The 1,003,531-nt window shown below is 37.4% G+C and overlaps 4 protein-coding genes, 2 long non-coding RNA genes and 2 pseudogenes across 25 annotated transcripts in view; 3 read left to right on the top strand and 5 right to left on the bottom strand.

Annotated features, from left to right (window-relative positions):
* The first annotated feature begins 9,115 nt into the window (after positions 1-9,115).
* Positions 9,116-9,610, top strand: FERD3L (Fer3 like bHLH transcription factor). The gene has a single exon (XM_081531166.1). It carries the CDS (start codon positions 9,116-9,118, stop codon positions 9,608-9,610), a length of 495 nt encoding a protein of 164 aa, XP_081387292.1.
* Positions 9,611-42,871: 33,261 nt separating this feature from the next.
* On the top strand, positions 42,872-178,371 carry TWIST1 (twist family bHLH transcription factor 1). 2 transcript variants are annotated; one of them, XR_014067847.1, is made up of 3 exons: positions 42,872-43,622; positions 46,345-46,391; positions 178,305-178,371. XR_014067847.1 is itself a non-coding variant. In XM_081537700.1 (2 exons), exon 1 carries the CDS (start codon positions 42,978-42,980, stop codon positions 43,578-43,580), a length of 603 nt encoding a protein of 200 aa, XP_081393826.1. In that variant the 5' UTR covers positions 42,872-42,977; the 3' UTR covers positions 43,581-43,622; positions 44,144-44,816. The 2 variants fall into 2 exon arrangements, 1 of the variants encoding a protein (XP_081393826.1); XM_081537700.1 differs by lacking the exons at positions 46,345-46,391; positions 178,305-178,371 and adding an exon at positions 44,144-44,816.
* LOC145523089 (polyubiquitin) lies at positions 83,685-84,384 on the bottom strand. The gene has a single exon (XM_081532880.1). It carries the CDS (start codon positions 84,288-84,290, stop codon positions 83,829-83,831), a length of 462 nt encoding a protein of 153 aa, XP_081389006.1. The 5' UTR covers positions 84,291-84,384; the 3' UTR covers positions 83,685-83,828.
* Positions 133,224-133,672, bottom strand: LOC145522310 (ubiquitin-conjugating enzyme E2 D4 pseudogene; annotated as a pseudogene).
* Positions 178,372-179,029: 658 nt separating the features above from the next.
* On the bottom strand, positions 179,030-967,671 carry HDAC9 (histone deacetylase 9). Of its 18 annotated transcripts, none has more exons than XM_081537682.1 (26): positions 967,605-967,671; positions 751,574-751,636; positions 650,544-650,785; positions 646,559-646,709; positions 645,454-645,580; positions 642,876-642,997; positions 598,821-598,952; positions 593,320-593,435; positions 581,009-581,131; positions 577,947-578,157; positions 577,067-577,284; positions 555,515-555,778; positions 484,064-484,244; positions 470,430-470,563; positions 455,814-455,934; positions 451,370-451,419; positions 411,858-411,965; positions 373,201-373,256; positions 372,869-372,956; positions 366,968-367,087; positions 366,559-366,656; positions 319,366-319,484; positions 253,975-254,108; positions 225,616-225,700; positions 199,510-199,657; positions 179,030-179,329 (listed from the first exon to the last, which is right to left on the bottom strand). In XM_081537682.1, the coding sequence occupies exons 1-26, from the start codon at positions 967,618-967,620 to the stop codon at positions 179,290-179,292; spliced, it is 3,267 nt and encodes a 1,088-aa protein (XP_081393808.1). In that variant the 5' UTR covers positions 967,621-967,671; the 3' UTR covers positions 179,030-179,289. The 18 variants fall into 18 exon arrangements, with proteins under 18 accessions (XP_081393808.1, XP_081393809.1, XP_081393810.1 ...); XM_081537683.1 differs by lacking the exon at positions 967,605-967,671 and adding an exon at positions 752,042-752,158; XM_081537684.1 differs by lacking the exon at positions 581,009-581,131 and having other exon boundaries at positions 646,559-646,700.
* LOC145524791 (CDK5 and ABL1 enzyme substrate 1 pseudogene) lies at positions 440,079-443,513 on the top strand (annotated as a pseudogene). The gene has a single exon (XR_014067845.1). The product of XR_014067845.1 is annotated as a CDK5 and ABL1 enzyme substrate 1 pseudogene (transcript).
* Positions 697,420-709,419, bottom strand: LOC145522301 (uncharacterized). Its single transcript, XR_014065974.1, has 2 exons — positions 708,931-709,419; positions 697,420-698,554 (listed from the first exon to the last, which is right to left on the bottom strand). It is a non-coding gene; the product is annotated as an uncharacterized LOC145522301 (long non-coding RNA).
* Positions 967,672-999,435: 31,764 nt separating the features above from the next.
* LOC145524794 (uncharacterized) overlaps positions 999,436-1,003,531 on the bottom strand; it is a 20,193-nt gene continuing 16,097 nt past the window's right edge. Inside the window, exon 2 of the long non-coding RNA XR_014067849.1 lies at positions 999,436-1,000,369. This is a non-coding gene — a long non-coding RNA (uncharacterized LOC145524794). The remainder of the gene's footprint in view (positions 1,000,370-1,003,531) is intronic.

The following is a 1,003,531-nucleotide window of genomic DNA, read 5'->3' as shown; positions in this document are numbered from 1 at the left end:
ATTCTACCACACTGACCTCATCTCCAACTTTTCTTCCTTCCCTTGATTCTGTCTAGTGGCCTCTGGGATGTTCCTCCAATACCCTAAGCATACTTCTACCTTATTGTCTGAAATGTCAGTTCTCTCACTTGATATGCACTTAAGTACCTCCCTAGTACCTTCAAGTATTTATTCAAATATCACCTTCCAGCCAGACTTTTACATGATAACCATATTTAAAAGAGCAACCTGCCTCTGGTTTTCAGCACTCCTGATCCCACTTATACTAAGCAGTTTGTTCCATAGCACTTACCACCCTCAACACGTAAAGAAAATTTTTTGTGTTTCCTATCTTGTTCACTGATGTATTCCAGATCCTTAGATCAGTACCACAAGGATCAGGCACATCTCAGGATTTCAATAAATTATTTTTGGAAAACATTGTATATAAATTTAGTGTACAGTAAGGTTTAGTACACAATAAATTGACAGATTATAATTTGTATGTACTGATTCAATTAGTACATTTGTATATATTAATATATTTAATTGCATTTTCTTAGTAAGTAGGAGTGTCTTTGAATATATCACATTGAACCAACTTAAATTGCCCACATTTTTAGGTAGGTTAAAAATTGTTTGACTTTTGTCAGTTACATATGTTCCAACTTAATACTAATATTTCCTCATATCATAAATGAATAGTATAGTGGAAAAAACTGAAAAAGTATTAAATTGCAAAGCTACCCATATAGTGTTAATCTCCAAATATACAGAACTTATGGACTTAAGGATGAGTGTCAAACTCCTAACATTTCTTACAAAGGAAAGTCACTATTAAAAATAATGTGTAAAAATATAGTATAGGAAATGGGGGGAAAAGGAAATTATTTGGGGGTAGGGTTTTATAACATCCTGAGGGATATTTTTGCCTTCACACCTCTCTAATTTTCCACATGTTTTTCAAAAAGAAGTGAAGAAGTTGGAGAGGGTTCAAACAACAACCAATGTAAGACCTAATATAATAAAAAATCTGGAAAATAGATTTATTCCAATGACTGACTGAAATGGAACTGCTTCCTATGAAGTGAAACAACCTGAGGGAAAAAATACTAACTGATTTTAAGCAGTCTTTATATATTTTTTTAAATAGAGATAGCTATCATTTAATAAAGCATGCTACTATAATAAAGAGATCTGAGATACACTGAAAGTGTATTTTTTTTCTCACCTATCAATCCATATTTGAGAGGTTCAGCTCTACTTCACTGAATCATTTGAAGTCCCAGTTTCCTGTTGTTTTGCCATCCTCTAGGGCAGGAGTCAGGATACTACAGCCTGAGAATCAAATTCTGCCTGGCATCTACTTTTGTAAATAAAATTCTACTGGACCTCAGCTACCCCCATTCATTTACATGTTATCTATGGTTGTTTTCACCCTATAATTGTAGAGTTGAGTAGTATGACAGAGGTCAGCAAAGCCTAAAATATGTACTATCTGGCCTTCTAGAGAAAAAGTTTCCCAACCTCTGTCATAGGGTGATGTTCTCATGTATATGGCCAACACTAGTTCATGATCAAAGCACCCCATTCTAGGCTGTGGGAAGAAGGCAAAGGGCCAAGTAGTAGGCAAAGGTTTCGAGAGACCAACTTGAACTTGGACATATCACTTCTCATGTATCCTGCTGGCATAAATTTAATGAAGCTCAGCTGAAATATGTGTGGATGGGTCTTTTACTAAAAGGAATAAGGTTACATAGATACTGGAGAACAGTGAGTAGTTTCTGCTACAGCAATCTATGGCAAAAAGAGGGTTTGTAGGTAGAAATAAGGATGGAAAGAATAAGTCGCTTGAAACAGCTGCACTCTTCACTGAATGAATGAATTTTTACAATGAGAAGCAATTCACAAAGTAGAAGCCAACTCTGTCCAGGAACTTTGGCTCCTCCTTAGTTATTGCTGGTTAAATGTAATTCTCCCAGGGCCTAGTAATACTAATATTTTAAAGAGCAGATCATCAGCAGAGCATTTGTTTTCTGAGATAAGCCCTTAGTCACTGTGGTGGTGATTTTAATGTGGTATGGATGCTTCCCTTCCAGCCTAATCTGGTTACTCTATAGCACCTCAGTATAATTTCCAAGACAGTAGCTACAGATTCCATTGCTTTGGGAGTATTTTTACTCAGCACACATATGCACACATAAGCAAAATATGTGCTCAACAATCTTAGATTCACTTGTATTTCTGAATGCCTTATCGTGGCAAGTCTCCATATTAGGAGCCTCAGGGGATTTGGAAATAGACTTATTAAATAGAATGAGGATCAGCAAATTGAAGTCCAAGGGATAAATCCAGCCCACTGCCAAATATTGTAAATAAAGTTTTAGAGAACATGGTTATTTATGTTCATTTGTATGCTACTAAGGCAAAGTTGACTAGTTCAACAGAGACTGACGGTATGACCTATGAAAAGCCTAAATTATTTGTTATCATTCCATAAATGAGAAAGTTTGCCAATTCCTAAACTACAGGCATTCTGAGGAACCCTTACTTTCATTTGAACTCAGGATTTTAATTAGAATAGCAAGATGTTCATTTGAGCGTAAGCAAGACTTTCTTATCACTAAATATGTCCAAACCATAGAACTGATTTTCTTTTACATTTCTTGAATTTTTTCCTTGAACTTTCCTCAGAAGACAGAAAAGGTACTCACTTTATTTGGAAATATTTTCACATAAAGGATAAGTTTGATGTGGAAAGGGTAGACTTTTCCATAATGTTACTGTATTAATTAGATATCCAGTTGGAAACCAAATAAATCTTGGCCCCCACCTCTGTTACTCACAACATACAAAAATCACTTCTAGGTTGATTAGACCTCTAAATGTGAGATGCGGGAAAAAAAACATTTAGATGAAAACAAAGAAAAAATGTTTTCTTCACTTGGAATATGTGAAGATTTCTTTAACATGACATAAAGAGTACTACGAAGGAAAAAATGATAATTTATTGGACTATATTAAAGCTGGAAACTTCTGACCAAAATCCAAACACTGGTAACACCGAGTGCTGGTGAGGATATGGAGAATGGGAACTTTCATTCATTGTTGATGGGAATGCAAAGTGGTACGGTCACTCTGGAAGACAATTTAGTGGTTACTTATAAAGCTAAATATACTTTTAGTGTCCTGTGCAACAGTCATGCTCCTTGGTATTTATCCAAAGGAGCTGAAAGAAGTTTTAGCTCTACACAAAACCTGCACGTGAATATTTATGACAGCTATATTCACAAATGCCAACACTTGGAAGCAGCCAAAATGTCCTTCAGTAGGTGAATGGATAAATATCTAAACAAGGAAATATTCAGTACTGAAAAGAAATGAGCTATAAAGCCATGAAAACAAATGGAGGAAACTTAAACACATATTGCTAAGTGAAAGAAGCCAATCTGAAAAAGTTACACACTGTATGATTCCATCTATATAACATTTTGAAAGGACAAAACTGTGGAGTCAATGAAGAGATCAGTGATTGCTGCAGATTAAATATGCAGAACATACAGCAGCTCTAGGGCAGTGAAAATATTCTGTATTATAATGATGGATATAGATCATTACACATTTATCCAAACCCATAAAATGTACACCAAGAGTGAATCCTAAGGTAGAACTGTGGACTTTGGTAATAATGATATGTCAGTATAGGTTCATCAGTTGTAACAAAAGTACCACCCTGGTGGGAGATATTGTTAATGAGGAAGGCTATTCATGTGTAGGAGCAGGATGTATATGGGAAATCTTTGTACTTTTTCTTCAATTTTGCTATAATCCTTAAATGCTCTAAAAAATTTGTCTTAACAAAAATAAAGTAAAACTTATTTTCATCAAAAGACAATCATTAAGCAAGTGAAAAAGGAAGCCACAGAGTAGGGAGAAGATCCTTGCAATACATATATATGACATAGGACTCATAGCTGGATAGATATACAATAGATTATATAAGTTATATACATGTATAGTTTATGTGTATAATTATACGTAAATTATAAAAATTAGCAAAACCCGTTAAAGTGGGCACTTTACTAAGGAGCAGTACCCAACTAGCCAATACAAAATTGTTTTCAATTTCATTGTCATCAGGGAAATGCAAAGCAAGCCCACGATATGACATGCAGGCACATCTTCAGTAGCTTGAAAATGCCAACTGTTGACAAGGATGTGAAGGAACTGAAATTCTAATATGTCACTGATGACAGTATAAATTGTTACAACCATTTTGGGAAACAATTTATCATTAACTACTAAAGCTGAACATACACACAACCTATTCTGCTTTGGTGTCTGAAGATGTGAAAGTTGCTCAGTCATGTCCGACTCTTTGTGACCCCATGGACTATACAGTCCATGGAATTCTCCAGGCCAGAATACTGAAGTGGGTAGCCTTTCCCTTCTCCAGGAGATCTTCCCAACCCAAGGACTGAACCCAGGTCTCCTACATTGCAGGCAGATTCTTTACCAGCTGAGCCACAAGGGAAGCCCAAGAAGTGACTTCCCACTGGAGTGGGTAGCCTATCCCTTCTCCAGTGAATCTTCCCAACCCGGGAATCAAACTAGGCTCTCCTGCATCGTAGTCAGATTCTTTACCAACTGAGCTATCAGGGTTACCAAACAGGAAGGCATAAATATTCTCACCAAAGTTATGTACAAAAATATCCATAGCATGGCTGTTTGTAACAGGTAAAAACTGGAAATTACCAAAATGTTTATAGACAGTAGAAGATATATGCACACAAGGGATTACTATTCAGCAACAAGAATAATGTACATGAATTTCATTTTAAAATGTTGAGTGAAAGACACAAAAGAGTACACATAGTTTATTTTAATATACTGTTCAAAAATTGGCAACATTAATCTTAGAAGTCAAGAATAATACTTTGGAGAGGGTTCTGTGACTGGATATAGTTAGGACATTGTAGGAGTGGTTGAAATAGTGTCAAGTCACATACTTCCTGTTTTTACATAATCTCTAATTTCAGTGGTGCATTCTATTGATAGTTCTTAATTTGGGCAGTGGTTTCATGAGTATGCTTACTGTATGAAAATTCATTAAGCTGCACATATACGGCTTGTGAATTTTTAAGTATATGTATTAAACTTCAAAAAAAGTTTACCTAAGATAGAAAATTAAATAGATGCATATACATTCTTCTAACTCGAAAATCAGCAAAGGCTGTAAACCATGCATAATTTGAATGGAATCAGAAGAGAATGCAGGCCCCTTCTCTAGGTCAGGTAAGAGAGTGTTTGTTAGACTTTCCTCCCTGCAGTCATGACAAACATCTGCCTTTGTTCTATTTTATCATTTCCCCTAAAATTGCTTAATGAATCTGTAATAATAAGAGAAGGGGTATGAAGAAGGGAAGAAAAGGAAGAGTTTTAATAAATTTGGGAGAGTTAAATTTTTTGCTTTGCTCCCTGGGTACTTTTTTTTCTACTTTTCTCTCAACACCCTTAATCCCACACTCCAGCGCCCTTTGCAATTATTGCTCAAGTTATTCTTGGTCATTTGTTTTTCCTGCTTTGATTCTAAATACAATATAAGAGTACAGCTCTTCTTCAATTTGTGATGGGGTTACATCCAGATAAATATCCAGATATTGAAAATCAAATTATAGCTTAGGTTCACTATACCTACTGGTGAACATAATAGCTTAGCCTAGACTGCCTTAAACGTGCTCAGAGTTGAGCAAAATCATCCAACACAAAACTCACTTTATAATAAAGTGTTGAATGTTTTGTGTAATTTATTGAATTCTGTACTGAAAGTGAAAAACAGAATGGTTGTATGGGTACAGAGTGGTTTTGAATGAGTGGATTGTATACCCTCACTGTAGCACGGATGATTGGGAGCCATAGCTTGCATCCACTGCCCAGCATTATAAAAGCCATGTCTTACTGCATCTCACTAGCCAGAGTAAAGATCAAAATTCAAAATCTGAAGTATAGTTCCTACTAAATGTGTATTGCTTTTGCACCATAGTAGTCAAAAACTCATTTAAGTTGAACCACAGTAAATCAGGGACCATCTGTATACACAAAATGTTTAATCATGGCCAATAGGGGTAGAGTAGGTAATAAACTTAGCAGAACTGTCATTTCATAATCATTTCCTGAAATGATCTGAAGCAGAATTTGTTGAGGGCTTATCAAATTCTTTCCAAAAGCCTCCATGTAGATCACTGAATAATTGTTCTATAGGCCTAGAACCCAAAGGAATCAAGTTTGAATTGAACTTCCTTTAATCCTCAGTTGGGGTTTTTTAAAATGTTTCTCTTTTAACTTTCAAATCTAGATATGAAAATAATGTTTCCTTCCAATGAGATGATCTGTTTTAAACCACATAGTACTCTACAAATTTACTACATTTACTGTTTGTTTGCTGTGGAAGCAGATAACCATTTTTTAAAATAAAGTGGATGTTTCAAAATAAGCAGAGAAAATGATTTCACTTATTACTGTTCTATAATTAATTTCATTTACAAACAAAAAAGAGTCAATCATGATAACTTAGATTTTAACATTTTTCTCTATGTCACCATGATTAGGTCCTTGTAAGATAAACAAATTATTGTGGACAAACAGAAATGTTTATATTGGGATTTTATGATAAATTTGAGAATGTAGTTTTAAATTATTGTTACAGGTATACATAGGAAGACATTTTAATAAATTCAGTAGTATCTTAATATTTCAACCAATACTGTGCATTGATTCCTTTCATTTTTCTACACATTTTTTGTGATATGATGGTTGAAATACTCATTCTCTTGGATAAAATCAAAGAATTTTAGTCTGTCTATAGCCGTACCATCCTGAATGCTTCCAATCTCATCTGATTTTGGAAGAATTTTAGTCTAAGGAAAGTGTCTTTTAGAGTCTCAGGATAGTTTCTGACATTCATTTTAGTAAATTTAAAATTTAAATTTCTATCATGTTTCCCTTCATTAAATGTCCCAATGTATGTTTAATGTAGAACTAGATTCTCACTAGGTGAGATATTCATTCCACTCATGCATGCATGTAAAAGAGAAAGAATAAGTCATGTGAAACATTGAGTAGCTAAAAATAAACTATAAAATTTATCCAAATGCTTAGTAATGCATTAAGTTAAACAAGAGTTAGAAAGCACGTTACTGCTTGTCAAAACAAAAATTAATCCTCTGGTTTACTTATTCTTTAGCCACGGTTGAAATTCCAATTCTTTTTTATTTTTCAGTCTTTGAGAGAAGTTTACTAAAAGCCAAATAGGTAATCACAGTCAGAGATATTCTCATTATATCTTTCAGGGACATTAATTTTTATTCTTTTCTACTTGAGTTATCACAATGTAAATTGGAGAGTGAAAAGTAAACACAAGCAAGGGAAAAGAAAACTAATTAAAGGACAAAAGAGCAAGGGAGAGAACCCAGACACAAATTTTTTTTTTTTAATAAGAAAAATAATAGAAAGCCAAAAGAAGACTCCAAGATGATATTGCTTTAATAGTATCTGGGAGTACTTACAGAACGGCAGGCTAGGAAAAGAAAAGATATTGTGCTTACCTGTTAGAAGCAGCCCGTTTCTGGGAGCTGTCCAATGTACTAACTTAAGCATCCCAGTCACTACTTACCTCAATAGGAATTGATGTCTTCGTATTTCTCCCTGGAACCAAGGCGTCTCTGCACTCATCTTTTTAAGCTTTCTTTTAATACATCTTCAAAATGATTTTCTTAGGTGTTGTTCTGCCCAACTCTGTCTCTTAAAAATCTTTACATTGAATAGTTAAATATAGCTATTGGCAAAAAAGAAAACTGAACCCTTCTAGGTTAAAAAAAAAAAAAAACACATATATACATGAGATACATTTGAAATCAGTAAAATTTTATTTTCGTTGTACCAAATTTATAATCTTTTTTCATCTCAAAAAAACTCCTCTTATAATGCAGTATAGTTTCTACGCTTAAATCTTGTAGGGTGGTAATGAGGCAACCTAACCAGTTAGAAATGTCAAGATTATTCTTTGTTCAGGAATACCAATCAACAATTTAAAGTTTGAAAGACTTTTCCGCGTTGGGTGAGCTGATCGACCAATTAGTTTATCAAAAGGTGAATCGCAATTTTGAAAGGAGACTGAAATTGTTTTGTTTGGGGGAAGGGTTTGCTTTCCTCCCACACAGGGATTATACAGTAATGCATGCTGGGAGAAACACTCTGAGCTTCCCTTTTTCATGTTATTGCCAGCATCACTTTTTGCCCTCTAAGTAAAATCCTTTACGTGGGTGGGGGATAAAGGTTAGGAAAGGAAAGTCAAGTATCTCAATTGTTAGATTGATTATAGCGAAACAGATTTTAGAAGCCAGGGTTCGTAAAGCGGCAGGAGAGCTGTTTACTTTGCAGTGGAAAGAGAAAGAGGATTCCAAGAGCAACTCTGGGGAATGCCCCCTCGCCCCTCCTACGATGCTTACTTAAGCTAATGGAAGATCTTGCCTTTCAGTAGCTGCTGCACTGGGATACCAGACAAACAGCTCCCCTCGACCCCTGGCAGACAGGGCCCCTCTTCTGGACATCATTAAAAGCACATGCACTTGTTTCACACCCATTGGCAGCGGAGGGTGGCAAGATTCGGAACTCCCACCCTGAAGCCAAGGAGAAGCCAGAGCGGTGGAAAACATCCTTGCTTTGAAAACCCAAAGCTAAATTAAAGAACTACATGAGACAAGGAGCTTGAAGAATATTAGTTGGCCGCGGGAGTGTGGAGACACACAAAAAGCACAGCAGGTAAGAGCTGGAGGTTGTTGCCAAGAAGGAACTGTCCCAGGTGGCAGGACGGAAAGGATCGCAGAAGTGGAGGCCTATTCCTTTGAGTCTTTCCGGCGTTCTCAAGCTTGTCTTCTTCCATCAGTTTCGAGAGGAGGGACGTTGTCAGAGCCTTCCCTATCGGTGCAGCTAATCCTGTTATCAGCTTGGTTATACACATGAATGTCCCTGACCCTTCGGTGATGGTGACCCATCAGATTCAGGGCTGTTAGGAAGGCCGTCACCGGCTTGCCCCTCCCTTCGAGAAACCTATGAGACGCAGGGCAAAGCAGACGCGATGGCAGCCTTTCCCGAGAGCTGCGTGGACGCCACCGTCCTGGACTTCGTGGCAGACCTATCCCTAGCCTCCCCGGGGCACCCTCTCCTCTGCGACTTGACACCTAGGGTCCCCTATGGGAACCACCAGGACCTTGTGCTCCGAGACGGAAGATCCAGGAGTCTGGCGCGTTTGGAGGAAGAGGATCCAGAAGAAGAGGAGGGGGAAGGAGAAGAGGGGGAAAACGAGGAGGAAGGGGAGCACGGGAGAGGCGCCTCCCTGCTGGGCCGCCCCAAGAGGAAAAGAGTGATCACCTACGCCCAGCGCCAAGCCGCCAACATCCGCGAGAGGAAGCGGATGTTCAACCTCAACGAGGCCTTCGATCAGCTGCGGAGGAAGGTGCCCACTTTTGCTTATGAGAAGAGGCTCTCCCGGATCGAGACTCTTCGCCTGGCCATTGTCTACATCTCCTTCATGACCGAGCTCTTGGAGAGCTTGGAGAAGGAAACCGACTGAGCCAGGGTCGGGTGGAAGTGTCTGCCCACTCCTCGCCGGGGCGCGCACGGGTTTGGGGTGTTTGAAGACCCAGCAGTGGGTGCAACTGAAAGGCCAGGAGGGGCCCTCCAAGACAGAACGTCTGGCCTTCTGGAGCTTGGTTCTGGATTATAAAATGTCCACAGCCCTCGAGAGGCGTGGAAGCCGTAGAGTTAATATATATGCGATCGCTGTCGATGGAGTATGGGGCAGGAGCGGGCGGGGCGGGTGAGGGCGAGTTAAAACGGAGTTGGGGCAGTCGAGGCCCACGTCCCAAAGCAGCGTCTGTCGGGCGGGTGGGAAGCTAACCCTCCCCGCAGACGGGAGACTTCGGGAGCGTCTGTGCAGTCTTACCTTTTAACTTTTCTTTCTTTCTTTCTTTTTTAATATAACTATGAGATGTTCCTCTTTTTTTTTTTTTTTTCGCCTCTATAATCGGCGCTGACCTATCCCAGGCAGGCGCTCCCTTCCGGCCCGTTCTCTTGGGGCGGAGGGAGGGGAGAGGGGTGGAGAGGGTGGTCCTAGACCGGTGAGGAGTGAGGGTTACTGTGTCTTCTGAGAGGCCCAGGGCGCTCCGGCTCTCTCGTGCGGTCTTCTTAGTCTTGTCGAGTGGCAGAATGAAGGAGATGAGAAAGCAGGAGACATTATTCTCCTCTCCTCGCCTCCTCTCCCTTCCCTTCCCTTCCCCTCCCCTTAGGCTCTAAACAGCAACCCTGTTGTGGCCCCTCCGGGAGTAGGATGCTTGAACCGGAATGGAACTGGGGATAGCTCCAGCTTACGCGCTGGGGGTGCAGCTGGGCTTACAAGGCGTCTCGGGCCCCCGGAGCCTTTAGCATGTGCAGTTGTTTCCCCGGTCGCCTACGGGGGGGAAAAGGGCCGGGTCTTCCCAGAGGCAGCCCCACCAGAGCGCGCACTTTCAAATTTTTAGCTGTAGGTAAGGTAAGATAGTTTTCATTCTAGTTGCATCTAGGGATAAGGGAGAGAAAACGTCAGAGGAGGAAATTCATTCTTCCATTTGCCAAAAAGTGTGCGATGGAGATGAGTTTGAAGCAAGATCGTGCTGAGGGGCTCCCTCCAGTTTGGACGGTCTGCCATTCCACAGTTCTTCCTTTCGTGCTAAGGAAGAACTTCTGCCAACAACTGAAATGGGGTTCTTAAGATAGCAGTGGGGAAGTGAGGAGAGGAATCAGAATGAGTAATCCCCATCTGCTGTAAAGTGAATAAATCCTATTGTTCCAACACTATATTTTGCTCTCACTTCGCAAATCCTTGGGCGGATGTGCACACACACACACAGGTCTTCCTATTAGCCTTTTAGAAACGTGTTTCATTTTATTAAGAAGTAATATATACTCATCCTAAAAAGTTTAGAAAATTAAAATTTAAGAATAAATTTAAATCACTTCATGTTACCACATAGTTAACGTTTTTATCTATTTCCTTTAGTCTTTTTTATACAGATATAGATTCAATGTGTTAAACAAATTTGGGATACTTTTGGAATTTATCCACTCAGCATTATAGAATGAGCACTCTTTCCTTGACTTTAAGTATTACTCAAACGTAATTTTGATCACTGTATTTTATCATTATATCCATGTATCACAACCTCACTCCAATCCTTTACAAGTGGATGGCTGTTTTCTTTTTTAAAAAATAAATGATGATGCAAGAGCACTCTTATAAATACCTTATCTGCCTATGATAATTTCCTGACACTAAGTAACTGAAAGTGAAATTTCTGCACCAAGTGAACATTTAACTTTGTGGCTACTAATGGCCAGACTGCCTTCCAAGCAGATCTGCCAGTTCACACACTCTCCCACCAGCACTATAGGGATTTGCTTGCCTTGTGCCTTCATTTAAGTTTTCCTAGTTCCCCTATCTATGGGAACTGAATTAGTTCTGAAATGAGCACTTTCCCAAAGATGACTTCTTTTTTTGAGTAACTTTTGATTGTTTCTACCCCTACCATAAGAACATTAGGGTAAATACATAAAGGAAAAAATGTAACCAACTAAACCAAACAACAACAAAACCAGGGAGTGTTTTTTTTTTCTCTAGCACTTTTACTAAAATAAACTGAAATTTGGACAGTGACCCCTATATCAGTTTTATAAAATAAAATCACTCATTTTCTCTTTTGCTAGGTAACTTTTTGGCTACTCAAACTAGCATACCTGTATTTTAAAAGATAAGTTTAAAATTGCTCAATTCAGTATGTCAAAAGTAACTATCTCAACTCATCATCAAACTGTACTCAGCTTCCCAACTTCATGCTAGTGGCTCCATCCAGCCCTCATTTATCCAGTTATTTATTTATTCAATTTAAAAAGTGTGTTGACATTTTACGAATAGGGTGAATGTGTTCAAATCGAAAGGGCTTACAGAGGTTCTGTTCCTTCTCCCATCTAAAGTTCTCCTGACAACTAAACATCATTTTTTAAAAAAAATCTGCAAGTGATAAACAAGTTTTTCTAAAGACAGTTAACTTTAGGAATCATTAATATTTTGTTGAAAGAACAGATTTTGAAAACAAGAAATTAAAAAAAAAAACTGTGTAGACAAAGTTCCTCAAAATCCTCAGGTCCTGTAGCATAAATGCAGCCATCTATCATCCTTAGTACTCTCCCTCATATTCTGAACCATTCTGTTATATTCTTAGTAATCTCACCATAGCCTGCAGTGAATACTTCCCCCAAATAGTAAATAACACCCAAAGAAACTCTAAATACAAAAGGTTTTTCCCATTATTATTAGAATTATTCCACAATTATTAAAGCTTTTAAGCTTATAAATGCTTTCTTTCTAAGTTTTTTCTATGTCTAGAAACTATTCTAAAATGTAAAGAGTCTTAAGGCTTCTTCTTAATCTTTGTACTCATAGAATAATTTGAAGCCAAATAAGGATCAGAAATACAGAGAAATAGATTGGCTTATTCCTTGTATCAAATCATCCATAGAGATAAGACAAAAGTATCTGCATTTCAAACATTAATCCAGATACCTCCATGTCTCGCCACTCAATTTTTCTAAGCAACGTGATAGTTTTAGTTTTCCCATGTTAGATCCATAAATCCAGTATGTTTTTAATGCAAGTATTTCTGTTTTTTTTAGTATTTAACACACCCTGTGTTAAAATTGTCTTATTTTTTATTATCTTATAAACCAACATTGATAGAAATATCAGTCAATATTGGTTTTTCAATACGTTCCAACAGTAAAAAAAAAAAAATGCTAAGTGTATCAAGTACTTCTGGAAAATTGTAATAATTGGTTTTTGAAATCTTAAAGTTATTTGGACATTTGGAATATAAATACTATTTTAGATGTTGCTTGGAGGCAATTTATTTATACACTCTTTACTGACTGAAAACTGCCTTTTGGTCTCAAACTAAGTTCTCCATCACTATCAGGTTATACTATTAGTATTCAGATGTGTGAACCAAGAAAAGATCTAAATGAAATCATATTCGAAAGACATAATCAGGCTCTCCAGAGAAAGTAAAAATAATCAAAAGCCTTTGCCATCTACAGGCAGTCATTCAGGCCTATCATCTTTTACAGTTGCCCAATATGAAAACAGATTTTGACAAAATTAACACTGGAAACTGAACCAGATATTATGCTAGTATGCATAATTCCTGCACGAACATACAGTAAACGTTTGTCAGTATTTCCATTGTAAAAACACTATTGTGGAATGTTTATAACAACTACCAAAATTCTGAAATGAAACTTGATAAAGCACAGTTCCGTGTAACTTCTTTATAATTTTAGATCTTCAAAGAAAATTTCAAAGTTAATGAAGACATTTAAGTACAGTTCATGTGTGAGTTTCTCAAATGTACCTGCAATTTTAAAAGAGATTCTACTTAATACAAAATATAAATTATTTTTATTTTGCTTCTCTGGTGGCTCAGTGGTAAAGAAACCACTTGCAATGCAGGAGTCACAGGTTTGACCCACTCCAGTGTACTTGTCTGGGAAATCCCATGGACAGAGGAGCCTGGCAAGCCCTAATCTATGGGGTCAAAAGAGTCGAACATGACTTAGTAATGAAACCACCACCATTTTTATTTTTATATATTTTTATCAAAAATAGCTGGCAGATTTTGCTTTGAATATTCTCTGCACCTCGCCTCTCCTGTTAGCTTGCCAGCAACTATGTCTAGACCCATGAAGTAGACATTCCTGTGCAGTTGGTGATACCTTGCTTTTCAGCCCTGACTATAGAATTCCAACCCGACCATGTAGCATTGCTTTCTATTTTGTTTGTGATACATATTGGCGTCTATTAGCACAGATTTAACTTTTAATCATTAAATTCCAGCCAACAGAGGCAAGTTAAAAAAATAGTTGGCAGATTAATACTGAATTTTAAGTACTAAATCTACTTCTTATTGGGTATTACTTGATTAACTTACAGTTTAAATGTGTTAGAAAAGTGTTGGTATCTATCTGTGTCTTGGCCCAAGTTCAGTCAGAGGCTCCTGAACTTTGCCAACATTTCAAGAGAAGTTAAGCCCAGTTTCTGGTCAGTACCCTCTCTTCCTGTGAATGCTGGACTGAAAAAGGCTACAAAACAAGAGTCGGCAGTTCTGACCATTTTGTTTTGACTTTGGGGTTTCTTTGAATCCAATGCTCAAAACCAAACCTGGCGAAGGAGGAGGAGGAAAGGAAAGCAGCAATGCAAACTGACAGGGATAAAATCAGAAAGATGGAAAAACTTCTTCAAGTCTCCATAAACCAAAGCCTATAAATTTCCACAACTTTCTCCGTGATACCAAATTTTAGTTCTGTGCCTAAAACACATTCCATAAAGAAATGTAAGTAAATGCAAAGAATATGATGCATGTATTTTTAAATATTCTTTGTGGCTAATATTTCATAGAATTCCACTCAGTTTTACAGAAGGCAAAGAATATTTGATATTCAGTGAAGTCAAGAGTTTGACAAATAATGCTGGGAATTATCACAATAAACTGTTACAATTATCATAATAAAATGGTTACTTAGTGCATTATTGTATTCAAAGCACTCTTCACATACTTTCTCTCATTTGATCCTCTGACTGGATTTAAACAAGATCTAGAGTCTCTCAATTAACTTGTCATCAGTTTACCATCTTAAAAATTCATTCACTCATTGAAATCAGCATGATACTGAGATTCCTATAAAGGATCAATGGTCACATATAAGCAACACATTTCTTTGAAAGATATTGCCTTCAAGATCAAAAGCACCTTAACACACTCTGTGGATGATGAATTATACAAAAGGCTGGTGCAGTCTGGCTCCCTCAAAGGCCAAATTTTACAGCCCTCTATTTCCACCTGCAGCCAGCAAATGTAGATGACCTCAAAGCAGCTGTTATGGACAGCTTTTTACGATTTCCAGTCTTCAAAAGGGAGGAAAACATCTATGAGAATATGGAAATAGAACAGTTGGTAAACAATAGAAGACAATAATGTCATATAAATGTATCTGAATTAAGGAATATGATTACCCAGTCATTTTACTGCAGATAACTCTGTCACTTCTTCAAATTTTCACAAGTTATATTTACTACTGATCAGATCTTAAACTGGTTGACTATCTTCAGTCCTAGAGTTTAGTTAAGTGTTTGTTACATTTAATCCCATAGTTTAGTGAGATGTTGGAGAAACTGGAAATGGTCTAAAGGAGAACAAGAGAATAATTGGATTCTTAGATCTGGATGAAGTAACAATGTCTATAATAACTAGTAATGTCTATCATTACTATGTTGCGTACTTATATGACAGAACATGTTAATTACTATTAAAGTTCTCATAATAATTTTAGGCTATCAACACTATTATTACTCTCTTAGGGATGAAGACACTTTGGAATAAAGAAGCTAAATAACTTGCCCAAAGTTAATCAGCTAACAATGAGTAATGCCAAGATTTACACTCAGTCAAGGATTTCAGAGTCTGAACTCTCAAGGTGTGAGTTTATTTGTGAATGATTATACACATTCGTATGATTGTTATATTTAAATAGAAATAATGTGGCAAAAGGGCTTCCCGGGTGGTGCTAGGTGCCACTTCCCAGGTGGTGGTAAAGAACCCACCTGCCAATGCAGGAGACATCAGAGACGTGGGTTCAATCCCTAGGTTGGGAAGATCCCCTGCTGGAGGGCATAGCAACTCACTCCAGTATTCTTGCCTGGAGAATCCCATGGACAGAGGAGCCTGATGGGCTACAGTCCACAGGGTCGCAAAGAGTGGGACACGACTGAAACAACTTAGCATGCATGTAATGTGGTAAAAATCAGAAACTATTCTTCATTGTTACTGATGATCAGAAATGTAGGCCTGGGCATATCATGGACATATTTATGCAGAGGGATTTAGTCTCTACAATGGAATGGGGAAGGTGGACTACTGGTAGAAATTTTGGAAGAGGTCCTGAACTAATCTTCTACAGATATTTTAAAGCTACAACTTTCCTCAGTTGGCTTTAGAGCAATCTTGCCAAAAATGGAGAAAATAAACTCTTTTGATGAACATAATGGTTATAAATATAAGCTTTGGAATATGACAGAGCTGGGTTGAATCACAGGTACCTAGCATAATGCTGCAAAAGCTAGTACAACTTAACTTTGTTGAACCTCAGTTTCTTCATGTTTAAAGTAAAGATTAATAACAATCATCTCATAGGGCTCTTATGAGAGTTGATTGAAATATGTATGCAGAGTAAATGGTGCAGAGTGAGCACTCAGTAGGTGGCAACTACTATTAAAATGCACGTCATCATCACTGTAATTATTATACTATATTATACATTATGATATCCCTTCCAATTCTATGGCAATGAAAACTCAATGAATAGCATCAACTTCACCACCCATGGTTTAACGTGAAAGCATAAAATACATAAAGAGCAGGACTCATTATGTAATGCTTTAAAATAAGCTGAAAAAAAATGAATTTTTTTTTATCCTCCCAAATTTCTTATTCCTAGAATATTTGAATGTCAGCATTTAGCCCTAGTCTACACATCCTTCCAAGTGGAGCAGTATATCCCAAATATACCCCCAAAACTCCCAAAGTAATCTTCTACTGTAATAGAACATATGTTTTTTAAGAGTAGGTAAGTGAGTTTAGGGCAGGTGGCACTAGTGGTAAAGAACCTGACTGCCAACGCAGGAGACAATGTAATAGCTGTGAGTTCAATCCCTGCATTGGGAAAACACCCTGAAGGAGGGTAAGGCAACCCACTCCAGTATTCTTCCCTGGAGAATCCCATGGACAGAGGATCCTGGCTGACCACAGTCCATAGAGTCACAAACACAAAGAGTTGGACACAACTGAGCAACTTAGCAAGCAAGTGACTTTAAATTTGAAAAAAAAATGATCTACGTTTACTGACAAGAGTTCTATTTTATCAGCATCCCAGACATTATAGTAAATATTGCTTTTTAAATCAGTGTGAATTTATTCAAATTAGCTGATTCCTTGTGAACTAGTTCTGTATCTTAACTGCAGTGGTGGTTACACTTGTACACACATGTGATAGAATGACATAGAACCATTGCAGTTCATACCAGTGTCAGTTTCTTGGTTTTGATATTCGACTGAGCGACTGAACTGAACTGAACTGAACTGTAGTTATATAAGCTCTTACTAACGAAGAAAACTGAGTGAAGGGTACACAGAACCTCTGTGCCATCTTTGTAATGGCGTGTGAATCTATAAGTACGCATTTCAAATAAAAAAAGTGAAAAAGATTTTTGACATTATTTTCATATATAAAGCACCTTATAAATGTAAATTATCATTAATTTAAGGAGACATTCACATTCACTTCATTCACATCATATTCCACAATTTTTCTTCTAGTGTTTCATAAAGTGAAACCAAGTCTGCATGGTACTCTGTGGGTCCTAGAATAAAAATCAGTACTGTATTCCTAAAGGACATCATTAAGAACTGAGTATATATTTGATTCTATGTCCTTGGTCCATGTTGACATTCTTGGCTGAATAACATTCTCAAGTATGGATTTATAGTAATGAGGAGCTTCACATTTTAATTGTGCTACTTACTAGATTAGATAATTCACTTAGAATTTCATACTTTGATCCGTAAAGTGGAAATAAGTAACACAGAGTCATTAAAAGTGTCATATAACAGATCCTGTAAAGTGCTTACTAAAATGCCTCATGTACAACAATATTTAGCCAATATTGTAATTGTTGTTTATGTCCTTTCAATGTTGAATGTGTATGCAGAGCAAAATGACAATTTAGCCTTCTAGAAGGACTCATGAGAATACATATAAAAGCAGTATTAAAAAGTTGTCCAACTCATTGGAAAAGACCCTGATGCTGGGAAAGATTGTGGGCAGGAGGAGAAGGGGGTGACAGAGGAGATGGTTGGATGGCATCCCAGACTCAATGGACATGAGTTTGAGCAAACTCCAGGAGATAGTGAAGGACAGGGAAGCCTGGTGTGCTGCAGGCTATGGGGTCACAAAGAATGGGACACAACTGAGTCACAAAACAACAACAACCTCTCCATGTGAATCAGCCTTTTAGGTAGTGTGGAAATTTTGTGCCCAATTTAAATTGCTGCCCTAATAAAGTGTTTTTGTTTAGTTTTGTTTTAAAAACATAACAATTTAAGGATAAGGCTGCTGGTCCATGATATATGTAATCATAATCTTCAGTCTGCCAGGAAGGTCACTGTAAATCTTACATTCCTAAAATAACTTCTAAAATTTGTATAAAAAGCTTTTATGTGAAAAAGCAATAGCTCAGTTGGTAAATCCTCTGGTAATTTATTTTTGAGCAAATTCATCCCAAAAGATGCTGTATTGGTGAAAATAATTGAGAAGTAGGACTGTCTCAAGTATTAAGCATTTATACATGCCTGATGTTGGCTGATGTGAAATCTGAAATCCTGAGACTTGCTCAGGGTAGCCAACCAGAATGAGATGGCATGGCCATGCTTTGTGTTAGGTTTTCTGAGGGACATAGGAGTCCTTGCGCACCCAGGATGTTAAGTGGCTACCACCTGCCACAGAAAGGAATTTGGAAGAAAAACGACCCCTCTTTGGAGCAGTGAAGGGGAACATCAGGTTCCAAAGTGCATCCTTGGACCTCCTGTGTTATTTCTGCCATTTGAAGTCTTTGAAAATGTGGTGCCTGGACTTATCCTCTTTATTCACATAGGTTCCTTTTCACTCTGACACTAGTAGATTTATTTAAAAAGCTCTGAAAAATTTTGTATTCTTTGGCCTAGATTTATTTGTAATTTAAACATCAGTTTTTGAAAAGATAAAGTTGGCCTTAACTTGCCCATATTTTCTCAACATTTAAAAATAGTAACTCTTTAATATCTATTTTATATGAAAAATGTTTCTCCTTGCATACAAAGTTACCATAATAATTATTAAATATCTTGTTTCTTTTAAAAGCTTTGATTCAACTTCAAAAGCCTTATTTGGGGGGCCTCCTGAACTTTACTAAAATTTTTCCAACTTGGGAAACATACCCAGTTTCAAATAATCTCACCATGGGTTCATATTTTTGACCTAAAAAATGTGACTATAGTTTACAAGCATTTGACAAGTAGTGGTTTTGTTAATTGTAGACCTTATTGAACATGCCACACCATTTCTTTCACTATTCATTTGCCTACTCTCACTGAAGCCCATTAAAATTAAAGCAGATGAGTTCATTTAAAATATATATATATTGGGTGCCACTTTGTTTCAAGATGACACAACCACAAATCAAACTTTAGTGTACTATATTTCATTAAATTCAATAGACTATACTACTAAAGTTAACATGAAACAGGCTGAAAAATGACCAGAACTCAAAGCATGACACAACAAAACACAACAAAAATCTTCCAAAATTACATCCACATGAAAATATATAGCATACCTCATGGACCTTACCCTGGACACCTCACAATTTCTACTTCTGTACCTATAACTCCTCCTTCCATTGTATGACTCACATACATAAAAACATGCACACATGAAAATTATTTTCATCAGAATACCTTCATATGTATTTCAGAATGGATGGTACATATGTAAAATTTTTTTACTCTTAGCTCAAATCTCTAAAAAATTTTTCTTTTCCTCTGTACTTCGGTTGTTTCATTCTTTTTTTTTTTTACTAATTAGCATCTTTCTTGAATACTTCATGTGTTATAACATTAATGGTTGTTTAATGTTTCCATCACTTATCACTAAAACACGTATTTAAATGAGTATCAGTATCTTTGCATATGTTGAAAACAAGCCCAGGAATTACTCCAGATTTTGACTGAGCATTGGCCCCCACATAAGACTATCAGGCCTGAATATAATTACTAAGACCAGCTGCCAGCCAATTGTAGGAAACAAAGTGTCTGGAATTGCCATTCAGGAAACCTACAGACCATTCATTGATTAGATGAGGGTCACTGACTCAATGAGAAAAACAGAATTTTCCCTGGGAGCAGAGCCACTTCCTCTTGGAGTGATTCAAGAGTATCTGAAGTTCGGGTAATTTACCATATCAAGAAAGGAACTAAGAACGATTCAAGAATGCTCTCTGAACCTTGGCACTGGTTAGGTAGATCTAAGCCATATTTTTCAATATTAGGCTATTTTGTGGATTCTTATGACTTGCTTATAGAAATTTCATTAGGAAGTAATCAGAAACTATGTATAAATGGGCTTCCCTTGTGGCTCAGCTGGTAAAGAATCCACCTGCAATGCAAGAGACATGGATTCGATCCCTGGGTTGGGAAGATCCCCTGGAGAAGGGAAAGGCTACTCACTCCAGTATTCTGGCCTGGAGAATTCCACGGACTGTATAGTCCATGGGGTCACAAAGAGTCGGACATGACTGAGCAATTTTCACTCACTATGTACAAAGACTAGACTATAAAATATGCATCTCAACATTGATTTTAGTATCAGAATATAGAAACTAGCCTAGATGTTTAAAAATGTGAGTACTTAAATTATTGAAGTGATTGAAAGGATGATATACAAAATAGTTTGTTCTGTGGAAAGATGATTAAAATGAATTTTAAAAAAGTATTTTATAAAGAAAGTAATACTTGAGGCATGATTTTTATATGGAAATATGTGTAAATATATGTGTGTGTATATTCATGCTTTTATATGTATATAAGTATAAATGTTCTTTTTATATATACCGTAAAAGAACTGGTCATATTTGTACTTGTTTGTATTTTTGCAGTTTCTATTATTATTTTTTAGACAGAAAAAACAATAAAATGATTTTAAGACAAGTATGAATACATAAAACTAAAAAACTTCTTCATGGCAAAAGAAACTAAGAAAATGAAAAGGCAGCCTACAGAATGAGAGAAAATATTTGTGAACTATCTGACCAACAAAGGGTTAATATCCAAAATACATGAGGAACTCATACAAGTAAATAGCAAAAATACAAATAATCCAATTTTAAAATGGGCAAAAGACCTGAATAAACATTTTTTTCCAAGAAGACAAATGGATAGCCAATAGGTACATGGAAAGATGTTTAACATCATTAATCACCAGGTAGTTGCAAATCAAAACCACAATGAGTTATCATATCCCACCTGTTACAATGGCAAGTGTTGGCAAGGATGTGAAGAAAAGAACCCTATGCACCGTTGGCAGGAATGTACATCGGTGCAGCCACTATGGAAAACAGTATGGAGCTTCCTCCAAAAAATCAAAATAAAATTACAGTATGATCCAGTAATCCCACTTCTGGGTATATATCTGAAGAAAATGAAATCATTATTTGGAACAGATATTTGCATCCCCCATGTTCATTGCAGCATTATTCACAGTAGCCAAGATGGAAACAAATTTCCATCCACAGAGGAATGGATGAAGATGTGGAATATACATAAAATGGAATATTATTTAGCCATAAAAGGAAGGAAGTCCTGCCTTTTGTAATAAGATGGATAGACTTTGAGGGCATCGTGCTAAGTAAAGTAAGTCAGACAAAGAAAGACAAACATATGTTTTCACTTACATGTGGAACCTAAAAAAGCCAAACTCATAGATATAGAGTGGAATGGTGGTTGCCAGAGGCTGTGGGGTGAGGAAATGAAGAAATGTTGATCAAAGAATACAAACTTCCATTGATGAGATGGGTAAGTTCTGAGGATCAAATATACAGCATGCTGACTATAGTTTACAATACTGTATTATGTATTAGAAAGTTGCCATGTGCGTGTGTGTGTGTGTGTGTGTGTGTGCACGCGCGCACGTGCTCAGTTGTGTCTGACTCTTTGCGATCGACCCCGTGAACAGTAGCCTGCCAGGCTCCTCTGTCCATGGAATTTTCCAGGCACTGGAGTGGGTTGCCAGTTCCTACTCCAGGGGATCTCCCGAACACAAGGATCAAACCCATATCTCTTGGGTCTCCTGTCTTGGCAGGTGGATTCTTTACCTCTAGCACCACCTGGTAATCCCATAAAAAGATTACAGGATCTTGCTAATCCCATAGAGTGTTATCACCACAAAAAAATGAAAGAGAAAAATAATAAAATTATTTTGAATTAAAAATAGCCACACAACAATACAATTTTTGAGTTCTACTTTTAGCTGAAGGACAGGATGCTGTTACTTACATGAGAACTCTTGCCTTTCTAAACTGAAAACATTTAAATTACGTACCTGACATGCTTAAGAGTGAAATTCTGTAATAGTTGTCTTTAGATACTAGAGAGCAAAGTATCAGCAGCATATTAGGGCCCCTCTCATGATTCCTTCCAGTTACTGCACTTCTCTTCCTGCAAGGAAACCAGATCCCGACCTTAAACAACTTCAATTTGCTTCCCCATTTTTGTATTCTTTTATGTAAATAAAATCACTGGGTCTTGAGAAATGATTGATTTTCATTTATAAATATTTTTTCAATAAAACAAGTATTCCCAAAGGCTCCTCTAAAGGGAAGTTGAAATTAATTAAATACAAAGTTAAAGTATGAACTTTAATTTCATTGACACTGAAATGGAAAATTCAGTCAAAATGTTGAGGTGTTCCTTCTTAAACACAGTTGAGTTCTATCGTAATTACATGCACACACATAAACACATCCAATTAAAATAGCTATAAGAATCTATGCTAATTCTAAGACATTATTGATTAGTCAGGAAAACATTTCAAATATCTAATGAAATTGCTGACTTTTAAACAATTAGTATCATAGTTTTGGAGGCTTCCCTGGTGGCTCAGCAGTAAAGAATCTGCCTGCAATGCAGGAGAGGCAGGAGATTCTGGTTCCATCCCTGGGCTGGAAAGATCCCCTGGAGGAAGGCATGGCAACCCACTCCAGTATTCTTGCCCGGAGAATCCCATGGACAGAGGAGCCTGGCGGGCTACAGTCCATGGGGTTGCAAAGAGTCGGACACGACTGAAGCGACTGAGCACACACGCACGCACATCATAGCTTTGCTTGAGTTTAGCCCATGCGAACACAATGTGTGTTTATTTGTGTGCATGAATGTGCATGTGCTCATGTGTGTAAATGTACATGGAGATTGTGTAACATTTAATATTTATTTTTAAAAGGGTACATTATAACCTGATAAATGTGATCCATAAAATCTTTATATTATCATATTTGCATGTTCATACACATATTCATTTTCACATACTTTTTATACTAATGGTTTGAAAACTCTATCATATAACTAAAGAAAAAATTACACTTCTAATATAATTTCAAAATATTTAAAACCTGCACTGCTTTTAATAACTTTTATTGTTTTTAACATGTGACATTTTATCCCCATTAGCAATAACAGATGTATAATGCATTAAAAAGGAAAACCCTGCACATGTGTTGAAATAGAGGACTTTAGTGAAAGGAAAGCATGTGCTTTGATTTATATTAGTCAAAATTTAGATACTGTACTTGGTGCTATTTCAGGAAATGAAATGGTGAGGAAACAGTTATATACCAGTAAACCAGAGAAAAAGTCTCCATAGAAACCAAAACAGTTTTGGTGGGAGCTACTTAAGCTAATTAATACCTAGAATATCACCCTATTAGCCTCTAGAGAGCCAACTTGTACAAAACAAAACCCAGTCCATTGATTCATGCATGTTACATAGCATTTATTGATACAATTCTTCTTCTCATGTAACTGTTAAAAATTAATCAGTCATTGAGACTGAAAATTTGGGTGAATTTTAAAAAGAAAAGACCACCCAAAATGACCCTGTTTACTTACTCTTTCCCATCTCCATTATCTTCACCACTAATCAAAAGGAATACACAGAGAAAATTGAAAATAATGATTCATAAATCCAATTTGATTTGTTTGGCTGTTTTTTTGGCCTCAGCTTTCATGAACACCTTCTTTCCTGTGTCCTGCTCAACTAAATTATTGACTCCACTCCCACTCCATTGCAGCCAGTGCAAGTGAGGAACCACAAAGCCAACTAAGACAGGAGTTCCTTAACTGAACAACTACTATGCACTAGCTGTTTACATAAGCTATGTCATCCAGTCCTTACAAAATACTACAATGAATATTTATATACACACTTTACAAATTAGGAAACAAGTTCAAATTAGTTAAATATCTTGTCCAAGCTTAAATTTAACAATGTAGCCAGATATAGACCCAGTTACCTCCTTCTGTAGAGTTAAAGGGTGACAAAGGGTGACAAATGTTGCCATAATGTAGCTCCATGCATCTGTCAATTAGTTGGAGGCTTGCATATATTCCTTGCAAAGACAGCCCAACATTGTCTAGGTGTTCAGCTCAGTAAGGCACTTTTTAAAGCATAAACCAAAGGACTCCTTTAAGAGCTTCTGTTAGTTCCTATGGTTTTGATTTATACCATCTTTAAAACAACACACTTGTTGCTACTGGGATGATTTCTATTTCATGCCATCTGGATATGTTCTGATACTGTCATTTTCTATATTATTACTTTATGTTCATAGCATGTGAAAGAAATAATTCCTTGCATCTAAAATGGCTATTTTCTAAATGATTCAGAAATACGTGTGTGTGGGGGGGCGGGGAGAGAGAAACATACATTATAGCTTCCTACTGCCAGATGCTATAATAAAAAGGATACCACCTCAAGAAACCATGTAATCTTTGGTATTTCTATCAGGCAATGCATTTCATTAGAGTCTCTGTTTTATAATTAATCATAATGTATTGTGTCAGCTAAAGACCCTATATGATATTTATCATATTTATGATGCCTGGATCAGTAAAATAAATTGGGGAGGTAAGAAAAATATATAACTATTAGATATATCTATCCTGTGTTTTGGCCAAGTCTATCCTAATAGTCAAATGGGATACAACTATACTTGGGCTACTGGTTAAAGTTACTTTCAGGTTTTTTTTTTTTTCCTTTTTACTCACTATATTTTCCTGCTCTTTAACAAAATTAAAATTAAATTGAGATGAACTTCTAAATGTGAAACTTTAACACAGAGAAAATTTGTTTCTAAAGATGTTTATTTTATTCTTTCAAAAAAAAAAAAAAACCCACAACTTCTGGACCCAACTGATTGGAGCAATGCTAGTAGAGGAAATAACAGAGTTATAATGTCACAGCCAAAGAACCCAAAACAGTGTCAAAAGCAGCACCGAGATCAGAGATGCTATGAGTCTTAGCTTCAAAAGGAAAAATGTAGACAAATTTTAGGGAAACATCTTTTATGAGAAAAGAGTGCTACTCAGACTAAGCTTAGCTATGAATCTGAAGGCGGCTGGAAACTTTTCATGGAGGCTTACCATAAATTTATTACCAAATGGATCAAGTGACAAAAGTGAATACAATTCTCAGATTTATGGCATTTAATTCAGAAATAGAGGTCCTCTTGAAATAATATTCCAACCACTGGGAGAATTTCCAAGTCAGAGATATGATTTATAACATTTTCTTCATCAGCTTAAAGTATAATGCTATTATTATATCTCTGATTTTGTGGATGTTCTTTAGAGTACTTCAGTCTTTCATAAATCTAATGTTTTTCCTTCATACTCTGATTTTCTGTGATTTAGTTGTACCTGTCTTTTAATGCTTCTGTATCATTAGCAATTGACTTTCAATGTATTGTACTGTATTACAGTTGTACTAGTTGCTCATTTATCATTCATGTCACAGGATAAGTGGCTTTATATAACAAAGTCATCATCATAATAATCATTACAGATCTTTCCTGCTTCCCTTCCCCTCTCTTTCTCTCCTCACAGTCTTTTTTTTTTTCATTAATGCTGTCACTCTCTGTTGGATTAATTGACTATATTTTATACAGTAGTACATAAAAGTAAAAGTTTCTTTTTAAGATCCCTTTGTAAAATGCATGCAAATTATATGTTTCCTACAGAAATTACAGAGAAAGAAAACAAGAAGATATATTTTATTACAGTTTGTTGAAGTTTTGGGGCTACCTAAATATCTCCTTAGGGAAAGAGGGGTTGACAAAATGATCAAGATGGTGAACAATTTCCTGACTCCCTTTCCCAAGTCAAATGTTCATGATTATTCTTATATGTAGCCCTAAACAGAACAAGCATATAAATGTCATAGTGAGGAGAGAGTGAAAAGTAGAGATAATGTAAGCTCAGTTTACATTTAAATTGAGCTGGATCAGATTGAATTTTCTTTCTCCAATCAGCATCCAGTTCTCATGCTAACTTTCATTACCAAGTCAACAAAAATCTATCAAATATTTATTGGATGCTTACCATCCTTGGCTCTGTTCTCAACACAGTTTTCCAGTTTAAGATATCTTGCCTATAAAGAGTTCATAGTAGAAATGAGGGACATGCACTTTACCAAACTGTGCATCCCATTCTGGATCAGATATGTGGTAGCATTAGAAATAGTAGCTATTGGGATGAACTAGAAGAAATACAGTTAATATATTGTAAGTTCCATGTTATTCTATACATAAATGGTCTTAAGTTGAGGACGCTGGAAAAAAAAAGTGTTGGCATAATGTGCAAAATAGCCCTTTACCTAGCATGAAGACTATGACTACATCTAGATCTAAAGGAAGAAATTCTAAGCTCAGAGTCAGGTTGAGCCAAAGATCATGACTGTTTGGGTCACTGCTTGATAAAGGACCTAGTTATCTAACAATATCCATTCTCCCATTCTTCCTTTAACAGTAGTACCCAGGAAGACATGACTACACTTCACAGTTTCACTTGCAGTTAGTTATGGCTATGTGACTAAGATCTAGGAATGGAATATTAGTAGAAGTTACAAATAATTTCAAGATGGGGCCATTAAAAGAGGAATATGTCTTCCCCTTGCTTTTCTCCTTTTCCATTGACTGGAATGCACAATGGAAACGAGACCTGGAGTAACTCTTTGGTCCATGAAATGAAAGGTCACATTTTGAGGATAGTAAAGAAGTTAAATCTCCAATTTGGCTGAGGCACTGAGCCACACCTGTAACATCTATCCAAAATCTTTATAAAACAAACTGCCTTATTTAAACCACTGTATTTTTGATCAATTGATTATACTGCCATATCCCATTTAATATATCTCTTCCTCCCAGGTGCATTGAGACAGTTCCTGATACATAATAAGGTCTTATTAATATTGTGGACTACCATGAAGGTACAGAATGACATTAGATTACACAGAAGGTATTTAAACCTAAAGCCAGAGTAGATAGGCAGAGGCCAAACTGAAATTGTTCTGAGCATATTAGTTTGACATGAGGGAGGAAGTGCTGCAAACTATACCTCTTCCCCATTCCAGTTTAAAACATACCTCAATTTTGCATATTCTAGCCTCATCTCACAAGGTACAGTTCTAATATTTCAGAAGGCGTGTGTGCTTAGTCACTCAGTCGTGCCCCAACTGTTTGCAACCCCATGGGAGCCCATCTGGCTCCTCCGTCTATGGGATTTCCCAGGCAAGAATACTGGAGTAGTTTGCCATTTCCTTTTCCAGGGGATCTTCCCAACCCAGGGATCAAACTCACTGCGTCTCCTGCATTGGCAGGCAAATTCTTTACCACTGAGTCACCTGGGAAGCCCTTCAGGGGATAAAACAGTGTAATTATACAAAATGAAAGAGAACATGAAATGTGATAAAATAAAAATCAGCTGTATATATTATGAAACGGAAATCCAAGTTATTTTCATTCTATGACAGTATAAACAGTCTAAATTTGAATGCAATAATAGTTTTCAAAAAACAGTTCAAATGTATCTAATCTAAATTCAAAATTTTTAATTGTAAGAAATTTAGCATATTTTTAGTTCATCTGCTGATATGACTTTCTCTTTGACAATATAGGGCTAATAGTACCAAAGTGCAAAAGTGATCATTTTTAATTGCTATTCCTTTGCCTCCTACTAGGGGTAAAAAAGCTTTCAGATTAAGTGAAAATCTTTCACTTAAGATTTGTTTGGCTCAATGGTTTTCTTGAGAAAATATTACTTCACTGGTAAGCTGTATTACCACATTTTAGTACCAAATTTCAGGGAGCACAATCTCAAAATCACTTCTCAATAGCTTTCAATATATTGGCTAAGAAAAAATTTACTGAAGATAGCCAGAAGTATATGTAGTATTTAAGGTCCCCAAAATCAGTAAAAGGATTAAACCATACAATCAGAAAGATATCACTAGCCTTTACAAAAATTAATTTTAGTAAATCACTATTGCCACCATAACATCATAAAACCTATTTGAAATGATTAAAAAAAAAAAGAACAATTCTATGAAATTTGTTGAGTTTAATATACAGATGTTGTCAAGGATATTGTCCTTTATGATACCCAATACTTTCTTCTCCAGTGAATTTAAGTGGAAAAAACGCCTTTCAGGTCACAGTACCAGGAATAGTTAGACTTCTGGACTCTGTGTGTGTGTGTCTGCATTTCTTCATAGACCCTGCGGACCTATAAGTTGATACCTGGTCACATTGTATACTAGTCTTAGAGCCAACTCTCTAATCCACCATTAAAAATACCATGGGACAGAAAGATAGCTAGCTTCCTCAAGTCCCAGGCCTCTTAAATATAAGCTATAAATTCTCAAAAAAAAAAAAAAAGAATAGGATATCAAATGTACATTCTGCTGCTAACTTAACTAAGTTTTCCTTTATATACCTTGTTTTCTTTCTTTTTCTTTGATTCATTTATCTTGTTTTTAACATATTTCATCTTGCTGGGTTTTTGAAATATGCCATCTACCTCAAATATTTTTCTGGAATTAAGTGTATAAGTACATAATATGTTTATAAGAAGTTCTCCTTTAAGAATTTTCTGTTTAGTTTTGCATTTACTCTTGTCTTTTTTATAACAATTGATTATGTTCAAATTGCTGGGTTTCCTTATATCTCTGTTCACCACAGTTCTTACGTTATTCTCAGTAAGCAAAGAGTATACTTGACTTTCGGTTGTTGTTAAGAAGACAAAATGCTATTTTCTGAGTGCTTCCACACATGTTTTTGTGTGTAAATGTGACTTTGACAAAGTATAAACTTCTTGGACTACAATATACTTTTGGCATGTGTTCTTATGGAGAAGACCTAAGTAGTCCAATTTTTACTCCTATATAAGTAATCCATGTTCTCTACCTGGGTGCCTAAGAATGGTTTCTGTATCTTCAATATTTTAAAATTTGTCTAAGAACATTTTTGGGTATGAACCCATTTTCATTTACTTTGCCTGGAATACGGTTTGCCATTCCAGTCTATGAATTCTGTTAATTTGTTTTCCTACTCTATAGAATTATTTTTTACATATTTTATTATTTTTTAAATATCTATTTATTTATTTGACTGTGCTGGGTCTTAGTTGTTGGATGCAAACTCTTAGTGGAGGCATCTGGGATCTAGTTCCCTGACCAGGGATCGAACTCGGGCCCCCTGCCTTGGGAGTGCAGAGTCTTAGCCGCTGTACCACCAGAGAAACCCCTATGTCTTTTATTATTGATTATTGCTTCTTCTCAATTTGTCCTAGCACCTTCCTAGGAGAAGAAATTATGTCTAATTTCACAAATATGATACCCTTCCCATTAATCTCTATACCCCTTCTCTGATTTATTTTTTTTTCCAACACAGTGATCACCATCTCCCCCGTCCCCCCACTTTGCTTTAAGTCCTCACCTGTTCCTCACACACATTTACTTTCATAGTGATCTCCTTCAGTTACATACTTTAAAAGGCTACCTATATGCTGATACATTTGTCTCCATCACAGACCTCTCTCACAAACTGCAGACTCACATGTCCAAATGCCTGCCCAGTAGTTCCACTTGGATTTCTAACAGACATCTCAAATTCAACATGTCTGAAATTGAACTCTATATCTCCCTGGAAATGTGCTCCACCACAGCCTTCTCCATCTCAGTGATTGCCTACTCTCCCTTCCTTTTGCTCAAACAAAAAGCCTTAGAATCATTTTTGATTTCTCTCCCACACACCTCATATCTTTAGTGAATCCTGTTAACTCTACCTTCTAAATATATCTAGAATGTGACCACTTTTTTTTCCCACTTTAACCTCCACTGCTACCACCCCAGTTTAGGTCACAGTCATCTTTCACTAGATTATTACAATAGTCTCTTTACTAGTCTCTCTTTCCCCAAAGAGAAGTCCATATGCCGTTGACCTTGCCACATTACTGGGTCAGCACTATTTCTGCTACACAGAGATGTTGTCAAGTGAATACTTTTGAGTTCTGACACATATGGTGGAGTCACATTTTCATATCATAACCAGAATGGATCATTCCTGAAATGGTTGTGCCATCCTACACAATCAAGAAAAGGACAGGGTTGATAATTCAGTAGTCAGAGAACTAGCAACCCTTCCTATTCTAACTGTCACAGCCTCAGATCGGGTACTTTCCTTAGTACTTCCTCCCATGTACACATACCCTTGGCTCTTTGAAATTATATAGCTGTAAGGCATTCCTTCTCTTTCAGCTCGGGGTCAACTGCTTCAGTTTCTTAAAGAAAACAAAATGGAGAATTTACAAATAATTTTTGCTTTATTATAGTTTTTTTTCCCCCTCCAAACCAATATTTGTACATATCCTGCTGGTGCTCCTTTACAAAATAAAACATTGTCCTAACTATTAGCTACAGCATTTGGGTGAGCAGGACCAGATATATTTATTGAATAATTTTAGAAGCAAGTTAGTAGTGATATTTGATTGAATATTTGTAGAAGGAAGCAGTCTCCAAATTAATATTTTTAAAGTGTTTTTAATCTCTTGATTTTTAAGTAATAGATATTACTCCATTTCACTGTCATTCAAGTATATTGACTAAAATACACAGTTAGTGTAACACTGATGATTGATAAATTTCCACAGGACTGAAAAAGGTGAGTTTTCATTCCAATCCCAAAGAAAGGCAATGCCAAAGGATGTTCAAACTACCGTACAATTGCGCTCATCTCACACACTAGGAAAGTAATGCTCAAAATTCTCCAAGTGAAGCTTCAACAGTATGTGAACCAAGAACTTCCAGATGTTTAAGCTGGATTTAGAAAAGGCAGAGGAACCAGAGATCAAATTGCCAGCATCCATTGGATCAGAGAAAAAGCAAGAGAGTTCCAGAAAAACATCTACTTCTGCTTTATTGACTATGCTAAAGCCTTTGAAGTGTGGATCACAACAAACTGTGGGAAATTCTGAAAGAGATGGGAATACCAGACCATCTTACCTGCCGCCTGAGAAATCTGTATGCAGGTCAAAAAGCAAGAGTTAGAACCAGACATGGAACAATGTAGTGATTCTAAATTGGGAAAGGAGTACATCAAGACTGTATATTGTCACCTTGCTTATTTAACCTATATGCAGAGTACATCATGCAAAATGCCAGACTGGATGAAGCACAAGCTGGAATCAAGATTGCCAGGAAAAATATCAATAACCTCAGATATGCAGATGTCACCACCCTAATGGCAGAAAATGAAGAGGAACTAAAGAGCCTCTTGATGAAAGTGAAAGAGGAGAGTGAAAACACTGGCTTAAAACTCAACATTCAAAAAACTAAAATCATGGCATCTGGTCCCAGTACTTCATAGCAAATAGTTGGGGAAACAATGGAAACAATGACAGACTTTATTTTCTTGGACTCCAAAATCACTGCAGATAGTGACTGCAGTCATGCAATTAAAAGATGCTTGCTCCTTGGAAGAAAAGCTATGACCAATCTAGACAGCATATTAAAAAGCAGAGACATTACTTTACCAACAAAGGTCCATATAGTCAAAGCTGTGGTTTTTCTAGTAGTCGTGTAAGGATGTGAGAGGTGGACTATAAAGAAAGCTGAGCACTGAAGAATTGATGCTTTGAACTGTGGTGTTGGAGAAGACTCTTGAGAGTCCCTTGGAGAGCAAAGAGATCAAAGCAGTCAATCCTAAAGGAAATAAGTCCTGAATATTCACTGGAAGGACTGATACTGAAGTTGAAGCTCCAATACTTTGGCCATCTAATGGGAAGAACTAACTCATTGGAAAAGACCCTGATGCTGGAAAGATTGAAGGCAGGAGGAGAAGAGGACGACCGAGGTTGAGATGGTTCAATGGCATCACCAACTTGATGGACATGAGTTTGAGCAAGATTTGGGAGTTGGTGATGGACAGGGAAACCCGGCGTGCTGCAGTCCGTGGGGCTGCAAAGAGTTGGACACGACTGAGCAACTGAACTGAAGTGAGGTAAATTGAGCAAGATTTGACCTATGATAGTACTTGTACTTTTTATATATTTTTAAAGGAATATCAATAAACATTTATGAAGTACCCATCTTGTACACTAAGGAGGCCATGAGGAATATGAGGAAAGCTTGGCTTCTTATGGCGATTAGACCACTTGGGAAGAAAATACTAATACAAATAAAACAGAATTCAGTATGAGTCTTCTGACTGGTGTGTGATGATACCTCATTGTAGTTTTGATTTGCATTTCTCTAACAATGGGCAATGTTGAGCATATTTTCATGTGTTTGTTAGCCATCTGTATTTCTTCTTTGGACAAATTATCTATTTAGAATTCTGCCCACTTTTTGATTGTGTTGTTTGTTTTTCTGGCATTGAGCTGAATGAGCTGTGTGTATAATTTGGAGATTAACCCTATATTTGCTATTATTTTCTTCCATTCATAGGATTGTCTTTTCACTTTATACTTTCCTTCGTTGTGTGAAAGCTTTGAAGTTTAATTAGGTCCCATTTGTTTTGTTCTTTTTTCCGTTACTCTAGGAGGTGGATCATAGAGAATCTTGCTGTGATTTATGTCAAAGAATGTTCTGCCTATGTTTTCCTCTAAGTTTTATAGCTTCTAGTCTTACATTTAGATCTTTAATGCATTTTGAGTTTATTTCTGTGTATGGTGCTAATAATCATATCAAATACATATCAAGTACAAGGCACCATTTAAAATGGTTAGGACTTATGGCTTTATTTTATCATCACAGTAACCTAGTGATGTGCATCTCCCTTGCACAAGAAATACAGAGGAGTAAGTAATACATCTAAGGTACATAGGTATTGAGAAGTTGAGTCATATTGGAGCCTAGGCTGATTGGCTCCAGCATCTGGGCCATCATTCACTCTACTGGTCTCTTTGCCCACTCTATCTTTTCAGAAAAGGAAGAAGTGTTCTAGACTTCTAAAACTTCATTTAGCCCTAGTAGTCTATGATTTTTATTGAAGTTATTTTTTTTTTAGAAACCATTTCTCTGCTTCTGCAGCTGTACTATTTTAAGAATTTTATACTAAATTTAAGTAAAATCAACTAATTTAATCTAGGGAAATTACCTAGATTTCCATTTTTATTCTACTTTCATTCTATGAAATTACTCCATTTATTTCTATTGACATGATCCTCTGCCATACCTATTAACTCACAGAAATAAAAAAAGCTAAACGGAGTGATTTAGCTTTTGTCATTGTGATTTCAGCTTCTGTCATTAATGTATTCACATGATAAATCTAGTAGTCATTCTGTTTTACTGAAGTGAAAAGAAAGTCGGACTGAAGTGAAAAGAAAGTCGCTCTGTCGTGTCCGACTCTTTGCAACCTCATGGACTGTAACCTACGAGGCTCCTCCATCCTTGGAACTTTCCAGGCAAGAATACTGGAGTGGGTTGATCTCCGAGGGATCTTCCCCACCCAGGGATCGAACCTGGGTCTCCCGCATTGCAAGCAGAGCTGATGCTTTTACCATCTGAGCCACCAGGGAAGTTTTACTAAAGCTTGTGATGAAATTCTCTCTCACTCTCCCATTTAAATTTTAAACAAGATACTGTAAAATATTTTAATGAATTTATGTAAAATATCTCAATATTATGAAAATAAAATTTCATATAAGAATCAATATAATGAATATAAATGTTATATAAGTCTAGAAGTACAGTTTATTTTTCCTAATAATTTTATCAGACTATAGTCTATTTTGAAAAATTACTCACTTAAAAAATAAATTAAATCAAATTCATTGGCTCTTCAGATGGTCCAAGCCTGCTGATATGCTTCAGTGTAAACATCTTTGTCTTTCTCTTCAGTGCATTTTTAAAAATTGCTTTTAATATTTATTTATTTATTTGATTTTTGACTGAAGTGGGTCTTAATTGTGGGATCTTTTGTTTTGATGCATGGGGTTCTCTCTAGGTGTCCCAGGGCACGTAGGATCCTAGTTCCCCTACCAGGGATGGAACCTGTCCCCTGTATTGGAAGGCAGACTCCCAGCCACTGGACCACCAGGGAAGTCCTTGTTTAGTGTCTTAGTAACAATTGTTTCTCCTCAGACCCATACACTAGTCTGTGAAATTAAAATTGTCATTAAGGCTGCTGTTAAGCATTACTAGATATTTTTGTTTTCTCGTCATTACATACATTTCCTATTCCCTGGAAATGTTTCTACTCTTGAATACAACCATATTTAAATGGACTGATTATAAACAAATAGATTATGGATTGCTGTTTGCTCTTAACACATATTTGACAGTAAAGTAGAAGAGTTCAAGGCTCTGGGACCTTTAATAGACACAAGACCTTGACAGAAAAGGAGGTGATGAGTCAAGGCCTTTAGGCTCTGGTTTCCCCACCATCTCCTTGTGCTCTAGTTAGTTAGATGGAGTAGAATCCAAAAGACAGAAGTGATAGCTTCAGTCACACTGAATAACAGGCATGGAATGCTAGGGCAAGTCCATGATGTTAGGCCAAGGCCCACACTTGGAAAAACTGCAAAAGCTTTAGTACTACAACTTTCCTTTTTTCACAACTTTCTCTCGTTTCATTCTGTCCTGTCCAGTAAGTCCAGTGTCCTTCTGCTACCCTGAACCCCGCCCTTCTTGAGAAAAACATCATACAATATAATTCACTCGAAAGTGTTAGTGATCTAATGAGTTACCTCACTTCGGGGACTTTGCCAATTAAAAGAGGAGCCTGGGGAGGACAATGCCAGACCCCAATTTAATGAGTTACCAGTGATAGATTTAAAGCATGACTATGGGAAACAGAAGGTAGTTTTTGGAGGGCACTCCTTCTGGCCCCCTACAAACCACTTCACTGCCTATTTTACTCATTTTTGGCACAAAAATTTAGGCCCACAGTTGGCCACAAGTGGTTTCCATAACTAGAAGGAAATTCCTTCTCATCACTTAGGAAAATGCTATCAGGTTCCAGATACTGTTGAATCTTAGAGTTATAAGCAGTCACAGAGAAAACTTTCTCATCTATGACACTGACTAGTCAGACTAATTTCTAATATCCTTTACACATTTTTCAACTTTTTCAAATTATCTATTCAATTACTTCATTTTACAGATGAGGAAACCGATGCCTCCAAATCTCCCTAAATCCAGTCATTTCCTCTCAATAACCTGTCCACATCCCCTCAGGTACTACAATGGTGTAAGTTCTCATAATAAAATAATGTATTTACATTAGGCGCATTGTGGGTTGATGCAGGAACTTTCTAAATCTAATAAGATGACTGTTTATTTCATTCCCTGCATTGTCTACAGACTGATATTTAAAGTATACATTTGATCATATCCTCTCGCTGCTTAACATTCTTCGGTTTTCCAGGTTGCGTTTAGAATAAAGTCCAAATTCCTTAGCATGGCACACAATGTTGCTGTGATCTCAACTTTGTATCATTTCTGACTGCTTCCACACGTATCCTACCTCCAACCACACACACCTCTTTCCATGTCCCTGATAGGTCCATGCATGCCCATGCCTACACGCTTTGCCCATGCCACTGTGTCTTTCCTCCTACCCTTTCTCCTCCCTTGGTTCACCCCTAGTCATCCTTCAAGACTAAAGCTAAAATAAAGTGCATTTCGGGAAAAGTGTACTATATGCTTGCTGTATTATTTATGAATACCCAATTCTGCTAAAAAGAATAACAGAAACAAGAGAACTGATAATATTAAGTATGGAAATAAGTAACCCGAGAGACTTCTTAGACATCACCAAAGTTTGTAGGAAGGGACAGAAAGACTTTTTAAGCATCAGATTGTTATGAAGCTCTCAGGTCTTAAGTAGGCTCTATTTGGTGATGTCCAATATTTACTCCTGTTTTATTTCTCATTAGACTGTGAATATGTTTGATGTCAAGGACTAAAATTTTCTTATTCAGAGCACCTGAAATAGAGCCTCTGATGCATTTTGGTTAAATTATGAAAGAATCAATAAATGTGTCACAATTAATTAGGGTCAATTGAAACCAGAATTCAAGTCTCCCAAATGGACTATTAGGCAGAACCAGAACCTTACAATTTCTCAAAGTCTTGAGTAGTGGTGAGTGAGAATAAGACTTCATCACTTAGACCTATATCTTTCCCTAAGCTATCTGAGGTGGGGAGGGCAAATGCACTGATCCTGGATAACCACAGGGAAAAACACCCAGTTTGATATTCATCGTGGAAGGTCAAATGGAAAAATAACTAAAGAGCTAGGAACCTTAGCAAGCATGTAAGATTTCTGAAATCCTGTCAAAGTTCATAGCATTTTTCAAGGAGTAACAGCTCCAGTATTCCCCCCAAACACCTTCCTGCCACCATCTTGAGATCCAGTGGTCACGTTTATTGTCATTCTAAATAGATGAGCATTCACCTATTAGATGAACATCAACTTTAATTAAAAGTTTCATGACCTCCACCCTATTTCTTACCTTTTGTCCTTACTGGGTTGAAAATGACAGAGATTTTTAAAACAAAATGCCTATACAAAGCGACAGGCAACCACCTGCAACAGTCTCTTTGAGCAGAAACCAAGGCAAATAATCCCAGTACTTTTCTGTTTCCCAGGAAGAGCATTAATTTCTTTCTTTCTCTTGTCTTGTAAGCCTGTTAGTCCCTCTGTATACTGCTCCTCGTTCTCTCATTTTCTTTATCATTCTTATTCACATGGTCCAGTACCTCTTTCACCTCTCTCTACACTCTGCTCTGTCTCTCTTGATCTCCTTATTTTAACTCTGTTCCTTCTCTCTTGTTTTTCCTCTTTCTTCTTTTTCCAGGTCTTTTGTTCCATTCCTCAGTCCCTCCACCAGGGTCTCAGAGAATGTGATTGGGATTTATCTACCATAAGACACAAATGGAAAGCAAAAGCATTGCGTTCTAACTGAAGCAGGGATTTATCCACCTGGTTGTCATGGCACTTCACCAGATACAAAATTCATCCAGAAAAATATCAGAACATAATTTATTTTAATTTACCTTAACTTAGCAAGTAATCAGATACTCTGAAAACTTTTTTTGATTAAAAACTAATAAGAAAGAGTAAGGTGATTTTAAATTAAATCAAACATTATATAGCATAATTCTGTGCAAGTGTTATAAGTCAATACATTTAAAATATCCTGTTTTGCCATATCTTGGAAAAATAATTTTCAGTCTGAAGCTACATGTTCATTAAAATATAATTGACAAACCATAAAACAATTTCCATTAATTTTTCTTGTAAAGACATCCCAAGCGCCCAGGCAGAAAATTCAAACTTTCAAAGGCATTTTGGAATAGCAATATATTTTAAAAATTGTTTTGCACTGTCAAACATGGCTGCAAAACTTTATTAAAGTAGAATTTCAGGTCACTGAGAATTTTGTACAAAATTTGCTAATATAAAAATAATTTTACCTTTGAACAAAATTGTTTCATTAAAAAAATTGCTATAGTAAAATAAGTATTTTCCCTTAGAATGATAGTGTTATAGTGTATTTTCTTAAATGTATGCTTTTCTTGTATGCTCTCCAATAAAGAAAAAAGATAAAATCTTCTTCCAAAATCTAAAAGCTGAATGCCAACTCCTTTTTATGCTTTTAAAAATTAATAAAAGTAACATAAATCAAATAGACATTCCACAAATGACATTCATTGATGTGTAATATTTTTCGTATTTTGATAGCTTTCCTCTTCTGTAAGTTTCTTTTTCAACAAAGTTCTCTGGGAAATTGTGTCCTCTTGTGGTCACTGGCAAAAACAACATGTTTTTGCAGGAAGAATTAATCCAAACAATGGAAATAGGATTTAAGGCTTCAGGAAAAGTCACTTGTGAAAAAAGGAAATCCCTTGAAGTGAAGAGAGAGATGAAAGTTGTGAGTAATCAGAAAGGGAACTTTAGCAGGAAAAACACAGAATGTAAATCATTCAACTTATATTTATATTATTTGATCATCAGATGATTAAAAGAAGAGATAAAAATGATTACTATGTAAGAAAATTGTGGCCATGATAAAAGCAGCTGTGGATAACTGTGTATTTCTTACATTATTTCTTCAGTCATTCCAGAAACTCTGAAATAAGTGAGAGCATATTTCAACCAGTTTAAGCAAAGCTGGGACATAAACTTTCTAGCATGCAAACCCAATAAAGTAATAAAAGGGATGAGGGGAGACTCCTCAAGATTCTATACTTTTCCACATTGATTCTTCTCTCCCTACAAATCTGTTGTATTATGTCTCCTAACCCTATCTTAATTTTCAGTGCAGAATGTCAGATATTTTAAAGATTAGTATTTATTGAAAATTTGATTTGTTCATTTGAGGTGCTGTTGGCAACTCAATTTCTTGTGCTTTACACGTTTCCATTTTATTCATGCATTGGAAGCTTCAAATTTCATAATTTTTTGTCCTATTCTTAAAGAAGATCGAGAAAGACAAAGGTAGAATCAGTTAAATTCATGAATAAAACTATCATTAAAAGAGAAAGAGAATGATCTCTTTAGGGGAAGGTAAAACATCCTGAAAGCTACCAGTGTCACTGAAAAAGAATCTGCTTTCACACAGTTATCCAGGTCACTTGTGCTGACACGGACCCTCATATTCCACTTTGATAAAATTCCCTCACTTAAATAGCAAACTAGGCAATCCCAATCCGTGTGGAGTATTCAAAACAGGATGAATTCTAACGTGTACATTCTCATCTGGGATGTACTCAAATGCAGCATTTTCCAATCTGCGCCCCCTTCTGTGTGAATGTTTCTGTGCTTCATTCATGCAATCCAGAGAAATTATTTCACAGAACTCTTAAGCCAACAAACAGGTGGTAGGTCATCCAAAACCTGAGGGGAAAGAGTAAGAACATACTCAAGTGCTCACCTTTTGTGCAAATCCTAACTCCAAACTGTACCAGCTTGCTTATGTTATAGTGTATGTTTCTTTTGCTTCTCTGAAAGTATTTATAAAGGTTGCTAGGAGAATGCCAGTGCAGATTCAAACTTTAAGAATACAGATACATACATACTTTTTGCATATGCTGAGTATGAGATTCGTAACTCTATTACTTTTAATAGTATTCTTTTTTCACATTTTAACACAGTACACATTCCTCAGGAAGGACTGTGAACATGCCAAGTTTGCAGTTTGAAAACAAGGCTCGTTTTGAATTATCCGATTGCAAAAGAAAAACTTTTTTGTTTTCAGTTAATTTTTTAGGGCATTTATTTTAGAAGTAGGTTAAATGATTTAATTCCAATGCATTCAGAATTCCCAAAGAAGGTAGTCTTCCACTGACATCCTTTAAGTCAGGCTGAGTTCAGCCCCAAAGGGAAATTCCTAAGACCCTTTTTAAAGAGCCTGAAATTGGGATTTTAGAAGTACATAAGTTTTAATATGGTAAACCAAATATTGTGGAAGTCATCATTATTGTTGCATATACAAAATATCCAGAATTATATTCAACTCTTAAGGACATAAAAAGAGAGTTTGCCTTTATTCTTGCCCCAGCAAGTGTGGATAAGAAATTTGTTACATAAATGTTAAGTAGAATACAGATGGGACAGTGGGCCAGGAAATACTGCAGTTTGCAAAGTAGGAGCATCAAGCCTCAGATATTTTGAGAGGTAATTCATTAGTCAAGCTACAACCTTCTGTTTAAAAACTATCTTTTAAACACTCAAAAACTTTTATCCTCATTTTTCACTCCTTTGAAGAGTAGGAGAGAATTTTTTTTTTTCTCCACAACTAAAGTCATTCAATGAGACTCGGTCAAGAAGACTCCGTGCCTGGGAGAGTTCTGGTTTAGTTCATTCAGGTTAAAGCCTGTTTTAAGCATTCTGGCATCCATAGCATGGCCTCACTCCCGGGGATCCCTGTAGGCAGTGTGGCTAGGAGCTCTATCTCCTCAAGTTGAGTGCCCAGAGAAGGGCTGGGCTCATTTTAAACGGAACCAGTCTGAGAGACTGATGAATTTTGCAAGTCCGGCCAGCTAATGCTGCGCTGTTGTGGACTCGGTTTCTCCTTCGGCTTCTCTGCCCCGATTTTCATTCCAGTACCCACCCCACCCCTCCAACTCCCCTTGGGCAGGTTAGGTTTCCTTTACCTTGCCCACACTTTCCTGTCTTGCTTACCCATAGCCACAAAGGGAAGAGTCCAATTATTTGATCTCTTTATTTTCCAGTATTCAGCTGAAAGGGGGAAAAAATAACATTTGAGATTGATCTTAAAACAACAACAACAACAACCCACAGACGTAGGTAACATTCAAATAAGAATTGCGGAATACTCAGAGATCAAAAGTTAAGAAAACAATTTCTGCCTATTCTCTAACTGCTCCAAGAAATCATATCCTGTAGGCAGAAGATGCACTCAGAGGAGTGACTTATCTGAATGTGCTTTGTTTTAAGAAGACCCGGCTGTAAACCATTAAGTGGAGGTCAAGTAGAATCTGATTTTCAGACAGGCATTCATTTTAAAATATGTCAGCGACCCGAGAAGCAGGCATGTTGGCACGCTGTGGTCATTGTCTATGAATATTTGTAAAAAATTGTGATAGACGAATCCTGCAGGTCGCCCCTCCCACGAAAGCTTAGCCTCCTTTGCCCTCCGCAGAATGGATCCTTCTTGCCCTCACTTCCCCTAAAAGGCTGAACTCTTCAACCGGCCCCCGGCGCTCCAGACCGCAGGGTTTCTGGGACCGGACTGCTGCCGCGAGCCTCAGCGGGGCACAGCCACGTGGCCTGCCCGCGCGTCGCCTGGGCTCCCGCCTGCTCCTCCGGACACTGTGGGCCGAGACCCTCCGTCTGGCCCAGAAAAGGAAGCTTCTGAGTTAATTCGCGGCTTAGAGTCCATACGACGGAGAGGGTGAGCAGACCTCGGCCTGCCCAGGGTACCAGAACACAGGGCACGTAACTTCCGCACCCCAAAATGTGCCCCGAAAACCAACTACTGCTTTTGACTTCTGGTTTGCTTTGCAACTTAAAGAATGAACACAGAACGGTTATTCTCTCTCGACTCGTTAAAAAAAAAAAAAGAAAAAAGAAAAAGCCTAGCATCGCAAAAATGGGCTTCTCTTTCACAGCAGCATCCTTTCCTTTCCGGCTCACCAACTTTCGTTGCTTCCGACTTGCCAGAATCTACATTAACACCTTCTTCTAGGCCTCTTCATTGTGACTTATTAAATAGAAACGCTTAAAATGTAAAAGTGTCCAAATAACTGCGGTGCGTTTGTGGCACGCGGAACAGAATTGCTTACTGAACCTCCTAGGAGAGGAGAGTGAGAGTGGGGAAGGGGGCCCTCGCAGCCCTCAGCCCCGCGTGTCCAGGCAATGTTGAGCCCCCATCTCACTCTCTCAGAGCCGACATTTACAGTCATAATACAGGGCCTTATCTGGGAAGGGGATGAGGATGAAGTGGCCACAGGCACTCCACTTTGGGCTAGCAGCACAGGCAATCAGGGCCCCGGCGAAGACACTGCGCTGCCCACCTCCAGCCCTGCTGCCTTCTCCAAGAACAGGACTGCCTTCTTCGGGGGAATCATCTTCTGCCTTTTTTCTAGCACCTCCGGAGGTGTAGTCCTTTGGGTGTTGGGAAACATCAGATTGGGTCACTGTGGAGGGAAAAGCAAGGCCCAGCTGCTTCTCGAGGAAGGATGAGAGAACAGGCCGAGGAGCAGATCTACAGTCCCTGGCGCGGCCACGTCTTCAGAAACGCCCACGACCTCAGGACCAGCCACGGTGGTTTGGCTCTTGGGACTCCAGGGCCTCGTCTACCTGACCATCGAGTGGGCTCCGCCGTCGCAGGTATTTTTGCCAGTACCCCCGCCCCAGCAATCCCAAACCGCGCCACGGACCTAAAGGGTACTGGGGCGAGCTGAGACTTCCACCCACTGTGTAGAAGCTGGTGTCGCCGCTGCTGTCACAGCCGCTCCAGGAGGGACCGACAAGGCAGCGGGTACGGTCCCCTTCGGTCGCTTCCCCGGGCTGCGCTCGGGTGCGGGGGTGCGGCCCGGGCGCTCCGGCGCGGAAGGAAATCTCCCCGCGCCCGCGGGCGGAGGGCGGCGGGGAAGAAAGGGGGAGGGCAGCAAGGAGGCGGGCAGAGGGGCCGGCCGCCTGGGCCAGGTCGTTTTTGAATGGTTTGGGAGGACGAATTGTTAGACCCCGAGGAAGGGGGGTGGGGACGGAGAAAGGGGGGCTGGAAAGCGGAAACTTTCCTATAAAACTTCGAAAAGTCCCTCCTCCCCACGTCAGGCCAATGACACTGCTGCCCCCAAACTTTCCGCTTGCACGGGAGGTATAAGAGCCTCCAAGTCTGCAGCTTTCGCCCAGCTCCCAGACACCTCGCGGGCTCGCCGACACCGGCATCGTTTCCAGGAGGCCGAGCGGGGTGTGCGTGCGGCCGTTGGGCGCCTTCTTTTTGGACCTCGGGGCCATCCACACCGTCCCCTCCCCCTCCCGCCTCCCTCCCCGCCTCCCCCGCGCGCCCTCCCCGCGGAGATCCTCCCTGTCCCTCCTCCCGCTCCCTCCTCCGCGGGCCGCACCGCCTGGGCCGGCGCCGCGCGCGGGGGAAGCTGGCGGGCTGAGGCGCCCCGCTCTCCTCTTCTTCCCCGGGCCGCCCTTCTGCCCCGGGCCCACGAGGCCGCACGTCGCCGCCCAAGAGATGATGCAGGACGTGTCCAGCTCGCCAGTCTCGCCAGCCGACGACAGCCTGAGCAACAGCGAGGAGGAGCCGGACCGGCAGCAGCCCCCGAGCGGCAAGCGCGGGGGGCGCAAGCGGCGCAGCAGCCGGCGCAGCGCGGGGGGCGGCGCGGGGCCCGGCGGGGCCGCGGGCGGGGGCGTCGGAGGCGGCGAGGAGCCTGGCAGCCCGGCCCAAGGCAAGCGCGGCAAGAAGTCTGCGGGCTGCGGCGGCGGCGGCGCGGGCGGCGGCGGCAGCAGCAGCGGCGGCGGGAGTCCGCAGTCCTACGAGGAGCTGCAGACGCAGCGGGTCATGGCCAATGTGCGGGAGCGCCAGCGCACGCAGTCACTGAACGAGGCGTTCGCCGCGCTGCGGAAGATCATCCCCACGCTGCCCTCCGACAAGCTGAGCAAGATCCAGACCCTCAAGTTGGCGGCCAGGTACATCGACTTCCTCTACCAGGTCCTACAGAGCGACGAGCTGGACTCCAAGATGGCAAGCTGCAGCTATGTGGCCCACGAGCGGCTCAGCTACGCCTTCTCGGTCTGGAGGATGGAGGGGGCCTGGTCCATGTCCGCGTCCCACTAGCAGGCGGAGCTCCCCACCCCCACGGCAGGGCCGGAGACCTAGGTAAGGACCCGGCGCCTCTGCGCCCCTTCGCCGCTCAGGTGGCAGACCGATTGGAGGCAGGGGTGCAGCTCCCGGTCCACCTGGCCTTGCTCCCCGTCTCCCACTCCCTTCTCCGCCTTCACTCCCAACCATGAGGTGGCACCCCCGCGCGTTCCTGGAAGGGAGCTTAGTCCCCGCTAGGGAGAGGAGGATGCGCCCTGATGAGCGGTGTGCGTGTGCGTGAGTGTGCGTGACAGGAGGGAAGACTGGAAAAGATTCGAGGGTGACGGGTAAGGACAGCCTTGCCAGCGCCTCTCTTTCTTTTGGCTTTAAGTTTTCTTTCTCCTTAAAACAAATGTTTCCAAATTCCACCTCCTCCTTCTTTCCGCCCACCCACTTCCTCTTGCCCTTGGGCTGAAATCCTTCCAGGTTGTTCAGCGCAATTTCTCCGTGGTGGTGATAAGAACAGTGCTCACTAGTTTTACAAAACAGCCACAGAGACCTAAACAATAACCAACTTTCCCCCCTCTGGGTTTTTGCAGATGTCATTGTTTCCAGAGAAGGAGAAAATGGACAGTCTAGAGACTCTGGAGCTGGATAACTAAAAATAAATATATATGCCAAACATTTTCTTGGAAATTAGAAGAGCAGAACCCAAATTCAAAGAAACAGGGCGTGGGGCGCACTTTTAAAAGAGAAAGCGAGACAGGCCCGTGGACAGTGATTCCCAGACGGGCAGCGGCACCATCCTCACACCTCTACATTCTGATAGAAGTTTGAACAGTTGTTTGTGTTCCTCCTCTTTTTTTTTGTTTTTGTTTTTGTTTTTGACGAAGAATGTTTTTATTTTTATTTTTTCATGCATGCATTCTCAAGAGGTCGTGCCAATCAGCCACTGAAAGGAAAGGCATCATTATGGACTTTCTCCATTTTAAAATGGTAACGATCAGAGGAATTTTAAGAACACCTTTAGAAATAAAAATATTGGGATAAAACTGACTCACAAAATCACAGTCAGTTAATTCCTTTTTTCATTCTTCCTCTGAGGGAAAAAAAACCTTAAAATAACAAAAAACAACATTCTATTTATTTATTGATGACCCATGGTAAAATGCAAATAGATCCGGTGTCTAAATGCATTCATATTTTTATGATTGTTTTGTAAATATCTTTGTACATTATTTTTCTGCAATAAATAAATATGATTGAAAATTGTAAGAACCTTAAAGTTTGGTCTATATTTTTAAAGGATTAAGTTGGCAGTAAATTCCTGCTTGTTTAACTCTGGAGACACCCAGGAGGGTGAGAGGGCATTAATATAAACAAAGCAGTGAAAAACTCAAACTAGTTATTGACAGGTAGGGGCATGTTATGTAGAAAGACAGCTTTATCATTATTCCCATTTGGTGTTCAGTGAACTTAGCATCTCTCCTTCATCTCTTATCAGGTCCCCAGACAGCAAAAACTTAATAGTTAATTCACCTCTCTTGCTTATATTTTGAGAATGCAGTTGTAAAACAGTTAAGCAAATAAGTAGTATAAGTCAGCACTATTTTCTCTTGTAACTGTGTGTTTTTGTCATGCTCTCCACACTTTATGAGGATTTTTAAGTAATAGGTTTATTTCAGTGAAAGTATGCATAAAGTGTTATCAGAATTACCTATCTATAGATAGATGTGTATACACACATGTAAATGAATACAAATATATAGAAAATAAAGTTTAATTCCACATGAAAGAGAATTCCACTTATAATTTGCTTAACTTTCTCTCACGAACGAGAATGACATTTAATGTCTTTTGCTAAAACAAAAAGTCAAAGTTAATATTTTCCCATATTGATATCCATTTGGAAAGCAAGCTCCTTATAAGCTGCTCCATACAGCTACACAGAAAACAATTAACCTGAATTTTCAGTATCTTCAGTAATTATTGGAACAGTTACAATTTTACATGCTATGGCTGTTCATTTTCTAGTCAGTTCACTAGCAAATATATTTTGTGAAATTTATGCACAGAATTTTTCCCTGGTTACTTACATGTATATAAAATCTGATTCAGTTAAGTAAAAGAGTAACATGGACAAATGGTACTTGACTTTATTTCATTCTAGTTATTTCTGGGCCAGAAAAATACTAGCTTTTATAATGAATACCATTAGAAATAGTGAGTTTGTATCACTAAGTTCTTAAGTTATATCCAGCTTATTGCCTTCGAGTATAATTAGGGATGCATTCAAACTGGAAGATAATTTTGCTGCCTAATTCAAATAATGACTATGGCAAATAAATGTATGACTCGAAACAGTGTTTGCTCAGCTCTGGTTGAGGTTATTATATTACCTGAAGGTTTCCCCTGTTTTTCACACATCATCATACAATGCTGACATAACAATATTGTAAATTTATTATTGTAAGTATTTTAGACCGTGTTTTACAATAAGGAGCTTGTAGAATTTACTTACACCAAAAGATTAGTGAAAGCTTCAGGAAATGCTTTTTTAGATTTTTATAGTTCTTTACAAAATAACAGGACAGAAACTGATTATTTGTGGAGTGTATGTGTGTGTGTGTGTGTGTGTGTGTGTGTGTAGAACAGAAATGTTAAAAGAGGATGCCCTAGAAAATGAGGGAGGGCATCTAGAAGGTGATTTTCTCTTTTGTGTCATCGAACCACCTCCATTTTCTAAATTGTTCATGGAGGAATCTTGTTACTAGCTTGGTCTGACTATTTGATATTTCAGATTTCTTGACGTACATCAGAATGGAGCTGACCATCCAGGCCGAGAAGGTAATTCCGATCTTATCTCTGATGATGTAGAAACTAAAAGTTTCAAAAAAGGTAGCCTTCCATTTGCCTTTTTTCTTTTTTTCTTGTGTGTGTGTATGAGAGAGAGAGTTCTTGACTTGGGAGAAAAGCAAATGTCACATTTTTGTTGAGTAATACTAAATACTAAACTGAAGCTAATATTTTTCTTGAGATTTTCAGATAAATGAATGAAAGAAATGTGAATAGTTTTGCTTTGAGTGAGAAGGATTCACAGTGGAAAATATTAACTATAAGAATCCAGTTTTCAGCTTGCCAGACTATTTCTGTATACCCAACTTCCCCCATCCCTTACACACCACAATGCCAATTCTGCTTCAGAAAAGAAATGAAGCACCTGTGTTTCTATCCATGTTTCCTATTTTCATCTCATTTCATTTTTATTACCTATTTTTATTTAAAGGGCATTTAGGATGAATTACCTGTTTCAGAAGTGAGAATTTAATGTGGTATCTGGACCCAGGAGTCTTGACCCTTTAGCCAGAATGTATTCAGTGAAGGGAAAGTATTGTATTAAGTTGTCTTGGATGAATTCTAAATAACTGACTAAGAACGTTTCCTCTGCTGTGCACATGATCTTTTAATCATGCTTTTAATTTCGTTGGATTGATAGGCTTTAATCATAAGAAAGCAGTACATTTGTGTTCCCATTACACACATTTCTCCTCTTTATGCACACACTTGCTAACAAACACATGCATAATTCATGCACAGTTGCAGGTACCCTCCCCAAAGTGGAACATTTTAATAAACGTTAAAGAGCAGAAACTCACACAACCTGTGTACTTTTCCCCCACACTCAGCAAGGACACAAGCTTCTTGCTCCTTCGGTCCTCAGGCTCATATTCATAATGGAGCTTTTTAAGGGACATTTGGCCTCTTGCAAAAAAGTGGAGCATTTTGCACATTCCACGGTTTGGCAAACTCAGAACTGGTTATTTTCTCTAGACCGGTATCAAGTTCTTCTCAGGCATATGATTTCACTTGAAGTCCTGCCCAGGAATCCTTCAAAGTGAGCGTTTGTCCCACTCTCATGATGTCAGGCGGTTTTCCCTGCATCTGTAATTTGAAGAAAAACAAACAAACCTGCGGGGAACAAACGCCACGGAAACCCAAACAGAACTCCGTGGGGAGCGGGAGTCTCACCTGCGGCTAGCGCGGGCGGGGGCGGGCCCGGACTCCCCGGCGTGGGTGGCGGGCGGGTCGCACGGTGGGGAGGGTGACAGTGTCCGAGGCCTCCGGGGACCGCGTGGACAGCCCCTGGCCCCGCGTCGGGCCGCTGCGCGCTGAGGAGGCGGCTCCAAGTGTCAGCGGTAGCAAGGGGAGCAGCAGCAAGAGATTTGGGCAAAGGCCCCAACTTCGTATTTCCAGAGACAGGCTCGCATCAGCCACAAACAGGGGTCGGGAGAGGGGTCCCCGGGGGCCACTTTTCCAGATTTTTCTCCTGGTTTGCCGTAAAGCGTGCCCCGCCCCCAGCACCAGCAAAAGTGGAAGGAAAGTGTACCGGCAAAGCGGAAGGAGAAATAGGTTTCCTCATAATTTCTGAAAGCCGATCACCCCACTGATTCGCAGACACCTAGCAACCGAAGCCCTCGAAAACGCAAACGGGATTATTAATAATCCTTGCTTGCTGAACAGCAAAAGATGGACCCAGTAAACAGGCCATGGGATATATTTTCCATTTGCTTTTGTCCCAAGGCCTCAGAACGTGAACCCTCCTAATATTTTCTTAGCAAATCAAAGCACGTGTCCTTTGAAGAAGGTGTGTAATTGGAGTTTAAGGCATGTATGGAATTCCCAGATGTCTATAAAGTAAGAAGGAGCATGTGGCAGGTCACTAGAAGGTGGGGCAGGTTAAACTCACTGGTAGGAAAGTTCTCCTTTTCTATTCTCCTTTATGAGGGCCGCGGAGATAAGCCTTTGGGAAAGGATGGGACGGGTCATAATAAATATCCAGCTTCTTGTATCAGAGTCACAGTAACCATGGTAAAAAGCACATGGTCAGAAAACCTCAAAGAAAACACTCAATTATAGCCGGGATTTCGTGGGCGCCTTGCAATGAGATCGTTTGGGGTTTGCTGCAGCTAGGGCCTCGATCCCCTTGCAGCCTTTCTTGTTTACGTGGACTATTTTCTTTTCCTTCTATTTCCGCCCCCCACCCCCACCCTCCTAGTTTATGGATGTGTCTTCGTGCTTATGCGGGCGATTTAGGCTGAAGCCAGAGAAACAAAATTCCAGATTAGGAAAAGAAGAAAGCAATTCTAAAAGCATTCATCCCAGAAGGCAGCCTTGGGGGGGGGGGGGGAGATAGTGAGCAAATGAAATGAAGTTTCTGTAAAGCATGCTCTCTACCAGAGACAGCGAGCGCTCAATGCAAAGACAGTCATCAAAATTAGCTGCTCCTTGTCCCTCACTGCGCTGAGGTATATGGATGTGTATGAGACGGTCGAATTTAGGCGCGAGTTTGCTGCTTCTTAGGCAGGTATCTTTGCTTTTTGTTTTGTTTTTGGTCTAAAGCCGGAATCGGAGAAAATATGACTTTTCTCCTTGGGTTCAAGATGGTGCCCTCACTTACCTGGACAGTGGAACCAGAGGCAGGAGACGTAAGGAACCGGTTTCTGCAGAAGAAACTGGCCTTGGCAAAGGTTGGCGCTAGGAAGGGAGCGAAGTCGGTCATCTGTGGCTAGGGGGCAGGGGTGTCCCAGCGAAACTGGCTAGAACAAAACGCGCCACAGACCCCACCACTGAGGCAGGCGGAGAGGGGAAAGGGACGCGCCTGGGGTGAGGCGAGCGTGACAAGTGAAAAGTTAAGCAGGTACCTGAAGGAAGTTTATCTTGCCCAGATGTTAGGGCTTTTATGAAATGTCACGTGAAGAGAACAGATGTACAACTTGCAAATGGGGCCACGCCTGTAAATATAAGGGAGGCAAATGCTTGGAGGGAAAACCCAGGCATAAATCATCAACCTCCTCCTCTAGATATCTATTCTCTCCTTTAAATATTTGCTTCCGGAAAGGGAAGACACATCTTAAGTGCGTCTTCCAGAAGGGGTCACAGTCCAATCCTCTGGCCAGCGCCCACCCCCCCACCCCCCAATCTAGGTGGCTTGGGTGTGGGTGGTTTGGGTGGAGGGCGCATTTCTTTCCTGCCCGTGTTTTCTTTCTTCACATTCCCCATCCCCCACGTTCCTCTCTTAGCTTCTCAAAGACGTTTGATCCTGAGAAACATATCGAATCTCGGTTTGGAAAAGCTGAAACTAATCAATTGCCTTTTTGAAGGGGTAGAGAGTGATAAGAAGAGCGAAGGAATGCCAGGCCTGACAGACCCGAAACCTTCAAGATGCTTGAATGAGCTGAAAGACAAGCGGGTGATCCCTCCCTCCTGGGGAGGATCCAGAGCGCTGGGGATCCCTGCCGCCCATGGGGTAGGGACTTTACCAAGTTAAATCACTGGTTTGGTTGAAAGGTTTGTTTTTTTTCTTTTTTTAATGACTTGTATAGATAGGAACCCCCCACCCACCCCTACATGTAAGAAGGAAGTTGGCTTTATAAACAAAATTAAAATGAATTAGCAGTTGCCCAGTTGTGGAACAGTCTAATTCCTTTCTCTATATTTAAGAAAGAGGTTCATGGGGGTTATTGTGAATGTTACCTACCATGTGGCACAGGCTTGGGTCTCTGTCCGTATTAAGATTTTAAATATTTGTCGACAATAACTCTAAGGTTGTATATTAAATGAACTGTGCTGTGACTTTTCCTTTAAATGCAACACTATTCCCAAGTCTTTGTTAAACTGACATTGCACCTGGCTTACAGTTATTCTATAGCCACCAGTTCAGCTTTCTTCTTTAAACAGAACTTCAAAGTTGGAGTATTTTTTCCACAATATTAAATCCAAATTTACTGTCAGAACTTTTCTTAGTCCTTTCTGGATTTCCAAAGGTGTGATCAGAATTGAAATATATTCGAAGTGATCACATTAGCTTTAAGGGTTAACCATTTTCTGTTTTTTGTTTTTTTTTTTTTAATGCACAAGACCAGATGAACAGACATATCTCTTTTCTCCATAGCATGGAATCTAAACACCCATCTAGCCATCCCTGGAGGAACTTAACCTCTCTTTGTCACCTTTGGGTACAGAACATATCTGGTGATGACCCCAAAGGGCCTTGGACTAAAATCTCAGATCCTCTCCCTCTGCATTTGCCCAGCCTTGATGAATGTTGGGTTGGACCCCGACTCGCTGACTCTGCTATGTAAAGCTCTCCTCTGAGGCTTCCAGACCTCCATTTCTAAACATAGTACTGGACAAAACAGTCCACATTTCTTTTCCTCTTTTGTTCCTGAAACTTTACACCAAAGAACTGTTAGCATTGTTGAACGCCAACATGCAGTGAACGAACACAGAACTTCTCAGTACTGCAACTTTAGCAATGACGATGAATCCTTCCCAGAGGTCTGCTGATGCACCCCTAAATTCTGGGGTTCCATTCCCGGGGCAGAACCCTACCTTCCAGATCAGCACTCTTTAAAATGTTCTTATAAAGCCCCTGTTTCACTGCATGGAAGAAGGACATTTCAGTTAGCCTCTTGTTAAGGTTGCCTCTGGCCTCATTCCTCCCTGACTCCTCTTGCTACCCCATATCAACACACACCTTTTAAACCTTCGAACTCGTAAATGTATAAAATAGACCTGGGGCAGAGAATCCTTCTTCCTCTTCCTTTTCTCCAGGCCCCGACCTAGTGAAACTTAAAACACATCTCATAGATCAGTTTTCCTTCTCTGAAGTTAGGCATAGTCCACGACCCGGATTTTCAAATGGCCCAGGCTGGAGTCTGCAATATTTAATCCAGTCAGCTATTAAATGTCCTCCGGCTAAATCAAGAGTATAAGGATCCTTACCGGGATAATGATACCAGGAGCAGTCTGGTGAAGGAGTAAGGGGGCTGGGAAGGGGAGAAGACTTCAGGGATTCTTTGATTTGGAAAATCCTGTTTTTAGAACTTCTGTCAGAGTAATAACAAAGCAAAGAAACATGAAAGAAGCAACTCTCTGTCCCAGGATATGGTTTTAATGAAATACTACTACCACACACACAATCTACTATTAATAACCGCTTCTGAGACTCCGCTTTTCCTTTACCTATTAGGGACCAGGAGGCTCCGTAACGTGATCCCCTCTCCCCCTTCTCCCACCGCCTCCTTTCCTCCCCAATTAAGCCAAAGTGGTTGTTCTTCTGAGTCCAGACCCGCAGACAACCCTGGGCTGACACTGCCCTCTGCATCCCGGTTTCTGGTCCCTTCTCTTGGCAGAACCGGGCCCCCGGGACTGGACTGCGGGGATTTTTGCCCACTCCTTTCCGAAGGCGGGCTCCCCCGCCCCCCGCACTTGGGGAGAGAGTTCTCCAGGTCCCTGACTGGAAGCCTTCTTAGGACCCCCATACTTGTGGTACTAAGGAGATAGCGTGCCCCAAATCTGCCTGTCTTGGCTCCCAGCTGACCCTGCCTGGAGCTTTTTTTGTTGTTGTTGGCTTAAAACACCCGGAGGGACTGCAACTAACAGAGCAAATGGGGCTGGGGGTAGGGCAGGGAAGAGAAGAGGCAGGGGGTGGGGAATCGCCAGAGAAAAAGCCACAGTATTTGGGAAAGAGGAGGGGTGGTGGTGGTGAGTGGCAAACTTTTAGACAGGGAGAAGGCATTTTTAGCAGCCGCGTCTGTCATCTGTAAGTAGTGGACAGATGAAACCGAGCCTGATCAAAGTGGCCCGTTCGTAAATCACGCGTAGGAAATGGATTGTGAGGGGTAGAAGACACGTGTCGAATAATCTCAGCCTCGGAGTCCGCTCGCAGCCAGCGGGGTTCACGATGCCCCATCTCGCGGTATCCGCGCGCCCAGCGCATCTCCCAGCAGGGAATGTATGTGGGGGGAGGTCTCTCCTGCAAGGTCCTCCCCGCACCCCCCCACCCCACCCCCACCCCTAGCTTCCGCCCTACCAGCCTGCCGGGCCATCCGTGCTCCATCCAGACTAGAGATTTCATTACACTCGGTTGACTCTGGATTGACCAAGGAAGTCGTGGGGAAGTTAGGGTCTTTTCATTTCCGAGGCGAGAAAATTGCTGTCTCAGAATCGAAGACATCTCCCTTCCAGGTCCCCTCTTAGTGTTCTCGTCCCTCTGACGACCGCCCCTTAGAGATCTCGGAAATTTGCGAAGTGTTACGGCGCAAATGTAACGCAGCTACCCTGGGAGTTCAGCGAGAGCAGAAATTGCCTGGGCGCGTGTGATTTCTGCTCGGAGTTTTTTTACGTTTCGGACTAATAGGTTTGCAGCCCTAGTGTTTTGTAAGGAGAGGTTGCAGTCCCCTGAACTAGCACCAAGTGGATTTTCTTTCTCTGCCTCCCACCTCCCAAACCCCGGACTCGCTCGCACCTGCTTCTGCTGGTTGAAAAAACAAGCGAAAACGAATGTCCAGTCCCCGGTGCTAAACGCTCCCGCCAGCTGTTCCGAGGACTCCAGAAACGCGCATTGGGCGAGTTTAGAAGCGCTGTGGTTGGCTGCCTCCAAGAAAGCAGTTGACGATGTTAAAAGATAGAGTTTGTGAATTTTGTGCAGGGGATTTACAGCGATAAATGCCCCCTTACCCCGTCTTTTCCCCTCAGTTTTAGCATCCTCCAGATAAGCAGGATTTTGCTTATAATAGGTGTTTATGGTTCCAGGAATTGCACTTTGATCTAGGATTTTGGGGGCGGAGTGTCTAAGGGGTCTCTAGACGCTTGTCTGATTTGAATGCTTTTCAGGATGATTTATGGCAAAAGGCTCCTTTCTGACGCTTCCAGATGCCAAAGCTCTTACCTTCCAGTCAGGGGTGAGCGAGACCTGCTTCCAATAGCCGCGCGGATGGAAGCCCGCGCGCCTACCGCGCCCGCCTGCCGGTCACCCTAAACCGACTGTGTGCACCAGCCTTCTCCGGGAGCCGCAGATAACCTTTCCCCGCCTTCCAACTAAGGAGGAGGGAGGGATCTTCATTTTTATGATGACAAAGCTACGGAGGGAAACCAAGTCACCCCTCCTGTAAAGTTAGTCTCTTGCAGTTAACTCTGTTTTTTGCAATTAACCACCTGCTACTGCCCCGTTAGTGGTTTGGTGTTAATGCGATTTGACCCCACATGTGGAGCGGGGCGGGAATAAGCCCTCCGTTGGGACCCCTGGTGGTTTCACCCTCCGGCCTCAGCCTTCTGGCCGCGGCTTCGAGAATCGCTCTCCTGGTTCCCGCGGGGCGGAGGGCCGGGCGGCGCTCAGAAGCTGCCGGGGCGTCGCGGGGTAGGAGGCGATGTCTTCTCGAAAGCTCCCTGCAGTCTCTGGGCCGCGAGGCGAGGCCAGGAAAAATAACCCTCCCGACTCAATTACTGTGAGTTCCACCGGGAAGCTGAAAAGTTGAAATGTGCACCGCTGTAGGTGGTGGGAGGGGGTGGGAGGGGGTGGGAGGGGGTGGGAGGGGGTGGGAGGGGGTGGGAGGGGGTGGGCAGGGGCCAGCTCAGACCCGGCGAACGCTAGCGCGAGTTTAGGGGACCCCGAAGCCCGCAGCACTGAGAACGCGCGAAACACATCTGTCAACCTGAAGCCAAAGGTGGGCCCGACCCACGGTGGCCTCCAGCGGACGCTTTTTCCACGAGGGAGGTTTTCCAGCTATTCCTTCTCCTTTCGAATTGTAACCGACTGGGAACTGGAGAGGAAAAACTTTGTTTTCTTTCTTCTTTCCCAAGGTGAAGGCAAATTAAGGAGGGAATTAGCTATTAGCCAGGGAGGCTTGAAAACCAGCGGTGAGGAGGGGTCGAGGCCAGGGCACCGCTGGCAAATGTCTGCTTACAGATGAAGGTTTGGCCCCAGTGATATTCTGGTTATTTGCTTAGAATCCCACAAGGCTGGGAATCTGTCTATTTGGGGAACCGTGTCTGACCATTTCAGTCTTTTTTTTTGTTTTTGGATGATCCTTCATCCTCCAGCCTTCTGTATCCCTTCGATGTTAGTAGCTTGAAGGTCAGCGGTTTGTTTTCCCAATGGAACATCAAGTTGATTTCCTGGGTGAAAAAGAATGGATTCACTTGAGGGCCTTTTTAAAAACCTTATTTCCCAATGTATAAGCAGTCTTCGTTCTTCATAACGTTACAAAACAAGGAACTAGATCAGAGTTTATTGGTTTATGTAGAACGGATCCTGATTTGATAAGCTTCATCACATGACACAAGGCACACTGATCACCCACAGTCTCCTCTCTCTGCAAGGGCAGCTTGAGAGGTTTTGAAAGTTGTTGCCTTTTTCCTAGAGTTCCCATCCCTACATCAAAAGACTTAGGTCACCTCTTGTCTTTTTTTGTATGTATATATCCAAGAGCATAAAAATATTAAATAAAAAAACTTTCCCAACTTCAAACCTATCAAATGTTTAACAGCTGAAGGATATTCATCTTTAGGAGGCAGGCCAAAATGTCAATAAAAATTTAATTATTTCTGAAACATATGGGAGCACTTACAAGACCTAAAACGTGATACTAAGTATTGATATTGAGAGGAAACCAAACAGTATACTTTCATATTTGCTGGTCAAGACCTTATACCCCCTGCCTAAAGTTCCACAAGCCACAGAAATTTTTATTTTTTCCTGACAGAGTTTCTAAAACTAGCATGAAAGACAGGTTGGTGGTCAAAGGGGTCATCTATATTTTGTGTAAGGAGAAATCAGTGTTGAACTGTGTGTTTGGCATTTATGTTCTGTAGAAGACTGTGATGTAACCATAGCAAATGTTAATTCAGTGGTGGAGGAGGAGAAGTGTACACTGATGTGGCCATTTTTAATAGGTAACACAAATAGTCTACTGAAATATTTCATCCAAATACTCTTTTCAACCTATAATTCTGCCGTGTTGAGAGATGGCCCTTTACACTAGACAGTGGCACAGGTGGTGTTACTTCTGCAGTTAGCTGTGATGAGCAACATTCATGTGTGACTTGGAATGATCTCTTTTTCCACTTATGAGCAGCAGCTTCTTTTCCACTCACAGATTGCATAGGACTTCTGAGTTCTAGGAAATGACATCAGACTTTTCCTGCTAAATTGCAGGTTAATCTCCTGGTTGGCTAAGTCCTTCGATAAATCCTGATAGTGGTAGATGGTTTGATGTTTGTCATTATTTCCAGTTTTCCCTGTGACTCACTTCACAATGCCTTCAAGAGTTGCTGGACACTGCTTATCTGCTTCCTGAGTCAAGAGGTTCCCATTGTCAATTTTAGCTGGATGCTGATTTACGTATCTTCCTTGATTGGTTACCAGTAGGCTCTCTGTCATAGCTATGAAGTCTCCATTTCTCTCAAGGTTTATATTCATTGAATTCAGCCATTTAATTTACGGCAAAGGACTCTTGAGGTCCACAGTGTTTAGGATATTTGTCCAAGAGTAATTGGGCCTAGTTCGGTGTTTTTTTTTTCTCTACTTGGAGGCAAGATTTTAAGATTTTCACAGGTTAGTAAACTCCAGAATTGGCCTGAATACTAGAACTACCCATTTTCTTCCAAACTGAGCAACTGTTCCCCAAGGTTCATTAGCTTTCTCTTTTACTACAAAGTTTTGCATAAACAAAACAGATAAGACTACAACTGTCTCTTAATAAGTGAGGCTGTACACTACCCTGCATAGACATAACACCTGGTAAACTGTAAAGGCCAGAATCCTATTTTGCTGTTTTATCTTTTCATTTCCTAAGAGTGAAAGTGAGTATGTCTTTATACTAAAAATTCCAATAGTAATATTATGAATATGTGCACCTTTCAGAGGACGTTTTATTTTGATTTTTACAATTACTGATACAAAGCCTTGTTTGTGGAAAAATGCCCTGAGACCATTATTTTTGCTGTTTATAAGGATAATTACCACTAAGAATACTCTTATGAATTCAAAATTGGTGGAAAAAGAAAGGTAATTTAACTAGCATGTGCAGAAACTGTTGGTTGGGTAGAAAAACCAGGAGTAGAGTTTACCCCATAGAGTAATTATGGAATGAGACAGAACCAAAGGAGAGTGATCATAAGTGAGTTTTCCTACTCTTTACAAAGGATCCCAGAGGCATTTTGAATTTGTGATCTATTCTTGTCTGACATGCTTTCCTAGTGGGTTTTTGTTTTCCAGAGTTACTGATGCAAATAACAACTTGAAATCAGACTATAGGCAGCACAATTCTGAAAAATAACCAGAGTAAAGAGTGTGTGAACTTATTCAAATGTATAGCCACAAGTGACTCTCATTTATTCCTGTGAAATATGTACTCAGTTGTCTAATTGTACAGGTAGAGTTACATATCATGTAGATTTGCAGAAGCAATTTCGAAATGTTCACTTTTCCCAAAACACTTTTCCCCAAATGACAGACCATGTAGGTGGCCACTATGACACTGCCTTGAATTAAACAGAGGCATGATTATTCAGTCAACAAACATTTCTTGAGGGTCTCTCTAAGGTCTGAAGGCTATGTGGAAGTGACTGTGTCATGCCCATCATAACAAAGTCACCTTTAATCACAGAAGGCTGGTCTCATCTGTGGGATATTTCCTGCATGTGCACAGTGGCCCTTACAGTAGTTATTTCACCCCAATTTTCTCGCTCTTTTAAAATACTACAGAAAATTAGAAGTCCCTAACTGTGGAAGAATATGAGTGGAGAGATTAGCATTCTAAGAATGGAAACCTGACAACAGAGGGTAGAAGGGAGTCCAAGAACACCTTTTTTTGCCTTTGCTATTTTTTTTTCTTTTGAATGCACATTTATCAGTTTGTAGCAAGATCCTAGAGCTTTCACAGCTTCCCTCTAGCTAAGTCAGTCAAGAATCTGCCTGCAATGCAGGAGACCCGGATACAATCCCTGGGTTGGGAAGATCCCCTGGAGAAGGAAATGGCTTTCTTGCCTGGAGAATCCCATGGACAAAGGAGCCTGGCAGGCTACAGTCCATGGGGTCGCAAGAGTCAGACATGACTTAGCAACTAAACCACCACCACCTATAGATTATCAGTTGCTTGTTAGACTTTAAGCTTCTTGCAGACAAATGCCTATGCAGCTCGCTACTATAATCCTAGCACCTTGTTTAGCACCTGTTGCATGGCATTTTTGCTGATTTGAACTGACATCACCATTATATCAATACTAAGAAGGAAACTGAGGTAGAGAGGCAAAATTCACATCTAAAGGAAAAAAATGACAATATGACAATCCCATATTGTTATAGCAGAGGAATTCACATACTTGTCTCTCAGGTTTATGTTTAGAATGAAAACCCAAGTAAGCACAAAATAAGACATTTATTGAAACACTGATAGTCAGACATGTAACTCAAGTGTTTTAGAGTGTCTTTTTGTATGGAGCCCACAGACGCCATTTGCCTATATGATTTCTTTGTGTGAATGAGTAAAGGGCATCTGGCTTACCTGGAAAATCAGTCAGAGCTGGGGTGATTTCAGGTTCCATTACCCCATGGACCTGGTGCCTTGTTCAGTGAACATCCCTCATAACTCTATGCAGCAGTCTTGGCACCTCAAAAGCAGTCATTGTCAAATTTAATAAGGAATCTGGCTAGCTTGTTATCAGTGTGTTTTCATGTCTGTGAAACTGATTCCACTTGATTTCTCTGAAAGATTCCCAACTCAGACTCTCCACATGTGCTTCTTAACCAAACTGAGGCAGTCTACCCAGAAGGGTATCTTCCCCTCCTCCCGCCAACTGGGGTTTCATTTTCCCATATGTCTGTGCCCTGTTGCCTCCTAAAACAGCATAATCACTGATAACTAAACAATACATGTCAATCAGTATCTACTGAAAAACTGAAACTCCAAGTTGCTTACTTATTGCATATATGCACACATATTCCAAACCCAAGAGTGACAGTTTAGAGATTGAAATATAATTGACTGTGAATTGAAAAGAGGCATTCTAAAAATATTTCAAATTTGCTGTGATGGGTATGAATGAAGAAAGCTGCTTCTCCACCCCCATTTTTCTCCTGCCTTCCCCACTTCACTCCAGGGATGTGGTGAATTTGTGTAATTTAAGGCAGGTGGTCCACATAGTAGGCTGACCACAGAGGATGAGAGAGTGTGCATTTGATACCCTGACTGCTGCTCTTTAATAGACTTTAAATATACTTTGACTATTATTTGGCTTTTGGCTATTACATTTATTTTCACTTTCTTTCAAAGGCTTCTCTCTTTCATTTCGTCATTTTCCACATACTGAAATGTAACCCAGGTCCAATGGCACCAAATAGAGGATTTATCTATACTGTCATCAAACTAAATGCAAAGGAAATATCAAAGGGGAGCAAAGGGCACCACTATATTTTGGCTCTTGAATGCTGACAGAAAAATGCGCGCATTTTTCTCTGCCTAGGTAATAACAATACTTTATTTTTATATAAAGCCTTTCATCTGAGAACCTCAAAGACCTTCAAGATGTCATTTGGGTCTGGCATTCTTCAATTGGCTGCCCTTTGTCTCTTTCAGTAAGGAAACATTCCTGTTGGATGTAGTTTCATATCTGAGCTTCCACTTGGGTATGCATATTCAGAGGTCCAAGGGCACTGAGTGTTTCTTGGATAGATCAAACAAATGACCAGTTATGACATTCTCAAAACAGCCCTGAGAGGAAGATGGGTGGCAAAGGTGATTATCTAATTTGCAGGTGGAGCAACTGTGACACAGCAGGTTACGTGACCTACGCGAGGGCACACAGTGGAGTCTTGGTTACTGCTGGAAACAGTAGTAACATCTACCAGACCATTAGCATGGCTGTGTTTCTTCGATATCCCACCTATCTGCTCCTTCTCCTTTCAGAACAAACATCTCTAAGAAATGGCACCCTTCTGCTTATTAGAAATGACTCCAATGCAAGAGAGGAGAATAGAGTGGCAGCTTTGGAAATGTTGAAGACAATGAAGTGTGTAGGCCTGCCTTCCCCAGAAAAGTCACTCAACCTGTAGTCAAATTAGTGAGTAAAAAAAAATGAAAGAAAAGAGGAATATCCCTTGCACATAGAAGGTGGAAGCGTGATCTTTAAGTTCCGTTCCTTTTAAGTAAGAGAGCATATGTTGATCTCAGCCAGGAAGTATAGGTATAATGTTTTATGTATTATAAATAAATATATATATATATAAGAATGAATATACATAGATATATATTTTTAAACTAAGCCAGGTATACATTTTAAAACTTAAAAGCATTTTTCATTTATATCTTATTTATAACTAATTTTCTTTTCTTACCTTAATTTTAGTTTTGCCTCATTATCTCCAAACATAGTCATTTGTCTCAATATCATAGTTGCTAGTCTGAAGAGTCCTGAAGTCTAGGTTATTACTCTTTGGCATCGCTGTATGATTTACTGTAACTCAGTGTTTGACAATTCTAACTGTGACATTCTACTTAACATTAATGTTTTAATATCCTCTTGGGACACCATATCATAATTTACTTTTAATTTAAAAACTCATTGTCAGGTTTGGGGCAGGGAATCCAGCTCTGCTTTTGCAAGTAAAGTAACTTCAGTTTTATTCCAGTAAGGAGAGCTAATGGAAGGAATAAGTATATATTTTAAGAGAGGATTTCATAGTAAGTGAGACTGTACTTTTCACCTGAGAATAATTATACATTTGAAACAAAACATTTAATAAATTATACATTTATTAAAAAAAAATTATTTGTTTTTTTCTTTTCTTTATTTAATACTCAATTTGAGTTTCTAAAATGAAATCTATTTTTCATAGTAAAGGATTGTCACAAAAAAGCCAGAGCAAAGTTCTAGAGCAATTCTAGTATCAGATATTTTATAACCTGTCATTAGTCCAGCTTACTGGTAGTTAGTTATATATATTAAAAAAAATCTTGGGTCTGTGTCTTCCTATCTTTCTAAGCTGAGAAATTCTCAGATCTAAATATGTAATTTAAAAAGTTTGATAAAAGCTGTTCCATACATGACATTGATTTTCCCATATCAGGGGTAAAAATCTCTAAGTGATATGCTCATTTTCTTTATCTGTACATACCATCTAGGTTCTCAGCTTAGTTTTGATCTGCACCAGAAGAAATATACATAAACAAGCAGGAGCAATGATGGAAAAAAAAGTAACAAACTTGATTATCTTACTTGGCCTGAGTTTGAGAGTCTATGAACTGCATTTTGTCATTATTGATATCTCTCTTCCACACAATCTCTATTGCTTAGTGCTCTCTCTATGAATGAGGCTAAATCTGAGAAAGAAGGTGAAGGTTGAGCAACAGGAAACAATACAAGATGCTTAAAATTTTCCTGCTTTATCATATAATCTAAGCGTGATTTTTGCTCTCCTCTTTCATATATAGGATAATGAAATACTTAGTGCTGTCCTTTTCATTGGCATATGTATCTTTGTTTTGAGGTTATGAGAGCTTCTTGCATTATTAATTTTGCCCCAAATAAAAGTTCCACTTGTTAAATGTTTAGAATATAAATGGAAAAAAAGAACAAGTCTAAATCTAAGCTCCACCAGTTATTAGCTGTGCTGTTTGCCAATTAATTGAATTTTCCTGAGTGTGTGATTCTCTAAAATTTGGGAGCATAATACTATCACAAGCATTATCATTCTGTCATTCTGTGATCTATAATAATATCTCTAGTGACACTTCAATAAAATACAATTTTAAATTACCATTGTCAATTAGGTTGTCAAGAAATTTTCTGTCAGATGCCAAATTTTAAATCCTATAAGATCAAGTAAAATATATTTTCTAAAACTATAACTTAAAAATTGTGAAGTGAAGCATTATTTTAAAATCCTAAAGCTCTCTGAAATTCAAACAACTATAATCAAAAAGAAAAATAATAATGAGCTCTGGAAGCAAACATAAAATCAGTGATAAATGAGTAACAAATCATTGCTTTAAAAAGATATTTGCCAGTAGTATTACTTTGCTACTTTCTTGTTTCAAAAAGTATTTGTTATAAATCCTTTAAATTGAGAAGACTGAGTCTATCTTAAATCATAAGATATCTTTACTAGTCAATATTAATCATATTCAACAGCTCATAGCTACGCTATATGCCTATGAAGGACAATGAGTGTGTGGGTTTACCTAACAATTAGCGTTATTATTATTGGTAATGAAAATGATAGATACAGGAATATATATCGGTTTCAAGTCTTCTTTAACATATTAATTCACAGTTCTTTATCAAAATTTCCTTTTTCACATATGGCATCAAAGTAAGAGTTTAAAACTTGAAACTTCTTAGGGCTCATGCTCTGAAGTATTTCTGTTTCTTGTTTTATTTTGTGGTCATGAACCACAGAGAAATTTGTCTTTTTTTTACGTACACTGGAAATAATTTACTGCTTTTAGAAATATTAAACCACAAAAAAACCCAATGTTAAAGAAACATTATGAGTGTGCTGGAACCCAGAAAGAGCCAGGGAATGGAGAGTTAATGCAGAAGCTCTGATCTGGCTCTGTGTCCAAGGGGCTCCAGGACCTACCTCTGAAGAGTGGCAGGTAGTACCCAGTCCACATATGTGTAAGAATTTTACAAAGAAAATATTGGCAAGATGGTATTGTCGAGGGCGCACATGGTTAGTACAATTCTGAGACACTAATCCCATTTCCTTAAATATGAAATAAGAGTCTTTGTAAACATCAGTTCCTGTCTAACCTTAATACATAGACAAAAGTCACAAATTGTAAAATGACAGTATAGATTCCAATCTGTGGTTCATTCAACCATATGAACTTGACAAAAATGACATTCTCAAAGAGTTTCTAGAAGCAATATTCACTTGCTTATGGTGTATGGGGGCAGCAATACTTTCAAGCCCATCTGTCTTTCTGATCTCACTTCAGAGGCCAGAGATTCAGGCTGTTCACACCGATTAGTCTCAGGGAAAAAAATGTCTCCTTTATGTACGTAACACATAAGGCAAAAGTTCAGTGATTGTAGTAGATATATATTTTTATAGTTTTTTTCTAACATTATCTCACAATAATCATCTAAAAACTGAAATTCATAAATCAGTCAAGAGAGCAAGTTTTTATTGATGAAACATTTCATCTGCTTTGTTATTCTATTGTATTACGTTTAATTAAATTGCATAACACTTTTCCTCAAATGCTTGTTTCCATTATAAAACTTCTTTTTTAATGCAGAAAACATTTTGAATTTTTAATAAAGATATCAATAAAGTGGTTTATTTTAAAAGAGATGATTAAATGCAAAATTTATTATCACAAATAACCTTAATTTAGAGCAAAATGTCTTACTGGATTAAGTACAATGCTGCAAATTTTTAAAATCTACAAATATAGAAAGACTGGAAGTTCTTGAATTATAGATATACCCTTGATGGCATTATTCAAGTACATTGTCATATAATAGTAATAGTACACTTTTAAAAGTGTTTCTTTGAACTGGAGTTTTGTCAAAAGAATTAAACAATGATAATTAATTAGTATATTTGTTCATATATAGCCATGTTATTTGCTTCTTTGAATGAGAAAGAAAGGTAGTAAACCAAATGTTATCTGTTATTGTAAGCAAACGCATTTGGAATCAGAAAAACAAAGATGAATTTACATAAATTAGAAATCATAGAATACTTCCAGTTTTACTTAAGAAAGAGAATTTTGGGTGTTTGATATAAACATTCCCTCCCAAATAGAATTTTTATTTTAGAGAGTGACCTGTTTTAAAAGCAGATTGACTATAAGAGTGAGATATAATCAGTGATATATTTAAGAAATATTCATTTCTTAATGTACAATTCAATTCACTAAAAATATAATTTGGTTTTCTTTCCTAGTAATTTCAGAGAATGCTGGTAAAATTGCAAATATTTATTGAGAAATATTTAACATCCTATAAAACCAGGAATTAAATGATTTTTATACTTGGGAAAAAATTGTTGCATCCTAAAAATATCTTCTATGTTGATTAAATCTTTATATATTGGTTTAGATCTAAAATCTTATTTTCTATATTTGAATATAGAAATCTTTAAAGCATTGTTGAATTAAGATTATGCAATAAAGCATTTCCAGATTCAGGAGCATAATTATAATTTTTCATATTACATATTCCAGATCTTAGACTTGATTGGGTTGCCGTTCATATATAAATAAATGAAGTTATTCAAACTACTTTTTAAACATAATTTCCCTCATAAACACAGGAAGCACATCACCAGGGAGAAAAATGAGTACATGAACAAATCTGAAAATTAAACTTTGTAGGCTTAAAAAAAAATCTCAGCTTTACAAATGAGAGGCATTTTGCCTTTCTATTCTAGATTTAAAGGAGGACATTTGACACATTTACATGGCTAACTCAGTCAATGTTTGGAAATGCTTTGTAGTGGCCAAGAGCTGTGCATTTCCTTCTGTTGACCTGATTTTTTTCTTCCAATAAAGTTAATTAATAGAAGATGCATCAAACAGGATTATTGCAGATGTGCACATACTGCAATGCTAATTGCTCTTATTTTTTACAATCCAGTCCTGCACATGCTTTAATTTATATTTGCCTGACTTAGCTTTTTAGTGAATTAGCGGCACTCTGCCACACACTGGATAGCAATGTGCTTGCATCACTAGATTATCTCAGATGCATTATTGTCTAGAATCTATGCTCCTAATTTCCTTACCACCCACACCCATCTCTTTCCTCTGTTTGGAAGGCTGATTTGTGTTAAGAAGGGACCACCAAGCTATTAACTCTAGGACATAACTAGCATTGTTCATAGAGAGTAGGGCTTATGATCATATCACATTTTAACTCTTCCACCAGCATTATCCTTGTTTCCCCAATGCTTTCAAGAGGCAATAACTCGAAATGCCTCGCATGGAAATGATAAACTGCCTGTTGTGCCTTTTCTTTGAAGGAGTTCTCCTGCAGAGTATCATATTTAAATAAATTGCCATTGAGTTTAGCAAGCAGCACAATCATGCCCATTGAGGTGGAGTCTTTTGATCATATTTTGTAATGCAATCAAGGATCACATGAGGATTCTGGCACAGGCCAGCCTTGCTGTGTGCTAAACAGGCGACGGGAGAAAGAAAGCATTAATTGCCCTGAATCCCCCCTGACATAACAAAGCACACCTGTGTCCCAGATACCACAGACCCCAAGGCAACGCTTACATCTATATCCACTGTAATTCTTTCCACTCGATTGATCAGTAGTTTCAAACTATCCGATTTTTTTGAAATTTCCAATACGTTCACATTGTCCAAGAAGGTCAAACGTGTGTGCATAAGCATAGCTCTTCTGTACTTGAACGTAGTTGAAGGCAGTAGATGGGGAACAGGATACCTGAATTCTGAGTGCTCTTGTTGAGTCAGTTGACATCTCTACCATTAGTCTCCCCCTCTCTCACACCCTCTCAGAAATCGGCAAGACCTGGACAGTAACTTACCGAAACGGTTGTCTTGAGGCTGATATGAGTTTACGGTTAAGAAAAACTTAGATATATAAAGCACTTTACGCATGCGCCTTTCTCAGACCTGCATGGATATGTGTGGCACAGACTGTGTATGAACGGCGTTTAATTCTCATTACTTCTTTGCAAGCATTTTGACAGGATTAGTCTTTTTGGCAAAAAGGACTTGCAGATCTTTCATCTGCCAAAGAATACGGGGTCACTAGCAGGGAATGGCTAACTGACAGATGAATTGAGGAAACTTGGGGATACCATTGAACTTTGTCTGTCGATTTACCAAGAGGCAGAGGACGTTGGAAGTGGGGGCTTGTAAGGAATTTCCTGCTCTACTGGTCCAGCATTCTCAACGTTCTGTTAAACTCTGAAGTATCAGTGAAAAAGAACTAGCCAATACCATCCCTAATCATTTCCTGCTGACAGATATTGTTTAGTAACCTGGTACCATCGCTGCCTGTTTTTGTGAATAGTATAGAAGAGAGAAATGAGAATTAAGAAATAATTACTGCACATAGATTTTTTTTTATAGTCTCCACTAGGATAGTTTTTACAGTTCAGATTTATCTCTTCCTCCCCAAAACAGAATGTAATTTTTTTATTGCATTCCCGTAAGACCTCAAAAATCAGAAATGTCATTTTTTTTTCCTGAATGATTTTCCTCTTTTATAAAGAAGAAATGTAGGAGCCTACTCCTAGTCTGATACCTTACCTTTCTACCAAATGGGGGGAAAAGGGGAGGAATTGGAGTAGGAAAGCACATGATTTGTCCTAGAGGGTGATGACTGAGACTTTTCATAAATTTTAAGCAACATTTATAATTCTATATCCTTATTATAAGCTAAAGTCAAATGGCCTGAAAAGTAAATGACTGAGAAGGCAAATGGACTCCTTGGCTTTCATATTATTTCAAAGCTTATATTAGTTACCTAAGGCTTCCATAACAAGGACCACAGAGTGGGATTAACAACAAAAATTTATCTTCTCACAACCCTGGAGGATAGAAGTACAAGATCCAGTTGGAGTAGAGTTGGTTTCTTTTGAGGCATCTCTCCTTGCCACATCAATGGTCATCCTCTCCCTGTGTCTTAACATAGTCTCTTCTGTGTGTTTCTATGTCCTAATCTCCTCTTCCTATTTATTTACTCATTTATATTTGAGGTATAATCGGCATTAACATTATGTTTGTTTCAAGTACACAACACAATGTTTATATATTTGTATACACAGCAAATGATCACCATGCCATGTATAGCTAATATCCTTCAGCTTACTTACATAGTTATAAGTAATTTTTCTTGTGATGATGAATTTTCAAGATATATTTGTAGCAACTTTCAAATATGGCATACAGTTTTATAAACAATAGTCACCATCCTGTATATTATATCCTAGTGACATTTATTTTATAACTGGAAGTTTATACCTTTTGACCCCCTTCACTGATTTCTCCCACCTGCCAACTCCCATCTTTGGCAACCACCAGTCTGGTATTTGTATTTATGAACTTGCTTTTGGGTATGGCTTTCTTTTAAATAATTCCATGCATAAATTGAATGCATATTTTCTTTCTCTCTCTGATTTACTTCACTTAGTACAATGGTTTTGGAGTTTATCCATGTTGTTGCAAATAGCAAGATTCCATTCTTCTTTACCGCTGCATAATTTTCTAATATATATCTACCTACACACCAACCTGGCACTCTGTATTATACATCACATTTACTTTATCCATTCATCCAACAGTGGACACTTAGGTTATTTCTAATCTTCCCTTCTTATAAGGACACTAGTTATATTGGATTAAAGTTTACCCTAATGACTTCATTTAACCTGTAAAAATTTTGTATACAAATGGAGTCACATACTGAGGTAGTACAGGTTAGGACTTCAACATGTAAATTTTGGGAGGATACAAATCAGCCCATCACAGAGCCCCCCTTTTTTTGAAGGCTATTGAAAAATTCTGCCTCAGATACCTTGAAGAAGAAATATCTTCCATTAACTCCAACCCACATTGCAGAAAGCTTAAAATGTATTAAATTTGCAATGCTGCCAATTACAGGTGGGATTCCTAGGAGATATATTGGCAGGACTTTGGGATTACATAAAGTAAGCAAATACTGCAGTAAAGTCAGAAGTGACCACTAAAGATATGATAAAATTGAAATAATCTAAAAAACATCTTTTCCATCGTGTAAGGGGAGAGAGCTACATCAAACATCTGTCCTTTCTTACATAAATCCACACAAATAATACATAGCCTCTTCTAAGCTTTGCCTTATATTTTCTTATAGCTTTTGTTTCTTGCCTCTCCAACTTGGTGGCTCTGACCCTCTCATCCCTGCTAACTCCCCATATGTAAATTTTATGTGGATAAAGCTTTGTATGTTTTGGTCCACTGTGTAATGCTAGTGTTAGCCATAGAATGCAAGCTAAGTAAATATTCCATAAATATGTAGCAAGGTTGTTGTGAGATAATAGGGGATAGGAATTTAGGGCTCCAAGTTACTCTCTATTGCATCTTGTGTTTTGTATATTGCAGGAGCAACACAAAATATCTGGGTCTCCCAGAAGTACAGAGTTTAGCTAAAGCAGTTCTTTATAAAGGACTTCAAAAACTCTGGTAGCTACCAGTCTCAGTCAGGTCAAAGATCACCTTGATTAGCAGACATACCTGTGAGTCAGTCAGTTCATCAGGTAACTGATTGGTTGTTGATAACATGAGTTAGAGCACATACCAGGCATGTTTACATTAATCCTTAAAGTAATTCACAGTATGATATATATATAACTCTATTTTACAAATAAGGTCATAAAGTTCAGAGAAGTTGAGTAACTTACCCAGGATTTCACAGCCATTAACTGACCAAACTAGGGTTTGAATTTAAGTTTGACAGATTCAAAGCCCCATGACCTCACCTCCACCCAACTTTGTCTCTAGTCAAAATGGTCATTCTAACGGAGCTGGGAACTCATGGCTAATTACAGCCCAATCATACTTTAAAATATGTTGCTTTTTTGAAAAGGATAAAAAATTTGTCAAAATTCTACTTTCCTTTTCATTAAAGTCCAACAAAATATTGGCTTGTTGTTGTAAATACAGCATGTGTAATTAAAAGCTGGGTGGTACCTTCTGAAGAGAAAGAAATCATCCATCTTTTCTCAACTGATTTTCTCATAACTTGACTTCAGCTAACCTTATTAATTAGAACAATGAAGAAAAATTCACATGGCCCATGAGTCAGTCCATTTCAGATTCTCAGTGTCAGCAAATGGCCTCGAATCCCAAATAGAGTCTTTTCACATGATGCATCTTGGACAGTTTACTACAGAGGAGGCAGAAGAAGAAAACAGTCTGTTTTGTGATCCATCCAGGGTTGTAGTTAAATGTCTCTATCCCCAAAGGCGATTTGGCAGCTTTGGGCTTGGTGCACATGTTGTTAAAGCTGTGTCTATTCTCAAGTCTCTAGAATATTTTTTATTCAATATTTTAAATATTCCTGTTTCTTCATGTCCCCTTCCCATTCTATAGAGGAACTGTTTAAATCATATGATTGATCTAATTTGGTGCAGCAACTCTACTATGCTAATACTTCAGCAGGGAGACTTGTCTTTTTGTAACTTTATATACAATCTGCTAGTCATTTTAATATCATTTCTATCTATCTGCAATTCCAGTCTACAATTATAGTGACTGGAATTTAATATGGGGTAGAACAAGTATATTCAGTGTACATGTATATAATTACTGTGTATTAGGAGGCTTTCAGCAAGTGATTGCTTATTTGAACTAATATGCAGCCATATGTCTTGTTCACTTGCCTCTGATCCCCTTTTCACTGTCACTTATTGGTGAGACCTCCAAAGTCTGTTCCTTTGATTCAAATCTCCCTTGAGGCTGCTCCACAAGATGACATTTTGCAAGGTACTCAAGCTCCACATTCAGTTTTCATGTTTGTTATGTGGGTAATAATGGTATGTGTCTCAAGAAGTGTGCAAGTTGAATAGGAAAATCCATGTAAAGGACTTGAACCAGTGTCTGTGACATCATACTGCCTAATCACTATTCCATCTTGTTGTTATTGTGGTTATTATTATCATCACAGAAAACAAAAAATACTCTAAGCTTTTGAGGAAAAGAAGAAAAACCATGTCTCTAAACTTTTCTCCTCCCAGTTCTATGCATATTTGAAGCTGAGAATCACTGAGATTTGTACTGCCAGCATGGTTGCAAAAAGGTTAACAGTACAAACTTGCTACCCAAAATCTGAATTTGTTATTAGCCTTTGCCACACTTCAAATCCTTTCTCAGCCATGCTCACAGACACAAAAGTACATATAAGATTGTATATGTGTAGTGAGGGTGAGGGAGAAGGCAGTGGCATCCCACTCCAGTACTCTTGCCTGGAAAATCCCATGGACGGAGGAGCTTGGTAGGTTTCAGCCCATGGGGTCGCTAAGAGTCGGATACGACTGAGCAACTTCACTTTCACTTTTCCCTTTCATGCACTGGAGAAGGAAATGGCAACCCACTCCAGTATTCTTGCCTGGAGAATCCCAGGGACAGGGGAGCCTGGTGGGCTGCCGTCTATGGGGTCGCACAGAGTCGGACACGACTGAAGCGACTTAGCAGCAGCAGCAGCAGCAGTGAGAGTGAGAGGCTTCCCTTGTGGCTCAGACGGTAAAGAATCTGCCTGCAATGCAGGAGAACCAGGTTCAATCCCTGGGTCAGGAAGATCCTCTGGAGAAGGGAGTTGGCAATGCACTCCAGTATTCTTATTTGGGAAATCCCATGGACAGAGGAGCTTGGCGGGCTGTAGTCCATGGGGTCAAAAGAGTTGGACATGACAGAGCGACTAACATACACACACAGTGAGGAAGACAGGTTGGACCTCCACTCTTATATACTGAATAGCACTAGGTCACTGGGATGAGTGGTTCTCTCCCTAACCTCTTCACCTTCTCTCAGTAAATCGGATTTACTTGCTGTCACTAAGGAGCAGGGGAGGTAAGGATGACTAACTCTCTGCAATGAGAAGGACTGTACTGTAAAATACAATGGGTCAGAGGAGGAGCTATGCTATGGGTCAGAGGGTCTATGGATCTGTGGGTCCAGGGAGGAGCTAGGCTAGGTCACCTACCTGACATCTAGGACCAAGAATTATACTACAAGTCTTTTATGTGATTGGTTATTTTCCAATATTTAAAACAACAAAAACAAAAACAAAAAAACCACCTGCTGACTACTTAAGGTTTTAAGGCTAACAGAATAAACCCCCTATTTTCTTGGTTACTGACCACACAGCCACTAACAAGTCAGCTCCTGATTTGATTTAAAAATGAAACACTGAGGCAAGTTTTTGCGAAGAGTTTTGAAACTGTTGCCATTGAGTATAGACATAGGGCTATAGAAAAATGGAAGGATATGAAATATATACAAGCCATGTTGTTGTCTTTGTTGTTGTTCAGTGACTAAGTCGTGTCCAACTCTGCAACCCCATGGACTGCAGCACGCCAGGCTTCCCTATCTCTCTCCATCTCCCAGAGTTTGCCCAAGTTCATGTCCACTGAGTCGGTGATGCCATCCAACCATCTCATCCTCTGCCACCCTCTTCTCCTTTACACAGCCATACTACTTCTTTTGACAATACTCCTGCCTCTTTTTTTTTTTTTTTTTTTAACTCCTGCCTCTTATATGCATTCAAACACAATCAGCAACAAGAAAAACCTAGTGAACTTTTCAGGTTGAGGGCAAGTTGTGCATCAGTTTATGTCTTCAGGGTCATACCATGCTTGTTACTCCAAGAAATGTCTGGAGGAGCATGCAGCACAGGCTCGATGGTGGAGCATCGAGGAGTTATTCCATCTTACATGACCAAGTGCTATCAGTCTTGTGGATCTGCAGCCTCTGGTGGCTCCTAAATACCCTGGAGTCAGTGTCTCTGCTTCACCTTATTTCTGCAATTAAACCTGAGATTTATAACATATCACATTTTTCCTCTTTCCCACGGAGTACCAGAATCACTCTCTTCTCCATAATGCATTTTATTTTTATTATTCTCCCCCAGACATAAGGCATATAAGGGGGCCAGCAGAGAGTCCCTGAGTGAGGGTAAGCCAGCAGAAGCACACACTGTAACTGTCCCTCTTGCCTCTTCTAGGACATACCCACGTGGCAGCCCTTCTCACCTTCCGTCACTGCCCCAACTACAGGAGAGAGAACTAGTGCAAAGCATGTTTGGGGCACTGTGTATTACTTTACATATGGCTAAAAACTCCAGGCATTTGAGCTCACTATCTTATTCATCAGTGTCACATGTAATGTTGCTTCATCATTCCAATCAGAGGAAATAGCATGTTCCGCATTTTTAAAAAATGTAGGACTCCCTCACAATTCCTGAGATCTGAGTTTGCAACTGGAAGTGAACCTTTCCAGAACTAAGTTAAAACTAATGTCGTCAAGCACAACATCATGGTTCAGAGGGAAAAAAGAAAAGCATCCAACCAAGGTTCACCAACTGAAAAGTTCTTCAGTCCCCCCAGACATCGAATGCCTCCTTAGGAACCATGTTGATGAATTACATGTAAATGAATCAGAACAGAGGTATTATTCACTCAAGGCTTCAAAGGGAAAAATATTTGGCCATAGGTTCTTTCACATTTTCTAAATGTTGTTCATTTCTACAACCAGTATGTTGAAAAGTAGGATTTTTTACAGCTTTTTTGAGCTACAGTTCATATACCATACAGTTCAACATCTAAAGTGCACACATCAATGAGTTTTAATATAGTCATAAGTATATATGCAAGGACTATCATAGTCAATTTTAGAATATTTTGATCATTTCAAAAATAAACTATCATTTAAATACCATCTCCCTATGCCTCTATATTTGTCAGCCCCAAGCAACTAACAATCTGGCTGGACATTTCGTGTGAGTGGAACCATGTCATAGGTAGTTTTCTGTGATTGGCTTCTTACATTTAACGGAACGTTTTCAGGGTCTATCAATGTTATCAGTGTTCATCAATGTAGCACATAATAGTATTTCACTCATTTTTATGGTCAAATAACATCCCGTTGTATGGATATGCCACATTGTATTTATCCACTTATTGTTGACAGAAGTTTGGGTTCTTTCCACTGTGTAGCTATTGTAAGTGATGCTGCTACAGAGATTCATATACAAGTCTTGGTTTGTAAATATGTGTGTGTGTGTGTTCATTTCTTTTGGGGATGTTGCTAGGAGTAGGATTGCTGAGTTATATAATAAATAACTCTATGTTTAATTATTTGAAGAACTGCTCTTGCTTTCCAAAACGGTCTCACCATTTTACATTCCCATCTGCAGTTCATGAGGGTTCCAATATTTCCACACTGTTGCCAATACTTGCTATTATATGACTTTATAATTCCAGCCATTCTAGTGGGCCTAAAGAGGAATCTCATGGTTTTAATTTGCATTTCCCTGATGGCAAATGATATCAAACATCTTTTTATGTGCTTACTGGCCATTGAAGTATATCATCTTTGGAGAACTGTTTATTCAGATCCTTTGCCCATTTTATTTTTTGCCTGTTTTAAAATTAGGTGATTTGTCTTTCTGTTATTGAGTTGTATGGGTTCTTTGTATATTGTAGACACAAGTCACATATATGTTTTGCAGATACTTTCTCCCATTCTGTCAGTTATCTTTTCCTTTCTTGCTAGTGTCCTTGAGGCTCAAGAATTTTGAATTTTGATGAAGTCCAATTTATCTCTTTTTCCTTTTGTTGCTCAAGTTTTTAGCATCACATATAAGAATTAATTGCTAAATTCCAGATCATGAAGATTTATTCCTGTGTTTTCTTCTAAGGGTTTGATATTTTTAGCTTTTAGTTAATTTTGACCTCTTTTGAGTTAAATTTTATATATGTCATGATTTAAGGGCCCAATCTCATTGTTTTACTTGTGGCTATCAAGTTGTCCTAGTACTGTTTATCAAAACAACTATTATTTCCCGTCTAAATGGTCTTAGCACCCTTGCTAAAAATCAGGTGACTTTAGACACATGGAATTATTTCTGGACTCTCAGTTCTATTCATTTGATCTATGTCTGTCCTTATGACAGTACCACACTGCCTTGATTAATGTTACTTTGTAGTAAGTTTTGAAATTGAGAAATGTGAATCCTCCTACTTTGATTTTTTTTTCCAAGATAGTTTTATCTAGTCTGAATCCCTTGAATTTCCATTTAAATTTTAGAATCAACTTGTCAATTTCTAATAGGGAGGGCATAGAATCTATATATCAATTCAGGGAGTACTGTCATGTTAACTATTAACTCATCTAATATATGAACACGGACAACCCCACATTTATGTAAATATTTTAAATTTCTTTCAACACTGTTTCCTAGTTTTCAGAATAAGTTTTGACTTCTTCTATTTAATTTATTCCTAATTATTTTGAAGTGAAGTGAAAGTCGCTCTGTTGTGTCTGACTCTTTGCAACCCCATGGACTGTAGCCTGCCAGGCTCCTCTGTCCATGGGATTCTCCAGGCAAGAATATTGGAGTGGGTTAGCCATTTCCTTCTCCAGGGGATGTTCCTGACCCAGGGATAGAACCCAAGTCTCCTGCATTGCAGGCAGACTCTTTATTGACTGAACTACAAGGGAAGCCCTTGTAGCCCATCCCTAATTATTTTATTATTTTTAAAAAGTGTTTTATAATTTTTATTTACTTACGTATTTCTGGCTGCACCGAGTCTTTGTTTCTGCAGGCAGGCTTTCCTCTAGTTGTGGCAAGCAATGCCAACACCCTAATTGTGGTGTGTGGGCTTCCCATTGCAATGGCTCCTCTTGTTGCAGAGCATGTGCTCCAGGGCATGCGGACTTCAGTAGTTGTGAATCCCAGGCTCTAGACCTTGGGCTCAGTAGTTGTGGTGCATGGCTTAGTTGCTCTGAGGCAAATGGAATCTTCCTAGGCCAGGATGGAACCTATGTCCCCTGCATTGGCAGGTGGATTTCTTTTTTTTTTAATCACTGGACCACCAGGGAGGTCCCATTTTATTATTTTTGATGCTTCTGTAAATTGAATTCTTCTCCATTCCACTTTCAGATTGTTCACTGTGAGTACAATGGAAACACTATTGATTTTTGTATATTTACCCTGAAACCTTGCTGAACTCATGTATTAGTTTTTTGTCTGTAGGTTTCTTGTTTTAAATTCCTTACAATCTTCTATAGATAAGATCTGGATGCCTTTTATTCATAGTACCTAGTTTTCCTGGAGCCTCCAGTATAATTTTGAATAGAAGTGGTGAGTGTTGACATCATTGTCCTGTCCCTGATGTTAGAGGGGAAAGCAACCTATCTTTTACCATTAGCTGTAGATTTTTTTGTAGCTGCCTTTTATCAGGTTCATGCTTCCCTTATGGCTCAGACGGTAAAGCGTCTGCCTACAATGTGGGAGACCCGGGTTCGATCCCTGGGTTGGGAAGATTCTCTGGAGCAGGAAATGGCAACCCACTCCAGTACTCTTGCCTGGAAAATCCCATGGATGGAGGAGCTGGTAGGCTACAGTCAATGGGGTCTCAAAGAGTTGGACACGACTGAGAGACTTCACTTTCACTTTCACTTTATCAGGTTCAGAAGAGTCTCTGAGTGATTTTATCATGAAAGGGTGTTGGATTTTGTCAAATACTTTTTCTGAGACAATTGAGATGATAATGTGGTTTTTGTTTTTGATTCTGTTGACATGGTATATTACATGAATTTATTTTCAGATACTAAACTAATTTTTCATTTCTGGGATAAGCCCCATGTTGTTATAGTGTATAATTCTTTTTTATGTTGCTAGATGGCCAGTATCTTGTTGAGAACTTTATATACATATTCATAAGAAATATTTGTCTACAGTTTTCTCCTGATTATCTAATTTTTCATATCAGGATAAAAAATAGCCTCACAGACTGAGTTGGGAAGTGTTCTCTCCTTTTCTTTTTTTTTTTTGGAAGTTTTTGTGAAAATTAATACTAATTCTTCTTTAAATGTTTGGTGAAATTTAGCAGTGAAGACATTGCAGCCTGGACTTTTCATTGTGGGTAAGTTTTTGATTATTAATTAAATCTCTTATTTTAGTTCTATTCAGATTGTATATTCTTGAGTCAATTTTGGTAGTTTGTATTGTTTTTTATAGGAATTTGTCCATTTAATCTCTATTATCTAATATATTTGCATAAATAGTTCATAGCATTCCTTTATCATTATTATTTTTTTATTTCTGTAATTTTAGTAGTGGACCTTCTATCGCTTCTGAGTCCTCAAAATTTTTCTTGGGCAATACAGCTAAAAGTTTATCAATCTCTTTGATCTTTTCAAAGAAACTGCTTTTGATTTCATTCATTTTTCTCTTCCCCATCTCATTAATTTCCATTCTAATCTTTATTATTTTTTTCTTCTGCTTACATTAGGTTTAGTTCACTAGTTTTATCCAGTATCTTAAAGTGAGAAGTTAGATTATTAGTTTCTTATCTCCTTTCTTTTTTTTAATATAGGAATTTAGAGGTATAAATTTTCCTATAGTTACTGCTTTAGATGAATCTCATGCCATAAGTTTTGGTATGTGTGTCTTCATTTGTATTCATCTTAAAGTATTTTTAAATTTCCCTTTTGATTTTTTCTTTGACCCATTGGTTAATTAGCAGTGTGCTATCTAATTTTTATATATTTCTAAGTTTTCTAAATATCTCTCTATGCTGCTGCTGCTGCTAAGTCGCTTCAGTCGTGTCCGACTCTGTACGACCCCATAGACGGCAGCCCACCAGGCTCCCCCGTCCACGGGACTCTCCAGGCAAGAACATAACTGACCTCTATTTTCATTCTACCTTAGTCGGAACACGCAAGTATATTATTTCTATCCTGTCAAATTTATGGGACTTCCCTGGTGGCTCAGACAGTAAAGCGTCTGCCTACAATGTGGGAGACCTGGGTTCAAACCCTGGGTCGGGAAGATCTCCTGGAGAAGGAAATGGAGATCCACTCCAGTATTCTTGCCTGGAAAATCCCATGGACGGAGGAGTCTGGTAAGCTGTATTCCATGGGGTTGCAAAGAGTCGGACATGACTGAGCGACTTCACTTTCACTTTCTTTCAAATTTATGACCTAACATATAATATATAGTCTATTCTGAAGAATGTTTCATATGAACTTGAAAAGAATGAGAATTCTGCTGTTGTTGGGTGGACAGTTTTACAGGTCTATGGTTGTCCCTCTGTATTTTCAGAGGGCTGGTTCCAGAGCCCTATGAGGATATTGAAATCTGAGGATGCTCAAGTCCCTTATATAAGGTGGCATTATGTTTGCATATAACCTATGCATATCCTTCTGTATACTTTATTTTTTTATTGGAATATAATGTTGTGTTAGTTTCTGTTGTTCATTGAGGTGAATCAGCCATATGCATACATATATCCCTGCCTTCTTGGACCTCCCTCCCACCCCATTATCCCACCCCTCTAGGTCAGCACCCAGCACCGGGCTGAGTTCCCCTGTGTTATACAGCCGCTTCCCACTAGCTATCTCTTTTACACATGGCAGTGTATCTATGTCAATCATAATCTCCCAGGCTACCCCACTCTCCCCTTCTCCCCTCACTTTGTATCCACATCTCCATTCTCTACATCTGTACCTCTATTCCTATCTTTGAAATAGATTCATCTGTACCATTTTTCTAGATTTCACATATATGCATTAATATGTGATATTTGGATAACCATCATCAAAAAATCTACAAACAGTAAATCCTGGAGAGGATGTGGAGAAAAGGAAATCCTCCCATATACTTTAAATCATCTCTATTAAAAAAAAAAAATCTCTATATTACTTATGTTACCTAATACAATGTGAATGTTATGTAAATAGTTGTAATTGCAGTGTAAATACTATGTAATTTGTTGCCAGTGCGTGAAAAATCAAAATTTTGCATTTTGGAACTTTATGGAATTAAAAAAATGTATTTTGGATCCACAGTTAGTTAATCCATGATGCAGAATCCAAGGGTATGTAGATTCAATGGTAATTTGGTTATAGTTTTGTTCAAGTCTTTTTTGTCCTTGTTCTGCCTAGTTGTTCTATCCATTATTAAAAATGGGGGGGGGGATGTTGAAGTCTCTGTTATTGTTGAGTTTTCTATTTCTCCCTTCATTTCTGCCAAGTCTTATTTTATGTATTTTGGTACAATCTTACTAGGTGCATATTGTTTATAATTGTTTCACTTTCTTAGTGATTTTATCCTCTTGTGATTATAAAATTTCTCTCTTTTATCTCTAATAACATCTTTTGTCTTAAAGTTTATTTTGTCCCACATATAGCCACTTCAGTTCTCCCATAGTTACTGTTTGTGTAATATATCCTTTCCCATTATTTCACTTTCAATTTATTTGTATTTTTTGAACCTGATTTGTGTATCCTATAGACAGTATGTACTTGAGTTGGGAATTTTTAACAATCTAGTCTGACAATTTCTGTCTTTTGGTTGAGTTGCTTAATCCAGTCACATGTAATGCTATTATTAATACAGTTGGGTTTATATCTGCTGATTTACTTTTTGTTTCTATATCTCTTATCCTTTTTGTTCTACTATTCTACCTTCACTGCTTTCTTTTGCATTATTTCCTAATGTACCAATTTAATTAATTTTTTTCATTACATTTTAAGTTATTATTTTCTGAATGGTTGCTTAAGGCTTACTTTGTACATCTCCTCTCCTCAAAATCAGACTTATACTAAATTTTGTTGAGATATGAAAACATTACTCCTATAGCACTCTATTCTTGTTTCCCCTTTTTGTGATATTACTACCCTAGATATTACATGTATAAATGTTACAAATTGAAAAATATGTTGTTTTAAGTATTGCTTGATATAATTTTATGACTGAAGAAGCCTTTTTAAAAGAAGAATGAAGATGTGATACTGTCTTAATAAGGGTTTTAAAGCCTCTTTAGAGATGACTCTCACTGTGGTATTGAACTTTGGTGATGATTTGCAGGGTACCGTTTTATCCTTTGAGTAGCACTACTATGGTTGCCTCAACGTTGCTACCATTTAATTGCTTCATATCTCATATTGTGTGACTTGCAATAACAAGACTAGATGGCAAGAACAACTTAAGCTGTTTAAAAGCATCCTAAAATAATGATGGGTTCAAATCTATTGTGTACCTAATAATCAAAGGTAACTCAGTCCCTCCACCAGTATCTTTTTTGTGGCTAAAAAATATATAATAGAAATTGAAATGTAAGAGGGAGCCTTGAATTTTTGCTTATATTTTAAAATTTGAATGGGAAAGGATATCATGGAAAGTATGAAATAAATCTACCTTGTGCCTTTATGAAATAGTATAAGAGGGTAACAGTGTATGTTACGTTATCTGGTTTTATCTTTTTCCCTCTTAATTGTCTATACAAGTTATGACACTTTCTATGTATTATTGCTTTGACCTTACCTAATCTTGAGGGATTGTATCCTGTATATCTTGGTTCCTCTAGAACCTAATAACCACTAGCACATAGATCCTCAGAAACTCTGTGTGGAATATTGTAAGTATTTTAAATTGATTCTTAAACATGTGGCTCTCTTTCCCCTTAAGAGTTTTTGTGCATTCTCTAACTTAATGCCAAGGATGATCTTATTTGAGAAAGTGCAAACACAATGCTTTTATTTCACATCTTCTAGTACTTTCACTCATACGATGATTATTATAATAAAGAAGCCAAGTGTGCCTCCACAAAACTGATTCTGTTTATGATTCCATAAGCATATGGAGCTGTCTGCTCAGGTTTCACTTTAGGTGGAAATAATGTAACAAGTGAATTACAAGGTAGGAAGAATGGTCAAAGGAGGAAAGTGCCCTGGGGTTCTGTAGTCAGGGCAGATAACCAGATAGAATGGCTAATAACTAAAAGTATGAAGAGTGAGGTGACAACGGTGACGATGGGTACAACTATTAATAATAAGAGGTGAAGTTCATACCTGGGAGAATCGAGCACCTGCCTCAGTCTGTTCATAAAATGTCTACCTCTCCAGAGAACAGAAAGAAGTATGAGTTCAGGATCCAGCTGTTAAGCAGTATGTGGCATGTGTTTTGAAGACACAGTAGCATAAAGGAACATTTTACATTACAGGTATGACAACATTTTTCTTTTTATATTTCTGATGCGTAATGAAATGGTCTTGTTCCATAGTCAGTTTTGTTGGAAGGAGAATGAAAATTGACATTTAGATGCCTCTTCCAGATATGTTTGTTAACATATTTAACTTAACAAGCATAAGGAACTAGTAGTTTTGGTATTTTCCTGTCCATTTTTTCAGATAAGGAAAAGGAAGTTCAATGAATTTAAATGAAGTGGTCAAAGTCACATAGCTAGGCAGTAGTAAAATACTGGGATTTACATCACTCTGTTACACTCTGGATGACAGAAAATGGGAAATTCAGGGACTTTAGCTTTTACCATGAAAAAGTAATCAGCCCCAGTTGTGTCTTACTGCTATAAATAACTAGAAAACTGGACAAAATATACGAAACCTCAGGTGTTAGACAGCAGACACTACAGGACCGTGATCTTTAAGAGAAGGGAAACAAAATGAACCTTAGACAGTACGGTCTTTCTACCTGAAAAAATTTCCTGGAAGGAAGGAGGAACCCAGGGGAAGGCTTGCTTAGTGGAGGAATGAGAGATCAGAGTTCTGGGGCACCGAGGCAAGTGAAAATACAAAAATAGCAGAGAGGCAGCGGCTAAATCCAAAAGGAGCATAACAGTCTGCATCGAGGTGCCTGGAGTCTGTGACTGATTACTAAACCATGCATGTATAGGATGAAACTTCATGAGGTCATGCTCAAAACTACTGGGAGCTCTAAGCGGAACATCCCTAGAACTCACATGGGAATGGGGGATGTCTGAGTTCCAACTAGCCAGAGACCTTGTTGAACACCTGAGATATCAGAAGATATTAAAATACACCGACTTAATAATAAAGCTAAGCTAGATGCAGAGTAAAGGATACTCTGGACTGTGCTGTGCTTAGTCCCTCAGTTGTGTCTAACTCTCTGTGACCCCATAGCCTGCCAGGCTCCTCTGTGCATGGGGATTCTCCAGGCAAGAATACTGGAGTGGATTTTCATGCCCTCCTCCAGGGGATCTTCCAAATGTAGGGATCAAACCCAGGTCTCCCACATTGCAACAGATTCTTTACTGTCTGAGGCACCAGGGAAGCCTGAGAATACTGGAGTCGGTAGCCTATCCCTTCTCCAGGAGATCTTCCCAACCCGGGAATTGAACCTGGATCTCCTCCAAAGCAGGCAAATTCTTTACCAGCTGAGCTACCAGGGAAGCCTCAAAGGGTATTCTAGACTGCCCTAATATAACCTAAAACTAAGCTTTGAAATAATCAGGCTGACCTGGAAATAATTTAAGTCCCAAACAAAATGAAGTTCAATACTCTTTAAAGAAAGACACAAAATTCAATCAACAACATGATATTTACAATGGGAGGGCATAGTAGAAGCACAAAGCTGCAAAGCTTTTACCTTTTACTTGATGTGGTATAATGTTACTAGATGATAGACTGAAATATGTTAAAGATGCATATTGTAAACTCTTGAGCAACCGTTAAAAAACATCAAAGTAAAACAAAAACCTTGGCATCAAATTTAAGCAAAAACAAAACCCCAAACAAAAAATAAAAATATAAGAAGTATAGCTATTGAGCTAAATTTACATATTATTTTGAAAACTATAAGATATCACTTACAAGAGCCTTGCTGGGTAGAAGATTCTTGGTTGTAGGCTTTCCTTTTCATCACATTTAAGTACCTGATCACTCCTTTCTGGCTTGCAGAGTTTCTGCTGAAAAATCAGCTGATAGCCTTATGGGAGTTAACTTGAATGTTATTCGTTGCTTTTTCTTTGCTGCTTTTAATTTCTCTCTTTATCTTTAATTGTCGTTTCAATTACAGTGTATCTAGGTGTGTTCCTTTTTGGTTCATCCTGTGTGGTACTCTACCCTTCCTGGACTTGGGTGACTGTTTCTTTTCTCAGGTTAGGGAAGTTTTCAGCTATTATGTTTTCAAATATGTTCTCAGCCCCCTTGTTTTTTCCAATCTCTTGTGGAACTCCTATAATGGGAATAGGACTGTGATTGAAGTTGCCTCTTAAACTGTCCTCATTTATCTTCATTTCTTTTTATTCAGCAGCAGTGATTTCCACTCCTCTATCTTCCAGCTTACTGATCTTTTCCTCTGTATCATTTAGTGTACTGTTGATTTCTTCTAATGTTTTCCATTTCAGGTATTATATTCTGCTTTTCTATTTGGTTGTTCTTTGCATTTTCTAACTCTTTGTTTCTAAGCTTCTAACTACTCACTCTGTGCATCCATCCTTCTCTCCTGAGTTCTTTCATCATCTGTACAACTGCTTTCTTGGGCAGATTGCCTATCTTCCCTTCACTTAGTTCTTCTGGGGTTTTATCTTGCTCCTTCATCTCAAGCATGTTCCTCTGCCTCCTCTTTTTGTCTAAACTGCTATGTGTATTTTTACCTATGTGGTAGGTTAGTTATGTTTCTCCGCTTTATAGAATTGGCCCTCTGTAGGAAAAGTCCTGTCCATCCCTGCAGTACACTCCCCTCTCATCACCCAAGCTGTATGCTCTCGGGGTTCCCCCTAAGAGGACTGTGTGGGTCCTTCTGTTGTGGCACGCTGAGTAAGTGGATGATAGGTTTGGTTGGCCCCCAGCCCAGTTGGTTGCCAGGCCTTGCCTTGTGCAGATGCTGCTGGTGCTGATTAGCAGGGCCTGGTCATGAGGCGGCTGATGTAGACCCCCAAGGAACCCCAAGCCTAGTGCTGGCCCACTGGGGGAGGGGGATAGTCAGGGTCCCAGAAGACTCTAGGGATTTTGCCCCCACACTGGTGGGTGAATCTAGGTTCTGGGGTTAGAGCTGGACAACTGACAGGCCAAGCTGGGTCCTAGAGCCTGGCTACAGGGCCCAGGGATCCCAGAGCTGGTGTCAGATTGCTAGTGGCTTGGAGGGCTGGGTGGGGAGGGCAGTTCCTGACTCAGTCTGAGATGTCCTGGAGCTTGTGTCAGCCTAGTAGTGGGCAGGGCTGGGGCCCAGCTGGTCTCAGGGTAGGAACTGGCCTGCTAGTGTGCAGACTGGGTTCTCAGGCTGTGAGGTTGTGGTTTTCCTGGGTGTGGTGTCAACTCCTGGCGGATGGAGACTAGATGCTAATACAGGCTCCCTGGAGGGCAGGGCTGTTGTCTGACCACTCGTGGATGGAAGTAGCTGGGTGTTTGCCTTGTGGGGAGCGGGGCCCTGTGGAGAGCCAGCTATGAGCTCAGGAAAACCTTGTGCAACCTCTTTGCTCCTGGGTGAGGCTCTCTTCCTGCCCTGTTAATTGTTTGGCCTGAGGTGTCCCAGCACCAGCGTCTATAGGCTATCGAGCGGCACCAGGTCTTGGCGCCAATAAGAGAGAGGAAGGGCCCACCTGACGCTGCCAGCACGGCCTCCGCCTTCCACGCATGCGTGTGGGTTGAGCTACCAAATATGGCTTCTCTCAGCGTCTGCGTTCCCAGTCGCCTGCCCCATTCTCTACTGGAGCGTCTCCAAGACCAGCAGGTAGGCTTTTCCTAGGTGCCTGTCGAACTTCTACTTTATTCTTTGGGTCCTGAAGGTGAGTTTGTGTGAGGAAGTCTCTATCGCCCACAGGCATGTGGTGCTCCTGAAATTAAGCCCGGGGATCTTGAAAGCCGAGCACTCTTCCCGGTGCAGGACCCCTGGCCGAGGAACCTGAAACGGGCCTCAGAATTCTCACTGCTGTGGGAGAAACTCGCGCTATAATTATTTTCCAGTTTGTGCATAGCACACTGGAGGGTATGGGGCTTGATTATATCATTAATTTGCCCCTCTTGTTTGTCTTGTGGTTCAGTCCAGTCGCTCAGTCGTGTCCAACTCTTTGCAACCCCATGGACTGCAGCATGCCAGGGTCCCCTGTGCATCACCAAATCCCGGAGCTTACTCACACTCATGTCCATCCAGTCAGTGATGCTTTCCAATCATCTTATCCTCCGCCTTCAGTCTTTCCCAGGATCGGGGTCTTTTGCAATTAGTCAGTTATTCACATCAGGTGGCCAAAGTATTGGAGCTTCAGCATCAGTTCATCCAATGAATATTCAGGACTGATCTCCTTTAGGATGGACTGGTTTGGTCTCCTTGTAGTCCAAGGGACTCCCAAGAGTCTTCTCCAACACCACAGTTCAAAAGCATCAATTCTTCGGTGCTCAGCTTTCTTTATAGTCTAGCTCTTACATCCATACATGACTACTGGAAAAACCATAGCTTTGACTAGATGGACCTTTGTTGGCAAAGTAACGTCTCTGCTTTTTAATATGCTGTCTAGGTTGGTCATAGCTTTTCTTCCAAGGAGCAAGCGTCTTTTAGTTTCATGGCTGCAGTCACCATCTGCAGTGATTTTGGAGCCAAAAATAAAGTCTGTCACTGTTTCCATTGTTTCCCCATCTATTTGCCATGAAGTGATGGGACCAGATGCCATGATGTTAGTTTTCTGAATGTTGAGTTTTTTTTTTTCTTTTTCTTTTTTTTTTTGTTTGCCAATGACTTTATTTTGGTGACACAAACAACCGCAGTCAAATGCCTTCTTTGATTACCATTTTAACCTGTTAAAGAGTACCCACCATTACCATGTCATTTCAGAACAGACACCAAAAGTGCTATCATGCAACAAAACTTTTATTAACATTTTGAACAGGTTCAGCTATTACTGAAACTGGTAATTTCTAAACTTAAATGGGGGTAAATGGCTAGAGTGCAGAACAATGCCATTATTGAACATTATGAATAAAGACTGAAGAATTAACAGCCACCCCTCAGACGAAGGACCAGGTGCAGGGTAGACTCTTTCTGGATGTTGTAATCAGAAAGAGTGCAGCCATCTTCCAGCTGCTTGCCAGCAAAGATGAGCCGCTGCTGGTCAGGGGGAATGCCTTCCTTATCCTGGATCTTGGCCTTCACGTTCTCGATGGTGTCACTGGGCTCCACCTCCAGCGTGATGGTCTTGCCGGTCAGGGTCTTCACGAAGATCTGCATACCACCCCTCAGACGGAGGACCAGGTGCAGGGTCGACTCTTTCTGGATGTTGTAATCAGAAAGAGTGCGGCCATCTTCCAGCTGCTTGCCGGCAAAGATGAGCCGCTGCTGGTCAGGGGGAATGCCTTCCTTATCCTGGATCTTGGCCTTCACGTTCTCGATGGTGTCACTGGGCTCCACCTCCAGGGTGATGGTCTTGCCGGTCAGGGTCTTCACGAAGATTTGCATTTTGACCTGTGAGTGAATGCGAGGATGCCGCAAATTCAATCATGCCGAGTCACCTCAAGGACAACACAGGAACCCAACAATGCCAGTCGCTTCTAAGTCTGAATGTTGAGTTTTAAGCCAACTTTTTCACTCTCCTCTTTTACTTTCGTCAAGAGGCTCTTTAGTTCTTCTTTGCTTTCTGCCATAAGAGTGGTGTCATCTGCATATCTGAGGTTATTGATATTTTTCCCGGCAATCTTGATTCCAGCTTGTTCTTTACCCAGGCTGGCATTTCGCAGGATGTACTTTGCATATAAATTAAATAAATAGGGTGATAATGTACAGCCTTGATGTGGTTACTCCTTTGTGTTTAGCAGTGGAAGATCTTTTCTGGTAAGTTTTGGGTTTTTTTCATGGATGGCTTTTCTGCAGACAGTGATTGTGGTGTGCTCATGAGAGGAAGTGAGCTCAAGTTCTCTTTCCTCTGCCATCTTGACCAGTCTCCTAAGCATTCCAATTAAAAGGCAGAGATTGTAAGAATGAATTAAATACATAAACCCAACTATAATGCAGTCCTTAAGAGATGTCTTATAATACATGAAAATAAAATGTATGTATTAATATTATTGATTATACTATACATTAGACGTTAAAAGAAATGATGGGAAAAGACAGTGCAATCACAAACTAATGATTGTGTATATTTAACAATGTAGACTTAATGACAAATAATATTAGGAATAAAGAGTTACTGTTTCATAATAACAAAAGGGTTAAACATAAAAATTCAAAATGTTTGCATCTAAAGTCACAACTTCAAGTACTGATCAAACACCAAAGGGTAACACACAAATCCAGTTATAGTTGAAAATGTCAGTTCTCAAGAGAAAACTACACAGGAAATCAATAAGGATATAGCAAACTTGAAAAGCACTGTCAACTAACTGATGATTTAAAAACCTAGCAACAGCAGAATATACATTCTGTTCTAGGACGTGGGGCATTCACCAAGATAGACCTAATTCTTAGCCATAAAGCAAGTCTCAAAAATGTAAGGGAACTGAAATCATACAGATTGTGTATTTAATTCCTACCACAATGGAACTAAACTGGAAATGAATTACAGAAAGTTACTTTAAAATACCTAAATATCTGAAAACTAAACAGCCCTCTTCTAAATAACCCCATGAGTCAAAGAATAGATGACTAGAGAAATTAGAAAAGTACTATGAATTGAATAACAATGAAAACACATGTAAAATTTGTGTTTAAATAGTGTTTAGAGGGAAATTTTATTTTTAAATCCTTATTTTAATGAAGAAGCAAGGTCTAAAATCCATGGTCCAAGCATTCATCTAAAGAAGACAAGAAAAAAACACAAACTAACTCCAAATTAAGAAAAAAATTAGGAAAGAACAGGTGTTAACAATATGGAGGAAATCAATAAGCTAAAAATGCATAGGGTTTTTGATTTTTAGTATTTTCTTTGATACTTTCTTAAATTCTCTGTGCTGTTTGATAATCAAACTCCATGTCATATCTGAGTTGGGTTCTGATGCTTGATTTGTCTCTTCAGACTGTGGATTTTTAGCCTTTTAGCATGCCCTGTGTTTTTCTGTTGTTGTTGCTGAAACCTGAGTATGATATACCCAGTAATAGGAATTAAGGTAAATAGGCTTTTAGCATGAGGTTTCATGTTAACATTAAACAATAAACACAGCCCAACTAGGCATTGTCCTTTTTTTCTTCCTTGTTGATTTTGGGTGTCTTGAAGTACTCCTCAGATAGTCTGTTTTGCTGCTTGTTCATCTGTAATCTGCTATCATACTGAAGCCCTGCTTTATGGTGGCAAGGTGTAGATAGGAGGAAAAGTGTTGTATAATTGATTGATTAAATCCATCTGTTAGTGGGCCTGTGACAGTGAGACTTATTATCTTCACAAGCATTTCTTAGCTGTTCCCCTCTCCCTTAGGTTAGACAAGTCTAGAGGGGGCTGAAGTGGGAGAAATGCTCTTCCCTCAGGTGAGATCTGGTTCTGGTAAAGTCTTGTTCCCTTGGAGAGTAGGGCCAGCAAACCTTTCTTATGGAGAACACTGAGAGTATATTTCACAATGGTTATCTTTCACCTTCTCTGCCAAAGCCACAAAGGTATTTTTCTCTGCTCTTCACCATGCAAACTTGCTGGGGTTCTTGGAGGTGAGCTCATAGAAGTATGAGAGATCCCCCCCCCCCCATGACTGAAGCCCCCGAGAGTTTCTCATTCTCACACTAGTCCTCCTCACTCAGCCTCTAACAATTCATCAAAATTGTCAATCAGTGTTACCACCAGTTAATGGCTCCACCTGCTTCTGCTTCAGGTAAGTAGATCTTAGCTGTATCGTTCTGGATTTACCTGATTCTCATCAGATTCAGGGCAGTGAGTTGTTTTTAAAACTCATTTCTCTGAGTCCAAGAAAAGTCATTGGTTTTCAATTTGTTTATTTTTTCTTTTTTTAAGCGTGGGAGTGATGACTTCCAGACTAATTACATTTTGGATATGAAACCAAATCCATCCACTGAGTTTTTTTTTTACTTGGGTTATTTTCATTTTTAATCTCTAAAATTTCCATTTGCTTCTTCTTTGTATATATATATATTCTACTTTCGAGACTTTCTATATTTCATTTATTTCAGGTGTATTTGTAATTGCTCATTAAACATTTTAATGATTGCTGCTTGAAAATTCTTGTCAGATAATTCCAGCATTTGTGTCATCTGGTGTTGGCTTCTGTTGAATTCTTTGTTCATTCAATTTTAGATGTTCCTGATTCTTTACATGACAAGAGTTTTGATTGAAATCTGGACATTTTGGGTGCTATATTATAATATACTGCATCTTGTTTAAATCTGGCATTTTAGCAGGGCTTCCCTGACAGTACTCCACTGAGTGATGAAGGATGCCACATCATTACTACCAGATGGCAGTGGAAGTCCAAATTCTTCACTTGGCTTCCATTGACACCAATGTACAGTGGTAGGGGTTTGCCCAATAGATCTCAACTTACACCACTCTGGCCATTCCTTGGGTCCTAACATCATCAGTTGGTCTGCCTTCTCTCCACCTTCTAATGTTTTATCTATAGCATCCATGCTTTTAATAAATTGTTCTTGGTGTGAGGAAAAGTGTATTTATTACATTCCTAGAAACAAACATAACATTTTTATGAGACCTGTAATACCTTAATGTGTGCTAAGTTGCTTCAGTCGTGTCCAACTGTTTGCATATAGACTATAGCCCGCCAGACTCCTCTCTCCATGGGATTCTCTAGGCAAGAATACTGGAGTGGGTTGCCATACCCTCCTCAAGGGGATCTTCCCAACCCAGGGACTGAACCAGCTTCTTTTGTTTCCTCTCCTGCATTAGCAGATGGATTCTTTATCACTAGTGCCACCCAATACCTTAACACCAGAAACACACAAAAGTATTTTAGGAAAAGAAAACTACAGATAATATTCCTTTTGAACATAGATGCAAAAATATTTTATAAAATCCTAAGCAATTTAGGAAATTTAGGAAAGCAGTATATAGAAAATACAATATACCATAACAGGGAAAACAACATTTGAAAAATTAATCAGTGTAACTCACTGTATTACATATGTAACTATAGAAAAAGAATGATTGTCTCAAAATATGGAAAAAATTCATTTGAAAAAAATTCAACACCACCAAAACTTTAGAAAACTAGAACTGGTCAGGAACTTCTTAATTCTAATAAGGGACATCTTTTGCAAAGCTATAGCTATAGCTAATCTCATACTTGCTATTCAATGACTGAATACTTTCCCCCTTAAGATCAGAAACTAGAGAAGAATTTCTGTTCTCACCAATTCTGTTTAATGTTATACTGGATGTCTCAGATATTTAGGCAAAGCAAGAAAAACAAAAACATACCAATTAGAATAAACACCATCAAGAAAATTAAAAAGCAAGTCACAGGCTGAGAGAGAACATTCACTTTACATATAACCCACAAAGCACTTTGTATTTAGCATATGTTAAAAACTTACACAAATAAATAATAAGAAGAAAAATCAACCTGAAAAAATGGGCAAAAGATTTAAATGAGTACTCTGCAAAAAATTACAAATGAGAAACATAAAGATACTGAACTTGACTAGTTATCAAGGAAATGCAAATTAAAAATCCAATAAGACACCCTGTTTACTCACTAGAATGCTAAAACTAAAAAGAACGGCAGTGCAAAGTGTTGGTAAAAATGTGGCACAACTAGAAATCTCATAAACTGTAATTGAGAGCACAACTGTTATACTTTAGAAAATAGTTTGGATTTTTTTTAGAGTTCACTGTTCTCCTATTATATGATTCATCAATTTTATTCCTGTTTTATTTTTTCCTGAGAATGTCAAAGCATATATAAACCCAAAGTTTTAAATGTAAATTTTAATAGCAACTTTATTCTAAACAACCTCCTGCCAAAGAAACCTATCTTAGAAATTTTTGTCAAGAAGGTGGACCACTCATACAAAATTGAGTTCAAGTGTTGAGACTGATAATGCCACACACACGAAGAAGTTAGAAAATATAATTCACATAATGAGACTTACTGGAGCACATGGACAAGTGCTCCCTGAAAATGATACATAAATAAAAAGTGTTCAGTCTTGCAAATTATAATGACAATTGATATGTGTGTATATGTGTGAAGAGATAAAACCTAGAAAAATAGTATGACTCAAAGTCCTTGAATTTAAATCCTGAAAGCACTTACTAGTTAGATTAATTTGGGCAAATTACTTCATCTCTGTCCCTCTTTTTCTACTTCAGTATATAGGTCACATAATAGTACCTCTTGAGTTACTGAGAAAACTAAATGTGTAGATATACTACAATGCTTAGAACAGAGTCTGGGAAGAAATAAGCCATTGTTAAATATTAGCTTTTTATTTTTTTTTTACAAGAATATAGGGAGTTACTTTCATGTACAATTGCTAGACATATGAATTATTACATTCTTTTTGATAGTACTACAGATAAAATCCCTTTAAAGTGTGTATAAATGATGGAATATTACTCCGCCATTAAAAAGAATACATTTGAATCAGTTCTAATGAGGTGGATGAAACTGGAGCCTATTATAGAGTGAAGTAAGCCAGAAAGAAAGACACCAATACAGTATACTAATGCATATATATGGAATTTAGAAAGATGGTAATGATAACCCTATATACGAGACAGCAAGAGACACAGATGTATAGAACAGTCTTTTGGACTCTGTGGGAGAGGGCGAGGCTGAGATGATTTGGGAGAATGGCATTGAAACATGTATATTATATGTGAAACGAATCGCCAGTCCAGTTTTGATGCATGAGACAGGGTGCTTAGGGCTGGTGCATTGGGATGACCCAGAGGGATGGGATGGGGAGGGAGGTGGGAGGGGGATTCAGGATGGGGAACACATGTACACCTGTGGCAGATTCATGTCAATGTATGGCAAAACCACTGCAATAGTGTAAAGTAATTAGCCTCCAATTAAATAAATTAAAAAAAATAAAGTGTGTATAAATTAGTCCAACAACATCATCTCTGGGAATTTATATGCAAAATTAATTTGGTGTATAAGCGATTAATTCTGTCAAAGAATATATAACCAATGTTTGCAGAAGGAATAAAAACTGAAATAACACAAATACCCAAATTTCCAATTATAAGGGATTTGGTTTTGGGATAGTTGTACATTATTTCCTTAAATTTCCATGAGAATATGTAACTATGCAATAATGCACACTTTATATTAAGTGTGGAAGGATTTCAGATTGAGGATTAATGATAAATTGAAGCAAAAAGTGTATATACACAAAATCATCAACAACAAAATGGTGGAACCTGTACAAGAACTTTCAGGACTCAAAGGAATTGTTTATATAGAAAGAAAGTAGAGCCATATGTATGTGAAAAATCATAGCTGTGTCACATGCTGACTACATAGTAATCATTAACAATGTACTTTTTGAGCCTCAGTTTTCTAAGGATTAAAATGGAAAAATACAGAGGATACATATTAATTGTATGGATTTTTGTGAATATGCTAATAGAGATGATACATATTAATAGAACATTTTAGGTGAATGTATAAATGATTATTCAAATTAAGAGACTTAAATGAATAGATTAAGAAACCATTTTCTGGGATGGTAAAAGTAAATGTTATGAAGATGGACAAACTAGCAAAAACTAAAGAAGCTTTACACATATCTATTCATAACATTACTAGGATATTTAAATACTTTTATCATTCATTTGGCAAAAATAAACTGTAAAAATGTCTAAAAATTCTGAAAAAAGGGAGGAGGGCAAAAGGATGATATTAAAATATACCATAAAGCTATAATTATTAAAGCAGTGTGATTTCATGGGAAAAAAATAGATGTGGAATGGAAAATTATAGAAAATATATTTTTATCTACTCTTGCTGGTATTGACATATATATATGAATATAAGAGTTTAATATAAAAAGGTACAACTAAAAAACCACTAATGGAGTTATTTCTTACCTAATATCAGAAAAAAATAAATATATATTTGGAAAAGTTAGTTCCTTACCTCATACCATAGCCAAAAGTTTATTTTAAAGATTAAGAAAACAAACAAACAAAAAAAAAGATTAAGAAAATAAATGATAAAAAGAAGTAAAGGAATATGAATATCTATTTGATCTCTAAAGAGTTTCTTGATGAAAGTAATTACAAAGGAAAATATCACAAACATAATTATATAAAACATATGTCTGAAATAAAAGTAACATTAGGAAATAAAATTTGGGAAATACCTTTAGCAAATATAGTCTTGAGGGTCTTACTATATGTTATTTTTTGCCTTAAAAATTATTCCTCTATAACTTTTCAAGCTGTCTTTGTAACTCTTTGTTCTTTTTTTAAAATTTTTAATTTTTTAATATTTTAATTGGAGGCTAATTACATTATAATATTGTATTGGTTTTGCCATACATCAACATGAATCAGTCATGAGTGTACATAGGTCCTACCATCCTGAACATAGGTCCCATCCCATCCCTCTGGGTTGTCCAAGAGCACCAGCTTTGGGTGCCCTGCTTCATGCATTGAATTTGCACTGGTCATCTATTTTACATATGGTAATATACATGTTTTAATGCTAATCTCTCATATTGTCCCACCCTTGCCTTCTCCCACAGAGTCCAAAAATCTGTTCTTTACATCTGTGTCTCTTTTGCTGTCTTGCACATAGGGTCATCTTTACTGTCTTTCTAAATACCATAAATATGCTTTAATATACTGCATTAGTATTTCTCTTTCTGGCTTACTTCACTCTGTATAATAGGCTCCAGTTTCATCCACCTCTTTAGAACTGACTCAAATGTGTTCTTTTTGTATAGCTTAGTAATATTCCATTGTGTATATGTACCACAACTTCCTTAACCATTCATCTGCCAATGGACATCCAGGTTGCTTCCATGTCCTAGCTATTGCAAACAGTGCTGCACTGAACATTGGGGTACATGTATCTCTTTCAGTTCTGGTTTCCTCAGTGTGTATGCCCAGCAGTGGGATTGCTGGGTCGTATGGCAGTTCTATTTCCAGTTTTTTAACGATTCTTCATACTGTTCTCCATAGTAGCTGTACTAGTTTGCATTCCCAATAACAGTATAAGAGGGTTCCCTTTTCTCCACACACTCTCCAGTATTTATTGTTTGTAGACTTTTTGATGGCAGCCATTCTGACTGGTGTGAGATGGTACCTCATTTTGGTTTTGATTTGCATTTCTCTGATAATGAGTGATGTTGAGCATCTTTTCATGTGTTTGTTAGCCATCTGTATGTCTTCTTTGGAGAAATGTCTGTTTAGTTCTTTGGCCCATTTTTTGAATTGGGTTGTTTACTTCTCTGGTATTGAATTGCTTGTATATTTTTGATATTAATTCTTTGTCAGTCACTTCGTTTGCTATTATTTTCTCCCATTCTGAAGGCTGTCTTTTCACCTTGCTTATAGTTTCCTTCATTGTGAAAAAGCTAAGTTTAATTAGGTCCCATTTGTTTATTTTTGCTTTTATTTCCATTACTCTGGGAGGTGGATTACAGAGGATCTTGCTGTGATTTATGTCAGAGAGTGTTCTGCCTATGTTTTCCTCGAGTTTTATAGTTTCTGGTCTTCAATTTAGATCTTTAATCCATTTTAGTTTATTTTTGTGTATGGTGTTAGAAAGTGTTCTAGTTTCGTTCTTTTACAGGTGGTTGACCAGTTTTTCCTGCACCACTTGTTAAAGAGATTGTCTTTTCTCCATTGTATATTCTTGCCTCCTTTGTCAAGGATAAGGGGTCTATAAGTGTGTGGGTTTATGTGTGGGTTTTCTATTTTGTTCCATTGATCTATATTTCTGTCTTTGTGCTAGTATCATATTGTCTTGATGACTGTAGCTTTGTAGAATAGTCTGGAGTCAGGCAGGTTGATTCCTCCTGTTCCATTCTTCTTTCTCAAGATTACTTTGCCTATTCAATTTTTTTGTGTGTTTCCATATGAATTTTGAAATTATTTGTTCTAGTTATGTGGAAAATACCATTGGTAACTTGGTAGGGATTGTGTTGAATCTATAGATTATTTTGGGTGGTATATTCATTTTCACTGTGTTGATTCTTCCAATCCATGAATATGGTCTATTTCTCCATCTATTTGTGTCATCTTTGACTTCTTTCATCAGTGTTTTATAGTTTCCTATATATATAGGTCTTTTGTTTCTTTAGGTAAATTTATTCCTAAGTATATAACTCTTCATTCTTAAACATTTGTAGATTTTGTAACTTTATAAGAACAAATACGTTAATGAACAACTAATAACACCATTTAGCCTTAGAAACAAGGTGGTTCGGGAGCATTGAAGAAAATCTAAACATATTCTTGACTTGAGTAGCAAAACTTCTAAGTAAAGAATCACACAGATTGTCCTGAGTTTCTCACTCTGTATATATGAGTGTTTTAAAGTTGACATCACTTGAAAGGAAAAGGAAATCAAGGTCATAAGCAATGAATTGTTGATAAAATAAATATAGCTGATGTTAAAAAAAAAAAATTCAACCCCACTTGTAATGAAGGGAATGAAAATTTTAAAAACTTCAAACGCTCATGTCTCAGATTAGGAAAGCTATCCTGATTGTTAAATAGTATGGAAGGGCATGTCAGTGATGTTCACTCATTCCCTTTTGGGTCAGTAATGTTAGTTATGAGAACTTCTTCCCCAAGAAATGTGAATTAAAATTTACACATAATGATATTTGAAATAGAATTAATTATAAAGAATAGAATGATTTTATTATTCTATATTAGAGAATAAATTAACACCCAGTCCTATGTTAAAATGGTAGATAAAAATTAAATTTTTTAGAATGAATATTTAATGATATTGAAAATAGTTATAATAAGTGGAACAAGCAGAATGCAAAATTTTTATTACCTATAATATTTATTTTTTAAATTAATTTTTATTGGAGTATAGTTGTTTTACAATGTTGTGTTAGTTTCTACCATACAGCAAAGTGAATCAGCTGTACATATACATATCCCCTCTTTTCTGGATTTCCTTCCCATTTAGGTCACCATAGTGAATCTAGTTCCCTGAACTATACCATAGTTTCTCATTAGTTATGTATTTTATGTAGTAGTATCAGTAGTGTATATATGTCAATTCTAATCTCTAATTCACCCCCACCCTTTCCCCCTTGGTATCCATACATTGTTTTCTATTTTTGCTTTGCAAATGAAATCATTTTTACCATTTTTTTAGATTTTATAATACATATATGCATTAATATATTATATTTGTTTTTCACTTTTTCATTTACTTCACTCTGTATGACAGTCTCTAGGTCCAGTCACATCTCTATAAATGACCCAATTTCGTTCCTTTTTATGGCTGAGTAGTATTCCATTGTATATATGTACCACATTTTCTTTATCCATTCCTCTGTTGATGAACACTCAGGTTGCTTCCATGTCCTGGCTATTGTAGATGGTGCTACAATTAATGTTGGGGTGTGTGCGTTGTTTCGAATGATGATTTTCTCCAAATATATGCCAGTGGTAGGATTGTTGGGTCATATGCTATTCTATTTTTAGTTTTTTTAAGGAACCTCCATACTGTTCTTCTTAGTGGCTGTATCAATTAACATTCCCATCAACAGTGCAGGAGCATTCCCTTTTCTCCACACCCTCTCCAGCATTTATTGTTTAGAGTTTTTGTTGATGGCCATTCTGACTGGCATGAGGTGATACCTCATTGTAGTTTTGATTTGCATTTCGCTAATAATTAAGTGATGTTGAGCATCTTTTCCTGTGTTTATTGGCCATCTGTATGTCTTTGGAGAAATGTCTGTTTAGGTCTTCTTCCCATTTTTTGATTCTTTGTTTTTCTGATATTGAGCTGCATGAATTGCTTGTGTATTTTGGAGATTAATCCTTTGTCACTTGCCTCATTTGCAACTAATGGGCTCCTCTGGTGGTTCAGAAGGTAAAGCGTCTGCCTGCAGTGCGGGAGGCCAGGGTTCAATCTCTGGGTCAGGAAGATCCCCTGAAGAAGGAAATGGCAACCCACTCCAGTATTCTGGCCTGGAAAATCCCATGGATGGAAAAACCTGGTGGGCTACAGTCCACGGGGTCGCAAAGAGTTGGACACAACTGAGAAACTTCACTTTCTCCCATTCTAAGGGTTGTCTTTTCATCTTGTTCATGGTTTCCTTTGCTGTGCAAAATATTATATGTATTCTTAATTCTGACTTTTGAAGTATTCATACAAAAAGGCTAAAAATATGGGTATGATTATGGGTATTATTTTTTCATAATTTTGTGTTATTCCAACAATATTTCTTTGCATTGCAATAAGTTATTTTTGTAGCAATGCAAAATATACTCTATATAAAATTATTTTACAATGACCGTCAACTCTTGAGTTAGTATATTATAAAAATATTTTAGATGATTTGTATAATTTGCTCCATTTGAGGCTTATAAAAGGATGAATTTCATTAATATATTAAATACCTGGTTAGTTGAAGAATTCCAGTAATTTTTCATGCTACTTTAAAAAAAATTGGTTTGTATTTAGATGTACTTAACATTATAAAAATAAATTCCTGTTTGGTTCTTTCCTCCTACACCGAAGAACACAAAGTCCTAAAATGTGGAGGAGATAGGAAACTCTGGAATTATCTTCTCAAGATGACGGAGTTTATTGTTTAAAATTATTTTTTAAATAAAATATTTCATCAGGTGGATACTGGTTAAATACTAACACCTTGCCAATTGTCAATTTTTGACAGTGTTTTGTTTCTTGTGTTTTACCATTGTATAGTCAGTTGGAATAGCAGTTTCTCTTGAGTTTTCATGGAGTTGCAGCAGGTTGAGAGCATTCCCTAAAATGTCCTTAGCAAGAGTGATTTTAAATAATACTAAGTTTTCTAATTTCTGAAAACATTCAGAATAACTGATAAAAAGGATTAAAATATTAGTCTCATCACATCATCTTTAGGTATTCTTGTAAAAGAAAGAAAATAAAAATATAACTTTTTCAAAAAATAGGGAGTTTGAAAGATACCATGTTAGATGATGGATCCTCTTTCCTTTGAGCCACTTCTGTGCCAAAGGCCCATAAATAGTCATTCATATATAAAACATTTAAAAAACTAATTATCAGTATACATACCTTTTCATATTCACTAGAAATGGTAGATATTTAAGACGTGTATGTCAATTCACATGCTACTTAAATCGCTCTATGGGATCCCTATCACATTTCTTCAATATTTTTCTATAACTAGGTTTCTCCCCTCATTTTTTTGATTATTGGATTTTAGTTCTGTGTCCCATGTAAAGTTACTCAAACAGTAAAAATACTACCATGATCCTCTTCTTATGGAACAGGGCAGTTTCCAGTGAGAGAGTCAAACATGCAAAACTAGAAATTGGTAAATAAGAAATCTAGACCAGTAAGAATTGGTATTTATTTAATTGGTATTTATTTATTTAAACAGTTACACTTGCTTGTCAGTGTGTTAACTGGTTTATATGGATTCATTTATTTAATCTCAAATCATTTTCATGAAACAGACTGTTGAAACTGGTGACCACAGAGGTTATGAAACTGGTGTAAGGTCATATGGCTGGTAAATGGAATATCTGAGTCTGGAATCTGACTCTGCCTGGCTTCAGAGCCCACACTCTAAATTACCAAACTGTGTAAGAGATTGGGAAGCAGCTGAAAGCCTAGAAACCACCCAATGCTTTGCTCTGTTTTATCAGAGATTGGACTTACCACAAACAGAATCATTGGTCATCCAGTAAGTTTTCTAGTATCATATCCCAACTGGTAAACAGGATCCCTATAGTGAGGTCTTAGAACAGAGTTCTCAGGCATAACAGGAAGTATTCATCATGTAGAAAACCTCGTGATACTAGCTGTCCCACTGGCTGTTGAATAGTGGAATTAAGTGGTATTGATCACAAATAATATGTGCAGCAAAATCACTTTAAGGCCATGTAGATGTGTACAATGGAGAAGGCAACGGCAATCCACTCCAGTACACTTGCCTGGAAAATCTCATGGACGGAGGAGCCTGGTAGGCTGCAGTCCATGGGGTCGCGAAGAGTTGGACACGACTGAGTGACTTCACTTTCATGCATTGGAGAAGGAAATGGCAACCCACTCCAGTGTTCTTGCCTGGAGAAGCCCAGGGATAGGGGAGCTTGGTGGGCTGCTGTCTATGGGGTTGCACAGAGTCAGACACAATTGAAGCGACTTAGCAGCAGCAGCAGATGTGTACAAATTATGTCAGTCAATGTGCTTCATGGAATGAAATGGTAGAAAAATAATGGCCTTTGGAGTATAATCACAATTGTTCTTTAAAACTCATTTTTGGGTAAGGTACTCTCAGCAATCTTTAGCTTTTCATTGTAGCATGGCCTCATAATGCCTGTTGAAGAGTTATTATGAGGAATAGTGACACTATTTTGAAAGCACCCATCTGACACAATAAATCTGAACTATTATTATTGTGCATACTATGAGTAGTAGGTATTATTTATAGAATAAAGAGGGCCTTCATCTGCTCTGTGTGGAGTTCTCACATTAAGAAAGATGTAATGCGTTATATGAGCAAAGAGGCACACATGCAAATGCAGTTCTAATCATAAAAAGTAAAAATATGTATCTTACAATTAAAAGACACTTTTCTCAGTATGGAAGGGTGTGTTGATAATGTGTGTGTGAAAAATGACTGCATTAATTTCATTGTTCAGTCAACAAATTGTTATCCAGAGCCTAGTCTATTCTAGGTGGTAGAGATAGATTCAGTCTCTTTACACTGAAGAAAAGCAATGTGGGCATATACCTAAATCAGGCCATTTTTAATTGGCTTATTCCCATTTCAAAGTGACAGGAAAGACCTGCTTGAGAAAAATGAAAACCTTACTTTAGGGCTTAAAAACAATGAAGTAAAATGTGGCATTCATGAATAAGAAAATGTTTAAAATTTAAACTTAATTGATAAACCCTGAATTAATTTTTTGAAAATGATATAATCATTAAAAAAATAAGGACAATTCATTTGTAAAGTGGATTATTTCTGATTGAAGATCTTGACATCTAAACATGGTATATCATGCATGTCAATAGTTAATGCCATACTAGTTGTTATGATAGAAAATCTGCTCAATTTCAGTAATTTAACATAGTGAAAGTGACAGTAGCTCAGCTGTGTCTGACTCTGCGACCCATGGACTATACAGTCCATGGAATTCTCCATGCCAGAATACTGGAGTGGGTGGCAGTTCCCTTCTCAAGGGGATCTTCCCAACCCAGGGATTGAACCCAGGTCTCCCATATTGCAGGGGATTCTTTACCAGCTGAGCCACCATGGAAGCCCAAGAATACTGGACTGGGTAGCCTATCCCTTCTCCAGTGGATCTTCCTGACCCAGGAATTGAACTGGAGTCTCCTGCATTGCAGGTGGATTCTTTACAAGCTGAGCTACCAGAGAAGCCCATAATTTATCATAGTAGTAATTTATATTTTGCACACAGCAAGTTCAATATAAGTGTCCATGTGGGTTATTTGAGGGATCTAGGCTTTTTGCCTGGGGCTTCCTTGGTGGCTCAGATGGTAAAGAATCTACCTGCAATGCAGGAGACCCAGGTTTGATTCCTGAGTTGGCAAGATCCCCTGGAGAAGGGAATGACAACCCGCTCCAACATGCTTGCCTGAAGAATCCCATGCACAGAGGAACCTAACAGGCTACAGTCCAGGAGGCGGCAGAGTCAGACACAACTGAGGGACTAAGCACGCATGCAGACTCTTTGCCTAAGTGTATCATCTTCAACCACACAGCTTCCAACAGTCACTGGATAATGGAGAAGAACATGAGAGATTCAAGTCTGCAGCCTTGGAAATGATGGACCGTATTTCCAACCACATTCCAGTGGTTAGAACTTGACTATGAGGGAGACTACAGTGTAGGTCAGTGGTATTCAATTTGTGGTCCGTGCCCTGACTGCCCATCTATAAAACTATTTGTTACTGATCTTCGGTAAGATCAGAAACTTGTTTTGGATGTAAACTAACTATGTATATCACTAAGGACACTGTTGAGTATAGTTGCAACTCATCTTGATGAAGGAAGCCATTTATTGATTTACATTCTCTTTTAAACTTCTAGTCGTGAACCAGCACTTTGAGTAGCACTGACTTAGCTGTGTGCTCCAGAGAAAGAGGAAACAGATTTGATGACCAGTTAGCCAGCTTTCGCCACATCCAACAGTAGAGTTCAGATAGATATATATGCGGGAGTGATAATTGAGTCTGGGTTTTAAACATCTTTGAAGTCTTTTTAATATTAAAATATATTACATAAATGAAAAATTACTTGCAATAGATTAGCTTTTATAATGCTTGAAAATATTAAAGCATGGGCAAATAAAGAATGACTTAAAATAAACAACAATATAGGTTAGCTAATTATCCTTACTGTAAATTTTAAAACTCAAATCTTACTGTAATTTTAACATGTAGCAGTTATATGTTACACACACTCATATAGCTCTTGTTAACTGAGGTAACTCAATTAACTCATTAAATCTAAAAATGTGAGACTTTTGACATGAAAGGATGCTATAAAAAGCATTACAGATAAGAAAATAGCTATATTTGAAGTAAATATTTGCTGTATCTCAACTATGTAATTCATCAGATTCTTCCTATTTCTAAAATAAGGATACTTTTCAAGAATTTAGACATAACTATCATGAAGTATACCAAAGGAAGGATATGAGATAAAGTATGGATAATTAAACAGCAAAAACAAGGAGAAGGAAGACATTTAGAGAGTGACTTCATTTGTTTGAAGAGAATTTTTAAAGTATAATTATGTCCACATTTAATTGTGGCACAAGGCATATGAAAAATTTAAATATCTTTTGGATTAGTCACCATTTTGAATTATCCACCCCCGTTTCTGTCTTTTAAAGTGGAGAATCGAGTGTTTTCTGGCTTGTATGTTGTACCATTATTGTGATTTATTAATTGGGGCATGGAAAGGGACTAACATAATCATATGGAAGAGATGGTATTGCCACATTATAAACATGGGTGTATGCAGTACATCGAAGGGAGAAAAAAGTGCCTTATCCCATATAGGAAAAAACAAAAGTGCCTGCAGATGGACTTAATGGAATAAGATTTAGGTTGCACATGTAGACGATGTTTGACATTCCTCTCTCAAACATCTCATATGGAAAGCCCGGTCTGTTCTGGTTAATATAGCTTTGACATACCCAGTGAATTCAAATCTAGATTGCAGAATATTTACATTGGTCAAAGTTATTTCGATAATTGAGGATGAAGTGAATCTCTTTGGGATAAAAATGTAAAGGTGTAGCTTTTCTTAATATTCATAAAAACTGAAGATTCAAAAGTGAGAAAACATAGATCCTAGTCTAGCTCTCCTTCGATGTAGAAAAATAATTTCACCACTCAAGATTTTGGTTTCTTCATCTGTATTAAAAAAGTTTACTCAAGCAGATGTTTTTTGATATTTTTGCTGTCCTATGGTTTAATCACAGAGCATCAAGGGCTTCTTGGTAGAAATCTTGAGAATTACATGAAAGCAGAAAGCTAGAGCTTAATGGTAATATAGGATTTTTTTTTTGTATCAATAATTCTTAAACAGCGCACTCAGATATTAAGCCAGAAGTGTCAGAGCCACCCTTTATATTCCTCCGAATGGAATTTATTTCCTCCATGAGTTCACTCCACCCCAGCTTCAGTTTTATTATCAGAGTTTATTGGGGACTTCACTGGGAGCAACGTGCTGTGCTTAGTCGCTCAGTCGTGTCTGACTCTTGTGACCCCATGGACTGTAGCCCGCCAGGCTCCTCTGCCCATGGGGATTCTCTAGCCAAGAATACTGGAGTGGGTTGCCATGCCCTCCTCCAGGGGATCTTCCCAACCCAGGGATCAAACCCAGGTCTCCCTCATTGCTGGCAGAATCTTGCTGTCTGAGCCACCAGGGAAGTCTGTGAATACTGGAATGGGTAGCCTAATCCCTTCACCAGTGGATCTTCCTGACCCAGGAATTGAACTGGGGTCTCCTGCATTGCAGGTGAATTCTTTACCAACTGAGCTACCAGGGAAGCCCCCACTTAGGGCAATAGGAGACCTCATTTCTTTTCCTTCAGACCTCTTTTCTCCTTTCTACCTTCTACTATTAGTGTTTGCTCTTACTCTGTCCCAGCAAAGCATAATATAATTGCTTTGCTTTTCCTCCCTGAAACAGTACAAAGGTAAGAGGTTCATTTTCAGCCACTTCTGCCTCTGAAACATTGGGACTGAAAATAAGTATGAGAGAATTTTAACAATTGAAGAGGTAACTATCGCATGAATGATACACATTGACTTCCATCATTTCTTCTTCCCTTTTTTTAAATTTATTTTAATTGAAGGCTAATTACTTTACAATATTGTGGTGGTTTTTGGCATACATTCACATGAATCAATCATGGATGTACATGTGTTCCCCATCCTAAACCTCCCTTCCACCTCCCTTCCCATCCCATCCCTGAGGGTCATCCCAGTGCACCAGCCCTGAGCGCCCTGTCTCATGCATTGAACCTGGACTGGCGATCTAATTCACATATTCACCAGTGGAAAGTCAGATTCCTTTTATGGTCTTTACTGGATAGTCAGAATCTCTCTTGAAAACTAGAAACACTCTTGAAAAGAGTTCTTAAACTCTTAGTCTCAGGAACCCTCCTTAGAAATTATTAAGCTCCCCAAAGAGTTTTTGTTTATCTGGGTTATATGCATTAGTATTTACTTTATTAGATATGAAAACTTAGAACATAATTTTCTAAAGAATAACTGTATTTTCTAGAGTAAGAAGTTTAGTGAAAAGAGAGACATGATGTTACAAGTTTTGCAAATCTCTTAATGTCTGCTTTAAGGAAAAACACAGCTAGATATTGCTTCTACATTCAGTCTGCTACAGTGTGTTTTGATTGGCATATGTGGTAAAAATCTGGCTTCACAAAGATATGTAGTTGGGAAAAGGAGGGGTATTTCACTAGCCTTTGTAGATAATTAGCAACATTATTCTTTGATACTATACCAAAACTCAACAATAGTGGTAACTTAAAGATTAGTTTAAATTTGGGATTTGAAACCACATCAGTGCACTTTTCGTCTCTGTTACATTAAAGTCTATTAGTCTACCTTGTACTTTGAATAGATCTTTTACCAGTGTGTGATTTTGTAACATATATTGATCATTTGGAAAATATTGGTTCAACAAGTTATGCAGAACTTCTAAATGTGGACACATTTTACTATACAAAATAAAAAACTCACATTCATTAATATCAGCAATCTCATCTAGAAATCTTAAAGTATTAGAAAGCTGTCAGATTCAGAATGGTTAATGCAAGTTTTGCAAACTGAAAAATTTTATTTGAAAGATTGAATTGTATCATTGGCAACAAATGTGAAATTGAAAAATTATTTTACAGTGACAAGCCCATTTTGGTAAACTTTGAGGAAAATATCTGCTAAATATCCAAGGTCAAAGAGCCAGTTTGTCTGGCAGTCATTCTTGCAAGTAAAAAAATGACCCCAATTGCCCTTTCTATCTCCTTTTTGCTCAGGACACTCATCAGCAAGAAAGAGCATTCTTATGCCAATTATCTTACACAGAGGTTGTCACAAAACAAATGTTCAATATATGGTTTTTAATAAATATTGCGTAGTATTGTGATGTCACTGATATACCAGGTCAAGGTAGACAGTTGTCCTTTCCCCGATGCTAAAGGGTCCAGTGCACCTTAATGGACATAGGTGTGTCTGTTTTGTATACATATTATTGTTTTTAGGCAACATTTATTTAAGGGAATTAAATTGATAAGAAAAATCTGTTTCCTGTAAGAGCTTGCATTTGCTTAAATTCTTAATATACCTCAAGTTTTCTGAGACTAAAAATTACCCCAAGCACTAAAAAGAAAGGTAATTATGTGAGACAATAGAGCTTTGAGATACCATGACAACAGCAATCATATTACAATACACAAATGTTTCAAATTAACACATTGTACACCTTAAATTTACACAATGTTGTATGTCAAATATAGTCAGTAAAAAATAAATAAATCCAAGGAAGATCAAGAGAAATTCTAGTGCCTTCTCTTTAAAGGTTTTCTAATTTTGGATAAATAGATTTAGCATTATAATACTACTTTAATGATAATTTATACTATATTAAAAATTCTCCATTATAAAAATAAGTAGGCCTCAAGGATGACCATGACATATTCATGTTCAGCATTATAGACGTTTGCTTCCTATCGTTTAAGTCTCATAACTCCAGCAAAATCTTGGGGTTTATTTCATATTATTTTTAATTTTTATTATTTCATTTTATAGTTTTATTAGTTTACTTTTGCCATGCTGGATGTTTGTTGCTGCCCAGGCTTTTCTCTAGCTGTGGCAAGCAGGGGCTGCTCTCTGGTTGTGGGTCATCCCTTTGGTGATGGCTTCTCTTGTTGAAGAACACAGTCTTTAGGCAGTGGGCTCGGTAGTTGCACCTCATGGGCTCCAGAGCACAGGCTCAGTAGTTGTGGCACACGGGCTTAGCTGCTCCACAGAATGAGGAATCTTCTGGACTAGGGACCACACCTGTGTCCCTCATACCAGCAGGCAGAGTCTCTACCACTGAGCCACCAGGGAAGCCCTGTCTCATTTTTTTTTTAACCAAAAAAGAAATATCAGAAGAAATGATCACTTGGTAATGAGAAACTAGCTAAAATATTCCAATACTCATGAAGTGGGATAATGGAAAAATATAATAATGGAACCAATTTGTGTCCTTTCTTTGATTTAAATTTACAAAAACTATACTGACTTAGTTTCAGAATTTTTATAAACATTATACTGTTATTATTATTGGCTTTATTCTAGATATGTCTGTACAGGTAAAGCAAAACATAGAACTGTGTAAGCACTTAACAAGGCTATTTGATCAGTGAAGACAGGGAAACCGATTTTTGTTTTCCTAAGCAGAAGATTTGGAGGTCCATTTTGGAAAATTGCCTCCACTCTTTTTACCTAATTCTGGTAGATGGCTGATCATGAATGTCTAACATCCACTATTGCTTTGGGAGAATGGAATGTAGAGAGTGGTGTGTGTGTGTGTGTGTGTGTGTGTGTGTGTGTGTGTGTGTGTGTTTTCTCTAGAAGCCAACATAAAGACCTTCTAGGGTATTACTTCTTGTGTTCAGAAAACTAGGCTAGGAGAAAGATTGCTGGCTTCAGTAAACCTAAAAATACATCCTAGGTTAGGATTGTGCCTTAAGGTTTATAATATTTTTTACTCTAGCCCGTCTTTCTTAGAAAATAAACTTTGAGTGGTAGCAGCAGTATAATTCTCAACCTAATTGTCATACTCTTCCAGTTTCATTTTCACCTACCAGAATTGAGTTGAATGTGAGAAAATGTGAACTGTTTCTGCAAATAAATGAATCATTAAATAGACTTTGAACTGACAAGTAAAAGACTGTTGGAATAGCTTACAAACTTGTTATTCTTCTTTATTCTTCATGGGTATTCAAAAAATGTGGATTCTTGATAAAACTTGTTAAAATCATATTAACAATCATTATTAATCATAATAAAATCATATTAACACTTGTTAAAATCCAAAGAACCCATATGTACAAAGAAGGATAAAATAGATTGAGGTTTACAAGTCATTTGGTCTTTTTTTTGGGAGGGGGGTTGTAATCTCACAGCAGTTAACTTCTTTGAGCTTTAGGATCTCCATTTTTAAGACATGAGTAATAATATCTTGTGAATATCAAAGATATTATATGTTTAAATATGTAATATGGCCCCCGACATAACATAAGACATTTTATAATTTTCTTCTCTTACATTTCCCAAGATAATATTTCAAGTAAAAATTGTTTTAATTAAATTCATCATCCCATAATCATTGGAAATTAAAAATGGCAGTGGGGCTGTAGTAACTAGGAAATGGCCTCAATGTCAGGAATTGAGAGTTTAGAAAAGTAAAAAGATAATCTCTGAGCCAATAGGAAAACTTTTAATAGGAAAGCAACACTCTTCAATGGTTTGGTTACTTTCAGATGTAGCAGAATTGCTCTCCTAATTAAGTGGCAGTTACCGCCATTATACATCATTATGTTTAAATGGAGTATCTGGAAGATGTCTCAGTTAGACAGTCCTCCCAATTAAGTGTCCTATAGGTTAATAGGAATTGCTTCCTTTCCCTCCGATAGTGTGGTTTGAGAAAAATACCTAAGTCCCAGTCTTTAAAAGGTCAAAATTATGTTTCTCAGTTAACACTCCATAAAGTGGAAATGGGGAAATTTGCCATGATCATTGTGGTTTTTGTCAGTCTGGCTGCAAAACATGAAGACAACTGGATTCTGAGTTACAGTATGGTATACATTTTGAGACAAAATAATGCATAGAGAAATATCAACCAAACTCTTTAGAGTAAAAATCTGACAGTTGTTAGATATCCACCACTATTATTCAGTTTTGATGCAATTTATAACGTTTGTGATTTTAAAAATTAGACAAGATGGAACACAATAATAATGCTGAGGTTATGAACTAGCTGCAAAGAAGAACACTTTATAGAAGAATGGTGCATTCATAGATAATCATACTATATGCAGCAGAAAATATTTTGCCCTGTGGCATCGAGACATTGAAAAATTTGGCCGTCGCATAGAGGATATTCAACACTCCTTGGCTACTACTATGCCACTGATTTTTGCACATACTGATGATTCTTAAGTCATTGGAATCCTGGGATTTGGTTTACAAAATTTATAGATAACAAATGTGTAAGCTAAACACTTTGGATGAATCTAAGACCTGATATTTCATTCCACTTAGGCTACCTCAAGCTATTTCTTGTCTGGGAAGAAGTCACAGAAGGCAAACACATCTTGCTCTTCAGGGCACACACACCATACACAACAGAAAAATATAAGGGGAAAACATTTCCCAAGAACATTATTAACGTAATTTTGCCAAGTAGTCTAGAAAATCATAGGACATTTGCATCTTTTAAATATCAGCACAGAGCCAGAAGTGGAAAATAGTGCAAAAGTTTTTAAAAAGCCATTCATTTATTATGTACTCATAAACCTAGGTTTACATTATTAAAAGGAGTATACTCAATTACATGTAACAATGGTATTCTTAACAATCATCACTAACAAGCTCAGTCTACTACTTGGCTTTGTTTATGGTGATTTTGTTGCCAAGTCATGTCCAACTCTTGTGACCCCATGGACTGTAAGGGGTCTGCCTGGCTTCTCTGTGGGATTTTCCAGACAAGAATACTGGAGTGGGTTGCCATTTCCTTTTCCAGTGCTATGGCTGCATGGGCCGGGAAATGAATGAATCCTTAAAATGCTTGTGACAAATCTTCATATGTTGTATGTAATTTTCTTAAAAAGCAGATGTCATTTTTCAGAGTTAAGAAATGTGAGAAAATCTTTTTTTTTCCTCATTTGAAAACTGAACCTTTTCTAATTGACAAGGTGATGGTGATTCTTTATTGGCATTCTTTCTTTGGCAGAATACACACACACACACACACACTTGGTTAGAAGAACCTAAATCATGAACAACACTGCAAAATTTATCAATAAGAGATGTCCAGTTTCTAAGGAATTGAGGATTTCAGTCTCTAGATAAGGCTGAATCTTGGCAATCAAGGTGATGCATTGTAGTGGAAGCCTTAGGGATATTAAAAATTGAACCAAAACTTATGTGTCCATCTTCCTTGAATGGCCTAGGGCACCTTTCGTAGAGCCTAACATGATGTCAGGAATAAAGATGGAGCTCTCTGGTGGACAAGGGCTTGTGGGCCCAGACCTCATTTCATGGGACGATGTTTAATCCTTACTGTCAGCAGGCAGACTTGCGTTGTCAGCCCCTTCAGGGTTTCCTCAGCTACGGAGCATTGTGTGGGCCCTAGGCACAATTTTCCAGAGGCAACCCATATCCAGTGACTAGCCACAGGGTGACATAAAATCTTGACCATTTCAGCTCAGTGCTAGATATCTCTGAAGAGCTATTCTAACTCCAGACCTCCTTGTGGTGTTGGCAGAGGCTTTGTAGGGTTTGCATTCTCAAGCTGAATTCCCTCTGGCCCTTTCTACTTAGTCTCTTTCTCTTCCAGTGGTATTAATTCCTGAAAACTTTGTCTCAGCCTCTGCTCCCAGAGAACCTAACCTGCAATAAGCACAATACAAACTTGTTGCCTTTCTGGGTTTCCTTATCTCTGTTTGCTTCTTTTCTTTGATTGTTTGTTTGTTTTGTGTCTAATGGCTTCTGTTAGATAATACCTTAATTCCCAGGGTCTGTTTTGCCTGAAGATATCTGTCCTTCTCTTTGAATCATCTAGTAAACCCTGTGTTCTAAGGCCAGGCATTCTTTGGTTCTACAGAGCTGTTATCAAAAACTGCATGCTGTAGGATCTGTGTGTATTTGTTACTGATGAAAACATTACCCACAAAGTTACTTAACTCACTTTTTAAAGAGAGGGACTTAACTGCACTTATTTAAGGGGTAAATTTTTATGTACCAAGGAGAGTCAAAAATTAATGAGTTAAGCATTCAGCTGGATGACTTAGGGAAATAACAAAAAAGTCCCACAGAAACAATAAATAATTAAATAAGAGCAAAAATTAATGAAATAGAGCAAAGGTCAGCAAACTGTAGCCTTTAGCCCTGTTGGGTATTTTGTAAATAAAATTTTATTGGAACACATTTATGCCAGTTCATTCAGTATTGGCCATGCCACTTTCACGCCACAATGTAAGGGTTGAGTAGCTGTTGTAGTAGCTGTATGATCTACATAAAACACAGTTAAAAATATTTACTATATGGCCTTGACAGAAATAGAAAACAACCGATTCAAAGAAATGAAAATATAAAAGTTTAATCTCAGAAAAGACTCATAAATAGATAAAATTTTGACAAGACTAAGAAAATTACAGAAGGCATAAATAATAATTATTAGAAATAATAAAAGGGGCATAATATAATATAGTAAGAGAAAATTATAAAGAAATGTATATCATTACATTTGAAAACTTGGCAGCAGTGGTCAAATTACTAGGAAGCTATAACTAAAATTACTAAAATGTAAGACATATGAATTATCTTGATAACCATATAAAAGTAACTAAATTAGTAGTTAAACATTTTTAAATGTATTTTTAATTGAAGGATAATTGTTTTACAATCTTGTGTTGGTTTCTGTCATACATGAAGATGAATCAGCCATAGGTATACATATGTCCCCTTCCTCTTGAACTTCCCTCCCACCTCCTACACCATCCCACTTCTATAGGTTGTCACAGATCACTGGTTTGAACTGCCTGAGTCATACTGCAAATTCCCACTGGTTATCTGTTTTACCTATGGTAAGTGTATTAATGTTTCCATGCTATTCTCTGCATTTGTCCCACCATCTCCTTCCCACCTCCACTGCCCATGTCCATAAATGTGTTCTCTATGAGGTTCATCAGTACCATCTTTCTAGATTCTATATATATACGTTAATATATGATATTTGTTTTTCTCTTTCTGATTTCACTCTGTGTAATAGGCTCTAGGTTCATCCACCTCATTAGAATTGACTCAAATGTGTTCCTTTTTATGGCTGAGGAATATTTCATTGTATGTATGTCACTGCTTCTTTATCCACTCATCTCTTGATGGACATCTAGGTTGCTTCCATGTCCAAGCCGTTGTAAATAGTGCTGCAATGAACATTGGAGTACATATGTCTTTTTCAATTATGGTTTTCTCAGAGTATATGCCCAGTAGTGGGATTGTTGGGTCATATGGTGGTTTTATTCCTAGTTTTTAAGGAATCTCTATACTGTCTTCCATAGTAGCTGTGTCAATTTACATTCCCACCAACAGTGCATGAGGGTTCCCTTTTCTCCACACCCTCTCTAGCATTTATTGTTTGTAGACTTTTTGCTGATGGCCATTCTGACTGGTGTGAGGTGATATCTCATTGTAGTTTTGACTTGTCTTTCTCTAATAATGAGCAATGTTGAGAATTTTTCATGTGTTTTTTAGCCATCTGTATGTCTTCTTTGGAGAAATATCTGTTCAGGTCTTCTTCCCACTGTTTGATTGGGTTGTTTGTTTTTCTGGTATTGAGTTGCATTTTCCCAATTAGAAAACATTATGTCCAATTTGTTTTCACAGGCAAGTTCTTACAACACTTAAGAAACATAAAAAAGTTGATACTATACAAATTACTCCAGAGAAGAGAAAAATAGAAAACACTCCCTATTCATCTTAGGTGGCTTAAATAACTATATTTTAAAATGTAGATAAGAGTACAAGAAAAGAAATAATAGGTAAATCTCACTTAGATAAATGCAAAAATTTGATAAAATGATAGTTAAAAACCCCTCAAGTCAAGTATACAAAAACTCATGAAATAGAACTCATAAGAAAATTAATTACTGGTCATCATATTAATACATGACCAGAGAAACTCATGGGATCACCTCAGTAGATGAATGTAATGGTTAATTTTACATGCTAATTTGACTGGGCCATGAAGTGTCCAGATATTTGGTCAAACATTATTCTGGGTGTTTTTGTAAGGCGTTAACATTTAAATCAGTAGGCTAAATAAAGAGAATTATTCTTCATAATTCTGTGGGCTTCATCCAATATGTTGAAGGCATGAATAAGACAAAAGACTGGCTTTCCCCTGATAAGAATTCTCTGCCTGGTGGCCTTCAAACTGGGACATAGACTTTTCCTGCTTATACAGCAATCTGTCAGCCTTCAGACTCAGACTTGAACTGGGGCATCAACTGCATATTTTAGACTTGCCAGCCCCCATAAGTGAGTGAACAAATTGTTATCCCCAACTAATTTAGTCTTCATTAATAAAAATGTAAACAGATTTTTTGTAAAACTCAACAAATTGATAGTAAAATTTACATGAAAAAACAAATGACTAAGAAATGCTAAGACAACTGAAGGGCAACTTGGTACAACTTGCTTCATAAGTTACTTGAAGTTATCATCAAGTTCTAGTAATTAAGGTAGTGTAATATATGTACAGGGCTAGAAAGAAACCAGGTTTCCCAGGTGGCGCTAGTGGTAAGGAACCCACTTGCCAATGCAGGAGATGTAAAGAGACATGGGCTCAATTCCTGGGTTAGGAAAATCCCCTGGAGGAGGGCATGGCAACCCACTCCAGTATTCTTGCCTGGAGAATCCCATTGACAGAGGAGCCTAGTAGGCTGCAGTCCATAGGGTTGCAAAGAGCTGCACATGACTGAAGCAGCTTAGTAGTAGCATTAGCAGCAGAAAGAGACCGATGGAGCAGATTTATATACAATAGGAGAAATGTACAAAAATATCCATACGAGTGTTTTTCACACTAGCAAAAATCTAGAAATAGTGCAAGGGTTCATCAATCAGTAATGGATAAATGGAATTCATGGACACAATGGAATACTATATACAGCAGTCAAAATAAACTGCACAAATATAAAACAATATGTGTAAATTGCAGCAATATGATTTTATATGAAAAAGCCTAAAAAGAGTAAACATTTTATCCTTTTGATAAATTGAAAAGAGCTAAAATAAGATATACTTTCAAAAGAATACTTACATAGGTATTAAATCTGTGAAAAAGTAATGCACGGGAAGGACGGTAAACATAAAATTCAAGAGAATGACTATCTTGGGGAGAAGTCAAAAGAATGGAATGGTAGGCAAGCAGTATTGTCAGATTTAAGTAATTTTCAAAGTCCTGACTTTTGTTTTGTTTGCTAAATTTTAGGTCGGGGCTTATGAGTGATAAATACAAACGTATAAATAAATATATAAAGAAAAGCAGACCATGCAGTGCTAAAAGTTGGTTATGAACTAAAGGATTATGATGGGGCTTCCCCTGTCGCTCAGTCGGTAAAGAGTCTGTCTGCAATGCAGGAGACCTGGGTTCGATTCCTGGATCAGGAAGATTCCCTGGCGAGGGAAATGGCAACCCATTCTGGTATTCTTGCCTGGAAAATCCCATGGAGAGAGGAGTCTGGCAGGCTACAGTCTGTGGGGTTGTAAGAGTCGGACCTGACTGAGCAACTAAGCACACACACAAGGATTATGAGAAAATAAAATTCTGACTTAATAGTGGAATTCCTAGTAACATCTCAGATTCCTTTTGGAACTAAATTCAAATCAAATTAAAATTTCTAAAATAGATACTATTTTTTATCATTATTGCAGTAAGTGAATGTTACCTCCATCTTGTAGTTGTTCTTCAGTTGCTTAGTCATGTGCAACTCTTTGCAAGCCCATGGAATGCATGATGCCAGGCTTCCCTGTCTTTCACTATCTCCCAGAGTTTGCTCAAACTCATGCTCATTGAGTTGGTGATGCCATCCAAGCATCTCATTGTCTGTCACCCCATTAATCCCTGTGCCCTCAATCTTTCCCAGCATCAGGGTCTTTTACCGTGAGTCAGCTCTTCCCATCAGGTGGCCAAAGTATTGGAGCTTCAGGTTCAGCATCAGTCCTTCCAATGAATATTCAGGATTGATTTCCTTTAGGATTGACTGGTTTGATCTCCTTGCTTTTCAAGGGATTCTTGAGAGTCTTTTCCAACACCACAGTTTAAAAGCATCGGTTCTTCAGCACTCAGCCTTCTTTATGGTCCAACTCTCACACCCATATGTGACTACTGGAAAAAACAGAGCTTTGACTATATGGATGGCAAAGTAACGTTGGCAAAGTAATGTCTCTTCATTTTACTACATTGTCTATATTTGCCATAGCTTTCTTTCCAAGGAACAAACGTCTTTTAATTTCATGGTTGCAGTTACTGTCCACTGATTTTGAAGCCTGAGAAAATGAAGTCTGTCACTGTTTCCATTGTTTCCCCATCTGTTTGCCATGAAGTGATGCAACTGGATGCCATGATCTTTGTTTTTTGAACGTTGAGTTTTAAGCCAGCTTTTTCACTCTCCTCTCTCACCTTCATCAAGAGGCTCTATAGTTCCTCTTTGCTTTCTGCCATTGAGGTAGTGACATTTGCATATCTGAGGTTGTTGATATTTCTCCTGGCAATCTTGATTCTAGCTTGAGCTTCATCTAGCCCAGCATTTCACATGATGTGCTCTGATTATAATTAAGTAAGCAGGGTGACAATATACACCCTTGACATACTCCTTTCCCAATCTGGAACCAGTCCGTTGTTCTATGTCCAGTGCTAACTGTTGCTTCTTGACCTGCATGCAGGTTTCTCAGGAGGCAGTAAGGTGGTCTGGCATTCCCACCTCTTTAAGAATTTTCCAGTTTGTTGTAATCTACACAAAGGCTTTAGCATAGTCAATGAAGCAGAAGTAGATGTTTTTCTGGAACTCCCTTGCTTTTTCTTTGATCCAGCAGATGTTGGCAGTTTGATCTCTGGTTCCTCTGCCTTGTCTAAATCCAGCTCATATGTCTGGAAGTTCTTGGTTCGCATACTGCTGAAGCCTAGCTTGAAGGATTTTGAGTATTACTTTGCTAGCCTGTGAGATAAGTGTTATTGTGCACTAGTTGGGAGATTCTTTGACATTCCCCTTCTTTGGGATTGGAATGAAAGCTTACCTCTTCCAGTCCTGTGGCCACTGCTGAGTTTTCCAAATATGCTGGCATATGGAGTACAGCACTTTAACAGCATCGCCTTTTAGAACTAGAAATAGCTCAGTTGAAATTCCATCACTTCCACTAGCTTTGTTCATAGTGATGCTTCCTAAGGCCCACTTGACTTCACACTCCAGGATGTCTGGCTCTAGGTGAATGATTACACCTTTGTGGTTATCTGGGTCATTAAGATTTTTTTTTGTATAGTTCTTCTGTGTATTCTTGCCACCTCTTCTTAACATCTTCTGCTTCTGTTAGGTACATATTGTTTCTGCCCTTTATTGTGTCCATCTTTTGCATGAAATATTCTCTTGGTATCTAATTTCCTTAAAGAGATATCTAGTCTTTCCCATTCTATATTGTCTTCCTCTATTCTTATTTGCATTGTTCACTTAAGAAGGCTTTTTTAAATCTCACCTTGCTATTCTTTGAAACTCTGCCTAACTCCATCTAAACATCATTTAATTAGAATATTCTATAGTTCATTCATTTGCAAGCAGTGTGAGTTTTATTTCTTTTCCAACTTGGATTCCTTTTACTTCTTTTTCATCTCTGATGAAACGATACTATACATGGCTAAGACTTCCAAAACTATGTTGAATAAAAGTAGTGAGAGTGAAGACCCTTGTCTTGTTCCTGATCTTAGAGGAAATGCTTTCAGTTTTCCACCATTGAGAATATATTTCCACATTGAGAATGTGGGTTAGTCTTTATTATGGACTTTATTATGGTGAGGTGTTTTTACTCTGTGACCACTTTTTGAAGAGTTTTTATCATAAATGGGTGTTGAATTTTGTCAAATGCTTTTTTTCTCATCTATTGAGATGATCATGGGGTTTGAAGAGTTTTTAATATGATATTGTCATGTTGATTTGTGTATATTGAAGAATCCTTGCATCACTGGTATAAATCCCACTTGTTCATGGTGTATGATGCTTTTAATATGTTGTTGGATTTGGTTTGCTAGTATTTTGATGAAGATTTTTACATCAATATCCATCAGTGATATTGGCCGATAATTTTATTTTTTTTGTGTGTGATATCTTGGGTTTTGTTAGCAGAGTGCTGGTGGTCCTATAGAATAAGTCGGGGAGTGTTCCTTCCTCTGCTATTTTTTTGGAAGAGTTTGAGATAGATAGGTATTAGCTTTTTTCTAAATGATTGATAGAATTAGCCTATGAAGCCATCTGGTCCTGAACATTTGTTTGTTGGAAGGTTTTGGGTTTTTTTTTTGCCTTTCCTATGCCTTTTTAAAAAATTTATTTATTTTTTAATTGAAGGATAATTGCTTTACAGAATTTTATTGTTTTGCGTCAAACCTCAACATGAATCAGCCATAGGTATGCATATATCCTCTCCTTTTTGAACCTCCCTTCCATCTCCCTCCCCATCCCATCCCTGTAGGTTGATACAGAGCCCCTGTTTGAGTTTCCTGAGCCATAAAGCAAATTCTTGTTAGCTATTTATTTTACACATGGTAATATAAGTTTCCATGTTACTTTTTCCATACACCTCACCCTCTCCTCCCTCCTCCCCATTTCCATAAGTCTATTCTCTATGTCTGTTTCTCCACTGCAGCCCTGTAAGTAAATTCTTCAGTACCATTTTTCTAGATTCTGTATATGTGCATTAGAATATGATATTTATCTTTCTCTTTCTGACTTACTTCACTCTGTATAATAGGTTCTAGGTTCATCCACCTCATTAGAACTAACTCAAAGGTGTTCCTTTTTATGGCTGAGTAATATTCCATTGTGTATATATACCACAACTTCTTTTTTCATTCATCTGTCAGTGGACATCTAGGTTGCTTCCATGTTCTAGCTATTGTAAATAGTGCTGCAGTGAACAATGGGATACACGTGTCTTTTTCAATTTAGGTTTCCTCAGGGTATATGCCTAGGAGTGGGATTGCTGGGTAATATGGTGGTTTTATTCCTAGTTTTTTAAGGAATCTCCATACTATCTTCCATAATGGCTGTATCAATTAACATTCCCACCAACAGTGCAAGAGTGTTCCCTTTTCTCCACACCCTCTCTAGCATTTGTTGTTTGTAGACTTTTTGCTGATGGCCATTCTGACTGGTGTGAGGTGATATCTCATTGTAGTTTTGATTTGCATTTCTCTAATAATGAGTGATGTTGAGCACCTTCTCATGTGTTTGTTAGCCATCTGTATGTCTTCTTTGGAGAAATGTCTGTTTAGGTCTTTTTCCCACTTTTTGATTGGGTTGTTTGTTTTTCTGGTAGTGAGTTGTATGATCTACTCATATATTTTGGAAATTAATCCTTTGTCAGTTGTTTCATCTGCTATTATTTTCTCCCATTCTGAGTGTTGTCTTTTCACCTTGCTTATAGTTTAGTTTGCTGTACAAAAGCTTTTGAGTTTAATCAGGTCCCACTTGTTTACATTTGTTTTTATTTCCATTACTCTTAAGAGGTGGGTCATAGAGGATCTTGCTTTGATTTTCATTGAGTGTCCTGCCTCTGTTTTCCTCTGAGAGTTTTATCATTTCTGGGCTTACATTTAGGACTTTAATCCATTTTGAGTTTATCTTTGTGCATGGTGTCAGGAAGTGGTCTAATTTCATTCTTCTACTTGTAGCTGTCCAGTTTTCCCAGCACCATTTATTGAAGAGGCTATCTTTTCCCTGTTGTATATTCTTGCCTCCTTTGTCAAAAATAAGGTACCCATAGATGCATGGGTTTATTTTTGGGCTTTCTGTCTTGTTCCATTGGTCTATATTTCTGTTTTTGTGCCAGTACCGTACTGTCTTGATGACTGTAGCTTTGTAGTATAATCTGAAGTCAGGAAGGTTGATTCCTCCAGCTCCATTCTTCTTTCTCAAGACAGCTTTGGCTATACACAATCTTTTGTGTTTCCATCTGAATTGTGAAATTTTTTGTTCTAGTTATGTGAAAAATGCCGTTGGTAATTTGATAGGGATCTAACTAACAAATATGTTGATAGGAAAGGAAAGAAAGAAAAGAAAGTGTAGATATGCAAAGTTAAATAGAGGTAGATGAAGAAGATTTATTTACATTAAAAATTAACTGGAAGGGGGAAAGAATAGTAGGAAAGGCAAACAAAAGAATAAATATAGAAAGAAAATGTAATACATTTAAAAAAATTAAAATTAAAAAAAAAGATAAAAAAGAAGATGAAAGAAAAATAAAAGGAAAACTCCACAGAAATGCAAAAGCCCAATGTAGAGGCAGAGTTTTATAACAATAAAAAGTGTGATTGAAAAACAAACAAACTCAAAACCTTAATTAGACTTCATAGTGCCAATAAAATTGACAACTACAATGGGGCGGGGGGAGGAAGTAAAAAAGAAAACAAAAAAATGTAAAAGAAAAACAAATCCAAAAGAAACTACAGAACAAGTCAAAACATAATAATAATAAATGTTCTTCTTGAGTCACTTCTGTCAGGATCCTTTCCCTTGCTGGCAGTCACAGTCCACCTCACCTCCCTAGGATGCCCTGCAACACTGTGCTGATCTCTGGACCTGCTGTGGGGGCAGCTCAGATTCTAATCTGGTCCTACTCCTGTGTGTTTTTGCCTCCTGTGTCCACAGCTATCAGAACTAGTGCATTTTCTTTTGTGGGAGCTCTCAATGTCCTTTTATATATTCATAGACACAGAGTCTGCCTAGTTGATCGTGTGGATTTAATCTGCAGCTTGTACAGCTAGTGGGAAGGTTTTGGGTCTTCTTCCTTAGCCGCACTGCCCCTGGGTTTCAATTGTGGTTTTATTTCCACCTCTGCATGTGGGTCATCCACTGAGGTTTGCTCCTGAGGCTGCCCTGGAGGACTTGGGTCTGCCCCAGTGAGGGCCAGGTGCGGAGGTGGTGCAGCTGCTTGGGTTGCAGGGGTTCTGGCAGCATCAGGTACTCAGGGGAGTTGGCGGCTAAGGCAGCAGGAAATATGGTGGTCTAGAAGGGTATGTCAACCAGTATTGGCCAATACATTCCAGTATTCTTGCCTGGAGAACCACCCTGGCAAAGAAGCCTGGTAAGCCACAGTCCACAGGGTTATAAAGATTTGGACACAACTGAAGTGACCCTGCGTGCATAGATGCAAGACTGTTTGTTTGTTTGTTTTTTGGCCTGTGGCAGCTATGCCCTAGTGAGGGTTGAGCACGAAGGTGACACAGCTGCTTGGGTTGTGGGCACCCTGGTGACACCAAGTGTGCACCAGGTAGATATGGACTACCTCTGCCACAGGAGTTATGGCCCTATAACAGTCTTGTTTTTTGAGCCTCTGGTAGCTGGCGATTAGAAGGCCTTTTTGGCTAGTCTTTCTCTGTAGCTCCACCGGTTCAGGTGCTTAGAGGGCTCCCTTACCTGGGTCCTTCACTGTTGTTTGGCACATAAGGCACGTAGAGGGGCCTCCCTGGCTGGGATCCTATTCTGTAGGTCGGTGCATCAGAAACTTAAAGGGAGCCACCCTGGGTGGGATCCTACTCTGTAGTTTCGTGTATCAGGCATTTGATGGGCCAGCCTCTTTATTGTTCAGCTGCGGATGCTAGCCATGTGGGGAGAGAGAGGCTATGGTGATGGCTCCACCCCTATGCGTGACTCAGCAGTATTGCCTTACTTCCATGGCTGCCTGGCTTTCCTCCACAGGCATTTCCCACCACAATCTCCTCCCTCATGTCCCCTAGGTCTGTCTGTCCGCAGTAAGCAGCAGCCCCCACCCTGGGATTGTTGCACAATCCCTAAGCTCCAGCTCCCAGCTGCTGCACCTTCTAGGGGACCTGCATCCCTGTCCTGGGATTGGTATGGCTGTGGCAATGGCTGTCTGATTCTCATTCTGTTTAAGCTGCCACAGATCAGCTGTTTCACTCTCAGCCTTAAATGTTTCTCCTCTGACTCAGAAAATTGCCCCAATGTGGGGATCAGACGCCTGCTTCAGTTTCCCTACCTGCTGAGGGAAGGTCCAGTCCTAGTAACACTCCTGTTTTTCCCCCTAGTTCCTTCATCCTACTGAGTTTTGCGTGGTTCTATACATTCTTTCTCCCTGGTCAGGTACTCCTGTCCGCTCTCAGCTGTTCTGCATGCACTTCTGTGTCTGAAGGTGTATTCCTGATGTATCAGTGGAGAGAGATGTACTCCACATCCACCTACTCCTCTGCCATCTTGTTCTCTCTATTGGAAGATTTTTGATCATAGTTTCAATTTCATTACTTGTGATTGGTCTGTTTATATTTTTTATTTCTTCCAAAGTGTTGTACTTTCTTACAAATTTGTCCATTTTTTTCCAGGTTGTCCATTTTATTGGTGTCTATATGCTTGTAGTAGTCTCTTATGATCCTTTATATTTCTGTGGTGTCAGTTGTAACTTCTCTTTTTTCATTTCTCATTTTGTTTTGAAACTTCTCCCTTGTTTTCTTGATGAGTCTAGCTAAAAGTTTATCAGTCTTGTTTATCTCTTCAAAGAACCAACTTTTATTTTTGTTAATTTTTGCAGTTATTTTGTTCATCTGTATTTCATTTAATCTGATGTGACGTTTATGATTTATTTTCTTCTAATAACTTTGAGATTTCTGTTCTTTCTCTAGTTGCTTTAAGTGTAAGATTAAATTGATATCTGAGATTTTTCTTGTTTCTTGAGGTGGGTTGTATTGTTCTAAACTTCCCTCTTAGATCTGCTTTTGCTGCATCCCATAGGTTTTGGGTCATTGTGTTTTCATTGTCATTTGTTTTTTGATGTCCTCTTTGATTTCTTCAGTGACCCATTGATTGTTTAGTAACATTTTGTTTAGCCTCCATGGGTTTTTATTTTTTACAGTTTTTTCCTTCTGTAATTGATTTCTAATCTCATAGCATTTTCGTTGGCAAAGATGCTTGATATGATTTCAATTTTCTTAAATTTACCAAGGCTTGATTTTAACCCAAGATGTGGTTTACCCTGGAGAATGTTCCATGTGCACTTGAAGAAAGTGTGTTCTTCTGCTTTTGAATGGAATGTCCTATAAGTATCTGTTAAGTTTATCTGGTCTAATGTGTAATTTCCAGCTTGTATTTCCTTATTAATTTTCTGTCTGGATGGTGTGTCCATTGGTGAAGAAAGTCCCCACATTTCTCCTTTTATGGCTGTTTGCATTAGCCTTATGTATTGAGGTGCTCCTACATTGGGTGAATAAATGTTGATAATGTTTTATCTTCTTGGACTGATCCCTTGATCATTATGTAGTGTCCTTCCTTGTCTCTTTTTAAGTGTTTCTTTTAAAGCCTGTTTTGTCTGATGTTACTTCATCTTTGTTTTGATTTCCATTTGCATGGAATATCTTTTTCTGTTGCCCTCCTTTCAATCTGCATGTGTTCTAGGTCTCAAATGGGTCTCTTGTAGACAGCATATATATGGGTCTTGTTTTTATTTCCATTCAGGCAGTCTGTCTTTTGGTTTTAGAATTTAATCCATTTAATTTAAGGTAATTATTGATATGTATCTTCCTATTATCATTTTATTAATTGTTTTGGGTTTTTTTTGTGTCTTTCTTCTCTTGTTTTTACCACCTAGAAGATTTTCTTTAGCAATTGTTACAAAGCTGATATGATGGTGCTGAATTCTCTTAGCCTTTACTTGTCTGTAAAGCTTTTGATTGCTTCATTGAATCTGAATGAGTCCTTGCTGGATAAAATAATCTTGGTTGTAGGTTTATTCCTTGATTCTTATGTATATATACCCTCTTAATGTTTTTCTTCTAAATGTTGTTGTTCAGTCACTAAGTTGTGTCTGACGCTTTGCTACCTCAGGGACTGCAGCATGCCATGCTTCCCTGTCCTTCACCATCTCCTGAAGATTGTTCAACCTCATGTCCATTGAGTCATGATGCCATCCAACCATCTCATCATCTTTTGTCCCCTTCTCCCCCAGCCCTCAATTTTTCCAGTGAGTCAGCTCTTTGCATCGTGATGGTCAAAGTATTGGAGCTTCAGCTTCAGAATCAGTCCTTCCAATGGATGTTCAGGGTTGATTTCCTTTAGAATTGCTTTAAATAGAATGTGTATTTTGGTGACTTTAAATTGTATTGTCCATAACCCAGTCCCCTCTTTCAAAGTCCAGATTTATGTTTGAACTCTCTACCTGGTATCATTACTTGCTTGTTCAAAAGACATCTCAAAGGAAAGATGTTAAAAACTGATTTCCTAATCTTTCCTATGGAATCTCCTCCACCTTCGGCCTTCTCCGTCTAATTCATGGACATCTCCATCTTTCTAGTTCTCAGATGCCAAACTTTGGAGTCATCCTAGACTTTTCTGTTTTTCCAGCACTCTACATGGTTTCCATTAGTAAAGTCAATTAGTTCTGTCTTCAAAATATTAACATCACTATCTGAATCGATGGCTTAGCTGCCCAGACTGACCTCCCTGCTCCTCATTGTTCTCCTAAAATCTGTTCTCAACAAAGAAGTTAAAATGATCCTTTGGAAATGAGATCATGTCACTCTTCTCCTCAGCCCCCTGCAAAGGATTCTCTTTTCACACAGGCTGAAAATCAAAGTCTTTAGAAACCTTACAAGGCCCTGCAGAATCTGATCCCTTCCCCTGGTCACTTCTTTCCTGTGCTCCGTCATACACACCTACTTGATATTCCTTAAGTCCTCTAGGTTATGCCTTACCCTAGCTGCTCCCCACAATGTAGGCTTGGCTCTTTCCCCAGATGTAAGCGTGGCTGGCATCTGCAATGTCTTCAAGTCTTTACACAAATTTTCTTCTAGAGCCAGCTTTTACCAGTTCATGAGAGCCAATTATTAAATATTCAGAAATTTTACAAGCCAGTTTCAAACCTTTGGTAGCTTGAAACTTACCATAGTGGGAGTATTTATCCTGTGGAAATAAGGTGTAACTTGATCACCCTATTTAAATTTGCAATTTTTATACTCTTCTTCTTTAAATCCTTACTTGCCTTATCCCACTCTACTTTTTCTTTTTCTGTTTCTTAATATCTTACTATTAAGACAATATCTTACATGTATGCCACTTAATATCTTACATGTATGTCTATGTATCATATTTTATATGTGCATGCACGCTCAGGTCCTCAGTCATGTCCAACTCTGTGCAACCCCATGGACTGTAGCCTGCCAGGCTCCTCTGTCCATGGAATTTTCCAGGCAAGAATAATGCAGTGGGTTGCCATTTCCTTCTCTAGGTGATCTTCCCAACCCAGGGATCAAACCCTCATAGCTGTGTCTCCTGCATTAGCAGTGAGTTCTTTACCATTGTGCTATCTGGGAATCCCCTTATATGCACACACACACACACACACACACACACACACATACATATATGTATGTATATATACATATATAAAATGCAAAGAAATAGAGGAAAACAACAGATTGGGAAAGACTAGAGATCTCTTCAAGAAAATTAGAGATACCAAGGGAACATTTCATGCAAAGATGGGCTCGATAAAGGACAGAAATGGTATGGAACTAACAGAAGCAGAAGATATTAAGAAGAGGTGGCAAGAATACACAGAAGAACCGTACAAAAAAGATCTTCACGACCCAATTAATCACAATGGTGTGATCACTCACCTAGAGCCAGACATCCTGGAATGTGAAGTCAAGTGGGCCTTAGGAAGCATCACTACGAACAAAGCTAGTGGAGGTGATGGAATTCCAGTTGAGCTATTTCAAATCCTCAAAGATGATGCTGTGAAAGTGCTGCACTCGATATGCCAGCAAATCTGGAAGACTCAGCAGTGGCCACAGGACTGGAAAAGGTCAGTTTTCATTCCAATCCCAAAGAAAGGCAATGCCAAAGAATGCTCAAACTACCGTACAATTGCACTCATCTCACACGCTAGTAAAGTAATGTTCAAAATTCTCCAAGCCAGGCTTCAGCAATACATGAACTGTGAACTTCCAGATGTTCAAGCTGGTTTTAGAAAAGGCAGAGGAACCAGAGATCAAATTGCCAACCATCCGCTGGATCATTGAAAAAGCAAGAGAGTTCCAGAAAAACATCTATTTCTGCTTTATTGAGTATGCCAAAGCCTTTGACTGTGTGGATCACAATAAAGTGTGGGAAATTCTGAAAGAGATGGGAATACCAGACCACCTGACCTGTCTCTTGAGAAACCTGTATGAAGGTCAGGAAGCAAGAGTTAGAACTGGGCATGGAACAACAGACTGGTTCCAAATAGGAAAAGGAGTATGTCAAGGCTGTATATTGTCACCCTGCTTATTTAACTTATATGCAGAGTACATCATGAGAAACGCTGGGCTGGAAGAAACACAAGCTGGAATCAAGATTGCTGGGAGAAATATCAATAACCTCAGATATGCAGATGATACCACCCTTATGGCAGAAAGTGAAGAAGAACTAAAGAGCCTCTTGATGAAAGTGAAAGAGGAGAGTGAAAAAGTTGGCTTAAAGCTCAATGTTCAGAAAACTAAGATCATGGCATCTGGTCCCGTCACTTCATGGGAAGTAGATGGGGAAACAGTGGAAACAGTGTCAGACTTTATTTTTTTGGGCTCCAAAATCACTGTAGTTGGTGATTGCAGCCATGAAATTAAAAGACGCTTACTCCTTGGAAGGAAGGTTATGACCAACCTAGATAGCATATTTAAAAGCAGAGACATTATTTTGCTAACAAAGGTCTGTCTAGTCAAGACTATGGTTTTTCCAGTGGTCATGTATGGATGTGAGAGTTGGACGGTGAAGAAAGCTGAGCACCGAAGAATTGATGCTTTTGAACTGTGGTGTTGGAGAAGACTCTTGAGAGTCCCTTGGACTGCAAGGAGATCCAACCAGTCCATCCTAAAGGAGATCAGTCCTGGTTGTTCATTGGAAGGACTGATGTGGAAGCTGAAGCTCCAATACTTTGGGCACCTCATGCGAAGAGTTGACTCATTGGAAAACACCCTAATGCTGGGAAGGATTGGGGGCAGGAGGAGAAGGGGACGACAGAGGATGAGATGGTTGGATGGCATCACTGACTCGATGGACATGGGTTTGGGTAAACTCCGGGAGTTGGTGATGGACAGGGAGGCCTGGCGTGCTGAGATTCATGGAGTCGCAAAGAGTTGGACATGACCGAGTGACTGAACTGAACTGATATATATGTATATATGTGTACATACATGTGTTGTGTACATGTATGTGTGTATATATGTATATATATGTATGTGTGTATATAGAATTATACCTACTTAAATAATTACATTTATCTAGCTACAAATGATAAAATGGTAAAATAAGCATTTCAAATTAATATGCTTTGTGTTGACACAATAGTGTCTTCAAGGTCAGAAAAATAAATGATTTTTGTGTGTATTTATGAAGCATTATATTCATATATTAAAAAAAATAGTAGTTTCTGTAAACCAGAAGTTTTATACAAAAATATATCAAACCAAAAAGATAAATCTCTGTAAATATACCTTACCCTTATTTCCAGGTACTTTGAAATTCAATACCTAACATGCTTTTTAAGAATCTTAAATGTTTCTCAGAAAGTGTTTAACTTTTCTAAAAGTATAGAAGCTCCCCAAATTGTTGTTTATTTTGCTTTTTACAATGTCTGTGGGGAAATACTACTGATTAATAGAGTAAACTTTGGTGTAGAAAGGGATTCATGCAAATCTCATTGCATATCAAAAATAAAGTTGAAATGTTTTGTGATGAAGATACTAAAGCAGTGAACTCTCCCCATAAATCTAACATTGACAATTTATAATCAGTAACTGACCTCTATTCAAAAAGTCTCATGCTTATAGAATTCTATCACTGTTAAGTTCTTTTTCAGATTACCCAGTCATTTCTGCCAGCATTAATAGGGACCATTTTCAAAATTCTAAGTATTCATTGTTCTAAAGTCTATCACAAAACCTTAAAGGAACCTGGTAGTCTGAAGTCTATGATATTTCTTGACTTAATTGAATACCCCAGGATTACTACAGGCCCTCTGTAGCCCCTCTTTCCTCTGAATCTAAAGGCACCCAGTCTAGCTCAGGATGGGAAAGAGTTTGCTAGTACCCAGGGGTAGGATCAGCAAAATTTGGGAGGTTATGATTTTAAGTTTGATAAATATAACAACAGAAGTTGCCTGCCAGTTACATGTTGTGGGGGTCATGTTTTGAGTTTTTTTAATCAGTTCACAATATATTCTGCTATAGATAAGTGAAAATATACCTATGACCGCTTAAAAAACTAGAGCTGTTTTCCTACCGTATAACATGAATGTCAATGATAAGCTGCTCAAGGTCGATGCAGACACTCAACAGCAAGTGTCAGGGATCTAGGCTCTTTCTGCATTCTTTGTGCATTGCTGTGCCTAGCATGTTGTCTTCATCCTCAAGCTTGTCATTTCTTGTTCACAACACAACCTATGTACCAACAAGCATGTCCACAGTCCACGCTAGGGGAAAGGAAAAGACCAAAAATCTGTGCCAGCCATGTCTGTTCCTTTATTTTTCTTTTACATTAAAGAAATTATATGAAAAATAATAAATTGACAAAAGAAAGCTTGGGAAATATTTGCAATATAAGTGAAGATAAATAATAGGTAAAAAGCTCTTTACAGATAAACTTTAATGACTAAAGAAAAACATCAAAGTAACAGGAAAATGAACACATGCTATCAGTTCAGTTCAGTTGCTCAGACGTGTCTGATTCTTAGCGACCCCATGGACTGCTGCACGCCAAGCCTCCCTGTCTGTCACCAACTCCTGGAGTTTACTCAAACTCATCTCCGTTGAGTCGGTGATGCCATCCAACCATCTCATCCTCTGTCGTCCCCTTCTCCTCCCGTCTTCAATCTTTCCCACCATCAGGGTCTTTTCAAATGAGTCAGCTTTGTGCATCAGGTGGCCAAAGTATTGGAGTTTCAGCTTCAACATCAGTCCTTCCAATAAACACTCAGGACTGATCTCCTTTAGGATAGACTGGTTGGATCTCCTTGCAGTCCAAGGGACTCTCAAGAGCCTTCTCCAACACCACAGTTCAAAAGCATCAATTCTTCGATGCTCAGCTTTCTTTAGAGTCCAACTCTCACATCCATACATGACCACTGGAAAAACCATAGCCTTGACAATCCAGACCTTTGTTGTCAAAGTAATGTCTCTGCTTTTTAATATGCTATCTAGGTTGGTCATAACTTTTCTTCTAAAGAGCAAGCATATTTTAATTTCATGGCTGCAGTCACCATCTGCAGTGATTTTGGAGCCCAAAAAAATAAAGTCTGACACTGTTTCCACATCTATTTCCCATGAAGTGATGGGACTGGATGCCATGATTTTCATTTTTTGAATGTTGAGTTTTAAGCCAACTTTTTCACTCTCCTCTGTCTCTTTCATCGAGAGGCTCTTTAGATCCTCTTCATTTCCTGTGGTAACTGTGGTGTCACCTGCATATCTGAGGCTACTGATATTTCTCCTGGCAATCTTGATTCCATCTTGTGCTTCATCCAGCCCAGCATTTCACATGATGTACTCTGCATATAAGTTCAATAAGCAGGGTGACAAGATACAGCCTTGACATACTCCTTTCCTGATTTGGAACCAGTCTGTTGTTCCATGTCCAGTTCTAATTGTTGCTTCTTGGCCTGCATACAGATTTTTCAGGAGGCAGGTCAAGTGGTCTGGTATTCCCATCTCTTGAAGGATGTTCCACAGTTTGTTGTGATCCACACAGTCAAAGGCTTTGGCATAATCAATAAAGCAGAAGTAGATGTTTTTCTGGAACTCTCTTGCTTTTTCGATGATTCAACAGATGTTGGCAATTTGATCTCTGGTTCCTCTGCCTTTTCTAAATCCAGCTTGAATATCTGGAAGTTTACGGTTCACGTACTGTTGAAGCTTGGCTTGGAGAATTTTGAGCATTACTTTTCTAGTGTGTGAAATGAGTACAGTTTTGCGGTAGTTTAAGCATTCTCTGGCATTGCCCTTCTTTGGGATTGAATGAAAACTGACCTTTTCCAGTCTTGTGGCCACTGCTCAGTTTTCCAAATTTGCTGGCGTATTGAGTGCAGCACTTTCACAGCATCATCTTTTAGGATTTGAAAGAGCTCAACTGGAATTCCCTCACCTCCACTAGCTTTGTTCAGAGTGATGCTTCCTAAGGCCCACTTGACTTCATATTCCAGGATGTCTGGCTCTAGGTGAGTAATCACACCATTGTGATTATCTGGGTCAGGAAGATCTTTTTTGTACAGTTCTGAATGACACAGTGGTTTTCCCTACTTTCTTCAATATAAATCTGAATTTTGCAATATAGAGCTCATGATCTAAGCCACAATGAGTTCTACGTCTTGTTTTTGCTGACTTATAGAGCAAGCGGTATCTCATGACAGTATGACTATAACTTTGAATGTGCAGCTAAGGGTCTTCCAACTTACTTGAGCAATTCCTGACTCTTCCTTACACCTTTACAAATATTTGAGGAGGCACTGCGCCTAAATTACAAGCCAGTGTGTGCCCAGCCACCCCAGTCCCAGCTTGCTTTCCATGTGTTTTAGTTTTCTGTTACTGCATAAATAATAGCCAAAAACTTAGCTTAAAGCAACACACATTTACAATCTCAGTTTCTGTGAGTATGCAGTCTATGGACAGTTTAGCTGGACCTTGTACTTGGAATCTCATGAGGATGTAATCAAGGTGTTGGCCAGGACTGAGTTCTCATCTGGAGGCTCAAGTAGGAAGAATGTGCTTCCCAGCTTATGGATTGTCTGCAGCATTCAGGTCCTTGTGTTTGTAGTATTCGTGGCCACTTGCTTTACACAGCTGCAAGGGAGGGAAGAGTCTGCTAGCAAGACAAAGTCTCCTGTGATGTAACATAACCATGGGAGTGATATTCTCATCATCCTTACCATATTCTGTTGATTGGAAACAAGTCATGGATCCCACAAACACAAAAGGGGAGGTGAGAATACTAGCACATGAGTACTTGGAGGTAGGAATCTTGAGTCACAATAAAACCTGTCCACCACATCATGTGATGGAAAGAGTCTAGGGGGCCTGCACACACTGCTAGGCCTTTGCCAAGGGCTTTCTGCTTTGGATGAGCCATGTGCTGTTTGTGCTATTTTGAGATGATACTTACTATAGCACCACTTGTATTTTTATTTATTTTTATTTTACAATGTTCTGTTGGTTTCTGCTCTACAACAACTCTGCTAAGTCGCTTCAGTCGTGCCCGACTCTGTGCGACCCCATAGACGGCAGCCCACCAGGCTCCGCCATCCCTGGGATTCTCCAGGCAAGAATACTGGAGTGGATTGCCATTTCCTTCTCCAGTGCATGAAAGGGAAAAGTGAAAGTGAAGTCGCTCAGTCGTGTCCGACTCTTAGTGACCCCATGGACTGCAGCCTACTAGGCTCCTCCATCCATGGGGTTTTCCAGGCAAGAGTACTGGAGTGGGGTGCCACTGCCTTCTCCGTGCAACAACTCAAATCAGTCATAATTATACATACCACCTCCCTGTTGAGTTTCCCTCCCTCTGCATTCCCATCTTACCCTTCTAGATTGTTAGAGAGTGCCAGGCTGGGGTCCCTGTATGTATAACAGCTCCCTACTCATTATCTATGTTATGCATGATAGTGTATATATGTCAATACTATTTTCTCAATTTGTCCTACTCTCTCCTTCCCCTGCTGTGTCTGCAAGTCTGTTCTTTACATCTGCATCTCCATTCCTTTCCTCTAAAGAGAGTTTCATCAGTACTATTTTTCTAGATTCCATGTGTGCTTGTTCTTAGTTGCTCAGTTGTGTCCAGCTCTTTGTGACCCCAGGCAAGAATGATGGAGTGGGTTGTCATGTCCTCCCCCAGTGTGTCTTCACAACTCAGGGATTGAACCCAGGTCTCACATTGCAGGCAGATTCTTTACCATCTGAGTTAATATACGATATTTGTTTTCTTTTTCTGACTTACTTGGTATAACAGGCTCTGTGTTCATCCACCTCACTAAAACTGACTCAGATTTGTTCCTCTTTATGGCTGAGTAATATCCCATTGTATATATGTACCACATCATCTATCCATTCATCCGTCAGTGGACATCTAGATTGCTTCCATGTCCTTGCTATTGTAAATAGTGATGCAGTGAACATTGGGATACCTGTATCTTTTTGAATTGTGGTTTTCTCAGGGTATATGCCCAGTAGTGGGATTACTGGGTCATGTGAAAGTTTTATTTTTAGTTTATTGAGAATCTCCATACTGTTCTCCATAGAAGCTGTGTCAGTTTACATTCTCACCAACAGTGTAGGAGGGTTCCCTTTTCTCCCCATCCTCTCTAGTACTTATAGTCTGTAGTGGTTCTTTTTTTGTTTGTTTTTGATGATGGCCATTCAGATGAGTGGAGAAGGCAATGGCACCCCACTCCAGTACTCTTGTCTGGAAAATCCCATGGACAGAGGAGCCTGGTAGGCTGCAGTCCACGGGGTTGCAAACAGTTGGACACGACTGAGCGACTTCACTTTCACTTTTCACTTTCATGCTTTGGAGACGGAAATGGCAGTCCACTCCAGCGTTCTGTCTTGCCTGGAGAATCCCAGGGATGGGGGAGCCTGATGGGCTGCCGTCTGTGGGGTCTCACAGAGTTGGACACGTCTGAAGCGATTTAGCAGCAGCAGCATTCAGATGAGTATGAGTTGGTACCTCACTGTAGTTTTGTTTTGCATTTCTGTAATAATGAATGATGTTGAACATCTTTTCATGTATTTGTTGGCCATCTGTATGTCTTCTTTGCAGAAATGTCTGTTTAGGTCTTCTGCCCATTTTTTGATTGGGCCATTTGTTTTTCTGATAACTGAGTTGTATGAGCTGCTAATCTGTTTTGGAGATTAATCCTTTGTCAGTTTCTTCATTTGCAATTATTTTCTCCCATTCTGAGGGTTGTCTTTTCATCTTATTTATGGTTTACTTTGCTATGCAAAAGCTTTTAAGTTTAATTATATCCCATTTGTTTATTTTTGTGTTTATGTCCATTACTCTAGGAGATGTATCAAAGAGGACCTTCCTCTGATTTATGTCAAAGGGTCTATTGCCTATCTTTTCCTCTAAGAGCTTTATTGTTTATGACCTTATATTTAACTGTTTAATCCATTTTGAGGTTTTTTTTGTGTATGATGTTAGGGAATATTCTAATTTCAGCCTTTTACATGTAGCTGTCTAGTTTTCCCACCCCACTTATTGAAGAGACTCTTTGTCCCATTATATATTCTTGCCTCCTTTGTCAAAGATAAGGTGCCCATAAGTGTGTGGATTTATATCTGGGCTTTCTATCTTGTTCCATTGGTCTATATTTCTGTTTGGGGGCCAGTAACATACTATCTTCATGATCGTATCTTTGTAGTATAGTCTGAAGTCAGGAAGGTTCATTCCTCCATTTCCATTTTTCTTTCTCAAAATTGCTTCGACTATTCAACGTCTTTGGTGTTCCCATACAAGTTGTGAAAATTTTTTTTCTAGTTCTGTGTGAAATACCATTGGTAGTTTAATAGGGATTGCGTTGAATCTGCAGATTGCTTTGGGTAAGTATAGTCATTTTCACAAGATTGATTTTTCCAGTCCCAGAACATGATATGTCTATCCATCTGTTTGTGTAATCTTTGATTTTTTTCATCAGTGTCTTAGAGTTTTCAGTATACAGATCATTTGTCTTTAAGGCAGGTTTATTCCTAGGTATTTTATTCTGTTTGTTTCAGTGGTAAATGGGATTATTTCCTTAGTTTCTTTTTCTGATTTTTCATTGCTAGTGTATAGGAATGCAAGGGATTTTTCTGTATTAATTTTATATCCTGGGGCTTTACTAAGTTCATTGATAAAGCTGTAGTGATTTTCTGGTGGAATCTTTAGCGTTTTCTAAGTATAGTATCATGTCATTTGCAAACAGAATTTTGCTTCTTCTTTTCCTATCTGGATTCCTTTTATTTCTTTTTCTTTGATTGCTGTGCCTAGGATTTCCAAAACTATGTTTAATAATAGTGACAAGCGTGGGCACCCTTGTCTGGTTCCTGATTTTAGAGGAAGTGCTTTCAGTTTTACACCATTGAGGATAATATTTTCTGTGGGTTTGGCATGTATGGCCTGTATATTAAGTTGAGTTAGGTTCCTTCTATGCTGATTTTCTGGAGAATTTTTATCATAAGTGGGTGTTTATTTATGATAAAAATAAAAAAGCTTTCCCTGCATCTATTGAGATGATCATATGTTTGTTTTTTTTTCATTCAATTTGTCAATATGGAATCACATTGATTTGTGTATATTGAACAATCATTGCATCCCTGGGATAAACCCCAATTGATCATGGTGTATGATCTTTTTAATATGTTCTTGGAGTTTGTTTGCTAGAATCTTGTTGAGAATTTTTGCATCTATGTTCATTGGTGATATTGGCCTGTAATTTTTTTTTCTCGTATCTTTGCCTGGTTTTGGTATCAGGGTGATGTTGGTCCCTTAAGTAAGTTTGGAGTTTTCCTCCCTCTGCATACTAGCCCCCTCAGAGTATCCTCAGGGCAGTCAACCCCTGTCCTTTCCCTGGTGTCTGAAGCCTGAGCCTCTTCACCCAGCCCTCACTTGACACAGTGGGCATGGAAACAGGAGCTCAGACTGGTAGGTTCTAATTGGCACTGATCTCTGTGGTGAGTTCTCTCCGCTTTGCCTTTCACACACCTGTTGTTGCACTCCCCTCTGAGGTGTTGAAGCTCCCCCCATCCCCACCCTTGAGGGGATTTGAAACTTTTCCTCTTTCACAGCTCCCTCCTAGAGGTACAGGTCCAATCCCAATCCCTTTTTTTCTTATATATTTTGCCCAACCCTGTTATGTGGAGGTTAGCTTGCCTTTTTGGATGTCTGGGATCTTCTGACAGCATTTAGAAGGTGTTCTGTAGGAGTTGTTCCATGTGTATATGTATTTTTGATGTATTTGTGGGGAGGAGGAGAATCTCCATGTCTTACTCTTCTGCTATCTTGAAAGTGCCCCCTGTGTTCCTTTTTTATTGAGGAAGAACAAGGCTTTCCAGAAGCTCAGCTCAGTAGACTGCCTCTTATATCTTATTGGCTAGAAGTAAGCTCACATGACTACTTCCAAACTAATAACTGATCAAAGAGGATCAGATAACTACAGTTCTTTAGACTAAGGGAGATTTACTCCTTGGGCTGTGGTAAGAATCAAAAGTCGCTGAGATCAAGGTACCACAGGCACCATCTGAACAATCTAAACTTTCCCTCTGTCAGTAAGGAAAGGATTATTGGATATTGTATAGATAATGGAAAGGTGCTTTCATATTCACAGTGTACCTCACTCTTCTTCAAATTAAATCACTAGTAGTAGTAAATAGCACATGAAACCAAAGTATAAAATATAGCAGTAGTTGATTGAGAACATATTTTGGCCTCCATTTTCATGTGCTACCTAGGTTTTAGGTGTGAAGGGTTCTAAATGACATCCAGACTTCCTATTAATAACTTGATTTATTAACGTGCTTCAGGCCCATGGTACAAATAAATTATAATACTCAAGAACTTAATTTAGATTCTGGTATTTAGGACCCTTTGAGGTATGTTAATTAAATCTCAGTGTTCTCATTTGTAAAACAGAAATATCATTTATTTTGGGGACATATGCTATAATGTGGTTGTAAGGGTTCAATTCTTAGCACAGACTATGGCATTCTATAATGGATGCTAAGTTGCTTCAATCATGTCTGACTCTTTGTGACCCTATGGACTGTGGGCCACCAGGCTCCTCTGGCCATGGGATTTTCAAGACAAGAATACTGGTATGGGTTGCCATTTGCTTCTCCAGGGAATCCTCCCAACCCAGGAATCGAACCCACATCTCTTATGTCTCCTGCATTGGCAGGTAGGTTCTTTACCACTAGCTCCACCTGGGTTGGGAAGATCCCCTGGAGAAGGTAATGGCTACCCACTTCAGTATTCTTGCCTCAAGAATCCTTTGGACAGAGGAGCCTGGCAGACTATAGTCCATAGGGTTGCAGAGAGTCAGACACGACTGAGCAGCTAACACTTATGTGGCATTCTTTAAGTTACCTATAAATGTTTGCAATTGAGATTGCTCACTTATTACTATTCCTATATCCATGACTTATTGAATTATTAAAAGTGACCTCAATTTACTATTCATTGAGTAGTATAAATAGTGGGAGGAAGGGACACAAGCTTTAATATATTGAGAAATTTTGGCCTCACTTTAGTTAGGTGAACATAAATAAGTTTAGTTACTATCATACTAAATAAATACTAAAAAGTTAGTATTAAATAAGCACGTCTTCCCAACAAATTGGGAATCTCATAGGAATCAAGGCTGCTCCAGGAGTTTTTGGAAGACTAGACAGAAGTGGGATTTTTTTTGGATACTCCATCAAAGCAATTGCAATGTAGGTGCATTTTAAAACCTAGTGTAAAACCAAACTCCTACAAACAAATAAACAACCAACCAACAAATTCTGAGCTATTGTCTACAAAGACTGAATTTTTAAAAATAATTGATGTATATAGCTGATTTACAATATTGTGTGTTTCAAGTGTACAGTAGAATGATTTGGTTATACATATATACATATGTCTGTGTGTGTGTGTGTATTATAGGAGGCTTCCCAGGTGGTGCTAGTGGTAAAGAACCTGCCTGCCAATGCAGGAGATGTGAGACTCGGGTTAGATCCCTGGGTAGGGAATATCCCCTGGAGGAGGGCATGGCAACCCACTCCAGTATTCTTGCCTGGAGAATCCCATGGACAGAAGAGCCTGGAGGGCTACAGTCCATAGGGTTCCACAGAGTCAGACATGACCGAAGTGACTTAGCACGCACGCACATGTATACACACACACATGTGTTTTCTGATTTTTTTAAGGATTATGAATGAATTATATTTTTATTTACATTTAGCAGTCCCCTCCCCACTGTGTTCTGGAAAGTGAATGGCTCACACTTGGACTTCATGTAGGCTCTGAATGGGAGGAGGTTGAGGTAGTGATAAACCTCATCAGATAGAAAAGCATAACCCAGAGCATTCCAGGTTTCATAATTTTGATCTTCTAAAAGATCAGTTATCTCATGGTGTTTTACTATTTTTTAAAAAAGTTATACTAAATAGAATTCCTGACATCTATTTACTGCTTCTCAGTGTGAGGGGAGAGTGCCAGCATGTGGTACAGACAAGGAAGGCTGGTGGGATCTGTGGGGCAAGGCCTCCAATTCCCAGTGACACTGTTACCAGCAACTCCTGAGATGAGTTGAGACTCTTCAGGATGTGGTTTGCGGCAGATAGCATGTGAGGAAAGCCTGCCCGCTCTGTCCTGGACCCCCAGGCTGGCACTGAGTTTTAAAGGCAAAGAGCATGTGGTAAGGGGCCAGGCTGAGGCGCCTTTGCAAGTGATGCTGCCTGAGTGAGGCCAGGCAGGGGGTCTCACAGGTTCCCTCAAGAGGTGAGCAGTGAGTCAGGGTGGAGGGACTGATTCCAATGTAGTCAGGAAGGCTGCAGATCAAAACAGTGGCTACTGAGCTGGCATCAGTGACATGACTGTGTCAAAACCACGATGGCCGAGAGTGGTACCAACATGCTGTGGTTGGAGAAAGTGGGCAACCAGCGTTTGTTTGCAGAAGAGATGACGCTCTGTGAGTGGCTCAGCCAGTAGCTCAGCTCAGCTTCTCTTGGACAATGTCTCCCATAAAACCTCTGAGTTACTTACATAGCATATTTCTATGTCCATTCTCTCACTAATGTGTTATACATTTTTCTGTCAGCCTTATGAGTGTGGGCTGTCTCTGGCATCAGAGGGTCTTCAGGGTTGGGTCACAGAACAGGGAGCAGATGAAAAAGAAAACTTTTGACACTCTCAGTGCTAGAGACCATTCGGACCCCAGGATGTCAAAGTAGATGCTGCTGCTGCTGCTGCTGTTGATGTTGGGGTGTTAAACTTTGGTTGTGAAACCAATGTTTGGGGGCTTGAAAGGATAATCTGTAGGCAAGTGGATGGTCAAGAAGAAAATGCCTACTTGGTAGGGACTGTCATTCAGGCCCATGAAGGTGGCCTGCCAGTGGAACAAATCATCTCCCACAGGTCTTGCAGAGCAATGGGCAGGAGGGTCCCTCTGCAAGCCAGTTAATTTCTTCTGGATCCACTTCAGCACCATCCTTCTGCTGCTGGGGATGGGGGCTCCTGGTCCAGGGCTACCAGAGGTAACCTGCTGCTGTCTTGGCTCTGATTCTTTTCCATTATAGGTTATTGTAAGATATTGAATATAGTTCTGTGTGCTATCAAGAAACTCCTTGTTGCTTACCTATTTTTCGTATGGTAGTGTATAATTGTTAATCCTGTGCTTTTACCCCTCCCCAAGCTTTTCTTTGGTAAACATAAATTTGTTTCCTATGTCTGAGTCTGTTTCTTCTTTGTAAATGAGTGCATTTTTATTCCTTTTTAGATTGCACATATAAGTAATATCATATAATGTTTGTCCTTCTCTGGCTTATTTCACTCAGTGTGATAATCTCTAGGTCCATGGCATTATTTCACTGTTTTTTATGACCAAGTATTATTCTACTGTTTATATATGTCACATTTTCTTTTTCATTAATCTGTTCATGGACACTTACGTTGCTTTCATGTATTAGCTATTCTAAATATTGCTTATGTGAAAATTGGGGTACATGTATATTTTCAAATTAAGATTTTCATCTTTTATGGATGTATGCCCAGGAGTAGGATTGCTAGATCATATGGTAACTCTAGTTTTTTAAGGAACCTCCATACTGTTTTCCATAGTGGCTACAACAAAGACAGATTCCATTTTTAATGATATTTTAAAAGCTGTCCTGTTACATACAGAGCAGACCCCACCCTCAGCCCATTAAAATAAATTAACTGATAGTTTCATGTCTAAGTTTAGCATTGCAGAAGTTAGGACTGTTCATCCTTTATAATATAAAATCACATAAACTGACCACAGGTATGAGATAAAAAGAAAAATAAAATTCTTCAAAGAGCAAAAAGACATATTGAAGCACAGAGATTCAGAGAGAATTGGAGTCATTTAAAGTGAGTGACCTGGGGAGGTACAAGCCTACACATGGCTCTGTCAGTTTTTCTTATCCTGATTTTATGTTAAAATAAATAGCTCCCTGGCTAAACATGCCATGTTTCAGGGGTTTCACTCCACGCCATGAAACATTATTCAGTGAAGAGCTAAGACAACCAAGAGATTGTTTATTCAACAGCTTTTTTGAACATCTATTAACATTATATATAAGACACTAGGCAAAGATTGTGGAGGGTAAGTTTTATTTTTGGTCTTTTTTTAAAGTTAGTGCTTTAAACTTCTAAGTAATTACATTCTCTTTTTGATGCTAAAATGTAAAATGTGTTATAGCTTAATACATATGATGTTTCCAAGGGATTAAAACAGGAAAACATGTGAAGCCAATGAACATTTTGAGGGATGAAAGATAGCTTGCTGTGATTCGCTCTAAAACTTGAAAAATCTAATTACTACATGTGGGAAAAGACATGTAGAAATAATGACAAGACTTCTCTATATCCATTACTTAGACTAAGTTTCGTATAAAATTTGATCATTTTGATTGTTTTCCCTAATGTTCATATGATATCTATGTCCCCAGTACGAAAATCTTCCAACTTGTCTCCATCATTCTGGATGAAAAGTTCTCCAGTTCAGAATCCAGTTATTTGTTTAGTTTTACTAGTGTTTATTACATCAAGAAAATTTATTACTTTCTGTGATAGTGTCATCCTTGCAGCTCGGCCTCTCTAAACCCACAGTTTGTGAATCCTTTCGGTGTAAAGAGTGCCGACAATTTGGGCTTACTCTAGTCAAAAGTTGGTCTTCTAAACCCTTCCATGTCTAACAGTTACTGCCTTCTCCACACAGCATCCTGAATAACCAACCAATTCTTGCCACCCATGCCAGTCCACCATCCTGCTTTCTTTCCTTCCCTTTCTACAATCATACCACATCTTTTTTTTTTTTTTTCCCCTGATCAGTAATAACAACCAATACCTCAAAAATCTATCCTTAATACTAAGGAACTCTGAGAGCCTGAAGGTCTAATGGGAACATATTAGAGAAGACTTCCCATAGCAGCATAAGTTTTTTTTGTCTCAGCTAACCCAAAAGATATTTATAGTGGTTGTATAGAGACTGTGTCTCTGCCCTTATCATCCAACCTGGGGAGTAACTCTGTATGAGGAAGTGCTTACATCTTATTAAGTAGCCCATAATTTGCTGAATTCCTGTTGACAAAGTCATAAACTGTAGCTTATTTTTTCTTGTTTTCCATATATGAGGTTTTATGTAATTTGTTTTCATTTTCCTTTAATTGATTGGCCATTGCTGAAACATGAATTATTTATGTGTTGGATGCTTAGGAAAACTTTCAGTTTTGAAATGGGAGTAGGGTAAGTGATACTTTGGCCAAAACTTACAATCTCATCTCAAAAATCTCTAGAAGAACAGCAAAATCAATATTCAAGAAGAGTATGGATTATTTAGCTGTTTCTTATTCATATTTTAATATTTTCAGCTATAATTTTTGCATTAACATGCACTTAATAACCCCACTCCAGTACTCTTGCCTGGAAAATCCCATGGACAGAGAAGCCTGGTAGGCTGCAGTCCATGGGGTCGTTACAAGTCGGACACAGCTGAACGACTTCACTTTCACTTTTCACTTTCATGCATTGGAGAAGGAAATGGCAACCCACTCCAGCATTCTTGCCCGGAGAATCCCAGGGACGGGAGAGCCTGGTGGGCTGCCGTCTATGGGGTCGCACAGAGTTGGACACGACTGAAGCGACTTAGCAGCAGCAGCACTTAATAAAGGTGTTTTATAACATCAATTCTCACAACTAGGGGTAGACTGACACTGTGGGTGTCCTAGATAAGTTATTGAGGGTCACTTCAAAATGATTTAAAATGCTTCAATATTTTATTCAAATATTTTATATGATTTATTTAATTTTGTATATTTTATTTAAATATATATTTTAAATTTTATTTTTATTTAAATATAATCACTTTACAATGTTGTGTTAACTTCTGCTGAACAACAAAGTGACTCAGCCATATGTATACATATATCCCCTCCCTCTTGAGCCTCCCTCCCACTCCTCACCCCTCTAGGTCATCACAGTGTACCAAACTGAGCTCCCTGTGCTATACAGTAGGTCCCACTAGCTATCTGTTATGCACATGGTAATATATATATGCTATTCCTACTCTCTCAGTTTGTCTCACCCTCCCCTTTCTCCCTCTGTCCACATGTCTGCTCTTTATGTCTGCATCTCTCTCCCTGCCCTACGAACAGGCTCATCTATAAAATTTTTCTAGATTCCGTACATATGAATCAATATACGGTATTTGTTTTCCTCTGACTTCACTCTGTATGACAGACTCTAGGTCCATCTACATCACCACAAATGACCCAAATTTATTTCTTTTATGGCTGAGTAATATTCCATTGTATATATGTACCACATCTTCTTTATCCATCTATCTGTCAGTGAACATTTAGGTGGCTTACACATCCTGGCTATTGTAAATAGTGCTACAGTGAACACTGGGGCACATGTATCTTCTTGAATTATGGTTTTCTCCAGGTATATGCCCAGTAATGGGATTGCTGGGTCATACCTTAGTTCTATTTTTAGTTTTTTTTCAGTAACCTCCATACTTTTCTCAATAGTGGCTGAATCAGTTTACTTTCTCACCAGCAGTGCAAGAATGTTTCTTTTTTTTGACACCCTCTCCAGCATTTGCTGCTTGCAGATTTTTTGATGATGGCCATTCTGACTGGTGTGGGATGATGCCTCATTGTAGTTTTGATTTGCCTTTTTAATGCAAATATGATTTAATAATGAGCAACATTGAGCATCTTTTCATATGTTTATTGGCCATCTGTATGTCTTTGGAGAAATGTCTATTTAAGTCTTCTGCCCATTTAAAAAAATTATTTATTTTTGGCTGTGCTGGGTCATCATTGCTATGCAGGCTTTTCTCTAGCTGCAGTGAGTGGGGGCTATTCTCTAGTTGCAGTGTGTAGGCTTCTCATTGCGGTGTTTTCTCTTGTCGGGGAGCACAGGCTCTAGGGCAAGCAGGCTTCAGTAGTTGGGGCGCATGGGCTCAGTAGTTGCACCTGGGCTCTGGAGCACAGTCTCAATAGTTGTGGCACACAGGTTTAGTCACTTTGTGGCATGTGGGGTCTTCCTGGATCAAGGATCGAACTCGTGTCTCCTGCGTTGGCAGGTGGACTCTACCACTGAGCTGCCAGGGAAGCTCCCCACTCATTTTTTGATTGACTTGTTTTTCTGATGTTGAGTTGTGTAAGCTTTTGTATATTTTGGAGATTAATCTTTTGTCGGTTGCTTCACTTGCAAGTATTTTCTCCCATCCTTGTTTGTCTTTTTGTCTTGTTTATGGTTTACTTTGTTGTGGAAAAGCTAAGTTTAATAAGGTCCCATTTGTTAACTTTTGTTTTTATTTTCATTATACTAGAAGGTGGCTCAAAAAAGATCTTGCTGTGATTTATGTCAAAGCATGTTCTGCCTATGTTTTCCTCTAAGAGTTTTACAGTGTCTGACCTTACATTCATGTCTTTAATCCATATTGAGTTTATTGTTGTGCATGGTGTTAGGAAGTGTTTTAATTTCATTCTTTTACATGTAGCTGTCCAGTTTTCCTAGCATCACTTATTGAAGAGACTGTTTTTTTGCCATTGTATATTCTTGCTTCCTTTGTCAAAGATTAGGTGGCTGTAGTCTCTGGTTTGTCTCTGGGCTTTCTATCCTATTCTGTTGATCTATATTTTAACTTTTGTACCAGTATCACACTGCTTGATTACTGGAGCTTTGTAGTATAATCTAAGTCAGGGAGCCAATTGCTCCAGTTTCACTTTTCTTTCTCAAGATTGCTGTGGCTATTTGGGATCTTTTGTGTTTCCATACAAATTGTGAATTTTCCTTTGTTCTAGTTTTGTGAAAAATGCCATTGGTAATTTGATAGGGATTGCATTGAATCTGTAGATTACTTTGGGTAGTATAGTCATTTTAACAATATTTATTCTCCCAATCCAGGAGCATGGTATATTTCTCCATCTGTTTGTTTCACCTTTGATTTCTTTCATCAGTGTCTTATACTTTTCTGCATGTAGGTCTTTTGTCTCTTAGGTAGGTTTATTTCAGGTAGGTTTATTCCTGTATTTAAATAAAAACATTTCTTTATTAGAGTTAGAGGTAACTCAGTTTTCTATTAATACTTTTTATCTTCATAATTAGGAATATATTACTTGGACAGAATACAACATATAATTTCAAATTATTTGGGATTATTTTTGTTTCACAAACTTCTCATTGCTCATTATCATATAGCATCAGTCACTCATGCTCACTAAAGATAAAGCTTATATTTTCTTTCCTAGTATCTGCTCTACTGTCAGCTTCTGCACAGGCAAGGTACTTCTGATTTTTTTCTCCTGTGCTTTTCTTTTATGATTTTTCTGAAATAAATATATTCTTTGGAGACAGTTAAATGGTTTCCATTTTTAAATGAAAATTTAAATCACCTGTTCCTGGTCACCTGCCCTGAGGCTGCCAACTGCTGGAAAACTATGGCTTTGTTGATCCTCAGAATTAGGACCCAGAGTGGCACTGCATAGCCTACACATATGTGTGGCAAAAATTTTCAATAGAGACAGGCTAGTGAGGGTGATGAGTGTTTGTTATTTCCACTCTGGATGCTATCTGTTTCAGGGAAATCAGGGCCAGTTGACCTCTTGCCAGTTATGTAAGAAGTCCCATGTGGAGATCTGCATTAGCTGGCATCATATTACTATTTTTTTTCCACAGTGATATTTTAGTACATTTTATAGTTGGCTTCCAAAGCAGCTGCCCAGTTAAACTACCCCTTGATATGATTTGGCTTGCAACTATCATAGTTATTGAATTAACATTCCGGACAGTACTTCCTTCTAATGTCAGGAAAACCCCACTGTATCAACTGCCAAGGAGAGAAGGTCTTTGTAATACCCAGCTAATATGCAGTGGTATTATATCTATCATATATTAATCTGCACAAGCTTCACAACTTCTTAGAGCCTTGGGAAGCAAGACTGTTTCTTTTCAATGTGGTTGGCTTCAACTGCAATCATTCAATAGACCATACACTTTTTTCTCTATGTGAATAAATGGATACAGGAATTTTTTTCTACTAAAAATTCTTGATTGAGTGCAGATGAGCAGGAAGGAAAGGGATTTGTTTTTTACTAAAAGAAAAATTATTAATCACATCAAAAGTGTACTATGTTGTTGTGTTGTTCAGTCACTAGGTCATACCTGACTCTTTGCTACCCAATGGACTGCGGTACACCAGGCCTCCCTGTCTTTCACTGTCTCCCAGAGTTTGCTCAAATTCATGTCCATTGAGTCAATGATGCCATCCAACCATCTCATCCTTTGTTGCCCCCTTCTCCTTCTACCCTCAATCTTTCCCAGCATCAGGGTCTTTTCCAATGAGTCAGCTCTTCCCATCAGGTGGCCAAAGTTTTGGAGCTTCAGCATTATTCCTTCCAGTGAATATTCAGAGTTGATTTTCTTAAGGATTGACTGATCTCCTTGCTGTCCAAGGGACTCTCAAGAGTCTTCTTCAGCACCACAGGGTACTGTACAACTCCCATTTTTAAGAATTTTTTACAGTGATGGTTTAAAGCAGAAGTTTGTTCTTAGTTTCTGTTTTCTAAAACTGCTGCTCTCATATTTCTTTTCCTTCACATATTTTAAGGTATCTCTACCTTCTTAGTTCTGCTTGAAAACACTACCCTATAGATAAAAGAGTTTAAAATGTAATGCATGGTTTTCCCTAATGGTATTAGTACTATTCCTTATGAAGTTAATAATTTTCCTCAGGTTAACTGCATGTCTACTTTATGACTGGGAAGATGATCATTCAGGGAAGAGGACTGAATGGCTTTGATGATGTAGTTTAGGAATTGCTTTGTCATGGAGTCCTATATAAAAATTTGTCAGACTTGCCCAGGAGATTCTCACAATAGCCTCTAATGTGGAAGTTTGGTCCAGAGAAATACTGAAGCAAAGCAAAAAGTTTTAAAAGGTAGTGCTATATTTGAGAATAGAAAATAAATCTTCTTAGTCCTTCCAACCAGGTATGCAGATGACTCTGATAAGGATTCTTGTGTGGATCCTAGACTATTAATAAAGATGCTTTCAGCTTAGAATGCCTGGGACACTACTCCTGACCACTATTACCTGTAACAAGCCCTCACAGACATTTCTCCTAAGGTGTGGCTGAACTGGCCCTTGTGGTTCTTACTGTGATCACAGGATGCATTTCAGCAAAAACCATCACGAGCTTTGAGGAAAATGATTCATTACTCACAGGTCCTGGAGGGTACCCTGCATGCCTGAGGGCACACAGCGAAGTCTTGGCTAGAGTGCACAGACCTTTATTAGGGTCCGAGCTTGGGATGGCTTGGGTTTTGCAAGTTTCTTCTTTATTGGCTAATTTAAGACATCAGGGCAGGAATTCCAGTGCACGAAAGGAGAAGTGGTATCACTCAAATGGTCTAGGTGATCCTGGGCTTTCTAAAAGATGGAACTTTATGGGTGGGGTGGCCTCATTCTTTATTTGACCATTTTGTTAGTGGTTATATTATACAGCTGGCAATGTGTTTATTTATGATTGCTATCTTTTGAAATGGATGCCTCAGCAATTAAAAGGTCAACGTCAGGCGTCAGGTCAACTGATTACAACCAAAAAGCTTAATCTCAAGTGTTTATACTACAAGAATATTTGTTGTATTTATTCTTATCCATTATTTATAAAGGTCTTTGTGATATATATCTATCAAAATAATAGTGCAATAAACAATATTTATATTAAAATATTGGAAATTGTGTGAATATTGGAAACAATATATTTGTACTATTACCTTCAGAACTCTTAGTCCAGCATCTTACATTTGGACATTAAATTCATGTGGAAGACTGAAGTCAAAAGTTAAATGAGTATTACATCAATGAGGACACTCTGCCAGTGTTCTTTCCAGTTTGCTCATCTAGTTTCTCATTCACCTTAAGAGTTCTCTAACTGTGGACATTTTCCAAGAGTTTTAGGAAAAACTGAGAATTTTAAAAAATTGGGGTAAAAATACATGATATAAAATTTACCACTTTCACAAATTTTAAGTGTGGTATTAAGTCTGTTCCTATTGTTATGCAGCCATCACTACTGTCCATATCCAAATGAAACTCTTAACCCATTAAATGATATCTTCTCCCTTCCTCCAGCCCCTGGTAATTATCATTGTACTTTCTGTCTCTGAAGATTTTGACTACTCTAGAAACTTCATATAAATGGGATCATACATTTGTCTTTTTGTGACTGGCTTATCTCTTAGCATACTGTCTTCAAGTTTCATCCATATTGTAACCTATGTCAAAATTTCATTTATTTTAAAGGCTAAATTAGAGTCCACTGTATGTCTACAAAACATTTTGCTTATCCATTTATCTGTCAATGAGCTTCTTCCACCTTTTGGCTATTGTGAATAATGCTGCTATGAACATGGGTGTACCAATATCTCTTTGAGACCCTTCTTGAATCCTTTTGAGTATATATCTAGAAGTGGAATTACTGGTAATTACATATGGTAATTCTATGTTTAGTTCTTGGAGGAATCACCATAGTCTTCCACAGTGGTTGCACCATTTTTATTCCCACTAGCAATGCATAGGAGTTCCAATTCCTCCTTATTATTGCCAATACTTATTTTCTGTTTTTTGTTTTGTTTTGAATAATAGCCATCCTAATTTGTATGAAGTGGTAACATTGTAGTTTTGATTTACACTTCTCTGATGACTAGTGATGTTGAACATCTTTCCATGTGCTTATTGACCATTTGTATATCTTTGGACAAATACATATTCAGGTCTCTTGCCCACTACTAAATCAGTTCTTTGTTGCTGTTGAGTTTTAGGATTCTTTATATATTCTGAGTATCAATTCCATGTCAAATAGATGATTTATGAATACTTTCTCTCATTCCATTGTTTGCATTTTCATTCTTTGGATGTTGATTGTGGCCTTCAATGCACAAAAGTTTTTAATTTTGGTGAAATTTAACTTACCTATTTTTTCCTGCATTGCCTGTCCTTTAAATACCATAACCAAGAAAATCATTGCCAAATTCAATGTCATGGAGTGTTTTTTGTTTTTCTCCCTTGTTTCTTTCTAAGGCTTTGGTAGTCTAAGCTTTTAAGTTTACATTTTTTATCCATTTTGAGTTCATTTCCACATATGATGTAAATTAAGGGTCCAACTTCAGTTGTCTTTAATTTTTATTTTTTGCTTGTGGGTATCCAGTTTTCCTAACACCATTTCTTGGAATGATTGTCCATTCCCCATTGAGTGGTTTCATACCCTTGTAGAAAATCAGTCATCCAAATTTTGTGAGGGTTTATTTCTAGGCAGTCTAATCTTTTCCATTGATCTAGATGTCTGTATTATGCCAGTACCACACTGCTTTGATTACCTTAGGTTTTAAAATAAGGAAGTGTGAGACCTCTAACTTTTTCCTTTTCAAGGTTTGTTTTTGGCTAGTCAAGATCCCTTGAAATTTTATAATAATTTTAGAATACATTTTTCTTTGCTTTAAAAAGAAAGAAAATCTTTGGGTTTTTCATATAAATTGCATTGAATCTGTAGACACTTTAGGTATTACTGAATTCTTCTCAATGTTAAGTTTTCCAGTCCATTGGATCTTTTTCCTTTTTTGTGTGTGTTTATTAATTTCTTTCAGAACGTATAATTTCCAGTGTACAAGGCTTTCATATGTATCTTATTCTCTCATTAAGTGAAATAGTTTCCTTATTTTACCCTTACATTGTTCATTGTTAGTATTGATAACATAGACTACAACTAACTTTGTGTGTTTATTTGTATCCTGCAACTCTGCTCAAATCATTCATTAGGTCTAGCAGATTTTGTGGAATCTTTAGTTTTCTACATATAAGATCATGTCATCAGTGACCAGAGATAACTTTGGTTTCCTTTTCAATTTGGATCTCTTTTATTTTTCTCTTTTGTTTCTTTCTCTTGCCTAGTTGCTCTGGCTAGAATTTTCACTACTGTGTTGAATAGAAGTGATGGAAGTGGACAACCTTGTTCCTGACTTTAGTGTAAAAGCTTTCAGTCTTTAACCATTGAGCATTCTGATTATTACTTTTATATGTCAACTTGACTGGGCTATGAGGTACCCAGACATTTGGTCAGTCATTCTGGGTGTGGTTATGGGGGTATTTCTGGATGAGATTACACACAAGTTGGTAGACTGAGGAGAGCTGATTACCTTTTCCAGTGTGAGTGGACATCATCAAATTAGGTGAAGGAATGAAGAGAACAAAAAGGCTGACCCACCCATGAGTAAGGGGCATTTCTTCTGTCTGAGTGCTTTTGGGTGGGGGTATCATTTTTTTTTTTTCCCCCCAGTCTCTAAAGAACTTGAGCTGAAGCAATGGCTTTTTCCAAGTCTTGAGCCTACCACCCTTCAGGCTAGAACTATACCCTCATCTCTCCTAGGACTCCACCTTACCATCCACAGATCTTGGGACTTGCCACCTTCCATAATCATTTTAATCAATTCCAAGTCATAATAGTAATAATAATAATACACATATATATGTTGGAGGAGTGTGTAATTTCCTTGGTTCTTCTCGCCACAGCAAAAATTTGAAGCGATGGATGGGCCAGTGTTACAGCTCCATGTTACAGCTCAGTTTTATTTAGAAAGCAAAGGAAAACACATGCTGGAGGCATGAGGGTGGGTCAACCCAAAAGACAAAAGACTGGAAGAGAAGAGAACCGCACCCCCTCCCCTGCCTGGCTCAGTGTTGGCTCCTCTTTTTATGTTTTTTCCTCCTCCCCCTGGGCCTGCCCTATGTAAATTGGGCTAGCCAGGAGGGCTGTTTGTTTTACCTGAGGTCCTCACTCTGGTCCTTGGATCTTCATTTGTTCTATATTCTCAGGCTTTTCTCTTCATCTTTAGCCACCACCATTCTGGACTCCTTTTTCCTATTCTAACTACCTCACATTCCCCCCTCAAGAGATGGGAAGCCCAGTTCTTTGGAAATAGGGGCATCGAGGTCTCTCTGGCTACTTCCTGCTGAACTGGGATGGTGAGAGGCATTGGGCAATGCCCTCTTGCTAGTCTCAAGCCTCAGATTCCTTATAGCGGTGCCCATCTGAGGGTGAGTGATGTTTTTCGTGGTCGGCTGTAGTTTGATATATCCTTGTTGAACTGGCACTGCATGTTGTAGCTTGTTAACCTGGGCAGAGACAAAACTGGTTAAACAATTGATAATACATGGAGCAATCATAAGCAGCATCAATATGGTGATAACAGAGATTAGTAGGGGCATTAGCCAACTCCAGATTCCCTCTCACCAGGAGAAGGACTCCCCCAAAGAGAGATTGTAGCCACCCTGAGGACTCTCCAGATCATTCTTTGAGATCCTGTAGGATCTGAATATTTTTAGACTTTCTTTAACTTAGCTGGAGGTATTTACCCAGAAACAATACGTCTCATTGAAGATGGCTCAAGTCCCTCCTTGTTCAGGGATCAGGAGATCTATCTCCTGTCTGTTTTGGAATACAACTCCTGCCAAGGTGTGTTGGCTCTTTAACACTATCCTGAGAATTCTTATCCCCAGAAACTTAATTTTGCGGTGTTCATTAGTATGGCACTCATTTGCAGTTCTGAATCTCCCAGGGGCTCACAGGTATATTGAGTGTCCTCTTCTGTTTTCTTCCATGGCTTGACTTGTGAGTAGTGAATCCAGAAGTCATGTCCTGGTACTTTGATGGCTGTGGGGGTAGAAAGTATTACAGGGTAGAGGCCCTTCCATATGGCCTGGAGTTGAGCCTTTGGGGACCCATCTTTCCAGACTTTAGTTAGGACTTGAGTCCCTGGAGCATATAGTGGTGGCTCTTTAGAATCTTTTGGGTCCCGGTTGACACCCCACAAGCGTATATCCTGTTGGAATTGCCCAATGGCCATAGTATAAGACCAGAGGTACTGAGCCTCTGGATCGAGGAAGAAGTCATTGACATAAACAAAAGGTCTCCCATATAACATCTCATAAGGACTAAGACCAACATGTTCTTTAGGGGAAATACAGGTGCGAAGGAGAGCTATTGATAAAGCCTCCTTCCATCACAGGGAGGTCTCCTGGGTTATCTGTTTTATTGCTAATTTTAAGAATTGGTTGGCTCTTTCTACTTTTCCTGAAGACTGAGGCCTCCAGGCACAATGGAGATAAGTAATGTCCAATGCTTTAGAGATCTCTTGGGTGACCTTAGAAGTAAATGATGTCCCATTGTCACTTTGTAGTGACTGGAGCAGACCAAATCTTGGAATGATTTCATGGAGCAGTTTTTTTTACTACCTTCTCAGCCTTCTCAGTCCTCATGGGAAAGCCTTCAGTCCATCCTCTGAATGTGTCTATCATGACTAACAGTTATTTATGCCCTTGAGAAACTGGTATCTGGGTGAAGTCCACCTGCCAGTCCTCTTCTGGCCATGTTGTTGGATGGGCTGGGCCAGCTGGGGTCTTTGAGCTCCTTGGGAGTTGTTTAATTGGCAAGTGGGACAAGAGGGGACTACTTGGCTTATAGTCGTTTGGAGGCCTGTTCCTCTGAAGGAGCTTTCTAGTAATCTTTGGAGGGCCTTCTCCCCTAAATGAGTAGTGGCATGTCAGAAGTTAACCAACTTCCCTTGGAGGTTCCCAGGCAGAAAAAGGAGTCCTTCCTTTTGGAACCACCGCATATGATCTTCTTGAAAGCCCTCACTCTTAGCTTTAAGAGTCTCACCTTCAGTATATGAAGGAGTTTCTGGCAAATTAGTCTGTGGAACTAAGGTAGCAACCCCTATTAGATCATTGTTCTGTAATGCTGCTCTCTTAGCTGCCTGGTCGGCTGCTTGGTTCCCTCGTGCCACTTCCGTGCTCCCTTTTTGGTGTCCTTTACAATGGGAGACTGAAACCTCGGTGGGCAGATGAACTGCCTCTAAGAGCCTAAGAATTTGATCACCATATTTGATTGGGGACCCACTCTTGGGTGGTCAAGTGGCTTCTTTCTTTCCAAATAGCAGCATGTGCATGTAGCATCAGAAAGGCATACTTGGAATCAGTGTAAATGGCTACTCTTTCCTTTTCCCAGCTCTAAAGCCTGAGTCAGGACCATGAGCTCAGCTAATTGGGCTGAAGTACCTGGTGGCAAAGGTTTAGCCTCTGTGATCTCAAAATTGGAAACTACTGCATATCCAGCTCTTCTTTTTCTGTCCAAGACAAAGGTGCTTCCATCAGTGTACCAGATTTCCTCAGGATTGGTCAGAGGATCTTCTGAGAATTCCTCTCGGGATTTTGTTCAGTGGTCCAAGGTTTCTAGGCAAGAGTGAAAGGGGAGAGAGCCCTTGGGAGTAGTCAGGAGGATGGCATGGTTAAGAACCTCACAAGGGGATATAGTGAGGCCTGGGTTTTCCATCAGCGCTACTTGATATCTGAGGATTCTTTGATCAGACATCCATAAATGGATTTTCCCTTTTAGGAGTTATTTTACTTCATGGCTGGTAAAAAAAAAAAAAAAAAAGTTAATTTGCCCCCAAAAGAGAGTTTTAAAGCATCTTCTATCAGGATTGCAATAGCTGCAAGATTTCAAAGGCAAGGAGGCCAGTCTCGGGCAGTTGGGTCAAGCCTCTTGGATAAGTAAGCTACAGGCTGGGGCTCAGGTCCCAACCTTTGAGTTAACACTCCCAAGGCTATTACTTCTCTTTTGTGGACACAAAGTTGGAATGCTTTTTCTGGGTCTGGCAACCTCAAGGCAAGTTCTTGAGTTAAGGCTGATTTTAGTGTAGCCTCTGCCTTCTTTCAGGGAGTTCCCCACATCAGTGGGATTAAATCATCCTGTCCCTTCAAGCTTTCATATAAGGGCTGGGCAGTTAGACCATAGTTGGTTATCCAGATTCTACAATACCCAGTTAGCCCCAGGAAAGCTCGCAGTTGTTTTTGAGTCATGGGGGAGGGCAACTGGAGGATTCCTTATACTTGATCAGAGGAGAGCCTCCTGGACCCGTGTGTAATCTGAACTCCCAGGTAAGTGACCTTTGTCTCAACCATCTGTGCCTCAGAATGGGAGACTTTATATCCCCTCTCTGCCAAAAAGTTTAGAATCTGAATGCATGTTGTTGGGCATTTTTCTCATCTGGAGAGCAGATTAGTAGGTCATCTGTGTATTGTAATATTTTCCCATTAGGTCCCAGGTCCAGATCTAGGAGATCCTGGCTAAGAGCCTGCCCAAACAGGTGGGGGCTATCTCTGAACCCCTGAGGCAATACTGTCCAAGTCATCTGTTGGTATTTTTCTCCTGAAGACTCCCACTTGAAGGCAAAAAGATATTGGGATTCTTTAGCCAGTGGTATGCAAAAGTATGCATCTTTGAGATCCAAGACTGTAAACCACTTGGCACTGGGTGGGATTTCTTCCAAGATTACATAGGGATTGAGTACTGTGGGATGTAGGGGGACTACAGCTTCGTTTATGATCTGGAGATATTGAACTATTTGCCAGGTCCTGTCCTTTTTCTTCACAAAGATCAGGGTGTTTTATGGCGAATTGGTGGGGACCAATAGCCCACAGGAAAGGGATTTATTTATTAGAGGCTGTAGTCCTTCCCAGGAGAAGGCAATGGCACCCCACTCCAGTACTTTTGCCTGGAAAATCCCATGGACAGAAGAGCCTGGTAGGCTGCAGTCCATGGGGTCGCAGAGAGTCGGACATGACTGAGCGACTTCACTTTCATGCATTGGAGAAGGAAATGGCAACCCACTCCAGTGTTCTTGCCTGGAGAATCCCAGGGACGGGAGAGCCTGGTGGGCTGCCGTCTGTGGGGTCGCACAGAGTCGGACACGACTGAAGTGACTTAGCAGCAGCAGCAGCAGCAGTCCTTCCCGAGCTTCTCTTCTGAGGGGGTATTGTTTGCAGTATGGAAACCGAGTGGGATCTCGGAGGACAGTGACAACCAGTTCAGCTTGGTGGGCTCGTCCAGGAGTCCCCTGGTCCCACACCTGGGGGTTAATTTTGTCCTCCCATGGTTTTTGGTCCCTCTCTATTGGAGAAGGTATAATGGGTTCTTCAGTAGTAACCAGGAGCTGTAGGGCTCTAGGGGCTGAAAAGCTTCCCATCACAAGAGTGGTCCCCAGTTTAGTGAGTATATCTCTTCCCAATAAGGGAGTAAGATACTCAGGGACCACCAGAAACTGGTGGGAAAATATTTGTCCATCCCAGCAACAAAGAAGTGCTCAGATGAATCTTTTTGTAATTGTTTTTCCTGTAGCACCCAAAATGGTACAGGTTTGGGAGGAGAAGGCTCTGGAGTAGGAGGTCAGGACACAGTAGGTGTCCCCTGTGTCAACCAAGAAATTTTCAGACCTACCTGATACATCCAGTTTCACTCTTGGCTCTAGCCCCGTGATGGTTATCTGTGACAGGCGGGCTGGCTGGAGTGGGCCACTTCAGTCGTGTTGAACCATCATGAGGGAAGGCTTGGCACTTGACCTTGAGGCTCTTGGGTCCCGCAGGCAGAGTGCCGCCCAGTGTCCCAATTGATGGCATTTGTAGCAAGCTGTTTTGGAGACTTGTCATGATTTGGACAGTCTTTGGCCCAATGTCTGGCCTGTCTGCAGATTAGGCATTTGCCTCATGCCTTGTCCTTCAAGGACTCGAGGTTTGCCATAGGGCTTCCCTGCAGGGTGGCCAGCATCTGGGCATGCCTTGTCTCTTTCCTTTTCTCCCTTTCCTGCTCCTGGGCCTCCCTCTCCTCTTCTGTGTTATAAAAGGTATTGGTGGCTGTCTGGACCATCTCATCTAAAGAGGCAGCAGGATCCTGCCGCTGTAGCTGTTGTAACTTTATCCTGATGTCTGATGCACATTGGGGCAGGAATTTGTCCTTTAAAATCACATGTACCTTGTAAGCGTCTAAGTCCAGATTGGTAAACTTTTGGAGGGCCTCTTTTAGCCTTTCCAGGAAGGAAATGGGGTTCTGGTTGGGCTCCTGAGTTATTGCTGAGACCCAGGCATAGCTGATTACTTTTTGCTGAGCTGCTTTCAGTCCTGCCTGTACACAGATCAGAAAATGATCCCTTTCCCAGATGTGTTCAGGGTCATTATAATTCCAATTAGGATCTGAGGAGGGGATCGCAGTTTCCCCTACTGGGTATTTATTGCTTGACATGTGAAGTCCTGTAGCATACCTTCGGGCTTCCTTTAAGACCCTAGCATGCTCAGGGTCAGATAAAGTTTGACTAAATATGACCATGATGTCCTCCCACATCAAGTCAAAGGCCAAGGTAATGTGTTGGAATGTATCTATATATTTGCCTAATTTATCTGTATAGCTTCCCAGGTCTTGTTTGATCTTAGTTCTAAGACGGAGAAGGGGTTATGGACCCGGGTTGGTCCAAATTCTCCTCCACTTTCAACTAAGGGACATACTTGAGTTGGCTTTTGTGGGTGGGGTGTTCCCTGATATGGGGGCAGGTTTGGATACAAGGAGCACCAGCCAACTCGGGAGCCATGGGAGATGAGCCTTCATGGGGGGCTTCCTTCTCTTGGTTGTCTGTGCCTAACACCATTTGCCTAGTAGGCTCACTTTTAGGGCATACAACAATCCCATACTTAAGACAGAGTTCCTTCATATCTCTTAATCAGAAGAAAATTTGGACATAGGGGATCTCTGTCCATTTCCCTTGTCTTTTGCAGAATAAGTCTAACTGCAGGATGGTATTGTAATTTAAACTCCCATCCTCAGGCCAGTGTTCCTTGTCTCCCAGAGGATACCATGGCCACGCAGTGGCACAAAAGAATTTTAAGCGGTTTCTCCTTAGAGTTAAAGGATCGAACAGCTTCCAGTTACCAAGGATGCATCTCAAGGGCGTCTTTTGGGAAGTGGATTGGTTATTTCCCATCTGAAAGACAATGATGACAGGGAGGAAAAGAAAACTAATAGGCCTCCTTCTATTGCCCTGTGGGGACTTCCTTAGGGGTGAGTCTTTTTGAAGCTTATCCTACCCAGTACTGTTGCAACCTGAGAGCCAGGCGTCCCCAGGTCAGGTTGCAGATCCCCAGGCAGGGTGAGGCATGACAGCCTCCTAGAGATTGAGTCCCCGGGTAGGTCGAGGCACATAGGCCTCCCAAGAACTGGGTCTCCAGGCAGGTTGAGGTATGTCGACTTCCTGGGACCCCTGGACTGGAGGATCCCTGAGCAGGTTGAGGCATGACAACCTTTTGAGGACCAGATTTCTAGGCAGGTTGAAGCAGGCGGACCTCCTGGGACCCCCAGACTGGAGTTGGGCATCCCCAAGGTCTCCAGCATGACCAGTGCTGGGTAGGATTAAAGGGTTGTAACTCATTGCTGGTTTGTCTACTGTGGATGGGAATAGATAACATGATGTAAAGCAGTCCAAGTCTGTGCCTTGAGACTGGGAACCTGGTGAAATAGCCATAAGGCTTATCCTCTTATTGCTTTGAGGAAATGTAAGTCACTGATTTCCTCCCCTAGTCCTTCATAAGAACAGCTCAGAGTTTTTCCAATGGTAAACATCTCATTGTCATAGACCCACTTTAGGTAATAACAGAAGTAATGACAAAGAAGTGGGTTATCAGGTCCTGTTAGGGGTGTTAGGAGTATTTTAATAATAATAAGCAAGGTGGAGCAGTGTTGCCTACAAGGGAGCAGGGTCCTGGTTGTAGGAGTTAGTAAGTGGCTTAAGAACAAATTGATAAGAGGCAACAGACCAGATGTTCCATGAAAGTGGAGTGGAGATTTGATCCAGGGGTATGTTTGTAATTTAGGAGAAGGGTGGTAAGGGTTTGGGCCCAAACAGCCTGACGGGCTAACTCCCAAAGTGGCAAGCATTATCCCTGGAAGCCCAACTGCCCTTGAAGGGATGCCACCAACAGATAAACTTCTAGCAGGCCTTGTGTGTCTGTCACCCAGCCTAGTGGGTACACTGAGAGATGCTGTTGTTGCACGTGTTGTAGGAAACATGGAAGATGAAGGCCTGAATATCTAGAGAGATTGGATATTATATAGCATTTCTCTCCCAAAGGCCAGCTATTTTCTGGTTGTCCCTCCAGAAGATTGTAGAGGCAACATTGTGGAGCCCCAGATGGGGCTCAGGAAAAGAGCATGAAGCAGGACGGAAGGGGGCAGGGTGCAACTTTTGAAAAAAAAATGACATAGCTCAAGGGCATAACATAAACCAATTAAAATCAGATGGATCCAAGATGACAAGTCAAATTCAACTAAACCTTGATCCTCAATCTGCAGACTAAATGACACACCCAGAGGTGCCAGGACAGTTCCAAGGCACTGTCAAGAGACTGAGGAGTGGGTGGTTCCCCAGTTGTTGGAATGATCCTCCCACTCATTAGCATATTAAATCACCCAGCCTGTGAAAACTAACCACATCACATTCCACGGCCACTGCCCTCTATGATGGCCCATACTCTTGGAGCGCGCTTCTCTCTGAATCCGAACAAATCCACCTCTTACCTATTTCTCTGTCTCTCACTGAATTTTTGCAATGAGACATCAAGAGCCTGAGCTTCATTAGGTCCTGAAGTCAGGCACCATGGGTTTTGACTGGGCTGAAGTCCCAGGAGAGAGGAGCTGAAGGACAGGAGGAGAAAGCAGTGGGGAAAATGTGCTGAGGAATCCCCTTCATAACCTGCCAGAAGATCTGCTAAATACTTGACCTGTGCTCACAGTTTTCATTGGCCTGATCCTTGGCACAAAGAAGATTAAGGACAGAAGAACCCCCACCTGCTTGGGCAGCAGCTACTAAGTAGCCCCTGACAGAGTCCCTCATTGCACCCTCTGCCTCTCGCCTGTTTGTGGGTGGTTTGAGGAAACAAAAAAGAAGAGATTGCAAAGGAATTAAGATTTTGTTAGCCATATGTCCTTACATGAGTGAGGACCTCCTACCTTAACCGGAGGTCTTCTGGAATCTGAGACTGAGCCATGTGAGCTTTCTGCGGAGTTTGTTTTTGCTGTCCCAGTTTCCAGCATGCTGGGCTTCTTGTCACTTCCCCTGCACTGGGTTTTCTTTGCATTCAGCATCCACCATGGAAGATTTTGCTGAGTTGGGCTTCTGCTGTGCTTGGCTTTTGCCTCATGGGGCCCAGCTGAGATTGTTTCAGCCAGGTTAAATCCAAGTCACGGCACCGTATTTGTCAGGGTAGTGTGTAATTTCCTCCGTCCTGTCTCACCACAGCAAAAATTTGAAGTGATGGACGGACCAGTGTTACAGCTCCGTGTTACAGCTCCGTTTTATTTAGAAAGCAAAGGAAAGTACATCCTTGAGGTGTGAGGACGGGTCAAACCAAAAGACGCAGAGAGAAGAGAAGCCCAGCCTCCTTCAATTTTGGCTCCTCTTCTCTTCCCCCTGGGCCTGCCCTATGTAAATTGGGCTAGACAGGAGGGCTCTTTGTTTTACCTGAGGTCCTCACTCTGGTCCTCAGACCTTGCTTTGTTCTATTTTCATGGGCTTTTCCCTGCTTTTTCTTTTAGCCACCACCATTCTGGACTCATTTTTCCTATTCTAACTCCTAATATATACATACATATATCTCCTTTTGGGTCAATTTCTCTGAAGAACCCTGAATAATGCAAGTATGGTGTTGGCTGTGGGTTTTCATAAAACAGCCTTGATTATACTGAGGTATTTTCCTTATATTCCTAGTTTGTTAAAATTCTATCATGAAGTGTGTTGGGTTTTGTAAACTGCTTTTTCTGTCTCTCTCTGTCTCTGCCTCTCTCTCTATATATATACATGATTGGCAGCTTGTTATTTAATGCTGTGGTTAAGGTAAAAGGTAAATTGTGTTTCAAATCAATCTATATTATTCATATTTCAAGATCTCTCTTTTTTTAATTGAAGGATAATTGCTTTACGATGTTTTGTTGGTTTCCACCATACAACAGTGTGAATCAGCCATAAATATACATATATATCTCCTCCCTCGGAACCTCCCTCACCTCACCATTCCACACTTCTAGGTTGTCACAGAGCACTGGGATGAGCACCCTGTGTTATACAGCAGCTTCCACTAGCTGTTTTACACAATGTAGTGTATAATTTTGTGTATACACAATTTAGTGTATAATTTCTCTCAATTCGTTTCACACACTCCTCCCCCTACTGTAACTTTTTCTGTATTAATGGAAATAGTCATGTAGGGTTTTTCTCATCATTGTGCTAATGTAGTATATTACACTGTTTCATTGTTGTATGTTGAACCATCCTTGTTTTATAGGAATAAATCCTATTTGATCATGGTGTATAATTCTTTTTATGTTACATTGAATTCTGTTTGCTAATATTTTGTTGAACTGTTTACACCACTATTCAGAGGAGGGCTTCTCTGGTGGCTCAGCAGTAAAAAAATCTGCCTGCCAATGCATGAGACATGGGTTCGATCCCTGGGTCAGGAAGATCCCCCAGAGAAGGAAATGGAAACCCTCTCTAGTATTCTTGCCTGGAAAATCCCATGGACAGAGGAGCCTGGTAGGCTATAGTCCATGGGGTCACAGAGTCAGACACAACTTCACAACTAAACAACAACAAACCGGAGAGGATATTTGCCTGTATTTCCTTTCCTTTTAGCATCTTTGGTTTTAATGGCCGGGTAATGCTGGCCTCTTAGGATGAGTTAGGAAGTGCTCCCTCACCTTTGTTTTTTTTTTAGAAGAGATGAGGAAGGATAAGTATTCTTTGTAAATATTTAGTCAAATTCATGAGTACAGCATTTGTTCTTTGGTAGAAAACATTTATGTTAAAAGGTCTTTGATTATTTACTCTTCCTACTAATTATAACTAACAGAATTATAATTATATAAAGGTCAGTTTTCCTTCCAATCACAAAGAAGGGCAATGCCAAAGAATGTTCAAACTACCACACAATTGCACTCATCCACACACTGGCAAAGTAATGCTCAAAATTCTCCAAGCCAGGCTTCAATAGTACATGAACTGTACACTTTCAGATGTTCAAGCTGGATTTAGAAAATTCAGAGGAACCAGAGATCTAATTGCCAACATCCATTGGATCATAGAAAAAGCAAGAGAATTCCAGAAAAACATCTACTTCTGCTTTATTGATTACACCAAAGCCTTTGTGTAGATCACAACAAAATATGGAAAATTCTTCAAGAGATGGGAATACCAGACCACCTATCCTGCCTCCTGAGAAATCTGTATGCCACCCATGGTGGATTCATGTGAATGTATGGCAAAACAAATACAATATTGTAAAGTTAAAAAATAGATAAATAAACTAATGTAAAATTAAAAAAAAAAACAACAGTTATAACTGGACATGGAACAACAACTGGTTCCAAATTGGGAAAGGAGTATGTCAAGGCTGTATATTGTCACCCTGCTTATTTAACTTATATGCAGAGTATATCATGCAAAATGCCAGGATGGATGAAGCACAAGCTGGAATCAAGATTGCCAGGAGAAATATCAATAACCTCAGAAATGCAGATGACACCACCCTTATGGCAGAATGTGAGGAGGAACTGAAGAACCTCTTGATGAAAGTGAAAGAGGAGAGTGAAAAAACTGGCTTAAAACTCAACATTCCAAAAAGTAGGATCATGGCATATGGTCTCATCACTTCATGGCAAATAGATGAGGAAGTAATGGAAACGGTGAGAGATTTTATTTTCCTGGGCTCCAAAATCACTGCAGATGGTGACTGCAGCCATGAAATTAAAAGACGCCTGATCCTTGGAAGAAAAGCTATGATCAACCTAAACAGCATGTTAAAAAGCAGAGACATTACTTTGCTAACAAATGTCCATCTAGTCAAAGCTGTGGTTTTTCCGGTAGTCACGTAAGGATGTGAGAGTTGAACTGTAAAGAAAGCTGGGTGCTGAAGAATTGATGCTTTTGAACTGTGGCATTGGAGAAGATTCTTGAGAGTCCCTTGGATAACAAGCAGATCCAACCAGTTCATCCTGAATATTCATTGGAAAGGCTGACGTTGAAGCTGAAACTCCAATACTTTGGCCACCTGATGCGAAGAACTGATTTATTGGAAAATACCCTGATACTGGGAAAGATTGAGGGCAGGAGGAGAAGGGGACCACAGAGGATGAGATGATGGGATGGCATCACTGACTTGATAGACATGAGTTTGAGCAAGCTCTGGGAGTTGGTATGCTACAGTCCATGGGGTTGCAAAGAGTCGGTCATGACTGAGGGACTGAACTGAACTAATTATCGGCCTATTCAGATTTTCTATTTCTCCATGTGTTTTTGAAACCTAATATATTACATTCAGATTATCCAGTTTGTTGGAGTACAATTGTTCACAATACCCTATTATACTCCTTTTTGTTTCTATAAAATCTATAGTATTATACCCTCTTTCATTTCTGATTTTAGTTATTCTGGTATTCTCTCTTTTATTCCTTTGTCAGTCTCTCTAAAGGATTATCAATTTTGTTGACCTTTTCAAAGAATCAACTCTTGGTTATGTAGATGTTTTCTGTTTCTTTTATACTCCCTGTTTTATTTATCCCTCCTCTTATCTTCATTATTTCTTTCCTCTGATAGCTTTGGATTTAATATATTGTTTTAATTATTGTTTCTCAAGATATAGTTAGATTATTGATTTGAGATCTTTCTCACCTTTTAATGTAACTGTTGAAGATGTAAATTTCCCTCTTGGCCCTGCTTTCACTGTATCCAGTGGTTTCCATATGTTGCACTGCTTTATATATATTTAGGTACTCTGATGTTCCATGCATATGTATTTATAACTGCTATAACTTCCAGGTCAATTGACTGTTTTATTATATAGTGGCCTTCTTTTTCCTGTGAGAGTTTTTGACTTAAAATCTATTTTGTCTGATGTCATTATAGCCATGTGCTTCCGTCACACCTCTTCGAGTTGCCTTTCTCCAGTATCTCGTGATCACAAAGGATGGCTTCTGGCTTTTTCTTCCTGTCATCATATCTGTGTACAGCTTAGGTCAGCAAGCCCTAATGCCTGGATGTTGTAGGTAGAAAGAGTCTCTTCTCTGAACTGTCATCTAGAGAAGCAATGATAGGAGAAAGGATGGATAGAGGAACCTGGCAATCTACAGTCCATGAGGTTGCAAAGAGTCAGACATGACTGAGCAACTAATACTTTCACTTTTCAAATCAGTATGTTAGAACCCTAATCCCTGATGTGATTGAATTTTATAGGGCTTTTAGGAGGCAGTTAAGGTTAAACGAGGTTATAAGGATAGGGTTCTAATTTAGCAGGGTCAGTGGCCTTATCAGAAGAGCGACAGAGAGACCTGTCTCTCCATGTGCACTCACAGAGGAAAGGCTATGTCAGGACATAGGAGGCCACCATCTGCAAGCTAGGAAAAGAAGGAAACCAGAAATCGGATTGGTTGGCACCTCGATCTTGGATTTCTACTCAACAGAACTATAAGAAATAAATTTCTGTTTTTTAAGCCACCCAATCTATGTATTCTGTTGTGGCAGCTCAAGCTAAGACAAACCTGTTCATACGTTCACAATTAGATATAATTACTCATTTATGAATAGATTATGTCTACCATTTAGTTATAAATTAAATGTACATAAAACATAGGTTGAATTGGTATTTAGATAAATTTTTTGTTTAAATACAAGCAAATAAATAAATGACAAATCCCATAGATTCTTAAATAGAACCTTTTCAGTGATAAGCCTAATTTTGGATGCAAAGCTTTAAGTATCCATTGAACATCTATGTGCCCAGCACTCTTTAAATCAATAATTGAATCCTTACTGTAAAAGGAATCTCCATATTGTAATTCTTAGCTCTCAGTACATCCAATAAATGTTAACTGCATTTATAAATTATTATTTTGATTAGTAGAGGTTTATACATCAAAATTCAGCTGGTAAAGAATTCGCCTGCCATACAGAGGGCCCCAGTTCGATTCCTGGGTCAGGAAGATCTGCTGGAGAAGGAATAGGCTACCCATTCCAGTATTCTTGGTCTTCCCTGGTGGCTTAGCTGGTAAAGAATCTGCCTGCAATGCAGGAGACCTGGGTTCAATCCCTGGGTTAGAAAGATCCCCTGGAGAAGGGAGAAGCTACCCACTGCAGTATTCTGGCCTGGAGAATTCCATGGGGTTGCAAAGAGTTGGACACGACTGAGCAACTTTCACTTTTATATCAAAATTAATGGCACAGACACAGAATATTCTCTAGAGAAGAATCCTTTTAGGAAGATAGAAATATATAGACAGGAAAGTGTATATTGGACAACGTTATTGGTGATTATCTAATGCCTCTCAGTAATATGGTTAAAAAGACACTGTTTTCAGATGTTGGAATATTTTTCTATCAAGTTCAGTATAAATTTTTGGAAGGAAATGTCCTACTGCTATTTAAAAAAGAAACCTTTAATATCCTTTTGAAAACTTATAGTGATTTCCAAAATCAGAGAAAAGGCAGTTTGGAATTATATATGGTTCTGAGTTCCCTGCTAAGTCTTTTAGGATTTTTTAAAAAATTATTGGAGTATAGTTGATATATAATGTTTCAGGTTTATGGCAAGGTAAATCAGCTATACATATACATATATCCACTCTTTTTTAGATTCTTTTCCCATACAGGGCATTACATAGTATTGAGTAGAGTCCCCTGTGCTATACAGTAGGTTCTCATTAATTATTTTATATGTAGTAGTGTGTATATGTCAATTCCAATCTCTCAAGTTATCCCTCCTCCCTTCACTCTCCCCTCCCACCCTGCCACTGGCTCCCTGTAACCATAAGATTGTTTTTTGCATCTGTAGCTCTATTTCTGTTTTGTAAATAAGTACATTTGTACTATTTCTTTAGATTCCCATATAAGCAATGTTGTTTTTGTTCAGTCACTCAGTTATGTCCAACCCTTTGCAACCCCATGAACTGCAGCACTCCAGGCTTCTCTGTCCATCACGATCTCCTGGAGTTTGCTCAAACTCATGTCCATTGAGTTGGTGATGCCATCCAACCATCTCATCCACTGTCTTCCCCTTCTCCTGCCTTCAATCTTTCCCAGCATCAGGATCTTTTTCAATGAGTTGGCTCTTCCTTTCAGGTGGCCAAAGTATTAGAAGTTCAGCATCAGTCCTTCCAATGAATAGTCAGGGTTGATTTCCTTTATGATTGACTGGTTTGATCTCCTTGCTGTCCAAGGAACTCTGAAGAGTCTTCTCCAGCACTACAATTCGAAAGCATTAATTTTTCGGTGCTCAGCTTTATTTATGGTCCAACTTTCACATCTGTACATGACTATAGGAAAAACCATAGATTTGACTATATGGACGATTGTCTGCAAAATGATGCCTCTGCCTTGTAATACACTCTAGGTTTGTTATACCTTTTCTCCCAAAAAGCAAGCGTCTTAATTTCATAGTTGGAGTTACCATCCACAGTGATTTTAGAAACCAAGAAAATAAAGTTTGTCAGTGTTTCCATTTTCTCTCCATCTATTTGCCTTGAAGAGATGGGACCAGATGTCATGATCTTAGTTTTTTGAATGTTGAGTTTTAAACCAGCCTTTTCACTCCTCTTTTATCTTCATCAAGAGGCTCTTTAGTTCCTCTTTGCTTTCTGTCATTAGGGTGGTGTCATCTGCATACCTGAGGTTATTGATATTTCTCCCGGCAATCTTGATTACAGCTTCTAATTCATCCAGCCCAGCATTTCACATGATGTACTCTGATTATAAGTTAAATAAGCAGGCTGACAGTATACACCCTTGATATACTCCTATCCCAATTTGGAACCAGTCTGTTTTTCCATGTCCAGTTCTAACTGTTGCTTCTTGATCTGCATACAGGTTTCTCAGGAGGCAGGTAAGGTGATCTGGTATTTCCATCTTTTGAAGTATTTTCCAGAGTTTGTTGTGATCCACACAGTCAAAGGCTTTAACATAGTCAATGAAGCAGAAGTAGATGTTTTTCTGGAATTCCCTTGCTTTTTCTGTGATCTAACAAATGTTGGGAATTTGATCTGTGGCTCCTCTGCCTTTTCTAAATCCAGCTTGAACATCTGGAAGTTCTCAGTTCACATACTGTTAAAGCCTAGCTTGAAGGATTTTGAGCATTACTTTGCTAGCATGTGAAATGAGTGCAGTTGTGCAGTAGTTTGAACATTCTTTCACATTGCCCTTCTTTGGGATTGCAATGAAAACTGATATTTTCCAGTCCTGTGTCCACTGCTGAGTTTTCCAAATTTGCTGGCATATTGAGTGCAGCACTTTCACAGCATCATCTTTTAAAATCTGAAATAGCTCAGCTGAAATTCCATCACCTCCACTAGCTTTGTTTGTAGTGATGCTTCTGAAGGTGACTTTGCACTCCAGGATGTCTGGCTCTAGGTGAGTGACTACACCATCATGTTTGTCCAGGTCATTAAGACCTTTATGTACAGTTCTTCTGTGTATTCTTGCCACCTCTTCTTAGTATCTCCTGCTTCTGTTAGGTCCATTCTATTTCTGTCCTTTATTGTGCCCATCTTTGCATGAAATGTTCCGTTTGTATCTCTAATTTTCTTGAAAAGATCACTAGTCTTTCCCATTCTATTGTTTTCCTCCATTTCTTTGCATTGTTCACTTTAGAAGACTTATCTTTCCTTGCTATTCTCTGGAACTCTTCATTCAGATGGGTGAATCTTTCCTTCTCTCCTTTGCCTTTCACTTTTCTTTTCTCAGCTATTTGTAAGGCCTCCTCAGCCAACCATGTTGCCTTGTTGCATTTCTTTTTCATGGGTATGTTTTGATCACTGCCTCCTGTTCAATGTTTTGAAACTCTATCCATAGTTCTTCAGGCACTGTCTATCAGATCTAATCTCTTGAATCTATTTGTTACTTCCACTGTATAAGGAATTTGATTTAGATCATACCTGAATGGCCTAGTGGTTTTCCCTACTTTCTTCAAGTCTATATTTTGCAATTAGGAGTTCATGATCTGAGCCACAGTCAGCTCCAGGTCTTGTTTTTGCTGACTGTATAGAGCTCCTCCATCTTAGACTGCAAAGAATATAATCAATCTGATTTCAGTATTGACTCTCCGATGATGTCCACATGTAGAATCATCTTTTGTTTTGTTGAAAGAGGGTGTTTGCTATGACCAGTGCATTCTCTTGGCAGAACTCTGTTAGCGTTTGCCCTGCTTCATTTTGTACTCCAAGGCCAAACTTGCCTGTTACTTCAGTTACCTCTCTACTCTTGCATTCCAGTCACCTATGATGAAAGGGACGTCTTTTTTTGGTGTTTGTTCTAGAAGGTCTTGTAGACATATAAGCAATATCATATGATATTTGTCTTTCTCTGACTTTCTTCACTCAGTATGACAACTTCTAGGTCCACACGTATTGCTGTAAATAGCATTATTTTGTTCTTTTTTATGGCTGAGAAATATTCTATTATATATATGTACCACATCTTTTTCCATTCATCTGTCAGTGGGCATTTAGATTTTTTCCAGTATCTGGCTATTGTAAATAGCGCTGCAGGGAACATAGGTTACATGTACCTTTTTGAGTTATGTTTTTTTCCATGTATATGCCTAGGAGTGAGATAGCTGGGTCATATCGTAGTTCTATTTTTAGTTTTTTAAGGACCCTCCATACTGTTCTCCTTAGTGGCTGTATCATTTTAATTTCCATCCAGCAGTTCAAGAGAGTTCCCTTTCTTCCACTATCTCTCCAGCATTTATTGTTTGTAGATTTTTCTGACGATGGCCATTTTGACTAGTGTGAGGGGATACTGCATTAGAGTTTTGATTTGCATTTTTCTAATAATTGTGATATTGAGCATCATTTCCTGTACCTCTTGGCCATCTGCGTGTCTTCTTTGGAGAAATGTCTATTTAGATCTGCTAATTTTTTGATTGGGTTGTTTGTTTTGATATTGAGCTGCATGAGTTGTTTGTGTATTTTGGAAATTAATCTTTTGTCAATTGCTTTGTTTACAGATATTTTCTCCCATTTTGAGAGTTTTCTTTTTATCTCGTTTATGGTTTCCTTTGCTGCACAAAAGCTTTTAAACTTAATTAGGTCTCATTTGTTTGTTTTTATTTTCCTTATTCTAGGAGGTGGATCAAAAAAGATCTTGCTGTGATTTATTTCAAAGGGTATTTTTCTTATGTTTTCCTCAAAGAGTTTTATAGTGTCTGGCCTTAAAATTAGGTCTTTAGTCAATTTTGAGTTTATTTTTGTGTCATGTTATGGAGTCTTCTAATTTCATTGTTTCACATGTAGCTATTCAGTTTTCCCAGCACCACTTATTTGAGAATCTGTCTTTTTTCCATTATATATTCTTGACTTCTTTGTCATAGAATAGATGACCGTAGTTGTGTGGGCTTATCTCTGGGCTTTCTACCCATTTTCATTGGTCTGTACTCCTGTTTTTGTGCCAGTATGACACTGTTTTGATGACTGTAGCTTTATATTACAGTCTGAAGTCAGGGCGCCTGATTTCTGCAGCTCCATTTTTCTTTCTCAAGATAGCTTTAGCTATTCATGGTCTTTAATGCTTCCATAGAAATTGAAAAAAGATTTTTTGTTCTAATTCTGTGAAAAATTCCCATAGTAATTTGATAGGGATTGCATTGAATAGGTTTATTCCTAGATATTTTATTCTTTTTGCTGCAGTGGTAAATGGTATTGTTTCCTTGATTTCTCTTCCTGATCTTTTGTTGTTTGTGTATGTATAGGAATGCAAGAGTTTTCTCTGTGTTAATTTTTTTTTATCCTGTAACTACCAAATGCATTGATTAGGATCAGTAGTTTTCTGATGGCCTGTTCAGGATTTTCTATGTATAATATCTTGTCATCTCCAAACAGTGTCAGTTTTACTTCTTGTTTGCCCATTTTGGATTCCTTTTATTTCATTTTGTTTTCTGTACTGTGGTTAGACCTTTGTAAGCTATATTGAGTAATGACAGCAGTAGTGGACATCTTGTCATGTTCTTAATTGTAGAGGAAATGGCTTTCAGTTTTTCACCACTGAGAATGATATTTCAATGTGAGTATATGGCCTTTATTATGTTGAGATAGGTTCCCTGTAAGCCCATTTCTGGAGAGATTTTATCATAGATAGATGTTGAACATTGTTAAAAGCTTTTTATACATCAATCTGCTAATGTGGTATGTCACACTGATTTCCATATATTGAAGAATCTGTGCAGCCCTATAATAAATCCCAATTGCCCATGGTGTATAATATTTTTAATATGTTATTGTATTTGGTTTGCTAGTATTTTGTTGAGGACTTTTACATCAATCTGCATCGGTGATAATGGTCTGCAGTTTTCTTTTTTTGCGATATTGTTGTCTCGTTTTGGTATCAGGGTGATGGTGGTCTTGTGGAAAAACTTTGGGAGTTTCTTCCCCTTTGCAATTTTTTTTAAAGAATTTGAGGATAGGTATCAGCTCTTGTCTAAATGTTTGGTAGAATTCATCTGTGAAGCCATCTGGTCCTAGACTTTTATTTGTCAGAGGAGTTTTAATTCAGTTCAATTTCATTCCTTGTAATTGATCTATTTTTATTTTCTATTTCTTCCTGGTTCAGACTTAGGTTGTACCTTTCTAAGAATTTGTCCATTTCTTCCAAGTTGTCCATTTTATTGCCATACAGTTGCTTGTAGTAATCTCTTACGATCCTTTGTGTTTCTGCAGTGTCAGTTTTAATTTCTCCTTTTTTCATTTCTAATTTTACTGATTTGAGTTCTCTCCTTTTTTACTTGGTGAATTGGCTAAAGATTTGTCAATTTTATTTATCTTCTCAATGAAGCAACTTTAGTTTTATTGATCTTTGTATTGTTGTCTTCATTTATGTTGCATGATCTGATCTTTATGATTTCTTTCCTTCTGTTAACTTTGTGTTATTTTTTCTCTATTTTCTTTAAGTATAAGAATAGATTGTTTATTTGAGATTTTTTTGTTTGTTCCTTGAGGTAGGATTATGTTGCTATGAACTTCTTTCTTAGAACTGCTTTTCCTGCATCTCAGAGGTTTTGGGTTTCTTGGTTTTATTATCATCTGTCTCTAGGTATTTTTTGATTTATTCAGTGATGCATTGATTATTTAGTAACATATTGTTTAGTTTCCATGTGCTTGTGGTTTTTTTACAGTTCTTCCCCCTGTAATTGATTTCTAATCTCATAGTGTTGTGGCCAGGAAAGTTGATATGATTTCAGTTTTCTTCAGTTTACTGAGGCTTGATTTGTGATCCAAGATATGATCTATCTTAGAGTATGTTCTGTGTACACTTTAGAATAAAGTGTATTCTACTGCTTTTGGATGAAATATCCAATAAATATCAGTAAGTCTGTCTGGTGTAATATGTCATTTAAGGCTTGGATTTCCTTATTAATTTTCTGTCTGGATGATCTATCCATTGGTGTAAAGGGGGGTGTTAAAGTCCTCCCACTATTATTGTGTTACTATTTCTCCATTTATTGCTGTTAGCATTAGCCATATATATTGAGGTGCAGCTATGTTGGGTGCTAAAGTATTTACAATTATTATGTCTTTTTCTTAGATTTATTCCTTGAGTATTATGTAGTATATTTCCTTATCTCTTGGAACAGTCTTTACTCCAGTTTTCTTTTGATTTCTATTTGCACGGAAGACTTTTTCCATCCCCTCACTTTCCGTCTGTGTGTGTTCCTAGGTCTGAAGTGGATCTCATGCTTATATATGGGTCTTGTTTTTTTTTTTCTTTTTTAATCGATTCATCCAGTCCATGTCCTTTGGTAGGAGCATTTAATCCATTTACATCGAAGGTAATTATTAATTTGTACATTCCTATTGCCATTTAAAAATTGTTTTGGGTTTGTTTTTGTAGGCCTTTTTTTTGTTTTTCCTGATTAGAGAAGTTCCTTTAGCATTTGTTGTAAAGCTAGTTTGATGGTGCTGAATTATCTTAGCTCTGGCTTGTCTGTAAAACTTTTGACTTCTTCATAGGATCTGAATGAGATTCTTGTTGGGTAGAGTGCTTTTGTTTGTATGTTTTCCCCTTTCATTACTTTAAATATATCTTACAATTCCTTTCAGGCCTGTAGAGTTTCTGCTGAAAAAGATCAGCTATAACGTAATGAAGATTCCCTTGTATGTTGTTTTTTGCTTTTCCCTTGCTGCTTTCATTATTTTTTCTTTGTATTTAATTTTTGTTAGTTTGATTAGTGTGTGTCTTGGTGTGTTTATTCTTGAGTTTATCCTATATGGGACTTTCTGTGCTTCCTGGATTTGGGTGATTATTTCCTTTCCCATACTAGGACACTTTTAAACTATAATCACTTCAAATATTTTCTCAGACCCTTTCTCTTTCTCTTTTTCTGGACCCCTATAATTTGAATGTTGGTGCATTTAATGTTGTCCCAAAAGTCTCTGAGACTGTCCTCATTTCTACCATTCTATCTTCCCGTTTACTTACCTGTTATTCTGTCTTAGGTTCAGCTATTGATTTTTTTTTCCAGTGTATTCTTAATTTCAGTTGTTATTTTGTTCATCACAGTTTATTCTTTAATTCTTTTAGGTCCTTGTTAAACACTTATATTTTGTCAATCTGTGCATACATTGTATTTCTGAGATCTTGGATCATCTTTACTATCATAATTCAATTCTTTTTCGGGTAGATTGCCTATTTCCTCATTTATTTGACCTTGTGGGTTTTTACCTTGGTCCTTCATCTGCAACATATTTGTCTTTTCACCTCATTTTGTCTAAATTACTGTGTTTGTTGTCTCTTTTCTGAAATGCTTTAGGGGAGCAGTTCCTTTTGCTTCTGTCTGCCCCTGGTGGGTGAGGTTGGTCCAGGGTCTTGTGTAGGCTTCCCTTCCACTCAATTCAAATGTTGAAATCCTAATGCCCTACTGTGATGATATTAGGGGGTAGGCCCTTTGGGATATAGTTAAGTTTACATGATATCATACGGTGGGTACCCATGATAGCATAAATTCCATTATAAGACAAGGAAGAGACATCAGTACTTCCTCTATCCACCATGTGAGACTACAGCAGCCATCTTCAAGTCAGAAAGATGGCCTTCACCAAAACCCAACCATGCTGGTAACCTGACATATCAGAGGTCTCAGCCTCCAGATCTGTGAAAAATAAATGTATGTTTTCTAAGTCAAGTAGTCCATGGTAATGTTTTTTTTTTTTAGAAGCCTGAGCAAACAAAGACAAGTCACTTCCTTCTGTCCTTGGTGCAAGGACATGGAGGGAATAGGGCCAAGGTGAGAAAAAGCCCCAGGAAATTTCCTACCATCTTGAATGTGGCTTTTTCTTGGCAGCTATAGATTTTTAGCTAGTGTCCAAATCTCCTACGAAGTTATCTTAATCAGCGTGTGATTATTTATTTGGTAATTCTGTAGGGAAATGAGGGCCTGAAGTTTACTAGTCCTTACATCTTTATGTGCTATGTGCTGTTCTTAGTTGCTCAGTTGTGTCCAACTCTTGCGACCCCATAGGCTGTAGCTTGCCAAGCTCCTGGGATTCTCCAGGCAAGAATACTAGAGTGGGTTGCCATTTCCTTCTCCGTTACATCTTTACAGAGAATGTTTATTTGAAAAAGAAGGGATAATGTATAGTGAATCCAAGTACAATATGTCAAAGTGAGTATATTGGTTTACGTAGGTGTTTTGAAAGTTGATCAATCCTATTTAATGAATATATTTAATATTTTAATATCATAATTGATAAAAACTCTAAATTTCTAATAATTCATGAACTTGAGTCCATAGTTCACTATGTTCACTGTCAAATATCCTGAAGCATATATGATAAATAGCCATTTCATGCTTAAGTATATATACTATACCTATATACAGAGACATTCTTGAGCAGCTACAAAACATGGTATTATAACAAGTATATTTTTTTAATATATAACAAATAGATTATTTCCTTGTGCCCAAAATGCAAATTTTCAAATTGCATCCAGGAACTCATCAAATATGCTGGATGAGTTATGTAATTCAATTTGGCAAAATTTTTGCTCACAGCACAAATAGTTTTCTTTGGTTTTCTTGGATTCTGTTCTAAGAAGGAGGTAGCTGGAAAAAAGTGAAAAATTACAGGATATGATTCATAAAAATCCCACATCTTTTTTGTGTGCTTGTACATTCTTTTTTGAGGGAAAATGTTTTTGTCCCACAGCAGTGATTTCTCTTCATTCTCAGTAAGTACTTTTTAGTTGGAAAGATACCCATGGATAGGATACCCAAGGTATTCAAAAAAGGGAATGAAAGGAAGATGCATGCCATTTAGCATCTAGACGAACATGTAGCATATTCATTAAATCTCTTTTTCACCAGAAAGGAATGTGAAGCCTGAACTTTAACATGGCCACAGTACGTACTAGACAGCAAAGAAGTGAAACCTCAGCTATGTATGTTCCTGCCAAGCATTAGCCCAAATCCTTCAGTCACTGACATGTGATGGGTATCTGTTTCCCTGTCATGTTTGAAGAAAGAAGAAAATAATGCCCATGTAACGCTATCCTCACTTCTAAGGTTTAAACAAGTGGAACTCACTATTCTTTCTTCCTCTTTTCATTTGTTGCTAACAGTGAGATTAAGCATAAACGCCCAAAGAAAGAACTACCAGCACTGCATTGTCAGAGGTAGTTTTCAGAGGTTACAAGAAACATCAAATGACTAAGAGTAGTTACATCTCTGCCAATGGCCTATATGCTTCTTCTTTTCTTTCTTGAAGCAGCTGGCAAACCCTTTCATGATTTTGGTTTGTGAAAAACTCTTACGGTATTTAGCTATTCATTACCCAGAGTGAAGAGTTCTCTTAAGCAATGGAATGACCAACAGTTTCACAAGCTAAAGTATAAATTTCAGGCATATGAATAATTCACAGAATATCAGAGCTAATGGGAACCACAAAGATTAGATATCTGATGCTCTCATTTCATAGAATGATCCTGACACCACTTCTAATGCTGTCAGGGTGAAGGACCAGTTAGGCTGCCACACATCTCTCATAAAGGTGGGAGAGTTAATGCTGCCATTGGCTTGGGATGGGGCTGTGCGGGGTTGCCAGAACATGGAACCCAAAGGTTTGTGTTTTAATACCTATGTAGAGATAGGTGATGAATATTTGGAACTTCCTGAGGTGGAGAGTTGGAACTGTGAAACCTATTCTGTACACCCATGTTTACAATTAATCTAAGATCCTTGAAAGACTGCCCCCAAGCAGCAGGGAAGACTGAAATAAGAAAAAGAAAAATCTGCCCATTGACAACAGAATGACAAGGAAGCTGGGAACCTTTTGTGGATACTGGATGGGAAAGAAAGTTTATCCTGAGAAGTGGTAAGCCTGCACATAGATTCGTGATTTAAGTTGACATCAGTTAGATGGTCAAAGAACCCATAAATAGCAAAATTAGCAGCAAAATAGTCCTAAGTAGTAAAACTTATGGGATTCCTGCCAGAAGAAAATAAAATAATGCTCAAGACTGATATGTCCTCAATTCAGGTAATATGGAATTCCCACAGGTAAAAGCCTACCAAAAATGAATTCACATGATTTTTTTTCTTAAGAGTAAATAAACTATATAAGCAATGCTTGAGTACTCAAGCCCATAGAGAACTCTGAGAGACATCATAAACTAAATGTGTAGAAGATGATTAAAATGTAAAACAAGAAGTATAAAGCAATAAAATAAGACACCAATAGAGGAATATTGAAAAAAGAAGTGAATACATTTTAGAAAATGAATAGTGTAGTCTTTGAAAGTTAAAATTCATAGTATAGAAATGCATTAAATTAGACCTGAAAAGATATGAGGAAATTATGCAGAAGGAAGAATAAAAAGAAAATCCAGTGGAAAACGTAAAAGGCAAGTTCATGGACAAAAAGTATACAGTGAGGCCTATCAATACATCTATTAAGAGTTATGTTAAACAAGAATGAAGAAGGCAATAGAAGATAGGGAGAGCTGTTCCCAATTATAAATAATTTAGAATACCCAAAATAGATGAAAGATTTTTATTTTCAGGTTTAAAAAACATCATAAGTACCTTTGTAGCATAAAGACAAAAATCATACCTTCTCATAGGGAAGATCTTCAAAGATCTAGAGAGAGAAAAATAGATCCTTTCAAAGGAATGATAATTAGGCAATTCAAGACATACTGATAGTGAAAGTAGAGGCAGGAATACAATAAAATGATGCTGTCACCATGCAACATAGAATACTATATCTAGCCAACATATCATTTAAGAGTGAAGCCAAAAGAAAACATTTTAAACAGGGAAAGTGGAAGTTAACCACTGCAAACCTTAAAGAAGAAAGAAATTGGGTGCAAGCAAAATTATTGTGCAAAGACGTTGGCCAACATGATGAAACACTACTATTATTGTTATAAATGGAAAATATTAATCACTGATATATAACAATTGTTTTAAATAAATTTAAGGTTTAAAACAAGGTGAAACTAAATACTAGACAATAATGAGACATAAAATAAAATAGAGCACATAAGAATCAGTGTAATTTAAGACTCATTCTGAAAAGGGAAAATAGAGATGTATGACTAAAATAATTCAGTTTCAGTCAAGTTAATAATGTGAGTAATCACTAAATAATAGAAACATGATGCATAGCTTCCCTAAAAGGACAGAAGTAGAACGTTAAACTTTGAAACATTTCCATTATTTTCTCTGGGAATTCTCTGGAAATACATCAACCCAGTTTGAATTTCTGTAGAGTAAACAAGATTTATATATTTGCCTGCTTTTAAAGGTCTGTTTAGGAGAAGGCAGTGGCACCCCACTCCAGTACTCTTGCCTGGAAAATCCCATGGACGGAGGAGCCTGGTAGGCTGCAGACCATGGGGTCGCTAAGAGTCAGAAACGACTGAGCGACTTCACTTTCCCTTTTCACTTTCATACATTGGAGAAGGAAATGGCAACCCACTCCAGTGTTCTTGCCTGGAGAATCCCAGGGACGGGAGAGCCTGGTGGGCTGCCGTCTATGGGGTCGCACAGAGTCAGACACGACTGAAGCGATTTAGCAGCAGTAGCAGCAGCAAAGGTCTGTTTCCTAAAGATCTGAACGCCTGATTCAACTTATCTCAACAGAGAGCACAATGATTTTGCAACACAGATTATAGTATAGAGTTCCATATACTTTTCCATTCACTTTCCATTGTGCTTAAAAAGAGTAGTGACAAGAAGGAACTATCTCATAGCATCCAGCAACTCTTTTATAAATATTCACCAATTGCAAAGCAATGTGTATGGCTGTGTGGAACTGCTGGGTTTAATCTAATAGTTTCTTGGAAGAGATGAACATATGTATAATCATAAAAAGAAGTTAGAGTGCACTTAGTTAAGTATGGGCCAAATTTTAAACTGGGGAAATTATAACTTCAAAATGGCAGAATAATTTTAATGGCACAGAAACCCCTTATAAATACATTGTCTGATGAGGATGTTATAGTCTATCAGAGTTTGGGTTCTGATGAAAGAACTGAAACTACTGCTTAAGATCAGTGCTTTGAAAGTAAAAGAGGTTGAAAATTATGTTTCATTAAAGGGCAAATGAAATAAAGCAGAAATGGTTATTGAAGAACCTGATTATCTGGGACTTGATGTACCAGTAACTATAATTAACTGATTTTTTTTAAAAAAAGAAATAATGAGAGAAATGCAAATGACTGCAATTCAGAAAGCAATTTCTAAGGGGATTTTTAGGATGTCTAAAAATTTAATCTACTTTGTAATTCTCAACAGTAGGTACTTTTAATTGAATGTTGACATTAAGGATAGTAGACATTAGTGATGAAAGGGACATTAACAAACACCCTAAATGATATCTACTCTCTTGATAGATATTTTGCCCAAATCTTCCTGTGAATACAATTATATGTAATTTAGACAACAAATACTTCTTGAATGTGTTCTATGTCTGCCTCTGTGTTACAGTTCTATGGAGGAAAAAACAAAACAGGTCACACTTTTTAAAGCCTTCATATCATACAATTCTAAACTCAAATCTCTGGTAAAATTGCTTTTGCAGTTATATGGGAGGGAGATTTAATGAATTTTTCATTACTTTTATATAGTTGTATCACCAATTTTCTTGCTATTCTCAATGCTATTACAAGAACAACACTGAATATATGTGACACAGTAAGCATTCAGATTACACTGGATGAAACAGTTTGGGCAGCAGTAAAGTAAATGGTCTTTTTTCTGGCATGTGATTCTCAGCTTCCTCATCTATTAATTTACTCCCTTCACAAGAATGTTTTGAGATTTAAATAGGAACACAGGGTAAGTTTTTTAATAAATGTTATTTCTTTAAGAATAGATGAAACAACTAAGACAAATGTTTAGCAAAGAGAAAAATTAAAAATAATGTACTAAAAATATATATCCTTGAAAGAAACAACCACATTTAACATGGATATAAAGTCTTCATATACAATTAAGAATATTCATAAATATATAATTAAAAGTATTTTTACTAATTAAATTGCACACTATCACATTTTAAAATTTTAAATCTTTTTGGGGGAAAAACAAAGTATATATGAGGGACTATATAAAAATTTAAATGTACTATATATGTTTGAATACAGAATTAATAGTGGCTTGTCTAGATAGACTAAGAACTTTAAATTTGAGTTGATCTAACGTAAATGCAAGATTTATTTCCAGTTTTTAAAAAAGATTTTAAAAAGGGAATTCATTCATCTCCTTTCCTGACTCTTATTTCCCTATTTTTAGGACATCTGAAAGAATAGCTATCCATTTTCTCTGAAGTACTTATTAGGATATGTGGTGAATCATCCATTTGTGGTGACCTGGGAGAATCACAGAAATTGATATTAACATTATTATACAAAGCTAAGTAGTAATTATAATATTTGGAAGTATTTTAACGTAACTCTAAAAGTGTTCGGTAGGAGAAGAAATTCTTTAGACTTCTAGTTTTATTTACAAATCACTTAAAAAAAACTACAACATTCATTCTTATTTTTTACTTATACTCCACTTTTTCAATTGCTGTCATTTCACTGCAAAAACTTAAAGCAAAGAACCATGAAGTAACATTTGCCATTTGACAATCTGATTAAACCAAAGGTGTTTATCATTGAAATTGACTCTACCCACCCACTCCATCTCAAGTTTACTTTCTGTTAGACAAAATATTACTATCTTTTCCCAGAAGGAACCCAAACCATTGTCCACTGGAAACAGTTATGTTTTAGGCTGTTAAACATTGCAGGGGGTTATAAAATACAAAAATAAGTATTGGTGTTGGAACAGATTTCAAGCGTTTTTGGAACAAGTATTCCAAGGACATCTTAGAGGTTCTTGACCAGATTAAAGATGTTGTAATAGGGAGGGGAAAAAAATGTTTTGTAACTTGTACTTACCTAGTTGCAATTACCAGATCCATTTAAAATGATAATTTAATAAAATCATAAGGTTAGCAGAGAATGAACACACAGTCTATTCTGAAGGTTACTCATAGCTTTATACTTAATACTTTCAGTATGCCATTTTTGACATACCATGTTTGCTATTTGGAGGGAGGACATGCTTTAGAGCTAAACAGACACAGGTAAGGATTTAATCTTCTTCCTGTCAATGGACAAGTAAACAAGTAGCCTTTTCCTTGCTCCATGATCTCATCTGTAAATGGGAGTAATACATGATATAGAGGTCATGTGATGGATAATATAATTTTGGTATGGTGCTCAGTAGAGTAACAGGCACATGGTAGTAGTAGTTTAGTTGCTAAGTTGGGTCCAACGCTTGTGACCCCATGGACTTCAGCCCGCCAGGCTCCTCTGTCCATGGGATTTCCCAGGCAAGAATATTGGAGTGGGTTGCCATTTCCTTCTCCAGGGAATCTTCCTGACCCAGGGATCAAACCCACGATTCCTCTGTTACAGGTGGTCTCCTGTATTGTAGGGGGATTCTTTAATGACTGAGCTACTGGGGAAGCCAACAGGCACATAGTTGGTACTTAATCACTGTTAGCTATCAATATTATTATTTACCCTGAGTAGAAACTTACATTCAAACAGCAGCTCCGTTTTAATTTACTTTTTCTTCTTTGGTGAATTCTCACATTATTATAAAGGGAATTTACTTGCAAATAAAATTTTAGTTTTTTGAAAGTGGAGCAGCTATATGGCACAGTAATTTATAATTAGTACTGTTTATTCAACAAATACTTCTAAATAGCTAGTATTCAGAGTCTAATTGTAGGCACTATAGAGGTAGAAAAATAAAAACACTTTTATTTCAAATAGGTTTTATTCACTCTACAACTAGAGGAAGGTCTAGTTCAGTAGAAAACACAAGACAAAAAGAGCTTTCATATTCTTTGAAGGAGAATCATGACGTTAACATCATCAACAATAATCTGGAACACACCATTGGCTTTCCCATTCAGTATTTTCAAATACAAAAGAAAAGGAATCAGAAAGAAGGTGAATAGTCCATGAGCATATTCAACAATGGTATTGTTATTAGGTATTAATCTTTTATTAGATAATTATTTTTCACATCTGGGAAAACATCACTGGCAGCACAATTTTAAGAAAAGTTTGGCAACGTGTATTTTTCTCAGCAGTTCTGGATGACAGATTTTAGTGAATGCTAGCCAAAAAAATTAAGGGCAAAACCACTGGTGCACAGAAGACAACAAACTGATCTTATTACAGAAACAGATAGCAGACCACAATATAAAAGACATTTTAATTTTTACACCAAGCCAGAAACTCCAGATTGATTGGCATACACATCAACAAGCCTGGTCCGTGTTTAATCATGAGAGTGACAAGTATTGATTTCCTGCCTGCTCTGCTCACCTTATTTAAAAATATCAGGATATTTGCTTTCAAATGGCACAAACTGCCGAGGCTATAATCTACAGAATGACCACTCACTGTTAACAGCATGTTGGTTTATGCCCAGTTGCCACTGAAGACAATTACATATCACCCAGCTACTGTGGAGCTAGACATTGACTGCTTGCCCAGAAAGAGTTTAGGAATCTTACAGTTTAGGAAGAGCATATGAAGATTTTTAATCTAAAAACAGTCTTTGCATACCCAAGGAAGTGCCATTCCTCCTCAGATTTTAGAGTTCTTAATTCCTATACTAAAACACACACACACACACACAAGAAACAAAAAACTATTCTACTCAGTTTTAAGTTACTAAAAGCAATAGTCAAAAATTGTTGCAAGATCTCTAACCAAATGTCATAAAATGCCAACTCCAAAAAAGGGCACCACATTGAACCCTAAAGGGCATGACTATAATGTCCCACAAAACATTTGACCCTCCTTACTTGATGTTGCAACATTTGCTTCCAACATGCCTAAGGCCCAAACAGAAATAAAAGAACTCTGGATTTCTTTGAATAGTGTGTAAATATCTTACTTCCAAATTATATTGATTAAAAATTTCTCCTTTGCCATTTTTTTTCTTCAGGTTGGAGTTTATGCTTGTGGGTTTGACTCATAAAACATCATCTAAAAGACAAGAAAAGTCTATGTACAATCTTCTCTATGTGATAACTAGCACAACACAATTAGGTAGTACCAAGAACGGTGGAAAACTGTATTCGAGACAAAAAGAAAAATTCTGTTAATGAAACAAATGACAGGTCCAAAGCTGTAGATCAAAACACAATAACTTGATTTATCTATTGAGAATAGCAATAAGTCAAGTGGTTCTTGAAGAGAAAGATAAAAAAGAGTATGTACTAGAGTGTTTATATATTATAAAATGGCAATACCTAGTGATGTCATAGAAAATAAATTGCCAAGGTTGCTTCTACTGAGGAAACAGATTTAAGAAATTATTCTGATAGTTTCGATATGGCAATTTGGTATTGGCAGTTGGACAAGGGAAGGAGGGGAGGGGTGGAAAGGAAATTATTGGTTACAAAGATTGGCACTGTAAGGTGAATTTACCACATATTTGCTGAATGTTCCAGTTTGAGAATTAAGGTTTGAGAAATTGTTACAACCCTGTTACCCTATCACTGAGGTCAAGCAGAAGCAGCCCCAGATCAAAAGTGTAAGGCTCACTTGTCTGACCCAGCTATTTCCAGAATATCAATAACTTTGACTCAGTTGTTGCATAAACCATTACATAAAACCTGCCAGGTGTATCACAGGAAAAACAAACTACAGTTGATTTGGAGAAATCAAGTTCTATAGGCCTTTGTGAGTATACCATGTTCATCTAAAAACTTTATACTCTGGTCACATGACAATCATTCTGTGCTTCACAAAGCATTTGATGGAGTAAAAACCTGTTAGGAGGCAAAAGTTAAGATTTTCGATGTAAATATGACCAGGAAAAGAAGCCACATGCAGGCATTTATGTATTTTAGTGAGGGTGTTGATGAAAGTGATGTAGTACTCATAATACTTCATTCAAAAGGCAGTAAACAGTACAAAATAGTGCTGGAGACCAAAATATAATTGTGTCCTTTGGGAACACAGGACATATTTGATGATGATCATGACCATGCTGATGATCAATTTTGAAGACAAATAAAATGCCTTCATTTCTTAGTGCACACCATCTGGTTTTCATTTCTCTTGGAGGTGAAAATGCCCTCCTATGGAATGGTTCAACAGGTGTGTTGTTTCCTACTACTATGTGTTTTTTTTTAAATTTACTCAGTAAGTGAATTGATTTCATTCCTGAATCAGGAAAAGAAGATAGATGCTGCTAGAAATGACAATGTCAAATTCATGACACGGTGATTATTTCAAGCTCAGAATGACTCACTTTTAAGACAGGAACCTTTGGCTTATTTGTTTTGTGGCTATTAGGCATTTAATACTTCTGCTGAGACAAACAGAGTAAAGTTTCTAAAGATAAATAGTAAAAAAAAAAAAAAAAAAAAAAATTAAATTGTCCTAAACATAAATGCTAGGATAAAATATAAATACGAAAATGCTGATTGGAGAGAAATTTTCTCCCAGGAGAACTTCCACATGATCATTTTATATCCATATGGAATCTTCAAAGAATCCTAGTAAATCCACAAAGCTTTGGGGAAATCCTTCTGAAATAAAATGGTACTGTATTGTTGGGGAAGACCAGTCTTTTAGTTTCTGAAATCTTTCTGTGAGGAGCTGTCCTGCTTTCAAATCTACCATGTTGCCAGTGAGAGGTGTGGAAGAGTTTTGCAAAGGTTTATAGTCAAAACCGAAGGCATGATTTCAGTTTCTACAATTGATCACGGAAATGTGACTTACAGTAGTTTTCCATACGTATGTGTTTTCTCCAAAAGCTGACTTTTGTCTCCACTATTGACGTCATTGCTGTTCAGTCGCTGCGTCATGTGTGACTCTTTGTTATCCCATGGACTGGAGCACGCCAGGCTTCCCTGTCCTTCCCTATCTCCCAGAGTTTGCTCAAACTGATATCCAGTGATCCAGTGATCCCATCCAGCCATCTCATGCTGTTTTCCCTTCTCCAGCTGTCAGTCTTTCCCAGCATCAGGGTCTTTTCCAATGAGTCATCTCTTCACATTGGGTGGCAGAGTATTGATGTTGTAAATTTGTTAAAATATTTAAAAATATTTCATCTCAAAATGTTCACCTACTAAGCAATGATTAAATAGCCTCTCTTATCATTTGAGTTCCATTTCATTTTACTTATTATTTAATAAAACTGGATTTCAATTTAATATATAACCCCAGATTATACTATATAATTGAGAAGATTTTCTTACATTTTCATTTTGTACCTATTATCAAAGCTTATTACACTCCTTGTATTGTTTACTAGTAGATTTCTCAAAAACATTTATTTTTATCCCTCACATATGTTATTATAAGATTGTGAGAAAGCCTATGTCATTACTCTTCGAAGCAGGGAATAGAAAGAGACATATTATTGATAATGCTTAGAGAAGAGTTTTTCTTACAGCCTCTTACTGGGAATTCTTGAGCAATAAAAATGAAATGTATAAGTGAAGAAAACTCTACCAAGTGAAACTACCTGTTTTAAAAAATGCTGTTCTATTTCAAAAGAAGTACTGATATTCTCCAAAAGCCTCCATTCTGTCCCTGAGGGGTACACGCCATCTTGTAATGGTACAATCAAAAAGCACTGGCATTCAGTTCTTACAACCACATTCAGCTGTGATTAATCCTCTCCATAGTTTATCTGCCTCTCTGTGTATCCTAAAGACTCTAACTGCAACCAACTGGGTACTGTATCATGTGGAAGGATGTGTGATTAACTCATTAATGTTTAAGGTTTTAAATCTTAAAAACCATGGTGATGTGCTAGTGATTTGGCTTTATCAGACTGATGGCTGTGTGCAATGTTTAAGGTAAAATTATTGTAGGAAACTTCAGTAAATTAGTATGTTTGCATTATACCGTTTCATTTTCTTATTCAGAGTCTGAAAAAAAGATCTGGCAGGACTGAGAGGAATAATAGAGATTTGTAATTACAAAGTTGATTTTAAAAAGTCACAATTATGTTTCCAATTACAATATGATATAGCTTTCCTTTTTAAAGGGAGGCGAATGTGCTTTTTTTTTTTTTTAAGCCTTTGGTTTCTTTAAGTAAATCTCCTCAAGCAATTACAGCAAAAATAGCAAGAGCTAGCAAATATGATTGGCATGAATTTCTCTAAAAATATCATGAAAAAAATTCATTACTATTGTGAATCTAGATTGATCTTACCCTTATGCAATGAAAGTAATTTTTAACTAATACTGAGTTACATTCCATTTCAGATTTCCTATTTCAAAGAGTCTCAAATTTCTAAGATGTTAAACCAAGTATCGAGCCATTTTTGTATATGTAATAAAAGTCTTTAAAATTAAAATGGTAATCCTAAGAAAACCAAATGCATGAAAAATATGGTCTGACTATATAACAAAAGGGAGTTATATAATTCTACTTGAGTGAAATCTTTCATCTTTGATTTACAGGTTGGAGTCCTCTTTAACTAAAACCATATTGTTCCATATCTTTCATATCATGGCCTTCCCTAAAACCTTGTTTTAATTAAGGTTTCTTTCAGATTTTTGAATAAAAGCATGACAATCTTCACTTATGGCTTTAATATATCCTTTGAGTTAGGAAAATATATAAAAAGAAACATCAACTCTTTTGAAAGCATCGTCAGATATTAAATACTGCGAGGTATTCTACATCAATGTCTTTAGGTGTTTGAGTTATACATTGAAATAGAATAAGGGGAGGTAGGGGGATAACCTACTTATATTTAATAAGTTACTTTTAATCTCAGAAATAAATGTCCTTTATTTTTCGCCTTTGACACTAAGGCAACATGTGTAAAGGTTAAGTTTGTGTTGTGTTTTTTTCACATGAAGGCACAACTTCAAGGTTAACTCAATTCTAGGTGACTTCAAATAGGCAATGCCTTCATTAACACATTTCAAAGATCTGGAAAATTCAGTAACATTGCTTAAACCATATTTACCCTCAATGGATTTACAGCTAAAAGAATACATCATCAGACTAAGCAACTGTGTTAACCTGGGAAGTAAAAAAAAGGAAGTAAAAAAAAATAAACTAAGTTCACAAAGCTCCTGAGTAATTGGGGAGATTGTGGGTAATCCTCACCTTTTTTTTTTTTATAGGAAGGAAGGATGAAAGGCAAGAAGAAAGGAAGTGATGGAAGACTAAAAGTAAGAGAAATTCTTGATAGATTAGGAACAAATTAAGATGGCCTTTGAAAAGACACACACTTTTTCAAAGACAGTGAAAATACTCCATGGAACGTATGCTCAGAGCTACTGTCCTCAGAGCAAGGGATGTGTGGTGGGGTGAGGGGGTGGGGATGGGCGGGAGGGAGCCATCATCCCAAATGAACTGCAAAGTTCCTGTGTCAGAACACCAGAGGGATGTTACGGAAGCAGCATGACTTCTCAAAAAATTACATACAATGTGTGACGTTCCTTTGCCACTGGACTTTGAGATACTGCGTGTTTATTCCCCTGAAAAAAGCCTCATTTCAGTTCCTCCATGTTGGAGTCTTACTAGCAAGAGTTGAACCATGTGTTAAAACAAAGGCCAAAAACAAACAGAACAAAACAAAACAAACCCCGTGATCTGTCGGGAATTGCTGTCCGTTCATAGCTGAAAGCAAATCCTGTAAACAATTTAAGACTGTCTGACAAAAAATTACCCAATAAAAAACTGATCAGAATGTCAGGAATGAGTATTTCTCAGGTTTTGCCCAAAATTTCACTGGCTGTCATAGCATATGTAATTAACAGTATCTAATGCTGTGTTGCATGTTTCTAGTTCATTCTTGGGGGCTGGGAGTGGGTTACCCAGCATATTAAAAGCATGCTGGAAGCAGTTTCTTCCAATCGTGGTTTACTGTAACTTTAGAATCACAGCGGTTACTTTTAAGGGATCTTTAATGCCCTTTCAAGTCCATCCAAAGAACAAGTGAAGCTGCTGTTCAGGATTTTGTGCCCAGTGTTTATGTTCCATCGAATCTGTGCCACCCAGGCAGCAGACAAGACATGTCTGAAGGTGCTGGGGTGGTGGGGGGATACACAATGATGTCACACACAGGAAATATCGGGGGTGGGGGGCTGGGGAGGACTTGGCACTTCACAAGGCTGGCTCCTCTTCCATAGGCTCACCAGCAGTTCTGTAAAAATAAACAGGCAATCAGAATACGGCCTAAGAGTACACAATGACATTGTAGATTTTCATGCATAATCAAAGCTGATTTTTCAGCTCTCTCTGATGTTTATTTGTGTTATTCAGTTATCCATAAATAGAGTTTCTTTCCTAGGAAGTATAAACAAATGTCAAGTGGAAAAACATTTTCGATCCAAGCAATCATTGGAAATGTTCCTGTTTATATTAAAACATGTCAGAATATTTTATAACTCTAGATTCCAAAATGTACATGTTTTGTGTCTTGTACAGTCCAATAATTTATTGAAAAAATTAACAATATTTTATTTTAGGAGCAACTGCAGTGATTTCCTATGGAACCAGTTTGCTAATGGGAGCAAAGGACCTAGCTAGCTTCTGGGGGAGACAAACCAGGGTTCTGGTTTTTGCTTCTGTTCTTTCATAACTGGATTGGCTGCCTGCCGGAGGCATTTCAAATCAAATTCTGAATTTGATTAGCAAATTGCTGCTACAGACCCAACGTTTTTACAAGAAATGCACTATCGTAGTGTGTAAATAGTTTTTATTCGGCATCAACTGTGGGGTGTTCTGCTCCGGCAAAACCAAAACTAATTGCTTGAAAATTTATATTTGAGATTTAGCCTTAATTTAGCAACACTCTGAGGGTGTTTCAAGGCAAACTTTTAGAATGATTTTTAATTTAGTCAAAAGGACAAACTAGCCGGAATCCAAATACATGAGGGAGCTGGGTTGCTGGGGGAAGAATGTTGGGGTCTGAGATGTCGGAAGAACCGAGTATGAGTCTGAGCTCTACAATTTGCTAATACTGCAACTGCTAATGTTGTAACTATACTTCTGTGAGGCTGTGGTTTAATGTTTAAAACCCTGAGAAAAAAAGATGTTCCTTACAGAATTAGTGAAGGTTAAAAAATGAAGTAAAATTGACTTCTAAACGATACATACTGTGAGACAGTAGTTACTTAATACTTTGGATTTGACCCTTCATCATCTAACATAAGCATAAAATTGTGTTGAATGGTACAGAGTTATGCCTATGCTACCATAAGGAAACACAATAATTGGATGACAGTTCTCTCTGTGGTGGAATAACAGGTAGGTAGTTTTAATTTTCTTTTTCATACTGTTTATCTAATTGCCAGTATTCTGTAATGCATTACTTTCATATTAGAATGTTTGTTAATGAAGGCAAATGAACAATATAGGTGTGTTGTTTTATACATATAAAGAAAAAAAGCAAGATTTCTATATGTATCAATAAAGTAGCTGCCATTTTAACTTAGCATTTTTAAAATAAATTTAAAACACTGAAAGATTTTATCCATGGAACAGTAAAAGATTTTAATGCATCCACAAAAGAATGAGAAACGTTAGGTATTCATTATTATTTAAAAAGGATATCCAAATGAGTCTATGTGGAATACTTAGAAAAATTCTTAGAGAAGTTATAGCCTGTCCAAGAGGATATTGGATAAGGAGGTTGTGAGAAAGTGTTTAGAGCTGCTATATAATGTAAAAGGTTTTTAAATGAGTCATAAGTCATACTATAGTAAAATCTTTCCAAAGTAAAATTATCAGCATTCCCAGAAGAAAATTTTTAAATTAAGGAAAACAGTTAAGTAACTAAGCTAATTTATTCATAAACATGTGAACATATTTACATTTGAGAATACATGGATTATATACGTATATAATCCTCAAATCAGATACTCCAATAGAGACTGAACTTTTGTATTTTTTCCAAGCTTTATTGAGATACAGTTTGTTGATTATAAGTTTAAGGCAATGTGATGATTTGATACACATATATATTATGAAATGTTTACAATAATAGTACAGCCTTCACATCCTATAATTACCATTTTGTTGCTATGGTGAGAACATTTAAGGATCTTCTCATAGCAAATTGTGAGTGTACAATATAGCATTGTTAGCTATAAGTCATCATGCTGTATATCAGATCCTCAGCTGTTAGACATCTTATCACTGGAAGCTTCCACATTCTGACCAGCATTGTCCCATTTCCCCTATCTCCCAGCCCTTGGTAACTTTCAGTCTACTATTTCTATGAGTTTAACATTTCTTCCAGTTCTATTGATCAATAATTGACATACCTCACTGTGTAAGCTTAAGGTGTACAGCACTATAGTTTGACATATATAGTGAAATTATTACCACAGTAGTTAAGGTAATATCCATCACCTCATACAGAGTTCAATTTTTTTTTATTTCATATATAGGGGAGACCCTATATTTCATATTTCATATTAGGGGAGACCCTAATGCTGGGTAGGATTGGGGGCGGGAGGAGAAGGGGACGACAGAGGATGAGATGGTTGGATGGCATCACCGACTCGATGGACATGGGTTTGGGTGGACTCCGGGAGTTGGTGATGGACAGAGAGGCCTGGCGTGCTGCAATTCATGGGGTCGCAAAGAGTCAGACATGACTGAGCGACTGAACTGAACTGATATAGGGGAGATCATACAGCATTTATCTTTCTCTGTCTTATATCACTGAGCATAATGCTCTCAAGTTTAACCCATGTTGAACCATTTTTTTATGGCTGAATAATATTCTATTTTATGTATACACCACATTTTCTTATCTTGGCTATTTTAAATAACCTGCAATGAACATTAGAATACAGAGGTCCTTTCACTTTGAGCCATTTACATTTAAAATAATTATTCATAGTTAATAACTTACTACCACCATATAGTTTTCTTGCTGTTTTGTACTTTTTTCCTCTCTTGATGCCCTCCTTTAAAATTGATGATTTTTCCATAGTGGTATGCTTTAATTCCTTTTTCTTTATCTACTGTAGGTTCTTGATTTTCAGTTAACCTGAGGCTTACTTGAAATATTTTATAGATATAACAGTCTAATTTTAACCTGTTAATAACGTTGATTGCATATAAAACATATACTTTCACTCCTCCTCTCTCGTTTGTTTTCGATGTCATGATTTACACTTTTTTGATATTGTGTATCCATTAGTAAATTACTATAGCTATTTAAAATTTTTGTACTTGAGCCTTTAAATAGAGTTGTGTTTAATACATCACCATATTATTGTATTAGAGTATTCTGAATCTGACTACATACTTCGCTTAAACAGTGTGTTGTATATTTTCGTATGTTTTCATGTTAGTAATTATTGTACTATCTTTTCAGTGTGAAGAACTCTTTTTCAGCACTTTTTGAAGGAAAAGTCTTGTGGTGATGAATTATCTCAACTTTCTTTTTGTTCGGGAAAGTCTATCTCCCCTTAATTTCTATGGACAACTTTGGCAGGTAAAGTCTTCTGGTTGGCATTTTTTTTTTTTTCTTTCAGCAGTTTGAATACATCACCCCACTCACTCCCATGGATGAAGGGTCTCACCACAGGGGTGATCATGGCAGTAGAGGTTTGTGATGCGAGCCAGGCTGGGGGTGTGCAGGTACACAGCTGGAGGAGCGAGCAGAAGTTGAGATTCAGGCCAGTAACAAGAGACAGGGCTGAATGCTGAAAGCCCAGAGGCATTTGTGGGGGCCTTGGCTGTCAGCATGGGTGTCCTTGATTGCAGGTCTTGCCAGATGCACACGCAGCAGTGAAGGCTGGTAATGGGGGGCAGGCTGACAGTGTGGATGTGCACAGGTTGGCACCCTGCACCTGGGCAGCCACAGAGGCTGGCGCTGGCCACTGGTAAGGATCCCAGGCTATGTGTGTGGTGGGGAGGGAGTGAGGAGAAACGCAGGCAATTGATGACCATGGAGGTGAAAACCAGTGAGGGGCAAACCTCAGTGGAGAAATCTGCAGGGAGTTGAAAGTGGCTGAACTGGGCATTGGTTTCTTCCAGTGGAAGCAGCTGGGCTCCTTGTAGAGCAAGTCCCTGGGAACTATGGTTGCTCCCACTGCAGGACTGACACTGCTAGTCCCCCTGCCCTCCTTCCCTATTCCTAGTTATCTCCATACATCTCTTTGCTGATCTCTGGGTGAAGTGAAACTGAAGTGGGTCTTTGCTGCAGTGTCCCAGAAAGCTAGGGAAACCAGTCACCCTGCTCTCCCTTTGTTGCTGAGGGAAACTTCTCCTTCCTGGTGCTGAGCAGTGCCAGCCTGGAGGACGGGATGACACAGACAAAATGAAGCTCTTTTGTCTAATTATTCTCAGGTTTTTTGTTCTGCTCTGTTGCGGGTGTTTCTAAGGTGGACACCCAAGCTCTCCCAGGGCTGTTTCTGTTCATGGAGAGCAGTCTAATATTATTGATCTCTGGGGGGGGAGATGGGGGGGGACAGAGGCTCAGTTCTTATGTCATCTTAGTGACAATACTCCCTCCATCTGAATTTTCCTACTTCTAACCCAAAGCCACACCAACATGATCTTTCCCCTACATCTAGCACTTAATTGTAGCAGGAATTTCAGAGACTGTGGTGAGTAGAGAATGTCTCAGGGGTCAAAGAAGTAAACAGCACGTATCTGCCTTGGGTGGAAGATCTGTGCCTTCTCCAGGCATTCAGCCTAGACTCTGAGGAGGTAAGCAAAGTGTCTTCAGCACAAACCATTCACTGCAGAACGAAGCTGCTTCTGTTAAAACATGAAGACTTTGAGTTACAATATAAAAAGCTTGCCATCAAGATACTTCTCTTCACTATCCTCTCTTCAAAGTCATTTTATATTAACCACTTTTGGGAAAATAGTTAATTTACGTTCTAATGAAATGAATACACACAACCAGCCAAATCTCTGTGTCTTGAAACACAGTAGTAGTATCAGTAGCATAGCAAGTTGGAAAATATCCTGGCTTTCAAGGCAGATGCCATGTGTTGAGGTCCCAGCTCTGCCATTTTCTAAAATTTAAGTCATGGTCATGTAAGTCATGGTCTCTTTAAAACTGAAATAATCATCTCTGATCTGCTCTCTGGGTGTTCTCATATCCACAGCTCTCAGTGGACACAGTATTATCGTTACTTAATCCCTGTTACACGTCTACATATTCTTTGAAGTTAAGAAATCATCTTCATTAAACACTTAGAAAGTGAACTGGTTAGAGATGACCCTTAAATGTCTGTTTTTGGTACTCTGGAAATGTGGGGGCTCGCCACTTTAATATTCTATGGACAGATACCAAGGTTACCTCGATTAACAGAAGCACAGTTGTGGTAAGAGATGGGTGAAAGGGAGAGATGAATCTTCAGTATGTGGATTTAATTCCATTTGCAATTAGGTGAGTGGAGATACAGGAAAGTCACAAATAACTGTAAAATAAAACCTTCAAACATAAATTTTTGTATAATAGTTCAGCTGGCTGAAAGACATAAACTTCTAGAACAGTAAGTAGAAGTGAACACAGACAGTCCTCTATTGATGAAGGCCAAAGATTTCATACATTAAGTGAAGGATCAGTTTAGTCCAGCAATCATAATAGTTAATTTACAAAAATAAAAAGCAGAAAGAATTTGGGACAAGGTAGAGCATAAAATTAGATTCTTGTATTTTTCCTTAAAGGGATATTTAGTTTCCTATGATTTTTAAAGCAGCATTTGTTAATTTATGTTAATGTTATTTTTAAGACACATTTCCTCTTGGTTTATTGATTTAATTTAATCCCTGTATTTTCCTCTTCTTCCTCCAAGGTAAGCAATCTAATTCTTGTTATGTACATTTTTCTGTTCATAGAATTCCTTAAAGTTATATATTATTGGACATATATTTTCATTTTATGTAAATTTTATCATTTCTGTTGTGTAATTTTCTCACTGAGTACTACATTTATTATATCAACATCACTGTATGCAGTTATGGTTATCTAGTCTGTAGCAGCCAAATGATACATGGCATCTCCTTGATGGTATAACCTTCACATTTTGACCTTCATTCTTCCAATAATGGACACTGGATTTGATGATTCCCTTCTACCTATCATGAAGAAGCTGTAGTGAACTTCTTAAGTACATGTACTGTAATTACCCTGGATGAGAATGTCTTCAGTATACATTTCTAGGAGCAAGATTACCAGGTTATTTGCTTTGTGTTGACCAAAAATGGTAGTAAACTGCTCTCCAGAATGCTGCCATAGTTTACTGTGAGAGTTCCAAAGCCTCACATCACCACCAATGCTGGGACACTCCTCAGAGTACTGAAATTTTCAGTGATTAAAGAAATAATTATACTGATTATCTACGATACACCCCTGGCTCTGTTCTATGTATGAGAGGTATAGGGGAAACATACTACTGATAGAACAGAAGGACCTGATCTAATTTTGGTATTGATAGTCAATGAAAATTCTCCAAGAGGAGGAAGTAATATTTGATCTGAGCTCTAAAAGGTAAGCTGGAAGACAATGTGAAGGCCAGTGAAGGGTCAGTGAGAAGAGAAGACAAGCTAAGTACTCAAATCAGAAGGGAGGGTGTGTGCCAAGAAGGCCTGATATGGACATGACTATAGCTTTTGTGAGAAAATTTGACAGCACCATGTACTATCACTATACACCCACCAGAAAGGCTAAAACAATAAGGACCCATTATACAAGTGCAGGTAAGGATACAGGACAAATGTAACTGTCTTTCATTGCTTGTGGGAAAGAAAAATGGCACAATCATTTTGGAAAGCAGTTTAGAAGGCTTTTTTATAAAATACAGTAAGACAGTTGGTTTTCCTCTAAACTGTCCAGTCTGTTCCTAGGTGTGTGTTGAAGAAAACTTAGTCCTTGTGTTCACAAAGTAAAAACCTGTACAAAAGTTTCATAAAGACTTAGGTTTCGCAAACAATTAAAAACAATTACCACATGATCCAGGAATTCCACCCCTGGGTATATAGTCAAAATAATTCAAAATCAGATCTTAAAGAGATAGACTACCTACTTATCTTCATTGAAGAATTATTCACAATAGCCAGAGGTGGAAGCAACCAACCTAAATGTCCATTGTCAGATGAATAGATAAAGGAAATGTGGTATGTACCTACAATGAGTTATTACTCAGCCATAATGAAGGTAGAAATTTTGTCATGTGCTACAACAGGGATAATAAACCTTGACAACTTTATGCTAAGTAAAGTAAGCCAGTCACAAAAAGGCAAATACTGCATGATTCGCATATGTATCTAAAGTTGTCAAATTCTTAGAATGGTGGTTACCAGGAGCTAGACCAAGAGGGAAAGGAAAGTTGTTTAATAGGTAGAGTTTTAGTTTTGCAAGATAAAGTTATAGAGATATGTTTCACAACAGTGGGCATACAGTTAGTACTACTATACTGTATACTTAAAATGGTTCATATAGTAAATGTTATGTGTTTTTTCCATATTAACAAAACAACTTCACAGCAGCTTTATTCACAACAGTCCCTAATTGGCAGAAGATCTGAAGAGATATTTTTCCAAAGAAGATACATATTTAATAGATGACCAACAGGTACATGAAAAGATGTTCAACATCACTAATCATCAGGGAGATGCAAATCAAAACCGGGTATTTAATCTATTTCAAAGGTGGCAAGATCATAAAATGGAGGAAAGACAGTCTTGTCAATGAGTGGTGCTGGGAAAACTAGACAGACACATGTAAAAGAATGAAATTAAAGTCCTCCATAACACCATATACAAAATAAACACAAAATGGATTGAAGACCTAAATGTAAGACCAAGTACTGTAAAACTCTTTGTGATCGACATGTTTATACTGCTATATTTAAAATAGATAACCAGTAAGAACCTACTGTGTAGCATAGGGAATTCTGCTCAGTAGTCTGTAATAACCTAAATGAGAAAAGAACTTGAAAAAGAATAGATACATGTATACTCTGCTGTGCACCTGAAATTAACACAACATTGTGAATCAACCATGAAAGTGAAGTCGCTCAGTAGTGTCCGACTCTTTGCGACCCCATGGACTGTAGCCTACCAGGCTCCTCCGTCCATGGGATTTTCTAGGCAAGAATACTGGAGTGGGGTGCCATTTCCTTCTCCAGGAGATCTTCCCGACCCAGGGATTGAACCTGGGTCTCCCACATTGTAGGGAGACGCTTTACCATAGTCCAATATAAAATAAAAATTTTAAAAACTAGCTGGCTTGCTCAAGCTACTGTTTCTAAGTGAAATCCTCCATTTTTCTACCCAAGCTCAGTTGTCCTGCCTCCGTGGTTTGTTCCCCAGTTCTTGGCCTATGTTAAGTCTTCTTTTATCCTGTAGCTCAGTCTGTCAAATGATTTATCATTTACTGTGGTTGGTTGTTTATGTTTGATCCTGTGGTAGAAAGAATGATAGCCCCCCACCAAGATGTCCTAGTCCCTGGAAATTGTGGATATGTTTCCTTGCATAGCAACACTGACTTAGTAAATATAAGATTAAGGATCTTGCGACAGAGAGATGATCCTGGTGGGTCCACTCTAGGATCTTACAAGCAGAGAGACTTCCCTGTTTTTGAGCCAGCTTTTTTGCTGCTTCAGTCAGAGAGAGATGATGATGATGACTGTAGAAAGCTCAGAGATGTGAAGTTGCTGGCTTTGAAGACAGAGGAAGGGGGTCATGAACCAAGGAATGCAGGGGCCTCTAGAAAGTGGGAAAGGCAAGGAAACAGTCTCTTCCCTTAGAGCCTCTAGCACAGAACAAGACTTGGCCAACCTCTATACTTTTTAACCCAGAAACTTGTCACTCTTCTGACCTTTTTGTCATTTTGAGCCACTAGGTCTGTAGTAATATTTTCTTTAAGATAGTAAGAGAAAATTAATACAATCTCCGAATATGTGAAAATTTTGAAGACTCCATGGAAACTGTGACCCTCACTCCCAAAACTGTGTCTGGCATGTAGAAAATAATCAGAAAATGTTTAAATGAACCAGATGTTCTCCCTCCTCCTACTGCAGGTCACAGAATAATCCTGTCATCTGTCAGTATCATTCCCATATCCCCTTCACCTCACCCAAGACAACCCCTTTCTCCATTCAGACACTTTGCTTTCCCTTCCTGTGTCTCATGTTTCCTCAGTTAATCCATCTCTATGGTATCAGTACTTTGGATTCTGGTTAGCCCACATATTGGATACTGTCAGTGGTACTATTGAAGACAAATGTAAAACACACAAAACACACATTTTGAAAACGCATAGAAAGATAAAAACATTGATTCCCTCAGAAAATAGTAAATAGAGACGACAAGACAAAGAAAGCTCACACATCACTACGAATTGTCATTACCATTTTAACAATGTTTTGTCATCTGTCTTGAACTCATTCATTACATAAGTATTTATTACCTACAATGTATTGGGCACTGTAATGGTTCTCAAGTCAGCTAATCACAAGATTAGTTAATTGAATCAATTTATTGTTTAGTGATTATCAATCTCTTATTTTTAATGACTACACTACTGAATTAACCTATGGATATATTAAATGTTAAACATACAGATGCCCAGGTACATTCTGTTTCTAATACTGCAGGTCACTAGATGATGAACAATATATTAAGGGAGGGAAAACAATAAAGCAAACTGAAGCAGCAGGAAAATGATATAAAAATAATAAAAGCCAACCTTAATATTGAGTACTTATCATGTGTCAAGTGTTAAGTTCTTAAGATGAATTATCTCATTTCATCCTCAAAACCCCATGAAATTTTCCCTTCATTTTAAAAACAGGGAAAGTAAAGCCCAGAGAGATAATAACTGTTGATCAGGCACATGCTTCTTAGTTTGGAGATGGGATTTGAACCTAGGGAAGATCCCCTGGAGGAGGGCATGGCGACCCACTCCAGCATTCTTGCCTCAAGAACCCCGTGGACAGAGGAGCCTGGCAAGCTAGCGTCCATGGGGTTGCAAAGTCAGATACAGCTAAAGTCACTGAGCATGCACAAAACTGATTCCAGAGTCACACTCTACTCTTCCTCTGTAGTGGTAAGAAGATAACAGTGAAGAAGTATATATATATATATTTTTTTCAAATTAAACACTTATTTGTAAACAAACTCAAACACACTGGATTTATTCCCTAAGAGTTCACACATGTCCCAAGAACACACTTTAGGCACTGCACACAAGAGAAAAATGATGGTCCCAGGAGGAGGACAGGAAGGTAAGAAGGGACATATTGTCCTTTCTTTTACCAGGAGCTTCCTAATCTCAGCCCACTTTTCAACTAACGTATTGTTGACACTGGATGAAAATTAAGAATAAGGAGGCGGGGCTAAGATGGCGGAGGAATAGGACGGGGAGACCACTCTCTCCTCCACAAATTTATCGAAAGAACATCTGAACGCTGACCAAACTTCACAAAACTACTTCTGAAGGCTGGCTGAGGACGTCAGGCTTCCACAAAAACAGCGCATTATCTTCAAAAGAGTCCTCTATTACACCTTTAACTTTCATTTTCATAACCCACTATTAACTTGCAAAAAAAAAAAAAAGCCTATTTTTGAAGCAAACTACATACATATATCTTATACCTTTTGTGTTTTCTTTTTTTAATGTTTCTTTTCCTGTTTTACTTTTTTTTTTACTGTTTCTTTTTTTACTGTTTTACTGTTTTTTTTTCTTTTTACACTGTTTCCTTTTTTCTTTTATATTGTAAGTTTTATAAGAGTCTAACCTCTACTCTAGATTTTTAATCTTTGTTTTACATATTTGATATCAATTTTGTACATTTAAGAACCCATCTTTAGGACCCATTTTTACTCAGGAGTGTGATCACTGGCCTGATCACTCTCTCCCCCTATTGATGCTCTTTCTTCTCCCCCAGGGAACCTCTATCTCCCACCCTCCTCCTTCTCTTCTCAACCCAATTCTGTGAATCTCTGAGGGTGTTCTGGGTACCGGAGAACACTTCAGGAACAGGATACTGCCCAGATCTCTCTCTCCCCTCTTGATTCCTCCCTTTCTACTCATGCTCACCTCTATTACCTTCCTCCCCCCTCTCTATGTATCTCTGTGAACCACTCTGAGGGTTCCAAACTGTGGAAAGCACAGAGGGAAGTGCTTACTGGCTAGATTGCTCTCTCCACATTTGAATTCCCCTCTTCCCCTCCTGGTCACCTCAACCCCCCCCCCCCACCTCATCTCTCCATGTAACTCAGTGAACCTTTCTGGGTATCCCTCACTGTGGAGACTCTTTTCACCATTAACCTAAAAGTTTTATTATTGAGGCTGTATGGAAGGAGAAGTCTTGAGGCTACTGCAAGAATAAGACTGAAAGCCAGGGGAAACATTAATTAATAAGAGACCATCCAATAGCCTCCATAAATACACTGAAACCAAGCTCCACCCAAGAGCCAATAAGTTCCAGAGCAAGACATACCACGCAAATTCTCCAGCAACGCAGGAACATAGACCTGAGCATCAATATACAGGCTGCCCAGAGGCACACCAAATCCATAGACATCTCAAAAATTAATACTGGTCACTCCATTGCACTCTAGAGAGCAGAAATCCAGCTCCACCCACCAGAACACCGACACAACTCCCCCAACCAGGAAGCCTTGACAAGCCACCTGTCCAACCCCAACCGCAGTGAGGAACCTCCACAATAAAGAGGAACTTCATACTACCAGAATACAGAAGGGCCACGCCTAACACAGCAGTCTAAACAAGATGAAAAGGCAGAGAAATACTCAGCAAGTAAAGGAAAATGAGAAATGCCCACAAAGCCAAACAAAAGAGGAGGAGATAGGGAATCTATCTGAAAAAGAATTTAGAATAATGATAATAAAAATGATCCAAAATCTTGAAAGCAAAATGGAGCTACAGATAAATAGCCTGGAGACAAAGATTGAGAAGATGCAAGAAATGTTTATCAAGGACTTAGAAGAAATAAAAAGGAGTCAATATAGAATGAATAATGAAATAAAGGAGATAAAAGACACTCTGGAGGGAACCAACAGTAGAATAACGGAGGCAGAAGATAGGATAAGTGAGGTAGAAGATAGAATGATGGAAATAAACGAAGCAGAGAGGAAAAAAGAAAAAAGAATCAAAAGAAATGAGGAAAACCTCCAGGACCTCTGGGACAATATGAAACGCCCCAACATTCGAATCATAGGAGTCCCAGAAGAAGAAGATAAAAGGAAAGGCCATGAAAAAATACTCGAGGAGATAATAGTTGAAAATTTCCCTAAAATGAGGAAAGAAATAGTCACAGAAGTCCAAGAAACCCAGAGAGTTCCAAACAGGATAAACCCAAGGCGAAACACCCCAAGACACATATTAATCAAATTAACAAAGATCAAACACAAAGAACAAATATTAAAAGCAGCAAGGGAAGAACAACAAATAACACACAAGGGGTCCCCATAAGGATAACAGCTGATCTTTCAATAGAAACCCTTCAGGCTAGAAGGGAATGGCAGGACATACTTAAAGTAATGAAAGAGAATAATCTACAACCCAGATTACTGTATCCAGCAAGGATCTCATTCAGATATGAAGGAGAATTCAATAGCTTTACAGACAAGCAAGAGCTGAGGGAATTCAGCACCACCAAACCAGCTCTCCAACAAATGCTAAAGGATCTTCTCTAAACAGGAAACACAGAAAGGATGTTTCAACACGAACTCAAAACAACAAAGTAAATGGCAACGGGATCATACTTATCAATAATTACCTTAAATGTAAATGGGTTGAATGCCCCAACCAAAAGACAAAGGCTTGCTGAATGGATACAAAAACAAGACCCCTATATATGCTGTCTACAAGAGACCCACCTCAAAACTAGGGACACACACAGGCTGAAAGTGAAGGGATGGAAAAACATATTTCATGCAAACGGAGACCAAAAGAAAGCAGGAGTCGCAATACTCATTTCAGATAAAATAGACTTTAAAATAAAGGATGTGAAAAGGGACAAAGAAGGACACTACATAAAGATCAAAGGATCAATCCAAGAAGAAGACGTAACAATCATAAATATATATGCACCCAACATAGGAGCACCACAATATATAAGGCAAATACTAACAAGTATGAAAGGGGAAATTAACAATAACACAATAATAGTGGGAGACTTTAATACTCCACTCACGCATATGGATAGATCAACTAAACAGAAAATTAACAAGGAAACACAAACTTTAAATGATACAATAGACAAATTAAATTTAATTGATATTTACAGGAGTTTCCACCCCAAAACAATCAATTTTACCTTTTTCTCAAGTGCACATGGAACTTTCTCCAGGATAGATCACATCCTGGGCCATAAATCTAGCCTTGGTAAATTCAAAAAAATTGAAATCATCCCAGCCATCTTCTCTGACCACAATGCAGTAAGATTAGACCTCAATTACAGGAAAAAAACTATTAAAAATTCCAACATATGGAGGCTAAACAACATGCTTCTGAATAACCAACAAATCACAGAAGAAATCAAAAAAGAAATCAAATTATGCATAGCAACAAATGAAAATGAAAACACAACAACCCAAAACCTATGGGACACTGTAAAAGCAATACTAAGGGGAAGGTTCATAGCAATACAGGTGTACCTCAAGAAACAAGAAAAAAATCAAATAAATCAACTAACTCTACACCTAAAGCAACTAGAGAAGGAAGAAATGAAAAACCCCAGGGTCAGTAGAAGGAAAGAAATCTTAAAAATTAGGGCAGAAATAAATGCAAAAGAAACAAAAGAGACCATAGCAAAAATCAACAAAACTAAAAGCTGGTTTTTCGAGAAGATAAACAAAATTGACAAGCCATTAGCCAGACTCATCAAGAAACAAAGGGAGAAGAATCAGATCAACAAAATTAGAAATGAAAATGGAGAGCTCACAACAGACTCCACAGAAATACAAAGGATCATAAGAGACTACTACCAACAGCTATATGCCAATAAAATGGACAACTTGGAAGAAATGGACAAATTCTTAGAAAAGTATAACTTTCCAAAACTGAACCAGGAAGAAATAGAAGATCTTAACAGACCCATCACAAGCACGGAAATCGAAACTGTAATCAGAAATCTTCCAGCAAACAAAAGCCCAGGACCAGACGGCTTCACAGCGGAATTCTACCAAAAATTTAGAGAAGAGCTAACACCTATCCTACTCAAACTCTTCCAGAAAATTGCAGAAGATGGGAAACTTCCAAACTCATTCTATGAGGCCACCATCACCCTAATTCCAAAACCAGACAAAGATGTCACAAAAAAGGAAAACTACAGGCCAATATCACTGATGAACATAGATGCAAAAATCCTTAATAAAATTCTAGCAAACAGAATCCAACATCATATTAAAAAGATCATACATCATGACCAAGTGGGCTTTATCCCAGGAATGCAAGGTTTTTTTAACATCCGCAAATCAATCAATGTAATACACCACATTAACAAATTGAAAGAAAAAAACCATATGGTTATCTCAATAGATGCAGAAAAAGCCTTTGACAAAATTCAGCATCCATTTATGATAAAAACCCTCCAGAAAGCAGGAATAGAAGGAACATATCTCAACATAATAAAAGCTATATATGACAAACCCACAGCAAACGTTATCCTCAATGGTGAAAAATTGAAAGCATTTCCCCTAAAGTCAGGAACAAGGCAAGGATGCCCACTTTCACCACTACTATTCAACATAGTTTTGGAAGTTTTGGCCACAGCAATCAGAGCTGAAAAAGAAATAAAAGGAATACAGATAGGAAAAGAAGAAGTAAAACTCTCACTGTTTGCAGATGACATGATCCTCTACATAGAAAACCCTACAGACTCTACTAGAAAATTACTAGAGTTGATCAATGAATATAGTAAAGTTGCAGGATATAAAATTAACACACAGAAATCCCTTGCATTCCTATACTCCAATAATGAGAAAACAGAAAGAGAAATTAAGGAAATAATACCATTCACCATTGCAACAAAAAGAATAAAATACTTAGGAATATATCTACCTAAAGAAACAAAAGACATATATAGAAAACTATAAAACACTGATGAAAGAAATCAAAGAGGACACAAACAGATGGAGAAATATACCGTGTTCATGGATTGGAAGAATTAATATAGTGAAAATGAGTATACTACCCAAAGCAATCTACAGATTCAATGCAATCCCTATCACGCTACCAATGGTATTTTTCACAGAACTGGAACAAATCATCTCACAATTTGTATGGAAATATAAGAAACCTCGAATAGCCAAAGCAATCTTGAGGAAGAAGAATGGAACTGGAGGAATCAACCTGCCTGACTTCAGGCTCTACTACAAAGCCACAGTCATCAAGACAGTATGGTACTGGCACAAAGATAGAAATATAGATCAATGGAACAAAATAGAAAGCCCAGAGATAAACCCACGCACATATGGACACCTTATCTTCGACAAAGGAGGCAAGAATATATAATGGAGAAAAGACAATCTCTTTAACAAGTGGTGCTGGGAAAACTGGTCAACCACTTGTAAAAGAATGAAACTAGAACACTTCCTAACACCGTACACAAAAATAAACTCAAAATGGATTAAAGATCTAAACGTAAGACCAGAAACTATAAAACTCCTAGAGGAAAACATAGGCAAAACACTCTCCGACATAAATCACAGCAGGTCCTCCATGTCCCACCTCCCAGAATATTGGAAATAAAAGCAAAAATAAACAAATGGGACCCAATTAAAATTAAAAGCTTTTGCACAACAAAGGAAACTATAAGCAAGGTGAAAAGACAGCCTTCAGAATGGGAGAAGATAATAGCAAATGAAGCAACAGACAAACAATTAATCTCAAAAATACACAAGCAACTTCTGCAGCTGAATTCCAGAAAAATAAACGACCCAATCAAAAAATGGGCCAAAGAACTAAACAGACATTTCTCCAAAGAAGACATACAGATGGCTAACAAACACATGAAAAGATGCTCAAAATCACTCATTATTAGAGAAATGCAAATCAAAACCACAATGAGGTATCATTTCACACCAGTCAGAATGGCTGCTATCCAAAAGTCTACAAGCAATAAATGCTGGAGAGGGTGTGGAGAAAAGGGAACCCTCTTACACTGTTGGTGGGAATGCAAACTAGTACAGCCACTATGGAGAACAGTGTCGAGATTCCTTAAAAAACTGGGAACAGAACTGCCATATGACCCAGCAATCCCACTGCTGGGCATATACACCGAGGAAACCAGAATTGAAAGAGACGCGTGTACCCCAATGTTCATCGCAGCACTGTTTACAATAGCCAGGACATGGAAGCAACCTAGATGTCCATCAGCAGACGAATGGATAAGGAAGCTGTGGTACATATACACAATGGAATATTACTCAGCCATTAAAAAAAATACATTTGAATCGGTTCTACTGAGATGGATGAAACTGGAGCCCATTATACAGAGTGAAGTAAGCCAGAAAGAAAAACAACAATACAGTATACTAATGCATATATATGGAATTTGAAAGATGGTAACGATAACCCTATATGCGAGACAGAATAAGAGACACAGATGCATGGAACAATTTTATGGACTCTGAGGGAGAAGGTGAGGGTGGGACGTTCTGGGAGAATAGCATTGAAACATGTATATTATCATATGTGAAACAGAACACCATTCCATGTTCAATGCATGAGACAAGGGCTCAGGGCCGGGGCAATGGGATGACCCAGAGGGATGGGATGGGGAGGGAGGTGGGTGGGGGGTCCAGGAAGGGGAACACATGTAAACCCATGGCTGATTCATGTCAGTGTATGGCAAAAACTATTACAATATTGTAAAGTAATTAGCCCCCAACTAAAATAAATAAATTTATAAAAAAAAAAAGAAAGAAAATTAAGAATAAAATTAATACTAGAATGTTTGCCTGGCTAGATAAATCAAGTCCTCAAAATAATGGTATCACAGAGAAAAATCAGAAACCTGAATAATTGGTGCAACATTTAGCTTCCAGAAACCCTGAAGAGACAATCCCAAAACATGGAAAACAAAGTTGTATTTCTATTAGACATAAATGTGTATTTAATAGGTCTCTATTTCTATATAAATCTCCAGATAAAGGAAAATGGGGTTATCAAGTCCTTGCCACTACTGATAAGCTACTGAAAGCCAAAGCAGATGATACTTAGAAGTTTCCAGCTTATTATACTTTTTAAAAATATCTGTAAATGAGATAGTTATTCAAAAAACAGAATGACAAGATTCAAAATGACACATTCCCATGCTTATGTGTAATATAATGACTTGAAATCATCTCTTTCTTGAGAAAAATTGACAGAAGTTGAAAATGAAATGATGAAGTTCCAGTGTGACTGAATGGGCTTCCCTGGTAGCTCAGCTGTGTGACTGACACTATAATCAATAAACTGACATTTGAAAACCCAACTTTGTTTTGATTAAAAAACAGTCAGAAAATCCAGAGTGTAAATATGCTCCCAGTAACTTAGGGGTTGATCATTCTGAAGTCTTGGTTGCCAGAGAGAAATTTTTCTTGATTTTCAGCAGGGCCTGAACTGGTACCCAAGAAGAAACCTCAGTACTGCACTGGCCTTTTCAAAGTAGAAGCATTTGAGACATACCTGACCAATCCAAACTATCATCTTTTAAAGTTGCAATCTCCTGACAAACATGAAAAAAGCTAAGATCACAGTCTTCTCTTCCAAATGACACGCTCTATGTGACCAGTCCTATTTCACATTCTTTGAACATATACGTTAGTCCCACTTAGGTTTGTCTTTTACTTTTGTCCTATTTTGTTTTTTGCTGACCCACCACCAGTCATTTCCTTCCTGCTCAAGTCCTTTGCCACCTGAAAATTATGTTTTGAAAAGTATACTTCAGTCAACCATCCCCAAAATGAATCCCCACCCTTTTTCTAATAATTTATTATTCATGATCCATCAATGAGTTATAAAAATGAAATGACTTTGCACTGTGTTGTCATCTCCCCCACCTTCCCCTGCCCTCACCTCCCAAAAAAAAGAACAAAAAATACTTACAATGGTTCCTAGCCAGGAGCATTTTATCCTTTATTCACTAGTGGTAAATGAGTCAGATATGAGTTGGCCAGGAAAAGAGCTGCTTTACCCAAAATCTTAGTGCAAAATGAGTCATCTCACTCCAAACACCAATATATTCTCCAAAATAACTGGCAAGAATTTCCTATAAAAAGAATCTTGCCTTCACCCTTTTCCATCCATTTAGCTCTCTGATTTTTCTAATTTTTCAATTTCCTGTGTACTTATAACATTGCATTCATAACAAAGGCCCAAGAACATTTCTACCTCTCTACCTCATTGTGAAAGCCATTTTTTCCTATATCGAGTGGGAGGACAATTCTGATAGCATTCCTGTGAAAAGAAGAAATGCTCTGTGGCTTTCAAGGGTTTTCCCTGTCGGACTCTCTGTGATGAAATTCATGCATGGTTCAACAGAAATGCAAAAGCAAGTTCTAGAAGAATTTTTCTTTTTCACTGGTGAAAAAGTGAGTTCAAAGCCACAGAAAATATTTCAAGCAAAACCATTTTCATTCCCACAAGAAAAATCAATCAAAATAGATACAATCTGTTTAAAACTGATAAAGAAACATGAATTCAAGCCACAAATTGCAACTTGGTTCCCCTGTACATCAAAACATTCACATTCCCCCATTCTTTCTCTGACACCAGATGAAGCTTAAAAATCACTGTGAACTGAAGTCGGGGTCAAGTCCCTGTAGTTCATCAGGAGTCATGCACACTATGTACCTGAGGATAAACAAGCATGCTTATAGAGCAATTCCTCCCAAGTACTGAGATTTTTTATATTACATGGGTCTCACAACAGGACTTAACTATTCTTAATTATTCTAAGCTCTGCAATTTAACGGGAGCGATTACTTACAATTCACTTCACTCAGGCTAGAATTTAGCTTTGCTTCTCTATATTAAATGAATTCTAAAGAATAGCTATGCTCCTTTTACATCCAACACTAACAGATGTTAGTTTCCTTAGTTTTACAGCCCTCAAATGACAGACAACTAACTGTATTTGGCCTTGGGAATAACTACAACACCTCTGAATTATGAACTTGGTTTGGTTCTTAGCTGGGAACAGCAGGGGGTTAGTTCATATTATCAGATGTAAAATAAGTTTTCCCTTATGCTCCAGATACCCATATGAAGATGCCTTTTTAAGTGGTTGTAGTAAGAAAAAACAACTGCACAAAAATGAAATCTATTATTCAATGTATCTCCTGCTCTTTATGGACAAAGCAAGATGTTAAACCCATTAAACTCTGAATACCCAGTAAAAGCAAGAAAGCTAAAACTGTTCAAATTTGTGCATTCTTGGGAAAACTGCCAACCTATGTACTAGTAGCAGGATCTGTGTAATTAACAGTGATGTTATTGACGGAGGGAGTTCAATTTCACTCTCAGAAGCAATTTAGAAGTGCAAGCTGGCACAGCTTTAGTAAAGCTTCACCTAGTCATCTTTAAACTGAAGAAATGTAACTCTGAAGTCACCCACAGAGAGCACTGTTTCTTTTCATATATTTGTGGGGGTCTTGGTCTCAGTACACTTAAAAGAAATCCTGAATGTAGCATGGTCTGTTGAACACCAAAATGTACACACATTTCTTAAAAGGAGAAGCAATCTTAGGCCATCATTTTTTTCCCTGAAAGCTATTCATATGAAGACTTATTAAAATCAACTCCTTCTTATCATAAAGTAAAATAATATCAGACCCAAGTCCACACATTCCTTTACACACATCACTATCTCCTTGGGAAGTAACTTTTCTCTTCATCCGGTAGTTGTATGTCATGGACAGTCATAGAAGGTTACCCAACTGACAAGCCATACCTTCAGCTTCTGCTCTCCTTCTCCCCCTTTGTTATAATATCAGTAATTTCAGAATGATGAGAGAAAGAAAAAATTGTATCTTGAAAAACAGAGATAACTAAGGAAAGAAGTCCACAAGAAGCTTTTTCCGTAATGATCTGCACTAAATTATCCCCCAAGGAGTGATTTTTCTCACCATCTATCTCATCCCTCTATATCTCTCTGAACTGCAACCACATGCTCCAGCTCTGTGCTTCTCATGGAGAATGAAATACATCAATTCTGATAGCCGACAGCATGTGCTGTGGCCTCTATGGCTTCTGAGAAGACAGGTGGTGGAAGTGGAGGGGTCAGGTGAAGAAGAGCCTGGAGAGAGGTTTACGAGCGCTAATGATGAGCCTGGATGTAACCGAAATTAATGATCCGCCCCCCCCACCCAATGTTGGATTCATACCTGTTGTCTTCTTGAGCAAAGGGCTGTTCCACATCCACTGTCAGGGAGGCCAGGGCAGAAACAGTCTCTGTCTCCTCTTGCAGCTGAGCCCCAGCCAGAGCACAGCTCCTTGGCATCGCCACCATCCTTACCGACTTCCAGTATTTGCCTAAAAAAACAAAACAAAAAACCATGCGTCATACTGTATAGGAATTTTCGTTAAAACAGTTATTAATCAAAATACTTGTATAGGTCCAACTCAGAGTAGTTGTTAAGTTAAAATTCAGAGTGTTATAAAAATAAAAAAAAAATTCACAAAGTTATACGCCAGTTGTAATTTGATTTCTTAACTTTATGATTAAGTGTTTTTCTCAGCCTAGAATGCCAAGTTGTGAAGGATTCATATTCCCAAGCCTGAGTCTCTCCCTTGCTCAGAAATTAATACAGTGAGGAATAATCCATGGTCTAATGAACTCACCATCAGACTGACAGCTGTCTCTGCATCTAAGTAAGCAAACTCTGGGGATTGTGCCCTTTGGGTAAGTCTCACGAGACTGGGAGGTAGAACTCTTACAGAGAAACTGAATGAAGTAGTAATGTGAAAAACTGCTACTTGAGCCATTAACTTTTTTTTTTTTAAATGAAGTTGGAATATTAAAGGAAAAGAAAAGCCCAGAAATGCCAGCAGGAATTGAATGGCAACTTTGCCAGAACAATCAGGTTTGTTAGTCCTGGATGTTCTTTCTTTCTCAACCCCAGGGTGTGTACTAGAACAATAACTGATTTAAAACTTTAATATATGCATTGGCTGATGTTGGCACCCTTCCATAAGTTATACGGATGTTTCTTTTTTTAAGGAAGGCAGGGGAAGGAAAATGAGAGGAAAATAGGAGGCAATTTCATGAGAACGTGCCAGTGGGATATATATATGAAAGAATCGAGTCAACAGCCTTTTTGCAGCCTCTATGCTATTTATTTTTTTCCTTTGTGAAGTGTTCCATAGCCCCAAAACAAAGCAGGAGAATCTCCCTAGGTGCTGACATGACTCACCTCCCCAGGTAAGAACAATCTCGGCAGCCTGACCAATTAAGTGGGAAGTTGGCATGGTAAGTAGCTTATTTCCAAAAACAAAATAAACAGAAGTCATGCTAGAGTAGCAAAGACAAGTGGGTGACTACTGGATTGGGGAGTAAGATAACTGGGTTCTCACCCAAGTTCTGCCTCTAACCATCCTATCATGCTGGCAGGGCCCTTTGGCACTTCATTCCTGCTTCTCAAAAACAGTGGGATAACCTCAGATTCTTTCCAGCTATACCTAACTTTTCATGGTTGGCCTTTCCTTATCTTACTGCTTCACAAAGAAGTGGATGTCATATCATACGAGTGGGAGAGACCCAATCTCCCCATCTACCCCTCATGTCAACAGAACCTTCTGAAAGAGTTATCTACTACTATAACTTTATTGTTGGGATCACCTAGTTTGACCAAAGTCAGAAAGTTTTTAATTTGGACCAAATGATAGAAATTCTAAATGAACGCATTCACAAAGTAACATTTTTTGAAAGCCAAGGTTGTGCCAGATGTTGAAGGACACAAAGATGCTTCCCTAATAGCAAGGAATTCATGGTCTAGTTGAGAAAGCCCTTTGAGTTAATGAATCATGATAATTCTATGTGGAAAAGGCCCAAGTGATCCTGAGATTCCTCTCAGTAATAAGAAGAATGTATACTTTTGAGGCCAGGAAGACGAGCAAAAACTTGCCAGAAAAAACACTTGACCTAGTATTTGAAAGACCATCAGAAGTTAGTCAAGCTCAAACAGAGTAAGATGGTGGTGAGGTATTCCTAGAAGAGCAAATAGTGTTCAGAAACGTGCAGAGACCCAAGTCTCTGTTTTTTACCAGGGTAACAAGTCCACTGCCAGGCACAGGTGGAATGTGGGCAGTATGGAACACAATGAGAGAGACTGCTGTGGTAGGCAAGGGCTAATTAAACACACACTCTCGAAGAACATGTCAGTGATCTTGGCCTTCAACTTGTGGGTGATGAGGGGCCATTTTAAACAGAAGAGGCAGGGCATCGGGTTTAAATTCCTCAAAAACCCTTCTGGAGAGATTATGGACAACTGATCAGCAGATGATGAGAGTGGTGGCAGGAAAACCAATTTCACATCTTGGCAAAAATACAGGCAGGAAATATGATGTCTAAACTAAAAATAAGGGACGGAAGAAAAATAAAGAGATAAACTAAAGAGAGGTTTAGGAGGTAAGCAATGGAAATGTATCTTGTCTTTAATAGCTTCCTACCTCTCTCAACTTTGAAAGATAATCCTGAATTGACAGTTCCAATCCTAGAACCTAATTTCTCTACATCACAATGTCATTATCATGTTACCCAAGTTGGAAATGTCAAATTCCATCTGTAAGTGCTTTCACAAAATATTATTATTAGGCATTGTTGTAGCAAATGATATTCACAAAGCAGGTGATTCTGGAAATCATCACTTCCTTTTTCTCTGGAGTGACAAATGTGAGACCTCTCACAAATAAACAACAGGTGGTTTTACAGGTTAAATTATATTATAGATAATAGGAAACTAGTGTTATTGAGCTCCCAGTATGTGTCAAGGATTGTGCTAGGTATTGTCACATGTATAATTTAGTTTAATCCTCATGACAATTAAATATGCAATGTTAGATAATTTTTTTCTCTAAGAACACATAGCTAACAAGCAGAGGACTGGAAATCCTCACCCAGGACTGCCTGAGTCCAGAATGTTTCTTCCTCTGTGAGCTGCTGTCCTCCTATATTTGGTCCTGCTCTATCATCTCCCTACCAGTCATAAAAATATACAAATAGACTCAATATATGAAATCTGGAAAGAATTATGCCCATGGCAAAACAGTTTAATATATTATATCCCTTTACCAAAAAATCATCTTTGGTAATAACAAATTACCTTTCTTCCTTAGATATGTGACTCAGTTGATATACCTTTCTCTGACTTTATGGCATGGGTTTATCACACCTTGTGAGACAACCATGTAGAGACGAGTCATTTCTCATTACCTTCATTCTCATCAGTTCAGTTCAGTTGCTCACTCGTGTCCGACTCTTTGAGACTCCACGAACCGCAGCACGCCAGGCCTCCCTGTCCATCACCAACTCCATGACTCCACCCAACCCCATGTCCATTGAGTCAGTGATGCCATCCAACCATCTCATCCTCTGTCGTCCCCTTCTCCTCCTGCCCTCAATCTTTCCCAGCATCAGGGTCTTTTCCAATGAGTCAGCTCTTCACATCAGGTGGCCAAAGTATTGGAGTTTCAGCTTCAACATCAGTCCTTCCAAAGAACACTCAGGACTGATCTCCTTTAGGGTGGACTGGTTGGATCTCCTTTCAATCCAAGGGACTCTGAAGAGTCTTCTCCAACACTGCAGTTCAAAGGCATCAGCTTTCGGCACTCAGCTTTCTTTATAGTCCACCTCTCACATCCATACATGACCACTGGAAAAACCATAGCCTTGACTAGACGGACCTTTGTTGGCAAAGTAACGTCTCTGCTTTTTAATATGCTGTCTAGGTTGGTCATAACTTTCCTTCCAAGGAGTAAGTGTCTTTTAATTTCAGGGCCGCAATCACCATCTGCAGTGATTTTGGAGCCCAGATAAATAAAGTCAGCCACTGTTCCACTGTTTCCCCATCTATTTCCCATGAAGTGATGGGCCCAGATGCCATGATCTTAGTTTTCTGAATGTTGAGCTTTAAGCCAACTTTTTCACTCTCCTCTTTCACTTTCATCAAGAGGCTCTTTAGTTCTTCACTTTCTGCCATAAGGGTGGTGTCATCTGCATATCTGAGGTTATTGATATTTCTCCCGGCAACCTTGATTCCAGCTTGTGCTTCCTCCAGCCCAGCGTTTTTTAATGATGTACTCTGCGTACAAGTTAAATAAGTAGGGTGACAATATACAGCCTTGACGTACTCCTTTTCCTATTTGGAACAAGTCTGTTGTTCCATGTCCAGTTCTAACTTTGCTTCCTGACCTGCATACAGATTTCTCAAGAGGCAGGTCAGGTGGTCTGGTATTCCCATCTCTTTCAGAATTTTCCACAGTTTATTGTGATCCACACAGTCAAAGGCTTTGGCATAGTCAATAAAGCAGAAGTCGATGTTTTTCTGGAACTCTCTTGCTTTTTTGATGACCAGCAGATGTTGCCAATTTGATCTCTGGTTCCTCTGCCTTTTCTAAAACCAGCTTGAACATCTGGAAGTTTATGGTTCATGTATTACTGAAGCCTGGCTTGGAGAATTTTAAGCATTACTTTACTAGCATATGAGATGAGTGCAATTGTGTGGTAGTTTGAGCATTGTTTGGCATTGCCTTTCTTTGGGATTGGGATGAGAACTGACCTTTTCCAGTCCTGTGGCCACTGCTGAGTTTTCTCAATTTTCTGGCATATTGAGTGCAGCACTTTCACAGCATCATCTTTCAGGATTTGAAGGAGCTCAACTGGAATTCCATCACCTCCACTAGCTTTGTTCTTAGTGATGCTTCCTAAGGCCCACTTGACTTCACATTCCAGGATATCTGGCTCTAGGTGAGTGATCACACCATCGTGATTATCTGTGTTGTGAAGATCATTTCTCATAGTCTACTGCAAACGCCTGGTCGCTTCACTGATGAAGCTGTCATGAAACTGGAGACAAGTGCTCACAGAAGAGTATCCCTTTTTAAAGTGACGTGTTTCCTACCACTTGGCTGAAGACACTGTTAGGCACAGTCCTCCTTGAACCTGTGGAGCCTACCCCAAGTTTCTGAGGCCTGTAGGGTTGTCCACCACAGAACTGTATTGCTATAATTCCCACAGTCCACATGGGTAGCATTCTTCAAACCAGGTACCGAACTGAGAAGAGAATCAGAGGCCTGTTTCATGCAAGTACAACCAAGAGTTGCCTAGTGTCACTGAAAGGTCTTTTGACTAAGCTAATTGTGTGAAATTTTTCTCTTGAGTATTTTGGGCTCTAAAGGGAACCCTAAAAGTCAGGATTTATAGATTGAAGACCCCATACTACTCCAAGAGAAGTCATCTGGGAACAATGTCCACATTTATAAAATGATAGTGGTGGGACTGATGATAATGAAAGGTCTCTTCCTGCTCTAATTATAAACAGTTGTGATTCTTCTGATTTCATGTTACATATCACTCTTGCATATTGTCAGAATAAATTTGTTACAGCAGAAAACCTCACATTTCTGTGAGCCTATGAACCCTTGAAGAGGTCAGCAAACTGTTTTAGATAATACGGCACATCAGAATAACCCAGGGTTTTAATTTTCAAGCATTTTATTTTTCCCTCAGTAAGGGACATCTTTACTGCCCAAACACAACAGGACAGAAGGGCAATCTTATAAAATCATTCAGCAGAAATGACAATGATCCTTCAAAGTTTAGTCTTTATGCATGTGAGTACTGAGACAGATTTTTAATAGCTGAGACCTTTTCAATAAAATTTACTGTGTATTAAATATCCTGCTAAGTTAAGATTAAACATTCAAAGCTTGGCTTTTATCCACATGTATGAAGTTCTTAACTCAGAAATAATCCCAGACTTTAAATTCAATATAGCCTTTAGCAATGCCTATAAAAACAAGGGAAATATTCTACATTAATAATGCCCTTATAGGTGACTATCTCTTTATAAAGAAGAATAATCAAAATGGAGGTATGTATAGGAAGATTGTGCAATACGTAGTCAATTCAAACAACACAATTTATGGGTTATATTTTCACGTGATGAGTAGTTTTGTTTTTTTTTCCCCTCCTACAGAAACATATGTGCTAGAAAAGTCCTATCTGTTGGCATGGGAATAATAGCCTCATTAGCACATAAGAGAAATGAAGCAAGATTTACGGCTTTTGCAGGAGCTGCTGTTCATAAAGTAGAATATTAGTAACCAGCCACCAGTGTGTTGTTCTCCTAAGGAAATGAAACTGGCAAAAGAGAGAGGCTTTCCATTAAAACTGGACATAGACAATCCCTCTTTGATCATATATTCTATCCTTATTCATTTTTCGTACTCTGTAAATCTTCCCACTGTTCAGCACTTCTTGAGGGGGTAGTTATTTGGTCTCATTATTCTGCATTTCTATTTGGTAAAAGGTAAAGCAAAGAATGAATCTAAAAGGTTAAAAACTAGATAAGATAATGCAGACAGTCAAGAATTAGAGGCGGGGGACCTAGATGGAGTGTCAGTGGGTCAGATAGGAGCCATGAGAGAGCTTCGTGCAGGGGCTTTGATATCAGACTTCAGCATAAACCAGACTTTTGATAATGATCAATTTGGAAAAATAGGTACTTGTTGACACATGAAGGTCTGTGGTCTGTGTTAAAAATAACACATCCACCAGATGTTTTCCCAACCAAAGCCTTGTGAGATTCTGAAAACCTCTTGACACCACAACCTCACCCTTCCATCACCACTGGGAGCCTTAGACTCACTTCAATATGTTCTTGCCACTTAAATGATGACTTCTTCTGTCATTACATACCATGTTACCATAGGAAAAGAAGCCTGGCACTGACATAAAGTTCTTCCAACTCCTTCAACCTTAGAGATTAACACCTGAGACTTACAAGGGGCCCGCTGTCATTGTTCAGTCGCTAAGTCGTGTCCCACTCTTTGTGACCCCACGGTCCGCAGCACACCAGGCTTCCCTGTCCTTCACTATCTCCTGGAGTTTGCTCAAATTCATGTCCATTGAGTCAGTGATGCTATCTAACCATCTCATCATCTGCCACCCTCTTCTCCTTTTGCCTTCCATCTTTCCCAGCATGAGGGATTTTTCCAATGTGTCAGCTCTTCCCATCAGGTGGCCAAAGTATTGGAGCTTCAGCTTCAGTATCAGTCATTTCAATCAATGTTCAGGGTTGATTTCCTTTAGAATTTACAAGGGGCTAGGTTCAGGGATTCTCCATAGCTCAGAGCTTGTTAACACTTTTTAAATTCATTTCTGTATTCTTCCTGTCTATTCTCATTCAATTTATCACCCACACTGCTATGAGAGTCCTTATAAAACACATGTCTGATAACTTTGCTCCCGTTTCAGAATACTAAATCCTTAGAGAAGAGTAAATGCTCCCACTGGCAGCCCAGGAGTTCCACACTGTGATCTCCGTCTTTCAGGTTCAGGAAGATATATTTTTTTAGCTAAATGGACTTTTCTGGGATCCAATGCACTGTATATATGCAAAAACAGAGATATATTGGAAGTTGGTGTATAAATAGAGTGATCAGGTAATTCTTCATCCATGTTGGGACAATTTTGAGGTTTAAAATGGGCTAAAAATAAAAATTATATGTTGTTGAAATATTTACTTATTAGTCAACAATTTATCTTTAATCTGTGGGCCTATAAAAAAGTACTATTCAAAAATTATTGTCACGACTAGCTATTAGTTATTCTAAAAAATAAAAATAGCACAATTCACATATGCCAAAGCATACAACCAACTCTTAAAACCTTATCTAAACATTAGGAAACAACGAATCGAATTATGACTTTTGGTAAATGTTCACATATGTTAATCCATTTTATGGTCATATATCTTACTGATACAATATCAGTGCTATTTTTTGTTTCAACATGGTCTAAATGTTTTACATTCATAAAATTGCCTGAAATTTTCTTCAAAGGAGAATTTTAGTCAAAGAATTTTAAATGGTGGCCTTTACTCTTCTTGAGAGACTGTAATATTTCTGATAGACAAATACTGTCTCTACAAGTGCAGTGCTATCTATCAAGCTCAGAGCAGTATCTGCTAAATGTGAAACATTTTCACTTTCAACTTTTAAAATACTGAAGTATTTCATACCAAATATTTTCATGACGACTGTCCTTTTTCTCCTTTCAGAGTACCTTTGGCAAATATTTTATGTAAACCAAACTTATCAAAAAAGTTTTCTCCATTTGTAATTTCAAATTTTATTCACCAAATTTAGATACTGCAAAATCATTTGACTTGTCAAATTTCATTACATTACAGGACAGAAAATAATTTATCCAGCTAAGAATAATTATATCAATGGTTCTATCAACAAATATACATCTTTGAAAACCTAGTTACAGATTTTCAAAATCAAATCTTGTACATGATTTGAGTGCTTATTCTTTAGTAGGTTCATTGATTCCTTTGGTTTTTTAGGGATCAATTTAAATGTTTTCCTTTTGCAAACAATGTTTCCTATAATTGTAATTCTTTAAAAGTTCCAAAGGTTATATTTTTGCTTCATTTCATGACTATTTCTTATCAGCTTCATTGAGGTATAGTTTTATATAGTCAATAAAATTTACTAGCTTTAAGGGCAGGTTATGATGCATTCTGGTAAATGCATGTAGTCCTATAACCACTATAATAATTAAAGTATATAATATTCTCTTTAACCCAAAAAATTCTTTTTGGCTCTTTAGAGTTAATTTCTTACCCTTCTTCTTGGCCCCTAAAAATCACTAAAATTCTGCCATTGTACTTCTGCCTTTTCTAGAATTTCATAGAAATGGAACTATATACTATGTAGTCTCTAACATCTTTCACTTAACATAATATTTTTGACAGTCAAAAGATTTCTTCATTGGAATCCCCTGGTTGCCCAGTGGTTAGGCCTCCTGCTTACACTGCAGGGTGCATGGGTTCGATCCCTGGTTGGGGAACTAAGATCTGTTGCTGTATAAACCTCCCCCCACCCCGCCAAATTTCTTTATCATCTTTATCTTGGTTTCTTTGAATGTAAGTGTGCTTTTTCTTTTGTCTGGTTTCTTTAATGTTCCTCAGTGTGATTTCATTCATATTTATGCTGCCAGTGACTGATCAAATATTTTGGATTTGTGAATGTGTAATTTTCAGCAGATTTATGAAATATTTCCCCCAATGCTGCCTTTTGTGGGACTCCAATTATAGGTATATTAAAATGAGTCATATGGTGCCATATACCACTAGTATACTTTTTCAGTATTTTTCTCTCTATTCTTCACTTTGGATACTTTCTGTTCTTCATCTTCACTGTTTCCACACCCCTCCCCCCAACCCGGTTTTTTTCTTTTGTCTTCTATAATGTATAATCTGCCAATAATCCTTCTAGGTTGCAGAATTTTTAAAAAATTTTAAAAAATTGTCTCTAAAACTTCCATTTTTTTTTTTGGCGTTTTTCAGTTTTCTCTGCATTGTTTGCACTTTTCTCTTTACAATGGAAGTAACATTCTCATCTGCTAATTTCATCATACTTTGCATTACTGAGTCAGTTTCTATTAACTGATTTGTCTTCTGGTTCTAGGTCGTATTTTCCTACTTCAATGTAGGGCTGGTAATTTTCATTTGGATGCTTGATGTTAGTTTGAACATTTTTGGTCGAATTTTGTTGTGTTCTTTGAAAGCACTGGGCTTTGTTTGAGCATGCAGTTAAATTACTTGAAATCAGAATGAACTTTTTGAGGATACTTGTAGTCTGGTAGACCAACTCCAGGGCAGGCTTTAGTATAAAATTAGTTTAGCCCTGTAACTAAGATGAAATCATTTGATATCTCTACATGATGCCTTGTATATTGCAAGATCTTTCTACTCTAGCTAGTGGGAATGAAAACTATTCCCAGTTCTGTCTGAACTCCTTGAATTGTTTAACCTACAGTTTTCCACTGGTTAGTTCCCCAGCCTTGTGGAGTTTCACCTCATGTATGGAAAGGTAAATAAGACAACTGTTTAAGGAAACTTATAGATACACAGAGCTCTTTCTTCGTGTAGCAACTTCATCCCAAATATTCTGCCTCAAAAATTCCAGTCACTTCAATTTCCCCAAACTCTGATCACTTTATCTTCAACTCAGAAAAACTGCTAGACTTAGTATTTGAATTCTCTCTCCCTATGCTCCACCTGGAACTTGCCACTTATTAGTAAGTCCACGCAATTGGAATAATTTTCTTTCTTTTTCCTTGTTTCCTGCTAAGATCACAGGCCTTCGTTGTCTGCTGTTCAGTGCCCCAAAAGCAGCCTTCCACACTGTTTCTACATTGTTGGTGGGTATGCAAATTGGTGCAGCCACTATGGAAAATAGTATGAAGGTTCCTCAAAACACTAGACTGGCCATATGATCCAGCAATCCCACTCCTGGGCATACATCCTGACAAAGCTACAATTAAAAAACAAACATGCACCCCTATGTTCATAGCAGTGCTATTCAGAATAGCCAAAACATGGAAACAACCTAAATGTCCATCGACAGATGATTGGATAAAGATGTGGTACATGTATATAACAGAATACTACTCAACCATACAAAAGAATGAAATAATGCCATCTGCCGTAACACGGATGGACCTAGAGATTGTAATACTAATTGAGGTTAAGTCAGAAAGAGAAAGACAAATACCATATATCACTGATATGTGGAATCTAAAATATGACACAATTGAACTTATCTATAAAACAGAAACAGACTCAGAAATAATCGAAAAGACTTTTGGTTGTCAAGGGGGAGGGTGGTTAGAGAGAAATGGATTAGGAGTTTGGGATTAGCAGATGCAAACTATTATATATAGAATGGATAAGCTACAAAGTACTACTGTATAGAACAGGGAACCCTATTCAATATCCTGTGATAAACCATAATGGAAAAGAATATGAAAAAAACTGTATGTATAACTGAGTCACTTTGCTGTATACAGCAGAAATTAACACAACACTGTAAATAAACTATACATCAGTAAAATAAATTTTTTAAAAAGTATTTGTATATTTTTTCTTAGTTGCCTTTTATTTCTGATCAACAGGCAATTTCTACATATGTAGTTATTTCTTCATCTGTGGTGTTAGAGGTCCATTTATTGAATATTTTGACTAGTGAATTCTGATAAGAAAAATGTAATCAAAATTCAGAAAGCTCATTTATAAAATGTTCAATATTATTACAGAATAGTCCTCTCAAACATTTCTAAAGCATGATTGATAATGGGCAGCAAAGAGAAATTTTGTACTGCTTTGCTGAAAATGTTTCTTTATCATCAGTATCAGTTGTATTTTAAAAACTCTGTATTTCACTTAATTGCATTTCACCCTGTGTTTACATACAGTTATTTTAAATTTTGAGAAAAATACCATAATCTTTCACTGATAGACTATCAATACATTTTTATATTATAATTATATTATTATTAAGTTTTTAATAAAATTTAAGGAATTTGGTACTGTGTAATCAATGCTAAAATGCATTTCTCTTAAGAATAAGCTATGCTCTAGCAAAATGTAAATATGTGTATTAATATGAAATCAAAGATTGTATTGTCAGTGTTAGATTTTCACTGTAATTTATAACAGCAACTATATTAATGTCCTAAGTTTTATGTTTGGTAGATTTATCTCCAAAAACTTTAATTCCATGAACTGAAGGAAAAATATCAAGCAATTATTAAAATTAACTAATTTTTGTTTGCTTAAAGTATCCTAAGGACACTGCATCTTCAACCAAGATATTCTTCTAGTCACATCAACAAATAACTATTATCTCACTTTGGAGCTTGAAAAAAAAACTTCAAATTGGAAACTCATTAAAAAACTACATTAAAAACTAAAAGCACAGTCATTTTATCTAAATAAAAATTCATGCTTCATAAGTAATAGTTAAACACAGCTTCTGCAACTGCACTTGTTAAATTGTTCCCTGTGGCCTTCAGTTCAGTCGCTCAGTCTTGTTCGACTCTTTGTGACCCCATGAACCACAGCATTCCAGGCCTCCCTGTCCATCACCAACTCCCGGAGTTTACCCAAACTCATGTCCACTGAGTCCATGATGCCATCCAACCATCTCATCCTCTGTCGTCCCCTTCTCCTCCTGCCCTCAATCTTTCCCAGCATCAGGGTCTTTTCCAATGAGTCAGCTCTTCACATCAGGTGGCCAAAGTATTAGAGTCTCAGCTTCAACATCAGTCCTTCCAATGAACACCCAGGACTGATCTCCTTTAGGATGGACTGGTTGGATCTCCTTTCAATCCAAGGGACTCTGAAGAGTCTTCTCCAACACCACAGTCCAAAAGCATCAATTCTTCAGCACTCAGCCTTCTTCATAGTCCACCTCTCACATCCATACATGACTATCGGAAAAAACCATAGCCTTAACTAGACGGACCTTTGTTGACAAAGTAATGTCTCTGCTTTTTAATATGCTCTCTAGGTTGGTCATAACTTTCCTTCCAAGGAGTAAGTGTCTTTTAATTTCAGGGCTGCAAGCACCATCTGCAGTGATTTTGGAGCCCAGAAAAATAAAGTCAGCCACTGTTTCCACTGTTTCCCCATCTATTTGCCATGAAGTGATGGGACCGGATGCCATGATCTTAGTTTTCTGAATACTGAGCTTTAAGCCAACTTTTTCAGTCTCCTCTTTCACTTTCATCAAGAGGCTCTTTAGTTCTTCTTCACTTTCTGCCATAAGGGTGGTGTCATCCGCATATCTGAGGTTATTGATATTTCTCCCAGCAATCTAATGCATCTTTTATTCTTTCTTTGGTTGCCTGTGGCCTACTTCTTTTTAAAACATTAAAAATTAATTTTTATTTTTTGGTGGCACCATGCAGCAGTGGGATTTTAGTTCCCCAACCAGGTATCAAACCTACACCCTCTGCATGGGAACTGTGGAGTGTTAATGATTGTTTTGTTTTGTTTTAATGATGACTACATTTTACTGCTACTGATTCAGTAATACTGTGTCTTCAGTGTTCATGTCACTCATGATATTACATGTCTCCATGATGAATGTTCAATACTAAACATTTTGTGCAAGTTACATGATCCTTATCAGCTTTCTTGGGAAATAATAACTGAGTACTAAATTCTGGTATTTCTTGAACACATTTTATCCATGCTTAACCCTTCATTCCCCACATTTACCCCAACCCCACCTTCTGACAACTTGGTGGCTTCAAGGCCTGTCCCAAGCTATGGCTACAGCACACTTGTCTTGTGCATCAGGTGGCAGAAATGTTGAATATTTCTCCCTGCATCTCCTAAATCAGAAATCTAGGTGTCCTTTACAACTGGTGTTTTGGTTGATATGTGTTATTTTAATATCCCATTCCAGATACTACTTGCTTCAGATTTTTCCTTTTTCAGAAACCATATTGGTCCCACACCCATTTATTTTGTAAATAAAGATTCACTGAAACATAGCCATGCTCATTACACATCGGCTATGACTTGCTACAATGGAAGAATTAGGCAGTTCAAACACAAAACCTTATGTAGTTACTGTCCACATTGTACAGAAAAGAAATTGCTGAACTCTGGCTTAAAGCAAGGAGGTATAGAGATGAATGTGTCTTATTTTGTAAAAGATCACTCTTGCATCACTTAAGAGAAACAAAAATGGAGAAAGCAAGAGTGGCTGTGGGTAAACCACTTTGTAGGGTCTAGAAATGGTACAGCAGAAAGGCCTGATTTGGGATGGTGGCCACTGGAATAGAAATAACTGGTTGGATAAATGAAATGTTTAAGGAGTACAGCCAGCAGGATGGGGTAATGGATTGGACATAGAACAGAAATGGAAAGAACAGGAGGAATATCACTCCTAGATTCCTGTCTAGCAAAACTAGGATACTGGTGCCATCTACTTGGGCTAATAAACCTGGAAGAGGCTGAGGTTTGAGGGAAAAATAGTGACAATGGCTTTGGGCATGTTGACTAGATGTGCCTTTGTGGTATCAAGGGGATGATGCTGAGCTAGAAGTTCAGGAAACATCTGGAACTCAGGTGTGAGCAGAAGATTTAAATTTTTGTAATTATTCATGTAGAGATGATGATGAAGCTATGGTCTGGAAGGGAAATAACAATAAGTAAAATGATAAGAAATATTTACTAAGTGCCTATTGATATGCCTATGAAAATGTGCTCCATATGTAATTTCCAAACCACCTTATAATTTCATTTTCCTTATTTTACAATTGAGAAAACTGAAGTAAAGAGGGTTAAAATAACTTATCCATATTACACACTCAAGAAAAGAATATGGAGTGTGAAAAGCATTTAGGTAAGCATGGTGGGCTCACTGAGCAGAGATTCTGCATTTAATGTGGCAGCTAGAGGAGTTCCGAAGGGTTCCAACAGCTTGTTTGTTTGGTTGGCTACAACATGGACCAAAAAGTGGCCCACAGGAAGTGATTTAGAAATGTCAAACCTGCCTTGGTTTAATGAAAAGGAAGGGATTCAAAGACTTTGGGAGATTGGAATGTTAGAGTGTATTTGTCTGAAGCCAAGTCAAAAGGACATAGCAGCCAGTCTAAAAGATCTCTGAATAGCCAGAGCTTGAACAATTGGAACAAAAAAATTAATAATGATGGTACTGGTTTATAACCCATATGGTAAATATCTGAGATCCATTCTGATATAAATATATAATGAATAAATTAGTAAATGAAAAAAGAGAGCTCTTCATTACAGATAATTTCCAAGTGATTAATAAAGACAAGAGTAAAGGAAATAGAAAATTGGCACTGAAACAGAATAATCATTTTTGCAGGTGACAGCCACTGATGGCTGCTAAAATTAATGAGCAAAAGTTTGAGGAGAAACAGTATATCTGCATAATCTTAAAGTATCTTTCCAATATATTTATTAATTACAAACAGAGATATTCTAACTTTACACCGAAGATCTCCTTAATCAAATGATCCAGGTTAACCTTGCCAATAATAAAACAAATTGACATTATGTACTGCAGATCTGATGCATTAAGAATGATATCGCATCACTGCTCTGGTAATCTTACCAAAAATGCATATCCTCAACCTAATTATGAAGAAACCTTAGAAAAACCCAGACTGAGACACATTTTTCAAAACAACTGACCAGTACTCTTCAGAAGTGTCAAGGCCAAAAACGGTACAGAAAACTTGAGGAACTGTTATAGATGAGAGGAGACTGAGGCATGGCAACTAAATGCAACATGTTTATTATCCTGGAACAGACTAAGAAAATTATTGGAAAAAACTGGTTGAATCCAAAGAAAGTCTATAGTTGAGTTAACAGTATTACATGACTGTTAATCTCTTAGTTTATGTAATAGTGCTATGGTTAGGCAAGATGTTAACTTAGGGGAAGCCAGGGGAAGCTTATAAGAGAATTCTGTATTATATTTGGAACTCTTCTGTAAACTTAGTTATTTCAAAATAAACAGTTTAATAAAATCCCTTTTTAAAGTGAGCAGTAGAAATGCCACTGGTGACCATAGCAAGACTGCAAAGAGAATACAGTGGTTCCGACAGGGATTTGTAGCCGCTAAAATGGAGATAACTTCATAGAAACCTTTTTCAAGAATTTGCTCCTGGAGGGTTTGAGAGCCACGGGATGGTAAGAAGTGAGGTTGCTGGCATCTGTTTTTAAGAGGAGAGATTTTAGGATGTTTAATTGTTGATAAGAATGAACAATTCAAAGAAAGCAGTTAGGTAGCTGCATTTTATTCTAATAAAAGTTTGTTGCTGAGATTGAGGGCAAAGGTGAGATGGATGGAGGTTTGAGGTGAGTAAGGCCTGAAAAGGTAGTTTGAGAGAGGCGGTGAAAACTGACCTGAGAAACACAATAGGGTCATAATGGGCCACTTGAGTTTGGTGATCAGAAATGTATATGAGGTCAAATTGCTGATTCATGACAATTTTAAGCAGACCTGTTCATTTAGGTCCAATGCTAGAGTTCCTTGAAGACTATGTTCAGGGCTGAGATTTCCTTAGATTGGTAAAGTCAAAGGGTAAGATTTTTAAGGTAGATATACAAATTAATTTAAATGTTATTAAGTTGGACATAGAAGTGAAGAAAGGAAAGGGATAATGAATTAGGAAAAATAAAAAAAAGTAAGTGAAATAAAGTACAAAGTTTTATGCATGTGAATCAACAATTTTATGGGTCTGATATATCCTTCTCTGGAAGAGATATGCCTGCAGTACTGGTTTATAATTTGATTTTTTCAGGTCTACTAAGACAGTACTGACTCATTGGACAAGACCCTGATGCTGAGAAAGATTGAGGGCAAGAGGAGAAGGGGGTAACAGAGGATGAGATGGTTAAATGGCATCACTGACTCCCTGGACATGAATCTGAGCAAACTCCAGGAGATAGTGAAGGACAGGGAAGCCTGGCGTGTTGCAGTTCATGGGGTCGCAAAGAGTCAGACATACTTAATGACTGAACAACAACCAGAGAGTAACAGATAGTCATCTGTCCTCCAAGTTCATATTATTTCCTTTTGCATTATTTATCCCTATGACTGTATGTCTTAAAACAAACTCCTCTTAATTTTTAGTGGAGTTTTATAGAGGAGTGAAAGAAATGAGCATTTTTAATCTATTATTATTATTACTTGAAATTAGAGCCCCTCCTCCATTTTAGCACCACAAATAAGGTTTACTGTTCTCTTGTTTCTCTTCTCTGAGGACTTTGCCTAGTGGCTTGTTTTCTTGTGCGTTTGATTTTATTCATTTATTTAAATATGCATGTATGTATTTATCTGAGGTCATATTTTGTTGAAGTTGATCTCTGCATACAATTAGGGCTTAAATTAAGGATACTTTCCCCCAGAAAGGAATTGCATTTGCTTCCTCTAGAACCAAGGAGGAAGATAAAGCCTCTTTAGTATCTATCAAATCATATTACTGATTCTTACACACACCTTAGGCTTTTTTGTGCAGTTATTGCACTGACATCATCATTTGTCCCAGGAATGCTCTCCCTTTTTGTGTTATTTACTGCTTACTGAGCGACTGAACAACAATTGTTTACTTCTCCCTATTAAATTTCAGCTTATGTTTTCTTTATCCTTCATATTCCCGTATATTCTAGCAAGCCCATTAGTGGATTAAAATGGTCTGTTTTAATGTATGCAGAAGCTATTACATTTTGGAATGGGCCTATTCTAGTGTCTATTCTGGGATACTTGGGAATAGGAAGTTTGGTGGAACTCTATTCTTATCTGTGAAATGAGGTGGGACCAGGAAAGTCATATGCTTTAGTAGAAAGAAAGTGGGCTTTGAAAGCATAACCAGACCAGGGTTCAAATGTTGGTTTTAGTGCTGCTAGTTGAAAGACTTCCAACAAGCGACCTAAACTTGTTAAGTCTCAACTTATTCATGAACCAGATGAGGAAACTAATTATGCACTGCAGCGTAGTTTGAGAACTAGAGGTCATATGAAACCTATGTTTGTGCTTGTGTGTGTGTATAATGTATATGTAAATACCTAACAAATGATCTTCATCAAACTTGACCTTTGAGCACACCTTATCTCAATGAATGGTATCACAGGTGTGTGTGAAGTGCATCGGGGTGCTAACAGCTGAGAAAATAATCAGAAAGCATTTCTGTCCTTAAAGAGTTTGCAGTCCAAGAAAGATGCATAGTTTTATTTAGATTCTGGTTTGATTAGTTTTGCCTCAGTAGAAATGTGAGTGAAAGAAAACTCATAATTACAGATGCAGTTGGAATTAAAAAAAATTTCCAGACAAGTTAAGTCTCTAAGCAGATGGCAGGTTCTCCTTTTAATTCTGGTATATTCTAGTATTAGTGCTCCACCAAACAATAATCCAACTCTCAACATTTCAGGAGAATGGTTAATAAGAAATTGAAAATCAGCTTTCAAAAAGCCATGTGCGCAAGTCTGACCTGGCTCTGAGACAAGCAAGGGTTGGCGGGGTTAATAATGAGAAAATGTCTAACACTGCTTTTCTTCAGTGAAGGTCGGCCTGGCCCAGGGCTGCAACATCAAGGCCTCTGTCTAAAGCCAAAAAAATCTATGACAAATAGCAGCTCACACCTGACAACAGTCAGGGTTTTAAACTCAACAGGGCAGGGATTTGAAATTCTGCCAATCCTTGCATTTTTTTGTGATTAGATGTAATTTGCAAGTTTACAAGGGGCTCCAAAGTGGATTCATAGCTCCATGGCTCCTTGCAATTTGGCATTGGAATCCTTCTAGAACTGACTCTGGCTAAACCTCAACTAACCAGAATATCCCAAACTCCAAAACTTCAGTTTAGTTGATTTTCCCTCTAAAACTGTCACGTTTGGATGAAATGGGGAAAAGTGTATACAAGAATAGCAAAAGGAATGAGTATCTTTCTGAGCTAGAATAATATAATAGCAAAGACCACTGACTTTGGAGCTAGAATGCTTGATTTATGAGCGTGCTTTTGCCCATTTGGTAACTGTGTGATCTTGCAAAGTATTTTATCTAGATGTGCCTCAGTTTACTTGATTGCAAAAGAGGAATGAAAAGAGTAACTATCTCATAGGGTTGTTAAGTAGATTAAATGAATTAACACATTAATACTTAATACTTAGAATGGTGCCTGGCACACTGAAAACACTCAGTAATTGTAATTTATTTGCTATCAGCTTACAGGGTTTGCATTGTGTAAATAATTTCATCCAATATCCCTCCATAACTTCTCTGTGAAGAAAACTGATATTAAAGATGGATCCCCCAAATCTCAAGCCTTCCGATCAGCAGTTTCTTTTTCTTAATATTCATCTTTCCTTTTGAACATTTTTCCCCCTACTGTTCCCCACCACAGGAAGTGAAACCACTACCTACTCTGTTGTCCAACCTGAAACATAGAAGTCATTCATCCTGCCCATGCCTATTAAATACTATATCAAGCCAACGTCACTTCTGAATTGAATTGCTTACATCTGACAGTAAGTCCTGCTATGTCTCATCCTTACTGTGTAGGAAGAGTGATCTTCTGAAATGTAGGTTTTATCACGCTCCTTCTCTGCTTGACATAAATCAACAGATCCTTATAAGGTAAAAGTCCATTTTCAACATTTTGTGTATCTCTTATTCTCCCTTGAGTCTCAACAGGATGGAGATGGAGGAGAGAGGGAAAGACAGAGAGATAAGAAAAAAAGGCAAAAAATCAAAAGAAAAAGGAACAAAAAGAAGAAAAACTGAGTGTGGGTTAGCATTTGGGTGTGGAGTGAAGAAGCTAGAGGGCTCTGAAATGATTTATGCAGTGCTTGTTGCAATCTGGGGAAACAACCCTTTAATCTATGTGCATAAACCCAGGAGGTCAAAATCTTGGACAACTTCCTCACAACACAAGATGTACACAAATTCCTTTCAACTTAGAAACAATATGATTTTCTCCTGGATCATCTGATGTAAAAGGTATTTACATAAATACCTTTTCTCCTTGGGAAGAGGGTAGGTAGAATGTATTAAAATAATTGGAGGAGATGGCTGAAAATGGTATTTCACATACAAGAAGAATAGATGCTGTCATCTCTAGAGCAAGTTTTACCTTTAATAGTCTTTTTTTCATTAATTACTATTAAGATACCTTACTCACCAAGATAATTGGATAGCACGTTCTCCGATTACCCACTCTAACATAACACCAACAGTGTTTGTATTACCAGGGGTTATCTCCAATGGAAATAGAGTAAAAATGAAATCAACAAAATTAATATCCCTCCATTTGTTTCCAACATTATTTGTTACTTTTAAAGGTCATTTCTGAACAGAGGATATAATAATATAATATAAGAGGAGCAGATTAAGGAAGAGGGGGAGAAGAGAAAGAATGTGTTGAGGAAGAGGAGAAGGAAAAGGAAAGAAGAACCACAGACAGGACCAGGAGGAGGAGGAAGTGACTCACTCAATAACATACAAAAACATAAATTAAGTAGAGTTCTGACAAGGAGATAGTGTCAACTATACCTGCCTCTGATCTCCAAGAAAAAATTTTTATTCCATTTTTATTTCTCTAGAATGGGTGACAGGGTGTGCTCTGCCCATTGTAGCTGCCTGAACGATGTGGATAACCAACTACCTTGTAGTCAATTACATAGTTACATGGTATATTGTCCTACAATGGGAAAATGATATCCCTTTTCATACTGGTCTCAAAAGTTGGATAAATTCAGACGACCATAAATGCAATTCTCATTGCCCTAAATAATGCTGTGTGTCCTGTGTGTGTATGAGTTTAAAAAATATAGATAAATTTAGCCATAGTGACAAATTTCATGTACAAGAGACATGGATGTTGTTTCTCCACTGATACACAACAAGTCTGACAAGATCATATGGTGACATTGCAAACAATGTTCCTTCCTCATTCTGACCTATGTCATCAGTTTGCTGTGGCTGGCGTAATAAGGAATTCTAAGACCCCAATCTACTAAACAAGGGAAGAATTCCTAGAGTGAGAGAGAGATGAAAGTGGGGGAAAAGGGAAAAACTGCCTAGCATTCTTCTATGACTCTGCTTCTAATTTGACATTTTTTGGACACCTTGCAGCACCTTAGAAAAGCAGTGTGGTGACATGTCAAGTAATTTCTCTGGAAATTCCTTAGGAAAGTTAAGTGGCTAGCTCTTTGTCACATGGCTGGTGAGAATTATACTGACATTCATATTATTTTTAAATCCCCTATGCTAGTGTTTTTCAACTTGTCAGCTGCAAACCACTGGAGGGATACAGCAAAATTTTCAAAGAATCCTCAAATCCTTGTGTACATATATATTTTCTTGGTCCACAAATCAAAAGATACTGTGATTACCACTATGATCATGCAGGAGGCCTTCTTTCTAAAATATTTAAATAAATAAAAGGAAACCATGACTATATACTTGTGGTTTCCATATTTTGAGGTTTCACAGATCAATATCAACATCATTCATTATATGTTTCTCAAAATTACAGTCTTTCAAACTATATACATTTAGTTTTATGGAAAACTCACTCCATGGTTCTTCCTTTCAACATCAGTGAAAGTGTCATCATGGGCCAGGACTGCTATAAACATGATATCTGGGAATCTTGCTTCTCACCTTATTATTTAGAAGAACGTAAGAGTTCAACAGACTGCAAGTTGTTAGGATGGATTTCAGGAAAGGATATAAACATAAGACAGTCCTTAATCCTTCTGTGGGCTGACTTTTACCTGGCATTGCTTGTTGGTGATTTTAGATGGCCAGTCAATCTTAGAACTGCCATCTCCAAGATTAGCAATGGAAATGGTTAGCTCACAAGTAATTCGTGTTCTTTCTAACTTAGAAGGGACTCATCACTGTGGGTTGTGAAAGAGAGTGAAGAAGTGGGCTCTCATGGATGTTTTGCCTTCACTTATTAATTCCGTGTTCTGCTTGAGCTAACCAAGGAGTATAACCTTAGTTAAAAACTCAGTCTGGGCTAAGGAAAAAAAAGTGTGGCAAATACTGACGTATTAGCTGACTCATTCATTCAACAAATGTTTGCAGAACACCTGCTACTGCACAGCAGAGGATACAACAATTGAAAACAAAGAACATCAGCAAAAACAATCTCTGCCATGAGAAGCATCCAGGAAATATGCCTAATCTAGAATAGGGATGAATGGTGATTCAAGATGACGTCCCAAAGACATAACATTTGACCTAAGTCTTGAAAACTTAATAGGGATGAGGCAGAAGACTTGGTGAGCAGAGGGAAGAGCATGTGCAAACACGAGGCTGCTTGACTATACCTCCCTCTCATCAGAGATGGCTGATCTTTGTATACACCCACCATCTTAAGCTGAAACCGACCCTTACCTGTCAGGGGCAGGAGTGGGGGGTGGGGGGTGGTTCTTTACCTGTCAGGAGAAATAGTTGCCCTGCTGTTGCCTTGTAAGGCCTTTTCTTCTCAGCTAAGTAAGTAGTATAAACAAGGACAGGGCAATAGGGATGACTCTGCTGCAAAATACTCACATCCATGTGGCCAGGCAAAGGGCCAACGCTAATCACAGCCTCCAGCACCTGCATACCCTCAGCTGGGGGGCTCAGTTCTCAAAGAGAAAACCACATAACGCCTGTCAGCACCTTGCTGTCTGCCTTGGGACAAGGCAATCGAGGAACTTGCCTGAATGCTTCCCACATGCTACAAGGCCTGCTTCTCCACATTTACGTGCTTTTCTGATAGTATAGTCCCGAACCCCAGCACAAAAGAATCTTCCGAACCTGGGATAGGATGTGAGTGGAAATTCGAACATCTCTTAAAGTTAAAAGGAGTCACCTGTTTGACACTCAGAGACAAGTGAAGAGGCAGCTGCCCTGTTTAACAAAGGCTACCTTCAAGTCAAGCTTCCTACACAGGCAGCCAGGGCAGCTGCAAAGGACCAATGGTCAGAAGGGTTTTCATTCTTGGTTCAATGCTCTGCTGGCATTTTCTGGAAATTATTAATACTTTGTAACAAGGAAGCATTCACACATCTTCATTTTGCACTGGGATCCACAAAGTTTTTGTGAGTCCTGATAACTTTCCCCACCCAAAGGTAAAATGGGGTGTCTAATCAAGGGCCTGGAGCTCTATAGGAATGTGACATGAAAGTGTGTTATGAAACACGTGACATGGAAGTGTGTTATAAAACAGAGAAAAATAAAACTGACAGTACAACTTTATAGTTTTTAAGGAAATATTAGCATTGTTTGTTAAGTCAGGTACCCACAATTTTGATTTTCTAAGTTTGTTCCAGTTTGTTACCACTGAAATACTACTTTATTTTACTGCATTATAGACTTTACCCAGTCCCTTTCTGTTTCTTTAGCCTGGAAGAGTAGCCCCAAATACAGACAATTCAAAGAAACACACAAAAATGTACCACACAGTGGTCAAAGCCACAGGACTGAACCACTTTCTCTGTACAAATTCTCACCTTGTGTCCCAACTAGTGAGAGATCACTATCCTCTTGTGTGTATATTTCCTTTCACCACCATTCAGTCCCTTCTCAGCCACAATTTGAGATCTGCTTATGGTGATGATGCTACTCTCAAATCATTTTTTGGTAAATATATATATATATATATATTTTTTTTTTTACATCGCCAGCACCTTGATTTTCATCAGGACTGGCTACATAATTTTTAGGCACAGTGCAAACTGAAATGTGGGCTCCTTGTCTGAAAAGTTTGTGAGAATTTCAAGGCAGCAAGAGTAACAGTATTAAACCATGCACATGGGCCTGCTAAGCATGGGGCCCATATGACTACACTGGTTGAAAGCCCATGAAGCCAGCCTTGATTCTCTCTGGCCATAACTGGGGCCCACACCCACTCTTAACCAATCACTGATAGGTGGGTTGAGCCTTAGACTAAGAACAGTTCCCCTGGAGCTGGGCATAAGTTCATCTTCCCCTGTGTTGTATGGTATCTGGTTGCAAGGATTCATGGGTAAAACCAGGCTTTTTCTGAATAGACATGAGGAACACGTAATTACTGAGTAGCCAACAACAGCACCCATGATACCATACTGAATCCATGACTCAGAAGGAGGAACCTGTCTTCAGAAACCCTCTTTGATGTAAGCCTTGGTTCCCTAGGGCCTTGACGGGTTATTCAAGTCATTCTTCCTTGAATCTGCCAACTTCCAATTCCCTTGTACTTCAATCCACATCCCTGGTACCAACCCTGCCTGCAGGTACAAGTAGGGTTGAGAAGACAGGTTCCATCTTCCTAGTGATTATCATATAATTAAGGAACCATGACTGAAAGACCATGTAACACACAAAAACTCAAACAATAGAAAAATTTTAAAAATACCACTCATTAAAATCTCCATGTTAGTGTGGGGAGTTTACAGAAGTATCAGATTAACAAGGTCTCCATCTAGTCAAGGCTATGGTTTTTCCAGTAGTCATGTATGGATGTGAGAGTTGGACGGTGAAGAAAGCTGAGCACCGAAGAATTGATGCTTTTGAACCGTGGTGTTGGAGAAGACTCTTGAGAGTCCCTTGGACTGCAAGGAGATCCAACCAGTCCATCCTAAAGGAGATCAGCCCTGGGTGTTCATTGGAAGGACTGATGTTGAAGCTGAAGCTCCAATACTTTGGCCACCTGATGTGAAGAGCTGACTCATTTGAAAAGACCCTGATGCTGGGAAAGACTGAAGGTGGGAGGAGAATGGGATGACAGAGGATGAGATGGTTGGATGGCATCACCGACTCAATGGACATGGGTTTGGGTAGACTCTGGCAGTTGGTGATGGATAGGGAGGCCTGGCATGCTGTGGTTCTTGGGGTCTCAGAGAGTCGGACACGACTGAGTGACTGAACTGAACTGGGTAGAATACTTAATATGAGTTTAGGAGAAAGAGATTTTTATGGGGGAAGTGGTCAGGGTTGGATATTTGCAATGCATTTTAGAGCAGAAGACACAGATTCAGAATCCACAGGGGCAGAATTCTTACACAGAAATTCTGATAGTACAGTCAATTCTTTTCAAGAGTCAAACAGGTTTGTTTGGCTAAAGCAGACTGCACAAGTCACACAATAATGTCAGTGGTGAAAGGAAAAACATCACGCAGGGCAAAGTCATTACTGGGAAGTTAGATCCAATGCAAAAGCCAACAGTACAGTTTCTAAAGATATATATAAACCATGAGTTCTTACGCCTATGTGAAACTGAGTCCTCTGCTTCTGTCATTTCCTTCAGAACATTCCCTGTTTCTTCATCTGGCCCAAATTCTGTTCAGACCTTAAGACTTAGCTCAGGCCCTATCACTGCAGGACTGTTTCTTGTCCACGATCTCAGTGCATGCTGTGACTTCTATTAAAATCATCTATTTTAGTGCCTCTCATTCACTGGAAAGCAAACTTCCTAATATTAAAAATTCTTCCTTGTTCCTATTCTGTGCTTTGCCTTGATAAGTGCTCCAGTTATCATGTATCAACATGTAATAAGTACTTAAGAATGCTCATTGATGCAAAAGTGATGTGAACACAATATACACAGGTACAATGATTTTTAATAATCTGTGTGTATAATGGTAGATAAAAAGATACTCAGAAAAAAAGAATCTATGTGTTAAAAGTAGATAACTTTTCTACTACTGATGACCTTAGTGAGGTGTTAGATTAGACTGAATAAGCACAAGATGAATGGATTATACAACACGCCAGTCACAACCGTATCTCCAAATGACTACTGAGCAAGCAAAGACAAAGACCCAGAGACATAGATGGAAGGTGGCTTCTCCACCTGTGTTTAAAAATTTAAAAAAAATGCTTCAACAAAAGAGTTGAAGAGTTGATGCTTTCGAACTGTGGTGTTGGAGATGACTCTTGAGAGTCCCTTGGACTGCAAGGAGATCCAACCACTCAATCCTAAAGGAAATCAACCCTAAATATTCATTGGAAGGACTGATGCTGAAGCTGAAACTCTAATATTTTGGCCATTTGATATGAAGAGCTGACTTACTGTAAAAGACCCTGATGCTGGGAAAGACTGAAGGCAGGAGGAGAAGGGGACGACAGAGATGAGATGGTTGAATGGCATCACCAACTCAATGGACACGAGTTTGAGCAAACTCCAAGAGACAGTGAAGGACAAGGAAGCCTGGAGTCTTGCAGTCCATGGAGTCACAAAGAGTTGGACATGACTGAATGACTGAACAACAACAACAAAACAGTGGCAAAACAGGATTTTCCAATCCTCCTTCACATTTAATTTTGCCATTTTGTTTTCCCATTCATGCTAACTTTTATATTAATTTGGGTCTGCTTTCAGTGTGTGTATATGTACATGCATGTGTGTGTGAGCAAGCTCATGCATGTTATCATCTAAAAAGAAAAATTCCTGATAAATAAACACTGATGTAAAAGGAACTGGATAGTAAAAAAAAGGTCTCTAACTCTCCTTTTTTGTTCAGTTGGATTTCGTAGTAGGCTTTCTTATGAACTTTTTCTTTAAAACCACTAAATTACTGGTGAATTCCAATATCACTAGGAGATAACTTACCTCAGTTAACACTGGACAATATAATCACAATTTCTATGTTAATTTTGTTGTTCTGTGTAAATGCTTAGTGGCAGTAATGGAAAAATATCCAAACACTCTTGGAAAATATGAGAAAAGCAAGGTTCTAAATCTAGAGTGTTCCAACTTTGTTATCAGTGCAAGATCGCCACAGTAAAAAGTGAGGCAATAACACATTTAGGTATGAATACATAGTAGGTGCAAATTATAATTACTTCATATATATTCCTTATATTTGAAAAACTCAAATATATTTTTCATGTGCTCAATTCTCAATATATGTTTAACGAGTACCTTATTAGAAATATTAAAAAAAATTGAAGACATACTTTGAATTTCAATGATCTTCTGTAGAGAAATAACAGCATTCATATTTGGAGTCTGGTGAAGAACATCTTCTGCAAGTGGCTCCAGCTGTAAGAATAGCAAATGATAACATGAGCAGGACATTATGACTTTGTAAGTTTGAAAGAAGCAAACCAAACTGAAACAACCTTAAAAAAAAAAAAAAAAGCTTGCTCTAAGAACTAATTAACATTTTGCTGATATCAGTTCCAAAAGTGTAGCCAGTTTTATTTTCTGTTTTTCAGCAACATAATTAAATTCCAAGGGGCTTTTCTGTTGATCACAAAACTAATCTATGAAGTCCCTGAAGCAGGTGCGTGTGTATATATTAGTCTTATTTAAAAATCCAAATTACTTGTGTAATTTTTGTAGGTTCCTCACAGAACTAATTCCATCATGTATGTATATGCAGCTGGGCCCTGCAGACAAAACCTCAGGAAAGCTGAAGTAGACAGAAGGTGGGAAGTCTACTATCCATACTTTCACAGTGTTTTTGCATCTAACTACCTTATATGTTTGGATATGTCACAGTAGAAAGCCACGAGACATAGCTGCTCTCGTCCAACTGCTATTGAATACATAGTAGAGAAAAATTTCAAATATTTTACCAAAGATAAAATAACTGTACACTTTCATTAGGCTTCCACAGTATTCACATCTATGCAGATACCAATGTGGAAGCACAGGACAAATTCCTGTCTTGCAAATCTATCCTGATCTTCTGGAATAACACTGATTTTTCATGGGGAAGGTCAGAAAACACTGTTTCACAAGAAATGAAGAAGAGCTTTAAGTAATTTATGGAGTGTTCTGGCAGAACTAACTCTGATGATGCATCCCTGGGGAATACCTTGGTGATATGGCTTGGTGTGAAGCAGGACAAAATCCACAGCCAGAGCGCTTGCAAACAAAATAGTTGTCTAGCTATTGTGACCCAGAAAGCAAGGAAAGTAATAGTAAAAAAGGGACTGACAACCACAAAAAAGCTTTTTTGATAAATTTAAAGCTAGTAGTCTTATAAGGCAAGAATGGGAAATGATGTCATTAGACATTGTGCTAAACCATGAATCATCTATATCCCTTCATCTGTAGGAAAAAAAAAAAAGAATATAAAAAACTCCGGGATTCCAAGTTTCCACAGCATATGTGAGTGAATCTTCCCCCCAGGGTCTCTCTGAATTGATTATTCTATACTTCAGTCATGGAATCTACAACAATAGCACCTTTCTTCCAGATGCCATAGGATAGCAGACTAGCTCAGGGATATTTATACGTGGGTAGATTCACTAAATACAACTTTCCAGGGTGTTTTTCTTAGCTGCCTAAGAAAAACTTTTAAAACATCAAAAGGTTTACTTGCAATATAGTTTGGCAAGAGGGGGAAAAAAACAACCCACAGTCAGTGAAACGTTCTGCAGTTTTAAACACTTAAAAATGGTTAAAAATCATTTTTTAAAAATTTGGTATTTCAGATAGTATCTTAAAAAAATGTTACCCTAGTAACACCCTCTTAACTCAGAGGAACTCCTGAATCATAAACGGAAGGTTACTTGGAAAACTCTTACTCAAGAATTAGACAGGGTTGAGCTACCTTGCTCATAAATAATCTTTCCTTTCACTTCTGTCTCGGGGCTTAGAGAAAAATTTTTAACAGAAATCAGGAAGACTTTCCTAATAAAACGTTCTGAAATATCATTCTGTGTTCGAATACGTAAGAACAAAGGCACAATGTTGTATCAGCATATTTGGTTCTTAAAAAAGCTTTCCTGCAACTTTAGGGTGAAAATGCTGACAAACTGAAAGGCGCTAGCTACTGGAACGAAAGCTACAGGCAGAGCATTAATGTGAAAACCTCATTTCTGGAATGCTCTCACATTAGGTCTGTGGGCTATTTTTAGGACTTAGGTTATGTAGAAAATAAAGGTGATTCAGGGTGTTAAGAGTAAAAATACAAACAACACTAAACCTCCAATTTGGAATTGTCAGTTAGAAACGATAAAGTTGTGTCTATTTATGAAAGTAACCTAGAGAATTAAGGCAATTACATTGATAATTTAAGCCTCCCAAACTGTTTTCCTGCGTGTTTTAGGTGAATGTCATTTAGAGGATTTAACCTTCAGTAAATTGCCCAATTTGTTTCATTTTGAATGTATACACATAGACAGAGTTGAATTCACAGAGTTCTCAATGTAGGTTCTTTATTTTTTCTCCAGTACCTCTGCCGAGAAGGCAATGGTAATACTCTCAGTTGGCAAGAAGGCAAGCAACATTTAGATTCTGTTTTCATAAAATTAAAACCTTGTCTAGAGGACCACAGAATTGAGTTATCTTCTCTAGAAGAGTTTGCTGATTTAATAATTCACAATTATAAGCACTAAAACATGTGACTAAAGCATCTATTTTATAAATATTTATGAGTATTGGTCATTATTAGTAAAATCGAATAACTAGCTGTAATAAAATATTAAATAGTCATATTTTATAAATTTGGAGAAAAAAGAATATACAGTAAAGCTGTATTATGTATTTAGTTTGGCTGATAATATGTAGCAAAAATACTAGCAATGAGGCTACTCAATGTTAGTAAGAACTATTAAAAGATAAATAAGTACTGCAATAATTTATGCAAAGCCAAGAACTTCTGCATGTCTTATACTAGATAAAACAGATGCAGATGTAGGAAATATCACACACCTATCCTGCCATCTTTGTTGCACAATTCCATCAAGTAATAATAGTTTTAAGATACACGAGATGATTTTAACACAACTTCTTGACATTTGAAGCTCTCGTCTAGATTTCCTGTATCTAAAGCTTAAATGCAATCATTACAGCAATTCTTCATATAGATTTTCAGACTCAATATGGGGATATTTATTTTTCTACATCTTTTACAGAAAGTTACAATACTGTATATTTTTTTTTTAGCTGTTCCTCCACATAGTCATTTGTTCATTTATTAGCAGCAGAGGCAATAAAACAATGCTAAAAATAAACATGCATCAATTTTACAATACATATTTACAAAAGCCTTCTATCACAACTGGTAAATGCAAATAGACCATCCATCTATCCTTAGTGCATTATTATTTTCACAAGTAAAACAGGAAAGGAAAATAGTGAATTTAATGCTATTCAGCACCGTGAGTAAAGTCAAGAGACTTAACATCTCCATATATCAAAACCTTTGCATCTACAATACTGTATTAATACAATTCAGATGTTTGTTAAATTGCACATACCGTGTAATTTCTAAGTACTACAGCTATTTTAATGCACCATAAAAGTTGTGGCCATTATCATGTTGCAAATAAGTAATTTTCAGATTCTTTAGAACCAGATCATTTAAAATATCAAAAATCATTGTAGCTGGCACTAACGGAAGATGCACTAATGGAAATAGGCAAGGGTATCCTTGGAGAAGTCCAAAACTTACTTTGTACTTAAGAGACAAGGAAATCATCTCTATTATTTTCATGATTCAGAAAAGAACAGAAAAAAAAGCTGATCAGATTTTGCAAAATATAACAGGTATGTGAGGATAGATGCATACATCAACCAAGCAAATGATCTACTAACTAACCTTAGCTTTTATATTACGCTTCTCAAATATGCCAAGTATTTTTACACTCTTACATCTTTATTTATTCTGTTCCCTCTGAATTTTATTTTCCCCATCCTTCTTTGAACTGAAACCTTACTAAAGTAATCAAGGACTAACACAAACACTGACTGCTCTGAACTCTTTTCTAAAATCCTCTGATAGAGCAAATTGCTTCCATCTCTTTGTCTCCTTTGCACACAAATACTCTGGTTTACTCAACACACAGTATTATAATCAGCCATGTGTGTTATACTCTATTTTGTTGTAACCAATGTAAAGACAAAGATAGGGCCTAGTATATAAGAGGCATTTAAGAAAAAATGTTGAATGAATGAATGAATGGAGAAAGGATTAACTGAAAGAAAACACGGGGAAAAAGAAAATAAGTTAAAAGTGTTAGTCACTCAGTTGTGTCCTACTCTTTGCAACCCCATGGACTGTAACCTTCCAGGCTTCTCTGTCCATGAAATTCTCCAGGTAAGAATACTGGAATGGGTTCCCATCTCCTTCTCCAGGAGATCCTTCCGACCCAGGGATCGAACCCAGGTCTTCTGCATCGAAGGCAGATTCTTGAACGTCTGACCCACCAGGTACCCTCAAAACATGGGGAGATAGCCTTTAGGTGGCTCTCCAAAATCAACTGACCTAAATGGAGCAGATTCTTCTTCTTAGTTGCCTGCCATAATCAGGGCATGTTTTTAGACTAAAAGAGCAGGAAAAACAACAAAGATAATTCATCTTTAAATCAAAATAATTGATTTTAATTGATGTTTTAACTGATTTTTAAATTAACCAATTTTTTTAAACTTACTAATTCTAATAATGTATAAATGATTTTGTACAGGATTTCTAAATATACCATCATATCCTGTGAATAATGATTTATTTATGCCACTCCAATCTTACTATTTTTAAATTTCTTTTTCTTACCCTATTGCACTGTCTGGGACCACAAATGTAATGGCAAAATGAAGCAGTAAGAGTGGGCACCTTTGTCATGTTTTTTATTTCAAAGAAAAAATCTCAGATTTCACCTTTAAATTTGATGCATACTATAAAATGTTTGTAGATATCCTTTATCAAGTTAATAAATTTTCCTTTTATTCCCAGTTTACCTAAAGTAGTTCATAATTCAGTGTTTACTTTTTTAACTAATTTTTAAACATCTATTGAAATGGTCACATTTCTTCTTCATCCCCTTAATGTGGTGACTTATAACAACTAATTTTGGAATGTTAATATATTACATTTGTGGCCTAAACACAATTATGGGTTTTTAAGACAATGATGAACTACTAATATTTTGTTTAGGGTTTTAATTACTATATTTATGAGCATGATTCTCCTGTAATATTCTTCTCTTATAAAGTTCTTTTCAGTTTGGGTATCTATATTATACTAGTTTAAAAAAAACAGTTGTGAAGTATTCTTTTCCCATCTTTCCCTTTATTCTAAAACAATATAAATTATTGGCAGAATGCACTGATGAAGCCATATGGGTCTGGTGTTTTCTGTAGGTGTATTTAGTATTGAAGATTCAATTTTGTTAATTTTAGTAGTGTTCAAATTTTCTGTCTTTTTGACTCAGTTTTTGCAAGCTTATATTCTTACAAGAATTTTTCCATTTCAAATAGAATTTCAATTTTCTTTTACATGAGGTTTTTTAAAAACACTTCTCTTATAATCCTCTTAATACATTAAAATCTCTAGTAAAGTTCCCTTTTTCATTCAGAGAGCTGGTAATGTAGGATTTCTCTTTCAACCAATCTTTTCAGAGTTCTCTCAATGTTGAGAACTATTTCAAAGAACTAAAATTTGAAATTTTTAATTTCATATATTGTATGCTTGTTTTATTTTGTTTCTTTATATTTCATTCACTCACTTCATGTTTAATTTGACTTTGATTTTCTAATTTCTTGAGTTCTGTGTTTCTGTCTATAATTTTAAGCTTTCTTCCATTATATGCATTTAAAGTTTACATTTGTCTGTAAATTCAGGTTACAGTTCCATAATCATTCAGCTCAAAATACTAACTTTTAGCATGATTTTTTTTGACATATGAGAGGCTGTATTTTGAAATCTCCAAATATAGGAGATTTTCTAATTGTCTTTTTATTTCAAATTATACCACCACTTTATTTTTAGCCTTATTTTATACTTCATCTTTTTATTTTGTATCATCAGTATTTTATTTTTAATTGTATTGTAAGAACACTTAAAATGCGATCTAACTACCTAACACATTTTTAAAGTATGCAATACATGATTACTTACTATATGTACAATGTTGTAGAGGACAACTCTAGAACTTATTCATCTTGCTTGATGGAATCTTATGCCCATAGATTAATAACTCCCCAATTGCCCTTCTCCTCATCCCCTGATAACCACCATTCCACTCTTTGATTTTATGGATTTAATTATTTTATATACCATATAAGTGGAATCATGCAATGTATGTCTTTGTGCAACTGGATTATTTCACTCGAAATAATGTCTTCAAGGTTTATCCATGTTGTTGCATAGTGAAGAATTTCCTTCCTTTTAAACACTGACTAGTATTCCATTGTATGTATCTATTACATTTACTGATCCAGTCATCTGTCAATGGACATTTAGCTGTGTCTACATCTTGGCTATGGTGGACAGCACTGCAATGTTCATAGTGCTAATATCTCTTTGAGATCCTGACTTTGATTCTTTTGAATAAATATCCAAAAGTGGGATTGCTGGATCACATGGTAGTTCTCCATTTAACTTTCTGAGGGTCCTCTATACTCTTTCCCATAGCAGTTGCATCATTTTGTATCTTCACTGATAGAGTGCAAAGGTTCTACTTTCTCCATGTACTTTCCAAACACCTGTTGTCTTTGTTTTTTTTTTTTTTTTCCTTAATAATGTTGTTCAGTCACTCAGGTGTGTCCAACTCTTTGCAACCCTATGGACTGCAGCACACCAGGCTTCCCTGTCCTTCACTATCTCCAGAGTATGCTCAAAGTCATGTCCATTGAGTTGGTGATGCCATCCAACCATCTCATCCTCTGTAGCCCCCTTCTCTTCCTGCCCTCAGTCCTTCCCCGCATCAGGGTCTTTTCCAGTGAGCTGGCTCTTCATATCAGGTGGCCAAAGTACTGGAGCTTCAGCATCAGTTCTTCTAGTGAATATTTAGAGTTGATTTCTTTAGGATTGACTGGTTGGATCTCCTTGCAGTCCAAGGGATTCTCAAGAGTCTTCTCTAGCACTCCAGTTCAAAAGCATCAATTCTTTGGCATCCATCCTTCTTTATGGTCCAACTCTCACATCCATACGTGACTACCGGAAAAACTGTAGCTTTGACTATACAGACCTTTGTTGGCAAAGTAATGTCTCTGCTTTTTAATATGCTGTCTAGGTTTGTCACAGATTTTCTTCCAATTAGCAAGTGTCTTTTAATTTCATGGCTGCAGTTACCGGCTGCAGTGATTTTGGAGCCCAAGAAAATAAAGTCTCACTGTTTCCATTTTTTATAATAGTCATCCTGATATTCTGACACATGGAAGTGATATCTCATTGCGGTTTTGACATACTTTTCCCTGATTTGTGATGCTAAGCATTTTTCATGTAACTGATGGCAATTTGTATTAACATATCTTTTTGGGAGAAATGTCTATTCAGTGGGCCATATATTTATGTGGCCCATTTAAAAATCAGGTTTATTTTAGTACTGAGCTGTTAAGTGTTCCTTATATAATTTGGATATGAACACCTTATCAGATATACAGTATGCAAATATTTTCTCCCATCTACAGGCTGTCTTTTTACTCTGTTAATTGTCTTTTTTTGTTGTACAGAGGCTTTCTAGTTTGATGCAGTCTCACTGGCTTGTTCTGTTTTGTTGTCAGTGCTTTTGGCATTATATCCATGAAATTATTGCTAAGAGCAAAGTCATGAAAGTTAATCCTTATTTTCTTTTCAGGGTTTATATAGTTTGAGGTCTTATGTTAAAGTATTTAACTCTTACCAGTTTATTTTTTGTATGGTGTAAGATAAAGGTTCAGTTTCATTCTTTTACAAGTGGATATCTAGCTTCCCCAATATCACTGTTCAAGAGACTATCCTTTCTCCATTTTGCATTCCTGGCACTCTTTTGAAGATCAGTTGACATATATGTGAGGATCTGTTTCTATTTTGATTACTGTAGCTTTGCTCCTCTTTCTCAAGATTGCTTTTTTATTTGTGGTCTTTTGTGATTACACATGAACTTTAGAATATTTTTCTATTTCTGTAAAAAATGCTAATGGGACTTTGATAGGAATTGTAATCCAATCTCTAGCTCATTTTAGACAGTATGGGCATTCTTACAATATAAAGTCTTCTAATCCATGAATGTGGGAGATCTATTTATGTTATGTAGTATATATTCTAGTTTAGTTTCACTATGATACTATACTCTGCACGAAATCAATTAATTGAAATTTAATGAAACTTGCATTACATCCCCAAATAGAATCTATTTTTGAAAACTTTACAAGTGTCCATGAAAAGAATGATATTCTGCAGTTACTGGGTATAGCCGATTATATATTTCAATTAAGGGATGTTTATTGAGGTGCTTAAATCTTATACATACTCCCCTTTTTACTGTCTTCTTTATCAGCTACTGAAAGAGGTATTTTAAAGTCTATCACTATGATTGTGGTATTAATTATTCCTTCCATTTGTTTCATTCAACGTTTTCTTGGTATGTTTTGAAGCTCTGTTATTAAATTATAACTTTGAATTTTTTATGTTACCAGTTAATAGAATATTTTAACTGTGAACCGTCTATCTCTAGTTTGTTTGTTTTTTTTTTTTTTGTCTTAAAGTTCACTTAACTGATACTGGTATAGCCATGTAAGTTTTCCTTTAGTACATTTCTGTAGTTGAACTTTTTCTTCACTTTTTATATTCCAACTTTCTTTGTCATTATATCACAGGAAGTGTGCCTTTTAACAGCATTTTTATTACTATGTGATAATCTCTGCCTTTAATGGTAAACTAAATCCATATATTTATGTGGCTCAGACATTAAAGAATCTGCCTGCAATGCAGGAGACCCAGGTTCAATCCCTGGATTGGCAAGATCCCCTGGAGAATGGAATGGCTACTCATTTCAGTATTCTTGCCTGGAAAATGCCATGGACAAGTGACTGGTGGGCTACAGTCCACAGGGTTGCAAAGAGTTGGACACAACTGAGCGACTAACACTTGTGTATGAAATTGCACAAGGTTATTCTAAAATGGCATACGAAAATGCAGAGGAGACAAATGTAACCAAGATGGCCTTGAAAAAAAACAAACTGGGAGATTTCTTCTACCACATAGCAAGATTTCCTATACCACTATGAAGTAGACAGTTTGACAATGTCACAAGGATAGAAAATGAGACCTGTGGAGAAGTCTAGAGTCTCCATGTATATATGTAGAAAGACACCACTGCTGACCCATAAGAAATGAATGGTCTTTTCAATATATGGTACTAGATTAACTATATATTCACATTAAAAAACCTTATGTACCCCAATGTTCATTGCAGCACTATTCACAATAGTCAGGACATGGAAGCAAACTAAATGTCTATCAACAGAGGAGTGAATAAAGAAGATATGGTAATTATATACAATGGCACATTATTGTTGTTGTTTAGTCACTAAGTCATGTCCGACTCTTTTGTGACCCCGTGGACTTTAGCCTGTCAGTCCCCTCTGTCCAGGGGATTTCTCAAGCAAGAATACTAGAGTGGTCCTTTTCCAGGGGATCTTCCTGACTCAGGGATCGAACCTGCTTCTCCTGCATTAGAAGGCAGATTCATTACCACTGAGCCATCTAGGAAGAATGTACAATGGCATATTACTCAGCAGTAAAAAAGAACAAAATAATGCCAATTGCAACAACATGGATGCACTTGAGATTGTCATACTGAGTGAAATAAATCAGAGAAAGACAAATATCATGTATCACTTATTTGTGGAATCCAAAGAAAGGGTACAAATGACATTATTTATAAAACATAAGTAGAATCACAGATGTAGAAAACAAACTTACAGTTACCAGGGGATGGGGGAAGAGGGATAAATTTGGAGATTGAGACAAACATACACACACACTGCTATATATAAAATAGATAACTAATAAGAACCTGCTGTATAGCACAGGGAACTCTACTCAATACTCTGTAATGGCATAAAAGCAATTATCCTTCAATAAAAAATAAATAAATTTTAAAGAAGTGAATACATGTATAATTGATTCACTTGGCTGTACACCTGAAATTAACACAACATTGTAAATCAACTATATTACAATAAAATGTTTTTAAAAAAATTAACTTCTATGTTATGCTATATACATATTCAATTTCTGAAGAACTGTGCATCTAAATGTTCAAGCAAAATCTTTAAGAAGAGATTAGAGAATACATTCAGGATTTGGAATATACAGAGAATACAGAAAGAATTAATACTAAAGGAAATGATTGATAAATACAAGTAATTTTCAACGTAGTACTATTTACCAATGTACACGATTAAGAAGGTGAAAAGACAGACAAAATATTTCAACATATGAAACCAACAACAGACTCTACAAAGAGCTGCTTAAATCAGTAAAAAAAAAAATAAAAAATAAAAATGATAGTCTGAAAGTAACAAAAAACCTGAATAGGTTCTTCAATAAGTGAAAAAGTGAAAGTGTTAGTCACTCAGTTATGTCTGACTTTTTGCAACCTCATGGACTACAGCCTGCTAGGCTCCTCTATCCTTGGAATTCTCCAGGCAAGAATACTGGAGTGGAAAGCTATTCCCTTCTCCAGGGGATGGATCTTCCCAACCCAGGGGTCAAACCTAGATCTCCCAAATTGCAGGAAGATTCTTTACCATCTGAACCACTAGGGAAGTACAAATAATAAAGAGAAGAGCTGCTTAAGTTCATTAGTATTCTGGAAAAGCAAGGCCACGATTATATACTACTATACACCCAGTAAAAATGTCTAAAATTTAAACAGTCTGCTGATACCAAGATTTGGTAGGATACAGAACAATGGAAATAGGCATTATGCTGCTGACCGAGTGTGGATTGTGACAACCCCTATGGAAAGCAGTTCGGTATTTTCTACAAAAAAATAAATATATGCATACTTCATGACCCAACAATAATTCTACCTTTAGATATATACTCAACAAAAATGTGTGTTCAAATGTACCAAAAATATATATAAAATGTCTATCACAGCACTGTTACTACTGGTCCCTAAACTAAAAAAAAATCCCTATATTCATTAAAAGTAGAATAGATAAATAAATCATGACATTTTCCTGGAAATTCTTTTTATAGAATCTAATAATGAAAATTAAGAAACTATAGCTAGCTGCAGTAACATGGATAAATTCCACAATGTTGAGCAAAAGAAGTTAGCTACAAAGGAATGTGTATCAATAGTATGATTTCATGTATATAAATCTCAAAAACAGGAACAGGTAAATTAAAATCTTATGTTAGGAACTAAAAACCTGGTTATTTTCAGAAAAGAGAAAGGAAGTACTGATTGAGAAAGTGTGTATGTGAACTATTGAGGTACTGAAATTACTGTCCTGGTTGATGGTTATGCTGCTGCTAAGTCGCTTCAGTCGTGTCCGACTCTGTGCGACCCCATAGACGGCAGCCCACCAGACTCCCCCGTCCCTGGGATTCTCCAGGCAAGAATACTGGAGTGGGTTGCCATTTCCTTCTCCAATACATGAAAGGGAAAAGGGAAAGTGAAGTCGCTCAGTCGTGTCTGACTCTTAGCGACCCCGTGGACTGTAGCCCACCAGGCTCCTCCATCCATGGGATTTTCCAGGCAAGAATACTGGAGTGGGGTGCCATTGCCTTCTCCAGTTGATGGTTATATATGTGTTGTATTTGTGATATTTCTGAGTTGTACATTCATGCCTAAACCAGTTTTCTGGATAAATATTATATTCAATAATTAAAAGTAATTTAAAAAGAGAGTATGTTGTGTAACATAAGGGAATAGGGAAACCAAGTCTACTTCTACTTCTTGAGTCCATGCTTTTTCTACTATATTATGGCACATCAAAAAAAACAAAGTGAGATTTTAGATTTTGCAGGAAGAACAAGTTACATTCTCAGACGCAGGCCACAAATTCACTTATAAAGGGAACTGAAAGTCCCCTATAACATGCAAAGCAACTCAGAAAAGAAACAGAGAAAGTGTTCAATTGTCAAGACCAAAGATATTGTGGAATTTTGGAAGAATATGATGATCAAGACCAAGAGGATAAGGGCAGCAGACTGTCATATAGACCTGACCCTCCATGCTGATGAACTATTTTCAATTCCCTAGTGAGGAGGGATTGGTGGTTAAAACCCAGCTATCATTTAAATAATTATCTTAGAGATGTCTGCAATTAGTTGTATATGTTTAATTTGATTGCTTAAGTAAATCTGGACATAATTTTATCCATATTGTGATTCATGAGTCATTCTCCAAATAACTCCTTTTACTCATTTGGAGTCATTAAAATCCTTGACCAAACAGATGGGGGAAAAAGTAAATCAGAACAGATTCTACAGATCATCAAGTTACTATACTGACAGACTACTGAGATTATTCAGACTGCATCTGCCTGCAACCTACCTTCATACAGACAATGGCAACATCACAAGCAATAAAGAAACATCTCTGGCCAAGGGAAGTGATATAAACCTAACATATCTTATGAGAATATCAGGAGGACCAAGAGGCAAAGGGTACAGTCATGGCCATTCAATTCACAGGAGATACTGAAGGAATTCCTTTAAAAAATAACAGGAACAAGTGGGCTAGCCTAACAGATTATTACTGTGGTCATTACTCTATTAGTTGAGTTCTACCCAAAGCTATTGCAGCTCAGAAATGTAGCTTACACAATATATCAGCCAATGAATGGAAGGAGGAAGACCAAAAGGAAGTGCCTCTGTTATCATATCGAAATAGTATACCTCAGTTTCCATGATACTTAACGGAAATACAGTGGCATATTTAAGAATCTATGACAATAACTAAATAATTACAAATGAACTTACAGGTAAAAAGAAGGAGGAATAATGATCTGTTAGAAAGAGGATAAAGAGTACAAATAGTTGCATAATTCAGACTATTGATATTTTGTTTAAACATTGAGGTTAGAGTGTAACTTTGCAATATAATGAGAAAACACTTCAAAATGCACAGCTGAGTTAGGAAAATACTACATATATTAAAAGGTGCATGTTAAACTGAAGTTTCAGTAACATTTAAGGGATGTGCAGTCAGTACTTTATGTGTAGTTTCCTAACACAATGTCCATAATCTAGACATCCATAGTTGATTAAAAAAAAAAAAAGCTTAATTCAATTTATAAGGAAAAAGTCTTGTTTCCAAGTCCCTGTTTTACAAAATAAGTTTAAATCTGATGGTTACATTTTGTAAGTCCTCATGTTTCATTGTCTGTGATTCTTATTTGTCTTACCTTCACTTGCTTTTTTATTTTCTCTTCTTCAGTCTGATGATTTGCATGTGTTTACCTTAACTTTTTGTTAAGTAGAACAGTATTTTTACTATACTGTTTTTGAAATGTTGACTTTTCTGCTAAGAAGACCCATTTCAGATCATGTAGCAGCATTACAGTGCTAAATGTTTAACAGCTGACTCAAAAATAGCTGTAATTTGTATTAATAGCATTTGCTGATTGCCATGGTGTAAATACTCCCACCAGGGCTTATTTCAAGCTAACAATGTGATATCACTGAACTCAGATTTGAGTAGAGAGACACATACTTAGCTCTCACAAGCCATTAAGAGGAAGCTCTAAATAGCATTGAAACGTGTAAAATAGATGACCAGTGAAAGTTCAATGCATGAAGCAGGGCACTCAAAGCTGGGGTTCTGGGACAACCCAGAGGGATGGAGTGGGGAGGCAGGGGGGAGGGGGGCTCAGGACAGGGAGACACATGTACACTCATGGCTGATTCATGTCAATCTATGGCAAAAACCACCACAATACTGTCAAGAAATTATCCTCCAATTAAAATTAATTAATTAAAGAAAAAAACAGCCCTAACATTGCACTGATAGACCGTCATTTTGTTTGTTGATAATTGAGGGAAATTGTTCCTAATGACTATTTCCCTCAATGCATGCGTGCATGCTAAGTAGCTTCAGTTGTATCTGACTTTTTGCGACACTATGGACTGTAGCCCACCAGGCTCCTCTGTCCAAGGGATTCTCCAGGCAAGAATACTGGAATGTATTGTGATGCCCTCCTCTCCAGGGGATCTTCCCTACACAGGAATCGACCTACTTCCTCAATAAACTTTTTTCTTTTTTGGAATAAGATTGCCTTATTCAAAAATCATACACTGTTTTGTTATTTTACCCCCAAGAATGGAACTCATTTGTTCAAGTCTTCCATATTTCCCACAGGAATTCTAATTCCTTACAGTGTTCCACTCTACTGATCTGCCCTCATTATTTACTGCTATTCCACTCAAAAGTAGTCTCTCCTCTGCCAAAATCAAAACAAACTCAAAAAAGAGCCATCCACAATTCCAAGAAATCCTAACATCTTTATCTAGGTATCTCTATTATAAGAGAGAACTCCTTTGCTTAGATTTTAGCTTGTCAAATTATAATTTTTATTCAAGCCCAAAGTTAAAAGTTATTTCCTCTATTAAAATATCCTTCTGTCCTTAACACAGTTAAAAATAAAGAGTCTGACATTACATTCCCCAAATACTTTGTTTATATTTCTCTTACTTTTATTGTATTAGAACTTATGGGTATAAAATTTAAGTCCAATAAAGACTATTTAATGAATAGATGGATAAATGAATGTCATAACATATTTGCTTCACCACTGAAAAGAAATGCTTTCTTTGTTTTATTGGTAACCAGAACCCTATGAAGTGTCCAGGTTCCCTGTCTACATTCCCCTTAACACCTTCTGAAAAGCCTAAAGACAAACAGTACAGAAGATCTGCATGATGGAGTTTTGAATTATCCAGATAACTTCTACTTTAGCTGGTATTTGCTAAACTAAGTAAGCAGAAAACTCCACAATTACTTTGGCTCTACTTCTCATAAGCTTGTAAGAAATACAAATCCATATGCTACATCTACAATAGAGAGTATCTTCAAGTAATATTTTCTAAAACATTTTAACTCTTTAGATTATCCATACACTCTCTTTCAGAGTGTGGACAGGTTTAAAGTCTAAGAGAAGACCATGAAAAAGATTATTCTGGATTATTTTCCCTGTATTCACTTCTCACTTTCTCAACTCATGACTTGCAACTATTTAGGAGCTTGTAAGCTTTCCCAGATTCACACCAGTTCCCCAATGGAGTCAGCCATACATAATCTGGAGGATGAAAAATATGGTAAAATGACTTATCCGTCCACAATCTAATACAAACACACCCCTGATGAGCAATTCAGACAACAACACCTCAAGAGTTCACCTCAGTGGTGGTTGTCAACACGTTTAAGTCAATTCAAGAGACTTTTTCAGCACCTTTGGAGCAAAAAAGTCATCTTGGAGGATTATCAACATACACAATCACTACTAAATGTAGCCACTGCTGCTGAAATCCAAGCAGCTGAACCTAGTCAACAGGACACAGCAGGGAGAGAGGGAGAGGGAAGGGAGAAAGGCCTAGAAGCCAAACCTTAATAAGAGTGAGGGAGATTAAGAAAAGACAGACTATAGACTCAAATGCTAAGTGTGGAACCTTCAGGACCAGAGCTGTTGCATCATCTCGACAGCTTCCATGTCTATGGCAATTTGTTTTCTTTTTTTCCTAACAAGCTGACAACTGTCCTTTATTCTGTTTTGACAGGTGGTCTTTTAATAGCCATGTTCTCTCTCTGTCCTCTCTTTTCTTTTTACCTAAGTTCTTCAGTGTTTTCATTTTAAATTCCATAGGAATGCCAAGTGCTTAAGCTTTTCTCACCTCTTAAGCAAATTTCTTTCAGCAGCAGAAACCTAGGGTGCTGCTAATTGGCTTTCTGACACCAGGCAAATATGGCCTTAAAGCAACTGTGACATTGTTGGCTAGCTAGCACAAATGCCAGTCACCAAAATCAGTTTCTCTGAGAACTTCACAGCTGTTTCTATTACTATCATGAAGAAACCACACAACTACTCACATAAGTATCTGTGATGCTATTCCAAACAACCTGATTCTTCACACTTAGACAGTCACTTTCATTTCTTACTGCTCAGTTTCTAAGTGCTTCATTAGAGAAGTTCAAAAATAATCATCATACAGTGACTGGACTGATAAATCTAAGTTCTGAACTTTGCCAAGAAAAAAAAAAAGACTTCTGGTATGTCTTCAAAAATCACTTGCCTCAAGGAATTTCCTGTACCATGCTCAAATTAGTTTTAATCCAGTAGTATATTATTTTGACTGACCTTGTGCATATTTCTCAAAAGAATAGTTAAGAGATGTTTTGCTAATTAGATCACTTTCATGATAAAACATATTTAAAAAGAACAAATGCCTGTTTGGGGTGTGACACTCAGATAATTAAAAAAAAATTGTTTGTGGTACCCATTTCTGTATCTACATTGAGATGCAGAGCCAAGAGTTCTTGCTGATTTTACAATCCCTTTGGGTTATGTAATACATATTATTCTGCTGATAATAAGTCATATGAAGCAGTATTTTGCTGCATTGACATGGCCTAGCCAAGAACAACAAGGAAAAGAAACAGCATTAAAAAAAAGAACTGGCAAAATGTTTATGAATTCTAATCCTCTGCACATGAATAAATACATCTGACAAAGTACAGAGTTTCTCAAAAAAGCCCTTCTTGACCTTCTTAATTTGAGTTCAATTGCATGTTCAGTGTTGAGAAGCCAGAGTAGGTTCTGCCAACGTTTCAAGCTCAAGCTTTACTATATTTTGTTACTTGTAAAAGTGAAATCCCAGATAATAAGTTATAATTACCCTATTAATCACTTGAAAAGGGAGTCTAGAGGAAAATGGGATTTGAAATTGCAATAATTGGTATCCTGAAAGACATCCTTTTTTATTTTGTTACCTAGAGCCTACCACGTAAAACTACTATGAAAACAACATGTATGCATTTTTTTTCAGTGGTGAGGTGCATGTAGTATGCCTTATAGGTTAGTTTTTCTAAAGGAATGAAACTTAAAACTGCAATGTAGTCATGCTGTTAGTCATGATGACCTCTGAACTGGAAAACAATACAGAAATCTAGACCGTGGATTATAAATTATATTGTCAATGAAAGTGAGAAGAACTTTTTGTTTCCTAAGTTGTTTCAAGTATTACATTTTCATTTCCTTTTTTCAAATGACTTATAATGCACAGCACATATGTATTTTTCTTCCATTTCTCATTTAAAAAATACTTCTTTCTCTTAGCATTGTCTCTTTGTATACTGATAGATCTGACACATCAAAAGTTACTTTTCAGAGTTCAATATACCAAATCCATCTGTTACCCTTAAAATATTTCATGAAAAATCTATATTTCTGCTTATATCCCTCAGATTTCTCAATTAAAACATACAGAAATACATAGATTACTTAAATCTCTTTGATTGAGTTCAAGATGAAAAAATTTTAGATCGTGCTTATGTAGTTGAAGACATCCAACAAAAGGAACAAGCAGTATTTAGGGTATTATAATAACTAAAAAAATTTACCATGAGACATCCAGAAAACTGAAATTGGTTAAATAGTCAATACGGCCAAATATAATCATTTAGTTTATCACTTTCTGGAACTTTTAGTATTTATACACCCACATGGGCATGTTAACATTGGCCAATGATACTTTTATCCCTTCCTCTGTTTCACACCTGGTCTTTCTAAAAATGTAGAGAAGAGGCATAAGTTTCAAACTTTAAATTAGGTGACATCCCTCTAGTGTCAGCAATGGCTCTATGAAAACAGTGTCTTTGACCTCAATGTATAGAACTCATATAATAAACTTATCAAAGGCCTCCCAGTCAAATTAGCATACCAGGGAAGGAAGGTACAAAAACACATCCATTTTGATTTTTCAGTAAATTCAAATAAATTAAGAAAAACAATAATTCCATAAAACTGACTTGCATCTGTTCTAAAATACATCATCTTTTAAGGTGGAGACCACAGGAAAAATTATTCCATTCTCATTGGAAATCCTCCTATGGAAGGTGGGAGGGGGCCAAGTGCAAAGATTACAAGAGCACAGAGATTGAATCTTATTTGAATAAATTAGCTCAAACAGAGCCAGTGAAATCCATAACATCCTTTCACATAGTTGGAAAAGTTGTTGGCTTTTGCAACTGGATAACATTTCTTTTTGGGCAGGTCAATCATCCATGGAGCCATAGTCCACAACATACTGTGATTTTCTGCACATCTGGCGTAAGCCTTTACATGCAAATATTAAAACCAGTCTACTTCCTTAAAATGTTTCTATATCTAAAATGAAATAAGTAATTTTTGAATACAGGTGGGTATGCAAAATATGTTATCTAGTAGGCAAATAGATTAGCCCAACATTAACTGATAAAGTATTATAATAAAAGTTGTATTTCTTTTTTGCATTCCTTTATTTCAACAACAACAACAAAGAATACAAAAAACCCCAAAAAACCTCAACACTGTTTGATATTATTTGTTCATAGGAATCTCAGAAATATTCTAATATTTAGAATATCTTAGACACCATGAACTATGTGTGCTATGAAATAGCAGTCCATTAAATACAACATTTATCACCACATAGTTGCATCCTTTGAGTTACTATGCTGCTAATATTACACAACAGAGCACTGCTCAAGTCTACTCTTTTAAAGAGTAAAGATAGACTCAGCAGTCTTTACCTTCTCATATTTTCCTTCAAATTAAAAATGTACATATTTACTTAAATATTGCACAGTAGTAATACTGAAGCATCACAGGTTTGAAAGATAATGATGACAATAAAACATATGCAATCGGTGTGCAAAAGAAAAGGTATTTTTTCCCTTTCAAAAACACTACAGGTGAAAACATGAGTTACTGTTAAAGACAATATGAATGAGAGATTGTTAAAATGATTTAAATATTTTTTTTATTGAAAGATAATTGCTTTCCAGAATTTTATTGTTTTCTGTCAAAACTCAACATGAATCAGCCATATTTATTTATTTTATAAACAAAGTAATATTTCAAGTTAATAAAACAGGCAAAATATATAAAGTAGTTACAGCATTCTGTATATTCACTATTAAAAAATGAAAGTGCAAGACGCTCAGTGTGTCCACCTCTTGCGACTCCATTGACTGTATAGTCCATGGAATTCTCAAGGCCAGAATATCAGAGTGGGTAGCCTTTCCCTTCTCTAGGGGATCTTCTCTATCCAGGGAATGAACCCAGGTCTCCTGCATTGCGGGGGGATTCTTTACCAGCTGAGCCACAAGGGAAGCCCGAGAATACTGGAGTGGGTAGCCAACCCCTTCTCCAGGGGGTCTTCCAGACCCAGGAATCGAACCAGGGTCTCCTGCATTGCAGGCAGAATCTTTACCAACTGAGCTCTCAGGGAAGCCCATTAAAAAATGAATTGACATAAAAATAATGGATGCACATAAACTTCGAGATATTTGTTGAATTGCAATCACTTTGTCCAAAAGATTTCCATGGTCTGGAAGTGAATCTAATGGTAATTTGATCTGAAATCTGCCAAGTAGTCAGAAAATATGTTGTAATTCAGTTATGTGGAAAAAAAAAAAGAATGACCTCTGGCAATTCCAAGTTCAAATCTTGGATCTGTTGGTTCTGGCTGCATGACTTTGAATGAATTTCTCAAACCTCTTTGAGACACATTATCACCACCCATAAGACATAAATAATATATATCTCTCAGTTCAGTTCAGTCACTCAGTCATGTCTGACTCTTTGCGACCCCATGGACTACAGCATGCCAGGCCTTCCTGTCCATCACCAACTACCGGAGCTTGCTCAAACTCATGTCCATCAAGTTGGTGATGCCATCCAATCATCTCATCCTCTGTAGTCCCTTTCTCCTGCCTTCAATCATTCCCAGCATCAGGGTCTTTTCCAATGAGTCAGTTTTTTGCATCAGCTGGCCAAAGTATTGGAGTCTCAGCTACAGCATCAGTCCTTCCAAAGAATATTCAGTGTTGATTTCCTTTAGGAGTGACCGGTTGGATCTCCTTGCAGTCCAAGGGCCTCTCAAGAGCCTTCTCCAACACCACAATTCAAAGCATCAATTCTTCAGTGCTCAGCTTTCTTTACAGTCCAACTCTCACATCCATACATGACTACTGCAAAAACCATAGCTTGACTAGATGGACCTTTGTTGGCGAAGTAGTATCTCTGCTTTTTAAGATGCTGCCTAGGTTGGTCCTAGCTTTAATTCCAAGGTCCAAGTGTCTTTTAATTTCATGGCTGCAGGCACCATCTGCAGTCATTTTGGAGCCCAAGAAAATAAAGTCTCTCACTGTTTCCATTGTTTCCCCATGTAAAATTGCCATGAAGTGATGGGAGCAGATGCCGTGATCTTAGTTTTTTGAATGTTGAGTTTTAAGCCAGCTTTTTCATTCTCATCTTTCACTTTCATCAAGAGGCTCTTTAGTTCTTTTTCACTTTCTGCTATAAGGGTGGTTTCATCTGCATATTTGAGGTTATTGATATTTCTCCCAGAAATCTTGATTTCAGATTTTGATTCATCCAACCCAGCATTTCTCATGATGTATTCTGCACATAAGTTCAATAAGCAGGGTGACAATATATAGCCTTGACATACTCCTTTCCTGATTTGGAACCAGTCTGTTGTTCCATGTCCAGTTCTAATTGTTACTTCTTGACCTGCATACAGGTTTCTCAAGAGGCAGATCAGGTGGTCTGGTATTCCCATCTCTTGAAGAATTTTCCACAGTTTGTTGTGATCCACACAGTCAAAGGCTTTGGCATAGTCAATAAAGCTGAAGTAGCTGTTTTTCTGGAACTCTCTTGCTTTTTCAATGACCCAACGGATGTTGGCAATTTGATTTCTGGTTCCTCTGCCTTTTCTAAATCCAGCTTGAACATCTGGAAGTTGAAGCCTGTACTGTTACAGCCTGGCTTGGAGAATTTTGAGCATTACTTTGCTAGCAAGTGAGATGAGTGCAATTGTGCAGTAGTTTAAGCATTCTTTGGCATTGCTTTTCTTTGGGATTGGAATGAAAATAAACCTTTTTGAGTCCTATGGCCACTACTGAGTCTTCCAAATTTGCTGGCATATTGAGTGCAGCACTTTCACAGCATCATCTTTTAGGATTTGAAATAGCTCAACTGGAATTCCAGCACCTCCACTAGCTTTGTTTGTAGTGATGCCTCCTAAGGCCCACTTGACTTCACATTCCAGGATGTCTGGCTCTAGGTAAGTGATCACACCATGTGGTTATCTAGATCATGAAGGTCTTTTTTGTATAGTTCTTCTGTGTATTCTTGCCACCTCTTAGTATCTTCTAATTCTGTTAGGTCCATACTATTTCTGTCCTTTATTGTGCTCATCTTTGCAAGAAATATTCCCTTGGTATTTCTAATTTCCTTGAAGAGATCTCTAGTCTTTCCCATTCTATTGTTTTCCTCTATTTCTTTGCACTGATCACTGAGGAAGGCTTTCTTATCTCTCCTTGCTATTCTTGGGAACTTTGCATTCAAATGGGTATATCTTTCCTTTTCTCCTTTGCCTTTTGTGTCCTTTCTCAGGTATTTGTAAGGCTTCCTCAGACAACCATTTTGCCTTTCTTTTTCTTGGGGTGGTCTTGATCACTGCCTTCTGTACAAAGTCACAAACCTCTGTCCATAGTTCTTCAGGCACTGTCTATCAGTTCTAATACCTTGAATCTATTTGTCATTTCCACTGTATAATCGTAAGGGATTTGATTTAGGTCATACCTGCATGGTCTAGTGGTTTTCCCTACTTTCTTCAATTTAAGGCTGAATTTGGCAATAAGAAGTTCATGATCTGAGCCACAGTCAGCTCCTGCTCTTGTTTCTGCTGACTGTATAGAGCTTTTCCATCTTTGGCTGCAAAGAATATAAACAATCTGATTTCAGTATTGATCATCTAGTGATGTCCATGTGTAGAGTCTTCTCTTGTGTTGTTGGAAGAGGGTGTTTGCTATGACCAGTGCATTCTCTTGGCCAAACTCTGTTACCCTTTGACCTGCTCCGTTTTGTCCTCCAAGGCCAAATTTGCCTGTTACTGCAGGTATCTCTTGACTTCCTACTTTTGCATTCCAGTCCCCTATAATGAAAAGGACATCTTCTTTTGCTGTTAGTTCTAGAAGGTCCTATAGGTCTTCATAGAACCATTCAACTTCAGCTTCTTCAGCATTACTGGTAGTGGCATGGAGTTGGATTACTGTGATATTGAATGGTTTGGCTTGGAAACGAACGGAGATCATTTTGTCAGTTTTGAGACTGCATCCAAGTACCTCATTTCAGACTCTTTGGTTGACTATGATGGCTACTCCATTTCTTCTAAGGTATTCCTGCCCACAGTAGTAGGTATGATGGTCATCTGAGTTAAATTCACCCATTATAGTCTATTTTAGTTCACTAATTCTTAAAACGTCGATGAACTCCCCAGGTCAGTAGGTGCCCAATATGCTACTGGAGATCAGTGGAGAAATAACTCCAGGAAAAAATGAAGAGATGGAGCCAAAGCAAAAGCAACACCCAGTTGTGGATGTGACTGGAGGCATGGGTTGGTGGTGGCCTGCTGCAGGGTTGGAGGCACTGAATGCACTGGTGTGTACATGGAACCTTTGGAAGGGGGTCTCCATTGTCTTCATTACCTCCACCATAGTTTGGCCTCATGTAAATAGCAGGGAGGGAACACAGCCCTGCCCATCAACAGAAAATTGGATTAAAGATTTACTGAGCATGGCCCCACCCATCAGAACAAGACCCCAGTTTCCCCCTCAGTCAGTCTCTCCCAGCAGGAAACTTCCATATGCCTCTTATTCTTCTCCATCAGTGGGCAAACAGAATGAAAACCACAATCACAGAAAACTAACTAATCTGATCACAGGACCACAGCCTTGTCTAACTCAATGAAACTATGAACCATTCCATGTAGGGCCACCCAAGATAGACGGGTCATGGTGGAGAGTTCTGACAAAATGTGGTCCACTGGAGAAGGGAATGGCAAACCACCTCAGTATTCTTGCCTTGAGAACCCCATGAACAGTATGAAAAGGCTGTTCAGTATATGTTCAGTATCTAGGCTGAATATATCTCTCAGCCTAGATAATTTACAAATGGTGACAGAAAAAAAAATTTGTAAATATTTTTAAGACTCCAGATGAAGAGGGTGACATAGGAGATTCCTGAATTTTCCTCCTTCCATGGATGCACTGCTGAACATATAGCTACAGACAGAGCAATTCCCTTGAAAGAAACTAGCTGAGTGACTCCTACATACTGAGACAATGAGAAAATACCCACATCAACATGAGTGGGAAAAGCTTAGGTATACTTTTGCCAGGAAACCTCAACTCACAGCCACTTCTTGAGGAGTGAAGGGGTTTGGATTACAAATCCAGCACCCCAATGCTTAAGGCCCCCACCATAAAAATGGCTCCCAAAACACTTGGCTCTGAAAGCTAACAGGGCTTGGGTTCTTGAGTCCCACAAGACCATAGCAAACAAAGAAGCAATTGTGAGTATGTGAGCACTTAACTCTATAGCTATCCCCTCAGGGATCAGTGCAGAGGGAGCACGCAAAAACTAGAAATCATTTATAAGAAAACAGTGTAAAATTCAAAAATATATGGTTATTTAAAAACATACTGCTGAATAATCAATACATCAAAGAATAAATCAAAAGAAATTTAGAAAAAATATCTTGAGATAAATGAGAATGGTAACACAAAATACCAAAACTTATGGCATGCAGCAAAAGCAGGTCTAAGAGAGAAGTTTATGATGATAAATGCTTATATTAAGAAAAAAGAATGGTTTCAACTAAACAACATAAATTTAACCTCAAAAAACTAACAAGTAAAGAATGAACTAAGGCTCAAATGGTAGAAAGAAGGAAATAAAAAAGATCAAAGTGGAAATAAATATAAAAGAGATTGAAAAGACAATAGAAAAAATCAATAAAACTAAGCTGGATTTATGAAAAGATAAACAAAATTGATAAACTTTTAACTAGACTAAGTAAAAAAGAGAAAAGCCTCAATTAATAAAATCAGAAATGAATAAGGAGATATTACAACACAAAATGTACAAGTACAAAGGAACATAAGATACTACTATAAACAATTATATGCCAACAAGTTAAATTGCTTAGAAAAAAACATAACTTTCTAGAAACAAAAAACACATCAAGATAATGAAGACACAGAGAAATCTTAACAAATTATCAGTAAGGAGACTGAATCTATCATCAAAATCTCCCAACAAAGAAAAGTTCAGAATCAGATGGCTTCACTGGTGAACTATATCAGAGAGGAAGTAATACCAATCTTTCTCAAATTCATCCAAAAACTTGAAGAGAAGGGAAGCTGTCCAAACTCATTTCTGGAGGTCAGCATTTCCCTGAACTGTGGTGTTGGAGAAGACTCTTGAGAGTCCCTTGGACTGCAAGGAGATCAAACCAGTCAATCCTAAAGGAGATCATTCCTGAATATTCATTGGAAGGAATCCAATGAGTTACATGAATTCACTCAAAGGACTGATGCTGAAGCTGAAACTCCAATACTTTGGCCACCTGATGTGAAGAACTGACTCATTGGAAAAGACCCTGATGCTGGGAAAGATTGAGGGCAGGAGGAGAAGGGGATGACATAAGATGAGATGGTTGGATGGCATCCCTGACTTGATGGACAGGAGTTTGAGCAATCTCCAGGAGTTGGTGATAGACAGGGAAGCCTGGTGTGCTGCAGTCCATAGGGTTGCAAAGTGTCAGACATGACTGAGCGACTGAACCAAACTGAATTTTCCTGATACCAAAATCAGTAAAGAACACTAAAGAAAAGAAATTACAGGCCAATACCCTTGATGAACATCAAGGTTCAAAATGCAAAACCCTCAATAAAATATAAACAAACTGAATTCAACAGTACATTAACAGGAGTTATGCCACGATCATGTGGGATATATTCCACAGATGCAAAGGTAGTTCAACATCTGCAAATGAAGAAATGCAGTAAGCCACATCAACAAAATGAAGGATAAAGATTATGCAATCATCTTAATAGATCCAGACAAAGAATATGACAAAATTCAATATCCTTTCATGAAAAAAACTTTCAATAAATTTGGGATAGAAGGTTTGTTGTTGTTTAGTCACTAAGTCATGTCCTACTCTTTTTGTGACCCCATGGACTACAGCCTGCCAGGCTCCTCTGTCTATGGAGCCTCCCAGGCAAGAATACTGGAGTGTGTGATCATTTTCTTCTTCAGGGGATCTTCCTGACCCACAGATCGAACCCACATCTCTTGCATTGCAGGCAGATTATTTACCTCTGAGAAGGAAAGCACCTTAACATAATTAAGTCCCATAGATGAGAATATATGGACTTCCTGGGTAGCTCAAACGGTAGAGAATCTGCCCATGATGCGAGAGGCCTGGGTTTGGGAAGATCCCCTGGAGAAGGGCATGGAAACCCACTCCAGTATTCTTGCTTGGAAAATTCCATGGACAGAGGAATCTAGCAGGCTATAGTCCATGGACTCACAAAGAAGCAGACAGCATTGAGTGACTAACACTTTCACTTTCATGGGAAACTCACAGCTAACATCACACTCAATGATGAAAAGCTAAAAACTTTTCCTCTTAGATCAGAAACAAGCTTAGGATGCCCAATACTGCCAAAATGTTATTCAACATAGTATTATGAGTACTGTCTAAAGCAATTAGATAAGAAAAAGAACGAAGCAACCGAGTCAGAAACGAACTGTTACTATTTGCAGATGACATGATATATATAGAAAATCCTATATATGCCACCAAAAAAACCGTTAAAATAAATGAATTCAACAAAGTTGTAGGATACAAAATCAACACAGAAAAATCAATCATGATTCTACATAAAAAATTAAAACAAAATCCAATATACAACAGCATCAAAACCAATCTGCTGCTGCTGCTAAGTCACTTCAGTCATGTCTGACTCTGTGCGACCCCATAGATGGCAGCCCACCAGGCTCCCCCGTCCCTGGGATTCTCCAGGCAAGAACACTGGAGTGGGTTGCCATTTCCTTCTCTGATGCATGAAAGTGAAAAGGGAAAGTGAAGTCGCTCAGTCGTGTCCGACTCTTAGCGACCCCATGGACGGCAGCATACCAGGCTCCTCCATCCATGGGATTTTCCAGGCAAGAGTACTGGAGTGGGTTGTCATTGCCTTCTCCCCGAAAACAATCTACTTAGGAATAAATGTATCCAAAGAAGTGAAAGACCTATACACAAAAATCTTTAAGACACTGATAAAAGAAACTGAAGACAAATAAATGGAAAGATATCCTAGGTTCATGGATCAGAAAGATTAGTATAATTAAAATGTCCATAACATCCAAGTGAGCTATAGATTCAATGTAATACCTATCAAAGGGCATTTTTCACAGCAACAGAAAAAAAAATCCTAAAATTGAAATAAAACCATAAAAGAATGCCAAATAGCCAATATAATCTTGAGACAGAAGAATAATGTCAGAGTTATCACACTTCCTAATTTCAAGTTATATTACAAGCAATTAACACAAGTTATATTACAAGTCATGGTATTGGCATTAAAAGCAGACATACAAGTTAACAGATAGAAGAGAGATCCCAGAAATAAACTCATGCATACACAATTAATCTTCAGCAAAGTAACCAGGAATACTCAATGGAGAATAATCTCTTCAATAAATGGTACTGGTCAAACCGGATAGCCATCTGTAAAAGAATGAAACTGCATCCCTATCTTAAACATAAAAATCAATTCAAAATTGATTAAATATTTAAATGCAAGACTTGGAATCATAAAACCCTTGGAAAAAAACACAGGGGGTAAGCTCCTTGACATCGCTATTGGCAATGGTTATTTGGATTGAGAACAAAAGTGAAAACAAAATGTAAAAACAGGTGGGACTACATGAAACTAAAAAGCTTCTGCACAATAAAGATAATCATCAATAAAATGACAAGGCAACTCATGGAATGGGAATAAATATTTACAAATCATATACCCAATAAGCAATCAGTATCCAAAATATACAAGGGATTCATACAACTCACTAGCAAAACACACAAAACCAAATGCCACAATTCAAATTGGGCAAAGGATCTGAATATGTATTTTCTAAAGACAAACAGATGGCCAATACATACATGAAAAGGTGTTCAACATCAATAATCATCAGGAAAATGCAAATCAAACCATAATGAGATATCACCTCACATACTGCTAGGATGTGTATTATCAAAAAGAGAAGAGAGAAATGCTGGTGAGGTGCTGGGAAAAGGAAACCCTTGTGTGTTCTTGGTAGGAAAGTAAACTAGTACAGTCACTAAGGAAAACAGTAGGAGGTCCCTCAAGAAACTAAAAATAGACCTATCACATCACTCAGGAATCTTACTTCTGGGTAAATATTCAAAGGAAATGAAATCACTATTTCATTATCTCAAAGAGACATCTGAACCCCGAAATTTATCACATCACTATTCACAATAGTCAAGGTCTGGAAACAGTGCAAGCATTTCCCACTTACAGGTGAATGGATGAAGAAAATGTAATACACACACACAGCAACACACACACACACACACACACACACACACACACACAACAGATTATGCAATCTTAAAATAAAGGGAATCCTGTCTTTTGTGACATTATGGATGAACACAGAAGGTATTATGCCAAGCGAAATAAGCTAAACAAGAAAGAAAATAAAACTTACTAGAACCAAAAACAAGCAAGTAAAATAGCTGAACTCACAGAATCATAGGGTAGAATGGTTGTTGCCAGAAGCTGGGGGTTGGGGTGGAGTAGGGAAAGCTTCGTAAAAATTTTTAAACTTTTAGTAATAAGATTAATAAGGCTTGAAGATCTAACGTATATAACAGTGAATATAACTGCTAATATTCTATTGTATAATTAAAATTTCTGAGAGAGTAGAACTTAAGTATTTTCATCCAAAAAAAGTAACTATGTGGGGTGATTAATGTATTAAATTAACCCAAGGAGGAAAATCATTTAACAGTGTCTGCACATAACAAATAATTACACCATATATGTTAGATATATGAATTATAATTTTGTATTCCAATTATACTTTAAAAAGCTGAAAAAATATTTCTAAAAAGTTTCCCTCCCTGAACTAACATAATCCTACAGAAAATATTGAAAACTTTTCTTTGAGTTAATTCTTTCTCAGTGTTTCAGTGCTCATTAGCTGAGTCAAGATACAGACCATTTCCTCCTATGGGTTATTTTTACTTATTTACTGAGCTCTACCAGTAACTTGATCGAGGGATGTACTGTATGGATTCTATAACTGGGCAAAAGTTACAGCATAGAACAGGAGGACACGTAAACTTTTCTTATCTACAGCTTGCCTTCTTCTTGTAAATTGTAAGAGCAACATTGTGTTTTTTGAGTATGTCCGATGTTAAGAAAGATAAAACATATGCATGCATACATTCCTGGTCCTTTAACCCCTGCTCTTTTGTACTTTTAGTTTTTTACCTCATTTCCTAGAAGGGCATTTACACAGGCTTCTGATGCATCGCAGATGGCTGTGAGATCATGTCCTCCTTCTAGAGCCAACACCACATGTCCATCAGCCAGTGTCATCAACTGCTTCGTCAAATGACCAAAGCCTACCATAATGCAAACAGAACATTTCAAAGCATAAATTAAAAGTCAACTGACCACTAGAATCTAATATTGATTGAGCATTTATTGTGTGTATGTCCTTTCTCAGTACTTCCCACGTACTAACTCATTTAATACAATAATTTGATAAAAGAGGATGCAAAATCCAAGATCCGGCAGCTAAGAAGAATCACAGTTAACATTTGCATCAGTCACATGTGCAGTCTTCACTGTGCACATTACTGCCTTTCACAATACATTCTGTGTGCACCTGGATGAAAAGTGTTCGGCTAATATTAATAAGGTATGCAACTCCGTTTGCTTAATATTTGTTTCTTCTTTCCATCATTTGCCTTTATTATAAAAGGAAGAAGTTTCCCATGTATCACCTCAAATTACATACCTATCACATTAGATTTTACAGGCATTCTTTTTACTATGAAATAGCTGATGAATACAAAAATTAATATCTATTTATGACATAACAAACAAGTGGTCACTCACCTCCCAATTTAAGGAAAATACTTTTGAAGCCCCCTGCATGCAAATCTCTAATAACATAACTCCTCCTCACTGTGGGTAATCAGGACCCTGAGATGGTGTTTATGACTCCTTTGCTTTTCATTGTTTAACCTGCTTATTCTGGAACTTTATAAAAATGGTTTTATACTTTTGCAACTTGCTCTTTTCACACATTGTGTTAGTTCATTTCTGTCGATACATGGAACAACAGTTTTATGCTCTCTAGTAGGCCATTTAATGAATATAAAATAGTTTATTTACCCACTCTCCTGTTGACAAATATTTATGTTTTTCTGTTATTAAAAGAAAAATGCCCCCATGTGACTTTCCTGGTGGTCCCGTTGTTAGGACTCTGTGATTTCTCCACCATGGGCCTCCGATGGATCCCTGATTAGAAGAACAAGGATCCCACAAGCGACCAACAAAAGCCAATAAGAGCATCCTTATTCCAGCCTTCTGGTGCACACATGCAAGTGTGGAGTAAAACTGCTATGACTTACAACCTGCTAAATAAAACCAGATCACTTCCAAAGGACTGTGATCAAGCCCCACTGTGAGAAGCAGTGTGTATCAGAATTCCAGTTCAGTTTCATCCTTGCCAACATTTGGTGGGATGGGCCATACATGTGGGTGGCAAAGAATGGCATCTTACTGTGGTTTCATTCAGAATAAGGAGAGACCTTTCTATTTCTACTCTGAATTGAGTTTTTATTATAAACAGATGTTGAATTTAATTATTTTACTACACCAAATGAGATGGTTTTTCTCCTATAATTTCATAGTGTTGTGAGTTACATTAATATTTCAAATATTTAGCCATCACTGAATTTATGGAATAAAGTAAGTTTGGTTATGATATATTATCATTCTTATACACACTGAATTTATTTATTTGTTTATTTATTTATTATTATGGGAGAGATGGTCTATTATGGAATTAGATGTTGCACAATTCTGGGGGGAGTTGAGGGAGAAGAGGTCCAGAGGCACCAGAGAAAAGTACCTGGTCCAGGTGGACAAATTTGATGCTTAGGTGAAATCAATGGTTATACACACTGAATTTATTTGACTAATGCTTTGTTTAGGATTTTTTCACTATGTTTATAAAAGAGGTTAATCAATAAATTTCTATTCTTTTACTGACTATGTTGAATTTTATTATGGCTGGACCTTCTTTTTCTATTATTTGACCCTAGAATGTTGGGTAGAAATCTTCTGCAAACCATTTGACTCTTCTGTTTTCTTTGAGGAAGACATTTATCTATTGAGAATTTTCTTAGGGATTAAGGGACTATTCTTGCTTTAAATATCTTCCCAAGTTACATTTTCCCAGAAATTTGTATCTTTTGTGTTCAAATTTATTCAATAAAGTTGTTTATTACCTTATCATCATATTTTGGAACCCTAATGAGATGTAGTCATTGTTAGTACAGCCTCAACATCTCTGAAGTTTTCTTTCATTTATTTTCTGTCTCTTTCTGTCCTACATTATGTGTACTTTTGTTGCAGATCTACCTTCCAGGCTTTTTCATTCCAGATGTATCTAATCTGCTATTTATACTTTCATCGATATTTTCATTTCAGTGATTCTGTTGTTCAATCCTAGGTGTTCTGTTTGGTTATATTTCATAACTTCTTAGTCACTTTAAACTTTCAAATTTTTATTTCTTTAGACATAATTATTTTATAGTCTGTATCTGCTATTTGAAGTCTTTATCGCTTAGTTTTACTATTTTTGTTTCTGCTGATTCAGCCTCATGATATCTTAATTTTCCTTAGCTTTTTTTTTTTGAGTTCATATTCATCAGAACTTTATATGTGAGAAAGCTTGGAGAACTGATTTGAATATGACATTTACCTTTGAAACCCAAGATGAGTGGGATTTGGTTTGCTTCTGCTGGATGGCTGAAACATTACCAAGCAGGATAAATTTTAAATCCTGACCGAAGGGCTGTTTTTCAAAACGTACAGATAATGTAAATATGGATCCCAAAGCTTGATTACAAGCTTGTCATAGAAAAGACTTTTTTTTTCCTTTTCATTCCCTTTGAAATTCTCTGTATTGACAGTTATAGCTAAGATCAATCTGTTGTTTTGTTCAGCAGTGTGTCCTTTTCTCCTATTTATCCTTTTCTTTAAGTTGGCTCTTTGACATTCCTTTCTTTATTCTGCTCTCCAATCAAAACCCTTTCCTTTGGAGACCAAAGGTTTTGACTCCCTTTTTGAGAATGCAGGAGTCTATTAATGTTCAAGCTTTTGCCAACTGGATACTTTAGGATGGCCCAGGGTGGCCAACAGCTACAGTATTTTCTTGCTTTTCTTCCTCTTTTTGGAAGTCCTCCATAAATTTAAAAGAGTAGTTTTCATATTTACATGTAGGAGTATTTCAGAATATGTAGTCTCTCATATTGCCAAATGTAAATCTCTTGTTCAATGTCTAAAAAATAACATTTCACCAATGTGCCCAATTTTAGGAACAATTGAAAAAAAAAGAATAAAAATATTTAAAATCATGTGTTCAACATTGTTTAATTTGCTTTAAGAACTTCCAGGGAACAAAAATTTAGTTTTCAAATCAATTATATTTTAAAAATATAATTAATAGACATTTTGCTACAGGGTAACATCTGGGCTCTGCTCACAGATCCTCAAATGCTCAGTGACTCACAAGTTCCTGAATCAACTTGTTGGAAACAAGTGGCCAAGATTTCAGAGCAGGAAGACCCTGAACTCACCTTGTCCCCTGGGCACACTGAAATTACAACTATTACAGAGCACCTATTGAGGAGAAACACTAGAAGGGTATCAGAGATCTTCTACAACTAAAGACATAAAGAAGGAACCACAACGAGATGGGTAGGAAGAGTAAAGATTTGGAATAGTCAAGAACCATATTCCAGGGTGGGGACCACAAACACAAGGATAATCACAATTACCGAGTTTCTCCCCAAGGAATGAGGGGTCTGAGGCCTACTACAAGCTCCCCAGTCTGGGTGTCCTACACTGGGAAGCCAAGATCCTAGAAGTTTGGCTTTGAAGGCCAGTGGGGCTTACTCTCAGGAGGGCCAAAGGGCGATGGGAAGTAGACCCCAGTCTTAAGGCACACACAAAATCTTACATAATTCAGGACCCAGGGCAGAAGTCATAAGTTGAAAGGAGCCTATGTCAGACCCACCTTCTGATTCTAGAGTAACAAAAGGGGGGAAAAAAAACCTACAAACAAGAATACTCTCCCCAGCAAGTCTTTCATTCAGATTTGATGGAGAAATCAAAAGCTTTACAGACAAGCATAAGCTAAAAGAGTTCAGCATAACCAAAAAAGCTTTATAAGAAATGTTAAAAGGACTTCTCTATGTGAAAAAGAAAAGGCCATTAAAAAAAATACATTTGAATCGGTTCTACTGAGATGGATGAAACTGGAGCCCATTATACAGAGTGAAGTAAGCCAGAAAGAAAAACAACAATACAGTATACTAATGCATATATATGGAATTTGAAAGATGGTAACGATAAACCTATATGCGAGACAGAATAAGAGACACAGATGCATGGAACAATTTTATGGACTCTGAGGGAGAAGGTGAGGGTGGGACGTTCTGGGAGAATAGCATTGAAACATGTATATTATCATATGTGAAACAGAACACCATTCCATGTTCGATGCATGTGACAAGGGCTCAGGGCCGGGGCAATGGGATGATCCAGAAGGATGGGATGGGGAGGGAGGTGGGTGGGGGGTCCGGGAAGGGGAACACATGTAAACCCATGGCTGATTCATGTCAATGTATGGCAAAAACTATTACAATATTGTAAAGTAATTAGCCCCCAACTAAAATAAATAAATTTATGAAAGAAAAAAAAAAAAAAAAAAAGAAAAGGCCATTACTAGAAATATGAAAATTACAAAAGGAAAAATTTCATTGGTAAAGGCATATATATACAAAAGGTAGTAAATTAGCCACATATAAAGCTAGTAGGAAGGTTTAAAGATCAAGGGAGTGAAATCCACAATAAGTACTACTTATCCACAATAAGTAGTTAAGGGACACACAAAACAAAAAGATGTAAAATGCTATGTCAAAGACAGTAAATGTGGGAAATGAAGTTAAAATTCAGGGTTGTTGAAAAGGATTTGAACTTAAGAGATCAGCGACTTAATAATATTTATGTATGTCCGTGTGCTCAGTTGCTCAGTCCTGTCTGCCTCTTTGCGAACCTATGGACTGCAGCCTACCAGGCTCCTCTGTCCACTGGCTTTTCCAGGAAAGAATGAGTGGGTTGCCATTTCCTACTCTAGGGGATCTTCCTGATGCAAGGACTGAACCCACTGTCTCCTGCATCAGCAGACAGATTATTTACCACTGAGCCACCTGGGAAAGCCCCCATATTTATATTTAAATCACTATATATATACCTCATGGTAACCACAAACCAAAAATCTATACTAGATACACACACAGAAGAGAGAAAGGAACTCAAACATAATTCTAAAGATAGCTGTTTGCCTTTAAAAGACACATGAAAACCCAACACACTCAACAGATAAATATAGAAAAAGATATCATTTGTGGTTATGAGAGGCGGGGTTTGAGGGGAAGGGGAATTACATGAAAGCAGTCAAAAGGTGCATACTTACAGTTACAAGATAAATAAGTACTAGGGAAATAATGTACAGCATCATAAATCTGACTAACACTGCTGTGTGTCACATATGAAAGTTACTAAGAGAGTAAATCCTAAGAGTTCTCAACAGAAGGAAAATACTTTTTCTATTTCTTTAATTCTGTACCTGTATGAGATGATGGGTGTTCACTAAACTTTATGTGATAATCATTTCATGATTTATGTAAGTCAATTTATTATTCTATATACTTATTTTGGGGGGCATTTTTATGTTTACAGAAAATTTAAGCAGAAAGCACAGAGAGGTCCAATACACCACCCCACCTCCTTGCTGTGGTTTCCCCTATTAACAACATTCTGCATTAGTGTGGTGCATTTGTTATAGTTGATAAGCCAATACTGATAACTTACATTACTGTTTACAAAATTTCATGACCAGGCTTTACTCTTTTTGTATAACTCTAGGGGCTCTGACAGATGCATAGTGTCATGTATCCACCACTACAACATCATACAGAATGCTTCAAGGCCCAAAAAATCTCCTGTGTTCCACCTATCATACCTCCTCTCTGCCCTGCAACCCCTTATCTTTCTTGTTTCTACAGTTTTGCTAGTCATTTTTTCAATGTTTACATTAATTCAAATTTTTAGTTTCTTTTATTAACCATTCTAAAGTACAAAAGAATATATTTCATTCTCCCTCATTTAATACTTATAATATTTATAATATCAATATTTCTATATTCATGAAAACTTAAAACAATTACCTTGAATATGGAAATGCATGGTCTGCAAGCCTGCCTAGGTTGTTTTCAAGCCTGACCTTGTTCCTCTCTTAAATATTATGGTTTTTGTGTGAAAACGAAGTAAGTTTTCACAATAGAGTTGGCAGAACCAAATCAAAGTCTATAAAACTGTCAAGCAATAAGACCCCCAAACCAAACTAAGTTGCTTCCATTTTGGAATAATGAAATAATATCTTCTTAATCCTTGGAAATGCATTGAAATATTCATTCAATAAACTAGCGCTGTCCAGAATTTCAGCTTTGGAATAGCACTTGAGGTTAAGTGTGAATAAGATAAATTTATTATGATAGAAGTCAAAATATTCACTTTATAATGATTGTATGTTTCTAAATACTTGGCAAAACTATTCTAAAAAGATTTAAAATTAGATGAAAACTGTTTCCAAGCATTACTGCGTTCAAGCATTATTTTCCACACCTATGGGTCTCATGATGATACCAAGAAAAATCTTTCCCACAGGCCACTTAAGAATGAGGCTGACCACATTAAACTCCACCTTTTTATCCAACTGCTATGAAAAGAGCAGTAAGCTTACAGAAAATGTGTAATGCAAAGTTCTGATCCCTAATGCTTAGAAATATTCTTGGTCTAAGTCAAGGCACATAGTAAGTAATTCCATTCTGGAAGAAATATTCATAAAACTCACAGACAAATATTTCTGCTCACCATATTGTTAAATATTCTGAACAGCTTTTCCTGTAACATAAGCCGTGGCCACAGTGATAACTTTAAAATATATAATAATAAATCAAGCAGGTATGCCAAATCTTTCATACTGAAGGTTCCTAACAATTGAGAATTCAATTATCTAAAGTCACTGCTGAGCAGATCAAATCACATGGATTTTGAAAAGGAAGGGGGGAGGGAGAAGGAGAAAATCCCAAATCTGATTTAAGTTCACTCTTTTCCTTTGAGAATAAAAAAAAAAGTCCCATAAAATACCAAATTTAGATGGGATAGTAAAAAGTGGACGGAAAGAATGGAATGAAGCTAATCTTTGATCTCTATCCAAATTCCTCTTTCTTTTACCTACAGGGTTTATTTCCATTCACATGTTACCCATGTGATCTCTGGAGCCACAGATTGAGGCTGCTGAACTTTGAGTTATCCTTGCACAAAACATTCAAGTGGAGTACAGAAATAAAATTTCTGAGTCCTACGCTCTCTCTTCTCATCAAAGTAAGGAATTTAAGAACAATGTTTTATTTCTGTTAACCTGAGTTCTACTGTGTCCATTGTAGAGGGATCTGAAAAGCTAAATGTGGCTACCAGTGTCAAGGTATTATTCTTCCGGATATGTGAAAAAGAAGATTCAATGATGTGTGTGGTTATGTGATTAAAGAGTTATAGAACATAATTTTAATGGGCGTAATTACAAGTTACATTTGATAGCTTTTACTTCTAGGGCACAAAAGCTCATCCTACCGGTCACAGCAAACTGAATTTGCACAGTTGAAAAATTACAGGAGAGCACAGTGCCATGAAGGTTGTCCTCAAGGAGGTACGAGTGTCCTGAGTGTGAGGGCTCATGGGAAAGAAGCAATTAAGCAAGAAAGTCAGTTTGTATAATGCATGCTGAGCTGAAGCAGCCACAGATATGATATGGGGATGGAACTAGGCACTCAGGGAGGAGGCTAGGGTAGCAAGACGGATAGGGTCAGGTCAGTACTAGAACTGTTATGTAGTTAACGAAAAATCCTAACATGATGCTGTGAAAGTGCTGCACTCAATATGCCAGCAAATTTGGAAAACTCAGCAGTGGCCACAGGACTGGAAAAGTTCAGTTTTCATTCAACTCCCAAAGAAAGGCAATGCCAAAGAATGCTCAAACTACTGCACAATTGCACTCATTTCACAAGCTAGCAAAGTAATACTGAAAATTCTCCAAGCGAGGCTTCAACAGTGAACTCCCAGATGTTGAAACTAGATTTAGAAAAGGCAAAGGAATCAGAGATCAAATTGCCAAAATCCGTTGGATCATAGAAAAAGCAAGAGAATTCCAGAAAAACATCTACTTCTGCTTTATTGACTACGCTAAAGCCTTTGACTGTGTGGATCACAACAAACTGGAAAATTCTTAAAGAAATGCGAATACCAGACCGCCTTACCTGCCTCCTGACAAACCTGAATACAGGTCAAGAAGCAACAGTTAGAACCAGACTTGGAAAACAGACTGGCTCCAAATCGGGAAAGGAGTACGTCAAGGCTGTATATTGTTACCCAGCTTATTTAACTTATATGCAGAGTACAACATGTGAAATGCTGGGCTGGATGAAGCAGAAGCTGGAATCAAGATTGCTGGGAGAAATATCAATAACCTCAGATATGCAGATGACACCACTCTTACGGCAGAAAGCGAAGAGGAACTAAAGTCTCTTGAAGTAAATGAGGAGAGTGAAAAAGCTGGCTTAAAACTCAACATTCAAAAAACTAAGATCATGGCATCTGGTCCCATCACTTCATGGCAAATAGATGGATAAACAATGAAAACAGTGATGAACTTTATTTTCTTGGGCTCCAAAATCACTGCAGATGGTGACTGCCGCCATGAAATTGAAAGATGTTTGCTCTTTGGAAGAAAAGCTATGAGAAACCGAGACAGCATATTAAAAAGCAGAGACATTACTTTGCCAACCAAGGCCTGTCTAGTAAAAGCTATGGTTTTGTCCAGTAATCATATATGGACATGAGAGCTGGACCATAAAGAAGGCTGAGAGCCTAAGAATTGATGTTTTTGAAATGTGGTTTTGGAGAAGACTCTTGAGAGAGTCCCTTGGACTGCAAGGAGATCAAACCAGTCAATCCTAAAGGAAATCAATCCTGAATATTCATTCCAAGGACTGATGCTGAAGCTCCAATACTTTGGCCACCTGATGCGAAGATCTGACTCATTAGGAAAGACCATGATGCTGGGAAAGATATAAGGCAGGAGGAGAAGGGGATGACAGAGGATGAGATGGTTGGATGGTATCACTAACTCAATGGACATGAATTTGAGCCAGTCCCGGGAGATAAGAGGACAGGGAAGCTCGGCATGCTGCAGTCCATGGGGTTGCAAAGAGTAGAACACGACTGAGCAACTGTTTATTTATGACTGAAAATCAGCCTCAGAAGTTGGCCCTATTGTGTGCACTGACTATGACAAAATACCGTAAGAAATTTTTTTTTAAAGTGAACGTTGTTACCTTAAGCTCTTTTGAGGAAATCTTCTAGAATGGGGTGCTAACATAGTACTACTACCACAGTACTACTGCTACTACACTAAAGAATACCACACATAGCCTGGCTGCTCCAAAAAGTATTACATTAAATTAATATAAGCAAATAAGCATCATTGTAGACATTAGAAGGAAGGTACATCGTAGAAAAAGAAAAAAACTTCTCTGTTTTTGAGACTAAACAAACACATGAAACTGGTAACTACCAAGACTGAGATGCCACTGAGGAAGAGAATTGGAAGGACATCTTCAGTTAGAAATCTTCTGCTCAGTTCCACGGATTCACTGGAAGCAAACTTTTGTTGCTTCTGAAAAGAATATTAAATAAGTTGCAAATATGGTAGTGATTCAAATGATCGGTTTCACTTTGATTTCCTGAAATTCTGTGGCGGTGTATTTCTGCTTAAGAAGTCAAATTGTGACAGCATTTTTTCTAAGTTTGGGAAACTGTTTGAAATGAGAAGTTGCTCTAGGAAAGCTCTAAGATTAAAATTTTGATAAATATTTAATAACTAACCCATAGAACATAAAAGGATTCACCCTTTAAAATGGCGTGTGTCAAACGCTTCTCCGTAATGTTTCCCAAATAGTTCCCAGAATATTGGTAGTGCAAAAACACAACTCTTACTTTACTTTAATTTCCATTTGAAAACAACTACTTTCAAAACAAAAATGAACACGTTCTTTGTTGAAAATGTGGAAAATTAATAGAAAATAGAAAAAGGTCAAAGAAAATTATGTAATATATAACATATATATGTTGCTACATATTATTCAATAATTAAATATTAATAAAATAATTATAATTTACATAATAATAAATCCAGTCCTATAAACCAGAGATAGCCAATCCCACTTTTGTGCAATTTCATGCTTATTGTTTTTTGTGCGTTTAAAAAATATAACAGGATCACACTGTACTTTTTAAATTTATATTTATAAATATCTAGTAGAAAACATGTTTCGTATACTCTACAATATCCTTTTAATATACTAATTCTCTGTTTTTAGACATTAACTTACTAGTTTTCAGCTTTATATATAAGGTTGCAAATAATATCCTCCTATATGGTGAAGCAGTCACTTATCTTATTCTAGTGTTATTATCTATTATTATTGGATGAAAAGAGGCTTGCTCTTTTGACTGTTAACTTTCCTTTTTTATTCCAGAGTATGAGATAGAACATATACAGTAAAGCACATGAAGGCAAGATGGAAATGAAGTTCCTAAACTTTATAAACTTCATTTGTGCGTGTTCAGCAATGGATAACAGAAACATTCTTATAGAAGCTCAGAGAAATGAGATACTCCTAGAAAGTCTGCTTTTATTATGAAATTTAAAATATGGACTGTATCAGAACTCTTTAAGGAGGCTGACACTGAGGGAATTCTGCTGTGGCTTGAAGAGGGACTTCTCTCTAACTTACAGTGTAGTTACCATTGTTGTTTTGCCAGTCTATAAAAGTCAGACTCTAGAATCAGCAACCAATTCCCAAGAAAGGTACTGCCTCATGACTCACTTGATTAATAAAAATACTAGTGATACAAAATGATTGATTAGAAATCATTCTTACTTGTAAATCTAATTTTGCTGATGTCAGCCTCCAATTCACTACAAGTACTTCTCTATTATTTCCAATGACTGCCTGTCTGCCAGGAAAACTTCCAGTAAAAGAAAAAAAAAACAGTGACAGAGAAAATCCTCATCCCCACAGTGCCATTTAGCAGAGGTAGCAGAATGAGAATCAGCAGCAGTGACAGTCTCTTCAGAAATGTGTGTGCGTGTTCAGTCACTAAATCTTGTCTGACTCTTTGCGACCCTGTGGACTGAATCCACCAGGCTCCTCTGTCCATCGGATTTCCCAGGCAAGAATACTGGAGTGGGTTTCCATTTCCTCCTCCAGGGGATACTCCCGACCCAGGGATCAAACCTGCATCTCCTGCATTGTAGGAGGGTTCTTTTTTGACATCTAATATGTTACTGATTTATGTAATTTTCGTAACTCTTTCTGACATGTTAAAACCCTCAATAACAATTTTACTCATTTTTAAACAGGTTAGTTTCATTTGATCCTGAAATACCTGTGAAGACTTCACTGCAAATTCGGTATAGTAGGGATCCCTGGAGTCAGACACTTTTGTTGTTTTGATTTGCAATTTAATTTTGCATATCCGCTGGCAAATCTTCCCTAGTTACATTCAGGAAAGATCAACTGAAGAATGCACATACGGTGAAGTATAATTACAAAAACTGGAGCCATTTTCCTCTCTAAACCCCTTAGTCATTAAGTTAACCATGCTCTCCTTTAGGAAGATGCAGTCAAACTCAAATTGAGAGAGAAGTTTGGGTAGCATGTGGCTGTCTCATGTACTGTGAGGCTCTCGAGCAGGACTTCAAAGCAGAAGCTGATTGTTGCAGATGGGAAGAATGCTTTCCAGAGAAATACCTTTTTAAGACTCATGATGTTGTAATTCATATGGTAGGCACTTGTGATTCGTTCCTGATGATGTTGGGATCATTTAACTCACAAAACCAGTGTTGCTACCATAAAATCCTTTCATCTGTAGCCAAAAAAGGTTTATTTCATGCAAATGAAAAATTCTCATTAAAGAATCACCTTAATAATGGGGAAGGTATACGTTTTCTGGTCATGTTTAAAATGTAAATTTATGAACATATTTTGAAGATTCATTTCACTTTAAGATCTTTATTTATTTGATATCCTAGGACTCTTTTCAAGGTCATTGAAACCGGAAATCACTTTTAGAAGAAATATGGAGATTATTATCATTAAATCTTTCAGTTGGCTTATTCCAAGCAGCCCTATAAATACTGCATATGTTTTAAAGAAGGCACTTTCAAGTAAAGTAAAAATCCTTTTACTGTTCTAGTCAGTGACGTTCCAGAAGGTAACTTTATATTCTCAGCACCTTTTGTAAACAAATGAATAGTTGGTTTGTATTAAACAATGTCTGAGACAGCAAAATACTCCAAAGTATTTTAGAAAAATGAAATTAAAAAAAAATTATCTTCAGGAATTTCTGAGAATAAAATGCCAAGAGAAGTTGACTGGCATTTTGACCATTCATCCATCCATCTATGATTTATCTATCTAAAAAGCAACAAGTTATTTACTCAATGCCTACTATGTGCCACAGTTTTATATATAAATGTTAAAATACATGAACCTCAGTTTTCTCAGCTGTAAATACAACTAATGACTATTCTACCTCACAGATGTGAAATAAATATCTAACCATAAAAAGCCACCTCAATATATGCATATATATATGTATGAACAGAACCTAGCACATAGTAGATATTCACTTTTTATATTTTTGAATGAAAGAATTTAATCATAGAGTTTAAGATCTAGAAATGAATTTTAAGCTTAAATATTCCAACCCCTTCTTTAAGGTTGAGGAAACTAAGACCCATAAGGATCAATTATCAAGGCAAACAGTTAACTACAGAGTCAGAATGAGAACTCTCAGCATTTCCCACCATTCAGCCCATTCAATAGATATTAGAACTGCTCATTTTTTTTTCAGAAATGATTTCCAGTTCAAAAAGAACTTTAAAGAGAATTCCTAGACACTAAATGGCTTTTACAAATCATTGCTTTGGTGTGCTAAGTGTAAATAAACCAGAAGCATGTGAATTAAATTTCCCTTAACAAACACAAATATAAAACCATTGAGGAGAAAAAAAATCCCTAGAAAATGCTTTTGAGTATCATAGGACCATTCCTTCCCACCCCTCAACAAAATTGTTTTTGCCAAACCCCAACTGCAATTTGATTTGCCAATCTCTAGCTTGTACTGCTGTTTTCAATAAGGCATTAAACACATGGGATCTATTCTCTCATCGATGCTCAGGCATACTTGGCCAAGTGGGATGGAGCAAGAGCAGGACAGACTCATGCTAAGCAATGATGATCCCATTACAGTACTCTGCATTATTCAAATTCAACCAGTATTTACTGAGCACACACAATTAACAACAGCTAAGGAACTACATGGTTGAATAAGAGATCATTCTTGCTTCCAAAGAACTAAATTACATACAAGAGACAAGCACAGATACATACAATTTGACATGGAGAAAGACAACTGTTATAAAACAAACATTTTTATAAGGCTTAATAGATGGAAGACATCTATCTGTTTAGAGGAAACTCAGAAGATAATAGAGGACATAGTCAAACATTTGCAGTGCTATGTATTTGTATATCTTTGCCTCAGCTTCCCAATTCTGATACAGGAACAGTCTTGTCGGTTTCAGTGAAATAATATATGTAAAATGCATCTGCCCAGCACTTGACACTCAGACAGTATCAATAACTATTACTTCCTCACCAGCCCATCAGCCTCTTCATGATTCAAAAGCTCTCTTAGATAAACTGGCAATTATTCTAAATGGTATTATTCTTTTCATTCATTTGGTTTTTCTATTAGTAAATTTAGTTCTGCTGCTAAGTCGCTTCAGTCGTGTCCGACTCTGTGCGACCCCATAGACAGCAGCCCACTAAGCTCCGCCATCCCTGGGATTCTCCAGGCAAGAATACTGGAATGTGTTGCCATTTCCTTCTCCAGTGCATGAAAGGGAAAAGTGAAAGTGAAGTCGCTCAGTCGTGTCCGACTCTCAGCGACCCCATGGACTGTAGCCCACCAGGCTCCTCCGTCCATGGGATTCTCCAGGCAAGAGTACTGGAGTGGGGTGCCATTGCCTTCTCCAAATTTAGTTCTAGAGTCACTCAATTATGCTCACATATGATCATATATATTGCAGTTCCAGACAGCAAAATTGGGAATGGAAAAGTAAGTGTGGGGAACAAGAACTCATATTTCGAGATAATCGTCTTTAAATTTTTTTCAAAAAATAAATCACCAAGAATTGATTAATACTTTGGAATCTAGCATACATCTTAGTACACAGTAGGTGCTCAGTACATGCTATCGAAGGAATGAGTGAGTATGGAATGAATATATTCTATTAACTTTACTTAATTCCATTTCAATTAGATTAGTATGGTAGGTAGAATTCACAGGACCTCTGAGAACTCTTGCTCTTGTACAAAACCATCTCTTTTGAGTGTGGATAGAACCTGTGCATGTAATGTATACTCCTGTGGAATGGCAAAAAGAAGTTTCAGTTGACTTTGTGTAAATCAACAGGAAAATTTCAGGCAGTGTCAGGGGAAACTGGGCTGGGGGGTGGTGGTGGCTCCGATAACCTAATCACAGAAGCCCTTTAAAAGTGGAGTTTTCTCCAGTTGGTATTATAAGAGGAAGTTAGATTTGAAGCATGAGAAGGACTTGACGCACCACTGATGGTTTGAAAACGTTAAGGGACCACGAGAGGAAAAATGTTAGTAGCTTCTAGCCAGCAAGGAAATGAGGACTTCAGTTCTACAACTGCAAGAGATTAAATAAACTCAAAAAAGGATTGTTCCTTAGAATGTCTAGAATAAAGAGCCAGCCTGGCTGATATTTTGGTATCAGCTTTGTGAGACCAGAAGCAGAGAACCCAGTTGGGTCTGTGCAGACTTGTGATCTACCAGAACTGTGAGGTAATAAATGGATGGTGTTAGGAGTCAATAAATTCACATATCCCTGAGTATAGTAGAGGCCCAAGATAAATCAACAGCAGAATAACAGTTCATGAAGTAAAATTGATAGTGTAAGAAAAGTTTGAATAGTAATGGTAACTACAACAACGAACAATTCTAGAATATTTATCCTGTGCCAGGTCCTGGGGTTCGTATAGATGTTTCATGGAATCTATAGAGAGTATTCAACTTTCTAGAGGGGCAAACAAAGGGAAGTTGAGTAACTTTCCCAAAGTCATACTGGGAATGGAGTAATATATAGTAATATCAGGATTCAACTCAGGCTTTAGACTCTGAAACCTTAACCACTGACCCTACTGTCTGTTTAAAATAACTGGGAAGAGCCCTAAATAATTTTTCAAAAAATCTACACACATAAAGCATGTTTACTTTTCTCTATGAATAAGATGAAGTAACCAATACATGTCACCATGTACCCAAAGGATTCATCTGTTCTCACTATCCTCCACCCATTTTCCCACAAAGTGTCAAGGGCCAGAATGCTAAGATGCATACCTTGGCAATGCCTGAACAAACTGTCTGTTAGAATAAGATTATGATGAATTTTTAGTCGTGATGAGATACTTCAAATAGAGGCAGTGCTGCTACCTTCTCTGTTACCCTGAACCAAAGACAAAATCTACGGGTCACTTTGTTTAAAAGTACAGAAGAATCCTAGTCCTGGATGAATATGAGTTTATGTAAATTAGGTGACCTTTTCCAGGCAGAGAGATTTCTAGAACTGTGAACTCTTCTAAAGAGTCAAGGGCTCTGTATGATCACTGGCCATGTCTGACTGGACACTGCAAGGCTTCTCTAAATAATGTATCAAGTGCTGAAGGAATTATGGGAAATGTTACATGGATGAAAGAGTGTACAAGTTAGGAGAAGACCCTGCACCCGGAAATGGGCAGACATGCCAGAAGAAAACTGTGTGCTCACTTGCAGAGAGCAGTGAGCTCAATACAGCAGCCACTCAACCACCTGTCACTGGCTTCTCACATTTTTTAAGGTTAAATTCAAAGACTTCGGGACACGGTGTCTCTTTCCAGTCTCATCTTCTGTCACACCCCACGTTTACTCTTCCCTTAAGTTAAATATAACTATGTATACAATTTGATGAATACAGCAACCAGTCTACATTTCTGAGTATCCACGGATGCAATGTCTTGTCCACATCCAGCTAACCCCTACTCATCATTTAAATTCAGTGTAATCAACATCCTGAGCCCCCTGGGCAATGTAGAGTTGTTCTTACGTGTCCTCTTCACACTGATTTCTCTCTCCATAATCCTTAATTTGTGAGTTCGTCCTTCGAGGTTGTAACCTGCTGGCCAACAGTGTCTGTATCTTGCCTGGCTTCGTATATTCAGTGCCTAGTACAGTACTTGGCATTCTCAGTATGTTAATTAAATGCTGATGTCTAAATAGTACAGAGACCTCAAGCTGACTTTATAGACCTGGATCAATGTGTGTTAACACCTAAACTATATATGGAACTTATTGCGTGGTAGGCTCTTTACAACTTCTTTAATGCTCAACACAGGCAACACACACACACACGAAAGAGGTACTGCCATTATTCTTAAATGAGAAATGGAAAATAAACAGAGAAAGGTTAAGTGCATTGTCTAAAGAACAGAGGTAAGATTTAAACCTTCTGACTCTGGAGTCCACATTCTTAAATTACCATACCTAAATTAAGTTTTGGGATTCAGGGCCCATTGTGATACTTGAAAGCTATTTTTGAAGAAAAGTACAGAAAAGTAAAGCCCTGAAAAATTTCATGATTCTATAATATACCTACTGTAGAATAAATATTTCCCTTTCTTAATTTTTTTTTAAATACCATGGCCAATACAAGTAAAAAGTCTTTCTCAAAGATTGGTTAAAGGGAGCATCCAGGAAAAAAGTTTAGGTCCAGAGAAATTCAACAGGTCAAAGAGAAACCTCAAGTCCCTGTCACAGACTGTTTCTTACACAATTCTATGGAACTTATAAGAAATTTCATTAATTTACAGAATGAAAGTAGAATACCATGTCTTCAAGAGGATTCAAAATAATTGTGGCTGATCCAGTCACTGAAGAGGTATTTGTTGAGAATCTGCTATGTAACAGGAACTGTGCTGGCCAATGAGGAATAGTTTTGAGCATCACAAAGACAGTCTCTATCCTCACATCACTCAGAAATTACAGTCAGTGAGAGTCCCCGTCACCAGGCGCCATGCTATGTGTCTGAAACACATTATCTCATATAATCACTACACAACCGCCCAGGTGGGAGAATGAACTTGCCCAAGCAATACAGTCAATGGCAAAGCCATAATAACAAGGTTGTTTTCTGAGTTTAGCAACTGTACTTCAAACCTGTCAGCTGCATTTGAATCCAAATAACACTGAAGTACTAGTTTAAACTATTAATGCTATAGTCACAGCACCAACTGTTCCTGAATAATACTCATCAAATGTTAATGACTATTATCCATTCTTCTTACTCAAGCTTTAACTTATATTTATAAAAACCAATTTTCAGTAAAAGAAATATCTACTTCGACTTTCTGATACTATCACTTTGAAAAGAAATAGATTACCACCACCACCCAAACCTCTAATTCCTTTTCAAATTAACCTTTGGAACTATTAATAAACTCGATTTTCAGTGTTGGTATAGCATTAATTCATGACTACATTCCCCAAATCCAGCTCAGATAATGATGGTCACAGCAACGCTTGTAGTGACCACTGCCAAAAAGTCTGTCTACTCGTCTTTGTGGTAACTTTATGACTAACTGCTTTTTAAAATATATGTAGTCTCTGACACATAGAATCCAAAGTTTTCTGGTCTTTTCTTTAAAAACAATCAAACAACAACAAAAACCCCACTACTGAATCTTAATGTACACATTCCTCACAAAGAGACGCGTGTAGAAACAGATAATATCAATAGATGATTCATCAAAATGCCAGGTAAGTATCAGCAAAATTTTAAGTGTCTGTTGAAAGGTATAAAAACAAAGTATTCTCTTCTAAGGAGGAAGAGGACATACGTCTCATTGCCAAAAACATTCCTTGGAATCCCATTTCCCAAATGACCTAGGTTTTTAATTTCAAGACAAAAATACCTGATTTTAAAAGATAAGTATCTACCCTCTGGGAAAAACTGATGATTTCTTATTTTTCTTGCCATAAAAGGAGGTTCAGGAAGCCTCTAAATTATAGGTTTCAAGCAACCATTTAATTTAGATTAAATTAGACAGCAATTGTATGTTAAATAAATATGAAATGGCTCTGAATATATTTGTTAAAGATTAAACATTCTGTAATACTTGGCTTCTATTACACATTTGTTATTGCTGATTTTTAAAATAAATCACCATTTAATTGAAATACTTAAAGAACATTTACAAAGGAAAGTATAGAATTTAGCAAAACCCATGAGAATCTAATAAGCCCAGTAGGGTAGCTCTTTAAAAAGTAGCCCATTCTCCAATATTGTGGTAGAAAACTTGTAGTGAAATTGTGGCCAGAATCCTACACAATCCTTACAAATGGTATGATTCAACTTGCCAATATGAAAACAAAAAGAGTTTTATTTTAAATATTTTTTATCAAAGTAGTTTTGTTTTGTCATAGGTTCTCATCTGCCATTAAAAAAAAAAATTGAAAGAATTATAGATGGATGAAAATAGGAACTCCCTCATCTCCATCAGACACTTGAGTATAACTATCATTTTGGAGGGGAAAAATGAAATACCCCAGAGGACACTGCATTGTGATTTTTATCTTGCTTTCTTTTTCCTGCTTTCCTAAGTTAGGGATGTGGAACATGAAAAAAGAGGCTTCCCGAGATCATGCTAAAAGTCTTGCATCTTAAGGCACAATTTCTTTCTGAATGAGGTTCAATATCCAACTTACATAAGATACTCTAAACCCTTCAACGTGGCAAAAACAAAGCATTTCAGGGAGGAGGGTAGCTTCCACTACAAGGCACTTAGATCTGAAAGATGACAAGACTGTAGAATTGAAAGTTGAGCAAGTGAGCTAAGCACAGGCCGGCGTCAGAATGGGTAGATCAAAAATGAAGAGGAGTTTTCAGGACTTTGGGGACTAGCCGGGTATGTATCAGAATAAATGAAGGAGAATAATCTGCTGGTAATTCCAGAATCATTAGAACTAGGAGGTCATGGACATCTTTCAACAAGAGTCTGTAATGAGATTAGGCAATGGGATTTTCAAACTAAAGATAATAAGAGATACACTAGGCTGGGAGTCAGGCTGGAATACCCTTGGGATATGCAGATACCTAGTCTATTGTTCTTCCCTGAAAGTGTCAGTACAGATTTATCAAAAATAGTTAAAATTGCAGAATCTGGATATTAACAGACAGACCCACTACTGGAAAATGTGGGAATTTTATTAAGGTGTGACCACTGGCATTCTTTCTTATCCCACTCAAAAGTGCTACAGCTTCAGGGAAAAAAGGAACTGAGTGAACAAAAATTACCTAATTAATAAGAGATGACAAAAGAAATTTAAAATGACTGTTAAAGGGATGTGCCTTTTATCATAACTATTATGTCTCAAAAGAGTTGTGTAACTCATAAAAACTTTCAACCTCAAATTCATTAAGGAGAAATGACTTCTCTTGAGAGATATCCAGATGTTCTCTGCCAGCTCCTTAAATCCTCCCAGACATCTGTTAATTCTTAGTAAGGAATGTTTGTTTCTAGAAAAGATGATCTAGTCCATCTTGTGGAAACATGAGTGACAGAGCCAGTGACACCACTGATTCTGACTTTGGGTGACATTAATCAATAATTAAAAAGGGTATTATCAACTAAGTTCTAATTCAAGTTCTATTATGACCTGCCGGATAGAGCTCTAGGTTTTGTTTTGTTTTGTTTTCCATCTCCAGATTTTAATTTCTCTATGGGTCAAATAAGGGGGCTGGATTCAGTCAGTATTTCTTGAAGTGAGGTTGTTTGAAAGTGAAAGTGTTAGTCACCATGGACTAACATGTGTCCACCTCTTCAAGACCCCATGGACTGTAGCCCACCAGGCTCCTCAGTCCATGCAATTCTCTAAGCAAGAATACTAGAATGGGTTGCCACTCCTTCTCTACTGCATCTTCCCAACCTAGGGATTGAACTCAGGTCTCCTGCATTGCAGGCAGATTCTTTACTGTCTGAGCCACCAGGGAAGAGCAAAGTGAGGTTCAGTCAGTTCAGTTCAGTCGTTCAGTCGTGTCTGACTCATTGCGACCCCATGAATTGCAGCATGCCAGGCTTCCCTGTCTATCACTAACTCCTGGAGTTTACCCAAACCCATGTCCATCGAGTGGGTGATGCCATCCAACCATCTCATCCTCTGTCATCCCCTTCTCCTCCTGCCCCCAATCCTTCCCAGCATTAGGGTCTTTTCCAATGAGTCAACCCTTTGCATGAGGTGGCCAAAATATTGGAGTTTCAGCTTCAACATCAGTCCTTCCAATGAACACCCAGGACTGATCTCCTTGCAGTCCAAGGGACTCTCAAGAGTCTTCTCCAACACCACAGTTCAAAAGCGTCAATTCTTCGGCGCTCAGCTTTCTTCACCATCCAACTCTCACATCCATACGTGACCACTGGAAAAACCATAGCCTGGACTAGACGGACCTTAGTTGGCAAAGTAATGTCTCTGCTTTTAAATATGCTATCCAGGTTGGTCATAACCTTCCTTCCAAGGAGTAAGCGTCTTTTAATTTCATGGCTGCAATCACCATCAGTAGTGATTCTGGAGGCCCCCAAAATAAAGTCTGACACTGTTTCCCCATCTATTTCCCATGAAGTGAAGGGACCAGATGCCATGATCTTAGTTTTCTGAATGTTGAGCCTTAAGCAAACTTTTTCATTCTCCTCTTTCACTTTCATCAAGAGGCTCTTTAGTTCTCCTACACTTTCTGCCATAAGGGTGGTGCCATCTGCATATCTGAGGTTATTGATATTTCTCCCGGCAATCTTGATTCCAGCTTGTGTTTCTTCCAGCCCAGCGTTTCTCATGATGTACTCTGCATATAAGTTAAATAAGCAGGGTGACAAAATACAGCCTTGACGTACTCCTTTTCCTATTTGGAACCAGTCTGTTGTTCCATATCCAGTTCTAACTGTTGCTTCCTGACCTGCATACAGGTTTCTCAAGAGACAGGTCAGGTGGTCTGGTATTCCCATCTCTTTCAGAATTTTCCACACTTTATTGTGAGCCACAGTCAAAGGCTTTAGCATAGTCAATAAAGCAGAAATAGATGTGCTTCTGGAACTCTCTTGCTTTTTCAATGATCCAGCGGATCTTGGCAATTTGATCTCTGGTTCCTCGGCCTTTTCTAAAACCAGCTTGAACATCTGGAAGTTCACGATTCACGTATTGCTGAAACCTGGCTTGGAGAATTTTGAGCATTACTTTACTAGTGTGTGAGATGAGTGCAATTGTGCGGTAGTTTGAGCATTCTTTGCCATTGCCTTTCTTTGGGATTGGAGTGAAAACTGACCTTTTCCAGTCCTGTGGCCACTGCTGAGTTTTCCAGATTTGATGGCATATCGAAGACCTACAAGACCTTTTAGAACTAACACCCAAAAAAGATGTCCTTTTCATTATAGGGGACTGGAATGCAAAAGTAGGAAGTCAGGAAACACCTGGCGTAACAGGCAAATTTGGCCTTGGAGTACAGAATGAAGCAGGGCAAAGACTAATAGAGTTTTGCCAAGAGAACACACTGGCCATAGCAAACACCCTCTTCCAACAACGCAAGAGATGACTACACATGGACATCACCAGATGGTCAACACCGAAATCAGATTGATTATATTCTTTGCAGTCAGAGATGGAGACGCTCTATACAGTCAGCAAAAACAAGACCAGGAGCTGACTGGGGCTCAGATCATGAACTCCTTATTGCCAAATTCAGACTTAAAATTGAAGAAAGTAGGGAAAACCACTAGACCATTCAGGTATGACCTAAATCAAGTCTCTTATGATTATACAGTGGAAGTGACAAATAGATTTAAGGGACTAGATCTGATAGACAGAGTGCCTGATGAACTATGGACAGAAGTTCGCGACATTGTACAGGAGACAGGGATCAAGACCATCCCCATGGAAAAGAAATGCAAAAAAGCAAAATGGCTGTCTGAGGAGGCCTTACAAATAGCTTGGAAAAGAAGAGAAGTGAAAAGCAAAGGAGAAAAGGAAAGATATTCCCATCTGAATGCAGAGTTCCAAAGAATAGCGGAGAGATATAAGAAAGCCTTCCTCAGCGATCAATGCAAAGAAATAGAGGAAAACAACAGAATGGGAAAGACTAGAGATCTCTTCAAGAAAATTAGAGATACCAAGGGAACATTTAATGCAAAGATGGGCTCAACAAAGGACAGAAATGGTATGGACCTAACAGAAGCAGAAGATGCTAAGAAGAGGCAGCAAGAATACACAGAAGAACTATACAAAAATATTATCACAACCCAGATAATCACGATGGTGTGATTACTCACCTAGAGCCAGACTTCCTGGAATGTGAAATCAAGTGGGCCTTAGAAAGCATCACTACAAACAAAGCTAGTGGAGGTGATGGAATTCCAGTTGAGCTATTTCAAATCCTGAAAGATGCTGCTGTGAAAGTGCTGCACTCGATATGCCAGCAAATCTGGAAAAATTGAGGTAAACCTCTAGCTAATCAGAATCATGCAGGTATTTATTAAAATGCAGAGTCCTCAGCCTCATTCCCAACGAAGTTAAAATCCAAATCTCTGGGGTGAGACCCAGAGTCTTCATTTAAAATAAGGCTCTCAACTTAGGTTTCAGAGGTGTGTGACTACAGGATCTTAAAAGCCCCCGCCAGCTCTGCCATTTGGGTTGATCCTTGATATCTTTGAAGTAAGTCAACAATTTAAGCACACCAAAGAACAAGCAAAATAAAGATAACAGAGTTCACCATCACTCAAGGTTTTGGCTGTCATGAAATCGTATAGAAAGTAGACTTTCAATCTAGTATTTCACCCTTTCCTGGTCTGGGTTGCATCCCAATCTCTCTTTTAAGTGCTATTCTCCTCTCACCTCTGGTCTCCATGAAATATACTTTTAAGAAGGGCTCTTACATGGTGAATTTATTCCAGTGGCTTTTCTTTATCAGGAAGCTTTAGGCATGGGGGCCTCATCTCAATAATTAAATATTAATTTTTCACAAAATTCATAAAAAAAGTGCCTATCCCATTATAATAAGAGTTATATAACTTGTTAATTCTGGAATGATAAAAGCCTTTGTCCTCTATTAGGAAGACTTCTCAAGTGGAACTGTATCCTGACTCTCCAAAAATATAATCTTAAAGGAAATTATTCACTCACATTTAAGACCAAACATTGTTACCATCACTTTGGTTACTCTTATGATGAAATATAAAGAGTGAAATGCCAACATGAAGAAGACATTAAAAAAAAAAAGGCATTCCACTAATGGTAAAGAAATGTTAGGCTTTAATGATAACATGCAGTTCTTTCAAAACAAAAATCTGCAAAACGCAAAAGTGTCCTTTTGACTTCATGCTTCCAAAGATAATAAAAATTTTAATTTCCTTTTGATTAGGACTTTAAGTTAATCATGACTATTTATTACTTTAAGTATTTAGTGAGGAAAGTTTTCTATGTTATACTTTCCTCTTTACTACCTAGTGCTTCAAAGTGAAAGGCTTGATTTGAATAGAGGATCTGAGACATGCAATACTATTAAATGAAAAGACTTGGCCTATGTTCAACCAACCAAACAATTCATTTGAGGAGCAATGATTCTTAATGCAAAACAACTTTTCAGGCGTCTAAATTAAATTAAAGCAAAACTAAGTTTATTAACAAGAGAAATCTGGTGAATCCCAACTGCCATGAGTGAGCATGAAAGGAAAAGCAGGTTCTTAGGATACGTCATCATTTCAATTGGTTAATTCTGTCAAATAACTGGACTGACTGAAGTTTAACTTCTGGCTGAAACAACTGAGGTTGCGACACATGTATGACTATATGGTCAAACTGGCTGTGTGTGAATATATCACCCAAGAATATACTAAGCAGACTTCCCGTAGTTAAGAATCTGCTCACCAACGCAGGCAGTTTTTCTCCCCTGCTTTATGAAACACTCTTCTCAACTGGCCCTGCACCATCTTACTCTCACATTTTCTCCTTCCTTTCCTGCTGCCCCCTCCACCTCCTTCTACCTGAAAGGTGTGGGTGCTCTCCAGGTTCCGCCCTCAGTACCCCACTCCTCCTCTGCAAACACTGTCCATCAGTGAGTCCTTTCACCTGCACCTCAGTTACATCCATAATCGCTAGGTCAAAGACTAAAATCTCCATCTCTCTTTAACCTCCTTTGCTAGATATAATTTACATCTGCAAAGTGCCCTGTAGGGCATTTTTTTATGCATCCACATGTGACTCTAACTGAACATGTCTAAGTATTAACCATGGGTGACCCATCTTCCACAGCTCTTCCTTCTAAAATCCCCTTAACGTCTGCCAGTGAAATGGTCAAACTACTTGGTTTGGTAATCCAGGCCCCGATACACCCTAATGTCAAATTGACATTCCTGAAGAGGCTTTCTTTCTGGAGGCTGCATTGGGTAAGAGTACAGATTTGGGAGTTGGAATTCCATTTGTCTCTCTGTCACCAGTGTCATCTCAGGCATGTTCTTTAATTTTCCTTGGTCTCCATTTCTTCTTCCGTGAACTGGGAGTAGTAACACTTGAGATTATGGTAAAAACATGGAAGAATGCATATTTCTTCTGCTTAAGCACAATGCGAGAATGCAGTAAAGTGCAACAAATGGCTTGCTGGGGAGCAAATGTGATGTGTTTACTCACGTCTTTCTTTCCATCTGCTTTTTCCTTCTCCTCTTATTTATGTTTAATTCAACATTCAAGAGCCAGCTCTGCTGCCCCCTGTCATTACTCTTAGAGAAATTTCCCTGATCTCTACGTATTTTCCCTGCAGAATTCACTTTATCAGATACTGTCTTTTCTTGCATGTCTTTTTTATTTTCAATTTAACTGTGAAATTCTGAAAGAGTTGTTCAACATCCCTAGCTTTGACATGTCATACAAGTCCAAACAGTAGTATTTACTTAATAAATAAAAAGCCAGTGTTCCTCACTCTTATGCCCAAAGGGACATTTAGACTGAGCAGTGCCTGTGCTTGGATCTGACTGCAAACTGACAGCTGAATCAGAGAGATGAGTGCTTTGGCATTGTCTCTGCTTTTTCCCAAGGAACGATGGAAGGTTTTGTATTTGCGAACATTGAAAGCATTTCAGCTCACCTTTACTGACTTTTTCTCTCCACCATGAGTGCTCACAGCACTTGAAAGGTAATGCAGAGCTGAAGTGGATCATCTCCTCCCTCTGGCGCTGTATACTCTGAAGATGCAACTTAACATGAACAAAATGTGGACTCTACCAAAGCAACGCTCAGGAAAGCCTCTCACGGTCCGGAAATAAACATTCTGGGATACTCTGCAGGCCAGATGTGCCGACTATGAGATGGCATGTGGGAGAGGAGAGAAAGAACCCAAGCCCATTAAATCTAGCATATTCCTAGGGTGGTTTACTTTTCTTTTGCAAAGATGTGGTGGGGAAGCCCTTTGCTCCTGGCTGCTGTTGGCCCACGTTTCCCGGCTGTTTGCTAATACTTATTAGAAGAGGAAGGCAGGGGAAGGATTGAGAATAACGGCTCCAATAGGCAGATAGAAAGCACCACCTAAACCCAAAATGGTCACGTGCCTCTTTCTCTCTGAAGTCGAATATCCACTTCATTAGCCATATGACAGAATTCACCAAAGTTTGATATCACTTTTCTGCGGTTACCTTGAGCAAATCATGTTACCACTCTGAGATACAGGATCCTCACTTTCTCACTTGTAAAACCTAGTTCCTTTATATCCATGATTCTTCCTGAGTGAAAGATCCATCTTTACCCCCACGTAACAGAGATCTCCAGGTCAAACTCTAATTACTCTCTTCGGCACTCCGAGAAATGGCTGCCAAGTTTCTGGCTGCTGACTGACGTTTCATATTCATGCTAGCGCGCTTTCAAACACAAACCATCCCGAGCCTTTCTTTGTTCTTTGGAGATGTCTGTTTCCGTCATCCCAAGAAAATGCAGGAACAGTCAAACACAGGTGTTTGGGCATGGCCTAACAACTACGGTTCTTTGTCTTCCTTTTTTTTTTTTCTTTTTCAGGAGGGAATCTGTTTTAATGAACAGAAAAAGTCACAAAACGCTGATTCCAAAGTCTTGATATCCCCTCTGGTTGTCTGAAAATTCCCTCTGAAGTCCACGAGAACACTGCACTCCATAGACCAAGGCCCATAATTGACAAATGAGGAAATATTCAACTGGACAGAACTTTAAAGTTAGCAAAGAAAAAAAAGCAACAACTCTTAATACAGAAAAAGTGATTTTGTTGTTGTTGTTCTTGGAAAAAATGGGAGTTTAAACAGCACATTTATTTCCTTTTAATTTCTGGGCTGTCAGACATCAGCTCTGAAGCCCTGATTTGGAACACATGCAGAGTCTCTTTGAAGTTCTGGCTGCTTTTTTTTTTTTTTTCTAACAATGGCAGAAAGATATAAAGAAATTAAACTGCAACATAATCATGAAACAGAACTTCTGGACTCCTGATTTACAAATAGTCATTCTTTCATTTTTTTTTTAAGGGCTACATTTTCAAAGCTTCATTGTGGCACATACTTTTTTATAATTTTTTTCCCTTTAAGCTCAATCTTCAGCTATTCTTTCCCCCTCTAAGACAAAGCATTCTACTTTTATTTCAATCAACTAAAAAATAGTTTATTGTGGTTTTCTAAAGACAAGAAAGGAACTGGAAAATCCTGAGTATTACTAATACATTAAATGGAATATTTTTGATAAAAGTCATAGCAATATAGAGTTTAGCTCTTAAAGTGCCCAATTCTCTTGGCATAAAGACAAAAGTGTACCTTAAATTTTCAGGCAGTCTAAAGAAAATGTCTACTTTGTTTTCATGGTGTAATTACAAAAGATTGTTACTAAAGATTTAAAGGATTCTTAATAAAAAACTGCATTTCAGATTTGGTCTGGTGGATGCTGCGTTTGAAAACATACACACTCTCTCACACACATACATAGACACACAAACACACACCACACAAACTGATTTCATGTGGTCATTCAGAGGTCATGCATATTTACCTGAACAAGGTACACAAGAATTCTGTAATCCAACAACCCCTTTAAAACCTACAGGCAAATATGAATTGGCTAAAAGATTCTTAGTTCCCCAAATCATTTTCCTATTTTTTTTTTTTACAAATTTCTTACTGATTTTACATATTCTAATGTTTATACTCTTTCCAAATACTGCTATACTCTATTCTACCTTTTTTGATTTTTATAGTGAAACATTTTACCACAGGGTTTCTTCTCTGTTATATTCTTAATGGTCAAAATTTCCAAAACCATGATTTCATCCAAAGTCCTGACCTTCCATCTTTTATGTCAAGTTCCAACTCCACATAGCAAAGTGAAGTGTGAAGTTGAAAGAACCATCCCCATCACTGGTCAGCTGGTATTCACTTGTGAGAACTGATGGCTAAATTTTCAGAGACTTTGCAAGCACAGCCATTATTATTATACAAACTTACAAAACTTGTATTAAAAACAAAGGTATTACACACTCAACCGTCACCATTTCCTAATTATTTTAGTGCAGTTGCTACTGGAGTTATCCATATCTATTGTATTCATCTGGTGGAAATACTATATAATGGTTTGCTATTGCCTATCTCTTCTCAACTTGGGTTCCTGACTTCACACTGGTGGCTGAAATTGACCAGGGGGAAATATTATATCACAGAGCTGTTTGTCTATCTGTTTTGGAGAGCTGTGTTTCAAACATTTATCTGTGCCACTAATGGGGCTCTGTACCTATATTATTTAAAATATCTAACTTACAATTTACAGTGATCACTTGATAGATTATCTGGGTAAACTCAAGTAAGAATTTGAAGCTGGAATTTACTGTTGTCAGTCTTCCATTTGGGGGGAACACTGAAGGGAAGGAGGAGAATATGTGTAATTATTTCTACTATTTCTACTTACCTACAGCCTGAAACCCCTCATATCTCCTTAACTGCAGGCTATTTTTTAATCCCTTCACTGTTACTCAATGTATTGATTTCCTTCCAGGGTTTTAACTTCTCTTCTGCCTAGAATAAAACTGCATTTTCACATCTACTGAACCACCTCTCAAGGTTTTAATGAAAACTTACATACTCTGTGATGTCAATAGTAATTAGGAAGGTTGGTGTAAGAGTCCTCTTATTTTCTGACACAGGATCGACACATGTGGTCCAAATGAAACAGAAAGAAAACTGTACGTGTATATATATACACACTTTAAGGAGAGGGGAGTAAAGTGTCTATTGTTATGTCATTACCTTAGAATTTTGGACTATAAGTGTCTGGAAGGGAGGTACCAAGTATGTCAAGTAGCCTAATCCCTTAAGTATTAAATAATCATCAGATGGGTTGCCAAACTTCCTCCCATTCTATTTTGACGGCAGTCTCCTTCTACAAATGAAAAACATTTCTACGTCAAGTAGTTTAAATTCTGTTATTCCGATATGAATGACTGTCTTGAATACAAACAGATTTTAGACAGAAAATTAAGATCTCTCTCTCCAGAAGGGATGTGGAAGAGATTTGGATGAGAACTGGAGAAAGTTTGACCATGGAAATTAGCCATGTGTTGAAAAGCCTGCGTTATTTATATACACTCACATAGCCTTTGGTCTAGATCTCAAGAATGCAAGATTCCCCTCAATGCCCAAAAGAGAAATACAAAAATTTAAGTAGAGAAAATTTCATTTGTATGTGCTACAATCAAACATAAACTTTTCACTGAAATCTCCTCTAGGTAATTTTCTAATATTTAAGCCTAGTATTATTTGTAGTACAGGAATGAGATCATTCTAAACATCCAACCTAAGCTCTGGTGTAGGGCTTCCCAGGTGGTGCAGTGGTAAGGAATCTGCCTGCCAATGTAGGAGACCCCAGGGGTTCGATCCCTGGGCCAGGAAGATCCCCTGGAGGAGGAAATGAAACCCACTCCAGTTTTCTTGCCTGGGAAACCCCATGCACAGAGAAGCTTGGCTGCCTATCAGCCCAGGAAGGTCGCAAAAAAGTAAAGATGACTGAGTGACTAAGCATAGCACAGCACAAGGGCTTAGGTGTTGTGAGTCATGTGGGATCTTCCCAAATCAGGGATCAAACCCGTCTCCTGCATTGGCAGGTGGATTTTTACCAAGGGGCCACCAGGGAAGCCCTACTTTTGTAGCTTTTAAAAAACTTGAAAACATTATCTCATTTAATTCTCGTAACAATCTAAGAATATGTGTCTTTATGATAATTTTCATAGATATTAATGAAAACAAAGAAATACCTTTTCAAAGATTGCTCAGCTATTAAGCTAGATCCAAATATACTCTCAAGTTTATATCTATATATTCAACAAAAAATTATCAAGCAATGACTATATAAAACAGTGTAATTGGTGTTGGTGTGGCTCTTAGCATTTATAGTATGCTTACTTCTAGAATATCAATCATTTAAAAAACATATTTACATTTGTATAGTACCAGCAGTTCCATAAGGATATTTTTCTTCTGTATGTTAAGATGCAGTATAAGAAATTATGTCTTTTTCTTTAAAATAAAATCAACTATCATGGAAAAATATTGTAAAAATATCTAAAGTATATTAGACATGCATACTATATATGAATGCTAACTTGCTTCAGTCATGTCCGACTCTATGTGACACCATGGACTGGAGCCTGCCAGGCTCCTCCGTCCATGGGATTCTCTAGGCAAGAATACTGGAGTGGGTTACTGTTTCCTCCTCCAGAGGATCTTCCTGACCCTGGTATCGAACCTTGCGTCACTTGTGTCTCTTGGATTGGGAGGCGGGTTCTTTACCACTAATGCCATCTGGGAAGCCAATAGAAATGCTGTGCTGTGTTTAGTCACTCAGTCATGTCCAACTCTTTGTGACCCCATGGACTGCAGCCCACCAGGCTCCGATGTCCATGGGGATTCTCCAGGCAAGAACACTAGAGCAGGTTGCCAAGCCCTCCTCCAGGGGATCTTCCCAACCCAGAGACTGAATGCAGGTCTTCCACATTGCAGGTGGATTCTTTACTGTCTGTGCCACCAGGGAAGCCAAAGTAAAATATACTATGACTATGACATACACAATAGTTTACAAATAGGTCTGATCAGAACCAATTCTACTGAAGTCACCTTCACCCTTTATTTTCAAAGTTCTTTTGCATCTGGGTGATGCTGAAAATGACCTTAAATTCTTGTTGCTACTATCAGGATATCACTAGTCTACCAACAGTCACTACATCACCAAGAGTAAAGCAAACTCTAAGAAGGCCTCATATACCATGCATGCGGCCCTTTGGGGCATTTTGTTTTCTTCCCAGGATAATATGGTTTCACACCACTGCGTTGCGTGACAGAGGATCACTGACCTACCCTTCTCCAAGAATAATCTAGCTATGGCTCCAAAGGTCTATGGCTCTTCTCATAGGATGGACACCAATGACATCATTGTTGGATTCCACTTTGCTTTTCGAGGTTGTGGTATAATGCACCTGTCATCAAATTTGGCTGTCAAATAATATGACACCACACAATCTGTGGTGAATTCTTATACCAGCAGCATGACTCTTCTGGGAATGACATGGGTGATGTAGTCTTGCTATGCATCTTAGCATTTTATGATATGTCCCTCTTTAAAAATCTTTTTCGACAAAACTTCTTAAGAGTTAACTGCTTCAAACTTCCTATTCTGCCTCACCTAGTGACAAATGTTTTTAGCAGACAGTTAATCTGTGTATCGTCTATTTTACCTGGGAAACATTTCGCAAATCAGAGTGTTCTAGTGATTTGTGTGAGAAACGCCTTCCTTCTCCACCTTTTCTAGCTTCTGAAAAGAACTATATCACGCAGGATGATTCCTCACTCGTGGGATCATTTGGTTTTTTATTGGAGCCTGTTTTCATAGCATCTGCCTCTAGTATTTAATCCCTTAGATGCACATGGAGTTGATTTCTTCTTTCGGGTGGGGATGCTCCTAATGTAAAGACTAAACAGAGACCCTCCTTTCATCCGACATTCTACCTTTCCACAGGTTTACACCTAAAATCTCCCACCTCTAGGGCAAGAGTTCTGGTATTCACTGATGCAAATGTGAGCTTTCCAGAGCTTAAACCCTTTAAGACATCGATGAAACTATAAATATTCCACTACCCTCACCAGTACAACCCTAGACGCTTCATAATCTTGGGGAGAGAAATGGGCTTTCCAAAGTTTTTAGAAAGGAGGTTTGAATACATCTTATCTACCTTCTGAGGGACAAGGGAGCCTTGATGCACATTTTACTTACTTTAAGATGCTGTATTAAATTCCCAAGTGCTTGCGGACCAATAAGAGACATAATGCAGGGTCATAGATCACAGCAGCATAGAGACGGGGATGAGCAAGAGGAGATGCCAGCAGGGTCATGAGTAGTTACCACGAGTGAATGCTTCCAGCTGAGAAATCAGGAGGCTCTTTGAGGAGGCAAGGATGCTTCTGCTGAAGCTCAAGGATCAGACAATTTGGCCAATGTGGCAGGGAGGGCAAAGACTACACTGGGCACATCACAGAGAAAGAAAAGGCTGAGTATTTGGGTTTGTTATGCTAAACAAAAGGAGAACTTTATACACCACAGTAAGGGGAGTCTATGACAGCACTCAGAGTCTCTTGAACGTCATTTCTTCATAAAACCTGTGCTATCTCTGACCATCTCGACTTGAAGAGATCTTCTGAAAGCCTAGAGCATTTATTTTTGTCACTCACTTATCATACAAAAACCATAAATTCATAGGATTTTAGCACTGGGATAAATCCAGATATATATGACAAAACAAGAGTAAGGTTTAGTTCTTCTGTCTACTATTAGTTTAAAATTTCTTGCATATGTTTATGGGAAAAGCAATCTATTAAGATATTTATTAATGCCTTTTCTTCAAGATAGTATGGCAACCCACTCCAGTATTCTTGCCTGAAGAAGCCCAGGGACGGCAGAGCCTGGTGGGCTGCCGTCTATGGGGTCCCACAGAGTCGGACACGACTGAAGCAACTTAGCAGCAGCAGCAGCAGCAAGACAGTAAAAACATTTTCTAACACTTCCCAAATGTCCCACCCCTGCATCATACACCCACACATACATATCCACTTCTGTTCACAGAGAAACCCCAGGACTCTCGGTTCTGAGTGCTAGGTTCTTTGGTTTTCAGAGGCCAAAGACTCTTTTATGATTTTTATGGTTCAGAGGAAATGAGAAGCTGCTAGGTGCCAGAAGAAAATCTCCACCAGATTTTTGTTTAGAAGTCTAGCCTTATTAAGATAATTTGATGTAGATATCACTGAGAGGATGAAAGGAGAGAAACTGGCCCAAGGTGTTCATAGAGATGAAAAGAAGCATCCTAAATCTAAAGTAGCCTTCATGTCACTGTCATGTCATCTTATTTTAATTTTCATTTAACTCTTACTGCTACTAACATTGTCCATGTTTGTTTAATTTTTTTGTTTGCTAACTGTCTGACTCCCACACCCTCATTACTCTCAGGAAGTAAGTTCCATGAGGAAAGTGAATTGATCTTTTTCATTCTCACCACTGCATCCTAAGCAACACTGCTTGGGTTCCAGCAGGAGGCAGATGGCACCTCAAAGGGTGTGAGAAGAGAGCTTAATGAAGAGATGTTTTACTGAGGTGAGAATGATGGTTTCACGAGTGGGCAAGCATTGCAATGTTTAGGCCTAGCTGGCAAGGAGAAAGACTGAGACGGTCTGGAGCTGTGGGGAAAAGGCCACCAGAGAGAAGCTGTGATCCGAGGTAGATGGATGCTGCCTTTGCCCAAGGCCAGGTGGGAGCAGGAGGAGCCACTGGGAAATAAACTCTCCAGTCCCCCTCGCCTCTTGCCCTCTGAGCTCCTGCTGGTACCCTCATGGGCCACAGGAGGCTGGAATCAAAGGAGCCTGGTGCTGCATTCTTTAAAGGTTGATCTCTGTGGGCACAGAGCAGGTTGGAGAATTGAAGCAGGGGACAAACAAAGAACAATACATACATTTAAAATTCCCGAAATCAAAGACTAGGTTCCCTTCAAGGGAAGGTTACCTTCCCTTGACAGGTTTTTGGAAAGTAGCAGGAGTGCTGATGGGCAGCATGCATATATTGACAGCAACAGCACTCCAAGAGCTTCTGAAATTAGGGGCCAAAGGAGAACAAAACACATTTCTGTGCTCTTGCCTGGCAAAGTGTGAGTGAAAATATATGCCTTCAGATGAGGGGAAGGGATAGTTAGGGACTTTGTAATGGACATGTACACACTGCAACATTTACAATGGATAACCAACAAGGACCTACTCTATAGCACAGGGAACTCTACTCAATGTGATGTGGCAGCCTGGATAGGAGGGGAGTTCATGACAGAATGAATACATGTGTATGAATGGCAGAGTCCCTCTGCTGTTCACCTGAAACTATCATAACATTGTTAATCGGCTATACTCCAATATAAAATAAAAAGTTAAAAAAAAAAGAAAATACATTCCTTCAGATAGATCATATGAGCCTGGACAGTGGAAAATAGCAACCGTGATGGTCTGAAGGCTACAGCCTCTTCTGACACGTTTTAACTACAGAACCCCCCCTCACCGTCTCCCTCAGGTCTCAGCATGACTTTGGGGTTTGTTTAGAGGGATCCCCATGAATCTCTGCTGAGGATACAGCAAATGAGAAACTCAAGGTCAGATCCAATTTGATTCAGAACAATAAACCAGCACGGTATTTTATAAATCCAAGGGTTTACAGCAAATCTGTTCCTGCCATACAGGTCTTATTCTTCCAAATAAACCTTCATCTCCATGAGGATCTTATGTGCTGAATCATGTCCCCCATAAAATTCATATGTTGAAATCCCCCAAATCCCAGTACCTCAAAATGTAACCATGTTTGAAGACAGTATCTTCAGAATGTGATTAAGTTGAAATGATGCCATTAGGTGGGGCCTCAATCTAATATGACTGGTGTCCTATTAAGGGAGGGAGACACCCATAAGCCAAAGAGAGACCTGTCAGGAGGAATCACACCTGCTGGTGTCTCGATCTTGGACTTCTATTAGAGCCCAGAACTAGAAAAAAGTGTTTGTTGTTTAAGCTTGTGGTATTTTGTTACAGCAGTCCTAGAATAATGTAAGGGCTAAGACCAAATCTTATGTTAATTACACTTTATCATTGCAGTGGCAGCATGGTGCCCTGACCACCACAGCTATACTGTACAATCTCTTACTTGTTAGTTGTATGAGCTCATTCTCCATTTATGATATATTGAGAGTGTTAAGAACAGTATGTCTTTCATAATTATCTTCCACTTCCATGGTATGCACATAGGGAGTAGAAGATAAACCTGTTTCCATTTTTAATTCTTACTGAAGTGGAAAATCACCTTTATCTTTTTTAAAAACAAGAGAAAACAATATTTTTTATTGAAGGTATTTTAGTTTTGTTTTAATTGGTAGGATTCTATTTTTTCTTTTCTACTGAAGTAGAATTGATTTACAATTATTCAAGGTATTCTAAAGCTTGTACACGTTCCAATTGTTGGTGTTTTTGGAAAAGACAGGAATCGTGCCTATTGTAATTATGAGCATTTCAGTCTCAGACATTCAGCAGAATCTCTGTTCCCAATTGTAGCCAGCATTACTCTGATTCTAGATCCTTTGCCAGTTGCATAAAGGTCATGTGGAGGTGAGCAGAGTATGAGGTATCTGGCTCTAATTCCACTTGAAACATTAAAGTGACTCCAGATTGATAAAATAGAGAGCGGGAAGAGCGTGCTGGACTAGAAAGACTGCAAACCTGAGTGAGCCAGTTGGTACATTCTCGATTAACAGTGACTGACAATGAAAGGGAGAAGAGACCTGAGGAATGAATAAATGCTTCATTTTAGTTTAAGATATAGCTAAGGCTTATGACAGTACTGGGTAGAAACATGACTGAAGACATGAGAGTAAACAGTTGGCAAGAAGGACAAAGAAGTTGTTCATGTTTCCTGCAAGGATATGAAAACTCATCCTTTTCAGGGTCAAATACTGGAACTCGTTGAGATAGGAGTAAAAAAAGGAAATTAAGAAAGTTAAAAACAAACTCTATGGCTGTCTTCAGAAGGCATAGGAGAGGACATTCTACTGGAGGTCTAAGAGTGGCAAGAGAAAGATCATATACTAAAGTTAAGCAAGATGAAAATGAATTAAAGCTTGAGAGGATTATTACCAATTAATTCTGGTCAAATTTACCATTGCGTAGGCCCCATGCAAGTATTTTATATGAACCGTGAGTACAGGATTATTTCTGTCTAATAAATGAAGAAGCTGAAGTTTAAAGAGGTTAACAACTAGCCCGGAGCTCAAACAAGGCTGAGTCAGGACCCAAATCCATCTTTGCCCAATTCCACATCCCTTGCTGTAAATAACCACTAGGCTGAAAGGCCATCAATTCTCAAAGTGTTTCTTTTCTCCTGTTGTGATCAATCAACTTATTCTCTGGCTTGAACATGCAAATTGTTTGCAAATAGCTCATGAGAGCAAACTGCTGAATATATTTGTTCATTTCCCCCTGAAGAACTCTGTATCATGCTTTATTATCTCAGATTGACCTTTCCTGCAAGCAGAAGGTAGCTCTGTACAACCTGTTTCACCTAGCCCTTGGCACAGTACCATAGGTAAGAAATTGCTCTCACTGTAGATGTTTATTCTTGTTAGAAATCACACCAAGGAACGAGATCAGTGAGACTCCTGGATTCAGCATGCTTACACATTCAAGGTAGGGAAATGTTTCACTTTCAGCATGAAATTTCTTTCTCCCAACATTTCCTATTCCTTGGGTACTGCAATCAAGTGCTCCTCTTTTGTTATGTGCTAATTTGATTACTCAGCAAAATTATTATATTCTGGAATCCAACACAATGTCTAACTGGAGGTAAGTCTATTTTAATTTACTTCAGTGATGCAATTTATTCAATAAATATTTTTCCCTGCCCTTGTCAATTGTTTCAGTTGCTCACAGGCAATTCTATTAGGAATGAAATATTATTAGAGGGGGCTCTCAAAAAGTGCTTTATCTTCATTATATTGAAAATTCTATTCCAAATGAAACTCTGGGGAAATCTTTTTTACTGACATACTTTTCTTTCATAGTTTTGGTTCAAACACGAGTAGTGTTTCCTGCCAAAGCCTCATTTTTCTCCTCCTTTTTGGCTACAAGCTGTTTTTTGAAGCCTTTCCTCCCCCCGCCCCCCGACCCCTTGGTGGCTCTCCCCATGATGCCTCTCCTAAGGACACCTTAGAGGCTCTGCCCTAATCCATATTTTACTAAATAGCCCCAGGGGTGAGAAGGACCTTCACGAGGATTTGATTAAACAAATTCTTAAAGTTAATAAAATGTTTTCAAGTTGCAAGAGAAGGCAGCAGAGTGCGCATGTGCATGCCCAAGGAGAGCGGATCTTTCAGTTCTCAGTCATCCTTAAGGAATATTATTTGGGATGAAGCGGATTCTCTTTGAGATCACTTCCAGAGGCTTCAGACTCAAGGAACAGTCTCTTATGAGGGTAGCTTTATTGGACAGCACAACATAGTTGTGACAAGCTACTTTTTTTTTCTACACTTTTCAGAGCAGTTTTATGTTCTTATTGAAAATGTAAAAGAAAATAGAGTAGGTAAGAACTGGCAAAGCTTGTAATTAAGTTGAGTCTGATGTAATATCATGTGATTTACCCCAGGGAAAAATGAATAGGAAAGTTACTTGTTCAATACTATGTATATATACACACACACACACATACATATATATATGTGCAGGCTAAGATTAAGATTAACCATGTTAGACTGGCCCATGGAGTCTATTTTTATAATTAAATAGGCTTGGTTATGAAAGCAATCCTATTGAATGATCAGGAAATGGTTAAAATGAACAAAGTTGGTTGAAACATAGTTAAGCAATGGCCATCTTTATATATGCTAAGATACTCATAGTATCTAGTGAGAAGAACTCTGGCAACTAAGTGGTTAATTTGGTCCCTATCCATAATCACAGAGATGCATTTATTTGAGGGGAAAGGAAAATTCCATACAGGCATAGGAGACTCCCAGCTGACTGATAATAACAAACAGGCTCACTAGAAACAAACAGTTGTAAAATCTCCACTAGATTATGTGTTCAATAGACATAGTTTAGGTATCAAGTCTAGCTTTTCTTTTTCCTATTGTCAGCAATGCTGACAAATAACAGGCCTTTACAGAAGAATTTTTAAACTTTGAGGTATTTTAATTCTGCCCCAGTACAAAATGAACAAATCAGAAAAGAAAATATATTATTCACATGCACACAGGCACACAGACATACACATAACACATATACAGCAATGATCGTCTGTGATCTGTTGCAGTATGGGAACCCTGGGAATAGAACATCTTGTTGAGAATCTCTGTAGCATTTTATTAGACAATCATGATTAATGTCACAGAATTTAAGCAATCTTTGAAAAGAAGTCAAAATGTGCCACAAAAATTCACTTGATTGTGCCAGTGGGAATATTTCCTAACATAGTCTCTAACTTCAAAAATAGTTTAAGGCACGCAAATGGAGGATGGGGCAGGGTACATCCAGGGTCCATCCATTTCTTCCCAAGTACATTTAATTTATTTAACAGAAAAATGGTGGGAAAACCGTGACTCTCATTAATGTGACAAATGCACACCCAGTGGTATCTATACACGGGGTTGTCGGCATTTTGTTTTTCCCAGGGAAAGGGAGGTATCTGAATTTCTTACTGCTTTATGTCACCGGTCTGTAACCCAGATTGTAACTTTAAGATGTTATCTTCTGGCTGCTCGGATAAACAGCCCATTATGTTTTTATGGTGGGCAGTTCTGAATCCTCAGGGGATTAGAAGATGTTGGCTGGAGTTTGTGGTTCCCTGCCAGATTATCAAGGGGTCCATGGGATCCTGTTCAGACTATATCTTTAAGCAAACACCCTCTCATAATGGGGTCTCACACTGCCTTCTCGGCCATGGACTTCAAAAGCTGATTGCAGGGAGGGCCAAGAAGGCAATAACCCCTAATATAACAGAACCAGCCGAGAAGGGACAGACAGGGCAAAAAGGTAAGGCGTCTCTGAGGTTGGCATTTGTGTGTTTAGCCACATGGGGTGAATAGGGGCCATCTGGTTTTGAATCTGCTAAGTCACCATTTTCACACCATCCCAGGATCAAGTACATTTCAAGCTTATTGATGACTGCACTGCAGAGCTTTCTCAACCCTAATGATACATAGTTTACATAATTTACCTTAATGCTCTAAATGATAGTACCTATATAGATGTACGTACGTGCAGGTGTTGGTGTATGTGTGTTTTGGGGATTTGAGTTGTTCTTTGTAGACTTAAAAGTAACACTATAACAATTAAAACAAAATTCAAGTTGTATTCATAAAACTCATATATCCTTTGGGCAGGGAGAATGCCACAGAATGCTGTGTTGCTGAAATTCTTTGCTTTCTTTTGAGTGTATTATGTGACTTTTTTTTCTTTTGGAGAAACTCCCTGCTTGAGACCTATACGCAGATAAATCCTTCCTCTGTCTCTTTCAAGTAGTTGTGTGTGCTATAAACATTTCAAAGAATACTTCATTCCAAAAAAACACACAAAACTGTCTCAGTTTTAGGGATCTGGAAATAAGAAACAGAAACTTAAGTTTTTCTTAACATTTCAAACTCAATATAAAATTGTTTTTATATGAATGTATAGTTTATTAAATACTGAATGTGGTTAATGTGGATATGCATTTAACCATACTACTTCAGTTCAGTTCAGTCGCTCAGTCATGTCCAACTCTTTGCAACCCCATGGACTGCAGCTCGCCAGGATTCCCCATCCGTCACCAACTCCCGAAGCCTGCTCAAACTCATGTCTGTTGAGTTGGTGATGTCATCCAATCATCTCATCCTCTGTCATCCCCTTTTTCTCTCAACTCTTTCTGACCCCACGGACTATATAGTTCATGGAATTCTCCAGGCCAGAATAGTGGAGCAGGTAGCTGTTCCCTTCTCCAGGGGATCTTCCCAATCCAGAGATCAAACCCATGTCTCCCGATTGCAGGTGGATTCTTTACCAGCTGAGCCATAAGGGAAGCCCCCATACTATTTGGTAGATGATAAATTATACTGAATAATTTAAGGCTTATACAAAGACTTACAATATTTTTAACCCACTGTATTCATATTCATTATTTTGTAATTAGACACTACATCTTCTCAAGGAGATATTAAAACACTACCAATTTTAATTTTGGACCAAAACAAATAATTAAAATTTCTATCTTTGGGGGGTCCGTAAGATTTTAAAGGTATGATATATTTCATAAATACAAGGTCAGCTGAAATTTGCTACTAGTGGATGACAGTCTCCCTTTATTAATATCTTTAACACAACTAGCCTAGTCTGTCAGATTCTTCATGAATCTCAGTGAAAGATAATGGAAAAGAAGAAATCAAGTTCATGTTCAGGTATAAAAGATTGAGTCACTTTCAGAGAGAGTGATGCCAGTGCTAACGCTAGAGCACTGAGTGAACTCATTCATACTGATGGCTGTTTACCAGAGTTCAGGTCAAATCTAAACACAATAAAGAAAGTGCCCTCTGTTGATGGGATAACGAATTCGCATTTTGATTCTGAGAGAGAACAGTCTAGATAGCTCAACCCAAAGTTGTATTTCTAATCAGAGAAACCATAGCAAATATACATCCTTAGATTAAACATGATGTCTAACTAATAACAGTTTGTTTGGTGGAGACTGCAAAACCTGAGTCCATACTTTGGACACTTTCCCCATGCAATAACCTTCTAACTCAGCAATCTTTATATACTTGGTAACATAACCATAACAGAATTTGAAAAACTCTGTACTCTGTTTGTATTTTTAAGAGGATGTCTAGTATTTTTATGAGCTAGTAATTTTAAAGAATGTATTTTAAGTATATCGTATAAGCAGTTTACGACATGTCTTCAGTATATGTTAGACTTCTTGATCCAGTTTATTCAATTTATGGAAAAAAAATAAACTGTCCACCATACAAGGGAATTAGCAGTACCAGTCCTCTTTGTCACATCAATCAAGTCAATCAGTAACTTTTTCCCCAGGAAAAAGTTTCCCTTTTCAATTCAAATATTGTGGAAGTGAATTCCAACACAGGTAGAATGATGACAGATGGATGGATAAATGGATAAATAGATAAGATAGGTAGCTACACACATACATATATATGTTCACATATACACATGTACACAGAGACAGAAAGTCTTTTTGTGAGTTTGTACCCTAAATAAGGTGATATATTGCTTCCCTAATTATTGCTTTTCAAAACTCACTTTATATTGTGTTCCTAAAAAATCTCTTATAGATAATGCATTTTCTTAATCACTCTTGTTCACATACTCCAGACATTATCTCTGTGAAGCCACTCATTATTTCCATGAAAATATTAGATTTTTTTTTTCATTTATGTGGATTTTCTTTAGCTGTTTCCTGTTTGGCCAAGTACCCCTCACATTTCAAACCAACTTAAGCTACCTTGTCAGCAAGGACTTCCCTCAAACAGGTAAACTAATCGACTACCTCATCTGTTTCCTCTAGATACTGTACATATTTTACATCTATATTGCCATAGTTTCATACAATCTCTCTTAATAAACCCCAGGTACTCATTTTTATTTTAAAGACAATAAATATTTTCAAATGAAACAAAAGAACAAAGAAATGATTCAATAATTAAGAAGCAGTTTCACCAAGAAATGTCTACAATAGTGCTTTGTAAGGACAGTAGTCATGTATAAGTTCATGCTCCAAAAGAGGCAATTTCTTTAAATGCATAAAATATGCTTTGCTAATTTCTACACATACAAAAATTTGCACGTTAGTGTCATCCTTCTTTATTCCCAAAGAGATTCATTCAGAGGAGACATTTTAAGAACGAAAGTAAAAAGCAGCCATCTAGGAAGACCATACACAGACACGTGGACATGATATTTTAATAGCTTTAGTGCCATGCCATTGTTTGCGGGTAGCAACAGTAGCAAAGATTTAGCTGGAATAGGGAGGCAATGTTTTGTAAAACAAAAAAAAAAGAGAAACAAACCCCCCTCCATTTTTAAAAAATTTATTTAATTGGAGGCTAATTACTTTACAATATTGTAGTGGTTTTTGCCATACATTGACACGAATCAGCCATGGGTGTACATGTGTTCCCCATCCTGAACCCCCCTCCCACCTCCCTCCCCATCCCATCCCTCAGGGTCATCCCAGTGCACCAGCCCTGAGCACCCTGCCTCATGCATCGAACCTGGACTGGCGATCTGTTCCACCTATGATAATATACATGTTTCAATGCTATTCTCTCAAATAATCCCACCCTCACCTTCTCCCACAGAGTCCAAAAGACTGTTCTATACATCTGTGTCTCTTTTGCTGTCTTACATATAGGATTATTGTTACCATCGTTCGAAATTCCATATATATGCATTAGTATACTGTATTGGCGTTTTTCTTTCTGGCTACTTCACTCTGTATAATAGGGTCTAGTTTCATCCATCTCCTTAGAACTGATTCAAACGTATTCTTTTTAATGGCTGAGTAATATTCCATTGTGTTTATGTACCACAGCTTTCTTATCCATTTGTCTGCTGATGGACATCTAGGTTGCTTCCATGTCTTGGCTATTATAAACAGTGCTGCAATAAACACTGGGGTACACATGTCTCTTTCAATTCTGGCTTCCTTGGTGTGTATGCCCAGCAGTGGGATTGCTGGGTCGTATGGCAGTTCTATTTCCAATTTTTTAAGGAATCTCCACACTGTTCTCCATAGTGGCTATACTAGTTTGCATTCCCACCAACAGTGTAAGAAGGTTCCCTTTTCTCCACACCCTCTCCAGCATTTATTGTTTGTAGACTTTTGGATAGCAGCCATTCTGACCGACGTGAGATACCTGGTTGTGGTTTTGATTTGCATTTCTCTGATAATGAGTGATGTTGAGCATCTTTTCATGTGTTTGTTAGCCCTCTGTATGTCTTCTTTAGAGAAATGTCTGTTTAGTTCTTTGGCCCATTTTTTGATTGGGTCGTTTATTTTTCTGGAATTGAGCTGCAGGAGCTGCTTGTATATTTTTGAGATTAATTGTTTGTCCGTTGCTTTGTTTGCTATTATTTTCTCCCATTCTGAAGGCTGTCTTTCCACCTTGCTTACAGTTTACTTTGTTGTGCAAAAGCTTTTATGTTTAATTAAGTCCCATTTGTTTATTTTTTCTTTTATTTCCATTACTCTGGGAGGTGGGTCATAGAGGATCCTGCTGTGATTTATGTGGGAGAGTGTTTTGCCTATGTTTTCCTCTAGGAGTTTTATAGTTTCTGGTCTTACGTTTAGATCTTTAATCCATTTTGAATTTATTGTTGTGTATGGTGTTAGAAAGTGTTCTAGTTTCATTCTTTTACAAGTAGTTGACCAGTTTTCCCAGCACCACTTGTTAAAGAGATTGTCTTTTGTCCATTGTATATTCTTGCCTCCTTTGTCAAAGATAAGGTGTCCATAGGTGCATGGATTTATCTCTGGGCTTTCTATTTTGTCCACTGATCTATATTTCTGTCTTTGTGCCAGTACCATACTGTCTTGATGACTGTAGCTTTGTAGTATAGCCTGAAGTCAGGCAGGTTGATTCTTCCAGTTCCATTCTTCTTTCTCAAGACTGCTTTGGCTATTTGAGGTTTTTTGTATTTCCATACAAATTGTCAAATTACTTGTTCTAGTTCTGTGAAAAATACTGTTGGTAGCTTGATAGGGATTGCATTGAATCTATAGATTGCTTTGGGTAGCATACTCATTTTCACTATATTGATTCTTCCAATCCATGAACATGGTATATAAAACCCCCAAAATTTTAAAAGGATATTTGAGTGGGGAAAGATAACATTCGTCTTAAAGCTTCTAAAATTTAATTATGTCCATTTAACATACGTAACAAATTGCAAATAAAAAAGTTTAATGTAAAATAATTCAAAAATATTATGCAGAGACCTATAGGCCATCATTCACCCTTTCTGGTTGCCAAATCAAGAAGCTAAACCAGACCTTGTTCAGTAGAACATGGTCAAATTGCATGTGACCTACCACTTACATCATTTGATATTCTGCAGGTGAAGGTGGCAGAAGCCCTCATACAGCACCCTTGAAACAATTTATGGTAAAATCTAACAGTGGACTGTAGGAGTCATGTGATATTATCTAGTCCCTTATAGGTATAACCTAAGAAAGCAAAGAGAAAATGTGTAAAGACCTAGAATATTGATAAACCATGAATTCTCCCAAGTCTTTGAACACTGTTTAGGTTTCAGAAATTACTCAGTAAGCAATCATTTAAAAGATATTAATTTCTCTCCAAATGGCAATGAAGTTTCAATATACTTCTAATATGCAGGACTTTTATATTCTCTTACTTATTTATCACTCTCAGTTATAAACATGAAGAAAAATATCACTAAAGCCACTTCTGAAAAATTCAGTCAGACCAGATTTTGTTCAGCCAGCATTTTTTTCCATGATTTAAAATTTTAAAAATAGGAAATGTTAATGAAAACAAGCTTTGAATTATTCAAGGAAGTCATAGGTCATGATTTTATACTAAAAAAATCAGCATCTGCATTTTTTGCATTGAATGAACATGTGTAGCTAAATCGTTTTGAATGTCACTGAATGCAGAGGTAGTTTAAATTACTTTTTCTTTTTCACGTTTATGGTCTCAAGAATTGAGAATGCATTTTCTTCACTGGACACGTTAGACCTTAACTGATCTACTTTCATTGCTTCTCAATAGACATCCTGTGTACTACAGGTTTCAGTAATAGAATTTGCACTTCCAGTGTACTGGGCAAGAATTGGTAAGTCTGAAGCAATGTTCTTTCTTCTCTAACAAGTCACAGGACCTCATGAGTGGTATGTGACCCATTTTCACCATCAGTAACCAAATGACTTTTTGTACAAAAGGAAAATCCTTTATAACTAAAAATCAAAATCTTGTGACACACTGTGAAAATTATTTTGTCTGACATTGGGTTTTACTATGCTTTAGGTTATTCGTGAGGAACAAAGAAGATCATGCTCAAGACTGAAAAGGAAAACACTTAAGGAGGTCTGGGAGGTTTTAACAGCATGAGTGAAATACAACACCAAACAGGATGTCTCTATTCCCTTTGAACTTGAGGCATCCCATGGACCCTAAGCTACTGAATTCTCTAGTTAGTTATGTGGTGCCAGACTTTCAGTGGCACTTAATGAAGATAAGTTTCTACCTCATACTTTTAAATGTAATGGTGGATGAATCCTGCCTGGCCAAACTGAGTGTTTTATCAAAGTCTTTTTGCAAAGCTGGAGAAAATGTACACATTTTTCTTAGGTCTTAAAGCAATTGACCAGAATTTTTTTTTCCCCCCACTGAAAAAAAAAAATCTTCAAATAAATAGTCAGAAATATGTCCACATTTATGTCTCAATAACAAATGTAAATATTTGTTCACCTTATTTTAGACATGTAAATAAGACTCTAATGGAACATAAAATTTAAATGTAAGCATCAACTGATTGTATCTCATTATGTTTTCCTTCTCTTATAAATAACACTTAGAACTTCCTACATATTAGGAAAAGTGTCTTTTTTATTTTCCCCTATTGCATTAATGACTGCAATCTCTGCAAGGAGATCAAACCAGTCAATCCGAAAGGAAATAAATCCTGAATATTCATTGGAGGGACTAATGCTGAAGTTGAAGCTCCAATACTCTGTCCACCTGATGCGAAGAACTGACTCACTGGAAAAGACCCTGATGATGGGAAAGATAGAAGGCAAGAGGAGAAGCGGATGACAGGGATGAAGTGGTTGGATGGCATCACCGACTCAATGGGCATGAGTGAGCAAGCTCTAGGAGATGCTTAAGGACAGGGAAGACTGGCGTGCTGCAGTCCATGGGGTCACAAATACTTGGACACGACTGAGAGACTGAACAACAACCTGTTCTTTTTTGAGGTTTCCCTGATATAGTGTCTTTATGGTTGTGTAGTCAAGAGGTACAGAATCCACACCTAAGACACTGCCATTCCTCTCTTTCAGAAATATATTCATAAAGAAGATGGCTAATTAACTTATGCTTATTATTATTTGGCTTGTATCTGAAGTTCCTATTTAGAAGATTCTTAGAAACTTGAGTGGAATGAGAAGCTTATTCTGTTGTTCTTGTTTAGTCACTAGGTCATGTCTAACTCTTCTGTGACCCCATGGACTGTAGCCCTCCAGGCTCCTCTGTTCATGGGATTTCCTGGGCAAGAATACTAGAGTGGGTTGCCATTTCCTACTCCAGGGGATCTTTCCAATCCAGGGATCAAACCTGCATCTCCTGCATTGGCAGGTGGATTCTTTATCACTGAGCCACCTGGGAAACCTAACTTATTCTGATCATATGCAATGCCAACACTTCACTGTCCTTCTTCACAAAAGAACAGGCTGAAGATCCATCTGATGCTATCTGAGGGAAACATATCACCCTCTTATTTTTGATTTTTAAATTTAAGCATCAACTGATTTAATTTATCAGAATTTTCCTCTTTCCTAAGAAGATTAATACTCTAATTTAGACAAAATATACATTGACCTAATAAAAATTTTAAGTAACTCCCTGTGAGACCTGATCTTTAGAATAGGATTTAGTGAATCAGTCATGATCATGCCCAGGTCCCTTATTCAGCAATAATTAGAATCCTTCTATAATATCAATTCTAAGCATTCTCCCTCCTTTCTTGTCATCATCATCTATCTTTCCAGTTTACTTGCACTATTACAACAACTGCAGTAATTTTGAGATTTGCTATTCATTGATCCTATCAATTTTTCATTTCTCTTACACTCATTTCCCTCCTTTAACTGGTTTAAAATTCATAGTACATAAGATAATCACTTCCTTGCCTCTTTCACTCTAATTCAGCTTTGGTTAAACTCTACTGCTCAACGTAGCTGGTGAAAAAGACACAGTTATGCTGAACTGGCTCACTTTGAAGCAATGTTGGTGAAAACTGCGTGGGCCCTGAAGAGTTGCTCCATGTCATCTTCTGCTAGTAGATTTCCTTTTTACTTTCCTAGCTACTTATGTCTTATCTTCTCTCCAGTTTTTAAACCTCCAAAATTCTCCCCCCTTCCCCCACTCTCATTCTCAGAGATGACCTTGGTTCCTATTTCATTGAGGAAGAAGTCAAACAGGAGAACACTTCATAAATCTACCACTACATCCAGGCACCTGCCAACATCTGGACCCATATGCTCTGCTTTTCCAACTATTACTGTGGGCAAGCTGTCCATATATCTAAGATCTCTCTCCCTTCTTAACTTTAAGGGAATTTCCCCAGAAATTAATTCCCTTCCTTTTCTTTAACTGTATCAATGTTTCAACTTGTACTAGTTCAATCCTAGCTGATCACATAAATATGTTGTTATTTTACTATTATATCTTTAAAGGCTCATTTATCTCCTCTCTCCACCTACTGCTCCATTATTCTGATCCCCTTCAGGGCAAAATTCCTCAAAAGATGAGGAGTCTGTGGGGAGGGAGTTGCTCAGTCTCGACTGACTCTTTGCAACCCTGTGGACTGTAGCCCGCCAGGTTCTTCTGTCCATGGAATTCTCCAGACAAGAATACTGGAGTGGGGTGCCATTTCTTACTCCAGGATCTTCCCAAATCGGGCATTGAACCCAGGTCTCCTGCATTTCCAGCATTGGCAGGCAGATTCTTTACCACTAGCACCACCTGGAAGACCGAGGACTCTATACACACAGTCTTCAACTCCTCCAATTTTTCTCTAAACAGGCTTTTAACTCATCAAACCCTTTATTGACAAGGTCAGCAGTATCCTCTCTATCACAGAGTTTAGGGACCAGTTCTTATTTAACCTGCCCCATCGGCAACATTTCACAGAGCTGATTATGCTTTCATCTTAGAACCACTTACTTCACTTGGGTTCCAGGACACTACACTCTGCTAGTGAAAATTAATCAATCTCATCTGGCTCCTCCTAATGACTCTGATGTCATATGCTGCAGCATTCCAAGTCTCAGTCTTTAGATATCTTCTCAACCTCCCTACACTTGCCCCCTAGGTGATCTCATCTGGGCTCATATAGCATCAACAAGCTGATAGCAACCACATTTATATCTTTAGTTCTGACTTCTATCCTGAACTCAAAGCACATACATCCCTTTGCCTCGCAGACAGCTCCGCTCAGATGTCTCAGAAACATTTCAGATCTAATGTGTGCAGAGCTGAACATCTGGTCATTGGTTCAAATCTGCTTCAATGACTTTCCTCATTTCAGTTAATATCAATTCCTTTCTATCTGTTGTCCACACCTGAGACCTTGGAGCTATGCTAACTCCCCTACCCTCACCTCTCACTTACTCTATCAGCAAGTTCAGTTCACTTATCTTTAAAATAAGTCAGGGTATAACCATTCCTCCCCACTTCCACCTTCCTTCTCCCTTGATCACTCTACCGCAGCCCCCTTGCCTCCTTGCTCTGTGAGCACTCCAATGAACCTCTGCCTCAGAGCCTGTGCCCTGTCTGGCCTTAGGCCTAGAATGCTCTCATAGCTTGCTCCCCCATTACCTTTTGGTTTTCATGCAAATGTCATTTATGAATGAGGTCATCTCTGATCATCCTCTTTAAAACTGCAAGTCTCACTTCTCTCAGGATAATCTGATCCTTCCCCTACTTAAATTCTATTAATAGCATATCAAATCCTAATGTATTATATCTTTACTTATTTATTCTGCTTAGTCTTTAGTAAATGCTCTCCAAAAGAACTTTCCATGATGATGCAAATGTTCTATATTATGCTATCCAGTGTGGCACCTGCCAGCTATGTGTGGCTATTGAACACTAAAATATATAGTTTGGTTAAATTATCACAAGCAGTCAGTGGGAACTCTTTTAGACAGCACAGCTTGTATGTATAACCTGTATGACCACAGGAGTTCTGATTCCTTCAGACCAATACAATCCCAGGACATAGTTAATCTCTAACATGGATCTGTTGAATGAATTAAGCAATTTTTTTTTTCCTTCCGGTTTCATTTTCCTGGTTAAACAATGACCCTGGCCATTGTATTTGATGAAGGGAACATAGGTTATACAGTTTAGCTCCCACTGTAACCCTCTGTACAAAGCATAAACTGTATAACAATGGGTGGTCATCCTGAGTGACTTGGTTTTGCAGATAAACACCCGTTGTTTAGAGTCTGTAGCTTTCTCTCTCTCTTGTGACACCACTATCACTACCAATGTGAAAAGAAGGGGAAGGACACAGAGAGAGAGTCCTATATATGCCTATCTCTGCCTACTGTCATTGCTTTGATGACAAAGGTACTTAGAGTTACTTTTTATCTCTCAACATTTTCACCTCATTGAAACCCCATGTAGGTTCTCAACACTCAGGTGAGAGAGAGTATCAACTCTCAATAAGTTGAGAAACGCCATATCTGAGAAGCATCAAGTAACAGGCTAGGAGAAAAAAAAATCAGACATAAATTTCATCTTCTTAAACTCAACAATACTTATCCTTAGAATGTAAATTTCATCTCTCTACCAAGAAAGAAGCTTCATCAATCTTACATGGGAAAAATTTAACATTATTATATGTCTGGGAGAAAATCAAATACACTTTCCCTAGCCCTCTGAATTTGTTTCTGTGCAATAAATCTCTTTTCCCCACTTTGTATTGCTCCTTTACTTACCTTTTAATAAAGCCTCATGAATGAATAGATATACAGGGACCCAGGTTTACTTGTTTCTGTTCCTTCCTTGTTGGGGAATTTTATGTTTTCAATACCCAAAATGATCTTCCAGAAAAGAAAGAAAAAGGAGAGAGAGGAAGAGAAGAGAGAAATGTGGCCAAAGGGGTGAACTTAATAAACTCGAGTCCATATGGTTATGCAAGTCCCAAACATGTCCTGGCCCTGCCTTTCCTTGTTTTATCAGAAACTGACCTTGAAAACATAGACAGAAAAACAGATTTGACCAGCTCTGAGGCCAGAGTACCTGTGAACCCCACCTGTAGCTACTTCACAAATTTGGCATTTCATATCTTTTTTCTATGTGCTGTAGTGCCCTCATTTATAAAAATGGCATCATAGCAATATTGCTTATTTTACAATGCTGTTATAAAGATTAAAAAAGTAAATGCAATACACTTATTGAAAGTGTTTATTAAATGCTTGTAGCTTTTGTTACTGATAGAGAAATTTAAATCATCCTATTAGTTGGTTCAAATACTTCATCTTACAGGTGAAGACTGGAGACATCAATTCTTTAAATGGGTATTTAGTGTCTGTGTATGACAGGTCTCCTAACTTCCTGGTTAGTGTACTTTCTTTCCCATACACCACTCTAATATACTCTGTGTCGCCTGATTTTGTTTACCTCTTTTTCTTGACTGTTACTTGGAAGTGAAAGGAGTAATCACACCTAGGAAAACTGGAGGTAGAAATGGTGGCTTTGGTTGCAAGTTACTTAACATTCTGCTCAAGATTTTTCTTCTCTGATGTGGGAGTCATCAAAATCAAACCACAACAGAGGGATGTTCTCTACCTCTTACCCCGAGAGCAAACAGATGCATTCACAGAGAGAGCTGCCAGGCTGCTGTAACACTAATGTCTCTGTGCCGTGTGGACGGTGGCTCTGGGCTGCTACCTGACAGATGAGGCAAAGTGTAGATGATAAAACTTCTAAACCTTTAGGTGATCGATTTCATTGAACTGACTGATTGCAATGGACCTTGCTCTCGCCAAATACTTGAACACCCTCTCTCAAGGCAGTCATACAAAGAACTACAACAGCAAGCATGCTAGAAAGAATGAGAAGATGGACTTGAGAACAACCTTGGGCTATTCCTTTGGTGGGGCACTTAGCAGTTATTAAGTCAGGTACTTGATGATTTACTCTTAAAGAGCCAGCAGGGGTATCTTTTCCTCTGCTGAGATGCTACATTGCACCCTAGTGCCAAATAGTCCCCCTGAGACTGTGGAGTAAAGCAACAGGAAAAGTTCCAATAACCCTAACAATCCTTAATAAAATGCAGCTCTTAAACAAGATGACCTTCCTGGAACCATCCCCAAGTAGCCTGACCCTTCTCTGTGTTCTTTAGATACTTCATGAGCCTGTCAGTTACTGAAATTAGCTACATTCAATACACGTTTCCTTCTGCTGGCTACCTGGTCAATAAAGTGGTTTTAGGAATTCTTATGTGCACCTTATTTAAATGATTACCCTAAAACAGGAAGGAAATATTGTGCATAAGCACAATGCTGTGGGGAGAAGTCTTTGAAAGAAATAAAAACATCTGAGGAAACAGTTTATGTACAGAAAACTGCAAATAAATGAACCAAGCTGGCAACACGTTTAGAATTTGAGATCAGTGACTCTAAGTGAGATGACTGGGTTTTATCTAAGCGCTCAAATACGTGCTATGAAATCCAGATCAGACAGACTGCTGAATTATCCTACACTGTTAAGAGTTAAGTAACGGTTGGCCGAATAAATTAAATCCTGAGTGCACTACCAAATAAAGTCTGGTCTCTCTAGGATTACCTTTGTCTTTTCATCACTAGTTCCATCTATCCTTTTTATCTATTTTCTGTCTTATTCTAAAACTTACATCATAGTACTATCAAAGATAAATTTCAATAGTATTGTTCAAAAATATGTATTTTCTCTTATGTTACACTGTAGTAAATTTTCCTTACTTTATAAAGAAAATCTGCTTTATAGGTAATCAGTCTCAGTGGATGTGATATAATTCCAATCATCACTAGAAATGTTCCCCAGTTTTAGCCTTTGTTTTTTGCTTAAGCAACAGGATGTCCTTTTTATTTTTGCACATAAAACATCTTTTAGATATTTATGAAAATTCTTACTGAATGAAGAACTCTGCTGTTCATCCCAGATATCACTAGTTTGTACTACCTATATGAGAGTGGTTAGCTAGACTATTATGGACTGATAGATGTCTGGGAGATTTGTCCCACCAACACATGGGATCCCCCAAATCTATGGACTCATGTATTTTGTTAATGATTGCTAACTGCTGCTGTTTTCATCTGTATATCAGTATGAAGTATTATATTTAAAAGCCAGAGAGTGATATTTTGTTGTCAAGACACATATCCAGAACTATTCAACTCCAACAAGAGTAATGTGCTATGTGTGCAATAAACTTGTATTCCAAAGCACTTTCAAGGCACATGAAAATTTTAAGACTGTAGAATACTGGCTAAGATTTGTTGAGGGCCTACTGAATGTTAATTTTTAGGTTGAAACTTGGCTATCTCATTTAATCTCCACAAACCTATGAAACAATCCCATTTACAGATGAGAAAACTGAATGTCACTAAAGGTAAAACAAGTTGCCCAAAGTCACACAATTAGAAAAGTGGCAGAACCAAGTATTTATCTTAGAATGTTAAACTTCAGAGCCTGATTTTTTGAACCACTATCTACTACTGCTTTTTGAACCACTATCTAATACTGCCTGGTAGGCTGGTTATTGTTTATTTTCTTTTTTTTTTTTAAATAGTAACAAACATGGTACAACATGTATACTTATAAAAACATATTGACTATACACCCATGCACCCAACTTTTCAAAAAAATTATAGATTGACTTTGCAGAATTTAAATATATTTTTAAATTAGGTCTTTTAATTTTTTTAACAGAAAATCATCTAGTAAATGTAAGTCAATAAATATTTCTTGAGTTTGGACAATGAGTAAGGTGATGTTTTAGGCCTGGAGATATACAGCAGTTACCAACACAAGAAGATACAACCAGTCCATCCTGGAGATCAGTCCTGGGTGTTCATTGGAAGGACTGATGTTGAAGCTGAAACTCCAATACTTTGGCCACCTCATGCAAAGAGTTGACTCATTGGAAAAGACCCTGATGCTGGGAAGGATTGGGGGCAGGAGGAGAAGGGGATGACAGAGGATGAGATGGCTAAATGGCATCACCGACTCAATGGACATGGGTTTGGGTAGACTCCGGGAGTTGGTGATGGACAGGGAGGCCTGGTGTGCTGCAGTTCATGGGGTCACAAAGAGTCAGACACGACTGAGCGACTGAACTGAACTGACCTGAGCAATACAAAACAGCCTCAAATTGCACAGTTTTAGCAAACAGCAATTAGGGCAAGTGATAGAGGATAAAAAGGGCTGGTGTGAGTGAATACAGTGGCCAGGGAAGAACTCTCTGAGAGAGTAATATCTGAATTGAGAAAACAGTCAAGGAATATGAAAGGAGGGGGGGCTCCAGACAGAAGGAATAGCCTACACACAGACCTGCCCTAAGTCTGGCTACTTAGAGAGAGACAGAAGGATTTGCAAGACTGGAGCATAATGAACAAAGGGGAGGATAAGGGTGACAAGGAGAGTGGAAAGAGGTCAAACGATAAAAAGTGCAAGTTGTATTCACAGGGAAAGAATATTAAGCAATGGAGTGACTAGCAATAAATGGTCAATGATTTGGTAACATAATTTCTGAAAAAGCTCCTCCAGTTTATAGATAATTCTATCAAGACAGAGAAAAGAAAACAGCAGGGAATGAAGACCTTATCTATACATTTATAGATGACTCCCCCTATCATTTCTGAATAGAGCCTGAGCATTAAAGAAACACACAGTCATTGAAACAGAGATTTACAAACTGATGTTCACAACCGGAGGCATTTCTCTTTTACTTCCAACATGAAAACAGCATCTAACTATTTTATACAAGTGACTCACTTAGATTGAAAAATTCTACACATTAAAAATCTGAAGAAATGATAGGAAGAGATAAATAAGAGCTTACAATCTAGTCAGATCCACACAATTTCTTATGGAGCAAGCTGGTGCTAAGACTCAGAGATAGGTGGGGGAAGGGATGAAGAAACTTCTTTAAAACAAGCAGGGAGTTTTAAAAACAACTGGAATGAAATTTTACACCTCTATCTCATTACATTTCATGTTGTTTGATTGAAAGTACATAAATTCTGAGATCAAGAGAAGGCTTATTTCTATGGTACTCTTTCTACCAGAGTACTCTACTGAGTAACAAGTAGGTTATTTTGGTGAAGAAATAAGGAGAAGTCCACAGAAATAACTCTGGGTCTGAAACTACTCAGCGGAAATACTGGGCAGAGGAGGCTAATTAACCATAACACAACCATAAGAGCTTGTGTTAAGATAGTAGCCACAATTCCTGGTGATTTATCTGTGGCCATACGCCTTAGTACCATCTAGGGAAAGTTTGGAAGTTCTGTTGAAAAAGAGTCAGGGAGAAGAAGAGATATGTGATGATATATGCTTACTTGTATGAAAACAATAGTATCTTCACATTTAATGGGCATGATATTACTTATACCTTGTCATATTTAGAGTATTATATATTGCAAAGCACCTTTTCAAATTCATTACCTCATCTGATTCACCGTATCATGTTTAGCCAAAACAAATGTAACTGTACTATTTCTGTTTGAAAGACAAGAATATTAAATCACAAGAAAGTGAGCTGGTTGCCAATTAGACCCAAATTACAGATCAACAAATTCCAAGTCCTGTCTTTGTATAACTAGCCCAGTGGCTCTCAAGTGTGATCCCTAGGGACCAGGAGTCTCAGCACCATCAGACCCTCTAGGAAATGCAAACTGCAGGCCCTACACCAGACCTAATGAATCTGAAATTCTAGGAGTGGGCCCAAGCACACGTAAGTCCCCCAGGTATGCTGGTGCCTGCTAGTTCATAACCCATGGTACTGTATGGTAATGATTCTCCAGCCCATGAGAGTGCTGTGAGGAGAACTTCCTGCAGGAGGAAAGTACACATTCATGCCCCATATCTGCCTTGATAATTTCATCAGTCTCACACATTCTTGTGGATGATTATCAGTCATATAGCTGCCATACACTTATACTACTGGGCTCTGATCTGTGACATTACTTAATAAATTGTTTGACTACCTGACTCTTCTTTGCATTGATTTGATTTGTAAAATGAGTTGGAAACCAATTTTACTTAGAGTGATCATCACAAGAAAGGATCAGAGCCTACAGTCATATCGACTTCTGCCCAAGGAAGTATAATTTTTTGTTTGAATTAAAAGTAAACACATGAAGAAAATTCACTGCCTAAAATTTATCCTTGATAATACATTTGGTGGTTTATTTTATATTATTATTTCTTACTTTCCCAAGATTCTGTCCTATCTTTGGAAATTTATAAAGGAAATACAAAATGGAAATCTAAGCTATAATTTTAGTGTGGTCTTTGGCTGAGATTTTTAAAACAATACCTCAAAAAGTAAAACACTATATATTAGTATCTCATTTAATATAAAATGTCATCAATTACATCAAATAACTATGACTATGTTTTTATAACCACTATTAAATTTGAATAAAACACTGCCAACCCAACAATGAAATGCCAACAAATGTAAGAGGCCTTCCAATTGAGATACGTTAAAGTATGAAAACATATCAATGAAATATAGTATGCATTTTTTTGTACAGTTGCACCTGACATCTGTCTTCAGAAGGTATGTATTTTATTTTCAAAGGCAAGGTTGATCTGGCCCCAGTTACGGTATAGTTATAGTAATTTTGTTCTTCAAAGTTAAGCAGTAGTCATCCTAGCCTAAGGATTGTTTCATGACATCAGTAACTAAGCACTGCAGATGGAAAATATTCTTCTACAATTTGGTATCTGAGTTGTCATGCAGTATAAGGAAACAGGCAATTGAATGAGAAAATGAAGGCAGGGAAGCAGTAAAACATGCAGCCTTCACTGAAAAATCTTTTGCTTGTCATTTAGAAATGAAATCATTCCCAAATCTAAGTTTTGTAATTTTTTAATGTTGACATTTTCCCTTCTTAATTAGTGATGTTGCTTCTTTATGCTGATTGTTAGATATATACAAGGAAACTCTGTTGCAGAAGACATTTCTGAATATAAATGTCCTGTAAATCCACTTCCCTCTGTCTTTGCAGGGGGCAATGTACTTGCTTAAGAACACAACAAAGATGCATGAGACAAATGCTCAGGGCTGGGGCAATGGGATGACCCAGAGGGATGGGATGGGGAGGGAGGTGGGAGGGGGGTCCAGGAAGGGGAACACGTGTAAACCCATGGCTGATTCACGTCAATGTATGGCAAAAACTATTACAATATTGTAAAGTAATTAGCCCCCAACTAAAATAAATAAATTTATTAAAAAAAAAACATAAAAAAAAAAAAGAACACAACAAAGAGACGTACTGGTATGCAGAAATTCTGAGCTGAAGACAAAAATAAGTTCCTGACTAGTTCTTGCATGGAAAGTTCCCTGAAAAAATAGTACACATGGTTGGCAAAATGGTAAGCTCTCACATGTTAGAAGACTTCTGCTTACTTTTTTGATTTGGACAATTTTATTTCAGTAAGAAACGTTTTGCTGGGTGAAGTACCTTTTATTTTTTTTAGTATTTTCACAATTCAGAATAAGGTTATACACTAATTAAAAACTCTACTTATTTATCTGGGATATTTTAAATAACCCATTGAGCCAAGTGGAAAATATGTTGAGTTGGAAGTTAAAATACATGAGATCAAGCTGTGGTTTTGTTACTCCTCAGCTCCGCGACTTTGAACAAGTCACTTAATTTTCTGTCACTTTTTTTTTTTTAAATTTGGAAGTTTACATGGCTGTTAAATCCTCTTTAGTGATTTCAGGGCACAAAAAAGTGCTTCATATATATTATCTCACTTAATCATAAAAATGAAAAGAGAAAATGCAGGGAAGTATTGAGAACAGTGCCTAGCACAGAGTAAACACCCAATGATTTCCAGTAGATACATTATTCTATCATCAAGAACAACAACACTGCCAGGATGAAATTAATGTTTCCTTTCCAGTTAAGGAAACGATCTTCAAGAGATGAAATGACATTCCTGTGGTCTGTCTGATGGCCCAGTCCAGAGTTGTGACTCGTCTACTGGATGGTCAGCCTGAGCTTTCAGCCTCAGAGGCATGGTGCCCTCCACAGTCACCCACAGCATAGCCAGTGAGATGGGGGTTTGAGGAGAAAAATCATCTTTTTGATATAAATTTAATTCCCAAAGCACTGCTTTGAAAACACCTTAAAACAATATTGTTTTATTTATCACATGATTTCTAGCCCTTTTTTCCTTACAGTTTGGACTATACTTGATGAATTTTAGTACCAAACAATATCCTCTAATGGTGTGTATATACAGAGAATAAAACAGTACAGAGAAGATGAAAGGTGAGCTGTGTGGGTGAATGTGTTTGTGTGAGAAACCAGAATGTGGACTGTGGTTTGAGGAACAGTCATGGAAAGTAGAAGGCATCCTTTCCATCTTCAGCTCCATGTTTTTAAGTGCATCATAATGAAAGAGAGACAGGAGTGTACACTAACTAAAAAAGTCTGGTAAGAGGGCATCTAGGCAGCAAGAGATTTGTGAAAAGATGTTCACTTCAACACTGTTCACAATAGTGAAAACCTGGAAACAACATAAAGGTCTACTGATAGGAGGATAGAGAATGTACACTATGGGATATGTCCATAATGGCCCAGTATGGAAAAATTAAAAGGATATATGAATATTCATGAACATGTCTCAAAACAAAGATATTAAAAGTGGAAGAAAGCTATGTCCTTAAACTATACATACAGAATAGCTTTAGTACTTACCTTTGGCTAAGTGCTGCTGCTAAGTCGCTTCAGTCGTATCCGACTGTGTGCGACCCCATAGACGGCAGCCCACCAGGCTCCTCTGTCCCTGGGATTCTCCAAGCAAGAACACTGGAGTGGGTTGCCATTTCCTTCTCCAATACATGCATGCATGCTAAGTTGCTTCAGTCGTGTCCAATGCTGTGCGACCCTATGGACAGCAGCCCACCAGGCTCCTCTGTCCAAGGGATTCTCTAGGCAAGAATACTGGAGTGGGTTGCCATTTCCTTCTCCAAGTTTTACTATATATGGTAAATTAAAAACCATACTCAGTAAAATAATACTGTACAGTATGTGTGTCTGCATGTGTGTGTATACTGGGAAGTACACAAATTAGGACAGTGGTTAAGAGGGGAATGGGAATAAGTCTTAGAAACAGTGACTCAGTGATTAAAGGGGAATCTGCACTCATCTGAAATTTTTATTTCTTTTATAAACAAAAGATTTGGAACAAATATAATAAAATATTTAGTTGCTGCCAATTATAAATAGTGGAAGTAATAAAGTTTGTTATATACTTTTCTGTACTATTCATCTTTTAAATCACCCTAACTAAAAAAAAAGAATGCTTGCATGATTTTAACCAAAATTTCCGATTTCTCAGATTACACTAGTTTATTCTAAAATGATGACACAGCAATGTATGAATACTTGATGTGAAGTTTATTACTTATCCACAGTGTTGGTGTGACTTCCAGTTACAAGACATGAAGATATGAAGATTAGCTTGCACTGCAAGACATAGCTGTGGTTTGTTTTACAGATAAGAAATCTTTGGAAAAACTGAACATTCATTTTTTGATTGTTTGCTTCAAAGTTCAGTAATATATAACAAAATAATAATGTCAGGTATAATGTGAGAAGCAAATAGAAAGAGAGAAACTATTCTCTTTGCTTCAGAGTGAGAGAAGGAAAGTGTATTTGAAGTGAATCCTATTAACCCCTTTTCAGAATGTTTTAAAATGTACACGATAAGTATACAGATAACAAAATAAAGTACTATAGAAAAGAGCCTCCAAAATATGGAGGATAGCCATGGTACAATACATCTACTTCCATATTCCTGAATCAAAGGACTGACTGAGCAACAGGTCTAATATATACCGTAATGATGAGAGTAACGGATCTTTAGATAGATCTACACAACAGTAAAGGGATATGAAAATAGCTATCATTTCCATTGGTGACAAGGGTACCCATTTTAATGATATAGCTATGGTTTGTGCCTACATTTACAGTGGGAGAAAATACATTCCTAAATTTGTATAGCCATTGATAATAAGGGGCAAGATTAGTAAAACTCATGTAATTTTCTTTCCATCCAAGTTCATGAGGACCATGAATTCTATCCATGATTCCTGGGAGGCTTGCAGACTCAAATTTAAGAAATAATATCCTCTGAGACAGAAACATGCCCATCATCCATTCATCTACCTCCACTTCCAAACTATTGCTTAAACCTGCTGCAGTTGGAAAATTAATCAAGTATACTAATTAATTTGTTTTTGTTCTGTCGCTAAGTCGTGTCCGACTCTTTGTGATCCCATGACTGCAGCATGCCAGGCTTCCTTACCCTTCACTATCTCCCAGAGTTTGCTCAAACTCATGTCCATTGATTCAATGATGCTATCTAATCATCTTATCCTAGACCCCGATGTTGGAAAAGACTGAAAGCAAAAGAAGAGTTCGGCAGAGGATGAGATACTGGTTATATATGCAAAGAATTAAACGGAATTTCACTAAGGGTAAGAAAGCAGGTTAAGAAAGCAGTTATAAGTGGAACTTCTGCATTTATTTTTGATTTTCAGAAGTTCTTCTGTTCATTTTCTGATTTTTAACTGTGTTTCAGATAGTTTACTTGCTAAAAAGACTCCACTGGATAATTTATTCCACATCAGCATACTAACAATGTCAAGATCCAAGCACACCTAATATACCAAGACAAACTGCACAATTTCTAGGAAGGCAGGACCTGAGGAATCTTCATCACAAAATAATGATGCCTCATTTAAAAAAAAACAAAATTAAAATTAAAAGCTTTTGCACAACAAAGGAAACTATAAACAAGGTGAAAAGACAGCCTTCAGAATGGGAGAAAATAATAGCAAATGAAGCAACAGACAAACAATTAATCTCAAAAATATACAAGCAACTTCTGCAGCTGAATTCCCGAAAAATAAATGACCCAATCAAAAAATGGGCCAAAGAACTAAACAGACATTTCTCCAAAGAAGACATACAGATGGCTAACAAACACATGAAAAGATGCTCAACATCACTCATTATTAGAGAAATGCAAATCAAAACCACAATGAGGTATCATTTCACACCAGTCAGAATGGCTGCTATCCAAAAGTCTACAAGCAATAAATGCTGGAGAGGGTGTGGACAAAAGGGAACCCTCTTACACTGTTGGTGGGAATGCAAACTAGTACAGCCACTATGGAGAACAGTGTGGAGATTCCTTAAAAAACCGGGAATAGAACTGCCATATGACCCAGCAATCCCACTGCTGGGCATATACACCGAGGAAACCAGAATTGAAAGAGAGGCGTGTACCCCAATGTTCATCGCAGCACTGTTTACAATAGCCAGGACATGGAAGCAACCTAGATGTCCATCAGCAGACGAATGGATAAGGAAGCTGTGGTACATATACACAATGGAATATTACTCAGCCATTAAAAAAAATACATTTGAATCGGTTCTACTGAGATGGATGAAACTGGAGCCCATTATACAGAGTGAAGTAAGCCAGAAAGAAAAACAACAATACAGTATACTAATGCATATATATGGAATTTGAAAGATGGTAACGATAACCCTACATGCGAGACAGAATAAGAGACACAGATGCATGGAACAATTTTATGGACTCTGAGGGAGAAGGTGAGGGTGGGACGTTCTGGGAGAATGGCATTGAGACATGTGTATTGTCATATGTGAAACAGAGCACCATTCCATGTTCGATGCATGTGACAAGGGCTCAGGGCCGGGGCAATGGGATGATCCAGAAGGATGGGATGGGGAGGGAGGTGGGTGGGGGGTCCGGGAAGGGGAACACATGTAAACCCATGGCTGATTCATGTCAATGTATGGCAAAAACTATTACAATATTGTAAAGTAATTAGCCCCCAACTAAAATAAATAAATTTATAAAAAATAAAATAAAAAAAAAATAAAAATAAAAAAAAACAAAAACACTGTAATTCATTCCAATTGTTTCCAACTTATTCCTATGTGAGAATGCATATGGACATGGCAATGTGTGATGGAGACACTTCCCTTCCTAACTTGACTTTCATTGAAGGGACACACGCTTTTTATTCATCTAGAGTCCTGCATAGCTTCCGAGGACCTCTGACCATTCTGACCATTTTGTTCAAAGAAGAGTATAAAATTCTTCTTATTTTGTGTTATGTATTTTGTGTTCAAATACATCACATCATTTAAAATCTCAGACTTCTGTTGAATGTTTAGAATTGTTGAGATGATATGAGCAATAAAATTCAAAACCATTACCTCGTAAGCTTGAATCATTTATTCCTTATATTGCAGGTATAATTATTATCTCCCTATTCTTCCACTTTTTTTGCTGATTAAGAAACTAACTTGCTTACAAAATTAGTGCGGAACAAAGCTGAGATTTAAACATAGGTCCTCTGACCCCTCAACAAACTCTCCTGCACTCTCCCATAGTTTTTCACACTTATTTCAGGTTTATTATTTAAAGGATTAATTCTCCCACTGTCCTATTTTTCTGAGGAGAGATGAAATGAGTTTTCTTACCATTTAGATTCTGCTGCTGCTGCTGCTAAGTCGCATCAGTCGTGTCCGACTCTGTGCGACCCCATAGACGGCAGCCCACCAGGCTCCGCCATCCCTGGGATTCTCCAGGCAAGAATACTGGAGTGGGTTGCCATTTCCTTCTCCAGTGCATGAATGGGAAAAGTGAAAGTGAAGTCGCTCAGTTGTGTCCGACTCTTAGCGACCCCATGGACTGTAGCCTACCAGGCTCCTCCGTCCATGGGATTTTCCAGGCAAGAGTACTGGAGTGGGGTGCCACTGCCTTCTCCAACCAGGCGGTCTTTATTGTCGAACAAATATGTTCATATGTAAACTCAATTCATAATTTTGCTACAGACTAGAAATCATCACTTAATAAACGGAAAAGAAGGCACTGGAAAAAATGTGCTTTTAAAAAACTAATGCAGATTTTCGCAGGGTCCCTATCATACTTTTCAACAGTGCCATTGTGTATTTATTGAACAACCAATATCCCTACAGTTAACACTTGAAACATTTAAGTTGTAAAAAGAATCACAGATTTCTACTTCTGTTTGTAGGAGTGTATCTGTGTCAACTGCGGCGCAATAAATATGATCTCTTTCGTCCTTCATGTTAATCACATGATCCCCCTGCCCCCACCACCACTTTTTAAACAGGTACCTTCAAAGTTTGACAGATATTTTCTCGGTATTGCATCGACCTGTGAAGCAGTAGGACAGTAATGTGGAAAGAGCGGTATTTCTATGCCATATTACTGTCCTTTGGTTTTCTCTAAGGTGTTAACACGGAGTTGTTGATGTTTTAAAGGTTTGAAATTATCTTTTCTAAAATTTAGATTCTAGTAGGTATTAATATTCAAGTGATCATTACCAAGGTGCAATATTAAGAAAACCATTATTTCTCCATTTAATATTGCATCATTTTTGACAATAATTCTATTAAAGGAAATATTGAATAAGTGACCATTGTTAGTACCAATTCATTTAGACAGGCATCTTCCCCACAACAGTGTACCACCATGAAAGACCCACATACAAGAAAATATAAAAAAAGGAGTAAGAGGAGTAAGAGGATCACTCCTCTATCAAGGAGAAGATGGTAATTCAAAACTTTAAGATATGTTACTATTACCTATTCTTTAGTTGTCCAAAAAAACACATGTGTATTTTCTAAGGGAATGGTTTCTATCTCAAGGACTATAAAACTATTCAATGTTTATAAAAGCAGCTTTAAAAAAAAAAAATCACATATGGCTATCAACTCAAAATGAGTTTTGCATTATTCCAAACGGTACACAGACGTGTTGAAAAGAAAGAAAGATCTGTTTTGTTGTAAAGTGAATTTGAACTAAAGAATCTTTTTTTTTTTCTTTATGGTGACAACACTGTTAAGCTGGGTTTCCCAGGTGGCACGAGTGGTAAAGAACTCGCCTGCAAATGCACGAGACATAAAGAGATGTGGGTTTGATCCCTGGGTTGGGAAGATTCCCTTGGAGAAGAGCATGGCAACCCACTCCAGTATTCTTGCCTGGAGAATCCCCTGGATAGAGGAGCCTGGCGGGCTACAGTCCATGTGGTTCTAAACTGTCAGACACAATTGAAGCCACTTAGCGTGCACACACACACTGTTAAGCCAGGGGGTGCTGCAATATGGTGAACCAATTATTTTATTCAATTTAACATGGCATTCAGTTGGCATACTAACCTTCTTAAACTGTAAACTGAAGACAAAAAGATCCAAATGAGAGTATTTAAAAAGATAAACTGATAACTGTAAGGTAAAATTTGATGTAACGTTTAGGGCAGGATACAAAGATTATTCTGTTCAGCTTGGACCTTAATCCTGGTGGTTAACTGAAAGAATAGCAGAGATTTCAAATAACTAATTCAGATGATTCATTTAAGACTTTAGCACAAGTAGATCTGAATATCTGTATTATAGTCTCACAACAAAGAACACTTAATACATAAAGAGACGAGAGGAGAAAACAGGAAGAATAACAGTTCTAGCCAAAAATCAACTTTAATTATATTTTTAAAACAAACAAAAGAACTTGTTGTTTTGACTTATCTTCTCATATGAGAGTTAACAAACAAAAGTTTTACAGGATTTATTCAATGTGCTAAGACAATAAAATTTAGCATCACTGACAAGCCAGTATCCTCCAAACTACACTCTTAAGATCCTTAAACATTCTACTATGGGCGAGGGTGAGTTTTGCAGGAATGGGAAAACATCAGGAAGGAAACTTGCTTCTTTAAATTCTACTTTTTTACTTTAGGTTTTAGTCCATTTCTAGCCTCATTTTGGGGCTCTCCTCAAACAGAGAATGACTTACAGTATAGGAGAGTGAAGGACCGATATTGTTGTATAAACCAAGGCAACATGAATGCATGTGCTGGGTGGTTATAAAGAAAAAATGACTACATGAGAACTATTTAGGGAATAACTATACAGTGGTCCGGTAATTCTAACCTGCACCCTGTCAGTATGGCAGCTTCTCTAGAAAATATAGCTGGCAAACTCAGGCCTGCATGAGCTGATCTGTACAGACAGTTGCTTATGATGTTCTGCTATTTTTCATTTAGATAGCACGGGACTGTCAGTGTCAGTTGCTGATTGACTGTGAAGTTAAGGGTCTTGGGCACCAAAACGTCCTCTGTAGTGTGCACCCAAGTTCTCTATTCTCTATGCATTTTATGAAACATTTTTCTTTTTCGACAATGTCCAGTAAAAGCTTATATAATTTCATCTAACTACAAATTCAGGGTAAGTACTTGGGTTTTAACCCCAATTATTTCAGATGGTAAAATAAGTTCGTTTTCTCATCTACAAATGTTCTAGATAACCTCTTCGGGTTCTGAGATTTCCTTCCCTAATTGTATATCTTTTCCTTGTTAAACTGTGAATATTCAACAAAGGGTCAATTATTAAAACATTTAAAATTAGTGTCTGGCTGTATGTCTTAGGAAACAAGTCACCTAGTAATGAAGTAATGGTCTGTTGAATAGAAAAGATATAGACGAGAAGAAATAGATAAGGAAGGGTGGGAGTGAAGGGACTGGCGAAATTACAGATAAACTTCTGGGATAGAGAACAATCAAGAGCTTTCCCTCCAAGTGACAAAGAAACATTATATAATGAAGGTCCTGGTGCACTGCACTAAAGCTAACAAGAGGTAGAAACTTCCAAGATGACATATGAGATTTGAGTTTGAATCTGACTTGGCAAAAAATGAACAAATAAACAAGCAAACAAAAAGACAGTGCCTTCCAGCTAGTTCGAACTTGTTACAACTTTTCATGTTGGCAAGGAGAAAGACCCAAGAACAGACATTCCTCGTTCTGAGGGCGACTCTTGGATTTAATGGTAAAGGACACCTTTTCTACATTTCTGTCTTTGCTCATGTGTTTTCTATTGTTTGGGTTTATCTCAGTCTAGGGTACAGGCCTTTTCCCCCTTTACTTAGACTAAACTATTCAACAGTCTTGACCCAAATGAGGTTTATCTGCAGTGAAAAGACTAACCTCCCTGTGAGTGGAACTTCACAAAGAAAAAGGATAATAAAGATACCTGATGTGAACAAACACCTCCCTTATTCAGTGTTAACACAATTGTGAATTACGCTTCGTTTGTGTTTGCAGAGTTGCCTCTTCTAATATATTTTCAATAGACAACAAAGCACCAAGAACACTGAGTAAATAACAGATGTTAAAAATAGCTACTACCTAACAATGTTACTGGAAGAATTAAAGTGCAGAAAACTCCATCACATGAGATGCCAACTTAAAACAAAGGCTGGCATAATACCGGTTCTTTGGTTCTTTTCAAATTAATAAAACACGTTTGTTCCAAACTCATCTGTCTCACTTAAAACTAATTGGGTTGTTTTCAATTTCTTTTCAACTCCCACTAAAATACACAATAGTGGGTACTATTCTTGGTGTAATTTTACTTATTTTACATTATTCCTTCATCTTTTTTTTTTTAACATAGTGCCAGCGTATATTTGCATGTGTGGACTATACATATGCCCTGTTTTCATATTTGGAGAGCACAGAAATCCTTCTAAATACTCTTTCTGGCCAGATTCTACTAGGTCATGTTATTCAAATGCAATATGACACAAAATTCATTTGTTCATGTGGTGTCTAGTTGCTAGGGCACACATCCAAAAAGTTAATCTTTGCGATACAAGAGAAGACCAGTAGAGACCCTGAGTGCTACCCATAGGCTAGTACAGAGCCTCACTTTTGTCTTCAAACCTAGAAGAGGAAACACTGGGAAATAGCTGTTTCTACCCAAAGTGCAACGAAATAAACACAGGGACTTCCAATCTACTTGCAAAAGCCCAGTATCTTTTCTAGACCTCTCAAGTCATTTAACATATTTTAAACAGAAACCCTATCACTTCTGCCTTTAAATAACAAAACACGATTCCTGAAAAACTAAAGGTTCTGAAACATCCCTTCAAGTCCACCAAAGGGAACGATTTAACTCTTCTTAAAGGCCAATTTCTACAGAGGGATGAATCTGACGGAACAGTAAACATCATCTAAAATCATTTGAATGTCTCACCTAAGTTTATTCTTCACATGTTAAAAAAAAAATCCTGCATATTACTTACATTTTGCTGTTACTTTGTACCCCCCCAGAGGAGGGGTGTGGCCTTCTAATGCGTCAAATCCAGCAGAAACCAGGACCATGTCTGGATCAAACTCTGCGGCCACAGGCTTCACTACAGTTCTGCACAGTAAAAAGGCAACCAGTTACACATGGGAATGGCGAATACCTTCAAAAATTGTGCAGTGAAAATGATTTGGCACAATCTCAAGAACTTCCCAAGAATAAAGAAAAGGGGAAAAGAAAACACTATTTAGTGGATCAAAAACTTATCATTTCCTTAATACTGAGTCAGTCACTTATTTTAGCATCCCAATTCAGTCTTTTTTCTTTCATCTTTTTCTCCAAATTAAAAAAAAAAAAAATGCTTGCAGGTACATTCTAAAGCCCGTCATATTACATGAACATCTGTGGCTGTTTTATCCGACTGCCTATAAAAAAACTGCTTCTTCCAAGGGAGTGACTAATGTTTTACAGAGGAAAGGCAAAGCTTTAGTGAAAACCTGGCTTGCTCCAGTTAGTAAGAACTTGGTGTAAATTTGAACTATAAATTTCTTTGGGGAAAAAGTTGCTTTTCCAACTTTTTTTAAGAAACATTTTTAAATATTTGTCGTGGTAGGGGGTTACTCTCACAAAGGAAAAACACAAAATTCCTTTAATAGGATCCAGACTATAATGTTAAGCGAGTCCAAGGTCAGAGACACCAGGAATGCGGCTGCCTCATCCCTGACTGCCACCCCTGCTGGCCTCACTTGGACACTTGAGCACTCACCTCCTCACCTTCCCAGCCTCCCTCACCCCTTCCTCCTCAGAGCTGGATTTGAGAGCCAGTGACTAGTGGATGCTACTGGGCTTTATAAAACCAACAGGATTTTAATGCAGGCTTCACAACAAGTGTGCCATCATTTAAATCCAAATTTTCAGAGACTATTTAATGAAATGAAATGGGACTAGTTCACCCTATACTGAATTTAAAAGGCAGTAAGTCCTCTTTTGTATGTTTGGGAGAAATAACTAAACCAAATATTAAAATACATATCCTTGAATAGTGACACAATTACGTTCATCTTTTTTAAATGTGCAAGTTCCCAGATGTTTTTTTACAATAACTACATATTCAGTTCAGTTGCTCAGTCGTGTCTGACTCTGCGACCCCATGAATTGCAGCACGCCAGGCCTCTCTGTCCATCACCAACTCCAGGAGTCTACCCAAACCCATGTCTATCGAGTCGGTGATGCCATCCAACCATCTCATCCTCTGTCATCCCCTTCTCCTCCTGCCCCTAATCCTACCCAGCATCAGGGTCTTTTCCAATGAGTCAACCCTTCACATGAGGTGGCCAAAGTATTGGAGTTTCAGCTTCAACATCAGTCCTTCCAATGAACACCCAGGATTGATCTCCTTCAGGATGGATTGACTGGATCTCCTTGCAGTCCAAGGGACTCTCAAGCGTCTTCTCCAACAACACAGTTCAAAAGCATCGATTCTTTGGTGCTCAGCTTTCTTTATCGTCCAACTCTCACATCCACGCATGACTACTGGAAAAATCACTCTTTGACTAGATGGACTTTTGTTGGCAAAGTAACGTCTCTGCTTTTTAATATGCTATCTAGCTTGGTCATAACTTTTCTTCCAAGGAGCAAGCGTCTTTTAATTTGATGGCTGCAACAGTCATCAAGATAGTACGGTACTGGCACAAAGATAGAAATATAGATCAATGGAACAAAATAGAAAGCCCAGAAATAAATCCACGCACCTATGGACACTTTATCTTCAACAAAGGAGGCAAGAATATACAATGGACAAAAGACAATCTCTTTAACAAGTGGTGCTGGGAAAATTGGTCAACCACTTGTAAAAGAATGAAACTAGAATGCTTTCTAACACCATACACAAACATAAACTCAAAATGGACTAAAGATCTAAACGTAAGACCAGAAACTATAAAACTCCTAGAGGAAAACACAGGCAAAACACTCTCCGACATAAATCACAGCAGGATCCTCCATGACCCATCTCCCAGAATATTGGAAATAAAAGAAAAAATAAACAAATGGGACCTAATTAAAATTAAAAGCTTTTGCACAACAAAGGAAACTATAAGCAAGGTGAAAAGACAGCCTTCAGAATGGAAGAAAATAATTGCAAATGAAGCAACAGACAAACAATTAATCTCAAAAATATACAAGCAATTCCTGCAGCTGAATTCCAGAAAAATAAACGACCCAATCAAAAAATGGGCCAAAGAACTAAACAGACATTTCTCCAAAGAAGACATACAGATGGCTAACAAACACATGAAAAGATGCTCAACATCACTCATTATTAGAGAAATGCAAGTCAAAACCACAATGAGGTACCATTTCACACCAGTCAGAATGGCTGCTATCCAAAAGTCTACAAGCAATAAATGCTGGAGAGGGTGTGGAGAAAAAGGAATCCTCTTACACTGTTGGTGGGAATGCAAACTAGTACAGCCACTATGGAGAACAGTGTGGAGATTCCTTAAAAAACTGGGAACAGAACTGCCATACAACTCAGCAATCCCACTGCTGGGCATACACACCGAGGAAACCAGAATTGAAAGAGACACGTGTACCCTAATGTTCATCACAGCACTGTTTACAATAGCCAGGACATGGAAGCAACCTAGATGTCCATCAGCAGACGAATGGATAAGGAAGCTGTGGTACATATACACAATGGAATATTACTCAGCCATTAAAAAGAATACATTTGAATCAGTTCTACTGAGATGGATGAAACTGGAGCCCATTATACAGAGTGAAGTAAGCCAGAAAGAAAAACACCAATACAGTATACTAATGCATATATATGAAATTTGAAAGATGGTAACGATAACCCTATATGCGAGACAGAATAAGAGACACAGATGCATAGAACAGTCTTATGGACTCTAAGGGAGAAGGTGAGGGTGGGACGTTCTGAGAGAATAGCATTGAAACGTGTATATTATCATATGTGAAACAGAACACCATTCCAGGTTCAATGCATGAGACAAATGCTCAGGGCTGGGGCAATGGGATGACCCAGAGGGATGGGATGAGGAGGGAGGTGGGAGGGGGGTTCAGGATGGGGAACACATGTAAACCCATGGCTGATTCATGTCAATGTATGGCAAAAACCACTACAATATTGTAAAGTAATTAGCCCCCAACTAAAATAAATACATTTATTAAAAAAAATAATAATAATTTCATGGCTTCAGTCACCATTTGCAGTGATTTTGGAACCCAGAAAAATAAAGTCAGCCACTGTTTCCACTGTTTCCCCATCTATTTCCCATGAAGTGATGGGACCAGATGCCATGATCTTAGTTTTCTGAATGTTGAGCTTTAAGTCAACTTTTTCACTCTCCTCTTTCACTTTCATCAAGAGGCTCTTTAGTTCTTCTTCACTTTCTGCCATAAGGGTGTTGTCATCTGCATATCTGAGGTTATTGATATTTCTCCTGGCAATCTTGATTCCAGCTTGTGTTTCTTCCAGCCCAGTGTTTCTCATGATGTACTCTGCATATAAGTTAAATAAGCAGGGTGACAATATACAGCCTCGACGTACTCCTTTCCCTCTTTGAAACCAGTCTGTTGTTCCATGTCCAGCTTTAATTGTTGCTTCCTTACCTGCATACAGATTTCTCAAGAGGCAGGTCAGGTGGTCTGGTATTCCCATCTCTTGAAGAATTAACAAACACTACTCTTAGGAAAATATGGAGGTAGATAATTAAGCAATGTTGTCCATTCAATCATATGCATTACAATAACCATGCATTAGAGTTTTCCGCCTCCTTTCCTTCTCTTTGGAATGTTGCTTCCACTTCTCTTCTTTCTCCCCAGTCAATCTATACTTGTAAGATTGACTGAAGGATAAACATCCTTCAAGGCACAGCTCACTTACTACCTTCTTCATAAAGGCTTCTCTCAATATCTGGATATAAAATATATATGTACATATTTTTGAAAGAAAATGATAGGATAGGAGACAAGGGCTACCATAATACGGGAAACTTTGAGTTGATCTATGGAGAAGGAAACTCAAAGATAGGCCACAAAAAGCAAGATGACTTTTCCCTATCTTTCCTGAGAAACAAATTGGCCAAAGAGAAAATACCCAGAGAGCCTGACTTCTGTGAGTCACTCAGACCAACAGTCAGATTTTTTTCCCCTTATCTTCCCTCAGTAAACTCATCAGTCAAAAGCCCCTCTCAGTCACATAGAGTTTTCACCTATCTTTTTGGTGCCCCTTTCTCAGATATGATGGACTGTGTGCAGAAAGTCTCTAGCATGAAAGACAACAAAAGTAACATGCCAACAAACGAATAAAAGAAAGGGCACTCAGAAAATGAGAGACAATGCAGGGAAGAGTATAATTACAGAAATTTGGATTACTCTCAAATATATAAGATGGTACATAATGAAAAGAAGGTGCTATGAAACTGGAGCCCATTATACAGAGTGAAGTAAGCCGGAAAGAAAAACAACAATACAGTGTACTAATGCATGTATATGGAATTTGAGGGATGGTGGCGATAACCCTGTGTGCAGGGCAGAATGAGAGACACAGATGCATGGAACAGTTTTGTGGACTCTGAGGGAGAGGGTGAGGGTGGGACGTTCTGGGAGAATAGCGTTGAAACATGTATATTATCATATGTGAAACAGAACACCATTCCATGTTCGATGCATGAGACAAGGGCTCAGGGCCGGGGCAGTGGGATGACCCGGAGGGATGGGATGGGGAGGGGGGTGGGTGGGGGGTCCAGGAGGGGGAACGCATGTAGACCCATGGCTGATTCATGTCAATGTATGGCAAAAACTATTACAATATTGTAGGGTAATTAGCCCCCAACTAAAATAAATAAATTTATAAAATAAAATAAAATAAAATAAAAAGAAAATAAAAAGTGAGGCCAATGTAAAAAATATAAAAAAAAAAAAAAAGAAGAAGGTGCTATTAAAAAAAAAAAAAAGAAATAGCAAAAAAATGTGTAACAGACTGTTTAGAAGATAAATTTGACAAATTCTCTCAGACAGTATAGCACAAAACAGAGATGTGAAAAAATGGCAAGAAACTTGAAGGACCCGTTTAGGAAATCAACATATGAAGCAAAAATCTACAGAAAAAATTTAAAAACTTATAACATCATACACATCCAAGATGTAAAACTGAGAGCAGATAATAATTTCAGACATTTAAAATATCAAAACAAAAATAAAATATCTCCCACAAATACTATCAAAAGAAGGTAGTGAATGCTCCCATCAAAATGAAGGTATAAACTAAAAAAGAGAATGAGATACAAACTGTTCCATCTAACAAAACATTTTTATAAATGTTCATTTTTGCCAAAAAAAAAAAAAATTATTCTAACCTTAGAAGAAAAGAGTAAAACTTTGGCCCGCAAATTCACACAGGCTTTCAAAATGTTCTACTTCACAGGACTAATCCTGTATATTTGAATTCATTCCAAAAATATGAAAGAAGAGAAAATTTGGAAAAAAGAGGTTCAAAATGGGGAAAGAAGTACATCAAGGCTATATATTGTTACCCTGCTTATTTAACTTACATACTTATTTAACATCATGCGAAATGCTGGGGTGGATGAATCACAAGCTGGAATCCAGATTGCTGGGAGAAATAACAATAAACTCAGATATGCAGATGACACCACCCTTATGGCAGAAAGTGAAGAAGAACTAAAGAGCCTCTTGATAAAAGTGAAAGAGGAGAGTGAAAAAGTTGACTTAAAGCTCAACATTCAGAAAACTAAGATCATGGCATCTGGTCCCATCACTTCATGGCAAATAGATGAGGGAACAGTGGAAACAGTGGCTGACTTTATTTTCTTGGGCTTCAAAATCACTGTAGACTGTAACTGCAGCCATGAAATTAAAAGACACCCGCTCCTTGGAAGAGAAGCAAGGACAAGCCTAAACAGCATATTAAAAAACAGAGACATTACTTTGCCTACAAAGGTCCATATAGTCAAAGCTATGGTTTTTCCAGTAGTCATGTATGTATGTGAGAGCCGGACAATAAAAAAGGCTGAGTGCTGAAAAACTGATGCCTTCAAACTGTGGTGCTGGAGAAGACTCTTGAGAGTCCCTTGGAGAGCAAGGAGATCAAACCAGTCAATCCTAAAGGAAATCAATCCTGAATATTCATTAAGACTGATGCTGAAGCTGAAGCTTCAATACTTTGACTACCTGATGCAAAGAGTCGACTCATTAGAAAAGACCCTGATGCTTGGAAAGATTGAAGGCAGGAGGAGAAGGTGACAGCAGAGGATGAGATGGCTGGATGGTCTCACTAACTTAATAGACATGAGTTTCAGCAAACTCTGGCAGACAGTGAAGGACAGGGAGGTCTGGCATGCTACAGTCCACAGGGTTGCAAAGAGCCAGACACAACTGAGCGACTGAACAACAACACCACTTTAAACGCCTTCCATTTTAAAATATATATGTTTAGAGTTGTGTTTGAGTGGTAGGTGTTTGTTGAATAAGTTAGTGATGCATGATTATAAGAGTTGTGTGACACCATGCTTACTGAGTGTCTACTATGTTGCAAATACCGTTTGGCTTAAAGATATGCTAAATTTTGAACTGAATCTTATTTATTTTCCTATTATTAGTATTAAACTCATGCTCAGTTCTCTTTTAAACTGATGAAACTAAGGCACCACAGATCTCTTTTAAACAGATTTTTCTTAAGCAAATCTTAAAACAAATATTCAAAAGCATTCATTTAAAATTTTATCTGAATATCTGGGTTTTCTGGTAAAAGACAGTGAACAATGCATATGTGTTAGACCCTCTTTTTTTTTTTTAATAAATTTATTTATTTTAGTTGGGGGCTAATTACTTTACAATATTGTAGTGGTTTTTGCCATACATTGACATGAATCAGCCATGGGTTTACATGTGTTCCCCATCCTGAACCCTCCTCCCACCTCCCTCCCCATCCCATCCCTCTGGGTCATCCCATTGCCCCAGCCCTGAGCATTTGTCTCATGCATTGAACCTGGAATGGGGTTCTGTTTCACATACGATAATATACATGTTTCAATGCTGTTCTCCCAGAACGTCCCACCCTCACCTTCTCCCTCAGAGTCCATAAGACTGTTCTATGCATCTGTTAGACCCTCATCTTATCCCAATATACCACTGAAAGAAAATTATAAAAATATACAAATGAACTCATAGTTTTAAATGTAAATCAGGTAGATAGATACAGATAAACCTTTTATACATGGGTTATTATATATTTCCTAAAAGCAATGACAGTGCAGTGGCAAAGAGTACAGTTAGCATCAGTCTTCAAAAAAAAAAAAAGGATCGGGGATCCTTGGAGAAGTGGTTGATTTCAGGACTATAGCAGGGAAAATACAAGATATCTCTGGAACATGTTCTGGTGACAAAAAGGTGACAAAAAAATAAATAAATAAAATGCTCAAAAAAAGATGGGGCATGTTAGTAGGGCATAAAAGCCAAGGTCACAGATCTCCCAATGGCCAAAGGTGAGACAATCTGATGAACAAAACAAATAATGACATTACTGGATTATAATCCATAGAGTCTAGTAAGTATCCAAGATTTCTCCCATAGATTAAAAAATAATAGAAGAAACACAGAAAAGAAAAAAATACCTCTGCCTTACAGAAAACTTTCAACTAATAAGTACAGAAGAATTGACATAAATAGAAAATAAGTATTTGAATAAGCTATTACTACAATCAAGTGATCAAGATTAGTATCTCCAGTGAAAAGACATATTAACATCACTACTCTCTGAGACAGGAGGATCAATTCTGTAGTATTCTTACTAAAAACATACAACCTCAAACCTAATAATTAGAAAATATCAGACAAACCCAAATTGAGGGACACTTGACAAAACAGAATGACCAGTACACTTTAAAAGTCATGGCCAGGAAAGACTAAGAATTCGCTACAAATTGGAGGAGACTAAGGAGACATGACAGCTAAGTGCAACATGAGGCTTTGGACTGGACCCTGAACAGAAAGGGGAAAGTGCAAAGTCACTACTGGGTAAAGTGCGCTCCCATATAAAGTTTGCAGCTTACTTACGAGTATTACACAGATATTCACTTCTTAATTTTGAAAACTATACTGTGGTTTTATAAGTTTCTAAGAGTATGGAAAGCTGGGTGTAGGGCATACAGGAGCTCTGTGCTATTCTTTTAACTCTTCCATAAGTCCAACAGTACTTTAAAATAAAATGCTACCAAGTATATGTGTAACAAAAACTGAGGATAGCAGAGTTGGCAACAAATATATATTTTAAATAAATCTCCAGAAAAGGGGAACTGACCAAGCGCATATGAAAAGAATGAAACAAAAAGAAGGTTACCATAGAACAGATGAGAGATACGCAATGGAACCCTGCTGAAGAAACAGGGATGTTGAAAGAAAAAGAGGCAGGACTGAAAATAAGAAAGTTTTAAAATGTTAGCTGGTTAAGAGGACCAGGACTAAAGCTCAACATCTTAATTACCTTTCCTCTATGCCAGTAACCAATATTTAACCACAGGCAAAACATTCACATGATTCTTTCTCAAGAAAAGGATGTCTAGAGAAAGCCAAGCCTTTTTATGTGGATACTGTCCCCCAAAATACAGTCATTTAGGAAGATACAGGTGACTCATGGGTAAAGATTCCACCTACAGTGGAGACACAGATTTGATCCCTGGGTCAGAAAGATCCCCTGGAAGAGGAAATAGCAACCCACTCCAGTATTCTTGCCTGGAGAATCCCATGGACAGAGGAGCCTGGCGAGTTACAGTCCATGGGGTCACAAAGTGTTGGGCACAACTGACTGAGCAAGTACAGGAAGACGCATAGACCACAAGCCAGGAGACTCAACAATATGAAGAAAAAAAAGTTCAAAATAAATGTGAATATTAACAACCCTGGACAGAACACAGATAGTTCAGGAACAGAAGTAATAATCTCAAGGAGATTCAAGAAAGCATTTTACCTTTAAAACACAGATATGCTGCCATGAAAAAGAAAAACTGAAGAACAAAGAAAGAACTTAAAGATAGAAACTACAGTTGTATACATTAGTAAGGGATCTGAAGAAGTAAAATTGAAATAGTCCCCTATAAAAGGAAGCAAATAGATAAAATATATAATAATAAGTGCAAAAATAGACATGAATGATCAATATAGAAGCCTTGTATTTGAATAACAGGATCCGTGAGAATGCTGAGGAGGAATTTTTCAACTAATAGTAGAAGATAATTTTAGGAGCTGAAAAATGACTAAAGTCTACAGATTTGATAAATCCAACCAGTGCCAAGCTCTATCTATAACAGCAAATACACACTTATACATATTCTCAGGCAACTTCAAATCCCCAGAGTTCCTTAAAAAAAAAAAAGTCACCCTCAAAAAAGATGAAGAATGAGATTGACATCAAAAGCCTAACCGGCAACACTGACTGTCCTAATATTCTGAGGGAGAATTATTTTTAAACTTTACTTCCAGCCATTATGTACTGGGATTCAAGTATGACACTTTAAAAAAAAATATTTTTTGGCAAAGCTGGATCTTCATTGCTGCATGGTCTTTTCTCTAGTTGCAGCAAGTGGGGGCTCCTTGGGGGCTACTCTCTAGGAGCAGTATGCAGGCTTCTCACTGCAGTGGCTTTTCCTGTTGCAGAGCACAGGCTCTAGGATGAGCAGGCTTCAGCAGTGCTGGCATGTAGGCTCAGTACTTGCAGCTCCCAGCTCCTGGGCTCAAGAGCATGGGCTCAGTAGCTGTGGCACACGGGCTTTAGTTGCTCTACGGTATGTGGGATCTTCCTGGACGATCTTCCTGGACCAGGGATCAAACTCGTGTCTCCTGCCTTGGTAGGTGACTTCTTTACCACTGGGCCACCAAGGAAGCCCTCAAGTATGTTATTAATACTTAAAAATACTTTAAGACATGTAAAGTCTCAAAAGCATAATTTTAAAGCCTCTTTCTGAATAATGTACTTGAGAATGTAGTTCTACAAAGCAAGGAAGTAAATCAAAGAAACAGAGGCATAGGACCAAAGTAGTGTATGTAACATAGGAAAATGATGAAGACGGGCCCGCTGATGATTTGTACACAAATTTCTTTGCTGGATAACAAATGACTGAAGCAATAATAATGGTATCTATGCTTTTTCATCTTCTCCTGACCACTGGAGATTGTCATGCTGTCCTTAAGAAGCAGTCCTCCTCCTCCATTCCTGTATGTCCTCTCCCCAAGCAAGACTCATGCTAGAGAGAGTACATTAAGCTTATAAACAGAGAATAGACTTGTGGACACAGTGGGGGAACAGATAGAGGGACAAATTGAGAGAGTAGCATGCAAACATATGTATTACCATATGTAAAATAGACAGCCAGTGGGAATTTGCCGTTATGATGCAGGGAGCTCAAACCTGGTGCTTTGGGACAATCTAGAGGGATGGAATGGGGTGGGAGGTTGGAGAGAGATTCAAGAGGGAGGAGACATATGTATACCTATTTCTGATTCATGTTGACGTATGGCAGAAATCAACACAATGTTGCAAAGCAATCATCTTCCAATTAAAAATTTAAAAAAATTTAAATAAACAGAGACAAAAATACTACTATTAGTATTACTACTACTACTACTTCAACTACTAATAGTGAAGGGAGACGTAGATCAGGTGATTAGACACTAAACACAGTAAGGAGAAAAGAATCCCATTCTGGATTTCTTTCTATGAAATACTGATACTGTTAGTTGCTCAGTCGTGCCCAACTCTTTGCGACCCCATGGACTGCAGCCCATCAGGCTCCTCTGTCCATGGGATTTTCCAGGCAAGGATACTGGAGTGGTTTGCCATTTCCTTCTCCAGGGGATCTTCCTGACCCAGGGATCACATCTGGGTCTCCCTGCACTGCAGGCAGATTCTTTCCCTACTGAGTTACCAAGGACGTCCCTTCCTATAAAAATGTGATTCGAATGCAAAACCTCCGCAGCTAGAATCAGATTTCTGGTTTTATTTCAGCTCTAGTCAATGGCCAAAGAACTGCCTGCACGGATGCTGAGTCATGCCCTGGGACTAAGCAGAACACTATTAGTGATTTGCCATGACTCACCGCAGCCTATGTCAAATCAACAGTATGCTATGCTACTCACTCCTTTGGCAAGCCCTGTGCAGGGGAGCATGCTCTGCTCTGGCTTTATGGAAAAGAAAAGCTTGCTTCCTCAGCCTTCAACTCAAAATTTAAAGCATTTCAGAGCATTTTAAATTCTACAGGGATTTTCCTGGTGGTCCAGTGGCAAAGATTCCATGCTGCCAATGCAGGGGGCCCAGGTTCAATCTCTGGTCAAGGAACTAGATCCCACATGCCGCAACTAAAGATTCCACACACCACCACAAAGATCAATGATTCTGCATGCAGCAATGAAGACCCAGCCCAGCCGAATCAATATTTCAAAAATTCAGTTACTCAATATTTTTATATTCATTCAGCAGTCATTTATTAAGCCCTTATTACATAAGAGGCACTGGGATTGTGCCCAGATTCAAAGATATGAATAAGCTGAAGTAGCTAGGAAATGTGTCTTTGTCATACAGTATGGTAGGAATTCGGCACAAATAACGTACCAAGAGACAGAAATGTATGGGTAGACAATATGGAGGAAGGTGGTATGAAGGAAGTCCACCTGAAGAATGGACATGAAAAGTGAATTTGGACATCAGTGTAAGAGATTGCTAGGAAGAAAAATTAGGGAGGTCAGTTTTGGCAGATGGATTAGCAAGTACAAAGGCATGGGCATCTGAAAGGACATGGAGCCTTGTGAAAATCGTCCAGAATGACTGGAGCATATGGTGTACATAGCAGAGGGGGTCTATGAAGACCTGCAGATCCCAGGCCCTACCTATCTGAACCAGAACCTGGAAAGCCTGATGCTGAGGAAACCAGTGGCTGAGGGTGTCGAGTGTTTCAAGAACTGGAGTAGATCACAGTGTAAAAGCATCACAAAGGTCACCCCATTCACTTTCCTCACTCAGCACATCTTACCCAACCGCCTGCGATGTGCCACGCACTGCTGGAAGGCCAGGGTTAAGAGTAGACAGTCTCTGCTATTTTGCCTGCATGGAGTTTGCACTCCAATGGGGGAGAAAGACAGTGTGTCACAGACAAGCAAGTGTGTAGTAAGGAATAAGGGGGGGAAACAACACAAAGTCATAGGAGGGGTGCACATTTAGACGTGGGTGTTCAGAGAAGGCTGCTCGGAGGCGGTGACACTGAACAGAGAACTGCACTGTGAGAAGGGAAGAGGAAGTGCAGCCCTGAGGGAACAGAGAGTGCACAGGGCCTGAAGTGGGAGCATCTCTAGTGTCTTCAGGTCAGCCCATGAGGTCACTGTGGCTAGTGCAAAGTGCATACTGCAGGGAAAGATGGTTGGAAGTGGGGCCAGAAAGGTGGCATGAAGTTAGTGTGGGGCCTTCTAGGACATCATGACTTTGGATTTCATTTTGAACAAGAAGGGAAACGGAAAAGTTTTGAGCAGGGCATCGGTATGATCTGATTTATATAATTTCTGACCTCATCAACGAAGCAAAGTACTTAAAAATGTGCTTTAGAATGATGAGGTCCTTTTGACATCTGAGGCAGCAGATTCTGATTCCCTGTATAATTTATAATGACACTATAAATTTCATTATTCAATGCACATTAAATAAATTACTTTATTAAAACAATGTAAATATGAGTTACAGGTGAAAATCTAAGCCTACATTTTCCTTTCTAGTTTAATTGTAAGTCACTACTTAAAAGCATCAGATTATAAAATTAAACATTTTCAAATGGTACAGGGACTTATTTTTAGGTTTTTCTTACAAAATTAAAATGCACATTAGAGCATGCATGCTTTTTCATCCATCTGTACATGTTTGTGCACAAAGTGCAGGAGAAGAATGCTCCCAACAAAACGCCTCATGAAGAGTTCATGCGTGGAGACGCAGTGAAGGCAGCACATCAAAGAACAGCTGCTAACCAGACTCCGGGGGTTGTGGTGGCTGGGCTTCAGGATGGCCCCCAGCACCTCGCTCACCACTGGACCAGTGCCCTTCTGGGAAAGCACCAAAGGAAGGCATTACCATGGGTATTTGTGAAGAGGGTCAGTGCTGGGAGCTCCAAACACACCAAGTATAACTGGTGTTCTCCACCAACACCAACCAGAGCAAGCCTGCTCTTCCTTAATCTTTACCCTCCATTTCTTCACAAAGCCACAAAGCAACACACACGCATGCACACACACACACACACTCTTCCTTTCTCTTTTTCACCATCCTCCTTTCTCTTTACTGATGTGATTTTTCATCTCTGGCATCCCCCTTTCTCTCTCTCAGACCCATGTCCAGTCCATCAGGGCATCCTGTTGTCTAGACTTCCAAACTATTCAGAAACTTACCACATGTAAACACCTCCATTGTTCCTGCCCTGGCCTGTATCTACATTTTTACCCTGGATTACAGCTGCAGCCCCCTGAGAAGTACACCTATTATCTCTCTTCACCACCTTCTCTAACACATCCTCTTAAAACAGCAGCCAGGTTGATATACTTAATGAGGCCTCCATCATATTTCTCAGGGTAAAAATAAAGGGCTTTTATGACCCATGTCTCCACACAGTGAGGCTGCCCAGCATCTCTCTGAGCCCATCTCTTACCATTCTCTGCCAGAACTCTCTTCACAAACATGCCAGACACACTCTGGCCATCAGGGTTTGACTACAGCTCTTCCCACTGCCCGGAGGAGTGCTCCTTCCTTAGATGACTAACTCCTCACCCTCACTCCAATATTTGCTCAAATATTATTTTCTCATAAAGACATTTCCCTAACACCCGTTCTCACACCTACTCCTGAACTCTCTCACCCATAACTCTTTTATTCTGCTTTTTTCCTCCAAATCACTTATCTTCCAAGTGAAAGTGAAAGTCACTCAGTCGTGTCAGACTCTTTGTGACCCCATGGACTATACAATCCATGGAATTCTCTAGACCAGAATACTGGAGTGGGTAGTCTTTCCCTTCTCCAGGGTATCTTCCCAACCCAGGTATCGAACTCAGGTCTCCTGCATTGCAGGCGGATTCTTTACTAGCTGAGCCACAAGGGAAGCCCTATCTTCCAAAGTGACACATAATTTACTTATTTATTATATTTATTGCTTATTTTATTATCTAATTCTCTCCAATAGATGCAAGCTCCCCAAGGGAAGAAACTGCCTCTTCGTTCACAAGTGTCCCTCAAATATATAGAAGGGTGCCTCACACATGGTAAAAGTGAAAGTCTCTCAATCCTATCTGACTCTTTGCGATCCCATGGACTATACAGTTCATGGAATTCTCCAGACCAGAATACTGGAGTGGGTAGCCATTCCCTTCTCCAGGGGATCTTCCCAATCCAGTGATCAAACACAGGTCTCTCACATTACAGGAGGATTCTTTACCAGCTGAGCCACCAGGGAAGCCCAAAAAGTGAAAGTGAAAGTCATTCAGTCATGTCTGACTGTTTGCGACCCCATGGACTATGTAGTCCATGGAATTCTCCAGGCCAGAATACTGGAGTGGGTAGCTGTTCTCTTCTCCAGGGGATCTTCCCAACCCAGAGATCGAACCCAGGTCTCCCACATTGCAGGCAGATTCTTTTATCATCTGAGCCACCAGGGAAGCCCAAGAATACTAGCCTATCCCTTCTCCAAGGGATTGTCCCTACATTGTAGGCAGATTCACACTTGGTAGACACTCAATAAATAGGTGTTGAATGGAATGTTGAATAATAGTTCCTACAACTTTTCATGCTTTCAGCTCATGTTTTCTTGGTCTCTCAATCTTTCTCAAGCTTCTCTACATTTCACAAATAAGTACTGAAATGAAGTAAATGAGGTCTCTCCTTCCAAGAAGGATATCAAACTCTGCAATGTTTTCCACTGCCTTCCATCTAATTGAATTCTTTGGCTTCAATTTACAATTGTAGCAGAGTAGAAAGATTCCAACTCAAGACATCCAGTTGCTGTTCTTGGCACTGCTCTTAATTGTGTGACCTCAGTAAATTGTCTTCCCTCAACTATAAACTGGAAGTGGTAGGGGGAAGGGTGGGCAGGGAGAGGAGATTCACTTAAATGGTCTCTAAAGTCATATGCAGTTCTCACATGATTTGTTATGTCTCAGACCTACTACATCAAAGGGATACTTTCCCCTCCATCTTACTCTTGTTCTCTTGCAATTTTTTTTTGATAAGAAAAACCACTGCCCAGGTTGGGAGAGAACTGATATATTTGCTTGAAGGTAGCCCAAAGGTATAAAGCTCCAGTTATAAAATGACTAAGTTCTGAGGATATAATGTATAGCATGGTGACTGTTTTTGTACTGAATATTTGAAAGTTGGTAAGACTAGATCTCTGGCTTCCCTGGTGGCTCAGATGGTAAAGAATCTGCCTGCAGGAGACCCAGGTTCAATCCCTGGGTCGAGAATATCCCCTGGAGAAGGGAATGGCTACCCACTCCAGTATTCTTGCCTGGAGAATTCCATGGACAGAGGAGTCTGGCGAGCTACAGCCTATGAGGTTGCAAAGAGTCTGACATGACTGAAGTGACTAACACTTTTACTTTCAAGAGTAGATCTCAAAGGTTCTCCTCACAAGAGGAAAAAATTGTATGTGAGATGATGGATATGAATTAATCTTATTGTGGTTATCATTTTGCAATATATATGTGTGTATCAACGTTATGTTACACATCTTAAACATATACAATGCTGCATGTCAATTATACCAATAAAACCAGAAAAAAAAAAAAAAGAGAAAAGAAAAGCGATTTTCTGAAGCTCAACATTTCTGATCAAAATCTTTGTGAAGTATGAACTGATTTGCCCTTATCTTTTCAGGTCAATTCTGAGGTGTGTCTTTCCTTTGATGACTCTGGACACTATAGTTTAAAGAAAACTAATTCACAGCAAGTATAAAGTCTTTGCGCTAAATTCCTAAATTAAATTCTTTTAATTTTTTAAAAGTAGTACTTCTAAGAAATTAGAGGTCTAAATATGACATCTAGTGAGTTTATATTATTTTGCTATATTAAGATGTTAAGCACAGTATACTGTTTTTAAAAGACTAAATCCTTGATGAGAATAAGGCAACTATGCAAAAATAGCAACATTTTTAAAGTTTGCATAATAATAGCTCTAAATCTTGTTACATTACTTCATTTAAACGTGTGTGTCTCATAATACCACACAACATATTCTAACTAGGAAAATACATGTATATATAATCTTACTAAATATATTAGTGTATATACATAAGGGGTTTAAATATCTAATTTTATAAATATATATATATATTCCTAGTCCATAAAGTTAATTCTTTTAATTACAGTTTTAAACGTGACATTTAGTAAGTTTATATCACTTTAGTACATTAAAATGTCAATGCTAATTTTAGAATTCTCTTTAAAAAAAAGAATATTTTAAGTGACTAAGGGACTTTCCTTGCTTAAGATGTGTCATATAACCAGTAACAGTTCTGACTAATTCAGAGATATTACTCAATGTTTCTCTGAGCTGAGAGTTCAGAGAAAAATCCTCAACAGTAGCTCTTCCTGGTTTGGGACACTGTCACTGACTGTCATATTATATGATTATATTTGGTGTTTTTCTGAACACAGAGCAATGCTAGCTTCCTAGGCAAAATCCTAAACTCAACTATAGCAAGCTAGGAAAAATTATAAGATTGCTAGTCTCAAAATGGATAAAGTGACTCATTAACTACCATATAAAACTACAATGATAATCGAATCAAGAGATTTGCTTTTGTTGAACTCTATATTGAAATTCAGTATAGAAAAATTAACACATCAGAATTAAAATAATTATATATTCTAAAATTTTGGTGTTTTTAGAAGTAATTCAAGAGTTAATATTTAAATTTTATTAAAATGAACCTTCTTTTGCTTTGAAATACAGAAAGAAATGTATATGTGTTTATATATGTCCCTTTCTAGTCATTATTTTATGAAAGGATATAAATACCACGTATTTTAATGTGTCAAAATGTGGCTATAATTTTGAAACAGCGGTCTTCAAGAAGTATTTTATTATGATTCCAAATGTGGGTCCAGTAACTTGCAGATGGTCTTATGTCTGTAGTTTAATGTGTGTGTGCATGCTAAGTCGCTTCAGTCATGTCTGACTCTTTATGACCCCATGAACTGTAGCCTGCCAGGCTTCTCTGTCCATGGCATTCTCCAGGTAAGAATACTGGAGTGGGTTGTCATTCCCTCCTCCAGGGGATCTTCCCACCCGGGGATCGAACCTGAGTCCCTTATGCCTCCTGCATTGGCAGATGGGTTCTTCACCACTAGCACCACCTGGGAAGCCCCGTTTCTTAAGTGTTGCTAAACCAGTTCTTCCTAAAAGCTATGGCGAAAGGAACGGTTGCTCTGCTGCTATCCAGTTAACAAAGTACCCAGCTGCTGGTATCCAAAGGACTAGGATCTTCACCAGAAAATGCACCAGAACCACCGAGTCCTTCCAGGAATCTCTCCAAAATTCCTGGTGTATATGCAAGCCGGTGGCTACTTCTCTTTGGTAGGTGGACACCTACCAAGATACTAGCTCCACAGCAGACCTTACACACTCTGACTCTCTCATGCCTGTCTACCTTATTAATCCTTCCTCTCTTTCTTCCTTTCTTTCTCCATCCTCCTTTCTTTCTTCTCTTCCTTTTCTCTCCTTTATTTTTTCAAAATTTTCTTTTTTTCTAAAGACCAATTTATTCTTAAAAGTCATGATAATAATTTAAGAAGAATCTAGAGAAATTTGATACAAACTGGAACACCAATTTTTCACCTGTGTGCCTTAGGTGAAGATCAATTAGATAACTGAAGAAGAAGGTCCACTGAGAGATAGTAAGTCCACATACCCAGGCAAGACAGCGAGGCAGAACAACCCTCTGCAACACGCATCTTTCCAAACCTTTGTTTATTTTTTCGTCTCCATGGCAACCCAGTGGTTGTAAAATATGGTCATAATAAGTGGAAAATAGAACACAAATGACAGTAAAATGTTCTTATAACTCAAACAGCAGAGAATTGTTTAGAGAATTCGGAAATGCTGATTTTTTAAAAATGGGCTCATAGCAGGAAAAAACGTCTACCTAAGTCAATAGTAAATTTCCCCTCCAGAGGGACAACGACATGCCTGTGACACATGCACTTTGGAAACTTAATTATGTGCCCATTTCTTGTTATTACTTTCTTTATCCAAAAAAATCCCTAAAGAGATTTTACTACCATCAAATCAGTCATAGGGATTTCTCTGCTTTCAGAGGGGTGCAATGTGGAGCTTAATATACATATTGCGTTTCCCATCATGCTATGAGCACAGAATATTCTTTCTGTAAAGTTTTAAATGGGCCTCTCTTTGGTCTTTGCACAAGTGATTGCATTCCATAAAATATTACTGCATAAAGTCAAAGCACCCTGGCTAGAAATTAAACTCAGTATTCTAATAAAATCCAATTGAGAATATACACACACACACACACACACACACACACACACACACACACACTTTAAGAGAATTTTAGCCTTTATATTTCTTCTCAAAGAAGAGAAGATAGAGCTTTGTAGGCATAAAAAGAAGGAAAAAGAAAGGTCAAACTTTAAGTAAATGTTCTGTGGTTTATAGAATTCACAAAACAAATTACAGCATGACATCCTCTTCAAGGAACTGTTTGTGTCTTCGGAAAAAGTGTGTATTATTTTTGGTGAAGTCTATCTTTTGATGTGGCCTTTCTGAGGGAAGCAGCATCATCAAAATTTTTTCTTTTAATTGCGTAACAATACGAGATGAACAAGACAAAAGGCAAGCTCATTTAGTAATTTACTTCCCTGAGGCATAGCCAGAAAGAGGCTGAGAAGGAAGGAAGAACTTGGGTACCAAAAGCAGCTCTGAAGTGCAAGTCATTATCTCCTCAATTAGGAGACCAGTTCAAGATCCAGGAGTTCTTATTTGATCCACATCTAATATAACAAGAGTGCAGGATTACCCACAAAGATAAAGAAATAGTTAAGATGAAATATAAAATAAACAAAATTGTTCTCATTTGAAAAATTAAAAGCAACCATTTATAAGAATTTATGTATTCAACTAAATATTCATAAATATTCAAACAGATCTTTAAAATTACTATTCAGAATTGACATTTAGGAAATCAATATGAATAGCCATTAAATTTTTTTAAAAAAATCTACCTTATTAGTAATCAAAGAAATGTAAATTAACAAAAATATGCCATTTCCTGCTTATCCTAAAGTATTTTTTGAAACACTAATATTTTATATAGGTAAAGGTGAATTGAAATTGGGACTCACATATGTTACTGGTATGGTTACAAATGTTTAAGGCGCTTTTTGGAAATCAATTACCCAGTTTGTATTAAAAAACTTAAAAAAATTATCATACCTGTTAACTGATAGTTTAGCTTCTACAACTTTTTCTTTAAAGAAAGAATCACATTTAAATGAGGACAAATTTAAGTCTGACTTATATTTAAAATACTAAGAATTTGAAAATGGGCTAAATGTCCATCATTAGGGAAGTGATTAAATAATATTATGCAGCTCTTAGAAATTTTGTTGTAATTTGACCTAAATAATAGAAGGGTTTATATTCATAATTTGGGTTTAACTGTGTTTTAAGAATAATGATTGACATAAGGAAAATGCTGGTATTGCTGATGTTAAAATGCAACAGTCAAGACACATGTGAAAGATAATGAAAATATGCAAAATTATTAGATTACACCTATATACTGGAATTCTAAGAAATATTTTCTATTTTACTCTTTGTACTTTTCTGTATGTTCCATGTTTTCCATAATGAACAAACATTAATTTTGTAATCAGTATAATAGCTTGATCACTATCTTTAGTAATTAAAAATTAAAATCACTTTATACAAGATTTATTAATAAGCAGAGATTTTTTATTGTTTTCTTTTTCATTAGTTGAAGATGAAAAAAATACTACCTAACAAAATCTGGGAGATAAATGTGATATATGATATGATTACATTTATATAAGAGAAAATGCTATTTTAAAAGTCCTATGGCTGCTGCTGCTGCTAGGTCGCTTCAGTCGTGTCCGACTCTGTGCGACCCCATAGCCCACCAGTCTCCCCCATCCCTGGGATTCTCCAGGCAAGAATACTGGAGTGGGTTGCCATTTCCTTCTCCAATGCATGAAAGTGAAAAGTGAAAGTGAAGTCACTCAGTTGTGTCCGCCACTTCGCGACCCCATGGACTGCAGCCTACCAGGCTTCTCCATCCATGGGATTTTCCAGGCAAGAGTACTGGAGTGGGGTGCCACTGCCTTCTCCGTTAAAAGTCCTATACATTTCTGTAAAAATGTTACTTTTTTTTTTCTTTCTGAGCATCACTGGTGGCTCAGATGGCAAAGAATCCACCTGTAATGCAGGAGAGCCTGCAATGTAGTTTGATCCCTGGGTCAGGAAGATCTTCTGGAGAAGGAAATGGCAACCCGCTCCAGTATTCTTGATTGGAGAATTCCATGGACAGAGGAGCCTGGTGGGCCACAGTTCATGGGGTAGCAAAGAGTCAGACATGACTGAGTGACTAATGCTTTTCACTTTCATGTATTTTTCTACTATTACATTTATTTAGCTAAGATATTAGATTACCATTACCAAGATGGCTTCCAGAAAACAAAGAATTTCTCCAATGGGCATTTGCAACCAGAATCAAAGTCAAAATTCTAGAAATCTTACAAGGATTTCAATTCAACTTCCTCAAAAGGAACATAATTTAAATTAAGATTTAATATTTACTCAAAAATATTATGTTGTTAATTGTCATAGTCATTCTAAAATCATTGCACTATCTTTTGTGAAAAGGATTATGGGTGATGATTCTTTGGTATCTCCATTTTCCAACTTTTTTCTAACATAATTATATTTTTTTGTTGCTAACCCAAATTATGAATATAAGCCCTTCTATTATTTAGGTAAAGATCCTAGAAATACAGGGAACTTGAAACAATACACTGGGCACTTTACCTTTTGAGGAGAAGAAGGAAGTCAGATAAGAACAGACAAAAGAGAATAAGCCTTTAAAATTACAAGAAGAGATCCAGGAGACCAGTGTTATAAGAAGCAGGAGGGATACAAATTTCAAGAAGGGTATCAAGTTACTATGAGCTTGAGAAAGACGATAATAAGCTAAAAAAGTCATTGGCACTTTGGACTTGATAAACAGGTGCTATCCTAAAGAATAGTTTTCATATTGAAAGGAAGCAATTTGAATGAATGATGATGATATCTGAATAACTAGACATAGTGAGCTACTTTCATTACAGACTTTGGCCTAAAACAATTCCACAACAACATGCATTTATAGCCTATTTATAGCCAATGATGCATGTATATCACATATTAATATATGTCCATCTGCATCTTCACGGCTTCAAAAGCCCAAGAAGCCCACTGGAAGGAATGATGTAGGAGAGATGTCCTGGAGAAATCTCTGGTTACAGTCCCTTTCAAGCAGTCTTTTCTGAGCCTTTTGACTCTCTCAGTGTATTTTGCACCTAATTTCCAGGAAGATTTACACTTTATGTGACTGAGAAGTGACGCCCTAATGTGATATATAATTCTTAGAATATATTGTACTGCATAATATAAGATCCAGATACAGGTTTAAAACTTTATTTGTGGTGATTTCCATTAAAATTGTTGAAAATCAAGCCCTTAGTCAGGTAGCATATAATTTCTTGAAGGGGAAAAAAAAAAAAAAACTCTTTAGAATCTTTTCCAAAGACAAAACAAATTAAGAGACAGGTAAAGAACACAAAATCTATATTTTGCTAGTGCCCTGATAAAAATAAACCACAGTTCTCATATACTTTTAAGAGGCAAAGTACTCAGTTGACTAGATCCTTAAATGTATGTTGGTATTTACTGTTAAAAATGAGAAGCGATATAAAAGCTGAAAATTAATCTAAATTCTTCTATAGGTATTTATTGTAACTAGAGTGGCCTTCCCACTTTAGGAAGTCTATTTCAAAATAGTAATAAGAATAGCAAATGGTACTTAGTTTGTGTCAGGTCCTATTTATGAATGCTTCACTTAGATTCAGCTATTTCACATGGAATCTGGAAGGTATTTCTATTAATTCTTCTATTTTGCAGATGTGAAAAATTGAGGCACAGATGGCTTAACTAACTAGCCTAGGGTTCCACAGGCAGTTCCATAAAGGAGCTGAGGTTTGATACTAAAATGTCTGGTTCCTGAGCTCAGGAGCTCAACAATCTAGGTAAACAGGTAACCTGTTTTACAATACCATGCCCAACTAGCAAATGGTTCCCAAACAGAAATAGTTTGAACCCAAATTGACATTACACTTGATTATATTGTTCACATTAAAATGTTAATGGGAAACAATTGATTAAATCACTGTGGTATTTCCAAAGGAAAAGGCACATGAAATTCTTTGTTTGCTACCATTTATACTACAAATTAACAAACTGAAATTAAGGAAAGATGCCAAACTAATACTTTGGAGAAAGTAGACTTGTTTTTACCCATTCAAAGTACAGGAGGAAAAAAAAAAAAATAGAGGTTGTACCTATGTAGTTCCTAAAATCAATCATATTGACACCCTTTGGAGGCTGTTTCTATGTAGTGGCCATGAGTGACGAGGAGACTACCCTGTCCTCAACTCTGAACTGCTCATTGTAATGTCCAAAACAGCAAAAATCACTCTGATTTTTAGGGTCTGTTTATGGGTTCAATTCAAAATCTAAGCAGTTTCTTAATACAGTTTCTTGAGGGCTGCAAGTCTAATTTAGCCTGAACCAGTGATGCAATATCTCTCAAGACCAAAATGTCACAAGAGCACCTTCTGTTTAAAACATGCATTTCAAGAGAACAGCAGGATTCAGCTACCCTAACCAATAGCCCCACTCCAAAGATACAACAGATGTTGGTTTGTGTGCAAAGCAAACATCAGCCTTGCTAATGTGGTCTGTGTTGGATTCTCGTAATTAGACATTTATCCCAGTGCAGAGTCAAGGTCATTAGAGTGAAAAGCTGTAATGCTTACAATTATTTTGCCCCTCATGTTTCTCTGCATGAAGTCAGGGAAGACGGCGGGTAAAAGAAGAACCGTTTCCATTACTGCAAAGGTCTCTTGGTATGACAGAGGCTGGGAAACAGAGACTGAGCCAGTAGTAGAATCTGCTACCGTTTGGTTAGACAGCTTGACCTGGATTTGGCTAAGGATCTACAACCCCCCATTGTCGCCCTCCCCCCACGCCTTCTGACCTATACAAGGGAAACATTAACCCACAGAATGGCAAGCAAAAGAGCAAGGGGCTAGCAACCACAGCCTAATTAAATTTAACATATTAAGAAGCAGTGAAACCACAGGCAGCTGAAAAGGAGTGCTCATGTTCAGCACGGCCACCATTTCTAAACACAGTGGGTACAGTGAACTAGGGACAGTACCTGCAGAGGACAAGCAGGGACAGAGTGCTCATGACAAAGCTGAAGCACAGCAATCTCTCCAAATGACAGGAATAGGGAGACCAGGGCTACTGACAATGGCCAGATTAAAAAAAAACTATTGCAACTTTTTTCTCTAAATAGAGAAAATGTATATTGATATCAGGTTCACAGAAGACAGCCACTAATCAATCAGTCAAGCTTTCAAACTCCCCTGTCTACAATAACAATACCGGGGTACCACAGATCTTTGGGAGATGCATATTTTAGAAAAATGTGCCATATGTAATCTGGTTTAAAGACCACTGGGTTTAAGACAGACAATCTGTGTTTGAAACCAGGCTCTGCCATTCACTGGTTGTGTGATGGAGGCATGTACTCTACTTTCCTAGTTTTAGACTCTGGAGAGTAGAATGTGGTGGGATTTAAGGATCTCTTCTAGCTAATCTTATCCACCTCTGAAATCTGCCATCGATCACTTTAGCAACCAATTCCACTTGTTTTCTCATTATTTTATAAAAGCATTATTTTTAAGCACTGGTGATATTCAAAATATTTAACAATCACAGCAAAAGACTTGACTAATTTGTACAGACACTGACCGCACTGCCTTCTTAGGACGGTTTGAGTGCACTGACAAAATATACAAACCATAAAAGCTGTAATGTCAGTGATCATGACAAAGCCCCATTTTTATTAATTAAAGCAGTAATAACTGAAAACAAGGGTATTTACTATTTTTGCTTTTTCATTTTTAAAAATTACTCTTGATTTTTTTCCTCTATTAGGCTTTTACATTTTCCTCCACTAGTTTTTATTTTAGCATTTCAAACTTAAGAGTTTGTATGCTGTCCTCAGTTCCTTTTGTCTCTTTCCTTTTACTGGCCTTCATTTGGCCATTTCTATCCTTTCTTTACCTGTCTACTGACCCTTCTTATGTCCTCTTCTATCCTATCGATAATGTTCTTCAAGTGTCACAGGCTTATTTTCTATGCTATAAGATACAATAACAGTTCCAGGACTCATTAAATGGTCATCAGCAACATCATCACAATCACGGTCACTACCAGGAGTCTCACAAGAACATCATTCACTTAATATCCAAGACATCAAACAGAAAAAAATATTTAAGTTGCTAATGTATGGCAGTGGGATGATACATCAACCAGCAGACAGAGATAAGCATTTCTCAGAAATGGATTGTAAATGTTCCTTTTCATTTTATACTCTTGTCCTGCCTATTGGTGTTGTTCTTGTTGTTTAGTTGTTAAGTGTGTGTTCAACCCTTTGAGACACTATGGACCATAGCCCGCCAGGCTCCTTTGTCCACGTGATTTTCCAGGCAAGAATACTGAAGTGGGTTGCCATTTCCTCCTGCAGGGGATCTTCCCAACCCAGGGATCCAATCTACATCTCCTGCATTGGCAGGCGTATTCTTTACCATCTGAGCCACCTGGGAAGCTATCGGTATGTAGCTGCTATCCTACATGCTTACCAAATACCCACAGAGACATCACAGTAGGCAAATTTCTGGTACATATCTGCCTATACCAGTAGACAAAAGATATTTAAAAACACAAATTTTATTGGGTTTTATCTTTACTTTAAAAAGTCTTCCAAAAATAGATTACTATTTACTCATACTAGTGGAATTAAAACTATGTCAACATGTTCATAGCAAATAAACTTTTCCCTTGGTTAATTCTGATTTTTCTAAATATCAAAACTGGCTAGACAAGTTACAATTCAATCAGCCATTAAGATAACTAGACATATAAATTATTCTTTAATGCTTTTTCAGTTAGGCAACTTCTAAGAAAAATTTTAATCGACTGATTTTTTTTTAAAATTCTATTTATTTGACTAATTGATTTCCATGGAATTAATTACATAGCAGTGTTATATAGGATAGGTAAATGTACACTACTGATATCTAAGAGTTGAAGAGTCTTTCTGCTGCTTTGAAAGTTCAATTAAAATGAGTAGTTCTATATTAGTAAGAACAATTAAACATAGGAAAGTAAACTCTTTTAAACTGTAACATTTTCAAAGAGACACTTTAAAAGTAAATATGACATATATTTAATTTCCAAAGAGATAGTTAAGGAGGTTTCATATCAGGTTTTATAAAGATGCTCTGAATATGTTTCAAGAGTCAGGATTTGGGGACTAACTTTTCAGAATCCAGATAAAAGAATGTTCAAAATTACAGAATAAATTGCCTTAGAACTAGTGCTCATTGTCTGATCTTAATGGCTGTTAAGAATTTTCAGAATTGGTAAGGAACCTCAAACTCATGTTTTTGTTTTTTTTTTCTAATGGACTTAACCCTACCCAGGGTCACCTACAAATTTATTCTGGAGCATATTGAAGTCTTCCATTTGTTTTATTTTTTTTTTTTTTTTTTTTTTTTTTTTTTTAATAAATTTATTTATTTTACTTGGGGGCTAATTACTTTACAATATTGTAATAGTTTTTGCCATACATTGACAAGAATCAGCCATGGGTTTACATGTGTTCCCCTTCCCGAACCCCCACCCACCTCCCTCCCCCTCCCATCCCTCTGGATCATCCCACTGCCCCGGCCCCGAGCCCTTGTCACATGCATCGAACATGGAATGGTGCTCTGTTTCACATATGACAATACACATGTCTCAATGCCATTTTTTTAATAAATATAATTATACAAAAGTACTGGACATATTTATTTAATATTTTTAAAAGGAGACTAGGATGTCCAAGGTATTTTCTCTGTTTCATTTCATTAACATAAATCACTCTGGTTGAGATGAAACACCCTACACATGAACTGCATTAAAGTAACCTATACCCTACCCCTTAGAAGCAAAGTCGGAGCCAGGCCAGCGCAGGGACTTGCCTCAGTCCAGGTTTTGAACATGTTCACAAACAGGTGCAGACCCTTCACACCAAAACCAATAGAAAAGTATGTGCTTCCCATGTAAACACTGCCTGCTCACCCTGCCCACACTTTGATTTGTTTTGTTTGAATGCACTTCATTATTTTCCCTTGATGGATCCTTTTTTTTTTGTTTAGAAAAAAATATCTGCCTTTTTACACAGGAAAGAGGGAGGAAAACAATCCTTTACCTTGATCTCCTTGGCATGTGTCCTAGGATGAAAAATGAATGCCATCTGAATTTTTATGTCAGGACCATCCTCAGTGCAGTTTCTCTAAGAAATCCTCCACCTTTGTAGAGTTTCTCTGCTTCCCATCCCTAGCTAGATTAGCCACTAACTTTACCTGAGACTCATTACATGATAATGTTGTACACTGTTTCATTCTAAATAATGGCAATACAAGGTGTCAGGGTTAAATAAACCAAACTATATTTACCATCAAACTAGCAAGATTAATTTTGAGTCCCTCTTTGACAATAACGCTTTCCAAGGCCTTATAACTATTTTCACATTTTTTTCCCTTGGTATTCTTTCTCTGAAAGCAAGTACTCATAATTGTACAAGATTGAGTGAGACCCATGAACTGGGGTCTGATTCTGAGCAGGAATGAGAGCATGCCTGCACTGTATGAAACTGCCCTTCCTTGAACACCTCAGAAGTAGGTGCTACTTGGTGTAGCATCTCTCTCCCTTATCTGTGTTCTCCTACTGCATGGTTCGTATTTTATGCTTTGTTGATTCTCTGTCTCACGGGAATTTTCACTCGCAACTAGAACTGTATACTTCTCCAAGGAAAACGCTGACTACTTCTGCAGAGTAGCCCAGAGTTGAGCCCACAGTAAGTCAGCTACTTGTAAGGCAACTTTCTGCCCATCCATACCCATGGCAGATCCTCAAGCACCAAAGGCTGAACTGATTGGGCATTAAGAACAGAGCTGTGCCATTTTTGTACCCCTCAGCAGTCAGGTTGGGAGAGTTTTTATCTGGGAATAAGTTTCCAATAAACCTCAGTTTCTATGGTATTTCCCCCACAGGCATATACCTGCCCACCAGAAGGCAAGAAGCACTGGTGAGTGGTTGGTGCTGTATTATAAAAGAGGAACAAAGTCTAATCAATCTGAGCATGCAGGAAACCGACTCTGAACTGATGTTTTTGTAAAAGGAAGAAAATGGAAAATGGTTTGCTTTCATAAATACATTTTAAAAGAGAGCTAATTACCAACATTTGATGTTAATGAAATTTTAAAAGGTTGATTGGGCAATATAATGTAAGTCAGCACACAAACATTTCAGAAAATTACATCTTATAAATACAGACCTTAATCTTTCACGTGTACCCTTTGAAAATTAAAAATGCACTTCATGAGAAAGCAAAAAAAGGATGATCATTACTCATAGATAATAAAGCCAAGCACTAGAGAAAGAGTGGGCAGACACTGCAGCCCAGGTCCTACTGGTGGAAATCTGGTGAGAGCAGAGGTGAGCCACTGCTGGGCAAAATGAAGCCCCTGTGACCACAAGAACTGCTTTCTTCCCAGGACATTTCTAAATCCATTCATGTTCGTCTTCAGAATATACTTGGATTCCCATTCTGAATTAATGGTGATGGTAGTGGTTTGGTCGCTAAGTCGTGTCCAACTCTTGCGACTCCATGGACAGTAGCCTGCCAGGCCCCTCTATCCATGGGATTCTCCAGGCAAGAACACTGGAGTGGGTTGCCATTTCCTTCTCCAGAATTAATGGTGAGGGACACCCAACCTTTTGTTCTAGCCCTGACTCTAACTTCTTGTGTGACCTTTCTAAGTATCTTGTCCAATTCAAAAGGATGTTTGAAGACAAACAAAATAGAAACAAGGCTTTTGAGCTTTGGGAAGAAAGACCCTTTAATTTTGGGCCCAGGAAGTAGCTATTGATGATTCATGGAGGAAAGTATTCTGCAGGTTTATTCTAAAAAAACTTCCCTCAACAGTCATTTTGGGATGAGAGATGTCACACTTCTACCTCTCCCAGCACAAGTACAAGAGCCTTATCAACTGTGCCTTTTAGCCACACCACATTTCCCCAAGCTCATCCTATACTTCTCATATTGGAATCGGGGTCAATTCAGCCCAGGAAAGCTACACTCTTCTGTTATTCAAGAAAAGTATTTTCTCCTTTTTTTTTTTTTTCTGAATCTGTTAAATGTCATGAAGGCTTGTGTGTCATAATGCTATTCATGACTTCTGAATGCTTTGATATAAATAATTTTTTGACTTATGCTTGTGTTTTTATTCAGGTTTTCTTTCACTAATATAATTCAACCTACGTGGACAACCTAAAGATACTGACTGAGCACTTAAACATACAGTAAAACAAAAGAACATTTTAAGAAAATGATGAAGGACTTTGCTGATTTATTGCTCTGATAACTGTAATTGTCTTCTGAATAAATATGTGATAACCATAGCAGTGATTTGCTAAAATTCAGTACATGTGCACATCTAGTAATATTATCTTTGGAAACAAGATGATATTACCACGTCATGATACTATAGGATCCCCAGAGCCAGTTTCTTCTTTAACCAGGAAAAGTCAGTGTAGTTTAACTCTTATTGTGTTATTTCAGGGTGTGCTTTCTTATCATGAAGGGCATTTACTTAATTGAAACTCTCCCCTTATTGAAATAAAGACAAACTAATTTTCCCCTTTTCCTCCTCAGCAGAATGTAGTCATGAATAACAAATGAGGGTTTTACTATTCTGTAAGTCCATAAATGGATTTGCCCATAAAACCAATTAGATATTCACCCTCCAATTAGCTGCCAATTGTAAGAGTTTTTAAAAAAACAAATCCATGCTTTTAATGTGTCACATTAAGTTTGGGAAATATGTGCACATAGTTACACTGAAACAAAATATACACAATGACTGTAAAATATCACCAATTTGCTATAATTTTGAATGGCAGTAACGTTACCCTAAGAAAATTCACTGGATGATTTAACAGTGATATCAAAGGAAACTGACCCTCTTTTCCCTTTTTCCTCTCTTGTTGATCTTCTGTTTCTCCTTCCTTGTCTTTATAACCATGTGTTATCTAAGAACCATCTGGAAGCCACCAGTAGGAAATGGAGAAGACAGTCTGTAGAATATGGCTCACCCAAGTGCTCAGTGTATCTGATAATAAAATATTTTATTGTATATTATGCAATATATTACAGTTATTCTTATTAGATTGCCTGAATCTAAAGCATTGATATACTTACTTTTCTATTCTCTCCTTTATTTAACTAACAATGAACTGTCTAACATGCCAGCTAAATTTGCTCCCTGTCTATCAGGATTTCTCAAACTATGTTCTGTGGAATGCTAGTTTCCGTAATATTTACAGTTATTTGGGGGGAAAGAAACTGGGGGAGTGGAGAATTTCATGTTCAAGTAATTTGAAGAAACAATGTGCTAAATAATCTAAGATTTCCTTATTACTGCAATTCTAAAAAGTTTTTAATATGCTTTTGCAAATTATCAGAGATTTTTTTACCAAATGACATTACTTATTGGTGAGAAGTGCTTATTAATGTTCTCTGTATATAGTTTTAACAGAAAGTAGTGTGGAAAATACTTTTGCTGATGCCTCAAATTTAGAGCCATTATTGGACTCTCTGTTTCCCCAGATCCTTGTGGTGCCTGTAGTACTCTACCTAGGCCACCATAACAAAATACCATAGACTGAGTGGTTTAAACAGCAAAAACTTATCTTCTCACAATCCTGGAGCCTGAAAGTCTGAGGTCAGGGTGCCATCTTGGTTGCATTCTGTTGAGAGTTCTCTCTCTGGCTTGCAGATGGCCACCATCTCGCCAAGTGCTCACAGGGAGCACCTTTCCTTGGTGGTGCATCCAGGGGGAGACAGACAGAAAATCCTATGGTCTCTCTTCTTATAAAGACACTAATCTCATCAGACCAGGGCCCTGGTCTCATGACCTCATTTAACCCTCAGTACTTCCCCAAAGGGCCTATCTCTAAATACCATCACAAGGGGGCGGGGTGTAGGGCATCAACATGAATTTGGGGGGTGTAGGAGGACAAAAGCATTCAGTCAATAACACTGCTTAATAAAAACATACATTTTGAATTAGCTGAATACCCTAAGACTCTTCTCCTTTTGATCTGAGTTGACATCATGTTCATCACTGACAAGAGAAGTCTGTCAAGGTCTCCTTCATTTCTCTTAGGAGGTTAGGAAGTGAAGGCTCACAGTCCTGTCTTCTCAATACTGATTTCCCTGGGCTCTCCATATGGTTACGGAGGCCCAGACACATCACCTGTGTGGAGAGTGAGTGTCCAGTCCAGCCTGTGTATACGACAGGCACACCGGCTGAATGGTCCCCAGGATCATGCATGAGATCAGAACTCATTCATGTCAAACTAACATAAATAATGGAAAAACAGTTACGTTTTTATTTCAAAAAGAGCCAACTCAGATGGTATCACTTATGCCTTTCCTACCCAAGAGGTGATAAGCAGGACAGGAAGCAGGCCTGAACTCCATGTCCTTTGGCTTTCTAGCATGACTAGATTCCCCCTATCACAGAGGGCTAAGGGTTGAATAATTCTTAGTTTGTTAAGATGTATAATACATCTTTACCAAATAGACCAAAAGCTACAGAGCAGCAGCAAGCTTGGAGAGGACAGAAGCCTTGAGGACTCTGCAGCCAACCCCTAAGAGGGAGACCTCCTAATTTCTGCTTCTTGGCTTCAAACTAGGTGGAGAGCACTTTTGTCTCACCCCTTTGTGAGAGACTCTAGAAGCTGGGGTTTAATTTTGTAGAGTCTCCTGACACCTTCGAGTGTCAAAACAACTTTCACACCATAGGAGGGTTCCTCACTTATTTCTACTTCAAAGAGGCATTAATAATAATCCTCATTATTACAGAATCTACCCAGACTTTTCTGGTGGGATGATTAATTGGGGAGTGTGGCTGTTTTTTTCTCCCCCTCCAATATATCAGGTGCAACCATATCAGCCCCTAAAAATAAATGTTCTCTCTGCAAAAAACAGGCACAAACAAAAATGTTTTGAAAAGTAATCACTTGTTTAAAAAATGGAAATCGGGCTTCTGTGTTGTAAGGAATGTATGCGCATAACGGTGAAACCCAACACTGGTAAACGATCTGACTACCTCAAAGTGAAGTTTCTGCCTTCCTACAGTGGCCTTTAACCCTGCCCTTTCCTCCAATCTGAGAAGAGCTGATGTTGATGGAACATATAATGGCCCCTTTCCTGTGTAGTAAAGTCAGCAATAAAGCTTAGTAATTAAGGGTACCAGGGAGGCCCGGCCCAGCAGGCTAGTGGTGTGGCGAACACTTTTAGAACTTCAAACAATATCAAAGTCACTGAGAAACGGGCCTAGCTCAGTTCTGGTTTGAATTAAGCCTCACTTCCACACGCACTTTTCAAATCCAAGCTCAAACAAGAAAGCCAAGGCCTTCTGGATTTCATTAGAGCCAATTATCTTATCTGTTTCATCTCAGGCCTGACCCTAAGGCTGGCAAACAGCTATTCAGTGCATTTGTGTGGTTGTTTGAGAAAGCCTCCAGTCAGCCAATGGCCCGAGGACCTGCTAATTAAAACACCGTTGCCCCCCTGCCTTAGTGATTAAATATTTTCAAGCTTTTGTAAATAATTTTTCCATTCTTTGCCCCAAGCCTCAAAGGTCCAATACATGCAGTAATTTATTTAGTTTGTCAGAGAATACTGTTGGAAATAGGGCCATAATGGAACCTTTGGAGACTTTTATATGTCTTGGTACTTCTGAAAGTGACAGTTTATAAACCAGCCAAATGTGTATACTGTTTCTGATGTAATTATGGCCTAATGGCCCTTCTCCTTTTGAAGTGATATAGTGTATAACAGGCTTACATCTTGTCAATAATCATATTTCCTCAAATGTCAACATGATATCTAGCATTGGAATTTAATGAGATCATTTAAGTCCTAGAAATGATATCAAGGTACCATGCCTCCAAGTTTTTTTTTTGTTTTTTTTTTTTTTGCCTGAGGGTGGGTCACAGTCACGAAGACTGGCTTGGGAAGAAGACTAATCAAATTCTTGCTTGCTCTTTGTGGCAAGGACCTGCTAGAGAACACTGAATTCTTTCCAGAGCCCACTTCTGAGAAGTCAGTGAGTGATATGATGATGCCACTTCAGAGAAGAAAATATTCAGGGAGAACATTTAGAATCAGGATCATTAAGTTAAACATTTTTTCCAGACCTAATTTATATTGAGTGATCTGAGAACTTCAGAATGATACTTATCTTGCAACTGGATGGTGGGAAGGGAGAGGACATTGAGAGCTCAGAGCTGTGACACACACTATAGCACATATGGGTTTGGTGAACACTCCAGGAAGCCCACCCTGCCCTCCTGACACATGGACTTCCCTGCCCCCTAAGCTCCTCAGGCATGACCTGGCCCTGTGCATCAAACTGCATGCAACTCTAGCCTAGCTCCTCCTGGACCAACACACAGGCAGAGCAGTGGGTGAACACGCAGAGCAGACAGACTCCTCTCGTCCCTACTGGCCTGGGCACAGCCATGCAGACTCACAGCTCTTCTGGGCAGTGCAGTCATGTTTTATGGGAGGAAAATAAAAAATCTGGGGTTTTGCTTGTTGTTGTTGTTGCTCTTTTTGAAGTATTACAAGAAAAAAAATGTTGGCAGGCTCATTAGCTTCATCCAGTGTTCACTAACACACCTATGAAAAAGAGCTATGGGATGGAGTGATTCTGTTTCTGCTGTTCTTAAAATGACACTTTGGTCTTATCCTAAATAATAGGCTTTTAATAAAAACATCCACCAAAGGCAGACAATTAAACAATACATAAAGCAACAGGGGGCAACCTCGTGGTTCAGTTATAGTCTGGAGCCATTCCAAAGGAGAACATGTGGGTATTTTACAAGGAACAATACACTTTTCCAAAGTTATTATAAAACAACAAAATTTTAAAGTGGGCCTAATAAGCCCTTCAAACTTGGTACAGGATTTTGCGCTTGGCTCTGACAGTGGGATGATCTGTTAACATCCTAATTTTTTCAAAAGCATGTTTAGAGAACTGTGTCAAACATTATGCCTATATATCTACATTAGACATATCTATATTAGACATATCTGAGCTTTCTTTAGAAGACATGCAATATGCTAATTTGCTTACTTTCAAAAAACTGACACTAGTAAACTAACAGGTGGGGCTTCCCTGGTGGTTCAGCAGTAAAGAATCGGCCTGCCAATGCAGGAAATGTGGGTTCCACCCCTGGGTTGGGAAGATTCCCCTGGAGAAGGAAATGGCAACACACTCCAGTATTCTTGCCTGGGAAATCCCATGGACAGAGGAGCCTGTTGGACTACAGTCCATGGGATTGCAAAAGAGCAGGACATGACTTAGCAATCAACAACAACAACAAACCATAATAATAGGTGACTGACTGATCCTTCTTTCATAATTAAATATTTTCCACTTGGATCCTACATTTGATTTGTATCAATTGTCATATCCTCAAATATCTAAACTAAAGGGAATATATTAAGCTCCTGACAGACTTCAGTTTTCTCAGTAATTTACAATTTAATAACTTTAAACTAAATCAATTAAAACATGACCTGCCCCAGATTTTATTTCTGTCCTTGCCTCTTTTACCTGCTGAGTCACACTTGGGGTAACTATATTTACTGGAGAGAAAGGCATCACTGAATAATTTCTGCAAATGTATTTTCAATTTAGAAGTTCTGGAATATAAAAGGGAAGTGATAGGATCAGAAACTTGTAAAAGGGAGAAGACTCGGGTACACAAAGCAAAGTCTGAGGCCCAATGCAGCAACCTGAAGAGACTTTTTCTGAAAATGAAAACACAGAGGATCAAGTCATCAAGCTTTCTTTGCGCTATAAAACTTTTAAATTATAAATCTGTGCCAGCTTCATTCTTGCTCTGGATTGTAAATAAACTTCTCTTCATATCGTTGCCTTTGACTACTGTTTGAATAAAAATGCTCATTTGTTTCTGAAATTCAGTAACTCCAATATTGCTTTAATTTCAAGGAGTTAGGAACCAACAAAAAATACACATGTTGGGTGAATCAATATTCTGTTTTCAACTATAATAATATGTATCTTTAATACATAGAGGTTATTTTCTTGATGGCTATTTCTGCACTTGTTTTGGTATGCAAAATATGCCGAAGTTGACAGATGGATTTAAAATTCTGCTAAGACTGAAAGGTGACTCAGTCATTCATCTTCCCCTCCTCCCATGCCTCTCACCGTTGTTTTCTTTTTTCAGCCACACTGCATGGCTTGAAAGATCTCAGTTCCTTGACTAAGGATTGAACCTGTGCCCCCTGCAGTGGAAGTGCACAGTCCTAACCACTGGTCAGCTAGGGAATTCCTCTCCCAGTCACTTTTTAAATTACAAAATATGAGTTATAATGGCAAGAATGTTTCTTTGCTGAGCCTTTCCCATCAGAATTTACTCAGTCTAGAAGTCTGCTGCTTTCCACCTGGCTTCACAACAACAATACTGTTCTTTGGAGTAGAACATGTTAAGACAACAAATATCCAGGACTGTGGTGCCCGTAAGAAAGATGGACATATTTGTGAAATATACAAGGGAACATCCTCAACCTTTTATAGAGTTGCCAGAGGAGTTTAAATGTCTACAATTACATGAATGAATGTTGATTTATAAGCTTCATCTACATGACATCAAATCACTGGGATGAAATGTGGAAAACTGTATCTATCATTCAGATATCTGATATCATACAAAGACCTGGACTACTTTCTGAGAGTCATGCCTACAAGAAAATTATGTAAACTTCAGACCTGCACCTCAGGGGTAATATCTACACAGACTTTCTAACGAACAGACATTTCCCAAGGTGGACTCTTCTGCTTAGAAAAGTTAGACAGTAAATTTCTATTAGTAAATATTATATCTATCTAGTTCAAAAAAGGGACTAAAAATTCATATTTATGGTACACTAAAACAAAAGTTCTATTTCTTTTATCACATCGTTTGTCCTCTCAATAAATTTAGCTCTAGTAAACTTTAGGTGTAAAACCATGGAAATGAAGGCAAATCATTCACTTTCAAGAAAACACATGAAGAACAAAAGGCATTGAAATTTAGTTAATAAATAATAAAACAAATATAGTTCAATAAATAAAATAGTTCAGTTCATTGAAATACAGGATAAGTAACTTTTATTTGGCTTTATCTTACCAGTAAATGAAGCATAATCTTAAAATATTCACTAAATCTGTGAAAATAAAAAGTGTGACTTCACAGTTCATTAATTATATTTACCTTCCATTCTGGCTATGTCATATTGTAATTAACTGCATACCAAGTCTATCATTACTAGATGAGATGACTTAAGCTGATGAATTGATCTGAGCTGCTTGACAGTACAAAATATCTGCTATTTCTGGCCTAAAAAGCTTCACAATAATATTTCGTGGAAAGCTTTCATTTCCTGATATCTCTGAGTATTACACATATGTTGGGAGGATTTTGTGCAAGGCAAGGGTTTTGTAATCCACTGTTCCATCTTGAAAATAAAAACAAATTGTTTCCAGTCACGCAAATTACTTTCTTTCTTAGAGAGAAGTGTTAGGGGAAAGTTAATAGAATATAGCTACCCTCTTAATTAGGTAATTAGTTTTCCTTACTAGTCGGAAAACTGTATAATTGCTACACAAATTCCTGGAAATTTCTGGATTTAAAACTGTTCTAAGTCAGAAGGGAAAATGCTGTCTTAAAATTTTTACAGCTGATCTTTTAAAATAATAATAAAAACTATCTTGCATTTGAACTATTTTAAATAGTTCTTCACAAAAGAGAATTCACATTTCACAATTCACATTTCAAAACTTCAAGCACTTCAAGATACTTCCTGGACTTTTTTTTTTAACCTGAGTTCTATACTGTCTAATAATATCATATCTCTTTGATGCTCAACTCAAAAATGAAGTTTGCAAGTTTCCCAAGGAAGACAGGTGTGCATAGGATCAATTTACTCCCAAGGTCAAAGAGCAAAATTCTAAGGGTATCTAGAGACACACACCTATAGAAACTGTAATTTTTTGATGAAAATTGGTACAATATGTTGCACAGATGAAAGAGGAAAAATGTTCTTAAACTATACTTACTGCTGAAACTAAAGAGCAGGTAGAGCTGACAGCTTTCTAAAATTTATTCCTATGGATCTTTTTCTTCTGACCTGTTCTGATAAAACTTCTTAAAACATCTCTACATGCAGAATATAAAGAACAGAATCTGGACAATGAATAAAACTGTAGGTCACTCCAACAGTAATTTCGTATGTATTGCTCTTCATTGAAATAAAATATCAATAGATGAAAATCATTACTGCTTTGTTCCCAAGATTGACTGACAAGTTCAGATTTGAAGTCCACATCTTCTTTATTAGCCAAGTCTTTTAGAAAAAGAAAATGTGGGCTTGATTTGTGAGCTATGATAAATGGTCTGGGAAAGATGGTAGTAGGGCCAATTTGATATGTACAGTATTTCATATTGGCAAATTGTTTCAAGAAATTCCACCCTCTTTCCCAAAATGTCTTCAACATCCTTGGGAAAATACATACTATCATGAGCATAATATATTTGGTTGTCATTAGCAATTGAAAATCCATTTGAAGATTGGGAAGCATCAACCACAATTCTTATAGACAAAATAAGACCCCAAATCAATTCTGCAGTATTGAGTATGATTTTTAGATGACAACAAATCATTTTTTATTTCAAAGTTGGATCTAAGTGTTCATTTATCCATCTAATAAAATTTAATTTGGGTTTTCTCAAGTTCAATCACATATCTATTTCAAAAGTCTAAATATGTAAATACTGAAAAAATATTTTAATAAAAAAGGAAAAAATACATTCTCCATTGTAAACAGTCTGGTTATCAAAAAGAAGAAAAATTAAATGAGTTTTATTTGATAGGCTTTAGTGTGGACATGAGGAAAGGCACAGAGAGAAGTGGCTTGGAATTACTATATGATACAAGGGTAGTGAGAATCTAGGAATTATTTTCAATTTTAAAATAGTATTACCAATTTAGATGTGAAAGATAAATGCTGGATAGACTAAAATGCATTGGCAAAGAATTTCTCACGTTATTATTGTTCTGTAACCCCTACTCTTAACGGAGGAAGCGAAAGTGAAAGTTTCTCAGTTATGTCCGACTCTTTGCAACCCCATGGATTATACAGTCCCTGGAATTCTCTAGGCCAGAATACTAGAGTGCCTAGCCTTTCCCTTCTCCAGGGGATGTTCCCAATCCAGGAATCAAACCCCAGTCTCCTGCACTGCAGGCGGAGTCTTTACCAACTGAGCTATCAGGGAAGCTTGACAGAGGAATTATAGTTTTTAGCTTAGGGCCAAGAAGTACTGTCTCTATACTCACACTTTTTTGACACCCAATCCCTGATCACCATTAACCAGCTATGTAACATCAGGAGACCTACCAAAATTCAAAGAGGACTTGGTGTCCCCATCTGGAAACTGGCAGCACTTACTTCAACAACTTGTAAAGATGAAAAGAAATGAGCAACTAACAAATATTAAGTCCTCAATGAATGTTCTATGTTATTATCATTATGTTATCTTATGATAGTTTTATTTTTCATTCTCTCAGCAAGAAACTTCACTAAAATATGATAAAAATAAGAACAATAACCATAAAATATGTACTTAGTTGTCATTACCAACAAGAGAGGACATAAATATTTACTAAGATACTCTCTCCTTTCTCAGAATTAAGCAAACTCTAACTTTTAGTCTCTGCATATGGCAAAACTATTTAGAAGTCAGTGCTCTAAAATTAGTTAGAGCAGTAATGTTGTGTTTGATAAAATAAGGGAAAATAAAATATTGTACTTATTTATATGTCCTGCCCCAAATTATCTACTATCATTCCATGGTAAATTCAACCACTAGTTGTGCTAACTAGTTGTCTGAGGAATAGCTGCTCTGTGAATATGACAACTAAGGGCTCCATTCTCTGCTCTCAAGTTAAATGCATATTTTTCTATTTTTGCCACAAAAGGGGAAGAAATCATAGTAAGCTCTATTTTAAAGATGCTGCATCTAGAACAGAATTGACAATGTGACTGATGAACTGAGAACAGATATGCTATCTAGTCAAGTTTCAAATCACAGTTTTGTATTCATGGATTTTAAATTTGCTTATATCACTAAAGCAAACTGGTGCAAACCAAAGACAACAGGAAGAGATACAGGCTGTTTTGACTCTTCGTATACGCTCAACTGATTCAGTGGCTTTGCGTAACAAATATGCTATTTTTTAAACATTCTATCGGTTATTTGATCAAAGTATTTTAATAAAGGCTATATTTGCAAGCACAAAATATTTTGACTAAATAGAGATACTTCATAAGCCAGTGAAAAGATATGCAGAATACATCATGTGAAATGCCAGGCTGGATGAAGCACAAGCTGCAATCAATATTGCTGGGAGAAATATCAATAACATCAGATATGCATTTGACACCACCCTCATGGCAAAAAGTAAAGAAGAACCTCCTGATGAAAGTGAAAGAGCAGAGTGAAAAAGCTGGCTTAAAACTCAATATTCAGAAAACTAAGTTCATGGCATCAGGTCCCATCACCTCATGGCAAATAGATGGGGAGACAATGGAAACAGTGGCTGACTTTATTTTCTTGGGCTCCAAAATCAGTGCAGATGGTGACTGCAGCCATGAAATTAAAAGACGTTTGCTCCTTGGAAGAAAAGTTATGATGGACCTAGACAGCATATTAAAAAGCAGAGACATTACTTTGCCGACAAAGGTCTGTCTAGTCAAGGCTATGGTTTTTCCAGTAGTCATGTATGGATGTGAGAGGTGGACTATAAAGAAAGCTGAGTGCTGAAGAATTGATGCTTTTGAACTGTTTTGTTGGAGAAGACTCTTGAGAGTCCCTTGGACAGCAAGATCCAACTAGTCCATCCTAAAGGAGATCAGTCCTGAATGTTCACTGGAAGGACTGACACTGAAGCTGAAACTCCAATACTTTGGCCACCTTATGTGAAGACCTGACTCATTGGAAAAATCCCTGATGCTGGGAAATATTGAAAGGAGGAGGAAAAGGGGACGACAGAGGATGAGATGGTTGGATGGCATCACTGACTCGATGGACATGTGATGTGTTTGAGCAAGCTCTGGCAGTTGGTGATGGACAGGGAAGCCTGGAGTGCTGCACTCCATGGGGTTACAAAGAGTTGGACAAGACTGAGCGACTAAACTGAACTTTACAATAAAAATAACAATGCATCCTCAATATGTATTTTCTAGATTAGGTAACTTGCACATTTCCTCATTTTCAGTTGGCATTCTGACAATCTGGTGAAGCAGAATCATCCTGGGTAGCAGTTTTCCCCCAAAGGTGAATATGCCTGAAAACCTGATGTTTATAGACATTTTTTATTTGGAAATTCCTAATGTTAACAAATATTAATTATGGTAGCTACAGAATATAAACTATGTTGGCTTGGAGATTTTTAATTTTTTAAAATCACAATTTTTTAAGTTTGCATCTAAGGAACCCAAATCAATAGATCTAAGCTACTCTCTTAGCTTGTCTTCAGTGGGTGCCAAATGAGACATTTGCTATTTCATCAATACCTTCTACATGTAAAGGGCCTGAACTTATTTTTTGCAATTAAAAATCCACATGGAAACCATCATCCATTTACTCATTCATTCATTTATCTATCCAATATCCAGTAAAATATACATAATTTGAAGGACTTTTACTTCTACATCAGAAATTGCTACTCAATTTTTCAAACACGTGTAGATGTCTTCTCACTAGATTCCATTGGAAGCGTGAGATATATATTATCTCTTGCCCACTATGCACAAACTACTAATATTGTTAAAATTACCATACTAGGTTAGGTAATCTACAAAGTCAATGCAATTTCTATCAAAATACCAATGGCATTTTTCATAGAACAAGAAAAAAAGAATTTAAATTTGTATGGAAATACAAAAGAGCCTGAACATAAAAAAAAAAAAAACAACTTGCAACAGAAGAACAGAGCTGAATAAATCACTATCCCTGACTTCAGACTATACTAAAAGCTACAGTAATCAAAACAGTATGGCACTGGCACAATAAAACAGATAAACAGAACAGAACAGACACTCCAGAAATAAACTCACACACTTACAGTCTATTTATCTATAACATGACAAAGGAGGCAAGAATATACAAAGGAGAAAACACAGTCTCTTCAATAAGTAGTGCTAGGATGACTGGATAACTACATATAAAAGAATGAGATCAGAACACCCTCTAACACCATTTACAAAAATAAGTTCAAAATGGATTAAAGACCTAAATGCAAGACGCTGCTGCTGCTAAGTCACTTCAGTCATGTCCGACTCTGTGTGACCCCATAGACGGTAGCCCACCAGGCTCCGTCGTCCTGGGGATTCTCCAGGCAAGAACACTGAAGTGGGTTGCCATTTCCTTCTCCAGTGCATGAAAGGGAAAAGTGAAAGTGAAATTGCTCAGTCGTGTCTGAGTCTTAGCGACCCCATGGACTGTAGCCTACCAGGCTCCTCTGTCCATGAGATTTTCCAGGCAAGAGTACTGGAGTGGGGTGCCATTGCCTTCTCCAATGTAAGATGAGAAACCATAAAACTCCCAGAGGAAAACATACACATAATATGCTGAGACATAAATCATAACAATTTTTTAGATATATCTCCTAAAGCAAAGGAAATAAAAGCAAAATAAGCAAAAGGGACCTAATTAAACTTAAGCACAGCAAAGGAAACCTGACAAAATGAAAAGAAAACTAACTGAATGGGAGAAAATATTTGCAAATGATATGACCAATAAGGGGTTAATATCCAATATATATAAATAGTTCATACAATTCAACATCAAAAACCCAAATAATCTGATTAAAAAATGGGCAGAAGAACTGAGTAGATATTTTTCCAAAGAGGAAATAAAGATAGCCAACAGACCGTGAGCATGGAAAGATGCTCAACATTGCTAATCATCAGAGAAATGCAAATCAAAACTACAATGAAGTATCACCTCACACTTGTCAGAATGGCTATCATTTGAAAGAACACAAATAACAAATGTTGGCAACAATGTGGAGTAAAGGGAGCGCTCCTACACTGCTGGTGGGAATATAAATTGGTTCATCCAGTGTGGAAAACATTATGACAGTTTCTCAAAAAATTAAAACTATAACTATCTTATGACCCAGGTTTCCCTGGTAGCTTAGCAGTAAAGAATCTGCCTGCAATGCAGGAGACACGGGTTTGATCCCTGGGTTGGGGAGCTATCCTGGAGAAGGAAATGGCAAGCCACTCCAGAATTCTTGCCAAGAAAGTGCCATGGACAGAGGAGCCTGGTGGTTGCAAAGGGTCAAAAATGACTGAGCATGCACGCATACATACATACACCATATGACCCAGAAATTTCACTCACGGGTGTATAGCCAAAAAATCCCAAAACACTAATTCAAAAAGATACAGGCACCCCAGTGTTCACAGCAGCATTATTTATACTGCCAAGATACGGAAGCAATGGAAGTGCCCAACAATGGATGAAAGAATAAAGAAGATGTGGTATATGTATGCAATGGAATAGGAGTTAGAAAAGAATAAAGTTTTGTGATTTGCAGCAACATGGATGGACCTGGAGAACATTATGCTAGGTGAAATATGTCTGATAGAGAAAGACAAATATTGTATGATATCACTTATATGTGGAATCTAAAAACACAATAAACTAGTGAATATAACCAAAAAGAAGCAAACTCACAGAGAACAAACTAGTGGTTACCAGGAGACAGAGGGAAGGGGGGCAATTTACAGGTAGGGAATTAAGAGGTACTGATTATTATATACAGGGCTTCCCTGATAGCTCAGTTGGTAAAGAATCCACCTGCAATGTGGGAGACCTGGGTTCTATCCCTGGGTTGGAAGATAACCTGGAGAAGGGAAAAGATATCCACTCCAGTATTTTGGCCTGGAGAATTCCATGGACAGTCCATGGGGTCGCAAAGAGTCAGACACGACTGAGCGACTTTCCCTCACTTCACTTAATTATACAGAGTAAGTTACATGGATATATTGTAAAACACAGGGAACACAGCCACTATTTTGTAATAACTATAGAGTATAACATTTAAAGCTGTAAATCACTATACTGTGTACCTGTAACTTTTATGTTAATAATATTGTGCAAAAATAAATAAATAGTCTTACACAGATAACCACTTTAACATTTACATAACTCTTAAAGAATTAACTTTTAGAAAAAAATATGTACTGTGCTCATTTAGTGATTATGTGTAAGAAAGAACTATTGCAGCAGTCTTTTGAAGTGACTGGAATAGAAGTTGATAAACAGGCATTCAGAAAATATTTGGTGAACAAAGAGAAGACATTTGAAATTGTTATAAGCAAATGAATGGGTGTTCAGAGTTCTTATAAAACATACTCCTTGAGGGACAAAGATATAGTTAGATTTCATGCAGTTCCCTCAGGGGTTTCCAGTGCTTCTACTGTAGTGTATCATTCTGCCTTCTTTTATGAATTATTTATCTATTAATTGATTTACTCAGCCAGAATTATTGAACAGCTCTTCTTTGCCATGCTGTGTACTAGGGATTTGTGATTCAGGTCACAGGGAGAAGGTCTTATATTACAGTATAAGTTCACTATGCTTTATCACGCCTTAGTCTTTTAACTTACGAACAACAGAAAAGAACAGCAGTGTAGTGGGATAGAAAGAGTGTGTATTTTAGAGCCACATCACAGCCCTTCCATATGGTAGTTCTGTGTCTTATACAAACCACTTAAGAAATAGCCATGATGTCCATAAAATCTATAAGTGAGAACCTGCCATGTAAGACCTTAATGTAAATACCCCATCATTATTTAATAAAAAATAACCTTAGAAATGTATTTTAGCTGAACATAAAAGACACTTGATACTACTGAAGATTTTAAAAACTTGTGAGAAATCTGAAGCATCAGTTCAGTTCCTCATTTCAGTTGCTCAGTTGTGCCCGACTCTTTGCGACCCCATGGACTACAGCACGCCAGGCCTCCCTGTCCATCACCAACTCCCAGAGTTTACTAAAATTCATGTCCATTGAGTCGGTGATGCCATCCAACCATCTCATCCTCTGTCATCCCCTTCTCCTCCCACATCCAACAATTATTCAGAGATGAATGATATTAATAACTGCATGGAAGAAATACTAGCTATCTGAACCAGATATGAAATGTTATATATTCTATTACATTTTTAAAACTATCTTGAAAACTTACAGCAAAAAGAAAATGTTCAATTTGTCTGCAATTTTCTTTTTGCCACAGAAAAAAAACAACACACAACAGAGACCACAAAGGCAATATGTATGGAAATTCTGGCTGGTAACATAAGCAGCTATCTTATATCCCATTATAAACGAAGTTTCAGAGAGACAGGTTTTTCTTCCAAAGATACTTATCACAGTCCAGAAACAATTAAAACTTTAGAAAAAAGAAAAGACACCATTTATTTCCTCCCCACTTCTGTATTTCACATCCACACACAGATGTCAGAAAGCTCTTCACTTTCAATAGTTAGAAAAAGGATTATATTAAGAAGGATATGCTTATAATACTACACTAAAATTTATCTGGAGGCCACACTAGTGCCCCAAATTAGAAAGGAATATATATAGACAGAGAGATGAGAGAGAGAGAGAGAGAGATGGGCATTCTTTGCCTGCACAGCCTTTATGAAGTATGACCTGTATATCTGCCAGGCAATCTCACCCTCATGCTCTTGAGTCCACAGAACAAGATCATTTCATGACTCCATGCTTTCACAGCCTATTCTCTCTGGCTAGTATGAATCCTCTTAGTCCAATTCTTTCACCCCTTGAAAACTACCACTCATTTTGAAAACACAAGTGAAATAATATTTGATGAAAGCCTCCCGGAACCTTTCAGAAAGAATTCATCATTTTATCCTCTTTATATCTAAGGACATCTATTCTCTAGAATGGTAAGTACCACTTTTATTATGTTCCCTAAGAGCATATCAGCTCTAAATTCCATGCGCTCATCACTGTCCCTGGCATACATTATGTGTTCAGTGAATATTTTTTGAATTAAGGACTTACTTTCTTGAGTTCTCCAAGGACAGTTTACAAGTATTTCTAGTTATACAAATTGAGCAGCAAGCAGAAATGGTACAGTTCAAAATTAATAGGCTTATTACGGATTAAATTTGGTTCTTAAATAACTATAAACATCAAAGTCACAATTTCACATTTCTGTAGCAGAGCTCAATAATGTAGCCTCTCCTCTAATAAAGCCTGGATATGGTGACCACACTGGAAAGTTCAGAGAACTTTGCTAAAATAAAGTGTTCACATTCCAGGCAAAGAGAAAGTGCTGTCTTCAGGACATTCAAATGCTTTTAGAAGCATTTGATTCAATCACCATTTCAATCAAAACTCAAAAATGTACACTTTATATCAAACCAGTCAATCCTAAAGGAAATCAACCCTGATGATCCATTGGAAGGACTGATGCTGAAGCTGATGCTCCAATACTTTGGCCACCTGATGCAAATAGTCAACTCACTGGAAAAGACCCTGAGGCTGAACAAGACTGAGGGTAGGAGGAAAATGGGGTGACAGAGAATGAGATGGTTGGATGGCATCATCGATTCAATGGACATCAGTTTGAGCAAACTCTGGGACATAGTGAAGGACAGGGAAGCCTGGCGTACTATAGTCCATGGGGTCATAAAGAGTTGGAGATGACTTAGCAACCGAACAACAACACTTAATATCTATTTTCACATTATTTAATGAAATTGTTGTGTTCAAAGGGGCTTTCTTAAAAAAAAAAACTCATCTACTGTTAACTTTGTCATGGGAGAATAAGTACAAAATACCAATTATCCTTTCATGCTGTGAATACTTGATCTATTTTTATGTAAAGGTACAGTACCACAAATAGTATTATGATAATAAAAAACTAATAGCTCTGTGTTACAGACCAGTGAATATAATCACATACTAAAGTTGAGAACTTATTGTATATATCATGTAAGTTACCAAGTCAACTTGATAAACAGACAAATTCATACATAAGGTAATATAAAAGTCTATTATCCCATTAAAATTTCTTTAAAATATTAACAGTGTTTAAGTTGCAAATAGAGGCAAAAATAATTTATAATACTGAAACCCCTATAGTTTTTTAATGTACGTTTTTAGTTTTACTACTAATTAACACAAGATATCTTCATAGACGATCCGAGTCAAATAAACTTATCTCACCTATTTTTCTATAAATAGTACAGATATATGAGTGTATATTTTTGCAGAGTGCAAATCTGAAATAGAAGTAGAATTTTCCTCAAATATCAACACAAATATATTTATTTTAATGCCTATTCTTAAAAATAGCAATTTCCTATCATTTTTCCTGAGGCTATTTTCAAATGAAAAGTGACTCTCAAATGAAAAATTGAAGTATGCATGATACACAGGCCAATTTCTGTGTATTGTTGTATTTCTGCAACAATACACAGAAACCCATCAAAACTTCACTGATTAAAAACTTTTCCTATGTATTTAGGATACATTATCAACAGGATTTTTCCCTTGGGAATTTATATATAAATGTTAAATTAAGAAAAAAAGAATGGGTCAAAAATTTATCATGCACTTGTTTGCTGTTGCTTACAAATAAACAAAACACCTCAAATCCTGCAGTGCCAAGTTAAAATCTAAAATCTTGCAAGTGAGGGATATATTGACATAATCTGATATCTTTCCTTAAAAGAGACCTTACTAAAGACTGAAAAAAAATTTAATACCAGAGAATAAATGCCTTAAAAACTATATCCAAAAAAAAAACTTTTAATTTGTTGTATTTCTTGCTTCAACTACTTTTTAAAGTTCTTTGGAAAAAAAAAGTATAATGTAAAATGTACATATCAATAAACACTTTAATTACTGCCTACATTTTCTAAAGAAATTGGAAACAACCAATTAATCTATTGGCATTTTAATATGAGAGGGAAAACACATATATTATGAAAGAAATGGAATACTCAAGTGTGGAATAAGACTGCCTAAGCCAACGTTCCTTGGAACTAAGAATGACAAGAGCTGCCATGTGCAAAAATACGTGCAAAAAATTCTATAGCCCAGTGAAGTTTGGGACATGCCTGTTCAAAAAAGTGAAATAGGTAGTGAAGGGCCTCCCAGAGCAGTCAATATGCGAATGTCCATTTTAAATCACATCATATGTTATAATAGGCAGATTTTTCCAGAATTACTCAATAATTTTTTTTTCCTTTTTTTTGGCGTAAAGAGAGGAACATGCCGGCCACTGGTGAACATACCTGTATAACTACACCTAGGTATTGATGTAACTTTTTTGGATAGTCATATTCCTTGTCTTTGTAGCAATATTCAGGTCCCCCAAACCAAACATTTTTTTGGAGCCATACAATGGCTCCGTTAACCACTCTGTTTGGTCAGAAATTTACATTTCTCTCTTGCATTTCATGTTGTTTCAATGGACTTTTGTTTTCTAATTTTGCACTTTCAGAGAAAGAAGTACCAACCTGAATGCTTCAAGGTACTCAATATCTCCCATGGGGGGATCAAGGCCACCTGTCCAGGCAATATTTATATTGTATCCTTCTCCAAGGCCTGTTCCAACCTAGGAAGAGAAAAACCACACCACAGTGGGTAGAGGAGAGCACAGGGAAGAAGCAAGAAGACAGGAAAACAAACACATATGTGCTCTTGAAATAAACATCAAACAACATGTCAAATCAGTCCAACCTTGCTTGACAACCAGTGCTCTGGGTTATGCACTTGTTCTGCACTGGTTCTTGGTCCCGTGGGACAATTCAGTAATCTCGTGTAATTTAAAACACCAGCAAAGGACAAGAAAATTAGGGGTAATCATGCAATGCAATTACCTGAAAGATACAAATAAAAGTGGGGCTCTAAAGAAATAAACCGAACCTCATTTGGGGCTCCACTGCCAGGGAAAAAGTTCCCTTCATCATAGCGATGGAGTGAAATATACAGGATGTTGGGGTCAGCATAAAAGGCTTGCTGTGTACCATTTCCATGGTGAACATCCTACAGGGAAAAGAAAACAGATGACAAATACAGTCACGTCTAACTCTGTGTGGAGACAACTTTCCTGATGTCTAGTTCCCTGTCTTTCTACCCCACCCTCCTTCTCATTTTCTGTCTTCTGTATCCCTCTTTCTTTCTCGTGTTCAGCCTGCTTCCACACCATCCCCCCTTTACTTCCTGAACTTTCAGGCAAATTACCCTTTAATGCACTCATTTTTTAAACTGGCTTCTAAAAATCAGGAAACCACAGAGAATATGCCCTGGAGACTCCAGATGAGCAGTCATTGAGAAAGGCCAGTCCTTTGGTACAATTAGATATTTATACACCGGCCCTTTGTACTCTTTGCTTCAGTGATGGAATCTTGCATCCTGTTTTATGGAGGAATTTTATGACTTATTAACTGCCAACAGTTCATAACCCCTCAGGCTTAATTAACTAGTCTCATTGGCCTCTGAAGAAAGACTAATGTTTAAACTACAAACCAGTATTCTGCAGAAGGATCTATGGCTTACAGAGCATTTTCACAATTCTTGACAGAACACTAAACATACGTGTATGCATTGATTTGCCAAGTCCCACCATTAAGGTCAAAGGCTTTGCAACCAGCTGAGTAAATTGGCTTTCTTGAAGCGTTCAGTTCAGTTAGCAGTCCCTCAGCAGTTAGAATGACTTCAAAAGAGATGCCAGATGCAAAAAGGACTTCATACTTTATTTTGGTAAAATTGTGACGGCAAGAGTAGAAGACACAGGAGCATGAGCTCATTAGCTATTAAATCATTTGGGCCAAAGCAGAACGAAGGCATGGGCCTTTATGTGATCTTGTCCAATCTGCCTAATTTTAATATTATATTATGGCTCTCTTCCCAGCCTCCTTCCTCCTCTTTTTTCTTTCCCTACACCATTCCCCCTTTCCACAAAAAAAAAAAAGTCAGTTTCATCAAAATGAATGAAAGAAATTCTTATGGCATTCATATTCAATAATAATACAAAACTTAATAGCTCTTTTTTCTAATTGTTTTCTGATACAAACATGCTAGAAATGACACAAGATATGGGAAAAATAAAACTAATAGCATTTTTCAAATGTCCTTACTAAAAGACCTCAAGCATTAAGAGTCTCAACTAATGTGGTTCCTAAATAGCTTCTGAACAAAATAAAATAAATGACTCTTAAAAGCAAATAACCTATATATTTGTATTACTGCTACATGTGTAACATATATAGTTTCAGGCTCTGTTATAAAAAATTTTTTGGTTACTTGTAACTATCTACTTATGCTGTACTTTATTTTATATCAGTATGAATCACACTATTTTCAACAATGATTCCTAAAAATTATGAGTCAGGTACCATATTAAACATCTTATATAGATTATTTAACATTTATATGAGGTATATGGTATTATCCCTAATTTAAAAGGTAAGTAGACTGAGACTTGGAGAGTTTCAGTAATGTTTCAAGACAAGGTCTTGAATCCACTTCTTACTCCTAAGGCCAAACTCATAACCATTATGCTGTTAACTTATAATTACATTCATTATCTCTTTGATTCTCTTGGTAAAACTATGAAGTGAGACTGGTGGTCATTACTTCCCCTTATTGAGGTTTATATAAGTTGTCTCCACTTCAACCTCCAGCCCAGAACTCCCTCACTAGACACCATCAAAACCTCCATTTGGTGATTTATGAAAGCCTGAAGTGATCTTGCCATTCACAGTGCAGACATACACTAATATACCTTCCCTCTTTCATACAGTACACATATCCAATTAAGGAATCATAGAATATTGGGGAAGATAGGCAACCTTCCAGAAACTTGTCTTGGCTAAAGGCATACACATATCAGGAGAAAAAACAGCATACTGAAAAATATTAAATCTTGGATTTCAGGATGTTCAAAGGACAGGAAGGGGGAGATAGTAAAACTTTTCCTTTATGAGAACAGAAATGAAATAATTTAACCCACAATGTCTCGAATTTGCTAATGGATATCAAGACGATGGACAAACAAAATACTTTGAAAAATAACACTGATAGAAAGCTTTGTTTCCATTACAAGATAGAATTTTCAGTCAGTGTTTTAAGAAAAATCGTGCTCTGGGCCTAGACATATCAACAGTTTGAAAACCAGTCAAATATTGTCTTGATGTTGTAAAGGTTTATTTAAGACAGTCAAATAAAAGATAATCTGTCTTAGATATAAAATCATTTGTTTTGAAAAACAGGTTGGGTGCTTATCACTGCATAAATTTCAAAATAAGAAATACAGTCTTGCCCACAGCACAATAAGGCCTCAAAAGATACTATTCATTAAAATTTACAAATTCATTCTAAATTACATGGATAATTCTTTACTCCATATTTATATTCACAAAGCATTTAGTCTAAGTCTAAGTCGCTTCAGTCGTGTCCGACTCTGCGAGACCCCACAGACAGCAGCCCACCAGGCTCTGCCGTCCCTGGGATTCTCCAGGCAAGAATACTGGAGTGGGTTGCCATTTCCTTCTCCAGTGCATGAATGGGAAAAGTGAAAGTGAAGTCGCTCAGTCGTGTCCGACTCTTAGGGACCCCATGGACCGTAGCCTACCAGGCTCCTCCGTCCATGGGATTTTCCAGGCAAGAGTACTGGAGTGGGGTGCCATTTAGAGATATAGGTAAATTCAAATGTGCCTTTTGTTTTGGGCAACTTATATTCTTGAAAGTATTTTTTCATCTTCCTCTGAAAATACACATACAAAGTGCCTACTGGTCAGGTATGATCTGAGGACTTGTTCTCCATAGCAACAATGTAAGACAATCATTGGTGATGATGAGGACTTGCTATAGTAAGAAAATGAACCAAATAACTCACAGCCTCAAAACAGATCTTGCATCTAAGATTTGCTGGAAAATACTAAAAAATCACTAGCTTACTAGTTAAAGATATACTGTGAAAATGTATTCTATGCAAGGATTTAGAGCCAATATGTTTTCACTACAATGTTAAAATAGCTCTGAATAAATTATATTCTATCAACTAATGTTATTACTTACAATTATTTAGTACTGGCAATTCTTGGGTCAAGCTTGGTGTCTGACTGAAAAATTGAATTCCCAAAAATCTAAGGACATTTGAAGCATCCTTTTTAAAAATGAATATAGCCTAAAATGTATTATTTTCAACTGAACATCACATTACATAAAAGCTATCTGAGTCATGCAGGCACATCCTAGGACAGGCTCATGCTCTGAACACAACAGCCAATCACTTGCAAGCTGAAAAGTGAGTGTACCTGCTCCCTTTCCTCACAAATCTAAAGGTCTTTTGAATCTTCCCCAGAAGGAAAACTAGAAGGAATAAGCTCCCCAGATAAACTAGAAATCACCCCTGCCTAAAATATTCAACGCCTCTGAATCTGGCCGCAGCCTCAAATAGAGGCTGGCTCTCTAATTAGTAGGCATCTAAAAATGATGAATCTAGCTGCTGGAACAGAGTGGCTCTGGCTTCTGTTGGCCCAAGAACTGGTGGAGCTGCGGTTCCTACCAGTTAGCTAAAGTCAGTGAGTTTGGCTACATAGGAATGAAGATCTTTTGTCACTGAAGCACCTTTACTTTTCCTCTGCTCACTTGCAGAACAGACCTGTCAGCCAGAGAGAACGGATGTCTCAGCGCCACGTGGCACTTTAAAACTTCCTTCTCAGCAGCTGGAAGAAACAGGGGAATTTCCTCAAAGTGTTCCTGCAGCTGCAGAATCTGGAAGACTTGAAAGCAAGAATATGCGGACTGGTGGTGATCTCAGAGGCAACCCTTTGGAAAGAACCTCGTATGTTTAGAGAACATGAAACAAAACCTTCTCTTCTACTGCAGCCTGCTGGGAAATCAGCGTCCTTTATGTAGGATAATGGAGCAAATTCATAATCAAAGGCCAGTAAGCTTACAGAACACTCCTGGTAGCTACCAAGCAACTTATTTTATAAATCATAGCAAATTATATCCCGCAAATCTTTTTATTTTATATGAATGTACAAAAACAAAGCTTTACACACAAATCCTCTGAGGCACAAGATATCCATCCATCACCATCCAGGCATTTTAGCTTTCATGTCTATTGTACAGTCCATTGCTCTAGAGTCTGGATGTCACACGTGTGCTTTCAAAGAGGCTCTTAACAGCTATTATCTTCCTAGTAGTGGAGAGTCCCCAGAAAATAACACGAAGAAATTCTGAAAGACAGGGTGACAGTTTACCAATCTCTTTCCTGCATAATTTTGACAAATTTAGAATGTGTAGAAAGATTTTCCTCACAATCCTTGGTCTTCATCTGCTGCCCTTTCTTCAAGTTTTTAGCTTATCTTTCTAGCAGAACTTAAGTGCTTTTGAAGCATATTAAAATTATTTTAAAGATTTACTATCCTATAAATCATGCAAGCCAATAATTATTCATTCTTTAAAATGTCATTTTGTATATACATGGGAAAATAGGAACTGATGTCCTCGTTTTTGTAAAATTTTAAGACCTCACTGCTGTAGTATATCTAGGCCTTCAACACGTTTCTTTAATGTTGAACTATGACCTACACTGAAACTTCAGCATGATTGGAAAGCTGGGTTTCAATACTCTCAGCACCAAGGAACTGTAGGAAGGCTACAATACAGTATTGGGAAAACACCCACTCCTTTGGAATGCTAGAAACGGTTATCAGCCTTTTATTCTTTTTCTTTCCTTTAACTTGACTAAGTGTTTCTTCACAGGGCTCTGTTTGCCCTCCCCCGCCTCCGGCAGGCCTGCCGAACTGAATCAGAGGACCAGGCGCTGAGGCCACGGCTTCCCAATAAGATTTAATTATGAGTGCAGATATGAACAAGATTTAGACTATTAAGCCTTGCACTTCAAAAAAACTTCTAACGTATTTTGCCTTTAAATCTTTTATCACCTGCAAAAATTAATTAAGTGCAGATGCAGCAGGTTCGCTTTGGATGCCAGGGTTCATTTCCTGTCTATGCTTTGTCAGACAACCTATTACACCTCCTCGTGAACTGGAGGCAAACCGAAAACGGGGCTCATAAATCACCAGTCAGTTTTCTTTCGCCCTTTCCTGGGCTGGTCCTTTTGTATGGGGCAGATCTCCAGCTCATTATTCGTGAATCTACTATAGACAACATGCCAAGTGTCATCTGCATTTAAACAAACCATTTGTTAAACAAATTATAACTCTATTGTGTAAGAATGCATCATGTTAAAAAGGCAAGACTAATCGAATGCCTCTGACTCTTAATCACGCAGGGTTCCTGCCGGCAGTCATCCCAAACTGGCATACATGATCTGAGATCTTTTCAGAAAAAAATAAAAATGACACGCTGACTTGTTTTAATAATACCACTGTTGCACAACAAGCAACATGATTGCTAACCAAGGGAAGTGGCCAATTGGTTACCAAAGCAACAACATTCTTTCCAGCACATCTGACTATTTAAAGTCTATATTCTGCAGGGAAAAGTAAATTCAGGTTCTGTTGGGTTATTTTAACTGTGGAAGTATCAATTCATTTAAGGATCATAAAAGTTGCCCCGATCTGCGCCTTCTTCTCATTAAATTGCAGTTAACACCATGAAAGTGAAATGTGAATGTTTATGGTTTCAGAACTGCAATCCTGAATTTAATGAGTTTCCACATTCAAAGGAAACACACCCTTCAGTTGTTTGTAAGTGCTAAAAACAAGGCAACCTAACAGAGAAATACAAATTCAGTCCCTTTTATCTACAGTCACTGAAAATGCAGCTCTGGCCAGGAATACATACCAGATCTACAATCAATATCTTGCTTATATTTAGTTGGTCTCTCAAGTATTTGGCGGTAATTGCAACTGAATTAAAAAAGCAGAACCCCCTGCGGAATAGAGAAGAACAGAGAAATAAGAAAGCAAATCAGCCAGGAAAACCATTATAAATAATGTTCAGAGCATTTTTTAAAATGCTATATGATCTCTGAAGCCATAAATCTGCTTCTGGGAGTACCTCGCAAGATTTCTCAGTCCATCTGCTAACAATTAGAGGCTTCAGAGACATGCATGGGGCAGGTGACCGCCAGGAACCGTGGCGCTGGGAGATGGCCAGCAGTCCTTGGTACTTACATGGCTGTAGATTCCTCAGCATGATGGCCTGGGGGCCTCACCACAGCAAATCCATTCTGTAGGAACAAGACAGATTTTCAGTGATCAGATAGGAGAGGACTGCTTAGATCTCCATGTACCAAGAGCATCAGGCACACACAAAAAGAGTGGAATCTACAAGAGGCTTCAGAAAATGTTTTCGTGCCCCCAATATCATTTCATAGAATGAACAGAAACAATACATAGATCACGTTTTCTCAGATCGTGTCTCAGAAAGAAGGCTCCCACAGAGCCAGGCGAAGAACAGGGGTTTGGAAGTTGTACCAAGCAGACAAATGGCATATCAGCTATTATCCTAGTGTGATTCATTTTCAAGGACCACTTCTTATTTAATGACACCAGCATCCTAGAGAGGGAGAACAAGTTCATTCTTGGTTCAGGTTTAGGTCAAAGTTCGGAAAGACCAGGGAAGATTCAAAGCGAAAATTCTTTAGCTGGACGCCCTCAATGGTTATTTCCACTCCAGTGTCAGCAAAATGATAAATTCACACTCTCACACTCACATACACACAAAAGAAACCCCAGAAAGGTGAAAAAGAACAATGGAAAGCCCATATTTCTTCCAGTCTATAAATTTAGCTTGGATGACTGCCAAGACTTGCAACTTTATTGGATTCCCTAAGTCAATTTCTAGCCCACATTCTAGAATTTTATAAAGAATTCCAGGGCTGAGTAGCAATCAGATCTATCCATGATCAAGGAATGCCTTAACCTCCAGATTAGTTGGAATGCGTCACGGAAAGCTGAAGTAACTCCAGCATGAAGGCAGGCAACTATAAATCCTTGCAAAGCCAGCATGCTCAGAAAAGTTGGGTTACTTGATGTGAAAAAAAGAAATCATTTATCAGATGGTTCACACCACCTTTCACTTAACTATGACACAAGTAATATGCTCACAACAGAATGTTTCTTTAATACACAATCCTAAAAATCTCAAATAATTTTAATATACCCCAGGGATATTTGTTTCTAAGTCTTACTACAAGCATAAAAATATTCCCAAGAAAAATAATCTATTCCCACAAGCTTTAAATATACACAAATTTTTCTAGAACATAATGGTAACTGACATACAATGAGTTAATTCGCTGCGTATTTTGATGGGCCTATTGTTGTTGTTGTGTTAGTCTCTCAGTTGTGTCTGATTCTTTGTGAACCCCACGGACTATAGCCAACCAGGCTTCTCTGTCCATGGAATTCTCCAGGCAAGAATACTGGAGTGGGTAGCCATTCCCTTTCCCAGGGGATCTTCCCGACTCAGGGATTAAACCTGGGTCTCCTGAATTACAGGCAGATCCTTTACCGCCTGAGCCACCAGGGAAGCCCCTACATAATGATAATGCCAGAAACAAATTAGAAGTCAGTGACACAATACCAATTACAAACCTAGGAATAATGATGAACATATTCTATATTCTTATTTTTAAGCAACTCACTATTTCTGTGGCTATAAAGATTAGCAAAAAAGAAACTATTAGTGAACAACACAAGACAATAGGGAGTGATTTTTAAGATTGTAGAGTGAAACTCTAGAGTGCTACATGACTTCTGAGAATGAAAAATTAGATTATGTGCAATATACTTTGTTGGGAAAACAGTAGTTAGGGTGAAAATAACAACAAATATAATACAAGGTAATATAACTAGCATGTAACAAAATTTTATAATTAGGTTAATACTAAAGGTCTCTTATAATTAAATTAAAATACTATGTTTTATGTGTGAAGGGCATGACTAGACAGTAGAAGGAAGACATCCCAAAATCAATAAGTATAAGAAAAAATATTCACCTTAATTAGTAATCAAATAAAAGCAGGTGAAAATCCCAATAGGAAGCCATTTTTCCACTTCGGTTATTAAAACTTTTAAAACTACTTCACGGGGTGGTACCTACATATTCATAAATGCTGTTTGCAGGAAGATAACTTATTATAGTCTTTCTGGAATATTATCTGCCTCTATACATTTAGAGCCTTTACAAAACATTTACCCTTGAATTAGTAATCTATTACTACTTAAAGGATTTTTGTCCTAAAGGTGTTATTGTGTAGACAAATGTTTGTGTAAAAGGTCATGTTTCATTTACAATAGGAAAAATGAAAATTATCTAAGTTAATTAATATTAGGCAAATGGTTAAATGAAATATAGTCCATCTATACAACAGAATATTAAGACAGTCATTAAAATTTTGTTGTTACAAATATTCAGCAGAACAGAAAAGATAGCAATTTTAGAAGTATTAGTGTTAAAAATAATATATACAGTATGATCTATCTGTGTGATGGTTATTATGTGGGTTACATTTACTTAAAAATTTCAAGTATTTTCCAAATGATTTCACAACAAACATCAATTATTCCAGAGTGAAAAAACAAAGAGAAGGTTGAAAGGTAAAGTTTAAAGGGTCTAACAAGTAGAGTTGTGTTCACAGAGGTGAAAAAGGACTTAACTGATATTCTGGGCAGGGGGAAAGCATAAACAAAAAATAGTTCAGAAAAAAGGATTTTCAAAAACATAATGTACAGAAAATCAAGCTGAATAGAGTTCACGTTAAGGAACAAAATGGAAGTGAAATTGTACAGGTAACTAGCTAGATTACAGAAGACAAATAAAATTTATTAATAGAATTAATAAATAGAATTTATTTCCATCTTCCTCTCTTATAGTCAAATTTGAACAAAAGGTCTGCCTTTCACTATATAGTTTTCTTCAGTAACCTCTACCACTTTACTTAACTACCTGGTTTTAGACTGAAAATTATTTTCTTGCCAATAACAAATATTTCCTTACTCATCATGATGTTCCCATACTTTCTACTGCGTTCTCAGGAATGGAGAAGTCCCCTACATTTTCCCAGTCTTTTCTGAGGGCCCTGCTCCTGTATTTTCTTAGCTGAAAGTTGGAAAGGCTGCTTCTCCCATAATCTGGTCAGGTGGCAGCTATTTGCTCTCCTGCATCTCACCAACCTGCCTGCAGCAGCAGATGGAGCTTTGTGTTCTTTCTCATGGCTGCTCTGGGAACATGAAGCCCATTGCGCCAACCCCCAGCAACACTCTCTTTTGGAAAAAAGAACTAGATCACCCAGAAAGAGAGCAAACAGAACACAAGAACTGAGTCCTGGGGCAATCCAGCTCTCTTTCCCTCTTGTGCACTGGAGGATTGGTAATTCTCTTAGAATCTCTCTCTAAAACTGTGGTTAGAATAACATCCCCTCCTACTTTTCCATTGTCATTTAGTGTTTTCCTCAATAACGTATTAAATTCATATTAAAATTCCCAACTGTATTCATTTCATCAAAATTTAAATAGGCTCAAGTTCATGCCATCTTGAAAATAAAATTATATACATATATGTTAACTTAAGACAATACAAATGTACACACACATAATATGCATCTCCATCCTTACTTCCATTAATCCTACTGTCACACTTCTTTTCTTCCTTTTAACACTAAAAATCTTGAAAAGGTGGTCTAAGCTGCTTTCTCTTTTTGTGTTTTCTTCGCCTCTGCTTCAGTCATCTATCTCTAATATATCTTGCATCAGTTCAGTCGCTCAGTCGTGTCCGACTTTTTGCGACCCCATGAATCGCAGCACACCAGGCATCCCTGTCCATCACCAACTCCTGCAGTTTACACAAACTCATGCCCATTGGGTCGGTGATGCCATCCAGCCCTCTCATTCTCTGTCGTCCCCTTCTACTCCTGCCCCCAATCCTTCCCAGCATCAAGGTCTTTTCAAATGAGTCAACTCTTCGCATGAGGTGGCCAAAGTATTGGCGTTTCAGCTTCAACGTCAGTCCTTCCAATGAACACTCAGGACTGATCTCCTTTAGGATGGACTTGTTGGATCTCCTTGCAGTTCAAGGGACTCTCAAGAGTCTTCTCCAACACCACAGTTCAAAAGGATCAATTCTTCGGCACTCAGCTTTCTTCACCGACCAACTCTCACATCCATGCATGACCACTGGAAAAACCATAGCCTTGACTAGACGGACCTTTGTTGGTAAAGTAATGTCTCTGCTTTTTAATATGCTATCTAGGTTGGTCATAACCTTCCTTCCAAGGAGTTAGCGTCTTCTAATTTCATGGCTGCAATCACACTCTGCAGTGATTTTGGAGCCCAGAAAAATAAAGTATGACACTGTTTCCACTGTTTCCTAATCTTTTTCCCATGAAGTGATGGGACCAAATACCATGATCTTAGTTTTCTGAATGTTGAGCTTTAAGCCAACTTTTTCACTCTCATCATTCACTTTCATCTAGAGGCTTTTTAGTTCTTCTTCACTTTCTGCCATAAGGGTGGTATCATCTGCATATCTGAGGTTATTGATATTTCTCCCAGCAATCTTGATTCCAGCTTGTGCTTCTTTCAGCCCAGCATTTCTCATGATGTACTCTGCATATAAGTTATATAAGCACAGTGACAATATACAGCCTTGATGTACTCCTTTCCTGATTTGGAATCAGTCCGTTGTTCCATGTCCAGTTCTAACTGTTGCTTCCTGATCTGCATACAGGTTTCTCAAGAGGCAGGTCAGGTGGTCTGGTATTCCCATCTCTTTCATAATTTTCCAAGTTTATTGTGATCCACACAGTCAAAGGCTTTGGCATAGTCAATAAAGCAGAAATAGATGTTTTTCTGGAACTCACTTGCTTTTTCAATGATCCAATGGATGATGGCAATTTGATCTCTGGTTCCTCTGCCTTTTCTAAAACCAGCTTGAACATCTGGAAGTTCACAGTTCACATATTGCTGAAGCCTGGCTTGGAGAATTTTGAGCATTACTTTACTAGCGTGTGAGATGAGTGCAATTGTGTGGTAGTTTGAACATTCCTTGACATTGCCTTTCTTTGAGATTGGAATGAAAACTGATCTTTTCCAGTCCTGTGGCCACTGCAGAGTTTTCCAGATTTGCTGGCATATTGAGTGAAGCACTTTCACATCATCTTTCAGGATTTGAAATAGCTCAACTGGAATTCCATCACCTCCACTAGCTTTGTTCGTAGTGATGCTTTCTAAGGCCCACTTGACTTCACATTCCAGGATGTCTGGCTCTAGATGAGTGATCACACCATCGTGATTATCTGGGTCGTGAAGATCTTTTTTGTACAGTTCTTCTGTGTATTCTTGCCACCTCTTCTTAATATCTTCTGCTTCTGTTAGGTCTATACCATTTCTGCCCTTTATCGAGCCCATCTTTGCATGAAATGTTCCCTTGGTATCTTTAATTTTCTTGAAGAGATCTCTAGTCTTTCCCATTCTGTTGTTTTCCTCTATTTCTTTGCATTGATCACTGAGGAAGGCTCTCTTATGTCTCCTTGCTATTCTTTGGAACTCTGCATTCAAATGGGAATATCTTTCCTTTTCTTCTTTGCTTTCCGCTTCTCTTCTTTTAACAGCTATTTGTAAGGCCTCCTCAGACAGCCATTTTGCTTTTTTGCATTTCTTTTCCATGAGGATGGTCTTGATCCCTGTCTCCTATACAATGTCATGAACCTCCGTCCATAGTTCATCAGGCACTCTGTCTATCAGATCTAGTCCCTTAAATCTATTTCTCACTTCCACTGTATAATCATAAGGGATTTGATCTAGGTCATACCTGAATGGTCTAGTGGTTTTCCCTACTTTCTTCAATTTAAGTCTGAATTGGGCAATAAGGAGTTCATGATCTGAGCCACAGTCTGCTCCCGGTCTTGTTTGTGCTGACTGTATAGAGGTTCTCCATCTTTGGCTGCAAAGAATAGAATCAATATGATTATGGCGCTGACCATCTGGTGAAGTCCTTGTGTAGAGTCTTCTCTTGTGTTGTTAGAAGAGGGTGTTTGCTATGACCAGTGTGTTCTCTTGGTAGAACTCTATCAGCCTTTGCCTTGCTTCATTCTGTACTCCAAGGCCAAATTTGCCTGTTACGCCAGGTGTTTCTTGACTTCCTACTTTTGCATCCCAGTCCCCTATAAGGAAAAGGACATCTTTTGGGGGTGTTAGTTGTAGAAGGTCTTGTAGGTCTTCATAGAACCGTTCAATCTCACCTTCTTCAGTGTTACTGTTCGGGCCATAGACTTGGGTTACCATGATATTGAATGGTTTGCCTTGGAAACGAACAGAGATCATTCTGTCGTTTTTGAGATTGCATCCAAGTACTGCATTTCGGACTCTTTTGTTGACCATGATGGCTACTCCATTTCTTCTAAGGGATTCCTGCCCACAGTAGTAGATATAATGGTCATCGGAGTTAAATTCACCCATTCCAGTCCATCTTAGTTCGCTGATTCCTACAATGTCCATGTTCACTCTTGTCATCTCCTGTTTGACCACTTTCAATTTGCCTTGATTCATGGATCTAACATTCTAGGTTCCTATGCAATATTGCTCTTTACAGCATCGGACCTTGCTTCTATCACCAGTCCCATCCAGAACTAGGTGTTGTTTTTGTTTTGGATCCATCCCTTCCTTCTTTAGTTATTTCTCCACTGATCTCCAGTAGCATATTGGGCACCTACCGACCTGGGGAGTTCATCTTTCAGTGTCCTATCTTTTTGCCTTTTCATACTGTTCATGGGGTTCTCAAGGCAAGAATACTGAAGTGGTTTGCCATTCCCTTCTCCAGTGGACCACATTCTGCCAGACCTCTCCACCATGACCCATCCATCTTGGGTGGCCCCACACAGCATGGCTTAGTTTCATTGAGTTAGACAAGGCTGTGGTCCATGTAATCAGATTGGCTAGTTGTCTGTGACTGTGGTTTCAGTCTGTCTGCCCTCTGATGCCCTCTCTTAGTGCCTACCGTCTTACTTGGTTTTCTCTTACCTTAGATGTGGGGTATCTCTTCACAGCTGCTCCAGCAAAGTGCAGCCACTTCTCCTCACCTTGGATGTGTGGCAGCTCCTCCCAGCTGCTGCCCCTTGCATAATAATATATACATATAAGCTCACTAAAGAGCTCTTACTAAGGTCACCAATAGCCTCCATGTCACTAAATGATGACATTTTTATGCTCTCGGCTTACTTGGTCTCTCATTGGCTTTCAACACTATTCGCTACATCTTCCTTTGTAAAACAGTCTCTTTCCTTTGTCTTCTGTGATTGCATTTTCTCCTCATTTCCTCATCTCTCCACTTCTGAATCAGTGTCCCTTTAGGCTCATTCTTCTCAATCTGCTCATTAAATACTGAACTTCAGTATTGAACAACTCAGGCCCCAGTCTTAGGCTCCTCCTCTCTCTATCCTTACTTTGTAAACAATGTCACAACTCTCACGGAACTCAATTACTACCCATCATCCAATATTTCACAGATTTTGAATGAATGATGGCAGTAGTAATTGAGTTCCATGAGAGTTGTGAGAGTTCCGTGAGATCAAACCCACATCTCCTGCGGCTCCTTCATTGCAGGCAGATTCTTTAACGGCTGAGCTACCTAGGAAGCCAATTCTTCCTCTATCTCATTTAATTCATGACTAATTCCTGTTCATTTTGCTTTTAAATATCACTCAGATCTCTGTACTTATATGTATATCCATTCCTTGCATATTTTACCTTCTGAATTTCTGCCTTTGTGTCCATCACTCCTCTGTTAATTTGTGATTTCAATAACCACACGGACAATCCATTCAATATCATGATTTCTTAGTTCTCTGACTCCTTGCCTTTCATAAATCTGTCTTCTGTTTACAGCCATACTCCTAGACCTTGCCGTTGCCAATAAATAATGACATCTCTTCCAAAATCTCAATGTCAAATACCCTACTCTACTATTTTCCAGTTGAAGCTTCAACTGCACTGAGATTTCCAATTCTTTGGCCTTACTAAACTTTTGACATACAATATACATCATTCAATCCCCACCACCATGTTTACTTCCCTCCTAGTATGGCTGAGACTTTAGAGCCCATGCTTACATTTACTTCTCTGCATGTAAATTTAAACAACTTGTCCCTTTTCCCCTCCAACATATTCCCTATTCCCCCAGTATGTTGGTCTGCTCAGGTTCCCAAAATAAAATACCATGGTCTGTGTGCCTTACACAACGTAAGTTTACTTCTCATAGTTCAGGGGGCTGGAAGTTGAGATTAACATCTGGCAGGATTTGGTTTCTGTTGAGAGCTTTCTTCCTGGCTTGTGGATCTGTCTCCTTTTCCCCTGGAGTCCTCACATAAGGCCATGCTCTAAATGCGTGATTACAAGCACAGAGAGAACTCTGGTGCCTCCTCCACTTCTTAGAAGAGCACCAACCCTACTGCACTAAGGTACCACTCTCATGAAATTATGCAACCTTTAACATATTCTCACAGACTCTTTCTACAAATACCGTCACATGGGGAGTTATGGCTTCAACATATACATTTGGGGAACACAAACACTCAGTCCATAACATAGTTTTAGTTGCTTTGTCCTTTTCTTCCTTCAACGTACTCTTCTGTTAAAATTATAACTGATTAAATACAACTTGCATCTGCTCTGTTCCTGCACCTGAAGTGAAAGTGTTAGTTACTCAGTCATGTTGGAGCCTTTGCAACCCCTAGCCCGCCAGGCTCCTCTCCTCCATGGTATTTCCCAGGCAAGAGCACTGGAGTGGTTAGCCATTCCCTTGCTGCACCAAAATATATATAGAAAAGCCACACAATTGGCCTTCCTTTAAACTCATGATTTAAAACTTCAGTAGGTTCTTCATGTTGCCCAGGAATTATACTATATTTCTTAGTTGATTAACTCTCCAAGTCTCTCATATTGTACTTCTACCTTCTTCTCTTTCTTCAAATCTCCATTAACCCTTACTCACCCTTTAACATTGTGAAGACTTTGCTTCTCACTAAACTTAGTAAACAAAAGCAATTAGAATAAAATTTCCTCATCCTTCCATAGTAAACTCTATCCATTTACTAGTGACCAATACCATATGGAAAAGAATCTGCCTGCAATGCAGGAGACGTAAGTTCGATCCCTGGTGTGGGAAGATTTCCTGGAGAAGGAAATGGCAACCCACTCCAGTATTCCTGCCTGGAGGATTCCATGGACAGAGGAGACTGGTTGGCTGCAGTGCATGGGATCGCAAAGAGTTAGACATGACTGAAGTGACTGAACAACAGCAACAATACTGCATACATGACCTGGCCTCTGTCCACCTTTTCAACTTTGTCTTGTACTACCATCCATTTTGCTTTCTTCACTCTAGCTACATCAGTCTTTAGATGCTTCCAGTGTTTCCCTAGCAATAAGTCTTGTTTCCCTAGCCATAAGCCTTTGGACATGCTCCCAGTTCTGTGTGAAATGTCCTTCTCTTACCTACCCCTCTCTTCTACCAGGATAATATCTCCTGGTCTGCACATTTTGGCTCCAACATTGCTTCCCCAGAGAAACCATGCCTGAGTCTCCATAGGTCACTAACAGTTTCCTCTATAAAGTACCCTTAGAGGTCTGCTGAACCTTTTTTGAGAATAATTAGTATGATTGATTTATTATTTTTGATTATTGTGATTTATATCTTTAGTGTCCCACACCCCAGCTCCTCACAGTGGGGTCATCACCTTATGACTTGGTTCACCTTTTTATTTTCTAGATGTACATAGTGACTGTAGACTTCCATAGTGACTAGCAATCCATAAGGAATGATAAAAACAACTTATGAATATACTACCCTGGTTTTACTCTCTCTGGTCCTTTGCTTTCAACTCAGCTACAAATTTTTCCTTCTCTCAAGACTACAGCTTTGGCATACCAGCGTTTTGTAGGAGGCTGCCTATTAGACTTAGTAGCATCTTCTGAGAAACACATAAAATATTTTACTCCTTAAAATTACTGGAATCTTTCATTTGATGAACTATTGTGGAAAGTGCTTTAAAATGACTTTTTTTAACCTTATAGAAATATCTGATTTTCACACTGTATTCTGCGTCTCTTGACAATATATTTGTTTTGTATGTTTCTGCATTTTCTTTGCATTTCTTTTGCCTTATTGTCTGGCACAAACATTTGTTGTGCATGACACTGCTTGAGCCAGGTTTTTCCTTAGCTCAAGAACAAATATCATCAAGGAGAAAAAGAAAACATGACTAGATCAATCACAAGTCCTAAAACTTCAATTGTGATTAAAAACTTTCAACAAACGAGAAGTCCTAGGACCAGATGGCTTCACAGTGAATTGTATCAAACATTTAGAGAGAGATTAAAACCTGTCCTTCTGAAACTCTTCAAAAAACTGTAGACAAAGGAGCTCTTCCTATGAAGCTCTTTCTGTGAAGCCACCATCACTCTGATACCAAAACCAGACAAAGATACCACAAAACAGAAAATTATAGGTCAATATTATTGATGAACTTAAGTGCAAAAATCCTCAACAAAATACTAGCAAACCAAATCCAACAACACATTAAAAGGGTCACATACCACGATCAAGTGGGAATTATCCCAGAAGTGCAGGGATCCTTCAATATATGCAATTCAATCAATGTGATACACCACATTAACAAACTGAAGAATAAAAACCATATGATCATCTCAACAGATCAGAAAAGGCTTTTGACAAAGTTCAACAACCATTTATGATAAAAACTCACGAGAAAGCAGGCACAGAGGGAACCTACCACAATACAGTAAAAGCCAAATATGACAAACCCACAGCAAACATCATTCTCAATGGTGAAAAACTGAAAGCATTTCCTCTGAGATGGGGAAACATCAAGGACACCCACTCTCGCCACTTTTATTAAACACAGTTTTGTTTTTTGTTGAAGTTCTAGCCACAGCAATCAGAGACAAAAACGAAACAAAAGGAATAAAAATTGGAAAATAAGAAATAAAATTTTCACTATTTGTCTATACACAGACAATCCTGAAAATGCCACTGGAAAATTTCCGGAGCTCACTGATACATTTGGTAAATTTGAAGGATACAAAATTAATACACAGAAATCTCTTACGTTTCTATACACTAACAACACAAAATCAGAAAGAGAAATTGAGAACACAATTCCATTTACCATGACATCAAAAAGAATAAAATAGCTAGGAATACCTATCTAAGCAGACAAAATACTTAGAAAACCGTAAGATGCCAGTGAAAGAAATCAAAGACGATACAAGCAGATGGAGAGCTATACCAAGTTCTAGACTGGAAGAATCAATACTGTGAAAATTACTACACTACCCAAAACAATCTACAGATTCAATGCAATGCCTATCAAATTACCAATGGAATTTTTCAAAGAATTAGAACAACAACAAAAAAATTCACAATTTGTATGGAAACATAAAAGACCCCAAGTAGCCAAAGCAATCTTGAGAAAGAAAGACAACTGAAAGAATCAGGTTCTCTGATTTCAGACTATACAACAACACTACAGTCATCAAAACAGTATGATATTGGCACAAAAACAGAAATACAGACCAACGAAACAGGATAGAAAACCCAAAGATAAAACGACACCACCTATGATCACCTAATCTATGACAAAGAAGGCAAGAATATACAATGAAGAAAAGACAGCTACTTCAGTAAGTAGTGCTGGGAAAACTGGAAAGCTATTGTAAAATAATGAAATTGTTAAGAGAACACTCTAACACAATACAAAAAAAGAAACCCAAAATGGATTAAAGATCTAAATATAAAACTGTATAATATAAAACTCTCAGAGGAAAACATAAGCAGGACACTGTTTTGACATAATTGGAGCAGTATCTTTTAGGATTCACCTCCTAGAGTAGTGAAAATAAAAATGAAAATGGGACCTAATTAAACTTAAAAGGTTTTCCACAGCAAAAGAAACAAAGCAAAAAGACAACCTTCAGAATGGGAGAAAATATTTGCAAATGAAGCAACCAAAAAAGGATTAGTCTCTAAAATATACAAACAGCTCATGCAGCTCATTATCAAAAAAAATAAAGAAAAAAAAACACCAAATTTTAAAAAATGCACAGAAGATCTAAATAGCCACTTCTCCAAAAAAGACAAACAGATGGCCAAGAGGCACATGAAAATATACCAAACATTGTAAATTATTAGAGAAATTCAAATCAAAACTGCAGTGAGATATCATCTCACACCGGTCAGAATGGCCATCATCAAAAAATCTACAAATAATAAATGCTGGAGAGGATGTGGAGAAAAGGGAACCCACCTTCACTCTTGGTGGGAACATAAATTGGTACAACTATGAAGAACAGTATGGAGGTTCCTTAAAAAACTAAACTAAAAATAGAATTACCACATAACCCAATAATCCCACTTGTAGCCATATACCTTAAGAAAACGATAATTCCAAAAGATACATATACCCCAGTGTTGCATAACTATTTACAATAGTCATAACATGGAAGAAACCTAAATGTCCATCATCAGAGGAATGGATAAAGAAGATGTGGTACACATACAGAATGGAATATTACTCAACCATAAAAAAGAACAAAATAATACCATTTGCAGCAAATGGATAGACCTAGAGATCTTCATACTGAATGATGTCAGACAGAGAAAAACAGATATCATACAGTATCACTCACATGTGGAATCTAATTAAAAATGATAGAAATGGGCTTATTAACAGAAACAGTCACAAACGAAGGAAACAAACTTATTGTTACCAGTGGGGCAAGGGAGGGAGATAAATTAGTAGACTGGGATTGACATGCAGACACTAATGTATATAAATAGACTAATGAGGACCTACTTAAAGAATACGGAACTCTACTCAATACTCTGTAATGACCTATACAGGAAAAGAATCTTAAAAAAAGGTAGAAATATGTATAACTGATTAACTTTGCTGTACACCTGAAATTAAAACATTGCAAATCAACTATATTTCAACAAAATGAACATAAATCTTCAGTAAGTATTTTTCCATATTTTCAGTAAGCTTTGTATTTTCAAATACCTCAATAATCTACTAGTCTCACAAAAGTGTAACTATGAAAAAATATAGTGTATACAATGAAGTATTCAGGGGCTTGGTTTATTATTTTCTCATCTAATGTGACTAATACAGATGGCCATTTTCATTTTGTGAAGAAATATTTTGTTCTCTCAAAATCTGGAGTGTGTATGATATTCTTAATCTCTTATATTTTATTAGCATCTCAGAGTATAGTGGTAAAACATACAGATGTCATATTATTCCACAACTGTGAATTTTTGTTTACTCTGTGAAAAAATTCTTTGCTCTATATTTTATTCAAAGTTATGCAGATGAAGCAATTAATCTAAGAAAATACATGCCAAAGATCTTTTCTGTGGATTAATAACAATTTTATGGTGATGTAATTTTCATTTTAAATCTAATTTTTCAAAAGTTTTTTCAAGTTTTACATTCTCTTCAGTCATGAACATGACTAATCATAGAGTTTTGGCAGTATCTGAACATCATTAACATGAACAACATTTCAAATAATGTGTGCACACATCCCTACTGTGCAGTTGTTTAGATGAGTTACTGATGCTTCTCTTTTGTTAAAGAGAAAAAGAATGTTCTCTGGTGTCATCCTACAAGGATATGCTAGAGACTATTTGCTCACCACAGATAGCCATGTGACATTCAAGAAAAGGAATTGATAACACTATATGTAAAGTGAATCTGAATGAGATGGAAAGGAATCCAATCTTTTTTTTTAATTTTCATAATAGAGGAAATTTGCATTTTCTGGTTAAATTTATCAAAATGTCAAACTCATTTGTGTATTCCTTATATGCATAGTGAAACTCTCCCCAGGCAAATAAAGAGAAAGTAGGAAGCAAATCACTAGAATCATTTTAAAGATTCATTTTGTTTTTTAATCAGCATGACTAAAGTTCAAATTATTCCACATAGCTCAGTTTATTATCATGGAACTGACAGGAACTGAAATTTTGCAAAGTACAAAACAATCTGACCATTTTACCTGTTGCATTCGTTCAGATAAACGGAAAGCAGAAATGTATATTTTCTCTAACATCTCCATGCCTAGAAGGTATCCAATGGATAGTAAGAGCCATTCCTAATTTCAATGAATATAGAGTAATTTCGGTTTCAGAAATCATAGAAAATAAGAGCTAATCACCACTGATAAGAATGAACTAGAAAGTTAAGAATATATTGTAAAAAAAAAAAAAAAAAAAAATGTATAGCAGAGTTAACAAATCCAAAAGAGAGAAGCAAAGATAACTTATACACTTCAAAAGATAAACAATGAACCAGTGCTTAAACTAATACTACCTCTAATAGCAATAGTCCCTTTAGCCACTTACTAATTTTGACTACCAGAAAATTACTAGAGCTAACCAATAAATATAGCAAAGTATATAAAATTAATACACAGAAATCCCTTGCATTCCTATACACTAACAATGAGAAACAGAAAGAGAAATTTAGGAAACAATCCTATTCACCACTGCAATGAAAAGAATAAAATACTTAGGAATAAATCTACCTAAAAAACAAAAGACCTATATATAGAAAACTATAAAACACTGACGAAAGAAATCAAAGATGACACAAATAGATGGAGAAATATACCATGTTCATGGATCAGAAGAATCAACATAGCGAAAATGAGTATACTACCCAAAGCAATCTATAGATTCAGTGAAATCCCTATCAAGCTACCAATGGCATTTTTCACAGAACTAGAACAAATAATTTCACAATTTGTATGGAAATACAAAAAACCTTGAATAGCCAGAGCAATCTTGAGAAAGAAGAATGGAAATGGAGGAATCAACCTGCCTGACTTCAGGCTATACTACAAAGGTACAGTCATCAAGACAGTACGGTACTGGCACAAAGACAGAAATAAGATCAATGGAACAAAACAGAAAGACCAGAGATAAATCCACATACCTATGGACAGCTTATCTTTGACAAAGGAAGCAAAAATATACAATGGACAAAAGACAATCTCTTTAACAAGTGGTTCTGGGAAAACTGGTCAACCACTTGTAAAAGAATGAAACTAGAACACTTTCTAACACCATACACAAAAATAAACTCAAAATGGATTAAAGATCTAAACGTAAGACCAGAAACTATAAAACTCCTAGAGGAAAACATAAGCAAAACACTCTCTGACATAAATCACAGCAAGATCCTCTACGACCCACCTCCCAGAATAATGGAAATAAAAGCAAAAATAAACAAATGGGACTTAATTAAACTTATAAGCTTTTGCACGACGAAGTAAACTATAAGCAAGGTGAAAATATAGCCTTCAGAATGGGAGAAAACAATAGCAAACGAAGTGACTGACAAAGAATTAATCTCAAAAATATACAAGCAGGTCATGCAGCTGAATACCAGAAAAATAAACAACCCAATCAAAAAATGGGCCAAAGAACTAAACAGACATTTCTCCAAAGAAAACACACAGATGGCTAACAAACACATGGAAAGATGCTCAACATCACTCATTATCAGAGAAATGCAAATCAAAACCACAATGAGGTACCATCTCACGCTAGTCAGAATGGCTGCCATTAAAAAGTCTACAAACAATAAATGCTGGAGAGGGTGTGGAGAAAAGGGAATCCTCCTACACTGTTGGTGGGAATGCAAACTAGTACAGCCACTATGGAGAACAGTGTGGAGGTTCCTTAAAAAACTGGAAATAGAACTGCCACACGACCCAGCAATCCCACTGCTGGGCATACACTCCGAGGAAACCAGAATTGAAAGAGACACGTGTATCCCAATGTTCATTGCAGCGCTGTTTACAATGGCTAGGACATGGAAGCAGCCTAGATGTCCATCAGCAGGCGAATGGATAAGAAAGCTGTGGTACATATACCCAATGGAATATTACTCAGCTTTTAAAAAGGATGCATTTGAATCAGTTCTAATGAGGTGGATGAAACTGAAGCCTATTACAGAGTAAAGTAAGTCAAAAAGAAAAACACCAATACAGTATATTAACACATATACATGGAATTTAGAAAGATGGTAATGATGACCCTATACTACTAAGTCGCTTCAGTCGTGTCCGACCCTGTGCGACCCCATAGACGGCAGCCCACCAGGCTCCGCCGTCCCTGGGATTCTCCAGGCAAGAATACTGGAGTGGGTTGCCATTTCCTTCTCCAGTGCATGAAAGGGAAAAGTGAAAGTGAAGTCGCTCAGTCATCCGACTCTTAGCAACCCCATGGACTGTAGCCTACCAGGCTCCTCCGTCCATGGGATTTTCCAGGCAAGAGTACTGGAGTGGGGTGCCATTGCCTTCTCCATGACCCTATACATGAGACAGCAAAAAAGACACAGATATAAAGAACAAACTTTTGGACTCTGTGGGAGAAGGTGAGGTGGGATGATTTGAGAGAATAGCACTGAAACATGCATATTACCATATGTGAAATAGATGACCAGTCCAAGTTCCATGCATGAAACAGGGCACTCAAAGTCAGTGCACTGGGACAATCCAGAGGGGAGGGATGGGATGGGGCGGGAGATAGGAGGTGGGTTCGGGATGGGGGACATGTGTACACCCATAGCTAATTCATATCAATGTATGTCAAAAACCACAATATTGTAAAGTAATTTGCCTCCAATTAAAATAAATTAATTTTTAAAAAAGTGTTAAGTGCAAAACAGAGTACAGAAAGTCTATATGATATTTATAAAGTGACAAAAAAATTAGATGGTTGTGTTTCTTTGTTAGAAGTACTTGATCAAATATTATATTTTTACTTAATATTTCAAATATAACTCGTTTAGGAAGTTACAAGAACAAAACTCAAAGAAATCTGTCCTGCTGAGAAAAATGTTTTATGTATAATGTAACTGCCTACTATCCAAAGACTAACTGAGCATGTCAGACCAGTTGATTGCAATTCTATTTTTAAAATTTCCCTTTAAGTTCACTGCTAATTCAGAGCTCAGTAATTACCTCCCAATGACTAAGTATTACCACTAAAGTATTCTTAAATGTACTGAAGTATCAATCCAAGCACAGCATGGAAAAACTCAATAGCATGAATTTCCAAATAAAGATGTGATGGTTGAATTATTACTTCCAATACATTTGCTGAACTGGAAATTCATATGTAGTGATTTATGTGCCTGAAATATTTCATTCGAAGGCAAAATCCCAGCTATATCAGAGTTGTATTGATGCATTATCAATTTTAAAACTAACTTTAAGAAATGTTTCTTACATGTAGGCTGATTTTTTTTTAATAATTGGAAATATTTTAACCTACTTTGATATCCAATAATAACAATAATTATTAAATATATCAGTGTATAAGCTATTTGGCTCTAGTACAAAAGAAGAGCTAAAAGCAGCTAGAACCTGTAATTTGCATGATAATACTAGGATAGCATAATTTATCTCCCAACAAATCTCTTTGCTTGTAAGTGCTTTTTCTAACATCTTAGTAAGCGTTTCTGCCAAGTGTACAAGTCTTTTTACTTGATGATAGATCAAAAGAGTAATGAAAATAAGTATGTATTAGCTGGCTTCACACATTTAAAAATTATATATAATAGTAAACTTCTGGTTCTATATATTAAGTTGTACAAAGATCAGGAAATCAGAAAACATGGTAAAGACATAATGCTTTTAAAAGATTTAAGTGGATAGAAAATCATAATGTTCTCCTTTATACTAAAATTTTGTTTCTAAAAATCATTACTTGAATTAATTGGGTTGTCTGTTACATCTGCTTGGGTTTTTGTTGTTGTTCTTTTTTTGTTTTGGCAAGGGGAGCTGGGTAATGATATTTGTTGTAACAGGATTTAAAATATAAATAATACTGCTCATCTTGTTAAGCATTTCATTTCTAAGGATTTCCCCAAAGACATCCCTGAATTCTGCTAGGTAGAGCTGAATAACGAAAAAGTGTCCATCAGAATTCTCTGTCACCTTATGAGTCACCTATCTTTGGTGTATTCTGAGGTCCTTTCCTTCAGTTACACTGGTATCTGCAATGAAATAGTTCCACATGAATTACAGCATGGCAACAATAATGTGAAGGCTAAAGAGTCCCCTTTCTCAGCTTTAAATTTTTGGAATATAATCTTATTAGAAGTAAAAAGAAATGCATTATGTCTATTAAATGTCATAATGTCATAAATAATTAGTTTTCCCTACTCTGTCTTTATCAGAAAGAGAGAGGGCATCAAATTATATCATCTTAGGAATGTACTACTAACAAATGCTAGACTTTATCCACTTCCGCTTAATTTCACAAATCTCTAATAAGTACTATATAACAGCTTTACTGTTATTTTTCTAGATGAAAATTAAACATCTAGTTTTCTGATTCTTTTTGACAAGAAGGAATTAACGGGAATATGAGGATAAAACACTATACTGCAGAATGCCTGAACACTCATTAATGGGTAGCTTTTATAATAACTGAGAAGTAAAGGTGCTCAGTCATTTGTGACTCTTTACAATCCCATGGACTGTAGCTTACCAGGTTCCTCCGTCCATGGAATTTTCCAGGCAAGAGTACTGGAATGGGTTGCCATTTCATTCTCCAGGGAAACTTCCCAACCTGGAGATTGAACCCGGGTCTCCCACATGGCAGGCAGACACTTTACCCACTGATCCCCCAGAACCAATTCTAAAATTTGACATTCAAATTAGTAAATCATTTCAGGTGGCCTTTAACTTCAGTTCACTGGGATGCATATTTTGGAATACACTATTATAGTCCTTAGAACTAGTCAACTTAAGCCTCAGAAAAGACATTCTAAAATGACAGTTTGCTTTAGAATCAGTGCTATTCGTCTATAGCCTCTGAGGGAAGGAAGCTTCACAGAGAAAGTTTGTCTCTTACATTCTAGAACCTGAGAGGTTAAAGGAGGTAGGGAGATTTGCCAAAAAAACATTAAGGGACATATGGGAATACCATTTTGTCTCTTTGAGTAAACTCAAGGGAGCCAGGAAAACAGGAGTCCAGCATTAGCAATTTAACTGAATGGTAGAACCCAAAGCATATGCACAGCTGCCAGCCCTGCTCCCTGAAGAATCCAGAAGGGAAGAGCTTGATGACAGCACTGGAAACCAGTTCATAGATAGTCTGGCGTCTGTGGCCCATACTGCCCACAGCCTTGAGCCTGGCAAAGATGTGGCTATAGATAGGAATAAACACAGTCATGAAAAAAACAGTCTCCTGGTGGAAATGAGATGGACCACTTGATGGTACTTATATTACACATAATTTAAGTTGAGCTCTGTATGAAAATAACAACAATGGATCCACTACGAAGAAATTTTTTGGGGGGGTGGGGGTGAGAATATTCAAGATGTGGGTCTTGGTAAGGCATTAATAACCTACTGAAAGCAATTTGTTTAGTGTATCAATCAGCAGTTGCAGTTGATACAAGGCCCAACAATTCTATTCTCTGCACTCTTTGAAACATGACTGGTTTTTGGACCACAGTGACCAAAAAAAAAATCAGGTATTTTTTCATCATGTAAATAGAACCTCAGTTTGAACATTTTGTGAAAAAAAAAAAAAAAAAAAGAATTAGGGCAAAATAAAGCTTGTTGTTGTTTTAAGAAACAAAAAAACCCACCAAAAACCCGTTAAAAAAATTTATTTTTAATTGAAAGATAATTGCTTTACAATATTGTGTTGGTTTTGGCTGTACAGCAACATGAATCAGCCATAGGTGCACATATGTTCCCTTCCTCTTGAACCTCCCTCCCATTTCCCACCCCACACCACTCCTCTAGGTTGTCACAGAGCAACGGTTTGAGCTCCCTGAGTCATACAGCAAATTCCCACTGGCAATCTATTTTACATATGGTAATATATATGTTTCCATGCTGCTCTCTCCATTCATCCCACCCTCTCCTTCCTGCCCCGAGTCCACAAGTGTGTTCTCAATGTCTGCATCTCCACTGCTGTCCTGCCAATAGGTTAAGAAAAAAAAAAACAAAAAAACCTTTTTAAGACAAATGATCACAGCCTTCAAAGAAGATTTTTGTTGTTTAGTCATGAAGTCATGTCCAACTCTTTTGTGACTCCATGGACTGTAGCCTGCCAGGCTCCTCTGCCCATGGGATTTCCCAGGCTAGAATACTAGAGTAGGTTGCCATTTCCTTCTCCAGGGGATCTTCCTGATCCAGGGATTGAACCCACATCTCCTGCATTGGCAAGCAAATTCTTTACCACTGAGCCATCTGGGAAGCCCATTCTAAGATACTAGCACAAAATAATAGTATGAGATTATAAAAATAGTGACTAAAACAGTATGATATTATAATAACAGTAAGATAATAGTAGTGACCAAGACCTGAGCATGGATAATACTGGAAGAAAAAGACTGTTATCAACAAATGCCCCATGATAATACCACTTTTGTCATTATGCTCATATCTTACTACAGCAGATTCTCATTCACTCAATACTGGATCTAATATTCCCAGTATCTTTTGGTGCATACATACCTTTATTCAATTATATATTATGAAGTTTCCAAAATTTAGGGGTAGCAATGTACATATAATAAACTATTATTAAAATGTCTAGGTTCTTCACATAGATAGGTGATTTTTAACTTTGGCCATATTATTCCTCCTCTAATTGTAAATTTTATTTTTGTATTAAATTCTAATTCTCCATGGCCATATACTATAACAAGAATAGCTACCAACAATTATATTGGTCAAGTCAGTCAAAACTAGGCAAGTGAATCAAAACTTCAAGCGAAGAAATTAAATTATATAGCATTATGTAGAAAGAACACCAACTCAATTGACTGGTCTTCTCACTTCATAAGTTCATGTGTGTATGTGTGTGTGTATGAAATTTACTGCTATATAAAATTACAAAGGTGTAAAATACTTATGTTCTCCAAGTGTGTATGATATGTGTGATTTGAACACTGCTGCCAAAAAGCCAAAAAATGTCTTTTGCAGAAATTGAAACAAAAGTAACATCTGCATTATACATAAATCAGCAGGTATCAAATTTAATACTATCAAAAGATAAAAAACAAACATAAATTAGTAGGAAGATTTGTTTCCATTACATATTATTTGTTCTATACTTTAAATATTGAGGTGATTATAGAGCAATAAAACACTTTACAAGTAAATGCTAAATTTGAGACTGGAATTTATTTCAGGAAGCATTCTTTCTCACCTAAGTTATTTTTAAAATATCATCAGGACTTTGACTAAAAGTATATAGTAGTATCAGGGATGAAGAGTTCACCACAGTTTAGAGGAGAGAGAGTTGGAGACAGAGTCTGAAGGAATATGTAGCAATTTTAGTCAGTATGAGCTAAATCACATACAAGTAACAGAGTTTGGACAGTCCAAAACCAAGAACCAGATGGAAAGATTGGAAATAAGCAGATACAATTACCCTGGGGCAGGCAATTAAAACTACAAACTAGAAATTGAAATATTATCCATCAGAAAAGCAGATGGACAGAATAAAAGCCTAGAAAGAAGCAAATTGTGCAGTGGGATCACCACAGGCAGGCCAACTAGGTTGACAAGTCTTGGTTCCTGAGCAAAGAATATTAGTAATAAGTAGGCTCACCTTTTACTTAATCCAAGAGCTTTTAAGTATCTGTCAGTTCAGTTGCTCAGTCGTGTCCAACTCTTTGCAACCCCATGAACCGCAGCACGCCAGACCTCCCTGTCCATCACCAACACCCTGAGTCCACCCAAACCCATGTCCATTGAGTTGGTGATGCCATCCAGCCATCTCATCCTCTGTCGCCCCCTTCTCCTCCTGCCCTCAATCTTTCCCAGCATCAGGGTCTTTTCCAATGAGTCAGCTCTTTCATTCAGGTTTGTCCATATTCAGAGGTATGGCATGTGGGCATGCATGTTCAGTCGTGTCCACCTCTTTGTGACCCCATGGACTACAGCCCACCAGGCTCCTCTATCTATGGAATTTTCCAGGCAAGAATATAGAGTGGGTTGCCACTTCTTACTCCAGATTCAGAGATGTAATTAAGTGCAAAGCTGGCTAATTTAAGAACTTTCAGAAAAAGTGGGAGCACTTGTTATAATAAGAGGTGAAAAGGTCAAGAGTAAACAAATAACTGCCAAGGTTTCTCCCTTCCTCTGATGTTTAGATTCCATCCACCTTGTATGCACAAAGAGCATATCAGTAACATATCTGTCCTTTCTTCATTAACACTGAAACATCAAAGAGAGAAACGAAGTCAATACAGCCTCATCCTAACTATTTACATTTATCCCTTGTGAGTATGAAAGAATTTTCTTGCAACAGGAAAGAACTTCAACATCCTCTCAAAAATACATTTGTTTTTGAGATCCACATCTGATTAGAAGGAAAAATGATGCACAAAACTTCAATCCTGTAAAAGTAAATCACCAAATAAACAAAAATGTAAGCTTTTTTTAAATCACTGAAGAGCTTTGAGCACAAAGAAATTTTATAAGAATCAAACTTCAGTGAAACAAGCCCTTTGTAGCCTATACTGGAATTTTAAACACAATGTCTAGCATATAATCAAACATTACAAGACAAAGAAGCAAACAAACAAGACTTATAATCAAGTAAAAAATAGGGTAATAGAAACATACTCAAAAGTGACTCATAAATTAGAATTACTAGAAAAACATTTTTAAATAATTATGACAGATATATTAAAGAATCTACAGAGGAAGATGATGAAGAGGGACACAATGGTGAAGAGAATTTCAAAAGACATCTAGAAGCTGTGAAAAAGAACTAAATGGAAAATGAAAAAGTATTTGAATGAGATTAATGGCAGCTCAGACACAACAGAAGACAAGGACTTAGAAACAGTTCAAGAAAAATTATCCAGATAGATATACAAAGAAGAAAAAAAAAGACTGAAGAAAATGAAGAGCCTCAATACCTAGTGGGATGGTGTCATCGAGTAAACATATAACAGAACTCTAGGAAACAGAGGAATAGAGAATGGGGTAGAATAGAATATTTTAAGAAATATTAACTAAAAGTTTTCCCAATTTTATCAAAAACAACAAGCCGCTAATACAGGAAGCTCAGTTAACTTCATCCAGGATAAAGACAGATAAATCTATATCTAATCACCAAACTACTAAAAAACAAAAGTAAATAAAGGTCGTGAAGACAGAGAGAAAAAAATATGCATTAAATCATTAAATTGTTGAGGTCAATGACAAGAATGACAACTGATTTCTCACCATCAGAAAAGGGAAAAAATACCAGAAGGGTATCTTTAAAGTGTGACATAATTGTCAACATGAACTTTATATCAAATGATAATATCATTCCAAGATTAAAGGAAAAGAAAAACATTTTCTTATAAACAAAAGATGAGAGACTTAGCTGCCAATAGAACTGAAATACAAGGAATGTTGAAGGAAATTCTTCAGCCTGAAAGGAAATGATACCAGATGGAAGCCTGGATCTGCCCAAATGAATACAGAACATCAGAAATACTAAATATGTGTGCAAACATAAAAGGCCTTTTATAAATCATCTTTATATTATATATGTATACACATAATCTCTCTCTCTCTCACACACACACACACAAAGACACATAAACTCTTTAAATCTGTTTAAAAACTGTCCATACTAAAGCAGAAGTAATGATACTTTACTATGGAGAGCTAATACATGAAAAATGTATGATAAAATAATGTAGAGGTAAGGAAAAGATAAAGAGATCAGAAGTATCTCAAAAACATTATATTAAGTGAAATAAGCCTCAGAAAATTTTCTTTATATCATATACCATCATATAAACTTATAAAGATATAAAGTTCCATTATAGGAAAAATTAGGTGACTATCAGGAAAATTATTGGTGAAAAGTGACTGGAAAGTGACTACCAAAGGGTATGGGGGATAATTTACACACCAAGTAACTTGTGGTGGTAGTCAGGTTACAGATATTTGCCAAATGACTTCATCCTTAAAAATCTGAACATTCAACATACACTACACCTTGATTAAAAAATAAATTATATTATCTAGTTTTGAAAGATCTCAAGTGATTACTAAATACGTTACAGCCATACACAGTAAGAATATTAAGAAGGAATCTACTTTGAATTTTGACTAATTAGTTATGGAAGGTGTTCAGTTCAGTTCAGTCACTCAGTCATGTCTGACTCTTTGCAACCCCACGGACTGCAGCACACCAGGCTTTCCTGTCCATCACCAACTCCCAGAGCTTGCTCAAACTCCTGTCCGTAGAGTCGGTGATGCCATTCCAACCATCTCATCCTCTGTCGTCTCCTTCTCCTCCTGTCTTCAGTATTTCCTACTCTTTTCCTCCTGTCTTTCAGTTCTTCCAGTGAGTCAGTTCTTCCCATCAGGTAGCCAAAGTATTGCAGCTTCAGTTTCAGCATCAGTCCTTCCAATGAATATTCAGGACTGATTTCCCCTAGGATTGACCGGCTGGATCTCCTTGCAGTTTAAGGGACTGTCAAGAGTCTTCTCCAACACCAAGTTCAAAAGCATCAATTCTTCGGCACTCAGCTTTCTTTATAGTCCGACTCTCATATCCATACCTGACTACTAGAAAAACCATAGCTTAGCTGTAACTCCCCCCAAAATGTCAATTTACTAATTCCTAGACTCTATGAATATTACCTTCAGTAATGATAGCAGATATGATTACTATGACAGACCCTGAGATGGAAAAGGTATTCAGCACTATATTGGTGGTCCCATTCAAATTATATGCATTTTCTTTTTCTGGCCACGCTGCCCTGTGTGTAGAAACTTAGTTACCTGATCAGGTAGAACTCACACTCCCTGCAGTGGGATTTCGGAGACTTAATCACTGGACTACCAGGGAAGTCCTCCAAATTATATGTGTTCTTAAAAGGTCTGAGAGAGTTGCAATGATGGAAAAATTTCACAAAAATGCCAGCCTAAGAAGGCATCTAGGCCCTCTTGCTAGCTTTGAGACGGAGGGTTTCTCTTCTGTGATGTGGAAGAAAAGAGAGAGGCCTCCAAAAGCTGCTAGCACCACCTCCCCAGCTGATAGCTAGTCAGAAAATAGGGACCAGATGCAGATGGTCTCCACAATCATATTCAAATGAATTCTGCCAAAACCTAACTAAGCTGGAGAACTGTACAGGCCTCCCTGGGCTAAAATCAAGGTGTCAACAGGGCTGCAATAAGACCCGTGTAGTTCTTCTGACTTCTAAGACTGAAATAATAAATTAGCTTTGTCTCTAGGCAATAAATGTGTGGCAGTTTGTTACTTCAGCAACAAAAAATTAATACACCCATATATTAGGGTTGAATTAGGAATGGATAAAAAGGAAACAGCATTATTTCCCAGCACTAGCCTTTCTTTAGTGTTTATCTGATATATTTCACAGCTTTTCAGGGCACTTTCAGCTATATGAACAGTATCATCTTTAGATATTAAAAAGTCCAGTTTGGTACAGTTAAACTCTTTAATGTCACATCTAAATTAGAGTGTTTCCCCACTGACCTGGTGAATCAGGGACCAATAATGGGTGAAAAGCTATATGTGCTGACTCTTTGCGACCCCATGGACTGTAGCCCACCAGTCTCCTCTATCCATAGGATTTCCCAGGCAAGAGTACTGGAGTCGGTTGTCATTTCCTTCTCCAGGGGATCTTCCCAATCCAGGGATCAAACCTATGTCTCTTGCATTGGCAGGCAGATTCTTTACAACTGAGCCACCTGAGAAACTCCCATATAATTTACAGGGGTTTTTTTGTCTGTTTTCTTTCTTGCTTGCTCTACTACCTTCATGCTACACTTGTGGATCTTCTAGCTTTGGGTGGGAAGAATAAAAAAGGATGAAGGTTATGGATTAGCAATGCAATCTGGAGATCTCTTTGGATTCTTCAAATGCCCTCTGTGACAGTGGATCCAAATGTTGTCCTTCTTCCAATGGGAATGCTCAAAGTCAGGCCCCCTAGTGAATTCTTTCATGCCCTCGCCTGGTAGTAGACTAGAATGATCCTACAAATTTCTGCAACTCAATGTGTATTAAGCTAAGGACTAAAAAGCTGTTCCTCCCACTTTCAGTTCAGTTCAGTCACTCAGTCGTGTCTGACTCTTTGTGACCCTATGAATCGCAGCACGCCAGGCCTCCCTGTCCATCACCAACTCCAGCAGTTTACCCAAACTCATGTCCATCAAGTCGGTGATGCCATCCAGCCATCTCATCCTCTGTCGTCCCCTTCTCCTCCAGCCCCCAATTCTTCCCATCAACAGGGTCTTTTCCAATGAGTCAACTCTTCGCATGAGGTGGCCAAAGTATTGGAGTTTCAGCTTCAACATCAGTCCTTCCAATGAACACCCAGGACTGACCTCCTTTAGGACGGACTGGTTGGATTTCCTTGCAGTCCAAGGGACTCTCAAGAGTCTTCTCGAACACGGCAGTTAAAAAGCATCAATTCTTCGGCACTCAGCTTTCCAACTCTCACATCCATACATGACTGCTGGAAAAACCATAGCCTTGACTAGACCTTCCACTTTCAGACATAAGCAATTTCCTTGACCCCTTCCCCATCTCTTACACATTTGGCTTATGTTAGGGAAAGTAAAGAAAGAAACAGAGCAAAACAGCCAAAATACTGAAATTCCTTTTGAAGAATGTTCCATCAATCACATCTCTCTTGTCTGGTTTCCAGTATATAATCTGGATTAAGTTAGATAATTGCAGGCCTATTTGACTATCTTTTACTGAATCCATTTAAAAGGTGTCTATCATACATAAATAACATCCACTGTCCTCAGCTTGGGACCTTGGTCAAAATAGGAGTCAACACAAATATTCCATGTCATTTTTATTTGATGTACCATTTTAGACTGGAAAACAGCCTAAAAAATTTTAAGGGCCAAATTGATGGCAAAATGTATTTGAAATGGCAATTCGCCTTTATCTGTAAGCAGTAGTTTTAAAATGTAATTGCTATGAAGGAAATGGCAACCCAGTCCAGTATTCTTGAGTGGAGAATCCCATGGACAGAGGAGACTGGTGAGCTACAGTCTGTGGGGTCACAAAGAGTCGGACATGACTGAAGTGACTTAGCACAGCACATTCTTATTCTCTATCAGAAATACAATCTTAGTTTAAAATGGTACCTCTATGCACATATATTGGAGAAGGAAATGGCAACCCACTCCAGTACTCTTGCCTGGAAAATCCCATGGATGCAGGAGCCTGGTAGGCTACAGTCCATGGGGTCAAAAAGAGTCAGACACGACTGAGCGACTTCAATTTCTATGCACATATACGTGTATGCTAAATAATTGTGTGTGTGTCTGTGTGCATTCCATTATCTGGCTCTAACATCATCTCTTGCTAGCCACTCTACAGATAACTCCAGACACACAGGCATCCTTGCAGTTCCTTAAACACGCTAAGACTTATTTACTCCACCGTACAGGAGAGATTCTATGTTTGCTTTTTCATTGTCTGTGCTATTTCCCCACTTCTCTATGTGATTATTCAATTACTTCATTCAGCTCAAATCTCTCCTTATTAATCTGTAAAGCATTCCAGACAATGAAAGCTAACAGAGCCAGCCTTCCCCCTCAGTCTCACTCTAATTCTCTTTTACGCTTTATTCCTTCCCCATAGTATCAACTTTAACCTGAAAATATGCTCTCTATATATTTATTTTATAAATGTAAAGTTGATTATTGAGATCAGCAAGGTTACTTACAGTCTGATGCAGGTGACTTATCACAAAGTATCATCACAGGCTTATATTAAACTTCGTTTTGCTGATATATATTTTAAACAATTTTGAATCAATAAAATCCACTATTAGAGACATGGAAAGCACAATACAAATATAAAATTCAAAAAGAAAAAATTAGAAACAACTAGAGAACAAAGACATATTACCTATAAGAAATGATGGTTGTATTGGTAACTGCTATTTTACACAAAACAGGAAGCCAGAAAAGGATAGAGGGTCTTCAGTGTGCTGAGAGAAACTATCAACTTAGTGTACCTAACAGAACTATCTTTCAAGAATGTGGGCAAAAAGACAGCATAGATAAAAAAAAAAATGAAAAACCATCACTACAGAAACTTCTAAAAATGTGCTGGAAGAAAGAAAACAAGAAATGGAAGTTTCAGATACAAAGGTAAATGATGAATAAGGAAAATGGTAAATATGTGGGAAAATATAAAGAAACACTGATGATATTTCAAAGTTTAATAATGTCTCACCGGTGATACTATTTTTACAAAAGAGATAAAACCAAAGTACTATACCATAAGGCACAAAATCAGGATAGGATAATTGTCTTTAAAACATTCTAAAGTTCTTGTGTTGTTAGAGGAGGATAATGAAAGCAATTATGTTTAAGATTTATTAAATAGGTTAAATTTTAAACTGATACTGAATAAAATAATAGAAATAACTTCTGTATTTTTTTTAAATGAGAGGTAACATAGATTGAGATAACATTTCAATTAAAAACAAAGCAAGGGGTCAGTGAAAGATAGGGTGAACAAAGAAAAAACAATGATAGAAATACATTTATGTATACTATTGGTCATGAACAATAATAAATTCAACTCCTCAGTTAAAATATATAATCAGATCAGAAAGCAAAATCCAGTCTTAAGCTATTTACATGAGATAGAGTTAGTATACAGCAAAGAGAAATTTTGCAAGTAAAGGGATGGTAAATAATGGACTAGAAACTACTAGGAAAGAGAGAAAAGCTAATAATGCTTTATCAATATAATACAAAATAGAACTGAGGACAATAGGCTTTACTTGAGATAAGAATTAAATACTAATAAAAGGTTTAAGAAGGATATAACAATTTTATACTGGCCATATCTAATAACAGAGCTTCATTATAAGGTGACATTTTATAGCCACAAGATTGGCAAATATTTATTTTAAAATATTTATTATTTATATGAATTTGATTTATAAATGTATTTTGAATTTATACGTATATAAAATATATATTTAAAATATTTTTATTTTTTGAAGTATAGCTGATTCACAATATTATATCAATTTCAGGTGTACAACACAGTGATTCAATATTTTATAGATATTCTATTTAATGTTATCACAAAATAATGGCTATAAGCCTTATGCTGTACTTTATACTTATTTATACCTAAGATTTTATACCTCTTAGCCTCCTTCCCCTATCTCGTTTCTGTCCCCACTAGTATCTACTTGGTTTATTCTGTATCTGTGAGTCTGTTTCTGTTTTGTTACACTTATTTTTTTAGGTTTCACATATAAGTTAAAATATACAGTATTTATCTTCTCTGACTTGCTTTGCTCAGCATGATACCCTCCAAGCCCATCCATGTTGTTGCAAACAGAAAATTTTAATTCCTTTTTGCAGCTGAGTAATATTCTATTGTGTATATATACATCTTTATCCATTCATCTGTTGATGGACACTTAGGTTATCTCTGTATCTTGACTACTGTCAACAATGTTGCTATGAATATAGGGGATTTTCACTGCTCCTTAGTCATCCTTGTTTTGTTCACTTACTGATTCTTCTGAACTTAATTCTATAAAGACTGTATTCTACGTTGAGTGTGGCACTGAACTCTCTGCTTGGTTAATTTAGCAGCTGGTCAGTTAAATGACTGCACAGAGATTTCCGTAACTCCCTGAACCAACAGTCCTCAGTGTCTACAAGGGGCCCTGCATATTGTGTTGGATGCACTGTCAATACTGACAGCTTCACTTTGGCCTTCACTTCCTGTCTGAGCACAGCCTCACAGTAAGCTTGAGATGAGAGCTTGGGGCCTTTCAGGTATTTCCTGAGTGTCAACACAGCCCTGAGGATGCACACAACCCTACCGTGCATGTGACCTTCTAGATTCTCAGGAATCCAAAGGGCCTTCTCATGGCCCATATTCACATCTCACTCCCCAGTTTTTCCTGGAAGCCCTAGGTTAGTTTATTCTTTTCTCTACTGCTGTCCACTACTTCAGGCAGCCATGAAGTTAATCAATTACCTTTAATTTTTTTCAACAAATGCTTCTGTTCAGTTCAGTTGCTCAGTTGTGTCTGACTCTTTGCGACACCATAAACTGCAGCACGCCAGGCCTCCCTGTCCATCACCAACTCCCAGAGTTTACCCAAACTCATGTCCATTGAGTCGGTGATGCCATCCAACCATCTCATCCTCTGTCATCCCCTTCTCCTCCTGCCCTCAATCTTTCCCAGCATCAGGGCCTTTTGAGAAAACGGCTTTTCACTCTAAGTCCAGTCAAAATTAAGACAACTTTGCAAGTAGAGACTTGTAGTGAAGCACCATGCAGGTCAAATAGTGAAAATTCTGCGGGAATGAGCCTTTGAAGAAGCTCCAGTCTCATTTTGCCCTGTCTGGAGACTGCCGAGGCTACTGGGAAACTCAAAAGGGTTAGATGAGAATAGGATGAATTCAAAATACCACAAAAGCTCACTGTTCTCCTGAAGGTTTAGCCAGTTTTGTTTTGAATACATACTTTCTGAGTTGTTACAAGCTTTTGGTTAATTTTCCAGGTATTTAAAAAATTCATTCTGATAAATGTTGCCAGTTTGGCCACTGATTTTATGGAGAGAAAATATTCCAGATGTTTAAACTGTCATTTTTTTGTGATATCATTGTGCAAAATGACTTTGGAATTCTACTTTGCATTACTTACTGAAATGGATTGTTTCTATCCTAGGAGCTTACCATTTTACTGCTAGTTATATCATAGTTCAAGTGTTCAAAGTAGCACTGATCTAAAGAGCACAAACCTATAAAGAAGTAAACTGTACAATAATCAATAAACAAATTATGATGTAGAGGGAAAACAAATAAATCATGGCTACATAATCCATACGCATAAATCCTCAACACATTTTAAGTTGGGGGAGAGAATTTTGAGAAATAACAGTAAGATTCCATTTTTATAAAGATCTACAACATACAGTTAATGCTATTTAAAAAATACAATAGATTAATAATGATTACTCTTGGATCAAAAGATAGGAATGAGATAAGTACTGAGAGAACTTCAATAGTGTCAGCAAAGTACTATTTCTTTAGTTGGATAAAGAGCTCACATCCAACCATATTATTATGCTTTGTAAGTTATTAATGCAAATTCTTATCTTTTTGTATGTATGAAACATTATATACTAATAAAAAGGAGAGAATCTAGACTATTTGATTTTACTAGACTATATGAAAAAGGCAGATTTAACTCCTTTTCTCCTTTATATATGTGCTACCTCAACAAGAAATGCCTTATAAAGTAGTTGAAAGAGAAGACAGGATTGCAAGGATTATAAGCTTCGACATTTATTAAACTGTATGCAGTACATTTAAAAGTTACTTGATGTGTCTGAGCATGTATCCTATTGGTGGTATCCAATTTTGGTGGTCATATTGAGAATAATGACAAATTACATGTAAATTGCCCAGCCTATAGTAGATAGGCAACAAATGGCAGGTAAGATTCAATTCAGTTCAGTTCAGTTCAGTCGCTCAGTCATGTCTGACTCTTTGCAACCCCATGAATCGCAGCACGCCAGGCCTCCCTGTCCAACTCTCGGAGTTTACCCAAACTCATGTCCGTCGAATCAGTGATGCCATCTAGCCATCTTATCCTCTGTCGTCCCCTTCTCCTCCTGCCCCCAATTCTTCCCAGCATCAGGGTCTTTTCCAATGAGTCAACTCTTCGCATGAGGTGGCCAAAGTAATGGAGTTACAGGTTCAACATCAGTCCCTCCAATGAACACCCGGATTGATCTCCTTTAGGATGGACGGGTTGGATCTCCTTAAAGTCCAAGGGACTCTTTCAAGAGTCTTCTCCAACACCACAGTTCAAAAGCATCAATTCTTCGGTGCTCAGCTTTCTTCACAGTCCAACTATCAAAGCCATAGCCTCAACTAGACTGACCTTTGTTGGCAAAGTAATGTCTCTGCTTTTTAATATGCTATCTAGGTTGGTCATAACTTTCCTTCCAAGGAGTAAGCGTCATCTAATTTCGTGGCTGCAATCAACATCTGCAGTGATTTTGGAGCCCCCCAAAAATAATGTCTGACACTGTTTCCACTGTTTCCCCATCTATTTCCCATGAAGTGATGGGACCAGATGCCATGATCTTAGTTTTCTGAATGTTGAGTTTTAAGCCAACTTTTTGACTCTTGTCTTTCACTTTCATCAAGAGGCCTTTTAGTTCTTCTTCACATTCTGTCATAAGGGTAGTGTCATCTGCATATCTGAGGTTATTGATTTCTCCCAGCAATCTTGATTCCAGCTTGTGCTTCCTCCAGCCCAGCGTTTCTCATGATGTACTCTGCATATAAGTTAAATAAGTAGGGTGACAATATACAGCCTTGACGGACTCCTTTTCCTATTTGGAACCAGTCTGTTGTTCCATGTCCAGTTCTAACTGTTGCTTCCTGACCTGCATACAGGTTTCTCAAGAGGCAGGTCAAGTGGTCTGGTATGCTCATCTCTTTCAGAATTTTCCACAGTTTATTGTGATCCACACAGTCAAAGGCTTTGGCATAGTCAATAAAGCAGAAATAGATGTGTTTCTGGAACTCTTTTGCTTTTTCAATGATCCAGCGGATGTTGGCAATTTGATCTCTGGTTCCTCTGCCTTTTCTAAAACCAGCTTGAACATCTGGAAGTTCACGGTTCACGTATTGCTGAAGCCTGGCTTGGAGAATTTTGAGCATTACTTTACTAGTGTGTGAGATGAGTGCAATTATGTGGTAGTTTGAGCATTATTTGGCATTGACTTTCTTTGGGATTGGAATGAAAACCGACCTTTTCCAGTCCTTGTGGCCATTGCTGAGTTTTCCAAATTTGCTGGCATATTGAGTGAAGCACTTTCACAGCATCATCTTTCAGGATTTGAAATAGCTCAACTGGAATTCCATCACCTCCACTAGCTTTGTTTGCAGTGATGCTTCCTAAGGCCCACTTGACTTCCCATTCCAGGATGTCTGCCTCTAGGTGAGTGATCACGCCATTGTGATTATCTGGGTCGTGAAGATCTTTTTTGTACAGTTCTTCTGTGTATTCTTGCCACCTCTTCTTAATATCTTCTGCTAGGTCCATACCATTTCTGCCCTTTATCGAGCCCATCTTTGCATGAAATGTTCCCTTGGTATCTCTAATTTTCTTGAAGAGATCTCTATTCTTTCTCATTCTGTTGTTTTCCTCTATTTCTTTGCAATGATCATTGAGGAAGGCTTTCTTATCTCGCCTTGCTATTCTTTGGAACTCTGCATTCAAATGGGAATATCTTTCCTTTTCTCCCTTGCTTTTTGCTTCTCTTCTTTTCACAGCTATTTGTAAGGCCTCCTCAGACAGCCATTTTGCTTTTTTCCATTTCTTTTCCATGGGGATGGTCTTGATCCCTGTCTCCTGTACAATGTCACGAACCTCTGTCCATAGTTCATCAGGCACTCTATCAGATCTAGTCCCTTAAATCTATTTGTCACTTCCACTGTATAATCATAAGGGATTTGATCTAGGTCATACCTGAATGGTCTAGTGGTTTTCCCTACTTTCCTCAATTTAAGTCTGAATTGGGCAATAAGGAGTTCATGATCTGAGCCACAGTCAGCTCCTGGTCTTGTTTTTGCTGACTGTATAGAGGTTTTCCATCTTTGGCTGCAAAGAACAGATCAATCTGGTTACGGTGCTGACCATCTGTTGATGTCCATGTGTAGAGTCTTCTCTTGTGTTGTTGGAAGAGGGTGTTTGCTATGACCAGTGCGTTCTCTTGGCAGAACTCTATTAGCCTTTGCCCTGCTTCATTCTGTACTCCAAGGCCAAATTTGCCTGTTATGCCAGGTGTTTCTTGTCTTCCTACTTTTGCATCCCAGTCCCCTATAATGAAAAGGACATCTTCTGGGGGTGTTAGTTCTAGAAGGTCTTGTAGGTCTTCATAGAACCGTTCAACCTCACCTTCTTCAGCATTATCGGTCAGGGCATAGACTTGGATTACCGTGATATTGAATGGTTTGCCTTGGAAACAAACAGAGATCATTCTGTCGTTTTTGAGATTGCATCCCAGTACTGCATTTCGGACTCTTTTGTTGACCATGATGGCTACTCCATTTCTTCTAAGGGATTCCTGCCCACAGTAGCAATATAATGGTCATCCGAGTTAAATTCACCCATTCCAGTCCATCTTAGTTCACTGATTCCTAGAATGTCCATGTTCACTCTTGTCATCTCCCATTTGACCACTTTCAATTTGCCTTGATTCATGGATCTAACATTCTAGGTTCCTATGCAACATTGCTCTTTACAGCATTGGACCTTGCTTCTATCACCAGTCCCATCCACAACTGGGTGTTGTTTTTGTTTTGGGTCCATCCCTTTCTTCTTTCTGTAGTTATTTCTCCACTGATCTCCAGCAGCATATTGGGAACCTACTGACCTGGGGAGTTCATCTTTCAGTGTCCTATCTTTTTGCCTTTTCATACTGTTCATGGGTTTCTCAAGGCAAGAATACTGAAGTGGTTTGCCATTCCCTTCTCCAGTGGACCACATTCTGTCAGACCTCTCCACCATGACCCATCCGTATGATTAGCAATATGATATCATAATATTCATTCAAACTATTAAAGAAATCCATCCACTATTTGGATAATCAGGTGGGAATTTTTTGAGAAAAATTCTCAGACAACTAAAGCAATTTTTACTTTCTTATGATGAAATTGTAGCATTGCTAAAATAGCATTAAAGGGAATTCTTATAGTAAACCTTGATAACAGTTGAATCTTTTTTTTTCAACCTATACTGAAGCATAACTGATTTAAAAAATTGCATATTTTAAGGTATACAACATATTTGACACCATTTTTGAATCAAGTATTGAACTATTTGTAATTTGAAAAAAAGAATTTTTTAGAGATATTTCTATTTCTAGACATACTTCCTTAAATGATCTTTAGAACAATAAAACCATTTTGAGATAACTATTCTTCCAATTATACTTTCTAATACAATGAACATTTTAGCATTTCAGAATATTTATGTTCATCAGTTTCAGAATCTGAGAGATAGCCAATTTATTTGTAAATTTGAAAAATTTCTTCTTGTGTGGGTTTTTTTCCCATATCCTATTAAAAACCTGGAAAATTTGAAAGTCCCCATAATTTCCACTAAACTCCACTGAGTCTGCCCACGCTGTGGCAAAAAGATACACATTTACTGCTGCAGTTTGCTGCACATGACAGTTTAAGCATCCACATGAGGCCCACTCCCTGTGCGTGGATTATATTTCTAATTCTTTTAACCCATCAGTAGCCCTAGAAGATAAGACAGACTCTGTAGGACAGCAATCATGATCAAGTTTGATATGAAGCAGAAATGCCAGGTAACGAAATTTGTTTTTCGCATTTTCCTTCTCTGGGTGCACTTCTTATCTCCTAGGTCCCCATCCCCTAAAAGTTTGGTGACCTCCCTCCAGCTGTCTCCAAATTCTCAGTTCAGCACCCCATCCAGCCCACCGTATTTGAAACAGAGCTCTTAAAGTGGAAGTCGCTCAGTCGTGTCCAACTACTTTGCCAACCTATGGACTATACAGTCCATGGAATTCTCCAGGCCAGAATACTGGAGTGGGTAGCCTTTCCCTTCTCTAGGCGATTTTCCCAACCCAGGGATCGAACCCAGGTCTGCCACATTGCAGGCGGATTCTTTACCAGCTGAGCCACAAGGGAAGCCCAAGAATAGGAGTGGGGAGCCTATCCCTTCTCCAGGGTATCTTCCCAACCCAGGGATTGAACTGGGGTCTCCTGCATTGCAGGCGGATTCTTTACCAACTGAGCTATTAGGGAAGCCCAGAGCTCTTAATTCTTTTCTAATTTCCAAGCAAAATGAGTGCAGTCTTCACAAAATGCAGTCTTTATGCCAATGTGGTTTCCTTAAGTTACGGATATACTGGGAGGATGGGGTAGAACATATGACAACTGAATACAGATGCAGAAAATGAAAAAACAAAACCAAAGTGTTTCTTTTTTCACATCTCTTATCATAGGATAACTTACCAGTGTCCTCAGACAAGAGTCTCTGTTTTCCTTCTAGATATGAATGAAGTGACTCCACAGTCATGAGTGTTAATGCTCCTGGCCAGCAGGTGTACTTGCCTAGTTACACTCAATCTGAAACAGGTAGATACTGAGGACTTCCCAGGTGGTGCTAGTGGTAAACAACTCACCTTCAAATGCGGGGGACGTTAAGAGATGCAAGTTTGATCCCTGGGTTGGGAAGATCCCCTGGAGAAGGAAATGGCAACCCACTCCAGTATTCTTGCCTGGAAAATGCCACGGACAGAGGAACCTGGTGGGCTACAGCCCACAAGGTTGCACAAAGTCAGACACAACTGAAGCAACTTAGCACGCACGGAGACACTGAGGAGCACTGCTGGTTAGATGGAGTCCCTGAACACAGCTATCTACCACAGTTCTTGACTATCTACAGTGGCATCTCTATAGGCCTCTCCAAATTATTAGCAACAAAAGGATTCATTCTTTTTGTCTGTCAGCACTAGTGTGTTTGTCATGGTACTGCTGTCTTGTACTTTCACTTTGGGCTTAACAATCAGAAAGACAAACCAGCTAGAAGGCCTAGAATATTTCCTAAAGTAAGCTGAAATTAGTTTTGGAATATTACTCTTTGTCTGTCACGGTGTATATAATTGAGAATCAGATCCACTTTTCACCTGCAAGTAGATCACAATGTCCAGACCACACAGAACCTTCAGCGTTATCAGTTCTACCCTGCTGATATTGCAGAACAAGAAATTGAGGTCCAGAGAAATTACATGATTTGCCACAAGTGACACAGCATTTAAGCGGCAGAGTCTGGATCAATGCTCCTTGATTTTTATGCTGGCTCTCTTCCCCTTTTATTCTCTTTTCTTTTTTAACTATACATGCTGATTTCTCAACCAGGGGAAGAAAAAGTATTTGTATGAATCCTTGTTCTTAACATAAACAACCAATGTTAGTTAGTACAGCTGGTGGTCAGCATGTCCATACTATATATTGTTGACACTTTGTTTGTAATTGATATGTTAAATGACTACCTCCTAAAAAACAGAATTAGGTTTTTGTTCAACACGCCTCATACAGACATTTGGGAATTCTGCACTCTATGTGATTAATAACGATGATGATTTTTTGAGTGTACTATGTGGGCACTCGGGAAGATTTCTGAATTACTGATTAAAGTTCAACAAAAGCAAAAACAATTAGAAACTGTGAAATGCTAACTTAATAATTTTTATTATCAAGTGGGTCTGTACCAGCATAATCTTTTAAAAACTGTAATACTGTGGCCAGACAATATATTCCTGTGATCTGAACTCTTTTGAAAATAAGACTCTTAAAGATTTCTTTTAAAATGTCAATTTATTTTAGCGCTACAAGTAACATAACTCAAACAGAAAGAAATATTTCTCAAGTGCTACTGGGAGAGAGCCAAAACTTCTCCATGATTCCTTCCTTCTTTTCAACAGCTCCTTATCAAAGAGAAAGAGTGACTACTAAGCACCAAATTAATGGCCTAATAAATCTCCTGAGATGAGTAACTAATGTCCTGAAGCTGATCAAGTCATGTCAACTTAACATGAGACATATATACAGCTATGTGTGTATATACACACACACATATATTTACTATAGACTGTCTTATCAAAATGCTATTTCTGAAAGTTCTGACTTAAAGAGCTAGAACAAAGACTTCTGGGATGGACAATTCACTGTAAAGTGCACATTCCTACCCTGTATTTTTAATCACTACTGAAACAGTCAGGTGTAACTGAATAAAAATTCATTAGGCATAAAGAAAAATAATCCTAATTAGATTTTATTTTAGATTAACAAAACTCACAGTGCCAGTATTATTGGTTACAATATATTTCCCTTAAGCCCCACAATTGCTAAAAATACCAAATCCATCACTGGCCAGATTTCGTTATGAAGTGTGTGAACTAGTGCATTAAAAAGCTATGTTCGCACCAACAAAGTTTATTGGGGCAACTGCGTTCAAGACGCACATGGCATACCTTTAAATAGCACTGTTAAAATACCAAATAAAACGTCAACGTCTGTCAGGTCTCTGGCTTTTATAAATTGTTTAGACTGGGAAACGCTGGGGTTTGGACATTGTTCTTTTCACATGATGGAGAAAAGAAGAGACCGTAAAAAGAAAAGAACAATAAAGCGTAGTTCATTTTTGAAGTTCTTTCATGGCAAAACACACTCTGGATCATTACCCTTCTAATCAACAATTTCCTTCTTCCTCCCAATCCTTCCCCTCTGATATTTACCTTTCTCCCTGCCCCCACCACCCTTCTCTCTGGGTGGTATTCTGAGCTTATACACAGTACTCAGTAATCAGATTTTTCTTTTATGTTGCTTCAAAAGAAAATCCCAGGAGGGCATGACAGATATGTATAGACTGGGTATTTTTGACCTGGACCATAGCTTTACTCACCATTTCTGTGCTCTTAAAAATACACCAGAGTGCCCTAACCACAGAGTCTCCCCAAGGAGAGGAAGGCCCTGAGAGCCAGATCAGCTACCAGCTACCTACAGACCAGTTATTATCACACCTCAGTGGCCATCCCTCTGCCCCTTCCCTCCGCCCCTTGCCTTTTATTACCGCACCACACTCCCCACAATTCCCAAACAACAACATCTCTGTTTCAGCGTCTTCCCTGGATTTCCCACACTTAATGCAACCCAGACCTCACCTTCAGCTCTCCGGAGGCCACTCTGGAAGCCAGCTCGATGACACAGCCAACAGCCATGCGTGCAGCGCCGGACGAGTGCAGCTCATTCCAAATGGTGTCACTGTCCACCTGAGCAAACAGTCAGCAGAGCCCTCGGAAGAGAGGGAGAGGAGGAGAAGGAGTAGAGGCAAGAGGGGGAGGAGGGGAGTTCAGGAGAGGGGAGAGAGAGAGCAAGCAGATTTGTGAGGAAGGGCTGGCACAGTAACAGCCTATGTACAATAACATCAGTCTTCCGTCTTGGCCAGCTGAATGGGCCTTCTGGACACGGCTTTGCTTATACTTCTTCTCTACACTGACTTCTCCAATGGAAACACATTCCTGCCATGCCTCACTGCCATTCCCTGTTTAGATTTCTCATTACAAACGGCATTACATAGGCCGGATCTGGCGTAGTTACAGGCTTGCTAGAAACCAGGCCCCAGCAGTAGATAGAGTAAAAGCTAAGAGCACTTAGCTATACATAAAAATCGGATTTGCAAGTGCTAGAGGGGGAAAATTCAAATACCTTTCTGGCTGCAGGTTTACAGGGAGCCAAAAACAATTATTAGGCAGGCAGCAGTAGCCGTCAGTGAGTAGGAAGTAGCGACCACAGTTCAGGTTCTCCAACTAAACGGAAGGAGTGTGTGGTCCTCACACTTAAAAGATTCACAACACTCAAATGCAAGGAGTGCTTTGACTCCCAAAGTAGAAGCTTCAAATTTCTGACACTTAGTACAGTTTGGCACTTAGTCTTAGTGCAAACTGGTATTATTAAAATTAGACAGGTCATTAAAATATATGGTTGCTCCGTTGCTAGAGAACATTATTATCAAAACAAAGCATGAAGCAGTATTTTGGATTTACTTTTATAAAATGCTGTTTACTCTTTTTTGTGCATTCATTAAGAGAATTTATACAAAAAGCACAAGAAAAGTGCAACAGTAGTGGTTTATGTTATATAGTTTTACATACATAATGGTGGTGACTTAGTCACTAAGTTGTACCTGACTCTTGTGACCCCATGGACTGTAGCCTGCCAGGCTTCTCTGCCCATGGGATTTTCCAGGCAAGAATACTGGAGTGGGTTGCCAAGTCCTTCTCCAAGGGATCTTCCTGACCCAGGGATCAAAGCTGGGTCTCCTGCACTGCAGGCAGATACTTCACTGAATGAGCCACCAAGGAAGCCATGTATATAATATTTTATAACATTAAAAATAATATCAAACGGTAGAAGTCTCTAATTTTAGAACACACTTGGAGCTCTTGGAAATGCAGTAAGAAATGTGTGACTGTGCAAATATCAAGACTTCTTAAATGGCTCAAAGAAGGAAATCTGACGCAAAACAACAATTTTTTTTTTTAAGAAGAAGAGCTAAATTAAAAAGGCCTAATGACAGGGAGCAAACACAATAAAGGATAACACACATTCACAATGCACTAAGTTTCCTAAGCATTTTCACCTGCTTTTCCTCATAAAAGCCTTAATAATTTAAATTCTGTCAAGAACAATGAGCAAATATATAATAAATTAGAATAATAAATAAATAAATAGAATATTAAGATCCTCTCAAGAACAGCAAAGTGGTAAAGAGAGAAGATTCTAGAATCAAACTGTCCAGATGAAATTATGACTTCACCACTAATAGGTGAATGATATGGGCCATCAATGAATTAACATCTCTGTTCTGTGATTCCCTTACCAATGAAACAGCAGACTTTTAAACTGCCATCTGAATATGACGTTGGAGGGAATTAAATGAATAAGTAATAGGCAACTGTTAGCTACTACTATTTTGGCTGCTGTAAAACTCATTTTTTTTTTTTTTTAAATAACTATCATATAGTTGAGGCCTAAGACACTGTGGCTTAGAGTGGCTACTCAGCAGATCTGAGAACCCTTAGAGACTTCTGACCCTGAAAACACATGCCTTTCTACCATATCCTTAAATAAAACTTGTTTTCTAAGAACATTCAGCCCATGTCACAGTCAGCACCATCATGTCAACACTAACAACTGAAAAGTCGAGAAGCCTGCAACCTAATCACTTACCAGCTAAACTGAGAGCTTTATATACTTACTTTTTTTTTATTAAACCACTATAAGTAGTTATTTGAGCTTCATGAAGATATAGCCTTGAGGAAAACGGTTGCTTAAGCCAAAAAATAAAAACCAACATTCACATTGTGTTGGATAATTTTAAACCAATTTTTAACCATTACATAGCTATTAGGTGCCATAGACAGTCCTTGTTAATCAGATTTAAAATTACTGGGAAGGCAAGAAAATATAAATTAATAAATCCCCAAAGAAAACTAGAAGCTGGTTCTTTGAGAAGATAAACAAAATTGATAAATTTTTACCCAGAATCAAGAAGAAAAGGAGGAAGACTCAAATCAATCAAATTAGAAATGAGAAAGAAGTTAAACTGACACTCACCACAAATAAGAGGCTACTACAAGCAACTATCCACTTACAAAATGGACAACCTAGAAGAAATGGACAAATTCTTAGAAGGGTATAACCTTCCAAGACAGAAACAGGAAGAAATATTTTAAAAAAGGAAAAAACTAACCACAACTACTAAAATTGAAACTGATCTAAAAACTTTCAACAAACAAAAATCCAGGACCAGATGGCTTCATAGGTGAATTCTATCAAACACTTAGAGAAGAGTTAACATCTATCCTTCTGAAACTCTTCCCAAAACTGCAGAGGAAGGAACACTCCCAAGCCATTCTACAAGGCCACTATCACCTGGATACCAAAACCACACAAAGACATCATGCGCAAAAAAAGAAAACTAAAAGCCAATATCACTGATGAACACAGATGTAAAATCTTCAACAAAATACTAGCAAATTGAATCTAAAAACACATTAAAAGGATTATATAACACAATCAAGTGTGTTTATTCCAGGGATACAAGGATTCTTCAATATCCACAAATCAATCAATGTGATACACCATATTAACAAACTGAAAAATAAAAACCATACAATCATCTCAAAACATGCAGAAAAAGCTTCTGACAAAATTCAATACTCATTTTTGGTTAAAAAAAACCCTCCAGAAAGTGGGCTTAGTGGAAACCTACCACAACATAATAGAAGTCATATACAACAAACCCATAGCAAACATCACTCTCAATGATGAAAAACTTAAAGCATTTCCTCTAAGATCAGGAACACAAGCAGCATGTCCACTGTCGCCACTATCATTCAACATAGTTTTTAAGTCCTAGCCATGACATGGAGAAGAAATAAAAGGAATCCAAACTGGAAAAGAAGTAAAACTCTCACTGCCTACAGATGAGATGATACTATATAAAGATAATCCTAAAGATGCCACCAGAAAACTATTAGAGCTCATTAATGAATTAAGTAAAGTTGCAGGATATAATCGGAGAAGGCAATGGCACCCCACTCCAGTACTCTTGCCTGGAAAATCCCATGGACGGAGGAGCCTAGTAGGCTACAGTCCATGGGGTCACTAAGAGTCGGACACGACTGAGCGACTTCACTTTCACTTTTCCCTTTCATGCACTGGAGAAGGAAATGGCAACCCATTCCAGTATTCTTGCCTGGAGAATCCCAGGGACGGCGGAGCCTGGTGGGCTGCTGTCTATGGGGTCGCACAGAGTCAGACAAGACTGAAGCGACTTAGCAGCAGCAGCAGGATATAATACCCTAACACCACACACAAAGGTAAACTCAAAATGGATTAAAGACCTAAATGTGAGATCTGATACTATAAAACCCTTAAGAGGAAAACATAAGCAGAGCAATCTCTGACATAAATTGCAATGTATCTTTTTTGATCCACCTTTTACAGTGATGAAATAAAAATAAACAAATGAGATCTAATTAAAATTAAAATCTTTTGCACAGCAAAGGAAACTATAAACAAAAGGACAGTCCTCAGACTGGAAGAAAATATTTGCAAATGAAGTGACCTGAGAAAGGATTAACCTCCAATATACAAACAGCTTATGCATCTAATATATATATATATAAAAAAAACCCAATCAACGAGTGCATTGAAGACCTAAATAGGTATTTTTCCAAAGAAAAGACATACAGAGGGCCAAAGAGCATAAGAAAAGACACTCAACATTACTGATTATTAGAGAAATGCAAATCAAGACTACAATGAGATATTCCCTCACACCTGTCAGATGGCCATTATAAAAAAATTTACAAACAAATGCTGGACAGGGTGTGGAGAAAAGGGCACCCTCTTGGGCTGCTGGAATGGAATGTAAAATGATATAGCCACCAAGGAGAACAGTATGGAGGGTCCTTAAAAAGGTAAAAACGTAACTATGATATGACCCAGTAATCTCACTCCTAGGCATATAGCTGGAGAAAACCATAATTCAAACAGATACCTGCACCCCAATGTTCACTGCAGCACTATTTACAACAGCCAAGACTTGTAGGCAACCCAAGTGTCCACTCACAGAGGAACAGTTAAAGAAGAGGTGGTACACATATACAACAGAATATCGCTGTTGCTGTTTAGTTGCTAAGTTGTGTCTGACTCTTTCGCAACCCCATGGACTCCCACTAGGCTCCTTCTGTCTATGGATTTCTCCAGGCAAGAATACTGGAGTGGGTTGTCATTTCCTTTTCCAATGGATCTTCAGGACCGAGGATTGAACTCACATCTCCTGCACTGGCAGGTGGGTTCTTTACAACTGAGCCAGCATGGAATCCCATAATGGAATATTATCAGCCATAAAAACAACAAAATAATGCCATTTGTAGGGACATGAGTGGATCTAGAGATTGTCATACTGAGTGAAATAACTCAGAAAATAAAATATCATATGATATTGCATATATAGGAATCTAAAAACTGGTACACATGAGGTTATTTACAAAACAGAAATACAATCACATATATTAAAAAAAACTTATGGCTACTGTGGGGAAAGGGGCTAGGGATAAATTGGGAGATTGGAATTGACATATACACCACTATGTGTAAAATACACAGATAACTAATAAGGACCTACTGTACCTCACAGGGAATTCTACTCAATACTCTGTAATGCCTTATATGGGAAAAGAATCTAAAAAAGAGTGGATATACCTATATGTATAGGTGATCCACTTTGCTGTACACCTGAAACTAGCACAACACTGTAAATCAACTATACTGTAAACGGCACTCAATACGCCAGCAAATTTGGAAAACTTAGCAGTGGCCACAGGACTGGAAAAGGTCAGTTTTCATTGCAATCCCAAAGAAAGGTAATGCCAAGGAATGTTCAAACTACCTCACAACTGCATTCATCTCACACGCTAGCAAAGTAATGCTCAAAAGTCTTGAAGCAAGGCTTTAATAGTACATGAACCAAGAGCTTCCAGACATTCAAGCTGGATTTAGAAAAGGCAGAGGAACCAGAGATCAAATTGCCAACATCTGTTGGATCATTGAAAAAGCAAGAGAGTTTCAGAAAAACATCTACTTCTGCTTTATTGACTACACCAAAGCCTTTAACTGTGCATCACGACAAACTGTGGAAAATTCTTAAACAGATGGGAATACCAGGCCACCTGACCTGCCCCCTGGGAAATCTGCATTCAGATCAAGAAGCAACAGTTACAACTGGACATGGCACAATAGACTAGTCCCAAATTGAAAAAGGAGTACATCAAGGCTGTATATTGTCAGCCTGTTTCTTTAACTTATATGCAGAGTAAATTATGCAAAATTCCAGGCTGGATAAAGCAAAAGCTGGAATCAAGATTGCCAGGAGAAATATCAATCACCTCAAATATGCAGATGATACCACCCTTATGGCAAAAAGTGAAGAAGAACAAAGAGCTTCTTGGTGAAAGTGAAAGAAGAGAGTGAAAAAGCTGGCTTAAAACTCAGCATTCAAAAAATGAAGATCATGGCATCTGGTCCCATCACTTCATGGCAAATAGATGGGGAAACAATTGAGACAGTGACAGACTTTATTTTAGGGGGTTCCAAAATCACTGCAGATGGTGACTGCAGCCATGAAATTAAGACACTTGGACCTTGGAAGAAAAGCTATGATGAACCTAGACAGCATATTAAAAAGCAGAGACATTAGTTTGCCAACAAAGCTATGGTTTTTCCAGTAGCCATGTATGGATGTGAGATTTTGACTATAAAGAAAGCTAAGCACTGAAGAATTGATGCTTTTGAACTGTGCTGTTGGAGAAGACTCTTGAGAATCCCTTGGATTGCAAGGCGATCCATCCAGTCCGTTTAAAAGGAAATCAGTCCTGAATATTCATTGGAAGGACTGATGCTGAAGCTCCAATACTTTGGTCACCTGATGCGAAGAACTGACTCCTTGGAAAAGACCCTGATGCTGGGAAAGACTGAAGGCTGGAGGAGAAGGGGACGACAGAGGATGAGATAGTTGGATGGCATCACGGACTCGATGGATGTGAGTTTGAGCAAGCTCTGGGAGTTGGTGATGGACAGGGAAGCCTGGGTGTGCTGCAGTGAATGGAGCCACAAAGACTCAGACACGACTTAGTGACTGAACTGAATCAAGATATAACGTTTTAAATTCACATATTTGTTGGTGCAATGGACCAATGCAGTGGACATGAACCTGGGCAAACTCTGGGAGATGGTGCATGACAGGGAGACATGGTATGCTCCAGTTCATGGGGTTATGAAGAGTTGGACAGAACTTGGTGACTGAAGAACAATAACAAATGTTTGTTGGATACCTACTATGTACTGAGCTGAGAATTACAATATGGGGGTTACATTTATACTAAAGATATGATTATTGATTAAAAGAGTGCTGGGCACAAATACTTGAAGTTTTGCATCCAAAATTTATGTTTATCTCTAAATAAGTTCTCTTTAGGAATCTATGAGATTTGTCATTCATTTATTTGTCTGTATTTAAAAAAATAAACATTTCTCTACTCCTATGTTTTATGTACATTTAATTTATAATTAAGTGATAATGGTGGTAAGTTTTATAGATATAATCTATTCATAAATGAGTAATTATATTTGTGAATGTATGAACAGATTTGTGTTAGCTTGAGCTGCCACAACAGAATATACAGACTGGGTGACTTAAACAATAGAAACTTATTTCTTATAGTTCTGTTGACTAAAAATCCAAGATCATGGTGCCAGCAAGTCCAATTTCTGGTTTCTCTTCCCAGCTTGCAGATGGTGGCCTTCTCTCTATGTCCTAAGATAGCCCTTCCTTAGTGAATGCACATAGAAAGACACAGGTCACTCTCTCTTCCTCTTCTTATAAGGCCACCCACCATATTAAATTAGAACCCCACACTTACAACCTCATTTAACCTTACTCGCCTCCTAAAAGCCCCATCAAATTCAATCACACGGGGGTTAGGGATTTAACATACTAACTCAGGGAGATCACAATTCGGTCCTTAGCAAGGACAGATCCCAAAAGTTTGTTTATAAGACAATTTATAAGCACATTTCCCTAAGACATTGTGTTCCAAACAGTGGTTCAGGGCCATCAGCTGCTAAAATTAGCTACCCAAACCTAGCCACATGTATTCGGCATATGACAGTTTAATAAAATTTCCAGTGGTAAAAAAGGATACTCGACCCATGAACTCTCCCTACTATAATCCCTGTCATTAGAAGAGATGCCCAAATCCACTTCCAGTCATTCTCAATGGCAAAAAGTATTTCTTTTCCCCTTATGTCCCTCTTATTGGTTGGAGAGATTGCCAAAAAACATTCCCTATATTTGTGACAGTGTTAAGAAGGTCACCTTCATATGAGAGCTGATCAACTGGGCAAGACTTCCTGATAGTAGGAAAAACTCTAGGTAAGAAAGGATGGTTGACTCCATCCATGGCTTGTGGTTCTTAACAAGGAATGGGATACTGAGTGGCTGGAAAGCAAAGGAAAAGAACAAGTAAAATTCACCTCAGGTGGATATACATCAACAGGATAAAGGAGCTGAGATGGTGATACAATAACAGTAGAAGTAGAGACCAGAGAGGCTTAGAACTATAGGAAGACAGATGCTCTAGGATTTGGAAGCTGAAGGTAGAGCTATTAGCAAAGTGAGATAGAGTTGGCTCTGGATATGTAAATCATGTAAATTATAATAGATTAGGCCAGGAAAGGGGAAATCAGTATCAGTGGATCTGAGAGCAATCCTGCTGACCACACTAGCTGGTTATTATGATCTTGCTAAAATTCTTAAGGGATGCAAGGCAAATTCTTAAAATCAGAAGTATCATAATTTGAAAAAAGATCAATGCGCTTTTATCGTTGTTTTTTCCATGTACCACATTCACTACTTCCCCTTGGTCTGCCCACCAATTCACTGTCTTGCCTGAAATATCTGTACACATACACACAGACATACACATGTACATGTGCATTATTATGAGGCAGCAGTACATGAGCTCAAAGGGAGATTAGGACGGATATAAAAGAAATACAAAGAAGTTGACACTCAAAGTTAAGATTTTGCATAAACACACATAAAAATTCAGATTTCTGTGACAAAAGAGGATTTTTTTTCCAAGTTCTTTTACATATTAAACACTAAGGGCTTCCAGTTCAAGATGGCAGAGTAGAAGGATGTGTGCTCATCTCCTGTGAGAGCAGCAAAACTGCAACTAACTGTTGAATAACCACAGACAGGAGGATGCTGGAAGCCACCAAAAAAAGATACCCTACGTCCCAAGACAAAGAAGAAGCTGCAGTGAGACTGTAGGAGGGGCGCAGTCACAATAAAATCAAATCCCATACATGCCGCGTGTGTGACCCACAAACTGAAGAACAATAAAACAAAAGAAATTCTCCCACTGTTGTGAAGGTTCTGAGCCACATGTCAGGCTTTCCAGCCTGGGGATCTGACAAAGGGACTAGGAATCCCCAGGGAATTTGACCTTGAAGACCATCTGGATTTGATTACAAGATCTACACAGTCTTGGAGGGCATAAACAAAAAAAAGAGACTCCAGTCTTGGAGGGCACAAACAAAATCTTGAGTGCACCAAGACTCAGAGGAAAGGAGCAGTGACCCCACAGGAGACTGAACTGAAACTACCTGCAGGTGCTGGAGGGGCCCCTGTGGAGGTGCGGGTTGGCAGGGGCTCCCCATAGGAACGTGGGCACTGGCAGCAGCAGTCTGGGAAACTCAGTCCCCCTTGGTGTAAGCACTCTTGGAGGTCGCCATTAACCCTACCATAGATCCAGCAGACCCCAGGGCTGGGTCGCCTCAGGCCAAACTACCAGGGTGGGAGCACAATCCCACCCAACAACAGATAATTGGATTAAAGCTTTACTGAGCAAGGCCCTGACCATCAGAGCAAGATCCAGTTTTTCCCACCACCAGTCCCTTTCATCAAGAAGCTTACACAAAGCCTCTTAGCCTCCTCCATCAGAGGGCAGATAGAAGCAGCAAGAAGAACCACAATCCCACAGAGGCCAGAACAAAACCACATTACAGAAAGTTAATTAGGCCAAAAAAGCAGAAAGTTACATCCCAGATGAAGGGACAAGATAAAACCCCAGAAAGACAACTAAATGAAGTGGAGACAGGCAACCTTGCAGAAAAAGAATTCAGAATAATGATAGTGAAGATCCAGAAGCTCAGGAAAAACAATGGACAACATGCAAGAAATGTTTACCAAAAACCTACAAGAACTAAAGAACAAACAGATGAATAATACACTGAAAGGAATCAACAGCAGAATAATGAGGGAGAAAAATGGATACATGACCTGGAGGACAGAAAGGTGGAAATCACTGCTGCAGAACAGAATATAGAGAAAAGAATGAAAAGAAATGAAGACAGCCTAAGAGACCGCTGGGACAACATTAAACGCATCAACATTCACATTATAGGGGTCCCAGAAGAAGAAGAAGAGAGAGAAGAGACCTGAGAAAATATTTGAAGAAATAATAGCTGAAAATTTCCCTAGCATGGGAAAGGAAATAGTCAACCAAGTCCAGGTAGCACAGAGAGGCCCAGGCAGGATAAACCCAGGGAGGAACACACCAAGACACACAGTAATCAAACTGACAAAAATTAAAGCCAGAGATAAAATAGTAAAAGCAAGAAGGGAAGAATGACAAATACAAGGGAACTCCCATCAGGCTATCAGCTTATTTCTTCAACAGAAACTCTACAAGCCAGAAGAGAATGGCAGGATATATTAAAAGTGATGAAGGGGAAGAACCTACAACCAAGAATACTCTACCCACCAAGACTCTCCTTCAGATCTGACAGAGAAACCAAAAACTTTCCAGACAAGCAAGAGTGAAGAGAATTCAGCACCATCAAACTAGCTTCACAACAAAAGCTGAAGGAACTTCTCTAGGCAGGAAACACAAAAGAAGGAAAAGACCTACAGAAAATAAACCCAGAACAATTAAGAAAATGGTAATAGGATCATATGTATCAATAATTACCTTAAATGTAAATGGATTAAATGCACCAACCAATACTGGCTGGGCACATGAAAATATGTACCTGTATGCACATCCACTTACTACATCACTCTGTTTGACCCCCACAAATTGTAGGTAATTATTTTATATGTTAGGTTAGTCATGTTCCCATTATGTGTTGCAACTGTAATTATCTTTTATTTTTTGTCTGGCTACTGATTGTGAAAACTGATAAACATCTTTTACTATTGTGATTATCTAACAATTACTCAATACCATTATATCCTTATTGGTCAACACAAAAGTAACAGAATTTGGTAGCACTAAAACTTAAATAAAAATAAAAAAAAAAAACTAATCATGGTGGTCTCAGATTGTAATCCTATGTTAGTGATAGCATACTGTTCATACACCCATTTGAATGCAGAGTTCCAAAGAACAGCAAGGAGAGATGAGAAAGCCTTCCTCAGTGATCAATGCGAAGAAACAGAGGAAAAAAATAGAATGGGAAAGACTAGAGATCCCTTCAAGAAAATTAGAGATACCAAGGGAACATTCTATGCAAAGATGAGCACCATAAAGGACAGAAACGGTATGGACCTAAGAGAAGCAGAAGATATTAAGAAGAGGTGGCAAGAATAGTCAGAAGAACTATATAAAAAAGATCTTCATGACCCAGATAATCACAGTGGTGTGATCACTCACCTAGAACCAGACATCCTGGAATGTGAAGTCAAGTGGCCTTAGGAAGAATCACTACAAAGCTAGTGGAGGTGAAGGAATTTCAGTTGAGCTATTTCAAATCCTGAAAGATGATGCTGTGAAAGTGCTGCACTCAATATGCCAGCAAATTTGGAAAACTCAGCAGTGGCCACAGGACTGGAAAAAGTCAGTTTTTATTTCAATCCCAAAGAAAGGCAATGCCAAGGAATGTTCAAACTACTGCACAATTGCACTCATCTCCCACGCTAGCAAAGTAATGCTTACAATTCTCCAAGCCAGGCTTCAACAGTACGTGAACCGTGAACTTCTAGATGTTCAAGCTGGTTTTAGAAAAGGCAGAGGAACCAGAGATCAAATTGCCAACATCTGTTGGATCATCGAAAAACCAAGAGTTCCAGAAAGACATCTAACTTTGCTTTCCTGACTATGCCAAAGCCTTTGACTGTGTGGATCACAACAAACTGTGGAAAATTCTGAAAGTGATGGGAATACCAGACCACATGATCTGCCTTCTGAGAAATCTGTATGCAGGTCAGGACGCAACAGTTAGAACTGGACATGGAACAACAGACTGGTTCCAAATAGGGAAAGGAGTACGTCAAGGCTGTATATTGTCACTCTGCTTATTTAACTTATATGCCGAGTACATCATGAGAAACGCTGGGCTGGATGAAGCACAGAGAATCCTGACTCTCCTGGAATCAAGATTGCCAGGAGAAATATCAATCACCTCAAATATGCAGATGACACCACACTTATGGCAGAAAGTGAAGAACTAACGTACCTCCTGATGAAAGTGAAAGAGGAGAGTGAAAAAGTTGGCTTATAACTCAACATTCAGAAAACTAAGATCATGGCATCTGGTCCCATCACTTCATGGCAAATAGATGGGGAAACAATGGAAACAGTGAGAGACTTTGTTTTTTTGGGCTCCAAAATCACTGCAGATGGTGACTGCAGCCATGAAATTAAAAGACACTTGCTCTGCTCCTTGGAAGAAAAGTTTTGATGAACCTAGACAATATATTAAAAAGCAGAGACATTACTTTGCCAACAAAGGTCCATCTAGTCAAGGCTATGGTTTTTCCAATAGTCATGTAAGGATGTGAGAGTTAGACTATAAAGAAAGCTGAGCCCCACAGAATTGATTATTTTGAACTGTGGTGTTGGAGAAGATTCTTGAGAGTCCCTTGGACTTTCTGGATTTCCAACCAGTCCATCCTAAAGGAAATCACTCCTGAATATTCACTGGAAGAACTGATGCTAAAACTGAAACTCCAATATTTGGCCACCTGATGCGAAAAGCTGACTCATTGGAAAAGACTCTGATGCTGGGAAAAATTGAAGGCAGGAGAAGAAGGGGACAACAGAGGATGAGACGGTTGGATGACCTCACCGACTTGATGGACATGAGTTTGAGCAAGGTCCGAGAGTTGGTGATGGGCAGGGAAGCCTAGGGTGCTGCAGTCCATGGTGTTGCAAAGAGTTGGACATGACTGAGAGACTGAACTGAGTGATAGCATCAAGACAATGCTATCATTGCTTCTCTAGATCAGAGTTCAGAGAAGAGACTCTTTCTACCTAAGACATCCAGGCATAGGGCTTGCTGAGCTAGTTATAGTAAGAATATGGTGACAGTAAGAAGTATCCAGAAGCCATCTTTATGGTCACGAGATACTGGAGAAACACAAACTGAAGAGGCATGACAGAGCAGGGGAGATAAGGAATGGTAAGTGAGCGCATCTCAAGAGAGAAGAAAGCGTGTTAGGTAAATTGCAAGCAAGTCTTTTTTGTCATTCACACTTAGGACTTTTGCCGTCAGTCCATGTCTACACCAAACTGTGGGCACCACATTAAAAATTCTATGGAGGCGTGTGAAAAGTAAATGAAAGTTCAGAATGCAGCATTCCTAAGATGCTCTTCGGTCTTGAGTGGAAGCCTTGTGATACACAATCCTCCAGGGGTGTGCTACAGGAGAGCCCTTTAAATGGAGTTAAGTGTGGCTGGGGTGAAACGAAGTCCACAGCAGAAGCTCAAGAAGATCCCAGCACAAGAAGAGCCGAGGTGAAGCTGATGGTGCCTGCAAACCCTACCATGCTCCATTTTGCATTGAAATCAGAAACCAGGAGAAATTCGGCTTCTGACCTCAGTTTCAAATGCTGGGAAACCAGGAACCATCAGGTAGACTAGGGAGATTGTCATGGAAACCTGACTATTCAGAGGACAGTGAGTATCCAAGGACCCCATCAGGTCCCCCTCTCTCCTTCATGCACCCAAATGCCACCGTGGGAGGCAGCTGATAGAGTAACTACTTAAAGAGACTAAATCCATCAAGAAGTTGATCATGAAGAGAGAGAATTTTAAAACTGAAAGGAGGCTGTTCAAACTCAAAGAGGTTGACATTAATGATGGAGAAGATCAGCATAATTAGGAGAAAAAAAGTCTATTTATCACATAAACAAGTAAGTATGGCTAATTCTGTGTCCAGTTTTCAAGGTCAGGAATTTATTTTGTTAGATGACTGGGAAGAGTCTAGCCAGGATCCTGGCAGAATTCTCCATGGATATGCTGCATGCATGGCAAGTGGCCATCACAGTATTTCAGAATTAACGTAGCAACGTAGCAATGTGTAACCTCCTTGGAGAAGGCAATGGCACCCCACTCCGGTACTCCTGCCTGGAAAATCCCATGGACAGAGGAGCCTGGTAGGCTACAGTCCTTGGGGTCGCTAAGAGTCGGACATGACTGAGCGACTTTACTTTCACTTTTCCCTTTCATGCACTGGAGAAGGAAATGGCAACCCATTCCAGTATTCTTGCCTGGAGAATCCCAGGGATAGCGGAGCCTGGTGGGCTGCCGTCTATGGGGTTGCACAGAGTCGGACACGACTGAAGCGACTTAGCAGCAGTGCAACCTCCTGTCCCCCTCCTCAGAAGTTACCTAGAACGTGCAACAAGGTTTGCCTATTTTCTATTCTAATTGCTTTCAACTTCTATTTCTGACAATGTAACTAATGTACAAAACATGAAGGCAGCTGTAGTGGTCGGCTGAGTTATCTGTCCACAGAGGTCTTGTTTGAAATAGTCCCCCAAAAGGTCAAATCACTTTATAAATATGTAGCAGGGTCTGGACTTAACATGTAGGCAAAACTGAAGTTCAGAAATGTTAGGTGAGGCTGACCCACAAAATGTCTTTCTGTGTGAGAAGCTGAGCAAATGTGGTGAGGCAGGATGGATGCATGCTTCAGGGGAGAGAACACTACTAGTCCGGCCCATAGGAAGATTCAGTTATCGGAGGAGGAAGCACAATTCTGAAGACAGCACAGAATCTAGCCCTGAGATCCTCCTACCTTTTACTCCCAGGGACTCACATCTATTTAACAGAGTAAAAAGGGGTAAAGTGGTAGATAAAGCTACAAGGAAAAACAGAAATAGGAAATACATTTTATATTCTGTTAAAAAAAAATGAGATTAAAGTAAACACTCTGGTATTAACCTGAAAAATCATAATGTTAAAAGAGGGTAATGCACACATTCTCCACTTAACTACAGACCTCAGAAAATCCAAAACAAACAGGATTGTGAAAACCTCAGAAAAATCAGCAGAGGCCAACAGACCTCACTGATTTAAAAAAAAAATAAAAAGAAAGAAAACAAGAGCAAATAGCGGGGGGGAATCCAGCAATTCAGAAGCAGATAACAATTATTTCCATTAGTCATTTTTGAGACTTCTACAATAATTAGGAAGGTGATCCCTTTAAGGAGACATGAGCACGAGATACACACCTACTTATAAAAATGTAGCCACAAGTTAATACTATCCAGATCTGAAAGAAGAACATCATGCTGCAATCTCTCTCATTAGTAGTAAAAAAGAATGAGGATAATAGGAACTACTGACTCAAACATGACTTACAGAACATGAATGGTACAAATATGATCTCATTCACTTCAAGTCAAACTAGAATAAAATTCAGGAAACATACAGATGGTAACACAAAGCTAATACAGACATTTCAGGTTTTTAATTTTACTATTATTATTTATTCCCTTACTCTATAAAGTTCTAGTCATTATTATTTATAAATAATAATGACAACTACAGTAAGAGTTGTCATCACATAACTATAGAATACGTATTAAGAACTGGCCACTGTGCAAAGCTCTTTGCCTATATTAACTCATACTATCCTTACAACAACCACTGGCATAGATGCTATTATTAAGCAGTATTGTATGTGAAATTCAGAGAGGTTATACAGTTAGCCACTAGTGGAATTGGAATGAGAAGCCAGAAAGAAAAAAAAAAAAAAGACTATGAGCTCTTAACTCACACTAATGTTTATGCCAGTCACATCAAAATCTAAAAACTAAATTTTCTTTTTTAAAGAAAGCAGCTATCATATTTACAGAATCAACGATTTTTCCTAATGAACTAAATCAGCTAAGATCTACATGAATGTTTTATCTTTAAAGGTACTGAACTTCTATCATATAAAGTTGCTAAAATATTCAAGAAATTCAAATACCCCAAGTTGTATCTGGAGTAGCTGAGCTTTTCTTGAGTGTTGTAATTTCCCTGCCATTAAGAGGGGCCTCCCAGGTGGTGCAATGGTCAAGAATTCGCCTGCCAATGCAGGAGACACCAGAGACACGGGTTCTGGAAAACCCCATAGCAGTGTAGCCTGGCAGGCTAAAGTCCATGGGGTGGCAAAGAGTTGGCTATGACTGAGCATTGAGCACACTCTGAAGTAGTAGTTCCCAAGTGCGGGTGGCGTTGCCACACATATGGAATCTAGAAAGATGGTGCTGATAAAATTATTTGCAGGGGAGCAATGGAGCAATGGAGACACAGACATAGAGAACAGACTTATGGACATGGAGTTGGAGGAGGGAAAAGGTGGGATGTATGCAGAGCATAACATGGAAACATACATTATCATATGTAAAACAGATAGCCAATGGAATTTGCTATATGACTCAGGGAACTCAAACTGGGGCTCTGCAGCAACCTAGAGGTGTGGGATGGGGAGGGAGGTGGGATGGAGGTTTAAGAGGGAGGGCACATAAGTATACCTTTGGCTGATTCATGTTGATGTCTGGCAGAAACCAACACAATACCATAAAGTAATTATCCTTCAATTAAAAATAAATAAATTAAAAATAAAAGACTGAGGGGACAGATGTACTTCTGGTGTCTGTTGGGTAGAAGTCAGGAATTCTGCCAAATGTCTTATAGTGCAACAGGACAATACAACAAAAATTATCTGCCAAAATGTCAATAATGCCAAGGTTGAGAAGTCCTAGAAACACTGAGAAACTTACAAATCACAGTGCTGTTTTCTTTATATGGCTTCTAGAAATCCCAAAGCCAAAGGATTTGAAAGGGAAAGGGAAAGTAGCTCAGTCATGTCTGATTCTTTGCAACCCCAGGCCAGACCTTCTCCAGAAGATCTTTCCAATCCAGGAACTGAACCCAGGTCTCCCGCATTGCAGGCAGATTCTTTACAGCTGAGCCACAAGGGAAGCTCAAGAATACTGGAGTGGGTTGCCTATCCCTTTTCCAGCAGATCTTCCCAACCCAGGAATCAAACCGGGTCTCCTGCATGGCAGGCGGATTCTTTACCAACTGAGCTATTAGGGAAGCCCAAAAGTAACTCAGTCATGTCCTACTCTGCGACCCCATGGACTACACAGTCCATGGAATTCTCTGGGCCAGAATAGTGGAGTGGGTAGCCTTTCCCTTCTGCAGTGGATCTTCCCAACCCAAAGATTTGAAGCAGCTTTTAAAGCAAACAAATACAAACTCAGTGTGTGTGTTTCAAAGTAGGTATGGTAATCATTCAAACTGAAAATACAGTGAACCAGGAATGAGGTTAGCAATATAAAGTATGTGCTGTTGTATCTAGTATCTACTGCTTTCACTGGAGAAGGACCACACATTTGGCTTTGAGAAAGTAAGAAGGACAGGCAAAATGAGAAAGCAGAAACAGAGCTCAGAGACAATGTAGGAGAGGTGAGAGACGGAACAGGGAGGTAAACACTTTATATTTTCATTTTTACTCTGTAAAGCTGTTCTTTGTCTGTGGCTTTTCTATTGGGAATACAATCAACAGTAATTTTTACCAATGTTATTCTTTTCCTGAATTTATCCAAATAATTCTGTCCACCAAACAGAATAAACACTAATATAAACTTATTTTTAAGGATTGTTCTGCTCTTTTCAGTTTCTTAAGTTTCACGAATGTTAGTGACAGAGCCAAGAAAAACTTTTCACAGTTCTTCCTATTCTTCTGCTCCCATTTCAACTTATCTTTCCTTAATATATCAAAGGAAGGGACAACAACTTCTTTTAAGGATTTTGAAAAACAAATAATTATACAGTATCAGTGGCAAAATAAAAGATCAAAGGACATCATATGATTATTGGCACCTATACACAGAACAACTGTACAAAAAAGATCTTCACGACCCAGATAATCACGATGGTGTGATCACTCACCTAGAGCCAGACATCCTGGAATGTGAAGTCAAGTGGGCCTTAGAAAGCATCACTACGAACAAAGCTAGTGGAGGTGATGGAATTCCAGTTGAGCTATTTCAAATCCTCAAAGGTGATGCTGTGAAAGTGCTGCACTCGATATTCCAGCAAATCTGGAAAACTCAGCAGTGGCCACAGGACTGGAAAAGGTCAGTTTTTATTCCAATCCCAAAGAAAGGCAATGCCAAAGAATGCTCAAACTACTGCACAATTGCACTCATCTCACACGCTAGTAAAGTAATGCTCAAAATTCTCCAAGCCAGGCTTCAGCAATACGTGAACCGTGAACTTCCAGATGTTCAAGCTAGTTTTAGAAAAGGAAGAAGAACCAGAGATCAAATTGCCAACATCCGTTGGATCATCGAAAAAGCAAGTGAGTTCCAGAAAAACATCTATTTCTGCTTTATTGACTATGCCAAAGCCTTTGACTGTGTGGATCACAATAAACTGTGGAAAATTCTGAAAGAGATGGGAATACCAGACCATCTGACCTGTCTCTTGAGAAACCTGTATGCAGGTCAGGAAGCAACAGTTAGAACTGGACATGGAACAACAGACTGGTTCCAAATAGGAAAAGGAGTACATCAAGGCTGTATATTGTCACCCTGCTTATTTAACTTATATGCAGAGTACATCATGAGAAATGCTGGGCTGAAAGAAACACAAGCTGGAATCAAGATTGCTGGGAGAAATATCAATAACCTCAGATATGCAGATGGCACCACCCTTATGGCAGAAAGTGAAGAACTAAAGAGCCTCTTGATGAAAGTGAAAGAGGAGAGTGAAAAAGATGCTTAAAGCTCAATGTTCAGAAAACTAAGATCATGGCATCTGGTCCCTTCACTTCATGGGAAATAGATGGGGAAACAGTGGAAACAGTGGCTGACTTTATTTTTGGGGGCTCCAAAGTCACTGCTAATGGTGATTGCAGCCATGAAATTAAAAGACACTTACTCCTTGGAAGGAAGGTTATAACCAACCTAGATAGCATATTTAAAAGCAAAGACATTACTTTGCCAACAAAGGTCTGTTTAGCCAAGGCTGTGTTTTTTCCAGTAGTCATGTATGGATGTGCGAGTTGGATGGTGAAGAAAGCTGAGCACCGAAGAATTGATGCTTTTGAACTGTGGTGTTGGAGAAGACTCTTGAGAGTCCCTTGGACTGCAAGGAGATCCAACCAGTCCATCCTAAGGGAGATCAGTCCTCGGTGTTCATTGGAAGGACTGATGTGGAAGCTGAAACTCCAATACTCTGGTCACCTCATGCGAAGAGTTGACTCATTGGAAAAGACCCTGATGCTGGGAAAGATTGGGGGCAGAAGAAGAGGACCACAGAGGATGAGATGGTTGAATGGCATCACCGACTCGATGGACATGGGTTTAGGTAAACTCTCGGAGTTGGTGATGGACAGGGAGGACTGGGTTGCTGCGATTCATGGGGTTGCAAAGAGTCGGACATGACTGAGTGACTGAACTGAACTGATAGTAAAACTTTAAAAAGAAGAAAAAACAGACAATTTTGACCTGTTATAAGCCCGATCCATGAGGATGGTCATATGTCCCTGTACATATGGCAGGCTGGGAGTACTCGGAAAGCCTGAGGCCTCTGAGAGGCCAGGATTCACTCTGTGGAGTACACGTATGAAGTGCTGTTTTGAGTATACCCATCCTTTCAAATGTTCACTTCCTTTGGAATAGAGTCTGACATCTGAGAACTGGGTATAACCACTGTTTTCAAAAACACTGTTTTCACAGCTTATTTCACTATTAATTAGAAACATGAGTTAAAATGACCAAAAATCCATGGTCAAGATTTTGCATGAAATGAAGATGTTTCCTCAATGCCTTGTCTTATTGAGAAGCTTCTGGGCTTCTGCAAATCTTTCGGTAAGCATCTCATGGCCTTCAGTTTTTTCTTTTTTTCTTTTTTACTGTTTGCTCTGAGAATGGCCATATAAAAATGGACATAAAAAGAAAAGTGACAGATGGTGCACCAAATAATTGGAGTCCCAAGTGATTGTCCATTTATAGATCTGTCATTGGATAATATACACTGTCATGTAATCTATGATTTTAAAAATAGAAACAACAATAGCATTCTTTTCCCACTAGAGACAGATAAAGTACATGAATAGGGACAAAGCACCAGAAATGAGCCTCGATAAACTTGTATATAAAAGTGATACAGAGCAGGACTAAAGCAGTACTCCTATGTTCTAATGACTCCAGGGGCTAGACTGGTAATGTACATAAAACCTAATGTAAGGTAAGTGGGGAAGGGGGGAAGTTAGGAACAATTTCTCAATCTTAAATAATGATAAGAATTCACTTAAAAAAATTCACACCCAGACCAAAAAAAAAAAAACCCTATTTGTGTGCTGAACTTGGCTACTGAGCTGCCAGTGCATAACTTCTGCTATCCAGAGTGACTTATATTTTTTACATAGTCTTAAATTTCTAAGGAGAAAAGGCAAAAATGTATCTCCAGGGAACTTGCTGGATTGATTCCTTCTGTGCAGTGATCATGCTGCGATTCAAGGCTATTTCTTAGGGTGGGGCACTGGGAGAGGATACCTACAGCAGGTGTGTTTATAAAGGAATCTCACCTCTGCTTGAGACCAAGACTAGAGCAAAGATGCTCAGGTTAACATTTGAAGTACAGGTTCAAAATATTCACAGCAGTACAGAATGTTTTATTGCACTGTTAAGTTTTGTTGAGTAGGTAAGTTCATGGTGAAAGGTATATATAATTCAGCAATGATTTTAAGTTAATTTGAGGCATATTAATTGCAGCGATGCCTACATACATTTGAAAATGTTATCCTCATATTTTTGACACATAATATTTATTCTGTCCATGGACAATATTGTGTGTACATATAAATTCAGTCTTCTTGTAATGAATAACTCTTGGCCATCCAGCAGTTTGTGAACACAAGAACAACTGACCTATATTTAATATATCACTTAGAATAAAGTGGCAAAAATGATGCACTCAACCTGATAAAAAGAAAAATGCTGATAAATATTAATTTGGGGGGTATTTGAGAGCTGAGGTCACAAGACAAGTAACTGCAACTGCCTAATACAGGTGTAACTGGATTCTTGGAAGGAGGAAAGAGAGAGAGAAAACAAGACAGAAGAAATATTGAAGAGATTATGAATGAGAATTTCTTAAATAATGAAACTACAGATCCAAGAATTTCAAAGCATAACTAGAAAAAAATAAAATCAATTACACAAACAAATGAAAAATCCATACGTAGACACAACACAGTCAAACTGTTAAAAACTCAACAGCAACAAAAAAATTCTTAATTGCAGCCAGAGAAAATAAACACATTATATGAAATTGAACAAAGGTATGAATTAAAATAGATTTCTTAGCAGAAACTATTTTAGATAGAAGACAATGGAATGGCATCAAAGATTTCAAAGAAAAAAAATGTCAAAGCAGAAGAAGAATTGATGCTTTTGAATTGTTGTGTTGGAGAAGATTCTTGAGAATCCCATGAACTGCAAGGAGATCCAACCAGTCCATTCTAAAGGAAATCAGTCCTGAATATTCATTGGAAGGACTCATGCTGAAGTTGAAACTCAATACTTTGGCCACCTGATGCAAAGAACTGACTCATTGGAAAAGACCCTGATGCTGGGAAAGATTAAAGGCAGGAGGAAAAGGGGATGACAGAGGATGAGATGACTGGCATCTCATGCGTCAGATGACATCACCGACACGATGGACATGAGTCTGAGTAAACGCCAGGAGTTGGTGATGGACAGGGAGGCCTGGTGTGCTACAGTCCATGGGGTCACGAAGAGTCGGACACGAATGAGTGATTGAACAACAAAGGAAGGCAGAAAAAGAGAGAAAATGAAAAAAAAAATAAAAAATTTTAAAAAACTCCCCAAAACAAAGAACTAAATAAAACCAAGGTGGGGGCTTCCCTGGTGGCTCAGTGGTAAAGAATCCACCTGCCAATGCAAGAGACACAGTAGATGCAGGTTGGATTCCTGGATTAGGAAGATCCCCTGGAGAAGGAAGAGGCAACCCATTTCAATATTCTTGCCTGGAAAATTCCATGGACAGAGGAGTCTGGAGGTCTACAGTCCATGGGGTCGCAAAGAGTCTGACATGACTGAACAAATGAGCACCCTTCAAAGATCCCACAATCTGTGGAGTAGCTGAGCCCCTGCATAGCTACTGAGCCTGTGCTTGAGAGCCTGAAAGCTGCAACTACCGAAGCCCGGGTGCCCTAGAGCCAGTGTTCCGCAAGAGAAGAAGCCACCTCAATGAGAAGCCTGTGCACCACAACAAAGAGAAAAGCCCACGCAGTAATGAAGACCCCATGCAGCCAAATATAAAGAATTTTTTAAAAAACCAAGATGGGACAAATACAAAACAACTAACAAGATGGTAGATTTAAATTCGACAATATCAAGAACCACTGGTCTAGAATATTGCTACTGAAAGTGTGGCCCATGGAACCACAGTGGTCCACAGTCCACAAGATAAACGCAAGCAAGCATTTAGAAACTTTTGTGGCAATCCATTTAGAATAATTCTGTATCTGTTGAATCTAATAAAAAATATTTTTTTTATTTTGCATATTTTTTGTATCTCAATTTTACTAATTCTTTTCTAATGCATTCTACAAAGCATAAGCAAACAAAATCTTTCCTCACCATACGGTAATTTGAGAAGTACTGATTTCAAAGAGAAAGGACTTTCCCTTCCAAACTGTACAAAGAAGGAACTCTATTTGGGTAAGAGAGGAAGAAAGAAAAGGTGAAGCTGGAGGTGAAATGAGGAATGTGTTAGAAGTTTTATTTATAAATTAGCCATATCAAGAGACGTTGTCCTAAGAGAGAATGACTACCAATAATTTTCTAAGCATTACACCGTAGTTTGTACCTAGAGGTGTCCACAACCTCAGGATTTGGAAAATTGTCAGAATAAGCTTTTTAACAGATGCTCCAAGGAACCAGGTTTTGGACAAAGTTGATCTACCTTATATTCCATTTTTTTAGGTGGCAGCTTTGGTTTAGGTATCATCAATGTTTAGTACAATAACACTTCATTTATTTTTGTTAACTTTAAAGTTAGAGATGTTGAAAACCATCATTTCCACTTACAAGTTGTTCAAATCCAGACAAATTCCTTAACCATTCCAAGCCTTAAGAAAAATGGATATAATACCACCTTCCACCTTTATTAGCATTAAGTTTACCAATGAATGTAAAGTGCTTACCACAGTGCAACACACTAATGAAAGTAGTAAGCTCTTAGAAAATATTAACAAAAAAGAAACAATTTCAGAGTTTTGTTCCAAAATTACTTTCTATTCTGCAGCACATCAAAAACAATATAAATATATATATATATATATATGTATTTAGCTACATATGGATCTAGTTCAACTAGAGCTTCCTGAATGAATGTGGGTCTTTTCCAAGCACATTCAGCATAATTCAGTCATTGGCACCCGAAACAAAGCTCAGGCTCTGAAAAGCTGCACATGACAGAAATTAAGCTACCTGTACTGAAAGTGGATGTGAAAGTATTTATAAGGGAAAGAGAATAACTCAGAAAAAGAGGAATTTAGAAACAGTCTCCTGTATATAATCTAAATGCAGCCTGTTGATTCCTTTCGGAAATATTTCCAGAGTTAAATGTAATACCTTTGTGCCCATTAACAACAGGTTTCATATGCACTGTGCATTGTTAATGTGGTGCATGGTTCCTCGGTGGATGCCTTGAATATTTCCCCCTGAAAGCTGGAAATCAAAGCTCCTTGGACAATACTAAGCAGTTTAGTAAGTGCTTGCTGCTATGCTATGCTGCTCCTAGGGCCACAGAGCATTTCTGAATAATTGAGTTTAACTTAAATAATGATCAGATGCCCCTAGAAACCTCCTGACAGACACCAGACTCAACAAAGAAACTGAGATTATTTTCATCACCGTACTCATTCTGTGCCACTTTAGGCATGTCATATTAGAGCTTAACTGTAAAAGAAATAAAACATCTATTCAACTGTTGCATCACATCAGGTAAAGTGAACTTTTTCAATGAATCTATTGTGGAACCAGATAGTTCTGCTTATAGCACCTTGGAAACTTGGAAATTATCAAATATTTTAAAGTGACTGAAATTGTTTTAAGGCATGATTTAGTTTCTAAGACATTTTAGCTTTATCTATTAATACATAGCTTAATTAGTTTAAAACTCTACCTTACATACAATAGCATCTGCAAGCCAAATTTCTTATTTGTTCATTTTGGGAATAGAATAGTTACCTTTATCCACTTAAGAGATATTTGAAAAATTTCACATTTTTCTATCATTGAGCCTCCACCCTTACAACTAGAACTGAAAATTCCAGTAGATATTTTGTTTCTGGGAATACTGATAGTGGGGGTGGGAGAAGCAGAGATTCAGAGAGAGAAAAACCTAATTTCTTAGTAGATTCGGGTGCAAGACATAGTAAAATCAAATTTATTATTCAAAGAAAGCAAAAAGTATCTTTTGTCAGCATCTAAAGAAAGACACATGGGGCAGTAGGGGTACCAGATAAGCGTCGGACACCTTGTTAAACATTTTACAACATAACTCAGTTTATTCCCCAGTGGACTGATACAGACATAAACTCTAAACGATTGTCTTTATTGTTTCTCCTGTAGCTCTCTTAATGATACACCAGAAAAGCTAGTACTAAGTGCCATGAATACAGGGCTTGTTGCTCTTTAGTCGCTAAGTCATGTCCAATTCTTTGAGACCCTATGGAACATAACCCATCAGGCTCCTCTGTCCATTGGATTTCCCAAATAAGAATACTGGAGTGGGTTGCCATTTCCTCCTCCAGGGGATCTTCCCCAAACAGGGACTAAACCCGCATCTCTTGTGCCTTCTGGACTGGGATGCAGATTCTTTACCACTGACCCACCTGGGAAGCCCCAAGGAGACATGCTGCTTCTCGAAGCCTTCATCAACCAGATCGCCAAGTATGTCATATTTGTCCCCAAGGAAAAAGATAAAGCAAATTTCATTAATTGCCTCTACTTAAAAAAAGTAAAGAAACTGAAGCACAGAAAAATAAAATGATTCATCCAGTCATGGATCTTATCACTCAAACTGTGGTCGATAGGTCAGCAGCATTGACATTACATGGGTGTTTATGCAAAATGCAGAATCTCAGGCTACTTTCAGTTCGGCTGAATCAGAATCTATATTTCAGAGTCAGAGAAACACTTTCAAGTTGGGACAATGTGGAGATTTGAATCAAAATATTCCAATTTCTAAACCAAGGTTATCTGCCTATGTGTTTCGTCACAGGGGCTCCTAAAAAACAATGGATTCATGTCAATGTATGGCATAAACCACCACAATATTATAAAGTAATTCGCCTCCAATTAAAATAAATAAATTAAAAAAAAAAAAAAACAACAATGGCCTCCCCTCCCTTACTAGTCTCCCTACAGAGCCAGGAATCTAATGGTAGACCATCAGTTGGGTAGGTGCATCCTATGAGACCTCAGGGTTTCAGAGTTTTGAAGACGCATTTAAATCACACCCTTGACACAGCCAACAGCCTATTTATTCCCTGCAAAACCAGAACTAATTAGGGCTGTCAAATAATTCCCTGTCAAAGCAAGGAAGGGGCCACTCTCTAGTCACCGCTGTCATTGATAATCTTCATTATATTTCATCTTCTCAATAATACAATGAGAGAGCTTCATTATCCCTATTTTACAGATGAACAAACTGAGACTCACATGAATAAAGTAATTAGTAGCAGAGACTTCTATTGTTGGTTTCTCTGACTCTAGGATTGGGCATAAGGACACATTCCCTAAAATCATAAATCCTCTCAGGGATAGTTCTACCGTCACTTAGATAGCAACATTTCAGAACCTCTTAAAAGTCCATGATAAATTTGGGTGACCATTGCTTTTTCCCTCCTATAGGATCATGATAAGGGACATATTTCTGGGTTAAGGAATTACCACATTCTTTATTGGATTCTCCCTCATTTGGCTCTGCAGCCTGTAGTGATGGGTGTTTTCCCTTCTCCTGTGTGATACAACATGCCAGCTCTTCAAATGTACATATTAATTTCATGTTACATGTTCTGCTGAAACCCTGAGACCTTTGAAATGGAGCTGGGATGAATTTATGGTAACAGTGGGTGGATGAACTAACATGCTTTATATCTTTTGTTCAACACTGGGAGGAACACATGAATGACAGCTCATTCCCTTGGGATCCCTTGTAGATTACAATGCTCACACCTTAGCTTCTTTAGTCATGGTGAGATGAAAAAGAAATAGAACAGCTATGGGAAGGACCTTCAGATTCCAAGGAAAATCATGGATATGATGAATGAATACTGTGACCAATATTCCATATGTAAAGAAGGCGTGAACTATCAATGCAGCAGCTGAAGGAGATCTTGGGGCAGGCTGTGTACATTAATGCTCTGCTATAAACCCCCTCCCAGTATAACAACTGCTTTCTGACAGCTCTAATGACCTTAGAGGTGCAATTTTTAGTCACTCTTCATTGTCAGAAAAAAACATCTCTTTGCTATTTACATGCCAATAACAAGCAGGGTAATATGTTTGCTGTGGCAAAGTGCTACCTCTTGAGACTCAGGATCTTCAGTTAAGATACTGGTGGACTAAAGGATGTGATAAATAATATATGGATTCCTGTGGGTTATGTGGTCAGTGAAGGAATGTGAGAGTTCCCATTGTCGCTATGCACAATTTCAGCAACCTGCTGGTCAGTCCTACCAAGACTGAGAGAGTTGAATAACATCATTTCCGTATTTTCCTACTGCTTTTTCACTTAATCTGATGTACATACTGTGTAAAGGCTATTAAATAATCAGCTGGCCTTTTTATTCACCAAACAATGAGTGTCAGAGTTCTGTTTCTACCCAAAGCAACTTCGTAAAATGAACCCTGACTCAGACCAGTATGTAAAATGAGATTCTCTCTAACCTGCTCCACAGTGGTCTGTTCCAAGTGCAGAGATTCTTCAGTGTTCTAGTTAGGGCTGAAATGCTGTATACAGCTACATAACTTTTTACCCCAAATTAATGATGTTTGAGTTCACGGGTTTAATATTTTATAGGAACTTCAATAAGAAATAGAATGTTCTTGGCAAAAGAAACAATTTTGCTTTTCTTATGGTTAGGGATATTCTCATTTGGGAAAGGAGTGCTGACAATCACAGGAGTTTGTAATTATGGTGAGGTGTGTGCACACAGAACTGTGGTTAAAAGCTTGGAATCAGGAGATTTGTACTTTACCACCTACTAACAGAGTGACCAGAACAAGTTACCCCCGTCTCTGGGCTTCAGTTTCCTTCTCTATAGAATACAAAAATGCCCCAGGTACACAGTAGTAAGTCTCCTGAGGCTGAAGGATCACACTTCAGAATGGTATAGAATCACTTTGAGAAGTGTTTACAAATTGTTATAAAGGATAACAATGTATCCACAGTAAATATTAATTAGAGACCATAGAAATCATATTATTTAGCTAACCCTAATTAAACTGAAAAGCTATTGCACAGCAAAGGAAATCACAGGCAAAATGAAAAGACAACTGTCAGGATGGGAGAAAATACTTTCAAATGAAGCAACTGACAAAGGAATAATCTCCAAAATACAAACAGATCATACAGCTCAATATCAAGAAAACAAAACAACCCAATCAAATAATGAGAAGATCTAAACAGACATTTCTCCAAAGACGACATACAGATGAAAGGATGACATACAGACCAACACATGAAAGGATGCTTAATGTCACTAATTACTAAAGAAATGTGAATCAAAACTACAATGAGATATCACCTCATACTGGTAAGGGTGGTCATTAGCCCAGAATCCACAAACAAGAAATACTGGAGAGGGTGTGGAGAAAAGGGAACCCTCTTACACTGGCAGTGGGAATGTCAATTGTTAAAGACACTATCGAGAATAGTATGGAGGTGCCTTAAAAAACTAAAAACAGAACTACCATGTGACCAAGTAATCCTACTACTAGACATATACCCAGAAAAAAACATAATTCAAATCAACACATGCACCCCAACGTTCACTGCAGCACTATTTACAATTACCACGACATGGAGACAACCTAAATGTCCATCAACAGAACTATGGATAAAGACGATGCGGTACATATGCACAATGGAATGTTACTTAGTCATAAAAAGGAATGAACTGGGTCATTTGTAGAAATGTGGATGGACCTAGAGACGGTCATACACAGGGATAAAATTAGACATAAACTAAATGATTTTGGATGCAGATCATTCACAAACGTATTAGTTTTTCAATAGCCTTATCAGCACTGATAAAAACAGTGATGCAATGTTTGCTTCATTGCTAAGGTGAGTCATCACTTTGTATTTTAAGTCCTTTATTTTACTTATTATTTTATATTTAAAAATAAACCATGATACAATGATAATGATGCTGCTGGCCTAGGAGTCAGGAGCTATGGATTCTACTTGGGGGGTTAGAATGATTAAGTCCTAAGGACTCTGCTGTGAACTGCCTACTATGGCTTAAGCATTCAGTAAAATAATTTATTTTAGTTTTGAATTCTGAAAGAAAACTATGTATTATTTGAGAATCTTAACAAACACTTTTACTAAACTTTCTGGCAAAATACTTCACAAAGGCAAATCCAGTAATGATATGTTGATACTATGTATTAAATGCTGGTTTGTTATAGGATGAATATCTGGATCTGGAACTAACCAGGGTGAAAAATATGGCAAAGGGGAGTTTTTTTACATCAAAAAGAAAGGTTGAGGTGGGGCTGGGTCTATCTGCATTTCAGGCTGCACAACATAGAAACTGTCTCAAAAGTGCATTTTTCTAGGTAGTCTTATTTCCTTTGTCAACTAAGTTTTTGTTGGACCTAAGGGTTTATGTTTTCTTGACAATCAGTAATGTATATTCAAACTCGCTGTAGTATGCTTTAATTTCTGAATTTTTGTTTCTTAGAATCATAGATTTCCTGTTAGGTTGAAGCTTGAAGTTCATCAAATTTATTTACCTTCAGCAACTACAGAACCTAAGGTGCAATTTTTCTTGTGTGAATGTTGATAATCAAGAACCATAGGCAAGAAAATGAACAGAGAAAATGATAGGAAAAGAAATTCCAGAAATGAATGTGTTTTCTTCTTCCCCACTACTGACACAACTTTGGTTGACACAGTTGCACATACACACACACACACACACATTCCCACTCCCCACCCCCACAGGTGTTGTAGTTCCAAGGGTAAAAAACACATGTGTAAAGCTTTGATGATAGCATTTTTTAACTATCTCATTTTGATAACAGAAGAACTTTAATAGTTTTGTTACAGTCATTTTTACTTTAAAAAAGAAAATGGGCTTCCTGAAGCCTCCTCTCTGTTCGAGTAAATGGGACTTGGTTGTTCTCTTTCCTGTCTGTCAGTTTTGGACCTTTTTGAACTCACATTGTCAGGAGACTCGGGTTCGATCCTTGGATTGGGAAGATCTCCTAGAGACGGAAATGGCAACCCACTCCCAAGTTCTTGCTTTGGGAAATCCCACGAACAGAGGAGCTTGGTGAGCTATAGTCCATGGGGTGGCTAAGAGTCAGACAGCAGGGAGCAACTGAGCCCGCTAAGCAGGACAGATAGGTGTTCTATGAGCTTCTCTCCCTCCACTCTTCTGCCCAAAGAGATAATACATGTCTGTGAAGCAAAATTCAAAAGGTATCAAAGAGTTGAGAATGAAAAGTTACCCCTCTGTTCTCCAACCACCTGGCTTCATTCCCAGGAAGCAACCACCATTCCCATATTCTTGGGAATTCTCCAAGAAATCATCTCTACACAGTACAAACGTCGCCTCATCTCCCAGCGATCATCCTTGGAGACCCTGGAAGACATTGAGGAGAATGCCCCTCTACGGAGATGTCGAACTCTCTCCGGTTCGCCCAGACCAAAGAACTTTAAGAAGATTCATTTTATCAAGAATATGCGGCAGCACGATACCAGGAATGGCAGAATAGTCCTTATCAGTGGCAGAAGATCCTTCTGTAGTATATTTTCAGTGCTGCCGTATCGGGACAGTACCCAAGTTGGGGATTTGAAGCTGGACGGAGGGAGACAATCAGCGGGAGCCGTGAGCCTGAAAGAGATCATCGGCCTGGAAGGCGTGGAGCTGGGTGCCGACGGGAAGACTGTTTCTTACACCCAGTTTCGGTTGCCCACGAATGCCTTCGGAACACGGAGAAACACCTTAGACTCCACGTCCTCCTTCTCCCAGCTCCGTACCCTGAGCCACCGCAGCCTCTCCATTGGCCGGGCGAGCAGCACCCAGGGGAGCCTCGACACAGGTAGCGACCTGGGAGACTTTCTGGACTATGACCCGAATCTCCTGGATGACCCCCAGTGGCCTTGCGGCAAGCACAAGCGAGTTCTCATCTTCCCTTCGTACATGACCACAGTGATTGACTACGTGAAGCCCTCTGATCTCAAGAAGGACATGAATGAGACCTTCAAGGAGAAGTTCCCTCACATTAAGTTAACACTCAGCAAAATTCGGAGCTTGAAACGAGAGATGCGGAAGCTCGCCCAGGAGGACTGTGGCCTCGAGGAGCCTACAGTGGCCATGGCCTTTGTCTACTTTGAGAAGCTCGCCCTCAAGGGAAAACTGAACAAACAAAACCGGAAACTTTGTGCTGGCGCCTGCGTGCTCTTAGCGGCCAAAATCGGAAGCGACCTCAAAGAGCATGAAGTCAAGCATTTAATTGACGAACTGGAAGAGAAGTTCCGGTTGAATCGACGAGAACTGATTGCCTTTGAGTTCCCAGTGCTGGTGGCCTTGGAGTTTGCCCTTCACCTCCCAGAGCACGAAGTTATGCCCCACTACAGACGCCTGGTCCAGAGCTCCTAGCACAGGCCTCCTGGGAGGGCCGGGGACCATTTCTTCTGAGCCCGGAGTGGTAGTGCCATACTACTGGAAATGCAAAACTAGAACTCAACATAGCAAACTTTTTTTCCTCTCAACATTTGTTTCTGTACAGAAGCTGTACCAGGAACTTTTCAGGGAGTCTTCCATCTGGTCAGATGAGATGGGCAGTGAGCTGATTACTGCTCAACCAGGAAGGGGAGACCCATTCAGAAGATGGCTCCCCCCAGCACGAGTGCTAGTCCCTTGCTGGCCCCACTGGGACTTCCTCGCAGCCACACCCAGACCTTGCAGGCGTGGTCCAGGCCCTTCTCTCCGGACCTGTTCCAACTCGGAGTGCGAAGTTCTAGAGCAGATGGGGAAGAGAATTCATGGAAGTAGGGGGAACGCTTCTAGAAGATTCCCTCACTGTATCAAAAAAGCGTGCCAATCTATTTTTGTAGCCGCTGTTGGAAGTGCACTTTTCCTTGGAGGAGTGTATGGAGATGTGTGAAAGTCTGTGTGTTTGAGAGATGCCGAATCAGCCTCCACCTGCACAGCCAGCCGCACCCGCGGACCTCAGCCTGGAGTCATACTGACCTTCGGCAATTATTTCTAGATAAATCTCTGGATAACCTTCACTCTCTCCATACCAGATGGATATCCTCTGCCCTTAGAAAATCATATAGTTTCTGCTCATGCTCCCATCACCACTAATGGGACAGAGGCGACAAGCGATCACTGTCGGGTGGGCTGCGTGGAAAGGTGTGGTGTGTGGCACTCTGTACCTTTCCACTGTCACACCTTATGTGCGCATCGAACCTTCGCACTTTTCTCCTGTGGACACGCTGGGGTTGGGCTCCATGGTGTGTATTCCTGTGCTCTATGTTAGAGTGCATCACAGGCACATTTCTTGTGCTATCTCTCTATCTATATCTATATATATATGTATATATATAAAGTGTTTTATAAAATCCAGAATAGGGTTAAGACACACACAAAAAAAAAAAAAAAAAAAAAAGAAAATGAAAATGAAATTTCTAAATGCATTCCATAATGTCAAAGCAATCAAAAGAATTTAATCACAGATGGAATGCTACAGTTAAGTGAATTAAGGAGGAAGTTAAGGTTTTCATTTCCAATCTTCCTCTTCCCTGCAATGGACATCACGCAATTAAAGATTCTATGGAATTTTACAGTTTGCAGTCAACACAGAGTAATGTATGTATCTATCTGGGGGGGAAGGGGTTGTTGTCTACTTCCTTTCAACTATCATTGGGTACGCATAATTAGCATGATCTATGCAATACTGCAAACTTTCTTTGTTATTTACAAAGAATTCCCTGGCTTGCATAATATCTTGGACTATGTTTTCCAAGTCTAGGGCAACATGATCTTTTTGTGGAATCCACAACATGAAACAAAATTCTCAAAACAATTTCATGAAGGCCGCTTATCTGTTTTACTTTTTCCAGGTGCCCTCGGGTGTTCCTGCTAGTATCATTTGCATCAAGTTTAAAACTAATGAAAATCCAAATACAATTAGAAAGAGAGATGGGGCAAGAGAGATTTCAAATCAGGGTGGATCCTCTCATTGTGCTGCAGGGAAGAGGACTGTGATGCATCTTTGATAGCAGCAGTGGAGGAAATGAAACACTGATTGCAAGCCAGGTTAGACCTGACCATTAATATGAGGAAAATCAACATTATCCTGATTATTGCATGTGAGAAACAGATGCTATTCTCGCCTCTTTCTGCAAATGTAACAAAAGGCACTGTACATGCTGGGGACACATAGGTGGGAATAACACATGATGTGTAAGTTTAAGAGGAAGGGGGCTCCTGCATCATTATCAAAATTCCAGGAATATCCAAATTTTGGCATCAGCGTTAGTTCTTTTTTTAGTTGTTTTTTTTTCCTGAAGAAAAAAATTCTTTACTAATCAACAACTACTTCGTGCATTTGTCAAAAATATGATGTGTTATGAGAGCCTCAACAGGTAATGCCTGGATGCCTCCCCCAGCTCCAAACTCATAACCCACCCCAACAAACACACAGACTCACCCAAAACATGTTCATTCCTCACTGTTCTTGAATATTTGTCTTACAACTGCTCGAGTGACCCCCACACCCCTCTTCTTTCTTTTCAATTCGGGAAGTTCCCTCCTCTGTGTTCCCACAGCACATTTATCCAAACCAGTCCAATGGAAAGGCTAAGAGCAATGGGAAAAGCAGTCTTGTCTTCTTAGTCTGCATTCCTGCTCCTTGTCTAATCACTGACAACTAGCCTTATCTTATTTTTCCAGCCCTTCACTCCTCTTATGATGGCACACTTCGTGCCTTTTAAAATACTGTTTTTCTCTTTTTGGTTTGTTTCAAAGAAGACAACTGTAAACAGCAGGTGAAAAATTAACCAAATCTTTCTACTACACTGAATTTAACTATACGTCCACAGATTTGCTCATAAAGTAAATCATTCCTTGATATTATAATACAACAGAGAAAGTCAGAGCTGTCTGAAAGATGTGCCACTGGAATATTTTTATTGTCATCGGGTGGATAAATGTGGAGAACCAATGAGGTATAATAAATGGGAAAATAATATGAAGTTATAAATGTGGTAAAAATAATAGAATTTTCTTAAAATATGTGCACATATATATTATTTTCATACATGCAAATTTTATATATCAGAGGGGATAGCTTACATTTTTAATTTGAGAGAGTGAAAGAAAATCTGACACGATTCATCCAAACTTGCATCCTCTACAGGGAACACAGTATATAACTAAAATGTCTGCTGAAAACCTCTGAGCAACTGAAACGAGCCTAAAATTACCTCCACACCATCACCTAATCCTTCTCCCTATTTCCTCCTCCCCAAATCACAAAAATATTGACATCCATAAACCTCACAGGGTGTCAGATCTAGGGGTAATCAAATAGAATATGGATGGAAAAAGTTTGTAATAAAAAGCCAGCGTTGCATTCGAGGACTAACGGAGCTGCTGCTGGAGAAGGTGCCTAGATGAAACCTCCCAGAACCCTCGGGCACATCTTTGACCAGTTAGGCAGGCAGGCCTTCGTGCTCTGCAATTCCTCATTCCTCCCGGGGAATTGTTCTGCCTCTTCCCTGACTCCTCCTCCTCCCATCAAGGGTCTGACACTGCCCATTGACCACGTTTATTTTTCTGGCTTTTGGCACTAGGAGCTGGTCTGCTGTAGGATAAAAGCGGAATTCTCTGCTGTCTGCAGGGCTTTCCCCAGGGAGCAGAGCATGAAACCCAAACTTATATATAAAATCATATCCTGTTTGCAAACATCATATTCCCTGTGCTTCTCACTAATCTGGTCCTGTAAACCCCAGCACAGCTTGAGAGCCCATTCCTCATCTAAACAAATGCCATAAGCCCCTTTATACTTTTACAACCATGTCAAAAAATAATATTGCCTGCCAATAGTGATGTGATTGGAGTTGCCTCCTCCGAGCCATAAAAGAAGTGCCGAGTCTGTTATCAATTTCTCTAAGTGTATCAGGGGAATTATGGGTCGATTCAGTTCCAAGTTATAAATGACAACTCAAAAGCCGCAGAAGTGTTTGAAGCTGGGAGCTGATGACGACATTATCATAAAAGCCTGCTCGTCCTTGCTTTTGTGGGTTTTTTTTTTTTTTTTTGTGGCCTATCAAGTGAAGAGGGAAAAATAAGGCTGAGAAATGACTTCAAGATTTCTTCACACAGCAGCAGGTCAGATGGCCAGGAAAATGATCACTATTTTTAGTGATATACCCTGAGGAGTGAGAACTAAAGTGGTCCAGCACCAGCTTTTGTTTCCAGAGTCCCTTAATTATCTGTTTCACTGTATGATGACCAAGGCCTGGGGTTTGGTAAAATGCTCTTTTCAATTGGTGCATTTTCCTGTAGTGCAATCACACAGTAATCAGAAGTGAGTCATGTTGTAGTAATGAAACAAAATGAGAACCAAACACAAAGGAATTCTGAGACCTTGAGATCGTTGTTCAAAACACCATTCTGGAGAGCACACTTTAAAGCGCCTTAGATACCACTCACCCATCGAGCTACCCGAGCAAATAATCACATGCCGTTTTATGGCAAAATCAAATAAGTAGCAGAGATTTTTTAACTTCATAATGCCCCAGGAAGACCCCTCAAAAGCCAATTAATCCATCAGCATTCAGTAGGTACAAATTAAACTCATCTAGTAGGAAGGTATATATTCTAGGTAACTGCAATTTATCATAACAACTGGGGAGCACTGTTTTGGAATTTACACCAATGGGTTCATCTTAGATAATATGAACCAGAAGGGTGCCTTAAGACAAAAGCAATTTCAGTGCTTTCAAAGCCTGCTAGGGTGCCTCCATGTTGCTGCCAAGCTGGCCCACTCCAAGTTCATATTGGATATCTTTTGTATACTTAAGATGTCTTGGACTGTCCTGGAGGTAAAAATTAATACAAATCCACAAGACCCAGTTTCTCTTGGGGCTTATATCAAAACCAAAGATCTCAGGAGTCCAAGATGGTCTAAGAAGACAATCAGGTTCCTAAAAGAAACAAAAACACTGAATCAAGCTAGTTCTCTAGCATCAAGTGTAGATATACACAACACAACACATACACACATATACACTCACCTAGACCTACATAAACACCACCAGAAGACCTAATAGGCCAATTTCATATGAAGAGGTGCCTCTCTCAAGCCCTTTCCAGCAATGATGGAGTCAAACTAATCGAATCTTACTCTTCCTGCTTCTGCTTGTCCAAGCTAGATTTATCTACCACCCTTGCTGCCACTATACTGATTACATCAGTGCTAATCTATGACACCCCCTGTGCCAAAGCAGCAGTCTCTGTTCATTTCTTGGGCATCTTAAGAGTTTACTAGAGCAGTTCTTGCTAAAGAATAAGAAGTCTCCTTGTTATGGGTTTAGCATAGCTGAGTAGATGTACTTTGTGTTCAAGGGACAGTGAGCCACAGGCACAGCAGAGGACAAGCTTGAGAAGTGGGTCCTAGAGAGCTATCCTCATTTCAACTCTGGGTCATGAATTAAATGTACTTGTAAATGAGTGGGGGTTGGATGACCACCAGCCTATAATAGCTTTGATTTCCTCCCAATCACCAAATCCACAGAGCAGTCATTAGCTTTGTTTTACTCTCTGCCTTGTTTGCAGATAATCAGCCATTCTCCTCAAATGGCCACCTGGGATGTCAGAAAATAAGTGCAGAAGCCAATGAGACCCACTCAAAAAGTCAGCTAATTCTCTGCTTTCTAGAACGACTTTGCAAGCTCCTAGCTCCACAGGAGGTTTGAGAAAAATGAGCAAGGATTAATGTGGGATGGTGACTGTCCTGTGCTGGGAGTCAAAGTGTGAAGCTCATGATGAGCTGCCACAAAGGGGACCACACTGTACTAGCTGCACAGCTGTGCTGCTGGGCTCCAGGGACCACGGCCGGGCTGCTGAAGATGAAAGCTTTGGAAGGACCTAAGCTGCACGTCAACCTCATACTGCAAGCTTTTTATATGTGACTTCAGGAAAATAGCTTCTTCATATATTAAGTTTTAAATAATAAATTTATCTTTATTATTCTATTTATCAAAGAAGAAACAACTTTGAGCCTTCAGGTTCTTATCTGCAAAATGGTATTAACAATAATGACTATTTTATAAAGTTGTTATAAACCTCAGTTGTATGCCAGTAAACTGTAATGTCCAAATGGACATTGGCTGCAGTTGCCATTCTTATTTCTACAAGGCAGGGTCACAGGTGAAGGAATAGCAAGATTATCCTTGCTTAACTGAGCATCACTGAAATGATAGAATTAGTTGAAAATTTATGGGATTTCCCTGGGTAAAATTTAGTTATAGAAAAATAACTGCCTTATATATACACAGGACTAGTTGTGTTTTTTTCCTTCAATGATCTAAGAAACAAAGACTTAAATTCCTAAGTCCTTGGAAACCTGATCTAGAATTATTTTGGCCTATCTTGATTTAGCACTCAGTTCTATAGGATGAGGGCTTTCCTGGTGGCTCAGACATTAAAGAATCCGCCTTCAATGCAGGCGACCTGGATTCGATCCCTGGGTTGGGAAGATCTCTTGGAGAAGGGAACCGCTACCCACTCCAGTATTCTGGCCTGGAGAATTCCATGGACTATACAGTCCATGGGGTCACAAAGAGTCAGATACGACTGAGCGACTTTCACTTTTCACTTTCTATAGGATTATGGCTTGTTACTGGTAAGGGTTAACTTTAAATAGACCATAGGTTATAGGGTATGTTTTAATCACCCACAAAAACGTCGACATTTTTCCTCCATACACTGTCGGATTCGAACAAATTTGTCTTCGAAATATGGTATAAATATCCTGGATCAAAAAGGCTCTGTTAATTACTGAAGACAAAAAGACCTCAGGAGGTTCATAAACAAAATGTCCCATGATGCAAAGTGCTTTGTGAAGTTTACGCCATTTTCTCCAGGAATATAATATATCTGTATACTCAGCATAACTGTATTGAAAACTGAAATCTGCTATAACACTATGTTAAACCTTCTTGTATTACCTTTTCTCCAGCAATATAAATGTCTAGCAAATCAGCTTCACACAGGAACCTGCAGTGCTCAGGGTCCGACATTTGGATTACTTAGGTATTTTCACAATCTTTAAGATTTCACAATCTTAATAATTTCTGGACAGGGGTATTTGTATTTTCACATGGCACTGAGCCCTACAAATCATCTGGTCAATCCGGAAGTCCAGAATAACTTTTATACTGAGAAACAGGCTTAAGCACAACTGACCAAATAAATCAAAGAATATATTTCTGAAGTTTATGTTATTTAAAAGCAGTCAACAGAAATAATCCCATTTACCACTGTATCAAAAAGAATAAAGTATCTAGGAATAAACCTAGCAAAGGAGATAAAAGACCTATATTCACAAGATGAGTATTTGGAAAGAAACGAGATAACATAGATGGGAGAGATTAGACCATGTTCTTACACTGGAATAATCAATATTGTGAAAATGACTATACAACCCAAAGCAATCTACAGATTCAATGCAATATCTATTAAATTATCAATGCTATTTTTCACAGAATTAGATTTAAAAAATATGTAGAAAAAATTTGCACAAAAGACCACAAATAGCCAAAGAAATTCTGAGAAAGAAAAATGGAGCTGGAGGAATAAGGCTCTCTGATTTCTGACTATACCACAAAGCTACAGTAGCAAAGCAGTTAGGTACTGACACGAAAAAAGAAATAAATATCAACAGAACAGGACACAAAGTCCAGAGATAAATCCAGGCACCTATGGTCATCTAGTCTTTAACAAAGGCAAGAACATACAATGGAGAAAAGACAGTCTCTTCAATAAGTGGTGCTGGAAAAACTGGACAGCTACATGTAAAAGCATGAAATTAGAACACCCCCTAACACCAAACACAAAAATAAACTCAAAGTGGATTGAAGACCTAAATGTAAGGCTGGATACTATAAAAGTCTTAGAGGACAACATAGGCAGAATACTTTCTGACATAAATTACATCTTTTTTGATCCACCCCCTAAAGTAATGAAAACAAAAACAAAATTAATCAAATAGGATCTAATTAAATTTAAAAGCTTTTGCACAGCAAAGGATACCATAAACAAAACAAACAGCCCTAAAATGGCACAAAATAATACCACACAAAGCAAAACCAACAGGGATTAATTTCCAAAATAGCTCATGCAGCTCAATATTTTTAAAAAAAAACAAAAAAAAATCCAATCAAAAAATGGGCAGAACACCTAGATAGACATTTCTCCAAAGAAGACATACCAATGGCCAAAAAGCACATGGAAAGATGCTCAACACTGTTAATTATTAGAAAAATGAAAATCAAAACTACAATGAGGTATTCCCTCACATCAGCCAGAATGGCTATCATCAAAAAGATCTATAAACAATAAATGCTGGAGAGGAGTGGAGAAAAGGGAACTAAGTGTACCACTGGTGAGAATGTAAACTGGTACAACCATTATTCTAAAAGATACATGCAGCCTAATGTTCACTGCAGCACTATTTACAATAGCCCAGACATGGAAGCAACTTACATGTCCATCAACAGAGGAACGGATTTTAAAAAATATGGTACGTATATACAATGGACTATTGTTGTTTAGTAGCTAAGTCATGTCTGACTCTTTTGCAACCCCATGGACTGTAGCCTGCTAGGCTCCTCTGTCCATGGGATTTCCCAGGCAAGAATACTGGAATGGGTTGCCATTTCCTTCTCCAGGGGATATTCCTGACCCAGGAATCAAACCCATGTCTCCTGCATTGGCAGGTGGATTCTTTACTACTGAGCCACTAGAGAAGCCTCACAATGGACTATTCCTCAGCCATGAAAACAAGGACAGAATGTCATTTGCAGCAACATGAATGGACCTAAAGATTGTTGTACTGAGTGAAGTGGGCCAGACAAAGACATATATCATATGATATTGTTTATATATGGAATCTAAAAAAAAAGGTACAAATAAGCTTATTTATAAAACAGAAAGTCACAGATGTAGAAAACAAACTTATGGTTACCAGAGGAAAAAGGAGGGGAATAAACTGGGATATAAGCATTGACATATACACACTACTAAATATAAAACAGGTAACTAACAAGAACCTACTATATAGCATAGGGAACTCTACTCAATATTTGGTAATGACCTATATGGGAGAAAAATCTAAGAAAAGAAGCTATATGTATACCTGATTTACTTTACTGTACACCTGAAAGTAACACAACATTGTGTATCAACTATACTCTAACAAAAAAAATTTTTAAACCAGTAAATTGATACTTACCCCAAGTCCACCACATGGCAATGAAGAAAAAAACTTTTGAGAGGAGTCACCTACATAGTAAAAAGACACACAAAATATATAAATTTGAATATAATTATAGTTTTTAAAATTTTGGTTTTTTATTAATACATAATATTATGTCACATGGTATTTATCATCACTCAGAGGGAAACTGACCAAGCTTTAGATTGTTAAGAACTCAAAGCAAATTGATACATATATATACACATATATTATTACCTGTAGAATTTATTGCCCCACATGAACAAACACATACCTGTGAAATTTGATTCTCAAGATTTTTTTTCAACTGCCCTACACAATTTATAATCTATCACAATATCTTTTTTATTTATACCTTATCATATATAACTCATCTGTTCCCTAAGTGTATCCCTCTAATGTGATGCTCTGAGCCACAGAGTTGGCTCAGAGCCACTCTCATTTTTCACATGCTCCAAATATGAAAATTTTTATCTAAGTATACAGACTTATCCTTAAATTCTAAATATTTCAGATATAGCTGAGAACAAGTATATGATAAGCCTCTCCAATATTCCCAATATTTTAAACAAGTTAAGTCACAGAACCATAAAAAGGATAACCTTTCGGGGATCTAAAGTAAATGTCAAAATCTTACTTATGACTATCTCTTGAAATTGAGATTTCATGCAAGTTTTAGTCATTTTTGTTTATGAGCACTTAGTTTTTCTATATTATCTACTACATGTATGGAGAAAACCAAAATTACCACTCCTAAAGCTCTAAGACTTGTGTCTTACAAAGTAACTAAAGGAAAGGCAGTGGGCATTTCTATATCATAGTAAACTATCTCTGAAGTGATTCATATGGGTCACTGAGGAGATCAGTTGTAGAACCAGGTACAAATCTCCATTTCACTTATCCTAATTGTTGATGATCAATGAAATAAATAATAAAAATTGAAAACAGGTTTGTGATGAATCTTACGTGTCATGTCAATAAAAGTCTAAATAGCTTCTGCTGTCACATAAGAAAGTTTATTTTGAAAACAATAAACTATAAGTTGGGTTTTCAAATGCAATTGCTAACAGATGGAAAACTATAAAGAAATATCTAAGTGCAAATAAAAAAATAAGATATCTCATTATATATATATAAGGACTTTCAATGGAAAAAAGATGAAAAGTCAACAGAAAAAAAAAATCATGAAAAAATATTAAAATCTAAATACTGATATCAGTAAAAGATACCTAAGCATTTTCATGGATAGCTTGAGGAATGGTAAAAAGTTTCTTAAGTTGTTCCTCATAACAAAGATAATTCTGTATCAGTGAATATTTTGCAAGGATGTATTCATATGTGAAATTAAAATAAAAAATAATGTATATTTTAATGTTTGAACTCCTCCTTCCATAGTCAGTGAAAAGGGCTAAAGGTAATATTACAATGGAATAAAGTAATTTTAAAGTAATTTTAAAAAATGATTAAACTCTAAGTAAATACAGAAGACAAATAGTACTTGAGAATCTACTTCAGCACTGTTTAAATAATACTAAACAACCAAACTAATCAATAGTTTAAACTTAGTAGTGTGTAAGAGAAGCTTATTTCATTGAGTTGACTCGATTTTTTTTTTAATAACGTTACATCACCTTATCCATGGACTGAGCTCCAGTTAGCCACAAGATAATGAAAACTGGTAGTAAGAATGACAGGAACATTAATGCTAACGAAAACCTCTCGCCAGAAATGATTGGAGAGAATGTTTTAAAAGTGTCACCTTACAGGGTCTCGAGTATTTAAAGAGATAAATGGTGCCCATTTTCAAATCTAATTATTTTATAAGTTATCGATGTCTTTCATGATACAAAGACTGATGAATCTGGTCATAGTGAATTTTTATGTAAATCCTTTCTCCTAACACCAGAACATAACCGTCGAAAGTAGCAGTATCAATTAAACTCAGAAAATTCATAGAATTGAATAAATTTCAATTTACTATGTGTGTACACTGACAAACCCTCCTGCACCATCTGTGTTGGAGGGATTAGAGGAAGAAGAGGAAGTGTGGGAGTAAAAGGAAAGGATAAAGAAAATATCTTGATGGCTATGAATTTCTACACATTCATACATGGCAGCTTCAATCTGGTCTTTGAGATATAAATAAAACAACAAGCCCCCAAAATTCAAATTTCATAAAGAACAAAAAAATATGAGAAGTTAAACTTTTAAAAGAACAAGATTTTTAATTTAAACCCTGAATTGAAGAAGTTTCTGAATTGATGGGAGAAACTGATGTAGTTCAGAAGCATCATCAAATTTGAATTTAGTGCTAGACATCAAGACCAAGCAATACAACATCCTTGTTTCCTTTTACCCCTATAGCCTGCACACAAGGCTGACACTGTTGCACTGATCCCTGAGAGGTGCCTATGGAACTCCACATGTGTATCTACAGTTAACTCTGAAATCATCTACTGTATGAATTTTATTTCACATTGAATATTCAAAACTAATGAGAAAAATGGCCAAATTATTTGGACAAATCTGTAAAAAAATAAAAAATTAATAGTTGGTGCTTTTATCACATACATATTTGAAAAGGACTATTATCCAAGTTCTAAATTATACATTGGAATTCATTTCTAAATATTCAAATCTTTAAATGATATGCATGTTTTGAGAAAATCAGCTTTCCTCAAAAGTGTCAAATTTCCTTAAAAAAAATTAAAAAGTGGTATTGCCATGTTTTATAAATACAACAGTTCAAAGCTGCCAAAGTTTAAACTTCAATTCTTTTACAAATATGGCCTTTCTCTTAATATGTGCAATATGGTTATCGTGGAACATCTCTGAAACACCTATGTGTAAATTTATCTTAATTAAATCCAAAGTTTGAGACCTAGCTAAAAAAAAAAAGAAATGGGGAAAGTATTCTACTTGTTTTCTAACTAAATTAACAAATAATAAAAATGAACATAGTTTCCTATCCTTAAAATGCATGAGTATTTTGACCACAGAATACTGTGCAAGTTATTGTCTGGTTTACTTCATCATTTTGGTAAACTGGGTGGAATTATTAATTCATGCTAAAATAAGGAAATTTTATTCCACAATATCCACAGCAAAAATTACTTTATGTAAAAAATCTGCATGTGCAGAGACTGACTCCAGCAACAGAAAAAAGAAAAATAATACACACAGTGTAAATATCTAGATGGACTTACTTGCTTTATGTTAATATATAACTTTAATTCTACTATACAAATTGTCTTTCATCAAATTTTCATAATATTTTCTAAAAACTGAGTTATCTTCCTGTGTTCTCTTTTCTGTCAATTTCTCCCCACCCTGCATGTGCATAAATGCACACACACACACACACACACAACTATATATGCTTACTTCATAAATTTAGGGATGTCTGCCACTTGTTTTAAAAGGGTAGATTTTTAGTGTTAAAACTGTTGACTGTTAATTTCCCCTCATAATTGCTTTCTAAGATGCCTGTTCACTACATGTCATCCACTTGCTTTCAAATTGTTTCGGACCAGTTAACATAAAACAATCTTGAAATAATACTGAATTGGGTGAAAGAGTCCAATAATTTGGAACTGACAACAGGCTTACTGGAAAGAGAGGGACTTTCAAGAAAAAGTCCTAAAATGCATTTTTAGTTAAAACATAATCTTTGGGGCATATATCACCATGTCATGCATTGTTATTCTATTATAAAAGATTATTAATAAACTTAATTAACAGAATTGTTTCAGCTAAAATGTTTTTGTCATGAACTTTCTTCAATACTGTTGATTCTATCACTCATACAAAGTTTATGTAAAGCAGTGAAACATAAATTTGATTTCAAAATCTGATAATAAAGTTTGGAAAAATCATATTTTAAGATTAGGTTTATTAGTTTTCTACTTCTGCCAACTACTATTTGATTTCATAATTAAAACATGTACTACATAGACTATATTAAGATTTAAAATGCAATCTTACTATAAAATGCAGGGTTCTAGGTATAGTAATAAGGAATTTTTCACTTAAAATAAGTTATATTGTGCCCTCTGTGTGTTAAGGTCACAGAAGAAAAGAACTGAAAGACACAAAATAAATCTGAAAGGTGAAGATAAATTCACATAAAAATGTGAAAAAAATTTTTAGATTAAAAATGTAAACAAACTTCACAATGCATTTACTCCCATCAGCTACAACATGATGACACAAATGCTATTCAAATAAAAGTCAACATCATAAAACCTGCACTGTCATTTTTCCTAAAGTAGGATTTGCTTAATCTACATTGGCTAGATTGTAAACCACTCGTTCCACAGAGCACTGGTGTTGGAAGAGCTCTTTATCACACTGCTTGCCAAGTATTTTGAACTGACAGCAGCACTGACTAATGACAGTGCTGGAATGTGCTGTTCTCAGTAGAATGGAGGCCCATACAGACCTAGGAGTGTTCTGGGGTCCAGCTTCTGTCCGTCCAGGGGGTTGGTGCCATACAACAGTGAGTGATGTTCGGAATGAACAAGCTGTATTTCCTCCAGGCTGGCTTTTCGACCTTGAATTCGCTGAAAGAAAACAGCAGAAGTCTACCGTACTTCACTGACAACATTTAGAAGAAAATAAGACCCCAAGTCACATTTAAGATGATTAATAACGGGCTGAGTTTCATCATGGAGCAATGCAGCATTGATTTGCGTAACAAAGGACCATAATAATACATGAAAAATGGGTGTATACAAAGTTCAGAGCGAATGGATTGCTTAAGCCTAAATGGGCAACTGACATAAAACATATTCTTCTTTGGCATAAAAAGATATCTATAAAAAGTTAATAATTAATAAAAATTTGGTAATAATTAATATTTAACTCCTTTGTAAAAGTATGTAGTTAAAAACAGGAACTACTGCTTAGCTGAGAAGTAAATTCATTAAACTCTTACTTTACACTCACCCAAAGAAGCTGTTGAAACAGATTCCTTATGTCTTAAAAGGACATAAGTACCCATACATTAATATATTTGATTATTCCCCATACACTGATGATGTCATGTGTGTGCACCTCACAGGAGTGTTCATCTAGACCAATGTCTTTCAAAATATGTAACATGGGAATTGATAACAGTTCAGGAACAGAATGCTCTGTGATGAGGTCTACATAGACTTGAGTGTAAATATTGAGAAACTTTTATAGCAACCCCTGACAGAGTATTTTAAACATTTGTTGAATCAGATACAATCATGTATGTCTTCAATTTTTATTTCATTATTGTAGCATCTCACTTTGAATGTATTTTATAGAAGCATTAGTCTGTGACAGAATGGATCTTGAACAAAAACAGTAACTCTTATTTAATCAGAGATAATCTGAGATACTCTATACTCAATCAATATTTCTACATCCATGTTAGGCAGAAGCTTGCATCTTAGCTAACAAAGAATGATTCTTTGCCACAGACAAAACTGCACGTAAGTTAAGTCTCAGTCAATGGACAAAGCGTTCTTCCTGGCCACATTTCTCAGTTGACAAATCTTTTAAACCAGTAAACACTGTGCTGGTGTATGAAGTTAACTAGCCTTATTTTTAAAATTGCTATACTTCCTAAAATTATCCAGATAGTGTTAATATTTTATTTAAAATACGTATCACAACAAGACACTTGTAAGGCAATGTATTAGCACAGAACTACAGTAAAATTCGAAGAGAGTCTGTTCAGGGAATGCTGTCTTCTCATGTTCCTGACCATGAATTACCAGTTGATGTAAAATCATCAGGTGACAACAACTGCTCTCAGGACCAAGAAAATTCCACACTCAGTCTCCCTAGTTTAAGGTGATGCTGCTGCTGTCTGATTCTCCAAGGGGGCCAAAGGTTCAGGGAAAAGAACCCTGATACACTGATACTTCCTAGAAGTTTATTGGTTAGTGGTGCTTGTCACTGAAAATAAATCATCATTTCACAGTGCGAGAGGAATAGCAGGGGACTTGAGGGGTAACAGGAAGGTAATGGGAATGATGTAAAACAGAAACTTCTTAACACTGTGCCATTATGTGCTGAATAAATAAACAAATGCTTATGGCGTTTTCATTGCCAAAGCACTGAAGTTCCCTATGTTTGACACCCCATTTACATTTCTAGAAAAATAAAAAAATATGCTCTAGAGAAATTATTCCCAGGTAGGTTTAAATGCTGAAATTAAGCCAGGCAGGTAATGCTGAAGACTAGGGCAAATTTATGACGGCCATCTGGTCAGCCACTGCTCTCATCAATAAACAAACATGTTACTGACCTAGATGGCTCGCTGGTAAAACCACATTTGGAAATGTTTCTGGAAGATCAGAATAATCAAAGAAACAGAATGACAAGTAATGAGAAAAGGAAAGTTCAAAGTCTTTATTAAAGGGAAACATTTTAAATGTGAGATTTCAGCTGGTGGAAAATCCCCCAAGATAAGCAGTGGTAACTCCATGGTCTGAGTCATCTAAAATTGGAATGAGCAGCACACTGAAAACCAGACTGTGGCAACCAGTCCCAGTCTGGCAGAATAATGAACACCATGAAATAACAGGGCTTCCCGCTCTCATTTCTATGAGTCTATGAAATCCATAGCCACTAACATCTACACGCTGATACGGCAAGACATCCATATCTTAAACAAAGCCAGCTCTAGCTAACAATCAGACCCACATTTGGACTACTATCATAAAGCTCCATCCCCTTTCCCATAAAGACATTTTTCAGCTCTACAGTGAATTTTTGCCTCTGGTATAATGTTAAATACCATTAGCAATAAGTACAGCTCTATGTTTTCACAAACTAGTCATATATATTCACATACCATACATTCCATGCATCTCCTAACTCCCTTCTCATTCTCCCACAACTCCACTAGGCTGAACGCTCTATCACACACTTGAAAAATAATCTGCTAACAAGATTCAATTATTGACAGTAGCTCAAGTGCTGATAAATCTTAAGAGGACACCTGCTGCACCTCAGTCATTCCCTTGTGGAATATCAGTTCACTAACAGTAAGGGCAGAGCATCTGGCCCAGCCTGCTTCAGTCAGTCAGTCAGTTCAGTCGCGTCCGATTCTTTGCAACCCCAAGGACTGCAGCACGCCAGGCTTCCCTGTCCATCACCAACTCCCAGGCCTACTCAATCTCACGTCCATCGCATTGGTGATACCATCCAACCATCTCATCCTCTGTTGTCCCCGTCTCCTCCCACCTTCAATCTTTCCCAGCATCAGGATCTTTTCCAGTGAGTCAGCTCTTTGCATCAGATGGCCAAAGTATTGGAGTTTCAGCTTCAGCATCAGTCCTTCCAATGAATATTCAGGACTGATTTCCTTTAGGATGGACTTGTTGGATCTCCTGGCAGTCCACTTATTCTAAGAGTATTCCTCCCTGGTTTATACCCTAGTCTCCCCTCCATCACTAAAATGTAACAAAGGGCACAAGTTTTCCCTTTGATTTCTTTCTCCTGCCTCTCTACACTTCTTTATGACTCCTAGCATTTTACACTGACTCGTTTTATTACTACAGAATGTGATTTTTTAAAAAATCCCTACGCTATATATAAACAGCAATTCTTTTTTGTTGTTGTTGATTGTTCTAGATTATTTTTTTCCTCCTGTGGTATGTAGGATCTTAGTTCCCCAACCAGGGATCGAACCTATGCCTCTTTCAGTGGAAGCATGGAATCTTAACCACTGGACCACCAGGGAAGTCCCAAGATATAAGCACTAACTCTTTACAATCCTTTCCGATTCTACGCCCACCGGAGAAGACGACCCACAAAGTGTACATGTTTCTCCAGAAAGAGGGGGAAACCAATTCAATATGAAAGACGGCTTCTACTTGGAGAAAGGATCTGGAGAAAACATGTTCTAAGATTTATATCTCTAAGAGGCACTGCCATGGAACTCCGTGAATGACTAAGCTAAAAATGCTGAAATAGCAACAGCTCTCCTTTTTCCTTAACACTGAGTATCTCCTGGAGTAGTTCGTTTTACCTCACTATCATCAGATATCTTAAATTCATCACATTCTCCTTTTCCTCTCAAATTGAAGTCTCCAACAGTTTTCATTTTCTGGTATCATCATCAGTAATTTATTAAGTGACGTGTTTATGCTTAAATATAGACTGTCCCATTTAATCCCTTCCCATATTTTCTATTTCCTGTGTACCCTTTATTCCTTCAGCTTTCTCTCATGATGTGCTCTTGAGCCAAAGGTCAAGCGTATAATGAGTCACAAAATAGGATAAAGTGCTCTGATAATCGTAATGTAGGGAGATACTGATTTCCGTTCTCAGAGATATTTAGCTGGCAGTATGTCTACCTAAAGTCATCTATGATTCTGACCAAAAGAATTTTTGAGAATTCTGAGTATATGGACACTCAGTGCATATATGGGATGGCATGGGAATCCATCCAGGTATTTCTCATTGGAGAGCCTAACAAAGATCTTAAATACCTTGCCAGTATGGGTCTAAGAAAGGAACCTTACAGCTCTTCCTTCTATTTCCTAGTAAAGACACCCTGCGATATAGGGTATAGGATATCATTACTCTATTTCCATTCTCGGTGACCTGCACTCAAGTAGTTTCTTCCTATAGATTAGGAAAGGACCTCCTGTGCTAAGTGTCTACTCTGTGCTAAGCACCTGAGGACTAAGGTCTTCTTCATTAGATCAGAGCCCCAAGCAGTGTACATTCAGTTTTGAAGTCTGACTAATGTTGTTCAAAATGACCGTATCATTGAGTCTCATGACACACCATGGCTCTTTCCTAAAGAAGTTGTCTTTCTGAATTAAAGCCTGTTAATGCAACCTGATTACAGAAGGAATGTTCTGAACATGACCTACAAAGTCATATTGCAACAGGATAAAATGCAGCCTACCCATACCCACCCACACACAGAGCGCACACACGGTATAGATTCTTCTTTTTTTTTTTTGCCAAGGAGCAGGGAGAAAAGGAAACAGTTCTATTCCTTCCCCTCCTGTGTTCAAAGCCTGGATTGAGGCCAGTGTCCTAATCAGTTCTCATTGGCCCTAGAGGAATCAGAACCTTTTGTAAAATATAATAAAGGGCATAAAATCATGATAAAATGCATGAAAAAGCAGTGCCTTTGGTTAGGGAACTAGAAATAATTTAGCAGAACAGATGGATTGCATTGGTTTGGTATTACTGAGGACATGAAAGGGCTCATTTTGTGGCAGTTCCAAACTAGGAGAAAATGTCCAACTTAAATTTGACAAGTCAAAGTACCTGCCTATGCTGGGGGAGACCCCATTTTCTTTAATCATTTTCAAAGCGGTGACATATTAGGCAAGAATTTCCATTGAAATATCTCATTTTCTGAAAATATTTTATCCACTATCCCTAAATACAGGGATGCATTCTTTTTTTTTTTCTACAAAGATCTGCAGGGCTGCAGACTTAAGAGTTAAAGAAAAGAATAATAAGTGACTTATGAGTGGCAAAGTTACCCTCTGTTACAAAGCCTATATTTCATATTTAATGAATGAGTTTACACCTATTCATTATTGTGGATATACTTCTCTTAAGGAAAGCAAAAATATCTGGTCTCACTGCTCATGCCTAAGCTTAGCAATGGAGTTGTCACATGCTGCAACCAATTGCTTCTTTAAATGTTACAAAGAGTTTATATCCCCTCCCCCCACCGCATTCTCTCCTTCCATAGCTCCCTCATCATCTAATAACCTGATCTCCTCAAGTTTTTCTTATCCAGAAAGAAAAGGAGCAGGGAAAAAGGAGTTAGGGAATTCCCTAGTGGTCCTGTGGTTAGGACTCTGCAACTTCCACTACCAAGGGCATGGGTTCAGCCCCTGGTTGGGGAACTAAGATCCTGCAAACCAAGAAGTGAAGAAAGAATTGGGGGTAGTTGGGAGGCAAGGGAAGGAAGGAAGGAAAAAAGGAAGGAAGAATAGTAAAAGAAGGAGAAGTAGGAAGGAGGCTACTAATAAGCAAGCAGGAAGCCCAACAGGCTCTTGGTCCTGTCAGTCATATGAAAATAGAGTGAATTTCAAGCTAGAAGCCCTAAGTTCTGGGTTCTGTCACGTGTCCTTAACACGCCCATAGTCTGCCATCAGCTACCTTTCTGGAGCTTTGTTTCCTCATTTATAAACATACGGAGATTTAACCGAATTACTTTCAGCTCCAAAACGGTAAGTAAAAATGGTAAGCCCTAAAATGGCTATGTGAATTACCTCATATACAACAAAAATTCAATAAACATCCTTTATTTTGATGTATAGCTTTGCCTCAGGCAAGCAAATAAAACTGGAGTGATAAATTACCATGCTTGAAGCAAGAGAGGAGATCTCATTATGAAGATTTTCAAAAAGATGCTCCATGTATTCCTTGAAGTCCATTTTAAAAAATGCTTAATTATATTTGAAAAATAAGGTTTTTTTAGAACTCATATTCCTATCCCATGATAACCTCAAAATAATGGACATTTTTCCCAATTAAAAATTTCATTTTGTTCATGATGCTTTTGAGTTAATGCCACCTTTGTTTCTCAGGTAAATGTTTACTTTTGTTACTCTCTCACCTCCAAATATATGACTCTGTTCACTTCTCTGTCTCTACCTCATTAAGCTTATGTTAAATTGATTTCTAATACTGGTTAAACCTTGGAAATCAGTTGTATAAGTTTACAAGTTATTAATGTCTGGGATCATACCTTCAGAGCTCCTGGATAACTCTTGTCAGGTTACAACCTAGGCATCTAGGAACTTAGAACCACCCAGCAGATTTTAATGGGCAACTTAAGTCAAGAACCTCATGTTAGATGGAGCTGTCCATTCTTCCTGCTTATAAGCAAATTCAAGATATTGACCCTATACTAACCAATATTTTGGACTATGGAGTAGTTAAAATTAATGGTTGGCTGAGAGAAGGTTGGGAAGTTAAAAAAAAAAAGTTTACGTGACCTTCAAAATGACAAGTGCCATCCACTTCCATGTAATACTGCTTGATGCACTCTTTACAATCTATTTAAAAATATTTCATGGCATAAAACAATTTCAAATGTACTTTAGAAAACAGCAAGCCCATTCAGTAACAAATGTCTGGGTGGTAAAAAGTACACGTACTATGTATTTTTTTTTTCAGTTTTATGTCCACTCATTTCAAACCATTAAGCTCATTAGAAAATAAGAAAGAATGTTATGCCTCAGTGTAATTGGTTCAATTTTCACAATTTTCATGCAACTGAATTATCTATGTTGTAATTATTTTTCAAACATTGTTATGAACATTTTATTGATTTAGGTTAAAGCATTGATTTTTTTAAACAATAATCATGTATGAAATAAATCTGTCACCATAAATATTTTGTTACTTTAGCACTATAACTAGTCAGTTTTTGTTAATAAATTTTAATGCTCCTGTTTAAAAAAAAAAATCCTTATCACTTTCCAAATGGACTAAGAAGGGCAGCCTGTCTTACTTCCTTTTATTGGTTGTTTTCCACACTAATTCTTCCCCGTTTTTTGCAGAATCAAAATAAAAAATTCCAAATCATCTTAATTCTGATTATGGTTTGCACAAGTATTTTTTAATGTTATTTATCTGCCAGGGTCTATACTCTACTGGGTTCTGCAAATATTTCTCAGAGTAATGACACCTTGGTTTACTCACCACATCTAAATCACATGTACTTCTTTCCATAACCACCATATCCTTTAGAGACTATTCACAAGATTCCCTGTTTGAGTTTCTTATTGCTTTGTGGTTAGATTCTAAGACACAAATACACACAATTTTTTTTTTTTTTTTTTTGCAAACTAAACAAAACAGTAAGCTGTTATATGCTGCCATCTAGTTAGATTACTCTATAAAACAAATGTTTAATTGAATTTCCATTAACTTGCAGGGTTTAGTGCTTTGTAACCTTGAAGTCAAAATATGCACATTTCAAAATTGTTTCTCAAAAGAGTATTCAATTTCTTTATTGTGATTTACCAAAGGTATTTGAAAAATCACTTCTGTGTGCAGGAAAATGTGCTGGAGACTCTATCCCTGAGCTCCTTGGCATATTAAGATTTTACACTAAACCTGCTCTCCACTTTTCTCATTAGAACTGCTGAGAAGTCCCAGAAGGGGCAACAGTAGCGTGGTTCTGTGTCCCAGAATTGTTTTGTAATTACTTTGTGTTGGCACTTGAATAAAGGAGTTAAACATTTCAGCACAGTATGTCGCTTATGGTTTTTACTTATGAATTAAGCGAAACCAAGTTATTCAATAGGAATCACAAAGAGGCAATGCAAATTCCACATAATGTGCAATCCAACAAAAGCATTATAAAATGTTATTATTCTCAAAACAAATGTGAGAGCAAGCAAATGTCTGTGGGTGGCTTGGTGGGGCTGAGAGTCATGAGCACTTTTGGAAGAACAACTGTGAGTGCATTTCTAACAGATGATGGATCAACCCCTGCAATTTCTTCAGCACAGAAGAGCACATCCTTTTCTTCAGGGGCACACATGCTCCAGAGAGCTGGCTACCTAATCAAAGAGTTTAATCTCAAAGAAGACACCAAATGACCCCTCCAGATCTGTGTCTTATGGTGACAAAAAAGCTGCTGGTTTGGCTTTTCACTTCCAACAGAATCACTGAACTCAGTATGAATGATTCAATTGGGGAAATAAATTAAATGGTATTGGCACGAGGGACTACTCACTACCTCAATTTTTAAAAAACAGTGCCATGTCATGCCAAAAGAAGTAAACCCATGTAACCACTGTAATCTAATATAATGAGGACTCATGTTTTCTCTGGCTGCCAATCAGGATTGTAAGCACAATTTACACGATAGCTTACAAACCAAAAGCAATAAGTTTACTAAAATTTTGTCTACCCTCAATCAAAGAAAGCATTATGTTCCAAATTAACTTCTCGGCCATCTAGTTTCAAGTGTTATTAGAACTGGAAGGGATCCTAGCAAACATCCTACCTAACACCCTCATCTTACACATGGGAAAACCAAAGATCACTAAGGTTAAATGATTTGAAAAAGTACACAGATAATTAATGGCAGGACTAAGGTCAACTCTAATGATGAACAATAGCTTTGAAGGAAACCATTCTGATTAATTTTCTACCTTGATAAATGAAACAATACATAAGTTTGATTTGTGGATCAGACTATCACTTAAAAATAAAGAAGCTCTTTTAACATTTTCAGATTGCCATCTATTCTATCATGTACACTGTTTAATTGCAAAATTGACTACTTCATTGGCTTGGGAAAGTGTGTTTGCTCTGTATGTCAGAGCAATTGAGACTCCCTACCTTCTGTCCCAGTGAAATTATAACCCTAGTTGACAAAGGAACTTGAATACAGTTTGATGGAGGGCAAGCTGAAGGTCTGACATACTTGCTCCTTTGTTCTCTAATATATAACGTTTCCTCCTCTATCTCTTGCTCAAAGGGCCTCTCTGATGTTGTCAGGATCATAGAGACAGCTGACCACAGCCTTTCTCCTTTTATTCCTTCCCAAAGCTCAATCAACGAGTCTTTAAAATCACTGTAGTATACAACTAGTGACTTGAAACCCCTTGAAAGTGCGCAGTGACATATTTATTTGTGTGATCCTTTGATTAACGTCTGATGATCTCCCCAGACTGTAACCGCCTTGAAGACATGGGTTCTATCTACTCAGTAGTCTATCTGCAGCTCCAAACACAGGAGCCTGGGAAATGAAAATTCTTGATAAAGATTGCTGAAGGGACAGATCACTGTTCTCAAAGTGTGGCACCCAGATCAGCAATATGAGGATTGCACAGGCACACTGAAGAAATACAAATTCTGGACTGCCTACTCACGTAGCACCTCACTCCTGCTGAATCTGAAACTCGGGGGCTGGAGCCCAACAATCCATACCTCAACATTCTCTCAGGTGATTCTGATATAAGCTAACATGTAAGCCCCCCTAAAATCAATCAACAAATGCCACTTACCTAGCCACAGGATTCTCCTCACGCTCAGCTCTATGTCCCCAGAGCTCTGTCAATTTCACCCAATAACTATGGGAGGCTACACAAACCTGGCAGGAAAATAATGCTGAAAGATGGCAAACTGCTATCTGGATACTGAGAAACAATATACTGACTCAGCTAGTGTGTTACATTTCTATTCTACTATATCCTTTTCTATAAAATCTAAGAAACTTTCTCTCTTTTGAGACAACTAAGTTCTTGTTTCTCACAACTAAGAGACGAATTTGTCCACACTGCAAAGGAGAGAGCAGTGACCTACACACCAGGGCCAGTTCTCAAACCCCTGGCATCCCGGACACAACAGTTTTCACTCTCTCAGGATTGCACAGTTTAGACATAACCAAGGAACAGATCTGGATTTTAAATTCTCCTTAAGTCCTTAGGCTATATGGTAAATATTCATTAACACTCAAGCTAGAACCTAACTTCTCTTGGAGTTAATAAGTAAAGTCTAATTAAAAGACACTTCTAATTGTTGGGACTTCCCTGGTAGCTTAGTGGCTAAGACTCCACACACTCAATGCAAGGGTCCGGGGTTTAATCCCTAGTCAGGGAACTAGGTTCCATATGCCACAACTAAAGATCCTGCACGCTGCAATTAAGAGCCAGTGCAGACAAATAAATAAACATATGTTAAAAAAGAAAGACATTATCATTGGCCTTGATTGCTTTAGAAGCCTCATAAACACTAACTAGGAAGCTTGTTAATATAGGAAACTTCCTGCCTCTTCAACCAGATAATGTACCCACAACAGATCCAACCAGGCTTCCTGGGTGGCGCAAGTGGGAAAAAAACTCACCTACCAATGCAGGAGACATAAGAGACATGGGTTTGATTCCTGAGTCAGGAAGATCCCCTGGAGGAGGAAATGGCAACCCACTCCAGTATTCTTGCCTGGAGAATCCCAGGGACAGAGGAACCTGGCTGGCTACAGCCCATGGGGTCACAAAGAGTCAGACATGACTGAAGTGACTTGGCATGCACACATGGATCCAACCACTTGCCAATTACAGTGTGCTTTTCTCCTGGTTTTTCAGAAACCGAGTGTAATTAAGTTTTGCTGAACCGCTAAAAGGTTTGCTGCATGTCTGTTTGGGGTCCCCCCGCCCAGAGCATTGACATTTTCAAAATAATTTAGAAGGAAAGGCTAGCCTCTTTGCAAAATAGTAATATATTTAAAAATGTGTATATTAAAATTAACTTGTCAAATCAAAATCTTTAAAAGAAAATCCACAACAAACATGCATCAATTATTTCAGCTGCATTTACTGGGGAGAGTACTGGCTAAGGAAATAGATTCTACTATTTCGAAGTGAGCTAAAATAGCCTAGAACAACCTCTGTATGTTTCCTTTTTCCTCCCCCACTACTTCTGATAGAAACAATGAGGAAGAGAAAATAAGTCATGTTTCTTTTGGTTGTATGTGCTATCCCTTTTGTTACTGATATACATGAAAGTCTCTAGAGAAAGGCCACATTTTTTACTTAATAATCATTTTTAAAATTCCACTTTGAATACTTCTCAAGTTATTCACACAAGCCAAAGGAATATTAAATTCCTAGGTGTCTTAAAGTTAGTAATGGGTTTTTAATGGCCTTAGAAATTCCTCTGTGCATTTTGGATTGGGTCAGTTCATGTCATAGATATTTTCATAACACAGGAACAAATAAATACACGTGGACAACAACTGCATCACTTCGGAAAGTGAACACCTGACAAACTGCTCTTCAACTATGTTAGGAAAGGGAGCTTCTGTCTGCATTATTGAAGTTTTGGATTAGACTTTTGTGCTTGGTCTTCATTGAAAGCCAGTCTGCTGATGTGGGCTTTCAAGTACATTATTTGTTAATTGCATGATTGTTTGCTAGTATGCTGCGTGCTCACATGTTTGGTATATCTAAATCTTTGGGACATCATGGACTGTAGCCTGCCAGTCTCCTCTGTCCACAGGATTTCCTATCCAAAAATACTGAAGTGGGTTGCCATTTCCTCTTCCAGGGGGTCTTCTCAACCCAGGAAGGGATTGAACTCAGGGATTGAACCTGCGTCCTGCATTGGCAGGCAGACTCTTTACCACTGAGCCCCCAGGGAAGCTGTTGATTATTTGCTACAGAGACACTTTATTTAACTGACTGAACTGGAATAGACCCACTCATTTTTATCAACCCTACAGTCTCTGGGCTTTCCTTATGGCTCAGCTGGTAAAGAATCTGCCTGCAATGCACGAGACCTGGGTTTGATCCCTGGTTTGGGAAGATCCCTTGGAGAAGGGAAAGGCTACCAGTATTCTGGGCTGGAGAATTCCATGGACTCTACAGTCCGTGGGGTCACAGAGAGTCACAGTCCTTCTAATATTTCATCTTGGGTCTAATACAGATCAGTTAGTGCTGCTGTATAAGTTGAACTTCATGGTTTCAAATAATACAAGACCAAAAGAATGTGATGTACCAGGAACTGGAAAAAAAAAAAAGAAAGACTGATCAGAAACAGATAACAAACTTCTAAAATTTTAAGACCAGTATGAATCATATTACATCCCATTTACGTAGTGTACTTTGCTGCTTTTCTAAACAGTGTTCCTTCAGGTAAAAGATTGAAGGAACACCACAACCTAACAGTACATTGAAGCTGTAATCAGGCATTGCTTATTTGGAGTGTTTGAGGCTAGGCTTCAGGATACAACAAAGACTGGAAAGTGAAAAAATGTAAACAGCAATGCCTCAGCTTGCAAAAGCACAGAGAGACTGCCAAGCTAGAAAACATCTGTAGTAGATGCAAAGGTGAGACAGGAATGCTCTCATGAAAAAACATCCATTGGAGATCCAACCAGTCCATCCTAAAGGAAATCAGTCCTGAATATTCATTGGAAAGACTGATGCTGAAGCTGAAACTCCAATACTTTGGCCACCTGATGCAAAGAGCTGACTCATTTGAAAAGACCCTGATGCTGGGAAAGATTGAGGGCAGGAGGAGAAGGGGAAGACAGAGGATGAGATGGTTGGATGGCATCACCGACTCAATGGACATGGGTTTGACTCCGGGAGTTGGTGATGGACAGGGAGGCCTGGTGTGCTGCGGTTCATGAGGTCGCAAAGAGTCGGACACGACTAAGCGACTGAACTGAAGGCCAATCTAGTACAAACAAGTCTCCTTGATGGTTTACTTTACTGGTATCATATGGGATTGTGCAGACTCTAATAGAGTGATCTGGCTTCCAACCTGCATTATCAAAAACATGAAAATATTGATATAACTCTAAAATTTACCACAGAATATGAAGCTTTCTGCCAGATAACATGTGTGCTACTGGCAAAATATGAATAATAGACTTTCAATCAAGAAAGAACCATAGAAATAAATCTAGCTGAAATTCCATCACTTCTGAGTTTCTAGGTAAAGGATACACTTACTCAAAAGTAGAACTCTAAATATGAAGGACATTTGATAATTCTATTACCAACATACAATAAAACTTGTGAAACTAAATCTGTATACACTACTCTGGCCTATTCATTCACAATATCAAGACTGCTTAATGATCCATCAACATTATCTGTGTTTTGATGTAAAAAAAATGACCATTTAATTCCCCTGTAAGACAAGATATATAGTTCATCTCCAAAAGAGACAAACCAATAAAAAAAAAAAGAATTTATCCTTAGAAGTCAGCACATTGAATGAATGAATGACTTTGCATCTCCCAAAGTCAGTTATTTTTGCCACTTTGAAGAGAAAAAAGATCAGACAGAACTAACACTTGTTATCAAATAGAGTCAAGTGTACTTGACTTTGACATCTTTATTTCCACTGAAATATTTTACAAGTTCACTTTAAAGTAAACTGGCTTTGAACAGAATTTTCTTGACCACATTTTTGGTTGTCAAAATCAATTAATTCAAAAGTAGTCACAAGAGACTGTCTTTATTTTACCACTATTCATTATTTTAAGAATAGTGAATTTAATATGGTTCCAATGTTATTAGTTTCCTCATGACATAACTATGGTCAAAATATTATCCACTTACTTGTTTGCCAAACTGGTGAGAACTAGAGTTCCTTCATTGCTCTTATAGAGAAGGGCAAAGGAACCAAATAGTAATCCGTAGGAACCAAATAGTAATATGTCAAATGATCAGTCTATAAGCATAGGGACCATGTGTGTGTAGTGAAATTCCATAATTCTAGTCCCTAGAACACATCTGGAACATAACACAGATGCAGGAAAAAGTGCTTTTGATCAATAAATGCTAAGGTAATGCAAAATAACATATAGAGGATATTTTTGTTTTAAACAAATGTCAGACTCAAATATAGACTGTTACTGGATCTTAAGCAACAATGGACATTTATAGCAGCTAAATCAACCAACTGCTAGTTGTTACGTATTTTGCAAATTTGACAAAGGGAGCCTTTCTGACCTGATATCATTTTTACTTTTAACTTTTAAAAGCCTGAATAAGCCAGACTTTTCTAAATAAAAAATAAGACTCACAAGAAATGAGAGTCTAAACATTTGAGAGTCTAAATGAGAGTCATTAAAGAAATGAATCTAAACACCAATAAAAAGAAGTGACTCTTCCTGGTAATCTTTTAAAACTTTTAAGAGACAGTTAATCTTTTAAAACTATTCCATGAGGCAAAATTGGCATATACGTGAGTTCAGAGTATTGAAATAACAACTAGGTAGCTCCTAACTATTTGTGAAGAGCTTCTCAGAAAATTAACTCAATAAACGATACCTATTTGGAAACAAGAATAGTTCCATGTGTACCCCCCCCCCCAAAAAAAAACACACTACAGTAATGGCACACACATCAGGCAGCTGTTCAGCCCATCAACACAGATTGAGTCCCCACTGTGTGCCCAGTCCAGTGTCAGGTTATATGTTACTAGTGTCCATGATGGTTCATCGATCATGGTGTTCAAGCTACAGAGTTAGCATTTTTCTACAACTATCCAAATGAATACTGGCCTCTTTACATGATTTCTTTAAGTAAGTAAAAGAGTGTGGCCAATTCAGGATTACCTCACATTTATTTAGCAGCCCAGTTTCTTGCAGTCGTGACCAGATGCTTTGTATTCGTCCAGCATGCTCAGGGTGGGTGGTGGAATTGCCACAAATGCACTGGTGTTTCAGCATCAAAGGATCATAAGCAATTCCTTTAGGACAAAGAAAACACAACACAAGATGAGTAATGGCACAAGTTACATGACAATATGACTACTCAAAGAAAGGCATTCTTTTCCAAATAAATTTACAAATAGAGAAATAATATCCACAAACTTCCTGGAAGCACATAAGAACTATTTAGTTCTATGGGTCTGAATATATATGCAAAAAAAGTCAACTCATGAATTAGTCAGTATCAGACCCTAGGCTTACTAAGTAAATCTGTAAAGTAAAAAAGGTGATGATATTTGAGAAACTGCAGGTTAAAAAATTACTGTAATTTTACCAGTATCTTAAATCACTACGGAGCATTTTTAGACAGATAATTCAATTCAGCAGAGGTTTCAATTTTATCAGTGAAGCCACAAAATGAGCTCTTTAAAGTGTGAATTTATTTCACGAGTAAGTCTCGCCCTAGTTTAGGTCATGATACATCAGTAACAAACTGGAAGTTTCCAACTACTTGCCTATTCATATGCTTATCAATTCCTTCAAAGTTGTGCAGAAAGAGTTTCTTTTTTGCTTACTGTGTTTCTCTCATAATTTATGTCAATCTGTAAGTAATACAGATACTATAGTTTTTATAATGTTGTGGAACATTTGAAGTGTTTCTTTAAAAAAATAAGTCAGCAGCGATATCTTTAGTAGAAATCACATAGACAACAAAGTGTGCATTTAAATTATCATGAGTTAACACATTTTAGGTTTCAGAGCCTTTGATGCAAAAGGTTTCATACACATTTGAAATGAACTATTAGGGATATACAAAGTAGGGTTCTTTAAAGCAACAAATTAGATGATAATTATAAAAAGATTTCCACCCTTAACCCGATTCCTTGGGGGGAAAACATGTTATTTACAAAACTGCCTGACATAAGAAATTATTTAACCAATCAAATATTCCAATAAATTACCATCAAAATAAATCCTCTGGGGGCATGGAATGCAAAAGAGTCCATTATAATAAATTTCTAAATATCTATTCAAGAACAGATAAGTACAAGCAATCAGTGTTATAAAGTAGGTTCAATTAATGCATTTTATTCTCTCTTACATTATTGTGTTAGAGGGATGTTACTCAAGAGGAGAAAATACGTGTCCCTGAGTGTATTAAAATCATGCAGAATGACATGCGTATTTTGAAACCATGTGGCAAAAAAAATGTCTAAGAAAAAAATATTTTGCTGGTCCAAATAACATCCACTTCTTCCTATTAATTGAAATATAGCTGACATATACAATATTACGTTAATTCCAGGTGTATTACATAGTGATTTGACATTTTCATACACTGCAAAATGATCACCACAAAAAGTCTAGTAAACATCTGTGCCCATACAAAGGTATTACAATTTTTTTGTTTGACCAAACCACACGGCATGTGGGACCCTAGTTCTCCAATCAGGGATCAAACTTGTGCCCCCCGGAGTGCAAGCCACTGGACCGCCAGGGAAGTACCTATTACAGTTCTTTTACTATAACCCTTATATCTTATATTACATCCCCATGGCTTATTTATTTTATAACTCGAGGTCTGTATCTCTTAATCCCCTTCATCTATTTGGCCCAGTTCTCCAACCCCCTTCCCTCTGGCAACTACACATTTGAGTATGCTGTCACTTTGTTTTGTTTCTTAGATTCCAGATCTGACTATACAGATTTTAGTTTACACAGTATTTATCTTTGTCTGACTCATGATGCCCTCTAGATGCATAATACTGATTCTTAAGACACAAACGGCTTCAGAATCCCTCCACACGCCCCCAACTCTCACATTTTCGTCTTCAGGGCTGATCTCCCTCCTGAGCGGTATACACTTGAACACTCATCTAAATCGCCCATCTAAAATCTCCATTTGGATGTCTCCTAGTTTTCATAAAATAGGAATATCATATTTGAGCTCATAATCTTAAACTTCACATACTGTTTCTCATTTCAGTGAAGGATATCACCACCACTGCTCATGTAAGAAATCTTACTGTCCTCTTGATACTCCCTCTCCAATAAACCAACAAGTAATGTATATTTTCCCCTGGAAGATGCATACTCACTCTCTTATCTCCAACACTGAAACCATACAATCCAAGGTACTATTATCTTTAATCTGAACTCCTGAGATAGCCCTGACTGTCTGACTTTCATTCTGCTCTATTTGCCACTTAAGAGTAGCTACCTTTGCTTCAATCCTTTGGTGACTTCAAAGATAAGGTTAAAATTTCTCAAGGCAGCACAGACACGCCTGTCCCGACGTCTCCAGCCTCATTTCATACTTCCCTGCGTTTATCTCTATTTCTCCCACAAAGGGTTACTTACCTTCTAGTCTTCAAGAGACTCAAAATCACACGTCCCTTGGGATCTTCAAACATGCTGTTCCATCTAGGCCAAAAATTCTGCCTTCTGGCCCCCAAAACTCTAGCCCTCTCTCAGCTAATACTTACTCATTCTTCAAGATTGTTTCAATGTCACTTCCTCAATAAAGCTTTCCTTGTGATCTCTAAATTAGATCTCCGACTATATGTTCTCATAGCATCCTCTAGGTCTTCTTTGTAACATTTAGTACAATTCTATAATTGGTGTATAATATTGTTAATTGGATATTTTCTTTACTATCTGTACAACACAGACTAGAGTTACATTGTTTACCTCTGAACTCTTAGTGTCTATAAACATGCTTGGAAAACAGTCGATTCTCAAGTGTAATTTTAATAAATCAGTGAAAAATATGAATAAATGAATTGATGGAAGAACTAGGTCACATATCCCCATTATAAAACCTTTCTTGATGAACCTACTTGGTGGACCTCATTGTACTACTTTTTACAGACATTTCTTTTGTATTACATGCCTTATCTTCCTCCTGGTGAAAGTGAAGTCAAAGTGTTAGCCACTCAGTTGTGTCCTATTCTTTGTGACCCCATGGACTGTAGCCTGCCAGGCTCCTCTGTCCATGGAATTCTCCAGGCAAGAATACTGGAGTGGGTTGCCATTCCCTTCTCCAGGGGATCTTCCCCACCCAGGGAGCAAACCTGGGCCTCCTGCATTGCAGGCATATTCTTTACCATCTGAGCCACATTATATCTTCCTACCAGTAGGTGCCTCTAACACAAGCATTTATTATACTCATTATATTTATACATGGAATTTTACACAAAAAAGAGATGAATAAATATTTTTAAATAAAGCCAAGAGAGAGAAAAGAGGAAGGCAGGAAAAAAAAAAGTTCAGTTCAGTTCAGTCGCTCAGTCATGTCCGACTCTCTGCGACCCCATGAATTGCAGCACGCCAGGCCTCTCTGTCCATCACCAACTCCTGGAGTCTACCCAAACCCATGTTCATCGAGTCGGTGATGCCATCCAACCATCTCATCCTCTGTCGTCCCCTTCTCCTCCCGCCCCCAATCCTACCCAGCATTAGGGTAAAAAAAAAAGTACACAGGCATAAAAAGCAACATTCACAATACAACGATACATTACACATGTCTGCACAATTCAGATATATCAAGTATTTATGAGTTGCTATTACATAACGGGAACTGTTGAACATATTTTCTACCACAGTTTTGTACTGCATAAAAGATGTATTAATGATTAACATGGAAACATAAAATATAGTGTTTCCCTCATTTTGAAAACATATTCTTTAGAAATAGAGATTCTAATCATTAGATTGCTTATTTTTTTCACTATTTCATCTCTTGACATATCTAACTTCATCTCCATAGTAATCATTTTTCTTAAAACAACATTTTCTCCATCAGCCACTGCCAAAAAAAAAAAAAAATATGAAACAGGTTATGGTAGCTGAAAATTATTGCCAAGTATCTGGAAATTTTAATACAAAGTCCAGGAGCTCTTGGAAAGACATTCGAATTTAAGAGAAAATAAATAAAGTCTGGAACCCAAAACCTCCACCTACTCATCTTAATGTCGTAGCAATGAAGTGTTAACAGGTAGACTGCAAGGTGAGACTTAACCTCATCCTTCATGTCCATTTCTTTCATTTTTTTCCCCTCTTTTTTCCCCTCAAAAACAGAAACTTATAGGGTGAGAAACAAGCCTGCTCTTCTCTTTGGGATTCACATGGAATTCCCCTTTTCTTTGACCCTTTAGCCAATGGATCAACCTGTCTCTTAATCAATGGGACAAGAGTTAAAGTTAGGTTTTGAGAAAATAAACAAAATACACAAAGGAGTCTTAACATAAACCTTTACCTGAATTTTAAACCCTAGTTGTTCATTTTTTGCTAAAAAAAAACTCCTAAAATTTTTTGATTTTTTTTATAAGCTTGGACTTTGTGCTATCTATGGCTTTCAGTTTTATTAAATGAGGTAAGATGTAAAGCACACAGTGTAGCATCTTTGCCTTCCCTTAATCATTGCATATAGTTTCTTTAGTTATAGAAAGCATTCATATATTCAGGTTTATGCTCAGTCTAAAATGACTGTGGGGCTGAGTCCACATTGGTCTATTAGGAAAGCTGAGTTCAGAATTTTTCAACCTAAAACTCCTGATACCAGCTTCTTAAGATTCAACTTCATATTGCTCTTCTGGTTAATGCCTGAGGTTCCACACCTTCCCAAGGATTTGCTCAACAACATATACTAAATATCTTGCAGGGCCAAAGGATTGAACCAAGGGCTAAAGCACAGTAAAAATATATATATATACATATATATGTATATATATAACATAATAACTTTCCTAAAGGATTCAAGTTCAGTAAACAGTCACTGAATGCTCTCAATGATCCAGGTATCAGAAAGTTTAATTTATTACATTTAACTTATGACCTAGCAATAAAGATAAGGCACTCACAAATACAGTTATATGACATGTCTGTTTAAAACTCTGTATGGTAAGGAAATAAAAAAAATATGAGGCTGAGAAGTCAAAGATGACCTCTTAAGAATTAAAAGAAAAACTTTAAAAAATGGATTGCAATTGGTAGGATTACTAAAGTGGATAGAAGGAGTTACTTTGAAGCAGGAGTCATTTCTAATAACCTCTAAATCATGTCCAGAGCAGCTGTTATACTTTCCATCTATATAAGAAATCTATCCATAAGGTTTATAATTCTAACCTATTTATAAGGTTCATCTTGCCTAATTTTTCCCTGTAACTATACTCTTTATATTCTAACACCTGAAATATTTGTTATAATATCTTTGAACAGGATCACTTAAAGTACCAGATACTACAATTTTTAATTATGTGTAAAACTGGATTTGTTCAGCAAGCAAATGAAATATCCAAAAATAATTGTTTAAAACTTGCTAAATTGTACCTCTGAGTAGACAAGGAGCATTTTCTAGACTTAGAGATTTGTTTATGTAAATCATTTCATCAGCAGCTAAAAACAGGAAGTGGGTGGAAGAAATTTCACCCTAGGGCTTTCAACTACACTATATGAAAGTCTATTAGAATCTGGGAATTAAATTAGGTGTTGCCATTCACTATATAACAGACAAGGAGATTCAGGTGGTATGCAAGTTGGCAAAAAGTGAAGTCAAACACAATTTACTACATATTTGCTGGCAAATATCTGGAAAGATGTTTCTATATTTGAGCTTTCACGAATGAGTGAACACAAAGGAAACCATAAAAAAAAAAAAACCCTACAGACTAGGAGAAAATATTTACAAATGATACAACCAACAAGAGAATAATTTCCAAAATATACATACACCTCAATAACAACAACAAAAAAACAATAAATGGGATGAACCCCTAAATAGACATGTCTATAAAGGAGACATTCAGATGGCCAACAGGCATATGAAAAGATGCTCAACACTACTAACTAATAAAAAATGCAAACCAAAACTACAGAGAGGTATTACCTCCTTTCAGTCAGAATGGCCATCATCAAAAAGCCTAAAAACAATAAATCCTGGAGAGGGTGTAGAGAAAAGAGAATCTTACTATACTATTAATGAGAATGTAAATTGATGCAGCTACTATGAAAACCAGTATGGAGGTTCTTTAAAAAAACCAAAAATAGAGTCACCATATGATCCAGTAATTCTAGTCCTAGGCATGTATCTGGGTAAAACTTTACTTTGAAAAGATACACGCATCCCAACTGGAGAAGGCAATGGCACCCCACTCCAGTCTTCTTGCTGGGAAATCCCACGGACAGAGGAGCCTGGTGGGCTACAGTCCATGGGGTTGCAAAGAGTTGGACACAACTGAGTGACTGAGCATGCATGCACTCCAATGTTCACAGCCATGCTATTTACAATCACCAAGACACAGAAGCAGTCCAAATGTTCATCAAGAGATAAATGGATAAAGAAGATGTAGTCTATATATGGACTTTCCCAGGTGGCACAGTGGTAAAGAATCAACCTGCCTATGCAGGAAATGCAAGAGATACAGGTTCAATCCCTGGGTCAGGAAGATCCCCTGGAGTAGGAAATGGCAACCAACTCCAGAATTCTTGCCTGGAAAATTCCATGGACAGAGAAGCCTGGCAGGCTGCCAGCCCATGGATTGAAAAGAGTTGGGGACACAACTAAGCACACACACACAGTGTATATATACACCATGGAATTATTACCCAGCCATAAAAAAGAGGAATGAAATAATGCCATTTGTAGCAACATGGATGAACTGAGAGACTGTCATACCAACTGAAGTAAGTCAGACAAAGACATATCATATGTATCACTTATATGCGGAATCTAAAAAATGATACAAATGAACTTATTTACAAAGCAGAAACATAGTCACAAACATAGAAAACAAATTTATCATTACCAAAGGGGAAAGAAACGAGGAGGGATAAATTAGGAGTCTGGGATTATCAGATACAAATTACTATATATAAAACAGATAAAGTCCTACTGTACAGTACAGAAAACTAAATTCCATATCTTACAATAAACTATAACAAAAAAAAGTCAGAAAACATATAACTGAGTCACTTGGCTCTACATCGTAAACTAACATAACATCGTAAATGAACTATACCTCAAAACACTCTTTTTTAAAGTTGGAGTGAGCAGGAAAAAAAAAAAAAACTGGGCCTATGAGAATATGCTACAGAAATATAAAGGAAACATAATTCCTACTACTTAGCTCAGTGAATTTGATTTACTATAGGAAGCAAAATAAGAGTTTAGAAATTTGGGGGAATCCTCAAATGTCAGAAGACACTGGTCCTATAAAATAGGAGCCAAGAGCTGAAAGGAGAGATCAAAGTAAATTAATGAGTAAAAAGATGCATAAAGTAAATGAGGATGGCAAGAGAACTAAAAACACAGTGGCAAAATTAAAGTCTAATTTTGAGACAACAAAAGAGGAATTCAATTTCATAAAAACCAGATCAATGTCACTAAATAAAAATTTAGATATGTTCAGAAAGTATGGAGATCGAAGAATAGACAGTGATTGTGCTCAAGGAGGGGATCACATTAATATAATAATTGGAATAACGGAAAATTTTATCAATAGAAAGAGACATGTACATGAGTATGAAACTACAAATGCTCATAAGAATGATTTTATTTTTGATTAGTAGGATGAAGAAAATATACTGTGAGGCACCAGAAAAGAATGAACAGGCTGCCCAAAGAGGAACACATACTAAGGTGGTCCAGACTTCTCTTCATTGCTAAACTTAGACCTCTCCTTTTGAATATTAAATGCTTGAGCATTTAACTACATTTCCAGATTTTTCAGATAAAAAAATGTGTCCCAGTAAATCTGTGTCCAAGTATGTGTGAAGGTTGTAGGATGACTTTCTCGGGTATGAAAAAGCCAAAAATTTTTTTTCTTCAAGAAAGATATATACATATATGTATAACTAATGTATATTAATATATATTTTTAAAATATGTTGTTATATAAGTTAAGAAATAACTTATAATACAACATATATGTGACCAAGTTGATTTAGTCTCCTAAATAAAAAAAGATAGCTATGTTATCATCTTCAGTGAGAATTAGATAGGCAAACATTGGGGGAACTTTTCAGGAGAAATTTCAAGCACATATATTTGAGGACAGTAACTTAAAACTATTATCTACCCAAATGAAATTAATCTCTGCATTCTAATACAGGTGGTAACATTAGTTACTCTGAGATGTCTTAAAAAACACACACAAACGCACACATACACAAACACACATATGTATTTACAGATGTACACACGCATGCAGACATGAACACAAACATGTAACTTTCCTTCACTATCAGAGGCACATAGGAAGAGGAAAAAATACTGGAAATAAATAAATGCATATTTTACTTATGGTTTTCTCTGGTGATAGAGAAACAGGTGATTCTCCCCTTATAGTTTTCCAGATTTACGAAATTGCTTCCAATGAACATTTTTTAATTAAAAAATATAAATGTCACCCCAAATTTCATCTAATATACAAATAATCTTTTTTTCTATAGCTGCATGTAATTTATGTCTCTTTATTCTCATTTCACTCGCATATTCATTTATTATACAATAAGCATACACACTGAGCACCCTCCTTGGGCTAGCCAGGTATCTCAGTGCTAGGGTTAGAGAGAAGAGGAAACAAAATCTCTTCCCACACAGACAGCCCATTTTAACACAATCCCCAAAATAAATAAATTACAATCTTTGACGAACAAAAATTCCAGTTATGAGGGACCATAATTGATTTAATTTGGATTTAGCTGGCCAAACAAGGCTTCCTGAAGGAAGTAAGAAGTAAACTAAAACCTGACGGATTAACAAGAGTTTGCCTAACTTGGGAACGTACCTTCATTAAAAGCAGAAACAAACAAACAAAAAGACAGGGGAAAAGGCCACTTTTGCTATTCTCACACTTAAACATTCAAATGTATTTCACTTTCTGTTGTGATGTGCCACCCTCTAAATGTCAATTTAAAAATTCTTTCAACTATGCAATGGCTTTCACAAATACTGCTTTAGTGTGAGCACTACAATTCTACTTCTCATTAGACACTGACTAAAAAAACTGATGTTATAAAGAAAGAATTTTCACAGATTATGTAAAGGAACCTAATGCTGGGAGAAAGAAGAGCTTAAATGGTACTGGGTGATGGGGAAGATAAAAGTCAACCAAATTTATCTGCCATTCAATTCAGTATCACTGAATTCCATTTGGCATAAACTAGCAAAGTGGCACAGTTGGCAAAGAATCCACCTGCCAATTCAGGAGACAAAAGAGATGCAAGTTCTATCCCTGGGTCAGGAAGATCCCCTGGAGAGGGAATGGCAACCCACTCGGGTATTCTTGCCTGGAGAATCCCATGAACAGAAGAGTCTGGAGGGCTACAGTCCATGCATTGCAGAGTCAGACACGACTGGGCATGCGCACGCACACACAGCACTATCATCTACTCTCAAAATCCTGTTGGGAGCCACAGCCAAGCCTCATTTCTCTCAGGAACAGCTGAGCAGAAAGGAAGACTATGGCAGAGAAAATGACACTCATTGCCCTTTCCTTAGTCATCAGAATTCATACAAACACCATATATCGGCTTTAGATAGTATGAAAAAAGTTCCCTTTAAATTCAATATGTAATAAACATTGAATATTATTACTTACGGGGCTTCCAAGGTGGTGCTAGTGGTAATTCATACAAACACCATATCTCGGCTTTAGATAGTATGAAAAAAGTGCCCCTTAAATTCAATATGTAATAAACATTGAATATTATTACTTATGGGGCTTCCAAGGTGGTGCTAGTGGTAAAGAACCCACCTGCCAATGCAGGAGACATAAAGACATGTGGGTTCGATCCCTGGGTCAGGAAGATCCCCTGGAGGAGGGCATGGCAACCCACTCCAGTATTCTTGCCTGGAGAATCCCCATGAACAGTCCATGGGGCCGCAGAGTCGAACACGACCGAAGTGACTGAGCATGCATGCATGATTACTTATATTCCAAAATGACAAAATGCATTTGTATATGTGGCAACCTGGCTCTACAACACACATTCTTCCTTGGCACTACAGAAGCTAAGTGATCTCCCTGGCCATCCAGAAATATCCTCAGCTAGGCTCTCTGCAGGGCCACCAGGGAGGGGCTCCATCTTAGTCTGTTTCTTGGCCCATTCAAGTTCTTACAGGAAGCAGACTAGAGACTTCATCTTTCAACAATTGACTGAGCTCAGACAACATTTCCCCCTTGGACCACGGCTTTGTTCTTCAGAAATATTAGGGTGGTGTGACTATCCCTTTGGCTGTTGAGGATTACATGGAAGGTAAAGGTTTGAATGGTGTGCCTTAAAAATTATGTAAGTTTAGTACAGAATAACTTCATAGTTGTTTCAAAATGTACAGCTGTTACAGAATAAATTCAAGCAAACTGCTTAACTTTATAACCTACTCTCTCTTCCTTACTTTCTAGTGGAACAACCACTGAGTAAAGATTTATAACTTTCTCTGGGAAACAAAAGCTAAATATTCTCAAAGAACCCGTGACTTCAAAGTGACTTAAATGTTACTTTTTATTTTTATTTTTTGATGTATCTACAACAAATAGATATTAAAAAGCCGAAAGAAAGGCCCTTAAAACATAAAAAATTTGTTTTCAAACATATCACAAGTGAAAGCCTTAAGAGTTCTCCTCTAAAGTAAGAGATCATTAGAAACACTAAGATGAATTTTGAGATCATGTGGACTGTAAGAGTATACATGTTACAGGGAAATTTAAGTTTGGATTAAAGCCAGAATAATATTTGGAGGAGCAGAGTGAAGATAGTGCATTTCATTTCCTTTGGAAAAGCACTAAATGAAAGTCACTAATCAAATATATATTTTTAGTCCCAGTGACAGTGGAGGAGCTATCAACAGACACATAAATTACATACTTTGCATGTTTTTAAAAGAATATTTAGTATTTTTATCTTAAGAATTTAAGTGTCAGGATGCAACATTCTTAAGGTAAATAAGACAATAAGGCTTTTTCCTACTGAAGTATGTAACTTTGGAATCACTTAGTCAATCCTTACAGAGCAATAACTGCAAAGTAACTTTCAGTGTTTTCAAATTTGAGCTGGTAAATTCATAAGTGTTTATGATTTACATGTACACATTATATATATATATATGACAAATTAATATTTGTCAATCCAACTAAAATTTATTGAAAAATTACTAAGTATAAAATTCTGTATTTTTAAAAATATTAGTTTATATAACCTCTCATTTAGGCCAGAAATGTGCCTCATCAGGTAGCTCAGTGGTAAAGAATCCAACTGCCAGTGCCGGAGATGCAGGAGATGTGGGTTTGATCCCTGTGTCTGGAAGATTCCCTGGAGCAGGGCATGGTAAACCCACTCCAGTATTCTTTTTTTTTTTTTTCCACTCCAGTATTCTTGTCTGGAGAATCTCACAGACAGAGGAGCCTAGCGGGCTACAGTCCTTGGGGTCACAACGAGTCGGACACAACTGAGCATGCATGCACATGCACGTGTCTCATCACGTACATTAAACATGAAAATAAACTCAACTTGATTTCCCTATTTGCGCTTGGAATATAAATTCTGATAAATACTAAGGTATTGACATTATGGCAAAGAAACTAATCATGTGAAATGACCCAGTTTTCAGTTTGAAGGATTTGGTTATGTTTATGTCATGCTTGCATTATCTGGTTTGCAATCCACACTTTCACCTGATTTTTTTTTCCTAATTGTTGTCTGTGCTGCATGGCATGTGGGATCTTAGTTCCCTAACCAGGAATTGAATCCATGCCCCCTGCAGTGGAGGCACCGCGTCTTAACCACTGGACTGCCAGGAAGTCCCTTGCCTGGTTCTTTTAAGACCTACAAACTCTGTTCATTTGCAAACACATGTTTTTCTCAAAATGGGAGGATCATTCTAATATTCAGAGACCTTGTTTCATTCATATGGAGGGAACATACAAAAGTAGAGGAAACCACAACATGTCAGGAAAGGGTCACCTCTCTTAACCAAGGAAAGAAACCAGCAGTAGGGTTACAATAGTAGACAGCAGCACACATGGAAACAGCATCACAAAACTTGATAATCACGCTCGCTTTTAAAGGAAATGATTTGGAGTGAATGTAACTGGCATTACAATAGGACGTCTGTGTCTCGGAAAGCTTGTGGCTGAATACAAAACACTCTCAGTAAAAAGAACTGAGAAATAACTAATTCTTAAAAGCTACTGCTCTGACTACCTACAAAAAGTATTTCTCTACATCATGTATCTGACTATGAGCAAAAATTCTCTTAAGACCAGGGATTGAACGAGGCATGACTGATCCAAGCAGCTTCCGCTGACCCTGGCTACAGTCCTGGGTTGCCTGGGATACCAGGACAGGTCTGTTTGTCCAAGAAATAGAGGGATCAGAAACAGTGGCTAATGTGGTGAGAGAAATATATCCAGATATATCCAGTCTGTAGCTCCTAGTATGGAATGCTGGCTCGTGGTGTAATACATTATAAAAAGTAGCTCCTAAGCATACTTATCAAAGATGTCTGTCAAAGTTAAATAACCTGGTCGTTTCATTCATTGACTTTTAAATAAAAGATGATATCAAGGCTTGGGAATGTGATTTCAGAAAAAGTATTTTAACTTTTCCAAGTACAAAGGGTTCCTTGAGGTCACAGAAGCCACAAAAACAAATCTTGAATCTTAAAAATTGAATAAAAAATAAATCAGATAACCTGTGAGAGACTCTAGCAGAAGGTACATCTGAATTCTTCCTTTGAGGCATCCATGTTATGAGCCCTTAGGGCTAGAATATCTTTCATTTCATGGGCCACAGTTGAGAGCATAGAACAAGAATGGGGTCCAGTAGACATAAAGGAATATTTATCCACGTGGATATTTATGGTACAGCTCCTTTGTGAGAGAATAGTGCCCTTTTTTGCGTGTGTTCCAGACTTGACCTTCCTTTGGCCTTGGAATTATCTGGTTTGTTTTCTTCTGTAGCCAGGTTCTGAAATATCAAACACAGCTGTAGGCAAGGGAAGACGGTGGTCAGATAGCCCACCCATAGATGCCATAAGAAATGAAACTGGAACTGATGTATGTAGAATTAAACAAGGTTTGCCTTGGGACCACTGTCTCCTATGAGTCATTTGTATGAAAAGCCAGAACAAAACACTGAAACAAACACAACAGCAAGAAAAACAAACTGGAAGGGGCCACTCTTTCAAGTTGAATGAAGTCAGCATCGTAAATTTCCTAGTGGCCCCAACCACTAGAAGGAAGAGATGGTAAAGAATGCTGAAGGGACTTTTGTTTCCAAAAGGGACCCATGCACCTGTTGATGTGTTTTCCAGGCACCTGAATGATAACAATTTATGAGGCTATTAATACTAAGCCCAAGATTTATCAGATGTGCTGCTTTGTCTTGTGGCCAATACAACCTCATAAAATTTGGGTTGCATTGGGTTAAAACAGAGCGTTCAGCCCTTGGAGTTATTCTGAGCATTTAAATCGCTTAATCCTGCAAGAACAGTGCATTCAGCCTGCCTATTAGGCAGAGTCTTTTGGGATTCTCACCAGTTGCAGAGCCGGGCTGGAGGAGGCGGTCCATTGCTGGGTGAGGTAACGTGGAGGCTGCGGGGGAGGAGTGGGTCTTGGAGACCAGACGCTCTTTCTCTAATCCATCCATGCCCACAGCAGCCAGCTGAGCCTGGCGCACCGAGACCGCACGTGTGTGCTGGGGCTCCAAGAAGGACTGCTGCCAAGAAAAGAGCACAGAAGAGAGAAACGTGAGACCAGCACGCAGGGAGACACTGAGCGCGACATGTCAACAAATTAAGTTCATCAGGTCAGAGACATAATAAACGGTGTGAAGGAAAAAAAATAGAGAAAGGGAGAAAAAAAAACATGATCTAGTCAATAAATCCATTCAACAGATGTTTTCACACTGACGGCCAGGGCCTGCCTGCCTGGCTGAGGAGGAGGTGATGGCAGGAGGCCTGTCAGTTTGAACTGATTGAAAGAAACAGACCTTTAACCTCAAGAGGAACATCAACTTAGACTCATTTCCTACCTTGATACCAACGTTTTGAATACAGCGCTGGTACTGTTACAGTGGCAAAGTGGGAGAACAATTCAGCTGTTTTCAAACCACCACCAAGACTCAATTCTGAAAACCCTATCCTGAATTCACGTCAAGTAATATTGTCAATGAAATTTACAGGAGCCTAAATGTTGCCAATTAAATGACTGTATTTGACCACTTTCAGTCTTCATACAGGCTTCCCCAGTGGCTCAGATGGTAAAGAATCTGCCCTCAAGGCAGAAGACCTGAGTTCAATCACCGGGTTGGGAAGATCCCCTGGAGAAGGGAATGGAGACCCACTCCACTATTCTTGCCTGGGAAACCCCATGGACAGGGGATCCTGGTGAGCTGCATTCCGTGGGGTCACAAAGAGTTGGACATGACTGAGTGACTAACACACACATACAGTCTTTGTATAATTGTATGATTTTTTCATATGCCGATGATATAATCCCAATACTATAAAAAACTGTTTCCTCAAGCAATATTAAACACAATCTCAGTATTTAACAATATTGTCATACTTCATACGTCTCAATTTATCAAAGAGCCAGAATTGGAAGCTCCTGAAGGATTCACTTGACCTATTCCTCTGTCTCCAAAAATAAGACAATCTCCAAAACAGAGACAAGTACTATCTCTGTTTAACTTAACTAAATTAAACTAGTTTAACTATCAATATTACACCCTGAATAGGTCCTCTCTCTACAACATCAGGGAATTCATAACCTTTGTATTGATTTTTATGTTTCCTGCCTTTTCTATATTCCCAATCAACATGAAAAGCAGCTCAACAGTGATACAAAAGATGCTCACCTCTCATGCCAAGGATAAGGAAACTAATGCTCCAAAAGGTAACAAAGCCTTCTGAACGCAAGACCAATTACTATCGCTTTAAAAATCTACCTGCTCTTCTGCTTCTTCAAGCATGTACTGTTTCAAGCCTGGGAAGCAAACGTCCCCTCTCTTTAGTAAAGCCCCACCCTAACCTTCTTGTTAGGATGGCTGCTCCTCTAGTACAAGGCTGGGCACATCCTTTGAGTCCAAATTATTCATTTAATGAGAATGCTAACAAGTCTAACTACAACACGAATGTATTCAATGCATATTACATGGCTTTATGTCATTGTGACTTTCTCTGTATGAGTTAATGCTGTACATACACGTGAGCTATGGATATGAATATATATTTAGTTATAGACCATAGATTTCCCAATTTAGAAAAAAGAATCATTAAAAATTAACTTTAAAATAAGTTCTAAGTAATGTATGTGTATATGGTGTTACTTCTGTTTTGCTCTGCAAAATAACTGAACCATCAATCAACTAGAAGGTATTTGTCACATCATCAAGCCCTGGGCATTTGCTTTGATAGTTAGAATGATTTGGCCAAGATCTAGTCCTAGTTAACAATAGTTATAACACTTCTACAAGCATCTAAATCTCTTGCTTTCTTGAGTATCTCCATGTACAATTCCCTAAGGGAACAGCAGTAGGGTTGGCACAGTCTCTCCTCTCATGGAACTTACAGAGGAAATGCAAATGTGCAATTAGGACTTGGGGAGTTTTCTATGGGAAAATGAGCTTTTCTGCATAGGATCTAAAGTGCCTGGGTAAATACATGCCTAGATGTTTGTAATGTCCATCCCTTCTGTTTCTATTACTGTACAATTCAAACTAATGCAAAAGGCCCTTGATTAACTATCCTAATTCAAAAATCAACCCATCCTATTCTTTCCTGCAAGAATTCTCTTCCTAAAGCTCTGCTAAGTCGCTTCAGTTGTGTCCAACTCTGTGCGACCCCATAGACAGCAGCCCACCAGGCTCCGCCGTCCCTGGGATTCTCCAGGCAAGAACACTGGAGTGGGTTGCCATTTCCTTCTCCAGTGCATGAAAAGGAAAAGTGAAAGTGAAGTCGCTCAGTCGTGTCCGACTCTTAGCGACCCCATGGACTGCAGCCTACCAGGCTCCTCCGTCCGTGGAATTTTCCAGGCAAGAGTACTGGAGTGGGGTGCCACTGCCTTCTCCTAAAGCTCCTAAAGTTCTACTAATATGCAAAAAGGTGACAGAAAGTCTCTGAAGGTAAAGCAAAGTTTGAAGAGCCTCCCCAGGCTGTCATCTAGGTTCTCGCTGCATGCGTGTTCAGTCACTTCAATCGTGTCTGACTCTTGTGATACCATGGACTGTAGCTCACCAGGCTCCTCTGACCATGGGATTCTCCAGGCAAGAACACTGGAGTGAGTTGCCATGTCCTCCTCTAGGGGATCTTTCTGACCCAGGGATTGAACCCATGTCTCTTATGCCTTGTGCATTGGCAGGCGGGCTCTTTACCAGGGTTGTATTCTTTCATGGGCTCTTTCCTCTATAAAAAATACTAAACATTACCTTTTATGCTAAGATCAGCATACACTGGAATCATTATTATAATATCTATTTTTTCTTCTGATTAAAAACTAACATTCAAAGTATTTTGCGGGCCCCTTAGAGTATCTTGGGTTCTGGGCACAGTGTCTGCCATGTCTAATGGACATATTGGCCCCGATCGTTCGTGCTTCCAATCTTTTCTGTCACCTGCTCTGGGTTTATCCATGAGGCTTGACATTCAGCAACCATTCATATCCTCTAAAGTCCATGTCAAATCTTACAGCAAACATTTTAAACTCACATGTTATACACGCTTTTCCTCTCCACTCTATTTCGCTGCCATCATCTTTTATGTATTAGAGTTACTGCATGCAGTAACTAGTTATTGAGCTCATACCCTAAGCCAGACACATTGCTGGTGTGTTGAGCCTTTTTAATGTTTATCATCTAGTGAGGAGACAGATACTAAATATTTCTAAGTATAATGCAATTATAAACATGAGTGCTACATGGGAACAAGTCAGAGTACCATGAAAAACTTTAAAGAAGAATATGATTTAGAGGTTAAGGGAACTTTCCTGAAGCAAGTCACATTTAATCTGAGATGTAAAGGATAAACTGAATTGGCCAGATGAATGGGGCCAAGGATCTAGACATGTTTTGTGGGGGAGGGGAGAAAGAAATCAACCAGAGATTGGATCTAATTCATCTGTGAACTTACTTTCTGCTCCATTTTATGTCTTTTCTTGTATTTCTTATATTTAGCCTTCTAAATATGTATTTGTGCATTAAAAATAGTAACACAAACTTGGGAGTTAGAGGTTATACCATTTTTTCAATAACATAACCATGTTTTAGATCACTGGATTCCATTATCCATGTACTAAATATTTTCTCTCTTAAAGAATAGCTCAATACTCTAAGAGTTCACGTAAATATCACCACGTTCTTTGCTTCTTTTTTTGTAAAGCATATTCATTGCTTTACTTGGACTTCACAGGAACCTTTGAGATAATGGAATAATCATTTGATAACTCATAACCATGATACAAATGTTACATCTCAGTACAGAACTTCACAACCAGGCAAGCAAAATCCTTGTTATCCAACCTCTACTATAAGTAAGAAACAAACTTGTTCAATAGTATTCATCACATATAAGAGTTCATCCAATATCTAGTATGCATGCAGATGGGAAATAGACCCCATGATGGCGTGAATAGTCAAGAAGGTGAATTAAACATGGCTCCTGATCTTATGGGTTGACACCCCAAATTCAAGTACTTTATCCATAATTAGTAAGTATCATAAGGATGTGAGCTTCACCCACTGACTCACGTATTTCCACATATACAGTAGGTGTTAATAAATATATGTTGAATAAACACATGAATAGAAAGGAGATACATAGCTATCCTTAAGATATCACCGTAAGGATAAAACAAGAAAGCATATTATAAGCAATCATAATATCAAAAACCAAGGAATGGTTAATGGAAACATAAGAAAATAGAGAACAGACAAAAGAATTATCAAAGTACAATTCTCTGAAGTTATTCAGTGATGGAGCCAAGAGCTGAGGGAAATGACTGAGTTGAGAATTATTCTTTTTCTCTGTACTTTCATGTGGTTTCCAAACATTACGCCTATCATCTATATTAAAACTTTAATTAAGAAAAATGGCAAATGTTAATTTAAAATAAATAGTTGAGACTTTCCAACACTTCATTAGGACAGACTCATCATCACTGGTTCTAAGAGCAAACGTGGGTCAAGTATTTTTGAATCTTCTGTCAAAAAAGGACTATAAAGTAGAAACATTTATTCATTTTCAAAAGAGTGCACTATAATTATACGCCCTTACAAATAAACTATAGCTTTTAATGTACAGGACAAATTTTGACAATCCAGTAAGGCACAGATTATTATGGTACATATTAGTGACCAAAGTATCACAAAACAGCAGGCTCTTTGCAGATGCGTGTTACTTCTCACCCATAGAAAACTTCCCTTCTTCATGAGACTGAAAACTGAGATAGCATTTTCATAGCTAAAACTGAAGTGTTTCATTAAACATTTTTTAACGAGAGATAATTTTGTTCATGGCTATTTTCCATACTTCCAAGTAAGGAAAAAAATGCATGTTTTTCTCTTGCATCATCAGAAAAATAAAATGTCTAAACAGTTTAGAACAGAGTGCTACTAAAAATTTCGTTGATATCAAAATCAATCTTTCATCTATTGAGTGCCTCTGGAAGATGTGTCATGCTCAATGAGTGAATAATAAACATGCCCTCATCCTTCCAAAAAGTATTCGTTTAAAATATTTTTTAAATACACGTATTATTTTCAGACTGTTTCCTATACATACACAGTCTTTTGTTCTTTAAGACGATTTAACTACGAGCTTTGTTTTGATTGGTTACTTTGCCAAACTGTTATTCAGGGACATTCTCTCAGGCTACCGAGATGTGTAAGACAATCTTTTCTCTATGAAGTAGCGTAAAGCCACTATACCTGAGCGTCACCTGTCTCCTGTCACTGATAAAGGCTTCTAATTACTTTCACAGAAGAGTTATTACATGCCTAATTTATAAATTCTTCAGTGATGTAACAAGACATCAATGTATTAGGGCCTAGGCCTTTCTAAGCTGTGGTGAATAAACACTGCGATCTATTTGGAAAGAGGGTCCCCATACAGAAGTCTGTATGGCAAGCAGGCTGTTCTGCTTAAAGTTGAGTCTCTGGGAGTGGCTTGCTGATGGAGATTACGAAGTGATAAAGCCCTGGGTTGAGGAGATTCAAGGTTCTAATTTTTGGTAACAGCAGTGATTTTTAAATTTTGTTTCTGTTTGGTTTATTTTGCTTTCTTGTTGCCACTGCTCAGGGACCTATTTTATGCCTTCTGAGTTTTCCCTTTGTTCTGGATGGTTACATTTGCTTCCAGACACACTGCTCTTCCTGTGCTATACTCAATATCATCATGCCGTTTTACCAAAAGCAAATACAAAAATCATATACTACAGTGTTTAATCTTTGAAATGATCAAAATTATTTGAGTTAGTTTAATAAAATATATGACCTAAAAACAAAAGAAAAAGATTATGGGAAAATAATTTTTTAAAAATATTAAAATTCTGTTTCTAAAGACTTTTCTTGAATGCCTATATGTTATTCCTTGTTTGGCATGATGAGAAAATTGAATTTTCTTTTTGGTTTTCAGTGCTTTGAATTTAAAAAGTCTTGCTTTTACAGAAAATCAGAATCATAAATATCCCTAGAGCTTATCTTGTAAAATGCCAAGGGCAAGTGGGAATTCACATGTTCTAAAGTCTTTGTATTATTCAGTACGGGTGTAGAAATACTAGTTAACTTTAGACTTTTAAAAACTAAACATGCATGTTAATAATTTAAAAGTAGCTATCAAATAAATAAAAATAGTATGCCTAACTTTAGACAAACTTTTTTGAGAAAAAGACAAAACCAAGAAGCAATCAGTCTAAAAACAAGTGGAGGAAAAAAATGAAGCATTGAAAAGGCTATACAAACATAATTCACAAAATAAGACGCTAGAAATAAATTCCCACATATCACTAAACACAGTTGATGTGAATACAAAATTTACCAATTATTAATAAAACATGAAGACAGCCAAATTGAATTTCAAAAACAGAAAGGCTAAATTCTCTGGCAGATCAAGATTAAATTGAAAGATTCTATGAAGTCATAAGGGCTTCCCTAGTAGTTCAGTTGGTAAAGAATCCACCTGCAATGCAGGAGACCCGGGTTTGATCCCTGGGTTGGGAAGATCTACTGGTGAAGGGATAGGCTACCCACTCCAGTATTCTTGGGCTTCCCCGGTGGCTCAGCTGGTAAAGAATTCGCCTGCAGTGTGCGGGACCTGGGTTCGTTCCGTAGGTTGGGAAGATCCCCTGGAGAAGGGAAACGCTACCCACTCCAGTATTCTGGCCTGGAGAATTCCATGGACTGTACTAGTCCACAGAGTCACAAAGACATGAGAAAATATTAACAATAACAAAACAAGTAGTAAAAGCCTTGAGCCACCATGTTAGAGCCAGACAAAATAAGATTTTTATGGGGAAAATATTAGAGATCACATACGGGTGTATACAATAATACAAAAGTTCAATTAACCAAAAAATAATTCTAAACTGGTAACATGGGTCCAAATGTAAAAAGTGTAAATTGGCAAAAGTATAAAGAAAAATCAACATAATGGAAGCATAGCAAACGTGTAACAAAATGAGTGGGGTTTCCTTGCTGAAATTGTGAAATACTGGATTGTGAAATGTTGTAATTTGCAGCCAGTAAACATACATTCTTTCAAGCACACATGTAACAATTGCAAAATTGACCAATACAATAAAGCAAGTGTCAACAAACTTAAAAGCATTAATATTTACAATGGAATAATAGTCAGCTTTTAGAGGAAAGAAATTTTGACATATGCTATAACATGGATAAACCTTGAATACACCACGCAAAGGGAAATAAGCCAGTTACATAGGACAAATACTGTGCAGTTTCACTTATATGATACACTAGAGTAATTAAATCCATACAGACAGAAAGCAGGATGGTGGTTGCCAGGAGCTGGGGAGAAGAGAAAATTCAGAGTAACTGTTTAATGGGTACAGTTTCAATTTGGGAAGACGAAAACATCCTAGGATTCTAGAGGTGACTGGGGATGATGGCTGAAGAACAATGTGAATTTACTTGATGCCACTGAATCTTACACTAAAAAATGATTAAATGGTGAGTTAATTTTTATATTTTATTGAAAAAAAGAGGAATTAATATTATTCAGATCATATAGGTTGACCGTATTAGTCAGAGATGTAAACTAGGTAGATGAAAAGATACACTATGTTCCGTGATAAAATCATTATCATAAAGATAACAGTTCTTCCCAAATGAATTTATAATTTTGGTATGTTTCAGATGATCCTAAATTTTGCATACAAGAGCAAAGGCAGAGAAAAGCCAGCGAATTTTGAAAATAAAGAATAAGTTGGGGAGACAGACCCAGCCAGATAACTATAAATACTAAATGCTAAATTATTAAGACATATTTGCACAAGAACAGATTAATGGAACAGAATAGAGAGCCTATAAGCAGACCCATGAGTATATAGAAACTCATGATATACAACAGAGATGATCTACAGAATAGCAGGTAAAAAAGAATGTCAATCAATAAATGACGATTGGGAACACAGGTTACCCGTTGAGGGAACAATGAATTTAGATTATTACCTAACACTGCATGCAAAGAAGTAAGAATGGATTAAAAATTGAAATGCAAATTGCACAATTTTTAAAGTTTTATGAAAAAAGATGGAGAATACCATCCTAAGCTTATAGGAGGAAAGAAATTCAAATACTTCTGTTTTTCCTGAGCCAGAAAAACACAAGCCAGAAACTGGATAAAAATCTTTGCAAAACATAGAATAAAGCAATATTTAAAGTCTACATTACGTATACGACAATAACCATTTTATGCTCATCAGACTGATCAGAAATTTAAAACTCTGATGATAACCAAGCATTAGTGAAAATACAGAGCAAGAGAAACTCGCAGGCTGCTTGTAGAAGAATAAACTGTTATAACCACCTTAAAGAACAATGGGCTAATATTCAGTAACAGTGAAGATGGACAGCAAACTTACAGTATAACTGGTGAGTGAAAAAGCAAAAAATGTACATGAAGTCAATTCTATAAGTTTAAAAACATACAAGTTAATATACATTGTTTAAATATATGTAAATGTAATAAAAATATAAAGAAATGCACAGGAAAAACAAAAAGCAAATTCAGAAAAGAAGAAACGGGAGGGGGATGAAATAGGGAGGAGATATAAACTTTATACATATATCATTTTTACTTATCTCTGAAACTAGATATTATTATAATCTTCATTATTTTCTCTGTATTATTAATACATCAAAAATAAATTTAAAATGCTTAATAAATGGGTACATATAAAACACCAATATTATTATAACATAAAATTGGTTTTATTGGAAAGATTAAGATGTTTCAGGGAATGAACAAAGATTTATTGGAAAATACAAAAAAAAACGAGTAAGAAAAAAATAAAAAGTAAAACTAGATGAGAAAAATAAGTATGAAAAATATATTTTTTACTAAGTATACTAATTTACTTCTAGACCATATGTTTGTAAGCTATCAATTAATTTGTACTACAGTGCACTGATAATATTAATATAAAATGTGTACATTTTTAAGTATATTTTGTCTTTAGAATTTCAACATATTATCATTAAATTCACCTCAATGAGAAAACAATGACACTGAAAGGACTGAGAAATTAGTCCTTTTACATGCAAAATAATGTAAACTGGAAACTTAAAATGACAATTCTGGAACAGAAGAAGAAACAAATTTAAACAGACAAACAAAGAAACTAAAGAAACATAAAGACACTTAGAAACAATTATTTCTAACTACTGATAATACAACTGATTTACTGTTATTTTCTTATTGGGCTGACTTGTATTTTCCAAATTTTTATCTTTATTTTTAAAGTTATTTTGAAATGTTATGCTTTACTCTGATATCAATATTTTAAGTGGTTAAATATGCTATAGGGATAAGAAAGGATATTAATTTGGATTTGGAAAAAGACAAACTACTACATGCAAGCTACCTGTGAACAGAAACCTGCCTGCATTTTCACACTCTTAGTCCCAAACCCTAGAGCCCAGCACACAAGGCTCACTAAATGTTGAGAATGTATATATTATATCATACAAATATAACTGCTTCTAGTCTAAGATTAGAAGGAACATCTGACTCTCTAGTTTATTTGACTGAGCAGATCAGTTCAGTTCAGTCGCTCAGTTGTGTCCGACTCTTTGCGACCCCGTGGACCATAGCACACCAGGCCTCCCTGTCCATCACCAACTCCCGGAGTTTACCCAAACTTAAGTATATCGAGTCAGTGATGCCATCCAAATCTACCTAATTTTTTTCAATGTAATTTTTTTTTTTCTTCTTCACATTGCATCAGAATACACTTAGGTAAACCCAAATCCATCAAGAACTCTAAGTCACTAAGATTTTTCTCAAGTATTTTGTTTTTAACACACCAGTAAAATAATCATTTTATCCTGTTAGAACAGGGTGATTGAGATGAAATTTCAGAGAAAATCTACTCTCCTGGAGATGTTATTGACTATGTACAAGTAATTCAATATTACCTTGGGGCCTGAAGTAGGGGTGAGCCACTGGCAGAAGACATTTGGCTAAAAACTGGTATAGTGCAGAATAGAACCCAAATACGGTACCTGACAGCAGTGATCTCCAAAGTTGGGAGTAAACATGAATCCAGTGAGTGAAGAAGCTTAATATTTAAGAAGCTTAATATTTAAAACTACTCAAATTTAATTTTTAAATAAAAACACAAGAAGGCAAATTAAATATAATAATATTGGATATATAGATAGATTGTAGTATTTACACCTAGTTCCTGCATCAAGGATCATATAGCACTAACTCTCTCAGATATCCAAAGACAGGGAGGAGAGTCTAATTTCAAACTTTAATACACAGTTATAGTAATCAAAGTAGTATGCATAAGGATAGACATCTAGAATTGGAATTGAGTTGAAAATCCTGAAATAAACTCTCATATTTATGGTCAACTGATTTTCATCAAGAGTGCCAAGAAAATTCAAAAGGGAAAGAAGAGTCTTTCAACAAATGGAGCTGGGACAACTATGAATCTACAAGCAAAAGAATGCATCTGAACCCCTTCCTCACACCAAACACAAAATGCCCAAATGGATCACAGGATATAAGAGCTAAATCTATAAAATTATTAGGGGAAATACAGAAGTAAATCTTCTTAGATATAACAAGTGATTCTCCCCAAAACAGATATATTCATAAGTAAAAACTGTTGTGCTTCAACGGACACCATCGAGTAAATAGATGACCCAAAAACCAGAGAGAATATCTGCAAACCATATACCTGACAGGAGACGTGTACCCAGCATATATAAAGCATTCTTACTTCTCAATAATATAGATAATCCAATTTAAAAATGAGTCAAGTTTCTGAATAAACATGTCTCTAAAACAGATATACAAACGGCCAATAAGCATATAAAGATGGTCAACATCATTAGCCATCAGGGATTTCAAATCAAAACCACAACAAGATGCAGCTTCACACAAACTAGAATGGTTTACAATAAACAAAAAAGATAACAAGGGTAGGTGAGGATGTGGAGAAACTGAAACTGTCACACACTGTTGGAGAGAAGGCAAAATGATGCAGCCAGTTAGCAAAACAGCTTCGTAGTTTCTTAAAAAATTAAACTTGGAGCTACAGTATACAGAAAATTTTAGAAATTTTAATTTCTAAAATATAGAAATTTCAATAATATGTATATACCCAAGAGAAATGAAAATATATGTCGACAAAAACTGTTCATAGCAGCACCATTCACAATAGCCCAAAGAAACAACCCAAATACCCACCAAGTGAAGAATGGATAAATAAAATAGGGCATATCTATGCAATGAAACTCTATCCAGCCATAAAAAAGGCTTTTGTTTTCTTTTGTTCTTCTCTCATTCACAAAATCACAATCATATTTGCTATTTTTAGGGGCAAACAGTATTAAATGCAAGCTCATAAAATAGGAATACCTTAAAAAGTATATTCTCCCAGAATACATTTTTTAAATTAAGTCTTAAAAAAAGACAAGCCTATGTATTATGTCAGAGTCATAGATCAAACAAGGGCAAAGTGGCCAGCAGCTCCCCACAGAGGACACCCCAAGGCCAAAGCAGGCCACTCTCCTCCTGTAGCTCCACTGAGAATAACTGGTCTGCTGGTGGTTAAAATGTGTCCTACAGAAAAGCCTGTTATAAAATGTTAAAGCCAAACACTTAACATACAACAGACCTTAGGGAGAAGGGGATGTGTGTCCTAGGTTCTGGAGAACTTGGTGAATCAGTAAAGAAAAGAAGGCCCGGACACAAGTCTCCAGAAGCATTTGAAATGAGTCGGGCAGCAACCTCTAGCCTACCTGCAGGCCACCAGGGTGATCAGGAAGAAGCAAAGAGCGCCTCATCCCGGCCCGGCCCCACGACCAGGTGGGCGGTCTGTTCTGGAAGCATGCGGACACAAGTTTTTCAAGGAGTCCAGAAGCCAGGCAGCAGGCCCAGACATCCATCAGAGGCTGGAGAGAGGCGCAGGAGCCCGGGGGGGGGGGGGGGGCGGGAGGGATGCAGCCAAACTTCTGCCTCCCTTTCCAGGATGTAACAGGTCTTTCCAAAATGGAGCACATTTGTGAGCTTTTCTAAAAAGTTTAAACACCGGGTGGTCTACGGACACTGAGAAAGAAGGATGCAAACGTCTCTCGCCTGGAAAATACAAACTGAGAAGCCTTGACTCTTGCTGCAAGCCCGGGGTGGAGGAAGCTGGCGGTGAAAGAGGCCAGATCGCGGAGCAGAGGCCGGGAGTAGAAAGGCAGAGGCCGCCGCGGAGAGGAGCCGCTTGGAGAGAAACCGGGGAGCCTGGCCGCCGACCAGGACCCCGGGCCAGGGGCAGGGGGCTGCGGCCACTGCCTCCCAGGGTGACCCAGGCTGCACGGCAGTGTGTACGCAGCACCCCGACGTCCTCCTTGAACGAGCTTCGGGCCCGGGCTTCGCTGCGAAAAGCGAAGCTGAGGCCTCCACGCGGACGCCCCGCCAGCACGCCAGACGCATGCGGCCTCGGGCGGCTGGTCCCGCAGCTCCACCTGCTTTTCAGAGGCAGAAAAGGACTCACACCTGGGTCTCTAGCTTAATCATCAAATGCTGGCTTTTTCCCGTGGCCAAGCTTCCCGACATGGTGGCTCGCCGCATCTTGCTAAAAGATACAATATTTCTTTGGCTGTTAGCCGTGTGCTGCTTCCATCTTTGGAGCCTCTTCTTCCAAAATCCTGCTTTTCTCTCCGGAGAGTCAGTCATCCAGTTCCGAAGCACGCGAAAGCTCGGTCTCGTTGCCCCTCGTTGCCCCACCTTCCCGCCCTCTCACCTGGAGGACGCCACTGGCCGGAGCGCCCCTTTCCCCGCCGCTGAAGCGCGCGGTACGCATCGCACCGCACCTGTGACGTTTGGCCGCCTTGTTCCCTGACTTAGTCCCTTGCAGGTTTCACTAAGTGAAGTAACGCGGTTAAATTCGGCGTCCTTCCTCTCCTGCTGCTGCCGGTGGTGGTTTAGTCGCTAAGTCATGTCCGACCCTTGTAACCCCACAGACAGATTCTCCAGGCAAGAATACTGGAGTGGGGTGCCATTTCCTTCTCCCCTTCTTCTGCTAGGCCTTTGTTAATGACCAGCTTTCTGCGTCTCAGATTTGTTCAGCACGCGCCCCAAACAGGTGCACTCGCTTTGGATTAAGCAGCCACCCCCCACCCCCACCCCGATGCCTCCTTGTCTGAGTCCTTGTATGAAAGGTACAGGAAGAATTTCAGACCCCTTCGGAGCTTCTGTTGGGTGGCGAGGAAGTAACGTGCCTGCTAATATGGATGGGCTGCTGGATGGTGGGATAAGGCCGGAAGCCGGTGCTGCTGCTGCGACTGCGCATGTCCCCCCACCTGGGCTCCCAGTAGGCCTTTCGCGGCCTGCGCGGCAGCTAGGAGTAATTTTCCCTCAGGATCCTGTTACTAGCAAGCTCTGCCCCAGCCACCAATACACGTTGGTGGTTGGCAGTGGGGAGGCAAAGGTGGTCAAAAGGCATAAACTTCCAGTTATAATATAAATAAGTCCTGGGGATATAATTACTATATGGCATCGTGACTACAGTTAATGATACTGCATTGCCTATTTGAAGGAAAAAAAATACTGTAGCACTGATGCATGCTACAGCATGGATGCACCCTGAAAACATTATGCTAAGTGAAAGAAGACAGTCACAGGAGACCACGTATTGTACAATTCCATTTGTGTAAATGTCCAGAATAGACAAATTTATGGAGAGAGTAGATTCCTGGGTCCCTAGAGTTGAGGCAGGGGCAGTGGAAAATTATTGCTAGTGGGCCCAGAGTTTCTTTGGGGGGGGGTGATGAAACTGTTCTAAAATTAACTGTACTGATGGTTGCACAATTGTGTGAATATACTAAAAGTCACTGAATTCTACGCTGAAAGGAGTCAACTATGTGGTCTGTGAATTATCTCAATAAAGTTGTTAAAAATAACACTTTTTTCATCATAGTATAAAACCTTACCTCATGAAATGACAAGTATTTACAAATCATGTTTATTTAATTTTTAATTAAACCTTTCTTAATTTCTATATTTGTGTATGCTTTGTAATATATAATACACTGAGGTAGTGGTATATTTATATAATTCATTAATATTCTGTATTCATTTGTGTATGTATATAATTATAAGTACATGCTAAAATATTTTTAATTATTTGTGATAAAAAAAGTTTATAGACCTATGCATACAAGTTGGAAGGTAAAGAGTTCCTTTTTTGTTAATGGAAAATTTGATGAGATATAGGAAGCCTTTAAAAAAATGCATGAGACCTTTAGTATTGCCCCTCTCCCGTGACAGTGGGCAGTATTTCTGAATTCTGGTATGCAGGAGTGGCATACTGTCCAGGAGAAGCTGGGATAATAGGTTACCGCTCAGTATTTCTCTACCAACCTTCCTTCCAGTGCTAAGTGGTGGCCCCTGTAGCAGAGGTCAGGCTCAAGGTAGATGAATCATTGTTCCCATGTACTCACTGGTTTCTTCCACTGAGGTCAGACCAATCCCACTCCCTTCTTCTTAGGTTCTTCTTCCAAACAAGAGTCTTTGTCTAGTATGTTTTCCATGCCAGCAAACAATTACACAAAAAAGCACAAAGGAAAGGTAAAATTTTGCATGTTAAATAATATCCTCATTTTCAAATCATGAGGAGTCAACAGATAACAATCTGACTCACAAGGCAGGGCCGAAGGTAGCTAAGTACTCCTACAAAGCTTTCAGCTAACGCATCAGCAGCAGAACCAGGGGGGAGATTTCAAGTGTAACCAAAGTTTATATACAGGCACAGTGGGAATGTGTGTGGTGTGTGCTGCTGCTGCTGCTAAGTCGCCTCAGTCGTGTCCGACTCTGTGCGACCCCATAGACGGCAGCCCACCAGGCTCCACCGTCCCTGGGATTCTCCAGGCAAGAATACTGGAATGGGTTGCCATTTCCTTCTCCAGTGCATGAAAGGGAAAAGTGAAAGTGAAGTTGCTCAGTCGTGTCCGACTCTTAGCGACCCCATGGACTGCAGCCTACCAGGCTCCTCCGTCCATGGGATTTTCCAGGCAAGAGTACTGGAGTGTGGTGTGTAGTTAACTGTGATTCTGGATCAGGGCTTAAAGGTTTATTCTAATACTTCCATTGACCTGTTGTGAAGTCGAACCTATTTAACACTTTTTATCACCTGTGTAGAATGTTGGGAAAAGTGACTACCTGTGTACAGAGTATATAAATAGCTTCAGATGCATCTATAGATATCTTCAGGTAGAAGAATTTCAGCAGAAAATAAATTGCTAATTCAGTTGCATTATACATTCATATCTGTGGAAGGGTGGTTGCTTTAGATATGTTTAAGACCCAGCCACTTTGGAGCAATCTTGGAAAATGGCTATTGTAAATCAGTGGGGGTTTTACTCCACTACAGAATACAAAAGAAACCACATTTGAATTTTGAAATTAAAAAAGTAACTAGTTCATAATGAGTAATCTTTCACAATAAAAAAGTAAACAAGTTATATTTTTCTTCTTTTGCTTTCCAGCTTTTGTATTTTTTACAATTAAAAAAAAATGCTCAAGAGAGTAGGTTGAAATTATTTTAATTACATAACAGCCCAGAGGAAGATGAAATTGTGCAATGACCTAGACTAGTATCCTCTGTCTGGTTGGCAGCCAATGAATAGGACAGCATGAACAATAGAGCTCTGCTCTAGAAATAATAGCCTGAAGATAAAGAAAAGGCAGAGGGAGGTTTCTTTTGACCATGATGAATCTCTTGAGAATTTCCTTTATTCCTCCTCTCTTATACTTAGAGTCCAGATATAAAACAAATCTTAAGGAGAGAGATGACAAGCAGTATAAATATAGCTACTTAGGACACATGAATTAGATGGATTTATCTTGAATAGGTGTTCTTAGTCTAGAATCTCTGAAAGAATCCTAGCGGAAATAAACCCCTGAAATTGTGTGCAAAGTTGTATGAGTATGTGCATGTGTGAATTTTCTGGAGACAGGGCCATAGCTTTCATCAAAGAGGTTCTTAATTTAAAAAAAAAAAATGTTGTGAATCACAGCTCTAAGAAAAACAATGCAGTAAGTGCCAAAATAATATCTTACTAATTACAACTTTTAGGTGTCTTTATTAATAAACCAGTTTTAACACTATGTTCTGAATGTTTTTTTTTAACTCTTGGATTCAAGCATATCACAAGTTGGTTCAAGTGAGTAGGAGAGGCAGAATCAGGCATTAAAGTTTTATTTCCTCACCTCTCAGCCCAAGAAAGCATCTCACTGGATTCAACATTAAGAGAATCACTCTATTTCACCACCAGTCTCAAGATTCAATTACTTGTGTGCAAATTACAAAACTTGTCAAATCCCAGAAAATGTGTAGTTTTATGTCCATTTCACTGTTTCTCCCAAAGCAAGCATGGGTCAAAGGCAAGGTATTCCAATCTCAAATCACTGAACTAGAAGCCAGTTAGTGGTAGTTCCCTGCTAAAATGGTTGGCTAACATTTGGCCAACGAAAAGAGAAAGAGAAAGAATACTGTTTAACGTGTTATTCCTTTTGGCATTTAACCACATGCATCCTCTTAAAGCAGAAAATTTTCTGCTTAAAATAGACAAGTGTTGAAGGAAGCACACAGCTCAACCCACAGCATGTAAAAAAGCCTCTCAAATAGAATAAATACTTGTCACTGTAGGCTAGAGTTAAAAATTGCTGTTTCTTTCACAGCCAGACATTTAACAACAATCACAGGGTAAATTTGCTAAGATGAATAAAACACAGTATACCTCCAAATTTGATGTCTAATTTTCGAAAGGAATGCCTTTGGAAATATTTCCTCAAACCTAAAAACAAATATCACAAAAAAGGGCATTGGAATTTAAAAAAAAAATTCTTTAACCATTTCTTGACTTTGGCAGAATTTAATGAATTAATTTGTTCATTCATCCATTATAATAGATGTCTACTACCTATAGACCGTTAGGCACTATGCCAGATATTAGAAGTTACAGTGGTGAACAAAACAGATACAGTCACTCCCCTGTGGAGTTTATAGTCTAGTCGGGGAGACAAATAGTCATCCAAGTTCCGCACAAAGAAATCAAAAGAACAAAAAGTTAAGGCCTATGAAAGGTGGTGGTTCTTGTTTCGTCACCAAGTCCTGTCCGACTCTTTTCCAACCCCATGGACTGTAGCCCCCCAGGCTTCTCTGTCCACTGTGATTTCCCAGGAAAGAATACTGGAGTGGGTCACCATTTCCTTCTCCAGGGGATCTACCCAACCTAGGGATCGAATCTGTGCCTCCTGCTTGGTTAGTGGAATCTTTACCACTGAGCCACCTGGGAAACCCATGAAAGGTGGTGACTGAAAGGGAAAGTCTTAGTCCCTCAATGATGTCTGGCTCTTTGAGACCCCATAAACTGTAGCCTGCCAGGCTCCTCTGTCTATGGAATTCTCCAGGCAAGAATAGTGGAGTGGGTTGCCATTTCACTTCGCCAATAAAATATAGTATAGGGTCCTAATTTAAGAGTTAAGAAAAGTGCCAAGGCAGGAATATTTGTGCCAAAAGATGAAGGGTAAGAAGGCTTTAAGTGGACAAAGAGAGGAAGAAGAATGTTCTACATATGGAGAGGACAGCCTGTTCAGAGTGGTCCTGAAGGTGAGGTACCTGGTAAATACCATGGAATAGATACAGGGCAGCATGGCTATTAATGGGCTTCCCTGGTGGCTCAGACGGTAAAGAATCTGCCTGAAATGCAGGATACCTGGATTTGATCCCTGGGTCGGGGAGATCCCCTGGAGGAAAGCCTGGAAACCCCCTCCAATATTCTTGCCTGGAGAATCCCCATGGACAGAGGAGATTCATGGGCTACAGTCCTTGGGGTCGCAAAGAGTCAGACATAATTGAGCAACTAAGCACACAAGCACACGGTTATTAATAATTAAAGGAGGCTGCTGAAGTGGAAGGAGTCCTTAGGGTGAGACCTTGCAGAATCTGCATTTTATCTAAAAAGGGTGACTCTTAATCCTAAGAGCAATGGCAAGCCAGTGAATAGTTATAAGCTCCCAAGGATTTAGGCCGGGAGACTGGGCACTTAGTGGAGTTAGTTGGTAAGAACAGATTCATATTTTGGAATGATAATTCCAGCAGAATAACAACCTGTGTTTTATTCAGGATAGATAATTTTTAAGCACCTTCCTTAGCTAACTAAAGTTCGTAAAAAGAGCGTGGGATTCAGAGTAAGTGTAGAGATTTTATAATGGTGTCCAGCATATGTTGAACACTCTGTAATGTCAGGGGTGTGTGTGTGTGTGTGTGTGTGTGTGTGTGTAAGTCGGTCAGTCATGTATGACCATTTCTGACCCCATTGACTGAAGCCTGCCAGGCTCCTCTGTCCAGTGGTTTCTCCAAGAAAGAATACTGGAGTGGGTTGCCATTCCCTTCTCCAGGGGATCTTCCAAACCAGGGATCGAACCTGGTCTCCTGTGTTGCAGGCACATTCTTTACCATCCGAGCCATCTGGGAAGCCCCAGTGTTAGGTATAGCTTACATTAACATGGTTTGGTCAGTTTCACCAGAGCATATCAGCAGTATCAGATATTATTTGGAATTAATTCTTTAACCTTGTAAGGTGAAATTAATAAGTAGGGCAGTGCTTTTTAATAACATTCTAATGATATATAAGAAGACATACCTATTTGTAGTCTGAAATAACAAATTAGTACTTGGGTACAATATTCTTATTGCCTTTGTAAGAATTTTCTGTTTATATGACAAATAACATATATTAACACATACACATGAAATCTAGAAAAATGACACTGAAGATCCTATTTGCAGGGCAGGAATACAGGACTCAGACACAGAGAATAGAGCTGTGGACACAGTCGGGGAAGGAGAGGTGGGATGAATTGAGAGAGTAGTATTGAAATATATACGTTACCATATGTAAAGCAGATAGTAATGGGAAGTTGCTGTATAACACAAGGAGCTCAACCTGGAGCTCTGTGACAACCTAGAGGCGTGGGATGGAGCGGGTGGTTCAAGAGGAAGGGGACATATGTATACCTATGGCTAATTTATGTTGATGTATGACAGAAACCAACACAACATTGTTAGGCAATTATCCTCCAATTAAAAATAAAAATTTTAAAAGGATTTTTTAAATTTATATGAGAAATGATGATTTTCATAAAATTTAAAAGCAAAATGATAATGCTTCTCAATCCCAAAAAGTTTTCCCAGTTATCTTTTTACTCTAGATCTTCACTGATTCTCTGTTCTCTGAGATTTTTTCATTTGTCTCACTTTACTACATTTTAAATGCTAATTGATCTGCATTTATCCATTCCTACTTCTATGAATATAGAGCAATAGATTCCTTTTTAAAATTCAAAAGGGGATACAGCTATAACTATTAGCAAAAGAACCTTAAAACACCTACAGAGAATAAATGGATAATATAACATTAGACAATGGTTAACAATTTAGTTTAAAATCTTGCCTGTTAATTTGGCTTTAGTTTAATGGAATCAGTTCTAAATAGAATGAGCAGAGGCAAAGTACATTGCATTAATATAAATTCTTGGCTTACATGAGTAAACTCTTTGATTTAAAAGTTATTTTACCTTTCTGAAAAATATAAAATTACATTATGATTATTCATATTTATACAGGTTGTCCCTGGAGGCTCAGATGGTAAAGAATCTGCCTGCAATGCCGGAGACCAGGGTTTGATCCCTGGGTGGGGAACTTCCCCTGGAGAAGGGAATGGCCACCCACTCCAGTATTCTTGCCTGGAGTATTCCATGGACAGAGGAGCCAGGAGGGATACAGTCCTTGGAGTCCCAAAGAGTTGGACATGACTGGGGGACTGACACATATTTATACACATATATTCAAAGTATTGAAATATATTGCTACTTAAAAACTCTATTTATATTATAAACTTTAAAATATGCAATAAATATGAGATATTAAATGCAGTTATAGTTAATTATCACCAAATTTATTATATGTGATTTATATCAATTAACCTGCAATACCCAATGTTTACCAGTGTTATTTTTCATCAGCTTGATTCTTCAGCCAAAAAGTTAATAATATTACTATTTGTTCACAAAGTTAAAAGGTTTTCATTATTATTAGATGGTAGATTTATTATTAGTTGTACCTGGAGGTTTAACATTCTGCTTTTAGTAAATATAATAGTATCTATTTTTAAATGGACAAAGAAAGAGGCATCATTTTAAATTTGCAGAATAGGTAAATATGGCATGCAATAGCTCCATGGACTATTAACCTTTTCTGAAATGATTCCACCTGCCATAATCCAGTCTTTCTCTAGAACATGGGGTTTGAAGTAACTTTGTTGGAAGAGGTTGCAACAGCTGAGGGAGAAGAAGAATATTGAAAGTGTCTGGTTAATGAAAAACACTGCTAATCATTTTAAGGAATTTTAATCTCATTCTGAAGACAATAAGCATCCACTGATATATTTTAATCAGCAGAGGAGCATAATACCTGCATCTAAGGAGAACTTAACGTTTCTGTTTGGTTGAATGGGGATTCAAAAACTGGCCATTGGCTGAACTGATGAGCCATGACCAGTGGGTCACTGGGTAAACCACATGGCCTCCACCTACCCATTGTCCCTTGTATTCATTGGACATTGGCACTGGTTGATATGAGTTTGCTTTGTGTTTGTTTGGTGAGGAATTCTGGTGAGATCTGAGAGAAAAGATGGGAAAAGATTAGGAATAGAGAGATGCAAGCCAGTCTGCTCAGTGTCTGGCCCTAGTGGGCGGTTATTATAGCTCCAGAAGGTCAGGCTTTCAGGTAAAACTGAATGGGCTGTTTCTCTATGAGATTTAGGGCACAAATGCTATTCTTTGGGGCTTTCTGTGGCAAAGTGGGTCATAGAGTTTGAAGAAGGGCATTGCCCTCTTTTCTGACCGAACATATCATTAAGGACTAATGGCAAGGAAGAGCAATTTTGCACTCTGAGGATTATAAAGCTTTGAGGACCTGAGAAAGTGAAAGTGAAGAGTGAAAGTGTTTGTCCCTCAGTCGTGTCCAACTCTTTGCAACCCCATGGACTGTAGCCTGCCAGGCTCCTCTGTCCATGGGATTCTCCAGGCAAGAATACTGGAGCGGGTTGCCATCCCCTTCTCCAGGGTATGTTCCCCAGACCAGAACCCTGGTCTCCTGCATTGCAGTCAGATTCTTTATCGTCTGAGCCACCAGGGAGGACCTGAGAGGTAGCAACCAATGTGTGGGTGACAGTGGTAAGCATGGCAGGCATTAGTGGTTCTCAAGTGAGCAAAGACTCATTCCTGAACAATGTGAGACTTACTCAAAGAATACTCAGAAGTACTTGAGAAGCAATGAGTCAGGCTCTTCCCAGAATTACGGTGCTGGGACTATCATGAGAGCAGAAGCTGTGTGCCTGTGTGCTCATTTGCTTAGTCGTAGCCGACTCTTTGCAACCCCATGGACTGTAGTGGGCCAGGCTTTTCTGTCCATGGAACTTTTCAGGCAAAAATACTGGAGTGGGTATCCAGCCCCTTCGCCAGGGGATCTTCCCTACCCAGGGACTGAACCCACGTCTCCTGCAGCTCCACTGGCATGAGGATTCTTTACCATCTGGGAAGCCTGCAGAAGGTGGGTAATTGATGCTAATGTGACCTAATTTGTAACCACTGGCAGCCACATGGGTTACAAATGAACCCAAGGAATCAGACTACCAGAGATAGTCAGTCATCTTTTTGAATGTGGTCAGAGCCAGGATTGCAGCACTGGGTTGAAGAGAAGATGACAGACACATGAAATATTCAGATGACAGAGTCCACTTAACTTGATAAATTGGGAAGATGATCCCTACTTGGCAGGGGGTGGGTGATGGGGAGCAGGGATGAAGAGCATGGGCTCTGAAATGAGACTGCTTTGGGTTTATCACTCACCAGATATGTGATGTTAGGTAACTTACTTAGCTTTTTGAAACCACAATTGTCTCATTTTTTGAACTTGTAAATTTTGAATAATAATAGTAGCTACTTCATAGAGATGTTTGTCACAGTAAAATGAGATGATCCACTAAAAATATTCAGCACAGTGCTTGGCACATTCTGGGCACTCAGAACATATTAACAACTGTTGTTATATCTTTGAGATGAATCAAATTACAAGTAAATAAAACTTAATTTCAGGAAGTTCATTTGTATACAAATGTGAAATATACTAATGTGAAATGTATGTTTTGATGCGAAGAGCTGACTCATTGGTAAAGACCTTATGCCTGGAAAGACTGAGGCAGGAGGAGAAGAGCATGACAGAGGATGAGATGGTTGGATGGCATCACTGATTCAGTAACACGAGTTTGAGCAAACTCCGGGAGATGGTGAAGGACAGGGAAGCCTGGCATCCGTGGGATCATAAACAGTCAGACACGACTGAGTGACCGAACAACAACAGCAATGTTATTTACAAGCGTTAGTTTAAAATTCATATTTATTTATATGAATAAATATATATATATATAACACATGTACTTACATATGTATAACTGGCTAACTTAACCACTGAATAGTTCAGCCATAAAACGTGCTACATGGACTTTGTTCTCTGTTCTCTGTGCTCTATGCTGCTGATTAAACTCTGTGGCTTTCCTTGTTAGAGGCATGCCTTATAATTTTTCACTTTACTTAGCTCATCAAAGAGCATTTGATGTACTTTCAACTCCTAGGTATGAAACTAGTCATCTGTCAGATGAATAAATGTATTTAGACAATATCTCTAACATGCTGACTGATGGTGGTGGTGGTTTAGTCACTAAGTCGTGTCTGACTTTTGTGACCCCACAGACTGTAGCCCACCAGGTTCCTCTGTCCATGGGATTCCCCAGGCAACAATACTGGAGTGAGTTGCCATTTACTTTTCCAGGGGATCTTCCTGACCTAGGAATTAATTCTGCGTCTCCTGCATTGCAGGAGGATTCTTTGCCACTGAACCACCAGGGAAACCCACTATGCTGACTACTGATGGGTTAATATTCTGAATATCTAACCTCTTTTAGGTCTTAATTATACATGAAGCTTTTCCTCCAAGAATATACATGTATGTGTATATGTGTATGTGTGTATGCATATACATGTTGATATGTGTTTGTATATGTTTTTGCACATGCCTGTTTGTATAGACATGTGAAAACAGCAGATTAGAAGTGAGATTGCAAACTTGCATTCAAGATTTCAAATAAAAAGTAAAATAAGAGGAAACATTACAAAATTGTGATCACAAATATCCAAAATCCTTTATCCCTAATAGTTCTGAGGAGACATGTGTGTCTAGGAAAGCCCTGGCAGAACCCTGACATAAGTCTTGGGATGTGGTAAGGAAGAAAATCACAGGACAAGGCAGGTACCCTGTTATGTGTATGATAAACTCTTAAATTCCCCCATTTGCTTCTAAACCTGTGAGGGAGGCGAGTCCATCTGTTTTGCTCCCTTACAGATTCTCCAATCACAGATATAAGCATATTGTAGTGCTCAAGAAATATAATGTGAATTAAACCATAGTATTTGGAATTTCCAAAACTGAAGTATATTTAAAAATTTTTACCTAATTCTTAAAAAAAAAAAAAAGAACTTGTTGAATAGATCTAACCCACTTTAACCCATTTTACCAATGAGAGAATTGTTTTCTAACGTGAAAGTGACTTGTTACGATAAACAGCAATTAAGCATGTGGAACTGAAACAAGATCTTGTGTTCTTTTTGCTTGGTGTGTAGTTCTGTTTTAACATCAATGCTATTTTCTCAATAATATTTCAAATTATATGCACACGTGTGTATGCCTGTGTGTATGTGGAGAGATGGGCAGACAGAGAAAGAGAGAAAGAGGAGAGAGAGAATTTTAATCTACATGAAATTTTTGTTTGTGTATGCATTTCTGCATTTCACATATGACTGGAGGTTGTTTTCACTGTCCAGTAAGCATTGTAGCTGGGAGAGTCCATAGAGACACCAGCTGACCTCCACTCTCACCTCCACTTAGTAATCTTTCATCCCGAAAATCTTACCTCCTGACACCCTATTCATAGCCCAACCTCCTATTATTCAAGTTCTCTCTCTCTCTGTCTCCCCTTCCTTCATTTGTAGGCTTCATTGTGACCTCCGTTCCCTATAGCTCTCTCCTGACTTGATTTCTGTCTCTTTATTTCGAGCATAAATTCTATTGTTTATCCCACCAAGCACTCAAAATAATGGTGTCTCTGCAGGGCCTCCCCTTACATCTACAACCATCTGATCAGCCTCACTATTTGTTTTCTTAATTTTTAGATGAATGTTGCCGAGTGCAGCTAGAGAACGCCATATGGTTACAGAAATAGGCGCCCTTCATTCCAGACTCAGTCTCAGCCTCAGCTGGGCTTTCAAGTCAATCTGTCCGTGTGTCCCAAGTCCCTTGCCTCCCTCTTGCCCGCCCCCCCCCACACCCAGCAGCCCTTCCAAATCCCCATCATTCTCCATAAACCCTTGACCCCACTCAGCAAATGACCTCATCTTCTACTTCACAAAGGAAATAGAAGCCAACAGACAGCAACTCCCTCAACTTCCTGCCCCCTCCTCTACATTCTTATCAGCACCCACATCCATCCTTACCTCTTTTCCTCATTTTTCAGTTGAGGCGATGTCTCTCCTCCTAGCAAAGACTAATCCCACCACCTGTGATCTGGCTTCTATCCCCTCCCGCTCCCTCAGGGACGCGCTCCATCAATCATCCCTGCTCCTGGATCTTCAGCCTCTCGAGGTGAGCTGCCTCTCTCCCCTCAACAGACAGAAACACTCTTCTTGCTTCCAACTCAAACACACACACACACGTGCATACACACTCCTTAACTCTCCCGGTATGCTCTTCGAGTTTCTGTCAAGACTTTCTCTTCTTTCTCAGCCAAGCTTCTTAAAAAATGTCTTCCTCTGATTTGAAAAGGAATCACACTCATTTTAGAATATTTGAAAACAAAGATTTTTCAAAGAAAATAATAATTACCCATAATATTCACCACCCGGGGGTGACAACTGTTAATACTGTTTTGTTTCTTTAGTTTTATTTTTCACTGCCTATTAAAAAAAAAACAAAAACGGGCATCATACTGCAGAAAGGTTTGCATCTTTTTTTTTTTCCACTTCTGTGACCATTTTTCCATAGTCCTAAATACGCCTCACAAACATGTCTGTTAGTGGCAGTATATCATTGCATTATATTCGTAACAATTTAAATGCCTTCTTTATCAGACTGTTAGACTGGTTTCAATTTTTCTCTTCTATAAATAATCATAAACATGCTTCCTGAGACAAATCCATACTTTCTCTCTCCTCTCATTCACTTCTCTGCCTAAGATAATCTGTCTTCTACTTCCTTCCCTTGAGATTTTGCTCATTAAACTTACCAATGACTTTTTACCAATGTTAAAGAGACTTTTCTGGTTTATCTCACTCAGCCACTCTGAGGTACTTGACACTGTCAGCGGTTCTCTTCTCAAAACCATCTTCTATCTGGCTTTCATTTCTCTTGGAAGGAAACCACCTTCTTGCTTTCCACCCTCCTAGCTCCTCTGTCACCCGCCTTTGCATGTTTTTCCTCCTGGCCTTGCCTTTGAAAGTTTGCTTCCTTGGGGCTCCACCCCTGCGTCTTGACTCTACCACCACACCTTCTTCCTGGGGGAAACCAGTGTGTCATCCTCGCTCTTGCGTGCTGCTCACATCCAGCCTTGCTATTCTCCGCTGAGAAGCCTTTCTATGTCTTAGTCATGTACCCTGCATTATTTTCCTTTTCCAAGCTCTTACAGAATCCCATACCTAACTGTAACATGGCATATATCACTTTTAAACTGTTGGTGACTTGCCCTTCTCTTTTCAGCATTTCTCAACCTCAGCACTATTGACATTTTAGGGCCAAATAATTCTCTGTCATGGGCCTCTGTCCTGGGTCCTTCACCTCTGTCACTTCGATGTCAGTAGCCACCTACCGCCTGTTGTGAAAATGAAAAATGTCTGAATTACCCTGAATTACCCTATATAATGCCCTCAGGTTGAGAACCATTGTTAGACTGTGAGTTTTGCAAGGGTAGAACCTGTGTATTCATCGTTTTTGTCATCCTTCAGTCCAGTGTCCAGCATAGAAATGATTCAATTTTTTATTCCCCCATCAAGCTGAAATTATGTTACTAACAGTTTCCTTAGTTCATGGAGTCCTTAACCTCAAGAAGCTTATAATTGTGGAGGAAAGAAATAAGTCTAACATGCAATCAGCATGTATATGGAAATGAAACTATACAAATAAAATGCTTAGGTTTGCTGTGGCGATTTGGAGATTTTTATTAAACATGGATTATAGCCCTGTGCTGGGAAAATCCCTTGGAGGAGGGAATGGTGACCCACTCTAGTAATCTTGCCTGGACAATCCCATGGACAGAGGAGCCTGGTAGAGTCTTAAAGAGTCGGACACAACTGAAGCTACTTAGCGCAGCACAGGGAGAGGAAAGGAAAACTTTCAGAGGAGCTAGACCTTTCATCACATGTGAACAAAAGACCTGGTTGGCACAAAGGCAAGAGGGATGGGGTCATTTCCAATCATACGGGAAAGACTGGGGAATGGTTTCCACAGAGGGTTTAGGAATGAGGTCCTCAAAAATACAAGGCTGCCCAGACATTAATGAGATTATTCCTTTCAACTGCAGGATTAATTATAAGTAATGAACGTAGGCTCACATTGTGCTCCAGTGAAATACATTACAATGCCTAGACGTCTAAAATGCTTTAAATTAATTCAGTTAATAAGTGTGGATATGTAAGTTCAGTTAATCATTGGAATACAAGAAGCAGACCTATTTAGATAAGCAGATGTGAGCAAGTGAGAAGAATCATACACAACACAGTTCAGTTGTTCATGATAGGGGAGTGAATTTTGCAACCCAAAGAATATTTAACAATGTTTAGAAATATTTTTGGTTGTCCTGGCTGGTGAGGGGGTAGGGAAGAGGTGCTTTTGGCATCCAGTTGGTAGAAGTGAGAGATACTGCTAAAATACTATAATGCATAGGAGAGCTCCCCACAACATAGAATTACTGGATTGACATTTTGGAATGTCAGTAGTGATTAGGTTGTGAAACTCTGTTCTACCCTATATTTATGGATCCACAACACCAGTCAGCATGTTAAAGACCTGGATTGCTGGACTCCTGCAGTTAGATAAATAAACAGACAGGTAGGTAGAGAGATGGATCGATAGGTAGATAGTAAATATTGATTTATGTTTGAAACACAGGATCACATCAAGTTATTCTATCACTAAACAGGACAATATATTAGATATACAGGGTAAAATACATTGAAAGTGAAAGTCGCTCAGTCCTGTCCAACTCTTTGCGACCCCATGGACTATACAGTCTGTGGAATTCTCCAGGCCAGAATATTGGAGTGGGTAGACTTTCCCTTCTCCAGGGAATCTTCCCAACCCACGGATCAAACCCAGGTCTCCTGCATTGCAGGCATAAAACACAAATACATTCTTAAAAATAATTTTACCTTTTTCTTTTTACTGTGACTACTAGAAAATATAAAATCACATTTGTAGCTTCCATTATATTTCTATTGCATGGCACTGGTTATGTCCATCTCTTCATATTAATTAAAAAGCATTCCATTATCCATAAAACGGTGAAAGCCTTTTTTCACCAATGGAAATTGATATTTGGCTTCTCTTTATCCCTCTATTTTAACTTATTACATCGTATTTAGTAATTAATTGCTAGTCATAGGTAGGTATGTATGCTAAGTCATTTCAGTCATGTCTTTTTGTGACCCCATGGACTGCAGCCCGCCGGCTCCTCTATCCACGAGATTCTTCAGTCAAGAATACTGGAGTGTGTTGCTGTGCCTTCCTCCAGGGGATCTTCTCGACCCAGGGATCGAACCCATGTCTCCTGCGTTGGCAGGCAGGTTCTTTACCACTAGCTCTATTAACTGCCAGTCATAGGTAGGTAGATGGAGTATTAAAAACTATTATCTAGTCTCGTATATGCAAGAGAAAATGCCTCCTACTGCTGAGATATATAAAGTCAGAGTTAGAGTGTTTCAGCAGCTATTCAAATCACTGACGTGTTTAGACTTTAGGCAAATTCTTAACTTTCTACCTGTTCCAAATTCTAATTTTTGGTCTTATTTTGAGTAGCTAGAAGGAATAGAATATCATGGTCGAAGCAGATGGGAATGTCATTTGAGACTGTCCAATTGTCACCCAAGGATGTGGCTGTCATTGAGAATGTGTGAGTCATTCAAGGAGAATCTGGACCTACAAATGCAATTAAGTAGTTAGACTGTCTTCTTAAAATTTTGAATCAAAAATAGATTGCAATAAGGCATGCATATAGTAGATGGAAAAATGCTAAATCTTTACAGTCACAAAAGATAAGGTTGTGACTCCTAGTATTTTTAGACAGGGGAAGTCCCAAATCTTCCAAAGTCAACAAGTCATGGTGGAAGGAGAGTATGAGCAAAGTAGGGGCAGCATAAGAGCGTCCCTTTGTGCACCTAAGACTCCTTTTGGCTATGTGTGGTGCGTTCAGTCTTGCTAAGGCAGTGTTTAGAGGCAGGCTAAGCCGAGCTCCCAGGAGCCAAGGGTCTAGTTGCAGCAAGGACGCTTCTGGGCCCTGGAGAAGATGTAACTGGTGATACTTGCATGGTAGCATAGTATGCTTATAGGTTTAAAGGACTGTTGTTGATACTATTTCTCTCCAGATCCCTCCTCCCCCAGCCCAAGAGTGGAAGGTTTGCCACATTAGTGTCAGGATATGGCCTGGGGTCTGCTTGGGGGAGTCTGTAAAAGGAAGTGGCTAAAATTAGTAATGGATTGAATGTGTGCCTGTGTTGTGGAAAAGGGGAGACAGTGGAGGTACAACTCCAGCTCACATCTAAATTGTTCTGAGTGGAGGAAGAAGTAGGAATACAACTCTGCCCGAGGGAGGGGAAGTGGGTAGGGGGTGGACATCACAGTGTTCCCATGTTTTGTTTTCAGAATGGTCTGCTAATCTCATTGCATTGTTTTCTCTTCAACTCTTCCACTCCGGAATCCTTTGTAAATATACTATAGTATTTTGTGCATTGGGTTTCCCAGGTGGCGCTAGTGGTAAAGAACCCGCCTGCCAGGGCAGGAGACACAAGAGATGTGGGTTTGATCCCTGGGTCGGGAAGATCCCTGGAGAAGGAAACGGCAACCCACTCCCGTACTCTTGCCTGGAAGATTCCCATGGACAGAGGAGCCTGGTGGGCTACAGTCTATGGGGTCGCAAAGAGTTGGACATGACTGAAGCGACTTGGCATGCATTAGCTCAGTGTGACTTGAAAAAAATGGGTAATACTAAAAAGATGGAATTCAGCACATACCAGTGTGTGCCTCTATGTAGAGAAGTGGGCAAGAAATTTAGACAAAGAAATGGCAACATAGACTTGGTCTACCACATTTTTTTTTTTGTCTTCTTAAAGAGCTCTTATTAATTAATTTGCACAGCTGGACAACTAACAATGTTCTTTTACCCTTATTGTAACTTTTGATGTATTTTATTTAATTTCAAAATTAGTTATTTGGGGAAGCTGTGCATCCTGATATATGAATACCCATAGCAATGTGATGCAAACAGGAAGTCAGGGATATTATTACATTAAAGCTTACAAAATCAACAATTCCTTTAATTGTTGGTTCTTTCGGAGCTTCTGTTCCCACAAAATGATCTCAAGTTTGTTTTATGGTGAGTGAACACTAGAAAATCAGAATTGTGGTGTTTTAATTAAGGAAAAAATCTAATATATTCAGAGTATATGGTTTTCTTTGATTTAGAGAGTTTTAAGAAAAAATGAAATTAAAAAGGTTTTGAAGGTTATTGAAATAGAAGTTCTCTACCATAAAACATGTAGTGTTTTCTTAAATTCTTAAAGTATTTGTGATTCAAATGGAATAAGTGCAGAATTCATATAGGATGCATGGATTTCAAAATATGGGATTGTCATTCAAATGGAATTATTTTGGGATTCAAATGGGAGGTGAGGATTTCAACCGATGTAACTTTACTCTTGAAGTAGGAAGTGCATATCTTACAAATCGACCTTTAAAGTTAGGCAACAGTTTACTAAATGCTCAAACAAAACCACATTTGTTGTTGCAAAGAGTAAAATGCGGGCAGAGCTTTTCGATAAATGTCAGAGTGAAATGTTAATTCTGATTGTTCTGCCAAGCTGTCCTTGATCTGTGACAGGTCTGTTAGGATGCAGATTTCCGAGCTGCCACTGCCCAGGCAGGAATTTCACCTCCTGAAGTTCCCCAGATACACCCCCTTCTCCATCTCACCTCTTTATTCCTAATTAGCTTGTCCCTGGGTTCTCTCAGGGTAGCAAGCACTATGGTTGTCCTGAGTGTTTTTGATTCTGACCCACTGACAAATTAAGCCATCCAATGTTTAGCGAAAACACAAATTCAAGCCCCAGAAATGGTAAAGCCTTGCAGGCAGCATCACAGACTGTCATTGACTCTCATCCTGTTCACCATTCTCCACCTTCCCCCACCCTCCCCACCCTGGTCCACTTTCTGGAGGTGTGGCCAGCACCCCTGTATCCATTAACTCCCTTAAGGCTTTGGCTGATGTGTTTTCAGTTCTCATTTTAGCCCCAGAGTGCCTCTCCCTGAAGCAATAATAGCACTAGGGCAGGCAGAGCTAGCTGGTTATCAGTATACAACAAATTTTAGCAGATCCCTGAAAAAGCAGACACGGGAAAACTGGAAGGAGGAGGAAACAGCCATGGAAAGATGGGTCTGGCCCTGGTGCGGACAGCCCATCCCTTGACTCAGGCCAGGATCATTCATACTAACACAGAATCATGCTCCCAATATCCTCCTTTGCTCCCCAAAAGCCTAACATGCAGCTTAACAGGAAGGTTTCAACTGTTTTCAGTAGTTGAAGTCAATGAATAGTAAAATGAAAGAAAAGGTGAAAAAAAGACAAGTAAAAAGAAAGAAAAAGTGAAAAAAAAGGAGGGGGAAAGGCAGCTAACATCGAATATTTCTATGAACCCTTTGAATTGCCACCTATTTAACTCCACATCATCCCAGTGGAAACACAGAAAATTAAACGATTTTGCTCAAGGTTACAGCGGTAACTAACAGAGCCAGAATTCTAACTTAAATCTCTTGCCAGTACACATGTTCCTTCTTCTGCACTCTTTCCACATGGATGCAGGGAACTTGTATCAACAGGCTATCACAGATCTGTGGGGATCTAGAATGTTTCTGGACATCTAATGGATGTTTCCTATTGATTGCATATATGAACTAGATATGTTATTGAGAGATACCTTTATCTACAAATTACCCAGAGTTCTGTCTTCCCTGGTGGCTCAGATGGTAAAGTATCTGCTTGCAATGCGGGAGACCCAGGCTCCATCCCTGGGTCAGGAAGATCCCCTGAAGAAGGGAATGGCAGCCCACTCCAGTATTCTTGCCTAGAGAATTACATGGACACAGGAGCCTGGCGGGCTACCACTCTATGGCAAAGAGTCTTATATGAATGAGTGACTACACACATGCACACTGTCTTCCCAAGGTGAGAAGATTGTTTGTAATTGATTCTAATAAAGAAAAATTACAATTTTGAAAGAGCACTGCATTTTCTATTAGTAAATGTACACACACACTCTCTCTCTGTCTCTCACACACACATATGTGAAATGGTAATAAAATAATTTATCCTTAAGAAACTGACTTCATCGAAAACTATGTAAATACTAATCAGTGGAGTTTCATAGTAGTAATGTATAGTAAATTGTTATTTTTTAAACAGATGGCATAACAGGATAAATTTCTGTTTAAGAGATGTAAAAATACTGTGAGCTGCTACGCTAGATCACAGTTGTGTTAAAACACATGCATTCATTATGTTCCTAAATATCTCAAATGACTAGAATGACAGGGCAAAGCTGGGAGAAAGTCTAATTCTCTCACAGGGTCGGGGTTTTTGTTTTGTTTTGCTCTGCTTTGTTTTTGCTTAAAGAGAAAAAAACACCATGTCATTTATCTTTTTTCAAAAACAAGTTTCTATATATTCAAGCATATTGACCCTAATGTGACTTTGCAAAACATAAATATAACAAATATTAATAATTTAAAATTAGGTCCCTATTTGTCTAATTGAAATGAATTTCAGTTATTAGGGAGATCATGCTGGTGTGATTGAAAACTGTTCCTAAGTCACAGAGTTAAGAGACAGCCTCACTCCTCATTTTGATGAACAGATTAGCTATCTCAGTTCATTTCAGGAAACAAAATTCTAGAAAGACAATCCCATTGTCACCAGTCTTTATGCCAAAGGCTACAGGGACAGGGAGAGGCTTCAGAGAGTGTCAAGTCAAAACAGTAAGGCTAAGGCAGTTCATTCATAACATACTGCATGTTTCACACAAACCCAAAGACTTCACAAATCCTCTGTGTGTGTCTGTCTCCTGCCGGTTATCCGTCTCTCTCTCACATACACACATGGCTGTGCAAGTAAAGGAAATCCAAATCCCCTAATTGCTCCAAGGTCTCAAATGTTCAGAACTGTTATTTCTTCAAAAAGGAGACACTTTTGCTTCTCTTGTAGCTTCTAATGCCAAGACAAGCTTGCTTTTACTCTATCACCATTATCTGTGAGACTTATCAATATTTTCTTAAACAGATATTCCAGAAAAACATGATTTTGAAGAATATTTAGTAACATGAAACAATACAAAAGTGGATACAGAAGAAAACCCACTTTATAAGATTGTAAATTTAATATGAATTTAATTATATATTATATAGTTTTTTTATCTATAAAGTAAGAAAAAATAAAGATTTTAAAGAAAATACAACCAGATAGTAAAGGACTTCATGGAACTATAGGTTATTTTTTTCTAGTTTTAATCCTCAGTAATATTATAATACATATAAATTATAAAATAAATTAGCATAAACTGGAAATCAATGAGGGGCTATCCAAACATACAAAATAAATCTTCTAAGGACCATTTACGGGGAAAAAATCAAGAAATTTAAATCAAATTCTAGATCATGGATATTTCAAGGGATGAGCTGATGTTCATTACAGTAGTAAAAGCATGTGCAGGTTTTGCATAAATAAATAGACTTGTAGATGAAATTGCATGCCATACAAGTATGTCTAAATTTGTAATCAGTACTTTGTAATCATATTCTTCTATAATGATTTTTAAAAGATACACATTTGTTACTTGTGTTAAGAATTCCATACTGGAAACCTGTCAAACGTCTTCATAGTTGTTAGTATCTTGTACTATTTCTATCCCTCTCCTACCTAATTTCTCTCTCAAGATTATCATGCACAGAAAAGGTAAGAAATTATTTGAGAATAACTCACTCAATTATTGGAATGTTTGGAAATGTTGTCCATTTCCCAGGCTTCCAGTCTAAGCCAGTACCCTAGAAATATATTCACGCACTCCCCCAGTACTGACGGACACAGAAGACTTAAAGCATAATGATGTTGAGAAACACAATTTTAAGATAGGGCATGAATCAGAAGTCCTGGGTTTCAATGGCTTCCCCAGTTGACAGAGTTACCTGACAGAATCTGCAGATTTGCGATTTCTCAATTTCTCAATACGATGCATTTTTGTATGCTTTTTAGATTCTGTAGAGTACAGATTCTAAGATGAATTCACATGCATTATCAAAAAGTAACCTTCCCCAAAGGTGCAAATGGGAAGTTTACTTTTTGTCCAACAGCTCGGATGACTTTATGAAACCTGTTGCTAATCTTTTCAGCCTTACTACATGACAGGGTAGGCACTTTCTTGCTGAAACATTTTGCAAATGAAAAGTGACTTGGATTTTTAACAACTGAAGTGATATAAGAATAATGAATATTGCAACACAAAAAAACAGAGAAATCAGAGTGGCCTCCTCCTTAAATGCAATATCCACCTATTACTGACCACTGTGACCTTTCTGGGAAAAGTCACTTCCATTGGGCAGGGCAGTGGCCGCAAGGCAGCAAAACACCACTCAGAGTAATTCTTTACAGATGCCAGGAACCGGAAGTTTCAAGGGGAAAAATGAAAGCCATTCACTCTTGCAATGACATAGGCCTTTGATACCGCCAAGCCATTTGGTCTGAGAGCTCCAAGGTCAGGAAGGCACGTAAAGATTGGTGATTAGAGAAATACTATATCAGCAAAGTGTGGCAAGCTATTAAAAGAAACTATAGCTTTTATGATTGTGTCGCTGAAGCTCCCCAGGGCTATTTGTATTAGATATTGAGTTAAGCATAACTTATTTAGTCCCAGCATTCCAGAAAACATTTTGATGTCAGCTACTGCAGGAAAGTAAACACAAAGCAAAGGAGGAAACAGAGCTGATCTCCAACAGATAAAAATGGCGTAATTTAATTTTCTGAACCCGGGCGCTTTAGAGCATTAAGAATGAGGAATTTTAGAAGGTCCTTTCAACTTGCAAAATAAAGTTTATTTAGGCATTCACTGGAGGGGAAGAGGGGGAACACAGGGCTTACATTATCAACCCATTGAGCATATATTAACTGCTGATCAAAAAATACTTTTGATGTATTTACTGAAATGTTCCCAGGGTTATAACCTGTATTTATGAAAATGGATGAGCTTCTCTCCTGCTTCCATGATTTAATTATCACATAAATTTTGTGTGTCTTTTCCTAGTGGCTCTAATTTTAGCATTATTCATGAGGCTCATGAGGTGTTTAGGGTTCATCCATTTCCACGACTACCATTAAGATTATTATTTTTTTTAAGACAAGGCTCTAACACCAGCCACACTCGCCATGTGCTATCCAACCATAAAATGAAAATGTTGGCAGTGATGAGCATATCTCAAAAATTTGTTTACTTCCATCTTGAACTAGAGAAAGGAATGCTTAAACTCTGAACCTTGACTTATGCCAAGATCCCCAAGAGGAATTTCCTCACTGGTCTTATGAAGATTGAGCAAAACTTGGTAACTCTGACTCAGGGACAGATAACAAGCAACTGAACATTTTAGGGATATCAGTGTCTAAAAGCCACCTTAAACAGTCTCACCATGGGTGACATTGCAAATGAAAGGGGTTAGAAGGGCACAATGCACGCATGCGTGCTACGTTGCTTCAGTCACGTCAGACTCTTTGCAACCCTATGGACCACAGCCCGCCAGGCTCCTCTGTCCATGGGATTCTCCAGGCAAGAATACTAGAGTGGGTTGCCATGTCCTCCTCCAAGGGATCTTCCTGACTCAGGGATCAAACTCACATCACGTCTCCTGCATTGGCAGGCAGGTTCTTTAAGACTAGCGCCACCTGGGAAGCTCCAGAAAGGTATAAGATTTTTTACCTAAAACTCTGGATGTGACCCAAAGAAAGAAATATATGCCATCTTTGCCAAACAATGAGGTAAACAGAGAGAGAAAGAGAGAGAGAAAAACAAAAAAATATTAAAGTTGTCTGCCTCTGAACAGTGGGATTGGAGGTGATTTTTCACCTGCTTTTTATATTTGTCTGTTTTTGCCAATTTTTCTGCAAAGATTGCGCGCTCCTTCTGAATAAAGAAATGAAAGAGGAGGAAAATACAGAAATGATTAGTAAAGTACATAGGCCCTTTTAATGTAAAAGGCATGCCAGTGATCCCATCTCTCGTAGGCTAGGTTTGGCCATGATGAACAACTGCCTTGATGTACTTGACATAATCTCAGAGAAGCTGCTTCGGGACTTTCTGGCTGCTGAAGACAAAGTGCCAGGCCATTCTGAGAAGGATATTGTTCCATTTTCAGTATTTGGGATTTGAACGAACACCTACCTCAAGCAGTCTTTTAGTCCATCTCTGCATGCGCATTAAGTTGCTTCAGTCAGGTCTGACTCTCTGTGACCCCATGGACAGTAGCCCACCAGGCTCCTCTGTCCATGGGATTCTCCAGGCAAAAACACTGGAATGGGTTGCTGTGCCCTCCTCCAGGGGATCTTCCCAAACCAGGGACCAAATTTGCATCTCTTACCTTCTCCTGCATTGGCAGGTGGGTTCTTTACCACTAGTGCCATCTGGGAACCCCAAAGACCTTGCATTTGTATCTTCATTAGCAAAAGAACTCTCCCAGTTTCTATTATTTCTCCTGAAAAAGTTGTTTTTGTTTGTTTGTGGGAAGAATGACAACTCCAGCAAAATTTTGTAGTCATATCTGCCCAAGACTGGAGATGTTCAATGAGCGTGTGTGATTATTACTGCTCCTATCCATTTGGTTTGATCACCGCCCATGACAACTGGTTGTTAAGTGTTGTGAATACCACCTGGAATTATACAACCCTCATTCAGGTAGTAATAAGAAAGACCTCAGGTTAATCATCATAGTGGTTATATAATTATAAAATAACCATATAACATATAATATGTTTTATTCTACTATGTAATAATTACAATGCATAATTATAATCTAGTTCTATAAATATTCAACTATTACACAGTGCTATATTTTGTGATGGCTTAAAATAATTAAAGTATAATTCCACAGCCAATGTATTTCAGTGATTAGTTTGAAATAAAAGTCTATTTGGCTGAAAGAAGTTATCATTTTGGAATACTGTGTAAATACATCCAGGGAGTGATCACTACCTGGTTGAAAAGACAAAAGTGATATAAAAGCTAAAGCATCTTGTTACAATTTAACTGTATATTTTTTAAAACAGTAGATGGGCTTTCCTGGTGGCTCAGATGGTAAAGAATCTGCCTGCAATGCAGAAGACCTGGGTTTGATCCCTGGATCAGGAAGATGCCCTGGAGAAGGGAATGGCAACCCACTCCAGTATTCTTGCCTGGAGAATCCCCATGGACAGAGAAGCCTGGTGGGCTACAGTCCACGGGGTAGCAAAGAGTGGGACATGACTGAGCACATAACACTTTCAAAGCAGTGTAGTGTTGGGAGAAAAGATATTAAAGATTCTAACTTTCAAAATTAAAGTAACAGTTTGAGTGAACTCAGCAAAATGGTCATCTGAAACATTCACAGAAACATTTTACACCTAGATACAACATATGTGAAACACCAGCCAGAAAATAAACACAAATGTGAGAGAAAACTGAGATGTTATTTTTTAGATAAAGCTATTTTTCTCAAGAAAAGGAAGAATTCTTAAGGTTGTGGGCTGGGTTTTTTGTTTTGTTTTGTTTTTGGTTGTTGTTAAAGTTCAGGTGAGGACAAGCTTCTTTTACATAGTCATAAAGCACCCATTCATTCCAAATTCAGAACACTAAGGAACAGGGATCTGACATCAAGGTAAAAATAAATCCTGTATCTCTGAGGTTGGCAACATATTGAAAACACCAGAGAGATTATCAAGCAAACACTATTCATTCTTTCGCCATTGCTCTCAAAGTCCCACTCTGGTTATTGAAAGTGTCACTGGACTGTGTAACAAGCTCTTTCTGTGCATCTCAAGGGAAACATACACTCTTTCAAAATCAATCTGCTAAAACGTCGAGTAAACACAGACTGAGTCGTGCATACACAATCCTCATCTATTGAAAATTTTATGTTGATATTATTTGGGAAATGGCATGGCAGAAAAGATATGGAAATACAAACCTCCCCCGTGATTCCAATATTTCCTCCGAGTCTATTACCTTATGTTCCTTCCCCAAGGAGTCCATGTACAGACATAACATAATTCATTTCTACCTAGAGTGGTGGCCCAACGTATATCTCCAGATGTCATTGCTGATGCTGCCATCATTTTTTCTCTCTCACCCTAGGAACACTTGTTAAGTTGCAAAACTGAATTTCCTCCAGTCATCTTGGTTCAAGAGACCCAGATTCATGACACTAAAGCATGTGACTTCTTTCGTTTAGAATAATCCTTACGCCTCATTTGGAAAGTTAAAGTGTTAGCCGCTCAGTGTGTCCGACTCTTTGCTACCGCATGGACTGTAGCCCGCCAGGCTCCTCTGTCCATGGAATTCTCCAGGCAAGAATACTGGAGTGGGTAGCCATTCCCTTCTCCAGGGGATCTTCCCGACCCAGTGATGGAACCCAGGTCTACCCACATTGCAGGCAGATTCTTTACTGTCTGAGCCACCAAGGAAACCACATAAGCTAATTCAATATGCTGCTGCTGCTAAGTCGCTTCAGTCGTGTCCGACTCTGTGTGACCCCACAGACGGCAGCCCACCAGGCTCCAACGTCCCTGGGATTCTCCAGGCAAGAATACTGGAGTGGGTTGCCATTTCCTTCTCCAGTGCATGAAAGGGAAAAGTGAAAGTGAAGTCGCTCAGTCGTGTCCGACTCTTAGCGACCCCATGGACTGTAGCCTACCAGGCTCCTCTGTCCATGGGATTTTCCAGGCAAGAGTACTGGAGTGGGGTGCCATTGCCTTCTCCGAATTCAATATAGCAATCTTTAAACTAAATACAATTTGACTTTCTTAGATAAAACGTCAAGAAAACTTTGGGTTTAAAAGAAAAATAAAAACAAAATGTCACCCCCATGCCTATGTAAATTAGTGAAAACAAGGAGTAGAAGAAGGGAGGAAATATGAACACATTTTATTAATACTCTTAAATAGCAAAGAGACTCTCCCAAGGGTATGGCCTCTTTGAAGATAAAGTTCCATTTGCATAAAGAGGATGGGCCTCTTTAATGCAGTTTTCATTATCTTGACTCCAAAGTGACTGATGTCAAGATCAAGGGAGTCATCAGGGTAGATACACTCCAGGACACCAGGGAGAAATAAATCAGCCCATCCTCTCCACCAGGAGAGTCCCTCTCCTCCAAGGGGATTTGCCAATCTCTTTTCAGAAGCAGGAGGCCAAGTTCCATTATTGTGAGGACTGACCCTTGTCCCTTAGAAGTCTCCCATTCCTCTCGTTAATTGGGTCCCCTGCATTGGTTATCTAACGGACTAATGAACTTTGGAGATAAACCAGTTCTTGACCCTCTGGACACTAACCCTGTTTGGCCTTTTATCTCACTACGTTAAAGAGAGAAAATTAAGTCCGAAGAAAGTGAGATAACAGTCCCTTGGGCATTAGGTGAAGTGGTTTGGTCTCCTGGTCAGGAGGAGAACTCATCACATTCATTAGATCGTAGGTGACAATTAACCCTTTGCACACCTCAGCCATTTCCTTTCACTTACAGTAGCATTTTGGCCATGAAGGGCCTGTCTGTCCCTTGCCCTTTTCTTTACTCTTCCTTGTTTATACAATTGATTCCATGATACCTCAGGTCTCCCCACTCGTCATAGTTGCAGGGGAACTTAAAATGTCATTGTGGGGTCTTTATTTCACAAGTTTGACTTAGTGCTGTTTTCACTTGCAAAATACAAATGTGAAAACTGTAATTTATTATGGTTCTAGCAATTCAAGATGTTTTGCTTGGAACCCACGTCCACAATCGGTTACCAACATTCCAGCCTGTTTTGCTTTCATTGGCTACTGGTTTACTACCCTCCATTTCATTCTCTAAATCTGTTTAAAAACAGTTTAACAACACTCTGATTCTTTTTGGAAATGCAGTCATGAGTTCCCTCACTAAGGCACAGCGACATTTTAAATGTGGTGTGTAAAATGACATTTTAGGGCAGGTGACAAGATGAAAGTGGCTTATTTAATGATTCTCTGATTTTACACATACTATTTCATTTGAGTAGTTATCAGAGGCTGGGTCACTGCAGGAGTATGTGAAGAGGTTATTTCAAATACAGACATTGGCATGGCCTTGAAATCCCATCCTCCCTGAAGCCCTGAAACATGTAGCCAGAAGCATCAGCCTTTCCGCTCTGTGAGCAGCCCCTACTGGACAATGGATCGATATGTGCTGCTGCGAGGCTACGAGCATCTATTCTTTCTCCTTTCTGTCCTTCTCTCTCCTTCCAGTGGGGGTGAGGGAGAGGCATTTTTTACTTTACCCTTTGACAATAAATTATGTCACTTTCTTTTCTAATACAGAATGTTTAGTTTAGACAAATGCATCACATAATCCTATGAAAACATGTTGACCTTCTTGATATAAATAGTATTATATTTACTTAATAATTCAATTAAAAGTCTTAATCTATTCTCCCATTCAAGGGTATTTTCTGTACACAATAATCAAAGAATGTGGTAGGTTTTTATACAGGCAGCTCGGAATTCTAATAACATTAGAAAAATGCTGCAATGGAGTAAATAGAAAAATAGAAATAAAGATATTTTTGTCTGATTTGGTTGTCTGGTTGTCTCTCCTTTCAACAGATAAGTCTTAGATATGACCCTTATAACATTTTATTGTTTCTTATGGATTCCAAGGCTTAAATAATACCTAAGTTGATCTAGTTTACATTCTATCATTTAAAATAAATTACTTTATATATTTTGTCACAATAACAAATTAAAAAGCCAAAAAAATTAGCAGACAAGATATCACACTAAAATGTATTTATCACCAGCTAGTGAATACAGCTATTTTCTTTTACTATAAACAGTTAACTATAAAGCAGAAATTTTTTTCTCCAAAACATGGTAGGACAAAAAAAATTATGTACTAGTACTCAAATGATGGCTGGGTTGGGAAGTTTCCCTGGAGAAGGGAATGGCAACCCACTCCAGTATTCTTGCCTGGAGAATTCCATGGACACAGGACCCTGGTGGGCTACAGTCCATGGGGTTGCACAGAGTCGGACAGGACTGGGTGACTAACACAAGCACTCAAATGAGGCACTCCCTTTTTTAAGATAAAATATAAATAGGTACTTTTATAAACTGCTTGCAAAAGATACCAGAGTGTCAGCTCTGGATGCTTTAAGTGCCCTTTTTATAAAGAGAATCAGCAAACAACCAAACTTAGTCACACCCTGCTGAGAAAGTATTATATAGTAACCAGATCTCCATTTGCTTTCTTGTGTCCCACAAAGTCTCTTTAAAGAGAGAGTAAAAAGGAATGCCAAAAGTGGTCTAAGATAAATGGTGTGCATGCATGCTAAGTCGCCTCAGTTCTGTCTGACTTTTTCCGACAATATAGAGTGTAGCCTTCCAGGCTCCTCTGTCCATGGGATTCTCCAGGCAAGAATACTGGAGTGGGTTGCCATGACCTCCTTCAGGGGATCTTTCTTGACCTAGGGATCGAACCTGCATGTCTTATGTCTCCTGCATTGGCAGGGGAGTTCTTTATCTCTACCATCACCTGGGAAGCCCCAAGATAAATGGACTCAGATCCAGATCTTTTTCCCACATGCCACTAGAAAGTTAAGAGAGGTGGTTTCTTAGATGTTACATTTCACTTCAGTTATAGGTTACCTAAACACTGGGATGGGAGGAGCTAATGCCCCAGGTCAGTGTTTCAAAAAGTATGTTCAGTTGAACAGTAACTTCGAAAAATGTCATGGTCATATTTTTCAATGTCAGATTAAAAAACATGAATAAATTGCTTTGTTGTAGGACTTATCAGAGCCATTAATTTTCTGAAGTATAGTGAGTGCCTCAAAAACGCTTACATCAAATGCAGAGTTTCAAAAATTCTCCTTGGACTAATATTTCAAAAAACACAGTTTGGAAAATTATCTCTGAAGTCATCCAGCCTTCCCACTTCCACGTGCTCTTAAGGAAGGTGATACTTCATTCATTTCCAACCTGAACTTTACTACCTGAGCACCAGTGTGATAAACCTGTGTGGTAAGTTGAGGTAAGTGTGGTAACCTGAGTTCATATTTTGTGAATGAGCCTGAAATATGCTGTCTCATCTAAAGCTATCAACTCCATCTCATAGAGGAGGAACTCTCATGGAGAGTTTACCAGTTCTGAGGACAATGGAGTGACAGAGCCAGGACTCACACACAAGATGTGTTCACTGCAAAGGTCTCCCTCCTTCGTTTACACTATGTTGCAAAAACTGTTCGCTTTTGGGGAAACTCTTCAGTGGCTTCTCTGGTGTGGTTAAGTCACATAACCTCATTATGATGGAGATGGTTTCCCCTGCATTGGCTATTCTAATGGTTTGATCTTTTACCACCTCAGACTATGCTAACTTGTATCCTCTCCAGCATGGAAACATTAGCACATGTGATGATAATTTTACTTCCAACTTTCTCAAAGACTGAAATTTATAATTTCTACAGAGTAAGATGTAGAATGCATACATGTCAAAATACTAATCAAAGATAACTTCGGAAATAACCAAAATAAATTTGAGTTAGAGAGCAGTTGGAAATGAGCATTCATGTCAGTGGTGGTCAATGTTTTCCTCTCCTTTACCTACAACTGAAATATTACCAAGCGAGAGACCACCAAGTAACTCCTTATTTCTCAAAGTAACAACATATTAATATCTCATGGAGAAGTCAACATATAATTTAGTTTCTATTCATGACTGTGCCTCTACTCTTTGGCTCTAAAATGGATATAAAATCAGAAAGAGCAATACAAAGTGAGTAACAAACCCCTCAAAAAAGTTTGGGGACATGTTAAATTCTTATGTTACAGATATTTTTTTTTCTACTAGGATATAAAAGATAACCCTCACATACAGAAAATGAGTTTGAGTCTACAAATTGATCTGAACAGTTTGCCATTTCTCAAATCCTATTCAGTCACTTTTTCTCCACCATTTACTATGTAGGTCCTACACACAGATAAGAAAAGACTTTCTACACTTTTGTAAGTATTGTAAACCAAATAAAATTAGCATATTTTTTCAGGATTCTCCAACAGGAGAATTTCGTGTCATTCATAAATAAATATGGATTAAACAAAGTCTGATAATATTATTAATTTTTTTAAAAATCCCCTATAATTCCTTAGTGGAAAACTATAATCACATAGTACCAAATAGTGTAGAAATATGCCTTTTTTGTGAGTGAGAACACGCAAATTTCCTAAAGGACATTAAACAACTTTATTATCAAAGCTGATATATCATTTACTAGGAAAAACAAAGGCACAATGTCAAAATATGATCGTGGCATATACTAGGTCTTGTTTGCAAAATTATTTATATTATATTACCCAATCTGTGTGCAACTTAAAAGGCCAATTTCTCTCTGAATAATTACAATTGTCTTTTCTCCAGGATGAAATTAATGCATAATATATATTATAGCAACATTTTTTTTGCATGACTGATACTTCGGTGATTTGACTCTGGTGAAAACAGAAAGAGGGCTCCTTGCTTTCCAAACAGCAGCAACACTCCATAATGACCTCTGAGTAGGAAAGAGCACAAAGATAGCCTTCAATGTGAAAATAAAAGGTCCTGGTAGTCCTACTCTACAATCTAGGAGCAGTTGGATATGATTTGCAAATGTCCCAAGTTTCATAAAATTGCAAACTGAAGCCAGTGCATCTTGGTGTATTATTTTCAGTGATGTCTCTGTGCTACATTTACCCAAAAGCTAAAATGCACTTCAGTTCACATCTAGCCATCCTGAATATGAAGTATGAATAAAAATTCCTCCTTTACCATAAGATAAGGGGGCTCTTGCAGAAGGAGATGAGAAACAGCTATGCTCTGAAAACGAGCTGACGGGGCTCCTTGTCAAGCGGTGCCTCATTCCAGTCACTGCCTCTATGCTTTTCTCAAGGACGTTCAGGCAGTTTGATGAAATACTACTGTTTGATGTCAATAAATTTTGATTTAAGGTGATAAAATGACACACAGAAGAATGCCTTAAACACATCATGATGGAATTTGCATCGTCCTTTCTGCGATATATGCAAGAATGTAATTCCTTTTCTTAATAACATTTGCACAATTTGGATTATTCCCTCTCCCTAGATATAGTTGGCAAGTACGTGAAAAATGCTTATTTGAAGTCAGCCATAGCCACAGAAAAACACACCACTCACCAAACCAGCGAAATCCTGTTTAAATCAAAGGAAACTAGGCTGCTCATGATTCTAAGGACCATAAACAAAACACTGACCATAAATCCATCATGCTAAGCACTAGTCTTTACTGCTACCACGGTTGCACACAATTGGCTAGGACCATCACTGCAGTAAACCCATAAACCAACAAAAGCTTTACTCTCAGTGTGAAAACCTCTCCAAGAATATCACGCACTATCCTCTGGTTAAACATTTTCAATACATTTCTAAAACACTTCTGATGGGATTCGTCAATTCTTAATTGTTTTTCTTCCTCTCTAAATTTCAATCATTCTAAGCTGACCATTTAGATTTTCTGCAACAATTACCACTGACCCTTGTGAAACAGCTTCTCAGTCATACCCTGTTAGAAAAAAGCCTACTCACAACCTCAAAATTTGGGGATTTTGAACACTGTGATGGAGGCCATGGTCCCTGGAATCTCTCAGCTGACCCCCATGTCTTAGTTCATCTCATTATTTATTCCAGAGTGAAAGAGAAAAATATGTTTATTGGGAACTTGCTACAGTGTTTAGAAAATTCCCCAAATCAAAATTAACGATTCCTTCCTTGAGGTTCAAGCAGGCTCTAGCAACAAATGTTTATGCATTGATGGTATTTATGTATGTAAGTTATTTCTCAATGTAAAACATAGTTTGCATTAAACCCTACTTTTTATTTAGCTGTTCCTACATATTAGTTTTAAACTATGAGAGAGAATGCAGATTTAGAAGAAATAAAATGAAATCACTTTTAAAGTAGTCTATAATTGAGACTTCCCTTAAGTTAGACTACCTTCCCCTAATTTTTTCTAAGTCAGGGACATTTTAATTTATTTCAATGGAAAATGGTATGTGCCAGGTAGCTAACAAAAGTCCAAGTGTCTCATGGAAAGATATTTTCTTAACTTTTCCTTGCAACTGTTAGGGTCCTTGTCATTTGACTTCCTTTCAGCTAGTGACCTCTGCCCCACTCCAATTTAAAGATAAACGAAAAGACATTTTCCCCTGGATGTGCGCTTCTTCTAGTTTTTTGGTGGAAGCAGTTGGATCCAGTTGTCTAACCAATCACCTCCTATTCGAAAAGATTTGTGGGGTGTATATTTGTGTATTGTGAGAAGAAAATTAAGAATGAAGTAAACAGGAAAAAAAAAAGGATGTGCCAAGTCTAAGTGAGCCCAAATTCAACACCAAAATAAGAAAAAAGGAAAACCATAAGAGATGATAAATCAGAAATCTTTCAGGGCTTAGCTTTAATCATCAGTATATGTTGGTATGTGATAATATTTCTAAAACGATTTAAATGTGTGACTGGAATTGGAGTTAAGCAAATCATCTTTTGTGTACTTACATTTTATTCATACAATTTGTCTGTAAATACATTAGAAATGGAGCATTTATTATTTAGAAGGTTACAAGAAAGCATTTCCTGTGTCACTGGTAGCTTTATACAATAGCACTTTCCCTCAATCTTTTTTGCTCTCTGAGAATATGATACCCTTTGGTATTGCTTTTGAAATTCTACTGTTTATTCCCCTTTTTGATAACAAACTTAAGGAAATAGTAATAGAGTAATATCAAAATATGGATTAGAAAAAGAAAATTACTCTAAATAGTATACACACATATCTACAGATAATGTGTGTGCATATGGATGTTGTATACATAGTCATTTTTATTCAATTTTCAAGTTATATAGGCTGTTTGTGGCGTCTCCCTGGCTGTGGTTAGCTTAAAGGGAAATCTGATAACTACCTCACTCTTTCACACGTTACATTATGGAAAAACTCTATAAAGTCAAGAGTATCTAGACAGATTTTATAGTAGATAATAGGGGAAGTTTATTGGGTAAAAACTAAAATGATCTTTATTACAAGAGACCACACCTCAACATGCCATGAGGAAAATGTCTCCCTTGTGAGAAAACATAATAAAATATGTCCATCTAACTAGCTGTGAAACCCTGAAGAAATACATAGCTTCCCCTCTTCCTCCCTTTTTGAATTCCTTTTTTATTTTGAGTCAGGCTATCTTAGGCCACTAATTAACCTTTGGGCCCTTGAGGTCACCTCTTTGGATCCGTTCTCCATATACTGAAAAGTTTTATTTCTCAGTGAATATTAAAGATACCTGAAATATGGTCTAGGCTGCCAAAATAATGATTTATTACATCTACTAAAATGCCTTGAGCTGTAAAAATTAGAGAATACACAATTCATTAAAGTAATCTTGAATAGCACAGGTATATTTACCTCAATATAGAAATTTATTTCTCATCAGTGGGAGAAAGACTATCTAGATAGTATCAATTATACTTTTAAAATATTGTCATAATTAATTCTTACATCTTTGAATATCTGTTGTTTCAAGAATCTTAAACTAGTCTGCAGCTCTGAATGCAAATATACACTAAGGGAACCAGCATGACTGGTGACTTCAGTTTGGAAGGTTTATAGGTTTATGTAAATTATACCTACTTAAAGCAGTTAAGCTAAGACTACTTACTAGCTCCAACACTGAAGAGCTTACTGCCTGTGCTAGAAAGTGTGTTGACCTAGGAAATGTGTACGCATACAAGTAACATTGACAAAGCTAAACTAAGAATTTTGATGGGACTGGAAAGCATAAACATATGTTAAATATTTATATTAAATCAGAGGGCATTTGGAAAAGTCAATCTCTAACAGTTGCATTATAAACAGATGAACTCCCAAAGTTCTACTATATCTGTACCTATTGTCTACACCCAACTCCTTTTATCTAATAATATTTATATATGATATGTATCTGCCTCTCATAAGATTATAAGCTTATCGGAGCCAGGGAGGATCATATACAACGCTTAAAACAATGTCCTACACATTATGGATGCATGATAAGGGATTGACAAATAAAAGAATGAAGATTTAAACTAGCTTAGTTAACATTGTTTTATGGGTATTTTTACATGTAAAAGAGAGAAGATCCAACCTTTCCTTTAAACCTAATGTTTCAAAATTATGAACAAGAGAGAGAGAATGATTTTGTATAAATGTTGGTAGACAGAGTTGAGACTGCATAATCTCCTGGACAGGTTAAGGATATTTGAGCCAACTATGAAGAACTTATGCCAAATTAAGTATTTAAATTTTTCTTTTGTATTTATATTAAGAGGCAAAGGGATTAAACATATATGGTGAATCAAAAACAAATTTAGTAAGTAATGTGAATCTCACATTGAGTATGAAAAGCAAGCACCAAAGAGTTCAGAATTCCCAGAATGACATTTTGCAGTGTCTTCCAAGCCATGACCACTAGGACTTTTGAAGTAGAGTTAAATATTAATAGAAAAATTATAAGATAATAAGCAATATATTTACAATGAAGAAGAAAAGCAGGGCTATAACCGTGAAGCCACTCATACAATGACATCCTGACTGTAATTAGTTTTCATTTTTCACCTTCAACTTTTCTTTCTACAAGTGCTAGCATATTCTCATTAAAATGACTGGGAGCAATTAGAAAGACTTGGCTGAAAATTCAGTGTAGTAGTAACTTAGCTTTCTGATTATGCAGATGAAGAAAGTATGGGTTGAATTTATTCAATGATCTGTGAATCAGATCTCAGTCTCTGTTAAGTTATCACAAAATTAGCTGTGAGACTCTACACCATCAGTCAACCTCTCTGGATTTGGACCGGGGGTTGAAATCTGAGCTTTATCATTTTCTAGATGTACGACTTCAGGCAACTATTTCACTGCTCTGAAGAATACATTTCAGCATCTATAAATAAGAGATGATGATTAAATGATACATGTAAACTGCTCGGCCAGGTGACCTGCATTTAATTAATTCTCAAACATACTACCTTTCATTGCTGTTATTTTCACTATCTAACATCCTTGCCAATAATGTTTTGTTATTCTGTATATATATTTTACATTATATAAAATATAAATATTTCTATATAGCTTTCTATAAAACTTCAAATACTGGCATACACTATTTTTGCATATATTTCATGACTAATTTAGTTCAGCTATTTTCATTCATGAGGAATATAAAAACTCTGTCAGCATAGAAGGTGTTTCTTCCATTGTCTTCCCTTTAGGTGAAAGTCTATTTGTCAATTCTGGTTCAAAAATAGTAAATCAGAATTCACTTGCCTTTCCTTTTTTAAAAAATATTCAACAAGCCTTTAGAAAAAAAGGAAAAGGAAATTATATGAAGTAAAAGAGAAAAAGAAAAGAGATATGTAAAACATATATATTGAACTGAATTGCCATGCTGCGCACCTGAAACGTGATAAGTCAACTATACTTCAATTAAATAAATGTACTTTTAAAAAAGAAAAAAAAGAGACAGAAAGTATCTAAAAATATATATATAATGGACATTCAATATGGTCTACCTGCCTGATAGTCGTCAATAAACATGTAAATATTTTTCATCTTTATTTGTCAGAGTGGTTACATATATACACATATATATACAGACACATAGACATACATAACTATGTTAAAGTGTACAAATATATATATTTATGTATCAGATTATTTTACACACCAACTGTCCTTTGGGAAGGAAATAAGATTTCAAAGCCCAGTGAAGAATAACCAATCCAATTGCTTTTAGGATCTTAGGAAAGACATTATTTAAAAATTGGATAACTTAAATGAAAGCACAATTACTAGTACATAGTTCAAAAGATGACTTGAAATCACCTAAAAAATATCAACTGCTAGGTTAATCAAGGTGCTTTCAATAACTCATTATAGCTTTCATAAAAGTTCTTGGTTGCACTAAAATTGATCAAAATTGATTTTTTGATCTTCGCAAGAGAATTACTGCTTACTATCTTATTTTAGAGAAAATAAAACTTGAAAAGTTTTTTTTTTTAAAGTTCCACAATCACAGGCAATAGATGTAAAAAATACTCATACTGGACTACATCAAACTTAAAAACTTCTATGCAGCGAAGGAAAAAATCAACAGAGTGAAAAGGCAATCTGTGGGAGAAAATATTTGCAAATCATACATCCAACAGGAGACTTAACATCAAAAATATATGAAGAATTCTTACAACTCAACAATAATAAAACAACCTGATTAAAAAATTGGGAAATGAAAAAAAATTGGCAAATGACTTTACTAGACATAGCTCCAAAGAAATACGACCAAAAAGCATATGAAAAGATGTTCACATTATTTATTATTAGGGAAATGCAGATCAAAGCCACATGAGACATCATACCCAACAAAATGGCTACTAACAAATCAAACAAACATAAAGTAACAAATGCTGGTAAAGATATGGAGAAATTCGAACTCTTGTGCACTATAAGGAGGAATGTAAAATGGCACATCCACTATGGAAAATGATATGAATCTTCCTCAAAAGAAAAAAAAAAGAATTATGACATGATCCAGCAATTTTACTTCTTAGTATACATCCCAAAACACTGGAAATAGGATCTCAAAGAGATAACTGTACACCCATGATCACTGAAGCATTGTTCATAATAGCCAAGGGGTGGAAGCAACCTAAATGCCCATTAATGAATGAATGGATAAAGAAAAATGTGATGTAACATTATCCACCTCTAAAAAAGATGGAAATGAAATCCTGCCATATGGATGGAAATCCTGTCAAGGTGGATGAACCTTGATGGCGTTATGCTAAGTGGAATTAACTAGCCACAAAAGATAAATACATATATGCAGTATGTAAAACAGTAGTCAAAATCACAGAGACAGAGTGTGGTTATCAGGGACTGGAGGGCATGGGGAATGGAAGAGTTCTTCAGTGGGTATAGAGTTTCAATTTTGAAGCATAAAATAACCCTGGAGAGTTGTTGTACAACAATGTGCCTATCATTAACACTACTGTACTGCACACTCAAAAATGGTTAACAGGTTAAATTTTATGGCTTTTTTGACAATAAAAATATTCCATAAATGGAAGCATACTTACATATGCTCATACTTAATTACACTTAGAAAACTCAACCCCCATGTATTGGCTTGATAACTATAGCTTCTAACAAGTAGAGTTGAAATATAACAGTTAAAAATGTGATTGCTGCCTGAAATATTCTCTCATTATAATGAATGAGTGAAAAAATACAAAAGCCCTCTCAATCTTATAGGAAATAGGTAATCTCTTTGATAAATCTTCTCCACTGTCATATGACAAACAAAAGTATCAACTCATAATTATCGGTGGAAGCTATTTTCTGGAGTAATTCAGTGTACAGAATATTGTGGGAACCTCAAGCTTTTCCCAATGGTCTTAAGGAGGTCCAAGGGGCAAGATGCCAAACCCTTTGCTGAGCTCTGAGTTCTACTCACAGGCAGCAATGGTGGTTGGAAAGAACACAAACAGTTGATGTGGATTTTGGTCATAGTTCAGCAAGTTAGAGGTGTAAGACTTTTATCAAGACCTATAAGGAATTTTGGGGGCTTCCCTGGTGGCTCAGTGGTAAAGAACCCACCTGCCAATGCAGGAGATGTGGGTTCGATCCCAGGGTAGAGAACATCCTCTGGAGAAGGAAATGGCAACCCACTCCAGTATTCTTGCCTGGGAAATCCCATGGGCAGAGGAGCCTGGCAGTCTACAGTCCATGGAGTCTCAAAGAGTTGGACCTGACTGAGCACATATGCAGATTTTGTACTTTATCTCTATTTTTACAATGGTGGCACAAATGACAATGTAATTTCTTTATTTGTTTATCTGTCCATTTCTCTATGGAACTGTAAATTTAGAAGTCTTTATGGGTACCACATCTATCTTGGTATTCTATACTCTTCTCAGTACCTGGCTCAAGTCCCAGGCACATGTAGTTGTTCAGTACACATTTATTGAATTGGTCTGAGCTACTACAGTTTATTAGGCTGAACGGCAATTTAAACATAAAAAAGAGATGAAGGACATAAGGCAATTTATACATATCACACACTTAAAGTGTGCATGAAATAAAACTTTAGGCTGATATGCAAAGAAAATTTGGATTAACGTTTGCTACAAGTCCAATTAACTCATAAGTTTAATTAAAAACCCTCTGACACAGCTTGTTTTTTCCTAAATATCTATTTGAAATTGCATAATTACCTTCACCATGGTTATTCATTTTTTTTTTAAATATGGGTGGAAAACTCAGCAGTGGCCACAAGACTGGAAAAGGTCAGTTTTCATTCCAATCCATAAGAAAGGCAATGCCAAAGAATGCTCAAACTACCGCACAATTGCACTCATCTCACACGCTAGTAAAGTAATGCTCAAAATTCTCCAAGCCAGGCTTCAGCAATATGTGAACCATGAACTTCGATGTTCAAGCTGGTTTTAGAAAAGGCAGAGGAACCAGAGATCAAATTGCCAACATCTGCTGGATCATCAAGGAAAGAGAAGAGGAAAAGGCAAGAGAGTTCCAGAAAAACATCTATTTCTGCTCTATTGACTATGCCAAAGCCTTTGACTGTGTGTATCACAATAAACTGTGGAAAATTCTGAAAGAGGTGGGAATACCCAATCTGCCTCTTGAGAAACCTGTATGCAGGTCAGGAAGCAACAGTTAGAACTGGACATGGAACAACACACTGGATCCAAATAGGAAAAGGAGTACATCAAGGCTGTATATTGTCACCTGCTTATTTAACTTATATGCAGAGTACATCATGAGAAACGCTGGGCTGGAGGAAGCGCAAGTTGGAATCAAGATTGTCGGGAGAAATATCAATAACCTCAGATATGCAGATGGCACCACCCTTATGGCAGAAAGTGAAGAAGAACTAAAGAGCCTCTTGATGAAAGTGAAAGAGGAGAGTGAAAAAGTTGGCTGAAAGCTCAACATTCAGAAAACTAAGATCATGGCATCTGGTCTCATCACTTTATGGCAAATACATAGGGAAACAGTGGAAACAGTGGCTGATTTTATTTTTCTGGGCTCCAAAATTACTGCAGATGGTGATTGCAGCCATGAAATTAGATGACGCTTACTCCTTGGAAGGAAGGTTATGACCAACCTAGACAGCATATTAAAAAGCAGAGACATTACTTTGCCAACAAAGGTCCGTCTAGTCAAGGGTATGGTTGTTCTGGTAGTCATGTATGGATGTGAGAGCTGGACTGTAAAGAAAGCTGAGCGCCGCAGAATTGATGCTTTTGAACTGTGGTGTTGGAGAAGACTCTTCAGAGTCCCTTGGACTGCAAGGAGATCCAACCAGTCCATCCAAAAGGAGATCAGTCCTGGGTGTTTATTGGAAGGACTGATGTTGAAGCTGAAACTCCAATACTTTGGCCACCTGATGTGAAGAGCTGACTCATTTGAAAAGACCCTGATGCCGGGAAAGATTGAAGGCAGGAGGAGAAGGGGACGACAGAGGATGAGATGGTTAGATTGCATCACCTACTCGATGGACATGGGTTTGGGTGGACTCAGGGAGTTGGTGATGGACAGGGAGGCCTGGCGTCCTGTGGTTCATGGGGTTGCAAAAAGTCGGACACGACTGAGCGATTGAACTGAACTGATTAGAACTTTACAATGGTTACATTTTCTAGATGAAACCAACTTCTACCAGGTTGTACCTATATTCAAAAGTCTTTGTTTAAGTTGATAACAAATACAGTTTCCTTAGAAAATATTAAATAGATCTATATATCTGAGTTAACTGTCACCTCCTTGCTAATTTCATTTCAAATTTCAGTCATGTTATACTCAATAACATTTTTTTTTTAAAAACATCAACATTGAAAAACAGAGCTTCATGAAGAATAACTGTACTTCTCACCTAAGTTTATTTTTCTGTAGAGAATATGAGTGTTTCTCGATAATAAAAATATATTAATTCTTCAAAAGTTACCAGCAATGTGAATTCTCTTGAATGGATACTACTTCATTATCCAATCAGTATGTGGTGGTATGTGTGTGTGCCTTCGAAAAATCACATTTAGGTGGTGCTAGTGGTAAAGAACGTGCCTGCCAATGCAGGAGATGTAAGAGATGCAGATTCGATCCCTGGGTCTGGAAGGAGGGAATGGCAACCCACTCCAGTATTCTTGCCTGGAGAATCCTCATGGACAAAGGAGCCCAGCAGGCTACAGTGCATAGGGTTGCACAGAGTTGGACATGACTGAAGTGAGTTAGCACACACAAACATAGATTTAAAAGAAAACTAGGTGAAAAATTAGTCATTATAAAGAACAATAGAATACAATAATGAATCTGAAAACAGACACAATTTTGAATATTTAAGTACAACTACACTGAAGAACTGCCTATGAAAAGCTACAAGAGATAAAAAATGCACAGCTTTCACTTTACTGTGAAAGTTTGCTTACCCTTAAACAAAACTCAAAATCCTTGTGGCTCATAGGTCCCTAACACCTTGCGTGAGTGGTGAGACCCATATTAACTATGAGGCCATCATACATGTCTGTATTATAAATGTAAATTGTAAGAATCATGTTGGTTAAGAGGATTTACATATTTAGGTTTTAATTCTCTTTTCTTTACCACATAACTTGCGTTTCAATTAAAAAATGATCAAAGGTAAGGATCTTGTTTGCAAATTCTATCAAAATAAAATCTGCAATAAATTTTGTCAAAAATTCCCAGTCTACTCAAATGAAATAGACTTATTATTAGCTTTAGTCAAAGGTATTTCCTTTGAGACTGACGGTCATGTATTTAATACAGGTCCTCTGCATTGCTCCAAAGGCCAAGCGATGTCACAAGGTGGGGGCTGTAGCACCTGGGATAGCAGTACACCCTGAGTAGGTGCTCCGTGTGGTTTAACTGAACTGTCTAGGTGCATTAGTAAACATGCAAATCCTCTGGAAATTCTGAACTGTGAATGTATCTAAATTAATTAAGACTCAAATCTTGGACACCTAATTTCAAAATGTGGATATTCAGTTGTGTTTTTTACCTTGGACAAGTCATTTTGGTTCTTGGAAGTTGCTTAATTTAGCTGGAAATTTAGGCAAACGTCCCCATTGCAAATCAGTTTCAGAATAATTTTAAATCTTCTGTTTCTTTTCAAGTATTCTTCACTAACTTTAAAGTTTGAAGAAATTAGGAGTATAATTGAGACTAAAGTATAATTAAAGAGAATCGTTAAAATTTGAACACATTAATTTAAAAAAATGCAAAAAACATCTTTGACATTGAAAGAAAGACTAAAATATTGGGAACAAGTCTTGAAGTGATTGAATGTTTTAACCATTGTCCTTTCTGTGAAACCAAAAGTAAACTAAAATATTCTTGTACAAAGTATCAAATGAAATATTTTCTTCTTTGGCAATAAATTCACACTGTAAGATTTAGTGATTTGGCAAGATGAAGAAAATCACATTAAACACATTTATGAACAAAAAAGAAAAAAGGGCTTGATTTAAAATGACAGTTTGTCATCTAAGTTAGGGTTAAAATAATTCAATAATAATTGTCTTGAGTTTCTACTAACAAAGTAGTAACAAACTAAAATTTTCTGATCAGAAAATGATAGCATTTTCAACCCAATATTAAACCATGAAGAACAGCAGCTCTTCTTCATATCCTCTATGTTTCTTTTTCTTCTTCCTAAGGCCAAAATGTCATCATTTTTTTTAAAAGAAAATCAAAGCCAAATGGTAAAAATGCAAAGATTTGGTTAAACAAACAGAATTTCAGTGGTTTTATCTGCAGCATGCAGAGCAACCAAACAAAGCCAAGATATTGTCCATCTCTTTGATAGACAAAGAGCCTCAGAGGTCCAGAGTGACATGCCCGAAGGCTGGCACGTGATTTGGCTAATTAAATTAAATAGCAGGAAACAGCTTTTCCATATGCCACTGCCTGGCCACACACAAACTGTAACAGTAAATCTTTTATACTAGTCAAGGAAAATGTAACCATTAAACAATATACAGTATCAACACACCATCCAAGAATCATAAGTTGCATATCCACCTAAACTCCCTGGGCCTGAACTTGAAGGCCAAATGCCTAAAAACTTCCTAATTCACTTTAGAAGCTATTGAAAAGCCCATGATAATTAAAGAGAATGAAAAAGAAACTCCCCTAAGGTTTACCCACAGTTTAACTTAAGCCAAAATTCTGTTTTTTTTTTGTTTTGTTTTGTTTTTCTTTTTTTTTTAATTCAAAATTCTGTTTTAAGGACACATTTCTACACAAAATTAAATCAAAACCTCAATACTTCTAAATCAGAGTTAAAATTAAATTTATTGCTCATTTACCACCAATTTTACATCCTCCCTCCCCATAATCGATTGAAAATAAAGAGATCTATTGAAAAAAGGAATAAAGCTTATGGAATCTCTTGAGAAAATTCTTCTTCCATGCTCTCTATAATTTCTTATCCAATTACATAATCTTCTCTAAGTCAGCCATTAAGTTCTAGGCTTTTGATTAAGACACCATGATTTTAAACATATCTGTACTTTCAAGTTTCTAGAATAATTTCTCTGGGCTGGTAGGTGCTATTCTTTTTTATCAATCATGAGTTTCGTTAGCATTGATTTCTACTGTAAAGAACACAAACTATGAAATAGTAATTGTGTCTTACATAAAGAAGTATGGTGATGGAAAAATAAAGGAAAGAAAACTGCTTCATAGAAATACTAAATTAGAAGATGGTAAGATAATTTTAACTTAAAGACACAGAAAATTAAGAATCAGTGAAGATCATGTCTCTGTTTAAACAGAAATATTAGTGGTATAATATACAAAAGTAAGTGGTACTCAGTATTTTTTTGGTAAAATTTTCTTTCATGGTAGCCAGTATTCAGATGTTCTAAGTATTTCATTATTTATGCTTTTCATACTTGAACTTAAGAATTTTCATTAGATTTATGATTTTTTACTATAAATATATGAAAAGAGTTTATTGAATTGATGAACAATAATCTAATAAGATTATGGTATAATCTTTAACTACAAAAACATGCTCAATTTACTGGGATTCAATATTACTCAGAAAAAAAAAACGGGGGTGGAGGGATTAGTTGGGGAGAGGGAAGGACAGAGAAAGAAAGAAAGGAAAGAGGGAGGGAGGAAGTCAGAGAGGGAGAGAGTGGTGGAATCTAACTCTTCAAACTGGTTTGAAATGTTTTTGAAAATTTGCTGGCATTGCTGTTTTTAACTTGGTTTATTCTATATAATTGTAGGATGCCAAAAGGTCATCTAATACAGACAGGTTAGTGATGCCCATTCAGTCTATGTGTGTACATGCCAGAAATTGATAAGAAATTATTAACCTTTGTTCCCCTCATATATGCCTTCAGAATTAATGCATGTGTGTGCTGAGTGGCTTCAACTGTGTCCAACTCTTTGTGACTCTATGGATTGTAGCCCACCAGGCTCCTCTGTCCATGGACTTCTCCAGGCAAGAATACTGGAATGGGTTGCTATTTCCTTCTCCAGGGGATCTTCCTGATCCAAGGATCAAACCCTGGTCTCCTGCATTGCAGGCAGATTCTTGACTGTCTGAGCCACCAGCAAAGTTGAATGTAAAGATAACTAAAAATCCAAGACATTTAAAGCCTAGGAGAAGATAGTCAAGCCATAAGGAAGAATTGACTTGGTAGAAGCCTGTTAGTGACCAGCTTTGAAAGTGAAGCCAGGCCTAACAGTGAGCTAAACCAGCTCCTTCCTCCTCCCCCAAAATATTATATTTGTCTCTTTATACTTTACTGAATCCCATCTTCCCTTTTCCATCTTCAGCCCTGCCCCAGGGTGCAAGGCTAAGATTGTTAACTCCCTAGGATCATCCCAGACTGTTCAGTAGAGGCCCAGAGAGTTCATCACTAGTGAGAAAGAAAAACCAGAGTTAGAGTCAAGAATACTATAGACTTGGTCTAAGAAAATTTAAAGACAAGTCTTGAAAAAGCTAAAGTGATCAATATTCTTTAAAGAAAGACAATCAATTTAAATTATCTGACATCTAATGAAAATTTCCTACACAGTGAAAGGAGTAGTAAGACAAGAACAATATCCAAGAGAAAAATTAAGCAGTAGTAGCCGACACAGAAATGGCAGAGAATACAAGAGCAGAAATAGACTTAAATATAAATATGCTCAAGGATTTAAAGGAAAATATGAATATAATGAAGACATAAATGGAAATTATATACAAGAACCAAATGGAACTTCTAGATCTGAAAAATATATCTTAAAATGAACAATTCAACAGGTGTGACTAAAAGAAGTTTTCACTAGGAAGAAAAGATGAGTACAGTAATATAAACTACACAAACTGAAATAAAATTAAGCATAAGAAAAAATGCACAGAGACTTATAGACTTGTGAGACAGTATGAAGCGGTCTGACCTAGGTGTAAGTGGAGTCTCCAAAGAAAGAGAGTGAAAATATTAGAATGAACAATGCTTGACATTTCCCCAAATTTTAAAAAGTGCAAAGCCACAGATACAAGAACCTCAGTGAACAAAAGCAGGATGCAAACAAAGAAAATGGCACAGAGGTAAATTATAATCAAGTTGTATGGGTAAAAATCTTAAAAACAAGCAGAATAAAAATACATTATTTGATTTCAAGACTTGCTATAAATCAACGTTAATCCAGATTCTGTGGCTTTGGCGTAGATGTGCTTCCCAGGTGGTGCTGGTGGTCAAGAACTCGCCTGCTAATGCAAGTGATGTAAGGAGATTTGGATTAGATACCTAGGTCAGGAAGATCCCCCGGAGGTGGGCATGGGCAACCCACTCCAGTATTCTTGCCTGGAGAATCCCATGGACAGAGGAACCTGGAGGGCCACAGTCCATAGCTCGCAAAGAGTCGGACACGACTGAAGTGACTTAGCATGCAAGCATGTAGACATATAGATCAACGGAATAAAGGAACGAGTTCATAAATTTGCTCACACACATATGTTCAATTGATTCCTAACAACAACACCAGAATAATTCAAAGGAACAAGTATAATCCTTACAAAAACTGGTGCTTAAAACTTTGGCTACCTAGGTAAGAAAATGATCTTCAGCCTTCCTTCAGTTCATACACAAAATTATATGACTCAAAATGGCTCTTTGCCTTAAATGTAAAAAATAAACTAAAAGGAGAGAATATAAAAGCATATCTTTCTTGGATAGGACACCAAAGCACTAATCTTAAAATAAAAAAGTGACAGATTGGGACATACTAAAATTCAAACATTCTACTCTTCAAAATAAAAGACAAGCTATAGGTTTAGGTGAAAATATTTGCAACACATACATCTAGAAATGGACTGTATCCTGAATATATGTTACTCGTATATCCAATAATAAAGACACATGCTCGAATAAAAAACCATGCAACATAGCTGAATCGACAGTTTACCAAAGAAGATCTACAAATGGCAATAAGCACATGAAAAGTAAGTCAAATCATAAGACACCAGGGAAACACAAAACCACGAGAATCCACTACACATCCACTAGAATATATAAAGTTAAAAAAAAAATCTGAAAATACCAAGTGTTGGCAACAGAAATTCTCATACATAGCTGATGACACTGTAAAATATCCAACCACAAATATTTTGGCAGCTTTTTTAAATAAAGCTAAACATACACTTAACATACAAATCAGTAATACTAACCCTAGGTATTTACTCAAAGAAATATAGGCAATTGCCTACCAATACTTGAATACAATATTCACGGCAGCTTTATTCATAACTGTCCATACTTGGAAATAACTTACATGTCCATCAATGGATGAGTGCGCTAGCAAATTGTGGCATACTGATATCATGGAATACTATTCGGCAATTAAAAAAAAAAGACCATTTTACTGGTATGCACGTGGATGAATGTCAGAAGCATTTTTGACTGAAAGAAAAGACTGAAAATATCACAGACTTTTTATGTGATTTATTTATATGAAATTCTAGAAAAATAAAAATTAATGTGCAGTGACAGGAAACATATGGTTTGCCAGTTGCCCAGTAGAGACTGGGGGTGGGGAACTGATTAAAAAGGAGCAGGAGAGAACTCTTTAGAGTGTATAAACATTCTACATCTAGATCGTGATGTATATATTTGTCAAAATTCACCAAATGTACATACATATAAGCAGATTTTTGTATGCAAATTATACTTTAAGAAAAGTAGATTATAAAAAACCAATATGGTTTAGGCTGTTCGAGTAACCAAAGTAAAATCTCATTTCAAAAATTTAATCCTAATTATGATGGGGGAAAAAAATCCAGAACTTTAAAAAGTGAACATTTTTTTAAATCTTCAGGAGAGCCCCTTTCTAGGGAAAAATATCCCAGCTTTTTAAATCTGCTTCTCTATTTAATTATGTTGAGGTACAACTAACTACTGCACATACATAAAGCTATAGGATATACAGAAATACTTAAAATATGTATGCGGTAAGGAAAATAAAAAAATAAAAGAATCAAGTTGGAAATTTTCACAAGTTTGTTAGGCAATTCAAGCAATAAAGTAAAAATCAAATCATTTAAAATGTATACCAGAAAATTAGCTGCTAAATTTAATTCATAAAGTATTAAGGAAAAAAAGGAATTTGATAGCACCACTACCATGACCAGAACATATCTAAAATACTAAAAATACAGTGTGAAATAAGTTTCTTTATCATGTTAAGTGAAAGCAATAGAGAGGACCGATGACTATTCAAACTCAGGAAGCAGTTCACTTAAGATCAAGAAATTATTGCAAGATTTCTTGTTTCAAGATGGAAAGACTTAGCAAACCAAACCAGAGATAACAGAGCCCCCACTCAGCATCCCATCCCAAAAAATACCCCTCAGAGCATTTTCTTAAGAAACAAAGACAGAAATTTCAGTACTCGTTTATTTCACTCTGTTTTGAAAAAGAGCCCAAAGCAAATATGAGAAGAAATCTGTCATGTAGGCTCCTAGGCAAGGCAGATTTTCAGAGTTTTGCTTCTTGATCCTGTAATAGGGTGGGAAGAACTGAGTATCAACAGCTTAACTGAAGACCCTCCCTAAAATCAATGTATTTTCCTAATCCACTCTCTGGAACTAAGATCATGTGCATCATTTATACCTAGAATTGACTTAAATTTGGTGAATCCTTGGTTGAAATATGATGAAATAAATCTGGGGTTCTTTTTTATGGGAGGTAAAAGGAGACAGATGGAAAGGGAGTGAGAGGAAGAGAGGGGACAGGTACTCACAGGGTCTCCCAAAGAACAATCCAACCAGGACACTGCCCCTCGAGTCGTGAAAGGGCTGCAGTTCAATTGATTCTAGACTGCTCACTTGCAGTCCTTGGGACAGGCAGGAACAGCAGAAGCAGGTTCCTGCAGGGACCCATGCTGTGTATCTATTGCCATTTTCTGAGTGAGCTGGGACATAGAAAAGATGGGGAAGCACTGTCCTAAGGTTTCTTTAGTTACTGAAGAGAAAGTTATTCATTATTATAAAGTGAAATTGAGTGTGAGCTAGGTTCCAGCCAAGAAGAAAAAGGAATGTTACTAAAGTTTCAAGAAGTTCCTAATAATATTAATGACATTTGATAATTTTTACTCAGCATCAATTTTGCTAGCATGCATTGGTATTACTCAAATAAATCCATTTACGTTTTATAACTCTCCAATAAAAATAAAAATTGTTAATCACATTTTATAAACCAGCAAACTGAGGCTCAGCAAAATTAAGTAATTTGGAGGTAGAGTTGCTGGCAGATGAAGTTAAGAGTTGGAACTTCAGTTCAACTAAAGAATTAGCATTGTCATCACTAGGCAGCTACACCTATAACACAGTTCCACACATGAATCTCAAGGACAGTGCCACTGTTAAAGTTTGTGGTATACACAGTCAAACAACACATAATTTCTAGGTTCAGAAATAGTTTTCCTTAATTAAATATGCATAAAAGTGAGGTTGATTCTTTCTCTTAGTACGAATAATTTTGTCTTCTTTCCAAGCTCCAAGTTCCAAAAACTATATAGACTATACGGACATAGAAAAATTAATTCAGGCATACCTCATTTTATTGTGCTTCACTTTACTGCACTTTGAAGACATTGTTTTTTTTTACAAATTGAAGGTTTTTGGCAAACCTGCCTCAAGTGTCTGCTGGTGCCATTTTCCCCTCAGCTTTATTTTCAAATTAAGATATGTGTACATTTTTTGGCATACTGCTATTGCACACTTAATAGACTATAGTGTAAACATAACTTTTACATGCACTGGGAAACTAAAAAGTTAGTGTGACTCACTTTATAGCAGTGGTCTGGAACTAAATTCACAATATCTCTGAGATACGTGTACTATAAAGAGGCTATGAAAATTAAGATACTGTATTTTTATCTAAAAATTTCCATCAGATATTATAATTGAATAATCATTAATACAGAACACAAATTAATAAAAATAAATTCGTAAGTTCTGGGTAGTAGCAAATAACAAATTCATCAAGAAAAAATTTCCATCATTTACACAGAGCTGAAAATGAAACAGTAACTATTATTATTAGAGCCAGCTTAAGGACAATGTTACTAATGCAGACTCTCAGCTCAATAAATAGTCCAACAAGTAAAAATTGAGTCTACATTTCACATTAGAAAACAAAAGTGAACCTGTAATCATGACATGGAAGAAAATGTCCTTTAACTATTAAGAAATCTGAATAAGAGAAATGTAAAACAAAAATTATTCAAATGGGATTTAATTGAGCACTTCAGAAATTCCTTGTGTGGTTCCAGGAGCACTGTATATTTTCCCTTGCTTTAAAAGGCAAAAGGACATGATGATAGAAAAGTAATAATAAAAGAAAAAACTACGTGGTAAGTCCTATGGAATTGATTCTAAGTTGACAGAATAGTTTGGGTGGGTTAGAGAAATCAGAGAAAGAGAAAATTTTGAAAAAGAAAGTTAAGGACTTTTCGGAGAGTGTAAAAGTTTGCTGAAACTCATGCAACTGGAACTCCAAATTGGAAATTTGCTTTGCATGGAAAGTGATTAAGTTAGATTGGAAGGGATAAGTTACCACTCAGAATATAAAGGTTGAATTATGAGGACTGAAACTGGATGATAGCCTTTCAACAAAGAGATTAGGGAGATGTTACTGTAGGTTATGCCTTAGAGAATGGAAAAGTGGTACTGTAACTTAACAGTAAGTTAACTGAATTAGTAAAAGAGGACACTGATAATGAAAGGAAGCTCTTGCAATGATTTTTTTTAAAAAAGGAATTGTTTTAGTATTAATTATGGTAGTGACTGGGAAAAGCAGAGCCAAAGACAGAGTAAAGAAATATGATCGCAAGGAAACCAGAAATAGGAGTACCAACTGCTTATAAGAGATAAAGAAGGTTAACTGTTAGCACAGGGAACTGTAGTCAATATCTTGTAATAATCTATAATGGAAAACAATCTCAAGAATAATATATGTGTATACATAAACCTGAATCACCTTGCTATGTACCTGAAACATTGTAAGTCAACTATACTTCAATATAATATATATTTTCAGAAAAACATAAAGAGATAAAGAAGAGGAGATGATCAAAGGTGACTTGATAATCCATCCCAGTGTCTCAATGGTGGTTTGAAAGACAGAAATGGAAGAGTGAGAAGAAGCACACTTTCAGAAGATGAACTTATCAACTGAGAGGAGAGTGGAACAGTGAGTGAACTGTCTTTATGACTGACGGTATTAACAAAACACATCGACAGACTTTGAGTTGTCTTTAAGGTAAAGAGTAAAGAGATCCTTAAACCCATAAACCCTTAAGGTGCCACAGATATCATTAACACATTTTATATCTATTTATTAGACTAAATAACAGCAATAGAAAGATATTGGCAAGAGCAAATATTCATTTGTTCAGACTTTATACCCAAATATTTCCAAAATGAGGTAGTGAGATCCATCTATTAATATGAGAGGAAGATGATCTAAAAGCAGTGTTGTATACTAACAGAATGCAGATCACAAATGCAAGCTACATATACAATCTTAAATACTCTAATAGCCACATTAAAGGGGGGAAATAAAGCAAGAAAGGAATTTTAATAATGTTATATAACCTAATACATTAAGAATACTATTTTTTTAATATGTGATCAATATATGTCATTGTTGTTGTTTTAGTCACTGTCATGTCTGACTCCTTTGTGACCCCATGGACTGTAGCCCACTAGGCTCCTCTGTCCATGGGATTCTCTAGGCAAGAATACTGGAGTGGGTTGTCATTTCCTTCTCCAGGGGCTCTTCCTGACCCAGAGGTTGAACACATGTCTCCTGCATTGTCAGGTGGTTGTTTACCACTGAGCCACCAGGGAAGGCAGTATGACATCATTACTTAGGTATTCATAGATATGTTTTTATACTATGTCTTTGAAGTCTGATGTTTTATTAAATCATATCTCAATTCATATCAGTCACATTTTAAATTTTCATAGCTACACGTGGCTACCAGTTTGGAAATACAAATACAGGATTCTTAGCAGAACTTCCATTAACAGGAGAACAAAAGGCAAAGACTTGAACATAATAACTTCATTACAAAATTTAAGTGCAATGCAGACATAAGTAAAAATGAGTAACACCAAGATAGAATTTTCAAGTTATATAAATGAAGAGCAATAAATTTGATTTAGTCTTTAAAGATCACAAGGAAAAAAGCATTTCTTAAAGGAAAAATACAGTACATTTTCCAGTTTATATTAGATATAATAAACATCAAGATTATAGCATTTAATTGACAAGAAAAAAAAAAAAAAGAAAGCACCATGAAAATCTAGGAAGCAACAGAGAACACCAGGATAGTGGCAAAGCAAGACCAGATCAACTAGAAATGAGGAAAATGGAGATGATGCAAGAGCAAGTGGAGCTCAACAATCAGTAAATTCTCATCTCTTTAAAAAATAACACAAAAGCAGGGAGAAATAAAAACAATGTATATAACTCAAAACAGATCAAATACCTAAAAGTAAGTTACAAAATTATAAAATGCTTAGAAGGAAACATAGGTACAAATCTTTGTCACATTAAGCAACATATTCATAACAAGATAAAAAATAGATGAATAGACTTCAATAAAGTTAAAAATGTTTGTGCATCAAACGACACTATCAAGAAGATGAAAAGACAACCCATGGAATGGGAGAAAATATTTGCAACTCATATACATGATAATGGTCTAGCATCCAGGTGGCACTAGTGGTAAAAAGCTGCCTGCCAATGCAGGAGACATAAGAGAGTGGGTTCGATCCCTATGTAGGGAAGATTCCCTGGAGGAGGGAGGGCCTAGCAACCCACTCCAGTATTCTTGCCTGGAGAATCCCATGGACAGAGGAGCCTAGCGGGCTACAGTCCATAGGGTTGCAAAGAGTCGGACACTACTGAAGCAACTTAGCATGCACATCCAGAATATATTTAAAATCTCTTCTGACTCAACAGTAAAAAGACAGGGCAATTAAAAAATGGGCAAAAGCCGGGGAAGGAGAGTGTGTGACAAACTGAGGGAGTAGCTTTAAAACATATATATTACAATATGTACAACAGATAGCTAATGGGAAGTTGCTGTACAACACAAGGAGCTCAGCTCAGTGCTCTCTGACAGTCTGGCGGGAGGGAGGATGGGGCGGGAGGCGGAGTTGCAGGGGAGGTTCAAGAGGGAGGGGACATATGTATACTTACAGCTGATTCACGTTGTTGTACGGCAGAAGCCAACACAGTATCATAAAGCAATTATCCTCCAATTAAAAATAAATTTAAAAAAATCATAATGCCAGAAAGACTTTTCTGCCTGCCCTAGTTCATGTGGTGAGACTGTAATAAAGATTCTGAGAGAGCTTTAAATGTTTAAAAAAAAAAATGGGCAAAAGACCTACCTAGGCATTTCTCCAAAGAAGGTAAGCAAATAGCCAGTAACTAAATGAAAAAAACGTTCAACTTCATTAGTCATTAGTGAAATAGAAATCAAAACAACAATGAACAAACGTTTCACATCCAGTAGGGTGACAACGATAAAAAAAAAAGTAACAAACGTTAGAGAGGATGTGGAGAAATTGGAACTCCCCGTGCATTGCTAGTGAGAATATAAAATAGTTTAGCCACTGTGGAAACCAATTCAGCAGCTCCTTAAAACTTAAACAGAGTTGCCAGATGACCCAGTAATCTCACTCCTAGGTCTATATACCACCAAACACTTGAAAACATGTTAGAACAAAAATTTGTACACAAATGTTCACAGCAGCATTACTCATAAAAGCCAAAAAGTGAAAGCAATCCAAATATCCATCAACTGATGAAGAGATAAGCAAAACATAGTGTATTCATACAACAGACTATTATCCAGACATAAGAAAAAATAAAGTACTGATACCTGATGCAACGTGGATGAACCTGAAAATAATATGAAAAGTGAAAGAAGCCAGACATAGACTCACAAAAAGCCACACAGTATATGTTTTCATTTATATGAAATGTCCACAAAAGGCAAATCTATAGGCACATAAATTAGATGAGTGATTCCCAGGAGTTGGAAGAGGGTGTATGAAGAGCGACCACTTAACTGTACAGAATTTCTTTGAGGTGATGAAAATGTTCTGGAATTAGTAGGTAGTGATCACTGTACATCATCATGATTAATTTTTTGTTTTTTTTTTTTTTTTCGCTTAGTCACTCAGTTGGGTCTGACTCTGAGACCCCATGGACTATAGCCTGCCAAGCTCCTCCGTCTATAGGATTTCCCAAGCAAGAACACTGGAGTGGATTGCCATTCCATTCTCCAGGGGATCTTTCTGACCAAGAGATCGAACCTGGGTCTCCTTCATTGCAGGCAGATTCTTTACCATCTGAGCCACCAGGGAAGCCCACAAATATACTAAAAACCACTGAATTCTACACTTTAAAATAGTTAAGATGGTGAATTTTATGTTATATGAATTTTATCTCAATAAAACACACACACACAAAGAACATACCACAAATAGAAATTCTGAGGAAGAATTATTTGCAAAGTCTTGGTGAATTAATATCTATAATAGGCTAAGAGGGGTTCCCTGGCGGCGCTAGTGGTAAAGAACATTCCTGCCAATGCAGGAGACATAAGAGACAAGGGTTTGATCCCTGAGTCGGGAAGATCCCCTGGAGGAGAGCATGGCAACCTACTCCAGTATTCCTGCCTGGAGAATCCCATGGACAGAGGAGCCTGGCGGGCTGCAGTCCATAGGGTTGCAGAGCTGGACACAACTGAAACACCGCAGCACGCACACACATGACAGGCTAAGAAATTATTCAATCAGAAGAGAGAAACTAAGAGGACAAACATCGAAGAAGTAACTGCAGTAAATATAGAAACCTATAGTTATACTACAGCTATACTCAACCCATAGTTGAGTTAACACGCAGGTGAAACAGAACAATATACAAGAAATACAAGACAGTCTACTATGAAAACAATGAATCAGAGAATCCCAGGATTACAGGTAAAAGCTATAAAAAAATCAAGACACATTTTAGGAAGTAGTTTAGGGCCCCTGGCAGCCTCCAGAGCACTGTTTCTGAATCAGACTCTCACAAAGGGCTTGAAAAACACAGATTCCTACACTCTTAGGACAAGATTAGAACCTCTCTGGGGTGTGGTCAGAATACTGACTGTCAACAGATTCCCTCAAGATAATTTCTATGCACCTTTCAACAGGAAAACCACTTAGGAGGTCTAGAACTCAAGACAAACATCCTTGTTTTTCCTTTTACAACATCATATACTGACTTCTGTGGGCTTCCCTGGTGGCTCAGCAGTAAAGAATCCACCTGCCAATGCAGGAGATGTGTGTTTGATCCCTGGGTTGGGAAGATCCCCTGGTGAAGTAAATGGCAACCCACTCGAGTATTTTTGCCTGGAAAATCCCAAGACAGAAAAGCCTGGCGGTCTACAGTCCATGGGGTCGCAAAAAGAGTCAGATATGACTTAGCAACTAAACAACAATCTCTTTACTTACAGCAGTGACCGAAAGAGGAAACTGATTCAAAACAGTTTGGAAATGCTGATGGGCAAAGAGAGAGAGAAGAAAGTGCTAATGATTTCATAAACTTGGACATGAAAGGAGAGTTGTTGCACAAATACAGCTCAGTGGTAGAGGCTGAGAACAAGGGCTGGTATGGGATTGCCGAGGTTCAAACTGGAGCCAGACTGCCACTGACTGGGTGACTTTGACCTGATTTGACTTATTCTGTGTCCCAGTGCCCTCAGTGCTACAATGGGACAATAATACCGACCCTGTAAGGTTGTTGTGAGGACCAACGTGTTAACAGATGTAAAGTGTTTATAACAATACCGAGTACATAATATATTTGCAACAGTTAAAAATAGAAGTCTTCTTGTAAATCAAATGGTCTCCCAAAGTTGCATTGTCTAAACTCTACCATCTACAAGCCTTAAAGAAGTTATTATAAAGTGAGAACAGACAACTTTTAAAACATAAATAAAGTCTGAAGAGTCACATTTCTCATATCCTGTTTCATTTGTCTGAGTTCTTTGATTGCCCCCCACCCATACTTTCCCTTTAAAACCCAGTTGGAGTAATGATAAATAATAAAGGGAATGGTAATCTACCTCTCGAACTCTTTCTCTTGTGTGTGTGTGTGTGTGTGTGTGTGTGTGTGTGTGTATGAGATTCTAATTGGTTATAATATAATCGGTTAAAATTTGTAAACTTGGATTATTTATCATTGTTAACCCATCATTATATACCCACAATTGTATATTTCTGTTAGTGGAAAAAGTCACAAAGGAATGCCAAATTGAAAAAAAAAATTACTGTTGTCCACCTATATATCTGTTGAGTAGTAGGTTTCAAAAAAATATTTAGTATCTTAATTCCTTCTTAACATACTTGAGAAAAAAGTAAGTATGAAGAAACATAAATTTTTTTTAAAAAGCTGTCTTTCTCAAAACTATAAAAAGTAGCAGTCTCCATTTCAGCAGCCCCCTTCACCAAGAAGGCAGGCCTTGACGACCAGAGGAAGAAACGTAAATGGTTATTCATTGCTGGCAAAAACTATTTTCTGAAGAAAATAGAAGAGTTTCTAACATTGATACATACTGAAACAGTCCCTTAACACTTCTGAAATCAAATATATAGTATAAATCGTTATCTAGCTTTTTAAGGATCTCTAGTAGCAAGTAATATTATAATTTTATAGTCTGAAGGTAATTTTCAGGAAATTATGACTAGCATCAGTGATATTTCCCACAAGTCTGATCAAATTATCAAATTTACAGGCTTACAGAATGATAATCCATTTTGTAATAGTAAATGATATTAGCTACAGAATTAGAGTAGTTTTAACTCATGTGACACTACTGAAGTTTAGATTAAGGGAATCAAAGTATATAAGACAAATATTTTTAACTTATTGAACCAGATACACATAATAACAGATTATGAAGTAATGTTTTGCTTGCATCTGAGCAGAAGAGGCGCAATGAGCATGGCTCTTGGGTGTGTACGGTCCAGGTCCCTCCAACTGACTCAGGCTCCTTGTTCTTCACACTACTATTATAATAATGGTTTCCATATAAAGGGAGGTCATTTAATTACTCTTTTCTTTATATACTGTTACTTTGAACTTGTAGGTCAGGTTCTTACTGTAATAGATATAACTATTATGATACAGAAAATTATTCATTTTAATATTTATTGTTTGTTATATTCAAGGGATTACATTAACCTTTTTAAAAAGAATTTTTAATGTGACTGATACCTATTTATATAAAATTTTATATTTAGAAGTTGACATCAAAGATAATAACATATGAAATAGGCCACGCGGGGAAAATAAAACTGCAACAAATTTTACATGTGTCTGTTATCTGATAATGGCTGCTGTAAACTGGTTAAAGTGACTATTGTTGGATTTATTATTTTTAATGGCATTAGAAGTAACTGCTCAAAATATCTTTATTTTCTTGTTTCAACAAAGAATGGCAATATATTTTGGTATATGAGACCTAGTGCATGAGTTTCAAATTCGATTAAATATATCAAGTTTACACAAAGCCATATGTATGAAAGGGGATCTTTTAAAAAAAACTTTATTTGAGAAAGGAAGAGACTTATAACAGAAGGCAAGAAGAGAAACATACAAACAATATATTTACAACACAAAACAAGAGATCACCTTCAAGGGTGTAAATTATAATAAATACAGTAGATTTTAAAAGAGACAATTATCAATTAGTTCTAAGATTATTTAAGTCCAGCTTTCCTTTTCACTGGTTCCAAGTAGTTTCTTGATTAAATTCAAAGACTATCAAATTCAAACAATTAATGTCCACCAACTGTACTGATGAAGCTCTCTCAAATGACACTATAAAAAATAGGTTTTTTTTGTTTGTGATTACATATCTTTGCAGTAATATTATACAAAAGCCTGCTCAGCCACATGTTCCTCCCCAAATAAAATGTATTTTAAAAGATGCACTATCCCTTTTTTATGAGATTGCAAAAAGATTTTAAAGAAAATGTATATTTATGAGATGGAAAAAATACAAAATTTTATCTTAGGAATGCCATATTTTTAATGCAAAACAACTGACAAAAAGTCATTTTAATATGAAGGAATATACTAACCAAAATATGTTGGTAGTAGGAAGTGTTGCCTATTATAGCTATTTGTCAAATTATCGAAGGACTTTCACTATACGGAAAAGTTTTAAACTTTCTAACTTCTAGTTATGTTACTTTACTTTGAATGGAGACTTTTTAAAAAAGGATAATGTATCTTTAGCAGTAACCTTTTTTAAGAAATATTTTTAAATGTCACAGCAAAATGTAAACAACACGTGCCAGTAACATACAGTTATACAAGGTCTACATTTGGCAAAACTGCTATATCTCCTTTGAAACAGGATACTGCACCTTAAAACACCTCGGATTTAGAAATATAAATATTTTAATAGAAAAAAACCTCACAAAGATTCTAGGTCAATTTGGATTATCCATATTAAAGGGGTCTTAATACAATGAATCTTTAGCTAGCTTAACAAAAGTAAACCTATAAAACAAGGTAAACATATCAAAAGAGAGTATGAAGGAAATGTTCCAGTGAAAAGCTTCCTTAACAATTTCCCTACTTGCGGTGTTATTTTCTTAGACAATAAATCAATTCATAGAGTGCCCTTTAAAAACAGACAGAGTAAAACACTATCCTCCGGTTTTTTTTCCCTACATTCCTCAGTACATGAATCACTCGGACTTCCTGTTTCCACAAGGCATTTCCTGTTCGGCCTCATAGAAACAGTTTTCTGTAGAACAGCAGGAACCTGACAAAGAACTGACTTAAATAAACAGTCTTCTGTTGCCTTCAAAGTTGTTTGCATTTCGTAGCATCAAAGGACATAGTCCTTCTGAAGGTGCATTATGTACAAGCAGATTCTTTTGTTAAACCTAACTTTCCTAATTTTTTATTTTCCAAAATAGTATGGTATACATTGTGTCATTATGGAATTATACTGAAGAGATCCTAGTGATAATGATTATCAGACATGACACACCTTCTTTTAAACATGATTTTTGACTTCAGGTCAGATAATAATCACACTGTTACTATTTTTTCCACAGCTGGAGATACAATGTCCTATCTGATTGGACCATAAAGCGGCACGTTACTTCCTGCCAACATTTGCATCTGCTTCATTTGATCTTTTTCAATAAACAATGTCATCAAATAACACAGGATAAAAATGAAATGAGCAGTACTAGGTGAGACATAATGTGATATTTAAAATAGTGCTGTACTTTGCATCTATATATTTAGAACCACCTCTATTCCTAATATTTTCAACTGCAATCTATACAATAACCTAGGACTATTGGCATAGTAACCAGAACATTTCACTTAACAGAAAAGAGAGGAAGGAAGGGGCTGACTAACTTTAATAGGGTTCAAGACTGTAGTATGATACATTATGTACAACAATGTGAAAATTGAATTCTTCATATCAAAAAGAAATCAGTAACTAATAAAATGTTTCATTGATCAGACTGGAAAACTATCCAGTAGTCACTGATCTCAACAGATAAACTAAAACCAACAGTGAGTTCATTTTCCTTAGAAGTAATTGGTGGGGCAGGCTTTGGGATGAATTAAAAGCCTATTAATCCCTTGGATACTGATGTAGTATAATTTTAGTGTAACAGGTATTTCCTTACCAGTAGAGTTTCAAGAAACCTTGCTATCTATATAGAGATCAGTATATAGAAAGATCTATATATAGATATATCTGCATTAATCAGAATCCTTAAACACTAAAGTCAAATCATCCAGAGATATAAATGGATAAGAAATAATATCCATTTATCAAAATCTGCAATGCATTTCATATTCAGATAATGACTTTAATTACAAATCCTGGAGCTAAATCTTTGCCTATTACCTGTTGCATAAAAGCAGCCTGCTCCCCAGATTCCATTTCCTGGATCTGAGCATCTTCATCACTGTCCACGGGTTCCTCCTTGACCTTCACAGCACCAGCTTGTCCCAATGTATCATCCACACAAGCACTGCTGTCACGCCTAGTGCTGTTGCCACTAGAGGGCGCTCTGTCTTCCTGCATCGCTTGGTCCCCCTGAAGCTCTTCCTCCGCTTCCTCGAGGTGACTGCCTGGTTGCTTCAGTTGTTCAATAGATTTCGAAAGCAGCTAGAAGAGAGTGTTCAGGGGTTCAATATTCAGTAGTTCTTGGCGGTAACCAGAGCAGTAATATACACTTTGATTTCCTATAATTCTACTTTAGTACACCCTGATTTCTAATCTCTGAGGATCAGTTTTGGAATGAATTTGTATGCAATGAAATTCTTCAGTAATACTAAATCTGAAGCAGTCCCACCAATTCCATACTGTATTGGTGTCCTAGACAGGGAATGAGGTCTTTAAATGTTTTGTTTTTAAAAATAGTTCACTCTTTAACCAACGTAAAAAATGGTGGGAAAAGGGTAAATAATGAACTTTTCCTTTGGAAACCATGAAAACTGTCACAAGGACAGGTTGTAATGAATCAATTTAATCCAGGCAAACCTGAGAATATTTTTTCCCTAAAAGAAGACGGGTAACAGAAATAATATTAATAGAAAGGTAGTGAAAAACTTCCCCAATCTCATTTTCCAATAAGTGGCAACCATGGTATAAGACAGAAGCACAAACTCTAAGTGTGTTTCTTGTCTGTTAATCTTCCTATATCTAAATGGTCAAATGATAAAACACCTATGTATACTTCTGAAAAATGGAAATATTGACTCTGAAATCTTGAACTTCAAGAAGATGCAGAATTTAGTGATAGCACAAAATTTGTTTATTAATATCCAAATGTAAATTAAAGAATAGGAACATAACAAGGAATCAGTTTTTGAATTTGAAAATTATTATCTAGACCTTTTATTTTATAAATTAAATCATATTTAATCTCTAGAAGTGTATGAATTATAATTTAAAAAGATAATTGGCAATACACCTAAACTGAACAATAGCAAAATGCCATAATATAAAAACTTGTTATATGGGGAAAAATTCTCAAGATGATTTCATCTCACATAGGCCTTTTGTTTCATTTGACAAGGAGCCTACTGACTGGTTATCTGCAGATTCCGAACTGTGTTTCAGAGTGGTCAGAATTTTCTGCTGAGTCGGTGCCCATGTAAGCAACATACCAACTATTATGATGAGCAGCATGGTTAGAATATCAACACAAAAATCATGAATACAGACTTTTTTAGGAAAAATTCAAATTTATCTCCCACTCTCACCTATGTTTTTCAAAACTAGACACATCCTGTAGATTTAGAATACGTAAGGACTCAAATTTTGAAGGATATCTTAACCTCAGACTTCCTCCAGTCCTCACAAACTCAAATGGCCTTGCGTATGCTGACAAAGCCCTTCAATTTCACTGTAGTAAGAATTATACTGGGAGTTTTCATTCATTTGTTCAGCAGATATTTACTGAGTGCCAACTATGTTTCAGACACTCTGCTAGGCACTGGGGAAACAGCCATTGCCCTGCCCTCAGGGAGCTTTCAGTTTCGCGTGTTAGAAAGGCACCAAACAGATGCATAAATTTATCCTTATTTTCAAGTATGGTAAATGAAAAAGAGAGAAATACAGTGTGTTGTAAGACTACACACTAGCTGAAACAGGAGGGAAGTGTGGACGATTTAGGAAAGTTTCACTGAGGAGGCTGAGACATCAGAGATGAAGGATGGACAGGAGGGGTTGGATGTGTGTGAGGAGTGGAAATCAGGGGAGGGAACACTTCTGGCAGAAGGCACAGTGTGTGGACTGGAGGAGAGCCCAGTGCATCTGAGCAACTGAAAGGTCGGTACGGTTTGAGCACAGGAAGACAGGGAGAATGCTGGAAGATGATTCTGGAACGAGTGACCCAGTTTATATTTGAGTTGTGAATAAGATTCTAGAGAAATAAAATATAACTTAGGATAAAGCATATATAAGACTGAGATTTTGGAGAAGAGAAACAATGTATTATTCCTGAATTTTGACTATACAATTGTAAAACTCCACTTAATTGGCTAGAAAAAGAACATGTAACACCATAGAAAGAAGCAGGTTTTAATTGAAAAGCTCCAGGTTTAGCTGGGACACCAGGGATAAGAACATTCAGTGACAAACATCCACTCATTCTTCAAGAGGTGGACAGACACAGAGAAAGAGATCACCAGCCAGGCTTGCTACCTTGACCTCATCACTCACCTAAGACAACATACAAGAGCAGGTAAGAGGATTTTGTGCAGAGAAGACATTAAATTAGAAAACATATCAGTCAGGTGAAGGAGACTGCAAGAGCCCCTTCGAGACACTATCTGCCAGAAGATTGTTGCAATTCGTCTTCTGGATGTATGCTTGCTGAGCTGTGGAAATTCCCCCTCTCAATACCCAAGCTTAGCTGGAAAAGTTCATGGGAGCTAGTTCATCAGGGCTGATGAACCAACGAAACTGGTGTGTCAAACAGATGCCTTCACAAGGTGGTCAAAAGATGCTCCCCATAAGAGCCTCTGTGAGGGCAAGAGGATGAAAAAAGCAAAACTCTATGGATGTGTGGCTATAGGACAGGAACTAAGGGCCATTCATGAAGGTCAGCCAGGGAGCATGTGTGACCAGTGTCCAGGAAATGCCACGTCAAAAGTTCCTGCTTCCTAGGGGTGACTCTGCATCCTATCCAGCTTCTGGATGTCTGACCACAGGGAGTATTTAATAATCAAGAGGAAGTCACAGATACCACCTGCTAAGTAAAAAGACTTTTCTGTTGCTATTTCTCTCCTCAGCTTCAGTTCCAGCATGGCCTCTCAGTGTCCTGACCTTGTAACCTCCAATGGTCTTATCCTCCACTCTACTTCAGCTCCCAGCGACCTGGTCTTTGTTGGTGGCTGTACATGCTCTTAAACCTCAGTTTCAGACATCATTTGTTTCCTCGGGCTCATCCTCAGAATATTTTGACCTCGACCACTCCTCACCTCTGGAGGGTTCTCCAAGCTATTGAACCTACCACATTTTCCCTGCCTGTTACCCCTACCACCTTTGTTCCTCAACTTCCCTCCTTGCTGGACTAGGTTCCATTCTTCATCATTAAAAATCACTCCCTTATTACTATCTTCAACTCCCTTGCCCTTTTCAATATGGATTTTTCGGTATGAGTAAGACTTCCAACCTTGGTTAATATTACATCTCTGCCAAACCCAAGCAGCTGAATAAGCTAGGAAACAAATAAACAAATTACAATCACGCTGAGTGTTTTGCTTCATATCCGTGATCATAACCCTCAAATGGACCCTCAGTGCTGACTGGAAATCCTACTACATTTCTCTAGCTAATTTTCTCTCACTCTCTCAATGACTACTTCAAAGTACCTCCTTTCTCCTCAAACTCCTACTATCTAGACCTTTTCCTCACTCCTGCTATTTTTGCTTCTTATTTCAGTGAGAAAACAGACATTTAAAAATAGAGAAATTCAACATTCTGCTACCAAGCTGTCCCACTCACCCTTACTCACATAACAGTGGAAGAAAGGTCTGCATCCCTATCTTAGTCCAGCCCTCAGCTTAATGCTCTGGGTCCTGTCCGTCCTTGCAATTTTCCACCCTGCTCTCCATCACTCACTTCCCACCTCTGCTGGAGTACTTCCACTTGGACACCTTCAGTCTTACTATCCGTCTTAAATATAACCTCCCTTGGTCCCACCCCCACACCCTCACACACACACACACACACAAAACATTATGTAGCTTCCTTCACAGTAAATCTCCTTGAGTTATTTCTCTTCATTGTCTTCATTTTTCTTCTCACAGTCTCTTTAGAATTCACTCAAACTAGGCTTTCATCCACACTGCATGGGTGCTTAGCCATTTCAGTCATATCTGACTCTTTGCGATTCTATGGTCTGTGCCCCCCCCCCCCAGGCTCCTCTTTCCATGGGATTCTCCAGGCACGAATACTGGAGTGGGTTGCCATGCCCTCCTCCAGGGGATCTTCCCAACCCAGGGATTGAACCTGTGTCACCTGTGATTCCTGCATTGCAGGCAGATTCTTTACTGCTGAGCCACCGGGGAAGCCCTAATTGACTGAAATCTCTCTTGTTAAAGTCAGTAATGACTGCATAAATACCAAATCCAGTGGCACTTGAAATCAGATATTAACAGGAGCAGTCAGGATGAAGAATTTTTTAAAAGAAAACATGACAAAATCAAAGCATATTTGAAAGTAAGAGATTTATATTACTAATGGTGGTGCAGCCAAAGAATAGACAAGATGTATGTGAATTTACTGAAATATAATTTCCCATAGATAGCAAATATGTCAAAGAAAATTTTTAATACTGACAAAAGGCTGAGTGTTCACAGAATATTTCATATGTTCATTTAAACTGAAAACCTTTAACAGAAAATCTGATCTGTTAATGTACTCCTGAAGTCACTGGAGTACCCAGAAATCACATCATTTAGTCCACGAATCAAATTTGATCAGTATTTACCACCTCGTTGACATAGAGACACACACGAAAGTGTGTATAATGATTTCCAGTGTGCAACACAGAAACGGTGCTGTTTGTTCCAGTGCCTCTGGCTTCATCTACACTTCTGCTAGACTTGAAATACGAGAGAAATAAGTGCCAGAATGGATAATGCTGTGATAACTGGATGAGAAGGCCGGCCAGATGGCAAAACAATTTTCTTCTAAGGGCAGAATTCCTTAACGGTTTGTAAAAGAAACATTTCTTGATACAAAACAGTGACTTATGAGTGGAGATCATATAGATATAAACTGTTGGAGCTGAAAATTTTCTAACATTCTTCAAATTCTTACTTTATAGAGAAGGAATTTCATGCCCCCCCAAAGCTGAACCATCTCCAGAAAAGACACCTAGAACGTTTTATACCTTCCACTCTGAAACAGCTATATTCCAACGACAACTGAATTCATATAAACAATTCCAATGTCTCCCCTCAACTCCAAACTTACATAATTCAGCTGCTTGCCTAATGGTATCCCTTAGATCTAGAATCTCCAATAGGTATCAGAAACTTTAAGCAGCTCAAAGATAACCTTTATTCCATTTGTACCCAAATGTATTGATCACCTAATTTTCCTTCTCTGAGTAAACATCATTACCTGGTTGCACAAACCAAAAATCTAGAATTTATCCTTGTTTCTCTCTCACTTGTCTTCATAAATATCTGAAAACTTAATTTGTACTTAGCGATAGAGCTTTGACACGTTCCCTCCCAACCCCCAGGTTATAAAGTGAATGCCAATGTCCACATGAATAATAGCTACGTCTTTTTCACCATTTCTGGAATAAAATGTGCTCTTTGTCAAGTTTCTAAAAATACAAAAGAAATAAATGGGATCTCCTGGAGACAATTTTGAAAACTATAAAGCATAGAGGGAGTTAATCTAAACTTCTTATTTTATTTGAGATATCTGACTCAAGCTGATTTTGCTGTTTAGTCAAAGCTGTTTAGTCAAATTTGCTGGAATAGAAAAATTAGCAATTAACATCAAGAAAATATGCAAACAAAAGTCTCAGAAGATCCACCTGCCAGGTTTGAGTTATTTCGGATTTTTAAAATAAAGAGTTACTTGATGTGATTTGCAAGTTTCTGACTATTTATGAGGAAATCCAGTGTTTGGACTATGCTGTGATCTGTATGTTTTTGAACTACAACTATGACCATTACCAAGAAGGTATGGGTTAACCCTTTTCTAATGTGTACTGTCTCTCAGGGGCCCCAACTACAGGGAGGAGCTGTCTGCTGACTCTCAGTGGGGTAGCAGGGTCTCTCTTTGGTTGAACATCTGGAGGTGATCCCCCAGCAAAGCCGAGCCGTTGCCTTGCTGGCTAGAAAACACAAGAAGAAACATCTGTGTGACAGATAAATGTGTACGCCTGTGTAATCTCGGCTGAGGCTCCATCTGTGAAACACACCGAGTGTCATTCGTCTGACACCAGGTGAGTTGCTCTGGTGGGGAGCCCCGCTGAGATGAAGATGATGGCTGAGCTGCTGCTTCTGCTCCTTTTATCTTTGCTCATCATTCTCATCCGTCAGCATGGCTCTGTATTCTCCATGCTGTGTGTGTGTGCTCAGTCGCTTCAGTCGTGTCCAACTCTACAACACTATTGACTATAGCCTGTCAGGCTCCTCTTTCCATGGGATTCTCCAGGCAAGAATACTGGAGTGGGTTGTCATGCCCTCCTCTAGGGGATCTTCCATGCTACTGTATACCAAGTGTCAGCAAGTGAACTGAACTTGCTGTTCAGTCACTCAGTTGTGTCTGACTCTGCAACCCCACGGACTGCAGCACATCAGGCCTCCCTGTCCTTCACCAACTCCCAGAATTTACTCAAACTCATGCCCATCGAGTCGATGATGCCATCCAACCATCTCATCCTCTGTCATCCCCTTCTTCTCCTGCCTTCAATCTTTCCCAGCATCAGGGTCTTTTCAAATGAGTAAATTCAGTATAGCAAGTGTACTGAACACTAAGAAGGCTGCAGGTGGTCCACGACCATTCCGCATTTGTAGCACACACATACAGGCTCACACTGGAGATTTTACAGACCAGACATCATGATCATTTATCCAAATCTTTAATACCTTCAAGTATTACAACTTGACTTCAATTCTTATCAACCCCTGCCAGGGTAGTAAGTATCGCACAGAGTAAGTATAGCAAGTTCATAATTTCAATGTTTTATATTCCATGTTGAACAGCATATAGTCTATTAGTAAATGGTGTAAAATTCATTAAATAATATTTAAAGATTGTGCTGCTAATCTTTACACATTAACCCATTTAATTCAATGTGTAAGTTACACTGTTTGATATAAGTCTAGAAACTAACGTATGCATAGTACTTTTAAATAAAATATCTTCACAAATTTTATATTTTTAACTTTAGCCACAGAAATCCCTCATGTCCTCACAAATATTTTCAGAAATGGAATATCAAACTAAGCACAGAAGTATATAAGGAGTAAATCTGTTTCGGATAGACATCTGATTTTCTGAAATTCTCGACAAATCATTCTGCACAAGTGTTTGAATTAAACTATGCAAAATGACCTTTGACCCTACTCATGACTTTCTTATTTTACCTCAAATTTTAAGACAGATTTTCTTGGGGAATGGCAAAAGGACAAGCATTTTTTTTTTTTTCTTTTAAATACATGTAAAATACTTATTTTGGAAAATAAAACCTTTCCCTTAAGCTCCAGCGAAGCTAGATTTAAAAATAATGATAAAATTCTGTCTCAACTCACAAATAGATTAGGTATGTACCAACTGTTCTTAAGAAACAACATGCAGAGTTTGGAGGGTTTTCAAATCAAGAGGTCTACTGAGAGAAGAACTCTGACTCACAACAAAACACTCCATGCCATTCTGTGCACTTTAGGGAAGAAAGCAGAAGAACCAAAGTTAAATAACAAGAGAGAAAGACTTTCTAAGTACTGGTCGGTTATTCACATACATTAAAAGTCTAAACTGAAAAACATCCTTTCTTGCCAATTCTGAAGAGATATAAAATTAATCTAGGGTCCAAGTGAATTCTTAATGAAAGTGTGTTCGTTTTTATAACTCTAGATGACTGTCCAAAACAACGCCTGCAATTAAAATATCCTTTCTTTGGCTCTTAAAACATCCTAATATTCCAATAACTGAAGTGTTCACTCCCGGAAAGGAGACTAAAAAATTTCCTCCTCCCAGCTAGTTGAAGTTACCCATTCTTTCACTCCTTCAACAAATTTTTATTGAGCACTTGCTATATATGCCAGGACCTGGGAAGAGAGCAGTCAGTTAGGCAAGATCCTGTCTCAAGGAGAAATAAAAAATAAACAACTGAAGAGTGGAACTTAATGTGACAGTGAACAATGGGGAAAGGAGTGAGTGTGCCTAGTCTGCATGAGCAAGGAAGGCCCCTCTGAAGAGGTGAGGTTTGAGCTGAGTATTAAAAACACCTGGAGGTTGAACATTCCACCAGAACTGTGACTAGCAGTTCATTTCATGAGATGGAAGGAGACTGACTGCCCACACACCAGACAGGAGGCCAATGTGGTGGGAGCTCAGCGGGTAAGGGAAGGGAGTTTGGAGATAAGGTCAATAAGGCGGCAAGAGCCTTGTGGGTCCCTGCAAAGATATCTGGATTTTATTCTACAAACTATAAGGAACAACTGGGGACTTTTAAGCAAGTGCTTGACATAACGTGATTTGCATTTATAAAGGATCGCTCTGGAAGCTACCAAAGGTTGGATTTAGGTGGGCAAAAGTGGAAACAGGAAAATCGACTTTTGAGAACATAAAATCCCCAGCCAGACTATCGGGGGCATTTCTTAACTAGAAGACAGATGAGCTATTTTTCCTTCTGTAACATCACTGTGTAATTCTATGTCCTTTTATATTACATAGTAGGATTTTTTTCCCCTGGTAACCTCCTTCCTGATCTTCAGTTGACAGTACACTTTGAAAGTTTTCTTTTTCCCCCCTTCTTTAAGGGAAACAAATAGTGGCACCGTGAGGAGAGGCATGCTAGGTTCCTTCGCTTGCCCTTTGATTAAGTGTTTTTGGACTGCGTCTCAGAATAGACAAGGTCTCAGAGCCAGGGAGCTTCTGACCACTTGACTGGTAAACAGCTCCCTTTCTCCCTATTCATCAATCTCTCCTTCTGGTAAACTGGAGAACAGTACAAGTCTTCTTTAAAAAGGACAACCAAAAAGAAACCCCGACCATAAATGCCATGTGAAAAATGCCACGGGCTCAGTGCAGCCAGACTTTTCAATTTTTCAGACAATGCCAGAAATCTAGATTTGTATTTGAAATCTTTCTATCTTTAAAGATCAAGTGCTTTTTAAGACACTAGGCAGCCCAAAGACATCAGTTCAACGGAATGGATCCAGTCCACAGACTATCAGCTTCTGACCTCGGCAAAGAATCCCTTATGTCTCTTCTTGCTTGAACATTCTATGGTTTAGATCATTTAGGGCTGATGTCTACATGCTCTTAAAATACACCATCCTTTCTCTTTCTAACTTACTTCACTCCGTATATTAGGCTCTAGGTTTATCCACTTCATTAGGACTACTCAAATGTGTTTTTTTTTTTAATATACATCTGAGCAATATTCCATTGTGTATATGCACCACAATTTCTGTATTCATTCATCAGTCAGTGGGCATCTAGGTTGCTTCCATGTCCTAGCTATTGTAAAAAGTGCTGCAACAAACATTGAGGCACATGCTTATCTTTCAACTATGGTTTTCTCAGGGTATATGCCCAGTAGTGGGATGGTTGGGTCATATGGTAGTTTTATTCCTACTTTTTTAAGGAATCTCCATACTGTTCTCCATAGCGGCTGTATCAACTTGCATTCCCACCAACAGTGCAAGAGGGTTCCCTTCTCCATATCCTTTTCAGCATTTATTGTTCGTAGATTTTTTTAATGACGGCCATTTTGACCTGTGTGAGGTGATACCTCATTGCAGTTTTGATTTGTATTTCTCTAATAATGAGTGATGTTTAGCACCTTTACATGTATTTGTTGGTCATCTGTATGTCTTTACGAATTCTTTGGAGAAATTTCTGCTTAGGTCTTTGGCCCATTGTTTGATTGGGTTGTTTGTTTTTCTGGTATTGAGCTGTATGAGCTGCTTGCATATTTTGGACATTTGCTGTGTGACATACGGAGCTCAACCCAGTGCTGTGTGAAAACCCAGAGAGAGGGGTGGGGTGAGGAGGGAAATGGGAGGGGTGTTCAAGAGGGAAGGGACATACGTATCCCTGTGGCTGATTCAAGTTGAGGTATGGCAGAAACCAATACAACATTGTAAAGCAATTATCCTCCAATTAAAAAAAAAAAATTTAAAGGTATAACAAAGAAAAAACAATACACCATCCTTCATACTTGTGATTTGTTTTATGCTCCCTAAATGGTCAAAAATTTTACTTTGCCAGGGGTTGGAAGTAAGAGTATGGACTGATTACAAAGGAGAACACAGGGCAATTTTGGAAGTTGAGGGAATAGTTATCTTGATTGTGGTGATTATGTGATGATATGCATTTGTCAAAAATCATTCAACTGCACAGCAAAAGGAAAATAAATTACAGTGTGTGAATTACACCTCAATAAAAAACTCAATAACACAGATGTAAAGAACAGACTTTTGGACTCTGTGGGAGAAGGCAAGGGTGGGATGATTTGAGAGAATAGCACTGAAACATGTATATTATCATATGTGAAACAGATCGCCAGTCCAGGCTCAATGCATGAGGCAGGGTGCTCAGGGCTGGCGCACTGGGATGATCTTGAGGGATGGGATGGGGAGGGTGGTGGGAGGGAGGTTCAGGATGGGGAACACATGTACACCCATGGCTGATTCATGTGAATGTATGGCAAAAACCACCACAATATTGTAAAGTAATTAGCCTCCAATTAAAATAAATTAAAAAAAATTCAATAACTAAACATAATATTGTTCCAAAGAGAAAAACAAGGTCAGCTTCATGATGAATACAAAGATATAAGAGATAGCTGGAATAAAATTTAGTGGTCTGGTTTACAACAAAGTAGTTTGATGTAATACTGAGAGAAGTGAAAAATGTGTGTCTTAGAAATATTCTACCACTTCCAGATAGCTATTTTCCTTAACAGAATGAGGAAAATAGAACTTGGTGCTATATAAGAATATAAATACTGTGGTAAATGTAAGGATTTCTTACTATGTTTACAAAGCACTTTCAGGACATCCTCTCATGTAATTCTCACTAAAAACCTCTAAAATGTATAGATCAGAGCATTGGAGGACAAAGAGGTTATAGTTTGGCCATAATGGCAAAACAAATAAATAATTGTTCAGGGCATCAGAAACTTCTGTTGAAAAGGCTACCCAACATTCTAGATTTGCAATTCATAGGAACTATGTATTCTGTAGACCAATCTTTGATTAGAATGATCTACTTGCAAGTCTATGAGCCATTCAAGGGGAAAAACATGCCTTTATTTTCATTTCTAGGATGCAGCATAATGGTTGCTAATAAATCTTTTTGGAACATCAATTATTCCATGCCAGGAAATTATTTTGTAGAAGTGAGTTTTTATTGCTGGTTGATATAACTAAGCTGATAGCAAGAGAGTAGTGGTATATTTAGGATATGAGAGCACAGCCCTGGAGTCAATTCTGCCTGAAGGATGGGAATACTCCAGACCGTATGACATTTCAGGGTCACTATAATCCCTTAGTTTCCATAAATATTTAAAGAAAGAGAAGAAAGATACAGAGGGGAAAAAAACCCCTAAAATCAAGAACTTACAAGCATCCAAAATCTGTAACAAAGAGACTGCTACACATTTGTGGTTTTCATGTCCACAAATCACTTAGTTATATTAAAAATTCCTTAGTAAGACTTAATTATTTCATTCTGTCAAATGAAACTATTTGTCAAGGTTGGGAAACAACCAAATTATTTAGTTTCCCTCTCCTTTTGAACTCCTGGAATCAACATCAGTCAAAGCACTCACATGGTCCAATTCCCCAGATAGGTTTCTTTCCCCTATTTTCTTACCTCATAGTCATGTCCAACTATTGTTTTTCTCCTTCAATAAAAGCATCTCTGACTAGATTAACAGTGCAGAGTGAAAAGGAAAGGTCGAGGTCCTTCCCTTGGTCTTCAAGTTATGAAAGCAGCACTGGGAACATTTATGAATGTTACACATTAATCCACTGAAATGGTCATTTAGTTTCTTTTCCAAACACAGGATTTCATCACATCTAATAATAAAGCAACAAGCCATTTTCTGTATATTTTAAACCATTGACTTGTAATTATATGAAAAGCTTCTATATGAATTCTCTGTGATGATGTAAGCTGGTACTGCAGCATAAGTGGGTTTTTTTGAAGCTCAATACATACCTACAAGGATCTATTTACATTGGGCCAATCATGTCGAAATAGCATCTATTTGAGGGTAAAGTCAAAGTTTCTTTTATAAACCTCTATAGATAGATAAATAATCTAGGAGGCTTTTTATAGTTATAAAATTAAGACTGCTTTTCAGTGCCTGCTAAAGTTTTTGGACATTCTATCCATCTAATGGGCAAAATGTAATCCTAAATTGGTGATTAAAGACTCTGCATAAAAACAAGCTGTCATGTGGCTAGAGAGAAATTAAACCTGACAACAGTAATGCCGACTTTCCTAAATGAAAGCCCAGTTCAAGTTTCTACTCATCCATTTTTCAAAACTTAAAAAAAGGCATTTTCCAACCACTCATAGATGAGATGCCAACATTTGCATTTCAGTTGAACCTGATGAAGTCAGTTGATTTTCAGCTTTAGGCTTGCTCAGAACTCCTGTGAGAAAATGTCTGCCTAATCTAAAAAACAGCAATGTTACAACACAGGAGAAAGGAATGAAGCATGCCTGGCTGTAGTAGTTCTCTGCTGTAGCTCGTTCTCTACTGCGTTCACACCGCACCACTGTAAAGCCAAGAGGATATCTGGAAGTACCACCACTGGGTCCATATAAAGGCACTTCCAAGGGAGTAACTGGATGGAGGGCAATGTGTAGAGAACTAGGAATCAAGGTCAGGACATGGGATTTCTTCATCCTGGCAAATCCAAACCAATACCTAAAAAATAAGATGACCTTCCTTTTTTGTTGGTTTGTTTGCCGTGTTTTTCATTGTAAGTTTCCTACTTTGGGCAAAAATACAATTAGGAAAATCTTGTCTCCTTGGTGATAAAAAACAACACTGAAAATCACTGGCCCAAGTTTAGGTTAAGGACAGGTTTTTTTGTCAGACAACCTATGCTGGCATCCCAGCTCTGTCCACTACTAACCTAGTCATCTTGGTCAACTTAGTTATAAAAGAACTAAGAAGAAAATTAACTTTCTTCATAGTAAAAAAAAAAAAAATGTATTATAGTTTCAGGAGATGTTACATATAAGAATGCTGGCATGGAAGGTTTTTTTAACATCCGCAAATCAATCAATGTAATACACCACATTAACAAATTGAAAGAAAAAAACCATATGGTTATCTCAATAGATGCAGAGAAAGCCTTTGACAAAATTCAGCATCCATTTATGATAAAAACCCTCCAGAAAGCAGGAATAGAAGGAACATATCTCAACATAATAAAAGCTATATATGACAAACCCACAGCAAACATTATCCTCAATGGTGAAAAATTGAAAGCATTTCCCCTAAAGTCAGGAACAAGGCAAGGATGCCCACTTTCACCACTACTATTCAACATAGTTTTGGAAGTTTTGGCCACAGCAATCAGAGCGGAAAAAGAAATAAAAGGAATACAGATAGGAAAAGGAGAAGTAAAACTCTCACTGTTTGCAGATGACATGATCCTCTACATAGAAAACCCTAAAGACTCTACTAGAAAATTACTAGAGTTAATCAATGACTATAGTAAAGTTGCAGGATATAAAATTAACACACAGAAATCCCTTGCATTCCTATACTCCAATAATGAGAAAACAGAAAGAGAAATTAAGGAAACAATACCATTCACCATTGCAACAAAAAGAATAAAATACTTAGGAATATATCTACCTAAAGAAACAAAAGACTTATATATAGAAAACTATAAAACACTGATGAAAGAAATCAAAGAGGACACAAACAGATGGAGAAATATACCGTGTTCATGGATTGGAAGAATTAATATAGTGAAAATGAGTATACTACCCAAAGCAATCTATAGATTCAATGCAATCCCTATCAAGCTACCAATGGTATTTTTCACAGAACTAGAACAAATCATCTCACAATTTGTATGGAAATATAAGAAACCTTGAATAGCCAAAGCAATCTTGAGGAAGAAGAATGGAACTGGAGAAATCAACCTGCCTGACTTCAGGCTCTACTACAAAGCCACAGTCATCAAGACAGTATGGTACTGGCACAAAGATAGAAATATAGATCAATGGAACAAAATAGAAAGCCCAGAGATAAACCCACGCACATATGGACACCTTATCTTCGACAAAGGAGGCAAGAATACACAATGGAGAAAAGACAATCTCTTTAACAAGTGGTGCTGGGAAAACTGGTCAGCCACTTGTAAAAGAATGAAACTAGAACACTTCCTAACACCATACACAAAAATAAACTCAAAATGGATTAAAGATCTAAATGTAAGACCAGAAACTATAAAACTCCTAGAGGAAAACATAGGCAAAACACTCTCCGACATAAATCACAGCAGGATCCTCCATGACCCACCTCCCAGAATATTGGAAATAAAAGCAAAAATAAACAAATGGGACCTAATTAAAATTAAAAGCTTTCACACAACAAAGGAAACTACAAGCAAGGTGAAAAGACAGCCTTCAGAATGGGAGAAAATAATAGCATACGAAGCAACAGACAAACAATTAATCTCAAAAATATACAAGCAACTTCTGCAGCTGAATTCCAGAAAAATAAACGACCCAATCAAAAAATGGGCCAAAGAACTAAACAGACATTTCTCCAAAGAAGACATACAGATGGCTAACAAACACATGAAAAGATGCTCAACGTCACTCATTATTAGAGAAATGCAAATCAAAACCACAATGAGGTATCATTTCACACCAGTCAGAATGGCTGCTATCCAAAAGTCTACAAGCAATAAATGCTGGAGAGGGTGTGGAGAAAAGGGAACCCTCTTACACTGTTGGTGGGAATGCAAACTAGTACAGCCACTATGGAGAACAGTGTGGAGATTCCTTAAAAAACTGGGAATAGAACTGCCATATGACCCAGCAATCCCACTGCTGGGCATATACACCGAGGAAACCAGAATTGAAAGAGACGCATGTACCCCAATGTTCATCGCAGCATTGTTTACAATAGCCAGGACATGGAAGCAACCTAGATGTCCATCAGCAGACGAATGGATAAGGAAGCTGTGGTACATATACACAATGGAATATTACTCAGCCATTAAAAAAAAAATACATTTGAATCGGTTCTACTGAGATGGATGACTCTGGAGCCCATTATACAGAGTGAAGTAAGCCAGAAAGAAAAACAACAATACAGTATACTAATGCATATATATGGAATTTGAAAGATGGTAACGATAACCCTATATGCGAGACAGAATAAGAGACACAGATGCATAGAACAATTTTATGGACTCTGAGGGAGAAGGTGAGGGTGGGACGTTCTGGGAGAATAGCATTGAAACATGTATATTATCATATGTGAAACAGAACACCATTCCATGTTCGATGCATGAGACAAGGGCTCAGGGCCGGGGCAATGGGATGACCCAGAAGGATGGGATGGGGAGGGAGGTGGGTGGGGGGTCCAGGAAGGGGAACACATGTAAACCCATGGCTGATTCATGTCAGTGTATGGCAAAAACTATTACAATATTGTAAAGTAATTAGCCCCCAACTAAAATAAATAAATTTATAAAAAAAAAAAAAAAAGAATGCTGGCATGGTGTCCCAGCTCATGGAAGAGCCTATACAGAGAAGAGAGCTGGCACCACTTAAAGGAACCTATCCCTAAGGTTCCTTTGGGAAACATTCTGGAGAGATGCAAGTTGTGTAAAAGATGGGGAAGAAAAGACACACTAGGAGAAACAGGTGTAGCAAAAAAGCAAAAATTGGTACATGGTCCTTATGTAATTATTCGCAAAATTTTCATCTTACAAGTAAGGCATGGATAGAATTCACCTTATTAAAATAAACTAATATGAAGTGTGACTTCAAAATATGTAAATTTTTGGGACTGTAAATGTCTAGGTAACTGTTGTTCAAATTAATCTCCTTTGGAAAATATACACTTTGCTCAAAATTTAGATATGGCTTTAGGGACACTTTATAAGAAGAAATACACGCACACACACAAAAACCATGCTATGTTTGTATGTGACTACAGGCATGAAAGAATATTCTCCTCTAGGCTGTTCTGGATGGATTACTGGGGACAAGAAATGAGTATGAATCATGAGGAGTTAAGGAGAAAATGTAACATTTATGCTAGAAAATTATGTCAAGAAAAGGAATACAATAGATACTACTCAAAAAAAGGGTCAAATTCTCTTCCAAACCTGATGAACGCTCCCCATTAGCTCCGTACCAGCATTTGAGCTTAATTATATTCATGCCTTGGTTGTCAGACATAAAATCTACCTGTTTTAATAAGGGCAACGCAGGACATCTGCTCAGCCTCCCCTTTACTGCTCTTGTCTTAGATATATTTTTATTATGATAAAATAGCACTCATGTCAAAATGCCTAAGTATCATAGTAACAAATATATAATAAATACTTATATCTAGAGTGAACCTTGACATGTATAAGATATCATCTCATGATTTGTGTGGGCTTTTTTTTTTAAGTGTTGGCTGATATCCAGTCATAGGAATGCATAAGATATTTATCACAGAGCATTTTACAAAGAAAGAAAGAGAGAGGGAGTAAGGGAGGGAGAGGAAGAAAGAGGGAGGGATAGATAGAGAGAAAGAGACAGAAAGAGAGACAGAGACAGAGAGAAGGGAGAGGAAAATACATAAACAGTACACGATAATCCTGAAAGAAACTACACAAGTCTCAAACTTGTTTCCTCCAAGAAAACAATTTCTTTCCTTATGTCCTCTATCCCAATACTTAATACATTGTACTGCTATTTACTGGAATATTTCAGTCCCCTGCTGCCCATATGCTAAGTTCCATGAGGATGCTGAATGCTGTTTTCTGACTGCCTAAAATAGTGTCTGGTACTAATCAAGTAAGAATTCAGTAATGATTTGCTAAGTGGATACTTACATCGATTTGTGTTGTGTTTAGTTGCTCAGTCGTGTCAGGCTCTTTGCGACCCCACAGACTGTAGCCCACCAGGCTCCTCTGTCCATGGGGATTCTCCAGGCAAGAATACTGGAGTGGGTTGCCATTCCCTCCTTGAGGGCATCGTCCCAACCCAGGGATCGAACCCAAGTCTCCCACATTGCAGGAGGATTCTTTACCATCTGAGCCACCAGGGAAGTCCATGAATACTGGAGTGGGTAGCCTATTCCTTCTCCAGGGGATCTTCCCGACCCAGGAATCAAACCGGGGTCTCCTGCATTTCAGGCGGATTCTTTACCAGCTGAGCTACCAGGGAAGCCCCTTGCATAGATTATGTCATTCAAATAAGTATTGAAATAAGAAATAATTTTCTTAAAATTTCTTCTCATACAGATTTGACAAGATGAATATGAAAAACACAGGTATTAGAAAAGATATAAAATTTTAGTTAAAATAGAAACAATTAGGCAGCAGTCAATGCTATTAATACTATAACTAAGAAATAATTCAAAGGACAATGTTGTTATTTGGAAGGGGGGCAGAGATCTATGTCAAATTTTCTCACAATAAAGATGTCTGAACATACTTTGGAAAATTTCTGTGTGTCATTCAGAGAGTGATGTGACTTGACATTTGCCCTACTATTAATCAGGCAGTGGTCACAGTACTCCTTCAAAAATCATAAAAATGTCCAAGTAACTGTGGCATTTTGTTTTCATCAGTCATAGTTTTTACCAGAAAATCTGTGGCAATGTTTAAACTTGAAAAGGGTTCAGAAGAAAACTACCAGTACTCTCCCATATTTTTGTCTGCTATTTGGTATTTACAAGGAAAATTTTATTTTAGAAAACCACTTTTTTCCAATAAAAAAATTAAAAGATAATGGCAAAAGTAAGTCTTCTTTTGATCCTCATATTAAAAACCTTTTCTTTAATGTTTTTTTTAAACATGAAGTTACTATATATTAGCAATAAAATTGTTCAGATACATTTCTGAATTTTTCAAATGTCTCAAAAAAAAAAAAAAACCCAAGAGAACAAATGCTCTAAGCCATGATTTTCTTATGGTTAAGCTTCTCAAAATGCTTTCAGTGAAAACAAAATATACAAACTTATAAGCAAAGATAAAACAATCTTACATTTTCCACTCATTTTTTTTTTAGCTTGTCCTATTCTTTTCTGGTAGATACAGCAATACAAATACTATACAAACCCATTCTAGGGATATTTCTGCTAAGCTATTAAGCACTTAAAACATACTTACATGAGCTTTAGCATCTTATGACACACAAATTTCCCATATAAATGTCATTTAAGTAGTAGGTAGCAGGTAGGCAAATTGTTTAGTATGCTTAATAACATTTACATTGTATGGTTATAACAAATATGACTGACTGCTTTCATAAACGCATTCAAATAACAGCAAGATATGAGAAAGTCTTTAAAATTTAGTAAGTCGATCACTGTACAAGATGCTCTGAAAAAGTATACTGTTGCTTCTAATTCTTCTAAAGATTATTAGCAATTCAAATCAGTCATTAAAAATTTCATACCAGGAAGGCTAATCATATTTAATATGATGTGAATTTATAGATAAATCTGCTTATTTTTTCTTTCTTCTCATTCCATTTTTCCTCAAAGTTCCTAAATTCCTCAAAAAAGAACCATAAAGCAAATTGGAGGGAATAAAAGGAAAAGACATATAAAATATGTCATCTATACACCTATATCTGCATACGTACCTATATTTCCTGCTGTAATAAATATCACAAGAGAGTAAGGACTATGTGTTTATGATGCCAACTATTTGGGTATTTGATGAGTCACTAAAGCTTTGTCCATGATAACAGAGGAGGGAAAAGATATAAATTAAAGTTTCTGTGGTTATTTCTCATTAATGGTTATTCTACATGATACCCATAAATATATTATTATGCAGAAATCGGTTTTCTTTTGGTATCTAAGTTTGCCTTCTCCTGACGTGAAATAAATGTTTTCATTACCTCATGGAAAAGGTGAACAGTAGCGATTCACTCATTAGTGGTTCCATTGTGAATACCATAGAATGGGATGGAGTTCAATATTTATTTAAGAAAATTCCTCTCTATTCCCTTAGACAGTTGAGGACAGGTGAAATATTTTCAAAATCTGGAGAATACTCAGTGTGCATATGCCATCTTGATTCTTGATTAAACATATGGAATACATACAAGGAGAAAAGCCAAGGAGAGACCTGATTGAGTAATCTAAACACCCAAGTTGAGAGAGGTTAATATATAAAGATCAGCTTTGTACTTTGAAGTTTTCTGGGCTTCATTTTGCCTAATTAAGACAAGATTTAATAATCAAACCACTGTACAAACATGTAGTATAGGTTTGTTTCTAATTTTGGGAGGAATTCTTAACAGAGTCCAAGGAATCAGCCCCGCATGGAAGAAGGTCTCTGATAAGATTTGCTTTTCTCATTGCTGAAATGCAAATGCCTGCTTTCCATCTTAGTTTCTTTTATGTGACTGAGCTTAGCATCTGCCTGTCAAAATCTTGAGTGTGATACTAAAATACAATGATTCCGTCCAATATTAACATACCACTTGAGTTTGAAGCAGTGGGAACTCTAGCTCATAAAAGGTATTCCAAAATATTCTTAAAGATATTCATAGAAATCATCTGTAGATGGTGATTTCAAAGGGGTCAATTTACCTAATATACCTGTAATAGAATGCACCTCCATATAGTTCTAGGAAATAGAACCGAGTAGCACAAAGGATATTCACAATCAGATATTACTTTTCTTCCCACGGACAGAGAAGCCTGGCAGGCTACAGTCTGTGAGGTTGCAAAAGAATTGGACATGACTTAGCAATTAAATAACAACAACTACTACTTTTCTAAATGAATCTAATTCCAGATCAAAATATTGTGAGGTGAAAAGTAGGAATTCCAGCCTTTCCTTTCATATTGGATAATGTTTCAAGAATATCTGGTAATTTTAAGCTGTGCTAATATACCACAAAAGAAACAAATCAACATAACTCTACCATAACACAGTAAATGTGCAGAATGACATTGCAGACAAGGAGTAATATGCCATTATACACGGAGAAAAATCAGTTCTCCTCTGACAAGACTGATTTTATCTAAGATAATTTGATAAATTTAGAGAAATACTGAAGCAACAAGATAGGCATTAACCTGATGATATACTAATAGAAAGAGTCTGAAATATAGTGAAATACAATCTGCAGTGCAGCAAATGATGACCGGAGAGGCAGCTGGCACTTCCAGCCACCCCCACACCAATATACACACATACACGTCATTTGTGAACACTGCAAAGGGTTGGCCTGGGTGAATTTGTGTTCAGTATCGTGCTCTTCAGTCCATGCTACATTCATGTCTCTGCCTTGTTAAGATGGAGGCCAAAGATGAGAAAACATCTCTAATCCCACCTGCAATAAGGTGAGCACATGATAAAGATCCCCTTCTCTTACTATCAGAAAGATGATTAGACCTTTGCCCATGAGGTTTTGTTTCATTTACGCTCAGTCGCTTCAGTTGTGTCCGACTCTTTGCAACCCCATGGACTGTAGCCCATCAGGCTCCTCTGTCCATGGGATTTTCCAGGCAAGAATTCTGGAGTGGGTTGTCATCTCATCCTCCAGGGGATCTTCCTGACCCAGGGATCAAATTCGCATCTCTTATGTCTCCTGAAATGGCAAGTGGGTTCTTTACCACTAGTACCACCTGGGAAGCCCTGTTTCGCTTATATCATAATATGATAGTGCACTTACATACTAAGTCCATTTTTAGCTATCCATTTATCAGTAAATACGACATTGTTTCTCAATATAATGCCTCTACCAGATATTTGTAGGTAATATAGAAACAAAGCAGAAAGGATAGAATTTTGATATTCAGGACCTTTCATTTTCCAGGAATGAAAGGATTCTCCTTTATAAGGCTACCATAGCAGAGAGCAGTGGCTAAACACTGTACGGACCAGTTTTGCTTACAGATTCATTGAAAATGCTCTCCTGGCCTGTGTGGCACATTATATTAGAATGACTGTCTGCGGCTGCCTCAGCAGGAGAGCTCCCAAGGATGTGCTGTGACTCAGGCCTCCGCTGTCCATTTCTGACACAGAAAGACTACCACAAGCTGCCGAGAAACTGCTTCAGCACTGATTGGACTAAAAGTCAGACATATTAAAAAACAAATGTAACATGGATACATACAAGCTGCTGAGAAACACCTAACTGGCTAACCTTGGCATAGCTGCCAACACCTGTGCAAACTTCAACTCTGCCTCAAACCTTTACTGCAGTAACAAAACATGGGACTCTGCACATGCATTCCTGTATGTTCTGCTGCATTCAGATATATACTCAGTCAGAAAAGACTTTCCAATCTAGGACCTCAATTTTGCTACAGATGTCCTATGCATGCAGTGATGGAGAAGACAGTGGTACTGTGATGGTGTCCTTGAGCCCTGACAGCAGGGCCAGGAGGGCAGTCTCCAGGTGATTGTGATGGACACCAACACTCTCTCTTGTATGCCCATATCAGTGACGAGAACCCCAGTTTCCACACCCGTGGCTGCGGTGTGTTGACATGGCTTGGGAACTTACCTTGTTCATGTGGATCTGCTGCTGGTATTGCTTCTGCTTCTCCAAGAACTGCTGGTGCTGCTGCTGAATGACCAGCTGAGCCAAGGTGCTCTGAGGCAAAGGTGCAGACTGGGTTCGATTCAGGGGTCTGTGTCGGGGTAATTTGTGGGTACCTCTAATGCCGGGTGAAATTCTCTCTTTTGTTGCCAAGGGAGACTGAGGATGTAAGGGAACTCCACCTGAAAAAAAAATATATATATATATATACATATATATAGGTACTTACAGAGACACATACACAATTTAAGAAAAGACAAAAAACTACAGAATATAGCTATGGGATAAGTTTTATGAAAAGTAGTATACTATTGGGCATATATCAGAAGAAGGCTAGGTTGTGTGTGTTTGTCATTCAGTCTTGTCCGACTCTGCGACCCCAGGGAATGTAGCCCACCAGGCTCCTCTGTCCATGGGATTCTCCAGACAAGAATACTGGAGTGGGTTGCCATGCCCTTCTCCAGGAGATCTTCCAGACCCAGGGATTGAACCTGGGTCTCCTGCATGGCAGGCAGACTCCTTACCGTCTGAGCCACTAGGGATGCCCAGATTGGGTAAGGTGGAGGCAAAAATGCCAACGCATTGGGCAGATACGCATCTGATCAATGACTCATCCACAGTCCACTCTGGTATATCTGAAGGTTAAATAAGGTGAGTTTTTTTTCCACAGATCTAGAGGAATAAATATGGGTAATAGTCTTTTCCACAGTACTAGGTATCAGGGAAACCTCTGCATGACAATGTGAATTTTTACTAGGTCTTCAGGCAAAGAGACATTACGTTGGCTTGCTGATAAAAAACAAAAGCCCTAACATAACCTACAAATGGTGCCATTATAAATTACCAGCCACAAGAAGTTTTTGCTGTCGCATTTGTTCTTTCAATAATAGATGCTGCAGGAGTGCTTGGTGGCTGCTGTTGGGCTTTCCCTCCAAAGTAACGTGCGGATGGCTTGAAGATGCCGGGATGCTGCCCCCGTACTGCCCAGGCAGAGGAACACCTTGCCTGAGTGTCTGGGTCTCACACTTCTGTTTTTCCTTGAGCGAATTTGAAGCCTGTGTCAAGAAATAATAAAGATGTTAATCCACTTTCATGCACATGGGATGAAAATCATTAGACTGGTTTCTCATTCCATAATTTCCCCTGCCACCAAAAAGCCTTATCTTACCCAATGGCTGAGTAGGGAAAATGGACAACAGTATGTCTTTTGAACTAAGTGAACGAACATAGGAGAAAAAAAAACAAAGCTGGAGCACTGGAGACAGTTTAGCATTGCGTATCATTGTACTGAAGCCCAAATAAAACTTTTGCTAAAACATTAAAAATTATGTTTATTTTAGGCTTAATAACTGGGAAGTTTATTTCTAAAATATTTTAACATATTGCTTAAGTAAAAGGTATATTAGAAAAGTAAAACTTATTCAGATTGCTAAACTCATGACTATATAATAGAGATTAACAGCTGGATATAAAATGGTCTGTAATTCAGGAGTTTCAAGCAGAAGGAACAATTCACTCTTTATATGTCCTCTAATACATTCACAGAGCTGTGGGTGTCCAATATTTAATTTTTAAAGTAAAATTCTTGAGATAAGTCAATGAAAGATCATATAAAATATGAGGAAATTTTATTTAAATGTGTATTTTATATTAATTCATAACAGAGTCCCAAATCTCTAAATACTGAAAATGACACTCCAGATACTTTTTCTAATAAAATAAACTACAAGTGAAATTAGATATCACCTAAAATTGCTATTAAGAACTTGAAATATATGATAACACAGTAATAAGGCAATAATAATTATATCATCAATAGTAATAATGAATTCTTCTACTCAAAGAACTTAATGAATGGTGGTCATTTTGGTATTACAAAAGCAGAGGTCTAATACCTCAAAATTATGTGGCATGTTTCTTTTCAAAACTCATGTTTCATCTTTCAAAATTGCTGTGCGCCAGGGAAGCAAAGCAATTTTCAGTGATGGGGAAATTGAAGGACAAAGAGGTAAATGGTTTGTCTCAGTCACACAACAAGTCGATGCAATGTTTAATCTAGATGTGATTCCTTCTCCTGGCTTCTTCTCCTTAAAATTTCCCACTACTCAGTGGGGAAATAGAATATTAGAGATCCCTTTGCCAAAGCAATGCCAAGCTTGAAAAATTGATTATGATAGCCTCATACACACAAAAATGGAAGCAAAGAAAAATGAAACTTCAATCCAAACCACACTGGTTTATTCACCCAATGGTACCAAATGGTATTATCATTGAAACATTTAATAGTCTGGCTTTTAGTACTTGGTCCTTTGGGGAAAAATTCTCCCTGACCACATTAAAAGTAGTGTGTTTGTGTTAGCTGGTAGGAGTGACTTAGAACATGCAAAAAAAGTAGAAAACTTATATGTCATAAGTTTTTGTGTTAGTATTTGCTCATCACCAGAAGAGAGAGAGAAAATAGGAACAGAAGAATATAACTTTTTTGAAAATAATTTTTAATAAGTGAAGATTTGAAAATATCATCCATAAATATTTGTTTTATTTCATCCCTAATTTCTTTTTCTTTTTCACTAGTCAATTGTTTACAGATGCTTCATGTAGAATTTCAAGGGCATAGCTGAATTCAGTGTTTTTTTAAATCTCTCTTCTTTAATCCCCAGATATAAAACAATATCCAAACTTTGCTTTTTCCTCACTGGTATAAGATTACTGTATCACCTAAGATAACATTCTACTCTATTACAAAGATCAAATATAATAAGTTATCTCTTAGATAGATTTGTAATATGTATTGAACATAATCATAAAATTTATCATTTAAAAATGTCACTGTAAGCATGATTGTGCATAAACTAGCATACCATAGGATAGGGTTCATATTCTGCAAACAGTCACAAAACGGTCAACTGTTTATAATTTCCTGATGTGGGCATATTGTAAAAGATACAAATTTGACAAGATGGACTCAGTGGAAGACTTGCCAGACTCTTGAAGCCATTTAAAAATTGGCAAAATTGGTGCCAAGGGTTGGAACAGATTTATCTTTAAACTGAATGTATCATATGACCTCTGCCTAACTTAATTTAATAACCTTTCACAGATAAATTATTCAAGTTTAAAAATCTTTTACTATGACTAAAATTTACATTATTTTAGAGAATATGTGTGAAATATAATTATTGCTGTCTTCTGCTAGCTGGACAATTACCTCCAAAAAATCCTACTTCAGTTGTTGAGACTTTTAAAGTAATTGATTCACTCTGAACTTCCAAGGAAGAGTTTAATATTGTTCTTAGAGAGTTTTTCCAGATATATATTCTTCAGTACCACAGAGCCAGGGACCTAAATTCTCAAAATAAAGTCATTCACAAAATAAACTCTTTAAACATATGCTGCTGTGCTTCAGACACTGCCCTCTTAGCAGTGGCCTGAGTTGAGGTCCAGGTCTGCTACTTGCTGGGCTTGTGATCCTGGACTTTTATGCATTCCAAGTCTCGGCTGCTTCTTCTGTTAAAACGTGGTCTGTAATCTGTTTCATGGGATGGTTGCGTGGAGCTAGCAAAATAATATACCTGGAGACTGCTTTCTTTTTTTTTTTTAATTTATTTATTTTAATTGGAGGCTACTTACTTTACAATATTGTAGTGGTTTTGCCATACATTGACATGAATCAGCCTACAAAGCATTATACAAATATTAGTTATTATTTTTATATATTAGTATGTGAATCAATATGATTCTTTAATGGTGAGGTCAAACTGAGTATCTTTCAACAACTTGGCAAATAGTGAAGGAGAAGTAGACTCCCAAGTTTCCCTGAAGTTTAAATATACAAGTAAAGAATGAGAGGTCCCCGAGGAAAATAGTGCTCGGGCTGGTTTAGGCCAATGCAGGGTGATGACTTACATTGAGCTGGGTTGACACTGCTGGAAGACCCAGGGTGATGTTGGGCAAAGAGGGAGAGGTATAAAGACTGAGCAGGTTCATGGAATCTTCATGAATTAGAATGCGTTGCTGTGAAACCATTTTCTATTAAAAAAAACAAAGTGAAAGGGGATTCCCACAATATTATAATATCACAAAGTTTACTGTAATGTTCACATTTCAGAAAATAGGTTTTATATTATAATCTGTCAAAACATTTAAGTATTTTAATGAAGAATTCACAAGTATTTTATGACTTCTGTATCCAAAATGTTACATGCAATAATTAAATTAAAATTTTCTTCATCAGATATAACTGTAACATCTGAAGACTTTCTATTTCATTTTGAAAAAATTAATTTTTAAATTTCTACTTGCATGGAATATAATCAGTGTGTTTGTCATCAATTGGTAATATACAACAATTAAACTGAGTAATCTTTATGAGTATAAATAGATTTTTGTGTTACTGAGTGATGAATATGTATGCAATGCCATTATAATCATTATTCTCATATGGATTAAATATCATTTTACTGATGGGAAAACACAGAAGAAAATCTTAGATGAAATATTGCCTTATGGGACTTCTATACTAACTAATCATATCATTGTTTAAAATTTGTGAATAGACAACTCTGTGTGCTGTTTTTTAAGTCATTCATATTCAGAAACTAAAGTAAATGTGAAAATGTTATAAGTTCCCTGGACCTCACTAGTCTTCATTTACTCTGGAATACCTTGAACATTTTGGCATCACGGTCCTTTTTACAACAGATAACCTTTTTTTTTAAATCCAATACCAAGAGTCATGTTTTCCCACATGTGGCCTAATATGGTTGCTTGAATTACATTTTCTGTTTAACTCTTGCTTCCCTCCCAGAACTCTTATACAATAAGAGTTACAAAGGTCTTATTCGACTAAGGAACTCTGGCCTGATATGGTCCCCAAGGGAACAACATCCTTGAAAAAGAATACTCCATGTAACAGTATGACACAGTGACTGCTTTCTTCCCAAACAAAAAGCATATGGGACTCCAATAAGAGACCACCTCCAAGAGGGATATTGCACACACGGGCTTTGACTAAAGTAAATATAATAACTTGTCAAGTATGTTTGGGGGAGCTGTAGATTTTCCCCTGGACAAACCTGGGATATCAATTAACTGGGGAAAATATCATGTGCTAATACAATGCAACCTCAGAATGTCACTGAAGAGTGATGCACCACCAAAACACAGGATGTTATTCCAAAACATCACCTCAATCATACGTTTGTTTGGAGATGAGTCGTAGTCTTAACATAATAAGAGCAGAAGGCTAAAGGTGGACTCTTCTCATTGCAACTTGAAATTCCAAACTAACTCAGAGTTTGTTTTTTCTTAAAAGAACAAGTCAGATACTTGCTCATGAAAAGCAAGAAATGCACTGAAACTTTTAACATTACATTGAGTTTATATGCAAGCCTTTACAAAATTAAAGTTGTTGAAAAGCCATGAAGATTGTTGGAAAAGATTTTATCATTACAATGTATGAGATTGCAATTTTATTTAAGGAGATACCAACAATGGTTGCATATTTGCTCTAATTTAAAAAGCCAAGCTTCATGAGACTGATTTTGCTTATACTATATGCTTTTACCGTGAATTTAAAGTGTAGAATATATACTGGAATGCAAATAAAAAAGTATATGAGGAAGCAAAAATACTTTAAGAAGCTTATTGGCAGCAAGCAGTCATTTATAATAAAAGGGTATTCATCTGCTTATCTGTATTCATGGAAGAGAAATAATTGTGGGAAAACAATTACTAAGTCATGTACAATACTCATTCAAGGTTATATTTGTGTCCCACAGCAGAGACTTGACATGCACTATGGGAATGACACCAAAAGTTAGCAAAACCTCACAAAACAAGTTATCTTTGTTTCCCAGACAGAATTTGTGTGACATCTTCCCACGTCATCATAGGAAGCAAATCTACACTAAAGTGGGAAAAAGGTTTCTTCTCATGTGTAATAACTGCAGTAGCACATTGGCTGCTCACAGGAGCTTTTGACTAAAGTGAAGGGACTAGCGAATGTTCATACTATGAGATATCAGACCCCTGTGGTTTCACGCTGTTTCCTAGGACAGCACCTACCATGTCTCAAGGCCTATGCCAGGGAGTTCTAGGACATCAACCATAGTCCTCACATGCACACTCCAGCACACCTTATATTCTCGTTATGGATGAAGGAACTGAGTGATTGCCCTAATTCTGGTTCCCAGTGGGATCAGCAATAAAACTTTTAAAGCAATCAAGGCTGGAAGATTTGTTGTCAGGTTCTGCTCCAGAAGCTATGCACTACCCTGGAGCCATTATTGCAGGACAAGGGAACCACAAAAAAGTATGGAGAAGGAGAAAGCTTGAGAGAAAAAGAGGAAGCACAATTAGTCTTGGGGCTTATGGAAAAGAATAAAAGTGTCCAGTTGGGAGCCACTGAGCCTCGTGTGAGAAGAAAGCAGAAGCCTTGGTGACTTGATAGACGTGAGGATTTCCAAGTCATGGAGACAATTCCTGAGGAATAAGGAAAGTCCAAAGTCCCTGAGTTCACTAGGCAGAGTTGGCTCTTCCCACAGAGATTAACTGGTATATATCACATCATGGAACTTCAGAGACTTGGAAATAATTTGTTTCCTTCAATTTACTGACAAGAAACAAGCAGAGCATGTACATAAACTTCCAATGGATAAAATCACAAATGACTCGACAGAACTGAAATAATGTTTTTTCTCAAATTATCTTCTTTAATAACTTTCCTTGATTTGACTTTTTGATAGAAGCTGGCTATCTGTTTCAGGTTAATATTTCTTAATAGGAAACTGGAGCTGTACTGTACACTGTTAAAAGAGTGCAGACACACTTGAAAGTCAGAGGAACAGATGGTGAGAGGGGCCATTTCACTGAGAGAGTGAAGGATCCTGACCAGCATTCTTGCAAGGTTGGAAGGTTACTCCACCTTAGCACTGCGGTGAACTTACAAGCATTTCCAGGCAAGGCCAGGGCTTTTCCAGGGAGTAGTTTTGAAATGGATCCAGCCTTTCAAACAGGGCTATACTAAGATACCGATGTTTCACATCTTAGAACACGGGGAAAATGGTTTTAATCTAAAAATTTTTCAGAGTCAGAAACTATTGCTGTGGTCAGATAAAATGGAAATATCTAATGTACAACAGCTATTGCCTAACATGCACAAAAAAATGAATTACAATTAAGTTAGATTAACAGGGTGGTATTGGAGAAGAAAATGGCAACCCACTCCAGTATTCTTGCCTGGAGAATCCTACGGACAGAGGAGCCTAGCAGGCTACCGTCCATGGGGTTGCAAAGAGTTGGACATGACTGAGCGACACACACAGCGTAACAGGGTGGTATAAGGTGGGAAGGGTACAAAGATGCCCCAGACCACACAAGTGCAAAGAAAAGTGGAGAAGTGGCTCTAATGACCTGTAATAATTACCATAATTAGAGTATGGTTAAAACACTTCAATGGCACAGAGCAGGTTGTCAATTTTAACCTAGGCTCTGACGAATAACTAGCATTTCACCAGAAAAAGCATGATATTGGGAAGAGGGGTATGGCTGAACTGGGTGTTGGGACAGGGGAGGCCTATCCACATTTTAATAATGACCTTCAAGTTTTAATTACTTTTCTCGCCATCATGGCAACTGGAACAATATCTTATGGATAATATAGAAATAAAATTGATATTTTATTAACAATAAAATACCCATACATGGAAAAATTACATGTATCTCAATAGATCTATTTATTTAGCCATTGAAATCAAGAAGACATTGGTTTCAATCGAACGATTCAACTTCTCTTATGAAATGGACACTGGCAAAAATTAGAAAAATAGACAGTGTTAAATGTTCGAGGGATCTAAGAAAGTAAAAACCATCACACATTACTGGTGAGGCTGTGAACTGGCATAGCTATTCTGGGGAACATTTCAGCACTGTATGCCATGACCCAGAGATTCTTCTGTTCTTCAAGAAATTCTCATTTAGTTACAAGGTGATGCTTATACATACATACTGGAGCATTTTTTGGTGGTGTGAGAACTGGAGGTCACTGGGGCATCCAATTGGAGAATAGATAGGTAAAATGGAGTGGTGCTTCCCATGGATTACTACAGTGACTAAAAGCAAACCATTAGGTATATGTATCCATTATATGACTGGGTGTAACAAGACATGCTTAGTCATAAAAATAAGAAATGGAAAGAGACTGATGACACCAAACCATTTATACCCATTAAAATTCATAAGCACAAAGAAAAAGATACATGTTTCATGTAAGAAGCCATACAAACAAACAAGAAAACCGGAGAAAATGACTTCCTATAGGGGCAAGGAAAATCGAAGTAGGGATAGGAGGTAAGGAGGGAGGGAGGAAGGGAGGGAAGAGAATACCTTTCTTACTCTTAAGACAAAGAGATCAACAGATGACCCTTGACAGAACACTAATTATTTCATCACCTAGTTTTTAAGCTCATAGAAAAAGTGGATGCAAAAATTTTAAGTTGCTGCATGTTCAAAATTATACACAATATGCATAAGCATTAGAAAAGGAATATAAGTATAAGATTTTGGTGAGCAGCAGTCTGGACTGGTGTAAAGCAGTGTCGTAGAAGTATCCTACACTCAAGCTCCACTGCTCCGTGGCTTATGACTCAGGGCAGCTCCTAAGATGGGAGCAGCTGACTAGATCTACCAGCTAATGTCTGTTCTCTTAGAGTGGCATCTGGGAAGACACACTTGTAAGACTCAAACTGTTTTGTCTTTAATAAAAGGTTCTGAATCCCTAAATCTAGTCTATCTAAAGAAAAAGAAGAACCACATTAAAAACAAACAAGTAAACAATGAAAATTTTTAAAAGTTCTTAATCATTTAAGTTTGCCTATGGCTTTCATGGTATTTTTCATAATGGTATTTATTTCCTCTTCTCGTTTCAGACAGCTGATAGAAAATTAAAATCGCCATGTGATAAATAAATTTTTTAGGCAGTAAAAATCTCTTAAGTTGTCATTTTTACCGGACACTCAAGGGAATGGCAATCCACTCAAATATTCTTGCCCGAAGAATCCCATGGAGAGAGGAGCCTGGCGGGCTACAGTCTACAGGGTCTCAAAGAATTGGAGGCAACTGAGCAACTAACACTCACTTTCACTTGGTTTTCAAGAATGTATTACTATAAAATGGTTTGGAGACAAAAAAATTATTTGACAGGGGCTTCCTTTGTATTTAAAAGTCACTGATGTTTTGTTAAAAGTCTTGGTTTACAATATTGACTCATGTTATTCCTAGTAAATGATTCTTTTGTCATAGCAACCTCTTTTCCCTTGGGGGATTGGATGAGGAGTCTTATTTGCAGCCATCTAAAACCGAAGCTCTACACCCACTCAGAAGGAAGCATAACATTTACAGCAAATGTCACAACAACTATTATGAAACAATCGGCAGATGAGTCATGTGAAATTGGGGCAAAACAAGTGACATTTCAGATGATTTTAGAGTACTTACCCTTGTTATTAGAACCCATTTTTAAAATTGTTTGTATCTGCTGGAAAAAATTATTTAAAAAATCGCAGAGCAGAGCCAGCCACTAATGTTCAACTAGAAATAAACCAGCTGCTTGGCTACTGTTAAAATAGCTATCAAATAAATCTACCGAGCCTAAAATAATGGTGCTGATATTCATGGAAACATATTTGAACCCACAGGCCTACAGTATTAACAATAAAGTAACCAGATAGGTAAAGACATCTCTGACTGGGGTTGGAAATAGGAACTCTTCAGGTTTCAGCACCCCAACCAAGTTTACAAATGGGGAAACCAAGTAGCTCCAGCGATGCCGAGTTTGGGACAGGGCATGTGTAAGAAACTAGAGAAATAGAACAGAAGTGGCCAGAGCATATGGAATCTCATTCTCACATGAGATTTGCTGGCTTGCAGACAAACATACTAATGAGTTTTCCCTACCAGGAGTCAGTATTAATAACAAAAAATGAACTTGTTCCACAATGTACCACCTGCCTTCCAAATACTGATTCTCCACAACAAAGCTCCTGGGATAGATACTATTAATACTATCTTCATTAGATAAATAATCTAAGGTTCAGGGCAAGTTTAGCAACTTAACCAATGGCGACCAAGTAGTTGGTTTTGCAGCCGGGTTACTTGATAGCTTTCTGAATGCAAGACTAGAATATCTGAATTCATGGTACTGTTTCTTTAGCCTAGACTTAAAAGTAAATTCTCCTCTTGCTTCTGTCTTAACCTTTATCTAAACTACACAGAACAGATGAATTATAAGAGAGAAAATTTTCTTTTCACCTAAGCCTGAAGAACAGCCTGAAATACAGTTTTACTTTCCTGTTTCCTAAACAGCAAAAAGGGAGTAGAATCCCATTCAGATACATGGGATCTGAAAGAATTATGTGACATGCTTTTCTAATTTCAGGTCACAGAATAGAGAGTTGATTCAAATGTACACTGTTACACTATTTTAAAAATGAAAACTCACCTGCTTTGCAAAACTATGCTACTTAAGCAAAGATGGTAGAATAAACCTATTTTATAAATGGTAAAGTATGCAACTAATATAATTTTTGAAAGTATAATGATGTAAATTTTTCATACCCCCAAATATTTCTTTTGATATGAAATTATATGCTATTATTAATCTTAGAGGATGTCTGTAAATATCACACAATTCAAAATGATCATTAATCAAAAACTGGCTGAAAAACATTTTTTTTTCCACTTTTCTGTAGTTTAGGTGGAAAGATTTGGTGATACAAAGCTAGGATATTAATTTGCTGACAGTTTCAGTCTGAATTCTACTGTCTCCTCACCTCCCCAGTATGAATTATGCTATAGACCTCTGTAAATGCAATGCAGCAGAAAAGCACATGTTAGTCATCAGGGCTGAATTTTTTGTTCTGGGCCATGGAGAGGCTACCCATCAGTGCATAAAGGTCTGCCCACCTGGCCTTTTGGATCATAGTTCAGGCACACAATTAATTCATTATGAAGTAAGTCACTGTTTGCTTTTGAACTAGTCTTCCTAGCTTTGGAGGTGAATGTCCTGTCACTGACCTGAAGAAATACCTCTACTCTTTCAAACTCCATTAAATCACATTTCCTTCTGTTTTTTTTTTTTTTTTTTTTTTTTAAACTGGTGGAGGTAGAAGGAAAGAATACATTCAACAATTAGCTGAAAAGCTAATTGTTGGGCATATAAACAGATATTTGTGTTTAGGTATCAGTAAAGGTTTTAGAAGTATAAAACAGATTAAAATAATACAAGCAAATTCCTTTAATTTACAGTCTCCATTGTACATATTTTTGAAATATAATTATAGGGCCACACAATGTGAGCTACTTAACAGGTTTTAAAAATCATGAAGTAAAGAGAAAATCTCATCTTTTCCCATTTATTTCCAGTCTTATGAATATGTATTTCTTTGTTATACTAAGTACTGCATGCATATATTTGTATTTATAATGAAGGTATATATGTATCTTCATTTTTTGCAGCAAACCATGTCCCCTCCATTGTCTTTCTCCTTCCTGAGAGGTAATCATCATGCTAAATTTTGTGTTCATTACCCCCTTTGATTTTTTAAATTCTTTTGATTTTTTTAAAAATATAGTTACCTACATATGTTTTCCTGATCAGAACACTGAACTGCTGTTTCTAATCTTCACAAAATACCATCAAGCTATAAGTGGTCTTCTGTACCTTTTAACAATGCATTTCAAAAAAATCATAAATGCTATTGAATGAATGTAGTTCAGTGTGTTTTCATTTTCTAAGAACATAGAATTCATCCATAACCATCTTAGAATCCATATCCTTTAGTGTTTGTGCTACCGAATCACATTCTTTAAGCTGAGAGGAAATGGAAATCTTAAGTTTTTTAGAAATATTTGTGACCAAGTTGTACTTTCTCTGAAAATTCATTAAAGGGTTACAGAAAACTGACTGATGTTGAGATATAATTTATAATTGCACTAAGAGAAATACAATACCTATAACCAATAGTCTGAAGAATATTATATCAATGGTCACAAATATATGTGAAATATTTATTTCCTCTGGTGTCATGGAGAAGGCAATGCCACCCCACTCCAGTACTCTTGTCTGGAAAATTCCATGGATGGGGGAGCCTGGTAGGCTGCGGTCCATGGGGTCACTAACAGTCAGACACGACTGAGTGACTTCACTTTCCCTTTTCACTTTCATGCATTGGAGAAGGAAATGGCAACCCACTCCAGTGTTCTTGCCTGGAGAATCCCGGGATGGGGGAGCCTGGTGGGCTGTCGTCTATAGGGTTGCACAGAGTCGGACATGACTGAAGCGACTTAGCAGCAGCAGCAGCAGCAGCATGTTTAGAAAGAAAAATGAAAAGCAAAGGGACAATGGGATGGTAAGAAACAAGAAATAGATGGAGGGCTGGAGAAAATGTAGTGGCTTGAATTGTATTCTTCACATGGCTGAAAGATGGTCACAAGTAAGAGAGTTTCCTATCTATTCTGCTCATTTTCCTTGGAAAACTGAGAGAAAATTTTAAAGTCTAAAATGAATGTGAGGGGTTTCCCTGGTGGTCCAGTGGTTAAGAATCCACCTTGCAATGCAAGCGACACCAGTTTGATACCTGGCCCAGGAAGATCTCACATGCCTCGGAGCAACTAAGCCTGTGTGCCAGAACTACTGAGCCTGTGCTCCAGAGCCCACGAAACACAACTACTGAGCCCATGTGCTGCAGTTACTGAAGTCTGCACACCTAGAGCCTATGCTCCACAACAGAGAGGCCACCACAAGGAGAAGCCCACACATCACAACTAAAGAGTAGCCTCTACTCACCGCAACTAGAGAAAGCTCGCATGCAGCAATGAAGACCCACCATAGCCAAAAATAAAACAAATAACACACAAATAAATCTTTAAAATATAAGTAAAATAAAATGAATGTGTATTCCTCTAGATAGAAAGGATTTACATTTGCTTTTTCCAGATACCTAAAATCTGGGGCACTTTAAATTAAATTAACAATTTGAAGTTATAAAAATGTGGGCTACAGCCTTACATATTCTGGTTACAACTCCTCAAGGAGAGAGTGTGCCCCTGCCCTGGTCTACATCAAGACATCTGTGGGGGTGGGGGATGAGGGACCCACCAATGCAGCATAAATATGGGTCATGGGTTGGATGGTCTCCTATTAGATCATCTTCTTTAGTCAGTACAGGGCTTTGCCTTCTCTCTTCTGAAAACCAAAACTCAAGACTCAAGTACACAAATGTCCTCACAGAAGAAGTGACTTCACTGATTCCAGTTCTTTCCCTATCATGGATAACCTCTGGGTGTCTGCTTTCAATTAGCCAGATAATTTATGACTTATAAATAATTTATTATACATTTATGTTAGTATGTATGAAATTATAGACATAGATTTTGGCATAACATACAGAAGATATTTTTTATCAATCAGGCTGACAGTCCAAAATCAACTAGATTGCGTGAGTAAACAGTGAAGTGAGTTCCCTTTGATTAAGAGTGCTCCAGTGGAAGTCTGATAATCACATATCAGAAAAGCAGATGATTCAAGAATCAGAGATTTGATCAATCTCTTTCAGCTCCAAAGTATCATGACTCTATACAGTACAATGGAAGACGCATGTCACAGTTATATATGAGAAGTTACTATACCAGCTTCTCCTGTAGCGAGCAATGCATGATAAGGAGGCATAATGACAGAAAAGAAAAATTCAGAATTTCAGTCAATGATGGTGACTTCAAAACAGCTGATTCCATAGGAGTGGCTGTTGTCTTTGCTTAGCCTAATACGGAAACTATATACATAGTCTATTGGGTTGTTCATTTGCTAAGATGTGTCCAACTCTTTGCGATCCCATGGGCAAGCTCCTCAGTCCTCCACTATCTCTGCTCAAACTCATGTCCATTGAGTTGGTGATGCTATCTAACCATCTCATCCTCTGTCGGCCTCTTCACCTTTTGCCTTCAATCTTTTCCAGCATCAGGGTCTTTTCCAATGAGTCAGCTCTTTGCATCAGGTGGCCAAAGTATTGGAGTTTCAGCTTCAGCATCAGCCCTTACAAAGAATATTCAGGATCGATTTCCTTTAGGATTGATTGGTTTGATCTCCTTGCAGTCCAAGGGACTCTCAAGAGTCTTCTCCAGCACCACAGTTTGAAAGCACCAATTTTTTGGTGCTCAGCCTTCTTTATGGTTCAACTCTCACATTCGTACATGACTACTGGAAAAACCATAGCTTTGACTAGATGGACCTTTGTGGGCAAAGTGATGTGTCTGCTTTTTAATACTGTCTAGGTTTCTCCTAGCTTTTATTCCAAGGAGTAAGCGTCTTTTAATTTCATGGCTGCAGTCACTGTCTGCAGTGATTTTGGAGCCCAGAAAATAAAATCTGCCAGTTTCCACTTTCCCCCCTTCTATTTGCCATGAAGTGATTGGACCAGATGCCATGATCCTAGTTTTCTGAATGTTGAATTTTAAGCCAGCTTTTTACTCTCCTCTTTCACCTCATCAAGAGGCTCTTCACTTCCTCTTGGCTTTTTGCTATCAGAGTGGTAGTGTCTGCATATCTGAGGTTGTTGATATTTCTCCTGGCAGTCTTGATTCCAGCTTGGGATTCATCCAGAGTGGTATTTCACATGATGTACTCTGCATATAAGTTAAATAAGCAGGGTGACAATATACAGCCTTGACGTACTCCTTTCCCGATTTGGAACCAGCCTGTTCCGTGTCCAATTCTAACTGTTGCTTCTTGTCCTGTATACAGGTTTCTCAGGAGGCGGGTAAGGTGGTCTGGTATTTCTATCTCTTGAAGAATTTTCCATAGTTTATTGTGATCCACAAAATCAAAGGCTTTAGCATAGTCAATGAAGCAGATGTTTTTCTGGTATTTCTTTGCTTTTTCTATGATCCAACGGGTGTTGACAATTTGAGCTCTGGTTCCTCTGCCTTTTCCAAAGCCAGATTGTACATCTGGAATTTCTCAGTTCACATACTGTTGAAGTCTAGCTTGAAGGATTTTGATCATTACCTTGCTAGCATTTGAAATGAGTACTACAGTACGGTAGTTTGAACATTCTTTGTCATTGCCCTTCTCTGGGATTGGAATGAAAACTGACCTTTTCCAGTCCTGTGGCCACTGCTGGGTTTTTCAAATTTGCTGGCATATTGAGTGCAGCACTTTAATAGCATCATTATTAAGGATTTGAAATAGCTCAGCTGGAATTCCATCATCTCCACTAGCTTACTTGTCGTAATGCTTCCTAAGGCCCACTTGACTTGCCACTACAGGATGTCTGGTGCTAGGTGAGTGACCACACTATCGTCATTGTCTGGGTCATTAAGACCTTTTTTGTATAGCTCTTCTGTGTATTCTTGCCACCTCTTCTTAATCTCTTCTGCTTCTGTTAGGTCCTTGCCACTTCTGTCCTTTCTGTCCTTTATTGTGCCCATCTTTGCATGAAATGTTCCCTTGGTATCTCCAATTTTACTGAAGAGATCTCTAGTCTTGCCCATTTTATTGTCTATACACACAGACAAATTCTTGTTGAGTCACAAATTTACTGTTCTCTATTCTTGTATCACTGGCTTCAACAAATCAAGTGTTATTTCAGACCAATTTTCTTGAATCTTTTGTTTTTCAAGGACAGAGTTCATATATCATTTATCTGTCTATCCTCATGCCAGGCAAAATGAATAGCATATAGAAGGTCCTCAACACATTGCTTAGTGGAACTCTGTTCCTCAACTATGATACTACAACTATTTTTCATTACTATTCAGGTCAAATGGATAAAACCTACTTTGTCGGGCAACTGTTCTTCTGAAAGGTTGGCATGAAGTTGTTTTCACTTACTGATGTGTCTACTCACAGCAGAATAACTAAGAGCCGTGAAGAAGGACTTCAGGGCTGTACAGCTACTGGGCAGTGAGTGTATACTCAGCATAACTAAGAGCGTGTTTTTTTTTTTTTTTTTTGAGGATTACATTTCAGTATTTTCAAACCTGTGATTACCATCCAAACTTTGTAAATAAATCACGTTTACTCAGTTCCACACATTATAAACCTATCAGAAAAGTAACTAAGGTCAGGTGGCTTTAAACTTCAATTCAGAAATATCACTGAGTTTTAGGGGGCTAATCAAAGATTTAACTTTCAAAAAAAAACAAAATAATAAAAGCCTTACCTCAGCATGAGGAGTAGGTGGCAAAACTGAAGTCTCATTTTCAGTAATATTTCCAGTTGGACCATTGTTTGGTGAACTGGGACCAGATCCTGGGGAACTGCTACTGACTGAAGATTCTGAAAAACAATGGGAAGTACAAATACACTCACAAAAAAACATACAGAGATGAACTGTAGTTATACTCTAAGTAATATACAGCAACAGACACTGTTTTTTCTCTCAGCATGAATGACAAGTACCATGTCACTAAATAAAAAGAACTCTGACAAAATTTGGAACATTTCTGAATTTTCGTATCACTTTTCTCCCCTTCTTTTCACTGCTAAAAATACAACATAGTATTCAATAATTTTAGAGAAGATATTCAGTTAGAGAGGATTACAGAAGCTTTTGATTAGGAAAAAAATAATCTTCTATTACTTCCTCTTATGCTATCATAAAAAAATACTGTAATAGACTTGCATAGTTCATAAAAACATGCCATCAGTACATGAGGCCTGGAACCATTTCCATGGTATGTGGAAAAATTGCTTATATTCTATGTTATAAATAGCTCTTTATTTAATCTACTAAGGCTATACCTTATTACAGCACATCTTAGTCAAAGTTATATGAAGAAAATACAGTAGAAGATAAAATCTCAGTGTTACACTGATTGCCTTGTACAACATTGTTTAATCTTAACTCTACCCAACTTATTTTCCAGAAGATGAGAAGCTGCCTAAATTTAATATGTTAAATTTTAAAGACCAATATAACAAAAAATTCATTTACCAAAAGTTAAATAACAACAATATAGATCGTCTCTGTCATCTTCAGATATAAAATTCAAACACATTTCAATTTATGGCGGAGGTAGTTCACTTACTAAAATATCTAATTAATGAAACATAAACTTCCAGATTCTAGAAATATAGCTAAGAGAGGCCACCTTATCACGCTTTGGCAAGTTATCTGTTGAGCTCTAATCAATTCCATTACCGTCCATAGTTCTTTCATTTCGACATTTTTCTAGGTGTCTCATCCTTTGTCTACTCAGCTCTGCACAAATGATCTTGATTCATGCTTCTTGGAGACTGACAACTTCTAAATGATTTCCATCAGTGATTTTTCTTTCTACCTCATGATTTTGTTATACACACTCTCCTTGCCCACATCAAAGTGAAAACATTTCTCTTCTGCTTCCTGCTCCAATACTGTCACATACACTTTCACCCATGACCCCACCCCCGAACATCTGCTTTAGGATTTTGCTCCATCAATTATTTTGAACCTTCAGGTTGTCCTTTTCCACTGGAATTGTCCCTCTAGTCTGAAAGCATGCTAGTAACATGTAAGAAGTGATGTGCTCATTCCTTTAAGAGCTGGCCATCTAGCTTACTCACTGTGGACGACAATTGTTCTCTCAAAAAGACCAAATTTGAACGGTTTTGACAAAACAGTTCTCATTCTCCTCATCCTTTCTACAATAAAATTCTCTACCTCCATGTTGTGTTTCCATCTCTCTGGCTTTTCCTCCTTCAATCAATTCCTAAATGTAGATATTCACCAAAGTTTGCAGCCTTATCCTATTTCTTTCCCTTGTCAAAACAATTCAAAGTTATGACACCAGCTATCATTTTTAGGCAGAATCCTCGCATTCTGTTCAGTTCAGTTCAGTCACTCAGTCGTGTCCGACTCTTTGTGACCCCATGGAGCGCAGCACGCCAGGCCTCCCTGCCCATCACCAACTCCCAGAGTTTACCCAAATTCATGTCCATTGAGTTGGTGATGCCATCCAACCATCTCATCCTCTGTTGTCCCCTTCTCCTTCTGCCCTCGATACTTCCTCCCATAAAAGTTGTATTTCTTGTTGTTCCCTCTCAGAATTTCCAGTCTGAATCCCTTTGGAGTGCTGGACATTGTTAATCTCTCTTTAATGTATATTGAATTCAGTGTATTTCAATATTAAATGTGCCCTGCTTACCTCTGTTTATAGTCATCCTTAGAGTCATTCTCATTCCCCTTCTTACTCCAAATCTAATCAATTACTAGGTCAGTTTGTTTTGTTTTTTCCATTATTTTTCATCTTCTTCAGACTACAAAGATTCCAGTTTAATCTCTCAGCCCTCATTATCCTCTCATGGACTACAGAAAATATCTCCTAATATTTCTGAGTTGCTACAGCAGTCCTTCCAAACTTTCCTTAAACTGCTGCCAGATGGATCAGAGTGAGACAACTTTCACTATGTTCCTTTGCTCCAAAATGGAGCCTGACATTATTTCCTACTATTGCCCTTTCTGAACTCTGCACTCAGTCAAATTTAAATTGCCTACTCCCCGTATGTACCACTTTCCCATTTCAGGCTTTTTTATGCTCTTATTTCTCCACCTACTTCATCACAGGGTCAATCCCACTTCTATGTTCAAAGCCTGGTTCATATACCATCTGTCCCCTGTAAATGGCAGCACCCAATTTGCAGGCTATAGTTGCTTGCCCTTCCTTGGAACACTTACAACTTTCAACTTTCTATTATAAATATTTCTCTACTTAGAAGTGTATCACCAATGGAAAGAATGTGAGACTGGTGACAGAATTCTGATCATGCCACCTACTTACTATGGGATTTCAAGTCACTGGTATCATAAAGTTCCTAAATATATTTCACTCACTGCCTTTCAGTCTATATATCTTGCTTGTATTTTGATTAATCTACTTTTTATATGTGCCTCTTTCTTATTTATTTTTCTTTAAATAAAGAAAATGAACATTAAAAAAATCCTTCAGGAATTTGTTTCCCCCGGATTCCTAACTATTGTCTTTCTTGTATGACTACACACTGAATTCTCATTAAAGTCCCATTCTGCATCCTGTCTTTATAAAAGAAAAAGAAAACTATTTTAAAATGTCTTGTCAGTTTAAAAGTATATTATTTATATTATTTTATGTGATATTCATACAGAAGTGTTGCCTTATGTATTGAATAGAAATCTCTATGGTAGATACTAGAATGTAAGACGATAGATTCTACCACAGGATTCTACAAGATCACACTGGACATGGTCTGGAAGAAGAGGTAGCAACTGATTTTCTGGGAACACTGAGAAAAATCTCTAAGTAGAAGTAATATCACAACCGGGGCTTGAAGAAGAGCAACTCATGAAATGGGGGCAGTGGAGAAGGGGAGAGCGGAGGAGAAGACATTGTAGGCACAGAAATGTGCCAGGACCTAGAATTTTAAAATAGCATGGCTTTGTAGGGGGAAGAGCAGAAAACCCTTGAATTTGAAAAAGGGGAAGATGACATGTGGCTCTCATGTCAACTACTGGGAGGAGAGAGGTGGCATGGGTTTGGAAAAAAGCAAACAGTTGAACCTATGAAACAGGGAAGAGAGAGGATAGAGGTGAGACATGAACAGCAGCGGCAATTCAACTGCTATGATGCTATAGTGGTCTCTGACGGGACAGCAAAAATAATTAGTATTGAGATCCAAACAGAGTTCATCCTAATCACATGAAAGCTGACAGAGAAAGAATATGTAGAGGTGCAGAAAACTGTGTGTCCAGAAGTTCAAATTCTCCAAAAACATTTAGATTAACTGCAACATAAAGTTAAAATATCAGTTAAAACATACCAGTTTTACATACAGTTAAAAATATCAACCAAAGCATCCATAAGTTCCATCTCACTGATCAGAAATGTGTGTCTAGTCTCTTCAAATACAAGTTTTTTTTTTCCCCCTCAGTTGAAAAGGGGAGTTATTATCTCACAAAATGAGAGAAAATTATGATATTTCACAAGTAAAGAACCGGAGTAGAACTCTAGTAAATCATAACCCATATAAATGAGAACTAGTTATCACTCAGTTGTAAGTATTGAGCTAAATTCCACTGAAATTTGGTAAGAAAGAAAAAGTGACCATGTGGGGAAAAGTTACGATCACAAAAAAGATTAATAGGAAAATAGAAAAGGATATTGCAATAAATAAATAAAACCTTAAGAAGATTTTAAAGAAACAAAAAAAGCAATATACATGTGTTTCTATTTTCTCTAAGTTTTTCTGTTATGAGAGAATCTACTATCTTCCATCAGAAAAATGACCTATAGGTCATTACATTAGACAATTGATATGTTCATTATTCTTTACTTTCATTAATACAGATACACTCTACAGATTCATCCCCACTCCCATCAAGGACTTCTATTATGAAAACTTACTTAAGATTTTCACTTAATGAAATACAAATAGGTTTATTGGGGGAAAAAATCTGTAGCTCTAAATTCATTATTGAATTGGTCTAAACTAGTGATTATATTTGATACTGGAAAATAAACTCTAGTAAAATAATTATTTATTTAATATTTATTATCCCTCAAAAAAAATTTTCACCAATACTTTTCCTCAGATAAACATATTAATCTGTCAGGACTGAATAGGAGACTAAACATTTTTTTTCTCCCTCATGATCTGCCAAAATACTGCCTCATTGGTATTCTGCACTTTTCCACCTCTGCCTCTACAATCTTCATATTGTCTCCCTAAACTAGACACTATCATGACCAAAGAAGATACAGAAAAGAAACAAGTTTTTAAATAAAAAACTTTGTAAGAATAAGATCTGATCCTAGAGAAATAATGCCAACTGACTACTTTGATGTAAGCACAATTTTCCTTGGGAATGGACAAAAATGGCTCTAAACTTCCATTTCTATATTGATGCAACCAAAGGAAATGGTCACATACAATGCATAGCTCTAAGTAGTTACTCAATAAACAATAGTCGGTTTTGTTATTTTGGCTAGCCTTTTTGTTTCTTCTATCTCTGTGTCTTCTCAGACCAGGTACAAATGGGACTAGAGTGCTTTATAAGACATTAGGCTGAATTTCCTAACCTGTTCACCCCACTACTAACCAGGCAGCTAAAAAACTAAGAACTCTTCCATTTGAGACTAGTGAAAATGACAGTTTCTTTCCCTTCATAAAGGGCAATATATCCCCCTCCTGCCACAAGTCCCAGTTCACTAGTAAACACATAATGTCATTTATGAGTTCTGTAAATTTGTTGAAAAGTCAAGGTTTTGCTGTTTCACATAGTTTAATTTTCCCAGATGTATTCTGTACATTAATGTCTGAGTATGGGGGAAGTATTCTTCTTGAACCTCCCTCTGCTCATTTCTGATCAAATTTCTTTAAAAGTTACATTCTCCGGGTTGGCATTCCCCAAATGGACTGCTTGTTTCTGAAAAGATTAAGGTGAGCTCTAGCATTCCCTAGTTATGCCTATTGACATACAGTTCTGTTTTTCATTCATTTCCTGTTTAACACAGCTGGTGAGTGCATGGCAAGGTTTACTGAACTACTTGTGAGTTTTCAATATAACTTCTTTTCAAGAAATGTTTCTCTTCAAAATAAATTTTAATATACAACAGGTATATTTATTCTAAGCTAATTTTGTTTCATTCCTACTTGCAGCAGTTTTGTGTTTTTTTTTCAGTGTGTATCTACCCAGTCCTCAATTACCTGTCACCTCAAACATTCGCTTCTTGAATGAAGTGACAACATTTCCATCCTTCCGCCTGAGTAAGGGGCTGCTTCTCCTCTCTGCCACTTTCTGTTTTAACCTGGACCGCACCTTCAAGTTGGGCTCAGAGGCTGGGAATTGAGACAAAGAAAATAGATAAAAATTAAAAAACGGAGAGCCAACTGCTCCTTTGTAGTTAAAAAAAAAAAAAAAGGCTCACCCTTTTCTTGGTCCCTTCTCATGTCAAATTAAAACCCAAGCACGTAAATAAGGCATTGATTATAAATTAATTAAACAGACAAATGTCATAATTATTTTTATGAAACGTGTGAAATATTATTCTACATCTCTAAATGTAAAGTGAAAAGAGAGTAAAAATACACTTTCTACATATTTTATCTAGCAGAATTGGGATTGTTAACAGGAAGTTAAATGACTGAGAGTGTTTGGGTCAGAATAAGATTTATTATACTTCACTGTCAGTTCTTTGAATTCTCTCATGGGTGAAACTCAAGAACCACTAAAACAGTACCCTAATGTGATTTTAGAGACTCTTGGCTGACTTCTGGTAATAGGAAGACATCTCTGCAGAAAATAATTTATGTCTAATTTTGACTCCTGAAATATTTCACTGTCAGTAGTTTCTAACCTGAAATCCTGGGAAAATACACTTGGTATAATAACACAAAACCAAGTAGAATCATTATGAGTAAACCTTTGTATACAGTGAATACACAGTCAATTAGAAAGGAAGGGTGACCAAGTCTTAAAGGTAAAGTTCTGAGTTAGGTTATATATTCCAAAATACAAAAGCACATTATTCATACATATGTTTCTTTGGCTGCACTATTCTAAAAAGTGATGCTCTATAATTAATCATCATGCATTAAGTTTTGAAGTGATTGTACTTTAGAAGAATGGAAACATTGGATTGATTCTGTAGTAGAAATCAATGATTGTGGAGGCGGTGATGATGATGATAATTAGGAAAACAACGCTTCTGATGACAACTAACATTCAAATAGTGATCACTATGTTCCACTACTGTCCTGAAATCTTTGTCAATATTAACTTCTTTAACCACAGAAAATCTAATGGGACAGAGTCTACTTACACTTTGATTATATTAGTGAGGAAACCAAAACACAGAGATGTAAGTAACTTGCCCATAGTCATCAAAGTAAAAAGGGATGATGAAGTCAGCACCTGTACCCAGATAACCTAGCTCACGTCTAATCTTCTAACACTGAAAATACTGCTCTTCAACCTTTCTTTATGTAGGAACAGCAGAACAATTATAGAACTTCTTTTCCAAAGCATTACTAATCACATATATCAGATACAATGTAATAATGTAGCTAGAATTCTGGAGCAGATAAAATGATTTCTTTGAAGGAATTTTATAGTTCTGCCCAACTACAGAGGATATCTAAAGTAGAACTTACAATCTTCTATTACTCATTTATTTATTTTTGATATCAAATACTTTAGCTTCCTCTTTGTTCTTCTCTCACTCACCCCTCTTTTTTTAGATCTACCTTGGACTGAGAATCCTAGATTTTCTTGGAACTGGCTAGAGAAAATTAAAAAGTTAATCTGGGGGGGTTATAGCTGATTTTATGCCCCCAAACACTAAAAATGTAAAAAAAAAAAAAAAATGGGGACCTGGAAATATTGTAAAAGTAGAAAATGGGCAGGAGATAAGGGTAGAAATCAGGAATGAGTACAAGAAGCTCAGTGACTAGAGATCACAAAGGTCTTACTTCCTAGGCCTCCCACCTTGAAGCAAAGAAGGTTAATAGTTTGGGGGAAGGATTAAAGTTCTTGCCAGACTTTCCAGGAGTGCAGACATTCCTTAACCCACTTGATCTTAGCAGAGAAGACTGAATCTGAATTACTAGCATCTAACATACCTGCGAATAAAGGGGAAAAGATGAAACTATACACTATTTCACTTAGATCCCCACCCTCACTCCCCATACCTGGGCTTCACTGGTGGCTCAGATGGAAAAGAATCTGCCTGCAACGCAGGAGACCCAGGTTCTATTCCTGGGTTGGGAAGATTCCCCTGGAGTAGGGAATGGTTACCCACTCCTGTATTCCTGCCTGGAGAATTCCATGGACAGAGGAGCCGGGCGGGCTACAAACCACGGGGTCGCAAAGAGTCGGACACAATTGAGTGACTAACATACACACACACACCCCTATATGTTTATTTTTACATGCCTTTAGAAACACCAATTTTGTCTCTGATAAGTTGTAAGTTAATAAATATATTCCGTTTCAAATCCAAAAAGGAAAAAATGAATCCGTATATGCTAACTATTAATATATTGGCATCTGCTGTCATCTTGCTTATAACCCTAGGCTAAAAATCACAGATTCTTAGATCTTGATCTAGACATGACTTTATGATGAAGTCTAATGGATTCAGATGTTACAGACTGGCTCTCCAAAGGGAGTAAACGAATTGATTCATCACTTCAAAGATGGAGTAGAAAAGGCACCGTGTTTCAGCAGGAATATGTGGAATTGGGACCACACATCCCACCTATGAGATTTTCAGTGCGATTTTAGTGCTTTCTGAGCCTGGCTCTACATTTGTGAATTCAAATATGAAACTCTAACATCTTCCTTATTTCACAGAACTTTGGCCACAGGACTAGATATCTAAGAATAACTATGAATATCTGGGTGAAAGCAAAAGGGAAGAAAAAGGTTTCAGTTCAGTTCAGTCGCTCAGTCGTGTCCAACTCTTTGCGACCCCATGGACTGAAGCACGCCAGGCTTCCCTGTCCATCACCATCTCCCAGAGCTTGCTCAAACTCATGTCCATCTAGTCGGTGATACCATCCAACCATCTCATCCTCTGTTGTCCCCTTCTCCTCTTGCCTTCAATCTTTCCCAGCATCAGGGGCTTTTCCAGTTAGTTCTTCACATCTGGTGGCCAAAGTATCGGAGTTTCAGCTTTAGCATCAGTCCTTACAATGAATATTCAGGACTGATCTCCTCTAGGATGGACGGGTTGGATTTCCTTGCAGTCCAAGAGACTCTCAAAAGTCTTTTCCAACACCACAGTTCAAAAGCATCAATTCTTCGGCGCTCAGCTTTCTTTATAGTCCAATTCTCACATCCATACATGACTACTGGAAAAACCATAGCCTTGACTAAATGGACCTTTGTTGGCAAAGTAATGTCTCTGCTTTTTAATATGCCTTCTAGGTTGGTCATAGCTTTTCTTCCAAGGAGCAAGCGCCTTTTAATTTCATGACTGCAGTCACCATCTGCAGTGATTTTGGTTTAGGTAATTTTTGTTATTGCTGCTTCTGCCTGGAATGACAGAGCCGGGACTGAGCCCCAAATCCCCTCCCTGATCCCTAGTCAAGTCCTCCTTCTCCTCACACATTGCACTAGCTGGGGCCGAATATCTGTAGTAAAGATGAAAATGTGCCAACACCTTGGAAAACCAGCATGTGCTACTTAAACATTCTACAGGAAATCTAGAATTCCATAAGCTTTTCACAAAAAAAAACTTCACAGGTGTGCAGAAAGCTTTTGTTCCTACATGTCTATTTGAGAATGGGCTGGATATTCATCTTTTAAATAGATTTCTATAGTCAACATTAAAAAAAAGTGGACACCAGAGTAGGTATGAAAACGGGATTCTGGTTTCACATCTATCATCTAGTATCAGTTTGCTCATTCATGAAAGTCAGCTATGAAGATACCGTTGTAGTTTATGGAATGAAATAGATGTGCTTTATGTACCTGTTTACGCTTTTGGTATTTGGCTTTGGATGAATTACTTTATATCTTTAAATCTCTGTTTCTCATGTTAAAATGGAGATAGTTTGTTTTTCCTTTTTTTCCCCTCCATATGTGCCAATAGATTGCATTTTCCTTCTTTCTCTGAGTTCACAAGACCAAATCCTGGGGTTGCATCAACCCATTCCTTTGCTGGTTGGGTCTTGTTTGGACTCAGCCTACCGGTAAGACTGGCCAGTGATCAAAGAATTAAGGAGTTCGAGACCAGGTATCCTATGCTCTCTCTGCTATAGCGCTGCATTGCTGGGTAGAGCTTTGTCTCTTCCTGATTTCATCTCCCTCTTGAAGGCTCTGTTCCAGGGTTCCAGCTTTCTCAGCACTCTAGCAACCTTATTTCTTCTCTGTGCTTCTTCAGCACTAGAGGTGGGAATGGCTTCCTGCTGTAGCTATTTTCTGGGTGCCTCAACATCCCCAAGCTGTTTTAAGCAGTCCCTTCATAAAAGCCTATGACCCATATCATGTGGGTTCTGTTACTTGCCTTGCCAAGATTCTGATTAGCACAGTTGTACATATTTTGCAAAGTTATTGTGGAGTCAAACAAAATAATATTTAGTAGAAGATAAACCAGTGGTTCTCAGTTGGCAAAGATTTTGACACCAGGGACATCTGGCAATGTTTGGAGATACTCTGATTGTCAGTATGGGGAGTTGCTACTGGAATGTAGTGGGTGGAGCCCAGGGATGTTGCTAAACATCCTACTATGCACAGGATAGCCCCACAACAAAGAATTATCTGGACCCAAATGGTATGGCCAAGTGTGAAAGCTCTTGGGTAAGTAATCAGGAAACGGGAAGATGTTAATAATTGTTCTACACAGAGAGAAAGAAAGGGGATAATGATATATTGGAGATTCTCAAAAAGGATGTAGGAGGGTATTGGAAGAAAAAAAGGTTATCAGAAACCAGGGAGTGCTATAGGTAGCTTAAAATAGTAAATATTTCAATATATTTTATACTTAGAATTTTATTTTAAAACGTTCAAAGCAAAGCTAGTCAACTTCTATTGGCTATGAAAATACGCAGAAAAAGTCTGAATTCCAGTTCTCAGCAGGGTAATATTTGAGACATAGTGATATATTTATCAATTGAGGACATAGGCTTGTAAAATCCAGCAATCACTGATATTCTATAAAGTACAACATAAATTTATTTTCTCAAAATATACAATCACAACTTTTCTAAGTAAAAGGCCAAGTCTATTCCTTTCAGCAAAAACTTTTGCCTGTATTTCACTTCTGATTTTGAGTCATCAGAAGTATTAGTATCTTGGTGATGAAGGCCAAGGTTGGAATGATAAATAACCATCATTTAGTCCTCCTAATGCTTTATAAACTCACTCCCAACATTTCAGAAGCCCACACACTGAACTCAGCATGACATATACCCAGGCAGTAGAATTAATAACCTATTGTGCTGACTCAGTTTTCAGTTAAGAGTTAATTCCATTTTCAATGCTCTGGTCTCCCCAAAGACTGAAGATTTCCATTCCAGTGACTTACTAATGGGATGAAAATCCTCAAGAGCCCAGAAAGAGATCACTAACTGGGGAGACATTTTGTTTGTATTTGAATGTATTTCATGCCTAGTTGCACTAATTGCCTTTCTATTTTTACCCCACACCCACCACTCTCTACATCTCAATTAATCACAAAAACAGAAGGCAAACTTTTAGTGTGTGCGCCCATCTGAATGCATTTGTTTGCTGAGATGAAAACACTGCATGAAAAATTGATTATCATTATTTAAATGAAAATATATTAAAGATGAGAGAACTAAAATTTTTCTTTTTTTGCTTAAAAAACAAGTGAACAAAGGAAACAGAAAACATGTGAAAACTGCCTCATGAGTCAAATGTATTTGAAATCTTTTCTTCTCATATGGATCTCCCTAGTTCAAAATGAACTTAGGTGTCAAAGGGTGTGAAAATAAACAGTGAGAAAAGCAGTAAAGTTAGGTAGCAGAAGCAAAGGTAAAAAAATTAAGATTCTAAAGCACAGTAAGTCATAAGGTCCAGACTTGTCATTTCACTAAGAGATTGGTGTGTGGAGTGTGTATGTGAGTGTGGGAGTGTCACTTTGCATATGTACACACATATAAACAGAGAAGCTATCTTTTGTAGAGGCAAACAGGTCTCTGACACAAACAAATGGTAAACTCAGATTTCAGTGCTAACTATTTCATGTACTAACACCCAGTAATCCTGGGTGAGTTTTGGGATCTCCATGAGCTATTTTGTCATCTATTGTAGATGATATATATAGATACACTATGGTGGAAGGTTAAAGAGGTTGAAGAAGTTCCTAGCTCAACTGACTGGCCATCACAAAAAAGTTGGTCAATAGATAGATGTTGAATAAATGAATGTACAATTCTATCCATATATAAGCAGAAGATATTAAGAAGAGGTGGCAAGAATACACAGAAGAACTGTACAAAAAAGATATTCATGACCCAGTTAATCACGATGGTGTGATCACTCATCTAGAGCCAGACATCCTAGAATGTGAACTCAAGTGGGCCTTAGAAAGAATCACAATGAACAAAGCTAGTGGAGGTGATGGAAGTCCAGTTGAGCTATTTCAAATCCTAAAAGATGATGCTGTGAAAGTGCTGCACTCAGTTCAGTTCAGTCGCTCAGTCATGTCTGACTCTGGGTGACCCCATAAATCACAGCACGCCAGGCCTCCTTGTCCATCACCAACTCCCAGAGTTTACCCAAACTCATGTGCATTGAGTCAGTGATGCCATCCAACCATATCATCCTCTGTCGTCCCCTTCTTCTCCTGTTCCCAATCCTTCCCAGCATCAGGGTCTTTTCAAATGAGTCAACTCTTCGCATCAGATGACCAAAGTATTGGAGTTTCAGCTTCAACATCAGTCCTTCCAATGAACACCCAGGATTGATCTCCTTTAGGATGGACGGGTTGGATCTCCTTGTAGTCCAAGGGACTCTCAAGAGTCTTCTCCAACACCACAGTTCAAAAGCATCAATTCTTCAGCACTCAGCTTTCTTCACAGTACAGCTCTCACATCCATACATGACCACTGCAAAAACCATAGTCTTGACTAGACGGACCTTTGTTGGCAAAGTAATGTTTCTGCTTTTTAATATGCAGTCTAGGTTGGTTATAATTTTCCTTCCAAGGAGTAAGTGTCTTTTAATTTCATGGCTGCAATCACTATCTTCACTGATTTTGGAGCCCCCCAAAATAGAGTGCAACACTGTTTCCACTGCTTCCCTATCCATTTCCATGAAGTGATGGTACCAGATGCCATGACCTTAGCTTTCTGAACATTGAGCTTTAAGCCAACTTTTTCACTCTCCTCTTTCAGTTTCATCAAGAGGCACTTTAGTTCCTCTTCATTTTCTGCCATAAGGATGGTGTCATCTGCATATCTGAGGTTATTGAAATTTCTCCCAGGAATCTTGATTCCAGCTTGTGCTTCTTCCAGCACAGTGTTTCTCATGATGTAATCGGCATATAAGATAATAAGCAGGGTGACAATATACAGCCTTGACGTACTGCTTTTACTATTTGGAATCAGTCTGTTGTTCCATGTCCAGTTCTAACTGTTGCTTCCTGACCTGCATACAGATTTCTTAAGAGGCAGTTCAGGTGGTCTGGTATTCCCATCTCTTTAAGAACTTTCCACACTTTATTGTGATCCACATAGTCAAAGGCTTTGGCATAGACAATAAAGCAGAAATAGATGTTTTTATGGAACTCTCTTGCTTTTTTGATGATCCAACAGATACTGGCAATTTGATCTCTGGTTCCTCTGCCTTTTCTAAATCCACCTTGAACATCTGGTACTTCACATACTGTTGAAGCCTAGCCTGGAGAATTTTGAGCATTACATTTGCTAGGGTGTGAGATGAGTGCAATCGTGTGGTAATTTGAACATTATTTGACATTGGAATGAAAACTGACCTTATTCAGTCCTGTGGCCACTGCTGAGTTTTCAAAATTTCTAAAACCAGCTTGAACATCTGGAAGTTCACAGTTCACATATTGCTGAAGCCTGGCTTGGAGAATTTTGAGCATTATTTTACTAGTATGTGAGATGAGTGCAATTGTACAGTAGTTTAAGCATTCTTTGGCATTGCCTTTATATGGGATTGGGATGAAAACTGACCTTTTCCACTCTGTGGCCACTGCTGAGTCTTCCAAATTTGCTGGCATATTGAGTGCAGCACTTTCACAGCATCATCTTTGAGGATTTGAAATAGCTCAACTGGAATTCCATCACCTCCACTAGCTTTGTTCATAGTGATGCTTTCTAAGGCCCACTTGACTTCACATTCTAGGATGTCTGGCTCCAGGTGAGTGATCACACCATCATGACTATCTGGGTCGTGAAGATCTTTTTTGTACAGTTCTTCTGTGTATTCTTGCCACCTCTTCTTAATATCTTCTGTTAGGTCCATACCATTTCTGTCCTTTATCGAGCCCATCTTTGCATGAAATATTCCCTTGGTATCTCTAATTTTCTTGAAGAGATCTCTAGTCTTTCCCATTCTGTTGTTTTCCTCTATTTCTTTGCACTGATCACTGAGGAAGGCTTTCTTGTCTCCCCTTGCTATTCTTTGGAACTCGGCATTCAAACGGGAATATCTTTCCTTTTTGTGTCTCTTCTTTTCACAGCTATTTGTAAGGCATCCTCAGACAGCCATTTTGCTTTTTTCCATTTCTTTTCCATAGGGATGGTCTTGATCCCTGTCTCCTGTACAATGTCACAAACCTCTGTCCATAGTTCATCAGGCACTCTATCAGATTTAGTCCCTTAAATCTATTTGTCACTTCCACTGTATAATCATAAGGGATTTGATTTAGGTCATACCTGAATGGTCTAGTGGTTTTCCCTACTTTCTTCAATTTAAGTCTGAATTTGGCAATAAGGAGTTCATGATCTGAGCTACAGTCAGCTCCCGGTCTTGTTTTTGCAGACTGTATAGAGCTTTACCATCTTTGGCTGCAAAGAATATAATCAATCTGATTTCAGTGTTGACCATCTGGTGATGTCCATGTGTAGAGTCTTCTCTTGTGTTGTTGGAAGAGGGTATTTGCTATGACCAGTGTGTTCTCTTGGCAGAACTCGACTAGCCTTTGCCCTGCTTCATTCTGTACTCCAAAGCCAAATTTTCCTGTTACTCCAGGTGTTTCTTGATTTCCTATTTTTGAATTCTCGTCCCCTATAATGAAAAGGACATCTTTTTGGGGTGTTAGTTCTAGAAGGTTTTGTAGGTCTTCATAGAACCATTCAACTTCAGCTTCTTCAGCGTTACTGGTTGGGGCATAGGCTTGGATTACTGTGATACTGAATGGTTTGCCTTGGAAATGAATAGAGATCATTCTGTTGTTTTTGAGATTGCATGCAAGTACTGCATTTCAGACTCTTGTTGACCATGGTGGCTACTCCATTTCTTCTAAGGGATTCCTGCCCACAGTAGTAGATATAATGGTGCACTCAATATGCCAGCAAATTTCGAAAACTCAGCAGTGGCCACAGGACTGGAAAAGGTCAGTTTTCATTCCAATCCCAAAGAAAGGCAATGCCAAAGAATGCTCAAACTACCGCACAATTGCACTCATCTCACACACTAGTAAATTAATGTTCAGAATTCTCCAAGCCAGGCTTCAGCAATACGTGAACTATGAACTTCCAGATGTTCAAGCTGGTTTTAGAAAAGGCAGAGGAACCAGAGACCAAATTGCCAACATCCACTGGATCATCGAAAAAGCAAGAAAGTTCCAGAAAAACATCTATTTCTGCCTTATTGTCTATGCCAAAGCCTTTGACAATGTGGATCACAATAAACTGTGGAAAATTCTGAAAGAGATGGGAATACCAGACCACCTGAACTGCCTCTTAAGAAATCTGTATGCAGGCCAGGAAGCAACAGTTAAAACCGGACATGGAAAAACAGAGTGGTTCCAAATAGGAAAAGTAGTACGTCAAGGCTGTATATTGTCACCCTGCTTATTTAACTTATATGCAGAGTACATCATGAGAAGCGCTGTGCTGGAGGAAGCACAAGCTGGAATCATGATTGCCAGGGAAAATATCAATAACCTCAGATATGCAGATGACACCACCCTTATGGCGGAAAGTGAAGAGGAACTAAAAAGCCTCTTGATGAAAGTGAAAGAGGAGAGTGAAAAAGTTGGCTTAAAGCTCAACGTTCAGAAAACTAAGATCATGGCCTCTGGTACCACCACTTCATGCCAAATAGATGGGGAAACAGTGGAAACAGTGGAAACAGTGGCTACTTCATTTCTTGGGCTCCAATATCCGGGCAGATGGTGACTGCAACCATTACATTAAAAGACACTTACTCCTTGGAAGGAAAATTATAACCAACCTAGATAGAATATTAAAAAAGCAGAGACATTACTTTGCCAACAAAGGTCCACCTAGTCAAGGCTACGGTATTTGCAGTAGTCATGTATGGATGTGAGAGTTGGACGGTGAAGAAAGCTGAGTGCCGAAGAATTGATACTTTTGAACTGTGGTGTTGGAGAAGACTCTTGAAAGTCCCTTGGACTACAAGGAGATCCAACCCATCCATCCTAAAGGAGATCAGTCCTGGATGTTCACTGGAAGGACGGATGTTGAAGCTGAATCTCCAATACTTTGGCCACCTGATGCGAAGAGCTGACTCATTTGAAAAGACCCTGATGCTGGGAAGGACTGGGGACAGGAGAAGAAGGGGACGACAGAGGATGATATGGTTGGATGGCATCACCGACTCAATGGACATGAGTTTGGGTAAACTCTGGGAGTTGGTGATGGACAGGGAGGCGTGGCGTGCGGCGGTTCATGGGGTCACAAGGAGTCGGACATGACTGAGCGACTGAACTGAACTGAACTGAACTGATTAATATCTTCTTTTCTGTAGGTCCATAGAATTTCTGTCCTTTATTGTGTCCATCTTTGCATGTTGTGTTCCCTTGGTAGCTCTAATTTTCTTGAAGAGATCTCTAGTCTTTCCCATTCTATTGTTTTCCTCTATTATTTTGCACTGATCACTGAGGAAGGCTTTCTTATCTCTCCTTGCTATTCTTTGGAACTCTGCATTCAAATGGGGATATTTTTCTTTTTCTCCTTTGCTTTTCACTTCCTTTTTTTTCATAGTTATTTGTAAGGCCTCTTCAGACAGCCATTTTGCTTTTTTGCATTTCTTTTTCTTGGGGATGATCTTGATTCCTGTCTCCTGTACATGGGTCGCAAAGAGTCACACATGATTAAGTGACTGAACTGAACTAATAAGACAAAGAACGAATAAAATTAAAAGGTTAGCAACCTAGTATGCAAGCACAGAGACAGAAGGCTACAAGTGGTTTATTCTTTTTGCCTAGGGCAGTATTATCTATAATAACAACAAAATAACAGTGGTCCTTTTCTGATCTTTTACTCAGTATATTTAAAATACTTTATGTTTACTAATTGACTTTTCACATTTTCCTCACTTCTTTTATTTTCCTGTTTATAATTTCTACTCAATTTACTGTGTGTCTTAAATATACCACCATTTACTAAGAATGATACCTACTTTGTGCATCTTGTTTTTGTCCATTTTTAATCCTAATTTGTGAATAGTCTTTACACCAACAGTTTAGACAAAAACTCAATAACCACATATCATGATATAAAGAAGTTCTTAATTCTCATAAGAGAGGTGATCACAGGAGAAAAGATTTTTCATTGAGTAATGGATAATGATATTATTAATTAAAATTACTAATGATTTATCAAGATTAAGTACTAGATTAAGAAATCCATCTTTATATTAATGAATATTGGGGGTATTCAACTATTTCACCTGCACATTTAGCACCACAATCATAGGTGAAATTTGGGGCTCCATTGTGAATGTCACATGCCTTCTCTGACATTGTCTATTCTTCTTTGCAGGACTAGATATCTGTCAGCTTATCCACCTAGCCTCCCTTCTCCCCATATTTCACCTGTTATTTCCCACCCAGAGGCCTATCTTGGCATATCTGAATTACAACATTCTGTCACTTGGAACCAAGCAGGCATAATCTATCACTCATCCACTCTGTTTGGAATGTCCTTTCTGAAGATTAGGTTTCCTGGAATAGTTCCTGCCCAAGTCATTTCTCTTTTATGCTAACACTGTAGCATGCCCAGTCACATGTGAACTGTTTAATCAAATAGTCATTACAATTATGAACTGACACTCGGGGGTTATGTGTAAATTCTCTAAAGTTGATCTAAAAATATAGGTTACTCTAATTAAAAAATTTCATAATTAGACCAAGCCTATGGATTTTTAAAGTTAGCATTCAGAACAAAACAGTATGTCTAACACAATTTATGCTTTTTGAGGGGCTTTGATAACATGAATATTTAATGTTATGAATCAGATTTTATGCATTTTGATATCAAGGGGAAAGATTTCTAGTCTAACTCTTTTTAATTACAACCAGTTAATGATATGTATTTCATATGTAAAAATTAAAAAAAATCATTTATTGGGAAATTTTAGCTTTTAATAGATAGCCACATTTATGGCAATATATAAATGCAATTTCCTGGAAAAACTATAATAGTATTCAGAAATGCTAATGTAGACATCCATCCATCCTCTTATTGACAACATATCAATTATGACACTATTTGTTCAAAAAGAATTATTCTTTTTCAAAAAGCACACTGGTAAATATTAATCAATTTATAGTATATTTATTTTATAATAACATTTATTGCTTTCTTCTAATTATGTGAATCATACATACATCTCAAAATTTCATACATGTTTGAATTTTTTGGAAATGGGATGCATTTTGGAAACAGGAAATGAGTATACCCTACTATAATGTTTCTTTTGTGTTGTATATATAAAAGTATTTGAAAATGAGATCCTGTTTCTTCACTTAATGCATTATGAGTTTTTTTCCAGTAATTATATAGTCTTTAAAATGATTATTTATTCTGCTTTCATTTAAAATTTTATTATGAATCTTTTCCAATTATATATTCTTCTAAAAATACATTATGAGGATATGCCATGTATTACTCAGCCACCAATACATGTGAGTATGCACCATTTTATTTAAGCCTTTGATAACATTGGTCACTTAGGTGATCTACAATGTTTTACTTTCAAAGACAGAACAGTGGGACACATCACTGTAAAGGCATGTGTATATTTCTGTTTAGCTACGCTAAACAGAAACATAAAATGGAGAAATGAATTAATTATCTAGTTATTCTGATTAGTATTTAGATTATTTGAAGCAAAAGTGAGTTTTCCTTTACTTATTTCCTCCCATCAATGGAAATATAATTCTTAGATTCCTCACATATGAAAACAACAATGACAAGTTCTTATGATTAGGGGGAAAAAAAATCAATCACCATAAAGGGCAAGGAGTATTACAGAGACCCGGGAAGCAGGACTCAGAGAAGTATGTGAGAACAATATGGAGGCTGAGCTTCCCTGGTGGCTGAGATGGTAAACAATCTGCCCACGATGCGGGAGAAGCAGGTTCGATCCCTGGGTGAGGAAGATCTCCTGCAGAAGAGAATGGCTACCAACTCCAGTATTCCTGCCTGGAGAATTCTATGGACTGAGGAGACTGGTGGGCTACAGTCCATGGGATCACAAAGAGTCAGACACAACTGAGCAACTAACACTTTTACTTTTCACTTTTTCTGGGAAACAGAAGCTCTGTCTAGAACAGAAGGGTTATTAGCTCTTGGTGGCATTCTCCCTTAGCATCTATGAATGCTTCAACTCCTGAGCCAGAGCAGGCACGTCAATCCAAGAGCAGCACTCTGTGTTGAATCCTGTTTCCTTTTCCTCACAGGGTTTTCTCCACAGTGCCTGATACTCAGCTGGCTTAGGCAGCACCCAGAAAAACTCTACTGAGTGAAAGAATACACAAACTGCTCACTCAATGCTGGGGTTTGTTTCTGTGCTTAATACTAGAACAGAAGAAGAAATAATTATTTCAAAAAATTTATGACATTTAAAGCAAAAATTACCATTTTTAACAAAAATATTTTAATCAAATATTGTGATTCTGGATAGAAACAAATAATAATAAGTGATGAGATAATTTATCACTTTTATAGTTAAATTCAACTTTCTGTTCAGTTGGTTCCATTGTTTATTTAGTTAAGAGTTATTAAATAATACTGAGAACCAAAGTTGCAAGTTCCGTGAGGAGTGGGAACATATCTAGTTGTTTCCCTTGTTTATTCAGTACTTATAAAGTGTCTACTACATAGGTCAAATTCATTAATTATTTACTGAACGAATGAATCAATGAATGGGAAAGGGGGTGTGGTTAAGTGCTAAGGCAACTTCTCAAAGATAGGCTAGAGAGATTTTTCTTACTGGGCATTCATGGCCTAGCAAGAACAAATAACACACTAAATGTGATCACTGCCACATGACAAGTATAAGAGGAGCCTTGGAGCTGGGAGGCAGAGATTCCTTTCCCTAGAGGGTAAGTCCTGGGGACTGAGAGAGCTCTGACAGGTAGAGGTGGGAGGGAAGGTCAGTTCCAGGCAGAGGAAGCAACCCTGTCCAGGGGAAGATACTGGCAAATTCAAGAGGTGGAGATTAAATACACTAGCTTGGTTGGGGGGAAGGGGAGGGAGAAGCGATACTAAATGAAGCTAAGGCTTCAAAAATAAATGTCAAGCAAAATTTAGCTAAATTAGGCAATTATACCAACATAACTCAATATGCTAACAGAGGTTATTTAGTGTGTATCTTTACACTCCCTCTCTATGTTGGCTTTCTTCTTAGCATGTAGACATGATCAGATCTTTCCCATTCAAATAAAAATAAGCCCCCCCTCCGAGATACAGATATTATTAGCTACTCTCTGCATTTATACTTTAATTCACAGTCAAGTTTTTTTGTTTTTTTTTTTTAAAGTAGCCTTACACTTGCCACCACCATTTTCTAACCTCAAACCACTGCAATATGGCTCTAAATCTCATTGTTTCACTGAAATTACTCTACCACACATATCACTTGGGACAGCAAATGCATTAATTAATTTTGTGTCTATTCTCAGCACTGAACAATGACATAGACTCATGGTGTGTCTTTATAGTTGTTGAATGAAAAAAAAAAAATGTTCCCATATATTCAAGCATGAAAGGAAACTTAGAGTACAAAACTGGGTTTCAAATGTTGTTGAGAAGAGAACTAGCTGAACTTCAGCTTTTCTAATTTGTAAGAATTTCTTGATGTTGAACTTTATGGCAAGAGGCCTTATAGATCAGCTGTGGATTGCCAGAGGAATTTCATTTGTCTGGCAAGCATCAAAAATACCAGGTTTGGAGTCAAGGAAATCCACACCACATACAAAATACCCTTCTATGTTAATTCCCTTATACGCTTTATTTTTTCAAATATAAGATATTTATGTAAAAGCAGAAATAAAATTTGAAAATCTGTATTCTGAAAATAAAGCAAAATTTTGAATTATCACTTCAATAAAACAAACTAGACTAGGAGCATGTTTCTAAAAGTCCTCTTGAGTTATAAAATTTCATACTTAAAAATAAAATTCAAAATTAATTACTTATGCTATTAATCTTTTTTCAGTAATAAACTAATTAGTTTAGTTAGAAGCTTATCACAACTAGAGAAAAGCTCACACAGCATAACCCCAAATAAATAAATAAATAAACAATAGAAGACCCAGCACTGCCCTAAATAAATAAATGCATAATTAAAAAATAATACATCTAGTACAGGAGATAAATAAAATTATGAAGCATGCAGTGTAATTTTTCATGCATATTTCATAGTTTTATTTATCTCCTATAGATCTGCACTGGGGTGGCCCTATATTTGATGGGGGCACATGGTAGAATAGCACATAATTCTTTCCAGAAAACCTGACAGTCAGGATGGTATGGTTGGAAAACTGATACCAATCTTCTGATAACTACTTGAGTACCACCATAAATCTAAGTTTTATTGTACACATTTGTGCTATCAGCATGAACTTACCTTGTTTATACTCATAAGAGTCTGGAGCTATTTTCCAGTCTTGACTGTGATACTAACTATGTGACTTGGGTCAAGTTTTACTATTATTCAATGTCTCTGTGCCTCAATTTTCCTGCATGAAAATATGGACAATAATATCCATTCTTCTGACTTTAAAGAGTTCAAGAGTATTGATTAGAATAGTAAACAGAGTAAATCACCATCAAATTTTAGATGCTGTACAACTTACTTTCTTCAAATATATGACTTTGAAATTATTGTCTCTGACATTTATCTGAAAATTTTCAGCTCACTCCCATAAAACTGTAACATCATTCTCTAGCTTTTATTTCATTTGTTTACTTCATTTTCTTCTGACTTGTCCAGATAAAGCCATGTAAAAGCAGTCACCCAAAAGACCTGTACTCTGAAAACTCTAAGACAGTAATGAAAGAAATTGGAGACAACACTAATGGAAAGATATATCATGTTCTTGGATTGGAAGAATCAATACTGTGAAAATGACTATATTAATCAAAGCAATCTACAGATTCAATGCAATATCTATCAAATTACCCATGGCATTTTTCACAGAACTAGAGTAAGAAAATCTTAAAATTTGCACAGTGACACAAAAGACCCCAATAGCCAAAGTAATTTTGAGAAAGAAAAGCAGAGCTGGAGGAATCAGGCTCCCTAACTTCATACTATACTACAAAGTTCCAGTCATGAAACCAGTACGGTACTAGGAAAAAAAAAAAAAAAATGAAATATAGATCAATGAAATAGGATAGAAAGCCCAGAAATAAAGTCACACACCTATGGTGAATTAATCTATGACAAAGGAGTCAAGACTATACAATGGAGGAAAGACAATCTCGTCAAAAAATGGTGCTGGGAAAACTGGATGTGTAAATATGTAAAAAATGAATTTAGAACACTATTTAACATCATACACAAAAATAAACTCAAAATGGATTAAGACCTAAACCTAAGACTGGATATTATCAAATTCTTAGAGGAAAACACAGGCAGAACACTCTCTGAAAATAAATCACAACAGCATCTTTGTCAATCGTCTCCCAGAGTAATAGAAATAAAAACAAAAATAAACAAAGGAGACCTAATTAAACTCAAAAGCTTTTGCACAGCAAAGGAAACCATAAGTAAAACAAACAAACAAAAAAGACAACCCACAGGAGAAAATATTTGCAAGTGATGCAACCAATAAGCAGCTCATGTACTTCAATATCATAAAAACAAACAGCCCAATCAAAAAATTGGCAGAAGATCTAAATAGACATTTCTCCAAAATAGACATACAGATGGCTGAGAGGCCCATGAAAAGATGCCCAACATTGCTAATTATTAGAGAAATGCAAATCAAAACCGCCATGAAATATCACCTTATACCAGTCAAAATGGCCATCATCAAAAAATTTACAAGCAATGAATGCTGGAGTTGTGTCAGGCAGAATAATGTTCCCAGGGCAAAGAAATCTATATCCTACTCCCCAGAACTTGTGACTGTCACATTACAAGGTAAAAAGATATTAAGGTTGCAAATGGATTTAAGATTGCTAATCAGCAGGTTTAAAGATGAGGAGATTATCCTGGATTATTCGGGTGGGCTAATATAATCACAAGGGTTCTCTGAAAATATGTAAGAGGCACAAGTATCAGAGTGATACACTGCAACAAAGACCAACTAGTCATTGCTGGGTTTGAAGATGGAGAGGGGGCCAGAAGCCAGAGAGCGTGGGCAGCCTCCAGAAACTGGAAAAAGCAAGACTTGCTCCAAGTACAGTAAGATAATAAATATGTGTTGTTTTAAGTAACTAAGTTTGTGCTAACTTATTACAGGAGCCATAAGAAGTCAATAGAGCAGTCTGCTGCTGCTGCTGCAGCTAAGTCGCTTCAGTCGTGTCCAACTACGTGCGATCCCATAGACAGCAGCCCACCAGGCTCCCCCGTCCCTGGGATTCTCCAGGCAAGAACACTGGAGCGGGTTGCCATTTCCTTCTCCAGTGCATGAAAGTGAAAAGGGAAAGTGAAGTCGCTCAGTCGTGTCCGACTCGTAGTGACCCCATGGACTGCAGCCTACCAGGCTCCTCCATCCATGGGATTTTCCAGGCAAGAGTACTGGAGCGGGTTGCCATTGCCTTCTCCATTCTACATATGAGGACATCGATTTTCAGAAGAATCTTATTCTGGATCTCCTGACTTTGCAAAATAAAAAAAAAAAAAGCAAATCTTAAATATGCTAACTTTTCACAGGTCAAAGAAAACCACTAGAGAAAGCAGATCTGATTTTTACTTAGGAGAATGACATCATTAAAGCTAAAGTTTATGTAAACACCAAAGTTAAGAAAGCTTCATTGGCTATTTGCAGTGAACGAAAGTGGGATAACAGGAAGGTAACTCTGGCATTACAGTTCAGTTCAGTTTAGTCACTTAGTCTAAAGGATCCCAAACCTGGCACTGCTGTGGAAGTCTGAATATTCTGAAATACTGGTTCTGACTAGATCAGATTTCACTGTGCTATATATATGTATATATATAGTTTGTTTTAGGTAACAAAGTAGAATATTAAAGAAAACTATTAATGATATATGCCCATCAATTAGCAGAAATACCAAGACAATAATTTGCTTAAAATTAATATTTAACACTATATCAGATATCATTTTTATACAAAGGTAAGGTTTTAATTAACATATTTACTTATTTGTAAAATAATCCAACAAAGAAAGTAAAAGACAAAAATGTAGCTTATTTCTTTAAAATTTTTCTGTTAATGTTCCGTAAGGGTGTAAGTTAAGGATCATTTATTTTAACCCCCAAATGCTGAGTACTTGGTACATTCTAAATAGCTTCAAAAGCAATCAATTTCCAAAACTCATTCAAGTGGGAACATTTTATTTTTTTTAAAGCAGATTCCTTTTGAGATATTAAGTTATTAAGTCCAGTAACAACTGTATAAGGCCCGTTGCTAAGAACAATTTCCCCTTTTGGTGCAATGTAAGTAATAGGAGGGGGAAAAAACAGTTTAAATCTCTAATTAGCCACTTTTAAAATGCAGTTAATTAAAATACTTTTTACCTTTATATATGATCTTTATGGTATGAGATACAATTCTACTCTCCTACAACTTAATCAGCTAAATATAAAATGTAACCTTCCATCTGGTAAATCAATTTAACAGACATAATTGTGCCCTACCATAACTCAGTAAGACACTGAGGAAAACCATTGAAATGCTATTTCCTTTTCTTTAGAAGAGAATTATGTACAATTTCAGCATGCTTTGCATTTCTAAAAGTTAAAGTCAACAGGGAGGTATCACTCTCCTTTACATGAGTTTCCCATGAGAAAATCAAAAGCAGAGTATAAAGCTTGTGCTGTTATTCATGAAACACTCCTTAACACTAACTTGGCTTTAACCAGAATATATTATTTGGCAGCTAAAACCTTTAATTAGAGTTGTGGTTTGAGCAGATTTTCACTGAATTTATGTCCTATAAGGACTCAAAGAACAGCACTGTTTTTCTAACCAGCTGATTCGAATTCAGGTCGTTTAAATGTTGTACTTGAGCTACAAGCAGAAAAAAAGAGAATGTTGCTCTGATTCTCATTTTATTGACTTTAATTATGATTCAACATTTCTGAACAACTACTAACAACAGATAGACAAGAAAGAGAATGAGATGGTCCTTCTAACAAAAATATCTTGAGCATTTGTTCTGTGCAAGGCTGTATATACTAGATACTATGAAAAGAAAGAATACTTAAGAGAAAAGATGATTCCTACTCTAAAAAAGAGAAAGAGCTGGTGGGGGAAAGCTTTTAACTCAGGGATGCATTGGACAAGAGGAGAGAAAAGATGATGGAGCCAAAGTGGAAAACAAAAGTCAAACCTGCATAATTAGGGGAGAAGTATTAGAAGAACTGAGAAAAATCAGAGTGATGAGCAAGTTTTGAGGTGGAGGATGTTGTTCAGTCGCTCATTTGTGTCCGATTCTTTGTGATCCCATGGACTGCAGCAGGCCAGGCTTCCGTGTCCTTCACTATCTCCCAGAGATTGCTCAAACTCACGTCCATTCAGTCGACGATGCCATCCAACCATCTCATCCTCTGTTGCCCCCGTCTCCTCCTGCCCTCAATGTTTCCCAGCACCAGGGAAAACGAGTCAGCTCTTGGCATCAGATGGCCAAAGTACTGGAGTTTCAGCTTCAGCATCACTTCTTCCAAAGAATATTCAGGGTTGATTTCCTTTAGGATTGATTGATTTGATCTCCTTGCTGTCCAAGGGACTCTCAACAGAGTCTTCTTCAGCACCACAGTCAGAAAGATTCAATTCTTTGGCGCTAAATCTTCTTTACGGTTCAACTCTCACATCCATACATGACTACAGGAAAAACCATAGCTTTGATTATATATGGAAGATGGGAGGTCAACTTTAAACCTGGTAGGTTAAACTAACTGCAGGACATCTTGGAAATGTCAGCCTGGAATCCACTAAAGGGTTGAGAGCTACAGATGTGTATTTAGATCACAAATGAAAGAACCTAAACAAAAAATGTGAAGATGGCCTTGATCAGTCTGTTCACTGCCGGAATGAGAAAGTTGGGGTAAGCTCTACCATCAGAGATATCTATTGATTAGAATGAATAGGAGCTAGAATTAAAGCCTTTAGGGGAGTGATGATAATTAAAGCATGGGGGAATTAAAACAGTGGAACAACACGCAGAGAAGAGACAACTGGACTATAGAAATACCAAGTTTTCTGGCATTAAGATATGAAGGATATATTCATGAAAATAGAGAGAATGCAGATGAATGGAAGCACAGCATATAAAATTAACATTTAAAGGAGGAACAGTTGGTCATTGAGGCTTAAAGTCACAAAAAAGTAAAAAGGAAACCTGAGAAAAATCCACTGACTTGGAGATTTTTTAATTATTGGTGTTCTTTAAGAATATTGTTACAGAAGTGAAAGTGAAGTAAAGTGAAAGTCACTCAGGCGTGTCCAACTCTTTAGAACCCCATGGACTATACAGTCCATGGAATTCTCCAGACCAGAATACTGAAGTGGGTAGCCTTTTCCTTCTCCAGGGAATCTTCCCAACCCAGGGATCGAACCCAGGTCTACCCGCAGGAGGTGGATTCTTTACCAGCTGAGCCACAAGGGAAGCCCGATACAGAAGAGAAATAGAGCTGAATCAGATGATATACTCATTTCTATAACATCATAACCTAAGAGAATAACTAAAAATATCATTATTCTGACCTCATTTACATAGATGATGATGTTGAGTTCAGTTCAGTCGCTCAGTCGTGTCCGACTCTTTGTGACCCCATGAATTGCATGCAGCACGCCAGGCCTCCCTGTCCATCACCAACTCCTGGAGTTTACCCAAACCCATACCCATCGAGTCAGTGATGCCATCCAACCATCTCATCAAAATAAGTTCAAATTTTGACAACAAAAGAAGGATGGAAAAAACAAGAATAATTTATTTAAATTTTTACTTCTTTTTAAAATCATTTTTTAGACAAAGGACCAATTTGAGTGTTGGAACGTTACAGAAGGGACTTGTTAATCAGAAGACAGAAGATACTTGCTTTAGGGGGAATAATCACTAAGTCTCTTGGCTCCTTGAAAGCAACCACAGTCTTATAATCAGAGTGAGCACAGTTTTTGGCCCAGAATTAGCGCTGAATAAAAGTTTGCTCTCCTCTCCCACCTCATTCAAAAAAACTGAAAGGGACACCTTTAAAAACTACCTTTTCTTTGGAACATATAAATTAGAAGATTGCTATTGAAACTGAGAAAGACACAATTTAAGAACTGATCTTCCCAGTATTCTGCATCCTTTGCAATTTTCTTTCTGTGACGTAGCAGAAAAGCAGACTATATTCAGTGTCAGAGGAAGATGCCTCCCTGATCATCCACCTCAATCACTAAATTCCTATTCAACTCTACCTATCTTTAATTTCCATCTAACCATACATTTAGCATACACTAACCTTTTAGACTACATATTTTAATATAATTTCTATCAACAAGTTTCAAAATGACTTCCTTCCTATCAACCTAAAATTTCAACCTTTAATATTGAGATTTTTTTAAATTCAAAAGTTCACTGTAATCATAAATTTCCTGATTTCTTATCTTCTACATTTTCCTTAATAGAGAGGAAACCTTCATAATCACGGTCCTGCCTCATGTGGCAGTATCTCCTTTCCTTTCTCTGATGGAGTATTTTCCTGTGTTTTCATGTCATTCAACGCTAGGATTAACCTACTGACTCTAAATTGTATGATTCACTTAATTACTTATTTCTAACCAAATGAAAGGTAAGATGATGTTTACAATACTTATCACTGAAATAACCAAAATGTCATTGCTCTTCTTACCTTCTTAGCAGAGCTCTTCATCACTGAATTCTCTACCTCCTTAACTTTCTCCTACCCTGCAGCTCTCCCTGAGGCTTCCCCTGCATTTGCTAAACATTCATATTCATATCCTCCCTTCGTCTCTGCTTCTTCTCTGCTTCTCTCTCTGTCAAACACACACACAAACACACTTTTTTCTTCTAAAGGAGTCCAAACTTCAAAATCTTACTAAGTTTTCTAGTAAGTGATTCAGGAAAACTCCAACTTTCAATCAGTGAACTTTAATTTCATTTTGTATGTTATATTCCCACCTTTCATCAATGTAATAAAAAAAAAATCATCAACTTTCTTCTCAAGCCAGAAGGAATGACCTCCTGCAACATCTTTACACTGATTGTTTTTATCATCCTTTCCATCTCTAGTGAAATCTACAGTGCTTGCTAATATCTGCATATTTTGGTTTCAGAAAGACTGGAATTAGAATTCTACCTTTGTTGTTTCCTTGCTCTGAGAACTTGGATACATTTATAAGCTGAGTTGTATTTTTTACAAAAGTTAGTTAGCTAACCTCTCTGCTTTTATTCTCTCCTTTTATTCAGATGAGCACACAACAGCCAATACATATCTCTCTCTAAAGGTTTTATTGTTTCATGTTAATCTCATACATAAAAATGTATTGCACTGATGTCTTGGCTCGTCTTCTTCCCCTGGGCTTCAAGGGACAGTGAATTATTGCAAACTGTGTCTCACATGGGCTTCCAGGATCTGGCACAACACGATTAGCAGAAGTCTCTCTCTGTGCTGTCTAAAATAGATCCTCTACCTTAAGACGCTCACTCCTCAGCACTATGCCTTTTCTGTTTTTCTCTAACTCTCCATCTAAACATTGTTGAGGTTATATTGTGGAACCACTAAGGTTTCCCTATCTGCTTCTAAAACTCTATAAATAACTTTAATAACATTAAACACATTATGATCTTAATGATATAGTATTCAGTATAATGAAATGTTTTGGAGAATAAAATTGCTAATGATTATAAAACAAATACATAAACAAACATGTCTTCCATTTGTATTTATCCTGTGTGTTTTCACAAATAGTCCAGTTATCTTAAAGGCAGAAAACAGTTTAACTTCTCATCTGAATCAAAAAAAGCATAATAATGACCTATAAAAGAAATACAGAAAACATTTCTAGAGTTTTTTAAGTATAAATTTTATACATTTACAAATTATAAAATCTTTGAATTTCACAATTCAGCCTTAGGACATCTCTTTTATAACATTTGTCCACTCAAGAAACGCCATATATGCCCATTATTTTGGGTTTTTTCCCCAATTCTGATAAAATGGCTATGCAATCTTGTAACTTAGTTATTTATATTATGCCACTGTTAAAGAAATTTTAAGATGCTTTCAAGAAACGGTATACGTTAAACTGGCTATTGAAAAAAATAATGTCACCTGGGATAGGCTAGGGTCTAGGGATATAGACATTTTCATTCACTTCAGTTAGGGGTGAGAAATTAAACAATTGTCATTGAGTAGATAGAGTCTGAATCACAATACATACTGCTAGAAATCTGTCCTAGAGTTAATAAGCTATTTGCCCAAAGAAGAACTTGTATAACATTTACTTCAAAATTATTTTAAATAGCAATATTGGAAATACTTTAGATGTCCAACATTAGAGGACTGTATATGAAATATAGTATAGCTGTATAATAAATTGTAATTACTTACCAACTAAAATGACATTGGAAACTCATACTTGAAATTAAAAGACATCAAAAAGGAATGTTACATTGCCAACATAGAAATTACAGGTGCTTCTATTTCATTGATTTGTATTGTTTTTCTACAATTAATATAGTTTTCTTTGTCATAAAAAGTAAAGTGTATATTATAATAAGTCAAATACACAAGTAAGGAAAATCTCTGCATATGCTAAGGATAGCAACTTCAACTGAACAAATTGAATAGGTCAGTTTCTGACAGAGAAAAAGGAGAAATATAAAGAATTGTATAGTTGCAGTAAGTACATTAATTCTTCAAGAAAGACAAACATGATTCCTGGTAATAGACCCCCAAAAAAGTTATTATGCATATATATGTATATGTAATGGTAATGGAAAACATAATGGATGTTTTTTACACATTTATGTATATGTAATGGTAATGGAAAATATAATGGATGTCTTTTACACATATGTGTATATGTAGGGAAAACCACTAGACCATTCAGGTATGATGTAAATCAAATCCCTTAACGATTATACAGTGGAAGCGACAAACAGATTCAAGGGATTAGATCTGATAGACAGAGTGCCTGAAGAACTATGGATGGAGGTTTGTGACATTGTACAGGAGGCAGTGATCAAGACCATCCCCAAGAAAAGAAATGCAAAAAGGCAAAATGGTTGACTGAGAAGGCCTCACAAATAGCTGAGAAAAGAAGAGAAGCTAAAGACAAAGGAGAAAAAGCAAGATATACCCATCTGAATGCAGAGTTCCAAAGAATAGCAAGGAGAAATAAGAAAGCCTTCCTCAGTGATCAAAGCAAAGAAACAGAGGAAAACAATAGAATGGGAAAGACTAGAGATCTCTTCAAGACAATTAGAGATACCAAGAGAACATTTCATGCAAAGAAGGGCACAATAAAGGACTGAAATGGTATGGACCTAACAGAAGCAGAAGATATTAAGAAGAGGTGGCAAGAATACACAGAAGAACTATACAAAAATGATCTTCATGACGCACATAATCCGATGTTATGATCACCAAGCTAGAGCCAAACATCCTAGAATGCAAAGTCAAGTGGGCCTTAGGAAGCATCACTAAAAACAAATCTAGTGGAGATGATGGAATTCCAGTTGAGCTATTTCAAATCCTAAAAGACAATGCTGTGAAAGTGCTGCACTGAATATGCCAGCAAATTTGGAAAACTCAGCAGCAGCCACAGGACCAGAAAAGGTCAGTTTACATTCCAATCCCAAAGAAAGGCAATGTCAAAGAATGCTTAAACTACCACACAATTGCACTCATCTCACACGCTAGTAAAGTAATGCTTAAAATTCTCCAAGCCAGGCTTCAGCAATACGTGAACCATGAACTTCCAGATGTTTAAGCTGGTTTTAGGAAAGGCAGACGAACCAGAGATCAAATTGCCAACATCCGCTGGATTGTTGAAAAAGCAAGAGAGTTCCAGAAAAACATCTACTTCTGCTTTATTGACTATGCCAAAGCCTTTGACTGTGAGGATCACAACAAACTGTGGAAAATTCTTCAAGAGATGGGAATACCAGACTGCCTTACCCACCTCCTGAGAAATCTGTATGCAGATGAAGAAGCAACAGTTAGAAATGGACATGGAACAACAGACTGGTTCCAAATTGGGAAAGGAGTATGTCAAGGCTGTATATTGTCACCCGCTTATTTAACTTACATGCAGAATACATCATGCAAAATACTGGGCTGGATGAAGCACAAGCTGGAATCAAGATTGCCGGGAGAAATATCAATAACCTCAGATACGCAGATGACACCACCCTTATAGCAGAAAGTGACGAAGAACTAAACAGCCTCTGGGTGAAAGTGAAAGAGGAGCCTGAAAAAGCTGGCTTAAAGCTCAACATTGAGAAAACTAAGATCACGGCATCTGGCCCATCACTTCATGGCAAATAGATGGGGAAACAATGGAAACAGTGACAGACTTTACTTTTGGGGGGCTCCAAAATCACTGCAGGTGGTGACTGCAGCCGTGAAATTACAAGATGCTTGCTCCTTGGAAAAAAAGTTATGACCAACCTAGATAGCATATTAAAAAGCAGAGACACTACTTTGCCAACAAAGGTCCGTCTAGTCAAGGCTATGGTTTTTCCAGTAGTCGTGTATGGATGTGAGAGTTGGACTATAAAGAAAGCTGAGTGCCAAAGAATTGATGTTTTTGAATTGTGGTGTTGGAGGAGACTCTTGAGAGTCCCTTGGACTGCAAGGAGATCCAACCAGTCCATCCTAAAGGAAATCAGTCCTGAATATTCATTGGAAGGACTGATGCTGAAGCTGAAACTCCAATACTTCGGGCACCTGATGTGAAGAACTGACTCATTGGAAAAGACTCTGATGCTGGGAAAGATTGAAGGCAGGAGGAGAAGGGGATGACAGAGGATGAGGTGGTTGGATGGCATCACCGACTCGATGGACATGAGTTTGAGCAAGCTCTGGGAGTTGGTGATGGACAGGGAAGCTTGCCATGCTGCAGTCCGTGGGGTTGCAGAGTTGGACACAAATGAGCGACTGAACTGAACTGAACTGAATGATAATGGAAAACTTAATGGATGTATTTTACTGTTGTCGTTCAGTTGCTAAGTTCTGTGTAGCCCACTAGGCTCCTCTGTCGATGGCATCTTCCATGCAAGAATAATGGAGTAGGTTGCCATTTCCTACTCCAGGGGATCTTTCTGACCCAGGGATAGAACCCACATCTCTTGCGTCTCTTGCACTGCAGGGAGATTCTTTACCACTGAGAAGCATTCTAAAAGCTGGACAAATATTCTTCAAATGTGTTTTCTTATAACTATAATACAAATAAATAACATGACAAATTTAATAAGTAAAATTTCTTCTATGTGGGATATTTAAACATATAAAGTACTTTTATTAGTTCTTCTGTATTCACAAGCTTATTGATTCTCCTAAAGACATCTAGTAGATTTGAAAAATATTTTCTTGCATAGTGACTGCATAGTATTATATTTTGGTATTAACTTTATATTTTCAGCTTCTCAGAATTCTGTCACTGATCAATTAATTAGCTCCTATATTTGTGGCAAAAACAATTAGAATATCTAACTTAAAATTGATAATTAACTTCTGGAATAGTTTAACTTTTAAAAATGGTTAAGTATTTAGATGCACAAAGAATACATCAATTTGTGGCTTTAAATAATTTGCTTTCAATGAAAAATGTCTGTAGTAGTTGAAACTATGAAGGATAATCAAAATATTATTTCTAAAATATTTGAACATTATTCATCCTTGGACTGAAGTTAAATTACAAATGGTACACCCTAAATTGTTATAATTCACTACTTATATTATTATGAATCAACATGGTGCTTAAACTTCAGCAAAACTGCCTTTTTCAATGATACTAGATACTACTTACCACTTACTTATGTACAAAACACAGAGGCTGAAAGACCAGATTCTGAAATAAGACTTTTCGTCTCCAAGCCTGGTACTACACTTACTGTACATATAAAAAAATGATAACTGAAGAAAATTACTAACTGCTCTGTGACTGTTTCCTTGTCTATAAAAACTGGTGACAAATAGCAAGATGAGTAATTGTATGGAAACAAGTGATATATAGATAAGACACTTAAAGTGTTATCTAGCACATGTAACCAATGTAACTCTTACTACCATATAAATTTAATTATAAAATATTCCAGAAGGGCAGTGTTTGTGTGACATAGGTAGCAAGGACATTTTAAGAGAGATGAACTGTAAAAGATTTCAGCATTGGGGTTTCAGGACAGAAAAAGCAGAGGATTTGCAAAAACTTCCTATAAAATACAGTGTTTAAAATAACTTTTTAAGAATGGGTAGGTAATACAGATCTGAAGACCACACTGAGGAATGGCCTAGGGCATGTGTGAAAATTCACAAATAATTCTCGAGAAGAGAGTCAATAGGCTCAGAGCTGTGCTTTAGAAGGATGAACACTGGTTAGAGTTTCATTCTCAGTCCAGGTCCTCTGAGAGCTTCTGTAAACTCCATCCCAACTTCCAGGGTGGACAAGTGAGGCAGGATCCACACCTGCGCTCCCTAGCACAATTTCTCTCTCTCTCAGAGTGACTGATTCGGGGTTGGTACATGATCCAAGCTGCTCAGGTGAGTCAGTCCTGGGAATTATCAGAATTACTTGGGGGAAAATGTTCATAGCAGCACTATTCACAATAGCCAAGACAGAAACAACCTAAATGTCCATAGATAAATGGAAAAAGAAGATGTAGTGTATAAACACACATACAATGGAATACTAGTCAGCCATTAAAAAGAATGAAATAACACCATATACAGCAACATGGAGGGACCTAGAGATCATCATACTAAATCAGAAAGAGAAATACCATATGAAAGCACTTATATGAGGAATCTAAAATATGACACAAATGAACTTATTCACGAAACAAAAACAGACTCACAGACATAAAAACAGATTATGATTTGCCAAGTGGAAGGTGGGGTGGGAAAGGGATGGATTGGGAGTTTGGAATTAGCAGGTGCAAACTATTCTATATAGAATGATAAACAATAAGGTCCTACTATATAGCACAGAGAACTATATTTGATAAACATAATGAAAAATAAGATGAAAAAGGATGTATGTGTGTGTGTATATATATATATATACACACACACATATATATGTATAACTGAATCACTTTGTTGTATAGTAGAAATGAACACAACAGTGTAAATCAACTATACTTCAATAACAAAAATTTTAAAAACACAGGAATTACTTGAGGGGAAAGTGTTTCTTTTCACTGTTCTTTCTAAGCAGGTAAGAGATAAGTCTAGGGCTATACTCAGCTATCCCTGTCATTATTATGAGGGAGCATTACTGCATGTAAAGTCCAGCAGAACCAGGCTAGAAACTCACACTTCTATTAACAACATGTGAACACATTGAATTAACATCATCTAAGCACCTAGACGTTAAGAAAATTCAGTTAAATGAATCCTCCAAATCCTCTTTTTTTTTTTTTTCAAAAACTAAGCTTCTTGGTACTTGTTTCTTAAAAATTAAGAGTCCTGAAAATACAGTTCTGCTCAGACATTGTATTTCTTTTGAGTGATATGATTTAGAATGCTTCTATGTCCAAACTCCTAGTGAAGAGTTTGCTGTGACTGTGTTGTCTGACTTGGTCAATGAAGGGGATTTGTAGTGCCATTCAGGCCATATGTGTGCCCACTTTGGTCTATACCTGTGCTGTCTTATATGATAGTTACTAGCTAGCTGCATGTGAATATTTAATCTAAATTTAAAATTTGTCAATGAATATTTATCCCCTCAGCCTCACAAGCTACATCGTATGTTCAACTTCAACTGGCTACATTTGCTTAGTGGCTACTGAATTGCACAGTGCAGACACAGATCTTTTCCCAGTATCACAGAAAAATATGTTTAGCAAGACTAGTCTAAACTATTTTTTAGAAACCATGTATGCACAGCTGTATCTAAAGTCATGTCCAACTCTTTGAGACCCTATGGACTGCAGCACACCAGGCTCCTCTGTTCTCCACTATCTCCAGATAGCAGGCTAATAAATTCTTTCTGAGAATTTCTTTTGTGTTACCTACTTCAAAACAAATATAATAAAATTAATATAGAAAATTCCAATTAAATACACTGAAAGCTTACAACTAAAAAATTAATTAATATATCAATGTCTTCTCTTAGCTATATTCTTCAGATGGTCTGGATCTTTGCTTTCACTCAGTTCAGTTCAGTTGCTCAGTTGTGTCCAACTCTTTGTGACCCCATGGACTGCAGCATGCCAGGCTTCCCTATCCATCACCAACTCCCGGAGCTTACTCAAACTCATGTCCATCTCACTCAAGAATGTTTATAATGTGTAAATATGAAACAGTAGTTTCTCAAGAAGTAAGGTGGTTCAAAATCTAAATTAAACTAATTGTCAATCAACATGGGTCTCACTATGAGGACTGTGAGCTCCTTAGTGGCAAAAACTCCTTTGTTACTCATATTAATTTCTTTGTATACACCAAAAGGCCCAGCACAAAGTGTAGTTTGTCAGATAAAGAATGAAGATGTGACAAACACTCTTCAGGAACATTTTTTACCATCCAACTGGGAAGAACAAGATAAGAATGAGACTATGAAATATGATACCTAATAACTGACATATGATTGCTAGATTTTATAGCAAAAATTAAACTGAAAATGGAATAGAGGTAAAAATAATGTCAGAATTTATGGCTTTATGAAAAATAATTTATCTTGTATATAGGTAGGTAGTAAAGAATGGAGGAAATCAGTATAAACATTAAAATAATAATAAATGTTAGCTCAAAATCAAATATTAATTATTTTATAAAAGAAGAGATTGGTAGATAGGAATATAGAATAATTCTAGGTAAATTAAGGTCACTCAATGTAAAATCTAGCATGCCAGGGTAAAACTATTATTTTGTGCTACCTTAAATACTAATAAGAATTTTGAGCAAATAGATAATGGTTTCCAGCAGATTTCTTTGCCATCAAGGACACTTTTATTTCAAAGAAACTCAGTGGGTGGCTGAAACTTACCAATATTTCATCATTTATTTTTCATCTTTTAATTTATTTCATTAGATGTTTCTAAAGATACATAAATTCATATATTTGTATAGAATATTTTCCCAGTATTTCAAGTAATATAACTGTGAATATTACAAATTAGGAGTCACTTTTCAATCATTCTCATGATTATACAACAGATGGCTAAATGCTTTTAAAGTCTTAATTATTATTTTTTGCCAATTTCTCATTCCAATCTTATCTAAGATGTCCTGCATGTTTCTAAATGAGCATTTTATGGGGAGTGAAAAATATGTCATTAGACTTTGCTACAGTTAATTACAACAAATTTGAGATATAATTCTGCAAAAGCACCATCATTTATTTCTTATTTATATGTTCTTCAAATCATTAACATTTTCTTATCTTAATCTTCATGAAACATTATGATATAGTTCCTTTTTAGACTTATATACAATATTAGGAGTCAGTTGGTCCAAATTTGTCATTTATCTGAGAAATCTGAGATACAAAATCATGAAGTAATATATGTTCAAGGACATACATTAGTGACAGGGTTAAGATCACAACCTTAGACTCTTTTTGCCATTCCAATTATTTTACACTTATACTATGTTCAGTTCAGTTCAGTTGCTCAGTCATGTCCGACTCTTTGCAACCCCATGGACTGCAGAAGGCCAGGCTTCCCCGTCCATCACCAACTCCCAGAGCTTGCTCAAACTCATGTCCATCGAGTTGGTGATGCCATCCAACAATCTCTGTCGTCCCCTTCTCCTCCTGCCTTCAATCTTTCCCAGCATCAGGGTCTTTTCCAATGAGTCAGTTCTTCACATCAGGTGCCCGAAGTATTGGAGTTTCAGCTTCAGCATCAGTCCTTCCAATGAATATTCAGGACCTATTTCCTTTAGGATGGACTGGCTGGATCTCCTTGCAGTCCAACGGACTCTCAAGAGTCTCCTCCAACACCACAGTTCAAAAGCATCAATTCTTCAGCACTCAGCTTTCTTTATAGTCCAACTCTCACATCCATACATGACTGCTGGAAAAACCATAGCCTTGACTAGACGGACCTTTGTTGGCAAAGTAGTGTCTCTGCTTTTTAATATGCTATCTAGGTTGGTCATAACTTTCTTTCCAAGGAGTAAGTGTCTTCTAATTTCATGGCTGCAATCACCATCTGCAGTGATTTTGGAGCCCAAAAAATAAAGTCTGACTCTGTTTCCCCATCTATTTCCCATGAAGTGATGGGCCAGATGCCATGATCTTAGTTTTCTGAATGTTGAGTTATAAGCCAACTTTTTCACTCTCCTCTTTCCCTTTCATTAAGATGCTCTTTAGTATGCAGCTACTACTAATAATTCCTACTACCAATGCCACACCATTATTCCCAGTTACTCAAACGGGCAATATGTACAGAGACTCTGCTATATGTCAGGCACTGTGTTGGGCACCTTCATGAAATACGTTTTTGCTTATCATAATCCTGAAATCCAAATATTTTCCATCCTTTACACTTTAAAAATTGTGGCTCAGAGAAGTCCTGTAACTTGCCTGCAGTCACACAGCTAGCTGGTAGTGCTATGCTAGAATTCTAACCCAAATCTATATAACTCCAAACCGTGAGATTATTTTCTAAGCTCTGTCTTTCTAGGCTATATTAGCTTTTTCACACTAGTTCCCCCCACCCCTGGCACACACACTAATTTCTACTGGCAAGTAATTTTAGTTAGATGTTCAAAGTTCCTACTAAGCTGATTAATTATCAAACAACTCTCAATTGACACTTGGTCTTACCTCTAACTAGTTATCATACATACCACATGCACAATCAATCTGTGAGACTAGTTTTCCATATATTGAATTGTGAAACTTAAACTATTTGTCTCTTGTTTTAACATAACCATATATCTAACTTTTCAATAAAAAATTCTTAGGGACATTAATTTCTATTATGCTTTTCACTGAAAAATCACATGTTATAAATTTGTACTCTTTTTATATTACAAAGATCCTTACTACTCTACACCATTTAATTCTTGGATAAATACTACAGCAGTTTATCATCTGTAACAGATCACCTTGTACACCACTAAGGAAAAAAATGTAAAAGTAAAAAATATTGCTGGTTAGACTGTAAAATATTATGTTAGATTCATTCGGATATGTTTGTTTAAAAAATGAGCAAACAAGTCAAATTATTATGCTGTACACTTCACACTTACACAGTGTTGTCTGTGAGTTACATTTTAACAAAACTGGAAGAAAAAGTGCATATCAAAGAAATATGCTGCTGCTACTGCTAAGTCGCTTCAGTCGTGTCCGACTCTGTGCGACCCCATAGACAGCAGCCCACCAGGCTCCGCCGTCCCTGGGATTCTCCAGGCAAGAATACTGGAGTGGGTTGCCGTTTCCTTCTCCAGTGCATGAAAGGGAAAAGTGAAAGTGAAGTCGCTCAGTCGTCCAACTCTTAGCGACCCCATGGACTGTAGCCTACCAGGCTCCTCCATCCATGGGATTTTCCAGGCAAGAGTACTGGAGTGGGGTGCCATTGCCGTCTCCGTCAAAGAACTATAGTTGCTGGAAATCGCTAACTTTTCATAATTTAAAGGATCAAATCTATCAAAAAGGCTCCTTTTAAAATGTAATTTTGCTATGTAAAAAATTAAATCCTATTTTTAAAAAGAGTTGATTTTTCTAATTTTTGGAGAGCCAAAAATTGGTTTGTTTTTCTTTCCTTATCAAACCTCTAGTGTTTGATATGAAGAGAAAGGTAAGAAAAACACAGGGGAAAAAGTCCTTATTATTTTCAAGTCTTGCTTACAGAGTAGCTCATGCTCTGTTCCATTCTAGTATTTCATCAAATTCATTCTCAAAGTAGCAAAAATCAATGGAGTGTTTGATTTCTATTAAGGAGAAGAGAAAGATGACATATAGAAGAGGATACAGAATAAAATACAATAGAATGAAACATTAGGCAAAGACTTTAGCATAAAGTACAGCCTTCCTTCCAAAACGTGATTTAAAAGTTATTTCAGTCTATTCTCTTTGTCATAGTGTTTTCAGCACATGGATTTGTTAGTCATGACCACACTGAGAAAGAGAGTCAAACACTGTTGACTTATAATCTTATAAAAAATTTATTATAATTAATTGGTGAGAACTATATTGTTTAAATATGAATCTATCACCTTAAAAAACTGCAAAGTTGTGTTTTTAAAATTTTTTTGAAAATGGTTTACTGATTTAAAAGTTATGGAGAATCTTTCATATACATTTGTAACAGATAAAAATAAACCAGGTTACAAATCATTTTTCTTTTTTTTTTAAAGCAAACCATGGACCAAGTTTTTTGGTTCAAATTTTGTAGGATGAGTTAAATCATATTCTATTAACCAATATGAGTGTATTTCTGTAAGTATAGTTATGCCGAAATAAAGTTTTAAAAAAAAAATAGTGAATGGCTTGCTGCCTTTTGCTATCAACTCCAACATGTGAAAAGCTTGGAAACCTTCACTGCCATCCTCACCACAAGAAGAAAGCTGAGCAGATTAAAACCAAAGAGATTTTCTTAGATTCATCAGAGAACTGAGGTCTCAGAGCAAACTGCCATTCCAAAGCCAGGAGAGACTGAAAAATAACAAAAATCATAGCTGAGATCAGTTAATGGAGAAGAGAAGGCACTGGAGCCAGGAACTGGTAGGAACACTCAGATGTTAATTTTGATGAGCTACTGGAGGCTGAGTGTGAACTAGCTTGAGAGTTAAAAACCCCAGGAGCCCAGTCTCAGCAGGGAAGAGTACATATTCAGAGGTTTTATTTACAAGAACCCAACCATGTTGTCTAGGTGAAGATAGTGAAGAATCCCCTCTTATCTATGTTATGATAGGGAACAGAGGTGAAGGGGGAAAGAAAAGCAGTCATTTTGAAATATACCCAGTAAAAAAGTACAGTTATAAAATATACCCAGAGCATTCTACATAACAAAACCTGCCCTCCAAGGGAAACTGTTTACTAGAACTTTATTTGACCTGCAGGGAAAGACAATTAGGCAACTGTAGCCTCTTCTAGCTTTCCTATCTCACTTACACGGAAGATTTTTTAAAAAGCTAAGAAACAGCTCTAGAGTTCAAAGACCACAAACTCAGGGACCACTAAAAACTGAGATTTAATTTTAAAATTATAGAACACTGTCCTTCCCCAATGCCTTGGTTGTGATTGTGTGTAGTTGCTCAGTCATGTCCAACTCTTTGTGACCCCATGAACTGTAGCCTGCCAAGCTCCTCTGTCCATGGGATTCTCCTGGTGAGAATACTGGATTATGTTGCCATTTCTTCCTCCAGGGGATATTCTCAACCCAGGAATCGAACCAGCATCTCCTGTGTCTCCTACAATGGCAGACAGATTCTCTACCATTGAGCCATCTGGGTAGCCTCCAATGTCTTAGCATCATATTAACAAGGTTCCAGTATAACAACAGTGGATTGCCAATGAGAGCGGCAAGATACACTCCATTTATGAAGGAGTTCTTAGGGAAAACCCAAAATGGAGAAAGAAAAAAAACAAAAACAACAAACAAACGGCAACCAAGGAAACTAGAAGAAACCCAATCCATGGCACCTACATCCACTGAAAACATTAAACGCAGCCATATTAACATAAAATCTCACACAGAAAGCTTAACTAGTCAATTTCTAATATATCATGTCCAGCTTTCAACAAAAAGTTGGAAACCATGCTAAAAATGAAGAGAAAACAGTCTGAAGAGATAAGGCAAGCATCAGACCAGACTCAGTTATGACAAAGATTTTGGAATTATCAAACAGAGAACTTAAAATAACTATGAGTAATATGTTAAGGGCTCTAATGGAAAAGGTTGACAATATGTAAGAACATGTTAGTAACTGTAAGCAGATAGGTGGAAACACTATGAAAGTACCAAAAGGAAATACATGCCTGAGATCAAAAGTATAGAATGAAGAATGCCTTTTATGGGCTCAAGAAGAAATTGGACACAACTGAGGAAAGAATTAATGACCTTAAAGACATGTCAATAAAAACTTCTGAAGTCGATGGGCAAAGAAAAAAAAAAAGAATGAACAAAATACTTGCCAGTCTGGGACAATTGCAAAAGACATAACACATGCATAATGGGAAACCAATAACATAAAAGAAAGAAGCAGAAGACTATTCTTCGAGCAGTAGCTGGAATACACAGACAAGCTCTCAAGCTAGGAGTCTCAGGGAACATGAAGCAGTATAAATACCAAACATCAGACCCCTGCTCCCATCATATTCAAACAGTAGAAAACCGAAGACAAAGAATATCTTCCATGAAACCAGAGGATATTAGAAAGCATCTTGCCTATGGATCAACAACAATAAGAAGTGAATCAAATTTCTTGTCAGAAACCATGCAAGCAAAAAGAGAGTGAAGCATTTAAAGTGTTGCAAGGAAAACAATTCAGCAACCAAGAATTCTGCATTCAATGCAATTATCTGTTAAATATAAAGCAGAAATAAAAACTTTCTTAGACAAACAAGAACTAAGGAAATTTGTTAGCAGTAGAGCTGACTTGCAAGAAAGATTAAAAGTACTTTAGCAAGAAAGAAAAGGATATAAATCAGAAACTCAAAGCTATATAAAGGAAAAAATAAATGAAGGTAAAATAAAATGTTTCTTTTTCTCATTTAAAAAAAATTCTTTTTAATTGGAGGATAATTGCTTTACAATGTTGTCTTGGTTCCTGCCATACATCAACATGAATCAGACATAGGTATATATATGTTTGGGCTTCTCTGGTGGCTCAGAAGGTAAAGAATTTGCCTGCAATGCAGGAAACCTGTGCTCCATTCCTGGGTAGGGAAGATTCCCTGGAAAAGGAAATGGCTACCCACTCCAGTATTCTTGCCTGGAGAATTTCATGGGCAGAGGAGCCTGGTGGGCTTATAGTCCATGAGGTCACAAAGAGTTGGACATGACTAAGTAATTAACAGTAACCAGACATATGTTCCTTCCCTTTTGAACCTTCCTCTAGTTTTCTTATTTTTAATTGATATGACTATTCAAAATAATAATACCAACAATGTATTCAGTGATCTGGGAAAGTGAAATTAATGACAGCAAAATTATAAAAGATGGGAGAGAGGAATTGGGAATACTCTGTTTTAAGGTACCTATAGCCATAGAGCAGTATAGTGTTATTTGAAAGTGGGTATAGATTTGCTACAAATGTGTACTTCAAACTCTATGGAAACCATCAAAGAAAAAATTTAAAAGAGGTACAATTGATATGCTAAGACAGTAGAGAACATGGAATCATATACAATGCTCAGTTAAAACCAGAGAAGAAAGAGGGGAAGATTTTTAAAAAAAATGATTAAGTATAATGACAAGAATACAGTTATAAACATGGCAGATATTGATCCAAGCTGAGTGCCGAAGAATTGATGCTTTTGAACTGTGGTGTTGGAGAAGACTCTTGAGAGTCCCTTGGACTGCAAGGAGATCCAATCAATCCATCCTAAAAGAGATCAATCCTGGGTGTTCATTGGAAGGTCTGATGTTGAAGCTGAAACTCCAATACTTTGGGCACCTCATGCGAAGGGTTGACTCATTGGAAAAGACCCTAATGCTGGGTAGGATTGGGGGCGGGAGGAGAAGGGGACGACAGAGGATGAGATGGTTGGATGGCATCACCGACTCGATGGACATGGGTTTGGGTAGACTCCGGGAGTTGGTGATGGACAGAGAGGCCTGGCGTGCTGCAATTCATGGGGTAGCAAAGAGTCAGACACGACTGAGTGACTGAACTGAACTGAATATCTATAAGCACTTTAAATGGGACTGATCTAACATACTAATTAAAGGAGACTGTCAGAGTGGATCAAGGAAAAAAAAAAGACCCTACTGTACACTGTCTATTGGAGAAGGAAATGGCAACCCACTCCAGTATTTTTGCCTGGAAAATCCCCAAGGACAGCGGAGCCTGGCGGGGTACAGTCCATAGTGTCACAAGAGTCGGACACGACTTAGTGACTAAACCACAACCATACACTATCAGAAAACCATTTAAAAAAGAAAGACACAGAGAGATTAATAGTAAAAAGTGAAAATGAAGTCTCTCAGTCATGTCTGACTCTTTGCGACCCCATGGACTGTAGCCCACCAGGCTCCTCCATCCATGGAATTATCTAGGCAAGAGTACTGGAGTGGGTTGCCATTTCCTTCTCCAGGGGATCTTCCCAATCCGGGGATCAAACCGGGGTCTCATGCACTGCAGGCAGATGCTTTACCGTCTGACCCACCAGGGAATCCCTTTAATAGTAAAGAGATGAGAAAGATTATACCACACTAACACTAGGAAATAAAACCACAATGAAAAACCATTATATATCTATTAGAATGGTTAAAATTCAAAACTCTAAACTGAAAATACCCAGTGTTGGCAAACTCTGATCCACTGCCAGTAGATCTGATCCACTGCTGGTCAGCATTCAAAACAGTACAGCCACTTCAGAATACAATTTGACAGTGTCTTACAAAACTACACATAGTCTTACCACAAAATCCACCTATTGCATGTTTAGGCTTTCATTTAACTGAGCTGAAAACATATATCCACATAAAAATCTACGTGTGAATGTTTAGGGCCACTTGATTCATAATTGCTAAAACTTGGAAGGAACCAGAACCCCTTTCAACGGGGAAACAGTTAAACAAGATGTGGCTCCTCCCATATAATGCATTATTATTCAGTGCTAAAAAGGGCTTTCAAGCGACAAAACATGGAGGGATCATAAATACGCATTGCCAAGTGAAAGAAGTTTGTCTGAAATGGCTACATACTGTATGATTTCAAATATATGACATTCTACAGAAGGCAAAACCATAGAGACAGTGAAAATATAAGTGGTTATCAGAGGTTGGAGGATGGAGGGGTAAATGTATGGAGAACAGAGGATTTTTAGGGTAGTGAAACTAGTCTGCATTATATTGTAATAGTGGGTACATGGCATGACATTTTGCATTTGTCAAAATAACCACCAGGGAAGCACAAAGAGTAAACCTTAATATAAATTATGGCCTACATTAACAATAATGAACTGATAGGCATTCATTAATTGCACCAAAAATACCACACCTCACAAGATGTTAACAAGAGCGGAGACGACGGGACAGTGGGGAAAGTAATATGGGGACCTTCTGTACTATGGGTCAATTTTTCTGTAAATCTAAAACTGTTCTAAAAACTAAAAAGTTTATTGATTTAAAAATGAAGTCAATGGCAGAAATTAAAACTCTGTGTGACCCTAGTGAGGAGAGAGCGTCAATAAGAGCTCTTCCTATGGTAAAGGAAAGAAACAAGTCCGCTGCTATTTTTGTACACCATACTAGGCTCCCAAATGCCAGAGAATGTGCAAAGTTAACAAAAACCTTTATTCCCATCTTGACATTTAGCACTGCAAGAGGCAGAGAGCTTATAGTGAATACTTTCTCTCTTTCTCCTTGTTTTCTCATTTTATCAATAAGGTGGCAGAATACAAGTCCTTAAAAAGACTTTCCACAACAATAAGCAATTCAGTTTTCACTGATGAAAATAAATGAAATTCAGTTTTTTGTCAACTAGAAACATAAAATTAGGGGGTTCCCAGGTGGGGTGGCAGTAAAGAACGTTCCATCCATCTAAGTGTTTCCTTAATCTTAGGTATGATTCTAAGTGCATGACATGCATTACTTAACTGAATCCTCAAAACAACTGTATGAACCAACAGCAATAATTATTCCCATCTTAGAGATGACAGAAAGACGACCTAAAGAGGTTAAAAAATTCCCAAGATTGAGAATCTATATTTCAATCCAATAGTGGATTCAAAGCCTGTGTTACTGTGCCACATGCATGTGTGCTAAATCACTTCAGTTGTGTCTGACTGCCAGGCTCCTCTGTCCATGGGATTCTCCAGGCAAGAATACTGGAGTGGGTTGTCATGCCCTCCTCCAGGGGATTTTCCTGACCCAGAGATCAAACCCATGTATCTTAAGTCTAATGTATTGGCAGATGGGTTCTTTATCACCAGCACCACCTGGGAAGCCCCAGTGCTTCTCAATTCTGGAAAAACTGTTATAAGACTGATCAGAAAGAGTATATTTCAATCACTGTAAGCAAGAGCCACTACAGTAGAACTAAGCCAGAGTACTAAGATATATAAAAATACCCCAGTTTTAGTCAATCTAGAATAAGATTCTGAGTGAATATCTATATAAACATAAGTGCTATCTTAGTGCTATCTGTGCAGAAATGTGTGTGCATGTCCACGTGTGCACATGCATGTGTGTTTGTATATTATGAGAAAGACACAGAACTAGAAAAAGGAAGAGAGAAAAACACAGCAAGAGAGATTTTAAAACATTGTTTAAAAATCTCCTTGTACTAATTCTGGATTATAATAACTTGAAAAGGTCACCAAGGTACCACTATATAACTTCTAACTGTTATACTGAGGGAGATTTATAAAGTTATATGTCTCATCTCTGCCTTCTTTCCAATTACTCAGTGTGGAAAATGACATTGGCCTTCCAAAACCTTAACTTATGTTTGGACCCCTTCCATCTTTGAGTCTTATTCTACTGTTGCTGACCATTAAAAAGAATACTTCAGTGGGGCTGGAACAGCCTTACTAGCCCAAGCCAAGCTTTAGCTTTATATGGCTTGTGCTCTTTAAGAGGTTAAATCTAGCCAGCCAGCTCACTTTGTTCAGAAGTATTAAATGGAAAGACTGTAACATTCAAAGTAAGGCAAAGTTCATTGGGTCAGACCCCAATAATATAATGGAGCATAAAACCTCTAGAATTTTTTACCATAATATTTTATGAAACATATGCACACAGTCATTGGAAAAGAATCCAGTTCAAATGGTTTTGAAGGTCAGTTCAAAGTCACTGCATATGTAGTATCTCTGTGGGAAATATGTTCTATTTTAGAAGTAGCTGGACCCAGAAGCTTCCTTTCCCTATTTTATGTTTTATTATCAGTCCAGCAATGTATTATACTGGCAAAAAAAAAAAAAAAAATCACCTACTACCACATGATATAATTTGCAGCCAAAAAAAACCTCAAGTTTAGCAAAATAGTACAAATTTCAGAATCAACAAATTCTTGTGTTATAGAACAGAGGCCATCAGAGGGTAATTCTAAAAGGAAGCGCTACTTTAAGTGTGGGCAATAAACATAAAAATTAAAAACAATTATTTTATTCTCAACTTCATTTGAAAGCCTTTGACATTCATTGTTAGGAAAAGAGCAAAAGACTCTCAATTCCTGTATTTCAAAGAAAACTGAAATAGGAACGGGCCTGAGTAGAGCTAACAATTCACAGAATTCTGAGGTTTCCAAAAAGCCCAAAAGGTATGGGCAACTATGATTCTCCTTAGGGGAAGGAAGTAAAGGTCCACTTTGCATGACAAAGGTCAGATTTCTGCAGGCAAATGAGACTTCTGTAGTTGACTGTTCCTAGGCTCCCCCAGTCTGGCTGAGTTCTAAGAGGTCAGGAGAGGTTCTGAATTTAGCTCACTGCTTTGGGAACACCCCTGGGGCCACTTGATTCATTTTAAGGTCATTAGGACTTTCCTTACTCTGGTTCCAGCTTTAGTTCCTTCAATCTTGCTATCTCATACTGGCAATTCAGCACCAATGTAGGTTAAAAAGAAAATGAAAACATTTAGTATTATATGCAGATCAAAAAGATAGAATCCACTTAACAACTTCTTTTAAATATAAGACTGAATTCAATGACATTCAAGTAGACCTCAGAGAGTGATAACAAGGCATCCACAGAAAAGCGAGATTATTACAGCTGTCCTGGTATTTATATACTATATGATCAATGCCACTTCTCCAGATTTCATTTAATATGATGTAGCTTTAAGTGAAAATTATCCTAAACAGTTTCCTCCATCATTACATATGTTTAATTATGATACTTTATTGCTTACTTTTTTGTAATAACTGTTGAGTCATTAAAATATGACAAATGCTAAAGTAAAAACTATTACTTTACACTACTTCAGTGCTTTTCTATTTAGTGCAAATATACATCTAAACTTTCTCACAGTGAACTGGAAATATACCAAATAGATTATATTTACAAAAGTTGGAAGAGTTCTGCTTATTTGTAATTAATGAATGGTATCTCTAAGTATTTTAGATAATGTGTAGAAAACATCTGTATTTAATTATATCATACTTTTTTCAGACAATGGGAATTGAATTAAGGAATATTTTGAAACCCCTAAAGAGATGTAAAAGTATTAATGGCTTTTCAAGAACTTTATTGATACAATGCTGGAAATGTTTGGTTTTGCAGGTCAGCAGCCTTGACACTTCATAAATAACAGATATTCGATATAAAGGGAAGAAACTTAAAATACTGGGCAAATACAGAAAATACATCACTAGAAAAGACGGGGGCTGTAACTTTCCACTATTATTACATATCACATAAAGAGATACAGAAGATGAGTACAGACTGCAATAAAATTTTGTAACATATAAGCAGGATTTCTCTTTGAATTTTGTTGTAGGTTGAGAAATTCTACAAGAATAAATTCCTACTCAGTCTTCAGAGGAAAAGTCCTAAATTGTTCTCATGGGAACAGTGGGACACAAATAATGGGTTTTTAGTACTCGTCTTTATTGACAAAGATCAAATGTGCTTTCTGGTTGCTTACTGGCTCCAAATGCCACTGCTTTTCAAAGTCAGTGTCAGTTCTGCAGTCAGTTTTCAATCTCCCAGTGGTAAGAATATATTCAAAGGCTATGTGCACAGCGGGGTAGACGTCTTTCCCCCTGAATGTAACTGTATCACTCATCAGTAACCTCCTGCCATAAGGGGACTTGTGTTTTCTTTCCTTTTAGTGACTCCTCAGGTTCTTGAATACCAGTCACTGCCCTGAGACCTGGGGCAGTATTCACATAATCTCTGTCAATAGTTCCTACACATGCCATTGGTGCAACTAAATGTCAAGGCTGCAGATCAAAGTTCCCACATTCTAAAACCCATGTCCTTTACGGATCAATTTTCATAAACTATATGCCATGTTTTAGAAGTATGTGGAGGCTCACTATTCGCTTTATTCCTTTTATCCCAGAGAAGTTTATTTATATGAAAAGTGATCTGATTGGTAGATAACAGTGTGAAATTCTCATGCATTACATAAAACATTCTTTCCTTTGTATTTCCTTTTATTGAAGTATTTTACTCTATCTAGTATCTTACAGTAGAAACGCAAAAACCTTTGGTCTATTAAAATAAAAAGGCACGAACTGCTTTGCAATACTTGGCCATCCTTCCCCAGTGTCTGGTACAATATGGGCTAGACGATAGACCAAATTCTTACTAATGCTTGATTTTATTTTTAAATATTCATTATGCTGGAAGTAAATTATATGACAGAAAACAGCTTCAGCATGTGTTTTTACAATCTATTTTCATTTCAATTATTCAAAATTTCTTGGGAAAATGAATATAATTATTAAAAATCATTTTTGTTCTGTAGATTTTATGTACAAATTACATAGACCTATACTTATTCAAGGAGATCTGAGTAAAATACAATGAACCAAACTACCTGCTCTGAATATCTTTCACATCAATTTTGGTTATATTTTTTAATTTAAAACTTTCTTTATAGAACTATATTTAGAAAATCTCAAAAGATTTACAATATCATGTATACAAATGCTATTTATGCTTATGCCTAGCTAAAGTTTAAATACATTTATTATAGAGGAATAGAGCACATAACACATTAAATATGCACATGTCAGAGGGCTAAAAAGGAATATGGGAAAACAAATACAGACATTAAAGCCATAGAGCTGTTGACTAAATTCCAAATTATTCCAGATTCATCATCCCAGTTCCCCTAAGCAAATTTTAATACAATCACACGAGATTACTAACTACAAAGCTTCACGATGACTTCTCCTATAATCTGTGAGACATTAGGCAAGTCACTTACTCAGAAGGTAAGACTTGGCCTTGTCTGTTTTAGTAAACAATTACAATTTAAGGTTTTTTAAAGTGTGAGGAAAAAGAAGAATATTCTTTCCATTTTTCTGGTAAATGAGTAAGGCTCAATAAAAATCCAGATAATGGAGGAAACTACAGAGGTCCTCATTAATGGAGAAGATTTAAATTTTCTGAGAAATCAAGCTTCTATTTTATTTAATTCTCCTCTTCATTGCTAATAAGAAAATAATTTGTCTAAAATCTAAATGCGATTAATCAAAAAGTTACTTTGATAATATATGGAATGAATTGATGTATTAACAGAAATAGGGGTGTGTGTGTATGCATGTGTACATATTTGCTTCTGCTGAGGGCAGAGGTCAGAGAGTCTAATAGCTATGATTACAAATCCTTTGACATTCCTCTAGACATATGGCAAAATAAAGCTACAGGAATGCTATGGAAGAGCAAGTGAAGTCTTCTTGTGAAACTGACTTACCAGTTTTTCGAAGGGGGAAATCATCCTTTGCATCTTGTGCTCCAGGTAATGTGTATTTGTAGGACGGAGGCGTTCCACTCAGGGGTGGAGAGCTTTGATCCAATGACGTGTGGTGGGCAGCCCTACAAAAGAAAAAGAGGACTCATCATTTGTCCTGGAGTTTTTACTGCACACTGGTCAGCAATAATCCATTGCATGTGCTGCAACACGCATCTCAGCTGTGTTCACGCTCTTCCTTTTTAGTGTGTACAAACCACAGCCTCATGTACTCATGTAACCAAGTTCACTTTAGCAGTATGTTACAGAATGATGCAGGATGCCCAAGAATGCCCACTGTGTGTTTGGTCATGTGGTCACATAGAAAAGTTCGCTTCATTAAAGGAAAGAATTTACAAACAGCTTGAGTTTTGGTATCTGAGATTATTATGTGTGTTTTAAGAGCCATATTAATGGAAAAGCCATCATCTGAATCCTTTTTGGTCAACTATGTAGAACAACCAAGGTAAAAGTAAACACAGAGAAGGACTTCATTTTTAAAAAATTGCTAGGTAGTCCACGAAAGTACATAGAGAGAGTACTATGCCAAGAGACCCAGGTTTCCTGACTTCGACAGCAGTTCCAAGGTAAAGACTGGAGACACATTCTTCTTTGTATAAAACTGAACTCTCAAAATGTGTTGTCTTTCCCGCATTAACACAAGTGAAAGAGATACAGTTGTGTCACTGGAGAATAGTTCAGGACTGAACATAGACTACACAGCCAATATAAACATCTATAATCATTATATATGAAGAAAACATTAGATAGGACATAGTATCACCACCATGATGATTCTACCAGTATTATTTCTTTGAATCAACAGTCTCGAGAATTAACTAGTGTGAGGATATTTCATCTGATCACAATTGGCAAAAAAAGTATTAAGTTCAGATTTCACAAATTAATGACTTATGGCTTACTGTTCAGGAGTTGGATCCTACTGTTCAGTACAAAAAAAAAAAAAGATTGCTAAGTAACATTGGAGAGCCATGTCAAATATACCCAAGGGAACAGCTAAAGAATTTTCAGCTGACAAGTTGTTTGCATGTAGCTGCTTCCCACTTTTAAAAAAAGGAATCATCTTTTCTTAAAACAGGGTTTAACTTAGAAGGGATATGAATTAGTTATAAATTATATATGTAATTTTAGGTAATAAAACAAAATTTGTTTTTCAATATTTTTGATGTTGATTGAACATGTGGAAATTTTCTTCAGGGATTGGCTTTTCAAGTCAATTGACAATCATGATAAAAATTATATAAATTATTTATATAGCATTCTGGAATCTGTCTTATTTACCTTTTTGTTTTTGGATGCAGAAATGGGAAGATATTTATAAGACAGAATTAGAAAAACAATAACTCTTTAAATAGAACTCCTGGCATGCTTGAAATGTCAAGATAACAGAGTATCAAATAATCAAGCATTTATTCCCTTATCTTTATGATGCAAGTAATTAAAAATAAGTAAGTATAAAATCCTAAACATATTTTATAAATATGAGAGGTGAAAGTGAAGTCACTCAGTCGTGTCCGACTCTTTGCGACCTCATGGACTGTAGCCTACCAGGCTTCTCCATCCATGGGATTTTCCAGGCAAAAGTACTAGAGTGAGTTGCCATTGCCTTCTCCAGGGGATCTTCCTGACCCAGGGATCAAACCCAGGTCTCCTGCATTGTAGGCAGACGCTTTTACCGTCTGAACCACCAGGGAAGACAAATATGAGAGAGATGAAAGTATAATCTATTAGTCTATATTGAAATATGCTTTGCCTATAAGTTTTTCTCCTGATTTTTAAAAATACCACCTCCCTCATACTTTATAGAAAGAATTGTGTGCTGCATCATATCTCTTTACTGGACTTGGGAGAAACAAGGTTGCATAAAAAACTGTAATACCACAGTGTATTGCATGTCAATTTATATGTTAAAAACAAATCTACTCTCATTTTTCAGGGTGGGCAGGGGTAAACTGGTCACTGGAAACTTAGATGTATCAGTCAGCTACTTTTCTTATCTTCCCTTCTCTTCCTTCCTTTGTCTTCCTTTTTACTTTTTTTAATTATGTCAAAAATCTTCTGGAGTTTTAAAAAATAACTAAGATCTCCATCTTATATCAAGCCAAGTAAAATAAAATCTCAACCAGCCAGATCTTTAGAAATTATTGTAAAGATATCAGATTTACCATCTGAGAATAGAAAAATGCAAAATATGAATTAATTTCTATGCCCCACCCTACATTTATTAATTATCCATTCGGCAAAGAACATGTATAATACTTTCTAGCCCTCAAGGTGGTACTTGCTAACACTTATTTAAGAGCTAATCTCTGTTACACACTTTACCACATTATTTTATAGGGCCTTTCCAGAAATCCTCTTTTTTACAGAGAAATATTCCAAGCATTAGAGAATTCAAGGAACTTGCCCTCGGCCATATAGCTCAGAACTTGGCAGGCCAGGGATCTGTGCCCAGGTCGGCTGAATTGAGAACCTGTAATCTTTACCCCCGGGGATGAAGAAAGCCAAACGCTGAACATACGTGTACCAGAGCTTGGGATGGCGGCTCACGGAATGATTTTTTCCATTAGTTGGAGTGTCTTTTGTTGCTGATTTACTCAACAGGAATTCTTGAAGCTTCTGCTTTACTTCTGTACTTGCCACTGCCCCTGAAACACACACACACACAGAAACAGATGGTGATTTGGGGTTCTGTCCTTTCCTGCCTCTGGAATATTACTGGTCACAGCATATGAGTTTTCCTATTAAAAGAAAAAACGAGAGTCTAAACAGGCTTTAGAAAATGACATAGTAATGTTTCATAACTACTGCTTCAACTGCCAATTTTCAAAAGACCTCCAATGATTTAATTGCTTTTACAGAGAGGGGATTCCCAGAATTAATAGTAGTTTTTTCCTAAGCTTTAAAAAATATTGCTGAGGAACGAAGCACTGTTTTTTAAAAGTCAGGAATCTGGGGGGACCATTTAAGTGATTAAACACATTAAAATGAACTCTTCTGAATTTCTAGTTTTCAAAAACTAACTTTAAAAAAAAAAAACTCTTTTGAGCATTGAACAAATAAATAATGCTGACAATTTCATTTCAAGTCATCACATTTTAAACCTTGCTACGACCTGATTTTGAACTGACCTCATGCAGGGGAATTATTTGGATCTGTCTCCCTCTTGTGGATAGTTGTTTTTGTTTTTTTTTTAACACAAGTTCTACCTTAAATCTTTCCAAAGTCTGGGTACTTAAAAAGTAAATGAGAAAAGGCTTGACTTATTAAAAAGTAATCACTACTTGAATGGGAAGAAGGTGGAGTAATGTGGAAGTAAGTTTATTATTAAACACAATGCCATAGCTATATTGCCTTAGCATAATGTTATTTTTAAGGTGCAAAATAAAAGATATTATCATCTTTGCCAAACAAGGTTAAGTTTACTTCCAAAGATGCCTGTAGACTGAATGCAGAGAGCTGATATGTGAATGTCAAAGCTTTACATTTGGGCCCATAATTTATTCTTTTACTTAAACACAGACAATTTTGACAAGTTTAATTCCACTCTTTATCAGGCTCCTTTCTGAATGACAATCAGCTAAAGATGAGGGAAGAGATCCATCTTTTACCCTGGTGCCTCTTACTTTCTCGTCCTCTATCTTTGCCTCTGAGAGGAGGAAGCTGCTGTTCTCTGCGATGCCTCTCTACTTCCTGTTCTTGCCTCTGCTGCTCCAGTTTCTGCTCCTTTTCTAGCAGTTCTTGCTGCTGTTTAATGGCTAGAAGTTCCTGTTGCAACTTGCGAGAAGAGAAAGACATGAGAGTGTGCAATTTTTTTAGGCTTCATAGTCATCAATGACCAAAATCGAAATGTTATGAGCTTTTGGAACTTACTTCTATTTGCTTTACATTTTACCCCTTTTTTTTCGTATATTATTGAAATCTAAAGACAAGCAACTAATGCCATTAATTGTTTCACTGTCATTAACAAGCAAGTTTTTAGGTAGCTTCATTACCTATGCCGTCCTGTCAGAATATTACCAAATTCACTCAGATCTTCAGTTCCTTGAGTGACTTTTCTTTGTGCATATGAAATACATGATACAGCGAAGAAAGCCAGGAATTTCCCAGAAGTCTGTTTTACCAAGTCCCTCACAACGTAAACAACTGAAATCTTAACTTCTTATCCTAAGAGACAGTATGAACATAAATCAAACTGAGTAGAATAGTGAGATATGAATTAATTTGGGGAAAATACATCTGAAATAAAATGAAGGCTAAAAGTTTCAAAACCTTACAAAGAAGGTTTTCAATAGATGAATACAATCCCTAAACCTACCACAAGCTATTTTCTCAAAATAGCAAAGTCTAATTAATTAGTTCACTCAGCACACAAAACTCCTCAGTTACAGACTGGTCAAGAAGAAATCACTTCCCCAAGACTACACTTTGATGCACTACTGTTTGGCTGTTTGAATCCCTTGAATTCACTTCTAAATAATGTACAACATGAATATAAAGCATTCTTAAAAACCATTTGAGTTGTCAGTTTTCTCAGACTGTGAAACAGACATCGAGGAATAATCGTAAATGTGTCCACTGAGGAATAACTCAAGACTGAGTTCTACTAGGCTCTGACATTATTAGATACAAGATCTAGACAACTTACTAAGCTACTCAGAGCACGGGTTCCTCAGATATAAGACAGAGAAATAATCTCCCTCATGCATTATGTTCAAAATGCATATGAAATTTAGGTTACAAGTTTGACCAATATTAATTTTGTTTTGATATTAATGAAGTTAGTATAATTTGCTGTTTATATGAGATAGGTGTCTAAAACTCTGAACTTTACATTGAAAAGTAATAGAAAAAAAGTTATGTGGAATGGTGTAAGAATTATTGTGGAGCAACAGGAAGCCAACTCGGCACGTCAAACATAATAGCTTCTCTCGTCCCAGGACATGGTTAGAAGCATTTCTGGTTTCCTTCCATATTACAATCTCCGGCATTTTGGATGTGCTCTACTAGTCTCTTAATAATAATAATTCTCTTTTCTAACAAAAAATTTCATAATTCTGCTTAAACTTTGCCTTAAATGTTAGTTCTATACAGATATTGGGGTTGGTCAAATTGATTTAGTGTGCCACCCAAAGCCCAAAAGGAAATGAATATCAATCTCTCTTAGGCATCTAGAAAAGCACAGAATTTAATTTCCACAGCTACTATTCATTGCTGAGGACTGCAGGAATGAGGTTTAAAAAAAATTCACTCCTCCGATTTCAGATGTTCTAGTCCAACACAGAGGCAGAATGAAGAAGCAGCTTTGGAGGCAGACAAGACAAGATTACAAATCTTGAAGCACCCATTTACTAGCTATGTGGCCCTGGGCAAGTTACAGTATTTCTCTGAGCCTCAGATTACTAGGTGGAAAAATGGGACAATAGCATCTAATTCAACAGATGTTGATTATAAAAGCCAAAGATTCAAAACACTAATATAAATAATTAAAGCATCATGCTGTGTCTTTCTTATTAAAAAAAAAAACAACCTAAATAAATATTAAAAGCATCAACTTTTAGCCTTATAATATATAATACAAAACAGTAAAGTTAAAAAGAAATTAAAGCAAAAACACTTTTTAAACTTAAAATGAAATTTTAAGCATGTCTTTAGTTCCTGAAAAAGCAACTTATTACTCTAGAAAATCATTCCAAAAACTAAGTTTTCCATTTAGCTATCTCAGAATCATTTTTCTCCCCCCTTTTCCAATATTTTCCAGATGTCAGTAAACCTTATACTACTTTGTTTGGGGGCAAAGTAACAATTACCTACTTGCTACTATTAACTTTTGAGTAAAACCAAACTACTTTAAATTCTTAATATTGATCTTTACAACTATAACAGGCATCAAACATAAATGAAGAGATGCATATGAAGCTATAACTTATTAGTATTGTCTGATATTCAGGGCAACATGGCTTGCATAACATGGCACAATGAACCAGATAGTTATGTAAACCCTAAAGTATGGTGAAGAATGTAAATTTTACTCATTCATCACTGCCATCTTAAGATGTCTGGAATGATTGAAGAAATGAATCTAGACATCACTGTTACTATTACTGTTTCAAAGGTCTAACTGAAATAATGTTTAAGAATCATTAAAAAAAAACCCATATCTATAAACTAAATGAAGGTTCCCTACACTGCAAAATATAGCCATGATTCCATATGGGACTTAAAATCCTCATTCTTATTTTTAGGGTATCTTACAGATCAATAATTGGAGGAGTTCTTTTAATAAAGTTATTTTAGTTAAAGGAAAAAAAATATTACCCTTTATATCAGATATCAAAGAGCTTGTTTTGAAAAATAAGATAAAATTTCCTGCTGACTAAGGAAATACGAAACAAAGAACATAGGGAAGAAAAAGCATCTTAACCTTCTCAGACACTATAATAATCAGTATGGTAAAAGTTTATAATACTAACGTAGATTAATTATATATATTAACACCATGTAAATGTGTTTGTACTTGATATGTAAGTTAGTAAAAGATCAAGTGCCTATAATACAATATAATAAAATATGAAATAATATCACATTACCTTATTATAATAATATATTAACATAGTTAAGTCATTTTTTTGAAGGAGCTGGACATAAAAAACTTTATTATAAATATTTGCTGCTTTATATTACTGTCATAATAAATTCAAAGTAAGCATCTACTAAGTCGGACCAAATTAGCTTTGTTTTAAATATCTTCGTCAAGAAGTTGAAAGACATTTACAAATAAAACTGAATACTTATCTTGGATGATACAAGAGACTAAATAGATACAAACACATCTAGAATGATCTTAAAATAGTCAATCACAAAAAATTCTGGGATATGGACATAATTCCCTTAGAATAACTTAATTAAACAACTTGGGTCTCAAATTATCAACTACTCCCAAAATTCTTTCAATAAATTCTTATCTAATCTATTAGACTTAAATAAAAACACTGAAAACATCTGTACCAGTTTCTTTACATATATATATATATATATATATATATATAAAATTCTATCCAGCTTTTCATTATTTTATTATTTTGAATGTATACATTATGAAGTTTTTTCCATAAGGAAGATTAGGGCTTATCCAGGACATCTACTTACAGACCAAAGACAAAAATAAAAAAAAATTAAAAGTAAAGGCTCTCTCTTCACATAAAGTGATTCATTTATCCTCTCTGGTAAATAGTATATGTAGATTCTTTAGACACATAAAATGTGTCTCCTCAGGCTCACGGTTCTTCTTGATGGAGAGTAGATGTGGCAAATGGACAAAATCATGTAGAAGAGAATCTTAAAAAGGGTAAGAAGTTACTATTCTCAGACACTGATGCTATAAACTAACAGATAAAGGAGTTGTAGAGGCCCCTCTCCAAGAAGCAAAGCAGGATTTTTGCCAGGATTCCTTTTACTTACCCTAGGTTTTCACTAGTACAACCCCAGTTTCCTCCCAGCCATGAATCCATATCTTTTCAGGATGAAACACCCCCCTCTGCTCCCTCTTATGCCCATGTTATGGCGCAGACTCCCAGAGTCAACAGTCAGAGACAAAGAAACGCTTGCTACCTTGATGTGCTCCTGAAGCTGAGCCTGGTGCTGCCGTGTCAAGTTCTCATGCTGCTTCTGAAACTCTGCGATCAAAAGCTGCTTCTGGATCTGCTGCTGTTGCTGGATGAGGAGTAACTCCTGCTGCAGTTGCTTCTCACGGACAACAGGGTCCACCACGGGCATCATCATCCTGAGGTCTGTCCTTAGGTCTAAAGGCGAGATGGGCTCCAGGCCCACAGGAACTTCTGACTTCACATCGACTGGAGAAACCAAAAAAAAAAGGAGGGGGGTGACAGAGGACAGAAGATTAGCACACTGATTTGGAAACAAATTAGAAGGGAAAGACACTATACCCTACTAGATTTCTTTCAATGCACCAATAAATTTAGTTCTGTTTTTTTACTAGGATGATAAAAAGTCTTCTGTATAATAGATTTGATCAAATGCTGATTTTCAGCTAGCACTTTGTACTTTGACATGAAATCTTTCACATTTCTCTTTTTCAAAGAGATGACTCCAAAGATTCAGGGGTATCAAAGTTGTTCGTTTATAACATTTATTCTACTGGACCACTGATCAAATTCAAGTTGACTTAAGACAAAAAATGCAACACTATTGAGTAAAAGATGTCATGTGATATTAGAAAACTTCTAACACAAACAAATTTGTACACTTACAAACATTTTTGTTTGTAATCAGAAGATACATTCCTTAAGAAGTAAAGCTTATAAAATAAAGAAGTAAAGCTTATAAAATAATGTATTTGTAGGGCTATGGAACCTAGCAAAGAAAAAGTACAAATCTGCATTCTAAAATGTGGGAAATGGTGAGTAGAAAGCAAATACAGACCCAGTGTAGACAGAAGTCACCTAATTTTCAATTAAATACTTGGAAAAATTTTTTAACTTATGGGAACTGGAAAAACATGCTTCTGTAAATGGACCTTGACATACAGGTTGCCAATTTTCAAACTCAGCTTTAAATCTAAATGCCTGTTCCCATAACATATAAAAGGATGTGTTACCTTCTGGGTAACTGTGTTATCTTAAGTGTGTTATTTAAATTCTCTGGGTCTCAGTTTCCTCACATGTAAAATGGAGATAATTACCATTAACAGTAACAACACAGAGTTGTTAAAAGGATTAAGTAAGATAATTCAAAGACTGACAACATACAGCATACTTCTCAATAAATGCTTTTTTAAATTATGTAAAAGTGGAATTTGCTGTGTATTAGAATAAATCATGAACACTGTGAGAATAACCAAGCAAAAATATTAGGAATAAATATGAAAATAAAATTGCGAATGATTTCTATTAAATATTAGAAAATAAAAACACTAAAACTTCTAGAAAATATTTAAGGCAAGAAAACAAATATAGCTAAACAAATAAAAAAATCTACCTTCACTAAAGTAAAGAAATGCAAATTTTAAATCAAAATAAAGCATCATTTTCTAATTATTAAGTATCATATTCCCCTGGAGAAGGGAAGGGATACTCACTCCAGTATTCTTGTCTGGAGAATTCCATAGACAAGGGAACATATATGTGATTCACATATATGCATACATGTATGTACCACAGGGCAAACACATGACCAAGCAGACAATTGTATATTGCAAGTGGCACTGCCAATCAGTTTAAAACTTCTGTAAAAGTGATATGTGATATCACAATTTGGTGATAGGTAGCAAGAAGAATTAAATATTTCTCCATTTTGATTCAGGTTTGCCAACTCTTGGAATATATCTTAAGGAAATAAAACTAACACAGGAAGAAACAGTTCAATGTCATATTGTTAACTAAAGTATTATTATTTTAACTGAAATCACCAACTACAAGGAGATGTCTAGTAAAATATGTCACATGTTTCATGGAATAGTGAAAGTGAAGTCGCTCAGTTGTGTCCGACTCTTTGTGACCCTATGGATTGTAGCCTACCAGGCTTCTCTGTCCATGAGATTTTCCAGGCAAGAGTACTGGAGTGGGTTGCCATTTTCTTCTCCAGGGGATCTTCCCGACCCAGGGATCAAACCTGGGTCTCCGGCATTTTAGGTAGATGCTTTTACCGTCTGAGCCACCAGGGAAGATACCAATCATTAAAAATAATGTTTATGGGAACAGGAAAAATGCTGTTACAACATTAAGTGAAAGAACAATAATAAAAGTGACATATACCCTATGATAACTCTTTAACTATAATTTAACTTGGTCAGTATACATTTATTGAGAACCTTAAATTCCCAAGTTGATTCTACATGTTTGGGTTTATTAGTAAAACAAAAAGACAAAAAAATTCTAGCCTTCATTGAGCGTATATTCTATTGGAGATTTAATGGTATTAGTCTCTGAATTCTACTAGCTAAGACTGGTGAGATAGAGAACAAAAGAAAGTTGTATTTTAGGTGGAAATATGAGTAATTTCTCCCTTTCTATTTTTTCATATTTTTACAATTGCATCTAATACGCTGACTCCTACCCTGAGTAACTTAAATTTGCAGATTGCCAGTGGAAACTATGAAGTTAATATTCCACGTGAACTTAAGAGCTATTTTCAGCAAGTCAAGAAAGGCTAACAGAAATTGTTTGTAGAAATTAAGGCTTCAAACACTAAATGAAATATTAATATCTTGCTTACCATGTGAACTGTGTGTACATAGAGGTTTGTGTGAAGAGGCATGACTGTGCACTGGTATATGGGCAACCTGTTATCAATCTTGGTTGACAACACTGGTGATTTTTCAACGTACAGATTGGAAGAGTTTGCAGTAATGGTACTAATATGTCATTTTAATGAAAATGGGAAAATGATTTATTAATAAACCATAGTTTGGTGGACAATATCTTCTAAAACATGATATTTTCAAAAGGAAAAATATTAACTTTGACAAGTTTTAAACTAAGTGAGAATGAGGGCTTGTAAGATCTTTGGTCACACTGTCCAATGTAGAACTGTCAATTAAGGCTCTGGAGTAACATGAGATTTTGAGTATTAATTTATGTAGGTGGCATTATTCCAATCAAAAGCAATGGCTGTTAATGATATACTTCATTTCTAAACTGAAAAGGCCAAAATAACGCCTCAGTATTTACATGGACATCTCAATAAACATATTTAACCCTATGAACGCAAAATGTAAACTTTCAAGAGACCTGGGATCTTTTCTTGCTAGCATTCTTACTATCTGTAAACTATAATCATCAATCCCCCACACCCCCACAAAAAGAAAACAAAAAAGATAAGGAGAAAAGAGTCCCAAAACTCTCTGATACAGCTAGTCTAAGACTCAAAGGGTAATTTGACTTCTTAACCTGCTATCCCAACAGAAATGATTGTGTCTAACTGCTTGCCTTTGTTCAGAGACTAATCACTAAATTGTGAAAAATCACCCTCAACTTACAAAAACTGCTCTTGATTATAAATAATTGCCCAAGACTGAGAGAAAGCGGCAGGCAAGATCCCAGTCTTTCATCCAATTTATTCAGCAGCAATCCACATTCCATTTGTCTAGACTAAATATAGCAGCGTTTATACAAGAAATCAATAGTGCTTGCAGAGAGGAGAGCAAAGGCATGAATATTTCATCAAACTCAGAGAGAAATGGCAATCAGCAAACTGATGGTTCTGTGTAGGTCATCTCTGGCCTGCTGGATCAGTTCCTGTTACTTGGACAATAGCTCATCTCTGTCTAATTATAATCATATCATAACCATTCTTTCTATTTTTAACATTAATTGCATTGTGGGTGACAAAGGCTCATCATATTCCAAAAGGGAAGATGGATTTTTCTTACATCTTCAGTGACAGGCTAATAAGCCTCCCCAGGAACAATAATAGTAACACAATACCAGGGCTGAGTTTCAACAAGTTACAGTCACCTACACATCATAAAATGTGAAAGAAAGGTCACTGTCAACAGCTGCTGCATTATCATAATTAGAAATAATCAACTTATAAGTAAAAAATAACAACCAGCTTTAACAATGAGGAAATAGAATCATCACTGTTCACAATATTTCTTGTCTAGGAACATGCAAAGTCCTTACAAATTATTTAGAACAGGTGGCCAGGGATACGTAAGTTAGAAGGAAGTTGATGATAACAAATAGTAGCTCTAACATTTGTTGTTGTTCACTCATGTCCCACTCTTTAACTGTTAGTATTACTTATGAGTGTGTGTGTCATGGACTGTAGCCTGCCAGGCTCCTCTGTCCATGGGATCTTCCAGGCAAGAATACTGGAGTGGGTTGCCATTCTGTTCTCCGCGGGATCTTCCTGACCGAGGAGTTGAACCCAGGTCTGCTGCATTGCAGATAGATTCTTTAAAAACTGAGCTACCAGGGAACAAATTCAATTTTCTTTTTTTTTTTGGCTACGCCATGGAGAATGTGGGATCTTAGTTTCCTGACCAGCTATCAAACTCCGTCATCTCCTGCACTGGAAGTACAGTCTTAACCACTGGACCGCCAGGAAAGTCCCATCAAATCCTATTTTCTTAACAGATATAACTTTACTTGGACTCACTCACTATTTGTCTGAGATTTCAAATACATGCCAAGATATATATATACACACATATATATATATATATACACACACACACATATATATATATATATACACATATATATATATGTATATATGTATATATATATATACAGGAGAAGGCAATGGCACCCCACTCAAGTGCTCTTGCCTGGGAAACCCCATGGACGGAGGAGCCTGGTAGGCTGCAGCCCATGGGGTCGCAAAGAGTCGGACACGACTGAAGCGACTTAGCAGAAAGATATATATATACACACACTCACACACACACATATTATTATTCTAATACCAAAGGCCCAGTCAGAACTTTTCCACATCTAAATTAACTAGTCTTATTATCACTTTACAAAGTTCTACTCATTCTTTCCTCAGTGTCTTTCTCAATCATTTTCTGACAGTTATTCCTTCTTGTGTTTAGCATTTATCAACTCCTGAAATTTTTAGAAATAGTTTTTAGTTTATTAAGAAACATTGACACAGAAAAGTTTCCATTTCAAAATATAAATCCCAGCTCATATAAATGTGTATGATAACTATATTTATTTAAGCAATACATATGCCTATTCGGTTATAATTAAATTTCTTTAACAAATACTTTTTTTTAATACCAAGACCATTAAAGAGTTCAATCAAAGTACTGAGAAAACTCAGTACTTTGGCATGTTGCTTAAATCTTCACTTTAGATGCTATTACTTATGGCACAGGTAAATAGGACGAATCTTCTTATGTTCAATAACAGGACTCTCTGGTTGCTTCTTTATCATCTGGCTTACAGACAAGAAGCCATCCATTTTAAGAATGTTTTAAGGGAATAACTTGCAAACCTCACGAATGGAAAAATTCTAAGAATGCAAATTTTGACCATTTACAACTATCACAACAATGGTTGAAGCCTGTTCATGCTGTTCCTCTGAATGAGATCCCGAAGCAGTTTAGTGCAAAGCACAGGCTTTCACAAAAAGAAAATGGCATAGGGACAATCTCCCACCAATTCATATGTGTCAATTTAGTTAAAAGTTGAGACTTGAAAAACTGCGACAAAAATGGAACCATGTTTAACTACATATCTCAGTTAATACTCATAGTTACAGCAGCTATGCTAATATTCAGGACACCCCATGCCACCGCTACCCAGAGACAGTTTATGTGGAAATTAAGTTCTCATACCAAGAAATGGTTGACCAAAACCACTCGCAGGTGGACATATGAACAACAATTGCCAGATCTGGGGAAACAAATGTTGCTTTGATCATCTGTTCAGCTTCTTTTGTTCCTCCTTTCCTGCACAGAAATCTGTGAGAGTTTGGGCCTGCAGATTCCACCCATGGGAAAAGGCTGCCGGCTGTACCATTTTGTGCTTTAAAATCATCCAGTCAAATATGTGGGCTTCTCAGTCGTTCAGGGTTCAAAAAAGAATGTGGAATAGCTCTCTCAGATACGTGTGATCTGGCTCTTTTCAAAGTATAGCCTATAGTAACAGTTTAAGTATATGGGAAACTCTGCAGGAATTTATATGAAACTTCATCAGGAATAGATATCTTTCACTAATATTTTCCTATTTGTTTCTTTTTTGCAGGCTTCGCTAAGGCAGGCTGGTCCTATTAACATATGTCTACATGTATCCTGAGGATACCATGTCATTTATGAAACTGCTCAATACCAAGATGTTCACTGATGCTCGTTTGTCAGGTAGTGCCAGAAAGATTGCTACTTGCTCTCTATAGTATGTACTGCCATGTCCTGCCATTTCCGTACTGTCTGGCCAAACCAAAATTAATAAGGAATAACACTGACACCCACTGCCAATTAGGAAGTTATCTGGTTTACTGTGCCTTAAACTCTTTGTATGCACACACAATTCTGTTGATCACCTGGTCAGCTAACTCAGGTATTAAAATACAATTTTCACTGTGAGCCTTCTTGAAAAGAAATTGGAGAGGTCTTGGAAAATGGATGGAAGAAGGTCTGTAAGTAGCACTTATAGTCTTTGTCATATTGATGCATCTTCACATGTAGGATGTCAATCCCACCCTGAAGAATGTTAAACTTTGCTCTGGCACAGTAATGAGGGATACCTAGCTTTTGTGATTCTAGCTTTACTGTCCCTTCCTCATTATTGGTTACAATGGTCACCAAAGACAGTTTTTCTGGTAGAATCCATGGGCTTTGGGAAACAAATAGAAGAACTTAAATTTTTCCTTCCTTCGACTCCATAAAGCTGATTTAAATTCATTTAAACCACCCTGAAGCTTAAAGAAGGCTGAGTGCTGAAGAACTGATGCTTTTGAACTGTGGTGTTGGAGAAGACTCTTGAGAGTCCCTTGGACTGCAAGGAAATGAAACCAGTCAATCCTAAAGGAAATCAACCCTGACTATTCATTGGAAGGACTGATGCTGAAGCTGAAGCTCCGATACTTTGGCCACCTGATGCAAAGAGCCAACTCATTGGAAAAGACCTTGATGCTGGGAAAGATTGAAGGCAGGAGGAGAAGGGGACGACAGAGCACAAGATAGTTGGATGACACCACCGACATGGACATGTGTATGAGCAAGCTTCGGGAGATGGTGAAGGACAGGGAAGCCTGGTGTGCTGCAATCCACAGGGTTAGAGAGTCAGACATGACAGAGCGACTGAATAACAGCAACAAAACCACCTTGATATTTCCCTTTCTGAAATCCCACTACCCCTTCACAGCCCATTTCTTTTAACATTGATTTGGAACCAAAGCAATTCAGCTTTGTAATTTTATGAACACTTTAATGCTTTATATCTTGTTGGTTATTTTTGCTATTGTTGTTTATCCTCCATTGCTCCCTTCTCTTTCAGCCTTCAGTTTTTCCCAGCATCAAGGTCTTTTCCAGTGAGTCAGCTCTTCACATTAGGTGGCCAAAGTATTGGAGCTTCAGCTTCAACATCAGTCCTTCCAATGAATACCCAGAGTTAATTTCCTTTAGTATTGACTGGTTTGATCTCCTTGCAGTCCAAGGGACTCTCAAAAATCTTCTCCAGCAGCACAATTTGAAGGCATCAATTCTTCAGTACGCAACCTTTTTCATGGTCCAACACTCACATCTATACATGACTACTGGAAAATTCATAGCTTTGACTACATGGACCTCTGTTGGCAGTGATGTCTCTGCTTTTTAATACACTAAGTTTGTCATAACTTTCCTTCCAAGGAGCAAGCATCTTTTAATTTCATGGCTGCAGTCACCATCCACAGAGACTTTGGGGCCCAAGTAGAGAAAATCTGTAACTGCTTCTGCTTTTCTCCCATCTATTTGCCTTGAAATGATGGGACCAAATGCCATGATCTTAGTTTTTTGAATGTTGAGTTTGAAGCTAGCTTTTTCACCCTCAGTGAGAGGCTCTTAGTCCCTCTCCATTTTCTGCCATTAGAGTGGTATCATCTGCATATCTGAGGTTGCTGATGTTTCTCGTGGCAATCTTGATTCCAGCCTGGGAGTCCATCCTGGAATTTCACATGATGTACTCTGCACAGAAGTTAAATAAGCAAGGTGACAATACACAACCTTAACATACTCCTTTCCCAATTTGAATCAGTCAGTTGTTCTATGTCCGGTTCTAACTGTTGTTCTTAACCCACATACTCGTTTCTCAGGAGACAGGTAAAGTGGTCTGGTACTCCCATTTTTTTAAGAATTTTCCACAGTTTGTTTTGATCCACATTGTCAAAGACTACAGTAGATGTTTTTCTGGAACTCCCTTTCTTTCTCCATGATCCAACAAATGTTGGCAATTTGATCTCTGGTTCCGCTGCCTCTTTGAAACCCAGCTTGTACATCTGGAAGTTCTCAGTTCACATACTGCTAAAGCCCAGTTTGAAGAATTTTGAGCATAACCTTGGTAGCATGTGAAATAAGCATAATTGTAAGGTAGTTTGTACATACTTTGGCATTGTCCTTCTTTGGGACTGGAATGAAAACTGACTTTTTCCAGTCCTACGCTACTGCTGAGTTTTTCAAATTTGCTGACATCTTTTTTTGGAGTTCTTCTAGAAGGTCTTGTAGGTCTTCATAAAACCAGTCAGCTTCAGCTTCTTCGACATTAGTGGTTGGGGCATAGCATAGGCTTGGATTACTGTGATGTTGAAAGATTTTTCTTGGAAATGAACCGAGACCATTCTGTCATTTTGAGACTGAACCCAAGTACTGCTTTTCAGAATTTTTGTTGACTATGAGGGCTGCTCCATTTCTTCTAAGGGATTCTTGCCCATAGTAGTAGATATAATGGTCATCTGAATTAAATTTGCCCATTTTTATCATTTTAGTTCACTGATTCCTAACATGTCAATGTTTACCCTTGACATCTCCTACTGGACCATGTCCAGTTTACCTTGATTAATGGACCTAATATTCCAGGGTCCTATGCAATATTGTTCTTGGCAGCATCAGAATTTACTTTCACCACCAGACACATCCACAGCTGAGCATCATTCCTGCTTTGACACAGCCTCTTCATTCTTCCTGCACTTATCAGTAATTACCCTCCTCTCTTCCGAACTGGACACTTTCTGACCTGGGGGCGCTCATCTTTCACTGCCATATCTTTGTCCTTTCATACTGTTCATGGATTCTTGTGGCAAGAATGCTGAAGGGGTATGCCATCCCCTCCTCAGTGGATCACATTTTGTCAGAACTCTTCACTATGATCCATCTGTCTTGGGTGGCCCTGCACAGCATGGCTCATAACTTCACTAAGTTATGCAAGCCCCTTAGCCACAACAAGGTTGTGATCCACGAAGGGGTTGATTATATCATAGCATAAGGCTAACAGAGAGCAGGTCCAAGCCTGATGCCTGTTTATATCTTGTTCCTCTAGTTCTTTGCCTCAATAATTATATTCCAGCATAAATTCTTAAGTATAATGTAGTTAATACTATCTAAAGAGAGTATCAGACTGTTTAGGGCTGTATGTATCTAAAATAACGTTAAAATCACTATTCTTATAGTATTATCAAGTTGACGTATCACTTTTCATTTATACCTTTATTCAGTGAATATTTATAAAGCAATATTAAATGCCAAAACAGATTTTAATCAACAAGAGAAGAGACTGCCTTCTAAGAACTCCTGTGCTTATGCACATCAACCCATAAACCAATGTATAAAATATGATGCATTAAATGCAATGATATTGATGCTCCAGAATTCCACCTGGACCCTCTTCTATTTTCTCTCCAGGATTCTCAATGGAGATATTAATATTTTCCTTTCCAGGGCTTTATTTGCTTTCCATATGGTGACATACTGTCTCCAACCTAACATCTATTCTAAAATTGCCACCGATATATGTATAAGTCACAGTTCAAAAGCATCAATTCTTCAGCACTCAGCTTTCTTTATAGTCCAACTCTCACATCCACACATGACTACTAGAAAAACCACAGCTTTGACTAGATGGACCGTTGTTGGCTAAATGTCTCTCTGCTTTTTAATATGCTGTCTAGGTATGGCATAGCTTTTCTTCCAAGGAGTAGGCATCTTTTAATTTCATGGCTGCAGTCAACCACCTGCAGTGATTTAGGAGCCCCCCAAAATAAAGTCTCTCACTGTTTCCATTGTTTCCCCATCTATTTGCCATGAAGTGATGGGAATGGATGCCATAATCTTAGTTTTCTGAATGTTGTTTTAAGTCAGCTTTTTCACTCTCCTCTTTCACTTTCATCATGAGGCTCTTTAGTTCTTCATCGCTTTCTGCCATAAGGGTGGCATCATCTGTGTTTCTGAGGTTATTGATATTTCTCCTGGCAATCTTGAATACAGCTTGTGCTTCCACCAGCCCAGCATTTCTCATGATATACTCTGCATATAAGTTAAATAAGCAGGGTGACAACATACAATCTTGACGTACTCCTTTCCCGATTTGGAATCAGTCTGGTGCTCTATGTCCAGTTCTAAATGTTGCTTCTTGACATGCATACAGGTTTCTCAGGAGGCAGGTAAGATGGTCTGGTATTACCATCTCTTTAAGAATTTTCCACAGTTTGTTGTGATCCACATAGTCAAAGGCTCTGGCGTAGTCAATAAAGCAGAAGCATTACTGGTACTCTCCATTTAGCCGTCTCATGTGGTTTTTTTCTTCAATAACTCTGGTTTCAGTTTGTGCACCCAGAGAACACGAAAGTGATATCTGACTTCTCTTTTCCCTTTAGATTATCCATACACAATCAACATAAATAATTTTTTCTACTCTTAAATACTTTTTAAATTCATCAAGCGCTCTCTACTATCACTGCCTATCTTCTGAAAGCAGTCTTCTGTCACTTTCCTGGATAATACCTATCAGTGTAACCCCAATCTTTAACATCATGTGTATGATATGCTTTCCTCCCTTCATTTGAGTCACAACAATATTCTTTCAGTCCAATATGTCTTTCAGACATCATGCTCTCTGATGTCTCAGAGATTTCTCATACAAACATTACCTCTTTCTGAATTCCAATCCCACCTCATCCCATTTTTCTACACAGATTCTTACTTATCCTTCATATCTTAGCTAAAAACGATTTAATGTAGGATTTCTTTCTGCATCTTATTGCATTTTCCATTAGATTTTGCAACTCATTCCATAACATTTGTTTGACTCCCTTCACCATTATTCTAAGTTCCATGAAAAGAGGAACTAAAGTTTCAGCACCTGGTATAGCATAAAACCATGGTAATGCCTCAGTGCATACCTGAAATGAATGAAGGAATAAACGAATGAGTGATGGTGATGAATCATACAGTGACAAAACTAGAAATACACATGCACATACACATATACACGTATCCAATTAAAATCCTAGAGCAATTACTTATTAGGTCTTTTTGACTATATGAATTCTGATAAATATTGATTGACTGCTTAAATTATTGACAAGTGAATGAGTTTCTGGCAAAAGTGATTAAGTATTTGAAAAAATCAATCTCAAAACTTTTTCCACCTAAGATGTCGTTTCACATTTCCCTGACCCCAAAGTATCTCTTAACATTCAGTGTGCTGACAGATTAGAACCACCAAAGTGGGCTAAGGAAGCACTGAGTAAAATAAAACCTACCCATTCATGCTGTTAGCATCAGTAGACTACAATCGTGAATTATCGAAACAGTAATGCCTAATTCATGAATGATCATCCCATGTTATGAGAAATTATACCAGAATTGATAAACTATTGATATGTATAGAATGATTTCAGTCTTGGAAAGAATATTTTTTTCTGAAAAAAAAAAAAAATTAATAAATTTGAATGTGGCTAACATAAAAAATGGGAAATGGGAAAACAAGTAATACAACCTCAGTTTGATGACAATTTTTCCTAAATTTCACTTTAATGACAAAAATAAATATTCTTTGCTTATTTTCCACTGGTGATATTTATGATTACATCACAATGAATGAATAGAATTAGTAATCAAATTTGAAAAAAATAATTTTTATAACATGAATTATTTAAATTGATTAGACCAGAAATATAATTCTCCCTCATAGTGATTCTGTTCAAGTTACACATGTCTACAGTTTCTTTAAGGTGCACTAATACATGGTATAAATGAAAAGAAAATAAATGTAAGAAGTAATCTGAGCTTTGATTTACTATTCTCTTATTTCCCACGGGTCTGAATAGGAAACAAAAATAACCACAAATGACTAAAATATCAGTAGGCCTTGAAATATCAACATTTAAGCTAAAGAAAGCTAATTTTTTAATCAAAGCCTTACTATTTTGATTTACTTAATTCAAATTCCCTCTCTGCAAATATGCCTTTGAATTAAGCAGTCATAACAAACCATAACACCAACATGAATTGCCAACTCATTTGTAATACCCACTTAGTTCTAAAGTATCACAGTGTTTGCTAGTTCTTTACTATTTGAGAACCAAGTAAAAGCTTCATTGAGCTTCTTGAAGTATGGAAACAAAATCAAACCGATTTATATGACTTCAAGGTAATAGGAGATAAGAGCCTAATCATGGTATTGAGGCAAAAGATTGACTAGATATGATGATACCTGCAAATGAGACTTTCAGTAGATGAGAAATCTTAATGTTTTAAAACAGGTAATACAGGTATTGAACTAAAAAGTGTTACTTACTCAGCCATATGGGCTTCCCAGGTGAAGTGGTAAAGAACCCTCCTGTCATAAGAGACATAAGAGACATAGGGTCTATCCCTGGGTAGGGAAGATCCCCTGGACGAGGGCATAGCAACCCACTCCAGTATTATTGCCTGGAAAATCCCATAGACAGAGGAGCCAGGCAGGCTACAGTCCATGGGGTCATAAACAGTTGAACATGACTGAAGTGACTTAACATGCATGTATGCATTCATACCACTCATCACCTGGGATGTACAGCGAACTGACTTCTGTAAGAACTACAACAAAGGTGGGATAAACGGTCTCCTCCATATTTTTTTCTACAACTTGAATTTTCTTCTAGGTTAGAGACAAGTACTAAATTATTATTATTATTTGCAAATGGCTAACACAACTTCCTTCTCAGAATGAAAGCTTAATATTTAAGGCAGGGCATTACCCTCTAACTCCAGAAGTCAGTTCATCACCTGACATGTAATACAAGCTTAATAAATAGTAGTTGCATAAATGACTCTCTCAGTAGATACCCCTCTGTAACCCCTCTCAAACACCCTTTATGAACAAAGTACGTTTGTTTATTCCGCAAATAAACTTTTTTCAAAGAATATGTTCCCTCCCTTCTATCAGGAACTATTGTTTGCAGAAGTATGTAACCATGCTCTGCTCCAAAAGAAAAATAGAGCTTTTACTGGTTCTTGTGTCCCGCCAGCACGAAACCATTTGCCTTTAACCTAAAAATAAAAACTCCAATATTGTCTGAAAGTTTAAATGCTTAATATATTTAAGACAACAGCATATACTAAACAGTGCAGGAAAATGTGAAGAGAAAAAGAGCAGAAGTGCCATGCATGATGCTTCTCTCATTTTTCTCTTTGATTTAAATAATGCCTTTTCCTTTTCTACTGTCTAATTTTTGATCTTGCATAATGGGACTAGTTTAACTTCAACCAATGCACTTTCTGCCCCCCACCCCGGCCACATCTTCTCCAGATCTCAGTTGTTTCCTAAGTTCTCAGGAAATCTTTATTGCAAATCAAAAGCCTTAAAGTCCCATTAAACCCTTCTAATGTAGGATTGCACTCACTTTTAAAACATGGAAACATTTCTTTAAACAGCTGAACACTTTCTTCAAATAAAAACTTATGAATAGTCCCAACGTATAAAACCAGCACTAGCGCAACTGTTAAGGAAGAACCAGTGTCCCACCCACTCACTTCCTCCCCAGTCCTTTTCCCTGGGAATCCAGACTCCATGCAATTCAGTTCGAAAAACATTGTTCTAATGGCATTATTTCTGTACTTGCTAAACTCAAATCAGAGCCAAATTACATTAGTTCTCTTTCAAAGAAAAATGCATTACTGTTTCATGGTACTATGAGAATTTGGAAAGTATGATTTGGAAATAATAAACTTTCACTTGATACATACAATTTGGGGGTAAAAGTCAATGCTAAAAAATAACAATTCATCTTATATTGCACAATTTCAACCCTAGCCAGGCAAATGCATTGGCACCTGTGTATATGTTATTGCCACATGGTGGCACCACTTTTGCTCATAAGTAGAAATACCCACTATTCTTTGTCAGGAAGTGCTTTGAATATGAGTTTCTAAATAAGTATGCAAACTTGAAACTATGCAAAGTTCTCTGGGCTTGAGCATTTTAAAAACACGTGACTTCCCTATGCTGATTCCAAATTTGGTTTTCTAAACTTGGGTAAGAACAAAGATTAGTACCATACTGTTGACTGGTCTGCAGAATTGTTTTAATTTAAATTATGGAGCCAACATCAATATAACACTTACTGTGTGCCATGCACTGATTTGAGTGCTTTTAAAGAAATGTTAACTCATCTATCCTCCTTTATACTATGAGGTTGTGCTATCTGGTAACCTAAGGGTAGACATAATTATGAGCCTCGTTTCACAGATGAGGAAAATGTAAGCTACCAAGGAAATTGGCCAAGGTCACAGGGCTACTTGGTGGTGCAACAGGAATTAAAACACACACCATCCAGCTGTGGAGTCTATGGCCTCAGCCACTCCACTATTATTCTTCTTGAGTTCTACAAAACATGTATCCAATTTAATTTCTACACAGTTCACCTTGAAGTGTGCCTTGATGTAAATGAGAATGAAAAGATTTTTGTTAAAATAATATAACCTATTTGAGGTAAAAGGAAAGCAATTGCTTGTAACTGCCAACATATACCACAGAGAGATGTGTAATGGAACACATTTCCACATATTTTGATACAATGGTGAATTCTCAGGTGTTTCAATGCTCTCTTTAGAAATGATTCTGTATTTAGGAACTTCAAATTTAGTATTTCACCCTTTTATCTATAGAAATTTCTGTTGAGTTAAGACAATTTTTAAAAATTCATCTTAGTCTCTAATCTGAAATCTACTAACTCACAGGTAAAGGCTGCCTAATAATGAAGTTATCATGAGTACTTGATTAGCTAAATCCCACTGGATTATTTCACGAAGAGATAGTGAATCATATTAACTGTAAACTGTTAATGAGACTTGAATGTACTATTCATAAATTTTTAGATTACTTTTTTAATTGAAGAAGGAAAGTAGTAACAAAAAAGGAAGAGGCAGCTGTTTTTTGACAGTATGAGAAAAGATTTGACAGGATAGACTATGGTGGTTTATTTTTCCTTATTTCAGAACTTTTCAGTTCATGATTTCCTGTGAATTATAAAATATGGTCACTAGCCATTAAGGCACAGCTTATTAGGTAAGTGAAAGGGTCTACTACTTCAGAGAAGAGCCTCTAGTTGTCAGAATAATCTAATTTTTTAACACATATAAAGAGAAATCAAAGTGACAATATATGTGCCTTAATTAAAGACATTCATAATTTGGCATAAGAAAATGTAATGATTTTTCTCTTGTTTAATTAGACTGTCATTAAAATTTCTATTTCTGGTAGAACTCATAGTATCTGTTTATAGAAATAGGCTGTATTCAGAGAACTGTCAGTATTACAGAATACTTCTCAATATTTTAAGCACAGCTTGAGATAATCAGTCTACAATTTAAAGTAGCATAATTTATACAAACAAAAGTATAAGAAATAATTTAAAGCATTAAAAATGAACAGAACTCTATAGAGCTGGGGTCAGCAAACTCTGGCCCATGGGCCAAATCCAGCCTGCCTCTTGTCTTTCTGCTTGCTATTTAATACATATGAATGATTTTCACATTCTTAAATGATTTTTAAAGAGAAAAACATTTCATGGCATTTGAAAATTACATGAAATTTAAATTTCAGTTTTCACAAAGTTTTATTGGAACACAGTGACTTCCATTCACTTGTGTATTGTCTATGGCTACTTTCACACCACAAAGGCAGAGTTGAGTGTGACAGAGGCAGTACAGGCTGTGAAGTCTCAAATAATTACTATCTGCCTTGACTGAAAGAGTCTGCCCAACCTTGAGGCAAAGAATCTATATCTACTTTTTATTCATATACAGTGATCTCTCCCATCAACAATCAAATGCCTAAGCCATCTCTCTTCTCTCTACTCTACTGGTGTAATGTATAAGGTTAGAAATTACCATAATTTAGTTTATCTAAGTGTCAGTTACTCAGTCATGTCCAATTTTTGTGACCCCCTGGATTGTAGCCCACAAGGCTCTTCCACCCATGAGATTTTCCAGGCAAGAATATCGGAGTGAGTTGCCATTTCCTTCTCCAGGGGATCTTCCCAACCCAGGGATCGAACCCAGGTCTCCTGCATTGCAGGCAGACTCTTTACCATCTGAGCCACCAGGGAAGTGTAGTTTATCTAAAATAAAACTTAATTAGGAAGCAGATGATACTGACAAGAAACATTCCATGTAAAAGTAGCCCTAAGTATTTTTATTGGACTAATATATTAGTTTCAGGCTTTGTTGCTTGCTCTTTGCATTAAACAGTTATCTAGAAAACAAAAATATAAATAAGAACAATGGCATTTTAAAGTCAGGAATATATGCTGAGCACTAGCTACAATTTTTGGATGGATTTTTAAATTTAAGACAGCAGCCTTATTATTCCCATTTTACAGGCAAGGATAATGAACACTAGACAGGTGAGAATGAAAATTCTAACTTACTTAAAATCATGGTAAATATTAACTTTGAATGATGCTAAATGAAAGTCATTTTATCATATTCCATATTAAAGATTCAGATGGTTTCTCTTTGTAACTTACCTCTTTCCCATGAGGCAGAGGTGACATATTCTGCATGTTAGAAGGCAGATCTAGAACAAATATTTGCTCAATTGAAATTACTTTTACTAAACTAAGAAAAGGACACAGAATGCTTCCATCTGTATAGCAGCTGATATGTGATTCCTGATATCACACACACACACACACACACACACACACACATACACGGCCAGTACATCTTACAGAAATCAACATATGAACATTTGAATGAGTTTAGGAAAGGAGTGTTTAGAAATTATAGGATATTGTGTTTATTTGACATTAAAATTTTTGTTAATAATGTGTGGGTTGATTTAGCTTGTATCGAATATTTTAAAACCTTGAGGTTTTACCGAAACATCACATGTACCTCAAAGCTATGATACTACTACTACAAGGTTGGCTATTATATCTTAGTGATAGATCTTCAGCCAAACCACTAAAGAAATTTGGTGCCTCAAACAAAGTAGACCCAGTAGTTGGGCATTGTAAGAAAAAAATAACTTATGGAAAAAAAAGTTATCCAAATGTCCTTCCAGATATTAATGTAATTTTAAATTAATCTAACCGAAGATTATAGGAAATACACTGCTAATCATAGAGTTTTGCAAAGCCATTCTGAATCCAATGGTTTCAATTTTATTTTCCACAGGATTCATAATATAACTTAGATCAAATGAGCTGAGATTCAGCAGCTTGACAACTCATTTATTGTACAAAATTTTAAGTTCTATTTTTTTTTTTTTTTGACATTCTACAAGTCAATGGTTTGGTATCTGTAATCCTTCAAATTAAAAACAAAACTAAATATTACCTTGGTTAAACAAAAAGAAACAAGTGAGAACAAAAAACAGATGAAAATTTTCTTTATCCTAAGAGTAAAGCACTTTTATAGAAGTTATTTAGGTTTCCTCTCCCTGCTGGGAAAGAGGGAGAGAAAAGGAGACAGAACCTCCTGTGAGGCCTTAGGTCAGTGAGGAAACTCAATCTGCCGTGTTAAGCACACCTCTCTAAGAGTTCTGTAGGCCATTCAGTTGGATTTACTCCTCTCAAGGTAAATTTGGCAGGATGCAAGATTTAGTCAAGCCAGGATTTAGAAATTTCTAGGCATGTCTGGAGAACAGGTGGGGCTGGCACAACAGGTGTCCATTTGCATAAATGACTAAGGTACCTCCTAAGAAAATCTCATTTTCAGCAAAGAGGAAGCCAGGCCTGAAACACTTGACCTGATAATCAAGTCTCGGGCCTGAGGGATTCTGATTCTCAACACAAGGTGCATCCCTCCGCTGTCTACTCTCACCTCCAGGTCGCAGGGTACAAAGCTAGTTCCCTCCTTCAAGCTGCTCTGATAATGCTTTCACCAAACTCATCAGGAACATCAAATTTATAAAACCAAGTGTTGGTCCCACTTGATTCTTACAATCAAGGGACACAGTTGTTGCAGAGAATAAATTAATGAATCTATCTATCAGTCCATCTTCTTTCAATCACTGGCTAATACACAAGATCCTACCAAAGGAGAGAAGTAGAACATGGTAGAAAGAAAACTGAGTGCCTGGTTCAAATCTTCATCACTCCACTTCCATTGGCCTTGGGTTCCTCAAGTATGAGGCCTAAGCAACGATTCTCAAGGCTTGTTATAGTGTCAAGGCTATACTCTCCCAACCCACTATATACACACACATATATATACACACTATAACACATATAGTATACGTATTAGTCTCTATTAGAAAGTCTATCTCATGAGAAAGACAACTCCGGATGCCTTCACTGATCTTTTTGGGAAAATCAATAAACATCAGGGCAGGGTCTGACCATGGAGAAAGCAAAAGGACCTAGGAGGAAGGAAGAGGAATACCTACCAAACAGAAGAGAATGACAGAGAATGGAAAGCAGGGAGTCTTTTAGATAAGGTTTATCTAATTAAAAATTATCCTAGGACAGGCTCTATCTGAGATACAAAACTCAATTATGGTCAAAGTTAAGTCTATTCCCTGACTGTGGTGTGTGAAAAATTTTTCTCAAATCTTCCATTATAAACAGCAAAGCACATAGTCCATTTTCCATTTCAAAGAACATATTTAATTTTTTTGTGTTTTTCTTCAGTGAGGTATATATAGTGAACACAAGTATTTACATTTTGCTATTAATTTCTTACGAAAATAAGAATACACAGTTTCCTCACAAAGTGCTACCACAGAGCAACACAATACTCAATTTGACAAAAATAAGAAATATTATTCTGATCCCATGAAATGTAATGGATGGTCAAAGGCACTGACTTTGCTTAAGGTAATAGAAAATTGCAAGTGAACCAAACCAACTAAAGTTGAAAAGTAAAACTGAAAAAAAAAATTACCCACAATTTAAATACCTTAGAATGCCTTTTTTTTCCTTTTTGTATAATGAAAAAAAATGTATAAAAATGTATAACAATATACATTTTTAATGTATGTTTAATTATATATAAAAATAACATAACTTGCAAAGAGCTATACAAGTAAAATTACAGCCACATCATCAGCCGACTAATTTTTATTATTTCAGGGCATTTAGATATGAACTAAGTCCTGCGTTTTTTGTTTTGTCTTGTTTTTGTCTAAAAGAATAGTCACCCTTTGCTTTTGTTTTTCTTCCTGTACAGAAGTACCCTAACTATCCAAAGCATTTGGTTTTGTTCAATAGCTAAAGAATTCATTTTTATCCTTCCTCTCTCTAATTTGGCTTCAAGTCAATGCTGTTTTTCTCATTCCAACTGTTTTGGACATATGCTGGCCCAACTAACAATGGTAAACACAGCAAGCTGTCTCTGATATGGTGCTGATTAAGTCATCTTGTGAGCAAGCAGAGTTTGGATGTTAAGACGCTAAGAAAAAAAACTACTTTCAGAAATTCTCCTCCCTTTGAAAAATATTTGGATTCTCAATTTCAAATTATATGATAAACAAACCATGGGATACTTTGAAAATACATTCATTCAGTGCTGGCCTAGGCATTTAAGAAAAAATAGAAAACTAAAACATGATTCTTATATTCACAGATTTTATAGTTTAAAAGGATGAGGGAAAGCACAGGGAACAGTAGAGTCCAAAGATGGGCTTAAAAATAACTTTCTAGAGAATGGCACTTGCATGTCCTGCAGAAAAAACGGTATAAAATTGAAATCATGAGTACTGTGAATTGCATTTTAATAGTCTATTAGTAAAATATCAGTATCAAGCTAGTGCCTTAAACTAAAAGATTTAGGAATAGAGACCCAATGAACATCATAAGCATGTGGTATAAAATAATTGGAAAGAATACAAATATTGTAGTGCACATAATCGTTATTCAGAATGAAACAGTATTTTTAAATATTGGCATCTCAGATTCTGCTTTTGTACATGAGAATCGAGCACTTATTTTTCACTTAGCTTAGATAGCTATGTGCGCCAGCTTCCTCTCATTATGCAAATAGAACAGATAAAACTAAATTGAAAAATAAAGCCAAAAATGTAATTCTTCTCTAAAAATACATATATATTTGGAACCCTAAGACGAATAAGCAACTCAAAAAAGGGACCACCTCAAACTTAAGAAAAATTTAATATCTCCTTTATTTATCACCACAGCTCTCACCAGGTTAATACTGTCTATTATTTGACACATATGAAAGCAAGGCAGGTTAATTAATTTATAATCATGGACAATTTTTTTCAGTTTTATTCTTAAAACTTAACTCAGTATTCTTACCTCTAAAAGTAAAAAGGTCCTGAAAATAGAAAGGTGAGGAGTAATAACTAGTTGTTGTTACCAAAATATTTACAATCTAAATGAGGTGGGTATCTGAGGGAAGACGGTGAGCAAACATACAAAAGATACAGAATATGATAAAGGCTACGCTTAACAATTTGAATAGATAATCAGAGATACTGATAGGTGCAAGTTTTTGAGAGTTTTCTCTATGAAAGGTACTGTGCTAACCACCTTAAATACATTATGAAATCACAGTGATAGAAACAATTATTTCTACAGGGGTCATAAGAAATGCTTCTGAGTACAAGCTATTAAGAGGATGGTTGATAGAGAAACCAGAGGGCTCGCGGAAAGCTCTGAGGAGTCCCGCGGAGACCCACGAGGTCTGCAAGGAAGCTGGCCCGGGAGGGTGTGTCGCGCCCGCAGCTCAGGCCGTCGGGGCCTCCACCAGCCAGGCTGAGCCGCCCCCACCCCGGCCGCGCCCGGCCCGGCCCCGTGCGGCCCTTGTTACCTTCCTCGCTGAAAGGCGCCCGGAGGCCGAGAAAGCCACCAGGGGCCAAGGCCGCCGCCGCCGCTGCGACCCCGCCCTCGCCCGCTTCCCGCCCGGCTTCGGTCAGTCTTCATTCCAATCCCAAAGAAAGGCAATGCCAAAGAATGCTCAAACTACCGCACAATTGCACTCATCTCACACACTAGTAAAGTAATGCTCAAAATTCTCCAAGCCAGGCTTCAGCAATACGTGAACCGTGAACTTCCAGATGTTCAAGCTGGTTTTAGAAAACGCAGAGGAACCCGAGATCAAATTGCCAATATCCGCTGGATCATCGAAAAAGCAAGAGAGTTCGAGAAAAACATCTATTTCTGCTTTATTGACTATGCCAAAGCCTTTGACTTGTGGATCACAATAAACTGTGGAAAATTCTGAAGGAGATGGGAATACCAGACCACCTGACCTGTCTCTTGAGAAACCTGTATGCAGGTCAGGAAGCAACAGTTAGAACTGGACATGGAACAACAGACTGGTTCCAAATAGGAAAAGGAGTACGTCAAGGCTGTATTTTGTCACCCTGCTTATTTAACCTATATGCAGAGTACATCATGAGAAACGCTGGGCTGGAAGAAACACAAGCTGGAATCAAGATTGCCGGGAGAAATATCAATAACCTCAGATATGCGGATGACACCACCCTTATGGCAGAAAGTGAAGAAGAACTAAAGAGCCTCTTGATGAAGGTGAAAGAGGAGAGTGAAAAAGTTGGCTTAAAGCTCAACATTCAGAAAACTAAGATCATGGCATCTGGTCCCATCACTTCATGGGAAATAGATGCAGAAACAGTGGAAACAGTGTCAGACTTTATTTTTTTGGGCTCCAAAATCACTGCTGATGGTGATTGCAGCCATGAAATTAAAAGACGCTTACTCCTTGGAAGGAAGGTTATGGCGAACCTAGATAGCATATTTAAAAGCAGAGACATTACTTTGCCAACAAAAGTCCGTCTAGTCAAGGCTATGGTTTTTCCAGTGGTCATGTATGGATATGAGAGTTGGACGGTGAAGAAAGCTGAGCGCCGAAGAATTGATGCTTTTGAACTGTGGTGCTGGAGAAGACTCTTGAGAGTCCCTTGGGCTGCAAGGAGATCCAATCAATCCATCCTAAAAGAGATCAATCTTGGGTGTTCATTGGAAGGTCTGATGTTGAAACTGAACTCCAATACTTTGGCCACCTCATGCGAAGGGTTGACTCATTGGAAAAGACCCTAATGCTGGGTAGGATTGGGGGCAGGAGGAGAAGGGGACGACAGAGGATGAGATGGTTGGATGGCATCACCGACTCGATGGACATGGGTTTGGGTAGACTCCGGGAGTTGGTGATGGACAGAGAGGCCTGGCGTGCTGCAATTCATGGGGTCGCAAAGAGTTGGACACGATTGAGCGACTGAACTGAACTGAACTGAACTGATAGAGAAAAAGCTAAGAGCAACAACAAAAGCAGACAAGAAGAAGATAACCATTAAATAACTTGGGTACTGAACAAACAGAATGGAAAGAGATGAATTAAAGAGACATCTTCAAGGTACAGTCAGCCAGACTGGAACACCAAATGGATGAAACAAGTAGGAATTCTTAAAAAAAAAATCACTGAAATATTCAGATTATAGTAGCACTGTTATGGCAAGAATGATTTTTTATTAACTTTTTAAAAGCATAAGGCAAAAGAACATAATTTTTTCTTAAAGAAGCAAAAAATTTTGATGGCAAAAGTGGGGTGCACATAAATGGCAATAAACTATTTTTTAGATATCAATAAGTTTTCTAACTGTATAAAATCATATTATAACATATTTAGACATTCTGGGACATCTTTTATCAGTAAATACTATCAAATTGAGTAAAAATGACCTACATATCAAGAAAGAATAAAAATTTCAGACATAATTAAATAAAATAACTGCAACATTTGTACACTGAAATTATAAGTCATTTTGGAAAGAAATTAAATGAGATCTAAACAAATGGAAATACATCCCATGTTCATAGATCAGATAACTCAATAAATATTGCTAAGACAGCAATATTCCCCAAATTTATTCACAGAGTCCATGCAATCCCTATCAGACACTTAATTTTGCTTAGTTTGTTTGTAGAAATTGACAAGCTGATCTTAAAAAGTTCGTATGAAAATGGAAAGGACAAAGAATCACCAAAACAACCTTTAAAAGAAAAAATAATATGGAGGACATACTTACTGGTATCAAAACTTACTACAGAACTATAATAAAGACTGTGTAGTACTGGTATAGAACAGATGTATACATCAATGAAACATAACTAAGTCTAAAAACAAAGCCTTACATTTATGGTCAATTGTTTTTGATAACACTGTTGAGATAATTCAATGGAAAAAGAATAGTATTTTCAACAGAAGATGCTGGGGCAGCACCTAGATTTTGAGAAGCAGAAAAGTGAAGTTGGAACCCTGCCTCCCACCACACATAAAAAATTAACTCAAAATCGAAAGTGAAAGTCAGTCATTTATGTCTGACTCTTTGCAATCCCATGGACTGTACAGTCCATGTAATTCTCCAGGTTCAGAATACTGGAGTGGGTAGCCTTTCCCTTCTCCAGGGGATCTTCTCAACCCAGGGATCGAACCCAGGTCTTCCACGTTGCAGGTGGATTCTTTACCAGCTGAGTCACAAGGGAAGCCCAAGAATACTGGAGTGGGTACCCTCTTCCTTTTCCAGTGGATCTTCCCGACACAGGAATTGAACTGGGGTCTCCTGCATTGCAGGCAGATTCTTTACCAACTGAGCTATCAGGGGAGCCCCTGATCAGAGATCTAAATGTAGAGCTAAAACTACAAAATTCTTAGGAGACAACACAGGAATAAATCTTTGTGGTCTTGGATCTTGGCAATCGTTTCTTAAATAACAAAATCAAAAGCACAAATGATGGAAAAAAATAAGGTAACATCTATGTAAAGAATGGATGAAAATATTTACAAATTATAAATCTGATAAGGACCTAGTATGCAGAATAAATAAAATAAAATTTGTAAGAGTTAAACTGAATGACAAAAATACACACAACCTGATTTAAAAATGGACAAAGAACCTGAAAAGATATTTCTTCAAAGATACACAAGTGACCAATAAGCACTTGAAAAGATTCTCAACATCATTAGTCACCAGGGCAATGAAAATTAAAACCACAATGAGATACTGCTTCACACCCAGAATGGCTGTAATAAAAAAGATAGATTATAACAAGTATTGCCAAACACTTAGGACCCAGCTACTGCATTCCTGAAAGTGAAAGTGTAGTCGCTCAGTCATGTCCAAGTCTTTGCAACCCCATGGACTGTAAACTGCCAGGCTCCTCTGTCCGTGGAATTCTCTAGACAAGAATGCTGGCATGGATTGCCATGACCTTTTTCATGGGATCTTCCTGACCCAGGGATAAAACCTGAGTCTCCCACATTGCAGGCAGATTCTTTATCATCTGAGCCACAAAGCACTCCTAGGTATACATTAATACAACAAGAGAAGTGAAAAATACATCCAACAGAAAAACTTCTACAGAAATGTTCACAGCAATGTTATTCATAATAACCAAAAGATAGAACAACCCAAATGTAGACCAACTGATGAACTGATAAATAAATTGTGGCATATCTGTACAAGGGAATATTATTCAGCAATACTAAACAACAAAAATAAGTGAAGTACTGATACATGTCAATGTAGATGAACCTTAACAAATTATGCTAAACAAAGTAAGCCAGTCACAGAAGACTAGATATTGTATGGTTCCATTCTGGACCACATGTCCAGAATAGGCAAATTTACAGAGAAAAAAAAATAGATTAATGATTGTTTACGGCTGGGATAAGGAAAGTGGGAATCAGAAATGATTGCTAGGGAGTATGAGTTCTTAAGGATGGACAAAAGTATTCAAAATTAGATTGTGGTGAGGGTTACATAACCCTGTGAATATATTAAAAAACACTGAATTATACATGCTGAATGAGTGAATTTTATGACCTATCTCAATTATGCTGCTGAAATAATCAAATAAAATTACTTAAATTTACTGAGATCTAGGAATAACAAAAAGTTAATACATAGAACAAAATATTTCTTCATTTCAGAAATATAAAAGAAAATCACTTGGGAACTGGTGTATTTTCTACAACTATGCAAAGTGAAAGCTGCCAATGCCTTATTAATATTTTCCCTTTAGCTATTAAGATTATATTTTTAATTCAATACATACTATCACCAGCTTCTTTGGAGAAGAATGCATGAAAACATGGATTTAAAATGCCATCACAATACTGATTTCATCCTTTTAATCAAGGCATCAGGCCTTTCAAGTCATCAAAAAAAAATGATTCATTTTCTTGTTCCTTTTTTCTCCTGACACTTTAGGTTTTCTGAAGCTAACTGATACAGTATGAAGAAACATATGTGGTCTGCTTCAAGGCTCCAACTTCTTAACTGAAAGGCTACTTTCTTTCTAATGCCTGGATGAGAGGATCAATGAAGGTGAAGGTCTAAGCAAAACCTTCAAATGTAGAACCAGACTTCCATGACCTTCCCCCTTATCCCTGCCTTCTCCTTAACAACCCCTTTCTTCCTACCCACTTGATGTTTCCTCTGTGACATTAGGTAAGTTAAGCCCCATGGTCCCCACAATACTCATGCCATCAACGTACTTCACCTTTGTTCACTTCCCTACCATCAAAACTGAACTGGCTTTCAGTGAGGTTGCTTAATTTGTACATCCATTCATTCCACAAATACACTGTATTTATTAAGTGCCAATCACTGCACTGAGGGACAAACTGTTGAACAAAACACTAGGTTTTGGAGAAAAACAGTATTCAATTACACTACAGTGAGGAAGTGATATGTCAAAGATATGCACGGGGCACCGTGGACATTCTTTACATGACAAAGTTTTGGAGCTGGGTATATGCAGGAAACTTCCAGTAAGTATTGTCACAGAGGCACAGAAAGCATGTGGATGGCAGAGTGGCAAGTGCTGAAGGGAGGAAGTGGAAGCTAGTATTACATGAAAAAGAGTTTGAGACTCAAAAGTTAGTATTTAGTGAATGAATATTCTGTTATAGAAACTGTACTACTGCCTTTAAATCTATTTTGCCTAGTTAATTCTCACAACTCGGTAAGGGCTTTAGTATTACGATTTTCACTTCACAGATGGAATGTCAAAGCTTAGCACAGTTCTGTTCCATACTCAACATTTCTCAGCTGAGAGCTAACATACATGGAAAGCTAAGTCAAATCAGTCTGAGCACAATAAGGGCATTATTTTCTATAAATTATCCACACAAACTTTAAGATTTCTGGAAATGTTAGGCAAACTAATTTATAAGTAACTAATAAATATTTGACTCAGTTAAGGCAGAGTGATTGGGATACTCAAGCATAAAGAAAATGTTCTTGTCATTATATATTCTGCATATGTCAGATTTCACATCATGTTATGTATTAACTACTCAAGAGAATGAACAAATCAATCACAATAAAAATAGGTCAATACAATTTGGATCATCTCTGTTGATCTTTCGTATCCAAGCTTATATTGAAGTAGGTCAGACAGCATTACTGACTCTAACAAGCACATACAAAACAAACAGATTTTACAATGTGAAATTTCAATGAAAAGGTATTTCATAGACTGCATTAAAGATTTAAAAAGTTATATTCCCAAAGCTGTTACTAAATAGTTGTCTCTACTTTGGCTGAGACTCCAGGAAAATGGGTATCAACTACTCTGATACTCTACATCATCCATGCAGGAAGACAAGGATATAAACTTTAACCGGTGTGGAAACACTTGGCTCCTCAATAGTCAAAGGTATAAAAGAGCTGCAGCAAAACTGTTCAAGATGTTGGAGAAAAGAGATGGAAAATTTCTTGAGGGAGAATGTCAAGGTATGTATCCCCATCCCATCCCCTCCTTTTTAGTGATGCAGGGCTTGTCTGTCCCCCATCTTAAGATTAACGAGAAGGGCTTCAAAGAACACACTTTGAGAACTTAATAAATTTGCTGAAGATTTGGAGACAGGGTGAACTGGATTCTGACTCAAGTCTGAGAAATCTAAAGAATAAGATGGTAATTGAGACAACTTGTGGAAAGAAGGCATACCTAATGAGCTGGTCTAAGGTACTGGTATATCATATCGAGTAGATTTAGGCCAGGAGAGAAAGACAATGACAGACTGGCCTGAGACTGTCTTACAATCTGCCCATGAAGGACACCATATTGCTTGAGCTGATTTCAGCAGGAATACTCCAGGTCAGGCTGGTACCCAAAGTATGAGGGCGCATGTAATCAGCCAATTGGGGTTGTTTCACTAAGTTCAGGAAACTGTGGATGAGTGAACCCTAATAAACACCCATAAGGGAAAGAGTCAGTTTTATCATCTGTCTGAAGCAGAGATTTCAGCTCACAGGATAATTCAACACAGAAGATCATTCCTGCCTCTTTGCCTCTCCCCGCAGCTTCCCATATCAAGCTGACAGATGCAGGATAAAGGCCACAAGCTGAAGAAAACAGGGAAGGTGACCATGCCTTTCATTTTTATTTCAGGCTTATCCATGCAGCTGACCTAAGCTGAGTTGAGAAACTTTTACTTTGAATAAAGCTTGATTGTTATCATACATTGATACTTACTGAAGTGAAACAAGGAGGAAATGGCAACCCACTCCAGTATTCATGCCTGGAGAATTCCATGGACAGAGGAACTATCGTCCATAGGGTCGCAAAGAGTCCGACACAATTGAAGTGACTTGGCATGCACACAAAGCGCCTTGAGTACATTTAATTATCTGAAAATGACCAGAAAAGTCACGGGGCCTATAGTTCATACTCAGTATTGGGTCAGACTGCTCCTCCAGTTCTAGTTTGAATGGGCAGAAGGAGAAGAAATTTAAGTTGTTTTTCTGCTGCTGCTGCTGCTGCTGCTGCTGCTGCTAAGTCGCTTCAGTCGTGTCCGACTCTGTGCGACCCCATAGATGGCAGCCCACCAGGCTCCACCGTCCCTGGGATTCTCCAGGCAAGAACACTAGAGTGGGTTGCCATTTCCTTCTCCAATGTATGAAAGGGAAAAGTGAAAGTGAAGTCGCTCAGTTGTGTCCGACTCTTCGTGACCCCATGGACTGTAGCCCACCAGGCTCCTCTGTCCATGGGATTTTCCAGGCAAGAGTACTGGAGTGCGGTGCCATTGCCTTCTCTGTTTTTTCTGCTGGTACCCTACAAATTTCATGCATTTAATGTAAGAGTTATAACAGTTGTGAGAAAAAAAATATTAGCCCAAAGAGGGACTGAATCTACATACGATCTTAGCATTATTAAATAGGACTAATGTGTTAGGTAAAGCACAACCTCAGTTTCCACGTCTGTAGAGAATGGCATATAAATTCAGAGGACTGATCCTGAAATACAGTCTTGAAATGAGCCATGATAGCTTTTAGGTGACCTTGGCAAAATTCTTGTCATCTATTATCTCTATCTCTCCAGTTCCTTTACTTGACAAGGCTTGTGGAAAGAAATACCAATAACTGGAAAACACCATACTTAGGAATAAATTGTTATGTCTGTTTATTTTAAGTAGTAGGAAAATAAGTATGTTTTCTGAGGATTCTGAAAATGAAATACGTAAAAGATGAGAAGAATAACCATTAATGACTGGGTCACAAAAGATGACTCATTGTATGAAATTCTTCATGGCAAAATTATATCCAGTAATTTGGGTTTATTATAAAAGAGATGCTTTCTGTATCTGGGGCCAAAGTTGAACAAATATGAGAGTATTCTTTAAAAAGCTTTTTTAAATGTCTAAAGTATTTGTGCTTGTTTATTCCAGGTCTCATACATTGTTAATCTTAACGCTGGATCCTTTCAAGTATAGCAGGTGGTAGGCACACTTGTGAAAATAAAAATAAAAGCAAGTAAATGCTGAAATTTAATTAAATACTTATGAAGATCATAATATGCCAAAAGTTAAACATAAACTTATCATTTGTAAATAAATAAATTAAATTCTGTCTTCTTGTTTTAAATTATAAAATTAATAGTATATTCACGTCAAACTACATCAACAGTACAGAGAAAAAGTAGAAGGTCCAAGTCCTCCTTCTCACTCCTTACCTCCCGCTCCCACTGCTAGAAGAAATCCCCATTAACAGTTTCTCGTCTGTTCTTCATGAGGTCTATCTATCTTTCATGAAATGTTAAATTTCATTCTCTATGTATTATGGACAAAACAGATATCATTGCTAAAATTAAAGACAAGCATAATAAATATATCTTTTATTTTCACTTGTAATATAGAAAATTTACAGAGAGATGACTTAAAATTTTACCAGGAGTATGTAAGTTAGATATTAAAAAAAAACAAAAAACTCACCATTGTGCCACTGCTCTAAAGTCGTCAAAGGCCCAGGATAAAACACTGAAAGTGTTTGCAGAATCTCCTTTGACCTACATCTGCTTTTTAAATTTTAAGTCAACATCACATGGAGAATAGATCTAGAATGTTGAACTAACAAGGACTCTAAAATACGGTTTCTTCAGGGTTTAAAAATAACCATAATCATACTATTCCTAAGTAGCAGGGAATCTGAGCACAGGATATTCTCTCAACTAAAACTCAAATGTTAATGAGATCCATTAAAAATTCCTCCTGACTCTTTTGGATTTCATAATTTTCTACTATTACTAGATAGATTTTTTTCTCATTAAAAGATATTCAGAAGCCCTCTGAATAAATAGTAATATTAATAGCTTTCTGAATTTACCATATAGAATGTAAATATAGAATGTAAATGTTAAACCAATAAAAAAATCAAATGATACTTATTAGATTTATTTAATTATTTCAAAGAATGATCTATAGCATTACCTTTAATACTATTCTAAATGAGGTAGAATCCATTTAGTTTTCTGCTGAATTATGTAGCATTACCAACAATTTAACAGACACATGAAAATGTGTGGAGAAACACTGAGAAACAGAAGTTTTATTGAGTTAAATATTAAGATAAGTGACAGTAAATTTTAAAACATTCAATTTTCAGAGAAACACTTTTCCATATGTGGCATTTGGCTGCTGACTTCAACACTGGAATGAGACAGAAATCAGGGAACCTAATTAAAGAGCTAGGAGAACATCTGGAAATTCAGTAAATATTACTCAGATAATAACGAGGCTTTACACTTTTGATCACATACAATATTGCTGTCCTAATAAAATTTACCCTTTCAGTCTTGTGGCAAAAGGTAAGACAATAATCAATTTTATGTCTCCTCTTACATTTCTTCCTTCTGATTCCTAGCACTAAAGTCCATGTTCTATGAATAATTGTTGGATGAATGAGTGAATGAATGACTTAATGAAAGGTAATACTAAGCAACCCACCTTTATGCTGAATTTATATACCAATCTTTGTAACCATCTTTGCCTACAAGAAGTTTGTATATTCTTACCCTATTCTTATAAAAGACATCAGACTGGCCAAAAAGTTTGTGCATAAGAGCTTGGAGAAAAACCTGAATGAACTTTCTGGCCAACCCAATAATATTTCCTTCTAAATATAGTTATAGCATTAAGTGTTATTTTTCTTTCAATACAGTCATAAATGCTGTCTGAAAATGTAATGAAATAATCCAAAATGCAGATATATAATAAATAATTTAACCATTGTGAAATTACTGCACTATTATTTGTTTTCAGTTCCTTGTTTTTAAAAATATCATTTTATTACTATACGTGTGAAATGTGTATTGTAAAAAATTAAGAAACACAAAGAAAATTCAGAAAATACAAACATCAATTCCTAACAACCAGAGGTTACTATTGTTTTAGGTTTTAATATATCCTATTAAATCTTTTATGTATATACATACCTGTGTGTATCTATTTGTGTTTGTATATGTATACCATAATGAGATAACAAACGCATATTATTTTGTAGCTATATTATTTTTCTGGGTTAACAATCTCCATCTTTCATTTTCAGAATAATTTCATCTCATCTAAAAGCCAGATCATATTCACACATAATTCCTCCAAATTGTCCATTAGAATTGGTCTTTTGAAAATTAGCAGTCACTTTTTTACTACCCAGACTTGCTGAAGACTTCTTGCTATTAGTAACAGTGCTGAAATGGAGACTTTTGTGCATAGGCTTTTTCTATAATTAGAGTTGTTTCCTTAGGAGAGGTTCCCAGAAATGGAATTAATAAATCAAATGCCATGAACTTGTAAATCTCATGATACCTACTGCCAAATGACTTTCCAAAAGCATTGTACCAAATTACATTTCCAACAGCAAGGCAAGAAGATTTTCTTAAAATGAGCGTAGCTAAACATTAAGGAGACTTTGAAACACAATTTAAATTTGATGTCAAGAAACAATGAAACTATTCAACTTTATGAGCTTCCATCATTTACCTGTTAAGTTCAAGTCAGCTCATTAAACATGTACTCACCTCAGAATTTAACTCAGTAGGAAGGATGGATAGCATAATTCCTGACCACAATAAGCATATAAGCTACTGAGCCTCCAGAACTGATCCATAAGAGATGATGTCATTATGATAACAAAGACAATGGCAGAGATACGCCCAAGGATTTGTAAGAATCAAGACAGGACTCACCCAACCCCATCTGAGAAAAGAGCAAGTTACCAAAAGCTTTATGGAAGCCATAACAATGTAGTTTATCATGATGATTAAGTAGGAATTAACCAGGAGAATAAAACGTAGGGACCCCCCCTTCTCAAAAAAATGAAGACAGTCACAGCAGAAGGATCATCATGGATTTTTTTTAGAGTAATCTATAATATAAATTGGTATAAATAGGTGTAACAGCTCCAGCCTTTTCTCCTGTCTTTTGTAAACTTTTATTGTATGTATCCTTTAACACAGTTTCAACAAGGGAGTTCTATAATCACGTTCTATCCATATAGGGTATACTTTAGTGATTCCAACTGTTCTCAGGAGGAAACAGTATCATTAACAGACTCTTTAGGGGGCATTTGATAAACATATCATAAATAATGGAACCACTGATGTTCACTTGTCGGGAGACAGGGAAGTTTAACTTGTGAGGGACATTCCCATATAAGAAAGCGTTGTTCCACCTAAAATGGAAAAACTCCCCTTTCTTAAGACATGCTGAGCCAGACCTGAAGTTCCTTGAGGACAAAAATGGTATTTTACATATGTTACCTTCATCACACCTAGAACACATGGATGCTAGATATGTAAACAATGTAAATACCTTTTGATAGATTAACATCAAAAACAGTAACATTTTGAAAATAATTAAAATAGTCAAAGTACTTCACCAACCATCTCATAATTTACTACTTATCATGTACCACCATGAGAAGCGTTACCAGTGATGAGTCTGTAAGCTGCCAGTCTGTGAAATAAAATCAATGGCAGCCACCTAACTGTTTACACTGGCAGAGAAAGCAAATCAGGTATAATTCCCTCTATCATGTGCCACAGGGGGAAAATTCCTTAGAGACATTCAAGATCCGTGAAAACTTATTTTGAAATAATTGTGGCTCTAATCCTCTACCAATGGTCACCTGAAATTGAAGCATAATCTTCTGAAGCTTAAGACTTAACACATTATGGAAAGTGCAGAATAAAACGATATGTTCACACAAGTACAGTTTGTTCTTAATTGTTTTATTGGACTTTTTGAAGTCTGCAGCATGTATGACCTTTAAAAGTTTCTTAAAACAAAATTGCCATGATTTATTTTTTACTGAATCTTTACACACCATTAAAACACAGTCATTTAGCCTTTAAGACAAGCATACTGTTCTTGGGAAAAAACACCCTAAAACATAGGGTTCTTAAGATTTTTATTCTACAATAAAACAAGCCACAGGCAAATAAACACAGTTCTGAGTTAAAAGTGGCAGGAGCATTAGGTTTCAGAATTATCGTAAAACAGGAAGGTTGTGAGGGTGTAACATAGGATGAAAGCAGCCTCAACCCCGGAGCCTTCCTGCTGACTTGGGACATGCCAAAATACACAAGGGTCTACACACAACACAAATACACGCAAAGGGACACACACACATACAATACTCAAAGAATAACTTGTTCGGGATAGCTATTATCCTTCCAAAAGCCCAGTTCAAAAGTAGAAGACAATAAAACAAAAGGTTCAAACAGTTAATTCAACTATGTCTGAAAATAATATACTGCCAGTACATTTGGATGAAAATGGTTTTCAAGCATGCGCATATTAGCAGTTTCTATTAAGGTAATGCCATCTGGGAGAATAATCTTCTCTCCTTGATGATAATTCTACTAACACACACACACACACACACACACACACACACACACACACACACACACACACACTTATATGCCTGGAAATGGTTGTATCTTCAGCTTTAGTGTCAAATTTCTCTGTGAACACTTGCTTCAAGATTACACCTCAGAGAAAAATTAAATATCTTGCATCGGTAAATATGGCTCAGAATATATACTGTGGTAAAGAAAATACACACTGTGGGAAAGAGTGCCATACCTACAGTTACAGCCACATTCCAATAAAAGGAGTGGGAGAACATGCCAAATGGAGGTAGCAGTTAAATTGCTCACCAGAAAAATAAAGAAAACCAGGTCATTATTTTTCCTTCCCTGAAATAAAGAAGCAGCTTCTGCTTAGTTTGGAACAGTCACAGCGAAAAGGGAAGCTTATGTTTACTCAGCTCTGTTCTTCTCAGCAGTCCGGTTCATTAGGTTTGTAGGTTTTTTTAAAAAAATTTAACTTTGTTACAGTAATTTGTGGGGTGTGTAAAGCCTACTCATGAGGTGGAAACTCAGAAGCCTGCACTGCAGAATAGAAGCCAAACGCAACATAAACATACACAAAATACATGCAAATTAATTTTAAAATATTCTGCAGGCTTAAAAAAAATTTTTTAAACCTGAAAATCTAGCTGTTTTCCTAGAGAGCAAAACTGCATTACTAATAATTTCTATTTTCACCTATCATCCTTCATGTACATGGTATATAAACACTTGATATCCTTGAATAAAATATATGTGAAATCCAATAAGTAGGATGAAAATTTCCATACATTAGTCACTGCTTGAAATTAATTCCTGTATAATTTTAAATCACAGTTATTACAAAGTATTATTTGATAATTCCATGAATCTTTTGACATGTACACACACACGAGAAAATGAAACACAAAAAAGTATTATTTATAAAAGATGCTGACAATAACAAAATGACCCTAATAAAGATAAGAAACTTAATTTCTTTCTCCTCAAATATTACACAAAAAGTATATTTCAATTTAGCCTCCTAAAATAAGTATAGTAGGCTTCTTATCAAAACATCACCTCTATCATTTACTGTAAATATCTACTTCTGCTTCATTGACTACACTAAAGCCTTTGACTGTGTGGATCACAATAAACTGTGGAAAATTCTGAAAGAGATGAGAATACAAGACCACCTTACCTGCCTCCCAGAAACTTGTATGCAGGTCAAGAAGCAACAGTTAAAATTGGACATGGAACAACAGACTGGTTCAAACTTGGAAAAGAAGTACGTCAAGGCTGTATATCGTAACCCTGCTTATTTAACTTATATATGGAGTACATCATGAGAAATGCCAGGCTGGATGAAGCACAAGCTGGAATCAAGATTGGTAGGAGAAATATCAATAACCTCAGATATGCAGATGACACTACCCTTATGGCAGAAAGGGAACAGGAACTAAAGAGCCTCTTGATGAAGGTGAAAGAGGAGAGTAAAAAAGCTGGCTTAAAACTCAACATTCAAAAAACGAAGATCATGGCATCCAGTCCTGTCACCTCATGGCAAATAGATGGGGAAACAATGGAAACAGTGACAGACTTCATTTTCTTGGGCTCCAAAATCACTGCAGATGGTGACCGCAGTCATGAAATTAAAAGGCGCTTGCTCCTTGGAAGAAAAGCTATGACAAGCCTACACAGAGTATTAAAAAGCAGAGACATTACTTTGCCAACAAAGGTCTGTCTAGTCAAAGCTATGGTTTCTCCAGTAGCCATATATGGATGTGACAGCTGGACCATAAAGAAGGCTGAGCACCAAACAATTGATGCCTTCAAACTGTGGTGCTGGAGAAGACTCTTGAGAGTCCCTTGGACTGCAAGGAGATCAAACCAGTAAATACTAACAGAAATCAACCTTGAATATTCATTGGAAGGACTGATGCTAAAGCTGAAGCTCCAATACTTTGGCCACCTGATGCAAATAGCTGACTCACTGGAAAAGACCCTTATGCTGGGAAAGACTGAAGGCAGGAGGAAAAGGGGATGACAGAGGATGAGATGGTTGGATGGTATCATTGACTCAAAGACATGAGTTGGAGCAAACTCCAGGAGACGGCAAAGGACAAGAAGTCTGGCGTGCTGCAGTCCGTGGGGTGGCAAAGAGTCGGACCCGACTGAGCAACAACAAAGTTACCATATTTATAAATGAACTCCTGATATTTCCTTCAGACCAGATGAAGGAAAGATAGAGTTCCTTCTTTAAATATTTTCACACTCTCTACATCACATTCATTTGGCAATTCTATTGGCTCCATCTTCAAAATATCAGGATTTTTTAATGGGGGTGGGCGAGGGTGTCAATAATATCACCATTTCTGTAACTTCCACTGCCAGCAGCAGAGTATAAGCCAATGTCTTTCTCAATGAGAATGCCATGGTCCTAAACTCTTCAAATCACATGATCCTTTGCTGAAAGCTCTACACTGGCTGGCCATTTTGTTCGGAGTAAAAGTCATGACTCTCACAAACCCTATGTGATCAGACCTTCCTTTCCCTTTCTGACTCCACCTCCAACTTATTGCCTCTCACTCTGCTTTAGACACAACAGCCTCCCTGCTGCTCCATAAACATTCCAAACACTTCCCACCCGAGTTTCCAGAAAACTTTTTCCTCAGATCAATTTATGGCTAAATCCTTTACCTCTCACAGTTTCTCACACTTTATCTTGTTTGAAAATTATAACTTTCTCTCCATCCCGACACCATACCTCCCATCTGCTTAGCTTTTTTTCCTCCATACCACCTACTAACTTATAACACATTAAAAAATTTATTTATGCACTATGTGTATTTTATTTCTGACTCCTCTTAGGATATAAGATTTAGGAAAGCAGTATTTTTTGGTCCACTTTGTTCACTGCTGCATGCCAAGCCACTGAGAATAACACCTGGCACATACTAGATACTGAATAAACATTTATAGGATAGAATAAATGGAGTAGCATAGGCTTGGAGATCAGAGAATGGAATGGAATGGAACGGAATGGAATGGAATGGAACAGAACTGGTTGTTTTGGCAATTAGCTATTCTGTTTTGCTACCTATTCCAGTTAATATCACTGACTCTGCTTTTGTTTGTAATCTGTGAAAAAACAAACAAACAAAAAACCCATATGAGGATCAAAAGAATAATGAGATACCTCTGAAATAAGTGTATATCCGATTACATTGTGGTTTCAATATAATTGTGCTAATGACTAATGTTTAGCATCTTTTCATGTGCTTATTTGCTATTTGTAAATCCTCCTCAGTGAAATGTCCCTTCACGTCTTTTGCCTATTTTCTAATTGAACTTTTTTTTAGTGTAGAGTTTTGAGAATTATTTATACATCCTATCTAGACTCCTTTGTCATACATGCAGCTGCAAAAATGTTGCTGTTTATATCATCAGGGTTTCACCCACACTCTCAAATTATATATTAATTAATGCAATAAACCCAAGATCTCATTACACAACAGATACAACTATACTGAAATGACTAATACAAATCCCTCTTTTTGTCATTTTGCCTTTAGTTTGACATGCATTTATGTCATCTTTAACTTTTCTCTGCTTTGTCAGAAAAACATTTCAGTAAATAAATGTTTTAACAAAATATATACATAAATGTACACCTTACTTTCATGCATGCACTTTTACTCTGTAGATGCATGTAGTACACATTAATATAAAATAATACACATCCACCCTTAAAACACACACACACATACCCCAGACACAATTCTCCACTTTTAGATTCAAGGAATGAAAGTTTCAGGGGCAAACCTCCTTCAGGGGCAAAAGGAGAACATTGGTAGAACATTGACTAATGGGTTCTCTGTTAATATATTTACAAGTTTTAACAGTAGTTTCTATTTTACAGAAGATCAAAATTACTCTCTCACTGTGACAAACAACTCACATTCTTTTTGACAATTTAAAAGCTTTTTATTTACATGAATCCTGTGTCACAAAATTAAAACCTGTCTATTTTCCCAAGCTAAACCTGTGTTTATGAGTGAGGTTCCAGTCTCTGTGTTTCCCTTAAATGTCTTTTAAATGTTAGGTCTTCTGATCTTCCTATTATACTGCATGTTATAAGGAAATGCAGAAACATCACCATCATCTTTGTATTAGTCAGTGACCATTCAAGGAAATAGAATCCATAAGGTAATTCAATAGAGTAAACTTAATAGGGCAGAATTACTTAGAAAAATATTGGAAGAGATGAGAGAGAAAATAGAGGAAGGTGAGGTAACCCAGAGACTTAACAAGTACTACTGTCTCAAAGGATCAAAGCAACAAAGATAAGACATATTATGCTAGAGCCCAGGAACTGGGTTTGGCATGAGTGAACCAGAAATCCAGATGGCCAACAAGGTGCCACCCTCAGAGGAGACAAGGCCATCTATGAATTTAGTTTTCCTGATGATCTTGGAGTATGATTATCCATGAGGTCTCTGATCTCAAATTCTTCTAGACTAGCTATAACTGAGCAAGACCAAGGAACACACAAATAGGCAGAAGTTTTACTGCAAACGCTCTCCAGTGGAGAAAATTGGAATGGGTCCCTGGTGATGCAGCAATTTTCCAACTCAGCTCCTTCTGGAGGACTTCGTGTGGATGTGTTTACATTTTCCAAAGCACTACCATTTCACTCTGTTAAGGGGAAACATATCATCAAACAACACCAAATACCAAGAAAACGAAAATCCTGTCTATTTTAACATGGTAATATGTTCTAATGGTTTTATCTTAAATTGTTCAAGTGAAACAAAAGAATGGAGAAGGAAGGTGCCAGGATGGGTCAGGATGAAGGAGAAAGAGAAGTTACTGTCTACTCCGTGTCGCTTCCACTGTCAGGCTTGGGGTTGGGTACTTGCCACTGGCTAACTCATTTAATCTTCACAACAACTTTGAGAGGTCAGAATGTCTTTTCCAAGTTTACAGATGACAAAACCTTGAACCAAAGAGGGTGAGCATCTTTGGGTGCCTACAGTGAGGGTGGGATGCATAACACTGTTGATACTCCATTCCAAAGGCCCACTTCTATCTGCTATACCAAGGATATTTCTGTAATTTTATATTCCTTAATCATTTACTTATACTAAAAGATTTGTATTTCCTTGAAACAAAATAAAATTACTAAGTCTAAGGAGAACATCTTTTTCAAGCATCAATGTAATCACTAGACAAGGGCATGTAGTGCTTGGCAAAAAGGGACAGGAAGAAAAGCAGCCAAAAATTTAAGAGATATTCAAATTGTTCCCTCTTACATATTCCTAAGAATAAGATCACAGTTGTGTCAATATACATAATGAAAGTGAGAATAGAAATCTGTAGTGGTAAAAAAAAAATTCAATGTAATCTGAGGAAGGAAACAGGCATACTAAAGTCAAGAAATTATAATCTAGAGATTCACAGGCCAAAGAGTAAGTAAGCCAAGCTTTTTTGCCCCTCTATGTTTTTGAACACATACAAATAAAGGGATATTTAGATATTTATATCTTAGCATACAGTGAACCAGTAGGTAGAACTTTACTAAAGACCACATAGTTACCTTGACATTACACTGTCTAAACGTGCCCCTGTTTATTCATATTTTCCTTGCCCACCAATTTACATTTATTAAATTTTCTAAAATCTCCAGGTGATGTTCACATGGCATCTCACACCTCATACCTGAACCATGATGGTGCTACGTCCTAGGGCTATAAAGAACTAATGTATGTCATCTCCCTGAGGGGCTTTCAATCTTGCACAGCAGTTCCCAACTTTCCCCTTCATGATGCTCTTATCGTCTCAATATTTTTTTTTATTTTTACTATACTCCTAAGCCTATCAATTGAGTTTACTGAGTTTTCAGGTCCAAACAACTAAATAACTATTTATGTCCTAAGAACCTAACACTTTTTGGGCATTGTATAACATCTCAAACCTTAGAAGCAGATTAGAAACCACCACTATTAATTTTTGTTCCAGAGTATTCTCAGAAAGTACTAGTTTATTTTTTATCATGGCAGTATCCAAAATCCAAATTTTTTAAAAATATGATAGTATTAAAAAGAATAAAGAGACAATATTCAAACTGTGGGCTTCCTTCAGCTGGCAGTGCACGTAGTGTTTGGCAGATGCCTTTGTGTGTAAATTTAAAATTTGAAATATCCCATAGCATCCTGTGGGTCTACCCAGGGAACTGTAAGTTTGGGAACTGCAGATTTAGTGCAGAGGTTCTCAGTGTTGCCCCTGATGACATTTGGAGCTGTAGATTTTTTGTTCCAGGGGTTGCATTGTGCATTACAGAATGTTTAGTAGCAATGCACCCAAAAGGTAAGAAATACTCTTCTCAATTGTGACAATCAAAATGTCTCCACAGATCATCAAATGTCTTGTGGGGTGAAAAACTGCCCTTGTTTTGAACTGAGAATTTCCAGATGTATAAGCTGGATTTTGAAAGGCAGAGGAACCAGACAGAGATCAAATTGCAACATCTGCTGGATCATAGAAAAAGCAAGAGAATTCCAGAAAAACATCTACTTCTGCTTCAATGACCATGCTAAAGCCTTCGACTGTCTGGATGACAACAAACTGTGGAAAATTTTGAAAGAGATAGGAATAACAGACCATCTCACCTGCCTCCCAGAAACCTGTATGCAGGTCAAGAAGCAACAATTAGAACTGTACATGGAATGGACTGGCTCAACATTGGGAAAGGAGTACATCAAGGCTGTGTATCATCACCCTGTTTATTTAACTTATATGCCCAGTACGTCATGAGAAATGCCGGGCTGGATGAAGCACAAGCTGAAATTAAGATTGGTAGGAGAAATATCAATAACCTCAGATATGCAGATGACACTACCTTTATGGCAGAAAGGGAACAGGAACTAAAGAGCCTCTTGATGAAGGTGAAAGAGGAGAGTAAAAAAGCTGGCTTAAAACTCAACATTCAAAAAACGAAGATCATGGCATCCAGTCCCATCACCTCATGGCAAATAGATGGGGAAACAATGGAAATAGTGACAGACTTTATTTTCTTGGGCTCCAAAATCACTGCAGATGGTGACTGGAGCCATAAAATTAAAAGACACTTGCTCCTTGGAAGAAAAGCTATGACAAGCCTACACAGAGTATTAAAAAGCAGAGACATTACTTTGCCAACAAAGGTCTGTCTAGTCAAAGCTATGGTTTTTCCAGTAGTTGTGTATGGAAGTGAGAGCTGGACCATAAAGAAGTCTGAGCGCCAAAGAACTGATGCTTTTGAACTGTGGTGTTGGAGAAGACTTTTGGGAGTCCCCTGGACTGAAAGGAGATCAAACCAGTCAATCCTAAAGGAAATCAACTCTGAGTATTCATTGGAAAGACTGATGCTGAAGCTGAAGCTCCACTACTTGGGCCATGTGATGTGAAGAGCCAACTCATTAGAAAAGACCCTGATGCTGGGAAAGACTGAAGGCAGGAGGAGAAGGGGGCAACAGAGGATGAGATGGTAGGATGGCATCACCAACTCAATGGACAGGGGTTTGCGCAAACTCCAGGAGGTGGTGAAAACCAGGGAAGCCCGGTGTGCTGCAGTCCATAGGATTGCAAAGAGTCCGACACGTGTGAACTACCAAACAACAATAAATAAGTTAATCAACATTTGCCAAGGGATAGCATAACTGCAATAATAGAGGTAACCACTGGGAAATGACCTCCATAATGCAAATCCAGGTAGTAAATTCTTGGCTCAGTTGATTACCCTCCCTTTCTTAAAATACTTTCTTTCCCTGGGTTTCTAATATTTCACACTTTCTTGTTTTTCTTTTATCTCACTACCCACTCCTCAATCTTTTTGTTATATCCTCTTTCTGCTCTTTAAATGGTGGAGTGGCTTGGAGCTTAGACCTCAGACCTTGTTTCTCCACAGTCTACACTCACGGCCATAACTGGAGACATATCAGTATTATCATTTTAAGTATAACCTGTGATTATAATCTATGATACCCCAAACCATGTCTCTGTCAGCCTTTCTAAACAGCCCTGTCCAGCTGCTCCCTCAACATCTCCAAGCGGATGTCACACTGGCATTTAACACCGAACAGCCAAAACCCCAAACAGCCTAAACATATCCTTCACCTAGTGTTTACCAGATCAGTAAATACCACCCAAACCCATCCAATTACTCAAGCCCAACATCTCAAGAGTTATAGAGTTGAGGCTTCTCTTTCTCTTCACTCTATATCAAGTTCAATGAATCTTGTCAACTCTATTTTCAAAGTATCTTTAAAATCTGATCATTTCTACCCATTTTCACTACTGTCACCTAGGTCCAAGGCATCATTATTTATTGACTCAAACACTATGACTGACTGCCCTACTTTACTTTAACAAGCTCTTGTTGATACAGCAGCAAGATTGTTCTTTAAAACTTGAATAAGATCACATTATTCCCACGTTTAAAATATCACTTAGAATAAAATCCAAAGAGCTTACTATGGCTTGAGGATGCTCTGGATCTGACATCTGGATGCTCCTCTGATCTCATTTCTTGCTTATCTTCTCTCTGCCCAAGACTCATAAATCCATTTTTTGTCTCTGAATTATACTAAGCAAGCCCAGGGCTTTTACACGTGTGGCTCCCTACACCCAGAATGCTTTTCCTTTGATTTTTTTGTTGCTTGTGAAGGAAACCAGAATATTCATAGGAAATCCAAAAAAACCCCAAAATACCTCTTTAATATAAACATTATTTTGACCTGAAGGCAACTAAGCAGCAGCAAATGCAGGAAAATCTCTGCATTCCCCCTTTTCTGGATAAAAGCATGGTATAAATTCTCCTTTTACTCTTAACTGCCCTGAGATAGCACAAGAGAAATCTGCAAACAAACCTTTCTCCACTAGTTTACTCCCATATATTTACCTTCCCACAGTTTGCTACCCTTGGAAGCCTAAAACTATTTTACTTTGTCCTGTCATCCCTCTACAAATTTATTGATCTTTGTTGAAAATATTATGTAGGCGGAACTCTAGGTCACTGCTTTGAGTTACTCTTCATAAAGGTTTCTCCTGCATAATGTGTACCCCATGCACTAATAAACTGTTTTTCTTTTGCTAATCTGTCTCTTTGCTAAAGGATCCTAGCTGAAAACTTAAAAAAAAATGTCAAGGTTTGCCTCCCCTACACTCCAAGTTGAGAAAATGGGTGAGCGGGTCAAAGCTCAGAAGGGTGAATGAAGCAGCAAGGTTTGCTCAGGAAATCTAAGCAGGCCAGCAGAGCTGGGCAGCAGTCCTCAGCCCCTTTGCGTCTCCACTCATGCAAATCCGCCGTTCATACATCCAACAGAAAATCTTCCCTGTGGTTCTCAAATATAGATGATGCCCCGCTATTTACGATATGACAGCATCTCATAACGTGTGGATATCAGGAAACAGGGAAGGAAACCTAGGGAGAATGAAAGGCTAGATAAGCAAGCAGAGGGGTTGCCAAAAGGTGAGAGTCTAATGTGTGCATGCTCCTGCACACCAAAGATTCTTCATATTATTTGGAAAATGAGAGAGGCATTTTGAACCAGGAATTGCAATAGAGCCTTTCTTCAATTTTATAAATACTATTTGAAAATATGATACCTACATAATTATGACAAATATACCATGAGTTATTTCATCATTTCCCTATTATTGAGTTTCTAAAGTTGCTTATAATTTTTGCCATCTTAAGTAACAAAATAATCAACATACTTCCTTATTAATTTTTGAGCATATTACTCCCTTAGGGTAAATTTCTAGAGATGTACTGTTAAATGCTTTAAATATTTTAAAGTTCTAATATATGTTGCCAAGTGATCCTCCAGGAAGGATATAACCACATATTCTCCCAACAGCGTATCGGTGTCTTTTCACCACAGTGTTATCAATAAAGAGTAGTTTTTAAAGCTTTCCAAATTTAATAGATTTAAATAGTACATTATGATACCTCTTAAAGTTTTTCTTGATTACTAATGATGTCAAACATTATTTCATATATTTACTACCACCTGAATATCTCTCTTTTAAAACTATCTGCACACATCCTTGAAAAGAAGAATCTTAAGAATTTTCCATATTGAACAAATCTGCTAACATTTACCAGTATTCATTACTGCAAACACATTAACTTAAGCATACTATGTGTCAGGACGCGTTCTAAATGTTTTCTACATATTAGTTCATTTAATCATCACAACAGTAATATGAAGGAGGTTTTAGGAATATATTTTCAGATGAAAGAAATTAAGGGATAGAGAAGTGAGTACCTTGATCAAGTTAATACCAGCATTAAAGGAGAGAGCTAAGATTTGCCTCACACATGCTATTAACTTCTCTGGAGGAGAAGATTTGAGGGGAGAAATAAATGAGTTTGATTTTGTACAACTTGACTTTCAGAAATCTATAGAATATTTAAGTTAGTCGTTCTCAACTGAGGATAATATTGTTCCCTAGGAGACATTTGACCATTTCTGGAGATATTTTTGATGATCACAATTGAGGAGGGGGTGGTTGATACTTGAGAGGCTAGAGATGCTGTTAAGCATCCTACAGTGTGGAGGACAGCCCTGACAGCAAACATTGGCTAAACCAAAATGTCAGCAGTACTGAGGCTGGGAAACCTCCAACTAAATGAGAAAGATTTGGTATAAACAATGTAGAGGCACACCATAAAAGGATTATATTTTCATGGATCACTGTGAACATACACTGTTATCTACATCTCTACTCACTGGCACGTTGCATCAAATTTATTATTTAAGTTTTTGAAATTAAATAGACTATAAAAATTGAACATTTGGCTACAAATAACTCATTTTATAGAGCACCCTTGTTTTTTAGTAATTGTACAGAGAAATTAGAACTCCTGTTTTTGTTCCAACAAAAATAATGCAAAACAAAATTCCATATAATTAATTGTTATGATTGTCACCAAAATGCTTCCAAGCAAAAGGGTCATTGCTGAGTAACACAAAATGGAATTATTTTAGACAAATTAGGCAATTCCTGCAATAAGAGACCAAAATTAAGGAAATAATATGAGAACCATAAGCACATCATGAGCAAGGAAGAGACAATTAAGCCACGCTTAGAACCATTAGTTAACGAGCCATCTCTCAAAAGGACTATTGTCATGGCTATGGACATGGCAAGACATACTTGGTGGTTCAAGGAGTTTCTTTAGGAATGTAACTGTTACTTTCACTTTGTGGAATCTTAGCTGGCATGCCAGGCTGCCAAGGTCACAATCTGCTGTCAGGAGGCAAAGTAACAGGCTCTCATCCATGCACGTTAGCAAGGGGCAGGGTGCCAACTGGAGGGCATGGCAAAGGCTATTTGCTTTCAGGAAAAAAAAAAGTGTGTTATATAACTAGTTGTATTTTGAAGCAGAGTTTTCAGAAAAACCAGGGTTTCTTGGATAGCTGAAACCTTTCATGCTTATTTCCAGGTTTAAAAAAAAAAAACATGACTATAAACACCACGTATTTTACTGGGGTGGAGTGTGTGTTCTGGAGTGAGACATTTAAATTTGAATCCTGGTCCTGCCACTTACCAGTTGTATGATCAGGCATGTTATTTCACTGTTTGACAACTCAGTTTTTTCCTCTCTAGAACAAGGGGAATTTCTCCTACGGTTCTTGTAAGGACATGTTGGCTAATACATGTAAAATCCTTATTAAGAGTTTTACTATGCTAAATGCTTATTAATGTTGGTTATTTTAATATAATGTTTGCTTTAGTCTGCCTGGACTGCTGTAACAACAAACATTTATTTCTCATAGCTCTGGAGGCTGAGAATTCCAAGATCAGGGTCCTAGTGTCTAGTGAGAGCTCTCTGCCTGATTTGCAGATGGCTGCCTTCTAGTTTTACCCTCACATGGTGAAGTGAAGTGAAGTGAAGTCACTCAGTCGTGACCCCATGGACTGTAGCCTACAAGGCTCCTCTGTCCATGGAATTTTCCAGGCAAGAGTACTGGAGTGGGTTGCCATTTCCTTCTCCAGGGGATCTTCCTGACCCAGAGATCAAACCCAGGTCTCCCGCATTACAGGCAGCCACCAGGAAGTCTAGAGAGAGATAAAGCAGGCTTTCCACTCTCCTTTTACAAGGGCACTAATCCTTTCATGAGGACCCACCCCTCCTGACCTCTTCTAAACCTAATTACCTCACAAAGCTCCACCTCCTAGTAAAATTACTTTAGGGGTTTTTAGGCCTTCAACATATGAATTTAGGGAAACAAAAATATGTAGTACAAATATTTGAAACAAAAGAAATGTTATGATGTTTAAACCTTCCTTTGCTAAATAGTCTGAAGTCACAGAAAAGGAATCTCTTTTCAAGTGTTATGTATCTCCTTTGTCAAAAATTCCCTATTCATCTAAGGATGCTTGTATCTCCTCTGAACTTATGTCATGATAATTTATTTTGTTTAATATAGTGCTGATATTATCTTGAAATATTCTATAAATATCTATGCCATTTAATTCCTCAAATGTGTATGCCCTGATTCCTTACAAGATTTTTTTTTTAAATCATATGTGTTGGCCTATCTTGAAATAAGAACTTGTTTTAACATCTACAACATGTCCAGTTCTTGTGTACCTCCAAGCCTCAGCACAGTGTCTATCCATCACATCACTGGGATTCAATGAATATTTGTTAAACAAAATAACAAAAACATTTAATAAGATTTTGTCAATTTGATGATGATAGTGTTATATATAATAAAAAACAAGGCTCTAGCTTTATAATTTGTTTCTTGTAATTTATATTATCCTCATTTATTTTTCTTTTATTTATTTCCTTCTGTTTTATTTTTTAAATTGACATGCAGTAAAATATATAGGTCTACATATTTTAACAAATGTATAGATTATTATAACTATAATAACAATCAGGATACAAAATAGGTCCATTCCACCTCTCTCAAAAATGCCATATGTTCCACTTACCCCAACCACAGGTAACAATTGATACATTCTCTGTCACTGTAAGTTTTACTTTTTAATGTTAAACAAAAATATTAAGAAAAATTTTTTGGAATAATTTTAGGTGTGCAGGAAAGCTGTCAATACACTGAGTTTCCGTATATGCTTCACTCAACTTCCCCTAATGTTAACATCTTAAATAACCACAGGACATTTGTCAAAACTGACAAATTAACATTACCAAAATACTATGAACTTAACTACAGATTTTACTTGAATTTCATCAGTTTCTCACTAGCGTCCTTTTAACTATCCTAGGATCCATTCTAGGTCCCAAATTATATTTAGTGCTGGGTCTCCTTAATCTCCCCTGATATGTGACAGTGTCCAGTCTTTCCTGGTTTTTCATGACCTTCATGCTTTTTAAAGATCACTTTTCAAATATTTTGTAGACTGTTCCTCAAATTGTGTTTGCCTCATCTTTTCTTTTTTTTTTTTTGCATTGTTAGACTGAAGATATGAATTTGGGGAAAGAACGCAAAGAAGGGAAATACCCTTTTTAATCACACCCACCTAAGTATACGTGACCCTCATACTTATCATTGGTGAGGTTCATCTTGATCACTTGGTTAAGGATGTTTCCGTGTGGTTTCTCCACTGTAACATTACTCTTTTCCCCTTTCTGTACTCCATTCATTGAGTCAGTCATTGAGTCACTAATTTAAAATTCTTATTATGACTAACTATTGCAAGTCTAATTTATCCAAAGCCCTGTCATATGAAAGGTGTTTTCCATTTACACTTCACCAGATACATGAGACAAGTACTATCACCCTGATTTTATAAGAGAATTGAAGCTTGCAGGAATTAAATAGAGCTTATTTAGTAAGAGGCAGAAGTAAAATTCAAGTCCATGAATATCTGATTTCAAAACAAATGCTTGGTTCTTACCAGACTGTCCTTCCGTCTACCCCCAAAATAAGCATCAACAAAAGTGAAGCAATTCATTCTTTTCATTGAGTATGCCACTCATGTTTCCTTTCCAACTCAACATACCAACACACTGGAACGAGTGTGTTTATTTCATAAGGCTGTGGCTGATCTGTGTGGTAATTAGCAAACTGATAGGACCTGTCATCAGTGGGGATACCAAACAATAAAGGTAAACATCATCTAAGCCTGGGAGGACAAGGACTACAGGGAAAGTGAGATCCCAGACGAGAATGAAAGTGAGTGGAATAACAGAAAAGAAATTCAGAGTGTGAATGCCAGAGAAGCACAGAAAATAATGGCAGAGAATTGTCAGGTGAAAAGTTACTATAGCTTTCTTCTCCTCTCAGGGTTAGAGGGACATGAGCAGACTGGCAACTTGCAAAACACAGAATAGAGCAGAGATAATTCCAGGCACTGAAAGCATAGCCTGAGAATTATAGAGGGACTAGTGGTGTCACTTGGAGAAGGAAATGGCAACGCACTCCAGTACTCTTGCCTGGGAAACCTCATGGACGGAGGAGCCTGGTAGGCTGCAGCCATGGGGTCGCGAAGAGTCAGACACGACTGAGCGACTTCACTTTCACTTTTCACTTTAATGCACTGGAGAAGGAAATGGCAACCCACTCCAATATTCTTGCCTGGAGAATCCCAGAGACGAAGGAGCCTGTTGGGCTGCTGTCTATGGGGTCGCACAGAGTCGGACACAACTCAAGCGACTTAGCAGCAGCAGCGGCGTCACTCACTCATCAACGAGGCCTTAGGAAAGATGACAGCCCACCTCTTCAACCTATGGCTAAAACTGAAATGCTCAAATTCAGGATTTAGGCATTTCCAAGACTCGTAAAGTCTGTGGACACTGAACGGTTAAACACTAAGATATTAGCCACATCTCCCAAACCCTTAAGTTTTCTGCCTTTGTTTAAGTCAGATTAGATTAGATATGTATTCTCCACTAAATGCAAAGTCCAGTGACACTGCTCATACTTAAAGGATTCCCAGGGACTTACAATATTATGGCTACTTCTGGCTTCTACATCCTGTCGCCACTAAATTACTGTTTTCTGATGCATTTTTCACTTTTACCCATGCCCTGGCATTGATCCTGCGCTAACATAAATTTTTTTTAAACTATTTATCCTTTTGATCCCTTTAAAAATAAACCCACTCATTTGAGGCCTTTTTGTGGGCATCTGATTTCATTGTTGAGTTGGGGATAAAGAGTGAAGCAAAAACACTATAAAATATGAATATGCAACAAGTCTATTTTTAGTTCATTGGCTTCACTCTCTCATTACTTCTTTATACCTTCTCTGCCTGTTTCACTCCTTTTCATTCAGCTCCATTCAAATAGAAACAACAACAAATAAAAGTCCTCTATTCCTTGGCAGAGAGACTCGGCTCTCTCCTATACCTGTCCCACAAGTCTAACCCTCAATCTCTTCTGCCCTTTTTCAGTTTGAAGATCAGCTAGCAGGAAAAGAAAGCACAGACACAAATTTATTCAGGTTACACTTGAAATGTCTGCTCTAAAATTTGTTTCCTGTTAATTAAGTTTTCTTATTTGAGTGAAAGTATGTTTTGTCCCATGTTTCAGATGATACTGGGATGGTAAGGAGAATGTGGAAACATGTTAGCAATAATGATCTTTTAGGAAACTAATTTCCAGGAGAAGCTGATAAAGAGTGTACACAGATACATTCACAGAATTTCATGCCAGCATTTATTTCATAATATGAGTACAACTTTTAAAATAAATTTTTTGAAGCTTCAATAAAGAGCAGCAACTATATGATGAACTGCATTAATACCTTCACAAGCATATTTCTGTGAATTTATGGAGGCTTACATAGGCTTTTTATTGAGCACTATTAAGTTAACAATCCCCATTTTCTTAAAATACTTTAACATTCACACATGTATTAATTAGTACAATAACATCTTGTATATCTAGAATTCTAATCAAATGAATCATTCAGGATGATTTGAATTTCTGTATAGATAAAGGTCAAACACTGGAACTGAAATAGATTAGTTATTTTAAATGGGAAATCATTTTTAAATATACACATAATTCACATGTTCTTAAAACAAAATATATTCAGTATAACTATTCCCTCAGTGACTGTGCATCATTTGAAAATTAAATACTTTTCATACATATCACAATGTATTACTGAGGAATGACATTGTTCCCCAAATCTAAATGGTCCTTACTTAGTTCGGATTCTCCTAAACTAAGGCATTACTTTACTAGTGTGTGAGATGAGTGCAATTGTACAGTAGTTTGAGCGTTCTTTAGCATTGCCTTTCTTTGGGATTGGAATGAAAACTGACCATTTCCAGTCCTGTGGCCACTACTGAGTTCTCCAAATTTGCTGGCATATTGAGTGCAGCACTTTCACAGCATCATATTTTAGGATTTGAAATAGCTCAACTGGAATTCCATCACCTCCAATAGCTTTGTTTGTAGTGACGCTACCTGAGGCCCACTTGACTTCACATTCCAGGATGTCTGGCTCTAGCTTGGTGATCACACCATCGTGATTATCTGGATCATGAAGATCTTTTCTGTATAGTTCTTCTGTGTATTCCTGCCACCTCTTCTTAATATCTTCTGCTTCCGTTAGGTCCATACAATTTCTGTCCTTTATTGTGCCCATCTTTGCATGTAATTTTCCCTTGGTATCTCTAATTTTCTTGAAGAGATTTCTAGTCTTTCCCATTCTACTGTTTTCCTCTGTTTCTTTGCACTGATCACTAAGGAAGGCTTTCTTATCTCTCCTTGCTATTCTTTGGAACTCTGCATTCAGATGGGTATATCTTTCCTTTTCTCCTTTGCTTTTCGCTTCTCTTCTTTTCACAGCTATTTGTAAGGCCTCCTCAGACAGCCATTTTGCTTTTTTGCATTTCTTTTTCTTGGGGATGGTATTGATCCCTGTCTCCTGTATAATGTCATGAACCTCCATTCATAGCTCATCAGGCACTCTATCAGATCTAGTCCCTTAAATCTATTTCTCACTTCCATTGTATAACTGTAAGGGATTTGATTTAGATGATGCCTGAATGGTCTAGCGGTTTTCCCTACTGTCTTCAATTGAAGTCTGAATTTGGCAATAAGGAGTCCATGATCTGAGCCACAGTCAGCTCCCGGTCTTGTTTTTGCTGACTCTATAGAGCATCTCCATCTTTGGCTGCAAAGAATATGATCAATCTGATTTCAGTGTTGGCCATCTGGTGATGTCCATGTGTAGAGTCAAATCAGATTGATTATATTCTTTGCAGCCAAAGATGGAGACGCTCTATACAGTCAGCAAAAACAAGACCGGGAGCTGACTGTGGCTCAGATCATGGACTCCTTATTGTCAAATTCAGACTTAAATTGAAGAAAGGAGGGAAAACCACTAGACCATTCAGGCATCACCTAAGTCAAATCCCTTACAATTATACAGTGGAAGTGAGAAATAGATTTAACGGACTAGATCAAAATTCTCCAAGCCAGGCTTCAGCAATAGGTGAACCGTGAACTTCCAGATGTTCAAGCTGGTTTTAGAAAAGGCAGAGGAACCAGAGATCAAATTGCCAACATCCACTGGATCATCGAGAAAGCAAGAGAGTTCCAGAAAAACATTTAGTTCTGCTTTATTGGCTATGCCAAAGCCTTCAACTGTGTGGATCACAGTAAACTGTGGAAAATTCTGAAAGAGATGGGAATACCAGACCACCTGACCTGCCTCTTGAGCAATCTGTATGCAGTTCAGGAAGCAGCAGTTAGAACTGGACATGGAACAACATACTGGTTCCAAATAGGAAAAGGAGTACATCAAGGCTGTATATTGTCACCGTGCAGAGCACATCATGAGAAACGCTGGGCTGGATGAAGCACAAGCTGGAATCAAGACTGCCAGGAGAAATATCAATAACCTCAGATATGCAGATGACACCACCCTTATGGCAGAAAGTGAGGAAGAACTAAAAAATCTCTTGATGACAGTGAAAGAGGAGAGTGAAAAAGTTGGCTTAAAGCTCAACACTCAGAAAACTAAGATCATGGCATCTGGTCCCATCACTTCATGGCAAATAGATGGGGAAACAGTGGAAACAGTGGCTGACTTCATTGTTCTGGGCTCTAAAATCACTGCAGATGGTGACTGCACTGTGAAATTAAAAGACGTTTACTCCTTGGCAGGAAAGTTATGACCAACCTAGACAGCATGTTAAAAAGCATAAACATTGCTTTGCCAACAAAGGTCCATCCAGTCAAGGCTATGGTTTTAGTCATGTATGGATGTGAGAGCTGGACTATAAAGAAAGGTGAGCGCAGAAGAATTGATTTTTTTGAACTGTAGTGTTGGAGGTGACTCTTGAGAATCCCTTGGACTGCACTGAGATCCAACCAGTCCAATCTAAAAAAAAAAAATCAGTCCTGAGTGTTCATTGGAAGGACTGATGTTGAAGCTGAAACTCCAACAATTTGGCCACCTGAATGTGAAGAACTGACTCATTGGAAAAAACCCTGATTCTGGGAAAGATTGAAGGCAGGAGGAGAAGGGGACGACAGAGGATGAGATGGTTGGATGGCATCGCCGACTCAATGGACATGAGTTTGGGTAAACTACAGGAGTTGGTGATGGACAGGGAGGCTTGGCATGCTGTGGTTCATGGGGTCACAAAGAGTTGGTCACAACTGAGTGACTGAACTTAACTGAACTGAAACTAAGGCAAAAATTCTAATACAAGTAGTTTATTTGGGAGATGATTCTACAAAACACCAGTAGATGAGCAGAGGAATGAGACAGCAAAGGCAGGTAGTCAAGAAATAAGTAAATCACCATAGCAGACAACTGGAACTTCACCTCTCTGGGGACCTCTGGTAGCACAACACATTCTTTAGACTATTTCAAAGAAGGGGCAAGGAAGCCAGGATATTTACACATCAACTCCTGTCAGTCATTGGTTGTGACCTAGTTCCTGGTGGCATTAATTCTCTCACTTTTGTCCTGTCATGCATCTGTACTAGGCCTGAGATACCAGAGAAAGACCTCAGGTGGAGATAGAGACACTAGCAAGAGCCCCACCAGGGAACAAAAACCAGTAAAGTCCTGGGAGATTTGAATGGGGTACTGACAGTTTCAATTATCAGTTTCTAACAGGAATTTGGGCTCATCTGTTTACCATTTCTAGTTCTTTGTAGTTGGGCATTTCATAGATTATTTCTTGCGTTCTGGAATGTTTTCCTCTTATTTTCTTATATTTTGTTTCCTAACTTCTGTGGATTTGGAGTATACATTTCAAAAGCTATTATAATTGGCTATGAAATAGAAGTAAATGCTTTTTTGCTTAAGGTCCTTACAGGCTAGCCCTAGAGGAACATGCAGATGTGTGTTCTAAGTCACTTCAGTCGAATCCAACCTTCTGCAACCCTAGACTGTAGACCACCGGGCTCCTCTGTCCATGGGATTCTCCAGGCAAGAATACTGGAGTGGGTTGCCGTGTTCTCCTCCAGGGGATCTTTCGAACCCAGGGAATGAAGCCCCATCTCTTATTCCTCCTGCACTAGCAGGCAGGTTCTTTACCACTAGCACCACCTGGGAAGCCCTAAAGGAACAAGTGCAGACTCAAATGCAAAATTTTGTTGTTCAAAACCCATTTCTAATACTTTCTTTGCTCTGGCATTTGCTACCGATAAAATGATATTGCTGGAGAGCTAAGTTCTGGGTGGATGACTTTTATAAAGAAATGAATGTATGGAGATATGAATATACCACTGACAGAGATCACTGATGTTCATCACAAATTTTAATCTTATGACATTCTCATTAAAATTAGAGATATCGACAAGTCCATGGCAATCACAGGCTTCTTCAATAGTCTATTTTAGAAGATTTCTTGGGAATATTCCAGTATTATTATCTTAAAATGTCTCAAATAATCATAAGAAGAACATCAATTATATAATATTGATAATGTTAACTCCGGATGATTTAAAACTGCATAACTTCTGAATAAAAGTGACAGATTGACCAAATACATTTATTTCTGTTCCTTCAGAAATGCCACAAAATGGCAGTAACAATTAAAATTCTAAAAACCTATAAAGGAAAAGAAAATGATAGAGATAAAAAAACTGAGCAAGCAAGTTCAATGAAATGTTGAAGGGGAAAGTGAATTGAATAGCGATAACGAGCTCTGTTGAATGGAGACAGCACCACTGATGGAACTGCAGTAAGGGAGCTGCCAGCAGCCCCAGGTCAGAGAATTTCCAAGAGGCTCAGCACTTGCAGGCACAGGCACCAAGGAAGCTGAGTGGTCAGTGCAGGATCAGAAAGAGGGACTGGTTTAACGTCTGATTTGTTGTTGTTGTTCAGTCACTCAGTTGTATCCAACTCTTTGTGATCCAATTAACTGCACACGCCAGGCTTCCCTGATCTTCACCATCTCCTGGGGTTTTGCTCAAACTCAAGTCTATCGAATCAGTAATGCCATCCAAGCATCTCTTCCTCTGTTGCCCCCTTCTCCTCAGATTACACGGCAGTTAAACTGCCATGTCCTCTCTCACAGTCAGGAGATGTCCCCTCCTCTTCATGACCCTACCACCCTTGACTTGCACCAGGCCCATTACTGCTTCACAACTAGAGAGTTCTTCTCTGGATGAAATGAACCGAGCTGGGGCCCCAGAGTCCTAGCAGAAAACAGGGGACATATGCAGAGCTGAAAAGCTACAGACTTGAGTGCAAGCCTGCCTAGCCTACTTGCCAATCTTCTTTCTGAGCTCTGGCAGCAAAGCATATTCCCCCTGAAGTAGAATCTTGGAAGACTCCTTCCTGGGGACTCTGAACAATTTAGCAGAAGAAAACTAAAGATACTATTCCCCCTAAGTATATACATGCAAATACACATTCACCCTAAGGACTACTCAGGCCTCCTAGACAGAAAGCTTTCTAGTTTACAAATGCCACACAAATCATGAGTTTCCAGTAAACACACGCTCCCTCATAAATATGAAAGTTCCTAGTGTGCAGGAGCAATCAAAGCAAATGTGAAGTTGGGTATGGGGGAGTATGGGGGTCAGAGAAAAAGCACAAAGTACAGGTAGAAAAACAAAAATTTGATTGACTAAAATACCTTCTATCTAATAAAGGAAGTTATTAGTGCATTAAAATAAGAACAGTACACTTTGAAAAACAATGATTCTAAAAAAATAACTCTGAAGAAAATGAGCCTCCTAATTGGAAGAGTCCACAGAATTACCCAGCAAAATGAATAAAATAAGACTAAGGCACATAAACGTGAAATTTTAGAACAGAGATAAGGAGAAGATTGTAAAACGCCTCCAAAGGGGATGAGGAAGCCACATATAAAGGAAATAGAATCAAATTAAGATCAGAATTCACAGTGATTTTCAACCAGTATTCTCTGCTCAGCCACACAAATCTATCATTGGTAAGGGGATAAAAATGACATTTTCAGACAAATAAGAGTTCAATACATATATCTTCAGATGTTCTTCAGAAAATAAAAGCAATGGGAAAACTAATAAAGAAGCCATGAAGATCCACTGAAGAGAACAGCAAAGGAAAAGACCCAGGATAGGTGAGGCACCTAGAGAACAAATAGTTCACAATAGTTAGAGAATGGAGGAAGCTCTAGGAAGAGAGAGAGTGGAAATGTTGTAGGTATAGCAAATATCTTTCATAAGGACATAGCAGAGATATTCAAGCACAGAAAATCAGACAAATAGGGGGTAAATTGACAATCAGCTCCAGAAAAAAGGTACAACTGAAGAAGAAAAGGGTTACCATTGGCTCAGCAATAAGCAACATTTGACTAGCCATATAAATACTGGTTGATTTTATTCAACACTCTGATACAACTGCTGGGGAGGGTGAAGAAGAAATGTACCTGTATGTGCACGTGTGTGTGTGTGTATGTACACGTACACATGGCATGGAGACACTCGTGGGTATATATATAAATGGGTCATTGGGAAGAATTTTCTCATTTGCCTAAGCAAGGAAACAATATACAATGCTTACAATTTATACACTAAGAATTTTCTATGTGAGCATGTTATTTAGAAATTTGAAGGTAAAGGACTAGAAGATGGAATGACTGCTGAAGGTAATTACCATTGTAAACTGGAAAAAGAAATTGAAGAGAAGCAGAGAAGAGGACAGATATTTTCATTATAAGAGGGTTTTTCTTTTTTTTTTCTTTTTAAACTAAATGCCTGCCTTATTTTGATTTTTAAAAACTATATAGAATTAATATATTGCATTTTAATAATTTTACTCAATTCATGGAGAAGTTGAAATTCAAGAGAGTGTTTAAGGCCTGGACAGCTCTCACTATGGTTAACATCAGAGCTTAGAGAAAGAAGGGATAAAATGAATGCTTATGATATTCCATGAAAACTGTATTATTTAACTTAAAAGTACAAATTAATTTTGAGAATTAGTGTATTTTAAACAATTGAACAATTTCTCTTCCTATCCCTGTATTCTGAAATAATAAAAAGAAAAAAGTTAATCTACCTTTAGAAATAAATATTTAGAAGAACTCACGATATCACTGTAGACAATTTCTGATTCAGTAGCTGAAATATGGTAATTTAGTATGGAAGTACCTTAATTCTTCAAATATAAAAACACAACAGCAAACAAAATACTTTGAACCAAAAGAAACCCATTTTCAACATTTTGACAAAACAGAGAGTTCATTCTTTATCATGAATCAACTTGTTTAAACATTTCCTTTATTTGTTTGTATTGAAATTGAGTTCAATATAATTCAGAGAGCAAAACTGTGTTTCTGGGGGATTAAAGACTGAGTTTTGCTTACTCAGGCACATAAAGACAGAATTACATTTGTATAGTTGATGAATCAGGAAGAAAAGTATGAAGGGAACAAAAGATTATATTTTTCTCCTTCCCATTTCCTTACTTAAGAGAAATATATCAATTTGGCTACTAAAGACTGTCAAAAAGCAACACACCAACCATGCATTAACTTTAGGGATGTCTTCTTTTTTTCAACCATAGAAAAAAAATTGACTTTCTTTTAAGTTTTTAGTTTGTTTTTAAACAGTCCATTTCTCATTTGGTTCTTAACTATATGCACATCAGAGAAACACCTTTGAAGAAAGTTAGACAAATCATTTAATAATTTCTTCTAGTTTATATTAAGTGGCTTAAATTCTTATTTTCTTAACTAAAATGGTAAATTTGAGTGAAACCATATTCCTTAAGAAAAAGTACATTTATATGGTGTTTACAGTTTGCTAGTCTACCACACTGCAGTTTTCTTACATTTCAAAGCATTAAATATGCATATACCTCAACCAATTGAAGACCTGAGAAGAACCAGGAGGGTTTACTGAGCAGCAATAAAAACTTTAAACAATAAGTGTTAAATCTAAGAACACTGATATAACTATATTACAAAGTAGGGGAAGGAAGAGGAAAATGAGTGAGTTATTCTCTATGATTCTCAACAATAAGTCAACAGACACGTTTAAAGTAAATACATCAAGTAGATTATTTAAGAATATAGAGGTCATGCACAGCATAAGAGTCAAAAATTGTTGAAATTGGCTAATACGGACTAGGAGTAAGGTGAAACTGGACAGAGAAGTTTCTTTTCCTTATAAGCCTTTCAACACTGATTGATTTACTTTCTTAAAACTGTGTATAAATATACATATATTTATATATATATATACACACACATATATATTCATCTTAAACTCTCAATATTTATGCAAGTATTGTACACATACATTTTATTTTCTATACACATAACCACACAAAAATGCACATTATATGTATATACACACATATATATAATTAAGCACTCAATACTTTTACAAATATGAAATACTTTTTCAGAAGTCTGTGACTTTAGGGAAAATCCCTCAGAAAGCTGGGTGAATCCAGATGGTGACTTTATAATGCATGACCAATAGCCTATTTCTGAACTTTGAATAAAATAAAAAGTTGAAAGTAAAATAAGAAACTTCACACCCTTTCAGAGTCTTCTCAACAAAAGTTTCTCTTTTTTTCTAAATTTTGCATCACCTGAAAAAAAAAATCTCTGCATCTCACTAAATGTATAAATCATTTGTTGTAGCCACACAGCAGTAGACATAGCTTTTGGTAGAGTTATCATTTTTTGTTCAACACTAGTAGTATGTAAAATATTATTTATGTTCTAAACCAGTCATGGTGTTGGCTACCTTCACATGAGCTGTTGTTGTTGTTCAGTGACTAAGTCGTATCTAACCTTTTGTGACCCCATGGACTGAAGCATGCCAGGCTTCCTTGTCCTTCACTATCTCCTGGAGTTGCTTAAACTCATGTCCATTAGTCAGTGATGCCATCCAACCATTTCAATCTCTGCTGTCTCCTTCTCCTTCTGCCTTCAATCTTTCCCAGCATTAGGGTCTTTTCCAATGAGTTGGCTCTTGCATCAGGTGGTCAAAGTATTGGAGCTTAAGCTTCAGCATCAGTCCTTCCAATGAACATTCAGGACTGATTTCCTTTAGGATGGACTGGTTTGATCTCTGTGCAGTCCAAGGGACTCTCAAGAATCTTCTCCAACACCACAGTTCAAGAGCATCAATTCTTTGGTGCTCAGCTTCCTTTATGGTCCAACTCTCACAACCTTACATGACTACTGGAAAAACTATAGCATTGACTATACGGACCTCTGTTGGCAAAGGAATGTCTCTGCTTTTTAACATGCTATCTATGTTTGTCATACCTTTTCTTCCAAGGAGCAATCGTCTTTCAATTTCATGACTGCAGTCACTGTCTCTCTCAATTCCAGGAGCAGCTTCCACAGGATGTTAATTTAGCAACGTTGTTTTCAGGTAGAATATATATATATTATTTTACAGTTGTGCTCTGGTGGCTCAGACAGTAAAGCATCTGCCTACAATGTGGGAGACCCGGGTTCAATCCCTGGGTAGGAAGATCTCCTGGAGAGGGAAATGGCAACCCACTCCAGTATTCCTGACTACAGAATCCTAAAGACAGAGGAGACTGGCAGGCTACAGTCCATAGGGTCTATATCTATCACTACTATAAAATTAACCGTTATATTAATATTATTAATGCAAAATTACTTATATATTGGAAACCTTTACCACCTTGAAAGGTGACTTTCTAGAACAAACTACCAAAGAGAATGTTCCCACTATATGAGTTTGCTAAGTCATCTGTAATGTTCAGTTAGAAACTGAAAAGTAAAGGGTCAAAGAAGAATAAATGTTAATCTTACAGATCATGTCTCAGAATTTTAAGTAAAAAACCAGAATGTCCATATAGTCTGAAGACCCAGAAGAGAATTTATTCCATTTCCATCACTAGGTTTATGAATATATTGGTCTACCTTAATTATTTTTGTTTCCACTTACATATGATGCTATACTAATATGCTACACTATACTTCTTCTAATCTGCTATGCTAGTATTTATCATTTTTATTTATCTGATCAAAAAATTTACTTTCTGGAAAGAATTAATTTTGACCTAAAATTTAGAGATTGTCATTAAAACTATAATCTGTATAGAAGACAGTTTCCACGAAGTACTATTGGGTTAACTTTTTTAGTCAAAATTATTTTTATTATCTTCTACATAGAGACATATATAAGATAAATATCCCAGCAGGTTCAGAACTCAAAAAAAAATGGTATCATAATACATTTTTTTACCATTTAAATACTACCTAAATATATTAATACAGAAAACCATAGATTGGCTCGCTAAAGATTTTTATTTTAATTTGATTAAACATTTTCTGTAAAAACTTACCAAAAATAATTACCAAATTCTGTGCAAAATATCAGACTTTTTAATACCAATTATAATTCTCAGAATGACTTCTGTATTGTGAACCCTAGGTGAAAACTGAAATAGAGGTTTTTTTCAGCATTATCACAAACCTAACAACTTCCTTATTGAGCTACAATATTTTTCAGTGACTTTTAAATCTAATCTTGTGACACTACCCAGAGATGCCCCCAAATTTTCTTAATGCTTATAATTTTTCTCGAAAATGTTAATTTACTTAATTTACAGTCTATAAAGCAGCAGAGGGAAGAAAAACAGAATAAAAGTGACAAAATTTAGATCGTTCAGCTTTAACTAAAATTATGCAAAAGACATGCAAGTCTCCAGCAAATTTTTCTGAAAAATTAGTGTAAGCTATAGTTTCAAAGAGTAAAAGAAAAGATCAGAACCACTACCATATGCTAATTCTTCCTCTTAATGTTCCTCTATTTTAAAAATTGTAGTCCTAGAAACAATCAGACTCAGAATTATAAGCAAATGATCTCTCACTATCAAATCCACGTGAATTTCTATAGACAACTTCAAGAATTCTTCTACTCCCCATGTTCTAAAAGCTCATCTTTTTCTCTATTAAATCATCATATATTGATATTGCTGACTTTTATCATTATATTCTCTAAAATGTAGAATGCTACTCTACATTCTGGCTTATCTTTTTTCAAAGAAATGCTCACTGAATTTTCTATTGACTATATAGAATATTGTTAAAGCTACACCTAAGACCCCTTTGCCTTTGAATTAGTTACTATATCCATGCTCCTGACTGACCCCCTGTATCTTTTTTTCTCAGGCTGTACTTCAGGGATACTGTTAAGATCTAGTAGAGTTGCTTTTTTTTTTCTTTTTAAGTTATGTAGTCTATCCTAAGTCACAGATCCTTTGTACTACAAATAGAACTGTTGCAGTTAATTGAAGGCTTCCTGTTGCTGTAGGTAGTCAGCTACTGAGGGTAGTTTGAAATTTCAGTCAGTTCTTAAAACATGGAGCCAAAGGCAACTTTAATTTCTCTGACAACCTTAAGAGATTGGCTTTGATAATATGTTTGGTGACACACTGACAAGAATTGGCTTTCCCCCACCTTTTACACCTACTGTATTACAACTACTAGAGTCTAGGTCTTTGGATATAGATACAGAGCAGTCATAAAGACAGTGTTAGTTGAAATTTCTATGACACAATGTTACACTGCTCATAAAATCCAATCTTTTTAATATTTCATTACCTTTATGTGATGGTCATTGAACTCTTAATAGTTTATTTACTTTGCAGTGTTTACAATATGCATCTTTTCAGTGTTACGAGAGGTCAGGGGAGGAATTATGCATCAGTCTAGGAGAAAGATGATTCAGGACATAATAATTCTTGAATAGTGACTTTAAAATATTGCTATATAATTCAAAAAAATTTTATATATCACAAAGTTCATATAATAATCCATTATATACTTTGTGACTCTTTCCCGTGAAGGCTGCAGGCTTCTTGAGGGAAGTGATTCTTCATGTGTCCTTTGAATGGTGCCTAAAACCGAGTTTCATCTGGTACAGAAGTATTTTGAGTGATACACAAAGAGACAAAATGGAGCAACCAATGAACATTAAGTCTTAGGTGGCAAGGGAAAATGAACAACTGCCTGAGAGGCAGGACTGGCAGTTAGGACTTAATCATCAAGTGAACCAGAAATCATATGCAGGTATCGTATTTGGAAGATACCTGCTGAAAAACAGTCCAAGAGCTACGCCTTCTCAAAATGACATGGAACCAAGACCAAAAAACTCCACACTTTAGAGAATGAGCAGTTGGCATCCAACTCTGCTCTGCAAGGCCAGACTCAAGTTTATAGGAAAAAAGAAAAAAGTCCTCTATTCAAAGAGCAATCCTATTTTCATCACACCATTGATATATTCTACAAAATGATCAGTGTTCACAAAAACATCAACTGAGCAAAATGGCTTAGACAGAATATTTTTTCAATCCATTATTTCAAGCCTCTGTGTGGATCACAACAAACTTCAAGAGATGGGAATATCAGACGACCTTACCTGCCTCCTGAGAAATTTGTATGCAGGTCAAGAAGCAACAGTTAGAACTGGACATGGAACAACAGACTGGTTCCAAATCGGGAAAGGAGTACGTCAAGGCTGTATATTGTCACTCTGCTTATTTAACTTACATGCAGAGTACATCATGCAAAATGCCGGGCTGGATGAAGCACAAGCTGGAATCAAATTTGCAGGGAGAAATATCAATAACCTCAAGATATGCAGATGACACCACCCTTATGGCAGAAAGCGAAGAAGAACTAAAAAGCCTCTTGATGAAAGTGAAAGAGGAGAGTGAAAGAGTTGGCTTAAAACTCAACATTCAAAAAACGAAGATCATGGCATCCAGTCCCATCACCTCATGGCAAATAGATGGGGAAACAGTGACAGACTTTATTTTCTTGGGCTCCAAAATCACTGGAGATGGTGATTGCAGCCATGAAATTAAAAGGCACTTGCTTCTTGGAAGAAAAGCTATGACCAACCTAGACAGCATATTAAAGAGCAGAGACATTACTTGGCCTACAAAGGTCTGTCTATTCAAAGCTATGGTTTTTCCAGTAGTCATGTATGGATGTGAGAGTTGGACTGTGAAGAAAGCTGAGCGCCAAAGAATTGATGCTTTTGAACTGTGGTGCTGGAGAAGACTCTTGAGGGTCCCTTGGACTGCAAGGAGATCAAACCAGTCCATCCTAAAGGAAATCAGTCCTGAATATTCATTGGAAGGACTGATGCTGAAGCTGAAGCTCCAATACTTTGGCCACCTGATGTGAAGAACTGACTCATTGGAAAAGACCCTGAAGCTGAGAAAGTTTGAAGGCGGGAGAAGTGGACAACAGAGAATGAGATGGTTGGATGGCATCACCAACTCAATGAACATGAGTTTGAGTAAGCTCCAGGAGTTGGTGATGGACAGGGAAGCCTGGCATGCCACAGTCCATGGGGTCGCAAAGAGTCAGACACGACTGAGTGACTGAACTGAACTCTGAACTGAGAGAAGTTATTTTACCAAAGACTGCAGATGATTTAAAGGAAATAGTTTTTTGGACAGAAATAGATTTATTTTCTAAAGACCCTAAGTCAGTAATTTAAAAGATTAATCTTCTCTGATCACCAAAGTGATTAAGAAACTTCAAGTAGGGGAAGGACTGAAGAAACAAAGTCTTTGGTATTTTTGTCACTTTAAAATGCCTACCTCAATGACATTTTTTTCATCACCGCTTTTTAAGTCCCAATATTATCTGCTATAGTGTTACATTTAGTCTCCGTTCAAGTCATTACATGTCCTTTCAGCTATCAACACCTTTGCTATGAGCATAAACTTTTCAAATAATTAGCAATTTTTGTCCTGTAAGAAAAATTGAGGAAGTATACTATGGCATGCAAACCTATGAGGCTTTATTGATTCAGGCTGATTTATTAAGCTTTTCTAGTTTGTAATGTATGACATATTAAAACATACATGTGTCGCTATCATTAAATCTCAAGATGATTTTGGAGTAACTAGGATTTCTTGGGTAACACATTTAAAGCCTTCCATAATATTTTAAAAAGCAAACTTCCCTCTGTATACATATTTTCTTTCTTTATTACATATATATTTAAACCTCTATTTTATCACAATCTCCTTTTACTCAAAATTTTTATGAGACCTCTTCATGCGTACTTGAAGCCAAGTGTTGCGGTGATAAAATTCTTCTGTGTGTGCTGTGTGTTAAGTCACTTCAGTCATGTCTGACTCTTTGCAACTCTATGGACTGTAGCCCACCAGGCTCCTCTGTCCATGGGATTCTCCAGGAAGGCGTACTTGAATGAGTTTCCATTTCCTTCTCCAGGGGATCTTCCTAACTCAGGGATCTAGTGTGCACCTCACATGTTTCCTGCATTGGTAGGTCGGTTCTATACCACCTGGGAAGCCCAATATTCTGGTAGTGCTAGTGGACTGCCATTTGAGCAGTGCTGTAATTCATGTCTACTCCCTCCAACTGACTCTCTAAATCTCTCCTGCTGTCTCTCTCAATCTCTAGAGACACACAGAGAATACAAATGCCTACTCTCTTCCTCCTCCCCAAGCTTTAACTTTATCTTCAATTGTATTAATACTTAAAAAATATTGTGTCCTTTTAGCTTGAGACCGATATATCTTGAAGTCAAGGAACACAATACATTGCTATCTTGAATCCAACCTTGTACAAGTTGTATACTTGCCTTAACTCAGACAAAATACTAATTATAGCAGAGAGTGAGCCCCACTCAACTACAGGTCTGATACCAGACCTCATCACAAAGTAGACGGATGACTGAAGCAATTTCAACTCCCTTAAATGAGAAAAGCAATAGACTGTTTCCGAACTTTACAACTGACTGATAACTCTGAATTAAAAATCCGTGCAATTATTAAGACTAGATAGTTAGTTTTCTCCAAGCATAAAAAGTTGTTAACTTTCAGTCCTCAAAGAGATACAGCAGTTAATTATATACATATTATCCTTCTCATATTCACAACACATGTAAATATATGTACACAGGTAGATATATGTGTTATGCCAAGGCCCGATTTCCAAACAGCTTTCATACTTGATTACTCTGAGAACAGCTAAACCCAGCCATATGCTGTAGTTTCCACAGGACTCCTTTCCCCTCTATGCTTGCTGCTTAAGTTTTTTCTGTTCTCATTCTTTCCCAACTCTCATTCAGTGAAAATTGGTCAATGTTCCCCACGAGCCTCCACTGTCATCTGTCAGTCCAGACGGGTTGTGAGACAAGCAACAGAAAGAAACATATATAAACACACACACATCACAAATTTCAAGTTCCACAGGGGCAAGTGTACTACAAATCTGTTTTGCTCCCTAATCTACCTCAGGCACCAAAGCAATGTCTGGCACATAAGAGGCACTCAAAAAATACTCATCAAATAAATGAATAATGGCTTTATATCTACCCAGTCATAGATGTTAGAAATCTAAGAGTCATTCTTAGATTTGTTCCTCAACCTTTTGCCTCAATTCCCAGTTTCTTGATTTCTGTTGCTTCCAGTTCCCTTTCATTATTCATTCTTTATTTCTGCCCAGACACTTATTGTTATTCGTTCACAGGTTGAATAAAAGTCACACAATCCATTCTAAAGGGTGTCCTACACTTTATATATTGCAGCCAAAGTCACATTTCTAGGAAGCATTCCTGATCATACGGCTCTACTGCTTAAACACTTCAAAGATTCAGTTACCATCTTTGCATGGAATTAAAGGTCCTTAATTGGAGAGTTGGACTATAAAGAAAGCTGAGTGCCAAAGAATTGATGCTTTTGAACTATTGTGTTGGAGAAGACTCTGAGAGTCCCTTGGACTGCAAGGAGATCAAACTAGTCCATCCTAAAGGAAATCAGTCCTGAATACTCATTGGAAGGGCTCATGCTGAAGATGAAACTCCAATACTTTGGCCACCTGATGCGAAGAACTGACTCATTGGAAAAGACTCTGATGCTGGAAAAGATTGAAGGCAGGAAGAGAAGGGGAAGACAGAGGATGAGATGGTTGGATGGCATCTCTGACTTGATGAATATGAGTTTGAGCAAGCTCCGGGAGTTGGTGATGGACAAGGAAGCCTGGTGTGCTGCAGTCCATGAGGTCGCAAAGTGTCAGACATGACTGAGCGACTGAATTGAACTGAATCGGGGCTTCCCTAGTGGCTCAGATGGTAAAGAATCTTTCTGCAATGCAGGAGACTTGGTTCGATTTCTGGGTCAGGAAGAGCCCATGGAGAAGGCAATTGCTACCACTTCAGTATTCTTGCCTGGAGAATCCCATGAACAGTGGAACCTGGCGAGTTGGACACGACTGAAGCAACTTAGCACACAAGCATGCAAAGGTCCTTATCTTTTTTCTGCTTGTTTTACAACTTCATCTCCTACCACAGCAACAGCATACATCAAAACCTCCAGCCATTCTCAAACATAGAGAACTTCCCTTCAGTAATATTTGTAAGGTTTTCTAGGCCTGCTTAAATCTTGAATATTCTAGTTTGGGAACCTACTGCATTCTGTTTACTTTGCCTTTTTTCTCCATTGTAGACGGTGTACTCCAGAAGCACAACATTACATCACTCGCTTTGTAATAAATTCAGTGAGCGTCCATAAGTGCCTCTTTTCTTCTTATGGTTCGGTTAAGAAATAATTAACATACATAAGTTCAAGGTGTACAGCATGATGGCTTAATCTACATATATCATGAAATGATTACCACAATAGATTTAGTTAATATCCATCATCTCATATAAATACAACAAAAGAAAAAAAAAGAAAAAAAATGTATCCTTGTAATGAGAACGCTCAGGATCTAGTCTCTCAACAGCTTTCCCATATCCCATGCATCTGTGTTAAATACAGTCACCATGTTATACACATCACATCTGCAGTACTTATTTATCTTATAAAGCGAAATTTCTACCCTTTAACTATCTTCCTCTGATTCCCTGCCTCCCCTAACCTGATACATCCATTCTTAATTTAAGTTGTTCATCCTGTATGAACTTAGCTTTCTCACTTTTTTAAAACCACTTACAAAAGGATACTAGGGAGAAAACAAAATACCACATATTTAAAGTTCCAAGCACTTAACTGATAATCATGGAATGTTATTGTTACTTTTTAACACACATCCTTGCCCTCGTTTCAATTGCTTCACCTAGAAGGTCTAAATAAAAACTAGATGGGGAAAGAAATAACAGACATGTTTTGTTTATTTGTATGCAACCTGTCCATTTCTCCTTTCAGTATGAGCAAATGAAGTTTATGATTTGCCTGAGTGGAAACTAAGATACTATGTCCTATCCTGCTGTAGGTCTGGGAAGAATCTCACTAGGAGCAGGTAATGAGTCCTCAGGATCAAGAGAAGAAATGAAAATGTGGCCAGACGGCTGGGAGTGAGCTCTGAATGTATTGTTATAAGGTTCTGGCTCCTCAGAATTTCTCAGCCTGAAGTTTTACCCCTGAAGTTGTTCACCTTCCTATCATTTCTTTGCTAAAATTTCCCTCTCTGTATTTAAAGATGGATTTAACTGGTCAGATACTCGATGTTTTAAAATCTTTAAGTGTGTGGCTGTTACTTCTGAATGGCCCTAACTGTTTCATTGCGCTTGGAGGAGCCAACTTAGCCATTCACAGAGAAGCAGTCTCTCTATAAACGAACAGATTTCCACACGTGGGCTGTAATATATGCATAACACATTTCTCTCGGTGTTAATTTTGGTCTAACATCCTCCTGATGGTCTTGATTACCTTGGAGACTTACATCCTGTCTTCTGTATATATGTAGTTGTTAGTCACTTCTACTAAGTTGTCGCACCACCATTTCTCAAGAATGATAACAGAAGACACAATATTTCAATAACTGATTTTTTCCTTTCAACAAATGTTTATTCAACCTCCTGTTTCAAGGCACTTTGCTAAGGCTTAGCTGAATCTAAATCTTGTGTAAAACAGAAAAATTCTCTGATGGTCCAGCTAACTTTGTAGTAAAAATAATGGGAAGCATTTCAAAATATTAATCAAAAAGTTTTATTAATCTTTATTTATTAATGTTTTTCTTTTAATTTATTAAGGAAAAAAGAAAATATTTTAATATAGACTTTTAAAGATTGTTTTATTGTCCTTTTTCAAAAATTGGAAATGACAGAATATTGTTCATGGTCACTCATATTATTGATATAGCTACAACTCAAACACTGTGTGAATCAAAAGTACCCTGAGAAAGCAACAGCATACAAATATAAATGGTGAGGCAGTGTGCCCCACTAGGGACAGAAATTGAAGAGTGAAAAGTAATAGTAATACCTTTTTAAAAACCTGGGACGGCTTTATCCACTTTGATTATTTTATTCATGGTATGCTAATCAAATAGATGGATGACTGACTGGGCACTGAATCCATGTAAAAAAATCTTATGTTGCGACAAATCTCAAGGCTTCTGGTTAAGTCAGATATCTCCCTTTGAGAATTAAAATGAAACAAGAAGTGTTTTGCTCCTAAAATCTGTGCCCCAGCAGATAGGATCCAACACAGAATCAAACACCCCATCTAACTTTTCCATGTTTCCATCTAATGCCATGTTTCCAAAAGGAAATTACATTAAATTCCTCCATTCAAAATGCAAAAAGCAAGACATCCAAGAATGAGATTTCTAGCAGAATGTAATTTTAAATATATGATTTTTTCCATTACTGGAGATATCAAACATTTTACAAGCCTGTTCTTTCATACTTGGATTCCAAATCATTATTTTTTTGGCCAAAATGAAAGGTTTTCTGCATTCTTAAAATAATTAGGCAAGATTTCAAATCAAATTATCCAATTTCAAAGCTCTATTTTCTCTCTAAAATGCCTGTTAGAGGAGGACTGCCGATGACTAAGCTTTGTGTCATTCTCATGGCTTTATTAGGAGAATGTTCTAAGTCCTTCACTTTCTATGTAATCAGAACTATAATTTCTTAAGGTTATTTTAAGACCCAGCTATGGCTAAAGCAGGAAACTCAATTTTATTCTGAGCTCTAGACATGTCAACACAGCAGAGCAGGGCTCCAGCTATCTGGGCTATCTTCTTTCATAAACCCCCTAGTGCTTGGTGTCCGACCAAGGCTCTAGGCTAGCTGAACTCCACTCTCTGGGTATCAAGTAACTCTTTCCAAGACATTGAGGGTAGTAGGACTGTTATTTTGGAAAATGTGTGTTTACATATTATCACTCTACAAATAAAGATCTTACTTGTCCATAGAGTACTACTTACTCTTCCTAGCATCAGTTTTAAAAACCATATTCAACAGAAGGGCAGTTGAGAAAACCCAGGTGCCAGAAACATTTGATCAAAAAGCAGAACAGAAAGCTCTAACTACATATGTCTACTTAGTTCATCATAATCCCTTAGAATTTTATAACTTAATTAACCGACTCTATTTAAGCAGCTAGTTGCCTCTAATTATGCTAGAATTTTTTCTGTGCTGCAAAGTGATATTAATAGTGAGTGGCATTTCTGCAAGTAACAGGTAACCCACTTCTATAACTGCGAGTGCTATATAAAGAAAAGAAGGAAGAATAAGATAGTATAATATAATAAACTATAAGTAAAAATCTGTGAGAGGTGGTCTTCAGAATGAAAATTAAAACATAGCATCATTATTTAGTATTTTGATGTATGTCAAAAAGGCTCTCATAGTATAAATCTTACTGACGTAAATGTATTAATACTTTCAATTCTAAATTAATATACTGACATAAAAATACTTTCTTATTTTAAATTGAAATATCATGGATTTAACAAATTTCTCTTTCACTGTTATTTTTATTCTACTATTTTTTATTTAGATTAAAATATCCTGACTACTTTTCTACTGTTACAACAACATAGATTAGTTGAGTTTACAGTCCTATATGTATGTAGTCGTACATTTTGGAATTTTTCCCTCTCAGCAATATATGTAGTTCAGTCTTCCAAAACTTCCATTCTTAATATATTCAGACACTACTTATTAACTGTAATGACTTACATAACATTTCAGAGTATGGATTACAGCAACTGATTTTTGTATTGCCCAATACTTAAACCACCTTCAATTTTTCATTACTAGAAATAACACTGCACATAAATATCCCAGTACACAAATTTCTGTACACTTGGACAAGTATTTCATCACAGTAATTAAGAGGAATTATTGGATTGCAGAGTATGTACATTTTTTTAGGTTGACAGTACTGTAATTTAAGCACCTTCAAAATTTCACCAGTATGCTCTTCCACTAATATATGAGGGTGCCCTTTTCCTCTAAACCCTAATTAATACTGGATATTATGAGTCTTTTCATTTCCACTAGCACTTCACTGATGTATTAATCAAGATTTAGATTAATCATCTACTCATTTATTTTTGGCCATCTTTTATTCTTTTTCTGTGAATGTGTTCTTCACATATTTGACCATCTTTCCACTGAGCTATTGACATTTTTAAGTTTATTTATACTTAATATTTGTACCTTACAAATTTAATGTCTTGAGTTTTAGATACATGATAATTGTTTTCCATCTGTCTGTTATTTAGTGAAAAATAGTGGCATCATTTCTAACATAATTTGTTCCTAACTTAATGCCAAGTCAAACATCACTCTTTTTTTAACTCTCTCTAGACAGGATTACACTGACAGATACATTTCCTAAAATGAGCTGTGATAACCTCACTCATAAGCTCATTAATATAAACAGAAATATTTTTTCCCCAAGGCATAATATCTAAACTACAGTTTCTGTTAACACCTTTTTCATTTTGGTCTGTGAGTTAGGGCCTCAAATCTAAGCTTGAGGTTCATTCCACACAAAGTGTTTCTCAATCACTTAACAGAGCCCACAGATGTGTACAAAACTAACAAACCAGATGCTGGGCTTCCATCAGGTGGCAGGTGACACATTCCTCAACCTCACATACCTATCTCAATTCACATAGCAATAACACTCCAGATGGCGTGAAAGCTTCTCTCAAAATATTTTTCAAAATTCCATTTTCCAGTTTTAAGGGACTATTTTCAAGACAGACTAGAAATATTCCTGCTTTTACAGTTGCCCACAGTTTGGAGGACACAGGGCCGTCTGTGAGGCCAGAGGTTATAGCGCTGTGACGTGTTGGCTGCGTTAGGAATGTTAAGGCATGATGGTCGGCCCTCATGGAATTAGGCTTTAGTTCTACCTCTGCCTTCTCCATACTTGCGGTGGGGGAGGTCCTTCTTGCTTGCAACTGTGCATTGTGGCTGTGGGTAAGTCCCCTGGCTCTAGTACCTTCCTCTGCCTTTAATCTGTATCTTCTGATCTTGGGTTTGAGAATCCAAACAGCCAAATTTGTTATCATCCTTTCTAAAAATGATTACTTACATCACCGACTCAATGGACATGAGTTTGAGCAAACTCCAGGAGATAGTGAAGGATAAGGAAGCCTGGAATGCTTCAGTCCATGGGGTCGCAGAGAGTCAGACATGACTTAGCAACTGAACAACACCAACAGCATTTATTGGGGTCAGAAGTTTCTTTGAGAATTAGACACAGAATTGACAGTCTCCAAGAAAAATTCACACACACAAATATATTATTGTGTGTACAATTTTATAGGATTCAGGGACTGTCTAAAGCCCATTCATGGAACTTGGGCTCTCCAGGTCCTTTTTTGATTCACCCCAAACCCCTGATTTTGGTTCAGATAGAAAAGTTTACCAAATAATTGAGTCATTAATAAAAGTCAGAGTGCATTAGAAAAAACAGATTCCAATAAAATGAGAGATTATCAGAAATCATAATGAATAGTGCCCTTTTAAATGAGCAGTTAAAATTTGAAAATTATGTGACTATTTGTCTATGGTGAAATTTTCTCATGTTATTCCAAAAGGGAAAATGATGGAAAATATATGTATAACATAATGGAAAATAAACTGTATAACACTGTAAATGTGAGGACTGAGAAAAGAAAATGGAGAGAATTATTTGTATTTTTAAAATAAAAAATTGCACTTCAGCCAGAAAAGCTATCATTTCAATGACTACTTCAGAAGTATAGTCAGGAGTTCCTTAACATATGAAAGAAAATTCTTGTCCTTACTGCCCTGCTTTTTGTCAAATCGGCATTAAAGGCCCACTTTCCACCCTGCTGTCATAATCCTGGAAGGAAACAGATGGGTGAAAATGGAAGAAAAGAAGAATAAAGGGCCTTTTCTTTAATTAACCCTGGCTTCACCCATACTCCTCAACCTGCAAAATCTTATCCCTAAAAGCTGACAAATGATCAAATTAGCAGTGAGAAAAGCCTGGCTGACAACAGGAGAAGACCAAAGGCAGGATATGATGTCTAATGGATAACAGCTAATTCTTTGGAATAAATGTACAGAAGAACTATGAGAGCAGCTGGGCTAGACTCGGCAAGTGGCAGAGAGGAGGGATGGAGGGGAAGAAATCTCTCAAAGCAGTCTCTGAATCTATAGAGCTGAACGTTTCATTCATTTCCAAAGTTCTAGATTACTACCCAATGCAAGTGATCATGCTTTTCCATGAACCTATAAGTAGAGAGTAAAACAAGGAAATAAAAATTCTCAGAACTCATTATCAAAATGCATTCTTTGAATTGTTACCATTCATAGAAACAAAGGCAGGTGACTCTTTTTCCAATCTCTAAAATACTGTATATGTGGGGCCACCAAATGGACAGTGGGAGTGGTCGATAAAGCTCTAAAGGCTAAGGAGTGAGGCTGGGGTTTGAGCTAGAGGTTTGCGAGTTATGAGCATAAAGCTGATAGCTGAAACTGAGGGAAAGGAGCCTGAATGAGCTTGAAGAGGGTCTCGAACTCCAGAAGATAATGCAGCCCCAGCCAACATACTGATTTCAGCCTTGGGAGCCTTGAAGATGTGGCTAACCTGTGCTTAGACTTCTGACCTATAGGATAGTAAATGGATATAGTAGATGGAAGGAAGGAAAAAAGGAGGGGAGGGAGGGAGAGAGAGAGGAATGAGGGAAGGAAGGGGAAATGAAAGGAAAGAAGGAAGAAAGGAAGAGGAAAGACGGACAAAAGAAAGAAAGAGAGCGTGGGCAGAAGAAAGGAAGTCAGAAAGCAGTGAAATGAGGGAGTCATGAAGGCAAATCTTATCAATGCTCACAAGCACTTGGTACTCTTCACATCATAACCTTTCCAAATGTTTGTCTTTAAACACTAGAAAGTAAAATTTTGCATGTGTGAAGTCATCAATTTTGAGCCAAGAAATTAGGAATCAGACTATACATTCGTGTTTATTTAAAGAGAAATCAAAATTACAGAGAATGCTGGCTGAATTTTTTTCAGAGAAAGAAGCCTAAAATCTGATGTTAGTCTTTTAAAATAATCTTTCTATATAATTTTTTACTCTTACACCAAAAGATGTTTGATTTTTCAGCTGTGCCAGATCAGAGGCTCAATTTACCATTCTCCTAGAATTTGAACTTGGCACACAAAACACTTTCTAGGGCTGTTTTCTGAAGAGGGTAGAGGAAGGATGGGTTGGACTTTTCCTGTTAGTGTTTTCAGGTAAGTAGGTTACTGAGTAGGATTGTGAGGTAATGTTTTCTTTTCCAGAAAGATACTACTTGAATAACTTCAGCAACCTAGAACATACTAAAGACTCGATCATTTGGCCTCCTACAAGTAAAACTGTATTTTCTTTGGATATAATGTAAAGTGAAAGTGAAGTTGCTCAGTCATGTCTGACTCTTTGTGACTCCATGGACTGTAGCCTGCTAGGCTACTTCGTCCATGGGATTCTCCAGGCAAGAATACTGGAGTGGGTTGCCATTTCCTTTTCCACAGGGATCGAACCCAGGTCTCCTGCACTGCAGGCAGACTCTTTACTGTCTGAGCCACCAGGGGCTCTATGGATATGAACTTGACTAAATATATCTCACACAAAAAAAATTCTTCCAAAAGATCTTTTAACACTTACTTTAGAAGCTAAAGCAACAAATTTGATCATCTGATTTTTAATTCACTAAATATACTACAAATAATAAATTAGAATAATATCATGTGGCAGGCAGGATAATATAATTGATGGGCAGGAGGATGAAGATTTTAAAGCACAGTGGAGAATGCCACTTTTTCAGTCCCTGGGTTGGGAAGATCCCCTGGAGGAGGAAATGGCAACCCACTCCAGTATTCTTGCCTAGGAAATCCCATAGAGGAGCCTGGCGGGCTACAGTCCATGGGATCGCAAAGATTTGGACATGCTGAGCAACTGAGCACACATAATATGAAAAAATCATGGAAAAAGAAGAGACACTCTTCCTTACTTCACTTAAATTAAAGACTGACTCTTAAAAAAATAATCATTGTATATCTTTATGCTTAGCTAACCCAGCATAATGGACCGAGAAACATATAACGTAAAAGTATGTTGTGCACTTTAAATATCAGCTGCTGTAAATGGACAGTTTTCTATTCATTCATTCATTTACTCATTCCACAAACATTCACTAAGTAAATTTTATTTGTGAGCCATTCTTCTAAGTTTTAGATTTTCTTATTTGAATTTCCATGTCTTAACTCAGGGATTTCATTTTTATTTTACAGATATTTTCTTTAAATATTAATGAATGTGTCCAGGGGTGAAACTGATTTTGTACTCCAAAATTATAATGAATTTTTATCTCATCCACAAAACAGAAGACCAATTAGCATCCTTCTATTAACTAGTTACAAATTTTGGTTTAGAATATCATAGCCTACAAGGTCTAACATATCTAGAATGCTACCTCAGGTGCTGGGTGCTAATACTTAGTCCTAGATTCCACATAATACATCTAACACTGTGGAGTTAGAAATCTTTGCAAACTGGCTTTCACCAGCTATACAAGTAGCTAAAAAAAATTTCATTCTCAGAGTACTGAATATTTGTGAATGACTGATATGTTTTTGGCAAAGAAGTGAATACTTCAGTGAGGCACACTATATTCAGCAATGAGATACACTTAACATATGAAACAAATTCCATGCATTACATTTCAAAAGATTGGAATGAGAAAGAAGGAAAAAAAAACTGTTGTTATCTCGAATGCAACATGTAGCTTTGGCATCATTTAAATATCACACAGAGTAGGTGTAAAGCTCAATAAAATATGACTTTAGAACCAATAACCAATCTAATCTATTTTTAAGTTCTAACCACTATAAACTGGGATTAGAAAAAATATGAATAAAACAATTCCTAAGGACTCTGTAGCACTTACTCCAGAATACTTTTTACTAAGAAAATTGTTTGGATTTATTTAAATTGTGCAAAAAAGATAGCTGGAAATGATTCCTTATCTATTTAGCAGCTGATGTGCAGCAGTTTATTATATTAATTGGTAATACGTATTGAGATATTTGACAAATTTTCTGCTTATTTATAGTAAGTTTTGTTACAGTGCTATTTAAACTGAAGTTTCTGCTCTATTTATTATACCAAAGTATGATCTAATTTTAAAAAGTGAAATCCAATTCTAAATGAGATCTAGAAAATTCAAATGTAGTCACTGGGTAGATATAGAAGAAAAAACAATACTGACGATAAAACCTTATATTTCTCACCAACAGTAAAGTGATAATCTTTATTACTAAGTAAATAACTGGTTCTAAGCTACAAAGAGTTTAGTACAGAGTAATATCTTCCTTCTCTTCTGTTTCTATGAGAATGCCATGACTCTAGCTGAAAGTGTTAGTCACACAGTTGTGTCCAACTCTTTGCAGACCCTATGGACTGTAACCCATCAGGCTCCTCTTTCATGGGATTCTCCAGACAAGAATAGTGGAGTGGGTTGTCATTTCCTTCTCCAGGGGATCTTCCCAACCCAGAGATAGAAGCTGGGTCTCCCACATTGCGGGCAGATTCTTTACTGTCTGAGCCATTAGGGAAGCCCCATGGCTCTCTCTAAAGGAAGATAAATAATTTAAACATCTTAAAGTATCAAATTAAGCTAGATAAATCGTAACAATTACTGAATTAACTCTTTGTAAACAGGGTCACAATGCTTTTGTGAAAAGGTAATGTATTCAAAACCTGTCAGACATAGCACAAGATTTAGGATAAAGTTAAAATAAGCTTCGCTGGTGGCTCAGATGGTAAAGAATCCACCTGCAATGTGGGAGACCTGGATTCGATCCCTGGGTTGGGAAGATCTCCTGGAAAAGGGAACGGCTAACCACTCCAGGATTCTAGCCTGGAGAATTCCATGGACAGAGGAGCCTGGCAGGCTACTGTCATGGGGTCGCAAAGAGTTGGACACGACTGAGCAACTTTCACTTTCACTTTAAAATAAGCTAGAACAGAATGAGCTTCTAAAACTAAAATATAAAATATTATAAATCGACAGTATCAGACCAACACATTACTTTGGCAAATTGCCTGCTGAATTAAAATTACTTTTGGTATACAAGAAAGACAGAGTGCTGTGATCTGATTTATTTAGGGAATTAAAAAGGCAAATCTCTGACATTTTTAGAGATAGTGGAGACCCTAAGAGTTATCTAGGCAACTTTCCTCATGGTTTATAGATGCCAAGAGTAGTCAATTAAATTACCTACCTTCACACAAAGAGTGGCAGACCCTGAACTTAAAACACTTAGAAAGAATGAGCTCCTACAGACCAGACACTGGTGTTTCTTCATCAATTTTAATATTCTGGAAACCTTTCAGTATGTTCATTGGGTTCATTAAAAACATGAATGAACAGATCAACCAATTTTCCTGATTTCATATCTACTATGTCATGCAATACTTAAACTGTTCCTGCAAGCACTGGCATTAGAATTAGATTCAGTACATTTCTAGTATGCATGGAAAAATAAAAAGAGAAAGAACCGTCTGTTCTTTCAGCACACAAATGGTGCTTTCTAAAGACAAACTATCAGATATCAGTGTAGGACACTGAAGCATTTATGAAACTCTAAGTTAAAAATATGAAAAATAGGTCATTTTATGGCTATTGCAAAATACAGTCTGGATGCACTATTTAAGGAGTCCCTGCCTAACAATTTACCTTTCCTCTCTGTTTTGTTGAAAAGGCAGTGACCATGGTAGACTTTATCCTGAAAAGAGCCAAATACATATTTTAAACTTGGGCCCTTTGCACTGCTTTCCTTCTGCTTGGAATGTCTTTTCTTAGATCTTTGTATGGTTGGGCTCTTCTAGTTACTCATGCTATGCTATGCTATGCTAATTCACTTCAGTTGTGTCCAACTCTCTGCAACCCAATGGACTGTAGCATCCAGGCTCCTCTGTCCATGGGATTCTCCAGGCAAGAGTACTGGAGTGGGTTGCCATGTCTGACCTTAAAAGTCACTTCTTGAGGAGAGTGACAGTCACCAAGATGGTGTCATAGGTCATTCCTGACTTTCTCCCCATCAGAAGAAAAAACGTTAACATTTATTCAAGAAGAAGACAGTACTGAGAGAATCCTAGAGCCCAGGTGTGAGCCCTCTGCACCTCAGACACCAAGACAGACTGCACGAGAAGGTAAGAGACGCAGCTACACATTGACCGCACTGCCCCTCCCCCAGGCCAGCATGGCACCACTTGGAGAAGTCTTCCCCGAGCCTCCAGTGGAAAAACAGAGCCCAGGGGATGAATCTCCCCTAACATTGTGGATCACTTTGTAGGAGCCCCTACTCTGGTCTCATGCCATGATGACTGCAGGGGAATTTATGGAGCTCAACCACTGGGAATCTCAATGTGATGGAGAATGGAGGAAGGGCTTGCACCAACCAGCACAGTAGTCTTGGAAGACTGAGTTCATACCTGCAGTGCCCTAATGGTAATCTCAACCAGCAGTTCATCTGCAAAATCAAGTCAGGGGTGTAGTCTGACCAGAATATTTGGTAGAGTTCAGATCTGCCTGATTCAGGTTCTTAAACAAGGAGATTTGTGAGCCCTGGAGCTTGGTTTGCCAACCTCCAGGCAAGGTGCTAAGTCACTGTTCCACCTACTGTGGAGAGTGTCTTCCAGCTCCATCTGACCAGAAGGCTGGTAACAACCACTGTTTAGGCTCCAGTGGTGCTCCAGTCGAGAGGCAGGCAAGCAGAGTTGATTGCCCCCAGAGAAAAGGCAATACTAGGTGTGGAGGGTTCCTGTGTGCTAAGCACAGGCAAGGAGAGTAGTCCACACCAAGGCTGAGCATAGCTCCTAGCTTCGCTCAACTGGAGAGTCCATCTGGGAACCTGAAAGTAGCCAGGAGTGTTCCCCTCCCACCCCCACAGAAGCAAGTGGGCTGAGACATGACCCTACCTACTGGTAGGTCAGTCTTCTGACTCCATCTGATCAGAAAAGCTGGTGAAAACATCTGAAAGGTGTGCAGTCCAGTGGCACTCAAACCAAGAGGAAGGTGCATAAAAAAGACAGTCCGCATAGCAAAGCCAGTGGATCTGTTGAGCAAGGGAACTTGGGATGATGGTCAACTTGCATTAAGACAACAAACTGCTTTCCTGGTGTTAGAGCTGCTTTTGCCACTGTACCCAAGTGGAAATTCTAATTCATAGCCCCACTCATTGCTGAATATATCCTTCAGTCTATCCAATAAAAGCACCTGGGAAAGTTCCTAGTGCATCCAAGAGCCCTACATACAGTGGCACTTGAACAGAGAGCCTGGTCTGTGGCAGAGCCAAACTAGTGGTCTCGCTTGAACAGTTATGATACAGGCCTCCCAAACAACAAGCTGTACAGCCCCTAGACCCTGGCCTGTGTCCTGCAGGAAAGGAGAGCTAATTCATAGTCCCATCTACTACTGAATATAGAATTCAAACTCAAACATCTAGCAAGCATGATGAGAATCCATGCCACTTTGTAACCCACTTTACAAACTTTATTGGTTAGGAATCTAAATCAGCAGTCCTATCAAACTGTTCTCAGCCCCAGCCCCATCTTCAGAGAGGGAACAATTAATTGCCCCTGACCATAATAGCAGGCCCTATCTTCCCAAAGACACCACCAGAAGACACACCTAGAATCCAAACTAAGCTGACTGGTGAAAAACTAACTGAAAAAGCAAACTCATAAAGTCTGGAGGATGAGCCCTATTACTCAAAAGTGCAGGTACCAACACAAGGAATCAAGGTTATAAAAACTCAGGTAAATATGACACCACCAAAGGAAACTAAGAAAGCTCCAAAAACTGAATCTAAAGAAATAGAGATCTATGAACTGTCAGACAAAGAAATGAAAATAATTCTCTTAAGTTTCCTGAGCTATCAGAAAGCACAGGTAGACAACTAAATGAAATTTTGAAAATAATGCATGAACAAAGTGAGTAGTTTGATTTAGAAAAAACAAATCCTCCAGAAATCCTGAAGTTGAAAAATACAATAACTGAAGAATTGAATAGTTTCAAAAGTAGATTTGACCATTCAGAAGAATCAGTGTCCTGGAGAATAGGACATTGGAAATTACCGAGTCAGAGAAGCAAAAAGAATGAAAAAGAATAAAGAAAGTTTATAGGAATTATGCGACACAATGAAAAGGAACAATATACACATCATGGGAATTCTAGAAGAAGAGAAAGTGACAGAAAATACATTTAAAACAATAACAGCTGAAAATTTCCTGAACCTGGGGAGCGAAATGGACATCCAGATCCATGAGTCCCAAAGGACCCCAAATAAATTGAACCTGAATAGGGCTATACCAAGCCACATTCTAACTAAAATTTTGAAAGTTTATGACAAAGAAAGAATTTTAAGAGCAGCAGAGAAAAAAGAAGATAAATACAAGAAAACCCCCATAGGACTATCATAAGATTTCTCAACAGAATCTTTTCAGGCCAGGAGAGAATGGAAAGACATATTAAAAATATTGAAACAAAATAACTCTCACATAGGAATTCTATACCCAGCAAAGGTGCCTTTCAGTAACAAATGAGGGATAGACTTTCTTGAACAAACAAAAGCTGAGGGGGTTCATTAACACCAGTTCTTGCTTATAAGAATGCTTAAGGGAGTTCTTTGAGAAAAAGTAAAAGAATGTTAATTAACGTGATACCAAAAAAAGATAGACTAAATTTTACTGGTAATGGTAAATATAGTCATAGTTAAATTTGTAATGTGGTAAAAATGGTGCATAACTCACAACTCTAGTTTAAAAGGTTAAAAAAGAATGTTACAAAAATAACCATAAACACAATAGTCTATATTTAGACAATAAAAGCATGTAAATTTTAAGAGCCATAACATAAAATGTCAGGGAAAGATGAAGTAAAAGTATAAAGCATATGAATTATATTGAACTTAAGTTGTTATAAGCTTAAAATTAGTTGTTAACATTTAAGATATTTAATGTAAGCCTCATGGTAACCACAAGGGAAAATATTGTAGTAATTACACAGAAGAACACAATAAAAAAGCCAAGCATAGTGACACCAAAAGACATCAAAACACAAAAACGACAGCAGGATAAGAAAAATGGAACAACAGATCTATAAAACAATCAGAAAACAATAAAACAGAAACAATGAGCTTTTGTCCATAAATAATTACTTCAAATATAAAAAGATTAAATTCTTCAGTCAAAAGACAGAAAATGGCTGAACAGATAAAACTACACAATCCAAGAGTATGCTGTCCCTAAGAGATTTAATTTAGCTTTGTAGGCACAAATAGACTGAGTGTGAAGAGATGCAAAAAGATGTTTCAATCAAATGCTAACCAAAAAAATTCAGAGGTTCAGTTCAGTTCAGTTTAGTCACTCAGTTGTGTCTGACTCTTTGCAACCCCATGTCCTGCAGCACACCAGGCCTCCCTGTCCATCACCAACCCCCGGAGACTACTCAAAGTCATGTCCACGGAGTCAGTGATGCCATCCAACCATCTCATCCTCTGTCGTCCCCTTCTCCTCCCACTTTCAATCTTTCCCAGCATCAGGGTCTTTCCCAATGAGTCAGTTCTTCGCATCAGGTAGCCGAAGTATTGGAGTTTCAGCTTCAGCATCAGTCCTTCCAATGAATATTCAGGACTGATTTCCTTCAGGATGGACTGGTTGGATCTCCTTGCAGTCCAAGGGACTCTCAAGAGTCTTTTCTAATACCACAGTTCAAAAGCATCAATTCTTCAGCACTCAGTTTTCTTTATAGTTCAACTCTCATATTTATACATGACTGCTGGAAAAACCATAGCTTTGATTAGACAGACCTTTGTCGGCAACGCTAACCAAAAAAATTCAGAGGTAGCTATACTCATTATCAGAGAAAAATAGACTTCAAGCCAAACATGATAAAAAGAGAAAAAGAAGGTCATTATTTTAATGATAAAGGAATCAATACATCAATAAGATAAACCAATCATAAATATTTATGTGCCCAACATCTGAGAATCTAAAAATATAGAGTGAAAACAGACATAAAAGGAGAAATAAACAGCAAGACAATAATAGCTGAGGACTTTAATACCTGACACCAAACAATGGAAAGATCATTCAGACAGAGAATCAGAAGGCAATATTCCCAAATTAATTTTTAGAGGCCAGCACTATCTTGACACCAAAACCAGGAAAGTATACTATCAAAAATTAAAACTACAGGCAAATCTTATGAATAAAGATGCAAATATTCTCAATAAAATACTAGCAAACTGAATTCAGCAGCACATTAAAAGGATCATTCTCCTTGATTAAATGGGCTCTGTCTCTGGAATGCAAAGATAGGTCATATGCAAAGTTGATGTATCACACTGACTGAACAGAGAAAGAACTGTGATCACTCAATCAAATCCAACATCCATTTGGATCATAAAAACACAAATCAGGCATAGAAGGAACATACCCAACATAATAAAGGCCATATATGACAAACCCACAGGTAACATCATACTCAAATGATGAAAGATTGAACATTCTTCCTCAATATCAGCAACAAGGAAAGCGTGCCCACTCACAACTTCCATTCAACACAGTACTGGAAGTCCTACTAAAACAATCAGGCAAGAAAAAGAAATAAAAGGTACAAGAATTGGAAAGAAAGAAGTAAAACTGTCTCTATTTGCAGATCAAATGATTTTATATAAACTTAAACTCAACTAAAAAACTGTTAGATCTTGAATTCAGTAAAGTTCCTAGATATAAAATTAATATACAAAAATCACTATCATTTCTAAACACTAACAAAATATTTTTGTTAAAGAATATAAAGAAATTGATCCAATTTACAATAGCATCAAAAACAATAAAATACTTAGGAATACATTTAACTAAGGAAGTAAAAGATGTTTGTGCTGAAACTATAAGACACTGATCAAAGAAACTGTACAGGACACAAATAAATTGAAAGGCATCCCATATTTATGGTTTGAAATTAGTATTTTTAAAATGTCAATACTACTGAAACCCATCTACAGATTCAATGAAATCTTTATAAAGATGCCAATGGCATTATTTTTACAGAAGTAGAAAAAGTCTTAAAGTTTATATGGAACCATGAAAAGCCCTAAACAGCCAAGGAAATCTTGAGAAAGAACAACAGGAGGTATCACACTTCCTGATTTCAAGCTGTAATCTAAGACTACTAACAGTATGGTACCAGCATTAAAAAAAAAAAGACAAGCCAATGGAACAGAATCCAGAGGCCAGAAATAAACCCAAGTATACACAGTCAACTAATATTTGACACAGAGGCAAAGAATATACTTGATGATGAAAAGTCTTTCCAATAAATGGTGCTGGTATAACTGGATATTCATATGAAAAGAATGAAAATGTACCTGTATCTTATATCATTCACAAAAGTTAACTTGAAATGAATTAAAGACTTAAATATAAGACCTGAATCCATGAAACTCCTGGAAGAAAACATAGGAACAAAGTTCCTTGATATGCGTTTCGGTAATAAGTTTTTGGATATGATACCTAAAGCGCGGGCAACAAAATAAAAGATAAACTAGTCAGACTACATAAAACTAAAAAGCTTCTGCACAATGAAAGAAACCATCATAAAAGAGAAAAGACACCTAAAAAAGGAGAACAAATGTTTGCAAACTATGTATCTGATAAGGGGTTAGTACTGAAAACATAAAAACAACTCAATAGCATATGACACAAATAACAATAAAAAATGGGCAAAGAACATGAACAGACATTTCTCCAAAAGAGATATATGAAAACACAAAAGGTACATGAAAAGATATCCAACATCATTAGTCATTAGCAACTGCAAATTAAAACCACCATGGGATATCACCTCACACCTGGATGGTTACTGTCAAAAAGGCAGGCAATAACAAATGCCGGTGAGGATGTGGAGAAAGGAAAGCCCTCCTGTTCTGTTGTTTTATTACAAATTACAGAATACAGTGCAGAATAGCTTTAAAAAATTATAAATAGAACAACCACATGGCCAACAATTCCACTTCTGGGAATACACTCAAACGTAATGAAAACACTAACTCAAAAACATATCAGCACTCTCATATTCAGAACAGTATTATTTACAATGGACAAGACATGAAAACAACCTAAGTGTCCACAGACAATGAACAGACAAAAAAGTTGTGTATACATACACAATAAAATATTATCCAGCTATTAAAAAAACAAGACAACTGTACAATTTGCAAGACCTTGATGGCAAGACTTTGATGGCATTACAAATTCTTGTGGAATTTGTAAAAACTCGCAAAAAAAAGAGATCAGACCTGAGATTACCAGAGATGGTGGTGGCACAGTGGGGGTGGGGGGGGGTGAGGAGGTAGGGAGTGTTCTGGCAGGGGAGGAGGGAAATGCAGGAAGGTAGTCAAAAGGTACAAATTTCAGTTATAAGTAAGTATTAGGGGTGTAATGTTCAACAAGATAACTTCAGCTACCACTGCTATTTTACACACAAGAACATTCTGAAGAGAGTAAACCCTAAGGGTCCTCATCACAGTGAGAAAAAAATGGTTTCTTTTGTTCCTTTTTCTTTTCCTTTTTGGTATCTATATGAGAATATTAGCTGAAATTACTGTGGTAGCCATGTCACAATATACGTAAAATCAAACCGTCCTGCTATATGCCTTAAACTTATACAGTGATGTATATCAATTATTTCTCAATAAGACTAGGAAAAAATAATTCCCTCATTGATCTTCTTAGTCACTACTCAGCAGTTACTATTTGATGAGACCTCAGGACAGTGTTGTTATCTTTCTTCCTCGACTGTATTATCATCCTTCTATTTCACTCAATGGTACTCTTAAATCTGAATTTTTTATTTAATCTTAATTATCTTTTGAAAATTGGTGAGCTACATAAACATTGAGTACTACTCTCATCTAAAATTCTTCCCATATCTTCATAAAATTACTTCTTGCATGTGCATGCTCAGTCGTTTCAGTCATGTCCGACTCTTTGCCACCCTATTGACTGTAGCCCAGGCTCCTCTGTCCATGGGATCCTTCAGACAAGAATACTAGAGTAAGCTGCCATGCTTCAAGGGATCTTCCAGACCTAGGGATCAAATCTGCGTCTCCTGAGTCTCCTGCATTGCAGGCAGATTCTTTATCCACTAAGCCACCTGAGAAGCCCAAAATTACCTTTCCTCTTTCCATAAAATCCAAGACCCCTCATGTTTGGAAAGACTGAAGCAAAAGATGAAGGGCGCAGCAGAGGATGAGATGGTTATTAGATAGCATCACCAACTTATGGACACAAACCGGAGCAAATTCCCAGAGATAGTGAAAGACAGGGGAGCCTGGCATGCTATAAGTCTGTGGGGTTGCAAAGAGTGAAATGGGACATAGCAACTGAACAACAATACACATTATAGAATACACTGGCTTTACAAAAGTTTAAGTAGTAACCTGTTCAATAGGACAGGATAACAACAGTATTACCCATGGTGGATTCATGTCAATGTATGGCAAAACCAATACAATATTGTAAAGTAAAAAAAATAGATAAATAAATAAATTAAATAAATAAATAAAAATAGATAACTGAATATAATATTTGACAATAATTTTTAGTTAAATGTATTAATTGTTCCCAAGCCATTTAATTAATAGTTTGTCCTGTGACACTGATCTGTGATGCAAACTCTGCCGTATACCAAAATATTAAAAAATAGTTGGGTATTCTAATTGTAGAACTTAGTATGTCAAATTTTCTGATAGATCCTATTGGGATTTTATCTGAATTTGTATACTAACATTCAAAAAACAGAAGAAATTGATATCACATCATCCAAAGCAGGGAACTGAATGGCTGCTGGAAATGAAGACTATGAAATGGCGACTGTTACTAACTATAAAATAACATGCAATTTACTTACTATATAATACCATTTAGTACATTTGACTTTTTGAATTAGAGATGGTCTATTTTTAAAAGAAAGTTAGCTGTTTTAAAAATAGATTTATACATGAATTTTGGAATAAGTAATTTTTAAAAGTAGTCTTCCTATTCACGGCACAGAATGATTCAATTTTTTTCTGGTTTTCTTGTATGCCCTCAATAATTTTATCAATTTCTCCATAAAAGTTTCAGCTGGTATTTATAAATGCTATCATTTTATTACATTTGTGCTTGGTTATTTCTGGTATAAAGCAATCTTTTCAATTTTCTATGTTGCACTGACCTTGTACTGAGCAATCTAAACTGAGCTCTTTATTAGTTCAATTAGTTTCTTTTCCTTTAAAAATCTGTATCTCTTGTTGAATGCTTATGTTTTAGCACATCAACTAGGACCTCCAAAGACAAAGTTCCTAAAATTAAAGAGAATGTGTTTTAATTTTACCACTAAATACAAAGTCTCAGGTAGGGTTTTGGTTTATAATACTTGTTTTTTCCTTCTGTTCTTAGTTTAAGAGTTTCTATCCCAAAAAGGTACTGAATTTTATTGTTTGTTTGTTTTTGCATCTAGTGAAATGATCATATTAAGTTTTTCCTTTAGTCTGTTAACAGGTGACATTCACTGATAGATTTTTTTTTTCCTTTAAACATTCTGGTGAAATTATTTCTCCATAAAGGAAAATTTAAATGACTAAAACATATGAAAACCATTCAGCTCCACCAGAAATAAGTGAAATTCACACAAACAAGTAATGTTGTGCAATTTTTCATCTCCCAGTTTGGCATAAATATCTAAAATCTGACAATATTCAGTGATGGCAGTCATGTGGGGAAAATGGTTCTCACATATATGATTCATGAAGCATAAAGATAATCGCTACCACATTTTGGTTCAGTATCCAAGGAACATGACCAGAGTAAATAATGAAACAGAAAGATGTCCTCTCCTTTGTCTACAAAGCAATTTAATATATTTTATGAAAGGGATAGTGTTAGTGGCTCGGTTGTGACCGACTCTGTGACCCCATGGTCTGTAGCTGGCCAGGCTCCTCTGCCCATGGAATTCTCCAGGCAAGAATACTAGAGTGGGTTGCCGTTTCCTTCTCCAAGGGATCTGCCTGTCCCAGGAATCAAATCCAGGTCTCCTGCATTACAGGCAGACTCTTTACCCTCTGAGCCACCAGGGAAGCCCTATATATATTTTCTAGTCATCCAAAAATGAACTCATACCAGGTTTTCTAGAATTATATTCATATTCAGATTTAGGACTATCTTGCTAAAAAAGTTTTAAAAAAAGAACCATTAATGTTTCCAGGTTAATGATGTGGGGTAATTTCCATTTAATTATCGGGATAATGAATAGCGAGAGTTGACTCTTAATCAAAATCTGAAGGAAGTGATTTTAAACTAGGGGCATTGTTTTTATTATGTTTAATCACCAGTTGCCTGAGACTGTTTACATTATTTTCCTTCTTTAAATATAAAAGTTGGGTTAAGTTCATACCAAGATAATCTTTTTTAATTTTGTTCATCTTCAGAAAACCAATGAGTGTTTTCAATTAATTGTGTTTATAGCTTTAAAATTATATTCCTTTGGAAATTTGCTTGAACTAATCCTTATTATTTGACAATGGTTAATATAATAATGGGAAACTTCTAAACCTAAGGTCAACCAACCTTGATTTGTTCTATCTCGATATGATTATTACAGAACTTAGACACTTAACTTGGATTCATAAAGATGTGAAAACATAATAGGCAGCATTTGCAAAATAACAGAAAGAACACAGACATCCATTTATTTTCTCTGATCTACTAAGCTGAGTTCAACAGCTATGTTAAAATTTTGTTTTATTATCCAATTCCTTTTTGGCTCATACTTATATTTTTAACTAACTCAATTAATTTTCCAAGCCTTAATGCCTTTAATTTATCCTAACTTGTGCTGAGTTTAAGTCTAAACCAGAGCAAAAAGACTACCAGAAAAAATTATGTGTCTTTTCCCTACATATGTTAAATCTATTCTCTTCATCATTTCTCTCCCACTTAGATATACATATATTTATTTCATTCTTTTCCTTGAATAGCTTTGTACAAAGATTGATTCATTCCTTCCATCTGTTTTTCCTTAATATCTCACTCTGTGAATTCCCTGTTCTGACATTTTACTTCAGATAATTTTTTAAACTACTGTACCTTTGGTATTCAAAATCTGATCAATAAATGTCTACCAAAAGAAAAATTTTCTTTCACTGCCACCTTCTCAAAGAATATAGGCAATTAAATAACGCCTGAAGAAATGAAGATGAGTTCTAAGTGGCTCCAAGGTATAGAACTGTTTCAATCAATATTATTGTTAACCAAAAAAATCCATTCATTTTTGTCCTTTATCTAAGAAAACTGTCTACATAAGAAGTATCACAAAGAGAAAAACAGAATTAAATGTGAAGTGGTATTTGAATAATATAAAAGTACACCTGTAATCATTTGTACAACCACATTTTTCTTATCCTTAGATAAAAAGTGTGCATTTATATTCAGGCAGTCTTAAATTAGCTATTTCATACAACATTTTGAATGCAGACCTGTATCTTACAAAATTTCTATTGATTACTTATTGAAAGACCAACTCTAAGTAAAAATACTCCAAAATTCGCTTTGTTAAGGATAACTGAAACATTTAAAAGTTCATATACATATTACCAAAGCACTGGACATCATTCTTGACTTACATTCTATAATGAATAGTCTAAATTTTTGAGTCATAGGTTCTAACATCCTCAAAAGTCTGTATTTTTCAAATTAACAAATAACTGTAGATTTATTTTCTACATAAAAGAAGGAAAGATTTCAAAAAAATCTAAAAACAAACGTGTACAATACCACTGTACTCTTTAATCACTCATTCATTCATTTAAAAATAGTCTCAGGAATCAATTATGTGCTAGGCACTGCAGGGAATAAAAATAGAAATAAAACAGGATCCTTTTCCTCTTGGAGCATATAAATAATTAGGGGGATGGGGACATATGTACATAAATAGCCACAGTATAAGAAAATGGGAATTTTATAAGGGAGTATAATAAAGGATTACTGAGAATGGAAAGAAGAGAGAGGTTAATATCATGACTGAGGAGGTACTTCAGGAGATTGGGGAAAACTTAAGAGATACAGAGACATTCGAACTGGATTTTATAAGAATTAGAATTTCTCTAGTGATTACTTATTGGAATAAAGCAGAAGCGTATTTCAGAAAAAGGAAAGAGCTGATTAAATATATAAAGAATTACATAAATAAATCTAGCTTAAAAATACAGCTATCAAGTACTCAATAAATACTGATTGAATAAGACAATCCTCCGGGGGCAAAAAAGGTAACTGTTACCTATTTTTCTCAAGCTACTATGTGAATCCAACAAAGCATCTTGGCTAGAAGTCTGGCTCAGTCCCAGTCTTCTCGAGGCTAGGGGAAAAACTGTAGCTGACAGTCTTCCCCTGGCTCCTAACCTACTGGCTAATAAAGGCTTCCCCATCCCTTCCACAAGGCATAAGTCAGTGGAGTTTAAAATAGCCTCAGAACACTTCCTGCTCTATTCTAATTGTGCTTTCATTCCATTTGACTTAGACCAATTGGAATGTTGAGGGAAAACCCCATGAGGCATCAAGCATGTGAGATAATGTGTCAGTCCCTCAAAAATGTTTGTGCATTCTACTATGTGTATCCATCACTGTTCCCTATTCATGAGAGAGCAGAACATGAGGAGAAAACAGCTCCTGGCACACTGCTGTTCCTTCTTTTTTTAAAATAGATCTATTACCTCTATGAAGTACTTCCTTGCTCAACTAGTGCAACAACTCGCCACAAATCTATTCACTGGCCAATATGAGGAAGATTATGTATCCTAAACATTTTGTTTGGAAGTTACAGTTCTAAAGCTACTACCTAACAAGGTTTGACCCATGATTTCCCTAAATTAAGTACCCAGCAACACTGTAGATGCTCAATAAACACTGTGATTTATACCATATTTCATACCCCTTTTAAAAAGTGTGCAATATTGTGTTCACAAGAAAACCTTCATAGGCTGAAGAAGAGAAGTCTACCCTTCTTTTTGGCCCCCAGGAAAGAGGAAGCATTTACTTCTCTAGGTTCCCACTGCTGGAGTAAGATGTTTTAGCACAGTTGAGCCAAGAGTTTGAATAGGGGCAAAGATAAATCTTCAGGAAAGAGCAAAGGTAAGGAGCTCTACAAGGTCCTTAATTTCTAGACAACAGCATTAATCCTAGGAAGAGCTCAGCTGATTCCACAGTCTCTCTTTGGAAAACAGAGATAGTCATAGTCAACAGTCTTCCCTGGGCTTTCTCATCCACATGCTGATAAAAGTTCCCTCATTTCTCATACAAGGCAGAGGTAAGTGGAAACTAAAATAATTCTGTAACATTTTCTGTTTTTTTCTAACTGTTTTTATTCTTTTTGACTTAGCCCAAATGCAATGTTGATGGAAAACCTACTTTCACTGAGAAGATTTTCTTCATATTTTAGCATCCTCAAAAGGCTTTATTTGATTACCATAGTTAATATGGCCCCTGGTACCAGTCACTTTCCATCCCATTTTTCCATTTTGTTTTCCCTTAGTTCTTATTACTATCTAAAGTAGCCTTATCATCCATCCGTCATTCAATTGAACAATCAAGTCTACATGTGTTTCCTTGTCCTGTTTCAGAGTTAGATCCTCTATCCCTAGAACAATACCTGGCTTGTAGATGACTCTCAAATATTTTTGAGTGAAAAGATGAGCAGATGAATGACTTTTTCACCTCACCTTTCAAAGCTTCAAGCAATTACATCACCCTCCCCAAACCTTCAACCTGCTAATTAAGACTGGTTGGGATGTAACTGGTTCCTATAATTGCTTCTACTTACACCCTCTGAATTTATTTATTACCTCTTGGCTTCTTTGAGAATACAGTTGAATTGCTGTGTGTTTCCTGTTTTTGTCCATCATTCTGTAAATTCTTAGTGGTCAGTGGATTCCTTATATTGAGTACAAGCACAAAAATATTTATCTTTTAAAAAGATAATATGTTTTTTTCAGTAAATAATAACAAAATTATGAATATTCTGACTGAGCTCTAAGTTATCCATTCCAAAGCATTTTGACTAAGGTGCAATAGGAAATGTATTAACATACCACCTCCACATTTTCATCATCTAACAATGAGTTAATAGTGAGGAAATACAAAATATAAATTTAACAGATTAAAATCACAATTCTAATTTTAAAGCAAAATATTGATTGCTAAGTTCTGAATTAAGTATGCAGTTTAAGTAAGCTAAGTGAACAGTTCTCAAATGTGAAATTGGATGTTTTATTATACATGAAATTTGTTTGGTTCATCAAGAATTAGTTATACCAAAACAACTAGCAGAGGCTTGTATCTACATTTTTAATATACTAAGAATTTTATCTCAACTGTTTAAAATCAGCAACTTATAGTAATACATCATATCCTATTATAATCTTTTATAGCTATATTTTATATACTGCTGCAACGAAGCCAAAAGCACAGAAGATATATTTTAAAGGCATGGTAACATATTATTAAAAATCACTTATGATGTATATTTACCTATTTTTCCACACCTTATAAGCAACCTGTGTATCCACTGTACTTATAACATTCAGTTGTCTTTCAGAAACCATTTCTAAATCCAATCTTCATGGAATTTTAAAAATAATCTATCTCCAGTATTTACTGGTGAAATTTAATAGAATTTAGACTTATTAGCTTTAAAAGGTTGTAACAGTTTTCTTAATAACAGGGTCATTCTTGCAAGTAAAAAAAGAAAAAAGTTTGTGTATATGTATAAAATGCCATTTTTCACTGTAAGGGTCAATAGCGAGGAGCCCTGTTTATGAGCCATATTAACACCAGAGAGCTTAGCAATGTCTGTTTCTAAAAATAAACCCTGGGTGTCTCATGTTGTCATCCTCAACCAGAGTCTTCTGTGCTCTGTGACAGAAAGTATCAAGGCTGCCTGTTTGCCTTTCTATAAGTATTATACACCACTATCCAAAGACCGCCCCTTTCTGTCAGAGTGGGAGAGATAAAAAGAATTCTGCAATCACCCTAAACACACATTTAAACATTATTGCCCCTTAAGCAGACAGTTATCATGTTGTTTTGGCAGCAGGAAGGAATCTGTGGTTTCACTTGAATGTTATTCTTCTTTATTTAAACTACTAGAAATAACCCAAAAATGACAGAATGCTCTTTCTATAAATAATCATTCCAGTGTAGAGTTATATTAGGAGGTAACTCAGATGGCATGATAACGCCTAACAAGCTAATCTTAGACCTGCGATGCCATAAGATAGAAATACGGAAGCTAAGAATAACTGACCCAAAGGAGTCAGCCTGCTAAAGAGAGTCACAGACATGTGGGCATCTGCAGATTTTAATGCATTTAATGATCTTCTGAAAGCTTCTTTCTCCCACAAAGGCAATAAATTATGGTGGTTAATAACATGAAAATCAACAATGCCTTTACAATGTAGTGATTCCTAAAGATGGCTTGAGATTCTCAGAGTGAATAGAATTATAAAAATCAGTGGATGGAAACCCAAGAGTTGAGTCTTGAATAACTGGATTAGCATCTAATTGGTGAATTTTATGAATAAGCTACCTATAGAAGATACAATATTCATCCAGTGAAATAAAATTTAAGTCAAGATAAAAAAATACAACTTTCACCCAAAATGCCCGAACTGGACCCAAATTGAACCAATATATATTCAAAGCAGGCAGTATCTAATTTTGCTAGTTAGATCATCCCTTGGCTCAAACATCTGAGACTGCATGTTGAAATCAGGACTTGAGTGGAAATGCAAACTTTATTAACCTCTCCTTGCCTCTACTTCTAGGTAAAGACCAGGATGGGTATAATTCAAATACTTCGGTTGAAAGAAACTTGAGCCCCACTGTGTGAACATTGGGGAAAAAAAAAAAAAAAACTTTCTTCAGCTAAAATACATTAATAATCGTGTTCTTTTGAAGTGGTATAACCCTTAACATTTAAGGTTTGTGAGATGTTACTGTTACTATGAGCACTGGAAATCATAAGGCAAGTGCACTGGGATAACTGGTTCTGTCCATGGTGTCTGCTCATTACTCCATGTATCATCAATCTCAAGGAATACTGGAGGTTGCCTTAAGTTGGTCTCAGCCCTAGAGCTTGTTAACTTACTCCAATTTAATTATCAAGCTCTGGGGTTAAGTAAGGCTCTTCCAGAAAGTATTTCAACAAAGTTGCATATGTGTGCTGTAAACTTCTCAGGACCAAGAGGAATATCTAGATGTGTGTTAATAAGTACAGCTGATTCCACATCTTTAGCATCAAACAGATAGGAAAACCATTCTACCATGCTAAATACTTTCCTCTGAGAAAAAGTGGCAGGGACATGGTAAACAAGAACAAGTTCATAGCTGACTCTGTCAGCTCCTAGCCATGATGACCATCAGTAAATTTCACTGAAACAATGTTCTCATCAGTAAAATATGCTGCAGCTATTGTATCCCTCCTCAAGCTGTGGAGAGGATTAAATGGTAAAATAATGTCTAGTATAGAAAAAGCTCTGAAACATTAGCTTATTATATCAATAATAAGAATGACAGTGATTAAAAAAAAAAAGATGAGCATATATAGGTCCAATCACTGGCCTCCTAATCTGAAACTAAACAACTACATTTGAGTAGAATGGGGCAGAAAGAAACGATGAAAATGCTAATAGTGATAATTTTTATTACTAATAAAACATGAATAGCTCCTGATGTAGAATCACAGGCTCAAAATACATACTTGAACTCTCTCCATAAGCAGATTCAAAAACGAACATCACAAATACAACTTAAATCGAGTTCAATTCATGAAGAGCTTTTCTAGCTCACCCTATGTGGGGTTCCCTGAAAACTTTCTGGGTAAACATGCTTCTACAATAGCAAGAACTCCCAGGCCACAATGTAATTTAATGGAAATGCAGTGAAATTTTCCCGGGTTTTTTTTTTTCTGTTGTTGTTTGGTTTGCTTTTAATTTCAAATTTTGAAAAAAATGATACATGACAGTATCATATTTTAACTGAGCTTGGAAATGCCATGCCTTAGCCACCCACCAAAACTTACATTGAATAATTGAAAATGACATTCACATGGCTACAGCTGTGTCAATACTGAATATAAATTACAAATTGAACATTTCAAATACAAGTGGTAGAGGAAGAAGGGGAAGACACAAGGAAGTGAAGTTCTGGGGTATTTCCAGACTTATCAACATGCAAAGAGTTTAATCGTAAGTAAATGACTAATTATACTTTGTGGTTTGGTAAATTTCCTTCTTCCTTAAATGTAGTTTTCATTGGATTTAATTATTGGGTATTTTTAAAACACCATATATAAAAGGCCCATCCCTTATTTTACTATGGAAAATTTAACATGGATATAATGAATGGAACTGATATTTTTATAAAACTTAAGACTTAGTTTTGTATTCATCAAGCACTGAACATAAAGTTCTCTGATAACACTTAAAAGTACACATTGTTTAGTAGTGTAAGAAAAAAAAAAAACTTGTTTAAATTACATTTGTTTTGTGCAACTGACTTAGTGGAAGAAGAATGGAATTAGTGGGAACAAGGTGTTTTCTTGTCCTTTCATATCCCAATTGTCAATCTCCCAAGATCAGAAAAGGGGAGAACTGCCCATTGTAAGGGCATTTCCTGTCCCAGGCTAGTACTGCAGCTTCCTTTTAAGAACTGGATAGACCATGGTACTGATACACTGTTTTGAAACAAATCCCCAAATCTCTTTGAATTTCATCTAAAGAAGGCTTATTTTAAAAGTCATTCCATGGACTTTTATTGCAATTAAATTGTTTTCAAAGTATTCTAATTCAGGGGAAAAAAAATGTTAAAACGAAGTTACCATCCCAGATTGTTAAAATTGTTCATTACTCTGAAAATGTAATGACTATAGCAACATACTGGCAAAGAAATTGCTTTCTGAATATTTTAAAGAAAATCCTCCCTTAATGTACTGAAAAAGTTGACACATTCTTTAAAAATTTCTTGTAATAATTTCTGTATCTCTCAAAGCCAACAATATATGAGTATTTTACTCAAATTTCTAATGAAAGTTTTAATGCACCAGTCCACAATGATAATTTTCCTCCTTCCTAAAAAAAAAAAAAAAAAAAAAAATGACGACTTGCAGCCTAAAGGGATCCAGTCTTCTTCCACAATTACTTCAGCCTCTTTAGTATTAGGGACTCCTAACAACAGAGAGTTGGAGAAGGCAATGGCAACCCACTCCAGTACTCTTGCCTGGAAAACCCCATGGACGGAGGACCCTGGTAGGCTGCAGTCCATGGGGTCGCTAGGAGTCGGACATGACTGAGCGACTTCACTTTCACTTTTCACTTTCCTGCATTGGAGAAGGAAATGGCAACCCACTCCAGTGTTCTTGCCTGGAGAATCCCAGGGACGGGGGAACCTGGTGGGCTGCTCTCTATGGGGCTGCACAGAGTCGGACACGACTGAAGCGACTTTAGCAGCAGCAGCAGCAGCAACAACAGAGAGTACTAAGAAAGGATTTCTATTCTATAATAGTGAAAAAAAAAAGGGTCAGTGTTTAAACGGATGTATATCTTCATGAAAATGAACTAACGCAATTCAACTGAAAGAGAAATTACACAAATTACAAATTCACTTATTTGTATTTTGAGAAATTACAAACTAAAGAAAATTACAAAGAAGAAAATTCCAACCACCAACCAACACTGTAGCAGCAAATACTGTGGAGTCCAGCTAACATCATTCATTCTGCTTACCCTTTCTTCTTTCTTCTGGAAGTCAGAGTATTAGTTGCAGGCTCCACCTTCCCTGGCTCAGTCATGGTCTGAAGGAGCTATCATAGAGGTCTCATTCGTCCTTTCAATCACTTACTAATATATGGGCAGGTGATGTTCTTTTGGTCAGTGAGTTATTAAAGAAAACTTGCTAGAGAACTTCTCAGAAAAACTTCCTTCCTTAAGAAAACATCTAAGGAGGCAAAGTTTTCTCATCTATGTCTCTGGAATTTATTGTGTATGTAGGCAATGCCTGGAATTGCTACAATCAACTTTAGACTACTGGAGGAAAGAGACTTATGATGACACCAACTCTAAAGCCAGCAGTACTAGTAGAACTATGAAGAACCTGACTGATATTGATATGACTGATTACTACGCTATTTTACTAAATGATAAATTATCTTGTCACTGTTACTTCGAATAGGATTTTCTGTTACTTGCAGTGGCAGACTAACCAAGCTTCTATATCTAATACTTACAGTTAATCAGTGTTAGTATTTTTGCATAGCAGCTTCATGTGTGGGTGTGTAAGAAACACTTTAGAAAATATGGGCATTTTATAAAAATTCATACAAGGCAAAAATCATGACAATGAAAACAAAAGTCCTCCTGCCGCCACCATGCACAATTTCTTCCTGATTTTCTTCTATTTATATATGAATTATTCTGGGAGATAGATAGATAAAATAAACTTTTATAAAGTGAGATATCACCAAAGTTATTTTTATTTAAAAAAATAAATTCAAATAAATTTAATAATGAAAAACTGCATTTGAAAAGACAATAAACATACTAAATGTTTCCTTTCTATATGAGGTACTATTTCCAAAAAGATATGTCTAAGATTAAATAAAGTAACTATTTAAGAGAAATCAGTGTTTGGAGTCTCTTTTTATAAACCATGTGTTTCTATTTTAAACAGCAGGGAGTCTGTCCCTGCTCAGAAAGGAGCCAATATTAGTGCTTTCACACATCCCCACATCTCACCTCTCCCCAATGCCTCACATTGATGAGAGCTTTAGGAATATTTTTACATTGCCCTACTTCATAAAATTTGCTTTTTGTCCTACAACCACAGTATCACATTTGTTTAAAAGGATTCAATTTTTGCGCCATTAACCTAACTATGCTTTCTCCTCCTCTTCTGACTGCATTTCACTTTTTGCTTTTGTTTGAAGTTCTTTTTTTTTCCCATTGTGTGGGCTTCCCTGTCAAGCAGTCTGGGTCATGGTTGAGGATGCCTAACTTGTCTACATATTTTCTCTATATTTTAATAACATCTCGCTGGAGTGGAACATTAGGTTGCACTTCTTTTACAGCTTCTGAGCTTTTCCTCTATTATCTTCCGGCATGGAGTGCTGGGTAAGTTTGATAAGCCTTCTTGAGTTTCACACATTCTCTCCCCACCCCCACTCTCTCCCATTGCAGATCTTTGCTTTACTGGCCTGAACCCCTTAAGAATTATTTAGCATTTGAAATTCAATAGCCCAGTTAGGATATGACTCTGTGCTGAGCACTTGCAGCAAATTTTCCTAAAAGATGAGAATTCTTTCAATATGCAGATTTATTTTTTCCCTTGTCAGTGAAATAATCTTTCTTTATTTTTACAAAATGATCTTCTGTTTCAATGTTTTGGAATATCAACTTCAGGGACATAATAACCCTTTTGGTACACTGTCTTTGTCTGTCTTATTACTGACTTCTCTCCAATTGCTTTAATCCATTTTCCTTTTTCAGTCCCTCTGATTGTCTCCAGCCTTTCCTCTTTGTTGGTAAAAATTTTCACTGGTATCTATACTGTTTCCGGCTATTTCTAATGAATATTTTTGTTCTATAATTATCATGCTTTTTTTCTTTATAAATTTGTTTTCCTAGACTTAAAATATCCTTTTTCATCTCATATTATTGGTTTAGCATCTTATCTTTGAGCTTCTGCTTTATGGAATTTATGTTCTTACTAAGGTGCTCTACATGCAGGAATAAATTATTACACAATTTCATGGTCTCAGTGAAGTTGATGCTTTTTTCTTAGTGGGACCTATCAGATTAGTTTTCAGGGAAGAGTGTTTCACTGCAAAAAGCTATGGGTCTTTTTGTTTCCAATTTACAGTGTTGCTCTAAAGTCTTCATTTCTCTGGAGAGGGGAGCATTTGTTCACCTTCCTCCATCTCACCAGTTTCTCTTCCAGAATCCTTTATACTATTCCTCAGTCACAAGAAAAAAACACCACCACCAAAAGCTGAGGATATCCACTCAGTTTGCTTCTCTCCAGTTATGGGAATGTTAGAATTTTCAGGAAGTTGTCAACTTGTCAGTAAAATTCTAAGGAGGAACAGAATTCAGGCCCAACGTCTCTCAGTTCTGATCAAAGATCCCCGCTTCCATTTATCCTTTGACTGCCAGTTTCTGAGGTATGTTGCATTAAGTCAAATCATTTTCTTTGCCCAGTTAATGCTAACTGTTGTGTATGGAGGGTGGGGTGGGTGGGTGGGGGAGACAGTTTATACTATTTTAGGATTACTTCATTATCGATCAGTGGTGAGACATAATATAGAACATTTTCAAATTTCTCACCTCAAAAATCACCTTTTTAAATTCAGAGTTTGGGCTTATTATAGTCTTCTGAGGGATTTTATTGAATTTCCTTACTTAAAGGACATAACAACAATTATGCCACCTGTGTTACCCACAGAAAAATAAATTACTCATTCTTGTCCCCAATCTCAATGGGCCTACTCATAACCAGCTTTTTGATTGCTACCTATCAAATATTTCAATTGATAACAACCTTGTAAGTAAAGATAACCTGAGTTAGAGAACGGCAAAAATAGTAATTATGGGGAATGCCAGAAGTGATTCTTGACATGACAGGGGCATTTCACAGACTTACATTTTCATAATTAGATTCTGCTTTCCAAGTAGACATAAAGGACTACTGAATCTAAAATGTTCATTTTCCCTCAACAATACACACCAAGGAGATAAAAGGATTTTGAAAGGGGGAAGAGACATCTTCCTTAAAAGAAATTCAGAATTTAGATTTCAATGTTTTTCTTTTATACCCTAAAATAAGAATACATAGTGAAAACAGGAGTTTTCCTTATTGTAAATGTGTTTTACAATGATGCTGTACAAACTCTAGGAAATTCTTTCATAATAATCATTCCAATATCATCTGGATGGCTCTGCTGTCCAACATATTAAGCAACAAGCCTGGCAACAGGACAACACCCCGAATTCTGCCAGCCACTGCTGAGTGACCTGAGTCAGTGCTTGTACATGCTTCAGCTTCTGCCACTTATCACTTATATTGGCCCACACAGCCACAAAAGTGGAGACTGACCTGGCAAGATGTGTCACTCATACCGAACTGCAAGATTCAATATTATAAAGCATTTTTACTAAAAAAAAGAAAGAAAGAAACACTAGCAGACTACATTGTAGAACCTAATTCTACCTTAGATGTTTAGCATGGCTGGGTCAAAACTAGGAAAAAATGGAACCATAAAAAGCACTTGTAATTCAATAGTGTATAAAGAGCTCTGAAGTAAAGTCATCTATATTAATGCACAGTATCCAATATAACTAGAAAAAAAAATAGGAACTGTAAAGCAATGACTAACAAGAAAACAGAGCTTTTCAAACAACTCATCTCAAGAAATCTGCTGCTGGGATTTCACTGTTAATTCTGCAACTTCTTTGCCTTTGAATATTACGGAATAAGACATTTCATAGCGTGTGCGCACACACACACACACACACACACACACACACGCTGCTCTGATTAAAAGTCACCATTTGCCCAAGGAGAAAATTTAATTCTTATCAGACCAGGAAAACAAAACCAAACCCTGATTTATAAGGTAACTAAGGAAAATTTATCAAAATAAAAAGTCATTCGCCCATGTGATATACAATCTGTAGCTTATCTGGCTCTTTCAGCGAGATAGATCTTGGTACTGAAGAATCAGAAACCCAAGTTCATTCACTAAAAGTATTAATAAAAAATAGTGAGAACACACGTTAATGACGTGTTACCTTTGACCTTCACAGGAATGCCAAGAGGTAAGCAGGAGGACATCTTTGTTCTTCAATTTAGGAGTAAACCAGTTCCACAACTTAGCAGCAGAGCTCTGGCTGGAACACAGAGCTCTCAGCTCCTAGAATAGTATTCCCTCCACCTTGCACTGCTACAGTGTATCTTTTTCTCTTTCAGATCCAAAGACTCCATCAATTTCTAACCCTTTCAGTCACATCTAGGCCACTGGTCCAAAGAGGAGTTGAACAAGATTTGTAGCTAAATGTAAACAAACACACCCCTAATTTAGCAATTAAAGGGCAAACCCTACCAATATGGGACACCAGCATCACTATCACTTCCCCTTTCCCCTACATCAGTGATAACCAAAGTTTGCTGCATATTCGAATTTTACTCAGGATTTTAAAAACCCCCAGTGTCCAGGCTGTTTCTCATACCATTTAAATAGAAACACTAGAGGCAGACCCCAGACACCAGCATTTTGTAAAATACTCTTGGTGATACCACCTTTGAGAGTCACTGCCCCAGCAGTATACAAGACTAGGGGAATTAAATTTAAGGGCATATAATAATATGCTAATAAAACCAAAAGTTACAGGACCTGGTAGGAAGAACGCAAATGTTTTTATGTTTCAAATTTAAAAACAAATTTGAATCGGTTCTACTGAGATGGATGAAACTGGAGCCCATTATACAGAGTGAAGTAAGCCAGAAAGAAAAACAACAATACAGTATACTAATGCATATATATGGAATTTGAAAGATGGTAACGATAACCCTATATGCGAGACAGAATAAGAGACACAGATGCATAGAACAATTTTATGGACTCTGAGGGAGAAGGTGAGGGTGGGACGTTCTGGGAGAATAGCATTGAAACATGTATATTATCATATGTGAAACAGAACACCATTCCATGTTCGATGCATGAGACAAGGGCTCAGGGCCGGGGCAATGGGATGACCCAGAGGGATGGGATGGGGAGGGAGGTGGGTGGGGGGTCCAGGAAGGGGAACACATGTAAACCCATGGCTGATTCATGTCAATGTATGGCAAAAAATATTACAATATTGTAAAGTAATTAGCCCCCAACTAAAATAAATAAATTTATAAAAAAACAAAACAAAACAAATAGAACTTGGAGTTTCCTTATTTATACCAGACAGGTTTGGAAGTGGATGTCAATTGACATCACGTTTCACTTATTGATGCTTACATGTTTCTTCCTGTAAAACTGACAACAGCACAGACAGTCTCAAGTGGGTCCCTGCTTGAAAATACTGTTGCTTTGTATTTAAAAAAAACATGAAATGTCAGGAAAATGACAATCTCAACTGAAATTGGAGTAAATTTGTGTATAATGAGCAGATACTGAGAAAAAGTGAAGCTTGCAAACACCTGTAGCAAGGTTCAGTGCTAGCAGACAGTCTCCGCTTAAAAGGCACAGCTTGTTTTCTACCATATGAAAGAAACAGTAAACTTGTAACACAGAGATAAGGACTAAAAGGACAAAGTGTACTACTGAACAGACATCTAAAATAGTAATTTAAATAGAGTTGGTAGATATTTACAAATAAAATGCCAAGTGACCAGTTCCATCAGAGACATACAGGCTGACCCCTCCTCAAGCTTCTATCAGCTTTGCAGCCACAAAGGTAATAAACTATACTGAAATTCTGGTATGTTTGCTTTCAATAAGCAGGTACTACGAATTAACGTAAGTCCTGTCACTTATGTGTGAACATACCAAAATATCCCAAATTGATATTTTACTCTGATTCCATGAAAAACTGGCGTGAACAGAAGGATCCTAAAATCATTCCAAATAACCGAGCTTCAAAGAAAACTTGCTTCAAACACAGATTCAGAGATGAGAAGGCATTCAATGCTAGAACAGATATCAGGCCAACCTGTGGAATCTTTCTTTCTCATCCAGTTCTACCAAGTCAACGTTGCTTTATGCCACATTCTTAATATGGAAATCTAGGTGGTGATCTATAATTATGATTAAGCCCACACAGAAACACAGAAGATGTGAGGAAGAACTTAAGCCAATTTAGACTGAAGCATTCGGAAGAGAACCAAGACAAAAAGTCCCTCAAGCTTTAAGAACTAGCTGTAGGGGATAAATATGAAAAGCAACAATTACAAGTACCCAAGTATCGTGCTATTGCCTAGAGAGTCTGCGCTTTTAACAAACAAGAAACTGATAAAGCTGACAAGCTTCATCTCCCATCAGCTCAGCTTCTTGAAGGCACAAGCACATACAACAGAGAAACTAAAAATCAGAGTCTGTTTCTGTTATTCTTTAAAATGTTGCACCTGCATATAACACCTTTATATGTGTGTTATGCCATTGCATCTGCCTGACAATGCTAGACTTCCCCAAAGCTTTGAAGACGATTAAAATAACCATCTGCTAATAATAATTTTATTTCATCCTTAAGAAGTTTCATTTTGGGCTGAGGGGGGAAAAAAAGCCAAATTAAAACTACCTTCACAGCTCGTGTAGCAAACACATTTCAAAAGGTAGGTCTATAAATAGATGTGATTCTGTAGACACACTGTAAATATAAAATCATCTGGCTAGAGACGGCTACAAGGGAAACTGCAGCCCTAATATGAACTTACCTGATTTTTAAAGTCCCACTAGAACACACATACAGTCAGAACACATCTCTGTCTAGTTGCACAGTCAGTCAGTTGCAAAACACCCCCAACTACATTTTACTTATCTCAGTCCCATCCTTCATCAGAGCTTGGCGATTTCATTCAGAAGCAGCCTGTCCCTGAGCACACTGAATATGCACGGAAACAGCAATGGAAGGGATCTAAGTTAAACCTTCCAGATGCACCAAGAAAATAGCAACATCAACACCAAAAAGCAGCAAATCCTTAAGAGAAGCGCTTCCCTGAGGTGCATTTCCCAAGTCAGCCCCCTTTTCACACAGAAAACGTCTCAGTGATGAAGAAAGATCTTACCTGAGCTGATCATACTGTGCATTCTCTGCTGAGCCAAGAGCTGCTCTCGTCCAGCCACCCCATCTGAAGAAAAACACGAGTCAGTCTCGTAAATTGTCTGCAGCATATTCCAATCACTCTTACTTTAGCTACATGAAAGATTCATCGCTGCTCAGTGCACGGGCCCCAGGAGCTACCCTGGCTGGTCCTCCCTCCTCCCCAAGGAAAAACGGCAGAGGATCAACTTCAACAATGATTTCCTTTCTGTTCAGAGGGACACGCACTTTTCAGAAGACCTGGACACTTTTCCTGTTACCAACCTGTGTATAAAGCAGAAAGGACCGAGTGGATGCTAGGGCTCTCTGGAGTTCAGGCTATCCCGGAAACTAAAAGCAGGTGGGAACTAGGAGTGTGCTTCAGGGTTATTGCTTTGTAAGAGTAAGTAGAAAAATATTAACTCTACCCACGAGAAAAAGAAACCAATTAAACCTGGCTTATAGTTCCTCAGGCTGCTAGAGTTTCCTTGTAGGAACCGTCAGTCAGTCCTGCCAGTGGCTTCAGCCGGTGCCCTTCTGCTATCTGTGTGTGTGTCTCTTCCTCCTCTCTGGTCTCTCTCAGCTCAAGTTGGCTAAAGCTAGTGATAATCCATTTGCATATGAATCAACAACAGCATGGCCCACAGGCACAGAAATAGAACAATGGTCGGCCTGAGCCAAAAATAGGTCAAGCATGGCTGAGTGATTGGAGCCTGCATTAATGCATTTAAAAATACCCCAGCAAACCCAGCTGTCCAGCCTCTATCTTTCAAACCATAATTCTCTATTGCAGGGCCTTAAAAGCCATTAACTCTTTCCTCCCTCCAAGCTTGCTTTACACACTGTTTCCATACTGGCAATTTGCATCCAAAGAAAGGAGGGGGGGGGGGGGAGTCAAGAATCATAATTCTAAGAGGGCAAATGCACATACATTTCATTTCATTTTATTTTTGTAGTATGTGTTTTTGGAAAAGAGAGGAGAGAAGTGCAGAGCTCTGTATTGGTTCTAAAATAATACTGGAAGCTTTTGCTCATAATGTGGTTTCTGCCTCACCCACGCACAGCAATCCTGGTGTTCTATTTTTGTTGCCTGTTTCTCTGGCTACACTGCAGTTGGCTGTAGCACTAGAAGCTTTTCTGCCTTCTAGTTTCAAGACTGACAGGAGATTTAGTAGAGGTAATTTCAGAAAACAAGCACACCCTAGAAAAAAATGTTTATAAAGGACTAGCTTGATTTTTTTACTTGCTATTTAATGTAAGGCACACAAATCTTCACAAGTCTTCACAAATCTTAATGCAATCTTAGTACCACTTATCTATTATATCCTATTCAGTCTCTATTATATCTAATTTTTTTAAAATGTGTATATATCTGAGTATATACGTGTGTGTGTATATTCACACACAACTTAGACCTAAAAATGCTCCATTTCAGCCTTTCAGGCTAAATTCAATTCACCTGCAAAAGGAAAGGAGAAGGCAATGGCACCCCACTCCGGTACTCTTGCCTGGAAAATCCCATGGGTGGAGGAGCCTGGTAGGCTGCAGACCCATGGGGTCGCTAGGAGTCAGACATGACTGAGCGACTTCACTTTCACTTTTCCCTTTCATGCACTGGAGAAGGAAATGGCAACCCACTCCAGTATTCTTGCCTGGAGAATCCCAGGGACGGCGGAGCCTGGTGGGCTGCCGTCTATGGGGTCACACAGAGTCGGACACGACTGAAGCGACTTAGCAGCAGCAGCAGCAGCAGCAAAAGGAAAAGAACATGTTGGTACTTCTCTTATGTTGGTACTTTTCTTATGGATGGTGCAGAACTACTGCATGTAAGCACCTGTGGTTCAATAAATATATGCAGTCAGTCCCCAGCTCTGAATGTTCAGCATTTATCTCTACACTGATTGCCTGAAATACAGACCTCACTTTTCTATAGAAATAGTATTTATAATAGTTAACATATTCCCAGACCAACACATATTGTGGAACTCACCTGTAAGGTAAATGAGCTACAGAATTTAGTACTAAAAATTCTATAGTTTCTGGTGTATCCTTACAACATCTTTTCTATATGAGGAATAAATTCTACATCATAAATTGGCTTGCTAGCTTCCAGCAAATTCCAAGGGCAAATCCCAAAGTGAAAATCCAATGGTCTGGGAGATAGTCTCCTTTTTCTAAACTAGATCAGCAAGAAAAATAAAATTCCTAAGGCACTGGTAGCAGCACAGAAAGAAAGGGAAACATCAGAGTGTTTCAAGGTTCCCAGGACAATCAGAAGAAGGAGGAATGTTCGTCAACCAGAGAGTGAGGCAGAAGGAAAAGAACAAGGAGACAGAGTTTTGGTGAAAAGGAGGAAGCATGTTAGGTCAATAGGCAGGTTAAATAGGCACTGTTAAAAAATGGCACTAAATTTTCCTTCTCTTGTATATTTACTTCTACTTATTGCACAATTCCCAGGTGGCGACAGTGGTAAAGAACCCACCTGCCAGTGCAGGAGACCTAAGAGACCTGGGTTTGATCTCTGGGTCATGAAGATCCCCTGGAGGAGAGCATGGCTACACACTCCAATATTCTTGCCTGGAGAATCCCATAGACAGAGGAAACTGGTGGGCTACAGTTCATGGGGTCGCAAAGAGTCGGACACGGCTGAAGTGACTTAGCATGCACACATTGCACAATTATATTTGAACAGATAAATTACAAGATTTTTTAAAGAGTTATTCCAAATTACATTTGACTTAAGCAAAACAAGAAAACCTTATGCTCCTGTCAATGGGAAAAACTATTTAATTTCACCTGTTGTTATAAGTAAACCTTCACTCTATTAAGAAATTGGTGTTTAAAATTCCATAAATGGAAATTCTGTGGATCTGGCAACTTAGAGATTATGTAACCAATCGCAACATTTTAGACCTGGGAGGACATCTATAATGATGTCCAAACTCTCTGTCCCCTAAGGATGACAGGGTACCTGTGAGCTGACTCATAGTGTTCTCCAGAAGAGGTTCTTCCCTGAACCAGGGCAGCCTAATTTTCATCTGCTTATTTTGAATAATGATTTCTTTTGGATAATGACTTCTTGTGTTAAAACAAAAATTAAGGAAAAAAGTAGGGTGATAGATGGTAACTAGACTTATCATCACTATCATTTTGTAATGTATGGAAGTATCTCAAATCATTATGCTGTGCACCAGGAACTAACACAGTGTTGTAGGTCAATCATACTTTGAAGACAAACTCATTTAAAAAAAAAACAGAAAACCAGATTTGTGATTACCAGAGTAGAGGGGTAAGAGGAAAGGAACTGGATGAAGGTGGTCAAAGGTACGAACTTCTAGTTATAAGATAAAGAATATGGATGTAATGTACAACATAATCATTATATTACATAATACATAATTAGTTAATATATGATTAATATAATTAACACTGTTGTCTATTATAAAAAACGTTGTAAAGAGAGTAAATTCCAAGAGTTCTCATCACAAGAAAAAAATGTTTTTCTTTTCACTTTATCTTGTATCTATAGTAGATGATGTATCAGATGAATACTCACTAAACTTCTTGTGGTAATCATTAATGCTGTATGTAAGTCAAGACACTATGCCCTACACCTTAAACATACAGCACTGTATGTCAATTATATCTTAGTAAAACTGGAAGGAAAAAAAAATAATTGATCTAGAACGAATGGTCTGCCTAATTTACACATGAAGAAAGTAAACTTTTTAGGGTTATGAAGGATGCAAAAAGCATTCATTAATGGAGTTATGACAAAAGAGACTTGCTTAGTTTCTAACAGGTAGTCTAGCCTAGCAGGACCAGAATTCATGTTCTCAAGCCTACCATTTCATCCCTTATAATGCAAATAAGTATCTGAGACATTCAGAATAAACTTTGATATTATCTACTTATGAAAAATAGAATCATTCAATTGTCTCAGAGTGATTTTAAGCAGAATATATAAACCTAGTGATAAACATATAAGAGAGATGACAAAAATTCTAGTACAGGGACTTCCCTGGAAGCCCAGTGGTTAAGACTCCACACTCCCAACGTAGAGGACCTGGGTTTAACCCTTGGTCAGGGAACTAGATCCCACATGCCTCAACAAAGACCTGGTGCAGCAAAATAAATAAATAAAAATATATATTTTTTAAAAACACAACCTTTCTCTTTAAAAAAAAAATCCTAGTACAAAATTTCCCTGACTAAAGTTGTGGTTACTTCCCAATAAACCCCTACATGAAAAATATCATTAAGTCAAAATGTGTTTAACGTACACTTAACCCACCAAACATCATAGTTTATCCTGCTGCTGCTACTGCTGCTAAGTCGCTTCAGTCGTGTCCAACTCTGTGCAACCCCATAGACGGCAGCCTACTAGGCTCCCCCGTCGCTGGGATTCTCCAGGCAAGAACACTGGAGTGGGTTGCCATTTCCTTCTCCAATGCATGAAAGTGAAAAGTGAAAGTGAAGTCGCTCAGTCGTGTCTGACTATTAGCGACCCCATGGACTAAAGCCTACCAGGCTCCTCTGTCCATGGGATTTTCCAGGCAAGAGTACTGGAATGGGTTGCCATTACATAGCTTATTCTGCTGCTGCTGCTGCTGCTGCTGCTGCTAAGTCGCTTCAGTCGTGTCCGACCCTGTGCGACCCTATAGACGGCAGTCCACCAGACTCCGCCGTCCCTAGGATTCTCCAGGCAAGAATACTGGAGTGGGTTGCCATTTCCTTCTCCTAGCTTATCCTAGCCTACTTGAAACAGGCTCAGAACACTTAGGGAAATCTACAGTTGGACAAAAGCATCTAATACAAAGCGTATTTTACATGGAGTATTGAATATCTTGTGTAATTGACTGAATACTGTGCTGAAAGTGAAAACTAAATGTTTTTAAGCATATTGGTTATTTACCCAGCGGTCACTGTGGCTGACTAGGAACTGGGGCTCACGGCTGCTGCCCAGCATCTTCAGAAAATATCAAAAGGCTTATCACTAGCACAGAAAAGATCAAAACCCGAACTATGTTTTCTACTAAATGCTTATCTTTTTCATACCGTAGTAAAGTTTAAAATTGGTAAATGGAACTGAAACCATGCATAGTGATTAGTCAAATCTATTTCACCTGCCTGGACTAATCAAGGTGGTTTTAATATTTGCATGTCCTCCAAGAGCACATGGCCTAAACAGTAAGATGTGTGCCCAAGAAGTTTTCCAAAAACCTGGAGTCAGCTGCATATAATTTGAGCTGAGTTGGTTAAGACTGGGTAGGACCACGGACTCTTCAAATGGGCATGCCCAGTGCCCACAAAGTGACCTTTTGAACGTGTAGGAGCCTGTAGCTTAGTGGCACCTGGAGATAATTATTGCACCTTTTCCAGTCACCTTTCCCCAGGCTTCTCAAGCTCCCCACGCCTCAGATGCCCCTGCTTTTCTTATTCTTTTTCCCATAAATACCCCTAACCCTTGGTCTGTGAGATTTGTTCTTCAGTCTTCTCACCAGGGTGCCTTTCCAGTAAGTCCTCTCTCTGCTGAAAATCTCCAGGGGGTTCAGCGTTTTGGCTTGCTGTGTGTCAGCAGGATGAACCTGGTTCAGTAACTGAACCACTGACATTGGGGACCATCTGTATTGACATAATATAAATCTCTTGTCGTTTTACATTTACATTATTCCCTCAAACTACAATTTACAAAAATATTCACCAAGCTTTTATAATCATACAAAATAAAATAAAGTGAAACTCAAAAGAGTAATGATCCATTCTCAGAGGTCCCCAGATAGGGCAATCCACATAGAATGGTACAAATAATGGATCTTCTTCACTCTGATCAAGTTATATAATTTCAGGTTTATTTATATTTCATCCATGCATTCTTTCAGCATGTTTTGTCATTAGCAGACTTGTCTTTCAACTCTTGATAGTGAAAACTTAGTTTAGAGCAAAAAGACACAGGACACTTATATAAAATAGATACCATTTGTTTCTGGGGGAAAAACAGCATCATTAAAATCACTACCAAGTATATTGATTACCTCTATTATCTAAGAAATTAAATATCATGAATGTTGAAGTAATTCTTCTCACACCATCTCAATAAAGTCAGTAAAGAAATGTGACTAAGTTCCCATCTGGGTATTTGCAAAACCAATTTTACTGACTAGGAAAAAAAGATACTAAATTTCATATTATAAGAACTATAACAAGTTAATGTAAATGTAAGGCTAGAATAGATGGGTAGTTTTAAAATTTTAATATAATAAATTTTAATTCGATTTAATAAACATTTTGGAAGCTGATCTAAATATTACATTTACTTAATGAGTAAAAAAGAATAGGGCAAAATATTTAAAATAGGCATTGAATCCTAAGGGAAACTGTCATTCAAAGTACTTATGATAATTCCATTTCTTTTTAAGGATATATAGGCAAGATGAAAAAAAAATTAATTAAACATTTAAATTCAATTTTACTTAAAATTTTAAATTATAGCTTAAAAAATCTATATGGCATCAACATATTTCCACAAATAAAATGATTACAGAAAACTCCACTGGAAAAAAAGCGAAGAAGGTGCTATAACCTGATCTATTCTTCCACCATAATACATCCTTTGTTCATCTATAATCAAGCATAGACTTTTCATGTACTACCAAATCTTATGGTTCTAGAATCTAGATGCAGTAAGATTTAAAACTCATTTGCCTGAAATACTAAATAGTGCTTTACAAGAAGCTACAAACTACTCACCCAGAGCTTTAACTCCTCTATGTACTCTTACTCACTCATCTTGCTGCTTCTCCCATCCTCACATTTCTCAAAGTATTGCCACAGTGATGAAGTTACACATACTTACCTGCAGGGAACTGACTTGATTCCTTGACCCCAGAGGAACAGCAAGGAGAGGGAGAGTACAATGTACTAATTTTTATTTTGAACTAAGTAGCTTATTTTTCTGAAATTTCTGTCTCTTGGAAAAACATGAAAAATTCTTCTTAAATTTGTTGCTGTTGTTTAGTCACTAAGTCATGTCTGACTCTTTTGCAACCCTATGGACTGTAGCCTGCCAGGCTCCTCTGTCCGTGGGATTTTCCAGGCAAGAATACTGGCGTGGTTGCCATTTCCTGTTCCCGGAGATCTTCCTGACCTAGGGATCGAATTCATGTCTTCTGCAGTGGCAGGCAGCTCCTTTACACTGAGCCACCAGGGAAGCCCTCTTACTAAATAGTGGATAATCAATTTACAGGTCATTCCTCTGTACTATAACAACCTAATTGATTACCAGATGCTCTTCAGATAAGGAAAATTCCCTGGATGCAAAGGGTCTGCAAAAACACATGAGCAGTGAAATTCCAGGGAGACTGTTTCAAATGAAAACAAAACAACTTCCATAAAAACCCTAGAATTGTTGGCTTTGCTTTGACTGAAAATCATTTCTTCTCTAACTCTTCCCTTCAAACTGGATGGATTGATCCATGATTTATTCTATTTTTAGGGGATTATAGAACATCAGGATCATCCAGGAACTTGTTAGAAATACAATTTATTGGGTCAGAACTATTAAATGAAAATCTCTGGGAGAAATCTGAATTATAAAAGCCCTTCCAGAGATTCTGATGCACAATGAAGTTTGAGAACTAGTAGATAAGATCATCCTTTCCAAAGCAACGATTAGATGGCTAAAGATGTAAATAAATTATCTATTTTGGGTCTAATTTCAAATCAAGCATTATTATTATAGTATAGTTTTCAAAATGAAAATAAACTTGGTAATAGACTGAAGAAGACCATTTAATACTGATTTTGTATTTCAAATTGTATATCCTTGGCAAACTTATACTATGTTTACCAAACTATGTATATACAAGGTATTTAAAACACTAGAAACTTTTAGTAGAAATCTTAGTTGCAAGACAAAAATGCTATTGTTGGTTATAGGGCTATGAAAATAAAAATTGGGGGAGAATTCCAATTAAGTAAAATCAATATTCTAAACTTTGCTATTTGGTACACTTCAAATTTTTAATTTTATATTATACTACAAAGTGTGTTTCATTCTTATGTAGCAGTACCTTTAATATTTATCATCTTGGAAATAGATGTGATTCTGATTGCCAAAAATTAATAGTCATAATTATGATCTGGATAAATACTATAGTTGAAAGCTATGTGCTTAGTTGCTCAGTTGTGTCCAACTCTTTGCGACCCCATGGACTGCAGCACACCAGGCTTGCCAGTCCATCACCATCTCTGGAGCTTTCTCAAACTCATGTCCCTTGAGTTGGCAATGCCATCCAACCATCTCGTCCTCTGTTGCCCCCTTCTCCTGTCTTCAATCTTTCTCAGCATCAGGGTCTCTTCCAGTGAGTTAGTTCTTCCCATCAGTTGGCCAAAGTATTGGAGCTTCAGCTTCAGCATCAGTCCTTCCAATGAATATTTAGAATTGATTTCCTTTAGGATTGATTTGTTTTATCTTCTTACAGTCCAAGGGACTCTCAACAGTCTTCTCCAGCACCACAGTTCGAAAGCATAAATTTTTCGGTGCTCAGCCTTCTTTATGGTCCAACTCTCATATCCATACATGACTACTGGAAAAACCAAATAGCTTTGACTAGACGGATCTTTCTTGGCAAAGTAATGTCTCTGCTTTTTAATACTCTGTCTAGGCTTGTCATAGCTTTTCTTCCAAGGAGCAAGCGCCTTTTAATTTCATGGCTGCAGTCACCATCTGCAGTGATTTTGGAGCCCAAGAAAACAAAGTCTGTCACTGTTTCCACTGTTTTTCCATCTGCCATGAAGTGATGGGACCAGATGTTACTATATTTGTTTAGTTTTTCTATTATTTCTTATTTTGCTATTATTCTTTTGTGGAGACTTTAGGGTTTTCTATGTAGAGTATCATGTTACCTGCAAATAGTGACTGTTTAACTTCTTCCCTTCCAATTTGGATGACTTTCTTTTCTTGTCTGATGGCTACATCTGGGAATTCCAATACTGCATTTAAGTTGAAGTAGTAAAGGGGGGATCCCTGTCTTGTTCCTAATTTTACAGTAAAAGCTTTCAATTTTTCACTGTAGAGTATGATGCTATCTGTGGGTTTTCCATAATATCCTTTATTATGTTGAGATATGTTCTCTCTATAGCAATTAGAATGAAAATTTTTATCATTAATGGATGTTGAATTTTGTCAAATGCTTTTTCTGTGTTTATTGAGATGAGCATGTGATTTATGCCCTTCCTTTTGTTAATATGGTGTATCACACTGATTGGTTTGCAAATATTAAACCATCCTTGTGTCTCTGGGCTAAATCCAACTTGATCATACTATACTTTGATAAAAAGGTATAGGGCTGTTTTTATGTATTGTTAGATTCAGTTTGATAATATTTGTTGAGGACATTTGCATCTATATTCATCAAATATATTTTCCTATAATTATGTTTAGAGGTGTCTTTGGTTTTGATATCAGATTCTAGTGGTCTTATAGAATTAAATTGGGAATGTTTTGTCTTCTTCAATTTTTTGACATAGTTTGAGAAGGAACAATATTAGATCATCTTTATATGTTTGTTAGAATTCACCTGTGAAGCTGTCCAATCCTAGAGTTTTGTCTGTTTGGAGTTTAAGTTACAAATTCACTTTCACTACCAGTGATCAGTCTGTTCTAATTGTCTGATTCTTCCTGATTCCTTTATTGATCTCCTCAACTACTCTGATAGACAGTGACCTATCCCTTTAGTATTACTCTTTGTTTCCCTTTAAATATGGCTTTTACAGACAGCATATTTCTGGATTTTTTCCCACTCACCTCATAAAAAAGTCTCGTATTTGCTAAGTTCATGGAAGGGAGATAGTGGCTCTGCTGGTTCACCATTTATCAAGAGTAAAAAAGCAGTATATCCATTTCACCCTTCAGAACTCTATCCAAAGCTCATCTCCCCAGAAAAGCCTTCCCTGACCTGAACTGCTGTGAATGAAAGGAACTAACTACAAACAAAGCTAGTGGAAGTGAGTTATTTCTAAAAGATTATGCTGTTAAAGTGCTGTGCTCAATATACTAGCAAATTTGGAAAACTCGGTAGTGGCCACAGGACTGGAAAAGGTCAGTTTTCATTCCAATCCCAAACAAAGGCAATGCCAAAGAATGTTCAAACTATTGCACAATTGCACTCATCTCACACACTAGCGAAGTAATGCTCAAAATTCTCTAAGTGAGGCTTTAACAGGAGGTGAACTGAGAACTTTCAGATCTGGATTTAGAAAAGGCAGAGGAACCAGAGACAAATTGCCAACATCCGCTGGATCATTGCAAAAGCAAGGCTGTTCCAAAAAAAATCTACTTCTGCTTTATTGACTACACCAAAGCCTTTGACCGTGTGGATCACAACAAACTGTGGAAAATTCTTCAAGTGATGGGAATACCAGACCACCTTACTTGCCTTCTAAGAAATCTGTATGCAGGTCAAGAAGCAACAGTTAGAATCGCAGATGGAACAATGGACTGGTTTCAAATTGGGAAAGGAGTATGTCAAGGCTGTATATTGTCACCCTGCTTATTTAACTTATATGCACAGTACATCATATGAAATGCCAGGCTGGATGAAGCACGAGCTGGAATAAGATTACCAGGAGAAATATCAGTAACCTCAGATATGCAGATGACACCATCCTTATGGCAGAAAGTTAAGAGGAACTGAAAAGCCTCTTGATGAAACTGAAACAGGAGAGTGATAAAGCTGGTTTAAAACTCAACATTTAAAAAACTAAAATCATGGCATCCAGTCCTATCACTTCATGGCAAACAGATGGGGAAACGATGGAAACAGTGACAGACTTTATTTTCTTGGGCTCCAAAATCACTGCAAATGGTGATTGCAGCCATGAAATGAAAAGACACTTGCTCCTTGGAAGAAAAGCTATGACCAACCTAGACAGCATATTAAAAAGCAGAGACATTACTTTGCCAGCAAAGGTCCATCTAGTGAAAGCTATGGTTTTTCCAGTAGTCATGTATGGATGTGAGAGTTGGACCATAAAGAAAGCTGAGCACGGAAGAATTGATGCTTTTGAACTGTGGTGTTGGAGAAGACTCTTGAGAGTCCCTTAGAATGCAAGGAAAACAAACCAGTCAATTCTAAAGGAAATCAGTCCTAATATTCATTGGAAGGACTGATGCTGAAGCTGAAGCTCCAATACTTTGGCCACCTGATGTGAAGAACTGACTCATTGGAAAAGACCCTGATGCTGGGAAAGATTGAAGGCAGGAGGAAAAGGGGATGACAGAGGATAAGATGGTTGGATGGCATCACCAACTTAATGGACATGAGTTTGAGTGAGCTCTGGGAGTCGGTGATGTACAGGGAAGCCTGGTGTGCTGCAGTCCATGGGGTGGCAGAGTCAGACACGACTAAGCAACTGAACTGAACTGAATTTTGTCCTTCCTTCTACCATAACATAAATCATTGGATATTTTAACACTGGCTACACATCTATTCCCCACACTAGACCTCAGCAAGTCAAGAACAGAGATGTCATTCATCTTCGTGCCTAAGCCACTGCGGAGCCAAATGATAAGCACTCTATGTGTGTTGCTTAAATGGATACATGTGGAATGAAATTCAGGAAATTTCCAGTGATTTTGCCTACATTCTTAAGGTTCTCCTTGGTTCTAAGGGCCAGCCTAGCTCTTGTTGCAATAACTGCACAGGATATAGTGAAAGGACTCTTCTAAAACATCAAAGCTCGAGTCAAAGTAAGTTTCACTTTACATACTCATTGACTCAAAGAGTTCCTTTTCAGTTTTAAAGAGATCCTATATGGTCAAAATCTTTGGAAGGAGGGGACTTTATGTTTACGTATTTTCTAAAGAAAAGAGAGATATATTATGTGAACTAGAAACAGGCTTCAGATAATAATTTATATTTGATTCATGAGAACCACAGAATCACTTTTACATGAAGGGCAACTACATAACATTCTAAATCATTTAACTTGTTGGATGGAGAAAAAGCTCTAGATTCAGACAGAATTTGACTTGACTTTTAGCTGTCAGTTATTAGGTACTCATAAGCTATATAGTTTGGATATGTTACTTAACCTTCCTGAGTCATATGTAAATTAATGTATATATAAGCTAGATAAAAAACTTTGAATGAATTCTTATCACATTAATATAACTCTTTAGACTGATAAACTATGTGTATTCAAATCCCCTCAACTTAAAACTGGGAATATTAACATTGGCCTTGCAATGTTGCCTTAATATTTAGAAATATGAATATATAATTCATATCATTACACCAAGAATATAATAGGTACCCAGTATACTGTATTTATTATTATTATTATTAGAGCATATTATTAATATATAAATCAAGAAATATATAATTGAAGGCCTACTTAGAATTCTACATTCTGAACTAAGATAATTCCTATTTCTCAAGATCAGCTATAACACTGTAAAACAGAATATAAAGATCATTACGACAATAAATGCTGGAGAGGATGTGGAGAGAAGGGAACCCTCCTACATTGTTGGTGGGAATGTAAACTCGCACAGCCACTATGGAGAACAGCATGGAGGTTCCCTAAAAATCTGAATACAGAGATACCATATGACCCTGCAATCCCAGTCCCGGCACACAGCTGGAGGAAAACATGCCCTGAAAGGATACCTGCACCCCAATGTTCACTGCAGCACTGTTTTCAAAAGCCAAGACACAGACACAAGCGAAACGTCCATCAACAGAGGAATGGATACAGAAGATGTGGCATGTATATACAAAGGAATATTACTCAGCCATGAAAAGTGAAATAATGCCTTTTGCAGCAACATGGATGGACCTAAAGATTGCCATCTTGAGTGAAGTAAGTCAGACAGAGAAACAGAAACATCATATGACATCCTTTTATGTGGAATCTAAGAAGACATGATACAAATGAACTTATTTACAAAACAGAAGTAAACTCACAGACTTTGAGAATGAACTTATGGTTGCTGGGGAAAAGGATGGATAGTAGGGAGTTGGGATGGACAGGTACACACTGCTGTATTTAAAATGGATAACCAACAAGGACCTACTGTATAGCACAGGGAACTCTGCTCAATGTTATGTGGCAGGCTGGGTGGCAGGGAAGTTTGGGAGGAATGGATACAAGTATATGTATGCATGGCTGAGTTCCTTTCCTGTCCACTTGAAACTATCACAGAATTGTTAACTGGCTATACTCCAATACAAAATAAAAAGTTAAAGAAAAAGAATATAAAGATAATTAGTTTCTGCTATTTCATAAAGGAGAAAAATTGAGTGCTATATAAGCTAGATAAAAATTAGAGTGAATTCTTTTCATACTAATATATAACTCTTTAGACTGATAGATAAACCATGTGTATTAGAAAACTCACTGATAACTGCAAAATAAGAAATGGAAATAATGAACAAGAGGATGATTGATATATTCCAGGCTGTTTTCTATGTTTACTTTGCTTTGTAAGACCAAATTAGATATTTTAATATAAGGAAGAGAGATTAATAATGACAGTCACATGAAACACAAAAACTTCACTCGGTACACAGAGCTACTTTTATGTTTGCCATTTAATCACAACCTAGGAATATCTTCCAACCACAATGCATTCCCCTACCCCCACCAGCTAATGTTTTCATTCCATATGGCTGTGAGTGTCTATTTAAAAGTCAATAAACTAACATTAGTAATTTAACTTGAAGCTATAGCAACTTGTTTTTTATAATGAAATGGGGACTGCCGTCTTTATTTTGGCATTTTTCTGAAGGAAACTTTGAATAGTACTTCCGGTAAGCAGACGGGACCATTTGGAAGCCAAATTCACATATTTTAAAGTCAACACCTTACCTGGACTGAAATTTATGACTTTTTGATAATTGAATTATTAATAAATAAGTATTATCTTGATAGAACCCAAGTCTATCAAGGTTCCTACTCTTCCCAAGGTAGATGCAAGTCTTCCTATAGTTAAAGTAAACTGAAGTCTAAGAACAATTAGTGTTCTGAGGACTAAATGGTAGAGAACTCTCAAACATAATTTAGTGTTTCCCTTTATAAGCTAGGAGAAAACGTTAGTTGCTGCTAAGTCACCTCAGTCGTGTCCGACTCTGTGCGACCCCATAGACAGCAGGCCACCAGGCTCCCCTGTCCCTGGGATTCTCCAGGCAAGAACACTGGAGTGGGTTGCCATTTCCTTCTCCAGTGCATGAAAGGGAAAAGTGAAAGTGAAGTTGCTCTGTCGTGTCCGACTCTTAGCGACCCCATGGACTGCAACCCTCCAGGCTCCTCTGTCCATGGGATTTTCCAGGCAAGAGTACTGGAGTGGGGTGCCATTGCCTTCTCCAAAAACGTTAGTAGGAAGTATCATTTAAGAACCTCAGGCATTTCACTTAAAACATGTACTTTACTCAAAACAGGATAAACCATACAGAGAGCGTTACATTAAAAAAGAAAGAAAGAAAAGAAAACTTAAACCAGTATAAGGCATGAGAACTCACAATTACTCTCACAAACTATGCTAATATGGCTGCCTTTGTAGCTTATGGGGCAACACCTATCATCACATATTTTAATATCCAGTCTACGATAAATCTCAAGTAGCCTTTTTGTTATTTTAACTGAATCATGGATTATCATACATCTCAGAAATGTTTAACTAGTAGAATCAATAAAATAGAAGAGTATATTGGCTTTCAGACATCCAAATGTATATGATCAAATCAACTGAAAAGAAAGAGCAAGATTAAGATGATATTCAAAAATTTGAATCTGTGACCTTGAGTTTAATGTACAGGCAGCCATGATATCATCTTTTCTAATAATAAAATCTATTAACATTGAATTTTTAACAGGATTAGTAATGTAGTGTCAGTCTTAGAATATCTGATGGAAAAGACAAAGTACTTGATTTGTAAAACTTTTAAATTTTATTTCCAGAAAAATAAAATCTCCCAGAAGCCACTATGTACATCCGGAAGCAGCTCTTGTTTTCCAGGATAAAGCTTCTTAACATGGGGATAAGTTGAATGACACATTAGATAATGTGACCACACTTCCCTCTAAGCACATGCTTGACAGGATATTCCTACGATCATGACAATGATGATGTCTACCGACACATTTCATAAATCAGAACACACTATCAAATAGATCTCCTTTTTAACATTCATTTTCCTGTTTTTTTTTTTTAAACTTGCCTCATTTTTCATTAGGTTATTCAAAACCCCTGTATCCCAAGAGTGATTATATCAATGCTTCTCAAAATGTCCTTTCTAGTTACATGAAATGATCTCTGCCTCACTTTAGGAATCATGGACTACTCTCTGAGACATTCATTCACACACCACCCTTTGATGCCTTTGTTTTCCCACATAGAAATCAGAAGTCAATTTTTTTTTCTTGCTTCAAACCTAAGCACCTATTTCTTACCCATTTGCATCCATACACTTTCCTCTTTCTTTCTTTGTAGCATATATCAAACACATAATTCAACGTCTTTTTCTTTGGATAATTTTCTTACTTGGAAAACTGCAGCAGCAGCAAAAGTAACAGTTCTGATCGATACTTGGAAAATACATTAGGCTCTGTTTTTAATTTTAAGAGTTTCCTATATTTATACAACAAATATTTTTCCCTTTGACAAATAGTCAGTCTTTCAATGGCTTCTGGGAAGAAGGCCCTTAAGTGTTCAAGCGAAGTTGAGAGTGGCTACAGTGAGCACAGGGAAAGTGCATGAGCTGTAGAACCAAGCAGACCTAGGTGTCAGCGTTCCCTCTGGACTGCTTTGATCGTGTGGTCCGGGAATAGAAATCATGTCCTCTGAATCCTCAAACTATGTCCTAACAAATGTGTCATGTAGCCCCAGAAAAAATAAGATAAAATAAATAAGGGTTCAATATGAATTATGAAGGGATACTATTCCTTCATAGTATCCCTTCATAACTATGAAGGAAGAGAATCCCTTCATAACTACAGAGGAAGAGTTTTCCTTCATAATAATGAAGGAAGAGTATTTCTTCATAATTCATATTTTTAATCCCCTAATAATATTTTGCAGAGTACATCATGAGAAACGCTAGGCTGGAAGAAACACAAGCTGGAATCAAGATTGCCGGGAGAAATATCAATAACCTCAGATATGCAGATGACACCACCCTTATGGCAGAAAGTGAAGAAGAGCTAAAGAGCCTCTTGATGAAAGTGAAAGAGGAGAGTGAAAAAGTTGGCTTAAAGCTCAACGTTCAGAAAACTACGATCATGGCATCTAGTCCCATCACTTCATGGGAAATAGATGGGGAAACAGTGGAAACAGTGTCAGACTTTATTTTTTTGGGCTCCAAGATCACTGCTGATGGTGATTGCAGCCATGAAATTAAAAGACGCTTACTCCTTGGAAGGAAGGTTATGGCCAACCTAGATAGCATTAAGCAGAGACATTACTTTGCCAACAAAAGTCCGTCTAGTCAAGGCTATGGTTTTTCCGGTGGTCATGTATGGATGTGAGAGTTGGACGGTGAAGAAAGCTGAGTGCCGCAGAGTTGATGCTTTTGAACTGTGGTGTTGGAGAAGACTCTGAGAGTCCCTTGGACTGCAAGGAGATCCAATCAATCCATCCTAAAGGAGATCAATCCTGGGTGTTCATTGGAAGGACTGATGTTGAAGCTGAAACTCCAATACTTTCGCCACCTCATGCGAAGAGTTGACTCATTGGAAAAGACCCTAATGCTGGGTAGGATTGGGGGCAGGAGGAGAAGGGGACGACAGAGGATGAGATGGTTGGATGGCATCACTAACTCAATGGACATGGGTTTGGGTAGACTCCAGGAGTTGGTGATGGACAGAGAGGCCTGGCGTGCTGCAATTCATGGGGTCGCAAAGAGTTGGACACGACTGAGCGACTGAACTGAATAATATTTTTATCTTATCACATTAACTTTCAAAATTTGAATATTAGAGTAACATCTTAAATATTTAGCGTTGGAAGATAACTAAGATCAAGATAAATATACAAGTAATATCCATGCAGAGGGGCCATAATTAAAAATGTAATCCTGAAAAGTGTCAGCCAGGGAGACCCTTTAACAGTGTGATTGGGCATGCTGATCTTTGTTACAGAAGATCAGGGGCCACGGTTCTGCCTCTGTTTTCAGTTCAGACTCTTTGTCTACTCGTCAGAAATAAGAGAATCTGATCTTTTTCGCTGCCCCAAATTTACAGAGAAAATGCAGAGTGTAATCAGAACTAGACAGGCTTCTGGCTGTGTGATCATGCCTCAGGAATACCCAACACGCAATTTGATGAACATATTGGAGGAAAACAAAACCCTTTTAGAAAACTAGTGGTGGAGAGTTGGTACTAATAGTGAGCCACAAGCAATTACAGACACAGAGAATAATAATTTTCTGCAAATAATAGCAAAGGTCTTGACATAGGGGAGCAACAACCAGACAAAAATCATCATGTCATAATGTGGCCCACCCAGACGAGAAACCCCAGGCTTCAGACTATGAAAGGCAAGAAATCTAGCCTCAATTTGGCACTACAGGGTACAGGTGAGATAGGAACTGAAGATTCCTTTCAGGAATCATCACTTGTCCTATATGATTTTGCTTACTCTGTGCAGTAAAGTAAATTGCTATGCAAGTTATCAACTGACATTCAGGAATTTTATGATCTTTCTAAAGCCCTGAATTAAAAAGAGATTTTCTACATTTTGTAATGGATGCTGGGAGTAAAACCTGATTACTTGAGACAACAACTCTGATACTCAAAGTAAATAAACCAAGTACAAACCTTATAAAACTATTCATAGAGTTTGGTAGTTTACAACCATGTTTGGTTAAGGATATGCATTTGAGTTGGAGAAGGAAATGATAACCCACTCCAGTATTCTTGCCTAGAGAATCCCATGAACAGAGGAGCCTGGCAGGCTCCCTGGAGTCACAAAGAATCAGATACGAATCAGCAAGTAACTGCATTTGATTAACCCAAGAGTAATCTCTTGAGCGGAGAAGGCAATAGCACCCCACTCCAGTACTCTTGCCTGGAAAATCCCATGGATGGAGGAGCCTGGTAGGCTACGGTCCATGGGGTCACTAAGAGTCGGACACAACTGAGCGACTTCACTTTCACTTTTCCCTTTCATGCACTGGAGAAGGAAATGGCAACCCACTCCAGTATTCTTGCCTGGAGAATCCTAGGGCTGGCAGAGCCTGGTGGGCTGCCGTCTATGGGGTCGCACAGAGTCGGACACGACTGAAACGACTTAGCAGCAGCAGCAGCAGCAGCAGCAGCAATCTCTTGAGAGTCCCTTGGACGGCAATGATATCAACCCTGAATATTCACTGGAAGGACTGATGCTGAAGCTGAAGTTCTGATACTTTGGCTACCTGATGCGAAGAGCTGACTCACTGGAAAAGACCCTAATGATGGGAAAGACTGACAGCAGGAGGAGAAGAGGGTGGCAGAGGAAAGGATGGTTAGATAGTGTCAATGAGTCAATGGACATGAATTTGAGCAAACTCTGGGAGATAGTAAAGGACAGAGGAGCTTTGAGTGCTTCAGTCCAGGGGGTCACAAAGAGTCAGACATGACTTAGCAACTAAACAACAATATCCAAGTAAACCAAGCCTTGTATTTATAATTTTTTAACACCGTGATGGAAACAATAGACCCATAACAATGCACGCATCAGCTATAACACAATTCACATTCCAGAGAAAATTCATATTCTGTTAAATAGGCATGCCTGATAGCCCTCCCACCCCATTCCTTTAAAAAAATCAAAAACCGCAGCTCGGCTTGGTCAGAACCTGCCACAGTGTGGACAAGTACACAAAACAATAGACAGGACGTGCGTGGAGCGATGGTGGGAGCTGAGTCAGCACTGAGGGCAGTACAGCACAAGGCAGGGACTGCATTTCAGGGGGGCCTGGGGAAGGGTGTCCCACCAGGACCTGACAGCTGAACGAAACTGGGCACGTTCATCTACAGTGAAGGATGCAATGGATGCAGGCACTAGTTTTTAGTTTCTTAAATACAATCCTGATGGCTCCTTTAGGCAACATAGCAGCCCAATCAATAGCTTTTTCCTCTCCTTTTCATAGTGAAAGTTATTATTATATTTCTGTTCTTCTAGTTCCCCAGGCCTAGAAAAGAATCACATATGAACCAACATCCACTTTATATTCTTATTATCCCCTACTTACCAATCAACTCATATGAGCTGCAGGCCCCCCTGAAATGCAGTCCCTGCCTTGTGCTGTACTGCCCTCAGTGCTGACTCAGCTCCCACCATCGCTCCACGCACATCCTGTCTATTGTTTTGTGTACTTGTCCACACTGTGGCAGGTTCTGACCAAGCCGAGCTGCGGTTTTTGTTTTTTTAAAGGGATGGGGTGGGAGGGCTATGAGTTGCAGCAGAACAGACTGAGCGTCTTGAAAACTCCCTCTATTTTCTGTCCCTCAGTCTGCTACTCTGACAGGGTGCTGTCTCCAGCCTGCTGCAACCACCTGTGAAAGACTCCTACAGCTCCAGCCCTAAGGTACTGCTCTCTTTCCTACTCACCACCCTTCCCACAGACTATCTGCAAAACAGGAACTTCATGGTCACAGAACAGGGGAAGTACTGATCTCTCCTCAGGAGCAGGTTGTCTGGCATTAGAAATATTTCATCACAACTGTCTCTGATTTAACTTCAACACCTTGTAATGTATTAGAGACAGGATGGCATAGGGAGAAAAGCAAAGACACAGCTTCAATCCTGATTACAGTACATTCTGACCTTGTGACCTGGGGCAAGTTCTCCCCAATTTTATCTACATATTGGCTATTACCATATATCCCTAGTAGGAGTGTTGCTGTGATGACATATGAAATGGCCAACACAAACACTGGTACATAATAATCAATAAATAGTAACTGATTAATAATTATGTCCTAAATGCTTACTAAAATCAATTTAGTTTGGGGGAGAATGGATACATGTAAAAAAATAATCAATTTAAGACAAAATGCTAAGAAGTTGGTTGGAAAGATCAAAAGAAAAAAAATAGAAAGAGGAAAGGGGTGCTGCTGGAAACAGATAATTTCCAATTTTAAAAAGTCAAGTCATAAATTCATAAAGCATAGGATAAGAAATATCTTTATAAATATAATGGAAACTTATAACCAGAAGATTTAAAACTTCTCTAAGCCTTGCAACTCAGTATAACTGAGTGTTGGCACATATACAGGCCCACTCACCCAACTCAAGATTATGTTATATAATAAACCATTAGCATATTATATAACACTAAAATATTAATATAATGTTAATAAGTACTCCTTATTAATGATTAAATTAAATAAAATGCCCTTAATTTAAAAGTTGTGGATGAAAGACAAGAAATTAAAAAATTGAGATAGAGTATGTCCAAGAATAGAAAAAAAATAATATTTAATATTAATATCATTCTTAACTCAACAAGCTAGTTCTAAAATTTACATGAAATAGCAAAGTTCCAAGGAGAGTTATGAAAATTTTGAAGGAGATCAAAATGAGAACATGTGCCTTATCACTGTTCAAGACTTATCTGTTAAGTTATGATAAAGAGACTATATCATTGCTTCAAACACAAATAGGTAAGAGAAAAGAACAAACCAACAAAGATTAGGCCTGCACATATATGATAACTTTACATGTGTCAGTGCTAGTACCATAGATAAGTGAAGATCCTCAATAAATGGTGCCTAGATAACTTGTTCTCTATGTTAAAACTATCAGATCCCTCAAAACTAGAACCCTACATTAAACCACACACACACGCATACACGCTCACAAAATCAACTCCAAGAAGATAAAAAACTTATGTACAAAGAGCAAACTTTAAAAGGCTTAGAAGAAAAAATATGAAAGAGTAGGCTCACATCCTCAGATTAGGAATACACTTGTTGAAAAAGAATCAGAAAAACACAAATCACAAAAGATTGATAAATATGACACAAGAATATAATTGTTATGCAAACACACTATTAAAAAAGAAAAAAATTGGGAGAAAGCATTTACAGTGCATTTAAGCAACCAGTGATTAGTATTCATAATATAATGATAACACTTACAACACACAACCAATAATAAAGTAGGCAAAACACACAACCCAATAATAAAGAAGGCAAAATATATAAAGATGCATTCACTGGAAAGGAAACTCTCATGATGCCCAATCTAAGTATGATATGCATTCAAGATTACTAATAATCAAATAATAAATTAATTCACAATGTGATAGAATCATAAATCTGGCAGACAGGTAAAAAAAATAAGTCTAAGAATACCAAGTATTGGTAAGAATGTTGAGTAATAAGAACTTTTAAACACTGAAAGCAAAAGTTTACATTTGTTACAAACATTTCATTTAATGAAAGCTAGATTTTTCAAAGAAATTTCCTTTCAATATGGCAAAACTATGCATTTTCTAAGGCAACTAAATATTCTGGGTAAAATCCTAAATTGAATCCTGTCTAAACTTACCTTTCTCTTTTCTTTTTTGCTTAATTTAAACTAAGTGTGTTCCTTGCAATATTTTCTTATTGTAATTCTATCAACAATGAGAAATTACTATGGCACCCAAAATAAAAGTTGATTCACACATTAAATAATGTAACATAAAAGAAAAGAGCTAATGTGCAGCCCATCATCTAGAGAGTACATCACGGAATCAGTAAATGCATAAATTTCACTTAAAAGTGCAATTTCTTTTCCAAAGATGATTACTACTTTAAGGAAAAGTTCACGTCTGTTGATAGCCCTATGGCAATTAAGGTATTGACTTATCTTTGTCTCTAGTGTCGAAAGCAAGAATTTCTAAATACAGATACAATCACGATAGGCAAACACATTTTAACGTACTGAAATAAAAACAACAGGAACTACTATTTAAAATATCTGAATAAACATACCACTGGCAGAAAGATCAGAAGGTAGCCATATGCTGTAAAAAGTTAATAATGGATCAAATAATTTTTATAATTATTCTAAAGTCCTTGATTTTCACACGTCTGAGATAAACACAATTAGAATATAATGGCAAATATTAAGAATCAACATTACATGAAATTCTGGAAATCTCACTTCTGTAATCTGTCAAATGATAAGCTCTTCACCAGTTCTCCAAGATTCATGACTGTTAGGAGGTATAACCAGAGAAGAATTTTGAGACCATCTAAAAGCTTTTAAATAATAAAAATGTATTTTACTAGTAAAAATGTATTTTCTCCATATGTACACAGTTTGGCCTTAATTAAAACCCTATTTCAACTCTACTTTGTAAACATAATCATCTGGTTCCTGATATAAATGTGTATGTGTGTATGTGTTTGCTTATTTATATGTATAGAGAACTAATTAACTTCTCTGCCAGACTTGATTTAGAAATTTTGACATTGAATACAGGCTTCCCTGGACCTACTGTCCATTGTTAAATTCTCAGGTCATGAGGGACAAGTTAGCTCTCTGAGGCTGCTATTCTCTCTCTTATATTCAAGTTACTTTACCAACATAGGTCCGTCTAGTCAAAGGTATAGTTTTTCTAGTAGTCATGTATGAATGTGAGAGTTGGACTATAAAGAAAGCTGAGTGGCGAAGAATTGATGCTTTTGAACTGTGGTGTTGGAGAAGACTCTTGAGAGTCCCCTGGACTGCAAGGAGATCCAACCAGTCAATCCTAAAGAAAATCAGTCCTGAATATTCATCGGAAGGACTGATGCTGAAGCTGAAGCTCCAATACTTGGGCCACCTGATGCAAAGAACTGACTCATTGGAAAAGACCCTGATGCTGGCAAAGATTGAAGGCAGAAGGAGAAGGGGACGACAGAGGATGAGATGGTTGGATGGCATCACCGACATGATGGACAGGAGTTTGAGTAGGCTCTGGGAGTTGGTGATAGACAGGGAAGCCTGGCGTGCTGCAGTCCATGGGGTCACAAAGAGTTGGACATGACTGAGTGACTGAACTGAACTGATATTCAAGTTATTAAGGAGCTAACTCAAACATGATAATACATAATATATTCATTCAGGTTAGTAACAGCTGATTGCAATACAATTAATTACTTCAATCTATTGAATGAAAGGTCCATTAGATGTGATATTATCTTCGGAGTCAGAAAAAAAGCATGGAACACAGAGGCGAACATGGTCAGGGCCTGCCTAAACTCAGCTCCAGGGAAGGGTATTCAGTCTCAGAGGTTGGTAAATCCTTATAATTAGGAATAGGAAGCGCTTTCTTAGCAGTAGAATGTTTTCCTAGTAATTATTAGGTGACTACTTTGAAATCCTATTTAGTATGGAAGATGACCTCTCCAGGTAGCAAACTTAAACAGTAGAACTTTGAAAACAAAAGGAGAGTTTAGGGAAGTGCAGGCTTTGCTTTTCTGATGGGAATACAAAACTGGATCCAGAGCTTAGGTGCTCAGGACAATACAATATATTCCAGGGTCTGTGTGGACAGAGGATGAAAAAAAAAGAAAAGACACACACACAAAAGAGATAAGGTATTGTCTGCTAATATTAGGGAAGGATATTAGGGAGAAAAAACAAGATATTTAATAAGTTTTTTAAAATGAAGTTTTATTGTCTGGTGGTATTCATTTAGGCTCTTCTCTCACACTCTGCAGTAGTTTAAAAAACTCGCTAGTACTTTAAGAAGTTTAATATGCCTTTTGGGGAACGCAGGGAAGTCTGGAAACAGTCACACTGGGTTTGGGGCCAGACCCGAGGCTCCCTGTGGTGGTCTTGCCACATCTGGGTTCTGCAGAGGGTAAATCCATTCCATCATGTTAGCCTCATGCTATTTAACATTCAAACCATATAACTAACAGGCATGGGTTTCAGTCAAAATTCTCCCATCATTTGTCTAATTATAATCTGGTTTCCCAGAATTTGCTAGTCAGAGGTCATGAGGGTACTGTTTCCCAGTGTAATACTTTATATTGAGATTATTTATTTGACATTCTGCTTGAATCTATCTGTCTTGATGGGCAATGCTGATGTTAATCTGCCAAGGTTATGATACCCTGTGGGGATTCTGTAGCGGACACTTGTAGTTGAAAGTGCTACCATGGCAAACAATCTTTAATCAATGTTTTCTAAAAACATTACCCCTCAGAGTGACATAATTTAAATGTACCTGCTTTATTTAAATGAAATAGCATTCAAAATTAAAAATTTTAAAGTTTAATCTTGGGACTATAATAGAGAGAATTCTTGATTTCAAAGAATTTACCTATCAATCCATTCATCAGGACCCAACAATCAATCAGAGTTTGCCTTATAAATACATAGTTGAGTTTCAAGAGACAGACCTATACTGTGCTACAGAAAACACACATGTAACAGGGCTCTGTTGCATGTCATTGTACTAGAACATTCTTAAGTAGGATATTTCCATTTTAAGGTCACTCAGAGCCACATGTAGAGTAAATAGGGCTGAAATCACAATGAGATGCTCTGGAATATTAGTGATCTTATGGATTTTGCTGATATTTTGCTGTTTATGACTGACATTCACAGACGCTAGAGCCTAACACAGTTATCCCAGAAGAAAATTTCCCTGCAATGAACAAAGCCCTTTTATGCTGCTGGTAAAACATGACTCCACTAAGGCAATTAGCTGTTTTAAAAATAAACTAATTCATTTTGAAGATTTGATGTATAATTATGCAGCTGCATGGACTGGGGAGGCATGGTGACTGGCAAGAGTGTTAGTAAAGATTAGGAAAAAAAAAAATGCATCTCCATGCTGACAGCTAAGGCATTGATTTAATGTCCAATTGCCACCTTTGCCTTGTGTGGAGCTACAAAACAGAGCTCTTTCTAAAATAATCCAAAAAGTTTCTTATAAGGATAGGCGATATCTCTAGGGAAAGAGAGGATAGAAGTTAAAAATATTTATCCAGAGCCTTGCTTCTAAGAAGCACGGTACCTTCTGTAAAATTAACTCTTATATCTCCATTAAAAATATGACTAAGAGAATTTAACTCCTTCAGTCCGAAGACAGAACTGCTCCACACTAATTCTAAAAGCAGAAATTTGGTGACATGATACTTCGTGGGTGTTCAAGGGTACTTCTAGAAGAGGAAAGGGCTGTTGGTCCATTTTCAGAGATTTGTTACTAAGGTAGAAGCTTCCTTGAGTGGGAAGATCAAGGTCTGGCTATTAACCACAGCACAACCTTCCAAGCTTGGTTAGGCAAAGGGCTCTAAGTGATCCTGATACTGCCCCTGGCTTTGCTAGCAGCCTCAGTTTCCAAAAAACCTGCAGGGTTAATTCATATCACATGATGAACATTATTTAAAAATTTGATTAACATTTTTTTGATTGCATTTCAATCACATTATATACTTCCTACTAAGTGAAGATAGTAATATTTGTACAATGCATCTTCGTGGATTTCTGTTTCTTGTGGTCATTTCTGTGTTTCCTTTTTCCTCCCTCCCACTCTCCTTGCTTCCTTCCTTCCCTCTCTTCCCCTCCTATCTCCATCTTTCCCCTCTTCTGTCTCCCTCCTCCTTTCCTTCCAGCAGTGTTCTCATTCACTTGTCTTCCTTTGGGTATTCCAGATTCTTGTTATGGATCATTTCATATCTCATTATTACTGTGTCTCTGACTTGCAGGTTTCCAGTGCTGCCTTTATTAAGAAGTAGTTTTCTAATATCATGAAACTAGAAATTTCAGCTCATAAAATAATCATTACCTATTTTAAACTTGCTTTTAAATTATTTGAGAAGGTAAATGCTTATTAAAATTTGGTAATAAATCTGTCTACCTCCCCCCAAAGAAAAATTGTGGGTCAAAGATAATAAAATGTATACAAATAGAAGAATATATTAAAATTCTCCTTATTATAAATTTTTACTTCCTCTGTGTCATTTTGATGCATTCTAAAAATTAGACATAAACTTTTATTTCTTCAAATTTCATTTCCTCAGGTCTCTGATTTCATCAGCTTAGCAAAACCTTCCCTACAGATGATTGCGGCTGGAATCCTCCAGGGGAAAACAGATGCTGTAGGGGGTGGTACCGATGGATACCTGAGATGGGAAAGCTCAACCCAGACTGTGCTGAAGATTGCTGACATTTTGTGTGACATCTAATTTAGATCATTTAAAACTTATAGAAAAGTACCTGTGTATACAGGTACTATCAACTGGGCAGAAAATAGAAGTGATTGGATCTTATGAAAGGAGGCATCAAAAATAAGTGCTCTGAGTTAATCAGAAGTGTGTCCTGTGCTAAGTTTCCATTACATCGACCACATCTTCATTTTTCTCAGCATGGTAAAATTCTTTGGTGAGCTCTGCAAGCACAGAGTGGCTCAAATGATGAGAAAGATGACCCAGGACCATAGATATAAAAGCTGCTGAGAACGCAAAACATCTTTCTTTGAATGGATGTTTGTTTTTGAAACCAGAGATTCAGTCAGTCCACTCATCTGAGCTCCCCACAATCTACCAGGTGCTGCTTGCTTAATTTTGCTCTTCCTGGCTTTAATATACTCCATATGGGTGAGCCTGTCTGGATTACTGTGCATATGGATGATTTTGTATCAAAGATTATTTGGAAATTGCAAATTGGCCTTAAATTATTGGCTTAATGCACACTTACTATATACCAGGCACTGTTCTAAATACCTGAGATAGACTAGAGATGAATCCATACTCTCATGGGGCATATATTGTAGTGGGGAAAGCAAACAATGAACATGTTCACAAAGAAGTGGGTTTCAAGATAGTGATCACTACAACACTGAAATAAAAGAGTTGGAAGACAGAGTGACTTATGAGACATGGACTGTTCAGAAAGGATGGTAGAGAAGGCATCTATCTCTCCCTAAGCTAGGTGACATGTGAGCCGAGATGGGAAAAACGTGAAGGAGCCAGCCTTATAAATATGCAGGAAAGACACATTCCAGGCAGAGGGGACAGATCTCTATGTATCTGCAACAGAAAGCAGGCCAGGGGAACTGCAGCACAGAAAGTTGGGAAAGGTAAAGAAGATGCTTTTGGAGGCGGAGAGCAGTCAGAATCTGTTAATCCTCGCAGGTTACAACAATGGAATAGAGAGAGTTAAAAGGTTGAGTATGGAGCAGAGGGACTATAAAGTAGAAAAGAACTTCATTCTAAGAGCCCTCATGCCGCAGAGAAGTCCAGTACCGTGATGGGACGGTCCCTGTCTTGGTGGCAGTTAGTCAGAGACAGAACCTGAGATGAATAGAACAGAGGGAGCAGTGAATATTTATCTGTGCCATTTCTTACCATGGAATTTGATTTGAGATCTTCCAGTAATAATCCTTTTTTTGTTAAGTAGAAAGGGATAGATGTTGTAAATAAATTATAATCTAAAAGCAAAAACAGGACTGATAATTAAATTTTCCAGCTAAAGGCAGCTAAAGCAGGGCTCCAAATCAAATCTTCAGGTCTAGAGGAAGTCCACAGTAATTACAGAACAACGTCCAAGACAAAATAGCAGTAGAGAGAGAATATTGGCATGGACCTCCAAGAGGTCCGCTGCCTTGTGTGTGTCAGTTGTGGTATAGTCGGTAAGTCGTGTCTGACTCTTCTGTGACCCCATGGACTACTGTAGACCACCAGGCTCCTCTGTCCATGGGATTTCTCAGGCAAGAATACTGGAGTGGGTTGCCATTTCCTTCTCAGGGATCTTCCCGACGCAGGGATTGAACCTGGTTTGTGCTAGCAGCAGAATAGGCTTTAGAAAACCAGAGTCCAGATAGTCATTTAGTTTTATCTAATATGGCACCAAAATTAGCCTGTCTAAACTAGCTGATTCTTCCTAGCAACCTTTTATCCCACTCCCACATCCTTCTGGTAATAGTCTCTGATTTTCTGTCCACAGAGGTGGTTACTTAATGGTACCCCTGAATTAGTGACTGAGTAATTAAACTAAATAATAGGTACCTGACCTTGGCTGGGTCAATCATGATCTCCCTCCAGGAATTTAAAACTGGCTTAGAGCACAGCGTGTGCAAAGACCCAGGGATGGGAAAAAGTCAGGAGCTAAATTAATGTTGGTGACATTCCACAGAGAAGGTTCACAGACCTCTGTTGCTGAGATCTCACCGAACTCTTGTTCCTAATGGATGCATTTTTGTTTAAGATGGTCATATTGATTTCTGTTGACCACAGCCAAAAGATCTTTACTAATATAATTATTACTGCTTATAAATGTAACCTGCTTTGGAACCATGAATGTTTGAAAAACAATATATTTGAAGACAGGACTCATAACCCCCAAATTACTCAAAAGAGATGAAACACTGGATAAGAACTAAAAGTATGGTGTTAAAAAGCAGGAAAGGTGTGGTTAGAATTTGATTGCCTGGATATCAAATACAAGGACAGTCAAGTAACTTGGATGCAGGGCATTACTGTGTGCTGAGAGTGAAGTAATGGGAAAATGCATTCAGTTCAATCTACAAATATTTACCAACATACAACCTATGGCAGGCACCAACCCTTCAGCAGGAAATGGGATATCCTTGTTCTCTTAGAGTTTCCATTTTGGGGGCTTCAACTCAGGTAAAAGTTTTCCCTTCATATTTTCTCTGCTAATTATTTAAAACGGAGTTTATATATGATAAATGTATTGTCCACAGACTTCAAAATAGTCAAACTGAATGGAAATCCTTCCGGGAAACTGTAGAGATACAGTGATGCCTCAGGTATCCAGGGAGATAAAGGAGATGAAAGTTCTCAAACTTCAGTAAAGAACATTAATATTCAGTTCAGTTCAGTTCAGTCACCCAGTCGTGTCCGACTCTCTGCGACCCCATGGACTGCAGCATGCCAAGCCTCTCTATCTATCACCAACTCCCGGACTTTACTCAAACTCATGTCCATTGAGTTGGTGATGCCATTCAACCATCTCATCCTCTGTTGTCCCTGTCTCCTTCTGCCTTCAATCTTTCCCAGAATCAGGGTCTTTTCCAATGAGTCAGTTCTTCACATCAGGTGGCCAAACTATTGGAGATTCAGCTTCAGCATCAGTCCTTCCAGTGAACACTCAGGACTGATTTTTTTTTAGGATGGACTGGTTGGATCTCCTTGCAGTCCAAGGGACTCTAAAGAGTCTTCTCCAACACCACAGTTCAAAAGCATCAATTCTTTGACGTTCAGCTTTCTTTACAGTCCAACTCTCACATCCATATATGACTACTGGAAAAATCATAGGCTTGACTAGATGGACCTTTGTTGGCAAAGTAATGTCTCTGCTTTTTAACATGCTATCTAGGTTGGTCAAAACTTTCCTGCCAAGGAGTAAGGGTCTTTTAATTCATGGCTGCAGTCACCATCTGCAGTGATTTTGGAGCCCAAGAAAATAAGTGAAAGTGAAGTCTCACAGTCATGTCCGACTCTTTGCGACCCCATGGACTATAGCCTACCAGGCTCCTCCATCCATGGGATTTTCCAGGCAAGAGTACTGGAGAGGGTTGCCATTGCCTTCTCCGGATCTCATCCCACAGTCCTTATCAAATGTCAGTGTGAGTGTGCGTGTGTGTGTGGAACCCAGTGCTCACTCTGGTAGGCCAGAAGAAAACTGCCGTGTAAGGCGGGATAGGCAACAGCTTCCTAAGATCTGAGAGTTTCTAATTTCCAAAGCAAACCTGATGAGAGGGGTTTCAGCTTTGGCCAAGGAGGTCAAGACCCTGTGACACAAGGCCTTAAAGGTGGCAGGGGCTGGAGCTGGGATGACAGACTCACATAGTCTGGCCCCGCTGTCCACACCCATCACCACAGTGCAGGCCGTGATGACACAGCTGCCTTCACGGGGCTCACAGCCCAGTAGGCTCAGCATCTCAGGCTGGACACACAGAGGCCCAGGAACAAACTGGTGCTCACAGCCTGTCATCTGCCACACAGACTTGACCGTCTCATCTGTTGTGGCCTTTATGTTCCTGTCCTTAAATAACTCGGTCAGTTTTGAGAATGCACCCAAGTACAGCATTTCAGACTCTTTGGTTGACTATGAGGGCTACTCCATTTCTTCTAAGGGATTCTTGCCCACAGTAGTAGATGTAATGTTCATTTGAATTAAATTCACCCATTCCAGTCCATTTTAGTTCACTGATTCCTAAAATGTCGACGTCCACTCTTGCCATCTCCTGTTTGACCGCTTCCAATTTACCTTGATTCATGGACCTAACATTCCAGGTTCTCATGCAATATTGTTCTTTATAACATCGGACTTTACTCCCATCACCAGTCACATCCAGAAATGGGCGTTGTTTTTGCTTTGGCTCATCTCTTCATTCTCTCTGGAGTCATTTCTCCACTCTTCTCCAGTGGCATACTGAGCACTTACTGACCTTGGAGTTCATCTTTCCATATCATATCTTTTTGCCTTTCATACTGTTCATGGGATTCTCAAGGCAAGAACACTGAAGCGGTTTGCCATTCCCTTCTCCACCAACAAACAAGCCAAAAATATAAAAGGTAGGTAAGGACAGGCTCTGCAATAAATGATGCTGGGAAAACTGGACACTTATGTGCAAAGCCATCAAACTGGACCACTCTCTTCCAATATACAGAGAACTGAACTCAAAATGCATTAAGCCTTGAGTAGAAGACCTGAAACCACAAAACTAGAAAAAAAAATCAGGTAGAAAGCTCTTGACCAGCCATCTCAGAAATGATTTTTGGATCTGACCCTCAAGATCCAGCAGTTTCACTCCTAGGCATACATATCTTGTATTTTCACTTTATTTCACAGAAAATAAAGTCTGTCACTATTTCCATTGTTTCTCCATCTATTTGCCATGAAATGATGAGACTGGATGCCATGATCTTCGTTTTTTGAATGTTGAGTTTTAAGCCAACTTTTTCACTCTTCTATTTCACTTTCATCAAAGGGCTCTTTAGATTTTCTTTGCTTTCTGCCATAAGGGTGGTGTCATCTGCATATCTGAGGTTATTGATATTTCTCCCGGCAATCTTGATTCCAGCTTGTGCTTCATCCAGCCCAGCGTTTCTCATGATGTACTCTGCATATAAGTTAAATAAGCAGGGTGACAATATACAGCCTTGACGTGCTCCTTTTCCTATTTGGAACCACTCTGTTGTTCCATGTTCAGTTCTAACTCTTGTTTCTTGACCTGCATACAGGTTTCTCAAAAGGCAGGTCAGATGGTCTGGTGTTCCCATCTCTTTCAGAATCTTCCACAGTAGGTGGTGATTCACACAATCAAAGGCTTTGACATAGTCAATAAAGCAGAAATAGATGTTTTTCTAGAACTCTCTCACTTTTTCGATAATCCAGTGGGTGTTGGCAATTTGATCTCTGGTTCCTCTGCATTTTCTAAATCCAGCTTGAACATCTGGAAGTTCACGGTTCATGTATTGCTGAAGCCTGGCTTGGAGAATTTTGAGTATTACTTTACTAGCGTGTGAGATGAATGCAACTGTGCGGTAGTTTGAGCAATCTTTGGCACTGTCTTTCTTTGAGATTGGAATGAAAACTGACCATTTCCAGTCCTGCGCCCACTACTGAATCTTCCAAATTTGTTGGCATGTTGAGTGCAGCACTTTCACAGCATCGTCTTTTAGAATTTGAAATAGCTCAGCTGGAATTCCATCACCTCCACTAGCTTTGGTCATAGTGATGCTTCCTAAGGCCCACTTGATTTTGCATTCCAGGATGTCTGGCTCTATGTGAGTGATCACACCATCATGATTATCTTGGTCGTGAAGATCTTTTTTGTATAGCTCTTTTGTGTATTCTTGACACCTCTTCTTAGTATCTTCTGCTTCTGTTAGGTCCATACCATTCCTGTCCTTTATTGAGCTCATCTTTGCGTGAAATGTTCCCTTGGTATCTCTAATTTTCTTGACGAGATCGCTAGTCTTTCCCATTCTGTTGTCTTCCTTTATTTCTTTGCACTGATCACGGAGAAAGGCTTTCTTATCTCTCCTCGCTATTCTTTGGAACTCTGCATTCAAATGAGTATTTCTTTCCTTTTCTTCTTTGTTTTTTGCTTCTCTTCTTTTCACAACTATTTGTAAGGTCTCCTCAGACAGCCATTTTGCTTTTTTGCTTTCTTTTTCTTGGGAATGGTCTTGATCCCTGTCTCCTGTACAATGTCAGGAACCTCCGTCCCATACTTCATCAGGCACTCTATCAGATCTAATCCCTTGAATCTATTTCTCACTTCCACTGTATAATTGTAAGGGATTTGATTTAGGTCATACCTCAATGGTCTAGTGGTTTTCCCTACTTTCTTCAATTTAAGTCTGAATTTGGCAATAAGGAGTTCATGATCTGAGCCACAGTCACTTCCCGGTCTTCTTTTTGCTGACTGTATACAGCTTCTCCATCTTTGGCTGCAAAGAATATAGTCGATCTGATTTCAGTATTGACCATCTGGTGATGTCCATATGTAGAGTCTTCTCTTGTGTTGTTGGAAGACGGTGCTTGTTATGACCAATGTGTTCTCTTGGTAAAACTCTATTAGCCTTTGCCCTACTTCATTTTGTACTCCAAGGCCAAACTTGCCTGTCACTCCAGGTGTTTCTTGACTTCCTACTTTTGCATTCCAGTCCCCTATAATGAAAATGACATCTTTTGGGGGTATTAGTTCTAGAAAGTCTTGTAGGTCTTCATAGAATCATTCAACTTCACCTCTTTCAGCATTACTGGTCAGGGCATAGACTTGGTTACCATGATATTGAATGGATTGCCTTGGAAATGAACAGAGATCATTCTGTCATTTTTAAGACTGCATCCAAGTACTGTATTTCGGACTCTTTTGTTGACTGTTATGGCTACTCCATTTCTTCTAAGGGATTCTCGGCTACAGTAGTTGATATAATGGTCATCTGCGTTTAACTTGCCCATTCCAGTTCATTTTAGTTCGCTGATTCCTAAAATGTCACCGTTCACTCTTGCCATCTCCTGTTTGACCTCTTCCTAATTGCCTTGATTCACAGAGAAGTGAAGCAGTGGCTGTGCAGCTTGGAGTGTCGGCTGCTCAGCGTGCTGGAGTGGCCGTGAGAGATATCCCATGTCCAACATCAGGAGCTGCCGCTGCACTTCGCTGGAGTGGCTGTTAGGAGATACTCCATGTCCAAGGTCAGAGAAACCCCAGTGAGACGGTAGGTGCTGGAGTGGCTGTGAGGAGATACCCCACGACCAAGAGCAAAGGAGAAGCCCCAGCGGGACGGCAGGAGGGGTGAATTCATGTTTAGAATCTAACCCCATTCCCACCAGAGATGTTCAGAGGGCTCAAACAAATCTTGTGTGCACCAGGACCCAGGGATCCCACAGAGACCGAGATAGAACTGTGTTTGAGCATTTCCTGTGGAGGTACAGGTCAGCAGTGGACTGCCACAGGGACATGGGCTCTGGGTGCAGCAGGCTTGGGTACGGCATAAACCCTCTTAGAGGAGGTCGCCATTAACCCCACCATAGAGCTGCCAGAACTTACATAGGACTGGGAAATAGACTCTTGGAGGGCACAAACAGAACCTTATGTGCACCAGGATCCAGGAGAAAGGAGCAGTGACCCCACAGGAGACTGACTCAGACTTTCCCAGGAGTGTCCAGCGGTCTCCAGTGGAGGTGTGGGTCAGCGATGGCCTGCTGCAGGGTTGGGGGCACTAAGTGTAGCAGTATACCCATGGGATCTTTTGAAGGACGTCACCATTATCTTCATTACCTCCACCGTTGTTTGGCCCCAGGTAAATAGCAGGGAGGGAACACAGCCCACCCATCAACAGAAAATTAGATTAAAGATTTACTGAGCATGGCCCCGCCCATCAGAACAAGACCCAGTTTCCCCCTCAGTCAGTCTCTCCCATCAGGAAACTTCCATAAGCCTCTTATCCTTCTTCATCAGAGGGCAGACAGACTGATAACCATAATCACAGAAAACTAACCAATCTGATCACATGGACCACAGCCTTGTCTAACTCAGTGAAACTATGAGCCATGCCTTGTAGGGCCACCCAAGATGGACAGGTCATGGTGGAGAGTTTTGACAAAATGTGGTCCACTGGAGAAGGGAATGACAAACCACTTCAGTATCCTTGCCTTGAGAACCCCATGAACAGTATGAAAAGGCAAAAAGATAGGACACTGAAAGATGAAGTCCCCAGGTCGGTAGGTGCCCAATATGCTACCGGAGATCAGTGGAGAAATAAATCCAGAAAGAATGAAGAGATGGAGCCAAAGCAAAAACAACACCCAGTTGTGGGTGTTACTGGTGATAGAAGCAACGTCCAATGCTGTAAAGAGCAATATTTCACAGGAACTTGGAATGTTAGGTCCATGAATCAACCAATAATATTGGCAACTGGCTAAACACATGGATTTCAAGGGCTTATCACCCTGGATTCTGATTCTGGGAGGTATGAGAACTAGGTCTTTGCATTTTTAACAAATGTTGTAAGTCAGGGAATAGGCAGAATATGGCTCATCTAGCCCCTCTGCAAGTTTTTCTAAGTAAAAGTGTTATTGAAACACAGTTACACTCGTTTATTTATATATTGGGGCTTGTTTTCCTGCTAAAAAGCAGAGTTAAATAGTTGTGACCTAGACTATACAATCAGAGGCTGAAATATGCTCTCTCTGACCCTTTATAGAAAAAGTGGGTCAACTCCTCTGTCAAGAGATTCTCATGCAGGCTATCTAATGTCTGTTTTAAAAGTTTCTTTTACCTCTGCACTTCAATGGTTTTTTCAAAAAACATTAATTTAAATGTAATACTAAAAAACAGAAAACATCATAATTGACTAAGAACAGTGAAAATAAATTCAAGGAAACATAAGGATATCCTTGCAAACTATAGTAGCTTAAGATAAGTGACTTGCACTTTTTATTTCTCAAATTGAGAGAAATATACACTTCTTCTAGAAAGCATGTGACATTCGTAAAATCACTACTAATTAGCAAGACACAAGATTAGCTCTACTAAACTTTTGACATGTCTCTTTACAGTCTTCCTGGTAATTGGTTTATTAACTGCAAGAAGACACATCATCTAGGTGATATGACTTTATTCTCAAAGGTTCTCAATGAACCTACAGTTCATTCATTTAAAATAAATGAGTGATACACCTATAAGAGCTGAGTTGTCCCCATTAAATTCAGCCTCATGCAGGAAGGGATTGTACCATACTCATTTTTGTCTTCACAGCAAACAGGATCCTACCTGGTACTCAGCAGGGACTCGTAAAAATGTTGGTAGAATGAATTTGATAAAGAAAGCTACTAGACAGCTATGTTCCTGCATTAGGTCCTATTTGTGAGAACTTTGTGAATTGCTCTCATTTATGAAATACAATGTAGTACCATTAGGTTGTTACTATTGAACACCTACACACTTTCTCTTGCTCTTTTAAGCTCACTGTTAGATGTGTCACTGTTTAAAATGTGCTTTTTTCCTTGTTAATTTGAGTTTTGCAAGGTCAACCCACAGCTTCCCAAAATAACACTCTATCTGGTGTTTCCCAGAAATAGCATATACAAATATGACATTTAAAACTGCTCCTTGATTTATGTGATCTGTACTTGATGGTGAATAATAGTGAGAAGTTTTCCAAATTTGAACATGAAAATGTACTGCTCTTCCCCAAAGGGAAAGTGGGGGAACATTATAAATAAGCTAAGACTATTCCTCTGTCAACACATAGCCAGCTATGTATATATATAGCCCCACAAAGAAATATCTTCTCAGCTTCTTCTCAAAGTCACCAGCCAATGAAGTGACCAATTTAGTCATACTGGCCAATTAAGTAAAACTGAAAGTTACCAAACCATCTATAGAAGAACACTGAGGCCACCACAATTACACTTGTGTCCAAATAAAGTAGGTGATTATAAAACTTGAAGGAATGACCAGAAGAATAAAAAGCACAAATAAAAGTCGAAATGAAACAGATACCCAAAATAACAATCTTATCCTCCTAAACATGTATAGTCTGACAATACAGATTTACTTGATTTTTAAATTTCGTATCATCTCATTTTCCCCTATACCTCTGGAAGTTCAGAGGAACTGAAAAATAATCAAGCACTTAGAAAATGAAGATAACTCAGAATTAACTGAATACTAAATAAGTTTAATAGGATTATCTCATTTTTACAGGTTCCATTCATTCATCAGTCATGAACTGATTTGTAAGAAATAAATAGCAACTTCTCCTAGGTGTCAGGCTCTTTGGTAACCTTTTCAGATAAAACAAACATCATATCTATCCTCATCAAGTTTACATTCAAACCAGGAAGAGACAGTTAAAAATTTACACTTCCCAATGACTAAAGCTATAATAATTTCAACAGGAAAATAAGTAATGTAGAATTGGGTGTAACACAAAGAATAAAATAGGAATGAGAAAGAAGATATAGCTAAATATTCAAACATATTGCAAAAGGATTTTCTGGTAAAAGGGAAAAAATGGAATATTTAAATAAAATGGGCAAATTACTTGAAAAGCAAAAAACCGAAAACTGACACATGAATAACTAAGAAAATCTAAACAGTCATATAACTACTTAAAAAAAAAATGAGCTTGCAATTTAAAATCTTCCCTCAGAGAAAATTCCAGGCTTCAGCAATTTACTGTACCAAAATATTAAGGAAGAAATAACATTAAGCTCTTCCAGAAATAGAACATTTTGGAAACACTGACCAACTCATTATGCAGATATAGCCTGACACTAAATCTAACACGAGGATTTCAAGACAAGAAAATTATAAAGTAACCTCATTCATGAACATAACAGCAAAAATACTATAAAAAATAAGAAGTAAAATCCAAACATAAATAAAAAGATACAAGCATCTACAAATTTTGGCATCTGATGGGGGTCTTGGAACCAACTCCATGGATACCAAGGGATAATTGTATGTTTCTCCCTGAACTAATGGGTGGGTGGTGAATGGAGATAAGGTGGATACGCCAGACAAGGGGACAATTTATTTCCCGAGTGGGACAAATTAGGTAGGGGAGAGATTTCATCAGGCTACTCAGAAAGATTTGCAATTTAAGACTTATAAATTGTTTATTTATGTAATTTTCCATTTAATATTTTTGTAGGGTTGACTACAGGTAACTGAAACTGTGGAAGGCAAAATGGTAGATAAGGGGAGACTACTACATCAGGGTAATATTATTATGCAGTGGATGAGAACAGGAAGTCTAGATATAAGAAAGAAGATATCAGAGATTAAATACTGCAGGACATTTGTGCAAATGGAATTTCTATAACATCATTACGTCAAGGGTTAAGATATATCTTCACATGACAGGTTTATAATTTCCAGCCCATTCTTTTTTACATGTTAAGGCTAGAGGTCTCAGATTCTGAGGTTTCTGATTCAATAACAGGAGAGAGATAGTATCAAACGATAATAAGAAGTATTTAGTCAAGCATGACCATGTGCTAATACAGTGACTGTGAGCACATTACTCAACTTCTCCAGGCCTCAGTTTTCTCATCCCAATATAATATTAATAACACTTGTGAGGAATAAGTGAGATAATCTATGTAAGATGTTTAGCATAATGCCTGGCATATAATAAGCATAACATTGTGAGTCATCATCACCATCATCATATAAAACTGGCTAAGGTCATTTTAGTTTAAACATATTTTGGTATCATAAATATTTTTAACCAAACAACTTAATGTATTCTAAATGTATTACTTTCTTACACAAAATAAAAAAGTCCTCTGCATCCTAGCCACAGTTACATAAACCCTTCACCCAGCCATATACACTTTATAAACAATAAATAGGTAAGAAGGACGCATTTTTTCCCCTAAAGAACTGCTCTTGATAAAATTGCTGATATTCCACTTAATTCTATGGTTAGACAGTACTGATAAGCTCCCCCAAATAACGCAAAAACAAAATCACAGAAGACTTGAGTTTGACTCAATTGGAGAACAAAAATCAAACAAGAAAATATATTTCTTCTAAAAGTTTATGAAAAAAATCTTAAGAGTAATGCAGTGAAACTGATCTTAAAATAATTGGGAGAGTTCTTCAGATGCTGCCATGAAGATACAAATGTGACAAAAAAATTTCATTACAAATATGCTAATAAAAAAATAAGACGATAGAAAAAGCAACTGTTTTGCTTAGTACCAATTAATGTGTTATTTTTATATAATAAAAAAATTGTTGTGTTGTTGTTTAGTCACTAATTCATGTCCAACTCTTTTGGGACCCCATGGACTGTAGGCCACCAGGCTCCTCTTTACATGGGATTTCCCAGGCCAGAATACCGGAGTGGATTGCTGTTTCCATCTCCAGGGGATCTTCCCAACCCAGGGATCGAATCCACATCACCTGCATTTTCTTTTTTTTTTTTTACCTCTGAGCCACCAGGGAAGCCCAATAAAAAACAGGAATCCTATTATTAGATAGCAGGTAGCATAATACTAGGCTTCCTTGGTGGCTCAGCGGTAAAGAATCCACCTGTTAATGCAAAAGAGGAGGGTTTGATCCCAGGGTCGAGAAGATCTGGAGAAGGAAACTGCAACCCATTCCATTATTCTTGCCTGGAAACCCCATGGATAGAGGGGCCTGGTGACTACAGTCCATGGGGTTGCAAAGAGTTGGACACAACTTAGTGACTAAAAAACAAATAAAACGTAAGACTAGTGTTAACAAAACCATGTGCAAATGTTATATTACTAGGTTGCAATTTTGTAAACATGTTAGGAAATACCAGATTTAAAACTTTTTTACTTTTTTGGTCTTTCTAAAAAATTATAAACAAAACACTTTTTAATTCCTTCAATTTTACAAGAAACATTTTCAAAGTCATCTTTTTATTACTTAAACTTGTCTAAAATTACGAATATCCACTTCAGCATTGCATAGCACATTTTTATTTTTCAATTGCTTGAATTTTATAACATTTTTTGTAGGACCAATCTGTGTCCAAAAAAAGTTAATTTACATACTAGGAATCAATTTGACATTAATTTCCAGCAATTAACCAAATACTTAGGACTCCAAATTTATTCTGACTTCAAAGCCCACGTATGTCTGAGAGAAGTCTGCATGTGTATGTACACAGACACACACACACTGACATACACACACACATGACTTTTTGCTAGACTTTGTCTGATTTTGTTATTCTTTTCCACAGTTAATAGGGTTACCCACAGAGTGCCACTAATTAGATTTACTTTCTGGCTTTTTCCATTCTTCTCTAGAAACCATTGTTTATTTTCCAAGGTCTATTAAACATTTTGAGTTGCAAATGTTAGTCACAGTAGAGCATTGGGCTGTTTTTATAAATTTTCTGCTGAATCTCCATTATAGGAAAAGATAGTAGTGTTTCTCTCTATTTTCTGTTAGGGTTCAGGAAAATCCACTCTTGATATCACAGTTGAAAACCATAATAGAGAAACCAATGAATTTTACCCTCCAAGTATAGTTGTTATATACCATAACTCCACAAAATTTTATGTAATAGAAGAAATAATTGTTTATTGTCCCCTGAAACCAAGTCTGGACACTGTCAAAAAATTTTTTTTTTCTGTTTTTTAACATTTCTTTTTTTTGTTTGTTTGTTTTTTGTTTTTTGTTTTTTAACATTTCTTAAAAGTTAAACTGTAAGCACAAGCGCAAGTATTACTATAAAGTATCATCTGTATGGTGATGGGCTAGGTTGATACACGGTACTCATGAACAACTGCAATTACCAGAGGCAAACATACCTCTTTCTCAATCATTTTAGCATCATCCATAAGCATTGTGCAAACTGAAGATCTGAAATATTTTGATACAGGAAAATCTATGAAGTTTGAAGATTCTAGAAGTTAGATAGATGCCTTTCTCAAATATGAGAACTTGATATGCTGTAGGAAAACTAAAAGGCAATTTCCTTTCACTTTAATAAGGAAGTTATAAGATGTAACGCAATGGGGCACACCATCATCAGAGAACTTTATTAGGCTTCAGCACAATCCCCCAAATCTACACTTGCAAATGTTAATTTGTAATTTGAACACCATGAAAATTAAATCATCACCCAAGGCAGACTGATTCACTGGCAAGGGAGCAAAAATTGGAGACCAAGGGCCATTTTCTATGGTTACCATTAGCTGATTATAGTCAGTAAAGAAGCTTATTTTACCTGTTAAAAAACTACCTCTCCACAGAACAGGCCCATTTAAAAAAAAAGAGAAATATTTGAGCTCAAACATTTGAACAGTATATCACCAAAAGGTAATTTTTATTTGTTTATCATTTTCTTAGAAAATTGATCTCACTCTCTTTTAATGTAAATTTTTGCTTTCCTACACAATTTCTACTCTTCTACCATATCTTTTTAAAATCTGAGAGGAGAAGAGCTAATTCTTAGCATTTTAACCTTTGTCTGACTTACTTGTTAAAATTTAGTAGTAAGTAACAGATTTCAGGCACTTAAGACTAAGGGGAAGAGGGAATCTAAGAGGTAAAAGAGGAGAGAGATGGAAAAACCCAAAATACACCTAACCAACCTGAGAGTTTGAGCTAGCTGGTAACCCTGCTTCTCAGACTCATGCAATATCCAACAGTGATCCCTTGGTCACTCACCCATGGCAGAACAGGAGGGTCAGGCACGTCTTGGACAAATCTGGTACTGACCACAGTTTTGACCAATAGCCTGGGAAATAAAATCATCCACTCATGCTCGGTTCAAATCCCAACAAACCAATGAAAGAGGGTAAGGTCTGCATCTACCAGGGAAGATAGCATAGCAAAGAGAAGAGAACAGATAGTAGATGTTTTTTTCTTTTTCTTTTTAATGTTAAGTTTACATAGAACACATTAAAAAAAAATTTCTTTTAAAACTGGAGGAAAATCGCTTTACAATGTTGTGTTGGTTTCTGCTGTACAGTCATAATTATATATATATTCTCTCCCTGTTGAGTCTCCCTCCCCTCCACCCATTCTACCCTTCTGGGAAACTAGGTTGCACTCCCTGTGTTATATATCAACTTCTCACTAGCTATATATTTTACACATGATAATGTATATATGCCAATGCTACTTTCTCCATTCACCTAACTCTCTCCCTCCCTCACTGGGTCCACAAGTCTATTCTCTATATCTGTGTCTCCATTCCTTCCTTGCACATGAGTTAATAAATACCATCTTTCTAGATTCCATATATATGTGTTTGTATATCATATTTGTTTCTCTCTTTATGACATTTCATTTTTTGTATAACAGGCTGTATTTAGGTTTATTGACCTCACTAGAACTGACTCAAATTTGTTCTTTTTTATGGCTGAGTAATATTCCATTGTATATATGTAACCACATCTTTATTCATCTGTAGATGGACATCTAAGTTGCTTTCATGTCCTGGCTATTGTAAATAATGCTGCAATGAACATTGGGGTACAAAAATGTGTCTTTTAGAATTGTGGCTTTCTCAGGGTATATGCCCAGTAGTGGGATTGCTGGGTCATATGGTAGATTTATTTCTAGTTTAATGAATCTTCATACTAGAATACCACTTTAATGGTGCTATCAAAATGGATCAAAAATGCTCTCAAACTGGCTTCACTATATTTGAACTCACAGATTTTCAGGTGATAAGAATTTTTAAGTTGATTCTTCTTTGCCACTGAACAAGTCTTACTCTGCTAGGTAGGAGATAGATCCTAGAATAATATGATATTATTTCTTCCTTAAATTTATAGTAAGGTTACCAGTGAATACCTGGAATTTTCTTTGTGGGAAGATTTTAAATTATGGGTTCAATTTTTTTCAATGATTTGAGGTTTGCTGGGGTAGGACAGTCAGGTTTAATAAGGAAATCCTTCCATGGGCGTGGCAGTCCAGAGCCAACATCTTTAGTTCTTTCTTTGTTAGTGCCTCAAATAGAGGTTAAGAGCTTAACATATATTAATTCAAAGTCTTGGCCAGATAAACAATGAACATGTATTTTTACGTCAAGATATTCTTCAGCTGGAGAAGGCAATGGCACCCCACTCCAGTACTCTTGCCTGGAAAATCCCATGGACGGAGGAGCCTGGTAGGCTGCAGTCCATGGGGTCGCTAAGAGTCGGATACGACTGAGCAACTTCACTTTCACTTTTCCCTTTCATGCACTGGAGAAGGAAATGGCAATCCACTCCAGTATTCTTGCCTGGAGAATCCCAGGGACGGCGGAGCCTGGTGGGCTGCCGTCTATGGGGTCACACAGAGTCGGACACGACTGAAGCGACTTAGCAGCAGCAGCATTCTTTAGCTACATTCAGAAGATTGCGATAGGAAACCAAAATTCAGTCAATAACATTGGTGATGAACTTTGAATTAAATCCAGTTTTTTCAAATTGATATCTAATTCTTAAAGGACAGTAAATCTCACTCACTCTGGAAACAAACCTTAAGGGTATTAAGAATATTAGCAGGTTAGTTAGTACGGGTTTTAGCACAAAGTGATCTGAATTCTCTATTTATTGGTATAGCTTGGAGATCATATAATTTGGGGGCTTTTCATAGTTTCCTAGTAACCATTTTCTTTCAGAAACATTAGCCATAATTCACATATTCAGCTCATTTAAGTCACCAAGCCAAAAAGAGCTATCTCTTCTTATTCATTAGAGATGACTCTGCCTAGTTAAGGTTTTCACTTGGGTGTATTCTTTTGATCATTTTCTCCTGCAAATCATGGTCAAATGTCTACATTTTAATTACCAGCACACCGGCACTGCTTCTTTTAATAACGTAACACTTATATGCCATTCTTTTGATAATGTAACATTTTGTCCCCGGGGCAAAATGCCAAGGAGTCATCAGTGCAACTGCACCTACTCTTTGAATGCAAGGCAGTAAATGTCACAACAAAACAAATGTGATTCATCCCTAACATTTTTATAAAACCCAACTCAATTTGAGGCATACAAGCCCATATGCAACCTCGAAGCAAGACAAAGAACACATGTACTTATTCCTCAGAGTAAGTACCTGCATACACGTGTGTTCTGTTTAGCTGCACATGCAGGATCTCTTTCAATAGCAGAGATCTAGCTCCTATGTGGCAGAATAAGACCCATCCAGGGGCAAAGAGGTAAACAATGTAAATATTCTTATCACCTGAAAATTTGTGAGTTCAAACACAGTGAAATCAGTTTAATAAAACTCTTGACCAATCATACAAAATGGTTTTCTTTAAAAATTTAATATTTTTTAGACCTCATTAATGTCTTAACAAGGATATCAAATGCAGTTAGTATAAAGTTTTTTAAAAAATGAAAATTAATTAGAGCAGATTTTTATCCCATAAATGAGATTTTATCTTACAGTCTCTTATGAGACCATTAAGGTCCAAATGTAAAAGTCAACCAATTCGTAAATATGATAGGTCACCCACCCAGAGGCAGGTGGTAACTAATAAGAAAGAAACAATTAAAAGCCAAATAAAAGTGAGATAATTCTTTTAAAAACCATCCTTCACAAATAATTTGAAAAGTTAAGCTAAAAATTAAAAGGCAAATACCTTTCTAATGTCTCATAACTTTTATTTCTTAACTCATACATTCTTTGAGAAGCCCTTTCCCTGTCATTCAGGGACAATTCTTGTTATTTTACCCGAAATTAAAAGAGTGAGGCAGAAATTGATGGGATGAACATTAAACAATTCACTCAAAACAGTATGAAAAAAATGAAAGCAGAACTTTACACACATTTTCCAAGATCTGAAAAAAAAAAAACTATTTTTTCTTGCTCATTAGAAAAGGGTTGAGGAATGAACATGTGAATTAATCAGAAACTCTGAGCCTCAAGGAGCATCTGCAAGGAATACTGGGAAAGGGATTCTTACTATTCCTACTAGCTTAGGATCTCAGAAAGTGTACGCACTTAAGCTGTACTGCCTCCTCACTAAAACATAAAACTTGAATGTGAACCCAACACCACACGTAGCAAAACTGAGCATGGAAACAAACATTTTGTGACCCTTGGATATAGCTATGTGTGAAGCAGGTTCCACATCTCGGGCTTTCAGTCATGTGAGCCAATAAGTATCCTTTTAACTTCAGCCAGTTTGATTTGGACACTTCTTGTTTTTTCTTTTAAATCAAAATATAATTGACTTATTATATTAGTTTGATGTATACAGCATAGTACTCAATATTTTACAAGTTACAAAATGATCACCATAATAAGTCTTGGTACCATCTGTCACCATATAAAATTATTACAGTATTATTGACCATATTTCCTATGCTGTACATTACATCCCTGTGACTTATTTATTTTATAGCTGGAAATTTGTACTTTAATCTCCCCTACCTATTTCACTCATCTCTCTTTCTCCCACCCCTCTGGCAAGCACCATCTTGTTCTCTCTCTGAGTCTGCTTTTGTTTTCATTTTTGTTTGCTTTCTAGATTCCACATATAAACGAAAACATGTGGTATTTGTCTTTCTCCTTCTGACATGTTTCACTTAGCATAATACTCTTTAGGTCCATTCATATTGTCACAAATTGCAAGACTTCATATTTTGTTGTTGAGTTGTATGAGTTTTTTGTATATTTCGGGTATTAGCCTTTATCAGATATATCATTTACAAATAGGTTCCCCCATTTAGTAGCCTAATTTTCATTTTGTTAATGTTTTCCTTTGCTGTGTAAAAGCTTCTTAGTTTGATGTAGTCCTACTTGTTTAGTTTTGCTTTTGTTTCCCTTTCCTGAGGAGACAGATTTGAATAAATACTGCTAAGACCAATATCAAAGAGCATATTGCCTATGGTTTCTTCTAGAAGTTTTATGGATGGTTTCAGGTCTTAAGTCTTTAATCTATTTTGAATTGATTTTTGTATATGGAGTGAGAAAGTAGTCCAGTTTGATTCTGGACTAGAATCAAGTCCAGAAAAGTAGCTGTCTAGTTTTCCCAACACCATTTATTAAACAAACTATCTTTCCCCTATTTGCATATTCTTGTCTCCTTTATCATAGATTAATTAACTGTATAAGCTTATTTCTATTCCAAAAATCCCATGGACAGAGGAGCCTGGTGGGCTACAGTCCATAGAGTTGCAAAGAGTTAGACACGACTGAGCATGTACATACATTAAAGGCAATGTGTTTATATTTGTGTCAGCATTATACTGTTCTGATGACTGTATCACTATTGCATAGTTTAAAATCAGGGATCTTAATACTTCCAGTTTTGTTCTTCTTTCTCAAGATTGTTTTGGCTACTGAGGGTCTTGTATTTCTGTACAAATTTTAGAATTTTTGTTCTAGTTCTGTGGAAAATGCCATTAGTATTTTGACAGAAATTGTACAGAATATGTAGCTTGCCTTGTGTAGTATGGTCATTTTAACAATATTAATTGTTCCAATTCATGAGCGCAGTATATCACTGGACATTTTAAAACTTGCAATAAAAGAGACTTTAAATGGCACATTGCTCTATACTCAATTTAGAATCTGAAAAACAATTTTGACTGATTTCAGCATATTGAAGATCTCATTTAAAGTAAGTAGTGAAAAGGGATTGCTATTTCCAATTTACAGACACATGAGAGGGTATGAGGAAAATCATAAGCTAAGCAGAGTAGCCAAACCTTCTTAAGTTTAGCGTAGTGTCATTCATAACCTTATTTTCTAATATATTCTACCAACTCCATTTCAGTTTCATGAACATTATTAGTAAAAGTGGTGAGTATATGTTAGCTCAAAAGCTAAATATGGACTGATGAAGCAAGTAGGTTAATTTATGTTATAGAATTAATTATCTTTTCAAAACTTATTCTAGTTCAACTATGTTTATTTCACAACAGATTTCAATGTAGAGGTGAAATGTGGGGGCTATATTTATATGTTATTACATTTCTATCCTAAGAAAATTTGGTATATAGGGACACAAATATTTCATTGATAAGTTAAATCTCACTAGTAGGTAAGAATATATGCTTTTGCTTCTTTTAGGAATAATTTCCTTAAAGAAATAGTTTCTTTATTTTATATGTTGGTTTCATGCTTTCTGGTTATAGCCAGTGTTTTCAAAGTTGACACTGATTGTTGATAAAGGAAAATTTTAAAACAGCAAGGAAAACACTTTCTAAAGATGCTTTGTAGCTCTCCATAATCTAATTTGTGGGAAATGGAGAGTGGAGCACCACAAGTGCTTTTCAATAATTTATGGTGGAGATTCATCTCCTAAGTTTAGAAACACAATTTGTGACCCAACTGTGCTGTGAACCTATTAGTGTAATTAGGCGGCTGGCTTCATCCCCAACCTGGCCCTTTCTTTTTGCACTCTCTTCTGAGTCTGCATAGATTCTGTGCTCAGATCCATCTCTTGGAAAATGAGAAAATGAAAATATTTATAGTATATTTTTTATTCAGATTATTGCCAAAGCACAGAGCTGGCTGGCAGATTCTCATTGTGAGGATTTTTCCTTCAGAGTTTAGAGAAGAAGAGATAAACACCAATCCGAATTTTTTTTCATTTACATGTTTTAATAGACCAAGACTTTTTGACTATGTAATGAAATCAATGACCTGGCTAAAATTTCACACTAAAAGGGAAAAAGAACCCAGGATATCACAGTCATAAGTATTTCTAGTTCAAGATTTGGTGGATTCATTGAGCTAGATTTAATATTTTAAAAAATATTTTAAATATTAATTTCAATTTAAAATGAAAAAGCAGGAGTTATTTTGTCTTTATTTTCTTTTCATGACTATACTTGAGCTACAGAATATTGTTTTTTACAACAGAGTATTGATCTTTATCCTACACTCACTCCCACATCCCTGAATCCATATTATTATCCAAATACTGGGCTCTGAAAGAAACAGTCAGACTTAGACGAAGAAAAAGAGGAAAACTTCAGACAACAGAAGGCCGTAAATTATGTATAACCTGTGTGCTCAGGGACAACTAATTAGCACTCAGTTACAAAGAAAAGTAAATTACGATGCCATCCTCCTCCATTTATAGGTTAAAGAAAATTTTTATTTTGAATATTTGCTGTCAGCAAGAACCAAGCTCCACAAGGAAAACTAATTTAAAGTGTTCTACCTCATACAGTTAAAGAAAAATAACTATATTTAACCTGGTAATGAGATCAACAGAATTATTAAATAAAACTTGTATAATCAGTTCTTAAATAGTACTTTTTAGGATAAATGTTGAAAATAACATCTGCATAATAAGATGGAAGACAATTTTGCTTAATTAGGAAATTAAGCAAGTTTCCTGCTATCCACAGGTGTATATATTTAACTGTTTGCAAGAATCTACTATGTTGGACTTAATATAAAGAATTTTAAACTAAAAGTGCATATATTTGGATCTGACTTCCAACTCTACCGGCATTATGAACTTGACTAATTTAAATTTTCTGAGCCACAATTGCCTAAAACGGAAAGTGGAGACTGTACTTGACCTATTTACATTATTTACCAAGTAAAAGATCTGAAAACATAACACTATGCAAATATAAAATAATGCTATTATAAAATTTTCAAAAGCATTAATCTCAAAATTACAGTGACCTTCCTAAACTAGGAGGGTAATTACATTGCCCAAGAAAAACTGCATTTCATCAAATTATTAACTCAAAGGCTTCTTTCAACTTAAAAAGTTATTTTAATGCCCTATTTTGTAAATCTCTGGCATTTTCAAAAAATTAATAAATATATCAGAGAAGTTCTAGATCGTTTTGCTATATCTAAACTGCTTTTAAATAAGTCTTTAACTAACACTTCATAAAAATTTAGCAATTCTACAGTTATTAATTTAGGCAAATATAGTTTCTGAATAATATGTCTATTTTAATACTAGATTATGATTTTCTCAGCATAATCTAATTCTGAGGATACCTTGTGTGTGGGTTAAATCAGTATTTCTGGACCTGAAGTGAAAAGTAACAATTTCCCCATGTATTCCAGGTTTATGTGTCCCTTACCTTTTGTTTACAAGAAAGTCTAAATGGGACTTTGTTTTTCATCTATAGGTTGCTTGGGCAACTGTATAGTTTGAACTAGATATTATTCATAAATGTTGATAGTTTAGTCCCTGATAGCTGCACACAATAACTGACATTTACTCAACATATCTGTAGAAAAATTATGGAAAATAAAACATATAATAATTATTCTGTAGGCTGATAGTGAACCAGTTAAAACAATCAGTTAAGGAAAGTTTTTAGACCAGGATGGCAAATATTTAGTCTAAATATTTAGACCTTCACAACCTCACAGCCACTAGTTTAGAACTCCAACATAAACATTACCAATTTCTTTCCACCAGACCTCAGTCTCTTTCAGAACATATCACTTCAGGTATGTTTGTGCTTGCTAAGTTGCTTCAGGTGTGTCCAACTCTTCACAGCCCTATGGACTGTAGCCTGCCAGGCTCCTCTGTCCATGGGATTCTCCAGGCAAGAATACTGGAGGGGGTTACCATTTCCTCCTCCAGGGTGTTACCCTTTCCTCCTACAGGGGATCTTCCCGACCCAGGAATCAAACCCTCATCTCTTATGCCTCCTCATTGGCAGGTGGATGCTTTAATATTAGTGCCACCTGAGAAGCTTCACTCCAGGCAACTGCTACCAAATCTGTGTATTTGACAGTCAGGAGAAAAATACTTACCTATTTATGTCTTAGACCATTATGTGCTTATATTAATAACAACCTATTAGGTATGCTCTTGATCTGTTTAACCAAATGAATTTTTACCTCCAGAATGAATACATATTCCTATTTATAGCAAGGCAGATGCTGATTTTAGTACATTTATCATGGTTTTGTCTAGAAATGGGTTAACAGTATTAGTAATAATCCAGTGTGAAAAAGGCATAACAAGTAAGACCTAGATGACTATGTTGAATAAGTAAAATGGTAAACTGCAGATTTGTCTTTTGAAACAGTAGTTAAATAAAAAGCAATTTTTACCCTGACTTCAAGAACAGAGATATTCCTTAAGAAAATTCTGATAAGAAGATATAAACTACTCAGAGTATTAATACTTTATAATTACTTTAGTGAAAAAAAATCATAGTAGCAAGGAAAAAAAGTAAAATCATATTAATTTGCACTAAGACACTCAGATAACCTCTTACTGGCTTTCTCTGATGGAGTGTCAAAGTTTACATTATGTATGTCCAAATTTAGATTCTATACTGATGCAGCTTATAAGTCTCATGGCTACTCACATGCTCTCTCTATACATGTAGAAGGCAGGCCTACCCATCTGTGGCTTCAAAGTTCCTTGACAAATCAGGCCCAGATTCTATATAGATTATTAGTGGCAACTGTATCACATGGGCCCCAGCCTCAGCTTCTGAGATTCAGTTCTGATATTTCTGGTTGTTTTCTAAGAGTATCCTTTTTTCTACACGTCTAACCTAGCCAGTGTTTCTACTGATGCTTCTACTTTATACTTAGGCCATCCAACTTTTAGTGTTCATTTCAGCCCGTTCCTGAAACATTGCTGCATGATGCTCAGTCAATAATCACGTTCCTACCATGGCTTAGTCAGGACTCAAATCACTGCTCGATGCCCTGGCCACACCACTCCTCACTTTGCTGCTGGCCTGTCTCCTGTAATTTCATGAGCTGTTCCAAAGCCACCCACATCACCTTAACCGTCATCTCAAGTCTGCTGTTTGCTATAGCAGATGATGCCTCCAAACTGCAGGTGGATTCCACAGCAAAACTACCCGAGACATACTACTTTCATGCAATGTCGCTTTCAAATTCCACACAGATGTTAATATCTTGGGATATGCATCAATAACAAGGATAGCTGGACTGGGGCAGAATCAGTGAAACCACCACACTGTTTCCAAAATCCCTTGCAGTGGCCCAGCTCCTTCCTGAGCCAAGGTTACTGATTCAGATTTCTTCTTTTGGATAAAGTCTTTTCTGAAGCACAAAGGCCATCCTAAAATTTGCCATATGTTCTCCAAGCCACCCCATATCCAACAGTTCACAAAATATGTCACCAGGGCTGAATGGCAAACATGCTTTTATTCCTAAGAAGTACGTCAATGTCCAGATAAATCAGTGGTTACAAATAACGTGGAAAGAGGCAATGTGCTCTGCCTGGGAATTCCGTATATGTGATGTGTACAATCTCTACTCCTGGTCAGCTGAGATTCCCTATTATTTATACATATATGTGTACACCTAACCTATATATTAACAAAAAATGTACAGGGAAATACAAATTTGCTGGCATACTTAGTGCAGCACTTTAACAGCATCATCTTTTAGGATTTTAAATAGCTTAGCTGAAATGCCATCACCTCTACTAGCTTTGTTTGCAGTAATGCTTCCTAAGGCCCACTTGACATCACACTCCATATGGCTCTAGATAAGTGACCATGCCAACGTGGTTATCCAGGTTGCGCTCATTTCACATGCTAGCAAAATAATGTTCAAAATCCTTCAAGATAGGTTTAAGCAGTACATGAATTGAGAACTTCCACAGGTACAAGCTAGTCTTAGAAAAAGCAGAGGAAACAAAAACCAAACTGCCAACATCTGTTGGATCACAGAAAAAGCAACAGAGTTCCAGAAAAGCATCTACTTCTGCTTCATTGACTATGCTAAAGCCTTTGACTGTGTGGATCACAACAAACTGGAAAATTCTTAAAGAGATGGGAATACCAGACCACCTCACCTGTTTCCTGAGAAACCTGTATGCAGGTCAAGAAGTAACAGAACAGGACATGGAACAATGGACTGGTTCAAAATTGGGAAAGGAGTACATTGAGACTGCATATTGTCACCCTGCTTATTTAACTTATACGCAGAGTATATCACGCAAAATGAGAGCATGATGAATCACAACCTGGAATTAAGATTGCTGGGAGAAATATCAATAACCTCAGATATGCAGATGATACCACCGTAATGGCAGAAAGCAAGAACTAAAGAGTCTCTTGATGAAGGAGAAAGAGGAGAGTGAAAAAGCTGGCTTTAACCTCAACACTCAAAAAACTAAGATCATGGCATCCAGTCCCATCACTTCATGGCAAATAGATGGGGAAAAAATGGAAACAGTGGCAGATTTTTTGTAGACTCCAAAATCACTGCAGACAGTGACTTTAGTCATGAAATTAACAGATGCTTGCTCCTTGGAAGAAAAGCTATGACAAACCTAGACAGAGCTTAAAAAGCAGAGACATTACTATATTGACAAAGTTCCATATAGTCAAAGCTATGGTTTTTTCCAATAGTCATGTATGGATGTGAGAGCTGGATCATAAAGAAGGCTGAGTGCTGAAGAATTGATGCTTTCAAACTGTGGTGTTGGAAAAGACTCTTGAGAGTTCTGAGGAGAGCAAGAAGATCAAACCAGTCTATCCTAAAGGAAATCCACCTTGAATATTCATTTGAAGGGCTGAGGCTGAAACTGAAGCTCCAATACTTCGACCACTTGATGTGAAGAACTGACTCATTGGAAAAGACCCCGGTCATGGGAAAGATCGAAGACAGAAGGAGAAGGAGGCAACAGAGGATGAGATGGTTGGGTGGCATCACTGACTCAATGGACATGAGGTTTAGCAAACTCCAGGAGATAGTGAAGGACAGGGAAGCCTGGAGTGTTGCAGGCCATGGGGTTGCAAAGAATTGGACATGACTTAGTGACTGAACAACAGGGAAACACATACTAAATTTAACCTCTACTGCTTTCTTTCTCTTTCTTGATACTTTCCCCTTCATTGTGTATGTCTCGTTGCACTTTACTCAAAGGGATATGTAATCAAAATCCTCCTTTCTTTATGACCAGTTGGAATATAGTCTCCGGGTTATAGAAGAGGAAGAAGCTTTGCCTCTTCTCAAAAACATAAAGACAAGAAGCATAGAATTAAAAAGTCTATATTAAATAATATTAGTTATGTTATAGATATGAACAAACAATGAAAGTACAGTTCAATGTTGGACCTCCATGTTCAGTAAAACAAGAAAAAAGCACTCTTGAAATAAGCACTTCTTAAAGTCTCAAGTTTATTAATGCATGGCTAAGTGAAGAATGACAATAATGATAGAATCATGAGTTACTCTTACAAATACTTAGGTCATACAAGGAATGTTACTAAAAGTATCTACCTTATAACTAGTACTATGCAGGACTGACAGAGAATAAAAATAAAGTGTGCAAGCTCTGTTAAACACTTTGCCACTAAGATAAAGCTATTTTTGGAGACAACTTATCTACCATTTGCCAGAAGTAAAGGCTTCCAGCAGTATTAATGGTGCTGATCTATCTCTAAAACAAAGGCAAGGTTGAAGAATAAATATCAAAGCCCTGGAGTTAAATCAGAAATCAAAGATGTGGATGTCATGATTAGAATTAGGCATCATCATACTCCAATTACCCTCCTTTAGTGAATATTTCACAATATTTTTGTTGATTTTGCCTGCTCACATAACCTAGGTGACCAGAGTTTGAAGGACTTCCAAAAACATTAACTTATTCCACAGACATTTTTGTAAAACTTCCTATCTGTTGGGGACTGGAGTGTCGGCCTGATTCCCTTTACTTCTCTAATAAGTGGCCACTAGCTTCAGCTTGAATGTCCTAATAAACAGACCACAGTCTTTCGAGATACTAGTTTCATTCATTAACATCTTTGTTAAAAAGTATTTCCTCAATTGGAAACAGTTTGTTTCCCAAAATAAGGAAATGGTAAATAGTTTTGGTACTTCAAACCAATAAAGTATTTCTCACTGAAAATATTTAATATCATGGAAAATGGCAAGAACAGGATGATCAGTAAAACTTACATACAAAGGTATGGTATTTATTATACTGGCAGAATAAATTGAAGATTTTAATTTTCTGAGATACCAGAGGTCATTAGTGAAAGGGTGAAGGGGGGAGGACGTTTTCTCAAAATTAAACAAATATACAAATAAGTTGATTTTATTATATGGTTAGTAAAATTCAATAATTACTTACAACTCTGGACACCATATTATAAGGAACAAAAAGTGATGAAATGTTATGGTTTTGGGGCGCATGCGGTGAAGCTTTTTGAATATAAACTCATTTATTCTAATGCTACATACAGACAGAAAAGTGAGAAAACCATAGCTGTAGATTTCAGTGATTTAACACAAAGTAAATACAGTCAAGAAACAAGCCAAACAAAACAAAATAAGAAACCAGCCAAATCAAGATATAAAACAGTCTGAAAAATCACAGTAGCCTTTCTCATGGCCCTCTCTGTCTCTAACTCTAAGTAACTACTAGCTGGACTTTTAACACCATAGATTGGGTTTGACTGCTTTTTAACACAGTAAAAATTAAATCATACACTAAGTACTTTTGTGTTTTACTTCTTTCTTTAGTATTATCTTTGTGAGGTTACCAAATATTATTAAATATGATAACAGCTCATTCATTTTCACTACTGTATGATATTTCACTACTGCATGAATGTCACAATTTACCCATTCTAATTTTGAGGAGCATTGGTTTGTTTCTGTTTCTTGGCTATTAGTAATATAACTAGTTATAAGTAATATAAATATTCTGTACATACATTCTTCATAAACACATCTTGGTGCACACAACTCTATTGGGAATGCAGCTAAATGTGTAATGCCCGATTAGAAGGTATGCATATATTCAGATTTAGTTTAAACAGTTTTGAGCTCACCGGAATTAAAAACAAGTGAGTCCTATAAAAAGAGTCGTCAGTTTTATCAAAATATTCTAGGGCTCTATCAACTTTCCCAAGAGTTTTCTTACTCCTCTGACATGCAAATTATTCTCCCCATCCTCCATTTTTCTCTGTAAGCATCTAGCATGCCACAAATATTGCAGGTGTCCTCTTACTGGTCAATCAACAGAACTGTCTATCAATTTCAACAAGAATTTCAGAAGCTTTGATGTTCAATCTGTTTTCTGACATTCTTAGCAAGTTAATAAAATTCTTAATCTTTAAAAAAAATTGACTGCATCTGATTTGCATTATATTTTTTAAAAGAGTCCTTTCTAACTTGTATCCAAAAATCAGCAGGACACTGACTAAGAAGAAAACTGAATGGGTGAGTTAAAAAAAAAGTGATGATAAATAGGAATTTTTGAGTAGAAATAAATGTTACAAATATTCAATTCATCAAAAAATAGTTTCCTCCTATTCTTCTGGGTGCAACCAAATAACTGTTAAAAGTCTAATAATGACCACTTAATTTGAGTATTGTACATACATAAAATCTTGAAAGAAAAGATATACCAAATTATTTCTTCATGGTGGGATCAAAAGTGATAACTATTTTAGTACTTCCTTTCATTTTGTATAATAAATACACATTATTTGTAAAAGTGGAAAATATCTGTAACGATTAGACTAAAAGTAAAATTTGCTTCTTTGGCACCATCTACTCACTGGTCTTTTTTTCTGCTTTATGCAGCCACACAGAATAAATTTAGCTTATTTTCCACATGAGAGCTCTTGAAATAGTTTATAACAGCTATGGTTGTTTCTTCTTCATAGGATAAATATCTCCACATCATTCTACAGTTCTTTCTATGACAGTTTCAGAACCCTTTGCAATTTAACTATTATCCTTCGGACACACTCTGGCTGGGTTTTTCCAATTACATATTGTAATAGAAATTTGCACATAATAGAAGACAATGCAGACTTTTAAACAACCAAACAATAATATTCAGTCTGGATATTAAAATATAGTTTATAAGTACTGCAAATGTAAACATTTCTCCTATTTATGAAAATAATTTGAACTTTATAGTTTAAATTTGCAAGGTTAATAAAGTCATTACTTTGATGTTTGCTTTAATATATTTCAAATTATATGTTATACATGAATAAAAGGACTGATGGACCCTGCCACATTTGCTTTTCCCTCAAAAGGACTAATAACACAAATGGTTCTACAGTTTTCAAGTTCATTACATATTATTCTCTTCTGTTTTATAAAGAGCATAAATTTATCAATATTTATTTTTACTTCCCAAAGCAAAAATCTCATTCAAAAAATAGGGTAATACTACAGAACCTGATTTTGGCAAGAAGTATATAAATTTTTCTGTAAAATATAAGAATAATATTGAAATAAATCAGCATGATGAAGTATTTCTTCACATAAGGTTATTTTAGGTGTCAATATATTTCACCATAAATCTTTTTAAACTCTCTCCTATTTTTATTCATACCACTGGCTCATATCTAGATTTGGATTTTTAAAAGGTCAACAATGCCATAGATACACTAAGGTCAATAAACATTTTCATTATTTTAAATACATCAATAATCCCATGTCATTTTTAAGGTTGCAAGAAAGAATTTATCAACATGGGAATTCAACATTTATTCAACTGTTTGGAGCTATTTTTTAATATAAAGCTCACATGGTCACAGCATTCACTGATTGATATTCATTGAGAAAAATTTTTTTTGTAATAGAGAAAAATTGGAGACAAACTAAATACCCAAGATTAGGAAAAAGGTTAATCACATGGATAACGTGCATCTAACTGTTTAAATAAATTGAGAGTATTTATAGCTTTTAACATATACAGTTGCCCTTGATACTTAACTGAGTTTAAAAAAAAGCATCTTGCAGGAAAATATACATACATACACACACAGAAAAGCACATTTGTATATTTGTAAATGGATAGCAAAAAGTTGGAAAGAACCATATTAACAGTGCCTTTCTCAAGGAAGTAGTACAGACAGAAACAGAACTTTAGTTTAAATTTTTACTCTTAATATGATTTTTATAATAAACATCTATTATTTTTGTAATTTAAATAACCAAAATATTAAAATAATGAACATGAAGAGCAGGGTTAAAGGAGAAGATATGACTCCAAAATGTATCCCTAACCTTTTTGCTTTTTCAAGCCTTGTAAAATCTGTGCTAAACACATTTTTAAAATCTGTTTATTAAACACCCCCCGCCCCCCCACACACACACCTTGGCATGTGAATGCTGATGAATGGCTGGCTTTAGAGCAGTGACGTTATATACACCAACCTAGAAAGCCATGAATAAATCTGAATATAACAATAAACTATTTTTGGCCATCTTCTGAATTCCAAATTAGATAGAGTTCTCTAACTTTAGTGGAAGCTCTGTGTATGTGTGGAAGCCAACAAAGGGGAGTGTTTGTCCCACTGAATTTAAATGTCTCTGCATATTATCCTCTTGGCTGGCCCGATGACAGGCCCTTGCCAGTCCTACTCTCTGTAAACAGAGAGCTACACTTTTTAAATAGAGCTTTCTTGTACCAGGAAAGGTTCTCTTTCCTTGTGCTCAAATTTTCTTCTTTAAGGGCAAATGAGGCTTTATGCCATCAGTAGCCCATGCACAAAGTCAAGATGTGTTTGACTTATAAGCAGGTTTTTGTTCAAAAGGTTAAATAAAAGTCTTCTTTTTATGCTCTCCATTTATTTCCAGCACCTAGTGAAAAGGTCAAATCACTTTCTGGGTATTTCCATATATTGCTATCAACTAGTTTTTACCCATTTAACTATCCATGCATAAAAGGAGTATTTGATTCAGGAAAGCTGATGTTTCAAAACAATGCCTTTATTTCTAACTCTCTGTAAACAGCTCTGCCTCCAGGCATTTGGAAAGAGATAGGCCTGGCTAGAACACACACACAGAAACAATTGCTGGCACTGAGGAACAGTACTGAGTTTAAATTTTCATTAGAAAAAGGTTCTGTGAACATCAACTCATTATCACAGGTATTTCTTTTCTTTAATAATGTTAATACTCAATCTCAACACAATTATAGAGGTCACCCAGCATTATATATTTTAGCATTAATTATATTCATAGCAGGGCTTGCCTAGTGGCTCAGTGGTAAAGAATTCGCCCACAAACGCAGAAGACACGAATTAGACCACTGGGTCGGGAAGATCCCCTGGAGAAGGAAACAGCAACCCATTCCAGTCTTCTTACCTGGAGAATCCCATGGACAGAGGAGCCTGATGGGCTACAGTCCATGGAGTCACAAAAGAGTCAGACACAACTTAGTGACTCAAACAGTAACAGCAACAAATACCCATAATAACATAGTCAGGGAAATCATTTAGTGAGCAGAAAATGTCAAAAATGTAAAGCTGATTAACGCCATCATATAGAGCATAATGCAAATATATAAACAAATTACACAACTCATTCAAAATAGCTTACAGTGAAAACAATGGATAATCACCAAAAAAAGTTAAAGCAACTCAGTGTAAGTTGATTTATGTAACTACTTAAAGTTGTGACTTGAGCCAATAGAACTAATTTTACCTTCCAAAATTGGTGAAAGCTGATTTATAGTTGATTAAGTATGTAATCTGTTGCCATGATATGATTATTGTCTTAAGAAAATGCATAATTCATTTTTCTGCAGCTGTTAATTCTTATATGGTTGATATGACGAATGCAACCTCCTGATTTTCTATAATACAAATACAGCTTTTCCCAACTACTTGAAAGTGGAACATTCCTATGAAATATTTAGTAAGCTGTAATTGTGTAAAGCAAAAAAGCAATCACCTTAGAACACATCTCGCTAACTGACACACAAAATAGAGACCAAACACGTATGCTTACAGACACAGTTCAAAGCCCTAATGGATTAATGCTGAGACACTGAGTGTAGTTCCCAGAGAAAGCGCTTGGGGGCGCCACTCTCACTGCTCCCGCACTATTTAGGCTCACTACAAAACAAATGCTAGATACTTTTTGTCTTTTTTCATAAATGTGAAAATCCTCTTCAAATTTCTTTCGGTTAGTGAAAACAGGAACTGATGTGTTTTTTGTAAAAGTGAAGTGGAATAAAGTGAAATTCTGAAAAGTCGGGCATTGTATTGGCAATGGGTTCATAACCTTCTTAGGTTATATAAGGATTTAGGCTCTTGAATAATTTGAGAAGCTCACTTTTCACTAACATTTCCAGTCCTGAATCTTACATTCATTGTATATTCTAGGGAAATTTAGTCATTAAATGAAAGAGATGGAAAAAGATAATATATTCTATTTTTAGTACATACAAATTTAAATGGATGAAAGTGCTATTATGACAAAGATTATAAAAAGTACTTGATGCTAATGAGCAACAGGAGGGGTTAGCAAAACCCCACTTTCTGAACAATGACAGTAGAATTGTGGTGTCATTCACAACTTATATTTTGGAACCAAACATTTATCTTCAAATCACAGTTGGCACTATTTTATTTATTCACTAGTGCTTCCTTTGGGCATGGCATAGAATGAAGAACTCTTAACATGCAAGGGAAAAAAGTTCTGGCAAAGTCAAATAACTAGACTCTGTTGTATCTAGGATACCATCATCTCACCCCATATGCTTAAAAAATAAATATATTTGGAAATAGCAGTTTAAATACTAAAATAAGAACGGGATATTCAGTGCTTGGAGAATAGAAACATAGTGATCTAGTTTTCCCCTTTTATTTACAAGATGTGCAACTTGGTATGTGGAAATATATACTGAGATGTCTATTCAGAGACCTATTTCTTTACTGATGTTGATAGCAAATTCCTTCATTAACTGCTGTAGCCAGAATGAAGCTTTCCTTCTCCTGCTAGATACATACATATATACATACATACAAACATACATTTGCATATATATGTGTGTATGGGTGTATACATGCTTCAGTCATGTCTGACTCTTTGTGATCCCATGGACTAAAGCCCGCCAGGCTCCTCTGTCCATGAGATTCTCCAGGCAAGAATATTGGAGTAGGTTGCCATGCCTTCCTCCAGGGAATCTTCCCGACCCAGGGATCGAACCAAGTCTTTTATAAGTCTTCTGCATTGGCAGGTGGGTTCTTAACCACTAGCACCACCTGGGAAGCCCATGTATGTGTGTGTATATGTGTGTATACACACACACACACACACACACACACACACACATATATGTATACACACCTATACATCTTGAGTGTTTGGGTAATCTTTAACTCAGGGGTAATATTATTATTAAAGCATAACACACTTTTTTAGAATGGATCATAATTAACACCTGAAAAGCCAAGACTAAAAAAACAAAACAAAACAAAAAAGCATCCTCAGTGGTATTGCTAGTGCTTATTTCCTGTTTATTTAACTCTATTTCCTTCTGTGAGGTATATATTTGTGCTCCCTATATTATAAGTTTCCAACCTGGCTTTATGAAAAAAATGAAACTATTTACCCATTGGTCTTCTTTAGTTTAATTTTCTATTAGAGAAAATATAGTTATATTAAATTACTAAATAATTTTCCCTGATGTCATAGTACCCAAAACTAATGCTAAAATATAACATCTTATCCTTGTGGAAATTATAATCAAAAGCAATGAGAGAGTTTCCTTCAAAAAAACCTCGAGTCAACAAACCACCTTAAGTGAAATAGGGCTTTATCATCTCTGGCGAGTCAGTGATTACTGAGATCCTACCTCAATTCTATGGAAGTGAGTTTGCATCAGGTCAGGGACTATCGTGAATTCTATTATCTGTGGTACTCTAGCAAATCAGGGTCTCCTACTGAGTTATATTGCTTCAGGAGAATAATTCAGATATTAGGAGTCAACCAGCCATCAGCTTGGGAGCCTGGGGCATACATTGTAGCTGAATCCTCAAATATGCCCCCTTGAGAATTTTATCAGCCCTCATCAAAGTTACTGTCCCTGGTTTGAAGCTGTACATTTATGTTTGGGCTGGGGCTGAAGGAGCCCTCTTGGGATGTGGAAAAATCAGCTGCTAATTAACCAGGCTCTATCTGATCACTGAAAATGCCAGAGAGAAGGAAAAATACAGATTTCCCATGGCGTTACAGCATAAAAAAAATGATAAATAGATATTTCAAAGTAGCAGTATGGTGCAAGCTTCCACTCAAATGGATAAAACCCATTATAGACATAGTGTTTAGTTCTACTACTCTGAGAATTACAATATTTCAGATAATTCAGTCTCTTACAAATCCACTGACAATCCAAGGTATTCAACTGATTGTGGTTCTCCTAATGAAGATGAAGGTGCATACAGGAATATATTAGGGGAAGTTGGGGGAAGGACAGAGAGGAAGATGCATCATGATTACTTGAGTACAAGTCTCAGCTTTGCAGGAAAGTGAGTCTAGCAATTGGTGAGGGGTGTGTATATGTGTGTAGGTGTGTGTATGGGGGTATATCTTGCCTTTTCTATTGTTTCACATTTCTTATTTCCAAGCATCAGTGTGAATCTTAATCTGAATGAAACAATGTATCCTGTAAGAGAAATGAGGATGCTAGAGAAAAGAAATAGTTCTTTTCACCCAATCACAACTAATACAAAGGTGGAAAATGCTAAATGTTGATATGAAATAAATCTTGTACATAATATCAATGTACACAAGCACAGTCATCAGTCATCTATTATCTTTAATTTGTTCTCATTTTGAAGAGGCCTTGCATTGGGAATTGAAAGTTTGTGTGAAAATTAACTTCTCCTGGATAACTCTGCAGCCCTTTCAAACTTATAAATGCCTCTTTGGATAGAAGATGGATAAAAGAGGGAGGCTATTATATAGTTTGTTTGCATTGTTTTAGATTTCTGAAATGTAAGTTTCCTGAGGGACTTACCTCAAAACAGGTGAATACTGAAAACTGCCTTTGGAATGTAAGATAACCTATACTAGGCATGTGTGAAAGTAAAAGCTGAAATAAATCATAGCATATTATTTCTGAGCAAGTGCCATACATCGTGTTAAAAAATAGATTGTATATGTGCATATGTGTATTCATTTGTATATTTTTAAACCCTTCTAATATATTTATTTAAGAATTTAACATTTTTCATTGCCGCACAAGTGCTAAATTATTTTTTAAAAAACTCACAAAAGATAAGAGTAAATTCAAGATGGAGAGAAAGAAAAATGACCAATGTCCAAGTAAAACACTGAAATAAGAGGTGACAGATGATACGTGTGAAGTGATCTGATATAATACTTTAAGAAAACTAGCCAAATATCTACATAGCACTGGTTATGAAAGAGTTTATGATGTTGTCAGAGAATGAAGTGGTCTTAGATATATAAATGTTAGACCCAGAAAGGGCTTTTGAGTCATGATCTGGGTTACTCCTTCAGCTTTTATGAACTTGGATATCACTCTATGCATATGAAGGACAAGGTCCAGAAAAGTTCACTATATTGTCAAAGTCTCCAAGAGCAAAAAAGAGGTAAAGTTGGAACTAGAAGTCAGATCTTTCTTCTAAGGCACTACCTTTATCATTAACTCTTATTACGGAACTAGCTTCCAAAGCATTCATAAATAAGCCCAAAGGTTAAGCAGTTTTCAGAAAAGATAGTACTTAAATATAAGAGTATCAGGACTCATAAAAGATACATATGAGTAAGAAAAAGGATCAAGTAGATTCTAGCTTTACATTTGTTATCACATCTGTTTATTATGGCAAATGTATCAAGAGTTGTTATGGCTTTTGAGAATCATCAGCATCAGAGAGCAAGAGAGTGAGAGAAAAACTAAAGCTTTACAGATAATATTTCCCTTACTACATGTTGTGTGCACTCAAATATTTTTGATCTGGTGTTTAAAAATGATGGTCTCAGGGAACTTCCCTGGCAATCCCAGTGGTTAAGACTTCGTCTTCCCACCCATGGCTGGCGCTCTGTGACAACCTGGAGGGAGGGGGTGAGGAGGGAGGTGGGGGAGGGTTCAGGATGGGGGGACATGTATACCTATGGCCGATTCATGTTTACGTATGGCAAAAGCTACCACAATATTGTAAAGCAATTATTCTCCAATTAAAATAAATAAATAATTTTTTTTCAAAAAAAATAAAAGACTTCATTTTCCAATGGAGGTGGTGCATGTTCAATCCCTGGTCAGGGAACTAAGAGGCCACATGCCTTGTGGCCAAAAAAATAAAGCATAAAAATAGAAGCAATACTGTGATAGCTTTAGTGAAGACTTTAAAAATAGTTCACATTAAAAAAATCTTAAAAAAATGATCGTCTCAACCTGCTAAATTGATTTCCCAAACTACTAATAGTCACCTCATCAGTGAGAAGACAATAGTAATGAAGGCCAGACCACTTAGGTTGTTGGAGCAAGTAATGACCGGGGTTTCTTAGAGGACTGATGAGGTAACAGTGGTAGGGGGCATATTAGCTTCTTCGGTGCAGAGGCTATCAGGAACCTGATGAAGTAGAAACGAGATGGGCAAAGATTTGAGTCTTTACGTAAGTGAGTGACTATGGTAAGACTGACAGCCAGTCAGGGTTTAATTTGTTGCCTTGCTTTAACCAATTTTAAACATAGGTTTAACACTACTATTAGGAAGTCAGAATTACAATTTTCTTCAAGGATTTATATAAAACTATTCTTAGAATTTAAGAGAATGAGAGAAGAGACAAAGAAGCAGAATGGAGAGTTCACAGAGTTACAGAAAAAGTGAGACAGAGAGAAAACTAAAAGCACAGATAGACTGAAACCTGCATGTGGCAATCTTCCAATTTTAATTCTCTGGGATTATGGAGAAGGCAATGGCACCCCCACTCCAGTACTCTTGCCTGGAAAATCCCATGGACAGAGGAGCCTGGTAGGCTTCAGTCCATGGGGTCACTGAGAGTCGGACACGACTGAGCGACTTCACTTTCACTTTTCACTTTCATGCATTGGAGAAGGAAATGGCAACCCACTCCAGTGTTCTTGCCTGGAGAATCCCAGGGACAGGGGAGCCTGGCAGGCTGCCGTCTATAGGGTCGCACAGAGTCGGACACGACTGAAGCAACTTAGTAGTAGTAGTAGCAGGGATTACTAGAAGAGAAATGTTTAGCAGTATTCAAGACCAATAGATCCAATAAGTAAAGCCATGCAGTATAAAATGAATGAGCTATGCAGTATAAAGTGCTTGTCAAGTAGGGGCTATACAAGTTAATTCAGAGTTACATGATGCATATTTAACCCAGACACTAAAGATGAAGTCATATCATGACATGCATACAGTTTTTATCTACTATTTGGTATCTGCAGTGTTCAAAAATAATTTTTACATTTACTAATTCATTAGAAGTTAACAACACCACAATACAGGCAGGGATAATTCAGAACTTCTACTGGTTTTTAAAATAGTATTAAAAGTTTAGCCCTATAATGTTAAAACAATTGAAAAGTTTATAGAATATAAAGAAAAATTAACCCCCTCCTACAATGAACAACTATTAAGTGTGCTGTGTATTCTTCTAGACGCCCTTTTCTACTAAGCGGTTCTACTAAGTACTTCAGTACATACACACACATGCTAGATAGATGACAGACAGATAGGTATCTTAGACATAGCATATAATTTCTATTCACTTCTGTAATGTCTTGGACTGTTCTATGTTTAGATACATGTCTCTATCCCATCCTAATTTACAGAAATGTCATAATTCAACCCTTCTCCAATCATCTTGTGATTGTAAACAAGAAGCCTATGTGCATGATATTGGATGAATGTTTAAATATGATATGCAGATATATAACTAGAATATAAAAGTGAAGTCACCCAGTCATGTCCGACTGTTTGTGACCCCATGGACTGTAATTTACCAGGTTCCTCCGTCCATGGGATTTTCCAGGCAAGAATACTGAAGTGGGTTGCCATTTCCTTCTCCAGGAGATCTTCCCAACCCAGGGATTGAACCTAGGTCTCCCACATTGTAGGCAGACACTTTACCGTCTGAGCCACCAAGGAAGTCATAAGTAGAATATAAAAAGTCAAATTTCAAAACAAAAAGAAAAAAAGTCAAATTGCTTGCAAAGTATCATATTAAAAGATTTAAATGACAAATTGACCTGCAAAATGTTTCCGATAATGTATCAGACTGTCCAGTTTCCCCATACCGTTACCAACACTGGGTAATGCTAATCTTTTGAAAAGCTTTACCAATGTTCAGGGTGAAGAAAGGTATCTCATAGTAATGTTTTCTTCTTAAGCATATGTTGCATGGCCATTTGTATATCTCTTTTGATAAATTTTGTTTGCATATCCTTTGTGCATGTTTGTATTGAGTTTGTCTAGTGATCTGTAGGAACACTACATATTACTTATAGATTTATGGTATATATTTACCCGGCATCTAACATATATGTAACATTAAATATTAAGGGCTTCCCAGTGGCACTAGCAATTAAGATCCCTGCTGCCCAAAGCAGGAGACACATAAGAGACTCGGGTTCAATCCCTGGAGAAGGGCACTGCAACCCACTCCAGTATTCTTGCCTGGAGAATCACATGAACAGAGGAGCCTGCTGGGTTACGGTCCACAGGGTTGCAAAAAGTCGGACACGACTGAAGCTACTTAGCACAGCATGGCACAACATATTATATACAGATTTATGGTATATACTCACATATTTACCCCATCCAACATATATGTAACATACATTCTCAGTCTACAACATGTCAAATTTGTAATCTTTTTCTATATGGCTTCTGAAGTATATATCTTGATGGTAGGAATTTAAAAAAAAAAAACAAAGCAGACTACAGATGAGCACATAGGAACTCAAGGGTTTAAGTGATTTGCCCACAGTCACACAGGTATTATACACCGTTGAGTCAGAGGGTCTGACTTCAGTCGGCTGGAGTTCCTCTGGCTGGAGCTCACACAAATTACAGAAACAAAAAAGCTGTATGATATTTTTGGCAGGCTTTATCTCAGTGTTCCTGAATATATTATACATATATAAACATGCACACATACCACACACACACATACCCACGTGCTATTTTAAAATTCTTTCACCCTCATACATAAAAGACTACTTTCCACAGACCATTTTAGCTTCAGATGAAGTGAAATTGAGCCTAAAATCCACTTTAATTAAAATCAGCTCAAAAAACCTGAGACTGAATTGTCAGTGCTAAGAAAGAGATTTAGAGTTTTAACTAGTAAATAAAACTTTCGGTCCTTTTGGAAGAGAGCCTTAGAAATCTCTCTTGCTCACATTAGCCTCATCCTAAAGAGAATCATCATTCAATAGTATGTATGTATCTAGTATTAGTATAGCTAGATTTATTCATCAGTAAATGATAAGCACAGAGTTTGGATTTCAGGACCCTCAATCCTATTATTTCCATCACATCAAATCAATTCCTTATCCATCTACTTCTCTCAATGAATAAACAATGCAAAACCACCATCTACATTTCATTATCTGGCTACTGCCAACACATGGATGAGCTGGAACTATAAATTGTATATAAAAATAAAGCCTCATTTAGCAATGCAAATTTTTATGAAAACATAATGTATCGAATTTACAATTTACAAGGTATAACCATTTGTAACAGATGTTAAATGTTTTATACCCTCTTCTTTGCAAAGAAGTTAAATGAAATATTTATTGCATATGTGAAACATCAAACAGTCCCTCATGATAATTCCACAACTTAAAATTAAGACAGATGTATTTCTAAAGATCAGTCTATCTTGAAATTAGTATAAAAACAAAAGAGCTACATTTGAATTTTTTAATGAAAAATGAATGGAATTGAGGAATATTTTTCAATTTGCTGCACCATTATTCACAAGAGTTTCTGATAGATTTACACCAACTTTCAACAACTGCAGACTGTTATCATTAAAATTACTACCTGAACATTTGAGATAGGTGACCCAAAAATAATCTTTGCACAATTTTATTTGGAGTAGAAGCCTCTTAAAATATTTCAATCATATTGTAAGTGAACAATAATATGGACTTGAGCAGTAACAGATTTTTTAAAATTTACTTTTTCTCACATACTACTTCAATATATTCAAAGAAAACAGGTAACAGCCATCAAAATAAGTATTTATTTATTAGTAGCAGTACTATTAGTAAAGCACAAGTGTTAGTTATTTCAATCTTGACATAGTCCATATAACCACAGACTTTGATCTTCCTGTGCTGAACACTTCCTTCTAGATGGTTTAAGCACAAACAACGAACATTCACATTTCCGACATAATACACAGTTCAGTATGTGGAAAGTAGCATTATTCTCAATTCCAGGTGAAGATGCAAACAGAAGTACAGCAGAATTCTTCAACAAAAGCCCCAAATCTGAGAGGTTGGGAATAGCGTGCATCACCAGGTTTTTGATAAGAAATTTATGCCAATTTCCATAAATGCTTTTCCATTCATTAATTTAGGATTTATTGGTTGTCGACCATGAGCAAGACCCCTTACTAGGCACTGGAAGTCCCTCCCCCAAAATAAGTTTAAGTATATGTCCTTATGAGAGTTCATTATCTATCAGAACAAACAGATAAGTATAATGGTTACAAAACAATGTGCTCAACAGAGGAATGAAAAAGGGAGCTGGCAGTGAGAACACACAGCAAAGGGAGGCTGCTCAAGGGTAGAGCATCTGCTGCAATCCCTGCTATAACACCACTGCCTAGCTCAGAGTTGGAGTCTAGTGAAGTGTTGAAAGTGTTAGTCATTCAGTCCTGTCGACTCTTTGAGAAACTATGGACTGTAGCCCCCAGCCTCCTCACTCCACGGGATTCTCCAGGCAAGAGTACTGGAGTGGGTTACCTTGCCCTTCTCCAGGAGGTCTTCCCGACCCAGAGATTGAACCCAGGTCTCCTGCATTGCAGGCAGATTCTTTACTGTTTGAGCTAACTGAGAAGCCCTAGTCTAGACTAGAGTCTAGTAGGTGATCAATAAGCCTTTGTTAAGTGGCTGGATGCATAGATGGATGAAGCTGGACTTTTCCTTGGAGAAGGAAACAACAATGGAAAGATATGGATTTTAAAAGACATAATTAGATTTGTCAGACAGATAGGGCTAAACATTTGGGCTAAGGCACAAAAGCCTGGGTGCATGTTTTATTCAGAACCCTTCAAATAGCACCTGTCAGGGGGAAAAGTGGGAAGAAATGCACAGGAGATAAGATTGAAGAGGTAAAAAGGACACACTAAGGAATTCTGATTTTACGATGTAGGCAATGGAGATGGTACTCAGCATCAACAGGGTTATTTCTATACATACCAATTTCTCAGTAAATCCTTACTGAATAAACTGAATGACTTTCTTGCAATAGATAAAGAAATTAATGTTGAAATATGGAGAAACTGATATGTAATTCACAGTCATACTCACCATCAAATCATATCAGAAATATCAATACAGTATTGATACAATATCATACAGTATTGAAATCAGTATATAATTCCCTCATTCATAATACAGCAAGAAGTGATTTAAGGTTTACTTTTTAAGACATCATAGGAGTAAGAGAATAATAATAATGCTAGTAGCAATGAGTATACATCAGCAGGGCTTCATTACATATACTTAGTCCTTTTTTCAAAGTCCATTCACAACTAGTATCTCATTTGGTTCTTTCTTGGTTTGAAGTTCATAGTGTTATTGGAAGTATAATGAACAGGTATTAAAAATTGAAGATAACAACTTTTGATTAGGTATCAAAATGACTGTCATGGACTAGGAAGCAATAAATGGTAAAGCTGCACAGCCATGGTATGACTATATTATGGGAGTCATTGTCCCAACTCTCCTGACTTTATCAGGCTGTAACCTTAAAAATATGAGAAGAGAAACCCAACGAATCTCTCCCACTTTTTTATGATCAGAAAAGTAAAAAAGTCAAAGGCCTTTGAAATTTAATATATTATTTTATATGATCACTGATATCTAACCATTAACTTCCTTGCATCCTCTTACAGGTTCCTTAAGGTTTCATTGTTGCATTTTGAATCCACAGTGTTACAGAAACAGTTTCTAGTGTGTGCATCATAATGACAATACAGTCGGATGTGGGACAAGATGAAATGGGGTGGGATATGATGAGAAGGTATGGGAGGAAAGGAAGAGGTGGGGAGAGGCAAGGGATGGGAAGAGGAGAGGAGAGAGAAAGAGAGGCAAGACATGGCATGGCTTGGGGAGGCAAGGTCAGGAGAGGCTAGAATAGAAAATCTCAGAGTCCATCACATATGGTGAAGGTATTATATTAATGAAACCTACACTTCAGTTATATGAAGTAGGAGTAATAGTCTTAGTAGTGTTAGTCACTCAGTCATGTCCGACTCTTTGCGACCTCATGGACTGTAGCCAACCAGGCTTCTCTGTCCATAGAATTCTCCAGGCAAGAATACTGGAGTGGGTTGCCATTTCCTTCTCCAGAGGATCTTCCCGACTCGGGGATCAAACCCTGGTCTCCTGCATTGCAGGCAGTTCTTTACCGTCTGAGCCACCAGGGAAGCTCCCTCAGTTAGATGTATGTATGCAAATAAACATAATTTAAAATTACTTTATTACTGTTTGCTGTAGTCACAAGTTTGAAAAACATGAGTTTAGGAGAATAAGCTTTAAATTCAGACTCAGGCAACTTCCAGTTTTTGCATTTCTGCCTCTTGGACTTGGACAAACTGACTGCTCAGAGGCCTCAGTTTCCTAATGTGAAACAAAGATGATATTCTTTACATTATAGAACTATTATAACTTTTAAAATTTAAATGAACTAATGTGTGAAATGCCTATAAGAATTCCTAACACCCCAGAAGCAGCCATAAATTATCAATATTATTTTACATTATAATCTTTTAGGAAATTTTACATGAATACAACTGAAATGAGTTCTTCAAATATTTTACTTAAATACTGAAAAAATAATTATTTAAAGACGAATCTATGGTATTGAAAAGAGTTTATATTTGATGTTAGCTGTTAGACCCAATTGGAAATGTATCTAAACAGCAGGGAATTCCATGATTTGGTTTAAAAATTTTTTTAATTTTTGCCTCTCCAAGTTTAAACTACATGTCTTAACATTCATTCTTGAATTACTTGCAACAGCATGGGGAAGTTATATCAAAGACATAATCTATTTTCGTCTTTGTTTTTATTACAAACACAAGTGTAAAGTCAGGTTTAAAACACACACACACACACACACTCAAACTTTAACTGGCCATGTGCAATGAGAACATGAAAAAAGTACCATTATCCAATGAAAAGTATCTTTCTACAGATGTGGAAGGATGGGTAACACATTTGTAACCAAAGAGAAACCAAATACCACATTCTTGAGACATGAGCACTTGGCTGAACTAAGGAAGGTGATGGTGGGAGGTGTAAGATAAGGAGAGATCGTGAGAAGAAGGTAGACATATTAATTCCTATTAATTTATTATTCATTTTTGATGGCAGACGTCTTCCTAGGAATAGGTGATACAGTGGTTCCAAAACAAAGTCTCTGCCTCTATGAAGTTTATGTTCTACTCAAGGGTGACAGACTATAAACAACCAAATAAACACACACCCTGCTGCCTGGTGATAAGCACAGCACCCGTGGAGAAACCAGGGTCTGGGGAAAGGGAGTTTGGGGTGGGATAGCCTGCCAGGGGTAGCACTGCTATTTTATACGAGGTGGTCAGGAAAAGTCTAAGAAGGTGACAGTTGAACATAGCTCTAAGATTCATGCAGAGAGCCACACAGATATCTGCAATATGAAGTCTATCCATCTGGCCAGTAGGAACAGTGTGTACAAAGGCACCAAACTGGGGTGTGCTCGGCATGTTGACCATAAGGCAAGGAAACCAGTGCGGTAAGAAAGACTGGCAGGAGACGAATTAGAATGAGGGGAAGCACAGACTCTTACATGCTCTGGGGTACGCTTCTGCTTTTTATTCTGAGAGAGGTGAGAAGTTACTAGACGGTTCTGAGCAGAGGATAGACATGGTATCATTTGGGCTGCCAGATTTAGAATAAAACAAGGGCAAAGTGGGAGGCTGAGGAATTTAGAGTAGAAGCAAAGAGATCACTTAGAGTGCTGCAGTAATGTGAGAGACAGGGTAGAGACCAGGATCAGGGTCTGGATTACAGCAGAAGTGGAGCTAACAGGATTCCAAGACAGATTGGTTGTGGAATGGGGAGACTGTCCCAGTTAAGGTAGATATAGGAAAGTGAAATTCTAAAATGAAGGAATGAATGAGTAAATTACTAAGTGGATAGGAAGGGCAGGAAGAAGGAAGATTTAGCATGCAAATATTTACATTGAGAGAACTCAGAATAAATCCTACCCCTGCTGACTGAGTACTCACTGGCAGTTGTGGGCAGGTGCCTTTTCCAAGGTGTCTTGGAAAAGATGAGACTCTAGGCAAGAACAGGACCTATATTGCTTTAAAGGTTTGACCCACTACAACAGGAATTTACAAACAGAACAGAGTCTTCAATTTGAAATAATCAGTCAGTGACTAAAGGGAAAGCATATTAGGATATTGTGGTGCCTGCAACAATTGATTGTTCCTCTCCACCCAGCTAATTCCAGCCAGGCAATGAAGGTAATTGTACTAAAGATCAAAGAGTTGGGCTCCTACAGAGAAGCAAGTGCATACGTTGCCAATATTTCATCATTCAGAGCTACTTTTCTTCTTTTTCTAATATGAAAGCTATAAAAGGGGGGGGGAAGTCCCTGAAAGTGCTATTGTTAAGACCAAAAACTAATTAGTCATTGCTTCCCAAAGTGTTATGTGAAATGTCTCCAGAAATAATGGTCTGCTTTCTCAGATTTTATAGGTTTGCTGAGTCTAGTGTTCTCTGGAATTTCCTGTTTCCCTTGCTAAGGAAGATTGAGTAAACTTTACAAGTCATCTTGAGTAACACAAGCCTTTCAATAAAGGCAATCATTTGTGGATTCATAAAGTATACAACTAGACTTGAAATAAAAATGAGAGTGGTAAATAAAAGTAATTCCAAGATTGTGTATATGAGTGTGACTAAACTGTTTGGCTATTATAGGCCTGAGGTAGGCATTTTATACTCTTTGAAGATACAGAATGAAAAATTCACATTTCCTTTCAGAGTGTTCAGATGTCAAATAAATTATGGTCTAAATATGGTAACCCAATGCCCCTAATGTTTATAAATAATTTGGGCCAATTCAATTGTAAATTATATAGATATCCTTGGATAAAAGCTGTTGCTTGATATTAAGTACCATTGTCATTGTACTTTAGTAAAATATTCAGATTCTATGTTTCTCACTAAGATTATAAAAACTGTATTAGAATTTGTGTAAATGCTGCCCCTGATATGGAAACTCACTTGGCAAATTGGCACTTAGAAAGAATGACAAATGCCTTTGGCACACCAGCTGCCTTCAGATGTCCCCATGAACAAAAGATAATAAATATAAACCACTGACAATTCTTTTCTAAAAACTCTTGATGTATATGCCAATCAATTCTCTGGACTCACCCTACCTGATACAGTCACATGAGGTTCTTAATTATGCCTGACTTATTCAGAAAAAATATTACACGTTTTAATACCAAAAATAAAATGCAAAAACTGAGTCTGCATGTCAGCAGTTGTATATCCACATGCATGCATGCTAAGTTGCTTCAGTTCAGTTCAGTTCAGTTGTTCAGTCATGTCCGACTCTTTGCGATCCCATGGACTGCAGCATGCCAGGCCTCCCTGTCCATCACCAACTCCCGGAATTTATTCAAACTCATGTCCATTGAGTTGGTGATGCCATCCAACCATCTATTCTCCAGGCAAGAATACTGTAGTGGGTTGCCATGCCCTCCTCAAGGGGATCTTCTGAACCCAGGGGTTGAACCCATGTCTCCTGCACTGTAGGACTGAGCCACCTGGGAAGCCTGTGTATTCACATATCACCGTGCTACAATACAGGGTCTGTTTCCCACAGAGAGGCAGCAACTATGCAGTCATGTCCAAAGTGAGAAAGTATCTCTTCTGCTATCTCTTCCCAAAATTGAAAAATATCTACTGGCTTGCAGAAAGCAAGTTAACGTCAATTCATTTCAATGGATATGATTACTAATGTATAAAAAGGACCATCACAAGACATATGATGATTCAACCTACATACATAGATCACAAGGATGGTGTTAAAGATACTTGCAGTTGGATTCTCGAAAGAGCCCAAACCTTGGATGGAGCTTGCCAGGGAGAAACTTCCTCTCAATGTTTTCTATAAATATAATGCATAATGAGTATTCAAATGTTAACTCTTCAGAATCACAACCCACATAGCACTTTATTCTTCCTGCCAAATCACTGATATTTTAATATTAACTGGAAAAGGAAGAGCCTCTTCTTGAGCCATGTGTAGGACTTACTTAGATGTTAAAATATGCCAAAGAGGTCATCCACTTTGATATTTTCAAAATTTAAAATCCAATTTAGTTGATAAGCTTTAGCAGAGGAAAATCAGAAAGCTCTAACATGTGTCACCTGCCCACTTAGCTGTGAATGGGAAGTGTGTCATGCCACCTTCAACTCAGCATTTTTCTCTTTCATGATGAGATGAGTACTTGCTGGGTAATCTTAGCTCCTATCCAATTTCAAAATAGAGTGCTTGTGATATGTCTCAGATGCAAACTGTCATTTTACAACCAATTCTATATCTGCTTGAACAAAATTTTCTGCAAAAATAATTTTTAAAATAATAATTTTGATTTTGCCTGTTTCTAAAATTTTTAAATCTATCTGGACACAATCCTGCAGGCTGTCTACAAATTCCTGCTCAATTAATTTTATTTAAAGCAAAAAGTTTCAACTTTCTGAAAGCTATATATGACAAGAAAAGAGTGGGTTTGCTATCCTTAAAAAATAAAATTCATAATAATATTTTCATAAGCCTTTCCTAAGTAATGGCACCCCACTCCAGTACTCTTGCCTGGAAAATCCCATGGACAGAGGAGCCTGGTAGGCTGCAGTCCATGGGGTCGCTAAGACTGAGCGACTTCGCTTTCACTCTCACTTTCCTAAGTAAACTACAGATAACTTTGTCACAAAACATATAAGCATTCTGAATGAAGAATAAAACATTCTTAATTGGAAAATCACGTCATAGTTTACTAGCATTGCTATTGTTTCATTCAAATATTAATGGCTAATGGGAGGGAAATTAGAAATTTAATTTTTTGATGATCTTTCTGTAAAAGTCATATAATCATATAACATCTGTAAAGTCAAAACAGCTAAATGTCTTCCTCTTCTGAGGGATGGTGTCATTATAAAGGAATAAGAAAAAGAATTCTGAAAAATTAAACCACCATATAAACACTATCTATCAGTATGCATAAAAAACCAAAACTTCTAGAATTTATAGCAAACTTTACATTTTCCCTACTTATTTTGTTTTCCAACTTTTGAGGAAAACATAAACAGACTCACAGATATAGAAAACAAACAAGTTATCAGTGGGGAGGGGGGAAAGGGAGGAGCAAGATAAGATTAAGAGATATAAACTATTATGTATAAACTAGATAAGCATAAGGATATATTGTACAGCACAGGAAATTATAGCCATTATTTTTTAATAACTTTTAAGGGAGTATAGTCTATAAAAATACTGAACCACTATGCTGTACACCTTAAACTAATATTGTAAATAAAATAAATAAAATGAAAACTTTAATAAAAATAAATACATTTATAAATGAGAAAAAAGAAAATATTTAAAGAAAAAATATTATTACTTGTGTGCCTTATAAAATATAACTAGAGAAACCAAATCCAAAATGGAGGAAGGCTCTACTTCTCCAAAATATCAAAAAAAAATTTTCACATGTGAAGTTTAATTACTACCTTGAAGGAAAGTAAGGAAAGGGAAATCCTACCATATCCCAGCATAGTGTCCCAGTAATATGAGAATGAAGATAGTGGTCAATGAAGTCTGTTCGTTTAAGCAGCTGCTTTAAGTATCTGGTAATATTTCATGAATAAAGCCCTTTCCTAATGGTTCATCTAGTACCTAGAAAGTAAACTCAGTACTGTCAGAAACGAAATAAATTAGGATTATTGATTTTCTAAAACTCTTTATATAGAGGTAAATATAAATACATACACAGATATTTATATATATATAATATAGTATATAAAAATATATAGAATATATAGAGAACTATATAAACATATAGAGAGAAATACATAGAATAAAATATTTCAAATGAAGCACAGAAAATACCCAAAAAGGGCTTCCCTGGTGGCTCTGATGGTAAAGAATCTGCCTGCAACATGGGAGACCTGGGTTCGATCCCTGGGTTGGGAAGACCTCCTGGAAGAGGGCATGGCAACCCACTCCAGTATTCTTGCCTGGAGAATCCCCATGGACAGAGGAGCCTGGCGGGCTACAGTCCATGGGATTGTACAGAGCTGGATATGACTGAGCAACTAAGCACAACACAAATACTCAAAAAAGAAAAAAAAAAAAAAAACAACTTGTTGAAATTTTCACTCAGCAAAACCCTACAAAGGTGTTAAATTTTAAACATTCATAAAAATAATCAACACTTTTTTTTTTAATAAAAAGTTACCTTTTCTGACTAAACTGTAGTGTTCTGGGTAATTGGATTGTAAAAAACAAGTATTAATAAAATCCACTATTTTAAACCTGTTATAATGCTAGATATAATGTGTCTCAATTACCCAAGAGCAGTCTGCTATAGAGTAACTTTGTTAGAAAACTGATGTAATCATAGCTTTTAGCTCAGTAGAGATCTTTCCAATTACACTTTGGGGCATATACAGCACCATTAGATTGGAAGTTTTAAAACCTAGCCTCTCCCTCCTCAAACTCAGGACTGTAGAGAAGCAGTGAAATTATTAACATAAACTCCAATAGGAAATGAGTCTAGAGAGGGGGAAAAATAACCTTCAACTCAGTCCATTCCAAAGTTAGTGGCAGTTTGGGGTTATTTGTGTGTGTGTGTGTGTGCCCGCGCTAATGACAGGTTGGGTTGTGGCCTGCTGCTACTTCTTCCAAACCCCACGGTGATTCCTTCCTTTCCCATGACCTCTTGCCAGACTTCTGCTTTCCTTCCCCACAGGCTTGGTTTCCCTCTGCTTTGAAGATTTTGTTTTACAAAATCAGTGCCTCACTCTTGCCTGTTAGAATGCTCTTTGGAGACCACCATTAGTAGTCAATGGATGGAAACTGGGTGAAGTGGAGTAGATTCAGATTTTCTTCATGTGTGTGAGTATTGGTTTATAATCTATTTACACTTTGCATATGCATTCTCCAACCAGGCTCTCTTACCTGCCAACGTTAAATCTCCTGTTGTGATTACCCGGTTGATTGTTAATTGCCAATAGCTTCTCCTTATGATCCTTTCTCCCCAACAATTACTCTCCACATTTTCTTTACTAAAATAGCATAGGATTGAAAAAAGCAACAAGATAGGGGGAAACTAAGGAGAATGGGCAGAGTTTGCAGACTCTTTTCTCACCACTTATTGTCCGTTAGAAGACGGACACTAGGGAAGAAAAAGTCTTTAGTGTACTTGGAGGGAGAATAAACCAGAACTAAAGCATGCATTTCCAGATGTGAGAATGTGTCCTCTTTCTATCATCTGGGGAAATAAGTGGAGTAAAAGTAGAATGATAAGATCTACATTTACACACAGTGAGAAAATGCAAGAATATAGAATCCTAAAAATAGATTACAAAGAAGAAAATTACATTATGCCAACCACAGGAAAACAGGGTTAAGGCATTAAAGATATACCCAAACCAGGAGTCTCTACCACAATGATCCCTTCTGGGGTCCGTCCAGGGCTCAGCCTCCACAAACAATAACAACCAGACTTTTAAGATTTAGTGCCGTCCTTACAAGAGACTGTTTTCACTCACGGCCCTCATTAATCTTTTGCATTCACTTGGAGTCTAATCACGTGGTGAGCTAAGGTTAAGAGTCTGTTCTTGGGGAGCTAACTGCTTACTTGTGAGGTAAACTCACTCATCCGTGACACTGAGCTACCAAGAGGGCAGTGAAAGAAATAGTTTAGGAAATTATGCCCTGGAAGTTTCATGTTATGAATGTGTGAATCTGTCTCTGAGCTTCCAAGTTACCTCATTTGGGGAAAAGTTCCTGTATCTTTCCAGACAGAAAAAGCACTGTATTTTTTTCTATGTTTCTTTGTGTTTTTAAGAGACATTATATTTACCAATTTTACTGCAAGTTTGAAGATTAAGATTTGGGGGGAATTGTTTTGAAATTTACTTGTTTCTTATGTAGTCACTTTTAAATTATTTTGTAAAATTATTGTAAATGTGGAATACTTTCTTGAAAACACTACAAAATCAATTAGCTAAGGCAGTATTTTTTCTAGTCCTCTAATAATATAGTTTTTACTAAGAATACACAAATTTGAAGGGGAGAGGGAAGGGACACAGTACAAAAGGAACATTTGAACCTTAAAGTGAAAGCAAATCAAGGCAAGAAGTCAAGGTGACACAGTGTGTGTCTCGCCATGTCCACAATATAACCATATCTTTACATTCTCTGTTACATCTGCCTAGGATGCTCCTTCATCAGATCTTTGCACATCAGCCTTTTTCTTATTCAGATATCAATTTAAATGCCACCTCCTTGGAGAAGCCATCCTTGATTGCCTGATTGAAAGTAGGCTTCCAGGTACACTTGACTTCTTCACTTCAATTTCTCCTGAGCAACATTCCTATCTGGTATTTTCTTCAACCATTTTATTTCCCTCACTCTGCCCCTAATTAAAACATGAGCTCTATAAGAGCAGGACTCTTTTCTTTTTCACCTCTGAGTCCCCGTGATCCATAAAAACATCTGAGAGAGATTAGATACATTATAAAAATTTGTGGAGGCAAAGAATAAACAAATAAATGAATGAGTACTCCAAAGAGTTTACTTATTCTGAGGTATAAATTTTACAAGTTATTAGGATGAAAAATCTATATCGATAAGAAACTGAAGTATCACTGATACAAGGCTGTAGACGAAACCATAAATAAAGCGGGAACTCCGTTTATTGTGGATTATTATGCCATGACCTAAACTTCAAATCCAGAGTAATATACTAAGATTCCACTATTACAGATGATGTGAGCACACTAAACTTCGATACTGTTAGCTCTGGCAATCACAAAAAGTAACACGAGAGAAGTCAGTGATTTCTGCAAACAAAATAACTGCAGAAAGTACACCTATTCCTGGGCCTGAATTCAGACTTCATGTCAACAGTCTAGAAAGATAAACAAATCATCCTGCATAATTAGATACTATGCTTGTCCCAAGTGCAGGGAAACTACATTTAGGAAGAGAATGTTTGTTCCTGCCTGGCCTTCTAAACAACTCCAGCAATTTATCTAATCTCAGTGGTTTATGAGTTTTGTTTATCTCATTGAAGTCCGCTTCTCTGTTCTAAACATTTCTGGAAAACAGCAGAGCTTTTCCTTTCCACTCACAGTGCCTGGCTGTGCCTGCGGCTGGAATCTGCAGGTGCAGGCCTCAGAGATTCATGGACAGCCACCAATGAGAGCTGCACCCTTCCCTGAGCGTAGGAAGCAGGCTGCAGGAACTTTTCACAGTAACGGTGAATGCTTGTAATTTCTAATGAACCTACTCAGTGACATGTCCTTGCAGCTATTTTCACAAAGAAGCCAGAGAGCTTTTATAAAAATGGAAATAATTTTAGGAGATCTTGGCAAAAGAAAAGATTTATTTAAAAAAGAAAATAGGTCATGGTATTGCTTCTTCTGGAATATCTGTGTCCTTTGCTTCTCAAGACTTTTCAAAGTTCTCATAGGCTTATTTCAACAACAGAGTATAATTTATCATTAGCAACATTCTCTTCTTTAAATAAAAAACTCTGTATAACAATAGAAGCAATAAATAGTGCATAGAATAGAGTCATTTGCTCCCCTTTGGAGATTCTGAATAGTGTCTGGAGAGGAACACATTGCCACAATTTGGAAAACACTGAAGCTCATCTTCTCTCTTGGAGGCAGTAGGGCATCGGGTGTTCCCCTGACACAGAGCTAGAGTCTTATCTAGAGCTTTACCTTAGCTGTGGCACCTTGGGCAGTTATTTACTTTCCTTAAGACTTAATTTCTTTATTTTTAAAGTAAGAATAATGATGAACATGTCACAAAGTTATTTTATTATATCATCATTGAAATATTATTATTAATGTTGTCATTGAAAAGACATTTTTCTCCCTGGCTGTGATGGTTAATTTCATGTTTCAACTCCACTGGGCTAAGGGATGTCCAGATAACTGGTAAAACATTATTTCTGGGTGTGTCTATGAGGATATTTCAGGAAGAAATTAGCATTTGAATTAGTAGACTGAATAAAGTACTAGTGGACATAATCCAATCTGTTGAGAGCTTAACGAGAGCAAAAGGGCAGAGAACAGGTAAATTTGTTCTTTTAAGCTTCATCTGGTGCATCCATTTGCTGCCTTCAGACATCCTGGTTCTCAGGCCTTCAAACCCAGGCTCATACTACAAATAGCGTATTTTTCTAATATACTGGCCATATGTTCATGACAGAGAGGGAAGAGACCAAGTCAGTTCCTGGTTTCTTGTCATACAGTAAAGATAAACAATATTGGGAAACAATAAAAATCAATCATCAGTCTCTAAATACTGCTTATAAGTACTGAGGTAAAAATTGAGTTGCATAGCCATTATGGAATAAAGAATAAAAAGGAACTACAAAGATGACCCAGGTTGACCATTCAAATATGTCACCTTGTCCATAAAGATTCTATGAGCTGTAATATGTAATAGCAAAGCATACTATCTTCAAGTAAAATGATGCTCCAAAAGAGAAACTTAACTAGCTTTCCTGAATAACGTTTATGGTAATCGCTATTCATGTAAAAATGAGTAGAACTAAAGTATTTGAACATAGCCAAAGAGGTGTTTCTAGACTACTGGAGTACTCAGAGAAGTAAAATGAAAATTTTATGGGGAATGAACATAGGATGACCCACTTGTACTTTTGCCAAGTATTTACTTTAAAAATAAAACATAACACCTTACCATCCATCTGCTATCTTAGTAAAGTCAATAAAGCATGGAGCTTTATCATTAAAAAAGTAGAAAAGACTAGTCAAAAGTAGGTTTTTTAGTGGAATAAATTCAGTTTTATGAAAAACTCTCTTTTTTTTTTTTATTCTTCTGTGTTCTGGTACAAACATCCTAAAAATCCTAAAAGATAAGGACTCATCTATGAATATAACTTTGTGAACCACCTACATCATTTTCCAGATTGCCCACAATCATTTTATTTCATTAATTTATTGAAGAAAAATTTAGATGTTTGTGTGGATACAGTTTTTGGTTTATATGTTTTTATGGTTTTAATGAACAGCTTTTTGTTTTCTGAAAAAAATAAGTACAGAGACAGTTCAGCAGCCAAACTACTAGGATTTATTCTCCTTAGTTTTACTTTCTGAAGCTGAAACTTTGGTATCCATCTCAAAGTTTTCCCACTTCACTCTGCAACCAAGTGTCAAGGAACTTTTGCTTTCAACTTGGATGAAGTAACAGAACTCAGTTTACCCTTTTGCCTAAAACAACTAAAACCCTGAAGCAAAACCAAAACCTGAAAAAAATGGCTTTCAAGATCCTGAGTTCAAGGCAACAAAGACTATTAATCCTAAGAGATGAAAAACAAATGAGGTGAGCCCTACAATTTGTCCATGTTTGTTGCCTTCAGAGAGTTTCCAGGCAACAGAACAGGGAGGGAAAGCCCCAGAGAAGCCTGATGGACTACCAGAAATGAGAAGACAGATCGGAGATTCCACAGAAAATAAGGCAGCTAGATTTTTCATTACAGAGTACTGGAGGGAGGAGGAGAGCTGCAGAGAGATGGAACTCTAAACACCAACAAAGGGTTTCCATTAATTACTTAGCAGTGTACCAATTATTACACATGCATGGAGAAACCACTTGAGTGGGAAAGAACACCTGAAAAATCTAGAGGAAAGACTGACTAGCACACACAGGCTAGGAATAGTACCTGCTTCCATCATCCAGGCCAAACAACCTCATAATAAAAAAGCATTGCGAAGAGTATCCAAAATGGTGTTGTATCAGTGCATGCGTTCTGCTAAGTCATGTCTGACTCTTTTGCAACCCCATGGACTGTAGCCCACCATGCTCTTCTGTCCACAGAATTTTATAGGTAAGAATACTGAAGAGAATTGCCATTTCCTTCTCCAGGGATCATCCCAACCCCAGGGATTGAACTCATGTGTCTTGTGTCTCCTGCATTGGCAGGTGGGTTCTCTACCACTGGGCCACCTGGGAAGCCCCAGTATTGGGAAATAATTAGTCGAAAACGAAATATTGATCTATTTCTACCAAAAAATCCTTAAATGTAATTAATATTTGAAAGGATAAAATATTTATGTGTAACAGTTTATTGTATCCTAGGACAAAGCAAGACTTACATGAATACAAAAATACTCAAAATCCAACAAGTTAAAATTCACAATGACTGTCTTCCAATAAAAAAAATTTCAGGCATTCAAAAAAAAAAAGGCAGAAAAATTTGATCCATAATGAGGAGAAAACCTAATCAACTGAAACTATCCCAAGCATTGAACCAGATGTTAAAAAAGGCAGATGAGTGATTTAGACAGTCACTAAAACTAATGTACATGTTAAAAAAATTAAGTGGAAATACGGAAGATATAATAAAGATAAAAATTGAACCTGAAGGTGAAAATTACAATGTGTAAGATGAAAAATACACTGGATGGAATAAGCGGCAAACAGTAAAAAAGAAAAGATTCATAAATGTAAAGGCACAGCAATTGAAATTATTCAAAAGAAAACACATAGAGAAAAGAAATAAAATAATAATAAAGCATCAATTATCTATGGGAAAACTTTAGGCAGTCTAATATATATATGTAATTGGAATCTCCAAAGAAATGGGAGAGGAACAGAAAAATATGTGAAGGAAATGATCCAAATTGGATAAACTCTGTAAGCCCACAGATCCAAGCTCAGTGAGCTTCAAGTACAAGAAGCACAAAGAAAATTACACTTTAGTACATCATATTCAAATTACTCAAAATCAATTTTAAAGTGAAAATATTTTATAAGTCCAGAGGAAAAGATATGCAATGTACAAAGTAACTAGGATAAGAATGAAAGCAGATGGTTCACTGGAAACAATACGAACAAGAAGATATTGAAACAACTTGTTTAAATTTGGAAAAAGAGAAGACACAAAGGTGACATCACTATAGATTCTGTAACTATTACAAAGACAGTAAGGTAATATTTTGAACAACCTTTTTCAAATAAATTGGACACCTTAAAAAAAGGACAAATTCCTTGAAACACTAACAAAAGTCACTCAAAAAGACATGAGTAACCTATGTCTATTACAGAAATTGAATATTTAGTTTAAAACATTACCAGAAAGAAAACTCCAGGCTTAAAGGGCTTCACTTGTGGATTCTATCAATCATTTAAAGAAAATGTAATACCAGTTCTATACAACTCCTCCAGAAAATTGAAGAGGAGATAATACTTTCCAACTCCTTTTATGAAGCCAGCATTCCTTTATACTAAAGCTTAGTAAGGATGCTACAAGAAAAGTATAGATTAATATCCCTTAGGAATTTAAGGGAAAATATTCTAAACAATATTTTACAATTTGAATTAAACAATATATAAAAAGAATAATATATCATGACTACATGCATGCTAAGTCGCTTCAGTTGTGTCCGACTCTGTGGACAGAAGCCCACCAGGCTCCTCCATCCACAGGATTCTCCAGGCAAGAATACTGGCTAAATCAGGTTTATACTAAAGTGCAAGGATGGTTTAATATTTGTTAACCAATCAATATAATGCTAACAAACTAAATAAAAACAAAGAAAAAAAATCCACATTTAATAACACATTAAAGACACAACAATATCTTAATATTAGATACTGAGAATCATATACATTTACATACATACATACACTTTGAGTTATTTTTCTGGGCTCCAAAATCACTGCAGATGGTGATTGCAGCCATGAAATTAAAAGATGCTAACTCCTTGGAAGGAAAGTTATGACCAACCTAGACAGCATATTAGAAAGCAGAGACATGACTTTGTCAACAAAGGTTCATCTAGTCAAGGCTATGGTTTTTCCAATAGTCATGCATGGATGTGAGAGTTGGACTATAGAGAAAGCTGAGCACCGAAGAATTGATGCTTTTGAACTGTGGTGTTGGAGAAGACTCTTGAGAGTCTCTTGGACTGCAAGGAGATCCAACCAGTCCATCCTAAAGGAGATCAGTCCTGGGTGTTCATTGGAAGGACTGATGTTGAAGCTGAAACTCCAATACTTTGGCCAACTGATGCAAAGAGCTGACTCATTTGAAAAGACCCTGACGCTGGGAAAGATTGAGGGCAGGAGGAGAAGGGGATGACAGAGAATGATATGGTTGGATGGCATCACTGACTCAATGGACATGGGTTTGGGTGGACTCTTGGAGTTGGTGATGGACAGGGAGGCCTGGCGTGCTGTGGTTCATGGGGTCGCAAAGAGTTGGACACGACTGAGCGACTGAACTGAACTGAACTGGGTTACTTCAGAATCAAAATATTTAAATGATCTTTGAAGGGAACACAATTGCAAAACTAAGTAGATATAGCTGCTAGAAATATCTAGCATGATAAATCTGTGGACCCTGCTTTCACATTTCTCACCACATAAAAAAAAAGGAGGAGGAGGAAAAGGAATCAAAACAAGCAAAACAGTTTCTTAGCAGATTCAATTTTTCCTCTCATCATTACAAGAATGAAACAAACTGAAATGACAAATATATTAGTGAGTGTAGCTCTGTGTACCTGAAGTGCCTTACTAATCATTTTATCTAACTGTCAGCAGCTTAATGCCTCACTTTGACTGCTACTGGGCCAAAATATGAGGGTCTCACAGACTGGGGAATGGTTCCTAAAGGATATGCTAGGGCTGCTGAAGCAAAAGGAGGTAAGTCAAAAGTCTACTAGCAGCAGCTACTGATTAGCCAGTGTGAAAATATTTCAATATTTTAACAACTGGTACAACTATGTTCATGTGAACTGGCTGAAATTAGCTCTGTGGAATTCTAGTGTGGACAGGAAAACTCATACACATTAAGCAATCTATCAGCATCATCTTGTGATCTAAGAAATAACTCTATTAGATAAAGTCAGGAAGAGCAGTACCAGGAGACAAGAGATCAGAGTTCTTGCCCCATCTTGGACCAATTAGCAGCTGTGTAAACTTTGTCAAGCTACTTAATGCCTCTAAGCATCAGTTTTCTCATCTGTTAAATAAGAGGAAAGGGTTGAGAAAACAAAGAGAAGGATGGGAAACTACAAAGTAAGGAGAAAAGAAAGGCACAGAGGTCACAGAATAAAGAGACAAGGTAGAAGGACATGAAAAACACAGAATTAGAATAAAATATAAAGGGATTCAAATAAGATTACTCTATAAAATGAGGATAGAATAAGCAAGAAGTTTAGATAAAAACATTAACATCAATTATCCTCTATGTCTCCATTAAGTATAAATTCAAACAAGATGGTCTCCATGTATTAAAAAAAAAGCCTTTCTTCTTCATTTGTTATATTTTTCTTGATTTCTTCTAAGAAATGTTTGTATCCACTGTAATAATGTTTTTCTATATATAAAAACAAAAGTTGATATTGTTACTAGACTGTCCATATAACTGGTTTACTCATTACAGACTAAACTATTTAACTCAGTGGGAAAAAGATGCAAAATACTGTGATACCTCCAAGATTATTTCTTTACTTACAATTTATTCCTTACATGCATATAAAAGATATTTTAGGTAGCTTAAACAATCAAGTCTTAAGTAGTTTACACAATCTATTTTTGGTCAACACAAAATATGGAGGGTGAAGAAGAAGACATACTTCCCATTATGTGATTAAAAAAATACAAAAGTTCCTTGAATAGAACAAATCCTCCCATCCTAAATTTTAGAGTTTATCCTGTGAGTATTACAAAAGGGACATCATGTAATGTAATGGTATATATCTTTGCTTCATCTTTACAAAAATGCAATGAAATTAAATTTCTTTCTCTAACAAATTAGGAAATATGACAGCTCTGCTTAATATTTTCCAAATATCTCTCAAATATTTTCCAAGTTTTCATTTCAGTACATTTAAAAAATAAAGGCAAATAACTGTTTTTAAAATGCCTAAGTATTTTAATATCTTAGCAGCATTCTAGTTATCATACCTCTGTTTTAAAACATCATTAATTTACTTCTGATTTTTTCCCTCTGGCCTAATTTCATTTGAGCTGAAATTTCTCATGTGTGGTCTTAGTCTGAAGTGAGTTTTTTAACAATTTCACTTAAAAATCTCATCACAACTGGCTTATACAATATTCAAGAAAAAGTGTGGAATATTAAAGTATGCTTAGCTTAATGCTAAGACACAGCATCCACCACAGAATTAATCATTATTAACTGATAACCCAAACGCTAAATATCTGGACTTTGAAGCAGCAGAAGCAGTAGCCTCGGGTCTACAGAGGTATGAGATGCTGTTTTTCTCATCTCAAGTCTAAGTGTACAGAACAGTGATTCCCCAGTCTTTTCAATATGCCCTTTAGTATCACCTGTTCTTCTGTGTATACATTTATTTTGAAGATTTTGCCTAGCAGACAGTTTCTGTAGAGTAAGAATTAATATAGTTTCATATCTTTTATAAGTAAAGACACATGTAACAGCCAATCAGATCATCTACCATATATGAGAGAGGCTGTCATGGTCTGTCAATGTAATAAAGAGTGAAAAAGCTCAACTGGTTAAGTCTTCTGTAGACCTTACTGGAGTAACATAATTAAGGTTAGGACTTTAAAGTGTTAATAAGAATAAACAGATCTTAAGTTGGTGGATCCTTAGGGATCCAGAGATGGACTCAAGGTAGCAATCATTAGTTTCAGGAATTCTGCCCTTTTTTTCTTATAGTTTTTTAAATTAAATCTAGAAAACTAGTAGTATATTGTGCTTATCACATACTTTTTCTTCAAGTTAAGTTTGATATGCTTATACTTCCTCCTGTTCTACTCTATTGTGATATCACTGCATGAAATATCAATTCATATTGAAAAATCTTTGTAGAAAATCAGGTATTATTATTTTGCATGTCCTTCAAATTATGGTGATACTTTCCTTATTTAGTTGATGCAAGGAGGCATGCATGCTCAGTCATGTTCTACTCTTTGAGACCCCATAGACTGTAGCCCGCCAGTCTCCTCTGTCCACGAGATTTCCAAGGCAAGAATACTAGAGTGGCTTGCCATTTTCTACTCCAGGGGATCTTTCTGACCCAGGGATCAAACCAATGTCCTCTGAGTCTCCTGCATTGGCAAGCAGATTCTTTATCACTGCGCCACCTGGGAAGCGCCTATTTAGTTGACAGTTAAACCTAATAAATGCTTTCAAATAAATACAGTAGTAGATACATATTATTGATTCATAAATTTTACAATTTGCTTCTTAAGCTAAGTCATATTTGGAATTAGGTAAGGACTGTTGCTGAAGGTGAAGCTCCAGTACTTCGGCCACCTGATACAAAGAGCAGACTCACTGGAAAAGACCCTGATACAGGGCAATATTGAGGGCAGGAGAAAAAGGGGTCAGCAGAGGATAAGATGCTTAGATAGCATCACGGACTCAATGGACATGAATTTGAGCAAACTCCAGGAGATAGTGAAGGACAGAGGAATCTGTGGGCTACAGTCCATGGGGTCGCAAAGAGGCAGACATGACATAGCAACGGAACAACAACAATCTAATGATGGCCATATTCTAAAATCTTGACGTGACATTTGTTACTGATGTGGTTTAAATTGTTTCATACTAGGCTAGTTTCTAAAGTTTTCCAAATCAATACTATTTCAAATAAAAAGAAAAATTATCCATATCACTCTATTGCTTAAATTTTTTAAGTTTTCATTAGATGAAAAGTCTTTTTTAAATTTTTTTAAATTAGATTATTTATCTATTTTTTAACTTTACAATATTGTATTTGCTTTGCCATACATTGACATGAATCCATCATGGGTGTACATGTTTTCCCCTTCCAGAACCCCCCTCCCACCTCCCTCCCCATCCCATCCTTCTGGGTCCTCCCGGTGCACCAGCCCCGAGCACCTTGTATCATGCATCAAACCTGGACTGGCGAAAGTCTTTTTTTATACGCCATTTCTTATCATTTATATGTAATTTTAATCTCATAGTTGAGCTGTGAACACATGGAATATGTGTCCCTATCTTATGTGGCATACATTTTTTATTTTGCATAATATTAACTTCGCTTTCTACCACATAGTAAAGAGTTCAGGCCCTGGAGTAAGTCAGCCATGAGAATGAGTTTCTTAAGGATATAATACCCAGCAAGTTACTTCACTCAACTGAGCTTCAGGGTCCTCATCCAACAGGACAAGCATTTCCCCATCACAGGTTTCCCATAAGACTGAGTGATGAAAATAAGCCGTTATCAGGCACACAGCATTAAGCCTGCCAATGAAGCTGCAGGCAATTGCCATCCTTTACAGCCCTGGGGCAGCCATCTTTCACTGAAGCCTTTGCCTCAGCCTCCTCCTCTTATTAATGTATGCCATCTGTATTTCTTTTATATTTATTGCAGTTTTCCCATTGAGCTATTTTTGTTTGTTAGTTTCCCTGGCTAGGAAATAAAGAATATATAATGTAAGAGGAGACATATCCCTATCAGCTATTTTTAAATAAATTTTCCTCTAAGAGAAGCACCAAGTGAAAAATACACATATATTGAAAGGAGGTCCTCAGTAACTTTTGTGGACTGACTTGTATCTTTCCTGAAGGTGAGATAACCCACCAGCACTCTGGATACACCAAATACCCTGAGCTGGAACTCTTGGTTTATTGGCTTATTAGCACTTCCCAAACACTGACAGACAAGCCTCTGCTGCAAACTGCTTCTAGTTGAGCAGCTTAGCACCTTTTCACTTGGCAAGAGATGGATTTCCAAAACTAGACTTTGATTCACAAATACTTCCTTGACTAAATTCTAATTCCCTAAACCTAACTTTTTTTTTTTTAATCTTTGCCACAAAATGGAGTTTGCTTCCTGTACCTCTCACCAAAATAGGGTGCTTTTTGTAAAGCTTATATTTCACTGTTCTTCTAAGATTATCTGCTTGATAAGAATATCATTTGGAGTACTTTTTCATTAAAAAAAATTTTAGCTAGAAGTCCTGAAATGCATTCCTATTCTCATTCTCTTGCATTTCAACAGGTCAAAAGAACTTGCAATTCTTTCTTCTTGAAGCAAAATATACTTAAATGAAAATAAAAGTAAGTAAAGTAAGAGGAACAAGTATTTAAAAGTTATATTTCTTTTAGTATCATTGTATACTCTATTGTCACACATTTGAAAATGAGATTTTAAAGACTAAAGAAATCCATAAAATTGATTTTCAAGTCCTTATAAAAACATATTATCTTTACAGTGATAGGTGTGTGTGCCTCTGTGTGTGTCTATAACTGCCATAATCAGAAAGCATTCTTTGTCAAAACAAACTTCTAAAGCTTTGGCACACAGAGTTTTGTAAAGGAAGTTCTTATGACTGATACCAGAACTAAAAGACCCAACAGGCGTGTCCATCCAGTAAATTTTTCTTTCATCATTACACTGTTTAATGCCCTAAGCAGTCCTGGTCTTTGCATCCCCACGGCAGGCCCATCCTGTCTTATAGCATCTCCATCCCCTACCCCTGCCCAGGTCTACCATCCTTGCCTTTCCCCTACTCTGACCACAGCTAAACCAAATTAGAAACAATCATTTTCAAAAAAAATGAATTTGAAGAAAGAGTCTATTTTTCTTCCCCAGCAACACATACAAATGGATGCAGTGCCTTCAAACTAAAACATTTACATTCACCAACAGAATGAAAAACTCAATCATTATCTAAAGTTCCAAAAGAACTATTTTTAGATGATGATTTAACCCTATAAGAAACAAACATAATCTGCCCTCTGCCACAATGGATAAAGATAAATATGAAATTAAAAATTAAAAATAAAACAAATACCTTCTATTGTTTATTTTCTACCCTTTTCTTAATTAAAATTAATTCATTTCACTATTTCCCCATGCTAAAACAAGCTATAATCCTAATTACAAAGAACTATTGGGGGGAAATGGTTAATTTAGCAAATATTTGAAGGCTTTTCCCCTAAAACCACATGTAAAACATAAGACAGTACAGCTTTCAAAAAACTACAGTCACATTACCTCTTCCAAAATTTAGTTTACTGTGTGGAATCATGTTGTTCACCACAGCTCCTGATGAAAAGGTGGAGTCAAAAAAGGAAGTATGCTAACATTTAAATATAACACAAGTGTAATTAAGCAAACATCATCTTCTGAATGGAAAATTCAAAACATGAGATTTACAGCACTTCATGTAGTAGAAGTAACTTCAGAAAAAAGGGCAGTTTCCAAGGGTTGAGAGGTGAATGCAGAGGGTGTCCCTAAGCTTTTGGTTAGTCTCAAAGAGGTACCACTGTGGCTAATTATTTTCTTCTATGCTTCTGTTGATAAGCATTATACTTTTCACTCTTCTGTGAAAAAAGACCCAAAGTTAATGAGAACCATAAAGATTCCTTAATCAGCTTATATTGTGAAAGGGTATTAAAGTCTCCACTTTCACAACAGGCACATGAAATACACACTTTTATGATATATTACTAGCACAGGAACTTACATCTCTCTCCCCTTGAACCACCTGCAAATTTTAATAGTCATGTATCGCCAGGGTACCAGAAACTCATAAAAGTTTAACCTGCTAATTAACAAGTAGGTAAAGTTCCAGCCCTGTACCATAATTCGTTTGCTTTCAAGCATAGTCGGCATAACCAAGAAAATATTCTTTTGGATTGTTTTCCAAGGCAACTATATTCCAGGCCCGATTCCTTATCCAGGTCATTAAGAAGTAAAAGCATACTATGTATACATATACATACATACATACATATATATATATATACATACATACATACATACATACATATATATATATATATATATATATATATAAAAGCATGTCCTTAGGGGGGTGAAAAAGTTAGTGAAAATGTGGAGGTCTAAAAACAATGTGATTATCTCCAAAAAGCTGCTACCAGGAGAATTTTACTTGGATTAGGTCACTCTTGTTTCAGATTCAATCTGTACATTTCCCAGTGTTGTTGCAATATAGGTCTGTGCGTTGTCTCATTCTCTTTACCTAGAGGCTGCAGGATAAATTGCTATATATTTATTAGGGCTATTTGTTCTTATATAAATATCCAAAACATGATCTCAAATGTGGGGTCCACAAAACACAGAAATTTAAAGAAAGGGTGGCGAGAAAAGAAAAAGTCTCCCAATTCTTGCCTGTAACAATGGTGATGGCTACTAACGACATTCCGATGACATGACTTCAGGCTATGTAAGTTTCATAAAGGGCCCATTAGTGTCAAGGCTCTTGGTCTCAGTCCCAGCCCAGTTAGTTGTACTAGGAATTACTACTATATTAAGAGATTGGTTATTTTTCTGAACTTACAATACCAGGCAAAGCCATTTTCTTTTTCTGATGTTTTATTTATGTGAACTAGTCTCCTAAGAGGGTAATTAAAATATTTATGCCAAAAAACTAGAGGAGGTATTAGCTGATGTCTGATTTTTCTATGGCTGAGAGAATATCTGCTTATGTGAAAGTCAACAGACAGATCCAAGTTAGGTCGTAGCTCATTCACTCACTTTTACTTTATTGAGTACCTTCTATAACTCAAGAACTAGGTACTGTAGGTACAACAATAAAAAAGACAACAAGACTCTGCCCTCACATCACTGACAGTCTAATGAGGATAAACCATTAGGCTGGTTCTTCAATATTTACTGATTTTAACAGGATTCAATTCTTTCTAGCATCAAACTCACAAACACACAAACGAAATAATAATAATAGTATTTATTGAGAACCAACTTTGTGGTAGTGTAATGGCAAGCACATTCTGTGTGTGAATGTATCCCCTGGTAGCTCAGATAGTAAAGAATCCACCTGCAATGTGGTAGACCTGAGTTTGATCCCTGGGTTGGGAAGATCCCCTGGAGGAGGGCATGGCAACCCACTCCAGTATTCTTGCCAGGAGAATTCCATGGACAGAGGAGCTGGTGGGCTACAGCCCATGGGTTTGCAAAGAGTCAGACACGACTGAGTGACTAAGCACAGCACAGCACACACACAAATATATATATATATATATATACTCATTTAATCCTCCCATTAATTTCATAATGCAAATACTAGGTAATTATGAAGTGAAGTAACTTGACCATTGATACACAACTAAATATGGCAGAATTCAACCCTACCTCTGACACCTGAGCATTTGTTCTTATTACTTCACTATCTCTGTCTGAAAAATATTTTAGGCTCTAATCTTAGAGGAATACAGAAATACAGAAATCTTCTGCAGAATTTGTATATGTAGACAAAAGGAAACACAGTCAGATTTCCTTTAATGACTGAAGACAGTAGTATCCTTTTTCTTAACTATCTCCAGAGCACAGTCTCAAGTGAAATCTAAAAAAACACTTCACCAGTTTTAGTATTATTCTATGGAACTGATGCATCCCTGACATTTTTACATTTAACTCAAAAATGCTTCATTGAGTCTCAAGAAATTGAACCCCATGTAATTGCCTAATTGCCTAGACACACTGTGCTAGATGCTGTGTGGACAGTGGGACTGGTTTTTGGATCAGAGATCTTATTCCTTGAACTAACCAGTTACAGAAGTCCAGGCACTGACTTTGAATCTCCTGTTCATGTTTGGTTGTTCACATATTTTTGGATTTTTTTGTTTGCCTCAATATATATCACCCTTTGAGATTTGGTACAGTACCATAACACCTCAGAATGGAATCAACAGAAAAACAAAATTTTAACATACAATGTTATTTGTCTCTGTAAACAAGGAAGACCTTCTGCAGGGGATATACAAAACAAACTTTCCTTCTGCAGAGAAGAAATTCTTCAGTCACATAAAAGAGATGATCAAGTGAAACTCAGAGGTTATTCTAGACATAGAGGAAAAAAACTCAATATATAGGTCAATAAAATCTGAAGAATAGGAAAGTTGGGTCTTCTCTAACAGATTGAGATGCAAGTGAGATCTATAATAAAATTAAAATAATCAGATCTTGGAATTTGGGAGATTTAAACAGAAATATATACAGTGATCAGAGATTTCAATAGGAGATTACCTAAGGTAGGTCTTATACTTATTGATGTACCTTTAATTGGTTACAGACATATAGCTTATATAGTTGCATGACTATTTTCAAGGCATGTAATCAAGCTGTTTCTTTTGATTCACCTAAGAAGATTTATGTATTATTTCTGGGAGCTTATCCTGGTGAATAATTTAAACAATTCATACTTGTGTATATGAAGATAGTCATTCTTGCTTTATGATTTCTAATAGCCAGAGAAAGAGACTGAGATAGAATGAGTGAGAGGTAAAGAATGGTTTAACTACATATTTTGCCTCATTCTTATTATTTTTTATTTTCTGATCAAACAACATTCCCTTTCAGTTTTTTATATCTGCCTTTCCATATCCCTAATATGCTTCTTGCCTACAATCCTCAACCTTCAAAAAAGTTTTCCTGCACCTGCAAGGTCTCTTCCTTCTTCATTAACCAACACCAACTCATTTTTCAGGTTTTAGCTTGAAGACTATTCTTAACAGAAGCTCACCTGACCTCATTAGGGTGGGTCAAATCTCTGTTGAATAGTCTCATAACAAGTTCTTCTTTTCCTTCACAACACTTATGGGATGCCTTAATTACACATTTTCTTCTATAATTATTTGATTATCACATGTTTTGCTCATGAAAGCAAGAACTCTAAAGGTAAGAACCACTGACATATCAGCTCAGAGACTGAGACATAGTAGATACTCAAAAAATGTTTATGAAGGTGGCCAACTCATCAACAGTTCATTTATTTATTCAATTCATTCATTTATTTATACGCATTTAATCAATTCACTCTGCCATTCAATTCTAGTAAGTATGTACAGAGAAATTATTTGATAAGACACTATTATTTGATAATAACACTAACTCTAGTGTTACAAGCAAATACACAGCAGAACTTGCTTTCACAAATACACACAATCCAGATGAAAGATACAGGAAAATAATACACGCAATAAGGTGCTTAAGCTTTCTTACAGAAAGAAACATGGGAACATATAAAAAGAAGTAGTTAAAAATAGTTGTCTATTCCTCCCACCAATAAATGATTACTGATGAAATCATAAGACCTAATATGCCATTCTACAGTAATAATAATTTAACCATAAGAGTGACCAAATTTTGTTATTGTATCTTGTATGTGTTTCTACTGAAATTAAATGGCAAATTAGCAATATCTTACCATGTAAGGATATACCTTACAGGATTTATATACTTAACCGGGAAACTTAAGTCTGTATGCACACACAGTCAATATAATTCCCTACTCCAAATCTGTAAATAAAGAAATTTTGTATCCAATTCTCAAAACATGCAATCAGATGTACAATAAGAAATGAAATGTAAACATATTTCTCTAAGCCACTAATTTGCTATCAAGCAAGGACTTTAAGGACCAAGCCGACTCTGACTCATAGCTGTGCAATTCTATGATTGCGTTTGCTTAAGCCACAGGCAGCGTTTTATATAATCACTCTGTTTAGAACATCAAATTTCCCGTGGATTTTTAGACTTGCTATGCCATCCTAAATTTTCTCTTTGAAGGTTAACATAATGTATATGGTGCTTTATTGAGTTTTTTTCTTGAAAGAGATGCCTAACCAATAAAGAAGGGGAGGAAAACAAGTTTCCATTCAGCTCTATCAGAGGCTGTTATACCTACAAAACGCATTCTTATTGTTAACAATCCCCAATACTAACCAGCCTCTCAATCTCCAGATTCGTTTGTACACAGCTGCAGGAGTGAGTTCTCTAAACCAACACCCTTATCATGCCTCTCACATGTCTTAAACCTTCTGATGGTCCTCCAACACATTCAGGATAAAATTCAAGTTCCTTGGCTTAGCAAACAAAAGCCTCCATGAACTGGCTCCTGTCTTCCACTCAGGTTTACCCCGCACCTCACCCAATCTTTCATTTTATACTCTGCTGATCCTGAAAAGTTCATGGTAGCTCTTACACACTACATTGTCTCATGTCTAGGTATCTCTGCTCATGCTCTTTCCTCAGCGCAGAGCTGGCTCCTGTCCTGACTGGTATTACTACTTAGCCTTTAAGATTTACTTCAGGAATTCTTCCCTCTAGGATGCCTTTTCTGAGTTTACTACCTCAGGTTAGGTGACTTAGTTTCTCACGACAATTTGAGACATCTATGTTGTTATTATATTATATTGATATGATCTGCTTACCCATCATATTTCTGGCTAGCCTACAAGATCCTTGAGAACTCAAGAACGGGAAAATATTTCCTTTTTTTGTATCTTCCAACTCAAGTTATTTTCCAACAACCACGGTGTTTAACACAAGATTGGTGTTTCATAAATATTAGTCATTTCTTTTCTCAAAAAGATACTTAAGAATTTACATAATAGATTGGCAGGAGAGGAATTAAACAAGTATTATACATAAACACTCATGAATGGGGAAATAAATATGAGAAGTGACACAAAGAAGTGTGTGTGTAAAGATTGATAAGAGTTGAAAGAAGAAACTGATTGAGACAATCATCAAGGAAGTCTTCCTACACAAAAGTTCTATTTGAATGGGGTAAAATCTTGACAGGATGCAAAATGGAAAGAGAGTCAGAGGAAACACCTGTATAAATAAGTCCCAGAAGCAGGTAATGACAGATTGCGAACTCTGAGGAGTAACTCTGGCCAAGAGAACTATAGGGAGCTGGATAGCGTGAGGACAGGATAGGTTAGAGAAACGAGGTTCTTTGAAGGCTCATGTGTTTAATGAGTTTAGTTTCTTAGACACAAGTAAGGCAAAACCCACTGCGGATTGTTGAGCAAGGTTTTGACAAGACGACAGAGCATTGTTCATGCCTATGTCACGCTGCTGAGGCATTAGAGCTATTTCCGGTCACCATCACCACCACTTCAGCTCTGTCACTTTAAATATGGAATTCTCCAGGCAAGATTACTGGAATGGGTTACCATTCCCTTTTCCAGGGGATCTTCCTGACCCAGGGATCAAACCTGGGTCTGCTGCATTGCAGGCAGATTCTTTACCACTCAGCCACCAGGAAAGCCCAAATGGGAGACACTAAGTACTATTATGCAAAGCCCAAAGATTCCAGGTTAGAGAAGGTCCAGAAGAGCTGGGTCTTTTACAGGAGAAAAAGGCCATCCAAACCCACAGCAATTTGCTCCCACTTCTTCTCTCCACCTACATCTTCAGTTGAGGTAAACAGCAGTGTGTGTGTGTGTGTGTGTCTCCGTCCATTGGATTTTCTAGGCAAGAATACTTCAGTGGGTTGCTATTTCCTTCTCCAGGGTATCTTCCCAACCAGGGATCGAACCCAGGTCTCCCACATTGCATGCAGACTCTTTACCATCTGAGCCAAACAGCTATAGAATCCTGCAAAGCAACTATGCAAAGGTGAAAAGCCATGCCCAGTAGATCAGGGAGGAGCTGCCCTTTCTTTGAGTACAAATCCCTTTCAGAGATTCATCCCTAAAGAGATCATCAGGTCATTTTGTGTTAGCCCATGAAATCAGAACTGTGTCACACTTTAAATAAGTATACAGTATTTCATAAAAATTCCAACCCTAAGTAGTTTTCAAACAGTAAATATTCAACATGCCACAACCAAAAGGACTAAAAGTAACAAAAGTTGGGCAAAATACAGGAAGACTTACTTCCTCCAGAACAGCCACAAATAGCCTAAAAATGAAGCTTAGATTTAAGCATTTCCAATCATTTTCATACCACAACTAAGGTTTCTTAGTCTAGCTTGCACAAATTGGACTGCTGTGTTTATTTAACAGCTGATTGTTTAAACTAAACACTCATGCCCCACTCCATTAGGGAAAGAAAACCTAAGGGGAAAGTTATTTTTGCAAAATGCAGCCTTGATTTACATGACACAATCTCCAGTCCTTGGAAGAGATGATCTTTGATGATTATTTTCCTTTTCCAGGCCTTCACATTTCTAAGTTCTCCTTCCCCTGCCTCTCCTATCCAGCAGAGCCCTGATTCATCTCCATCCTGTTTACCTGACTCACACCATTCCATGTATACACTGACGCACAGTTCCCAATTTTTCTATATCTCATTGGTCAGCATGCTCCCTCATGGCAGATACTGTCCACTAAACTCATCCACTCGGTTCAGGCTCTCATGCACACCTCTTGGACACACTCTCAGTGAACGGACACATGTCCACTTCACAGAGAAATTGAGAAGTCATCTGATGGGAGGGAACATTACTAGCCTTGGGCTCTGATAGCAATACACTTGTCTGACTCCACACCCATCCTTTACACTCATCTCCCATATCAGTAGGCGAACGTGTCCTTCACCCCACCAATCGCTATCCCAATCAATTCTATAGCTGCAACACACTAGTATATCAGAAATGTACATTTCTTACGAATTGATCCAAAAGTGTCTCTCACAATTACACACTAAATGCCTTCTTTTTTGTTGTAAAATTGAATTTTAAAAGGGGAAATCAGTACTTTGGTCACATTCCACCAAAGGCCTTATAACTGTTTTTGGTTTTTCACTTTCACTCAAGACATGGCTCCAAAGTAGCATGCAACTTCTTCTATCTAATACTGTCAACCTCCAAATATCCACAGTAGCCACTGAAATAAAATAATCCAAGACAGACTCACTGACAATCACTCCAAATCTCTGCAGTCTGTGAGTCTTCCTTTGGGTTCTGAAGGGACCAAGCCAGTGCAAGGATGCCCTGGGTGCTTTTACACAAGGACGGTAAAAAGGGGATCCATTACCCTCTAAGCTACACTGCTGCTGCACATTTTTATGAGTCTCCAGCCTGAAGAAGCAGAGAAAGAGACGTGACTTCAAACTTACTGGGATCAGAGCTGCCTGCTACATAGGTCCCTGAGTGTGTTACACAGCCCTGTTCTGAGGTTCTTTCCTGAAAAGTGGCCTGTGAATAAGACAGAAGGGGTGTGAAGTACCTCGCTGTCATACTCTGCAAGACACACAGCAAACACTCTGCTGAGTATCAAGGGAAGAAGCCCGACTTTTGTTGATTAGAATGTTCTCCTGATGCTCCTCCGAGAAAATGTGATGCTTGGGGAGAAGGAGCCTTGCAGAGGCGTGACTTGAATGACAATCACTTTCTGGATTACTCACTCACGTTTACTACTATGAAGTTCCCTTGTCAACAAAACAAGTGAAAGCTGAGCTTTATTGTGTCTCAAACAATGAATGCCATGTGTCAGAATTTAAAAATCTATATTTAGTGGAAAATTTCCATATACTTTAGTTTTTCCTTCTGTACTTGATTTTATATCTCAGAATTTTTTTGTTGTTGTAGTAGAAATCTGGAAGAAAAGAGTATCATTTTTTTCCCCTTTTTGTGACACTTGGGAATAACTCTCTCCCTTGTAAATTTGGTACAGAGGGGTGGGTTTTTTCAGTTTTCCCATATTGTTTTACTCAGTACCACCTGATAAAAAGCTTATAGAAATTAGCTTTGCCACACACCACTGACCTGCAGAGTCATTTTTCAGCTTCATGAACAAGTCCAAAGGAGAGGAAATTATTTTTTATTAACCAGGTACTAAAAACTAAAGCCTTTTATAAGGGTTTCTTGCTTCTTTCCACTGAGACCAGTAGGCAAAGGAAAAGAAATCCAACTGCAATAATTTTGCCTATAGGTGGCTTTATTAAAATCTATAAGGTGAAATTTTTTAATAGAATCAAATCATCATAAAATATGTTAGGCATTTAAGGTAAATACAAGTATTATTATACACCTTCCTCCTGTGACACCACCCTTGGGAGAAAAGGATTTTGTGTGTTTCAAAAATGTGCTATTGTAAGGTGCACTTGAGCTCCTCTAGTTAAGGTCAAGTTGCATTTTCCATTATAAACCTGTTTCCAGGGGTTCATTACTTTGTCATAAAAATCTGCTTGAGGCTGAAATATGGCATATAGAGTCTTAACTCAGCAGCACATTATTTTTTAAAAATGTATCAGAATTGGCTAAACTCAGTGTAGTCACACTTAAATGATAAAATTATGACTGAAATATATCCCAAAGAATCCAGTGGGCTCAACCTTTAAGTTGAGCAAAGGATCACAGCCTCAATCTTATGTCTTTCCACTTGTCAAATCTAAGGATACATAAAGTCCACCACAGTGCTTCTAAGCAGGGAATCTGGCAAATATTTTAAGCTGTTAAAAGACAAAAGAAAAAAATAAGAAAAATAAACTTAACTCTAAAGCAGTGTTTTACTTTCTTAGGTTGAAAGTAGGCATTTTCTAAGAACAAAGTCCTGCTTTGTTTCATCAAATTTTGAATTGAAAATACCTTCTTTTATACAGGGAAAATAAGAAGGCATTAATTAAAATATGTGAAAATACTGATTCAATCAAAAAACTGATGAGTTCCTTATTAAATAATGCTCATGTATGATACGCCTTTTTTGAATAGCGTTATGAATAGTTTTATTTTAAAAGACTGTTAGTTGAAGAGGGGCGGTACTTTGAAGCAGTTGTGGAGAACAGTCATAAATTGAAGTCACAAAGTATATCTTCTAGGGTTAAGGTTTAGAAACATAAGTTCACTTTGAAGTAAACCTGGGATTTAAGATTTTGTATTGTAGCCTTGGACAATCACTTAATCCTCAGTAGGTTTCAGATTCCTCACCTATAAGATGATGGAGCTGGATTCATTATTACCAGAATCCCTTCCAATTCCCTCAGCCCTGATGAAGCATTTTACACTGTATCTGGTTTGGAGGTTTGTTATATTATGACTCTGTTAAAATTACAACCCGAGAAGCTCCCTTTCTGGCCTTCCTGATTGATTTAGGACTATAAATCGAGTCTGTAATAATTGGGCACATGGAATTTTTTTGTCTCTTTGTTTCCTATGTAAACCTCAAAATAACTAATGTTTTGTCACCAAGCAATAAAGGGGGAATGTCATAGAGAACTGCATGTCTATACAGCAGAATATTTAAAATCACTTCTGTTTTAATTTTTCCATGTATTACATGAATTTTTAAAAGACTACTGCATTTCCTAACGAGGTCTGGATTAGGTTAAACTGAAAGAATCTTGCATTCTCAAAGGTGTCTATTAACATAGTGAAGAGGGGAAACTGGATGTATTTTCAGGAAGGGATGGTATTTAAATTTTCCTAAAACAGTAAATTAAATGAACGATCCACTGGCCCAAACTCCACCCAAGGAATAATCTCTATGTTGATCATACTTAGTGAGGAGCTTCACTGATTTCAGACTGCCACTTTCAGATTCTGTGACATGTTTTTCTGTCTGTAATAAACAAGCATTTGCTTGCTTCTCAGTGCACTGAGTTGAAAATGCACTGGTATTTTTACCACCAAATTTCTCAATCAGCTTAAGTGCTTATTTGTCAATATAATTTTCCTTTCTTGAGAAATGAAAACTATATGAACACTAACATAAAATAACCACCCCTTTCACCCTTATTTTCTTGAAAACACCTTTAACCATATATATCTAGATGCTTCTATTTCAGTTCTTATCCATTATCTCCCTTAATCGCCTACTTTCCTGCACTCCAAATCTATTCCCTCTGTTCCCTTCTTGGTTCTGCCCAAAGATAGGAAACAAAAAATGCTTTCGTTCCCAACATAACGTAGACTTCTGTCCTTAAAAAGGGAATAGGCCAAAGAGGGAGGGAAGGCATTACATCATAGGTCAAAAAAAGAAAAAATAAATAAACCAAAGGAACTTGTTTTAGGACAAGATGATAATCCATCAGCCCACGTTAATTCTACCATCAAAGTTAAGCACAAATGAACCAGGAGAGCTTGTGTTTCCAAAGAGAACATGCTAACTGAGGAATTTTTCCCAAGTAAAATCCAGTATTTAGCTGTCTTTACTGTATTAGTTGAACACAATTAAAAACACTAATCAGACATCTGAAATTTTTAAGCCTGATTTCCAAAAAGGAGTGTGAAAGTAGAGGGAATCATCTCTTAATAGTGCCCACTGAGGGTAAATATTAACACCTTGACCTCCACCCACTGAAACTACTTACAGGGATAGTTCCGTTCAGTTCAGTTGCTCAGTCGTCTCTGACTCTTTGCAACCCCATGGACTGCAGCACGCCAGGCCTCCCTGTCCATCACCAACTCCCAGAGTTTACCCAAACTCATGTCCATTGAGTCAGTGATTCCATTCAACCATCTCATCCTCTGTTGTCCCCTTCTTCTCCCGCCTTCAATCTTTCCCAGCATCAAGGTCTTTTCAAATGAGTCAGCTCTTCGCATCAAGTGGCCAAAGTATTGGAGTTTCAGCTTCAACATCAGTCCTTCCAATGAACACTTAGAACGAATTTCCTTTAAGACAGACTGGTTTGATCTCCTTGCAGTCCAAGGGACTCTCAAGAGTCTTCTCCAGCACCACAGTTCAAAAGCATCAATTCTTCAACGTTCACCTTTCTTTATAGTCCAATTCTCACATCCATACATCACTACTGGAAAAACCAAAGCCTTGACTAGACAGACCTCTGTTGCCAAAGTAATGTCTCTGCTTTTTTAATATGCTGTCTAGGTTGGTCATAACTTTCCTGCGAAAGAATAAGTATCTTTCAATTTCATGGCTGCAGTCACCATCTGCAGTGATTTTAGAGCCTAAAAAAATAAAGTCTGCCACAGTTTCCACTGTTTCCCCATCTATTTGCCATGAAGTGATAGGACTGGATGCCATGATCTTCATTTTCTGAATCCTGAGCTTTAAGCCAACTTTTTCACTCTCTTCTCACTTTTATCAAGAGGCTCTTTAGTTCTTCTTCACTCTCTCCTATAAAGTTGGTGTCATCTGCATATCTGAGGTTATTGATATTTCTCCCAGAAATATTGATGCCAGCTTGTGCTTCATCAAGCTCAGCATTTTTCATGATGGGAGAATTTATTTCTCTCTTATATGCAGTGTTTCTGCAAATAAGTTAAATAAACACGGTGACAATATACAGCCTTGATGTACTCCTTTCCCTATTTGGAATGAGTCTATTGTTCCATGTCCAGTTCTAACTATTTCTTGTTGACCTGCATATAGACTTCTCAAGAGGCAGGTCAGGTGGTCTGGTATTTCTAACTCTGTAAGAATTTTTCACACAATTGTACTCATCTCACATGGTAGTAAAGTAATGCTCAAAATTTTCCAAGCCAGGCTTCAGAATTACATGAACCGTGAACTTCCAGATGTTCAAGCTGGTTTTAGAAAAGGCAGAAGAACCAGAGATCAAATTGCCAACATCTGCTGGATCATCGAAAAAGTAATAGAGCTCCAGAAAAAACATCTATTTCTGCTTTATTGACTATGTCAAAGCCTTTGAGTGTGTGGATCACAATAAACTGTGGAAAATTCTGAAAGAGGTGGGAATACCTGACCACCTGACCTGCCTCTTGAGAAACCTGTATGCAGGTCAGGAAGCAACAATTAGAACTGGACATGGAACAACTGACTAGTTCCAAATAGGAAAAGGAGTACGTCAAGGCTGTATATTGTCACCCTGCTTATTTAACCTATATTCAGAGTACATCATGAGAAATGCTGGGCTGGAGGAAGCACAAGCTGGAATCAAGATTGCCGGGAGAAACATCAATAACCTCAGATATGCAGATGACACCACCCTTATGGCAGAAAGTGAAGAAGAACTAAAGAGGCTCTTGATGACAGTGAAAGAGGAGAGTGAAAAAGTTGGCTTAAAGCTCAACATTCAGAAAACAAAGATCATGGCATCCAGTCCCATCACTTCATGGGAAATAGATGGGGAAACAGTGGAAATAGTGGCTGACTTTATTGTTCTGGGCTCCAAAATCATTGCAGATGGGGATTGCAGCCATGAAATTAAAAGATGCTTACTCCTTGGAAGGAAAGTTATGACCAACCTAGACAGCATATTAAAAAGCAGAGACATTACTTTGCCAACAAAGGTCCGTCTAGTCAAGGCTATGATTTTTCCAGTGGTCATGAATGGATGTGACAGTTGGATGGTGAAGAAAGCTGAGCGCCGAAGAATTGATGCTTTTGAACTGTGGTGTTGGAGAAGACTCTTGAGAGTCCCTTGGACTGCAAGGAGATCCAACCAGTCCATCCTAAAGGAGATCAGTCCTGGGTGTTCACTGGAAGGACTGATGTTGAAGCTGAAACTCCAATACTTTGGCCACCTCATGCGAAGAGTTGACTCATTTAAAAAGACCCTGATGCTGGGAAGGATTAGGGGCAGGAGGAGAAGGGGACAACAGAGGATGAGATGGCTGGATGGCATCACCGACTCGATGGACATGGGTCTGGGTAAGCTCCGGAAGTTGATGATGGCCAAGGAGGCCTGGCATGCTGCGATTCATGGGGTCGCAAAGAGTCAGACACGATTGAGCGACTGAACTGATAGGGCTTCTCCACCTTTAGCTGCAAAGAATATAATCAATCAGATTCTTGTGTTGACCATCTGGTGTTGTTCATGTGTAGAGTGTTCTCTTGGGTTCTTGGAAGAGGGTGTTTGCTATGACCAGTGCGTTCTCTTGGCAAAACTCTATTAGCCCTTGCCCTACTTCATTCTGTACTCCAAGGTCAAATGTGCCTGTTACTCCAGGTGTTTCTTGACTTCCTACTTTTAGAATCAAGTTCAAATGAAATGCAAGGAAAGTCTAAATGTGTAAATAAAACTACAAAGGAGAATGTAGCAGGAAGGTATGAGACGGGAATATTGAATCCTTTTTGATTCTAAGCTTTGGGGATATTGATAACATATGTGCATATCCTGTGAATCATGCAATGACATGAGCTCACCTACAATATTCCTGTTCCCTCTACAACAACACCTGTTAGTTCCTGCCTAGTTCTTACTGTTTCTTCATTCATCTTAAACATATTTTTAACCTATTTATTGTTTTTCTCCCTCCTGAGAATGTAAGCTCTATATGAGCAGGAACTTTATGTTTTTGTTTGTTCTATTTTCTTAGTACAGCACCTGAAATATAATGTCCCTCAAAAAACATTTGTGGAAGGAAAGGAGGGAGGAGAATGAAAGGGAGTTTGGGGTAAATTACAAACCATTTGACAGTCATTGTCAGTACAGTGTACTTAACTAGCAATAGTATTAAAAGATTACCTTTTCCCTACATCCTTTCTAAATAGAAATTATTCTCTAGGTGTAGTTTTGGCAGGTGGATTGTTCACTTTATTTACTGTTTTAGGAAAAGGCATAATTCCAAATATTGTTATTCATCATGTGAGAAAACATAATCTAAAGGTAGAATAAACTACCAAACCAAAATACAAATTTTCAAAAGAACATTTCTCTCAAGGTTTTCTCACTAAAATATTTTAAAATTAAATTTTATGGTGTCAACACAAAATTCTACAACTCTAGAATTCTGAAGCAAAATTAAAAGCTTCAGGATTTTCTGAAATACTGTAATGGCCTTGGGCAATCAGTGGTTGAAAATTCCATGTTTAAAAAGTCTGATATGTGTTCGTAATGTCAAGTTTCCCAAAACATAAAACATATCTCTTATGTAATTATAAGTAATATCAAAGAAATCCAATCTCTGAGAGAATAACCACTCCTGAGAACACTCTAAGAATGCTCTCCTTCTCAGAGGAGCACAGAGATATTTACATCAATCCCCTTTTGGAAGGCTTAGGTTGCTAAAAATGTAAATGTGAAAATGTCTAACGTAATTCATTTCTTTTGCAATTCCACAATCTACATACAGGGGAGGCCTGGTGTGCTGTGGTTCATGGGGTCGCAAAGAGTCAGACACAACTGAGCAACTGAACTGAACTGAACTGAACATACATGATATACCCATTACATAGGTCCATCATTTTCTAATACAGAAAACATGCAAATGAGTGTCAATCCAAATAATTAATGCTGCTTTATTTTTGTCTAGTATTTCATACATTATCTTATTTAATCTTTAAAATAATTTTGTAAAGTTGATAAAATTAGCCCTATTTTAAGGTTAAATTACTTGAAGAGTTAAATTACTCACAAGAGCTAGTGGTAGAGCCATGATTCAAAGCCTGAACTTACTTCAACTACCATATCTATCCAGTTTAACTGCGTCTATACACCACACTAGTTTAACAAAAATAATCCTCTTTTGATAGGACATCATATATAGTACAATCATCCATTGAAATCCACATTGTAATATTAGTATCATTTTTATGGAAATTTGTCTTGTAAATTACATGTCAACTTTTTATGCTAATAAAAATATTATTAAATGTTCTTATATTTGTATATTTAACTCAGTAAAGATTTTTTAAAATTTTGTTAAATTATGGTAAATAAAATTTTAAAGACGAAAACATATAAGTATTTAAAAATATATGAATAACTGTCATTTATGGATTTGTAACGGAGGAGCCTGGTAGGCTACAGTCCATGGGGTTGCTAAGAGTCGGACACGACAGAGCGACTTCACTTTCACTTTTCCCTTTCATGCACTGGAGAAGGAAATGGCAACCCACTCCAGTATTCTTGCCTGGAGAATCCCAGGGACGGTGGAGCCTGGTGAGCTGCCGTCTATGGGGTCGCACAGAGTCGGACACGACAAGCGACTTAGCAGCAGCAGCAGCAAAGTGAACTTTAATATAAGAATCAACACACTTATACATTCAAAAGTTCTGCTAAATCCCTACTTTGCAATCTCATAAGTAGTAGTCCTACTACAACTTGGCAGAGATGAAATATACAGAGTGTAGCTCTGAAACAATGAATTTTCACAGAGAAGGATTTTAATATATTGGCAAGCTTTTGATCCCTGGATCTATTTCAGAATAAGTTGTGTAACTTTCCACACACAGACACAGATAGACACACACACACACAGACACATGCACACACACCCAGGCTGCATTCCCTTCAATTAGTAAATTGGAATTTCCAAAACACACCCCCAATATACATATTTTTAAGAACTTCACAGAGGATTCTGATTATGAATCAAGAATAGAACCACTGCTTTAAAGTATGACAATACTTTCCTCTGACAACTCATCAAAACAATATTTTATGGCATTATAGAAAATTGATGCTTGCAGTATCTTTAAGGATTTCAGCCTTTGCCACCTCTCAGCATTTCACAATCACACCACATCCAATATGCACAGCTTTCATTTTAATTTGTTAAAATCAACAAGACACCTGCAAAATTTTAGTAATAAAATTAAGACATCCCCCACCTTTCGGCATCTCTTTCACAAACAAGGTATGATTGTAAAGGATAGCCTCTTCCTAAATATTTAAGGCCCCTTGCAAGCTAAGTGGAGATTATTTAAAGACTTAAGTACACAGAAACCTGACACACTCATTTTTAATGGGGAGGTAGACTGCTGTTTATTTAGCTTTTGAAATCTATCCTAAATTTGGCTTTATGGAACCAAAAATGTCTAGCTTTAAATTAACAGACTGCCTTCTACTGTCCAAGGGATAATTTGAACTTCACTGAGACATGTCTATGAATGGAAATAAAAATAACTCACATTAAATTCTAAGTACTTCCCCACGCGCATTTCACTTGCCACAAGGCCCATTGTTCCATGCAATGCTTTTAAGCAGCCTGTAGGAAATTTTCACTGAAACAATTTCCCATAACCAAGGAAAGGAAAGTCAAAATGATTTCACTTAAAAAAAAAATGCTATGCAAGCTTTCCGCATCTAGGGTATTGAAAGTAGCTCTGTCAAAGTAGCAGGAATGGGAAATGGAAGGCTCACACAATACTCAAAGATTCGGTCAGTGGCTTTAATTTCAGCTTACTGTCCTTCTGCCTCTCTAAAAAATTTACTCCAGATGAAATGTTCTGCTTCCGATACTCACCTCACTTCATCCATTCGTTTAAAAGCTTAGTTTTAAACTTAGAAATATTTCAAATATCCAGAAAAGTAACAAAATGATATGAGCAACATTCCTGATTTAAAACAGGTTACTTCTTGCCCTATTTGACTCAAATCTCTTTATCCTCCCTTCTTCTTTACCATCTAGGAAATCTAATCCATCTTATGGAAACGTCTCTAATCATTTCCTATCAAAACGATCTCTTCTCCAAAACTCTTTTTTCTCCTACTTCTAATATTCACCAATTCTACATTTTATCTCTCATCCAGGATAGGTATTATGAGAAAATCATTTAATGTAAGGGAAAATATGCAAGTAAAGCTAAAAGTATGGGAAAGGAAAAGTTACATGGAGAAGACAGTGACCAATAATAAATAATAGGCAACATTTACAAACGTTTTATTTCATTCCGGGCTTGGCTCTGAAAATTAACTTGGATAAACTCATATAACTCTGGAAACAAGTCTATGAGGTACAAACTACTGGACCCCTCATTTTACAAAGTGGAGGAATTTTTGGAAGGCCCTTAACACCATCAAGTCTAGTTCACTACAATGTCTGCTGGGGAATGCTATTTGCTTGAAGTATCAGTAAGTGATGTGTGAATATAAGCATCTGATGGTCAAACAGTGAAGAGTGTGCAGGGTTAAATCCAGGTAAACAGGTCGCTTTGGGGCAGAACTTCTTAGAACCCTTAAAAAAGAGTATCATATAATATCATATTGCTAAGAAAAAGATGGTACACAATGTTTTTCTAACTTCTTTGACTAAAAGACAGTCATTGCTTCACAGAGCAGCTGGTGACACTTAGAGTCTCCTAAGTGACTTCTCCATGGTCATGCAGCTGATTGCCATGAACTTGAAGCCACAACTGAGCTCTGGTTGCCAGGCCAAGCCTTGTCTGGGCACAAATAGTCAAATATCTTGAAATGTAACCTATGGAAAATGTACCGTAATTTCAGCTTTTATGACTGGGAAGAAATAGGGTATAGAATATACTGAAGTGGAGACACATTAACTGCCAGTACAAAACTACTACAGGAGTTCAGAAATGACATACCATTGCCTACTCTAGGAGGTGACAGAAAAAAAGAGCAGAAAGCAAGAATAACTTCAAATATTCAAGAACAAAATAACCCTACAGAGTTTCTATGAACTGGTGGTTCCTGTGAGAAACAGAACTTGCTGACCCACTAGGATTGAAGATAAAATTCTACAAAAACCTAAGGGCTGGCACTGAAACATCCTCTCCAGTTCTATCAGCTTATTCCAAGGAGTAGTCAGCTGCCAAGAGTCGCACGAACATCATCTCATCATTATTTAAGAATTACTTTTAAATATAGCTATATTCCTTCCTCCCAAAAAGCCAAGAAAGTCACGCTTAGATCTCTGAACAGACTTTTTTGTTCTCATGCTTGCTTCACCCCCCAATTCCCTTCTCAGTCGTGTGTGTGTGTGTGTGTGTGTGTGTGTGTATAGTGCTGTCTCTTTCTCCAGGGGCAAGCACAATTGAGATCTAAAAATATCTTATTTTTTCAAAACAAGTGCACTAATTGATGTGTGTAGAGAACATGTTAGTCATAGTCACAAAATGCCAAAATAAATAAAATATTATATCCTCAGGAAGTCACACACTCTTTAACACACACAGCTGTAGAGACTAACTTTTATTAACCACACTTTTCTTTCCTAGATTAAAAAAAGTCAGAATGTTTATATCTTTCAGAATATCACATGATAGTAGTCATTAGTTCACAGTTCCTTTTTACCATTTGGTCCTTTATCATCTAGTCACAAGTCTGACTGCCGTTCAGGTAGTCATATTTTTTTTTCTTAGACATATTCTGGACACATTTAAAATTTCCCCACCATCTTGTGGCAGAGACTACCAGCTAATTGCTCAAAGTCTCTCTCTAAGATACATATCCCTAGACTCCTGTGCAGTTACATGAACATGAACAACGTTCTCTCTAACGGAATGTGAAGAGAAGTGATCTGCGCCACTCCAAATCCAGCATCTACAGAACGACCCAGAGGTGTCCTCCAGGTGCTGCTCTCTCCCAGTGCCTGCGCAACACTGAAAGCTAGGTGTGGAAGATTTCAAAACTACCATCTCTCTGGGTCCATAGGAGAGGACAGATGTACTGATGTATAACCCTAAAACTACAACCCAAAGATTCTGATGTAATAAATGAGAAATAAAATCATATTGCAAAAAATCACTGACATTTTGGGGTCTCTCTGTTACCACACCCAGCCTAGCTTGAGACAGAAACTGACCATTTGAAATGGAATGGGACTACAATAGAGGCCCAAAATTTAGGATTGACTTAATGGTCAGAATCAAGTAGCAGGAAAACAGATATAACAACTGGAAAAATGGTGATTCACGCCACCCAAAAAACATTTAGTAAGACTGAAGCCTACAATTTTCTCAAAAGACAATCCGAGTGCCTAGTGAACTTGCAGCTCCAAGGGAAGAAGCTGCAAAAGGCTATGACATCAGTGTGTATTATTGCTCCCACCTGCTTAATGCAAAGTATGACAAGGAAGAGATAAGCACAGCCAAAACTTAAGTTTGGGAATAGAAATGAAAGGAAGTAAAAGTTCAGAAATTTAGGACTTTATAGGACTGAAAAATAAGACTGCTTCTCATCCCCAAAGAGCAAAAAATAAATGTAACTATTAAAGGCTTTAAACAAAAAAATCCATTAAAAATTTCCAATTAAACAAAAATACTTAACTCTGTGACAAAAATAAGACTGTAGCTAGTGATGCAAAGAATTGACTCATTTGAAAAGACCCTGATGCTGGGAAAGATTGAGGGCAGGAGGAGAAGGGGACGACAGAGGATGAGATGGTTGGATGGCATCACCGACTCAATGGACATGAGTTTGAGTAAACTCCGGGAGTTGGTGATGGACAGGGAGGCCTGGGGTGCTGCAGTCCATGGGGTCACAAAGTGTCGGACACAACTGAGCCACTGAACTGAACTGAACTGAACTGTCACCCCTGCCACTTCCCCCAGCCTGTGTTTCAGGTGGATTCAGGATGGCCACTAACAAATTGAGAAAGAAGCATTGAAGATGGAAGGAAAGAAAAAAAGCAGAGCTAAGAACTATGTTTAGAGAAATGTTGAGAGTGGCCATGAAACTGACTGGAAGCAATATATCAGAAGTTGATTATATTTCTGAGATAACTGTTAAATAAAACCAGGAACCTCTGGTAAATGAAGCAGCTATCTGAATTTCTACAAGGCATTCTGAAACTAGTCAACAACTACTTTTCTTCCTTCATTTCTCTTCTATCCTCAAAAGCTGTATGAAACAAACAATGATGGAACTCTGACCTTACAATAATGGGAAGTGGGCTGGTAAAGTTATGCAGCCCTGACACCAAGGAGGTGTCCCACTACCCACTTCAGATGTGTTCATAGAGGCTCATGAACAGGGAGAACTTTCCAGATGATTGTGGCAGGGGCTTTCAAGAACTAAGACCATGGCATCCGGTCCCGTCACTTCATGGCAGATAGATGGGGAAACAGTGGAAACAGTGGCTGACTATTTTTCTGGGCTCCAAAATCACTGCAGATGGTGATTGCAGCCATGAAATTAAAAGACGCTTACTCCTTGGAAGGAAAATTATGACCAACCTAGACAGCATATTAAAAAGCAGAGACATTACTTTGCCAACAAAGGTCCATCTAGTCCAAGCTATGGTTTTTCCAATGGTCATGTATGGATGTGAGAGTTGGACTATAAAGAAAGCTGAGCGCCGAAGAATTGATGCTTTTGAACTGTGGTGTTGGAGAAGACTCTTGAGAGTCCCTTGGACTGCAAGGAGATCCAACCCGTCCATCCTAAAGGAGATCAGTCCTGGGTGTTCATTGGAAGAACTGATGTTGAAGCTGAAACTCCAATATTTTGGCCACCTGATGCGAAGAGCTGACTCATTGGAAAAGACCCTGATGTTGCGAAAGGTTGAGGGCAGGAGGAGAAGGGGACGACAGAGGATGAGATGGCTGGATGGCATCACCGGCTCGATGGACATGGGTTTGGGTGGACTCAGGGAGTTGGTGATGGAAAAGGAGGCCTGGCGTGCTGCGGTTCATGGGGTCGCAAAGAGTCAGACACAACTGAGCAACTGAACTGAACTGAACTGAACTGAACTTCCAAGAAGATAAATTAAATGTGCTGGGGAAAATGTGGGGTGTTATATCATTTGATTATCTTAGCCACATAGACAAACATACCAGGGTGTTTTTTGTCAGAACATTTACACTGTTTTCATAAAACAATCCCACATGGTTAAGTTGGTTAAGAGACACAGACTCCTCTCTTTTGGACAAGATGAACTCCCAGACATCCTGAGTATAATTTAAAATATTATTACCAGAATTTAACTAAAATTTCAGTAATCTTTTAAAGCACAGAAAATCACAGAGTTACTGCAATCCAATGTGAATGGAAAGCTTTTTTTTTTCTTTTTCCTCTGTAACCTAATTTCAAACACACAAACTATTTTTTCAAATAATGAGTTGATATAATTTATTTTACTCATATACACAAAATCCCTAACAAAGCATATAACTACATCACATTAATGGAATTAGTATCAAAAATGTCAAGACAAGAGATGTTGTTTTTCAATAATTTATCACTATACTGACTACCATTAGTATTATTTCATCACTTTTGCCACTGATAGAAAAGATTTTTAAAAATTCATACTGCCTTAGTTATTTCTAAAATTCTGAAGAGAAGCAATGTTCCTATATCACTGATTTGGCTAGAAGTACTAATCTCAGTTGGAATTTCTCTCTGTTCAGCCTACCTCCTTCCTCATTTTCTATGATTAGTCAAAATAGCAGAGTATCACTTTTGGAGTGACATGGCATTTCAGGAAAAGCCCACACGACAACTGTTTAAAATATTCTCTGCAAGCTTCTGACTGAGAAATACAACACAGACACTTTTGTGAGGAGTTTAATTATAGTCAGATTCTATAATAGAAGGAGAGAATAAGATGTGGGAATAAAAAAAAAAACGGACAAGATTATGAATCCAGCATTTAATTGAGCACCTTCTATGTACAAGACTTTTCATTGGGTACCAGCTGGCAATATAAACATGAATACAGCAAGACTAGTTATGAACAAAAACAGTATAACAGGGCAGGTCTCCCCTTGAGCCCCTCACCCATGCTGAAACTTAGAAATGGTTAGGGTTACAAAAAGGGAGCTTTTTTCAAAAAACAAAAAAGGTAGAGACAGGTACTCTTGAACAGGAGATACTCTTCCTCTTAAGGTCTCTTTCTATCCTCAGAAGCTGAAAGTCATCACTCCTTATCTCTCTGCAGAGACAGATCTGAGACTAGCAATCTCCATAAAAGACCAGATACAAGAAGGGTACAGAGACATAAAAAGACTGAAGGCTGCTGAGCTGGGGGAAGGGAGGACAATGGAGAGAGAGAGAGACCTAAATGAAGAGGACCCAAGAGGGATATCTCTGCCAAAAGCAGAGAATGGATTTGACCACGTGGTGTGTCTCGAGAGACTAGAACTAAATTCCAGGAGTAGAACTCAGTAAAGGAGCTAAAAGGCTAAAGAAGGAAATCTAGAGATTCTTCACCCTAGGGACTGAGCAGGAGTGGGAACAGATTGCTTGAAGCGAAAGAGACTGAACACTCTCCCTTTCATCTAGGGCTTCATTAGGATGGGGCACTTTCCATTTGTCCTCATGAAGCTCCACAAAAGGGACTGGGTAACTGCCTCAAACACTGCAGTGCTACATGGGATATTCCTGTAGGTGTTTAATTTCCCTCCTCTCGTAGATAGGGCCAAGTGCAGGGCAGATTCAAGGTGAGAGCCACCTGGGTCTCAAGTTACGGTTTGGTCTCAAGGTCCTTCTGGGCTCAAAAGGGATAAGTGACATGCACAGGGCCACAACTTGTCCTGGAGAGGACATTTCAAAATAAAAATTTACAAAATGATATTTCCAATGAACATAAGACCCAACTTAAAGATGTAAAACCAGTGCAAATGGAAAATAGAAACCAAATAAGGTAAGGAAGGAGGAATTATCTTATGAAATGAAAAAGAGAAAGAAGTGAGAGAACTGCAGATATTCGATGCTGGTGCCTAGGGTATAGCACATCAGGATGTCACAAGCCTACCTGGGCCAGAAAGAGAACTTTACAAAGAGTGTGAACATGGCATATGGTATCAGAGGTACAAATAAGCCACGAATGGGAATTGAGAACTGGGGATGAGAGGAAGGTTTGTAATGAGCTTAAGCTGGACCACAAAGGCAGATAGGATTTCACCAAAGAGAAATGGAGAATGAAAATACACCAGCAAATCAAAATCATGACAACCAAAGGCACCAGAAAATGAGAACATCTCATCAGTTGAATATTGAACAGCACAATTTTGCTGGAACAAAGGGCACATTAAATAATAAAAATGGCTTGAAAGGTAGCCTTAGGCTACAAGGACTGTGACCTTTTTTGACAAGCAGTAGATAAGCTACTAAACATTTGGAAGGACGAAAGAGTTTAGCAAAAGGCTCTGTGCTGGGGAATTCTTTCCTGCAGCTCTTCAAGAATGTCAATAAAGTCTGCAATGTTATAAACTGGAATGAAAAATAAAAGGATCAGAAGCTTCAGTGCATTTGGCTTGTTTGTGAAGGCTGCTGCTGCTAAGTCGCGTCAGTCGTGTCCGACTCTGTGCGACCCCATAGACGGCAGCCCACCAGGCTCCCCCGTCCCTGGGATTCTCCAGGCAAGAGTACTGGAGTGGGTTGCCATTTCCTTCTCCAGGGCATGAAAGTGAAAAGTGAAAGTGGAGTCGCTCAGTCGCATCCGACTCAGTGACCCCATGGACTGCAGCCCGCCAGGCTCCTCCGTTCATGGGATTTTCCAGGCAAGAGTACTGGAGTGGGGTGCCATGGCCTTCTCCATTTGTGAAGGCTGGGAGGCTGCAAAACACAGTGGTCACAATCATGCTGTTTAGAAATGTTTTCCAAAGCCAGTTTAGAAGAAAACTACCATCAGCAATAGTTCTGAAAAAACAATATCTTAAATATAACCATGATCTTTTTTAAATCAATTTGAAATCTGTAATATCTAGTTAGATGTTTTTCAAATAATGTTCCTGTCAACAAAAGAAGCAGAGAAAAGTCCCCAAACTCAGGCTGCTGCTGCTGCTGCTGCTAAGTCACTTCAGTCGTGTCCGACTCTGTGAGACCCCATAGACGGCGGCCCACCAGGCTCCACTGTCCCTGGGATTCTCCAGGCAAGAACACTGGAGTGGGTTGCCATTTCCTTCTCCAATGCATGAAAGTGAAAAGTGAAAGTGAAGTCACTCAGTCGTGTCCGACTCTTCGCGACCCCATGCCATGGGCTGCAGCCTACCAGGCTCCTCTGTCCATGGGATTTTCCAGGCAAGAGTACTGGAATGGGTTGCCATTGCCTTCTCTGAAACTCAGGTTAGAGAACAATAAAACATATCAATCATGACATACACAAAATTATTTTGCATATATTCCAAAATATATGCAAAATTATGTTAGTAGACTAACAAATATCCTAGACTCAAGTTGTAAGCTGGCTACATTCACTAGCATAAGATAAATATGTTCACTTATTTATTTTCCAAAAAGAAAATGATGGGTTTTGAGAAGTATGAATGCTGAGAGAAGAAAGGTTTACTAAGATACACCTGTCTAATAAAATTAACTATATATAACACTTCTGCATTTGAAAGTCCTTATTTCTCTCTTGGAGCTGTAATGAGTACATTTGATTCCATCCCTTTGCTGCTTTTCACAGCAAGGTGCCCATAACAAAGAATTAGACTCCAGGATATCTGTAATAAGGAAGTAAACTTTTTCTTTTTCAGTATTAACACTCTGGTAACCACAAGCACTCAAATACAAAATCATGAACCAGAAAAAGAAGAACTGAAGGATCATCTTCAACCATGAAAGTGAAAGTCGCTCAGTTGTGTCTGGCTCTTTGCAACCCCATGGACTGTAGCCCGCCAGGCTCCTCTGTCCATGGAATTCTCCAGGCAAGAATACTGGAGTGGGTTGCAATGCCCTTCTCCAAGGGGATCTTCCCAACCCAGGGATCAAACCCAGGTCACTGGCATTGCAGGTGGATTCTTCACCATCTGAGCCACCAGAGAAGCCCTATTTCTAGGCATAGAGTTTTATCTATAAATAGTAGGCAAGAACAGAAAGAGCTCACATTTTACCCAACTGTGATATTTCATTTCCAAAAGCCTAACATAATCTATAAGAGACAAGCGTCTACTTTACATCCCCTTGCAGCACTAAATGGAGGTATGTGTAAGGAACCAGGAACAGGCACTGAAAGTAGGATAAAATGCTGTTGAAAAAGATGACATCTGAATTTCAACTTAATCTTTTTTTCCTTCTATCTAATTTTGACACCAAGCAGAACAAAGATCCATAACTGACACTGGGTAATGGCTTATGGGATCAAATACAAATTTGCTTCAGACTGTAACTATGGCTCTACCTGAGTTACCTTGGGGCATTTAATCTCACTGCACCTCAAGTCCCTGAGGCTTAAAAGTGGAATGTTATTACATACTTACAGAGGTTGTTAAGGGAATTCAGAAATGATGTATGTAAAAATATTTGAATATTAAATATCTTAAAATAATAATTTCCTACATTTCCCTTCACAAATTTGATACTTTTTTTCTAGGATAACATACTTTCTGTAGAAATTTTTAAAAATAAAATTATCCATAATTTCGTCACCTTAAATGAATGGTTGAAAATATTTTGGCATGTTTCAATCTAATCTCTTCAGCATGTATGTGGTTTGAGTATATATACTGATTTTCAAAGTATTTTACAAAATATGGTAAAACATTCCAAGTATGTTTTGTAAACAGTACTTTTAAGACTTACAGAAATGAAACTTTTGGATTACTTTCATATATCCATCCTTTATTTTATTGATTTCTTTGCTTTCATGCTAAGAAGATCTACATTACTTTGCTGTTAGATAAATATCATCAAACTCTTTCCTGCTTTCTTTTTTAACATCCAATCCTTTGATCCATCTTTAATTTATTTTTATAATATGAAGTAAAGTCCTAAATATTCTTTCCAAAGACTTAGCCAGTTTTTCCAGGATTATTTCCTAAATAATCCTTCCCTCATTTAGTAATTTAAATGCCACTTTTGTCACATACCTATACAGGGTGCAGATATGTTTTAACCTATGCACCAACTTTGATAACCTAATGGTGCCTGCCTGGAGTATTCTGAGACAAAGGCTACAACCCAGCAGGGAAGGCACCCAGCTAACTCACATGAATGATTACCATTGCGAGGAAGATGGGAGGAGATGGTAACAGTGTCACAAATGTGCCATCCTTGCACTAGTTAATTGGTTTATGCATTTTCCAGCTCAATTCTCCTGTGGTTTTATGATATATTTTAACATCTTGTAGCACAGGTGCCCTTTTATACTCCTTCTTAATCAAATTATTTATGGTTGGTCTTTAAGATTTATTATTACAGATGAATGTCATATTCTTTTGTTTCCTTCCTTACGACCATCCTCCACTTACCCACTCTAAACTATATTCTGCGTTGGAGGGGACCCTGCATGTTCTGGGCACAGCTTGCTCTTCAGTGCCTAGAAGGGTGCTTGACACAGAGTAAAGGTTCAATAAATATTTGGTGAATGACTCTGTTGCTTGAAATAAAATAATCTTTCAAAAATAATAGCAATGTCTCCTTCATATTTCTAGGAGTTATATCTCAAAATTTTGATTCCTGATTTGTACAGAGACTGGAACCTTATGAACACCATGATGGAGGGAGATATTTTATCCTTCTTTACCAAGAATTTCAGTGGTAGTTCTCTATTATGTAGGAAAGAAAGAAAGAAAGTGAAGTCGCTCAGTCGTATCCGACTCTTTGCGACCCTGTGGACTGTAGCCTACCAGGCTCCTCCATCCATGGGATTCTCCAGGCAAGAATACTGGAGTGGGTTGCCATTTCTTTCTCCAGGGGATCAAACTCGGGTCTCCTACATTGCAGGCAGACGCTTTAACATCTGAGCCACCAGGGAAGCCCTTCTACTACGTAGGACTGATGCTTAAATATTGGCTTGGGAATAACTTGTTACTGTTTAGAAAGCATCTTTCCATAACTAACTAAATTGTTTCTAGTTTGTTTGTTTGTTTGTTTTAATAGAGGATTAACATGGACTCCATTTCAGAGATTTCCTGAAAGATTACCATGTAAGTTTTCTCCTTTGGACTATCAAGATGATTTACTGTTTCAGTGAAAACAGTCTGGGGGGAGAAGGGATTTCCAGACTACCTTGAGATGTTAATATTTATTTCACCCAGAAAAACATCATTCACACACAAATTTGTATTTAACATCAGTGATCCACAAGTCTGTATAAAATTTGTACAAAAATAAGTTTAACATCTTTTAACAAAAAAGCATTAAATATTTTCACAAACTATACTAGAGTCCATATACCAGAGTCAAAATAAAATGAAACAAGCAACCTAAAAGCACATAAAACATGAAAATATTTTCTACTATTAAATATACCCAAATCCTGAAATGAGATACACAATACTAGGATGAATTTTTCCTAAAATAGAAGCTCCAACTTGTCTATCATATTTGTCTCTAATCAACATTTTATTTTGAAAATAATTTCCTTCACATTCTTCTCATAGCATTATTTATCTAAATTTTAGTGCTTAGTGTGTAGTTTAAGTCTTTCTTACTTGTTAAGCACAGGTCTGAAATGTGCCTATTAATTGTAGTTTTATCCCATCCCAACATTTTGACACATGACCTCATCATTGCCACTACTTTCTTCATTGCCAGTAATTACACTTTTGATTTCCCTTTTGATCCAAAATGGATTAAAATTTAGAAGTTTTCTTTTTATGTGTCCAGTATTTTTTATTTAAACCTTCATTTTAATTTCTACTTTATTGCTTTGTGTTAAGATAACGTAAACTGTGCTCTTTCTCACTTAAAATATTTATTCAACCACATTAATTTCATTCTTGAAGGTTTTCCCTAAACCATTGTCAGAAACCCAAAATCACTGTGTTTCCAACACAATTGATATTCTTTTTCAAAAGTTTTAACTTTATGAATATGAAGAGATAGTTTTCTGGAACTCCAGAGAGCTGGAATTAAAGATATTTAGGGGGACCCCAGGACACTATCGGAGAAGGCAATGGCACCTCACTCCAGTACTCTTGCCTGGAGAATCCCATGGATGGAGGAGCCTGGTAGGCTGCAGTCCATGGGGTCGCTAGGAGTCGGACACGACTGAGCGACTTCACTTTCACTTTTCACTTTCCTGCACTGGAGAAGGAAATGGCAACCCACTTCAGTGTTCTTGCCTGGAGAATCCCAGGGACGGGGGAGCCTGGTGGGCTGCTGTCTATGGGGTCGCATAGAGTCGGACACTACTGACGCGACTTAGCAGCCAGGACACTAGGTGTTCCTCCCCCTTCCCCAGATGAGGATGCAGCTTTGCAAACAATGCCCTTTTTAAAGAACCAAAAGTCCCTATAAGAGACGCTTATAGAGTGTTAGTGTGTGTTCTTCTGGAACGTTGATGTAAGCCCATATGCAAACAGAGTCCAAAGTGAAAGTGAAAGTCACTCAGTCATGTCTGACCCTTTGCAACCCCATGGACTATATAATCCATGGAATTCTCCAGGCCAGAACACTGGAGTGGGTAGCCTATCCCTTCTCCAGCTGATTTTCCCAACCTAGGACTCGAACCGGTATCTCCTGCATTGCAGACAGATTCTTTACCATCTGAGACATCAGGGAAGCCCTAAACCGAGTCCAGCATAGCAAGAATTCAGCCTTCCCATGGTCTCTGCGAGAACTGTATCTACGCCAGGAGAGGCAAGGACAACAGTGTCCAGAGCAAAGGAAAAACCAGGTAGTAATTTGCTGCATCCCTCCTCTCTGTTCAGTCAGCTCTCTTCTGTTTAATCAGGAACCTTTAGCAAACTTACAATAACCAGCATTTTGGTCTCTCCCTAGCCTTTCTAAATCATCAAATCACAACACTGCAACTTAATCAGTGCAATTCAATTTGTTGCTCTTTGTATTTTTAGTTTATAAAGTGTCACAATTATGTTTTCACTGTGGATATTTCTTTAAATTATGTAAAACAAGTCCATTTTTTTCTTATTTAATGCTTTTGGGTTATAGTCTATGAGTTATTATATCATTTTCCCAATTTACACTTAGCTTACATATTTAAACCTATTATTTGATTTTAAACTTATTGTGTCATTTTGTTTAGGCCTTTAGGAAACAGGCTATTTTTAAACCTAATCTGAGAGAGCCTCTTTGTCTTTTTAAGTGGAAATTTGATGCATTTATATTAATTGGCATAATTATATGTCTCATTTTACCTAGGGATCAAATATTTTATTTTAGGAACTGAACTGGGTTTGAGAGCAATAAAAATGAGTTACTTCTCTCATTTCACTCCAGGTAGTGAAAAGCATGAAAAATATCACTCCTACTTTTTGGTGACTTTCTTGGAGAAGAGTTCTGGAGAAGGGAGTGGAAACCCACTCTAGTATTCTTGCCTGAAGAATCATACGGACAAAGGAGATTGGTTGGCTACAGTCCATTGGGTCGCAAAGAGTCAGATATGACTGAGCAACTAAGCACAGCACAGCACAAGAGTCAGTCACAAGATACAAATCCAAGGGTGTCCAGGTAGTTCAAACCAGTCCTCTCCATTATCCAAAGTCTATATGGAATAGAGATAGATCCCTTAGATCTGTCCAAAAACCACAAGTGAGAGTTAGGAAACAAAGACATTCTAATTATTTATCAATAATGCACTATGAGCCTCAAAGTCACAACAACTACTAACACAAAGCAGAAAATGCAACAATCTTCCCATCAAAGTAGGAGAATAATTATTGAAAAAGAATCAGTAACCTTGTGACAGATCCTGAAACTAAAGACAGAAAAGGGATGCATACTTCAGGTTAATCTTAAAATTTTTACATTGATTGTGAAGTTAGATGTGTGTGTATGTATGTGTGTGTGTGTGTGTGTGTGTGAGAGAGAGAGAGAGAGAGAGAGGGAGGGAGAGAGAATGAGAGTTCAACAAAACATAACTGGTGGGTATTCAATTCCTTACCTAACTCGGTTCAATTTCTGATACAGAACAGAAGGCCATTTAGAGCTAGGAGAGTGCCATTTGTTCAAGGGTACATAAAAAGCTAGTATTGATTTCCCTAAGAAGATGTTTATAAAATAAACAGGTTTCTTGTTGCAAGACAGAACAGTTATTTCTCTAGTATATATAACTTTGGGACCTTCTAGCTACATTGGCAAATGTAAATGTTTCCTTAAGTGAAAGAAATATTATGAAATAAACAGCAACTACTAAAAGAAGATAATATAGTGACAATTTCAATCTATCCTTATCTAAGAATCAACATAAACTGATCGATGACATACTAAAAACAACATAGCTCTTATATTCTTTCCCTTAAGTGCATCTTCTATTATTAAGAGAATCAAATTTCTGAGTGGTGATTTTCAAAAATATCATGAAAAAGAGAAGTCATTTATGAGTTATGAATTTATAAATTTCAATAACTATACCTCAAATAAAAACATAGATCCCTATGTGTGGTAAGAATAATGATTTTTAGATATAAATTTTTCAAAAACAAATCTTTGGTTTTACTTTGGTATTTGAATAAAACTAATGTGCCCATAGTTCAAATAACCAATTACAGCTTTAGATAAAATTGAATTAAAGGAAGGCTATTCATATTTAGTTCCACTAAAAACAATACAGATGTCATTTAATAAAAACAAGCCCTCTTTGCTATCTGCTTTATTGATTCAATTGCTCAGACATATTGAAATGAAAGCATTTTGTTTTGTTTTCATATGAGTTCTGCTTTTATAAAATTTATGCTTACTCCCCGACAGACTATACATTGACATAAACATATTTATATGTATCTAAACACATGTGCATAAATAAATATACATCTACATTACATATGGAGATACACACATATATATATATATATAGATATAGATAGATATAGATATACACACACATATATATATAAAACTCACTTTATTCTGGTAAACATCCACAGGAAAAAAATTAAAATTTGACTATGGTTTGTCTCCTTACCTCCCTAATTATTATTATTATGAATATAATCCTTTCCTATATATTTTTATCTGACATTATTATGAAAACATTATTATAAAAATACTGTAATATGAGGAACAATGAAATAAAGTAAATAAAGTTTCTAAACATATGTAAAATGACTATATAATATAAATACAGAAAATGTATATACAAATATATAAATATATATCTATTTACACACTAAATGATTTACTCTCAGAAATTTAGCTCTGGCATTTGTTTAAACTAAAAAGGGTATTTATATTTGGTTTGACATTCATACAGTTGAAACTCCTTTGACTCGTCACCTGCTAGCTACCTTAATAATCCCTTTTATATTTTCCTAAACCTGCATTAAATCACCTAGTCATATTCGCCAGTTCCGAGGAACTATCAGAATGGGCTCAGTAGACAAAAAGTGGCACCTAATTTAGCTATTATGTCCCTCTGTTTTCTCAAGTCTCTAGACTTACTACTTTGTTCTACCTCCTGAGGAATCTGAGATCTCCTTTAACTTTTCTGGAATGACAGCTAATTATTTTTCAATGCGTAAAATTAAAAGACTACCATGTCTATTTAAAGTATGAAGTTTCTACTTTAAATCTGAAGCCCAAGAGGAGGAATGATAGAAAACAAAATCCTTATCTTTATGTGAATAACTGTAGATTGTAAAATGCTTAAATGTAATGACATCTTTAACAATGAACCATTATTACATTATTATTATCCCTGGAGGATGAAGCATAAAAGACTGATCAGAATAGCTGTTCAAATATATAACCACAGCCTGTCTGATTTACTGAAAGAATATAATATGCCTGAAATCTGGAGGATAATATTTAAATTCCAAATTAAACATCTTAACCACATTCGCTCTGATTTAAGATTTGAAATTATGTTTACTATACTTAAGCTTCAACAATTTTCATGTGTGTTTATGGACTGGACACTGAGTATATTTTCCATTCCTATAGAAGAAAAAAAGAAGAAATTTTTCTAAGTAAAGAGTTCATATAATTAATAAATATTACTGACAAGTAAAACAACTGCAGCATTTTGTAAGTAAAAACTATTTCTCATTATAAAGAAAACCTCCAGCAATCCAAGATAGCAATTTTTTAAGGAGGGAAAGCATTATGATGAATTAGAGTGGCTATAAAGTAGGCATTCTAGGCTACAGATAATCAAAGTGTTGGCCCATAAGTTTCCAGGCTATTGATTGGATCTTAGCCTCAGCATCTCTGATAGCTCTTAATTCAAGCAAAGGAAAGGGAACATTACTTTAAATTCAGTTTAGTCGCTCAGTCGTGTCCGACTCTTTGTGACCCCATGGACTGCAGCAGGCCAGGCCTCCTGGTCCATCACCAATTGCCATAGTTTACTCAGTCTCATGTCCACTGAGCCAGTGATGCCATCCAACCATCTCATCCTCTGTCGTCCCCTTCTCTGCCTGCCCTCAATCTTTCCCAGCATCAGGGTTTTTTCAAATGAGTCAGCTCTTTGCATCAGGTGGCCAAAATATTGGAGTTTCAGCTTCAACATCAGTCCTTCCAATGAACACCCAGGACTGATCTCCTTTAGGATGGACTGATTGGATCTCCTTGTAGTCCAAGGGACTCTCAAGAGTCTTCCCCCACACCACAGTTCAAAAGCATGAATTCTGCGGCGCTCAGCTTTCTTCACCGTCCAACTCTCACATCCATACATGACCACTGGAAAAACCATAGCCTTGACTAGACGGACCTTTGTTGGCAAAGTAACGTCTCTGCTTTTAAATATGCTATCTAGGATGGTCATAACTTTCCTTCCAAAGAGTAAGCGTCTTTTGATTTCATGGCAGCAATCACCATCAGCAGTGATGTTGGAGCCCCAAAAAATAAAGTCTGACACTGTTTCCACTGTTTCCCCATCTATTTCCCACAAAATGATGGGACCAGATGCCATGATCTTAGTTTTCTGAATGTTGAGCTTTAAGCCAACTTTTTCACTCTCCTCTTTCACCTTCATCAAGAAGCTCTTTAGTTTTTCTTCGCTTTCTGCCATAAGGGTGGTGTCATCCACATATCTGAGGTTATTGATATTTCTCCCAGCAATCTTGATTCCAGCTTGTGTTTCTTCCAGCTCAGCGTTTCTCATGATGTAGTCTGCATATAAGTTAAATAAGCAGGGTGACAATATACAGCCTTGACGTATTCCTTTTCCTATTTGGAACCAGTCGGTTGTTCCATGACCAGTTCTAACTGTTGCTTCCTGACTTACATACAGGTTTCTCAAGAGACAGGTCAGATGGTCTGGTATTCCCATCTCTTTCAGAATTTTCCATAGTTTATTGTGATCCACACAGTCAAAGGCTTTGGCATAGTCAATAAAGCAGAAATAGATGTTTTTCTGGAACTCTCTTACTTTTTCGATGATCCAGCCGATGTTGGCAATCTGATCTCTGGTTCCTCTGCCTTTTCTAAAACCAGCTTGAACATATGGAAGTTCACAGTTCACGTATTGCTGAAGCCTGGCTTGGAGAATTCTGAGCATTACTTTACTAGCATGTGAGATGAGTGCAATCGTGTGGTAGATGGTAGGTATTATCATACTCATTTTACAGAGGAGGAAAATAAACTCTAAATGGTTAAGTGATCCTGTTCAAGGCAACACATAAATCAAGGAAAAGTAAAACTCAAAACCAGATAAACCAGACCATTTAACTTTGATGCTCATCCTCTTTCTTTGGAACACTGCTGCCTCCTACTACATATGCCACAGAGGCAAGTTATATATATAAATATAAATATATATACATAGTGATTTAGTGTATTATATATATATATGTAATATATAGATAGATGTGTAGAGATAGATAGACAGAGTATAGATTACTGAATAAACATTCATTCAAACTAAAAGTAACATATCTAACAGAATTAATCACAATCTGACTCTATTTTATGATTTCAATAATGCTTATTTTCTAAAAATTTTTACAGCACCAATAATTTAATACTTGCCATTATTTTTAGAAGTACTCAGGTCAAATACTTAATTATAGAGTGCTTTTCATATTTCTAAAAATATCAAGTATCAACCACAAAAAAGTAATTCAAAAGGTCACAAGTATGAGTCTTCTATTCTCTTTAATAGTTAGCATGTCTTAAATGACAGAAGAAATACATTATAAATTTTTTTTCAAAACAAATGAAATTTCAAGGCAGAGCTGAACATGTAAATGATTACTAAAGAAGGGTTACCTCAAGAGTTCAGGTTTTGGTGTGTTCCTTTCAAAGCCGCATCAGTTTCACCTGGATTTCAGGGAAGCAGCATTGCAAATGTGGCACTTATGCCTCATTTCTTGCATGGAATCTCTAACCAACTATGGAATCCAATTAAAGTAGAAAAATATCTTCAAAGAGGGGAAAGTGCATCAGAATTTCTGAATTACTTGAACTCAAAACTCAACCAAATAGTTGTTAATATCAACATTATGACCTTCCAAATATACATATTCATGTACCATAATAACCTCACAACTATTATTATTTCCATTTTAGAAGTGAGAAGAATAAACTGAGAGAGACACACTTAAGTGATACTTTTATTATCTTTCTCATGTTAGAAAAAATTCACTATAGGTCCTCATTAAAATTTTCTGAAATAAGATGGATTTTGCATAACTTTAAATAAGTAAACAAACATACCCACCTCTTCTCACTATAAAAAAAAATAAAATGCTCAATAGAGCTCAGCTACAACTGCAGATTAAAAAAAAAAAAAACTCAAGTGTTTTGGCTCCATTTTATTTATGTTTTGAATGAAAAGTAAACAAACGACTATGTAGAGATAAAATTTCTAGTTTGTTAAAATCCACTGCTTTGGGCTAGTTATATGGCTACTTGTACAAAATGTCTTGTCCATCTTATACTCCATAATATTTAGCCACTATCCTAGCATTTCCAACATAACTACCAATATCTTCCAACAAAACCAAGTCTGCCAGAAGCTGTTCAGGAAAAAAAGAAAGAAAAATCTTCCAGAAAAAAACTTTCTACTAGTGCTGGTAAGTCATGGGTTAGACTAGGTCTGGTCTGAATCCAGGTTGGTCTCATCTTTAAAATTCTGCAGGAAATAAATATAACTCTGTCCCTCCTACTCTTCTATAAAAATGTTTTTAACCAATTAAGAATGACCCTAAGAGTGGGAAAGAGTGCCTATACTAATCAAACCCTTTAACGGACTAAAATGGTTATTTAACCTCTGAAGTGATTTTGAGCTAAATCAAAATCCAGACCAGGCAAAAAGTAAAAAATTACTTTTGCCTCATAAGCTAACCTACTGTAGGTTCAGCCACTGCTGTGTCATGCCTGTCCTGGTTCTCGGGATTGAAAAGCTCTCTTTTAAGATCAGCAAGGCAAGCTAGGGCTCTGTGCGACTCACTGCTGTACATGTAATTCATTCTTCCTGGACAGTCTGATTTCCCACAGTCGGAACCACTATGTTGAATCTCCCTAGCCCAGTGTTTCTCAGATCTTTCTGAATATTGGAATCACCGGGAGAGCTTTCAGAAATACTGTTTGAGCCTCACTGAAGACCAAACCTGAATTTGTTAGAGAAGTGTTCATTTAGGCTGGCTGAGCTCATTCAGATTCTAAGAATGCCTTATCTGCCGTGAGAAAACAGATTCAAGGAGATTAGTGTCACTGGAAGGTCTGATTCAATTCAAAAGTTTCCCAAAGTTGACATAAGTTCTGTTCCTACTTCAAGCATCTCATAACAATAGCACTAATACTTCAGTGTCCAAATTAAGCAAAGACAAATGACCACTGTCAAACGATCTCTGAATTGTTTTGCTCATCACAAGGTAAGTTAGTCTGGGAAATGGAACCAATACTTACTTTCTTGATTTTAGCATCATGTAAGTAGGAACTGACTGAGAGTTTTTAAACCAATGATACACAATGAAGAGGGAAAAAACCTTTCATTCCATAATTATTAAAAATTTATGAGATAAGAGAGTAGGGATCACTGTGAAAGTATACAGCAATTAATAATTCACCCATTTATTCTGCTTTTGTGCCTGTATTCAATGTAATTAGTTCCTAATTTTGTTTGCGATTCTGGTGTAGAATTCCTAGTGTGTTTTAACACATATATTATAACAGACATAAATAGATACTAAAATACACTTACTATCTTATAGTAGAAAACTGGAGTCAATGAAATAAACTATATATACAAAGAGCTAACTCCTTTCATCAGAATTTTAGGAAAAAAAATTATTTAAAAAAATTCATTAATCTTCCTTCTTAATACTAACTTTACCAGTTAATAAAGGTGCTAGATATGTTCTACAGAATAAATAGATAAAATAAAATCTCCTGCACCTGAGCACCCACATTAAAGTTGTATTTGAAGGTTAAAAATGTATACCTTCATATTGTTAGACTGAAATCCATGCCTCGATTATTGCTACAGAGCAACTGGCAAGGTTTATTTAGCAAATTTCATGCCAAGCTTCTGAAGTATGCACCCTACACCTTTCCACACATAATTCAATATAAACACTTTTCTTCTGACAGACATTTTGAAAGATCAAAGTGCAGAACAAAGGCAAAGAATGACATGAAGCGCAAGTTCTGGACCATTGAGATGAATGGATGGATTAACCAGAAAATTCATGATGACACCTTGGACTTGCAGAAGTGGTTCTGTTTATGTGATTACAGTTTCAATGCTTAGAAGACCCAAAGCTCTAAACAGCAATTTTCCTCTATGCCCCTACAGGAAACCCTGCAATATTTCAACAAGCTCATCTATCAATGCCAATCAGTGCAATTCACCTGACATCTCATTATAGGTTTAAGCAACTGGATGTCATCTAGAAGAGGACAAATAGTTCATTACACCAACCATTATGGACCAAATACAACCCTTATGCAAAATGCATCACACAAAATTCAGTATATTGCCAGCAGGGTTAGATAAAAGTCAAATAAAATAAACCAACTATTGAGGAATATGCTTCCTATCGAGTGCAATGATCCAACTTCCTCACACTTATGATTTACAGACTTATAAGAAACAGTGTTGAGCTTGCTAAACAAAAATATGGTTTAATGCATATATACCTGAAATAGAGAATTAGATTAGGAGTGAAGTTTTAACTACACAGACTTCTCTGATCTAGGAAGAGAAAAAGAGGAGAATGTTTGGGTTCACTAGCTGGAGTTCAGTATTTTCAGCAATTTCCAACCACCCTCTAAATTAATGTTTTCAGCAGTGTCGTATACCATCATGCTGGTTTCAGAATATGGCAACACATCAAAATCCTGGCCAATGTTACTCCTTTCACTGCTAGCTTGAAAGGATATGCAATTAATTATAGTGTAGATTTATGGGATTCTAACTAGAACCACACTGACTGGCTTGCTAGTGAGTCCAGGAAGAAGGTAACCCATTTGAGGCTTGAAGAACCTATACGACTATATCCACAATGATTTGCAGGAATAAATTATTTCCTTAATAGCTTGTGCTCCAGTCTATTAAAATTTATCCTTTTTTCCTATTTCAATATCATTAGTTCTGTGGACACATTATATTGTCAATACAAAAAAAGGAACTGATAAAGCAAGTCTTGATCTTAAAAAAAAAAAACTTTTCTTGAATATGATTTGAGCCTACAAAAAAAAATTATTGTATTGGCAGGTGGTGGGAAAGTTGACCTTATAATTCCTTCCTACCCTAGAATGATTTAAAGATTCTCTATAAATTTTTTTCTCTCCTCAGAGCTGCAGTTATGCTGATACAGACAATTTCATTTTGGGAAGACAGAGGGACAGACTCAGGGAGAGGCAACTTCCTCAGCCATCTCTTTGAATCTCTTCTTGATCAACCATGAAACACTTCTCAAGACCTGCTCTGTAGCATTATAAAAAAAATTCTTTAGAAAAATAATACTAGCTATCTTGAGTTAATCAGTATAGTGTACAGCTTCCTCTAGAGCAATGCCCACAGCAATGCCCATAGAGGATATCAATTCCACGCATAATTAGAAATTCCACTGAAGGAGTCATTAAACCAATAAAGACTATATATGAAACTCAAGATAAAGTATTCTCAAGATTCAAGGTAAGGACACACACTCAAAGATATTTTAAAAATGAAATAAAAATAGAAAGGAAAGAGAAAAGGGAAAAGAACAAGAGAGACTAAGTCTGTAATCTAACCCTCCTGGTCAATTTTCAGATAACATGATAAGCATATCATTATAATATACTAAATGCTCATACAGGATGAAAAGTTCTAGGTTTTTAATTATTTTTTCCTGAATTTGAGCTCTTAAAAGGTAAATTTTTAAAGGGCAAAAATAGTTTATGTACGCATCTTAATATTCTACTGCTTGATGAGAAAAAAAAAAACTCTTAAAATAATTCACTAACAACAATCCAGGATTTTACTTCATTTTTCATTCAGAAAAGTAGAGGACATGTATCATAATCTAGTCAATTTTTTATAGTCTGAGTTATGGGAAAGATAGCAATAAGTCATGTCCAAATCTTGCAATCTCATGGACTGCAGCCTACCAGGCCCCTCTGTCCATGGGATTCTCCAGGCAAGAATACTGGAGTGGGTTGTCATTTCCTTCTCCAGGGGAACTTCCCAACCCAAGGATTGAACCTATGTTCTCTGCATTGCAGGCAGATGCTTTCCCGACTGAGCTAGGCAGGAAGCTGATGAACTATGGATGGAGGTTCGTGACATTGTACAGGAGACAGGGATCAAGACCATCCCCAAGAAAAAGAAATGAAAAAAGCAAAATGGCTGTCTGAGGAAGCCTTACAAATAGCTGTGAAAAGAAGAGAAGTGAAAAGCAAAGCAGAAAAGGAAAGATACACCCATCTGAATGCAGAGTTCCAAAGAATAGCAAGGAGAGATAAGAAAGCCTTCCTCAGTCATCAGTGCAAAGAAATAGAGGAAAAACAATAGAATGGGAGAGATCAGAGATCTCTTCAAGAAAATTAGAGATACCAAGGGAACATTTCATGCAAAGATGGGCTCAATAAAGGACAGAAATGGTATGGGCCTAACAGAAGCAGAAGATATTAAGAAGAGGTGTCAAGAATACACAGAAGAGCTATACAAAAAAGATCTTCATGACCCAGATAATCACAATGATATGATCACTCATCTAGAGCCAGAAATCCTGGAATGCAAAATCAAGTGGGCCTTAGGAAGCATCACTACAAGCAAAGCTAGTGGAGGTGATGGAATTCCAGTTTACCTATTTCAAATCCTTAAAGATGATGCTGTGAAAGTGCTGCACTCAATATGCCAGCAAATCTGGATAACTTAGCAGCGGCCACGGGATTGGAAAAGGTCAGTTGTCATTCCAATCCCAAAGAAAGGCAATGCCAAACAATGCTCAAACTACCGCACAATTGCACTCATCTTACATGCTAGTAAAGTAATCCTCAAAATTCTCTAAGCCAGGCTTCAACAGTATGTGAACCGTGAACTTCCAGATGTTCAAGCTGGTTTTAGAAAAGGCAGAGGAACCAGAGATCAAATTGCCAACATCCGTGGGATTATCGAGAAAGCTAGAGAGTTCCAGAAAAACATATTTCTTCTTTACTGACTATGCCAAAGCCTTTGACTGTGTGGATCACCACAAACTGTGGAAAATTCTGAAAGAGATAGGAACACGAGACCACCTGACCTGTCTCTTGAGAAATCTGTATGCAGGTCAGGAAGCAACAGTTAGAACTGGACATGGAACAACAGACTGGTTCCAAATAGGGAAAGGAGTCCGTCAAGGCTGTATATTGTCACCCTGCTTATTTAACTTATATGCAGAGTACATCATGAGAAATGCTGGGCTGGATGAAGCACAAGCTGGAATCAAGATTGCCAGGAGAAATATCAATAACCTCAGATATGCAGATGACACTACCCTTATGGCAGAAAGCGAAGAAGAACTAAAGAGCCTCTTGGTGAAAGTGAAAGAGGCGAGTGAAAACGTTGGCTTAAAGCTCAACATTCAGAAAACTAACATCATGGCATTCGCTCCCATTACTTCACGGCAAACAGATGGGGAAACAGTGGCTGACTTTATTTTTGGGGGCTCCAAAATCAGTGCAGATGGTAACTGCAGCCATGAAATTAAAAGACGCTTGCTCCTTGGAAGAAAAGTTACGACTAACCTGGACAGCATATTAAAAAGTAGAGACACTACTTTGCCAACAAAGGTCCGTCTAGTCAAAGCCATGGTTTTCCCAGTGGTCATGTATGGATGTGAGAGTTGGACTATAAAGAAAGCTGGGCACCGAAGAATTGATGCTTTTGAACTGTGGTGTTGGATAAGACTCTTGAGAGTCCCTTGGACTGCAAGGAGATCAACCAGTCTATCCTAAAGGAGATCAGTCCTGAGTGTTCATTGGAAGGACTGATGCTGAAGGTGAAACTCCAATACTTTGGCCACCTGATGCAAAGAGCTGACTCATTTGAAAAGACCCTGATGCTGGGAAAGATTGAAGGCAGGAAGAGAAAGGGATGATGGAGGATGAGATGGCTGGATGGCATCACTGGCTCAATGGACATGAGTCTGAGTAAACTCTGGGAGTTGGTGACGGACAGGGAGGTCTAGCGTGCTGTTGTCCAATGGGGTCATAAAGAGTTGGACACAACTGAGCGACTGAACTGAACTGGACTAAACTGAGATTAAATATTAGAGTACTTTTCATTTTGAACACATAAAGGATACTAAAGTAGAACAAAGTAAAAAAAAAAAATGAAGAAAACTCTAAATATCCCCTGTATAAGTAGTGTGAAAACACTTAGCCAGGTGGTAGATTTTCAGTGGCTGAAAAATGGGTCTAGTAGATCTTTAAACTCATAGCATATGGAAAAGAAGATAATTTATAGTCACTATGTCCAGGTATTTATAAGAATTTGTGTAAGCAATATTCAAGCATACGGATGTGCTTGCAGAGTTAATTCAATAATTGGAAGCCCTGTTCCTGCTCTCGGGCACCACAGACAGTGTGTCTCTCTCCTGGCCATGGGCACCGGTTATGTAAGGGCTTCCATATTCAATTTTCTTGCCTTGAATACTTGCCTGAAACCTGAATATGTTGTTTCTTCTCAACAGAACTCAAGTGTATCATCATGAAGCTCAGACAGTGGAAATAGTGAGTCCTTATAACCAACACAAAGTGGGTAGCAGAGAACAGGCATGAAATTAAAATGAAGGCCTTTTTTCCCTAAAATTAATTAAAACTTTTTTTTCAGATAATAAAGCACACTTTAACAAAAGAGTTCATTTATGCTTTATAAGGAAAGCTCATTAATGAAACCAAATGGATCTCATAAATAGAACAGGATGATTGATAGGTGACAAATTTGATATATAGCAATGATAACACTGCAGGTTATTAGCCTGAGACACTCAAGTAACCATATGGAACATAAAAACGAAATGGGATCTCTACTTCATACTAAACAAAAAAATCTCATGGATTTAAAGGTGCAATATGATAAAGTGAAGTCGCTCAGTCGTGTCCAACTCTTTGCTACCCCGTGGATTGGCTCCTCTGTCCATGGGGTTTTCCAGGCAAGAGTACTGGAGTGGGTTGCCATTTCCTTCTCTAGGGGATCTTCCCGACCCAGGGATCGAACCCGGTTCTCCTGCATTGTAGGCAGACGCTTTGCCATCTGAGCCACCAAAGCTAACTTAAATTTTAGAGTAAAATACAGTAAGATATCTTCATGACCATTCAAATTAAATAATATTTAAAGAAGACATAAAAGAGTATTAACTATTAAATAAAAAGTTCTGTTTGAATACATGAAAATTGAAAGCTTCTGTTTATCAAAGGAAATGATTAATAAAGGGAAAAGACAATTTACCATCTGGGAAGAGATACTGGTAGCATAAAACTGACACAGGATTAATATCCAACTATTCTAACAACTTCAACAATTCAAGGAGAGATGGAAACAACCCAAAAGAAAAGTAGACAAAGGAGGCATTTTTCATGAAAAGAAATATTATGATACATAAACACATACAAAGATGCTCAATACCATACTAATCAGGAAAGTGTAAATTAAGATCACATTAATATACTCCAGATGACAAAAGTTAAGAAATCTGAATATATAAGTGCTGGTGAAAGTATGAATAGGAACTCTCCATCACTAATGATGAGTGTATAAACTGGTTCTAACCATTTTCAAAAATAATTTGGAATCATATTATAAAAACCTGGCATACCCATCTTATGACTCAGCAATTGCACTTCTAGGTATACCCTAAAAAACCTACATGTGTACCAGGAAACATGCATTGGCAGCATGTATAGAAAAGTACTGATTATACTTGCAAAAGCCTAAAATAATATAAATGCTTATTAAGAGGAAAATACATAAGCAAATGTGGTGCATTCAAGTAATAAAAAATTAAAATACAGTAAAAATTGAATAAATTCCAGCTAATAGCTGATAATCTTAGAATGAATTTTAAAACATAATATTCAGTGAAAATAGCAAGTTACAGAAGACTGCATTCATTATTATGTTATGTTTACAAAGCTTTCAGAAAAAACTAAAGATTGTCCTGGCATATATGCAGATATAGTACCTTATACAAAAAGTAAATGGAAATGAGAAATTAGATTGGTGGTTAGTGGTTAACATGAAATTGGATTGCTGTAAAACACAAGAGTAATGCATGCATTGATAATGTTCTTAAGTGGGGTAGTAGTATTCATATTATTATAAATTACATATTGTACAATCGTTTATAAGATATGTAAAACTTTACACTAAAAATGAAAAACACAATTGCAATTTTTAACATTAGATTTTATACATACATAACAAAGAATAAAAAATGTCTGCACATGTGTTCTATCTGGTCTATATACTGTCTTTACTAATTTTTATGTCATTCAAACTTCAAAATGAGAAATATTATTTTAAAAAATCTAGTACTCTTCTCTCAAAACATGGGAAGAACTGGTGACCCTAGGCCCATGTTCCCATATGCTGCAAAAGCAATGGAGCTATAAACAAAAACTACCCCATCTAGTCCCAGGGTCCCTATCCAGCTTGATTCATTCCTTTGTTATCATCCTGGCCCCTCTAAGTATCTATGTTTGCCATCCCCTAGGCTGCATGATAATTAACAACAGTTCTCTCAAAATGATGAGATTAAGTGTGGTTTTACTTCTCTTTGCTTATTTGTGCTTTTTATTTGTTTGCAGTAAATACTTCTTACTTATGAAAATGAAACACAAACCATTATTTGGATGGATATTCCAAGAGAAAAATGAAGAAATCTCATATGATTGGAAGAGAATGTGAAACAAGTTGTCTAGAAAAGTAGTCAATGCTACACATTAAGAACTGTATGTTAATAAAACTAGCCAAGCTTATGACATTCTAAAAAACATCTTTAATCCAAAACATTTTCTATAGTTTTTTTCTTATTAAACTAAGTAAACAATATATAGAAGATATACATTGTAAGCAAATGTAAAAAGTAGATATACATATGTAAAAGCATTACCTTTACATAAAAATAGGAGAGTCAATTCATTGGAATTTCAAACCAAGAATGGAGTAGAGCTAGGTGAATAGCTATGAGCATTTCTTTTGGAAACCAAGTTATAACTTTGGTACTGCTAAGATGGAAAGCTGCCTTGTAGAATGGGCCTAACAGCCCTGCCAAAAAATGTCATCATCTGTCAGTTTCATATGTTCTTAAATTTTCTTGAAGAATAAAAAGAAAAAGGTGGTTGTGGAATTTACGCATCCTACCCTTTAGCTCTCGGCCCTGCTTCTTTGGAGTGTATTCATGTGAAAGTTCATCAGCAAAGGAGGTCCTTGGCCAAGCACCACTGAAAGATCAGAGCCCATGGAAGAGTAATTACTAATACAAGTCTTGATTGGCACTGTAGCAAGTTATTTGTGGGCAGAGACCTTCCACTGGAGCAAATTCGAGATTTTACATCCAAGCCAGCTGCCATGATCTCGAAAACTTTATTCTCAAGGTCAGAGGCTGTGTCAGCCATTATTTTCTTTTCAACATTTAGAAGATATCAACCCTGTGTTCTGTGATGGAACCTCTACCTCCAAGAGTTACTTAGAGAAGAATTTGTCCCTTTCTGAAGGAGCCTTGCTCACAACTATTCTGCAAAACAATGTCACCCATGATTTATTTTCATCCAATTTATCTCCATATAACACATGAAGCAATGAAAGTTAAGGAGATTAAAAATTAAATTACAGTAATGAGGAATTATCATGGGAAACGAGTCCACCATTTTGTTATTCAATCCTAATTTATGATTCTTGGTTGCTTGGTATGCTCATAGAAAATCAGAAGAAATGGAGGAAAATCTGATAGAAAAAACAAACAATTGAAGACACAAAAGAGGAAAAAGAACTAACATGAGTTAATGCATCAGGCATTATATTACATTCATTTGACTTCTCTTGAACTCTATTTGAAAATTAATATTATTTTTCCTATGCTAAAATTGAGGAAATTCCGTTTTTCATTTTAGCGATTGGTTAACTATAATTTCCCCAATGACACAGGTAAGAAGTAGTAGATCTGGCGTTCAAATTCCATAGTATGTGTTTTTCCCATTAGGCCACGCTTTCTTGAGTATGGAATTATGCAAATTCAGGCTTTATTTGCCTCTGCATGAAATAGTCAGGCATTTCAAAAATAAACTCATTATTGCTTTATTCCTTTGACTGCATTTCCTATTCCTAAGCTAAGTATTATTGGAGAAAGATCAAATAATATGGCACAAATGATTTACCATAAATTCATGTTCAAATTATTTCTTCATCTCTACCTAATAATTTTCATACAATGCCAGGATATCCTCTATACCAAAGTTGCCAAATGTGTGGAGCATGCACTGCTACTTACTTCCGCCTGATTACCAATGTCAGGAACTATTAGGGGAAGCACACTGATTGAAACCGCCCACCCTGGCCAGGCACCATAGTAACCATTTGCATGAGTTGTTTTATGATAGGAGGTCCTGGTAAGGAACAGGGAACTAATAAGCCTCCACGAACCAGAAGAGTTCGAGAAAGGTCAAAAGGAGACACCACCTGTCTGACCACCTTCCAGAATCCTTCTCTCTGGCATCCATCTTGGCTGAACAAAGCCTGCACCACCAGGAAGGACTCGGAGTCAGAATAATTGGCTAAGGACAACCCAGAAACTAATCCCATCACCATTTGCAAGACATTTGACAGAGCAGTTCTCCTGGGTTCCCTTACCCTACTGCTCTCCACTCGGGTGCCCTTTCCCAATAAAATCTCCTGCTTTGTCAGCACATGTGTCTCCTCAGACAATTCATTTCCCAGTGTTAGACAAGAGCCCAGTTTTGGGCCCTGGAAGGGGTCCCCCTTCCTGCAACAGAACCACTCAGCAAGCACTGCTTTCTTAACTCTTTCTATTATTTGGCTTTAGAATACTTCTCAATACGATATTCCAAGCTGCCACTACCAATCAATCAGAGTTAGCACTGAATCTAAAGTTTATGTAACACTCTAGCCCTATCGGGGCTTCCCTGGTGGCTCATACGGTAAAGCGTCTGCCTGCAATGTGGGAGACCCGGGTTCAATCCCTGGGTCGGGAAGATCCCCTAGAGAAGGAAATGGCAACCCACTCCAGTACTCTTGCCTGGAAAATTCCATGGACTTAGGAGCCTGGTAGGCCACAGCCCATGGGGTCGCAAAGAGTCAGACATGACTGAGCAACTTCACTAGTCCTATCTCGTTTACCACAATGGTTCCAGATCTATCAATCATATTCCTGCCCTACTTAATCTTACCAAATAGCCTTGCAGCCTTAGATGATACCTAATTAGAACACATATATCTTTCCTCTTCTTGACCTCAAACACTCTCCATCTTTTCATATACCCAGGAATAGGTATTTTTCTCAAATTTACCAGCCAACAATGTTTACCTTCCTTGTCCCACTTCATCCTTGCCTTTATTCATTCATTCTTTTCAAATTTTTCACCCACGCGATACTCTATCACCACTGTAAACACTGGTTAACCTTTTCTTGTTCATAAAAATAAATTTCCCCTCAACTTTGCTGCATTTTAAAAGTTTCATTTAACTTTTTACCAATCCTGATTAATTTCTAAAGTTCTTGAAATAATTATCGATAATTCTCTCTTATTTGTTACCTATTCATTCCTTACTCTTTTCCACTTAAGGTCTAGCAGACAAATTCATTAGTTTGTTTAGCCTTCATCCTGCTCAAACCCAAATGCTGTTTTTCAAAAGAGTTTTCTGGGGAATCTTGTTAAAATGCATATTTAGGTTCCATGGGTCTTGCTAGGTCTTGAAATTCTGAACTTCTAGCAAGCTTCCGGGCAAAGTCAATGTTGCTGGTCCATGGACCACACACTGAGTGGCAAGACCATATACAACTCTCTCATTTTGGGGTCTTTTTTTTTTTTTTTAATTTTCAAGACACACTCCAGGTTGGGTCTCTCCATTTTCTGATTACTCTTTTTCTGTCCTCTTACTGACTTTTTTATTCTTCCTTGTGACCAATTTTTAAAATCTAATATCTATACAAATAGTAGTATTATTTTGAGCATTTATTATGTACCACTTAGTATGCGACAAACCTTACTAATTATCTTAATTAATCCTCAGAAGAATCCATGAGAGATTTTTTCCATTTTAAGATGGTAAATTGCAGAACCATCACCAACACTGTACAGCCAGCTTGGAACAGGAATTCACTCCAAGCAATTTAACTTGAAAGCCTGGGATCTTCACTTTAGCAATCCTGCCTCACACCAGTGTTGTTCAAGAGGCCATGAGCAAGCCAGCCTTGCATCTTGAAAATAAGTGACTGAAAGGTGTGATAAAGAAGAGGAAAAGGCTGCCCAAAAGAGGGATTATATACTCTTACAGTAAATCTGATAGAACAACACAAGAGGGTGAACAGATTGCTACTGCAGAGTAATCTGATACAGCCCATCCACTCCGAATTAAATTTCTGAACCTTAAGAATCTTTAGGAAAAGGAGGACTCTGAACAAAATATAATAAGGCATTTCACCATGAAAATCAAATATACTCAGGCAGTTCATATCCTTACAATGCAAACTGTTGAACTTACTGACACATTGTGATGTCCTTTATATAAAAATGCAAGAGCAAGACTCTCAAAATTGAGATCAACCATGTACAAAAAAAGAGGAGACACCTGGGGATGTGGCCTTTGTCTGTATTTATCCCTTCCTCAATGCTCAGTCTACTGGCCTTCTCTAATTAATCCTCATAACACTGCACTTCTGAGGGGCAAATTAGAAGCAGAAAACATCTCCATTTTGTAAATAGAAAGCAGATGCAGTGACTTAGTGGTACTTAGTGAATCAATAACAGAACTTCAAAATCAAGCCTAACTTAGATTCCACTGATTTATCTACGTAGCATAGCACCAAATGTAAACTTTAAAAAACAAAAACAAAAAACAGTGCTTTCTTTCTTAAGATACTGAACAACCAGGAGTCTCCAAAAAGTCTCTTTTTTCTCACTAATCTAGACCAAAACCAGCAAAACAGGAAAAATATACTAGTTCGTTCTCTAGGATTAATATGCTGCTTCTAAAACACAAAATTACTAGACAGAAGTCTTGCCCATTAATCCTTACAATTAGCTTTAGAAGTATCTGAGATCAGACACAAGGAAGTTACAAAAGATATATGTACCTCATTTGACATTAAGAAAAGCTAAGGAAATTATATGAAAATCTACTGTGGCTAAAATAAAAGCCATGGATTAAAGGCTTTATGAAAAACCACCTTATTAAATCTTATCCTTCCTTAAGAAAGATAAATAGAATTAGTATAATTAATAGTTGTAATTACTTTCATAATGTGCTTTTCTTGACATAAACATTCTTTAATCAATCCAAAATGCAAAAATGCTTATTAGTGAGCTTACTATTTTAATACACTATCAACACATGTCTAAAACTGGCAGTTTTAGGTACTTTAATCAATATAGGATACATTCTTTCCCCATAAATTCAACACTTTCAGTAATTGTCAGGCATAAATTTTTACTAAAAGGAAGATATAAACTAAACATAACAATGCATATTTTCTGACATTTAAAAAATAAGCCAGAGCTCTCACCATTTAGGATTGCTTTACTTTCAGATATGAGACTCACAAATAAATTTTCCTAAGAGATAAATGCAGCATTAAGAAAGTATATGAAATTTAAAATGAGCATAAGTTAATGTATAAAGTGAAAAAGAGTTGTGAACACAAATTTCACCATTTGTTGGTTATTTTTACTCATTTATGAAGAAATATCATTGCTTTTACAGCTAATGATTGTACTCACAGTAATTTCAAGTCATATGCATATATATATATATATATATCCAAATTCATCAGTTTGGAATCTATATCATGATTTTGATGACTAGGATATATTGTTCCTAAGTTACTAAGATTCATATTTTTAAAAACCAAGGTTCCTGTCTATACATAGTGTAAACACATTCCACTTGCCTCTAACATAGATATACAGAGAAACTAGGGTTGAACACATAAGCATCACAGATTTCTATTCTGTGACAACAGAATCTAATTTCTGCAATTCCGTGGTGAAGTTTGGAAAGGGGATCTGAACATCATAAATACTGAGAGTCCACATGGCCAAGTATTAAAGGTTAGATCATTTGCAGCCTAACAGCTCATTTTGCTCTCCCAGAAACAATTCATAATCAGTGAAGAGAGCTACGACTCCTAAGAGAATTGGGGAATTTGCTGGCGCTCCATCTGCTCCCCTCAAAGTGATGCCTCAGGAGCAGCACAAAGCACTGAGTTCAATACAGTGGCCCATGCTGAGTCAGCACTTGTCCTTGAACCAAGAAATTCCAAGAGGGTGGGGACCTGACGGGAGAGTAGTGAAGAAATAAGCAGGACTTGGAGGAAAAGAGCATCTCATGTACTGACAATGGGTCTCCCGAGTGTATCAGTAATAAACTGGCTTTCTGCCAAAATGTTGTTCTCTCTCCCTCTCTCTGCAATAAAGGAAACAGTACATTAAAGTGTTTTGTAGACTATGGACAATTTGGAAAATTACACATTTGCAGCAGTATTGCTCTATGAATTAAAGTTCAAGTCTTTTCCTTAAAGCAGAAGTAGTATAAACTATATATTCAACAGAAATCTAACCCTCAGTAAAATTTAATGCCTATTGAGGCAGTTAAAGTGTTTCCAAAATAGAGAAATGAATGTTTCTTTTGGTTTCCCTGGTGTAATATAACTGAATGTAATTATTTAACAAGTATACAGAATGAAAATGTTTAAATTGAAATTTAATTTAAAGGTTTAAGTCTTTCTTGGGGAAAAATGCTACCCAAACAAGAAATCAACATGCAATAGACTAGATGTTTTTAAGGGATAGAAAGCCCTGGTCTGGATAACTTCAAGAGAGAGGTGTAATGGGGTAAAGGAGATCGACCACTGGCTACATTCACTTGCCTGTGCACTGTTTGAGATTTTCAAGAGCACTTATAATTTTAGTAATTTAATACTTCAGGAGAAGTAAACCTGGTTTCTCTCCTTGTTTTTCTTGACCAGAGAAAAGAATGAATCTCTCTAGCTTTTAGAAACATTAGTATATTCTATAAATTACACTACTGTTAATAGTTGGAAGGTACAGAGATAAAGAATCAGCTGGGGGCAGAAACAACTTTGCTAACTAAAACACTTTCTTATAACTCTCAGAAGAGAAGAAACATCACTCTAGTCCTAGCAACCAGGTTGTTTGAGAATAAGCCTAAAATAAGGAACTGAGCATTTGCTTGAAACCGTGGCATGTTACAAAACTGATATAAGACAAATTCACATGGGCCACGTTCCAGGTATGACAGTCAATCAATCAAGAATTATGTACAAAGAAATGTGCTACACATTGTGAAAGTAAACAAGCAAGTAGAAAGCAATCATCCTGGCCTTGGAAAGTACATGCTTTTATTGGTAAAGCAAGACAAATAAATAAAAATGTAGTGTGTAATAACTTTGACATGAGTTGGACCAAGAAGTATTCTCTGAGAGAAGAACATGGAAATCTTCAAGAAGTAGATAAGATTAAAGTGGACCTCAGAAGAAGTGGTGGAGAAGGAGAAGAACCCACTCCAGTGTTCTTGCCTGGAGAATCCCAGAGACGGCGGAGCCTGGTGGGCTGCCGTCTATGGGGTCGCACAGAATCGGACACGACTGAAGTGACTTAGCAGCAGCAGCAGAAGAAGAAGAAGTGGAGAATCTAGCACATTGCAGCGACGGTGAGAAGGGTATTGGAGAGAGGGCACAGAGAAGGAAATGGTGATTCTGATAGTTTTCCTTTTTCCAAAGCAAATGGAGAGGTTCTGGAAACTTTTGGCTAACAAGATGCTTTAGGAATTGTAGGTAAAATGATTAAAGTAAGGCTAACAAACAGGGGTTTGATAGAAATGCAATAGCTTAATAGTCTGGTCATGAGGGTCATACATGTTTCTAGTTCAGTTCAGTTCCATTCAGTTGCTCAGTCGTGTCCGACTCTTTGCGAACCCATGGACTGCAGCACGCCAGGCCTCCCTGTCCATCACCAACTCCTAGAGTTTACCCAAACCCATCTCCATTGAGTTGGTGATGCCATCCAACCATCTCATCTTCTGTCATCCCCTTCTCCTCCTGCCTGCAATCTTTCCCAGCATCAGGGTCTTTTCAGATGAGTCAGTTCTTCGCATCAGGTGGCCAAAGTATTGGAGTTTCAGCTTCAACATCAGTCCTTCCAATAAACACTCAGGACTGATCTCCTTTAGGATGGACTGGTTGGATCTCCTTGCAGTCCAAGGGACTCTCAAGAGTCTTCTCCAACACCACAGTTCAAAAGCATCAATTCTTCGGTGCTCAGCTTTCTTCACCATCCAACTCTCACATCCATACATGACCACTGGAAAAACCATAGCCCTAACTAGACGGACCTTTGGTGGCAAAGTAATATCTCTGCTTTTTAATATGCTGTCCAGGTTGGTCATAACTTTTCTTCCAAGGAGCAAGCGCCTTTTAATTTCATGGCTGCAGTCACCATCTGCACTGATTTTGGAGCCCCCCAAAATAATGTCTGTCACTGTTTGCACTGTTTCCCCATCTATTTGACATGAAGTGATGGGACCTGATGCCATGATGTTTCTAGAGCAGGGAAATAAATATCGAAAAGATGCTAAGAACTGTTACCGATGAAGACTGGAATTGGATGACTGATGGAATAAGAAAGCAAAGAGAAAGAACTTAACTTAAAACTTTCACACACATAAAATGAGGACAATAATAACATAAAGGAAGTCCAATTGGCAATAGAGGTGATGAGTTTGTTCAGAAACATGTAAAAGTAATTGAAAATGTAGGAATCCATTCAGGAACAGAGGGCAGGACTGGAGAAAAGAGTAGTCTTTTGGTCCCCATCTAAAAGAGTAGTCCCCATCTACAGCTGAGTTCAAGAAAGTAGAACTTCCTTAGAAAAATCTAGAAAAGAAGAGCAGAGAGACAAAGTAAGCAAGGAGTTGACAGAAGAGGATCTGAGGACTGAGGCAGGTGACAGGATAATAATAGTGATGAGGGAAAGACTCTAACTGGAGAAGAAAATGAGATTGAGAACATGCTCTTGTTCTGGCTGCTGCTACTGCTGCTGCTGCTAAGTCACTTCAGTCGTGTCCGACTCTGTGCGACACCATATACGGCAGCCCACCAGGCTCCACCATCCCTGGGATTCTCCAGGCAAGAATACTGGAGTGGGTTGTCATTTCCTTCTCCAGTGCATGAAAGGGAAAAGTGAAAGTGAAGTTGCTCAGTCGTGTCCGACTCTTAGTGACCCCATGGGCTGTAGCCTACCAGGCTCCTCCATCCATGGGATTTTCCAGGCAAGAGTACTGGAGTGGGGTGCCATTGCCTTCTCCGTTGTTCTGGCTAGGGAACCACCAAATCTACCTTGGTAGATCACTAAAATAGAAAGCAGGTAGTGGTCGTTATGGCTATATGGAGGGTCATTGCACTATTCTCTACTTGTTGGCAATTTAAGTTATAGAAAATGTGAAGAAGAATCAAGGAAACGAAAGTGAAAGAAGAGAAGTAGAATGCTAGCAAGCAAACCTGGCTCTGTTGATCCTAGAAGCTGTGTTTCTAACTACTAAATAATCCTGAGAGGGAACAACTGAGAGTAGAATATACAACATGGTGCTCTATGTTGGGTTCTTGAGCATCAGTACTACACCTAAGAGGGGAGCACCTTCCGGATCTTAGCATCTATGGCTATATTAACATGCACTAAACCCACAGCTGTCCCAAAATTGAAGACACGTGCCTGTAAGAGCCAGGTAGTTAACTATCACTACAGGAGGCTGGAGAGCTCACTCCAACTATGAGAGAGTATCTGAGGCATAGTCACTGCTCAGCACCAGTCAATGTTACCATGTGGAAAAATGGGTCCATATTTACAGATCTTCAATTTTTTTATTTTTGTTTTTTAATTGAAGTATAGTTGATTTACAGTGTTGTTTTAGCTTCTGGTGCACAGCAAAGTGATTATGTTACATATATGTATATATATTCCTTTTCAGATTCTTTTCCATTACATAATACTGACTAGTTTTCTGTGCTATACAGTAGAAGCTTGTTTATCTATTTTATATACAGTGGTTTGTATACAGATCTTTAATTTTTCAAAAGAGTATGGAAATGAGGATTTTTCACTTTGACAACAAATTCACTGTGTTCAAAACTAGTGTATACAGTAAGCAATATGCAAGTCCTTAGGACTACATCACAACCTCAGCATGGCCAGGCAAAGGTCCATTTTTACTGTAGTAGTCACTAACAAAGCAATACTATTCAATACTTTCAGTTTGTGGCAAATGAAAACGATGTCCACAAAATGACATGTCCAAAGATGGTGCCTGAAACAGTAAATCATATGTTCCCTAAGAAATACCCAGTAGCACCTAGTGACACATTTTGGGTAATAATCAGCTAAACAAATAGCTTGGAGTAATGCTACTGGGAATACTATCAGTGCATAGGATGAGATGGTTAGATAGCATCACCTTCTCAATGGACATGAAACTCTGGGAGATGGTGAAGAACAGGGAAGACTGGTATGCTGCAGTCCATGGGGTAACAAAGAGTTGGACATGACTTAGCAACTGAACAACAACAAGAAGCTTATAGCACCACTACTACTAAATATCAAATACTACATACTAATGTATACCAACATATAGTGCTTCATATGTGCCAAATACTGTTCTAAGTGTTTTCATTAAAAAAAACAAAGCTTTTCATCATCCCAAGGACTATATGAGATATGTGGATTTATTATTCCCATTGAATAGGGCAGAAAACTGAAACACAGGTTAAATAACTTGCTCAAGGTCACAAAACTAGTATGCTTCAGAGGCAGGACTTAGACCTAAGCACCCTACCTCCAGAATCTAAGACCTTCAGCTCCGTTAGCACCATATTCCCGATTTTGAACAGGGGAGGTGGCAGGTGATGATGGATGCAGTCCGTCTGTCCTCTGGTCCTCAGAGGTGATGCAGTGGAGATAGGTGATACTTTTAGTTTTAGCATTACACGTCACATTAACCACCACAGGAGAAAGTAATCTTATGTGAAAAGTAGAAAACATCCAAAATGTTGTTTCCTGTATCATTTATGTTCATATCAAGATCACCACTATGTACTTAAACAACAGCAAAGTACTATTCACAAATGCGCTTTAGGCATTCAAGAATGTAAGTATATACATATCTGTGGATACTCATGCACAAAGCCTTCTTGGAGGTTTAAATATTATCCACAGGGTTTTTTGTGTGTTTTATTTTGACATTTTAAGTCTCAGCCATCTATTACTGTATTTTATTAAAAGATAAGTTCCTAACAAAATAATAAGAAGGGGTATGTAAATATACATATCATGTTCTTAGTGTTCTCATCTGCTCCCCTATTTCATCAGCAATTTTTCAAAATTCTAGCCCTCAAATTGTGAAATTATTTGTTCTAGTTCTCTGAAAAATACCATTGGTAGTTTGATAGGGATTGCATTGAATCTATAGATTGCTTTGGGTAGTATACTCATTTTCACTATATTAATTCTTCCAATCCATGAACACGGTATATTTCTCCATCTATTTGTGTCCTCTTTGATTTCTTTCACCAGTGTTTTATAGTTTTCTACATATAGGTCTTTTGTTTCTTTAGGTAGATACATTCCTAAGTATTTTATTCTTTTCATTGCAATGGTGAATGGAACTGTTTCCTTAATTTCTCTGTTTTCTCGTTGTTAGTGTATAGGAATGCAAGGGATTTCTGTGTGTTAATTTTATATCCTGCAACTTTACTATATTCATTGATTAGCTCTAGCAATTTTCTGGTGGAGTCTTTAGGGTTTTCTATGTAGAGGATCATGTCGTCTGCAAACAATGAGAGTTTTCCTTCTTCTTTTCCAATATGGATTCCTTTTATTTCTTTTTCTGCTCTGATTGCTGCAGCCAAAACTTCCAAAACAATGTTGAATAGTAGTGGTGAGAGTGGGAACCCTTGTCTTGTTCCTGACTTAAGGGGAAATGCTTTCAATATTTCACCATTTAGGATAATGTTTGCTGTGGGTTTGTCATGTATAGCTTTTATTATGTTGAGGTATGTTCCATCTATTCCTGCTTTTAGGAGGGTTTTTATCATAAATGGATGTGTATGAAAATACAAAAACCCTCGAATAGCCAAAGCAATCTTGAAAAAGAAGAATGGAACTAGAGGAATCAACCTGCCTGACTTCAGGCTCTACTACAAAGCCACAGTCATCAGGACAGTATGGTACTGGCACAAGGACAGAAATATAGGTCAATGGAAGAAAATAGAAAGCCCAGAGATAAATCTACGCACCTATGGACACCTTATCTTCGACAAAGGAGGCAAGAATATACAATGGAGAAAAGACAATCTCTTTAACAAGTGGTACTGGGAAAACTGGTCAACCACTTGTAAAAGAATGAAACTAGAACACTTTCTAACACCATACACAAAAAATAAAATCCAAATGGATTAAAGATCTAAACATAAGACCAGAAACTATAAAACTCCTAGAGGAAAACATAGGCAAAACACTCTCTGACATAAACCACAGCAGGATCCTCTATGACCCACCTCCCAAAATATTGGAAATAAAAACAAAAATAAGCAAATGGGACCTAATTAAAATTAAAAGCTTTTGCACAACAAAGGAAACTATAAGCAAGGTGAAAAAAACAGCCTTCAGAATGGGAGAAAATAATAGCAAACGAAGCAACAGACAAACAATTAATCTCAAAAATATACAAGCAACTCCTGCAGCTCAATTCCAGAAAAATAAACAACCCAATCAAAAAGTGGGCCAAAGAACTAAACAGACATTTCTCCAAAGAAGACATACAGATGGCTAACAAACACATGAAAAGATGCTCAACATCACTCATTATCAGAGAAATGCAAATCAAAACCACAATGAGGTACCATTTCATGCGTGTCAAAATGGCTGCTATCCAAAAGTCTACAAGCAATAAATGCTGGAGAGGGTATGGAGAAAAGGGAACCCTCTTACACTGTTGGTGGGAATGCAAACTAGTACAGCCACTATGGAGAACAGTGTGGAGATTCCTCAAAAAACTGGAAATAGAACTGCCATATGACCCAGCAATCCCACTGCTGGGCATACACACAGAGGAAGCCAGAATTGAAAGAGACACGTGTACCCCAATGTTCATCGCAGCACTGTTTATAACAGCCAGGACATGGAAGCAGCCTAGATGCCCATCGGCAGATGAATGGATAAGGAAGCTGTGGTACATATACACAATGGAATATTACTCAGCCATTAAAAAGAAAATATTCGAATCAGTTCTAATGAGGTGGATGAAACTGGAGCCCATTATACAGAGTGAAGTAAGCCAGAAAGAAAAACACCAATATAGTATAATAACACATATATATGGAATTTAGTAAATCAGTAAATACAACCTGTATGCGAGACAGCAAAAGAGACATAGATATATAGAACAGTATTATGGACTCTATGGGAGAGGGTGAGGGCAGGATGATATGGGAGAATGGCATTGAAGCATGTAAATTATCATATGTGAAACGAATCTCCAGTCCAGGTTCGATGCATGATACAAGGTGCTCGGGGCTGGTGCACCGGGATGACCTGGAGGGATGGGATGGGGAGGGAGGTGGGAGGGGGGTTCTGGAAGGGGAACACATGTACACGCATGGTGGATTCATGTCAATGTATGGCAAAACAAATACAATATTGTAAAGTTAAAAAATAGATAAATAAACTAATTTAAATTAAAAAAAATTAAAAAAAAAATTCTAGCCCTCAGAGAGAAACACTCATTTGAGGGTATTTGGGTTGCCTTTGCTTTTTACAATCAATGTCATTTTGCATAAAACTAGAACACAAGATATTACCTTTTAAAGAGTACATTTAAATGTTCCACTAATCATTTCTTCCTCAATGCAGCTATGCTTAACAAGCTGACAACTATTTGCACCTTTAAAGGAACAAAAAAGAGCTTTCTCCTCTACTCCAATATGCAAGTGAAAGCCAACTACAAAATCATCTTTGTCTAAATTTCTGCAACTGCCTACTAACCTCTCCCACATTCACTTGAGACCTTCTCCAAACCCTTCTCTACCGAGCAGCCAGAATAAGTCTTTCAAAGACTCAATAAGATGATGGTGCCACTGGTTTTTCTCTTTCACCCTTTAAAAATTATCACTGCACCTAGAAACAATGCAAGCTCTTCACAGAGATCTTTCGGACCTGACCCATCATCCCTCCAGCAGCATCTCAGCTGTGTTCTGTGTTCACAGTGAGATACCTAGACACCCATTCAGTTCCTGTAACAAGCCAAGCTCTTTCCTGAGTCAGGGCCTCTCATCCTCTGATCCCGTTCCTGAACAACCGTTCTCCCAATCCCCATGTGGCTGGGATATCTAGACTCATTTACTCAGACACACCTTTCCCTCCTGACTACTTATCCTAAAGTTGATCCCAAGAGTTACTCTATTACTTTTCCTTCTCAGAACTGATTTCAATCCATAATGATGCCTTTACTTTTTGTTTGTACGTTCTTTTGTCTACCTTTTCCACTGGCTATAATTCCATAAAGGCAGGAATTATGCTTCTGTTTTCTCCACTGTACAGGGGAACCTAACAGAAAGCGATAGTTAGCACATAGGGCCTAACAGAAGCACACAGTTAGCATGCAATCAAACTTTACTGAGAGAAATAAAGACAGGAGGAGGGAGAGGAAAAAAGGAAATAGAAAAGGAGGAATGGAAGAAGAAAAGATTAATTTTAAAACACTAGCTTCACAATAATTGAGCTTTTTATAATGGAGTGTGAGGTCTTGGAGAAGGAGATGGCAACCCACTCCAGTATTCTTGCCTGGGACATCCCATGGACAGAAGAGCCTGGTGGGTTATAGTCCATGAGGTGGCAAAGAGTTGGCACGACCTAGCAACTGAGCACGTGAGGTCTATTCAGACAATGTGAATGTCTGTTCAGACAACTCTCAAGTTATCTCTTGTGTTTTTTTTTTCTCTATTTTTTCCACATATAAACTGGGTTGGATACATAAGAAGAATTTCAGAACCAAAGTAAAGACACTGCATGCATAATTAGTCACTTCAGTTGTGTCTGACTCTTTGCGACCTTATGGACTATAGCCCGCCAGGCTCCTCCGTTCACGGGATTCTCCAGGCAAGAATACTGGAGTGGGTTGCCATGCCCTCCTCTAGGGTATCTTCCCAACCCAGGGATCAAATCTGCACCTCTTATGTCTCCTGCATTGGCAGGTGTGTTCTTTCCCACTAGCAATGAAGTGAGGTGAGCCTAATATTGTTTGAAATCCCTACACCAAAATCAATGCTTATAAATCCTGTGTGTTGATGGGAGCCTAGAATGGTGTAACTCTGTAGATATTTTTTAAATTAAATGACCATAGAGAAAATGCCATTAAGTGGCAAAAGACAAGCCCAATTATTTCTTAAAATGACCTGAAGTTTATAACTTAATGCTAATTAATTTAAGCTTTCAATCATATTTGCTGATTTCTACTGTACTTAAGACTAATAGTAGTTAAATAAAAAGAACAGGGAAAAAACCCAGAATGCTTATGTCTCACAATTCAAAAATGTCTTACAGCTGTTTAAGTCCTTCATTCCCAACCATTCATACACTGATGAAAATACTGGCATTCCTTTTGCCTTTTGTCATAGCCCATTCCTCCAATGTAACTTTATAAATTTATGAGGTTCAAGGATTTTTATCACAATTTCCTGAATCTTCCTATTACCCCTATGTGCAAATACTGATTCTGTCCTTTGACTCTTTTCTTTACTTAAACATGAAGTGTTCTAATGGAAAAATGTTGTGAAAGTCTCAAGTGAACTCACTCTGACATGCCCCAGTAGATTGGACCAAAAAATTTTCTGGGGCATAAATATAGAGACATGGAAAGACAGCTGACAAGGAGGAAGGAATGACTCATTCCAACAAGTCGCTGAAGGAAGACACTCAACTGTCCAGATCCTCAGGATAAACTCCTGAAATTAGAAGGTTTCTCTAAAGCAGTCTGGCTCTCTTATTTCTTGCAAGTTACTGCAGTTTGTTTGAGGAAGTTAAGACTTCTGAGAGGACATTGTAATTTCAAATAAAAACAACATGTTCTGCCCTCTAGAGGCTACAAGAAAAATGATTCATCTTGAAAATACCAAAATGGACAAAGTAAAAGAGGGCAGAATGCACTGATGTTTATTTTTACTATTTTTTTCTTTAACCTAATGTATTAAATTTAGTGACAGATTTTAAATTTATAAGTATGTTAATATTATGGAGAAAATGCGAAATCTGATGCAAGTAATAGTTCTTTCTGGAAACAATTCTGGATCTTCTTAGATTTCTACCTTCATTTTTAAAGGATTTTATCAAGGTAATATACAATAAATTTATACATTGTAAGAGTACAATTCAATGATTCTTTTTCAGTAAATTTAAACCAATTTGTGCAACTACCACTGTAATTCAGTCTCAAAACATTTCCATCATTCCCAGTCGTATCCCTCCTGTCAGTTTACAGCTAATACCCATTCCCTCCCCAGCTCTTGGAAACCACTAATCAAATTTGTATCTCTATCAATTTGCTTTTTATTTCATTTTTGAAATATGAAAGTGTGGAATTAAATACTCCATAACATAGCTATCAAGACAAGTCTTCCTTTTTGTAATGCTTTTCCTTTAAGCCTTCCTCCTTTGACCAGTGTCAAAAGGGTTAAATCTCTTACTAAATATCTACTTTTAAATGTCTCACACAGTGTATATTTAACCTTCCACAGTTTTCAGAATGATGTTAAATCTGTATCTAACACCTATGGAAAAACTGACCATGGATATACCTTTAACATACGAGTCAACAGTCCCTTTCAAAATAAGGTTCCACATCCCGAAGTTTTATAAAGGATTAATAGGTTTTTTTTTTTTTTTTTTTTTTGCCTTTTCATACTATCAACCTGCTTATTTAACTTATATTGTCAAACTGCTTATTTAACTTATATATAGACTATATCATGCAAAATGCTGGGCTAGATGAATGACAAGCTGGAATCAAGATTGTTGGGAGAAATATCAATAACCTCAGATATGCAGATGATACAACTTTAACGTCAGAAATCAAAGAGGAACTAAAGAGCCTCTTGATGAAGGTGAAAGAGGAGAGTGAAAAAGCTGGCTTAAAACACAACATTCAAAAAACTAAGATCATGGCATCCAGCCCCATCACTTCACGGCAAATAGATGGGGAAAATGTGGAAACTGTCAGATTCCATTTTCTTGGGCTCCAAAATCAATGAGGACAGTGACTGCAGCCACAAAATTAAAAGATGCTTGCTCCTTGGAAGAAAAGCTATGACAAACCTAGACAGTGTATTAAAAAGCAGAGACATCACTTTGCCAACAGAAGTACATATACTTAAAGCTATGGTTTTAACCAGTAGTCATGTATGGATGTAAGAGTTGGACCACAAAGAAGGCTGAGTGCTGAAGAACTGATGCTTTCAAACTGTGGTGCCGTAGAAGACTCTTGAGATTTCCTTGGACAGCAAGGAGATCAAACCACTCAATCCTAAAGGAAATCAACCAGGAATATTCATCATAAGGAATTATTCTGAAGCTGAAGCTCCAATACTTTGGCCACCTGATGTGAACAGCTGATTCACTGGAAAAGATTCAGATGCTAGGAAAGATTGAGGGCAAGAAGAGAAGGGGGTGACAGAGGATGAGATGATTGGAGGGCATCACTGACCCAATGGACATAAGTCTGAACACACTTCAGGAGACAGTGAGGGACAGGGAAGCCTGGCATGCTGCAGTTCATGGGGTCACAAAGAGTCAGACATGACTTAGAGACTGAAAACATCAAAATATTTTTTAGATTTGCCTTTACTGGAAGAGCAATCAATTTTCAATTGAGTATAAAAAAATTCTAAATTATTTCCTATTCTTTACTAAAGAGGAGGCTTTACTAAAAAACTTCCATTTTGAGTTTGTCAAGAACATTTTAATCCTAGAGATGCAACCGAGGCCCCATGCTTAAAATGAAGATTCTCTCAAAAACTCAGATTCTCTGGAGATTAGGCCCTGGAGCTCCAGGCTGTCAGTTGGTGCAGGCATGCTGCTCTGGAATTTTCACTGGGAAAGGCAATTAAGTTTCTGAACCTCAGTCTTCCTCACCCGTACAATGGCAATAATAAGAGTTCATTTCAGATGTGAAAGTGCTGAGATGTGCACCTGGAACACAGTTCACAGTGACTGTAATCAGTATTATCTGAAAGTCATTTTATCAAGGATAGTGAAGTGAAAGTGAAAGTTGCCCAGTCATGTCTGACTCTTTGCAACCCCATGGACTATACAGTCCATGGAATTCTCTAGGCCAGAATACTGGAGTGGGTAGCCTATCCCTTCTCCAGCAGATCTTCCTGACCCAGGAATCGAACCAGGGTCTCCTGTATAGCAGGCGGATTCTTTACCAAGTGAGCTATCAGGGAAGCCCTTATCAAGGATAATTATCATCATTTCTATTTAAGAGTAAAGAAAACACTTCTGATTGGTTTTATGGCTGGCAACAGGAAGACTGAGGATTTTTAAGGATTAATTTAAAATTAATTATATCACAAACTTTGTGGACTTTCAAGGCCAAGCTGTGGTTTCGGTTTATTAATATTTCCAAGCCTAAGGACCAAACCAGGAGAAATTCAAAGAAGGTAACAATTCGCTTCAGGGACAATGTGTCAAGAACGTGCTTACCTTTTCTAGTACTTTTTGTATTCCCTGCTTTTTATTGCCTTCCTAAGAGCTTTTCCCTCGCCTCATCCAACTGGTAAAGTGCCTACTTCATGAAGGTCACATTATGGGATCACAGCAAGGTGGAAGTAATATAAATTCAGGTCTAGATAAGTGAAACAAAACAAATCAAACCAAACAAGAAAGCAAAGATGGGAATTAATAGTTTGATTTTAGGTTTCTTTATTTCGAAGCATTTATATTTTAAAGCATTAAGTTAGGAAGAGTACATATCTTTGTGAATCAAGACCAGTGGAGAAGCAAACCACTATTAATTAATGTAACAAGGTCTGCTGACTCACCTCCACTGAACATAGTTCCTAAAGGCCCAAAGTTGCACATTAATTACAATTAATGCTTCTCTCCTCCTTCAAGCACCATGGAGGAGAGTTTTATAAACAGAAAAGTATATTAATTTAAACAAATATTTAAAAAATAATTCTCTGTAGGTGGTAAAGTTTGGTCTGCATATTTTCATTATTGCATAGTGGTTACCTTCAGCCCATAAACTACAAGGTCATGGTAAGGTCATGATGAAGTGGCAACTGCAATAACTGAGAAGAAAAATAACTAGAAACCATATTTAAGATGATTTTTTTCCCTAGTTAGGTAAATGAGCATTCTTTTAGGGTCACTCATTCAGTGATGCTGATTGAGTATAGGTTTTCTATTTAAATCATTCACCTATTTGTATTTTAATAAAATGTCTTAAAAATTTATTTTTAATGTTTTCCCTTTGCCCCTTAAAATACACAATCCAGAATTTGCTCAAATGGTGAAATTTAACTTAAAGGTTAAAGCCGTCATTGGCTTAGAATATGCATATACTAACTTTCAAAATAAAATAATATGAAACTGTTCACTGTTCCAAATATGAAGAACACAGTAAAATAAAGAAAGAGGAACAAAATAAAAAGAGTAATTCCAGGCTGTCTGTGTTTCTAAAAAGTTTATCCCTTGCATTGGGTGACAGTAAACTAATACCAGGTATTAGTAATTTAAAAGTTGTATACCTGTTACTTCATATAAAATGCAAAAGTTCAAAGTCTGCTTAGGCAGGAAACAACTCAAAATCTTTCTATCCAAATGGGTTGGTCAGTGTGATAACTGTGTTTTTCATTTATATGCTGTTGATACCCAAGATACAGCAAATAATGTCATCAATTTCCTTGAATTACCTCATAAAGGATTCGTTTGCACTAGGGGAATAAAAAGGTTGTGACAGTAGCTTCAGGATCACTCAGCAGCAAGAATCGACATTAATAACTATCCTCAGAGGCACAGAGGGGGGGAAAAAAGTCATTTACTTAACATTCTTTAATTCTTTGTGGTATAACAAGACTGTCATGATTTAGGGTTGAAAAGCACAGTTGTTGTGCTCATGAGGAAAGCTTTTCATAATCTACACATTTTTTGTGACACTTGGAGTTATGAGATCTTAGGCAACCTTTAAATGTGGTATCCCCCTGCTGAAAGCTCTCAAATCGCCTTCAGAGGAAAAGGAAAATCCTGATATTACTTTACTCTTGAGACTTCAAATAGTCTGGGGTTTATCATATAAAAACACTTCTTTATACAATAGTTAGACATTGCTGAAGAAAATAACTTTTGTCTGCCTATATTGTAACATAGGATCATGTATAGCATTTTTCCTTTGGTTTGATTACATAAAGAGTTGGTTTTGTAATATAATAGCACGTGAAGGTCAGTATGGTTATGAGAGAAACCTTAGATGCTGTGACAAATCCAATAACTATCAGGGTATTTTGTTCATAAAAGTAAAGCATTTCTCAAAATATTCTGCTGATTTGTTAAGGTACTGGGAGATATTTTGCTGGCTGTGGGGCTGACTTTCTCTAGGATGCTACACAGTGTCAACAGATTTGACAGTTAAGCAGTATCTTCTCTCTAGGCTGCCAACAGATGACCATAGAAGGTTCAGATTTGTATTTTGGAGTAAGGAAGAGTCCCAGAAAGAATAATTAAGTTGAGATACACAGGTATTTGAACCAAGGAGACAAAAGGACAAATATCTGCAGGCCTGTTATGTATACATCCAGCTTCCTGGATGTATACAATGCTGACAAATTTTCATATGGGATTTTTAAATCCTTTTTCAGGTAACTCCTCTGCCCCAATCTAACAGGCTAACCAACTTAGCAGAAAAACTTTACTTTCCTGTTTATGTCTCCTGTGAGTGTTTGAAACACATGGTGATTCGCATATTACAAGGCCAGGAATCTGAAAAGAACCTCAGCAAAAGTTTCAAACTACCTGAAGCTCCTGCAACAAATATAAGACTACACTGCCCTCCAGAGGTGACTCTTTGGCAAATACTTTTAATCCTTTAATGTGAGGACCAAATGCTGCGGTAATCCTCATTGCAATTTTACTCTTGCTATCTCAAATACTTATTAAATATACATCCAAAAATCAAATTAATGTTTTCCCCTAAGAAGAATATTACATTTTCTTAGCTCTTCCACCTTAATCATTTCCATTTGTCCTGTTCAAAAGTATTATTTGCCTTAACTTTTGCTAAATGTTAAATATTAATTTTTCGTTGTTTAGCAGAGCTTATTTATTTATGTATGTATTTTCAGAGAAATCAGACTAAATACGTAGCCTAAGGAAACTTTAGCAAAACTGAGAAGGCTCAAAGATGAAAAAAGTATGCTTAACTGAATATTTTACAGTCTAATTATATTGTCATCACTTAACTAAAATTTGAAGGGTACCCACAGCTACTGTGAGAAAAATATAAATTTATTCTGAACTCTTTTCTTCTTAAGCTTTTCTTCTCCAAAGTCATGTAAACTATTTCTGCTCCACATACCACCTCAAATAAGGAACAATTTTGTGGACTGTCACTTTCCCTTTATTCTCTGTAAATTCAAAATTTTCAAGATTTAAGACAAAGCTAACAATTTTATGATAAAATTGTGATAACCAGTAGTAATGACTCAAAACACATTAATGAAAAGTATTAAATCATAAACAATTGGGAAATTTAAACTTTATCTCTTTATACAGCAAATATTTATGTAGAGCATTGAAAATATTAAGTTTTTTAGTTATCATAACAACTATGAGATTGGTATTATTATTACCACCTACCTTGCACGAATGAGACACAGTAAAGTTAATTAACTGTTCAAGATCATGAGCTGAGATATGATGGAGTTGAGATTCAAACTCAAGTAGTACTTTGCTACCAGAGTCCTGAGTCTTAACTCCCTGAATTTAACCTAACTTAGGTGGACTTTTCAGGTGATGCTAGTGGTAAAGAACCTGCTTGCCAGTGTAGGAGACATAGGAGACTCGGGTTTGATCTCTTGCCTAGGGAATCCCATCAGCTGAAGTGACTTAGCACCCATGTAAATGGTAACATATATACAGATTTTTCCTTCACGTCATAAAACCATTAATAAGACTTAAAATAAAGGTAATACTTTTCAGGTAGATTTTTAAAAATTTAAGGCACATAGAAGGCTTTAAAAATGTCAAAACCCTGGTACATGGAAATACTAGAAGTTAGAATGAAATTGTTAATCACTTTTGTGATGAGTTTCAAATATTTACTCAGCCATTAATCTTTGAGGAAAGGTAAAAAATGAAGGAAATATTGAAAAAACATTATGGAAAAAATACTATCTTCTCAGAGTAAAACTAAATTATACAAGTAGATTGGCCATTGACATCAAAATTAATATAAAAATATTTTTATCCTATAAATATCAAGCAACTGCTTACTATTTCTCAAAATAAATGTGATTATTTTCTGCATTATAACAAGAAAGAAAACACACTAATAAGAAAATACTAAATTTATTTTTTTTAAAGAGAGTATTAATGTGAGACTTTAGAATTAATCACAGAGGCAACATCACAAACTGACAGTCATTTAATGCAGAGAGGGATTGTAAAATAAACTTTAGGTTGCACTTAAAAACAATGTCCTTACACCAAGCCCAAGCTGGCCAGCTACCCAGCAGCTGGGTTCAGAAACTTAAAGGCCTCTGGGAAAGCAGCTCGGTAACAACAAAGCAAATGTGGTCAATGCCCAGTGTCGTTACGGGGATTAGACCAGGGTCATGGCTTCGCTGCAGCACCTGCGTGGCTATGACATAAGCTTATATCCTACATAAATCATATCCCCTCTGTTTTGAAAGCAAATAATAAAAGAGTTGTTCCATGTCTTTTGACCTTTATTTCTGGGAAACTTGGATTTTTCCTTTATAGCTGTGGAATGCACTAACCATCCCCAGTGGGACAGACTGTCACCCAACACATGTATAAATTTACACTTTCTCACTTGCAAAGTGATTTGCATCTTAAGTGTCACTAAATTATTGTTTTTTGTTTGTTTTTTTTTTAACTAGCTTAAAGTGAGGAGAAAAGGGAGAGTGAGAGGAGGGAAAAACAGAAAGATACCTGAAAGAAATAGCAGCATTGATGAAGACACACCAGGTAAAGGGGAACCAGATGAATGTTGCCCCGCTGCTAAACACTGCTTTGCACAAAATGCCAGTGAATCTGGTACACAGTCAGCTCCTGAATTCTCTTTCATTTGCTCCATGGAATTCAAATACTCAAAACTACTGCCTCGTCCAAAAGGTAGCATTAAGACTACTTGAGATATCAATGAAATGATGCTGTTAGAACTTGAGGAAAGATAAGATGGCTGATTACCCTTAAATCACTAAGCTACACACATGTACAATAATTCTGGACACCTATAAATCCAGTTTGTCATATGGCAAACCTCAAAGTAAAAGATAAAATAATGACAGGTTTAAAAAAAAAAAACACCCTAGAAACTCCTTGAATTAGCCTTTTCACTCATATACCATAACTACTACTAATAATGAATAATGACCAGAGCTAGCAGATAGTTTCTCTCAGCAGGAAGAGTCCATCCTAATACTGGAATAACACTTAATTCTCACATACATTCAAATGCTCTAGTTCTGAAGAAAAGAGTAAGGAAAATGTAATGAGTATTCATACTGTAGAGCTACTAAGTTACTTGAGTAGGAAGTATCATAAGAAAACTCTTTCATTCTAGATATTCTATCTAGAAAACATTTTTATTTTCTTCATAGTGATATTCCTGTTGGTACAAAAAGTGAAATTCAGCAATATATTTTTTGGTTAAGAACTTTGTTATGAAAAGTACAGCTAATACAGATGACTTGACGATAATTACCAAGACATCATCTATGAGGCTGTACTGCTCTGAAAATTATAAAATTACAAACATGCATAATATCAAATGTGTTCCCCAATTCAATGTTCAATATTCAAATATTTCCCTGCTATATGCTAGGCACCGGGGATGCAGCAGTGAACATAAAGCCACCGTTCTTGAGGACTTAAACTGAGGAAAAATATCAACTAAATTTTAAAGCACATAGTCTATGTAGGCCTTCCCTGGTGGTTCAGCAGTAAAGAATCCGACTGTAATGCAGGAGACACAGGTTCGATCCGTGGATCAGGAAGATCTACAGAGCAAAAATCAGCCATCAAGAAAGACAGGCAATAGCTATGTGTATATATCAAGGGAAATTCTCTACCCAAGGTGATCTGGGACGGTATCTCTGGTGAGAGGGAACAGGAAGTATAGAGGTTCTTGAACATATATGGCATATCCTTCAGTGCTTTGTGGGCCTCCATAGGAATGATGAATTTCATTTTGGTGAGAAGAAAGACATCGAGAAGTCAATTTAAGAACTGTATTTTCCAATCTTGGGGGAAAATAATTGTACTCAACTTACAGGAATAGTTTATGCCGCTTAGTAGCCAGGACATGGGTTTGAAGACAGACATATCTGGATTAAAATAATTTATCTTTTTCAATGTCATAGCTGTAAGACTCTGTCTTGATTACTGCATTTCTCAGCCTCCATTTAAATGCATAATACCTACACTGCTCTACTCGAGTGAGGATTAGAAAAATTACACATCTAGTAAAGTTTACTCAAATTCAGTGCATAGTAAGTGCTCAATGAATGTTCCTTAAGTGAATGCATAGATCTTTACTCCAAATCTCAGGTCTAAATTGCTGCTACTGCCTCTATAATTCATTAAACTAGATAAAAGTTTCCCAAATTCTCCTGATTATAAGATTCCTCCAGGGTGCTTGTATTTTTTTCCTGTGCCCCACAGCATCTTCTGCGGAAGAACTCAGAAACAGATACTTTAAACAAGCCATCCAGAGGATTTGTATAATTAAAGAATTTTGAGAATCACTGGATAGATCCTGTGCCATACTCCTTTCTACTCCATAGAAAGGCTCTTCAATGGAGTCCCTTCTCCACTGATCTTCTCTCCTTTAAAAACCAAAAGTAATAACGTATGCCCCTTTCAACCCTCTACCCATTTCAAAACCCAATACTTATCTTCCTACTTTGCAAAAATATAAGGCTCTGATATACAGATTTTTTTAAACGTTGCATTGTATCAACTATGTCAAAGATTCCATGGTTGGTTTTAACTGAATCGCAATAAACACAATGTACATGGGATTTATTTTTAGTTTTGTTTTCACTTTAAAAGGTACAAATGCAAGCAAATGTCTAAGGAAGGATTTTCTAATATTGGAAGTTTTTACATAGACTTCATTATAAAAAGCATTTCCTCTTAACCCCCTGCAGGGGACTGTGATTAAAGTCTCATAGCTTTTATAAACTTTTCTTCGTGTTTTATTTCTTGGTAACATAATTAAGAGTGCTGGTGATGAAGTGCTCATTTTCCTTTCCACTTTCCGGTAAGAGTGGGAAAACAGACTTCATTTGGAAAGTTTTTAATATGTTTTAAAAATACACATTACTGTATATTCTGGCAACTGCTGAGTGGTATGTACTTTGCAGTGCTGGTAACCAGGATTGGATGGCATTACATTAAAATGGTGAATTAGTATATTTTTTCACAAGGTTTCATGTTTTAAAAAGAGGTGCTACAAAATATTCATTTGGCATGATGCAGAGAACAAACAAGAGAAGTTTTAAAAACTCTCATTCCATTGTATGATGTAAAAAAATTGACTGGTAACCATACCATATTATCTTTGTGCCACCAGACCCTCCTGTGAATGCTACAACCACAAATTAGGAAAAACTTCAGACATAGGAAACAAAGTAAAGTGACGGAATGGCTATTCTATTCTCCCTGGACCAAGATAAATGGTATGAACTGTTATCTTTCGGCTCCTGAGCAGAGAATAGGACCCTTCCATCTTCTCCTGCTTTGAGATTTCAGTGACCATTAATAAAGAGAACCACTAATCAAACACATGAATATCTATGACAAATGCACAAAATAAAAGTATCTTCTGATCCTGATGATCACTAGCTATCAAAAATGGCAACATCCTACAGATTTTAAGATGGAAAGAACATTCAGAGAGTATTTTTCCTGAAAAAATGAGGTCAGATGATTTTTTTCTTTTAATCACAACAAAAGAACAACGTGAAAACTGCAGTTCTTCTCTTCAACATAAAACAAATAGCTCTCAGAAAATATTCATATTCATCTTTTAGTCCAACAAAAATAAAAGGAAAAAAAGTAAGTTGTATAATGGAGGTCAAGCATCCAACAAAAACAAAACTACACACTCTACAATAGTGGCTAACAATGTTAGAGATTTAAATCATCCAAATTCTCTCATAAAGAAATAGTCAGTAAAGCTTTAATGACAGTGGGTGGTACTTGTTTCAAAGCATTGTCAAAGTAAATGTACTTTGAAATCATCTAGTTTCATTTACTTGTAACATAAAGCTATCTATTTCAAAGGTTTTATGAATCTTTTAAAATGCAAACGGTTTTTTTTTGCAGCACAATTACTGCTATCTTAAAAACAAGAAAGAAACTTTCTTCATTATGAGCAGAAACATAACTTTTCTTTAGCAAAAGACTTTTTTTTTTTTTTTTAGCAAAAGACTTTTAATTAAGCCAATTACATCTTGCAATAGGAAATTCAGAATGTCTTTTCTATATTGTATAAATTAGCCCCGAAGTACTACTCCAGTCTCGGGAAATTTTTAAGTAAAAACAATCCCTAAAAACTTTTAAAAAATATACCCTTAAACTTATATGTTTGCTGCTGTGTTTGGAACATAAATATTACTATACATGAGACATGAAGAGAAACAGACAGAAACAATTTAGCTCAATTCCATGGAAAAGATTCAAAACTAATGCATGCCAGGGGCCAGCAGGGGGAGTGAAATCCCCAAAATACAGGTAAAATAAAAGAAAAATGCTGAATGAAGGTAGAGCCAGCAGCAACCTGGAAAGAATCAGTAACCCAATCAAACAAGGATAATAAACAGGTTATTTAGGGCCTTAGCCTAGAGACTTATACCTCAACTTTATATTACGGGGAGCAAAATAAGCTAACTGGAATTTCTTCATTAGTCCAGTAATACTCAAAGAATTGTCCTTTTTTCACCTCAAGTTGACTAAGATAATAATCTACTATACGACAATCATATACTTTTAAAATTAAGACAAATTTAGAGTAGTTTTAGGTTCACCTATCGTGCGCGTTTTTTGTGGCTGCGCTGGGTCTTCAGTGTAGTGTATCAACTTCTCTAATAGTGGCGCTCGGCCTTAGTTTCTCCTTGCCATGTGGAATCTCAGTCCCCCAAACAGCGATGGAACCCTTGTCCCTTGAAAGGCAAGTTCTTAACCACTGGACCATCAGGGAAGTCCTCATGAACTTTTATTAGAGAATAATTTATTAACAATGTATTGAATTATACTATGCAATAAGCTAGGAGCATAATCCCTATCTTTTAATCAGACATCATTCTAGCACATAAGTCAAAATTATGCTTAACATGATCTGTATGAATTAATAACTCCAGAAGCACAGAGGAGGGAGAAATTTCTAAAATCTATGAAGAAATAAGCCAGGAGAAAATTTTCAGCAATAGGTTAAAATACATTCCATTTTTCATAATGTTTCATTTGAAGTCATTTTATCCATAGGGACACAACAGCGTCTAGAGGGAAGAAAGTCCTGGCCTTTAAAAACACAATAACCCTTTCAGGTCACAGAATTACCAGTGGATCTGATTAAAATATTACCCGTCAAACCTCTCAGGAGCACCTTCTACCATCTGACAGGTGTTTGCTGGCTGGTTATTTCATTCACTAAGGCAGTGAAGGGCTATAAAGTCCATTCTCTCTTATTTCTGTTAAGATGTGAGACTATACAGTTTTAGAAGAGATGCCAGATCATCCACACTCTGATTATACAAATTCTCTGTGGAATAACCTCACTGATTATCCTTTAATAGAAGACTTTGTTCATCAAATACCGTATCTTTTTATGGATTTTACTTATCAACCCTCAGAAGTTGGTGAAAGAATTTTTTTAAGTTAAAAAGAGAAAGAGTTTTGCTAGAAAATCGTCAACTGTGCAGTTAACACTGAATTTGATAAACAGTACATTCCCAGTAACAGCCACCAAAATTCCAAGTTAAATCTGTGCCCTTGGAACAATGCCAAAATGCCACAGCATCTTTGCACTTTGAACAAATTGCACATTTTTAACTCCTACTTTTTTCTGCCAAAACAAAAGCTCAAAATATGCAGATTCTATCTTCCTTGAAAACTTTACAATGGTAATTTTGGATGCAAAGAAAAATGCTTGTAAGACCAACAGAATGATAGATTAATTTGACTTTCTATTTTAGTACTAAAATTACCTGACTATTTCTAGAGGTCACATGTGAACACAGATATCCTAAACTTGTTACTATCATCATCTGGCTTGAAACTGGACAACTTCACTAGAATTCTTTGCTATTTGGCCAATATCCTTAACCTGCCAGCCTCAATTTCTTTATCTGTCAAAGAGGGACACTAATACTTGACAGTTTTCTTGGGAGGAGTCTCAATAACATAATAATTGTAAAGTGCCTAACTTAGTTCCTACCATATGGTAGCTAATTGATAAACGATGCCGTACTCTGATAAACTAATAGGCATTTGCATCTACTGGATTCAAGACACTAATCATGGATTTGTAAAAAGAAAATGATTTTTAAAAAGGTGTTTCTAGCTTTCACTTATAATCTGAAATGCCCTTATTTTGGATGGTGTACTAATGACAGAACTCTGTAAAAAAAAAAAAAAAAATCTGAATGTGTTTGTGCTGTTGCTTCAGTCATATCCTACTCTGCAACTCTATGGACCGTAATCCACCAGGCTCTTCTGTCCAGGAGATTCTCCAGGCAAGAACACTGGAATGGGTTGCCATGCCCTCTTCCAGGGGATCTTTCCAACTCAGGCACTGAACCTATATCTCTTACGTCTCCTGCACTGGCAGGTGGGTTCTTTACCACCTGGGAAGCCACGTGAGCATTTTCTGTCAAATATACCATTTCTTCCCCCTCAAACAATTACTCATGAAGACCCTGCTGAAGGATCTTCCTACTGAATTGCCCACTATAGAAGAACTTCTAGTAAAAGAAGATATAATTTGGTCGGGATCCAATAGAAGTAAGCTACTGAAAAAACTGTTTCCCTAAACTATTTTGAGATTATATGAGATTATTATGTTAGTGATAAATATTATATGTTCCTATCTCTTGATAAAAGGACATTATGATTCTTTTTGGTGGAAATAAATACATATATAAGGGGGAATTTACTAAAATGGAAATAATTGTTTTGAGGAAACACAAATTAGTGTCTATGCTAAAATCATTGCATCTAAAAAAGAGAAGAAAACAAATGAGTCTTCTAGCTAGGACCAAGATAGAAATTCATATTTTACATTTTATATTTTGCTATCTTTTAAGCTCGGAGAAGGCAATGGCACCCCACTCCAGTACTCTTGCCTGGAAAATCCCATGGACGGAGGAGCCTGGTAGGCTACAGTCCATGGGGTCGCTAAGAGTCGGACACGACTGAGCGACTTCACTTTCACTTTTCCCTTTCATGCACTGGAGAAAGAAATGGCAACCCACTCCAGTATTCTTGCCTGGAGAATCCTAGGGACGGCGGAGCCTGGTGAGCTGCCGTCTATGGGGTCGCACAGAGTCGGACACGACTGAAGCGACTTAGCATAGCATCTTTTAAGCTATATTTTATTTAATAAGATTGAATTTGGATTTTTTTTTTATTTTGCTGTAGGGAATACCTCCTTTCCTCACTGTCCATATCCCCCAAACAGATATATCTGAGCTGCACACACCATACACATATGACAACTTTTTCTGTAGATAATCTGAATGCTACAATGATTTTAACTGTGCCTAATATTGCTCCCATTAGATTATGTCTAATATATTATAACTATTTATTAAGAATTTATATACCATAAATTCCCTTGGAGGTTTTAAATAACAACTTACTAATTACCTCTTTTGCCAAAATTTAATGAGACATGAAGTATGTACTATTAAATAGCTTCTACATTTCACCTTTGGGATTGCTGAAATGTTTCCCAATGGGTAACTTTATTATATAGCATGCATACGTGCTGAGTTGCTCAGTTGTGTTTAAATCTTTTCAATCCTATGGACTATAGTTCACAGCCTCCTCTGTCTGTGGGATTTCCCAGGCAAGAACACTGGAATGGGTTGCCATTTCCTCCCCCAGGAGATCTTCCCAACCCAGGGATCAAACCCACACCTTCTGTGTCTCCTTGCATGAGCAGGAGGATTCTTTACCACTGAGGCACCAGGGAATCAACTTTAGTGATCTAAGCTTAAAAAAAACTGATGAGCGAGATACCATGGAGATGTTCAAAATCCCACGATGCTGAGTTTATTGTGGTTAAAGAGCCCAGCTTTAACTGAGAAAGATAGGATTAAATGTACATCTTCACAGGTGGAGATTTTATGCAAGCAGGGTACAGAGATGATCCAAATCACACATAAATGACTTGATGAATTATTACTGAGAATCTTTCGTCTGGCTAGAGACTTTCATTCTCTTAAGAATAATCTGCGCACCATATTAAGTATTCTTGCCCAACTGATTATATTAACAGTTTCTACCTCTTTCCTGACATATGATCCTTCTCTCTTGTTCAGTAAACTCATTTAACCCTTTTCTTGCATCTAACATAAATATTAAGCCTGTTGAACAGAAGTTGAAAATCAATCAAATTAAGTAGACATGCATTTGAATGTGTGAGATTCTTTCCTGTGATTTGTAACAAAGATAATGATAACAATAAAATAAGTAATTTATTGGAGGCTTTCCATGTGCTTATTGAATGTTTTACACTGCCATCTCATTTAAATTTCTCAACAATCCTGAAGGTAGACAAAACCATATAATTCTAATTTCATAGATGAGGAAAGTGAGGCATGTAGAAGTTAAGAAACTAGTCTTAGTAAAAAGGAGTCAAATAAGAATTTAAGACATTATTCTTATGATATAAAAATGACTATGGATTAGAAACTTCCATTTCCTGTCAAGATACAATAATGGACTCGATTTACTCTCTCATCTGACACAACCAAAAGTGGACAAAGTATTTGGAGCAATGGTTTTAAGACACTGGACATAAAGCAACAATGTGATCTTTCAGAGATGTGAAATATACAAGGTGAGCATAAAAATTGGTCTAGCTTTTAGTTGAAAGATTTTCTAATGATAGTACAGTGAGTGAAAACCCAGGAATAACTCAGCCAGTTTGCAGAGTTGATTAGAGAAACTGGAAATTTGGGGAACACCAAAGTATTCACGGGAGAGAGTACTAGAGAGAATAATGCAGCACCAAGGGATAGAATGAACTTCGGAGTCATACAGCAGGGCTTACCTCAAACAATTTATGCTCATCAGGATGTATGTAAGGAAGCCATTATATTAGGGGTAATGGTGTGCCATGGTCACAAAGGGCTGTGCTGTCCTGTGTTTAGCTGCTCAGTCATGTCTGACTCTTTACGACCCTGTGGACTGTAGCCCACCAGGCTTCCCTGTCCATGGGGATTCTCCAGGCAAGAATACAGGAGTGGATTGCCATTCCCTCCTCCAGGGGATCTTCCCAACCCAGGGATCGAACCCAGGTCTCCCATATTGCAGGCAGATTCCTTACCATCTGAGCTACCAGGGAAGACTCCACAAAGGGCTACAAATACTGATTATTTCCACCAGCCAGAGATGTATACCTCATGAATCATCAGAGACACTGGATACAGCAAATTGAAGGGGCTTTTCACAACAGTGAGAAATAATAAGTCCTAGATTGCACTATTCCAGTCTTTCCTAACTGTTTAGAATAAAACTGTTTACAAAAGAATAAAATTGTTTTCACTAACTTAACTGTGTCTTTGAATAAAAGCTCAAGAATATAGAAAAATAAACAAACAAAAAAAGTCAGCACTCAAGAAAGTAAAATTTTCAATGTTTGGCACATAACAAAAATTACCAGGCATGCAAAAGAGGAAAATACAACCCCAACTAAGGAGAAAAATCAATCAGTCAAACCAGATTCAAATCTGATAGACTTTACAATTAACAAGGAAAAAAAAGTAAAACAGTTATGAAACTGTATCACATATGTTCAAAAAGTTAAGCAGTGACATGAAAGATAGTATTTTTAAAAACCAAATGAAAGTTTTAGAGATAGAAACTACAATGTGTCAGATGAAAAGTACATTAGTATAAGACTAACAGCCCATTAGACATTTCAGAAAAAGAGATTAGTGGACTTGAAGAAACAGCAACAGAAACTACCAAAATAAAACACATAGAGAAAAAATAAATTTTTTTAAAAAATCAGAGCACTGTCAAGATATGGGACCATTTCAAGTGGCCTAAAGTACATATTTTATGAGAGGCCTGGCGTGCTGCAGTTCGTGGGGTCGCAAAGAGTCGGACACGACTGAGGGACTGAACTGAACTGAACTGAAAGTACATATATTTGAACCCTCAAAAGGGTGGGGGATATTTGAAAAAATAATAGCTCCAATATTTCCAAATATAATGTAAAGAATATGCTCACAGATCCAACAAGCTGAACAGAACAGAAATAAGGGGAGAAGCAGCTATTAAAAGCAGTCCATGGTGTGAGAGTAGGGGAAGACAAACTTTCAGTATAGAGAGACACAGATAAAAGAATGACAGCATATTTTATGTCAGAAACAGATAGTGGAGTAACACCCTCAAAGTACTGACAGAAAAAAAAGTCATAATGGAATGCTATACCCAGCCAAAATATATTTCAATAATGTAAGTGAAAGTAGTAATTTCTTTAGACACAGAGAAGCTGGAAGAATTCATCACCAGCAGATTTGTACTTCAAGAAATGATAAAGAAAATCCAGAATTAAAATAATATGAGCTGGGAAAACCTGATGAATCTACACACAAAAATGAAAAGTACCTGAAATAACTCTGTAGAAAAATAGAAAAAAATTCTTATTATTTAAATCTCTTAAAAATAATCTAATGTTTAAACAGAACTCATCACAATACAGTGTAGGACTTATTATAACCAATGTAAAAAATATCTATGATAATAACAATCAATGGTCAGGTAGGTGAAATTGCAAGTATACTTTTGGTAACCTCATAGTATATAAATGAAGCTGTGTAATACCACTTGAAGACAGACTATGATAAATTAAAGATGGATACTATAAACCTACTCTATTATTGCCTGGAGAATCCCATGGACAGAGAAGCCTGTCAGGCTATAGTCCATAGGGTCCCAAAGAGTCGGACATGACTGAAGTGACTTAGTACACTGGCACACACTATAAACTCTAACATAACAACTAAAATAACAAAACAAAACTTGTATATGGTAAGCTAACAAAATGATATCAAATGGAATAATTTTTTAAAAATCAATTAATCAAAAAAAAGGCACAAAAGGAAAGAAGAAAAACAACAGATAGGAAAAGTAGGAAAATAAATAGCAAAGTAATAGATTTAACACTAACCACATCAACAGCCACAATAAATGCAAAAAATCTAACACTCCAACTAAAAGGGAGAGATAGCCAGATTTCATACCAAAGCAAGATTCAACTATATGCTGCCTTCAATATACTTACTATAAACATAATGACACAAATAGGTTAAATGTAAAAGAACTGAAAACTACATACCATGCTAACACTAACAGGAAGAAAGCTTGAAAAAAATATATTCCAGAGCAAACAATATTATTAAAGAAGAAGATTGGCATTTCATAATGATAAAGGGATCAATTTATCAGTAGAAATACCAATCCTAAATGTTTATACACCTAATAAAAGAGCTTTCCAATACATGAACCAAAAAGTGATAAGATTACAAGGAGAAATAGACAAATCCACAGTTAAGAGTAGGAGACTGCAATATTCTTTCAATAGAAAATAAACCAGTGGGACTACATCAAACTAAAAAGCATCTGCTCAGCAAGAGAAATCATCAAGAAAATGAAAACATAATCTATCAAATGGAAGATAAAATCTGCAAACCACATATGTGATAAAGGGTTAATATGCAAAATATATAAGGAACTCATACAACTCTTTAGCAACATAAACAAACATAAACTACCTAATTAAAAAATGGGCAAAGAACCTTAACAGACACTTTTCCAAAGAAGTCATACAAATGGCCAACAGGTAGATAAAAAGGTGCTCAACATCACTAACTATCAGAGAAATTCAAATTAAAACCACAATGAGACATCACCTCACATCTGTTAGGGTAGCTACTATCAAAAAGACAAGAGAAAACGCATTGTGTAAAAAAAGAAAAAAGTAAATACAGAAAACACAAGTTTTTTACACTGTTGGTGGGAATGTAAACTCTTATAGCTACTATGAAAAACAGAATGGAGGCTCTTCAAATAATGGAACTAGCATAGGATCCAGCAATCTGTTTTCTGTATATATATATATCCAAGAAACCATTATCATGAAGCAATATCTGTACTTCCATGTTCACTAAAGCATTATTTGTAATAGTCAAGGTATGGAAACAAACTGTCTGCCAATCGATGAAAGGATCACTAAAATGTTATATGTGTGTGTGAGTGAGAATGTGTGTTTGTGAGTGTGTGTGTATATCTGGAATATTACTCAGTACTAAGAAAAAGAAAATCCTGCTGAATATTTAATTAAAATTCTTAAAAATTCTACTTAATATTTAAGTAAAAAAATAATGCAAATTCTTTCAGAAAACTGAAGGCAAGTGACTCCGTTTCAATGTATTACATGAAATCAACATTACTCAGATGCCACAATTTGACATTACAGGGAGAAAAATTATAGACCAATGCTCCTCAGACAGAATCCATCAATATATGAAAAGTATTATATACCTCAACCAAGTGGAGTTTATCCCAGTAATGCTAGACTGGTTTACCATCTGAAAATCAATTATGAAATACAACATATTGACAGAATAAATGACAAAAACCCATGATCATCTCAATAGAAGGAGAAAAATACTAAATAAATTCTTGATGAGCTACACGGAAACAAGTGCAAGTTTCTGATGTATCTAATAGTAAAATGTTATTCATTCAATAATAGCATCAAATATTAAGCACCTACTAGGTACCTATTTCTCAGCTCAGAAAACAATAGGAAAAAATAGGAAAAACCTTTCCCTTATAACTTTATCGTCGGTTATATCTTTATTGTTGTCATTATCACTGCAATATCATTATCGTTATTTTGACACTGTTGGGAGATCTTTCCTTGAACAGCAGTGACACTCTATGACCCATTTTGACTTGCATATAAGAAGCTGCATATCCAGTTGAACATATATAACTTACCTTGTCTCACTGTAGGCCTGCGCACGTTGTATTTCTAAGATTTTAAACCTGAACTACTTTAAACGCAATAATCTTTTATTCTCCCTCTTCTTTAGCAGAATAAAATAAACGTATAACTCTAGTGTAGTTCTAGATAACAAAACAATAATGAAAAATCATAATCAATGATACTTGCAAAGTGCTTTATACCTTTCAAAGCATTTAACGTTGATTTTATCAAGATCTGATTTGAAAAACTGAGCTCACTAAAGAAGGTAACAAACTTCTTCATTTTATAGATTAGAAAGCTGAGATCCAGAGAGATTAAATGATTTATCTATCACTCAGAGCTATATAATTTCTATACAAACACAGATAGTATTTTTCCATCTCCTTTAAATTTCAGAAAGAGAGATGGTTTCATAAATATACACCGCCTTTCTTGAAAGTAGTTGCACATGCCCAGTAATTTCCTAGTCTCCTTCAAATGCACCCAGTAATGAAACACTTGCAATATGGTTACTAAGCTTTCTGCTCAGTGGTAAAGTCCATCCATCATAGAATGTACACACTCCTGAGTCATACTGCTGTGTCATCAGACCAGCTAAACAGTGAGCAAGAGCCCATGTTGAGGAAAAATCTAGATCAGTGAACTGAGAATTCACAGTATATACCATTAGAATCCAAAATACAAATAATATTCATTGGATTCCTACAAAGTTAATCTATTAAAATAAATTTCCTTTACTGAAGGAATTTTTAAAGTTTTATTTAGAAGTGTTTTTAAAAAATAAGCTGCTCCACATCAACTCAGCTAGAAAAATAATCATCTTTATTTATTTACCAGAGACTAACTCAAAGTGCTAAAACATGTTCTGGATATTCTTTTACCCACTTTCAGTAAAACTGCCTGTGCACAGCTGACAGGAAGAAATGAAGAAAGGTTTTCCTCTGCTATAAATAAAATACAGAAGTATGAGAAGGAGAGGGGCATTTGAAGTTGGTTGATTTGCTGTTCCTCTTTTAAAAGTCACTACATTATATGCAAAAATAATTCAATATAGTAAGTTGTTCATGAATTTCTTCAAATGACTGCAAATTTCTGGAAAACAACCTTATTCTGTCACTATTTCTTCAATAAAGAATATATATATTATAAAATAATATCACTGGAGAGAAACTAACAAAAGCATTAAGAGATTATGTTTCTGGGCACATGCAGAGCTCATTTTACTTTAATTATACAGTTCTTTAATTTGGTAATTATAAAATATTCTCTGACAAATTAGTTTTGAGTTACTAACTTAGGCATGTAAATTTCATACAGCCACCACTTTTTCTGACACACTGTCAGAATGTCATAGTTTTTAAATAATGACAGTACGTGGTATGGCACCACTACTTTTTAAAGAAATACATCCACAAGAACTTAATGTTCAGTTGGCTTCACAAAAAAAATAGATGAGGAATAAATAGTGGCAGTAGTTTGCCAGCTTATGAAACATGAAATTATCATGGCAAAATTTCAGATTTCATTCATCATCAGCCTTACCATCTACATCCATACCGCCCTCGACATGGAGAGTGACTTTTTAGAAATATTTAGCATGAGATTAAGATATTACTGGAGACTGGAAGAGGAAAAAGGTGAAAATGAAACATTTCTAATTTCAAAAAAGAAGGGAAAACATTACAAAAGGGATTAATGGGGAAAGTAGACTTATTCTCAGGTAAGGAGTGGGGATAAATGCTGAGCTGTTTATCTTTCTATGAATGCTTAGAACGTCCTTCTCAATAAAGGAGGTTAAGAAGGCTGGACTACGAGCCACACTGTATATAGAATGATCCCATTCACCACGTTCCCCATCTATCAGCAGAAGTGGTGAAGTTGGGGAAGGTATCATGGCAGATGCAATGATAGGGAGAGGGTTTTTATGTTTGGGAAAGTCAATGTTAGTTGCACAGTCGTGTCCAACTCTTTGCAATTCCACGGACTGCAGCCTGTCCGGCTTCTCTGTCCATGGAATTTTCCAGGCAAGAGTACTGTAGTGGGTTGCCATTTCCTTCTCCAGGGGATCTTCCTGACCCGGGGATTGAACCCAGGTCTCCTAAAGGCAGATTCTTTACCAATTGAGCCACTAGGAAAGCCCAACTATATTTGGGAAGTTAGTTCAGTTCAGTTGCTCAGTCGTGTCCAACTCTTTGCAACCCCATGGACTGCAGCAAGCCAGGCCTCCCTGTCCATCACCAACTCCCGGAGTTTACCCAAACTCATGTCCACTGAGTCGGTGATGCCATCCAATCATCTCATTTTCTGTCATCCCCTTCTCCTCCTGCCTTCAATCTTTCCTAGCATTAGGGTCTTTTCAAATGAGTCAGCTCTTCGCATCAGGTGGCCAAAATATTGGAGTTTCAGCTTCAACATCAGTCCTTCCAATGAACACTCAGGACTGATCTCCTTTAGGATAGACTGGTTGATCTCCTTGCAGTCCAAGGGACTCTCAAGAGTCTTCTACAACACCACAGTTCAAAAGCATCAATTCTTCCGTGCTCAGCTTTCTTTATAGTCCACCTCTCACATCCATACATGACTGCTGGAAAAATCACAGCCTTGACTAGACAGACCTTTGTTGGCAAAGCAATATCTCTGCTTTTTAATGTGCTGTCTAGGTTGGTCATAACTTTCCTTCCAAGAAGTAAGTGTCTTTTGATTTCAATTTTTAATCCAAATGTTAAGGGGCAAGTGTAAGTCAGTCATGAGTTACTATAATTCAAAAAGCTTATAACTTTTCACTTTTTATTTTATTGCTAATTATGTCATACAAATGATATAAATTATAGAATTTTAAAAATATCTAGCTCAAAACAACAAATGTAAGCTTTTCGTAGGAAAGTTGGGAATTTATCTTCTCTAGTCGGAATGCCTGGGATGACATTTTCACTCAACTACTTGCTAACTACTGGACTTCGATAGTGTTTTAAACTCTTTTGCCTCTGTTTCCTCACCTGTACAACTGAAATAATAATGGCACATAGCATATGTGGTATCAGAATAAAATATTATTAGTAGTATTATAAACATTCCAGTCTTCTCATTTTATCTTCCTCTGAGATGTGGCCTAGCTATGATTATTCATTCTCTCTCTCCTGTGGGTTTATACTTTTACATTTTTATTGTTACTTGATTTGGGTTTCTGGAAATATTGGAGATAAGCAGATGTTTTCATTAATATATTGGAAAAAACAATTTGATATTTTGAAAAAGTAACTATACCAATAATCTTTAATATTTCATCAAATATAAAAATACCCTGATTTAGGCAAGAATGACTCTGGTGTTTCCCTCTATGATACTGTCTGACTTAAATACATTTTCTTACATAATGATGGTTATTTTATTTCCAGTTTATTAATATTTTCACCTAGGAATAATTATTAGCTTTTTCCATGCTTTTTACTCATCTATAGTGGGATATTTTTCTTTTGATATATTTCTGTAATTATTAATGAATTCCTGACATTAAGCTACCCCCGGTTAACGTGAATTATTCTTTTAGGATATTGCTAATTTGATCTCTACTTAGATTTCTGGCCTATATGTTTATTCAAAACAAAAGATACTGCTCTGTAGATATACTTTTGTGATAATTTCTGTTGCGTTTTTAAGATTAGGATTATGTGATATTCAAAATTTTTAACTGGAATACTTTGCATGAATTTCTATTCATGCAAACAACAATGTATTTCTTAAAAATTTGAAAAACTTACTGGTGAAACACTTTGAGGAGTAATTCTTAAATAAAGTTTTAAAATTTCTCTTCCATTTCAGATATTTTCCTTTTTCACTCCAAAATTATAAGTATCCAGCTACTGAATTTTTTCCTGCTATCAAATTTCACAGAAATTTGCTTATAATTTCTATTTCTTTTCAATTTCTTCACTCATTTTAAAAATAACCATGGTTCACATTTTCCCTTAGTTTTATTTCCAAAGGTTTTAAAGTGATTATTTTTAAGAACAAGCTTATTAGCTATAGGAACTCAACCTTTCACTGTTTTTTCAAATTTTCTTTTTCACCTCATCCAATTCCCTTTTATTTCATGCTATGCTAAATTTCGTATTTTTAAAAATTTCCTAAAATATCTATTTTTTTAGTTTAAATTGGAACTTAACACTACATATTTGCTTGTCAGTATAGTTTTCCTGTATTTTAAGAGGGTTGTTTCCCCCTGAATAGTATTATTTTCTAAATCACTCACAATTACAGTTTTAATTATCTCTAACCCAATAGGTTTTAATGGCTTATATCTTCCAAGGAACTGTTTTTATTTTTGTGTTATATTTTGTTGTTAATAATTTTTGGTTTTATCACACTGTGATCAGAGAAAACTATGGTATCCTTTGGCACATAATTTAATATCTGACAATATAAGCAACTAAATTTGACATGATAAACAGATTCCTCACTCTATAGTAGATACTTTGTTAGGATCTTTGTGTAGTTTATCTCCTCATATTGGATGTTTGTTAAAATGGCCTCTACTTCCAAAATAAAGAGCAGGTCCCTATTTTCTCAGTGGCGTAAGGTACATGTTGATTTCTATACACATAACAAAATCACTGCAGATGGTGACTGCAGCCATGAAATTAAAAGACACTTACTCCTTGGAAGGAAAGTTATGACCAACCTAGACAGCATATTAAAAAGCAGAGATATTACTTTGCCAACAAAGGTCCATCTAGTCAAGGCTATGATTTTTCCAGTAGTCATGTATGGATGTGAGAGGTGGACTATAAAGAAAGCTGAGCGCCGAAGTATTGATGCTTTTAAACTGTAGTGTTGGAGAAGATTCTTGAGAGTCCCTTGGACTGCAAGGAGATTCAACCAGTCCATCCTAAAGGAGATCAGTCCTGAGTGTGCATTGGAAGGACTGATATTGAAGCTGAAACTCCAATACTTTGGCCACCTGATGCGAAGAGCTGACTCATTTGAAAAGACTCTGATGCTGGGAAAGATTGAAGGCAGGAGAAGGGGACGACAGAGGATGAGATGATTGGATGGCATCACCAACTCAACGGACATGAGTTTGGGTAAACTCTGAGAACTGGTGATGGACAGGGAGTCCTGGCGTGCTGCAGTCCATGGGGTTGCAAAGAGTCGGACACAACTGAGCGACTGAAGTGAACTGAGCAAAATTAATAGCTCACAGTCTACTATGCATGAAAAGGGATAACTTCCTTTACCTTCAACATAAAAAGCAGCCAAAATGAGAAGTGATATTTTTCAACCACTTAAAAAGCACCAGCTTAAATGTTTAAAAAGCAGTTTACAGATGAATTCATTGATATCTACATATATTCAACAATTTTCCTACTGTCTCATATCCAGGGCAGGGGAGCCAGGAGCAGAACTGGTTTGTGTGTGTGTGTGTGTGATTCTGCTGCCATAGTACCCTTCCAACATTCTCTCTCATTTAATTGGCCCAGTTATAGAGTGTACTAACTTAAAGTATTTTTCATTAATTTGATTAGAAAAATCATATGCCAGAAGAAATGCAACATGCAAATTTAAGTGACTTGGGGGGAGTTATTTTTAGAAAGATCACACACACATACACACACACACACACACGGCTACAATCATGTACTTCTGAAAGAATGAAACGTTCTTCAGCTGGTAATAGGACTCAGACCATGTTAAAATATTTGCTGGTCAGTGTTGTTTCCACCGTAATACTGTGGTTGTTAGTTTGAAAATGTCTAAGTAAGTGGATAATCGGGAAAATTATTTAGTATGTGTATAAAGCCATTACTCCTCTCCTAGAAAGAATGTTAATGAGAACTTCAAAGAAAATCAATGACACTGTCTTTAAATAAGCTTAAATTTTTGAATGCCTGGAAAATGTGGTCATGAAAGGTATATTGAGGCTGACAGAACTCTGTTATGTGTGTTTCAGTCCTGGTTCTGATACCTTAGTTAGCATCTAACTTGAGATGTTTCTCTAGACCTCTCTTTCCTGAGAGACTTTACAATGACAGTGCTCACCATGGCACTAAACGTGGTTTTTGTGACCCTAAATTTGCAAATGATATTGTTCTTTTTTTCAGGTGCTACTTATTAACAGTCAAGTGATAGACAACAGAGTTAGGTAGTGGAATACAGCATGAAAAAGAGTAGTTATGGTGCCATCTCCAATGAACTTGTAGTAAATAGTTCACCATTTTTTCATCTTGAATAGGATGATTAATTTATAATCATTATTCTTATATGCTTTTCTTGTGTACATGATAGCCATTTTGTACTTCTTTGGGAGTTACTTAAAGGTAACAAAAAGAAAAAGAAGAAAATTAAATGTTTATTTACATCCTACAAGCCATAGTACACAGCCAAAAGATCATATCTACTGTACACCTAAACAAATAGTATAGTCCTCAGCTCCACTTATGTCTGTGGTTATTAGAGTTACTTTAAATTTTAATTGAAAATGTGTGTTTCCTAAAAATAAGTTAACTGAACATATTGTTTTTTATTTTATTAAAAAACCCTAACTTTCCTTTATGCCAAGAGTATCCAGAGACTAATAGCAAAAGTAAAAGATAATTAAGCAGGGACATTTAAAATAAATGGGATTCAAAATGTATCATGTTATTATCTGATTAAAATTAAACAATTAATCTGAATACGACTGACAGGAAAGGTGCTGAAGGAACAGTTACAAGAAAGTAACTTTGATAACTTTAAACAGGTTAGGTTTCTTTTTATTTTCCATTTGCATTTTGTCATTTATACCTGCAATGTGAAAGCTTATGATCAGTTTCTCATCTCTCTTTATGGTGTGGTAACAGGGAAATTAATTGTTAATTGGTCAGTGCAACTGTACTCATTTACCTCTTATGTCTGTGTCTCTTCCTTCTTGATCTTAAATTTCCCTGTGTTTCTCATCAGAGTAATTGGCCCCCTACATTAGTAAAAACAGGATGCTACAGTGCTAAATGTACTCTTCTCCCTTTTATTTCAGATTATTCTTCCTACATGCTCCAATTTGCATAACTTTATTGTTTTGCGGATTCTAAGCTTGTGAATTTATTACCAAGGCACCTGCCAATGTTACTGTATTTAAGGAACTGTCAGCAGTTTCTATTTTGGGGTTCTAAGTTGGCTACAAAAATTCACTCTGGGCTGAATTTTGGCATGTGTTATAGGGTAACAAACCCAAAGTGAATTATTTTTAGAAAGGGGGGAGAGGGTGGAGGGGAAATAGTTTTTTGGTTGGCTTTTCTTGAGGTACAGAAATATAAAATAGAAAACAGAAGTTGATGGTTTCAGAAGAATTCAGAAAGATTAATTCTCTTGGGTTTTTCTGAAGCAGATATCCTTTTCGACCTATTAGTCTACACTGCCAACACATGCCTTGAGAGATTATGGCATAATACTAAAATTATCAATTCTATTTGCATGTGAGATGTCTTCCATTAATTTCAATAATGGGACAGCAGCTTCAGGAGAAAAAAAACAACACCTATTTAATGAAGATTAAAGTAGGATCAACAGTAAGTTTCAGGTTCCTGAAAAATGACTAAGAATCTGAAGTGACTTACTAGAGTTCATATGTACGTTCTTCCTACCCACCTCCACAAAATACACATATTCACTAGCATCACAAAAATGTAACTAAGCCAGGAATACTTGGAGGTATCAGAATACCAGAGACCAATATTCATTCAGTGCATCAATACTGAATCATGCAATTCATTCCATTCCTTCTTAAGACCTTACTACCAAGTGGCCTTCTGGTCATAGATTGATTTTCCCTGTAGAGCAACTTCCATTGAGATAGTGCGGAGTAGGTTCACATGTGCATTCTAAATCATATGTAGCAAAAACACTCTATTTGTAAACCAATACATTTGCATTTTGGTTTACATTTAATATCTTGAGAGTTTGGTTAATACAAGCCTGTCCTTGCTTGAGTGCTCCAATCCAAATACACTAACCAAATAACTGTCTCAATCTCCACTGCTAAGGCTCACATCTAGAACCTGCGAGACGAGCCATGACATATAACAAGCACTTAATAAATGAATGAGTAAAGTCAGTGACACACTGTGAAAGCCCTTGAGGGTAGCTGACCTCTCCTAGGAGAACACGTAAATTGCTATGTGGTTTTCTTTCCAATTTCAACAGGAACTAAAGTTCAAAGTGAAAAATAGTCGTGGTTTTAAGTTTTTACAATTTCATTTTATTTTAATGAACTCAAAAAAAAAAAAGAAAGAAAAGCAGCTTCTAAACCATACCTCATTTCCACTCTGATGTTTTCCAGTCATAATTACTGCTTAAATAAATATTCCTTAAACCATGTTAGATTTTTTTCCTATTTGTATGACAGCCTATTGCTGAAAGGCACCTTAGAATTCTTCTAACACAACCTCGTCTTCTACAAAGCAGCAAATTGTTGTTATTATTTCATCTAATCCCACAGCAATTAAAAAAAGGAAGTAACTACCAAAAGTAGATTAAAATAACCAATAAGTTATTCTGTACTAATTAAAATCAGGAAGTTTAGTTAGTTTGATGTTAGGAAACAAAAAACTATTTGAGAGAAACTCATATATATTTTTTATGTGTATCCAACTTTTGTCGGTATAGGCTTTTCAACTTTACCTTCAATTTTCTGGTTTATTAATAGTTTTAATTAGCCTTTTCACATTTACATGATGATAATAAAAACAGCAAGTTCCTCAGAAATGTGTGTTTTTCCTTTAGCTTTTGTTTTTAAGCACAAAAATGTGTAGGTCAAGTTTTGGCTTTTAGTATTAGGTTTAACCATAAGCAACTCCCTTTTCTGTAGGCCAAAAATGGTCAAATATCAGACATTTTATATGGTGCAAACTAATGTTTACTTAAAAATAAAGTTTGCATTGCAGATTATATGATAGCATAATATTTTGACCAATTATGTCTAAGTTCTCATACATTAAAAATAGCAAGATTTTAGTTATCAGATTTAATTTAATTTATAGCAAATAACTGTTATCCTAAGAAATAAGTTTATTTTCCTAAAATCAACTATTTGTAATCCTATATGAGCTCCATGTACTAATCAAAAATGAAAAAGAGATGTTTCTTTACTAAAGTCAGTCCAATAAATAGCAAGTCAGATGTAAATGATTTCAAATAAACATAGATATACTGTGACATATCTATATGAATGAGTCATCAACACATGGGAAATTCAGGGAAGAAAAGTCCCTCAACTCTTAATTGCTTTTACAGATGCACTGAAGTATCCAAAATCATAAGAATATGGTGAAATGATGAAAAATAGGACTTGAGGGGAAGATCTATGTTTACCTGAATATCCTGCATGACTTAATCATTCAATTAACTATCTAACATCAGATTTCCCTTAGATTCCAATGGTAAAGTTCTCAGGTTTCCACAAAATGCCCATGTTCTACAAATATTTAGAAAGAAATGGCTTGCAAAGATATTTCCATCAAAAAACATGGTCTCCCATTATACAATTTTTAATTATCGCTTCTTACAGAACTTTAAAAAAGTCTGAACAACTTAAAAGGGCTGAAAAATCCAAAATATATATTCATTTTGGTGACAGATGGACCACATGCATTGTGAACATGCTCCTCTTCCTAAATAGACCCTTTGTTCCAGGTACTGAAAATATGACAGCATGTTTTGTTGTTTGATACAAAATCAGAAATATATAAGTGGTGAAGAGGAATTGACAACCTGCAGTTGCTAAGGAGAAAGTGAAGCATCCACTGAATTTGCATAAAATAGCCAAGAAAATAATATACTTTTAAATGTTTATTACAAATTTACACTTCCTTTAAGCCTCCCTTAACCAAAATAATTTGTAAAAAAAAAAAAAAATCCTAAGAGTGCTATCATCTCTAAGACCAATATATTATTTTAGGAAATTTTCTTCACATGTACATTATTTGAAGAATGTAAGTAGGAAATTTCAATTTAAAATAAGTTCAGGAAAGTAAAACCATTACCAGACAAAAATGTAATTTGAAATAAGACAATAACAGGTCTTTACATTTACTATAAAAAATAATATTAAATAAAATTAAATTAACCATGAACAATTTCACTTCTGCTATATCAGAAGTCCACCGGCCCAATGTGTCATCTGAAAATTATTTTCACTATTTACAACATCTTCGTACTGAAAACAAAAAACCCAACTGAATTTATTCACTTCGTCAAACATTAATTACAGTTGAGCTTGAACTGCATGGGTCCACTTATACTCAGATTTTTTTTTTTTTTTGATAGTAAATACAGTAGTACCACACAATCCAGGCTTGCTGCAATCAACAGATACAGAACTGCAGATACAGGCAGAATCACCTATTTGAGGGCCAACTGTAAATTATGTGCAGATTTTCCACTGCAGGGGGGGTCAGTGCCTTTAAACTACCCCACAGTATTCAAGGGTCAACTGCATAGTCAGTGACAAATAATTAAACAGTTTTTTCAAAGGATTATTTCTGCCTATATTATACTAGACCATGTGGTTTTACCACAAACTGAAGTGAAATATACTCAGACTTGAAAACTTTATATACTTACTTAAAGTGAATTGCAGCATGGCAGGCCTCCTTGTCCATCACCAACTCCCGGAGTTTACCCAAACCCATGTTCATCGAGTCGGTGATGCCATCCAACCATCTCATTCTCTGTCGGCCCCTTCTCCTCCTGCCCCCAATCCTTCCCAGAATCAGGGTCTTTTTCAATGAGTCACCTCTTCGCATGTGGTGGCCAAAGTATTGGAGTTTCAGCTTCAACATCAGTCCTTCCAATGAACAACCAGGACTGAACTCCTTTAGGATGGACTGGTTGGAACTTCTTGCAGTCCAAGGGACTCTCAAGAGTCTTCTCCAACACCACAATTCAAAAGCATCAATTCTTCGGCGCTCAGCTTTCTTCACCGTCACTCTCACATCCATACATGACCACTGGAAAAACCATAGCCTTGACTAGACGGAACATTGTTGGCAAAGTAACGTCTCCACTTTTAAATATGCTATCTAGGATGGTCATAACCTTCCTTCCAAGGAGTAAGCGTCTTTTAATTTCATGGCTGCAATCACCATCAGCAGTGATTTTGGAGCCCAAAAAAATAAAGTCTGACACTGTTTCCACTGTTTTCCCATCTATTTCCCATGAGTGATGGGACCAGATGCCATGATCTTAGTTTTCTGAACGTTGAGCTTTAAGCCAACTTTTTCACTCTCCTCTTTCACTTTCATCCAGAGACTCTTTAGTTCTTCTTCACTTTCTGCCATAAGGGTGGTGTCATCTGCATATCTGAGGATATTGATATTTCTCCCAGCGATCTTGATTCCAGCTTGTGTTTCTTCCAGCCCAGCGTTTCTCATGATTTACTTTGCATATAAATTAAATAAGCAGGGTGACAACATACAGCCTTGACGGACTCCTTTTCCTATTTGGAACCAGTCTGTTGTTTTATGTCGAGTTCTAACTGTTGCTTCCTAACCTGCATACAGGATTCTCAAAAGACAGGTCAGATGGTCTGGTATTCCCATCTTTTTCACAATTTTCCACAGTTTATTGTGATCCACACAGTCAAAGGCTTTGGCATAGTCAATAAAGCAGAAATAGATGTTTTTCTGGAGCTCTCTTGCTTTTTCAATGATCCAGCGGATGTTGGCAATTTGATCTCTGGTTCCTCTGCCTTTTCTAAAACCAGCTTGAACATCTGGAAGTTCACGGTTCACGTATTGCTGAAGCCTGGCTTGGAGAATTTTGAGCATTACTTTACTAGCATGTGAGATGAGTGCAATTGTGTGGTAGTTTGAGCATTCTTTGGCATTGCCTTTCTTTGGGATTGGAATGAAAACTGACCTTTTCCAGTCCTGTGGCCACTGCTGAGTTTTCCATATTTGCTGGCATATTGAGTGCAGCACTTTCACAGAATCATCTTTCAGGACTGAAAATAGCTCAACTGGAATTCCATCACCTCCACTAGCTTTGTTCGTAGTGATGCTTTCTAAGGCCCACTTGACTTCACATTCCAGGATGTCTGGCTCTAGGTGAGTGATCACACCATCGTGATTATCTGGGTCGTGAAGATCTTTTTGGTACAGTTCTTCTGTGTATTCCTGCCACCTCTTCTTAATATCTTCTGCTTCTGTTAGGTCCATACCATTTCTGTCCTTTATCGAGCCCATCTTTGCATGAAATGTTCCCTTGGTATCTCTAATTTTCTTGAAGAGATCTCTAGTTTTTCCCATTCTGTTGTTTTCCTGTATTTCTTTGCATTGATCAATAAGGAAGGCTTTCTTATCTCTCCTTGCTATTCTTTGGAACTCTGCATGCAGATGGGAATATCTTTTCTTTTCTCCTTTGCTTTTTGCTTCTCTTCTTTTCCCAGCTATTTGTAAGGTCTCCTCAGACAACCATTTTGCTTTTTTGCATTTCTTTTCCATGGGGATGGTCTTGATCCCTGTCTCTTGTACAATGTCACGAACCTCTGTCCATAGTTCATCAGGCACTCTGTCTATCAGATCTAGTCCCTTAAATTTATTTCTCACTTCCACTGTATAATCATAAGGGATTTGATTTAGGCCATACCTGAACGGTCTAGTGGTTTTCCATACTTTATTCAATTTAAGTCTGAATTTGGTAATAAGGAGTTCATGATCTGAGCCACAGTCTGCTCCAGGTCTTGTTTTTGCTGACACTATAGAGCTTCTCCATCTTTGGCTGCAAAGAATATAATCAATCTGATTTCGATGTTGACCATCTGGTGATGTCCACGTGTAGAGTCTTCTCTTGTGTTGTTGGAAGAGGGTGTTTGCTATGACCAGCACATTCTCTTGGCAAAACTCTATTAGCCTTTGCCCTGCTTCATTCTGTATGCCAAGGCCAAATTTGCCTTTTATGCCAGGTGTTTCCTGACTTCCTACTTTTGCATTCCAGTCCCCTATAATGAAAAGGACATCTTTTTTGGGTGTTAGTTCTAAAAGGTCTTGTAGGTCTTCATAGAACTGTTCAACTTCAGCTTCTTCAGTGTTACTGGTTAGGGCATAGACTTGGATTACCGTGATATTGAATGTAGCATAAATTCCAATAAAATGTAATAATTTAGTTAATGTTACTGAAATAGCCTTCATATTCAAAGGTATACCTGCTTCTGCATAAACTAAGTCTCCATTTCATCAGGGAAAGAGACTGAATTATTGCAAGTGATGGAAATTATTTTTTCTGTCTTAATCAGTCTCTTCTTTAGGTTTTTAGAGGTGACAAGAGTAGGAGAGTGATGGTAGTTTTCTTAAATTCCACACATATACATCTCTGCCTCAGACATAGTAAGTAGTTGTCTGTCTCCTATATTTCAATAATCTCTCTAATTCATTTTGCTAATATTTTCAATAATAAGTACATGCTGTGATTATACAGAGTTTAATCATGTTCTTTCACTAAATTGCTTTACTTCCGACTGTTCTGATGACTTGCAATGGTAAACTTGACAAAAGGAAATAAGTACTATCAAAAAGAGAATAATTAAAAATCAATGTTTGTTCTTGATGTCAATAGGAAAAAACAGACCATTTTTGTTGTTTTATTCATTGGTCTCGAATTTAAAAATTAGCGTTTTATTTTCAAAAGCACTAAGCATCAAAAATTAAGGTAACTGTAATATTTTCTTCATTTATGTGCTTTGTCTTAATCTTGACAGGAGTTTATTTCATCTCTGAGACTTAACATTAGTGGGTCATTTTTATTACCTTTTGGTATTAGTTCCTTTCCTCTCAGACAATGATAAAACTTGTAGGTCAATTGTCCCTAGCAAGCATGAAAATATGTATCTTTCTACTTACATATATGCTAAGCTTTGCAGTTTATAGAATTTGGAGAATGGCAGAAAAGGAAAAGGGCTCATTGTAACTTGAAGAACTTTCAGACTTTATCAGTCAGAAAAGGAACTTTATACTATTTTCAATTTGAGCTGCAACAATCTGTGGTATTTTAGCATTTGGCATGGATGTCTCATGTCACTTATCACATTATACCCTGCATTATAATTATTTCTGTAAATACTAAAGTCGTTTTAGGGACCTCTAAGCTCCATAAGGGCAAGAGCTATTTCTTATTCATCTTTTTGTGCTTTATAAAAATGCTCCTCAAATTTGAGGTGCACACAAATCACCTGGGATTCTTACTAGAATGCAAACTCTTAAGACAATATTGCTGGGATGAGTCCTGAAGCCTTGCCATTATGACCCAATGCAAGGTTATGCTGATCCTCCTGGTCTGAAAACCATTCTGTAAGTAGCAAGGGCATACAGCACCTTACACAAACCATCAACCAGTTCAGGGTTAGTTTTGGTAGAAATTTAATATTAATGAGCACCAAATATACCAAATATAGTTGGTGTTTCTCACATTCTTAAGAAGTGGATACTATTACTATCTCCATTTAACAAATAGAAAAATTCAGCATTAAGAAGTGAAGTAATATGCCTAACTAATGAACATAGTTTTGCCTGATTCAAAGGCCTTGGTTTTTAATCATAACAACACAATTCCTCATAGCATCTCAGAGCCATAACAAAGAAGGTTGTCCTGGACACACTTTCTCCCCTTCTCTCTCAGGGAAAATCTTCCATGCCTCTAGGCCCAGCAAGATGACACTTCTTTGACTTCCTTCCACTGTGCATAATTTCCTGGCTTCCCCTAAGCTTCTCCAGAAACTTTTTACCCTATAAGTGCAGCACTTACCTGAGAGCATTACAGTTATTTAGGTGGGGTCCTCTGGTCTTCCCTGCCAGGTGTCAAAAGTTTTTGAGAGTTGAAACTTGATCTTACTTATTGTTGATACCCCAAAACATGCACTCACTCACCAACTGAGTGAGACAGGCCAAAAGCTAGGCCTCTTGCACCAGAGTTAGCCAGGTCATGAATGCAATGATAAGTTCTTGAAGAAAATTAAGTCTTACTCCAGTGAACACATGATGATAAGAAATCAAAACAGCTTCATTGCTGATGTAGAGAGTTTTAGTGGTCTCAGTTGAAGATCAAACCAGCCACAACATTCCCTTAACCAAAGCGTAATCCAGAGCAAGGCCCTAACTCTCTTTGATTCTATGAAGGCTGAGAGAGGTGAGGAAACTGCAGAGAAAAAGTCCAAATGTAGCAGAAGTTGGTTTATAAGATATAAGGAAAGAAGCCATTTCCATAACATAAAAAAAACAAGGTGAAACAGCAAGTGGTGATGCAGAAGCTACACCAAATTATCAGAAGACTTAGCTAAGATAATTAATGAAGTTAGCTATGCTAAGTAATAGGTTTCCCAGTTGGCTCAGAGTAAATAATCTGCCTGCCAATGTAGGAGACACAGGAGATGTGGGTTCAATCCCTGAGTCAGGAAGATCCCCTGGAGGAGGAAATGGCAACCCAGTATTCTTGCCTGAGAAATCCCATGACAGAGGAGCCTGATGGGCTAGAGTCCATGGGGCAACAAAGAGTGCTACTGAGCATATACACATTTCCATAGTTAATATTCACAGCCTTAAAAAAAAAAAAAAAAAAAAAAGACTAAATGCCCCCTCTAATCTCCCCAGAGAAACAATCTTTTGTTGTTTTAGAAAAGCAATTACATTTTCCATAAACTCAAGCAAAATGAAAAACACTTAACACTCTATGTTTGCTTGCTTGCTTTTCTTTCCTTTTTTTTTTTTTACAAGTTGGCAAAAACACAGAGAACAGACAAACCACAGAGTTTATCAAACAGATACACATGGCACTCTGGGTGGCCTGAAAGCCACGGAAGCCCACCTCGGTCCCTTGCAAAGAGTGTTTACCGAGAAGCCAGGCTTCTCAGCATGCCAAGTAACAGAATTTCAATGTAGGCAAAATGGCTTTATATTGGAAGAAGATGTCATCTACAATTTTCATAGCTAGAGAGGAGAAGTCAATGCCTGGCTTATAAGTTTCAAAGGATAGTATTATTCACCTGTTATGGGCTAATGCAGTTGGTGACTTTAAATTGACGCCACTGCACATTCACCATTCTGAAAATTCTAGTGTTCTCAAGAATTTTGCTACACCTACTCTGCCTGTGCTCTATAAATGAAACAACAAAGCCTGAATGACAGTGCATCTGTTTATAACATAGTTTATTAAATATTTTAAGCCTACAGTTGAGAGCTACCACTCAATAGAAAAGAATCCTTTAAAAATATTACTGCTCATAGATAATGCACCTGGTCACCCAACAGCTCTGCTGAAAATGTACAATGAGATTAACATTCTTTTCATATCTGCTAACACAACATCCATTCATCACCCATGAATCAAAGGGTAATTATGACTTTCAAGTTTTTTTTTTTTTAAGAAATAAATTTCATAAGGCAACAGCTGCCATAGGCAGTGATTTCTCTGATGAATCTGGGCAAAGTCCATTGAAAACATTCTGAAAATGATTCACCATTCTAGATGTCATTAAGAACATTTGTGACTCCTGGCAATAAGTCAAAATATCAATATTAACAGAAGTCTGAAAGAAGTTGATTCCAACCCACATGGATGACTTTGAGGGTACAAGACTTCAGTGGAGGAATAATTGCAGATATAGTGGAAACAGCAAGAAAATTAGAATTAGAAGTGGAGCCTGAAGATGTTCCTGAACTGCTGCAATCTCCTGATAAAATTTTCACAGATGAGTAGCTGCTTCCTGTGGATGAGCAGGGAAAGTGGTTCCTTAAAATGGAATATATCACTGGGGAAGATGCTATGAAGATTGTTGAAATAATGGCAAAGAATTTAGAAAATTACATAAACTTAGTTGATAAAGCAGCAGCAGCACCAGAGAAGACTGACTCCAAGTTTGAAAGAACTTCAACTGTGGGTATCTGCTATGAAATAGCACTACATGCTACAGAGAAATTGCTCATGAAAGAAAGAGTCCATCAGTTCAGCAAACTTCTCTGTTGTCTTATTTCAAGAAATTGCCACAGACATTCCAACTTTCAGCAACCACCACCCTGATCAATCAGCAGCCAATAAGAAGGAGGCAAGACCCTCTGCCAGCAAAAATAACTGCAGTTAGCTAAAGGCTCAGATATTTTTTAGCAATATGGTAAATTTTACTTAAGGTTTGTACATTGTTTATTAGACATAATGCTACTGCACTCTTAATAGACTACAGTGTAATGTAAACAGGACTTTTATATTCACTGGAAAACAAAACAATTTCTGTGACTCATTTTCTTGCCATATTTGCTTAATAGTGGTGGTCTGGAACTGAACCAACAATCTCTCCAAGGTATGCTTTCTCTATCCATATCTGTCTGTTTTCTCTTCTTGTGCCCCTAACTGGAAAGCAGCTTCACCCTGTGAAATCAGCATTCAACAGCCTCCACATCAGCATACTGTCAAGGTAAAAACAAACAAACAAAAAGCACTCTGCCTCTGTCTGCAGAATTAAACCTTTTCCATATGAAAATATAATTTCTTGTTAAGTAGAAGGTAAGAGCTGCTGTGTATCCAAAGTGATATGCTCATGTTAAGTAAACCCTGTAAATTATTCTCCCTGACAACCAAAGATGTTTTTAACTATACCCCTGAAAGGAAATTGGACTCTGTGGTATCTGATGTGCTAATCCACAAAAATTAGCTACTCTGTGATAGTTTATGTTCATGAAAATTACACTCTATACCCTCTCCTCAATATCCAAAAACCCAAAGTCTGTGATTACGATAAAGAAACAAGCTAAGTAGTGCAAATTAAAATGCTTACATTCAAATCCTGAAGAACTGGAATACAAAAAAATAATTCTCTGATTATGCCACAAGTTTATAGGTGAACAGTGATTAAAGCTGCTAAATCTACAGAAAGGAAGAGATGAGTTTATGTTAGAGACGATTTACTTATAGATTAGGTTTTTTTTCCCTACATGCCATTGTTAGAAGATACTCTAAATGAAAGAGAAAGGACCTTGGGAGGCTTAGTGATGTGGAAGCTATACATTTCTTCCACTAGAAATCTCAAAAGAATTCTCACCTAAAATAAGAGTGAAATAAATTTAACTAGTTTGAAATGTTAAGAATCTCTTTGAAATTGAGAGAGATACATAATGGAATGCGGAAATACTTCCGTTTTTGCCCTACTTTTGATATAAATTCTAAATGAAATATTCAAAGCTGCAAAAAGGCTACAGCTCTCCAATTAAAAAAAAAAAATGGACACCAACATTTCTACGGCTCTATTGTAATCAGGGTGCACCTAACCTGAGGCTCACTCTCAGTTTGATTGGAACTTGGCTTAGTTCAGGAAAGAAAAGTTTGGAAGGTGGTTATTCACGTACTACCAAAAATCAGACAGGAATGTGAACCTTGGAAAAAACCACAATATATGAAGTTACTCTCAGATAGACTCACCTTTCTGGAACTCACCAATACCTACAATTTTAAGACTGCTCTTTGAACCAAATCAAGCAACCACTTTCTATTTAATTTTCTTATTCTTGTAATTCCACAATCACACATATACATATTCTTTAAAAACTTATAAAGTGGTTCTGTGGTTAAAGTAGGATTCTATTTAGCAACAATAAGGCAAGCCAGCTATTTCATATGGCCTATTATTGAGAGTATCATCAGTTTCGAGCACTTCTTGCTGTATCTCACACAGTGCATGGAATACAATAAATGTTGAAAACACATACAAGACAGGTAAGAAGATGAATGAAGACAACGGACGGATAATGAATAGATAAAATGAGGAGATCAAGACGGTTCTGAAGGCCTGAATTTAACCTAGGAGGAAAGAGAATAACATGAAATGGAAGCAACAGAAAAAAAAAATAGTTGTAGATATGAAGAACAATTTCCATCAGGTTCACAATGTAGACGCAAGCCAGATCTGACTTGATGTATATATCTCTAGGCCTTGAAGTGTGGATAGTAGAATTTTTTACAGTTGACTCTTGAACAACATGGGTCTGAACTGCACAGGGCCACTTATATGTGGACTTTTTCCAGTAAATATATCCTATAGTACCATACAATCCTAACCTGGTTGAATCCTAGGATGTGGAACTGTAGATATAAAAGACCTACTGTAAATCCACAGGTGGATTTTCAACTGTGCCCCTCAACCCTGCAGTGTTCAAGGGTCAAATATAGTTTAAACCATATGAAACTGCCTGATCTACAAAAATGGCCATTGCATATGGTTCAGCTGAAGATAAATATTTTTATAGTCAATGATAATTAACTATTTACTCTCCTCCTCCCAACCATGACTTAGATAAATATGCCAGGAATTGGACAATTGGAAAGTTCGTCTAAAGATGCCATAGAACTGATTGACAGCACACTGCTAGTCACAGGTGGAGCAGGAGTCAGCAAACAGGGTTTACCTCTAGCCCAATCCTCCTTCTATAACACCATTTTGACAGTGAGATGGTCCAAAGAAGAAACAAAGTGAAAAGAAGAACAAATGTCACATGTAGCTGTCACACGTCACACTCAGGATTTCACTGAGGGACAAAATTGTATCTACCAAAATACAGTGGCTTTCTCCCTCATGCACCAGAGAACAAGGGAATAAAAGTGAGTCAGCAGAAAGAATGACAGTTCCCTTAATTTCCATGAGTTAGTGGCATTTTTTAGAGTAAATTCCAAGTTTGCCAAATTCAAGAGTCCTCTGCTGGTGCTTAGTCAACAAGATTGACAATAAGGGATACTTAAAAGAATTACGATCCTGCTATGACACATCTTTCAGGGTTGGACAGGAGAACCAGTGCCATTATTACTGTCCTGAAAAAATGAGTTTGTACCATTCACAGTACAGCTCCTCTTTTCAGCTGGGAGTTAAAGACAGATTTCCAAGTTTCACAGGAGTGTCATTAGCAAATTTAATGAGAGATCAACCATGGAGCGCGTGGAGGAAAGACAAAAAACCATAGATACTTACTATAAATTGTAACTGTAAAGAATATAGTTAAGCCTCTGATCAACCCAAACTACTCACAGAAGCACATAATATTGGCCAGGGTTGGGGTGGGACTATGCTCAAAATTGACTTGAAAAATTTTCACAGATCTCTTTAATAGACTCAAACTTGCTAATGCAGTCCAAGAGGCTGTTACTGTAAGCATCCTTGATGATCAGTGGGCATCTTAATGTGGTTGAATGTCCTCAAGACTTTTCTCCCTGATGAGCCTGTTAAAAATCCATGAAAAGCCAGGCTGCCTATGGTGAGCAGCAGGTGCTAAGATAACTTGGGCTGTAGAGTGAGAGAAAATCTTTTGTTCCCACCATCATGAGTTGTTAAGGTTATAAAACTTGGAGCTGAAAATCAGTCAACAATAACAAAAACCTGCTGCACTAACCAAAATAGATTCTATATGTGAAAAATAAAATTACTTTTTCTCACTCAGTTTGTGCTCCAAGGGGGAAAAAAACAAAACAAAACAGGAAACACTGGGTGAGTGTTGCAACTATCTGCAGTTAATGGTAATGCAAATGGCAACACTATTATTTTAAGTAATTGCAAAGACTTTTCAAAAGCCTTCAATAATGGTTTCAGTAATTTTTAACCCTAGCTCTGGATTGCAAATACATCTTTACCTTTTTTTTTCAAATTTGGATGGCTAATAATTGGAGAAACACAATGAAGTGCCTCTTAAATTTAGACTTTTCTATATTTTTGCCAGGGCTAAACTGCAAGCACTGTATTGGTGAGTTGTAAAAGTCAAATAAAGAAAATAAATTTAGCACAGTGTTTATAATGGTGATTTCTCATTCTAATAATATTGGGAACTCATAAAATTTAAGGTGTGCAAATATAGCATATTTGTTAGACTTATTTTTAAATTTATGGGCATCAACAAATATCATAGTTTGCAAATATTTTATTTGATCCAATTTTTAAAAATATGCCTAGCAATTTGCTTAAAACATTCACAGGCTTCCATTTTATTGGTTTCTAGATGAGCTTTTATTTGTAAATTCATTATGTCTATGTTTAAGCTGCTTCTTTGGCTTTCGAGTTTATGTTTAAATGCACAAACATAAAAATGAGATAACTAAAAGATATTTCAAGATCTGAGAGGCAATTTTGAAAGTTTTACTGAACCCCACGCTAAATCTTCACCAGCAATAGAAACTCTTGTTAGTAAAGAATGATAAACTACCAAAATAATAATAATAATAAAATCACCATCAAGTCTTTCTAAGGGTTACTAGAGCTGTAAAGCACCCAACAATCACAACCATTACTAACTAACAACATTTAATGTTCGTTGACTATGAGCATTTGTCATTATTGAACAAAGGAATCCTTCCTCCTCTCCCTAATTGAGAAGGTCTGGGAGGGGCCTGAGATTCTGCATTTCCAGCATCTCACGGGTGTGATGTTCTTGCTTCTGATCCAAAGGCCAGACTTGGAGGATCAAAAGTCTATTATGTACTAAGCACTACGTAAGGCATATGTTTTTACACTGAACTTTCTTAACCACCCTATGATACAAGTAGCATTATTTCCACCTATCAGTGGAGGAAACTGAGTAAAAAGAGAGATTTCAAATAACCAGCAAGTGACAGAAGCAAAATATGAATTCGTGCCTCTTTGAAGTCAAAGGCCCTGGGTCTATAATATTTCACTGCCTTCATTTCTCGAGAAAAGAATTTCTAATTATTAGTAATTAATGTTATCTACAAACAACAATCTAATCCAGAATGAATCGATTCAAATCAATGACAGAGCAGTTTTAAAAGTTCACTGCTTAGGTTCCACTGCAGTATACTTCTTTTTCAATAAATGTGCTAGGAATTGAGAATTCTAAATATCTTTGCATCTCCACAGGTGACTCTTGGAATCACTAAAGTTATTCGTTATTCTATCCGAATAAAAAACTCACTGCAATAAATGCCATCTACATTCCATTTGTTACTAAAAATGGCAAGTATATGGTGTGGATGCAGATCAAGTATGTTGGCCTGAGGTAAAAGTCACCTTTAGAAAAGGTTAGATGTTTATTTAGTATTTTATATTGGATGACACACAAAAGGTAACCTTTCAATTAATCCCTAGGCCTGCCCGATAGTCCTTTCAAATTCTCCCTTACTTCATGAAAGGCTCTGATCTAAAACATGCTGGCATATCAGCGTCGTAATGCAGACCACCATTCTATTCTAAAAACTCCCTAGGAGGCCAAAACATTGGATGAGGCTGGCTCTGATAGGGTTCTTTTCCTGTCTATTTCCAGGCTGTTTTGAAGGCAAGCACGTGTGGTCAGAAAATATATGATTAGTGACAGTCCCTCCTCATGATCATTATCATGTTTTCTAGCATTAAATAGGGTAGTCTTCTCTCTACAATTCCACTTTAACAGGTAAATTTTCCAGTAGAACCAACTATTACAAAGGATTTTTACACTGAACCATTTGGGCAAGGTGGAACAATGATGTTTATGAAGAAACCTCAGTAACACAAAAGTAGTGCTTAATAAAAATAAGAGAAATACAGAGTGGGGCCTTACACCATCGATTTTTCCCAAAGTAGAAAGCTCTTAACTAACACATCATTGTTAATCAACTATACTCCAATCCAAAATAAAAATTAAAAGGAAAAAAGTTCTACCAGCCTTCACAACGATCCCACAGGTTGCCAGAAGCTTTTCAGCTGTTTCACCATTACTTTTAGGCAGTAGTTGATTTAGTAGTTACCAGAGAAAACAGACTTATAACCAAGGTAGCATGTCATCAGTGATAAGCTGAAACCAGTCAATAAACCCACGCTTGGAAAAGATACATGTAAGTCAGAGATTCTACTATTTGTGTTAATGTAATTAGATATTCATATATAATCTTTCTTTTCATGTCTTCAAAACTCTGTTTTAAAACTCAAGTTTACCAGACAGAAGTCAAGCATACTCAATGTTAGCAGTTCCTTCTTCAAAGTATATAAAGAGTAATGGCCTCAAGAGAAGATAACAGGGACTTCCCTAGTGGTCCAGTGGCTAAGACTCTGCCTCCCAGGGAAGGGGGCCTGGGTTTGATCTCTTTTTTGGGAACTAGATCCTGCAGGCTGCAACTAAAAGATCCATCATGCTTCAACTAAGCCAAATAAATAGAGGAGATAATAAGTTGTTTTCTAGAATTATCAGAAATTTATGGCAAATTACTGCTGTACTCAAAAAGATCTGGCTGTCAGGAGTACATGACACAAAGGTCCTCAATCACATCTTAAATTCACTATTACACACATAGAAATATTTTAACATGGGTAATTTTTAAAGGGACTCTAATTCTAAAGAGAACTCCATATTGATTTTTGTGGGTACAATGCAGCACAATAGGCTTCTCTGGTGGCTCAGCGGTAAAGAATCCGCCTGCTGATGCAGGAAACAGAAGTTCACTCCTTGGGTTGGGAAGATCCCCTGGAGGAGGAAATGGCAACCCACTCCAGTATTCTTCTCTGGGAAATCCCATGGATAGAGGAGCCTGGCAGGCTACAGTCCATGGGCTCCCAAGAGTTGGACACACTTTACTGACAATAGCAGTGCAACACAATACCAGCACACGATGCACTACCTCACAATGAAAAGATTCCAAATGTCATAATTCTCAGTATATATGTATTGCATGTGCATATTTTAGTAAATAACCCCGAACTGAGCTAAAATTATCACTGAAAATACTCTGTTAATATGACACTTCAGAGTATTTATTAATAGAAACATCTCTTCTCTGCATATTTTATAGAGAAAATATTCATAATGTGGCCCCTGTACCAGGAGCAGCGGCATCAACCAAGAGCTTGTTAGAAATGCAAAAGCTCAGAGTTCATCTCTGATCTACTGAATCAGTCTCTGCATTTTAACAAGATCCCAAGTAACTCATGGACACCTAAAGCTGGAGAAACACTAATGTAGCAGTCATCCAGCTAGGTATTTTACATTAGCTAGATTTTATTATTTTCATCATTACCATTTTATGGATGAAGAAATAAGATTCAATAATAACTTTCCAAAAGCCGTATAAATAGGAGGGGACCAATGCAGACCCAGGGATACCAGATACAAAAGTCCAACTTGCTTCTCTGCTGTGCTGTCCCCTTAATGTGAACATCTTACACAGAGGCTACAGATAGATGTTCAGATAGCGTGCAAAGTTTAGTACACATTTTTCAAGAGATGCCTCAAAGTTTTCAACTGATCTTCAGAGGAGTCTATATCCTCCCAAAGTTTAATGCTCTCTTCTTGAAATTCTTATTTATAGGCATAGGAACAAACAAACAATTGAAAAGCAAACCACAAAAATTTATTTTCTTAGCATTAATCCTTTAGTCCTTGAAATTTGAAGCAGACCACTACAAATGATAAAGTCATATTCTAAGCAGCAATTTTCACTTTTATATGTCCTTTGAAAAATCTGTGATCATGCATTTTCCCCCTGCTGAGTTAAGGATGCTTAAGAACTTTTAAATAAAAGGAGAAATGAAAACAAAGGACACTTTGTGCTGAAACTAAGCTAAATTAAAACTAACTAAATTCAGCTCATTACTGCAGATTTTAAAAAGCACAGTGGTCAAAAATTTAGTTTTTAGAATTTATCTATTAGTATTATCTGGGTTGTAATATTAGCTCTACCTTATGTTGTATATGTAATCTTGAGAAAGTCATGTGGTTTTCTAAACCTTAGTTTCCAAATGTAAATTGAAGAAAAGAATAGTACTGATTCCTATGTTTGTTGCTTTACTATGTAAGATAATATAGACAGTGGGCCTCGTGAAGTGCCTGGCAATATAATAAGCATTCAATAACTGCAGTCACTTATTATTTTAAAAGTGTTATTATCTTATCAAAAATTATTATATTAGTAAGTGACTTAACAGAATTTTTCCAGGGTCCACAAAAGCTGTTAATCAGGTTTTTAAATCTTTGCAAATAAAAAGTTGGGCATCTGAGGAGTGAGCACTGGCTTAAAAGTAAAGAGAAAGAAGAGGAGGGGGAAACTAAACTCCTTTTAGTTACAATTTTAGGGTGAATTGGTGGTTCACAAAGTGTGGTCTCCAGACCAACAGTTACACCTTGACTGGGTACTTCTTAGAAAAGTCAATTCTCCAGTCTCTCTTCAAACCTACTAAACCAAAACTCTGGAGGCAGGACTATTCATCTGTTATTTTACAAGACCTCCTGTTGATTCTGATGCATGTTGAAGCTGGAGATTCACTGGGCAAAGACCATCTCTGAAAGCAAATATACCTCTATGCAGTCTCTAAAGGTCCCTCTTTAGTGTGTGGACACCCAAGGCTGTCATTAAATCTCTTGTGATCTGTGACATATGTAATCATAAAGATCTTCCCAGGAAGAGATGAGACTGTGGAGGCAGAGAAAAATGCACATTTGCATAAATATACAGCTCTCAACTTCCTAGAGTTAGGTTATAATCCTCCTAGAACTCCCACATCTCACTAAAGGGGATTAATTTGATCACTAAATTATGTACACTGTGAACATATGCATCAAAATAACTATCATCACTTTCTACAGAAATAAATTTCAAGCATTTGATCCTAGCCTAAGGCCTGTACTTTACTAGGGCAAACTAAACATCTATTTAGGCTTAAAGAAGAGAGGTGTCAATTAATAAGTACAGTGAGAGACAGTATAAAGCATAGAGATGATTGTGAACCCCTGCTGCCCATTTTCCTAACCCAGCTCCCTCAGTTACAAGCTCTGTGACCTTGAGCAACTAATGAAACATCATTTGCCCCAGTCTTTATCTACTGCAAGGGGAAAATAGTAGTAGTACTCATAAGATGTCAAAGATTAAAGGAATTCATACATGTAGAACACAGAGAACAGTGCCTGATGGCTAGTTAAGGCTCAATAAATGTTCATTTTTGAAGAAGATACATAAAACAGAACAAAAATATTGGTTTCTTCTATGTTAGTCTTATAAAAAGAAAAATGCCTCGTGTTTAGATACTCAGTGACATCTACAGTAAGACCACAGTGTTTATGTGGATACTGTTACCTAATCACTCACTTCACATACTTTTGTCAGTTTTGTTTTTTTTTAACCAGATGTCTGAGAACAACGGAGGACAAAGGCCTTTCTTATGTTTCCTTAAATCCTCCACTGTGCCATCTTCATAATAGCTGCTTAACACACATTTATCTGTGATGATACAACATGAGCAGCAAAAATAATAATTATAAAATGCTAAAGTCATGATTCATTTGTTTTTAAAAAGATAGCCACAAAATTAGAAATATATTCATGTAACTTAAGTAGTACTAAACTTATTTTAAATTTATTATATTTATTGCTAAAAAGGCATATACCCATCAAGTAATTTCTAGAGTATCAACCGTAACAACTCAACTCATTTGTTTCATGGAGCTAGAGACAAATCACCTTCTTTAAATATTGTAAAAAACCTATTTCTCAAGGACATAAAGCCTGTTTATGGCATTGCACATAAAGACTGATGAAGGTTATACCATCTAGCCCTCTAAAACTTCTTTAGGTTGTTGTACTGATGCTCTGAAAGAGATAAAAAAAGAAAGTTATTATCTCAAATAAAACCTCAGCTTCAATCTGCTGCCATATTTCCAGCCATCCCTTATCAAACCTAACTATAAATAGTATCCTCAAACTACAGTCCAGTCTAATTTATGATTTATTTCCCCACTTCTCCTGTCTCTCTGTCCTGGAATGCTTCAGTCTCAGAGAAGCAGCATCATGTTTCACAAGTTCAGTTTAGAAACAGTCATTGCAGACCCACTGCAAATGGGACATAGTTCCCTTGCTTGGCTGTGATGTGGAGATAGGGCAGGTATATCACTGTCTCCAGAGTACAATGGCTTCCTTGCCCACATTTCCTTCCTCTCTGTTTCACTCACTAACAGTGCAGCTACCAGTTTCTATAGTGCGTGTCACCAGGGAACTGTCCAAAATAATTTGGCAAAAGAATAATTTCACCCTGTAAGAAAAGAGGATAGGAAGATACTAAAAAGAATAATCTCTTGCTTGGATGTTGGCCATCTAATTAAATTCAGAAAGGTATTGCTTCTGTCCACTTAGATTAACTTTACTTTTATATACAACCAAATTATACATTCAAATTAACCAATACAGGCCACTGAAACACCTCCAAAAATATAACAAATATCTCTAAATGAAATTTTGCACGTGAATGTGTTTGCAGTCCAATCTGGATTTCTATTTTCTATTTTAACATGAGATTCCTAGCACAAAACAGATACATTGAGGTGTATTAAGTATAGTAGAGGCCACATAATTTAGCAAACAAAGCAAGCAGAAATTTTCTAATGCTCATTAAGGGTATGTTATTATTCCAGAGATTTGTAAAATATTCAGTAGTACCATTTTAAATTAAATTGTCGGCATGTGTATTAATTTTTCACCTAAGACATAACACATTATAAATCATTTGCATATTTTAAAATCCAAATATTCTGAAGTTCACACATGGTGACAAGGATATCAAATCTTGAATCCTAAGTTTGGCTAACCAATATCTGGTTAGTATATTCCAAATCTTTACTAAATGCTGAGCAAGAGGAAATGAAGTAACTATTTGGATCTGAGTCTTAATAATTTTCAATGTCAGGTCATAAATCTTTTGACAGGAAAATATTAAATTCTGAAGTCACTTCTCAAAGAATCTGCAGCATTATTTTCTCCAGCGTATGTGCTACATAGCACCAATTTTGTTATCTCTGAGTTAGTGTGAATATAATTGAGTCAGAAAAACATAGGATGGACCAAATCACTAATCCATACATTTCTACTAACTTTCCACTTGATTGCCTTGCTGGCCTGTTTCTCATGTAATTATCACTAATATTGAATATTCTTTGTCTGAAATTGGCTAAACATTCTTAAAATGCATGGATGACAGAAAACTCAGATAGTGAAGATATATTTTCTTTGTAAACTTGAGCAGTTCACACAACTGTTTTCAAAGAACAGGATAAAGCAATAGGTAATCATGCATTTAAAAAAATAGACATCTGCCATGTAATTTTCCAAATCTCCATGAATAATAAGAAAATAAATCTGAAAAAGGTTTAATGGTTGTGAAGAATAAAGCAGATAGAACTATCAGTGCACAAACATTTTGTCCTTTTAGAAATAAACACTCAACATCCTTAATCAACCCACTAAACTGTTAGCAAATTGTGTTCCTTGAACCTTTTCACAGGGACCACTTTATCTTACAAGACTGAAGAAGGCAAGATATGAAGATTTCTTACCATGATTACTGTTCAGAAGCTAAAAATAGATAGCCAAGAAAACTGAAATCAAGCAACTTCCTGACACAAACCTGACCTTATTCAACAGTCTGATCTTTATTAGTCCCTCGTGAAGGGGGCTGTGAATCTTCTTCTAAGAGTAAAAGACCACACAGAGGACACAGAGCCCTAAGGGCAATTTGCATGTAAAATAATGAGGCTTGCAAAAGATTAGAAATTACCTAACGTGTGTTAATAGAAAGCCTGTTAAATTTTAGAAAAATCCACACAAGGAAATACTATGTAGGTGTGAAAAAAGGAGGAGGCAGGTTGGTACTTCTACATATGGAAAAAACTCTGTGAAGTACTATAAGGGGAATAAAAGCAAGGCATAGAAAATATGTTATGTTTATACTTAACACAAACACACACACACACACACACACAGAGCACAGCACAAGATTCTGAAGGACCATATAGGAATCAGGTATCAGTGACTAATTCAGGAGAGACAAAAACACCAGGAAAAGGGGGGATAGATATATAGACTTCTCACTCTGTGGCTTTTCTATCTTTGAATTTTGTACCTTCACATCTAGTACATATTTTAGAATCATATCTAGTAGTACTAGGGAAAGACTACTGTCTGTGTCCAAGAATGTTCAGCCAAGCTAGCAGTCTTCTGCATTTAACTGCATGCCCTACAAACAGTCAGGACAAAAAGCCTGACAAGATGCAAATAATTCCCATTTCATCTTCTCTTCACTCACTGGGAAACTCCACATACTAAAGACTGTTTTAACTTTGAGTAAACATCTTTTCTACCAACTGTTTCTTGGATTATTTAAAGTAAATTTCCTGTGGCAGCACAAAGAAGGTGGTTTGGTGGCAATAGTCACTTCCCTTCCAAATTAATCTCCATCAGCCTCTTTACAAAAGCTTCCCCAAATAAGCACATATTCTAAGTTTTAAAAAGGTGCCTCCAATGGAAAGGCAACTCCAAAGCCAGTCCCTACCCTTCATCTCTGAGTCTTTTTAATTAGAAAGTCTAAGGGCAAGAATACACTGTTACCACACTTGAAAGAAAAATTTCCCATTTGGTACAGTCCTCCTTGATTGTATCACAATCTAAAGGTTTTGAGTAGGCAAGATAGATGTTGTGGTATGAGAGGGCTTTGAGGAGAGTCTGTCCAGGTTTGAACTCTGGATTTTCCACTTAGTAAATCTGAGCAACTTATATGGACTCTGTGTGTCTCTCTCATCTGTAAAATATGGATTAATAATACTATCTAATCTTATAGCAGTTTTTGATTCTGCAGGATGCAACCCATTACAATGAGTGATAAAATGAATTTTCTGGTCCACAACTGGCATTTATTTAAATGAATGAAACAAAATAAAATAGAAGAATGAGTTTTAAACATAGTAAAATTGTATCATAAATTTTACTATTCATATACCATATATACACGGAGGGATTACATACTATCAAGTCTCATTTTTTCTTTGGGGGTCATGTTCAAAAGTTTAAAAGCCTCTTTTATATGAGGGTTGACTATGAGGGAAAAATGTCCTCATATTAATACAAATACCAAGTAGTTAGTACACTGCCTGGCATTTAGTAAGCACTCTCTTACCTTCTGTGATCTTTGTTATAATAATGATAACCTATCTTTGTCATCTGCAGAACTCAGATTATACAAATCTTACTAAAGTTTAAATAACAATATTAAAATAGCTATAGAAATAACTGTCAGTGGTAATTTGGAAAACTTAAAAAACAGAAAATAGAAATAATAAGTTTATTCAACATGATGTCAGGTAAGAGAGATACTGAATTTAGGAGCCCTCAGCAATCTGATAAATAATAAATGTGTGTGTGTGTGTGTGTGTGTGTGTGTGTGTGTGAAGGGAATTTATACAGGTTCATGATGAACCTGGAAGAAATATCAACTTCTCTTTCCTTTGATTCTATGCTTTCAAAGGAACACTCCATTATTAACTCTACATCTCACCTGGAGCAATATGCAGAAGGCAAGGGACTGAATGAGATTCACCAACCCCTGGACAAGGACATCCCCAACTCTGAATATTAACCTGTGCACAGTAAGAAGAAACTAGAGGAGTTAAACGAGAATACTGTATAATTTTTATTTTTATGCTCCTCATTGTAATTTGAAATATAAAACTGGCATTCTGATTTGCACATATGTTCCTTAGGAGTGTGGTGAGCATGAAGTTATTGCTGAGACACAGAGCAATTTCTTCTTTACTAGCCAAACCCAGTTTCAAGACCACATGGCTAGAATAGTATGAGCAAACTAACAGATATTATCACCCTGAGAAGGCTTTCTGGGCCACCAAACACTGGCTGCCAAAGAAATATGCACATCCCAGTGTTTTTCAAGACTACTGTGCAGTGGCAGAACTCAATATAAAACCTTGTGATAGAAAACCAAGACTCCTTGAGTTGACACAGGTCGGGGTCGAGGGTGGAAGGAGCCCGGAATATTTCCTTCATCATTCCCCACCAATTCCTTCTCTTTCCACATCGCAGACTTTGAAAGCCTCTATTCTATCTCTGTAGTTCTCAACTGATGGCACTCATCAGAACCATCAGGAAGGCTTGTTAGAACCCATATGGCTGGATTCCACCAGTGTCTGATTTAAAAGGCCTGGTGTGAAGCCCAACAACTTGCATTTCTTACAAATTTTCCAGGTGACATGGATGCTCCTGGTCAAGCAACTACATTTTGAGAGCCATTGCCCTATCATATTTCTTGAACACACTTGCTTAAAATAATGAAAACACAGGGATTACTTGTATTTTATTCCTTTGGAACAAATGTGAGAAATTTAAATATTTCTATTATTTTAACATTCTAAAAATTCAAGATATAAAAGTAATTGGATTTGATAATTTTTTTCCAACTAGTTTTAAATCCTAGTGATTCAGCAACATTAACTGAGAGCACACTCACTACAACATGGAAAAAAGGCTCTGATAAAGTGCTATAGCAACAAATGTTCCTAAAAGTTCTTTAGGTTCTGTTTGCTTACAGAACAATAAATGTTCCCTGTTTGGAAATAATCCCCAAATGTTCCCTCTTGTTTTAACTGCCTGAATTCTTAACATACGCAGTACACATATTGTAATCTATGACTGAATGGAGCCCTTTCCTTTCTCAGGGAGAATGGAAGGATGTTATTTTCAGGAACAGTGAGGCTACCTTTACCATTTTTTTCTAACTGGCAAATACTGCAATAAAGTATTGCTCAACTCAGACTGAAACAATTTTCCCATCTGTCAAAATATTTTAAATAGTATCAAGCTGGTATTACTTTGTCAAAACATTTCATCAGAAACAGTATCTAAATTTAAATAAGCAGTTCCTCGAACTATGTAAGTAAGGTGAATAAACTGTCACTGACACAATATATTTTTCTGGAAAATCTGCAAAGTCTCATTAGAAAGACCTTGAAGGAAATGGGTGTTTAAACCAAGGATAAATGTCCAGTGGGTAGAGGAAAATGAATACTGCATAAAGGGCTGAACATTTCATTGTCCTAGAAATGACACACTTCCATTCTCCCCAAACTGTTTGGGGAAACAGTATGAATAAAAGGAAAATAATGGCTAGCAATCTTTCATAGCGACAATATATGTAATATATTTTGGCTTTATACAGTCTCTACTTCTTTCTGCTATAGTATAGAACAAGAAAAAGATTAAGAGAACATCTCTCCAGGTCAGACATAACATGCTTTCTCCACAAAGCAGTATATCTTCAATCATCTACATAGGATACCAAAACTTTTATATCTTCAAAAAATTTTTACTCTACTATCATGTACTAAATGCAAATCAAATATCACTTCAGGGGGAAGTAGGTTGCATTCATGGCCAACAATAAGGCTGCAAACTTTCCACAGGTCAAATAATTACAGATCAGAGTTTAAGTGTTTTTCTTACAGGAAAAACTTTCCTTTTTTGTACATGGTCAAACAAACCCACATGAGTATGAAGGCAACAGAGCTAAAATAGTGACTTTCATCAACTTTGACGTTTACAGTATTCTATGAAGGCCTGGTTTTACAAATTTCTCAATCTAAAGAATCCAGTTGACCAAAACCAAGTTCATCAGAAGTCTTAAACAATCAAATTTGGTTCACAACACTGTTAAAATGTTAAACTGGTCAGGAATATAAAAATAAACTAAGAAAATGTGATTCAGTTTTCATTTAAATTGGAGAAATTGTTAATTCATACATAAAGAATATTTATCACTTTTCAGAATCTTGGGATAACTTTTTACAAAGAATCTAACTTATTTGTAAAATTTTCATATATGTGTATTTTGCTAGTCTCTGAAATATTTCTCTTCTGCTTTTTGATGGACTTCAAGTATTTTCATTACCAAGAGAGTATACCTGGTGAGATGAAGAATCTTAAATGCATAGCATTCTTTTCCCACAATGATCTTTGGTGTTCATCAATGATGTAGTGAAGTGAAAGTTGCTCAGTCATGTCCGACTCTTTGGGGCCCCACGGACTATACAGTCCATGGAATTCTTGAGGCCAGAATACTGGAGTGGGTAGCCGTTCCCTTCTCCAGAGGATCTCCCCAACCCAGGGATAGAATCCAGGTCTCCCACATTGCAGACGGATTCTTTACCAGCTGAGCCACACGGGAAGCCCTCATCAAGGATGTACGTAAGCTGCTTTTACACATGTGATTATTGTTTTTAAAACATCACTATGATTGTGTTATGATTTTGTAACATTAGAAATTTTTTTTAGAGTCTAAGAATGGCTAAGGATTTAATTTGAGAAAAAATAACAATATAACAATAAGGATATTGGCTTTTTTTAATGGCCCTAAATAATAATCATTATTTTCTTAAAAAATGTTCAAGATGATTCTCACCGTAAGAGACTTTTCTAATTTGTATCAGGCAGAAGTTTCACTAATGTGCATTCTTTTTATACTCGTGGATTGATAGGTGTAAATGTCCATGCAGATTGAAGCATCTGTTACTTTCCCACAGACACAAAACTCATAAATGGTGGAACCCAGATTTGAACTCAGAAACTATGGCTTCAAAGAAAAATTCCTCCACCTCAAAAAAGATAGAATTCTCTCTCAAACAGTATTCAATCCAGCTATGAGCCAAGACATAAGCACATGATAGATTTAATTATAAAGGTGAGAAATGACAATGCAAATTAAACAAAAGACATGTCACAATGTGACTGTGCAGTGGGTATAAGGAATGAGGTCACTCCTGGCTCATACAACTACAAGAGATAACTAACAAAAGGACTGCTAAAGTGGATATGGAGAAAATGAAGACTAGTAAGTTGGAGGTATTTTATATGTCCATAATACCAGAAGGACTGTGAGTAAATAATCTGATTGAAGAACTTATATTGAAAAATATTGTTGAGGCTAGAAAAACAGTTGAAAAGATTGTGGAAGTCTTGAATTTAAGTCTAGAGTTAAAGACTTAATCATACCAGCATTGGTATCCATCCGAGGGTTGTGAGCAGGGAAGTGCCTCGATCAGAGGCGTTTGAGAAAAGTATTCAGCAGTAGCATGAGCGGAACAGTATGTGAAGAGAGACCAAAGCTGTGTGTGGATGTACTAGAATCTACTGGTCAACTTTATTGTCTCACTATCATCTTTTATTTTCTTACAAATGTTGCTACCTCAGAATCACATAAACACAGTTTGGGAACACATCTAAAACTGCTTCACTCAGATCTGTATCTGAAAATGTGCTGTAGCAGAGGCTGTTGACAAGCTTCCATGCCTATTTGCCTTTATCACTGCAGTATCTATTGGCAAGACTTTGATTTCCAACTGCTTGTACCTGTATTTCTTTTCCAGTGGCCATAACACTCCGACATCCACTTTAAGTTCCGTCCAGCAGCCCTCAGTCCATGACTAAGGTCCTAAGTTGGCATATAAATACCTCTGCTCCCTCCCCTCTGGGTGGAATGTCTCTGGAGAGAATGCTGTGTGCTGTCTCCCTCAGTTCTCCAGGTAGATTTAAGCCTTAGTTATTCACGGTAGTAACTTACTTTTTATCGTATTATCTTGGGGGTTACTTTCCATTGCCTTATTCATTTCCCTTATGGAGGTTTCCTAGAATCTTCTCTCAAATAAAGGACTTAAACTTGATTCCTTTCCTCAGGGCCTGCTTAGGCTTGAGGTGGATCCAAACTAAAACACATCATGGTCTTTCAGCCCACTCACCTTGGCTCAAATTACCTTCCTTTCTCTAACAGTCTCTCAAAACCCAGAAAGTACCTTCCTCCACCCTTATTTCAAGCCTCCCCGATCATCTCAGTTCATTGTGCCAGCTCCCATTCCTGAACCTTTAAAACAATTATTGCCATTGCTTTTTATTTGTTCTACATCACATGGTGTGTTATATGTATGTCTTTTCTTCTCATCGACTAAACTCCCACCTAAAGATCAGAAACTTTGCTTCTCTTTACACTTTATGTGATAGAGCAGAGCTTTATGTCATTCAAATGACTGTTGATAACTACCATTGGCTTATAGGTCTCTCTGTTGGCTTATAGATCAGAAAACCTGTGAAAATAAAAGGGGAGTCACATTTTCTTGAGCTCAGAGTTTAGATATAGTTCTTCAAAAATACACGGTTTGGAAGACTAAGAGCACTTTTGTCAACACGTGGGTAAATCTGGATCAAAACCATTTGAGGTTCCAGCCAGCAGGAGAGAGAAAGAACATGGAGAGTAACAAACAAAAATCTTAAAGCACTGATCCAGAAGTGACACACATCACTCACATTCTGTTCATAAGAATTTCATCACATGGTTACATCTACATAAATGGGGAATGAAGAATGTAGTGCCTAGATGGTCAGTCATGTGCTCAGCTACAATTTTATTTCCATGGAGCAAAGGGGAAAGGATTTTGAAAAACAAGAATTTAAAAAGCTGCCTCTGCTAGAGACTCCAACGCCTATGCTTTTCAACAAAAAGAATCCAGGTCTCACTCTACAGCTACCCTTCTTCCATTTCTGAAAACTTAACAGCTTATCATGCTAGTTACTTGACTGTGTTACAGTGGGGATGAAATTACCACACACTTAATTAAATTAACTCATGTTCTGTCCTTTTTGTGAAAAACTATCAATCTCTTAGTGGCTAATTTTTGCTACTGCATCTGGTGAAATCATATGCTTTTAGGAAAAGCCATGAAAAGACCAACTGACAAAATCACACTTACTATTATTGTATATGTGGAAATTAGGACCCCCCCAAAAAAGTTACTTAACTAAGTGAAGCCTTAACTATTGTTATCTAGTAAATTAAGATACAGAAGCCTGAAAATGGAAAAGCATGGAACTAATATTTATTGAACACCTACCATTTTAAGTGCCTTAATTAATTCAAACAAAGAATTACTGAGTACTCATTATGCCCTAAACACTGTACCAGAGACTAGACACTGTCTATGCCTTCCAGAAGGTTAGTTTCTAGTTTGACATAATTATTTAATTTTATCTTTACTACCACCTTGTAGAGTGGACAGTGTAGATGAGGACATGGATACTCATAAAGTCAATTTGTCTACGTCTTATGGAAGGTTAGGCTAAAGTTTTATATAAAGTATTTCATTTTACCTCATTATTACTTTATAAAGTAGACATTATAGATAAGAAATTAAGACTCAAAAAGGTAAACTCCATTTGCAAATGTCACCAAGCTAGTCAATGATATTTTTGATGTTAAAACCCAGATATCTTGGCTTCAAGAACAATGCCCTTTCTATGATGTCCTGACCCTCAGCTCCAACCATACCACACATAGCAACGACTTAACCAAAAAAAAATCACACACTTGCTATCATCATCTGCGTCTGGATTTTTTCTCATTTGCTGACTGAAATGATGCATAAAAATTACATATGCCAAGTGTGTCCCCATCGGAACCATTATTAGGGAACTGTGCACATGGGCATACGTCACAAGTGACAATTAAGTGTATAAAATCAGCAGCACTGACCCAAGAGTGTAAACAAACGAGCAGACTAGGGAATATTATTAATCACATGCACATCGTCTACTTAATTGCAACTTGGCTCTTAAAGTTAGAAGAGAAATTTCCACTTAAGGAAACTGTCAACTTAAGGTTGACACCTCTGTCCTTAATATCTGAATATTGTAGATTTCAGAGACTTGCATATATGACTTCAGAGTCATCAAAACATTAAATTGAATCACTTAGTCAGATGCACATGCATAAAAATACTAAAGGAGATTTGTACAAAATCCATCTTCCTAAGTATTGAATTCTGTGGCAGTTGAGAAGGAAAAGGAAAACATAGATGTGCTAAGACCTTATCACCTGAGAACATCTAAATAATAAGGTAGACTTTTTTCTATTGCATCATTCTTTTACCCTCATTATGGAACAAGAGTACCTGGTGGAGAACTAGGAGAAAGGAATGGTACTCCTCACTGAGGGCAGATTTATTATGATTTATTTTGCATTTTATGAGTTACAAATAAAGATAACGTGGTGGTGTATTCTATGGTCATGTTTATTGTTGTGTATTTATATACTTATACATAAATTCAAATGCAGGAGTCAAAGCTTTGGTCTCTTTCTATATTTAAATACTTAGTTATATGAAAGAAAGAATTAAGCTACTTTCTCAGTGGGGTGTTACATGAAAACTAAAATCTCTGGAATAAATAGAACAATAAATCACTTCACACACACAAAAATATATCTAATGTATCTAGATTGTTTTTCCTATAATTATATTCACTGTAAAGTTAAAATAAAGACAATTTCATGTTCTACCATAAAACGCAACTTCAGCTACCATTCTTAAATTAACTTGCTCCATTTGAGTATATAGACATTATATCTATCCACTTAGATAATAGCTCATGATAATATGACCTTAAATTATTCTGATACTTATGTTGATAATCTAGAAAGTTCCAACTGAACATTTAGTGTGAGAGAATATTTCTTTATGCAATTTTACACAAAATGAGTGTGATATGGTCTTTGGATGCATATGCAATAAATAGTTCATTTTTTAAAAACTATATTGCAGGAAAAAGTGTTTTTAACTAAAGGACAAAAATGTTTGAACTTCTTAACTTGCTCTAAAAGACCAAATTAAATTATCTAACTGTGCTGAATTCTTTACCTGACAATATTTTTCTCACCATGGCATGAAAAGAATTTTGCAAGCAGTTCTTTATTATATTAATTAGAATCCATGATTTCAGAGTTTTTAACTGCTGTTTTGTAACCATTGGAGAAGGAAATGGCAACCCACTCCAGTATCCTTGCCTGGAGAATCCCATGGACAGAGGAGCCTGGTGGGCTACAGTCCATGGGATCACAAGAGTCAGACACAACTGAGCAACTAAACTTTAACCTTGTAACCAGTAAAATGATTGTGTTTCTCCTACAAGTAATTTTTTGTCACTTACATATATGAAATTATGTTTGTCTTCCTAAATATTCAGGAATTTTTTGGGCAAGTATAGATAAGGAAAGGCTTTGCCTATCTTTAATATAGCCTATGTAAAGAGTCAGACATGACTTAGTGACTAAACAACAACAACAAACGTTTACTTGGAATAGTTTTACGTTGTATGTAGTGCAAGAACTTGAAAACATATACTTATGAAGATACATACTTGCATTTATTACTTAAGGCATTTTCAAACTAAAAATAGAAATCAATTTGTTCTTGTGGTATGTTAATTTTATTTTGAAAAAAAACCTTCACATATAATTAATGTATGGCTTTATAATCTGATTTCTTCTACTTAGCACAGAAAATATTTTATATATTACTCAATATATTTTTGTAGTGGTTTACTCAACCTACTTTTAAAACATCCTTGATTTCACTGTGTTTCTTCACTAAGGTATAGATAAGTCAAAGTAAACCTGATATTTATAGAAGGATGCCTTTTACCTATTAAAATCAGATCCTATTCTTGATATTCCTTGGAAAAGTCAGCATAGCATCTAGACACAGACAGCACCAGGAGGAAGAAAAGAATCAAATATTAGAGTGGTGATATGTGAGTTCCTGGGAAAGTTGCTTAATATCTCTCAGGACCTGAGGTATTTTATCTATAAAAGTTTACATACTAAAAAATATCTTAACTTGTCAAGAGAGTCTCTGGAGAAGCCTTCAAATTTTAACATCTATGACTAAAACATGTAGTTCACTGGAATTCAGAAGGGAAAGTGTTTGCTAAGGTGAAGGTGAACTGGGATCCTTTCCTCTGTGAAGCCTCCCTGTCTATTACAAAGCCCCACATGACTGATCCTAGAGATTTTCCTTTGTATGCTTGCTCAGTCGCTCAATTGTGTTGGACTCTTTGTGAACCCATGGACTAGTCCCCCAGGCTCCCTGTCCATGGGACTTTCCAGGCAAGAATACTGGATTGGGTTGCCATTTCCTCCTCCAGGGGATATTCCCGACCCTGGGATCAAACCCGCATCTCTTATGTCTCCTGCATTGGCAGGCAAATTCTTTCCCACTGAGCCACCTGAAGAGATTTTCCTTTACTACCAGATCAATTGTACTTTTCAACCAGGTAGAATTCCTCCCAGCTTTCTCTAGCTTGCACCAACCCATTTTTTGAATTGTGTCAAGCCATGCATTGTAGTCAGTGACAATCTTTTTTTTCTCTAACCTCTCACGATGAACAAATACTACCCCTCTCCCCACCCAAGTTGTAAAAAATCAAATTATGTCACCTCATTTCAAGGGAAAGATCTGCAATGCCAGCCAGACCAAAAACACCATTTGTATGCAAACAGAGTTAAACTACTTGGAAAAGTATCCTTGCCAGTAGAGTGTGGTATCATTAAACACAGAACTAAATCTGAAGCAGAAGTAGTAGAAAAAAATATATCTTGAAATGTGATAGGGTCCATTACGCTTCTTGATGAGATTACTTGCCTCTCCAATACATTACCCAAAGGCTGTTACAAAACTGAGGGAATATATTACACTGGAATTATCAGAACCTTTCTAAGTAGGTCAAATTAGAAGCATAAAAATGCTTCAAATTTTATGCAGTGTTAAAAAATAAATCTTAGGAGCTGTACAGCCAAGGTGCTAATAACTTTTTAAAATAAAGTTTTTTAAAAAGTCTTACTTTTGCATAAACATTAAACATACCACTTTAAAATGCATAGTCACATACCTGAGGCTGTTCTTTCACTGTCATCTTAATTCAGTTTTTAATAATAAACTGAATTTTAATTATATAAATATCTTTATTCATTTGGAAACTTAAGAAAAGTAGGGCTCCAAAAAAGTTTACAAATCTCATCATTTTGAACCAAACAGATTCAGTCTTAACTATAAATATAAAATACTATTTCTCCTACCTGCTGGGTTTTCATTCATGATGCTATTACAAAACCACTAAAGTCTTGTTATAATATTTTAAACAAAATTTTAGTTTTCTGACTGAATAAATTTTAGTTTTCTGTGCCCATTGTCTGGGCACAGGGAACTCAACCCAGCACTCTGTGACAAACTAGAGGGGTGGGATCGGGTGGGAGGGTAAGTTCACGAGGGAGGGGACATATGTATACTTGTGGCTGATTCACGTTGCTGTACGGCAGAAGCCAACACAATGTTGTAAAGCAATTACCCTCCAATTAAAAATAAACACAAAAAAGAAAATTTTAGTTTTCTTATATGTGCGTGTGTTTAGTCATGTCCGACTCCTTGCAACTCCCATGGACTGCAGCCCACCAGGTGAAGTCTCCCTCATCTCCCACATTGCCAGCAGACTCTTTATCACTGTGCCACCTAGGGAGTCCTTTAGTTTTCATATAGGTAAATCTAAAAGAGTAGGTTTACTATCTGTTTGTATAACTTCTCACATGGAAATAGTTAAGACGCCCAGAAGCTGTAGCATATGCCTAAGCATGTCCTATGCAGGAATATGATAATAGAAAAATTAACTTAAGAACCAAGCTTATTGATTCAAGTGCAAGTTGATAAAAGAAAGCTAACCACTTTAAAAGTAAAACTTTCTTCAAGAAATCATGTCAGGTAAGAAAGTTGTAAAAATTTAGGTCTTTCTTAAATATTCTATCATTATGTAGATAAAGGTTAGATAAATAGGGACCAAAAAAGTACTGGTACAAATAAATAATACTAATATAGACCTGTTTGACTTACATCTGCCACAGTACTTGAACAGTCCTACATTAAGTGCCACTTTAGGTGCAGACATGAAGCCCCCAGTGAAGATGCCATCTGGGAGTGAATACATTAGGCCAATAATAGTGTATTGTGAATTACTGTGAATAATACAGACTTGCCACATCAGCATTAGTAACTAGCAGGCCTCTGAGGAAAGGAAATGTAGAACTGACAACATTTAAATTGGTTGTAAGAGAGGAAAGAGCAGAGTGAAATCCCTTAGGCCTAGGCCCTAACAGGTAGGAAAGATTTATGAATAGAGAAAAGCCAAAAGGTAGAAAAAGGTCTTTAAATAATTTTACTCATTATCTAGATCAACCTCTTATTTTGAAGAGGTGAAAATTTAGGACCAAAGAAACTCATAAATAGGGGAATGCCAGCCTTAAAACAAACATTGATGTAGTCACAATTTTACCTAGCACTGATGCCACTTCTACTTCTTCCAATAAATCACACTCCTTTTTAAACAAGGTCAAAAACTTTTTTGATGTAATATAAAAATTCCAAGTCAAACCATGTCATATTTATTGTCACAAGAATCCAACTTAGCTTTGAATGCTAATCCACTACAATAATGCATATTGCAAAGAGGGAAAGATAAAGTATATGGAATAGAAATAAGTTGATAAAGGATTTTAAAACAAAAGTAAGCAAAAAGCAAAAGAAAAATTGATAATTTTTTTTAAATTCTACCATTACCTATGGGCATTCCCCAAGCATAGAATCTCTTTTGTCCCTACTTTTCTTCATTTCATGTGGCTTCCACTGAAGACTCTAAAATATTCATCTCCAGTTCAGCCATCTCAACAAAGACTACATCCCTATCTGCAACTGCTCTGAAAGAGCAAACTCTTAGATGTCTTGTTGCCATGGCAAAGAGAGGTCCAGCTAATGAACACAGTACTTCGATCTTCTTGAAGGAAGACACAGAGTACAAAATCAATCTCACTCTGTATGCTCCTTGTCCCCTGTCTCTTTCTGTGCTTCTGTTAATAAAACCTCCATTCTACCACCATGTTTAAAACAGTCATTTTGATCTTAGGCTCATCCTTTATCCCTGAATACAGACAAATCACAAAAGATGTCTACCCTTTTCTAACAGTGCCACTGCTCTCAACCTCGGTGCAAGGCCTCACAACCATATACCTACATTTCTCAAACAGTCCTTGACTTTGTTTTATTCTTTCCACTTTTTCCCTTGTCAATACATCCTATAGGCAAAGACATTTTTATAATTGTGAAAAAAACATATAACATGAGATCTACTCTCTTAATTTTTTAAGTATAACAGTACAGTACAGTATGGTTCACTATAAGCATAGTGTTGTACATCAGATCACTAGAAGTTTTTCATCTTGTATGACTGAAACTCAGTATCCATTGTACAGCAACTTCCCATTTCCCCTTCCCCCAGTCCCTGGCCACCACCATTTATTCCTTTCTCTTACTATGAGTTTGACTAATTTAGATAACTCACAGAAGTGGAATCATGCAGTACTTGTCCTTCTGTGACTAGTTTATTTCACTAAGCATAATGTGCTCAAGGCTAATTCATGTTGCAACATATGACAGGATTTTCTTCCTTTTCTGGCTAAATAATATTTAATCGCATATATGTTATACATCATCCACTCATCTGTTAATGGACATATAGGTTGTTTCCATCTCTTGGTTATTGTGAACTGAATATGCAAAGAACACAGGAGTGCTAATACCTCGCTGAGTTACGATTTCAATTCTTTTGGATAAATACTCGGAAATGGGATTCTTGAATCATATATTAGTTTTATTTTTTAATTTTTGAGAAACCTCCATATTGTTTTAGATAGCTCTGCACCATTTTACATTCCCATCAATAGTGCATAAGGATTCCAATCTCTCCACAACACCATCAGCCCTTGTTATTTCATTTCATTTTTAATGTCTATCTAACAGGTGTGAGGTGATATATCATTGTTTTGATTTGTGTTTTCTTGATAATTAGCAACAGTGAGCATCTTTCCATATACCCGCTAGCCTTTGTATTTCTTCTTTGGAGAAATATCTAAGTCATTTTAAATCAGATCACTTGGTTTTTTGCTATTGAGTTGTAGGAGGTCCTTATATTTGTTGGGAGAAGGCAATGGCACCCCACTCCAGTACTCTTGCCTGGAAAATCCCATGGACGGAGGAGCCTGGTAGGCTGCAGCCCATGGGGTCGCTGGGAGTCAGACACGACTGAGCGACTTCACTTTCACTTTTCCCTTTCATGCACTGGAGAAGGAAATGGCAACCCACTCCAGTATTCCTGCCTGGACAATCCCAGGGACAGCGGAGCCTGGTGGGCTGCCGTCTGTGGGGACGCACAGAGTCGGACATGACTGAAGCAACTTAGCAGCAGTTATATTTGTTGACTATTACCTCCTTATCAGAGCTTGCAAATACTTTCTCCTATTCCATAAGTTGTCTTTTTACTCTGTTGGCGGTTTTCTTTGCTGTGCAGAAGCTGTTCGGTTTGATGTAGATCCACTTGTCTATTTTTGCTTTTGTTGCCTGTGCTCCTGGTGTCATATCCAAGAAACCATTGCTAAGGCTAATAATATAAAGCTTTCTCCCTATATTATTTCCTAGGAGCTTTGTGGCTTTAGGTATTATGCTTAAGTCTTTAACCCATTTTGAGTTGATTTTTGTGTCTGATGTAAGATAATGGTCTAATTTTATAGACATAAGCATTTAAAAAACTCTAATTTCATAGTTTTTTTAGGTGTATATATATATATATATATATCAAACTTTAATTCAAATTAAAGAAATAAACAAAACTTCATAACTGTGTTTATTTTCAGGTAGGTAAAGGGGTGGGGAGTCACACAGGAGAATTCATTGATAATGGTCATATTCAATTTCCTAAATTGGTTATGTGTACCTAGTAGTTTATTATATTTATACATACTTCAACACAATTCTAGATATATGAACTATAATATAATATACTGAAAGCCAAAATGTTTCATTTTAAAGAAAGAGATGGAACCTTTTAGGTTTTTTTAAAAATATATCTAATAACTTTCAAGATTACTTTTTAACATTAAAACTTCCCTAATATACACTTTCACAAAGGAACTAACTCTACTTAAAGGTTCAGATTCTGATGTAAAAGGTCTTAACATCCATTGGGTGGAGCACTGTTTTCTACTTCTAACCATATAGATACATTCTATTAGAAATTAATTCTGCAGAGGCATTTCATACAAATGTGCTTTACTTTTATTGATTCATTTGTTACTACCAAGTCTCAGGATCAATATGAAATTCAAAGATCACTTACTATACCAACTTATTGGTATACCATGAAAAACACAGTACGAGATTCTCACTTGTTTCCAAAAAAACCTTAAAAACTACAATTGCCAACCCCTCAGGGTGGACATTGACTATTACATCATAGTCAATATGTCAGGTTTCTCAGCCTCTGCACTATTGATATTTTTGGCCAAATAATTCTTTGTTTTGTGAGGTGCTCTGTAGGTTGTAGATGATATTTAGCAGCATCCTTGGCCTCTTCCCACCAGAAGCTAGTAGCATATTTTGCCCCAAATGTGACATTCAAAAATGTCTCCAGACATTGCCAGATATTCCCTGAGTATAAAATTGTCCACAGTTGAGAATCACCTCTGTGAATGAGACCCATGAGAGATGCCCTCAGCAACAATATCTAGCCACCTTGACACTGAAAATACAAATATGAAGAAAGTGCAGACTTCAAGCAATTTACACTTTAGGGGAGATAAATTCAGACTGGCATAAATAGTTAAATATAATTAAGAATAAATTTATTTACTGCCACTTAGGAAAATAACATGACTTTTAATAACATGACTCTTAAATCTTATGTACTTATTGAATTAGTCAATAGCAAAATTGATTAGCCAACATGTCAAAATGCAATCACATCTTAAAGAAATTAAAGATTCAATTTATTGTATGTCAATCAGCTCCACATTACTAAATTCCATGATATTTTTTGATAATTTATTAGCTTTTAATTAGCATTGGATATGGAGGCTTCCCTGGTGTCTTGGATAGTAAAGAATCTGCCTGCAATGGGGGAGATCTGGGTTTAATCCCTGGGTTGGGAAGATCCTCAACCCAGAGAGAAGGGAATGGCTATCCACTTTAGTATTCTTGCCTAGAGAATTCCATGGACAGAGGAGCCTGGCAGGCTACAGTCCCTGGGGTTGCAGAGTCAAACACAACTGAGCAACTTTCACTCACGTGGGTAACAATTCATTCCTCCTGAATATTCTATGCCTTCTGGTTGTCTGTTTTGTCTAACTACTATGTATTAATCTCCTTTACTGTCTATTTTTCCTCTGTCTTTTAAATTTTGGAGTTTCCCATGGTTAAGTTCTGAGCCCTCAGCTTTTCTCACTTCTTACCATCTTCTTAGGTGATCATATCTATTTCTATGGCATCACATACCATCTTCACGCCATCAACTGCCTACTTGACATGCTGCCTCGAATCTTTCAAAAGCATTTCAATTGAGATGTCTAAGACTGCTCTTCTTCCAATCTGCCCCACCTTCATACATGATAGCTCCCTTGATCCAGCTGCTCATGCCACAGAATTATGATCACTATTTTCTTCACTCCTACTTTCACATCCAATTCTTTATCAAATCCTACTGATTACATTGGATCTCTCAACTCTGTCCACTGGTACTACTTCTTCAAGGCTACCATCATTTCTGGACTAGGCTACTCTAATGGTCTTCTAATTTCTTTTCATGTGTCTTAATCTTGCTTCTTGAGAATCTGTTCTCTACTCTGTAACTAATTTAAAAATAGTATTCAGATCATGTAACTTCCCGTGTAAAGTTTCAATCACTTCTAATTGCACTTAGAATAATATGCAACCTCCCTACCATGACCTACTGGGCCCTGCACGTTCTGGACTTTTCTGCCTACACTTCCAAGCAACTTTCCCCTTTTTACATATTTCAACCATACTGGCCTTTAATCTCTTTCTCAGAGAGGCCAAACTCTATACCACTCTGGCAAATGCAGCTCGCCTGTGATGAGAAGCATCTTTCTGTCATTCAGGCTCATCTTGAAGTGAACCTTTTTTTGAGAGAGGCTTCCCATGATCCTTCAAATTATATTACAACATGTTACATAAATATTTAACATGTATCATAACAAATGATTTATAGGCCACTCCTGAGCTTGTATCATCTTGCAGGTAAAGAAATCGAGGCTTAGGAAAGTCAGCAAGATACCCCCAAACCAGAGAGTAACAGGATTCGAACCATGGCTTTCTTATCTCTTATCCACACACACACAAACTGCGTTCCCTGATGTAGTTGGTTCAAGGAAGACAGAATATATTTTATGAACTATAGCTTCACTCACATCCTACAACTGTGTTTCACCCACTGGTCTATAAACCTTCTGAGGGTAGGAGTTGTGATATTGTTTTCTGAAACTTCAAGCCAAGAGACACTAAAAAATTGTGACTAAATGACTAAAAGAACAAAAAGGAGAGAACTGATTTCAAGGAAAAGTAATGCTTTAGTTATTTAAGAGTTTTAACAAAACATTTAATCCCCAAACATTGGTGACATAAACACAGGACAAATGTTAAATATCAGGATAGACATGGAGGATTTGGGAGCATGGAAGCATTGCTAGTCAGTCACCTGGTGGGAGTGACTAAGCCCATCAGAAGTTACAGCAATGCATTCTCTAAGTCTGTGAGTGTCTTTCTAAGGGACAGTCAGGGAGTCTGGGATGGACATCTACACACTGCTGTATCTAAAATGGGTAACCAACAATGACCTACCGTATAGCACATGGAACTCTGCTCAATGTTATGTGGCAGCCTGGATAGGAAGGCAGTTTGGGGGAGAATGGATACTTGTATATGTATGGCTGAGTCCCTTCGCTGTTCATCTGAAACTATCACAACATTGTTTGTTAATCAGCCTATATCCCAATGCAAAATAATTTCTTTTTTGAAAAAGAAAACGAAATTACATTAGTGCATCAATTCTGAACCTGTTTTTAACCATAGATGGATATAGAAATTTCCAACCCTGAATTCTACTTTTCTAGCTGTAAATCCTGTGTTCTTATAAGATAAAGACATTACAGGGAAAACATACACCCACAGTTAATGGAAAGAATGATTTGCAATCACCACTATTAAATTGTATCTTTGCTTTCTCAAAGGTTTAAGAATCCAAGGATGCTTTATAACAATGATGCTTCCCACTTCACTCCCTCCACCACTGGCAGCCTCAACTTCATTTATCCTCCCACTTCTCTGCAAAAAAATGGCAAGATTTCAAATCTCTTCCAATGCTTCTAAAGGAAATCTTGGCTAATTCTATCAAGATGACAAAAGTACTGTAGTCAATGAAGGAAAGATAAAAGTAAAGATGAAAGACTGCTGAATGTATCCAATTGCCTGATAAGTCAATCATTCTACATCTGATGTTTTCCTTTTTACTTTGAAATTCCAGACAGCGTCCCTTTCAGTAAAGGAAATTTTGTTTAAACACTATTACTCCACTGAAGGGAAAAAAAATTCTCCCAAGTTTTGAAATTAACCTCTCCCTTCATTCACACGTTTGGTTCTATTTTTACAGTTGTACCAGTAATCTAAAAGAAAAAGCACTGAAAGTTAATTCCAGGTTTCTAAAATGTCTGACTGTGCATGTCCCAGTTCTCTATAGCACCTCCCAGAAGATTCGGCCAATTTCTATTTCTGTAGCGCATCAATGTTTATCATTTGTTTTACAACAGCACTGCATGTTCTCAAAAATTGACTTAGATGAATTTCACCCATCGTTTACAAAAACTCAAGAGAGACAAATGGCCTTAAAAACAAAATCCACCACTGAGGCATCATTAATTTGCTAAAAGATCATTTCTTTTTTTACCTTCTCAGTTCAATATTTACTTCATTACAGTGGTAACTTCACCCCCCACCCCCACTAGCCTCTGTATTTGTCAAGTTTTCTGACAAATTTCCAGCTTGTGATTAGGGATTATGAAAATTCACTGTGGGAAAAAGAAAACTATTGCTACACAAAAGCTTTTCCATTCAACTTGTTTTAAAGGATTATTGATGACTTTCACCTTCAGGAAAGCTACAATCCAAACTGTGGATGCATTTTGACTGCACATGTATAAATAAACTGATTTCTTATGGACAAATGCTCTAAGCCTTGGTTAAGTCAGACAGAACTGAAACAAAATCCTGATTGTTGCCTATTCGCTGGGTAATCAAAGTAAATTTCTTAATCCCTCTGTGCCTCAGGTCCCTTATCTATATTATATATGTTATCTTTGAAAATACCACCCAGCGCAGTATCAGGCACATAGTAAATGCTCAGTAATTAGCAGCCATCAGTATCTGTATGAATACTATGGAGAAATAAGAGAGTAGGGAAGGTCCTCACCACCCCATTTGTTGCCATTAGACTTTTTCCACTCTCATTACTAATGAAAAAAATATCGGGACAACCTGTGGCCCTAGAAGGCAGAGGTAAACCTGGAGAGCTCTGTCTCTGAGAGGAAAGAACATGAGCCTGGATATGAAGTGGCCTCCCAGGCCCAGCAGGGCTGCCTAAACCCAACTACAACACACCCCCTTGCAGAGAGTAGAGGAGCCCATGACTCTTCCCTCAGATGGACAACTCCTTGCTCTGTGCGAGCTTAGATAAATTTCTACTCCCACATCTACAAAGTGAAGGACGGACAAGACCAGCTCTGACACTCATTTCAGAGATAACTAACTCATGAGTTGGTATTAAAGGTTTTTCTGGACTCAGGAGTAAGAAAGAGATCTAAGTGGAGATTTTTCTTAGACTCTCATCACAAAATAACCAGGAGAAAAACAATAGTCAGAAGACAACCAAGTATATTCAAACACATTTGCTTCCTATTTGAATGAATCTCATTTCTACTCAGTTCAGTCAGTTCAGTTCCTCAGTTGTGTCCGACTCTTTGCCACCCCATGGACTGCAGCACGCCAGGCTTCCCTGTCCATCACCAACTCTTGGAGCTTTTCAGCAAATAGCTGTGGGGCTAACCTACATGGAGTACTCTCTGCTCTCAGCAATCTGCAAAGCTTAATAGGCATTGCCTCATTGTCTCCTAACCTGGAAAAATCACTACTACTATTATCCTATTATCTTCATTTGTCAAGTGAGGAAACTGAGGCACAGAAACATTGTGAAACTTCCACTTCCACAAGGAAACTGAACTGCAATGGAATCAAAATTTGATCCTAGCCTGGCTCCACAGTTGATGATATGAACTATTATCCTCTACTCCCACTTCCACTGGTAAAGCAGACACTGGGAAATTGGTTTTGCTTTCTCTGATTCATAACTGAATTTCTACGATAATATTTCTCTAAAAATTACATTACTCAGCTGGTATGAGCCTTTAGGATATTCTCGGCCTCTTTCATTTAACGTTCACAATAGTTACATTTCAAATACTGCAATTCAACCAGACTAAAGTGACACAGAGGTGTGGATGAAACTCCGTGGGTTCTGACTTCATACCTCTCAAAGCTATATGAGAGCTGCCTGGGGAATCTATACACTGTTCACTCTACTTTTGTTTGTGTTTGAGATTTACCATACTAAAAAGTTAAAAGCAATAAACAGTTCAATCACAGATAAGATAACCTAAGAACTTTAGCTGTTTCAGGATCCAGAAGGACATTTGAATTCAGTAAGTCAATGCCTCTGACAATTTCAAAGTCAGGATTTAAGAACTGAGAGTGCAGGAACTCACTTATCAAGAATTTTATGAATACAAGAATCCTCCCCTCAGTGTATTTTAGTTTTGTCTATCCAGAACAATAAAGACATTCCCAGAGTTGAATCAGTTGCTCACTCAGATTGTTGTTGTTAAAGCTATGGTTGCTGATGGGAAAGGCTTTTGCTTCCCTCCTTGTAAGAGGTTTATCTTTCCACAGTCCACAAATTACTGAAGACTATCTGCATAATCAAACTTTAAAACTTCTGCCCCAATATCTTTTTCACAGCTGTCATACACGATTAAAGGAAAGAAACTTACCTGTTCTGTTGTGCATTTTCTCTTTGCCAAAATGTACTGTGGTTTCAAAAACTAGCCCAGTTCTTCTGAACTTTTCTGTATCGGTTATAATATTAAAGAGCCACAAGGAAGGGAAGTGGTTAGTCAACTTGCTAATTTTATCAGTCCCTCCCACTGGTTAAATAGTACCTGATACTACAGACACAAAATCACTTTTCCAGCTTACTTCCTTGCCAGAGTATGACTTTATAAAAACAGCATAATTCAAGGGGAAAGACAGTGAAGGTATCTAGTTCTACCTAGTTCGTAGGCATGAGAAAGTTAATGAATGAACATTTTATTAGTATTAATAAGAAGCTTAACAGACTACAAAAAACAGCAATTCAACAAAATGAAGAGGAGGAGGTGGAGATAGAATGCATGTCAGCTGCACCATCTATGCAAACTCCATCAGTTGGGTGGGAAAGGGAGTGATTTTGATGCAATCGGAGGACGAGCGGGAAGTAGCTGGTGTTTCATTTGTTGATAAATTATTCTATCCTGGAATGGAGCCAGTTTACCGGATATAGATACTTTCACAGTGTGGGGCCCTGGCCTGGGTGATTCTCTTCCTCTGGAGTTTAGCAGTTAAAACATAGGACAAAGCAGTAGATATAAGCCTCTGGATGAGGGAAAATAAAAAGCCCCCTGAGGAAGCTATAAACAGTTTTCCAGGTGAAATATCTGCAATAAGTGGGCAGAAAATGCAGGACTTAAGACATTTTTAATGAAATAAAATACTTTGATATGTTGATCCAACTTCAAAAGATTGCAACATATAAAAACACTGTCACCTGAGAATCATCAGAGCCATCACTGGCTCCCCCTAACTGTGGGCAAGCAGACTTTGAGCACTGCAGGGCTTCCCATCTTTCAAGAGAAAATAACCAGATTTTTATGTAAATCTTCTTTATCAAAATACTGGCAAAACTCTTTCAGATTACATAAAATTTGTCTGCAGGCTGATGTGATCTCTGCCTTAGGTATTAGTTGTGCAATAAAAAATACTGTAATGACATTTACAAAATATGAAATATCAAAGATATGATATTCAATATAACATACATGTGACCAAGACTTTGGTCTCATCTTGTAAAAAACATTTATAGATGAATGATATAGAATAGACTCTGGAGTAGCTGCCAATGTGTTAACAGGAATTTTCCATGGATATGGGTTTTTATTTTTTATTTACCATTTTCTAATTTTCCCAAAATGAACATAAGGTTTTATAGTAAGAAATATTTAGTTTTTTAAAAAAAAATCAAAGGAAAGTAACTATGAAAAACTTTCTGAACATATTCAGAAAGGACCAGAGTTGAAATGGATTGACAAATGAAGAATCTCTCAAATATTCAATTCTGCTCTGTCTCAAGCACTGGCTAAAGATCAGATGTAAAAAATAAGCTGTCTGCAAATCAGAAGAGGGATGTACCCAAGTAATAAGATTCATTACCGTGTGTCTCAGATATAAGTTATGACTTTATCTCCTTTATTACGTAGCCAAAGCTCACAGAAAAAGGATTTAAGACTGAATGTATAACACAGAAAGCATTTAAATAACTGTGTGCTGATCCAGGGCTTGAAAAGAGATAAAACATAAATTTCTCTATGAGCTAAGTAGACATGAGTTTGAGCAAGCTCCGGGAATTGGTGATGGACAGGGAGGCCTGGCGTGCTGCAGTCCGTGGGGCAGCAGAGTCAGACACAACTGAGCAACTGAAATGAACTGAACTGATGAGCTAAATAATAATAAATGTAACCTTTAAAAAGAAGGTCTCTACCAATTTAACTACATTTTCCTATTTATAAAATTAATATTAGAAGCTGAGTCATGTTTGATTTCAATAAAATTATTTTATTAATTTCCTCTAAGGCTTAAGAAACACTTTATGAAATCTCTTTTATAAGCCAGTCTAATCCTTCAGTCTGCTGAAGACCTAGATCACATTTTACTCCTTTAGAAACTTATCCCCCTCCCCAAATTAGAAACATTTAATTAGAAATGTTTCAAAGCTGATCCTCCTAGGCTTCAAGCATGACATCCTGGAAAAACATGCTAATGTCATTTTAAAAATCATACCTAATAAGACCATTTAAACTGCACTCTATACACACTAAAAATTCTGCAGTTACTACTGAATTTTTTCAAATTATGAAATGTATCAGTGACTGTATATAAAGTAATTGTTAGAATCATAGTAATAGGTGTGGAACTGATAGTATAATTTTGGAGATGTTATCTTATTTTTTGTTAGGAAGTACAGTCCTGCCGCTGCTTACTTTGAAAGGAAATTCACTCTTTCTCCAGTCTTAAGCTCTAGGTTTATTGATGCTTCAGTCCTTAAGTATGTTTTTAAGTTTATTCATTTCCATTGTGCAGAATCCAAAGACTATAGAGTTTATGAAGTAAATCTTTTCTTTCAGTTATATCTTTCAGTTTTGATGACAAAAGCAGATGTTTGCAGGTTTGAAAGCTGCTAGTTCGACATTATTGGGGAACCCAAGGTAAACAAAACAAAATTACCAACTGCCCAGCATAAAAGGAGACATGAAAAAACTATTTCATAAGCTGAGTATCACCCAGCACATCTTTCTGAGGAAAGTATCCCAAAAGTAATCTCTTTAAAATGCTTTAAGCATTTGATTAAACTTGCTGCTAAAGTGACTATTTTTAGCCAATATCTTGCTTATTAACATATATTCAAAGAATTTTTACAACTGCCATATGAATACAACATATCTAATACTTGCTGAAGAGAAAGGGACACCATCCTGGGGTTTGTGCATCTGCGTGTGTGTCTTCCTCAGTAAATTAACATATAGTATTCAACTTTATTAGTAATCAAATAAATGCAAATTATTAAAGATTAACATTTTTACCTATCAATTCACGCTAATACATGATTATTGAGAAGGTCTCTCATATATTACTGATAGGAGTATCGATTGGTACACCTTTCCTGAAAAAAAGAAATATCACAGCATATCAAGAATCTTTTTAAAAAGTTCACACTTTTTGAGAACGACTCTATTTCTAGGAGTCATTTCTAAAGAAAAGATAATCAAAGATGTAGATTTTGATTTCTGTAAGTAAAGGTCTATCCCACTGCTACTTTAAAATTCGAACAACTTTAAACCATCTATATCCTGAATATAAGGGGAATAATCAAGGAAATTATGATATAATTATAGGATAGATTATAATATAACTTCTGTAAGTCATGACATTAAAAATATCTAATGACACTAAAACATTCATAACACAATGCTGAGTAAGGGGAAAAGACACAAAAATAAATATGTATTATTATCCCATAATCTTGGAACACAAACACACACTCCACTCACACCTTCACACTTCATATGCAAAATGTATCACACACATTAGATAGAAAACAGAAGTTTTTAAAATGTCCAAAACATGAAGAGGGATTATTTCTGAATGGTATGATTATAGATAAATTTTATATTCTTTTTATCTCTTTTAAAAGCAAGTTTTCTACTTTGAACACCAGGGCAAAAATAAAATTTGATTATTCAAAAATATTTGCAAAAATATTTGTACTTTTCATGAGTGCTAGAATCTTATGTATCACAGTGTCTTTTAATTGACATTTTAGACCAATTTTATCTTGTTGTTAGTTTCGCTTTGTGGATTTTTATTTTATTCTTTGATAAAGTGAAGCCCGCCTGGCAACACAGGATATCTAGGCTGAAATCAGCCCCATGTTAACAAAGAAAAGATTGTCAGCTAGTCATCTTTTTAGTTACTTCTCAAGAGATCCATTTACTCTTAAAAGTAGACTGCTCAAATTCACATCCAATTTATTGTATAACTAATAGGCAAAATTTTACCTGGGACAACAGCCATAGTGAGTATTAGATTTAAACCAAGTGAAAGAGAAAAGAATTTATCTTTATTTGGTCTTCATAATACCAGATGCTTGAAAGTTTTTTTTTAACTCATTTAATTATCACAACAATCCTGAGGGTTCAGTTTTCTTACATTTATTTTACAGATGAAGAGGCTAATTTATCCAAAGACTAGGTAAATAGACTAAGTCCTCATATTTGGTAAATGGAGGACCAGAACTGACTACAGATAATTCTGACTATAAAACCAATGTCCAGCACTATACGGAGAGGTTTCTTTTGGAATCCAGATAGTATACCTGTGGTATACTAAAATACCTTAAAAGGTAAGGTAAAATAAGTATACCTTAAAATTACTGACAACTTAAAGAACAAAATCTTTGAGGATCATGAATTTAAGGAGATTAAAAATGGGAAATAAAGTTACTTTTCTCCTCTATAGTGACTACAGTAAAAGATTAAATAAGAGTTAACAAAGAATAGGAAAAAGCATACAATTAAATATGCAACTGAGGACATCTTCTCCAAACCGAGTCAGAACACAGATGTAAACATAAGAAATAGGAGTGCTACATCCATATAAGTGTGTGTGTTTAAACTGACATCTTGCATATTTTTGTAAATACTAAAAAAACCTCATAATTATTTTCATTGATTTTAAAGGGGAAAAGTTTTAATTATTTTATAAATGTATTTTATCACAAAATGAAATAATAAAAAATATATGAGGACAAAAGTAAGTACTGTATCATAATCTTATACTGAAAAGCCATTGCTAAGCGGTGACTTCCCAGACTTCTTTCTGTTTATGTACATAAGATCATAGTAGCACTACAGAAAATGAAGTTTGGGTAAACAGGCCAAACTGTATACTTAGTGACATGAGGCAGGGTTTGAACAGCTATCTGTCTAACTCCCCAGTAATGGTTTTTCTACCTCTTAATTTTGCCCCATGCTGTGAAGGGGTAGGTAGAATACTTTACATACACAGGAACTGAGCGGAAGTTTGTTTTTATTTGTTTTTAATATTTTTCCAAAATTTAAAGTATTAAATTGATTGATCCTGACATTCACTACTGTTTCCTTTTGAACAAATCATTTAATTCCTAAGGCTGAATGTTCCCATCAATAAATAACGATGATAACCTCCAAAAGTTCTGGAAAAGTCAATGACTCAGTGACTAAATGGAATGATATCTTAGAACTTAAAAATCTCTGTTTTAGAGCAACACAACATACTTGACATAAAAATTCAGCAATATCCTTTGGAACTGTAAATAAAGAATTAAGATACCATTTGGGCCATGTGTACTGACAACCCATTCTGCAAAGAGGAATGATAATCCTGCTAAGTCGCTTCAGTCGTGTCCGACTCTGTGCGACCCCAGAGACGGCAGCCCACCAGGCTCTGCTGTCCTCAGGATTCTCCAGGCAAGAATCCTGGAGTGGGTTGCCATTTCCTTCTCCAGTGCGTGAAAGGGAAAAGTGAAAGTGAAATCGCTCAGTCGTGTCCGACTCTTAGCGACCCCATGGACCGTAGCCTACCAGGCTCCTCCGTCCATGGGATTTTCCAGGCAAGAGTACTGGAGTGGGGTGCCATTGCCTTCTCCAGGAATGATAATCAGTTCACCAAATTATGGTCAGTTGTTACAATTTCTGCTACATAAACTTGGTGTTTAACCAACTTTAAAAATAAATCTTACTCATCTTTGATTTACTCTCTCTCTCCTTATATTATTACTAAGCTCTACTATGAAATGTACCCCTATACATTCTGACGTGTATTTTGAGTGTTAGTATACCAAGAATCAGCAAAGGGTCAAAGGTTTTCACATGCTCTTTATTCCTTTCAAAAAGTAGTGCCTAAAAATTATCCAGAATTTCCAACAATTCTTTCAACTTTAATTCCAAGAGTGAGAAAATTTTATCATTCAAACAGTGCTAGTCCTGTTCACGAGGAGACTGGGCTATACTAAGTGAGGACATGCCTTCAACCAGGCAACAAAGAAAAGGGAATGCCCAGGTCCATTTAGTTATAGACTCATTCTGCAATGCAGTTACAAACCCTTTTGCCTTGGGGGATATAAAGGGGTAAGTTCCTCATAAACTCACATACAGTCAAATGAATTGAATTGTTCAAGAAGTTTTCACCAAGTGATAATTGCTTTCCCTCAGTGCAAATACATGACTTCCCTTTTTGGAAGGGGTCCTGGGGCCTTGCAATGTCTTGTTTAAGATGAATAATCATGATGTATCACTCTTGTCTATTTCCCTAAGAAGTGAAATATTTTCATTTCTCAATATTAGAGAGCCTTGGCCACCATTTCAGGATTTTCCTGAGAAATATCCATAACATACCATTAGTCACTAGCTATACTGTCTCAGAAATATTATTAAACACTCTGCCTTTATTTTCTCATTTACAAAAAGTGGGCTTATAATGCCTGTTTCATAGAATTGCTGTGAATATGCAGTAAGGTCAATTATATAAACAGCCTTCATACAGGGACTAGTACATTGTAAATGGCCAAAATGGAAACCTGCAATTACTATAACTAGTCAAAAACAATATTTAAATAGTTTTCTCCTACCCATTCTGAGAGGGATGTTATAATGTCTTTTCATTGTATGTGTATGTTCTTTCAATATTTTTTAAGGTGACTCTAGGCTCATTTGGCCCTTCTTCTAGAAGCCTTACTATACAGTTTTTAAAATCCTTTCAGGATCCACAATCCCACTGAATCAGCAATAAAACGTGTACTGAGTGAGATTCAGGCAAATAACTATTCAACAGAAGTCCTTTCAATTTTTAATTACTCCTTCTTCCCTCTCCAAGTTCACTGTTTGTCTCTGATTTTTAATCTTGAAGGCCAGTCAGGGTACATTATTTATGTTATATTCAATAGGGAGAAAAAGAAGAAAAAGAATTTTATTCAGGACACTAACTCTAACCTTGAAATGTTATTTTCTGAACATTTGTTCTGCTCACTGAGCAAATTTTAGTCTTCAAGTCAGATGTCTAAATACAGTGCTTGAGCTCTGTTTAAGGCTAAAAATATAGACTTTTGCACAAGGTGATGGTTACAAAGGAAGGTGTTTACAATATGGTTCAATAGAAGAAGCTGATTGAACATTAGCTATACAGTTCAGACAGAAGAATTTCTCAACTCCACTGAAGTTTTGGAGTCAAGTTATCCTTTGAAATACATTTTTCTTGAAAAGAAAGTCAATTAAGTAAGGATTTTCTGAAGTCCTTCACCAGATTCTCAATTTTCTTCACATGAAACTGGAAGTCATGGAAGTCTTTGTCAGCCTCTCTCTCAAATAGAGTACCAATAAAAGCATGCTCCAGAAAGAGTAAGTCTGAACAAGAAGTATGGTTACAAAGCCCATGAAATATCTTCCTCATCTTAAGAAAAATCTATTAATAGAAGTCAATGAATAGTTATGATACTTACTAATAACACAAAACACATAGCCACCATCAGAAAAGTTTATTATCCTTCAGGAAACATGTATTATTGCCTGATCCTGTCTCAGACTCACAGACAAAGCTCTATTCCATCTAGAAGCTCATATTTGGTCTTCCTCAGGTATATCTTCCCGAAAGTGAAAGATCAAGAAGGTCCAGATGGAAACAGCAGGATAAAACAAAGCCCTGAAATGGATAATCCTGACACTGTTGTCAAATGTCATGTGAAGTCCACTTAATTTTTAAAATGTTATTCCTTTTCAGAAACTAGAAAAGATAAAATTGGATGAACAAAGGGAGATTAGGATACATAAAATTGTTGATGTGCTCATGAGCAATTACTGCATAAATGAATGAATGAACAGAAATGGTCTTAACGATATTAGAAAATCTCAATAGGTTATTTTATTATCTGAATCACCTCTTTAAATATTTATTATAAGTAAGTTTCATGAGGTTCACCTGTCTTTTTAAATACTTTAATCTTCAGAGCCTAGAAACATATCTGATAGAGATAGTTCCTTAACAAATATTTGCTGAATGGATGAATACATTTTCATTTTATTTTTATTTCTCTTCTAATCTTTCAATCATTTTTAAGGGTGATTCACAATTATTCTCCTAAACCTCTGAGAATTCCCCTTTCAACACTCAGAATTCCCCTTTCAACACTAAACAGAGGAGATAAGTGAAAAATGGAAGTCATAATTCCTTAATAAAATTTTCATGTAAGAAATAATATTTGGCCAATTTACACATAGCACATGAATTAAGCCTTTGAGAAAACTAGTTTCTAGGCAACAACTGTCCTTATTAAATGGGTAAAATGTGAAGATACACACATATTGGAAATACATTTGGCATCAACTTCATCATGAAGTCACTGGGTAGAAAAGATCAGAGCATGAAAATTTTCCTAATTATTTCTTTTATAATTATAACATAACAATCAGAATTGCCTATACACTTTAGTAAGAACATGGGTAAAATTGGTGGTGTGAAATCCAGGCAGGAAGAGAGCAAGACAAAACAACTAACAAAGGAGGGCAAAATTTTAAACTCCAAAGAAAGCATATATAGACTATGTGTGCTAAGTCGCTTCAGTTGTGTCTGACTCCTTGCGAGCCGTGGACTAGTGGTCTACCAGGCTCCTCTGCCCATGCAATTCTCCAGACAAGAATACTGGATGGCTTGTCATGCCTCTTCCAAGGGATCTTCCCTACCCAGGGATCAAACCCATGTCTCTTACATCTCCTGCATTGGCAGGAGGGTTCTTTACCACTAGCCCCACCTGGGGGGTGGGGGTGGGGGTCTCCTCTAACTAGACCATGTTGGATCAAATACCTTTAGGAAAAACTATGCTGTTTTTACATTAACAATTTCTTTTTTTTTTTTTTTCTTTTTGAAATTTAGTTTCACTTTATTGAATGGTGAACTGAGTTTGATACATGCCTGAGACTGGAGTTCAAATTTTTTCAAATTTATTTCTAAAATGACAAAGTTTACTTTAAAGCTCCCAAACTTCCACATCCATGTTTCTCAGTTCCAGAACAGGATAGCTGCTTCCATAGCAGAGGCAGTTCTTATTATGGTGGTTAAATGTTCAACAGAAAAAAATCATTATTCTTTCTTGAATTACCAAACACCTCTTTCATGCTTTTCAAAGTAACCTTTTATGTGAAATGCACAAAAGATTATGCTCTCTATATAAGCACATATTTACAATGTCCTAGGGCATTATTTCAGCAAGGAAAATTTCTGATGTTTTAAAGTCAATTTTTGAAAAAATGCTAAAGAAAAAACTGCATCATATAGAATGCAAGTACTTCTCTTTTACCATGTTACATTAAAGGCACATCTAAATTTAGACATATGTAGATAAACATTCCAATCCCTGAAAAACCCTAGACCACAGAAGTTCTAGGGAAAAGTCTGTATTATATTAAACATGAGACTCCATTTCCTTGTTTTGAATTATTGGTGCTGCTGTGGCAACAGCACAATAGAGAACTTTGTTGCACTCTCAGCAGAGCTATTTATACTATTTAACCTCTTCACTGGGAGTTCTTCCTCTACGGAGTTCTTCCATTATTTTAACAAAGTAGTCCATTCAAAGTTTTTTTTTTAATTGTTGCTAAATGTGAACAAACAAAACTTAGCTTTGAACTGTTTAAGGCAAACATTCTGGACATAAAACTAATATCTTGAATTATTTTAAGTAAATGAATACTCATTTCACAGACCACAGAATTCTGAAATAAAAGGATCATTTCCTGAAAGAAGTGACATCTGGATTCTGAATGCTCTGAAAATTTATCAAACTATCCAGAAATGGGAAATGGCTGGTTAACTGATAATTAAAATACCTTAAAGGAGAACTTTTCAAAGAAAGTTCAAGATGATGTTCCTTTGTGATTTGTAGGATGAAGTCAGCACAGTGACATAACCTGGAATAGGACTAAAGTCAACTAGTTGCATGAAGATACACATCACAAAATTTTCTTTATTACTTCCCTCTGGAATAGTTAAAATCACCAAGCAAACTGAATTGATCAACTTGATTTAACATGTGGAACTATATAAAAAGTTTCCTTTTAATTGGTAAATTGGCTAAACATCAAGTTTAATCGAAGATAAGATGTTTTAATAAAATCTTTTGAACACAGTAACTCAAATTAATCTTTATATTTGGAAATGACCAAGACATTTGAAAGGAGTTCTTAGGGAATGAGAAAATGAAGTAGGAAAATTAACCGTCAGTGAGTCTGTTCCAATGTCTGAGAAATGTTTGGAGTGAGGGGTGATATAAGGTAAAACATTAGAATCAGGCAGAAATGATTAAAATGGAAAAAAAGGATTATAAATCTTATGTATAAATGATAATTCCACTTCTCCAGTTTCATCTCTCATCCCCCACACCCACTATTGCAGGTACAAGGCATTTTTCATTTCTAGCCAACACCTCCCATCTTCTATTCATCTGCACTTGATGCTCCACTTGTCAGCCCTTTCTCCCATCCTTTTTTGCTAGCAAGCTCACATACACCTTTTTGAATCAGCTATCTTCTCCATCCTCTGCCAACTGTCCCTCACTCAAGTAGAGCTTACAGCTGTTTCTTCAACATCACAGGCCATCATACCTACTTCTGCCTGAGTACTCACATCTTCTCATCATGAAAGTGTTTTGTCTACTTCTCACACTACACTGGTGCCTCCTCTAAAGCAGAATTTACAGAAGATTCCCTCATTCATCTTTGTACCTCCAATTATTTTAGAATTGTGCTATAACTACTGAATGATTGGGAGTCATGGTATCAAAATGAATTTAAAATGAGTAATAAAAAACTATAACATGTTTTCAAAAATAACATGTTTCAAAATGCAAGTTTGCTCATAATCGAATGCAAGAAGGAATTTAGAGTATGAAGAAAACTGGAAGGGATACAAAAAGAAAAATTTAGGAAAAGAACAAAGAAGCCACTTCTGTTACTGTTTACCATGCCTTCAAACAAACTTAATTATTGAGAAAATATTCTCCAATTAAAATTTATTTTGAAGTGAATATTATAAAAGATAAAATAATAAGCATTATTTCTAGTTTTATATTTGTCTTGTTTAAAAAAGCAAGTTAAATAAGCTGTCATTTCAACTATTCATGATTTCATTACAAAATGTAACACCACCCACTTTCTATGAAGAAAAATATCATGTATTCTCCCTTATTAGAACCTATGCCCTCTAGAGGTGCTCTGTCAAGCTGAGAAACAGCATGTCAGTAGACATAATATGCTACAGAGACAGATGTCCCTATTCAAAACGCAAATGCAATGATTAATCACAACTCAGAGCATTCCTGAAAACCAAAGTGCCACAGTTAAAACACAATTACAGAAAGACATGCTAAAATAATATCAAGAAGTTGATACAGGATGAATGCATTACCCAACAACTGCAAGACTATTTGTAGAACATGTGAGGATTTTGTGTTTTGCTAAGGTTCCATATAAAAATTTTAAATGTATTGTTAGGGGAATTACTGCACCAAGGTCCAAACTCGCTATTGGGTGAGCTCTCCTTTGCCTTACCCTACTTTGCTTGGAGCTATCCATCTGATACACATACCTTGGCTATCATTAATTCCATTTCTAGTTTCAGAAAGAATTTAGGAGAAAAGGAATGATATACCCATCTGAATGCAGAGTTGCAAAGAATAGCAAGGAGAGATAAGAAAGCCTTCCTCAGTGTCAGCGCAAAGAAATAGAGGATGACAATAGAATGCGAAAGACTAGAGATCTCTTCAAGAAATTTAGAGATACCAAGAGAACATTTCATGCAAAGATGGGCATAATAAAGGACAGAAATGGTATGGACCTAACAGAAGCAGAAGATATTAAGAAGAGGTGGCAAGAATACACAGAACTATAAAAAAGATCTCCATGACCCAGATAACCATGAAGGTATGAACACTCACCTAGAGCCAGACATCCTGGAATGCAAAGTCAAGTGGGCCTTAAGCAGCACTCTATGAACAAAGATAGTGGAGGTGATGAAATTCCAGTTGAGTTATTTCAAATCTTAAAAGAAGATGCTGTTAAACTGCTGCACTAAATACGCCAGCAAATTTGGAAAACTCATCAGTGACCACAGGACTGGAAAAGGTCAATTTTCATTCAAAAAGGCAATGCCAGGAATGCTCAAACTACCGCACCATTGCAATCATCTTATATGATAGCAATGTAATGCTCAAAATTCTCCAAGCCAGGCTTCAACAGCCCATGAACCAAGAACTTCCAGATGTTCATGCTGGATTTAGAAAAGCCAGAGGAACCAGAGATCAAATTGCCAACATCTGATGGATCATCGAAAAAGCAAGAGAATTCCAGAAAAACATCTACTTCTGCTTTATTGACTACACCAAAGCCTTTGACTGCATGGCTCACAACAAACTGTGGAAAATTCTTCAAGAGATGGGAATACCAGATCACCCTACCTGCCTCTGGAGAAATCTGTATGCAGATCAAGAAGCAACAGTTAGAACCAACATGAAACAACAACTGGTTCCAAATTGCGAAAGGAGCACATCAAAGCTGTATATTGTCACGCTGCTTATTTAATTTACATGCAGAGAACATCATGTGAAAAGCTGGGTTGGATGAAGCACAAGCTGGAATCAAGACTGCCAGGAGAAATATCAACAACCGCAGATATGCAGATGACACCACCGTTATGGCAGAAAGCAAAGAACTAAAGAACCTTTTGATGAAAGTGAAAAAGGAGAGTGAAAAAGTTGGCTTAAAACTCAACATTCAAAAAACTTAACATCATGTCATTTGGTCCCATCACTTCATGGCAAATAGATATGGAAACAGTGAGAGACTTTATTTTGGGGGGCTCCAAAATCAGTGCAGATGGTGACTGCAGCCGTGAAATTAAAAGACACTTGCTTCTTGGGAGAAAAGCTATGACCAACCAAGACAGCATATTAAAAAAGCAGAGACATTACTTTGCTGACAAAGGTCCGTCTAGTCAAAGCTACAGTTTGTCCAGTAGTCATGCATTGATGTGAGAGTTGGACTATAAAGAAAGCTGAGTGCCGAAGAATTGATGCTTTTGAACTGTGGTGTTGGAGAAGACTCTTGAGAGTTCCTTAGACTGCAAGGAGATCCAACCAGTTAATCCTAAAGGAAATCAGTCCTGAATATTCATTGGAAGGACGGATGCTGAAACTCCAATACTTTGGCCACCTGATGGGAAGAACTGACTCATTTGAAAAGACCCTGATGCTGGGAAAGATTGAAGGCAGGAGGAGAAGGGGGACAACGGAGGATGAGATGGTTGGATGGCATCACTGACACGATGGACATGAGTTTGAGCAAGTTCTGCGAGTCAGTGATGGACAAGGAAGCCGGGTGTGCTGCAGTCCATGGGGTCGCAAAGAGTTGGACATGACTGAGTGACTGAATTGAATCAAACTCCTAAGCATGCCTTTGATTTTATATGTATGGTACCCTTAACTATACATAGCAGTCCAAACCTATTTTTCAGATTCATCTGTGATTATGTATACATATATGCACATATATAATATGTCTAGTTCATTCATTATTAAAGGCACCTAACTCCATTGCTATTTGTAAGGCTTCCTGAGACAGCCATTTTGCTTTTTTGCATTTCTTTTCCATGCGGATGGTCTAGCTGTGAAAAGAGAAAAGCGAAAAGCAAAGGAGAAAAGGAAAGATATTCCCATCTGAATGCAGAGTTCCAAAGAATCGCAAGGAGAGATAAGAAAGCCTTCCTCAGTGATCAATGCAAAGAAATAGAGGAAAACAACAGAATGGGAAAGACTAGAGATCTCTTCAAGAAAATTAGAGATACTAAGGGAACATTTCATACAAAGATGGGCTCGATAAAGGACAGAAATTGTATGGACCTAACAGAAGCAGAAGATAGTAACAAGAGGTGTCAAGAATACACAGAAGAACTGTACAAAAAAGATCTTCACGACCCAGATAATCACAATGGTGTGATTACTCACCTAGAGCCAGACATCCTGGAATGTGAAGTCAAATGGGCCTTAGAAAGCATCACTACGAACAAAGCTAGTGGAGTTGATGGAATTCCAGTTGAGCTATTTTCAGTCCTGAAAGATGATGCTGTGAAAGTGCTGCACTCAATATGCCAGCAAATCTGGAAAACTCAGCAGTGGCCACAGGACTGGAAAAGGTCAGTTTTCATTCCAATCCCAAAGAAAAACAATGCCAAAGAATGCTCAAACTACTGCACAACTGCACTCATCTCGGACACGACTGAAGTGACTTAGCAGCAGCAGCAGCACACGCTAGTAAAGTAATGCTCAAAATTCTCCAAGCCAGGCTTCAGAATTACATGAACCGTGAACTTCCAGATGTTCAAGCTGGTTTTAGAAAAGGCAGAGGAACCAGAGATCAAATTGCCAACATCTGCTGGATCATTGAAAAAGCAAGAGAGTTCCAGAAAAACATCTATTTCTGCTTTATTGACTATGCCAAAGCCTTTGACTGTGTGGATCACAATAAACTGTAGAAAATTCTAAAAAAGATTGGAATACCAGACCATCTGACCTGTCTCTTGAGAAACCTGTATGCAGGTCAGGAAGCAACAGTTAGAACCAGACATGGAACAACAGACCAGTTCCAAATAGGAAAAGGAGTACGTCAAGGCTGTATATTGTCACCTTGCTTATTTAACTTATATGCAGAATACATCATGAGAAATGCTGAGCTGGAAGAAACACAAGCTGGAATCAAGATTGCTGGGAGAAATATCAATAACCTCAGATATGCAGATGACACTACCTTTATGGCAGAAAGGGAAGAAGAACAAAAGAGCCTCTTGATGAAGGTGAAAGAGGAGAGTGAAAAAGTTGGCTTAAAGCTCAACTTCAGAAAACTAAGATCATGGCATCCAGTCCCATCACTTCATGGCAAATAGATGGGGAAACAGTGTCAGGCTTTATTTTTGGGGGCTCCAAAATCACTGCTGATGGTGATTGCAGCCATGAAATTAAAAGACACTTACTCCTTGGAAGGAAAGTTATGACCAACCTAGATAGCATACTTAAAAGCAGAGACATTACTTTGCCAACAAAGTCCATCTAGTCAAGGCTATGGTTTTTCCAGTAGTCATGTATGGATGTGAGAGTTGGACGGTGAAAAATGTTGAGCGCCGAAGAATTGATGCTTTTGAACTGTGGTGTTGGAGAAGACTCTTGAGAGTCCCTTGGACTCCAAATCCTAAAAGATGATTTATTCAATATTGTTTTTTCTTTCCTATCCCTTTACACTTCCATGTAAATCTGAGAATTAGCTTGTTTAATTCCAGTAGACCTTCTGTTAGAGTCTTAACTACAATTTGACCAAACCCATAGCTCAATTTGCAAAGAATTAACAACTTAATAACACTGAGTTCTAATCCATGAGAACAGCATCTCTTTCCATTTAACTGAATCTTCTCAAATGATTTTCATTGAAGATAATTTTAGTACATAAAGATATTTGGTATCTTTTATCACATTTATTCCTGTTTTTGCTGTTGTTTAGTCACTAAGTCATGTCTGACTCTATTGCAACTGCATGGACTCTAGCCCACCAGGCTTCTCTGTCCTTGGGATTTCCCAGGCAAGAATACTGGAATGGGTTGCCACTTTCTTCTCTAGGAAATCTTCCCAACCCTAGGTTTCTTTTATTTTTGTGGCTAACATTAGATGTAGCTTAAATTGTATTTTCTGATTATGGAAATATGTCTTCTTGATATTAGTTCCCGTTTCTCATTATATATTTAGTGCTCCTTATGTGTATATTGATTATGAGTAAATGAATGACAAGCTAACCCCTTTCTCTATAAAATCTTGTGACATTTCAATGAAAAGTAAAATTCTATAATGATGGTGAATATAAACATACAACTGAGTATAATTTTGTTTTAATTTCAATGGAGCTAAGATTAACATTTGAAAAAACTTCAGCCAAGAATGACCCAAAATTTTAGAGATAATTTCAAAACAAGCTGTCTAAGAATGAGAAGAAAATGTTGCAGATGGCTGCCTTTCAGACAGTATCAAGAAGAGAAAGCTAAAACCAGAAGAGAAAAAATTTAAACACTTCTTAAAATTTGACTCATAATAAAGGGTCTAGTATTACTTATCAGGGAAAAAATTACCTCTACATTCTACTGATTCCTTGAAGGTGTTTTACTATAACATACAAAGACACATAATGTATGTATATGTGTATATATGTGTGTGTATGTATGTATGCATTTCATCTTAACTAGGTCCCTGTCAAGAAAGAATATGCTTACATGGCTAAAAATATAATTAGGAGACTCAAAAATGTGTTACTTTTCAGATGAGAAAAAGCACTCATTCAACATTGTTAAGATTTTAAAATAATGCTTCTTTTAGCAGAAAATGATCAGAATGCGAAAACTACAGTTCTTAATATAGTGAGCATTCGCCCTACAAAAAAAAAAACAATAAATAAACATTTGAGATATTTCTCTTTCATAACAATTTATTGTGCAACTAAAATTTACACATTCCCAAAGTTCCATATAATCCAATTCAAAACTCTTGATAGTAAAAGAAAAACTGAGCATTAGATGCCTTGTCCTTGTTGCACAAACATTGTACAACTCAACATTATTTGAGAATTGCCTCTGATGCATCTTATTAATACTCCTTCTTCTTAAAGAGGCTAGAATTAAGAGCATGCACTGATTCATCAAACATTTATTAAATTTTACCTATGTGCTGGGCATTTCTTAGATGCTAGAGATAAAGTGGTGAATGGAAGGTCCCTGATTTCTGCTTTCACAGAATCTTACAGGCTCCTGGAAAAGACAGACATTAAAAAAGAGACACACTTGTATTAAAGTGCTGTGGCAAGGGAAGTACAGGATGCTATGTCCACAATTGGGGTCCCAATGGAGAAGGCATTGTGGAATGTCCACCTTGAGGAAGTATTGTTCAAACCAAGTCTTGAAGTAAACTTAGGAATTAGGAACAAAAAAGTATTCAGGCTGAGAGAAGTCATGGGGTGCATGAAATGCAAGATCACAGTAACTCTAGGATCTAAACTTAGTCTATGCAGTTGGATAAAGGAAAGCAGAAGGGAGACTAGCGCCAAATGTTTGATCTCTGACTTCTTACTCAAACATATGGCAACCTGAAATACATGAACTTTCAGGTTCTACATGATGAGGAGGAGGCAGAAAGGGGAACTCCTAATGTTCTCAACTGTGGATCTTTCTAAGAAATATGTAAGTACCTAAAATGTCCTTAGGCAAAAGAGCTTAGATTAATTCACAAATAGTTCAAATAAAATCTCACTTAAATGTACACATCTCTACATACATGCAGCTAGATAGCCACACAAGTGAATCTCTCTGATAACTGAGAAAGTGTAATTCTTTAAAAAAAAAAAAAATCACACATTGTATACTTGTAGCATCTGTATTTCCTCCCCTAATTACAGTTTCTACAAGAATATTTTACTGTAAAATAATGACCAGGAATAATGGTAAGAAGTGATCAATGTTATACAGGGATGTTTGCAATTCAGAAAACTACGTAGAAATGGTCTCTTCTACATTTTAAGGAATTTCTATACAATAGTTATTAAATACACTGGGTATTTTTCCCAATTATGTGTAGTATGCCAAATCAATTATAATGCTGTGTGTGTTCTTGCCGAGTAACAAAGTTACAACAAAAATCAAATAATATAATTATAGGAACATTTGGGTAACTTAATTTCAAAAGTAATAAGTTGACCTTGTAATTCACTTTTGGCTTTTCATTAAAAAAATGAACAAAATGCCATTTCAAATGACTATGTAAAATCCACTCAGATTTAGCTGGCTTTCTGTATCTTTTATTTGGATTTTCTAAAGACCAAAGAAAAAGAAGGCATCTTGTCAATAACGATTCAGAAGGTGCACAGAAAATCTAATCATAATGCCAGAAGCAACCAGGACTAATAATTTAGCATTTACCCTCCTGTTGTTGTTTTTTCATGTAATAGTAAGATACAAAGAGTCGGACATGACTTAGTGACTAAACAACAACAGAAATACCTATATTAAAAAAGCATTCTTTAGGCTTATAACCTACTTTTTACAAAAACGGTGTCATTTAAAAGGTTTGCTAGATAACCTATTTTATAAATGTGCAATATTCCATAGCAGAAATGCAGCATATTACCGTGGTCATTTTCTACATTAGTAGGCTTTCAGGTATCTTTCTAATTTTTTCCTCTTTATAAACAATGCACCATTGAGCTTTTTTATTTTATGCTATTCTACTAATAACATGGGGAGTCAGTGGCAGAGAAAGTGATAGTAAAATAAGTTACCTTCTTCTCTGTCACTTTTTGAAAAAATGGGTGCAAACATTTATTGAGGTCCAGCCCTATGCCAGGCACCTTGTTAAGTACTGAGGATACAGAGATGAGTAGGAACCAATACACTTGCCACAAGCCCTCTGTCTAGCACAGAGGTTCTCAACTGAGATGACTTTGTTCCACAGGGGTCAACTAGCAATGCCTGGAGACAATTTTGGTTGTCACAACATGTAGGGAGGGAACTACCAGCATCTAGTGCATAGTTGGCAGAGATGTTGCTAAACATTCATAATGCACAGGCTAGGCCACCACAGCAAAGAATTACCCAGTCCAAAAGGCCAATAAAAAGGTGCTGAGGTTGAGAAACCCTGACCGAGCCCTTTCCTGGAGTCTGCCTGCCTCTAACAAACTCACAGTGTCCTCTCACCACAACATTTACATTTAGTAAGTTATAAAAATCAATGAGTACACCAATTATCTCCATGAAACTACATATTTAAGTTAACAGAACGGTGCCATTTCCATACTCAGACTTCAAAGCCAATGACTCCATATACTGATCAATGAACTCTGGGGACTGGTAGGTGTGTTGGATTTCACGTGTGTAACACACACTTCAGGCTCTATTCAGTATAACATCTTCCACTCTCTTCTAAACCTTTAAACTTTAGGATTTTGTCAGGCAAGGAAATGAAAACAAGCTATTTTTAACTACCTGCTCAATTGCTTGGAAAATTACCTCTTAAAACATCTGAACACCCACTTCTCATTTTTTCCAAAGCCCTAGAGTAGCCAAGTGATATTAATCACTGGAATTCCTTGATGAGGAAATGCCATTTTTCAAAGTATGTTAGGACAATTTGTTTTGTTTTTCAAGCTCTGTATTCTGAGATAGATACAGCTATAGATACATATGTCCATCTGCAACGTAAATAATCATGAATTTGCTGCAAACCCTACAGCAGCACCTGGAGAAGGGAATGCCAACCCACTCCAATATTCTTGCCTAAATAATCCCATGGACAGAGGAGCTTGGCAGGGTACAGTCCATGGGGTTGCAAAGAGTTGTACACAACTGAGTGAATGAGCATGCACACATTTACAGCAGCATCTTCTCTGAATGCAAGACTCAATTTTGATAGACCTATGTGAGCTTTCAAAGGACAATAAACTCATTGCAGCAATGGAAATCTGAATATTTATAAGCTCTTCAACTACAAATGCAATATATATTAGGCAAAATAAAAAATCCTGATATTGTGTAGTGCTATATACAATGAGATTGTACAATTCCTTTAGTCTTCCATCTGTTCAAATAACCATAGAACAGCTGGAGGCAATAAAAGCTACTCAATTGTCTTCTCATTGCCTGACCTTGGAATAAATGGTCCAGCTCTAGAAAAGAAGTTGTTCTTCTTTCTGATAAATTCCTTTCAAGTGGTTATCAATTTAAAGGAGTCAAAGCAGCCCATCAGTAAACACCTCATCACATAAAACATCAAATGTCAACCACTCACTCTCATTACTGAAAACACTGGCTTGGAAAACAAACAAGGGCAAAATGGCTCACTGCTTTTAATCAGTGTAATGAATATCATTAACTCAAACTGCAAACCCCCTACTCACCACAAGTGAATTATTTATTTCTAATATCTTTCCAATGGTTTCTTTTTCTCTTTAAACTTTAATTAAAATCAAACATATTTGAAAATTGAAGAGTCTAAGCCTAAAAAAGGATTTTCAGCAACAACAGCAAAAAATTAACTTTGGTTCTGACAACCTCTCTGATATCTGAAAATTCTGCAACTCAGTCAGAAACACATTTCTTAAAACTCAAACATCCATAAAGGCAGATAAAAAACTCAAGCTATTCAAAAAACTTCTGTGGAAAAAACTCAATGTGCTGAATACTACAGGTACATGACAAATAAGATATGGAGTCAAAGAAAGTATTAGCCCAAGCAACTTATACATCAATTATGCTTGTTAACAAAACACAGAAATTGAAAAGTTCTTGAAAAATAACTATAAAGTACAAAATATAATTGATATTTTGTAAGCATATTTTTAAAATTTTCTACTGTTCTCTGATTTCTGAATATTTTAACAAGCTTAGTATTTTTAATTAGGTCTATTAAATATCCAAGTTTTCATGAAATATTAATTGATCAAAAAATGTCTATTTTCAATTACTCCAGCAGCCGTGAGTAGCACCAACATCAAATTGGTTGGTGCTACTTTAAATTGACTGAGTTCATTCTTGGTGCTCAGCATTCTATCAAATCCCAAGAGAAGAGTAAAATTGGAAATATACAATTAGAATGACTTCAGAGTATTTTTTTGTTGACATTTTCATAGCATTTATATTTTTGGTTGAGATTTTCATAGTATTTATGTATCCACTTAATGGGCTTCTCTGGCGGTTCAGCAGTAAAGAACCTGCCTGCAAATGCAGGCGACATAAGAGATGCGGGTTCCATCCTGGGGTTGGGAAGATCCCCTGGAAAAGGAAACAGCAACCCACTCGAGTATTGTTGCCTGGAGAATCCCAGAAACAGAAGAACCTGGAGGGCTACAGTCCATTGAGTCGGAAAACAGTTGGACATGACTTAGCAACTAAACAACAACATCCACCTAATACTTATGATCTACCATGGACATAGCAATGTAAAAACAGAATATTTTTGAAGCACAACATATTTTCACTTGAGGAAACAAATGACAATAGGGCCTTTAATAAAAATATACTGGGTATCATAAGGGAAACAAGTCCTCAGACTAGAGAAATACATAGACTCCCTTTCTGACTCGGCTCTAACTTATGGGTGTTTATCAGCCACACCACAATAGTTCGGTCAAAAAAAAAAAACTATTTGGAAATGAATAAAATATTCCTTTTTGGTGAGTATTTAGATTTTTTTAAAAAAATTATACCTGGTCTCCAAACTTAAAATTCTTCGAAAGAAAACAGCATGGGCAGATAGCTCATAAAATACTGCTTCCAACAACATTTTTTGTGTATTGTGATTTTTGCTTTGGCCTCCTCTTTCAATAATCATATAGATTATTATAATTGAAAGTAAAACACCATTCAACTCAAACACCCAATGTTGATTTCTCCTTGTTCTAAAGAAAGAGTAATAATTGCAAGATACATTTTTCACCACCTAACACAAACTGAAATTAAATCAAACTCACTATAATAAAACATTCTTGCTGTTCTTCAATAAGTATCAAGACTTAAACACATATCCTCTGAACTGAACAAAGCATTATAACGGACATATATAGATACTTCTGTGCACAGTGTCTGAATATCTCTAGAGTAACTAAGTAGTTTTCCCTCAATGGCACTAAAATATATGGCAAAAAGTAAATGTGAAAGATGTGATCTACTAACACTATTCAGATGGAGTCAATATGTTTTAAGGGTATATAACCAAAAAAAACTTTTTAATTTTAAAATTTTGTCTAATTAAAACATAAAATTGAAGCAGGGGTTTTGGGGCATCATTAAAACAGTAAATTATTTTTCCCCATAAGAACTAAGTCACATATCAGGCATACATGGGTAAGACTGTCTCAATAGAAATCATCTTTTCTAAAACAGAAATGTGTTAATCCTTCAAAATGAATTCCTGGCCTCTACATTCACATCCCTTTTACATGAATGTAAAATGTGAGTATATATACAGTCATTAGCAAACTAAAATTTCTCATGCCTAATTTTACCATGCTTGTAAACAAAGCACTTTCCTAGTACAATAACAAAAAATTTTTTAAAAACCACAGTACATCTAAAAATTCTTCAAAACTCATTTATTAATATTTACATATGTATATTTATCCCCTTTTCTTCTTTGACCCACTGGTTATCTAGGAGCATGTTAATTCCCACATATTTATGAATTTACCAAATTTCTTTCTATTTTTGATTTCTAATTTTATTCTCCTCTTGTTGTAGAATGCATCTTTCATTTCAGTCTTTTGAAATCTGTTGACACTTGTTTTATGGCCTAGTATATATGTGCTAGAGAACACACCTGTGCACACAACTTGTGCACCTGAAAAAAAGTGCACCTGGCTGCTCTTGGTTGGAATGTTTTATGGAAATGTTATTAAAATCTTCTGTTTTCTTGTAGACCATTTGTCTAGTTCTTCTATCCTTTATTAAAAATGGAGTGGTGATGTCTCCAACTATTATTGTTGAACTTTCTATTCCTCATTTAATTCTGTCAGTTTTGGCTTCATGTATTTTGGGACTCATTACTTTGTGCATAAATGTTTATAACTACTATGCCTTCTTCATGGATTGACCATTTGTCGTTACAAAAGATCCTTCTTTATCTCTAGGAACAATTTTTGTTTTAAAAACTATTGTGTCTGATATTAGTATCACTACATTCACTCTTCTTTGGTTACTGTTTTGCATGGTATATCTTTTTCATCTTTCATTTTCAACCAATTTGTCTTTGTATTTAAGACATATTTCTTATATACAGCCTACAGATAGATGATGTTTTATTATCCATTCTGCCAGTATCTCCCTTTTGCTTGGATTATGTAATCCATTTACACTGAATAAATTACTGATAAGATTTATCTTTTCTATTTTGCTATTTGTTTTCTATGTCATGTCTGTTTTATCCCTCTTTGATTCCACTACTGGCTTATTTATGTTAGTTATTTTATGGTGTACCATTTTAATTCCATTGTTGTTTCTTTTAATATATTTTTAGTTGTTTCCTTAATCTCTGGGGATTAAAATTATCTTATTTTACAATCTAATTCCCTGATAGCTCAGTTGGTAAAGAATCCACCTGCAATGCAGGAGACCCAGGTTCAATTCCTGGGTCAGGGAAATCCACTGGAGAAGGGATAGGCTACCCACTCCAGTATTCTTGGACTTCCCTTGTGGCTCAGTTGGTAAAGGATCCGCCTGCAATGCAGGAGACTTGGGTTCAATCCCTGGGTTGGGAAGATCCCTTGGAGAAGGGAAAGGCTACCCACTCCAGTATTCTGGCCTGGAGAATTCCATGGACAGTGTAGTCCATGGGGTCGCAAAGAGTCAGACTCAACTGAGCGACTTTCACTCTCACAATCTAACTCAGATTAATATTATCTTCACTTCAATATCATACAAAACTTTTGTTACTGTAGTTTTGTTCCTTCCCCTGTTCTTTATCATAGAAATTATTTCTTTATACACTATAAGCCCATTAACATGGTTTTATAGTTTATGCAGTTGATTTAAAATCAAGAGAAAAAGGTTATGAACAAAAATAAATTTAAACTATTATAATTTACTTAGTTACCTTTATTAGTGTTCTTTATAGTATCATACTGATTTGAATTGTGTAGTATGCTTTCATTTCAGCCTGATCGAATTTTTTTTTTTTTTTTAGTATTTCTTATGGGGCAGGTCTGCTAGTGAAAAATTTTTCTCAATTTTTGTTTATCTTGGAATGTCTTAATTTCTCCTTCATTTCTGAAGGACAGTTTTGCTGGATATAAAAATTTTGGATATTTGTCTTTCAGCACTTTGAATATGTAACCTTCTAGTCTTCATGGTTTCTGAAGAGAAATCACTAGTCAATTTCACCGAGAATTCTTTCATTTCATGAGTCCCTTATCTTTTCCTCCTTACAAGATTCTGTGTTTTGCTTCGTCAGTTTGACTTTGGGTTATCTAAGAATTGTTCTCTTCCAGCATGTTCTACTTGGTTTTGCTGAGCTTCTTGGATGTGCATATGAACGTGTGTTATCAAATCTAGGGGAATTTTCAGCCATTATTTCTTTAAATATTCTTTCAGTTTCTTCCTCTCCTATCCTTTTGGAACTTCCATCAAGCACATATTGTTATCGTTATTGGAGTCCCACAGATCTCTGAGGCTCTGTTCATTTTTCCTCACTCTTTTACTTCTCTGTTCTTCAGAATGAATAATCTCAATTGACATATCTTTAAGTTCACTATTTTTTCCTTCTGCCAGCTCAATCTGATGTTAAGCTCCCCTAAGTAAATTCTTCATTGCTGTTATTATACTTTTCAACTCTAGAATTTCTATTTTTTTAATAATATCTAACTCTTTATTGATATTGCCTGTTTGGTGACACATTGTTGTCATATCTTTCTTTAATTCTTTAAACATGGTTTCCATTATTTCTTTTAACATATTTATAAATATCTCATGTAATTTCTTTGTCTAGCAACTCCAATGTCTGGGCTACCTCAGGGACAGTTTTTATTGACTTTTCTCTCCTGTACATTGGCCATAATTTTCCATTTACTTTTCTAGGTGTTTTTTTTTTTTTGGCATATCTTATACTTTTTGTTGAGAACTAGACACGACTGAGCGACTTCACTTTCACTTTTCCCTTTCATGCACTGGAGAAGGAAATGGCAATCCACTCCAGTATTCTTGCCTGGAGAATCCCAGGGACGGCGGAGCCTGATAGGCTGCCGTCTGTGTGGTCGCACAGAGTCGGACAGACTGAAGCGACTTAGCAGCAGCAGCAGCAGACATCTTAGACAATAGAATGTGGTAACTCTGAAAATCAAATTTTTCTCTCACCTCCAGGGTTTGTTGTTTTGGTTGTTTGTTGTTCTTACTGCTGCTGTTGCTTCTGCTGTTGTTTGCCAAGTTACTTTCCTGAATTCTCTAAAGTCTGTACTTTGCCATGTATGGTCACTGAAATCACTATTCAGACTTCTGATCAACTAATGATTAGACAAAGATTTTATTTAAATGATTTGAACCAATATGTCTCATAGGATTAGCCAAGAGGCTCTGTGTGCATTTGGGGCCACAGATTCCCTGCTTTGGCAGACAGTCTACAACTTTGGCTTTGCCTTCACTTTTTGCCTGTATAGAAGCTCGATGTCAGGCAAATGTAAGACTAATCCCTTCTTAGGCCTTTCCTCGACATGTGTATGTCTTTACACATTCCCCTAAAGTAGGTGCTAACGAAAGTTCCATTTTATTATAAAGCAAGACACTGACGTATTCTTAAATTCTTATTAAATGACAAAAAACTAGATCTCTCATGGATCCGTCCTTTTTCCAGTAGCTAATATTTCTCTGGTTGGTCTTAGGATCATGGTCCCATACTCATCGGAACAAATTTCTCTCTATCTATTTTATAGATGATTTAAAAAAATACAGAACCCAGTCTAAGCATTCAAAGTCAGAAGGTTAAAAGGTTTACATATTACAACAAAACCTTGGAGATAATAGAGTTCAGAAAATGCCAAAGTGCTTCTTTCTTCAAATTCAGTTCAGCTCAGTTCAGTAGCTCAATAGTGTCTGACTCTTTGTGACCCAATGGAATGCAGCACATCACGCCTTCCTGTCCATCACCAACTCCCAGAGTTTACTCAAACTCATGTCCATTGAGTTGGTGATGCCATCCAATCATCTCATCCTCTGTCATCTGCTTCTCATCCTGCCTTCAATCTTTCCCAGCATCAGGGTCTTTTCAAATGAGTCAGTTCTTCCCATCAGGTGGCCAAAGTATTGGAGTTTCAGCTTCAACATCAGTCCTTCCAATGACCACTCAGGACTGATTTCCTTTAGGATGGACTGGTTGGATCTCCTTGCAGTCAAAGGGACTCTCAAGAGTCTTCTCCAATATCACAGTTCAAAAGCATCAATTTGTCAGTGCTCAGGTTTCCTTATAGTCCAACTCTCACATCCACACATGACTACTGGGAAAACCATAGCATTGACTAGATGGACCTTTGTTGGCAAAGTCACGTCTCTGCGTTTTAATATGCTGTCTAGGTTGGTCATAACTTTTCTTCCAAGTAGTAGGCGTCTTTTAATTTCATGGCTGCGGTCACCATCTGCAGTGATTTTGGAGCCCAAAAACATAAAGTCTGTCACTGTTTCTACTGTTTCCCCATCTATTTGCCATGAAGTGATGGGACCAGATGTCATGACTTTAGTTTTCTGAAAGTTGAGCTTTAAGCCAACTTTTTCACTCTGTTCTTTCACTTTCACCAAGAGGCTCTTTAGTTCTTCTTCACTTTCTGCCATAAGGGTGGTGTCATCTTCATATCTGAGGTTATTTATTGATATTTCTCCTGGCAATCTTGATTCCAGCTTGTGCTTCATGCAGCCCAGCGTTTCTCATGATGTACTCTGCATATAAGTTAAATAAGCAGGGTGACAATATACAGCCTTGACGTACTCCTTTTCCCATTTGGAACCAGTCTGTGTTCCATGTCCAGTTCTAACTGTTGCTTCCTGACCTGCATACAGATTTCTCAAGAGACAGGTCAGGTGGTCTGGTATTCCCATCTCTTTCAGAATTTTCCACAGTCTGTTGTGATCCACATAGTCAAAGGCTTTGGCATGGTCAATAAAGTAGAAATAGATGTTTTTCTGGAACTCTCTTGCTTTTTCGATGATCCAACAGATGTTTGCATTTGATCTCTTGTTCCTCTGCCTTTTTTAAATCAAGCTTAAACATCTGGAAGTTCACAGATCATGTATTGTTGAAGCCTGGCTTAGAGAATTTTGAGCATTACTTTACTAGCGTGTGAGATGAGTGCATTTGTGCCGTAGTTTGAGCATTCTTTGGCATTGCCTTTCTTTGAGATCGGAATGAAAACTGACCTTTTTCAGTCCTGTTGCCACTATTGAGTTTTCCAAATTTGCTGACATATTGAGTGCAGCACTTTCACAGCATCATCTTTTAGGATATGAAATAGCTCCACTAGCTTTGTTCGTAGCGATGCTTTCTAAGGCCCATTTGACTTCATATTCCAGGATGTCTGGCTCTAGGTGAGTGATCACACCACTGTGATCATCTGGGTTGTGAAGATCTTTTTTGTACAGTTCTTCTGTGTATTCTTGACACCTCTTCTTAATGTTCTGCTTCTGTTAGGTCCATACCATTTCTGTCCTTTATTGGGCCCATCGTTGCATGAAATGTTCCCTTGGTAACTCTAATTTTCTTCAAGAGATCTCTAGTCTTTCCCAATCAGTTGTTTTCCTCTATTTCTTTGCACTGATCGCTGAGGAAGGCTTTCTTATCTCTCCTTGCTATTCTTTGGAACTCTGCATTCAAATGCGAATATCTTTCCTTTTCTCCTTTGCCTTTTACTTCTCTTTCCATAGCTATTTGTAAGGCTTCCTCAGACATCCATTTTGCTTTTCACATTTCTTTTTCTTGGGGATGGTCTTGATCCCTGTCTCCTGTACAATGTCATGAACCTCCATCCATAGTTATTCAGGCATTCTGTCTATCAGATCTAGTCCCTTAAATCTATTTCTCACTTCCACTGTATAATTGTAAGGGATTTGATTTAGGTCATACCTGAATGGTCTAGTGGTTATCCCTACTTTCTTCAATTTAAGTCTGAATTTGGCAATAAGGAGTTCATGATCTGAGCATCAGTCAGCTCCCAGTCTTGTGTTCACTGACTGTATAGAGCTTCTCCACCTTTGGCTGCAAAGAATATAATCAATCTTATTTTGGTGTTGATCACCTGGTGATGTCCATGTGTAGAGTCTTCTCTTGTGTTGGAAGAGGGTGTTTGCTATGAGAACCCGCTTTTAAGATGAGTCATTGGATTTCATGTTCTACTATTGAAAATTAATGTGTGATATTTTTCATATGAAAGCTCTTAGTTAATAAATAATAGCTGGCTTAAACTTAGCTGACTAATGATCAAAGTTGGATATAATAGGTCTTTCTAAATTTTATTAAACCTCAACAAGTTTAATCTTCTGAAATAAGAAAATTGACTCTTATCAAAATGATACATAGTTATAGTAAGAGATCATTACAATACTACTACTCTAATTTTAACTCTTTGGAAAGGAAAAAAGTTTCATAAGTGAGAAAATCTAGTAATGCAATGTAAAGTGCAAATTTATACACAAAAGAACCAAGGTAGGCAAAAGTTAAGGTCCTCAGGTTAGCAACCATTCGGTTGTGTTAAACTTAGTACATGTTTAATTAGGCTATTAAATGTGTATTTTAATGTGCCACAGGTGAAATGCAGAGGAGTTAATGCTTCTGTGAGAACTTAATTTCTACACTTTTTACTCTCCCATGTTTAAAAATGCAACCTTTGAGTTGGGTTAATATAGCCCTTTTCAGTTAATTGCTTTGTTTTATTTTAAAAAGAAAAGAATAAAGCAACTGACAGTATTTAATATTATTCATGTTTAAACAGTCCTTTTTGGTTTTAAAAATAATACCTTAGTAAAGGGAATACATTAGAGTGTGTGTTTATATCTTTGCTAAGGCAAATCTGCTTTTACCAGATTGTATTAATAAGCAGCAAATCACTATGTTAAAGGGAATCAAAAGAAATAATCATTTATGCTGTGTGCTCAGTTGCTTTGGTCGTGTCTGACTCTTTGCAACCGTATGGACTATAGCCCACCAAGCTCCTCTGAACACGGGATTCTCCAGGCAAGAACAATGGAGTGTGTTGCCATGCCCTCCTACAGGGAGTCTTCCAAACCCAGGGATTGAACCCACGTCTCATTTCTCTTGAACAGGCAGCCAGGTTCTTTACCACTAGCACCACCTGGGAAGCTTAAATAATCATTTAGTTGCATTATTTTATTTTTAGAATAAATAGGCACAATGGACACATGAAACTCCTTAGTGTCCTCACTCATTTACTTCAGCAAGAAGAACAGAAGAAATAAGAGAGTCCACCTTTGACTTCACAACCTCCACTCCACAAAACTTCTAAACACCAGCAAAAAAAGAACAAAAGTCCCTCCCTGGTGTTTATGAAAAGAGGAAACCCACCTTAATTCCATGCTTACTTTCCCATGTTTGGTTTTGTTTGTGCTCTCTATCGCATCTTAGATGCTGAAGGTACATCTTATTTTATAGTGGGAATGAAGATGAGAATTCTTCCCATTAGTCCCATGGAGTTACAGTTTGGTGGCTCCTGGACTCATGTGATTATCCTGTGATACCCTGATCCAGTGGACTGGACTGTAACGCATATATTGTGATTCTTTAGAGTTGATTCTCAAGTAAGTAGGAGAGAAAGGCAGTTTCAGGTTCAGAGAAGTGGAGTAGGTTTCTTATTAGCATACATTTTGTTATGTCAGAAACAGCTATAAAGTTGTCCAACATGTCAACTTACATTTCAGAGCCATAAAGTACCCATCCTAAGGCTGATTGAGTTGATTTAACAGACTGACTCTTAAAGTCTCTGTACACAGCTGTTAATCTAAGCTCTGAATGACTTTCCAAGCATAAGACTAGCCAAAGTCAATTTCTAATAAGAGAGGACTATAATGTCTCAAATCACTCTATTTGTATATTTACACTCTCTGGGAATAAATGGGCTGGTCATTCATTACCTCCTCAGTTCAGCTCAGTCGCTCATTCGTGTCCAACTCTTTGCAACCCCATGGACTGCAGCATGTGAGGCCTCCCTGTCCATCACCAACTCCCAGAGTGTACTCAAACTCATGTCCATTGAGTTGGTGATGCCATCCAATCATCTCATCCTCTGTCATCTGCTTCTCCTCCTGCCTTCAATCTTTCCCAGCATCAAGGTCTTTTCAAATGAGTCAGTTCTTCCCATCAGGTGGCCAAAGTATTGGAGTTTCAGCTTCAACATCAACTTCCAATGACCACTCAGGACTGATTTCCTTTAGGATGGACTGGTTGGATCTCCTTGCAGTCAAAGGGACTCTCAAGAGTCTTCTCCAATATCACAGTTCAAAAGCATCAATTTGTCAGTGCTCAGGTTTCCTTATAGTCCAACTCTCACATCCACACATGACTACTGGGAAAACCATAGCATTGACTAGATGGACCTTTGTTGGCAAAGTCATGTCTCTGCGTTTTAATATGCTGTCTAGGTTGGTCATAACTTTTCTTCCAAGCAATAGGCGTCTTTTAATTTCATGGCTGCGGTCACCATCTGCAGTGATTTTGGAGCACAAAAACATAAAGTCTGTCCATTCCTCAGTTGTGTTGCTCAGTCTGTGTACATAATTCTGCTACATATTCTGGAGTTCCTTAAGAGAAAAGCATATATTAGCACCTGTATTTTGGATGATCTGTTCTTGCCACTCTCAGCTTAGGGGGCTTCAGTTAAAAGCACTGTGTGTTTTCCCTGTATGAAATATCCTAATTTTTCTGATGCTCCTTGGTCAACTGGAAGTTACAGGGGCCTTAATTTATAAAACCCAGTGGACTTAGCTCTGGAGGCTGCCTGCTTGTGTCTTTGAAATGTGCTCCTTGGGCAATTCAAGGTCATTTTTACATCAGTCAGTTCAGTTCAGTCGCTCAGTCGTGTCTGACTCTTTGAGACCGCATGGACTGAAGCACACCAGGCCTCCCTGTCCATCATCAACTCCCGGAGATGACCCAAACTCATGTCCATTGGGTTGGTGATGCCATCCAACCATCTCATCCTGTCGTCCCCTTCTCCTCCTGCCCTCAATCTTTCCCAGCATCAGGGTTTTTTCAAATGAGTCAGCTCTTTGCATCAGGTAGCCAAAGTATCGGAGTTTCAACTTCAATTATCAGTCTTTCCAATGAACACTCAGGACTGATCTCCTTTAGGATGGACTGGTTGGATCTCCTTGCAGTCCAAGGGACTCTCAAAAGTCTTCTCCAATACCACAGTTCAAAAGCATCAGATCTTTACCACTCAGCTTACTTTATATTCCAACTCTCAAATCCATACATGACTACTAGAGAAACCATACCCTGATTAGATGGACCTTTGTTGGCAAAGTCATGTCTCTGCGTTTTACTATGCTGTCTAGGTTGGTCATAACTTTTCTTCCAAGAAGTAAGTACCTTTTTATTTCATGGCTACAGTCACCATCTGCAGTGATTTTGGAGCACAAAAACATAAAGTCTGCCACTGTTGCCACTGTTTCCCCATCTATTTGCCATGAAGTGATGAGACCTGTTCTGGAGCAAAAATTTCTGAGCTTCAGGGAGCATCCTGGCCTCTGGAAGGAGGTGCTGAGCTGAGCTGAACAGGGCCATCTGTCCATCCCCCTTTCGTCCCTTCCAGACCTCCTCCCATCATCCATAATCATGGGTCCTTTGGGCTCCCTTGCATTTTGCTTGTGTGTGGGTATGTATGTGTGTGTATATGTGTGTGCATGTGAGTGTGCTTGCAAAATAATAAAGATATTAGAGACCCATTTTAGAAGGAGCCTAGGCTGAATTTGATTCTAAGAGAGCTTAGTATGACAGCACCCCGGAACTGGGCAGAAGTATTCTGGACCTCATATGATTCAGGCAGTTACGTGAAACTGCCCTCATTCATGTTTTCATTCATTTTGTGTGTTCATCAGACACATACTGAACACCTGTTTGTCAGACACTATGCTAGGAATACAGAACTGAGTCAGACATGATCTCTACCCTCCTATTAGGAAGATGCTAATTCATGAGTTCCCATGGTTAGCTGAATCAGGTATGAGTGCTTTGAATTTGAAAAGAGAGCGCTCACCTCCAGGCTTTCCGGAGGTCACTTTTGAGCTGGACCTTAAGTTGGTAGGATTTGGTCGGGTACTAGGAGCAGAGCCTGGGCTCTTGAGACAGTTCTAGTCCCATTTTTTATTACTTTCTAGTTTGACACTGAGCAAGTCATTTGACCTTTCTGTGCCTCAGTTTCCTCATTTATAAAATGGGGGGCTAACAGTATTTACCTACCTCATAGGATTTAATGATGTCAAACTCCTCACTGGAGGCCTTATCCTTGCTTAGAGCCCAGTATGTGCCAACACCTCAGAATACAAGTCTTCACATGCCTAACGCCTGACGGCTTCTGATCCCAATTGTTAAGGACAGAAGGAGCCTCCAGATTTGGGAGATGCTGAATGCTCTGGTTATTGGAAAAGTTCCAGGGCATTGATGGGGTTTACCTGTTAAGTGGAGGGCATAAGGAACCCTATGGCTTAAATCACATATAACTGAGTGCCTAGATCTCAACCTGGGTTGTAAGGAGGTAGGGGAGAGGTAGCCTGGGCCACATCCTGGCTGAATGCGTGTGACGTTCCTTTTGGGAAATGACTGTTAGTTGCAGAGGCAGCTCAGTGTGCTGCCATGAGATCAGTCTTTGTTTCTTCACATATACCATCAGACCATCACCTTGTCCTGATCTATATACTACATTTTTGTTTTTTAAAAGTTTAATCAATTGTAATTACCCAAGTAATGAGTGAATTTTCTTTTTAAGAAATTAGATTGTTTCAAATAATGGTAGTCATTCAACTACCATTCCCATGTCCCATCTTAATTGCTGTAATGTCTGTTGTACATCCATCTTAACTTTAAGACTTTTACATGTGAATTCATTGAATATATTGTGTTTTATGCAGATGATATATTGACTCATTCTGTGGTTTTCTTTCTTTGCTTAGCTATATTTTTGAGATCTATGCATGTTGCTAAATGTAGAAGCAGTTCATCCTTTGTAATTGTTAGGTAGATTGCCATTATGTGACTCTACCACATTTTATTTACCCATTTCTCATGTGATAGGGAGAAGGCAATGGCACCCCACTCCAGTACTCTTGCCTGGAAAATCCCATGGACAGAAGAGCCTGGTAGGCTGCAATCCATGGGGTCGCGAAGAGTCGGACACGACTGAGCGACTTCACTTTCACTTTTCACTTTCATGCATTGGAGAAGGAAATGGCAACCCACTCCAGTGTTCTTGCCTGGAGAATCCCAGGGACAGCGGAGCCTGGTGGGCTTCCGTCTATGGGGTCGCACAGAGTCGGACACTACTGAAGCAATGCAGCAGCCGCAGCAGATGAGACCAGATGCCATGATCTTAGTTTTCTGAATGTTGAGCTTTAAGCCAACTTTTTCACTCTCCTCTTTCACTTTCATCAAGAGGCTCTTTAGTTCTTCTTCACTTTCTGCCATAAGGGTGGTGTCATCTGCATATCTGAGGTTATTGATATTTCTCCCGGCAACCTTGATTTCAGCTTGTGCTTCATCCAGCCCAGCGCTTCTCATGATGTACTCTGCATATAAGTTAAATAAGCAGGGTGACAATATACAGCCTTGACGTACTCCTTTTCCTATTTGGAACCAGTCTGCTGTTCCATGTCCAGTTCTAACTGTTGCTTCCTGACCTGCATACAGATTTCTCAAGAGGCAGGTCAGGTGGTCTGGTATTCCCATCTCTTTCAGAATTTTCCACAGTCTGTTTTGATCCACACAGTCAAAGGCTTTGGCATAGTCAATAAAGCAGAAGTAGATATTTTTCTGGAACTCTCTTGCTTTTTTGATGATCTGGCAAATGTTTGCAATTCGATCTCTGGTTCCTCTCTCTGCCTTTTCTAAATTCAGCTTGAACATCTGGAAGTTAATGGCTCACATATTGTTGAATCTGGCTAAGTGAATTTTGAGTGTTACTTTACTAGCGTGTGAGATGAGTGCAACTGTGCCATAGTATGAGCATTCTTTGGCATTGCCTTTCTTTGGGATTGGAATGAAAACTGACCTTTTCCAGTCCTCTGCCCACTGCTGAGTTTTCCAAATTTGCTGGCATATTGAGTACAGCACTTTCACAGCATCATCTTTTAGGACATGAAATAGCTCCACTAGCTTTGTTTGTAGTGATGCTTTCTAAGGCCCACTTGACTTCACATTCTAGGACATCTGGCTCTAGGTGAGTGATCACACCATCGTGATTATCTGGGTCATGAAGATCTTTTTTGTACAGTTCTTCTTTGTATTCTTGACACCTCTTCTTAATGTTCTGCTTCTGTTAGGTCCATACCATTTCTGTCCTATATCGAGCCCATCTTTGTATGAAATATTCCCTTGGTATCTCTAATTTTCTTGAAGAGATCTCTAGTCTTTCTCATTCTGTTGTTTTCCTCTATTTCTTTGCACTGATCACTGAGGAAGGCTTTCTTATCTCTCCTTGCTATTCTTTGGAACACTGCATTCAAATGGGTATATCTTTCCTTTTCTCCTTTGCTTTTCACATCTCTTCTTTTCACAGCTATTTGTAAGGCTTCCTCAGACAGCCATTTTGCTTTTTTGCATCTCTTTTTCTTGGGCATGGTCTTGATCACTGCCTCCTGTACAAAGTCACGAACCTCCATTCATAGTTCATCAGGTGCTGTCTATCAGATCTAGTCCCTTAATCTATTTGTCACTTTCACTGTATAATTGTAAGGGATTTAATTTAGGTAATACTTGAATGGTCTAGTGATTTTGCCTACTTTCTTCAATTTAAGTCTGAATTTGGCAATAAGGAGTTCATGATCTGAGCCACAGTCAGCTCCCGGTCTTGTTTTTGCTCACTGTACAGAGCTTGTCCACCTTTGGCTGAAAAGAATATAATCAATCTGATTTTGGTGTTGACCATCTGGAGATGTCCATGTGTAGAGTCTTCTCTTGTGCTGGAAGAGGGTGTTTGCTATGACCAGCACATTCTCTTGGCAAAACTCTATTAGCCTTTGCCTTACTACATTCTGTACTCCAAGGCCAAAGTTCCCTGTTACTCCAGGTGTTTCTTGGCTTCTTATTTTTGCATTCCAGTCTCCTATAATGAAAAGGACATCTTTTGGGGGGGTGTGTTCTAAAAGGTCTTGTAGGTCTTCATATAACTGTTCAAAGTCAGCTTCTGCAGCATAACTGGTCAGGGCATAGACTTGGATTACTGTGATATTGAATGGCTTGCCTTGGGAATGAACAGAGATCATTCTGTCCTTTTTGAGACTGCATCCAAGTACTGCATTTTGGACTTTTGTTGACTATAATGGCTACTCCATTTCTTCTAAGGGATTCTGGCCCACACTAGTAGATATAATGGTCATCATTACCTCCTAGTCACTCCTTTATTCCTACCCTTGTACACTAAGCAGAGTTTAAAAAGCTAATCCAAATTCCAACTCCACCACTTATTATCTCCATGACTTTGCATAAGTTGTTAGTTCCTTATAAATTTCAGTTTTCTTATCACCAAAGAAGAGAAAATACGAATTTCTCCTGATACTGTCACACTGACTAAATGAGATATAACATTTTAAAAATTCTAACATACACACTACTATATATAAGAGATAACCAACAAGGACCCTACTGTTTATCACAGGGAACTCTACTCAATAGTCTATGATAACCTATATGACAAAAAAAATCTGTGAATCTTAAAAGAAGAATGAAATATTTATATGTTTAACTGAATCACATAGCTGTGCACCTAAAACTAACACAATATTGTAAATCATTTATATGCCATAAAGTTAAAATTTTTTTAAAAGCTCTGAAAATAGTCCCTGACAAAGAATAAGCACCCAATAAATGCTAGCCTTCTCAATAGCACTACCATAAATACTCAAAAACATCGTCAAAAAACACCTTTGATTAGCAAGGCTTTGACCAGGTTTAAACGGTAGCCATTGAAACTGATGAGAGGCATACGTTGCTATACAAGATTTGACTTGTAATTACTGTAATGATCATCAGTCATTGTTCATTCAAATATTTACTAAGTGCCTCCTGAGTGCTAACTAGATTCTGTGCAGGGAAGAAAAATAAGACAATTTCTCTAAAAGGCTATATTACTGCAGAAACATAGGACAAATACACACATCGGTATAATGTGGGGGAAATTATGTCAACTGAAGTATAAAGTGCTTAAAGGTGGGGAGCTGATTTCTGGTAAAAAGTATTACTGAGCTAAGAAATAATTCTAAA

Source organism: Giraffa tippelskirchi, chromosome 10 (assembly GCF_054371585.1).
Source record: "Giraffa tippelskirchi isolate mGirTip1 chromosome 10, T2T-mGirTip1v1.2.pri, whole genome shotgun sequence".
NCBI lineage: Eukaryota > Metazoa > Chordata > Mammalia > Artiodactyla > Giraffidae > Giraffa > Giraffa tippelskirchi.
The sequence above is the reverse complement of the archived record's forward strand: the minus strand, read 5'-3'. Positions and strand labels throughout refer to the sequence as shown.

Bases quoted from the DNA above. Each gene is read 5' to 3' on its own strand.
- HDAC9 (XM_081537682.1), bottom strand. The intron at 650,786-751,573 runs GTAAGATCTTTC...TGGTTTCTCCAG, and splicing joins GCACAGTATGATCAGCTCAG to TCGATGTGAAGTCAGAAGTT. The intron at 179,330-199,509 runs GTATGAATCCAA...TTATTTTTACAG, and splicing joins TTTGCTCAAGAAGACAACAG to AACTGCTGGTGAGCCTATGG.
- TWIST1 (XM_081537700.1), top strand. From the start codon at position 42,978: ATGATGCAGGACGTGTCCAGCTCGCCAGTCTCGCCAGCCGACGACAGC.
- FERD3L (XM_081531166.1), top strand. From the start codon at position 9,116: ATGGCAGCCTTTCCCGAGAGCTGCGTGGACGCCACCGTCCTGGACTTC.
- LOC145523089 (XM_081532880.1), bottom strand. From the start codon at position 84,290: ATGCAAATCTTCGTGAAGACCCTGACCGGCAAGACCATCACCCTGGAG.